Source organism: Zootermopsis nevadensis, unplaced genomic scaffold (genome assembly GCF_977971745.1).
Source record: "Zootermopsis nevadensis isolate Lab colony 2312 unplaced genomic scaffold, Znev_1.0 Znev_ptg000019l, whole genome shotgun sequence".
Taxonomy (NCBI): Eukaryota; Metazoa; Arthropoda; class Insecta; order Blattodea; family Termopsidae; genus Zootermopsis; species Zootermopsis nevadensis.
In genome coordinates, this window is record NW_028259151.1 from 8993445 (window position 1) to 10000000 (window position 1006556).

General features: G+C 39.3%; 5 protein-coding genes and 3 long non-coding RNA genes across 21 annotated transcripts; 4 read left to right on the forward strand and 4 right to left on the reverse strand.

Annotated features, from left to right (window-relative positions):
• Positions 1-11707: 11707 nt before the first annotated feature.
• LOC110840749 (uncharacterized) lies at positions 11708-42884 on the forward strand. Its single transcript, XR_002546982.2, has 2 exons — positions 11708-11984; positions 42616-42884. It is a non-coding gene; the product is annotated as an uncharacterized LOC110840749 (long non-coding RNA).
• Positions 42885-45835: 2951 nt separating this feature from the next.
• On the forward strand, positions 45836-704080 carry LOC110835066 (protein sax-3). Of its 2 annotated transcripts, XM_087351644.1 has the most exons (20): positions 45836-46125; positions 118039-118141; positions 192246-192306; positions 317386-317438; positions 496287-496604; positions 628521-628674; positions 631214-631344; positions 687199-687471; positions 687589-687794; positions 688123-688411; positions 688931-689181; positions 689996-690340; positions 690643-690874; positions 691154-691269; positions 692114-692343; positions 693009-693193; positions 694814-695298; positions 695761-695902; positions 696093-696301; positions 697174-704080. In XM_087351644.1, exons 4-20 carry the CDS (start codon positions 317396-317398, stop codon positions 697687-697689), a joined length of 4125 nt encoding a protein of 1374 aa, XP_087207770.1. In that variant the 5' UTR covers positions 45836-46125; positions 118039-118141; positions 192246-192306; positions 317386-317395; the 3' UTR covers positions 697690-704080. The 2 variants fall into 2 exon arrangements, with proteins under 2 accessions (XP_087207770.1, XP_087207769.1); XM_087351643.1 differs by lacking the exons at positions 45836-46125; positions 118039-118141; positions 192246-192306; positions 317386-317438 and adding an exon at positions 324571-325588.
• Positions 690728-696208, reverse strand: LOC147873386 (uncharacterized). Of its 2 annotated transcripts, XR_015535883.1 has the most exons (4): positions 696087-696208; positions 693235-694356; positions 692388-692592; positions 690728-690864 (listed from the first exon to the last, which is right to left on the reverse strand). It is a non-coding gene; the product is annotated as an uncharacterized LOC147873386 (long non-coding RNA). The 2 variants fall into 2 exon arrangements; XR_015535882.1 differs by having other exon boundaries at positions 692388-694356.
• A 1720-nt stretch (positions 704081-705800) lies between the features above and the next one.
• Positions 705801-720403, reverse strand: LOC110835068 (SPRY domain-containing SOCS box protein 3). Of its 6 annotated transcripts, none has more exons than XM_087351645.1 (8): positions 720262-720396; positions 714580-715556; positions 712767-712917; positions 712034-712224; positions 710955-711057; positions 708955-709080; positions 707718-707954; positions 705801-706294 (listed from the first exon to the last, which is right to left on the reverse strand). In XM_087351645.1, exons 2-8 carry the CDS (start codon positions 714661-714663, stop codon positions 705978-705980), a joined length of 1209 nt encoding a protein of 402 aa, XP_087207771.1. In that variant the 5' UTR covers positions 714664-715556; positions 720262-720396; the 3' UTR covers positions 705801-705977. The 6 variants fall into 6 exon arrangements, with proteins under 6 accessions (XP_087207771.1, XP_021930611.1, XP_021930616.1 ...); XM_022074919.2 differs by lacking the exon at positions 714580-715556 and adding an exon at positions 714399-714498 and having other exon boundaries at positions 720262-720387; XM_022074924.2 differs by lacking the exon at positions 714580-715556 and having other exon boundaries at positions 720262-720403.
• LOC147873387 (uncharacterized) lies at positions 720316-724687 on the forward strand. Its single transcript, XM_087351647.1, has 3 exons — positions 720316-720602; positions 720944-721184; positions 721996-724687. Exons 1-3 carry the CDS (start codon positions 720316-720318, stop codon positions 722392-722394), a joined length of 927 nt encoding a protein of 308 aa, XP_087207773.1. The 3' UTR covers positions 722395-724687.
• A 1307-nt stretch (positions 724688-725994) lies between these two features.
• On the reverse strand, positions 725995-744188 carry LOC110835069 (protein HID1). 4 transcript variants are annotated; one of them, XM_022074928.2, is made up of 17 exons: positions 744007-744188; positions 742565-742778; positions 741597-741754; positions 741276-741329; positions 741024-741192; positions 740288-740529; positions 738574-738771; positions 738322-738412; positions 737978-738103; positions 736417-736521; positions 735004-735168; positions 734426-734671; positions 733849-734054; positions 732779-732904; positions 729884-730041; positions 728468-728626; positions 725995-727259 (listed from the first exon to the last, which is right to left on the reverse strand). In XM_022074928.2, exons 1-17 carry the CDS (start codon positions 744070-744072, stop codon positions 727196-727198), a joined length of 2547 nt encoding a protein of 848 aa, XP_021930620.1. In that variant the 5' UTR covers positions 744073-744188; the 3' UTR covers positions 725995-727195. The 4 variants fall into 4 exon arrangements, with proteins under 4 accessions (XP_021930620.1, XP_021930619.1, XP_021930618.1 ...); XM_022074927.2 differs by having other exon boundaries at positions 729884-730083; positions 734438-734671; positions 744007-744187; XM_022074926.2 differs by having other exon boundaries at positions 729884-730083; positions 744007-744187.
• Positions 744189-745818: 1630 nt separating this feature from the next.
• LOC110835067 (uncharacterized) lies at positions 745819-860748 on the reverse strand. 4 transcript variants are annotated; one of them, XM_087351286.1, is made up of 13 exons: positions 842055-842264; positions 796257-796359; positions 771095-771142; positions 766088-766291; positions 765838-765971; positions 765606-765753; positions 764586-764879; positions 760912-760980; positions 753951-758633; positions 752728-752925; positions 749490-752411; positions 747950-749333; positions 745819-747192 (listed from the first exon to the last, which is right to left on the reverse strand). In XM_087351286.1, the coding sequence occupies exons 2-13, from the start codon at positions 796339-796341 to the stop codon at positions 747093-747095; spliced, it is 10269 nt and encodes a 3422-aa protein (XP_087207412.1). In that variant the 5' UTR covers positions 796342-796359; positions 842055-842264; the 3' UTR covers positions 745819-747092. The 4 variants fall into 4 exon arrangements, with proteins under 4 accessions (XP_087207412.1, XP_087207410.1, XP_087207409.1 ...); XM_087351284.1 differs by lacking the exon at positions 842055-842264 and adding an exon at positions 860497-860748 and having other exon boundaries at positions 747950-752411; XM_087351283.1 differs by having other exon boundaries at positions 747950-752411.
• A 46516-nt stretch (positions 860749-907264) lies between these two features.
• LOC110835065 (uncharacterized) lies at positions 907265-909680 on the forward strand. Its single transcript, XR_002544776.2, has 3 exons — positions 907265-907391; positions 907467-907568; positions 909471-909680. It is a non-coding gene; the product is annotated as an uncharacterized LOC110835065 (long non-coding RNA).
• The last annotated feature ends 96876 nt before the right edge of the window (positions 909681-1006556 follow it).

Genomic DNA, 1006556 nt, shown 5'->3' on the forward strand with positions numbered 1-1006556 from the left:
GAGTTTTTCTTCTATTTCAATCTTCCCATCCTGGTGAATTTTATCATCCCATTCATAAAAAGTACCATCACCGTCCATTTTATATTTGAAACCGCCCGTCAAGTCCGAGACCTGTCTGTCGCTTCGTAATTGACCTGGAACTCCTGTCCGCTACCCCCAGTACGGCAGGAAGAGGCTGGATTGTCTTCCTCCGTTCAGTCATTCAGCAAATAGAAATTCTTTTCCAAGAGTTCATAAGGACTATGAATTTGATGGTTCGTTTGATTCGTTGTTCCTGACAGACGTTAATATTTTTTTCCCCCGCTCCGAGCCGTCGCGCGTCAGTGCTTTCGATAACGAAGGGAATTTCGTCTGCTCAGAAGCTGACAGATTGATAAGTTACGAGATTCAAGACTTCTGTTTCTCTGACGCGTGTTCTGGCGAAACGTGGACTTTTCTTCAAAGCTTCTGCAACCAGGCATCGCACATCAAGACAAAAAATTATTTGGCCCAGTGAAATGCTTTGCTACAGAATCGGTATGTAATCGGCTCCACTCCCTAATATTTAGTGACCAATCCAGTTTGGCGAACTCGGAAGGAGAAGACGACTGAATGGTTAATTACCTATTCGTGCACGTACGCGGCTGTCAGTAGTTTATTTACAGGTTATGGACTGAAAATTTATCGTTTCGTATGTTTTGAGGGTGCCACGGTGGTCTAGCGGTTAGAACGCTGGCCTTGTAATCCTGGGGTCTCGGGTTCGATTCCCGGCGGTGCCCGAATTTATAACTTGTGTTGGGCAAGGCCGTGGTCTAGGCAACACGGAGTTTTCCTCCGGGGGCTTCCCCGGTTTCTCCGTGGCATCCCATTCACACACAGAAGAAGGCAATGGCAAACCACTTCTGGATCATCTGCCACGAACGTATATGAACAGGCCCCAGTCCGAGAAAAGGATGGAAGGATCCTGTTCATATGGACCTGTCCTCAGACAGAACACTAAATAATAATAAGATGAGGTGGTCTAGCGGTTAGAACGCTGGCCTTGTAATCCTGGGGTCTCGGGTTCGATTCCCGGCGGTGCCCGAATTTATAACTTGTGTTGGGCAAGGCCGTGGTCTAGGCAACACGGAGTTTTCCTCCGTGGCATCCCAACAATTACTCCATTCACACACAGAAGAAGGCAATGGCAAACCACTTCTGGATCATCTGCCACGAACGTATATGAACAGGCCCCAGTCCGAGAAAAGGATGGAAGGATCCTGTTCATATGGACCTGTCCTCAGACAGAACACTAAATAATAATAAGATGAGGTGGTCTAGCGGTTAGAACGCTGGCCTTGTAATCCTGGGGTCTCGGGTTCGATTCCCGGCGGTGCCCGAATTTATAACTTGTGTTGGGCAAGGCCGTGGTCTAGGCAACACGGAGTTTTCCTCCGTGGCATCCCAACAATTACTCCATTCACACACAGAAGAAGGCAATGGCAAACCACTTCTGGATCATCTGCCACGAACGTATATGAACAGGCCCCAGTCCGAGAAAAGGATGGAAGGATCCTGTTCATATGGACCTGTCCTCAGACAGAACACTAAATAATAATAAGATGAGGTGGTCTAGCGGTTAGAACGCTGGCCTTGTAATCCTGGGGTCTCGGGTTCGATTCCCGGCGGTGCCCGAATTTATAACTTGTGTTGGGCAAGGCCGTGGTCTAGGCAACACGGAGTTTTCCTCCGAGACATCCCAACAATTACTCCATTCACACACAGAAGAAGGCAATGGCAAACCACTTCTGGATCATCTGCCAAGAACGTATATGAACAGGTCCCAGTCCGAGAAAAGGATGGAAGGATCCTGTTCATATGGACCTGTCCTCAGACAGAACACTTAAAAAAAAATTGTTTTGAGGATCGTAAATATATTTTGATTAGTGTACTTATAAGTTACGATAAGGTTAATTCCAGAACTACCTATGTTAACATGTCTGAACGTGAGGTAAATAATTGCGAAACCTAATCAAAACGTTGTCTCGGAATTAATATAACATCCAATCGCCCTGACAAATACATTCTTACTTTCTTTTGTCTTAAAAGTGTTTGATCCAGAATAGTCTCTGGCGTCATTGCTGTGATTGAATTTGCGTTATCACTTTCTGCAAGTACCATGAAATCTTACCGTGTGTGTCTCTGCCCCTGTAATTTTCCTTGATTCAAAGAGACCATGGAACACACGCCGAAAGTTATGTCATGTATTACAGAAACACCCTGTGAATTTTAAGGAATATCTCGTTTAGAAAATTACATCCTGGGACTCCTCGACATTACAAAGAGGCACTCCACGAGCCAGCCGGGTATGTGAAACGTTCTTCTGTGAAGGGATGACGTTATAAGTCGAGTCGTGTGGCTGCTGTGGCAAGGGGAGAGGAATAATCCGATGAAGGAACTCGCTAGTTGCAGCGTTCACAGGAAACGAAACACGATAAAGGTAAGAGAGTTCGAAGTCACGCTAAAAATTGTACGAATGCAGAGGGGAGAGTTGCAAAGGCATGTTAACCGTGTTGGCCCCGACTAACACTTCGAGAATCGAAAAATAAAATGTCTTACGTTCTAGAAGTTGCGTTTTAATCCACCGCTTTTGCTGTGTTTTGGTGTATCCGGTGTCACTTGTTGACGAAAGTAAGTCTTTTTATTTTTCATTCTTAAAAAGTGTTAGCCGGGCTAACACGATATATACGAACGCTCCCCTCTTGTGACTTTTTAAATAATTTTTCCGTATTTTTCTCTGTTCCCTTCTTCCTATCCTTCAAACGACGTCTTCTCTTCAACTTGTTCTTACATCTTCATTCTGTTTTAATAGGTGGTATCACCGTCGGTCCTCGAGTGGCCCTGATAAGGGCCGAGTTTTTCTCACGAAGCTTAGTCATCGCTTTGATAACGGAGGCAGTTTTTTCTGTATTTTTCTCTGTTTCCTTCTCCCTATCCTTCATATCACCTCTTCTCTTCAACTTGTTCTTACATCTTTATTTTGTTGTAAACGGTGATCTCACCGTCGGTCCTCGAGTGGCTGTGATAAGGGCCGATTTTTTCTCACGAAGCTTAGTCATCGCTTTGATAACGGAGGCAGCCATTTTCGTAACAGAATATACCAGCCACACATGTGCCGTTTTTCAGTGGCCATTTTGGCGTTTAAAGACCAGGTAATATATATTCCTCTTTTCGTATAGTAGATTTTTATAAATCATTCCATTTTTTCAGGAATTTAAGTAAATACACAAAAATCCTGGATGCAGCATTATCTCCAGTTTTGTTTAAGAAGTGCGTTTTATATCGTAAATATCAACGTACTTATCTGTCATGAAACCATGTCTTTCAAGTTTGAAAACCACAAGAAGATTAATGTTATCCTGTGATCGAGTTTCATATTATTTTTGTTATTAAATGCAAACTGTAGAATAGTGAGATGTGTTGACGTCACGCGTAACTTAAAAATCCCGCAGTTATAATATGATTTCATTTTGTTGACTTACATAGAGAAATTATTTTCCCTTGCAGTCCAATGAGCAGACACGAATTATTAGTTCAACAAATTTCTCTACTTTTACGTCTACAATAAATTTCTTACCAACATCGAAGAGAGTTTTCGTGTTTCTTTTTATAACATGCATATCTTCGTTAAAAAAAATTTAAATCCTCAGTTTAGACCTCAAATTGACATGTCCCATACATTTTCCAATAACTCTTTGCTTTCTTGAAACTTCTGAATGGTTTAAACAACGTAAATGACCCCAAATGTCGAAGCCATTCTGTGTGAAACTTGCAAACCCGAGGATTTGATTCATAATATTTAAAATAAATGCCATGAAGATGACATTCCTGTCCTCCAATTACAATGGAATTTATTTAAAAATTCCTTCCGTTTGAGTTAGAACTGGCATATTCTGGCACAGGAGACGCAGAGCGGATAATATCCTTTTCATAAATACAAACATTGGCCCATATTCATTTTTTATTAACTTGCAGAAACGTTCAGAGCCCGAAGGCGTAGTTCATAATATCATTGGACAATAGACGCAGTTCCTTTACATTAAATGAACGAACGTTCTGTTATTGTCTTACAATCTTAAATTATTCCTCCTGTAACCCCACGGCTATTATATTTTAATATTTATTTCTTGTATAATTTGATTATTTAGGATCCTGTCTCTTCTTGGTTTTCTTCGAATAACTTTGCTCATCCCTTCGATTGTATCCCAGTGTCTCCTTCACAATCACCCTCTCTCTCTCTCTCTCTTTGCGTCATATTTGTAGCTGTACCTATTAATATTTTTTTAAATAAATAAATAAATTAATGTAAATAAGAAATGTTTTCAAATTTTGATTACGTCTTATATTCCGAAGCTTCAGGCAGTACGTTGATATTTATTCGTGTTTGTTTAAATATGTTTATTTAATTCTTTTCACCTACAAAACTTTCAGTTTCTGTACTAAAAGCATAAATATCTCGTATGTTGTTTAAAACTAAGTAGGAAAGTAACCATCTTCATACACCTTTCCTATTTCTGGTAAGTAAAAAAGTGTATAAATGATATATGCCCAAGTTAAATGCGATGTTACGTATTCTATCGCTCGTTTACTGAACGCACCTGAAAATTTTAACTTATTTTATTAATTAAGCATCCCAATGATTACAGATCTTAGTAAAAAAAACGTAAAATATAACAAATTGTGCAGTTATAAAATATCTTAGGCAATAATTTTAATTCACAACACCGATGATTACGGAAGAATCAAAGTTCTCTACGAAAAACACTCGTATGAGAAACTCAGAATCTTAGGACGAAAGTTAGGACGCCTCTAACAAGTTGTCGGGTGTTACGCGTGCGTCAGACGACAAAGAACGTTCCTACATACAGAACATTATTTTGTTCTCGGATTGGCTTGTTTACCAATTCAAAGTGTACAAATTTCGTTCTGACTGTCTCACATGAATGAAATGAAGTGATGAAAAAATAGGGGAGGAGAATGACTGTAGGAATAAAGAGTCGACAAAAGGAAAGATTGGAGTGGAAGAAGATGAATGCGGATGGCAGGGAACCGAAAAGATTTCGAGGGCACACGCCAAAGCCGGAAGAGAAACTTCCGGCATCCAACCTCTCTCTATCCATTTCTTCAGGCGCCATATCTCCCTTCCCCCCAAGTAACCCACAAAATGTCATCTACACACCCTCACAGTTTTGTCAATATTCAAAAATATTGCTTTCCTTTTACTGAAACCACTATTTTATACTCCACGGAGGCCTCACAGCTCCACAACGCGAGACGCTCGCCAACTTCTTGGCAACAGGCGTCGAAAACGTGTCGACGGGGAAACACATTCATTTTCCGAACACTGCACGCAAAGGAGAAGCAGGAATTATGGAAACGTCGAGGCAGGTACTAGACCTTCAACTCTGCTCAAACCATGAAATGAATTAAAGCGCTGATTGCTAACTCAAGTGTCTGTTTAATTCTTGGCGGAAGCATCAGGAACAGTATTACAGAGTGAATGCTATTTACAGAAACCATCGCTTTCAAACTTTGTGCCAGTCATAAGACTTTGCGTTCAGGACAGAAATATTTGTTTTGGTGACGTCACGAGATGATAGAACGCTGACTTTCTTGAAATATGTCTAACGAAAATTACGTATGCTGATTATGAAATCCTAAACTCAGAATCAGAATATAAATAAAAACACATTAATGATACATACAATACATTTTACAGTAATTCGCTAAATATGACGATAATACAGGAATGATATTTTCTAAATAAAGAATTCTCACGCAACTGAAATTTATATAGAAACCGAATTAATTTTATATCACAGAACAAAGACGCTCCACTACAATGTTTATTGTGAAAGCAATAATCATGCACGTAAAAATAATATACAATATCTGGCAGACTTGTTTGCCCAATTCGAAGAATGTTGGAAGAAAGGCCTACAAAGGACAATGAATTAACGTTCTGTGGCGTTGTCAGAATTGACTTTGTAGGACCTATAGCTGGACAGAGGAAATCCATGTCTCAATTATCTGACAAGCTCTTGAATAAGGAACAAAATGGAAAGATTACTTGGATAGTCATTCAGAGAGTATGCCTGGTTTAATCCTCAGCACTAGGAAGAACGTTTTTTCTACCTGGCGAATTCTGGATCCCACCCAGTCTCCTAATCAATGGTTAGTATGGGCTCGTTTCCGGGATAAAGCGGCTGTAGCTTGAAGCTGACTAGTCCCCTCTGTCTACTCCACTTGGCTGCAAGTCTTAATAACGCTGTGATTGATTACAAAGATAACGCTTAAGTTTTTTTTTTATTTATTTAGTGTTCTGTCTGACGACAGGTCCATATGAACAGGATCCTTCCATCCTTTTCTCGGACTGGGACCTGTTCATATACGTTCTTGGCAGATGATCCAGAAGTGGTTTGCCATTGCCTTCTTCTGTGTGTGAATGGAGTAATTGTTGGGATGCCACGGAGGAAAACTCCGTGTTGCCTAGACCACGGCCTTGCCCAACACAAGTTATAAATTCGGGCACCGCCGGGAATCGAAGCCGAGACCCCAAGATTACAAGGCCAGCGTTCTAACCGCTAGACCACCTCATCTTATTATTATTTATTGTTCTGTCTGACGACAGGTCCATATGAACAGGATCCTTCCATCCTTTTCTCGGACTGGGACCTGTTCATATACGTTCTTGGCAGATGATCCAGAAGTGGTTTGCCATTGCCTTCTTCTGTGTGTGAATGGAGTAATTGTTGGGATGCCACGGAGAAACCGGGGAAGAAGCCCCCGGAGGAAAACTCCGTGTTGCCTAGACCACGGCCTTGCCCAACACAAGTTATAAATTCGGGCACCGCCGGGAATCGAAGCCGAGACCCCAAGATTACAAGGCCAGCGTTCTAACCGCTAGACCACCGTGGCACTAACGCCTATATTACGCCACGATAAAGAGCAGTGAAGAACAAGCATGAACTTCCTCAGTTGATTCATCATTGACAAACATTTTGCCACATCGCTTTCACTTAGGTTTGTCTATAAGAGAGCTGCTGTGACAATTGACAAATGTTCAGCAACAGACACCGTTCAGTTTTCCTCCTGCAACGTATGCCGCCTGCATTTCCTTACGAAAGACTGGAAAGCAATCACGAACAAAACGTCATGAGTTTTACGACAGACACTAGGTTTTCATCCGGCTTTCAGCTAAAGAATGTGGGTGGAAACGTTGATTCTGACAGTTGGCGCGCATGGACTGAAGATCAGAGAGCAGAGTTGTTTTTAATAAACTTCACTTTATACGACTGAAAGTAATATAACGTCGTCATGATTGCAGTGCCTAAAATTTTCATTTTGATATTTATTCAGATCAAGCTTCATGAAGATACGTCAAGAGGATACAAAGTTATTGGACGAAACAGCGATACCATTTCAGGACCGTTTAAATTCTTTACAATATCCAGAAGTTTCATCAGCCATTTCACTACTCGTTCTTCAAAAATACCCTCGTAATACTGGTCCAGTTGTGTGTGTAAATATATATATATATATATATATATATATATATATATCGCTTCAGAAACAGGGCATAATGTGTGATCAATTTATCGCGTAGGCGTTAATCAACTCCTTACGTCGCAGAATACGAGGTGCGATCGGAAAGTTTCAAGACTGTGTCAATAGCGGGCGAACCGGATGTAGTACGAGCTTCTACCGCTAGGGGGTGCGGCCTACATTCATAGTGAATCAGTGTGCCAGCCGGCATCATCGAATTAGCATTTGTTTCTTAGTTACGGGCGTTTTGGTAGTGCATTACACCGACCCTCCTGCGATTTCGGAATGGCGTGTGCATCAAATTTTGCCAAAGACTCGCCAAAACGGCTACGGAAACCTATGAAATGCTAAAGAAAGATTTCCAGGGATGCTTCCAGGCTTGGCAGCTGCGCTGGGATCGTTGTGTTCACTCCCAGGGGAACTACTTCGAGGGTGATGGATGAATTTAATACCTGAGATAAGTGTACGGGTTTTTATACGCGCAGTCTAGAAACTTTCCTATCGCACCTCGTATATGAGAGCAGCAACATCGTTTTGAACTTTAAATATTTTATTCCGAATCGTCACATTGGGCATATTAAAAGCGTATGACAAATTCGGACTCCTTACGTTTCTACTTTGTAGGTGGAATGACTAGTCCAGTAGAATCAACGGGGGTGTTATTCTTCCAAAGAAGCGAACATGGAAATCATCGGAATGTGGCGAAATGTTGCCTCGCTTGTAAATACCTGCACGCAAAGAATGTTGTTTTTGAAAGGATTATTTTTAATTTTAGTGGCATGTATGCTATGTCATTTTGCAAAACTGAAAAAAAAAATACACCACGTTTGGTTAAACACGTGATATGGGAAGGTTATATAAAATATATCGCCAGCTTTGTTCTGGTTTGTCTGCTGGGAAACCACTTGGAGTAGATTACTCAATCAAGCGGTTTCAATTCATTCGGTTTCCCTCCAAACCAAACAACTTAATTTATTTATTCATTCTCTGTAAATACAGCGATTGAAACGAAAGTTTTCTATTCCCATATGTTTCCTGCTAACGAATAGGTTGAAAAAAATTGTTTCTGTCCTGGAGGATTTGTTTTGTTTTGTCCATAATTTACCTTGATAATTGGAGAACTGCAATCACCATCTCTGGTACAGACATCACGTGTTTCTGAAGTCTCAATTTTGATGTTAACTCCACCTTATGGTCAGTCACATTGGCCGCGCGGTCTGAAGCCCCATGAGAAGAAAGTTGATTCCTGAGCTCTTGAATTCTCTCACTTATCTGCCGATCCGAATGAGGTGCATTGTTCTTGTCGCATTCTGCAAAAGTAAGAAAATCCCTGAAGTTAGTTATCGCTTTGTACTTAGCACACACAAAACACGAATGTCACTGCACTTAAAATTGGAAGAATTTATCAGGGTCAATTGAATAAAAATTTCCTTGGATATTATCCATCGTCTAGTAAATATAAAACGTATTCCGGGACTTTCATTTCTTTACTTTGTCCGGAGATAGGGATTAGCTCTATCTAGTGGGCCCAACTGTGTAGGAACCTGAAGACGGAGATAGAGTCCAATCTCCGAAACGTCGTTTTACGTTTTATATTTACTAGACGATGGATAATATCCAAGAGGTCCGGAGATAGGGATTAGCTCTATCTAGTGGGCCCAACTGTGTAGGAACCTGAAGACGGAGATAGAGTCCCATCTCCGAAACGTCGTTTAACGTTTTATATTTACTAGACGATGGATAATATCCAAGAGGTCCGGAGATAGGGATTAGCTCTATCTAGTGGGCCCAACTGTGTAGGAACCTGAAGACGGAGATAGAGTCCAATCTCCGAAACGTCATTTTACGTTTTATATTTACTAGACGATGGATAATATCCAAGGAAATTTTTATTCAATTGACTCTTCACCATCGTCAAGAAGTTTTAGATTTGATAGTCATCAGGGTGATGAAACCAAAATATAGGCTCGTGTACAGCTCCACTGTCTGTACTGGAGATGTGTGTATTCTTGGGGCGACTAAACTGGATAGAATGTTCAGCAATTGTACGAAATATTTCTGAGGTTTCAATCTGTTCATTACTACTCACGGGTCCAGACCCTTCTGCAAATTCTCTGGGGAATATTTTAGTCTTGAATCTTTAACCGATTCAGGGAGGTACAAAAACGGAACAAGTTTACCGTTTTTTGCAAATATCCAAGAAGGATATTGAAAAATATCCATAAAACCATCGACTTTCCTTGAATCATTATACCTGAGACCATCTTTACGTTGTCTACCTTGATAATGTGATATAATTAGCGCCCTCTCATATATTGCGCTGTCAGAAAATGTCGCGATATTGTTTTGAACATGTTTATACACAGATAATCATAGTCTTATTATCGTCTCTGATCAAAGATAGTCGAATTCCTATGATAGCTAAGATGTTTTATTTGCATTCCAAAGGAGAGTAACAGGATATGTCGCTAATATGTTGATATTTCACGAAGATAGGAAAGTTCTAAACATGACTGAACTTTTTAAAGCCCTATTCCAAAACGGATTTAAAAAAAAAACATGCTTCTACTGATGACAATATGGCCTTTAGGGACAGTAAAATGTTTACTCTTGTCTGCACGATGTTTGGAGAAATATAATCCCGCATTCCAAGGGGAGTAAGAAAATACTCTTTCGCTACTGACTTTAAAACCCAAGCGACTTAGAATGTTTATACTTGTTTTGAGAACGATGTGTATGACTTCCCATTACTAGTCTTCTTTCGTCGTTCAAGGACCTGAGACATACGCCGACCTGCGTAAGTCAAATATCGATTAGACAATTATAAAATTCAAATTAGCTTATAAAAATTTATACATATAGATTTATATAATAAATGTATCTATGAATTATATACTTTCAGGGTTATAATTAAAGTGTCTGTACATTTAAAACAGTAATTAGGACGTTCAAAAATAAAAATTAATATTATATAAATAAATGTACGTTCACCGACGGGATATACATACAAAATATTAATATTGGTTTATTCATTTTATAATTTGTATTATTTTATGGGATTATAACGCTAAACAAATGTGCATATTACTTATGGTATTCAAGAATCGAATGAAGTTTAACCATTTTTAGACAAAACTCTTCCAGCACTAAGCAAGACAGTCACATGATTCAAGATCTGGAGTTGGGAGAGCGGTAGGGATTGATTAAATTTTAACAGTCGATTTAAACAGTATCTGAAGACATTAAAAACCTGTCTATACAACTGATGTTCTTTTTCTCCGCGCGTTTATTTTTCGTGGGGTCCTGTGCAGGTAGAGGCCTTGCTTTCTTTGACAGCTGTGTCCAATAGGAGCTTCGAGTCGTTACGTCACCGCAGACGGATCATACAACTTCGAATCTGAAACAGTTGGTGAGAGGTCGAGGTGCTTTGAAGTCTCGTGAGTAGTTGAACCGAAAACAGCTGTCGTGTACAATAATTTCACTTTTTGTGCGTACGTAACAATTTGTTAAAAGAAACCTTTGTGTACCAGTATACTTATTTGCTATCTATTAGCTCTCCAATATCTTAATTATGAACGTTGATCAGAAAAATCTTGATACAAGACCTGGTGCAGAGCAGAACCTTGTAGAAGCAGCAATACATCCACCTAGTAAAGAAATTCCCTGATTTTTATAACTCCCAAAAAGTCTTTACAATATTCACAATAGGTTGCATTGGGCTCTATTCTGATACAGAAAAATTCATTTCACACTTTCCAAAATATTTATCTAAAATTCATTTCGATGTTATCCTCCCATCTACGTCGAAGTCTCTTTTTTTTAAGTTGACCAACGAAAAACTTTTACGAAACTCCTCACCCCCCCAGTGTCCAGCACGCCCTGTAATTATCAACATAAACACTGTATTCGAGAATATAAATTATAATATTTTATAATTAATTTCTGATTCATTGATGTTATTCGAAACTTTATCTGTTTTCATTTAACTGTTTCACCGCGCCATCGAGGAGGCCCACGGTTCAATTTGACTACTGCTGTTTTGAGTACTTGTTCGTACGTATTTTCAGCGTGCAGAATGTTAGTACCAGAGGGCAACCTGTAAATGACGCAACGGGTATTGAAATCAATGCGCTCTCTACACGCATTTATGTCAGGTGGAAACGTCTTGAGCATTTCGACGACGTACCACGAGAAGCTTTGTTTTGAAACTTCTTCGCTGTGTATAGATTGCATGTTTGTCTCGTGGAAACAGTGTTATTTGTGCCAAGTGCTTGTAGAATCGCAGTTTATGCGATGATATTTTGTTTTTAAGTTTAATGTATTGTGTACAATCACGGTCGTTAACAAGAGGAATGCACGCAGGTCGAGTATTGTCAGTAAAAGCTTATGTCATCGTCTCTACAGTAAAGAATGAAGACAAGGTAGGCTCTTTAAACATTTCCAGTTCTGCATTGGCAGTCGAATGTTTGTTTCTCCAATTATTTACTTTTATTGACTATATTTTCCCCCTTACGATATCAACACTGTAACACAAATGTACTTGTTATCTTTTGTGAATATTCCTAAATGATTTGGTTCACACAACGTAAAACTTAACCAATATTTTGATTCTATTATTATTACTATTAATAAATACAATTTTATTATTTTTAGAAAGTATTAAAACTTTTAACTTGGATATTTAAAGTTCTCAGATTTATTGATTGTTTTCCCAGTTCTGAATTAATTAATTATTTGCTACAAATCAAATAGAAAACTTTGAGGGGCAGATACTAAGGCGATAACCTTATTTTTCGTTTATATTTTTATATAATTATACACGTGGACCTTCAGATATAAGAGTCTGTTTTTCTTATAGAATGACCCTAGAACGTGGCCCCCCACATTAAAATCAGAATAACCAGTGGAAGATACAAATATTTAATTGTGAGAGTTTAAATTTGATTAACTTTATATATGATCTACTATTTCAAATGCAACACTAGAATAATGACTTAACACGTTACAGAAATTGAATTATAACAGGTCCTCCCAGTTTAATAGACTCTCCTACCCTCACTCGTGACACTGTAATTAAGATAAATCTTGTCGAAAGGCCGATGTCATGTGTGGCTTTTGAGCCCTGGGATGTTCAGAATTCTTTCTGTGGGGATTAATCAAAAAAAGACTTTTATTTAAATTCAGTGTTTAAAAGACGGTGACGAGAAACTCTAAGCAAAATTGCACAAAACACATTTATAAATTACAAATTTATAAATGCTAATTAGTATTTCCCGGTTGTTTTGTTTAGTGTTCTGTCTGACGACAGGTCCATATGAACAGGATCCTTCCATCCTTTTCTCGGACTGGGAACTGTTCATATACGTTCTTGGCAGATGATCCAGAAGTGGTTTGCCATTGCCTTCTTCTGTGTGTGAATGGAGTAATTGTTGGGATGCCACGGAGGAAAACTCCGTGTTGCCTAGACCACGGCCATGCCCAACACAAGTTATAAATTCGGGCACCGCCGGGAATCGAACCCGAGACCCCAGGATTACAAGGCCAGCGTTCTAACCGCTATTGAAATTAACTTAAAGTTAAAATTAATTCGAGTAAAGTGCATAAAATCTGACAATTATGTCTCTTACTGCGAGTTGTGAAAAATCTGACTGTTATGTTACAACGTGTCCAATTCCCCATCAAACGCAGTGAACGCGCAGTTGAACTTGGAAATCAAAAAGAGCAGCGAGACGGATATTTCAGTGACAGCTCGTTGAATTTTTTGGTTATAGGTTATACACGCTACAGATATGTGAGCTCTTCTGGGCTGGAGTAAACATTGATTACCAGCCGCTCGACTGTGAATCATTGTGAACAGCATTTCCACAGAAGCAATTAATTCATTTCCAAGTACTCGACATTCCGTTCCCTCCTGCATTCCGGTTTTTACGTAACAGCAGCTGAGTAACAAACAAACAAACTAATCGAATGAAATACTAACTGACAAACTACTTTCTTTGTGAAGGGGATTCGTTGAAGACTTAATATTTACTCGGCTAGTCAAGAAATTCCCGGCTTAAATGTCGCATGATAAAATTTCGACATCAGGACCTAACCTAAAACATTTTAATCTACATCACACTTTAACGCCCTGATCCTGGAGGTCTCGGGTTCGATTCCCGGCGGTACCCGAATTTATAACTTGTGTTGGGCAAGGCCGTGGTTTAGGCAACACGGAGTTTTCCTCCGTGGCATCCCAACAATTACTCCATTCACACACAGAAGAAGGCAATGGCAAACCACTTTTGGATCATCTGCCAAGAACGTATATGAACAGGTCCCAGTCCGAGAAAAGGATGGAAGGATCCTGTTCATATGGACCTGTCGTCAGACAGAACACTAAATAAATAATGTTGTTATTATCCCCTTAAAAGTGGTCTCTTTTCCTCTTCCAACTTAAGTTTTAAGTGATTTGTCAATCCCAGTATTCAATTTACGTTAAATTAGAACGAACTCTAGCCTTGAGAGCCAAATATCTTCAGAATCGACACTCAAAACAATGATGATGATTTCTAGTGTGTTGCGGGCCCTCCGTGGCTGGTATCTCCATGTCGCCTCTGTCGTACTTTGCAAAACTCTCAAGATTTCCCTTCTAACTCATTACGATGTGATGTCATATCCACTAGCAGTTTCCTCACAATCATTTTAATTGAAAACGACTACATTTAAGTGGCTCTTCCTCTAACCTAGCTTAGCTGTAAACTAGTAACCATGGCGACGAGGAGCAGACGAGGACATCAGTAACGCCGATACTTGCACGGAATACAGAATTTCGGGGAAGACGTTTCGCTCTTGATATCGGGCAGGAAATCGAGACGTGGGATTATAATTTTCGTTAATGACTGTGTACTTCTCTGCCAGGACTAACATAAGATGTAGTTAAGCTCGATCCAAACGTGAAATTCTTTCCATTTGCAGAGGAAATGTATTAACCAACACGAGTTGATGGGAAAGCGCTTGAATGAACTAACACCTCAGCCTTATATTAGAATAAGCAATATTACTATTTGAAAAGTAATGTTAACACACGTATCTTCAAATATTTTAGTATTGGAATTTGTAAAACGTCCAGCAGATATGAGAATTTAAGGAAAACTTCCTTAATTACATACTTTAAAATATTTTTAAAATAAATCCTGTTTTAATATTTTTTAAATTACTGTCAGCGATATGTAAAAATTAAATGATCTCTGTTTGTATGAATAATAACATACTGGCGTGGCGAAAGCGATTGCATGTTTAATGATCAGGCTTCTTTTATCTGTAGGTGATAGGTTAGATTCTCGTGAACATTGAATGATGATTTTAGTATTTTCTCTCAGTGCACCCTGGGTAATTCCATAAATGCGCCATGGAGGCTTCCTTCCACATCTATACAGTATCGAATCGACCTTGAATCCATAGAATAGAACCGCTGTTTTCCAGAAAATATTTTTTAGTACCAAATGTAAAACATGTTGAGTGAATTCTGTAAACAATCATCAGCACAAATACAGATCACAAATATTTCAAAATACGACAGATTGAAGTAGACCCAATGTGAAAAAATGAAGATAGTTGCATTTCAAGAAAATGTTTTCAGAATTGGGCTGGACCTGGACTTTAGGTCTGACGCTAGCTCAACCTGGGGGCCCAACAGGTAGGCCGTTCTTTTCATATCTTTTTTACGTAAAGTCGGAAGCAGAATACAGCTTTCGAAAAATAGTTTTACCGCTTTATAATTTAAACGATGTACAATTTCACATTTGTTGATTAATTCTGTCCATAATCTCAAGCCCTGTTTCCTTTATATCCATTAATACCATTGTACTTCCATCTAATTTTAGATCTTTGTAATGACCTCTTTACTTCAGATTTTTCGACCGATACTCTCTGTCACAGAATTAGTTCCACGGATGTGACTGACTATTCTAATGGTTTAATCTGTGGTCTCCTTATAGAGGTTTATTCTTGCCTTCGGGTAACGTTCTGGAATTAACTCTGAGTGTAATTATAGTTTTCCAATTGTTCATGCTGCAATCTATGATTTGCCTGTGGCTTAGACTAATTTCTAATCGTGTAGGATGCTGATACAGGTTAAGGAGACAAACTACATCCATCTACGTTGTCTTGTTACAAAGGAAGCTGTGCGAATGTTCGCTTGTGATTCTTTAAAGTTATGCGATTATGGTTCATTCTTCGCAGGAACATTATATTGTAGTCCTACACTGTCCAATGGCTGAGGTATTTTTATAGGTTTACGGAGTTGGATCTACTCCCGTCTTGAGGTGTCTTATCGTTATAAAGATTTAATTCATTTTATTTTGATAAAGGAACGTTCTGCAGGCGATTACACGAAGGAAAGCTATGGCTGGGACATATTATGAGAAGGAATGGATTACTGAGTGACGTCATCGAAGGCCAGGTTGAAGGAAAGCGGGGACTGGGAAGAAGACTGATACAGCTAACCGACGATCTTAAACAAGGAAAGAAGATGACGTTCCAGGAATTAAAGCGAGAAGCCGAGAATAGGGAAAACTGGCGATCTCTTTTTGGGCAGAGCAATGGACCTGTCGTCAGACAGAACACTAAATAATAATAAAAAAACGTAATATCGGTTGGGAGAGAATCGGGACGTTTCGGCTATTACACTTGTAAGCTAACCGACAGTGACCCATCTTTCAGTATGGTAAAGTCGAAGCACTTGGTATCAGGAATTAAGTCAACATCGTTAACATCGGGTAGGAAGACATAAAACTTACATCAGTTAATAGACAATGTTCATCTAGGTCTGTAATCGCGCTGATGATTGAGGCAGCAATGACCTCTGAAACGTCGGTAAACTTCTACCAGACTACACGGCTCAACAAACCAGAAGACAGCCATCTTCTGACTCATCGCCATGAAAACCTCAAATCCTACAAAGTAATGCTTGTATGTATAGCAGGTACCTGTTCGCAAAAATTAATTTCGTATTTGAAACTACAGACAAACTTATGATCATAAGTACTAGAGTCTTCTTGAGCCAAACTGATTTTCGTTTGTGTCGTTACATAAATTATGCAATAATAACATACGATTTATAAAATTTCAGTTAAATGTCGTTTGTTAAATTGACATATACCATGTGAAATCCAAATATAAAATGATCAAAGAGTTACTGACTTAAAGCTGATGGTGCATTTAGAACATTTACATACTTCTAATATACGTAGAGAGTGAAATGGCATGTCTGAAGCCGCAATAGATGTTCTTGGAGGTCAGGATCATTTTATGCTTTGTTCTTGTGTCAGTTTTGATCTCGCTGTTTGGCAGTCGCACGAGGAAATTAAGAACAAAGGAATTCTTTGTAAGAACTCCGCTGCTAATTCTGGCAAGCAGCGAGGCGTTCTTGAAAGCACACTGCTTGTATAATGCTTTCAGCAACAAAGTTGCTGGATGTTCATGAAACAGTTTAGTGTACGACCTGATTTACATTTGGTTTTGTGAACGTAATACAGCCGCTCTGAGCACAAAACCTGTAGTAACATAACTAGGCATTCACATTTGTCCTGAGCCAGCCGATTACTTCACGAAACATCCTGGAAGTGAAGCTGTGGGCTCACCACTGACTTCTCCACTTACACTACACTTGGTAATCGATTTCGGGTATAAAACCCATTTCGCCTCAAATTATTCTCATTCGGAAGATTTCACACCTTTCTGTTGGCATAAAAATGTCTGTCTGATACGGTAAGCGCTCAGAGAGCATTTGTTGTATACATGTTTTACTGTGTATACTGGGAACGACCCGTTCTTCAAGTGCCTGAGCACTGCGGGTCCTAACTTTTCGTTGGCTTGATCTATAGACACTCGGTAGGACTCCTTGGACGAGGGATCGGCCCCTCGCAAGGCCTCTACCTGTACACAGGACAGCACAACAAACATCCATGGCTTGAGTGGGATTCAAACCCACGGTCCCAGCCCACACCTCAGATCGCGCGGCCACTGCAGACTCCTTTGTATATATTTTAACCATCAGAAATTGGTCTTTCGTCGCACGATATAATTCGAAATACTGACATTATGGAAATTGCTGTAACCCAATATGTCATGGTTTTTATTAATTTATTTAATCCTCGTTCGATCTATTGATTTCCCCGCAAGACTTAATACGAAATTATGCGTGCGAACATTATTAATTTGTAAGTGATTACGAACTTTGCGGTGGAACCTATATTCTCCATTTTCCGTTTACTGGGCTATTTGTTAGTCTGAAACGTTACTAACCACCCACAGGATTACACAGTTTTACAAACTACACGACCAAACTACAAAGGCAGAAGAGGTTTTAGCGAATGCTCTGATTTATTTTATAAAACACAATATATTTTCTGTTTATACTTCTGATTCTATGAGTCTGTTTTCTTATGAGAAGATTGTTTTTATAATCGAAAGAAAGTGATACCCTGTTGGCAGAGATGTTATCGAGTACATTTCATACGAAACACCAATATTCCATATAAAGATTTCTTCTGCCTGAAGAGATTTCATTTCGTTAGGAAAAACAGTGTTTTTTGAGTTGTCGGGGTCTCGTTAGCAAGGACCGCTGGAAGCTCCTGGTTATTTCGAGTGACATATAATGTTACTTGCAAACCTTCTGAAGCACACAGGACAAACAAATAATACATAGCTTATTTCTGAAAGAAAATGTTAATTACGCTGTGTCTTTCTTGATTGTCCTTTCATGAATATAAGAAAGAAAATAATTAGTTTCCAGAAAACAAAACGAAGATGTCATATCGAAAATACTTTTCTCTCTGTAAACTTCTCTAAATTAGAGAGTTTTCTTTGTGTAGACATTTGGCGTAGTATATAAAAACAAATGATTTGGAAGCTTTTTCTTAATTTACCTGCAAAAAAAGTCTTTAGAACTAAAAATTCTGTTGACTGTTTATCCCACATAAAATTGCACGAGACTGAACAAAGTAGAGACGTGTCTCGTGTTTTAGTGTGACACCCAAGATGACGTCAAATAGTCCTGTGTACACGAACTTCTTAATCGCAAATTAAGCAGGAAGACATTTTCTCCTCGAGTCAGGTACTTCCGAAGAACCAGTGACTGCTTACCGGCAGCAGCCTCCTCAAAGGGGACTGCTTTTAGCGTTATTAGTAGCAAACGCAACGAGCCAGGGTATTGGAATCAAAGTTCGCGGCAGAACTACAGATGTACTGTTACTGCAAGCATTTGAATTGTTTATTTGGTTGAAATATCATAAAGTTAGGTATTTCATAATGAGGTTAAGGACCACGACGTGTATTTCAAATGCTGCATCACTGCTCCTTGTAATTGGAAACTAAAGTATTTTGTGTCGTTTTCATAATTTACTCCATGTATTCTGTGTAAATATTGATTTTGTAGTAAATACGTGAGTAATCATGGTTATCATAATAATTGTTCTTTAAAATAGTTCTTACTGGTGGAATGAAAACTGCCCATCGTCATGACTACTAATTTATGTTTCTCTTGGCTGTTGTTGGTTGTCAGCAATTTGTATTTCTCTATGGTAGCGAAATTCTAAGACACGCCATTGAATGGTCCACATAATGAGATGAAACTGCTGCTTAAGCTGATAGCCATTATTATGATAAAAAACCTACGTCTCATTATCAGAATGTCACCATGCAGTATTTCAGTTGCGGGACGTTTTTGTACTAAAACAAGAAATTCATCGCCCTGATGACGGAGGCAGTATGACCTCTGAAACGTTGGTTAACATTGACCAGACTACACAGCGCAACAACCCAGAAGACAGAAATCTTCATACTCTGATGACGGAGGCAGTATGACCTCTGAAACGTTGGTAAACATTGACCAGACTACACAGCGCAACAACCCAGAAGACAGAAATCTTCATACTCTGATGACGGAGGCAGTATGACCTCTGAAACGATGGTTAACATCGACCAGACTACACAGCGCAACAACCCAGAAGACAGAAATATTCATACTCACCGCTGTGAGAACCTCAAGTCTTACAAAGAAATTAGTAGAAAATATGAGGGGAAAGTACTCAGTCGGAGACTTTTGAAAGAGATTAGGAGATAATATTAAACAGGAATTTAAGTAAATATAGTGTAAAAATGTTGACTGTATTATCTAGTTCGGGATATTCTTGAGGGAGGCGAGACCTTGTTAAGACGGCAATAAACCATCTGGTTCCGTTAAAGGCGAAGAATTTGCTGATTAATTGAGAGACTATCACCTCGTCAAAATAATTCTGCTTTCCGCTGTTCATAATATCGTTATTCATTTATTTATTTTGTTACTACTGCCTGATCTAGAATTGCCAGTGTTATGAAGTATTACCGGTGAATTTTTACGTCAAATTAGAAGAAGCGCGATGTTTTTCGGTCTGCTAGTAGTGCAGAAAGTAACTTACCAGGTCACTTACGTCACAGGGACTTACATCTTGCGGAAATCATTTGTGATTTCCATCAGGTCAAAAGGTGTAACCGGCAGAACTTGAGGAAGAGGGACTTCGCTCTAGTGAGTCAGTTACTTGGAGTGTAGGACGTTATTAATCTGTAAGGGTAACGTAACAAACTTAAAAATGTCGGATCCTCTTTGTCTATAAGAATGAAATTAAACCAAAGCTCGCAGATGTTCTTACTCCGTTGTCAAGGTCCTCTGGCTCCGAACACAGCGAGCTCGCTTTGCAGATCCTTTGTGTAGAAACGAATATCGGCCTATGAAGAGAAGTTTCAGGTTCAATCAAAGGATAATTACCAGCACACAGAAGCAGACCTCTTGTTCCCTTTTGGACGAAAAAGCTTGGTACTACAGTGCCTGTTAACTTCAGGGTAAAAAAAAAACACAGCAAATTTGACTTCCAATCATGTCTTCTTTATACTGGAATTCTGCCTTCATCTACAAACACTGAAGTGGTACCTACTCTCGTGTTACGTTTCACTTCGATATGTCCTTCTATTCTTGTTAGAAATTTTAAAGAGAGCAAAAAAACATAACAAACGATTACTTTCAAGTAGAACAGAAAAAATGAGAGAGATGGAAAACTTTCTTTGAAGTGTGTCCAATAGGCCGTAAGATTTTAACAAGGTAACCTCTTCAGCAGGAGAGTTCACAGAAGGTTTTGGTCATTTCCCTTTTCGTTTCAAGCAACAAGACGTAGAGCTATATATAAATTAGGACTTCCTTTTCAAAGAGGAATACGGTTGCAGAAAATTCACTTCCATCCGAACAGTTGGCAGCAGTGTCTCGTAACTGGTGTGCCTCAACGAAGTTTGAGACGTGCCGCGAATTTTTATTAAAAAAATTTTATATCGATACGTTGTAGTCGCAAAACAGCAGTATGGAAACTATATTAATAAGCTTCCTAATACACACAGGTAGATCCCATCTTTCTGAATTTTTCGAGAATTTCCTCAGTCCCTCCAGACGAATTCCGGGATAATAGTGAACATTAAGTCACATCCGCTTCCTTCCACATTCCTTCCAGTTCATTATTTATCGTCATCCTTTAATTCGACGCCAGATAGCCTGAAATACTAAACGGTCGTTAAATAAACTATTAAAAATAAGTCATTGATAATTTTTATTTTAATAAGCTCTATGCATTTAATATTTTTATGTATTAATATATATTTATGAACATGTGTAGCTTTGTACGCCCTTTGTCTGAGGAGAAAATTTGTGACGTTGTGCCGAGTATCTTTCAAAAATAAGGATGGAAACAGGCTTAAGGAAATTTTATATTTTCACAATAAATCTGAAGTAATACACCGTGCAACATATGGAATAGAATGAGAGTCGAACTCAACCAGAAATCACAAATGCTTCCTTCTGTCCAATAATAATAAATATACAACGAAATATAATCGATGTGTCATTGAAGTCTCTGCTGGTAAATTATTGGTATTTGAAGTCATCATTTAGGCTGATTTAGAACACGTTCGTAACTTATTTCATAAGTGTTTATCAGAACACTGAAATCACAGCGAATTTGATTCTAATATCATTTTATGGGTCATAATACAAAATCTGTGTCTTCGTGCTCTGCTGTTTTCTCTCATCTTTCCATGATTCTCAGAGGCCGATCCTTTTGTATATGGAAATTTGCATATTCCTCGCCTGAAGGTATCAACATTGCGGAGAGACGTACTGGGTCGAGTGATGTTACCATATGAGCATATAATTAATGTTTTTTTTTGTTATATTTTCAAACACATCCGCTCAACTGTTCGTCAGTCCATACATACATACGTACATACATAGGCCTATAACCACCACACATGCAAACATCTACGTGATTTCCTTTCTTCTATTTATTGTCATCTCTTCATTAATTTTTATTCTTTCTTTCCTTTTAAATTTTTATTTATTAACCTACGTTTCCATCCATTTTCATATTTTTTCAAGTACTTTACTGCACCACCAAAATAACCTAATCTGTTATAAATTAAGATGGTAAAGTTGCGTCATATTGTGATATAATAAGTATATATTAAATCTTGTCCGTCTAATCACAATAATTCTTATTGAGCATGATGTATATATACAGAACAACATCGAGTGTGTTATTAAAAATGGAATAAAAATCTGAAAAAAGAACATCATTTGATATCTGGTAAAAAATCTGATAAAAAATCTGATAAAAATGTATGCTAGCATAATTTTATATAATTGTATTTGAATTATTTATCATTTTGAAGCTTTATATAATTATATACACCTGAGGAAGGTTCTTTTAGGAACCGAAACATGTCGTGAAACATGAAAAAATGATGGTCTAATGTAAATCGAATATTTAGATAAAGAACATCATTTAATATTTTAAATATTTTAAAATGTTAATTATTGTAATATTTTAATATTTAATAAGAATTATTGTGATTAGACGGATAAGATTTAATATATACCTGTTATAAATTATTAACTCAGTTTATTCTAAAAACATACAGAAGACATTATCGACCTTTTAACCTCTTCCAGTGTCTGGGCCCCCAACCCGAATATGTCTCTGCCACGTACTGGATAATTAGCAGACTCAGGATTATCTGCTGTTCACTTGAGAGAACGGACAGCCTTTTTATTCTCATTGTAATCATTGATCCACTCTCGTAAGGAAAAGTAGCATGCATCAATGTCAGCGTTCTTCAAGAACTTTAAAACTTGCATCTGAATTTGTAGAGTGAAGGACACGAAAGGCGGAACTGCGCGGAAGAACTTTGTAAGTTTCTAAATTAGGCATCAGTGAAATAAGGGCTTTAGGCACATTTCATAATAAAACTGACAAGGCAGCAGCTTCGCACAACTACACGCACGGATCAGTCCCCTTAACTAGACGCAGGAAGGTCCTTGATAATCTAACAGTTGCATAGATGATAAAAAAATCCACCGAACGTCCATTACAGCGTTCAAAGAGCCGGTCACTTGACACAACATATTTGTACTAACAAAATAGGCATAACCTTACATTAGCAAATGACTTTAGAATCAACAGTTAGAGACTGGAATAAATATGAGCATGACAGGATACAGGTTAAACTTGGCTCTGTCCTTACTACCTTCATTATTCTGATAGTCGCTTAGTTTAAATATATGAATCAGTGGTTTTAACCTCCAGTTGTGAGATTCTGCATCTTCTATGCAAACAGGAAAATACAATTATTGAGATCGTTCCTAGAACAAAAATTTTGAAACTTGTAAAATGTATCATTTGCTTTAGAGTAGACGCCACGGTGGTCTAGCGGTTAGAACGATGGCCTTGTAATCCTGGGGTCTCGGGTTAGATTCCCGGCGGTGCCCGAATTTATAACTTATGTTGGGCAAGGCCGTGGTCTAGGCAACACGGAGTTTTCCTCCGTGGCATCCCAACAATTACTCCATTCACACACAGAAGAAGGCAATGGCAAACCACTTCTGGATCATCTGCCAAGAACGTATATGAACAGGTCCCAGTCCGAGAAAAGGATGGAAGGATCCTGTTCATATGGACCTGTCGTCAGACAGAACACTAAATAATAATAAGATGAGATTGTCTAGCGGTTAGAACGCTGGCCTTGTAATCCTGGGGTCTCGGGTTCGATTCCCGGCGGTGCCCGAATTTATAACTTGTGTTGGGCAAGGCCGTGGTCTAGGCAACACGGAGTTTTCCTCCGTGGCATCCCAACAATTACTCCATTCACACACAGAAGAAGGCAATGGCAAACCACTTCTGGATCATCTGCCAATAACGTATATGAACAGGTCCCAGTCCGAGAAAAGGATGGAAGGATCCTGTTCATATGGACCTGTCGTCAGACAGAACACTAAATAATAATAAGATGAGGTTGTCTAGCGGTTAGAACGCTGGCCTTTTAATCCTGGGGTCTCGGGTTCGATTCCCGGCGGTGCCCGAATTTATAACTTGTGTTGGGCAAGGCCGTGGTCTAGGCAACACGGAGTTTTCCTCCGTGGCATCCCAACAATTACTCCATTCACACACAGAAGAAGGCAATGGCAAACCACTTCTGGATCATCTGCCAAGAACGTATATGAACAGGTCCCAGTCCGAGAAAAGGATGGAAGGATCCTGTTCATATGGACCTGTCGTCAGACAGAACACTAAATAACAATAAGATGAGGTTGTCTAGCGGTTAGAACGCTGGCCTTGTAATCCTGGGGTCTCGGGTTCGATTCCCGGCGGTGCCCGAATTTATAACTTGTGTTGGGCAAGGCCGTGGTCTAGGCAACACGGAGTTTTCCTCCGTGGCATCCCAACAATTACTCCATTCACACACAGAAGAAGGCAATGGCAAACCACTTCTGGATCATCTGCCAATAACGTATATGAACAGGTCCCAGTCCGAGAAAAGGATGGAAGGATCCTGTTCATATGGACCTGTCGTCAGACAGAACACTAAATAATAATATGAGGTTGTCTAGCGGTTAGAACGCTGGCCTTGTAATCCTGGGGTCTCGGGTTCGATTCCCGGCGGTGCCCGAATTTATAACTTGTGTTGGGCAAGGCCGTGGTCTAGGCAACACGGAGTTTTCCTCCGTGGCATCCCAACAATTACTCCATTCACACACAGAAGAAGGCAATGGCAAACCACTTCTGGATCATCTGCCAAGAACGTATATGAACAGGTCCCAGTCCGAGAAAAGGATGGAAGGATCCTGTTCATATGGACCTGTCGTCAGACAGAACACTAAATAAATAAAATAATAATAAAGTTAATTTTACATTTAATATTATATCCTATTGTGAAGTTTATATACTTCGATATCAATTCATAATATCAGGTATGCCGCTCACATTCATGTAAACAAATGGTATTCGTACCGTGTATGTTCGGCTTTATGGCATTTATCCACCACGCACTTCAATTTCAGTAGGTAATTCCCCTAATTTCACATCGTTATACTAGAGACAGCGATGTTTGATTAGACAGGATTCTGATCAAATTTGCTGCCAGTACGCTAGGATAAAGCGAAAATACGTTGCAGACAGAGAGTCTGGGCTTTCAAATGAGTTCATTTACAACGCCTGATTGAGTCTCTGCTACGACAAACCTGCAATATAGAGCAGATCACAACACCTGTTTCGCTGAAAGGTAGATGGTGCACTTCTGTTGTTCCATTTGGGTTTAATTACAGTGCACAGAGCTGCGTGTAACAGGTATTCGGTGAGGGTGTTTCAGGACTGTGAGGTGAGGAGAATATTTAGAAGTAAGAGTGGTGGAAGGACGGGATAATGGAGAAAATCACACTAAAAGGAGCTTAATAAGTTGTACTCTTCGCCAGATGTTAATAGGCTACTTCTTGTTCCACACGACAGTCGAGCAGTTGGTGAAGAACTCTGATTGTCCTCACACCAATCGTCTTTTTACCTTAAACCACATGAATCCATCCGCGTCATCCACTTTTATCTCATTAATGTTAATTTTAATCCTTGTTAATATGTCGTACATTCCTGAAGAAAAACTATAAACGCTTTGAAGATTTCCGTCTTCTGGGTTGTTGCGCTGTGTAGTCCGGTCGATGTTAACCAACGTTTCAGAGGTCATACTGCCTCCGTCATCAGAGTATGAAGATTTCTGTCTTCTGGGTTGTTGCGCTGTGTAGTCTGGTCGATGTTAACCAACGTTTCTGAGGTCATACTGCCTCCGTCATCAGAGTATGAAGATTTCTGTCTTCTGGGTTGTTGCGCTGTGTAGTCTGGTCGATGTAAACCAACGTTTCAGAGGTCATACTGCCTCCGTCATCAGAGTATGAAGATTTCTGTCTTCTGGGTTGTTGCGCTGTGTAGTCTGGTCGATGTAAACCAACGTTTCAGAGGTCATACTGCCTCCGTCATCAGAGTATGAAGATTTCCGTCTTCTGGGTTGTTGCGCTGTGTAGTCTGGTCGATGTTAACCAACGTTTCAGAGGTCATACTGCCTCCGTCATCAGAGTATGAAGATTTCTGTCTTCTGGGTTGTTGCGCTGTGTAGTCTGGTCGATGTAAACCAACGTTTCAGAGGTCATACTGCCTCAGTCATCAGGGCGATGAGTATGAAGATTTCGGTCTTCTGGGTTGTTGCGCTGTGTAGTCTGGTCGATGTTAACCAACGTTTCAGAGGTCATACTGCCTCCATTATCAGAGTATGAAGATTTCTGTCTTCTGGGTTGTTGCGCTGTGTAGTCTGATCGATGTTTACCAACGTTTCAGAGGTCATACTGCCTCCGTCATCAGGGCGATGAGTATGAAGATTTCTGTCTTCTGGGTTGTTGCGCTGTGTAGTCTGGTCGATGTTAACCAACGTTTCAGAGGTCATACTGCCTCCGTCATCAGGGCGATGAGTATGAAGATTTCTGTCTTCTGGGTTGTTGCGGTGTGTAGTCCGGTCGATGTTAACCAACGTTTCAGAGGTCATACTGCCTCCGTCATCAGAGTATGAAGATTTCTGTCTTCTGGGTTGTTGCGCTGTGTAGTCTGATCGATGTTAACCAACGTTTCAGAGGGTTTTACTGCCTCCGTCATCAGGGCGATGAGTATGAAGATTTCTGTCTTCTGGGTTGTTGCGCTGTGTAGTCTGGTCGATGTTAACCAACGTTTCAGAGGTCATACTGCCTCCGTCATCAGCGCAACAACCCAGAAGACAGAAATCTTCATACTCACCGCTGTGAGAACCTCAAGTCTTACATATAAACGCTTTATCTGTTCACGATATTTCCGTCAGTTTTGTGGATCTGTTTGTAAAATATGTTTGAGGGGAAAAGTTTGACATAAAAGTTGAATAACCTGCCGTTTTAACGACTCATAACTCAGAAGATGACTTGTGATATGTGGAAAGATAAAGCAAAGTTGCCTTCGGTGAGTAAGTAAGCACCACGCCATGAACCTAATCTTATCCTCGGCACTGGGTAGAGGCGAATGGTTATCTCCACGCCCCGGTATTAACCCCGAGGCAAATAAACCACGTGTCCGTTGGGCAGGAGAATCGGCCCGGACGTAGAAACGTGTACTTTAATGTTAGAAGTACCATTGTCTATAAATATACCATCATTTCCGTTCGCATATTAATTTTACACCCAAGAATTTATCATATAATGTACCCCAAAGGATTTAAAGCGTTGTACCCTTCCGCATACATCCATTTGACATTATCTGAATACGCCATTGAGCCACCCATAAACAACTAAGTAATTTAAATGGTAATTGTAGTCCCCTTTTCTCCTCCCCCTGTCGTACTCCGTCACCTTCTCCCACGTTCTGTATCTTGGCTATTAACACACAATGAAGGAAGATAGGCTTTGCTAATAGAAGCCTAACGGTGTTTGTCGTTGATGGTAACAGACTCATCATAACCTTGGTGTGCGTTGGACGAAGGCTTCTCCGTCCGTCTCGTTTCCGTGGTCGTTCCGGTGTCGTGTGGCTTCCGTCACTCGGACAGCTTCAGAGAGGCAGGGTAACCAAGAAAATCAACGCACAGAGTATCACCGTTGTAAAACTGGAGGTTTAGTGTCACTTATAAACACAGAGAAGGAAAAACGTCTATTCGATTGCGACCATTCGCTACAGAATATTTTTTCTTGTCTAAATGTTTAGGTATTAAAATGTAAAAAAAAAGAAAAACTTTAGTTTTAGGGGTCCTTGTGACGTAAGTAATATGTTCCTTTCGAATGCTGGCACGTAACGAAAATACTACATGTACAACGATCCATATTATAGTAAAATTTTTTTTAAAATATCTGGGTTAAATGCGTTCAAAAACAAAATGTCGAGGTAAGAGAATGTAACAGGAGAATACAAACCTTCAAGATTTATACGGTTTGAAACAAATGAAAGACGATTAAACTGGCTATATATTTTGGATGATAATATTAAAACGAATTTCTAAGAAATATAATGTGAAGTGTAGCTCAATTGTAATAAAACTTTCACCTTTAAATATATACTGGGAAATCCCATATCAACTAAATGTTATTAGCTTCTCAAGAAAGAATCTCGTAATTGGGTTTAGTAACGTTTTGCTTGTAAAGACACTCAGATTGTGTCGGTATAAGCTTAGTCCAACTCTATATAAAATATATCTGCTCGAGTATTTTATGCATTTGTAAACACACACTCTCTCATATCATTACACAGATCCATTGATCAGACTACTAATATTTTGTTTTTCATCTCTCTCATACTTCTGATATTTTAAAATTTAAACTCCTCTCGGTTTTGACATAATCAAACAGAGCTTTTGTAAAATATAGTGCAAACAAAGCCATGATTAGATATTCATTATGGCTAGGTCTTTTTATTGGGATTAATTTATAGCTCCACTATATTCAATATAAAGCAACGATGTCAAAAACCTTACGTCTTCCTGAATAGGCCACTCTAGTGTTTTCATAATACCAAGTCAGTAACAGAGAAGTTACTGTCTCGCATTTTTCTTTACTAAACCCTATAACCACTACGTCTACGAAGGCAGAAACTTAACGCTTTAAAATTGGTAAATCAATTTTCTATCACGTCTTGTAGCGTACGTGGAATAGAGTGGATAATATTATCGACGTACAGCCACCTCGAAACCTTTGAGGAGCTAACATCCAATTCTCAATAAGTAAAGATAGAAGTTCTCGTGCTTAAAGTCTGCTCCGTGAGAGGGCGACCATGTTTTAATTCTATTTCCTGAGAAGCGTGAACTTCTACAGTATGTGTCGTCTGCAGCCGCGAAGAGCATTCGAAATACTGTACTGAAAGAGAGTGCATGGTTTTAAGTAGGTCACATGTCCTCACTCTAAATTCGCAAAATATATCTCCTCAAATCCTTCTCACAGGAATTTTTGAAATTTATTACCGGAGTTTATATTAAATTTTGTTTAATCTTGAATTTTTTATGTTCTAAAATTGTAAACTACTCTACGATAGAATGTAGTTCATGTTTACAAGCAAAATTTAAATTCCCCATATTTGCAGACAAGAATTTCATGGAGATTCTTAATTTGGACCACGTAATTTGTTTCGGTATGACATTTGTCTAGAACATCAGTCTGTTATTGGTCACAGTAAATTTACAGTCGTTCTTCCAAATGATTAAGAGCTTTTTTCTTCTCATCAGTAAATTTAAACCCAGTGACTTTATCAAGATTGCCAGAGCTATTAATCTTGGTTCCGTTGCAAAGAAACTTTTCCCCTCTGCTTTGGGCGTCGCAGCTTTCATCCTCTGCGTGGTCATTGCGAGATTCTGCTTATTTAAGACAATGATTAAAGCTGCATTTCCTTTCCCCTTTGTTTAAGTAACGCCCAGGTACCGACTACGGCAAAACTGTCGCTCAAGTGTTCCGAAGGACCGGAAAAAAATTTTGAGCGAGGACGTGTCCAGTGAATTTTAATCCCAATGATTATGTACATTTGAGCAGTAGCTTCTACAAGAACAGGGTGTATGTGAAGTTAGAAGCCACTCAGAAGCTGCAGCGACCAGTCTTGATTAATTAACTGAGTCAATGGATCAGGGTTCTTCTTAACTAATCGTCAGGAGAAATTCCTTTGGCATTGTCGCTCATGCATTGCGTAACAACGATGACTCTGTTCTGGTTTGTGCAGTGTGTTAGAAGTTTAAGGACATTTCAAAGGTCCTTACTGCCTTCAGCAGAAAGGACCTCTGAAACATTGATGAACATCTGACAAAATACACAACGTCACAACCCAGAAGACAGCCATTTTAGTCTGATTTCCTTTAAGATTCAATTTAACATTATCTCCTCACCTGTCGGTTGGTTTTATAATTTTTGTCTTGCCTTGAGTTTTTAAGGTCAATTGATTGGGACATTTATAAATTCTCATGGTAAGAATCCCGATAATTTTATCAGCATAATAAACGTCCTTAAAGTGTGCATAGGCCAATATTTTTTTTGTCCCACTATACGCCATGTAGGCGTTTGGGGTGAGTGGAGGTATAGCTCCTCTCTTCCTTGACCTCGGCACTAGATGGGGGTGAGTGGTCAGCATCACGCCCCGGCCGGCTTTACCCCCAGGAAAGGACCCCGGTACCCATTGTAGAGGAGGCTGGGTGGGCCCCAGAGCCGCTCTGGACGCAGAGGCTAGAGGAAAAATCCTCTGCCCCCGTCGGGGATCGAACCCCGGTCGTCCAGCCGGTAGCCGATATAGAAAATTATAATCCAAGCCAGCTGAATCGTTTTCTATGTACACGATTCGAGTGAATGATATAGAAATTTGCGCACGGGCCAGTAGGTGGCTGAAGGCGTGTTCTTCTGGTTTTCTGTAAAGGTGAAAAATATCTGCTTTCATTGAAAGATTGGACAACCCCCAAGAGAAGCAGAGCGGGTAGGAATGTCGATTAGAGGTTCTTGCTGCTGGAAGGGTGAAGTGGAGGGTGAGATGTTTAAAAGAGTCGCGGGGTGGAAGAAAGCTGAATGAAAGTTTCAAACGAAATGTCGGTCGACTGGATACACGACGATAACTTTGAAAGCATCCTTTATATATGTTCATATTTATTTCATAACTCTTAAATAATGATTAATTAAACGTTTAGAATTTTTAGTTGTATACAAACGTCACATTATATGGCACACATTTTTGGTCCGCAGTTCCTTATTGCATTTCTACAAAAAAATTAGTATTTATTTAGAAGCTTTAACAAAATGCAGACCGACTGCCAACATTGACGTTTCTTCGTCTGTATGCGAGCATACATGTACGTAAGTAAAAACTTGAGAATGGCTGAAACAAATTCCATAAAATTTTATAAGGGTGTTTACGAAATAATTCTGAAGCAATTAAATATTAATTTAGTTTGGACAATTTTCACTGTCACTTTCCCAAGGTGAGGGAAGTTTTTATTAGGTACAAATTGAATTTTCATCCAGTAATTCTGATTCCCATGATAACGCCACATCAACTGACTCCTGTCTTTTTATCTGCCTTGTTCCTTGCTTGTAAGACAACACTGAATGTTAACATTAACCAACTAAAAACCTAGAAACAGCAACATAGCGGAAAGGTCCAGAATTGTTACATGTATAAAGTGTCTTTATGACTATATACTGTCTAATATGTTTGTAAAAAATGTTGTGTGATTTTTTATGGGACTCTAGAAGAAATAAAATAATTTTCATTGAAATAATGTACGTTTCTTTTTCAATTTACAAATGTTCACCTTACGAACAGTTTTTATTTATTGAATTACTTACGTCAGTGGAGGGTACGGACGTGTTTCAACGTAAGTAAACTTTCCTCTCGATGACGGGCCACCCTTCATCATGATGAAGCCATAGACGAAGCTCGTCCTTCTTCTCGAACACAACTCCTCCCCAAGAGAGTGAGGGACCTCAATCCCCAGACATACAACTGAACAACTGTAACATAAATACATCGAAGTTTAAATGTGATTTTGAAAGAACTGCCACGTTTTGTACTCCATTCTCCTCCTTTTCCTTTTTTTTTTAATTTTCCTCAAATCTCTCCCTCAAACTTCTTTTATTATCGTCTTAGGAAAAAAAGTATCTCCATCCAACCCCCTCGTTCCAGCATTGAATTCTTTTTCGGGTGTCCCTTTACTGATATTTATGGGCATACAACAATGTTTTATTATTGCTTGAGATGCCCTGGTTAGGTGCCAGAAGGGGAGAGATTCCACAAGATTAAACTAAAGGCACAGCAGAAGAGGAATAGGTTGCTTCGGGCAGTATTCAAACTCTGATTTAAGTACAGCAGAATTACTGTTGCGAGAACTTTCTTACAAGTGACGTCCATTCCGTCCCACAGCTGGAGTCTTACTACCATCTTCCATTAGCTTGATTACATTGGAATACGAAAGTCTGTATAAAATACCTGTCTCATATCTGCGTACAAGGTTAACAGAAAGGATCAGTGTCCATCACAGACTAGTCGGTTATTTAACTACTTTTATTTATTTAGTGTTCTGTCTGACGCCAGGTCCATATGAACACGATCCTTCCATCCTTTTCTCGGACTGGGACCTGTTCATATACGTTCTTGGCAGATGATCCAGAAGTGGTTTGCCATTGCCTTCTTCTGTGTGTGAATGGAGTAATTGTTGGGATGCCACGGAGGAAAACTCCGTGTTGCCTAGACCACGGCCTTGCCCAACACAAGTTATAAATTTGAGCACCACCGGGAATTGAACCCGGGACCCCAGGCTTACAAGGCTAGTGTTCTGACCGCTAGACCACCGTGGCGAAATTTAACTACTAAGGGATATATTTTTGAAATTCTTAAATAATGAATGCAATTCGAAACGACGCGTTTATTATAAAACCTGGCGACTGTTTTGAGAAACGAGTAACTGATAGAAAATTAATTACATCGTTATCTGACTCAACTCTAACACGAAGCTGCAGTAGCTTAGGAAGACCTTAGATTTCGGTTATCTGCCTTGTAATGTCGTACAGTACGTGGTTACCGAAGTTTCAGAGATACGTGAAGCTTAATACTACCCTCTTTTACTCTGAAGATAGACGCAGCATGCTCCCCTAAAAGTTAGGTAATCATTAACAGGATTACATGAGATTATATCTGAGAAGACAAAGAAATGAACTCCCTTCAATAATTCAAATTATGAAATAATTTCCTAATGCATAATACCAGATCCTCTAATTGATCTTATAGACGCAGATATTACAAAATTATAAATCATCATAAAATAAACGAGTATATAGAATTTCCAGTTATTGTCACACAGAGGGAATGGATCAGTCCCAAAGATTGTCTACTCTCTGTGAGAGCACGAGGCTGTTCCGATCTAATACGACTTTGAATGTCTCGAAAATGTAAATTAATTTTCACTGTAGATGTACTGAGGAAGTTTGCATTAACTACAAACAAACAAACAAACAAACAAACAACCTGTATCGCAATGAAACACAAAGGTTCAACAAAGTTCAATTTCATTCCATTTCACACGATACTGAGCCGGGTTTATCACATTCACATTATCAAGATTTTTTCCTGTAACACTTGTTTCAGTATTATCACTTTATATTTTTGTATTTCTTTAAATTAGAGCATGCGAGTTATAGAATGAGCTGACTGAGTGAAGATATCCAACAATTTTCCTCTCATGGTTTGTATTACCACACCTGTTACCACAATCGTCCTCGGAAGGATACCAAAGTATTTTCCCCGATAATCGAACATAAGATATAAGTTGCTATTATTACCTAATCAGCAGAACAACATCGATTACCTCTTCGCATTATAAGTATTTTTTTAGTAATATGTTCTGCATTCCTGCTTTATTTTATAATTTTGTGATTTTTTGTAGTTCCATAAACACGTATGAAAATTTTCCAGGGTTAAATGCTATAATCTTTGATGGCATGTTTCTGTGGTACTGTAAAGATGGGTTCATAGTCCCTTCGCTTTAACTTCAGTCATGATATCGATAACTAATTGCCATCCTCTGTAGACACACAACGTAGAATATCAATTATTGCGCAGTGATTCTCAAAAGAATTTGCGTTTTTTAACAAATGTTATCAGGATAATCAAGAAACAAGAGATCGGGAGCATATAGCATTCATAACAGAAATTAGGAAGATAAATGCAAAATTGTCGTCAAAAATCTTGAAGGAAAGAGACCACGTGGTACACAAAGATGTAGAATGTAGAACACTATTAAAATGTATGTTAAAGAAATTGGGCTGAATGTTTTTTGGACTTAATCTGACTCAGAGTAGAGACATATATATTAAGTATATATTAAATCTTGTCCGTCTAATCACAATAAATTCTTATTAAATATTAAAATATTACAATAATTAACATTTTAAAATATTTAAAATATTAAATGATGTTCTTTATCGAAATATTCGATTTACATTAGACCATCATTTTTCATGTTTCACGACATGTTTCAGTTCCTAAAAGAACCATCCTCAGGTGTGTATAATTATATAAAGCTTCAGAACAATAAATAATTCAAATACAATTTTCATACATTATGCTAGCGTAAATTTTTATCAGATTTTTTACCAGATATCAAATGATGTTCTTTTTCAGATTTTTATTCCATTTTTAATAACACACTCGATGTTGTTCTGTATATATACATCATGCTCAATGTGACTTTAGTGTGGGTGAACGTTTTGTTGTTTTTGTATCAGTCTCTAATGTAAATAACATAAAGGTTAAATGAATATTAGTAAAGAGTAGAGACAATTGTAGAGATCTTGTAAACATGGAAATACAATTTCTAGTTCTATATAAGGCGGAGGATATTTGAACAGCAAAGTGACAATTCGTTTGTGAAGGATCTGCATTATAAGAAATAAATTATCTTAATAGTGAAGTGATACGACTCGTAGCCAAGATATAATCTTGCTATTAATATAATGCTCAAATAAAGTGCCGGAACATGAAGTGGGCGTCTCATTCCGACGCTAGTCCTGAGTACATGTGGATCATGATTTATCCATGTGCGTACGGACCATCCATTAGACGAAGTGGACTATGAGTTGAAAGATAATTAACTCTGCATCTCTGTGTGACGTGAGAGGGCATGTCTTGACTGGCCGTAGTGTCTGATTCGTGTTTCTTTCACGGAAGAAGCTGGTAGAAGCATTAGTTAGGTTATCGTACATTGAGCTTAAAAATTAAAACCATGTATTTCTGAAAGCAGGTCTGAATTTGAATTTCTAACATAATTCCAAACATAGAGCACGAAACCAAATGGTATATATGTTAAGCACGTCGCACGTTTAGTCTCGAGAACACTCGGACAGGAAACGGGTATCATGGAGCAAAGCTCAGGAATCATAAATCATTATTCGCATTGCACAGACTTTCAGTCTCTCAAATCTTACATTTTTAATGCCATATTTAGATAATATAAAGCTGATTTAGTTCATGAACAATCATGGTGGACTCTTAGGCAAATCTTCATACGTTCGAATCCTAGATGAAATAGAATTCCTTGATTGCGACTGTAATTTTCTTATACAAACGTACAGCTGTCATGGTATGTGTATTTGCTAATACCTAAACGCCATCTTAAAATCAGCCTCCCAATGTGTAAGGGACAAACTTCATTTCTGATGCTTAGTACTGGAAAGAGGGGACCTGGTTTCAGAAGCTAAAATCTTAGTTCTCGATGTCCACTGGAGGGCTGCTTCAAGCTCAAATTTCTATGCTGATCGCCAACATCCGGAACGGATAGACACTTTAAGAAGAAGAATTATTGGATAGGAGACTAAATTAATTTCGAGGCAATAAATGCCTAGTTTAATAGTCATAAGTTGTGTACCTTTCTTAGAAAGGACCGTCCTATGTATTTATACACCCACGTGTTTCCAAAGGCTGTTATCTAAAAAATTTCGAACACATTCGGTTTTCTGTTTTGATGGTCCTTATAATCTTGAACCAAAGTTAAATCCCAAGTTCCAGATTGCAGCATCCTCCTAAGATGTTCAATATTCTTAGTAAGACTGTCTTCTTCACAGAATCAATTGAATGCTTTCCTCGTATTGTTTACCGATAATCTCTATTCTTTCGGTTACAATTCCAGTGGATCCAATGATTACCAGTACGACAAAGAATTTAATATTCCATATTTTCTAAATTTTAATACTTAGATTTTTGCATTTCAATTTTTTATCGATCCCCAGCTGTATTAAATTCCTGTCCTAGACATTGCTACTTCAATCGGCAGAAATATTTAATTAATATGTCGGGTGAATTTGCTATAACCAGTTATACTTATACCACTTTACTCCATAATATCGTTCTATCTACATATTCACACTGATTCAGGTTTGTGATAATGATTATTACATTAGGAAAAATGTATTATTTAAGCTACTCTACATTTATCATCGGCTTCATATTCGTCGTACATAACTTTAACGATCACCACAAACGCGATGATTATAAATGCGAGAATTTTTTTTTGAAATTTTAAAGGCCTATATTCGTCAAACCCTTGGGCTCATATTGTCGTAACCTTGACATGACCTTGGCCTCAACTTCACATGAATATTTTCATTCGTAGATTATGTTTAGTTATGTTATTTTGTTGGTTTATGTTATGTTTGGTTGGGTAATGTTTTGGTTAGGGATGTGTGTGTTGTGTTGGGTTTGGTCAAATTCATAGCAATGTGACGTCGATGTTAGCCACACGGAATGCCGAATAGAGAGAAAGTACTGATATTAGCTATCTCATTTCACATAGTGGACGTTTACAAATTATCCTTACTGATGTCATATAATTATTCATTCCAAACAAATGTTACTTGTTATAATGATTAATTATTGTTAAATTTAGTGCAAGTCGACATTTATAGTTTTCAGTTTGCTTTACCTAATACAGGCTAGCTGCAATAATTTAGAAGAAAGTCAGTATAACATTTCTGTAAAATGTTAAATTACTTTGTAATGACATTTTCGTCACACGTATACTTCCCGGTAACACCTGGTAACATTTATTACCTCGAAGGGAAGAGATGGCTTGCCAGAACTAGATCTGAAAGGAATAGTAAACTTCCTAGACCGATACCTCAAAGGAATTGTAAAAAGTTTTAGATCTATGCTAGATGGAGGCCTCCGGGTTATCGCAGAAGATCAAAATCGACATTCTCAAGGACGAATCTGCAGTAATGAGAATGATGTTAACACGAAACTAACTAAAATTACAGTGTCCAAGATTCCTAGTTCATTTTCAAAGCCAACACTCTAAAACAAGTTAATTATAAGCTTTACAGTTGAATATTGGTATACAAAAATAAATTTGACAAATGCACAGCCCGTTATTAATGTGTATGGTTGATTATCACACGGAATTACCATAGCCAAGCTTCAAACTTATGCTCTTTGAAACGACGCAAATCAATACAACCAGAATCTGAGGGATCATGGATGTTATCCTACCAACAAAAAAGTCATTTATCTAAAATTCACTGAAAATGCGATGTCTCTGCTAATTCCACGAGCTTGCCAGTCGTTTGTCAATATTTTATCTGGCAGTATTTAATACGGACAGCTTTTGCAGCAAAGTCTAAAGAGCTTAATTGTCCGTGTACGTTTTTCCGGAAAAAAAATCCCATTATAACTCGTGAAAATCCATCCAATGACGCAACATGATAGTATCATTGTGAGAGCAGACGAGAAATTTGCAGAAAGAATTAGTAAAGTAACCTGAAGAAAAAAGGCTACTGGGGAGACCTAGACGTAGATGGGAGGATGGATTTTAAATTATTAATCTATGATGTAAAGTTTAATGTCTTCACGGCGGTGAAATTGTGATCTGGTCTCCTGGTTTTGACGCGATAAACGGTGAGCAACCTGTCGTCACAATCCAGAATACCACAATCCACTAGCGGATGTGAGATTGAGGACTGATATGGACAGTTTCAGGGCCTGGTCCAGCGGGAGAAACTTGTGAACAATTTGGTTATTTATAAGCGGATGATGTCACGCTCAGCCGAGCAGCTGTAACTTCTCAAGAATCTCTTCCCAGTTTACTTCGTTAGTTAGTGTATAGGTCGTGTCTTTGTAAAGCCGTATCGCTCTACTCACCCGTAAGAACAAGTTTCGCAAAGAGAAAACTATTTCACTTCCGGATGCTGAGATCAGATATTGGGAATTTTTACATATGTACCTGCGCAGGAAATCTGGATGCAAACAGTAACCACGAGAAAAGCTAGAATGGAATTTAACACGAGATTTCCTGATGGTAAATGAACGTGTTACCAGAAGATCCAATTCCATGTAATAACAAGGATTTTGTTGTTTCAGTCTTCGTTATAAATTCGTGATATGAAGATTAATTTGAGTTCGGAGTGCTGTACTATGCTAGTGTCTCCCCACTTATGATAATGGCTTGGACATGTCATTAAAATCTTCAACGGCCAGCTACAAAAGAAAACGTTGACTTATAAATAAACAAGTGAACGTATTTATATACGAGCATTAAAATGTAGAACAGGTAACAATTTAGATCTTTTAGAGTTTTATTTTTATCCGGCACAGGACACGTGCAAAGACTCTTTCACTAAGAAATAAGAATAATGAGGTCTTAACATTTATTAACATGAAACTGTTTTTGGGTGAAGAAGTAGATAAGAAATGAGGTGGGCGTGATATGTAGCACGAGTTGGGGAGATGAGAAACATAGCAAAATTTTAATAAAAATCTTCAAGATGTCATATCTTAGCGTGGATGTGAGGTTAACGTTAATGTTAAAATGTTAAGGAGTATTTAAGACATAGGGCGTAGACGATATTAAACTTGGTGAAGTCAGGGTCAGACCCTGAGCTCCTTTAAACACGATAATAAACCTTGAAGTTCAACAAATTTTAAGTATGAAGATTTCTGTCTTCTGGGTTATTGCGCTGCGTAGTCTGGTCGATGTTAACCAACGTTTCAGAGGTCATACTGCCTCCGTCATCAGGGCGATGAATATGAATTCATCGCCCTGATGACGGAGGCAGTATGACCTCTGAAACGTTGGTAAACATCGACCAGACTATACGGCGCAACAACCCAGAAGACAGAAATCTTCATACTCTGATGACGGAGGCAGTATGACCTCTGAAACGTTGGTTAACATCTACCAGACTACACAGCGCAACAACCCAGAAGACAGAAATCTTCATACTCACCGCTGTGAGAACCTCAAGTCTTACAAATTTTAAGTGATTTCTTGAAAAGATGAACGACAATCAGCATCTCAGGAATTATTCTGCTCGATGCAGTCAGGGAAACTTTATATTTCCCTTGCCTTTGTTACCAAATTACATTTTTTTTATATCTCTATCTAATAAATTAAAATAATTTTATGAGTAATGAATATTAATTATAAGTTTGTTCTTAGTTATAATTCTGCCGTCAATTAACTGCGCCGAGTGTTACATCTCTCTGTGTTAAATAAAATTTCGCTCAGGCTTCAAAGTAATGTTTGGTTAATTTCCATGTGCCTCGTTCCTCTTTATGACGTCACGCACCATGTCTGCACGTCGTGGGCTGGGGTTGGGACTGAGTTTGTAGGAAATCTCGTCTGAAACCATTGCTGTATTTCTTAATTGTAACACGATGCTAGGTGCATTTACAAAGGGAAAATACATTTCCCGCAGATGTCTGCGAGTCTGTGGGTGACAGGTTCCATGTACGTGCTACATTAATTGTTTACGAGATCATGAGACACCTTCTCTACTCAGAGAGAAATGTTGAATAACATGAAGTATTGCATTGTGGGATTATAATTACATATAGGATTAAATATGATAAGTAACGTTCCTAAGTGACCTATAACTTAAGGCATACGTTCCTCCGAAAGTCTGGCAATCTACTAAACTACAGAACATCTGAATCCAACAGATTACAATGCATACTATTGCTTCCTTAACTTAACTAATATTTGGGCAAATCTTTTTATTAGCCTATCTCTGACACGTAAAAACTTACATTTGTTCAGCCAATAAGGAAAGATTCCGGGACTAATTTTTGTATATTATTTGCCGGTGTTTAAGTACTGAAGTTTACGTACTACCCTGGAATTACTGTGATGTAAAGTTATTTTTCCTTTACAATAGATAGAGGGCCAACAAGCTTTCAAAGTCTTACTGAAATTACTTCTGATATTTTATTACTGTTTTTACTAATTTCTTTCTAAGTTTATAATTCTTTGCTTAATTTATTATAAAACAGTGAAATGTACAGTCATTTAATCATCTGTAAGGATCTTGTACTTTGAAACTGGCCTCTAAGTGTAGTGGTGACATAGATTATTGTTATATTGTGTCATGTTATTTCTACCGTAATTTTTATAAAAGACTATATTATAAATCGGTGATTTATCCAGTATATAGCAGAGCTATGACCCTCATAAATATTCGATAACAGAGTAGAGAAATGTAGTCTGAGCAATAGAATTTCAGGAAACACGAAATATAACTACGCAAAGTCCTCGCAAGCCGGATAATTCACTTTCAAAAATTTATGGTAACGTAATGACTTAAGACATTAACTTAAGACATAAAGTGCTAGTTTTGTTACGTTGCAAGTGACGTGAGTTATTTGTCCTACAACAGAAAATATGATTCGGTCAAATGTTTTGAACTCACAACCCTGACACCGGAGAAGTACAGAATAACATCTGAACATCTACTGTGAGTAATTTGAAACTGGGTCTGAAATGTTATTTCCAAATTTTACTCCGACTAAAATTAATTATGAACTTTGTTGTAAATATTTATGATGTCCGTTTGGGTCCTGGCGCCGTGAAAACTGGTCAGTGGATGCCAATGTTTCGGAGAAACCTACTGCACCCATCCTCAGGGCTGACTTCAGTCCTGATGATAGAGAAGTCGTCACCGCCGTGGTAAACTGAAATCTCAAATAGTGTTGAAATTATTCGCTTACATTGTACATATATTTCTGTGTTCTATGAATTTCCGTGCAGAAATATTTAAATTCGTTTTTTTTTCATGATTTGAGTGCAGGTAGCTTCTAAAAATCTGCCTTACACCACTGCGAACTACCAGGAAATCTGATCACTGACAGAGATTATGAGTATAGATGAAAAACCATTATGTGTCCTGGCTACTCAGAAGGGTCGAGACGGAACGAATACATTAAGGATTTTGTTCTCTTTCTTAATATTGTGATACATCTAAAAGTCTTTTTTTCTCGGCATAAACCGAGTTGTGTTAACTGAAGTAAAATGTTAACTGGACACCCCTACTAAAGCCAAACAGGAGGGAAGGGCGTGGGGATTTTAACGACGAGGCAGAATTGTATGGATGCTACAGCAGAGTGCTACAACGAGATCCGGGCAGAGGGGGAAAAGTAAAACAGAGACCAAATTAAAGTAATTATCAGTGCAATTAAAATGGTATTGCCAACTGGAGCACAGAGTAACAGCAAAGAAACGCTCCTGCATGGTTAGACTTACTGCTGATACACTACGTTCGCAAATCTGTTGAGACGAAGTGCTGATGAGGACTGGGAGGGGTTAAGTCGGGGTTTGTGATGATGTCGGGGTTAGTTTTGAACAACATTCCACGCGAAATTTTCAAAGGAACGTTTCCTTTAAATTAAGACAATTAAAACACCTCTTTATGGTATATCTAATGACTTTGCTTATCTTTAAGGAAATATAAATTCTATTTACAGGATTAAATTGTCGCAAAATGATTGGTTTCATGCGTGGAATAGGTAGGCACGAGTTTTAATGTGTTTGTACATTACACTACATTCTCATTCTTTAACTGTATGATTTTTTCTTTACACGAAAGAACGCACTATTTGATGTTTCTCGATAAAATTCCTTATCAAAACAAATGATTATGTAAACTCGTGTTACCTTCTAATCTTTTCATATCGGTCCTACATCTCTTATACTAGGATATATTCTATTCCACTCTTTAGAACACTGTGATCCAATTTATTTCCAGGCATTTGTTAACACCATTACTTTGGATTCTTGATAAAAATATTTGTATTAGAATTTGTTGTTAAAGGCCTATTTCCCACTCTTATTTCTTTAGATTCCGAATGAAATTTTAATTTCCACAAAAAGCATAAAGTAGATGTGTTATTTCATATCGTTATCTGTCTTTTTATATTTTTTAAAGTTTTACAATTATATTAGTGTTCCCTAGGTGGATTATTTGTTTTTATTTATATTTTTTCATTTTTTGCTCTGTGTTAATATTGTTTCTATTTTGGGTTTTCCTGTACTTGGCAGTTATATTTAATACTGTACATGTATAAGTTTAGTTAATCCGTTTGTGTAATATTATCCATTATTATTTCACTATTATTGTATATATTATCAGTGTTTGCCTGTTATTGGCTTCTTGCTGTTGGCAAACACGTAAATAAATTAATTGAATTGAATTGAATTATAATTCTTAGACACGAGTATTCTACATTCATAGGTAGCAATCGAATTCTGACCTAATTATAAAAGCAAATAACACAAATTAATATGAAATGAAAGCAAGTATAAGCTCTGAAGTTGTTAATTTAAATATGAATAACATTTTTTTGAACAACTTAAAAATTCATTATCACGTAAATTTCCTTTGATGACAAATTACCGGGTACCTTTAGAGTGAATAACCAATCAGTAGCTTTCTATTGTCTTAGAACACGTCCGTTGTGTTTAATCCCTCCTTGTTATAAAGACCCCCACCCCCGCCAAAGGTCCAGAGAGTCACAAGATGAAGGCCCCTGGCTAGTGCGACTTCACAGCACAGTTCACAGCTTCCTAACTTGGCGGGAACTTAAATACCGCATCAGATAAACGAGACCACGTATTCCCAACCGGTCAAGACACAGAAGATATATAAGATGCTATAAGCCACAGAAAGGCTTCAACTGAAGTTTGACCTCAGCCTCTGTACTTAAACTCTGCTCTTCTGGAACCTCTCGTTGAAACCTTATTGGTAACATGAATTGCTCGCTATGGTCTTTAACAACGAAATTCAAACTACATTATCCTTGCTGTGTTCACTTCTACAGTCTGCCCTCCTTGCTAAAACGTATCTTCGTTGCTTTTTAATAGTATTTTTGTTTCTTCCAATTATACCAGATGGTCATGTATCCCTAGGAGAAATCAATTCATCTCCATCATCACGGCACTGATGATGGAGGCAGCAAGGACACATCAGTAAACTTCTACAGGACTGAACGGCGTAACAACCCAGAAGACAGAAGTCTTCACTTTATATATTATAATCCTGATGGCCTTCCAAGTTCTTTTCTGATAAAGGATAATAATTTTGCAGAGTCTTTTGTTCAATTAACATTTTTAATTTCAATAAATTGCTACTCTGTGCTATAATTTCTATTGCACAATAATTCTAGTTTGTATTTTTCATCGTGTTATACCGCAATTTGATAAAGAAGATAAATTCGTATCTTAAGGATCTAATACACGTAATCCTTGAGAATTTTTTTTAATGTTATTGAAATTAAAGCAAACCAATGAACTACTTCACGTAACTTGGCGGCTAAACCTCATGGAGCACCAAATATACGAAATTAAATATACTATTGAAAATTATGGCGACTTTCGAGGTATCTAGTCACATCAGAACCCTGATGATGGGAACAAAGTTGTTTCCCGAAACGTCGGTTTATTACAGTAACCAGTTGACGTGACTGATTGCCCGAGAAAATTTTATTGGTGGTTTTATTTAATATATATATATATATAAGTAAGCAAACTTGGAAGTCTAAAATTAGTTGAATGACGTATCCACTTTGCCCATTTATGTGTGCTGCAGGGAAACTGTTACTTGACTGCAGGCGGAATATTGCTTTTCGTGTCAAGGCTCTGATGTATTCAAGAGAGTAACCAAACGCGAGCTTGATGGAGACAGGCTTTGGGCTTTGCGTCTACCCCTCCTCCCCTCGTCATCCCCTTGCTCATGTCCACACAGAAAATGGGGCTTCAAATGGCTGGATTTGACTTGTAGGTTCATGGAGGGTAGAAGAATTACAAGGAGGGGCGTTGTTAATTTTGAACGTGCGGTTTTATGTTTCTGGCTTAACCAAATGGACACAGACAAGGAAGAGGATGGAAACAGTTTGACCCCCGAAACTTTAATACCCATCTACAAGTCCACATGGCGTCACAATCAAGAGGCACGCAATGGATATCGTGTCGCTGACAGTAAGAATCTCAAAATTCGTTCAACTTACGAAGTGCTATATATGTTGGCATAGAATGAATATCTAATTGAACTAAAGGGATCTTGTGTATACTCCAACCACCGTATATTTGTGACTACAGCCTGCTGGATTCTGTTTGTATGAATTTAATAGCAATTAGTGCATCTGAAGTAAAGTATACCTATTGTAGTCGTAAATTCATCGCCCTGATGACGGAGGCAGTATGACCTCTGAAACGTTGGTTAACATCGACCAGTCTATACGGCGCAACAACCCAGAAGACAGAAATCTTCATACTCTGATGACGGAGGCAGTATGACCTCTGAAACGTTGGTTAACATCGACCAGACTACACAGCGCAACAACCCAGAAGACAGAAATCTTCATATTCATCGCCCTGATGACGGAGGCAGTATGACCTCTGAAACGTTGGTTAACATCGACCAGACTGCACAGCGCAACAACCCAGAAGACAGAAATCTTCATATTCACCGCTGTGAAAACCTCAAATTTTACATTTTATATTTGTTTGTGCATGTTATTCTTATAAAACTTAGGATTTACTTCAAAGTATTTTTAACGCGAGAAACGAAACCTGATAACGGTAGGCGTGTGTAGAAGTAGTCTACGATACATTTGACAAATTCAGAAAACGAATATTTTCTTTCAATTGGCAAGGAAATATTTTTGCCTTTCTTGGAAGAGTCTTTACAAGTGCACGTCAGAGGTTACTGCTCTGAGGGAATTGGACCAGTTTGCGTTCCCACATTTAAGAAAAGTGTTCTATCTGCAGCAATTTCTAACAAATAGTTTTATACCGTACAAATTTTCCAATATAATTTTATATGTATCTACCATTATGAGATATTTTCTCTTAATCTCAGTCCGATCGACTTTAATAATATTTAGCGAGCATTATAAATTGTGAAACTTCTCATTATGCTGAATTTATCTTGTGGTTAAATTAATCGCTTCCAGAAACCCGTCCTCAAACACCTTAAATCCACATTCTTCCCTTAGGATGCGAGACCATCTATCAAATTCATATAACACTATAGATAAAAATTAAAATCTTGCTTTCCCTTCAAACTCGTAATTAAAATTATATTTGATAAGAGCTGTACTCAAACTTCCTAACTATCAGAAAACGACCTGTAATTTCACACATATTCACGAGTGTATGTGCAGGCTGGAAACTTTGTGAGTACGTCCCATAAAGAATACGAGACGCCATCTTGTCAGAACTTAACCGAATTTGCTGTTCAGGTTAGGTTAGGTTCACAGAGTACGTGAGCCAGGTAAACATGTCTGAACCATCACATAAATTGCGTTCAAGATTCCTTTCACTATTTATTTTCCAGGTACATCGAAAATCTCATGCCTTTATATTTCCGAAAAAATGTTAAGCTTCAAAACCGTACCATGCGTGCCACATATCATGCCAATCGTATTACTTTTGATAGTTCTAATAATATTTTGAGATGAGTAGGCCTACAAATTATAAAACTCAATTCTGAACTCAACTCTGAAGTAGTAAATTTCACTCGCGATTTTTCAGACGGGAAAAATTAAATCCGCTACCCCATTTGATGACACAAATTGCATATCGGTCGTCCGTACTGTTAAGATTCAGCCTAGACGTGATACAAATGTACAAAAAATTAGTCACACAGCGCATCTACATCGAAAAGTCTTCATTAAAAACATCTAGAATATATAAAATTAGAGGTTATCACGGTGGTGAACATGTTTGCTGTCTTATGATTTATGATGTTGTTTAGTGTTGGTATGAGATTACCAACATATCGGAGAAAAATGTCGCTTTCAGCATCAGGGTATGCGCGGTGTAGCCTACATGAAGATGGTTACCAATGTTTCGGCGTAATATTTCGTCTTCATATCACATGCTACTCTGAATATAGAAGCCATATGTTGGTAACCACCTACTTTATACTCTTTATTATTTTATTTCCAGTCATAAATGTTATTTTCAACGCGTACCACGTCTCCTAAGACAAACCCACCCTCCAGCATGAGGAGCGTCTTTCGCGAATTCTCCATGTTACGATACTGTTCCTTTCAACCACTGCCACACGTGCCTGTGGCTAAATCAAGAACTAACTATTTATTAGTACAACGCGTTTAGTTCAAGGTGAGTCCGAACTTTGTGTGGTTGAGTGCGTGGGAATTGTGTCCAGAAATAGAACCGTTGCTTGTAACAATGCTGTGTGTGATAAAATATTACGAAACATGTGATAATGTGTATAATTACGAATACTTTTTGTGTGTTATACTCCGCTGTGTTGTAACAAACATTGCTTTAACAAGAGAATCCATTGTCCAGAGATTGTGCCTGCACCGAGTTCGTAGATTTTTCGTGCTGTACCCAAGTCATGTGATGTTTGTAGCTGCATGAGCTGGCAAGGTAAGACCAGAGTTTACACGGTTCAATGCATGCGTAGAATGGGAAGAATTTGATTTAATAACCTTCTTACCCACACTGAATTTATACATCTACTGTCTTCTTAAGTGATCAGAATGTAAAAATACAATAATTCTACTTGTTGTTTTGCGTGGACACGAATCAAAGTTTCCTGTAATGAGAGACGAGCATAACTTCGATGCCTTCAATCTATGAGCTATAAAATTAGAGAGCAGTCTGTGTAAACCATCACACGACGAGAAACATCGTGATTTATAAAAGCATCATAGTATTTTTAGGACAGTGAAATTTATAAGCCTGTGATGATGGCTTGTGTAAGAGGGAAACTGTGAATATATACAAAATATTAGTGGGGAAATATCTGTAGAAATACCGACTTTAACCTTGAAAGATGTGGAGGGATAATATTAAGGTAGATATGAGGCTGAGGTTGGAGCTGAGTTCGGGATGGTATTCAACGGCGTGTGTTGAAGATTTGGGTATCATAAAACATAAAATTCATTCGGGCGATCAGAAATATTAGTCCTGTGTTAAAACCAACGTTCCAGAGACTGGAATTTTCTCGAAGGTAGCTGTCATCTGAGTTTCGTTGCTGCCTTCATCATCATGGCGAATGCCCTGATGATGGAGGCAGCAGGGACATCTGAAACGTTGGTAAATACGTGATGTGTGTCTCATATTGGATATGAAGTTGAAGAATAAATTACACAAACGATTAATGAGCAGATCTGCTATTTGTTCTTGGCTTATCGGGCGGGAATTCGACTAAGGCGAGGCAATTTTACGCTGAAAGGTCTACAAAACCTCGAGACATAAGGCGTCATTTTGAATACGTAAACACGTCAAAGCCGTCTACTGCAAAACTTAGACGTTACACTAGTACACGACTCGAAAACTGTAACACTTAAAAGTGATTCATTTTTCAGAGTAATATTAATGTAAAACGACTTTAAATACGTCAGAATGACACTCGTCTCGTAGTTGAGTAACCTCGCAGCAGTCGGTGTCCTTGACTGCTAGCGTGAGAAAGACAGCTAGCCACCTGAATGGCGGACATGTTTACATACAGAATGTCACAAAAGAAATGTATACACACATTCAGTGAATACGTTTTAACGAAGTAAGCCATTTTATACGTCAGCATCGATACTCAGTTAATAGTAAATCTAATGCAGGTGTTCAAAATGACCACCGTTAGCTTCGTGGCACAGCTGACAGCGGCGAGCGACTGTCTTAAAAGTGACCACAAAAGTTGAAACTGGGACGACTGAATAAGACAGTTCAGTTTCTCGCCGGAGTTCTTCAAGTGTTTCTTTGGTTTTCTATTGTACACCACGTCCTTTAAGTAACCCCACAAGAAAGGTATTTTGGGGTTAAATCTAGTGGTCGTCGGGGTACTCAACAGATCCTCTGCGTCCTGTCCATCGGTCGGGAAATGTGTTGTCAAAATGGGCCCTGACATCACAATGGTAAAGTCCTCATCTCCACACAGCTGACAAACGGCGGGAACAGTGAATTCTTTGATGTATATAATTTTTTTTTTGGGGACATTCCGTATTTGCGAGGACTGGACGGTCCAACAAATTTTGCAAAACGTATTAATTTCAAAGGGATATTAACATAAGTACAGACTTGTTTTAGTCGAGTCTATATTTAAATTTTTCCATATAAAATACGCCCAAATTTACCAAGAAAATTTTGAATCACCGTATAAATATTTTAACAATTGCAATGTGTAGCAAACAGATAATTTTAATATTGATATAATGTATGAAACTAATATTTTGATATAGCTAAAAGTATATAATAAACAATGGATTCAGTACGAGAGTAAGAGAGAGAGAGTGAGTATTTTTCAATTCAGGCATTTGCGATGGAGTACATTTGGTGCGCGCGTCGTATATCGAAGCATGTTACCAAATAACGAATATGCACATATGAAATGTGAACAAAATTTTCTGAGTTTAGTAAAAAAAAATAATTACACTTTATTAATACAGCAGCCTTCCCTAATCGAGGCGAATGGTTATCGGAACTGATCGACAGACCGCGCTGCTGTGCGTCCGTACCGTTCTCTTATTGGCTGGAAACTTCGGCGCTTCGCGGGCTGCATAACCATTGCCTTTGTCGGAGTAATATAAGGAAATTGTGACACGTAGCCACGTACGTACTGACAATTTCACAGTTATTAAAATTTCTTCTTTTGAGGCAAAAATTGAGACCGACGGTAAACATGTATTTAATTTAGCTTTCTGAATGGAAGCATGTCACAAAAGTGAATCAACAGAGAATATTAAGTTATTTAGATTATACTAAGCAGAATTATAAGCCTAATATACATTTTGAATGGGGAAAAATTTGAAACATATTACTTTTCTCTTGAAAGAGAACTAAATTATTGAAGAGGAGAAACATACGATGAGAATTTAATCAACATAACGAAAGAAAGTGAGTGGGGGTATTAAAAACTAGGACGTAAAATAGAATATAAGGCTAAATAGACCAAGCGGAAACAGAGGTTAAAAAACTATACAGACCAAGTTTGAAATATAATAATAAATCCGCTTACAAAACAACAGAAAGCTGAAATAAGAATAAGGACTGTAGGGTTCAACTGAATCGCATACCGGAAGGAGAATAACTTAAATACTTCAAAGAATCTCGAAGAAACTAAAATTTAAGCAGAATTAAAGGAATTTATGCACGCAATATCTGTGCATGCCTATCGACTTTTTAAAGGACTACAAACATCTCAAGGATAAAAATTCTTCGTTGTGTGTCTCTATCGGAAAAATCACCTCTAGGAATTTTATACAGACAACAAAATTATTGCCTTAGATCATATCGGAGGGTAATGTTGCGATTTAATTGTATAACAATATTATTAATAAACGTTCCACGGTGGTCTAGCGGTTAGAACGCTGGCCTTGTAATCCTGGGGGTCTCGGGTTCGATTCCCGGCGGTGCCCGAATTTATAACTTGTGTTGGGCAAGACCGTGGTCTAGGCAACACGGGGTTTTCCTCCGTGGCATCCCAACAATTACTCCATTCACACACAGAAGAAGGCAATGGCAAACCACTTCTGGATCATCTGCCAAGAACGTATATGAACAGGTCCCAGTCCGAGAAAAGGATGGAAGGATCCTGTTCATATGGACCTGTCAGTATAGCCTCCGAAACGTTGGTTAACATCGACCAGTCTACACAGCGCAACAACCCAGAAGACAGAAATCTTCATCGCCCTGATGACGGAGGCAGTATGACCTCCGAAACGTTGGTTAACATCGACCAGACTACACAGCGCAACAACCCAGAAGACAGAAATCTTCATCGCCCTGATGATGGAGGCAATATGACCTCTGAAACGTTGGTTAACATCAACCAGACTACACAGCGCAACAACCCAGAAGACAGAAATCTTCATCGCCCTGATGACGGAGGCAGTATGACCTCCGAAACGTTGGTTAACATCGACCAGACTACACAGCGCAACAACCCAGAAGACAGAAATCTTCATACTCAACGCCCTGATGACGGAGGCAGTATGACCTCCGAAACGTTGGTTAACATCGACCAGACTACACAGCGCAACAACCCAGAAGACAGAAATCTTCATACTCTGATGACGGAGGCAGTATGACCTCTGAAACGTTGGTTAACATCAACCAGACTACACAGCGCAACAACCCAGAAGACAGAAATATTCATTAATTAGCTGTTAGCGTCAAGATGTAGGAGGTATACGTCACTTATTTGGTTCTTTAAATCGTGACACAGGTTGGATGAAGACGCGGTGTTGTGTGAAGGAAACGCTTATATCACGTAAATAGCTATTTCAACACTGAATACTGGCGAACACCAAGTGGGAAGGTCTTGCTTGCAAGGTTGCAGAGGCACGCAGGGGCCTACGTGTAATGGCTTTGCAGTGGGTCTCCGGGGAAATCAAAGGCTGCACCAGAAGCTCTACTTAGTTGCTTGTGTTTTCAAATCTCCTCACTCTGTGGGTTCTGGGCTGAGTTCGCGCTAATGTGTTCCACTGTCTTCAAGTCTAAACAGCAATCATGCGCTTTGCTCAATCCTGTGTATGGGACATAATGGTTAGTAAAGAATTAGACAGACTTCAAGGGCTGTTGCACTCTGGGGTCCTTAATAGCTTGAGATGTGCAGGGGAAGGGAAGAGGATTTGACAGCTAGAAGAGATCTCAGGAAAGCTATCAAGTATAAAACGTGGCAAGATTTGTGTTAGGTATTTGTAGCGTTTAATTACTACGATTAGTAACTATAAAATTACGGCACACCAATTCTAAATTGCCTTTTATTTTCTTTAAATATAGATTCTTGTAAGTCTGGTACAGAGAAAAGTTACCGGGGCGTCTTCCTTGGACGTTTTCCATTTCAAGTTAATGACGTACCTGCCTCCGGCGGATTTCACGAAGAATCAAAAGATTTCTCGCCAATTACGGACCACAAAGATTCATTATCGACTTCATCTGAGTCTGCCTTTGACTTAAATCCAGACTCTCACCTGCTGTTTCTTTACATTAGTTTTGATCTGAATGTTGGGCTGTAACTCTTATAAGAGGTGTCTTTCTTTGCGATTCTGCACAATATGTTTTGTGCTATTTCTGAAGAGTACAAGTTATGAATTACCTCGTTATGTAATTTTTATTTAGACAATTGTTGAATCGTATCACTTCGTTGCAAATATTCATCCTATCGTGAATTCAGGTGGAAAATTTGCAACTTAACTTAAACACGATCTGTAGACAGCGAATGTACGTAGATTCAGACATTTTCACTTCTGTCTCGTGATGTTACTAAAGAGTTAGCCACCACCATCTTATAACTCAATCAGTTTCCGTCTTCTAAAGGAATTAGTCAAAATTAGTTTATATATATTTCTTCGGCGATAAAAATAATTGACATTTTAGACAGTAGAAATACACGTTGGACAGTTCTGTCTCCAAGTATTTGAGACTTAATCAAACTACCTTTAATGTGAATAAATGTGTAGTTCATGCATCTAGCATGGAGGAAATAATTGCATACAAAATTTTAGCTACAAATCCTGAAGGAAAGACACCACTTTGAAGATACAGGCGTTCATGGTAGAATAATATTAAAATGTATCTTGCAGACGTAAGTTGTGAAAATATGGCTGGGATTCACCTGACTCATAATAGCTACCGGTGTACCTGTAGTGTGCACGGTTCTCTGAAAAGTCTAAAACGTTACTTGAGCGGCGAAGTGACGCCATCTTTTCAGGATTTATTCTGTTGCATGCGCGATTTGTGAGAGGCGTTGATTCCCATTGATTTTATCCATCTTGGTTTCATGATTAAAACGAAGTTATTATTGCATCACGTCAGAAAATGTAACTATAGTCAGTTTTTATTAAGATATAATCTCCACCAGCGTTTGAGGATTATAATATAAACTAAACTGGAATCCATTATTTAAATAAAATACCCTGCATTGCTGAATGACAGGAATATGACAAAATCAGGGACTTGTACCGAACAAAAACATCAAATGAAAGATTCATGATAGGGAAAGCGTTAAGTGTTTAATGTTTAATTGGACACTTTCACTGGTAAACTGTGCGAGGACTTTGTTACTCAGCTTAGTAGCAGCCTGACGCTGTGAACTCAAATTTGTCTCAGGAGGAAACCGTCCTGGCAACAGAAGGTTGAACCTAGAATTTCTTTGTAGTAGGATAACTTTGTATTTTTTTGATTATAACATTTTTCGCGTATTCCCTATGGGAATATCGATAAAATATTTATTACAATTTTAGTATCGTATCATCGATATAATTGGATTTTTTTAGACTTTATTGCATTCTTTTGAGTTAGCCTACATCTTCGACGTTGGGAACTTCCGTCATTTTGGCAGTGTGGGGTATCTTCTAAAGCACAGAGACGCGCCCAAGATATACGGGACTTCTTACGTATTACTCAAAGCTTTTCACGACAACTAAAATTGATAGAACCTGTTTCGGCCATTCGTAGCGAAATTAAAAAAAAAATAAGACACTGTCTCCCAAACGAAGGAATTTCCTCGGAATTTATACGACTAGCTACGGGCTGAACGACCGGGGTTCGATCCCCGACGGGGGCAGAGGATTTTTCCTCTAACCTCTGCGTCCAGACCGGCTCTGGGGCCCACCCAGCCTCCTCTACAATGGGTACCGGGATCCTTTCCTGGGGGTAAAGCCGGCCGGGGCGTGATGCTGATCACTCACCCCCATCTAGTGCCGAGGTCAAGGAAGAGAGGAGCTATACCTCCTCTCACCCCAAGCGCCTACATGGCGTATAGTGGGATAAACTTTATTTTACTTTATAATAAAAGTTCACTAATATCGTATGACCTTTCATTTTTTTATGCACGTATTTTTAATTCTTTTAAAAAAGGCAGTTGATTGACAGACTGCATCGGTAAAAATTTGACTGTAAACCCATCGGACGGGCTACCTTTCGGTACGTAACATTTCGCGGTGCGGAGGGAGAATAATAAGTTAGCCCCATGGGAGAAAGTGAGGTTGAAAGATTTAAGCGGGAAACTGGCAGAAGAGCTCCAGTGTGAAAACTGAAATTTCGGAAACCACTACAGTAGTAAGGAGAAAATGTTGGAGGGGATATATATAAAGGGGTGGGTTGGGTAGAAAGATGTAGAGAGGTGTGGAAGAGGGTGGGATTTAAATTCGTCTCCGCTCGTCGCAGATAATTTGCATTGCAAATGACGTACTACAAAATAAAGGGAGCATTTGCGTATGCCTTCGTTTCAACATCCCCCCTCCCCCCCCCGCTTTCCTTCTAACATACTATTCCCATTCCACGATATAGTGAAATTCCCTCCTCGAACCAACACATAGCCGCCCCTTACCCCTTCACACCGACTCTTCGCCATACTTTAATACGGGAACTGCGGGAATTGGGCATTAAACCTTGTCCCAAGACCCCACTCCTCCCACCGACTGAATTCTTTTATAAAAAGAGTAAAAATTACGAGGGTTTCTCAAAAGAGAAGGGAATAATAATAAGAAGGATAAAAATCAATATTATTTGCGAATAACGAAAGGTTTGTTACAGAATTTCAGTTCTTCCGAGATTCGAGTTCGTTAAAAACTGCAATTTCAGTCTCTGTCTTCACTGCGATTTCTTTCGTGGTACGGTTCTGCTCCTAAGTGGGTATTCATTTGATCTGAACTAGAAAAGGTCATTCTAAACGTTAGTCCTCGACTAATACCTTCTATCTTCTCTCATATATTTTTCAAATATCATTTACCTTTATCCAAATCAGTGAAAGTCTGAACTGTGTTCATAACACAGCAGCAGGTCAGCTCAGTAGCATGCAGCCTCTCGATTATAAATCTTCAGGCATTATGTTTTATGACCGACTATTCAACCTACCAACAAGAAATCTGCTTAATTTAAACTTTATCAAAGTGCACATAACATTTGTGTTTAACACGATGCAGAAAACGTGGGATCAATAATTAGTAAATTAATAGCATATTTAATTGTATTGTAGGTATAAATACAATAATTATTGTTACGTATTTTAAGAAGTTTCGTGGATTTTTTCTAACTAAACTGTTGCTCAAATATGGTGATGTTTGGTAGTCGCATGATGACATTTGTTTTATTGGCGGAAATATCCCTAAAATATTTCTGTTTTTAACCCCAAGCGTCCCTCCATATTTGCGAAAGGTTTTTTTTTTCCTGAGGTAATCACGAACAAGTTCATGGACTAACCTAACCCTTCTGATGAAATGTGTGTAATTATATTCCCTCTTTGGAGCTTTTACATTTTCAAGTGAATTACAAACAACTTATATTTATAATGGGTGTGCCGGGAGTAAAAACCAGAAAGATGCTGTATTTCGCGAGATTCTAGTGACACAACACGGAAGCACGGACTTAACTAGACCGCGGCGCAGATTAGCGAAGTTCATGAAAAAAACATCATAACGTACGTATTGTTAGGTTAGGTTAGGTTAGGTTAGGTTAATTTAGGTTAGGTTATGTTAGGTTAGGTTCAGTTAGGTTAGGTTAGGTTAGGCCCCAAAAATGAAGGGAATACTGCATAAACATGTCATATTTTTACCAAAATATCTTATTACATTTTCAAATTCTGCTATATTTATACAACTGTACCTCAGTTTTTAAAGTACTATAAGACTTCATTCCTCTGTTTAGCGTACGTACCCGAGTTGCCAGATAGTGAAACAAAGATTTTTGGCAGTCTGCGTAATTATCTTTATTGACCACGATGAAAGTTTCAAGTTAGGATACTCTTAATATACACCACCACAACAAGAGCAAAAACATTGAAAGTGCGCGTGTAGCAACAGACCCCGTCTATGCGGCAAAATGCCAGCGAAAATCTCGTGGAGACCCGTCCTCCAGATTTAATAACCGAGCGAACTCTCCTGTACGAGGCGTTTCAGTTTTGGGATTACCAAGGCGAAGGCAAGGCTCTGAAAGTGTTTCTTGCCGAGGGTGAATGACATTTCATTGCCACCTACTAAATCTGGGGCAGATTACGTGGTATGGAACTGACGTCACGAGCAGTTTTGCAGAATCCTGCAACAGAATTTCTGCACTTGAAGAATCACGGTTTATCGTAAAACATTTTACTTTTATTTTCATCCTTTGACGAAAGTCAAGTAGCCCAGTCCACAGACTGCTCTCGCTTTCATCGTGTTACGCCGTTCAATGAGACTACTAATTCAATTATTTATTTTAACCTAACCTAACGTAGTAGCTACGGGAGTCAGTTACAGAGTCTGCTTAAGATAATTCAGTTCACAAAGCAGAATACAGTCAAAGACAAATTAAAACGAACACGAGTAAAAATTATTGTAGTGAATCTGAACACTTTGTATCGTTTGAGAAAGTATCCTCAAGGTACAAGTTTTTTTTTCTCACAAATATCAAAGTATCTGCAGCAATGACGCAGTAGGCTTAATCTGAAGTCGGCAGGTCGATCCCCGTACACTGTACATATACTAGGTCAGTGGCATAGGGAAAACGTGTGACATGCAGACGGATGATAAAGTTGCCAGAGACCTACGACAATATGTTCCTACTAAATGACACAGCTGGGTTATGAAAACATCTGCGTTGATCTACACAGAATCAATCATGATTATTTGCAAATTCGGAAAGATACGTCTTCCTTCTGAAGACAGTCATTGGTGGAGTGGATGGAATTGGCAGCAATATTTGAGCATCCCCGAAAGCAAAAATGGAATCCCAAACAATTTTACAGCGTTCGATAACCGTCTGAATATCGTTGTCTATAAAACCGCGTATCAATATAACAATTTCCGACCGTATTCACAAATTCATTTTTTCCTATTAGCCCAAAGTACAATTATTTTTATTATTTATCAGGTGGTTATATTATCAAAATGGATAGCAGGAATATGTGACATGTTAGGGCAATTAATTATTTTATTTCTTCTAATTGTGAAACAGAAACCCTTCAGAATTGGCACGTAATAAATTGAAACACTAGAATACATCCTGTAATTACAACATCGAGATATTTTGTAACTTTCACCATACACAGCTGTATTCTTCAGTAAATTGTAATTAGAGGAGGTCATGAAGCTAATTGTTCTCAATTTCAACTAATGATCTCCGTTCCACCCTTAAAATCTTGACGGTCAGACCCACCTGCTTACTTCTTGATTGTAATATAGAATACGAATTCTAGAACTGGTTCTATCCGGCACCTAACCCACCTCGTCCTCACCTACCAGAAGAGATCTAGTGCCAATGGCAGGAACTGCGGTCACCTTCTAGAAGTCTGACAACTGTAGGCACTCGTCTTGTACTAATTCCACGGACCTGCGTCTCCCTAGATCTGTTCTCATCTCATTTGTCCATGGTCGTAGCAAATCTCGACATGACCTCCTCTTGTTATCAATTTCCTTACTACAGCCACGCTTACAAGACGCTCCCTTGGCTTGCCACAACCACATTCAAACCCTTTACCGCACAGCCTTTCCGGGCTACCCTACAGATTGGCCATCGACTTGTCAGACAGGCCACTCACCCCTATTCCTCCCTCGAAGTACGTGGTATTGCCAGAAACTGGTTGTGTCAAAATCATTTACACAGACTGATAAGTGGTCACAACAAAATTTCCAGAATTTTTTAGGAAATACGCTGGGATATTTACCGATATTTTTCGGACACATGACATGCCGGAAAGATGATTGTCTTCCGGGTTGTTGCGTCATGTAGTGTGGTAGAGTTTTGCCAACTTTACAGGGGTCCTTGCTGCCTACATCTTCATACTCACCACCGTGAGAACCTCAAATCCTAAGCGATCCGAAAGATGTTTTACGCCACCAAACTGCAAAGGTAGATTATGCGCTCAGCAAATATAATAACTGAAACGATTGAGAAGAGTATTTGAGGACCTGACAGTCGCTCAGCTGGTCAATGGAATTACCAGTCTTTTGTAGATTTACAAAGTGTACTTATTAATATTGGGTTTTTAGGTAGGAGACAGAATTGTGGGGACTTTACCCCGAACTTAGTCAGCTTCCGAATTGTTCCCCCAAATTTATTTAAAACAAATTTTTGTCTCTCACAGCCATTGCGTATTTTATAACCACAAGTTTCTGAAGAAAGATTATTATTTGTGAACGGCGACGTCTAGTGAAGTATTCGGGTAATCAAATCTGAGAATTATTACGTCAACTTCTTTCTCACTGCTGGTGCTTAATGTGGTTCCTCAGGTTATAATTCTTTATACTCAGTGAGAGGTCTAACAACGACGAGACAAGGATTTTAGTAGGAAACGTCTCTCATATTGTTTGGTGTAAAATACAAATCGAAGGCAGCACAGGGAATTACTGAGTAAAAGCAGATTGAACGCAGAAATAAGTAAAAAAAATTGTAATTTTGAATTATGACGTATGATTCGTTGTCAGACCTATACGACTGTCATCGTATAGGTGTGGGTCAATACTGACTGTGGTTGCTTGTGGAAGGAGTAAGTGAAAGGTGGCTGTCGTACTTCTGGATATATCGGAACAATCACTCCTACATCTAGGGTATGTTTTATTTTAGATTTACTTTTATTTTATATTATTTTTATTTATATCTTACTGCTACTTTCTAACTATAATTTATATATTTTGCATTTTATTCTCTAAATTCTTTTATAAATTCTTTCAAATTCTTTAGTGTTTCTTTCAATCTTCTACTTACAGACCGATATGTACATCTGATAAAATTTAAGAAAAGACAACACCTCGCCCAAAATTGAAAAACAAATGGCATGAAACATCACCAGATGGAATCATATTTGAGTTTTAAGTTCGTAAATCTTTTACACCTGAAGATGGTTTTATAAAAACTGAAACATGTTGTGTAAAGGTTGTTCCAAAATGTAAATCTATCAATCGATATGGAACATCAATGATATTTTATTATCTTAATTATAAGAAATTTTAAATATTGTGATAAGACGGATTAAAATAAAAAATAAATAATTGTTAGAATATTCACAATATGACGCAATTACACTATTTTTTTTTATTTCTGAAAAAAGTCTGTGTCGATATCTGAGTGTAGATGTGTCCTACTCATCTGACACAGAGAGCCGTATTTACGTGTTTTTTTATGAACTAAGAAGATTTTCATTATCAGCAGCTGCAACATGACGGATTAAACAATTTGCCTCTGCCGATTACAAGTAATACATCTGTTCCCTCTTTTGTGCCTGAAATCCCAGGCACCGTCCTCCAGCACAACGGCGTCTTCCGAACCTTCTTGTTTTATTGACAGAGAGCTTCGGATTTCGCTTTGCAGGCATTCCTCCAAATGCTGTAATCGAAATTTATTGCCTCATTGCTGTGTCCTGGCTAATAACATTTTACGTTTATGATCCGTCATTCTGTGTCCTACAACCACTTTGAAGAAACTCGTCCCTCTGTCTCCGTTCTTCGCATTTATTCTTTCATAAGCTTGCAAGTTTCGCATTCATATACGAGCCAAGACATTATTATGAGTGTACAGACGGTAATATTAATAATTAATAAATAACGAAAAATGTTTATGAAAGCAAGAAGGACAATTATACCAACTAAAAACTTCTTCAACGCTTTAGAAGCAACTCGACACACACACACACGCTCACAAACATTATTTATTTATTTATTTATTTAGTGTTCTGTCTGACGACAGGTCCATATGAACAGGGTCCTTCCATCCTTTTCTCGGACTGGGACCTGTTCATATACGTTCTTGGCAGATGATCCAGAAGTGGTTTGCCATTGCCTTCTTTTGTGTGTGAATGGAGTAATTGTTGGGATGCCACGGAGGAAAACTCCGTGTTGCCTAGACCACGGCCTTGCCCAACACAAGTTATAAATTCGGGCACCGCCGGGAATCGAACCCGAGACCCCCAGGATTACAAGGCCAGCGTTCTAACTTCTAGACCACCGTGGCTCTGTCACAAACATTAATGGATGTTAATTAGTGGTGAGCTGTCATTGAATATGTTCCTTATTGCCTCATTTCTCGGCTGGCTGGCCCGCAAACTCAATTTTCGTGTAGTAACCTGTCGAAGAGGACTCAAGTGTTCACCTCCATCTGCCCAGACGAAATGTCTGTCTGTGGTACTCAAACGAGGTAAAAGAGAGAGAGAGAGGTGGATCTGGAAGCGACTAAGCGAAAAGCCAATCAGCAGTAGACAGTCGTTTCATGCATTTGGTGAATTCATTTAAAACGCGAACCTTTCGCGCGGTGAGGCGTCTAGGCTGACAGATGGCGAGGGGTAAAATCCCGGGAAGGAGGGGTTAGTAACTGTCATCGTTTTTCGTGGCTACTTAAATAGCAGTCTGGTTTCGCATTTGTACTCTTAAATAATAATTCAAAAGATATGCAGGTATGACATCCCTTCTGTTTGTCGCAGGGAATAATGATGTCACGTTTGTGTTTAATTATTATTATTTGTTATTATTAACATCATCAGGAAGGATAATGAGGATATTAGATAATGAAAGTAATTACATGTAAGACTTGAGGTTTTCACAGCGGTGAGTATGAAGATTTCCATCTTCTGGGTTGTTGCGCTGTGTAGTCTGGTCGATGTTAACCAACGTCAGAGGTCATACTGCCTCCGTCATCAGGGCGATGAATTACAGTCTTCCATGAACATTATTATTAGGGTGTTAACATCGTGGATGATGAAACGAATATACGAGATGTGTGAAATAAAGTTTGGTCACAAAACCTGAAGGGTGGAAACACTTGCAAAATCCCAGGTGCAAACAAATGGACGGATGATATTATTAAAATGAAGCTTAAAGAAAATGAGCCGGAGGATTTGGACTGTGTTCGTGTAGCTCAGGGTATGGACCGATGGCAGGTAGGTGGGATCACGTTAAGCACCTTCCATGATACGTGTGGATTTTGTTGTGTAAATGAACTTTTACTCTCTTGGAGTGACAAATTTGGTCTCCCAGTTTACTCAGACCACTGTCGAGTCCAGTGTGCACCCATGATCTTATTAACATCAGACATCACCGCTATAGCCAGCACCAGTGTCATCGAGTTCGTGTCGTCCATACTCTGTAGTCATGCATAGCGGAAGATCTCCAATCAATGCCTACTCAATGCCGGACATTGACAGAGTGCATGATGAGAGGATTCCTCGTCCTGTCCACATTTCATGCACTTGGCGATTTCCGAGAGGCGTGCGATATTTTGGTGCCTTCTCAACGTGTAGTGGCCAATCAACAACCCTGCTAGCCCTCCTCCTGCCAAACACCGTCGCCCAAAGACGAACTTTGACAGCCTCATAACTAACGCGGAAGCCCAACGGTTCGGTTCCCGTTCCTACAGCCACTTCTGAGCTTTGACCCAATCAAAATGTGATGACGAGAAGATGTTCTTCATTTCCGGTCTGTGCTCAGCGGTCAGTGTGTCATGGCAATACCTTGACACTTTCATGAACTGCTAGGTGCGAGCTTAAAAAGTTGAATATGATTTTGGTACAGGAAGCCGCCGAGGTTATGCTGTAGTGATGGAAATGACTGTAAAAGTTGCTTACCCGGATTGTTACGTGCGAAAAGGACAGATGTCACTCTGCTTGAGAAATGGAAATATGAAACAAACTTAATAATAAATCACATTAAAAGTAATATTTTCACGTCTTCGGAAACCGGAGAAGAAGCTGTTTGATTGGAACAGCAGAGATGTGGTCCATATCACAAGATGATTCTTCCGGAAGTGAAGTCAGCACAACGACCACGCTGCACTCTTTCACGAAACATACTTCTACCCCGACAACGCAGTTCAGAGACAATGGACCTCATTACTGCAGACTACTGAGGTGCTATGTGTTTCGAATACAGATAGGCGGAGTACACATGTCCAGTGTAATCACAACTTTTTCCAACTCTTACTTCGCGAAAATTTGCGTAAAAGGTAACTTAATATGAAATGGGGCAATATCGAGCTGAAGTCGACAAATAAACAACCCTCTTGCTGATTGGTGTTATTATGCCAATGGAGAAAACACGGTTGAGTTCCCGAAATTTGTTGTAAGAACAGGGTTTTCCGATATCTGCTCCGCGTGAGTGATTGTTTCTCTGAGAATTTACAGGAAAACTGAACCTGGTGCTCAGATTCTTCAACTTTTTAACTTCTGAGGTTAAAAATGACAAAAAAAAAACAGAATTCCATCCAAAAATTAGTTAAGGGAAGGCTCGTAACTGTTTCAGATTAAAAAATAATTTTTGTTGTTGCATTTACATTTTTTTTTTATATTTTGCGTCACAGAGATCGTGAAACCATAAATCATTCAGAAAAAAGGAATTTTAAATTGAGCGTAGTCCCTGTTATGATCGACGCCGTTTGAGTACACTGAATAATGTACACAGCTTTGCGTTTTCAAGTGTGTGTGTTGTATTTTAAAAGCGAAACTGATAGAATATTAAACGAACCGAAACTGATGCTCTCTCATGTTTCCTACATCACTCCGCTATCGTCCCAGGCCACAGCTGATGCAATTTGCATTGCACCTCAATCACAATAGAGAATAAAAAAAGAGAAGTTTGAGGACACCATCAAACGCAACGGTTTAATGTTTGAGCCATGAAACTGTGAACCAAATATACGTGCTGTTGCTTTGAGCGAAGTTCGCGTATAACTTACGAGTTTAAATACGCGCGATATGAGGTTTTCACGGCGGTGAGTCTGGTAGAAGTTTACCAGCGTTTCAGAGGTCCTTACTGCCTCCGTCATCAGGGTGACGCATATTTATAAACTGATTACGTTTTCTGTCTTATATATTTTAATTTATGCTGTTTCATCCTAAAAATATATTACGATTTAATTTCATAATATAGACTAGAACGTAGACTTCTCTTCCAAGAGACGTTTCGGATTCCTCAATATTAATGGATCTTATCGTAATTTATATAATTTATTATTTTAGTAATTATCAAAAATGAATATTATACTTACATCAGTGGAGAGAATGTCGAATTCAAAGCTAATAAAATAATATCAGTATTATTCAAGGAATTTGAATATTCCATTAAGTACGAAAGTGACTGTCTACTGAGAAGTTGCTCAGTTTAGTGCCTTAGAAGTTTACCGACGTTTCAGAGGTACTTTTAACATCCAATATCAAAGCAAAAAGTAAGTGTTCATGAAAATATCGTCCACCGCGTGTGTGATACGACACTGGGATGTTTCAGGAGCCGATGTGGATTTTTAAACAGCTGTCGTACAGTCCGTAGCAAACCGCTTTATCGAGTTTCCTGTCCCCGTTTATTTATCTTCTCCATTATACTTTCAGGAAAGTGACTTGCTATTCAACAAATGTTGTTCGTATAAAATTTATTTTGGAGACCCGTAGGCTACGTTATGTCGCTATAGGAACGAAACGTGAAATCCAAAGCAGAATTTGATTACGACTATTTTAGTTCGGTAGTGTAATTTGACAATCTCTTTAAGGATGAGTGTACTTCCTTTGAAAGTCCCCCACCTCCGTCATACAATAGTCGAACTGTGTAATTTGATGGCTGCTGTTTGAGAATCGAAGCAAACGTATCCAATTCGTTGAGGGAGGGAGTGAGTCAATGCCCATGTTCTGGCCGCGACGTCCGAAAGTTTGGAGTCGGTACTGCCTCCTCGCTCCATCATTTGATGGAACTGCTTCTCCTCCAAGGAGTAAGAATAAAGGACTACGATTTGTTACCATGTCCTGTCACATGCAGTTCTTGAAGTCACTGCTTAGACGTAGGTGTTTCGATTTTGTTTACAGAGAAAAGTTTCTAGGACTGACGTTTGGTAGTCTGATCTCAAACAAGAACTCATATTACATTCAGGTGTCCGAGAACAGGGTTTTGAGGAGAACATTTGTACCTAAGAGAAGAGAAGTCATATGACGCTGGGTGAAAATGCTTTATAATTTGTAATTTATAATTATCTTTATGATCTGTACTTGCTAGTAAGAAATTTCTTTTTGTGGTGAACAAATAAGGGAGAATGAGATTGGTGGGGCATGTAGAACACATCAATTGAGAAACTTTATAGAATTTTAATCGAAACTCGTAAGAGACTAGGAATGTGTAGGCGTTGGTTGGAGAACAATATTAAAAAGGGGCTTAATTAAGTTTTGTGTGACAGTTTGGGTTGGATTAAACTGGCTCAACGTAAGGGAACAGTGGTAAGCCCTCGTGAATATGACAATGAATATTTTGTTATTTTTCAAAGGCGTGTAATGTCTTGATATCTGAGCTGTTATTACTTTGTTAATAAGACCAGAGATTTAGTTAGTTATTTGTAGCATACGTTCTTCGTAAATAAATGAACGTGTTTAGAATCCCTCATGCTCCATGTATTTGTGTTTAACAACAAGTAGCAGTGTCGAATGTTAGACGTGCGAACTCTTTTAAGTACCATAGGGAACACGAACTGCGGTCCTCTGCTCCGGCATTGCAGTGGAACAAACATGGCATCAATCTGCCATGTGGCAAATGGTTTGGGCGGGGTAAGGTGAAAGTCAGTCGAACGTGGGTGTTTCGGACCGCTACCCACAGAGGGCTACAACATCGTTCGGCCAAACAAAGGAAACATGAACAGACACTAGAAAAAATAAATAAAGAGGAAAATGCAGAAAGAAGTGTTTTGGCTTTTCTTTCCACAAATCTTTGATCCAAGTTCTCTCCTTCTGCAGTTAAAGAAGGAACACAAATAAAGTAGAAAAAGAAATTTATAAGAATGGAATGAGACAAAAAGAACAAAACGTACCAGCGACATAAAAAGAAGACTTAGAGGGAATGAACTGAAAACCAAATAAAAGATCAGCAAATGGCAAGTTCTGGCAAGCTTCTATTTGATGGGGAGGTTCGAGAGAAAGGTTCCACGTCATACTTCGCCCCTTCGCCCATCTGATCCGGAGTTTGCTCTTGTCCACAGAAAGTTCTTTCAGAAACAAGAGTGTTTCGCTTGAATTGATTCCGGTTGCACAATTACTTGCAAGTTAACCTATCCATAAACGATCAAATTTCCTTTTATCAGTTAGTTCTATGTCTTCTAAAACTGCGCTGACTCGACGCAAAACAAATTCGAATTGTCTTAACTCTTGTGAAGCACGAAACTTGACACATTTTTTCCTTCGTCACAAGAGGGATGGAAAAAATATAACGTAATCTACAATCCATTTTAATTGTTAACTCGAGTAACCAGCTAAATGTTTATCGGAGCAAAATATGTTTAAAATAAATTTGTACAGAAGGATGAAACACATTTTACAACCAATACACATTTTCCTCAAGTCTTGCGGTTTTCAAAGTAATAATAATAATAATTATTATTATTTATTATTGACTGCAAATGGGTTTTTACCCGGTGGCAGTGGTCCTACAATAAGACACAAAACAATAAGACACAACAAAACAATAAGACAACAACAACAATAATAAACAACAGAACAATGAGACACAACAAAAACAATAATAAACAACAAAACCATAAGACACAACAAAAACAATAATAAACAACAGAACAATGAGACACAATAAAAACAATAAGAAACAACAAAACAATAAGACAACAAAAACAATAAGAAACAACAGAACAATGAGACAACAAAACAATGAGACAGAACAAAACAATGAGACAGAACAAAACAATGAGACAACAGAACAATGAGACAGAACAAAACAATGAGACAGAACAGAACAATGAGACAACAAAATAATGAGACAGAACAAAACAATGAGACAGAACAAAACAATGAGACAGAACAAAACAATGAGACAGAACAAAACAATGAGACAGAACAGAACAATGAGACAGAACAGAACAATGAGAGAACAAAACAATGAGACAGAACAAAACAATGAGACAGAACAGAACAATGAGACAGAACAAAACAATGAGACAGAACAAAACAATGAGACAGAACAGAACAATGAGACAGAACAAAACAATGAGACAGAACAAAACAATGAGACAGAACAAAAATACAATGCTTCACGTTGTTTATCAACAGTCAGCAACAGAGGTAATGCGCCAGAGTGAATATCCTCATTCTGTCGACAATCTACGAACATTTTACAACCATCGGACTCACCGCCATGAAAAACTTAAATCATACAATCAGATCTAACTGTCACGTAGAATAAAATACTGGTACACTACGAGTATTTAGGATGGCTGACGTGCAACACGGTTCTTTCGTCGTCGATAAAACGACCGGAGAGTTAAGCTGACCCCGTCTCGAATCCAAGTAAGCGTCCCTGACAGGTCATCATGTGGTATTGCGGGTCGGCTAATACCAACCAACCAACCAACCGGCCTGCCATGAGTAGTATGATTGCTCGGACACGTTACGACATTGTCCTTCTGCTTATTTGATTTGAATGTAACGCTATTCGGCCTCTACTCAGTCACACTATGAGGGCTGCGTGCTTCGTTGTAACACGTGTTCAGCACCGGACACAACACAAAGGCGACCGAATTTAAATACGTTTTCAGTTGAGGTTTATTGAACAATGAAGAAAAATGTAATATATTGCAAGCGTAATTAATTAAAACGCTTTGTTCTAATGTAACTTGCATATTTGTGTGTACAGGTCCTATACTGTATATTGTAACTATTTTAGGAAATAATTTTGAGAACGTGTAATTAGTGTAGATAGCCGACACATTTTGTCAGGAAACATGAATTTTTAACGTTTTGTTATGTTCGATACAAAGACGTGTAATATGTGTTCTGGCTAGAAAGAACATTTGATTAATACATTGACAGGAGTAAAAGTAAACACATTAATAGTAAATAAAAATATATGTTAAATATATAAAACTTAAAGATAAAATTAAACTTAGTGCATAGATAATATTTTGTGCAGTACATTACCTTTCAAATTCTTACATCGCTTAATAAGTAAGTAAGCTGTAAAATAATTTGATTACAGGCCTATTGCAACGAAATATTTTGACAAAACTTATTTACAGTTGAAAAATTTGAGGGCCAATTTAATGTTTTTTATCCTCGCACTACATTTTTTTATGTTCATGGTATGTGTCGGGTGTATGGACATTGTCCATTGTCCAGTGGTTTGGATTCTCTCATATTAAAGGAACCCTCAGATTATGTGCCTCCTTCACCACACTTGAAGACGAGGGCAGATCGAGTCCTCGAGGTTTTTGCTACCTACCAGCAACAACCCAGAAGACCTCCGTCTTCGTAATCGCTATGTAGAGAACCTGAAATCAATCTAAAGGATCGAATGGCTGGCATAAGTACACTCGTACATTGGAAAGAAATGTACATTCTGGTCTCAACATTGATATTAGACGAAACGACAGTGTGTCTTCGTCCAACATCTGAATATTTATTTATTTATTTAGTGTTCTGTCTGACGACAGGTCCATATGAATAGGATCCTTCCATCCTTTTCTCGGACTGGGATCTGTTCATATACGTTCTTGGCAGATGATCCAGAAGTGGTTTGCCATTGCCTTCTTCTGTGTGTGAATGGAGTAATTGTTGGGATGCCACGGAGAAACCGGGGAAGCCCCCGGAGGAAAACTCCGTGTTGCCTAGACCACGGCCTCGCCCAACACAAGTTATAAATTCGGGCACCGCCGGGAATCGAACCCGAGACCCCAGGATTACAAGACCAGCGTTCTGACCGCTAGACCACCTTATCTTATTATTATTTAGTGTTCTGTCTGACGAGAGGTCCATATGAACAGGATCCTTCCATCCTTTTCTCGGACTGGGACCTGTTCATATACGTTCTTGGCAGATGATCCAGAAGTGGTTTGCCATTGCCTTCTTCTGTGTGTGAATGGAGTAATTGTTGGGATGCCACGGAGGAAAACTCCGTGTTGCCTATACCACGGCCTTGCCCAACACAAGTTATAAATTCGGGCACCGCCGGGAATCGAACACGAGACCCCAGGAGTACAAGGCCAGCGTTGTTATTATCAAAATATACTACAATTTTTATTATAGGACGAAAGAAGGATAGTAATTAAATATTTTATTCGTGATGATAAATCAAGATCCAAGATTTATTTACCTGAGGAAAGCCTTTGAGGTAAATGTCTGTCATGTCATTAACGAACGTGCTTAATTCCACTGCTAGACCTGCGAGTTGCGAAGTCTCCAATCAACAAGGACTTGAAGCTTGTGTTACCGGAAACAAGTGTCCTCAGTATCTGCTAGAAGCCTTTCACCAGGCTCTCCCATCTCGTGTCTTCGTCCGACCTTCACTTAATTAACTGTCACTCACATGTAGAACTGACAGACGGGCTGGCTGCTGCCTTGCTGGCGTCGCGACGCGATGTGGTGCACGCTGCCTCCTTGTCTTCAGTCCAGGAGACGTGAGCCGTTGCCATGGTACCTAGCAACGCCGTGCTACCATGACACAGCCTGACAACCATTATTGCAAAACTGGTTGAATAAAAGGTTCAGATACTGCGCGTATATTTACTCCGACGAAAGAATGAGTTAGTTCCCCAGAGCAGTATTTGCGTATATCTTTACAGGAAGTGTTTGTACTTGGTTCAAAACGTAAGCAGAAACAAAGGAACGCGTTACAAGAATTAAGCGAAAGATGGCGGGGAGCACAAGGTGAGAACTCCAGAAGCCGAGACGTGATATGTCGCTGAGGAGACAGTTAAACGGAAGAAAGTTGAATGAATACACGGACGCGAGATTGGAACAGTTTTGAGTCACGAATTGCGACCAATAATTAGTACGAAAAGCAACAGACAGTTTCTCTAGAGGGAAGAGCACGCATACTCACGCTATGTGACGTTTGTGCACGCGTGGTCACTAAGTCACTTTTCGGCACGCTTACATTGTCTTACGTACGGCTCGGTAAATTTTTTCTGCTTTGGAATTCGTTAAATGAAGATACGTCAAATTAGGTTAGGTTAGGTTAGGTTATGTTAGGTTAAGGTTGTTTAGTGGATTTTGTTATTTTAGGTAACGTTTTGATACTTGTTGTTACGTTATGACACTTCTGGCCACATCTCGTCACGCCGTTACAGTAAGTTACGCTTAGTCACGCATTGTCACGCTTGAGCACGCATGGTCACGCTTAGGTAAATTTTTGAAATCTCTGTCGTATTTTAACAATTTTGGTGACCTCTCATCAAGCCTTTATTGCAGGTCACGCCTAGTCACGCTTTGTCACGCTTAGTCACGTTTAGTCACGCGTAGTCAATCTCTGTCATATTTCGAAATATTTGGTGATCCCTTGTCACGACGTGAACGCAGGTCACGCTTAGTCTCGCCTTGTCACGCTTGTGCACGTGTGGTCACTAAGTCACTTTTCGGCACGCTTACGCTGTCTTACGTACGGCTCGGTAAATTTTTTCTGCTTTGGAATTCGTTAAATGAAGATACGTCAAGTTAGGTTAGGTTGGGTTGCGTTAGGTTAGGTTAGGTTATGTTAGGTTAGGTTAGGTTAAGGTTGTTTAATGGATTTTGTTAGTTTAGGTAACGTTTTGAAATTTGTTGTTACTTTATGACAATTCTGGCCACATCTCTTCACTCCGTTGCAGTAAGTCACGCTTAGTCACGCTTTGTCACGCTTGAGCACTCATGGTCACTATGTGACGTTTCGGCCCGCTTACGTCATGTTACGTAAGTCGGTTAATTTTGGCTACTTTTCAAAACGTTAGATTAAGTTTCGACATGTTGGGTTAGGTTAGAAATGTTCGCTTGTGTTAAGTTATGATAGTTTTATTTATATTAGGTTTGGTTAGGTTAGTTATTTAACATTTTTAAAATCTTCGTCGCGTTTCGATACTTATGGCAAAATTGCGTTAAGGCATTGCATTACGTCACGCCTAGTGATTGGCGCGCTTTGTAAATCTTTTTCTCGTTTCGACACTTATAGTGATCCCTTTTCAGGACGTCAAATTACGTCACGCCTAGACACTCTTTATCACGCTTGAGCTTTCGTGTTCAGTAAGTCACTTTTCGGCACGGTTACGTTCTGTTATGAAAGGCTCGGTTAATTTTTGCTGATTTGCAATACGTTAGATGATGTTTCGACAGGTTAGATTAGAATAACTTGGGTTATGTTCGGATATGTTAAGTTAGTTTAAATTATGTTTAGTTAGGTTATGTTGGTTTGTTGGTTTAGGTAACGTTTTGGAAATATTCCTCACTTATGATTACATCTCGTCACGCTTAGTCACACTTTGTCACTAATATATTTAATATATATAATTTAAAATAATGCAGTGAACAGCAGCAGCGGTAGTGATGAATCGATCGATATATCAGAAATCGATGGTCTGTGAGGAGTGGAAGAATTTGAAGAGGACCGAAAAGTTGTGAAGAATATAAAATTACCTAATACTCTCTGTAGTGTTAATTTTCTACTGATGTAGTGTAGTGAAATAGACTTTCCTGTGTTACATAACGCGGTGATATTTTATTTGGAGTGTACTCCGTGTCCGTAAAATACGCTTTACTGGTTATAAAATTCAGGTGTTACATAAAATTTATGAACAGGACAAAATTAAACGATATAACGTAGTCGTTTCTTTAAAACGTTGAGAACAGTTGTTTTTTGAAACGTCTAACTCTACAGAACACTTCCGCACTGATTACTTCGTGCTACGCAGATAACAGCTTCAATGGTATCGTCAGACACTGATGGTCGTCCTGGACTTGACTGCTACTCTGAGATGTTTGTCCCAAAGGCGAATGTTATTTTCGTGTGATGGTCCTTCATTAAACACACGACGGTATTCACGCCTAACAAGTGTAACTGACTCAAACTTAGCAAGCCACAAACCACATTGAACCTTCCTCTGCACCGTAATCATGGCGACTAACAAGCATCACGCGGTTTTTGACCTTGTAACACAGCGCTCATGCGCGTGCGCAAGAACCTGTTAAGGTATCGAAAAATTGGAAGGTTTCTCTTTATTTTGTCGTTTATTCTGTGTTTCTATAATGCTTTGTTCCAAAACTATGACTGTTTGTTACCCCACCATTATTTTAAGGACACACTGTACTTTACGCGGCCTGCTGCCATCCCTTCTATCAAACTTCTGGTAAGTGACTCGCTCCGAGGTTCCAATTGACAAAGTTCAACGGCCAAAAACGCTGGAACGTAGTACGAGGTGCGATCGGAAAGTTTCAAGACTGTGTCAATAGAGGGCGAACCGGATGTAGTACGAGCTTCTGCCGCTAGGGGGTGCGGCCTACATTCATAGTGAATCAGTGTGCCAGCCGGCATAATCGAATTAGCATTTGTTTCTTAGTTACGGGCGTTTTGGTAGTGCATTACACCGACCCTCCCTCCTGCGATTTCGGAATGGCGTGTGCATCAAATTTTGCCAAAGACTCGCCAAAACGGCTACGGAAACCTATGAAATGCTAAAGCAAGCATTTGGGGAGTCCGCAATGGGTCGTGCGCAAACTTTTGTGTGGCATTCACGTTTTAAAAATGGCCGAAACTCTGTCGATGATGACGAGCGTTCTGGACGACCATCTTCGAGCACAACGCCCGAAAATGTTACGAACATTCGGCAGGCCATTCACGAAGATCGACGTCGTACCATCAACGACTTGTGCGACATTGTGTGACTTCTTCCTCTTCCCAAAGATGAAAATTCAGCTAAAGGGAAGGAGATTTGAGACGATAGAACAGATTCAGGCAGAATCGCAGATGGTGCTTGACAGGCTGACAAAGAAAGATTTCCGGGGATGCTTCCAGGCTTGGCAGCGGCGCTGGGATCGTTGTGTTCACTCCCAGGGGAACTACTTCGAGGGTGATGGATGAATTTAATACCTGAGATAAGTGTACGGGTTTTTATACGCGCAGTCTTGAAACTTTCCGATCGCACCTCGTATAGTGAACATAAATTTTACTTTTTGTATACGTGGGAAGAAAATTCTGAGGCTTCAAGCGGACGAATTTTGCTGTCAGTAATAAAATATGTAAGTGAACATGAAAATATAAATTTAGTTGTATATTTTTAGGTATTATTTTGAATTTAGTATTGTGCCATATAGCTACAGTGGAAAAGACTGAAACCACTTTGGATTTTCGTGCAACGTAAAATTTATTATAAAAATAATGCAAATTGGTAATAACGTAGGTATGAATAAGTCGTTTGCAAACTTGCTTTGTATTAAAATAGAAATGATGGATAAATGAAGAACGTTGTGGTCGTATATGAGTGCCTTCACAGGAGAGGGGCTCGGTATCACTTCTTTACTATGTCTCTTGTTCTCCCATTTGTTGCTTACGACCTTATTTCAGAGAAGCAACACTCTAGCTGAGGGCAATGTGTATGCAAATACACGATAACCTCTCCGTGTTCAACGAAACTACGCTCATCCCGCCACAGAAATGTTCCTACAAAATCTCTTCCCTGAAGCCTGAAACATACACAATTATTTTCTTATGCGGTTTGACAAATAGTTATGGTACATATACTTAGTTTCCTTCAAGAAAAATATCGGTGAAACTATAAAAATATTATGAGAAGGCGTTTCTAAATTCGAGGATAAGAAAAGAGAGCTAATGTTGTCGTAGTTTGGTTACTGTTCGTTCAAGTTATTACAAAAGTAACACCATCAATTAGTAATAGAAAGATAACACGAATTGAAATTGTTTAATCCAATGAAGGACCTTCTTAAGAAGCTAATCAAAATTCCCCTCCGTTTATGGAACCCTAAAGTTCATTACCCGTTTAATAAGAGTTTTACACGTGATGAATGTGAAGATGGCTGTCTTCTGGGTTGTTGTAAATTTCTGCGAGGAATCTTTGGCTAAGATTGGAGGATATTAAATGTACAATACGCAAATAGGTTTGGAGGCTGTTAATCTGATTCATCTGGGCCAAGAACACGACTATGAATTTTTGTTTCCATAAAAGGTGTGTAGATTCTTGACTAACCGTGCGTGATATAAAATTCTCAAGAAGGACACTGCTCCAGGGACTTGTTATTATGAAAAATTCAGACCACGGTAATATTAAACAAATTCTTTTTAATGTTAAGAACGAAATTTTAAAATAGGTTACCGTATTTAATCCGTCATTTGCAGTCTTCAGTAATTCGATGTACGTACAGAATTTTCTGAGGAAGCATCTTAAGATACCTGAAATTGGGCGACAGAGACTGAGATGGGAAGATAACATTAAGATGAATCTTAGGAAGACAGATTGTGAGGATGGGATTTGGATGGAGCAAAGTGAGCATTGCGTAATTTCTGGCTTTGAGCTTCGAGATAGGGAAATCTTCACTTCTGCTACGTACTGTTGCTTCAGAACTGGACGTTGAGAGTTATCCTGTTATGCGATATCATTTTTGTGGCGTTGTAGGTCAGTGTTTATGTATTGCTGCTGTAATATGACAGGAGCTGAATGTTGGTGTTCTGATTTGTCGGAAAATCAAGCTTAAGTACGTTGTAATTGGGGGTAACTTCATTTAAAGTACCTCCCATTTTCTCTCATTTTAGACGTCTGTTGAGCAAATTAAAACAGAGTAGGCTGACATTAGTTGAGGTGACTAGTAAACCAGTTTTGATAACTTCAAATTGGTAGAGTCGCTTTCAGAAAGTTGGTTTAACCTGAACGTGCCGTGCCACAGTTCTGTTCGACCAGACACCACGTCGTCCAACGACCAGGCGTATTGGCCAGGGACGTGTAGCTAGTTTCAGGCAGCGTAAGGCACGTTCTTAGTGTCAGCTCCTGGGGAATTCGTTTTTGTAAAATTTCGAGTTGGGTAAAAACTTCAGCGTCGCTTAAATCAGGATTCTGCAGTGTCGATCAGGGGTAACTTTTAGAAGAAATAAATTTCTGAAAGTTACGAACGTAAGTAACGATATACCGTCATCGTGAATCACGCAATAATGATTCAAGACACTGAATATTAAATTGTCATAGCTAGTTGGTCTTTGTGTGACATATAATGTGATATAAGGGTCCAAATATTTTTATTTTGTAGTTTATTATTCATTTTCTTCAAAACAGCGTCACTAAAGAGGAAAATTATTTGAAATCAGCTAACAAAGCGGAATGTAATCTCTTTGAACAACTATTTATTGTTCAGCTAGCCGATATGTCTCTGTCTTTTATGGATCCCTTCTTGACAAAATAGTTGCCACTGGATATGAACTGATCCAGATGAATCCAGACACAGCTTCCCGCCCTATGTGGTTGTTAAACTTAACTCCTTATCTCAGTTTCCCTGCTTTAATTCTCTGTGCATTTTTGTCTCTTAAATGCTTGCAACATGCCCTGCGAATTTCATTTTAGTATTCTTATAACAGTTGGCGAAGTATACGAATCATGAAACCAGTCGCGCTCATTTCGTTATTATCTTCAGTTCCCTGAATGTTTCCGTTTCTGAGGTCAAAACATTCTCGTCGCCCTATTCTCATAAGCAGCTACATTCTTATTGTGTATTATTTTATGGGGTGGTTGTTAAATTACTGAAAAATCGTCAACCTCGTGGTCTAATGTTGTGACTTTTGTTAAAGTAATAACGTTGCGTTTTCTATAGCAGTGGTATTCAACCTTTTTTTGTTCGCGTATCCCCAAATATAATTTCTCTTCAATTTTGTACCCCCGAAGTTGTTGGTGTATAATTCAAGTTATACATAGTATATAATCTACATCTAAAATAAATTAAATAAATTAGATTACTGATTATTCAGTGTTTATCATAAATTAATTTATTCTTTTTCAATATCACGTACCCCCTAAGATGTCTTCGCTTACCCCCAGGGGTACGCGTACCTCAGGTTGAATACCACTGATGTAGACGACAGCGTTTTTAACAAGGAATGTGATACAAATTGTCTTTATTCTTAAATCACAAGCCACAGTACCTCTCTGTGGGTCATCGAATTGGGTGTATTCTTTGTTTTGACAGAGAATATTTTTAATGTTTAAAATATTTGTACTTTTATAAATTTGGTATTGCGTACTTAACCGCGCTAGTATTAGCATACATATATATGAAAGCAGATGACAACTGTAAATTAAATTTATAAAAACGAAATTTTTAACTTTTTAGCTTCATTTCGATGAAACATAGAAATTACGACCAACTTCCATAGAAACTGCAGGATGAAACCAACAGCGTAGTTAGCCCTTGCAAATAAAATCACGGAGTCCAAGATTTGCGGGTCACGTAGCGCGTACGAAGACGAGAAATGCGTGCAGAAACTTTGTTTGAAAATAATAAAAATAAGTAAAACCTCTGCATGAATGAGAGGGTAATATTAAAATGGATGTTGAAAGAAAATGGCGTGAGGTTGTGGACTCAAATGGCCTGGACAAGTTTCAGTGGCAGGTCCTTGTGAAAATGGTTAATGCACCTCATGTTTTGAGGCTTCTGTAATCTATACTACGTTGCAGAGGATCGGATAATTGGTTTCTTCACTTTCGATATCATTCTACTAAGAATTATTTGCTTGAAGTGATAGTTTGAAATATCTTCGGACTTTTTAACGTGAATGACTTACTGATGTGTGTGCTTCATTTAAATTAATAAATTCCGAGTTCTTCGGTTATTCATTCATTTTTTTGGATTAAAGTTCTGTTATTGTAAAACTTTGGTAAAACCGTGAGCTATTTTAATCCACTTTAGAGTACGTGTTTTACTACTTCAAAATACTCGCCGTGTAATAGTAAAAGAATTTTGAAATATACTGTACTTCAGTCAGTAGGAATGTGTGTTTTGTTGTACCAAAATGTTATGAAATGTTACTCCAACGTGTTATTTGCATTACCTTAAAACATTGTTCTATTTGTAGAGAACAGCTAACAGCCATACTTTTAACACGATAGCTAAACGAGTTTAATTATTCCTTTCGTCAGTACAAAATAAAATACCTCTAACCCATTCTGCGCTGATTGAAAAAAAAAAGTTTGAATAAATATATTGTATAGTCTAGTACAAACAATTTTAATCGAATCAGAATTCCAGTTGAGAGTCTGGAGATTCAATTTCTATTTAGGAAATCGTTTAGTTTATTGAGGATATTTTTTCTTAGAGCCTCCGAGATATTGCAGGGTTGTAAAAACGTCGGTTTTTTTAGATACCGATAAGTCAAAGGAAGAATGAAGTCCTTCCTTGGTGCGAAGTATTTTATTTGCATAGGTTCCGTGCTACATGCATCGCTATTCCCAGCTGATTTTCGTGGTGTACATATCCCTATCTGCTCTCATTCAGTACGGCAAGGTGACGTCACGGCTTGACAGCTGCGTTTTGCCAAGCTGTCGGCGACATTATGCAAAGTGTATTCTGTAAAGGATGTCTGAGGCGGGTTGCATTTGGGCTCCTCCTTCCTGGTCTGTGCATCTTAAAAGAGAATATCTTCTCTACTCTTTCCTTTTGTCATCAGCACAGGAACATCAGGCATAAGACGAGTAAAACTTTACGTTCGTTATAACAATATCGGTTCTGTTGTGGTGTGTACAGTCTATATAAAAATTTACGGTACACTAAGTGGCGTAGTAAAGTTTAATGACAATTAAAATATATTAGATTTGTTAAACAGCGACAAATGAAGATTGACGTGCGGTTGTGAAGTAAAGTTTTAAATATATTATCCTACACGTGTGTATCCTATCATATTCCGGCTTATGTAATGTAACATTATAATGGCCAGTGCTGTTTGCTGTTCTGAAAACTCTGTAAGTCTGCTTCTATGAAATAATAAATGCTGATATCTAACACAAACAACACACAGTCCATAATAGTTGAAATTTTAATACGCCAATAGGTTTATAACAAAGCGGACACACTCTTTGTGGTATCGTTGAATACTCTCAGAGTAAAACTCACAACAAATGAAAATATATTATTGTATATGATGAAATATAAACACTTTAATAAAAATTTACTGTGTGATTGGATAGTTCACAAGCATTTCATATCGCAGTAGTAGTAATAATTCTGTTTACTGAGTTGAATAAAATCTTTTTAACAGTAAAACAAAACAAATTATACAGATTGTGAAGGTGAAAATACATGGAAAATGTTAATAATGTAATATAAATGTAATAAGAATTACACGGACGATGTCAAAACGCACTTTAAAATGATGTTTGAGTAATGTGGACTTACTAGAATGAACAAAACTTGAAAATATGTCAGGTTGGGGTTTGGCCTACAGTATCAGCAGAGGTTATTGGCGTCGCTGAAGGTCAGGTAGCAACTGAGGAAATGCTGGTGACCACTGTTTATTATTATTTTGTGATTAGAAGATACACAACGATAGATGAATGCGATGATGATTTGTTTATGATTATATTGATTTTTAATGAAGAGTTTATGAAGGTTATGATTATTGTTTTATGGAGTCAATTTCGAAAACGAAATTTTTAAATCAGAATGTTAATGGAAAAAAAAAATTAAAAGAAATACCTACTTCTCTAGAACTTGTATTCTCGCCATTGCAACACAAATTCATCTAATATAGTGGCAGTGTGAATGATAATACTGATGATTTATGTTTCTCGCTAACAAACCGTTGATGACGTTTACATCACTTCCGGTTTGAGAATTATGTGATGTCGAGAGCTTGATTTTAGTTACACATCGACTAGAGATGTTCGTTCTGAAACAGATTGTGCAGTGCGCTTGGCGACGGCGTCTGGATATGATGAAGTACATGCTTGCCGACTAGATTGTTCTCATGTGTGTGTGTGCTGCAGGGTAGTTAACTCCGACGCGCTAGAGGGCCACTTAGATAGGGGAAGTTCTCCCTCCAAATACACCAAACCCTAACCTCTTATAGTTAGCTCTACTGAGAGACATACACCTCTGTTTTCTCATGAAAACAGTGTCAGACGCTGAGAATTATTACTGTACAGGTATATTTGATTTGTTATACAAATGACTACGAATTAACCTCTAATCTGCTGCCTGGAGAAGAACCCTTCTTCAGGAAGTAATTTGTAGTCAATCAGCTTTCGAGAATATCCTACTTTTCTAAGTAAATCAAAAAAAAAATATTTCTATGTTTAGAAGAGCCAATAACTGGACCCAGTCCTTAGTCAGATGAATCCAGTCTTTGAAATACATTTTAATATTGTCCTCCCGTCTTTGTCTAGGTCTTCCAAGTTTTCGCTTCCCTTCAGTTAAAAAACCTAATGACATGGACATTTTGTTGCAGAAATCATGAACGTCACACAATATAATAGCAATGTTTTAATGTTGTGTGCTGTATATATTTGAGAGACTGTCTTTTTCACGTAAATCGTGGAAGACTTCAAAACGTCGTGGGTTTTGTCACAAGAGAAACTTGACGAAAGAGCCCGACGGTGGCTGTAACTCACTTGAGTGGCTGTCAAAGGGACCGCACATACGGCTGGTCTATAGACATTATTAGCTTAAAGACCCGTAGTTGATATACTGTTATTGCTGAAATTCACTTGATGTCGAAAATTCGGGATAACCTGTTTGCCTCAGATCACACCTAACCCTCCCCTCCCCTCCCCCCTACAAAGTTAATACAAACTTTGATGACTCCGGTACTCTCCTGTTCCAGCCGCATTCTCTGTGTTACCCTTTACCTAAAACAGACATCCATTAACTTACTTGGTGTCTATCTGGAAAGTTTTCACTTCGCTAGATACTGTCTCCGGTTTTCTTTGGTTCTTGAGGTTTACTATATCTTACGTCAACAAAATTAACTCTTCAGATTCGTATGTTTACAGATGACGTGTTCTGTTTGTGTTTGCATGGTCTGTACCGAACCGCTGTCTCAATGACTACACCTCTCACGTGCACAAGCTCAACTTTATAAGCTGTCTGGTGAGAACTGAATCCTGGGGGGATGGGTCCCACCTCCTGCCTTGGCCCTTAGTTTATGTGTCAGAATAGTTTCTCCCTAGGGAACTCATGCATAAGCTTTCGTATTGAGAACCCCTAAAGGGGAGGAACGTTTGAAGGGAGGGGGACAGAGGAACAACCCCTGGTTGAAAGAGAATTTGAACCTCTGGAGCTTATGCAGAGATTCACCTCCGCTTTGCTTCTGTGTTCAAGGGTTATAACGCTGCCCTGTCCACCAGTAAAGCCTTAGGTGATCCCAGAAGAGGGCAGAATGCTACTTGCGTGTTGTGGGTTTCTGTAACGAAAACGAAGTTCAGAGACTCTCATTAGCTTTATTACTCCAACGCAGTTCATGTTAACGTTCAAGGACGTACGTTATACTCAATGCAACAAATGAAGTTCTTGAGAGTGGTGTGAGGAAGAACAGAAAGGTGTTTTGAACAGTTCACTTGAACGTTTCTAAGTTGTGGAACGCTTTAAGAATGAAGGAAGCGTCTCTGAGCTGTCTGAGGACTTAATAATGCCAATTTAACCATTTGCTCCGCTAACGTAGTTGAACGCATTGTAATTCCTAGGGCGTTGGACCTTCTGACGCGAAGAAAGGAAAACATGGTAAGGAGTCTGAAGTAACAGTTTTGTCGCAATTACGTATCCGGTCTGAAGTTAACTGGTGGTTTTCTGTAGTGTCATTGAGCAGCTACAGCTCGGTTAGACCAACCTTGATGAACCTAATCGCGGTTGTTAAGATTTTGATTCTGGTATCCTTAGAGATAAATCGGATTATCTCTTCGTGAAGCCACGAAATCAATCCATGCCTGCGTCTCTTTCTTATTAGTCAAAGGAATCTTTTCTATATGAAATCTAAAACTTCTTGACGATGGTGAAGAGTCAATTGAATAAAAATTTTACTTGGATATTATCCATCGTCTAGTAAATATAAAACGTAAAACGACGTTTCGGAGATTGGACTCTATCTCCGTCTTCAGGTTCCTACACAGTTGGGCCCACTAGATAGAGCTAATCCCTATCTCCGGACCTCTTGGATATTATCCATCGTCTAGTAAATATAAAACGTAAAACGACGTTTCGGAGATTGGACTCTATCTCCGTCTTCAGGTTCCTACACAGTTGGGCCCACTAGATAGAGCTAATCCCTATCTCCGGACCTCTTGGATATTATCCATCGTCTAGTAAATATAAAACGTTAAACGACGTTTCGGAGATGGGACTCTATCTCCGTCTTCAGGTTCCTACACAGTTGGGCCCACTAGATAGAGCTAATCCCTATCTCCGGACCTCTTGGATATTATCCATCGTCTAGTAAATATAAAACGTAAAACGACGTTTCGGAGATGGGAATCTATCTCCGTCTTCAGGTTCCTACACAGTTGGGCCCACTAGATAGAGCTAATCCCTATCTCCGTCGTTTTACGTTTTATATTTACTAGACGATGGATAATATCTAAGTAAATTTTTATTCAATTGAATCTTTTCTATTTGTTTCGGATAATTATAGTGCCAGACTTCTAATTTACTTCGATGTTAATCCATAGAGTCTTCTCTCTGTCACGTTGAAATATGATATTAGCTCCTCTTTTTCAGAAGTTAAAAAAATCTTGGAGGTCATCTGTCACACGCAAGGCGAGGGTGTTATTGCAAAGTAAGGGCATGAGGTGACGTCTGAGTCCTTCCGATGTGGAGAAATGTCGCAACTCTTACATAACATTTGGAACGGCCAATTAATGAAGTTGTTCATGTTTCTCGCCGTGAGGGACTGAGGTCTCACCGGGTGTCTGAGAAAGAAATTTTGTATGTACTGGTACGTGACTTTAGACGATGAACTAACAGAGGGGGTGAAGGATAATTCATGCTTTTATTTGGAATGAACTGGACAGAAATAAAGGAGAAAGAGATAAAGATATGAAAGGTATAAACGAAAGGGAAAAAAATTGGAAAAGAGTGATGTTAACTGGGAAGAAATAAGACGTGGGACTAAGGTACAAAATACGTAAATTAATTTCTGTTAAATTTAATGGATTTCTAAACTACTAACTTAATAAGGCAGTCGGAAGTTGTATGGGTTCAATTATACGATGTATCTTAAAGCGCTGTTATAGATATTTGATGAATATCTCTCACAGAGTAGACTACTCAGCGATTTCAGTAACTTAATAAGGGTAAGCTGTTAACTGCAGCATCCAGACCGCCATTTTAACCTGTTCTCCATCGATTTTAATGGAAACAATTGCTACCCGGCTCAGTTTGTGCGCAATGTTGGTTGCAGCTTCTTTGATGACTGTTCGGAGACCATGTTCGCGCGCTATAAAGGGGTTAACTGTTGAATGACGTTTTGTTGAATGCGGAATGCAGACTGAGCTATATCGCGGAGGGCTTTATCGACTGATTGAAACATAACGTTTACAGGTGTATTCCAACATTCACAGTAAAACAGTATTTTCTTTTGTTTTAAAAAGCAGCCGAAACTCAGACTTTCATTTGTCGTGCGGCGAACCGACAATATATCACTTCATACAGCGCTTTATCGGAATTGCTTTCGAAACCAGAAACACTGAAGTGCTGATGTTTCCGAATACAATGGCAAAACAAAACACCGCCGTTCAGTATAGTGGAAAACGTTTCTAGTTTTAATGTGGTTTCAGAGTAAATCTCTGTGATAATCTGATATAGAGTTTCTATTCAGACCCTCTGTGATAATCTTTTATATTATGGAATTAATTTAATTCATGTAGGCGTATGTGTGTATGTAAGCCTATGTATGAACAGGCCTCAACTCTTACATTCCGTATTCCGAATGATTTTTAAATCAGAAACGAAATTAGAACCATCTGGGAAATCAGAACAACGTGGTAGATCAATAGATGTTTTCTCTGCACTATTAATTCCTAACATCCTTTAAAGGTACTACTGACATGCTTCCGTTAAGCTACTTTACTTACTAAGATGACTATAACATGGCGACGTGCGAACTTACAGGTAGCAGTAGGACTGGTTCCATGTAGGGAAATTGGAAGGGAAGCGACCATCAGACTATTTATATATACAAGATATGATAATTTTAAAATTGTCCTAGGTGTGGGTGTGGTGTGGTTCAAGATACGGATAAGTGGCATTTTAGTGTGAATGTTCCAATGAAAAGAGAGTAATTTACTGATCAACTGTGCTACTGTCAGCTTCTATTGACTTAGCTACTCATGGAAATACGTATTTATTTCTTATTTTGTGTGGAATTTAAATGTGTTAGAACGGAAGGTCTCACAGAGGAACAAAGTCCTCTCATGAAGAAATGTGCTCCCCTCTATAGAGTAAGAATACCCTTTACTGCGGTGATCAGGAAAGACAGCACGAGATAAACAGAGGCCTTACCCTTCCACCCCGTTGCTTTGACCCATCTACGTTCGATCGCCCGAGTAGGCTTTTTCCTATATTTAACCGAATGCAATAATAATGAAGTACAGGTCATCGTATGGGGCAGACGCATCTGATCCTCGCAGTAAAAAAGACATTTATCACGTCAGCCACTGAAATACAGCCCTTTTATGTTTCATCATGACAGTTCTTTAGAACAGTGGCATTCAACCTTTTATGTTCGCGTACCCCCAGATATAATTTCTCTTTAACTTTGTATCCCCAAAGTTGTTGGTGTATAATTCAAGTTATACATAGTATATAATCTACATCTAAAATAAATTAAAGAAATTACATTACTGATTATTCAGTGTTTATCATAAAATAATATATATATTTTTTTAAAATTTCACGTACCCCCTAAGATGTCTTCGCGTACCCCCAGATATAATTTCTCTTCAACTTTGTACCCACAAAGTATAATTTGTTTAATTCAAGTTATACATAGTATATAATCTGCATCTAAAATAAATTAAATCAATTACATTACTGATTATTCAGTGTTTATCATAAAATAATGTATTGTTTTTTAAATTTCACGTATCCCCTAAGATGTCTTCGCGTACCCCACAAATATAATTTCTCTTCAACTTTGAACCCCCCAAAGCTGTTGGTGTATAATTCAAATTATACATAGTATATAATCTACATCTAAAATAAATTAAATAAATTACATTACTGATTATTCACTGTTTATCATAAAACATTTTTTTTTTAAATTTCACGTACCCTTTAAGATGTCTTCGCGTACCTCCGGGGGTACGCATACCCCAGGTTAAATACCACTGCTTTAGAACATCAAAGCAGTAGAATGTGTGTGTTGCTATGTATAGTTAGTCTGTATCGAGTTCCTGTCTAAATCCTTTCAAATCTTGAAATGGACGTAATGCAATATATCGTACAAAAACTTCTTGGAACGCAGTCCTCATTGACAAGCTAATTGTGTCTTATGATGCCAAAAAAATTTCAAATTTTATGGTACCCGAAACTTCATTACCTCGTTCACACGATCATACCAAAGGACATTATCCTGAGCCAGCTGATACCAATCCACATACTTTATATTTGCATAATATGAACTACTGATTTAAGTTATAAATCTTCGTAAAGTGCAAATCTGAAAGTTTTAATTTTACATGGGATAATATGTAGACATCTGTCTTTGTTAACCTATCCAAAAGATTTATAGGCAAACAAATGTCCTCCATTTTAGTGTAAGATTGAGAATTTTAAAACTTCTGAAATCTGAAAGTACGTGTCGGCAAGGACTTTGCTTTCAAACCTGACAGTTCTGGTATGAAAAACGTCAACTGTAGTTCTAATGTGACTCGAAAACTTTTTTTAAGAACAGGAAATGTTTTTCCTCCCAAAATTGTTTGGCACATGTTTTTGTTTTAGAACAGACATAATTTGGGGTGCATTATTATGGTTTCTAGGCGTCCTTATGTGGGCGGTGACGACAACTCACCTTACAATACGACTTTTCATATGGCCTCTTATAAATACGATAATTTAGAGGCAGTAACGAGAATCTAAACATATTTTCTCTGCTGCTGTAATTATTTCTCCCCCCCCCCCCCCGCCATTCAGTCTGTCCCCTCTTTATCTGTCGTCGTTCTTTTTATTTCATAACCTCTACCCTTAAAACTTTTCCCATTCATCCAAGGGAAAATAACGTTGCATTAAGTCACCCTTCAACCCCTCACTTTTGAAACCCCTAACCCATTTATTTTTTTTAAGTTTTCCTGTACGAATGTCATTTTCGTTTCTTTTCATTTTACTTTAAATTCGTCTAGAATTGTGTGGGGGGTGGGAAGGGGGTGGTAAACTGTCCTGTCTTTTCGTATTCGTCCTGCCTCTCCTATCTTGTCTCATTCCATTGTATTAAGACCCTCAAAGTGGATGCAGAGAAGGATGGAGAAGAAGTAATAGAAGAAAGACTCTATCCTCGAGAAAACTTAAAGTTTCCTTCAAGATTCCAAGTCTGACTCTTGAAATTATTATAAAACACCATCTGAAAACTTGTGACCTGCTTGTTACAGTACTTTACTGAAACTAGAAAGAATATTCGCGACTTGTGGCAAAGAACGTGAAGTATAGCATGGCCGTAAGTTTTCTTCTGTTAACTGATATCTCTCAGCCGTGGGAAAAGAAGCATTGAACAATTTGCTGGGTCCTGATACTCGTGATGGCTTCCAATCAGGAGACCTCTTACGCTGTGTCGGACCCACTGAAACGCAAGGGAAGTGGCTGGCGTTCGGTTGCTTCGCTCTCCGTTCAATCTCGTCCTGTCTGGATCTTGATCTGAACACAGAAAGAAAGGGGAGATACAGAATTTAGTTTTTTCAGTCCAAAGAATCAAAAGTGTTTTCGTAATATAAGAACTATATCTAAAGCCGTGTTGATATATACAATGACGATGACAGCTGCCGATCTGTCTGAACGCTGTGATCATGGGTTCTAACCTCGCTAGACGAATGGACGAGGAACGCGTTCACTGATAAAATTCAACTAAACTACCGGTAAAAAAAACTGCTTGCAGAAAGGATACTTGACTTCTATCCGAGGGTCTTTGTTGCTCTTGGCGGTGAGTTATGCAGTTCCAGCCGTGAGCCAGTAAGAGACAGTTGCGTTCAAAATTATCACCGCTCGCACTGTACTACAGAATTTCTATGAGGTGTGCTGTCCTTTGCAGCTAAAGGCCGTACGACGGATTAAACCAAGTCTCAGTAGTCTCTGGCAACGTCGACAAAGATTAGAAAAAAATAGCAGAAATTTTTCAGAAAGGATAAGATTCACAGTGAGCTGTAGCGTCTTTTTTTAGTACCAGTAATAAGCATGATGCATTTTTAGCATAATAACACAATTTTTATTTAGCATAAGAGTGATTCCAGCTTCTGTTGTGTCAAAACAAAATCACATTTCGTTCTCATACGACGTAGCAAAATGTAGATCCCAACACAGGCAGACTTGGCGTTCACTTGTTCAGACGGTAGTTTTAAGTTTCTGCTCTATCTTAAAAACAAGAAATTTTGTGCCTGACAGATTGCCTTATGTTACCGCGTCTAAAAATTTCTGGTGCATTTTCGTCTTTCTATGGGTGAATACGCCATCAGGAAAAGTTCAAGACAGGCAGGACGGTTTATAATTGTATGGGACACATCAGCTATCCGCATATGCTGATGATGTTAATTTATTGGGGGAAGATATGAATACAATAAAGAGGAATGCAGAAGTTTTACTAGAGGCTAGTAGACAGGTGGGGCTAGATGCAAATTTAAAAAAAAATCTAAGTACATGTTAGTATCTCGTCATCAGAAGACAGGCGGGCAGAATTATCTTAGGGTGGCTAATAAATCCGTTGAAAGTGTTACAAATGTTCAAATATTTGGGAACAACAATAACGAATCAAAATGATATTCACGAGGAAGTTAGGAGGAGACTAAATTTCGGAAATGCTTGCTACCCACACGAATGTGTTTAATACAATCTGTGAAAAATGTATAGGGATGTTGGAAGTCAAACATTTAAGAAACATGGACCATACAATAGTTATTGTTGATAACGGTGTCATGCTTTGCTCGCGTGTATAAAAATGTTTAACATTCTCTCGAAATTCACTGTTTTATTATTGTTATGTTGCTATAAGGCAAGTGGGGACACTACCGACGTTATTAAAAAGGAATATGAATTGTAATCAGTTATGGGAGATGCCTGTTGAGGGCTGTTGGAATCTGACGTTAAACATCTCAGTTCACGACGGACATCAAGATATTTCATTCTGTCTGTTAAAATGTAGATTAAGTATAAGCTTATAGCGCATAAACACCAAAGCATAGCAAAATTGGACGTAGAAATGTACTGAACAGCTTGTCAGTACCGAAACAGCGAGGGATATTCAAAACACGTGTTGCATTCTGAAGCAATAACTGTTCATGGTTTCGTTACAAATTCCATATTGTGATTTTTCTCAAAAACAACTGAAGAGAACGGATCAGGAAATTGTAATAAAGCGCAGAGTAATAAAAGTATAAACTTTCTTTTTCTATTTTATAAATCCGTTTTTCTTTATTTGAATGAGAGACGAGAGATTTCAATTTTCTCTCCAGTTACCTCGTTATCAAACTTCTACTTGAGAACATTTTTATCAAAACTTATCAACGCTTCTTTTTTTAGCCCCCTTCTCCCCCCCCCAAGGAGGGCGCTTCTCACTTAACACCTTCTACTCATTGGTCCAATCCTCTTACTCTAAGACAGATGCAGACAAAAGAAGTTGGGATGAGAAGAGAGGAATGGTGTGCTGCGGGTCGAGCCTTAAAGGGAAATGAAATGAAGGAGTTAAAGAATAGAAAAAAATAACACAAAAAGTAATTTTGCTTTTCATTTTATTCACGCACCAAGAATGAAATGGAGATAACCAGGGTGAATTTTATTTCAAGTTTATTCTTTGTCAAGACGCGATTTCTTTCCAGAATATCTTTGAACCACTGTCTGTAGTGCGAAGCGTTACTTTGTACAGTAACTTTACGTTTCGTTGTGTCCAGTTTGTGAAGAAATCGCTTGTAATCTGGGTATATACGCTCGTAAAGTTATATTCTGTCTTTCCGGAAGTTCATTTATTTCAACAGACAAACCTCCAAGTAACTGTTCAGTTGTCATATTTCGCACTGCTCCATTATAATTTTCGAACAGATTTCCCAGAACTACAGAAATCAACGATCTCTTTTAACAAGGCAGCAAGATCAACTTTCATAATGCTGATAACTTATTTTATTTTATGGTGATACGGAAAATAAAAGTAATATCATATTTTTTTCTGAATTGTGTGCAAATATATTCCTATGGGCTTATCACTGCGTGTAAAAAATAATGATGTGGATAGATGGTTAGTGCAAATATTTGTCCTATTTATGTGGACTTAGCTTTAGGTGTTTAATATTTTATGTACTATTCCAAACCACGGGAAAGTTTTCCGACAGAAACAAGCTCGGAAATTGTAGTGTTATCAATCCTATCAGATCTAAAACTTCTTGACGATGGTGAAGAGTCAATTGAATAAAAATTTTCTTGGATATTATCCATCGTCTAGTAAATATAAAACGTAAAACGAAAATTCGGAGATGGGGATTAGCTCTATCTAGTGGGCCCGACTGTGTAGGAACCTGAAGACGGAGATAGAGTCCCATCTCCGAAACGTCGTTTTACGTTTTATATTTACTAGACCATGGATAATATCCAAGAAAATTTTTATTCAGTTATCAATCCTGCTTCGTATTCGGGAGGTAGCGGGCTCAGGTCTCTGCCCGGAGACCTGATATAATATTGAGAGTTTTTCGTGATTTTCAGGTTTACTATTATTCAATTGTCGCATCGTTACGATGTGTATAGTTAATAAATAAATAAATGTATAATTAAACAAATGTAAAAGACAAGTTTACGCACACGTAGTGAAAAGAAAGTGGTGATGGCTTTCACTTTGTTACGGGTGCAGAAATGTTTGAAAAACTTCACTTGTCTGTGGCGAGGCAACCAAATAAATTTCCATCGCTGGTTCTGTAATAACTTGTTATTTAATGAAGATGGATCTGCCTAACGATTATGTGTTCTTCGTTAAAATTCATTGCCATCTGCTATTCTGTTTGCGTTATGGCTCTTTCTCCCTTCTCCCACTTTTACGGTCTACAGAAGTTTCGGAAAGCAAAGAATTAATCTTCCCTTATTCAACAGATTTCCATTTCTTATGCTGCGTTCTACTTTTGTCGCTCAACTTACATTCCACTTATAAAGAACACTACGGACGTTTTACGTCTAGAATGTTGCAAAGTATTTCCCAAGTCCTTGCATTTAGATTAAAACTTTTGTCACAAACTGTCATATAAGCAATATTTAATGTAAACTATAAATAGCCTAAATTATCAAGCAAATATTAATTATTTTGTCATATTTTAACATGCCTGACTTTCCAGGTATTAAATCGTAGTATACATCAATAATAATAATACTGTAAATAAAATAAGCACCGTGCAGCTGTTTTACGAAAACCAAATTTACACATTATATGCCTACTGTCACTATGTTCGTAAGATTTTGATCCTGGTTGTACTTACGCCAAAACTGTGTACCAATATTCAAAAGTTTGCTGTAATCATCATGTCAGTTATCAAAATAATATACAGAAATATATGAATCTTGGTAAACTCACGTCATAGAAGTGCACATGTACCGGAAATTCAGATTGAGTCATGTCATTCGGCTCTCCGGCGGAATGTATATTTGATACTGAGCGTAAGGTTTAAGTAAACGTACTCATGTGCTGTCGTATGCTTCAGACAAACGCCTTCAGTGAAGTATTTCTGGGGAAGCTAATAGGCGTTCAGACGGCCAATGAATTTCTAGTATTTTATAGAACCTCGAGGTTCATTATCCTGTCCATGAGGTGCAGTTACTTACACTAAGTTGAATAGAGTACCAGACTAGTTGCATACGGGTTCAGAACAGGTAGCTTCTTCGTACTCTACCATCATCAGAACGTAGATAGCCTTCCTGCAGCATGGACTTAAAGCGTGTAATTTAATAACCCGTGTCTGGAATCTATACATCAAAATAGTCTAGTGACTTTAATCAAATTAAGATTCTTGTTTAATATAATGTATTCACAAAATCTGCCATTAATTACGCTGTTCCGTGTTACGAACTTTTTAACTGTTCTGATTACGATATTTTCCATACATGCTGCATTAGATTAACAACGAAACGCAAATTGTACAGATTAATTAAAACTTAGTAATGATTTCTGAGTCACTTTGAGATCCACCTTTGTGCTCGAATCCATTTATGTGCTGTGTTTACATGTCGTTTGAATATGAACGTATAAAATTACTTTGGTGTTGGTGTAAGCTAGAGGTTGAAGAGATTCGAAGAATTTTAACAAGTAAGCTTACATTGGGCTTCATACAGGCTATCAGCCATCTCTATTTTGAACCAGTCAGTGCACGCTTGCTTGTAAAAAGCTGATACTTTTGTGTTTTTTGTATGTACCATGCAGCTTATACAATTTAATCAAATCCTTTTTCAACCTAAGCAAAAAAACAGTTTTCATCACCACAACACTAAAAATAAAATCTACCAGCAAGAGAGTCCTCTACTGAGAAGCTGTCCTACAGAACCTAAAGTTTCAATATCCTATTCACAAGAGACCGCCACTGGTATATATATCTGAGCCACGTCAGTTCAGCTCAACATATTTCTGTGAGATCCATTTTAATAATACCCTCTGCATGGACGAGATTCACCGAAGTGGTCTCTTCTCTTCACGTGTCTGGATCGAAATTTTGTATGAATTTATTGTCTTTCCCATACATGCTACATGTTCAGTCCATCAGATTTTCCTCGATTTTATAATACTAGTGAAGATTAAAAATTACGCGTTTTTGTCATGAATTGTTCTCCAAGCTGCTGTTATCACTTCTCACATAGAATCAAATATACTTTGAAGCATCCTCAATGTATTCGCGTTTCTGGACTTTGCCCATCGTCCAGTATTGCTAACAGAACACTACGTTTCGGAAACTGGATCTTCACTTGAGAAGGTCTGAAGTACCTCCTCACCTCGTTCCCTTTGACACTGCTGACCTCAGTCTCAATCACCTACTTAGCCCCGTGAATAATCACGAGGTGTCTGTTCTCATTCGTCTGGTCTAAAATTAGGAATAGAATTCACGCAATATATTTGCAAAATACTTAAATCTCTGCACGTCTGTGTTGGCTAAATTACATACAAATATTTTTTGAGCAATTTGAAATGATAACTTGTATAGACAGATGCGAATTAAATTGGCGTAAGAGGAAAACATTTTGAAAATCCTTACCAAATTCATATCGTACAGCGGAAATGCTTAGTGTCTGTAGCAAACCACGAAGTTGAGGTATGGCTCGTTATGAAATTAAAGACGTGGCCGGCCTCTCGAATGAACCGCCTTTTGAAATCAGCCCCAGCACAGCACAACAGGACCACCAATGTTTCCAGCTACGCTCGATTCTTTCCTTCAGTCAAGCCGATCCTTTCACCCTGTGTCATTCACTTCCGCCCCGCGAACAAAATTGCGTGTCGCAACCTTCGCAATTAATCATTACTGTACTCCTCTGAATTTCGAATGTCCAGGACCCTTCCTGGTATTTTATGTTTTGATAGGTTTTAATAGCGTAAGCTGTTGGTTTCTGTGGCATGCTTTACAATCAAGCCCTAATTGATAAAATCCTCTCTTTTAAAATTGAATGCATCCCTCATTAACAACATTGCGTGTGGGTCTATAGAACGTACAAATCCATTTACTGATTATTGCTGAAACAGAACGTCAGTTTTATATTATAATCAATTTATGAATGTGGTTACTCACTGTATGCTGAGGTCCTACGAGTTCTTCAAGTCCCCGCTGCGTGCCTAAAATTAAGGCTTCCCGGGTGAGAAAATTAAACAACGTAAGAAAATTCGCTGGGGGATTTTGACGCAAGGCTCCTGGAACTTCAAGACTCTCGTGTTTTCCGACAGTATGTGGTCCCCATATTGCAAACCCTTGAGTTCGCTTAATCCCCTGTGAAATTTCTTTATGTTTGGAAAGGTGTGTTCTTTTGAGTACACGAGAATTCCAGAAGTGTTCTTCACATGACTTTTGATTAATTGTAATTAATTAATTAATTTGTTAATTTTATAACTTTAGAGGACGACTCACAACTATTTTAAGTTATATTTGTAATTAATTAACCTGCTAAATTACACTAGATTATCAGTCTTCTCAGATAAAGTTAGAATTATTTTAAAAGTTATGATTTTAATTCGAGAGAATTAGTGAAAGAATTTGAAAGTAGAACTTGTGTGAGTTAGTTTGTGACTAACCGAATTGTAAAATTGTATGCAAGTGATTTAAGTGTTCTAAATTGAGATAAGTAGATCGCATTAACATCGACATTGGCAAATAAAATAATCTACATTCACCTTCGGCTACTTCTGTTAGTAGTGGTGAAGTTATTTGATATAAAACTGCAAGTAGAAACATCAGTAAAATCACGTGATCTTAAATAACTTCTCACCTATTTAACACGTTCACAGCATGCGTCAGATCTGGAAGGCATCTCTCTGGCTCCACCTGACGCAAATATTCACTGGGTAACGTCCGACTATCGCCGAAGGACTAAACCTGATATTCATAATCGGTTCCTTGAGGAGTCAATTTCATCTCCACTCCCATAAGCCAAAATCCTGATATCCATTCGATATCAAATGACTTGTAAACTGTAGCCGAGTCGGACAAAATACGGAGGAAGGCGACGTTCCTAAGACAATAAATTTTGGGAGGAATATTATAAGAAAGAGGCTGACCACATATTCTCGAAAAATGTGTTGTGACTGTCACTTTGAATGCATGCAGGCACGACAAATTCTAAAATAAAAATAAATTCTAAATAACTGTTTCTCAGAGGAATCTGGCTTCTAAGTTGTAGGTTGGTTATGAGCCTATATTTCTCATCTACAACCACGACGACAGTCAACTGTTTATGTACGGTACATTGAATCCGGGAGTGCTGTTATCTCGAAGCAGAGGAAAAGAGGAAAATACGTGATATATATTTTTTTCACATCGATTATTCTTCTGGGGGAGTTAAGTCCTTGTCAGACTCCGACCAGAATGCCAAGAGGCCTATCGGTATGATTGCTGTATGCGTCATTACTTTGGTAACCGACAGTCACTGATTTTAAGTATTGGGTGGGACTTATACTCCACACACGTACAAGAGTAAGTTATCTGAGTGGCTTGCTACTTAACCATAATAGTCAGTAACCAGTCGTGTGACCACGTAGTATAATTTTACGATAATGCCTATTCCAGTCAGTCACACATTGGATTTGACGTGGTTCTCAGAATAGCGTAATTTTCTTTCAAATTCCAAGTCCCAGACAAAATAAAAGTTATGGTCTCATGCCAACATTTATACCTTCTCCGCAAAGATCTTCAGCCTTTTGGTTGGTAACAGTATACAAGGGGTAAAATACGTCTGTCATCGTCTCTTCTAACTAACTATTACCCCAAGCTTCACGAACACTGTTCTTAACAACGAGGCACGGAGGTGAGTCTGAAGATGGCTGTCTTCTGGGTTGTTGCGCCGTGTAGTATAATAGAAGTTTACCGACGTTTTCGAGGTCCTTGCTGCCTCCATCATCAGGATGGTGGAGGCAGCAAGGACCTCTGAAACGATGGTAAACTTCTATTATACTACACGGCGCAACAACCCAGAAGACAGCTATCTAAAGTAGCCAAATTTCTAATGTAAAGATCAAAATTCTACCAAATGCTGTCCTCCACAGTAAAACAACAAATTTATCGAATTCAGTAAAACTTTGTTCACCATCTTTCATTGCTTATAACCTGAAACAACCCACTTCTCATTACTCCTCATTCTAAACTTCCCAACGCCTTGCATTATCTTCAACATGCTTTTACCAGAAGGACGAGTGAGCACTGCCTGGGAACCTTCCTTACCACTTGATATAAGGTCTCGCTCAATTACCTCCTCCCGGCTTTGTTCTTCTCACTCGTCATTGTCTGTTGAGTGGTTGACACTAACTTAAGAAGTAGTCCATGATTTCAGTCGCCATTTCAGTAGTGCTCGCTCTCAGAATTAACAAAAACAGCTGCACGGAACCTTTCAATGTGACACCCAGCTGCTTGCCTTCTGCATCGGTCGGTCATCCGCTCGGACTAATATCACGAGTTCTCTGCACTCCACACCTGACGGACAGAACTCTCCTTACCATCGATCTCCTCTCTTTTATTGTCAAAAGGAATTGATCGGAACATGATTTTAATTAACTCCATGAAGCCCTACTTCCACAGAGTCCTTACTGAGAAGCTTATAGTCACTCAGCTGATTAAAAGTATTCTTTCTCGAATGACCTCGGATTTTTCATTACTGTACTCACGGCTAAATCCTAGCCCCCGTACAAGAGTTCACAGCAAGTTTTAGATGTCGATATTTTGGTTTTGCAGCCGTCAAGACGGAGGCAGCGTGTTCCTCCAAAAACGTTGACATCTAACTTTAAGTCACATGCGACGTTACTATCCTACAGACAGCGTTAAATCTTTACCGCTGTAAAAATCACAAATCTCGCAGGTTAGGTTTTACGGTCGAGGTTATCAGCAACGGTCATCCCCTGTCAACAGATCACGTCCACTTCTCCAATATATTTGAATTGTATTTCGATATATTACTGTATATGTCAGTAAACAACACACACAAAGTATCTTTTATCGAGTTAATTCCCATTCAGCTTCAATAGTAAAATCTCCACCGAACAAAATCCGTCAACTGTACCTCGTCCACTGAACTACCCACCACAAGGGGACTGCAGTTCAATATTCCCAGACAAAGTCTACCAGAACACTAGATTACGCAGAGTCATAGCGTAATTTTACACACATAATATTTTTAAGCTTCCCAGCAATAGGACGGAAATACGACAAATTAATTCCAATTCCAACGCGAGGCCACCTCCTTGTTATGTCCTCAGTGGGGGACACGAACTCCACCGCTTCATCATCCCTGACTGTCCCTTTCGTCTCGGAAGAAGGGAAACGCCTTGTAAAACATTTCCACCCCCGAGACTGATTAGATCCGGGTCTCCTAGGAATAGGGGTGAGACTGGGTTTATTGACAAAGTAAAATGTCTCACCTTCTTTGACACACAAAATTTTAAATAAGTATATTATTAAAAAGAAATTGTCCAGTTATATTTTCTTCCTACTGCGTAATCTTGGACGTTATCCCAGTGATTTCGGACCCCTGGGATGTCTACTGTATGTGGCTCCCCATCAGATCAGTTTATTTGTATGTAATAGCAGTTTTTGACTTTCTATATTCGCTAAAATTTTGTTTGTCTTCCCCTATTCAATTGATGGCCCCGGATTTATCTTCACTCGCCATAATAACTAGTTCCAGTCCCTACCCTCCTTACTCACTCCCGTCGTAACCCGCCACTTTGAACTTCACCACAGACGTGCCAATTCTGGCGCGGAAAGTATCCTCCGCTGATAGCACTCAGCTCATTTTGTTCAATTATAAACTGGTATTAATGGAAAGAGTGAGTCCTTGACCAAAATTTAAAGGGAATTAGCTATATCGTTTGGAATTATGACGTTATATTTGTCAGTGAATTTGAAATTATGAGCAGTAGTAGTTTCAATGGTTTACTTGTTGACGTAAAACTGTTTAATACTACAATGAAATCTATTAATAAATACGCTGATGAAGGCAAAACAAAGGTAAACATAATTATTAAGTTGAGAATAATATTGATTTTGTAGACGAACAATTGATTTCGGTCTGGGAAAATATTTCTTATAGAAAACAAAGTTCAAGATGCTAAATTGTTTTCAGGTATAAAAGTTAGCTTCTGTTCAGCAAAGTACTTTTATTTCATAAATCGCTGTTGTACAGAACCTGATGATAGGAATTGCCGGTTGTTGATAGCCGTCGCACATAAACAACAGCTGTCGGAGATCGTGTTGCCTCATACAAAAATCGATTCAACAAATTTATTCAGCCTTAACAAATTAATGAATCTTAGCACTTAAATATTTCTTTCGTCATGTGACACTTACCTGTCCGTATTTTGTGAAATTTTACGCGGATCACTGACTGAGATGTTTGACAGCAGATGACCTTGACTCAAATTATTTCATATTTTAATATTTTCCGTCAAATCACAATTTTAATAAGATAATAAAATATAAAATATTTAAAATATCATTTCACGTTCCGCATCGAATGATCGATTTACAAATTGGAACGTCTCCTACGACATGTTTCGGTTATATTTAACCGTCCTCATGTATAAATATTTTATATTTTATTATCTTATTAAAATTGTGATTTGACGGAAAATATTAAAATATTAACCTAATTCACAATATGACGCAAATATACTACCTTATCAAATTATTTCATCTTTAACACTAGACTTGATGCTTACGAATCTATGACCGAGAAACTAAAGTTGGGGGTGTAAATACACCCCTTACAGGGTCACGAAGGTTAACTAATGATTATATTTCGACAATTCGTACACGACAGTGCTGAACTGCACACAATTCTAACAGACCGAAAATAAATAATTTTATATATTTTCAAACAACAACTAATTTTGCTAAATTACAGGATTCACTAATTCCTAAGAGTTGACGTATGTTACAAAGGAATGACGGAATTGGCAACTCAAATACTCATCCTTTTTTCTCTCCGTAGTTCATCTGCTTCTGACATTTTGATTTCTGAACTCAAATCCCCCCCTCCTATTTGAGTGGATGGCCTTAAATTCCTTTTTTTGTTCTGAAACGTGATACGTGGCAGAAGACTGTTGAACGGGTAATTCCGTCAATGGCGGATCTGTAAAGGAAATTCTCATATATAGTATCATTTTTTGTGTTCAGTAATGCCCAGAGTTTGAAGATTGTATATTCTAACTTCTTATGTTCAATATATTCTTCGATGTATATAAAATATCTAGGGAAACGCGGTACGTTTTTCCTTTGTATAAAACAAGATATTTTGAAAGTGAAATTTCACTTCTGTCTTCCTTACTAGCATAACAAGTTTAGCGTAGAACTGAAGATGTAGGTGATATATTTGTCAGCAAATCAGTTACCACCTCCAAGACTACAAGGCGTCTCAATCCACAGTCCACATATTCATCGCCATGGGAAACTCAAATCTCATGGAGTTTATATCATACTTTTTTAATATTTTAATATTTTCCGTCAAATCACAATTTTAATAAGATAATAAAATATAAAATATTTAAAATATTATTTTACGTTCCGCATCGAATGATCGATTTACAAATTGGAACATGTCGTAAGAGACGTTCCAATTTGTAAATCGATCATTCGATGCGGAACGTAAAATAATATTTTAAATATTTTATATTTTATTATCTTATTAAAATTGTGATTTGACGGAAAATATTAAAATATTAACCTAATTCACAATATGACGCAAATATACTACCTTATCATACTTTTTATCCATCAAGCAGGGAATATAATCTTGCATATGTTCTCTGCAAATCTTGTCCGTACGCTGGCTCGCGTGTTTCAACTCGTCAACCAGTGGACTGATTATGACTAAATTTGGTATGTGCGTAATTCCACTGGAGATACCCACACGTGTACTTCATTGCTGCTGTAGGTAATACCGACGCACGGACGTTGGAATTTTCGAGGTTCGAGCGACTCTAGCGTCAATTTCTTTTAAGTTCTGAAATTATATCCGTCTGTAGGTGGTTCTTGTAAAGACGGTAATGAACCTTCTGAGGCGGATAATTTCATGAATACTTGAGTGACTGTTAGCATTTGTAGGATTCTGATCCATGGAGTCAGTTAATTCCGTCTCTTAACAGAAGACGAGATACATGAAATTACCACACGAGTTAGACTTTCCTGTAGCGTACGTATATGAGGTGGTTTCTATTAGTGACAGCGTCGAGCAGTGTAGATATGTATCTAGTACACGTGTATTTTAAAACTGAATACCTTTTATGAGTTCAGCACGCTATATTCTGTAACACAAGAAGCAGAACTGCTATGTTGCTATAAGTACTTCTACTCTGACATTTCATCACTTGGATTTCATTGATAATCAAATTTAAATACAATAAAAAAGTGTTGATGAAACGAGACCCAGAATTCTGCCTAACTATTCTTCGACACTCATTGGTAAGATGTTTCCCTGAGAATATCCAGACAACTCCTAACCATCCACACACAAGAGTTTAACATCCATAATTTGACATTATCCTCAAGCCTTCATATCAGTTCAAATTTAATTTTCGTTTCACCCAAAATCGATGTGTGGTAGGCAGATTTTGAATGTTAAGACACTATGATATTCACAAATTTTCGTGTATGCTGCAAAGGAATGTCGTTTCTTGTCGTCCAGTGTAACCGAACACGCGATGATTCTACGAACTCAAAACAAAAAGCCATGCTTATCCCTTGGCATGTTCTGTCGTGAATGAGCTAATTTCACTCGTCTGCCCTCAGTGGGTGACTAATTCATAACGCAGATAGCTGACCACCAAGTTCTCCGAACTTCAAGTAAGTCTTTATACATGAAATGAAGTGTGGTTAAGTGTTTCGTTAGACCATGCAGTCATGTGTCGAAGTGTAAGAACGTACAAGAATAATGACAGTAGGAGAATATTGTCTCGGTTATATTTTAAAATCACACTTTTGTTTATTTTATTATTTTTAGTGTTCTGTCTGACGACAGGTCCATATGAACAGGATCCTTCCATCCTTTTCTCGGACTGGGACCTGTTCATATACGTTCTTGGCAGATGATCCAGAAGTGGTTTGCCATTGCCTTCTTCTGTGTGTGAATGGAGTAATTGTTGGGATGCCACGGAGGAAAACTCCGTGTTGCCTAGACCACGGCCTTGCCCAACACAAGTTATAAATTCGGGCACCGCCGGGAATCGAACCCGAGACCCCAGGATTACAAGGCCAGCGTTCTAACCGCTAGACCACCGTCGGTCCTTTTGTTTATAAGGTCTAATTTATCGGCCTGTCCTGAAGATTAAAGACGGGCTTGGTTTGAGACTAAATTTTACAATATACTTAAGTTTCTATGGAACTGAAGACAACAAATAGGAGACAGAAGATACAGAAATCAGGCAGATTCTTTGCTGTCTGAATGCAGCGCACAGACAAGTACAGTTGGCATCGTTCCTATTACAGAATAATACTGCGTATCTCAGCTGCAGCGCCATACTTGTTTCTTTTTAATCAGAAAATGAATTTAAGTCGAAGTAGAGCAGACGTTACATCCAGTTCAAAATGCCCCATACTGTTTTTCGCTATTCTTTTCTGTTTTATTTGGAGAAAGACCACGACAGTATGAATCATTGCAACTCCACGAAAATGAAATTTTTTGTTTTTTTATATAAGAAACAAAGATGTTATGAATTTAGTAATATATGCATGTTCAAATAATAATAACTGTCTCCGTCTGTGAGTAAAAGTAACGATACTAAAAGTACGTTTAATAAGAAACTTAAAACGTATATTTGATCAGTTGAGTATCCAACATGGAAATATTGTCAGAAGACACAAAAGTGGGTGGAAAAAGTTTTCGAACCGAGAACTGGGAACGAGAGATTTCGTAGAATTATTAATGATCACGTAATTCACTGCTGTAATACTTTAGAAGTACAATATTTCCTCACATTTCACATCCTTATTCTCTATTCATTCTTAAATATTTAACCTATATTTATTTGTATTTTAATTTTTTTACTTTGCTGTGTTGTACTTGGTTAGTCTTTGTTACTTTTAGAGTGGGTAAAAACTACGAACACATCGAAATTCCTCCTATATCTTTCGGTGTCATTAATGAAAATCTGATGGTCACTTAGCTGGTCACGAAATTTTGCATTCCCATGTTAATTACCTTCGTAACGAAAGTCTCAAAGCGGAACATGTCTTATGCCAGATGAATACGGTTTACACTCGCATGTTTTATTCGTTTAATATTCACTTTAATATTAATTTCTCGTCTATTTCAAGGAAGTGAAAATGAACTGTTTCTTCATCCGCTTTGCAACTGAAATTTGGTATTTATAAAAAACAATATTTTTTTTTTTTGACAACATTAATTTTCTAGGAAAGTAAAAACTACTCCTAACAGACATTTAACGAAACGAAAAACCTAAGGTCCATGGACTAGAGAAAGAAATTTACGGCCTTGCAAGAGAAGGAACGGTAGACGAAAGATAAGTTCGTATTACTCTATATCGTTGTTCTCTTAAGTGATCCCAGGAGAGAAGTCAGTGTAGGGGCTCAGCTTTGTCTGGGTCCCATCTGAGCGCTCTCAAAGGGCGGGAAGGGGTAGACAAGGGGACAGATTTATTTATTAGCAAAGCCCACAGCTTCCACTACATTCCAAGTCCATTCTCGCACCACATAGCACTGTATTATAAATAATAAGAAAACGTGAAACAGAAACGGAGGTTCCCGTAGGAATCGTTTAGTTCCGCTTGTAAATCACTCACATATGCACTGAAGGGCTTCGCTTAACCTCTACGTTAAGTAGCCTATCATGTGTCACCGATAAGAATTTTTATTATCCGATCCGATAACACGACCCGGACCTGCGCGTTTGTCCCATGAATAAGAAATATCTTAATACAAAATTACTGAGGCCAAGTAGTGAGATGTATGTTCGAGACGCTGGTATTAATGAAGGAGGATGTATACTAGAACTAGACATCGAAATCTCCATAATTAACTGATTTAAACACGAATTAAAGCACTGCACAACGTGAGTACGTGCAGCTGCAGGTATAAGTCTATTGTAACTTAATTTGGAGCTTCTATAAAACAGATCCTGTTATTAAGAAGGATTTGAGGTTATCCGGTAAGTTCGAAGATGATCATCTTTTGGGTTTTAGCGCCGTGTAGTTGTACGTTTAACATCACCAGTTCGACTCATCATCGCCCTGATGATGGAGGCAGGAAGTACCTTTGAAACGTTGGTAAATTTCTACCAGACTACACGGCGCTAAAACCCAAAAGATGACCATCTTCGGACCCAAATATTCTTTACCAAAAATTAATGTCGTTCAGTAAAAAATAATAAGATTAGAAGTGATAGATGCGTATTATTATTATTATTTAGTGTTCTGTGTGACGACAGGTCCATATGAACAGGATCCTTCCATCCTTTTCTCGGACTGGGACCTGTTCATATACGTTCTTGGCAGATGATCCAGAAGTGGTTTGCCATTGCCTTCTTCTGTGTGAGTGTGAATGGAGTAATTGTTGGGATGCCACGGAGGAAAACTCCGTGTTGCCTAGACCACGGCCTTGCCCAACACAAGTTATAAATTCGGGCACCGCCGGGAATCGAACCCGAGACCCCCAGGATTACAAGGCCAGCGTTCTAACCGCTAGACCACCGTGGCTGTTTACAGATGCATACAAAATTTTAATTATTAAGAATGGGTGGAAATAGACCGTTTCGGAGATCTGCGAGTAGATAAAGGACAATTTTGTGCCTGGTCTTTTAAATGCTGTATATTACAATAGGCTGTATTAATCTGGGTAAAGACAGGAATCACTGCACAGTGTTCTTCAGGTTACATAACATTTGTAGAATTACTAGACTACCTCGGAATTAATTAGTGTCTACTCTATTGAGTTACTTATTTGTGTTACAGTATAAAGTGTCTGGTTTTGAACTATAACCTTTCGTCTTGAGGTTACAGGTGGGAGAACATTAATATCTTATTCTATTTGGCCCCGTTTGAGCTATTTTTAGTCTTTAATTAATTACCTAAAGCTATGCACATATTGCAGGCACTCTCAATTTATCATTATATTCACTGACAATTAAATCTACATTTATTATATTGATTATCTGTTAATAACTTGTATTACCTCCAAGCGTTTTTAATTGCGAATGGTAAAAGCTTCTAGGACACTATGATTTAGTCGAAACATGTTGCTAGTTTTGTGTCAGTAGATCTGGTTATAAAAAAAGAAGATAAGGTACATGGAACATTTGTTGACGGACAAAACTCATGTGGACTAAATTAAATTAGGATGATTGCACATGCTCTGAAGTTTTGGTGTTTCAACAGTCCGAGAAACGCCTTGTAATTCAACTACTTACACAATTTCAAATACCAAACTTGACGTATACGAGTCAAAGAAGTAGCGAATTACTTCGAAATTCACGGTTCTTTGACCTGAACTAACATTGAATACCCCTTCTGAGGCAGTGAGTAACATATTGAATTCATGTACAGTTTATCCATTTTAACTGAGAGACAAGAAAGCTAAACTAACAGGAGACAGATGGTTAGACACCGTAAAATAATAACATAAAGATGCTGGAAAAACTGAAATGTCAACACACTTTCAGAAGACTGGTATATTGGGGGGGGGGGGGGATTCAGAAACTTGGAGGCCAAGAAGACTGCATAGTTTCAGTGAAAGACAAAGGACTGTGACGACAACGTTGGTTGGTTGCCTGGTTGGCTGGGGGTAGCGAAGAGAGAGAGACAAGTGATGGATGCGTCGCGCAGTGGTCCGCACCGCGACGCTCAACAATGACGTCGTTTGCTTCGAGTTATTTCAGCAGCTTTTTCCTTCTTCACATTTCTGTAGTTTTCTGCAACGCCTACATTCAATATCGTTACCCTCTGACGTAACATCTGCAGCCTTTCGCATTATTATCTGCCTTTTTCAAAACTTCCACACAGCAGAAAGAGTTCCTAGTAAACTAATCGGGATTCATGTTTCGTATTATTATTATATTTTATTTAGTGTTCTGTCTGAGGACAGGTCCATATGAACAGGATCCTTCCATCCTTTTCTCGGACTGGGACCTGTTCATATACGTTCTTGGCAGATGATCCAGAAGTGGTTTGCCATTGCCTTTTTCTGTGTGTGAATGGAGTAATTGTTGGGATGCCACGGAGGAAAACTCCGTGTTGCCTAGACCACGGCCTTGCCCAACACAAGTTATAAATTCGGGCACCGCCGGGAATCGAACCCGAGACCCCAGGATTACAAGGCCAGCGTTCTAACCGCTAGACCACCTCATCTTATTATTATTTAGTGTTCTGTGTGACGACAGGTCCATATGAACAGGATCCTTCCATCCTTTTCTCGGACTGGGACCTGTTCATATACGTTCTTGGCAGATGATCCAGAAGTGGTTTGCCATTGCCTTCTTCTGTGTGTGAATGGAGTAATTGTTGGGATGCCACGGAGGAAAACTCCGTGTTGCCTAGACCACGGCCTTGCCCAACACAAGTTATAAATTCGGGCACCGCCGGGAATCGAACCCGAGACCCCAGGATTACAAGGCCAGCGTTCTAACCGCTAGACCACCTCATCTTATTATTATTTAGTGTTCTGTGTGACGACAGGTCCATATGAACAGGATCCTTCCATCCTTTTCTCGGACTGGGACCTGTTCATATACGTTCTTGGCAGATGATCCAGAAGTGGTTTGCCATTGCCTTCTTCTGTGTGTGAATGGAGTAATTGTTGGGATGCCACGGAGGAAAACTCCGTGTTGCCTAGACCACGGCCTTGCCCAACACAAGTTATAAATTCGGGCACCGCCGGGAATCGAACCCGAGACCCCAGGATTACAAGGCCAGCGTTCTAACCGCTAGACCACCTCATCTTATTATTATTTAGTGTTCTGTGTGACGGCAGGTCCATATGAACAGGATCCTTCCATCCTTTTCTCGGACTGGGACCTGTTCATATACGTTCTTGGCAGATGATCCAGAAGTGGTTTGCCATTGCCTTCTTCTGTGTGTCTATGTCTGTGTGTCGTATGTGGGAGTATAATATTAGTAAGGACTGGGTGGATCTGCCTTAAGACAGTGTCTAATGGCTAGCTCTTGAGAAAACAGATTACGTAAAAGAATAAACCGCCCGCTTTGAGTCACATACGCAATGACTTCCGAACACGTTCTGGACAGATCTGAAAACAGATTCAAGTTTCTATGACGAAGAGATCAGACCTGAACATATGTAAAATTAGTATGGGTCTACAAGAGACCTCAATTTCTCACGACGATAAAGATTTCGATGTTTGTGTCCGGGGTTCGAGTATATTTTTATCTTACAGGCAAGTTGTTTAGAGCGGGAGACGTTGTTCGATTTAAAACATCGGTGGGGTATATTTACAGTTTTCCTAAATAATTAATTTCGATAGTAAGTCTTGTTGATAACGAACTAGAATATGCAAGCAAGAATGCTGATTTATGAATGTGTATCACAAAATTGCCACGGTGATCTAGCGGTTAGAACGCTGGCCTTGTAATCCTGGGGTCTCGGGTTCGATTCCCGGCGGTGCCCGAATTTATAACTTGTGTTGGGCAAGGCCGTGGTCTAGGCAACACGGAGTTTTCTTCCGTGGCATCCCAACAATTACTCCATTCACACACAGAAGAAGGCAATGGCAAACCACTTCTGGATCATCTGCCAAGAACGTATATGAACAGGTCCCAGTCCGAGAAAAGGATGGAAGGATCCTGTTCATATGGACCTGTCGTCAGACAGAACACTAAATAATAATAAGATGAGGTGGTCTAGCGGTTAGAACGCTGGCCTTGTAATCCTGGGGTCTCGGGTTCGATTCCCGGCGGTGCCCGAATTTATAACTTGTGTTGGGCAAGGCCGTGGTCTAGGCAACACGGAGTTTTCCTCCGTGGCATCCCAACAATTACTCCATTCACACACAGAAGAAGGCAATGGCAAACCACTTCTGGATCATCTGCCAAGAACGTATATGAAGAGGTCCCAGTCCGAGAAAAGGATGGAAGGATCCTGTTCATATGGACCTGTCGTCAGACAGAACACTAAATAATAATAAGATGAGGTGGTCTAGCGGTTAGAACGCTGGTCTTGTAATCCTGGGGTCTCGGGTTCGATTCCCGGCGGTGCCCGAATTTATAACTTGTGTTGGGCAAGGCCGTGGTCTAGGCATCACGGAGTTTTCCTCCGTGGCATCCCAACAATTACTCCATTCACACACAGAAGAAGGCAATGGCAAACCACTTCTGGATCATCTGCCAAGAACGTATATGAACAGGTCCCAGTCCGAGAAAAGGATGGAAGGATCCTGTTCATATGGACCTGTCGTCAGAAATAAAAAATAAATCACAAAATTAGAATTTTATTAACCCTTTAGAATAATCACCAAAATGAAACGATAGATTTATTTGGATTTAGAATGATATAAATTGTCATCTGGCTTTTTCTTAAATGTATGTATTGTGCCCATTTTCTTCAAATTACACTTAAAGTCAAATAATATTAGGTGTAGCATAGGCCTATAGTGCAAGGCACATACGTTAAGGCAGAATTGACATGCTCGGCACAGATACTGTTACGAATATGTTTAAATGATTTGTACGTGCATGATATGTCTGTTTAATTGGACGTAACAGGGTCGGATGACGCGATCCTGCGAGTTTGTTCTGATATAATGCTAACGCATTGAAGGAAATTTAATTCCAGTCAATCGCCACGTACAAATTACATTGTTTCAGCAACAGATATAAAATTATACAGAGTGGTCCAAAAAAGTAAGTGATGAGACAGGAATTAATTTGAAATAAACGTAAATTTTTATGTTTAGATTACTTGCTAATGTCTTATTTGCCCGAACATTTCGGTACTGATCTATATTCCACATATTAACCTTTACGTATTCTCCCAATTACTTGAATAATATAAAATTTTTCTTCAGTTACTTTTACTTTTGAACCAGCCTGTTCATGTGGGCATTTGTAACGATTCGGTCGACAGAAAAAATTAGCGTGTATCAACTTCAAACATCCTCGCATTTCTATCTGAATATTAAATAGTTTAAGTTTATGGTTATTTTGTTTTAAATGAGGGTAATTCATATCCTGGATATCATATTTCTGTTTATTTTTAATTTTAAAATGAAACCATGATGTAAATTAAGCGTTTGAATAATTATCTGATTCGTATTAAAATCTTAAAAATATAAATTACCCTTCTCTTCTTATGTGCAATATTTAACGTGTTTCACTAACATTATTCTGTGTATAAGACAGAAATTGTTAAATATAGCCCTAACACTGTTTCTTAATGCATTCATATCAGTTCAGGCGTAGAACACGAAACCACAGATTCGGAATGAGAGCTGTAGATTTTGTACGTCACACTAAATCAACAGGCACAGCTCATTGTAATACGTTCTCCGTCGCTGTGCTTCAAGACTGAACCACAATTTGAAATCTACAACATTCCCATAAACAGTGATAAAATCACACTCGACTTTGTATTGTGGGTTGCGTATTTTACATGCGCAGCGTACCATTTTATATTCGTAAAATAGATAATTTCAAAAGCTTCAGACCGCTTCCTTCAAGTAACTCCACAAGAAAAGTCTTTTGGGGTTAAATCTGGCGGTCGTTGGGAGGGGGGTGGGTACTCAACAGATTCTCTGCGTCCTATCAATCGTTCGGAAAAAGTGTTGTCAAAATGGGCCCCAACCTAACGATGGTAATGTTTCTGTAACCTGTCTTGCTGACACCACATACCTGACGAACAGAGGGAAAAATCTGTTTTTGAATGAGTGTACATTTTTTGGGATATTTCTGCATTCATATTTTTTATCTTTCGGGGTAATGTAGTCCTATTGTTCACGTCTCCGTTATTTCAGATTTACACGAACATTGAACGAGATGAAATTAAGGAACAACATTTGAAGCTGTATCTGGCATGAATAACTTATTTTATCATCATAAAAATAAAGCACACTTGCATATTTTGAACTTACCCTTCAGCTCCCAACAAAAATGTCTTTCACCTCAGACGTTTTTAAGCTTCTTGATTTTAATATGATTTCATAACAACGAACATTCGTGTGCTTAAAGAGATTTGCTGTGTTTTCCTTCATTTAGAAAAGGAAGTAATTAGGATCCATATGAAACTAGAATTCTTTAAATTACTGAACTCTGTTATCTAATAAAGTTGGAGAACTTACATAGTCAGCATTTCTTTTATGTAAAGAAAGTTTAAATCAAGTTATAACTTGCTATTTTTTCTTTCATACACGTAAAGTGTTATCCGGAAGAGCTTAATAGAGGACGTTACAGTACTAAGCTCCCCACAAGATCTGAATTTCATTCTTGTCGGTACACAGATCTTAATTAGCTTAATTAAGGAAAACAGTTTCCATTCACTTTCGACCCATGTTGAAATTTTGGCGTTTAAAGTTGCAGAATGCAATAAAACTCGGTTATATCGAACGATGATATAACGAGATCATTGCTATACCGAGCAAATAAACACTTCATATTTCATTTAACTTAATTTTTGTACAAAATTTCTCATGTAGAACGAGTATGCTTCAAGGATAAATTGAGCAAAATTTTTCTTCTAAAGTAAATCAAGTCTGTTTTTAGGGCTATGGGACATGTTTACATTCGTATTGCTCGATAGTCAGAACGTGGCGAAAAAATGTATCTCTACGTTAAACATTCAACTGATTACAATTGATTGATAGGTAAGAATGAAGATTGAATGTTAAGGTTACAAAATTGAACACGATTAATTTAATTAAAAATGCTTTAGATACTCTTATACCTTCAGTGGTTTAAGATTGTTTCTGTAAAGCCGGGTGGATACATTTAGGAGACAGCGACCTTGGAACCACTAGTTTGCGAGCCCAGTATGCTGTGGAATCGTTAATATTAGCGCGTAGCACATACGGCAGGTACAATACATGCACAGGGCACCCGATTTGTGGTTTGAGCACTCGGCTGGACTGTTTTCGCCTGCGTCGGCTCACTTTTTCTTACCAAACCCTTCGCTCAGAAGGATCCTGGAGAAATGTCGCTTCCTGGCATGTCTCCATAGAGCTGCTTGTTGTGCGTTGATAAGTTTTTTTGAGATACGAGCAAATACAGCTGTCAGTGTTGTGAAATATAGTGTTCGAAAATGAAGTATATCGTTGAATAAAAATGTTTTATATGAGATAAAATTTTACAGCATTCTTCTTGCAGTAAATGCCTAGAAAATTTCGTAGGATGTATCGTGACAAGACAGTCCTCGAGAAAAGCAACGATTTACAGTGTCGTAACTAAATTTAAGTTCTGCGTTATCCGCGATGGACAGAAAGAAATCTCGAAGTGACAAGACGTGAACTAACTGAAGAAAAATTTGGTTGTGTCGGGGTTCGATTAGGAACAAAACCGAGGATGTCGTTATGTCTTCTGGCTCTTTAATGTAAGTTGCCAAAAAAAAAGGTTCAGCTCACATTGACATAAAGTTGTTAAAGTTTTTGTTTTTGTAAAATTGCTGTCGAACACGGCCATTTCCTTCGAGGAAGCGAATTGAATTCTGAATTGAGAATATTCTGGAACTGCCTCAAAAAAAGCCTTTTTAAACTGTTCGCCGTTTTACTGTCATGTGAACAGTGGCTCCTGGTGGTTATCTTTGGAGTTAGTCACCTCCCGTGCTGATATAAAAATATCACGAGGTTCATTTGTGTTTAACCAGTATTTAAAAGGCTGTTATTTGAGTTATTGCCAACAAGTCACGGATGGAGGAAAGTGCTTCCATAGGTGGAGGGCGTATGCAAATGTACAGAATAAGGGATAGCGGACAGGTGACAGGGGTGGTCATCCACTTGAAGTTGTCCGGGAGCTAACCTAACCTAACCTAACCTAACCTAAACTAACTCAACCTAACCTAACCTAACCTAACCAACCTAACCTAACCTAACCTTAACTAACCTAACCTAACCTAACCTAACCTAACCTAACCAACCTAACCTAACCTGTCACCGTAGAATTTAGCATCTGACTCTGGCTCCCCGAATTTTATCGGATGCTGTAGAATGTCTTGAAACACTGGAACCTTAAATAAAGAGACTGATTAGTAGAACCGAAAGTAGATTGGAGGGCAATTTTAAAATTCTTGTCAGAAAAATTGGGAGCGAAGATGTGTTGGACTGTTTTCGCATCGCCCAGGGTGGAATCTAGTATCGGACTCTTGTGAAAACGATGAAAAAATGTCTGATGTCATAGGCGAAAGTCTTTGCCAGCTAATCAACTCGTGTGTCACTTCTCACTCTGCTAAATGAAGGCGCTTTTTATAAATAATAAAAATAAATTAACTTATTCTTCTCCGAATTATTAACTGCACGTGGTTCTGGTGACCTAAGAACGTCCGGGGTTGTATTCAGTTGACAACAATTCAACGTTAGAACATAAATAAATATGACAAAAATCATTCGAAGTGACTTAAAATCAGTTGTGTTTTAAGCTATTAATTTAAAATAAAGCATTAAAATATGCAGAATAGTAGTAATAAGCAAAGTAAATAAGAAATCGGACGCTTTTTTAAATCATGTTAGCTTAACGGGAGGCAAGACACGATTATTCTGTATAGTGGTTTTACTGAAGATGTAGTTAAGTGGATTTGTTAAATTAACTTATCTAAGTGCGAAGTCCTTACTCAGAAACTGGTCTCCAGTGCTAGAAAGCACTATAATACGTCTGCCCTTAATGCCAGTTTCCGGAAAATGGGTTACAGCTGGAGCGAGGGGAAAGGGGAATCGTGTTTCGCTTCCGTACATAGAGTATTAGAGCCACAGACTGCATTCTCGTCGAGACAAAATGGTGAACGTGCTTTCTTCGGTCTCAGTTTTCGTAGGGACACTCTAGCCCACTAGAGGTCGGCGCGGTTCCGTCGCCAGCCTCATTCACGCAGAAGTTACAGCTTCCTCTCGCCCCACGCGGACAATAAGACAAAGCACACACTTGGAGTGCCGATACGAAGAAGTGTAGGCCCTGTACACACTAAGAGTCAGCGCACATAGGCTCCACTTCAGAGATGTGATCAGCTGAATGGCTGTAAGCTTCTTGATGAGAAGTCTACTCATGTAGATTTCCTACTAGTAGTAGAATATCATTTTTTTATTGTTCTGTCTGACGACAGGTCCATATGAACAGGATCCTTCCATCCTTTTCTCGGACTGGGACCTGTTCATATACGTTCTTGGCAGATGATCCAGAAGTGGTTTGCCATTGCCTTCTTCTGTGTGTGAATGGAGTAATTGTTGGGATGCCACGGAGGAAAACTCCGTGTTGCCTAGACCACGGCCTTGCCCAACACAAGTTATAAATTCGGGGCACCGCCGGGAATCGAACCCGAGACCCCAGGATTACAAGGCCAGCGTTCTAACCGCTAGACCACCTCATCTTATTATTATTTAGTGTTCTGTCTGACGACAGGTCCATATGAACAGGATCCTTCCATCCTTTTCTTGGCAGATGATCCAGAAGTGGTTTGCCATTGCCTTATTCTGTGTGTGAATGGAGTAATTGTTGGGATGCCACGGAGAAACCGGGGAAGCCCCTGGAGGAACTCCGTGATTATAAATTCGGGCACCGCCGGGAATCGAACCCGAGACCCCAGGATTACAAGGCCAGCGTTCTATACAAATTTCATCTACCTGTTTTGATTTAACGTACGGACTCAAATTTCTGGACTGAGTCTGTTGAAGCAAGAAGTTGGAACAAAGGCAGAACAGAAGTCTTGAAGGCAATGCACCGAAATATGTTCATAGTTTTATATTTTCAACTGAGCGAAACGAGTGGTATTCCATCATACGACCCGCAAATTGAAAAAGTTTGTTCGGCTAATAAGAATGTGGGAGGAGGAACGCACGGTGCCTGAACTGTGACCCCCACATTCACCTGTGCTCTGAAGTGGGAAAGAGGTGACGTAGAACTTGAGAGCAAGTTGTGGGCTTCGTTACGCGCTCAGTTTATATGGAGAGAAATTTCAGCTCGAATCCTGCGTCTTTTAATGAAAACTCGCCCGGAGAAATTACGCTGCAAATCTGGCTGTTCTGAGCACTTATAAATATTTTCGTAAGCAATGGTTAATAACTGAGAAGGTCTTGCAGCTGCAAGGATTAATCGGAACTATCAATATATTCAGTGATTGAAACAAAATAGACTGTGTAACACATATATTGTCCACTCTAGATATTAGTTCAGTAATTAATGGTAATCATAAAATGTTATTATCGTTGCATTATAAAGGGGGACGAGGGCTAGCGAACATCAAGCATGAGTGATAGAGATGATAAATGAAGGGGAAAAAATCAGTTTTAAGATGTAAGCGCAAACTAAAGGATAATATTAAAATTGATGTTCTTGAAATGGCATGTTAACTTGTCGCCTGGATAATTGTGGACCAGAATAGCGGTCAATGATGAGTTCTTACAACACGGTAGTGAATATTATGGTTATTAAAAAAGGAGAGGAATTTACTGAATACCTCAGCGACTAAGAGTTAAAATTGTCTTTTGACGGTGTATACTGTAGAGAAATTAATTCCATGGAACAGAGTCCTTGTTGAGAACTTGATAGTGACAAACAATCAAGAAATTTCCCTGTCTCTTTTTAGAATCCTCAACCCGACTCTAACCTGAACCACATAATTCCGGTTTACAACTCAGATTCAGAGTTTAATTGAATTGAAGTTAATTATTGTTATTGTAATAATTGCCAGCATCCCTTAATTTTTTCTGATTAAAATATTGTAATCATTTCTAAAATTTCCAAATGCGTGCTACATGCTCCGCTCGAATCATCCTGCTTAATGTTCGGCAAAGACTTAAGATTATGAAGCATATCGTTATTCACATTTTTCCAGTCTCGTGTTGTATCCAACATGTTAAGTCATAATGCTTATATTATACCTCATGTTACCATGGCTGCGGTCTGTTTGTAAGAGGCGAGATTGGGTTTAGAAGGTTATTGATTCACGAGGCACTTAGTACAGGCCTACAAGTTAGAGTTATTTCTCTCTGGCTCTATAGTTCTTCACTTCCGAGCTTCATTCTTGCTTCCTCAAGTTCTCATTCTTCTTTGTGAAGCTGTATATCGTTTCTCCTCATACCCTTTTCGTTTTAAATTAAAAATTTCTGCGAGGCAAAGAGCGGTTTCCAAACACGAATTTTGAAACCCTACGCGTAAAAAATAAAGCCAATTTAATACACCCCCCCCCCCCCCCCCAAAGCCATGTTGGGACCGCATGCAATATAATATTTCGTCCCTCGCCTTACGATCCTTAACTCATACAAATATTTTTTCGTACTCCGTTAAATTATACATGACGTTCGTCTAGTGTACAGTAACGAGTTTGTGTGTGTGCCGTGAGTTTGTTATGAAAGAGTTCCGTGGAGATTTCCGAGAAGAATTATAATTTCATGAGGGACGGCAGTGTATCGGCCAGCCAGAACAACATATCAAAACAGACGAAAGAGATTTCTCTGGTCTTCGACTTACGACAAAGCTACAAATACAATGACGATGTTGTTCTGGATTCAGATGCTGTGTTGAATCGTGTAGCTGTGAGGGACCGAGCTGCTCGAAACGATAGGTGTACAAGCCTTCCTGAAAACATTGCCCTCGGGTCTCAGTTCTGAATGGCAATTCATGTCGTGTAGTCGAATCCACAGGAAAATACGTTTTCATTTATTAGTGTGAATCGCTGAAAAGTTCTTGAAACTACGACATCACTCATAAGCAGATGTTGTCTGCAAGTCGCGATAGGCAGACATCAGCGTTTCGTCGAAATATGCGCAGTTTGGAATATCTTCATCTTAACCACCGTGAGAATCTCACATCGCACTCTTCAGCAGTCCTCTACAGTTGCATCAAGTTGTTTTACCCTCAGTTTTTCAATTGCGTATACAAGGAAATCGTGCACGAAAGAATCGATATATATCGCACCAACAGGATTACATTTTGCTGGAAGCAGCGGTTATAATGATATCCGAAATACATTTTCTGATTACCACTGTAGCGTGTCTTATACCAGTCCTTTCAGATTCGTCCCCAACGAAGAGTCATTAAGTGCGTCTGTTAGCTTCAACGCATTTGTTTGTCTGTACTTAACAACCGTACAAAAGCTGAACATATTTGACATTGCAGAGTTTCGATAAAAGAAAATGAATATTTTTGTTTTTAGAAAAATTAAACAAAAGAACATGTGCCCAGTACAGTTTACCACAAGTCTTACTGAATGTCTTCAGATGCGATAACTGAGCAAACGCTTCACAGTTGTTATGATATGCATAACTTTTTACAAAATATCACTATCATCATCATCATTATTATTACTTAGAAGTTAAGGAGTTAGGCCACTTGTTAACCGATCCCAGACCCATTCGTTCAAGAACCGTTTTAAAGGTCGTACTAAAACATTTCCTTGTTTGTATGTTTCATTCTGAATGTTCTTTTACATAGAATATTGCATATCTTTGATGCTTAGAGAAGAGACTGGAAACTTGTGATATTATAATGCAGACAACAGCTGCTGGTTTCCGAACTCATAATTGCCCTCAAGACCTTGGTCTTGACAGTAGCGGTGTTTCCAAGAAGATAACCCTTGTGGCTGGCGAGGGTTTATTCTATTATTATAACAGACGCAACGGAAAATTAACCAATCAAGTGTAATGTAGTTACAGTTTCAAAAACTTTCGGAACATAACAGTTAGAAATTTTGTAATTTTTAAAGTTTTCAGTCCCCGTTTAACGTAATTATGACGATGAATAATCAACCTAATGTAATTTTGACGTTCCCGAATTCCAAGTTCTCCAGCCAGATCTGCTGGACATATTTAGTTATATTTTTTAAAAAAGTACAAAATTGTAATCAGTTCGCGTTTGGTAGGTTACAGTCTGCTCGGTAACGTGGTACTGTATGGATTTTGCCTCGTTGCCACGTACGAGGTATCTCTTGTCTGCTTTGGGCGGGCGTGAAATTGACGTCATTGGGGGATGTTCACAGTCCAAATAGATCGTTCGTTGTTGCTATGTAAAACGCAGAATGACAGAAATAAGATGGAGCTAATTTTAACTCGTATTGCTAACTTTCATAATTACAACTTTGTCGTCTGTGAGTGTTGTAAACCAATCCCGACAAATTACCATATTTTATAACTATAACTTTTTATCATGGAATTTTTTTTTATTGCATTAATATTTTACATGAGCTGCTTTTAAAGTAATATAGTATTAGAAATGAAAGCTATTTTTTTCTGTTAACCTAACTTCTCAACTTCCTAAGCCCTCCTTCATTCGTTAGTACGAAAATGTCAAATTTTGTGCATTTAAATGCCACTGAGAAATGATTGAACGTTCTCAAAACAATTCCACCGTATCTGATGGTGTACGGAGCTGTCACGACTCCATGGGAATTGTCGCTATGGTTACAGGAATTACCAGCGTTACTAAAAGCACCTTTAGAAGACGAACAAAGTACAAGATGACGGATATCAGAAGGCTAAAGCCTCGAGTTGAGTCCTCCCGGATTAGCAGGCCAGAAATCCTTCGTTAAACTTGTCTGGTTTGGTGTGGGTTGAAATGAGATGGAAAATGGGAATGAATTACAGAGCTACCGTCGAAGTGTCAAAATTTACTGATCTTTGTAAACAATCATATTCAGTTACTTGCCCAAAAATTACACAATAATGAACTGGCAACTTGTTAAAGCGACTAATAACAGCAGTACAGAGTGTAATACTACTTACAATATGCCACTAGTCTTTAGCATATAACACAAACTTCACAAAGACTCCTGAGTTACTCACCTACCATCCTCACACAAACATCTTTTTAAAACCAGATCTTAAAATTACTCTCCTCGGTGACCTGTCGCACGAAGTTTCCTGAACAAAGTTCTGAGTGCATTTCTCGTTTCCCCTTTATGTCGAGTAGGGTAGAGAGGAGAGAAATATTGACTGCCTAATATTGCTGAAATGTTTATTTTCGTAATCAGTATACCTCATTAAAAGTGTTGTAGATATGCATTTTCGCGGAAGACATGCACTATGACAGATCCATGAAACACATTTGAGATATCTTAACTAGCGACTAAAATACTTGGCAAACACAATACAGGTGGTCATGCTCTAATTCAGGCACTCTCCGCGTCATATTTTACCAGTAAAATAATTCTTTCTGTGCAAGTATGTCGCCTGTCATAATTGATGTGATCTAATTTGTTTGATTGTGATATTATATTACAAACCACTGTGGTTTTGAAATAAATCACAGTTAGAAAGACGAACGCGGTCTGTAAATGTAGACTTCTCCGCAGAGTTGCTTAGCAACTGATGCATTTCTGATATAACTGGATATGATTCTGGTACATGAAATAACTCTCAGTTTTCACAGATGCTCAAAACAGTATTCAGGATACACATATCGAGATCGAGTGTGTTTGTCTTACACTCCGGTAAGTTTTCAAAATTAAATTTACCTCACTGAAGCAGAGTTCTTCATGAAATCCAGTCAGCACCGTGCTTATAAGTCCCCTATAAATATCCTTATCCCGTCCCAGATGAAGTATTTCACAACCCAACACTCGACTTCTGTAAGAAACATTTCAATTAATTTTCTTCTTTTTAAATTTATTATTGTCATTTCCATTTGTTACCCTTTAAATTTAATTGATAGTGTGTTTGAGGTGTGTATGCACCCAACTTAGGGTGTCGCGTCATAGTGTTTCGCTACGATTTCCGCCAATTACAGTTTGAAGCTTATCCAATGGATACCGGGGTCCTTTCCCGAGGTAAATCGCGGCCGGGGCCTGATGCTGACCACTCACCCCATCTAGTGCCGAGATCAAGAATGAGTAGGAGCTACACAACCTCTCCCCCCAAGCGCCTACATGGCGTATAGTGGGACAGCTTTATTATTATTCTTAACATCCCAAATATTACTCTATGTACTATTTCATCACACAGGACACGTAAGTTAACGTTATATTTCCATGCATATCCAGGCTTATCAAATGGTATCTTAGCTATAGATTTTCCAACTAAATTTTATTAATTTTCATCTCTATTATGCGTGGTGCATGCCCTGTCCATTTCAGCCTCTTCGATTTAATTGCAGTAATAATACCATCTTAATCTTAATTCCAAATATTTTCGTCAGCATCCTGTTCTCAAACATCCTTAACATGTGACCTATTACAGTGAGAGGTTAAGTTTTACACTTTTATATATATAAGCTTTGAAGTTGGTAACTTTTATTTATTTTACGTTTAAATAATTTTATTTCCCTGAACATTAATTATTCAAGTACATGTCATTCTCTGGAGTGAGTATATAACGATTTGTTAATATGGTTATTCATTATATCAGCATTATATTTTATGTTGTCCATCGTCTGAGGTTGGCCTATGTTTGATATATTTTACGAATCATTGGCTCTATTATATTACAATCAGCTGCTAATGTCGTCTGTAGGTACTTGGACATATTCGAGAAGAAAATTGTCACACTTCTTCACATTCTATAATAGTATAATTTACTTAATTGATTTAAATTATTTTTACAAATATGTTAATATACTTAGTTGCAATTTTCTTGTGTATTAACGTCCTCTATTAATGTAATTTATAATCTGCTTGTTTTACGTTATCTGTAACTGGCAATCAGGCTGTTGATACATGACACTAATAATAAATAATTGAATTGAATTTATTAAAACAGAAAGGTACTTGGTGTAATACAGATGTGACCTTAGGTAAGCAATATAAAGTGGATCGTTAGGTACAAAAATATGTACTCTAAGGTTGAGCTAATACTTGAAAGGTAGTTATTTCTATTAATAGCGTTCTTTTTATTGACATTGTCAACTTAAATCATATTCGTAATTTTTTCTTGAATCGCGAATATCCTCTTCTGAATATAATAGAGCGACTAGACACGTTAAAGATTGTGCTTGTTAGCAGCAAAGTTGAGAAAAATGCAGATACGCGGAGTTTCTTCATGAACGCAGTGATACCAACTTCATTCTTTATTAAGAACTTTAACTAGTATTTGCATTGCATTACAGTTTCAGTTGGGGGGAAGATTCGATGAACACCCGACTGTCAAAACTGAATAACGAACCACGTGTAGCAACGATAAAAAATTGGAAAAAAAAATGCACATCACAGAACGCAGATAAAAATTCATAGCCTATTCACGAAAAATTTGTAGTAAAAAATTTTCAACATGAAATTATGTTAACAATTCTTCTTGTGTCGAGCTTCCTTTTGCTTATCAAACTTTCCTCTGCATTTCTTCGTAAACCAAGAGCTTTATGGCACTGCAATTGCCTCGTTTATAACCGAAGTTCAACAGTTAAGACTTCTGTTCACTCTTACAACCGTTAAAATGGTTTGACACCCATTTAAAAGAAATTCAAATAGGGTTACAATAACAACTTCGTTATTTCATTCTTTTTCTGTGTAGAGACATTTTAGAGCATAAAGAACAAAGGAAGTAATATTTATTTTTTATTTTAAAAATTGTGATTTGATCACTGGATACCTCTATAACTGTCTACAAACAGTAGAACATTGCATAAACGTGCCGGCGACAAAGGGCGATGTCCAATTACTCCATAATTGACGACAATTATTTCATTTACATGTTTCTATATTATATTTTCATTACTTTATTTAATACTTTGGTATCTAGTGATAATTTACCCAATCTATTTACGTTTGATACAATCGTATTTTAATATCGAGTAACAATTTCTCGGAAAATTAATGATCTCAGTATTGATACTACAGTGAGTTAACAATTTCTCTTGAAAATTTGTATCTAATCAAATTATCGGAAAAATAAAATTAATTCCGAAAATCATTCCTCATTACGGACAGACAAATTTGTCGGAAAAGTAATTAGCCTGTCATTAATACTACGGAATTCTAAAGGTTTTTATTGCAAAATTGTCAACGTACACATCATCAGATAGCTAAAATCACAGTTCTCTTGTTCTAACGTAACTAAACCAACTCCATGAAGCTGAATAATTGTTCGGAAGCTAACAGAGATTAAAACCCAAATGTGCATTACTGTGATCGTAAGATTTCGCCACTGGATCTATTTTGAGTCACGTGATTATAGAGTACACCTTCACAAATTGTTTATTTTGCATTTATTTTAGTACTCTCCTCAGTTCCTTGTAATTAAAAGTCTGTGCAGCAGTACCTCGAAAGAGGGAAAATTCACTATCAATTCCTTTATTTTATTAAGGGACATTTGTTTCCTTTAATCTACACAGACCACTTCAGTTCTATGAGTTTAATTTAATGTGACATTACCAACAATTCTGTACCTTGAATCTTATTATCCCTTATACAGGCCGAGGACACGGTAGCCTATTCAGTACCTTCCACAAGCCACATGTCCGTCATCGTCTCAAGAATTTTCCCTCATGCGTGAATACTATTCGGTTCTGCAATTAATAAAGTGGATCTGAGAAAACCCACGAGCGTTGCGACCATAATGACAGAAAGAATTGTGTAAGACTTGAGGTTCTCACAGCGGTGAGTATAAAGATTTCCGTCTTCTGGGTTGTTGCGCTGTGTAGTCTGGTCGATGTTAACCAACGCCCTGATGACGGAGGCAGTATGACCTCTGAAACGTTGGTTAACATCGACCAGACTACACAGCGCAACAACCCAGAAGACGGAAATCTTCAATCTGGAAATTCTTCAGCCAGTTATCTGTAATTTTACTGAATATTCTTCTTTGTTGACACGCAAGAGAATTTTCCTACGGGATTAAGAAAACTGCTGTCGTTTTAGGGTAATGGAATACCCGTAGATAGAACAAGCGTGCTGTTTTGGTTAGTAAGATTTACTACCGAAACTTTAGCGGATTATTTACTGTGTCTCCTTTACACAAAGTGCATGGGTTTAACGGATTATGAGCTGGTCGTGTCCGTCCGCCCGTCAGCTCGTCTGTCCAGTCAATTCTACTCGAGAACTACTGGACTTACTGGCAAAGTATTTGGAACGGAAGTTATGAAAATTGTGTAATAAGGGGCTTCACAATTTGTTCCCTACAACAAATTCATTAAGACGATTAAAGATAAAAGCATATAACACGGCAGAAACGATAAATTCTCGGAAATCTGATAAAAAAAGTCATTTGTGAGACCTAGACGTAGAAGTGAAAATAATATTAAAATGGTTTTCGAACAAATGTGATGTGAGGATTTTAACTGAATTCAACTGGATTTTATAGAATGCAGTGACAGGTTACTGTGGACATAAGAGTGAGGATTTTCATTCCGTAAAAGGCAGGGAATTTCTTGATCGGATTTACAGCAAAAAAGTCTGCTTCATGGATATACAGTGTTGCCAACTTCAGAAAATGTTTTGTTTTAGAAGTGTTTTGTGCTCGTTCAATGTATCACACAAGTTACGCCTCCAGGCGTCTCAGAGCTCTAAATCCTGTTTTGCAACAAGAACTTCAGTTGCAGTTTTGTAACCTTATCAACTGTGATAAACGGATTGAGCTCCATTATTAATGGGGAGACGTCCATCGACAGTGGCTCCTCTTGTGGCGGGTGTTGTAGTTAAAGGACATACGGTTCATGAATACACCCAGAATCGAGCCGCTGAGCGTGTTTAAATTACAGTCTAATTATTTATATTTCATAATAATTTGGTTTAAATTAATATAGTTGTTTACTAATTTGTGATACTGCCTTAGCAAAATTAAATACATTAGTATTATTTTTATTAATACGGAAATGTACACCTAAAATATTTTACTACCAACTTTCGGAGCATATATTTCTCCCCACTGTGGCACGTTGCTGTCTTTCTGAAAGTGAGAACTTTATGGATTCTTTTTTAATTTTCGGAAGTTACAAGATTCATACATGAAGTCCATAGGCCATCACGGAAATTAAATATCTGTGAAATTTTACCTTTTATCCATGCTTTCCGACAGATATATTTGGTTATATGTTTCCGAGGTTTTTAATTTTAACATTTTCGAGGAGTCTTGTTCATTCATCCCAAAAGAAAGTTGGACTTCAGTCTCGCGATAAAATTCAAAGCTCTACCTCTCTTTTGTTTCCGAGAACGTAATTGCCTCGGTTGAAGACAGGCTCAACTACAGATAATAATGTGACACAAATTACTATTTGGTATTTTAATTTACATATTTATTTTTATTATAATCATTCCTCTGTTCATATCTTCTGAGGGGTTTTCTATTTTTCCCCATGTTTCAATTTTCTCTGGCATCTAGATCGAATTATCTTAAAAATAAGTGGTGTGAAGCTTCCCAATATGAGATTTTTCTCCATCATCCTGTTACTTCATTCGTTACTGGACCAAAAATTCTCCTCAGCCTCCGTTCTCGAGAAGTACCCAGTTTCGTATTGTGAAGTAACAGTGAGCTACAGAGTGTTGTGTGTCAAACCTTGGTTCGCCTAGAGACAGTGCAGTGTGACTTGTCTAACCCGCGTTTTTCGTAATTTTCAGCTGAAATAAATCGAAATACACAAGGCTTCACAAATATGGAGAAATCAGTTCAAAAGTGGTCTTCGTAACTTTGTTATAGCTGTTCCACCGTTCATAACTTAATATCCTATCTATGTAGAGCAGATACACGTTTTTGCTTCCAAGAAACGTAAGGTATTAGACTGCGAAATGGCACCTCTGCCCTTGTAATAAATCCATTAATTTCTTTTTCAGCGCGAGGAGACAACAAAGTTGAGAGCTTCAAATTTACGGTGCGAGAAGCAACGTTTTGAAGAAACATTTCTTCAAACCGATATTCCCCAGTGCTCTTCTAAAGGTAGGCGTAAAGAATGAAGAAATACATTACGTATATAAAGTTGAGAAAAAAACTGTGAGTTTTGAGGTTCTTACGGTGGAGGAGATAGCGATTTTGCCTATCCACGGTTCTTCAGGGACCCATAACCAAAAAGGATACGAAAAATTAGTGACTGCGATTGTAGACGAGGATATAAATTGATGGACCAAGAATGTTTGGTTGATAAATAAACGATAAATATGGTTATAATGGTAGGGATAAATAACAATTAAAAAAAATTCAACTGCCTTGTATAATGTTATCAGAAATCGTCCTCTTTCAATACGTAATATTAAAGTTTATTCAATTACCTGCCTTTTCATAAGGTGAATAAAATGACGATGTTCAGTCGTGTTAAAAATATGGGGAAATCTATTGTTCTAGACAAGTCAAGTTATACTGCAGAAAAGGACACCTTGACAAGAAAGGATTAAAATTCATTGCAATGGAAGGGGTATTGCTCAGTTTAACAAAGATTGCAGAGCCAATTTAGCCCGTGACCCACTTATTTTCGTGATATCCCTTTCCTGAAAATCATTCTACTGTAGTGAAGTGAGGTACAGTGGCTTCGTTACGTTAAAATAAGGTTCCTAGTGCCCAGAAAATCCTATCACAAATCTCGAAAGCAGACGGTAAGAAAGATTTAGACCGTGAAATTACGGCATTAAATGCAGAACTTGAAAACAGTCAGAACGATCGGGGAAGCCGTTTTAAAACAGTCACCGCAGTTGAAAAGCGTAAATATTGCAGCGAAATTAATTCACTTTCTAGTTCGGCGCAGTTTCGAAATCCCTTTCAAGTCGCCATCACTTGACTGCCATATGGATTCAAATGCTTTCGTGCTTCGAAAATAACTTAACATCCTGATGACACAGGCAGTATGACCTCTGAAACGTTGGTTAACATCGACCAGACTGCACAGCGCAACAACCAAGAAGACGGAAATCTTCATACTCTGATGACGGAGGCAGTATGACCTCTGAAACGTTGGTAAACATCGACCAGACTACACAGCGCAACAACCCAGAAGACAGAAATCTTCATACTCATCGCCCTGATGACGGAGGCAGTATGACCTCTGAAACGTTGGTTAACATCGACCAGACTACACAGCGCAACAACCCAGAAGACAGAAATCTTCATACTCTGATGACGGAGGCAGTATGACCTCTGAAACGTTGGTTAACATCGACCAGACTACACAGCGCAACAACCCAGAAGACAGAAATCTTTATACTATGATGACGGAGGCAGTATGACCTCTGAAACGTTCGTAAACATTGACCAGACTACACAGCGCAACAACCCAGAAGACAGAAATCTTCATACTCATCGCCCTGATGATGGAGGCAGTATGACCTCTGAAACGTTGGTTAACATCGACCAGACTACACAGCGCAACAACCCAGAAGACAGAAATCTTTATACTATGATGACGGAGGCAGTATGACCTCTGAAACGTTCGTAAACATTGACCAGACTACACAGCGCAACAACCCAGAAGACAGAAATCTTCATACTCATCGCCCTGATGATGGAGGCAGTATGACCTCTGAAATGTCGGTTAACTCCTACCAGACTACCCAGCGCAACAACCCAGAAGACAGAAATCTTCATACTCTGATGACGGAGGCAGTATGACCTCTGAAACGTTGGTTAACATCGACCAGACTACACAGGGCAACAACCCAGAAGACGGAAATCTTCATACTCATCGCCCTGATGATGGAGGCAGTATGACCTCTGAAACGTTGGTTAACATCGACCAGACTACACAGCGCAACAACCCAGAAGACAGAAATCTTCATACTCTGATGACAGAGGCAGTATGACCTCTGAAACGTTGGTTAACATCGACCAGACTACACAGCGCAACAAACCAGAAGACAGAAATCTTCATACTCTGATGACGGAGGCAGTATGACCTCTGAAACGTTGGTTAACATCGACCAGACTGCACAGCGCAACAACCCAGAAGACAGAAATCTTTATACTATGATGACGGAGGCAGTATGACCTCTGAAACGTTCGTAAACATTGACCAGACTACACAGCGCAACAACCCAGAAGACAGAAATCTTCATACTCATCGCCCTGATGATGGAGGCAGTATGACCTCTGAAATGTCGGTTAACTCCTACCAGACTACCCAGCGCAACAACCCAGAAGACAGAAATCTTCATACTCTGATGACGGAGGCAGTATGACCTCTGAAACGTTGGTTAACATCGACCAGACTACACAGGGCAACAACCCAGAAGACGGAAATCTTCATACTCATCGCCCTGATGATGGAGGCAGTATGACCTCTGAAACGTTGGTTAACATCGACCAGACTACACAGCGCAACAACCCAGAAGACAGAAATCTTCATACTCTGATGACAGAGGCAGTATGACCTCTGAAACGTTGGTTAACATCGACCAGACTACACAGCGCAACAAACCAGAAGACAGAAATCTTCATACTCTGATGACGGAGGCAGTATGACCTCTGAAACGTTGGTTAACATCGACCAGACTGCACAGCGCAACAACCCAGAAGACAGAAATCTTTATACTATGATGACGGAGGCAGTATGACCTCTGAAACGTTCGTAAACATTGACCAGACTACACAGCGCAACAACCCAGAAGACAGAAATCTTCATACTCATCGCCCTGATGATGGAGGCAGTATGACCTCTGAAATGTCGGTTAACTCCTACCAGACTACCCAGCGCAACAACCCAGAAGACAGAAATCTTCATACTCTGATGACGGAGGCAGTATGACCTCTGAAACGTTGGTTAACATCGACCAGACTACACAGGGCAACAACCCAGAAGACGGAAATCTTCATACTCATCGCCCTGATGATGGAGGCAGTATGACCTCTGAAACGTTGGTTAACATCGACCAGACTACACAGCGCAACAACCCAGAAGACAGAAATCTTCATACTCTGATGACAGAGGCAGTATGACCTCTGAAACGTTGGTTAACATCGACCAGACTACACAGCGCAACAAACCAGAAGACAGAAATCTTCATACTCTGATGACGGAGGCAGTATGACCTCTGAAACGTTGGTTAACATCGACCAGACTGCACAGCGCAACAACCCAGAAGACAGAAATCTTTATACTATGATGACGGAGGCAGTATGACCTCTGAAACGTTCGTAAACATTGACCAGACTACACAGCGCAACAACCCAGAAGACAGAAATCTTCATACTCATCGCCCTGATGATGGAGGCAGTATGACCTCTGAAATGTCGGTTAACTCCTACCAGACTACCCAGCGCAACAACCCAGAAGACAGAAATCTTCATACTCTGATGACGGAGGCAGTATGACCTCTGAAACGTTGGTTAACATCGACCAGACTACACAGGGCAACAACCCAGAAGACGGAAATCTTCATACTCATCGCCCTGATGACGGAGGCAGTATGACCTCTGAAACGTTGGTTAACATCGACCAGACTACACAGCGCAACAACCCAGAAGACAGAAATCTTCATACTCTGATGACAGAGGCAGTATGACCTCTGAAACGTTGGTTAACATCTACCATACTACACAGCGCAACAACCCAGAAGACAGAAATCTTCATACTCACCGCTGTGAGAACCTCAAGTCTTACTTAAGTGAAATTTGTTTTATAAAATTAATGTCGCAAATTGGATATTTAGAGTTCAGATACGTAGGTGTAAATTGGTCTTTAGTACATATGTCTTTCACTTAACGTCTTCCAGACCTAGGAATATAGCTTTTAAAGTCCTGTTGAGGAATTAAAAATTATATTCCTCCATAATTTGATAGTTTGTGATTGTTCCAAAATATGATACTACTCGTTCCCTCTTCTTATTTTCTGTCTCATATTCAAGTACTTTCCCCTCATCATCACATTTCCCGTCATACATGGGAAATTCGTACAATATTTTTGTTTGGCAAAGCAACGCAAGAGATCCTTACCAGATGTGATTGCACACGTTAGTATAGATCTTACCGGACAGACTTCAGTACTTGATATCTTTGAACACGGTAATGAAACTTCCGATTCTATAAACAACGGGTAATTTCTTCGTCAGTTTTGACACACTCAGTTTACTGTCCATTAGAACAACATGTTTCGGTCCAGGTTCAGTTCCCAGATTTTACATAATTTTACAAGGAATCGTATTATCTCGTCCCGATGTCATGAAATAATAATAAAATTTTACGATAAAAGTTTTTAAATTAGTTAAAACTGTCAAAACTTTAAAAATTTCAAAAACGTTAAGGTATTTTTTTTCTTTTCAATTTTTGCTGCACAGATTGGTGCGTTATTGTAGACTGAATGGACAGTGAACTAAGTGTTTGTAAATCGAACAAGAAAGACGAGTGTATGGCGTAACACACCGGGATGCTACACTACACATCGTGACTATCTGAGTTTCTTTCTATTGGCTTCTGTAGTTACATCGTATATCAGCCAGAACTGAAAATTATCGTTGAAATAAATGCGTTATTGTAACATAAAAGTCGCTTATATTAATAGGGAGACTTAAAGATTGACCACTATGACGCCAGAGGCCGCTAATCTGCGTACGAGTACGTCACTCGCGTCAACGTGGCAACCCTTCGCAAATGAAAACATAAGTTCTCGCTCCTTTGTGTCCAATTATTATAGAGTGACGTCACATTTAGGTCTTCTTATTACTGTTCCTAATCTTCGTTCCACTGCCTTGTCCGTCTGCCGTCCTCCTCTATCGCTGGCACGTATTTACGTCCTGTGAACCATCCCCGGTTGGAAGGCCCGCTAACCTAATCCTCTGTCCCTGTTTTTGTGTGCGCAGACAACCAGCTCTTGCGATACGCCATTTGATCCACTGCTGTGTTTTTCTCGGGCCGCGTCTTCGTCATAGTGTGTTCTTCCCCCAACCCCGAACTCAGTCAGCTCTACTATACGAGGGCTATGTAACGTATAATGAGACAAGCGAGTGTCGAGAAATCGATACCCGCAATCTGGCAGGACCAAAACTGGCTTCGTCGTGTACAGTCTTCCGCAGAAAAGAATATTTTCCATCAGTTTAGTTTAAAGTTCGAGAATGTGTTATCAAGGAGCGATTACACGGTTTCCAGCCACTGATAAAGAAATTCCCGCCTTCTTTGGAGTACAGAATTTCGTATTTGAATTTTATTATTATTTAGTGTTCTGTCTGACGACAGGTCCATATGAACAGGATCCTTCCATCCTTTTCTCGGACTGGGACCTGTTCATATACGTTCTTGGCAGATGATCCAGAAGTGGTTTGCCATTGCCTTCTTCTGTGTGTGAATGGAGTAATTGTTGGGATGCCACGGAGGAAAACTCCGTGTTGCCTAGACCACGGCCTTGCCCAACACAAGTTATAAATTCGGGCACCGCCGGGAATCGAACCCGAGACCCCAGAATTACAAGGCCAGCGTTCTAACCGCTAGACCACCTCATCTTATTATTGTTTAGTGTTCTGTCTGACGACAGGTCCATATGAACTGGATCCTTCGATCCTTTTCTCGGACTGGGACCTCTTCATATACGTTCTTGGCAGATGATCCAGAAGTGGTTTGCCATTGCCTTCTTCTGTGTGTGAATGGAGTAATTGTTGGGATGCGACGGAGGAAAACTCCGTGTTGCCTAGACCACCGCCTTGCCCAACACAAGTTATAAATTCGGGCACCGCCGGGAATCGAACCCGAGACCCCCAGGATTACAAGGCCAGCGTTCTAACCGCTAGACCATTCACATAATTATACTGGAGTTATAATTAATTTTTATATTACCACTAATCTATGCCTAGGTATTAAAAGCGGTCAGTTACTTTCAGATTTTATTAATTTTTTTTTCTACAAGAGTTGTCGCACATCTAATCCGACTCCTCATCTAGGGAGACCAATTTTCTGTCTTTAACGTCGGAATATTCTCAATAAAGACTCTGTTAAGTCGTGTTACTTACTTGAAAGTAACAGTACGATGGGAAAAATACATAAATAAGAACTTTATTGTTTGTAGACCTACTGTTTATGTGCAGAAGGAAAACGTATAGTTGCTTGTTAGTGTACAAATTGACATTTGGACGAGTTGTCGTTCCTCCGTCAAGAGTGAAAATATTGAAACTGTAGTGAAAATCAGTATTCAGTTTTTCTCCAAAAACGTACTGTTTGTGGCTACACTAACATTCCTTTTCTCAAGAACAAGCAAAGTGTTTGACAAATCGTCTAGCTGATTAATGTGCAGTGCTACATACGCGTTCTTCGAGCTCAGTTTCTGAGCCAAATTTGAGACAAATTCTTGCGTCAGACACCAAGAGATTTTAAAGTTTTAGAAACAGTTCATTGATATTTATGAGAAAACGTGACAAAACATTTTATTTGCTATCGAATACATTCAGTATATGCAAAATATCTGACGGTTTGCAGGGTTTCGCGTAAAGAATTGGACGTGAGGTTGAAGTGAGAAGCGAATTCAATAACAAGAAATAAAAGTATCAGAAATTAATATTTCATGTGGCGGATTTGATACCCGCTGAAACAGGTCCTGGACGCTGTTCAAATCATGTCAGGGTCGGTGGAGCTGTGACCATCTGCGAGGTAAGCCCAGTTAGTGTTACGTAACGCGATATAACCTGCGAGGAAACGTGTTTTGCTATTATGTCGTAAAGAACGCATACAGCAACGTCAGCCACTCGCGGTTTTAAAGTATCTGCAGTATTTTAAGGATACCAACGTTGGCTTCCAAACGGAGGATCCACAGCAGATGGTTGCAGGGATGATTTGACATACGAAACCACTGGTCTAGCGTCCACATTACCAATGTGGTGTGTCCGTTTGTGCGTTAGGCCTCTGCCTATTGTTATTAAGTGTTACTGAGTGTTGTTGTGTTTAGTAAAGCAACATGAAACTCCGTCTTTTGTAAGCTTTAAAACAGCGACCACGGTTTTGGTTAATACCCTGCGCTCACAGGGACGAAGCCGCGGTTGGTAAGGGATTATTATGCTGAGGATTTGGTTCGAACTGTTTCCACGATGCGGAGTTCTCCTTGAGAAACTTGTAGTTGCTGATGTGGTTAAATATACTTCTCATCTTTTAGGAATTCAAAAATTTTTCATGTTAATATTTTAGGTAGCCCTATGCTTATGTTTCCATGGTTACATGGTTCACGTGGTTAGAGCAGTGAAACCGAAAGGTAAATTTAAATTTAAAATGTGCCGCCATGTTGTTATTTCCATTCTGTAAAAATACCTTAAGATCAGCTGATCCGTATGACATGACGTAAGTCCCAAATTTTATGAAAATTAGTCAGATATTTCAAAACTTATCACGGAGCGACACACTTGAGGGCCACAGTGACGTGCAGATACCATAAACTCGTGTTTCCGTGCGAATGAAGAAAAGTTAACAAGAGTTGGTTTTATATTGGGTATAAAACTGACGTTTTATGTAATTTAACTACGTGTGTGACTTTGGATGAGATACGAATAATGTCAGGTGACCTGATTGGGTTGTTTGAAGCGTGAAATTATACCGCTGTTTTCCCAACAAAGCTGATACAGAACGTGTTTAATGGCGGTGCTGTTCTCATAACCGCGATGACAGAGTTGCCCTGACGAGAATCTCAAGACTGGGTAAAGTGTGTCGCGGGATGCAGTTCTCCCCTCGACAACTGCGCAGAGAATATAACTGTCAATGAAGAGGAATGGGTTACGACGGTTATATGTCAAATGTAGTTAATGCAACACGTGACAGTTGCTGAAGAGCGGGATGCCGCTTGGGACGTACAGGCGCAGATGGGTCGATAATAATAAAATAGATCCTAGGCAAATGCGTCGAGAGTCTGTGATGTGAACAACTCATGGTATTTCCGAAAACACATTAATATTCTTTCTTTAATACAAATTACTAAATTTGTTCACCGGTCGACGTCTTGTAGCCTGGTAGAAGTGTACAGACGTTTAAGAGGTACCTGCTGCCTCCGCTTTCAGGACGTTTCAGGGGCGCTTTCTACTTCCTCCTAAGCCCGGATGCTGGAGGCAGATTTGCCTTCTTCTGTTTAACAAGAATACATAACTTATGTAGTGTTTCTCCAATAAAATTATGATTCTTTCGGAATCATTTCGATGAAAAATTGCCTCGTACTTCTGCAGAATATCACGTCAACCGATCACAAAGTTTAAGACTTCTGTCCGACGCCTGTGACATTTTCCCCGTTCTGTTGGTGTTGACGCAATTGTTTTTAGATGCGGTCGGCAAGAATTCTTCACAAGGTCGTAACCACACATCCTTTGACAGTTTTCTTAATACTACATTGAAAGCTGTTGTCCCGAGTTCGTCTCCATTGTCTTCATTACATTTGTGGTCTCGCCTCTGAATCCTACGACCTCTATCAGAGGACATATTTCTGTCGCCTTCGTGTTAATTTAGAGATTATTTATTTTCGTCTTAGTTAAATTATTTCGATATATTTATTTAACTTTTAAATTCATATTTAATTATTAATCACATACTAAAAATTCTTACTGAAGTTGTAACAATTATTTCTGCATATTTCATTATTCGAAACCTTATTAAAAGCCAATCATGGTTTAATTTTAGGAGTAATTACAAGAGAAGCGTGTAAAGGTTTCCACAGACGTCATTTTGTGATTTGTGGAGGTGTGTTTGTATCAAATAAAAAATAATTATTTTCGTTTCTGCTCATGACTGAAAAATTCATGAAATAACTGTTATTCTAATCAGGGAACGAGTCATCTATGTTAGTGTCTTTAATCCAGTGTTCCAAAGATCAGTAGTTACTTGATCATAAAAATAATAAGTTCTTTGGAAATAAATTCTATCTCAGGCTCTTTAATGATATTACATACCTATACATATATGAACTGAAAACCTATTTTACTATAACATTACTCATGAACCGAAAGACAGAAGAATGAAAAATAAACGTATTTCAGGAGGTTAAATGGGGATAAATTTTATAATTCAGGCCACTTCAGTTTCCATCTTATACCAGTACATCCGTAGTTCCTTGTTAAGTCTTTCCTAGTACCATATGAGCATGTAAGTAAGTTGTTTTCGAGATCTGGCGGTATTGATGGGGGCAAGTTCGTTGGTCCGTCTTCGGTCGCAGTCCCTGTTGCTACATCCTTGAAAACAACGGATGAGCTAACTGTCAATTTGCCGATAGCCAGCGAAGATCAAGGATTAGAGAAAAACGTAGTTGCAATGAAGTACGAAAGAAGGTTGATTAAAACATTTTCGGGCATCTTCATTGGCGTGATGTTCTGTGTCATTACATATTCGCCACACCTACCGTCGGCGTTTTATCGCTAATTCGCGTAATATCTTTCGCCACGTCTTGTACGAACTCTGGGAGTAAATTAACAGTGACCACTTTCGGCCGGGCCGCGTGCTGACCCCGGAAAGTGTAGCGGTCAGCCACAGATTTTAAAATGTAACTTCAAGTACAGAAATTCCTCGTGCCAACTTTGATGGAAGAAGGTAACTGTGGCATGCTCTTCCAACACGAATCAACGCCTACATATTTTAACAAGGAAGTGACGGGCCTCTTATAACGCAAGTTTCTACAGAAATAGAATTACAGAGAGAAGGCGTGCTTGTTACTTGGTCACCTTGTTCGTCCGACCATAAACGCAACAATTTTTATTTTAGGATACATTAAAGATGCTCTGAACCAGAGACCATTGGCTGTCACTTTTTGTGGAACTTTCTGTAAGGATGAGAAATGCAGTGGCTGGTTACCCTCGACTTGCTTAGAAACATGCAGACAGAAACAGTACAGATGTGGCATCTGCCGGCCACTCGCGATGCCCTCATCGAACATCTGTGAAATGTACGTCACAAAAACTCGATCACATAACCTACTGAAATGCGTTTAGTTCTCATCAGGGAGATCGCCCTGTTGTTGGAGGCAGCAAGGACCTCTGAAACGTCGGTGGTAAAACTTCTATCAGACTGCTCGGCGCAACTATCCAGAAGACAGCCTTCGACTTTGCACGTAATAACCATGAAGTCTGCGCACATGTTTTGTATTTATTTGAGTCATAAACTCACAGGAATAATAAGCCCTTTACTGTTTCGGAGTTCGCCATGAAAAAGACAACTCTGACTGCAAATGACAAGTGGTCATATCCCTGACTTGTCATTCAAAGCAACAGCTAGAAATGTTTCATGTGCCCTAAATATTGACGAGACAAGCAAGTGATTGTCAATACCACTGCTCAGATGTCACATGTCTGAAGCGATGATTCACTTCGTAGATTTTCTATGTTCGCGATACAAAGACACATTAATATAAGTTCGCTTTCACTCGTGATTCGGTTTCTCGAGAAGAAAATACATCTTGTGCGAATTTTATCTTAATGTCGACGAGACATGACAATGCCCTAGTCGAGAATCGAGTTTATGTTGCCCAAAACACACTCACTTCACCGATACAATTTTGGAACACGTAGACGCATATGGGATAATATTAAAACGGATCATAAATATGATGCATGTATGTATGTTGCATGCAACGTGCTCAAAATAGGTTCGAATAGAGGGCTGTACTGTAGTTGGATGATAAAACACTAATGAATGACACGCTCATGCAATGAGTTACGTGCCTGTGTAATTAATCTGATGTTTTTCATCATTGAGTTTTATCTTTCATCCGCCTGGTGCCGCTGTGAGGCCTAGAGTCTGCATAGTGGTGCATACCAGTGACGTCAGATGGCCACAAATAAAGTCTCTTGCAAGAATAAAGTATGCATTTAATTAAAGGAGGCCATGACAGCCTTTGACACGAAATTCCATATCTGACCCAGTTCCTCGCTCGCTACGAAGTGCCGAGGAAAAATTTGTAAAATGTATTATGAAATTTGGAAATCAGGAGCTCGTGCAAAAATAAACCCTGAAACGAGGATTTAAATTTTTCACGCCGATGATCGCGAAGATGCGTGTCTTTCGGGTCGTAGCGCCGTGTGCTATGATAGACGTATATCAGTGTTTCGGAGTTAGTTGTTGCCTCCATCATCAGGGCGATCTGATGAAGGAGGCGGGAAGGACCTCTGAAATGGTAGTAAACTTGTACCAGCTTCACAGCGCCGGAACCCAAAATATCATGGGCTTGGAAGTTTTTAAAGCGCTGAAAATATTGATCATGATTTCCTGCTCTCTGAAGCCGTGTGATAATTGAAGTTTAGAGGAACATAACGACTCCATCTTTAGAGTATCACAACATAATAATCTGGAGTTGGGAAAAGTAGCTTAATAGTTATTTAATGACACACTCTGATACTAAAGTTTTTAATATTCTGTTTAGAGGTCAAATACGGCTCGCGAGCTACGAGTCTGAAAGGTCCGTCTGAGCTAAACTTGTCTTAACTTAATAAAATTTAAAGTTTTCTCCTCCATCGCTTCAAGTATTGAAAACGAAGAAATATAAATACCGTTTTCATTCAAAGAAATGAATTAATTTTATGTAAATTTCGTAATAAATTCCAAGAAATGTTACATAGAAAATATTAAGAAATTAACACGTCAGTACCACCTTTTGAGTACTGCCGGAACAAACTAGTTTGTTAACAAAGGACATCTAGACGTTGAAACCGTTACTAAAGGATATACTCTCTGCTCCATACGTACGCAAGCGCTACCTGCTAGCAGAGTTACGAAGCTCAGAGTATTGACTTCCTGCTGAAGTAATAATTTGCAGTGTAAATTTTGAAATTGTCATCCGATTTGAAAGCAACAAACATTTGATCTTTATGTGGGTTATCTACATTGAAAAGATAGAAACAAATACAGCAGTCATCAACATTGTCAGATATTTGTGCGGACAATTAAGAGATGGAACTGGAGCCTGTCGTGTCGCTATAACTTTCGGATACACTAGAACCCAAAGTATCAAGACTCTGATTAGTTGTGGTGTGGTAATGGATCCTGAGGTAACTGACCGCCACAAACTTTCAGATAAATTTGGTTGTTGACCTCACCTAAAATATACATTTCCACAAAAAAGACAATTTCACTAGTTGTTTTGTATAGCGTGTCACTCTGAGAGGACAGAAATTTGGAGAGACTGATAATAATATTCTGGGGGAGAATATTTGGGTCCAGGAGATAGGAAATTACGTAATAAGGAGCTCAATGATTTTTTAGTCTTCATTAAAAATTATTAAGATGATGTAATGTGGTCTAGCCAACACGGAGTTTTCCTCCGGGGGCTTCCCCGGTTTCTCCGTGGCATCCCATTCACACACAGAAGAAGGCAATGGCAAACCACTTCTGGATCATCTGCCAAGAACGTATATGAACAGGTCCCAGTCCGAGAAAAGGATGGAAGGATCCTGTCCTCAGACAGAACATTAAATAAATATAATCAAGGAGTGAGAGATATATTGAGCACGTACCACGCATGAAACTGTTTGAAATACATTTATAATTTCAATCTGAACATATGAAGGGAAGAGACAACCTTAGACAAAGTGGCTAAGGTGGAAATATAATATTAAAACGAATCTTAACTATGGTATAACTTAACAGTGTTGATTGCAGTCATCTGGAATCATAATGGGGACCAAAGACAGGCTCTTGTGGACGAATAATGAATCTTCTGGTATCATAAAACAAGGGAAATTTTGTAACCAGGTGTACATGATGTCCCAAAAATATATATACATATATTTAATGAATAAAATAAGGATATTTTAATAATCTAAATCATTACACACGTTAGCAATGACACTTAGTGAATTAGAGGTTCTAGTGTAGGCGTTCAAAGCGACCACCGTTAGGTTCGTGGCACAGTTGATAGCGGCGAGCAGCTGACTGATAAGTTTAATGTTCCGCATTATAATGTGTATACATCGTTTAGGGACATTCTGTATTCCGAGTACCATTCACATAAACATCGCATTCATCACCTGCCAGAGCCTTGCACTGCAGTTATGGGACAGCTCTTTTCTGTGCTTCGCTATTTTATTCTCAATGATTCTGCACATTCCTATTATCCGTATCCGCCTTGATCTCTGTTTGAGAAGATGCAAAACTTCTTCTGAACATTATCGCTTTCTGCTTGCTTCCTATAAAATCTTCTCTTTATTTCCCGACTGAATCTCTCTCAGTTTGCTCATGTAGTAAAAAGGAATTTGACTTTTTGAACAGTTTCCAGTCACATTACGAAATAATGTCCGAATGAAAGAGACATCTGTGTATAGAATGTTGTAATTTAAGCTGTGAGCGAACGGATTCACCTACGGGGGTGTATGATCGCTTATTCCTAAGGTTACTTCATCCTCATGTCCGGAAAAATGAAAGTTTTTCGACCTCTCTTACGGAAACTGCAAAATTTCGTACATAGGCCGTTATAGATCGAACATTTCTTTGGTTCAGTGCGTGGTGATATTCTGTGAATATTGGCAATATTTCATATCCCAAGCATGTAAGCCTTCACTGGCATGGCTGACATCATTGTATCATAAATTACATACGTTGTATGTCCATAGGATTCTACAATTACTCAGGCAGTCTTAAAATTTCACTGCTGTATATTCACTAGTTAAATCGTGATTTGTAATAGAAATCTCTTTTAAGCTCTTCAGACCAAATATCTACATTTAAAGTTGCCATTCTTATTAAGCCTGTTTTTTGGCTGATATAATACACGAATATGTGAAAAGAAATATACATATTCGAATTCGTATTTGTTTATAAATAATTTCAAGTGATCTACGTAAATATCAGGGTATACGTGCTATCTTATTCTGTTAAGAAAAATATCTTACGCTTTAAGATGAGAGGGAAATTTCGTATCTGAAAGTACAATCGACGTACCGAGTGATGGGACAAACTACATGGCGTGAACACAGTACGTATATATGCACATTATAATATGGAATATTAACCATGTTGTTGATCTTTGTTCATCGTGTTTACGAAGGGAACGTAGTGTGCCCTGCACTTAACAGATGGCATCGCAGAAAATTTCCCATGATTCAAATTCACAATATGGCGGAGGGTCGATTGAGTTTCGAGGTACGAAAATAGATCGAATGTGCTTACATATCTTTTTGGGACTTCCTGTATATTCTTTTGAGGTAACTACTCAATAATTTTATTAAAATACGTAAGTAGTTTGGGTATTGGAAGCGTAGTGAGCTAGAAAAAGTAAAAGGTAATATTTGTATCTTATATGCGTCATGTTTGTGTTTGATTAAATATATTTATTTTGTACAGTCTATACACAAACGTTTGAAGTTTATTGGTGTTGTAAAAAATTATATAATATTAAAACATTTTATTGTGTAAAATATTATATTAGCGCTCTTAATCGTAAATACGATTTTACATTATATTTTTAGCGCTTTTTATTAAAACGACATGTTTCGACGGATAATACCGTCGTCTTCAGATTTTTATCAATTTAAAATATTTTAAAAACTATTAGATATTTAATGCAATATATTATAATGATCCGTAGTTCTGTTTGTAGCTTTTCATTTTCATGGTAAGTTGCTTATTGTAGTCAGACGTTATATTTATCTGTGGAATTATTGTTTAATTATTTTCTTGGAAAAATAATAAATAATAATAAAAAGCGCTAAAAAATATAATGTAAAATCGTATTTACGATTAAGAGCGCTAATATAATATTTTACACAATAAAATGTTTTAATATTATATAATTTTTTACAACACCAATAAACTTCAAACGTTTGTGTATAGACTGTACAAAATAAATATAGAAGGTAATAGTTGTTTTTTTATGGTTGTCAGACAAACTAACAACGGACAACAACGGAAACTTAAAAGTTCATTACAGTAGGTATATATAACTGCATATATATATATATATATATATATATATTGAATTATATATTGAACTTACAATGCATAACTTTGTGTGACAAGGAGATGTGATTGGTTGTGTTTGAAATGAACACCCACCGAGTACGAGAGAGCGAGAGAAGACGATGCCTCGATAGTTGTAAAGTCAGTTGAGCACAAACAGATCTGAGGGGAGAAGACAATATCAATACGAGTTGGAACTGATGACTTTGTGCATTATTCAAAAGGTGGGAAGCTGACTGGCAAAAAAACCTGAAGCATTTCACAGTTTTTACATCAAACAGCAGCAAAACTTTATCTCTGATGTGCGTAGATTGCTTCACAGTTTAGATTTTCGAAACTCTTAGAATACTTGAGGATAAAGGAGGGACTTTGTGATGTTGGTTTGTGAATTACGAGAACTAGGAAGTTACGTCGGGCATTTAAGGTGCTCCCAAATTGTTCGTTGAACAAGGTTGGTACTAAAAATAGTATTAAAATATATTAAAATTGTCCGTCAATCACAATAAAGTAATATAAGATAAATAGATGGTTAAAATATTATCCTTTGTTCCGTATCGAGTACTCGATTTACATATGGAACATTTACGACATGTTTCGGCTTTCATAGAGCCGTCATCAGGTGTATGTTATAAACTCTTAATTCAATTACTAATTTTTAATTTTCGTATCATTTCTTCAATTTTTCACATTGTATCAACATTTGTTGTTGTATTATATATCATTTGATACAATCGTATATTCGGAGTGATGTTAATGCTGCGTATATTGGTCTGTGAATTAAAGGATTCAAATCATTAATGAAATTGAATATAGAAAACAAAATAAATAAATAAATGAAAGTAAACGTATAAACTTACCAGAGAAGTAATATCGAAGTTGTAAGAGGAGAGATCAGAAGTACATCGTATCGGAGCGAGGTTGGTTATTGACTGCGGTGTTAGTGGGTGAAAGGGTTTAATTATCTTATAATACTTTATTGTGATTGACGGACAATTTTAATATATTTTAATACTATTTTTAAATAAAATCACAATATGACGCACCTACAATATCTTAAGGTTGGTACTACTGATAACCGGAATATACACAAATATAATCAATATAGTCATAAAACCCTCGGAAATCTGTCAAGTCCAAGTTGAATATTTAGAAAAAGGGGTCACAAAGAAACGTCCATTTCTGAATAAATTAAGATTTCATTAATTTCGTGGAGTGTTTGCTACCAATCGGGCCGTGCCTTCTCGTGTCTTATCCAAATATACATACTCCTTGATCTCTCAGGAAGCTGAAACATAGTTTGACGAAAATTGTACGTCCTTTTCTCACTTTCTCCATTACGATTGCCACATTTCGCCGTTTCACGTCCTTTAATTTAGGGGAGGTGATAACATTTGAGCACATTCACACACAAATACACGCAGCCATTTTTATTGCTATGTATTTCATAATATTTTCTAATATACAAAGCAACACGTTTATTACAATTTATTGAAAAAAAATATATATAGGCTCATTAAATTAGTTGATTTGCAAAAAAAAAGGGGGGTTTTAGACTTTTCTAAGCTTTTTTTTGTCTGACTTAAAAATCTCTAAATGAAATTTATAAAGTCGAATTAAATTTGAGACTGCATTGAAGTCCCCCCCCCCCCCAGTGGCTTCCAATGTGAGGGAGTTAAGTAGGCGTCTTCTTTTTAAAGAACTTCTCTCATTAGTTTAAGTAGGTAAACTTTACTAAGAAGATATTTCAGAAGCTTATCTTGGAAATTTAAAAATAAAAATTATGGGCATTGGAGAGCAAAAGTTACTTAGGAGAACTTAGTATTAGTTACTACAGAATTATGTTTGTGCTGTAATACGAACCCTAATCAACATACAGCAGTGGAGGAAAATTCGTAATGAGAATGAAGTAAGAGGAAAATTGGACAGAGAATAAAATCTGCAAAGTAATATATCCTTCGTTTTCCTTGTAATTTTGAGTGAAAGAGAGAAACAGGCGACAGAATGAATTCTGTAGTCGCGGGACTTATGGTATTGGAAACCGGAGACTTACCTTAATTCAATCAGTTGAAACAGTACTGCCACCATCTCCCAGTGTGCAACGGTGCTTTCAATGAGAATCGTTCACCTTGGATTCTATTCTTGGTCTTCCCATTTTTCGCTTGATTATTTTATTCCCACGTCCCTCCAGAATTAATTTCCTTTCTCTTTCCCGAACTTACTCCATCATATAAAATGCACTTCAAGAGAGCACGAAATTTTATGGAGCCCTGAAGTTTAAAAGTGTTAAAATAAAATCGTTTCCTTCATCGGTACAGGCGTTGTGCAGAATAATGTTTTTCGTGTTTAACGAGCTTGAAAATCGCTTAACATTCTGTATGAACTAGTCAGTTAGGCGCAGGAACTGTTAAGAGGAAAGTGAGTTCGAGTAAGTTCCAGCCTTGAGGAACGCGATGTTAGACGTAGTTAAACAATTCTAACGGAATATATAGAATGCGCTCAAACAGTGCGAAGCATCAACTTGAAATTCTTACGATTTTGTGAACAGTGTATTAGATAGTGTTTATTTCATTGCGAAAAAGTTCTTTGTCAATCAGTCACTGTATGCTGTATTAAAACAAAAGGTAATTAAATCATTGCCTTGTGGTTCTGTAACAAATATCCGAAACCTTCTCGTACGAAGGCCGCTCTGTCCTTGTCTTGATTTAAAAGCTAGTATTACGCACCAGTTTTTAATTATAGATATTACAGAAAGAGTTATTATTATTTAGTGTTCTGTCTGACGACAGGTCCATATGAACAGGATCCTTCCATCCTTTTCTCGGACTGGGACCTGTTCATATACGTTCTTGGCAGATGATCCAGAAGTGGTTTGCTATTGCCTTCTTCTGTGTGTGAATGGAGTAATTGTTGGGATGCCACGGAGGAAAACTCCGTGTTGCCTAGACCACGGCCTTGCCCAACATAAGTTATGAATTCGGGCACCGCCGGGAATCGAACTCGAGACCCCCAGGATTACAAGGCCAGCGTTCTAACCGCCAGACCACCTCATCTTATTATTATTTAGTGTTCTGTGTGACGACAGGTCCATATGAACAGGATCCTTCCCTCCTTTTCTCGGACTGGGACCTGTTCATATACGTTCTTGGCAGATGATCCAGAAGTGGTTTGCCATTGCCTTCTTCTGTGTGTGAATGGATTAATTGTTGGGGTGCCACGGAGAAACCGGGGAAGCCCCCGGAGGAAAACTCCGTGTAGCCTAGACCACGGCCTTGCCCAACACAAGTTATAAAAAATGTACTTTTAGATTAAATTTAGTGGAGTATTTGTAAAAAGATAACTTTTGGCATGAAATATTTATGTCGAATCATTCTTTCATTTTATACCTAAATATTTCGGTTAGTAACTGTTTAAAATTTTGCGTGCATGTTTTCGTTTGTGCTTTGAAGTCAAAATAGTGTGTCGAAAATATTTTAAAATTAGAGAATAGGAGAGTTAATTAAATATTCCTGATTTTAAAAGCTCAGTCACTGGTAAATTTGGATATAAAATTATTTGTACGATCCTTGATATCCTATTCGTGATATATTTTGATTCCTTAAGACAAAATAGTATTTGATACTTGACTTTAAGCACGGAGATGTGTGAGAAAAACACACGGTGGCATATAATAATATTGTTCGTGTCGTTTTTACTTGAGAAGAAAGAAGATTTAGTATTAAATAACCGAAATGCAACATGTTGGCTCAAAGTGCAGTATTGCTACTTCATGTAGAATAGATTGCTACTGTAGCACATAAAATTCTGATTTTAAAGTAGACACAAGTTTTAAATATGCTCCTCTCGTATGCTGCGTGGAAATTTTTTTAAAAAAATATCTCCACCATTACATCTTACAGTCTTGTACTCTCTTGTCCCAGTTTAGCCATCTAGCGACAGATGTTTGGAAACTACTAATGGACGAAAACTTTTCTCCTTTATCAAGTTATATTGATGCAGAACGAGGTCCTTCGGTGGATACAAAGGGGGAAGTTTTCCGAACAATATCTTGAGACAAAGAAGAGAATAAGTCAGAAATGCCCAGGGAATGTGGAACGGTCGCGGAAGACAGCAGTTTAAGGATAATATCAATAACAACAGTAATACTAATGTTCTCAACTAGAAGCAATATTGCTGTAAACATATTATATAAGATTAGTTGTAAAAGTTATCCCTGTGTCGTTCCATTACGTTCTATGGGGAAAGTTTGGTTATATGGAAGTTCCAAGTTCTTTCGTCGCTGAGAAATATATCGATGTTTTCTCTCGATATATTTCCTCAGCCTCGGAATTTCTTATTTTATTTACTAGACGCAAATGTTCAGTTAGTAAAGGTTTTAAAAGTGTATTCATATAAGTTTATGACCCATTTCGTAATTATTTTTATTCTAAAATGGTTCGGAAAAAAAATTTCGTTAGGATGTCACGAAAAGTGACATAATCGGAGGCTTCGTAATTTGTACTCGTCACCAAATATTATTATGATAACAAAATCCAGGCGATAAGAGCGGAAAGACTTCCGGAATGTTTTTGGTACATAATAAATGCATACGTAGGTTTCGTCGAAAAACCTGAAAAGAATAAACCTTTCGAAGACCTAGTAGTAGATGGAAGAAATAAAGTCGGAGGTCACGGACTTGAAAGGGGGCCAGTGTCGGATTTATGTGAATACGATAGTGAAATTTGGGTTCCCCCAAAAGACGTGAAGATTCTTCACTGAGCGTCTGAAGGACTTTGATCCACATTCGTCCAATACGGACATTTTTGAGATCCGAGATGCGACGTAAACAAACCACGTCTAAAATGTGACCGACCTATATACATTAAAGTGATCGGTTTAGAAATAGTTTTCCCGTCAATTTTAAATACCAGAGATTTTGTTGAATTGCTGAATGTTGGCGTCGAACGGTTGACAACCCGGCTACGTGTTCAAAATGCTCCGGGTTCAAATATCAGCCCAGAAACCTCAGTCCTCACTAAGGAATTTTGTGGTTTTCCTTAGTCACTACAGGTAAAAGCAGGGACTATATCTTAAATTAGATCGAAGTCGCTTCCTTTCATATCGTTTCCAGTTCATTGTTCATCCTTCATCCTGTCATTAAACATTATTATTATTATTATTGTTGTCAGCATCTTATTACGCAGGCGGGAATATTAATCAAAAATGTTTGTGGTATATTTAACCCGCGCTGAACGGAATGTTGGTGACACTGCTTTGGGTCCAACAACACTCATGCGCGGTCCAGAAAGATCGACTTCGAATGTGAAATTGCAATCGATTAGGCCGCACTGTGCTGAAGGAAGTGCGAGGTTTAGGGGATAGATGGCACTGAGGTCATCTAGCAACGGCCAAGAAATTTGGACGTTTTTACAGAAGGAATTAACTCTGTACGGACATAAGTTATGTCTAAGAAGGATTGGGTGACATGGCATAATAGCATAACAACACGTTTGGAATGTGTGTGTACTCCAAAAGAGACAAGGTCCCATTCTTCTTAAATTATTTAATAACACTGTTTCAGTTACAGTGTCAAGTGAGATGAAAATATCATACAAAGAGGCTGTCGTAGAATATTTCAATACTCACTTTTGTAGTTAGATTAAAGGGACTTAGAAAAATCATTAAAATTCTGAGTCAGGACGTGACCGACGTTCGAGTCGTGTATTCAGAACGTAAATTCCAGTGCAAGGGATCGCGCCTTTGAATAACGTACGACCGGCCCTTTCAAAAATGCTCACATATTGACTACGCATGATTATATATAATTGCAACCGACGCTATATAAATGTTTAAGCTGAAACTTCTTCAGTACGCAACTCAGCAATAAATAAATTAGTATCAATATCAAACCGCCTTGCTTTTCGTCAAATGTTCTGCGATGCTGTAATTAGAAAAACTCCAACCTTACGCGTGTCATATTAAAAATTGTCTAGTTAACTATTTGTCATGTTACCTGAATATGTTATTTTCTGCCAATGTACCAAACACATTAAAATGTAAACATGTATATCGGTTCATAAATTATACAAAAGATATATTATAATTTCGAATAAAGCTATAAATATGGATATTAAATGAAAATTCAATGTTTGCAAAGTCTAAAAATCAAAACCCATATTAAATCAGACGTATGCTACACATTTTAAAACGCTGTTTAATTTATCTTTGAAAGAAACATGCAGAAATACGGCGAAACAGCAGGGATATTGGTAGCACTGACACGTAAATACTGAAAGCAGCCATCTTGTGCATGTGTCCAGTACGTACGAACACGCATGCGCAGTAAAACAGTTGCCACGCGGCAAACGAAACAAACGTAGTACGACAATGCGGCATTAAGAAATAACATACATTTGATAGTACCAAGTATGACTGATCGAGATTTTTTAAACAACTTAAGAAATTTGAGAAATTGAAGTAAGAAAAAAGAAATGACGCAGATTATAATCAGTGAAAAGCAAAATTTTTAGTGTAAATAAAGCAACAGAAGTGCTGCTTTAAAATTGTAATTCTGATTAATTTTAACAAGTTTTAGCAAGGTTTAATCATTCGAAACAATACTTTAAAAGCACTTTATATTTAAAAATATATCAATGTCTTTGAAGTGTTAAAGTAGTAAAGACATACTTTAACTAAATGTGAAATAATGTAGTCCCGTACCTATTTAAACGTCGCTGGAATATGAATTGATGCAAAATTGCACGGCATGGAGGATTATAAGACAGTGTGAAAAAGTCTGTTGAAATTTTATTTAGAATTGACAGGAGAAACTGCAGGAATTTATACCCAAGTGGAGGAGAGAGTAGGCATTTCCCAGTGGCGTTTCGGTAATGAAACGTGTGTGGTGTAGAGCATAAAAAATAATACGTGACTGTAACCGTTATCATGAAAGAGAGAAGATATGGAGCCTACCTGCATTGCAGCGGGTTGCCTAGTGTGAGGCTATCAGGCTCCAAGATAGGGCGTCTCATATTGCCTGCAGAGACACATTAAACCGAGCCACGTACTTTGGCTGTCTGAACATTAGACAATGCACAGCTCGGATCGGATGTGTGAAAGTCCTCGCGTGCCTCGCCTTATCGGCAACATTATCCTCACGGAAACCACGAGATGTTTCACCGATATAAGTGGAATGTTCAGATAAAGGAGGATGAGATGAACGTGTGGTGGAAATTAGGAAAGCGCACGTTTTAACTGTAAAAAAACTGAAAGACAGGTGCTGATTACAGGATACTATTAAAATGGATCTTAAAAAAATAATGTTTTTGTGTGTGGAACAGATTCAGGAATCTCCGAATTGTGTCCAGTGGTGTGATGAATCTCCGGGTTCCATAAAATCGGAGAATTTCATGACCAGTTGACCGACGTTCAGTTTCCCACTGAAGATTCTGCGCTGTGGATTTGGTTTATTTCACTTCTGGGAGTGACCTAACTACCATCTTCCATGTAGTACTGATCACGTTTGGAATGCCTGGAAATATTGTACATCCACTCCGGTGAAGAACTGAAGACGGAAGAACTGTATTTTAAAAATTTGAAAATAATCGTTGCGAATTAAATATTCGTTCTGTGTAGGTGAGAAAATGTTTCTTTTGATAGATCGAACCTATAATATTTTATGTTGGTTGTCAAACAGCTTTGACAAAATAACACCTGATTAAAATTTTAATATGTTGAAGAAGGTATGATTATGGGTCGTTGCGTCGTGTAGTTTTGTAAAAGTTCACCGACGTTTCAGAGGTGTTACTGTCTCCATTACCAGGGCAATGATAGAGGCAGCAAACACTTCTGTAACCTCGGTAAAGCAGACTACACGTCCCAACAACGCAGAAGACATCCATCCTCATATTCGCCGCTGTGAAAACGTCACTCGGCTTTGTCTAAAGTACGATATGTTCACCCGGTGCCTTAATAAAGGCGCATGGAAGTGCCTAACGTAACTTCGTAACAGTATGACAACATTAAATTATAGCCAAATAAAGCTTAAATAGTCTAATCGTTAGTGGTTGGCTTGCTGTATCATGTTCATGGAAGTTTATCGATATCTCGACACTGACAGCGCTACTGTGCAGGTGAGCGAGTAGTGGAACTGATTAAGGGAACGCGTTTCGGGAGTCCCCTGACACGGCTCTGTGACTCTAGAGGAGGAAGGAAGTCGCAGGTGAAAGATACACACGTCTCAGTCTTTCAGAGCTAACTCTCAACTTCACAGGAAAGAATATATATCAAAGATTCCGTATGAAAAGTTTTGTAGTGCAAGAGAAACGCGCTCTAAGGTTGTTTGATGTTTCCACTTGTAAATTAGACTTCTGCTCTGCAGTGGCGGATACTTCAGGCCTTTACCGAACTTCGTAGAATACTAAATTGTAAACAAAATTTTACAAAATTATAACACGAACAGCGGAAGCAAGGCGAGAGAAGACAGCTCAGAACTCGCAGAGTAGCAAACGTATGAAGTCTGTGCTATAGGTTTCGAGCCGCGCGGTAAGGAGTGAGGTCTGAAGACCTTCAATGGCCTTAATGCATGTAGTTTGTTGACAGAAACTATATAGAATGTGATTTAATGCATAAAGAGATCTTCATGTGATTTAAAAAGCCACAACATCACTCACTTTCAAATTGAATTTATTAAATATATATAAGTAAACTACTTATTTTAATTTAATTATTCGTGTTTTTTCCATCTAATCACAATTGTATATAAATAAAATTTATACATAAGATATTAAAATATCATTTACATATTTGGTACATCTTTTTACTACATGTTTCGGTTACATTGAACCATCTTCAGGTGTAAAGTTAAAAGTTAAAAATTATAATCTTATAAACTAAAACTTAATTACTGTTGTTGTGTGACTTCTGATGATGTTTACTGCCAAATTCATTGGAGTGAGGGTATATTTTGAAGTGATAGTGGTTCAATATTGGCCAAGGAAGAGCGTGGATATGTCTTGAAAGTATTCAGAAGTACTAACGTGTCCGAGGAGAACTGGATCAATACTCTTAATTCACAATATGACGCAATTATATCAACTTATCTACTTATTTTAAGAAGAATTCCAGCGGATAAGAGAAACTATTGTTATTATCGCTTAAAATTAATTATCGAACACAGATATCAATACGCTATAGCGGCTTCGAGGTTTTACTCAGTCGTGCTTCAGCCATTCACTCTGTATTTGTTTCATGTCATAAGTGGGAATGTATGTATACTCGGAGTACTAATAACATAATATAATTAATTAATTTCAATACGATTTTCTGAAATCTTATTGGTGCTGTCAGGAACGAAACCGATTCTCGAGTGAGCCCAACTGAATTACCTCTTACGTATATTAAAGAAAAATATATAATAAAGTTTAATAAAAGGGTGTTTAAACTGTTTCGAAAGCTGGAGATAGTACTGTGAAATCATGAACATTCTTCTGTCTTTATGAAAGTAACGTAGGCCAATAATAACGCTCAGAGAATCAACTTTCATCAAACTGACCACCACAGCTGACACAAAGTCCGGATTTCGTCCTTGTTAACTTCGTTTAGTAATTCCTTGATAATCCAAAGTCCTTTTCGTACTTTATTGACGAAATACATGCATGATCATAAAATGGTCTTACATTTTTATAATTAAAAATATAATAAATATAAGTATCGTCTTCTTACGCGGTGGTAAAACAGAAATTTAACCTTTCTGAATTAGGAAGTGGCAGATTTCGCCGTTATAAGGGTGGAGCTGAACTAGCTCGATGGTAACACACGTCATTACAAAGGGTGGCAGGGGGGGGGGGAGTCAATATGGGTGAGAGTGATGAGATTTCTGAGATAAGGAGAATGGAAGTGATGGCGTGGTCTGCAGAGCTGGGACAAGAACTGAGGGTAGGAGATATTCGGCTGGTGTGATGATATACGGGGCTAGGTCTGAGGAGGGTGCTAAGAACTGCCACCAGCTGGCGCCACTAACCTCACCCCCCTCGAGGGGTGGGCACGTACATACGCGGAATCATACCATAGGCACTTCTTTGTTTCTTATGGTAAAATACAGCAAGAAAATTAACCTTTTTCACTTTCGAAGGCTCGTCAAATCAAAGCGTGAATTGGCGTGGAAAATGAAGGCACGACTAGGGGATACATAAACATGTAGAATTAAGGAAATATGGAAAACATTATTGAACTGGAAGTAATAGATGCTAAGTATGAGAATGGAACTTGGATGGAAGTAAGGAGGTGAAAGTATTATGGGTCGAAACAAAGAGAAAGTGATTAATTGAAGAAGTACCACTGGTCTCTGTACGAAACGAAGTTAATCCTCTCGCATTTTATGTTATTAAAGACACATGTTCCATCCGCGTCTGTATTTCCAAAAAAATTTGATTCCTTTCAGATTTTTCAGATTAGAACTCTGGATGGATTTCTCAACTTCATATACACGCGTGCTACATGCCCGCTCATCGAAATTTTCGACTTGCATAAAAGAGGGACTCATTTTATTCACTAGCTAAGCCTCTATGTGCCACTAGACTCTGTTACCTGGAGTTTCTTTAATTGTCTGGTCTATTTTGCAATGTTACGTGACTACACGGCTGGTGTCAGGGGTGAACAGTCCTGTTATGGTCACATATTCATCGTTGTTCTTCATACATCAATAATGTGTTCAGAAGTCTTTGGTGATTTACAGTCAATACGCGCCGGTAAATGCACGGTCTAGACACTTCCCCTTGCCGATGCAGCTGTGACCTGTTCGAACCCTCGTCTTTTCTACTACTGGGGGGCACTCCCCAAGACTAGAAAGTGACTTTTATGAAAGAAGTTCTAATCTTAGTTTGCAGGGCCATATATAGGAATATGTTTCTTATTTGTTTTAACGCTGAATAAATTAGAATGATTTATTCTTGTCATATTTTAGAAATGTAGTTTTAGTATTTTTCCGTAAGACTGAATAAATTAAAATATTTGATGAAAAACGAAGTCGTATGAAGCGAATATTAACTAACTAACTAACTAACTAACTAACTAGATGGCTTACCGAACCCGAAGGTTCATCACCGAATTAACCAAAGCCCTCCACCGGACCCTGTCCTGGGCCAACAAAATCCAGTCTCCTTCAACTCCTATCTCCCATAGATCCCGCCTGAGATTATCCTCCCATCTACGTCTAGGTCTCCCCAGAGGTCTCTTCCCTTCAGGTTTCCCAACCAATACCCGGTGCACACCTCTTGTCCCATCCATGCGCGCTACATGTCCCGCCCATCTCATTCTTCTCGACTTAATCACCCTGATAATATTGGGGGAGGAGTACAGATTTTTAAGCTCGTCATTGTGCAGTTTTCTCCACGCCCCATCGTAGGAAGCGAAAATTACCTTTTCCAAAGGCCTGTTTGCTCTCTTTATGTGTCCGCTGTAAGAACATAGAAAAACTGCTGGACGGATTTTCATGAAACTCGATATTTACTTTATATATAAAGACGTAATTGCATATTTATTGCGTTCATGTCGATTATAAGTCGTTAAATAATTTTGCATCTTGAGCGATAATGTTTTCAAGAGAGCAGGAGTGTTAAAACGACGGAACGTGTCGTGTTCCCAGTAACACACTTTCAGTAAGCAACCCCATTTTCGAGATAATTACGAGACAAAATTTTACTCTGTGTCATCAGTATCTCGAGGACCCTTGGGCTGATTTTCATTTTTTTCCCCCCTGGGAGTTCTTGCTTGTTTTACGCTATTAATAAGAGCATTAAACTTAGCATACACGAATTGAGATCTAGAGGTATCACATAAGCAAACTGTGAATCTGAACGTAGGGATGCCTTTCTGAACATTTCAATTTCTACTAATACAAGTAGCGACGGTGGTCTAGCGGTTAGAACGCTGGCCTTGTAATCCTGGGGTCTCGGGTTCGATTCCCGGCGGTGCCCGAATTTATAACTTGTGTTGGGCAAGGCCGTGGTCTAGGCAACGCGGAGTTTTCATCCGGGGGCTTCCCCGGTTACTCCGTGGCATTCATTCACACACAGAAGAAGGCAATGGCAAACCACTTCTGGATCATCTCTGCCAAGAACGTATATGAACAGGTCCCAGTCCGAGAAAAGGATGGAAGGATCCTGTTCATATGGACCTGTCGTCAGACAGAACACTAAATAAATAAAATAAAAATACAAGTAGCATTATAATAATCGGTTTAGGAAGTCAGCAGCCGGGAACCGTGCTGACAGCGAACAGACATAAAATTCTAAAAGAAAGTGTGTCTTTTCATAGATAAATAAATTATTATTTACCAAAGAACCACTTATTTGTAGTTAATTTAAACTGAATTATTAACCACTCACGAAAACATACGGCATTAGTCTTTAAATCAACGGAGCAGAGTGAATATTGATAATCTATCAGTTTCACAGCGAGTTAAGTTATGAGTCGCTTTTGTGTATTTACAAGGTTCCGCAAATGTAGAAGGTAAAGCTCCCAGCATTCTTAATCTAGACTTAACATGGAGTTACCGTGCTTCGGTCACTTATCCACGAGGTGAGGTTCCTCGAGGTCTGCCTGTCTTGCAGAGCGAATACTTGACTTTAAGGCTCACTTGTTCAACCTGTTCGAAGGGAACTTTTTCTTTGGAAAACAAATGAAATAAGAACAATGCGTTAAAATCAATATCGTTGTTTTGATATTATCGAATGAAAGTTCGAAGTTTTTGGTACTGAAAGAAAGAACACAGATCCTCACGTTCGCATTTCAGTGGCTTCACAAATCACACCACAAGATTTGTGAGTTTCCTCACTGAGGGCCATACCTCAAAACAAAAACCTTCTCTGATGACAACTTAGGGGAGAAAACCGATAAAGAATTGTCTGGGCATTGAAGTTCTTGCGTGATCTATAACCAACCCGAGAGATAGTCTGTTAGTTGTAGCTCTTGAAAGATAACGCGGTTTTATGGAAACTTCAAAAACTTTCTCCGATCGGGTTTGATAACACGAGCTTACTACTGAGATAATTGGCATGATAAAGCACTAGTACTTTCCAATAACATTTTATGTGTCATTTAAGATTTCATATCTTTTTTTCTTACTTTCCAGAGTTGTTAGATTCGTTTCTCGTTTTTACAGCCAGCTTCATATGTTTTGTAAAACCCGCGTTAAATTACCTAACTATTCAATGCATTAAGTTATATTGTGATTTGCATAAATGTTTAGTTTCCTTATATGTGATTTAAGTCACAGTGCTGAGGCGTACGAGTGGGTTAACACCTCATTTGTACTCCAGATTTGTTGACATTTCTTTCCGGCGTGTTGGTGATTTCTTACAGACTTCCACTCTTCTTCGTAAAGTATCACTGCACTCAGTGACATTGTGAATAACGCTCGCGAGTCTACATTTTCCTTTCCCCTATATTAACCATATAATGGGTTATTTTCAAGTACACTTACTTGCAGATAAATGACACGCCCGTCGTTAATGTGACGGAATTTGAATTAAGCCCTCGTAGGTGAAGCACGATCTCACCGTGAGATGAGTTTTCCGGTTGGCGCTTCACGTATTGATGATCTGGCTGCCAGACGTGATTGGATCCCACATAAAACTGTCAGAAGTATCAGTCGGTCATCACGTCTTAGGCGAATGCTTGTCAGACCACAGTGAATTTATGCTTTGTCGATAGAAGAAAATACAGTGAAAGTGATCTGTGATATATTACATCACCTCGGTTGTTTACGGCCTGTAAACTTTTTCATCGAAAAATTGAAAGGGAACAAATTCAGGCCCGACAAATATATTGCACGTTGAACATACGAGGTGCGATCGGAAAGTTTCAAGACTGTGTCAATAGAGGGCGAACCGGATGTAGTACGAGCTTCTGCCGCTAGGGGGTGCGGTCTACATTCATAGTGAAACAGTGTGCCAGCCGGCTTCATCGAATTAGCATTTGTTTCTTAGTTACGGGCGTTTTGGTAGTGCATTACACCGACCCTCCTGCGATTTCGGAATGGCATGTGCATCAAATTTTGCCAAAGACTCGCCAAAACGGCTACGGAAACCTATAAAATGCTAAAGCAAGCATTTGGGGAGTCCGCAATGGGTCGTGCACAAACTTTTGTGTGGCATTCACGTTTTAAAAATGGCCGAACCTCTGTCGATGATGACGAGCGTTCTGGACGACCATCTTCGAGCACAACGCCCGAAAATGTTACGAAGATTCGGCAGGCCATTCACGAAGATCGACGTCGTACCATCAACGACTTGTGCGACATTGTTGGGATAGGCTATGGGACCTGTCAGCTGATTCTAAAGGAAGAACTCCACATGCGACGCATCCTGTCTGAGGACCAGAAGCAGAATCGACTTCTCGTTTGTCAGGAGCTAAAAGATCTTGCAAGAACCGACCTCAACTTCCTTTCTAAGCTCCGTGTGACATCTTCCTCTTCCCAAAGATGAAAATTCAGCTAAAGGGAAGGAGATTTGAGACGATAGAAGAGATTCAGGCAGAATCGCAGATGGTGCTTGACAGGCTGACAAAGAAAGATTTCCAGGGATGCTTCCAGGCTTGACAGCGGCGCTGGGATCGTTGTGTTCACTCCGAGGGGAACTACTTCGAGGGTGATGGATGAATTTAATACTTGAGATAAGTGTACGGGTTTTTATAGGCGCAGTCTGGAAACTTTCCGATCGCACCTCGTATTAACTGTGCAATTCACAATAAAAAATTGGAAAAAAACACGTATTTTCTTGTATACGCAGTCAAAACGAATTCACGAGAACCCAAGTAATACATATAAAAGTATGAAAGCTGTCATCTGAAGTAAAGGCGTACAGTAACGTACTCTTATAAACACGAAAATTAAATACCGTATTCCATAAAGACAAGCTATTTCTTATCTAACTGAACTTCTCAGTAAGAACTAAGCTGTGTTGAATTAATTATCTCCACAGACACGTGGTTTATAAAAACTTTTTTAAGCGTATAACTGAGCCAGTTAAAGCATGCATTCAACGACAATTACGTGTTTAAATCAAGCCATCAGATAGAAAGGAGAGATGGTGAAAAGTGAATGTTATGTTCCTGTGTGCATTTTTTTACTGTAGACATCAATTGTTAAAATGAATTTGCACATTCAATAGTTAACAGCAGATGACTGAATTTCGTGTGTTTCTAAGTTTGTAGGTTTTTAGGCTCTATTACGGTTGTAGAACCAGTGAAATTTGTATAAATTATTTGATTTTTATGAACTCAAATTTTAGTTCAAAATCAGGTGAAGTCGGGTGACCTTGGTGGCCACCCAACAGTCCTGTCAGCCAAGGAGTCATCATTAAACACACCTCAGCCCAATGTCTCCTGACGTAAAGAAATGTTTATGCTACAACTAAATGCCTCGTGGTGTTGGGTTTATTTATTATGGGCAAGGCCGTGGTCTAGGCAACACGGAGTTTTCCTCCGTGGCATCCCAACAATTACTCCATTCACACACAGAAGAAGGCAATGTTAAACCACTTCTGGATCATCTGCCAAGAACGTATATGAACAGGTCCCAGTCCGAGAAAAGGATGGAAGGATCCTGTTCATACGGACCTGTCGTCAGACAGCACACTAAATAATAATAAGATGAGGTGGTCTAGCGGTTAGAACGCTGGCCTTGTAATCCTGGGGTCTCGGGTTCGAATTTATAACTTGTGTTGGGCAAGGCCGTGATCTAGGCAACACGGAGTTTTCCTCCGTGGCATCCCAACAATTACTCCATTCACACACAGAAGAAGGCAATGGCAAACCACTTCTGGATCATCTGCCAAGAACGTATATGAACAGGTCACAGTCCGAGAAAAGGATGGAAGGATCCCGTTCATATGGACCTGTCCTCAGACAAAACACTAAATAATAATAAGCTGAGGTGGTCTAGCGGTTAGAACGCTGGCCTTGTAATCCTGGGGTCTCGGGTTCGATTCACGGCGGTGCCCGAATTTATAACTTGTGTTGGGCAAGGCCGTGGTCTAGGCAACACGGAGTTTTCCTCCGTGGCATCCCAACAATTACTCCATTCACACACAGAAGAAGGCAATGGCAAACCACTTCTGGATCATCTGCCAAGAACGTATATGAACAGGTCCCAGTCCGAGAAAAGGATGGAAGGATCCTGTTCATATGGACCTGTCGTCAGACAGAACATTAAATAAATAAGTAGTGTAAAGAAGACAGTGGCTCTATGTCGTGTTGAAAATAAGCAGTTTCGGGTGTGGTGTGCCGACGTAATGGGGGGAGGTTACCTTTACAAATGTCACGCAGACCAAATTGAGACGTATTGAAATTATAATTCTGAACCACAGGTGTTTTTTATCGTCGGCTATGCAGGTTCAGATGACGGAAAACAGAAAAAGAATTAGCATAGCAGTAAGAAAAAAAATGGTGGCTGTATGTTTTAATACTGATTTAACTAATTTACCACATTGTGCCATAAGAGACAAAGGGGAGTCCCGAAACGTCCCAATTGTGATAGATTGAAACAAAGCGAAATTTGACCCACGCATCCGCTGAATGTAATGGAAGTGCTCTATGAGTAAGCCTTAACAAAAGATGTGTACTTGAGCCCAGAATTTTGATTAAACGTAACCAGGCCATAAATATGAATTACAAGAACTCTTCGAATAAGCTTGACACTTGGCAGAGAATCAACCCACATGCTGTCTCTCTTGCCTTCGAGATATCTCCTTGTGGACTAGGAGGGCTGGCCAAGACCGATTGTCTCATACTTGGAATGGGACGTCTTTTACGATATGGAAGATGAAGAAGGTTGTAGAGGACCTGGTGGAGAGGGGGGGGGGAGGGCACGATGCCAGTAGCAATATCTTGACCCTCACTAATCATTTCTCCTCCTCCTATCTTCTGTCTTCTGCTACTGGTTATGTTTTCCAACTTACCCTCGCGTCTTGGAACACCACCGTTCGTTCTGGCGTGGAGGTTGGTCTGGACCAGAGTTCCAGTAATGTGTGCCTCATGCCTGGTGCGTGTCCTCGTACCTCATATGTGATGCCATAGCCCTTTTATAATAATATGATAATGATGGCGTTTTCTTTTCGTTTATTCGTGATTTTGGGAAATTTCTCACGTTCGGTTGAGAAATGCACACAAAATTTTCGTCTACAAACCTGAAGGGATGAAATCACTTGAGAAACTTTTTTTATTTTATAGACAGCAGTGGTAGACGAGTTTCTGGTACTAACCCACGGATTTGTCTGGAGTTAAACCACAAAAAGCCTCAGACAGTAGCCGGGGTCGAGCTTTGATCTCTTGAAAATAAAGAAAAAGCTCAACCACTCGACCGCGAAGTTGAGGTTTTGAGATCTAAAAGTAGCTCTGCATTTAATGTGAATGTTCGAGTAGACTGGATTCAACTGGCTTTGGACAGGGTTCAGTACAGGGCTCTTGTGAACACGATAATGAACCCTGGAGTTTCTTGACGGATGGGGAATTTATTCAGCTGTTCGTCAGTTACCAGCTTATGAAGGAGGAATTACTGTATAAATAACGTTCGAAGACTCTCCTTTTACAAGCTGAAAAGATGGAAAACTTTGTTTTGTTTATCACGATGAAAATTCAGATTGGTTGGTAGAAATGGTGTTAATTCTTCGTGTACAGAAGACGTAACGTGTGTGGTACACGTGAAGATTAATGGTTTTTCGTTGAAATGAAAATTGAAGTGTGAGATTATATAGAGTTGCTTTATTCCGCGTAATTTAAATTTACGTAAGCTTTTAATATTTGTAATTATTCGGTCGAGCTTATTGGACAGATCCACAGTGTGCTTGAAAGCTGCTGCAGTGGTCCCAGTACTTATCATGAAATGTATTCTTCATGCTTATGACAACAATACAAAGCATTCTTAAAAATCAAGGGAAATGCAAAACTTAAATCTTAGAAACACACAAAAAAGTTCTTTGTAATTTTAATTTTATTTTGAGACATTTGTAAGTTTGTTTTGAAATTATCATCGTTGCTGTCGCGTGTTGATTTTCCAGTTGAGACTTTTCCGCTGTCCACGTACTTCGGTTGCAGAAACATCGTCTTATTTATTATATCAGTCATTCGCAGAATACGAAAATAATAATAATTTAAATGTTTTTTCTTATTTTCCTGATAACATTTTAATCCTGCATTATACAAGAAGAATAATCAAGCTACCATTTTGAGGACATGTCGCCCACTTGAAAGACTTTTAAGGGAAAACACAGGAAAATTCAGTAAAATGTTTAATTGTGTTTTTCTTAGATGTCAACAGCCAATCATTCCGTCATTTACAAAGTTCAGCAGACAAATCTAAATGAGTGAAAATGTGACTCCATTCAATTGGACGAATTCATTTAATTTTACTTCCGAAGTAATGACTCACTTGCTTTCAGAAACTTTCAGTTTCTCTCAGAAGTGCACACGGTCAATATTTCCACACTTTTTATCTTCCTCGGTTTATACCGCGAAATGCGAGACAAAGAAAGTTCAAAATAAAAGAGAAAATATGTCAGGTTGGAAGATGAAACAGATGGGATGAGAACATGAGAAAATAATGTGTATAAGGAAAAGTCCTTTTCCTTTGGAGAAACTAGCCTTAACATAACATAACATACCATCATGTCAAGAAGCTCGTTCTGCTCTGATGATGATAAGTCTCCGAGAAGCGACGGTAGATTGCTCTGAAAGCAGTGGCCATAGCCCAATGCAGGACTCTTGTCTCCGGAGACACATCTTTACAGCGGTTAGCTATTGACAGGAGACACATTTTGTGCTTCGAAGAATTGATACTGTCTTAGAAACGTAGACCCTTGCAATACTCGTGACTCCATGGGACGTTCGATAAGACAACATGTCTGCTTTTTAGTTCTGCAGCAGTCAGAGTACATTATTAGGTCACTTAAAGACACAAACACTGTTGCACTCAGAAGTTTCATTGAATTACCTCAACATTTAAACGTGTAAATAGGACAGAGAAATGATTGTGAAAGTGTCACATGAGTTCGGTCCTGTTATAAGCTCGTTTTGTATTAAATCTAATGAGCATTTTAATTTGTTCGACTGCATTTAGCATCTTGAAATACGGTTCATCAACACTGAAATATGTAATAAATACAGAGTTTCATCTCCGCAAAATTCATGGTAATAATCACAAAAGCATAATGTACTAACAACACGGGGCAAAGTCTTTCTTGAGGAGCTGATAGTCGTTCATCTGACCAAGAAGCCACCAACCATACATGGGATCCGAATATTTGTTACAGTGTACATAAGAGCCTACCTCTGGTCCGTATTTGGAGCCAGTTTAATCCCGTTCAAGCTCTTAAATCATCCAGAACCGTCCGGGTTCACACCCATACTTCATCCAGCTAGTGACGCCCGATAAGGATAGACATAGAAAAGACAAAGCTAGCCAATTCCTTCCGATGTCTAGTTCCGGCACGAGACAGAAATTCCGGCACTGAAAACGCTTTCCTCCGGTGGTCCCGGAGTATGGACAGCCACACGTGTCTCAGCCGGAAGGCTTTATGAAACATCTTGACTTAATGAAGTAGCTGTCAACACGTAAGTCTTGTTGCAATACAGTGAAGTTTGTATAGAAGGCGGAAGGTTTGGATAGAAGTCAAAACGTAGTGAAGAAAGTAATTCGGCTTTTCGAGAATCTATGGGAGGTGGCGGATTACAAACCACACAGCAGCCCGCCACTGCACTCAAATAAGCACAGTTAACAGTCCCACGTCTCGACACTTGAGGCGAAATATAACTGGGATTCTGAGGCAAGATAAGCATAATATTGACCAGGAAATATCTTAGAAAGTGTTCGTGTGGAAGAACACATGGTAAGATAACATCAGAATATTTTAGGAGGCAAATTTTGAGGATGGGAGTTGAATGACACTGGTTCAGAATCGCGAATCTTAGTGAGATTTTAACGATTGGAACTAAAATTTATTTACCAGTTGTAATACGCTGTAAAACAATGTTACGAGACCCTCCCTCGTTTCCACTTGAAGACGGAGGCCGAAATGTTGTAGTCTTGTAGTTTTATAATTTAGACGACGGTCAATGTCCAGAGGAACAATTTTACAGAATCCTTGAACTTAGACAATGGTCCTCGTGTCGGTTCAGTGCGAAATTGAGAATTAAGCTTCCCCTGAAAGAGGTTATAACTGGCTCCATGAATTAGGGACCGTTGTCTATTCCAACATATTATGTTTTAGGGGAGACACTTTAGAAAGTTATGAAGTTAAAATGTTATTAACTCGTTCTATATGAGTCCTTTTTTATTTAAATGTCAAAAAGAAGGATGGATTAAGTTTTATATTTTTGTATTGATAGATATTCTAAATTAAGAGCACGGTTTATCTCCGATTTCAGGACCAATGTGCAAAGTAGCAGATAGTACAGTTTCTGTGAAACATTCGTTTGTTAATTAATTCAGCCTGACTGACAAGATCTTTTCCCCTCGCATGTGCCACGGCAAACGAATTGTACTCGGGTACCGGACCATCAAAAGATACTTGACAACTCCATCGTAAGCTGTAGAAAACAGTCTGGATCCCCAGCCGGCAGTCGCCTTTACAAATCGCCTGGAAATCTGCGGATATTTACGACGATCGGTACAGAATTAAGGGTACTTCAGTCTCTCTGGTCTGGTGGCGATGGGAAATCAAATTCGTCGGTGCGAATTGTTCTGATACTTGAAGGCTCGTGACACATGACTCTTCTATGTTTGGAAAACACAGCGAGTTAATGTGCTGGGTGTGGCAGGCAGGACCGTGAGCGTATTTTAAAAAAATAATGTTTAATCCAGAGTTTGTTTCTGTATTATGTTTCAGTAGCATATATTTATGAACTCATATAACTAAGTTCTTTGAAAAGAGTTGCATATAGTCCCAAAGCAAAATCAGAAACTCCAAACCAAGACAAACTTCAGGGTATGAAACATTAAATTACCTGTCGAAGACACTGGTACTTCTGGACATATCGGGACACTCACTCCTACATCTTTGGCCGATATGTACATCTAATAACATTTAAGAAAAACAACACCTTCGCCCAAAAATGGAAAAACAAACGTAATGAAACATCACCAAAAAACTACAGAAATCATAATTGAGTTTTAAGTTCTTAGATATATTTTACACCTGATGATGGTTTTATAAAAACCGAAACATGTTGTGTAAATGTTTCGAAATGTAAATCGATCAATCGATATGGAACATCAATGATATTTTATTATCTTAATTATAAGAAATTTTAAATAAAAAATTATATTGTGATCAGACGGATGAAAATAAATAATTGATTAAATCACCTATAAAAATTTTATTCAGAATTTTTAGAGCTAGACAAGACATTTTCCTCGTTTTATAGAAACAGAATTTTCATTATCATATTCACATGAGCCCACAAAAATTCAGTCCACACATACTGTTTCGTTAAAGTATAAGCAAGTAAGTGGGGACTGGATTCAGCTGGCTCAATTACGTGTCAGTGGCGGCCTCCTGTGAACGTTCGGAGAATTACCTCACGTGTCTTGGAAGCTGCTGTACGGATTTTTTAAAGAATTAAATATTTGAATTTATTCGAAAAGACGGGTTGGACATGTGGCTCGCATGGGGGAGGCAAGAGGTGAATATAGAATTTTGGTAGGGAATCCTTCTGGAAAACGACCACTGGGTAGACCAAGAAGGAGATTGGAGTTGGATCGTGGCCGGTGGCGGGCTTTGGTGTTGTCGGTGTTGAACCTGCGGGTTCTGCTATCAGGGAGTTAATTAGTTAGTTAGTTAGTTGGTTGGTTAGTTATTAGGAAAGAACGTTGAGCTGCTATTTGAAGTTTCATTTAGTTAGATCTGGCAATATTTACGAAAATTTTACATTTCATTTTCTTGGCATAATGTCATTATGAAAATGGCTCTTGTCATAGCAACGCGATGTGTGTGTTCTTTTTCAGTTTTATTCCAGATAAAAGATTAATTTGTTCATTAGCAAGATGGTAACATTCAAGTTATATATTACTGTGTCACCATTTTTCATGTTCTATCCGCTGTATATAATTTACTGTGGTTAATCTACGAACAGAGTAGGACGAAAAACAGACGAAGGCCTGCATCCAGGAGCTGAATAAAACCACTGAGCGGGCTGCAGGGTTGGTATCGCAGGGGCAGTTTAAGCCTCCACCCCCAACCCCTCTGTTGAGCTACTGCCATTCTCTGGTTCCCTCAGCTGGGGCGGGCCGCACACAAACTGAAAAGGAATTGCTCACATTCAAACAAATTTTATACCTAATTCAAAAAAGGAAGAGAATTTACACGGAATGTCAATACCAAGAGAACCCAGAAGTCTTAGCTCACATTAGCGTATGTCTGGAAGGCACGTGCTACCATTTTCGTTCCTTTGTATGATATACGGGTCGGTTAGGTTAGGTTAGGTTGGGATGGGTTAGGTTAGGTTAGGTTGGGTTAGGTTAAGTTAGGTTAGATTAGGTTAGGTTAGGTTAGGTTAGGTTGGGTTAGGTTAAGTTAGGTTAGATTAGGTTAGGTTAGGTTAGGTTGGGTTAGGTTAAGTTAGGTTAGATTAGGTTAGGTTAGGTTAGGTTAGATTGGGATGGGTTAGATTAGGTTAGGTTAGGTTAGGTTATGTTAGGTTAAGTTAGGTTAGATTAGGTTAGGTTAGGTTAGGTTGGGTTGAGTTAGATTAGGTTACGTTGCCATGTATTTGGTAACATTTGTGTTGTGTTAGATTACATTATAATGGGTTAGGTAAGATTTCACTTAGGGTTTGTTAATTATGTGTAGGTTTGTTAGGTTAGGTATAATTAATGAAAAGGTGACGCTGATGTCAGCCCCAGGATGCGCCATTAGAGGTCTTTGAAATTTTGAAGTCACTTCAAGGTCATCCTTCGCCATTCTTCTTTCTGACATTCTCTCTTTCTGAATCTACATACGTACTCTTGTCAAGTTGACGTCAAGGTAAGGTCAACGTCACGTCATGTACACGGCAATTTCATCCTAAGGCTTTACCAAATAGAGGACTTTGACATTTCCAAGGTCATTTCAAGGTCACGTTTTCTCGCGCTTATTACTCCCAAACTGTAGGTATATGAAGAATTATACTCATGTCAATTTTAGAACGCCTGTATGTAAAGGTCTTGTGAAGGTCACGACATTGTCTGTCCAAGGGTTTGCCGAAAAGGGGCCTTTAAAATTTTCGAGGTCATTTAAAGTTTAATTTCCCTGACGCTTATATCTGTGGATCTGTAAGGTTTCTGAATGACCGTAATAATGTCAAATTGAGGTCAGGTATAGGACAGAGTAATATCGAGGTCACGATAATATCAGCCCAAGGTTTTGCAGAATAGTATTATTTACATATTTCGAAGCTTGTACGGCGACTGAATGCAGCGAGTTTGCGCGGACAATTGGCTGTGCGAGAATGCGTAAAATGTTATGGTTGAGTATGTACTCCATTTATACGTTGTTGGTAACCTGAGAAGACCTCATTGCTTTAACTAACTGTACAACCTACTAAGTTTAATTTGGCTCGCCACGGGTCTCAACGATGTGCAAATTCTTAGTTCTGGTTTGAATAGGACACACCAGTATCGTAATGAGTTCTTCGTGCTCCGTAGTAATGTTACCTAATTGCTTCATTATGCAGGCACTGAGCTAAACCTCAGGCCGACTGATTATTACTGCAAGAGTTTAATTATCAATGCAAACGAACCCTTAAGACCACTCTCGTCTTCTGCAGATGTTTGGATCTGTGACCCTAAAGAATATCGCTTAATTATTCCGATTTCTGGCTCTAGTGACATTCGATATTTATTCAGCAGAATAAGTTGTCTTCCATCCAAGAATGTAACACAATATATTTTTAATCTATGTAGAATACATGATAAGATCCATGGAAGATTCTGTGTATATGTCATCATGCAATCAACTTGAGACTCTTGAAAACTGGACGCAAGTATCGTCAATTAATATTTCGTTAACAAGACGTATAAATTGCGATAAATACCGTCTGTGAAAGAAAGAATGTTTCGTAATATTTTCTTACTCTGAATGAGTAGACGTCAGTATTTTATCGACGGAAATATTTAATTCAAATAACTATTTGACTGTGCGTCTTATGAATTCGGTCCGAACACTCTCTGCTGTTTATTTAATTGAAATATGTTTTGTTTATGTAAGGTTGCCGGTTAATTTATGTTAGTGAGTAAAACACTTAGTAAACCGCGGATCTAACTTCTGGTCGACTGTGACTGAAGGGAAACACGAACAGAAGAGCATATGACAGAACCTTTCTGCCAGAACCGGTTAACGCCAACTACATCCGTGTCCTCAAGAACGAACCATGGCCCACTCGGTGCAGGGACAATGTGCGAGCCGTCGAAATTGCTATATCGCACATACATAAGCGGGCCTAGCTTGATTTGCTTATCACAAGTGGCACACCCATTAGGATGACACAAGAATTAAACAAACCATTTAAAAATGTCAAATACACGCGGTGGGTTTTAATTACTGCGATAATCGCGGCCATTCGATGACGTCACCCACCGGACGATCAATGTCCAACAGAAATGAATGACCATCAAACAAACAAACAAAAAACACTCAGATTCTATTTAGTAGAAGATGAGACCGCAGACTGGGTTTATCTCACTCTGAGAGGGAGGGGGTGTCAGGGGGTGAGTGAATATTCTTCTGCTTCATAAACAGAGGGACGGACGTTGTGTGGTCATTATGGATCCCTCTGCAACGACGTTTCTGAAGTCATATTTCCTGTACGATAGCCGTAATAAATAGCCTAAGTTTCTGTGTAATAAAGACAACTTCTTAAAAGTTGTTTGTAAATAGCCATTCCGTTCTGTATACCACACCAATCAGCACGATAATGTCTGTGATTTCCAGGGCAAAAACTTTTCTATTGCTTCTTAAAGTAAAAGGCTGCTGTGAGAGGTATATTTCAGTAAATAATTTGCTAACTTTGTATAGCAGACTGCTATTCAAGACTGGGTATCATAACTCAGGATCTTCCACGTTTTCCTCAGTTGTTCCAGGTGAATGCTAGAATAGTACGTCGACCAACTCCTTCCACGCCCTTCCTAATTATCATCATTCATTAATCATCTTATCATTCCATACGATCTGAGCTACTGGCAGCGTTGTCAGATGAACCAGAGATGCATTTTCATTTTTATTTTTTTATTTTCCACTGTTATTATAACAGAAAACGCTGGCCTTGTAATCCTGGGGTCTCGGGTTCGATTCCCGGCGGTGCCCGAATTTATAACTTGTGTTGGGCAAGGCCGTGGTCTAGGCAACACGGAGTTTTCCTCCGTGGCATCCCAACAATTACTCCATTCACACACAGAAGAAGGCAATGGCAAACCACTTCTGGATCATCTGCCAAGAACGTATATGAACAGGTCCCAGTCCGAGAAAAGGATGGAAGGATGCTGTTCATATGGACCTGTCGTCAGACAGAACACTAAATAATAATAAGATGAGTGGTCTAGCGGTTAGAACGCTGGCTTTGTAATCCTGGGGTCTTGGGTTCGATTCCCGGCGGTGCCCGAATTTATAACTTGTGTTGGGCAAGGCCGTGGTCTAGGCAACACGGAGTTTTCCTCCGTGGCATCCCAACAATTACTCCATTCACACACAGAAGAAGGCAATGGCAAACCACTTCTGGATCATCTGCCAAGAACGTATATGAACAGGTCCCAGTCCGAGAAAAGGATGGAAGGATCCTGTTCATATGGACCTGTCGTCAGACAGAACACTAAATAAAATAATAAATATAAAAAAATATTTTAACAGAGCCCGTGTAAACACGCCAACTTATAAGACCTGGCCTTTTGTCTCTCGGGCAAAGCCCCAAAATGTGAAAAGTTCTGTGCAGCCCAGATGCAGACACTCAGAAGCCGTAACACGTTCACAGGGAGCTGTTTTATGCTCATTTCACAAAGCGCACGAGGTCTTCGCATGTGATAACAGCAAGATAATTCGGGACACAGCTGCGCTCATTTCTTGGTGTTTTGCAGGTCACATACCCACTGTGCTCATTTGGATTCTGTACAGATATTCAAATGTCCCAGGGTCTCATGCCTTTACATGCCATTACAGTTTATAGTTTCAAAACTGGTCGCGTCTGCACACACTCGAACGGAAATCTGAATTTCCTTATTCGTTTCTGCGTTAAATATTTACAGTTATCAACAAGTTTTGAATTGCATTTCCATGTGTTATATTCTTCCATCGACTCAGCTGTTTAACTATGGCATAAAATCTACACTGGAAGGAACTATGGCGAAACTGTTATTTTATATAGGCGCTGATAGATGGTAGCTGGATCGGTTCATGGACACGATAGATACACGCGTATAAGACGAAAATCTCATAAGGCTACTCATAGATGCCAGCATTTTATCATAACGTCACTACAGATCAACCTCACACTTTAGGATTTTGAGCATTTGTCACGTTTATATTCCCGCTTTTAAAACATTAAAAATTGTGAACCATAGTTTTCTATGACACAGCGTTTGTAGAAGTCCGTTCAACCATTCTTTAGTTTAATGATTAAAGGAGGTCAAAGTGATTTGGCGATCACACCATATACCTTGGCGCCACGTTCATCTCCCTCATGGCATTCAGCATCTATCGCGATTATATTAATCGACAGTAGAAAATATAAAAGAAAGAGTTTGAACTGACCTCTAATGGTGCAAACATTCACGCTACATTTTTCTGAATATCCGATCAGTCTTTCTCCATTTATTATTTGATAAAACATGTAGTTCATAGGGCCATTGACAGATGGCAGCATGATGCTTTGGCTTTGAGACACGACACGGTAACGCATTCTTCGTTTTCCGACAGAGATTCATATAACAAATTACGAAGTTGCGCATTATATAGATACTATCAAAATACGAGTATACTTGTCAGTAACATTTAACAAAAACGCTCCTGTGTGAACTTCCCTTCGGCTGAAGAATCTTCTGAAGCTGAAACACGTCTAAACAAGTGTCTTTTTTTTTTCTTCAAAATTCCGTCCTTACTTCAAAGAAAACAACAACTGCTAATTAAAATCTATAGTTGATTGATACTGTTTAAGGAAGTAGTCGCTATTTATAAATATACTGTAAAGGAACTATGGAATAGTGTAACGCAGAACCCTGTAATTCATAAATTTCATAAAATCCATAATCTTACGAATTTTAGCAAAGATGAAATATAACAACAATAATTGGCGATTTATTTTTATTTTGTAGTGTTCTGTCTGACGACAGGTCCATATGAACAGGATCCTTCCATCCTTTTCTCTTCTCGGACTGGGACCTGTTCATATACGTTCTTGGCAGATGATCCAGAAGTGGTTTGCCATTGCCTTCTTCTGTGTGTGAATGGAGTAATTGTTGGGATGCCACGGAGAAACCGGGGAAGCCCCCGGAGGAAAACTCCGTGTTGCCTAGACCACGGCCCAACACAAGTTATAAATTCGGGCACCGCCGGGAATCGAAAACGAGACCCCAGGATTACAAGGCCAGCGTTCTAACTGCTAGACCACCGTGGCAAATATTATATCTGCTGAACCGTGAAGATTGAAATAGCGTATTTCTCAGATTTGTCGATATACACATACAAGTCGACATGTCGCAACCCATAAGAACAACATCGTCATCTTCACCCATCAAGAGCCTCGAATCTTTCATAAAATCCGTTGCCTAACCCACGTAACTGTAAATAAATGATAAGCATTTGGATGGATGTAACCAGACTCAGCTGCGAAGTTCTCTCACATTATGATACGAGGCACTGAATTGGTCTAGACAAACCACTCCTTATCTGGAAGACAGAACACGGTCCCATGTGTCAGTCGCATTTCACAACTACAGACTAGTTAACTGAATTCTAATTACACTAGTTTTCTGAGAGATTTCAGCATTTTGCTTTCCAGTAGTTTTTAAAATTATAGCAGTATTTCACATATGTTATTATAGTAATTTAACCTCTAAAGGCAAATGGTGGATATGTTCACGAAGAATTTGTTATTTTCTGAAGCGTAGTACTAGGTCAGCCATTTATGTAACAAACTTTAACATCCGTTTAAGGAGAACAGAGTGTCTGCCGTAAAACATTGGCTCCCAGCCATCAGTTACCGTGTTAGGGGAATTAAATACTGGGCACGATTAAGTTGGTATTAATATACAAAACACCATGTAGACTGTAGCGGGATTAGTTGTTTGGCATTTGTTTTAGGATGTACTTCTGAGTTGTTTAACGAATCTGTCAGTAACTCAGCTAACGTAGCATCGAATTTTATGACGAATAATTAATAATAAAGAATTTTAAAGGACACGGAAAGGATCCGGTCGTGACCTAATTTAATGTACGCTACCATTATTTTCCTAAAGTGACGTAATAAATCCAAAGAAACTATAAATCAGAATAGCTGATATTCTCTTGAAGGATTTTATAACTCGAGAAATTATTGATGATCGGCAGTTTAAGTTATACAGTATTCAGGAAGACAATGATTCATTATCGTATAGCCAAAACAGGCTTCACGCTTTGAATAATAACTTACGGTAATTCGACTATTTTAGCAAAGTCGATCTGTATTTCCCAGTCTCCTGGTGGAAGTTTCATTCTTACACGCGACACACATTCGACGTTAATATCACAGTAAATTGCAAGCAGAGCTAAGAATCCTTACGTCTTTAATGTTTTCTCGAGTGAATAAGACTTGGGGTTGATATAATACACTTTAGGGGTTTTCGAATGTAAAACAAAAGGAATCGAGAATATTCACTAAAGCCTCAGAGGGTGGCGTCTTAAGACGATACACTCAGGCACATTATAATGCCGTCGGTGTATCCAGAGCTAGAAAATGCCATCAACTTTACTTAGTTCAAAATGCTAACTTTAAATCCTTCAGTCCCCTTATTCGAACAAAGAAAGTGGGGGTGAGTTTGAGCGAACGAGAATGAAGGGGTGTTTACAAGCTCAATGAATTCATATCCGCTTGCCATTTACTCTGTTTCTCTATTACAGAGACGCGGTATCAGTTAAATTCAGGTTACACGAGGTGCGATCGGAAAGTTTCAAGACTGTGTCAATAGAGGGCGAACCGGATGTAGTACGAGCTTCTGCCGCTAGGGGGTGCGACCTACATTCATAGTGAATCAGTGTGCCAGCCGGCATCATCGAATTAGCATTTGTTTCTTAGTTACGGGCGTTTTGGTAGTGCATTACACCGACCCTCCTGCGATTTCGGAATGGCGGATTTTCATGAACAAATCAAATTTTGCCAAAGACTCGCCAAAACGGCTACGGAAACCTATAAAATGCTAAAGCAAGCATTTGGGGAGACCGCAATGGGTCGTGCACAAACTTTTGTGTGGCATTCACCTTTTAAAAATGGCCGAACCTCTGTCGATGATAACGAGCGTTCTGGACGACCATCTTCGAGCACAACGCCCGAAAATGTTACGAAGATTCGGCAGGCCATTCACGAAGATCGACGTCGTACCATCAACGACTTGTGCGACATTGTTGGGATAGGCTATGGGACCTGTCAGCTGATTCTAAAGGAAGAACTCCACATGCGACGCATCGCAGCCAAGTTTGTGCCAAGGCTCCTGTCTGAGGACCAGAAGCAGAATCGACTTCTCGTTTGTCAGGAGCTCAAAGATCTTGCAAGAACCGACCCCAACTTCCTTTCTAAGCTCCGTGTGACTTCTTCCTCTTCCCAAAGATGAAAATTCAGCTAAAGGGAAGGATATTTAAGACGATAGAAGAGATTCAGGTAGAATCGCAGATGGTGCTTGACAGGCTGACAAAGAAAGATTTCCAGGGATGCTTCCAGGCTTAGCAGCGGCGCTGGGATCGTTGTGTTCACTCCCAGGGGAACTACTTCGAGGGTGATGGATAAATTTAATACCTGAGATAAGTGTACGGGTTTTTATAGGCGCAGTCTTTAAACTTTCCGATCGCACCTCGTATTTTGATGTTGGTCTACACACGCGTGCGAATGTACTCAAAAGATGCGGTAAGTGGTTGCTGCAACGCGGCCTCACAACCGAGGCCAGCCTCAACAGATTTTTATTACGTCTTAATTCTTGCGGATATGATAAATTGTATTATCATACATCGGTGGTAAAATTTACTGTTTGTGGTTTGCAGTAGCCAGCACAAAAGTTATATTATGACGTAGTTTAAACAGAGTCGTTGGCGTCTGGCTAATGTTTGTGTATCGCATTCTGCCAAAAGACAGGATATATTCTACCTCAAACTACGGATTCTGTCTGCGTTATGAATTTATTTTCAGCGTTTGTCACTTTGTGGTGGATTCGCCACAAACCAGTGTGCACAGCGCGCGTATCAACCACAATTACATTCTCGATCCAAGAATCTCTTGCCTATATGAACTAGGCTTATTTTTGTATATCCGCAAATATTTTTCTAATACCACACAAGTACGTGTTAGCGGCTGTGGTGTCACGAGTTTCGTACGTGGTTTTAGACGTGTTAGCTAATAGCAGTAGTATAATTTGCAAAATACCCGTGGTTTAAATGTCCGTTACCCTCAAAAATCACTAACCAATTTGCATTCAATTCATGAAACGCTGGAACTTTTGCAGACGTATTTATGCAATGGGAGGGATGAATTAACTTCGCCGCTTCCATCATCAGGGCGACGATCACCCTCATCATGAAGGCGGCAAAACTACACGACCCTGCAACCAAGAAGACGTCCATTTTCGGACTCCCTGTCGTAAAAACCTCAAATCCTATTAGATTTTCTATCGTTTACACAGTCTGTCGAGGCGATTCGTGCTAGGCAGAGTCTTAAAATAGGTCACGACTATTTCAATATTCTTCTCTATCGAACGTTAATGCATTTCGACTAATCTCATCTGGCCTCACATAATTTCTACACTTAAACCAGTGCGTTCAATAAGCTGAGAGACAACCTACGATGTTCGCTGTTCGAAAAATAATGGATTCCTGATGTATCTGACGATTTGTGTTTAAAATGTTGATTAAATTGAAATTGAACTATTAATAACTGGAGAAAATTACGAATACAAGATGATGTTGAAGAGGTTGTATCATGTAAATACTGACATGTTTTAGGGGTGCATACTGCCATCATAGCCTTGATGATGGAGGCAGAAAGTTCTTGTGAAAAGTTTGTCAGCAACATCCCAGCTCCGTACTCGTAGCCGTGAGAACCTAAATTTCGCCAAGATCATGTCGGTCGCCGTGTTATTTAACGCATTCATTTTACGTATCGGTGACTGTCCTACGTCCGACAGAGGCGCTGACAGCACAGTGGCGTAATATCAATCCGATTTACTTACTGACAAGGGCTCTAAAATCACAGAAATATTTTAGTACATTGCCGCAATTTGGGGGTGTATGGTTTCCCATTGTGTGTGATAGTTAACCATTTTATGGATCCCGTGAGGACAGATCCCCCATAACAAATCCCGTCTATAATTTAATGATTGGACTGTGTGAAGTCGACAGTACCAAATTCCCTAACGGTAGACTGTATCTATGAATGGGTAACACGAGGTAATTAACACGGTACATATATTAATTAATTAGTTATTAACACATCTCGATCATTTTTTCATAACCTGTGCCTTGCAGAAGGCTAGCATGTTAATAATGCTAATGACAATTTAATATTACTGTCCAACATCGTCCAGCAGTTTAAATTAATAGCAGGTATTCAATATTTCCAGCGCGTGTTTCTGTACCGCTGAAGTTCGCTTTGCTGTCCTCGGTAACCACATCCAAGCAACTTCTATGAATGATCTCCGGTGTTCATTTATTCTTCAAAGTCCTATTCCTGCATCCTGTCTAAAAATAAGTTACTGCTGTGTTGTCAACATACAAGTACAAGAATACTCTAAGCGCAATTCGTAAGAACATTTTGCCTTGCACACATTTTTTTTATAAATATGCAATTTGATAACACTCCTTCGTTTATATTAAATCTTGTCCGTCTAATCACAATAAATTCTTATTAAATATTAAAATATTACAATAATTAACATTTAAAATATTTAAAATATTAAATGATGTTCTTTATCAAAATATTCGATTTACATTAGACCATTATTTTTCATGTTTCACGACATGTTTCAGTTCCTAAAAGAACCATCCTCAGTTGTATATAATTATATAAAGCTTCAAAACGATAAATAATTCAAATACAATTTTCATACATTATGCTAGCGTACATTTTTATCAGATTTTTACCAGATATCAAATGATGTTCTTTTTCAGATTTTTATTCCATTTTTAATAACACACTCGATGTTGTTCTGTATATATACATCATGCTCAATGTGACTTTAGTGTGGGTGAACGTTTTGTTATTTTTTATATCAGTCAGAAATGTTCGTTTACTAAGTGCATGTATTATTTTACATATTTACAAATTCTACAACATATTTCCCTTTAAATTATTTTATATGAACATAGTCGAAATTTCTAAATGTCCTTTCCCTTCCAGTGAAAATAGTACCTTCGATAAAGCTGCCTTTACTGAATGAATTTATAACATATGAATAAAATCGAGTTACATAAATGCAGCGTAGGTAACCTGCTCAAAAATAAAAGCGATTAACAGCTAGAGCTCCTCTTAGTGCAAATGGTTCGAATTACCAATTTCCTCGTTCCGTTTATGAGTTCCAAATCCTCGCCTCACTCCTGTCTCAGAAACTTTCTCTCCTCACCTTATGTTCACAATTCTTCCTGTGGAGCTTCTGGGGAGGAGAATGGAGTAAGTCAAAAGGAGACGCACACGCGGAGACCTAGGGTTCCATTTCCTCACTGCCACGTGACTTGAACAACCAATCACATTAATTGGTAGGGTCGACATCTTATGGTATTCAGGACACTCTAGTACAAATCGATGTACACATGTGCGATCCTTTTCATGACAGCGTTAACAGGATATCTAGCATCGCGCGTGAAATCATAAGTCCGAATGTGCTCTTGTGAGCTTAACGTCGAAGCCTCGTATTTTAGAGACCCCGGGTTCACATCTTGGTCCGGTGTCCACAGTCCCTACAGATAAATGAGGAGAAATTACGATTTCCTTTGAATACTTTCCAATTCGTTGTTTATTACAAATCCTACGAGGTGCGATCGGAAAGTTTCAAGACTGCGCCTATAAAAGCCCGTACACTTATCTCAGGTATTAAATTCATCCATCACCCTCGAAGTAGTTCCCCTGGGAGTGAAGACAACGATCCCAGCGCCGCTGCCAAGCCTGGAAGCATCCCTGGAAATCTTTCTTTGTCAGCCTGTCAAGCACCTTCTGCGATTCTGCCTGAATCTCTTCTATCGTCTCAAATCTCCTTCCCTTTAGCTGAATTTTCATCTTTGGGAAGTTGTGCTCGAAGATGGTCGTCCAGAACGCTCGTCATCATCGACAGAGGTTCGGCCATTTTTAAAACGTGAATGCCACACAAAAGTTTGTGCACGACCCATTGCGGACTCCCCAAATGCTTGCTTTAGCATTTCATAGGTTTCCGTAGCCGTTTTGGCGAGTCTTTGGCAAAATTTGATGCACACGCCATTCCGAAATCGCAGGAGGGTCGGTGTAATGCACTACCAAAACGCCCGTAACTAAGAAACAAATGCTAATTCGATGATGCCGGCTGGCACACTGATTCACTATGAATGTAAGCCGCACCCCCTAGCGGCAGAAGCTCGTACTACATTCGGTTCGCCCTCTATTGACACAGTCTAGAAACTTTCCGATCGCACCTCGTATTGTCCGTTACCATGTAATCTGAGTTACTGAGTGTCGTTGAATAAAACACAAATCAACGTGGCCCCAAATCTGAAGACTTAAAATGCGCAAATTAAATGTGTGACGTCACAGAGCATGATTTATTACATCGTAATGAGAGAACTGCGCAGTTCATACAGTTATTTATTTTACACAGTGTAACTGTGCTTGTTAACTGAACGCTTATGGGACGCTATACATAACATAGCACAACATTACGCCAAAATAAACCTCGTCTGATCTTTCAGTATGTTACAAGCTCCACACGACTCTCGAGGAAGATGCCCCAAAAGCAAGGCGGTATGGTTGGTTATTCTGTGCGTCCAGAACCATTCGTAAGCCAGGGATAATATTAAAATGTATCTTAAGGAGATAGGGCATGAGCTTTTGCATTAATTTCAATTGGTTCAGGATATTGTCCAATGCAGGGTTTTTGTGAACACGGTAATGAAGCATCCGGGTCCATAACTTTTCAGATATCTGAGGGACAATCAGCTTTCCAAGAAGGATTGAACTTTTGAAATTAGTTAATTATATTTTTAGAGCTCTTGCCATTTATAAATTTGATTTTGAAAGGAGTAAGGATAACGTTTAATTTATCCTGTGCTCATATGAGCGTCTTTAAAATTTTAAATCAACTTTAAATATCAAATCCAAAATACTGTTTCTGAATAAGAATGAAGATGCTTTGTCTGTGTAGGGTTGCCTTGGTTTAAAACACCAAAACATTTAAGTTATTGGTCTGGTATGTCAGTAAGATTATAATATTAATGCTTACACTGTTATATTACACTCGTGTCCCGAGGAAATGTTAGGTTGAACAAGTGCGAACTTATAGCAGGGACTGTACTCGGCCAGAATCCTGCAGGAGTTTTGTAATGTTGAGGTGGATTCTCTTGCAGTGTTAGCGGCTTCCACCAAACAGAATCAAGCAGGAAAACCAACAGAGGAGTAGGGAGACACAGAAAACTTTTAACCTGTTCCAGAAGACGGCCTTTGGTTCTTTCAGCGGAATGTACAACGATATGTCACTGAGGAACTGTTTAATTCGGTCCAGTTGAGCAGAAATTTTCGAGTGAAGAAAAGAAACACAAAGTTTACGAAAAGTGTAAATAAAGTAGCTTTGATAAAGAGAGCCAATTTACCAACCGAGTTATTTCGACGCATAGCGAATTCCATTGTAGACATGAGATCATTTCTTCTCAGTGGCTCAATTCGGTTGCCCGGATGTTCTGTCAGAGACGAGGAAGGTCACTGCTGTTCGGCTTTGAACACGCAGAAGCACGTTAATTATAGTACAGTTGTGGTTCTACATTTATGTTCTCAGACAACTCGAGGACTCGTAGTTAAAGAAAAAATCATGTGTGTGGTACTTCATCGTGTTTTTATTCCCACCAAGATTTGGGCAGGAGCCCCGTTCCGGGATAATTCATATGATCCTTCAATTTTATCAGTCCGTTAGTGTCTTATGTTCCCTCAAAAATTAATGAGCAGAAGTGATTTTAATATTTAAACATTTGAATCCTTTACAAAGCAAGAATTCTCTAACTTTTTTATGGAAACCGAAGGTCCATTAGTGTGGTTCACAACAACCCTCGTTACCTGCCCCTGTCTCAGACTAGATGAACCCCGAACGACACTTTCCCACTCTTAACGTGTGCTCTGTTTTAATATTATTCTGCTATTTTTGAAACTTTTCACTCAGCGTTGAATTAGAATGAAAAACTCCACAGTGCGCAGTATTGGGGGATCCAAGACGGAATGAGTGGCTGAGACGATGAATAAAGTAACTGTGGGTTCAGTCATAAGATTGATTGACGGTTCTGTACCCTAGCTGTAGCTGACATTTTCGTTATTGGAAGTGCTGCCAACATCGCTGACTTGTCTGTGTCTCATTCCGATTTCGTATTTGGTCGTCCCCCGCGTTAATACTGAAAGTAGTTTTGATGAAACTGCATCTGGAGGTTAAATGCAGTGTTGCCAAAATATTAGAAAGAAACATGCCTCATTTGGTATTTAGAAAACATGATCTGAACTGAATAATAGTTAAAATGTTACATGTTAATGTCCTATTGAAATTCCTCTGCGTCTTGAGAATCTGTTATCAGTCCCAAATGTTAAATTACACCCTTTCTAACTCTGCAATAACGCAGTTTTATTCGTAATTTTGCTGTTTTGAGTAATGCGTCCGTGAATTGTAAGTGGTTAAATCGTTTTTCTCTGATGGACTCCAGGAGCAGAAATAGTTGGGTTACACGAAAACGTCTTGACGCTAAATGGCTGAGACGCTCCGCGGTGTTCATTGCTTTCCCAGAAGAGGGCAGCATTTCTGCGGGAAAGGGGATGTGGGGGTTAGTAAAAAGGTTATTAGTCACGGTGGCTTGAGTTTCATCCCCCAGAGACAAGATGTCAGTGTCGAACTAATACAGACCCCAGCTGTAAGGTAGCAAGCGAGCTCTCTGCTCGACGTGTGCAGTTCAGGGAATAGGAAGGAACAGGAGGGAATTTGGAACTGCTGTCATTTCATTGTAACAGGTTTTAAAATGTGAAAAAAGAGTGTTCATGAAAAACCACCCTAGGCTTAAATAGTAGAAATTTAATTAACATTTTAGGAAAAAATCATGACATAACGCGAATTGATTTTGTTTTAATAGAACTTATGTTCTTTCTTTGAGAATTCTGGTACTGTATTCCGAATGTTCATTCGTCCTGAGATTTATTCATCTATTCTGTCAACATAAATACGTAATGCAAAGATTCAAAAATATATTGAAGAAAATCTAAAATACTGAAAGAACACGTAGCTTTTGACTAGCTGGAAAAGTTTGATTTTTCTACTATGTCCAAGGCCTCTTAATGTTGTTTAAGAGCATGTAAAGTAAACGTTGACTTGATTGGAATTACAAGGAACATGTACGAGACCAGAAGCATGTGTGATGAAATATCACTAATTAAAGTAGTTCAGAGCAGAGAATTTTCTAACAAGAGGAGACGCTACAAGGTCATTGCTTTTCAATCCGCTTTTGGGAAGTTACTGGAGGGTGCAGCCGAATGGACTGAAATTAAATGGGACACGTCGGTTTGTGGTCTGTACTCGTAATGGTTATTTATTGAAGAACGGAATAAATACATATTAAAAAACTCAGGCGCCCTGTTACAAATTATTGAGGATGTTATTACAGTAACAAACGCATTAAAGAACCTTAAGACAAGTCATGCTGTGTGGATACACGCACTCACGAACACACGCATACGAGGTGCGATCGGAAAGTTTCTAGACTTCGCCTATAAAAACCCGTACACTTATCTCAGGTATTAAATTCATCCATCACCCTCGAAATAGTTCCCCTGGGAGTGAACACAACGATCCCAGCACCGCTGCCAAGCCTGGAAGCATCCCTGGAAATCTTTCTTTGTCAGCCTGTCAAGCACCATCTGCGATTCTGCCTGAATCTCTTCTATCGTCTCAAATCTCCTTCCCTTTAGCTGAATTTTCATCTTTGGGAAGAGGAAGAAGTCACACGGAGCTTAGAAAGGAAGTTGGGGTCGGTTCTTGCAAGATCTTTGACCTCCTGACAAACGAGAAGTCGATTCTGCTTCTGGTCCTCAGACAGGATGCGTCGCATGTGGAGTTCTTCCTTTAGAATCAGCTGACAGGTCCCATAGCCTATCCCAACAATGTCGCACAAGTCGTTGATGGTACGACGTCGATCTTCGTGAATGGCCTGCCGAACCTTCGTAACATTTTCGGGCGTCGTATGTGTGTAGAAAGTCACGTAAAACAACCACCTTTTTACACTGTTTGTTTGTAAACGCAATCAGAAGCGTTTCGGCCCTCGCAGGACCATCGTCAGTATTGATGCTTGTATATTTTTATTTGTAGTGTTCTGTCTGACGACAGGTCCATATATTATGAACAGGATCCTTCCAACCTCTTCAAGTTGTCAGGGACCTGCTCATACATATATACATTCTTGGCAAAGATGATCCAGAAGTGGTTTGCCATTGCCTTCTTCTGTGTGTGTGAGTGGAGTAATTGTTGGGATGCCACGGAGAAACCGGGGAATCCCCCGGAGGAAAACTCCGTGATGCTTAGACCACGGCCTTGCCGAACACAAGTTATAAATTTGAGCACCACCGGGAATTGAACCCGGGACCCCAGGCTTACAAGGCTAGTGTTCTGACCGCTAGACCACCGTGGCGGTTGCTTGTATATACTGTTAAAATATATATTTACCGGCCTGCGTTACTGCAACATTATTGTTATTATTATTATTATTATTATTATTATTTATTATTGACTGCAAATGGGTTTATACCCGGTGGCAGTGTCCTACAATAACATACAAAACAATGAGACAGAACAGAACAATGAGATACATCAACACAATGAGACAGAACAAAACAAAAAACAAAAGGACACAACAAAAACAATAAGACACAATAAACAATGAGATACATCAACACAGACAGAACAAAACAATAAACAAAAGGACACAACAAAAACAATATGACACCCAAACAATGGGATACATCAACACAATCAGACACAACAAAACAATAAACAAAGGACACAACAAAAACAATAAGACACAATAAACAATGAGATACATCAACACAGAGACAGAACAAAACAATAAACAAAAGGACACAACAAAAACAATATGACACACAAACAATGGGATTGTTGAAACTGTCCTCTTGGAAAATTTTACTTATGTTTCATTATAATACATTTTCTTTATGAAAATACTGTGACATCGTAATTTTATATGTGGATTTCAGTTTTGTTATTGTTTGTTCAATATTAGGTTAACATCATCCTAAACAAATTTGTAAAGGTTACAGTCGTTGTTGTAAAGCTTATTAATGATTTTATGAACGTTTTAAAAATATTTTTAACATAATTTTGAAATGTTCTGCTACCTGAATCGCATTTCGCCTTTTACGCTTAGTCAAATTTCCTTTCCCAAGTGTGAAAATCTGCGGAGAGGATAGAAAAACAATGGCTCGGAGCAGCGAGTGTTCCAGAGAGAAATTTCGAAGTGGATGTCGGATCAGAAAAGAAAATACAAAAAAAATAAGGAGAATGTGGATAGGAGGGAGAAGAATCGATAATGCGGTTATACAAACTTTTCAGGGCAGACTTTCCAGACCAATTGTAACTCTCCTACGTTTCTACTGACGTAATAAAAAATCGCGAACTTGTTCAAATACCAATTTACAAGGACAGTAGTTTAGTACGACGACGAACGGTTGTGTTATTCGAGATGTTTAATAACGCTCTTCCGTAAATACACCGAACACATTCTACATTTTATCCAAGTAGATCAGTGTTTCGTGGTTCTCGTTTTTATTGCAAATCTTAGGCTTTGCGTCTCTTCCAAATGCATCCTTTATTACGTTGACAGCGTTGATATTTCTTTACAATTACCACAGCCAGTTTCATTATGATTCCTAGTACAGACATAAACAAGAAATTATTTCTGTTGCTATGGTAATTCTTCTCTTTTCCAAATAAGTCTGTAATTTATAAGTTTATGACCTCAGAACGCAAACTCATTCTTTGACATGTCCTGCCAAAATTTTGGCAGTGTTTGGAACTTAATACTATACTCACATCTTTATTAATTTGAGTAAAAATTATTCACAGATTGTATATAGCGTCTGAGCTATATTCACGTAAATGTGTCTAGGTCCATTAACCGCTCGTCTGCACTTGATGAATAGCTGTAAAGCTTTTCTGAAAGTGTCTGGGTCTGTATTGAGCTCCGTAGTGAGCTGTTGTGAAGACGGCAATGTTAATCCTGTCTATGAAGACCTCATGTTAAAACTCTTAGCGTCAGAGTGAATCAGTTTGTGGAAGCTTGCTAACAAAGTTTACTTGGTTGATCTAAGGATAAAAGAAAAAATTGTGTGTCCACACGTTCGGCGGACGGTAGATCCGACGAGGGAACTTCAACAGACACGGCAGAGTAAAGCCGTGACTCTGGAAACATCTCCCGTGAGAGTTGCCCCTGAGCATGACGGAGCTCCAACCATGTGGGCCCTGCCCCCCCCCCCCCCCCCCAAAGAACTGAATCTCACCGTTACCACAAGCGACGCCTGTGGCGAACAGACACGGAGGGTCCGCATTTGCATCCCATGAACAACCAAAACAGGGCGAAACCCACGACGTTTTTACCCAGATAAAATATTTACATGTCGGCTAAGCTGCCTAGGAGAGAAACAGTTTCACTCTTTCCGAAAATTTTTCAGAGAAATATACAGTTACCTTCTTGCGACCGAATTCGTAATTAACAGTTATCTGCCGTCTCTCAGCTGGTAATGTAGGAACCTGCATGTGTTGGACGAACGTAGTTTCAGAGGTGCAGTCTCGTCACAAAACATGATCAAGGCTTTCCTATTTTAGGCGGGATTAGTGTTTTAAAATAAGAAACGCAGAATCGCGTCTATATTTTTCTTAATAAAATACTTGCTTTTATTTCATTGTCGCATTTTCGTAATTGTGTACATAAAATTGAAATTCTGTGCGAATGTATGTGTGTTCGCTTATAGCTCGAGAATGGACACACCGATTTTCACAAAACTTCGCATTTAATTCCCTTGAGACCGTGTTGAGAATATATAAAGGTAAATACTTCGGAAAATTCCCTGACTTGAAGCCTCGGGAAAAAATCTAGAGCTAAAGTTATTTGTTCCGAAGAGGAGGTTACAGAAACGAAGGCCATAACTCCGGAAAGGCTGTTCTGGGTTCGATTCCCGGCGAAAGGCTGAGACTGAAACGTTGGTAAGCTCATACAAGAAAGAATACATGGTGTGACAACTCACAAGGCCACAATCGAAAATTTCAGGAAACCTCAAAACTTTTTTCTAGATTTGTCACGTAATTTCGGTAGTCTAGATTTATTGACCAAGTCCTGAAAAAGACCTTTTATAAGTTCGCGTTGTCGAAAATCTCTTTGTGATCAGAGAAGATTTGTTATTAAAGAAGAAATGCAATTTCGACAGTCCCCTCCATTTGCAAGAAACGTGTGGCATTGAAAATTGTCCCGATCTTGCCCTCAATGAAACTAATAGATTTTAGTGCGTAATGACTTTCGAAGAAATACGTAAAGAGACATTGGTAATTCAGATCCTCTGATGAGTGCCCGCAAGCAGTTTCAGTACGAAATTGCGGTCACAAATGCTTCAATAAATAGTTTTATTTTGATCGCAAGGACCTCTTCAATCTGTTAAATGATGACAATAATTCTCGTAGCTTTTCTTTAGCTATCATCTTACACTTTTCTTCTACTATTTCTTGTTTCCTCTTTTTTAGCTCACTACTTCTTGTTCGCACTTTGAGATAAGTGGGGGATAAAAGCGACTCTTATAGTGGCCAGGAAGTGGCCAACATTTCAGAGCACACATGAGTAAGATTTGTCGCCCACTTGCCTGCAGTACAAGCGGATGGTCTTCGTGAGATATGTCTCGCGGGGAGCATAAAACACGGGGGAAAAAGCCGTGTTTGTAGTCTAACCTGACAACTCGAAGCCAAGAAATGAAGGGTTTAAAAATATTTACATATTTTAAATACAGTCTTGGAAGAGAGAAATTTATATTAGTCTAATTTAAAATCCTGTGTGATTCTGGAATTATATATTTGATTTATAGGTTGGACACGGTCTCTGGAATAATCTAAAGACGAGGAAGTATTATGAAATTATTTGTTTTATAAATCTTATAAAAATTTCAGGTTCCTTCTTATTGAAATAAAAGACCGTGGGGCCTGGTAATATGTCCATGCATACCATAAATTATTGAACTAAACAAAAATAACCTAAATATTTCCAGGTTAATTCCAGAATAACGGTGTTATTAAAAGTGTGGAGAGCGAACATAAAAAGGTCTTAGGAAGTGTTCGTGTACAATTAGATAATTTCTAAGATATGGTTTTTTGATTGTAATCCGGAGGAGGACATTAGAATGGAATAAATGCATTGCGCATGAAAGATAACATAACAGAACAGACAGGATATCTGCATACGTTTATGCGCGTGGAGCTGACTGGGTGGGGAATCCTAACACAGGTCTACATACAAGTGAGTCCCCCCGCCGCCGATAAAACACGGGCGAGTGTACCTGAAATGTTACGTTAGTCTTGAATTTGTTAACTTGTCTGAAAACGAACGCGATGAGATGTAGACACAACTCGGTTTATGAACGCGATTAAGATGCGTGCTCAAGATTAATTTTTTTGCACGCAATTACAAGCATTAAGCAGGAGTGCTTTAAGCCCAAAATATGCGGAATATAACATTGTGGAAAATGCAGTTTTATATTTCAGGTGAAGTTAAGGTTGAAAATGGTGGATGTATGTATGCTGGTATATGTAAATTACGTTCTAACTGGAATATGAAAATTCATGTGTAATTACGGAATGCCCTGATGACGGAGGCAGTATGACCTCTGAAACGTTGGTAAACATTGACCAGACTACACGGCGCAACAACCCAGAAGACAGAAATCTTCATACTCTGATGACGGAGGCAGTATGACCTCTGAAACGTTGGTAAACATCGACCAGACTACACAGCGCAACAACACAGAAGACAGAAATCTTCATACTCTGATGACGGAGGCAGTATGACCTCTGAAACGTTGGTAAACATCGACCAGACTACACGGCGCAACAACCCAGAAGACAGAAATCTTCATACTCTGATGACGGAGGCAGTATGACCTCTGAAACGTTGGTTAACATCGACCAGACTACACAGCGCAACAACACAGAAGACATAAATCTTCATACTCTGATGACGGAGGCAGTATGACCTCTGAAACGCTGGTTAACATCGACCAGACTACACAGCGCAACAACCCAGAAGACATAAATCTTCATACTCACCGCTGTGAGAACCTCAAGTCTTACAACTCTAACTTCCATACAGGTTTAAACACATAAATTTTTACGGAATGTATACAAGGATAATAAGTTAATTGAACTAACAAGACTCGCTGATTGCTGATTTTCTTCAATCAAGTTCACCGTCACAGTTTTATTCTCAAAGAAAGAATGCCTACGCCCACGCTAGGATAGCTGAGAAACCTCTACCACTGTGGTGAAAGCTAGCCAATAAAACCAATGCTATTTTTTACCATTCCCATCTCCGTGTACTCATATCTCATAGGATTTATGACTGGGACTGAGCTGTAAATCTTCAAAACTGACCGATCGTCCTCACAGGTAGTGCGTCTTCGGTTTCCTCGTGTTGGCACGAAAGACATCACTTGCAAGTGAACAAGAATTGGAAGGAAAATGAATCGCCCTGAAATGATTTTTGCGTCTATTTATCTCAGATCATCGATTATCTACTTTAATTTTACTTTCGTCTTTACAACAAAGATTTTTATTTGCATCTTAACCAGATGATTAAGAGTTCAATGTCCGTACTGATTAACATTCTGAGAGAACCCTTCAGATAAACGTACATGATATTTGAGGTTTTCACGGCTGTTCCTACGCCCATAATGATTTTGTGGCTTGTCTTTAGTCCTGAAGATGGTTGTAGAATGTTCCACCGAAAGTTTGGTACAAATTAGTCCACACAGCGTTATAATTCATAACCACTGTAGATGGAATTTTAAAGGTGAAGGTATTGTGGTTGGGACAATATATTTATTGAATAAGCCTTCGTAAAATGCAGAATACAATTGAATAATTGCTGTATTAAAATTGCTTGTGCAAAATGTGTCTAGATTGTATGATGAACATTACAAATGAATATGTATTTATGTAAATTGTATAAATCCTAACATTGGGTACAGCCTACATCTGTAGGAGAAACAGAATACTGACATGTTTTCAGTTATTATTCGTTTACGAAATGGCATATACATGCGAAAAAATAACTAATTTAAGCAGAAACCTTTCTTTACAGAACATAATGCAACATTAACATAAATCAAGCTGCTCTTAATGTTTCACCGTGCATTCGGTAGAATTTCGAGATAACAATATTTATTTACTAAGAAATTCATATTCATAAGTGCATATTTAATACAATTTAAATTCGGGACAAATAACTACACTAACATTATAACTACAATTTGCCTATATTATTTATTGTATTAAATAAAAGTGCAAGTGATATGAAGATATCACATGATACACAGACATAGACCAAAGGGTAAAATAATGTGGACTGGACTCATGTGGTTCTATGTTGTAATCCAGTTTCAGCCTACGGAATGGAAGTCAGGGAACTGTGAAACTGTGTTCAATTGTTTACGCGACAAAATAAACCGGTTTTAAACTGAAACCCTTTTTATTTTGAAAATATTTTGCTGTTATGCAACAAACCAAATTGTCATTGTGTATCAAGTTCATCTTTTCCGCATTTCTATTTTGCAATCATTCTGTATGAAGGTTTGAGTTCTTACAGTTGTGAAAATGTGGATTGTTTTTTTTTGAGACTGTGGACGGACAGACAGACGAATCACCTTCATTTTCAGGGTAAATATGAAATTTTTTTTCTACCCTGAAACTGGAAGACACACGTTTCTCCGAGACGTTAGTAACCACGTAAGAACTTCAGGAAACCACAATCCAAAATACTTTAATTTATAGATAATTGTGTGTCCGTGATTGCTTTATCTGAGGCTTTTGCGTTAAGAAAAAGCATTGTGATTTATACCCAGAATAAATCCGGTCTCCGTTACGTTATATTACTTTAATTTTACGTAGTTTATTTGCTTTGCTTATCATCTAATTTGTCTATAGAATAAGAGAGAGAATGAATCTACGAGAAATAACGCACCGCAGTAACACAAAGAACTTTGAACACTATACTGGAACATCGTATTGGATAAATCTAGTATGGAAATTGAAGTTAGAATATCTTCTCCTAGCTCTCGAAGATTGGGGCTCTGGCCATAAAGTTTCCTTCCAAACAGTTGCGATCAGAGGCACCGTGGCACCAGAATTCCGCCATGTCGTTACTACAAAATGGTATAGGATATCGAAGAAGATACGAGGAGAAATGGCAAATTCCACGGAGAGCATTTCATGCTGAATGCATGAGGGAGAGAGTAAGGGAGTTGAGCTTTGAGACGCAGCCACCAATTTGTGGTTGTTTAAAGCAGCTGTTATCATATGAGACGTACCTATCTTACGTCATCGGCTTGAGACGTTAAAGTGATTCAGTATCTTTCTTGCTACAAACCCCTCGAATCTATGAAGTTTTAAATAATATATGTACCAGCTTAGTGCAAAACCTACCGTATCACCACGAGGGAACAACGAGAGAACACACTGGAGATGATAATGAATAGAAATTTGGATATGAACAGCAGTACGCTAGAGGTAACCATCTTGAAACTTTCTCCCATCTACCAGATAGGCTCATTATAAAGGTAATAAAATCAAGTAGGATGAGATTGACGATGCATGTGGCACGCATGCGAGACACGAGTAAAACATGGATATCTGAAACGAAGAAACTGCTTGGAAGAACAGAAGCAGGTGGAAGGATAATATTAAAAAGAATCTTAAAAATAGGGTTTTAGAGTGTGAACTTGATTCATCCAAACCAGGGCAGGATTTAGGTACGATCCTTTATGGAAACGGTTCTCCATCAAACCATTTCTGCATCTCGGCGTTCATTATAGCGTGATTGGTTTAAAATATCAACATCTGTACCTCTTACAGTAAACCTTGTAGAGGAGAACCAATCTCAGTCACCGGACTGGTGAAGTTTCTCCTAACGTATTTGTAAAATGTAAATAAGACGATGGACAAATTGGATAAACCATCGACAAACCCAATTAACCTAAATTAATTTTGGATATATTCATTTCAGTAGGTCCAGTTACTTTCGTAAACCGTATCATGTTCGTACATTGAATTATGTTTCATCCTCACTTGCTGTTCTGAGCCATTATTTTCTCAGTTACTTGTGTCAACTCTGGAAGAAATAATTTATGTAACTCTTCATTAAACATACCTTTTCAGAAGAGACTGTGTTCTCGACATCGTTACAGTCCCGTCCCGTTGCGTCGTCCACGTGCGAGAGTCCACTGTGTATCTAGCGAGGGAGAGGACGTATCAGAATCAATTATCAGGCTCTGTCATTTGGAGCTGATGTATTATTCCTAGGGACTTCTGCGTCGCCCCGTGAATGCAGGGGGGCTCTGAGCGCTGCCTCACTCCGTTCTGTTACATCGTGTCCTGACTTCTGTACACACGCACGCACATTTTATAACACTGGACGTGTGATAACCTGTCTGAGGTTATCAACAATCAAGTTACTAGGGGAGTAAAATGATTTGCTGGATATTCCCTCGCCTTCCCTAGTGTCATCTGTAAACCATTCCGGACTGCAGGGGCCAGCGTAGTTCCCGGAAACAAAGTATTCTATGCTATCTGCATGGAAAGTACATTCTGAGTAGGAAGTTTGTAACTGTTCAGTAACTTGTGTCGAGAAATGATTTATTACGCGTGTGAGATGCAGATAATTGACTGGCATGTATGGTCATGACACGTTGATGATAATATAACCATGTCGGAGCATATAGATTGAATCTCGGAGCGTAATTTTTACGAAGAATATGGTTAAATTGCAGGAGTTATTCATATCAGATATGCAACCATGACATACGCATATTATCAAGCCATTATAATTTCCATCAACAAGGAAGGCATTGTCATCACTATTAACATCACCATTATGACTGTCATCAGAAATGATTTAATGCACAGCAGTGAAGTAGAATTTCTGATGGACACCAATTTGACCCTTCTGTCATTTCCTGACTTGTATTTATTTGTGTGGACCAAACAAACTCCACTCTTTACAACATGACGAATCGAATTCATCAATACGTCCCGAAACCTTTCCCACTGTGAAAATTGTTTCAAGCCAGAAAGTCTTAATTTCTTGTTTGCAAGTAAGAAAACTTATTTCAAATGTAAAACCTTAATTTCTTATATATAAAGTAGTAATAACAATACTGTGGTTGTTTACGTCATTGTAAATGATACGTCACCTTCTTTTGAGTTATGTAGAATGTCACGAGTCACAACATAAGTAATGTTATTATTTAGTGTTCTGTCTGACGACAGGTCCATATGAACAGGATCCTTCCATCCTTTTCTCGGACTGGGACCTGTTCATATACGTTCTTGGCAGATGATCCAGAAGTGGTTTGCCATTGCCTTCTTCTGTGTGTGAATGGAGTAATTGTTGGGATGCCACGGAGAAACCGGGGAAGCCCCCGGAGGAAAACTCCGTGTTGCCTAGACCACGGCCTTGCCCAACACAAGTTATAAATTCGGGCACCGCCGGGAATCGAACCCGAGACCTCAGGATTACAAGGCCAGCGTTCTAACCGCTAGACCACCTCATCTTATTATTATTTGTAGTGTTCTGTCTGACGACAGGTCCATATGAACAGGATCCTTCCATCCTTTTCTCGGACTGGGACCTGTTCATATACGTTCTTGGCAGATGATCCAGAAGTGGTTTGCCATTGCCTTCTTCTATGTGTGAATGGAGTAATTGTTGGGATGCCACGGAGGAAAACTCCGCGTTGCCTAGACCACGGCCTTGCCCAACACAAGTTATAAATTCGGGTACCGTCGGGAATCGAACCCGAGACCCCAGGATTACAAGGCCTGAATTTAATAATTGTTGGTGTGTTCTCAAATTGTCCTCGCTATGAGGCTGTCTTGACACACAGACTCTGGTCTACTTTAAAGGGGCAGGGAGTGTACTGAAGCCGTATGAGTCTAGCATACACAAAATTGGCCGGAATTGCATTTATCTTTCATGCAGTTTTAAAAACTTTGAATTACTGCACTGTTTCACGACGACCTTCGTTGGTCTGGGCCCTCCAGCCAATTTCATTTTACTTGCTAGGTCGTTGTAATGGCTTCGTTTACTCAGCTGAAGTTTAATTTCTCTCGATAGTCTATTTCATTTCACTCGTTGGCGTGTTTTCGTGTAGGTGACTATTTTATACCGACATTGAGACACCGACAGACAATGTCGGATGTCTGTTAATACAGTACAAAATTTACCAGACGAATGAGAAAACATATTCTCTGTTCCAAACATCTTAAATAAATTGACTTAATATTTGTAACAGCACGTATTAATCTTTATTAATCGTTTAATAAATTTTGTAATTGATAACGGGAAATTTTAACCAACATAATAACAGCTGCATTAATGTCAGTCACTTTCGTAGATTAAGTATGTGAGTATATTAAAAGTTGTGGTGCAAGATTGAAACTTACTTTTATAGTCAATTACAATGTAATATAAAAAAGAAAACTTGAGTAATATGTGGCGTAAAAAACGTCTTTGGAACTTTTTTGTACTCTAGAGCAGTGATATTCAACCTGGGGTACGCGAAGACATCTTAAGGGGTACGTGAAATTTAAAAAAAAATTATTTTATGATAAACACTGAATAATCAGTAATGTAATTTATTTAATTTATTTAATTTATTTTAGATGTAGATTATATACTATGTATAATTTAAATTATACACCAACAACTTTGGGGGTACAAACTTGGAAGAGAAATTATATCTGGGGGGTACGCGATAAAAAAAGGTTGAATACCATTGCTCTAGAGTGTACACTTGTCCAATCTTATCACTGGTTGCTTTGGTAAGCTATTTACAACTTAAAATTGCTTTTGATTACAAGATATTTTTCAGTGGGGAAACAAGAGACATTTATGAAGATTTTCCTGCGTAGGGCTAAGAAATGGGTGTCTGGAGAGAGCGAGATGCCGACGCTGGTCCGATGGCGGTGGTTAATGCCGCCATGTGGGAACTGTTTTGCATACGAAATTGCTTGTTATAATACGGAACCACACTGCCAGCCAACTAATACCCGTTAAGACTCCAGACTCCGAGTAACGACATATTCTCCTTCCGTCTCTTTTTGATAAGTCTGAAGAGGGAGGGTGAACGAAAATACGAAGCACGTCATCCCCTTTAGATTCCTTCGAAGGTTACAAAATAAATGTAATGAGATTTTGTTTGGTCCGGCCGTCTACTAGGCGTTATATTTTAGTTTATCTGTTCTCTTATTAATACTTTATTTACTTACTCAGCGGCTCATCAAAGAAGTAAGCATCTATGTGAAGTCCAAGATCACTCAATACATGTTTTCGTGGCTGCCAAAATTCACATTACCTCCTGCAAATAAACTGGACAGTAAGCTTTGTCCGCGACTCCTAGTAATTCCATGCCAAAAATAATGTCATTTTTAACTGGTATCTTTATGAAGATATCCGTCTTCTGGGTTGTTGCGCTGTGTAGTCTGGTCGATGTTAACCAACGTTTCTGAGGTCATACTGCCTCCGTCATCAGAGTATGAAGATTTCCGTCTTCTGGGTTGTTGCGCTGTGTAGTCTGGTCGATGTTAACCAACGTTTCAGAGGTCATACTGCCTCCGTCATCAGAGTATGAAGATATCCGTCTTCTGGGTTGTTGCGCTGTGTAGTCTGGTCGATGTTAACCAACGTTTCTGAGGTCATACTGCCTCCGTCATCAGAGTATGAAGATTTCCGTCTTCTGGGTTGTTGCGCTGTGTAGTCTGGTCGATGTTAACCGACGTTTCAGAGGTCATACTGCCTCCGTCATCAGAGTATGAAGATTTCTGTCTTGTGGGTTGTTGCGCTGTGTAGTCTGGTAGATGTTTACCAACGTTTCAGAGGTCATACTGCCTCCGTCATCAGAGTATGAAGATTTCTGTCTTCTGGGTTGTTGCGCTGTGTAGTCTGGTCGATGTTTACCAACGTTTCAGAGGTCATACTGCCTCCGTCATAGACTACACAGCGCAACAACCCAGAAGACAGAAATCTTCATACTCACCGCTGTGAGAACCTCAAGTCTTACATGGTATCTTTATGCTACACTGAAGATCGGTGTGATACGTTCTTCCATATCACTACACGGCTTCAGAACACTGTGGACCACAGCCAACATCTTCGCCGGTAAAACGTTAAATCTGGCGCGCACCTAAAATATGTTCAGCCACAGTTGGAAGCTTGTAGAGTAAGGTCAGGTTTTTTTTAAATCTAATTTCTCTAACACTCTTAAAAACATGGGAAAATGCGAATATATTCGATCATCCTGTAACTTTATTAACAATCGTATTAATAGTCTTGGAGATTCTTGGTAGCATTTATACACAAAGGAATGTTACCTTGTAATGTGTCAGGTTTCACCGTACACAATTCTTAGAACTTTTCTTCTGTGTTTCTCGTTTAAGTAAATCTGCTGTATTAAGCACGTTTGCTTAGGTTACTTAAATACTACGTCAATTAACGAATTTTTCTCGAAAATATAAGACGCTGATGACATAAGTTTATTTGCATTATTCTGACACTGGAACTCTCATTCCATGGCATCAGAGCCTAAGCTGAGGATAAACTCGAGTTCAGTCGCTGTCTGAGTCGTGTTGTCATGTCAGTGGAATGAGAGGGGATACTCCGACTTAGCTTCAGAGCTATTAAACGTATTCCTCGAAAATCTTAGGAATCTCGTAAGCTATGAATCAGTGTTTCAGAGCTTAAATGCATTAAATATTCCAAGAAATGTCAGTTTATTCTTGATGCTTTTAAAGTCAAGGAGGGAGATAATGTTGATGATGATGCATCGTTCTGTAATACCCTCTTTCAATTTCCTCGCAGATTTTAGCTAGCCTTTTGATGGGTATAACTTTTTTTTTTCTTTTCCAGAATTTCTACACGGCTTTTACGTTTTTTTGTGTGTGTATCCATTCCCTTGCACTTACCCATTCTCCACCACGCAGCAGCCTCCATTCTAATGACTTCTCTCAATTTCTCAAAGATCTCTCCCCCCCACCCCACCCCTGTCGCAGTCGCATCAACATCCAAATTCACCCTCCACCCCTCTTTCTTTCCAGCATCTGGCACAAGGAGCAACAATACGTGACAGTGTTGCTGTGTTAAGTTCTTTAACAGTGTGAGTGGCGCAAGTCGAATTATCAGGGAGCAGTCCACTTGGAAGACCTAGTCGTAGACGGAAGGACAATTCTTAAAAAAAATTTAAAAGAAATGGAGTATGAGAATCTTGATTGCATTCTGATGAACACGAAAATGGATCTTCGGATTTCATGAAAAGCGGGAAATTATTTCACTACTTAAGCGATTAGTCGCTTCTCTGAAACTGAATCAGTTATAATTATAACTGTTACTGTGTTAGATCGTCTTCTTTCGGTAAGAAATATGACAGGGGGAGCCATCTATGGAGTGAACACAAAGCTCTGATTTCTTAACGTGTCTTAACTTTTACAATATTTTTATCAAACATATTTATTGTCTTCAAAATTGAGTTAGATGTTTTCCAAGATGGATACAAAAGAACCAATAGTTATAAAAGGCTATTTTATGTTCAGAACCAGCGGTAAACAAACCAGGGGTACGCGTACCCCCGGGGGTACGCGAAGACATCTTTGGGGGTATGTGAAATTTTAAAAAAATATATATTATTTTATGATAAACACTGAATAATCAGTAATGTAATTTATTTAATTTATTTTAGATGTAGATTATATATTATGTATAACTTGAATTATACACCAATAACTTTGGGGGTACAAAGTTGAAGATAAATTATATCTGGTGGTACGCGAAGACATCTTAGGGGGTACGTGAAATTTAAAAAAGAAATTTATGATAAACACTGAATAATCAGTAATGTAATTTATTTATTTTATTTTAAATGTAGATTATATACTACGTATAACTTGAATTATACACCAACAACTTTGAAGAGAAATTATATTTGGGGATACGCGAACAAAAAAGGTTGAATACCACTGTTCAGAACAATAGTGATTATCGTCATGATGCTACTTATTCCGTTTATGCACGTTGTAAGTCATTAATCGAAACGAGCGTTACCAAGACGTAACGAAGAAAGACTTTTCCCTACTTTCTTGATTATGTAGGGAATTCTGAAGCGCACAACTGTTTCCAATACACAAAAAATAATTATGGGCCGGGGGGTGGGGGGGGGGGGGTAGTTTCTCTTAAAAGTTATCTTTTACCCCCGTTTATTCACCCTATCTCTTCCTTCTTGGTTTTTGCATACTCGTTAAACTCCTGTTGTCCTTAGCCTAGTGATGGTTGGCGAAACAACTCCACACTTAAATTTCCCACTAGAGTCATTTCGGTTTAAATGTCTCATATTATTCGTAATATTTCGCATGTAGGGGAAGAATGGGGATGGAATAAAACCAAATGGGACTCAGCTATATGAACATATGCCCGTTAATTCTGAAGATATTATGGCCTGCGAGTCGTCTACTGTATAAACAGAGTCCAGCTGATGTTAATTAAATGGAACGAATGTGTTGTTGAAGTAAGGGGTTTCATATTGCTTGCTAATATCGTTGAAAGCCCTATCTATCAAAAGGGAATTTGCATAAGCCGCATCGTTAAAATTTGCTTTGTTCTGAATACATTACGATTTTACACTTAAACAGTGTTCCCAGAGAGACTCACACGTCTGGACGGCAGTTTTGTCTGTGCATACTGAACACCTCATATGAAAATAAATGGACGGACTGATTCCACAGAACAGACTCCTTGAGGAAATGAAAATCTTTCGAGTTGATAAGAATTTCACGGTCATTTATGAAACTAGAGAGTTCATTAGAGTGTGAAAACTATCACATTAATAAGTCATTTGTATGGACATGACCTTAAACGTAAATTCAGTGCTGTGACCTTCAAAATAATACCTCTTATCATGGGCACTGTGTAGAGAAGTATATTGATATTGTAATAAAATAAATAAACAATTTAACGTTGATTAACTACGTGCTGTGAACTACGAGACTTGCGGTGCACATGGGAAGTACGAAACTTGAATATTGATAGTCGGTAAAGATGAAAGGAAGAGATGAATTGGGAGATTAATGCACAAATCGCAAATAAATCATATATAAATTTGTGTAGAAGAGAGAATTGGCTCAGGATGAGGTCCAGTGGCGGGCTGTCGTGAAAACGGAGATGAACCTTTTGGTTCCATAAAGAGCGAGGTAATTCTTGACAAGGTGAACTACTATCAGCTTCTCAAGAAGGTTTTAAATTGGTGTGTTGAACGGTGAACCTTGCAATGTTAACGTTATATACGTAAACTGTGTTATACAAGACCGTTTTAGAATAGCATTAACACAGACCAAGATTAAAAAATTTGTTTTGAAAAATAAGGAATTTGTTTAAACTAACTTAAGCCAATTTATGGACCAGTGGGTGCGCGCGCATTTCCACACGTGCATTACCGCTTCAGACTGTAAGTTATTGTAGCGTGGTCGACGATGGTCCGATTTCCGTCGTCACGTATTCCAGCCACGTCTGGTGGACCGCCATCTCAGTTCCCCGTTACCCCTAAGGTAACCTTTCTGACCCTGATCAATGCTGTCTGCTCACCCCTAACACGTAAAATAGCAACGTAAGGGAGAACACTGAAGCTATAGAACAAACTGGAAATGTTGACCAAATTCTGTCGGAGTGTTCATATCAAGGAACAGAAGGCTGACGGAACAGTGCGCAATAGTGACGAGACATTCATGCAAAATTTCGGTGTAAAAACCTGAAGAGAGACCGCTTGGGAGGTTTATGAAGGTGGGAAGATAATAATATTAAAACTGTTTCTCTAACAATTAAGTGAAATTAAATGTGTTCTGCTGTTTGTAGCTTCCTACAGTAATTAATACGGGCAACATTTGCATTACAGTGTTACCTGCTGCCTGTAACGAAATGTGAGCTGAGGGTCATTTCAGCATACCCATCTCGCGTGGCGTGACGTCAGAATTTCTAGATTCGTATCCTGGAACGCGCTGTGCTGTTGTTTCATTTTTATTATTGCGTCGGGATGAGACCATGTCCCTGTAGAACTTCGGAGGCTAACGGGCCCATTCTACAGCCCCCAGATGATACATGAGTGAATATGTAGGAACGGTGGTATGATACTGAGGGGGTGAAACATAAGGAACGGAGAGAGACCATTTCACTTTGTCCACAACGTCGACTACCCCGGCCGAAGTCTGAGGCCTCCGCGAAAATACACCGTCTACTAGAAGCCTGAGATGTAGCAACTGTTTCCCTGATGAAGATTTCCGTCTTCTGGGTTGTTGCGCTGTGTAGTCTGGTCGATGTTAACCAACGTTTCAGAGGTCATACTGCCTCCGTCATCAGGGCGATCGCCCTGATGACGGAGAAGACAGAAATCTTCATACTCTGATGACGGAGGCAGTATGACCTCTGAAACGTTGGTTAACATCGACCAGACTACACAGCGCAACAACCCAGAAGACGGAAATCTTCATACTCACCGCTGTGAGAACCTCAAGTCTTACATGTTTCCCTGATGATCGCTGTCATTGTCATCATCTCTAAAGACGAACATAGAGCGGACCGTACACAGAGGAAACCAGTTCCGTGAAATCGGTTTTAGAATCTTGAGTGTTTTGGCGTCATCGAAAAATGTTCTTGTTGTAAATTGGAGACACGTAGAGCCATACGAAATGACTGTTGTGCGACTTTGGTTCTCTTTACAGTAATGGAGTTTTTAGATGGAATTCTAATTTTCGACTTTATTAGATCGATTTTTTGGAGCGGTTTTTCTGTGTGCATAGCCCAACTGAGAGTAATCATTTAAAAATAAAAATACGCCCGCTGTAATTGAATGGACTACGATTCATGAACAACATTCACTCCTTCAGGACTGATTACCAATGATTCGGAGGGATCTATATATTCCGTTCTGAAGATGGAGGTGGAAAGTTGCTCCGGTGACGCAGTCCAGAAGACCACCACTTAACTTGTAAAACTGTGCAAGTAACTCAAATGATCAATAAATCCCTCGCATTTTACTAGACATGAAGGTTGATTACCTTGTTTACAGCATCCTGCCACTGGACTTCGCGGCGGAATGTGGGATCAGAGATTATATCGGTAGACAGTTGAACATCTTCCAGGCAATCTGACTCTTCGCTGGCCTCGGCTTGAGTGTCCAAGTCGTGTACTAGTAACGCAAAGTTTTCGTTCTTTTGTTTCCACCCCTAACTCAACTCCGTCTTATCGCCAACTCAAGATTTAAACCGACATTACTCAAGAGCTGACTTCCATTTCTTTCTCCATCCCCTGTTCTATGTTCTTGTACCACCCTTCGTCTGAATTTTCCGTACCCTCGCTGTCACGCTCGACCTACGTTCGATCCCTTTACGTTTACGTTGTTAGAAATTAAGCTACGCCATGTTGCAGCAGGAATTGTTTTTTAAATAATGTATTGCATCGATAGGTCTGCTCACATACTCGTTTAAAATAAAAATGCGTCCATATTTATTCCATTGCTGTATTTCTTACTCTGAATTCCTCTCACTGTTTTGTTTCAATTAGTTCATTAATTAATTTATTCATACGGCTGAGTTTATTTTAAATTTCATACACCGACAATAATATCTGTCATTTTTGGGGACAAAAAATCAGTTTCTGATAAACGTGTATGTTAACTGAAATTATCATAATACAGTGTTTTATTTCCATATTCATCTACTTCTTAATTTGTACGAGTCTTCTCGCTTTTTTACAAATATTTGGCAAGAAAAAGCTGTCTGCGTGTAAGTTTAAGCTCTGAAAAATGCTCACAAACGTTCGACGAAATTTGTATTACTTCCGCCATATATTTACATAATAATATGGGCAATAGTACACTCAACAGAAAACTGTAAGATGTAAGGTAAAGCTGGTGTGTGACTTCTTTAAAAGCCAATAACTCGAGACCTATATAAGATAGAGAATATAAACCTATATGTAAATTAGAGAGTAAATAAAGGGCTTTCTCTACATGATATTTATTTTATTATATAATGCATATTTTACACATTTTTGAAATATTTATCCAAAACATGTAATAACTTTAACCTCGTTCCTTAACTTCAAGCACTTGCCACGTCTAAAGCGTAAGAGTTAGATTCGGACATATTAAGAGTTAAATACGTAAATAAACACGAGCTTTTCAAATTTGCAAACAGATTTCAGCTAACTCTTACGGTTTATGAGTTTTGGCCATTTTAACAAAGAACGTTTCTTGAGTGAGTGCGTTTTGAGTACATGACGCAACACATAGATGAGCTGTCGGCGGATGACGTCACGTATAGATAAGATGTAAAAGTTCAATAATGTGTGAATAAAATTTTATTTCAGTACAAATATATTTCTACAGTTAAACGTTATTCAACGTTAACTAGGGAACCGTGGTTCCACTATCAATTTTTATAGACTGTCCCACTCCGTTCCGAGCTTTGACAACATTGACAGGTTCTTCTCGTTGCCGGAGTACTTTAATTCCTTCTTCTCTCTCAGGTCGTCGTGTAGTCTTATCTTTGGCCGACTATTCATTGTCTGCAGTGAGGAACCGTTTCAGCGATGTTCTGGCTCCGAATATCTGTAGGAAGACGCGAGGAATTACGTCAGGACGGAGTAAAAACGGATGTAGTGCCTTCTTCCTAAGTTTGCCTGGTTACTCAGATCATGGAAACTTAATCGACGTCGTTAATGAGGTCGAATGTTAAAGGTTTTTCTTGAAAATAACATGGATATTCAACTCGCGACAGCCTGGAAACACACGCTACACAAAAATATGGAACCCAAAACTATCTTCAGAAGCTACCGCAATTGTACTATGATCTAATCTACGAGAATTCATCGACATCTTCATATCTTCTGTCCTTAAGCCCTTCTTAGTATTAGGTCTCCCAAATGGTATCTGCCCTTCAGGTTTCCAACAAAATTTTGTATGCACGTCAGAAAACTCGAAAAAATATCGTTGATGATCAAAACATTCAAACTGGTATAATACTAAAAGGCTTGTAAAATTTGACGTGTATTTTGTCAGTCTGACATTAACATTACAACATGGTTTCGGGACATTTTGATAATTTAATGATATAACTCATAACTCCCAAGCGAGTAGTTAGATCTTTAAACGAATATCATCCAAATACAAGCTACTTACCTCCAAGAAAACACACCACTCCAACAACATAAATTAATTTTGATTATATTTAAGATTTTTTTCGATTTTCATTCTAAAAACTAATAATTACAATGGATGGACGGTGTAGACGACATTCAGAGTCAAGGATTTAGAAGAAATTCTTACAAATGTTCTAATAATAATAATAATTGTAGTTTAATTGTTCATAATAACATGCCGTTTATGGTATTTCAGGAGTTTTATCTTGAAAATGAACAATTGTCAGGTTATTTGAACAAAAATTTCCTTGGATATTATCCATCGTCTAGTAAAATATAAAACGTAAAACGACGTTTCGGAAATGGGGCTCTATCTCCGTCTTCAGGTTCCTACTCAGTTGGGCCCATTAGATAGAGCTAATCCCCATCTCCGAAACGTCGTTTTACGTTTTATATTTTTTACTAGACGATGGATAATATCCAAGGAAATTTTTATTCAAATGACTCATCAACGTCATCATAAACTTTTAGATTTGAAATGTCAGGTTATTCGTTAAAGAACCAGTGCGACACTGCTCCTATCCAACCAGTCTTTTCCCTTTTCGTTCCACGATTTACTTCTCCGTACTAATGTTATTGATATTTCCGAATAGGAAGTTCCTCTTATCTTATCTTAACAAAGCGATCTTCAATTTCTAGAGGCATTATTTGGGCTAGAAAGACTTTCAGAAGAATGAGGGTTTAGATAGCCATGCCAAGTCAAAGTGGCATGACCGGAAACTTGGCGATTCTGGGAAGTCGGTTCACTGTCTTGACATTCCGAAGTCCGGATTGGAAGTAGCAAGACTTTGGACGCATAAATTTCTTTCCTCTCCAAATCAGCGAAAGACTGGGACCACGAAATATTTATAGAATGACGTAGACACGAGTATAGTATATTTAACCATAGATAAGCAGAGTATTTATGTACGGGTGTGAAACTTTATCTCGCTTCATCAAAGTAAACGTAATAAGCTATGAGATGATAATGTTGCGTCATATTGTGATGAATTATAATTGTTTAATTTTAACCGTCTAATTACAATAAAATATTTTATTAAATATTAAAATATTATTACTACAATTAACATTTAATATTTAAAATATTTAAAATATATTAAAATGATGCTTTTTCTATCGAAATGTTCCAATAATAATATTTTAATATTTAATAAAATATTTTATTGTGATTAGACGGTTAAAATTAAACAATTGTAATAAGCTATATAATATATTCTTTAAGTAACGCGGATTAATATTAATGTAACACAAAGCGAGTCATCACTGTGATAACTTACTAGACCCGTAAGCAGGTAGTGATGGGATCGAATCCTGATTAAAAAGACCTACTTTTGTTTGCGCTGACCACAAGTTGCTTTTCACTTTTTACAAGAAACTACTTCATCGAGGTTATGCAATTTTTTGAAGGTGTATTAGAGTCGATTGCTTTCTTGTACCCCAACTTTTTGATCAAACCCTTAAGTCATCCATATTCTTACCCTGTGGTAAAAATTATTTCATGCTCTATTTAAGCATCTCTTCATGTAATTACTTATTCACTATTTATTCATGTTAACATTGATAATTTTATTTAATATTACAAATTCTCTTTATTAAAATTGCTTGTATAAATACAATAAACTACGTTTCAGTCCGAATTAGGTCAACTTCCAATCGTCTTCCAACGAATTAAGTAAGTCATTAGCTTGTATTTAGTACATTCTATGAAAGATCATATCAATTAACTATGGTTCTTATGGAACCACTTATTATCGTTAAGCCGGGGTCAACTGAATTAGTAGCTGTACAATTAGTCTAGCTTTAACCTAGTTTCTGCTATGTATCAAACAGCATCGACATTCACTGACATTCCATCTCACAAACCAATAAAGTAAGGAATGTAATATAGGAAAGACTTTTCACGGGAACCTGTTGGGAAAGGCCTGTGCTCTCTGGACATAAATGGTCCTCGTCTCACAACAGAATTAATATAATTCTGTATCCTTTGATGTTAACTAAATGTCATAATCCTTAAATATCTGACTCATTGTATTCGTAAAGTTCTAAACAACGGTCTAGCTCATAGGAACAGCTTGTGTTATTTCAGGTTAAAACGATTAATTCATCAAGATCGCTGTCTACAGGGTTAACAGCAAAACGTAGTCTGGTAGAACTTCACCGACGTTTCAGACGAACTGATGATGGAGGCATCAAGCACTTAGTAGTAGTCTAATTCATGGGATCGATCGAAATTGTAGGCAAAAGTTTAACCACGCACGTACAGAAAGAAAGTTTTTGTATGCGAATTATATTTCTCATTGCAGGTGGTGAGTGGTGACCACGTGTGAACAGCGGAAAATATGAATTTCTTCAGGCAGTCTCCAGGTAAGTTTCAACATTACATTATTAATTTATCGGTATATTATTAACCAAGTTATCACACTCGTCGTTGCCAAAGTCAAACAATGTAGAAGAGACGTTTATGCATCAATGTCTAAGAATTTAATCTTGGTTCGTGCCCTGTGATTCTGTTATCGGTTATGCATCCACAGGCGTCAACACTTTTATTTAAAGATTATTATAAAGACGCTGAAATCGACTGCAACACTGCTCAGTCCACATCTTGTACACTTAAGTTAGAGAAGTTTCCTCGTGATCAACGGATACGTCTCTCGGAATCATATCCCGAAGAGGTCGCTTAGCAGAAACAATGAAAAGTCGCGATCAGATACACTTTGTGCCAAAATATAAGAACGCAATGAATAGCCTCATTAATTAAGTTTCAGTAATTGTGGTCTTCTATGTACTGTTTAATATGACGTAGATGAAAGACTTTAGAAGTTCGTATCCTTACCAATGTTTGTTAATAGATCTATGAAATAAAAGATTTGGCAAGACTTATTTTGTTTGGGTTTCACAGAATGTGGTTGACTGCTATATCTCTAAGATTCTAATAAAAAGCATATTAACATTTCATCTAGATTTTTTCTCGCTGTACTTCGTTTGGTCTCAGAACAAAACGTAGTTGAGCTGATTCATTTTTCTCACTTCATTTGTTCATAGGGATCTGCCACCACGTTTGTAGAGTCCTGTCATACGAATATGATAGGCCTGTATGGTCATTATTATTATCCGTTATAGGAGCAAATTCAACTTTAGTATTCAAACTTAAACTCTACATTCGTGGGCTTTAGAAGAAGGCTATTTTCCTACTTAAACGGTTTCAATTAACTGGCTATGTCTATAAGAGAAATTCATATGTAGGATTATTATAAATTCCGTATTGCCCAAATAGTTCGTCGAGTTCCTTCTGTAGTTGTGAAAATTCATTCGTTGAAATATGAAAAGGGGTAAAGTTGGGATAGTTCTTAAGATCCATTGAGGAGATCGCCAATTATTCCCGTTCAAACTTAAACTGGAAACTAATTGCTGTTTTGTCGCTCGTAATATTACTATGTGTCACTAACAGAGTGACGGCTGTCATATGTTTTAGGCACTTTTCGACTTCATTTTAGTAGTAGAACATATTTATCGATGTATTTCATGGAGTTAAGAATTATCCTGTATATGAAACACATTTGATATCTATTATATCGCTGATAATAGTCATCCTGATCACTAATTCTGTAACATGAAATAGATTAGAATTAAGGAAGAAGGGAACAGCAGGTTATTGAAATCTACGTCATTGACGAATAACTGCACCTGCTTTGTCAGATCTGGCTTGAGAGACCTCTTTCTCCGATCCCTGGACGTATTTCGAAAATTGTACCCCTGGAATAACTTCGTTATTGTAGGCTAATAATTTTACATTTTAATGTTATGTAGAAGTTTTTCATAACGTTGTCCCCACGAGGACGGAAAATACCCGTGGGTTTATTGCATGTCGTAACATTAGTCGAGACAAATACCTATGTAAATCGCTGTCTTCCGACATGCTGCTGAAAAGCTGATGGTTACATACTTGCACAGAATTCAAGAATATTTCCGTAAGTGCGTCGGAATGCCATTCGATTCGTTTATAAAACTTTTTGACTGACATTGTCTAACACACTGGAGTGAACGTATTGTACAGGCCGGAAATGCCATTTCGCGTAAGCGGAACATTTTCTGTCCCATCCCATCCACACCGAGTCTGCAAGAGTTCCATCAGGGGGTCGCCGTGTCATTGAGTCTTTGGCGAGAAAAAACATCTTCATTCGTCGCGTGCTCCTTTGTTGGAGATTATTACCGTCATCATTCCGACGTCTTCAACAGTTTGTTACTTAGCGTTGCGGGGGAGGAGGGGAGAGGAAAAATGGTGCCGTGACCTGCGACAAAGTTGAAGGAGGGACGCAATTTCCGACATCTGCTACATCACTGTCGTAGATAGTAGAGGGTCTTCATTGGAATTGCATATCTTTGGTGATATTTTGCAGTTATGGTCGAAAATCGCTTGTTATGACAAATGGTATGTGTTGAATCTCATGCCTAAGTGTTATCAATGAAAAATGGGAGAACAAGAAATCAGAAAATAATAAGCAGTGAATGGGTGATTATTATTTATTGTATAAGTATTATGTTAAATTTTCGACGATACAGTTTTGTATTTTAGTCTTTCGACCTATTACGCTATTTTGTTTCTTGTAAAAATTAAGGCTATTGCTCGATTATGTTTTGTGATGTAAGGGAAAGGAAAGATAAGAAATTGGTGTCGAATATAGAAAAGGAACAAGGCGTCCTTTTAACACAGAACAAGACGCAGGGATCGATGTCTCGAGCAAACTTTTCTGCGGAAAGGAGTCTTTCACAGATAGTGAATTTGTGAACTCGTTCTGGCGGAAAACAGCGCGGTATAAAAATGTAATTTTCTTTTTAAGTACTTACGGCGTGTCCAATACATAAATAAAAAGACTTGATTACAGATGAAAGGTTAATTTTTGAATGCATATGAGATGTTTGAGGTGACAAGGGATGGACCGGTTGATAACTCTTGTGGACATGATAATGAACCTCCGGTAATTCTTGGCTAGATGAACGTAATATTAGCTCCTGAAGAAGGACTCTGTTTAATCTAGTTGGCTAAAACAGTTACAGGATAAATTTCAAGCATTCGTGTTCCTCCCTATAACATGGGATTGCAATGCTGACCCCAGCGACACAATCGAATTATTTGTGTCTTTACGAGGCGCGAGCGACAACTTTGAAGTATGTAAGACTTGAGGTTCTCACAGCGGTGAATATGAAGATTTCTGTCTTCTGGGTTATTGCGCTGTGTAGTCTGGTCGATGTTAACCAACGTTTCAGAGGTCATACTGCCTCCGTCATCAGGGCGATGAATATTCATCGCCCTGATGACGGAGGCAGTATGACCTCTGAAACGTTGGTTAACATCGACCAGACTACACAGCGCAATAACCCAGAAGACAGAAATCTTCAACTTTGAAGTAGCAAATGAATTATTCTTCACGGAAGCTATGAAGGTCAGAATAACTGGCGAAGTCTTGTAGTAAAGGCTGTTAGCTATTGTGGAAGACACTCATAAGTGTGACCACAGATTATCACCTAATTTGGCTTGTAGAAATCTTGGCCTTTCCAAAAGAATGCGAAGTATAATTAACGTAAATTGTCCCAGTTGGTAAATTTAGTTTGTCTACTGCGCGACTCTCCAGGGGGCGCTGTTCAGTAACGTTACTAAAATAAAACATTTGACAAACACAGTTATAAATAAAATTTATTTATTTTGTACAGTCTATACACAAACGTTTGAAGTTTATTGGTGTTGTAAAAATTATATAATATTAAAACATTTTATTGTGTAAAATATTATATTAGCGCTCTTAATCGTAAATACGATTTTACATTATATTTTTTTAGCGCATGTATTAAAACGACATGTTTCGACGGGTAATACCGTCGTCTTCAGGTTTTTATCAATTTAAAATATTTTAAAAACTAATATAATATTTTACACAATAAAATGTTTTAATATTATATAATTTTTACAACACCAATAAACTTCAAACGTTTGTGTATAGACTGTACAAAATAAATATATTTAATCAAACACAAACATGACGCATATAAGATACAAATTTTATAAATAAAAGTTGTAGGTTTATTAATAATTTATTTATTTATATTTCTGTTGTTAGATGTGTGTGCTGAACACACCGGTGCTTCGTACAAATCAAGATTTCCATTGCTGGGTTCAAACAAAGCCCTCAAGAAAGTGTGCGTTTTAGAGGAAGAAGTAATTATATCATTTTTAATGAAATTTAAATATCGAATGCTCTCACAACTGGAAGACGAGAATTGGAAATCGATACAGCATTCCCAGTTGACATAACGGGTCACTTCTGTGGTAACTTCAGTGCGAGTACAAGAATCATACAGTGAACTAGGACGATAGTCTATTTTCCGTCCGTTGGTTGAGGTTGAACTTACAATGTTCTGTACTTGAAGGCTCCAATTAGTGGAGTCTAGATGCGTAGTTTGTAGTTGGGGGAACCGTGATTAATGAGAAAGCACGTAAATGTGGTTATGACAATGCAATGTATGGGACAATTACATCATCCTAACACAATGTCGAGCACTCTTGTAGGAACGGAGATTCAAATTTAATTTCAAGAGTCAGTGCGCTGTCGACTAGCCAGAACTCTCTCTGCATCTTTTCCATTCGTTACTTCTTAATCCAACTTATCCATATTCTATTCAAAACGAAGAATTATGGAGAAAGTGTGTCTGATGACATCTGGCGGAGAAGCTGGGCTTTAAGTTGTGGGTTTACGCAGAAGTCACCGTTTCTTGGCAACCAGGGACACAAAAACTGAAGTTTTGTAGAAATGCAAATAGGCTTTTGAACTCATATTTGTGCCGCTAATTTCTACGACAGATATGCGTCATGGATGTAAGTCGATGGGTCCTGTTGTATCGGATACGCTGATAGATGTGTTCCTCAACGTCAACGCACTCTTTACTGGATAGTCATCCTAGGAAGAACACCACACGTCCTTTGTATCAACTCGTGTACCTTCCATTGTCTCATACAGTTGTTAAAATCTTGAAAAGATACTCTTCCGCAAATGATATTAGTTTTTTAAGTAGGATTTGAGGTTTTCGCACAATCTGGTTACAAAAATCGGATACACGTATTTATTCTTTTCTGGTGCATTCCATTTATGTCCTGCCACGTACAAAGTGTTTCAGGATTATCACTATTGAACAGGAAATTACAACTATTAGGGTTCATGCTAATTAATTATCAGTTTTGTTTGGAAACGCCGGCATCACTTTTGAGGTAAACCGATTTGCCCTTACTTACTCAGTTTGAATATCTTCAGATTAATACTACCGACTTACAGGAGAAGATTTTTGGATCTAAGAAAGAGTAACATTCAGTTTAATATTATCAACATGCAGAAAAAAAGACGAGCGTGACATACAGAACACAGGAGAAATAAGAAATTTGTTCAAAATTTTAGTCGATAAACCTGACAGTAGAATATTACATTAGACATTTAAAATTAATTTGGAGGATAATATTAAAGTGGTTCTTAAACAAACAGGGAGTAAGGATGTGGGAGGGATTGCATGTGCTCAGGATGGTTTCTAGAAGCGTTGTTTTGTCACCACGATGACGAACATAGGGAAGGGAAGTTTTTGGCAATGCAAACGACTGTCAGCTTTTGAAGAAGGTCTCGGCTTCACAGAATTCGCCAGTTATTCGACTCACTGTTACAGTTGCACACACGTTGGGAGAAGTTACTCGGAAGCTTCATATATCAAATAAGTTAGCTGTGGTAATTAGTTAATGCAGACAAAATATTACCCCAGAGGCGGCAAATATTTGCCTCACACTCGAAGGGTCACATTTATTACTGCAAAAAGTAGCAAATAAGTCTTGTATAAAACGAAAAATATGTCGGAACACTTGTGTTGTCCGAGACGTAAATCGTTATACTTGAGAGGGAAGCTGGGTCCGCTCTTCGTGCGTGGATGGCTAGTTGCATGGTGGTTGGTCGAGACCGCAAGGGTCTGCTCTGGGCGGAAGGGAGAAGCCCCTGGGGACGAGGGAGGACTACCCGCAGAGCAGCCGGCTTGTCGAGAACTGGATACAGTTACTTATCCGTTCTAAATGACTACAAATTGAACTGGTGATTGAAGTCTCGCAAGCGAATTCTACGCATAATTTTAGAGTTAATTTGGGTGCGTAGTTTCAGATAAAAATCCTCAGATTGAAATTCTACAGTCAACAAAAAAATATAATATAGCTAATAAACCCTTCAGATATTTTTGAACGACGGTAACAAACCTAAATTACATTTTCGATGGAATTAAAGCTTATTAAATTCCTGAAATTCTTGCAGTTTGGAATCTTTAATCTGTCCTTTACCAGATACAAAAGAGTTGAGGTTATTGAGGAGTTCCATTATTATTATTAATATGTTTTGTGGACAAAGTATTGTTCGGGGCTTTGAAAAATTTTGATTGTAAAACCTATAGGCAAGAGAGGATGCAGGAATACGTGGAGTAGATGAGAGGTTAATATCAAAACTGATCCTAAATAAATAAATAACGAGGGTATGGACTGTGTTAATCAGGCCCAGACTTTGTTTCGGCGATGGGTCTCGTGAATATGATAATGAACGAGAGGTTTATGTAAAAGTCGAGACATATCTTGTCGCTAATTCAGTCCGAACATACTAAAGCTAAGCAGTGATTTGTCTGAAAGTATACTAGAAGTCCCGTCCTGTGACATGATTAAAAATCAAACATGACTCAGTACGGAAATTGGTCTCATTACTTAACTTCTTAAGATAATTCTCTGAATATTTCGTGTGCATAAAATTATAATATTTCTGTTTTTTTAGCCCAAATGAGCGTATGTCGTCTACGTCAGTGGTTTTCAACCTCGGGTACGCGTACCCCCGGGGGTACGCGAAGACATCTTAGGGGGGTACGTGAAGTTTAAAAAATATTTGATGTTAAACACTGAATAATCAGTAGTATAATTTATTTAATTTATTTTAGATGTAGATTATATACTATGTATAACTTGAATTAAACACCAACAACTTTGGGGGTACAAAGTTGAAAGAGAAATTATATCTGGGAGTTATTATTATTTAGTGTTCTGTCTGACGACAGGTCCATATGAACAGGATCCTTCCATCCTTTTCTCGGACTGGGACCTGTTCATATACGTTCTTGGCAGATGATCCAGAAGTGGTTTGCCATTGCCTTCTTCTGTGTGTGAAGGGAGTAATTGTTGAGATGCCACGGAGGAAAACTCCGTGTTGCCTAGACCACGGCCTTGCCCAACACAAGTTATAAATTCGGGCACCGCCGGGAACAAAAAAGTTTGAATACCACTGGTCTACGTCATTAAAATACGGACTTAAGAAGTGTTTACCCCACGTACGTCATTGGACGACACGCTGTAATAGTTGACTGTCTTTGAAGATGGTACAAAGCACCGCTCTGTAAAGTCTGTAATAAGCCAAACCATCTGTTTCACGTAATAAGCCACCCAGACGCGGAACGAATTGAGAGTAATGAGACTCATGTATCCAGGTAGAGAATGAAGGACATTTTAACAGACAAGATACGCACTTGCACGTCCTTCTCGTTATTGTATGCAAATAGATTCTCTTCTCGCACACAGCTCGATCTACCCGATTTAAAACGTAACCCAACTCATTCCCATCCGCTTCGTATGTGACGTCTCTCAGAACCGCCCAGATGGCGATGACGTAATAAGCGTCTTAAATGTTCTGAGCCCACTGCGACATTACGTCACTCGCAAGTGGGAGACTGGAGGGTGCTGAAGTCTATCGTATCCTATTGATGCAAATGAAGAATGTCGTTAGTTCTGTATCAATAGACAATCACTTGATAGTGTCTGTAAATGCTTTTGTTAAAAGGGTCATATACGTTGTCCCCGTGGCAATGTCATATCAATAGAACAGACAAAGTTTCACAAATAGGAAATAATTCAAGATACGAAATCTTTCCATTTTCCCATTTAAGGGATTTTGTTACTTCTCCTTTATTTGTACATCTTACCACCTGGTTGTTATGGTTTAATTTCCGACTTTTGTCAATTACGTAGGTTATTCAAACTCGAATAATTAAAACATTTAAAATTGTTCAATGTAGGGCCAATCAGTCGTCTGTGTATGGCGAAGGACAGTCGCGTTGTTTAGACAGTTAGCCTCGTCGGATGTTGAGAACTGTCCGTTTCGGCAAACATTGAAGTTTCCGTCTTCATGGCTAATACGTAGCGTGTTATTCTCCCATTACATACGTAGCAGACCGTTCTTTAGCTCTACAAATCACCGCCACGAAATCAAACTCCCCTCCTACTGATTGCCCAGACTTTCACATTCACTCGGAAATTGGCAACTTCAATTATTTTCGAAACGTTGGATAATTCTCACAGCATTGCCCCGAAAGCTGAAATTACACACACGATAGGATACTAGTGAGATACTGCAGGCAAAGACTATCGGCCGCATTCAAGTACACTGAATCTTTCAACACTTTAATTCATTGAGCGTATTTAAACTCACTTTTCGAGTTCCTCATATGCAATGCTACTGGTTTCGAATCAGTGGCAGACTATTATGAATCTTTAGGTCTCTTTAAAAGGCGGTAAACTTCTCGCCGTGCCGAGTGAAATTCATCAAATGTTTACGCACTGTGCGGGTACATTTTCCACATCGAGACTGAAGACTTTCTAATTCAAATATATTTAAGAAGAATTCTTGAGTCTCAGCTCCGTTCGTCCATCGATATCTGTAACACACAATGAGATCGTAATTTTGTGTACCCTGTTTACATACGTGTGGCCAGAATTGATGAGTTTACATCAATTTTGTCAGATTCTGACTCTTTGGCTGACATGATTGAAATCAGACCATCATGGCTGTACAATGGGACCCAGAAGTTAGTCAACTGAAGTTGAGAATGGAACAATGGTGGGAGGGTGACTTTGAGGGAGGGGGGGGAGTACAGTACTACCACTGCTAAAGACAAGGCTTCGTCACACCCCTTCACCCACAATTTAATTTGTGAAAATCTTGCCGCCTTGTTAGTGCCTCCCTTCACCACCCCCTATCCGCCCATCAACCATCCACTTGCATCTAACCCTCGTCATTCTTAATGGGAGAAGTGATTGCGGATATGGAAGGGCAGGGAGAATTTGGGGGTTGGGGGTGGCGAGCAGGAGCTAGTAAGATGAGTATGAATTATCACTACTCACCCATGCATCTAAGTTGGCAACATTCGCCCTCATCTCATGTTATTCCGAAAGAACCCGGAGCCACCCACCCTTTTCATGTCGGCAACCATCTACTGACCCACTGCTGGTCGGAGCTGTATCTGCTGACATGCGAGGGCTGGCAGTGCATTTGGGGAAGATACTAGGATAATTTCAGGCTGAGGTCCGCAGATAAAGAGATCGGCTCCCTTAATCACATCACTGATTTAGCCTCTAAGTGACGAAACATTTAATCGGTTGGAATAAGAAATAATATCGTCGAAGTAGTAAGAAATTAAAATAATCGCGTTCTCGGATGAATTTCGTTTACTCAAGAAGCTTCAGTTACGAATCTCCTCATGTTTATAAGTCAGTGGAAGGGGAGGGGGGCATGTGACACGTATGATAGATATGAAAAAGTGAAGGAAAAAGAGCAGTTGAGAGACCAAGACGGAGATGGTAATGAAACAGAACCTAGTCTCAAATAAATAGGGTGTGTGATTGTGGGCTGATTTCGTCGGGCACAGCACATGGTTGAGTAATAACCCTTTGTGAAAAGAAAAAGGCTTTGAACCCGGTTTATGAAGTTTACCACAAATGGTCGCAGACCTGTCGAATGATAGCTCAAAAATAATTTGAATTGTTATTTCAGTTGCTTTAAGCGCGGTGAGAATAACGGAAACCGCGTAAATACAAAACAGATGTGTGTATATTTACCTCTGGGCTTTAAATTGTTGAACAGAGTTAATAACATTAGACATCACGCATTCAGGTCACATTTAGAAAGTAGAAAAGTGTTTTCGGATGCAATTAGCTGTCTTCCTGAACTGTTAACTCCCTTGCTGCAGGAGTCAACAGTTTGTCCGTGTGGGCTACACAAGAGTTATAAGCCGCGGATATATAAAACCAAATTAGACGTCTATGGACAGCTGAGGTTGGCGGGAAGGGATCGTTCTAATGTGTTCTGCTGTTATCCCGGTAGTAAGCGAGCGTGTGTCCCAGCTAACACAGGCCACGCCGCTGCTGGTAGTAATTACGTGTAAAATGCACTTGTAAAACAGATAGCTAGGCCATTAACACAACATCAGTGGCATAACTTCATTAAAACACTACCAGATGCCGCCATACTACAAAATAATTAGAGGCAAAATGGAGTTTGCGCTCAGACGTCCTCGTGTTGTAATTATGGCCAAAAAAAATTACTTGAAAATCTAATTTTAAGTATTATTAAATAGAGAACGGTAGATGGTGTTAACAGTTTGTGTTAAGATTATGTAAAAACAGTTTTCACATCCAGAATTGAAGTAATGAGAATGTATGGAAAATATTCAAAGAGTGGTAATAGGGCATTAACAGTATATAAATGATTTCGGAATTTATATCGGCCTTTGATAGAAAGTTACAAAGGAACAAGGTATAATTAAAATTAGTTCTGGAATTCAGATATGAACTGATACATGATCACATTTATGTAACATCACATCAAGAGCAGAAAACAGTTATTATAATAAAAATTTAATTAATTATTCTTGTCCGTCTAATCACAATTTAAAATTCAAAATTAAAATTAAGATAATTAAAATATCATGTGATGTTCCTATCGAAACATTCGATTTACATTTAGAACATCTTTTTCTTACGACATGTTTCGGTTCTTAAATGAACCATCTTCAGGTGTATAAAAATTAATTAAAATTATATAAATGATGTTCTAAATGTAAATCGAATGTTACGATAGGAACATCACATGATATTTTAATTATCTTAATATTAATTTTAAATTTTTAAATTGTGATTTGACGGACAAGAATAATTAATTAAATATATATTTTCACAATATGACGCAACTATATCATCTTAATAAAAATTTAATCTTCAACCAAAGCTCAGATGCGTTTTGAGACCTCTATCAGCCTTGTCCAGATATACCGTCAAAGAAATTCTGATATAAGAGAACTTCTGACATCTTTGTACAGATGTTGGCTTATAAATAATAACAGGACGTTACGAACGACAATGGATTCAATGGATCAGAATAGAAGCAACTCCTCCATAGCAAATTGAAAGTCGCTGCTACACCCGGAGTCACATACTGTCGTCCGACAATAAGAAATTTCCGGGCCACTAAAGCGCAGTGGATGACGTCATGTGTACAACGATTCCATTCCAAATAAAATACGAGCTGTAATCAACATCTCAAACCAATGTTTAATGGACAGTGACGATATGCAATATAGAAGCTGTTTAACGACAATGTTAAGCGTAACCACTGGATCTGTGAAGCCCATAACATTTTTATGACTGAAACTAATTTGTTACGTATTATGTGGTTTCAGCTGACCATAAACTGTCATTTTATTATATATATATATATATATATATATATATATATATACGCATATACATTTAATTTCCATTTGGTTCTTTGTATTGATTTCATGAAATATTTTATGATATTGAAATTTACCTTCATCATAACGTCGGGTAACTGTTATTTACGAAAACCAGAGAGCGTACATTGGTCTTGATTTAATTTGGCATTTTTATGGTAGATATGTTAAACAATAATATGAGCGGTGGATATTTAAACACAGTGGAAATTTATTTAAATTTTCATCCATGAAAATTTATTTATCTGTTGTAGAATCAATTATGAGGGAACTTAGTGTTGTGTGTGTTTGTGTGCTTACGTACATGCGTGCACACACGTTCCTAGAAGCGAGGCATTAACAGGAGGCTGGAGAGAACCACATATGTGGAACTTAATAAATTGTATCTTCACGAAATATTATCAGGGTTGAATTAATTGTGTTCAAGTTGTGTACCGTATGTATTAAAACTGACATGGCAAGTTGAGTTTAATAAAAATTTTGATGGAATTAATTTAAATATTAAATTAAGTGAAACAAACACGGGATCCATTAGTTTTGAGAAATTTTCTAATTTTTTCTACTTAAGCTGGAGAGTCGAAACTTAGGTTGGAAATATTTGTGATTCGGACTGGGAATTAAGGGATATGATTGTTTTTATATAAAATAAGTCGGGAAGACGGTAAAAGCTAGAAAAGTTTAATGGTGGAAAATTCCCGTATTTGGAAAAATTTTATCTAATTGTGGACACATCAAATTGTTTAAAACGAGAAATTTCTTTTCACCTGATAGTCTAATGAAACCGTACTATATTCAGACATAGCAACTCTTAATGCATATAGAGAAAATAATATTGAAATACATCTGTGCCAATAGAACTTATATTGTTTCCGACACTTAATGTAGCCTTCGTCCTGGTTTTATTCATACACGTCACATCAGCAACATACTTAATCTTCTCTCAACTGGTCATTCTCACTTACTTTAAAGTGGTTTATTTATTTTGGTGGTCATTTCTTGATTTGTTCAATCCAGTAACGCTGTTCGTTGTTAATTGATATTAAATAAATGATATAGATGTTAAACGAAGCTAGGGACTTCCTAGAAAACACATATTGAATTCGAGGTCAAAATATAACTATTAGTCTTGAACCCACGATCAAATCGAAGGTGATCTGTAACACTTCACCACGATCTGTCCTTTAAGTGTAATTTCTTTATATGTTTGAAAAATGAATGACGTTTGCCGACAGTAACAAGATTTAAGGTAATGCCTGGCTCCTCGCGCGTTTGTGCTGAATCACCCCCTCTCTCGAAATATCCACCGGAACTCCAGACTCCAGAACAGGCTGGCTCCGGGCCGGAAGGCCGCGTGCCTGCGGCGATAGGGGGAGGAGTCCGTTCTGTGTGTCACCCTGAATATCAGTGGCATTGTACCCGAACTGACTGAAGGAAACCCCACGACAATGCGACGTTTCGGGGTCTTTCATTTTTGTTACACAATGCACTTCTACTGGACTGTAAAAATGGCTGATGAACTGTCTGTCATCATAACCGGTGTCGCCGACATTTCATAATCGTGCCATGTGCAACATGAATAGTTATTGTGTCGCAATGTTATAGTATTATTTTGAGAAACATAATTAACGCGAGGCAAGAGATATGATGGACTTGAAATAAATCTACAATTGAACTAAAATTAATTATCTGATTAAAGGGGTGAGTGTTCGTGACATTCAAATTATCCGTACCAATAACTCTAAACTATGAAATATCTGTAACTGAAGTTAGTAGCATTTCTTAATTCCTGAGCTTCAGAACAATTATATTTTAAACGCTGAACGATGTAATAATTTGGGAAGTAATTCTGTCCCTGAACTGCAGTAGAAAAACGGCACGCATTTATACGTTGCGTCATTTGTAATCTCAAGGCACGCGGACTTTGTTTGTGTCGACGAAACAAATATCGTCAGGGAGATTTTAGTTACGTTTACAAGGAAAGGTAAACTTGTGTGTCCCAGCCGTCCAACTCATCATTGTAGCGTTAAGTTTCAAGAGACACCAAGCAGAGCTTTGCGTGTCCTCGAAAGAGTTCTCCGCGAACTCAGCTTCCCCAAGGTCTGTATTTGCATTTCACGAATTAACCTGTAGCTCTGTTCCAATTAGAGACGAGACGAGCATTTGCAAATATTGATGCAAAGGTGAACGAATCACGAATCAGTGTTTCCTCGCTTCTGTGTCTAAAATCTTTCTATATCTCTTTCATTGCCTTAACTCGGTCACTTCCATTTATGTTATCTCTAGACAGTCTTTTATTTGTTCTAAAGATTTCCGCTTTAGTTTCCCAAACTTTTCCGTAAAACCTTTGTGTCTTTATTTCTTCAGAATGTTGAGCCCGTCGCTCCAACAATTTTGTTGCATTAGTTTCGTCTTTTATTTGTGATTTACGTGGTTTTCTTTCCTTAACCCTTCGAAGCCGAAGATCGTCTGAATATTATTTATGAATTCAGTCCGTACCGCGAAGAAAACACTACACCTCACCATTACGAAAATCAGCTGGTTAACCCTTTGAAGCCGAAGCTCGTATTCATAATATTTACGAATCCAGACCGTACCGCGAAGAAAACACTTCACTTAACCATTAGAAATCGAATCAGGCGGTACCACATAAGATTTAACAAAAGAACATCCCGGTCAAAGCCTTAATTACTCACGTTTTCCCTTCTGAACTTCGTCATATTCTTCAAATACTTCCCAAGTATTTAAATTTTATAACTTTGATTCTTCTTACAGTATGTAATTCTGACGAGAAATTTAATCTATGTTACGATTAGTATACCTATATTTATAATTAATTATTCGAACAACATATAATATAAGAGAGCTAAACACTTTTTTTGAAGATGTTAATTCCTCAGATCAGTTTGGTGATTGATTAGCACGGATATTATTTCAATCTGAAATGTGGATGCCTCTCAGTAGCACGCTTGCGTACTTTAAAGTAGAAAGCAGATAACATTTATCCCATTCTAAAGCGTAAGTCCTAACCAATATGCATGCAAGCATTTGTACTAAGCAGTTTGTTCTAATAACACAGTTAAAACAACCTGTAAACACGGTAACAAACCCCCGGGGGTTCCACAAAAGCCTTCGAATATCCTGATCAGCTGAACAGTGTCTTCGAAGGGCTCTACATCACGAAGTTAGTTAACCGGTTTAGTAGCAGAAAATTTGAACTTATTCTACAAAAAATTTATCATGAAAAACCTTGGCGATGCGTTCTTACAGGATAATGTAATGTAGTTCGACCCTCAGGTCACAGCTATATTAGTCAAAAATACGTAATTTTGAAACTGCATAATAATTGTTTCCTTTTTATCGTCTAATTTCAACGAGACACTAGTCCATGTAAGTTTTGAATATTACAATTCTTTTGTTTAGCAAATTGTGTCTGGATAGTACAGGTTTTATATGCACGAAATGTTTTAAAAAAATAACACTAACACTTGCGACACGCGTAAAATGTTATCTCTGTTTTAGTGTTTATCTGTTACCTTCATATTACTTAACCCTCAGTCTAAGTAATGTTCTGAGCACATTGTAATTCATTATCCCATCCGGAAAAGCGGTGCTTAGCTGACTCACAATACAGCGAGATGGCTCTGTTGTTTTTGTTTCCATCTGTCTCACTGTGTTTTAAAAAGGGTGAGGACAACATAGAAAGGAGCTACAACGAAGTTTCCAGATCGAAGAAACACTTAAAGTTACTTCCTGTTCGATATTGCGTCATTCTTCTCCAAGTATTTTCGAATGACAGCGAAAAGAAATGCGCGCTGTTGGAGTGATTACTCCTGCATCTCCTCGGAAATTGGGATGTTGTCGTGGGCCTTCCACGGGTCGAGGTATGATCGTGGTGCTTCCGCTAATAACCCATACATTCTCCGTCTCATTATGGTCATATCAGAACAATACTGTGCACACTCATTAGCCCTGTGGTGACGTCATTGGCCTCGAAGGGCCCTCACATACGTGCTCTTAACCATTTCACACAAGAGTTGCTTGCTATTTCACACCGGATATTATAAATTTGATGTTAATGTGATATGTTCACTAAATCTACATTTGGCGCCACTCGACCGTGCAATTGGCAGGGGGCGTCTGTACCTGAATGCTTCGTGGTACTTGGTGTAACCGAGCTTAATTAATATTCCATTTTATATGAAATTTGATTTACTATTTCAGGATTTACACAAATGTGAGCATCCGTGAATGAGCTACTGTGCCCCAGTTCTCATCTGATGAAGTTCGCTTTAAAATGCTCTCATGGAGTAAAATGCATAATTACGTAGGTACCGCCCTTTTGTATAATATTAGGCGGGCTGGGCCGAACAAAATTAGATAGGCCTAACATTTTAACATCGCTTAACAAAACGATGGTTGGATATACAAATACAGCTGCTACTAACTGATTTAATAACTAATTAAATCCATGTAAAAGAGTCCTTCAGAAGCCGAGGGACGTTTAAGTGTCCAAGAAATGTCTCACTATTATGCAACCCGAAATGTAATTACCGTGTTAATAAAAACCCACAACTAGACCCAGAAACAAAATAAGTCCTGTTCACTCTCGCCCTTTAATTTTTGCATTCCATTTTAATATTATCTTCCCGTCTACAGCTAGATCTTTTTTTCAAAGAAAATTGTAAATGTTATTACTACTACTGATAAAAATTAAATAATAATTTTAAAATATACTGCATTCATAATCAACAACAATTTCAAGGCCTCGACTCATTTCGCTGATATTACACTTGTATTTAGGTATTATAAAATTTATTCAGATTGATTGTATCTTCCTGTCCATCGAAAATTATTATGAGAGTTGTTGTGTGCGTATTCTAATGATTAAGCAGCTAACCAACCCTAGAAGTATTTTGTTGGTTGCTGTCCAACTAAACTAAGCTGAAAATAGTAACAAATATATATCGTTACGAGATTATTTATTATTATTCAGTGTTCTGTCTGACGACAGGTCCATATGAACAGGATCCTTCCATCCTTTTCTCGGACTGGGACCTGTTCATATACGTTCTCGGCAGATGATCCAGAAGTGGTTTGCCATTGCCTTCTTCTGTGTGTGAATGGAGTAATTGTTGGGATGCCACGGAGGAAAACTCCGTGTTGCCTAGACCACGGCCTTGCCCAACACAAGTAATAAATTCGGGCACCACCGGGAATCGAACCCGAGACCCCAGGATTACAAGACCAGCGTTCTAACCGCTAGACCACCTCATCTTATTATTATTTAGTGTTCTGTCTGACGACAGGTCCATATGAACAGGATCCTTCCATCCTTTTCTCGGACTGGGACCTGTTCATATACGTTCTCGGCAGATGATCCAGAAGTGGTTTGCCATTGCCTTCTTCTGTGTGTGAATGGAGTAATTGTTGGGATGCCACGGAGGAAAACTCCGTGTTGCCTAGACCACGGCCTTGCCCAACACAAGTTATAAATTCGGGCACCGCCGGGAATCGAACCCGAGACCCCAGGATTACAGTAGCTATATTCAACACGATAATGCACGTTCGATTTAAGTCGTCATATGAATTTCCACTTGGCAAAATTTTCTCTGAAATTCAAAATCTTGCCAGCGTAGACTACATCCTGGATCGCTTCTCATTTCATCTTCAAGTCCCTCTACTCCAGACAATCAAGCCAATGATGCGTAGAGAAGTCGAAATTAAAAGTCGTAATATTCCATCAAATGGGAAGAATGCCGATTTCTGCCTTGGGTTTCTAAAGGAATGATTTAAATTCATACATCGTATCTCATCTCGATTACACATACAGGCGCTTACAGAGGCGGAGCGTAACACTTTCTGATATTCAAGCGTGCCAGAATTTGTCGGCGTGAAGAAGTTTCTTTGAAACTGCAAGAGACATTCTGCCACTGCAATATTCTTCTCAATGCATCCACATCAGGCGTACGAAAAGACGATTTCTTCATCAGCTTTTGCTCAGGTTAGACGTTCAGTATAATGACTTGAAGAATAAAATGAAATGGGGAGAAGACCCTTCTCTAGTTATCGGCTTTTTTCATTAAGGCAAAGGATAATGCTCTCGGATGTGAGGAAGAACCAATGCGCCGTCAAACAATCATAATCACAGCGACACGCGTTTCGTGAAACAGTGGCGCATGGATGATTGTAGAGACGCGGAATATGGAAGTCGAGAGAATGGATCAGATGTTAGGAAACACTTATCAGTACTTTACAGGTTTTTACCATCCTGTAAATTAAATGGTAAAGTAAGAATAGTAATTTATAAGAAGTTCGAAAGAGGAATAAATGAAATTAAAGAATAAGGGGTTTTGTTCTCCACAGTCAACCAGTTAAATTAAGTGGTAACTATGTGTACCACATACTTTGCAAATTATTAATGAACATTTTTCTACATCGTGGGGTATATTTTCATTTTCAAAGTCAACAGCGATTATTTCCTGAAACATCATTGACTAAATAATTTTTTTAAATGGTGCTCTGTTGTGTTATTTTTGAAGCAGAAACAGATTTTTTTAAGTTAACTTTGGTTTAAGAGGGTTTAATTAACTGAATTGTATGTTAGGAGGAACAGGGACACCGTAAAACAGTTTGGTGCTTAAACCCCTTAAAATGACCGTCTGATCAAGAAGATTTGGAATAATATTAAAATGAATGATTTGAGGTTCTCACGGTGCTACAACCCAGAAGACAGCCATTGTCATATTGAAATGTGTCTTAAGGGAATAGTTGTTTGCGGTGTGAATTAGATTAACCAACTCGTTCTGGTCCTGCTGTAGATTTCTGTTTTGAATATTCATATCATAATACTCCTACTGATTCACAAGGAAACTAGTTACTCGGGAGAGGAACTTTGGATGTCGTCTGTAACTGTGTGGAAGCTCGGAGTACCGAAAACTACGAACATCAAATGTCAGACAGAAAGAGTCTCTGATGGCTGTTTGCCAGGTCCCGACGTTGGATATCAGGAAGCGAACACAAGAACAGGAATAAGACACATGCATGGGAACGAGGGCTTAATAACCGGAAGTTGCACCCAATTCGCGGATGAATGGAGCGCTGTGCATGCTGGGAAATCTTGTCTCCTAGGGAACGGATGAGTGGGCCGTGCTTTGGAGGGAGGAGGCACGTTGAAGCAGTAATTGAAAGACGAATGAATCATCTACATATTACTACATGATTATAAAGCAAGGGTCGACTGTTGGTATCAATGATTGCGAGTGGAGAGAAGGGAATTTTTTCTTCTTCAAATTTTTTATCACGACAGCTGGAAATAAAGATTGCCCGTGTGTAAGATTTTTCGCCGATAAACTGCTACAAATTACAAATTGACTATGAACACTGCGTATACCTGAGCCACGAGGTTCTCACAGCGTTGGAGATATCGTCTGTGATTGTCAATACAATCTTTCCTGTATTTAAGAGTTTAAAAACTTTCATGGCAACTGGCAAGTTATGGTGTTTGTTTCTTGTCAATTCTGACTCCATAGAAAGGGAAATATTAGATATAAGTATGTAATGTGACACGTGTAATTTTCTTATTAATGGAACAATTTCGCAAAGCTTTTAAGCACATTACTAAAGACTGGAAAGTTGCAGTTTGATTTGGAAAATGTTACTTGGCTTTGGGACTGCCTACTTAAAATATAGTTACTTTAAATAATTTTTACGTATATATGCTGAGATATAACGATACTTTGGTTAGGTGAGTGACATATTTTACTTTGAGGTAAATTAATACAAATAATTTATTTGATTATAAAAATATTAAATTAAAACAAACTGCAGTGAAAGTGTTTATTATTCAAAAATATATAAGAATTATCGATGTTCAGTGACAGTCGTGTAGAAGCAGTAATTTTCATGGAAGCTTCCGTCCATAATTTCACGCATTTTGCAATCTAAGCAACGCCTCAGGTTAGGTTTCTATTGAATCGAGCAACGGAAGATCGTTGCAGTGAGCTGATATATCAAACATTTACTGCTCATTTTCCCTTAAGACACTCAGACTTTGATCTCACCTTTTATTGTGTAAATTGAAATATGTACGCTTCATCAGCATTGAAAAAAAACTCATTCGTATTTCGTGATTTTCTCAGTTACGCGTATTACATAGATCCACACGCATACGAGCTGAAAAGGCGACTATACACAATTAGGTAGCTATATTTGAGACCAGCTACTTTGTGAAGAACTGGGTTTCTGTGTCCTCAGTGGGGATATTGCGCGTGTAAGGGGATTCATTCCAAAGTTTAATCCATCCTTTGAAGTACATGAACATATAAGCCAAAAATATATGTTAGAGTAGCAAACATTTCCCTAGGAAATTCAGCATAGAATTTGCGCTTACATTCTGTCTTATTAGAGTACAGCTGTACTCATTAAATATGCACCATTCTATATGTAAGTTAGTAAACCTTGCAAGTTCTTCTAAATAAATGTACGACCTATATGCACACACACATATACAAAAAGATAAATTAAAAAAATACGCTACTGTAACTGGTTTCTTTTAGTTTCCAACACAGATTTCAGCATAACACAGAAATTTAAGTTTGTTTAAAAGTTTATTTTATTTATTTAGTGTTCTGTCTGACGACAGGTCCATATGAACAGGATCCTTCCATCCTTTTCTCGGACTGGGACCTGTTCATATACGTTCTTGGCAGATGATCCAGAAGTGGTTTGCCATTGCCTTCTTCTGTGTGTGAATGGAGTAATTGTTGGGATGCCACGGAGGAAAACTCCGTGTTGCCTAGACCACGGCCTTGCCCAACACAAGTTATAAATTCGGGCACCGCCGGGAATCGAACCCGAGACCCCAGGATTACAAGGCCAGCGTTCTAACCGCTAGGGACTGGTTAAACCACGAAATCTTTCGATATCCAATATTCTAACCTAAATTTGAAACGTGACTTCTGAATATGAGGCAGTAATTATGTGAATCGATATATTTTTTTTTAGTATGGAGACATTGGATTTCTGCGTGGAGCTGTGCCAGTCGGTTATGGTGACGGCAGTACGTCGTAATAATCACTTACTCACTGACTGATCCCCTTCTGAATGCAGAGCGTAGTAATGACTTGCTACAGGCCTTTGCTAATTGGTGGCGGCTGTAGAACTGAAGATTACTGCGACATCGACCGGCAGATGCCGGAAATAAAGAACGGAATGACGGGACACTCAAGCTACGGACTAATGCGCTTTTGAACAGCCATGGCTTCTTTCCGTTATGAAACAGAAGAAAAAAAGGGTTGATGGCATATAAGGAGGGAGGGCGTAGGAAAAAGGTCCCTAAATTCCTTCCATGTGTGCAAAGCGAATTTAATTGGCATTCAGAAGGGAAAATCCTAAATGAAAAAATGAAGGTGACTGTGTAGGTAAATAGAATGCGATATTGTCCTGGTGATTTTTGAGATAAGTGGGTTAATCTGAAGTGCATAGTGACGCGGGTCGTTAATGTTTTCTGGCTGCAAGCAAGCCAATTTATGGCAACCATAGCAACGGAAATGTTTCAGAGACACGACGGATATGAAGCTGTTCTAAATGAGTATCTCTTCTTTTCTGCAACTTTTTGAAGTAACTTGTAAGACGAATTTCGGTATCAGGTCTCAGTATTAACTTACCTAATCTAACTTAACCTAACCTAACCTAACCTAACCTAACCTAAACTAACATAACCTAACTTAACCTAACCTAACCTAACCTAACCTAACCTAACCTAACTTAACCTAACCTAACCTAACTTAACCTAACCTAACCTAACCTAACCTAACCTAACCTAACCTAACCTAACCTAACCTAACTTAACCTAACCTAACCTAACTTAACCTAACCTAACCTAAACTAACATAACCTAACTTAACCTAACCTAACCTAACCTAACCTTACCTAACCTAACCTAACCTAACCTAACCTAACGATTCGGTGATATGACAATATTGCCTCTTCAAATCAGAATTATTCATCTGAGTCAAATCATAATCCTGTACTGTACTTTAATAAAGTTGGTTAATAAAGTATGACGAAATATTAGTTTCACCAGAACATAGAAAGCAGAAAACAACGTACGTGAAGAGGGAAGTAGTATTGTAGAGTTTTCTGTACATTTGTTCATCGGCTTCTGTTCTGGTGCATTCTTATTTCCGTCGTCGTATGGATTTCTGTTTTGCGAGATTCCGTGTGGTAGAATTGAAGGAAGACAACGAATTTGCTAAGTATCACGTGGCTTTATTTGGAACAAAATGCCGTCTCCCGCCTACCAGGTTAGATGTGCTGTAATGTGCGGACAATTCGTAACATTAAAACATTTAATCTGCTCAAATGAAATAGATTCTGTGCGAATCTAGAAGTGCCTTGCCTTTTACAGAACCAGATGGTTCCTTAAAGTGTTCACATAAGCCTGTCCCTGGTTCTAATCCTGAACCACATAAATCCATCTCTTCACGTTCTACCTCTTTAATATTATTTTCCATCCATGTTCGAGTCGATAGGAGAAAAGCTTTTCGTGTTAAAATGTTGTACGATTTTTCTGTGTCGTAAAGGCTGCCAGAAATGTCCAACTCACGGAGTATGCTACAACGTTCTTTTTATAGAACTCATAATCCCTCAGCTGGTCAAACGTCCCACCCCTTTTTATAGAACCTCTCTGCTCAAAATATCATCATTGGACCCTGGTTTGAGTCCTATGAATCCAGTCCACGTCTTTAAACCTTTTTCCCTTCAGATCAATTTTAGTATTATACTTCTATGTCCAGTGCTCAGTAATTTTCTCTTTTCTCTGAATTTGCGGAACTTTTATTTATTTTTCATCTCTCTCAAGCTTGGATTTTACAACTATATATATAACAATTTATTGATGTCAGAGGAAAATATACGATATCGTAATTAACTAGATTTAGACGCATGCGCAGAATGTCTAATTTGGAAACGAATTTTAATTTTAGGAGTAAGATCGACAGAAAGTTTGCTGTTTCATGTTTCTTATTCAGTGTAATAAATATAAGCCCCGAATTCTTGTCCTTTGGGTTTCGTGGCTGGATTTCCGTCACAAATTCAGCTTTCGTGAATGATCCGCTTCGAGTGTTGTAAATTTTACAACGTTCAGGCAGACACCGCCGTTCCCATCTTGAGGGTTAATCCAATGCACTTTCGTCTTGAAGGTGGCAACTACAAAAATTTACCGATAAGTTGGAAAGCAGAGGACATTCGACAAGAAAGCCATATTTGAAGTAAATGCCATAGGATAGATTCCAAACTCTGATATCCGCGTTCAATCAGCAGTCCTTTGTTAAGATCGCAGCCAGCTACTGTGTCTGGCCAATCGGAACTCCTTCCTCACCCTCTAACCCAACTTCCGCTCCAAGTAATGACGACCATTCTCTGTGTCGCTTATTTTCATTCACTGAAGTTAATTCGATCGTTCTCCCAGAAAATTGCGACGTTTGCATTTTTCTCTCTTCCTTTCTTATCTTGTCTTCTTTATGTGCCATCCCACGCAGAATTACCATTAGCATTATACCTTTAACAGAACGACAATTAAACATCGAAACGTAATTGTGACTCAAACGCTGTATTAATTTACTTACCGATTTCAGTTATCTTCTAAAGGCACGTACAGTCGTCTTCGTAAGTGTCTGACAGAGTAGCAGTCATCAAAATGAGCGTTGAATTTTATCCGTGTGAATTTGTAAACGTATGGAGTTTAATAAAAAAAAAGTATAATATTAAAAATAGTATTAGGTCTATCTATTATATAATAGGCCTGTTATAAGTACAGGTAAGAATTTAATAAGACTTTTCTTTTAAGTCTCGTAGAAAATTGATATCCTTTGTAATAATGAAATCAAAATCCCACCTAGCTAACCACTTACCACTATCTAGAGCCGATGTTAAGAATGAGTAGGAGCTATTTCTCTCCCTCTCAAGCGCCTACATGGCGTATAGTGGGACAGCTTTACCATTTTTACGTATACAAGACATTAACATAATGAAAATGTATGTACTCCCTAATATTATTACCGAAAGTCTGGAGTGTAGCAGTTAGAGGCGAATAAGGCTTAGCTGCATTTCAAGAGAGAAAACTAAGAAGATATTAAAGAACAAGAAGAAGAAAGGTTACTGTAAAATACAAACACTAACTGAGAGAATTAAGTCAAAGTCGTTGACCTAAGAGATTAGTTTTATGTAGTTATCAAATTAAACGATAACTCTTATAAACTGTGTACTTTGCACCTTCAATGTTATGGATAAACTTCTCTTATAAATATCATTTTATTTATGAAATTTTGTACACGTAAAATTATCCCTGGTGTTCAATTAAGTACCACGTCATGTAGAGAGAAGGAACAGATCTACGCTTTCGTAACATTGGTGCTACATGGAGGTGATTGTACAGCTACGCGCCCCGACATCTTCAGGCAGAGGAAAGTCCCTGTTGGACAGGAGATTGGATGGGCCCTCTAGCCGGTTTGGGAGTAGTGGTAGCGAGGAAGTGGGCCCTGCCATGCCGGGAATCAAACCCCGGTTTAACCAGTGTGCTAATTAATATACTTACTCAACTACCCCAGATCCTATATAAAATCTGCAATATGGAAAAGTCTCTCTGGCTTCAATTGTAAGATGGAGCTGAGGAAAATAGTTTGAGAGCGAGAAATGGAAACAGCTGAAGATCGTAAAGAATGGCTTCTGTTAACATAGTATTCGTTTGTTTCTTAAATAGGTACAACAGTTAATTAGTGCCGATTGGTTTTACAGAGAGAGGTGGGCGAAATGTTGAATAATACTGTTGCTGACATTTTTAATTTAAGAAAGGGCTGTAAATCTATCTGTTTTATTTTTCGTGTTTTTGTTGTTGTTGTAAATTTGCTGTCTTTCGCTATATACTTCATTGTTCCTTGTTCCTCATTTATTTAAAGTGTTTAAACTCTGCTTTCTCAGAAAAGAAAAGAAATCAGAGATCTACACAAATGTCTGCAACATAAAAAATTAAGTCGAAGACAAATTTAAAAATAACAAATGAGTGTGTTAGGAATAATAAGGACAGACTGGAATAGGACGCGTGAGGGGTAAGGACGTCAGAAAATATTGGGGTATCCAACGCATAGAATCAAGAGTGAAAAATAAATTATTAAATAAAATAACTGTGTTTTTCTTCAGGACACAGGATCTAATTCTTATAATGGAAATAAGGACTATTCGTAATACAGTACGACGCGCCCCATCAGGTATCAATGAAGATGTAACGACTCTCACTATGAGAGTATTACGTTCTCGGCTCAATAAAAAAAGTAAGACATTTCATGAAAATGAGTCATAGGAGACAATGCGAACGGTTTCAAGCGCACGGAATTAATTCAGGACAGTCTATATTTGAACCCAGTAGTCGTTTCCTTCATCCACTGAACGCTGGTGAATATTGGTGAAGTGTGGTGTTTTCTTTGCGGTACGACTGAATTCATAAATATTATTTACAGTAGCTACGGATTCAAAGAGATAGACGTTTTGTTCATATTCTGAACCATATAACACGATATCTGTTCTGTGAATATTTGTTTTTTGGTTTTCCTAGTAACTTTTTATCTCATAATCTTAAGTCGCTTAAGCACTTCTTCCATCAGTATTAACAGGCAAGCCACTAAATATTTTGGATGTACGCAGAAGTGTTGCCAGATATAAAACGTAGCTCCAGGTTGAAATTCTCTTCACCCTTCTTAACTGACCAAAGTGATCGGAGCAGTTACTGAGGAATTGTATTCGTAGGTTTCAGAATTCCCCTTTGACCTGAACGTCGGCGTAGGTACATTTAATTAAGAATCCGGTTCAGCTGACAGCCGATATCAAGAGGCAAATGACTCAGATCTGGCACGTAACACAACCTTTCGCTGCTGTAAAAAGGTTTCTGAAGTAAGAATATGTCGCTTGGCCTCGGTTAGCTTCGAAAGTTGATGTCGTATCAAAAGTTGTGTCTTCTTATGGCGGGCAAGGCTACTAGACAGCAGCCGGGACAAAATTGCGCGTTTCGTCTACGTCTAGCTGCAGAAGGACGGACGTGGAACGCACAGATTCGTTTGACTATTTTACAGCAACAGCACGATTCAATGCGATTTTATCGGCAGACGCTAATCGACAGCAGAACTCGACATGTAAACAAATACACGCACAGCTTAATCGTTCTGGCTTATTTGCCAGGAAATTCCCCTTTGCCTCTAAGAATGCCAACAGTGACGTCATGAAGTTTTTTTTTTGAATCAGTGACCACTATGTGGGAGGGTTACTTTTCTGACTTATTATTGCGTAACCTCGGAGGATTCCCCCCCACGAGACTTGCTGGGAAATCTCCACATTTCTAAACTCACCTCGCACACAGGAATTTTCAGATCTCTATAACAAAAATTAAGGGTTTTGGGGTGATTATTTCGAGCCAAAAATATTCTTGCTGATTCTTGACTATTTCAAATGGATTTTGATGATAAAACAATGTAGAACTTCTTAATTTATAGTATTTAAGTTGACTAAGTCAGGAATGTTAGATGGGTTGGACATATAACATACTTTGGGATTGATTTAGATATGAAAATGTCTTGTTAGGCAATCACTTGGATGATGGAGCTAAATAGGAGACCAGCAGTCTATTTAAATGTATCGCTGAGAGACTGGTTTTGAGGGTGTGAACGTTTGAAATGTCCGTCCTCCGTTTAACGTTGCTGGGGGTCCTTGAAATTGCTGCAAGAAACTGAGTTACTCAGTCAGTCAGTGACGATCCTGCCTCACAGCGTGTTGTCAACAAAATCCTTTACCAGATTAAACACCCTGGTTATTTCTTCGTACATGTGGGAAATATTAAAAGGTTTGTGCCTTAGGCCTGTTCAGTTACATCCGGAAAGATTTATTTATAGTTCGATTGAAATTAACAAATAGATATATAAATGTTCTTATGAATTAACGTCTTTTTTTAGCGTAGGAAATTTTTAAGGCGACGCTAGACAATTCTTTTAGGTTATTCGCGTTTTGTAGCGTCTGATTTGAACTGTAACATGATAGGGCAAGAATTTTAAAACAAGTTACGTTTCCTTTCCTTGTTATTGTGTGCTGGTGCATTCGAAGTGATTCACAGTTAACGCCCGTCAGCAAGGCGTCTCTCTCAAGTGGACGCACCAGCGGCGGGATATCGTAACCCTTTACGGTGTTGATGAGGTCACATGTTGTCGTTATGGCTTTCGCGAACAATATGCATGTTGAAGATTTACAATATGTGAGCCTGAGTCAAGATATTCATTTTAATTCAACTGCATCCGCCACTTGAAATACTGGTGCACACGCCAGCCTAATTCTATGAGTCACGTAGTTATATATAAATTTTAATTCAAGATTTTGATGCGTGTAACATGTTTTAAATTACATAACACATATATTTTCCTGGAAACGAATGAGAATGATTAGTTTGTTTGACAGTATAAGTATCATGAACTATGCAGGAAGTGAATTGTCATCACTGGTGATCTGTGACTCGAATTCAGTGTGTCTGTGTTTAAATGTGTGTATTAATATAAATAAGAAGTCTGAAAAAACATGCATATAGACGAACAAGGAAATCAATCTTTGTTTGCTTTCAAAGTAATTCATTCTCAATGTTGTTTCTCGGTATGGTCCTTGCGGGGTGCAGAAATTGACAGTGCTGCCTACGTTTCAGGGGGACATGCTGCTAATGTGTGCTTTATTTTCATCAGGTTTTTCATCTGTAATGTTGTACACATTTCTGATCTCTGACGTGCTTTCTATAACACATGCCTCTTTGATCAGTCTTATGGGCCCCTTATAAAAAAACTTCTTCATAATTTCATCAGTAAAGGAGACTGTGCTAAATTTGTGTGCAAATATATTAACTATCAAACGGAGAAAATCACATTGTACACTTCGTAAATGCGCTTGCAGTTGTAAGTATACAAATTCTCAACGCACATCCGTTTAGGCTAAATGAATTCTTTTTCGCAAAGAAAGCCTTCCCCGATCTGTGTTCTAGTTCTGGTTAAAATATCTTTGTCTTTAATATCAAAGTATCTACGGAAGAACTGTCAGCCCCGCGCCCTCTGCTCGTGTGAGCTTTTATCCGAAACGTCTCATAGCCCGGGGGCACTCCGCGCCGACAGAATTAGGGTAGCTATACATTCTCGTGATGAGTCACAAAGCAGCAGCTATAATGACTATGACACGCGACTCTCAACACACCACTTCATCCCCTAAGTAAAATTGAACCCCACTATGTTATGTTAACCCCCAAACTTGTATTTCTCTGTAACAGAAACACACAAATCTAAATACGCCGACAATCGTCTATTGTTCGTGTTAGGGGCGAAAAGAAATTGATCGGGCGATATACGGAGGGCCACTTGAATCAACTTCTTCTTAAGATGATTCTAAATGACCATCAGAAGCGATTCTCTTGTGTTAATTGAGAAGTAGGAGTATTTATTGAAAATTCGAAGTTATTAAATTACAATTCTTGCAGGTGCTTTGACGGTGTTGGAGGAAGAATTTGTGCCAGAATCTACTTTAATTCGGAGTACATTCAGTTTAAGCTAGAAGGAAAATTTTCAGCTTTTTATGGGAACCAACGGTTAGATACTGCGTTTATAAGAGCTTGTACATGGTACCAGTCTTCAGACGTCTACGTATTCCGCTACCAAAAATAGTATCTGTTGTAATTACAGTTGGTGTCGAAACTCCACCCTCGGTGATTCCGAATTTGACGAGCCTCCCGCAATTCCGTATGATCCACGTGTTGGCAACCATTTCGTGCATGGGATTAGTACAGTAATGTCCTTTATATCGCATGGCTGGCCTGCTGGGAATACTGCTAACATATAAATAAAACAGTTATCAGTCCACGTGACGTCATTATGCAGAGTTAAAAGGCAAATCTCTGCCCGATATGTACCCGGCTTTGCGGGAGAGACTCTCTAATCCCGGGTGGAACCTATGAGCTGAACATACTCCGGGCAGAAAATTCAGTGGAGGCTCGTGTCGGTCTACTTCTGTGTTTTATTGTGTTGTTTACAATTTCAGGACACTTTTACTTCGACAGTTTAGCTCAGAAGTAGCTAATCTGAAGGCGAAGCCTATACGTTCGATGTGACATTGAACAGCGAACACTAAAATCATCAATGCAGATTTTAGGACGATGGATAAATTTGTATAATGAGAAGTTTCATAATTTCTGTTCAGCAAACACATTTTGTTGCCATGTTTAACGACACATCCTTCTTCAGGAAGGGACATGAGATATGCACAACATTTTCGAATCGTTTCGTAATAACCCACAAGGACGCATTACGGTCCACAGCCCCTCAAATACCAGCCTCCCTTCAAGCCTTTGCGTGCGTCTGCTCAAACAAAGGGATGACGTATTGGCACATCTCAATGAGACGGTTCTGAATCCCCAATATATATATTTAATGCAGGATAAAACTACTGTAAGAGAAAAATATCAACGCCTACATCGAATTTACCCCTTTATAGAACTCTCCTACTGTCTAGAAGCGGTTTGATTTTTATCAGGGATTGGCTAGATTCTAGGGCTGGAAGACTTTTGACGCTTGCTTAGTATTAGTCGAACTTTTTTTTGGGGGGGGGGGGTTACTAGCGTGTGCCCGCAAACACGGGTGGGGAGGTTCAAGTTGATATGGAGAGGAGGATGTTTGATACATGGACACATCATTCACAGTGGTTGTCATGCGCAGTGATTGAACGCTTCGCTGCTTGTTACGTCATCCGTTCAATGAATGATCGCCAATTCTGTATTGTGTTGAATATGTACGTGATTTCGCGGGACCCTTAGGTCACTGTTCAGGAGATACCACTGGACTGTCACAGATACTCTCAGATTCAATGAACAAGACGCTCGTTATCACAGATACGCGCGTTAGGTTACACTCAAAGACTGTTTCATGCCATAGATGTGTACTGTGCTTTATTTATTTATTATTTATTTAGTGTTCTGTCTGAGGACAGGTCCATATGAACAGGATCCTTCCATCCTTTTCTCGGACTGGGACCTGTTTATATACGTTCTTGGCAGATGATCCAGAAGTGGTTTGCCATTGCCTTCTTCTGTGTGTGAATGGAGTAATTGTTGGGATGCCACAGAGGAAAACTCCGTGTTGCCTAGACCACGGCCTTGCCCAACACAAGTTATAAATTCGGGCACCGCCGGGAATCGAACCCGAGACCCCAGGATTATAAGGGCAGCGTTCTAACAGCTAGACGACCGTGGCTATACTGTGCTTTAAGGAATAGAATGTCGGAGTGTGGACTGAACTAGCCTTGGTCAGGTCAGGTTCCTGAGCTTGACGGATTCTAGTCGACGGTATCGACCCTTCCTTGGGGTTCCATAAAAAAAACAGGTGGAATTTCTTAATTTGCCGAGTAATTAGTTAGTAGTTACTATCAATAATAACTCGTAACTTATTTTTTGTTATTGTAAGTAGGTAAATTCTTCGCCGTTACTGCTACAAATACTAATGCAGAAGTTTTTAAATATTTCTGGCAAGAACATTGTCTCATTTGAGGCCGATTTCTCGATACGACAAAATTCATTTAGACTGAAAAGATGTTCTTGAGTTTTGTCTTGATTTTTTATTTTTATTTTTTATTCTTTGCGTGTGATTTATCTTCGTGGCCTGACTCTGTAATTGGTTTCCGTCGCTGATGACTTAGCTGAAATTCTATGCACGTAAAAGGCGCTCGGTTGTAATTTTTCGCGTGCGTTTGGCCCGTAGAGAAACCGGGATGATTCTGCAATGCGTGCAAACGCGAAAACAATGCGTGCAGTTTGGCTTTGTACTGACTGTCATATTACACAGATAATTTGAGTAAGATAATCGGATCAAGGACCCCATTCATTACGTAAAACTCGTTGCAATGAATGATGGGGGAATGCTGAGCGAGGCGGGTTGCACGTCGATCTCGCTACAGGCGCCTGCAGTAATTGCAAGTGATGAAAAAAAAATAGTGTTAACAGTTTTCAGAGATTTGTTTGTCATGTAACAAGGGCGCTGATATTTTTGCCCTCATGCTATCGGATTTTGTCAAAATTTCTGCCTCGTTTCATTCGAACTCTTTCGGCATATAACCTGCATTGCCCGGTAGCCTGCTAAGAGGAATCAAACAGAGGCGAAACAATGAATTGTGGCAAACGACTCATATCACATATAACAGTTACTCGAAATTCACGTTCATAAAAATTTTACAAGTATTTTTCATTTTACGACGAACGTAGAATTAACTGATATGTATCCGTGATGTTTCATCCACCAGAATTACTTAATAGAATTCAATTAAACTCTTTGCTGTGAGATTTATGGTTCTCACGGCGGCAAGTATGAAGATTACAGAGAGCCCTATGGGATATTTCACCGTGTAATCTCTTAGAAGTTGACGTTAGTCAAATTTTACGAGACAACATTATACAATATTCTTCAGTTTTCTTTACAATAAACGTTTTAGGACGAATTTATTTTTGGTTTATATTTGAGGTAAAATTTACACTCAAATCAGGCATAAGTTTTATCATATTTCCCCAAAAACTGATCTCGACACAGTTTATAAACCTCTGATATACAGGGTGATTCAAAAGGTTAGGGCCAGACTGAAGGAGCGTATAGAGGGATTCAGAGAGAACAATTTTCGAATAGGAATCCATGTCCTCCGAAGTTATCCTGAATCAGTCGAGGCCATTGAAGGTAGGGGAGTCTGATAACATACCGCTGAAATAATCTTCTCAGCCGAAACTGAAATGACTGTAAGAATGTATAATTAAGATCTAAAATACTAATAGAAAAATTTTAGGAATGTCTGGCGCTATACGAAATATAAATAAATATTTTCGACTGTGTTTAATATGAGCCAAAGTCGTATACAGATTCGGGTTGAACTCATTTACAAAATAAGTTGTGTTCTGTATTACAGGCTTTTGCTATGGATATATATATATACTGTGGCCTGACCAACTAATTGTGTGTTCTAGACATGTGCCTAACTTGCACGTACATGCCGCATGTCCCATCTCTTTATGGAAGTGTTTCGTTGAGTTCTCTTTATATGACATAGTATTTATTTTATTTCATAAGAAGTGATTCTGAAAAGAACGTGATTGTCTCAATCGTATTGCGTTGCACAGATTAATGTGATAATATCTCATAGTGAAAAGTTTTGCTGTTAATCAGGTAGAGTAAGGTCTGTAAAGGCTTAGGTAATATCTTCTGGTGTAGAAGAGAAGAATGCTTGTCAGATAGTTCGTCAAACCTTCGTGTCTTCTTTAGTTGCCACGGAAAATTTGTTTGGGCTCTCTGATTAACTAACAGGTGTCTAATCTATTTTTTTTGAATGAACACAGACTTACTTACTGAATGTCAGTTGATCTGTGATTTCCTCATGTGTAACCAATGAGTTTAAAAAGTCATATACCACCAAGAAGTCATCCTGACCGATTCAACTTCATGATATGTACCTTTTAAAAAAAATTGTACCAAATAATTTTTGTTTAATTTAACCTCCAATTTTGTGTTAATTACTGGTTTATAGTTTCTGAAATTACTTTTAAAACTTATTTATTTTTGAGAATGTTCTTGTACGAAACTTATATGCTTTATACGAAGTTTGAAGTTTCATTACCGTGTCTTAAGATCTGACCCAGGTGAACCCGGTCCACGACCTCCCAACCCTGATTGCATTATACCCATTTTAATATTATCCTTCCTTCTATGCCATTGTCTTCTCTTCCGTTTTTCAACCAAAATATTACGGGCATATTTTATCTGCCGTAAGCATGCTACATACTCCGTTCACCCCATCCTCCATTATTTCTTTCCACACACTCATTTCTAATTTATTTTCTCTCTCTGCCTCTGTCTTCCTTCCTCTCTTTCTCCGTTCTTAGCAACCTGCTGAGATCAGGAACTCGTTTTGATGCCATCCGCCCTAGACACGAGCGCCCGGAGAATGAAATTCTCACACAAGTGATTTTTAAAGAGAGGGGAAAGGGCTGGAAGTGTTATTTGGGGTGAAGGGGTGTGCAGCTGTGACCCAGGGGCAACAAAGAGTTGGAGGGAGTAGACGGCGAGACGCTACCAGTGGGTTCTTTAAGAGCTATGTGTGATTCACCGGGTCCTAATAAAAAATACTCTAGTGCCGACTGGTTTCCTGTTTCCTCCCTGGAACCCCTCTCTGCTATTGAAGGCGACAGTGGACTATGTGATATTTGAAGGAAATTCTAAACTCTGTCTTGTGTGAATTAAAAAATACCTAATACGCATAGCTCCTGAAGGTTTATTACCATGGTAACAGGAGCAGTGGCCTCTAACGTCAACCAGATAAAAACAATTTACATCCTCATACGTTATTTATGTAATATCTATCTTAATGTTATCCTGTCACCTGCTCCATATTTTCCAAAGTGGGAATTTCTCTACAGCTTTTCCAACGAAGATTTTCTATGTTTCTTATTTGTTCCATACGTTCTAAATGCACCACCCATATTATTCTCCTTTCATTGACGTAATATTTTTCCTGGAAAATATGGGATGGGATAGCATTTATTCATCATTTTTATTGATTAACTAATCTGTCGACCACATTTTATTCAAATTTGTTCAAAGTAGTGTAAGACAAGTGTCTGCCTTTATTTAGGAATATCATAACGAATTTCCTTCTTACAATCAGCCCCAGTCGGTTGCCGTCCATCAAGAAAGATGCACTCGATTCATAGCACTCGCCAATATGTGCAATGACATTAATTTCTATTTTATGTTTATTTTGTTATTATTATTATTATTATTATTTTTATTTATTTAGTGTTCTGTCTGACGACAGGTCCATATTAACAGGATCCTTCCATCCTTTTCTCGGACTGGGACCTGTTCATATACGTTCTTGGCAGATGATCCAGAAGTGGTTTGCCATTGCCTTCTTCTGTGTGTGAATGGAGTAATTGTTGGGATGCCACGGAGAAACCGGGGAAGCCCCCGGAGGAAAACTCCGTGTTGCCTAGACCACGGCCTTGCCCAACAAGACCATTATACCTCCTGTATCCGTATAGTTACAGTATGTGGTGCTGGGTTTCTTCCACAGACAAATTAGAGCGAGAGACAGGTCGGAACCGACGTCAGGCAACTGTATGTCTTTGTGTTTCAGTTTTCAACATTTCCTCCCCCGCTATAAGCATTATTGAACCAACACACACAGATATGTTCGTCTCTTTGACTCTTTCATACCGTCTTTTTTTTTCTATTAAGCATATTGACGCAGTAACCGTATTTTTCTCTCAATTTCTGAAACGCGTCATCCCCTGTCTAGTGACGGCAGAGAGTCTGAAATATGGAAAAAGGCAATTCCATTAGTAAGCAGTTAATTTTATATGAGAATGTTTTCGCATCAGGAAACTAAATGGGTTTTAAATGTATAGGAATCGAAAGTCGGCTACGTTCTTTAGTAACATGTGATTAAAGGAATCTAGTATCTTAAATACTGGTACTCTTGTTCGCCGGCGTAGTGCCAGATGAATAATTTAAAAGTGAAGGCATTAGTTATTAAAGGCAGCTGTGCAGGGGCGCGGTTCCCAAAGTGGCCTGAAGGACGAACTTGTGTTCTTCACTTCGACGTCAAACTTTCGAAAGGTCAACACGACGATTTTCAAAACGGCCACGGAAGTTGATATAAAGTTCACAGAATATTATAAAACGCTCAAGACCTACGTTCTTACAATAGCGAAGGACGTAGCGTCTCGAGGAAGCCATGTTTCAGAACCAGGGGTCGTAGATCGTGAAGTTTAAAATGTTCTCAGCAAAGAACGCCATATCGCAGGACTAATTAATCAAATTCCGTTGCCAGAGATACAAGAAAACAAACAGACACAGCGAAATTAGATCATTTCTGAAGATTCGCACAAATGTATCTAAATGTTACACGCAAACTCCGATGATTTAACTTCTGGCAGCCATCTTCAAGGAGAAGACATTTGGAAAGATACGAGAGTGATATAGAATCGGAATCTTGAAGTGTGAAGATTTTGTCTAAATTTGACGAACCCAGAATTTGGACCGGTGTTTCTTAGAAACATAATCGAAATTTTGGGCTCTATAAAAGGCAGGACATTTTTTTGTCGTATATGAGACTTGAAATTCAAGGAGATCTCTTCCTCATGGAGTTACTTAGGGAGCTCTCTCTACTAGTGGAAAGGACCTACTCAAATTCGATGGGTGGTCATATATTATGTATCATAAATTTTTGCCCCATTTTTTCCTTTCCTTAATTCCTAACGTGCCTTTATCTCCTTTAGCAGTTCTTCTAAAAGCTTCGTAATATCTTCAGCACTTCGTAAAATGTAACTTCCTATTACTTTATTTTCATTATCGAGATTCAATTTATGCGTAACAAACGCACATATTCTTAAACATTATTCTATTTTACTGTTCTGTTTACGATTACATTAGAACACACAAAACTATGATATTAGATTATATAATATTTAAAATTTATTTGTTAAAATCTTTAAACTACAAAGTATGTTGAACGTAATGTTTACGCGATTTAAGAGTTTAAAAACAGACCATAACGTTTGTCAGTACAGAGACCAAATGATTTGTAAGATGACAGATCTGTTTATTAAAGACATAAGAATGCCGTGAAGAATGTACGTACTGTGAACGAATATTCAAATAAAGACTCACTTCTCACTACACCGTCTTTTATCTTAAAACTCAAGCGTAACAAATTTTTCTGATTTATATTCAGCTTTGTATATATTTATTTAAATCTAAACATAAACGCATCGACTGTTATATTACTTGTGATACAAAAATTTTAATTAAGTTTGTTTAACAAGGTTCAGTAACATCGGTTCTGTGGTTTTGGACAGGAACAAAATCTTCCTTTTCATTCGATACGTCAAACAATGTTTAGCTGGATCTGACACCTGACATGACAATAATACGTCAGCAATTTTAAACCACATTTTTTTTCAGCGTAAACTGAATTCAATTCTATGAATGGCATCGCCACAATTTGGTCCCTTCATGACAATGCGCTGTAATCAGCACAAAACACTTGTAGCAGAATCAAGAGTTTGGTAATTATGACACGTTTAATTTTAAATGTCAACTCAGTTCACTAGAAGCCTCGTCGATGAATTGCATTTGTTGAGTAAAACTACTGTTCCAGTCTGGAGTCTTGCAGACATGCTCCTAGCTGAATACATTCGGTTCTGTTTAAAATCACACGCGTAAATGTCAGAATTATATCAAAATTGACCTTAAAATAAGGGGACGATACAGGATTTGTCTATATCAAGACAAGAACTGTAATATTATGTTCTTATAAACTTTATCGAGAAAAGATAGTAAGATATTTTGACAGTTTCACGGTCACAATTAGAAGATAAATGCCACATTATCATTTTTCCCATGTTCTCTGTACTCTCATTGTGTGGGAGGAGTTGATAACAGTATAGAAATCGACCTGCTGCTACAGACATAATTTGTACATAAATGTTCGCGTACTGTCGATATTAATGGCTACCACTTCACTGTCATACACTTCATCAGTCTACGTAAATTTGTTGTCAAAATGCTTACAGAGACATCTGTATTATTTAAACCGGATGCAATTTACCTTCTGATGGAGGGCTCTCAGTAACCTAGCCAATTGCATGACAGAAAATTATATTTAAACCATAGAAAGGGACTTTTAAAATGTTTTTAAAAGACTTTGATAGAGAGGCTATACTATACTCGAATTATTGAATGAAAGTTTCTCAAGAGAGTGAGCTATAGTATGGAATGATGGTTGCGTCTTTGATTTGAAAACAATATAACACTCGAGGAAAATATCTCTATTTAAAACATCATATACCTAAGCTCTTCAAAAACACAATTCAGACATCTGAACTTTTTAAGCTAACGGAACTGGTTTGTATGTGTACAAAGCTTTGGCTGCACTAAACGCAGAGGAGGTTATGAAATAGGATGGAAGTCAAAATCCTGTCAGACGTAGGACTCTTCATCACTCTGAAAAGGTTACGTATATGAAATAGAAACGACTGGAATAATAGTATCAATGAACAGCTGTATGAGGGCTACTGAATAGTTGATATATATATATAATATAAAATAGAGTACAGAGGCACTCTGCGTCATTTCTAGTTCTAAAGCGACAGGCAACAAGTCTGAAGCAGGACCGGAACTTTGAATGATTGACGGAAGTTTCTAAGCAAGACCGGAAAATTTGTTTTTAATTCAAAAGAGCATACTCACCATAGTTAACGGCATTAAGAAATTACGTAATGTATTTTACGTAAACTGAATATCTTAAGTCTAATCTGTTTAATGTTTTGCCCGGAGGGAAAGTGTGTAATAGACTGGGCCTTGTAGCCGAAAATTATTTGCGTGCTCGCTTCAAAATTTTAAATAAATCACTGCGTGGAGCCTGTTGGACTGTACATTTCACGGTAATTAATTTCCTATAGATTACAGCGAACATTGTTTATACAAGACTGTAATAATGCACTGACGTATTTGAGATTTTACACTAACCTCGATTTATCGCCATTATCCAGGTAGTAAAACATTTTATCCGAAATAATTAAACAATACATGTAATTCTTTTCTTAAATACACAACACTTGATTCTGTTAACATTTGCATAAAATACATGCAAATTTTCTAGGTCATCGTGAAACTTAGTAATTTAAAATAAATGCTTGCAAAGGGTTTCTGCCTCTGACTATCAGATGCATTTAGGTGGACGCTGCGTTTGCCTCTCGTTCGTATTTGTGCCTTGTATCCAAGGATTACCTCGAAGCCTTTCGATGTTCGTAATTAGCTCTGGCTTGTAGACATTTACGACTGAACAACTGTCTCACTTCTAATAATTTGGAGGTTCTTTTCATCAAATGTTGATATAATTCTGACGCCAAGGAATGTTCTCCTATCTTTTATTCTGTCTCTCAATGTTAGTACAAACAAATATCTAAAAAGTTTCGTATTCGTGAGTAATAATTTTAATTTTTACTTCATAATTATCATCTTCTCCACCCTGGAGATCCAGTTAGAGTAGAAAAACTTTTTTGTAATTTTATAAATATAATTATCATAATAATGATCATCCCTCTGTCAAATAGGTAATATTTAGTAATATTATATAACTAATTCCTCACTTAATTGTTGAATTAGTCTGATATATTCGCATGTTCTTAATTGAATACATCAGATTAGTTGCTACCTAAATCGCGTAAAACTTTCCATGACTCTCAGTAGTAATTACAAATCCTGTATTTTTAAAGAAAGGAGCTAAAATATTTGTGTGTTAATGAGGTAAAGGAGATTGACCCTTCAGATCCCAGATCTTGCACATTTTACTTGTGGATTTCATATGATTGTCAGTGAAACAGTGATTATTTCCACAAACAAAATTAAGCAGTTTATCTTTGTAAAGGTGAATTGGTGTGTTTTATTACCAATACGGACTGAACTCTTAGATTGTTAAGATGAGCTTCGGTTAAGAAGAGTTAATGTAACTGAGAATTCCATCGAAAAGAACATGTAATTTTGAATCTGAGTGTACTTGGGATATCAGTCTTATGTAAAACCCCTGTGAACTGCTTTTAAAATTCCGTTGCTGTTCTCCGGCCGATCCGTCTTCAGCGCTGATGTCGGTTGACTTGAATAGAAAGAGTTATTTAGCCCGGTCTGGCCAATGCTTCGGGTGCCAGGTCACACGTCCTGAGTTTTGTGGATAGGACCGAGCTAACAGCCAGCATTAGCTGCGACCCCTCGCAATGGCCACTCGACTTCAGAGAGAATGACGATAGGATTTGGTCTATTGATCTCATCAGTCAAAAGTGGTTTATTTTCGGGGCGTGTGAGAATGACAGGAGTGCGACTTTCTGGAAGATGTCACGGGCGAAGGTTTGCGGTAGAGACGTCCTCCAACTTGCTTCAATCTCGCGAGTTTCATTATTTCGAAGATATCCGTCTTCTGGGTTATTGCGCTGTGTAGTCTGGTCGATGTTAACCAACGTTTCAGAGGTCATACTGCCTCCGTCATCAGGGCGATGAATCGCCCTGATGACGGAGGCAGTATGACCTCTGAAACGTTGGTTAACATCGACCAGACTACACAGCGCAATAACCCAGAAGACGGATATCTTCATACTCACCGCTGTGAGAACCTCAAGTCTTTCATTATTTCATTACGACAGTCAATTTACAACAAATATAATTAAGCCTTTAATTAAAACGATTTTGTTTTTCAAATCATGATTAGTGTTTGAGGATTTTATGAAAACTAAAATGCATGCTGTTTGGTATGTGTAAGTGTTCACGAATGTCTCATAACAATTTTATCTGCTAATCACAGATCTTTATCTGACAACTCCCTAGAAAAAACGCTGACACGTTGTGTTAAAGTACACACTTTCTGATTCTATTGCTGATGGCATCGATGTGACGTCACTCGTCACACAAGAGTGTAAGATGTTATCGATTTTGGTACAAAGAAAACAAGGTTCTTTATGGATGACAAGGCGGGACAGAAGGTCTTTCAAGATCTGGTATGTTCACTGTTCTATATGACGTTCAAGATGGCCAACAATGTTTTAGGGTAATCCTGTCTTCAGATTTGAGAACAGAGCCCTGAGACGAATACTTCAGCAGACAAGGGATGGGTGGAGTACATAATGAGGAGAGTTATAAACTTTACCGAAAATGAATAGGATAAGATGAAAAATTGAGACCTGTATTTTAACGATTTCAAAAACTGTAGTTTCTGAACTATCTTTGGATAACCGAAATTTCTTCGCAAAGTTAAATGGAAGAATTTTTAGTAGTTAATTTTTATGTCAACATCCTGTTAAACCAAAACAGTTGTTTCAGAAATTATACTGTATTAATTTTGTTTTAGAGAAATTTATTGCGAGGTTCGATATCAGCTTGTGACCAATTTGTAATTACTGCAAACGCCACAGTCATTTAGCAGCGCTAACAAAATTCTAACCGCCAATATTTGTGTTAGAATGCCCTGATATGTGAGTGGTTAAAATGTCACACCACTAAGTTACAGATGTTACCGCCTTTACATGCTTATCGCGGTAAACATTTCAATACCTACATTTGTACATGTTTATGGACGCTGTGGAATGACTAAATTAGTGGTCATTTTACAGTAATTCTGTAGCATCAACTTTATCACAATCCTAACGGAACGCAAAGTGACACTTCTCAGTGACTACACAGGGATCGGCAAGGACTATGGTCAGTGAAGTCATAACACAGTTCATAAGAAATTCATACCCAAAGTTTTTCCTTACAGTAGAGTCCTTTTTGAGAAACTGATAGTCGTTTAGGTGTTAAATAATTTAACCGCCATCTATTGGACTTCAAGGTTTATTGACGTTCACAAGAGCTCACTATTAGCTTTTTTACTGAGCCACATGAATCTCATTTAATAATCTGTATTAAAATTCGTTTTAATATTATCATGGCTTCTTGGTTCACAAGTGGTCTCAGTCCTTTAGGTTTTCTGACTAAAATTTTGTAATAGGCCATAATAATTCAACAGTGTTGCGATATTAATAACAATAATTCAGGTGAGAAAGGGGTAAAATGTAACATAAACATATATTTAATGTATTTAACATGTAATATATGTATTTGTTTAAATCTTATCAGTCTAATCACAATAAAATTCCTATTAAATATTAAAATATTACTATAATTCACATTTAAATATTTAAAATATATTAAATGATGTTCTCTATCGAAAGTGATGGTCTAATGTAAATCGAACATTTCGATAGAGAACATCATTTAATATATTTTAAATATTTAAATGTTAATTATAGTAATATTTTAATATTTAATAGGAATTTTATTGTGATTAGAATGATAAGATTTAAACAAATATATATTTATCACAATATGACGCAACTTTATCATCTTATCTAATATATGGTTAGTATCACAGTTATTACAGAATAAGATTAAGGGAAATAATATTTTTTTTCAAAAATATGGACAACATAGCAGATGATTCGCATCTAGCAGAAGGACAGGTTTTAGAAGAGCTGAAATTGAGTATAGAAAAGTCTCTGAGATACCAATTGGGAATTCGAAGACCGAGATCTTATACAAGGGAAAGGCAATATTTCATAATAATAATGTCTTGTAAAAAAACTAACTACGACTTTAATAAACATCTACAAAATCATAATTGGAAGATTGTGTAGCTTAGAAAATGATTAATTGAAGAATCATGATCTCAGTTTGTGAACCGGTTTTATATAGATGGACGAGCCGATATTATATATTTTTTTTTAAAATTCCAGAAATGTTAACAGATCTCAGCTTCTTCGTCTGTTTTCATATTCCACGTCTTAGTGGGCGTACTCCCGGAAAACCGTCGCCACATTAATTGATCCTACATGAAGCATCTACGTCACGTAATACTTGCGTCAGACCACGTGGTCACTTCTGAAGATGTTCCTGTGTGTTGTACATTCCTTTCCGAAGAAGAATTGGCTTGTTTTGTCTGCTGCAATTTCACGTTCTCGGCTACAAGGCAGGCGCTTCGTTCCAACGCTTTTACGGTCCTCCAGGGAGAAGACTTCACCCAACACGAACTAATGAAGGAATTCAGCACGGAGCTTAGTCTAAAATATGAGGCACAGGTGACATATTTGGCCCTCATTCGCATTCCGATGTGCGAAAAGAAATTTACAAATCACAAGTCCAATTATTTGTGTTAAAAATGTTGTTATACGTTTGTAAATGATAGGAGTCATTAATTTCGTTATAATTTATTAGACAGAAGAACAGGACTGAGATTTTCACGTGTGTCAGAATTTGAATTCTAATGGTGAGGAGTTTCGTAATTTCAAAACATTGTTTTTTAATGCTCGGACGATTATATCAAGGAGGATGAAACTAGCGGGACACGTAGCACGCATGGAATAAATGAGATTACAGACCTCTCGCTCAAGAAAACTTGAAGGAATATATAATTTTAAAGACGCAGATAAAATGTCAATGTTAAATCGGAGCCAACTCAGAAGTTTGCATTCCATCCATGCTTTCGTAACTTATGGCAAATAATTAATTATGTGTGGTGATAACATTTTATGACGTATGTACCAAATTTAGTCAAGATTTCACATGGTTGAGCTACAAATACAGTAGTAGTATCAGACTGTCACAAGACGACTTTTCATTATAAAATATGGAAAATATACTGCAAATAAAATTCTATAAACAAATGTGCGTTTATACTTTAATCTGCATAAACAAATGCATTACTCGAATCTTACCTAACCTCACTTCATCTTAATTACGTGACACGCCGTATACGAATAATATCATAAAATTAAAATAATGAAGTAGCAGATTTTCGAAATAATCCGTGTATTTTACGTTTAAATTTTCTAGTTTCGTGTACATGTGCTCGTTACATGTTTTACAAATTGATATCAGGAAATGTAATTGCGAATTTTACAAATATGGAAGTCGCTGCCAGTTACAAGGCATTAACAAATGTTTTCTTTTATAATTGCTGTGATAAGCGACGATAAACAAACAGCACCAAGAAGTGAATGAGCCTTGGAAACCATGATTTAGCGAGTTCAGCCGGGAATATCTGATTAAAGTGTAGGCTGATTTACAGAGATCTCGATAAAACAAACAGTCCTCCTCAGTGACGAATGTTGCTGGAGATAATGAATAATTCAATGTTTCTACCGCCTCTTGGTATGCATGATCTGTCTTTGCCATTCCTCGGTACGACATGGGTTGAACCACGTACAGTGTGGCCATACAGAAACTTCAACTCCAAAACTGTGTCTTCAGGTGTGTGAGCTTTCGAGGCTAGGCAAAATCACGCACATGAACGTGGTCCATGGATTTACCAAACAGTAGATTATCCCTTTAAAACCAGAAGAACTTCCCGGCAAACTTTAGTGAAGAGTGGTTAAAATGTTATTTATAAGATATTGTAGATGCGTCATATTGTGATTTATTTAAATAGTATTAAAAATATATTAAAATTAGCCGTCAATCACAATATAATATAATTAAAAGATTAAAATATCATTTTACGTTCCCTATCGAGTACTCGATTTACATGTGGAACATACACGACATGTTTCGGCTATATATAGCCATCATCAGGTGTTATGTATATAAGAAAAATGAAAACTAAAAATCATTAAAAATCAATAAAAAAATCAGTAATTCAGTGAAAAGTTTATATACATAACACCTGATGATGGCTATATATAGCCGAAACATGTCGTGTATGTTCCACATGTAAATCGAGTACTCGATAGGGAACGTAAAATGATATTTTAATCTTTTAATTATATTATATTGTGATTGACGGCTAATTTTAATATATTTTTAATACTATTTAAAATGTTATTGTTTGAAGTCTGCAGCCTTTCCGCAAAAAAAAAATATAAATATGGGTCAGTACAAATCATTAAACGGACAAAGATGGCATTAGAATATATAAAACTGTAATGAGTCAATATATGAACGTTGAGAGAGATTAACATCGGGATAAATAATGTCGCTCTTTCTTATCTCACAAAATATTGATGAGGTTTTTTGATTATCTGTTACTAATTTGTAGAGTATTCTTCAAATACGCTCTACAGACATTCATTTCATTTTTATCTTTGTCAGATTTGTAGACCCTTGGTGAATTATCTTCTGGATACCCTGTTTCAGTTTTCTCCACTTTCTTTCTTTAGAACAATTATTTATTATTTACGGTTTTATTTCAATGTTATATTTGTTTGATCTTTCAATAACCTCTCATCTTTCTTCCTATCATATATTTATATTGAATTTTATATCCTCATACATTATGTATTTCAGCTCCACTTTATTATTACTCAGTACAAAATAAACAAATAAATTTTTAATTTATTTTCTCATTTTAAATAATTAACTAAGTAATATTAAGCCAGAAGATTCCTTACTTTACAGGCAGTAATTTTTTCCTTAATTATATTGAAGTCAGTCTTCAAGTGAGCGTTTATCTGAATGTCTGTGTCATTTTGATATTTCTCAAGCCGTCATCAATCAGTCTGTACCTGAGATATAAGTCTGTCAACTGACGTTAATAAAATAATGCAATATTCATTTCACGTAGCAAATAACTCCGTCTTGAAGATGCCGTCTTCTTAATGTCTTTTTGAAATTGGTTCCAATAACGAAAGTACATGATTTGTGTTAAAGACGAAAAGACTGTGACTGTGGGGTCGAACGTTGGACGTCTGTCGTGTAAAGTTAAGCAGAGGGGAGGCTGAGTAGGGGAAAATAAAGATCGTGTGTACGTACATGGGAACATCAACTTTAGTTAATCAAAATTGGACATGACAGCTCACAATAATTCTATATTTTTTATGTAGATTGTTATTCGACGTCATATATTTTGCATAATTAAAAAGACGTTACTAGACACAAATTATTTTCTTAGAAATAAAACAGAACTACGTGTAATCAACAACCAATGGCAGCAGAGAGATAAAATGTATAGAAATATAAGTCTTAATATTACGTTCTTATGTTCTTGTAAATACAAAGCAAACTTCAGATTCTTCAATTTGCTTCATTGAAACGATAACTCTGTCCGAAGCCAGGAGTATCCAGTGCAAATCACCAAAAATATTTTCTTTAAGATTTATTTTTTACTAGCAGATTTCCAGTAGTTTATCATAGGCCTGGTCATTCTGTTGTATGATTGTTCGATATCACAGAAAAAATTATTATTCCTAAACGCAGGTGATCAGAATTCCCTTATATTAATGGGTCTCGTACCACAGAAAACGCATTTGATTATCAACATGCTACTGAGTTCGTTAACCCTCAATTTATAGGATGTTAATTAATTTGCATTAAATTACATTTTACCACATTAACACAGAAATAATTTGTTCGCATCATTGGTTCCCCTTGAATGAGAAATAATGAACCTATAATTAAAATAATTAATTATATATGTATAAACATTTAGTCGGTTGTAGTTTAAAACATGTGGAAAATTATGTTAATTACTGATTGGGGTTACTCTCTGCCCTGTACCTAAAATCATGTTCATTTTCAGTGCCCATCGTACCGCGTGGTCCAAAATATTTTAAGTCAATAAATGAGATTACGTGATACATAGCTTTTAAGTAAAGTTAACAAGAGATGATACAGTTGCGTCATATTTTGATAAAAATTTAAATATTTAAAATTTAAAATGATGTTCTCTATCGAAATGTTCGATTTACATTAGAACATCACTTTTTACACGACATGTTTCAGTTCTAAAAGAACCATCTTCAGGTGTATAAAAATTATATAAACTTAAATATAATTTCCTAAATGCAACTTTTAGTCAGATGTTTATCAGATTTCAAATGATGTTTTCTTCCAGATTTTATTGTATTTTTTTAAATATTTAAATGTTAATTTTAGTAATAATTTAATATTTAATAGGAATTTTATTGTGATTTGACTGACAAGTTTTAAACAAATATAAAGTTAACAAGTTCTTTATAACCTATTCTTGTAAACCAATAAGAAACCGTGCTCTACTGTAAGGAATGAATATAGTCTGAGCGTAGTCTGGTCGTATTAGTTGTGAATATGTTTTCCTACAATACAGTCTTTTCGTGAAGACCGCTCGAATTCAGATGTCCGTAGAGACGCGCACATGGACGAGAATGTTTGTTGGTTAGAGTCGAAGACGCACGGAGAGGTACCATGAGGACTAACAGGTCTGTCGCTGTTGGACGGGACAGCTAACTACTCAGGGTAAGGATATTCAACAAGTCAAATTCAGAAACACTTCAGTATGTCATACTTTAATGACGTGTTTTAGAGCATGTTTGCTAAGCGTTTGTAATCGGTTTATAGTGCAAGGTCGATCCTTGTCTATCGTAATTTTATTGTTAGGAAACAAATTAATTCCTAAAGTCGTAACTATGCGACGTGATGATGACATTAATGTAAAAGTATCCCAAATCTTCAGGAACGTGTAATCATGATTTATCATAATAAATACTTTCATAAGTTGGTATAGTTGCGTCATATTGTGAAGATATATATTTAATTAATTATTCTTGTCCGTCTATTCACAATTTAAAATTTAAAATTAAGATAATTAAAATATCATGTGATGTTCCTTATCGAAACATTCGATGTTATAACTGTAAATCGAATGTTTCGATAAGGAACATCACATGATATTTTAATTATCTTAATTTTAAATTTTAAATTGTGAATAGACGGACAAGAATAATTAATTAAATAAATACTTTGTTCATTTGTTCTACAGATTATTTAAGAAAGAATCAATAAATAGGCAGAGATTGATTTACTCGTGATATGCAAATTGAAAACAACCCGATGAATATTTTATGTATAAACTATTACCATACGAGTTATTTATTTCAAATCTGCTATATTGTAAGTCAAATGGAATCAGGCTATTACTAATACGAAGTTGACTTGGGAATTAATAAAAAGAAAAATATTATATAATTTTGTTGCCTGATTAACATATCTAATTGTTAAACTGAGAGTAAATAAATGCCACTTTGTTTACGAGGGCGTTCAAAAATTGGGCCTAGAGTAAATTTACGTATATTAAGTTATTATTGAACGATTCGAGAATAACTCCAGTTAGTGAGGTTTTTACGTAACGTGATAATTCCGGGCGAATTCTATAAAAGGACGTATTTCTTAGGCAACAGAGTTTAGATTAATTTTGCTGGAATTTGAGACCACAAATTACAGAATCCTCGGAAATGCCTTGACTCTACTATATGTTTGCAAGTTCTCAGCTTTGGTTTTTTATTCAGATATAATCATTAATTTGCGACAGAATTTTTAAAACACGTTCTTATTACATTTACAGTTCTCTGGTGTCATTTATATCTAAACCGTGTTTCTTAGAAGAGATCTTGAGAAGCTAACCTAGGGTTACCTGTCTATGGAGGCAGATCTAAGTACCTTGCGTCCTCTAATCGCACGCCACGTCATCTGACAGACCCGTATTTGAAATGAGTTGCACTAAACACACACACACTGTCAGGCGGGAGGAAATTTACCTCGTACTCTCTCTCGTTTTGTTAAGAAATTCTCGCTTTATGGTACCTTAAGTTTCATTACCGCGTTTACAACACCCGAATCAATTTCGCATGTTCATGATAATATAAATTCGAACAATGTAAGTCGCTTTATAAAACGCGGGTAAGGCACGTAAACGCTTTGCTCGTTATACGTGAAACAAACGGTAGAGTGGCCTTGGAACATGACGCGGGGTCCGGAGAATTCAGCCACCGCCGCCAGACAGCGCTGGCTTCACCACTTGCCGTGGGACAAAACAAAAGAAGACAACAGCGCGTGTAGCCGGTCCATTGTTGGTTCGGGCAGTCATGTAGGTGGTAAACGTTTAGAAGAGGGAATGTAATGATAATACGGTGCGTCGGTCAACAGGGATTCGACATCTACGTCATTTGTCACCGTCAATTACAACATTTCTCTTGTTATAGAATTTTTGTTCCCGCCTTAATATGAAAGGATAATGCCTGCAATAGACAGACGGACGTATGGGCGTTACAGGTCCTCAGCTAGGCTCCTGTGAGTTTATGCTAAAGTGGCTTTAAAGGTTTAGTTGGATGATCAATTAGTAGGTTAGTTTGTTCGTTAGGTGGGTGTGTATGTACGTAAATGCGCCCCGTTATCATTATTATTATTATTTAGTGTTCTGTCTGAGGACAGGTCCATATGAACAGGATCCTTCCATCCTTTTCTCGGACTGGGACCTGTTCATATACGTTCTTGGCAGATGATCCAGAAGTGGTTTGCCATTGCCTTTTTCTGTGTGTGAATGGAGTAATTGTTGGGATGCCACGGAGGAAAACTCCGTGTTGCCTAGACCACGGCCTTGCCCAACACAAGTTATAAATTCGGGCACCGCCGGGAATCGAACCCGAGACCCCCAGGATTATGAAATTGTTTCTTTGTAAATTAAGTCATTTACAAAATATTATTAGGGTGATCAGATTGACGGAATATTTCTTGTGCCTAGGGGTAGATGAGAGTATAATATTAAAGTTGATCTTAAATAAATGGTGTGACTATGACGTAATTTCATGACTCGTGACACACTTAAGTTGCGAGCTGTTGCAAACACGTCAGAAAAACCTTGAACGTCCATGAAGGGCAGGGAATATGCTATGTGGACAGCGTATTATTAACTTCTAAAGGATACAGATTCATATTATGATTTTGAAATGAATGTCCTTGCGTTTCGTAAAATCGTATAATTTATTTCCGCAACTTGTAAAGAAATCACCAGCCAGTGGTAGTGACGTTGTGTTGTGTTGGTGATTATTCCATAATCAAATGTTTGTACGTGCGTTTGAGCAGACAACAGGAGCTTCAAGAATGTTATCAGATGCTGAATGGCGGTGTGGAGTCGCATGCCAGATAAAACACGCAGACAAAGCCTCGTACCCTTTGTTAGCCTTTGTTAGGGCATATCACCAGCAAAATGTAAAAAAGGAGAAACGTGAGGTAGAAATGTATGAAGAACTACACAAGTAAACACGTTCACCCACCTCTTATAGCAGCGTTTCGCGTTATAAATATTAGTTTGATTCATACTGACAAGTGACATTTCGTAAATTTAAAAAAAAATACTGTCTCTTGGCAATGTTACGATTTGCGAAACGGTCAACAGCGTTTCGGACACATTTGTTGCTACCATCTTCACAGTAGAGTCCGCAACTGAGATGAAAACAAACCCCATATTTCATCCATAAATTTTATCCATTTAATTCGACGTGTAATTTTCAAATGGGATCGAATCGTTTCAGTTCCATATACAGGATGTTCAAAAAATCATGCTAACCATTTCTCACACATGTTCTGCGTGCCGGAAAATATATTACCGTGTACTGAAATCAGGAAACAAAGTAGAATATTGCGTTGAGTGTCGGAAATGTTGACAGCGTTCAACGATGCATTTATTTACTATTTTCCTCGTGTTTGATGCAAAAGTATGAAGACCTCATTATGCTAAACTGAGTAAGAACTATTTCAGATGTTGACTTCGTGAGTTTTGTGTCACTCCGTAAACTGAAGTCCTAATACCGTCAACTTCTTTTACTAAATCTTCGACTCGTCTTCTCGTAGGTTAATGAGTCTGTAAAACGGAGTATGCGTAAGTATATATGTAAATTACACACCATTAAAGCGTAATAAAAATATTGCACAGATAAATTGCGTGAAATGAAGGGACCGTCTGACGCTGAATTAGTCTGCAGAGTTGCAAAACCATGAAAATGTCAGCGTTACGTATAGCTTGAGAGAGAAAATCCATGGAATCCAACATAGTTCGCTTTTGCATATTTCTTTCTTTATTTTAATCAAATTCTTTTCGGAATATCACAATAGACAAAATATGACTAGGGCAGAAGTGTAGAATTTGTAGTGTCCGGAGAAAAACATATGATTTTTTCCCCCTATCTTATGCACAATTAATTTTAAATAATGACTAAATGTGACGTACTTTCTACATGAAATGGGATGTACGACGCGGGGCAAAAAGGGGGAATTCAGTACCGAGAATTACGTGCAAATGCAGTTTAACTGTGGGGTAGTTAAACCGTTTGTCAAATACCTCGACAGATTACTAAAAGAAAACTGTCTTGTCCTTACGTTAAATGTTTAGCTTTGTGGTTCAAATATCGTGTGTATATCCGAATAAACAAACGGATAGCTGTGTCGTTCGGAACTTGTAAATACACACTCTTTTGCTTAGAATGACCGATACTATGACCTCCCGGAATATTGACCTTTCCTCCTGGGACACTGTATATAGGGATTTCTGTATTTTGTTCATTGACGATGTGGAAATCTTTTGAATGATTGCTACAAATAGAAATAAGTTCCTCTGACGACCTTAAACAAGGAAAGAAGATGACGTTCCAGGAATTAAAGCGAGAAGCCGAGAATAGGGACAACTGGAGAGCTCTTTTTGGGCAGAGCAATGGACCTGTCGTAAGACAGAACACTTAATAATAATCTCAAAGAATCAGATTGTCATTTTAAATGGCGTTCAGTGAAAGTAACTATGTCTGTTAAGATATTTAACAGGAAACATAAACTGAACGCAGAGCTTAAAAGATATCGCTACTGAATTTCCCAGCATCGAAATCACCTCGCATTAAACTGCAGCACTGGCTGATGAGAGACGGGGTCCATGCTGTCCTGACGGGAGGCTGTGGGTAAAACCCGAATTCAGCGTAATCGTTTGGGGGAGCCCGGGAAAAGCGTAAGAAGAGAAAGTCGCCAGATGGCGTTGACGGCTCGGCCCACCTCCAAATCCCGCAAGCGAGTCCCGCCTGCTGCAATCCCTTCCTTCATTTCGTGTGAGTGCGTGCAGATCCATTTACTTCTAACTAATCCAATGATAAATCTGTAATCTGGATCAGGGAAACTAATCTGTTTTATAGATAAGTATGCCCTATCTGCTGAACTCAGACACTAACTCCCCGGACCATGGTTCCGCTCTCAAATTGCCATCATTTTTTTTTATTTTCGAAGGGCTTGTGTGTGTGTGTGTGTGTGTGAGGTCACGAACTGTAACTGTGGAAGGGATATAAGAAAGTATATCAGGAAGATGGGATGAAGTAATTTACTCTGCACGAGGGACAAAATGAGAATTTTCGAAAAACTTAATTCCTACACTGTAATACGCCTCGAAATTGGAACACCGTCTTTCGATATACACTACGAAATTCCAGAAAACGTGATAAGTACGAAAACTTACAGGTTTTACGACAACTACAGGTTTACCTTAAGTAACACGGAAACACAAGACGAGGTATGTAGAGCGTAGCAGTGAAATGATTCACTCGTACGGTTTGTACACATGGTCTGCGTCTCCGTGATTTGGAAATGCATAACTAGGATGTTACGTTCTGGAAGCTTAACTGTTGTCATCTGTGACAAGAAAGCTACCTCATCGGCTTTATAACGTATCGATGCCAGATGCTTTGTTTCGCATAGCAAACGCACTGTGGTCGCACTGTTCGGAGGAATACAGACAAGTATCAAGCACTTGTGAAATTTCTGGTTTTATAAATTACTTAGAATCTCTTTAAATTAAAATTAATTATTTGGTTTTCCGTCAAATCACAATGTATTTAAAATAAGATAATTAAAATAATTAAAATATCATTCTGTGTTCCATATCGAATAATCGATTTACAATTGGAGCATTTACAACATTGAGTTTTAAATTTATTAATATTATTTTACACCTGATGATGGTTTAATAAAACCGAAACATGTTGTAAATGTTCCAATTGTAAATCGATTATTCGATATGGAACACAGAATGATATTTTAATTATTTTAATTATCTTATTTTAAATACATTGTGATTTGACGGAATAACCAAATAATTTAATTTTAATTCAATAAGTCACAATATGACGCAACTACACTACCTTAGAATCTCTTTACTAGCTGAGCGACTATTAGCTTGTCAGAAATGATTCTGTTCCATGGTGTTAGTAGGCTATTTTTTTTGTACATGAGTCATTGCAGGAAACCTGATAAAGTTAGAGATTAAGGAAGGTGAAACGGGTACTATCTTTGGCCGAACCATTAATTATTTTCAAAGATTAGTTGTACAGGCAGGAAAGACCTCGCCATTATGCGTTCTATGTGTAGTTAGTGAGAAGGCCGCATGGAGAGATAAAAGAGAATATTACAGCCAAAAACTCCTTGGGAAATGTTTCATAAATAGGCCTAAATATAATAATTTATATCGTAGTTTATCTGTATCACATGCAGAATAAATTATAGACTAAGTATGCTACTCCCTTTAGAGTAGTATTATAATACGGAGGACGGCGGAGAGAGAAACAATGCAGCGATTATAAAACAGTGTCACATATATTTTGAATGGGAATGTTGTAGTGGGGATGTTTAAATCCCTGAACAGCCATATCCCATTATGTAACTGGCCCCATTCTTTGAGTGAGATGAAACAAGATTTACAACCTGCAGGCCACATGGCTCCAACATCATAGTCGAGTACATCCATTAATTCGGTGTAAAATTGTGACTACCAGTCGCAATTGTGAAACATGACACCTTACATTATAAATACACAGCCTGCGTTTTAGAAGCTTGTTAATTCTGGGGGCCCGTTAACAGTGAATTGCTCCCGTATAGACTTTGGAGCTGTTTCAACTTCAAATAAAACTGCCTGTTTCAGAATGGGTACGGTGGAAGGAGATAATATTCTGACGATGATGTTTGTAAGTAATTTAGTCGAATGTTCAAGTAACGAGTTTGAATCCCTCCTGGCATATCGATAATTTGTGTCATTTGAAAAATGCGTGGGAATTTTGAGAAATGGACAAACATTTTAGTTGGATAGTTTTGAAAGATTACTCTGGAGACACAATCTATGTTGCAGGATAATATTAATATGGAAACAGAAAGAGTGCTTAAAGTGGATTCATCTGGCACAGAATTAATGGTGGAATCCTCATCGCTTGGATATTGTCATACAGCCATACTGAAGTGTTTTTGTAGTTACTAAAGCCCGTCCTGATCATCGGTGTACTGTATTCGAGTACCTTTATGTGGCTAGACTAGAGAGGAGGGTTGCTGGCTGCCAATCCAAGCCCAGTCGATAGGGAGATACAAGCAATACCACTAGAGTTGCCACCAGTCAATCTCAGTTCAAAGCCCCACGCTGAACAGTGCAAAACCCATGGGCACAATCTATCGTTCACACTCGGAAGGTTTTTCACTGCAGTGCGCCCCCCCCCCCCGCCCCCCGTAGACAATGAAGCAGGGGTGAGAAACAAATGCGACTCTTTGAATAATTCCTTTTTTCTAGACTGTAACGCCATCTAGACTCGTATGTGGACACCAAAGTTTTGGAGAAACATGTCGTCTCCATCTTCAGGGATGAAGATGAAGACAGTGCTTTTATTCTTAACGTTGGTTTACCCATGAGTCTACACGACGTCGAAACCTCGAAGATCGTTGTCACTCTCGCCGCAGAGAGAACATCAGATCTCACAAAAATATTCTTTAACAAGTGCCAACATAGAAGGATTTTCAGTGTTTCCATTGGAAAAATTTGATAATATTTCTACTAATTATGCAGCTGACCACGTGTTGGCTAAAATGACGTCAGTTGTGATTCATTGGTTTTAGGTGTTAATATTACCTGCAGTCTACATGACAATACCAGCTATAGTGATAAATGTTATGGAATTTACTCTTGCAATTTAAAAAAAAAATGTTTTTTCCTGATTAGCTCTGTGAGGCATGGAATTTTGAAAGAAATTTCTTTATAATATCCTCTTCGGAATATGTCAAAATTTAACACAGATACGGTCATGCCAGTTTAAATTAGTGCAATTAGAATGTTACAATATTAAAATATATAATAAACTTCAGGTCAATACACAAAACAACACTTTATTTAGATGTTAAAATTTAAAATTTAAATGTTAAAATTTAAAATTTAAATGTTAAAATTTAAAATTTGCGCTATTCATCACTATAAGGATGTTACATTTGAGCGCTTTCGTTCACTTCACAACATGTTTCGATGTAATACATCATCTTTAGGTGTTGTTTTTTAAGCGCTCAAATGTAACATCCTTATAGTGATGAATAGCGCAAATTTAAAATTTAAAATTTTAACATTTAAATTTTAAATTTTAACATCTAAATAAAGTATTGTTTTGTGTATTGACCTGAAGTTTATTATATATTTTAATCAAAAAACACAAACATGACGCATGTAAACCTTAAATAGAATGTTACAGTTGAAATGCGTAAAATTGCAGTTTTACGTTCTGTATTTTGTATCGTAATCGAATCCATGCTTTCAACCACAAGTCCAGATGTTTATAATGCAAAATGTACGATCGCATTTGCTTATTTATTTCAGAAGAATGTAGGCATTCCGAAAACTATTTTATGAGTCTCAATTCCCGAAGAACAAACAGGCACGGCGTGTACCTGCTACTCCCCTCTGTTTGTGTCATTATCCCATCTACTTCATCGGATGTGGAGCTCCCAAAGTTTCAGGCAAGCAGCTAATTTGGTACTTGGAAAACGCACGTAACAGAATTGAAGCTGAAATAATTACTTTAGTGGATAAGAGGTTTAGTAGGCTATATCTGTTTTACGTAGGTGTTCTGAGTAGGCAGAACTCGACGGTAGGCAATGGATTAACCCTTCTGAAGCACGCAGAGATGAATTCAGGCTCGCTGCAGTCGCCGACAGTCGAATTGCCATAAGACATTAATGCTGGGTCCAACATAAATATCTTCTTATGTGCCACACATAACATGCAAATGATGTACTCGTATATCTAATTATTCATATTTTCTCACCTCTCCTTTCCCTTCTCTGGTTCTATCTTCTTATGCTCTCTTATTTCTTTATTGCAAGTTTACTCAGTGTCTGACTTCCTCATTTCGTGGCAGAAGTATGTTTCGTGGTTTACTGTGCAAGTTAACAGACATTCCATCAGCTGCTTGAGGTACACATCAGATTAAGAATACACAAATGTGTGTTCTAAAATTTATCATTTTTCATTCATCCTGAAGAACGTTCCTTCTTAGGAATGATGTTCTTTATCGAAATATTCGATTTACATTAGACCATGATTTTTCATGTTTCACGACATGTTTCAGTTCCTAAAAGAACCATCCTCAGGTGTATATAATTATATAAAGCTTCAAAACGATAAATAATTCAAATACAATTTTCATACATTATGCTAGCGTACATTTTTATCAGATTTTTTACCAGATATCAAATGATGTTCTTTTTTCAGATTTTTATTCCATTTTTAATAACATACTCGATGTTGTTCTGTATATATACATCATGCTCAATGTGAGTTTAGTGTGGGTGAACGTTTTGTTGTTTTTGTTTATAAGTTTGAATTAGTCAGGGAGCGCAGCTTTGAGAAGTGGGTTACCAACGTACCGATCAAAAAATTCCCCGCCTTATAGGGAACATTTTTCTGTTGACTGGGTCAGAAAAATACTCGGATACGATCACCAGGATTGAGCTCCTCAACTTCGCTGTTGCCCGACGCACAGAAAGCTTCCATTCACTCACTGAGTTCATGTTTTCCTTCTGCTCATTATTTTCAACGTCGAAAACAACCTGGTCTGATGGATATGCTCCAGTCGACCGGGGTCAAATGAGGTCTTGAACTGAAGCGTCTGCCTTATCGCATTATACATCGTCTGAATACAAACGACGTAGAGCTCACTTGCTCGGTCTCACTCGAGTCTCCTGCGATGGTTAAAGACCTGTCAGATTGTGCGCAAGATTCTCGCGTTGTGTGTACAATTATTTAGTTTTAAATATCCCAAGTTGTTTCAAGTTACAGATGGCTCTTTCCTTAGAAAAGTCAGTGCTCGAACACCAGAATTCTTCTCGCCCAAAAACTTTTGTTTTCGCCACGTGATACGAGGCGCGTCCTCAAAGTAAGTTTCCCTGGGGCCGTTTACAGAAACAAAACACAATTTCATGGAAATATTTATTGCAACGGATACAGCAAGTGTCCAGCTATTTTTCAACATATTCGCCACCGGAATTGAGACATTTGTCATACCGTGGGACCAACTTTTGAATACCTGTGTCGTAGAAGTCTGCCGCCTGGGATTGGAACCACTGTGTGACAACCATCTCCGCCTCTCTGTCATTCTCAAAACGCTGACGCTGACCGGACAGGAATTTCTTGAGGTGTAGGAAAAGATGGAAATCACTGGGAGCGAGGTCCGGGCTGTAGGGTGAATGATTAAACACCTCCCAGGTGAACTCCTGCAGGAGACTTGCTGTCCGTCGAGCCGTGTGCGGCCTAGCGTTATCACTGACCGCACTTCACAGTCGGCGGGAGCTGGAATAAGAACCTCCATCTTCAACAGCTGTAACGATGCTACTGTGAGAACGCGGGAGGTGCCGTTAGTGCATGCGCCATGCTACGTCATTGCTCTATCACGTATGCACAGTCGCTTCGCGCAATATAAGGTTTGCTAGCTGTGGGACGAGTGGGAAACTTACTTTGAGGACGCGCCTCGTAGTTTACATTTGTAGTTCACGGTATGTGACAAACATACGCAATTAGGATAATAATTTAAAATACACATTTAGAGTTTTGCAGACTTTTTGTTGGCATCTTCCTGTATTTTCCAATATTTTTTTTCGCCTAACGAATATATATAGATATTTCTGTAGAATTATGTCATCACTTTAACCATACGCTTTGCATTTTTTAAACATTAATTTGCTTCTGATAGTCCAAAGAAAATAATAAAGTTCAAAATGCAAAAAATATTATTAAAATGCATGCAATGAAAAACTTCACAAGCGAAAACAAGTTAATGACACAAGAAAATATAGTACAGTAGTAATTAAAATAGCAACTGGTGATTATGGAGGACATCTCTTTCATTCTATGATCTGTTGTTTTAACATCACCTGGTGATTTACGTAAAATATTTGCTACTTCGATGAGGAACTGAAATGAATGACAGTTATTGTATCTGTGTGAGTGAGTGTGGCTTGAATATTTGGTGTTGCAGTGCGACATGAAGCAGAACTCTAGGTTAGTAAAGGATCTGGAAACATGGTGGAAACTGGAGGCTGGAAATAGATTTAGTGTTGTAATTAAACATGAGCAGAACGGATTGTCGAACCAGGGTCATGACTCGTCAGATACGTGGAAAGGAGGAGGCTATTACAAGTCTTGAAACAAAACATCCAATTTGAGGGAAATAAGCAGTCTATCTGAAAATAAGGAGGAATTTATAAAATTCACGCAGGAATTTCTGCTTTTCTCAACTCAATTAGCTATTGTTTAAATTAAAAATAAAGCCATTTTCGGTTGTGGTCGTCTGAATTATTTCGAAGTTGTGTGGAACATGCTACCTCGACGTTCAGTAATAATGATTAGGGCTAGTACAGAGGTAGGTGGAGGAGTTGGTACTCATTCAGAAGACAGCTCGGCGCAATATAACCTATAAGACCTCGACGTGAACTTTCACGTCTGTGTAAACTTCATTTCTTACACAAACATATTTTTAATACACTACGTTTCGCTTGAGCGACATCTTCCAGAATCATATGAAATGAAATCGAACCTTGTTTTCGATATTCTACAAATATTACCAGCGATAAACATTATTAGTAAAGTTCATGAAACTTCCTCGTAGGGGGGCGAAAGAGTCGTAGAACTTTTCCAATCGAAATAAAATTAGGAAATAAAGCGATTTGAAGGGCACAGTATAAGAAAATACAAAGTTTTCGATTGGAAAGGAGAGGAATGAAAATACAAGACAACGGGGGAGAATGAGAGGTAGTGAGCGCGGGTTAGGAATAAGAAAATGTTGGTTCGAGTTGGCTCGAAACAGTCGGCAAAGTTTGTGGAAGACGTTGGCGTAGGACGAAGGCCTTCTCAGTGTCCCGGGGCCCCAGCCCGTCAAAGTCATAACGAGACTAAAGTGGGTGGAGAGGTAAGATATACGAGACCCAGCCGCTCCGATCAACACAAGCAAACTTCTGGGGTGACAGAGACTCGACTTTGCTTCAGATATCGGAAATTGAACCTGTTACCTGCATAGTTTTGTAAACACGAGACGCTCGGATGTTCTTGTTGGTTGTGTAACCCAGGGATACAATTAATGACACGCAGAAATGAATGAATTTAGCAGTGGCAACATCTTAGATTTGTTGCGTTGGTAAATGCGTAATGCAAATGAGCACATCCCGACAGTGTTATGTGATTATTTCATCTGTAACAAAGAACATATTTCAAAGTTATTTGCATTTACTATGCAGAATGGGCATTATCTGTCGCAAGATGTCAGAGAAAACTCTTTAATTAGTGTCGACTTCTTGTTACGAACGAACAACACCTAGTTCAGGTATAAAATTTATAAGTGATATGACAACTTGCGCATGTAAGGAAGAAATTTTATGTTAATAGTTCATCCGGTAAACAAATTCCTGTCCTTTATAAAACGGACCAAGTGTCCTCAATGTTTCTGCTATTTATTTTTATTTATTTAGTGTTCTGTCTGACGACAGGTCCATATGAACAGGATCCTTCCATCCTTTTCTCGGACTGGGACCTGTTCATATACGTTCTTGGCAGATGATCCAGAAGTGGTTTGCCATTGCCTTCTTCTGTGTGTGAATGGAGTAATTGTTGGGATGCCACGGAGGAAAACTCCGTGTTGCCTAGACCACGGCCTTGCCCAACACAAGTTATAAATTCGGGCACCGCCGGGAATCGAACCAGAGAACCCAGGATTACAAGGCCAGCGTTCTAACCGCTAGACCACATATATGTCAAAAAAAAGGCATGTGTAATTTTCAGAACTATTGCACGTAGCTTAAGGATTACAAAACTCAGTTCTCAGGCGACTTTCAGCTGACCTGGATTCTGTCGTAAGGCTTCGTAGAACAAAAGTGCATCAAATAACATCCTCTTTCCCGCCAAGTGGTCAGGTTGTTAATAATAAATTGTGGAAGGTATTTGTGGAATGTTTTAAGTTAAACTTGTGGCGGAGTTTTCGATTCAATGCAGTGACCTCACAGGAGATCGATTGTCCTTCTACTCTGGACCCCGATTAATTTACTGTGCTCAAAAAAAATTGTAACCTATCTGAAACATACGACGCTGTGACAAGTTTCTCACGGATCGATTTATAAATCTATACGACGGAGAGGACAGATAAAACATGAATCTTCTGCAAATAAAAAGTCTTTTGTGGGATAGAAATCCATGACTTGGTGTACAAAATCAACACTTTTTGCATATTCTATCGTGTTGAGGACCATAGTACTGACAATGCGATCCCACAACGCTCTGTGGTAGGGACGATCTTGTCAGACGTGCAAATGAATTCTCTGTCGTGTTTCTTTCCGTTCGGTTTATTATCAGTGATAGACTGTAATTCGTAACTTAACACTTTCAAGCGCTTTGTTCTTGCAAAGGAGCGAGTATGGCGAAAAGGATTTTATGACATCGGTTATGTGTCCCTTATGTTCCTTATAAAAATAAGCCTGTATAAATTATAAATATTATAAAAATAATATTTATAATGAAACCAATATCAATCTTAAATGTAGGAAATAATAAATTACTAAGAATTCTTTTATCTGGAAAGAAAGTGTCCAATTAGAAGTCACGCTTAGGTGGGACGGTAATATTTTAAGGTATCGTAAAATATAAGACGTGAGGATCTGTATTGGATTAAACTGGCTCAAGATAGGATCCAGTTGCTGCCTATTATTTAAATCACAGTCGGTAGAATTGTTTTTGCCAGCTGTTGAATGTAAATGGGTTAAACGATGTTAGACAGACAAATACTCACAGGTGAATCATTAATGTTTGATCCTACCTCTCTTTAAGATCGAGGATTAGATTTATTGGAGAGACTGAAAACATATAAACCGTCAAAAATTTACAAAAATAGAGCAGAGTTTATCCAACTTCTGACATCTACAAACTTACTAAACTCTATTGGATCCTATTAAGGCAGTTAGTTTAGAGGACAATGGACTTCAGAAGAAATTAATTATACAAAGACAGCTAATAAATCTTAAAAAATGTGGCGAAGACAAATATTTGGATTGACGTTAACAACTAAGAATTGGATTCACGAAGAAGTTAACAGCAGAATTCGCTTGTATATTTTCCAGAATCCTCTTCGAGTGTTTGAGAACGGAGTGCTTAGGAGAATTTTCGGTCCTGACATAGATGAAGGGGTGGGATGCTGTAGGAAGATGCACAAAGAGTTGCTCCTTGTTTGATTTTTGTATCACATATTTCTAGGATGACGAAATCAAGGATTGTGAGATTGGTGGGACCTGCAGAACGCGTACGTGCGATGAGATGAAGCAGCTCGGAATACTTAGGCTTATATGGGAGGATAATATTAAAATGTTTCTTATGTGGATTAGATACGTGTATCATGATAGGCACAAATGACGTGCTTCTTTAAATACGGTAATTAACGTTCGTATTCCGTGAAATTCGGGATAATTCTTAACTAACTGAGCGTACTAAACCTTTCTGAAGGACTCTGCCCTTGGGGTTGATTAGGCAGATAGGTAATTAGTTAGTTACTCGTTTATAGGAAAACAGTTGTAACCCAGCTTAAAGTAATGTTCAGAAATTTGAATATGAAATAAGGCAGGCGATATTCCGGCTAAGATTTGAACCCAGGACATCCCGAATATGATGGTCGGATGCGGCACACCCGACTGTAATGTTCGATTTTGAGCCTCAGTGCAAAATCAATTACAGTATATTTTATATAACAAATGAATTGGAAGTTTCTATGAACATTGCTCTAGCGAGTTTTTCGGTGACCAGGCGATCACATACCGAACTTCGATGTGCAGTTTGTTCCAAGACGGAGGAGAAGCCCCTCCTGCCCCTGAATAGATGTGTCCTGCTGTGTCCATATTTTTCCTTTCCCTTCCACAAACATGAAGCAGTCTGAATGAAAACACCCTTCAGTTGATTGCCTCTATGCTCCTCGCTCCTTGACGGTCGTCGGCTACTCTTTGGAAGACGCGGAACTCGGTCGCTCCTCTCGTATGGACACACACACAGCCTGAAGTAAGGTTGGGTCCATTCAAGCTTCTCTCTTCTATAGGTAGCTCACAAAATCCATAACGTCAGCTTTCTTGACGCATAGACCAAAGTCATTTGGACAAGGATTTCTACGTACTAGCTGAACTAAATCGATTTCGCTGCCTATTGTATAATTGTTAAAATTAATTACCATATTTTACGTTGTCTTTCACGTGGGGGAAAAGAGAAGATTATAAAAAAATTTAGTGGACAAACCTGTAATGAAGAAACTATATATATATTTCCGGTTTAACAATGTTTTATACAAATGTTTAAATCTTGTCAGTCTGATCACAATACAATTCCTATTAAATATTAAAATATTAAAATATTACTATAATTAACATTTAAATATTTAAAATATATTAAGAAATATTTAAATATTTAAGAAATTATATTTAAGTTTATATAATTTTATACACCTGAAGATGGTTCATTTAGAACTGAAACATGTCGTGTAAAAAGTGATGTTCTAATGTAAATCGAACATTTCGATAGAGAACATCATTTTAATATATTTTAAATATTTAAATGTTAATTATAGTAATATTTTAATATTTAATAGGAATTTTATTGTGATCAGACTGACAAGATTTAAACAAATATATATTTATCACAATATGACGCAACTTTATCATCTAATGTTTTATACATTTTTCCGGTACACAACTTTTTTCTTGGCTAAATCTATAGACATTCGGTAGGACTCCTTGGACGAGGGATCGGCCCCCCCGCAAGGCCTCTACCTGTACACAGGACAGCACAACACAGAAACAAACATCCATGGCTTGAGTGGGATTCGAACCCAGGGTCCCAGCGGCACAAGGCCCACGCCTCAGACCGCGAGTCCAGGAGAAATCAGCATAATGTGTTAAGACTAGCTTAGTACGGCCCGTCAAAGTTTACGTCAATGATCCGTCATTGTGTTCAACATTAGCGTACTATATTGTAGCATTATCTATGCGAATTTCCTTGAAAGCACAGCATTTAAAAGACTTCTTTTAAAGTTGGGTTAAATGTGTGAACATCCCCAAGGCGACTTAAACTACTCTCCTGCCCAATGCACCATGACAAGACCGACCGTCTGACTCTAGACTCCCTATAAACTCAGTTCTGCCATAACTTACCATAGATTTGTAATTTTTTTACTCAGAACTTCATTGTTTTCGCATTGTACGAGCGGTGTTATCGTACAGTGTGGAATGACGGATATCGGCTATTATATTACGAGGTGGTAAATTTTAAAGTGCACTGAATTTAACTACCTCGGGGCTGGAATCGGCTGCCGGCTGTTATGAACAGGGATATGGTCCATCGAGTTACGCAAGCAGTTAGACAGCTCAGTGGAGTTAATCAACAAATTCAGGACTGACGTTTGAACGTCGCGGAAAACATTGCAAATTTAAATAAATTTCATATTTTATGATGCGTGATTTTTTTGTTCGCCCTCTATACCGGGACCAATGTTGTTGCTCTGCGGTAGATCTACAGGTTTGATTCCTTAGAGGAATTCTCCCTGCGCGTGTCGGATAGGAAGACTTTTTAGACAAGCTTCTGACAATGTGACATTGATCTCGAGTCTCTATTCTCAAGACAGGACGAGATGGTATGAGAGACGTGAGTTAGGAAAGAAACTGCGCCTTTCTGTGTTAAATCTGAAAAGTTTTGGGAGGAAATAAACTGACAGGGGACAATTGGGAATATTTGAGGGATGTTAGATTTTCACTTTAGCAGGTTGGCAAGGCGTACACTTCGCTTATGCTGTTGTGTTGGTCTGTGATCCTGAGATCACGGGTAGGACACGCTCGTGTGTGGCAGAGTTCTTCTTGAGACGCTAAGAGTGAAGGTACAGTCAGAGAAATTTCTCCGCCTCTTAGATAACCCAAAGATTCATTACCGTATTTCATTTTACAAATATCATGTCCATCTTCCGTTCCTTGTGTAGTTCTAAAGAATCTGTCGGTGGCCAATGTAACATTTCGTAAGACGACGGCGTCTTAACTTGGGAAGTTGTTAGAAAGTTCGAGGACCGCCCATTGTCGGACATAAGATATTCACGAAATGCGTTGGTGGTGTCTCTCCTTCCGTCCGTCCGTCTGTTCGCACGACTCAACTCGAGAAACACTGGACGGATTAGGATGAAATTTTGTATGGGGGTCGTGCCATTGGCCATTACCTCAGAATCGTACTTTTGAATATCCTACAGTCAGTATGGGGGGTACAGAAGATTTTAAAAGATAGGGCAATTTGGTTCCACTTTCTCGTTACCTAAGTAGGAACTATGTCACAAGTCTAAATAACGCTCTCTTCTGCCTGAATATAATCCAAAATTATGGCTCCTTTTCTAAGTTATTACTTGTCTCAAAAGTTAACTTATGAATTAATGGTTTTTCATAGTCAAATTTATAAGACTTGAGATAAATTTGCTAAGAATTTGCAAATCGCCATTTTATCTTTCAGTTAATTTATAAATTATCCGTGAATTAGTGTGATCTGACTGAAAAATTGTTCATATAAATTATTCCTTTTCGTGTTAGCCATAAACTTGTCATACACTGGCAACCATAAACAAGTCACATAGCAGAACTTCGACGCCCGTTTCATTTCCGACAGTTCCGTCTCCTGATGTAATCGTAACTGCCACATGATGTCCTGTGGACCCAGATGTGCTGTTGGCAACTTCCCTCGTAAAGGAGGATGCATCAATGCAGATATATTGATCGTATTTTCTATGAATATACAGGACAGTGGGCCACTGAAACTTGACTGGCTCATACATATGGAACGGAATACATAAAAAAAAGGCAAATTTCTTGGCAGAATCGCTCCCCAGTGACCCCCAAGCTTCATTATACTAAGTTATGCCATTGATTCAATGTCCCAGAGCCGAGGCGAATTTATAATCCTCCTCAACCGTGGCCGCTGTGTTTGTTCATGTATCAGTTTACCGATAGAAGGGCTCTTCGTTCACAAAGAATACGATACATTCGGCAACCAAAACAGTAATCTGCAGGGTTTTTTTCAGATTCAAACCTTATAAAAATAACAATTTTTGTAATTCTAAAAATATAAACAAACGGTTGTCCAATTTCGCTCGTGATGAATTTTCCGTTAAACTTCACAATTAAAGTTTCCGCTGTCTCTCAGAGTCTCCGGAGTCGATCCGACAAGTTTACGATACTTTCGAGGTATATCTGAGGTTCTGTCGTCAGGAAGATATCGAATTATGCGTTGTCGACTGAAATTCAGTTTGGACTTGTGGGCGGATACGTATTAACTTATTCAACATTTTACACGAATCTAAATGTGATTTGAGAAATATGTAATGATTGAGGCAACTCTAAAGAAAGTTTTGTCTCTGACTTCTAATTCTGGTTAATTCTCCATTTGGTGATACAGATTTATTTTTTTATCTATGGCTGTCTGGAATTCGTGTTTTTTAAATAGTTTGGCGTACAAGGATAATTTAATACGCACATGTATCACATTTCTAGACCACCTCCTGTCTATATGTTCAAACTGCCCCCCCCCCCCCCCGCAACCCTGCTAAATAATATGGCATCAAAAGCGAATTCATCTTCCACAATATTCAGATTAAAAAATAGCGCAGAGAAAAAATATGTATGTACGCCCAGACGTCGATAACGCATGCAATGGCCTCTCTCCTACATAAACCATATTTTAGAGTTTAATCTTGATTTTGGGCCGGATAGCCGGACGCTATTCAAACACAATTGCCGTGGAAATTACATACATCCCCCGTCTCTGGCCTTGTCCGTGTGGATGCAGGTACGATATTCTGCCGAAGCATAGGTCTGGAAATCACGGCGCCTCCTGAGGTGTTCTTGAGGAACGAAATCGGCTTAAGAGTGAAAATATCCACACCGTTAATACAACAGATTAATGCACGCTTACATTTCGTATGAATCGATATCGCTTGAAAATTATCACAGTCCTGATTATTCGATATATATATCGTTGAATGCTGCAGAAAAATTATTATTATTATTATTATTATAATCACTAAAACCCTTCACTGAGACTCGAACCAAGGACAGTTTTTCGATCTGTGGCATTTAGTAGTCCAGTGTTGTGTACCACCACAAACGACCCATTTATACAAGGTCGGGAAGCTACGGTCGATATCGGTTTCCTGTGTATAGCTGAAAATGGGTGGTCATTTTGAACATTTATCGTAAATTCGATAACGAAAACATTGCGTACGTACTTGGATGTTTCTTCTCCTTTTAACAATCATGTATAACTAAGTCCATAACAGACTATGGGGCATGTGTTTGTACGAAATTAAGCCGTGAATCACTCTGCATAGTAAAAAGTAAAGTTTGTCCCACTATACGCCATGTAGGCGTTTGGGGTGAGTGGAGGTATAGCTCCTCTCTTCCTTGACCTCGGCACTAGATGGGGGTGAGTGGTCAGCATCACGCCCCGGCCGGCTTTACCCCCGGGAAAGGACCCCGGTACCCATTGGATACGAGGCTGGGTGGGCCCCAGAGCCGGTCTGGACGCAGAGGCTAGAGGAAAAATCCTCTGCCCCGGTCGGGGATCGAACCCCGGTCGTCCAGCCCGTAGCTAGTCACTATACTGACTGCATAGCCCATACACTTATTTGTTCTAAGTATATTTAAAATTTACGTTTATCTTGCATTTAGGTGCTGGCTCCGTGTAGAATTTGGCTTGTTGCCCGCGTTTGAGAAGACATAGTGCCTCTGTCAACAAAGCTGGAGCGAGGAATGTCGGGAATTATCTGGTTTATACGGGGGTGTGACGTGTTTCGGGTCAGTTATTTAACTGCAGATTTTCCTAGTTTGCTGCTGCTGTTATTCTGTTGAACATTTACGTAATTTCACTCTACATCGTCCGGTTGTGTTGCCTGATATCGGCTACACTGTTTGTACCACTTTGTTATGTCTTCTGGATTTTCTCTTTTTGTGAAACCTTATTTATTTTTTGTTCCTTCATTCATTTTTGGCTGTGTGTGTTCTTTAACTAGGTTGCGTCTTTATTATTATCTACGGTAATGCTGCATTTGCTAACACTTGTGTGTTCTGTCGTGTTAAAGGTGGTTCCGTCAACACTTCTGGTTAAATGGACATTCATAAATATACAATAAGTTTATAAAAGTTCTTACAAAAACCACAACGAAACAGCTGATTACAGTATTTTAAAGTTCCTAGACAGTTGCGGACAGCCGACAACGGGTGGTGTTCCAATCTAGAGGTTGTACGTTCATCAGACGTGGTTGATTCTTGTTAAATTTAATGTTCTTCCGGAGGCGCGTATGAAGATGGCTGTCTTATGGGTTGTTGCCTCCATCATCAGCGAAATGGATCTACAACGTCGGTAAAATTCCAGATGAGAACACGACGGAACAACACAGAAGATGATTGTAGCTTGAAAAAACACGATATTCGTTTTTTGGGTTACACAAAATCAGGGAATATCTTCATTAGACGAACGACTATTAAGGCTTTGACCGGGATGTTCTTTTGTTAAATCTTATGTGGTACCGCCTGATTCGACTTCTAATGGTTAAGTGAAGTGTTTTCTTCGCGGTACGGTCTGGATTCGTAAATATTATGAAGACGAGCTTCGGCTTCAAAGGGTTAACCAGCTGATTTTCGTAATGGTGAGGTGAAGTGTTTTCTTCGCGGTACGGTCTGGATTCGTAAATATTATGAAGACGCGCTTCGGCTTCAAAGGGTTAACTTCTAAAAGTGACTATAGAATTGGGGCTGAAGTTCTGCTATGAAATCTAGTAACAGTTACATTGTATCCACAGAAACTTTACATGTTCAGAATTTTGTAGCTTAATTTTTCCATTCGCACATTATATTAGTGACACCGTCATTAGACCTCAGGTTCCACCGTTTGAACCTAACCTTTCGACCTTGAGAGACTCATACAGCAATCCCTCTCGCGTGGTCCATGATCTCGAACGTCAGCAATGCGGGCGTCGTTTAAAAGGGAAGTCGGTAAGTCAAAAGGGTAGCAACTCACCCTCTTCGTCCATTACACAGTGCACCCTCATCATAACCTGCCTCATATATCAATCCTCCAGCTCGAAACACCCTTACTCTGTCCCTGCATAAGTCGTTTCCAATGCATTTCACACTTGGCTATGACGAAGTCGATTTCTGGAAATCATGAACACGCGGCGATACAAAACGAAAATCCAGACAATGAAGTATAATTATTATACACATAAAAGCACAGCGCACGCATGCAACTGTTTCCAGGAATGAGGACTGTCTCATGGCTCCCCATTCAGATGTTAATGCAGCGGTGAGATTATAATAATTGAAGTCGTCCAGCCACGCGCTGCAGCTTGGTAATGACATTGCCTCATTTCAACCCATTTTCATGACTCACATGACTCACTGATTGTGTCAGTGTTGCTATTTATCATGTCCTTGCTGATGTGGAGAAGAATTCATTTCTCTGAATGTCCATATTAAAAGCGTTTCTGCGTGGATCTCAGTCAGCTTAAGTACTCGTATTAATTTTCAAGGAAACGAAGAGATATTTTAACTGACATATCAGCTCTTTTGTCTCTGGTGAAGACGTCAGTTTACTGAGTGAAAAATATATGTCATAAAGAATAGCACATATACATTTGTTAACATTAAGGAAGATGGTCTAGATGCAAGTGTTAATAAAGCAGTTTGTAGATATGTTTCCGTCTCGTCACCAGAGTGCAAGACAAAATCTTATGAGTGTCAATATTCACATGTTCTTCAATGACCCTAACATATGAAAATTGCATTCACAAAGGAAACTGAAGAGGACTGAATTCGGGGAATGCTTTGCTAAGATGCGCCAGAGAATCCTCTGTCTTCCCGTCTGAGATTCAGAAACGCAGAGATTAGAAGTGTAATTTTACCTGCTAATTTGTATTCGAATGAAATTTGGTCTTTCAAATCTTGTGAAGAACACAGTTTGAAGGCGTTTGAGAATATAATTCTTAGCAGAATATTTAGACGTACGAGTTACAAAGCTTTAGTAAGCTTGAAAAAAAAACACTAAAACATTGAAGAGCTGTAATTTACGCAATTTAATTAGTATGTAATCCGCTACATTTAAAAGTGCCTACAGTTACTTACATCCACTTAACCGTGTATCTGAGTATATTAAGTCTCATTATTTATACAAAATAAATTGCTTGTGTAAAGAAATAATTAAAATGTTACAGTACGCGACTGTAATCTTGAGACTTGAAGGGAATGCAGGAATTCCGAAGCGTTAAAGTCTCCTACACCTCACTTCATCACTCCGCAAGTCTCAACATTAGAGTCGTGGACTATATGTAACCCATAACTTAAGGCCTTAACGTATCTACTACTGAGAATTTAATATGTGTCCGTGTTCTTGCTGTAAATACTCAGTCACAATTACTGGACTGTAAAACAATGGCTTATATACAGAACGGAATTTACTAACAGCTACATGTAAAAGAAATGTCAAGACGCGGGTTACATGTCTCAGTAACCGGAAATAAAAAGGTGTTAGTAACGACACGTTAGGGAGTCCGCCAACCGAACAAGAAGGGAGACGTTCAGCAGGGAGATCCTGATCACTGGGCAGGGAAAACTTGGGACCCAACCAGCTCTTCCTGGCAGTGCGCTGCTGGCTCTCTCCATCTCTGCAATCCGTTTTGCGGGTTACGTTCTTGTCCCGGAACACTCTAATGTTCACAAGAGGCCCATAATTGCTTCATTACGAAGAGGTTCAGAGCGAAAACAAGATGATGTCCAACTGCCTCATTATCATAACTTTGAAATTCAATTTAGTTATTAAATTATAACAACTTTGTTTCCAAACGTAACACAGATTCATTTTGTGGATTGTTTCTCCAAGGCTCTGGTAACTGTTTACGGTACCACAGGCGCCACAGCAGACCACGCCCTGAACACCTCAAACATCCAGGCCTAATTTCAAGCTGTAATAACATTCTAAGCTCAGGTACAGAATCCTAAATATGAAAGTTTAACGTTGCAGCTGTGGATCGTCGTCCATTAGTAGCAACATTTCTAACAAAAGCACTTTTACGTAAATTTTAATAACGTTATTTTAAACCTGTGACCTATCATTTCAAAGATATAATGAGAGAAAAAGCAGTGGCTACAAACATATTTTTAATAGATTATTGAACGATGACCATAATTACTAAAATAATCCGGAAGCTTACTTTTATATACGTGCCACGTTCAGACCTGCGGTTTAACTGCAGGGGTGAGGGGAGGTGAATCCGCCCTTAAAAACTGTCCGCAGTTCATTTGTATTCGTGATGAGCTCCTGGGTCATTACATACGGACCATAAATTAATTGCGTATTCTCATTGAAAGATCATGTACGTATAAACAATTAATGTCGGCGTAGACTCACAGGCCTGCATCTGTCACAAAGCCCGATTATAACAGGATTCAATCAGCACCCAGTTTAGTCGGAGCACCTGAAAAGAGAGACGAATTGGGAGAACTGGACATAGATGGTAGAATAATATTAAAGTAAGTGTTATGGAAATAGCGTGTGAGACAATGTATTGGACTCATCTGGCTCGGGATATGTTCTATTATTTACATAACGTTTGTAGCATTTGAGGGCGGATTCGTGCGTGTCAAAGGGGGGTGACCACCGGAAATAGCGAAATTTCGCCGTTTTCATACGTCTGATGGCAAAACTTGTTTTTCAGAGTTCAGGGCCATGTTCGTTGTCGTCCACCGCTATAAGTGATCTCCTTCACTCATGATTTTAAATAGGTACATAGGTCTACATACAGATTGAACTGTTTCGAAGAAATCGCTAAGAGAAGCCACCGTTTCCGATGTCAACGCACCTGCTGAGAGATGAGAAGACAACCAGAAACAAAACGCTTGTGTACACATCACTGATGGGGGAATTCTACCATCGGGCAGTAAGATTGCATATTAAAACAATTACCACCGTCAGGACGAAACTGTTTGACGAATCTTGTCGGAATTGTTGTAATTCAATCGCCATGGCTGAAGTGCCTTCAGGGTTTCTATGTAGCGGGTGGGATGCCAGTAACAACGTCACTAAAATTCAAGCAGTGTTTCAACCACCAGGTTTTGTGAGTCCCATGGGAGCACGTTGCTTACATATGCTTCATTTGGTCCTACAGACCCTACACGAACCTACATCTTCCTCCACCCCTTACTCGAGTTTGCAGGCAAGACTTTTTACGAAACGGGAGCATTTACCCCGAGATTTGAACGTCAACAACACCCCTTTCCTACAACTGTGAGACTATTACATTGTAAACTACATGAAATCGTGTGGATGAGAAACTAGTTCTGTGCGTAAATCAGAGCTGAGGATACAAGTATGACTGTTTTAAATTAAAATACTAGCGAAAGGACTAAATTGCGTAACACGAAAACAGGAGGGGAAACCGGCCCCGGGGTGGGGGTGGGGTTTATGGGGTTAATAAACATATGAATGTGAAAGGGGAAACAAATAATGTTTCTGGTTTCCTGTGCTGTTCTTCAAATACAAGAACTGCGTAAACGTCACTGAACGTATATAAAATCAGAAATTGTGCACGTTCCAAGGCCTTCTCCTCAAGTTGATAGTTGCTTATATACATTTTATGGAATATAAAAGTTGTCCACAGAACTCACAAAAGACTAAAAGCTGATCGTTACCCAGATCCAGATGAATTTAATCAGAACCAACCACATACAATTTTATTTTTTATCTGTTTTGATGTTGACCTCACATATGTTTCGTGTAAGTAACAGGTGTTCTCAGTCCTTCTGATTTTCAAAATCAGAGTTTCGATATATTGGTGTCGCGTCTTTTATTTCTTTCAACTGCCCTTAAAGTATTTGGTTCCATGTTTTATCGTAGTACTGTGATTAAAACGTGTTAAGAACTGCACAGTGTATAAAACTTTTTAATTTAGAGTAATTGAATCGTTCCTTGGTACGATAAATAACCTACCAAATTATGGTGCAGGACACCGCAAGCAACATCTGGTTTACGTATTTGGGTTAGTTAGTGTTTTTAAACGCTCCAGCTGTGTAAATTACTGTGGTGAGAGTTCACGACTCAACTCGGATTCTACTAACCCTTTGAAGCCGAAGATCGTCTGAATATTATTTATGAATTCAATCCGTACCGCGAAGAAAACACTACACCTCACCATTACGAAAATCAGCTGGTTAACCACGGACTGAATTCTTAAATATAATTCAGACGACCTACGGCTTCAAAGGGTTAAACAGCTGATTTTCGTAATGGTGAGGTGTAGTGTTTTCTTCGCGGTACGGACTGAATTCTTAAATATAATTCAGACGACCTACGGCTTCAAAACCCAACTCGACCAAGGTTTTCCGTGGTTTTCCTCGGTACTAGAGCAAATGCTGAGTTGGTACCCAAACTCCACGTTGCTCTGCATGCCTCCCATGCAGCCCTCTCAGAGTAATATCAAAATTCCGCTCTATAGTAGCCCCCCCCCCCCCAAAATTAACGTAAATTATTCCTAACGCCACCCCCAAGGCCAATATCAAAATTCAAAATTAACGCAAAGACCCGAATCAACTCCCCCCTACCCTATTTCTTACCCCATCCTGTCTCCTAAATCCCTTGTCCACACTAAACTTATTCATACCAGAAGGACGAGCGGGCACTGCCTGGGAACCTTCGTAGCCCACAACCAACTTTATACCCCTCCCCCATTTATTGCAGTAGTGCCTATCGCTACTCCCCCCACTTTCTCTCTTCTCTCTCTCTCTTTTTTTACGGCTTCAAAGGGTTAAACAGCGTAATGTCAAAGGACTCAGTCTCTTCCTACGTGTGAGGCGCCATTTTAGTCATGAAGTGAGGTATCTAGTTGGAAAGGATCATAATGTAACCTGCCAATTTAGGGTAAATTTTATTATTCTGGAAAGGCATTTCATAAGGTAAATAAAAGAATTTATTTACCCTGATCTCAATAAATTTCTCGCCTTTTATAAGACCCATAGATTCATTAACGTGATCCCAATGTTCATATGACACATTTTTGTTTGTTTGTAGAAAGAGATACTCCGAAACAGGTTTCATTATACTTCAAACACTGAAAGTTTGTTATGTGCTCTTTGGTTTGTACGGAAAACACTGGACAACGCACGCACACTTTTCCCCTTTTTAAAGCAACATTTCTGCTTCCCACTTCTAAAATGTGTCAGTTGCTTGTTGAGGGGGGATGTTGATGAAGAGAGACCTTTCCATCCTCATTTATTACAGCCTGTCTGTATCACCAAACCATCTCTCACCTCTTACTTTTATATAAATGTCATCTTATTGGTAGAACTTGTCAGTATCAAATGTAATTAAAATTCATTCAGTGGTCTTCAGATGTTGCATGTGGACAGACAAATAGTAATATTTTTTTATCGGGATTTTCAACTTGCATTTCTGTGGTCCTCAAAACGTTGGTTTCTTTGTATAACACGTGGAGCTGTGAATCCTCAAGAATATTTCGTTGAGATAATAATATTTGTTGAAGAGTAGTAATTATCAAGCTCATTATTTGTTTTTACCAGTTTCTTGTTATTTGGATCCAAATATTTTGTTCAGCTACTCGCTTACAATCACCCTCAATCTAAGTTCTTCACTCAGGGTAAGACATTAAATTTTATACTTAAAGAAACATGAAAAAGCGAAACAATTTCAAATTTTTTACAATATTAAAATTTATGCATTGTGCTCTTAAACTGTATTGCATTCTGTAAGTCATATTTAAAGTTTGACGCAAATTCGTTGTTTTTAATCATCTGCCGTTATCGGCAAACATTTGCTTCAAAATTATATTGCAGGTTTCATCATCAAGTCGTACGTTCCGTTTTACGCGATTTTACGATATATAAAATACGAAACTAAGAATATTGTAATTGATGAAAATTTAAATTCTTTAACCTCCTCGTTTTGTGTTCTACTCCATTTTCCTGTTACTTCCCCTCTCTTCATCCCTAATATTCCTCTCAACACTCTGTTTTCACATGCCCTGATTCCATGCTTTTAACTTAAAAGTGTTTGTCGGCGTAGAGCAATCAGCTAGATTTTTTTTCATGGTTTCTTGTAACAGATAATGTTTTCGTGGAAGAAACACATTCACTAAAAAAAAACATTTTTTAAAAAAAACTAAAGCTCGGCTGTGTTTTGTCTGCCGCCAACTCGCAGCAGAGGCTTTCTCGTAAACATTACGTTGCACAAGATGGCTGCTAAATTCAGCAACCACTCACGGTCTTGTAATGCAGTCTTGCTAAAAACGTCGGTTTGAAAACACACAAATAAAGGCAGTTTCTCCAAACACTGGCGTCGACTATTTCAGAGAGCGTGTAACTAATATCCCCACGAGGGAAATTTTAAGACACACAGACATTCAGGCTAAGAAAATGTATGTTTAACAGGTAGTCGTTTTCACAGCAAACTGTAATAAAAACACATAGACAGGTTGCAGGGCTTGAAAGTCATTAAAAAATTAAAACAGAATGACGTATATTTCTGTCTTAAGATAATGAGATTGTTGAAATGCAAATCGAAATGTCATTTCTGTCGACTGATGCAGAAAGGACAAGGCCATTGTAAATTATCGGTGTGGCTCCCGCGACTTAACTACCTGTTTGAAGAACAGTTCATCTTCAGAAATCGTCCAGCTAGTCAAGAAATCCCTTGAATTTTTTCTCTTCGTATCAACTTATTTTACACAACATTTATTTATGTTTCGTCTTAGTGTTATCCTCCAATTACGACTAGGTCTCCAAAGTAGTTTTCATGCAAATATAATTTCTTTTTTTTAATTTCAGTCTCCCTATGCGTGCTACACGTACCGCCCATTTCATCTTAATTCATTTGATCCCGTTAATAATGCTTTGTGACGAGTCTGAAGCGTGAAGCTCCTAATTATAAAATTTTCTGCGTTTCATCCAAATATTCTCGTCACCATTTCATTTCAAACACTCCAAATCCTCGCTCTCAGGGTCAGAAACGAAGTCTTTCTTCCGCACAAAAAAGTGACCACAAAGTTTTGAATATATTACTCCTTAGATTTCAGACAGTAGGTGGGATCATCTGTGAAGTCGAACCGATTTGTAGCAAGTATTCCTCGTATCCGCTGCTAAGTTAGTCACGGATGAATCTGTAATTTGTTATTGTAGATTCCTAATATAGACTTTGGCTCATTATCGGAAAGTATTCTGTTGTCTTGTATGTTTTTGTGGTGGAAATACGAAAGCTAACACAGCATAAGAACAAAAAATGAGTTAGAAAGTCGCACTGATCCATTTTTCAACCAATTTGTTTCTTTTCGAAGTCTCCTACTGAAACAAAATACCCCAGCACGAGCAATGCTGACAGCTGCAGCCAATCAGAGACCGAGGTTTGTGGGTTCGTATTTCACAATACGCTAATTTATAGCTTTGCTACTTACCCCAAGTTCTCACTTTTCAGCGCGATAATAATGAACCTCCAAAAGTGAGTTCCTTTATTTCATATGAATAGGAACAAGTAACCCAAACCTACAGTTCCTCAGCGCCACGAAACACAAAAGAAATTCAAGCCTATTGAAGTGTGTTGGGGAGGGGGGGGGGGGGAGAATCAGAAATTCATGTACCTCTACGTCATTAGGAGGTAATAAAATACCTTGCCCCCATCTCTAGTTGCAATTTGTTAAGGGGAACTGGCTACCTTTAGTAACCGTAGGTGGCAACTTAGGACGTAGACATACGGACTAACTTCGCAAATATCCACCTCAGAATTCTGCGTCTAGCAGTTGTCAGTAGACTCTTAAGAAAATACAAGCTTTTGCTAGTTCAACTTGATTGTAAAGATTGGTTATAACAAACAAAGATGATATTGACATTTGAATAGATTTCTAGTCTGTCAAAAATAACTGTGAATATCAATTTAAAATCGGTAAAATTTTTGTAAAATTTGGAGGGCCGTCATATTGTTTCTGAAGTGAAATTTTTTCGTACTTATTAAATGGGGTTTAATCAATCAGTCAAACATTCTATGTAGTGGCACAATGGAAAGTGTTATAATGACTATCAATGACACGTAAAATTTAATGACTCGCAACACAATTAGTAAAATGAGCATTAGAAGTAAATATTATAATTGGCAATTTAAACGTAACTACGTTTCAAATGTAAAGACGAAATTGTGCACTGAGTACCGATTTTCAAATTTTGTCTCTTTATAAGTTGCTACGATGATTTTATAAATGAATTTTTGAATATAAAATATACCTTACTATAAATATTTTGTGAGAGACTTAACGTATTCCTTCTCAGAATCAACTTAAGCTTCACTTAAATAACTTTTAAAACATGTTTAAAGTAAGTGGAATTTCGTGTTATCCTTACTTGAAAATGCAAAATTCGACATTGTGGGGTCTCGGGTTCGATTCCCGGCGGTGCCCGAATTTATAACTTGTGTTGGGCAAGGCCGTGGTCTAGGCAACACGGAGTTTTCCTCCGTGGCATCCCAACAATTACTCCATTCACACACAGAAGAAGGCAATGGCAAACCACTTCTGGATCATCTGCCAAGAACGTATATGAACAGGTCCCAGTCCGAGAAAAGGATGGAAGGATCCTGTTCATATGGACCTGTCGTCAGACAGAACACTAAATAAAATAGTCTAGAGTGGGCAATTTTAATGCTTTCTAGATATTTAAGCTTCATGTTAACTGAAACTACCTTATGTAAGAGCTAAAATGTAACCCAACGAGTTGCCATGACTACCACAATCTGAGCTCCATAATTTATAATTTTCACCAAATTCCAGGTTGATGAAACCAAAGGAGAAGATGATGGGTGGGGCTTGAAACAGGCAACAGAGGACAGATGAGAAATATACAGAATTAAAGATGGAGCACGTAAAAGGAGATCGCTTGGGAAAACTAGGCGTAAGCCTAACATTTAATAAAATAGGACACAAGTTTGTAGATTCGATTAACGCTCAGGTTAGAGACTGGTGGCGGACTCTTGCGTGCATGACAATGAATCTTCAGGGTCCACAAAAGGCAGGACACTTCAAAAGATTTGAATAATTTTTTTTTGGATATTATCCATCGTCTAGTCAATAAAATATAAAACGTAAAACGACGTTTCGGAGATGGGGCTCTATCTCCTTCCTCAGGTTCCTACTCAGTTGGGCCCATCTCCGAAACGTCGTTTTACGTCTTATAATTTATTGACTAGACGATGGATAATATCCAAGAAAATTTTTATTCAAATGACTCATCACCATTGTGAAGAACTTTTAGATTTGATACTTCAAAAGATCCTTTCGAAAATTTAGTTGGATTATCGCGGTCATATACGACACTTAACAGCAGAGGATACAGTATTGTACTGCCATCTTGCACACAGCCAGATGGTTGTCATGAATGTTCATTTATCAGTAGCTGAGCTATCTGGAGCTTCCCAAGTCCCTCTGCGGTTTCATTCCGCTTGGTACTTTGAGCATCAGAATAAGCGGTAGGAGAGTTATCCGTTGACTGCCTCTCTCTTTGTCATCAGCCATTGGATGTGATAACCGGTTTACAATGGATCGGATTTCGGACGTCCATATTACACACAATAGCTGGATATGAAGACAAATAGCCATGCGCGATCAATGGATATGTTCCTAATGAAAAGGGCTTTCATGGCAGGAAGGACTCCTTAAGAGAGAAATTTAGTTCTACAGGAATGGAGCACTAATTTGAAAGAAAATTAATTCCAAGGGCTTAAAGCTTTGTCACTGTTTTGATTCTGAAATAGATGCTTTGTCAAGACTTCACTGTAGAAGAAAAACCTTCTTTTTCAATTTTTCGTTTTACAAATGTAGTTTTATTTTATTACAGCTACAAGTTACATATCTACATTTAACTGCCCACATGTTTAGAACGTAGTATTTTAAAGCTAATTGGAACTTGTAGGATTTTTATCCTGAAGCTATTACGTGCATAGACTAATTCTACCTCAGTGTACGTGTACATACGTTTTGTTTGTCGTACATGATATTATTTTCGTCCGACTATACCCATGCATCTTTAAAGTACTTTAATTTGTTTAAGTTAACAGACTTTATCTCAATTTTCGGATACATAGTAAATACTTCTGTAAGTGTTTAACTATTAATACTCATAAAACAAAGCACAAATGGATGAAAATGAGATTCTTATTAAAATCTGAGTAGAATACAACTCAACCCATATTTACAGATCAAAGTTAATGATTTTAACTTTTTGTTAAAAGAAATAAATACGAAATAGATTAAAACGCAACATCGATAAACTCCCACTAGCAAAATAATAATCTTACTCAAATAAAACCATTTAGCATCTTCGTTGTCTTGTTCAGTCTTATTTAAGTAATTAGGAAATTGCATAAATTCAAGTTATGACTCACCATCCCTAATCCTTATTACTGAGCGTCGAGGCGCGTGGTTACGTACGTACCTCCGCCCCATGAAGACTTAATAAAGTGACATTTTTCTCAAAACGCCTTCACACTTCGATTTGATATCCCGAAAATAAACGTTGAGTTAGTCCTCTCTTTATGTTGTTTTCAAAATTTGAAAATGTTGAGTGATTGTGTTTGAACGGGAGAAGGCAAGAAAAAAATCCAACCCCTTGCAAAAAAAAGTAGGGCAGTAGTAACACGCAGGGGCGAGTGACTCAGTTTTTGTTATTGGGGTGTATTACTATTCACAATTAGGGTGCAAGGGGGTCTGCTTCCATGTTTTGTTGGAGGATTCATTTTGAAATAAGCAGAGAAACTGGCCCCCTGAGAACGCCCACACTCTCGTGCCATCTGCTGTTCTGCCATTGTGGAGCTCGAGGGGCGTAGCGAAAGACGAGATGCAAGATTGCTTTGTGCAGGAATATGAATGACGGCCTCTGACCTACGGCAGCTCCGGTAGGTTGATGTCATCTGTGGGTCACAATGACATACGGGAAGAAAACAATCTTTTAACTCTGAAGTCATCAGCCCATCAAGGTTACGTCATTCTTCTAACCCCAATAGCACGGACTTTGCTACCTGTAACGGGTGATGTCTGTCTCTTGTTTTTTTTGTACGAGGTGCGATCGGAAAGTTTCAAGACTGCGCCTATAAAAACCCGTACACTTATCTCAGGTGTTAAATTCATCCTTCACCCTCGAAGTAGTTCCCTGGGAGTGAACACAACGATCCCAGCGCCGCTGCCAAGCCTGGAAGCATCCCTGGAAATCTTTCTTTGTCAGCCTGTCAAGCACCATCTGCGATTCTGCCTGAATCTCTTCTATCGTCTCAAATCTCCTTCCCTTTAGCTGAATTTTCATCTTTGGGAAGAGGAAGAAGTCACACGGAGCTTAGAAAGGAAGTTGGGGTCGGTTCTTGCAAGATCTTTGAGCTCCTGACAAACGAGAAGTCGATTCTGCTTCTGGTCCTCAGACAGGATGCGTCGCATGTGGAGTTCTTCCTTTAGAATCAGCTGACAGGTCCCATAGCCTATCCCAACAATGTCGCACAAGTCGTTGATGGTACGACGTCGATCTTCGTGAATGGCCTGCCGAATCTTCGTAACATTTTCTGGCGTTGTGCTCGAAGATGTTCGTCCAGAACGCTCGTCATCATCGACAGAGGTTCGGCCATTTTTAAAACGTGAATGCCACACAAAAGTTTGTGCACGACCCATTGCGGACTCCCCAAATGCTTGCTTTAGCATTTCATAGGTTTCCGTAGCCGTTTTGGCGAGTCTTTGGCAAAATTTGATGCACACGCCATTCCGAAATCGCAGGAGGGTCGGTGTAATGCACTACCAAAACGCCCGTAACTAAGAAACAAATGCTAATTCGATGATGCCGGCTGGCACACTGATTCACTATGAATGTAGGCCCAACCCCCTAGCGGCAGAAGCTCGTACTACATCCTGTTCGCCCTCTATTGACACAGTCTTGAAACTTTCCGATCGCACCTCGTATCTGTCACAACAGCTAAGTCTAGTCACCATCTGATGGAAAGTAAAGTCCTTAAAGATTAAGTAAAGCAAAGTAAGGGTGTCCCGCTACACGCCGTGTAGGCGCTTGGGGGGAGACCAGGCCGCTGAGGAGAATATTCGGATCTGAGATGCAGTAAGCCACAGGAGGCTGAACAAAGCTGTTCTTCGCCTAATAGACTAAAAGTAGGATGCTATTAAAATACGAGAATGCGATGGGTGATGCATGTAGCGAGCATAGGGGAAATAAATAATGCACAAGAAATATTAGACAGGAAACGTGATGGGAGAGGATTACTTGGCATACTTGGGCATAAATTGGAGAATAATATTAGAATTGATATTAGTGGAAAAGTGTGTAGACTGGTGTTATTTTTCTTAGGAAGGGAAATGAACTTTCGCGTCTCATATCAGGCTGAAAATTTCTGACAAACTGAGGGACAGTCAGCTTCTCAATAAGGACTCTTTTCTGCGGAATCATATAGTTATAAATTCGCAGGAATATTTATATTGGGGGGGGGGGGAGGGGCTTGTGATAATTTGTAATGTTGCAACTGTTTTAACGCTCGTGTACTCCACCAACATATTCACAGAGATTTTCCAAGCCCCACTATTCTGTAATCTGTATTTGATTAACTAATTGACATTACTCAATTTGATCGTGCGGTTCGCATGTACACTGTAAGTCTTCATAATTAATCAGTGCCTCATGAAAGCCATTGATGTTGTGTATGGTGACATATTTACGGTATCAATGTAACATACACTATTGTCCACTACATTGTAATGGACCCATTTAACGTCATTATATCATGTCGTGCCCAATAACAATAGATCGGAGATGCTGAATGAGATTATTAGAGTATGTTATTGATCGTTATGAAATGCAAATGGTGGTTCAATATGAACTTGAAAGAGTTGGTTTAACCTCTGACAGACAAAGATATACAGATCAGTATTTGTGAATTGGTATATGTGCATTTATCTGAATATACAGTATATTCAAAAATGTTATTTCTAATGTTGAAAGATTATCTGCAAATACGTACTGAGAAAATATACCACTCTAAACTATAAATTGCTTGCTACTAACATATTTTCTGTCTAAAAGAGATTTCTATGCTTGTAATACATAAGTTCTTTGCGCTAGAATACACCATCAGGAAAGTCCAAGATAGGCAGGAGGGTTTGCAATTGAATGGGACACATCAGCTATCCGCATATGCTGATGATGTTAATTTATTGGGGGACGATATGAATACAATAAAGAGGAATGCAGAAGTTTTACTGGAGGCTGGTAGACAAGTGGGGCTGGAAGTAAATTCAGAAAAAACTAAGTTCATGTTAGTATCTCGTCATCAGAAGACAGGCGGGCAAAATTATCTTAGGGTGGCTAATAAATCCTTTGAAAGGGTTACAAAGTTCAAATATTTGGGAACAACAACAAATCAAAATGACACTCATGAGGAAGTTAGGAGGAGATTAAATTCTTGAAATGCTTGCAACTTCTCAGTTCAAAATATTTTGTCTTCCCGTCTGATTTCTAAGAACCTGAAAATTAAAATATACAGAACAATAATTCTGCCTGTTGTTTTGTATGGGTGCGAAACATGGTCTCTCACTCAGAGGGAGGAACACAGATTGCAGGTGTTTGAGGAGGATATTTGGGCCTAAGAGAGAAGACGATGGGGCGTGGAGAAAACTGCATAATGATGAGCTTAAAACATAAAGGCTTAAACTAGCAAGGGACGTCGCCTTTCTCTGGCGCAGTCAACTTTATTTTTGTTCGCTTTGTGGAGCCACCTGTGAGTTATAGGCAGAATTACAAAACGGCATTGAAGAATTTATACGTCTGTGACATTCTGCGATCCAAAGCAGCGAATAATTCAAATGTGAAATAAGGGGGAAAAAATTGAATACTCAAAATCTGTTATTCATAACCGAAATAACTGCACGTAAGAACATATTTCTATGTTACAAATGTGGGAATAGTAAATATATGTTCAATGAAATAGTCCCGCAAGTTTAATAGTAATTTAAAAGGCAATTGGTTTCGAAGTGGGGGTCGAAAATGGATCCACTATTGCAATTAAATGTAGATTATTGAAGCGAGCTATAAACTCCGGTCAAGAATAACTTAAACGTGACACAGCAGTGACGAATGCCAGCCAAGTTACGGTGGAAAGCTTCATAATGGCGATCGGAACAAATTTGAAGAAAAATATTAGATACGTTAGACAACAGCTGAAGAGCATCTAACAGTGGTCGAACAGAAGGCCCAGAGCCCTGCCTGGACTTAGCTTAACCACTCGACCGGGACGTTCGGTGGCAATTTGGCGCGTTTCTATTTTCAAAATTATTGACGTCTTTCTGAATCGATGCTGGGGGTCATTTGAATATGGAAGTCGAGGAAGGCGTATACTACGCAAGGCGCTATTTGATCTGAAAGAACTCTGGAGAACAAAATGTTATTTATAAGAAGGTAAAGTTGCGTCATATTGTGATATAATATGTATATATTAAATCTTGTCCGTCTAATCACAATAAATTCTTATTAAATATTAAAATTCGATAAAGAACATCATTTAATATTTTAAATATTTTAAATGTTAATTATTTTAATATTTAATAAGAATTTATTGTGATTAGACGGACAAGATTTAATATGTAAAATGTTATTTGTTACGCTCATTCAAAGAAGCAGTTTAATCAAGCATTTAGAAGCTGCCAGTGTTACATGTCGGATTTTCGAGCCACGCAGTTCACTGTGTACAGCGATTATACAAGTTCATGAACACTGATTTCATGCTAATCCATCTCCTCCTGCGTATGAAACGTTATTATGATTGCATGGGTATTGTTTATGGCCGTATCGCGTCGCAGCCACGCTCCCTGAGCGCCGACCTGCTTTCAGGGTAACGAGTTCACCGTGAAGTAGCAACAGGGGCTTAGGAAGTTAGAGACTTCGGTGTAATAATCATTGTCACCGTAAGCGTGTTAACAGCCCGGTATCTCTGCTCTATAGCGAAGGACCGTCTCCATTCTATTTCAAAGACAACAAAATTAAACGAGTTTTCAGAAGCACATGAACGTGTATGGGGAAATCACAGAAAACTTCAGTCATTCGTAACCTCGGCTTTGGGTTCAGGTGATCACTTTCATACCTTGAGTCTTGTGCCCTCTTACTGGGGGGGGGGGGGGGGTCGATGTTCAGTTGTCTCTATTATAGGCGTCCGGAAAGGGTACAGAGGCTGTCTGGACAAACCGGAGAAACGGAAGGTAACTTTTCCTTCCCGGAATTAAATCCCGATTTTCCAACTCGTAGTAAATTATTTCACCGTCTGAGCTGTACCGGGCCTAAAGGTCATAGTAAGGTGCTGAAGTATTTTTGAAACGGAGTGTACGAAATGGTCTCAGTAAAGGAAATAAAAATATTTTGACGAAATTTCTACAACTAATTTTCTGCGTCGTGACCAATGTAACAAAACGAAGCTCGGATCATTCAGATCGCAGTGTCTCTGATTTGTTCTAACGCCTGTAACGCTGGTCAGATTAACTCTGCACTCTTTTTCCCCCCAAGTGTGTGGGCCAGTTCATTGATTTTGTAAAAACATCCCAATAAACAATTATTATTTTCTTCAAACAGCATTAACAAAATGCTTTATTTAGAGATAAACATTGTTTTTATTTCACTTAGGAACGACATTTTAAAATATAGTACATCAAACCGTTAAGAGTGAGAACAAAATAATTGGAATAAATGTAAAATTTTGTCCCAAAGTCCAGACATCCATTTCTATTCTCAAAATCCATTTTTAATCCACAAACGGACAACAGGTTAAGTGCGTTGATCACCTGGTGTCGAGTAAACTTATCATACGGACTTCAATGAGACAAGTAACTGAGATTACAGATTTCCGGTCGAAGATGTTCTTTCTATTCTAAATATTCCCCACTTTCTAAATTCACTTACCCATTAAGAGTAAATGTTCTCTGTAGCATGTCAACACGCGGAACACAAAGTCAGAAAATCCCGTCGCCGAAATAAGTGATTGGCGTACCACGACTGATCCGACGGCATGGAAAAGGCAACGCGGAAGGTACTCAAGTGAAAACAGCGCAATGCACTCCAAAGTTACTTCCTTTCGACTGAGAGGGAAGGGGTCTAGTAGCATGTCCGCTTGTCAGTTCAGGGTTGCGTTTTGTTTTAAACTCATACAAACCTAGTTCCCTCCCGACTAGTGTTGTTCACGTCGTTGACAGAGTGACGCAGTTGATGGCATCAATTAGCTACGAGAGGTGTCGAGCGCCGCTTCGGCTAGAATTCAGCTCAGCGGCGTTGCTGATTCATGCCAGGCATTTGTCACAAGAAGCCGTTTGTGCAAAGTAAAAGTTCTCGCAGTTAAAGTAGAATAAGTTTATTCTTTGTCTATGTAAGATTTGAGGTTCTCACAGCAGTGAGTATGAAGATTTCCATCTTCTGGGTTGTTGCGATGTGTAGTCTGGTCGATGTTAATCAACGTTTCAGAGGTCATACTGCCTCCGTCATCAGAGTATGAAGATTTCTGTCTTCTGGGTTGTTGCGCTGTGTAGTCTGGTCGATGTTTACCGACGTTTCAGAGGTCATACTGCCTCCATCATCAGGGCGATGAGTATGAAGATTTCTGTCTTCTGGGTTGTTGCGCTGTGTAGTCTGGTCGATGTTAACCAACGTTTCAGAGGTCATACTGCCTCCGTCATCAGGGCGATGAGTATTCATCGACCTGATGACGGACTACACAGCGCAACAACCCAGAAGACGGAAATCTTTATTCTTTGTCGCCTGAGAAGCTGATAATCTCTCAGTTGGCCAGAAATTTCTCCGTCGTTTAATGAAACCGAAGCTTCAAGAACCATAAACTTCACTTTGATGAACCACATCCATTGTCTTACATTAATTCCAAGATATTTTCAGATCACTTATCTGTTGAATCGATGAGAATACAACGATTTAGCAGATAAGTGATCTGAAAATATGCTTATACAACAAGCAACTTAGCCATACATACAGAATGCCCCGAAAATATGTATAAACGTTCAAGAATCCATTGTTTCCTCTGTTCGTCAACTGTATTGAGATGATGACATGTGGCCATGTCAGGGCCAATTCCGACAACAACTTTCCCGACCGATGGATAAGACGCAGAGGATATGTTGATTACCCCCACTGTGGTCATTTTGAACACCTACACTATATTAGATAATTCACCAAGTTCCAGTGCTAATGTGTGTAATGGTTTAGTTTACTAAAATGTCTATATTTAACATATTAAATTTGTGTATACGTGTTTTTGGGACGGGCAGTATAAAATTCCTTGCAGGCTTATTAATTAGGTGTGTTAGAGAAACGACCTGAGCTGTTTGTTTATCTGTTAAGCTACTGAACTATTAACAAGTTACGACATTTGCGCGTATCGTAATATTCCTGACCTTTGCGAATGGCATCTCTGGCTTAAGAGTTGCCTTGAGTCTCTGGTATTTAACTGGGCGAGGTGTCGGCCTCTTTTGTTGGTCGGTTATGACGTCATCAAACACGAATCCATCCTAGCCTTGGCAGGAGCATTCCCCATGCAACTATACTAACTAAGATACGCAAAGTAACCATGGTAAGCTACGAAGTCTACGAATTCCTCACCTTGCAAATCTGCGGGTAGAAAATCAAAAAGATCTTCATTTAAAGTGCCCGCTTTTACCCAATTTTTAACTAAAATTGGAATGTCTACAGGGATTTCAGTAGAGTGGAGTAATGTCAAATTTAATGAAAATCCGTTCAATCATTTCTACGTGCGTACAGATCGAAGATAATAGACACGGCGAAGACAATAGACACATTTTTGCAGCCGTTGATTCTGTGACGTGGTATGTCATTACATTACCTATTTTTGCTGTCAGTGGTATTTCAATAAGGAACCTCGCAGATTGCAGTGTTCTGACAGTCTCGTCTATGTGCGTCATCCGGTCAACATGTATAACCTTGTAACCTACGTATGAAGTCATTACACGACTGAAGCGTACATCGGAAGTATATTGAAACTGAATGAAACAGAGTGCCAAGCGTTGTTTCAGCCGTCCATGTACCTAATAGAATATTCAAAGCTGAGGGGTAGAAATGAAAAAATTGCACGTGACATCTATTATATCCGTTATAACGGCATTAGGACAACAAAGTTGAGTTTCGAATCATATGGAAACACAGTCATCTAAAATTGCAAATTTACCAGTTCTACTGTTCGGAAAACCCGAAGGGATTAAGCCAACTGGATAACCTTGGCGTAGATAAGAAAATAATATTAAAATTGAATTTATATCTTAACTGCGTCATGTTTGTGTTTAATCAATATAATAATTCATTCACCGTCCATACACAAACTTAAAATGTTGTTAAAATTTACTTAAAATTACATAAAATTACAACATTTTTTATAATTAGATCTTGATACATTTCATATTTGACGACATGTTTCGGTGTATTACACCATCATCAGGTCAATCAATTTAAAAACTGTTTTAAAAGCTGTTACAGATATAAACATCCAAGCATTAAAAGGAAAAAAATCAAAACAGTCAAACGTATCAATATACGCGGAGCAGGATGTACAACAGCTTTTAAAACAGTTTTTAAATTGATTGACCTGATGATGGTGTAATACACCGAAACATGTCGTCAAATATGAAATGTATCAAGATCTAATTATAAAAAATGTTGTAATTTTATGTAATTTTAAGTAAATTTTAACAACATTTTAAGTTTGTGTATGGACGGTGAATGAATTATTATATTAAAATTGAAGCTTTGAGGGTGTGAATTTTCTTCGGATATCTCGTGATCTGGGCCAGTAGAAGGATCTTTTAAACACAGAAACGACCCTTAGGATTCATAAAAGATGATAAACTTGTTTCCACTCACAATTAAGAAGAACTGTTCGCTATATAAAGTCAGTTCGTTAGTGCATCTAACATCAAACAGAAATTGCAGAATGACATATCAAGAGATTCCCAAACACAATCAAAACAATCTTATCGTAGTTTTGAAGTTATTGTCATTTGGGTTTCAATTGGAAAATAAATAAAATTATTTCTACAAGTTTTTTTTTGTAAGTATAGACAAGGAAGATTTTTGAATAAATGTGTAGATGACGTATTTCGCTAGAGACGCTTGTGAATACAATATCTAATAGCAAAAAGCTATTTAGAAATGAATTCAACTGTGTTTTCTGACTTTGATAATAGTTGCAACATGTGATTATTGCTTCGTTATCCATGATGAATTAGGCTGCCGTTGTCACGTGTTTTCTCTGACTTTCCGCACATTTATCCTCCCTTTCGCCGATAATTTAGCGCTCCCTTCGCCAATTTTATCATTTTGGGTTTTTTTCGATCGCGTATAATTAACACAAAAAACATAAATATAATCCCACGCTCTCCGATGATTTATAGCCACTCTTCCTCTGTACTCAGGAAGTCCAGTTATCAAATCACGGCCCGGAAGAGACCGGCTATCTTAAAACTTTCTTTGTTTTTCGTAATTTTCCGCCAATTCCTGGAATAGTAAGCCTTTCTTAAATTAGGGCACGGTTGCTGTCTCGACAGCCTTTCCAATTCAGTATTCGATATTCATACTTATATTCAAAGCTATATATTTGCATGACCTTTTGACAGAATCGTTTAATAAACTGTAAATAAGTAATAAGTAGATCCTTAAACCTGCATAATTAAAGTTTTTAAATAAATAAGACTTTGTATTTATTGGGGCCAAAGCCTGCTGTCAGGTTCTTGTCGTAATTTGTAAGCTTTGCGTTGGTTTATAACTAACCAAGAGCGAAATCATTGAATTGCGCTTGGTTCCAGGTCTCTGCGTTTGAGTTTATGCCTTCATGATGAGAAAGCTAGAAAATCCTTCAAAATATTGCAATTGCATGACAGTATTGACAGAAGAATTTAATCGTGCAGTTTTAAAATGTTGTCTGTTTATGAATAATCTCTTTGCGAACCTGAAAATCCACTTTTATGATTTATTTTTAACAGGAATGTGGCTTTGAATAATTTCTAATTCAGATGTCAACCGAAACAATCCACATCTGCTGTCATCAGAAGCGTAAACTGACATGCTGATTTGGCATCGTGTGTTGGATTTATCTCTGTGACTTAATTTCGTTTGCAGTATCTAACAAGTACGGTGCGAAGTGGAATGTATAATTAGTGTACACTGTGTTTATTATATAATGGGAAATCATTTCACAATTGTATGCCTGTTATAAATCTAATATATCTTGAAGCTTAATTTGGCAAGAATTCATAAGTTGATATAATTGCGTCATATTGTGAATTAAAATTTAATTATTCGTGTTTTTTTCCGTCTAATCACAATTGTATATAAATAAAATTATACATAAGATATTAAAATATCATTTACATATTTGGTACAACTTTTTACTACATGTTTCGGTTACATTGAACCATCTTCAGGTGGAAGTAAACATCATCAGAAGTTACACAACAACAGTAATTAAGTTTTAGTTTATAATATTATAATTTTAACTTTTAACTTTACACCTGAAGATGGTTCAATGTAACCGAAACATGTAGTAAAAAGTTGTACCAAATATGTAAATGATATTTTAATATCTTATGTATAATTTGATTTATATACAATTGTGATTAGACGAAAAAAAACACGAATAAATGGCAAGAATTGTTAAACAAAAATAATTTTCCAGTCATTCAAAGTAAATGAGAATAAATATTGCGACTTAAATATATAAGTACGCAATAAATGAAGTCAAATGTAGATCATTGTCTGTCATTCTGAGAGTAAGAAAAATTGTTATGTTTTTAGCTTTCCATCTCTTTCTGGAATGGTCAAATCTTTTTTTACTCTTTACGTATATACAGAGTTTATGTAAAATATCTTTACAAATTTACTCGTGAATAAGACTTGTATGAAAACACAGACATACCTTTTGAGCGTCATCTACGAGAGGAACTCCTACTAAAGTTTCATCGAGTTCCTGGTAGATGGTAACAACCGATGTTTTCCACAGAACTGCATCTGTTTTTGTGAAATAGGTCGGTCGCGTTGAACACGCATGAGAGTGGCTTATCGAAACGAAATTTCGGAACAACGTATCACAAGACGCCACCATCGAAACCAATCACACGTGCCTGGTACAAACAGTTTAAGGTGACCGGAAGTGATTTGCACAATAAGGTATACGGTGACCACGTGCGTCTGATTAAAATGTCGGAAGGATAAGCGGGATCTTTGTCAGCAGTCCACGCAAGTCGACAAATTCCTATCGCATTCGACAGTGCATCGGTTCTTTTGAAAACTTTTGTGTCTGTGCGTTTACAAATTGAAAGTGCCTCAGGCAGTGACACCAGACGATAGAGCAGGCGGTGAGGTATTTGCGGTGACCATGCTTGAGTAACTGAAAGACGAAAACGAATACATGAGGAAAATATTTGCTCTGACGAGGCTACGTTCCACGTTTCAGGGACTGTAAACAAACAGAATATTTGCATCTGAGGATCAGAACTCCCTCATGTTAGTATTTAGTAGATTAGATACGGTCTCAAAGTTAATGTGTGGTGTGTGCACGATCGTTTGAGCGGACCATTTTTCTTTTCTGAAGCGACTTTGACATCCAGTAATTACGTGGACATGCTAGAAACGTTGTCTGTTCACAGTTTCAAGAACTTCAGCCTACCGTGTTCTTCCAACAAGATGGCGTACCACCACACCAGAGCTCGATTTCGCTAACATCTTTTAATCAAAATTTCTCAATGTTGTTTTTGCATTAGCAACACCGATAGGTCGAGACGAGAATTTTTACGGTTTAAATATAATTAATTTCTTCTCAAATTACGTCATATTTGTACTCAGAATCTATGTTAGTTTTTTTTATCTGTAGTGTAATTCTTATGTTAAAATTACAAGAAGGTGGAAGTTATAAGCCGTAACTCAGTTAAATAGACGTCTCCAGTTAATGACTTTTTGTGTATAAAAGGCATTTGGTTTAACAGGAAGATGAGAACAGGATTTTTGTACACCCTGTGAGAAATAAACTGAGTCCGTGGTACGAAGTAATTTGTTGAGTGATAGTAGACGACGTAGGGCCTTATGAAAAGATGGAGAAGGGGGCAAAACTTTGCACTAATGACAAAGTTGATTTTGGGAACAGTCTTCTTAACGTTAGCCTAATTAAAGGGCAGGCGCATTGCCGTGAAAGAAGCGACTTAGAACCTTTCTCACTAAGCCGTATGGTGCGCGTTAAATTTGTTGCCGTTGAGTAAAAATTTGAAGTGTAGCCTTTTGAAATACTTACAACATTACTCAGTTAAATTGTGTTACTTTCTAAATGATCTACCATTTCGCAAAATATTGCAAATGCTGCATAAGAATGAAGATTATTCTCGTAACGTAAAAAAAATCGAATTTGATAATCAGTTCTAATACATAAAATGCGTGAAATATACGATCTTCGTGAATGTCCTGCCGAAGCTTCGTAACATTTTCGGGCGTTGTGCTCGAAGATGGTCGTCCAGAACGCTCGTCATCATCGACAGAGGTTCGGCCATTTTTAAAACGTGAATGCCACACAAAAGTTTGTGCACGACCCATTGCGGACTCCCCAAATGCTTGCTTTAGCATTTCATAGGTTTCCGTAGCCGTTTTGGCGAGTCTTTGGGCAAAATTTGATGCACACGCCATTCCTGAAATCGCAGGAGGGTCGGTGCAATGCACTACCAAAACGCCCGTAACTAAGAAACAAATTCTAATTCGATGATGCCGGCTGGCACACTGATTCACTATGAATGTAGGCCGCACCTTCTAGCGGCAGAAGCTCGTACTACATCCGGTTCGCCCTCTATTGACACAGTGTTGAAACTTTCCGATCGCACCTCGTATGAATTTCTGCGTAATTTGTTACCGGCTAGAATAAAATTTGGAAAATGGGAGAATAAAGAACCTGTCTTCTGTCTATTGCTTCGAAACTTCCGATGTCACAGAAATTCACCGAAGGAAAAGAAACTGCTAGACTTTTTTTGTTGGTTAATTCTATTTCCTTACTTAAAGAGTTTGCCCTTGCTAATGAAATGAAGCTATCAGGAACGGATTACCTGAAGTTTCCTTAACAGACGTTGCTGATGGTGGTAGGTGAAAGGGTTGATGGTAAGCAAGATCGGGGTTGAAGAGGGTCGAATGAGAAGGGTGCAGACAAGATCGGAGAGGGGAAGGGGTCTGCTCTCCCAAATTAACGCCTTTCAGGAGGAAAAAGAAAACTTGAAGAATATGAGGATAGGGTTCAAAAGCTTGGCTCACACCCAGGAGTGGTTGTTCCGAGCCAATGAAGAGAAGGGAAGGGCTGGAAGCTGTGTTCTTTGCGAGGAAAGTAAAGTATTTTTGGTAGAGACAAAGATCTGAGTGGAAAGGAGAAGAATGAGACAAAGATGAGGGTAAAGCAAATGGATGATGATGGGAATTTGGTAAGAGGAATTAATATATCCTCTCTGTCTCGCGTTATTATAATAGCTTTTTTTTCTCTCCCTTGCTTACCACCTGATGATATCTCAAGAATCAGTTTCGTGCTTTGAGTTGGCCGACAGAGAGGGTGTCCTACCGCGAGGACTCCGCGTGGTCGTAATTGAACCCGGTAGAAAGCGACGTTTGCTAAATGTGCCAGTATAAATTCTGAAATATCATATTTCAACGACCAGACGTATCTCTCAAATCAGTTTCATACGCGTTTTATTAATATTCGTAGTAAAATATTAGGATTTTTGCCTAAGAAGTACGTAACAGGACAGTGGAAAATGCGACTTTAAAGCTTACAGTCCTTTCAATATTTTAGGATGACAAACCAAAGGCCAATGACATTCTGAGACTGTAACATGATTGAGTGATAAGTTATCCTAATGTCTTGAGAGTTTTCTCGTAAAACCTGAAATGATACGTTGACTTGGAATGTCTATTAGCAGATGGCAGAATAATTTTAAAATGGATCGTGTATGGACGGGATTTTTCTGGATCAGAACAGGGACAAATAGCGAGCTGTTCTGCATATGTTAATGAACCTTCTGTTACCATAAAATACGGGGAATTTCGTTAAATAGACGAGAGACTTTTGTCTTCGCATTAAGTTATTTGTAATATTACTTTGTGATAAGTTGACGTAAAGTTGCTATGACTACGGCACAGTTCTGTTTAAAACTGAAAGGAAAAGACATTCTTTATTTTGAGAAGGGGTATAATTATACGTAAAAGTATTAATAGAGTCTTGGCCTTCCTATTTTCTAGATTAGTAGCCTATTATCTAACTCAGTGTTTTATGGGAAATTGTTTATATACGGCTTCTCCTAACTAATGCATTCAGAATTCGGTGGTCTCTCAGTTGATCAATAAACCTCTCATCTTTTAGGGCCCGAAAATTTGTTGCCGCGTTCACAGGAACAATTTAAACGACACACATCCAACGGACCATGGTCTGATTACCGTTGCTACGACAGATTAACCTTCCACCGCTCAAGTACAATTCTAAAACAACAGGTTGTCAGGTGCCAGTCTATAATTGTTGGTGCACAGAGTGGTGTGAATTTGTCCACTCGTAGATGCGTATGTCAAAAGTATTGTTGTTCGTCGTGGACGGTTTTCGTGATAAGTGCCTGCCCACTCTTCTCTCGAGCCTTTCATTCTGTTTCAGTGCATGATAACGAGAAACGTCCAATTTACAAACACGATTGCCTTAATTAACTCACACTCAACTATACATAAACGGGAACTTACCTGTAAATACATTAATTACTGGTACAATCCTTAAACTATATTCTTAATTATGGCTGGAGTATCTAATGATTTTAAATTTAATGTCAACACGGTTCCATGTTACAAGGCAAGCGATAGAGGCAGATTTGAATACGTAGTTTTCTGGGATTTCGGAAAATATACTGTAGGCCTACATATAAATTTGTAAGGTACTCGAAAATGTGCGTGTACAACCTTCATTCGAATGTTAATGTTCCTCTGAGCAAGGATAGGAAGGCAACATTTATTATTATTATTTTATATTTTATTATTAACCATGGAATTGTAAATTTTAATTCTGAAGGGATACTAGAGACACTTTACACACTGTAACTGAATAAAACACTTTGTGTCTGGTAGTGTGCTGAAGCAGTGTGTACCTCTGAAACGTCGGTAAATTTCTACCACACTTCACGACGACAATCATCTTAGAATGTTTGTTTCCCCCCACCCCCGTCTCTAATCTATTATCAAATATCATTATTCTATAATTCTGCCCTGTCTAGAAGACATTAAGATTTTACTTGAGGAGTGAAATTCTACGTCTCTTTGTTCGTTCATATGTCGACTACTCGTTAATTTTGAGCTACGTGGTGCAATGCATTTGGTTTGTCTACACCAGTGGTATACAACCTGGGGTACGCGTACCCCCGGGGGTACGCGAAGACATCTTAGGGAGTACGTGAAATTTAAAAAAAAAGATATTATTTTATGATAAACACTGAATAATCAGTAATGTAATTTATTTAATTTATTTTAGATGTAGATTATATACTATATATAATTTGAATTATACACCAACAACTTTGGGGGTACAAAGTTGAAGAGAAATTATATTGGGGGTACGCGAAGACATCTTAGAGGGTACGTGAAATTTTAAAAAAATATATATTATTTTATGATAAACACTGAATAATCAGTAATGTAATTTATTTAATTTATTTTAGATGTAGATTATATACTATGTATAACTTGAATTATACACCAACAACTTTGGGGGTACAAAGTTGAAGAGAAATTATATCTGGGGGTACGCGAACAAAAGATGTTGAATACCACTGGTCTACACCACACATCGTGTCTCTAGTAGCGAGGGTTCAGGATCCCAACAGAGCTATATATTCGTGAGAAAACAGGGGAATAAATACAAATTTGGCCGTCTTTTTGTTTCGGTACTGGACTCTAAATGAGAAGGACAACTTTCAGACTTCCATTGCTGTTGGAAATAGCCGTCTTGTATTGTCTTCTTCCCAATTCGAAGGTTTGCAGCAGGATGGACCAGTTTTCCTACAGTTACTTTTCTTGTAACAAATCTCCATGATGTTGGTCCTTCTCATCCCTTCCTTTCCAAGTTCTTAGGATGACTTTTCTTTACCTGAAAACGTTTCCAAACTTTGGAAATCACTGGATTTTTCACGAAGTCCCGTAGTCTGCGTGTTGTGTTCAACAACAGTCCTTCGGAAAACTGCATTTTCCTCCGCTTTACCTAGTAGAGGAACTTAAATGTAACATTCAGGCTGCCGGATATTTATTTTTGGCCGCCAGATGTAGACTCTTGTATTCCTGGTTTCGACTCCACGCGTCGTGTGATTCAGAAGACTTCGGCGTCACAATCCAGAAGAACACGAAGCCATTCTGAAAGCGCCTTAAATGAATATCGCTTATGATTCGTTTAAAGTTCATTTAAAATCTGCCGAAATCTAAGAAACGTAGCCACGTGTCGTTCCCATGCCGAGTGTGCTAAAAATTTGTCCCTCAGTATGGTTCTGTTACATTCCGGAGGAAAGCCTTGAAATCGAGTTGTTTCAGAAACTCGTTAAAAATTAAATGAAACAAAGACAAATATGATTGAAATTTGAAATTTGGCCATGACATGAGACCACGTCGACTGTGAGGCTCAATAAATCTGGGTTTTTTCCTTCGTTATCCTGAAGATGGAAGTAGAATCAACCTCCGAAACGCTGTTTTTTGTTACAGACATTGGGAATTTTTGAAACACAATATCAAAAGCTATTATGCAACCTGAGACAAAGAATGTAGTGATATGTCACGTTCCTTTTATTCTACTGTCATCAACTTCGCTCGTGCGTTAACGGGGTTTTCTGAGGCACTCCAATCTCATATCTGCTGCGTGTCAATCCTGCTGCTAACCCAAAAATTTGTAGTGCCGGTTTCAGTCATGTGTACGACGTGTGATACAAGAGGAGAGGCTGTATTACCGATCCATTACGGGTCCATATTCGTGACAGTTCTCTCTGTTACACCGATTCAAGTACTCGGCTCCGGCGCACACAAGCCGATCAGTAATCTGTGATGTTCTCTAATGTCATAGTTCATCATCAATCCATTACAATCCATACAAAGCCGTTTATCTTCGTCTGTTAAATTATATATTCGGTCTGAATGACGTTTACCTCGCGGAAAAATTGCGCAGTGGTTTGGTAAATGTAATGACTTATAAGAGAGCACTCTGTTGTGGGCTTTTAGAACTACAGTGTATTTTTCACCAGTCGGAACGCAATTAAAGAATCACTGCTTACTCCCTAAATTATTTAGTAATACAATGTCATGAATATGATGCTAAAACACGACGTTTCGATCTTATTCAGCCATCTTCAAGTAAATAACTCTAGTCTTAACTAAACTACTACAGAATCATGCAATATTGAGTCATTTATAAAACTTAAAATTCACAATACAGAATGTTGAAAAACCTTTAAATTTTTAAAATTGGGATTTCGAGAGGTGTGTAAGAATGCAGTGTAAAAATCTTTGTTTTTTGTAATGAAATTTGCTGTAGCTACCGAATTCACCTCAGTGTCATGGGTTGTTTTATTACCAGGGAAAACAAATGAAAAACGCTAAGCACACACAGGAAATCAACGACCCTGCCGTGTTCTGAAGCAATTGCTGGCGTTTTTTTGTTTGTTAACAGGGTAGAAATACGGAGCCCCAGGTCACTCCAACCTTACCTTCATAAACAGCAGTTAGCGTGTTAAATGTTATCCTGTGTTGGTTTCGCGTGATTACACCATCCTGGAATATTGGAACCTCTTTAGTTACTATGATTAAATGTGACAACATAGCTTACAAATATCAATTGCGTCCGTCATTTTTGTATTGTTGTTGGAAAAAATACTTGGCGTAGAAAGATTTGAGGATGATCTTCAGTTTTGTCCATCTTCTTGGACTTTATACGGTGTTGTATTTTTTCTAATTCTTTGTTTAACGAAGGCTTTACGCTTCATGGAAGTCATCTAAGCAAATTCGTGTTAAGCGAAAATGAATATATTATTATTTTAAACTCAGCACTTGGATATGTTGTGATCAGGTCCAGATGTCAAAATGCATTAAGGAGAGATAAACGCATTACGTCATAAGTAAATGATAGAGGCAGCAGGACCGCCACGGTGGTCTAGCGGTTAGATCGCTGGCCTTGTAATCCTGAGGTCTCGGGTTCCATTCCCGGCGGTGCCCGAATTTATAACTTGTGTTGGGCAAGGCCGTGGTCTAGGCAACACGGAGTTTTCCTCCGTGGCATCCCAACAATTACTCCATTCACACACAGAAGAAGGCAATGGCAAACCACTTCTGGATCATCAGCCAAGAACGTATATGAACAGGTCCCAGTCCGAGAAAAAGGATGGAAGGATCCTGTTCATATGGACCTGTCCTCAGACAGAACACTAAATAAATAAATAGAGGCAGCAGGGACCTGTGAAACGTCGATAAACTTCTACCAGACTGGACAGCACAACAACACAGAATACAGCCATCTTCAGACTCACCGCCGTGAAAACTTTAAATCCTACATGGCATTAATTTTCTTAAAATCGTACACAAAGGTGGGACAGCTTAAAAGTTCGATTCTAATGGACGTTTCTCTGTAAGGCCATGGGCTGATAACTTGCCAATAGCTCGTCTATATTTTGGGGTCAGTATTATGATATTAGTATAACAATTACAGGAAGAAAGGGTTCGGTCCGGACAATTTCTGTTTTATCGACAACTTTTCGTGTAATGACAAGCGTCACGAATAGGCCAGCGTGTTTCACCAAGGGCGATTTTAAGGAGACAATTTGAGGTCTCACGCGCTACGATTTTTTGTGTGTACAAGAATTTTCTTAAGTAAGCTGAACGTGATTCGAAAATTTCGCATGTTATGTGGTTCTTTTGAAAGAACCTCGTATAATAGCTCAGTGTTAGATGTTCAGGCGGTTGGTCGTAGTGTTCTCAACGCCAAGGCCTAGGTTCGCGCCCGATGCAATGCACGTGCTGATTTGTGGTGGATAAAATGACACTGGGACAAATTTCTCTCCGATTTATTCGGTTTTCCTCTGTCTTTATAATTTCTTTGGTACCCCACATTGACTCATGAGTCATCTTCGCAAAAATAAGGAGTGTTAAGGAAGCGAAACGATCACATGTACTAAGTATTTTACCATTTTTAGAAGCTGCACGTTGCTCAAGTAACGGTACTTAAGTATTTAAAACACTCTACACCTTTCACGGTATGGGAATTTTTAGTGCCGTGTTTATAACGTGTATATATATATAGCCAACATGTTATTTCTTTAAGATACATCTTAATATTATATCCTATATAAGCTTACATCCCCAAATTTTCTCATTCCTTTCAGGTTAAAAAAATATATACGACATTCCTATCGTATTTTCTTACGCTGAACGAGAAGATTATAGACAGTAAACATTTTGAGGTTACATAAATAATCTGATCTATTTGTGTGTCAGTTGTAAAAACCATTTCTGAAGATGGCTGTCTTCTGAGTAGCCTGTTAGAGGTTTTCAGACGTTTCAGATATGCTTGCTGCTCCCTTCGTCCCCAAACTTCTATTACACTAGAAAACGCAACAAGACAGCCGTCTTCATACTCACCGCCTTGAGTACCTGAAATATCACCAAGTGTTTTTGATTCGTACTGTTTAGGATAAAATATTTCCTTGTCAATGCCAGATTTCAGCAAACCGGTTTCTATGCTGAGAGAAATTATTTTAGTCGTTCTCAGAATTCGTATGTGTGAGTCAATAGCCATAATGTCATGGAAACGAAGTTTACCAATCGCAAGTTCTGCAACGCCCACAAGAATCCATGACGACGACGGTCGAGGAACTTGATATCAACTGCGTAGAAGTAATGCGAACAAGGCGCAATTTCCTTCAGGACCCTAAACAGCCATGTGCTGGAGCACACCGTTACTGCAGACAAACGACTTCGTCAGTTGTTTAAAACGATATATTTATTATTATTAGGATGATCAAATGAATAAGGAGACCTGGCACTCAACCGAGTGACGACAAATGTGTATTCAAAACTAGTTACAAAACGTGAATACAAAAGACCACTAAGAAAACCTTAGTGTAGATGAGAGTATAATATTAAAATACGTCTTGAAGTATATTCTGAGTAGGCCTTTCTGGACTGGATTCAGTTGTGATTCTGTAAAAGGCAGAATGTGACTGGCTGAGAGACTATTAGCTTCTGAATGACTCTGGTTCGTAGAGTAAATGATGTGAGAATTTATAGCCTGTATTATTCGGACACGAAATCACTTCTGGCTTGTTTCAAGTTCGGATAATATTTCGCTCCAAACAGTTTATTATAAACGGAAACATAACATCTACAAGGCCACCGGATGAATTCTGAAATTCAGACTTTTCTGTTGTGATAAAATAATGGCATGTTTAAATGACGAGAGCTTTGCATTTCTTTTATATTGACAAAGTTTAATATTTAAATTTGATGTTGTTATATTGTTTATCGTACATTAATATACTAGTGACACGCACATATTAAATTTGGGTTATAATTCTCTCTTGACGTCATGTAGCTTATAGACTGCAATAAACCTCACGGGACATGCAATATCGCCCTGTCAGCTTCTTCGTCCAAAGATCCAGTGATCTCTGACTTGCACAACGGACCAGAGATGGCATCTACGATACTGTCATGTTTTCGCTGCTAGGTTATATAACGACGCTGCATCAATTACAGATCTTAAATGACAAGATTATGTACCGTAAACGTGAACAGGAGTAAGAATTGACCGTGGCGAATTCTGTGTAAAATTCCTGTACTTGCCCTCAGTGAATGAGATGGACAATGAAGATTCTTGGTCATAATGGCTATTTCCCAACCCTTCTCCGACAAAATTCTGGTGTAGTGGCACTGAACAGGTGTTGGACGGCGGAAAGAAAGTAATGTTTGTTATTGTATTAGCGATAAATTGAGCAATCATTAAACGCATTGGTCATCGACGTAACATATTTTGGAGATCTGCATTGTTAGATCTCATTCTACAGTCTAGAGTCTAGAATGATCTTTCACGAAGTGTTCTTCAGTAACAGGGTAAAGTGAGAGAAATCTCTGCTTAAACTGAAGGTTAGACTCGGGGAGGAAGAACTTATTGGCAATGGCTGTCACGAACTGACTGCGGTGCTGGGGTGAGCGGGGTCACCATTTTTACCTCCAGCATCAGCAAGATTTCAGAAACTGTTGACGCTACTGCAACGTGCTTTACGTCTCGAGAGAGAAGGAGAATGAAAATGTTCGAGAACGTACAGAAACCTAAATAGGTCTCAAAACTACACTGTGTAACAGAACAGCGAAGTTTTCTTCGTTAATTCGCAGTTTTCAGTGTAAAGCAGGATTAGCTAAGCTACTTTTGGGCTCAGAATTACGAGTTTCGTCTGGCTTGACTCATTCTCTGGCAAGTTTACAGTAAATCCAGCCGTAGCCTAGGTTCAATATTCTACAACTGCTGATGTTGACTCCTACTACTGCAATCTGCCCCTTGAAAATTTTCGTAGCCTTTCTCTATCGGTTATTTAACGACGACATATCAACCGTATAACAACGTTGAAACGTCGAGAGGCAATGCGTAAGGTTTACCGGAAATAGTGTTGTAACAAGTTGTTTGCCTATTTTCAATCAGTGATTTCTCATACTAGGGAGACAGAAGTGAGGCGCTGAGGTTTTCACCGCAATGTAATTTTATATATTGTTCTTCTGGAGTGCTCGGTCGTGTTAGTGTGTAGGTTGCACAGCTTTACGACGTTTAGGAAGGACACGCTGCCTTCACCATTATCCCAGAAGAGTGTGGGCTGAATATTATAACCGAAATTATGTACCGAGGGTGTCATTTGAATTGGTGGCGTCAGTACGCAAGCGTATGGCCCTACGTGAGAATTGCGTCATTCATTTTTAAGTAATGAAGTACATAACGTATTCATATTTCCATTTCACGTAGATTCAAATTCCATATTCTTCTTCTCCGCTCTTACGTTTGTCGTTTTATTTTGTAATTCTGATTGGATGCCGCAGGGAGCTGCTTTGAAAATTCCGTATAACTGGAATCTGTCTAAACAAAACCATTTTAAAATATCACTGTTGAAATATTATTTTTAGTTATATTTGTTTAACAAACACTACCAAAATATTCTCTTTTGAATTTGTATTATTTACACAGTATTGGAATAAATATCTGACGGTATAATTTAAAAAATGGTTCTAGAACGCTTTTAAATTTAAGTAAACAAAGATATTTGTTGTCAGCTTTCCTTTCCTTCATGAAGGTCTTTCCAAACAACAGAAGGCAGTTAAATATAACTTCCACTTTTCAGTTTGTTTTATCTCGTGACAAAAACATCCGATGAACGTCGACTTTCTTAAATTATCCTTCCGATGATTAGTTTGTGTATCCAGAATAGTAACTAATTGTCCCTATTATCGGCTATAAGCCGATAGCTGGATGGTCCAGTGGTGGTGCTGCCATCTCTGTGACTAGACGTGCACCGCTCTCCTGTCATCTGAGGGCATCTCTTCTTTGCAGAGTTTCCCAGTCACACCATATCGAGTTACCATCAAACAGTTTAGCCTCTGGGTCAACCCGTTTACCAGGCTGTCCCACCAGGTCACAGGTGACAGAATGTGTTGGGAAGAATTGAGACAAATCTCCGTCACCTTCCACGATCAACGACGAGCGATGGGCCAAGACTGAGGGGTTACTGTCCGTACTCCGCCCTCCTCACACCCCTGCTCTGAAGGCTCTTATGGGATGGTACATCGACCTGTTTGATGCAGCAAAGGATGAAACGACAACTTCTGGGTTTAAGAAGAGGTGTTAGAAGATTATTGTACCTTGGCGATCCGTGAATCTTGTGACGCCCTAGGCTCGTCGAGTAATATCTTACTGTCAATAGAAACATCTTGTTTCTCCGGCTCTGTATAGTATGGTTCGGTTATGATCCAATGCCGATTAGAACCTAATTACTGTAATCATGAAATGAGTTCTATGTCTGAGTCTCCCTTGACGAATAGCAGTGGTGACAGTTGTAGATAATTGTTGTTGCCTGAACACCAGGTCACCGTAGAAAACATGTGGTTCGAAACACAAATTCATTATGAACTGCTTGTAATAGCAGAATCCGGTGGGTGTATAATATTTCTGTTTGTGTCCTCTGCCGTTCAGATTTGCCCTTTCTTCTGCTGTAAACGGTGGCTCGAGGAATCGTGTTGCGAATGTCCAATGTCCGGTAATTGCGACATTGAAATTCAAGGTACGCTCTCTGTAACAGTAGTCACCGTCCGGAACTTGTTTCAGTTTGTCTGTCTGTCTGTATGCTCCTGCCATCTAGAGAGCAACCACATTGGATACACACGCGGCTCTTAGCGAGGGCTGTGATGTTAATTACGGCGTAGACAACATTCGGATAGGACAACCGCAGTTCTCGTCTCGCTTTATTTAGCGATTTGCTATCAACTGCGCAGGTTATACAGTTGACAAGAGAGGGAGATGTAATGGAACCAGACAAAAGTTATGTAAACAGACGCGGAAGATTTTGTTTCCTAAAGGTTAAAAGGTAGTTCCCTACAATCAAGTTTGTTGGAATTCGCAAAAGGACGAATCTGTCCACCATACAAACAAGTAGAGAGCCATTATCCTGAAACTATGTATGAAAACGGCGTGGTGACATAGTATTAACAAAATAATTTTTACGAAAGGCATTTGAATTTTTTGTAAGGGTTAAAATGTTTCCATCATCCCTTAATTCATAACCATATGTACCCTTCATTCTGTTTACGAACGTAATTGTTCCGATGAAAACTGCTCGTGGGGTATAAATCCTTAAATCGAAAAGTTAAATTTCCATTAACTTGTATATAATATTTCTGAGTGGTTCCCGACTCGCAGATAAATTACCCGTTACTTTTCCCCACACGTCTCAGAAACAGTCTTCCTGCCGAACTCCCTCTTAAAACGGTAAAATTTGTACCACAGAATAAAGAAAATGGTGAGTTGGAAGTCCACAAGAGTGCGCCAGTATTAAATTGTTTAGCAGAATAAACGACGCTGGTGTTCACGACGTCTGCACGTCTAACGTTTCGAAAATAAATAAGAGAAATTGAAACTATAAAAATAAAATTTTAAAAATGTAAGATACGTATGTTTAAATATTCCAGTCTTTTGTCTAAAAACATTGGGTTAAAATATGCAAAACTGTGATTTTGTACTTTGAACGGGTGTGAAACTTGGTGCCCATAGACTGTATGAATGAAACGGGAATCTAAAGCATTCAGAACATTATACGAACTATGAGATTCGGTCCGCTGACTGCCTCTAGTGAATTTGAACATAATGTGTCCCCTGGGAAGTACGTCTAGACTAACCCGCATTACAGAAGGAGCGGAGAAGTTGCCTGGTAAACACGGATGACTAATGATGTTTCACGCTATGAGCTATAAATTATGGCAAATTAATTTTTTTATTAGCATGATATTTGTAAGATAATTTTTAAGCTCCCTGAAATAATTTTTCCACATATCCTTTTGTTCACATGATAAAATTGTTATTAGTGTTCGGCCTTGTGAGATTTGCCATTAAAATACTTGTAAGGGACCTTTGGAGTCGTAATTTTCATGTCTTACCGTGAAGCCACTACCTGTAGAATTTGGCTATCGATTAATTTTTAAAAACAATTAACAATTATAAAACTCACAGTTTTTCTTAACACTGTGTTTAGTTTCTCATTGTTATTATTTTACACGTGAAAAGTTTATTAGTTAGTATTCGACCGATTAAAATTTAAATGTCACTTTTAAACAAAATACCAGTTGATATGCGGGTTCCATTAGTAAGAATGAATTTCATTATTTTCACTTCAGCCCCAAGTATACATTAAAATGTCTTTATAATTTTCTATATGTACAAAGTATCATACGAAATATTCAAAATTTGTCACAGTATTGTTTATTAAACTAAAGTGAAGAAAATAATAAATTTTTCATAACTTCTGCTTCTATCTTAAAACCTTGTATACCGTTCAGTGTAATGTAATATAAAATCATGCATACCAACAAATGCCAGTGTCCTTTAAAGTGTAAACAATTTGTTTGTATGCATGATTTTATATTTTGCTTCGATATTTAAACAAGAGTTTTTGTTGTCATCGTTAAATGTATTGGAAAATCATTTTTGATTCCGTTGTGAAACATTTACTGTTAATTCTTATTCGGACTGGAATAAAGTTCAATTATGTTGTGGCTTTTCACATAAAACCTGTAAGTAATCTTTGAAGGCGCGTGACAAGAAAGGAAGTTTAAATTTTAAGGAATTCTCGGTTAGACATTGCAGCGCCGAAGGGGAAAGAGTCTGCTCTCCCCAGCTTTAGCCCTATTAAACAAGTGAAGTCTATGGTCTTTGGCTAATAACGTCATAAATGGTACAAGGCACAGTTCCACACCGGAGAGGCATTGTCATGTCCTCGTTTCAGCACCAAAGGGCCGGAGCTATTCGATTAGGACGTCGAATTTGGCCCTTCGCTGTCCTTTGTATTCGTTGTACTGTTCTGCCTCTGCCGCGAAGCGACGGGCACTAGGAGGATTGGGAGGGGAAATGCAAATTTGAAGTCCCACGGTTACTAAATTATGCTTAGATACCTTTTTTGCGGATTTCAGAAACATGCGGATAAGGCACTGAAAGGGAGGATTATTTTCGGGATTAAAGATAAGAAATATATTATAAAAGAACGTTCTGAATAAAACTACTGCTGCAAAAGGGAGACAGAGAAAGTACAAAGGAAAGGAAATTAAATTAGGTGATTTAAATGTTTAACTGAAAATTCTTCCTTGGAGCAGTGCTTATCTCGAGAAGCTAACAGTCGTTTAACACCTTTAGAATTATTACAGAAAAAAATACCATATTTTATTGATATATGTAGACACTTTAATAATATGTTTATCTGAATACAAGTAATTGACGAATGTTTATTTATTTATTAGTGTTCTGTCTGACGACAGGTCCATATGAACAGGATCCTTCCATCCTTTTCTCGGACTGGGACCTGTTCATATACGTTCTTGGCAGACGATCCAGAAGTGGTTTGCCATTGCCTTCTTCTGTGTGTGAATGGAGTAATTGTTGGGATGCCACGGAGAAACCGGGGAAGCCCCCGGAGGAAAACTCCGTGTTGCCTAGACCACGGCCTTGCACAACACAAGTTATAAATCGAACCCGAGACCCCAGGATTACAAGGCTATCGTTCTAACCGCTAGACCACCTCATCTTATTATTATTTAGTGTTCTGTCTGACGACGGGTCCATATGAACAGGATCCTTCCATCCTTTTCTCGGACTGGGACCTGTTCATATACGTTCTTGGCAGATGATCCAGAAGTGGTTTGCCATTGCCTTCTTCTGTGTGTGAATGGAGTAATTGTTGGGATGCCACGGAGGAAAACTCCGTGTTGCCTAGACCACGGCCTTGCCCAACACAAGTTATAAATCGAACCCAAGACCCCAGGATTACAAGGCCAGCGTTCTAACCTCTAGACCACCGTGGCTACTGACGAATATTATATAACGTAAAATAATTTTGTTTGTCATAATTGCCAGATTTAATATATTCAGTATAATAGTTTCATAAATAAATACCATAACAAAATGCATTACTAATAGCATGTATTATGTTGATTATTAATGTTGAGTCGGAAATGTCAGAAATCAAGGAACTGAAAATGTAACAGTTGTTGAAAGTAAAATTTCCTCTCAGAATTCGATGACTGAAGGGATTGGTGAACAGGTGCAGACGTGGCTTTGATCTGAATGTTCGCGATTAAGAAGGCATCTCGTTACTGCATAAATTAACGTAAATGACGACAGAAATGCACTTACACACGTGGCTAAACGTTCTTATTACCTCGTGTACAGCTCAGACCTGTTTTCCTTCCGCGGTTTGGACACTCCCACTCCCACGTGTTCCTTCATCGCCGTCGTTTTCCTCCTGAAGCACACGGTTCCTGCAAGCTTTGAGCAGGCTTACGCTGTTACTTACGGTGTGTGGGTCTCACAAGTTTCCTTCCCTTGGGGCGTCTCTGTTTATCGGTCAGTGCCTTCTAACTTCATCGACTTGTGGCCACATTTCCCGCAAGCTACAGAAACTTTTAGCACAACTTCGTTTTCTTCTAAGTTCACGTAATTTCTTTCCTCTTAAGAATAGTACGGCAGATTTAAAGCCAAACATTTCTTTTGTATTACAGAAGAGAGTAAAATAACTCAACATTATTTTACAAGAATGAACTTAGTATTCAGCTTTATCACTGAATGCAGACCTTCTGGAATGAGTCAGTTTTCAGTTTCTCTGTTCATTTATTTAATCTTTAATTTTTATTTAAACCGCTTTATCCGTGAAACATCGACTCCAGTTTCTGGTTTTGAAACTAAGCATTCTTCTGTGCAAGATTTTTCATTGATATCAAACAAAATCAAGTCAAACAGCACTGAAGTAATTTAAATCTCTGACACAGTATTACCAACTGAGCTGATTGTACCGAATAACTTTATTCCTGCCAATTGTAAGCTGCTTCAAATAAAATTTAAAACTCATTAGAGAAATCATTAATATATTAATGAATTTGTTGCAGTAAACAAAAAACTCAAGGTCATTTGGATAAGAAGATTTCTGTCTTCTGGGTTATTGCGCTGTGTAGTCTGGTCGATGTTAACCAACGTTTCAGAGGTCATACTGCCTCCGTCATCAGGGCGATGAATTGATATCTGATAAACATCTGATAAAAATGTACGCTAAAATAATATATAGAAATTGTATTTCAGAAATTGTATTTAAGTTATTATTGATTTGAATCTTTATATAATTATATACACCTGAGGATGGTTCTTTTAGGAACTGAAACATATCGTGAAAAAATGATGGTCTAATGTAAATCGAATATTTCGATAAAGAACACCATTTGATATTTTAAATATTTTAAATGTTAATTATTGTAATATTTTAATATTAATAAGACTTTATTGTGATTAGACGGACAAGATTTAAATAATATATATTTAGGTAGCTTAGGAAACGTAATAATTTAAAATATTGAATTAATTATGAATATAACCACCCACATTAACTCACGTCACATTCTATATAGCATATCAAATTTTTCTAGAAATTCTACTTCCATAAAAATCATTTTCTTTGGTAATTCATAGTCTTTGTTTACTTTTGGAATACTTTAAATTTACGATGTTCCAAAGTTGGTGAAGTTGATTTATTGATCCCTGCATTTCGTTTTGGTTATCAGATATAATTACGTGACCATCGGCACATAAGTGAGTATTTAAAATTCATTCATTGTTCTTTTATTTTATTATATACTTTCTTAATGCCGGAAAGAATGGATCATTAACGAAGCGAACGAGAGTGCCTTTTTGATTCGGGCGAAATTCGCTCAATCCAGTAGTTTAGGAAACATCGTTTTACATTCTATGGAATTTTCAGAGTCAATAAGATTCAGATTGGTTTGTAAATTAAATTCTCTTTCATCTTTATGTTTTTCTCCAATGTCCATACAATAGGCTGGTATGTTAAATACCTGGAGTCCTAATTATTTTCCCTTCAGGAGTAATATTTGAAACGTCTTTGTCAGCATCTCGTTTAAGATTGGGAGGATATGCAGAGTAGATGTCTGAGAAAGGGTCTCATCTCTCCTCAGTTTAAACTTTACATTACCATCTTAGTAACAAAAACCCTGATTCACTCCGACTCCTCCAGATTACTCAATAATAAACTGGCACGAATCCCTTAGGCCTACTTTAGAGCATAAACACGTGGGAATAACTTAAAACTCTTGTTTCACAGCAGCGTATCTGAAAATTGTTCATACATGTTACGTCTGTGTGCTTGAGAAATTTGAAATACTCCAGTGTAACAAAGAATAACATGTGGAATATCTGTATAAAAATAAGATATTGCACTTCAAAATGACATGATTTGCTTCTGAAATAATTAGTGTGAGAGTAATTAAAATTTCTAAAATATTTTATAGTTTTGTCTAATGTTTAATTTTGGTCCAATAAGCATTGTTATATTACTTATAAAATAATATATTGGTGGTACATAGTTTAAAATTCTAGACGAACGTCTCAAAATTATGTATCTTTCAGAATAATAGATAGTTATTTAATTAATTATTTCCGATTATAATATATTTCGCGATAGTCGATTTCTTTATTTTTAATTACGCACGGCGATAGTGTACTCGCAAGAGTAGCCTTCTTATAGAACTCTGTAGTAACATATCTTACTTAGAGGAGTGGACAGTAATACTATAGCAAAGTAAGGAGGACATCTTTATTTGAGTTTGATGTATCGATTTCGTGTTATTTAATAAATGAACTGGGTGGTTTCGGTGAGCGTGAGCATCTGTGTGTGTGTTTCAGATGTAAGTGAAAAACGTGTTTTATACTTTCAGAATTAAAGATAATGCAATATGGCAGACGAAAACGAAAGAACCAAGATGCGACAAGGAGAACGTTGAATTGGTGTTTTTACAGTGAAGACGACGAAAGTGGAAGACATGACAAAGATCAGTGTTCAAGGCAAAACCAAGAGTAAGGAAGGAGAAGAAGGCTGGAGACGAAGTGGATTAAAGAAGAAACAATTCCACATAATTAGATTTCTTCTTGACGAGAAAAGACGTTCATAATGGAATTACTAGATGGTCTCGACTTGGAAGAGAGAAATGCTGGTGTGTAGAAGGCGGGCGACTGTTAGCAAGCGGTATCTGGCGTGTCTCATAATCCAGTGTCGGACTATCTATATTTGTTGCAAGACGTTATCATAATTAAAAGAACTGTCTTCAACAACAAAAATACGATTGTAATAAAACAACTCGGTGATCATAATAAGTCATCACTGCGTCTTCAGCTTATGAACTCAGTGAATGAGAGTCCCTCTTGAGAAGCTTACAGTTGCTTAGATAATGTTTTATGGATTTTGATCACCAGAGCTCACCATTACACTATAATATTAGCCATGTGAAAGCAGTCCATATCCTGACAAAACGTCTACCGAACAACACAAAAGTCTTGCAAAGGAAATCACCTTAGTACGAAATTCTCAACTCTCGTATACATGCTACACCTCCTGCCCATCTCTTTCATCTTGATTGAAGGCCATTATAATGTCTGACGACAAGAACAAATTATAAATCTGTTCATTATAGAGTTTTCTCCAGTCTTCGATCAATTTCTCGCCCTCAGGCCCAATGTTCTCGCCGCCCACTTCACAAATTTCCTTCATCAACGTTTTCCTTCAGTATGTGAGACCAAGTTCCACACCCGCATGAGACAACACGTAAAGTTATTACTTTAAAAAATTAATCTTTACGTTTTTTTTTAGAGAGGAGATTGTAGGATACAAGATTCTGATCTGAATAGTGGAAGTTACCCCCCACGAATTCAATACTCTCTTGGTGTCTCCGAGGAGGCAATGGGATTTCAATGTCTGCGCGCATTTGAGTAAGAATAATTGAAGAAAGTTAATCAAATGCAGTCATGTTTATTCACCTTTAACAACTGAACGCATAGAGGCCTTGCGTTGAGCTGTTCCCCCATCTAAGGAATCAAAAGAAATTTATAATTTCAAAAGTAATTCTGAGTTGCAACGGATCAAAATTCCTAATCCATTGAACGCAGATCTACTTAGGATCTTCACATATTTGGTTGTTTCATTATCAGGCCCCTAACAGTCCATATTTGCGTTTTCTAGCAACGAGAAGCAATACTAGCGAACATTCTATGAACTTTCCTCTACATGGCTTAATGTTTATCAGCACATTGTGACAGTCTGAATTTAAATGTTCATCCCATCTGCTTCTCGATCTTCTTAGTTCCCTTCGCCATCTATGAGCACGCGTGTTTTTAGACAGCCTGTTTTCCTTCTCTGCGTCTGCACGGTATTTCCAAACATTTCCAAAAAAAGTTTTTGTGCAATTACATCGTAAACTTACCTAGAATTTGTGCATTAAATATTGTTTTTAAGTTAACAATAAAAAAAAGGCGATCAGATAATTTGTTGTCACGTCTAATAAATCTACGACAGAATCCGTAGACAAAAACTTCCTTCAAAAACAGACAACAGAAGTTATAATATTAGGTTCTAAAATTATTCAGAAAGTGGCACACGCGATTACTCCCATATCATCACATCTCGGCTTTATGTTTCGAATCTGTTAGTTTATATGTTATTCTCAGTCTACAAACAGCAAATTATGAATACATATAAACGTGTCTGTTTCATATTTCAAAATTATAACCTCTAAGTATTAGAAGAATAAAGTTATGGTTACTGCGAAACTGCTCTGTCGTGTTCGGCTTTACAGCTCATACTCGCGAAAATCGTAAAAAAAAATGCGTCTTTATACAGAGCCTTGGGGGGGGGGGGGGGTAAGATGACTGCGCGTATTCCACACTCGGGAAGCCCCTGACTTACGCGCTGTGTCAACAGAGCAATATAAGGAAAGCTCCTGCTTATCAGGGAACTCTGCTGAGAACAAGCGAAACGTCTTTTTCTAGCAACTTTGTGTTCCTGAAATTTATGCTGGGCAGTTCGTACGTATGGGAGGATAACGACATTAAACATTGGCTAGCCTTCAAGTGGGGACATTTGCCAAGCGCCCTTATTCTAGATTTAAACGTAACCTCGTTCGTCGTCAACCTGCTCGACAAAGACTCGTCTCCGAAACACGGTCGAAACTTTGACACTTAGAACTGAAACACTGAGGATCTGTGTACGTTTTAAGAACGCTGAGTACTGAAGGTGACGGAATTGGGATATTTATAAATTGTTTTCCTGTGCATAAAACTTTTTAACTGCTATGACAGAATATTTCTTAATAACCTGACAGCCACTAGATCTTCACGAAATTCCATACAGTTTATAAAATCCGAGGTTTCATTACTGTGTTCAGAGGAACCTGAATCAGGACCCTGTCTCGAGTGATGTGTAAATTATCCAATTCAACCTTTTGATAAATTAAGGCCACAGTGATTTACATTCCACTGAAATTTTCCAGCAAGCTCTGGTTGCTGTATGCAGTCTTTTAAACAGTTGCCTGCCTTTATTTCACTGAGCGGTACATAAGTGGCTCCCAGCAGAAATAAGTTACTTTAAAATACTGTGGTTCGCGTGCTGATTGACGTTGTCAAACCACCGATATACAGCAAGAAATGTCGGACATATTTATGTGTACTCTTCGGGGAATTTTAAACCAGGGGTGAGTGGGTGTTCAAGGCCAAAGCCTCGCACCTCAACACTTCAAATGTTTGTCCAGTTATACTCATTCATTCCCAAATCATTTGAACGGATTATTCGTTATTATCAATGTCGTAGTGCAGACAGACACGTAGATGGTAATGAATTTAAACAGGATACGGAGACAGTGATTGATATTCAAGACTATTCGAGCCTTCCGCTGTGTCTTCATAAGAATATGTACTGAATGACAATCAATTCGGTTTGTAGAGTCAAACAGCAATTACGTGTCCGTGGTTAGTCCAGCATTTATCACGTATAACAACGGTGATGCATCTGTTTGTTATCCCTTTATGCTGAGCACGTACGCATAAATAAATTACATAATCATGTCCGTATAAATGCATTATTTTAAATTCCTAATCTAACATAATTAAATTCGATGACTATCTGAAGACGCCACTTAAGGAGTTACGTTCCTTGGCTTCTTTTGAGGCATTCGATACACTCGCAAAACGAGATCGAAATTGTGTAGTCCTCACCAGAATACATTTTCGGAAAGTGTTGTTTCGCTATTTTGAATTTGCATTGTTCTCAGGTGTTCCGATTATATTTGTTCTTTAGACTGCGACAGAGTTAAGTAGAATATTTAAGTAGAATTAGTGTAACGTTTACACCATTTTCTAATACGACTAAGATGTATCATCTCAGCAAAGGAATCTCGCCTCTTAAAACGTGTTTATTTCTTGAGAATTCTAATAGAAATCTTCAGTTCATAGAAGAGTAATTAAGGAAGTTTATGATGAATGTAAATATTCAGATACCATTTATATATTAACTCACGAAAATAATTATAACTTTCTTTTAATTACTTTCAAATTTTACTGTGACTTATTATGTGTAGTAAATAAAAATCTGTATTCACAATATTTTCGTATTATCGATTATAGGAAATCGAACATTGCGATTTAGTGGAAACATTCAGAGTGCAAAACGTACAGTGTAAATTTTATCAATATCTATCCAGCGGTTCTTGAGTTAAACTCAAAATCACTCAACTAGTCAAGAAATATACGTCTTTAATGGAATCAGAAGGTTCAGTATATTTTAAATACCCCGCCATTGGACCCGATATATTCAGTTACATTCAATCCATGAGAGCATGTAGCACGCATTGAAGAGATCAGAAATGAGCACATAATTATAATTGGGAAACTTGAATGGAACACACAACTCGGACGGGAGGATAATATTAAAATGTGTTTTGAAGTACTGGGGTGTGGACTGGTTTCAGTTGTCTCGGCAGGGTCCTGTGACACTGTCTTGTGTCATTTTTCTTCGAGTTCTATAAGTAATTAATTTCCTTTTGACGGAAACTTTTCCTCAGAACTAAATTTATTTCCTGAAATAACGAGTTATTCCGTTTATGCCATTTTATACAACGAATGTTCTAATACATATTATTCCATGATTTAAAAACTCACCAACAATACAGCATATCTTAAATGCGTTTCACTTTTAATCACCCTGTAGAATTTCTCGGCACATTTTCCTCCCATGATCCTACGGGTATTGAGATGATGGATGACTCCCCCCCCCCCCCGTGACGTAACAATAACATCGCCGACGTGCTGAGCTCTGTCTCTCATGATAGAGATTGCCTCGCCTCGCCGTGATGCCACTAAACCTCAATCCTCTCCTGTAAAAAAGAAATCTACACGCGAAATGCAAGGCCTCGCTCTTCAGCACAACAAAACATTATAAGCTGTTGTCACATAAGCATTCTGCTCATCAAATGCCAGTTATGCATCAGAAGGGCATTTCCTGTGCATTGGAAACTTGACTAAAGATCGGTTGCAGTGCATTGGTCCCTCATAAGAACTGTTTGAAATATATTAATAGCATTTATATGTATTATATCATATCATATACAGCGTGTTCCGTAAGACCCAGGCCGTAAGAGAGCTATTATATGGTAAAATACGTAAATGTATGAACAAGGAGAAAGTTTTTGAGAATTATTTGTTTCAAATTTGAAGTGTTTCAATCTTTCACTAACGACAATCCGTCACAATTTAACAGGCAGCAATAATACGATGTGGCGATGTTGCCACGTTCACACAGACGTTTCGGTGCTTGTGTTTCCTGTCTCTCTCTCACTACAGTTCCTCATTTCCTTAAAAACGTTTCAGGAAGCACATCCCCATTTTGGGTGTCATTTCAACTTTGCAACACCGCCGAAACTTATTTCTATTTACAATGTAAACAGTGTAGCGCTGTGATGGTGAGTCATCCTAGGTAAAGAAATTCCGATATTTGAAATTGAAAAAACGTAACTTGTAACAAATTTTCTTCATTTAGATTTTTACGTATATTCACCACAAATAACGGAGTTAAACTGTGTCCCTGAATTTACGAGACACGCTGTATCATGACATCAATGAAGAGTTTATTAGAATATTAAACATGGTAATTGCTTCCTATGAGTTGGCTTTTTTAAATCTATCTCAACTTCGCACGTCTAAAACACGAAGAATTATAACAAACACAAATTACAATTTCATCCATGTTTTATATACGAAGTTTTTGAAGATGATGACGAAATTTTGGTCTCTCTGTTAATATGACAGGTTTCTTGCGTATTAGAGTGACTATGAGCTACTTTAAAACGGTGAAAGAGGGTGTTTATAGAATTATTCTGGCTCAAGGATAGACCGAGTGGAGTCTTGTGAACATGATAATGAAATTAAGACGATTAAAGCGACTATCAGTTTTACAAGAATAACCGTGTGTCGCTAAGTTATTACATTTTTATAACCGGATGTATTAAACATCACATTAACTTTTAGAGGTGTTCTGTACTTATTATTTATCTTCGTTTGAAATTGTCATGACCAATTAACAGGCTACAGAGACGCGCTCTGTTTCAGAAAAGGGGTGAGGTGGTTGTTAACGCATTGCAAATGAGTAGTCCTGTTACATGTCTTTCACATTTTATCTCTCCGTGTATTCGCCAGAACTCTGGCAGATTAATGGGTTCAGTTTCGGAGTATCGTTTTCTGCTTTTAGTACAGCGCGTACAGAAACATCGGATTTGAATTTGAACCTATAAATAAATTATAAACTGCCGCACATTTAATAATTAAATCATCGGAATCTCTAATAGTCCATGATTCCACATTATATATACTGAATATATATAATAACATCGGCACAATTCTGATTCTGTGTTACAATACACTTATAAACTTTAGTATCTAACACACAAGCTCATGGTAATCTACATAGAAAAGAGTAAGAAACATGGTACAGATAATTTATGAAACAGTTATTTAATTAACGAGAATTTGGTGATTACAGATGGATCATCAGTTTCTCAAGAGCATTCTATTTAGGAAAGGATGGGGAAAATGGTGAATATATTTTCGTTTTTTTACGTAATTCATTCGAATAGGGGTGACATCTGCTGCCTAAATTATTCTGCGTCTCCGTTCTACACTACCGTCGTTCTATAGTCTGTAATATGCATTTAAACGCTGTACATAATTCCTTTCGCTCATTAGAACGCATTTTAAAAGAAAAGACTAGCCCGTGACCTGGAACTAAGTAGGCTAATGATTTTTATACACAAAGCGTGATAATAGAACAAGATTTTTATTGAATATGGTTTATTGTTGGACAAAAACTGAACATTTTACTTCTTACGCTAAAGTCTATTTTATATATTCATTTACTTCAGACTCCGCCTTTTGCCTTCTGGGGAAACTCAGCTATTCGAAGAGAAAATCACTTCGTTGTCCTGCTCTCTAGAGGCCCTTATTAGGGGCTAGGTGGATCCACTCCACACCTGTTTCTGAAAGATCGATTATTGACACTAATATTAAGATTCAGTCTACGTCTGTGTCCAAAGTGGTCTCTACCCTTCCGGCTCTCCGACTTAAATTGTGTGCTTACATCTGATCTATTCCACGAGTGTTCAGTGAACTGCAAATCTGACCTCACAGAAGAATTTTTTAAAGTCCCGCTATGCACCATGTAGGCGCTTGGGGGGGGAGTAGATGTATAGCCTCAACTCTTTCTTGACCTGGGCACTAGATGGGGTGAGTGGTCAGCATCACACCCTGGCCGCGCTTCACTCCCAAGAAAGGACCCCGGTACCCAATCGACAGGAGGCTGAGTGGTCCCCCTGAGCCGTTCTGGACGCAGAGGCTAGAGGAAGTATCCTCTGCCCCCGTCGGGGGTCTAACCCCAGTCGTCCAGCCCGTAGATAGTCACTGACTTAGCTATCACAGGTCATCACAGAAGATTAAAACTTATTTCTCTCTTCATTGTACACGTTTGTCCACCTTTCTGGAAATTTGGTCTGCAACTATGAATTATGAATCTCATATACGTGAAATATCTCCTCCTTTTAATTATGCCAAATATTCTCGACAGTGATGTGGTCTCGAAATATCTGACCACACTGATCACAGTGACACATATTGCCTTATTCATTTAATAACGTCGAATACAATAGCGGAGCTGCCAGCGATTCTCATCGTAAGTGGATTTTTTTGAAGCTACTTTAAAACGGCAAACTCTCAGACAACTTGTAAGTTGCGTCATTTGGACAGAGCCACAAAGTTAAGCTTAAGTACGAAAGTTGTGTGAGAGACAGAAGTCCCAGGAGAGAAAGAAGGGTCCATGTGAAAAGCAAAGAAGCCCTCTTCTCCTAACATAACACCATCGCTTGTTACTTTACAAAGGTTAAAAGGATGTTCGCCTCAGTGTATTGTAGGCAGAGTTCAGTGAGCCCCCATGACATTTTTCAGACAAATCCGCCATAAGGACTGACATTCCGATCCATGAATAGACACTCCACGTGGAACAACACTTTCTCCGATAACACAAAGGTTTCCGCAAAACACTAGGAATTATAAAATCTCGTTCATCGGCTTCTTCAGTCGGCCTGCACTTTTATTGACTCCATCTTTACCTCTAAGAGCAAAAAACACAAGATACTAACGCAGCGTCTATTTTATCTTAATCAAGAACTTGGTTTATTCGATGTTTGACATTGTATAAAATATATAATGTCCGAAAAATATGTAAGCACAGCATTAAGTTTGGTGGCTCAGCCCTGTCAACTGTGCCACGAAGCTAACGGTGGTCATTTTTAAACCTTACACTAAAGCCATTGCTGACGTATGTAATGATTCAGTTTATGAAAATGTCTGCTTCATTCATGTGTGTATACAAATTTTTGGTAGACCTGTACTTTTCACGTGACATTAGTAAGACTTCGTACACCCCTGGTTTAAGACCGCTGTTATTGGACGGAAAGATAAACAAAGTTAATAAATTTGTAGAGAAGTGAAATAAATTATTAAAAGGATTATATTAAAATTGAAAGTAAAATTAAAGGGTACGCTGTTGTGGACTGGATTCAGCTGGCTCAGTATAGTGTCGAAGGATAGGTTCTTGAAAGACTGGATACTTTTTGAGAATCTTAACTTGCGCTGGTCTCGTGTCACAAATAGATACGAAAAGGGGATAACACTTCTTTGGATTCGATAGATCGCAGGTTCGAAGCTCTGTCAGGTGAACTGCCATGTTGGAATGTTCCCATTCGTCAGTTCTTCCTGGCAGATCCAAGATACCGCCCGCAAGTAGGTGTTCGTTTTAATATCATCTTAGTCAGTACACCAGTGTTGAGTCAGTGAATCAACAGTAATTTCTCCGCGTGTTACGTCCTGATATAAACACGTAAGCTGTAACAAGTCGTGACGTTGGAACTCAGCCACGCGGTCCCATAAAATTGGCCGTCTTATAGCCGTGAACTTGTGACGAGAAGCACTTTGGTATGCTTCTGTGCCTCCGTCAGACCTAGTCCCACCAGTGGACGTATTTTAAAGACTGGCAGCGCCGACGGCTTACTTAAACCGCCCCTTTGGTTCCTGATCTCGGCTCAGGCCCCCCCTCCCCCGTTCACTACCCCAACAAAAAGCCACCGGTAATAAGTTTGTGTGTTCTTACAACATTGTTCTTTCCCGCGGAACACTTAGTAGCTGTCAAATACGTTTTCCTTGAACAGCTGAGCAAATGAGTCGCTTCATCACGAAGTGTTAGGAATAAATAAAGGCGAAAACGTGTTGCGACGTATTTAGTGTCGTGAAAATTTGTGTAAAATTCGGATGAAAGCTTATAGCAAAGTCTGTGTGTCAGAAATAGAAAGATTTTTAGTAAGTTTTGATATTATGGACGTCGTGAAGCCAACTACATGGTTCCAAATGCTAAAGAGATACGATCACGTATGTGAATGGTGGAATGGTAATATTTTCTGAAGCTGCATGTATCGTACTTGTTCATAAACCTACTCGTGATTGAGTGTGTTCACGATTAGGAATTCTGCAACCATCTTAACTATACGATTGGCCTCCCACGCACCACCGTTCTTTCAAATTACTTGTTTTAAATTCATCGTTTTTCACAGTAATTTTCTATGCTCTTGAGTAAAGGCGAGTGTGAGACAAAACACTCACTCTATCCACAAGTGTCTCAGTACGAATGGATTTTATTCAGTACACATCCCCTCGATGACTTGATACTTACATACGACACCACTTACCACGATGGGCAGGAATAATTTTACTTAATATTTCCGTTCGTTTCCAAATTGTCTGCTGATCAGAAAATTTGTACGTGAAAAATCATGCAAACGTTTCTTATTTCTGTGCTCCAAAATAGAATTTTTTTTATATTTATAAACACGGCAATACTTCCAAACAGATGTAACTCCTCTACAACTTTCATTTCTGGCTGATACAAAAACAACAAAAAACGTTCACCCACACTAAAGTCATATTGAGCATGATGTACGTATACAGAACAACATCGAGTATGTTATTAAAATGGAATAAAATCTGGAAAAGAACATCGTTTGATATCTGATAAAAATCTGATAAAAATGTACGCTAAAATAATATATAGAAATTGTATTTAAGTTATTATTGATTCGAATCTTTGTATAATTATACACATCTGAAGATAGTTCTTTTAGGAACTGAAACATGTCGTGAAAAATGATGGTCTAATGTAAATCGAATATTTCGATAAAGAACACTATTTGATATTTTAAATATTTTAAATGTTAATTATTGTAATATTTTAATATTTAATAAGAATTTATTGTGATTAGACGGACAAGATATAATGTAATATATATATTTATAAAGTTACATAGCATTATATTTAACCACTGGAAAGGCAGTGAGAGGTGTGAATACCAGCTTTGATTGTCGATGTGGGTCAAATTTGAATTTATTAACACGGCACAGTCGTCCATATGGACCTTACGTTTTTAAGTCAACTGAAACTGATTTCAACCCAGCAACTTGTGTCTGATATTTTAAAGTCTTTGGGTTGCTGATTGGACAAAAGATACACAAGTATTATACAGAATCGCCGAAAAGAGAGGAAAAACATTTAACTACAGTGAATTTGTAAGACTTGAGGTTCTCACAGCGGTGAGTATGAAGATTTCCGTCTTCTGGGTTGTTGCGCTGTGTAGTCTGGTCGATGTTAACCAACGTTTCAGAGGTCATACTGCCTCCGTCATCAGAGTATGAAGATTTCCGTCTTCTGGGTTGTTGCGCTGTGTAGTCTGGTCGATGTTAACCAACGTTTCAGAGGTCATACTGCCTCCGTCATCAGGGCGATGAAGATTTCTGTCTTCTGGGTTGTTGCGCTGTGTAGTCTGGTCGATGTTAACCAACGTTTCAGAGGTCATACTGCCTCCGTCATCAGAGTATGAAGATTTCTGTCTTCTGGGTTGTTGCGCTGTGTAGTCTGGTCGATGTTAACCAACGTTTCAGAGGTCATACTGCCTCCGTCATCAGAGTATGAAGATTTCTGTCTTCTGGGTTGTTGCGCTGTGTAGTCTGGTCGATGTTAACCAACGTTTCAGAGGTCATACTGCCTCCGTCATCAGGGCGATGAAGATTTCTGTCTTCTGGGTTGTTGCGCTGTGTAGTCTGGTCGATGTTAACCAACGTTTCAGAGGTCATACTGCCTCCGTCATCAGAGTATGAAGATTTCTGTCTTCTGGGTTGTTGCGCTGTGTAGTCTGGTTGATGTTAACCAACGTTTCAGAGGTCATACTGCCTCCGTCATCAGAGTATGAAGATTTCTGTCTTCTGGGTTGTTGCGCTGTGTAGTCTGGTTGATGTTAACCAACGTTTCAGAGGTCATACTGCCTCCGTCATCAGAGTATGAAGATTTCTGCCTTCTGGGTTGTTGCGCTGTGTAGTCTGGTCGATGTTTACCAACGTTTCAGAGGTCATACTGCCTCCGTCATCAGAGTATGAAGATTTCTGTCTTCTGGGTTGTTGCGCTGTGTAGTCTGGTCGATGTTAACCAACGTTTCAGAGGTCATACTGCCTCCGTCATCAGAGTATGAAGATTTCTGTCTTCTGGGTTGTTGCGCTGTGTAGTCTGGTCGATGTTAACCAACGTTTCAGAGGTCATACTGCCTCCGTCATCAGGGCGATGAAGATTTCTGTCTTCTGGGTTGTTGCGCTGTGTAGTCTGGTCGATGTTAACCAACGTTTCAGAGGTCATACTGCCTCCGTCATCAGAGTATGAAGATTTCTGTCTTCTGGGTTGTTGCGCTGTGTAGTCTGGTTGATGTTAACCAACGTTTCAGAGGTCATACTGCCTCCGTCATCAGAGTATGAAGATTTCTGTCTTCTGGGTTGTTGCGCTGTGTAGTCTGGTCGATGTTAACCAACGTTTCAGAGGTCATACTGCCTCCGTCATCAGAGTATGAAGATTTCTGTCTTCTGGGTTGTTGCGCTGTGTAGTCTGGTTGATGTTAACCAACGTTTCAGAGGTCATACTGCCTCCGTAATCAGAGTATGAAGATTTCTGTCTTCTGGGTTGTTGCGCTGTGTAGTCTGGTTGATGTTAACCAACGTTTCAGAGGTCATACTGCCTCCGTCATCAGAGTATGAAGATTTCTGCCTTCTGGGTTGTTGCGCTGTGTAGTCTGGTCGATGTTTACCAACGTTTCAGAGGTCATACTGCCTCCGTCATCAGAGTATGAAGATTTCTGTCTTCTGGGTTGTTGCGCTGTGTAGTCTGGTCGATGTTAACCAACGTTTCAGAGGTCATACTGCCTCCGTCATCAGAGTATGAAGATTTCTGTCTTCTGGGTTGTTGCGCTGTGTAGTCTGGTCGATGTTAACCAACGTTTCAGAGGTCATACTGCCTCCGTCATCAGGGCGATGAAGATTTCTGTCTTCTGGGTTGTTGCGCTGTGTAGTCTGGTCGATGTTAACCAACGTTTCAGAGGTCATACTGCCTCCGTCATCAGAGTATGAAGATTTCCGTCTTCTGGGTTGTTGCGCTGTGTAGTCTGGTCGATGTTAAACAACGTTTCAGAGGTCATACTGCCCCCGATATCAGAGTATGAAGATTTCCGTCTTCTGGGTTGTTGCGCTGTGTAGTCTGGTCGATGTTAACCAACGTTTCAGAGGTCATACTGCCTCCGTCATCAGGGCGATTAATATGCCAATAGGGTGTGAGGAGTTGGATTTATAGGCAGGGAAGTGAAAGGTTTAGCCTGCCCCGAGCCAATGGGAGCAGGTATGGGAGTGGACCAATGGTAGCACGTGGTACAGTTAATTTAACTCCTGTTTGTAATGTCAGCATTAGCAGTGCTTTGATTTTCGTAGTTGTTACTGACTATACTTTTTTCCAAATCTCGACTTGCGTGCACGTAGTTAATTTCAGTTATGTTTCTCCTCATTGGATCACAGACATTTTCGCATTAAAGTACTAATAATACATTCTGGCTACCGAACTCTTGAGTACTTATGACATGAAGTAATTTGCATTACATTTACTGAAGTGCCGATGGCTCGTGGTGCTGAGGACATCAATTATTTCAGCGTCTGTACTCAATTTAGCAGGGAATGCCTTGTACATTGTTTCAACGTTTCCTCTCAGCCAATCTCATTGTGCCATGCAGAATAGGGTCCTGTGCGCTGCATCACAATACCCATCGGTGCATTGTGATCACAGTTGTATTAGCAATATTGCATGCATGGCAGCTGTGCTTATACTAATGGGTTCTGGCTTTTGAGTGTCATTACATCGTCAAACCTTCCATATGGCGAGGTTCTTGTGAGCTCTACAAAGAACGTTTGGAATTCGAAACAAAACTTGACAATCCCTAATAGGACCCCACCCTTCTGGACCCCTACTCCACCCATAATTTCAGGGTAATTTTTTTTATAAATGACCAGCTAGTGTAGAATTTTAGTTTTGGTTCGGAAATCTTAATGGGAATAAAAGAATTTGAGTGTGCTTCAGACTGAAGAAAAGCTGAACACCCCTGCACCCTTCTTGGTATTGGTGACACAGCGTTTGGGGAGCGGCCACTCCATGGTACTGTGTGTTTTACGTTAGAATTTTTCTATGACGTATTGTTCAGTGTTTGTTTTCGTCGATGTCACACTCCACTGGAAGGGAAAACCCGTATGTACCATGCAGGCGATGCTGAACATCTACTCTCTGTGCTCAGGATATCATTTACAGTAACTCAATTTAAATAGGTTTACATTTGTTTCTATTTAGAGGTATAATTATCTACAGTAAGGGAAGAGGCCGGGATTAACTTCTTGAAATAGGGAGTCTTATACGTATACACAAATATTTTATAGATTTAGGTTAAAGACACACGCGTTATCTGCAAATTCTGAATTATTAACAACATTTTAGATCAGTTATCTCAGAGAATTTTAGTTTCCAGCTATACAGATAATGTGGACTTACGTGTTATTTGAGAAGTGTAAATCACTACTCTGACGCCATAAGGAGAGCAAGATCTGTGGTAGCTTACTGGACTAGTATCCATGGGGTTACGTGGTCCAAATCTACTTAAAATAAAACTTCATTTTTCATGCATCTCCCCCACTTTTGAGGCACACAGCGTCACCTAGGCTTGACTTACGTAAATCTGTGGTACACTACAATTATGCTGTGTCATCCTCCATTTAATTTAAATTATAATTATATTTTCCTTTTATTCCTAACTTTATATTTTATTATATTCTTTTTATTTATATTTACCTACAATTCGGAAGAAAATAACTGAAGTTGAGAGGAGAAATTGCCTACGAAGGTGTAACTCCGCAAATACCAAATACAAACCTCAACTCGTTCCGTCTATGTGACAGATGGTGTATGTAACCACACGGAGAGCAACTAACTTTTGACAACAAATAATTATATACACCTGAGGATGGTTCTTTTAGGAACTGAAACATGTCGTGAAACATGAAAAATGATGGTCTAATGTAAATCGATTATTTCGATAATGTACATCATTTAATATTTCAAATATTTTAAATGTTAACTGTTGTAATATTTTAATATTTAATAAGAATTATTGTGATTAGACGGACAAAAATTAATATAAACAAATAATTTGTTTTACCTGTTTGATCCGAGACGTTTCAACATTGCTTGGAAGAATTTTTGTTACGACTAATTATTTTGGTTTGGGGTCTAGTGATTTCTTCGTACGAATGCAATCCGAGCAACTTGCAGATGGCAGTTCTCATCGTTTTCAGAGGTGTCGCTGTGTGCAGCTGCTGTACCCTCTGGATTGAAAGCGGGGTAGCAGGAGGGCAATCTTGCCGATTCTATCAGTCAAACCTCCGCACATTCACTGAGTGACTTCTGCCTGTGTTCCAACAACGCCCAAGTCTTGTCAGGCTTTCATCTCCTGGCGGGGCTGCATTTCCCCTCCGTCTCACCCCCCTGCTTCAATTTATACACACGTCTCTGTTGTTACCTTCCGATGCATTCGTCAATTCCATTTCATCGTCTGTGGCGTCTTCTTGAATCATCTCACTTTTCCACTCTCTTCTTTTAAAAATAGAGGAATTTTCGTATTCAGGTGAAAAGGAATCTTGACTAACTGTGGAGCACAGTTCTTTTAAAGAAGTTAGTGATTATGTAGCTGGTTAAGACGTTCCTTACTTTTTATGGAACCCTCCTGCTGATTATTATGTCTTCGCAAGAGCCCGCCACCAGTCCCCAACTCGAGCCAGATATGTCCAATCAAAGTCCTCATACCCTGTCTATTTCGATCCATTTTAAATTTCTCTCCCATGAACGTCAGTCGCTCTGAAGAATCCGGATAAGCCCAAGTTTCGTAAAATTCTGTTGCCAAACGCGATAGTTCCCACATGAAAGCTCAACTTTGTCTGTTGTCCGTGGACCCTCATTCAATATATTTTCCGTTTCTCTTCATAAAAGAGAAGAACGCAGACAGTATTTATGGAAGCCTCGGACATAAATTCGTATCTGCGCTGAATTCATCGCCAAACTTATGTTACGCGGATTATTAAAACCGATTTACCAACCCTTGATATTACGAATAGCAATTCGGGTAGAGACGGGTTGTGAAATATTTTACTTTGCTATCGTCCACGTGCTCTCAAAGGCTCGGTTTACGATATTATATTAATATATTATCATCTTCACGTGGACTCTAACTGCGTCTATAACTAGTAAGGAACGACATCCACTTCTTTATAATAGAGCGGTGACTGCTAGAATTTTAAAATATGCGTTATTTTCCTCTGCCCACAAGCACTGATTCTTTGATGTTTCCTAGACTCCCCAGGGTTCACAGCGTTAAGGGTCTCTGTCTTCTGAAACAGGTGTCCTCTCAAGGCCCGTTCTCTTTGATTTAGAAATCATCTGTGTTCGTAACTTGCGTCCATCTGCATTAACGTAATTATGTCATTAAATATTTGGGGAATTTTATTATTATTTTTTTATTATATTATTTATTTCATTGTTTATTAAAATTGTTACTTTAAAACCAGTTATAATTTATATTTAGTTTTATTTATCATTAGCGATCGTGGATTAACAGAATGTGAGTTAGTGAAGTTTCTTAAGTCCCTTATTTTAAATAACTTTTTATACCAGAATCTTGTTACCAAGAACTCTGGATTTTGATATTACGAGCTACAGCTACCAAATTCCATGGAACAGACTCCTTCTTGACAAACTAACCTTATTTTTGCTAATCAAGAAATGTTCCGCTTTTCATGGAAACTGAAAGCCCATCATTATGATCGTGAGATCCGCCACAGGTCCCCATCCTGAGACAGATGAATCTACTCTAGCCCGCCACTCTTAAGATCCACCTTAATGTGATCTTCTCGTGTGAGCTTCACCATAATAAGAATCTCAAATCTCATTTTCATAACCGTCGCAGTTGAGAAAGCGTCTTTACTCACACGCCAAAATCTGTCTTCAATTTTGAATGAAACTTAAGAACGAGACCAATAAATTAATATAAGACGAAAAGTTGTCAGTAAAAATAACGGATTAACAACAAAATACGAGGTGTTCTGTAAAATGCAATCCGGCTCGCTTATTAAAAATTCAAGAGCCCATCTCTCGTTTAATTCTGACATTTCTTCGACCGCGCTGAAACCCAATTCCAGAGTTCATTTTCTAAAAATGATGATGTACTAACCACGTATGTAAGTGGAAAATACCCCTCTTCAGGGGTGGTTAGTGTTTATGTACCTACTTGTAGTTTATTTAACTACGTTTTCAGTAGTTACAAGTACGAGTATACGTTGACAAATGGTAGTGTAATTAGTAAACAATGAATTGGAAAATAATGTGGAAGGAAGCGATTGTTTGCCTAATTTAAGGTAACTATCCAGGCATTTGCCTGGAGACGAACTCCGGGACTCCAGAGCGTGGTGACCATATGACCGCGGCCTTTAGTCGGTTAAATGTATAACCAGGGGGTCTGTATGCGTCTATGCGTCTACCTTTATAATCAACAGCGTAAAAGATGGTTTGTTCATGACATAAATGCTTAATACAGAAGTGACGAGAAAGTAATTCCTTGAATTTGTACTGAGTAGCGATGTCTGTCATTCTAAAAAGAAATATGTCGGCCTCTACATTCTACCTCACACCAACTACACTCAGTATGATTATTCTTCGAAGCCAAAAAGTCGCTCAACTGATAAAATATTAACCACTTTTATATATAAAACCTAAACTTTATTGAGATCTGTCCTTAGCCAGATTAATCCAGTCAACCAAACTTACATCGTCCTTTTAAAATTTGTTTTAATATTAACCTAACCTACGTTTCTATTCCAAGTTGTGATTGTCCTTCATAATTTCCGACTAAAATGTTTATACATTTCTCGGCTTGTGCCACCGTCGTATCCACATTTATTTCATTACCTGATAAGATTTATTTAGGATTACGAAACATGGCGCTCGTCCTTAAGTCTCCTTCGTTCTCACATTTTGATCAAACAGATTCAAATAATCTCACCAGCATTTATCTCTGTAACATATTCATTGTTTCGTTTCCGTTGTAGTGCGAGAAAGATTTTAATTCCCATGCGAAATAACAGATAAGTGCATTATAGTAACAGCTGCAGTAGTAATCAGCTTGGTTATGTTTGCATTTTTGTACGTGCAGTCAAATTCAATTGTTCCCGGCGCTGGATTTCTGTTCTGCCTCACACGTACCGAAATAAACCTCAATTTGAATACATTACTTATTATTTGAAGTTAGTATAACTAACATTTTACTAGTCGCTTAGTTTCTGGTTGGTTAGTATTTGTTTTTTCGTTATTTTTATAACTTTCATGGCCTCTCTTCTGTATCCTAGCAACGTTGATTTTCTGTTAAAATACAGTAAAATATATTTCCTTAAAAAAATAAAATAATGCACTTCCCATCAGTTATCAAGACGTGATGCTTGGACGTAGGGGTATTTTTCATTTATTTCTTCACTGTATATTGACAACCAAAGCGTACAACATGTCCTTTCCTTTCCCTACCCCTGTTTCTTATTGTTTCTTCGTTCTTCCTTCTTTCATCACGAATTCCGTCTTCTCATCTCCCCTACTTGAGACTTAACTTCATCCCTCTTGCCTCTACTTCTGTCCCCTGTCTTAGCGGCCATGACAGTGGCGGGGTGCAATATGAAAAGGCAGGTCACGTGACCGTGATTGGACCCGCTGGAGCGAAGAAGTTCCCTTCCTGGATGTTGTTGGTTTCGTATCCCACGTGACCGGGTTCGAAAACATGGCAAGGGATTTGATAACAACGTCGCCTGTCTCCACCCCTTCCCCCGGACAACAGCTTATTTCTATTCAAGGAAAGAATACATTCTGTGTCATTAATAAATTCGTGGAAATTTGCTTTGCTTTTGCTGTAAGGCGACGGTGCCTTGAGATTCTACAGTGAAAGTAACTTCCTGATTTCATGTGACTGAGCTTAGCTGGTGCATGGCGTGGGATTTTTTCGTAACGATATCATTAGCTGTTCTTTTCCACTCAACCAAAGGATTTTCCTTAAGAAATGCGGATATCTCAAATATTTAAGAAGAACTTTCTTCTGAATTTCGAGTATCAGAAAACCTTAAAGGAAACATACAACTTAATACTATTCTTATAGCTTGCAACCCAAACGTAAAAATAGTTTTAAACTTAGCCTTAACGAGATTTTATCTGTCAGTCGAGCTTTATGACAAGCGTTTGTTACTGTTTTTAACGGACTGGAAGGCCTAATACTGTACATTACTAAAGTAATAGTGAATAACAGATTGTCTGTCTCACCCCAAATGCAACAAACAGTGACTTAGTTTCCACCTTAATTATTTATTAATTTTATTTATTTATTTTAATCCGTCTTATCACAATATTTAAAATTTCTTATAATTAAGATAATAAAATATCATTGATGTTCCATATCGATTGATCGATTTACATTTCGGAACATTTACACAACATGTTTCGGTTTTTATAAAACCATCATCAGATGTAAAATATATCTAAGAACTTAAAACTCAATTATGATTTCTGTAGTATTTTGGTGATGTTTCATTACGTTTGTTTTTCCATTTTTTGGGCGAAGGTGTTGTTTTTCTTAAATGTTATTAGATGTACATCGAAGACACTAGTACTTTTGGACATATCGGAACAATCACTCCTACATCTTTGACCGATATGTACATCTAATAAAATTTAAGTAAAACAACACCTTCGCCCAAAGAATGGAAAAACAAACGTAATGAAACATCACCAAAAAACTACAGAAATCATAATTGAGTTTTAAGTTCTTAGATATATTTTACACCTGATGATGGTTTTATAAAAACCGAAACATGTTGTGTAAATGTTCCGAAATGTAAATCGATCAATCGATATGGAACATCAATGATATTTTATTATCTTAATTATAAGAAATTTTAAATATTGTGATAAGACGGATTAAAATAAATAATTGTTATAATATTAACAATATGACGCAATTACACTATCTTATTTATTTATTTATTTTCTTACTTACTTACTAAGTACGAATATATCAGAGGCTAACAACAGAGGATTAATTTCTAAGTAGCTGAGCGACTGTTAGCTTCTCAGTGTCTCCGTTTCATTGAATGACTTACTATGAGCCTTTACTCTAAGGTTAGTAAAATTATTACACTAAAGTGTTCTAATCGTAATGGTATTATTTATTTCGGTAATTGTTTTATGGGAAAGGTTTCCTTTCATAATATATTGAAATGTTATATTTTTTTTAATTTCAGAGAAGAGGATATGCGGTTTATCGTGCGAGATTCGAACCGAGCTCTCCATGAATGTAAGTCAGAAGCACCTCATACCCGTCTAGCCTCTCTTATATTAAGTTAAATAAATTGAAACTTCGTTGGTTCGGTCTAGTAGCTTTCAAAATCCTGCGGTTCACGTACTCTGGAACACCGTTCCCCTTCCCCCCCCCCCCCACTTCCACCTTCCCAATAATTTCTTGGTGGTGAATAATTTCACGGTGAAAGGCAGATGGATAACAGGGATATCGTAGGACTCGTAGAAATTTTACGAAAACTGACTTGAATATAAATCAGTATACATCACAGGAAGACAAACCAAGACATAAAATCACTTAAGGGAAGAGTGTGTCTCGGAACGGGGCTGCACACATGTGTACATGCATCCTGTTACGATTACAACAGTAAGGAGCACACATTTCTAATGTCTGTGGTCTGTGGTTACGATCGAAGACTTCACAAATGTTTAACTTCAACAGACATTTCTTCTACAGTTCTGTGGTTATGTTGGATAAACGTGGCTCTCGACATTTCGACATTTTTAGTGTTATCACGGTTTAAACCTCGGGTATTTTCCGGTTAAAGGGTGGAAATTGTTCTTTCCAACACTTTTACCGACCGTCCTTGGCTCATTCGGCAATTTTGTTTACATTACCAGACCGGCTGCTTCAAGAGTCCTTCAAATATATCTACAGAATAAATTTCATTGATTTATTTTTCGTCTAACTCATTATTTAGAGACTTCAATGTCTATAGGGAAGTACTGACTACATGGATGCTTTGTTAATGTTTTCTTATGCGTTGAAGTAAAACAATTATTACTTGTGCAAAACTATTCTCATGGAAAGTTTGCATTATAACTTCAAAGGGTGATAGCACTGTTATTCTAATTAATAGGACAAAAATTATTTTAGATGTAATACTTCAGAATGTAGTATAATTTCAGTTTGACTGCCCTAAATATAGTAGACTGATACTGGACACGTCTGATCCATTTTACCCCTTTTTTGTGTTGTAAGTAGCCATTAGAATAGATGAAACTTTTCGAAGTACCTCAGCTGTTTTATATGAGATAAGAAAGCACCAAAGTACTATCGAATAATACATGAAAGTAACATTGCAGGTCATGTGACCCTAAATTTGTATGCAGAACGCAAGAAAGACTTCATATTTCTTGCTATTTTGTTCGGATATAATAGGCATTTAAAGTTTATTTCGCTTCTGTGGTTTCCGAAGTATTGTTAGTTGTTATTTATTACAACTTATGATGAGAGCTTTTTTCAATATAAGCAAGATTAAATCTTGAATACAAAATAACTTCAATATCAGACATATGTTTTGTTTTCACTTTACTTGTTAGTATAATAGGACTGTTTAACTAATTTTAAGTAACAGATTTTATACCTCATTTATGTTCATCTCGAATAAATAAACAGCAGCTGTTAGTGTTGTATCATCCATCCGCCTGAACGTAACAGGTTCACGAGTACACGACAGATTTAGACGAAACTTGGTTTGGCATACGAAAGACGAATGAAAAATACGAGGGTAAATTCAACTGATAACTCAGTTTGCGATATTATCAAGTTTCAAATGAACTATAATTCGGCATGAAATGCAAAAAAAAAAAAAAAAAAAAAAAAAAAATAAAGAATTTTTTTTTAAATAAAATAATAATAATACGTACGTCGGATAAAACGGAATGTCGGATAATCGGGGATGTGCCGTGATTCAAGACATCGGGTACTTCAATCTGATACATTAAAAAGGCTGGATACGTTCCAGGGATAGGGGCTTGTAAGGAAACGCATTTCTAATGAAGTCCGGAGTCGTTACAGCTTTCGAAGTTACTGACAGTCAGTAGGCAAGAAAATAGATCCACTTTCATTTTACACAGGCACTTCGTAGTAATGTCACCGAAGGTCGTGGTGAGTGGTTATCATTCCTGCATATCAGATTATAAATATCCCTTTGCTTTTACTTTGTACCTTAGTAAATAAACTTTCGTGTAATTTTAGTAAAGTAATGTGTAGCCTACAACAGAGGAACAGAACAGCGATTTTGCTATCAGGTCAAAGTTCGAGGCTTTTAGATAAAAATAATCTACAGAAGTTGTAATGAATGGTTATCATATGGACGCAAATGATGTCTACATTACATTCGCTGGCCCGTCTACGTCATACGTGCCTCTGCCATAAAACCTTGCACTGACTTACGTTTCAATATTGACCTCCCTTTCTTACCGTTACGTCTTATCGTTGATCCCATTTTTTCATAAGCACTTTTGAATACGAGCCAATAGTCCTAATATTTCCATAAATTTATTCTATTTCAATCCGTGAAGCTTCCTTATTCCAGTTTTTATTTTCTAAATAAAACTTTGCAGCATCCCTCTGTATCCATCGGTTTTTTCCAGCCTTTGAGGATCCGACGTCACTTCACGACAAGGGTGAGAGAGCAACAGTTTCAAAATGTGCATTATAAATGAGCTCCTTTGTATGAAATGGGCGCCAGGGGTCGTAAGTCGCAGTGCGCCAGCAAACACCAGCACTTGAAATGCTAACGATATTCTCTAAAGCAGTGTGTATGACCGTGTTTCAGAAAGCTGTGCATTTGGTATTTAAATGTTTTGCAGTGGAAGGGTGATAAAATCTTTCAAGTGGTAAGAAACATTTATTAATATATATATTTAATATTTTAAAAATTAATACTACCTGTATTATATTACGTATTAAAATTATACTTCTCTGAAACGCCAAGACTATATTTTATCGATATGTAAAAGTAATGAAAATTTTAAAGCTCTCTGTTTCTAATTATTTATTTTAGCTTATAGTAGAATCTTGTTAAAACAATCTGCATTTTCAGTTAAAAGCGTCTTTATAATTAATCAGCGTCTAAATAATGTGCCCGTGTTATGTTTATCCCTACTCGCCACGGCGAGGCACGTCCTTAGATTACACAGATGAGCAGAAGGCCTTAGGATAAAGACGCAGCTGTGAATTCGTAGATATCGTACAGAATTAAAGTATGTACTAAAAGGTTTGTGACTCTAAGTTCAGGTCACCCATTGGACAACAAAGTTTTCCATATCCCAACGCCGAATTCTTTTTTATGAATTATCTATGTGCCTTCCACAAGCGATGCGATACACGCCCCATCTGTACGTAACATTCTCAACGACACTCATTATCACATCTCGAATCTTTTCAGTTCCCTATCAAGGATTCTCTCTGAGGAGAAACACAGACTTTCGCAGAAATGAAAATAATTGGGTAGGTGACCTTGGCCTCCATCCGATGTATCATTCAAAAGAAATCGGCGATCCTTGGCATAGGAAACGTGTTTAAATGTGAGACAACATCTTATCAAGTTTTCTAGGATTTATTTTGATACTGTGAATAAGTTTAAATATTTATTCGAATTTATTACATTTGACATGTGAGGTGTTATGGTGACAGAAATGTTTTATAAATATTCCAAGTTTTACGTGCCGGCGTGTTCTTGTAATATCGACTGACTAAAAATGCAAACGTTCATACACAGACAAATTCGCACTCGCTAGGGATATATTTAGCAGGTAATCGCCCAAATCAGTTACTTCCATCAGCACGCGATGTTCTAATAATAAGTTTAAACTAACCAAAACGCGTGCTTGATGACAGAAATACACTTACACATCAAAAATTACGCCGTCTCTTTAATTAAAATGCAGTTACTGGTATGATAAGAAAAACTGCAATTAACTTCCGGAAAGAGATTATAAATGACAACGAAGTGATTCGGTAACCCACCTGACACATTCTAGTAAATATAGAAAATTATAAAAAAAAATCGTGTTTTGTGGTTTAAAAGAATTCTTACAAAATTTGAGATTTTTACTACAGATCGTGTTCTGATTTTATGGGATGTTCAGCCTTGTGGCTGTATGCCTATCAGACGCTTGAGGGAGCATACTGACTCCGTCTTCAGGGCTGAAATAATAATGCATGGATACACATAACGTATCTTTTAAAACGTAATCTAGCAACGACGTACTGTGTCACAAAAATTAAGTGATATTTAGGTATAATCTTACTCCATTTGGTTGCTAGGCCGCCACTCACACCCCCAGATGCCAAAATGGTGTATTCACAAGTAGAAAGTGTGTTCCTTTTCGGAACTTTCCTTCGAATGAACATCTTTTGGTCCTCTTTGTGATTCATTTAGCGGCATTACTGAATAAGTCAGCAATACGCTATCTGGTAACAGAATTTCGGAATGCAGGAAACGTCTGCTGGGACAAGCTTTTATCGAGTGACGGAAAACGATAAAATTACTGCCTTCGCTAGTTCATGCAGAGTTGCGTTTCAAATGGAACATTCTGTACAAACAGCAATCACTCACGTGACAGTGACTGTTGTTATTACGAAACTAATCTGTTACTCGTGGGGTCTGGTGTTTGAATTCTGTTAGAATCATTTTTTGTTCGGTGGGTTTGTTGAGTTTTGCGTGAGCATTTCTGGTTTATTCCTTCGAATATCTGACGTTTAGATCTATACGTGTTGATGTGTTTGATCTGAATCCATTTCCTCCTTACGTGCCCGAAAGATTTCGCTCTGTATGATCTGCGTCTTCTTGATTTGGCTTCTAGTCTCGCAGCCCCACCCAGGAACTCCACTTGTAATGGCGCAGAATGAATTTGTATTTTTGAAGAAGCATTTTTAATTTTCCATTGAGTATTTGACACAGTCACAAATAATGCTAAATATATTTGCAATATACATTTCATATTTCTTCATTCCGTGAATATATTTTTGAGGCTGTATGTGGGCCACGGTGGTCTAGTGGTTAGAACGCTGGCCTTGTAATCCTGGGGTCTCGGGTTCGATTCCCGGCGGTGCCCGAATTTATAACTTGTGTTGGGCAAGGCCGTGGTCTAGGCAACACGGAGTTTTCCTCCGTGGCATCCCAACAATTACTCCATTCACACACAGAAGAAGGCAATGGCAAACCACTTCTGGATCATCTGCCAAGAACGTATATGAACAGGTCCCAGTCCGAGAAAAGGATGGAAGGATCCTGTTCATATGGACCTGTCCTCAGACAGAACACTAAATAAATAAAATAATAATGTGGGCCAACAACATTTTTCCATTTTAGTACCTGGAAAAATCAATGTAACGCTGAATTGATATTAGGTCAATACACAAATGTACTAAGATTCCAAAATTGTGCGTCACATCTGATGGATATGTAGGACGATTTAATTAGGTAGTTATTTCTATGTAATGCGATAATAAATAATAATAGTAATTTTATATAACATATTTACAGTTACAAATAACAATAAAGTAATTAACTGGAGACACAGTCGATAGTACAAAAACTTAGAACGATAAATCGCGAGCTACATTGCATGTCATCTTATAGCTAGATTTTAAATTTGCATTACACAAATATAACATTATCAGTACAAGGTTTTAATAACTGCTAATCTACTCAACACGCCATTAGACCTTACAGGCTGATACAAAAACAACAAAAAACGTTCACCCACACTAAAGTCATATTGAGCATGATATACGTATACAGAACAACATCGAATATGTTATTAAAATGGAATAAAATCTGGAAAATAACATCGTTTGATATCTGATAAAAAAAATCTGATAAAATGTACACTAAAATAATATATAGAAATTGTATTTAAGTTATTATTGATTCGAATTTTTATATAATTATATACACCTGAAGATGGTTCTTTTAGGAACTGAAACATGACGTGAAAAATGATGGTCTAATGTAAATCGAATATTTCGATAAAGAACATCATTTAATATTTTAAATATTTTAAATGTTAATTATTTTAATATTTAATAAGACTTTATTGTGATTAGACGAACAAGATTTAAATAATATATTTAAATAATATACTCGTGGGATCTGTCAGAACTTATTTTATAACTGAAGTTGTCTACTTTTCTTGATGAGAGTATGATTTATCTCGTGCTCTTGCATATTCCGTGGAACGAAAATCAATGAAATTTTCTAACTGCTTTTGTTTCTTAAATGTCATAACGTCGAGAAAGTTGGAAACTTTGTACGCGAAAGAGCATTTTCGTAGTTCTTGGATTTGTAGGACAGGCCTGCATTATGGATACATGGGTGCACCAACAAAGTCTGTTTGATTAAATCCTTTGTTTCAGTCGTGTTATTTATGGCTAAGTGGATTTTAAAGAACTGTGTGAAATGCATCTGGATTCATCTGTTTTGATATAGAGTCTAATGGCGGATTCTTGAATACTGTGATGAATTTTTTTTATCTATCTGAGTGACATGGATGTAATTAGTTAAAAATAGTTTTGTAGTTTGGTTATAAAGTGTTTTAACTATGGTACTTCAAACGTTACGTTGTGTGTTGTTTGTGTGGACTTGATTCGTTGTATATTAAAAATTAAGTCACTACGATTCTGCGTCAGATAATACTCCCGTGTCCGGACGAAAATGTCTTCTCTGCACTTCTAATAGAAGGGACTAATCCAAAGGTTCAGCCTCTACTTTCAGAAGAAATAGAATAGACATTTTCACCTGAACACGAGACCAGAGCCAGGGTTCTCGTATGTGTCAAATCCAAAGCTGATCTGGTCACAGCTTTGTAGTTTTGTAAAATCTTTAGAGGTCGTGACCCCTGCAGCAATGCTAACATGTGGTACTCCTTTTATGTATTCTGTCTGTCCATCGGTTATACGAGAGTAAGTAGACGAAACAAGTGAATATTATCTTTAGTTCAATTCGAAACCTTTGATGTATAAACACTGCCTTGACAGGCAGATAAGAAGATTTTAAGTAATTCGTACAGCAACTTTTTAGCCAAAAATATCCCTGACTGCGAGATGAAAGTGTGCGAACCATGTCGCCTTACCCGTGAGAACTGGATATAAAATGCATCAACGACTGTTCCTGTCAATGGCTAACATCTGATCCCTCGCCCAGATGATATTCCTACCTTTTCCTTGTAGTATATTCCTTCCAAGATTCCCGTACTCTTAAACCAACCCCTCCCCATATCTTTTCATCCCATCAACTCTGGGGTTGCAGTTAAAGGCTGGCGCGCGTGCGCACGACAGACAGAGAGCGGGAGAGATCGACCGACCGCCCCCAAAAAGCCCACAGTACATAGAATCCCTGCTAGTGAGCTGCAGGCCCGGCGGAAGTTAGCGGGAACTCGTTCCAGCGTAGAGCTAGCAAGCGAGCCGGCAGTCTCAGTGCGGCCAGCGTATCGCCTAGCACGGATATTTCGTCTTCGGTACGGGGAGACACTTTGTACAATTGTCGTGCTTACGTGACCCTCCTAAACAGATTATTAAGCTGCCCCGTTAACATAGAGACTTCACAGACCTTTCCAGTGCCAATCCACGTCCATATTAAACAACCATAACCGGTTAGAAAAGACAAACACTTTGTCGGGACTAGACTATTACTTAGTGAGGTTATTGGTTCGTCATTATCTTCAGCAAGACAATGGTTGGTAAGGGGCGAGGCGGTAAGAATATCTCAGTGTTTAGAAGTTGGAAAGTGTGAAGACAGAGTAATTTGAAGCTGTGTCGTTTATGTGTGTTGATTACATTATATCATGTGTATGTAAAGACGTAAATCCACTCGCACATCAACTTTAAAACAGTAATTTACTGATAATTGTGGTGTTATAGTAGTCTCCTTTGTAGCCGTGGTATTTATTAGACTGACGTCCATAACCTAAACAGGCAAACACATTTAAAATCTGTAAGAACAAGTTTTAGTATCACCTCGAAACTGAAAACTCATATGGGTTTATGTAAAGTGTTAGGCCTACCAGATAAGATTAGTGAAAGAATGTTAGGTTATGTGATGATTCTAATAAATAAAAATTAGACTGTGTTTTAAGTACTGAAGACACTGCATATCTCGCGTGTGTATGGAATAGACAGTGACCGGATATCTCATGTACCACGTCGAAGATAACTTTTAACACCACGTGATCAGTTCGTCGTCCAAATGCGGGTGACTGTAAGACAGAACGTGTGTCAGTGTGCGGGAAACCAAGTGTGATTTTTGAACCGCTGATAATAAACTATGAAACAGATGAAAGGTTTACCGAAATGGCAGCCTACTACATCAGCGCTACTGGTGTTCATCATTAGCTGTATTCCAGGGCATGTACAAGGTAGGTCTGTTACACGTCACAATGAGTCAGCTACCTCGCTGTCTGTCACGAGTGTCTCACAGCGATCGCTCAAAATATTTACTTCCCTAGAAAACGGAACAAAAGACGGGCTTGTTATTGTAGCGTGTTCTATAACTGATAAGATCTGCTGTCTCTAACGTAGTACGTAATTTTAAAATTATAACCTCAAAGTAGGCCTAGAGTTAAAGACAAAAGAGTGGCTATTAATCGTCTCAAATCATTTGGAATATAATACTCGTGTTCTCTAAACAAATATCAAGGTTAACAGCTGTTACTACAGCCAGCCTCGAAGCGTCTTCATGTATCGGACCTGCAATACGGAGTCCCGGAAGGACACGGAGCCTATATTTGAGTAAATACTCTGGTGGCGATATTCGGAATTATAATAGTACGCTGATATCTAAAAAGACTTTACAGCGGATTGTAGAAATGTCACGTGATACAGGTATTAGAACGGAGAACAACACAACACGACTTAATCTTGATTTTAATCAGTACAATGGACCGTGAAGTAATCCCGTAAGTCAATCTAATTTAATTACTGTAATTCACTGTCTCCAGAAGCTAATAGTTGTGTATCTAATAAACAAATTCGGCTCCTTATCTAAAAGTCATTACCGTCTTTACAAGAGACAGCTATTGAAATTTATAACGAGCCAGTTTAATTCAATCTGCACCCTAATTTTTTAAGATTCGTCTAAATATTATATATTCATCTACTCGTATGTCTTACATGTTGTGTCTTCCTTTGGCTAAAAATACACGTTTGTGATGTCTCTTCCAAGGATGCTCATCTCTTCAGTTTCTGCCGATAAAAAATTGAATTTTCCTTAAAGTCGTGTAATCTGCAAAGCATGTAAAGTATTAGCATTGAAGTATTGAAAAAGTCTGATTAGTACCAACTGATAGTTGTGGCATTTGTCAGCGAGACACAGGACACAAACTACAAAGGACCTCAAAAGGATTCATCATATCCGACCTTCATAACGTCAGTGTTTTCTGATAGTCCCAATGGTAACGATATTTTTTTTCAAATAAATTACGCAAATATATATGCCGTCTTCCGCCGTGTTCTGGTTTGAGGTTAGGTTATAAATAACGAAGAAGTACTTGAACCCTGTCTCTTCTCTGGAGTACCTCTGTAAAAAGGTAGTGAATGTAGATTGGAAGGAAACGTTCCAAGGTCTCAAGACTTCTGTAGGAATTCGAGTAGGTAAATTGGCTAATAATATTCGCGTCAATACTAGAGCAACCGAAAGCTACTGCTTTGTAAAGAAACTTAAAAGAGAATAATTCTTCCAAGAACACTGACTCCATAAAGCACAGCCCTTCACTGAGAAGCTGATAGTCTCTCAACTAGCCAATAAATCTCCAGTCCTTTATGGAACGTTAAGGTTTATTACAGAGTTCACATTAGCTCGCCACTGAATCTGATAAATCCGGTCCACGTTGTCTTTGCTTTCCTATTTAAGATCTTTTCCACGATTAGCTTCGCTTCAGATTTTGCAAATGATATTTTGTAACATAATTTAAACATATTTTCAGTTGTCAGTAATCATAGGCAGGAACATGTTCGAAAAACAAAGATTATAAAATAGGAATAAAAGTAATGTTACGAGCATCAATACGAAAATGGACTTGTAATCACCGCAATTGGCTCTTGTCCAAAACAAAAATTAAGTTAAAAACGTATTAGTATGTCAGTTCTCTTTATTCTCGCGTGTTTACTAGAAAAGTAACAATTTACTGGGGTCTCGGGTTCGATTCCCGGCGGTGCCCGAATTAATAACTTGTGTTGGGCAAGGCCGTGGTCTAGGCAACACGGAGTTTTCCTCCGTGGCATCCCAACAATTACTCCATTCACACACAGAAGAAGGCAATGGCAAACCACTTCTGGATCATCTGCCAAGAACGTATATGAACAGGTCCCAGTCCGAGAAAAGGATGGAAGGATCCTGTTCATATGGACCTGTCGTCAGACAGAACACTAAATAATAATAACCCCCAGATATAATTTCTCTTTCAACTCTGTACCCCCAAAGTTGTTGGTGTATAATTCAAGTTATACATAGTATATAATCTACATCTAAAATAAATTAAATAAATTACATTAATGATTATTCAGTGTTTATCATAAAATTTATATTTTTTTAAAAATGTCACGTACCCCCTAAGATGTCTTCGCGTACCCCCGGGGGTACGCGTACCCCAGGTTGAATACCACTGGTATAAATCACGAAGTTCCTCGTTATGTAACATCCTAAACTGGTTAATTCTTGGTTCATTTAGCGACGCTGTTTAAGTTAATTACATTATTAAGATGGAATGGTAGAATGCGTTGTGAGTAACAAAGTCTAACTCCAAAGGGCAGTTCCATGTGACGAAGTGGTCGTGCCCCTTGACGTTTTAATTTTCTTCTCCGAAGGATTTTAAAAAAAATTTGTGATTCTTATCTTGTCTGATGCTTTACATACAAGTGTTGACATTAATACCCTGCCCGTAAAATCTAAGTTTTTGATTTGTAAACCGAGCCAAATTCAAGTTATTTCAGGAGCAAATTCAAAATATGTTTAATTATATGTTAATTTATGTAGGATTCAGTGAAACTTGTATTGAGGATCATACTGTGGTAATATGGAATTTTGAAAAGGTACTTCAAAAATGAATAAATGTGGACTATTTCCTTTCAAAAGTAGTACCAAAGGGGAAAAAAATGTCCCGATGGAAGGAAAATTTTGGATTACCCTGTCAAGCTGTGCTAAGTAACTGACCAGTCTCTTTCCTCAACAATTTGATCTTCACGAACTATTAATTATAGAGTAAAGTATCTGCACACGTGACACCCACACGGAAACAGGTAAAGTTATTAGTTCATGTAATTATCCGGCAGATGTGGCTGTCGGAAGTAGACGAGTTATAAATTCGTACGAGAGGGAATCTCCGCACTTTCTTTCATCCTTCAATGAAAAACGTCGTGAAAGCAAGGAAGTTGTTATTGAAGTAGGATTGAATTCCGCAATTGAAATTGAATTTCGTCATAATGTTCTGTGCTGTCTGTCTCATTCAGTAAGCAAGACAGTCAAATGGAACATTTAAACTTTTGGCTCCCGTGACATGTTCTTACTCACACAGGACACGCGTATTTGTACACAGACTTGAATGCAATACACAAAATTGGCTTCTTGAAGCCAATGTGAAGCACGCTTCAATCAAAGCAGTCACACTAATCTGACTACGCCAATCAGACAATAAAACGTATTTATACTTTAATGAGTTGCAGATTTGGAGTCCATTAATATAACGAAATGTTGGTGCTGATGACAACATTTGGTATTAAGAGGGAGAAGTTATCAGAAAACTGCGTAGTGAGGAGACTAACTATGTAACTAATGGGAATATTCATCACATAAGTAATCTCATTCGATTCAATTTTAAATTTAATGTTTGTTTTAATTAAATTTTAATTTTAATTCTAAGCACATCGTTCGTTAATATTATCATGAATTTGGCCTGAATATGGTATTTTAATAACGAAAGACATTGTCACCGAATGTTACAAGGATTCAATTAAATGTTTTGGAGGCAGTAATCATAATAAACAGCTCATTCGCAGTGCAGTTCTTTCAAAAGCTGTTTTCTGGCCAAATGTGATTAAGGGGGATTGTATCAGAAATGGGGATGTAAGAGATACGTACAGAAATTTAGTCGGAAATCCTGTAGGCAGAGGATGATTTGTGTGAGAATAATTTTTCTTAAAACTGATCTTCAACAAGTGTGATATTAAACCATCTGAGCGACTATCAGTTTGTCAAGAATCAGTTACCTTTTACCGCCGCAGATGCAACATACATATAAATCGCATATTTTGCGTAATGACATTCGTGCGTTATGTGAAACCTGTGACCTTCCGACCCTCCTTTCGCTCGGCTCTGCCCTTCGTGTTTCTCTCGGGACACTTCTGTCAATCGGCGCTGAGTAATGTTATGTTACGTTACAGCTTCGTCCAAATGTGTTCAATATCTCCGAGTAAAAACGCTGTAATATAGTCTGATTCATAATAAAGGAATAACTATCTAAGTCACTTAAAGCAACAAGTAATATAAGCCATTGTACTGCACATAAAGAAAGAATCTCAATCCGTAAAATATGTCAAGACTGTCCTAGCAAATATTACGACACTCCTTGTTGCATTTCTTAGCCAGATTCCAGTATTTATAAAGAAACGCTGAGTTATGTTATATTATGGCATGGTCTCTGTCTTTCCGTCCATCACAGTGTCTCACAGATAAGCTCTGAACCAACTGGGCAGAATTTTAACTGTGTTTAGAGGTTAAAAATTACTAATTAAGTCCGTCCAATTGATTAATCCTGTTGATGAAATTTTTATTTATTGTAGTTCTATTTTCAGGGTCTTTCGACAGTCATTTTTTCAAACGCGTATTTCAGCCGATCTATTAGAACATGATTGAATATATTCATGTCAATTTCAGTTCATGGATAGGTTAATGTCACCTCAAGATCACGACAAGATCAGTGCAAGTTTCTGAGGAATATAGGTCTTTAAAGTTTCCAAGCTCACTTCAGGAAAAAAAAATTTCGCGCTTATATCTGCATAACTGTTTTAATTTGTGTGACGATACTCATGTTAGTTCGAAGTCACACTTGGAGTACAATGACAAAAACTGGAGAGGAACTGTGGATAGACTTCTGTGAAGCTTTACTGTCGAAGTCGAGCCAACTTGACAAAGAAAAAAAAGTATCTTAAACGGACGTCCTCATATAACTTGTGAAATTGTGCTTTTAAAAACCAAAATATATTTCTACGCTTTGCTCGGATATCCATTCATTGCTCATTTTCCGAGTATCACAGCCATCCATCAGACAAGCAGACGGGCGGCTCCTGTCTGGACCCTTGCTGTTTGTGTTGTTACTCCCTGCCGTGACAGTTCATGGCTTCTCCACGTGTCTTTCCGTTCCTTTATCAATGAGAATACAGCAAGAATTAGGATATCCTTCAGAAACACGTAAGCCAAGACATAATCAATTACTGAATTTTGCTTCACAAATGATTTTTACCATTCTGCTACAGAATTGAACATTAAAATATGCAAGACTATCATTTTGCCCTGTGTTCTTTTCGGACATGATCTCTCACATCGTTAGAAAGATTAGAGGATTCTGCGAACGTGTGTTGGAGGAGATTATTTGGATCTGAGACAGGTGAAGTATCATGAGGCTGGGACGTGTTCAGTGACCAACTCCTTGCTTAACTTCATTAGTGTTTGCCAAATATTGTTCCGGCGAACACATTAACGGGGCGAGATGGATGGGTAGTGTAGCACGCATAGGATGATGAGAAATTTGTTCAGCATTTTGATCAGAACCTGAAATAAATAGACAACTGAGGAAATCTAGTAATAGATGGAAACGTAATATTAAAATGGGTGTATTATTAATATGTTGAGATTATTGATTGAATTAATCTCGCTCAGGATAGGGACCAGTGCTGTGATTTGTGAACTTAGTATTTAGTGATTTTCGTGCATAAAAAAAAGGCTGGGTGAATGTTAGCTCCTGAATAAAAACTCTGCTTCCTGAAATCAGTTACTATGCTTCGTAAGTCTGAATACGGGATGAATCATTCAACTTCAGTGCTAGTTTTGACTCCACGCCACGCGTCTGACTGGAATTCAGATTGCCGGAGTTCAGTTCCTGCCGTGTTCTTCCACTGCCTTTTCTTGGCGACCGTCTTTTCAGAGAAAAACCTCAGTTTACGCCTTTTTAAACCTACGTTCCCTCTTTCCACTCTCAGCTGACGTCACCAGGCAAAAATACAGGCTAATTTTAAAACGAACGCCTTAAAGTTTAGACGATAAATTATCACGCGTTTCTGTGGATCGCATCTTAACGCGGTACAATTTTTTATGTATCTAAGAATATTTTCATTCATATCTCGCATTTCATGCTAATAGTTTCGGCCTCAAAATCCTCTTTGAGTCTGCGGAGTATACGCGAGCCTCTGAAGCACTCGTGAGTCTTCTTAAATTTCCCACGGATCAGGACAAGCCACAAATTACTCTTTTCTAATTTAACCAGCCGAAAGCAAAAATTATATATTGCGGCGATCCCTGCACGTTCAGTTTAATTTGACGACATTGCAAAGAGCAGGTTTACATCGACACAGTAAAGTGGACTTACAAGTTCGTCCTTGTGTTCCAGTGTCCGTTTGGTTCTCGCCGAGTTCAGTTCAGTTCAGTGCGGCAAATCTTTCATTTTCAATGAGTTTCTTTAAAACAACAAGCAACAAGTACATCATCGCAACCCGTTGAGGTATATGAATAAACATACCACGTGTGAAATTATATAAATACTTCATTTTCTGACATGTTATCACCAGGCGTGTTTTTGGATACGATAAAATTCAAATGTCACTTTTAAAACAGATATCTAAGAATAATTGATAAATTTTAAAATGCTAAAACACTGAAAATTTTAAGAACCAGTGATAAAATATAGGACATGATGGTAAAATATGGCAAATTTTGGCTTAAATATTATTGAGTATTGAATTGGAGTCGTGTGAAATGAAACTTGGATGTGGCTATCAATGATATTGTCAAAAGCGCAGACCTGTCCCGAGACATTACATAAACTCTGGATGACATCCACGAACTTGTTCTTAAGCTTCAAATCACGGTTTCCTCGACGATCGCCATAGAAACCTTTATTGACTTTTTCAAACAACACACTTTCTGATCTGAGCATCTCACAATCGAAATACATCTCCAATTCTGCACTTAGCAGTTTCTTAACCAAATTTTTGCCTAATATTACCAACATTTTTATCTACACTTTAGATATTCTGCCATTGGTCATTAAAACGTTTAGAAGGTCTGCATTGTGAGTATTGATCCACGCCGTCCTATTAGATACGTATTTTCGTAGTAATATTTGATCTCTATCATGTCCATAAACACGCTGATGATAGCGACACGCCCAAACATGTGGTGTTTATACAACATCAGATGTGGTGTTAATCTTCGATCGTTCATATGTGATATACATCAGTTGTGTTGACAGTGACTGATTTTGAATTGACTACTTTGGTGACTGAAGAAAACATCGAAACTCTTTAACCGAGCGTACCGTGTGGGCAGAAAGTCGATTCCAATTGCACCCAGTTCTTTAGACGGTGCTATAAATCACCTGAATGAGAAAGGGTTTCATTTGTTGACAGGTAATAAGAAATAGTATTTTTCGCTTGTAAGGAAATCTTGAAGTACATGGACACACATTCTAACTGACGGCCGTTTTAGACATGCGGAACACATTCATATCAGTTATTTACGTCATATGGTTTTGATGTCAGAGAACGGTCGAACAAGAAATATGCCCGAATCTTTCCACAGGCATTTCAAAACAAATTTCAATGTGCTTAGGAAGTCCATCCGTCCACAGATACATATCGATGTATCACAGCCTTCAACCCGAGACAGAAAAATATGCTTTTCTATCATCTGCTCAAGGAAATATTACAGCTTGTAATAGATACATGAAAATATTACTGCGAGATATAAACATCGATAGTCGACTGCCTCAAAAGTATCGACCTAAAATTTCAGCGATAGAAAGTTTGAATTCAGTGTTGCCGTGTAAGACACTGAAAGTATAATTTTCCTTTTGGTACCTATTATTTTGTGTTTTCGCCAGAATATTAACAAGAAATTTGTGTTTGTGTCGTGCAACCATTGGGCTCCATAAAGGTGAACAATTTTTGACCATCTCAGCGACTATAAGATTCTCAAAGAGGAGTCAGTCTGATGTAATGTTACTTTTATTTGTTCTGTTTCAAGATTGTAACCATGGACCTGGAAACGGTTCGCTTCCAGTCCGCAGACGAGAGTTGTGCCCCCTCGTGTGTGCTAACACGTTTACTTAACATTACTGTTGTTTAATTTTAACCGTCTAATCACAATAAAATATTTTATTAAATATTAAAATATTATTACTACAATTAACATTTAATATATTTAAAATATATTAATATATATTAAAATGATGCTCTTTCTATCGAAATGTTCGATTTACAATTAGAGCAATTAGAACATTTCGATAGAAAGAGCATCATTTTAATATATTTTAAATATTTTAAATATTAAATGTTAATTGTAGTAATAATATTTTAATATTTAATAAAATATTTTATTGTGATTAGACGGTTAAAATTAAACAATTATAATCATCACAATATGACGCAACATTATCATCTCATTAACATTACTGCTTATGATCTCTCAGGGGAACATAAAGGATTACAACGAGAAAAGCACGTGTTTGTTTAACTATTCTGTCAACACATCGGGCATGTTATAACAGAGAAACGCACAGCTGGGACGTCTGATTTTAAAAGAAAAAGTAACCCGGGAAGAAAATGAATGTGATAGCAGGACGTAGTCTCTTGAGTGTAGTCTAACCGTGCTTGACGGAAAACGTATGACCTGACTCTGCAGACGGTCTGGAGCTTCGAAACCATATGTCTGTCTGTGTCGGTCAGTCGACTGAGTTAAAAGGCGACGTAGCACGTTCATGGCCAAACTGTGCTAAAGTGAGGACAAACCACACAAAATCAAGTTTAATCATGACGTGTCTGCAGTCTTTGATAATGTGAAAAGACGTAGGAGGACCTGCTCTTGTTTGACGAAGAAAAATTTAAAGAAAGAAAACCATTGTGTGTCCTTCATTTATAAAAGTCACAAAAGATGGCAATGGTTATTGTTATGGTCTATAGTTGTGAAACAGCCTGTGTCTCTCTCGCTCGTGCACGACCATAAAGGCACCCTGGCATTTCAACGCCATATTTCGTTCTACGAGGCAGGAAGTAACAGAAGGAGGGGGGAATAAGTGGAGAGCAGTTTCATAATTTGGACCATTCGCAACATATTATTCTATTGAGAAATATAAGATGAAGGAAAGAAGATGATCACGTGTGGGGCGAAAATTAGAAATGCGTACAGAATTTTAGTTGGAAAACGTGAAATGATGAGACCGTTTCAGAGACACATGCGTGGGTGAGAGGATATTTTTAAAAAAAATAGATAATAGTATAATTAGAGCTTCCAATAAAGTGTTACTTGAAACACTGAATAAAACTTTCCTCCAAAAAATTATTTTGAATAGTAATGAAGTTTTTCGGTCACAAAATATTTGTTATTCTGCGAACATCTTTGTAAGGTCTTTTAGATGAAAACCGTTTACAGGCAATAAAGGGCGTATTCTGAAAGGTGGACATCTTATAATCTAATCAAAGTAGAGGAGAATGCATTAAAACTCACTTAGGTTCAGAAGTAATTTCTTTTCAAGTATATTTTGTAAGTTTAACGTCACATATTCGAATGGAAGCAACGATTGTGTGGGATGTTATATTGACCTTTGTGCTGCATTAGAAATAGACAATCCCTTGATGGCTGTATGGACATGTTACATATAACATTTTACCAACCAAATTGTAAGCTGCGTGTAATGCAAACCATTAAAGCGTCTGTTCTACAGAGCTCCTTAATTTTTTTTAATAATTCCGGTTTATGAATTCAAAAACACATTCGCACATGATAATATTTAGAAACACTCATTTGGCGGGCGAGGGTATTAAAGTTGCTAAGTATGAGCGCGTTTGATCTTGGCTTATACTGGTTTCGAACGTAAAGTAAATGAAGTTGGCATTCAAACAGTTTTTAAAAATAAAACCAAATACAATCCCCATTTGAATGCTCCTCCCGGAATTTTTAAATATTTTACTGAGTACTGTCATCCCAAAATTTTAGCAAAAATTCTATCTAAAAGCAATTAACACACAACCCTGAAGATGGAGGAAGTATGTTCCTCCTCTGAACATTGGACATCTACCTACTAGTCTACACTTCACATAAACTGATCTTGAGCTAATGTAAGATAAAAATAACTCTTCAAAATCTCAGTTCGTGGTAACCGAATTAATTGAATTTGAAAATTCAATTTCAGCAATTTCATACGCCAACTGGAGGTCATGAAAATTAAGTGTGTTTGTGTCTTTTTTGTCAAAATAATGTTTCTTTTAAGCTGAAAGTCGTTAAGTCATGTATATTGGATTGTTTTAGAAAGTGTAACACAGGGAAATTGTTACTTAAGATTTAGCATAGCATGGGGCGACAATAAGTATGTTTAATTAAATTTACAAAAGGTTATCTTTGCATTTTGTTTCGCTATATACTCGGCGGATAAACGGTTTATGAAACCAGACCCAAGTGTCCGGGGTGTTTTACTATAGGTATAAGTGATTTCTAAACGCTAAAAACTCGTGAGCCTTTTATTTAGAACGTTTAAACATCTGTGATTAACAGCTTTCAAAGAGATTTGTGATAAAACAAGGAACTGAATAAGTTATGAAAAAGCTTTTTGTATTTTAGTTCAAAACTTTTATCTACAATTCTATTTCTCGAACGCTGAGTACAGAATAAAATAAAAATTTATTTTGTCCGCTTGTGGAACGAGGTATTATTCTTTCAGGGGAAAAACAAATTTCAAACGCAATCAACAACATATTTAGCCTTAAGAATGACTATGTAAGTGGTTATCTTAGGATATCAAATAGCGAGGAATTTCATGGCGGATATAGATCAGTAAAACGATGAGTAAGAGACTACAGACTAGGATGGTGGAGACAAGGAATGCATACAGAATTTTGGTTCGGAAACCTAGCGCAACGTCCAATTCGATTACCGAAAAACAGATGGAATATTGCTTAAAAATAACGAGTTAGGACATACTTTGGAATGTGGTTGTTATGCATTTTTTAAACATCACCGTAATTTCAATTTGTATTCACATGATACCGTGTTCCCAAGACAGTTCGGGGTTGTTTCGTAGCCAAATGGTACTAGCAACTCACTCCTACCTCCAGCATACAGTGAAACAGTTTCAACGTTATGAATTAGAGAGTAAAGAGTTACGAGAAGAGACGACAATTTGACTCGCCAGAGTGATATTGAAATTGTCACTGAATTTAATAAAGTACAATTCCATTCAGTGCATCAAAACATCAACTCTTACTGTATATATACTTTACCAGCAGATAAGAGACTTCGTAACTGCTTCATTAAGACTACAAATGTGTCACGCTTTGTTTTAATTATTCATAAGAACTATATCCATAACTTTCTTTCATCCTTGAACTCTGTTGAATTTAGGGAGTTCCAGTGTCTGGTACAATGCACAATTTGAAATTCGGATGATTGAACCCCTAGTAAAGGAGACATTTCTATGAAAACACTTCCAAATCAACTTTGTGTCTGTGTGTCTCTTTTAAAGTAATTTACATTATTCATTGTTCGGCACACAGAGGAATGTGGAAAAAAAAGTCTGTCTGAGGGAGACAAATTACTGGTAACGCCTCGGAGCTTACACGTAAACGCACACCATCAAGTTTTCATGGATTTGCCTCGTGCAGCATTCAGTAGCTAAGTCGATTAAGGAGGCTGACAGCGAGTTCAAAGGCCAGAGTTTGATCATCAGCTGAGTCCCTTCATTGTTCGCTCTGCTGTCATTGTCAAATTACCCATCCATTCTCTTTGCAGTGGGAGGCGCTGTCTGCTCGTGCAGTCAGTGATCAGAGTGTGCTGTCCCCGAAACGTCTTCAAGTGTCAAAGTATGCGAAAATAAAAAAAAATTTGAAGACCGATATTTTGAAGTTCAAAACTTCGACCGATTTCAAATAAACACAAATACCAAAGAAAGTACGAACTTAAATTCATAAATAACCAACTCCACATAGCAACGTTTTTGAAACAAAACTAATATTTCCTCAGTTTTCGAACAAATTCCCCGTCTTATAGAGGACCCGATAATCCATCACCACATTCTCGACAACCCATTGATGTGTCTCAACCTGATGCAGATTAATTAATCCAGTCCAAAGGTCAAACCGTGTTGCCTCAAGTTTCACTTTAGTATTGCCTGCCATCTATGTTTGGTACTCCGAAGTGGTCTCCGTCCTCCGTGGTTTTCGACTGGTAGATAGTAAGACTATTCAGCCTTTAGTGCTATATAAACTTTCCAGACGTTCGCTCGTCGTATTCAGGAGTCGATAAACAGAGTAATTACAACGACCGGACAGGCATAGGGCCGTCCGAACCACTGTCCAGCGCGAACGTAGGAGCTGTTTGTCAGGAGTTAAAGCGGCCAAAGCGTGAGTTTATATATTTTTTTGTGGTTATTAACAAAGTCGTGTGACTAATGAATTGAATAAGGTGTTGAAGTTATCATATTTCAAAGAACAATTCCGGTATTTGTCCGGGGAGACAGAGTAAAATCACGAAAACGTTTTGGATAGCCGTAGTCAGGGTACTTAATGTCATTACCCTTGGCTAAAGATTTAAATTGCATAAAATACAATAATTATTTATTGAGAAATCTTCGAAGATCTGCCGAATACATGAATATAATAAACAGAAATGTACATAAACACTCTACAAATCAAATCAGAAACGGAATATTGTACATTGATGTTGCGAGACCTTTAATCCACAATGATATACGAGCTTGGTTGTAGATAAAATCTTTATGAACACACACAAGACGAGATGAGACACGCAATTCACATATCTGAATAATTCACTGACAAAAATGAATTGCTAGAATTAAAATGTCTGACCACAAGAATAGTATGATTCTAATGATGCTGGCCTGCAGAAAGATTAGATATTAGGAACGTCCTTAATCTTTGGTGCCGTTTTTTGTTACCCTTTGTAATGCGTCAGAGTTCTAAAGACATCTGATCGATTTAATAAATTTCCTTCTTCTCTTAATACGATTGCTTATTAATCAGCAGGTTATTAATTGAATAAATACGCCGTTTAACGTGGCCCAAGCTGAGTACAATTTTGCGCTGCTATTAACTGGAGGGAGATAGCGGAGAAAGACATTTTCGATTTTGAATGTTCCCAACCGTTCCAGGTTTTAAGTAAAGAAAAACGATGAGCTGGATTATACTGTATCAGATCGGACATATTAATGTTGATATAGACTTTTCGGATGCTGCATTTTGTTAATTTGTTGTGTTATATAAGAGGGGTTTGGGGTTAGAATAAACCTAAAATTTGAAATGTTGATATTAATATTAGGATAGCTGAATACTTCACTTGCAGTGCAATTTTAAATGTAAATACAAATTCAAATGCAAACAATATTTAAAAATACAATTCATACTAAATAAAACAGAGTCCACATTAAAGATACCAGCTGATTAATTTTGTTTACGGAGATTCGTACAAACCCACACGCATTACTTTGTATTTAGAATTTAACGTTCCTGAATGTTAAATTCGAGTGGCACGTGCAAGTTATCGCGATTCTGAAAGAGTTAGTTAAGGGACCACGGGCCGGTTCTTGCAAACACAAGCAATGAACATCCAAGTTCCATGAAAAACGAGTAATTTATAGACTAGTTGAGTCAATATTAGCTTCAAAAGGAAGATTTCTCCGTGATGTTTGTTACTATGTCGTTATCATGCGCTGTGAAATTGTTTTATCCTGGTTAATTCAGTAACGCTTTCATTTATTAAGATTATAAACAGTAGAATGAAAGGTTCATTAATGACTAATTAATAATTTAAAAGTTTCAGACGGAAGCGGTAGTTGCCTGTGCCAGGATAAAAATACGTTGGCAGCACTGCCGTGATGACCTCCCCCCCCCTCCCCCCCCTCCCCCCCCTCGCTTCATCGAAATTGCAAGGGAATTTGGCGAACCTGCGGATCGTACCTTGCGTTTCCCGGTACATCAGCGCGAGGCTGCAAAATATCGAATGATAACGACATTTCGTGATAGGAATTAAATCGAATTTAACTCAGGGAAGTGTTACTTCCCCTTAGATATGATTCATAATATTAATTTCCTGATTCTAGAAAATGAATTTCATGTTGATAGACATGTTCTACAAAGATACAGTGCTAACTGTAACTTAACTTTAACCATCGTCGTGTTATATAACCTGTGAGCGCAGAGATGTCTATCGCTTTGTTTGTGAAATCCAAACGTAATAGTCCTACTAACTTCAACTATAACCAGTCAAAAATAATTATTTTTGTTAAAAAATTTGTGTTCTTAACTTACAAGAGACAAGGTAACGAGCTAGGGAATTGTGACTTATCGCCCTGATGATGGAGGCAGCAAGGAACTCTGAAACGTCGATAAACTTCTATCCGGCTACATGGCGGTGGCCTTGTAACCGTTCAAGTGTTCTCAGATCTTATTCCGAATGGCTGATCAATGCCTTGCACACGTTTTCGAATGAAAAGTAACACGTGCTGTCAGTATACAGTTTGTTAGTAGACCTGATGATGCATGCTGTTGTGGATAGATATAACATTTTAACAGTTTGGAACAAATGTCGCAAATTCAGAATAGAGAAAATTCTAAGGTGAGGGTTTAGGTTTTTGACGGAGCAATAACTTCGATTACTCGCACCACCTTATCGACGTCAGCTCTCTGGGACATCGACCGATTGCGATCTCGGCACACAGGTCACTTTCGATCTTCAGAGAGTCTCAGGTCCGATCGATAATCGATGTAGCTAGGGGTCCATTGGACCATCTTCCTCATCTTCTGCGATGCGACAGCCCGGTCAGAACTTGGCACTTCTACGATGTTATTGTATTTGTTCTTCTATTTCTTGGCGTTAAAGTGTCCTTTAGTTCCACGCTCTCAAACCAACTTCCAGTCCAAACTCTGACAGCACTGCTTCTTTGAAATTACTTTTCTTATTATCTTCCTGTCCTTAAATTTCCGAAGTTCTCTCTTCTCTTATATGTTTCGTGTGTTTCTATCATTATATACCCTCTCACGTACTTCTGTGCATAACCCGCCCATCTCACACTTGTATATTTGATCACATTAATATTTAGTGAGGTGTAAAAATTATGAACGTCGTCATAATGTAATTTTCTCCATCCTCCTGTTAATATGTGACTCACAAATTCTAATTTTCTCTTCAGGACCCAGTCAATAGAACTGAGAATATTATTACTCGTCTAAATTAGATAGTAATGAAAGTAAATTTAAATGTATATGTGCGTAGTGTAACAACTGTGGCGCATTCGTCAAATTTAAACCTTTATAAATGGCTTAGTTGATTCTTGTCTGTGACCTTTGAGTAGGCTAAATGTCTGGAGTGTCATGACGGAAATGGAGGACTCCGCCGGAATGTTGGAATTCGCAAGTAATCACGGTACCCAGGGTAGCGACGAAGACCGAAGTAGGTCTGTATACGACAGAAAATACAGCCTGTACATTCCAAACGCAGATAATTCGGTGCTCCGAAACGTCTTCATGTAAAGCGCAAGTTATTGTTGCCCGATTTTAACCAAAATTGGATTGTAGCAAACAATTTTAGTTGAAATCCCCTTTCAAGATTTGTGAAATTGTTTCAACCGGACAGTTGAAAATGACGATGCTAATGGACCCAATAGGGAACAACTCTAAAAGCCATGTAAATGCCGGGAAATGGACCTGTTCGTTATGTACCTACTCAGTTGTAATCATTGCCGTGTAGTCTTGTAATCTTGACGTGTGTTCTGGAGGAAACTTGAAGATTCAAACCAGAAGTCGGAGGCGGTAACGTCCTCCAAAACGTCGGTAGCCACCTGCAAATCTTCACCTCTGTGAGAACCTCAAATATCGGAGAATGTGACTGTATGGTTTAGGCAGAATGACTGAGCTTTCCTGGATAACATATTCGCAATACGCCATACGATCTTCGTAACTGCTTATAACCTGTCATCTCTTGTAAATAACGTTGTATTTGATATGGCGACGAGAAACAGCGTGAATCATTGCCAGTAACTCAATCACTGTCATCACAGTTGAGAATATCTAACGAGTAAGGATCAAAGCCTCGCGTTATTCTGAGTTCACCGTTTTACATTGAAACTCTGATGAAATTCTGAATAGTTTCAGCTTGAAATATTGTTTAAACAGGCAAATCAATCCGCGTCATCGACTTTGATACTACCAATAACTCTTCTGTTACTTTCAGACCGATAGTTCGGTCCGGCTAACAAATTATAATTAATGAAATTCGCTAGGCAAACTGTGAACGCGACTCCAAATGTCTGTTCACACTGAATTGTATTCATCCGCAGTGCATTACCGTCTAGTTCATGGCGATGAAACAGCTCTCCACCACAGCTTTATGTCTTATGGTTGTGAGAATTTAAACCTGTCGACCACGGAATTTCAAATCTTGAGGACTTACAGCGTCGGTCTGAAATAACTCTCTGGACCGCACAACTTAATGAGAAGCTGAAAGCCACAAATCTTATCAAGACGTTCCTCGTACTTTATAGAACCTGGACGCTCGTTGCAGTGTTTATTTTATCTTCATTCAGTTTATCATCCTAAAAATGTGTCTGCGTGGTGAAGACTGCAAAGTAGATTTTCGCTGTTCGGTTTTATCCAACCTTCTGTTTCTTAAGTTCAAATAACTGAGAATATAGTCTATTGATGATATTAAGGTAGAAATCACTTTTTAAGATTCGCGTAAGACAAGTTTGGCCCACACATACGGGTCGGTGTAATGCACTACCAAAACGCACGTAACTAAGAAACAAATGCTAATTCGATGATGCCGGCTGGCACACTGATTCACTATGAATGTAGGCCGCACCCCCTAGCGGCAGAAGCTCGTACTACATCCGGTTCGCCCTCTATTGACACAGTCTTGAAACTTTCCGATCGCACCTCGTATGTCTATATTTTAATTTTTGTGTGTCTAAATCGCAGACAGGAAGACAAATGACTCTTAGTAGTAGCTAGTATTCCCGAATTCTAATCCGCTTTTCATTCCTTAATGAATGCAATTCTGGCTTTTGAATTTTGATACGTTTGTAAAGGATTTGTTATCTTAGTATTGATTTTGTTCTGCGTGAACATTCATCAGTTTCCTCTGCGTTTATCTCCACATCAGTCTGCTTATTGGCGACGTCTGTAAGCATACACACCTCTAAGGCCAAAGTTGTTAAAAGTATGGAACGAAGGGGGAAATTCTTGTAACACGTCGGTGGAAAAATCTGAACGGAAGAGATCTCTTGGAAGACGCAGTCGATGGGATGGAGCCGGGTGAAATTATAGGGTTGGATTCATGTAGCTGGGGACAAGATCCAATAGCGGTCTGCTGCTAATCTTCGTCTTCCGTATAAACGACAGGGAGTTTCTTGATCAAGTTAGCGATTGGTATCTTACCAAGAAGGCGTCTGATCCATCCAGCTCGTTCCGTGTTTAAAACCGGGTCACATCCGCTCGTTTTCTCATCCCCTGTGATTCCCAGTTCATTGAGACCTGAGCTTGAAGAAAAAGAATACATCTAAACAACTAAATGCCTCTGGCTGCTGTTTCAGTGCAGAATGGAGGGTCTCTTGGGATCGTGGCAATTGTCTTTCTGCGCAAGCTTGCCGGTGAAAGACCTCCCCAGCCTTTCGGAAGTAAGGATCAACTTCCTCTCTCTCTAAGGTAGAAATAAATGATGACTCACGCTTCAGTCCTCACTCTGTACATATTTCAGACTCATTTGCATTCGCTTTTACGTAATGTTTCACTACGAGACTATCAATCAAGTCTGTGTACGTGGAGGCCGTAGTTGGTTTGAGGTTTTGAAACGTGGTGTTGTTGATTCGCAAGGAAACAGTTACTCTGAGACCATTAATAACATGATGGTATATCAAATGGATGCCACGGTAGTCTAGCGGTTAGAACGCTGGCCTTGTAATCCTGGGGTCTCGGGTTCGATTCCCGGCGATGCCCGAATTTATAACTTGTGTTGGGCAAGGCCGTGGTCTAGGCAACACGGAGTTTTCCTCCGTGGCATCCCAACAATTACTCCATTCACACACAGAAGAAGGCAATGGCAAACCACTTCTGGATCATCTGCCAAGAACGTATATGAACAGGTCCCAGTCCGAGAAAAGGATGGAAGGATCCTGTTCATATGGACCTGTCGTCAGACAGAACACTAAAGAAAATAAAAATATCAAATGGATTCACCATTAGGTTCGCGGAAGAATAACGAAACAAAATATTCCACAAATCTGGTAACTAAAGCAATAAGAATGTAGACGTTACTTGCGAATTCTAAAAGTACAGGAAACTCTCGGTTTACGAACATTTGCTATAACGAACGTCACAATTCATTCAAAATTTCGTCAAGTCGCCAATAGGTAGAGTTCCTTATGAAACAAAATGCCAAACGTATAGTGAACATGTATGATCTTGGGCTATCAACAGCGTCGAGTGGTTAATGAATCAAACGACATTGAGAATGAGCAGTGTAGAGTTAATGTTACCGCTAAGGAACAAATGCTTGGAGTGTTCCAGAACAGGGTGGAGAATTTTTGAACCCAAGGGGTGGAAGGGAAAGATGGTAATGAACTTCATACTTTGCACAAGTCGAAGGAAAGTAACACGTATGCGAGTTTTTAATCGGCAATCATAAAAGAGAGACACAGATTTGAAGACCTCGGCGTAGTTGACGGGATAATATTAAAATGGTTTGTAAAGTAATGAATTGTGAGGATGTGAACAGGCTTAGAACTGGGCAAGTGACACTTCGGGTTTCAGAACAGGAGGGGCATTTATCGACCGACCAAGCGACAAGTACAGCTTCTGAAGAAGGTTGAGGGTACTGGTATCCAGACTGTAGTCACACTGTATCAGATCCGTGGGGCTACAAATCTACATGACTGCTGCATGCTGGGAAGTGTTTCCAAGGCGACCCACGCTACGTCAGACGGGTACAAATGTGTGGAAAAGAAAACAACATCGCAGCTGGCAAGGGGGACGGGACTTATTTCTGACGAAGTCAGCAAATTTCGAAAATGGCTGTGGTTTTATGATAGCAGGGGGTGATTATTCTGTCAGATGGTCTGAATTGTGTAAATGTCACTTCATTAGAAGACGATTGTGTGGCGATGGATCCCTCTCTAACACTACGCTGTGTCCACGTGTTAAATCTGTGTTTATGAATGGGCTGTTCATTTTAGGCAATTGACATAACAGGGCCTATTGTATCTCCATGTGTAGGCTTATCACATCCATTGGACATACGCAGAAGTCCACGACATTTGTACAAGCTGGCACTAGACTTATCTGAACCACAAAATGGGTGCAATGTGTTCTTAGCATCGTTACATATCGCGAAGTTTTAACACACAGTTCTGGGCAGAGTATGGTACATGTCTGCACCATCTAGTTACCTTCTACGTATTCGGCCTAGATATTCTCCTCGTCACCCTGCCACCTAGAAACATTATCTACATATTCTTCACTTCATGTGATGAACCAAGTTTCGCGTTAAACGATTCGCGGATTCCCAGTTGAAGGAATTTTGACAAACTGTTGAAAACTTCATTCCTCGAGATGTAGAGAAAGTTCTGCAGAGTTTAAATGTAATTTCATTCTTGCACGAACAGCGATTTAACTCACCAAGTTTGGGAACGTCGGTCGTTAAATGGTGAAGCAGGTATCGGTCTGTGCGCGTTTAGGAACGTTTTAATCACTTTAAAGTAAAATTATCAAGTATATAATTTACTCATAATAGTTGTGATAATATAGCGATAGGACAATTTTTATAATTAAGCCTGCACTTCATTAAGGGTAATCCAGTTACAGGCAACTCTCGGTTTACGAACAAGTTCCGTTCCAAGCAAGACGTTGTTCGTTGTGTGTATCTCGCATTCCTGAGCTTTTACGATACGCATCGTATGTTAGCAGCCATTTTAAAGCATTAAAATCATGTACTAAACATCGAATGGTCTATACCAGTGGTATTCAACCTGGGGTACGCGAAGACATCTTAGAGGGTACGTGAAATTTAAAAAAAAAAATTTTATGATAAACACTGAATAATCAGTAATGTAATTTATTTAATTGACTTTAGATGTAGATTATATACTATGTATAACTTGAATTATACACCAACAACTTTGGAGGTACAAAGTTGAAGAGAAATTATATCTGGGGGTACGCGAAGACATCTTAAGGGGTACGTGAAATTTAAAAAAAAATATTATTTTATGATGACCACTGAATAATAATTAATGTAATTTATTTAATTTATTTTAGATTTAGATTATATACAATGTATAACTTGAATTATACACCAACAACTTTGGGGGCACAAAGTTGAAGAGAAAATATATCGGGGGGTACGCGAACAAAAAAGGTTGAATACCACTGGTCTATATAATACGTTTTATTATAATGTATGTATGCGTTATGGTTTATCGTATATGATACATAACGTATGCCACGCGGCGTGGCATGTAAACCAAAGTTTTTTACTGGCTAGATAGTTTTTTTAACCAAGAACAGTTCAGTATAATTATCATATAATAATTTTCTGATAATTATTGTAATAAATACATTTTTTAAAATTTATTTATTTAAATTTTACAATTATGTTCACTATAGGACTTCAGTACCCTGAGGACGAGGTCAGAGATGGACCTCGAAACGTCGGTTTCTTCATGTTTTAATTGTATTTATGATATTTAATACTGCTCTATTTTTGTTAATTCATTCCTGCGCTGATCACCACGGACGGTACGAAACTTAAGGAATTTCGATGCTATTGTGGGACGAAGTGGAATATAAATTTATAGCTGGGGAATAACGAAGGCGTTTATGAACTTTAAACGTATTTATTATCGCTGTGAATTTAATGTGATACCGACAAACTGCATAAACGCTCTTCCATAAATCTCTGTACGTTAATCCTCGGTATCAGTCAGATGACAGCTGTGAGCTGGTAGGACACTAGGACAGATCAAGAACTGTCTGAGATGCATTTTATAAACGCATTCATAGCTTCTGAACAAATACAGGGTGTCTCAAAGAGATGTATGTACGTATTCAGTGAATTAAAGACAGCCATTACATACGTCAGCACTGGATTTTGGCGAATTAGCTAATCTAGCGTAGGTGTTCAAAATGACCAACGTTTGCTTCGCGGCACAGTTGACAGCGGCTAGGAGCTGACTGACAATCTGCAGTCAAAGATGCTGCTGGGTACTTATATTTTTTGGACACTGTAAATGTAATCGGCATTATTTATTTTATTTATATTTTTTTATTTAGTGTTCTGTCTGACGACAGGTCCATATGAACAGGATCCTTCCATCCTTTTCTCTAACTGGGACCTGTTCATATACGTTCTTGGCAGATGATCCAGAAGTGGTTTGCCATTGTCTTCTTCTGTGTGTGAATGGAGTAATTGTTGGGATGCCACGGAGGAAAACTCCGTGTTGCCTAGACCACGGCCTTGCCCAACACAAGTTATAAATTCGGGCACCGCCGGGAATCGAACCCGAGACCCCCAGGATTACAAGGCCAGCGTTCTAACCGCTATAAAGCGTTAATTAAGTAACACGCCTTGAAACATCTGCCGGAGTGGAGGAAAAGCTCCACGCATTCTTAAAACTCTGCACTGGATGAAGGTCCGATGCTAATTTTGTGAGAGGTGATTGGATGGTCTGCAGAGTCGGCCTGCCCTAACTGAGGTTTTTCGTGATTTTTCTTGGTCACACCAGGAAAATTCCGAGATGGTACCCTTAATTAAACCACCATCGCTACCATCCACATCCTTTCCAATTCATTATTCATCATCATCATCTCATTCGACGCTATATAGTCTGAGGTAGTAAATAAACGTCGTTAAATAAGCTATAAATAAATATAGTCGGTCTGAACGTGGTGGTGGAAAGAGGAATACCTGTCCTAGAATCGAACCCAGGTCGTCCAGTCCACAGTCACTATGCTAACCGAGCCATCCTGGCTTTCGGTAATTGGTGACTATCTCAAAGTCCTTAAGCACTTAGAGAGCACTTTCATTGTCCGCTTCTCAACACCTTTATTTATATCTTATAAGTTTATAATTTTATTGGGCGTCAGAGTTATTGGAGGTTCGCTGTCATGAAATAGTAGTCTTCCCTAAAAAGAGATTTCTACTTTGCAGTCCAGAAACGAAGCCTGTACACACTATATGAGGCAATTTAAAATCCCTGCCGCACTATATAACTTCTGTTCTGACATTAAATTGGCTGTAGGGCGTAGAGTAACCCTAAATCGCGCTGAAGAAAATATTTTCCTAGGTGGAAATTACGCTGAGGATATTTCTTCTTGGAGCTTTGTGTTTATTCAAAAAACGTGAAACGTTTATTTATCATATACTAATTTAAAGTATGATACTTCAGAAATTGAATTTAAAAACTTCATTTCGAAATATATGTTCATGATTTATTTAAACACTTCACATTTGCTGTGGATTTTGTTAACACGATAGGAATTCTACCAGATCAGTACGCTGGAAATTTGACTCTCTGAATGGAGCGAGTTCATTTAATACAGACTTATTTCTTGATTTGTGATGTTTTTAATGACACTTTCAAATGATATTGTCTCGGAATTTGCCTGAAGATACTGAGTAAAACCAACAAGAATCATAATAGCAGGTATCTGGGTAGATATCTAAACCTAGGATCTCCAGAATAGGATGCAAGATTGCTAACAATATAACAGCGACTGTCATTAATTCGGTACAGACTGACTACCCAATGTATCCGGTTCAGAGACAAGCTGTCTCATGTCACGTAAATAACGTAATGAGTTATCAGTAAATGCATAAAGAAATCTGCTTCGTTACCAAAGAGGGACCTACAAATTTTGGCCCAGTTCGGGCTTCAGCAGTGACATGTATACGAGGTGCGATCGGAAAGTTTCAAGACTGTGTCAATAGCGGGCGAATCGGATGTAGTACGAGCTTCTGCCGCTAGGGGATGCGGCCTACATTCATAGTGAATCAGTGTGCCAGCCGGCATCATCGAATTAGCATTTGTTTCTTAGTTACGGGCGTTTTGGTAGTGCATTACACCGACCCTCCTGCGATTTCGGAATGGCATGTGCATCAAATTTTGCCAAAGACTCGCCAAAACGGCTACGGAAACCTATGAAATGCTAAAGCAAGCAAGCATTTGGGGAGTCCGCAATGGGTCGTGCACAAACTTTTGTGTGGCATTCACGTTTTAAAAATGGCCGAACCTCTGTCGATGATGACGAGCGTTCTGTACGACCATCTTCGAGCACAACGCCCGAAAATGTTACGAAGATTCGGCAGGCCATTCACGAAGATCGACGTCGTACCATCAACGACTTGTGCGACATTGTTGGGATAGGCTATGGGACCTGTCAGCTGATTCTAAAGGAACAACTCCACATGCGACGCATCATGACAACGCGCCAGCGCACACCACCCTCAAAGTTCGGCAGTTTTTGGCCTCAAACACCATGGCCGTCATCCCGCACCCTCGTTATTCGCCGTGTGACTTCTTCCTCTTCCCAAAGATGAAAATTCAGCTAAAGGGAAGGAGATTTGAGACGATAGAAGAGATTCAGGCAGAATCGCAGATGGTGCTTGACAGGCTGACAAAGAAAGATTTCCAGGGATGCTTCCAGGCTTGGCAGCGGCGCTGGGATCGTTGTGTCCACTCCCAGGGGAACTACTTCGAGGGTGATGGATGAATTTAATACCCGAGATAAGTGTACGGGTTTTTATAGGCGCAGTCTTGAAACTTTTCGATCGCACCTCGTAATAATGAAATGACTGTACCCGTCCAGACCCTTCTCAGGTTGGAGATGATGCTGGTTGGTAGGGTGGGATGATTTTGAGTTTAATTTTGGTCTAGGTAGCTTAAGTAACATGTATCCCCATATCATCTTGCATGATTTGATCACCTTAATAATATTTTGTCTAATGTACAAGTTCTGAAACTCCTCGATGTGCAGTTTTCTCGAGTCTTTTCTCGATCTCTCTTTTTTGGTGCAAATAAGTGAATAAGGTATTGTAATTTAAGCTACATCAGCAGGAACCTTGCGTTTCAATAACCCTTAAAAGCATCTATCTTCACTACACTTACGTCAGTCCACAGATATTCAGCATTAATCCTTGATATCCTCTGCAAATCAGGTGGGATAGCTACCTACGAGCAATAACTTCTGTATTTACGTCGTATGAACGCAAAGTCCCAGACGTAGGAGAAATTGAAACAACGTCAGATTTACGTTGTAGGAATGGGCGTACTTACAGACGGCAGGACATGCTTTCATATTCAAGTATTACTTGAATATGGATAATCCTGGACCACCCGTCGCATACAAATGTAACCCGAGTGGCGGGAGATTTCGTTTTCTTCTCAGCGGATTTAAAAGTCATATTGACTTCGCTCCGGCTTGAAGCCAGGCATAATGGAACGTGTGTCTCATGTTTCCGCTGAAATCACGTGGCTCGGGTGCACGGAACTTCACGGATATTTCATAAAATTGCAACCTAAATTCAATGCCTTATTACTACGGTTCAGTTGGACAAACAGACTATATCTATCAGTTGATTTTCATGTCTTTTCCGTGTGGCACACCATCCGTTGACTCAATTGAGCTCTAATTCGTTTATTTTGGACTTAGTGGGGTTAACATGGTTATTGTATTGGACGGTGGTATTTTAATTTTTAGAATATTTTTGTTTTCATTCGTAAATTATGGAGTCTTAATATAAAAGTATTAACAAAAGATATCTTTTAAATTGAGTATAGAATTTCATGTCAGTCATCACAAGTACTTAGATAAGTACACTGTAATCAACTTGTCTTTCGACGTTTCCTAATTTAAGAAGCAAATACTCGATGAAAGACGAAATTATACAACACCCATTATGATTCGTGTTACTTGTATTATTTTTGCTATACTGATATTTATTAAGTTTAAAGTTAAAGTTAATATTTATAAAGTTATGAAGTTGATATGCCAGAAATGTGAGATCTATAGTTGCATGATATTTACAAGGACATTTTGTAGTTAGGGCTGTTGCAAATGGAATGGCGATTTGCTACGAAGAATATTTTGATCCAATAAAAATTAAGTAATAGCAGTTGAATTAATGAATACTGATGCGATTTTTTTCTGCGTGCAATTCCTCCGAATGTTACTAGTGCGATTAAATCCGGGATGGGATTAGCGGGGCATGGAGAGGCGGGACTTAATACGCAATTTTAGTAAATCTGAAGTCAAGAGATCACTTAGAAAGTCAAGGCAGATATGGTACGGCAATATTAAGATGAATCTTTAAACATTGTGTGAGTACGTAGACTGGATTTGTGATGATCAGTCTGAGTACCAGTGGCGGTTTTTGTGGACACGGTAATTAAATTTGTAATCACTTAAAAGTAGATAAATGTTTTTATTTGCTGAGCGATTGTTAGCTTCACGTATTCATTATCTAAATCTACTTATCCACTGCTATCAGAAGACTTTCATGAAGTTTATTTTAACCCTTCAAAACCGAAGGTTGCCTAAATAATAATTAAGAATGCTTTGTCATTACAAAGATCATCTAGTTAATGTTGTTTAACGAAATAATATCTGTTTTTAATGATATTCTTATGAAGCCCTTAAACACAAAATGAAAACTTTCTGATTTCTGAAGAAAATGTAATCCATTCACTGGGCCTTAGAGGATTCAGGTCGGATGATGTTTTATTCAGTGTCACGAGTTTTTAAACAGGCTTGCGCGCGTGTGTACTTAATTCCGCAACTTCTGGTAGTTTGCGATGGAGAAGGCAAGTGGTATAGTCATCAAACATGGTGGCTGAGCGCAGTGAGAAGAACAAGCAATGACGATGTAAACAGAGTACTTTTATAACATCCGGGCTGGCAATACGAATGCCATGGCCTCGTGTTTTCGCTGCCATATTATTAAATTTTGAAGGACTCTTATTTTGAATTTCAGATACAACTAACTAACTAACTAACCAGATGGCTTACCGAACCCGAAGGTTCATCACCGAATTAACCAAAGGCCTCCACCGGACCCTGTCCTGGGCCAACAAAATCCAGTCTCCTTCAACTCCTATCTCCCATAGATCCCGCCTGAGATTTTCCTCCCATCTACGTCTAGGTCTCCCCAGCGGTCTCTTCCCTTCAGGTTTCCCAAATAGTGGACCCAACCAACTAGATGGCTTACGGAACTCGAAGGTTCATCACCGAATTAACCAAAGTCCTCCACCAGACTCTGTCCTGGGCCAACAAAATCCAGTCTCCTTCAACTCCTATCTCCTATAGATCCCGCCTGAGATTATCCTCCCATCTACGTCTAGGTCTCCCCAGCGGTCTCTTCCCTTCAGGTTTCCCAACCAGTACCCGGTGCACACCTCTTATTTCAGATACAAACGAATCTTAAATAATTCTTACTTTTCTTAGTGCCAAAGGAACGTGTTTACATTTTCTGTCTGAGGCGTGGATGACCGCTGAAGTTTCGTTCGAAGTTTTGGAAAGTTACAAACGAAATCAGTTCAAGTATTCAAACGTTAGCCGTCGACATGTGGTGATGTATTACGTAATTTATAACTGTGTTAGAATTTGAGACATGTTTCAGGTGTCGCTGAGAGTAGAAATGCGTTTTTTTAACGGAATGACACATTCTTTCACATAAACAGGCAGAAAACAGGATGATAAGAAAGTTTATCAACAGGCGAGGACTACAATATATAAAATTTATATAATATATATAAAAGTAATAAATTTAATGCATGAGATGTATTGTAGTGCGTAGGCAATGTAGCACGACACTTACTGGTCACACTTGTCCGTAGTGTATACTTAGAACTTAGCAGCACTTAAACCTCAGTAAAAATAACACAAATCTGAAAGCCAAAGAAAATCGATATGAATACCTGGAACATTGTTCCAATATCTTCCAGTAGATCTATAAAAACAACAAACTAAAATTATGTAAGTAGCAAGAATAAATTAATTAATTAATGAAATACAAAACAAGGTCTTTGACATTTAACTTTTTATCTTTACAGGTAAAAATTTAGTGTTATTTGCGAGACAAGTAGGGACCTGTGACGTTCCTTTCAACCCCCGAGTTACATGAAAGGCGGGAGATATCTTGACTAGGTAAGCAACTCTTAGCGTCTCGAAAATACCGAAGTGTATCTGTGTTTCAAAACTTAAAACATCAATAAGGCTTCAATTAAAATAATTAAAATTATTTGTACAGTCATAAAATTTGTAAAATTTAATTCCATGAACCCTTTCAAGCACGTTAATCTGGGTAATATTTATTAAATAACTTCTGGCCTCGGAGTAAACATGTCTCCATTACAAATATTTAAATTTCAAACACTAAATGAAACCCATAAATATACTCTGAATAGAGAATGCAAGGTAATTGATTATTAAAGCAGTTGGTACATATAATTACCACTGAGATTTCCAGGGTTAATCGACAACATATCGCCCCTTATAAACACCACTGCGTTTCCTGCGTTCAGTTAAGATTTAGTCGTTTTATTTTCAGAGATAAGACGTCATTGATCCCAACAGTAAATTCCTAATTTCCTGTGATTCTGAATGATACAAGATCTATCATTCCTTATTGCCTGGTGTTTTATTTTCTCCGGTGCTTTTAAAGGAACGTGATAAGTAAAAGGGTACCATTTGTAACAATTTAAAGGCTCACAAGTTTGCTATAACACGAAGCACACAGTTTCGGTGCTGGTACATTTTCTATCTTCTTGATAATTCTTCTGTTAGGGGCGGCCCTAAAATTGGCTGAAGTTGTGTACGTAGGAGTCTCGATTGCGTTTATTTCCGTCTGGAGCACCAAGAAATAGAGGTCGATCCACTCGGACGTCGTAAATTAAAGAGAGAGATAGGACGTTTCTACCAGAACAAGAAAACAAACAACCGGGAAACTTCCATCCAGCCACTGGTCGCGTCTCGACGAATTTATCTGGAATAATAGGTGCGTTGTTTCAGTAATAAAATGGGACTTCTCTTTTCGGGATCAGAATTAAATTATCTCCCTTTCGGCTATTTTTAGAGGACAAGGAGACGGTTCATTGTGCCAGTCCCCCAGATTTACATCTCAATCAAGGCACGTCATGTGATCAGACTTAACAATGAATCAGGAGATAAACATGGCATTCGGGGTTTTTCTCTCTCGTTTTTTGGATCACATTTGAATTTGAAAGAATGCATTTTGTGAATTGGTAAACTAAGTAGGCTATTACATTGTCTATTTTTAACGCGACATTCCTAGACTTAACATTATAAAATAGCCTTCTTAAAATCAGGTTGAAACTTCTGAGTTACTCAAATCTAAAACTTCTTGACGATGGTGAAGAGTCAATTGAATAAAAAATTTCTTGGTATTATCCATCGTCTAGTAAATATAAAACGTAAAACGACGTTTCGGAGATGGGACTCTATCTCCGTCTTCAGGTTCCTACACAGTTGGGCCCACTAGATAGAGCTAATCCCTATCTCCGGACCTCTTGGATATTATCCATCGTCTAGTAAATATAAAACGTAAAACGACGTTTCGGAGATGGGACTCTATCTCCGTCTTCAGGTTCCTACACAGTTGGGCCCACTAGATAGAGCTAATCCCTATCTCCGTCCGGAGAACCTGAAGACGGAGATAGAGTCCCATCTCCGAAACGTCGTTTTACGTTTTATATTTACTAGACGATGGATAATATCCAAGAAAATTTTTATTCATTTGATTCTGAGTTACTCATTATGTTTCGTCATGCTAATGATAGAAATTCAATAGCTCACTCAGTCTTAGAGAACTGATATAGTTTTATTTAATTACATTCGCTCTAAGAGCTACTGAAATTTGTACGTGATAGCTGAGCGGAAATTTTTATTGAATAGTTATATCAATTTATTCTTGTGAACGTTAGTTCTGTATTCACTGTAGGCAACATAAATCAGTAGACCATTACATTACTTCGTTTAATAAGTTTCCATCGGAATTTCACTTGCGCTGTATTTCTGTGCAAAGTGTCTCTTATACAGCAATAAAACTGAAATATAAACGAGAAAATGAGATCATTTAAAATACAGAAACGATCCTTACTAATATCTCTCGTAAGTGAGAACGAATTACTATAATTTGAACTTAATAAGTAGAAAATAAATTATCAGAATATAAATATTAGTCATGATACAAGTAGAGAAGAAACGTTTAATTTGTTAGCGTAGTGTTTGGTGAAAAGTACAAGTCACGATGTTCCTCAATCCTCCATCTTAATCCCTCCTTAGGTTCTCCTCAGGACCTCGTTCTCTATCACAACGTAGGGATATGTTCTAGTGATGTTTTAAAATACTGAATTTTAAGAAAATCGGTCACAGGATTCGGGACTTAAAATTGGATGCGGACAGGCGAGAACGAACTAAGCGGACAGAACACGTGCGTCTGTGAAAACGTTGTTTGTAGCACGCGTAAATGACGAAACGTCTGTGGTGGAGGTGATGAGCCGTGAAAAGCAATAACGTTATCTTGCTTTCAGTTTTATCTCCACTCATAACGTGACGTTGAATTAGTCAAGGGCTTCGTTAATCTGCCATATTAATGATGCCTTTTGGCAAACTAAAATTGTAATTGATTCTGACTTCCAGCGTCTTTAACCCTTTGAAGCCGAAGATCGTCTGAATATTATTTATGAATTCAGTCCGTACCGCGAAGAAAACACTACACCTCACCATTACGAAAATCAGCTGGTTAACCCTTTGAAGCCGAAGCTCGTCTTCATAATATTTACGAATCCAGACCGTACCGCGAAGAAAACACTTCACTTAACCATTAGAAGTCGAATCAGGCGGTACCACATAAGATTTAACAAAAGAACATCCCGGTCGAAGCCTTAAATATGCATATGGCCTGCGTTTATAAGAACAACTTGACTGTTCTTTAGGGGAGCGTAGTGATTTTGTGTAGCTGATGAACATGAATTGAAGGATGGTATTTCGATTGCGGGAGAAAATAAAGATAAATGTGTTTATCGTATTTTCTCGTAGTTAAATAGCCCATTACTCCTTATTCCAGTGGAAGCGTCAGCTAAACACATTCACACTGTAAAAAGTCATTAAAGAGTAGTTTATGTTCGTGACGTGGCAATGTATTAAGATTGCAAACTCCCAATTAAGACGTACGTGTCAGAGGTAATGCGGCTTTTTAACAAGTCCGTTGTGTGCCTCAGTCACTCCCATAAACCTGGACGAAACAATCATCCTACAAAATTTAATTATTATAAATTTAATTTACAATTCGGAATGTCAACACTGAACACTGGAGTTTAAAAAAAGGCGAAGTACGACTAGATACGCAACTGTTAGCTTACTGTGGTCTAAACCAGTGGTATTCAACCTGGGGTACGCGTACCCCCGGTGGTACGCGAAGACATCTTAGGGGGTACGTGAAATTTAAAAAAAATATTATTTTATGATAAACACTGAATAATCATTAATGTAATTTATTTAATTTATTTAAGATGTAGATTATATATTATGTATAACTTGAATTATACACCAACAACTTTGGGGGTACAAAGTTGAAGAGAAATTATATCTGGGGGTACGCAAAGACATCTTAGGGGGTACGTGAAATTTAAAAAAAAAATATATTATTTTATGATAAACACTGAATAATCAGTAATGTAATTTATTTAATTTATTTTAGATGTAGATTATATGCTATGTATAACTTGAATTATACACCAACAACTTTGGGGGTACAAAGTTGAAGAGAAATTATATCTGGGGGTACGCGAAGACATCTTAGGGGGCACGTGAAATTTAAAAAAAATATATATTATTTTATGATAAACACTGAATAATCAGTAATGTAATTTATTTAATTTATTTTAGATGTAGATTATATGCTATGTATAACTTGAATTATACACCAACAACTTTGGGGGTACAAAGTTGAAGAGAAATTATATCTGGGGGTACGCGAAGACATCTTAGGGGTACGTGAAATTTAAAAAAAATATATATTATTTTATGATAAACACTGAATAATCAGTAATGTAATTTATTTCATTTATTTTAGATGTAGATTATATGCTATGTATAACTTGAATTATACACCAACAACTTTGAAGAGAAATTATATCTGGGGGTACGCGAACAAAAAAGGTTGAATACCACTGGTCTAAACTGATCCACAGAGTTAGTTATTACAAAGATGTTAATATCCCGTTGTTGAACTATGGGCTGTTTGACATATTTAACAAATTCGGTTTATTTTGGAGGTCATTAGAAAGGTCTGTTCTACTGCGTATCGCCAAATCACTGCTCACCCAATAAATACATTACGAGCTCATCATAATCATGAAGTTTGCTATTCACGGGCGAAGTTTATGAAGGCATCACACATGAAGCCAAGCCGTCGAGGCGTCTGCGGTCGTGGGATCCGCTATAGGAGCCATAAGCACCACACTTTTGTCTGCCATGTGGTATCATGGACATTGCATGCGTGAGAAATGTGGCAATCTGCTTGACGCAGGGCGAATGGGATTAGGGCAATCCCTGTCTGGCACAGGGGGGATTGCAGTACGCAAGATCACTCCGAGGGATGATCACCCCCCCTTATCTGTGAGACTATTGTTCGTCCCGTGCATTGCAGTTGGTATAAGGAGTCGTGTTATTACAGCAGGCATCAAGGCTAACACCTGTATTCAAAATATATATTTAAATTTAGGGTTGTCTGAATGGAAACGTCCGATTTTTCATCCGTTGTGTGTACAACTCTAGCAGCTGTATTAGGCGATAGCCTTCGGCACATAATGTTATATGCATCTGAGCGGTCTGTGATAACTAACTCAGATTCCTTGTTAACAATTTGACAGTCAGCCAACCAACAAACAAATTCCCAAATTTAATCTGCTTGTAACTCCACCTGACTCTCTCGTCCAAGTCTTGCTACTTAATTTGGCCACGAGTATTATAAAACCAGTCTTACACATCCAAACACATCCGTTTCTTAGTGATCTCAAGACTCTTCGATTCATTACCTCTACTTTTTCCTCTGCTTTGTTAGAGAGAAAATATAAACTCCAAGAACTGAGAGCTCACGTCATTAAGACATTTCGCAGACTGTAGCTAATGCGAGGTTTCCGTGTTCCTGCCCATCGAGGCGGATTGTGATAACAGAACATGTTAGATCATCACTGCAGCTAAGACAACGTGAGAGCCCTGTTGGTTCTAATTATAATTGTGTTAGGGACCACAGCGAAGAGCTTCATAAGATGTGCTCTTAATTTAACGAGATTAAGGTAATGAAATCGAGGACTATTGCATGTGGGGAGAATCTAGGACTCAGGCACTTTCATTTGGAACTCCAGAAACCGAGAGATCCTTCGTGAGACATCGGCATCGTTGTATGATATTAAAAAGGATTTTTAGGAAATACCGTATAAAATATGGATTGGATATCGGCCAAGTGGAGGTCTGTTGTGAACACGGAAATAAACTTCCGGTCTAATAAAAATGCTCTTGTGCATGGATTAAGTTTCTGTTATTCTCTTGAATAGCGCGAGAAATTCACAAACGTAGTAGAGTTCTAATTATGTTCAACACAATTTTTTAAGATAAACTATTCCATAAAATTTAAACATTTGTTTAATTGTCAGTGGGCAAATTAAAACTATTGAAATGTGAAAGGTAGATTTTTCACAAAATGAGGGCAAGACATCAGCTCAGAGAAAAGTAACGTAAACTTGTTAAAATATGTAAAAAGTAGCACGTAGTTCAGGAATCGAGAAGTTGCATTCGAGAAATCGAGAACAGCAGTCGGCAAGTTGTAGGAAGAAAAATGGGAGGTGGACGAGAAGATAAGTCGAGCTACTTAGTATTTCAGTGAACGGAGTATGGATTAGCTGCGAGGCGTCCTAGACGCTGTCCCGAAATACAGGGGAACTTTTTAGAATTCTGTTCGTTTCGGTATCTATTTGAGCCGAAGTTGTAACGTAGGATAGAATTGCTGATAATTTCTTTCGGAGTTAAGCAGACATCGAACATCGGTGATGTTACCGCACAATTACCGTTACCTTCTGCAAGTTTAAATTAAATGATACGTACGAAATATGAATGAGACAGGCAATGCGTATCTGTAAACACTGAGGCAAGAAAAACTTGAAATATCTTATGACTGCTGGTCTCATTTCGATATTTTGAAACAAGTCTCTTCAAATACGAAAGAGAAATGGTATCCACTATTTTTTTTATTTAGTGTTCTGTCTGAGGACAGGTCCATATGAACAGGATCCTTCCATCCTTTTCTCGGACTGGGACCTGTTCATATACGTTCTTGGCAGATGATCCAGAAGTGGTTTGCCATTGCCTTCTTCTGTGTGTGAATGGAGTAATTGTTGGGATGCCACGGAGGAAAACTCCGTGTTGCCTAGACCACGGCCTTGCCCAACACAAGTTATAAATTCGGGCACCGCCGGGAATCGAACCCGAGACCCCGGGATTACAAGGCCAGCGTTCTAACCGCTAGACGACCTCATCTTATTATTATTTAGTGTTCTGTCTGACGACAGGTCCATATGAACAGGATCCTTCCATCCTTTTCTCGGACTGGGACCTGTTCATATACGTTCTTGGCAGATGATCCAGAAGTGGTTTGCCATTGCCTTCTTTTGTGTGTGAATGGAGTAATTGTTGGGATGCCACGGAGGAAAACTCCGTGTTGCCTAGACCACGGCCTTGCCTAACACAAGTTATAAATTCGGGCACCGCCGGGAATCGAACCCGAGACCCCGGGATTACAAGGCCAGCGTTCTAACCGCTAGACGACCTCATCTTATTATTATTTAGTGTTCTGTCTGACGACAGGTCCATATGAAAAGGATCCTTCCATCCTTTTCTCGGACTGGGACCTGTTCATATACGTTCTTGGCAGATGATCCAGAAGTGGTTTGCCATTGCCTTCTTCTGTGTGTGAATGGAGTAATTGTTGGGATGCCACGGAGGAAAACTCCGTGTTGCCTAGACTACACTCCTGTAAAAACTTCGCATTTTTCTTTTCGTTTCTCTTTGGTGTGACAGGTGGCGTAATATAAGTTCCTCTCATCCTTTATTACGTTCCAGGCACGTCATTGCATTTTGTCAGTATCGGATTAACCGCACAAGACGTAGAAATTATTTCCGTTCGTTTCTAGCATCTAATCAGCTGTTTAAAATACATGTCTGATTCTGAATGTTATGATACTGGACTCGTAGCTCCGGGATCGTCTGAAAGTTAGGAGGACTTTCGTGTGTCGAGTTCTAAAGAGCTCTGATTGGCCTGCTTGTTTTATAAAAAATGTTTTAGGTCTCAGCGCGGAGAAAGCACTAGAAATGACGATTTAGATAAGAATGAATCATGACAATTTAGTTTTTTAACACCCGAGATAAGACGGAGCGAAACAGGGCGACAAGAAAGAGCGATTCAAGGCACGGACGTCTCTGCCTTCAATCAACGCTGTCTGGTCAATCCAGATAATAAAACACTGCAGAGTTGATTAAATCGAATACGTGGACATCCACTGAATTTTAGAAACAATTCTGGAGCATCTTTCCAAAGTCTGACGAAGGCGTTACAATTTATGTGGAGCCATAAATGTAGTCATTTTCTAGAGTTGAACTGGACGTCTATAGAAGGCGGTAAGAACTAACAAATAGGATCGTTTGAGACGCGCGGTAAAGTTACTTTGTGATATCCAATGAGACATCAGTCCGGAATGTATGTAGTCCCGTGTACAAATCTTAGCAAGTTGTACGGAATATAGAGAACTGTTCAAAAGTCTGCGAGTTCTAAGATTTTTTTTTAAGTTACTGCTATTCAAAGACAAAAATGACTTAGCAATTGGTAGCCTTGTTTACTGAACTGTAATTTCCACTAAAATTCTATGGAATTCGTACAGACTTCAGCGATGGATGCTGTTATAAATTACTTTACGTTACAACGCGCGAACGGGATGCACATAAAGTTTACGTCCATAAACCTAAAAAAAAAAGATTATTTAGAAGAACTTGATGTTATTAAAATGGATATAACAAATCATATACGTGCGTGTGGTTTGGATTAATTTAGCTAAGGATAAAGGCCACTGTAGGACCATTGTGAGTCTAAAAGCCGAGCTGTCATACGTACAAATGCAAGACTATATTCTGTGTTTAAGAAGAGGTCTGTTTTACCATGGAAGGATTTTATTAAACTCAGATCTGTATTACGGAAATTGATAAGAGTTAAACGCCACAGGAAAAAACAAAACAAAAACAATCCGCCATAAACGAGACGCGGAATGTTAATTGATGCTCTCAGTTAGCTGCCGTTTAGTCGACCGGAGCAAGTTTCTTTCGAAGTCGGCTTCGCCATAAGCAATATTTCAAATCTTCCTGCACTGAAATCCTTGCTTATGCCACCGCGGAAGATCGCAACAGAAAATCCCGGATACGAGACAGCGGTTTAAAGCACAGAAAATCCTCCAAAGGAATTACGAGAGGAAAATGTGGTTCTATTCAGCTAAATAAATGTCATTCCAACCTAATGAAGACAAACACTAGTCCCATGAACATCCAACTGATAATTCATTTCGCGTTGTGATTTCCAATTACAGAAATGGATTCTGAGGTTATGAGATTAAATAATAGTCATTAACTTTGAGACACATTGTCATAGATTGTAGAATAGCATTAAAGTCACTCTTAGAACAGGCGTGTAATTGGACCGTGTTCAGAATAGGGACCAGTGTGGGGCCTTGTAAACATGGCGATGAAGCGAATTTTTTAATCACCTGAGGGACTATTATCCAGACAGATATAGAGTTCATATCCTAGGTCGTTCAAAATAATTCTTACAATTCGGAGAAGTTTTCTACCCCTGAATATTCCACTGTGAATTAAGTTGACAATGTTATTCGTTCTTAAAAATGACTCATCAGATTAGTGACTGCAGAATTAACGCTGCAGACATGTGTTTGGGAGGTCCCTGGTTTAAAGCTTTATTCTGTTAGCGGCTATAATGAATGAGTTTCCATGATTTTCTTCAGAATTTCTAGTCCAATATGGAAACAGCGCCTTGAAATAGGCTACGATACACTTCCTTCCAAATGTCTTCCTAATTATATAAACCCTTTGTATAGATTAAGGTAAATATTTTCTTATTGTAGGCGTCTTATATCTGAATTCAAACCTTTATAAATTTTAGGCTTTAAATACTACCTCAGCCATTCCACCATCACAAATCACCAGTATCATCATTCTTAAGACAATCACTGTATTTTTTGAGCATCGGAACAAATATTTATGTGTGATGCGGAGACAGAAACTCATAACATAGGAAAGTTACAACAAAGTCTACAGTAATTAGTAGTCGTCATGTTGAAATGAGGATCAGGGATGAAGTTGTACTTTAGTCAAACACATAAATGATTTGGTAATCATTCCGAATGATCTGGTAGTCATTCCGTCGGTAGAACAAACCTTTGGCTTCCAGCCTACTCACATCTCAGAATAATGATGAGACCAGAGATTTCTCATTCGTGACATTACTTTGTGGTTACGAGGCACCCATAATATGAAGAGGAAATCTGGACTTGTATCTGGGCCTGCCCAACCCATCTCAGAAGTGATTCAGTGCATCCGATAAATCGCGGCCGGTCCGCCCAGAAACATGGCCCTTTGTCCGTCGTTTCCTTAGCCCATCAGGCTGTCATTTGCATCTCTTCCATTTCCCATGTCAGTGCACGTATTCTCTGAATCCAGCAGTGTCTCGCTGCTCCTGTGTCTTCTCAATCTTAAACAGCACTCTAAGCATAAATCAGCATGGGGATCCTTGTGATTAAATGGCAATGGGACTCTCTTGAGCAAGCAATACGGGCGGGGGGTGCCATCTTAGGATGTCCGTCTGCTTTGTCGTAATGAGAACAGTAGAATTCAGAGAACAGGGGGGTGGATATCACCACCCACGAAAGCAATATATTCTTCGCTGACAAGTGGTCTGTCTGTCCTGGAGCGAGAGCTGTGTACCGTGTGATAGTTACTGAAATAGTTATCGTACTTCAAAGCAGAATAAAAAATACTTTATCCTGTCGTCATCTTATCGAATTCGTCCAGTCCTTTTCCATTTCTCTGTCTATCGTTGTTGCTTCGTTACAAGCCAGCGGTTTAATTCAAATAGCTATGCGATATCGGTCTTTTGGCCAGTTTAATTTTAAAGATACCCGAATCATGATCATTTCAGCTGTCTTCTTTAATTTTTTCTTACGCGTAATTCTATACGTGAGACTATGAACAATAACGAACCCAAGAAAAATGGATTTTTAGTCGGTCTGAATCTAAAAATGCGAAACTTTCTGATTTACGGGTCGTGGCATCAGTATTTCTCGATCCGGTTATCCCTAAGGCACGTAATTGGATAGGCAAACAAGTAAACTACAGCATTATTACTGTGTCTGTTCCATGAATATCGTATCTTAGAATAATAAGACCGAGGAAATTCATTTAGATTTACTTCATATTAGGTGAGCTTTAACTATTAGAGATTTGCGTGAATTACACGTGGCTCGAGGATGATTTCATTGACCATCCTTCCAACCGGTCGGTTATTTGAGGAGACTCACAAAACGCAAAATAAAAGCCTGTACACTTTTCAAAGAAACCGTGCCAAGAAATTCTCAGGAGAAGCTGTCGACAAGGCATCTTCTAGTCACACCTAATTGTCTCATTACCGTTTCGAGTCCTGCGTCACAAAAGCCAAATTCATCGCTTTTGGCAGATGTTCGTCAGCATGAGAAACAAACTTTTCATCTGTCGTAAAACATGCAGTGTAATAAGACCAATACACGGAAATTAATCCCGTTTTTTAAGCATCATTCCTTAGGGATAAAGAAGGTTGGGCTGTTAACAACTGGAGGTAAAAGTTATGATCTTTCGTAAATCTCGGTACTTGTTGGAGGTGAGTGTTCGGCGTCAGCTTCGTGTTGCTTTCTCACCGAGGAACGATCCCACGTTCCGCCGACTGGAAATAGCTGGGTACAATAACCGCAAAATATCTCCAAGCTTCGTTGAAAGACCCATACGGAAAGTTAACCCACTCTTTCATTGTAATATTTATCGGATGTGAATTTTTCTTTCATTCTGTGAAAGTAACGCGTAGGGGTTAAGGCGTGCGTTTGAAATTTCCTTTGGTTCGCGAAATACAGTCTAGTCTGAAAGTCAGTGTAACAAAATGACACTGATTTAGTCAAAATTAATAGCGGGAAAATGTTTTCAGTTAGACTGTACTTGCACAGACAGACCCTTTGTCGTCTCATCCTCCCCTCCGTTGCATTTTACATCTTCCCTTCCTCTCTTTCTGTGACGTAATTCAAATTCGGACTTATTTTGCGTCACTAGTCGGACCTGGTCTGGACTCAAAAGTGGGCAAACTAGAATTTTATTCCTCTGCGGTAGAACGAATATCGGTTGTACAGCTCGCTGTTTTGACTGACTGAGCTGCCACCCCCAAACAGCAATAACTTTTAGTATATATTTATTTATTATTTCAGTCTATACACAAACTTAGTTTTTAAAATGTTGTTGTTAAAATTAAAATTAAAATTTAGCGCTTTTTCATCGTTATTACGATGTTACATTTCAGCGCTTATTATTTTACGACATGTTTCGATGCTATTGCATCATCCTCAGGTTTTTTTATTGTTATTTTCATCTTTAAAACTAATATATATTTATTAATGCAACATTTTATTGATTTATTTGTTTTGTAGATTTCTTCCTTTTGATCTTCGTATTATTTTGCATATTTTGGTCAGTTGTTCATTATTCTGTGAAACAATTAATTAATTAACATTTGAATTATTAATTATTTTAATTTTAATTTTAACAACAACATTTTAAAAACTAAGTTTGTGTATAGACTGAAATAATAAATAAATATATACTGAATTTTAACACAAACATGACGCATCTAAACTATAAACTCAATAACTTTTAATTTAAGCAGCAATGCACAATTCTTATCAATCTCTGTTCTTCTCTCACGTTGTTTTGCTTCGCTCTTTTGCGTGTGTAGCTGAAGAACATCGCGATGCTACGATATGAGCAGTGACGTATTGTGGAGGCCGCCAAGGGACTTCATAAAACTAAGAGGGTCTCTCCCAGCCATCCGTCGTGCTGAAGGAAGGAAGCATTCAAATGCACTTCCCATAATTATGCAAGCGTTATGACGGATGATTATGTTTACATGGTTTCTCACTAAGGAGGGGGGTCCAGCAACCTTGTATGATCACTGTTTCACTCAGACCAAGTGAGGGAAGATATGAATAAACCCAAAGCAAACAACTGACATGTAGGGAGATCGATTTCGGGCCTTCCAAATGAGAAACAGATAAGCTGCTACCCACATGACGAACAGGTCTGAATATTACAGACTGACGAGGGCTCAGGATGTTTCTGGCTGCAACAAACACACTACTGTACTAATTATGCTCGAAGGACACGTTAGAGTTCCCTGTTTCCATAACGCGGGTCGATTTTGTACGTAAAAGGATGGAATACGTCACAAATGGCATAAAGACTTTAAAGATGGCGTGTGTTAAGAAATTCCTCATTTGCTTCTATGTTATACATTTTGTCTCCGAGTCTCATCATCTTTGATTTCACAGATCATAATCATTCTCATTATGCATTTCTTCTACCCTATTGTCACTTCTTGTCTCTTTATTCCTCTTAGAATCTCTTTACAAAACGCCCTTAATCTATTTTCCGCTCTGGAGAGAGAGAGAGAAAGACCAAGTTTCACACCCGTACAGAATTACACACATAATCACAATTGTGAATATTTGAATATTTGAATCTTTACGTTGTCAGTTAGGGAACGGAAAGAGAAAATATTCTGGACTTTAAATCGTTCGTTTTGTAATTTGTAATAACGAATAATGAAAGTTTCTCTACGCTTCGTATGTCGTATATCATACGCGTTCATTTATTTTTGTATCTTCAGATTTCGTTATGAATTTAAACCGTTCTGGACAGACAGTGAACGAAATGAGCTGAAGGGAGTAGTCTGTATCGAATGTCTGGCAGTTTTAACAGATTAATATGCACTCCCAGAAACAGTCATTAATCTTATTCAGCCTTTAGGTGACAGTGGTTCTTACAGAAATAGGATTGGAGGGAAACCATTAAAATATATGTGAAACGAAATTGAAAAGTATTTCCAGCTTAATTTATTAGCCACGAGTTAGGTTGAACATGACCGAAAGCGAATCCGGAATTCGTTGTGTTGTTATTTATCATGAACTGTCGCCATATTTGCAATGTAGCAATTGTTTTGTTGCTTGGGTAAGAGGCAACTTTTTGGCGAGTCTCTTTCGTTGAGTATTAATGTCATTCAGTGCCACACTCCTGTGCCACAAAGTTTCGTTCCGCTTTTAGACAATTCGTATATACTAATGAGCTCTAGGCTATGTTTGCAGTAAATCTGATCTCCTCAAGAATCTAAATTTGCGCGGTTTCGAGCAAAATGTACCATGAAGTGTACAGACACTGTTTCTAAACTGAAAACATTGCACGCGAATGATCAACCATGAACACACAGTAGCAGATTAGTGACGTACACGTCAATGAAACTATCTGTAACTTCACTATGCAGAATATTCTGGGAAGAGTCATTCGGTTAAACCAGGATTGTTTGCGTCCTTGAAGAGTCAGACAGTGCACCACAGTTTCTATAAAATCTCAATGTTATTCTCGCATCTAGGCATAGATTTACCACGTGGTCTCCTCTCCATGTTTTCTAATCAAAATTTTGAATGTTTTTCCCCATTCCCCCCATATCTTAACTGTGGCACCGTTCTTGACGTCATAACCCTATAAAAATAATAAAATTACACAAATTTATTATTTGAGTTATTGATAGCAATGGTAATGTCTACTTACCAATTTTCAGCAATAATAAATAATGTTACATTGTTTAACATTGTTCATCAGAAATTAGGATGATAAAATCAATTAGATAACATGGGTGGGGCATGAACAGGAAAGAGGAAGATGATTAATGCATGCAAAGCACCTGAAGGGAACAGACGACTTGGAACACGAAGGCGTAGATTGTAGGATAATATTAAAATGCGTGTTTGGAGGGTGTGGACTGTGATTCTAGATATTGGCCAATGGCGGTCTTTCGTAAACGCAGAAATTATTCTTTGGGTTTCAGGAAGTTTCTTGAAAAGCTGAATGACGTTTAGCTTCTCAAGATGTACTCTTCTGTTCCATGGATTTAGTTACTTGTAGTGTGAAATAAAAGACGGGCTATAGACCCTTTTGAAGCCCACTGCTCATATACACACAAAACGCTGATAACCATTAAGATACCTTCAAGTGCGCAGGCCCACGCCGTGGTCAGTGACGTCGTACACCACACCGGTTCAAAATGCATGTCACCAGAATCTATTAGCATAAAGTATGAAGAAGGCAAACTGGGAAATTGATCTGCAAAAAATAGGTATCACATGTGATTATTTTTATTTAGTGTTCTGTGTGACGACAGGTCCATATGAACAGGATTATTTCATCCTTTTCTCGGACTGGGACCTGTTCATATACGTTCTTGGCAGATGATCCAGAAGTGGTTTGCCATTGCCTTCTTCTGTGTGTGAATGGAGTAATTGTTGGGATGCCACGGAGGAAAACTCCGTGTTGCCTAGACCACGGCCTTGCCCAACACAAGTTATAAATTCGGGCACCGCCGGGAATCGAACCCGAGATCCCCAGGATTACAAGGCCAGCGTTCTAACCGCTAGACCACCGTGGCGGTGTCACATGTCATTAAAGGAAGGGAAATAAATGATGTGCTTTTTTTGTATAATTCTGTGCTTCATGCATGAACGTCAGGCTTGCAGTCCATTACGAGGCATTATAGATTCATGACAATCGTTATTTACAAAAGCTGGAACTCTATAGAGTTTATATATTCGGAATCGATACCTCGATAAGCTGCTTTGCCACGGGGGGTAGAACACTGCCCAGCTGTGTCTGATTACACCGAATTATGTATTTCTGATAACTAACTGATAGGCGTTTGTGGTAGCGAAGATTCAGGACATCACAGCAAACCCTCCTAAGCTACCGACACCCACCTCCCACCCTCAGCTCTATCTCATTCATGGTATTCTAAGTAGAACTTTACAAAAGTTTTCCTCGCTGAAATTCTGTGTGTGTTTCTCGTTTCTCTCAACCTAGCCAGACGCCATCAGTGGTCACTGCCACACTACCTCTGTCTCGTTCTATCGGAAAGAATAGAAAGATTTTCTTCGGTCCATCCTGAGAGTAGTGGTGGTATCAGGCCAGACTTGACACAAGGCCCCAAAAGATGGAACACATGCGTCAGGATTGTCATGAGATGGGAAATATGACGTAATATCATCCTTCAGAAGACAGCTGCTGTTTATTGTGGATACCAACAAAAGCGAAACATTTTAATCATACTATACCTTCTCATATGACGTAGGTTTGCTATGACGATGTCAAAGGTTAGTACCATGTGTAGCTTTCAGGCATCTAGCCTAAATGTTCTTCTTATGTAAATTCATCTCACGCCGTTAAAGAAAAGCTGCAATTTCCATGAGTATTTCTGTATCCACAGCACGTGGCTTCTCTTCTGAAAAGAAAACACGTCCCTTTCATAAATTGTTGTGAAGCCAGTGTTCTTCTTTCTCTTCTTCGTGGTGGTGGTTCTCGTTGAAGCTTTCTTTCCCTCTCTCTTGTTCCCTTTTTATACTTTCTTTTGGTGTATAAAGCCGAAAGCCCTTGCACGTGCTTTGCGATGTTTCTCCTGCATTCGTCCCTGCTGCCTCCTCAGGTCTAATAATGCTCTGCTTCGAGTAGCGCTCAAGAGGAACCAAAGCGATGGGCCAGACCATTGCACATTCTATATATTTACTCTTAATACGTTGTCGCCGTCTCTTAGATGGCTTAGTATAGTCAGGGGAAGGACAATCCCCTCCCCCTCCCCCCGGGTCAGCCACTTCAGTCACCCTTAACAATCAACCGACAACTCCATCTGATATTTTCATTTGTCTGGTTCAACATTAACCATTATAGTCTGTTGCCTTAAGAAGACACCGACGTGTTCCTGGAGTTTCATACAGCCCTGCCTTCTAGTTAGAGAGATGTACCGGTTATGCGACTGGTAAGTGTCTTGTGTAACTTGGATGCCTGCATTTGGGATGTCGATTCATATACCAGATGCAATTCGGAAGGTAATAGAAATTATTCAGCGGGCACAACCTAACCTAACTATACGTCTCAGAGACGCAGAGCATTGTAAAGCAGAAGGTTAGGTTATGATTCTCCGCGTTTTATGTAACACGAAGACGGCAGTGATCTACTGAAACAAATGTTCGACAGTAAAATTACCGATGAAGTACTCAAACAGTTGACAAACAATGAAATATAACAGTGGAAACTTTAAAGTGAGTAATCATGCGTTTGACGAAAGCTTTAAATTGGAGTAAATTAATTTGAAGGGAAGATGAGATGATATGATGTGATGATAATGTTGCGTCATATTGTGTTGAATATATACTTGTTCAATTTTATCAGTCTAATCACAATAAAATATTATTATTAAATATTAAAATATTAAAATATTACAATTAACATTTAAATATTTAAAATATATTAAAATGATGCTCTCTATCGAAATGTTCGATTTACATTAGAGCATCATATTTTACACTACATGTTTCGGTTCTAAATGAACCATCTTCAGGTGTATAATCCATATAAACTCAAATGTAATATCCTATGTGCAATCCTTCGTCAGATGAAGGGAAAAGTTTGCGTGAGAGAGATTTTGACGTAAATACGTCTATAAGGAAGGGTCATTCGGCAAAAAAGTGTAACGAAAAAGGGAAACGAAAAAGGGGAACGAAAAAGTGTAACAAGTGTCCCTAGGGAACGTCGTCTGTTTACCTCGGCATTGTTGTTACCTATAAAACATTTCATTATATTACATTAAAATACATTACTTTACATTAAATTCAGCTACCACAGACCCATCTTAAACGTAACTAATTCAAGTTAAATAAGCAAAGTCTTAATCAAACTTTACTCAGTTGTAAAGCATGTATAAAGGAAATATTTAGAATAAAGCCAAAATATAAAATTCCTTTCCGTATAGACGTATTTACGTCAAATTCTCCGGAACCGAGGTTCCACTATCAACTTTCTTATAGGAAGTAAGATAAATAATAAAATGTGTTTTAAATAAAATATTATTGTAGTAGCGACTCCGACTGTATTCAGCAGGCTTTTAGAATAGCTGCTTGGATTTTAGATACTTAGGTAATTTTTGCTTCTGTGATCTGACGAAAATGTCAGTAGATGCGAAAAAGGATGGTGTCAGATACGAATTTAAGAAATGGGAACAGTTAAATGTCCTTTACTTTAGAATATGAGCTTCATCTTTGTAATACACAGTACAGCTCTTACAACAGAATACGCCGTAGGCATTTTCCTAGTAAATACCACCTTTTACAGGAGTATTCACACACAACTTATAATGCCGCTGGTGAAGAGTACCACCATAAACTCGCGGGTGCATTTGTTATGGTTCGTTTTATATGAAGGTATATTTTATTTTGAACAATCAACAAAATGTAAAGGATTAAATAATTGGACAACTCGGAGGAACAGTGCCACGGCACTAACTTTTACAATGTACAACACAAAAAAGAGTATTAACCAACAGAGGATGTACTGCCTCAAGCTGAAATGAATATCAACAAGACAGCCCCGCTAAATCCCCTCCCTTACGAATGCCAACACAACTTTGCGTTCAAATGCTCACTGGAACAAGTAAATCCATGAATGCAAAAAAGATAAATGTATGAACGCAAAATAAGAAACAACGCAGTTTCAACCCTCAGATGCCCCTTGCGTTGTTTGTCTTTGAATAGGAAAAAATATCCTAGATCGACAAACCTTAAAATATCTGTTATTCATCAGTTCTTCTAAATGCTGAAGTTTATTCATGCACTTCATTTTTCCGGGTTTAGAAAGCCACTCTCATATTCCAGGAAGAAACATAATTTGATAAGTGTTTAAAAGTGGTTACAAACGTATTTAAACGTAATAAGGACAAAGGACACGGGCTCTTTCGTACATTACATAACGACGTTGCAGGTTAGGATAGTGAAATCTAGGAGGACACGTGGTTGTTGCATTCCCCATATTCATGCTTAATGTTTAGTGGATGGGCGTATTTTTGGAAGCCTTATTCAGAGCAGGAACTCCTTATAACCCTTCCTTTCTCGATTAACATGATCGCCGGAACTTATTCTATCTTCTCTTTTCCTCAGCTACACCCATTTCTCCCATTGGATAGCGGCCCGTTCTTTCGCTCTGACAGTAGGAACACAAAACTTGTGTCCCACCTATATCCTGCCCTGTGTAAGGCTTTCAGAAATCCTCATGAGTCCCAACCAAATCATTTTCACAAAAGACAAGTTCCATGATCCCTAGTTTGAGAAGTCAGGGCCTTCAGCCATGATCGAATTCCCATTAGAGTAAGCTCACTCCTGTTATAATTTTAAGACTCTGTTTGCCATATCCAGCAAGATTTGTATGTCCTAGCAAGGGCTTCACACTTAGTTAGCGTTTTGGTTGGTTTGTTGGTTATCAATTAACTCTCGATTATGTTTCCAACAACCACCAACCAGAACAATCTTTGTAACTGAGATTATATCGCTAAATAAAATGTCTTTTAGGTCTGAGATTTGACTTGTGTAAGCACCTAAGCTTATGTATTCTTTTATTTGTTAATATTTTAATATTTTTCGTCAAAATCACAATTTTTAATAATATGATAAAATATAAAACATTTAAAATATCATTTCACGTTCCGCATCGAATGATCGATTTACAAATTGGAACGTAAATTGATCATTCGATGCGGAACGTGAAATTATATTTTAAATATTTTATATTTTATCATCTTATTAAAAATTGTGATTTGACGGAAAATATTAAAATATTAACTTAATTCACAATATGACGCAAATATACTACCTTATCTTTTATTTGTGTTTAATAACAAACTATGACCCTCACACGTAACCACATGTGAACCTGAGAATATTTTTTTGTTAAAAAAAAGCCATCCTCCTGACTGCGTTTTTAGACATAATTTCTTATTGCTACAAATGCGAATTAAAACGTTGCATTCTGTATTATTATGATACAGACCTTTGCACTTAACCGGATACAGACTTACTTATAAAGCCTCTCTCATCACGTGATGAACATAGATCAAGGACGATTAAGAATATTGTCCTGAAGAAAATATATGTGCCTAAGACGGAGGTCGTAGGCCGGAGAAAATTATACGGGGAACTTCACCAAATGGTGTTTGGATCATAACGTCAAGGAGGGTGGGATGGGCAGGGAATGTAGCTCACATTGGACAGATGGGAGATGCGCGTAGAATTTTGGTGGGAAAACCTGAAGAGATTAGGCCGCTTAAAGACATGGGAGTGGATAGAAGTATAATATTAAGATGGACCTTATTAAATAGGGCGTGATACTGTAGACTGGGTTAATTTGGCTTTGGACACGGTCCAGTGGCGGATCTCATGAACTGTGAATTGAAATATGGCGGAGAAATTCTTCACTACCTGAGCGACTTTTAGAATTTCAGGAAGGACTCGGCTTAATGAAGTTACGTACAGGAGAGTCAGTTATTGTCGATAGTTTCATTGGTAACATGTAAAAAGTTGGTTGATAATTGAATAATATAAACTTGTTGCATTTCTTTGCCGCATTACACCTCACCCCTCTGTGGTCGTGTTACCCCTCTGTACCACTACTGCGCTAACTTCATCAATCTATTTAGTGCTGAGTAAGGGTTGAACAAAGACTCCCCGCAATTAACAAAAGGTGTCTGTATGAAGAATATTTGATAGCGGAAGTCACTTATGCATAAGGAGAGTGAGTGCCAAAGAAAGGGGGGTTTAAAACAGGTTTAAGAGAAATGAAAAACACTTTCGGTCCCTCATTTTTCGTTGCTCTAAAGCCGTCCTTTTCTATTTCCACTTCAGGTCATTATTATAATGCTAATGAAGCATCAGCACAGAAGTTCATTGATAGTAACAACCGCCATATTTCACACGCCAACACGGCCACTGAAGAAACATTGGTAATTTGATTCTACCTTCTTTTGTTTTTATGTGAAGCAAGTGGGTAGCATCGAGCTCAAAGTGCTCTCTTGCAGTCGTCAGATGAAATGAGAGTCTCCTGGGACTCTTTCAAGGCAAATGGAATTACATTTGTTCTTAGAACGACCCTAAAAACGTTTGGCTTTTACGTTAATGTGCTGAAAAGTTACTGATATCAAATGTTTGTTTTAACTTCATTCATTTTCTTGTCGCACCCTGAGTTAGGTTCAATATTTATATCGAGCGTATTTCAACCCGCCCAAAGCCACTAGGTCAATGATTTAGCATCACGGTATTGTCCACTGTATGTTTGCATATGCACAGGTCATAAAGACTATATGAGGTTTAAGGGAAGGAAAAGGGCAGGAGAGTGGAAAATTTTGTCAATTCGAGCTGCTGTTCTGTTTCTAAACCAAAAAAATACGAAACGCAAACTGTAAGTTCAGTGAAACTAAGTGCTTAGGCATTCACAGCCATTCGTCATCCGATCGAGATGATCTTGGCTGTCACTACCACTCCACTGTGGTCGGTTGACTATCCAAAGGGCTCTACTGGTGACTCACCTTTTTTCGGTCGCAGCGTAAGTAAATATTTTTAATAATATCGAAAAGAAAAATTCTGTGTCGATATAGAATGAAAACGTACAAATATCAGAAGATTTGAAGAAGTATCGTCCTATCCCTCAGCATATTAATAGAGATCTAATTAACTCCGCGAAAGAGAATTCTTCCTGAAAAGTTAATAGTGGCTCAGCCCGTCAAGAAACTGTCTACTTCTTATAAAATCAAAATATTAATTTTCACGTTCATTAAAACCCGCCACTGGTCACTTGCCCTGAATCTGATAAATCTACTGTTTGATATATCCTCCCATCTGAAACAACGTTCTCAATTTTTTTCGTCCGAAACACTCTACTCTTCTCATCTAACACATTCGTGCTACATTCCCCGCCTAACTCCCCCTTCCGACTTGATACTCCGAACGTTACTTACTTAAAAGCGACCAACAGCTTCTCAGTTAGTCAAGAATTGCCACAACGTGATCATAACTTGAAGATCTCTTGCCTTCTGCAGAGACAGTAACTGATCGGCCTACAAACGGTGAGCGCATTTATGGCTACGTATCCAACAAATTCTCGTCACGTGACAAATAACTCGTAACATAGAAAAGTTACGGTTTATTTGACCTGACCTCGCGAGTTCAGTTTCGAAGATGTGGCGCTGATTTCCATAAACCGAATCCTTTAGGAAAACAGCTCATTACTCTCGCGGTCATGGAGGCTGTCCAAGTCCGCTGTTAATCCCGTGCGTTCCTCCGCCTTCCCCAACGGAGTACGCCAAGTTGTAATTCAGACTATCGATAAAGGTCTCCTTTCATTCATTACACACATTTCTCAACCCCTTCATTTATCAACACGCCTTTTTATTGTGTGTGAAGTGGTTATATTCACCCAGGTGCAGGGTAGGAGAAGAATGTTCTGGGGATTCGGCAAAGCTAGAGGGGATCCTGGAAGCAGATGTATTATCAAGAAAATGCCATGTATTATGTATGATCAGATGGACCGAACCACAATGTCGTATTCGTACTTGTCTCTTGTATACAGCGTGTCGCATAATTATGGCACAACTCTGCGGTGATTATTAGATTCCTCTCTGTATAAATTCTGGTACTAAATCACTGACACACTCTCTAGCCCTCCAGCTCCCGGCATACACATGAGGTGGCATTGCAGTATTCTGCTGTCATTTGTAAAACATTCTACTGTGGTGATAATTCATTCTGAGACACCTTTACCGAGTACCGCCCACTTTTTTCAGAAGTCCCGTCGAAGCAGACGTGTAGGCCGATGTTTGAAAGTGCTTATACCAACCCAATGGAGCAGAGGCCTTCCGGAGAAGTGAATAGACGTGGTCTCGGCCGTACAGAATATAGACGCAACATTAAACGAGGTTACGTATTTAATTATGAAATAAAGGCTGGTAGTAAACTATAAAAGAACACAAGGACATACAAGAGATGGAATGTTTCTGACTCGTGATTCCGCTGTCTGGAATGCCGGTTAATGTAAAGTTAAGTTGTTTCGGGAGACAATGCTCAAAAACTGAAGTGTCGAGTACCATGCAACAGTAACCAAGATCATATGACTTAACGCTGTCTCCTTCGTCATAGTGGAATGATTAGCAGTCCGGGTTTATTTTTCAGGAGGTCCCAGAGTTGGAGGCTTGGACGGGATACCAACTATTCTCCTCCCAGAGACTTCCCACAGTTTCTCCAGTCACGTTCTGGTATTATTAGTTGAAATGAATCACTAATGTCTCCTTCCATGTCGTCTTTCGTAATTCAAAATTCTGAATAACCTATGAAGCTTGTTAACAAACCAGGAATCAGTCATTGAACATTCCTATGAAGTTTTCACAAATTATTCTTCTAATTTAACATCGAAGTAGGCTTGATTCAGTAGGATTTGTCTTGTGGCAGTCGGCGAACTTTGAAACAACGAGATACTGAACAATAATCATCTTGAAATCATGGAAATGTTTCCGGGGCGGTGTCCTCCGGGGACCTGGAAATCTCTAGGGCACTTACGGCTCCGTGGCTGCAGGAAGGGGGGGGGGGGGATCTCTGGCAGGAACTGGCAGACAATTGGCTCGGCCCAGGCCACTCTGTAGTTAGCTGGTTGCATGGATTCTCCACCCGGAACGATGCAATATGAATAATGGCTGTGCACAGTTCCTGCAGTGTTGGAGAGCTTTCATCTGGTTATTAAAACAATTTTCTGAAACAAGACGTAGATTCACTCTCCCTGTTTGTACTTCCTCTGACCGTTTCAGCTCCCGTGCAGGGATGCACAATGCAAATGACCGTCCGGTTTCAACAGTCTCTGAGCGGCAGTCTCGGTATCCGAAGACGTCTCGTCCATCCGAGTTCATTTCTCAGATATCGTTCTTTACGCCGCTCCGAAGGGCCTGTCCAAATCCGGGGATGTTTGTAACATTTCTTAATGCGTATATTATTTAAGGTTAGGAACGGTTAAAATCGCGTCCCTCCACCCTCAAGATGGTCGATCAGTTTGAGCACTTACGAATTTTTAAGTCGATAGATCGGTATTAACCGCTTATTCAAAACGTTTGACAGAAATGTGAACCGTCACTAAGCGACGTCGTGATACCTAGATTCTTTGTTTGTGTGACGAATATTTCTTTGTATTTAGCAACGATATACGTTATAAAATTTTTTTTCAGTTCTGTAATAATTCGAAAATTAAAACCATTACTGAATTATGAACGCTGTTGTCTTTTGCAACTGAAGCAATTCGAGTGAGACAAAGTAATTGGATTTCTGTACACGCACGTGTGTTCTGTTACTGAGCTTGTGTCCGTTTCATCCAACAGCTCATTGCTTATACGAGATTAAAACCATAAAACGAACAACCACAATTTGGTGTCCTACTAACTTCTGCTTATGTTGTTGTTTAACCGTCTAATCACAATAAAATATTTTATTAAATATTAAAATATTATTACTACAATTAACATTTAATATTTAAAATATTTAAAATATATTAAAATGATGCTCTTTCTATCGAAATGTTCGATTTACAATTAGAGCATCACCTTTTTCACGACATGTTTCGGTTTTCAATGAACCATCTTCAGGTGTATAATCGATATAAACTCAAATGTAATATCCTAAATGCTATCCTTCGTCAGATGTCCATTAAATATCAGAAAGTTATCCTCTTCTAGATCAATTGTATTGCTTATGTATAAATTCTCAAGTCGTTAAGTTCTGTTACTGGGTCACCGTGTTGGATGATGAACAATAGATCATGAAATGGTTTCTTTCCCACAAGAGAAAGTTTGTTAAAGTCGGCTCAGATCACACGAAGAAATTTTACCTACACCTGTGAACCGTAAGCCAGTTTCCCGACATCTTCCACCTAATATATTTTCTCTGTTAACACAATTTAAATTACGTTCATGTTAATAGACGTGAAGATTTCTGTCTTCTGGGTTATTGCGCTGTGTAGTCTGGTCGATGTTAACCAACGTTTCAGAGGTCATACTGCCTCCGTCATCAGGGCGATGAATATGCCAATAGGAACCAACCAAAGAACCAACCAAAAAGCTAACTGAGGGCGGAGGCCTGCGCAAGCGCAAGCATCGTCCCTACCTAGGTGAAACCATTCCTGCGCACAAGGCGCATTGCTGGAAATGGTAAACAAGTCTTAATATAAGAAACGGAAATTTTGCTATCGCTAACAGGGTTACGTCGTGGCGGGAGCCTCGACCATTCAAACTGGGATCCGTTGCTGCTGATGGGAGGTCATCCCGTCAGGCAAGTTGTCCAAAGAAATTTGGTTGGTTGGATCTCCGGGGTTTGAACCCAGAGAGGGAGGGGCCGTTTCGGCTGAAGGCCTCTGCGGCATGGGGGGAAGATCACTTCAGCTGATGGCCACCATGATCGGGGGGAGGGTGGCGGGCCGTGCCCCTATTAAGTTATACCCTGGCATTCGCCTTACAACTGAGGAAAAGCACGGAAAACCTCAGTCAGGGTAGCCGAGTAGTCTAACCACTCGTTGTGCCGACTTGGCCGTCTTTTGGGGACGGCCTCGGCTGGCCTGCTGAACATCGGTCGCCCTCGGTTGGCCTTGGGCGACCTCTGGCAGCCCTCGTTCGACACGAGTCCCACTGGACACAACCAAAAAGCTAACTGAGGGCGGAGGCCTGCGCAAGCGCAAGCATCGTCCCTACCTCTCTCCAGGCTGTGCCGGTGGGGGTCTCCACTCTACTCCCTCGGTTGCGGCACTGCCAACCAACTGCCAATAGGGTGTGAGGAGTTGGATTTTATAGGCAGGGAAGTGAAAGGTGTAGCCTGCCCCGAGCCAATGGGAGCAGGTATGGGAGTGGACCAATGGTAGCACGTGTTTCTTCTGCTCTGAGAGTACTAGAATTCCTGTCTGTCTCACTCTTTTTTCCCAATATTTAACCACATTTCTTCTCTTATTCTATCTCATAAGCACTCCCATACCTGCCTCTCTCTCATACTTTATGGCGTGTGTATATAAGTCTTTACTTTATAATAATCGTTCTCCATTTACGTAATTAGAATTCCAGCAGAGACGGTACGAGGCCGGGGTTATAGCACGCTGCGGGGGTGTAAGGAGTGAAAGAGAGGGTTGCGACGCACTACAGGGTGTAAGGGGGTGAGAACCCGCTTGAGGAGACAAGACAATTTAAAGATACTGGCTTTTCAAGATGAAACGGAACTTTTGATCATTGGATTATAGAAGTACAGACATGGCCAAATGCTGTGACACGCTTTCATTTCACCGTCCAGTTTAATATAGATACAGAACGTTTATTACAATAGGGAACAAAGGACGAGAAATATCTGTGGGAGGCGATTTTTACAATTAAATCTGCTGTCTTTTGTATTTTACTCTCGTCTGTTCTACCTGTACATTCGTCTCGCCGTAACCGGACTGTAACAACCACGCTTATAATTAGAACCGCAGAAAAGGTTTGTGCCTCACACTTCCACTTTGGAAACAAAAGACTGTGCTGATATGGGATCAGGAGGATATAAGACGCAGAGGGGGTTCTCCGTGAATCATGACGCTGATATTTTATCACTTCACAAGTCTTGCATTGTGGTTCGTTCCATAAATTAAACATTTAAATTCATCAAATAATTAGCGTAAAGAAAATTTCACGTTGCATATATTGTCTTAAGGCCCAGGCGTAAATTATGGAGATAATTTAATGTTTCACAGGAAAATGTATGTAAAGTGAATGTTACTTATTCAAGTACATGGGCTCGTAGCAGCCTCCGGAACGGACAGCCCAGTTTCGATCCTTTGTAGTTACACGAAACTTCGCCTTGGTTGAATTCACTAATACTGTCCATTTAAAAATTAATCTAATACGACATTTTATAGCTGTCGTTTTTGATCTTTGATTGTTAATAGCAATTCTGGACAGACATAACCCATACCCCGCGATATAAATAGTTTCCATGTGCGTTCTTTGCATGAAATTTAAAAGTACAAGTTCGGGCAGCTTCGAATGGCATAACATCAATACCAAATTTTATAAGAATCCGTCTAGATGTTCTCGAGTTGAATCATTCGGACGGGAGGAGACATCATCAGGTCTAAATTTATTCAGTTCGTGGATATACACAAAGAACGTACATCAATCTTTTACGAAACTTATTATTTTAATTCTCAGATGAAACTGTTAAAATATATAATAAAATACAGGTCAATACACAAAACTATATTTGGGTGTTAAAATTTAAAATTTAAATGTTAAAATTTAAAATTTTAAATTAGCGCTATTCATCACTATAAGGATGTTACATTTGACACCCAAATATAGTTTTGTGTATTGACCTGTATTTTATTATATATTTTAATCCAAAACACAAACATGACGCATGTAAACCTTAAAGATGAAACTGTGTTTCAGTCACCTAAATCTTGAAATATTGTGAGATAATTTTTTTTTATAAAGTTTGCCTAGAAACATTTCTTCACCTACTCAACAAAACTCTCTCAAAGATATTTTGGGTTCTCAGGTTCATAAATTGCGTAAGCGCGGAACAGCTGGGGCATATGTGCCAAAGTCTTACAGATTTTCCATGTGGTTTCTCAGTATGAACGGATACTTTGTACGGTGTTAGGATATCATGTTACCATTTCATGCAATGAGTGTTTCCACACATGTTTCGTTCTTACCATGCATTAACGAGAAAGAACATCGTCTGGAATAACAGATTCGCTCTATATTTCTCTGTATGGTTGTACGTATATTCCTGTAGTCTCCTGTCTAATCGCTGTATCCAGTTCTCAGCCATAACATAGATATAATTCGAAATACACATCAAGAAATTTCGAGCAGAATTCACAAAGCCTGCTTTCATATTAATTTTAAATACAGATTTCAGTTTATTTTTGGTTTATTTACGATGCTATTAGTCACTTGGGGAATACAGTATTGCCAAATAACTGGACGATTAAAGAAAAATGAGTTGAAAAGAATGTGTAAGGAATTGGTCGCGGCTTGATGAAACGTAGCATCCAAAATTTCTCCGGAAGGATTGAGAAAAACCACGAAAAATCTCTGTCAGGTTTCCGGGCCAAGATTTGGCCTAGGGGGGCCCAGATAAAAAACGGGAATGCCAAACACAGGGAAATGGCTTTCGATGCACAGATTTCAAGTCATACGAATCTTGTATTATTATTATTGTAAAATATAGTTACCTTGTTTTAAGATTGTCGTTTCAACAAAATTATGTATGATTTAACGTGTATGGCTCCTGACATGATGACTAAAAGATATAATCCCACCAGAAATGCATTTCTGTGCTATTGAAAATGTTAGTGATGTTATTATTATATTTGTAAATAACTCTGTTGTATCGGTACGGATTTCTGTGTTAACATTTGTCGCATCGTGGCCATGTTTGTGATTACAGTAATTCACCGTACGAAGTTTATCCCCACAACATATTTCACTTTCCTGGCTCTACTGATTCTTCCTGCCAAAATCAAAGCGAAATAATTTTTTGGGGGGGGCGGCCACCTTGTTTTACTTTCAATAAAAGTTTCATGCTGAGGACGAAAGAGAGACGATATTACAGGGCTCTGAAATATCTGCACAATGTGGAACGTTGTAGCCTGTATAGGGAACGAATTTAAAGTGGATACAGTGAGCGGTGATATATACCATCTCGTGCATGGGGAGGGGAATGAGAATCTCTTACAAAGTTCATTCGGAATGAAAAAATGGAAGAGGCCACGTGGTGGGACACTTTGACGTTTATATAGGACGATATTAAAATGGCTGATGGTTTTGAACTGGACTCGCCTGGGTCTATGTCTATTGCAGGGATGTTCCAGGCTCTAAAATGAACTGCTGCTACACATTGAAGGAGAAATATTTCCTGACCGGTTGAGCGATTATATTTCCCAGAAGAGCTCTGTTCCGTCGGGCAAGTTGAGTAAGGACATTAACAAAGCGGGGAGATAAACACGTCTCCGTACTCGGTTTTGTGGTTGAAACACGGATTTTCCTGAAACCTGAGACGTTCTCGTCCCACGTGCTTTCTCGTGATTTTCTTTCCTTCCGTCATCCATTGCCTGGACCCACGTCCGACGGACTGACTCGCCTAACACACAGCTTTGAAATGTCACTGTCCACTGCGATGAAAGACAGGTTAGGTTAGGTTAGGTTAGGTTAGGTTAGGTTAGGTTGTGTTAAGTTAGGTTGTGTTAAGTTAGGTTGGGTTAGGTTAGGTTAGGTTGTGTTAAGTTAGGTTAGGTTAGGTTAGGTTAGGTTAGGTTAGGTTAGGTTCCTCTTAACACTGGACCAACGACTTTAATATTCACCCATGCTTTATTACAACCCTGTTTTCTCCTGATTTCGTTAATGCTTGCCAGGAATGTGACGTTCAACAACGCTTCTCTGTATGGTCTGTTATGTTACCACTGGGATCATCTTCTTATATCCTTTTTACGGACGAGAATCCTGATGACCGGAAAATGATTACGTGAAAGTTTGATCTATTTTCGATCAAACGCGACAGATGTTACTTTTAGCGATAGTTTCGTGTTGATTCCTTACAGCGAATATGCTGACATAAAGCGATTTAGTGTTAAGAACTTTGCGAAATTAATACGGTAATTAATACAGTTACAATACATGTAAATTACATCATAGATCAGGAGCTTATTCGTTGGATTTACACTGTAGAGTACAGAGATAAATCCCAGGACACCCCACATGGGATTTATGGTGTATTGGACCGGATTCGCTCATAATAGCACATCGATTATGAAAGTATTATCCACGTTTCGACGGTATTAGGACATGCGCTGAATGATGCTCAATTATTGATTTACGGAATTTAAATAAACCCTTAAAGGCCATCCATCTGTTGTATATATTTGGAACTGAAGTTATATAAACCATGTTTTATTAGCAAATCACAATTTGCCAAGAACGTGTATTCCATTACAGAATAAACCTTTCGAGTCTTGGTAATTCCGTGTACCTTATAACCCGAAAGACGTTTAACAACCCACAGAGTTATTTTAGAGAGCCGGAAATAATTTGCAAGCATTGGGTAATTTTGGAACAGACATTACACATTCCGTAAGCCACTTCTCTTGAATGTCGTTAATTTTACGCCCAATGTAATGCAGCTGCGAACTCCTGCAATTGCAGGGGCAGCGTGCAAGGACCAGAACTCAGGCACATACCAAGTCCCATTCGCAGGTTGCTTAACAATAGACGCTGTATCAACTTACGAAGCTACTTATTCTTGTTTTGGATATTGGAGTGATTATGAACCTCAATAGGGTGGGAAGGACAGATAAATTATCTCTGAAATATCACGGAGGAACTGATTAAAGCTATGAGACAGCACACTGAGGATGACTGTTTCTCCAACAGAAATTGGAACCAGCTACACGAAGAGTATAAGTTGTGCTCGTTACAAGTTAAGTAACTTGTTTTTTCCTGCGTTATATGTCACTAAATTCACGCAGTGAGAATCCAAAATGTTCGCTTAGTAGAATGCAATTAAATACGTTTTAGATAATTGGACTTTAGTTCACATAAGTTGGTTAATAATTAGTGACCCAGTTGCTGTAGATTCCTCGCTGAGACTAATCGGGTTCACAACAACATTCTGACTGCAAGTTAGTAACGAGCTGTTTCGTGGTTGCCTTTCGAGTCTCGTAACTGCCAGAATCACATTAACACATGTTACAAGCTTGTACTAAATAAATAAAAGAAAATCCACTATGAGTGTCGACTTGTTTTGGTTTAAGAGTTACGCAGTTCTGTAAGATGAACCGCTGAGGAATTATGATTTCTATAGCCGTAATTAAATGTTAGACGGATGAGAAGCGTGAAGTCACCGCATTCCCTATTATCACGGCGTAATGAAGAGGACATATTTATGTCCGTCCACATGTTTCATCCTCCATGCTATCGAACGGGTTACCATTAAGTCATGCAAGTGTTGACTCTAAATTAATTTTTCGATCTACCGTATTTCCTCGACTTTAGGGCGCAATTTTTTCACATTTTAACGTTTTTGACGTCAATGTGCGTCTTATATTTGATAGCGTCCAGAAATTTATTAACATATTTTTTTCCCGAAAAACGTCTAAAACAGGGGTGGCCAACCCAAATGATCTTTCGGGCCACTTTGGAAATACATCATAACTCCGCGGGCCACAAAGTTAATTTTTTCTCATAATTTCGACAGATAATTTTTGAATATATGGATGCACAAATAATGTATTTTTTTAATACATTGGTTTTCACTACTTTGGCCATTATAAAATAAATATATTTTGTAAAAGTGTGATGAATCTCGCGGGCCGGAAAAATGTTCAAGGCGGGCCACATGCGGCCCGCGGGCCGCGGGTTGGCTACCCCTGGTCTAAAAAGTCAAGGGTGAGTCTGACAACCGATGGCGTCTTAAAATCGAGGAAATAAGATAAGTGAATATGAATTGACATCGATAACTTATAACGTGACGGATTTACGTTAAATTAGCCATGGCTACTGTGTCAGACATTTGCAGCCCTAACTTACGACCTATCTGAGAGCTGCCGTAAATCCTAATTATTCTATTTAAGCTGGAAAGAAATTAGGAAAAATCAAGAGTGTTTGGAATCCACTGTAAGAAAATGTTAATGTTTACGTCGTTGTATTTGTTAAATTATTCTCGTATCTGGAAAAGCCAGCCCAGAAAATTATACAAACAGGATATATATAATCTTACTAATTACTATTTCTACAGTTATTTTGATTTTATGGGGGCCTCGTATTCATCACAGCTTAGAATTGCCAAGTCTTAATCCTGCCCTCGAAATAACCCGTTTAAACTGATTTAGATCTCAAATTGCCAAAAGTGCTTATCAAACAGCTAAGTTTGCATTGCTTTACACTTTTAGACGTCTAAGATATTTGTGTTTTGCTAACATCAGTTGTTGCCGTAACCCCACTATAGTTCCAAATGCAGACAAACATCCCATGGGGTTACCAGGTACAACAAAGTCGAGGCAAAAGGGATCGTCTTCCAGGTGTTTGAAAGTACATTTTTCATTCATTTGTTTAGGACCCACATTGCTCGAGTATTTCTTGGAGTAGGTGGGTGGCGGAGACTGATAAACTGGGCTGTGAACGGAATTAATAGCTCATATTCGCTCCATGACATGCGGTCCGACTGTATAACGGATTTCGACGTAATTTTGTATTAGAAATTTGGGCTGAAAGTTGTCGGTATAATTAAAATGTGAGTGGTATATCTGAAACAAATTTACAAAGTACTGAATCAGAAATGTCTTAAAACATCGCACGTGAATGATCACGTTATGGTGATATATGCTTATCATCATAAATTGTTAACCCTTTGAAACAGACGGTCGTCTAAATAAGAATTGAAAATTCAGTCTGTACCGCAAAGAAAACACAGCACTTCACCGTTAGATGATCAACTTTTAATGTTGTGTAAGGTAATAATATTTGTTTCGAGTAAGAATTGCACGAAATATATAATTACTAAATGAAGGGCTATTGATTTAAAAAAAAACAGATGGATCATATAATTACCACTGAGCTTTAAAAAGTGAAGATACCGTAGAGACATTTGGATTAAATGTATTCTGTTTAAATTTATCTGATTTTAACGTTAAAATGTATTAGTAATGTGATAACATTGATCAAAGTTGATGCTGAAATTGGTCTCACATGACGAAACCTCTCCAACAGCGCGAGTCAACACGTTGTGCCGAAATGTGCCTGTAAGGAAATTACGTGTGAGTTGTGTAAGAGAGTGCGTGTGCTTTGTTGTATTTTTATTCTTCCCCAACCAATTAGAATTTTAATATTTTTTTATGTTGTGTTACTAAAAACAGGTAACCGAAAGGTGATTCTAATTAAACGTGTCTCTTCCATTGAAAATTTAATCGGCTTAGAAAAGTAGCCTAGTGCTTAGCGATCTGGTCCCCAGATGATCCCCACGAACGACCATGGTCCTTTCTTACTTTCCCGACAGAAATCCTGGGGTCTCGGGTTCGATTCCCGGCGGTGCCCGAATGTATAACTTGTGTTGGGCAAGGCCGTAGTCTAGGCAACACGGAGTTTTCCTCCGGGGGCTTCCCCGGTTTCTCCGTGGCATCCCAACAATTACTCCATTCACACACAGAAGAAGGCAATGGCAAACCACTTCTGGATCATCTGCCAAGAACGTATATGAACAGGTCCCAGTCCGAGAAAAGGATGGAAGGATCCTGTTCATATGGACCTGTCTTCAGACAGAACACTAAATAAATAAAATAATCTTGAACTGTCGACCTCAGAGCATGAAGATTACCTTTTGATGTAATTCATCCTTACGCTTTCAAAACATAAAAAACTCTTAGAATTTTAAAGAATGAAACAAAATTAATTCTGTTTCGATTCTGAATGGTGGTGATCATTACCACATAAAAGTGAAAGATAAATGTTGCTTGCAGCAAACAGTGCTGATCATAACAACGAAATGTTATTATCCACTCATATGAACTGTCAAAGGCAGCGAAATGACATTAATTATGACGAGTTTCAAACTAATGAGTAACAATTAAATTGTTAAAATGTTAAGCCACGTGTTTATTAACATCGTAACTAGTTTACGGGCGGTAAACTGAGCACCTAACAGAGCAATACATGCGTGGTTTTGTCCAGTTCGGCCCACATGTCGTGCGTGTTTGGAGGACGGTTCATCGTGCCAAAATTAGTGTCCTTGTGACTGATGTAGCTAACGACTTCTAACCTTGGTCAGTTAACAACACGACATTCAGTGAAATCAAATATTATATTTTGGAGTGTGAGAGTAATGGATTTCTTGCACTCCGAAGTGACCATTAAAAAAGGCGGAATTGCTTTATTTCCGTATTTCTCTTACTGCAAACAAGAAATTCAATTTGCATGTTATGTAAGAACGAGTCGTTTCGATTTTGTAAAAAATTACAGCAACGAAAAACGTATCTCGGAAACGTCGAGTCTGAAAAATATTTATTTGCAAATTCTGCTCCTTAGGAACTGAAATAGAGCTTTGATTTATGCTGTATATTGTCCGATCATCAAATATTTTTAATTTTTAATGTCTGGATTTTATTTAATTAATTAATATTATCCGTCTAATCACAATTTAAAATTAAGATAGTTAAAATACCATGTGATGCTCCTTATCGAAACATTCGATTTACATTTGGAACATCACTTTCTCACTACATGTTTCGGTTCTTAGATGAACCATAATTTTAAATTTTAAATTGTGATTAGACGGATAAGATTAATTAATTAAATATATATTTTCACAATATGACGCAACTATATCATCTCATCGTCTGGATTTTAGATGAACGGATTTGTGATAAATTGGAGTATAAGTTTAATTCACGGCTGTCATTTGCACTGTTACGTCATACAACTCCTGAAAACGTTGTCCAATATGGAGAAGTCAGAAATTTGTTTTTTCCTACCTTCGGAAGATTTCACAAAGACAATATTAAAGAACGCGGAGTACCAGATATCATCTCAATGACCTGGTAGCTTCTCTGTGAACATAAGACCAGAAGTCAGGTACGTCGGACATAAATATTTAGGCAGACGTTTTAAAACTTGAGCGTGTATGTAATTTTGATGATGGCAAGAGTGGTCTACGGCTCGAGACCGTAACATTGCCGGACAATGGTGTTTGTTCTGCGTGGAGCAGCGTACACAAGTACGTTCTGCTGTTTGCTCGTACTAATTGAAACCTGTACGTTTGTCTGCATTCAACGTGTCTGCTTCGAATCTCTGTAGAGAGTAGTGGAACAATGCTCTTGTCACTGCGACACCAGTGCGACTGTTCCACAGCGTGCCCTTCTAAATTCTCAAGGGCCCCGAGAAATCTAAATTTTCACAGCAAGGCAGCAGGTTCGCTTGTGTCGACGACGAAATGTCGTCTGTCCTGTCTGCAAAATATAATAAACGTATTTTTTTTAAAAAAAAACTGTGTTTTAGAAACAACTGAAGTTCTTCTGTTCAAATTCGAACTCTGTTCTTTGTATATCAAATCTAAAACTTCTTGACGGTGGTGAAGAGTCAATTGAATAAAAATTTCCTTGGATATTATCCATCGTCTAGTAAATATAAAACGTAAAACGACGTTTCGGAGATGGGACTCTATCTCCGTCTTCAGGTTCCTACACAGTTGAGCCCACTAGATAGAGCTAATCCCTATCTCCGGACCTCTTGGATATTATCCATCGTCTAGTAAATATAAAACGTAAAACGACGTTTCGGAGATGGGACTCTATCTCCGTCTTCAGGTTCCTACACAGTTGGGCCCACTAGATAGAGCTAATCCCTATCTCCGGACCTCTTGGATATTATCCATCGTCTAGTAAATATAAAACGTTAAACGACGTTTCGGAGATGGGACTCTATCTCCGTCTTCAGGTTCCTACACAGTTGGGCCCACTAGATAGAGCTAATCCCTATCTCCGGACCTCGTGGATATTATCCATCGTCTAGTAAATATAAAACGTAAAACGACGTTTCGGAGATGGGACTCTATCTCCGTCTTCAGGTTCCTACACAGTTGGGCCCACTAGATAGAGCTAATCCCTATCTCCGGACCTCTTGGATATTATCCATCGTCTAGTAAATATAAAACGTAAAACGACGTTTCGGAGATGGGACTCTATCTCCGTCTTCAGGTTCCTACACAGTTGGGCCCACTAGATAGAGCTAATCCCTATCTCCGGACCTCTTGGATATTATCCATCGTCTAGTAAATATAAAACGTAAAACGACGTTTCGGAGATGGGACTCTATCTCCGTCTTCAGGTTCCTACACAGTTGGGCCCACTAGATAGAGCTAATCCCTATCTCCGGACCTCGTGGATATTATCCATCGTCTAGTAAATATAAAACGTAAAACGACGTTTCGGAGATGGGACTCTATCTCCGTCTTCAGGTTCCTACACAGTTGGGCCCACTAGATAGAGCTAATCCCTATCTCCGGACCTCGTGGATATTATCCATCGTCTAGTAAATATAAAACGTAAAACGACGTTTCGGAGATGGGACTCTATCTCCGTCTTCAGGTTCCTACACAGTTGGGCCCACTAGATAGAGCTAATCCCTATCTCCGGACCTCTTGGATATTATCCATCGTCTAGTAAATATAAAACGTAAAACGACGTTTCGGAGATGGGACTCTATCTCCGTCTTCAGGTTCCTACACAGTTGGGCCCACTAGATAGAGCTAATCCCTATCTCTTAATTAAAACAAACCATCTAATCTGACTCAGTTATTTTTTCAAAAATTACATTCTGAAGTCCTCCATGTATTTATTCTTCGGGACATTATTTTTATCATGATTTCTGCTATTTCATTCTTTCAATCTTACAATTCCTCGACATCTTTCCTCTTCGCATGCAATACTACAGACGGCAAATGCTTCATGATAAGCTGATAGTCACTCAGTCAACAAATTTACCGCGTATTATCGAGGTAGAAGGTTTATTTCAGTGACCGCAGGAGCCCGCCACTTGTCCGTATCTAGACCTACCTAATTCAGTTCAAATCGTCCCACCTTGTCCCTTTTTAACAACGTACTTTACAGTCAAATACACGTGAAACATGTGATTTTAGGTTCTCACGCTGACAAAGATTGGATTTTGGTGGTCTTTGTATATAGCCTGTCCCAGAAAAGATGACAGGCAGTCAAAACAAATTCTCCTTTCCTCCTACTCGTTTTTAAACACGTGGTAGAAGTGTTACTGTCTGTCCTGCGAACATTTACTGCTCTGATACTGAAATATTGGCTGCTTCCTACAGTCTATGAACACACATACCATTGTTCTCAAAACCGACGAACAAACAAAGAAACAAACGAACATTTGCTTGATATTTGTGGCTTGACAACAGTTATTACTATGAGTCACACAAGAAAGAGAATTAATGTTTTCGTCATTGGTAGTCCGTGAAATTGCTGCCTAAAGCCAAGTAGTTTGTACACAAATAACTTAAGCAACGTCTACAAATGCAGCATTTATTATTATTCATGTAATGAATATTTACCAGCATGCCGTTTCAAATCCTTATCGCTGCAAAGAATATTGCTGTTTCATTATTTAAAAGGAAACACGAACAGTAATATGAAATTACATGGGATGACGGACAAGATTTGGCAGCAATGACGTCACTTCACCTTACACGACCTTGTATTATATTGCCTCTTATCTTAACTGTTACGCCGTGTAGTAAATAAATCGCAATCTAATTAAAATCCCGTTGAAGCACCACAAACTCTCAGTTTATTAATAGATGCGCAGTTTTCCACAAAATCTCTGCGGTTTCGGCGTTAAATATCTATCCATCAACTATAAAAATTCCACGTGACTGACCCGCGTCCTGGCGGGCCGCCCTTTGCAACCTCAGTGTACCGCGCAGTGGAAAGACAAACTACCCTCGCCTAGATTGACACACGGACAAGCGAATTCTCTGAGTTAGTTCCCCGTTCGTGGAGTACAGGGCGGGCTATTAACATTCTGTACCCTTAAGATATACCGCCACGGTGGTGTAGCGGTTAGAACACTAGCCTTGTAATCCTGGGGTCACGGGTTCAATTCCCGGTGGTGCTCAGATTTATAACTTGTGTTGGGCAAGACCGTGGTCTAGGTATCACGGAGTTTTCTTCCGGGGGCTTCCCCGGTTTCTCCGTGGCATCCCAACAATTACTCCATTCACACACAGAAGAAGGCAATGGCAAACCACTTCTGGATCATCTGCCAAGAACGTATATGAACAGGTCCCAGTCCGAGAAAAGGATGGAAGGATCCTGTTCATATGGACCTGTCGTCAGACAGAACACTAAATAATAATAAGATGAGGTGGTCTAGCGGTTAGATCGCTGGCCTTGTAATCCTGGGGGTCTCGGGTTCGATTCCCGGCGGTGCCCGAATTTATAACTTGTGTTGGGCAAGGCCGTGGTCTAGGCAACACGGAGTTTTCCTCCGTGGCATCCCAACAATTACTCCATTCACACACAGAAGAAGGCAATGGCAAACCACTTCTGGATCATCTGCCAAGAACGTATATGAACAGGTCCCAGTCCGACAAAAGGATGGAAGGATCCTGTTCATATGGACCTGTCGTCAGACAGAACACTAATAATAATAATAATAATAATAATAACCCTTAAGATCATTTTTAGAGTGAACCTCCCACTTAGGTGTATGTCTGCCAAGTTGGCTCAGCCTTCCACGTTTCAAGACCAAAATTTTGGATAAACTTTAGGCTAAACACCTCGACCATCTCAACATCCCTCGTTTTATAACAATTTTTGTGCAGAGTACAAATTATGAAGTTCTTCATTGCAGTTTTTAAAGTCTCGACATTCGCCCCAGCACATTTTTCCTCAGACACGTTCTGTCTGTTCGGGCATTCACTCAGAAAACGATACATTTCTTCGCCATCTTAACGATGTAGCACTGGGTTCGTAATCGCAATCCTAAGTGTCTGTACAGTTAAGAAACACGGCGTAGGAATAGATTTGAGAATCTTGAGGTACAGTAAAGTTTGACACCCCTGAAGTTGCGTCCTTCTCGTATGTGAACAGCGCTCTTGTAACATTTATCAACTTCCATATTCAAAGAATCGTCGAACGAAATATGGCAGTAGACAAATTGCTTGAAACTTTACTTTCCTTTGCTAAAAGGATATATTTGTTTGCGAAGTGTTCTGATGGGACAGGACGTGTCGTAGTTTCCTAAGGAAATATTTGCAGAAGCTAAGATCAGCTGATGGCTTCGACCTTTTGACATGGTTCAGAGGTGAAGCAACTATACGAGGTGCGATCGGAAGGTTTCCAGACTGCGCCTATAAAAACCCGTACACTTATCTCAGGTATTAAATTCATCCATCACCCTCGAAGTAGTTCCCCTGGGAGTGAACACAACGATCCCAGCGCCGCTGCCAAGCCTGGAAGCATCCCTGGAAATCTTTCTTTGTCGTTGTGTTCACTCCGAGGGGAACTACTTCGAGGGTGATTGATGAATTTAATACCTGAGATAAGTGTACGGGTTTTTATACGCGCAGTCTTGAAACTTTCCGATCGCACCTCGTATATGCAACGCAATGTACGTAGCTCGTTTACCTTCAGAACCACTAAAGAAACAAATCTGAGTCTTTCTAACCGGTTAAAAATGCTATATTGTGTCTTACGTTAATTATAATTTATACACATATAGAATGTGCCCGAGAAACTGAGAGAGGAGATATAAGAGGTGTGTATTTAGAAAATTACACAGTTATGAACTTCGTAATTTGTACACTAATTTTATGTCAGATTTACTAAATCAATAAGAATATGATAGGAGATTACAAACAGGACGCATCCCGATAAGAAACAGACATAGAATTTTAATCGAAAAAACCTAAAGGGTTGACGTACCTTAAGATCATGGTAACATGTGGTAGGATAATATTAAAATGAACCTTATAGATAGTTATTAGCAGTGTGCACTGGATGCAACTACCCTGGGATAGATTCTAGCAGTTTAACTCTTGCACAGATTGTAATAAGTAAGCTCTTGGTGCGTATGAAATGGGAGAATTTCGTTGGTGTTCGAGAGACTGTTTGCTCCTCTAAAAGGAAGCTGCTCCACGCAGCTGCATTATAGAGACAACATGAAGATTTTGTTATGAAATAATATTTACTTTCCTTCATAGTTTCGAACAATAAAAGAATTTACTTACCAGAAAGGTGTGTTCGTGTAATGAATGCTTTTACAGGATGAAGAAATGTTTTTTCGTGTCTGATCTGGCCGAAACACGTCTGAGAGGAAAAGTTGTACAAGTAGCAATAATATCACAAACTTTGGTAAGTGAATGTGTCTCTCCATGGCTCATAACACTTTTTAAATACTAGTAACATTTTTTACGAGAGACAGAACAAATACCGTTTGCATTCCTGTCACGTTTAAATTATTATCGAGATGGAAATTATTCTTTTGTTGAGTAAGGGTTTAGTAAATTTCCAGCAGTCTACGAAGTTAAAATACACATATCCTATATACCGAAACTTCTACCAATATTGAGGAATAGTGTTATTGTAAGAACATGAAATGTGTTTCAGATACCTTATTAAAAAAATCGGTCCTTTAATAACCGCAGCTTAAAACTCGTCATCTGACTGTCTCTGGCCCTCACAGAAAATCCCAGATTCTTCAGAATTCATCGTCAGGGTGACAACTTTTCCCTTCGCATGGGTAGAAACAACAGATTTACTTTTTCTAAGTGTAGACGTCTGCGTTATAATGATAACATATGATATTACTTAGTCGTCACTTTGACGAAACTATTTCATCTTACGGGAAAGAATTTATAACATAAAAACCGACAAATCTGTAAACCACTTTGAATAATTTGCCACTTATTTATAATTTTATAATAGACACTTCATAATTGTAATAATATAATTTATATTTTCGCAGATATGCAATATTATCCTTCCTTTTTATACTTTTCTTTCAAATTTCCTGGTTCTAAATTTATATTATCCCTCAGCATTTTATTTTTAAACAACTTCAATCAGATTCACACTTTCGTTGAAAAGAAGTGACGTTACAAAGTATTTTAGATACGACGTCTGTAGCCAAAAGTATGGATTCTACGAATCTAATATGTTATTAATTTGCGTCTGATTTGTTACTGCCTGCTTAAAACATTTTAATTCTGCATTAATTTTTCGGTAGATTTATATGATGTTCTCTTTTGTTGTGATGCGATAAAACATATGACCTGTGTAGATTCTCTCTGTGCTTATTAAAAGACAAACGTCCTTGCTAGCACCGAACAATTACTGTTAGTTTCTTATGGTATTTAATTTAAATTAATATCCCCGGCTTCGACCAGAAATTAACTTTTGTTCCGTATAATTCCATTTCCTTCAGATTTAATTTGCAGTCCGTAATGGCGTGTTATAAAACCAGCAGAAGTCTAACTGAAACATAGGGAACGATATCCAGAGATTTAGTTCGGTTTAGCACGGACTGTCACAGCTGTGAGCTTGGCTTTATCACGAATAGCCCCATGACAGACGCCGGTTACTGGAATGTTTACATGTTTGATTACTGGTCCTAGCAAAGTGGCAGGGGTTGCTGACGAATCGGAAGTGACCACCCCCTCCCGTCACACCCTGCACTTATCTCTCACTCTCTCTGTACTCCGCGACGCACGCTGCACACGATATTAAAAACTCGTGTTGCTCATGATCGTGTTCATGGTCCCGGCTGATAATTATTAACATTTGCTAATATGTTAATGTGTAATAAAAAATATTTTATTCTCTCTGTTGCTTGTGCTGCGTGCATTAAGCGATCTATCCACCATTTATTCTACCTTAAGCAACCACGAATAGCCACGGTGGTCTAGCGGTTAGAACGCTGGCCTTGTAATCCTGGGGTCTCGGGTTCAGATTCCCGGCGGTGCCCGAATTTATAACTTGTGTTGGGCAAGGCCGTGGTCTAGGCAACACGGAGTTTTCCTCCGGGGGCTTCCCCGGTTTCTCCGTGGCATCCCAACACACACAGAAGAAGGCAATGGCAAACCACTTCTGGATCATCTGCCAAGAACGTATATGAACAGGTCCCAGTCCGAGAAAAGGATGGAAGGATCCTGTTCATATGGACCTGTCGTCAGACAGAATACTAAATAATAATAAGATGAGGTGGTCTAGCGGTTAGAACGCTGGCCTTGTAATCCTGGAGTCTCGGGTTCGATTCCCGGCGGTGCCCGAATTTATAACTTGTGTTGGGCAAGGCCGTGGTCTAGGCAACACGGAGTTTTCCTCCGTGGCATCCCAACAATTACTCCATTCACACACAGAAGAAGGCAATGGCAAACCACTTCTGGATCATCTGCCAAGAACGTATATGAACAGGTCCCAGTCCGAGAAAAGGATGGAAGGATCCTGTTCATATGGACCTGTCGTCAGACAGTATACTAAATAATAATAAGATGAGGTGGTCTAGCGGTTAGAACGCTGGCCTTGTAATCCTGGAGTCTCGGGTTCGATTCCCGGCGGTGCCCGAATTTATAACTTGTGTTGGGCAAGGCCGTGGTCTAGGCAACACGGAGTTTTCCTCCGGGGGCTTCCCCGGTTTCAATTACTCCATCCACACACATAAGAAGGCAATGGCAAACCACTTCTGGATCATCTGCCAAGAACGTATATGAACAGGTCCCAGTCCGAGAAAAGGATGGAAGGATCCTGTTCATATGGACCTGTCGTCAGACAGAACACTAAATAATAATAATAATAATAATAAGCAACCATGCACGGTTTAATTATGAAGCGATCAGTTTGGCAATCGCAGGCCTCGATCTCTCCCCCCCCCCCAAAAAAAAAATTGTATGGTTTTGAAAGCTACTGTACTACCATTGCAATGCTTTTAAACTCTGAATTATCCTCTAGGATTATGTGAGACGTTCCGATATGAAAAAAAAAAAACAATACTTTATTATCTAAGCGAGAAGGAAAGGACTCTTCGAGATTTAACATGAGTCGGTGCTCTGACGGCTAATAGAAGTGATGAAATCCTGTCAGGAGATTACCCTCTTGACTTCATTTGATCGTTTTGATTACCATCTGTGTCTTGTAATTCAATAATTTTAGCTTTCGCGGATTAACCGCGTTGCAATTGTCATCTTTACCCTAAAGATGGGAACGGCAGCGTTTACCGAAACGTCGGAACACTTTCAAAAATTTGACGCATGTGATCTCAATAACGGAAGCCGATGTATATATTAAATTATTGTCCCAAAAAATCTAATGACGATACACGTTTGTCTTCGTGAACATTATTTCCGATGTCAGAGAAAAGAGAAATTGACCGCTCTTTCCAGATTTTCTTGTTGTCGGATTGAATCAAATAGGAAACTGACCCCCCCTCCCCTCCCATTCCTGCCGCATCATACAGCCCCCAGGCACGTGAATTATAAACAGCATGAAACATGTTACATTGATTAACATGCATGCATGAGAGTTGTGGTATAATTCGTACAATTAAACATTTATCTCGAGTTCTTCCAGTTCAAACAGAAATGAACGCTGTATTTCCACAGCCATTTAAATTCGCTCCAGCGTATCCGTAAGGAGAACAAAGAATGTCTGTATTTGAACAGTCAGGTAGTTGTTTGTGCTGACAATGTTAATTTGTTTGGAGAGGACAAACATGCCACAAGAATTGAGGGAGACGTTACCCTGGAGGCCAGCAAAGAAATGAATTTAGAAATACATTCAGAGACAGCGTAACGAGTGGACACGAGACAGAAATCATAATTCAATTCAATTCAATTCAATTAATTTATTTACGTGTTTGCCAACAGCAAGAAGCCAATAACAGGCAAACACAGAATACATACAATAATAGTGAAATAATAATGGATAATATTACACAAACGGATTAACTAAACTTATACATGTACAGTATTAAATGTAACTGCCAAGTACAGGCAAACCCAAAATAGAAACAATATTAACACAGAGCAAAAAATGAAGAAATATAAATAAAAACAAATAATCCACCTAGGGAACACTAATATAATTGTAAAACTTTAAAAAATATAAAAAGACAGATAACGAAGCTAGATCATTTCCCTTGTTGAGAACGTTCGCTCAAGGGAGACAATGTTTACGCTAAATACGTCCAAAAATTTACATACGTCATTAACTGTGATGACGCACCTCGCTGAAGGACTATGCCTTAGCGCACTGTTCACACTAAAAGTAGAAAATTCTCTTATTTGCCTCGCCGGCACACGTAAACCAACAGCGTCCATAATGGAATGGCAATTTATTTTGCCCTTAAATACATTAATAAGAAATAACGCATCGAGATGTCGTCGTCTGGAATAAAGTGTTCTAAAATTTAAAGTAGATAGGATGTAATAAAATGGCTGTGTGTATCGTATTTGGAAGTATCGGGCCTGTGACCCCAAGTAGGTTTCATAAAAGACGCAAATAGCCACCTGGTTGAAATTAAATTCTTTCTGTCTTTTTTTCAAAATTGTTTTCTGGTCCGATGGCCGTGTCAAAAATGAAATAAAAGAAATACTGACAAAGTTTTGTCTCCCGTTCAAAGAGAAACGATATCGTAAAAAACAGTCTCAAGGTCCTTGAGATTAAAAGATGAAGGAAAATCCTGAAGCAACTTTCATGTGTGTATTGAAATACATACGTTTAGACATGGATTGAGATGTTTTCTGGGCCTGCGCAGCACAGACAAAATTATCAACATTTTATCTTCGAGAAAATATTTGTCTCACGCACATGATATATGTTATTATTTTCATTACATATTTAGTATAGTTGAAAGAGTCCTTTTTCGGATGTTTTGAAATATTTCTAACACACTTTACAAACTATGATAAATTTATCATGAATACATTTATAGCATATATTTGGGTTTAAATTTCTTTTGTTTGTTTGAATCCTGTTTCTTAATGACTACGCCATTTGTAGATTTCGTTACATTATTTCGTATATCCTTGACTGTTGTTTTGGTGGCTGGCTGTAATTTGCGTAATGTACCTTTTACTAGGAACATAAACTGAATTATTATTATTATTATTTTTATTATTATATCAAAAAGTGGAATTACGTGGTCAAATGATGAATATAAGAGTATGAAACAATGTTATTTTTCATGGGATGAGAACATGGTCTGTTTACTTTCACTGAATAAAATAAATTACCTGTATCTCAAAATATATGACAACACAAGAGAATTCCATTTGTATGTTCCATAAGAAGACTGGAGGATAACACAGAGATGTAGGCCTATCTTAACCAGGATATGGGACACGGATGGAACCGGCTCTGAACCGTGTCTATTGGACGAGCTTTTGTATTATCGGCGTTGGACCTCCAGGGTCAGGCACTACTTACAGTTTGGCTTACAGCGCGGAGCCAACAACCGCTTCTGTTTGCTTTGTTATCACAAATCACTGTCAGTGTGTGTGTGCCGAATCTTGCTTAGAAAGATACATGAAAGGTTTCGAAGCCACATTCGTCTTACGTTCAAGTCACTGAGAAGAATTGATTGTAAACGAGAGAAGTGTATCTTCGTTGCTTACGCTAGCGAGTAGAATTATATATTTCAGATCTGCCTAGTTTCGTTTCATTTATTGAATAATCTATAATAATTCCATATTTAACTAACTCTCCAACATTCAATTGACATAATCGGTAAACAAGTAACAATTTCGTCATTTATTTGGAATTCATTACGGAAACAAACAATAATTAACAAATATAAATATTATTTTAATAAGGGCGATAAAAACGAAATAACAAATGGGAAACAAATCTCATCATAAACTAGCAACAAATTTACAGCAAATATATGACATATACGGTTGGTTAAAGTTATTACCGCTATTTCTGAATTAATTTTCAACGAATTCGAGACTGAACAACAGAAATTGTTTCTGCATGTTGCAGTTTTGACAGACTTGGAATTGTTTCGGTGGAAAAATAACCCGCAACCAAAATATATTACCGTAGAGCTGTAAAAAAATCTTGGTGATTCATGCGTCTATCATACCAGCCACTGGGTTGTTCAGGACAGAACATCAATGCGTCGTGGGCACTGGCAAAGGTTTCTTTGCCATCTTGGCACCACGTCTGGGATGTTTCTGGGTCACTCTTATCATAACTTTGAGCCTAAATATGAGAAGAAACTACCATGTTCTGTTTTATGATGCTTTGACAAAGCGAAATCCTTGTTTGATAATTGGTTAAAGGAATGTCTATGTGATAGATGTTGAATGGTAGTCAAAATACGACTTTTACGTCACGTTTTGATATATCTGCCGTGCGGTCAAAAGAGACGTATAGTACGTATGTTCAGTGCAAGTGTGTCACGTTCACACTTTGAATGCCTCAGCGAAACTAAACCCACTGTCAGGCTTGTACACGTGTGTGAATGATATCGGCAGTTGTTTATAAAAGCTACCTCGATCACAAGGGGCACGGATAGAGTGAACGCAGTGTGCGACCAGCCCAATCCAGGAACCACTAGCATCTGTGCCGTCTCTTCTGTTGGTACTACTGGGTTTCAGCTGTGTAAAGGCTAGACTATTTGTATTACGGTCGTGTCTATATGCTGGAGCGCACAGGTGAACTCCGGTCGACGGTGACGCCTGTATGTTAGACACACGGCAGTAGCTGTGACGACTTGGGGATGCATAAACAGCGTCGGCTACCTGATAGTTTCAAACAATAGACAAGCAGTAATTCCCATGTCAGAACGAACAGCCTCCGGTCATTTGTGCGTGATACACGGTGCATAATGGAGCAACATCATTACTACCACGCTCGGAATCATGTTTCCATCCTAACCATTCGTGCCATAGCACGCACTGCTTGATTGATGTCTTGTTTAACGGTGTAGAAGCTGACTGGAACAGTAGCCTCTAAGTGAGATGCTTTATTATCTTGTTCTGTAAAGAGTCTGGATTAATTTTGGCTCCGTGTAGGATGAACACTGTAATGAACCTATGGGTTGCATAAAAGGCGAAGAATTATTCGACTACCTGAACTTACTGATATTAGAATCTCATAGGGACTCCCCTGCGTGGAGTTGGTTACTCGGTTTTGTAGAGTTCCATCCGTTACAGCTACTCGGAATCTTGTAGCTTACATTTCTGGTTGCATCTCGAGACGCGATTTCCCCTATAACTTTGAATACGAGGTGCGATCGGAAAGTTTACAGACTGCGCGTATAATAACCCGTACACTTATCTCAGGTATTAAATTCATCCATCACCCTCGAAGTAGTTCCCCTGGGAGTGAACACAACGATCCCAGCGCCGCTGCCAAGCCTGGAAGCATCCCTGGAAATCTTTCTTTGTCAGCCTGTCAAGCACCATCTGCGATTCTGCCTGAATCTCTTCTATCGTCTGAAATCTCCTTCCCTTTAGCTGAATTTTCATCTTTGGGAAGAGGAAGAAGTCACACGGAGCTTAGAAAGGAAGTTGGGGTCGGTTCTTGCAAGATCTCATCGTGCAACAGATCGGTTGAGGACTGCGTCGGGAATGAGTGACAAAAGAAATCGGGCAACTTGAAATTAAGAACCAGACCAGGGTATGTACCTTGATAAGAACGTGCAAAGAACACAAACCCTGTCAATACCCCGAAGATGGAGACAGTATGTTTTTCTTCCCGAAACGTTGGCATCTACATATGAGTCCAACTGTCGTCAAACCCCAGAATAGAATGCTCTTAGTCATGTCCGTGAGAACCTCAGATGTATCCAAGTTTTAAACAATTTATTAATTAAGAGGTGCTTTTCGGGACGAACATCGACAGTAGCAGTGAATTTGTAAAAAAATAATCATAGTTTTTTTTTCACAGGGGCATAGAGAATTAGGTCGATCTTCTGGGTAATGAAAACTGAAAATGCTAAACGGCAGAAAGAGGGAAACAGAAGTAATTTACGGGCTCTCGTAAAGAAACCACAAACAAAACAAGGGAACATTTCCATTTAGCATACAAATTCCGCTCACGGTCTGGCGTTAGGTGTGAACCTTTGGCTCTCATATTTCGTGGAAAACACAGAAAAAAAAATGTTGAGATAGATATTTTAAACAAGTAGGGAAAACGTAACAGAGGATTGGAGAAGATCGCGTAATTTAACTGATGAGGAAATTCATAATTTGTACGCTTTACCAGATAATATTAGGATGAAAATGTCAAGGAATACGTGACGGACGGGGCATGTAGAATGCATGGGGCAAATGAGAATTACATACGTCTGGTCGGAAAACCTAAAACTTAATGGAACAAACCACTTTTGAGATCCAGGCGCAGATGAAAGATGTAACTTGAAGTGAGTCCTAAAGAATTAGGGTGGGAGAGTACGGACAGATGGACCACGTTCTAGCGGCTCGCTCTTATGAACTAAGTAATAAACCTTCAGCTTCTACAGGAAGGTGTAATTTCTAGACTACCTGAGCGACTATTAGCTTCTTAAGGGGAACTCTGCTCCATGAAGTTAATCTTACATTATAGCCCTGTTTCATTATTTAGAGGTAAAGGAAGCTAACAGTTTCGCGGAACAGAATGTTTTAATTCTGCACATGCAGATGATGATGGTATTTATTTATTATTTAGTGTTCTGTGTGACGACAGGTCCATATGAACAGGATCCTTCCATCCTTTTCTCGGACTGGGACCTGTTCATATACGTTCTTGGCAGATGATCCAGAAGTGGTTTGCCATTGCCTTCTTCTGTGTGTGAATGGAGTAATTGTTGGGATGCCACGGAGGAAAACTCCGTGTTGCCTAGACCACGGCCTTGCCCAACACAAGTTATAAATTCGGGCACCGCCGGGAATCGAACCCGAAACCCCAGGATTACAAGGCCAGCGTTCTAACCGCTAGATGATGGTATAGAAGTACAGAAAGTTATAAACGCAAAAATCTCGGTGCTCTCTGCCACTTAACTGGAATCAACGTCGGCGATAGTGATACCCTAATCAGGAAGTAAAGCCAGTGGTACTCGCTTGTACTCTTCTCGGCACACACACACACACCAATGGCCAAGGTTTAGATTGCGTCAATTCTGAAATCGCTCTGAAACCCTGAAGCACTTCCACCTGATGATGGAATCGGAGTCAGGTTCCGAAGCGTCGTGCGTTCTTTAACGAACAGACGAAAATATATATGAATTCATGCACCTAAACTGCTTAAAAAGAAAGTGATTTGAAAAATATTAACACGTTATTAGTGTCGAAGCGAGCAATTATGTACGTGTATTTTTTTACGATGAACTTCGTGGTTTTTCAACACACATAATAATAATATTAGTCTTAGATGTGCTGAACCTTCCGGCAATGCGTACGCTGTACAGCCACAGTGGCTCTGACTTTTACATTAATAGTCTGGACAATCTTAATTATTATAGCTCAAAAGAATAATGATAAACTATGTCGACAGTAATTGTTTTTGATAATCTCTTGGGGGTTTATACGTAAAATCCGCACTTTCTGCTTTCAAGAACATAAAAGCTTGATGGCGTTTGTGGGATAAATACAAAGTTTGCATTTTAGCCCCAGATTCGTGATGAGAGAACTCTGTGCTTGCCCTCCGTGTAGTCGGCTTCTTCTGAACTTCCTGTCTAACGAGCTGACACCTATAAACCTTAAAATTTTGCAGCTAATTCAAAGGGGGGGAGGGATGTTTGTAGACAGGCGGAGAGATGAGCAGATGGCCTGATGGAGGGGCTGCAGGGTACAGCTGAGCCGGCACATTGTGGTGTGGCGTGGGTCAGCAAGAGTGGGTCTAATGACACCACCCTCCCAGTTCCGTTACATCATAGTAGTTTGTAGTCAGAGGACGGAGTGTCGAAGTGCGCCCTCGAAGGATTCTGTAGCAGGGGGTAAACACTTAGGTCTAAAGCGCGGTGTTTCAGCATACCTACATCATTAAGTCTATTTAAATTATAATTGTTTATTCCAATGTTAAACGTCTTAAGTGTTCAGAGGCATCTTCCAGTGTTACAATGTTTTCCGGGGACACTTCGTTTCATGAACAATGAAGTGATGGATTTACAGAGTAGTTTATTTTAAAGATGTCTACATCATTGTAACAGAAACGTTCTTGAGGAGGTGACAATCGCTTAACTGCCCAATAAATTTCCCGCTCACTTCTTATGGAACCCGGATGTTCATTGCCGTGTTCACAAGAGCCTAAAATGCAATATCGAGAACGCATTATCAGATGGTAGTCCGCTCGTCTGTCCAATCGATTCAGCTGGAGAACCTCTGGGCGGATTTTGATGAAATTTGATGCACGCCCTCAGAATCGTACTTTTTAATATTGTACGAGCTGTGATAACAATATGACGTATGAGAAAAGTCATGAGGTAGACATTGAGGTTCTGCTATCTGGTGGTCAAAGTTGGAACCATCGAACAAGGCGGATTTAATTAATACCTTTAAATGCATATTACGTGAGGATATTGTATTCACATTTAATTTCAGTAACATTTAAGTGTAATGAAAATTCATTTCCTATCTGCTTGCAACAAAAGCCTTTGAAATAGAAACGTGTCTGGCACTGACATGCGCACTCCTGCAACATGGAGGATCTTCCACTCACTTCAGCGGTAACTACGCGCCAGCTGGGTGTCGAGGAGTACGGACAGAGCTTCTACAGCGGCCAACAGGCCTTCTCAGTGAGAAGGGTCGGCTAATGGCCGTTTTCAAAATTTTGTCACGTTCTTGAACTTGGCAGGAGACATCCCTTCATGTGTTCGACATTTCGACCTTTTAAAAGGCAAAAATAAATAAATACGCGCGTTTTTGCTAAGCTAAATACCAGTCATTACACCCGAGTTTGACGCCATATGTCGCACTATTCTCTTCCTCAAGCGGCCAAGTTCTTAACATGCGTATAAATGCTAAACTTCCACTCAAATGTACCTGCTGTTTTGAGTTTTAGGGCCAAAAATAATAGAGCATGTCTGCAGTTGTATTAACCTATGAAGCATTTTAAAAATAAGTGAACTGAGCTTTCAGTGTTTATATCTTTTTTTGTAAATGTAACATTGTCTGGAATTGTATGCCAGTCTGAGCTGCTTATTGGCAATTTTTACGCCCCGTTCATTTAACTTTTAAATAAATACGTCACAGTTCCAGGAAACAATGAGGCATTATTAAAATTTTTGGACGTTTTCAAAGGAATCACATTTATGTACACCTATAAATATTTAATGTTATCAGATATAACAAAATTTAAAACATCAATGTCACTTTACAGGTGAGTGTTTTTTATGCTAAAGATTTTCTAATATGGCCGTATCCGTAAAATGACAGGGACCTAATATTGGAAGCAGATCTAAAATTCTGACGCATCCGCGAGTACCATAGCAGCGCAGAGCAGTTGACATGTACCAGCAGGACGAGATGAAACATCCACTGAATATTTCAATGCTGTGTCATGGACGTTTCTGCCTCACGGAAGGTACTCTTCCGAGCACAAAAAGCAGCCTACAGGCCTGAATATTGTCTGTATAATTCAGGACTTCCCCATGTCAAGTCCTCAGTGTCATGTCACCGGGAATCACAGTGATACAGCTTTTCCAAACCTAATGTTAATTATCTGACAAGTCGAGATTGCCGTGTACATTGCAACTTGTACTGTTAGAGCAGACTTCGATGAGTCGCGCGACTATCGATTCCGGTGAGATACTGCAGTAATAAAGCGGTATCCCCTTTTGTAATCAATATCAAAGTTTAATTTAATTAAACGCTATCGATTATCGAATACTGTTTCGGCAGAACGCGAAAGTCCTTTATTGTACAGTCATTTTCATAATATGATAGAAAATTGTTAGTGAAACTTGAAGACCAGACTTGCAACTCGATGCCAGCACACCCACGCGTGTACAGGGGCGTTCTTTACGAAGATAAAATTCGTTGTAACGAACAGTTTTTACAAGGATGAAGCCGAGTGAGAATCAGGATTCATTTGGACAGTTAAGTGGGCTTCAGGCGACATGTACGTGAACAGGAAGATGAAGTCCATTAACCCCACCCCTGGGAAATACTTTATGCGAGATTACATGGCCGTTAACCAAATACAACATTCAACATAGCTAAATCCCGATCTACAAGTCCAGCGTCATCTGCGAGAATCTGTTTCTATGGAAAGTGAAATATACGATCAATTTAAAATTGAAATAAGAGCTTCAGTGTGTTCAACAACAAACTGAGAAGGATAAAAAATGAACGTGACCGAACAGATACTATCCCAGTATCCGTCCTCCAAATAAATGAAAATATTCCTTCAGCGAAACTGATAGTCGCTCAGCTATCAGAAAATTTTCGTCCTTTCACGAAACTCAGTATTTTATTATCGTATTTGCAAGATTCCGCGTTGTATTTATTTATTTATATAAATTATGAACGTAGGCCTTAACATGAAATTTAATTTTTAAATTACTGTCTTGAAAAAGTTTTTCCGAGGCATTAAAAAAACTCTCAACAGACGTTGGATAAAAAACAGTAATACATCTTAAGCCATCGACAAAGACATTAATAATAGAACAAAGATTCCTCTAGAGCAGTGGTATTCAACCTGGGGTACGCGAAGACATCTTAGGGGGTACGTGAAATTTAAAAAAAAAAATATTATTTTATGATAAACACTGAATAATCAGTTATGTAATTTATTTAATTTATTTTAGATGTAGATTATATACTATATATAACTTGAATTATACACCAACAACTTTGGGGGGTACAAAGTTGAACATAAATTATATCTGGGGGTACGCGAAGACATCTTAGAGGGTACGTAAAATTTAAAAAAATATATATTATTTTATGATGAACACTGAATAATCAGTAATGTAATTTATTTAATTTATTTTAGATGTAGATTATATACTATATATAACTTGAATTATACACCAACAATTTTGGGGGTACATAGTTGAAGAGAAATTATATCTGGGGGTACGCGAACAAAAAAGGTTGAATACCACTGCTCTAGAGTTCATAAGTCGTAGCAGGCATAGCCGAAATGGTTGAGCTACTTGCAAAGAGCGTTGTATGATTATGCATAGCAAACAAGATTAACTAACTAACTAGGAATTATATATCCTACTGATTAAAATCTCGCTGTCTCCTGTGCAAGTCTAGTTCCACTAACTGCACGAGGTGAAACATCTGCCAGGATGTGGAGCGATCTCAAATTTAGGCACAATCCTTTGATTTAAACAGAGATAACGCATCCATATTGTGGAGGCTAATTCGCTGATTGATGCTTTGGCGTTGGGCTGTCCATTAGCAAACCCGTCCCTTGTCTGTCTGCACGTTGTATTGCAAGCAGAGATATTTGTAAAGTAATTGAAGATAACTGCTCTGAGAATTTAAAGCAATTTTGTGTTTTTAGAAGCTTGATGTATATTGATTATCCATTCTCCTGTGATGTGTAGAAATTTCGTAATGAACAATTAAAACACCCATTACACAGATTAGTGTGCTCAGTTTTCAAGCCTCTGAATGGCTATCAATACAGCGCTTTTCAAATCAACTGATATGTCTCCAAATTTCATATTTCTACCACTAGGTCTAAACTATTTCAGGAGAAACACAATTTAGAGTATTAAAAAACGAACAAGTAATTATCAGTTTTGGCTAAAAACTACATTCACTGTTTGGGTAGGTAGAACAGAGATACAGGTATTCATTTCTTGTAGAGTTTATATAAGCCAGATAATATGGAGGCTCTGTCATGATCACAGTTCCTGTAGCAATGAATGAAGTTAAGATACATTAGGTCAGAAATTGCAGACTAAGATACGTCACGTGAATGTAACAGGGGCTCTTAAACTGAAGACCGGAACCCTGCGTTTTCGATATTATTTCACAAACACAACATCCTAGCTACAATTATCTTACTTTCTTACATCAGAGGTTCTGTGGAGCACAATATGTGAATTAGGACGAGATACGAAAACATTTTTGTTTTGTTTTAAATGTAGTTTCAGCTGTGTGGCTTCGATCAGAGTCCTTCCAGACGTAAAGCAGACATCAGACGTGATAAAAACATGGCGCACTCGGATAGAGTCATCACCTCGTCTACATTCCAGAACAATGACGATGATATTGTGGAAACAAGAAATGCATATTTAATTTCGGCTCAAAATCTATTGATATATTTCCACTTAACTGACCGATAAGTAGACAGGAGTTTAAATTAAGTTGAAATTAAGGAAAAGGGTTGCATCGATGTATTGAACTGAGGTTAGTGTCTATCAGCGGGCTTTGATATTAGTGGAGTCCGGCTTTCGGATCTTAGTGTTACTAAATGCGTTCGCCGAACCAATATGTATTCTGTTCATACACACAGAGCAGTCAGTTTTATTAACGTGTATAGATATTCATGAACTGGGCATAAAGCATTGCGACAAGATGTCAAGTTGTGGAACACGAAAATAATTATGATATATGATGTGCAATACTTTGCGTTCCTGGTTTAATGGCAGTACTGTACTCAAATTTATTCCATTGCAGAAACGAATAATTGTACCATTAATACTGTGCAACATGGACAACACATTCAGGGCCACTTTTCAAACCTTCCACGTGCAACCGCTGGGGAGGGAGGCTTCTGCCGTCCGCCGACAGAGTGCAGTTCGTATGGACGTAGAGGCCAACGTGGTCCAGGAATTGGCCTACTAACGCTCTTTCCCCGTCGTTTTATCAAAGGTCTTACGATTGGACCTTCGCCTTTGAACCAAAGAATAACGCCTGAAAAGGCTGTAATGAAAAAGTCTCAGCCGAGCCACGGAATTATTCGGTAGTGTACAGGAAACCGTAGCAAACTTTAAAGACGTTAACTCCATCAAGAACACATATTTTGTCTTCTTAAAACCTCCGAACTATGCAACAAAAGTACTGCATGTATTAGGAAAATAATCCGACGGCTACCGTCGAGTGAATATCACTCTTACTTCGTATCTGGAGGCTCAGGATCAAATCTCGGAACGGACATCGGTTACCCTAAGTTCTTTATGGTTTTCCTCAGTCCGTCTCGGCAGTTATTGTGCACTATAATTTCAAATTAGACCACGACCCCTTCCTTCCGCATTCACTCTTCACTAATCATCCTGTCATACGACGCTATAACTTCGATGTCACGTAAGAAGGGCTTAAGTCAATAGAAATTACGTTTGATGTAAGCATCGAACGTGTAATCTAAGCAACTGAAAGCGTCAGACTTGGAACAAACAAATATTCATGATTCAAGAACCACTCATTTACTGAGATACGTCTCTGCATTAAACCACTTGTTACGTGTTATTTTGACGACTGAATAGATACTACTCGGGGTCTCGATGACATTTGAATAAAGAAAATGTGATGGTGATTTAGGCTAACGTCTTGTCGAGGCTCCTCTTGCTAAAGCTGCCACCGTCTTTACACCGCTAAGCGTCGGTTTGCAAGCCGCTGGGATGTAAGATTTATACAACCCGTTTTAGCTGAGAACAGATACTAGCCCGCAAACACTAATGCTTCCATCTCCAGTGAAGCAGACAACCATCAGGCAGGCCTCATCATTCTAACGAGGACTAGGTTACAATCCGGTGGTGGGAGAGGCACAGTCCTGGCTGCATCTTGTATAATTAATGATACAGCGGCCTCCCCCCCCCCCCCCCGCCAGGAATTTCTCCCTCATCATTGTTTCGCGTCGATCATTTCCGCGGTTTCACGGTATCAAATTTTGAATGACGTAATGGAATAACTAACCTAACCTTTCGTTTTCCTCGTCTCTGTAACTCAGCCCTGTTCTGCTTTGCAACTCTCCCCTACGTTAATTGTTTCACATGGGACCAATGAACCAAGTGACAGGTTCGATATATCGAACCATATATCGGTGATGCTAGTCGATTCGACTTTCGTGTCTACAATCTTAAAGTGATATTTTAATTAGAGTTTCGATTCTTGAGTTCTCGGGGATTGTTTTTTTATGAATATGCTTCCGTATTGAACTCTGGATGAAGATCAAACTCGGATTCGGGGTCCAGAGTTTATTCATTATTCGTGCTGTTAACTTATCTGACAACAGAATGTTTTCGTTCATGATCCTGCAGTGTGGCTCATAAAAAATGCAACTATATTTTATAGACTAAACACCAGAGGTGATAATGATACGACGACATGAAAGGTTTGATTACGTAAATTATTGCGCGTTTGGAGATAAAGTACTGAGGAACATAGGAACATCAGGAACATGAATTTGCTACAAAATATTGGCAAATGATAGCATAAAGTCTGTGGTTACAGTGTCCACAAAGAGCCTTTAAAAAATTTGTTCTACTGCAGTCGACATCTGACAATTACCGACAAAGTAACTTTGGACACAGGTGTAAGGATGAAGGCGCTGTGTCGTATTGTCTAGGGCCCAATGGGATGTGAGGCTCTAATTAGATCCACGCATCTGCTTCCCTACGTAGTTGAATGCAACTAAACTTTAGTGTACTCCTGGCTAGAAGATTATGCTTTTGTAAATGTTTCTTGCTGTGTAACAAGAGACGGGAATTGCTTCATTTTGCCGTAGTAAAGGTGGAGGACAGTCTGCCCTAAAGTGCTGCACTCACGGGTATGACACACGGGGAGAAGAGAAATTTATTCAGAATTCTGGCCAGAAAATCCAAACAGAAGTGCCAACTTTAGAGACGTGGGTTAATATTAACCTTTGGGTGGTACAGGGCATCTCTGAGACCGCTCGTATATTTTAATAAAAAATTTTTTTTTTTGCGAATCTATGTATCTTTTAAAAAAGGATTTTATAAAGTTTAGAGACCAGGCATAACTATTATTGTACAAATTATTTACTGTTATTCAGAAATTATTCGGGAAATTGCAATAACAAGATTATTACGCGCCGTGAGCCAATTCGAAATGATTTTCATTGCAGCTAGCATTTAGTTCCCCTTAAAAACTGATTTCACTTTCAAAATTTTTAGTTACGATTCTCGTCATAATTTTTCTCCAAGTCTTCGGAAAACTGGATTAAATCACTCTCACCCATTCGCGACTGATTAATAATCAAACAAAAGTAATTAAGATCTGAGGTTTTTAGGCGGCGACTCCGAAGATGGCTGTCTTCCGGGTTGCAGGTCAGATAGTGTCAAGACTAAGGTAAGGGCCTCTAAAACGTTAGTAAAGTTTTACCAGACTACACGGGGCTACAACGCAGAAGACAGCCATCTTCAATAAATGTAATTTTTAGATACGTTCACTTTTAATACAAAAATACCGATTCTGGCCACTGAAATTGAGTAATTTTTAAAAAAGAATAAAATACAGAAATAGCTTTAAATGTTACGGTGCGGTGTGTTAAACTGCTATAAAGTTTCTTTTCGGGAATAAATCACGAACAATAAGCTTCCTTGGGGGTACATATTAACTAGCTCACCTCACAAAGTGAGTAGAAGGTACGACGACTAATTTCAAGAAAGGGGAGAGAATTGGCCACAAGAGAGAAAATTCCAGCTGTCTGACTCAACATTCTCTACCAGTTCAGAATTACTAACTTATGGAAATGCACAATTCTGTCGCGTTCGCTTTTCCACAGCCTCTGTCTTTTACATACGTGAATTCTCTCCAGTGTTTCGTGTAATTAGTTACAAGAGGTTATTTTTCTTTTCATAAAAACTGACCTTTCATCCACAACGATTGGTGCCAATGACGTCAGATTTGTCTGGGGGAAATTGTCTTTAGTGAACGAGGTGACTCACTGGGGATTGGGCCCAGTCAATTTTAATTTCGCGTGTTGTCTGACTTTAATCGGTATTTCAAATTGTTCACAAATTTTAGTAAAATATCGTAATATAATAGCCGTTCTGGAGTTATGACATGCGCGTGGCCAAACATGACAAATCAAATAGGCACAATGTCGCAAATTCTCTGCGAACGCGCATGAAAAAATACTCGTAAAGAAATAAGCTCTGAGAATGCTGATTGGGTTAATCTGGCACAGGATTGGGTCCAGTGTCGATAACGTGTGAACACGTTAATGAACTCAGTACGGACACTGCACCACGGAGAGGTTGATTAGGCCGGCTAAGACAGTGGTATTCAACCTGGGGTACGCGTATTCCCGGGGGTACGCGAGGACATCTTAGGGGGTACGTGAAATTTTTTTAAAAAAATATATAATATTTTATGATAAACACTGAATAATCAGTAATGTAATTTATTTAATTTATTTTAGATGCAGATTATATATTATGTAAAACTTGAATTATACATCAACAAATTTGGGGGTACGAAGTTGGAAGAGAAATTATATCTGGGGGTACGCGCAGACATCTTAGGGGGTACGTGAAGTTAAAAAAAATATATATATATTTTATGATAAACACTGAATAATCAGTAATGTAATTTATTTAATTTATTTCAGATGTAGATTATATACTATGTATAACTTGAATTACACACCAACAACTTTGGGGGTACAAAGTTAAAGAGAAATTATATCTGGGGGTACTCGAAGACGTCTTAGGGGGTACGTGAAATTTAAAAAAAAAAATTTTTTTATGATAAACACTGAATAATCAGTAATGCAATGTATTTAATTTATTTTAGATGTAGATTATATATTATGTATAACTTGAATTATACACCAACAACTTTGGTGGTACAAAGTTAAAGAGAAATTATATCTGGGGGCACCAAAGATATCTTAGGGGGTACGTGAAATTTAAAAAAAAGTATTTTTTTATGATAAACACTGAATAATCAGTAATGAAATTTATTTAATTTATTTTATATGTAGATTATATACTATCTATAACTTGAATTATACACTAACAACTTTGGGGTTACAAAGTTGAAGAGAAATTATATCTGGGGGTACGCGAACAAAAAAGATTGAATACCACTGATATAGAAGACAACTCCGATTGAGCGTTTCCGCTGCAAAGAGATGATAGTCACCAACCAGGTGCTACCTTCCCCGAGTACTGATCCAGTACTTCATCTGTTTCAAGTTGACGTAATGCACGGCGTTAAATCTCCAAACGTAAATCAAGACAGAAAAACAGATCATCTTCACCCCCGGTACCAACAAATAAGTTGAGGATATTCGTAGATCCTCAGTGGGATACACTGTTCAGTCAACATTCATCTGTCTCTAACCTCCCGACACTCACTGCCACGTTCCCTCCCCTTCGCCATCATCTTCCATTTTACCCCCAAACGACCGACCGCCTTGCCAGAGCGGAGGAAACATCTGAGATCCATCCCTCAGGTCCGTCTTCTTTTCTTAGCTGTCGTCTTCCCACGAGCCGACTCTTGAATTAATCATATCGTTTCCGTTCCTCCACTGCTCACGTGTCCCTCAGTACTCAGCTACACCTCTGTGTCACTGGCGGGGTTCTTGTCGAACGCTCGTAGACAACGCGACATACAGAACCTAATAACATCCTCTGTTTTTCGTTAACTGTTGTGAACAAGCTGCCTGAATCTTCATTTGAAACGGATGGAATGAAATAAATTAAAAAGCAACTGTCGCGTATTGCCTACCGAGGGCTGTCTTACGTCGGGCTCGGCGGGCTAGTCGAGACAGACCCTAAGACAGCGTCTACGTCGAAGCAACGAATAATTTCCAACACCCAAAATGTTAATTAAATCGCACAAAAGTATAAATTTACATACGTGTGAACCTTACCTCTCTTGATCTCTCTCAAACGGAAGGCAGATTGAGGCTGTGTCTGAGAAATGGATTCACGAGGGAAATATTTGGTTCTGAGAGGGAGATATTTACGGGAAAACTGCACAGACACGAGCCTCATTCTTTGTCATGGCACACAGGAATTGAGCGCGCGTGCCGATAACGAGATCAGTGTAGCTGGTGGCATATGTTAACAAGTAGCAGGCGCAGGTACTTATACCCATCATCAGACAATTTATCAGATTAAAATGGACTTACAGTGGCTAGAGAAGAACACGGAAACGCTACTAGAATCTTTGACGAAAAGTGAATGAGTATTATTTTTCGTGTCCTTAAGAGATTGTTCTCAAGCAAAATTTGAATAATATAAAAACTACTAACAGACGCTTCGAAATTGTGCCAAAATACGAAGGGACGAAATGTTTAAGTCAGGACTTTATTCGTGAGAGAACTAAGGGCAGATTACTTTCGGATAATTCTCGTTCCCAATCACGTTCAGAATTGATTAACTTTCTGTCTCCTTTCTAGAAGCCTGAACATTAATAAATCAATTGAGTGTTGCAGACAAGAGGAACACCTAGACCCTTTAAACCCTAGGAAATGTGAACAGGGGTTGCATATCTTGAGAAAGGTACCAGCCGCTCAAGATAAAATAATGCATTCTGTACATTCACCGTTACTGTAACATAAAACGAGCTACTTTCTTTTGAACCTTATTATATTCCACTCCAATTATTAGTGTCCATTTGAACGTCATCATTTTACAGACTGTAGATTGATATTATTTGAGTTTACGGTCTATTTTTATGTTTGAGATGATTACCGAAATTACTTATATATTTTATTATTTGTGTTTTTTCCGTCTAATCACAATTGTATATAAATAAAATTTATACATAAGATATTAAAATATCATTTACATATTTGATTAAAAATTATAATTTTTAACTTTTAACTTTACACCTGAAGATGGTTCAATGTAACCGAAACGTGTATTAAAAAGATGTACCAAATATCTAAATGATATTTTAATATCTTATGTATAAATTTTATTTATATACAATTGTGATTAGACGGAAAAAAACACAAATAATTAAATTTTAATTCACGATATGACGCAATTATATCAACTTATATTTTATGATTTTCATTATTATATTAGGTTCTTAGTCGTGTGCACTTTTCCGTATGTGCGCCTGAATACCCCGTGGCAGAATATTTATTCCTGTTAAATAATTTGTGCGAAATAATCTTTCTTATCAATTGCTGTTGAGTATGCGGATTTTTAAGGCACCTCTACACAGCGAGATACTTCAAACAGAAATAAACATTAAATAACCGTACAAATGGAACGCAGAATTAAATTGCTACGTAGCGCACAAAATATTATTTGGAACCCTGAAGGGAGTATGTCGCTTGAGAGACGTTAAGGAGCTGTGAAGATGTAATTAAAATGTATCTGAAAGACAGAATATGCGAGGATATGGACTGAATTGAGTAGACATAAGTTTTCTCAAGTTTGTGTCCGGTGGCGGGCTCTTTGGAACAGGATAATGAATCGCTAGGTTACGTAAAGCTCGTGAAATTTCTTAGCCACAAAAACGATTATGTGTTTCTGAAGAGGAGATCTTATCTCATGAAATTTCTCTTCATAACGTGTCTTGTTCTCTGTATTGAGTGTTTTATGCATTTGGAGAGGTCCTCCGTTACTTTAATCTCTGTCTCCGCGTAGAAACTTTTCTATTACGTTAATTAAATTTTTTAAAAAAAGATATTTTTATGCTCTAGACAACTTTAAATCTCCCTGTTGAAGATGTGAAGAGACTTTCTGCAGCTCTCAATAATTTCCATGCGTCAGTCTCGTGGAACTCGTAGTGTCACGTCTGACCCAGGGTTGCGTCAGACGTGACCCTAAGAGTTCGCTTGTGTTGGCGCTGCTGTTATCTGTCGCTCCAAACACGGAACATTCGTTAAAAAGTTCACAAAACTTCAGCATGGATAAAGAAGGAACAACGACCGAATCCATTTCACTCTATGGATCTCTTTAATCATGCATTGTGTGGATTCAGTCAGATAAATTAATACGTAATGAGTGAGCTATTTCCCGTGATTGTGTTACTCATGTTTGAATATTTCACTGCTTGAAGTCTGTTCTACGGTAATTGAAGGTCACGCCCTTTTTACGGTCGTACTATTTATTATACATTACATAAAATAAATCAGTGCCCCAAATTTAAATACTGTGTTTCTGCGGTTACCAGATTCTCCACGTTTACGAGTTCTCACATTTTCACTTTGAAATCACTGTTGTTGTTATTATTATTATTGTTTAATTTTTACTATAGCAACTCTTATTATATATTACATGTCAGTTGATTTATTTTTGTTTGCGATGAAAGGAAATAAAGCAAATTCTTGCCTTCGTAGCATTCTTCAGGACTTTTCTGTTCGTGTGGTGGGGACTTGTAATACGTTACCTAAGTCTGATAACTGTGCTTCAAGTGTCTGCATTTCCATTACCTCTCACCACGGAGCCCCCATGAAAAGATCTCATTGGTAGAAAATGGCATCAAATGAAAAAACGTAGTCACTCGGAAATTGTAGCGAATCTGAAAATAGTTTCATTCTAATTTTCTGCTAAAAATTATCTCCGCAACAACCTCCTTTAGTTTTAAACCACTCTATATATTTACTTTAAGCTGATTCATTGCTTTTTTTTTCGAACATTCTATGACGTGAAATGTGAAACTGCGCGGATTCAAACAATACCCCAGGCCTTCAGTTACAGCCAAACCTATTGTAGTTTAAAACAACAGTTGGTTACAGGTTTCTGGCCTCGGGATATATTGTTTCATTTTACAATGTATGTATTACGGTTGAGCAATATCATAAAATATTAACAGTTCACGAAGCTTCACAATTCACTGTATGGGTGAAGGAATTTATGTAAATATATGATAATTAACGGCGATGTATTAACGTTTATAACAAACTATACTGATATAACGTCTATAATATTTTATGACTATTCTACGAATATATATATGATGCTTGTTGAGAAGGGCTTAAGTAAATACAAATTAATTTTGACTGCTGGCTGAACACTGAACATACGTTTTATGTTATTTTGCAGTCTTGGACCGAAATAGTGATCTCTATATTAATTAACAGTTACTAAGCAACAAAGATACATACGTCGCTTTTCCAGTTGACTATCGACAAGAACACGGACTGTGAGGCCACGGAAGATAAAAACTTGTTTTGTGTTTCCATGCAAAATGTTGAATTAATGGTATATTATGAATAGTTATTATTATTATTATTATTATTATTATTATATATTTAGTGTTCTGTCTGACGACAGGTCCATATGAACAGGATCCTTTCATCCTTTTCTCGGACTGGGACCTGTTCATTTACGTTCTTGGCAGATGATCCAGAAGTGGTTTGCCATTGCCTTCTTCTGTGTGTGAATGGAGTAATTGTTGGGATGCCACGGAGGAAAACTCCGTGTTGCCTAGACCACGGCCTTGCCCAACACAAGTTATAAATTCGGGAATCGAACCCGAGATCCCAGGATTACAAGGCCAGCGTTCTGACCGCTAGACTATTTTATTATTTAGTGTTGTGTTCTGTCTGACGACAGGTCCATATGAACAGGATCCTTCCATCCTTTTCTCGGACTGGGACCTGTTCATATACGTTCTTGGCAGATGATTCAGAAGTGGTTTGCCATTGCCTTCTTCTGTGTGTGAATGGAGTAATTGTTGGGATGCCACGGAGGAAAACTCCGTGTTGCCTAGACCACGGCCTTGCCCAACACAAGTTATAAATTCGGGAATCGAACCCGAGACCCCAGGATTACAAGGCCAGCGTTCTAACCGCTAGACCGCCGTGGCTCTTAATGAACCTGCTTTTCTCTTCAGTCTGTAAAGTGATTTACTGCATACAGAATTCAATTCCGTCGTTCCTACGTGCAATTTATTTTTTCCTCGTTCACGGAATTTTAAGGACCCCACACTTGGCTTTTATTTTAAAGGAGGTCAGTTGTGTTGCCATCTTCGTGTATCTTGAACTCAGAAATGGCGGAAAATTCTCGTCCCACCTTTGACCCCGTCTCTTTGGTGGTGCAACTGCGTCTTCTATTTTTATCTGAAGTTTCACCCGCGCTGTGATCCAGCGGGATTGGCTTGACGGCTCATGTAGCACGCATACAGAGATTGTAAATTGATATATTTTAGTCAGAAACTCTGTACAGAAGAGACCGTTTGAGAGATTTAAGTCTGTGTGACGACAATTATGAAATCGATCTTGAATAAATTTGGTATAATATTGTGTACTGGTGGAGATAAGTGGCTACGGGCAGCTTACATTTGTGGGTTATAGTGGACAAAGTAATTAACTTTCCAGTTCTTGACAGGCTGAGCTACGTTCAGTTTCTCAGCAAGGATCGTGGATGATTGAGTGAGTCACTGTAGTCGGTTACTGTAACGTAAGCCAGAGGAAAGGGACTTTCCGATGCTACAGCGCCTGCAGATCGGAAAGTCTTGCTGCCATGACGGAGAAGCCAGAAGCAGGTGTAGTAGACCTCTGTCTTACCGACCGTCTAGTAAGAGAAACTGCGCGCACCAGAGTTCAGTAGTAGAGGAGAATGGAAAAGCCGGAGAAAGGAAACTGGGTGTATTTTTATTACATGTCAGCGTACCATCTCTAATTACTCTTCAAAATTAATCTCTGTCCAGTTCCATCATGTACACTGAACTCGCATGCTGGATGCTTTCCCCTTATACTCTAAGATTAATTCAATCTTGATATCAAGAGCATCTGTTCAGCGTGTGTCAACAGGACCGAATACTTCTGTCAGCGGTGATGTTGAAGAACATTATTTAAACGCTTAAATAGTTGCTTATATTCGCCTACGAGGAGCAGAAAAAGAATCAAACAAGAAAATAAACACGAGAGGAAAGAAATAAACAAAGAAGAATGAAAAAGTGAGAAAAAGGAAGCCACAGGAAAGTAGGCAAATGATAAAGAAAGAGGGAAGTAAACGAAGAAAGGAGGAAAGGGAAAACAAGGAAGAAACAACTGATAAATAGCGGAAAGAAAGAAAATCTGAGAAGATAAACAAATATAGAACTAGAATTAGAAATGAATGTTATCTGTAGGACTGACTAGTGACTCTTTCATACTCATAGAATGTTCTTTAATCATAAAATAACTTATCACAAGATTCTGTTGTCTTAGCTTAAATATCTCCTTTCAACAGATTCATAGGCCATTGTCTGTTCTCCCTCGTCCTTATCCGTGTCTGAGATCTTCCCTCAATGTCGTATTGCATTTCGAATATCACTATTCACGTAAGACTTGAGGTTCTCACAGCGGTGAGTATGAAGATATCCGTCTTCTGGGTTGTTGCGATGTGTAGTCTGGTAGATGTTTACCAACGTTTCAGAGGTCATACTGCCTCCATCATCAGAGTATGAAGATTTCTGTCTTCTGGGTTATTGCGCTGTGTAGTCTGGTAGATGTTTACCAACGTTTCGGAGGTCATACTGCCTCCGTCATCAGAGTATGAAGATATCCGTCTTCTGGGTTGTTGCGATGTGTAGTCTGGTAGATGTTTACCAACGTTTCGGAGGTCATACTGCCTCCGTCATCAGAGTATGAAGATATCCGTCTTCTGGGTTGTTGCGATGTGTAGTCTGGTAGATGTTTACCAACGTTTCGGAGGTCATACTGCCTCCGTCATCAGAGTATGAAGATATCCGTCTTCTGGGTTGTTGCGATGTGTAGTCTGGTAGATGTTTACCAACGTTTCGGAGGTCATACTGCCTCCGTCATCAGAGTATGAAGATTTCCGTCTTCTGGGTTGTTGCGCTGTGTAGTCTGGTCGATGTTAACCAACGTTTCAGAGGTCATACTGCCTCCGTCATCAGAGTATGAAGATTTCTGTCTTCTGGGTTGTTGCGCTGTGTAGTCTGGTCGATGTTAACCAACGTTTCAGAGGTCATACTGCCTCCGTCATCAGTGATGTCATGACTACACAGCGCAACAACCCAGAAGACTGATATCTTCATCACTATTCACCTTTGTTCACCGTTGACACCTTCCACAGCCTTCAAAGTCCTCGTGTAAGGAAATGTGTTTCGTGCCCCTAAAGATGTTATTAAGGAAAGTAAACAAATTTATTACACCAGAGTCATTGAGCAACATGATTCGGTAATTGTAACTTCATTTATTTTAACCTCGGCAAGACATGAAGATGTGTATCAGTTTCACGATTCGTCCGCTACAACCCCGAGGAAAGAACCCGGTACGTCTTACATAGGAGGATATTTAAATTTACCCCAAGAATTTTTTGTGATAGAAAGGGGCTTACTTCTTATTTTTGTATCCTTTTTCCCCTGCATTAGCTACAGATTCCTGGCGCATGTGAAAATGGTTGTGTTGCAACGATTTGTAGGCCTAACCAAGGGTTAGAATTCCGTTGATCTTGGGGTAGAAACGTGTTTCGCTCCTGAAGAAGTAATAAAGTAGACGAAGACAGACAAGGAGGGGGTTGCTGTAAGTGGAGGGCGTCTTCCAACCCCACGAGATGAGGGGAGGGAGAGAGCATCACGAACTACAAGACGGACAGCAGAAACGGATACTGACTGATGAACGATAATTGATGACGTGAGACAGCTGAGAGAATAGTAACACGCGTCAAGGATATTCCCGTTGACAACAGAGATTTAGGCTCTTCAAGAGGGTCATGACATCAGTTTGTGACGTAAGGTACGTCAGATGAACGCGAATCAGGGACTGTCAAAAAGCTTGTTCAGATCTGACAGTCTCCTAAGCGGACACATGGACGTTCGGTCTGTTCTAAGTGTGTCTGAAACATCGCTTGTTTGTTAAGGACGTCCGAAACTGTTTATAATAAATTTGAATTGAATCTTTTGATTTATATTAAATGTACACTAAAATTATCCCTGTGCATAAAAACTGAGCCTTGAAGATGTGTGGGAGAGTGGAGATAAAGTTCCATGTATTCTTATCCTCGACATTAGAGGCTTTGGTAGATTTCCTCCGGTGTTGAAGCCCGCTGCCAGGCATTCTGATCTCAAAAAAACAATATACCAGCGGGATAATTAAAAGAAATTTCTTTTTTAGTGGCTTAAAGGCTTTCACCACAGTCATCTTTCTGAGTCAGTAATCTTAATTCTAGGCGAGGATGTCACTCACTGTTCTGTTCTAACTCACGGTTTTGTAAAACAATATAAAACTCCTTTGTCTTCCACCTCAGTCGACCCACAACTTACAGCCTCTTTTCAGAACAGTTTTTAAATCACTGAGGGCTCCTGTCACCAAGAGAAGACTTCGTGGTTTCATTGTAACCCACGACAGGGAATCGTGTGGACTGAATTCAAGAAAAGGGTCGATTGACTATAATGGACCTTCGAATTCCTTAACAATTTTAAATTTTGTAACTGCGTGTGTGTTAGCTTCTCTCTAGGGTTAGCTAAGTTTTTCGTTGGATTAGGATATAGTGTCATACATGAGATTAATTAGCGGCTGTGCCGCTTTGACTGGGAAACGCGGCGACCAACGCTGTGATAGAGCATTTCGGAAAGACCGTGCGGTGTCGCTAGCAGATTCCCCATGCATTCTCACAGCGTAACAAATTTTTCAGGGTCACATTAAATTCTGTCCCAGGTCTATATTACGCATTCCTGTCCTGTGTTACAAAAATTTCTCTATCTTATTATCAATGATGAGATATGCCACTAACAGCTTCCATTTGCGAGCAGCTGTTAGACGAAGGGCCGCCATGTACTGTTCTGTATACGTTCAGCATGGAACAGCATACAGACATTCTGTTTACGTTAGATTCCGTTCAAAGACACGCACGCAAACAGACACACGTCATCACATCATTTAGAGTCTAACTGCTAAGTGGCACTGAGAGCTGAAAGCGACCATAAAACTCACTACCCCTATTGCACACAGAACCCTCCCCCCCCCCCCCCCGCGTTTTAAAGCAGGTGGGTTCGAGAACGTAAAAGTGAGAGGCGAAGAGAGAATGTTCCAAACCTAGACAAGGCAATGACTCCAGATCACTTCTAAGAAGGGAGACTTAAACTGGACAAAGACTGAAGAGTACGCCGAAGGGGATCATCTGTGGTTTGCTGACGGATTCCATTGCTTTATCTCGGGTTGCATATTATTCAGGCTGTTGTGCAGAAACAGACGCGGCGTGTCGCAGAAGATAAATATAGGCTTTGTTTCTTGCATTCCAAAGTCTGTAAATTATATCTACGAAGAAACTTAATGTTATATTTAACTGTAATGTAGTTGAAGAACACAGATTGAGGGTATTTGAGAATATTTTTAATCCAAAGAACGGGAAGTAACATAAGGTTGGGAGGCAATTTCGTAATTAGAAACTTCGTAATTTGTATTCTCCAATTATTACGTTGATCAAATTAAAAAAAATTAGATTGCAACGCACGTAGCACGAATGGGTAAGAATGAATATACAATTTAGACGAATATTCTGAAGGACTGAGACCAGTCTTGACTCCTGCCTGAGAATATATCAGAATTAATATCACTGAAACAGTGTGTGAGTATATGGACTGGATTCAACTGGCTCGGGATAGTAACCAATGACGGGCCCTTAACACGGCAAGCACCCTTCTAGACCAGCGTTTCTCAACCTATGGTACGCGTATCACTGGTGGTACGCGAGCCAATGTTGAATGGTACGCAACTGAGTAAGAAAATCAAAAATAGTATAACAAATATTTGGTACATATATTTATTTTTCACAGTCTATACACAAACTTATTTAAAATAATGTTGTTAAAATATTATAACATTTAAAGTATAAAGTACACTATGTTATATTTATGGCGCTCCTTTATCGTAGTACGATATTACATTATTCGGCGTTTTTATTTTTGAACGACATATTTCGATGTTTTATGACATCATCTTCAGGTTTATCAATTTATATCATTTTAAAATATTATATTTGGTAGTAGAAGTTACAACATTTTGACAATAATATCGTTGCGAACGTATTTGATTATGTTCTTTAGGGTTCTGTAACCGTGTGGACACGACGCCAGAACCCAAAAACAACATTATCAGTATCGTCACATAAACCTGTTTGTTTGTATCACTGCTGGAAAAGTAACTTGCAAATGCTCAAATGTTTGTTGTTAATAATAAATGTTCAGGGACATAGCCATAATGAAAATGGTCACTGTGTGCTTAGAAGTGTTTTTTTTTCCTGATGTAGTGGGGGGGGGGGATACGTCACGGGCATTTCGGGTCCTCGTGAAACTTACGAAATATTTTCAAAATATCGTATTTATCGTACTGCCTGAATATTTACGAGTTCAGAATTCTCGGCTTTCTGTAGTAATTACCTAGAGAAAATACACAAATGTAGCTCCATCCTTCATTCGTTTCTTTCTGCCAAGTGCACTTAACGATACATCCGAAGGCAGACAGACTTCGAAATATTTTATAAGCTTCTCATTTTGTGTTCAATAAAAGCGTTGGTGTGATTTCTGGTGGGAGGAAAATATTAGAACCAACGGTCTTTTAAACTTATCCATTAAACAGAAGAATTTTTTAATCCCGTTTGTCTTACAAAAAGGAAACAGGGTAGATCTCTCCGTAAAATACTTCAAGCCTTAAAATCTCGGAGAGGACGTACACGTGTTTCAGGTAGGAAAAATAAGGTAAAAGTTGAGAGACTTGAATTATTAATTCCAGGAATAAAAACATTTCTGGAAAGCTTTATTACAAGGCCTACTGCAAGCCTATATCCACTCTACAAAACAGTGTCTATTATTATCACATTTCTTGACAAGAACACAATGTTCAGAGTTATCTGTAAAAGACAAGTCCATGAAGACGTCCTTCTTGACAAAGTACATTTCTTAGTGCGTCAAGATTATTTCTGCCTTTTAAGAATCGCGTTTGTTAAGGCAGGTTTCAGGACCATGTTCTCAGCCACATTAATCCACAATTTCTTTTTGATCCGTTTTAATATTATCCTCCCATTCACATAGTCTGTTTTAAGTACACTACATCGAAGTTAAGTATAATTGTTTATAGCACTGTTCTTAAACATTATTAACCCTGAATATATGTAACGCCGAAAACAGGTGGTCCATAGTCCTGGGGTCTCGAGTTCGATTCCCGGCGGTGCCCGAATTTATAACTTGTGTTGGACAAGGCCGTGGTCTAGGCAACACGGAGTTTTCCTCCGTGGCATCCCAACAATTACTCCATTCACACACAGAAGAAGGCAATGGCAAACCACTTCTGGATCATCTGCCAAGAACGTATATGAACAGGTCCCAGTCCGAGAAAAGGATGGAAGGATCCTGTTCATATGGACCTGTCGTCAGACAGAACACTAAATAAATAAATAAATAATAAATAAGCTCTAACAGATGCAGTTTCCTCGTACGTCTGTAGTTAAGTCAGAGCATGAAAGGTCAAGGCAGAATGCTGTCAATGCGGTCACAGAAACACGCATTCAGCATTTATAAATGAGCGCATGAAAGGGAGAACTCACGGCTCTGGAAAATTCAGAAACAAATGCCACCAGAGTTGAGCTACTACAATAAGCGTAATATCCATGCGCAATTGCATTTTCAATTATTGGATTTTCACTTGTGGAATTTATAAACTATCCTCTCGCGTTTTGGACATACATTATGGCGAACACCAATCATCAAAGGGATATTTTTACCTCCCTCAAATGGACGTAATAATTTCCTATCCATTTAGCTTTTGCAATAATAAGTAGACAGGACCGGCGAATGAGAAGAGTTGATTTATCAATTTTTTTTTTCATTTAAGCTGAAAATTGTTTTTGGGGTCTAATTTTATGAGCGTGATATTTTGAACTAGTCTTCAGCGTATATGTTTCGTGATGTAATAACTCGGGTGAATTAATATCATATCAGGGGCAACTTGCGTTGTTAACAGAATGGTTAGGAAAGGGTTACGGGATAGGGGTGGAGAGAATATCATTAAAACGCAGACATACCAGATTTGCAATGCCGGGGATGATTCCCACATAGCCCAAAGCAATGGTTTGTTCAGTTCCATTTTATCGCACTCTGAGTACAAGTTTTACTAAGTCTGCGTCATGTTTCCCTATGTAATGGACTCATTTAATTATGAGCACTGGTCAACTTTCAGATATAATTCGAGCGATACTTAAAACTCCCTTCTTAAATGAAAACAGAGCGAGATATAAAAGTAATAACGAAATATGAGAGACAATGAATTTATAATTAATAAGACAGAAATCTATGAAGTTTGATAAAATAATCGTGGAAAATCAGACATTTCCCGTCTGGAATTTTTTTTTTAATTCCCCGTTCATTTGTAGGAAATACAAGGGAACAAAACTGCTGAGAGATTTCAAGACACCCACTCGATAAATTTATTCAACTGATGTTTGTAATTCTTGTTAAAATTTCTAATTGTGGGCCTAAATCTTTGTATGAACTTGAAAATATGTTTGTACCACTTACGTGAGGTTCTTAAGAATCATTCTTGAGATTTTAGATTCCACGGCAGCGTGTATGAAGATGACAGCCTCCTGGGATATTGCTCCGTGATCGTCTTGATGATGGAAGCAGTAAACAGTTCCGAAACACCGGCCAACTTCTAGGAGAATACACGATGCAAAATCCCATAAAGCTGTCATCTTCAGACAGGATCATGAAATGACAAACGACAAACTAGTTATTTGAAAACATCATCACAAATCTGCATTACGTGTGTCCTAAACTGTTTTTCAAATTTCTTATTTTTATCTGTTCTAAGCGTAGCCCTGCTCTGCCTGTGTGTGGAACATCACTCAGCTCGTAAATCAGTTGTTAAATTTCTTATTAATTTGCAGGAGAGATTGTGGAATATCCAGTGATATGAGACATAGCTTTTCAGATGCGTCCAATATTAAATTACATCGCGGCAAGACATAGCTGTACTTGTTAATTCCAGGCAATTTATTGCAATGGTGCGCCCGGCAGCCATACGCAATCTAACGTTTCATATATAAAGTACCTTGATTATAGAAACTTGTGCGTGTTTCTTACTCTATAAACTTTTATTCTTTAATGTTTCTCAGAGGAACAGCGACTTTCTTAAGAAGCCAGAAGTCGTTCAGTGGTCAATAAATTTCCCTTCTGTTACAGGTAGTTGCCGTGTTCACAAAACTTGCTACTACTCCGTGCCTCAAACCCCCACACACCTACGTCTCAGTTGTAAGATTTACTGACAAAAATTTATATCCTTTGCAACTAAGTCCTTCCTGAGAAGATATTTTTGCTGAGTTGGTCTGCTGGGTTTGCCAAGCAGTCTTTCATTACAGTTAATTGACAAAAGTACTGCGCACCGCCAGCGAGATATGAACTGTTATCTTAGTTTTCAGGAACACGATGACCACGGAAGTAATGCACGGGAGGCAGAAAGCAGCTTGTTAAGGCTCGTGGGTTTAATAATCTGTGCAATTTTCTGTTCTTGTCTTTGTAATGACATTCTTTTCTCTTTCTTCTAGGTAAGTTCCAGCGCCATGCAGAAAATGTTTTACCACAGACCACGAAATAGTTCTGAGAGCAGTTTAGGTACGTAATACACTTCACTAAAACGAGAAATTACAATGAGACCGTGACCAACAGACGTAACATCCCACGCGTTAACAAGCAGCTTCTAGCTTTTAACTAACTCCATTGAGCATGGCTTCGTTGAGAAGTTAAAAGTTGCTCAAATAGCCAAGAAATGTCTCTCCGCTTTTACTGAAGTCGGGAAGTTCATTAAAGTGTTCACTAGAACCTATCAAGTCCGTGGCTCTTTGCAACGTTTCAGGGTGTTTAAAAACAATGTCCAAATCGTAAGGACCGGATGGTCACCTCTAGCCTGCTTATTAACTATATTCGCAACTGATCTCTTGTTCGTGCCTATAGAGACCGTCTCTTCCATCCGCAATCCGATGAATCGCCAAACTACGGTGATATCGCATCGACCTAATGCGTGGGAGTACCTTCGCACTACTAACTCCAGGCATCTAGAGCCCTTGTTAAGAGTCTAGCAGTCGCTCAGCTAGTTTTAAAATCTCGTATTTTATGAAACACGAAACATACTCCGCCCAAAATCTCCATACTTCATTCTTGAATAGTTTAAATTATGAAACTCCTCCTCACAAAGCAGATTTATCCAGCATCCTGTCTCTTCGTTCATCTTAGGTCCAAATATCTTTTCTCATCACCCTGTTCTTATACGCCTTCTATCTATATTCTTCTCTTGATGTGAAGCGTCTGTTTCACCGCCTTCCATCTAACCGAGCAAATGAATCTCGCAAAAATTCTGCCGACAGCCGAACATGTCATTAATTTAGGAAAAAGGCAGTTTTCGGTGGGAGGGAACTTTGACTTTTGTCGTCAAGTTCATAATTACTGTTTGCTTTTAGTTCTTCAACTGGAGTAGGCCATTGGTACGTCATTCATGGGAACAAACCAGAGACGTCCTTATTCAATAAGCCATCCATTAGTGTGGAATCGATCAAAATAAGTAATAGATTTCAGAAATATTTCTGAAGCACGTAAAGGTACGAACAGGATAAAGGAGACGAAGAGGTGAAGATACAGAAGAGAACGTTCCACGTTGTAAATTTCAATGGGGATCGTACATCATTAAACTGGGTCCCCAGTACGTCACGCTGTGAAGATCAGAATTGCGTCCAATAGCGAGGCTTGTATTGGCAGCTCTGAAATTTCGAATCCAGAACCAATGGGTTTGTTAACACAGAAAAATTTGGAACGTCTCAGGAAAATTGTCATGGAGACATCTTGAACCGAAAATTCTAAATATATCGACCGATTATCGACAGATCCATCGGCACGTGCTGCGTCTTATTGTCATCCGACCTCAGCTTATGACATCTCGATTGTTTCTTCAGGCCGATAAAATTTACAAAGATGAAGCAAACTAAAGGCAGAGCCAAAATTATTTTAAAAAAAACGCCAAGTTTTAGAATAGTAAAATTCGAGTTATGAAGCGACTTAACTTGTAGAAAATTGATTTGAATACGTGGATGGTAAATAAAATCTTATCCGCGTTCATCGCGTTGTGTAACGTCGCTGTAAAAGTACCAGACCCTCTGTCTCATCCGTAGAGATGTATTTTATTAATAAATAATTTTTAAGTTGTAACAAACTCGATGTTTTCTGTTCTAATAGTATATTAGGTTTCCCTTTCTGACGCAAGATACGTGGCTTATTTACCATTGAATTACAAAAGGTAAAGAAGGGATGACTGAATCCATTGAAATCGTAGAATACACTTTGTGGCATGATGATCTTTGGCTTTAGAGAATGAATAGGGCTTCTACTGACCAAGCAAGCCGACCATTGAATGGAACGGGTCTCATTGTCACCGTCCTCTCCTCGATGCCGGCAGGATATTCAGTTTGTCCTCAGGAGGAAACACCCCTCCTTTACAGACTGTCTGAAATTAGTGTCTCTTCAGAAGTTAGACTCCGATGTGTATCGTGCCCACAGATGGGCTTTTAAAAGGAATAGTAATATGTTACAAGATTAAACGTATCTAATACAATTTAATGAGGGCGTGTCTGTCTTGTGGTCTGTTAAACGCGGAGAATACACAGCAAATGAAAACACGAGCTTGTATCGAAAACACAATCCTGTTTCAGAAGTTTTTTTCTTTTGAAAGTATCATTTTGTCCATTTAGTAACACAGGGCGTAGTGTTCAAAATGCTAAGTACACACGTGATAGCAGAATTATCTCAGTAAGCTAGAAAGGGAATAAGTTTGAAATGATTCATACATTATATGGAAGCTCGTTTTTGTCTGTGGCAAATATTACGTTGAATTTTCTTGATAATATTTCCCATGTCTGTTTTTATTTTAAGTAGGACCCATGGTTTCTCAAAATTGGTTTATTTTTCTAAGGCTTGTTTTTCTTAATATGTTTACCAGGTTAGCATTCATCAGAGTCTCGTGCGGTTTTGTTAAGTTATGTTTGCCGCTGATTACAGAAATCTCCGTATTCATTACAGCATTTCCTGTTCACCTACTCGGAATTAATTATTGCAGTCTTTCGCCATACATAACGAAATTTCCCGCAACGCAAACAATAAAATAATCATCAACGTATCTGGAAATCATCTCAACTGCTTATTCGAAAATTTAATGCGTTTCATTCTATCTTGTTCAGGGCTGTACACTTTGATGGGATATTGCCGCTTAAGATACTTCTGTAGCTTTGTCGCTCGTATTTAGCGCGATACAACCTGAAGGCGCAGGGGATGCTGTAGATATTTACGAGATGACCATATCTCAGAAGAATAATTAAACTCCGAATGGTACCAGCGTGAAATTAAGTACCACTGTGCCGATTTCGGTGAAATCACCCATCGCTGACCATACATAGCGTCACGTTTGCAGTACACCTTGCTTTCATGGGCCCCTCGCCGACCATACTTCTCCACAACCCTCACCATCCCCTACACTTCGCCCTCCTCCTTCATTACCGGTCCAACATTGTAATTCGATAAAGAATTGCCTCCAGGATGCAAGGTGGGACGAGGAATCCCAACGAACCTCGTTCCCCCCCTCCCCCCTTGTTCCTCGTCAGTCGTCTCTGCCCTGGGACAATCCGGCAACGAATGCAGACCGGACTTCCTCGGAGCACATAACATGAGTTGGTTTTCCTCCGCCGGACACTACCCACACACTTAATGTCCCCACACATACACCTACATACTAGATGTGTAATCTAATTAGATCTCTCGCTACAGAAGAGTTCCCTAATGATCGCATGTAACTCTTTAAGTCGGCATTGAACTCGTACTTGTGACACTTTACTGTGGATCTGAAGCTGATATCTCAGACTCTTTGTAGTACACAATGACGTCCAGTTGACCGTCTCTTTACTGTGTACTGGTCATAGTTTTATTTACAGAACGTAGTAACACGTCACGCAAGCCAACTTTCGTGACAGGAAGAGTTTGACGTAGCTTTAATCTTTTAATGCTGGATTTCAGTACTAATTTTGATGTGATGGGAAATTTTTTTTTAGTAATTTAGTAATTAGGACTAGATCCATGGAGCAATGTCGTATGTGGTAAGCTGATAGTCGCTTAGATAGGCAATAGATTTATTGCACTGTATGGAAATCGAAGCTTTGTTGCTCTAGAAAAATGTTAATAAATGAAAGATTTTATGTTATGGTAATTTTTGTATCTTTGTACGTTCGTAATCGAAAAATATTTGTATTCCAAATTAGAGCATTTTTTCCTTGAATTTTTCAAAGTAAGATTTAAAACACTGGATTAGGAGTCGTTTGGCGGGCATATTAGTGAGCTGATATTCATCGGTGTGTACTAACTGGCACATTTTTGTGTTCGGAGGGGTTAGAGATGGAGGCTTATTTATTATTATTATTATTTATTATTGACTGCAAATGGGTTTATACCCGGTGGCAGTGTATACCCGGTTAACCGGACTATTATTCCAAAATTAGCCCGGAAGCACTGACGAAAAAAAAAAATGGTAAACTCTAAGTAAGGATAATCTGTACTCATAAAAAAATAACTTAGTTCCCGAGCTAATTAAATGGTTGTTTACAAAAATACACATTTCAATTTAGGTATTTTCATAGCACTTACGGTAAATTCTGATCTAAAATATTTTATGTTTTATCTGCCTGCGTTTAGCTCCTAAATCCTCACTTTTCCCCCCATGATAAATGTTTACTGCTATTACAATAGGACTTTCTACTCGAAAATGCTCTCACTGTCTCTGGTAATCAAAATAAACGCTGACTTTGAAGATTTGTCTAATAGCTAATACTGGACCGGTGGCCTTTAAAAATGTTAGTAGTATTGGAATATAATGTTCTGGGGTCACAGGGCTTACTCTCGCTCCATGAAGCTGAGTGATATCTTACGGCACAGTCTTCATATGGACAAACTCAATGATGCGTAAGATGGTAGGGGCACAACCTCTACACTGCAGTACACAAAATTGCTGATTATATGACCAGAAAAACTGAGGCAATCTTCTCTGGTCCACTCTGCTAAAAGTAAATATATAGGCTATTAAGCAGAGCCACGTAGTGTCCAAATTGAACAGGATTTTAAATCTAACGAGAGAACGACAGTAAACTTTCCAGAGGGTGAGAAGTCCCTGCTCAACGCTGGACGGGACACGATATTGGGATCCGTCCCCCTTATTCAATGCCCCCCCCCCCCCCACCATCAATTCTATTGCTGTACGCATTTCCACGTGGTCGAACTCCCTCAAAACTTTCCAAATTTCGGGAAATGCCTTAGCAAATCCTGTGAAGCCAATCGGAACATGAACAGCGGAACAATGCAAAGGGACACATTCACGTGAAAGAGGGACCTGTGTTCTGACCCAACCTCCCACCTTGTTTTCAGTCTCAAATAATTTCCATTTCACCTCACGTCTAGCAGCACCAAAGTCAAAATGGCCGCTGTGTACATCCCCTCTATCAATCCGCGTGTGGTTTGTTTGATTACATTTGGGGGTAAAGAGTATTTGAACAAACGATAGCTTCTTTGTGACGTCATGTGTTGAATGATCTGCCCAGATCCATAATTTCCTCTGTAGTCCCTAAATATCTCAGACTCTGTTGTGAAAAACTGGCATTCTTTTTAGGTATTTACATTACAGCCAGGTCGTGAGAAAATGTAAGAAATTCTGGAATGTTTCAAAACCGTCAGTAATTCCAGCATTTTTTCTCATTCATACAGACAGCTCATACCGACTGAAATCAGTTCTGTCAGAAAATAGACACACCTAATGCTTTTTAATCACTCCATCAAGTCATGTGATTAGTAGAGTTTTGCTTCAAAAAATAGAGGTTGGTGATCTGCCTTAACCAACCGTAAGGAGCGAAATCATGTTGCTGTATCCAAGAATTTTAATTCTGAAATGCTGAAACAAGAATATAAACAAAGTTTTTGCCTGTGGCGAAAGCATTCATCAGTGTCGCCGTCAGTTCCTGAGACGATGATAGTTCCTTCTTTCCAAAAAAATTCGCGTCATCACTTAACACACACAGAGCATAACTTACGCAAATTTATTACAGTACTGGTGGAGTACAATGCGAGGGAGGAGTTCGGCTGACATATTGCAGAGACAACTAAAACACGACAACGATGGAATCCGATTGGAGTGGTCATAAGAATCAGTTGTTAATCATTTTGTAACACGAAGTCTTGCTACATCTGCGTTTTCACTAACAGGAGAAACTTTTAATATAAGATTAATACCCTCAGTATATCAGATGCTGATCTCAGCGTACCCTTCCCTGACGTAATAGAAAAATCAAAACTTTACCCTAAAATAATGACAAAGTTAACTGTGGTATAAACTTGCCCTCCTCCTCCATGTTTTCAGTAAGAAAATTCCATGAAAACACAACGTACTGCCTCAGACCGTAGGTTGCTGTTAGTGTATAGGAAAGAAGAAATATCTCTGTACAGGGACCAGTCATTAAATTCCTTACGCAATATGAATGCATTAGTCACACCTCTTTTTCCTAGTTAATTACTAGTCAATAGTGTCGCTGTGTTTGCCTAGAGGAATTTTTATCGTTAAATTTATTTAGTATGTCAAAATGTGATGGCAGAATATAGGGATTAAATAAATCGATTAAAGATAATTATTATTAGTTAATAATGTTTTTAACTTCTCGCGCTGGACAGTGATCCGAAGTCATCATTTTTTTTTTATTTCCGAAGGACCATGGATAATTCACCAGTGCCAGAGTAAAGAGTTCAGAGTCCAAAAATTATAACCGACAAATAATTTCTGATTTAAGATGCATATGTCGCATATGAGACTTGTTTTTAACTTAGTAAAACAAGTCCCTTACCCGAATCTTTATGTCTAAATTATATAATCATGTTTAATAATGACTTTAAAAAGCGCTCGCCTTTGACAAATTCACGATATTTTTTTACCAGCTGCCTGAACTATTAACCCTGAAAGTCCTTTTCACAGGCATTTAAGGTACTTTTAATTTATGAGAATTTTCGCTAGACAGTAAGTCACATGTAAGACTTGAGGTTCTCACAGCGGTGAGTATGAAGATTTCTGTCTTCTGGGTTGTTGCGCTGTGTAGTATGGTAGATGTTAACCAACGTTTCAGAGGTCATACTGCCTCCGTCATCAGAGTATGAAGATTTCTGTCTTCTGGGTTGTTGCGCTGTGTAGTCTGGTCGATGTTAACCAACGTTTCAGAGGTCACACTGCCTCCGTCATCAGAGTATGAAGATTTCTGTCTTCTGGGTTGTTGCGCTGTGTAGTCTGGTCGATGTTAACCAACGTTTCAGAGGTCATACTGCCTCCGTCATCAGAGTATGAAGATTTCTGTCTTCTGGGTTGTTGCGCTGTGTAGTCTGGTCGATGTTAACCGACGTTTCAGAAATTTACCAATTTTTCAGGGAATCTGATGTTTCATTACGGCGTTCACGATAATCCGCAACTGGTTTATGTACTGAGCCAGCTGAATCCAGTCCATAATATTTCTGCCTACACTCAAGTCAGTCAGATTTACCAATTTTCTGTTGCAGTATCAGAATTTAGAGTGTGTAACGAGGGGCGTATGTACATTTAAAAGGAATTTTATCGGGAAGAGATATTTATTTCCATTGCCGTATTATTCATGATGAAGTCTCCGACCTCTCGCTCGAAATCACATTTCTATGTGTCACATGACACATTGTTATGTTACGCTAACCACCCATTTGTCGAAATTAAGCCACAAATGCGCTCTGGGATTCACATGTTTTAATTGCTGCTTGTTGCAGCATCATTGTAGGATCGGCTCATAAAGACGCCCTGGTATTTGCTCTGTCGTGCTCACAAGTGATGAATGACATTGATGACTCAAGCATTCCTAAAATTCCTCTAAACATAGCTTGCGTCACAGTAGCTAATTCATCGGACTATGAACAATGTTGAACTCCGCACAGCTCGAAATTTAGTAAAATAGAGGTGTTCTTGAAAATTACCCACAACAAAGAAAATACGCCAGTGAAATTCGAGTTTCACACATTTATGTGACCATGCGTGTAATTCATTACACACGTATTTAATTTGTTCATTACTTGAGTGACGTTTAGTCTGAGCTCATCTCATCAGTAGGGAGAAACATTTGATTTCATTCCAACTTTCTCGGTTCGAATCTCGTGTGATGTGAAGTTGTTTGTTGTGATTTTGTCATCCCTTTCAAAAGGAATCTTTGATAAGGGTTCTAAGCAGACCACACTCGGTATATTTGTATTAAATAACATTGATTTGTTTCTGTGCAGCTGTTGAATATTGTTCCGGATTTGGGTGGTAAAATATAAATTCGCCTCAAAATTATCCTCCTTAAATGTCGTGGCAAACATATTTATACAAAAAATACGTAAAGGCTTAGACTATAAGAAATTAATATAGCACTGAGATGGTTGTACTCTTGGATATAGTGCCGTGTATTCTGGTAGAAGTTTACCGACGTTTCAGAGGTACTTACTGCTCGACCGACCAAGTTCTGATTAATGATTCTGAAGAGCTGAATGTTGTGTTGTGTAGTCTTTTGAATAGAAAACATTCAGAAGAACACCTAAAGTGAATGAAGGTGTTAAAATGATACAGCAAATGAGGAAATTGCTAAGAATGAAGATACGAGAGGAATCATTCTATGTTGAATTTCAACTTTCGTTTTTCAGTAGGAACATTACAGAAAGAATTAAAGAAACATGGTATAAGAATTCCTGTGGCTCAGAAGGGTCTACCGACTTAGCAACCTTTAGTGTCTCAAGGGGAAGTACTGTACTTATGTGTACTTGTAAAGAGAGAGACGTAATGTAAATTTAAAAAGACTTTTACTTTTGAAATTTGAAGCTACACGCGTTGCACTGAGGTGAATAAGAGTGTTCAAACCAGCCTCACACTTGCTTAGACCGTGGAATGAAATCAATGGCTTGTCTGGATCAATGATTCCCAAGCTATTCAGATCTGGGGGTCACATTCCCAGTCAGTTCTGCGTAGTAGTCAAGCCGCTAACAGGGTCGTTAAATGAACCAAAACCAAATACATAATTTAATCGATTATTCGTTTAGTTTGGTTATAAATGACAACAGTTTATTGGAACCTTACGCTAATTTACTGACAATTCTACTGAATTATGTGCATTTTTCTCGTCTCTCTTTACAAATGTGCGGTCTCCACAAAGAAAGGCTTACAGGCTTCGTCCGTATCAACAGATTTTCTAACGAATTCCATTCAGTAGAACAATTTTTGAAAAGTTAACAGTTGCTAAGCTAGTCAAAAAATCTCAATCTTCTCTAAAATCCGAAAGTTCATTATCATCTTCACAGGAATTTGCCATTAGTCTCTGTTCTAAGTCAAATGAATGTGATCCTACTAATTTTTACCAGTTTTAATATTATTCTGCCGTCTAATCCTTGGTCTTCTCATTTGTCTCTTCCCTTCAGATTTTCCGACCAAAACTTTCTATACATATTTCATCTCTTACATCCGTTCTACATGCCCCGTCCATCTCACTTTTCCTCGATTTTATTGCCATGTTGATTTTGAGGACAAGTGAACTCAGTTTGAGTTCTAGCAATTCATGAACTCTGTTTACGAATTACGTAACAGCTGAAGCAGATTCTAATGCCGACACTTTCTAAATGACCATATAATGCGAATTTTTGCAGACCATTACGTGAAAAACCATTTTACCTTCAGACATAGAACAAAGCAGGCCTTCACACGGAGTAAACCTGAGACGAAAACCAAACCAAGTAGGAGACAGAGAGGAGTGTTTTCTACTTTTAACGTAATTTCCTTTCAGTCTTTTTCATCTTTGTCTATTCTTTCCCGTCGTTCGCAAAATTCACTTAAACTTGGGAGGTGAAGGTAGGAAGGAGAGATTCTACAGATTTTATCAGCTTGCAGTTTGCAAAAAGAGGGCAGAAGACACAACAACCGCGATTGAATACAAAGAAGGTAGCACTAACAGTAGATCTTCGGCTAGGAAACACGAGGCCATCCGGGTAAAATGCTCTGCCAAGTAAATACATGACGCACTGTGATCATCAGGGTCTGCGACCAAGGAAGACATTGCGTGCAGCCAAGCGAGGCCTAATCTTATGCAGATTTCAGAGCGGTTTAGTGAATTCTGAGAACGTGTTACCGAGAAAAATGTTTGTACCCGAGAGACATGAAGTGGCTTGTGACTGGATGTAAAGATGTAATGAAGACTTCGTAATTTATTTACATTCTTCGTCAGAGAGTAGGCCTGTTAGGACGAACAAAGCTAGGAGGATGAACTGGTGGGGACATGCACCAAGTGCAGGTTACTGATAATAAACTGGCGGAGAAATTCCCATTTTCTGTCTCACCCGGATGTACGTCAGTCTGATCGCAGACTCTTTTCGTGGTCAATTTGAATTCAGTCCAAACATCCACGCCATATTTCTTTAAGATCCGTTTAGCACAGCGCTTCAATGATTCCTCCGCAACGTTAGAATGTTGACAAAACTGTGTAGACATATTTATTTCTCATTTACTAAAACTTATATATATATATATATATATATATATATATATATATATCGTTTGGTAAAGGAGACTGAACTGAAATGCCGGAAGATAAGGTCAGATGGCATGCTTTGTGATAGAGATATTGAATCTTGGGTTTGTAATTCTACACTGTTGATTAATTGAAGCTCCGAGTCGCTATAAGGCTACAGGTAGAATATGATACACAATGCCCCTGTGGTGCAATGCACCGGTTCATTGATAAGTCGAGAGCAACCTGGTGGCACAATTGCCTAACATGCAGAAGACAGTGTTTGTAAATCTATGGTTGGTTCAAGAAACGATGTAAAAAAAAAGATATGACATTTTAAACCTGTCATCATGCAATTGTTTCGTCGAGTTTCATTGCATGCAAGAGTGGTACAACAAAAATATGTAGTTGGTTCTTCCTCAGAGTGTTTTGTTTATGTTATCAGAAGCCAATACTAATCGATTTAAAACGTATTGATCAGTAAATCAATAGTGAAATTACAAGCCCTTATGAGACTGAGGTTTTCAAGGCGAAACATGTGTCCAATAGAGTAGTTACCCCTCACAAGAGTACACTTCGTCACAGACCACAAGACCACAATCTATAGAAGACATATAGACTGATTTTTTTAGCATATTTTAATGTAAACAGAGATTGACACAAGTGTCCCTCGCCAACCGCGGGGGTCACGGTCCTTAGAAAAACAAAGACAACCAGCAAATTTGAAATAGGGTTAGTGGAACCTCTATATCTGTTAACACTCTTCAAAACTTAAGCGTCATCATCTCCAGTAAACATAAAGGAATACGTAATAAGATGTTCAAAAGAGAATTAGACAGAATACGATGGCGGAGAACAGTCGGAAATAGACGCTCACCGGTGGTGATGAAGCCACAACTGGTTTCCGGTGTTTTTACAGCCCTGCACTCCGGAACTGTAGGGGGGGTCTCGATGCAGAAGCCACTGACCTGCTCATTGTTTTCAGAAATCAAACCTCAGGTACTTAAAATCAGTAGCTGGCGAACCGCGCGTCGTAGAGGCGCTTGTGGGGAGAGGCCCGGTTAGCTCCAACTCGTTCTTTGCCTCGACATTAGATAGGGTGAGTGGTTAGCTTCGACGCCCGCGTCGATTTCTGTACAGCACAGAACATAAAACGACGTTCCACGACTATACTAGTCAAGTGTGGAGGGAGACAAACAGGGAATGAGAGGGTCGCTGAACAAGAAACTCACTAGAACACGTAAACGTAACTCGACTATCATTATTCTTTAACCCCGAATGGAAGACGTTTCATAAATAAAAGAAACACACGGTGCACTTCATTTATTGCTAATAATACTGGAAAGACTACAGCTACGGCAGGCAGCTGTCTTAACGCAGATGTTTTCGCTCCAGATGCGACAAACTCACAAGGGGAGGTCGTCTTTCGTTAACTGTAGCGTGGAGCTACAACCAAGATTGATTATTATACTTATTTGTTTCAAAGTAAATGGGGCTTTATTCTTCTGATAATCAATAAATATTGATTCGTCGGTCGGTATTCTGAAAACGTAACCACGACATTTCGGGAAGCGGCCTCTGCTCTCGACTTCAGGTGTGACAACCTGTCCGGTACAACGGGCTAATTCCAGTCTCGGGGGCCCCACAGAATGAGCGTTTTCACCTGAAGTCAGGGCCAGAGCCAGTTCCCAAAAAGCAGCGACTTCTGACCCGTGGATGAAGTTCAGAAGAACAGCAATACTGAACGCCGATGTAAGCCTTTAGAGTGATTAATGAATTCCAGCGTTCTAGGGAACCTGGATATATATTGTCGTTTTTACATGAGTCCGTCATGTAGTTAATTCAATCCAGTAACTGACTGATATGACGCGTATAAAAACCTGAGTTTTTTGTGACTGTATCAACAGGCTTCAGTGAAAATGATGGCTTCTTCAGGGACGCAGCAAAATATTTATTGAAGATGCGGCACAACGAGGATATTACGGTAGCAAAGAATGACCCACGTTCTTCAGTCTTATTACGAATTTGAGTAAAATTTATTTTTACCGAAATCACGGATTTGACAAATATGTTCGCCAACATGAGCTTTCCGAGCGTATTTTCTTCCTGCGTGCTAAAAGATATTATAAAACCGCGAGATTTCATGTTATCACTGCGACGAGAATAAAGATGTCTTGCGCCTTATATACTAGTGACCACTCAGCGTGTTACGTAGATATTTTTGTGTGATTATGTTTCAAAGCTCATAAGCTGGTTAACAATTTGTAGAAAGTCGATTAGTCTCTTGTCAGTTTAATACGAGGCGCGTCCTCAAAGTAAGTTTCCCTGGGGCCGTTTACAGAAACAAAACACAGTTTCATGGAAATATTTATTGCAACAGATACAGCAAGTGTCCAGCTATTTTTCAACATATTCGCCACCGGAATTAAGACATTTGTCATACCGTGGGACCAACTTTTGAATACCTGTGTCGTAGAAGTCTGCCGCCTGGGATTGGAACCACTGTGTGACAACCATCTCCGCCTCTCTGTCATTCTCAAAACGCTGACGCTGACCGGACAGGAATTTCTTGAGGTGTAGGAAAAGATGGAAATCACTGGGAGCGAGGTCCGGGCTGTAGGGTGGATGATTAAACACCTCCCAGCTGAACTCCTGCAGGAGACTTGCTGTCCGTCGAGCCGTGTGCGGCCTAGCGTTATCACTGACCGCACTTCACAGTCGGCGGGAGCTGGAATAAGAACCTCCATCTTCAACAGCAGCAACGATGCTACTGTGAGAACGCGGAAGTACCGTTAGTGCATGCGCCATGCTACGTCATTGCTCTATCACGTACGCACAGTCGCTTCGCGCAATATAAGGTTTGCTAGCTGTGGGACGAGTGGGAAACTTACTTTTGGGACGCGCCTCGTATCAATTAAAGAGATATTTTGGAAGATGACGGAAGAAGACAGTGACAATTAAGACTAATAAGGCGTGACATGACGATTTTAAAAGTAAATTTATTTAGTTTTGTTAATGTCAATGGAACGTGGCTTCGTATTAGGGGACCAGCACGTTCTGGGTTATTCGAACGCAGTGAACATCTGCATGGCCCCCCAATGGCATATTTAGTAGTTCCCTACCTCGGTGGGAACGTCTTATAAGGTTTGCTCTGATTCTTTTAGGCATGGAAACATGGTTACTTGAAACAAGGTTGCTTTGACAGTTGATGGATGTTCAGAGCGTATGGTAGCTAACTTCAGGGCCCTTCGTAACGTGGTTTTGTAGAACGACATTTATTAAAGAAGATTGAAGCAAGCCTTGGCGACGAATAAGGAAATATCACACAAGGTTAAGAGCTCAGGTAGAGAAATGGGACAAGGTGATAGTGTTCATTACAAAAGGCAGGGACCTCGTAGGATGTATGGTGTGTGATTTGTCTCGCTTCGTATCGATTGTTGTATGTTGTACCTTTTATCTTAAAACCAGGGTAATGTAATGCATTCTGAGTAAGGGAGAGTCTTAAGATATAGGAAGAAATCAGTGGACCGTAATAACACGATTTGGTCCCTCTTGCGAGCCATTGACTAAATAAAATAAGACCCTTTCTTCGCCAGTTTTGTTACCCTCTCCTCGACTACAAGGCATCAGTGCATTTTGCACAATTACGACAGAGTTTGCCATTTACGGAAAAGAAATTCTTTATACTCGGTGTGGAATATTTTATAGGTCAGCTTCATTCAGGTACGAGACCGTTGTCCCACAGAGGAATGGTAAAAAGTGTTAGAGCCAAACAGATTGCGTTTATACTCGTCATTCTTTAGCTGGTATAGAAAACAACTCTCTTTTCGTGCTACGCACTGGGACGTTGGTATGAAATCAGTTTCCCTGTAGCCACTCGTACGAACCTCACAGCGACACAACGAAGCAAACTCGGTACTGCTTCGTCATTGGTGCACACAAAGACGTGACTAGTAATGTTCATCGATGGGCTTTTTCATGTCAAGTACATCATTTTATGGCAAACACTAGAAACATAAACCTACTTTCTTATTTATTCCATGAATCCGAGTTCTTCATGAGAATCCAACAGTAACTCAGCCGCTCAAGAAATCCCCATCATTTTATGGGACCAGAAGGTTTCTTATCGTCTTCACAAGAGCCCGTCACTGGTCCTTGTCCTCGGCGAGCCCGAGGCCCTGTATAACATTTCGTAACAAGTTGTTATTCTTGTGGTGAGGAGTTGTTACCCCCACGTCCAAACCCCAAGCTGGAGGATTACTCCTTCTCGGGTGTCCGCGAGTGCTTATAGTAGGTAGGCCGCGTCCTCTCATTGGCAACCCGAGGGCGCGCCATGCCAAGGGACCCACAACACATGGAAAAATAAATCTTCCTGTTTGTTTTCTTTTTGTTAATTTCAACATCTCTTCTAAAAGTTTAATTTCTATCTCTTTTTAGAATATTTTCTTCCTATCTGCTGTGTTGAAGTCTTCTTTACTCTCGTTTAAACTATTTATGTATCTCGGTGTGTTGCATACCAGAAGGCTTACTACATTTGGGTTACGAAGATAAGACGAATTGCCTAATTAGACGATATTACGTATCAAATTAACGCAAATAACGAGTAATGAAATAAGTTAATGACAAATAACTGTAAATAAGTAGCTATAGGCCAGAATGTCTGAGTACATTTTAGGCTGAAAACTACGTTTTTAACTCAATGTAGCAGAGTGAATTTATGTGATAGTTGTTTAATTAGTAAAATAATTTCCGCCGTCATTTATGATTTGAGAAAAATCATTGTGCTCAGAGGGTCCCCAGCTTCTTTCCCCATCTTGATCCACTCTACACCCTCCCTCCTGATGTGATTAAGAACCATTTTAATATTATCGTATCGTCTACAACCAGGTTTTCCGTCTCGTAAACTAATAGATGAAATACGTTATTATATTCGGAAATACGGGGAATCCACGCAAAATTTTGACAAGGAATCCTCATTGTCAACGTACATTTTGAAGACAAAAAGTGAGATGCTATAAGATAAATCACAGGGGGAGAGATTATAAGGACAGAAGGAAGTACGTAGTAGCTCAGGACGGTGTCAAATGACAGGTTTTAGTATTATCGGCGTTGAACATTCTGTATTTGGTACCGGTGTTACTTGTAGCTGAAGCTCACATGATACACACAGGTGTTTGAGTTAAGTGTCAAGGAAACAGGTTTTCCCACTAGAGGCAGCACGTTCTACCAATCACAACCACGACAAAATTTCCCTGTGACAAACAGACCTTGCTCAAAACGCACCACCTTTCTTAATTTCGTGTTCAAAATCAAATGCCAATACAAAGCTCTTTTCACTCTTGGAACAGCAGTTTCTTTGAGAGCTATCTCGTGTTACCACCAAAATTCTTTGTGCATTTCTTGTATCCTTAGTCCTAGTCAAATGACCTTCTATCACAGCCTCTGGATTTGGCTGTCCAAGTAGTAATCCCCTAGGAAGCCTCTGTAAACACGAAGTTCGTCATTAGAATTTGAGGTTATCATGGCGGTGAGACCGAAGATGGCTGTCTTCTCGGTTTCAGCTCTGTTTAGTCTCATTGCCCTGTGGAAGGAGACAGCAAGGCCTCTGAGTAGTTGGTAAACTTCTAACAGACTGCATTTATGTACAAAATTATTTATTCAGTTCAGAGTTTTATTCAAATTGGTGCTGTTCAGTTACACCAATTGTGTTTTAAAAACGTAATTTTTTTTTTGCATCACGCAATATATTTTTCCCCGAAAGTAACAAATCCGTCCCCACACCCGTACAAACAAGTATCAAAATTATTGTATTACACCTCCCAGTTACAAGTCAGGTACGACACCGCAAGCGGATTTTGCCTATAAATATTACAAGTGTTACATTTTTTTTAAACACTTCGATATTTTACATTTGAAATGATGTAAACATTTTTTGTCCCAGAGAATTATTTTTACTCCCGTATTTTATTATAATATATTATCCCACCCCTAGTATCTGACGCACTATCTTTAAGGAACGCGCGTATCTATACCTGGACCCACCTCCTCGTACAAAACGTGTTCAATAAAGAATAATATGTTTCTTCGGACGAAAATTTATGTTGGTAGTTACCAATAACATGGGGCATTCTTAACTGACATTTATGGTGAGGTTATTGGTAGTTAGATAAAGCAGAAGGAATAATGGCTCGTATCTCTGAATTCCTGAACAGCAGTGTTTCAGATGGTAATGCTACACCTGACACGCTATGAATCTTGCACAACTTTACAGAAGTATAACTCACCTAAACGTTCTCAAACGCCCATGTAAACACAAGTGGTAAGGTAGAGAACCTAATGCTTAATTAAGCACGACTAGTAAATGCGTAGGTCTACGTATTTAGAACCCCTGTAGATGGAGGGAATGGTTAGTTTTACGCTCCGAACGCCTTATCCCCTATAAAAATATCCGGTAGCCGGGATAGCTCAGTCAGTATAGTGACTAGCTACGGCCTGGACGACCGGGGTTCGATCCCCGACTGGGGCAGAGGATTTTTCCTCTAGCCTCTGCGTCCAGACCGGCTCTGGGGCCCACCCAGCCTCCTATCCAATGGGTACCGGGGTCCTCTCCCGGGGGTAAAGCCGGCCGGGGCGTGATGCTGACCACTCACCCCCATCTAGTTCCGAGGTCAAGGAAGAGAGGAGCTATACCTCCACTCCCCCCAAACGCCTACATGGCGTATAGTGGGACAAACTTTACTTTACTTACCTGTTGGATGGGAGACTTGCTGGACGCCAGCTCTGGTATGACGTGAGTACGTCGTTTAGCCCAAAATTCTGTAACATTTAGCTGTGAGATATGCAGCCAACCTGCTTAGGTATCACAGTAAGTCTTTTCTCTACAAGCGAAAACGTTATAGCATCAACTATCTTTATACATCCATCACCTCTGTTATTACCGGTGATTTCTGTCTTTGTCGCCCCCCGAGAGGCCGTGGTCATTCTCTTTTCACAATGATCTTGCCTTTACTTTCCACAATTTTAGGAATTTACGGACGAAAAACGTAGCAATTCGTCCTTCTTCGGATTAAAATGTTGACGCACCACAGGTGTACACACTTTACGTGGTACACCTGTTAATAAATTCTCAGTATCAAGGGATACATTTCCTCCACAACATCCAGGAACTTGTTCCTGCTGATTAGTAGCTCCCGGTGTTGAATCTGGGTTTCGTTTAGGTTAGTCACCCCGGCTTTGTCGTATTTTGCAACAAGCTGTAAATCTAACAAAGTCTCGAGATTTACGTCTTGGTTCCATCGCTGATATCAGCGTCCTCCTTTTTGCAGTATACATAATTAACAAGCACTCAACCACAATCTCAAGACGCAGTTAAATTATGTTTCTATTAAATTGTTAGCAGAGCCACCTACCGGCAGACGCTTTGCATTACAACAGTTTCACGCAGCGAGAATGCATTTACACGCTTTTAAGTCAGCGACGAACATCTTATGAACACCTTTGCCCGTCTGACGTAATCTTTCAGCCGAAGTCGTGTGCTACCATCTCTGAATGGACATGCGAACTATTTTTCTCTCATCTGGTATGGACATTATACCATTTGAGATTACTTCAGTCTCGGCGTTTTTCATTTATTACAATTAATAATACAAACGTGACGGATGCTGCAACTTGTGACGTGGGACTATGATCCTTTGCGATGGTATCATGACCTATCATTCGGCCATCTGTGAGTGGCCACATGAACTATTCGTACTGCCATCTATCAGTGGCAATATGAAGTATCTGGTATCACAACAATCTGATAGATCGTTATTGTTGCTGTCTACAGTGCTTTTAACAGAAACACAGCTTGGTGCATGACGTCAAGATCTCTTCTTGAAAGCTGATAATCTCGTAGCTGGCCAAGAACTCTTCATTTTCAGTGGAACACGAGTTTTGTGGTGAGCAAACACTGTAAACAGGAATGTTTAACTTTCAATGGGCCTTCTAGAACATTCGTTCGTGATTCACTCTTGCTCGACGTTGCAGCAATGTCCAGGAAGGAAAATGAGTTTTCATGAAAATTCGTACTGAAAGTGAAACAGCGGTTTGTATTGTTATACGAGGGATGGAAGGTTGTAAGGGAATCTACTACAATGATATTCATTCCAACCTGGTGAAGCCTAGAAGAAGCCTTAGGGGATGAGTTGTGTGTGTAAAGATGATGAATGAATAGCAGAATATTTACGTACCTTTGGGATCTGGGTAACCTACCCGAAAAATATACAAAAGGAAAGATTTTTAAGTAGAAATATGTTCTTGACAGAATATCGAAGCAGCCATCTTTTTTTTTAATCTGTGGCAACCGAGCTTAACATTTTTGTCATGGTTACCACGTCCACATTATTTCTCACATGCAGTATCAATAATTATTGTATTATGTTATCTTCGACGCTATTGGAAGGAGCTGGATTAAATGTAATTTCATTGGTGCAGACTAAAGTTTCCACAAAAATTTAATGTCGGTCGGTGTACGTGGAATGTGATGTCTAATTTGTATGGCGCTCACAGGGAACTGTATAAATTTTGTAAAAAAAAAAAAAAAAAAAAAAAAAGGTGTCAACGTAGAAATGTAGGTACGTGACATGAAATATAGATGTCATCAGGATCTGCAGCCTTTATTTGATACAATTTTCGATACGATGAGTATTTAATAAAATGCAGTGCATATAAACCTAATTTACTACATAGTACTTCGAGCCTGTCTTTTTTTTATGAATTTGCAGGCACTGCCTGAATACGATAGATATTGCATAAAAGCGTAGTAAATCAGAATTTTTCCAGTGCATTTGGTTCAACGATTAGCAAGTTCTCTGATTCCATGAGAATAAAAAAAAATTCTTTCAGTGTGAAATCATTCTTCAAAATGACTTATTTCTGAATTGTAGCATCCTGTAGTCTGGTAGATGTACGCCGAAGTTTGAGAGCTATTTCATGCCTCCTAGCGTGCGGCTTACACATCACCCTGATGATGGAGGCAGTAAGGACCTCGAAAACTTCTGTCGAACAGCCATCTTCATAACCTCCGCCGTGAGAAACTCAAAACCTACTTAAGTTATTCTTGAACCGCTGGTAAAAGGTAGAAATTCTGAAGCTCCTTGCTACGTAATATTCTTCATCCCTTATTTGAGTCATCCCTCTTGTGTCAAAATATTCTCGGAGCTTTCTCCTCAGACATTCACGAAATTATTTTCCTTCAAGGTACAAATTTTGTAAAGATATATTGGCGCAGTCTGGCGACGAAACGTGAACATGTAGTTGGTTTACTCTGTACTTATTCTTAAATTGATCTCATTACTATCACCCACAGACATTCTGTTCTTTCCTTATGATAATGATATTTATGTTTTTGTCCTATAAATTATATACCACTCGCTTCTTGTAACAGTAACATTCTCGCCTCGATCAATTCTTTCTTAATTTTATTGAATCATCCAATGGCATGTTATAAAATTTGTCTTTATCGAGCCTTAAAGCAAGTGTTTTACTTCTTATGCTGTGTACGTACATTTCAGAAATGTACGTATTCTTTATTTCAAATACTGTAATATTCCATATAATTTTTTTTTTTTAAATTTCAATATGAAACGTTCCGTTAAAACAATGCATCATTGAAACGCAAAACTCAGATTCCTACAGGATTCTGTTTTTTATTCAAGTAGACATTCTTATGGTTTAGTGGGAATTTCCTTCTAGGAATCTTTGGGTTGGCTGCTTTCCAGCAATGCATGCAATGTTGAGGGTTTAGCTGGGCGTATCATGGGGTGGTAGGAGGTCAGGCATGACCAGACCCTGGTAAAACATATGGAGCACACTGTCTTCGTGGCGCAGCTGTTGGTAGAAGAACGAGCCAAAGAGAAATGTCTTACGTCGGAACAAGAACTGATTTAAGGATTGGAGAATCTTTGTTACAGTTTCTGTCAGATTCCCCTTTCATCAAAATTGTAATTATTTCCTTGTTTCTGTCACTCACTAGAGAAAGTCTTGCGAATTTGGATTTTTACGAGTTAGAACAACCCTTTCGATAAGACGCAGGTGTGGCAATTCCAAAATTATTACTACAGTACGTTTCTGTCAAAATTCTTACTGATATGAATAATGTACTTTAAAGTTACACCCATGGAATGGTAACTATCCTAAGTGTATACCATTCATAGAGTAGAGGTTTTGCCAGATATTAATAAAGCTGTCTCTGTACTTCTCTAAGCATTATATTATGAAGACGTATGGAGGGGTGGAGGTTTTGCTCCACGTAGTCTTGAGTTCAGAACAAGGTACATGTTAGAGGTCTGTTTCATTCCCTGGCCACTTTACTCCCGCGCTGGATAAGAGGTTCGGTAAGTCGCAGAGCCGGTTCGAAATTTGCCCCTGCCAGGAGTCAAACCGCGCACGTTTAGCCCAGAGTATAATCATTATACGGACTCGTCTATCCCAGCTCGCAAGAAATAACTTTCTTGTAGGTCTCCAATCAACTCATGATCCGTTTTTCAAGATGGTGATATGCAGGACAACGTAGTTTTGTTTTCCTCTGAAGGAGACACGCCCCGAGAATGTGGGGATCTCCTTCGCTATCCCAGTTTATTCTGGAGCTTAGTGTAGTGATTGCTTGCTTCAAGTGGTCGCTTTCAGCAGTGTTTTGATCGCAGGAAAATCCATGTTGTAAGATAGGAGAAGCGAAACTTGTTTCATGGAGAGGCAAATAAGCTGGATGCCTCGGAAATTCAGAAGTAGCTGGTGGAGAAAAGGGTTCAGGTTTCATGCGTCTTGAAACAACAACGGAATGCACAGTCTAAGCTTCTGTGTTGAAAGGATTCGATCAGTTGCTACCAACCCCTATAAGCGTAGTTGTTCCTTTACCAACTTCACGAACAGAAACAGGCCAACTTCGTAAAGAGAATAGTTCCAGTCCTTTAGGTTTGCATGTCTTTTGTGTAATGTATAAATTTACCTGAAGATGGCAGTTGTATTCCTTTCCGAAACATTAGAAACTGTTCCCTATTCCACTCAGCTTATTCCCAGAAGCAGAAGTTATACATTAAAGTTAAATGATTACATCACGGATGAAAGCAGTAAATCTTACATTAAAAATTATTTTAACTCGTGATTTTGCATCCAATTACGTATGAAGGCTTCTGAAGGTACGCAATTTTTATGTTATTTCGGTATTCGTGGGAGATGGTTGTTTGAAAATCTCCCCTTTCACCTCAACCGCTCATTTATTTTGAATGCTTGAAGTTAAATTTTGAAGCGAGATTTTCAGTGACAGTTGATAGGGTTGTACTAAAAAAATTGCTTCTCAGACACCACTTGCAGTAGTTGACTTATTACACCGCCGAATATATTGAGCAGGAATACAACATAAAAGAATAGAAGTTTAGAATCTGCTCAACTCGCGGTCCATTAGTCGCAACATGCGGACACCAGGTTGAGAAACACTGCAGCAGTGGACCCTTGTGACTGCCTTAGAAAGGAGGAGAATATCACGAGACGAACTCTGTTCCAGGGACCGAATTATCACCTCCCTCGTATTTCACAAGTGCCTGGTACTGTCTGGCGCTGAGAAGTCGCCTTGAAGCAGACGTATCAGAAGCCTTCGCATGCCACCTTCTGGTTGCCACAGGTAGCTGAAGTTTAATAGACTCCATATTGACCTGGATTATAGACTCTCTTCACAGCGTGGTTCCTCTTCTGCGTTGCCTTTTATCCGAGGAACCCCACCGTGACTTTGTCACAGGTTAGAAGGAAAATAGAATAAAGAACTGTATATATATATATATATATTTCTTCAGGGTAGATTATGCGAGTGAGAAAAGGTCACACACCACGGCATTGGAACAATTTCTTGTACTGTTAAGTAAATCATAATCCGGCCCAACTGGCTTTTGTAAGGGTCTGGGTTCATTGTTCAGTCTCGTAGTTTCGAGTCCTCTGATTCAATATTTTTTTGAAACCCTGCGTTATAAAATGTAGTTACACAAAAGAAACAACATAACAATACTCTCTGTAGTGGTTCCTTGTGTTGGAACGTATGGCATTGTAGTTAGTGATAAATTACAGATGGCGTACAGTCCAGCTTGAATTATCCCTTGCAGAAACATATTTATACTACACAGACATTTTGTGTTCGATGTATGAATCGACGAGGAAAAGTGGTACTTCTGATGCTTCGTGACCAACAACAATATTTAAAGCGCTCTATTGTAACATCCTTATAGTGATGAATGGCGCAAATTTAAAATTTTAAATTTTAACATTTAAATTTTAAATTTTAACATCTAAATAAAGTTTTGTGTATTGACCTGAATTTTATTATATATTTTAATCAAAAAACACAAACATGACGCATGTAAACCTTAAATATTTAAGTCATTAAAATCCAATGGTAACTTTTCCTCCGAGTGTTTTAATAAACAGAAATTCTTCGTTTTATATTATGGGTTTCGTATTATTCTCACTGCAAACAGCGATTATTTCTTTAAACAGCGTTAACCAATTTATATCTGTAATTGTGTCGTGTTGTGTTTTCTTCGCGGTACGGACTGAATTATTAAATGTTATTCGGACGATCTTTGGGTTCGAAGGGTTAACGACGTAAGTAGCAATTTGAAAACATCCCACGAAACCCATGAGGTTTCTGAGCGACAGACTTTTACCCAGGTCTTAAAATTGTGAGTGGTAAAAATTTCAAAATGCCATTAGTTGAATTATCTTTATTAATACCTACGAAATTCTATGTCTGCATATTTTCAGTGTTTGTATTTCCGTTTTCTTGTGTGTTGCGTGCAAACTTCATTTTCTTTCAAGCACCAATCTCAGTTCCCACAAAATTCTACGTCATTGCGATTTGTAAACAAGTAAAGCGAGAAGCGAACTACAAGGCTTCATTTGAAGTTCGGAGTTTGAGTATGGGAGAGGGTGGGGATGTCTTTGAGTCCATAAACACAGCACAAGAAACACCACAGCTACATAACTTGGCCGGCAGCTGTTCGTCGAAGGCTGAAGGCTACCCTGAGAACGAGAGTAGCCATGATGAAACACTGACGCTTAATTAACCATCCAATGTAGCTGGCGTATGACTTCTCCCAGAGCTCAGGGCAGGAGTCCAAAATCAGTTTTACAGCGACTTAATAGTAGCAATGGTCGCAGTATTAGAAAATAATGTTTTTTCTTACCGACGTCCGGCGTCGAGGTCCTGGACTCTAAGGTCTTATTTGTCCGCCACTGCGAAGGTATGAGAGCCGACGCTATTTTCAAAATGCTTGGTTTTGCGTGTTACTATCTATATTGGCCAATTATTACGGCTTCAAATGCAATGTTTAAAGAACAGTCAAAACACAACTAATATTATTTATTATTCAGCGTGGAATAAATCATTATTTTGCCTTGCAGTTTGTTAAATAATGCCAGACATGTAGCGCCCAAGAGTAGCATATGAAACCTAAATAAAATCTGTATCGGAAAACCCGAAAGGAATCTGGTAGATCTTGCAACAACTCTTAAAGAGTCTAAAATGTGAGGTTATGTATCGCATTAGAGTCCACTGGCAGAATGTTCTAAACACGGTAATTAAACTTTGCGTTCCATAGACCTATAAGCTGGCAAATGTTCAGAGCAGCTGAGTGACTATTAGGTTCTAAAGTTTTTATCAAAGTTCAGTAAACATCGAAATGTGGCACACAATTCTAACATAAAGTTTTATTTTAATATGCTGCAGTGAAAACTGCGATATGTTGATTAATAAACTTTTCAAATACGCGATTTGAGGATTCTGTCTTAAAAAATTGAGGCGGTAGGTTCCTCTGAACCGCGTTATAACCACACACAAACTACATGGCGTCTTTGAAAAGAAAATGCTGTGATGAGAAAGTGTTAAGCGAGGAACCGTTATAGAAAGTGAACCCGTCGATATTCGAGCTTTCAAAGACTATAAGAAACTAAGACGTATTTGTTTTAGGTTCAGAATTATTCAATGAAACCACAGCGAAACCACATTACAATAAGATAGTGTAATTGCGTCATATTGTGAATCAAATATTAAATTAATTATTCGGTTTTGTCCGTCTAATCACAATTATATTTAAAATTTAAAATTTACAAATAAGATAATAAATTATCATTTTATGTTCCACATCGAATAATCGATTTACTTATTGTAAATTTTAAATTTTAAATATAATTGTGATTAGATGGACAAAACCGAATAATTAATTTAATACATTACAATGTTAATATTGTTTATGGTAGTGATCGCAGTTTAATCTGAAAGTAATAAGATACCCACAAATGTAGCTCCGTGGGAAAAATGTAGAACTACAGGTGGTAGCACTGTTCCGCCAGAGAACTACAATTGGAGGAAGATGAACGAATAATTTTAGCGTGTGAAATGAGGGCGACGTAATAATTCAATTATTAGTTTGTATCTTATATGCGTCATGTTTGTGTTTGATTAAATATATTTATTTTGTACAGTCTATACACAAACGTTACTCTACACAACATCTCTTGGTATGTTCCTCGTTTACTATTTTTAATATATATTTATACGATTATTTATTTATTTCCTATGTCAATTCATACTCATTCCAAGAAAATAATTAAACATTAATTCCACAGATAAATATAACGTCTGACTACAAACAAACAACTCACCATGAAAATGGAAAGCTACAAACAGAACTACGGATCATTATAATATATTGCATCAAATATCTAATAGTTTTTAAAATATTTTAAATTGATAAAAACCTGAAGACGACGGTATTACCTGTCGAAACATGTCGTTTTAATAAAAGCGCTAAAAAAATATAATGTAAAATCGTATTTACGATTAAGAGCGCTAATATAATATTTTACACAACAAAATGTTTTAATATTATATATTTTTTACAACACCAATAAACTTCAAACGTTTGTGTATAGACTGTACAAAAAATAAATATATTCAATTATTAATCTTTGTCATTGTGGTAAAGTCGTTGAAGGGAAGATCCCATTTTCACAAGACCGAACGTCTAGACCAGGATTCACCACTGGTAGAAATGATAATCATCACGAACGCCTCGTTCAGTTTCAGGCGTTCAGTTTGTTAGCTGCTTGGTTATCTTGCGTCATTTGGGCAGAAAGCCACTCAAGTTCTACGGATTTCGGACCTTGTGGCTTTCTGAACGCGAGAAAAACTTTCTGCCTGAGGTTAAGTAGAAGTCGGAACCCTTGATGTTTGGAGGAGATATAAATCATTGCAGGCGCAGAGTTACATAAGTCGCGAGGGGCAACGCAGGCTATAAAACGAGACGAGGTATGAAGTAACATACCCATGATGCAATTGTGGGAGCATAACATCAGCTGGGCCATTAACAGTGACACAGATCAAGAGCTTTTTAGCCGCGACAGAGTCTCCTTCTTTGAAGCACACTCCTCCTTGTACTGCGGAGTAAGGAAAGCAAGAAGATAGAAATTCCACATAGAAAAATGGAGGGAAATTACTCTGACCGAAGTATTAGATGACGGTGTTCTATAACGACATGGATTTTCCCAGTGCATCCTAATTCCTCCGGGTCTCGTCCCTGATGCGTAGATGTTTTACGGAGTGTCCCTGAAGAACCACGTTAGATCACACGAGAAAAGAGTACTTTCACTGCTGAAAGCATTTACAAGTTACGAATAGATTTATGTGGAGTCAGAATTTCTACGTTGCGGTGTATACTGCAGAGACATGGTATTTGGAAATGATTGACCTGAAACTAGACTCATGTCTCCCATTTTACTGTTAAATGTAATGAAATTTAGCTAGAATTTTGTCTTACTCTCAGAAGGCGTCAATATGCAGTCCTGTTAACTATTAAGTTGTATGGAGATTATCTTTGTTTCATGCATCGTTTATGTTTCAAACTGAGGTAGCTCAGTAACGGCGCAAAACAAATTACAAGATTCTACGCAAATATCCAGAAGCATTTTTCCAGTTCCGGTCTACTGAAATATTTGCGTTTTCATTTTTAAATCTTCTCTGGATTTTTTTTCTTCGAAAATTCTGATTTCCAGTATGGAAAAGCAGCCTAATTTAAGGTCTAATTTTACTGTAATTTTAACCCATGAATTTTATTATAAATTTCCCTACTTAAGGCTTCTTACTTCGCATTTAGGTTGAGACGTACGTTCGTAATAGCCCTTAGGGAACACTTCCCTCTTGCTTTGGTGTAAAGATATGAATTGTTAAGAAGAAATCTGAAATGCACGCACGTGATGGTGGTATAATTCTTTGTGGTTTTCCTCAGTCTCGCATGATGGTATCGATAGAGGTGATTAAATCAAGGGGGAATGAGTAAAACCGAGACATGTAGCATGCATGGCGGGAGATGAGAAAGTTGTATATAAAAGAACAACAGCAACAAATGAAGGGAGGATATTATTAAAATGGTTCGTAAAGACTCCTTATGAGAAAGGAAATATGAACTGTTTACTTGAGACTCATCTATTGGAAGATACAAAATAATATTTGAGTTTTCTCTCAGATGCACATTTTCAATAGTTTTAACTTGTCTTCTGTCTGATATTTTTCCGATAAAAATTAACAGAAGTTTGTGCTTCATTGAGTTTGTTTTGAGAAATTTTCAAAAGCAAGGTGTAATGCCCCTGTGAACATTGCAATTAACCATATATAAATATGTAAAAAACGGAGAATTTTTTGACAATTTGAACGACTATCAGCTTCTGAAAATGGATTCTGATCCATGGCGGTTTTGTTCCAAGTCTTAACGGCGATGAGGCGCCGTATTCCACGGATATCTCACGTGCTGTTGTGACTAAGACACCACGTGTCCGTCTTAATAGTTCTATGATAGTCATGTACTAGGATTTTCTCGGGCTTTATTGCGAATGCAAAGACCGTGTTTGTTTCCGTCGCATGCATGTGGGCAGTGCATCTTCCGAGTTGCAGCGAAGAGTTGCAATCATGTTCAAGTTAATGTTATGAACAGGTTCAAGCTGTGTGTATTATTTACGACAGAAAAGCACGCAGACAGAGGGCCACACACTGTGCAATAATTTAAATTTCTTCGTGCACTTACATAATTTTATGACATCAAAGAACAAGGCGTAATACTCTACCACAAACCAAAGATTTCTTTACTTCAAGAATGAATTTATCACTGACTGTGCTCAAAATGATGGATAATTTAATAAGTTTCAAACTCAGGATGAGATGGGTTTGGAGACGTACGCACACAAAATGTTAAACTGTAAACATGTAGAAAATAGACGTAAATTAAAGGATAATATTAAATAGTTCCTGAACTATGAAGGTGTGATGTGTGGATTGGATTAAGTCGGCTCTGTTAAGGTTTAATTCTGGACTGTTGTGAAGTATCAGGTAACAGAGGGCAGGAAATTTCTTGACTAGTTAATGATAAATATGTTCTTCACGAGGAATGCTCAGTGCAGTTAATTATTTGAAATATGTTTATATAAAAATATTTCAAATAATTAACTGCAAGGTCGTGGTCTAGGCAACACGGAGTTTTCCTCCGTGGCATCCCAACAATTACTCCATTCACACACAGAAGAAGGCAATGGCAAACCACTTCTGGATCATCTGCCAAGAACGTATATGAACAGGTCCCAGTCCGAGAAAAGGATGGAAGGATCCTGTTCATATGGACCTGTCGTCAGACAGAACACTAAATAATAGTAATAATAATAAAAATAAAGTGGAGGGCAATAATCGCGAATATTGAATAACCCTCCAACTGTCGCCTTGACCTGGGGGAAAAATTCTGTTTTCGTCAAGGTAAATCCTTAGAGTCGTAGGAGAAAAATGAACTTGGTTGGTTTCGTGAGAGAAACTTCGTCTCTTAAAGCAAATGGTTTCAGAATACCTCTTCTGAGTCACCTTTGAGATCCGAGAAGTCAAAGTTTTAGCAGTCAAAGTGAATCACATTTCAATGTTTTAGACACTACGCAAACAACAAAAATCTTAAGAGAAATTAATGACGTCACGTCTGTAACTCAAACCTCCGAGGAGGTCTCGTGTGACGTAATTGGTATGACAGATTCAGCACAATTCGCAAACGAGTGAAGAACATGTGTGCGAACTGAGCACATACACATTTGCTGACACCACAGTGCTAAATACGATTAAGGAGTTTACTGCATTTGGTGTTATCAACTTTTATCTCATCTCGGGCCACAGACACTTACTGATCCACATTGAATCCATTGGATATACAATTCATTGCATTGTGTTATGTTAGATGCAGTTCATGAGGCATATAGCCGCGGGTCTCATTTGCCTCGGTATGGACATCTGACACAAATCAATCTATTTAACGGAGGTCATACTAATTGTGATTTAACTGTCCGCACGACACAAATTATATTCCAGTCAGACTCACTTGTTATTCCGTTATACTGTGTTTTATTCAGAATATGGCTAGCACTGTCCATGTTTTATAGCAGGCCTGCGTGCTTCGATTCAGATTTAATTATCATGACCAACGTGCATACTATGCACAGTAAAAAACCAAGCGCTGAAATATTGTCTCAAACCGGACGTGATGTAAGCGTACAGCTGGCGTCATAATCATTCCTGATCTTGTATTTGTACGCATGTGGCATTTCCATGACAACAGACAACTATCTTACATCATACAGAATGATACAGTATTATAGAAAGTTGGTAACCACTTTTAATACAACATGGAGACATAACCCGGAAGATTTTAAATCAAAAGTAGGCAAACTTATTGTTTAATTATTCGTGTTTTTTTTCCGTCTATTCACAAATGTATATAAATAAAATTATACATAACATATTAAAATATTTAAATATTTGGTACAACTTTTTACTACATGTTTCGGTTACATTGAACCATCTTCAGGTGTAAAGTTAAAAATTATAATCTTATAAACTAAAACTTAATTACTGTTGTTGTGTAACTTCTGATGATGTTTACTTCCAAATTCATTGGAGTGAGGGTATATTTTGAAGTGATAGTGGTTTAACATTGGCCTGTAACGTAAATAATTTAAAATATTTTTAATTATTATTGAACTTGAAAGAACGAGTATAGAAGACAAAATGTAATAAGGTAAAAATATAAATAAATAATGGAAGGTAAAATGTAAAAATGAACATACCGAGGAAGAGCGTAGATAAGTCTTGAAGGTATTCAGAAGTACTAACGTATCCGAGGAGAACTGGATCAATACTGATCACTTATATAGAGAGTAGGTGAAAGGTGGTTGTTGAGATTGGGGTCGAGTGTCTGAAGGACATTGAAGATGGGGTTATTAAGGGATATGTTATTATCGTTTAGGCAAAGGTTTTGTTTAAATGTTTGTTGTATATAATATTTTTCTATTGTATCTGATATATATTGATATATTGATCTGTAAATGATATTTTAATATCGTATGTATAATTTTATTTATATACAATTGTGATTAGACGGGAAAAAAACACGAATAATTAAATTTTAATTCACAATATGACGCAATTATATCAACTTATGAATTCTTGTTGTTAAGTGTACACGATATTTCTCAGTGGTGCTACACTAATATTTAGTAAAACAGATTCTACCTTCATTCGCTCGCTTTGTATCATATTCTGAAGATATTTGATGTAAAATGGAACTTTTTACAATATGGAGAACTGGATGAAGTGTGTGAATGCAAAAGGGGTTCACGGTTCAAACTGCCAGTGTCTTAAACAATAACTCGTGTACATTAAACAAATGCGTGATATGACCCCCCCCCCCACACTGCGAGAGGGGAAGGCGAGAAAATATGGGAGGATAAAAGACCAGAGGTAAACTAATGAGGTTATGAAAGTACATTTTGAGTCTCTGAGAGGGGTGTGTTTCATCAGTTTACTCATAAGCTCAGCAGGTGATATAACGAAGTACTTTGTAGATGTGTATCGCCGTAAGAAACACACGTGACCTTGTGTGCGCATAAGTAGAAAATGTGTTGTGCTCACGAGTCGGATGCTGCAGATCACTGCGAGTATCTCAAGGTCATTTCCGAACTTAAGCAATTTACCTACGCCCTTCGCTATGTCATAGTTTTGCGTGATGTGATATGAATAGTCATTAAACACACAGCCCGTTTGTCAGGAAATCTAACCATTGCGACATTAGCATTTCCATTAAGCTGTTCAATAACAAGTCTGGTATGCCCTAACGATAATGGTCACCCATGTTCTGAACGGAAATGTTCATCATGCGTGTCACATCGCCTCCCATCCCGATTTTCAAACTCGCATTTCGTCATTAAGCCAGTAACCAATGGGCATCGACGGGACCCTGGACCGATTCCCGAAACTTTCGTGGTAGATTTGTGGGTTATACGTCGTCCCATACGGATTACTTCTTGGGGAGTCTGTCTCCTAAACATTTCCTTCGTCCAGTTCCTTATGACATTAACTTGTCACATTGTTTATAATTTTGAAACTGTGTGAAATAAGCATTGTCAGCTTTAAGATTATTTATTGTCAGTCATCTTATTTCAATATGACCCCCATTACTGATTATACACATGTCAAAATGATAATTGACCGCTCTAATTGGGCATTTGCATGTTAGCTGATCACAAACTGCGAATTTTCGTCGAGATTTTGAGGCATTTTTAGAGCTTAGTGTGGATACCTTAATATTTTCCCCCAAAACTGAATCTCACGGGGTTAGATCCAAGGACTTAATGGGTCCCCCTGTGTCATTTCATCGCCATATCGAACACTTTTTCAGAGCTTGTTATTTGGCGATGAACATGGAACATCACACTAATTTGTTGAAAGAAGAATGAGACACAACGGTATTTCAGGGTGTGCGGTGCCCACAGTGACCTGGTCAGCGAATGTGAATGGTCCATGTACCTTATCCGTTGATAAGGCACAGAACACATTCGCCTTCCCTGGTGTCCTCTGTCGTTTTCCTCCGGTTTTCCAAGCCCCATATTTGCACTGTGACGAGTGACAGTTTCTGATAAAGTATTACGTGGCTTCATCTGCGTAAAGAACGATGGATAGGAAATCTCTTCTCTCACTTTAACACAAAATTTAGCTCGCTTTAACATTATCGACTGGTTTAAGCTGCTGGAGGTGTTGAAACTCGTAGCACTTAAGTAGCGAACGCTTTCTGACAATTTTTACTCCGTCACCTGAGGAACACCGATTTCCCGATGGGCACGCCTTGTCCACTACACTCGAACGTCTGCCTATGCAGCGACAACCACTCTGAGAAACGATTAATTTTTAAAAATGTATAAGTAATTTAATTGTGGTCTAATTGCATTCACATATTGTGTTAAATACGAAAATGTCTCATTAGTCTACTTAAATCTACATTTATTTTTCTTCAAAAATTAATATTTTAATATTTTCCGTCAAATCACAATTTTAATAAGATAATAAAATATAAAATATTTAAAATATAATTTCACGTTCCGCATCGAATGATCGATTTACAAATTGGAACGTCTCTTACGACATGTTTCGTTTATATTTAACCGTCCTCAGGTATAAATTAGATTGGTAAAATTTAAAACTCGAATTACAATCATTTACAATGTTATGCAGTTTATTGAAATGTTCTTATCAGATTACTCTTATATATTAGAACGAAGGTATTGTTTTTTATATGGCGTGGTTCATCTGATGTTCAATATTAGTCTGTAAAGCAATGATTTAAATAAAACTTTATATTTTATATTTTATTATCTTATTAACATTGTGATTTGACGGAAAATATTAAAATATTAACCTGATTCACAATATGACGCAAATATACTACCTCAAAAATTAAATAAATTTAAGATTATTCAGGTTTACCTTTTGAAGTCGAACCTCGTCTTAATAATATTCAAACGTCCACTTTCTACCTTAACCCTTTGAAGCCGAAGATCGTCTGAATATTATTTATGAATTCAGTCCGTACCGCGAAGAAAACACTACACCTCACCGTTACGAAAATCAGCTGGTTAACCCTTTGAAGCCGAAGATCGTCTTCATAATATTTACGAATCCAGACCGTACCGCGAAGAAAACACTTCACTTAACCATTAGAAGTCGAATCAGGCGGTACCACATAAGATTTAACAAAATGACATCCCGGTCAAAGCCTTAACGAAACACGACGCTACTGTCCGGGCAGTGAACACACGCGAGAACTATCATCTGGGTGGGCAAAATGTCGATTTACCGATTTTAATTGTAAAGTACTAAATTGTTGATGAACAGTTTGTCTACGCGGTTTGGCCTCAAACGGACATAATCGAGATTAAAACAACTTGCGTATTTGTCGACGAGGTTAATATTTCTCGATAGTCCAGTTTAAATTCTCGAACTCAATGTGGCCAAGTCCTTGAGAATCTAATTGTTCTCCAGCTGGTTAGAAAGCAGCCAATATTCATTGTCTTTATGTTCATAAGAGACCAAAATTTCACATGATTCAAGAATCCTTGTGTTATACAAATATCTGGGCAGTGATAACTGTTATATTTTGCAGATTTTGCGCACAGGCTCTTAACTAAAGGAAATGTCTGTAAGCAAAGACAGCAATGTTGAATTAAGTACGATTAACGTTAACGCCGATATAACCTGCGTGGAACGTACCGGGTAACACAAATATGAAAGCGCTAATACAAACCAGCTATGTATTAGCATTGGGATGTGTTCATGCCCGGTTGTGAATCTAGAAATACCGGACCGCACACAGAGAGATTTATGACTTGTCGAGTGTATGACGTAAGTCATAATATAACGGAAATCAAAGCCCTGTTAGTTGAAATGTCGCTGTCGACATAATGGAGTCGCGTTCCACTGTCAAGAACCTGTATCAGGCTATTCATGGATTGATTACGTGTGGTGCATATCAATTTCTACGTATTACAAGCAATTTACAGCTAAGTCATGAATAAAACTACATTAGAATTCATAATATGTATTTTATGCAGAATTTATGAACACTTCACCCTGTGAATGTTACAGTTTAATTAATATTTTTGTCGTAATAAGGCAAGGAACAAGGTTAATGTAGTTAAAATCGTAATTTTAGGGCCCCAATTTTGGAATGTTTCTAATCCATTGTTCCTTCATGTAAACCTGTTCTATTAATATTAACAAGAATACTGTTGGTAGTATCATCGGAATGTTGGTGATAATTTCAAGACGATGCACATTTAACTTCCAGAATTCAAAAATCCGTACAGGCAATTTTTAGATTGTTTTTTTCTAACGGATCTCTTCAGAATTTAAACCAAAATTTGAGCACGATTGTTAGTACTTCTGAATCATATTCGGGAGGATTTACGTAGTTTTCCATGGTCCTACCAGCACTTAGCATTTCTTTCATATACCCTGGCGACAAAATCAGGAAAAAGTTTTTTTTTCCTAGCCTACGAATACACATTTGGATCACAATAATTTTTATAGCTATCGGGAAATTCAAATCCGAAGAAGCAAATCAAACTCTGACGGCGCACTTAATGGCATAAACCAGTGGTATTCAACCTGGGGTACGCTTACCCCCGGGGGTACTCGAAGACATCTTAGGGGGTACGTGAAATTTAAAAATATATATATATATTATTTTATGATAAACACTGAATAATCAGTAATGTAATTTATTTAATTTATTTTAGATGTAATTATATACTATGTATAACTTGAATTATACAAATTATACTTTGGGGGTACAAAGTTGAAGAGAAATTATATCTGGGGGTACTCGAAGACGTCTTAGTGGGTACGTGAAATTTAAAAAAATATATATTATTTTATGATAAACACTGAATAATCAGTAATGTAATTTAATTTATTTTAGATGTAGATTATATACTATGTATAACTTGAATTATACACCAACAACTTTGGGGGTACAAAGTTGAAGAGAAATTATATCTGGGGGTACTCGAAGACGTCTTAGTGGGTACGTGAAATTTAAAAAAATATATATTATTTTATGATAAACACTGAATAATCAGTAATGTAATTTAATTTATTTTAGATGTAGATTATATACTATGTATAACTTGAATTATACACCAACAACTTTGGGGGTACAAAGTTGAAGAGAAATTATATCTGGGGGTACTCGAAGACGTCTTAGTGGGTACGTGAAATTTAAAAAATATATATATATTATTTTATGATAAACACTGAATAATCAGTAATGTAATTTAATTTATTTTAGATGTAGATTATATACTATGTATAACTTGAATTATACACCAACAACTTTGGGGGTACAAAGTCGAAGATAAATTATATCTGGGGGGTACGCGAACAAAAAAGGCTGAATACCACTGGCATAAACTACACTATGTATAAAGGGAGGGAACTGAATTTAAAAAAAAAATGCGTCATGATCTAGAAGAGTCGAATTCTGCCCAGTAGGTTGAAAGTGATGTTATTTCATTAACGGACCAGTAGCAGCATCACAAAGACACGATTCTGATGGTAGCCCACCGTACACTTGTTATTGAAATACCAGTGCTATCGATTTTTCACCGGTGCTCTATGCTCTGTATCCCGCTGCAGGCTACAAAAGGTTTCGCAACTTAGTGTCTCATCCCTTAACACACGCGGAAAGTGGAAACAACGCCCCTTTCTTCTTAGACGTGGCAGATAACTTTCAAATTTCAAACAAAAGGATTTGAGGTTTGCACGGCGGTGAGCCTAAAGATGGCTGACTTCTGGGTTGTAGCACCGTGTAGTCTGATAGATGTTTACTGGCGTTTCAGAGGTCCTTGCTGTCTCCGCCATCAGGGTGAACACATTCTTTGGAACGTATTCTGATATAAGACGGATAAAACAAGTGGCCTCTTTCTGATAATGCACATCAAGGAAGGTTATGATTAAGATTCTAGAGTGCTGTGGTAGGCCGGGCATGTCACTAGAACGGGAAATTGCATGCAAATTTTTGATGAGGAATATTGCATGAGGAAAGTTACAGGATCTCCAAGAAGTTGGGACGATAAAATCTTTGTGAGATTTGTTTCGAGGGCGCCAGTTGGAAGTACCTTGTTCAGGATCGTGGCAGAGTCTGGTATTAAAACGTTAACCTATTTCAACGCATCAAGTTATATAATGGTTATAATTATACATTTGCCATGTTTCATGTTGAAAATGCTTGTTTTAGCAATAAGTTCAGACGATGTAGGAATTCAGATATAGCACTGTGCAGTTCGACAATGTACTCTGTGGAATCAGATAAAGATACGTGCGTTCATCTTGCGTCTCATGCAAAAATATTCGATGCAGCTGTAAAAAAAACTATATTGGATTCTCTTAATTTTTTGCAGAAGCCTGGTTTGAAATAGAATAGTCGTCATATTAATGAAAAATGTAACTCAGATCTGAATTCTTTCGAATCGAACATTACAAAATATGTAGACTCTATTATAAAAATGAATATTGAAACTAAATTCGAAACATACCTAACACACTGCGAAATCATGAAAACTAATTTGTATTGAAAATCTGTACCGTTGGATTGTCTGCATGTCGAAGGAATTATTAAATCCAAAAGAGAATATGGAATTGGATTTCTCTCCCTACTGTCTGTCGAACTTCAGAGGAATGGAATTCCAATCTACCGCGACCAAATTCTCGACTGGAATTATATTTTTAATATTCTTTTTGGTCGTTCGAGAATAAATTAAATCTCCCTTCCCGATACATGTCTCTGTAGAGGCAGAACATAAGAAGATAGGCCGACATCTACAGTGATGTTTCGACGTTTTATCAGACATAACTTGAGGACGAAGTCTACTTCGATTAATTTTATAATCAGACTAACAGAGAGCCTGAAGTGCTAATGCCGTGACGTTAGACAGATGTTTACATTTATCAGTCTTTATAATCTGGATATTATTATTATAAGGCTGGCCATTCGATACATATCGGTAAATATCACACGAATAAATTATCCCTAAACTAATTATAAGAATTAATTGTGATCCCGAGCACACCAAATCTATACGTGAGAACTAAAAACCAAGATATTTATTGAATTATTACATTAAATTTACGTCAAATAAGTATATATTAAATCTTGTCCGTCTAATCACAATAAATTCTTATTAAATATTAAAATATTACATAATTAACATTTAAAATATTTAAAATATTAAATGATGTTCTTTATCGAAATATTCGATTTACATTAGACCATCATTTTTCATGTTTCACGACATGTTTCAGTTCCTAAAAGAACCATCCTCATCTTATGAATAGTTTACGTCAAATACTTATTAATTTGTGCTCATAAGTTCCTTGTTAATTGTACTTGCTTAAATCAAAAATTTCAGTCGTTTTTCAATTTTATAACAACCCAATATTATGTTCCAAACTCAATTTCCTTCGCTTTCTAAAGTTTAGTCTTCCAAGCAGTTATAAAAACTTCTCAATTTTAGGTCTCGTATTGGACTGACAGAAAAATGTTACTCCAAACAAGATGTTTGGTTCGCTAGACACCTAGTTAATTGAAGAAAAGTGTTCGTATGTCAGGTTAGGTGCGTCGTGAGGGCAGGTGTCCAGGTTTTATGGCTCCGCTGACAGTAGTCAATATGTGAGGATATATTCAGGGTTCACACGTGGTAAATTACAAGAAGAAAACTGGCTGAATTTGCTGATAGTAAATTAAGTAAATAATAAATAAAGAATTTTTATATTTACCGAAGCTCAACTTTTATGCGTTATTAAACTTCACAGTTTCATTAGGCGTAATCAAAGTAAGAACGTCGGTTCTGGTGGAAGGTGTTTCTCCTTGAATCAACATTTCAAATTTGAAATTAAATTAGTAATAACCTAAGCTATCGGATGACCCAGAAGCTGTGGTCTTATTTTCAGTGTACTGTTGGTTACTTGTTTCATATTTGATTGCAATATTCATTTAAATTTTGTTTATACCAACTGTGCCTTATGCACATTTATGTACTAACTGACAGACTTGCGAAGCAATTCACGCCAGCCGACATGCAGTGAATGATCGTATTATTCTCTAAGTGTAGAGAAAGTGTATCTCCCCCCTTCCACATACTTTGTTTGTTGGTTCGAGCTAGAAAGGAAATGATGTATTCTTATACAAACAGACAAGCAGTTTAGAACTGTACTGATGATATACGCGCTGTTATCAGACTTTGTAGGCCATATTCAGTTTTGCAAGCAAAATAATGCAATTACTCTTCAGGGTTATAGAAGCATGACAAGTGAAGATACATTGCCAAATCAACCCTATTTAGATTTCGTACATTTTCTCATGTTCCCTCCGCATCCTGTCGTTATATTATAGATGAATATCAGTGTTGAAAAACTACAGTCGTCCCATGCGAATTTGTGGTCAATTTTTCATAACAATCTTTTTAGAAATAGTGCAAAGGATTGTGGGACGTTTGGAGAAGAGACGAAGGGACTCAGAATCGAATCGTGGCAGGCAATCTGTATGGGGGTTTCGCCTTTATTGGAATCTGCCCCATCGCCCGTAACCAATACGAGACCGGCATTCATCATACACGTGGCTCCATCTGCCGGCGGAGCGAAGAGGAACAAATCCTCGACCTCCCAACCCTTTCAACTTTCTTTCTGTTATTATTATGCTTTTTTTTCTATACCACCTTTATCTTCAATCTGTTCCTCTTCATCTCCTTCGTCTTAATGCCTCGTTTGATATTCACGGTGCTTCCGTTTACCAATACCGTGTTCCTTACACTCACAACGCCCCGGGGGGGGGGGGGGGGGGGGAGTGGATCGTGGCGATGTTCCACTGTTCGGCAAAGTAGCATCGATTTTGAGATGAACTGTGGCCATCACTCAGCCGACGAGTTGTCTCGTAGAAACAGACCGACGTTTCAGAAGTCCTTACCTGGTAATTGCGGCAGTGCCCAACTCTGAAACGTCTGTGAGACAACGCGGCCCAGAATCCAAGATGGCTGTGGTCTTCATAATCGCTGCCGTCAGAACCTGAAGTCTCTTAAGGTACAATTTGGCTGCACGCGACAGAGACAAGCGACCGAGGCAGGCGACAGAGTTACGAGACCGAGACTGGTCGCTTCCTGTCTGCTCTCTGTACAATCGTATGAAGTACAATTACGAGTGCGAGACAGAGACAAAGCACAGGAGACCGCTCTCGGACCAGGAGTGTCTCGCGACGGACTCAGTACGTAACCAAACTGCTTATGAATCAATCTGAAATAACTCCTGAAATTATCTTCTTCTAATGATAAATGATTCTTTATTAACAGACAGAAAGATCCTTCTTCGCGTCTGGTTTTGAATATTGAACTCATAGGTTTTCTGTGTTTCTTTCGTAACAAATAACACAGCAACACATCGTCTTCTTCGATTAACCTTTTTAGAAGCATTTTTGTACTCATTTTTCACAGAATATGTGCACGTACGTCTCAACAAAACAAAGAAAACAAACAGTTTGCCGCATGTCTCGGTCGTCACCTCAAAAGTGTGTGGCGACAAGCTGCGATGTGTCCGTCTCCCGTCTCTGTCGCCTGCCTCGGTCGCTTGTCTCTGTCGCGTGCAGCCAAATTGTACCTTTACGAATTTTATTTCGTGTTGTGGCAAACAACCTGTTTAAACTAGATTCAAGGTTCTGACGGCAGTGAAGACGCTGACTGGTCCAAATATTTGGAAAATACAGCAACAGATCAAAGTTAGATTATAAGACATGAGATTTAATCTGTTCACTGGGGTGGAACTTCGTATTATGATCTTCTGGATTGTGACGAAATACTGTTTTTGTAGGTAATTGCACGAGGTAGATTCTCTTTGGAACTTTTCGACATTGCCTTTGCGTCTGACATCTAAAAACATAAACAGTCTCGTCAGTTAAGGTGTGAGTTGTAAATTACTGTAGATTTTAAGTTGCTTGGTGACGCGACTAGTCGAAACCGGACATCACGCAGTACAATTCCTCATTTAACATCGACTTGGCTTGTGTTGTATTGAACTTTGACCTGTGAGACAGCACAGATTGGCCGACCGAAAGCACGAAGATGCAATTTTCGTTGGGGGGGTAAGAGAGGGCGAAGCTTATAGGGAGAGAGAAAGAGACGGCCAGCTGACCTCGCTACCTCTTCCCTCGTCAGCGAGTTGGCCGGGGAACTCCCCCCCCTCCCCCCAGGTCACTTTGCAAACAACCCAGCGCCATGGTCACATTTCCAATCGGTCAAGCTGTTACCAGGGAAAATTCAATTAGGAAACTTGCGGACGTCAAATTATTTCATTTGATACATCCATCTACGTGACAAAGCTGATGATATGTGTGGGGCTTCACTTGTGCGAAGATTCAGAACATTGAAAAGTTTCAGACATTTCCCTCTCTTTTCCCTATCGCAGTTAACAAAGAAACTTTTGTCGGTATCGGACATACAAGAGGGACCTTTTCACCTACGTTCCAAACGTCGAGCACACGACTTCCGGGGGTAGAATTCCAGTAGTCCCGTAGGCAAACCAACGAATATCTTACACTGCAGAATTCACGGTTGCAGAAATTTTGCTGGTATTGGAAGGACGAGAATTACATTCGCGAAATGAAAACCAGAGCACCTGAAAGACACTTGGAATGGAAATACTAAACCCTCGCCCTGATGATGGAGACAGCAAGGACCTCTGAAATGTCCGTAATGCTTTGTCAGACTACAGCGTTCAAGAAGTCAAGCCATCTTCATATTTGAATGCGTGATAACCTGAGATTTCACAAACGGATATACTAAAACTTGTCTTAAAAGACTCATTATCGAGAGCGTGGAGTGGGTTCATTTGCCTCAAGATAGAAGTCAATGAGTTACATAAAAATATATTATTTTATATTTATTTATTACATAGCATTTTAAACAGGACATATGAACAGGCGAGAGAAGATGTCAAGGAAAGTGTTAAAGTCTTTCTGAAACAGAAATTTCATAATCAGGGACGGAAGGAGAGATTTTGGGACATCCGAAAGGAGATGATCCGATTATTGAAGATTGTCGGAACGGGTCATGATCTTCGTCAGAGAAGACATTGCATCCATTTTCCTCAAGTTGTTATCTTGTAATCTTTGCATCGTGATAAACCGGTAGTCTTGTTCCATGTTTTAAAACACCAAATTTCAAAGTTTACGTGCCTAAAGATTCATTGCCGTGTTCACATGGGTCTTATCCTGAGCCAGATTAATGCGGTCTACGTCCTTGCACAGTATCTTTCAAGATCAATTTTAATATTATCCTCCTCCCCACGTTTAAAACTCCCAACTTATCTCTTCCCTTCAGGTTTGCAGAAGGGATTCTGCGGTACAGAAGCACGTAGTTCACTTCTCCTCGTTATTCACCCAGACAACCTTACTCCACCGTCTATTTTCCTTCTCTCCTTCTCTTTTCTATTTCTTAGTCGTATTTCCTCGTTGAATACTCCCTTCCTATCACGCGTCTTAATCTTCCGTGTCCAATCTTCGGCTCCTTCCTAATCCACATCCACGTTCTCTCGCGTCAAGATAGGATCTTACATTGCGTTACGTTACTTTCCGGCATTGTGTGTCTGTAACGCGTTTTATGCAATTCTTCCCATCGCTACATCTTGATTACTTTTCGCCACTTTTCTTCATTTTCTTCGTTTCTGGAACTTTTTTTTTTCCATTGTTATGCGACTGTTTCTGTTATTTCCGGAATTCCACCCTCGTAGAAATCGCCCTTTGGACGATAAATTGTAGCCAGCCCTCCGTAACGTCAGATAACCTATCCACTGTGGCCCTGAATGGCTGCATTCACAATTGAAGAGAGTTTGACAAGAAATGGCGTCTTCATTTGGTCGACTGGTCGCTCAGACAAGACGGACACTTCTTACCGGAAGTGAGAACGTCCCTCAGTCAGAGTCTTCTGACTACGAGGGGGCTCCAGGACCGAGATTTCGATCCGGGTTGGGGCAAGGCTTTTGTGTGTTTGTGTGACGACTCTGAAAATAGAATAGCTCTTAAAACCTTGTATACCGTGTAGAGTATTGAAATATAAAGCATGTATAAAAACAAAACTGTTTACATTTTCAAGAGCACTAATGCCAAACGCGTTTCGACCTCAAGAGGTCTTCATCAGTGGCAATAAAGTTAATTCATATAATAAAAATCAAAATGATTATGGTTTTTAACAGGACATAAAAGGTTTGTATTTTACAAAATAATGTTTATGTAACACCTCACTGGACGTTGATTGCGCAGAAGTTGGGCACATGTTTGTATGCATACTTATATAAAATAGCTCGTTTATTAAAAGAGCAAGACAAATATATTACGCCTAATCATTTATGTAGCTGATACTCTTATTCGATAATAATTTAAAATTACAATGATATCATCACGTGAAGTGATACGATGTAACGCATGTGTGCCATGTTATTTCTTGCTCAATTATATAGAAATATCACCGTGATAGTCGCATATTTCAGATCTGTTACAACACCAAATTTATGGACGCGCTGTTAAATAGCACCTGCCCCAAAGGTTTCCTTGTCTCCCATGTTCTGTATTCTTATTGGTCACCAGTTTTGCTATGTTTCTACTAATTTTGACGAAGTTGAATAGTTATTATGCGAGACACAGTTATGACACTTAAAATTATTTTCTTTTATGAAACAATCAAATTAAGCTGAAAATACTTACTTGCCCTGTACACAAAACCAAATATGGACAAGATGGTTTCAGCTGGTGGAACAACAATAGATGTCTTCTTCAGTGGCGTGCAAACAAATGTCTCCCCCCCCCCTCCAGCATTGCTTTCACCCTCAGACCGTCACTCTCCCCATCCATCAGCAACATCCATTTTTACACCAACTTTCGTCACATTCCGTGAGCCTGTTGAAGATGTAATTCGCCCCTCGCAATCTTCCCTGCCACCCCTCATTGTTTCCCCCCCTCCCTCCACAATCCGGACGGTCCCGTACCTTCGTTCCACCCCTCCTATTTCCAATGTCACAGCCGTTTGGGTCCCATTCCAATCGTTCCCCCATTTTCTTGAGGAATTGTTCAGAATCGAATTGATTTATTTTCATTTTTTCCCATTTTCCTTCCCTGAGACATACCTTTGGATGTTCTTCCCCAAGGCTTTAGCGAGGTGCACATGTAGACCAGAATGCACTGCTGTCTGTGAAAAATGTTATCATTTAAGAATAACAGTCAGTTCTGTTAGTAGCAGGCTCTACATTTCTGCGTGAATATACTATTTAAAAAACTTGCATCATTTTATCACAGAAAAGAAAACTCAGCTTAATTTACTTGAATATTAATTCACTTATTGGGCTTGACGGCCGGGGTTCGATCCCCGACGGGGGCAGAGGATTTTTCCTCTAGCCTCTGCTTCCAGACCGGCTCTGGGCCCCACCCAGCCTCCTCTACAATGGGTACCGGGGTCCTTTCCCGGGGGTAAAGCCGGCCGGGGCGTGATGCTGACCACTCACCCCCATCTAGTGCCGTGGTCAAGGAAGAGAGGAGCTATACCTCCTCTCCCCCAAAACGCCTACATGGCGTATAGTGGGACAAACTTTACTTTACTTACTTTACATTAATTCACTTATTCGTTCATTTATTTGTGGTTCATTTCATGACAGTGTCAGTACCTCAAATTATATATAGCGTCCAGTCATGTAATCGTAATTACATCACGCATTTGTATCAGGTCCAACACTGCTGACTGCTTTAACGTTCTGTATCTGCATTCGGAATATTGAAAAACTTACTCCAACCGAATTGAAAAGAAGAGAAGTTAGGAAAACAGTTTCTGCCGCTCCTGAGAATTCTCAGTCCATATTGGTGAGGCCAACAGGAGCTACACATAACGATTGTAGCCTAGGACTTCGTTAGTTTATTCATTTCTGTAAAAGCCTGCATTTTCGACTACTGAAGATTCCCACGACTTTGAATTTATTGTATACAACCCTGAAAGTTCCAGCTTGGGGGGCCATCTTTGTAGCATGAACTCCCTAGTATTTTAACTCTAGTGCTATACTATATATTTTGTACGTGTATTCGTTTATGTTTAAATTGTAATCTTATGCGTTGTCATACCGTCTCCATCATCTGCCACGAAGGTAGAGACACAATATTCATAATCACGTACAAGAACAAGCCGTCGTAATCCGTAATATCAGAATTATAATGTTTACTGCAGTTAGAACCTCATTCTCATGAGCTAACACTTGTGTTCTGTAAAATATGACCCTTATAAGAGAAGAAGTATTCAACAAAGCAGTGGTATTCAACCTTTTTTGTTCGCGTACCCCCAGATATAATTTCTCTTCAACTTTGTACCCCCTAAAGTTGTTGGTGTATAATTCAAGTTATACATAGTATATAATCTACATCTAAAATAAATTAAATAAATTACATTACTGATTATTCAGTGTCTATCATAAAATAATATATATATTTTTTAAATTTCACGTATCCCCTAAGATGTCTTCGCGTACCCCAGATATAATTTCTCTTCAACTTTGTATCCCCCAAAGTTGTTGGTGTATAATTCAAGTTATACATAGTATATAATCTATATCTAAAATAAATTAAATTACATTACTGATTATTCAGTGTTTATCATAAAATAATATATATTTTCTTAAAATTTCACGTACCCTCTAAGATGTCTTCACGCACCCCCAGATATAATTTCTCTTCGACTTTGTACCCCCTAAAGTTGTTGGTGTATAATTCAAGTTAAACATAGTATATAATCTACCTCTAAAATAAATTAAATAAATTGCATTACTGATTATTCAGTGTCTATCATAAAATAATATATATATTTTTTAAATTTCACGTATCCCCTAAGATGTCTTCGCGTACCCCAGATATAATTTCTCTTCAACTTTGTATCCCCCAAAGTTGTTGGTGTATAATTCAAGTTATACATAGTATATAATCTATATCTAAAATAAATTAAATTACATTACTGATTATTCAGTGTTTATCATAAAATAATATATATTTTCTTAAAATTTCACGTACCCTCTAAGATGTCTTCGCGTACCCCCAGATATAATTTCTCTTCGACTTTGTACCCCCAAAGTTGTTGTTGTATAATTCAAGTTATACGTAGTATATAATCTATATCTAAAGTAAATTAAATAAATTACATTACTGATTATACAGTGTTTATCATAAAATAATATATATTTTCTTAAAATTTCACGTACCCCCTAAGATGTCTTCGCGTACCCCAGGTTGAATACCACTGCAACAGAGAATACATTAGGTGTAACGACCAGACTACTTTGATTCATTTTGAATATCTGGTTGTATTTTTGCACTCATGTGCAATTGACAGAGGCGATGGATGGTTAACAACACTTGTTCACCACAAACAACTTTCAATGGTGAAGTCCCCGTACCAAGAGGAGGGGGCGAGTCACGTAACGCACGCAGTGTCAACAAAAAGTTGTCTCATTTTTAAGTTCAAAACTAGCGGAATAAAAAAAATAGAGTGACAAGTGAGCAGCTGCTCTTCTGTATGAAACATTTCGACAGAGTTGCGGTACGTTTTTCATCAAAGAAATGCTTCTTTTGTAAAGTAAAAAGCTTTGCTTTTTCGTGCAGTTGGGGAGGAATGTGACGGAAATGTGTTTTGTGTGTGTTGATGTTTCTGCAAGCTGCCTAATCACTCACAAAGTCACAAGCGTACAAGAATAGTTTCGCTTCAGTTGTCATATTCATTTTAAATCATCCCTTCAGAAGCTGAGTAAACTGTGATGGAGACAGCAAGCTCTTCTGAAACGTCGGTCAATACCTACCATACTACACGTCACAGCATCCCTGAAGACAACCATCTTCATACTCTTCGCCGTCAGAACCTGCAATCTCACTAAGACAGCAAAGGTTCAGCTATGACTTTACACTTTTAGCATCAAAATATCCAGTTACTCCCGTTTTCGTCTTTGAAATTAATGTAACACCTTTGCTCCTGCTAAAAAATTATCACGGAAACATATTTTAGAAGGTAGTACATGAACAATTTCCGGTTGAGGTATATATTTTTAAATTATTGGATGAAACACTTAGCCTTTACATTTGACAACAAATATATTTTTATCACCAGCAACTACAAACAGACAAACAATATAACAGTCGCAAACTATCCCGTCTGTGCGTTGTTTTCCAACAATTAATAGCTTTCTAATGAGCATATTTATAGTGGTCTAGTGTTGTTTTATAAATTTGTGTGTACAAACGATTGATTACATCCTTATTTCATTCAAAATTTAAATGTCTTTCTTCCAACGGATTTGTAAGTAACGTACCGTGTTGTTTTATAAAACTATTTAAATAATTAAAATTCTTAAAAAAATAATTTGAAACAAAGAGACAAATGGCTCTGTTACAAAGTGCCCCTTCCCCCCTGCATATACCGAGGGAAAAAGAATCGATTATCAGACATGATTATGCATTCTTGTAAGACTCACTTAAGAAATTGTCCTGAGGACTCTGGCTGCGAAGGGATTGTCACCCGAAACACTTCGTAATGCAAAATGCCACAACCACACGCCAGCTCAAGTACTGGGGAAGGAGGAAGTCTTCAGCGGTGTAAACATGGGGACAGACGTTGTCCGTCAGGAGAAGGGAAAGTGAGGTTATGGTTGGGTGCAGTTGATGCGACTGGACACTTACCGGGTCACCAGCTGTTGTGGAAACGGCCGCTAACCGTCCCCTGCAAGACAGTTTCCGTGATAAGGGTAGTTTTCACGATTTATGGTCCTTACATCACACGTTTCTGTACCAGTGAATTCATTTTCCTGTCTCCAAAGCCAAGCGGTGACAATGAATTAAGTTTATAAACAGATGAAGACCGAGCGATCTGCAAAACCTATCATCGTAATGAAGTTGAAAATTCGCCAGTCTTACATAATTATTATATGAAGTTACACTTAAATTTAATGACGAAACTTTTGTGTTTATCATACTCGTTGTACAGTTACGAGTTATAAATAATTACATGCGCTGTGCAACTGTTTATGTATATCTGAGAGGATTTAATTTTATAGACTAGTTAATAATGTTTATTCTTCCGCGAAATTACGTACTGTAGTTAAAACTTTTTAAGATTTTTTTTCAAATATTTTCACAGGGAAAGAATTTTCAAGTAAAATGGTAGACAATGTCATTAATGCATTAAAATATTCCAACAAAATAATGCGGAGATGCTGATTTTGATTTCAGGCGATATATTAAATGTAAAAGAAAATATCTCTTTGTTACACAGGAGCTGAAGTTTTACAACAAGGAATATAGAACTATTATTTCGTATTGTTACTATGGGATAAAACTGTGTTTTAGTAGAACAGCGGCCGATAAGTGACCCATTTTGATTCCCGCAGATGGCACATGAGCGAGTATGCAGTGATGGAATCACTGAAATTACTCAGATATTATTTTACCCACGAACAGAACGTTGTCATTGTTTTAAAATACAGATTATTTTAAATAATTCCGCACTTATTTGAGTGTAAATAATAAATAATTGTAAGATTTAATAGTGAACTCTTACCTACAAACTTTCTCATTCACCAAAACGAATTTCAGTCCATACTTTCCATTTTAAGAACACATTGGCACCGAGTTTAAAGGACATTTTCTTTATTCTCTGATGATAGACTTGTTTGGAAAATGTCTGTTTGGAGGGTAATATTGAAACGAATAACCTTGAATTCGTTTCGATATATATAACTATTCAATACACGCTATATACGTTACGATAGTAGAAAATACATCGATATTTCTCTTAACTTATTACTTTTAGAGAAAAGTAGCCAACTCGTAAAAGAAAACGTTTGTTGTCTTAAATGTACAAAATTATTCCCAGCGAAACTTTACAAATCCTTTTTGTATCTTATGTGCGTCATGTTTGTGTTTGATTAAATATATTTATTTTGTACAGTCTATACACAAACGTTACTCTACACAACATCTCTTGGTATGTTCCTCGTTTACTATTTTTAATAGATATTTATAAGATTATTTATTTATTTCCTATGTCAATTCATACTCATTCCAATAAAATAATTAAACATTAATTCCACAGATAAATATAACGTCTGACTACAATAAGCAACTTACCATGAAAATGGAAAGCTACAAACAGAACTACGGATCATTATAATATATTGCATCAAATATCTAATAGTTTTTAAAATATTTTAAATTGATAAAAACCTGAAGACGACGGTATTACCCGTCGAAACATGTCGTTTTAATAAAAGCGCTAAAAATATAATGTAAAATCGTATTTACGATTAAGAGCGCTAATATAATATTTTATACAACAAAATGTTTTAATATTATATGATTTTTACAACACCAATAAACTTCAAACGTTTGTGTATAGACTGTACAAAATAAATATATTTACAAATCCTATCGTTAATACGATATTTAATTTACTCAAGAAAGGTAATACAAGTTAGTCAGGGGCTAGAGTGGTGTGGTAGTGTGCACATGGTCATGTAACCGATTTACAAGTTCTATTTCATACAATTCTAAATGTATTTGAGATTTATACTACCATAATAACATAAAAATTATAAATAGAATGTAAACTAAGACTATCACGCTTTACGTCATGTAGGCGCTTGGGTGGAGATAATTATGTGGGCAAAATTAACATTTGCTTGTTGTTAAATCAGTACTGTGTATGTAGTTACCACTGTTCTATCTGAAGGGAAGGGTACCGAAAGGAAACTGACGCTTCATCCTAATGACTGCTCTGAAAAAACTCATAGCATCGCAGGTCTGCAGTACGAGGCGTCACACCACCCTGTCCTCAAACTTACACTAAATTACAAGAGGAATATTGTGATTTTTTTTTCGCAGGATAATTCGCCTTATTGCTTGTTCTGAAAACGTAGTGGTACAAAATTCATGAAAATTCATTAGTCAGAAATTAACCATGCGACCATCTGGAGTATTTTAATTTGTATGGAAACGACGCAACACAGCAGGCAAACAAACCAGCGAGCATACCACATTTCTTGTGAGCAGACGATGTGGTGAGGGAGGAGGGAGGAGGGAATTCTCCCCTTTACTTCTAAGGAGATTACAACATAATTTGTCGCGAAACAACGGAGAATCTAAAGAGAAGGGGGGAGAGTTGGTTCGTCACTTTATAATTAAGAATTTAAACATGGAACAGCAGATTTTATAGGTTTGAAGGAATGAACTGTCTTCTATTTCGCTTGTGGTGTGCAGTTTTGACAACGAGGCTGTAGTTTATTCCACGAACGTGATAAGAGTACGTGTGAACAAAACTGACGAAAGCTTGGGCAGAATGCTGAAACGCGTATATCTTAACAGCATCCCTTATCCCAGCTGCAGGCTTCATTTGGCAATGATTCCGTGTGTCTTGAAAAGAAAAGCTCGTGTCCCAAGTACGATATTAGCTCGTTCAATGTAAAAATTCTTTATTTATGTGTCTATAGTAAGTGCGTACTTAATCTGTGTGAGAACAATTTCTTTGAGATCATTCAAACTGAACGACTGAGTAAGAGAATGTAGGCAGGAATATGGAACAGTTATTTATTACAGGTGTAAGCATACTGATATATTTAAGTTTTACCGCATTTATCTTAAGTTAAACTCTTATTCAGTTCATCAATGTACTTAACAGACGTGTGCTACAGGACTTCGTCAGATTATATGAAATTTTAGTTCTCACGGCAGCTGGGTTGTAACGCCACGCAGTCTGGTAGAACTTTACTGACGTTTCAGAAGTTCTTACTGCTTATAAATAAGGGCGATGATCACAGAAGCTGCATGCACCTCTGAAACGTCTGTAAACTTTATCAGATTACACAGCGAAATAAGCCAGAACACAGCCAAAGTACTTCAGATTACGTCCGTCATTTTAAAGTACTTAGGTTCTGAAATTGAAATAATTATGTATTAATTACATTACCTAACTCCGCGCAGGGGAGTTCTTGATAAGTCAAAGAATTCTGATCGTTATATGAAATCCGAATGCTCATTATCGTGTTAACCGAAGTCCGCCACTGAACTATCCTGAGACATCTAAATTCAGTTACTTAACTTTTATTCGCCTGAGGAAATAAACCCCGGTAACTTGTGATAGATCGCGGTGGGGAAGACAAATATTTGGTAATGTAACCCTATTACCGCCACGGTGGTCTAGCGGTTAGAACGCTGGCCTTGTAATCCTGGGGTCTCGGGTTCGATTCCCGGCGGTGCCCGAATTTATAACTTGTGTTGGGCAAGGCCGTGGTCTAGGCAACACGGAGTTTTCCTCCGTGGCATTTCAACAATTACTCCATTCACACACAGAAGAAGGCAATGGCAAACCACTTCTGGATTATCTGCCAAGAACGTATATGAACAGGTCCCAGTACGAGAAAAGGATGGAAGGATCCTGTTCATATGGACCTGTCCTCAGACAGAACACTAAATAATAATAAGATGAGGTGGTCTAGCGGTTAGAACGCTGGCCTTGTAATCCTGGGGTCTCGGGTTCGATTCCCGGCGGTGCCCGAATTTATAACTTGTGTTGGGCAAGGTCGTGGTCTAGGCAACACGGAGTTTTCCTCCGTGGCATCCCAACAATTACTCCATTCACACACAGAAGAAGGCAATGGCAAACCACTTCTGGATCATCTGCCAAGAACGTATATGAACAGGTCCCAGCCCGAGAAAAGGATGGAAGGATCCTGTTCATATGGACCTGTCCTCAGACAGAACACTAAATAAAATATAAAATGTAACCCTGGTCTTCGGTTACTATATCGGGCTCTAAGACTATTCGTACGTAATTAGATGTCTTGTTTTATTCGCACCAGGTAATGAAACTTATTCTGCAGACTTTTAACATACAGCACTAAAGAAAACATTTCACATATTTTGCATTTGAAAGAGTGTACTTTTCGACAGAGGGAGTTAGCATTTTGAATCCCCAGCTGTAGCTATAATTTCTATCGTAGAAAGGACGTCAACTCCGGGTGACGCCAAATTCCCAAGCACCCATGCGAGAAATGACATGAATTTCTGTTTCTTCTCTCGTCTTCATCCTGTAACGATTCGAATTCACAGACAGACACAAAACCGCACCGAAATGTCTGCGCCTGTCAGAATTAACAAGAGGCTTAGACTACTCTTTAAATTTGAATTTCGGTTTCGTATTAAATTGATGTAGGAGGATTTGTTCCAGCATCACACGATTATAAACGAAGGTACGTTTATTTGGGTACAAAATTCGCCTTTGTTTAAGCCCTGAGACATGAAACTGTAAACCTCACTGGGAACCGACGTTTCGTCTCCTCACATTGCCGCCCCAAGAAGGCTTAAAGAACCTTCACTTATTTATGATACTCTTAAATTAATTCTCTGTACGAATTCAGGAACTGTTGGGTTGCAGACATTTTAAAGGTTTCATATACATTAATTTTCTAGTGCCTCAGTTTTATTCCACTTATGAACGCACTGCAGCATCAGTATGAAAATTCAGGGCAGGTTTAAATTTTAATTCGGTTTCCGGGTGGAAGGAGAAACGAGAAAGGTCTCCGTGTTTCAGACCAAAACTTTTATTATTTCTGATTTCGGAGTGTTGCGTTTTGCAAACGAAGTACAAATAATTCTTTCAGTTTTAGTATGGAGTCTTGTTACACCCCGCCCCCCTCCAAAAAAAGGTGACTGACCGACGAAATTTACTCTCCTGGACGGGAGTCATTAACTATGATTAGAACATTTATTGCTGTAAATTTTACAGTATGAGTCCGTCATTAAAGTTAACATTTCGTAACGAAAATAAATAACAAATTTTAGAAATTTGAGGTTTGCTTTGCGATGTAAATTTGTTTTGTTTTGTTCTGAGTTATGAAGTAGTGTTTTCACGTGAACTGGAGTCATTAAATAATGATTCCTATCATATAGCTCCATTCACAAGTCCATGAAACAAAGTTACACATTAGTTATTGTGACAAACAACAAAAATTACATTAATAACCTTTATACATGACAAACTTTGACGCAAACATCTGAGAACATGTAACAAGTGTAACTAGCATGCGTGAAAATTAACGGGGCACGCTCAGAAATAAGTGAAAAGTGTCTATACTAAAGTAAAGATAAAGAATTATTAAGAACTTGTTGCTGATATAACAATTGTTACATTACTTAATTGTGTTCTTCTAAGCTCTACTTGGTATTATCTTTCCACATACGCCTAGCGTCTTTTAAGGTGGTCTAGCGGTTAGAACGCTGGCCTTGTAATACTGGGGTCTCGGGTTCGATTCCCGGCGGTGCCCGAATTTATAACTTGTGTTGGGCAAGGCCGTGGTCTAGGCAACACGGAGTTTTCCTCCGTGGCATCCCAACAATTACTCCATTCACACACAGAAGAAGGCAATGGCAAACCACTTCTGGATCATCTGCCAAGAACGTATATGAACAGGTCCCAGTCCGAGAAAAGGATGGAAGGATCCTGTTCATATGGACCTGTCGTCAGACGGAACACTACAAATAAAATAAAATATGGAAAATAAAAGTGTTTTGTCATTATTAATAGACCTAATTGGTACTTGTTCAAGTGCTGTTGTTGACTGTGAACGGGGAACAACATGAGTGTCTGATAAAGTCAGTGGGCATTTTCTTTTCAACAACTCTTTCTCCAGGTCTACGTGACTTTCTATGGCTGACACCAGAAAACCACCTGACGTAAAATTCATTCCTACACGTAGTTCAAATATTGGCTCTCCAACCTTTTAGGCAGACGTCCGTAACAAAACTTATAACCCACTCACTCTTCACTGACAGCAAAAGAGGTCAGAGGACAACCGGTAAATTAATGTTATTTGACAAAACCGTATCAACTTTATAGTTCTTAAAAAGGCGAAGATATTGTTATGTCGCGGTCCAGTTTGAATTCAGCCCCTTCAAATTAACGTTATTTTGAATCAAAAACAACATTATGAGGTTCAACTACAGCTTTCTGTTCACCCTACTTAAATTGGTAAGTGTCTTAAGCCACAGTACATGACTTGGTGAAGATATCAGAAAATATGTACTAAAATTAGCGGTCATGTCTTATAGTTTCAAATACATAAAGATAACCACCTGAAGATGATCAGTTGAGGTCGAAACACGTAGCGGATTCTTAATGGAAATATAATAAAAAAGTGATGCTCACTGTCAACCTAACGAATAAAATTATAAATAATTGTTTGATGAAAAGTAATTTGAAAGCATGAAGTTCAGTTGAAACATTAAAATTCAATCAATGTAATTTCTACGTCAGCCAGATGAATATTTTAAGAATGTACACGGCTTAAATTTTGTGGTCAATGGCGGTCAACGAGCCAGTGGTACGGAGCGAATGCCCTTGTGCTGACCGCTGACTGCCTGTAAAAATCTGATGAACACTAGATTTGAGTTGTTGACCTCGTAGGAAAATGAGACAATGCTTACTTTCTGACAGCCGAAAAACAAATCATTCATGTATTCTACACGTCATTCGATATTCCTCAAACAGCGTTTCTGCGCGAAACACCAAGTTTCTGCAAAGAAAAACTGTTCTTCAGGAAAAGTTATAAATTTTCTTTCGAAAGTTTTGTGTACGGACAGGCTGAAACTTTCTTTTCTCCGTTCAAATAAATCCATTGATTCTAGGATGTGTTCAGCGTATTCTATAAGATTTCGAAATTGAGCTACACAGTTTCCTTTTTTTTGTTTTATTGGAATATAGGAACGTCGCGGGCAATGTTAGGATAGTAGTCGCCAATCTGTTGCCCCATCAACATCTCTTCTGTCTATTTCACTGTACATAATCTCCCACGTATGTAACTTCACACAGCAGAGTCTCTGACAAGCTGATAGTCACTCAAAAATCATTAAATTCTACAATTTTTGGTACCCGTGTCTCGACCCAAATGAGCGCAGTTAAATTTCTCATTCCGTATTTCTTTAAAATCAGTTTTAATGGGCGAAAATATTTCCATCTATTCTTCTCTTCAAGTTTCGAAAATAAAATTGCATATTAATTTACATTTTCCTATGCGTGCCTCATGTACCGCCATACAACTGTTTCGAACAAGTTCGTATTCAGTAGGTCCCCTCTTCGAATACCTTTCTGGAGACCTGCTGTTCGTACATTCACTCTGTCCGTCCAACCAATCCCGGGATAGTATGATTTGAGATTCTCAAGGCGGTGGGTACAAAGATGTCTGTCTCCTTGGTTGTAACGTCTTGTAGTCAGGTACCAGATTACACGGCGCAAAATCCCTGAAGATTGTCATGTCCAACGCCGATGACTTACCATCATGGGTACCTGCTGCAGTCGGAGACGGTGGCGTTGATCAGCTAGTGTTCCGATCGGAATTTTTTAAAGTTTTCGTACGTGGCCGTCACAGTTACTGTTTGTCGCAGATAAATTATGCATGTACAGAGCTTGTATTTCCACCCCTGTAGTGATTGTTCCTTCGCCCTGCGTTCAATTACTGGGGCCAGTGATTAATTACATGTGTATGTCACTGAGATTTACGTGAAGCTGGTACCAAACCGAAAAACAACATTGAGTAGCCCTTCAAATTCAACGCGAGCTATCGAGATTAAAAGCTGGCTATAAGAAAAGGACAAGAGAGACAGGAGATATATGAAGGTATTTACAAGACGAAGAGAGAATAAAAATGCGTAAATCAAGACATATAGAAGAAAAGACCCATGGGGTAGAAGGAGAAGGGGGTTGGTTTTTTGGGTGGTCTTGGAGGGTGATAGGGAAGATGGGATTTAGAACTTGGGGGAGTGTAATAGCTTTAATATCACTGTAACCTGATCCCTAGCACAGCCCCTGAGGGTAAGCAACGTGCCTGGCATTGTTAAACAGTAAGTTGTGTAAAGGGACGACGTAGTGGAGGAATGAGACCAATCCCTTCTTAAGGCATGGAACAGGCGTAGAGATGGCCCGAGTTTAAATGTCTGTGTCTCTTTATTGTGTGTCCTGTACCGCGGGAAGAGTTTTGAGAGTAACTTCAAAGTTTGTACCAAACGGCAGTTCGTGGCATCTGGATGCTTTCGTGAATAACGACAGGGATTTTGGAGTTCTCAAGATTGTGAGGTCGCGGCTGAACCAAGTTTCTCTTCTGAGGGCATTCTATCATCGTTTCGGTAAACAGACCGTACGTGGCAGCTAAGTTATGAAGAACGTCTGTATTATCCGTGCCAGGAACCTAAGCAGTGCTTTATTATGCAGGCCTGTGTATATCCGGTTGGTATTCCGGGGATCCACTCTCAAGCCGACTTCAAGAGCAATGCAAACAAACTTATTTTAACTAGGATTTGAGGTTATCTCGGCTGTGATTACTAAGACGGCTGTCTGCTGTTATGTAGCGTGGTTTATCTCCCTGATGATGGAAGTAGCAGGTACCTCTGAAACGTTGATAAGCCCGGAAGACTGCCATCTTCATGCCTACCGTGAGAACCTGAAATATCATTTAATAGTCTCTTACCTAGTCAAGAAATTTCTACGTATTTTACGGGTCCCGAAGTGAGTTTAACGTGTTCGTATGAGCTCGCCAGTGGACGTGGTCTTCATCCAGAAAAGTCGACGCCAAAATATTATAATCTGAAATACAATTTGCAGATTTTATCTTTTACAAAATTCTCCATAATCGTGGCTTACTTGTACTTTTGGAATCAGAATTGCAAACCCCGTAGGCATTAAAGACCTTTGTGTTTGATATGACAGCAGCTTTCACGTTACATCTTTTCTATGTTGTAAACGAAACAAAACAAGATAAAACCTTCCACAATACGAGCAATGTTATTAACACGCAACGGGAAATTTGGCTTCAAGTGTCAATGTTACTGGAGCCCCTCCCCTGACAAATCTTCACCCAGCCACTAGACCGGGACACCTACGTCCTCAGAGTCTCTGAAAGGACTCTAGAAAGTGACTTGCGCGTGAGAGTATTTCTTTGTTCGGTCCTTAGGGCTGTTGGAAAGGATTTAAAGGTATTATTGTGGTGAAGACGTACTTGAGGACGCTTGGAAACTGACCACGAGAAATAGACAGTAGCAAGTAGGGGATTATAGGAGAAATATGAGGAGAGGGGAAGTCACCAGGAGGTCACCAAGACGACGGACGAAATTGACCGGGGTGGGGGGATTAAAGGAACGTCGAAAATTTACCATAGAGCGGACGAAGCAGAATCATGTGAGCAATAAATCCAGGTTACTCAACTATATATCTGTTCGTATCATTTATATTCTACTTAGTAAGCACGTCTGGACGCAGAGGCTAGAGGAAAAATCCTCTTCCCCCGTCGGGGATCGAACCCCGGCCGTCCGTAGTTTATGGCGTATGGAGGGACAGCTTTTTTTTTTTTTTTAGTAAGCACGTCTCTAAACTATGAAACATGCGATAAAAAGTGTGCATAAATTGTCCATTATCATTACTGAAGCGCACGGATTTCTTGATATAATTGATCACATGTCTTATTGTCGATTCTACCGCCACGGGGGGCTAGCGGTTAGAACGCTGGCCTTGTAATCCTGGGGTCTCGGGTTCGATTCCCGGCGGTGCCCGAATTTATAACTTGTGTTGGGCAAGGCCGTGGTCTAGGCAACACGGAGTTTTCCTCCGTGGCATCCCAACAATTACTCCATTCACACACAGAAGAAGGCAATGGCAAACCACTTCTGGATCATCTGCCAAGAACGTATATGAACAGGTCCCAGTCCGAGAAAAGGATGGAAGGATCCTGTTCATATGGACCTGTCGTCAGACAGAACACTAAATAATAATAAGATGAGGTGGTCTAGCGGTTAGAACGCTGGCCTTGTAATCCTGGGGTCTCGGGTTCGATTCCCGGCGGTGCCCGAATTTATAACTTGTGTTGGGCAAGGCCGTGGTCTAGGCAACACGGAGTTTTCCTCCGTGGCATCCCACCAATTACTCCATTCACACACAGAAGAAGGCAATGGCAAACCACTTCTGGATCATCTGCCAAGAACGTATATGAACAGGTCCCAGTCCGAGAAAAGGATGGAAGGATCCTGTTCATATGGACCTGTCGTCAGACAGAACACTAAATAATAATAATAATTGTCGATTCCATTGCTTAGAACGGCAGGACACACAACACATGAAACCGAAGACAACTGGATGGAGGACAAATCTCACAAGATGTCAGTGTGTGTTAACACTCCGCGGTGTGTATATGCAAAGATCAACGAAGCACTGTGGGGGCTATGTCTTGAGTAGCCCGTTCTGAGACTCTGAGAAACATCCTAAACGTCTTATGGGAGCATTGTTTGGTATGGATACGAAATGCCTTGTACATGGGCAGTGTTCAGGGACTTGGGATCAACCTGACCAAACCAAAGGAGGGTGTTGTGATGAGGTTTCGGCCGTATACATGGGGAGGGGAGAAGTTGGAAGATTGCTATACTGAAGGGTGCGATATACGTGCCTTTGCAATGTGTAGCGAAGCCATGCCCCCTCGCAACCACCAAACACAATATTGTTGAAATAATAGCATTAGTTTATCCCCGGCTATTATTGGGGATCCCTGTCTGCCTGCTAGGTGGTCCTTCCCCTCTCTACCCTAGTCCTTAATGCAGGTGGTCAGTATGTGACACGAAGCCGCCTGACCACTGAAGTATTTATATCATGTCGTCGAATGCAGGTCTAGTTATTATGATGACATGTTCACTAAAAGACGGTATCTCGTGGAGAGTTCAGAATTAATTACTTTGTTTGGTTTCTCTTTCGTTGTCGCATTCATTTTAGTAGAGATAAACGTCAGGTTTGAGATACGGGGACCTTAAATAATGCCTGCGGGTTTCAATTAAAATTCTTAGCAACATTTGAGGGTGGGGAAGGAGTAGATTATGAAAAGTGCCACCATTTTCCCGTCTGATAACGGAGTTACAGTTTACGGTACCATGTTTTAAACCTGTTGTGAACTGTAGTAACAAGCTTAATTGCGTTCCACTGTAATTTTAAACTTGTAGGTTATATTAAAATACAGAGTTCATGACTTCCTTATTTCCGCTACGGAAGTGGGAACATTTATGTTGCTGTTATTCCAGCAACGGAAAATTCGCGCCAGCTTTTAGTGCCATCTGTTTTGTGTTTTTGTGACTGACGTATGAGCAAATTTTCAAGACATAACCAAACTAGCTAGAGAGACAAGAAAATTATTTATTTAAGGGTTGTAAAATTGTCTCGTTTCATGTCCGTGATTATTCTGACCAATTCTGTAAGATTTTAGATAATTAAATCTCTCTGAGTATAAGACACAAAGACATTTTTAACGTGAGACTATTTGTAATTACAGAGAATGTAAACCAATCAGCGGCTGATATTGTTTTAGGCTTAATTGTAGCCTTTGCTTCAACAAATATCAACTGGTTATGGTATTTAAGGAAATAAAAACTGTTTTCTTTGAAAATCATACGAAATACACAAAAATACTGTGTTAAAGATGCAGAATTATCGAAATCAGACCACGTGGTAGATACAGTTAACATTGGAATTTAAGTGTTTAATAATACTTGGAGTACAATCTATGACATATTTTGCTTCTAACTATCGACTCAAATATCGATACTAACTAGATCAGGATATTTTATTCTTTACTTCTGTCGTAAAACTATTCCAGTCTACAATTCTATGAACATTTTGTTGATTGTGACTTAAATGTTATGTTAATTATTTATTGTATGAAATTATTGTTTCGGCTGCATCAGAGATGGGCCCAATAAAATAGTTTTTATAATAATGACATTTTGATGTTGAAACATGTAGACAAAAGAGTCTACATATAATTAATATCAACAGCAGTTTTTTGTAGATATAATAAATAATATAATATTGATTCTAACAGGAATGCTACAAAATAAGATAAATTAAGCTCACCATTTAATTTTCTGCAGAATCCTGTTACTTCCTTTCTGATTCAAAGTTTTCTACTCAGTATACTTACGTCCATTTTCTTAGGTTGAGAGACAAAGTTTACTTAACACCGGACAGATCTGTATTTCCGTACTAAGTTATGTAACACTTAGTTTCAAAACCTAGCTCTGTTTTTGGACTGAAGGTTTTAAAGCAACTGCAGGTTTTAGAGCCAGAGAACAGTGCACGAGTGTGTTAAGTGACAAACAGGGCGGATATGGAGGAAGGAGGCAGACATTGCATTCGCTGACAGAAAGACAATTGCACGTGTGATACGAATTCAGAATGCATTAATGGCACGAGGATTTGTGAGGGAGGGAGGGAGCTGTTTGATATTGCCCTTAGGGACGATTGCATTTTGACTGTTCACATAAAACGAGGGTTTCAGTAGAGGTGGAATTTGTGCGTATTACGTTCCATCTGTTTTGGTTACAGCCATTTGTAACCAACGTTACAGTAACCTCTGCTGATGAAAACAGATAAGGCCCATTTATATTGGAATTCAGGGAGAGAGCGACACAGAATTGTGTGTATCATAGTCAGGTACAATTACGTCGTGACATCGTTACGCACAATGCCAGGAAACTCGAAACAAATTAAAGTAAATCGGAATATCTCAAAGGAAGAGATCATCTGAAAAACCTATACAAAAGATAGGGGTTGAGATAGTATAGTTGCGTCGTATTGTGATATTAATTAAAATAATTATTATATTTGTTTACCGTCAAATCACAATAAAATAGTAAGTTAAGATAATTAAAATGATTAAAATATCATCTTATGTTCCATATCGAGCATTCGATTTACATCGGAACATTCACAACATGTTTCGGTTTATAAAACCGTCATCAGGTGTAAATTATAAACTTTTAAACTCAAATTACAATTATTTATAGTTTTTACAATTTTATAATTTTATCATCTTTCTCAGTATATTTTATGGAAGTTGTGTCTAGATATTATTAATGTAACATTATTGTTGAGGTGGTGTTATTGATGTTTATATCAGTCATATATGAAATAGCAATCGGTTCAGATGTGTTCAGAGGAGAGATCCAGAAGTGTTACCATCTCGGAACGAGGTTTGTTATTGACTGCAAAAAATATACTGAGAAAGATGATAAAATTATAAAATTGTAAAAACTATAAATGATTGTAATTTGAGTTTAAAAGTTTATAATTTACACCTGATGACGGTTTGATAAACCGAGACATGTTGTGAATGTTCCGATGTAAATCGAATGCTCGATATGGAACATAAGATGATATTTTAATCATTTTAATTATCTTATCTTACTATTTTATTGTGATTTGACGGTAAACAAATATAATAATTATTTTAAAAGATAGGGGATAATATTACAGTCGTCTCAGATTGTTTGTAGGTGGAGTTGGCGTCGTGTAGTCTGATAAGTTTACCGACGTTTCGGAGATCCTTGCTGCCTCCGTCATCAGGGCGATGAGTAAGTCTTGCGAGTGGAAAGCCCTATAGTTATAGTGACCGGATAGCTAAGGAATAGCTTAATCCTAACCAGTGGGGACTGCTGTCAAGATCAGACGAGGACACGTGACAGACTACTTCGAGACAATCCTCTTTTCTGTTTCAACCACAAGTAAATCATTTAATATAATATGTATTTTGCTGCATTACATAAGTAAGTCAGTAATACCACATATACAGGTCCCGTGGATTTTGTCCTGGTAAATTGGTCACATAAGACCTCGTCAGTCTGTGTGTTAATTCTGTTGAACTTTTAAAGAATGTTATTTATTCAAATATCTTAAAATTGACATAATATCATACCCTACAGACAATTTAAAATCCCTATATTTAGTTGCAAATTATTATGTTTGTCGTCCACAATTGAAGATAATTACAGTTGCCATGAAAACAGATATAATTTATTACAATATTCTGTTGCTTGTGACGTAATTGTTATTACTGTTATTATTGTACAATCTTTCACGTTATGTAAAACAATTATGGTCTGTTAATAGAGATACTATGGTCAGTTTAAGGTACCCTGTTGCTGTGATTGGACCAATTACCAAATTAAGTTTCTTTTCCCCCCGAACGTTTACCTGTTAATTTATTTCCACAAAATGTCGAAGTCACAGAGAATGGTAGGCCTGTAAGGTTTTCTAAAATGTATTTTTCTCCTTTTTCCCCAGTATATTTCTTCAACATTGCTTGCCAGTTAATACGACCGCAAGTTTACAGCGGAGACTTCCAAAAATACTCTCCGAATTTACGTTAAACACAGTTATGTTATAATCCTATCTGGTTTGAACCCTCAGGAGTGTAAGTTTGTAAAAGGCTTCTCTGTTCAAGAGATGTGCTCAAAGATGGATCCGTGCACGCCCACTGCTCTGCACAGCTGCGCTAGAATCCACTTAAATCTACCGTAAGGAACGACGCTGGAGGCTTGTGAAGAATCCAAGTAAAATAAAGGAATCGGTGAATATTATGTTAATAGAGGAAGATTAGCCTTTATGTAGATCACGAAATATCTCGTGAGATGAGAGAATGATCTTCAGTGATGATACAGAGTGAAGTTGATCAGCCCTGTTTCAAAGCATTGGGTACAATTACCTTATTCTAATGAAGGATCTGACACTGTGGTCAATACGATCAATGAAACTCGTGATATGAGTGTGTCTCTCATTTTGTGCTTCAAAGGGTTAAACGCAAACATTTTCAAGCTCCCATCAGATCTATTAAGACTGGAACGTACTTCACAGAAAACGCTCAAACGGATTGTCACTTTAACTTTTTTTACAGCGATGTTCTCTGGGGAGAGGAGACATAGTTTACGAAAGGGAATGGGGTTAGGATAGGATCGAATGAAATTAATGGCAAAATAATACAGGATAAAAATTAGATGTAGATAGGAAAAGACGCAAACATTTGAGGGATTAAGAAATTATGTAAATCCTTGCCACTGAATTTCAACGGAATTTCTACCCTTCGCAAATTCACACGTGACACTGCACTGTGCCCCTGTGAGCAGCTTACTCGCTCGACACAAAAACACGTGGAGTCTGAGTCACGGCATTCTTTACGTGGAGCGAGGAAAATATCTCATTCGCGCGTATGTGAATGTCGGTTACACACTGAGGAGTTCCATATTTTGTCTTCGCCAAATATTATTACGGTGAGCATGTCAAGAGGGATTAGGTTAGGTTAGGTTAGGTTATGTTCGGTTAGGTTAGGTTAGGTTAGGTTAGGTTAGGTTAGGTTCGGTTAGGTTAGGTTAGGTTAGGTTAGGTGGACATATAGCACGCATGAGGAGTCGTTTTAAAATGTTGGTGGGAAAACCTCAATGGAAGAGACCATACCGGAATTCTTTGCGTACGTAAGAGGACAGTATTAAAATATGTGTTAAAGAAATAGGGTTTGAATTATTTGACTCAGTATAGACATCAGTAGCAGCGTCTTGTGAGCATGTCAGTGTTCCATCGGGAGCCATAAACGGCTGAGAATTTCTTAATCAAGACGTAGTCTGATGCAAGAACAATGCACAACATAAACTATAAAAAAAAACAAGCTTCTATGTCGGTAATCTTTTGCTGTTAAGGGATTTTACGCTTTACGAATCGTTATTTATTAATGTGAATTGTTATGATCTCTTGTACAATAACGTTGTTAAGGGAATTTGTGCCTTGTAGGACAGTATTTATGATCTGCGTGTTGCTATGACCGTGTTAATGCTGTTGAGGGATTTTGAGCTTTCGAGGAAAATATGCATCCTAACCGTTGACATGAATTTTTTTTTTAAGGACCAAAGGAGCTATGGAGCCCGGTGACATTAACGTTAGAAAACTAAAATTTTATCACAAAAAAAAGTGCTTGATAAAAATAACTATTTGGTGTTATTAAATATGTTGTAAACACGTGGCATATACCCGAATTCTAACACAGTGGTATAGGTAGCCATCACCCCTTCATAATGACTGTACGCATTTGGCTCTTGGAACTCTTGCCCATGTTAATCCTTGCAGGATTATCGACGGATTACATCCTCCCGCGTCCAGCGCGTTGCTGCCCTCGTAGAATGCAGGACGTCTCTCTCTGTCCCTCCAAAAGCCAGCGGCTTCACTATTGTAGCTTACGGTGCTAAGCCTGCTGCATAACAGCAGGGGCAGCGTTCACGATGGCCAACAGCAGGACGAAGGCCTCCCTTCTCACTCCCCTTATTTCTAAATCCATTGCAAAAGTATTTTTGTTGTTTGGGCTCTAAATGGGAATGAGTATGTGATGTGTTTAGAGACAATGCCCTACTGGAAACGGTAGCTCGTTGAAATTGTGAAGCTTTTATTTTGTTTGATTCTAAGGGGAAATATTATATTTATTTATGTAATTACTTTGTAATTCCCTCAAATAACACACATGGAAGCTGTAATATCCTTCCGCTTTAGCTGCAGGGATATATATAACTGTAGCAGGAATTATTGAATTCGTTAACATTTTTTTTAAATATGGTCCGCAGCAAGAGTCAAGAGACAGACTTGACCCCAAAGGAATAAAACCGAAAATTGGTTGTCCATAAACCACGTATAAAAGGCTCAGTGTCCGAATAAATCTGCAGTAATGGTACATCTGTGTGAATGAAAACCGGGGAATTACGAGAACGTACATCTCAGGGAAAAATATGAATGATATTCAATATTATACAATTACTTGTATTAAATTAACTCTGCGCTTGATTTTCCGCAATGCCACAAAGACTGTGGGACAGTGGAGATAAAGCTCCACGCATTCTTAACCTCAGTACTGGACGGAAATGGTTAGCTTCACACCGGCTGCCTTGTCCCCACAGAAGGATTCCCCGGAGACTGCGTCGTCTCTGGAGGTCGTGGTAAAGAGGACAGCCCCTTGTAGAGCCATTAGCTACTTATTATAGTGGGCGAGCCTTTAGACAGTTTTAACCAAGATTGTTTCCCAAAACAGTATTGACGTATTGATCTTTGCAACAGATACGACGCGATGAGCTTCCTTTGACTTAGTAACTTAATTTGTGAATGCCACTTTCACGAGCTTCGTGCTTCAGAGGGTTATAAGATTCCTGGAAGTAAATTATGACTGCCTGTACAATGGTACGTGCAAATGTTAGGTTAGGATTCCATGAGTCTTCGGCCTGAACTCTGAGCCGCAGAAGGAAAGTTTGGTCCATCCATGCTTCATATTTCTGCTTTATTTTCCTTCCCCAAGTCTTAGACCAGTGGTATTCAACCTGGGGTACGCTTACCCCCGGGGGTACTCGAAGACATCTTAGGGGGTACGTGAAATTTAAAAAAAATATTATTTTATGATAAACACTGAATAATCAGTAATGTAATTTATTTAATTTATTTTAGATGTAGATTATATACTATGTATAACTTGAATTATACACCAGCAACTTTGGGGGTACAAAGTTGAAGAGAAATTATATCTGGGGGTACGCGAAGACATCTTAGGGGGTACGTGAAATTTAAAAAAAATATATATTATTTTATGATAAACACTGTATAATCAGTAATGTAATTTAATTTATTTTAGATGTAGATTATATACTATGTATAACTTGAATTATACACCAACAACTTTTGGGGTACAAAGTTGAAGAGAAATTATATCTAGGGGTACGCAAAGACATCTTAGGGGGTACGTGAAATTTAAAATATATATATATTATTTTATGATAAACACTGAATAATCAGTAATGAAATTTATTTTAGATGTAGATTATATATTATGTGTAACTTGAATTATACACCAACAACTTTGGGGGTACAAAGTTGAAGAGAAATTATATCTGGGGGTACGCGAACAAAAAAGGTTGAATACCACTGTCTCAGATCATACAGTTATATTTTCCAAAAAAAAAAAAAATCTTTATCCCTGCACCGTCTGATATTCATTGACGTCGTTGTGGGGGGGGGGGACTTACTGTCGTATCGCTAAACGCTTCCAGAAGTTAGAACCTTCAGGTTATGTTACCCTAGTTTTCGTTAATTTAACGAGGTTATTCGGGTTGCAACGTAAGCCGAGTTAGTCCAAATCTGATCATTCTGATTGCGTCTCTTTCTACATAGTTTTATCTCGGGCACGCCTTCACCTCTTTCTGATGTTTTAATTGGAACGACCGGACCCCAGGCGTTGTTCTCCGGTATTTTTCAGTATGTCTGATTCATAATTTTATCAATATCATGTATCATTCTCTGAATGAATTTTATTTGTAATTGTAGCCGAAGTCTGAAAACTACAATACGAATTTTGTAATCATGTCTGTAATTATGAGGGCGTAATACGCTTAACAAACCTCTACTGCCGTACATTTACTTAGCGAGTTTAATATACACGCCCAGTGGGTGCTATTGAGGCTGTATTCGTTGGTTTTGTAAATTATGTTTCCTTGGGACACTCCCAAGCAGCGATTGTGTTCATGAAGAGTGGAGTGCACTGGCATTCCTATCCTCCCGACCGCCTTTTATGTACGGGACATGCAGTGTCGAAAACCTGACCGCTATATTGAGATTAACAACTCCCGTTTCACCGAACCACCGAAACATGGTCCATTTCCAACACAGACACTAATAATAACTAATAATTCTATCTTATACTACAATTTGTTACTGTAGCCATTAGCCTCCATTGAAACAAATAAATTGAAGAATTATAGAACAAATACAAATTCTGAAAAGAGATTTCCCCCGACAGTAGTTCTGATGCCATACCAGTCATGCACTATCCTCGCATTTTAAGTCATATGTCACTGTCATGTGAACACCGTGTTCCACGTAAAACACAGGTAGTGATGAAAAATGATGCGTGGCCTTATCATTCCCTGTAATCAACAATAAATTTGAGAGCTAATATTACTGTACGGATGTGTCACGTTTTCCACAATGACGTCAGTTATGAAATCTGGTCATTCAAATATGGCAGTGAATGTACGCGTAGCAAATCAAGTATTAGGAGAATTCACAAAACTTCATCACGAAAACGTCAAAACAAAGAGTCCATTGGCGGGCTGTTCTGAAAACTGTAATGAACCTTAAGATTTTTTGAACAAACAATATCTTTATATATTAAGTATATATATTAAATCTTGTCCGTCTAATCACAATAAATTCTTATTAAATATTAAAATATTACAATAATTAACATTTAAAATATTTAAAATATTAAATGATGTTTTTTATCGAAATATTCGATTTACATTAATGATGATCTAATGTAAATCGAATATTTCGATAAAGAACATCATTTAATATTTTAAATATTTTAAATGTTAATTATTGTAATATTTTAATATTTAATAAGAATTTATTGTGATTAGACGGACAAGATTTAATATATACTTATTATATCACAATATGACGCAACTTTACCATCTTAGAAACAATATCTTGACTATCTCTGACAGACCTTTCCAGGAATTATCTTTTATCCAGTCCCATGACGAAAACCATTTATGTAATCGAAACAATTATGCAATAAATTTGTGAATATGCTTATTCATCAAGTGAATATTATACTTTTTTAAAAGTATTGACAAAACAAAGGCATGTTTTCTGTCCATTTATAGACCAACTGACACTTCGAAATTGCTAGGTATTATATCCACTGCAATTCTAATTTTCCTTTCGTGTCATGGGTTATCCTGTTCCACCTCGCCTTGCTTTATGTTTATATTTGGTAGGATTAAAGTAAAAATGGTTGGGTTGCCGATTCTTCCTACCTTAAAAATAACTTTACCGACATGTAATGGAGGCAACCTCAGAAAATTAAGGTTTATTAATCAAGTATCATACTGTAGAGAGGTAATAGGAAGTGGAGTTTTAACTCCACACATTCTTAACAGCGGCACAAAGTACACATTAGAAGCAGTTTCACGCTCCAGTCTCTTTATCAGCAAGACAGAGTGCATAGTCTCCAGAATCGATCACTACGAGATGGCTAAATGAGTAATATCTTTCCTGCCGAAGATCTAACCTCGGTTTCTTAGCCCACAGTCTACGGCTGTAATTTATTCGCATTATAGCACGGGGCTATATTCTGTGGTCGCTGAATCAAACATGTTCTCCGTTAGGAAATTCTGCAGTAGGATCTCCTGCAATTTTTTTTTTTTTTTTTTTGTGTACGAATCATGGAATTGGAGGAGCGCCTCTTCAACTGTGTCTGCAGGAATGCTGGAACACACCGAAACGTTGAAGTGCACTTCTGACTTGTCACCTCGCCCGCAGCGCGCACTTCAAGCCGGAAGGAACTTTTCCACCCTTCGCCATTCTACTTCTCACCGGACGAATTCTGTAGAGGTTTGCAGTCTAGTTAGAATGAGAAGTCAGAGCATGAACTGGGCTGGAGATTTATCAGCATAAGTGTGTGTGTATATATATATTTCAGCGAATCATTTGTAAGGTGCGTCATGACGCAGATGCGTTCTGTTGGAAGTGTCGTTAGTTATTCTGGACTGCGGAGATGTGAGGTGTTTTATTTCAGTTAAGTAATTTCTGCTCGTAAGATTGTTTTATATATCATTGCAGACATTATTTTTACAGATATAAGAAATATTGGCACTTAATAAATAGTAGGATTTAAGTAACTTTAGTAGTTATTCGTATGTACTTACCGGACAATAGACAACAGTTAAGTACGTCTGAAATAAACTTCGTGGTATAACTTCAGTGGGTTCACAGCAGACCAAATGGAAAAGCCGTACGTGTCCGGAGAGCACACTACATTCTGTGTTCTGCTTCAGGGGCGTTCTTAAACACTTAGCAGACCCCCTGAAAATTCTTCCATTAAATCCATATATATTACCTCTTTTTTGTTCTCCAGCGCGTATTATGGGACTTCCCAGAAGGCAGTCGTGAAGACTAAGACATTACGTTGCAGAGACTGCTCCAGAGCGACATTGGAAAGATGTACTCTTTAGAGTACACTGACATTGCAAAGGTATATCTTCGCGCCATATTACGTACGTCTGCAACAACGAACTCATCGGTGAATTAGAAAACTAAGAAATGTGTGTAAATGTTAATCGTAGAGTAAATCCGGTTGAGATTGTAAGATGTGCGATGTTGCGTACATTTTTTTTATGTGTACTGACGTCAGAATTTGAGATGCTAACGAACTCAGTTCGAAACTGCACACTTTTCCGATAATGTTGACTTAATTAAGAAAAGTAAAGCACTGTTATTCATTGTCCTGATGTTAGTAACTTTGATTGTTTTCCTGGTACGCGAGATGTCAGGTGAACGTCGAGTAGTGAAGGTGTAATTCTGCGCAGTATAATGAGACCACCAACGTGAGGACGTCTCGCTTATAGTGTGCTCCAATTATTATGATTATTATCTGCGAAGGATTTCCTGCTCATGTATTTCCATCCTTGTCCATATTCTTGAAGCTAAGAGAGCATAGCCGAGTGCCAGCCAGACGCCTCTGCAAGGAGCCGGGTTAGAACACAATGACGTAGCCTCCCCCCCCCCCCCCACCGCGATGCTAGTACTCTGGTAGTGCCAAGTCGAAAAGTCTTAACGCTTACTCCAACAGAACTTCTGGCAAGTCTTGAATCCTACCCCTCACCCCAGGCCCATCAGCAACATCGTTCCAGTTCTTACCTGCAAAAGTGGAATACATGTGCAACTTAAACCACGATATGAAAAGAGACTTCGATCAGTGATTTTTAAACTTCAGATATTTGTATATCAAATCTAAAACTTCTTGACGATGGTGAAGAGTCAATTGAATAAAAATTTTCCTTGGATATTATCCATCGTCTAGTAAAATATAAAATATAAAACGTAAAAACGACGTTTCGGAGATGGGACTCTATCTCCGTCTTCAGGTTCCTACACAGTTGGGCCCACTAGATAGAGCTAATCCCTATCTCCGGACCTCTTGGATATTATCCATCGTCTAGTAAATATAAAACGTAAAACGACGTTTCGGAGATGGGACTCTATCTCCGTCTTCAGGGTCTTACACAGTTGGGCCCACTAGATAGAGCTAATCCATATTTCCGTTTTATATTTGCTAGACGATGGATAATATCCAAGTAAATTTTTATTCAATTCAGATATTTATATTTAATTCAGACCATCACCGGAAATTCATTATCACGTCGATGTATTATATTGGTAATTTCACGTCTACACCGAGCGGCTCTGCCGATAATCACTTTACTGAATTTGTAAGCGACGTAAGATGCTAAAAAGTGTTGTCGTAAAACACATTTCCCTGCGGGCCTTAAGACCACAATCTCAAATTGACGTATTAAATGTGCTCCTTGTTTAAAGTATAAAACATTATTGATGAGTGAACAGAAATGGGGGGGGGGGTGTTCATTCAAAGCATTATTCATAAATCCCTCATGGTTTCTTTGTTACTCGTGATAGAATTTTGCTTACGGAAATAAATGTCTCGAGTCTTGGGCAAAACTACACCCTTATGCACGTGGTAGCGTGGTAGCTCGTGCTACGAGAAATCCATTTCGTGCCTTTCTGAATCTCGACGTTGAATTGTAAGCATTCATTTCATGGCCAGCGATTGCTTAATATAAACCTTTCACAAGGTAGAATTATGTTTACGAAAAATTACACCCTTTAATACAATTTGCAAATATAGAGAGGCTTAAAGAATATATTTTAATCTTGGAAGTTCTGAACTTTGGAAAACTTCTGTTCACGTCCTAAGAACACGTGTATTCTGTGAAAACTACTGTAAACGTTGGTACAACGTGTGATAACGGAAAAGTCGGGTGCCTCGCTGTGTGCTCAGTTCTAATTACGCTTTCATGTAGAACAGTTAGAAACTTCTGAGCGTCTAAGTTCCTCCTCAGTTTGTTTGTGTTTATGATAACTTCAGTACACAAGTAGGATTTGTTCGCCCCATGACTTGAATGCATTATACTTCATCCCTTAATATACATCTCTGTTTGTACTCTTAACCAGATATCATTTCGGTTCATTTCCCTAGCTCAACTAATTCTCTATCTCATGACAATGTTAAAAATTAATATTTCGCCCTGATAATGGAGGCTACAAGGACCTCTGAGAGTCGGTAAACTTCTACCAGAGTACACGGGGCGACAACACAGAAGACAGCCATCTTCGAACTCACCGACGTGAAAACCTCAAATTTTACAATTTATTATATGAGTTATGTAGATAAGAGACGGAACAAGTTCTGAGCTCACTGTCTTCAGACATTGGCGTGTTCTTTCCTAGTGGTTGTGAACTTCCTTCATTGATCTTGGGAGACTGGTTAAAGATAATTATGGCCTGTAACGCAGAAGGTTTGTAGGCCGTGTGCCGTTTTGGTTGCTGAGAAACAATTTTCTTTCGTTGTTTTATCAGCATGGAGTATTTATCGTCAAATGAAACAAAACTAAGTACCTGCCAATTATGAAGTCTCTTTCAAAATTTGAGAGCTCGATGCAAATTGACTGTTACTTGAAAATAAACAGACGGAGAACGACAAAAAAGACGTGACGTAAGCAAGTTCCATCATCCTGACTCCAGCAAAAAGCAAAGTTTACGAAAATGTTTATGCAACTTCTAAAATGTTATCGGCTTATACCAACATTTTATAATATTTTAAGACTTTAACCACAGCTCTTTTTAAGACAATCTGACGTATTCAAATTTACACAAACTACAGAGTTGTCAGTATAAAAACTAGGGCAATGAGCACAAAATGCAGAGAGAAAAGTAAACAATCGATATGCGATATACGTAATTTACTGTAATATTTTTCAAACCAGAAAATTATGTGATCTTAGTTTTACGTTAAATTCATGTAATTTTCACTTTTATATCATAATTATTACTGAAAATATGTAGGAAATAATGACCATGCAGTGTGCTATTCCAAACTAAGTTACTAAGAGTTACTAAGAGGATAATGTTAATGAAAGCAAGCGCCTAACGGGATTATGATATTGTGAGTGATGACGCTATGTACTCACTAACGTTTCGAAAGAATCTTGTGCCTCCTTCTTCAACGTACAAAAGGGAGCATTACATTCCTCCGAAGCGATGGTTACCATGTATGAGATTATACTGCATCATAACCCAGAAGACCATTCTTATTGGTGAGAAAATAAGTCACTGATTTGCAAGTTCCTACGGAACGTAGCTGTTGGTAAGTACGAAATGTGAATTCAAACACAATAAGAACCATTCATAAGATGATAGAGTTGCGTCATATTGTGAAAATATATATATTTAATTAATTAATCTTGTCCGTGTAATCACAATTTAAAATTAAGATAATTAAAATACCATGTGATGCTCCTTATCGAAACATTCGATTATGATTAAATTGTAAGTTTATATAATTGTAATTTTTTATACACCTGAAGATGGTTCATCTAAGAACCGAAACATGTAGTGAGAAAGTGATGTTCCAAATGTAAATCGAATGTTTCGATAGGAACATCACATGATATTTCAATTATCTTAATTTTAATTTTTAAATTGTGATTAGACGGACAAGATTAATTAATTAAACAATAATAACTGTTAAGGAATTAAGTAATTAAATACAATTTTTAGATGAGAAGCTTTAAAATGCATATGACGTCCAATCTTTGAGTGTGTATTTTTCTCGCTGTAGGCCCAACATCGCTTCAGGGCCTCACAGCGACTGAATCCGCCCATGCGATATTCAGAAAGCAAGGCAAATTTTGACAAAGTATTGAGCCATCAGTCAATCTGACTGATATGAGTTAAAATGACTTTAAACAAGCAATGTATCACCATCTGTCTCCCAGATTAGTCCACGGATAACATTAAACTGGAATTAGTGGTAGAACAGTAATCAGTCTTTCGTGGTGGCAGTGATAACGTCTACCCCATTGCGCAGACTCAGACATCAGAGGGACAAACACGTATTTAAGATGATATTTCGTTGCGTGCAATGCAAGGATACCACTGGGTGAGTCTGAGGTCCCTAAGGAACACCATACTGTTCATAAACAAATATATTTATCAGCGTGCTCAAGACATTTGTAGTATCCTTAACAGGAGAATATTCAAGAAAAGCGTACAGAGAGTGACACAGTTTTAGACCTACACGTAGGGCACTTAATTATGAAAGTCTGGTAGTCCCTGTAAACTGCAATGAATTTATTTGTGACAAATCTCGCTCTCCTCGCGGTAGGCTTTGCTACTTTGATAGCAGTCCTCCAATCCCATAGCCAGTGCTGAACTCTATTGAGATATATATCCAGATAACTGACGAGAAACGATCACTCGTCGCCCTGATGATGGGGGGCAGCAAGGACCTCTAAAACTTTGCTAAACTTATACCACTCTACACGGCGCAACATACCAGAAGACAGCCATCTTCGGACTTACAGCCTTGAAAACATCATAAACGTTATTAAAACCATCTCAACAGCTTCCAGTTCTGACTTGATGTTCACCGGCCGAAACTGAGCCCTTAAGACTGTCGGCGAGAAATTTTTCTTTCTCGGAATATTGGAGACCCGGTCTTCTGGACACTTGCAAGGGAGCTCTCCGTCGTCACACAGTGTGTGCCAGAGATTAATAGACACGTATCATTGCAAAAACCCATGACCTCGGATGTGTAGAAGTTGGAAGAGCATTGTGTTCATACGTCACTGTCTTTGTGAAGGTTTCCTCTACCACCATTTCAGTTCTGAACAGCCTAGGCAGTGTTGGCTTCTTGATGTCGTTGACCCTTCCGTCAGTTGTTACCTGATGACCTTACTTCGTCGGAGCACATTGGCAGACGAGTTCCAGGGTTGTGTTTGTGTTGAAATTTTTGGGATTGTAGCAGGATTTCCGTGACCTCGTTCACCAGTCGCCCCGTCAGTCACTGTGCAAACCGCCATTCCACAGATCATATTCCGGGGCTCGTAAACCAAATCTCCCGTCGAAACTTCGAAATGTATCCCCCCCCCCCCCCCCGTTATCGCAGTACATCGTCTTGGACGTCCTCGTTCTGTACCTGCAACTCGACTTTAGTCCCGACAAGGAAAGGTATTTCAGGGCGTACCAGAGGCAGTAAGTGAACACTTTTGTGGCCAGTTCTCATTATTCCGCCAAACTTTGGCGAAGAACTTGTGCTGGTTATGTTCCCGCTCAGTAGGGAACTTTATCCCGCTCGCTGTTCTTGGATCAATAGTGAGCACAGAGCGAGCGACAGAGCATGGCTGCCATCCACACACTACCAGTCATCTTCTTAAATTCCTCGTCGTCATGAAAAGAACAGGTATCCCAAAACGACTCTTGGGAGACCTAGTAATAAATGTCTGCTGCTTGAAACTATTGACGTATTCTTGCCTGCTTTTAATTTTACACGTGTACTCAAATTAAGAGCCGTCTGTCTAAGATTCTACAAGGTAGCTTTTTTTGAAAGAGAATTAACATAATATACAGGCAAGATTGTAATTACGTCGTGCGAATGATGGTGGCATATTTCAACCAGAAATTAAATAAAATAGATCTTACTGGCTCAGTATATATATGGCTGAAAGACACAGACTGTAATGAACCCGCCATAGCTTCTGAACTGAACGACGAATGAGATCATTAACGAGACAAGTGGCCTGACTCTTCACGATTCCATAAGGGCATCTGAAGAACTGATTTTGTTTGTTCCCTCCCAACAGGGCACTACCAACAATACCGAAGCCCTCGGATAACGGAACATCCGACGGATGTGACGGTCCCACGGCACGATCCCGTGACCTTGAACTGCAAGGCGGAGGGTGTTCCAGAACCAACTATAGAGTGGTACAAGGACGGCGAACTGGTGAGGACGTCTCCGAGTGACGCCAAGTCCCACCGAGTGCTTCTACCGGCTGGTTCGCTATTCTTCCTCCGGGTAGTTCATGGACGGAAGGAATCTGACGGCGGGGTCTACTGGTGCGTCGCGCACAACCAGGTCGGCGTCGCGAGAAGCAGGAACGCTACCCTGGACATAGCCGGTAAGTAATCGTGTGAACACACGACAATGTATCTAATCGCGGCATTTATATACCAAACTTAATCTTAGACACAGGCTGAGAGAATTTGTTCTCGATTCAGTACAAATACGAATGTGCTGGTCCTTACGAACACAGTATTGAACTTTCGTGTTCCGTATAACCCTTCAAAGGTTAATTTAACTTCCTGATTAAATAATCAGCAATCACACATTTTTTTATCTAAGGTTTTCGTAAGATTCTCAGTGTGAACAGCGATTATTTCTTTAAATATCGTTAATCAGTTGATCTTTGTAATGTTCAAGTGCGGTGTTTTCTTTGCGGTACGGACTAAACCCATAAATACGTAGGCGAGCTTTGGCTTCAAGGGGTTAAGAGGCGTAAGATTTCTTGACTACCTAAACAACTGTTAGCTCGTCGAGAAACACTCTGCTCTGGAAAGTTAGTTGTGGAAGGATTTTATTACGCAAACATACCTTAAAAAATTTCTGCCAAAACGGTGGTTCTAACAGGAATTGTAACACCTTTCGTCCCTGGACTTACTCCACAGAGTACACCCTTCAAGTGTTCTGTTATATCTGTGAGTTCAAGATCTCAAAGCGCAAATTTAATCGTTAGTTTAGATTACAGAATAAATCCCCTTTTAACTTTGCTCCCCAGTATGACGAGCTCTCATTGAAGCCCTATGTTATTCTTTGTTTATAAAATACAAATGCAATGAATGTTGAGTTTATGCGTTGTATGTTAGCGACAGTCAGAACTTGTCATTTTACGGTGAAACAATGACAAACAATCACAAACAGTGACGCACTAGAAACATGTACAGTTGCCTTACCTGGGGTTATAATGGAACCTTTATCAGCGGTGTAAACAAAGGATGTATGTTTTTGAACACAAACATTTATGTAGTAATTAGCAACATTTATGTATGTAACAGACTATAGAGCGTGATTTATGAGTGAATGTCGCTTTTCAAGTCTTCCACAAATGTATAGAACAAGTTTTAATACGCAGCTGTAAGGCAGAGTTAATGATGAACGTATTTTATCGATCCCTCCTTGTACCCACTCCCTCTCCTATCGTCTATAGAAGCCAATTCCTCCTTAAATATAGGCTTCCAAACAATGAACCGTGTATGTGTATTTTAATCACTTACATAATTTTTAATTAGAATTATGACGGGTACGAGAACACTTTTCTGGTTGGTAAGAATGTTATTTCCGTGTTTACTTATAGAAAGTTCTTTTAATGTAGAATAATCTATAAAATTGTGTACCGCGTTTAATAATGTTTCCGATTAAGAAACAAAAGACTTAATAAATACGCTGTGTCGCGCACTTTATTGGGTTTTCAACAAAGAAATTGTCAATATTTAATATTTTCCGTCAAATCACAATTTTTAATAAGATAATAAAATATAAAATATTTAAAATATAATTTCACGTTCCGCATCGAATGATCGATTTACAAATTGGAACGTCTCTTACGACATGTTTCGGTTATATTTAACCGTCCTCAGGTATAAATTAGATTGGTAAAATTTAAAACTCGAATTACAATCATTTACAATGTTATGCAGTTTATTGAAATGTTCTTATCAGATTACTCTTATATATTAGAACGAAGGTATTGTTTTTTATATGGCGTGGTTCATCTGATGTTCAATATTAGTCTGTAAAGCAATGATTTAAATAAAACATTAATAAATATGGAGTAATATAGAAAACAAAATGATGGAAGTAAATAAATAGTAGAATGTATAAGTAAAATAATTGTAAATTATTGTAATTCGAGTTTTAAATTTACCAATCTAATTTATACCTGAGGACGGTTAAATATAACCGAAACATGTCGTAAGAGACGTTCCAATTTGTAAATCGATCATTCGATGCGGAACGTGAAATGATATTTTAAATATTTTATATTTTATTATCTTATTAAAATTGTGATTTGACTGAAAATATTAAAATATTAACCTACTTCACAATATGACGCAAATATACTACCCTAAAGAAATTGCCATTAAATATTTTTAGAAATTTAAATGTTATCAAATGTACGTAATAAGGTAGAATGCAATATTTCGGAGGGAAACTTATATTTAAATGGAGTTCGTAAAACGACTTGGATATTTGGTGTTTATTATATACCAGAGTGCATGAATAGCCTGAAAGATTGCGTAATGTCAAAGATGTTTGTTTAACAAAAGAGAATTTTATCTTGCGAAACCCAAGCAAACATTTAAGCTTTCGAGAAGTACAGTTCTCACACTGCACATGTGGATTTTGATGCGTACTCGTTTATTCGCATCGAGTCCAGAGTTTCCAATATTAAGTACAAATCTTAAAATTAAATATGTCTTCCCTTTGCTAAGGATAAAGTATACGATCGATTGGAAATTGGTTTTGAAGAGTAATTAGAATTAATTTCAAGTAACCGAGTCTCGTGTTTCAAGGCCTACAGGGAAAGTCCATTTAATAACTTGTCATAAGGAAATGGCGTATTAACTGGATTCACAGCAGCTAGATATTTTTGTGATGAACCAACTTGACTTGCTGGAAGTCTCTTAGCATCTCAAGAAAAAACGCTTTTCATTGAGATCACTAATTTCATACATTCCTTTCATGTAGAAAATCAAACTAAAATTAAAGAAACATTTTTTTTGGAACACAGTGTATGTCTGTTAAATGACTCTCTGACATACCTAAGATTGCAATTTTAAACCTTCCGTTTACGTATATCCTCAGGTGTGCTCATTACAAAACACGACATCAAAGCCCTTATAAACTGTGTCCTATCCCTTCGTCCCTTTCCAATTAAGATTATGTGTCCCGCGCTACACGATTCAGTGGCACAAGCTGTTCTGTGCCCTTGGCCAAGCATCCATTAGTCTCCCAGTACTACCTGTCACTCCGCTAACCCAGCATTCATCTCTCTCTCTGCTATCTCCCTCCTCTGCCCCTAATGCCCTGTAAGGCCTACTAAACAAATGTAAAGTCACGTTCAAAATCACCAGCAACGTCTCTTATGACTGATGACGATAGAAATATAGAAACAAACCTTCGTGCTACGGGTTTCGAACTGGTATCCATGTATGAGACGAAAATATTTGCACTTATTATGCACAAATGTAACCTTGGAGAGGTTTCCTCATAATTAATTTAGTTAATTTCTCTCCCAGTTAACTTGTATTAATATTATGATAATAATTTTTTGGGTTTTATATGCGTTGCTGTTCTGCGTTGTATTGCATTACACTTGCAGATAAAAAATGTTTTGAAATGAGCTGCTATCTGAAGTCATCTTTCACTCAGATCCAGTATCCCGGACTCGATTTCCTCGTCACTCTGCAAAAAAACATTACAGAAATCGAATAGGTGCTGGGGTTACAGATTCTGAGAACCAGGATTATTCTAAACTTTCCGATAAAATTAATAACTTTTCTACTTTCACTGTACGTAGACTCAGAAACTTTCCATCAATTCTATGAAACTCCATTTGCGAAAGAAAATCGAAAACACGCCCTCGCACATAAAACTCCACACGCGAACACATAAGATCGATGTGGTGCTATATCGCTGCTTAAACCGAACATTCTCTTAGCTGCAATTCCCTGTTCGATATCTCGAGGTTAAAATTTTCTTTCTTGAATAGGAGGACGTCAGAAGTATTTCCAACATTTTTTACTGCTCTGGTGAAGTGTACGTTATGGGTGTGTACTTTGGTTCTAGCCTGTACCATCGTATGCAATCCGATTACCAGGATTAGACCTGGGGAAGTCGTCGTGAAATCAGGAGGACGATGAACGTGGGGCGGGGGGGTGGTTGCTTCCCGCTCAGGGAGGACGACGAGGGTGGTTTAACCTTAGGTGGCGAGGAGAGAGAGGGGAAATGCGACAATGACACGGACTGAAAAGCTCGGAAGCCACTGATGCACTTCAGAAGAAGTATCTCCCTCAGTTGCGAAGTATCTCCTTCATCTTGAGATTTCCCGCCCACATGGTAGTATCTAGATGCTGATGGCTCCCATCAGACAGCCCTGTAGGAAACAGACCTCCTACACACGACAAATGGAAATAGCACCGGAAGTCAAAATCTCCTACCGGAACTTCTTCGCTTGATAAAGGAACAACCAATGTTGTAGTCTTGTGTGAAAATATTGAACAACATCCCGGGATAAATCAGCGAAACATTGATAAATACTTTTGCCTTCTATGGAGTAAACCCATCGGTCAGCCTTCGCTAAATACAAAGGAATAAATAATTTTTTATGTTTTTTTTAAAGTTTCGGACAGCTACACTGAAGACGAATAAGGCTAAAAGAAATGAAAATAAATATGTAACAAAATAAAAATGGAATATAGCAACGTGATAAGTAAGCAGTCTGAGCAATAAATCTCAAGAACTTGGAATATTAATTATAAGAAATAAATATTATAATATAAATGTTATGATAAACTAAGCACACGGCGTAATTCGTGAATAACGGAATGAAAAATTTATAATCTTTCTTGAAGGCGGGTTAGTGACAGTAGCAACGGCAAATGAAGTTGTGGGCATTAGGTTTTGAATGAATAGCACAAAGAGGCTAAGAATTTAGACAAGCTGTGAAATTTATTTTTATATTTATTTAGTGTTCTGTCTGACGACAGGTCCATATGAACAGGATCCTTCCATCCTTTTCTCGGACTGGGACCTGTTCATATACGTTCTTGGCAGATGATCCAGAAGTGGTTTGCCATTGCCTTCTTCTGTGTGTGAATGGAGTAATTGTTGGGATGCCACGGAGGAAAACTCCGTGTTGCCTAGACCACGGCCTTGCCCAACACAAGTTATAAATCGGACACCGCCGGGAATCTAACACGAGACCCCAGGATTAAAAGGCCAGCGTTCTAACCGCTAGACCACCTCATCTTATTATTATTTAGTGTTCTGTCTGACGACAGGTCCATATGAACAGGATCCTTCCATCCTTTTCTCTTCTCGGACTGGGACCTGTTCATGTACGTTCTTGGCAGATGATCCAGAAGTGGTTTGCCATTGCCTTCTTCTGTGTGTGAATGGAGTAATTGTTGGGATGCCACGGAGGAAAACTCCGTGTTGCCTAGACCACGGCCTTGCCCAACACAAGTTATAAATTCGGGCACCGCCGGGAATCGAACCCGAGACCCCAGGATTACAAGGCCAGCGTACTAACCGCTAGACCACCGTGGCTAATGTACATAATTTACAAATGAAACAAATTTTATAGAAAATCAAATAGAATAGAAACGAAAAAGAGTAACATCAAAATCAGTGATAAAAAAACTGTTAGGGTAGGGTGGGGTTCTTATATTTGAACCTCTGACCCGTGTATAGGAAAGCCTATAAGATTATGATACACTTGAATAAAGCTGATGTCTAGGTTTTACATAAAGATGAGTGGATAAATCATGATGAGATGTGAGTGGGTTACGATACGGCAGAACCAAATAACCAGGAAATTAAAATATTGATCATGTCGAAATGCCAGGAGCTTAGATCAGCAGCGACGATGCATCTTGTAGTGAATGGCTGAATACAGGACTGTTTATGAATGCTTGTTTGTCGAAGAAGGAACGTCAAAAACACATATTGCGGGACATTAGACTCGTCGGACATAGTGGGTGAGATGTGTTAACCATCTACATGAATCAGAGTAGTCTTCGGAAGCTGATAGTCGCTCTGCTGCTCGAGGACTCCCTTCCCGTTTATAAACCCCAAAGATTAATCGTCATCTGTATGTGACCAGGTGGGTGACATGAATCCGGTCCACACATTCATATCCCATTTCTTTGTGATCCATTTTAATATTATACTTCCATCTGTTCCTAGTTCGCCCAAGTGATTTTTTTCCCGTTTAGCATTTCCTGTTAAAAATTTTGTACGCATTTTTCAGAGGTTTTAATTACATATTACCGAATGAACGTTATGCTTGATTTTAAACAGTTTTAGTATGTTCGTCACTAATAATTTAAAGCACAGTGGTGCCTTTACGTAACATCTGTTTTGATAGTCAGTTGCATTTATGGGTTTTCACAAGATTCACGGTGAAAAACAGCGATTATGTTCTCAAGAAAACATAATCAGCTGATTTTTATAACGATGAAGTGTTAGTTTTCTTTGAGGTACGGACTGAGTTCTGAAATATTATTTACACGAGCTTCGGCTTCAAAGATTTGAAGTATCTTTATTTTCTGGTGAAAATTCAGCGGAAATTAGCTATTACGTCGTTTTGCTTTTAAGCATGTCTGTACCGCTTGTGTTAAGTGGATTTAGTGAAAGTTAACTTCAAATTTTTACCTCAGCATGATATGATATTTTATTCTGTAGTAGTTATTTATTTAATTGTAGCAAAAACGATGTCTTTAGTCAAGAGAATTTCCGGAAGACGTGCAAAATATTCCATATATCACGCGAACTCTCTGTATTGAGGGTCAGGACATCTTATAGGCTTAATAATTTCAGTGCGCTGATAACCAGCCATACAAGACTTGTAAATAAATTTAACGCAGTTCTGAACTGAATAGATGCTTCGCCTGTCTTGCGGTACGTGCCCCGGGACAGCGGTGCAAAGACGAGCAGGACGTCTTGCAGACTCCTCGTACCCCCTTTCTTGTAGCTCTCTTTGTCAGACATTATCGACAACGTCCAGCTAATGGGAGAGGATAATAGGAGATGCGCGGCTTTGTGTGCTAATGTTGCGGACACACGCTGTGGTCATCGCTCTGATTCATTACGTGTCGACCACCGAAGCTAATTGTCACCACTGCCGCCGGACACTAAAGCATATCCATCCAGCTTACCGGAAAATCAGGCACTCAGCTTCCACAATCCGTCTCATACGGTAGCTATTAATCAGATGCCTAAATGAAATTGCGATTTACCGCGTCGTCCACATGACAGAAGCTGCGTGATTTGAGCAAGAAATTCCGGAAGGACGATGGTTCTATGTTTTTCACCGACGGTTTATCAACTGCAGAGGTTATTTGGAATCGAATGAGACGAAAGGATCATTTGCACTGTAAATATGAAAGATGGAAGACGATTTCAAGTTTCACTTTGATGTTCTCGTAGGGTTGTCCTGGAGGAACTGAGGGAAACCACTGAAAACTTTACAATTTTGCTGTAAATCGGCTGAGATTAGAAAAATTGCAAGTCAGGTTAGTCAATACTGCGCCAAGATTTTCTGTCAAAAATGTTCAATACGTTTGATTGCACAGAAATAGGCCTGACATTTAATTACAGGTTCAGAAGAAAGGAATGATGCATTATGGTTAATTATCATAACGATTATATTTCAGAAGTTCCTTTTTCGTAATGATTTTAAGTAAGAAAGGACGCCAATAGTCTTCTTAATGAATTATATTTATGAGTCGGGAAAGGTTTAAAGACACATAATTCGTATTTTCAATACTGGACATTTTGAGTTACCCACAAATTTCGGTTTAGTAGTTGTTGGGGGCTAATTTATTTAATAATATTTTCACGAACCTGCTTTCTTGTCTCTGTTTCCCACACGTGGATGCATTTGTAAGTAATGTGGAATTATTAGATTACTGGTGTATATATTTTTTGTGTGTGTGTGAAGAACGATTTGGGCTCTGTTAGCAATCGCAAATAATGGAAAAGGAAATTATCGTCTATTGGAATATGGCATTTAATACATGTGACAAGTTCCGAAGCAGGCCTCCTCCACGTGGAGTATCTGAGCAAACAGTTTTAAGTTTTGGGGAGACCTAGACGTAGATGGGAGGATAATGTCAGGCAGGAGGAAGCCTGAGGGGAAGAGACCCCTGGGGAGACCTAGACGTAGATGGGAGGATAACCTATGGGAGACATAAGATGAAGGAGACTGGATTTTGTTGGCCCAGGACAGGGACCGGTGGAGGGCTTTGGTTAATTCGGTGATGAACCTCCGGGTCCCGTAAGCCATCTACTTAGCTAATTCTCATTTGTGTGTAGTACCATTTTCAGGAAATAATAAAACAGAATTTTATTAGATTTTCATGTGGAAAAGCTTATTCTTTAAAATTCTTGTTGTGAATGCGGTAATGAACATTTCTTCTTGCTGAGTAGCTGTTAGCTTCTCGACGCAGTTACTGGAGGCCACCTTCTCGCGTTATCGTGTGTCGAGGTCTGCGAAATGGTTCCGCCATCTCAAGGAGGGAGAGAAGTGGTTCTCCTAAAATTCGTCGCGTGGCAACGTTCGCTTTTTCCCTCACAGAGAGCTTTCTTTATTTCTTTTGTTTTCTTTGTCCGTTTCAGGACATGATTTCTCACGATAGCCTTTGTTTTCCGGACAATTGCTTTTATGTACAGGTCAGGCACGTATGTACACTTGTTCTCCTGAGGTGGAAGATTGTCAAAACAAATTATTGTTACCATTTCTTACCCTCGACTGCCCTGTGGACAGTGGCAAACGCCTACCAACACGACAAAACAGGTGATTTATTAATGAGACTTTCTTCAGAGGGGAGGGGGGAGTATATACTTTCGTGTACTCATTTTTCATCCTTAATTCGCGGCTCAGGAATGCACAAAACGGAACGAAATTGCAACATTCAGAATATTTCTGGAAAATTTCAGCGGAATTTATATTTCAAGCAACGTTTGTGCTTAAATGGGTCTACTGTTTCGTATCAGCTTGAAATGTTACGTTCCGTTTCTCATTTTATATACAGTAATGCAGATTAAATATGTGCACTGAAAGAATCATTCACATAAGATACATTTAAAATAATTCATTACCTTTCTGACAGCTTTCATCAGAACTCAGCCTGCGTTACATTAATTCGTTATCTGAAGTTTCCCTCTTCTGAGTTGTAACTTCCAATAGTTTGGTAGAAGTTTACCGACACTAAGTACCTCTGAAACGTCCGTAAACTTCTACCAGACTCCACGGCGCTGTAACCCACAAGACAGCCATCTTCATAATCGTCGCCATGATAATCTTTCCTGTTGGTTTTTTTAAAGTTCAATATCAACTTTTATTCGTACTAATTGTATATATTAATGTTATTCTTATAAACGGTGATCAACGGATAGCCTTGGCAGCTAAATTTTATGTCATTATATATGTTTTTTTAGTTTGTTATTACAAAATACAAACAACACTGCGATCAATTAAGCAAGAGTGACATTATATTTATGGATTGTTTGTGTTTAAATGTAGATCAACAAAAGTTAATGACAGTATGTAGAAACGTCTTCACAGTCAAACACCTTGGAATAATTACAACCCAATTAGCACTGGAAGTACTTGAAAATAGTGTGCCACGTTGAATAGTTGAGTAGCCAATGACGTTTACGCAAAGGTGACCATGAACCAGGGTGGGAAAACAGTGACAGTGGGATTTTTAAACAAATATCTCATTTCTTGCCTGGTTGAAGCAAAAATATTATTGCTCTCCAGCACTCGACCTAACGTCCTCCCCCGCTGTGAAAATAAACAGTGGCGCTGAACGTGAGGTAGCCGCAGGCAGCTCACCCTTGCGTCACCAGCACACATCAGCACTCCACTCGCAGCCCCAATAAATTCGTCCGCATTTACAAACGAGATGCTTTTCGTGTTTTATAATTCAGCTGGGCGATCGAAGAAACTCCAGAGTCCAGAATTATCCAGTGTTTCGGCAACAATTTCAGCTGCCATCTTCACGTCGAATAACCGCGAAACTGCAGTGTTTGCCCGAAACGCTTGACAATTTTAAAAATTGGACGCGACTCATCCCCCCCGAAAGCCAAAGTTGTGTGTTCAGCTAGTCAAATAATTACCAGACTTCATTACAGTGTCAACGACGTATCCTCAGTTACTTTAATCAAACCCACATCTTATTCCTTTATTATCTGTTTTAATATTATTCTCACGTCTAATCCCATTTCTCCCCAGAGGTAGATTCCCTTCAGGGTTTTCGACTTAAATTGTGTCACGTGTCCTGCATATTCTAACCTAACCTTCGTTTCCTTCAACCTAATAACACGTTCAGAATACGATGGGCCTATTTTATGTCGTGCAAAATTTCCCACCCCTGTTTTGCGCTGTGTCTAGGTGCCGAATATTCTTCTGAGGGCCCTGCTGTTAAAAACACTTGGTATGTGATCTTCCCTTAGGGCGTATTTTAGGACGTTTTGAGGGGGGCATATACATGATAAGATACACAGACGCAAATTAATACTCGAAACGTCTGCCCCCAAACACAAACTGTGACGAAGAAATTTGGCTGCGTCCAGACATTTCAATTTTCAATCTCGCGTCTTTTATTGATCAGCCAATGGCCTCAGTAGTAACGGTGGACGATTACCTTCCGGTAAGCTCAGAAGTAGACTCGTATTTCATCCGCTGAAACGGGCAAAGGTTAATAATATTGTCTACAATTTTGAATCAGCGTAATATGTGTAATTGAGCCGAATTGATTGGACATCTAACTGAAAGTGTTGCCACGCCACTCAAAACTACTCTTGTTCCGAGCTCCTGGAATGAAGTGCCAATTTGCGTTAATAGATAGCTCTACTTGTCTCATCCAGCATCCAAAGTCCTCAATTATTAACATCAAGGTACACACAATTGATGAATTTACACTTTATTGATTGAAGTGCCTATATCAATTAATAAAATCAATAGACTAGTCTATCTACTACTCTACTCATACCAGACTTGTTGAATATTGTTATATAATCATGTCTGCACACGAGGTATATATCACCAACAAGCACGCTCTAATTAAATTGAAGTATTCTGGAATACGATCCAAACTGAGCAGCTGTAAAACAGTAGTGAACCACACACGTGACGTTACTTGTACGAACCGATATAATGCAATTGAAATATATTTACAAATCACAATATAACAAGCAGATCTGATACGAATATTAATCAAACAGTGTTAATCTGCAGTATGTATTGTATCGCCCTGATGATGGGGGCAGTAAGTACCTTCGAAACGACAGTAAACTTGTAGCAGACGACACTGCACAACAACTCAGTAGGCAGCCATTTTTCGTGTTTGAACAGAACGACGTTCGGTACAGGTAAATATTTCTCCAAGCCATTTTCTAGTCAGAACGGTCTCAAACGGGTGGGATGTGTAGGACACATGGGGATATAAGAAATGCCTTTAGAATTTGAATTGCGAAGGCTGAAGGGATGAGGCAAACCGGTAGACCAAGGCAAAGAAGGGATAATAATATTAAAACAGATCTTACTGAAATTGGATTTCGGGTGTGAATTGGATTCATCTGGCTCAAGATATGGACCAGTGCAATGGTAACGAGTTCTCGAGTATCACAAAATGTGGGAAATTTCTTGACTAGGTGATCGTACTATTATTACCTTGTCAAGAAAGACTGCTACATGGAGTTAGTTAGGCCCCTGTGTCAGGAAAATTCAGACTGTAGTGGGTTTCTTTTATTATCAGTCAAATTAATTTCTCGAGAACATTTTACGAGACAACCAAGCGTTGTGGTTGGCGGCGTAAAGAACAGAATTTGAACTTTTAAGTACACAAAACAGCACAAATTTCAAATTATTTTTCTATTAAGGAAAGTAAAATAAGGCCAGCTTCTAGGATGCTTCACCGTAGTTTCGGATGTGTTTACTAAATTTCAGAGGTGCTTATTACCTCCATCAACAGGGTAGTGAGTTTCTCTGAAACGTTGGTCAAAATCTTACCAAAGTACAACATCGCGGAAGACAGCCATCGTGGCCCGTGGAAACCGTAGATCTGAGGCCGAAATTATTTCCAAACTTATGGCTATGAAATTAACGCAGTACCTAAACTCCAACACCTAAAACGTTAAGCGTTTTATGGAAATAATATTAGATCCTCGAGTTATTATTCAACTGTTTCCATCCCACGTCCCTCTCCGTTTTCAATGTAGAAATTTTCCAACAGGGTTCCTTCAAACTTGAATGCATTCCTCGTCTTTTCCGTATTAGATTCATGTCCAGCCAAGTGTGCTTTCTGGCAGTCATATACTACGAATTGTAAATTGTACAAGTTTGTCTTTCTTCACTAACACGTCTTTACTGAACTTGATGATTTCTGTCTGTAACATCAGATAAAAATCTTAGTGCTACCAGCTTCTGTCTGCGTAATGTTCTCGTGTTTCACCATAAAGGTAAAGACGGGCTAAGCTACAGTCGTGCGTTTGTATATAAGACGTGAGATCCACTGATCTCGGCAATAGATGGAGATGCTTAATTAGCTTCATGATTTGGCCGGATTACCCCCCCCCCCCAGGAAAACTTTCGTCGGCACGTGGTTACCAGAACCGGTCTGGACTCGCTGGCGAAGATACAGAGAACTTTGTGCCCTAGTCTGGAATAGAACCCTTGTGATCCAAATCGAAGTCAATCACTTCTCTTATCGAGCTATCCTGGCTCATTTGCTTAATAGATAAATGAACTAAAACCTTAATTAGATTTTTAATTACATTATCGCCATTACATTACGTAAATAGTAAACAAAAAAAAATTGTAATCATGAAAAGAAGCGTGGAGTGGTTTGTAATTTTTTTTTGCTGTGTGCAAACCCCTGACGCTGTCATCGGCGATATTGTGGCGAAACACCTCACCCCATTCGTTCGTCCTTTGTGCGTGGATGAATCTATTTGTGTATTCTGGCTAATTAGGCTGTGTGACGTATTCAACCATGGGACGGGGGGCTTGTTCCCACGTACAGTCCATTCCAATCACGACACAGAAATATTTGTCTTGTCAGGAATGTTACATTAGCTCTACAAATATTGTTATTTTTACAAGAATTATTAGTGTGACTGTACATTTGAATTAAGTGAAGCATTACACACCACACACACATATATATATATAATTATAAAATATTTGAAAGTGTAATTTTTACGTATGAATGTAATGCCCACTGATCATACGAATAGCAGACAGCATTTTCCAAACCTGCTGTGATAAGGAAAGGAACGCAGCTTAAGATGTGTCTGTCCCTCCAATCTAAGCCAAGGTCACTCAAGTGGTCTCATCCCTTCTGTCCTTGAACCAAAATTCTTCGCGCATATCTCGTCGCCCTCGTCCGTGCTACATATCCTGTCCATCTCGTCCTTCTTAATTTTCAGACATTTGAGTCATGAATTATGGATAAATAAAACAGGGGTAGAATAGATTAATGACTAATCGAGAATTATTAATTATAAACTGACTATCCGGGTTTTCTCTTCCCCGCGCAAACTGCAGAAGTATTCAGACCATCAAACATGATTGACGTTTCAACAGTGATACCATACGGATACCCAGGGAGTTAAATGCGCGGTGTATCCGTATGAAAGACATGTCCCGCCCGCCACGTGCTTACACAACGGTCCACGTCCAATAAAAGTCAAAGGCACCGACGAGTGGACACAATGAAGGGTTGTAATAATGTAAGGGTAGTTCCCCGCGACCGGCTATAACCCGGAGGTCTCTCCGTCTCCCTTCTTGTGTCACACCCTCTCTCTCTCTCTCTCTCTCTCTCCCCATTCATCTATTCTTGTCGACTTTTTGCTGATACGTATCCTACTAGAAGCTTAATTTACCTCGAGAATCACGTACAGTGAAGAGCTGACAGAAAGTAGAGACCTTGTGTGTTTCGATCCATGATAAAATCGCTGCTTATCTGGCTAACTTGTATGGCTATTTACTACGCTACTGTTGGCTTGTTTTCAATGTAAGGAGTTAATTAGTACGACTGATGGATGCCACACACACACGCAAACTACAAAGAGAATGGCTGGGAATATAAATGCGTTAAATGTCTCTTTATATGGATGTCTCAATGGCAACGCTGTTGAAGAAATAACAGAATACAATGCACATCCAATCATTCTTATAATTAAAATTGTTTATCAGATACACTACGAAACTTATAATACGCTTTTATTGTAGTAAATTTGCTTCACAAGTGAATTTTACGTAAGATTCACCATTCATTATTTATAAGATATTGTAGGTGCGTCATATTGTGATTTATTTAAATAGTATTAAAAATATATTAAAATTGGCCGTCAATCACAATATAAGATAATTAAAAGATTAAAATATCATTTTACGTTCCCTATCGAGTACTCGAAAAATGAAAACTAAAAATCATTAAAAATCAGTAATTCAGTTAAAAAGTTTATAACATAACACCTGATGACGGCTATATATAGCCGAAACATGTCGTAAATGTTCCACATGTAAATCGAGTACTCGATACGGAACGTAAAATGATATTTTAATCTTTTAATTATCTTATATTGTGATTGACGGCCAATTTTAATATATTTTTAATACTATTCATTATTTAATCTTCGAACAACAATTAATTCACCAATCAACATGAAAGAATAAATACACTAATCATACAAATACATTTTCAATTATCTAAGAAATTCCTGTCTTATACGTAACTCAGAGGAGCACTGGACTCTTTCCTTGGCCATATGAGCCCAATCTGTAGCTCCACCATATTTCTTTAAGAGACGCTTGAAGAATTCGATGGCAAAAAGTCTCCTTACTTAAAAATAAATTTAAAACCTGAAACCATTTTCCCCTTACGCAAATTAACAATTCCGAAACCCACCTAAATTCTATTTAAACATTAAGTTCATACCACAAGAAATCACAGCACACTTCACCGTCACAAAGGTCAACTGATTGATGACCTTTGCTGAAATAATCGCTGGTCATAGCGACAATCACACGAAACCCTTAAATACAAAGCAAACAGTTTTCGACTGTTAAAGAAACCGGTTCACGTGTGATCCAATAACCACCAGGAGATAGCCTACATGTAGTGAAAAATCTGTGGGTCATGACAGTTGTTATCCAGGTTCAGGAGGGGTTACCATGGCAACGGCCATACACATTTCTTGCATAATATACACAGTCATTAACATGATCCCATAACGCTTAAAATCCCTGAACGACGTTACCACAATTTACGCAAAACACGCATAGCCTTGAACACTACCCTAAAGAATATTAATGTAACCTTTCTTATACTTCTTGTCTCCCAAATGGTCTCATCTCTTGAGGTTTTCCTACTAAAATATTGCATTCAGTTTGCATCTTCCCGTTGCATTCTGTCTGCTCCGTCCATCTTATCATCTTTGATTTGTTACCTCTTACGTGACTTGCGCTCAGGATTTGAAAGTTTTACTTTGTAAATGAGGAATGTTTCTTGTGTTAGAAGCACGATTTTTCAAAAAAATTTTCAGATAAATGGAAGGTGTTAGAAAAATACAATTAGGTACTTAAAACATAAAGCTTGTGTAGAGTTGAAATTACATCTGTTCTTTAAAGATCACTTGCCAGGATACTTGTAAAAACAGTTTTTCCCCCCAGAAAGTAGGACACACTGCAATACGTCCGAGGATATGTCAACATTAAAAACGAAAAAGAAAAAATTACGAAACATCGGTTAAACCAGGGGTGCCAACCCGCGGCCCGCCTTGAACATTTTTCCGGCCCGCGAGATTCATCACACTTTTACAAAATATATTTATTTTATAATGGCCAAAGTAGTGAAAACCAATGTATTAAAAAAATACATTATTTGTGCATCCATATATTCAAAAATTATCTGTCGAAATTATGAGAAAAAATTAACTTTGATTTTAAAATAATATTCTTGCGAATATATGACAGATATTGCCTGTTTTATTCATTATTATTATATTATCTATGTTTACATGTAAGAATAATAGTAAACACAATAATAATAACTCATTATGTTTCAATTTTTCACTCCAAAAAAATGTCTATAGTGTATCTGAATCTAATATGGGGATATATAATTTTATATGTGGCCCGCGGAGTTATGATGCATTTCCAAAGTGGCCCGAAAGATCATTTGGGTTGGCCACCCCTGGGTTAAACATTTCTGTTCGTGCAAATAAGATCATCGTGTTCCGTCATTCGGCAATCGGTGCAGGTAGAACAGAGCGGGGGAGAGAGATGTCTGGACCAACCCGAAACCAACGTCATTAAGTAGTGAAGGCCGATTTTCAGACCTCGTGGCGTGCGCTCAGCATCCCCAGTAAGCTAATTAGAGCCGTCTTTGTGAGCACAGTTTGCCTTGCCGCAAGCTACGTCTAACTGCGTGTCCTGATCCATCACAATTAGTAAAACCATTCTAAGACAGGAAACATATCGAATTAGACCTACCATTCAAAATAAAAAAAAAACCCGCCTAGCCTAAACAAAAGCAGCTGATGAGAATGGATATATTTCAAATTCGACAAATTTTTGGATTATGGGTTTACATTAATTGTAATTTCACCCCGGGATTAAAATACCGAAACAATGTTTATGAGTTGTGTGAATATGCATATGCTCCAAGACGGAGTAAATTATAATTTATAAGATAGTATAATTGTGAATCAAATATTAAATTAATTATTCGGTTTTTGTCCGTCTAATCACAATTATATTTAAAATTTTACAAATAAGATAATTAAAATATCATCTTATGTTCCACATCGAATAATCGATTTACATTTAGAACATTTTTTTACAACATGTTTCGGTTTCATCGAACCATCTTCAGGTATAAAATTATATCAACAAACTTAAAACTCAATTACAATTTCTGTTGTGTAGCTTTTTGGAGATGTTCATATCCAGATTATTTTCACATATTGGAGCGAATGTATTGTTTTGAAGTGAAATGCTTTTAATGTTCTACATCGGCCTGCAAAGCAAATGATTCAAAGAAACACTAATGAATATGAGAGAATATAGAAAACAAAATGAAATAATAATTATATAAAATTAAACATACCGGAGATGATAGTGTAGACACGTTGATGTGTCTGGAGGTGTCTAGAGGTACTGGCGTATTCGAACAGGCATGGTTCAATACTGATTGCGATTGCTTGTAGGGAGAGTAAGTGAAAGGTGGTTGTCGGGGTTTGGGTCAAGGATCTGAATTATAATATATGCTTACCAATTGGTCATTGAGTCCTGAATGCTTCTATCTGCAGGACGCAGAGACCACGGGTGTGATTGTCTGCATTATTCCAGTATGGAATCTCCGACTTCAATATTATTTTCTACCGAATCTTATATATTTAACCATGTGTCATTTAAAATCATCAAATCTACTTACTACCAACCATTAATGTGTTCGTACTTATGACAAGGGGCGAACATGCAGAAACATGCGGTAAACTATTTAGGTCCATACATCGAAGTATCACATGCCATCATGTCATAACATGACATGGTCTAGTTGACTGTGACAGAACACGATTACGTCCGCCAGGACTCTCCTGTTTCCGCGTTTAACAGAACTGCAGTCTGTCGGTTGTTATGTGAGGTTCGGCGTGTGTTAACAACTGGTATACAAATTAAACACATTTTTTTTATATAAAATTACAGCGAAAATAATCTTCTAGTGTGTTTATATCCGAAGCTCGAAATGTTAAGCGCTAATTATGCTATTCACATTGCAGAGAGATACAATTTAGAAGGGTAGAAGGCAGATAAATTTTCCTTGGTCGAGTCCCGGTATGGATAGATTTTTTTAATCAAAAACTTACGCGATAGTAAAAACTGCGCCAAGACCAAAATTATTTCCTTTGACGAAGATATTATAAGAACAAAGACCCACATCACTGAAAAAGCTGCCCTAGGTTCGTGTCCCGGTGAGAATGGTTTTCTTACCTTGGAAATTATTAATGGTAGAATTTAAATAAAACCAAAATTGTTTGTATTGGCGAGGATATTACATGAACACAGGGCACATTCTCGGTACATGTGTCATGGGTTCGAGTTATGGTGACATTTGTATTACTGTGCATTAAAAACTAATTGCATTAAATGATAGTCTGAACACAAATAGATAGGAAATTGTTCTATAAGTCAGAAGAAAATATTTTAATGGGTTTTCCAAAAGATGAATTGTTTTTATTCCCAGAATTATTTCAGGGTATTTTGTTAAAAGGCTTTAAACATAAATTCTGACTCAGATATATTGTTCTCTCTTTATAGATCGTAATAATTAATTTCATAAATGAAACTACCACGCGAATATTTAATTAATTTTATTTCAGAGTTTTCCGCTGGATTATACATTTCAGAATAAAATAATTGGTGACGCATCTAACATGACGAAGAACGGATTCGACTTCTATTCGTATTTATACAGAACGAGTTGGTAAAATCCTAACAGATATCTTTGAAACTAATTACTGTAGACGATACGCTTCAGACAAGTGCTCTTGGAGTTAGGGAAAATAATTATTTTTTGTGATATTTAACGACACGCGTTGGACATTGAGTTCTGTAACAAGCTTTCAGGTAATTAAGATTGATAAAAAATATGTAAAAATTTGTAAAAATTTCCCCGAAATGACACTGTGGGTTCTACGCTAGCAACAGAAACCTGCTTTACCTAGAGTGTTCTCAGCGAGAAGGACACGTTCGTGTTTAAACTGCCGAAGTATTTTAATATTACCGTGTATGTCATCCTTAATAACCTTCGCGACAATTGACGAACGTTCACGAAACTTCAAAAAACTATACAATTACACGATAACCTGATAATGGAGACAGCAAGGACCCATGAAACGTTGGTAAACTTCTAAGGCTCTACACGGTGCTACAGCCGAGAAGACAGCCATCTTACAACCGATATTTTGTTGTACCAAATGTTAGAGTCTGTCCTATCAGAGACAGTGAAATTCTATGAGACAGTATAGTAGCAAGAACAACTGTTCAGTGACTGTACAAATGCAAGATGGTGAACCTCAGTATAAGTTTCGGATCAAGAGAATCAGCAGTTAATTTTGATAATAATTAATAGTATCAGCATAATGGCAAGGCATCAAATCCTCTTCAGAATAGAAGCAGATAGCGCCCCTCCTCGCTACTGAAACATAAGAAGGTGGGGGTTTTGTTTCCCCGAGAGTAACAGCTCGCATTTACGTGGGTTTACAATGTTACATCAGAAGAATAGAACAGGCCTGTCGCTGTCATTTCAGAACTGGTCACAAACAATGTCATAATTAGGCCAGCGCCTTTTTCTTCTTCGTGGTAAACTGTCATATAAAAAAAACTGAATTTAACTGTCAACTTCCATGTACACGACATGAAAGGAGAAACCGATACTTTAAATTCATTTCCATCTTAATATTTTACAAAAGTGAGTAACCATAATACATAGTTTAACATAAATTCTCTCTTCTCTCTTCGTATATGCTAATATAATGTATGTGGTCCATTATCTCAGTATATCGTTTGGCATTTTATCCAATGTATAATAAATGTTGAGAGATAATATCATGGTTCTTTCAGCTCAATCTTCGTTTCCGAATGGATTCTGTAATGGTCAGAATCTTAATTCTTATTCTGACAATTTCAGCTCGTCTGCACTCAACAAACTATTTTTGTAAATGGATTAAAACATGTGGTCTGTAATAAAGCTGTAATATATAATGAATACCTCGTTACTATCAGCAGATTACTAGGCGCTCATTTTAATTATCGTTGCTTTACTGATGGTATTTCAACTTCATCACCAATTTGACTAAACAGTCAAGAGTAAAACTACGAATAATCTCAATCATAATAGCATATTCCTGGACAGAAGTTCGAACCGCGAATATTCCGAGTACAAAGCAAGATCGCTGACAGCTTCGTATTTTCGTTTTAAAATCTTTGTAAATAGTAAATATGTCTCACAGGCTTACGTAAATACACCTGAAAAATAAAACCTTCCAATAAAGTCATTTTAATAATATGACGTATTTCGATACGATTAATTAATATTATCCGGGGTTTTACCATAGTAAAATAAATATTTTAATAACCGATCAACACAGTTTTATTCAGCAGAGGATAACTTGTAATACTAAGTAACATTGAACACAAGAAAACATGACAATGTGAACGGAATGTGACGAAATCTTACGGATGGTTTTGCGTACGAGGAACGCAGATTATTGTAATAAAACTGACATGCGAGGTCTGATATTTATGGCGTAATTCCTTCTGTTGCGAGAGCATTTTCATCTATTTTCTAGTTATATATTAGCTTCTGGTCAATGGAATCGATTTTGTTTTAGAGTGGAGGTCGGGTAGAGAGGTCATTATTTCGAGTCCTCTGCATTTAATCACGTCATTTGTTCTCTCTCGTTATCTACCACTTACTTCGCTCCGTGAGCCTCTCGAAATTGGAGTCCGAGAGGAGAAATCTCTAGCCCCTCCCTCCCACCCTCTCACCCTTCGTACACATCTCTTTTCACCCCTATCGATCCCATAAAATAAGGGAAATATTATTACCTAAAACGTTCGGGGTGACACTAGAGGTAAACGTCATTAAATTTTAGGTCCTCTTTTTCTGTTAGTGAACAGCATCGATTAAAATATTCTACGTGGAATTTATTAAAGTTAAAGTACCAGTACTAGAGATAATAATAATCTTAATGGCCGCCCATTAGCGTATTATTAAATTTACGTAGTGACTTTAAATAATGCTAAGGGTACACTACTTAAATATTCATGTTCTAACTTCAAAATCCCTGGTAGTTTTTATAGATTCACCGAACGTTGTAGATTTACTTTACGTATTGTGATTTATTTAACTTTATTAACAGCTCAGTTCAAATCTCTGCCCGAAGACCGGCCATCCTGACGGGAGTTTTTCGTGGTTATCTTCAGTACCTCCAGGAATGCTGGGATAGTGCCTTAAATTAGGCCACGACCGCTTCCTTCCACATCCTTACGAATTCTTTATTCATTATCATCCTCTTATCTACCCTAGATGTTTGAAAAGCGTCTTTAAATTAACTATAAATAAATATGTAGAGTCAAATGACAGCGACTAGTCTACACTTAATTTGAAAAAAAATGTGAAAGTGAATAATAGCTGCTTTAATTAAGGTGGTATTTCGATATTTTTTTTTTCTGAAGACAACAGTGGTAACCCTGCAGTCTGGATACTCGGTGCCCGGCCAAGATTTGAACCCGATATCTCCGGGATAAGGAACTGGAATACTGACCACTCGCCACAACATTCTACCACGTTCCAGGGCAGTGTGTATATAAGTCTTACGTAGGCGAGAACATTATCTGAGACAAAGGGTCCAAAGGTCGAGAAATAAAGACGTAAATGTCAAGCTCATTTTGGATGTTAAGTCTTGTAATATTCAGAAAAGCCCGTCTTTGTATGCAAATTAAGCGAAGACGAAAGAAAGGAAAATGTAGGTTAAAGGAGAAATACAACATTTAAACCCCATGATATTTCAGTAAATATCAGAGTCATTAAGTGTCTTACGGACGTACAGTGTATTCTATTCAAACTTTAGAATACACAAAGATAGTCACTTACAAAGTGACTTAGGTACTTTAACTCTTTGTCAGTCACCCAAAAGTTGCTTGACTGTTCTAAACAAGTGGGTTTTATACACGAAGCATTCAGTTTCGTCCATTGTCTGTGTCATTATTCCATCCGTAATTGCATTTGTACAAGTCGAACAGAAGTTGAGCTCATAGTATTTGTTATTTAAGGCTTTGACAGAGATACGGCTAAGCACTGTAGAATTTAATAACTCGTTAAGTAAGTAATGTCATAGATTCGAGTTCTCATGAACGTAATTATATTCAACAACAAAAATGATAAAGTTTCGTCATTTTGTGATAAATATAAATTTGTTTAAATTTGTCAGTCTAACATGTCGTGTAAAAAGTGATATTCTAATGTAAATCGAACATTTCGATAGAGATCATCATTTAATATATTTTAAATATATTAAATGTTAATTATAGTAATATTTTAATATTTTAATATTTAATAGGAACTTTTGTGATTAGACTGACAAATTTAAACAAATATAAACAAATAAATTCATATATAAGTGTCATTATTTAAAACTGGACTCTTTAAGGAATGTCGCGTCGTTCTGTCTGTCGTAAAACAGAACCTCTCTGTAACACACAAATAAATACCACGGTGAAGCCTGACACAAGTCATCCAAGTTCTGAAACCAGGTCAACTGATATTAAATTCTTGACTTCCTTTTTTTATGTATAAATCCGCTGACCAACCAGGAGATTTAATTTGTAAAAATTACGTTTACGCTCTCTTAATTTCTTGTCGTAATTATACTCCGCTACAATGTTTTGACAAAGAGTGTATACAATGAAATCAGCAGGTGGCTCTTAGTCCCTTAATGCACGGCACACAATGTGTTGGCGCTGTGTTTCCACACCAGGCGGCTGAAAGTAGACCAAGATACTTTTAATACGCTGTGCGGGACTGCAGTAAAAATTCGAAGGCACTGGATATTCACCCAGTACCGAGCAGGCTAATTAGCTGTCCCAGGTACAGTCCGACTCAGTAGATTCGCGTCTGGAATTCTCTCTCTCGTGTAGTACAAATTTCAGTAACCGAAAATGCATGTGATTTTAAACACGTTCACTGTGAAATAGTTTAACCGTGTCTTTCTCTTGTATACAAGTCCACACCCTCTTTACCACTGAAGTTAATATTTGGGGAGATTTACTAAATTTTGTAAGACTTGAGGTTCTCACAGCGGTGACTATGAAGATTTCCGTCTTCTGGGTTGTTGCGCTGTGTAGTCTGGTATAAGTTTACCGACGTTTCAGAGGTCATACTGCCTCCGTCATCAGGGCGATGAGTATAAAGATTTCCGTCTTCTGGGTTGTTGCGCTGTGTAGTCTGGTCGATGTTAACCAACGTTTCAGAGGTCATACTGCCTCCGTCATCAAGAGTATGAAGATTTCTGTCTTCTGGGTTGTTGCGCCGTGTAGTCTGGTCGATGTTAACCAACGTTTCAGAGGTCATACTGCCTCCGTCATCAGAGTATGAAGATTTCTGTCTTCTGGGTTGTTGCGCTGTGTAGTCTGGTCGATGTTAACCAACGTTTCAGAGGTCATACTGCCTCCGTCATCAAGAGTATGAAGATTTCTGTCTTCTGGGTTGTTGCGCCGTGTAGTCTGGTCGATGTTAACCAACGTTTCAGAGGTCATACTGCCTCCGTCATCAGAGTATGAAGATTTCTGTCTTCTGGGTTGTTGCGCCGTGTAGTCTGGTCGATGTTAACCAACGTTTCAGAGGTCATACTGCCTCCGTCATCAAGAGTATGAAGATTTCTGTCTTCTGGGTTGTTGCGCTGTGTAGTCTGGCAGGAGTTAACCAACGTTTCGGAGATCATACTGCCTCCTTCATCAGGGCGATGAGTATGAAGATTTCTGTCTTCTGGGTTGTTGCGCTGTGTAGTCTGGTCGACCAGACTACACAGCGCAACAACCCAGAAGACGGATTTGTCGGCATATTCCAATTTAAATTCAAGTGCGACCAATAATACGAACACTTTACTTACATCCCACGTTCATCTGGAGCGTTAGTCCATAAAGAATTACTGGAGAGGAAATCATTTTGAATAAAACTTGCAGAATCAAATGAAACGCATAGTTCATGTCAAACAGCTTTTTCGCAAGTCTTTTAGTTTTTCGAGGAAAACAAAAGTGATTATAATGCTGTCTTTTTGTAACTCGAAAACCGTCAAAAACCATCATTCACGATTCGAAGAATTACAGGCAATAACAGGACGAATGGCCCAGAATAATTACGATATGCATATTTTCCCTAACTTTTAATAAAAGTCTTCAAAGTCTACATTTTGAACAAAGCGTAAGGCACTGTTTGAAATTTGGACAGTTAAAATACATTCTGTTAACAATGAAATGTACGACATCAGAAATTATTACATTTAATGTGTGTTTTTAATGAAATTCTATAACCTAAATCTATTAGAGCTTATATGTTTTGTCACGGCTATAAAGATAATTAACTATGTATCATCGAAACACATAATGGAAACATAGACACAGTCAATATTTTACCTTAACACCATTATTTATCATAACAGTTGTGATAACAAGGTGGGATACCGGATGGCACTAAATCCTATTGTATCACCGTGGCAACCAGTGTTAAAAGGCATAAACATACGTGCTTTGTACCAATTTACGAGTAGATTAGTAATTAATTTCACATTATTTTCAATATAACCCTATGTAAATTACTTTAATGGGAATGAAAACCCCCTTCTTTCTGCCCTGAATTACTATCTGATCAACTAATCTTATAAATGTTGCTTTACTCACAGCAATAAACTAAATATTAGCAGAGATAAACACGGGTTAAACTATGATAAGTGACTACTAAAATTATTAACACGAATTTAAATATCTGTGACGTATATTTCAGATAACATGTTTTGATATGTATCTATTTCTGAGCGATGTATTTTACATATTAATATTATTGTGAGCAAGGATCTTAATCGTATGAAGGTGATCAAGACATATGAATGTGTTTACATAAAATCAATATTCTCTATATTATTTCCCCCCCCCCCCCGAGATTCACGGAGTATGATGTACTAACTCCGTTGAAGAGAATACATCTAATAGTCTCGTAAGTTTCTCATGAAATGTTCTGCTTTTATGGAACTCGAAATTTCAATAGGGCCCATCACTGATCCCCATGGTAAGTCAGTTTAATCCATTCCATATCCTAACACTACATTTCTTCTAGATCTATTTTAATATTGTCTCCAACATTTCGCCAAAGTTTTTTTTTTTTAAATGTCATTTTAGTCATGTCTTCTGTCTACTGAGAGGCCGACGAATTTTCGGACAGGCTAATCGTTAAAACTTGGCGGTTGGTTGACACGTAGGGGAGTGTTAATGAAGGAAGAAAGTTTTCCTGCTTCCATACAAACATTCTTATTCTTTATACGTTCCTCAAAGTGTACACGCCACGTTCTGTTGGATATTACCCAGTGTTCCATTCAAAACCCAACTCTGACTGCAACATTATGTTCAAGCTTTGCCGACATCAGTGTAACGAGACATGGGGGTTGCTTTATAATATCCCTTGAGTTTTGTCTCACGCGTAAACAGTGCCCGACGCCAGACACGTCTCCTGTCTCAAAAACTTCCCCGTGTCCCGAAATCTTATTACCATTTGGTACCACGAATAACAGCAAATGATGTTTCGAGAATGGACAAACGCTCTGTTCGTGAATACACCATGTTCGCACCCGCAATGCGAAAAAAAACCTAATTCAAGAGGCAGTGAGCTCCAATTCTTTGATCGATGTAGGTTCTACCTAATAAATGCAGCAAGTTTACAATTAATGTGTGGCTAGATTCATTCTGAAGATCCAGGAACTGCCTAAGATAATTTATGTATTATTCGACATTTATTTGTCAAATGCTTTCAAATGCGTCTATCATTGATTCATACAATTTTTTTTTAGCAGAGATTTCGAGTTTTCACGGCGGTGAATATGAACATAGCCATCGCCTCGATTGGTCAGTTGTGTAGAATTGTATAAATTTACCATCACCATGGTGATGGATGCGGCAAGAATCAGACTTTTGCGAGAGTACACGTAGCAACAACCCAGAAGACAGAAGTCGTTACTAATATGTTGTTATTGAAGATGGGTTTCCAAAGAGATTAACATAAACTACACTGTAACATTTAGATGTCAAAATAATTTTAAAAGAGTTCACCCAAATTTCTCGTCGCTATCATCTGGAGCTGGGAAACTCAGCTGAAATTATTTTTCTGTCTAGCTGCAGTGCCTGGGAACACATTATGTACAACCTCGTACATTCTGGGAGGGACTGTACTCTCTCTGACTTCTGCTAACCAAGTATCTAACTCGCCTAGAAGAAATTGGCGGGACAACGACATCCATTATGAGAATTTGTGCTCACACAATAAAATCTGAACAATTCTGATCCATAATACGCACAGTGGCTGCAACGTACTTCATCAGGAACATGATTATGTGATTATAGTTATAAAACCTTGTACAAATATTATCGGAATGTATTCTGAATTATATGTACACACAGAATATTTCAGTGACCGGGGAAATGTAAACATGAAAAATTACGACAACGTCACAAAATTCGATTACGAAGTGTCGTGTCATATTATGCTGCTAACAGTTTCTGAAGGTTACACTGTTTAGACACGTCGATTCAAGTGTGAAATTTACACTTTTACGAGTTACATTTACATAGTGAGGATTAGATTGGGTGTACTTGAGACACGTCGATAAAACTCATAATTAGATGGCATTTGCTTCTGGAAAGTAACATCTCGGCAACAGTTACGAATGTGTGAGGCAAATACGGTTACGAAATTCCGTAAGATTTCGAAAAGTATTAATTTATTCAAATGCTACCAAAATCCATGCAAGGACAACTGTCGGGACGCTGATAAAATTCAGTTTTCACAAGCGCAAATTATAATTCACTTCGTAAGGTAAATGGGAACTTATACTAGACCTAAGGCACTTTAGAACCAATTTAAAGCAGTTTAATAAACTTCTGTTAATTCCTAACGAACCGTAGTGTAACCAAATTTACAATACTTGTAACTTTATAGAAACTGAGGTGCGTTGTGCTCTACAAGTCTGATTTTAAAAAAAGTCACTGCGATGTATTTTGACAAATGGCACTGTAAATGATTTCAAGAAATGGGCTGATCATTCCAGTGTTTCACCAGTGGACTGTAGATGTGTCTTTTCTGTTATCCCAATTCTGTTTCAGTTAGGAGTGCGATAATGCAAAGGGCACGGACAATTGAAAACATAAACTCGAAATACAAGAGGCTCGTGGTTTTCTCGCAGGAATTCTGAGATTTTAGGCCGTGTCCCTGTGTGTTATGATTGCGTGTTGGGGCTACATCAGGCGGCGTGCATACCGCGAGCAGGTTCCGTGGGTTTGAGGCGAGATAATGACTGAGCCTACGCACTGTTGACAATCCCGACACGTGCGTGAGTCCGTGCATGCGTGTCGCGGGTTGTGTTCGTATATTCCCTCCTGGTTTATATGGCTTCAGCCAGCTCCAAAGGCGGGTTTACACCTGTAATTATCAGGCGGTGTTCCGAATGTTTGAGCTTTTTACTTTTAAATGACATGCCAATATTTTTTGTGATTCAGCACCTAAATTTTACAACCTTTATTTGAAGGGTTGGTTGAAGACGTAAACGAATGTGGGACGATAATATTAAAATGTGTATCTAATAGGAGAATGAGGATTAATCTGGCCCAGGGTAGGGTCCACTGAATACGTTCGGGTTGCAGAAAAGGCTTTGAATGCATTTATTAGGTCAGCAACTATGATATACAAAATTTGCAAAGATTTGTTTTTGTAATTAACATATTACAATATTCGAGACCTCTGCTCTTAGTGTTTTAAGGGCGAGTAACAGTGAGAGAACTACTTTATTTACAAATGTTACGCTTGCATTATTTACCATTTGGTTAGGATAACGAAGGAAGACTGGTTACTCTACTGTGTGACTGAATAAAAACAAGAAAGCGTGGAAGTTCCTTAGACCTAGGCTAACGTTTACAATAAATCTAACTACAAAGTAAAGAAAATTAGAACGAAAATGTTTGTTTTTTATCGGTGTTTCATAAGGGTAAAGGAAATTGTGGAATATGTGTGAGCAATATGATGCCTAAAAAATACGTCCATAAAAACTCTTATGAACTGCACATCATACCATAAATGAGGTAACTTTAGAGGATATGAATCTACACGGAGTATAAATTTAGACACAGGATGTAAAAATATTTTTAAAGACACATTTTCTAAACCGTAAGTTATAAAATTTTCATAGTTGCAGATGTAGTTTATGAGTTTCATTTGCGTTTCATAAATTTCTTATATTCAATATAGTATTTTATGCAGAATTCTTGTGATTATGGGAGGTACTGTGGACATTTCCAATATCACGCAGATTCAAAATTTGGCCCCTTAACGGATCGATACGTCGAAGATCATTCCGGCTCCCTCACACGCCCTCTCACTCCACGAGCCATTTCTAGTAAATAACTTACGAGTCCATTCTCTTTCTCAATCCCATTAAGGAAGAAAAATCATTAAACTCAGAAAAGAAAGTAAGAAAGACTGACGTTAAATCTCTTCCATTCTTTTACAAACTTTTTATTCTCTCTAGCTAGTTTGTTTGTTAAGTGACAGTGGCGTGCTGCTCCGTCAGGAGTTCTTTCTTACGTGAGCACATCCGACGTGTTCCTGGCTTCATCGAAGTCTTTGGACGCCTTGCTCGATACATCGTAATACATTTTACTAATTTCACACCAGTGAAAGTTTTGGAGAGACTGGAAAATCTGATTTTCTGAAATGAACGTCGAATTGGTTTGGGGTGTTGGAATACATGCTGAATAAACTTTCATAAACAGCCGATATGGGGTGGTACCTCAGCTTAGATGTTAGGCGGAGTGATAACATCTGTGAAAAATTACACAGAACCACGAACTTTGGCTGGCTGTTTCCAATGAAGGAATATGAGAGGCAAGATATGTAGCACACATGGAAGATATGACATTTGTATAAGAATTTTAGTCGGGAAACATGAAGGAATCAAACTAGTTGACGGACGCAGGGGGTAATATTGCAGTTAATCGTGAGAAAGCAATATTTGAAGGTGTGGACTGCATTCATCTGTCTCACATTTTACGTTCATATCCGACCAAAATCGTGTTACATATTTTCATGTAAAAGTGTCATAAACTTCAGTTTTATTGTACTCTGAAAAACTATAAATACTCAGACAGATTCTTCAAACGATCCACGACCTATAGCAGTAATACTAGATTTTAAACAGATCATCTAAATTTTATTTTATGAAGGAATGAGACGTTTACACATGACTTCACGCATATATAGTAGTGTGTAGTTTGTAAATAAAAATATATATTCTTCTAAACACTGGGTTTACCAATGCCATTGGTGTACAGAACATGTGGTGTTAAGTTATGATGAATAACTTAATGCAACACAAACACATGTATTGCCCTCATGCATTGAAAGCTGAATCTACCCTTCCCTTTCTCACTAATGTTTCCATAACAGGCGCATCCCCTAGAAGGGTGGTACAGGTAGGGTCCGCGGGAGAGTCAGTATCTATATAAAGTCAATGCTTCGTGGGAATTTAACCGCCAGCCTCTGATGTGGATATTTTTAATTCATTTCTTTGTTTTTTTTGTAACAAAAAAGATAAACGATGGAAACCACAAATCGATAGGAAACTGAGCATCATTAGGTAAAACGTCTGTCCGTATTTGTTGCTCTGATTTTGCAGTCTAACCGGGGGTTATGCTCATTCACTATGAACCTTCTGTCTCATGCAGAATTGAAAAACTTTGTTTTCGGTTCTACGTCTTTCCTACCAACCGACAGTTACTTTTTTCTCAGAACTGAAACCATTATAACTGACGTTTGCTAGTAGTTCAGTTCGATGTGCATTTCTAGCTTGGCGGCTTGACTTGGCAAACACCCTGAGGAGTCAGGGGATGGCTCAGCATGGCAAACAGAAACTGAAGCGAACGGCGTACGAAACTGACAATCAAGGACCGAAATGAGCTTCGAGTTATAACTTGGAGCCACATCATTTATAAACCATCCAGAATTGCGAATAAGAAAACGAAAATTGCTAGTAATAAAAATGTATTTAGATTTAAGGGTAATATAAACCTTAAAGTCAATCAAGGAGACATACAAATAGGTTATATTTAAAACTTTTGGAGTAATAATTATAATTACGCTTATAGTTATGCATGTAGGGACTTTGAAATCAGGAGTTTGTTTAAACTCAAGAGATCTCCTGCTCCTATACCTACATGTAATGGCCAGTTATTTTACAGGCAGGGTTTTGGAAAACATTAAGGGTGGAAAAACTCAAAATGAATCGATAATGTAAAAGGAAAAATTCTCTAGAAGGTTTTTTTCTTAAACGTCAAATTTGGCAAGTACATTAATCACTATTTGGGAGGGCCAAAGGTCATAGGATTACGATGACAGCTCGCTTCAATACCACGGTCGACAGAGATGAACACTCAGCGGACGGTACAAATTAGTCTTGCTGTTGTACTGTGCAGGAATTGAAGGTAAAATGAACTTTCACGTTGCACGAATGGTTTGATATGTATTTGATCCGTGATTCTTGTGGCAATCGAGGGCGTATGTAGAAACGTATACAACAGGTCGCCGTCCAGCCGGACGAGAGGACGAAGACACTTGGAGCGTCCTATTTACTGACATTGGCTGTGCTGTATTCTACGCCGAAAAGCATCGTTCCCTTCTCATATTCTGACGTATAAATTGTACATTATTCTTTTGACTCAGTGTTCATGAACGTCACCTGCATATTATTTATTGTGTTTTCCTCTGTCTCTCAGCGTCACAACTAATTTCCTTTATGCTTATGATCCATAGGAGTCTTGCCTCATTTGACGATGCCTTCTAGAGAATTCTTCGTTTTGTTTTCATGTTTTCTACCCGTTCCCGTTGTTACTGTGCGCCATTTTTGCACAACCTGTATAATTTCCCCTGCAACCAAGGAAACAATTAGTCTCTTGTAGGAAAGATCCTTTACATTAGCAATAGTTTTTGTTATTTAAATGCTTCAACAGTCTTAGTGAACGATTATAATTATCATCATTATGTGGGATAATTACGTACTGGAAAACATAAACAGAACAAACGATATATTACCACTGAAAGTAAACCCACGCTAATGATCGGTAGTATTTTAATGATGTCATTGCTAAGACTTCGATAATTGGAGTGTTACTCATAAAATGATCCGTGGTAATAAGGGGACAAACAGGTGTTTGAAATTGTTTACCTAACACAATTTACCGAAATGCGAAATGACAGGTTCGGTTGACACAGAACACAATTTTTTTTAAAAAAAAACTAATTTTGTCCTAATTAACATGAGAGAAGAAAAGATGATGCTCTAATTGTAAATCGAACATTTCGATAGAAACAGCATTATTTTAACATATTTTAAATATTAAATGTTAATTGTAGTAATAATATTTTAATATTTAATAAAATATTTTATTGTGATTAGACGGTTAAAATTAAACAATTATAATTCATCACAATATGACGCAACATTATCATCTCATGAGAGAAGCGTTTAATGTAGATTATAACACTTAAAAATGTATTTACAAAATTAAAAAGGCTAAGTAAGACTACTTTGGCCCCTCTGAGAAATAAACTATAAACGTCGCTGAATCAGTAAAACTTACTTTGTGCTGGATAAAGTGAACTGGTATTTAACGATAGGAAATAGAAATTTCTAAAGAAGGCGACGCGACTTTCACACAAATTCTTTATTTTTACAACCCATTCTATCATTAGTGCTAACATAAACAATTAAGGAATTGAAAACTACTTACAGATACGAAATGTGACATTATTCGATCTTTTAGTTGACTTAAACTTAAAATAACAAACAATATTTCTCTCTTTACATAAAGATAAATGCACAAAGGAGTTCATTACTGTGGAACTAAAATTATGCTTATGTTATTTACGAGAAATAACAAATGTTTTCTGTTGACGTCAAAGTCACTGTCTTCTCACGTGTGCCTAGTGTAAATAATTATGACGCAGTGGGACAATTAAATAATTTTACAATTAATTCATTCTTCTAGAAGAATAGATCAGACCTCTAGAAGACTTATTGGTGTATCATATTCGAAACGAGTATTGAAAATACGCAGATGAAAATTTCGTGGTATGTTCAGAATTTAATACATAATAAATTTGATTAAGATTTATGACAATTATATACTAACTGGAACAGTCCTATAAAGTGAGATTATTGTCACTTATCGTTATTGATTATGACATCTTCAGATCTCTCGATCTTAACTTTACACATGCATTCCAAGTTCTTTGCCATGCTTACAAACACTGTTGCAAGAAATTTTACGAAGTCATTTTGTATTTCCAAGTCATTAAATATGATCGGTTATAAAATGCAGTTTGTGCCCGGGAAGACGCAAAATAGACGCGAGGTCAGTGAATCGAATACAGAATTTGTTTCATTCCTTTGCCAGAATGCCTCTCTACCGGAAATCCACTTATACTGACAAAATATTTGGCATTTTCCGTGAAAATTCCGTATGGACCGTCCTAGAGCCTAAGAGGAGAAGCTCTTTCGTGTGTTTGTGAGGAAGTTTTTTTTTTTTTTTTGGGGGGGGGGATATTTGCGCCGCGTGGTCTCGCAGACATTGACCTACGTTGCAGATATTCGGGAGTCGGTAAGCACCTCTTAAACGTCGATCAATTTCTGCGAGACTGCACTGCACAATATGCCAGGAGCCTGCCATCTTCATACTCGCCACCATGAGAACCTGAAATGTCACCTTATTTTAGAAACGGATTTGTAATAGTCGCACAGCCTATAATTTCGTTGATATTATTAAAGCTAATCGGTTCTGATTCCAACTTTTTCATTTATTATGTTACTTTTTAAATTTATTTTTATTTTTGCTTGGAGACTCTGGATTCTGCGATTGGAGGGTCTACGTTTCGTTTTTTGGAGGTGTGGGTGGGGTGTTCGCCTGGAATGATCATATTCCATTTCATTTTACTAAACTTGTTCCCGTAGTTCGGGGTTCCTGTCGTAGTCTTTATGAGAATTATAATCAAATTTGTGCCTTTTTTTGTAAATAAAACGTATTGTAATTAAATTATTTATTACATTAATCACAGATAAAAGTGCATTCAAACCACAGTCTGGTAAGGTGAACTAGAATTATGCGATCCAACATTCGCCAACTCATCAGTGTTGCCAACTGCTCAACAGGATGTCAGGTCTGTTACTTGTCAGACGTATTTCGCTTTAACTTTTCTGTATAAAGACAGGTAATGAGTAGCGAAGAATTGCTGATTCTGTTAAACAGAACAAATATTGAATATTCGTTCCTCTGGTGTTTGTGTAACTAGACGCAGAGAGTCTATGTATATAAGATAAATAATCTTCTTGCATCGTCCCCCTTACAGCTGTTCAACGTTCGTTACCTGGGCAACGAACACGAACTCAGATCAGTTCAAAAGACCTCCACTGCCATATACTTGATTACCTCAGATCTATCTGTGTATACAGAGACATCTATCAATGATGAAAAGTTTTCCATTGCTGTAGACTAGCTTTAGCTTGAAGTAGCAAAAGACCTCGCTGAAGGCTTGCATATTGTATGTATACATGAAGCTTCTGAATGTATGAAACAAATTTTGTGTCTTCTAGCCCCGTTTTAATCTTTTATAGCACTGAAAGGGGGGATATCTATTAGTGTAAATCAGCCTTTAGATTACGTACATAGCACGGAGGTACTTTGTATTACAGCAAGAGTTAAGAGAATAGCGTTTGGAAATAATGACATGTAAGGTTTCTAAAATGTGAATTATGTTCTTCTAGGTTGTGTCCTCCATTTGATTAAAACGCTTCTCTGGAAAATATTCCATTTTATACCGTGAAGATGGTGGTGTTACGCTCTTCCCGAAACGATGGTAACCACCTATCACAGAACAGAGCGATGCAAGACCACAGTCCGATCGGAATGAATGATTAATACTTACAGCACTCGAAAGTCAATCTGACATTCTTCTAAGATTGTACGTGCTCTTATTTTGGATTAAAAGAGTGCAGGATATCAGTTTAATAAAAAATTTCCACGTTACGTATTCCCCCCCCCATTTTGCCCGTAAAGTCTTAACTTCGCAAATCGCGGATTTTTCATTTTAGTTCGGTTTTCAAGAATGCAACCCCCGCGAACGGTGAGGGTCTATCAGGCTAGTTTAATGAGAAGAAAATTGTGAGATTTTTGTCTGACTGATGAATTGAGTAAACATTTCTGGACCAGTTTTGATCGCAGATGTAAAAGTAGGGACCTTCGTTCTAATGTTTGATGCACAGAACAAAAAGTGTTCACGATGGCACATACGCAGCATTGCGTTACTTTGTGGGATTACTCCATACGTTATTTACATTGCTGTGTACTCAACTATAGCTCGCGAGAGAAACTTTATGCGAGGCCAGGAAAGTTTAATATTTGTCTGTCGCATATAACAGAATGAAGCACCTTGTTGTCACTTCTATACCCTAGAGGATAAAACAGCTTTTTATTCGAGTGTCTCATGAAATGCGGCTGGTTTCGTCACCTTCTGTTCTTTATTTTATTTTCCTTTCCATATGTATGATAAAAGTGCAACAAGTTTGCATGAAAAATGTTTGACATAGTACACTGTTACTTTGAACTTCAGAGCGTCGAAGATATTCACTAAGATTTATGAAGAGGCGTGCAGTACATTTGAATTGTGGGCTTAAGATGAAAGCAAATATGCACAGCGATCATAGGATGCTGTGGTATATTATCTTTGTCTCTTATTTATTCTTAGACTCATTAATTGTTATTCTGGAATTAAACGGTGGTCTAGCGGTTAGAACGCTGGCCTTGTAATCCTGGGGTCTCGGGTTCGATTCCCGGCGGTGCCTGAATTTATAACTTGTGTTGGGCAAGGCCGTGGTCTAGGCAACACGGAGTTTTCCTCCGTGGCATCCCAACAATTACTCCATTCACACACAGGAGAAGGCAATGGCAAACCACTTCTGGATCATCTGCCAAGAACGTATATGAACAGGTCCCAGTCCGAGAAAAGGATGGAAGGATCCTGTTCATATGGACCTGTCGTCAGACAGAACACTAAATAATAATAAGATGAGGTGGTCTAGCGGTTAGAACGCTGGCCTTGTAATCCTGGGGTCTCGGGTTCGATTCCCGGCGGTGCCCGAATTTATAATTTGTGTTGGGCAAGGCCGTGGTCTAGGCAACACGGAGTTTTCCTCCGTGGCATCCCAACAATTACTCCATTCACACACAGAAGAAGGCAATGGCAAACCACTTCTGGATCATCTGCCAAGAACGTATATGAACAGGTCCCAGTCCGAGAAAAGGATGGAAGGATCCTGTTCATATGGACCTGTCGTCAGACAGAACACTAAATAATAATAAGATGAGGTGGTCTAGCGGTTAGAACGCTGGCCTTGTAATCCTGGGGTCTCGGGTTCGATTCCCGGCGGTGCCCGAATTTATAATTTGTGTTGGGCAAGGCCGTGGTCTAGGCAACACGGAGTTTTCCTCCGTGGCATCCCAACAATTACTCCATTCACACACAGAAGAAGGCAATGGCAAACCACTTCTGGATCATCTGCCAAGAACGTATATGAACAGGTCCCAGTCCGAGAAAAGGATGGAAGGATCCTGTTCATATGGACCTGTCGTCAGACAGAACACTAAATAATAATAAGATGAGGTGGTCTAGCGGTTAGAACGCTGGCCTTGTAATCCTGGGGTCTCGGGTTCGATTCCCGGCGGTGCCCGAATTTATAATTTGTGTTGGGCAAGGCCGTGGTCTAGGCAACACGGAGTTTTCCTCCGTGGCATCCCAACAATTACTCCATTCACACACAGAAGAAGGCAATGGCAAACCACTTCTGGATCATCTGCCAAGAACGTATATGAACAGGTCCCAGTCCGAGAAAAGGATGGAAGGATCCTGTTCATATGGACCTGTCGTCAGACAGAACACTAAATAATAATAAGATGAGGTGGTCTAGCGGTTAGAACGCTGGCCTTGTAATCCTGGGGTCTCGGGTTCGATTCCCGGCGGTGCCCGAATTTATAATTTGTGTTGGGCAAGGCCGTGGTCTAGGCAACACGGAGTTTTCCTCCGTGGCATCCCAACAATTACTCCATTCACACACAGAAGAAGGCAATGGCAAACCACTTCTGGATCATCTGCCAAGAACGTATATGAACAGGTCCCAGTCCGAGAAAAGGATGGAAGGATCCTGTTCATATGGACCTGTCGTCAGACAGAACACTAAATAATAATAAGATGAGGTGGTCTAGCGGTTAGAACGCTGGCCTTGTAATCCTGGGGTCTCGGGTTCGATTCCCGGCGGTGCCCGAATTTATAATTTGTGTTGGGCAAGGCCGTGGTCTAGGCAACACGGAGTTTTCCTCCGTGGCATCCCAGCAATTACTCCATTCACACACAGAAGAAGGCAATGGCAAACCACTTCTGGATCATCTGCCAAGAACGTATATGAACAGGTCCCAGTCTGAGAAAAGGATGGAAGGATCCTGTTCATATGGACCTGTCGTCAGACAGAACACTAAATAATAATAATAAAAAATTGTTTTAGTAAAATATATGACTGGTGGAAAATCATTGGACATGTTTGACGGACCCGTGTAAACTTGAGATAATGGACATTGATTAATAAAATTAATACCGACATAAGTAAAAATTTCGACGATTGTTTTACGGAATATCCGATTCGCTTGAAGCCACACTCGACAAAGTTGCGAGGGTTTCCTTCTGAATAGGAATGCGATGTAGAGAAACAAGATTACAAAGGCGTACCCTTAGGAGTACACTGGCATTCAAAAGATATTCCACACGTCACATAAGTCGTTCTTGCAATGTAGGGCTCCACGCTGTGCTGTGAGTTCAAGCTGCAAACTGCTCAACTTTGAAGGACTGAGGCCAATGAAGCTTCATCAGAGTAAAACGTAAGGATAGTGTTAAAGGATTCTCACCAGCTTGAGGATATAAAAATTTGCATAAGTATCAACATTCCCTATTTATCCTTCTCAGCGTATTCTCGTGTAGGACATGTCCCACTGGGAAATATAACAACCAGTTTCTATAAACCATTACATTAACAACGAAATGTTTGTTCTTCCATTTTTTTAATTTCCTTATTTCTCCTGATTTCTCCCTTTTTTCCGTGATTCTAAACTCCCTGGAATTTTAAATTTCTAACCACGAATAAAAATACTTAAACTAGACGATAATAAAGAGTAATGAGCTCTGTTTTTTATGTCGTGTGCTGTACAAAATGTAGGACGAGCCGTTTCCTAGAAAACAGGCAAGTTTCCTTTCACTTAGTTATTTTGTTCCACCAATATGAACCAAAATTATGTTCGTCTGACAACGTTTAGTGCAGACTGTTATTATTATTATTATTATTTAGTGTTCTGTCTGACGACAGGTCCATATGAACAGGATCCTTCCATCCTTTTCTCGGACTGGGACCTGTTCATATACGTTCTTGGCAGATGATCCAGAAGTGGTTTGCCATTGCCTTCTTCTGTGTGAGTGTGAATGGAGTAATTGTTGGGATGCCACGGAGGAAAACTCCGTGTTGCCTAGACCACGGCCTTGCCCAACACAAGTTATGAATTCGGGCACCGCCGGGAATCGAACCCGAGACCCCAGGATTACAAGGCCAGCGTTCTAACCGCTAGACCACCTCATCTTATTATTATTTAGTGTTCTGTCTGACGACAGGTCCATATGAACAGGATCCTTCCATCCTTTTCTCGGACTGGGACCTGTTCATATACGTTCTTGGCAGATGATCCAGAAGTGGTTTGCCATTGCCTTCTTCTGTGTGTGAATGGAGTAATTGTTGGGATGCCATGGAGGAAAACTCCGTGTTGCCTAGACCACGGCCTTGCCCAACACAAGTTATAAATTCGGGCACCGCCGGGAATCGAACCCGAGACCCCAGGATTAAGTGCAGACTGTACCAAACATAATCGAAATCTGTTCAGCTGTGTTTTGTACACGAAGCGACTGGACAAGCTGTTGGTCCTGCAGAATGTTGGTTTTATACACAGTGACGCACTACGTAGGCAACCAACAGCGCACGACAGCAGAGTGTGAGTACACTGGAATATCGTTGTGCTATTGCCTCAATTTGTAAATTCTAAACTTTTGCTCTCTTTTGTTATAAACAGCGTGTACCTGGCGACACGTATGAGTAAAGATCTCCAATTTAAAACATGATTAGAATCGGTCCAACGTCTACGATGTTCGGAGATGACGCAAAACTTTATTTTCAAGATGGTGAGACATATGGAGGAAGTTTATTGGGGGTACAATTCGTATTTTTCTTTCTGTACGGATTTTCTCAGAAACATTTTTCGCTCAGATAAATATTTAAGCACTTGGCACTTCAGATTCAAAAGAAACGTGTCTAAGCCTTCATAAATGCGCCCGTTATTGTTGCCAGATCTTAACCAAACTTCGACATCTGTTCTCGAGTTGTTACAGCGCCGTAATCGGACAGACAGACAAAGCTGATTAGCGTATTTTTGCAACTTTTCGTTTAAAATGAGCCGAAATTCAGAAGTAAGACGACAAGGAAGATTTCACTAAAATTATATTTTTAATGATTATATTATTGTTGATGACGTAAAAGTTAAATTATTATATTGGCCGTATTACTTGAAATATTATTATTGTAGGCGTATGTCTAGACATAGTCAGACTTTCTCGTGGCATGTGCATGTTAAACGTCACACATTGCATGTTTCATTTTGAAATTTTAATTTTTCGCCCCCCGTGAAGATGCCGATGTTGGTCCCCCTGCGTTGCTGCTGTTTGGATTAACGTATTGTCTGCATGTTCCGGAAAGTTGGTATCTACAAGTCATACGGCGTTTGTGTTTTTTTTTTTTAATTTTGACTGGTTTCAAACCCTGGACCTGTCACAGCGTTCAGTATTCCGTAGCTGCTATTCAACAGTCGTTGTGAAATTTTAACAGACCGAAACAAAGTTCGGGCTAAACCTTACCTAGACACGCCGTATAGAATCAGATCGATGGAAATCTTCCACTGAAGCTAATGACATGCACCGACATGCCGTTTGTGAAGAACGGCGATCAACATCAAATATTAAAATATTAGCCTCTTTATAGTCTATTTGTTCTGTTCAAAGGCTAACATTAGAAACAGTTTTGTTAAGTATTGGTAACTGTAACTTTATAAGTTCTTATCTGAAAGTAAAAAAAATCCATTTCACGCTCGCTTTTACTCTTTGGCACTGGTTACCAACTTAATTTTTCCCAATTTTCTGTATCCTAACACATTCGATTTTTGTTTACCGTTAAAAAGAGAACCTGATGTAAAAAGTTTGTACCACAATGTTTTACAATACGTATACGCTGCTTGATAAATCTTTTCGTTTCCTTCCCTGCAGAATCGGAAACGGATCGCTTCATTTTCCGAGTGTAGCAGAGTGCAACGCAAAATGTCATTCTGCTGTTTTTATAACCTAACACAGTCCTTCGTTTATACGTTATAAAAAACAAAGTTTAGTTTTTATGATTTTCAAATTATTTTAACACGTCTGTTAGTTGATTAATTAAAATACCCTAGCATCCTTTCACTAATTTAGTTGTCATTAGGATAGATAATTATAATTATTTCGAGTTATGTTATATAAATATTCAGCCGTCTTCCCATTCATCATCAAATGTCTGTGTAAATACGGACGTACGTATGTTTGTCATAGTCAACTCAATGCTTTGCGGCCTTAGAGTGCAATTACATGAATTATTTTTGGATAATATTACCCTTATTTTTTTTCTTTAAATATATATTGTGATCCTCCAAACTTCTGAGTTATAAGTTAATTTACATTGTTCATTATGCAGTTTAACAAATGCAAATATATTTTATAGAACTGTATGTTATGGTTGATACTGTATATGCGTGTTTACAAAAAACGTATTGAAACAGAAGCTGTTTTTCTCGGAAGAACTCTTAAAACGTCAACGTAGTCCGAGTTCCAAAATGTGTAGCTCCAAATTGATTTGACATTGTGAAATATTTAAACATGTTAATATATACTGAACGCCCATTTCTGAATTATATTATTTTTCCTAATTGTGAAGAATGCGATCAAAACCTACGCGCAGGCAGAAGGAATACTTGTAAGATTTCATGTTCTTCGGAGGGGGGCGAGTACTAAGATTTTTGTACCGTGTAGTCTGATTAAAGTTCATAGACGTTTCAGAGGTGCTTCCTACCTTTATCATTAGACATCATCAACCATATGATGGATTCAGCAAGCACCTCTGAAACGTCGATGAACTTCTACCAGACTACACCCCAGAACAACCCCAACAATAATTTCGTGTCTTCCTTGACCGTAAACAGTCTCTGAAGTTTATAGGAAAGCTCAGTAAACAATCAATAAATCGGTGTATAAATTTGCGTAATCCTATTATCAGTACTCTTGCTATTATAATTCTTTAATGTGAATTTGAACTGTGGTTATAACATATTTTGATGTGTTTATATCATTATAATGACTGCCCCGACTTGGAATTCTGAGACCCTGAGAGAAAGATGCAATTTATGTATTTTGTAATATCCACTAAAGTGATTTACCTAACCTAACAAGACACCGGATACTGGATTCCTAATCAAAAACTACGGCAATGAATCGTTGAAGACGTCAGCTGTTTAATGTCCGAACAACCAGAATTTCGGCTTTCAGAGTTTCGTAGAATGTAAGGCCGTTAAATTGATATATGCGTGTTCTTGTAAGTTACTTTAGCAAGAAACCAACATAAATTTCATGAGACATTTTGGAATCAAACTTTTGTCACTTTGAGCACGTTCCTTCTCGCTGTATATTTATTCAATGTTGATGTAAAATGTAACATGTGCAGATAAGGTAGAGGCCAAATTTGGTTTAAATTCGCTTCCCTTAAGCAACAACTAACAGCAATTTTAATGGCTTGTGTTACGACACCTTATTTAAACCGCGTATCAGATAAATTGACTTAAGAGTAACGTACTTACTTATTTTTGTGCAGAGGTGGAGAGGATGATCGAACCAAAGATTTTTTTGTAAGAAGATCTTAATCCAATGTAGGATTTGAGGTTTTCACGACTGTGAGTCTGAAGATGGCTGTCTTCTGAGTAGTAGTAAACTTCTATCAGATTACACCAGAAGACAGCCATCTTCATCTTAATCCAAATATCTGCCTGCACTGAGGTACACGGAGAGAAATTCCGATGCATTCTTACGTAAATTCACAGAACGAAACATACGAAAGGACGAATCCTATCGCAGAACCAAATATCCAGGACCGTATTACGTACATACACACGTACGTACTGACCACTGTTCTGTTAGGCCCATTTCTGGCCAGAACCTCACATAAGCAGTTAAAACCGACAGACGCACGTATTCGCATTCCTGTATATAGAGAGAGACCACGGGTTTAATTTAAAGTTGCAACACTGCTCAATGCTCATTTAGTTTGTAATGGGTGGAGTGGGGGGCTGAGATTTAATTGGGCTGAACCATGCTATTGCACGTTATGAGGACGTTATCTGGCCACAATCAGGACAGCAAAACTTTGATTAGTAATAGACTCGATTACTATCACAACGAACCCAATGTAATAGTACGTATGATGACGAATACGTACTATATTAAAATTAACCAGCTGTTTATGTCATTTATTTGGTGTAGTCTGGACGAGTGGGATGTTAACATCGCATTATGGCTACTGGACTGTGTTAGAGAAACTACGTTCTTGTGATGAGGAACTTTGCGAACTTTCGAGGTTATTAAACATCATCAGCGTCCGTGTGAATGTATCGAAAAATATCGCAAAATGGGGTTACGTATGTAAATTTGAAATGTCGCATTATTTACGTCGCCCTACGTCTTTGCTAACGGCCAAGACTTACTGTGAACTGTAAAAATTACACGAAGATGGCTGTCTTCTGGTTTTGTAGTGACGTGTAGTCTGTCGATGTTACTTAAAGACACTGAGAATCAAGTTCGGGGAGGAACGTGTTTGAACTTTGGACCACGAAGGATTCGTGTGCTTTCACAGACAGATCACTGAAATGCAATTTCCTTGAATATCGTTTTTATAGTGACGTTTATGACACCCATGTGTTTCTGGTCACGTGACTTTGTGCGCTAAGCTGTTGCCGTCCAGGCTGATAGCTTGCGAAACTGACTGTCCAGCCAATAGAAATTTAGCGTCGACGTGTCTCCACCAGCGGGTGGGGGTAAGCGACGCGAACGACTTAGGTAAGTTATTACTCTATTTATTTGGTATTTAGACGTAGTCGGAAGGCGGTTTTTTTTTTCAGAACGTATAAAATACATACACGTAGTGTGGAGTATAACCCACCCTCGTTTCACAATGCGACTGCTGGTTCATGAATTACATAACAGAAATAAAATTCTAGGCAAAATGACTTTTAGCAATAGATACACACATTCGCTGTTGAAATAAATCTACTGTACAGTGGAACATTCGAAATAACCAGCAACACCAAAATGGCAGCAGAAAGAGAGGGCCCAGATCGTTGCATTTGGACAGCGTCACCCTGAAAAATATCGTCGAAATACGGATATAAGTGCAGTGCAAAAGTGACTTAACTCTAACGTAAACGCTTTCTTCGAAACGTGTGAATTACCTGCTTCATTAACAGCTCATGAAAGGAGCTTGTTATGCTGTGCATTTCGCGTCCGTCCATCTGTCTGGGAAGCATGTGTCGACTCCAAACTTCTTAACATATTTTGATTAAACCTAGAAATTTGTAGGGGTTGTCTACACTAAAGTTTGCCCGTTGAACTTAGATTTGGTTCGTATCGGTACATTATATTCTCTAATTTACAATATGGAACAATTCAAATTTAAGGCGAAACGTAAATCTCAGTAAAGTGCATAGTTATTCAGTTTATTTGAAGCATTTATCAACATGGTGACTAGTTTAACGAAATAAAAGGGTAAATTATTTCGGATTAAGTGCCTTGGTTTTACAATAGTACATTTGTGCAATAAATGGGCGAGGAAGACTAATAAATATGTGTAATTTTTATGAAACGCACATAGCAACTAATGTGTATTTATTCTTGGTAAATAATCGCACTTTTGTTAAGAGTGAGTTATATCTCCTCACAGACGAAGTCGTCACCCATTCCTGTGAACATGTTTAGTGTAACTTTTAATGAAGTCGTTGTCCACATACTGCGGTCGTGATAACTAGACATGCAGTGTTCATTCGCGTTATCTGCCTGCTTCAAATGTTAGTGCCCTTGGGCACGATTTTATTGAACTGGTCATTCGGACATTTTTAAAATAATTAACATTCCGTGACAAACATTAACTTCACATATTCACGTCCACATACTATCAGCATTCACAGAATGGAAACAATGTTTTGAAACAATGACTGTTCGCTCGTCCATGTCGTAATTTTTACTTCATACAAAATTCAAAACAGACTTATGCTTGTTAACCACACGAATAAATGGATTTATATGAGTTGAGGTCTTACGATTTATAACTTGCCCGGATTTATAACTTGTGTTGGGCAAGGCCGTGGTCTAGGCAACACGGAGTTTTCCTCCGTGGCATCCCAACAATTACTCCATTCACACACAGAAGAAGGCAATGGCAAACCACTTCTGGATCATCTGCCAAGAACGTATATGAACAGGTCACAGTCCGAGAAAAGGATGGAAGGATCCTGTTCATATGGACCTGTCGTCAGACAGAACACTAGATAAATAATTATATCCCACCTATTCACCACTTTATGGGGTATGTACTTCCATGTACCCCAGACAGACCTTGTCCCTAAGGGCAGCAGCTATTTCCGGGATCCATATTGTTTTTAGCAAGTGCGACATGTATTATAAAATATTAGCTCAACTGAATTATTTTTATATTCACTATTTCAAGTCCTGGTTTTTAACTTTGTATTGAGTGTTTAGATTTTAATTTACAAATCGAAAACATTTATATATATATATATATATATATGAAATACTATAAAATCAATATTTATTTGCATATACACGTTGGCAAAGATTTAAAATTCTTGAAATTTAAAACTTATTCATGCAACACTTGTAAATGCATTTAAAATCTGTCAGCGCATCAAATTTTTCATCACTGTTTTTAGTGCTTAGTAATTACTGCAATCAGAAAGAAAGTGGATGGAAATATTGGTATGTTTTATAGTCACAGATTTGTATTTTACACGAGTAATGTTTTCAAAAGTAATCTCAATAAATATCCATCGCAGTGAACAGTTTCAGAAGTCGTTAGCTGCTCTATTACCCCTCCACCCTGAATTAACTCGATCGCCATTTTACGAGCCTTATTCCTAATGGCACGAGAAAAAGACATTATTTATAAAAGCTGGATGGTCTTCAGTGGCATGAACTTAAGTAACAAGGATACATTAAAATGCTCACACAAAGCATGGACCTGTTAGCAAAACTTGTAATTTCCGAAACGCGTTATTTTGAATCAATGAAGTAACTTTTTATTAAACCTAACAGTAGATAAATCAAGTTCTTTGAAATGCGAAGTTTCAAGTTAGAAAATCCATGGAAATTTAAGAAGCCACTTTTGTGGAGTGGGGTCCTTGAAAAGATAGTAGTCGCTCGGATAGTTAAGAATATCAACACCTTTATGAAAGCGGAAACGTCGTTACTACGCTGATAAGTGTCCATCAAATCCATTTCGCATCCTCACGCCCTAGTTCTCAGATTAACATTTTAATATTATCTCCCCATCCTTAACTAGTTACCAAAATGTCCTCTTTTTCAGGTTTTCGACTTAAATTCTTCATAAATTGTGTATCTCGTACGTGCGTGCTATATGACCCACCCATCTCATACTCTTTGATTCCAATTCCAATCATATTATGCGAAAAGTCATTGCCAAAAATAATTTAAAATTTCAAACAAAAATTTTAAACATTTGAAAGCCGATATTAATCCCATAATCTGCTATGTCCAAATCTGAGGCTGTGATCACATCAGCTGGTAGTTGAAGTATTTCAGTGTCTTCTAAAAGTAATATCGGAAAATAAGATGTCAGCTGTCATCATATTTAACGTTTCTAAGGATAACAGAAATACAGACATTTTCTTTGAAAGATATTCGAAAATGTAAGCATGTTGTTAAGTTTCTATTTCTGGCTCGGCACTAACTTCGGTATGGGAGCCAGACATCTGAAACAGATTTATTCTCAAATTTTCACTCGACTTTAATTTATCCGTCTATTTCATTGGCGCATAAGAATCAGCGTGGACCACAGTTAACATCGTCCATAGGCCATTACTGTGATAACCAGTGCAAGGATAAAATAAAGGCGTGTCATTTCACTCAGTTCACTTTGGGTTCCAAAGTCTGTAACAAAAATCCAGATATAATAAAACCAAATGTGAAGTATTTAAATGAATAATTTCAACCTCTAAACGCCTCGTGATGTGGTGATGCGGGCAGAGATGTGTAAGTACGTCCAGAGCTCTGACATTTCTAACAAGACCGCTGTGTTAGTCTGTGTGATTATCTACTTTATTTCGTGTCCTATGTAAACGGCAGTTTACAATTTGTATCGACGAAAAACGTTCCAATGGTTTTCTTCATATGCAATATTGTCTTGAGCTGTGAAATGGATGTGTATGGCTCGCAGCTTTGAATTAATATTTGCTTCTCTGGATAAAAATGACCCACAATTCGGATGACGTCGAATTAAATTTAATTTCATTTAAACTATTGGTTTATTTTAAAATGAATGTCGTGTTCTACTTGAAATATGTAATAGAAAATTATCTCATCTGTCAGTGTCTTTAAGAACACACAAATTCACTGTCAATAATTTAAAATACTGTTTGCTTAATTGCAAGACAATTACGTTAACATTTTGAGAATCGTCGATACAATGTGTACATGTGAAGTATCTCACTAATTTTAAAAGCTTTTGATCTTTTGAATCGATAAGAACAAAGAACATACTAGAAGAAGCTTCAGCTTGTCAGAGAGATATAAGTAAGAAAATGTGAAGAAGATAGAAATTAAAATGTAAATGAACGAAATGCTTGACATAACACTGTAGAAGATAAAACTTGATGGAAATGAAAATGAAGGTTATTATAGGACAGGAATAACAAAGGAGAAAGAAAGATCATAGAATTAGTGACGAGAGACAATTAAAATGAAATGGAATGGGGAGCGGAAGAGAATTTTCAGTGAGAAGACGTGGCGTTGGTAAGACAATTAAGGGATACAAGGGGGTTGAGGGGGTGAGAGGCAAAGATGGAAGCTGGGGAGAGAGAGAGTTACGACGCGGTCAGGGAAATGAATGACGAACGTCACTCAGATAAAAGGTGGTCGTTTGAAGAGAAGGGACGGAAGTGGCGTACGACGCCTGGCGTATATATTAGCCGTCACGGGGTAAGCGGTGCGCGACGGTTAGCAGATAAAACCGGACCCTGTTAGGACCGGCGTCAGGAGAGGAACACGTGTGGATGTCGAGGCCCGCCAGTCTCGTACACGGCACGGTTCCCCTGCAGGTAAGACCTGGAGAGACAACTTCGGGCGAGGACGACTTTGCCTGGACCGTGACGAAACCAGTAAGCATCACATCGGTACTTGTTGAAAGTTAATGACGCGAGACAGTTGATAACACATGGCCCGGCGAACTGATTCCATGGAACAGAAAGCTGGAAATAATAGCTCACCTAGTCAAGAAATTAACTGTCTTTTATATAATTCGTTACGTCCTGTGCAAGAGTTCGCCATAAGACTCTACATTGAGCTAGATGAATCAGATCACTTCATTTTAATATTATCCTTACTCTTGCATCTGGGTATCTTGTTTTGTCTAGAACTATATATGCGTTTCTCATGCCCTACATAGGATTATCGCACACCTCATGCGGAGGGGATAGATCAGAAAGGAGCAGTGGTGGAGTTGTGGTTAGCAGTAGAAAGCGGGAGACCTTACACGGGAACCCACCCGGTCGATTGTAAACCTCAGACAGAGCTCTGGTTTTGCAGTATGACAGTGAAACTCTCCTCTGACTTCGTGGCCACAGTAGTCTATAAGACGTCGGTCGACATTCCACTGTTTGTTCGTAATACACGATCGTATCTTCCAAGATTTTCGCTCTCTCAAGAGAAAACCTGTTACAACGTCTGCTATAGTTCATTTGGTAGTGTATTTAACCACGATGTGAGTGACCAGCGTTCTGTTTCCAGTGAGGTAAATTTTTTGCTGTTTAAAAGCAGGAATATGCAGCTGGTTTCTGAATGTAAAATATTAAACATTAAAATTAAAGTTCCCTTCTTGGCTTTCACAGGACGGGTAAAAGACTTCAAGAAGAAATTCAAAATTAAAGACACGTGACAAAATATATTAGGAGTAAGGACAATGCGATTTTAAGAGAAACAATTGAAGCTGCTGAAATATTTCTAATAAAACAGACAGGTACAATTATCCTCAATCGCCCCTTCGTTCTCAGATATAAACAAATGGATAAAAAAAAGAAATGAATGCAGTTAAGAAATATGTTAAATTTTACGGAATTTAAAGCCATTATATAGAACTGTCTGTTAAGGAAAATCACCTCATTAGAAATCGAACCCTTGCCGCCCGCTGTTAGCAAACCGAACTATTGAGAATAATGTTTTTAACGTTAATAATAAACCCTTTTTTATGACTACTATTAATCTACGATGTTAAGAAAAGTGAACAGACAACGTTCTGTACTTAAATATATTCCGGACGTAGTCCTGTGAACATCGTAGGTGGATAAATAGTCTCTGTTTTAATTTTTAATAAATTACACGGAAGATTTTAACTTAATATAGGGAGGAATTTCGAAGCATTTATCCCTGTATACTTGGAGTGCCAACGCACGTTAAATTATTTAAAAACCATCTTTGCTACGTCACTTCATTACGGTATCCATAGAAATATGAGGGCATGATACTAAATAAAGTTTGTAATTAAACACTGGGGACAGGAGAATGTTCTATAGCTTCATAAAACACTACAGCATGAGATTCTAACGCGAAAGGGTATAAGAGGATGAAACCCAACATAATTTACTGTTTGCAGGGGGCTTTAGATTTGTTAGCCGGTCGACTAGAAGCACTGATGTGTTATAATACTGTGTCCTTCCTACAGACAGACGCTTTGCTTAATGTAGTAACCAACACATTTTATTATATTTATGAAAATCCTTGTTCGTGTCATTTATACGGTAATAATGAATATGAGTCATACAATATTTTTATTTTCCGTCTATACACAAACTTAAAATAATGTTGTTTAAAATTATTTAAAATTATAACATTCTCAGTAGACACTGCATCTTGTTACATTTTTTGTATCGACGACATGTTTCAATGTGTATCACATCATCATCAGGTCTATCAATTTTAATATATTTTAAAAACTGTTGTACATTTTGCGTTGCGTTTATTGATTTATTTTAATTTGTTTAATTTTAAGTTTTTTGTCTCTTCCTTTTGATTTGGAGGTTGTACTTGGATGTTTTATATCTGTAAAATTAATTTTCAAGTCGTGATTTTGGATATTGACATAGGAAATATAATAATTTAAAGAGTTTGTACGTAATACAACTTAATAAAATCCAAAATCACGACTTGAAAATTAATTTTACAGATATAAAACATCCAAGTACAACCTCCAAATCAAAAGGAAGAGACAAAAAATTAAAATTAAACAAATTAAAATAAATCAATAAACGCAACGCAAAATGTTTAACAGTTTTTAAAATATATTAAAATTGATAGACCTGATGATGATGTGATACACATTGAAACATGTCGTCGATACAAAAAATGTAACAAGATGCAGTGTCTACTGAGAATGTTATAATTTTAAATAATTTTAAACAACATTATTTTAAGTTTGTGTATAGACGGAAAATAAAAATATTGTATCAATAAAACACAAACATGACGCAATTAAGATATAAATGAATATGAGATTCTAGAACAGTGCTTAATGAACGCCAAGGCAATATTCGACAGTGCACATTTTACACTTTATGAAACGGTTGAAATGTTCAGATTGGTTTTACGTAATAAATCTGTGTATTTTACACTTTTGGGACAAATGTTATCATTACTGCCAACCTGACGTACATGGTTACGTCACTAGTTGCATTTCATACGTATGAACATTCCATACAATGAGCAAAAATGTTTCGTTTTGTTACCCTTTTAAAACCGAGTGGTTACTCTATGTACCAGATGTTTTAGAGAACATAAACTGTGCATTTTGTATTCATGAGGTCGTATAATTTTCAGTGTAACAGCATTAAGAAATTAATCCTTGTAATAGTGAAGTATTGTGTTTTATTTGCGGTATGGACCACAAGTTTTTAAACATTATTTGGACGATGTTATGTTTCAGGGGGTTAATAAACGTTTACAAGATAGTATTTCACACACATTCATGTAAATATAGACGTTTCGACGTAATATGTTCCTGTCTTCCAATTGCATTCACCACAGATATTCTTGAGAAGCTGACAGTCTCTCAGATAGTGAAGACGGTTCCCGGTTTTTATGGATAACCCGAAAGTATTTTTACCATGTTTAAAAGAGGTCGCCATTGTAACTTTTACTGAGCCATTTGTATCCAATCCACAGCCTCACATTCTTCAAGATGCATGTTAGTGTTATCGTCCTATTTGGGCTTACGCCAATATTTCAATTTAGAACGTAATTTAGTGTCTTTGTTGCTGTTCTACACTCCCACAGAAACTTCAGATGTGTTGAAGTATGGCCGTCTCAAATTCAAACTATCGTAACATAATCTGTATTTATACTACGAGATCGAACATAACTAAATCCGTCCTAGTGGACACGGCTTAACCCCTGCCTTCCACAAACACCACATTCGTAAGCTATTCCTGCCTCCTCTCCTCTCCTCTTATTCGTCTTCTCCTGGTCATGCGAGAGACCACAGCCTCTGTGTACCATTCCTCTGCACCTCTTCAATTAATCCTGTTTACCTGCGGTGCGTGTCAGACACGTAAACAAACCAGAAACTCTAGGCTAAAAAAAAGTGTGCAGAGGATTTATCCTGTTCCGTTAAGAAGCTTAATGGAGTTGTAACGAGCAGTTTCAAGAGTTTTCAGCGATTCGCAGTTACCTGCTGTTAGAATGAGAAGCTTCAAGATAGACACTAAGCATGGCCAGTACTTAGAACCGGATCTGTATTCCGCTGTGAATTCCGCTGTCTGGCAGTGACTGGGGGATATTGAAGACAATCGTTTCCTTAAAGGAAGTTTTATTTATTTCGTTCTCTGATATAGCCAAAATTGATGAATTAATGATTTTGTATTACAAAACTTAATCACAGTTCCTCTAATCACAGTTAAGCCACAGTGAATTTTTTCTGGATATCCATCGTTCAATATGAGCCGGGATAGCTCAGTCAGTATAGTGACTAGCTACGGGCTGGACGACCGGGGTTCGATCCCCGACGGGGGCAAAGGATTTTTCCTCTAGCCTCTGCGTCCAGACCGGCTCTGGGGCCCACCCAGCCTCCTCTACAATGGGTACCGGGGTCCTTTCCCGGGGGTAAAGCCGGCCGGGGCGTGATGCTGACCACTCACCCCCATCTAGTGCCGAGGTCAAGGAAGAGAGGAGCTATACCTCCTCTCACCCCAAACGCCTACATGGCGTATAGTGGGACAAACTTTACTTTACTTATCCATCGTTCAATATTCTGGAAATGAAGCCACTACGTTTCGGGAGCTAACTCAGCTCCCTTCTTCGGGAAACTAGTCCAGCGATTGGGATTATCCTCCTCTGTTGGACCCAACATAATAGCCAGTTTCACCTGAAGATGGCATTAGAGTCAGCTCCCGAAACGTATTCACCTCGAATTTAGAATAATGAATGATGTATCAAATTGAGAGATACAGAAATACTTAATGTAACGGGCCGTCGTGAAATCGAAGTTCTCACTTCGGTGAATATGTCGGCGTTAAACATAGTGTCTTTATGTTTCGAAGAAATGAACAGAGTACAGATATAAAGAGATGGCTAGGTTCCGAAGTGGAAGCTGACTCATAGGCCGTTCTGATCATTTACTGTAACGATGTTGTGATATCGGTTCTTCACGCCTGGTCGAACCATGACATCAGCAGCGCGTGGATCGGCAAGTTTCTGCTGTTGTCTTAACAAACTAATTAAATGGCGACATGAGATCGCAACTAAGGACGAAAGTGTCGAAAAGATAACAAAGGACTGACAGATACAGCTTTGGCAGTGCGTGACCTTGAACAAGAACCCAGACTTCAGATACCGCTGGGAGTAGAGATTTAAGTAGAACTTCTTCTGTTTACTGCCCTGGAGCAGTGTTTCCCCGGAGTGCGATCCTACGAACCATTGGCTTTTCTGCCGTGAGATTGGTTCCTCGAGAAAATTTTGATGATAATAGTAACTCGCCATTTCCCCTTTTAAAATATGAAAACATTTTGTAATGTAGACGGTTATTGGAACAATGTACGGTACCCCGAATTCTGTAATTTGAATATACAATACATCTTAAGGGCAGGAAAGTATTATTTAAATTGCATTTATATGTATTTTTCTTCAGAAGTCTCCTCTCTATCAAAAACCGATCGACAGTTTTCAGTGTTTTTTTTACACGTTGATTATTACAATCACAAATACAAGCAACATTATTTTTTCCGAATAAAAGTTAAATGACACGTGATGTAAGTTAATTTGTGTCGGCACATATTGTAAAAATTTCAACATATTCTGTTTGTCACATTTTAAACATCATAAGAATATTTAATATTGGTAATTTATTGACCTGAAATGGTCACGTGGTAAATTTAGGGAAACACTGGTCTTATCATTGCAAATAAAGAATTAGTTTCCCACCAGGCTCAAAAATCAACCCATGTTAAAATTTGTGGAATTTAAATTCAGGTTTTAAAACGTCCATGACGTTTAAAATATTACTGAAAATTGAACAGAACAATAAATTATAGTATTTTCATCTACAGACTCCACTTCGTTAACTACATACTGCTACAAAATATGTACAAAATAAACATTACAACTATGATTTTATCTATATTTTGTAATGTGTGTCCATAGGTTTATTGTATAATGAAAAGAGGTTTTTAAGTAGTTAAAGTTCATTCTAACTCATTAAATATTCATTTAGAACCGAAACATGTAGTGTAAAAGATGATGCTCTAATGTAAATCGAAATATTCGATAGAGAGCATCATTTTAATATATTTTAAATATTTTAAATGTTAATTGTAATATTTTAATATTTTAACATTTAATAATAATATTTTATTGTGATTTGACTGATAAAATTGAGCAAGTATAAATATTGATTATATTATATATATAGCGCAAATAAAGCAGGAAAAATTTGCTACATACTTAATCCGCTACGAATTCGTCAAGTTTTTTCTTAACACATGCGACAGACTGACGGACGCATAATTAGCGCAGAGTAAAGAATGTGCATTTGGACTTAAAGGGAACAAAATCCCAACTGAAGAGACATCGCCGATCGCGGTTCACAGTTTGAGAACCATTTTGACATGGCGAAATTTGAATCAGAGTTTCTTTTCTTTTGAGCAATCCGTTTTGTCGAATCCATGTAACCGTGAGAACGAACAGATTAGGGCACAAATATAATTAACTTGAGCGTATTCTCAAATATAGATAAGCCTATTTGAGCACAAATGACTTAATTCCTTTGTTGATGTTAACAGCGATGTGGTTTGCCACACTGAACACACAATACACCGAACGCATACCAACTTGCTGCAGAACACTGGAAGTTGCATAACGCCAAGGGGTTTACAATTTGGCTTAGATACTTGTTACATCTGGTGTAAGACAAACTTCAACAGTTAACAAGTGTTCACTACTTGCAACTACAAAAGCTTATGTTTCAACAGAGCAGACGCATCTAAACTCAAGCGAAATCACTGCACTACAATAGAAAGCTTTACCAATGAATTCTAAACTAAATGACTTACGATTCTGTCTTTGTAATGAAGAGATCTTAACTACATACAGCCCGAGTTCTTGTCGTGAGAGTCACTCTGCCGGTAAAAAAACTTCCCGAGGTTCATTACCGCGTTCACAAGAGCTCGCTAATGGCACGTATTGTCCGCAAGATGAATCCAGTTCATATCGTCACACCCCACTACTAATTTACCACTACATCTCTTCCGATACCAGTCAAATGCCGTGTCAGAGATGAGCCCAAGAGATCTAAAGTATCAGGGCTACCGGAGACCTCATGGGACAGTGGCAAATTGGCGTGAAGCAAAGGTGGAATGACGATTAACGCGGCAGAACTGAAGAACTCGGAGAAATATCTGCTACGAAGCCACTTAGTTCACCACGAATCTCATTTCGCCACCCGCAATTGAGCCCCGGGACTCCGTGGTCATCATGGCACATCATGTTTCTCAAATTCCGTTTTAATATTATCCTTCCATCTGTTTCGAGATATGGCAGATGGCCTCTTCTTTCAAAATTTAGTACCAAAATATATTCATCTCGCACATGCTCTATCATTTATTTTCACGTCATGACTGCATTCATGCGTACAAGTGCTTATCCCGTTGTGACCCCAAAACTTGTGTCATTGATATCAAAAAACACGTCTGTAGTATGTGTTACTAGTTTCATAACTGAGCTTTCAAGTGACATGAAGGTAATCGCTTTGTGTAGGAGGAGAATGTAGCATGAATGGGACTTTAGAAATGGAGGAAAAGACATGTAAAGACCAAGATTATAATCGAGACAGATAGAAAGAGTTACACATTAAAAATTAATGGCTCAGTATTTTTGTTAAACTGTTTCTGGGTGAGACCTGCAAAGCGTAGTGAATCTCCAAGAGCGAGCAATGCAACTGACGAGACGTGAAGTGGCGTGTTCTCGGCTGAGACTCCGTGTAGGAACATATCATCCCCATCTCCAAGGTAGTAATATCATAAACCAGAACACTACAATATAAATGTTAATCGCCTCGGAAACTTCCTGCTTTACCGACAGAAGGAAATACAAAGCCGGTGACGTGACCAGCGCAGTCCAATTACCTGCAAAGTTCTTCCGTACGTAAGCCTTTTTTAGTATTCGCTGTAAAAACAACTGCAGGCCTTTATTTCAACATGACACGTTATCTGGGTCTTGTAGCAAAACCGGCGGATAAATATATGGCCGTTGTAGTTGATAAAAGGCCATATCCATTTTGACGACATGTTGACATACGATTGTGATGTTCTCGCAGACCGCAATTTGTTCGTTTCTTTGTCATGCTGTACAGAAAACGTAAGATGGAATTAGCTCATTCGAGATTGTCGAGGTTGGTGTGAGATAAAATAGAATATATTTCTAACGAGACCAAATCACGCAAACATGCGAGCGCAATACAAAATATGCTTTCTTGAATAAATGTAGTGTAGCTTGATGATCTCAGGGTTCATTGCTCGTCACATAATATTTCATTTCAGATATATTACATCAGTACATAATAATAATAATAATAATAATAATAATAATAATATATATATTAAACAAAAGTCGCGCGAAACTTAACTGGAGAATTGAGGAAGTACATAAAGATTAGTTTCATAATCTGTTGAATTCAACAGACATTATTAACGTAATAATATAAAGGAATGAATGTTGTGTGGTTGGGAAACATAAAATGCACACAGAAATTTAAATAGAAAACCCTAAGAGAAAATACATTTTGAAGAAGACTAGGTTTTGCAGTTATCAAGCAATTATAATTCTATAAGGCAGACTGGGTTCTCAGAACAAAAATCTCAGAGTTACAATAATTCGCCAATTTTTAATGTCACCAATATACTTTAAATACCAGTTATTGACATCACAGAAGTAAATCAAAACTTACTTATCCTCTTATTAGTTTTTTAGTGGCTGGGATGCAGGGCTCTCGATCTGGGTCAAGAAGCTTTAGCTCCTAGATTATGTTCGTCGGGGGGGGCGGGGGGGGGTGGGGGTTCCAGGCAGGACATGGAACGAACGTCGAAGACGGAGGAATAACTCAAGCTACTCCGCCCTCTGGCAATCTTGCATGCCTGAAGATTGGAAGCTGGGAAATTGATAGAACAACAGTCCGTGCTTAGGGCAACTAAGAGTATTAAGCCCTGGTAGAAAGGGATATTAACGTCTGTTGAACGTGTGCTGCCATTCCAGAACAAGGGGACTTCTTGGTAATCTCGACTCCTTCCTGGTTGACGTTGTGCCTCGGTCTCTTACCAGCGTCACGTGATCAAAACGCAGCAGGAGGTTAGCAAAGAATTGCGTAATGCTGAGTTGGTCAGTAAGTAACCCCTTGAAGCAATCTTAAGAAGCTCACGGTCTCTTAGTTATTCAACAAATTTTCGAATCTCTCTTGCAGCCCAAAGGTTGATTACTATGTTCGCAAGAGCCCACCAGTGGTCCCTAATCCAGTCCTAAACCCCTTACACTACTCTAAAATCCCATCTATACCTAGGTTTTCTAAGTGATCTCTTCCTATCAGATTTTCTCACAAGATCTTTCCATGCAAATGTTAAATAAACGACAAAATAATGTAAGATTTGAGGTTTTCACAGCGGTGAGTATGAAGATTTCCGTCTTCTGGGTTGTTGCGCTGTGTAGTCTGGTCGATGTTGACCAACGTTTCAGAGGTCATACTGCCTCCGTCATCAGGGCGATGAGTATGAAGATTTCTGTCTTCTGGGTTGTTGCGCTGTGTAGTCTGGTCGATGTTAACCAACGTTTCGGAGGTCATACTGCCTCCGTCATCAGAGTATGAAGATTTCTGTCTTCTGGGTTGTTGCGCTGTGTAGTCTGGTCGATGTTAACCAACGTTTCGGAGGTCATGTTGCCTCCGTCATCAGGGCGATGAGTATGAAGATTTCTGTCTTCTGGGTTGTTGCGCTGTGTAGTCTGGTCGATGTTTACCAACGTTTCAGAGGTCATACTGCCTCCATATCAGAGTATGAAGATTTCTGTCTTCTGGGTTGTTGCGCTGTGTAGTCTGGTCGATGTTAACCAACGTTTCAGAGGTCATACTGCCTCCATCATCAGGGCGATGAGTATGAAGATTTCTGTCTTCTGGGTTGTTGCGTTGTGTAGTCTGGTCGATGTTAACCAACGTTTCAGAGGTCATACTGCCTCCATATCAGAGTATGAAGATTTCTGTCTTCTGGGTTGTTGCGCTGTGTAGTCTGGTCGATGTTAACCAACGTTTCGGAGGTCATACTGCCTCCGTCATCAGAGTATGAAGATTTCTGTCTTCTGGGTTGTTGCGCTGTGTAGTCTGGTCGATGTTTACCATCGTTTCAGAGGTCATACTGCCTCCGTCATCAGAGTATGAAGATTTCTGTCTTCTGGGTTGTTGCGCTGTGTAGTCTGGTCGATGTTGACCAACATTTCAGAGGTCATACTGCCTCCGTCATCAGAGTATGAAGATTTCTGTCTTCTGGGTTGTTGCGCTGTGTAGTCTGGTCGATGTTTACCAACGTTTCAGAGGTCATACTGCCTCCGTCATCAGAGTATGAAGATTTCTGTCTTCTGGGTTGTTGCGCTGTGTAGTCTGGTCGATGTTGACCAACGTTTCAGAGGTCATACTGCCTCCATCATCAGAATATGAAGATTTCTGTCTTCTGGGTTGTTGCGCTGTGTAGTCTGGTCGATGTTAACCAACGTTTCAGAGGTCATACTGCCTCCATCATCAGGGCGATGAGTATGAAGATTCCTGTCTTCTGGGTTGTTGCGCTGTGTAGTCTGGTCGATGTTTACCATCGTTTCAGAGGTCATACTGCCTCCATCATCAGGGCGATGAGTATGAAGATTCCTGTCTTCTGGGTTGTTGCGCTGTGAAGTCTGGTCGATGTTTACCAACATTTCAGAGGTCATACTGCCTCCATCATCAGGGCGATGAGTATGAAGATTTCTGTCTTCTGGGTTGTTGCGCTGTGTAGTCTGGTTGATGTTTACCAACGCTTCGGAGGTCATACTGCCTCCGTCATCAGGGCGATGAATAAATATGTAGCAAAACCAAACACCATGCACAGTTGTTGCTATTATTAGCATTACTAGGCGAACTATTATTATTATTGTCTTGGAAACTAAATTCATACTAAAGTGCAGAGTCTACGTTAAGTTCCACGCGGCCATTACTGATTGCAGGGAATTATAGTGTAAGGTGAGAAACTGGCCTCTCCGTAATTTGCACTGGTCCTCCTAGTAGACGTAACAACATCCAGTAGTTTTTTTAACAGAGTCATGTTTGCCTGTGACGTAGAACGAACCAACCCCTAAGCATCGCTGGCTTAAGTAATGACATAACTTTTCACACCGCTATAAAAAAGAGGTACTTTAACTAATTTACGGAAGCGGTTTTCTTAAGTCACGGTGATATAAACTTTATAGCACCAGCTCTTCAGTTGATTGAGAAAAACATAATTGTAAATCTTCAGTACTGTAAGAACTTGCGCGAGTTAAAAACATAACAAAAAAAATACAGAAATCGTTTTGTTTTCGTCTTAAAGATCGGTTAGAAAGTCTTTATTATAAATTTATATTTGAACTGAACAACAGCTTGAGCATTCGAAATGGGGGGGGGTCCTGAGATTAATTAGGTAGTCGTCTGCTTTCTAGCAGCCTTTGACAGAACAGCCTTCTCAGAATAACCACTTTGAATTACTAAACGTTCTAATTTCTCCACCCACCCCCTTCCCTCGCCGTAAGCTGCCCTGATCATCTCCCTAACCTAATCAAATTAAGACGCCCGCCCCGGACAGACGCATATCAAATTGCTTTACGTTGTTCAGATTACAGTCTTTATAAGCTGAGAAACAAAGAGTAAGGGTTAATTTCTTCGGAAAATAATCTCATCCACAACGTTCATTAAATACCTAGTAACATTTCTTAGGCGCTTATGTGAGGTAAATTTGATGGTCGTGTTACTTTTACATTCAAAGATCAGTAATTCATGGGTACATTCTGTGACCGGAGGACTTCCTACAAGAATATTTTATTACACATGTCAAATTTATTTGACTTCCAAGTTCCTTACTTGTGGGTTGGACTCAACGATTTGACGGTATGCTTAACTTTGGTGCTTGGTAAGAAGGGCCAAATTCAATAGCAATTTTTCATTTAAATTAAGCCTTTCTTTCAGATCGTCAGGGACTTAAAACAATAGACTTAGCTTTTCGTTGCTTACACATAAGTATAGGCCACCGATATTTGAAATGTTGAGCTTAAACAATAAAAATTACTTAAGTCTGAAACAACTGCCACTATTTCTTTTGAATTGGTAAGGTTATGTCTGACAATTTCAAATAATGACGTAAGCATGAACATAAATTTAAAAAAGCTACAGATTCTCAAAAAAATAAAATGTGTGTTCGCACTGTCTCGCTCCGAGAACTTTTAAACTAACCTGAACCAAGGAACCTGCATAAAGTAACAAATAATTGAATCAGCGAAGACTAAGAAAAAGAAGTTATAGAACTATTTAAAAAATTTCAATTTACAAAATTTCGAAACGATTCTGTCACACGGAATATAGGTGCTGTTTTTATACCAGTTCAATTTTTTCAATAAGGAAAGGACGTTTTCAGTACTCACTAAGACTAAATTCGTCTTGCAAATATAAAAATTGACCAATTCACACACACGCTTTAATAAAGCATAACCAGGTACTACACTGAAAGTGCTTACCATATAAAGAGAGAACACAAATGTAGCATAAATCTAATTGTGGAACGATCTCGGTACTAACTTTTACTGGATACCAATATCAGTCAGCATTGTAAGTAGCTATAGGGAAATGACCGGGGATCGATTCCCAGCGCCACCTGACAGCTTATGTACATCTAGTGACAAAGTCAAGAATTCGGGGATCTGCATCTCCACGTCCCCATGCGGCTTAATTATACGGTCCTTAGTTACACAACACCCCGCAGAGGACAATGACTGCGTTTCACGAGCAAACCCGGAGCGCTCCGTTCATAACACAGATCGGGCGGAGTCCGTCGCAGGTTTTTGGGATATAAATATGAATTGGTTTATCGTGTGCCGTATCGATCACATGATAGACCCCCTGTAGCAGCAATTGTAATCTGCTAGAAAGCTGAAGCAAGTCAACTGAATATCCCCGAAACTATTAACACGATTGCTAAAATAATGTTTTCTCGTGCTAGATAAACATTACACTATGTAACGTGGGCGAGGTAGCAGATATCAGACTTTTGACGTCAACCTATAATTTCTTCTTCAGTCATTATTTTGAAAACACGCAACGTGTCTACCTCTCCCACTGCACTCCTTCGTACTTTCTATCTTAGCACCAATTTACGGGTGTCAAAATTATATATTAAGTAATTGCAAACCTAAGAAACACAACCACACTATGTCCGACAAAATGTGACGAAAAGTAATCTCACAATTAACCACCCGATGGACAGACGAACTGAATTACGAATAGGACTGTACCTAGATGTAAGTACCGCTGTTTACTTCCAAATTATTGGCTATAGTCTACCTGTAAATGTGGGCGTACCTTAATAACTTTTGTTTAATTAGAATATCGAAAACCATTAAGTCTTAGGGAGAAACTGCGCTGGGTATAAAATGTTGTTCTCTATAATTTTTGTCCGAAACATTTCTCGTTTCCTGAAATATTTAGCTAATTACCGTCAACAGGCTAGCAGAAACGCATATGTTGAAGTTTAAATAAGGCGTTCACGTAAATGTTTCGTTATTAGTGTCCGATTTTTAACTGCGAAGTATGGAGAAACTTTAATGAAACCTCTAAATATAAAATTTTATTATAGGATAGTTCGTTAAGGAATTATTGTATTTTTTGTATACGGGAACACGGACAGACAAATACGGGAAGCTACGACTCGCCTTATTCAAGTCTCTGGTTGTGAACGAGCTTAAACCGGCGGATATTCGAGAATGTAATTCTACTATTCGAGTAAAAAATTATCTAAATGTCGCTGTCTTCCCGTCGTGCATGTGTGTATATAAAATACCCATTTCCGCATTGTGACCACTTGCTGCTTCCATCCGACGTTCTTTGGTCTGAAGAAGGTCCCCCCACCCCCTGTCTCTGCTGCAAAGTATGCTGAATGAGTTACACGCTGGAATGTTTGTTCGTCTTTGAATTGACTGTACAGTCATTAAAGCAATGATGAGCTTCTTGGTGATGGAAGAGAAGGGCAGATTTGCAACGGAAATAATTATGGTAAATACTAATTAAAAGTTTAGAAACTTTGTATCCTTTAACTGCTTCTCTCTTCCCAAATGAGTTGCAGTATCGTTTGCTGTATTTCAGTTAATGCAACCCCAACCCCCCGTCTCTACACAATCCCCTTATTGCAAACACCACCCCTTCGTATGCCATTTCATTCCGTCTGAGTAATAACCTGGTCTTCAGTTCGGTTTGTCAAAAAGAATGCACATCTTTCAAAACATCAGTTGTTATAAGATATTCGCCCCAGCGACAGTGTCAACATAGATTTTCTTAACACACGAAAATATATTTTATAAAATACCTTCATTATACCGATTATGACAGGGTCAGGTCCGTCTTCCTGTAACTTCTTTTCCGACTGACGGCAGAATTTCGCTGTTCAGTTGTTAGTGCATGGGAAAACCCTGGTTACAGCTATGGATCGGAGATTCAGTGATCGATTGTTTCACGATTTTCCTCAGTAAGTGAGGACGAACGTTATGAGCAGAATTTTATTTATTTAGTGTTCTGTCTGACGACAGGTCCATATGAACAGGATCCTTCCATCCTTTTCTCGGACTGGGACCTGTTCATATACGTTCTTGGCAGATGATCCAGAAGTGGTTTGCCATTGCCTTCTTCTGTGTGTGAATGGAGTAATTGTTGGGATGCCACGGAGGAAAACTCCGTGTTGCCTAGACCACGGCTTTGCCCAACACAAGTTATAAATTCTGGCACCGCCGGAAATTGAACCCGAGACCCCCAGGATTACAAGGCCAGCGTTCTAACCGCTAGACCACCGTGGATTGTTTCTGTGCAAAATACGTTCTTTTAAAGGGATGTGATCTGAAATGCTTTTGGCGTAGTGTACATGTAAGATTAATACCAGAATTTTAGAATCATTTGGCACTAGTGAAACGTTTATACCGGTCGACAGGCATTGCCTTGAAATGCAGTTCGAGAGGGGAGAAATGAATATATGAAACGCTCACCCCTGTTAATTGCATAAGTTAACACTTAACTTCCACAGAACGTGAGGTAGTAAAAGCTTTGAAAAAAAAAGTTCTTTACATCTTAAATATTAGCAGGGCGTATTGGACGAAGGGGCGCGTAGAACAGGAAGCCCAAAAAGGGGAGTTGGCATGAAACATTGGTTCAACTTTTTCCTTCCACTTGAGTTTACGACGTGAGAAAGAGGGAGGAATCACCAAATGGGAGAAGAAAAATGAGATGAGGAAATAGGTAAAACAAATGACGGTGTCTTTCCGTGCAGTGTGCCGGGTGCAAAAGAGAGGGTCCATTTGAAGCAGGTGCGCGTGGGAATAAGTCTCTCAAACAAATGGATGGAGTTTTTAAAGAAAAAATGTTTCCCTTTTTCCTGAAACTGAAAAATAAAGTTGAAAAATGCCCCAACAGTCGTTCAAGTATCAGACTGATACAAAATCCGAAACAAAGCGACAGGTAAACATCTGTTAAGTAAATGTTTGCAAAAAATTGAAAATAAGAGCTCAGTGGAACAAGAAATATGTGAGGGGTGTTGATTAATTGGAGACTTTTGGTACGGTTATTCTGAACACAGTGCACTGGACTTTCATAGAGGTTTGATACGGGAATTTGTAAACGTGGTAACATAACTTTACCTAACAGACGTCCTCCGCTCTGAAGATGTTGTAATGTCACTATTAATATTAAATCAAAGGCAGGTTATTCCCCTATTTATATCTTTCTTTATTCTATAAATTCTATTAAACCCAGAAATAAACGTCTGACTACAAACAAACAACTCATCATGAAAATGGAATATCTACAAACAAACCACAAATCAATATAATACATTGCATAAAAATATCTAATAATTTTAAAATATTATAAAAATTGATATAAACCTGAAGATGAGGTCTTCTCCATCGAAACATGTCGTAAAAAAGCGCTAATATAATATTTTGTACTACATAATGTTTTAATATTATATAATTTTAACAACATCATTTAATTATAACGTTTGTGTATAGACTGTGAAAATAAATATATATTAGAACAGAATATTATGTACCAGCGCAAATTTAGAAATGTGTATATTATAAATTGTTTTCATCATCACATTTTATTAAGATGATCAGGCGCATTGAACCTATGAGAAATTCCTGCAAAAATTAAATTGAAAAACCTGAAGGAAAGCGTCGACTTGGAAAACCTAGACGTAGATAGAAATAAGTTATAATATTAGAACTGGTCTTAAAGTAATGGGATTAAGGACGGGTACTTGTTGGTCAGTTGACAAGACATGAAGCATCTGAAAAATGGCGCTGCTCCATTGTGTTAATTTATATATTATATTAGCTAGACGTGATCTAAAATTAAGTAGGTACTTCAAAAGCTGAAATTAAAAAGTATGTTTTATTCTTCAAACATGAATGTTAAAATAGATGAATGATATTTTATTATCTTAATTATAAGAAATTTTAAATAAAAATTATATTGTGATCAGACGGATTAAAACAAATAATTAATTAATAATGAATGTTAAAGACAAATACACATAGAACAAAGTACAATTTTTTTTTTCAAAATGAAATAAGAAAGTCGCATTACTCGAAACAGGTATCGAAATTGGTGTTATCATTTGAGGAGACAAATACATTTTTTAAAAACTGTAATGTGTTAAGACACTGCTTGGTAGTGCGTTCAATACGTAAGACGAAGCTTCCTGGGTCTCGCAGCAACTAGCATGTCTTTCTTATGCGTTTGGATCGAAACATGTTACCAAACTATTGATTACCGAAGATGGCTGTCTTGTGGGTTGTAGCGAAGCAGGGACCACTGAAACGTCGGTGAACTTAAATGCCCATTAAGATTAATTTTGAGCGTTATCTGACCAACTTCTCGGATTAATTTGAAAACACAATACGACAGGCCTAATTCTTATAATATTTGAAGGGTTCACGTGGAATTATTTCGTAATGTATGTGAGTTTAATGGTTGATAAACATCTAATGCAAGTATAAAGCTTTAAACATGGTACATGTTAACGGCCGGGCTCGGTTTTAATAACACTTGGTTCGTATGAGAGCACTTAAGAATGTGTTACAATATTTTAACACAGTTTATGTATTTATATATTTTTTTACGTTCTTTAAATAAAATTATATATTCTTTTTTATGGAAGCTGATCCTTTGATGTTGCCGCAACCATAATTAAAGCTCAAATCGTCAGAGTCCCCTTGGTTAACAATGAAGTTTCAGGGCTCTACATGCCATTAAACTATAAATAATCAAGCCTTATCATCAACAGAACTTTAGTAATCCAAAGAATTTTTTTTACTAATAGCTCCCTGTAGATATGACAGAGTAGGAGTCAGGTTAACTGTACAAATCACTTTTTCTTGTATTTAATTTAAAAAAAGTCTTAACGAAGAACGAAATTTTATTATTAGACCTGCATTATGCAGATAAGTATAAACCATCACATTCCTAAGTGCAGATATACGACTCCTTAAGTAAATAGTAAAGGACAAGACACCAGTTGTAACTATCGCAAACACATTACTGCAATATGCAAAATGCCCACAGGACCTTAATAAACGAAACAATTAATTGTAATTGAGCGTAGAGTAAATTCCTCCCTCAATTTAAAGAAAAAATGAAACATCGTAAACCCTGAAAAAGTTACAATGCGCTAAGGATGATGCTGTCTTCCATAAACTTGCATCTCAGGTCCTGTAGATATTGGTCGACGTTTCGCATGATTAGGCAATAAGCTCTGATGAATTTCCTGTCAATGTCTGCCAGACTACACGTTGCTACATCCCAAAAGACAGTATCTTCGTATTTTTCTTAAGGAGCTTAAAAACCCATAACACATGCTTAATTTTCATTCAATTTACTTCTAGGCTAACTTGCGTACATTCGTACTTGTTTCTAATAGAACTTCTGTGTTTTTCTTTGTGATATTTATGTTTCCACCAATTAAATCCACATTATCAGCACAGACAAGCTGACGTGTTCCATTCATTTCCAGCTCCTCTCTGATTTATCGGACCTTCGTGATGGCTTAATCTTCAGTAAATTCGAAAATAAATAATGATAAAACATCTCCTTGTTTTAGGGCATTGAATAGGAAATGCATCGGACAAAAGTTTATCGACGTCGTTTATCATTATTTGGAAAAGTTTATAATAATGTTAATGATTTATTTTTAATTCTCTGGTACAAGAAAGATATTTCTGTGTGTGACTGCAGTTACCTTACAGTAGTAAGACTACTTGGAATTAATAAATACGAATCAAAATTAAAAATAATTAACAAGTTTATAATAGATATTCAATTGTAAAACTGTTTCAAGTGATGTGGGAGATTAAATATGCGGACGGACAGCTGTTTCACATTCCCATTGTGGTTTCATTTTAAAGATTTGTTCCGAACATTTGTGGATTGATTTTCAAACTAGGAAGTGGCTGACATAATGTCACAACATTATTTGAAACCCCTCTGTCTGACGTCAGAAATTAAAATTGAAAAATACTTTTCCGATGCAACGTCATTCCTGTCTGGTTAACTGAATTGTGGGGCAGTGGACGGCAAAGTTCCCTTACAAAGTGTTTTGTTATCATTCCAAGATGTCATTCTCCCTCCCACAGGGGAGCTTGAGGCCCTTCGGGAACAATGAGACACACTTGTAGATAGTGAGGGGGGATATGTCTGGTTCGAAATGAAATGCAAAGTTTTCTTTTCCTTTGCGATGTATGAGTGTTTTATTTATACTTCGTACAACACGAATGAAGATAAAAGAGAGACAGATACTATGCTGTTGCTACCGACAACGATTTCCATTTAAATTACTACGTTTCAAATAAATGTTCCTTCAGGCAATGAATAGAGATCAAGCTGACTGTGAGGTGAAAATTAGGCTGTCAAAAAAGGGTAATATTCGTCCCAGTACAAGAAGTACGCCGTTCGACTCCCGGCCTTGCTGTCTGTTGACTGATCGTTTGTGCCTCGCTTTACCATGTTTAATACAGTGTACGCTTTCATACACGACCAATTGATTAGTGCTCGTCTCTGTAACTAGCTATTAGTGCAACGGTCTGGAAGAATAGAATTCCAGGCTTTTTATCCTTTAAATCAGTGGTATTCAACCTTTCTTCGTACCCCCAGATATAATTTATCTTCAACTTTGTACCCCCAAAGTTGTTAGTGTATAATTCAAGTTATACATAGTATATAATCTACATCTAAAATAAATTAAATAAATTATATTAATGATTATTCAGTGTTTATCATAAAATATTTTTTTTTAATTTCACGTACCCCCTAAGATGTCTTCGCGTACCCCCGGTGATACGCGTACCCCAGGTTGAATACCACTGCTTTAAATAATTGTATCTACCCTGTATTCTTATTAAAGGACGTGTATAATAACTAATCATAACCTTACCAATGCTTTTGTGAATTAAAATAATTCCATCATATATTTGATCATATATGTCTGTACTGTATAGAAGCAGAATAAGACACATTATAGGCGGTAACTCCCTTTATCATCCTATTCCTTCCACGTTCTCGCCACTGTCTACACATTCGTATCCATGGCTTTGCCATTACACTGTGTCAACCGTTTATGGGGCACGCGTTATACACTAATCTCACGCTGTTTCGTATACAACATTTTGGGACCACCTGTAGCTAAGAACATATTAAAATCGTTACACCAAGATGAACACAGAGATGAATAAAGTTAAATTTAAAGATGAGAGCTGCTCCCGTCATTTTGGAAATGTACGATTGGAAAGTTTCAGTCTCATAGCCGTGCATTTTTAGCGTTACGTAAAAAAAAGGGTAAATCCTTAAAAATCTCGGATATTTTATTAATTCTTGACCTTTTTAGATGTTACAGAAATGGTGGTCATGGAGAATGTAGGGCACTGAATAATTTAAGCTGCTCACCCAAACATAGGCAGACATGATTGCTCTCGTGACGTCACCGAGGCATAATTAATTGAACGTCTCGTTCTCCCCACAACACAAATGTTCCGCTTACTTCGCCCCTTAAGGCAGTTATCGATGTTGTGCACAGTAATTCGGCGAATTGTTGGCTTTTGAGCAGGGAATGGTATTTCTGGACGCTCCTAAACCTGATTAAAGGGTATGTTACTAAGCAAATCTAAGTCAGCGTGATGTATTTAAGCATCTTCTTAAGTAGACATGAGGCAGATTATTGTAATGAATAGTAAGTAGATCTTATTATTCTGTAACATTAGTGATCTATGAGTTATTAAGCCATGTCTCCGGTTAAAGTCAAGTTATTTTAAGTCGTGACTTTCATTAATTTAACATAATTTAATAGTTCGTAGCTGAAATGGAACTCGATTCAACATCGTTCACTTTTCTTATCTGCTTAACATCAACGTGAGATTATTGTGCATTAAAATAGTTTTCACTTCACTAAAGATTCGCTGATGGGTTCCCAGAACATGACAACTATTTATTTATATTTATTTATTTAGTGTTCTGTCTGAGGACAGGTCCATATGAACAGGATCCTTCCATCCTTTTCTCTTCTCGGACTGGGACCTGTTCATATACGTTCTTGGCAGATGATCCAGAAGTGGTTTGCCATTGCCTTCTTCTGTGTGTGAATGGAGTAATTGTTGGGATGCCACGGAGGAAAACTCCGTGTTGCCTAGACCACGGCCTTGCCCAACACAAGTTATAAATCCGGGCACCGCCGGGAATCGAACCCGAGACCCCAGAATTACAAGGCCAGCGTTCTAACCGCTAGACCACCTCATCTTATTATTATTTAGTGTTGTGTCTGACGACAGGTCCACATGAACAGGATCCTTCCATCCTTTTCTCGGACTGGGACCTCTTCATATACGTTCCTGGCAGATGATCCAGAAGTGGTTTGCCATTGCCTTCTTCTGTGTGTGAATGGAGTAATTGTTGGGATGCCACGGAGGAAAACTCCGTGTTGCCTAGACCACGGCCTTGCCCAACACAAGTTATAAATTCGGGCACCGCCGGGAATCGAACCCGAGACCCCAGGATTACAAGGCCAGCCGCAACTGTTTACAAACCAGGCGGAAGGAAATTCATACCCACACGCAATCAAGATAGACAGTTCAAACATATCCACGCAGTTAAGTGTGAGGATTGTTAAAATGTTGAAAGCCGACAATTTCATTATCGTGCCTCGGATTTAATTACTGTTCGACACGGCGTAGCTTAACTAGGCAACAAAGCGTGGTGTAATAATCTTGAGGCAAGAGTGTATTATTCTCGTAATTAATTTTGTTGGTCGTCTAATCCAGTGGCATCCATCTTTCGTTTGTCTAATTCTCAGAAGAGGAAATCATTAATTATTTTGAAAGTAGACGTATTTATATTCAGTGACAAGAATTTCACACTTACAGGTGCTATCTGAACAAACTCTCTGAAGATCTCCATCACTTAATTTCTTTACTCATCTTGGAAAGGTCGAATTTTTAAGTTTTTGTTCCTTTCGAAGAACCATTTGTGTATTAAATTCGTCCACTAGCGCTCCCAGGTGTGGCTACAGGAACTAACTGCCTCCACATGAAATATTTGATGGGAATACAAAGTCGCGGACACCTAATGAGACGCTGAATTAGTTGAACGGGAGCAGATTATCTGCGTGTTACGAAACGTCGTGTTGACTGGATTCATGTAGCACAGGAAACGTTCGAGCGGCGAGATGTTGTGAGCACGATCATGAACATTAGGGTTTTATGAAATATTTATCTCGCGGGTTAAGCGACAATAGACTCCTCATTATGAAATATGCTGCACTGATTTGAGACGAATTAACTAAGATATTCATACAGAACTAATTCAATAATTCCTTGTGTAAAGTCTTGCAAAGCTACGTATATATAACTCAATAAAACAAAAATTCTAAAAGATTTCTGTGAAAAAAAAATATTTTAGCATTTACTGACCCCGGATGACAGCAGTGTCACTGATAATTTATCACCCTTTCTCTCAGTACAGTTATATTGACTGTCAAGAAACGTGTTTCCGTCTATAGGGGAGATGAATATAAAGCTAGGAGACCCCTTGAAAGCCGTGCATCTTACACATCGTTTGTCAAGGTACGCCGAAACCAGTGACTTAACGCTGACCTACCATTCGTATCCCTGTGTTCCACACTGTGCTTTATATTCTGCCCAAATTTCTTCTGTTCTTTAACATTGGATCCTCCTCCATTAAACATACACACACAACCACACACCGCATTACAGTATTTCTTTTGTTTCAGTGCGATAAATGCAATTAAGAAACTTTATTTTCATAAAAACAAAATTATGTCCCCTTTCCATACCCAATTTGACTCTGTTACATCTATTGACTCCTATAAATTATGCTACTTACATTCCATCCAAACTCCATGAATCAGGGTCCTTCGTGGAAATCTAATAGTCTCTAAGACAGTCAATAAATTCTCCGACGTTTATAAAACCGGAAGGGTCATTACTGTGATTACAAGAGCCAAATGAATCGAGTTCACACCCTCACGTTTCCTTGTGTTTCCCGACCAAAAATGTCTATGCATTTCTCATCTCATTCCATGCTTGGTGTATGCCCCGCCCATCTCGTACAGATTATCTGATGACCCTAATAAATTTGCTGACGAGTACAAATTATGAAGCTCTTTATTAAACATTTCCCTTCAACCTCATGTTCGGCCTTCCTCAACGTTACCGTATAAAATATGGGTGAAGGAGGGGTTGCTATGGAAAGCACGTCAAACTGTTTGTTCCCTCCCAGTATCCACTCCTATTTCGAGCCGACAGAAGAGAGGTCTTAAGACCCATTGACCCACTGCCAGTGTTGCTACTAAATCTTCCACACGGCAAGATCCTCCCGCGGGTCACAACGACCAGCCGTTGGGTCTCCGTCTGTGGCACGGTCAAAGATGGTGCGACTATTAAGGGCTGTCCTTAAAGTAATAATTGTATAATTACCCGTTACAGCAGTTATTACGCTTAATTAGCCGCGTAAAAATAATCGTATTCCCAGAATCGATAAGAGACAGATATTCCTAAATTAAGACTAGGGGTGTCAGACACCCAGCTCAGTCAAAATAATTTAAAAGCTATCGTAAACTACCAATTACTTATTCGCGTAACTGAACGTAAAGTAATTTACATTAAGGAGGGGACTTCCTTTACTAGCTAAGCGACTATTAGCTTCTTCGTGTGAAGTAATTCTTATAACCTTAATTCCAATGAAACTGCCACTTAAGAGTATACAACGACACGGCCCAAGTGGATATGTTCACAGCATTCACACCCACACAAATTGAGTCCAAATTATTTCAAATTTGTCACAGAGTGGCCTTAGGGTTGTCTTGTAGCTTTAATGCTCAATTGATTTTTATTTATGTGAATCTGTAGTGGCGGTCCAGAATATTAGTATAATAACGTTTCCTAAATGTTTCACTGATCCTTTTACGAAGTCTACATGGGCCTACTGTGTTTTCAAATACCTAATATTGAGAATAATTACGATAACATCGACACTTCGAGAGTTTCCTCATCCTGTACACCCCTTATTCAGTTGTGAACTCTGAACACGCAAGTTTACTGACGTGCTTTATCTTGATCGGCCATAGAATGCTCTAAAAATACAAATATATCATTTTTTGAGTCTTTTATAATAGGCGTTAAAAGTCAAGTCGTCTCAATGAAGTGAGATGGTTCACGCCTTACAACCATTTAATTTGCTATTTAAGGATAATCTTTCGACCCTTATCCCCAGCCACGTTCTTGGTACACGTAAAGGTCTCTCAGAAGCCCACCCAAATCGCAGCAGCCTTCCTTCTTAACCCCAGACAAGACTTTTTTTATCTCCTGGCATGGAGTCGACCAGAGGCGCCATATGCTTCGAAGCGGCTATCTGTCTGACTTTTACAGTTTTTTGATTATGGCTCTAGGTACTTTTATTCTTTTGATTTCCTCACTTTTCCCTTCTCTTACCTCGAAGACTTTCTTGGGTACACTACTCGAACTTTGCCAAAGTGTAAATGGTGTAATAATAAAGATAGATTAAAAAAACTCTTTACTCGGATTTAACTTCTGGGGGCGTTTAGATGCACCTGCACACAGACACGGAGATGAACAGAAATTAATGTTATACCGGCAGTGGGGTTGTGTGAAACTTCTCCAAGAATCGCTGGTTACACGGGGTCTAGAACGTCGAGAGATACGCTCTCGCTGTAAAGAGCGGATAAAGACTATGATTTAATATATATTAAATCTTGTCCGTCTAATCACAATAAATTCTTATTAAATATTAAAATATTACGATAATTAACATTTAAAATATTTAAAATATTAAATGATGTTCTTTATCGAAATATTCGATTTACATTAGATCATCATTTTTCATGTTTCACGACATGTTTCAGTTCCTAAAAGAACCATCCTCAGGTGTATATAATTATTTAAAGCTTCAAAACGATAAATAATTCAAATACAATTTTCATCAGGGCGATCATCGCCCTGATGACGGAGGAAGTATGACCTCTGAAACGTTGGTTAACATCGACCAGACTACACAGCGCGACAACCCAGAAGACAGAAATCTTCATACTCTGATGACGGAGGCAGTATGACCTCTGAAACGTTGGTAAACATCGACCAGACTACACAGCGCAACAACCCAGAAGGCAGAAATCTTCATACTCTGATGACGGAGGCAGTATGTCCTCTAAAACGTTGTTAAACATCGACCAGACTACACAGCGTAACAACCCAGAAGACAAAAATCTTCATACTCTGATGACGGAGGCAGTATGACCTCTGAAACGTTGGTAAACATCGACCAGACTACACAGCGCAACAACACAGAAGGCAGAAATCTTCATACTCTGATGACGGAGGCAGTATGTCCTCTGAAACGTTGTTAAACATCGACCAGACTACACAGCGTAACAACTCAGAAGACAGAAATCTTCATACTCTGATGACGGAGGCAGTATGTCCTCTGAAACGTTGTTAAACATCGACCAGACTACACAGCGTAACAACCCAGAAGACGGAAATCTTCATACTCTGATGACGGAGGCAGTATGTCCTCTGAAACGTTGATAAACATCGACCAGACTACACAGCGCAACAACCCAGAAGACAGAAATCTTCATACTCACCGCTGTGAGAACCTCAAGTCTTACATAATCGAAAATATTTACATTCTTCTACAGAAACTAGCAGATACAAGAAATTTGCATTCTTTGTGTTTTTCTCATTAAACCACCTCACACGGCTGGTATCCCGAGAAGTCTCTTACCCTCAGGATTTCCGACTAAAATTGTGTACACATCTCCTCGACATGGCGACTAAAATTTCGGAAACCTCTTTTTTCAATTATCTGCTTGCTCATGGGAAGTAATCGAGATGACTCTGCTCCGCGCCGAAAGTAGGACACCGAACCTAATGTGACATGATGTTTATGAATGTTTGACGTGACGTGAAACCATTAACATGAAGAATGTTCCCTCTAAACGGGTTCCACCAGACGAGAAAGAGCGAAGCTGATGCATTTATCCTATCAATTAGCAGTGGTAACTAAAATTTGTTGGCGTTGTATGCACATGGATTATACAAACAGGCTAACATCTGTATGTAAATACATTTCTCATGGTGAAGCGATGTTTGCCATTGGTGTTTGGCTTGCTGACGCCGCCGTCCGCTGTAGGAAGTTCACCGCAGACACGCGGATCGTCGGCGCTGTGTGTCCCGGAAGACGAGAGATCCTCCTCACCCAGAATAAGTACTCACGGCAGCTTCTAAATTAATTCTCACAGCCAAAGAATAGAGGCCATATATTCTATTCTAGAAATTTGACACAGATTGACAGTGGCTGTTAGTTAAAGAACGAATCAATTCTCCAAAGCAGAGTCCTTCTTCAGAACCTCTCGATTTTCTCTGCTGATTAAGATCCAAACTGTAACGTTAATTTCCGTGTTAATAACATCCCGCAACTGATCCCTACCCTGTACCACTTCACTCCCCTCTACTTCTAGGTCTTCCAAGTAGATTCTTCCGTTCAGTGTTCCTGCTAAAATATTTTGTGCATTTCTCATCGTCCCCTGCAAACTATGGTGACTTAAAGAATGTTTACTCTATCAATTTAAAGTAAGGTTATAAAACCACACTTTATGAGAATCTACAAAGCTTTCGAGACGAAAAATAGAAACACTTTGCCTTCCTAGGGCTTTTACGTGTATTTGTAAGCGTATAAAAATCTGAAAGTTTATTCAAAGGAATATAAATTATTCACTAGTGCGACGAAGTTAGTGTCATGAAATTCAAACCGTACATGTATATGAGTTTATTAACATCTCCTTTCACATACGACGTGGAATTACTGTAGATAATATGAGAATGAAGCAATAGATCCGCCTTTGTGGCTTATGGAAGTCTCAATTTTATTTTGACTGTGGGTAAAGTACGTCGCTTCGCCTGTTACTTATCTGGGTAATGTAATTTGAAAAATAATTTTATGTGGAATAACTGTCACACAGTACATCATAATTAAAAAAACGTTATTTGAAACGATATTGATTGATTGCATCGTGTATTTATTTGCTAATTGAAAGCATAGGCCTAGTTTGTTTCGGAATATAAACACAAATTCTCGATATGTCTGATTAATTTGGCGATCGAGTGCTTTTCACATTGCTACTCACAAAATAGTTACAGCAGAAAGTAACGATTCAATTTACTCCAGTGAGGATCTTCATCATTTGAAATCGTAACCAAATATTCTGCAGCTATACAGAATGAGATAAGGGAGACATGCATACCAACACAAAGTTTAAAAGCGTGAAGAGAATAAACAACTTGAGAAGTCTAATTGTAGATACTGTACATAATATTAAGCAAATTTTTTATCTGAAAGGGAAAAAAAATGCGATGAATATGAATGGATTCATCTAATTCGGGATAAGTCCAGTGGCGGAATGATTTAAACAAATTACGCTAATGAAACTTTGGTGTCCAGAAATTGCTTGGCAATTTCTTGGCCAGCTAAGCTACTATATAATTCTCAAAGACTTTGCTTCTTCAATTTCATTCGTATTTATATACGCGTGACAATCGCGACTTTGCTGGCGCGTTCTGAACCCTGCGGAGCGCCTCATTAAATCACTCCATCCGTCTGCGTCCATCTGTCTGTCTGTCCGTCTATCTGTCGTAAGCACGAAACAACTCGATAACGGATAAGCACATTATGACGAAGTTTAATGTTGAATAATTACAAAAATTTGTTAAAACACTTCAGTTCTCCTTTGGGTAGATATTTTTAACAGCTTCTCTCAGTGTGACTGCAGACAACGTTTTCCGTATTACCGCGGTTAGTTTGGTTACCTTGGTTACCACGGTGTCCTCGGGCGGGGAATCCTCCGCGTTGACGTCATTACCGAAGCAGACTCCCCCGTCCACGCGAATATTATCAAGCGTCCTACGTTCCCCTCGCATTTGAGTTCGAACAACCCTGTGTGTATAGTTAATCGTTCTTCGGGGTCTCGCATTGTGTACATTTTCTGGGCGTATTGGGCTATGGTTCGAGACAAATACGGCTGCCATAATTGGCTTTATTTAGTTTAGAGGAAGGAAGGGATTCTAAATTTGATGTTTGCATTCGGATGCACGTAAACTACGCTCTTTCACTTTGTTGGTGTCACGTGGCCTGTACAAAAATGTCTCCTACGAATGAGGGTGGGACATTGTGAGTTCTATTGTTTCACACTTTGTATCTAAAATGTTGTACAATTTCATACCCGAAGCCACGGTATAAAATATACATTGGACTGGCAATGGACAGATAATGATGTGGCCAGCCTTTTGTGAAAGTTCTCCCCAGCGTAACGTATCCAAAACAAACTTATTGACTGACGTTCATCCGATGAGGGGTCCCGGAATTTATCATTCACCCGAATGAATGACAAACAGGATAAGGCTTAATAGTTTCGTAACAAAAAGATGTTTCTAACTGACTGAGTATTTCGGTGAATATTATAGGAACACAATAGTTATCTGCTTTCTGTTCTACGTGATCCCATGACTGCATTTTCGTTTTGGAACAGAGGTAATTTTGCTGCTTAGTATACAGAATGCCAAGTTTATGCTAAATCTAAATATTTCTGATGATGATATGTTACAGTGAACATTGCTATTATTATGGAAATCATCCATGGATAATGGATGATAATGTTAATGGTCTGTTTAATGTTAAGTTTATTTACCAACATTTACGTATTCTGTGTTACTCTGTTGTAGAGACATGCTTCAGTTTGAACATCAGTTTCTATTTTATCAATTTCTTTTTGTCGTAGAGTTAAATTTCGCTGCTGGAATTATGACGATAAATCTTTTCACGTGCTAACTATTCGTGAAGTAACAGTGATTTTCAGTAAATATAATCTATTTATGACGCAATGAATATGGCTCTTAATTTATTTTATTTCAGTTATAATTTCCTTAAATGACTATGAATATACTTAGTTCTCAATTGAGAGCAATTAAAACTAAGCGTATGTTACCCAAATCTTCGGTAATTCTCGTCCTCTAAACACAAGTGGGAAAATTCTACTGTTTTACAAAGCCTAATAATATTCATGATGGTGTCGTAACCAACAAAATTAATTTTAACCAATGCGTGGCATACGAGGTGTGAAGAAATGCTAATTTCGTATTAATCCTGAAGTCTCAAAACATACTAAAGGGCAATACAATGTAAAAGATTTGAAACTGAATGTTATTCGCCTCTAGAATTACTTTTAATTCTGACACCCGAAGTGTTAACAACAACTTCCCTGGAAAATTCCATATAATTTATATCCATGTAGCCTACGTGTATAAGAGAGTTACCTTGTTTAATGAAAGCTCTTGGTAACGAGAGGAGATAAAATTATATAACACGGAACTGCAAAATCTGAACAAATAATGCACTTCACTTGAGAACGTGAATTAGACTCATCTCATGTAGGGTACAATTGGAGGTTCTTCTCAATTCTGCAGTGACATAATGAGCGACTATCAGCTTGTAAAGAATAACTTTCTTTCGTGCAGATAACAAAACACTTCACACAAATTTCGCCTTATGTTGTTTATTACAATAACTTAATAAGATTCTCATGCCTTTACTGTTTGAAATTCTGCCAGCTGTGAGGTCATTAGCGGAAGGCTTTAAGAAAAGTTTAGGGCATTTTACACTTAATTATAAGAACTGCTACCTGTAGTAGTAATTGTATTATCTACAAGAACAGTCAGCGTAAGATCTAGTCTCTTAAGTCTTATGTCAAGGTAACATTTAAGTTCCACTCTTTGTTACCTCAAAATTTCTACGCTGAAATTCACAACACACGGAACTAAGATTCGTAACATTGTGCTGTGTCTCTGCTCTTAATTGGGAGGTCGCAGGTTCAAATTACTCGAAGTCCTGTTATCCTGAAATTTCTCTCATTTTCGCTACTAACATTCTGGAATACATTTTTCAAACAGGCCACTACCACTTCCTTTCATGCACACACTACTCCGAAGGTTATGACGTAACCTCTTATAGTACATGTAAAACGTCATTAAATAAACAAATAAACCGAGTAATATCATAAATAATCAATAAATTTTTCCATTAAAATATAACTATGTCTCAGAGAGTCTTTAAATAAAGACATAAAAAACTACTGTGGTAAATCACGAATAAATTTGCCATTAAAATTTTGGCTGGTTCTTCAGACAACACCAAATCATAAAATAAAACCTGGCTATAAGGTTTCGCCTATATATATGAGTATTCGATGCGTCTATTACGGCAAACATTTATTTTTTACGTCTCCGTAAAAACCAAGCATTGTTAGGCAGTGAGCATTAAAACAGGCAGTGGTCTATTTTATAGCTGCTCGACCAAGTGAATTCAGTCCTACCACCTGGAGGAATCCGAATGTCGTTTTTTTAAACGGATAACGACAGATAAAATGAAAAGGCATTTTGAAACACGCCGCTCGCATCTTCTACAGACAGAGACAGACATTGATAACGTTAACATTGGGTGTAGCTGGAATAGCCGTCTCATACTGTTCTTTCAAACGCCTTACGTGAGCGGAATCAGAGATGTTGCCCGTCTGTCCCAGTGCGCGATCATAAAACAAGCAGCTTGTCGGAGAAAGAGCGATACAGGACGTGTTTTCGGCATTAAAAGTTGTATTTGTTTCAATACGTTCTGCATTAAGTTGTGTGTTATATATAACAGATAATTTATCTCACTATTAGAACTTAGGCCTACGGTGTTTTTATAAAAAAAAATCTCGAAGAGTATATTTGGATCAAAATGGGGAAGACATGACAGGACGATGGTAAACAACGCATAACGAGGACCTTCATAACTTATGCTGTTAACCAAATATTATTAAGGCTATCAAATAAGAACATTAGGTGGTCCGTCCATACGCCTATGCAATGTAAGAGAGCGCACAGAAATTGATGTGGCGTCTTTGTAAAAAAAAAAGATGTGAGTTGAAGACGTCACTTGAGAGACCCAATCGAATATGGCAGGATAATATTAAAAATTATCCATACTTACAGTTCGTAATGTCCAGCTTGCAAAATGGATTAATTCATTTGTACAAAGGACCCTAGTGCGCGCAGATAATCTTGGAGGTCATTTCGAGCACTGAATTTGGACATACGTATGTTTATGGGCGTTTAGGACCCGAATTGTGGGACAACCTATAGCTATGAAAAAAGGTTGTAAATCACAAAGTCACATGTCTGCGTTATGGCGGTATTGAATTACGTGTTTCTCATTGGAACAGGATAATTACTGTAATAAATAACCTTATTATGTCTACGGTATAGATTCTAAAAATTAGTCCAGTTAAATCCACATATCGATCTGCTAGCATCACTTCCGATTACCACATACAATATCTGCCCCCCCCCCACCACACACACACACACAGAATAACTGCTTCGAATTATATGCTTCATTTCAGTGCATGAATGCATTTCTAATTCTGCATATTAAATTACACGTGAACGATGATTCTTCAATTATCAGTATTGTAGTCATTATATCCAGATAATTAATCATTAAAATATACTATATCGAAATAATGTGCGGGTGGAGATCTCGCTGGCTGTTCATTTCGGCGTTGGTAATTGCGGCCGTCTTATACTGCCTAATCACAACACGTTCCTCATATTATGTACGTATCAGGACGTTGATAGTACAATATTTACGACATTTTAGCTCGACACCTTGAAATCTGATCATATAATCCTTCTATGTTCCCTATGTCATAATCTGAGCCACAAGGGTCTGTGATTGATTGATATTTATACACGATTCTTTTAATTCCAAAATTAATTTTATCCATGTTTTATTCCTTGCAGGTAAGTGACGCCTAAAATTTCTAAGATTACCACCGAGACCGGTAAGCACTTGCGCAATCTTATTTAAGTGTTTGTTGTTGTTGTTGTTGTATCTCAGAAGAACCATCATCAATAACATAGCCCCTACAAAAAAGTTTACGGTTTCCGGTGGTTTCGTATGACGTCAGAGGTATACATTGAAAATACAGTTCTCATTAAAATGTAACTGTAAGCTCAATTTCGTAGTAGTCATTATAATAAACAGTCATTAAATATCGCAAAGACGTAATTTGCGAAGGCTAGACTTCAAACTAGAGCACGTGTTCAATTCTTCTTACATTCTTTAACTCCTTAGAATATGGAACATTTTTTATAATTGCTTGACATAATTACGTAGCGTTCAGGCCTGAGGAAGCTCTGTCTGTGTATATATGTATGTATGTACGAGGTGCGATCGGAAAGTTTCAAGACTGTGTCAATAGAGGGCGGACCGGATGTAGTACGAGCTTCTGCCGCTAGGGGATGCGGCCTACATTCATAGTGAATCAGTGTGCCAGCCGGCATCATCGAATTAGCATTTGTTTCTTAGTTACGGGCGTTTTGGTAGTGCATTACACCGACCCTCCTGCGATTTCAGGAATGGCGTGTGCATCAAATTTTGCCAAAGACTCGCCAAAACGGCTACGGAAACCTATGAAATGCTAAAGCAAGCATTTGGGGAGTCCGCAATGGGTCGTGCACAAACTTTTGTGTGGCATTCACGTTTTAAAAATGGCCGAACCTCTGTCGATGATGACGAGCGTTCTGGACGACCATCTTCGAGCACAACGCCCGAAAATGTTACGAAGATTCGGCAGGCCAACTACAGGGGAACTACTTCGAGGGTGATGGATGAATTTAATACCTGAGATAAGTGTACGGGTTTTTATAGGCGCAGTCTTGAAACTTTCCGATCGCACCTAGTATGCATGTATGTTCTTCCTTCAGCCAACGAGAGTCAAGATCGCTTTGTGTTCGTGCTTCTGGACCCAGCATCCAGCAGCAGAGGAGGGATGCCAGTCGAAATAATATTCATTGTTTTGCTCCTGCAGTGCTATCACAAATGGCTAGGAGGGGTGCGTTTTATTATCGAAACTTTGCCACCGCTGGTGTACACATTGGAGCAGGGCTTGTATACAGAGTACAACTGACGGAACTGATTTCGTTCAGTTTTACGCAAAACTATTTCCGTTATCCATATAATAAGTGCATAAATCGGATCCATAATGTGGCACTAATGTCTTTAATCCGCGTGTTTTATTTTAGGGACTGTTGAATTAATTTAGGTTTAAATATATTTATTTTGTACAGTCTATACACAAACGTTTGAAGTTTATTGGTGTTGTAAAAATTATATAATATTAAAACATTTTATTGTGTAAAATATTATATTAGCGCTCTTAATCGTAAATACGATTTTACATTATATTTTTTAGTGCTTTTATTAAAACGACATGTTTCGACGGGTAATACCGTCGTCTTCAGGTTTTTATCAATTTAAAATATTTTAAAAACTATTAGATATTTGATGCAATATATTATAATGATCCGTAGTTCTGTTTGTAGCTTTCCATTTTCATGATGCATATAAGATACAAATTAATTTAGGTTTATTTGTTTTCGTGGTTCAACACAAAACAATTGAAGGTAATTGAACTTTAGTGAAGAGAGGCGAAGCACAGGTGTGACTTTATAATATTTTAGGACTATGAGGTTTTTGCTGTTCACGGCGGAGTTAGGTCAGACTGTATTATTCTGTATTACCTTTCGAGGGAACATACTGCCTCCATCTTAAGAGTGTACCACTTAACCTGGAAAATTGCAGTTTCTTATCTGATACAACGTAAAATATTCACATGCTGTCACTGTAAGGATATATATACAGCAGTTACACTTTAGTTATAAAACTGCTATTTTTGTCAGAGGTAATACGTGGCTGACAGTTTTATTAAGTGACATTCGAAAAGTTTATATTAAAAATAACTTTTCCCACGTTTTATAATAAATAACTTACGTGAATATAAACTTAAAAATTTGCCAACACGTGCTACGTTTGTGTTTGTAAAATTGTATAAATTTAGATAACGTTTGATACATCAATCAAATTGAAAGCGTTGTTATTATCCGTACCTTACCACCAGCAGGTAGAAGATTGTAGACTAAGTGAAGTGAAGTGACTACTGTTCATCCCAGCTCGAGTGAACTTTCCATTCCATGCAAAACAGTAGCAGATATAAAATTTCCTAAAGACAGGAATATTTCAGTTCAACCATAAATTGAACTGTTTTGATAATTAAGCAACTCCCCCCTTTTGATGTGGAGGATCGCTGCGGTCTGCGAAACCCTGGAACTTGTGTTCTCGGTGAGCGCAGTCGAAGCTTATTACACAGTACAACAGCAGCAACATTCATGTTATTACCCCTCAGGGGGACTTCAGCTCTATTTTCCCGTCGCGTGGATTCGCAACATTTTACAATCGGATGTTTTGCACTGTTTTCATTGTATTAATTAGATCTGCGGGCACAGCCCGCCTTGCTGTGCTCTCCCCTGCTACATTCGGCCCCACGCCGAACACCGAAATAATTGAAATTTCAAATTCATAAGATTCCAAGAGTTGGAGAAACGGCAATTACTTACTGGGGGCTCGGTCCTTCTTGCACAGACACTCGCTCAGTTAGCCAAGGGATTCTCTACTTTTTATTAAACTTAACGGTACATTACCGTGTTCAAATCTGCCTTCCTCAGGATCTCATATTCAGCCTTTAAAAAAATCCTGTCCACATACTCGCAGCCTGTTTAAGATCCCTTTTAATATTATCCTCCAACCGTCATAAGTTGCTCTTACTTAAGTAATGAAGGCACTGGAACGAATTAACGTTAATGAAATTTACAAATATTAATATTCTTGAAATATTACTTAGGCTGAAATCATGATTCGTCAGAAAATGTCAGTGATTGTCCAAAAATAAATCTTAAATTTGTAATATTATTTTTTTACAACGAAGTCGCTTCTAATGCATGAGCAGATTTATCTCATTTCTGTCATACTCTGGCGTGGTCACTTGAAGACGTATAGAAGTAACAGACAGACAAGGGCAGGCCCAACTTCTGAATTATCTTGTAATTTCAAATGATTTTTGTAGGCTGATTTTAAACGTTAAATAACCTATTCAGCTTTCAACATTTCTTTCCTGGAATATGCAATTATCGTGCAAACTGGTGTGTGTTTTAAATACTTCATACGTACTTTAAAAAAACAATGATACCTCAATACTTCATTGACTCTACGTCTCAAAAGAAATTATAAGCCTATAAAAATTCATCAATTCAAAATTCATTTGCTGCGCTGTCTACAAGGTCCGTAATTTGTTTTTGTGCTAAAATTTCCCAAATATTGTTCGGTGGACACAGCTAACTGTTCTTCAGTCTTGCTTCCTCGCCCCCCTGCCACATCTGCTTTGTATAATAGTCTTATTACCAATTCCAGTCCACTGGCAACATGATCTCATTCACAATTTTCTCCCAATACCCCTCCCTTCACCTCCTATTCACCACGTTCTTACTATGCTGGGAGCCCCGTTCCTTTGAATTGTAATACGGTTCTGCTAATTGCATTAACAGGTGTTCTCTCTCCACCCTCGTACTTCTCTTCTCTTAAGAAAACACCTCTTTGCATTGTGTGTTCAGTTCTGTTTATACATTAAGGCTTTATAAACTCTCTACAGTTTGCCATCACATAAACACAGAACGTGGACATTTCGGTTAGGTTCCATATACGTCTATTACTACTACTATAATCTGTTGTATACTTGAATTTACAGTACAGCTTATGAGAATGCTTAAAATCTACGGCTTTTGTGGTATTTAATGTATAAGTTACGTCAGATCTTCTGACTTGGTCGAAGTACAGGAGAGGAACGTGTATTTGAACAATACTAATCTAAGAAGGATGTGTGCTCTTTCCCTCTATTTTGTCTGGAAAGCACTGAAAAGCGTAAAATCTACCTCTAATTAAGAACGCATTAGTCTGGTGTATTACAAAGGAGTTATCTTGCAGCTAATCTGTTGATACTAAGAGCTTAACGTGTACTGAGCAACGGAGCTGTACTTAACAGTTTACACAAGCATTTGCTTACATTCGTTTATTTACGTAATACATTTGTAAGTCTTAAACCTGCGTAGTAGATATGGATCGCTTTCTTACTTACATGCTCGAGGTAGTGCGTGTCACTGGACAGGTTGTCGTGTCGTTTCTAACAAAACGTGGCGTTTGTAAGCAGTTGTTACTGAAGACGGTACAGAAGTTTATTTTGAAAGATTGTACCGTTATTGTCCAGGTTGTGATAATACGAAAAATTATATATATTTATTTTGTACAGTCTATACACAAACGTTTGAAGTTTATTGGTGTTGTAAAAATTATATAATATTAAAACATTTTGTTGTGTAAAATATTATATTAGCGCTCTTAATCGTAAATACGATTTTACATTATATTTTTTTAGCGCTTTTATTAAAACGACATGTTTCGACGTGTAATACCGTCGTCTTCAGGTTTTTATCAATTTAAATATTTTAAAAACTATTAGATATTTGATGCAATATATTATAATGATCCGTAGTTCTGTTTGTAGCTTTCCATTTTCATGGTGAGTTGTTTGTTTGTAGTCAGACGTTATATTTATCTGTGGAATTAATGTTTAATTATTTTCTTGGAATGAGTATGAATTGACATAGGAAATAAATAAATATTCGTATAAATATCATTAAAAATAGTAAACGAGGAACATACCAAGAGATGGGTTGTAGAGTAATGTGCGTCTGTATAGACTGTACAAAATAAATATATTTAATCAAACACAAACATGACGCATATAAGATACAAAACGAAAAAGTATGTTTCCTAAAATGTGAAAAAGTAAAGAATTTAAAAGAAACTGTTTCTCCAAGGTGTTCACGTATTTTATCTTCATGGAGTAGCAGTAGTTCGATCTTTGTGGGCATTGAAAATGAACCTTCGGCTACGAAAAAAGTGCGGATATTTTCTTGGTCAGCTAATCGAGTATTGATTTCCGGAGAATATTTCTGTTCCTTGGAGTTACAGATGAGCCGATAATACACCCCCCCCCCCCCGTAATGATTGATTGCGGCGTGTTTAAAAGGTTGCCTCAAGATACGTCTTTTCGTGTTTTTGTGAACTACTCTTATGCTGAAGGAATTGTCGGATTGCGTTTCATTTCAGTTGTAGAAGACAGTTTTATGTAAGCACAGTCAGTTATTAAAAAGCTTAACACAATACCGTGTATGAAGTAATTAACACGTGCCTAATGTATTTAACGTAAATGCCTTTGATTATAGTAGCTTAACTATGTTAAGAATGTCACCATATCAGCCGTCACCAAATTTCACAATTTATGTCGAGAAATGGACTTCACAGTCTTTGGTAGCCATGCTACGGTGCAAGTTCTGAGTCGTTATCACTCACCTGGGCGTCGCTGTCCGTGTTGCAAGGGTGTACGACTTTCCTGTGACAATTAAATCACAATAAAACAAACACCATTGCACCACGAACATCAGATCCCAGTTGAGTGAAGACACCTCTCAATTCTCCCTGTAGCAAAGCTAGGGGCGTCGGACTGTTCACTCAGAGCTAGACGCTTCGAGGAGCGAAGTCTTTTAACTTCATCCAAGCATGGGATTTGATGACGGCTACAAGAGTTATTAGTCGTAATGCGAATACGCTTTCTTGATGCCCTCGGCGCTCAAAACTAAGTGGACTCTGACAAGTAAGAAGGCGGAACAATGCTTCAGAAGCGGGTACTTTCAATCGTGTTTCAAGGCGACTATAAATTTAATCACCCTGTAGAATCTCTTGCACTATAAATTGCCACGATCGGTAGGCCTAATTCTTTCTAGACCTTACGAAATGAGTATAGAGGAAGGGTGAAATTTAATGTAAAGACATAAACTCCGCATTGTACTACAAATGACAAGCACACATACAGTAATAACAAAGGGAGATGAATTGTTACAGTTCAGTCGCCTTTGTCTGTTTGTGATGCTGTGTTTTAAGCGAAATGGCAACCCAAAGAATTGATTCATGCAATAAATTTGTTTGGAAATAAATTGCTTGTTTCAAATAGCAGATTTCACAAGAGACCATTTACGAAACTTCCCTTATATCTCATCAAGGGTGTCATCACGAAATTTCAAGGGAACAATGGCATCGTATGATATTTACTTTAGCGAGATTTGAAGAAAAATCTGGACCAAAGAGAGAGGGAGTAAGTGGAAGACGATGAAGCAGGAGGTTGAATACGCGTAGCACGCATGAGTAGTTGGGAACTTCGATGCGTAGATGGTAGAATGACATTTACATATATCTTACGCAAACTGGATGTCATTGAGTTTCTGATAATGTATTTTCAGTTTTAATATGACAGAAGATTTTTTTTGATCAGATAAACGAATATTAGCTCTTGAATAACGAGTGTTCTTAGATATATTTATAATACGTATTTGTTTTTATTTTCTTCATTTTAATAATAATAATTTATTAGGAGACAACTGCACAGTTTTATTAATGTTCGCCTGTCATAGGCCCTTTTCTGCTGGCAGGCTGTCGAAGGCGACAACTTTTCGAGATACGGAAAATTCTGTATACGTCACACGCCACCCCTAACTGATCTCTCATTGTTCACTTGCGACGGAAATTTCTATACCCACAGAAAAATTTATTTTGGGCGAAGGAGATGGTTATAATAAAGAGGTGAATGAAATGATGGAAGGGGTAAGAGATGAAGTTACAATATTGTTCTCCGTTGAATTTCAACGGGTTTAACAGTAATTTTATCGCAATGTCTCTAATAACGTTCAAGATAATTGGCTGATATTCGAGAGATTTTTTATGAATCTGAATAAACTACAGGCATCTTAACATTTTCCTTAATTTCATACAGTTTATAACACTTAACATGGTGGCTCTAACTTCGTACAAATAAAATAAATGTTTTAATTTAAAAATCATAAAAATTTAACGATACTGGTAAAATATTTGTTTCAGCTGAACAGTCTGTGGAAAATTTCCTATCAATGGCACATTTGAAATTTCAATTATAACAGAAATAATTTTTATCTCCTGACATTAACTGTGTTCCGATACAAAAATAATAATTTCAACTCATAAAACATCCAGAAACATGAATGTTATGTAAAACCTTCTTGTTTATTTAACATGACGTAATGGCATGATATTAGTCAAATATATTCCGTTTGGAATGAATTTTGATCGCTCCATAAATCTCAGGAAAAATCCCGATAAAAAAAATTCGACTGACTGAAATATGGACCGAATTTTCAGAAGTGGAAATGAAACCGTAATGTAGTACCAATATATGGAAATGTCAGAAATAATTTACACAGTGTCATAAAACCCCGGATATTATATTTTGTTTGTTTTGAAGTACGAACATGTTAGCAAGTTGATATAGATTGAGTTTGGTAGCGTTGATTCTGCTGTCCTCAGTCACTACATCACTCTTAATGTAATCGTTACTGAAGAAACAATATAATTTTTTCTCTCTCTTGTATTAACGTCACGACATTTAACTGGTTCTATTTGCATCCGTTGTCTTGTAACATAAGAATGTCAGGGGTGGACTGAATATCACTGAATTTTCAGTCCTTTATGCCCTATCATAGCCACGGTGGTCTAGCGGTTAGAACGCTGTCCTTGTAATCCTGGGGTCTCGGGTTCGATTCCCGGCGGTGCCCGAATTTATAACTTGTGTTGGGCAAGGCCGTGGTCTAGGCAACACGGAGTTTTCCTCCGTGGCATCCCAACAATTACTCCATTCACACACAGAAGAAGGCAATGGCAAACCACTTCTGGATCATCTGCCAAGAACGTATATGAACAGGTCCCAGTCCGAGAAAAGGATGGAAGGATCCTGTTCATATGGACCTGTCGTCAGACAGAACACTAAATAATATATAATATGCACTATCATGATGTACACAAAGAAACAATTGCTTGCACGTCAGTTAAATTAAGCCGTAATTCCTTCGGAATTATTAAGAAGTTATTAAAGTCGAAATTTATGAATACATTTTATAAACAACGTACTTTGGTATGATCTCTTCTTAATTTCGTATAATTTTAATACCAATGTAGAAAGTTGTGAGGTGAGACGATGTTCACACCATTACCCTTAATCGTCCGCGCATGCGTCCTGACGGCATGCCATGGCTGGGTATTAATAAAAATCGTGAATAAAATTTGGTGTTAAGAAGACTTTTTGGATTTGTGTGTATTTCAAACAGAAGACTTCTTCAATCTTTCAATATTAATCACCTGACCTACGTCAAGCCCCCATAGTTGTCTGTTTCCTTCGAGGTTTCTCATTAAAATTGTGTATAAATTTCTCATCTCTCCTATGCGTGCTGCATGAGCCGACCACCTTAATAATAAGGTCATCATAATGCATTTTCTAAATCCCCATGCTGATTCCTCCCTCTTAATTACAAATATTCTCCTCAGTACCGCCAACTGAAGGAGAGATGAAAATAAATGTCACTAAGAATTTTACTCGTGGCTAAACAAATTATTAGAGATAAACTTCTCTTTGCGTTAAACACATTAAATCACAGAAACCGTGTATGACAGAACAATGAATTTTTTTAAATATACATTTTCGGAGTGTAATAATACGAACATGGACACAGTCTCTTTAATCAAGCTTCATTTAACGAAAATTGGCACCGTTGGATGGGGTTTTGGTACGTTATATGCTCTCACTCGCTGCATTGGGCATACGTTTTGATAATAATTAATAAAGCATCGCTTCGCTGTCCTTCTCCATCAGAATTCTATCTCTCTTGCATCCAGCAGGCTCAATGGACAAAACCAATGCGTCGCTATGGTCGAGATTTTAACACGCAAACCCCCATTGGCCACTGTACAGTCTGTGGGAAACTTCCCCGAGCCGTACAACAGAAGTGTTTACAAATTGTAGCACATTTTCCGAGCCTAAGGAAATTCATTGAATCCTAAGATTTCCAGGGATGCTTCCAGGCTTGGCAGCGGCGCTGGGATCGTTGTGTTCACTCCCAGGGGAACTACTTCGAGGGTGATGGATGAATTTAATACCTGAGATAAGTGTACGGGTTTTTAAACGCGCAGTCCTGAAACTTTCCGATCGCACCTCGAACATGACCTCTGTGGGATCTTGTACAGCTTGAGCGATGTTGTGTGTCTATTAATCCAATCAAACTGAATGGAATTGTAACCGTAAACAAATATTTTAATATGGGTTGCTTGGATTTTTAATATTCTTATATATTAAATCATGATTGTAAACACAACTTGTTGAACACCTTGTTGCGAATGCTACAGCGTTTAAAACGGTTGACATAAATGTGATTGGGCTTTAAACCACACGAGAAAATTTACCAGAGGATCTTCAATGTGAAATTAAGCCCTCATAAAGTACAGTTTACACCAGAGAATGATTTTCTGCCCAATGTGCCACGATTTAAACTGGCCTATCAGTCGTTTTAATCCAAAAAAGCCAACGAGGCTTCAATGTTCACGTTACCATACTTGTTAAATCGGAAAAGAATGAACCAATTTATTGGCTACGCGGTCGGTAATTCCACCCACACCCTGACCAGCTGAGCGAGAGTGGACGGCTTATTTCAAGTGAATCCATTTACGGTCACTTATTTTACGGTATACGAGTAAATGTTTACATCAACGCTGGCTTTCTGTAGAGGTATATAGAGGATGTAAATGTTCTTATCTTCTAGGAATCCTAGAAGCCTAAATTTAAAATGGGGTTAGAAATAGGACCCTTATCTTTCCTAAAATCTTAATCTGTACTAACCTGACGTCTAATGACCAAATTAAAATATTAATTATATTCTGAAGGGCTCTGACAATGGTGTAATACACAGTGGATTGTTGATCGTATATTTTGTAACATTTTAGTAAGGGCAAGGTCCAAGTATCCAAAATTTCAGATAGCATTTATTAAGATATCCGTCTTCTGGGTTGTTGCGCTGTGTAGTCTGGTCGATGTTAACCAACGTTTCAGAGGTCATACTGCCTCCGTCATCAGAGTATGAAGATTTCTGTCTTCTGGGCTGTTGCGCTGTGTAGTCTGGTCGATGTTAACCAACGTTTCGGAGGTCATACTGCCTCCGTCATCAGAGTATGAAGATTTCTGTCTTCTGGGTTGTTGCGCTGTGTAGTCTGGTCGATGTTTACCAACGTTTCAGAGGTCATACTGCCTCCATCTTCAGGGCGATGAGTATGAAGATATCCGTCTTCTGGGTTATTGCGCTGTGTAGTCTGGTCGATGTTAACCAACGTTTCAGAGGTCATACTGCCTCCGTCATCAGGGCAATCGCCCTGATGACGGAGGCAGTATGACCTCTGAAACGTTGGTAAACATCGACCAGACTACAAAGCGCAACAACCCAGAAGACAGAAATCTTCATACTCACCGCTGTGAGAACCTCAAGTCTTACAACTTACCTTTTGTTTATTAAGATTATGAAACATGTCTGACTTTAAGGGAAGCTAATAATATCATGATTTTTATAACGGGGTACTAAGGATAATATTTCGGCGTAAGAGGGAGGAATCAGGAAGGAAGGCAAAAAATGTCAAACTGAGTAACTTCATAATTTCTTATCTATATCTGATATTATTAAACTGGTCAAATCAAGGAGAGTAATATTAGCGGGACAGGTAACACCCTTGGGTGAGATAAATTTACATGAAATTTTAGTCAACGTGAATAGAAGTGGCCACCTGAACGACATAGGTGTAAAGGTAAAACTATACCTTAAATTAATAGGCTAATAGAATGTTCACCGAATTTAACCAACACAACATGGGATGTGTGCACGATAATGATACTGCAGATTGCGTACGTAAACAACCCTCAAAATGTCTCGTCGTCTTCATAAAATTCATTGGGAACAGCATTCATATGTGCAAAATTACATAGGAACTGTGTGTACTCCGCTACGGATTGCACCTGCCCAATCTTATTTATATGACCTTTGTGCTCCGGAATGACCTTCTGAGACTTCCCATGTACGACAAATTACGTGCACGGAATAATTTGAAAATTCTTACAATATTACGTAACTCAAACAAATCGATTTATATTAGCATTTCTTTCCAGTATTAAATAATTAAGTTCCTGGATTACTAGACCTGACTATACCTAGACAGGCAAGAGGGTAGGTTGTATTTTTACCCCCGGAGGAATCCAGATGCAGGAGCGTGGATTCTGCTGTTGTTTTATCGATTTCCTACAACATTGCTGGAATACTTGGTGCTGATATGGGAGCTGACTCAGCCCTGTATCGGGCGCTACAGCGATCCACAGCCATTGAGCTGTGCTAAACAGGCAGTTTAGTTGAAAGCTGCCTGATGGATGGGTGTTATGAAACTGAATTCAAACTAGAGTAAACTCACTTTTAATTTTGAAAGTAGCACTGGAAAACACGTCCTGAGATGCAGGACGTATCGATTCCTCGCTGTTGAATGTGTCTTTGTCTTCTTATAGCGTTCCTTTAATCCTACATCGCTCTGTTTCTTCTGCTAACATTTATTTAACATATTTATTATTCTATTTAATGATTTTCTTAGCTTCTAAACTGCAGTTTGTCCATTATTTCTGTATCGATATCAATCCTTAATTGTTTACTTATTTATTTTACATAAACATATTTTTTTATCTGCATTTTCCTCAACTTCATCGTAACTTTGTTTACTTGTTTCGTAATCCCATTTTTGTTTCCAACTCTGTTCCTTCTCACACCCATGTGTTTTCAGCGTTTGTACATCACGTCACCTGGAAGTATTCCCTGCGTACTGATACTAATGTTCAAACGCACACCTCGCCATTTGAAACACAGCGCAATAATTTTTATACACACTTCGGTTCCTATGTCCCAGATAATTAAAATTATTCAAGAAGCTTTCGTAGAAAATAAACAATCCTTCCACTGTAAGTATAACACATCCTAAATTTATAAATATACTATTTTATGGCAAAACTGAATTATAGCGTGGATCACGTCCCAAATGTATCCCGACATATTATTTAGTACTACAACAACAAAAATCTTGCTTATTACACATGTGAATGGGGTTATTAAAACAGCTTAATATTCTGTATGATATCGTAATATAAAATAAGCATTGTTTTCGAGTTCTTTCCTTTTTTAAACGTTACAATGTTGTGAAATTGTCTGCGTGGGTCAGCTACCGCTGACTGATCCATTGTCCAACCCCCAGACATACATAAATGAATGGATATTTACAGGGGAAAACGTAAAATTTGGAACTGACCATTAACAATCTTTCCATTAAAATTCTCGTTGGGATTGATCTGGTAGCGAATCCGGGCCTTCGTGGTGTTCATCAATGGTATCTTCCACTTACGACAGTAAATATGTTTATTTTGCCCAGTTATCTCTCGGTTTAGCGCAGCAAACGGATATTTGTTTCAAGTGGAGAGAACAAAATATTCCAAACCGCCTCTACATTCAGACAATTGAAACCTTGTAAAACGCTTATCACACGTGTCGGCTTCTGAACCAATTTTTATTTGGTGGTAAATGTTGTCTGAGTTTTGTTATACCCCCAACGAAAAATAAATAAATATATATATAACTTCACAAAACAACTATAGGATCTTTATTTACATTGGGAAACCGAATAATTATTGCGTTTGAACAGTAAAATGCTTCAGGCAACATCCACCATTACTGAAAGGCCGTACAGACTGTGCAAATTGTGGGACCTAATGCAGGAATGGAATGGTAAACAAACAACAAGCACAGTTACGAAATATAAACAAATTTAAAACAAAATAATCTCTTCTCCTTTGTGCTGAGGAGGATTGAGTCTGTTGTTAATGGACTGAGTGATGATTTACAGTATTTGCAGCTCGATAAAATGTTTATAGTTTCCAAGTTCTCACCGAAGATGTCCTTCCACTGGACTGAGTGGAACCAGTTTGATTTTGTCTCAGTGTGGCTCTCGTTAAAGACCTAAATTAACTTGCAGAAATTTGTTTCAAATTGTCAGAAAACAGGCGCTGATAAAAGTCAATACACCCCGGTTTTATTCAGCGGGTAACTCCTTACCACTTGTACGTTGAGTCCAAGTTTGGATGAAACTTCATTCACTGTACTTCATATTATGCAAATTTCATTGGATATAATCCCTACATTAGTGGTTGTAAATACATTTACAGAATTACAGAACTTCAGTTACAAGAACTGCAAATGCACACACAATAGACAGCTTTATTTATGTCGAGAAAATATCTAGTTTGCGTAAAAAAAAAGGTTTTGTTTCAAGTGTCCTTCGCGGAAAACGTACTTGTCCTAAACTTCCTACAATAGTTTTTATATTTACAACTGAGTTTACTACACTAACATCTTTCTCTGTCTTCTACTAACATTTGAATCTTAATCAATTTTTTTTTCATTTTCAAGTTGAAATCAAATTTTCAGTAGTTTATGTACACTACATTTTTTTCTACAATTCCCTTTCTATTTATTATAATGCCGTACAGAGATAGACACACCCCTGGTGTCACATATTCAGAGATAATATTTTCATACAAAGAAAAATATTCTGATTCAAACATGGCGGCGTCGAGATTTTGAACTGGGATTTAAATTTCGTGGCAGTAATTAAATAAGAAATTTAACTCCTAATAAAATTTGAAATTTATTAGCTTTTCGTACTTATATATTCTTTTTTTGCAAAATTATTTGAGTGCTATATCGTGAATGACTTCATAATTGTTGCCTCCTCCTCCCCCCCCCCCCCCCCCCCGACCCCAAAGTTTCTGCAGAATCAATTCCGCTGAAGTTGTCTCCAACGTAGTATAGAACCGCGCAATTTCGTTACCCCAATAAAACAACGCTACAGTTCTGGTTGCCAGGACACGCATCAGCTATTCTGCTCTGTAAATTTCTATTACTTGCTCCTAATTCAGCATTCTGTTTTCACGCATCGCTGGTCGAATGCTTAGTTTTCGAAAATACGTACTTTCATCCGCTCCAGCATATTCTAAAAAAACAGATTAAGTAAATCTACATCAGCATCGCTATAAATTGCGTTCCACTCCCTTTAAAGACTTACAGATTGTTTTTTTAAATAATATTTTTTTGTTTAGGAAATTAATTTCTCTAAAAAGTCGAATTTATGCCCTTAAATTTCTTTCTTATTTATTTCTTAAGAGAAATGATGTCTACAATTTATGATTTAAAGCATACTTTTAAAGAAGGAGGCAAACTGGACAATATGATTCTTGTCTTTATTTGTGAAGTCACAGTTCGGACTGAAACCCACTTAGGAATTGTGTTATTAAAAACCTCTCGTCTGGAGAGTTAGTAAAGAAATTTGCAGTCTAAAGTTCGGACGGGGATCGGCCTTAGTAAAATATCAGGATCCATCCACATCGAAGCTCGTTTGGTTAATCCTTGACGTGAGAACTCAATTCTCATCACGTGCCAGCATTTAAGCAGTGCGATTTTACACAAAACACGGCCGATTTTACGAAATTATTCGGAACAATTAACTGTTCACTTGACGGATTTATACCACGGTACGGAATGTCTGAGGAAAATATTGTGAATATCACAGCTAAAGGACATAAAATGCTGCAGCTTACGAAACTGTAATTCAGAAATTACAAGAGGTAGATCCTGAAGCTAGAACTCGGTTCTTTTGTCAGGAAGTTAACAGTAGGGTATAAGAACTTCCTGTAGAAAGAAGACACTTAAGTAGGCGATATCATCCAGTACATAAATGAATAAAAATGAGCGTGTTTAGGGCCCTTAAGGATTCAACACCATTTGTTATTAGGGTGATTAAATCACGGTGGACGACATGAGTGGGTCTTGTAGCACGCACGGAAAAGAATTACAAATGCAGACAAAATTGTGATCGAACCACCTATAAAAAATCTGAGCATCTGAGAAGATTTGTTTGGATGCTGAGGATATATGGTGAAAGTGTGTAACTGGATTCATTCGACTGAGGATGTAGTTCATTGGACTCTGCTGCATTTTACTTGTCAGTAGGCTGAATTTGTAAATCAGTAGATTAAATGTTCTACTCAAAATTTATTTATTAATAGTTGTTTTAAATAAACGGGTGATTATGTTTCAGGATCGGTTCTTGGTTAAATGATGATATTTTATCGAGTGAAGAATTCATTTAGCGTCCGTTGTATGATTACTACGAATGATAAGAAGCCTTCAGGAAGGGCGTACTAATGGTGATGGTCGAGGCCTACTTAAGCCTGAGGTAAGCCACAAAAATCCTCAGTGCATACATAATGGCTCGCGTCATCGTCGAGGGAAGAGCACGCAGCCGAGTATTTCCGTTCGTAACATTCTGTCTGTAGCTTATGGCCAGCTCGTGTTCCCTTACCGACAGGGGGCAGTTGTTGACAGGAAACCACCGGCGGTCCGTGACAAATGCGTCTGTGCACGACCCATGTGTTGTTATCTTCCTAGCCGCACACAATTACAACTTCAGAGGGACTACACAAATTAGGTGACCAGCGATAAATCAAGTTGCTAATTAGTGTAACATGTTTAGTGACAATGCGGACAATTGCGCCGGTTCTTTGTGTCTTACGTTCCTCTCAAACACATTTTAATTGGCCAAAATAATGCAGATAGATGGAACATTCTGTGGAAAGGTGAGGACGTCTGTATCTTGAAAGCTGCAGACTTAAGTGGAGTTCGTCTTACAAAATGAAGGAAAGCATATTTACAGGAGCAGAGAGAGGTTCTTCTATCAAATGTGTTCGTTTAATACGCACCCCATCATGTAATGGATGCGACTGCTGTTGAACATTGTGACGTTGAATGAAACTTTGATCATTCTGTATTAAATTCCATAAAACATGAAAGCTACACTTACGTATAGGTGAAGGTTATATGGAAGTCACGACAAGATCGGCCCAATAGTTAGCCAGATACAAGTATTCAAAATTCTCAAGGTCATATCTTTTTACGCTTATTCCTGCCAAACCGTAAATACGTGGTTGACCATACTCATGTCAAAATGAGGTCACGTATAGGTCAAGATCACATGGAAGACACGACAATACCAGCGCAAAGGTTTCATAGATATGGGTCTTCAAATTTCTCAAGGTCATATTTTTGACGCTCATTTCTGCCAAACCGTAAATACCTGATTGACCATACTCATGCCAACTGTAGGAATCTGAGTCACGTTGCACACATTATTTAGAGGTCATGTGAAGGTCACAATATATACTCAGTGCCTAATTTGTGTTACGGTAGATTACGTTAGGTTGGGTTAGGTTAGGTTACGTTAGGTTAGGTTGAGTTAGGTTTGGTTAGGTTAGGCAAGGTTAGTTTAGGTTGGGTTAATCTAGGTTATGGTGCTTTGGGTTAAGTTAGGAGACGTGCTGGAGAAATCCTAGAAAATATTTCTGGTGGTCTTTAAGGTTTGATGGTTCTAATCGAATGTTGTTTCTTAGATTCGGTAATGTTGGAATGGTGTACGGTACATTGGATTAGTTTGATTGTTGGGTTAGATTAGGTTAGGTTTGGTTAGGTTTAGTTATATTAGGTTAGGTTAGTTAAAGTTGTGGGTATTTCAGTAATTTCTTTGAGAATTCCTATCGTGTTGATCTGGTGGACGTGTATGTATCCTGGAAAATTGCTGGAGAATTCCTGGAGAAAAGCTAGAGAAGTGTTTTAAAATTACGTAGATTTGGAAGTCCTTGAGAAGAGTTAGAAATATCCTGGAAAATTACTGGAGAATTCCTGGAGAAAAGCTAGAGAAGTGTTTTAAAATTACGTAGATTTGGAAGTCCTTGAGAAGAGTTAGAAATATCCTGGAAAAGTGCTGGAGAATGCCTGGAGAAGTCCTGAAGGAATTTTGTTGGCTTATTTTAGTTCACCGTTAAAAAACAGGGATTCTAATTCAGAGTTCTCAAGGTGAACTAAATTCTCTGAAATTTAATAGAGATACAAACGAGGTTAATGGACAGTATTCATGATAACGACGCACTCATTAGGCAGACTCCGTGACTGCAGTTAGTATGTTCTTATCAACATCTGTCAAGTCGTTTATTTTTCTTTCTCAGAGGACGCTGGCGCGTGGTCCGAGGATAAGTGAAGTGTCATATTTTCTGATGATCTGACGCTACGTTCTGGAAGGGTGGTCCTCGTGTTGAATCCTCTGCGCCTAGTTTCGTACGCCTCTGCATTACAGATCCTATATCCTAAATCCTTGTGTAGCCATTTCTCTAGCACGTATTATAAAAGTATACGGGAACCTAACAAGCAAGGCCTTCGGAAACTTCTCCCTGCTGACATCCACCCGCATTAATCATACACCCCCTACCAGGATGAGGGAGGGCGAGAGATACAGAGTAAAAATTAAAAAAAAGGAAGCTTTCATAGACATACCATACAGACTGGAGGAATTTTTTATTAATTTCACAGGAACACTACACCACTAACTCAGCCTCAGAGTCTAATCTCAACATTGTAAAACGTGTTGGTGCCTGGAAACTACAGCAGTCTTCTTATCATGTCTCATTCTTTTATATTTTTTTTTTTAATTTTAATTTCGTCTACACAAAAGTTTATATTCTTTACAATACCAGAACTTTTGAGATATAACAACTTCTCTGTCTCTAAAAGTACTTAATACTTGAAAATTTTGTTTATGTTAAGTACAACATATGCAAATGTCCGTCTTATCGAGTAACGTGTAAATCATGTTTAATCGAAAAAAATCGCAATTTGGGGAAAGATCATTTTCGTGTTATATATATTAAATTTATAACTTTAAAACGTGTTGTATCCTGATTGGTAGGAAATTAGTTTTTTAAGTACCCTGTTGACCTACCAGCTTCCGATTACACTCAAGTAAAAAATTGTTTTGTGTTAGATTTTAACAAGAGAGAAAAGAGGAGAATTTAAGATGAACTGACGTAAGCATAATGAAGAGATTCATAATCTGCAGTCTCATTGCGTTTATCAGCTGAAGGACAATGAGTCGTACGTAAACATGCAGCACGCATGTGAGAGACGGGAAATTCGTAGGTTGTAATCTTTCGGTCTGAAAGCGTTAAGGTCAGAGGTCAGACGTATGACCTGACAGCCTCTGCTACATTAGTTAGCTTGTTAGTCAGTTTGTTAATGTCATTACTTTTGGAATTTTTAAATTTGATAATGATTTGAATAGTTAGAGTTCAGTAGAATTCAAACCAATTAATTCCATGATGTTTCTTAACACTGAGTCACTGTGGGCGCAGCCTCCTAGTCACTGCAGTTCACAGCTCGTCACATTTTCTCTCGCATTGAAATTTTGCTTTTACACTTCCCCCCCCCCCCTCTGGACACCTGAAGTAAATTTACATATCAGACCAAAACGTCGGTAAATCTTGTTTATGACAACATGGACAATGTTTAATTTTAATCTCGCAAAGTGCCATGACCGAATGAAACAAACTTCTCACTCCAAACAATGTTTTTTTTATTACTGCTAAAATTCCATGAAACCATCTTTTATCTCGAAAAATAAAAAGTAACATTGAGCTCTCAATTTGCATATCTATAGCATTTTTTTTACCCAGAAAAAAAATACCGCACGGAATGTCGGGAGTTAATTTGCTCATACTCTGCGTAATTAAAAAGCCAGCGCAGGAGAACATGCCGCAACCCGCGTAACTGATTCGATATTGTGTGGTTAAAACAGCTGTACTGGTATCGTGGGCTTTACTACTCAACACGGTGCTTCACCGAACGTAGGCATAAATGGGCTTACGGTGCAATATATATGGCCTGCTGTCATCGTGATAATTACTATTATTATTATTATTACTGGAGGAGAAATTGAATTACGAACCCCAAAAACCAAATTCCAATAATTACAAAGTTACACGTATCCACGGGTCTTCAGTAATTTAAATAATACTACAGCAAAACACAGTCTCTGAATGGCATTGCATTATAACGTACTTTGAAACGAACACAAACCATATTATAATAAATGGATTACACTATATAGCTGCCATGGATATTTGGAGTCAGAGGGTTAGTATATTCACTAGTTGCATCAGAACAGTGGAACAAGGAATAAAAAAAAAACCAACAGAAATCTCATTGTGTTCGTGTACAGACTAGTTCATGAGAAATAAAATTGTGGGAGTTTTGTTCTGAAATTTAGTTAAACTGCAATCATGGTTAGAAGTCCGTTCCAGACTTATATTTCATAAAAGCCCACTATTGATAATATTAAAATTTAAATGCTTTGTTTCATTGCAGTCGAAAGCGTGTGATGTCCACTTATAATCACAGCCTGCTACATAGATCACAGCTTTACCGCCTTTTCACAAACATGTAACATTTTCAACCGAACACATCAAAGTTGGCACTACATGGTCTCTTTAAGGCACATAATTGTGTCGTATTGTCGTCCATTTTGGTTCAAATTCAAAACCAGAACAAACGAAAAAAAAAGTTAAATATGTATAACTTTATTGTATATTTATTAATTTGTGTAGGATAACTACAATTGTTCTATAAAGCTGAGAATTATAGAAACGTGTTTAAAGGAATGTGCCTACAGATATTTTTAAAATCTTACGTGCCTGTCTTAACTTCGAGTCCACGATATTTATAATATGATGTCTATTATGGGGTTATTCCTTAATCTTTGTAAGGACTTTGGCAGTGTGTACCAACAGGCACGAACACGATGCTGGTAAAGTAAATAATATTAATCTCTTTTACTTTTGAGATCCGAAGGTTTCGACGCTGGCAGTACCTCGGATTATATATCGTCGAATCGTATGATAAATAGTGGATAGATAGGACGGTCGTGGCTTACTTTAAGGTTATATCCAAGCATTTTACTTTTAAGATTTGAGAAAAACCACAAAATCCCTCAATCAGGACACCCGTCTTAAGGTCTTGGTTCTGACGCTTGACCTCCCGAATGCAAATTAGATCCAATAATCTCTGCCCGTGAAATTCGTTACTCTTGTAGGTGGCTGTAACTATAACGGGAAAACTCAGGCCTTACGCCTGCATCTTCAGGGCAGTGATATGAGGAATGTTTTCGAGCATTAGACACAATTCTGCTATTTCCTCACTCTAGACTTTACGTTTGAACTTCAACGGCCATTATACCAAGTACTAGAGTCTAACAGATTGAGATAGGGAATCCCTGAAGCCCGTGGAACATGATTACCGTTGTCTCTGGAAGTGCTGTCTACATGACGCCGCTTTGGTACTGTGTCTTACACTCCCAGACTGCCCCCTGGTATTTATAGTACCTCCTTGGAACACAACGTGACCCGACAGACACAGGAGTCACGTGACAGTTTGTTCCCGCAATCCCTGTTGGCTTCGACAAGACCGAACAATCCACAGAAATGGCGACCTCGTTCATTGTAATTAATAAATGGGATTGCTGCAGAGTTTGTTATTTTTTCCCCGCACATTATAATAACGAGATCTCGTGGATTTCAGTGCCATTTAATTTTTGTCTTGATGTTATGTTAATTAACGTAAGTGGTTTCATGTGATGTCGGGATTTTGGGACGATGTACAAAAAACGTGGCATTGTCGCGTACAAATAAGCGCGAAACAAGGTTACATCAAACGGAAGGAAAGTAGCAGCATCTGAAACAAGTTTCTGTTTGAAAGCCAGTTTCCTTCCAAGCATCAGACATTCACTGTTTCCTCTCATAGCCAACCGACTGAGCTCGTGAGCTTCTGACAGGCTTTCGAAAGTTCGATCTGCGGTTCTCTGTTTATATAATTTATGAAGATTCCACAGCCGTAGGTAAAATTTAATCTTCAGTGAGCTTTTTTCTATAATGGACGTGCAAATCTTTGCTGCAGGTGATCTTCCTAACCTAACCTAACCTAATCTAACCTAATCTAACCTAATCTAATCTAACCTAACCTAACCTAACCTAACCTAACCTAACCTAACCTAACCTAACCTAATCTAACCTAACCTAACCTAACCTAATCTAACCTAACCTAACCTAACCTAACCTAATCTAACCTAACCAAACCTAACCTAACCTAATCTAATCTAACCTAACCTAACCTAACCTAACCCAATCTAATCTAATCTTACCTAACCTAACCTAACCTAATCTAACCCAACCTAACCTAATCTAACCTAACCTAACCTAATCTAACCTAACCAAACCTAACCTAACCTAACCTAACCTAACATAACATAACCTAACCTAACCCTACCAAACCTAACCTAACCTAACCTAACCCTACCAAACCTAACCTAACCTAACCTACCCTACTTAAGTACTCTACTAGATCACTGAATCTCTCATCTCATTTGTTCCTAGTATTTTGCCTAACTATCCATCTTTCTGTATTAAAACGTTTTTAATCCAAATGAATGATAATTAATCGGAACTATACCTTCTTGTGTTCTTTTTAATTTTATTTTATTCTGACAAGACGTTTCGGTAAGAATTTTCTCGGTACTTTTAAACAACCCAACTTACATTGACGCCGAATTGATGACTAACTCCATGGAGTACAATCCACTTTGAGAAACAGAGTGCGCAGACATTCCCTGACTTTTATAGAACTCGGAGGTTCATTACCGTGGTCACAAAAGTGTGCAGCAGGCATCATCCACAATCTGCTGATTCCGGTGTACACCTTCATACATTATTTTTTATGTTAACTTTGAATGTATCATTTCGTTGGTACTTCTATTTTCCGAGTTTTCCCTTCCTTATGATTCTCCTACTAAAATCCTGTTATTCAAATTGCGATGAAATCATCCGAACGCCCATAATACTGAACAAGTCGTGCACAAGAAAACTTTAGCCGATAACAGATAGCTTATCCCTGTGTCCGTGAAAACAATTCCCAGTGTCTCTCAAGGCGTAACAGATATCTCCTTTAGAATGACGTATCTTAATGCCTCGTCTTGTAAGGAGCAGTCTCAGGATAGATTTCAAATAAAAAAAATATCGAGCCGGTCTCAGGTGGCCTGGGTTGCCATCTACTTATATCGTCCTTTATCCCATTCTCTCTCTCTCCCCTCTGTTTTCACTCTTCTCCATCGACTTTCTACTGACACTTCATTTCGAATGACACTTATTCGCAGATAGACGGATTTCGTCTCATTTTCCTTCTTCGGTACAAACAGAATCCGCTCTTTTAGTATTCTCACTCTTGTCTTCATAGTTTCGAACGTCAGAATTACTTTATAAGTGAAATTTCATTGGTGTAATGTTGTGAATAAAGATTCACGGAGACAATTACAAATTAAGATAATATATCGTAACTTCACGTGTGTGTTGACAGTTGTTTTGAATAACTGTGAGGTCTGAAAGATAACATAAGTACCATGAAAAATTCGGTGTTCATAGATGGATGAAATGAACCTAAAATTTATAAAATCGCGGCCTACATTCATTTCCTATTATGTAGTTGGGAGAAGTTAAACCAACATCTACTCAATTCAGGTTACTGAAAGTGTCTGATGGCGTTAATTTAAGATATGTTCAAGATTAATGACGTCATTTTCATCCGAAGATTCCGTTCATGGTCGGACACGTGACCCACGAAAGGCAGATGAAACCTCGTAAAGATTGAACTTAGACATGGAAAAGTAACAGACAATTTTAAAGAACTAGGCGTAGATAACTGTGACTACCTTCGTGGATCACAGTCTTTCTTGAGAAATTTTATACAATCCGAAAATATATTACCGTATTCACAAGAGACCTCCATTGATTCCTAACCTGAGCCAGATTAATCCAGTATTTAACCCAAACGCGATTTTCCAAAGATCAATTTAAACTATTTATCACCGCCTACGCCGAGATCTTCGGAGTGATCTCTTCCTTCCAGAGTTTCCAACAAAAATTTTGTACGCAATTTTCATCTCCCTCATGCGTTCTACATGCTCTGCCCAGCCGATCCTCGGGTTTAATGGGATAACACCACAAGGTGGGTCTTAGGCAAATATGGTTAGAAGGTGTGGATTAGATTGATCTGGCTCAACACAGAGAACCGTTGGTTGGCTGTTCTGAACATCGCAATTAACCTTCCGGTTACGTAGAAGACGAGGATGTTTCTTATGAAGGGGGGGGGGGGGGGGGTGACTGTCAGCTTCTCAAAAAGACCTTTGCCCCATGGAAGTAACAACCCCTGTTTGCTCTGATTTTCCATAAATGAGGCATCCTACATAAAAGCTGCCGACATCGAGGAGCATTCTTCAGCCAACCACACTCGACCTAACATTATACTTGGAACGTGAACGCTGAACTTTAAATAAAATGCAAATATGGAGGTTAAAGAAATATGATTTCACTTTCTACCAGACAATTAGCTGTCAGAACGTATGGCAGTTTCTCCACATATTTTTATTAGCTTTTCGCAAATATTTGTGGTTGGTTCCGACAGACTGCGACCCGTCAGGCACATTTTTGCATTCATCTCAGTAATCCTCGCCCCCCTAGTTGACCGTGGCAGGAGGCTACGCCATCACCATGGATTCCGTAACTTTCCTGATGACATATATTATATGCCTATAATCTGTCACGTCCCCCCGCCCCCCCCCCCCCACACACACACCCGGATTCTGATATTTCTTCCCCTCGTTCTCGCAGCCTCTGTGTCAACCTGTCCCTCAACTTGTCACTTTGCATCCATGCATATCAATATCCCAGCCGCCAGACACCCCCCCCCCCCCGCCCTGTTTCTCCAGCCCTTTACGTTCTTACCGATCAGTGGCGGTTCACGGAGAACGATCCGGCACTCAGCATTTGCGCAAAGCGAGTGTTGTAAACGCCACTGAGGTTCTAACAAAAAAAGCTATATCTATATGGTTCACAGTACTTCTTGAGAAGCTGATAGTCTCCCACCTAGTCCGTTACCGTGTTCACAGAAGACTGCCACTGTACCTTAACCTCAGCCAGATTAATCAAATCCCTCCCTCCACTTCTGTAACATCCTTTTTGATATTACATTTCCGTGCGAGCCAAAGACGGGATTTAACCAATATTTTGTACGCACGTAATCCACCTAGACTTCACCATTTTAAAAATGAGTCTAAAAGTGTTCGGTGATTCGATTTGTTTCCATGTTGATCACCACAGGCTAATAATTTTTAGTGAAGCGCACGCCTTCGAATTATGAGTATGTGTCCCGGAATTTAATGTGCTATTTCGTATTCTATTTTTGTCTCTTTCATTACGTTCTCCGTTCGTACATTATCGTCTGTTGGTCCGGTGACACATTTGTATCTTCTAAAATCTAAAATGTATTCCAATTTAAACTGATGGACCACCCCTTGTCTGCTATCCTCGACTGTTCACTACCCGCACATACCTTCCATATATGAAGAGACCTCCAGCAGTTTCAAGTTAATGTATTATCCCCTGGAAGCAACGGTATTCGAACTCGTGACTACAATTTCGGTGGATATTTCTTTTACGTTTCATATAAATAATATATTGAACCATCTATAAGCAGGTCTGGTAGGTTTAGAGGCTGTCACGTTATGGAAAGAAGCGATGTTTGTCCTTCTGACAAGGATCGAGACCACTCGTGTTCGTTGATACAACGAACATTTGCCTGAGGTTTTTTTTACGGAATAACACAATCATTCAATATTCATGCCTGGTTCGTGTTTCTATGTTTCGTTTCATTCTTTTTTTTTAAGCAGTTTTTTTTCTATAATACTCGCAGACAAAGCACGGGGCAGGAGGTTCAGGAAATTGTACAACACTGTTTCACGGTTACTGGCGCTTTTAAACCAAAATTTCGAATCAGAGTGTAATAAAAGTGCTCTCAATATGTGTGTACCTCCTGGAACCGTCTACATTACTGAACAGAGCAGAGTTCTTACACAGAAGATAGCAGTAGGCTTATGGAACCTGAAGTCTCAATCACCGTCGTCACTAGAAACCGCCACCGGGACGTATCCAGTCCGCATCCTCATATCCTACTTCCTTAAGATCCTTTTTAATATTATACTAAGATTTAGGCTCTGGTTCTCTAAGTGGTCTCATCACTTCAGACTTTGGGATTAGACCGCAGTGTAAAATATTATTGTATGTTTTAAGTATTCTTTAAATCGCTCAGATTTGTACATCTCGGAATTATACAATGATTTATTTAAAAACGGGAAAATAATTAACCTTATATTTTAGACACGTGACGTCTGTTTACGGTCATCTTGTTATTTCCCTCAAGTTTTATCTCCGTGTTTTTATTTATCCTTGATTATCTACATAAATGTCGCAATTCCTTTTATCTAATTCTGTGACTACCAAAATAACTATTACCGTGCTCAATTGTTTTTCGTGTTTTTTTTTACGATTATTAAATATCGACTTTCTCATATTACCTCCTTCAAGAGAAAAGAAGAGACGGATTAAGGACATTTTAATCAACTAAGATTTGAAAGAAGTGATATGGGGGGGGGGGGAGCCGAGAACTCTTCGAATGTGCAAAGGCTGAAACAGGCCACCCTGCAGGTCGCGGGTCAAGACCCCGGCGTCTGTCCGCAGATATCAACGTTCGATACAGGTCGACTTCCAAGTGAGATTCATAGCGGATGAAGTGGCGTTGGGACGGACAAGATTTCACCCGGTTCATCGGATTTTTATTGTTCGATACTGACCTGTAACAGTGTCACATGATCATGTCTTTGGCCGTAAGTTAGGGGCTTCATCTCTGACCTTGCAACTGATGGCTCCCGAAATAAACGTAGTGTTATTTGCATAGGTCTGAAATCTGACGGAAGAAATCTCCCTCTTCAACGTGCTGTTCTCGTTGAGTTTCGTCTTAACAGAACTTTAGTTTTACTCCTGGCATCCTAGCCGATTGCATCCAACCTCCTCCACGAAAAACCGTCCAGATTTTGTTATCAAATAAAAAAACGTGTTATTCTATATTCGTGGCTTAAAAATCATCGCAGACCGTAGGGGTATTAGGAGCGGCAAGACATCCCGAGGGAAAATTCGTCTGTTGTACAAAACAGAATATCCCTTCTACCCGAAACATGTGGGCCTAAATAGATATTCTCAAGAGAAAATAACAGCAGTTCTTCTCAGCTGGATCAGTGCCCATAAATTTCTAAACAACAGCAATGTCTACTGAATTAACTATTACACAATTTCTGCATATAGGCCACTGCGTACGATATTAAATTACAGTTCTGATTTACCTGTCAGAGAAATCGACCACAGGCAAAGCGATATATGACAACCAGAGACATGAATCCACGTGAATGCCAAAAGCGATTCTGAATTATAAATACTTTGGTACAAGGCGGTACATGTGATGACCTAGAAACTATTGCAAAGCTGACCGTAGGAACTGACAGTGGGTAACAACAAAACATGGATGCCACAGGCCCACTCGTAATAATTTAACCTTATGTACAGAACAGAATTTCTTGTAATAGTCGTTCAGCTACTCCGTCGTTTTTGAACTGTCACGTCCCAAAATTCAATATCTCGCCATTGGTCTCTGTCCTGTTTCTTGGTTTGTTTGACTACGCACCTTCAACTCCATATACATTATAGTGAATTATTAAAAATAATGAATTTATAACGATTTTAAAAGAATTTATCATGGCATATTCGAATTATCCCAATGTTTTCCTGGATGGAATTTAAAAAATCACGGAGTTAGGTTAGGTTAGGATTTCGGGGGCTGAGATTCAGAACACAAGACCTCAACAGTCGGTGTATGAAACAGTAATAATGGCCACTTCGTTCTGCACGAGCGGTAAAGTACGGCACAGCTCTGATTGGTCCGAGAGGCCACGGCGTTCCACATCGAGCCCGCTTCAAGAAACAGGGCGCTGCAGGCAATAACGCACAGTCGCTCATTTCATTAACACTTTCTCTGCAGGGGGCAGCTCAGTGTTTGGAAGGAGCCACCAGCGTTATCAGTCGCATTTAAGGGATTACACTGCCCCCCCCCCTCCCTTGAACCGCAAAATCGCGATCTGGGCCCCTCCTTGTCCATGTGTCAGTCTGTCCCACGTTTGTCTACCGCGGTCGCAGAAACTGCTTTCCAGAATGAAGACGGATGATGATGGATACGGAAGGGTGGGAGGGAAAGCCCTCGTTTTTCTTCGAAGGGATGAAAAAGTTCAGGACAGAAGAGGATAGGAGCAGGAGCTCTCCTAACCAAATCTAGTTCGGAGGGGAAGGAAAAACGTGTCCCATTCAACAAAAGTCTTCACCCCCATTTTGATCATTCTGGCTCAATGTTTAGGGTCTAGGAAAAAAATATATTCCCAAACTTATTCCTTGTATACTAATAAAATTATTAATTCAAGCGTATTAATTACTTAGCTACACATTAAAATTACTATGTCTGATTAAAATTTCTTGATATCTAATAAAGGTCTTCATTTTAACATTTTTCCCAATTCTTTGGCGATGATCCTGTGTAGGAGGGGAGTAAATACCGCATACAAACCATTATAATAATTTCTGAACACTTCTGAATTACCTTCGACTCAGCAGCTACAAAGTTAGACCAAGATGTGACGACTGAGGCATTTTAAGGATGTGGTCCAGAGTACCTCTGACTGCAGAATACCTCGTTAAGATCTACTTTTCCTTAAAGAATAAACGACCCGTTCCTGTTTATAATATCGTGCGTAAGATTTCTGCTGTGGATCTTAAGATTTCCTGCAGTCTGCACGAACAGAAAGGTTCATACCGTTCACTACTCTCGTTTTCAGTCGATAAAACCTGATGGCAACCCCACGAAGTAAATACATGTAAGAATATTTTCAGGAGGAAATTTAAAAATATTTTACTTTGCGATATGCAAATACAATGCTACAACAAACTGAATTACTATTGAACACAAATAGATGGCCGTTTTCTGGGCTTTTAACACCATGGACTCCTAATCGTCCTGATGATGGAGGCAACAAGTACCTCTGAAACACACTACTAACGGACTACACGATGCAGCAACCCAGACGTTAGTCATCTTGGTATACCCCGCCTTGAGAACCTTAAATCCTACTTAACACACACAAAAAAGATTTATTACTCGCAGGTGTTAGGTGCTGAGCCAAAACATGTGTCTTGATCTCGGGTAAATAATATCGAAAACACATTTAATTTTCTGCGAAACAGAATTAAAAAAAAAGCTTTTAGCTAATATCAAGGCGGAAATGTAACGAAAATGAAAATAATTTCATGTCCCATTAAATTTATCAGAGTTTTTTTGGATTGACAGATTCGCTTACCTTCGCTGTTTTGGACCAGACGTGATCTGTCATATTTCGTACGCCAATATAACGCAGTAGCTATAACAAATCCTGCCTAATAATTCGCTTCCAGTGACCGGCAATTAAATCAGTTATCAGGACAATTCAACCCAAAACATATTTTAGACAGAAAATGTCGATACTGTTAATATCGATAAATCTGATCGCATTAACTGACCATTGGAAAAAAAAATTCTTTTACGAAACGACCATACACATAAAAAAAGATTCATTCGAATCTGAAACTAGTGACCGAAATGTTTTAAACACAGCTAAATTTCGGGAGCTGCTGCCAAATGCAAATCGCAGTGACACGAGCTCAGCCATTTACTAAATTCTCCTCGCTACTGTGCGACCACGTAGCCAAGAGATAGGCCAATCGTATTACGGGACGCAATTTACGAAAAATATTATTAAAATAATATACCATTGGACACATTTTGAATCAGAATACGTAATCATGACGCCGCACTGAACAGAGTTCTGGTTTTTAGACGTCTGCAATCATTTTCCGCCATTATTTTATTAATCCACTGTGAGTGGATGGAAAATTTGACACTCCATGCACAATTACGTTCGGATTTAAATTAGCAAATTGCACGATACAATTCATATAGTCGCAGATGAAACCGGCACACGCAATAAATTCATTACAACTTGTTTCATGACTGATTTATTTTTACTGATTGATATTTAGCACAAAAGTGGAAATATTTGACGCTACGACATGACCTAATACGTTCTATTGTCGTCTGATTTCCGATACGTCACAAGTATTATTTCAACTAAGGTACTATATCCCGCGTTCGGAGGGCATTGATCGACAAGTGTGAGGTATTTGTAGGTAGACATAGGGGGTTGGTCGCAGGGTCCAGTTCCTGAACCGTTAAGAGGATCTAGATTACACGATAACCCGCGGATATGGGGGATCGGTCAGTCAAGTCACCCCACACCACCCTTAGGGAGAGCTGCCACCACAGCGTGATTAAATTTACCCACTGCGTCCCCGGGATAAATCCCCACGCTCAAAATCGAACTCCACTCTTCTAAAAACGTACATGAACGATATTTGCTGACCTCACAGTATTGTTTCTGTGTTTGTAAATAATTGCGTCTGTTCAGAACTGCTTTCTAGCCATGATTATTCAAAGATTCAGGTAAGGTTGCGATGTTAAACTCCATTCTTCTTCGAAAAAGCATTTAACATCATTTCTTTTTTTTTCCGAACGATAACAGCATTGAGGTTATGTTCTTGTGGAAATAAGCAGATGTAACCAGATTCTGTTTCCGTGCGCAACTCACCCACTGCGCACACTCCGCACTTTTAAAGCGCTTTTATTCAAATATCTGCTACTTTACAAATCATACCACTTCTTTATCAGAAATTTAAATACTGGTATACTATCGGGTATTAAAAGATTTTCATATCTGGCATTGAAAACAATAACTTCATTTGCTCTAGTGGTCTAGGCAACACGGAGTTTTCCTCCGGGGGCTTCCCCGGTTTCTCCGTGGCATCCCAACAATTACTCCATTCACACACAGAAGAAGGCAATGGCAAACCACTTCTGGATCATCTGCCATGAACGTATATGAACAGGTCCCAGTCCGAGAAAAGGTTGGAAGGATCCTGTTCATATGGACCTGTCGTCAGACAGAACACTAAATAATAATAAGATGAGGTGGTCTAGCGGTTAGAACGCTGGCCTTGTAATCCTGGGGGTCTCGGGTTCGATTCCCGGCGGTGCCCGAATTTATAACTTGTGTTGGGCAAGGCCGTGGTCTAGGCAACACGGAGTTTTCCTCCGTGGCATCCCAACAATTACTCCATTCACACACAGAAGAAGGCAATGGCAAACCACTTTTGGATCATCTGCCAAGAACGTATATGAACAGGTCCCAGTCCGAGAAAAGGATGGAAGGATCCTGTTCATATGGACCTGTCGTCAGACAGAACACTAAATAATAATAAGATGAGGTGGTCTAGCGGTCAGAACGCTGGCCTTGTAATCCTGGGGTCTCGGGTTCGATTCCCGGCGGTGCCCGAATTTATAACTTTTGTTGGGCAAGGCCGTGGTCTAGGCAACACGGAGTTTTCCTCCGTGGCATCCCAACAATTACTCCATTCACACACAGAAGAAGGCAATGGCAAACCACTTCTGGATCATCTGCCAAGAACGTATATGAACAGGTCCCAGTCCGAGAAAAGGGTGGAAGGATCCTGTCCATATGGACCTGTCGTCACACAGAACACTAAATAAAAAATAAATAACGTCAGTCTAAGCTGCATTATTAGAACCGGAAACCAAGCTTCCAGTCCAGACAGACAGATGCCGCCAATAAACAGCTTAGAACTAAATGGCCATGGTGAATGAGATGAAACAAAGGCTAATGTAAGTAGCAACTGAGAGGAAATTTTGTTTCCATAAATGGCTGAAGGTAATAAGTTGGGGAGGTGGAACAGTGAAGGTTTTCTAAACCTCGAAAATTATTCTTCCGACTAGAAGGGGCAATATGAATCGGTGTGACAGCATTTTGGCAGGCAAACAGAAGCAGCAGACGCTTTAATAAGGAAATGAAGATGAATACTCTCTGATTGCCTCCTTCTCATTCACGCAGTGACGGCAGCTTGAAGCGTCGCTAAGCGCGATTCACACCTGACTGACAAACACCGGAGACGCTTCTGCGACATTTGCGTCGCGTGAATGTAATTTCATTATTTCAGTACACACGTACTTTCTGAATACGGAGTGCGAAACGTCATCAACTTTGCCACGATGCGTATTAACATCACATGCAGTACATAACACAGTACTTAAAATGAAGATAAAATTTAATTCAGCATAGAAAAGCAGTCCAATAGCGTTAAAGTGTTTATTTTTATTATAATCAGGACACGAAAGTGAATCCTAAAAGAATAACCAACATTTCGTAATTACCAGATGTTGCATCCTAGCGGTTGGCACTCCTGCTTGATGTTTGAGACGTCTCAGCCAGGAGACCTGCTATCGTGATTGATGTTTTCGCAGTTTTTCTCAGTCCCTCCAGACAAGTGTTGTGACTCTACCTCAAATTAGGCTAAGACAGTTTTGTTCCATGTTTGTTTATTGTCCGTTGATAATCCTATCAATGGATGCAATATAACAATAGTAACTGACAGCGTCATTAATTAACAACAAATAAATAAAGATTTCTTTTCTGAATCCCGTATAAATCACTCAGTTTCCGTGTTACCTCCATTTAACCAAGTTCACATAAAGTACGAAAGTATCTCATGATTTTGTGAGCGTAACAGACGAATTATCGGAACTGTTCAAATGAATGGAATCAACTAACTCCATAAAGAAGACATGCATTCTTCAGAAGCTGACAGTCACCCATCAGGCCGAGAAATTCTTCGTCTTTTTTGAAACTCCGAAGATTCAATGACGTTGTATTTACCTGAGCCAGGTGCATACAGTTCACGCGCTCCAACCACGATATCATAGCATGAATTCTAATACTACTCTCTTTTTTAAGTATCTGATCGCAAGCGGTCTTCGCCTTTTAGGTTTTGGACAAATGTTTTTACGCATTTCACCAATTTTCCACCCACCTCACATTTTCTGAAACACCCTGTATCATATTTAAATTGTACGTAGGTCCATGCCTGCCCACATTTTATGACGTGGAAATAGATTGGGTGTGTCAGATGTCGGAAGAACTCCCCTTTATTAACATATCACACCGCCTAAAATTTTAATTATACGTGTTTTGGAATATTCAGAAACAGAACTCAAAATTCAAAGAGAATATTCAGCTCTTTTCCTCGGACGTGACGTAATGTCCCGTTTTCTTTTGAAACTACTGATGTCAGTGACAGCGTGGCATTTGAAATACCGATAGATGAAACAGAATCGATACATAATGGGTTCCATAATCATTATATCGAATTAGTTTTGAGCGGTATATCATCTTTTACATACTTCTCTGATCCATCATATTTTTCCTTCCATCTCCTATATTTTGCATCTACAGTCGCCTTAAGATTGGCCCAGTCTAATCTGAGGAACTAACACATCAACGCTGCTTGTAAGATTATAAATTAAAGTTTTAATGATGTACTGTCATTTCATCTTAGACGTAACGAAATTAAAATACAGAACATTTGCAATGTAAAGAACAACAAAATGGTATGACAGAAGTTTTTTATCCCAAAAATATATTTGATAAGCTTCCGTGATATGTCTAAACGTCAAGCCCTAACGCAAAAGTTACATGACGTAGTGAAATATTTATCTGAGATCATGTCGCTCGGAATACAAAGTTTGGAAGGTCACAGATCAAATAGAATACGGAACAAAGTTTGAAGGCAATACGTAGCTTTTATTAAATTCTGATAAAAGTATTCGATTATCGTAGTACGCTTCAAAAACTGTCATTTAAATTGGTGGAAATGATTAATTAATAATGTGGATGTTATGCGTACTTAGGATCTGTGAATGATGTTTCAGTTCAAATCTGCTACGCAACCAGCAGCTTCTGCCATGAGCTATGTCTTTCTCCGGCGTTTGTCGTGATCAGGATTTAGAAATTCGCTTGGGGCATGGAGATTTTGGCGACTTCAACGCCGTCAATCGCTCTGTTCATTATAATCCGCCAAGTTTTTGGATTTTCTCCTGCGCACGCAGAAGAATTCTATGAGGTGACTCCCAGGACTAATGGATTCCAAAGCAAGGGCAGATCGTGGAACTGCTTCCGGCAGACAAGTACGAGGTGCGATCGGAAGGTTTCAAGACTGCGCGTATAAAAACCCGTACACTTATCTCAGGTATTAAATTCATCCATCACCCTCGAAGTAGTTCCCCTGGGAGTGAACACAACGATCCCAGCGCCGCTGCCAAGCCTGGAAGCATCCCTGGAAATCTTTCTGTGTCAGCCTGTCGAGCACCATCTGCGATTCTGCCTGAATCTCTTCTATCGTCTCAAATCTCCTTCCCTTTAGCTGAATTTTCATCTTTGGGAAGAGGAAGAAGTCACACGGCGAATAAGGAGGGTGCGGGATGACGGCCATGGTGTTTGAGGCCAAAAACTGCCGAACTTTGAGGGCGGTGTGCGCTGGCGCGTTGTCGATGATACCGGCTGGTACACTGATTCACTGTGAATGTAGGCCGCACCCCCTAAAGGCAGAACTCGTACTACATCCGGTTCGCCCGCTATTGACACAGTCTTTAAACTTTCCGATCGCACCTCGTATTGTTCCTCCTGTGTCAAATGGACTTTGAAAATGCTCAATCCTAAAAAAAACTGGAATTTATCGACAAATGTTCATAAAATTCTCCAATTTTCAAATTTTACAAAAAATCATTTCACCTATTCTCGGTTTGTTTCGTGCTTTGTAGAGAGAGAGAGGCGTTAATGGGCTCTTCACAGGGGGAGAGAACTCTTACCTAAACCACAAGAGCTAGCAAAGAAACGTGGTTAAAGGAAGGTCACATGTACTTATGACCCCGTAGTAACTCACCTTAGTACACTGCACACTAGGAGCTGTACCCATATAATGTGAACGTTTCGATGTGAAATAACCTCTGTGAAATCAATCGACAACTTAGTTTTTGGTCTTCATTTCCGTAGAAACTTAGTTTCCCCTACGCTAAGCTCCTTTTTAACTTTCTCTGTGTTTCATTTGTTTTAGCTTTCACGTGTTTTTATCCACGTCTGCACCCAAATTTGAGCGTATGTTTTCATTTAGTGATGGCCAGAAATGGATTCTGGCTCGTGGGGATGGGGGGGTAGAAGCACCCAGCGCTTAGTACGGTTTGCTGCTCGCCCGTATAATCTGATGGACCGAGTAATTTCACATTTCCTTCCCCCTGGCTTCAGAGAGTAGTAAGGACAGTCCCAGCTAACGGATACTGAACCCACGCTCTCTCTGTCTTGTTCACTCACGCATTTGTTCAGGACGCAGACGTTCGAGTGTCGTCTAGGAAGTAAAGCCATGAACAATTGTCAAATCGATCGTTTTTAATAATATCATAAAGCTGCAAAGTGTGACTGAGTTAATAATCATCAGTATTGTACGTCTGTTGTCTCTAATAAAGAACGTTATTTGAGAGACTTACACTGTTCTAATGTAAATGTAATACTTTAAAGTTTTTCTGAAATAATTTTACGTTTTATGTAAGCAATACTCAACCGTAGAACCTCTTCAGCATATGACGGCCATTACCTCAAAATAATTCTGTTTAACGAGAAAGTAAGTGTTCTGGTTATATGCTAGAATATGTTTTTACTAAATTAATTCAGTAAACAATAAAATAAATGTGTTTTACGATGGCTTTGTTCTGGGCTCTAGTGGAGGCTGGTAAAAAAATTCCGACGTTTCAGTAGTGCTTACTGTTTCCATTATCAGGTCGCCTAATTATTAAGACTGCAAGAACCTCTGAAACGTCGGCAAACTTATACCAGACTATACGGCGCTACAGCCCAGAAGACAAGTCATCTTCATACTCGCAGCCCTGAGAACCTGAAATCTCACTAAATGAGTTAGTAAGTTGGATCAGTATTGACGTATTACGTATGTAGGAAACTTAGGTGTTTCAAAGAGTCCTTACTGTGAAGTTTTATGAAAATCCTTATGCTGTTAAGCGTCGCTTCGGGCGGATTGTCGGACGAGCTTAAAGGCAATTATATGAATTTTTAAACGCACCAGAAACATGAAGCCCTTTAGAAATGGAATCTCGTCGCTATGTATGTTACATTCGTATGAGTCGACGGAGAAACTAGGGAAGACATCGCGGAACATCTACTGAGAAAGAAGTAACGCGGTGGTTAGCGGGGAGGGATTGTTCCGTCGTCCTGAACTTCCTACGACGACAACCAGCAATACCAGATTTGATTTCACTGGCATTTTAAATTGCCTTAAGTCCCTTTTAATGTAACTGGTTCATTTTAAACGTATATTAACTTTCTCTGTAATTAAATACTACGCGTAATGATCGAATTATTGAACTTTACAGTTCAGTCGAGCAAACAAAAATTGCAATATATATGTTTTTGGCAAACTATGAAATCCGGCAAATGTATATAATGCCTAAATTCAGTAGGCAAAGTACGAAATTCAGGCATTTTATAAAATGCCTAGAACTTTTAGGCAATATATGAAACTAACAGTTTATTTTATAATTTTAAAACGTATTCTATAGAACAGTGGTTTCAACCTGGGATACGCGAAGACATGTTAGGGGTACGTGAAATTTAAAATATATATATTATTTTATGATAAACACTGAATAATCAGTAATGTAATTTATATAATTTATTTTAGATGTAGATTATATACTATGTATAACTTGAATTATACACCAAGAACTTTGGGGGTACAAAGTTGAAGAGAAATTATATCTGGGGGTACGCGAACAAAAAAGGTTGAATACCTAGGAATTTTATAAAGTGCCTCAGATTCTTTAGGAAAAGTATATGACAAAGAAGTTTCTATAATACGATTTATACAGTTTTATTTTATCTTTTATATTTCCAAAAAACTTGATATAAAGCAATTTTTTTAATTCTCAAAACTTTTGTTATGTTCAGATTCAGTAGCTTGTTCTTTTCGCGACTACCTTGCACAGCCTCCATCTTGACAGCTTACCCAATCGACTTTAATTTGAATTTACACAACCAAACAATATTAACATTTCGATTAATTTCATTCTTTGCCTACTGACTTTAGACATTCTATACATTAACACGGTATCAGTGCAAAGCAAATGCTTACAAGCGACTTACGAGTACTTTAAGTGAGTATTACTAAGCTTTCTTCGAGTCTGTAATTCAGTTGCATGCATTTCCCTTTGAAATGACTCTGCGTCGATGGTGGGTGCATGACTGTCATAAGGAATCAGGAAAATAAAAAGACCTTTTACCTTACTGGACTGTGAACATGTCAGATCCAGTTGTAACAGAAGATTTAATTGAACTCCGTGGAGCAGAGTCCAACTCGAGAAGCTGACACTTTCTCAGCTAATCAATAAATTCTCCGACTTTTACAGTGACCTAAGGTTCATTTTAATTTATTACCATCTTAGACTTGCAGTCATCACGTGATGACGGAATGATGATGTCTGTGTTCTTCTGGCTTGTATTGCCGCGTTCTCTAGATGTGTCTCTGTTTTGAATCAGATGGGCAGTGATAAAACGGTATAACAGAGAACCCACAGCCATATAAATATCTGTTCTCTGAAGTTAAGATGGTTATGGTGAGATTTAAAAGTTTACGCCCACAGAAAACATCTGGTAGAATCACAGTTTTGCGTATTCGAATAATTTAAGTGTTTGGACATTATACAGGAATGTAATTGCATTGTACCCGCGTACGTACGCTCCTACGTGTGGTGCTTTAGAAAGTACCAGAAATCTACGAGATGTTGGGCAGAAACGTGACGTTTACACATTAACGATAAGATCTCCCATCTGAGTGTGCCCATGATTATCGATTCAGTCCTCTCCCCCCCCCCCCCCACCTACAAAAATCACAAAGTAATGTACACAGTTGACGCAAAAAAGTTCTGAGCTGACCTACAGTTCAAATTTATTCCATCTTCCTTCTTTCTACATTTTAATGTCCACACTTTTGTTCCGAGGAATGTGGATGTCATGCAGAATGGTATTAACATTATGAATCGTGGATGAATGACGATCATCCTAACATCATCTAGAGGGGCTAAGGAAGATCACGACAGACGTAATGTAGTATAATCAGTGCTTGACGTTCAGAGGCTACCCTCAAATTAACATCAAGAAGACTTTAAAGCGAGAGCACAGATTGAGGACATTTTAAAACAGAAATGAAATAAAAATTGGACATAAAATTGTAGTCGTAAAACCTGAAGGAATAAACACACTTAGACGGAGAATAACACTGAAATGGAAAGGTGTCGACTGGAATCATTTAGCTCAAGATACAGACGAATGGCGGATTATTGTTAACCCATCAATAAAACTTTAGATTCCATGAAAAGAGCGGGACTTGTGACCCACCCGAGCGACCACCAGACATAAAAGGACTATGTCCCAGAAATTAATAAAGCCCGATGAAGTGAACAGTACCTGCACAGAACAAATGAGGCACATGCTTGTAACAAGGCTTCATTAAAAGCACTCGCTGTGTTGTGAATACAGCTTTGTAGTTGCTGACAGCCAGCGGTAGCCTCAGTTTCGTCTGCATTGACAAAGAGTGTAAGTACTTAGTCCTACAAAACATTCACTTATGGATAAATATACACAGACTTCAACTACATTTTTCTGTAACTATAAATAAAGTAGGTAATACAAACATGGCGACTATATGGAGCAGAGTCCTTCCTGAGAACCTAACAGTTGCCCAGCTGGTAAGGATATTCTCCGTCTTTGATTTAACACATCAACACGCTACTGAGGTTTGTCCTCAGCCAAATGAATCCAGTTCACACCTCCCACATAATTTCATCGAGACCAATTATTATTATATCCCATCTACATCTAGATCTTTCAAGTTGTCTATTCCTTTCAGGACTAGTAATCCGATGAGTTATCGCATTAATTTCGATAGCTCTCTCTTCAGTTTTAGGTAATTCGTAATATATTTTCTTTGTGAGCAAACACTCCATTATGAAATGAAGTAGAATCCGTACGACACACAGAAACAGAAAATAAGGTTCAGACGTGACGAGTCTGTATGAAATCACAGAATTTGATAACAAAATATTTAGATAGTACGACTTAGAAATCCGTATTTGTATTTACAAACACACGAAGTTCATGGTCTCATGTTTTGCCTGTTTAACTTTAACAGAAATTTTGTTGCGTATAAATTGCAAAAATTTTCTCAAATTCACACACAAGCTCGTTATCGGTTTACAATGCAAAAATCGGTTTATAAAAAACAAAATACATCATCAGTGAGCAATTTCAAGTACTGTTTGTGTAAGTAGGTTTATAGTTTTGATGCGTCATGTTTATGTTTAAAATTCACATATATATATTTATTATTCAAGTCATATACACAAACTTTTTCAATTATTGATGTTAAAATTTAAAAATTTCAAATTTCAAATTTTTAAATTTTAACATCAATAATTTAAAAAGTTTGTGTATATGACTTGAATAATAAATACATATGTAAGTAGGTTTGTATAAATTTCGATAGAGGCGTCAAACAATCGAAAAACAGAATTCACATACAAACTTACACACGAGTAAATTTTCTACGTACTGCAGAATATTGATCCTTGAAATATAGCTAGTATAGCTAACTAAGGAGCAAACGTCGAAGATTTATCTAATGACTTATGGTACCATCAACAACACTGGAAGTTGGTAGGTGACACGAAATGGGAACTGAAATGTTTGCTCACTGCTTCTGATAATGCAGCCTCTCTCTCTTTGTGTGGACGCTACTTGTAGCATATTTGTTCGTCTCTTGAAGCGTTATGGGGCCTGGAGGAGTAGGTAGGTTTGTTGTCGTAAAGTGTGTTTCGGTGTAAGGAAGTAAACAGCAGCGTACTTTAAGGCAGTGCCCGATAATCTACGAAGAAATGCAGGCAAGTCCTAACAATTTATCATGGCGATGAGTACAAAGATGGCTGCTGTCTCTATTAAAATTAACATTTGTTTGCATGTCACCTGATGTGAACTATAATAAAATACTGCAAATTATCGCGAAACATTTCCTTAATTTGTGTAAAAGGTAATTTAAGTGGAAGTAGATACTGAAAATGAGAGAAGTGTGTCCACGATTGCGATAAAATTGTGCATCAAGCGATCGCTAGGTGGCTCAACGGTTTGTCAATCGACGGGAATCGACAAATATTGTCTGATATCACCAGACAAACAAAAATTCTCGTAGAACATTTCCTCCGCACAAGAAACAAATCTGGGCAAGTAAAACAGCTGGTTACATCTGAGTTGGGCAGTGGACGGGTGAGACACTATTATCGACAGCTCACCATCTTAAAACGGGTCGACGATCATTTCATACAGTGATGAAAAACAACAGACGAATTTCTCTTCGTATTTGTCACTGTTCTACATCCCTTCGTCCAGACTCGAGGGCGTAGCGTTAACAAAAGGCCTCCATACCAGGCACAATGACAACTTTATAACTCTACACCTGTGGATAATTAAAAGAGAACCTCAGGACAGATTATTAACAAAAAATATAAAAGATCTTTCACTCGTCTGCAGAGTTCTGTCATAGTTACAAAGAGCATTACAGGCCTATGTGCAGTACATTTGTCCAAGAAATTGAGCATGTGTTTAAGAGTCTGTTTGCTCGTGGCGTTAAATTTGATAGAGCCCTAAATAATGTCATGACCATGTAATATTACATCTTCAATTTTGTTTTTGGGGTTAGGAGCCTGGCGTTTTACTTCGCTGTACTTAATTTGCAATCAGTCATAAAATATATGACAACAACTGGTAAGTGAACAGGTGTCTGTTATTTGTATTTCAGCCATCAGAGTCGCTATTTTATTTAGCAAAGAGTGTATCTGCAACATTATAATTATGGCGATAATTGTATTAAAACAATGGAATAGCAGCATACGTTCAACACAGGGTGGAAAATATCTCCCTCGCCCATACAGCGTACCAAAAGTTGTTAGGACAGAGGTGGGGGGATATTGAACGTGTTACACTCTGCAGAAACACACATTCGAGAGAGTAATTAGTTTAGACTTCATTCAATTCCCAAAAATGTTATTTTCAGTCCGATATATACCACGGTGTCGCAGCAGGATGGTAACTTGTTGCAGAGACTGTACCTGCGTGTTCTTACGGTGTGCAATATCTCAGTGATTGGATTTTGAACAACGCAGTTACGCAAATTAACGCAGAAAAGCGAGCCTTATTAAAAGCTGTTACAATCTGTAAGATGCCTCGTACTTTGTTTATCTCGCCATGCGCTCACGTTATTTAGCGCCGCTGCGCTGGAAATTGTGTTTCGCTCCGTCCATGAATTTCCATAACCAAAATGCCTGGTCAGATGTTAAATACGTGCAGAATTTTCATTGGGAAGCCTGAATCAGAGAAGTCACTAGGAGAATTGTGTTCAATATTAAACTTTATCTCGAGGAAGATTGGTGGGACTGTGTGGGTTGATTCATCGTTGTCAAAACAGGGACAGGTATCGGGCTGATTCGGACACGATAATGGAGATTCAGGGTAATCTCTTGATAAGCTAAGCGGCTATTATTTTTGTTATTTATTTGTTCGATAGCAAGGGTATGAAGTCACACACCCGTTCTGTCTCACTCTCCTTCTCTAACATCGCTTTTACACTTTTGCATTTGCGAAATCTTCAACCAAACAACTTTTAACTCGCATCAAAATTTTTTGATAGTCACAAGCATTACGTCACATATTAAACAGTACTATATAAACATTGTCATTGACTGCTAAAATCGTTAAATAACACGTAAACCTGGTATGAAAACCAAAGTCCTATTCAATGTTTCCATAATCCTTCGGTGTAGCAAAGTTTGGTTGTGATTTCTTTATTTTAAGAGTTTACATTTTAGTTTATTCAACGTATCTGTCGCCTAAAATGGTGTTTCCATTCGTCCGAAGAACTGCACAGCTGTATTTGTACACCGATGTGCTGCTAATTAAACTTCCCAAGTTGACAGGAGTATTTCTGCAGTTTAAGTATTAACATGTGAGTGTGATGACACAACATTAGGTCTACGTTGTTTCATCGGAATTGTTGTATGTCTGTTGGGTGTCATTTACAATTCAGCAGGGATTTCAAGGGACTTATGAAATGTAAAATGCGAATGTTCTGGTTCAAGAGGAGACAAAATAGAACAGTGACAAAGGAGGTCGATGTACTTTAGTAATTTCGACTACACAAAATAACATACAGTTGAAAATTTCAAAAATAAAATGAATTTACGAAGTCACTGTCAGCTACAAATGTAGGTCTACAACACCTACACAATATTTGTCACGTTTAAAAACACATTTATGAACGAGTAAAAGAAAAATGTCCCGTAGGAAATTTGCTGTAGTGTCATGGAAGTAATCCGCTTCTCCGCCATGTATGTACGAACATTTGTCTCTTGTATGGATTAGCTGTCAGGCGGAATGAAGCAGTTGTTTCTAAAAATATGCATGACACAAAAATACTTCATTTTATGTACACTCGGAAAGTAAGAAGAAGGAAAAAACTTTCTTAAAGATAGTCACTCATGTGTGTCTAAATTGTATACAGATTATTTAAATCGTTGACTGCGTTTCGCTGCTGATGTGGGTCCTGTTTTGAGGTGTAAATACAGACTGCATTACCGACGTTTCGGAGATCCTTACTGTCTGCAAAATATCACCAAGGTCAGCACGGGCCTGGGCGTAGAAGCATAGACAGTGCTCAGGTCCCGGCCGAGTTCGAAATGTTGATCAGTTACGAAATGTGTAACCTTCTGGTAAGGTCTGAGTGGTAAGAGATCGTGGTATGCGGTATACGATGTGCCCCAGCATTTGTTGATATGAAGCAAGGAAACCAGACAGCATACCCTTCGTCGGAATATGCTGTCTTTTTCATGCACGCAGCTAGATGTGGCTGTCCAAATAGTCTCTTAGCTGATCAAGACATTATTCGTCTTTTATTCCATGTTTACGAGAGCCCAACACATGTCCCTGTAGGGAGTCAGATGAATCCAGTGAATACAAATCCACAGTATTTTTTAATATTATCCTCCGTTTGAGCCTAGGTCCTTCAAGTCTTCTTTTGTCGTCAGGAATTCTGACTTAAATTTTTGTTTCGGTCCCACGCGTCCTACATGCTTCGCCCATCTTATCCTGCTAGGGATTACATGCAAAAAAAATTCCACTTTTCCAGGAACCACGCATCTTCGGTGGTCTGTAAGAAGGGCTTAAGTGAGGCGCAGTTTACGTTGGCTTAAATCCATTTTATCGAAAACAAAAAAATGTTGCCTCCTTGTCGAGCGAAATAGCTTGATATTTAAATCAGTTGAAGATAAGAGGCAACTGAAACTCGCCGGTCTTAACGCCCTTGTCCCTGCTAACAGCAGACATGAAAGTACTTTGTATTTTATTTTAATGTGAACAAGAGTAATGAGACAACTCAGCGCCAACTGTCGTCAAGTCTCGGTCGACCGGGGAAACTCGTAATTCATCACAGCACGCACACACGACTCCGCGTGTTTAGTGATAATTGCTCCGTCAATTTATCGTCGTCCCTCTAAACAGGCAGCGACATTACTCCGGGAAGTACAAGACCGACTGTAATGACGTGAGGCTAAAAGCATTGCCTTGGCAACTGCTGTCACCACGTGCTTTCGTCGCAGAAACAATCCGTCGGTTATGTTTTTTAAATTATTCCATTGTCAGTTTATAACTTATAATGGTATATTTATTACCTTCATATGCAGGCGATGTGCTGGAGAATGGTTTGAATTAATTATGCCGGTCTTGTGGCTGGTTATGTCGTTTGCCATGTGACCTTGCGGTCCACACTACGTCGCAGGTCCTTGTCCTTTTTATAAACTAATTCATAGTACAGAGTGTGCAAATGAAATGTATATGTCATTTTATAGTAACATTACTCGCGGACAAAAAGCCACAAGAATTAAAACTAAACCCATTTCAGCAAGTCATATGTTCAAGTTTAGTGACCTACATTTTACGTATGTTCAAAGCCACTTTTCCTCCCAGCAAGTTCCGGCCTTGTAATCCTGGGGTCTCGGGTTCGATTCCCAGCGGTGCCCGAATTTATAACTTGTGTTGGGCAAGGCCGTGGTCTAGGCAACACGGAGTTTTCCTCCGTGGCATCCCAACAATTACTCCATTCACACACAGAAGAAGGCAATGGCAAACCACTTCTGGATCATCTGCCAAGAACGTATATGAACAGGTCCCAGTCCGAGAAAAGGATGGAAGGATCCTGTTCATATGGACCTGTCGTCAGACAGAACACTACATAAAATAAAAATAATAACCCCTAAAGAAAAAATGAAGAGGAATATTAAATCAGGCAGTAGAGTCTACAGGCGGGCAAAATTATCTTAGGGTGGCTAATAAATCCTTTGAAAGGGTTACAAAGTTCAAATATTTGGGAACGACAATAACAAATAAAAATGACACTCATGAGGAAGTTAGGAGGAGTCTAAATTCCGGAAATGCTTGCTACTTCTCAGTCCAAAATATTTTGTCTTCCCGTCTGATTTCTAAGAACCTGAAAATTAAAGTATACAAAACAATAATCTTGCCTGTTGTTTTGTATGGGTGCGAAACATGGTCTCTCACTCAGAGGGAGGAACACAGATTGCAGGTGTTTGAGAATCGGGTGTTGAGGAGGATATTTGGGCCTAAGAGGGAAGACGATGGGGCGTGGAGAAAACTGTACAATGACGAGCTTAAAAATCTGTACTCCTCCCCCAATATTGTGAGGGTGATTAAGACGAGAAGAGTGAGATGGGCGGGACATGTAGCGCGCATGGATGGGACAAGAGGTGTGCACCGAGTACTGGTTGGGAAACCTGAAGGGAAGAGACCGCTGGGGAGACCTAGACGTAGATGGGAGGATAATCTCAGGCGGGATCTGTGGGAGATGGGAGTTGAAGGAGACTGGATTTTGTTGGCCCAGGACAGGGTCCGGTGGAGGGCTTTGGTTACTTCGGTGATGAACCTTCGGGTTCGGTAAGCCATCTAGTTGGTTAGTTAGTAGAGTCTAAAAAACTAACAAATTAATTAATTTTTTATTTCTAAAACAATGTAACATTCATTGCTGTATGGCGACAGCTGACAATAGTACTTGGTCCAGTGAACAGTGTTCTGACTCCCCCTAAGTTGGGTATCGATATCATGATCCCAGAGGTCAGAGACCATAAATTTACATAATTCAGTTCATATTTTATGTTTTATCGATCAAGAACATAAATAACAGAAGCAAGCATTTAATGGCTTTGGTAGGACGACATTTAGAGTGTCATATTTCTCTGCACTATCTAGTTGATAACACTATTAACAGAATACAGAGTGGGAACTTATACGTGGTTTCGCTGTCTCTACGTACTTGTACCAGGATAGTGTGCAAAATACTGTAATTTACCGGGTTTTATACGCGGAAATCCGTTAAACCCTCTTGCGCCAGACACTAAGGCAACCATCCCTCTTCACACTTCTCCCTTCACCCCCCTTGAACCCCGCGAGTGATCCAGCCAAGCCCAGAAGATTAATCAAAGGATTATCAATTATCCTTCTCTACTCGCCGCTGTGCTCCAGTGGCGCTGGCATCGCTATATCTACGCTAATCCATCGCAAATCACATAAATAATTAGATTTTCAATAGTTGGAAGACTTTTTATCACATTAACTAGAGGCTAGTTGGCACTGGAAAACTTTCACAAAAACGTACAATATTATGCAAAAAAATTTAGTCCTATTTTTTTTAAACATCCATTTTCAATTAAACGGTGAGTCAATATCTCTCTTGCATAAATTAATATCGCGTAGAGCTCGCTAATTTTTTTTTGCGTGTATATTTATCCGAGCTGTCGTCAGCAATTGGAAATTATTCAAAATCTGAAATTCCGAAGTAGGCAGATAGTGCTGATTTTTTGAAATCAATAATTCGACCAGCCGACAGTAATAATAGCATCTCTGCCGCTCAGTCCGCATTAAGCTTCGACGGTGGAGAAATTCAAGCCTTTTATCACATCCCGAAGGCATAATGATATTTATTGTATCGGAAATAGGAACCAGCTATTGTTCCCGAAGCTGCAGCCCTCGACCAACACGTGTATTGGAATTACGCTGTCATGTTTCACAATAGCTGATAAACAACGTTCACAACTGAGTGATAAATAAAAACACCTGCTCGTTTATTTACGTGACATTAATCACACGTGAATATGCAACAGCGTGGTATCTGAAAGGAACACGTCTGTCGCTTTTATCAGTCACAGTTTCTAGATATTGTTCAGGTAACACTGTCTGCCTAGGCCCTTCTATTGTGTCTTAAAATTAATGTAATATGCATTAATTTTAAGGTTTTGTGCACTACAGGCATAAATATTCTTTTAACTGGTGCACAGTGGAATTTATTTTCAATATATGAGAAAGAAAGCCACGGTCGTCTAGCTGTTAGAACGCTGCCCTTATAATCCTGGGGTCTCGGGTTCGATTCCCGGCGGTGCCCGAATTTATAACTTGTGTTGGGCAAGGCCGTGGTCTAGGCAACACGGAGTTTTCCTCCGTGGCATCCCAACAATTACTCCATTCACACACAGAAGAAGGCAATGGCAAACCACTTCTGGATCATCTGCCAAGAACGTATATGAACAGGTCCCAGTCCGAGAAAAGGATGGAAGGATCCTGTTCATATGGACCTGTCGTCAGACAGAACACTAAATAAATAAAATAAATATGAGAAAGAGTGTTTGTCAAATAATATGTAGCATTGTTTCATACAGTACGGTATCAAATTAACTCAGGCCACTCAAAAAGATTCGACATACATTTTTGTCAAAAGAAAATTAAGAAACAGCTTAAGTTTGGTATACAGATGCTTACGTGTCATATTTAAAAACACTGTTTTGTGAAAGTTCAAGACACAAGATTTCATTTATTTTAAATACGTATTTTGTGACTTCAAATTTAGGACACTAGACTAATCACTCTGCAGAGAAATCTCATATCCTTCGAGGTCGATCCTGTCATGTCTGTATGTGGAAACTTAAGTTGTTGAAAAATTCATATTCCAATTTGTAAAACAACTCCCTTTATGAAGGATCTCATCGGGATGGTCTATACATTAGAAATCCCTTTTTAAGGGTCAATTAAAATTGCAACTTTGTCTTTTTAAAGTGGATGAAAGAACAACAAAGTCTCCATTTTGAGACCGTGACGAATGCACCAAAAAGATGAACATTCTTTTCTTATGCAAAATAATAATACAGATATATACAGCTGCTAGTAGAATATTTTAAGTAGAGTAAACACATTTTCTGAAAGAAAGTTATATTCCGGAATATTTTTCTTAGTTTCCTCTCATTTATTTATCTCACCTTCGGTTCTTGGGAACGTGTTGACAATATTGTGCTGAAGTCAGTGAGTTTTCATGTGTCGTATTAAAAACATGATATGTTGACACAACGAAGCTTAATAAAATCTTGGCTATAAAAGCAGAAACTGATATGTAAAGAAGTAAAGTGTTCAAAGATGTGGTTTCCAGCTTTCTTTGACATAATCGCTTAATTTGTTAGATTACTTGAGGTTTTGTTGAAAAATTCACTCGGAAGACGTACGTTTAAGACCTAAACGAAAATTACTCATTAATGCTTGCTAACAGAGTTACAGCAATTTATTGGAATCTTATACTTAACTAAAGTATACAGAGTATAAACAAGTTCTCCTAAAAGTTTTTTTTAAAAAAATGTCTTATAAATTTTAAACTACGTCAGATTTTTGCCTGATTTAATAAATTTCTGTAAAAGTGGTTTGGAATATTTGTTTTATTTCTTATTTTTATGTACAGACAAGTATTCTGCCTCCAGAATGCGTTCCGAGACTCGACAGTAATGTGTTAACTACCGTAACGACCGAAATTCAGGCCTCAGAACCGTCTACAATTTGTGAAGGAGAATTTTCATCTACGAAGCGGGGGATTTCGAATAGGATCTCAGACGTGGTGATAGAAAATAACATTTCCAGGCTACAAAACTACTCGAGGAGGGAAACGAGAAGCATGCATGGGCCTGACGTGACTCAGAATAACATAATTTTGATAAAAGATAATATATCGCAGTGTAGCCGTGTTCATAATTTTTTAAATCATTTTAAATATATTTTGTGAACCTTATGCGACATGTAATTCATCTTCCATACTTCCACGCCCTGCCAGAATCTAAGATCCACTGGTTACAATAATGAATAAAAACATGAGAGATAATTACCAATTCTGTAATTTTGATTATTTGGAGATACATAAATCATACTCTTTATCAGATACTGTTAGGACTGGTTGCTGATTATCAGACGGAGATAAATGAGGTTTAAATGTACTGCCCACTAAAATTCAGCGGTATATGATTTTTTTTGTATTCGTTTTCCTCCATTCTTCCTTTCCTCCATTACTTTCTTCCAGTTATCTCCTTCTAAAACTACGTCCTTTTAGCAACTTTTTTTTAGTATAACATTTCTACCTTACAGCATCATTACTGAGAACTTGGACAGTTACCAATGTACACATACTCTTAAAATGTGTCCTCTTTTGTGTGTGCGTGCGTGTGTCGACCAAACTTCAGCAAAACACGTGCAAATATTCCTAAAAAGTTTTGGTTCCTTTCTGCACTAAAACACTTGGACTTTCATTACATTACTGAGTTATAGGTTTTTAACAGAACGAATCACTGTTTATTCTAAAAATCTAATTAAATAAAACATTTTCAACTTCTGGCAGATATATCAGGTTATTTACCGGAAATATACAGTATGCCGTTCACCGCTACCCTATGTAAACAAAATACGAAACGTCGGTTCCCATAAAAGGTTGGGAATTTTTCTGATTACCTGAGAGAATATTGATTTAAAAAAATATTACCTTACTTTGTATAGTTATTTACAGATAGTAATCCTTACTACAAGAAACAGTAGTCAATATTAAGACACGTACATTTTGTCAGAATGCTCCAATCTTGAATAACATACTTTAGGTACATAATATCTTTAAATAACGAATTCATGTCTGTTGTATGCAAAACTTACACTCGATATCGAATGCAGCGGATAATATTTTATCAGCTGGATATTTTCTGTTAAGCATAATGCTGTATTGCATGCGAATGACAATTTCATATTTTATGATGCACTACCTAAGATTGCAGAGTCTAAAATATCAAAATTACGTATAAGTTTATCTGCTGTTTTGTATAGGTAAAAACGTGGTCTTTTACACGAATAGAAAGAAGCAGCTTAAGAATATTTGTACTTAGGAGGTTCAAATGACAGTGCATTAGGAAGAAGACCTCATAACGAGGTGCTCCATTATGTGTATTCTTCACTAAATATTACTAGGATTATGACACCAAGTCAAGCAAGCTGACAGAAGCACTGAGGCGTTGGAAAGCTTGTAAATAAACACAAATAAGTCCTTAATCAATAACATCACAACCGAAAAGTGAAAAGGTAAAACATTTCCCTTTTTTTGGTCACGTGTCATCTTAACTCCAAGCTGGCGTCCCTTTAAAGTCCATATGCAAAGGAGTCGAACGCGTTCATGTAATCAATATTCAACGTTAAATCTTCCTAATTTCTCACGTCCACTTACAGCGAAATTTCGCCCTTCAGCTAGATCGCCAAACGTCCTCATTGCAGCGGATATTACGCGCTCAGTTAACGCGGTTTTATCCCGTAAGGAACATACCTTAAGAAAGAACGGACAAAGCGGACTACGAAATGAAAAAGGAAATTCGAACGAAAGGACAACAAAGACACTGAAACACGGGACTTAGGGCTGCGGATACAAAGAATAGAGAAGATTATATAAAAAAAATCTAGGGAGAATATAGACGATCCAGAAGGAAAGAAGAGACAAACACATTGGCCGTTTCCATAGGAACGAGGTCCTATTCCTAAATTGGCTGTAAGCAGTCCAGAGTAGTAGTCAGAAAACTAATACGCCTGCAAATTCTTGTCTAGGCAATCTGCCAAGACGAAGAGTTATTTGGGTTGCCTGACGTTGAGGCGGTGTTTTAAATGTAGTGAGGGGAAAGGCTGTTTGTGTCACTAAGCATCGAATTTAGTGTCCACTCTCAGTAAATACGATCATTTTTCAACACCGTCAGATCTAGTTTTTAGGATTTAGTAAATGGGTACATTCCAAGAATCGTAATCTTATTTTAATGAGGAATGCGCCCCCCCCAAAAATGTCAGCAGTTAGTAAAACACAGACTAATGTAGTAATTATTCACGCTGTCCGGATTATGCAACTCTTTTTACAATTTTCCATTTTGTGAGAAATGCAGAATGACGTAAGAGCGCTCCCATTGGCTGTGAGTTTTCTGGAAACAAAAAAAATCTGTCAGTCACACATGTCGACTTCATTTTAGTGAAAGAATTTTAATATGCAGCCAACTTACTCTGTAGGTATGCATATTACTTAAGTTATAAATAATATTTCCTGCACATTTTCCTGGGACATCTGTGGAGTTTAACGGAATATGAATAAATAAATGGTCCCGGGGCATATCGAAAGGACATCTTTCCAAATTTCCTCACATACAAATAATAAATATTAATAACTACTCCTGTTTCAGATTATGTACTCGTGAGTCTCCTCTCATTATTTCTGTGTCTCAGGCACATACGTTCTCGCTCGCCCCACTCCTCACAGCGTTACAACTACTGAGAATTGCCCATTTTTTGTTAAACAACATGTTTCGACTGTAGTCAATCATCATCAGGTCTGTAAATCATATAAAATCACGCATACAAACAAAACTGCTTACACTTGAAAAGACACTTAGTGTCAAACACGTTTCGATCTCAAGGGGTTATCATCAGTGACAGACAAATTAATTCATGTTAAATCATACAATTCATAGGACGATGGTTATAAAACATAAAAGGTTTCACTTTACAAAGCCACACTTATGTAACACCATACTGGACTTTGATTGCACAAGAGTTGGTGTATTATCTAAACCAGAGGTTCCCAAACTTTTATACCTTGCGCCCCCCTTAAAACATTTCATAAATTTCACCCCCCCCCTTCCAGAACAAGTGCAAGCAAACAGATTTGACATAAAATTTAGCTATTAGTATACATTTTTTATAATTTAGTATATATTATTCAATGCATTTAATTTTTAAAAAAGTATAATAAAATATACGCTTCATACCTGGATTGGTGGGATGGATGTGGTTGCTTCTGTGAACATAACTTATCATACCGAGGTTGGGGTTTTGAAATGACCGCTCTAAGGTCGTTTTCCAGGTTCACCGTAGAACGATACTTTGTTTTGATGGCTGCCACTGCTGAACTACCTCAGTCAGGCGAAGAATGTTAAAAATGTTTCTCCGTATTTCGTTAAAAAGGTTTTTCATACAAACAACAGTCCCCCCCCCCAGAAAACCACTCGCCCCCCCTGGGGGGCGCCCCACACTTTGGGAACCTCTGATCTAAACTGAGTACTTAGCTTCATGTCCACTGGCTTGATATCCTTTGTGGTTTTGTAAAGTGCAACCTTTTATGCTTTATGGAATAAAAACTCATGATGTGATTAAATAAAGTAAGACTCCAGCCGCTAATTAATTCCCCGTCAAAAATTGAAACAATCCTGAAGCAACAGTTAAATTAGGTTGAAGTGCGTTAGTGACGTGAGCTAACACTTAAATAGAATTTTTATCATGAAAGAAGACACAACACTAGTAACTAACAAACAAACGCCAATCAAATTGAGGAAGAAAATTAATAAATGTCTCCAAGGCGGAAATCTAAAGTAAAGAAAACACAAACACAAATTTCGACAACGAACAATCTTTGCAGCAAGGACCTCTGAAACGTTGGTAAACACCTACCAGACTACACGACGCAACAACCCAGGAGACAGGAATCTTCACACTCTGATGATGGAGGCAGTATGACCTCTGAAACGTTGGTTAACATCGACCAGACTACACAGCGCAACAACCCAGAAGACGGAAATCTTCATACTCTGATGACGGAGGCAGTATGACCTCTGAAACGTTGGTTAACATCGACCAGACTACACAGCGCAACAACCCAGAAGACGGAAATCTTCATACTCTGATGACGGAGGCAGTATGACCTCTGAAACGTTGGTTAACATCGACCAGACTACACAGCGCAACAACCCAGAAGACAGAAATCTTCATCGCCCTGATGACGGAGGCAGTATGACCTCTGAAACGTTGGTTAACATCGACCAGACTACACAGCGCAACAACCCAGAAGACAGAAATCTTCATACTCATCGCCCTGATGACGGAGGCAGTATGACCTCTGAAACGTTGGTTAACATCGACCAGACTACACAGCGCAACAACCCAGAAGACGGAAATCTTCATACTCTGATGACGGAGGCAGTATGACCTCTGAAACGTTGGTTAACATCGACCAGACTACACAGCGCAACAACCCAGAAGACAGAAATCTTCATCGCCCTGATGACGGAGGCAGTATGACCTCTGAAACGTTGGTTAACATCGACCAGACTACACGGCGCAACAACCGAGAAGACGGAAATCTTCATACTCTGATGACGGAGGCAGTATGACCTCTGAAACGTTGGTTAACATCGACCAGACTACACAGTGCAACAACCCAGAAGACGGAAATCTTCATACTCTGATGACGGAGGCAGTATGACCTCTGAAACGTTGGTTAACATCGACCAGACTACACAGCGCAACAACCCAGAAGACAGAAATCTTCATACTCATCGCCCTGATGACGGAGGCAGTATGACCTCTGAAACGTTGGTTAACATCGACCAGACTACACAGCGCAACAACCCAGAAGACAGAAATCTTCATACTCTGATGACGGAGGCAGTATGACCTCTGAAACGTTGGTAAACATCGACCAGACTACACAGCGCAACAACCCAGAAGACAGAAATCTTCATCGCCTTGATGACGGAGGCAGTATGACCTCTGAAACGTTGGTTAACATCGACCAGACTACACAGCGCAACAACCCAGAAGACGGAAATCTTCATACTCACCGCAAAGAAAATCAGAATGCGGGAAACAAATAGAAACTTCTTCCGCCAGACTTGAGTAAAGCCATCAAATTGTTGCTAATGTCACCGGCCAAGCTCCTCGTTTTGTCCAATCGCCGTCTTCCCCATCTTCTGGTTTTTCTCTCGTGAACCTCCACTCCCATTTGCTTATTGTGCCTTCTGTTTGTTCACGTGTCGTCTGTCCATTATAAGATTGATGCCGGGCTCTGATGTAAGACTGTCCGCTTCACAAAGAGTGCAGTTTCTTTGTTTCCATCTTAATGTGCTCAGGAAGATGGAAAGACTTTCTTCGTGGCTTTTCATTCACTGTCCCTGACTAATGCACCTCTGCCTCTTGTGAAAATAGTAATGAACATTCAGGTCCTATAAAAGACAAATAATTTGACCAGTTCAGAAGTTATCTGTTGGTTAAAGTACTGTTTCTCACATTGGCGAGTCTCTAAGACGCGAGATGTGGGCCTGCATTTTAAATATTCTTATTCTCGCCACCACCGTCAAATTCTGATCAGTGATGAGAAAATCTTCTTGACCAGGAAGTGATCGTTAAATAATCTCTCGTACTCTCTTCGTGTATTTCGTGACTTTGCCGTGGGAAACAGATACGTACAGAAGTAACATCACTGTCAAACTCGGCGGATCATATTTTCTCGTGTACTTATCTTCAGTTAGCGTTTGAGATGCAAAAAGGAAGGGTTCAAGAGCGCACCATAATAGAAAGACTCACTCCTTGTTCTGCGATACAGGAATGCAACGACACAGACACATCCTTACCTCTCTCTCCCGATGAACTCGTTTCAACTAAAGACGTCTGCAATTTATTTCTGTCATCCATTCCTTGCTCTTATCATTCTTTGTTCCCGCTCCAATTTCTTATTCTTCTTCTTCGGTTGTGTCCCTTCTGGTACTTTTCACATACATTTGTTTCCGTGTCTTATTTCGTAACCTCGCAGCCATTCCTCACCGATACACTACCGCAGTACAAACATATCAATCTACTTCCCCAGTGTTCTAACAAATACCGACCCGCAGTGCTCAGCGTCACAACACATTTGTCTCTTTGATACTGATAAAAGCGTCGGTCAGCGTTTTCCTGCTGGTTTCCTTCAAGAGTTCTTGTTCGCCAGAATGCTTTTCCTGGATCATAAGTTTGTATCTAGTTTTATTCTGCATTAATTCAGCCATGTTCATCCCTTAATCAACATTGTAAAAGGTATCCACCACGCCCTATCAACATTAAAGTCTGCCCTGGGCCGAGGTGAACGATCTTGAGGATCTTCTGGGGACTCCGTTGCAGAAGCTGACTTGGGGTTAAGTGATTTACAGTGTAATTAGCGACGCACAAAGACCGCACTGTCTCCGAATGGCGGTAACCTTTAGGCTACCGACTACCGAATTCTTGCGGTCTTATCCCTTCTGAGAGGAATATTATGGAATATCTAACAGATTAAAACTTCTGCTAACTTTATGCAGCAGAGTCCATGTTGAGAAGCTAACAGTTGTTGAACCGGTAAAAACACTTTGCGTCATTTATGGGAACCAAAGATTCTTTATCGTTTTTAGAAGGCCCCCCCCCCGCCAGCGGTTCCTATCCTGAGCCAGATTAATCCAACTCACTTTTCCCAAGTGGTCTCCCTTCAGGTTTTTCGACTAAAGCTCTGTACGCGTATCTCATCTGACTCACGCGTGCTGTACGTACCACCCATCTTATCCTCCTTGCGTTGATGATGATAATAATATTTTTGTGGAGAGCACAAATTATCACTTGTCCAAAGAGTCCTACCAAATATCTAAAATGTTTCACAGTTTGAAACGCATTTCTGAATGAGTGATTATGACGCCAAAATCACTTAGGTCCTTCTAGCACAATGCGCTGTGACCCCAGGCCATTTTTTTTAGTGTTCTGACTGACGACAGGTCCATATGAACAGGATCCTTCCATCCTTTTCTCGGACTGGGACCTGTTCATATACGTTCTTGGCAGATGATCCAGAAGTGGTTTGCCATTGCCTTCTTCTGTGTGTGAATGGAGTAATTGTTGGGATGCCACGGAGAAACCGGGGAAGCCCCCGGAGGAAAACTCCGTGTTGCCTAGACCACGGCCTTGCCCAACACAAGTTATAAATTCGGGCACCGCCGGGAATCGAACCCGAGACCCCCAGGATTACAAGGCCAGCGTTCTAACCGCTAGACCACCGTGGCAGGCTCCTGTGGGTATAGACCCACAATGTGTGACCGCTCGCGCTAGAGCGTGACAATACGTAATTAACGTGTGTCAGGTGATGTTATTTTACTTCTTTTAACTATTTCTTAATTACCTCAACCTCCATTCTGCTGCAGATAAGTTCTTCTCGGGTTACTTAAAGTCAGTACGTTTAATGCTATATGCACCCAGGGCAACATTTACGTGAGTGTGTCTCGAGGAAAGCCTTGGAAGAGTGGCTGAGTGTAGTCGTGAGAAGGCGTTCAGTCACTTTTAACGCCAGGTTATGAAAAGCCTTTTGTAATAAATTATAAGCACAGTTTTCAGCAGTACTTAATCAGTCCATGTTTGTTCACAGTTCTTCGGGACGACTTCCGAGCAGAACCGAAGAACACGCGGGTAGCCCAGGGTCAGACGGCGTTGTTGGAGTGCGGGCCTCCGCGAGGTCACCCTGAACCCACCGTCTTCTGGCGCAAAAACGGGCAGATCCTTGACCTCGACACAACGAAAAGGTAAAAACAACCAAATGTTCACCTTTATAGTAAGATTTCAGGCTTTCACAGCTTCGATTGTGAAGATGTTGCGTCGTGGAGCCTCGTAGAAATTGACCGACGTTTCGGAGGTGATTTTGTACAAGTACAGGTCTTGCGGCAGGAAGATCTAAGAAACCCAACAAGATATCAAAACTCTATGACGATTCATAGCTTCAGATTATTTCTGTATTCGGACAGACCAGAGAGGTAATAATCCATAAACCCTGAGGAAGAAGGAAAACACAAACAAGAATCAGGCAGGCTGCGCCAACAGATACACGAGCAGAATTTTCCACTGAAAACGCAACCTTAACAACTGCAATTGAAATTCTCCAAGCGCAAAGCTTTAACTACGCTGCAAACAATTTTAAAATGTCTACCAGAACACACGCACTTACAACCCAAAGACAGTCACAACCGATTTCCAAAATGTTATGATTAGAAAAACTGGAAGGACGGACAGAGTCCAAAAGATTACTTTTAGCATAGATTACAACAGTGGTCCCCAACCTTTTTGTGCCTACGGGTACATTTGAGACTTTATGAGATCGTGGCGGGCACCAACCAATTAACAAAGCCAAATTTTCTTTTCTCTGGACAAATAAGATATGGACACCAAATAATACGCAAAGGTTACGTTAGGTTAGGTTACGTTAGATTACGTAGGGGTTAATTAGGTTACGTTAGCTTAGGTTACGTTAGATTACGTAGGGGTTAATTAGGTTACGTTAGCTTACGTTAGGTTAGGTTAGGTTAGGTTACGTCAGGTTACGTTAGGTTAGGTTACGTAGGGGTTGCATTAGGTTACGTTAGCCTACGTTAGGTTAGGTTACGTCAGGTTACGTTAGGTTATGTTACGTAGGGGTTACATTAGGTTACGTTAGCCTACGTTAGGTTAGATTAGGTTAGGTTAGGTTAGAATGTGAGTATGAAATGTCGATCAGCTCCTATCAGCCATTCTCGATGTATATTCTTACGTTCGAAATAATGTCCATGTTTTATCTCCTACATTATCAACATCTTAGTTGAACCAAAACCGACACCCACTCCAGTTTATTTATTCCTAAGGATCAAACCACTCTAAAAATCCAAGTCTTACAAAGAATTCTAACCATAACCCGAAGATCTGTCCTCCCTTCTTTTGAGCTGACCCGTTTCATATCGTAATGCAATAATCTATTTACAAGTCAAGGGATCTGTTAGCCTGTGTCCCGTAATTCATCTGTGCCCCCTCCTAAGCGATAAGCCCAATTCGTAAATTTAAACGCGTCGTTACATCAGTAACCAAGTACTCCTGAATCATCACATACGCAAAATTGAACATTCAAGAAAATTTCAATTATAGCAAATCTCCAAATGCACTAAAGTCTTCTCGGGCGACCAGCCTTTTAAGTGTGGGATTATAATGCAAAGTTTCGAAGACTATGAAGATGGAGAAAGGGACAATGTCCAAAACGTTGGATTCTAACTTCAAGCTTCATTCTACAAGGCTGATAGCCAAAGAGAAAACTTCATTGCATTCAGTTGCTGTAAGAGCTTCAAAACTTTTAAAAGTCTTTTGCCGATCTGTAACAGCACACCTCAGAAAAACACTCAAAGTGCCAACTTTATTTATCGACACATAAACAACGAAGTTTTAGCAAACAGATCGTCACATGTTTTCATGTTCCGACGGGAATTTTATTGTTTGGATGTGAAACTAGACGAACTGGACACATCAATTACTGTCAACTTTACTGGATAATTTGTTTTCATATTCGTGTCAGGGGCCGGCAGTATTTTCAAGCTGTTCTTTTGTTTTCCCTTTTCGACATGAATAAATACATACCAGGTACATGGATTACTTTAATTTTATGGACAACGTCGTACGTGTTGCGTGAGTTAATTCAACTTTCTTGTTACCCAAGTAAATTAGCTACAAATCTTACTGATCTTTTTCTCAATAACTTATTTATATATCTATGACTTTCGTAGAATTCTAAACGCGTATAATATTTATCTAGCAACTGCAGAAAATTAGAGACTAATCATGAAAGTATGACGACAATAAAAATAAATTAACAAACTGTGGAGATTTGTTTTTCAAAATTCTACATCGTCTCTCCTGATTCACTACTAGGCGGCGGGCGAAGGCCCACATCTGGGCCGTAGAGTCAAGGAAGAAGAATAATAATAATACGAAATTGTACTTGTAAATGTACTCGACTCAAAGAAATTTATTTTACGTAATTGGGTGAACATTAACACACACGTAAACAGAGAAAATAATAATAAGTTTTTTACTAACCAGATTTCGTAATACCTAAATCTGACATGTCCATTATGCAGACAGGAATTAGAGGCCTGCTATAGCCGGTTTATCTTGCATAAGTTTTATAATAATTCAAATGATAATGATAAAACGTCAAGAAAATATTACTCCTGCTAAATAAATGCTTGCCTATAAGAATTACTTTATCTGGACACCTTTCAGTACAAGCTGAGTCCTTTGATGAGACTTGGTTCTTCAATGTTGCAGAGTGCGCTTGGTAGACGGAGGGAACCTTGCCATACAAGATTCCCGTCAGAGTGATGATGGTCGTTACCAGTGCGTTGCCAAGAACACGGTCGGTGTGCGTGAATCCGCGGTAGCCCTGCTCAAGGTCCATGGTAAGAATGTCACTTTACTACACAAATTGCTCTGAGTAAACATTTCTTAAGAAGTCGTAGGCAAAAACTATATGCTTCCAATCTTGCATTTCACGAGGGACCATTAGTTTATTCTCTTCTTAGAACTGAGTGGCCGCCACATGTCTCTTGGTCTTTTGCTGCGTTGATCTGTTTGTCGGTTGGTACTTTTGGACAGCTCTTCAATTAGTCGGTCGGTGGGTTGGTCGGTAATACGCTGTTCAGACAATTTGCAGCATTTATTGATTTTTCGAAAAATTTGAAAAGAAAATCAGTTTTCCCTGCCCTTTTAACGGACGTGGTCTCTCCCACACCTAATCTCTGCCAGACTCTGCCTCTACGTCTCTACCCATCTCCGTCTGTGCTTCACCCAGTCTCTGCTTGACTAGGTCTCAGCCTCACACGGGCACAAAACTAAAAAAATTCGAAAATTTTTGGTTTTGTACGCTCTTCAGATAATTTGCAACATTTATTTATTTTTCGAAAAATTTGAAAAATTTTGTAATTAATCTAGGGACTTCTCAGATGTAAATTTGGCGTCTTTTGAGCCGCCGCGAGGATAGGCGTCGCGACGACGGGCGTCTATTTCTTAAAGGCGCTCCCAATGTTATCCAAACTGATTAAGTCGCTCTATTGAGGTACTGTGATGGCGTCGAGGAGAATGGTTTTTCACTATCGTACGGTGTCTTCTGTGGACTTCTCTGCGGTACGTTTGGCGTCGCAACGCAAGCGTCTATTCTCTTATGCCTAATCTTATTGAATGCAAGCCAAGCATTGCGGTGGCTTTAGGATGCGCCAAGGTTAGGTTAGGTTAGGTTAATTTGGCTTAGGTTGGATTATGTTAGGTTACGTTTTGTGGTTTTCTGCGCGTTTTAGACAATTTCCTGCATTTTTTGTTTTTCGAAAACTTTCAAAAATTCTCAAAATTCCCCACACCCAAACTTCACTAGAACAGCTTTCTGCTAGAACTCTTCTCTACCACAGCACGTCTCTGCATGACTCGTTGACATCGTCACCAGCTCCCTGAATTACTCAGTCTCTTCCTCACAAGTTCTCTGCTGGACGCGTTCTCTGCCTCACACGGTCTATTGGACAACGTCAATGCCTCACCCGGTCTCCGCCGGAAGCGCTGCTTGCAACGACGACGCGAAAGAAACAGGGCCATAGAGAGACCGCATGGTCTAGAGACTGTGTACAGCAGAGTACCAGTCATGCAGGGAACGGGTTCACCAGAGACAGGCCACGCCAGAAAACGTGTCTGGCTGGTATCGCTTTGGGAAAATTTTGAAGCAAATTTTCAAAAAATCGAAAAATGCCGGAAATCTTCCAATTGGCGCACAAAGCCAAAAAAATTTGTAAATTTTCAATTTTTTTTTTTTGAATTTTTCGAAAATTCTCGGTGTTGTGCGCGTCTTAGACAATTTCCTGCATTTTTTGTTTTTTCGAAAATTTTCAAGAATTCTCAAAATTCCCCACACCCGAACTTCAGTAGAACATCTTCCTGCTAGAACTCTACTCCACCACAGCACCTCTCTGCATGACTCGTTGACATCGTCACCAGCTCCCTGCTTCACTCAGTCTCTTCCTCACAAGGTCTCTGCCGGACCCGTTCTCTGCCTCACTCTGTCTATAGGACAACGTCTATGCCTCACCCGGTCTCCGCCGGAACCGTTCCTTTCAACGACGACACGTAAGAAACGGCCATAGAGAGACCGGATGGTCTAGAGACTGTGTGCTGCAGAGCCCCTGTCAGTCAGTGAACGGGACTTGAGAAGTGACTAGTCCCAAGTCTTGAGAAGTCACTTGTCCCAAGTCTTGAGAAGTGACTTGTCCCAAGTCTCGAGAAGTGACTTGTCCCAAGTCTCGAGAAGTCATTGTCCCAAGTCTTGAGAAGTCACTTGTCCCAAGTCGTGAGAAGTCACTTGTCCCAAGCCGTGAGAAGTCACTTGTCCCAAGACTTGAGAAGTCACTTTGCCCAAGTCTTGAGAAGTCACTTGTCCTAAGTCTCGAGATGTCACTTGACACAAGTCTGGAGATGTCACTTGTCTCAAGTCTTGAGAAGTCACTGTCCCAAGTTTTGAGAAGTCACTAGTCACAAGTCTTGAGAAGTCATTCATCTCAAGTCTTGAGAAGTCACTTGTCCCAATTCTTGAAAAATCGCTTGTCCCATGTCTTGAGAAGTCACTTGTCCCAAGTCTTGAGAAGTCACTTTTCCCAAGTCTTGAGAAGTCACTTGTCCCAAGAGTTCAGAAGACACTTGTCCCAAGCCTTGAGAAGTCAGTTGTCCCAAGTCTTGAGAAGTCACTTGTCCCAAGTCTTCAGAAGTCACTTGTCCGAAGTCTTCAGAAGTCACTTGTTCCAAGTCTTCAGAAGTCACTTGTCCCAAGTCTTGAGAAGTCACTTGTCTCAAGTCGTGAGAAGTCACTTGTCCCAAGTCGTGAGAAGTCACTTGTCCCAAGTCTTGAGAAGTCAGTTGTCCCAAGCCTTGAGAAATAACTTGTCCCAAATCTTGAGAGTTCACTTGTCCGAAGTCTTCAGAAGTCACTAGTCCCAAGTCTTGAGAAGTCACTTTTCCCAAGTCTTTAGAAGTCACTTGTCCGAAGAGTTGAGAAGACACTTTTCCCAAGCCTTGAGAAGTCAGTTGTCCCAAGCCTTGAGAAATAACTTGTCCCAAGTCTTGAGAAGTCACTTGTCCGAAGTCTTCAGAAGTCACTTGTTCCAAGTCTTCAGAATTTACTTGTCCCAAGTCTTGAGAAGTCACTTGTCCCAAGTCTTCAGAAGTTACTTGTCCCAAGTCTTGAGAAGTCACTTGTCCCAAGTCTTCAGAAGTCACTTGTCCCAAGTCTTGAGAAGTCACTTGTCTCAAGTCGTGAGAAGTCACTTGTCCCAAGTCGTGAGAAGTCACTGGTCCCAAGTCTTGAGAAGTCAGTTGTCCCAAGCCTTGAGAAATAACTTGTCCCAAGTCTTGAGAAGTCACTTGTCCGAAGTCTTCAGAAGTCACTTGTCCCAAGTCTTCAGAATTTACTTGTCCCAAGTCTTGAGAAGTCACTTGTCCGAAGTCTTCAGAATTTACTTGTCCCAAGTCTTGAGAAGTCACTTGTCCCAAGTCTTGAGAAGTCACTTGTCCCAAGTCTTGAGAAGTCACTTGTCACAAGTCGTGAGAAGTCACTTGTCCCAAGTCGTGAGAAGTCATTTGTCCCAAGTCTTGAGAAGTCACTTGTCCCAAGCCTTGAGAAGTCACTTGTCCCAAGTCTTGAGAAGTTACTTGTCCCAAGTCTTGAGAAGTCATTGTATCAAGTCTTGAGAAGTCACTTGTCCCAAGTCGTGAGAAATCTCAAGACTTGGGACAAGTGACTTCTCAAGACTTGGGACAAGTGACTTCTCACGACTTGGGACAAGTGACGTGTCAAGGCTTGGGACAAGTGAATTCTCAAGACTTGAGACAAGTGACTTCTCACGACTTGGGACAAGTGACTTCTCAAGACTTGGGACAAGTGACTTCTCAAGACTTGGGACAAGTGACTATCTCAAGACTTGGAACAATTACTTCTCAAGACTTGGGACAATGACTTCTCAAGACTTGGGACAATGACTTCTCAAGACTTGGGACAAGCCACTTCTCAAGACTTGGGGCAAGTGACTTCTCAAGGCTTGGGACAAGTGACTTCTCAAGACTTGGGACAAGTGACTTCTCAAGACTTGGGACAAGTGACTTCTCAAGACTTGGGACAATGACTTCTCAAGACATGGGACAAGTGACTTCTCAAGGCTTGGGACAAGTGACTTCTTAAGGCTTGGGACAGGTGACTTCTCAAGGCTTGGGACAGGTGACTTCTCAAGGCTTGGGACAGGTGACTTCTCAAGGCTTGGGACAGGATACTTCTCAAGGCTTGGGACAAGTGACTTCTCAAGGCTTGGGGCAAGTGGCTTCTCAAGGCTTGGGACAAGTTACTTCTCAAGGCTTGGGACAAGTGATTTCTCAAGACTTGGGACAAGTGACTTCTCAAGACTTGGGACAAGTGACTTCTCAAGGCTTGGGACAAGTGACTTCTCAAGGCTTGGGATAAGTGACTTCTCAATGCTTGGGACAAGGGACTTCTCAAGGTTTGGGACAAGTGACTTCTCAGGACTTGGGACAAGTGACTTCTCAAGATTTGGGACAAGTGACTTCTCAAGGCTTGGGACAAATGACTTCTCAATGCTTGGGACAAGTGACTTCTCAATGCTTGGGACAAGTGACTTCTCAAGGCTTGGGACAAGTGACTTCTCAAGGCCTGGGACAAGTGACGGGTGACTTCTCAAGGCTTGGGACAGGTGAGTTCTCAAGGCTTGGTACAGGTGACTTCTCAAGGCTTGGGACAGGAGACTTCTCAAGGCTTGGGACAAGTGACTTCTCAAGGCTTGGGACAAGTGACTTCTCAAGGCTTGGGACAAGTGACTTCTCAAGGCTTGGGACAAGTGACTTCTCAAGGCTTGGGACAAGTGACTTCTCAAGGCTTGGGACAAGTGACTTCTGAAGGCTTGGGACAGGTGACTTCTCAAGGCTTGGTACAGGTGACTTCTCAAGGTTTGCGACAGGAGACTTCTCAAGGCTTGGGACACGTGACATCTCAAGGCTTGGGACAAGTGACTTCTCAAGGCTTGGGACAAGTGACTTCTCAAGGCTTGGGACAAGTGACTTCTGAAGGCTTGGGACAAGTGACTTCTCAAGACTTGGGACAAGTGACTTCTCAAGACTTGGGACAAGTGACTTCTCAAAGCTTGGGACAGGTGACTTCTCAAGGCTTGGGACAGGTGAATTCTCAAGACTTGGGACAAGTGACTTCTCAATGCTTGGGACAAGTGACTTCTCAATGCTTGGGACAAGTGACTTCTCAATGCTTGGGACAAGTGACTTCTCAAGGCTTGGGACAAGTGACTTCTCAAGGCCTGGGACAAGTGACTTCTCAAGACTTGGGACAAGTGACTTCTCAAGACTTGGGACAATGACTTCTCAAGACTTGGGACAAGTGACTTCTCAAGACTTGGGACAAGTGACTTCTCAAGACTTGGGACAAGTGACTTCTCAAGACTTTGGGACAAGTGACTTCTCAAGACTTCGGACAAGTGACTTTTACATCAGAAACAGTCCGAGAGAGTCCGGTTCCGCGACGCATGAGGTGGAATTTTGAAAAATCGAAAAACGCTGCAAACGCTTTTAAATGCGCACAAAACCAAAAATTTTCGGAAAATTCGAAAGAAAATTAAAAGTTGAAAATTTTCAAAAATTCTTGGTTTTGTGCGCTTTTTGGGCGATTTCCCACGTTTTTCGATTTTTCGAAAATTTTCGGAAAAATTGAAATTTCTCAAAGGGGTACCCCTTTGAAAATTTTCAAAAATTGTCGAAATTTTAAAAAAATTAAAAATGGCTGCAAATGGCGTGAAACGCGAAGAAAACTAAAAATTTTCAAAATTTTCGACAAAAATTTTTAATTCAGAATTTTTAAAAAAAATTTGGTTTTGTGCGTTTTTCAGACAATTTCCAGCATTTTTTGGTTTTTCGAAAATGTGAAAAATTTTCAATTTTTTTCAAACGTCTCCTCAACAGATGCATGCCAGTCTCGTTGAATGCCACACGCTGTCTTTGCCGGAGACAGCCATTAACTCACCATGTCGCTTCTTGCCTCGTTGTTCCCACAAACCGGCCTCCGCAGCTTGGGACAAGTGACTTCACAAGACTTGGGACAAGTGATATCTGAAGACTTGTGACAAGTGACTTCTCAAGACTTGGGACAAGTGACTTCTCAAGGCTTGGGACAAGTGACTTCTCAAGGCTTGGGACAAGTGACTTCTCAAGGCTTGGGACAAGTGACTTCTCAAGGCTTGGGACAAGTGACTTCTCAAGACTTGGGACAAGTGACTTCTCAAGACTTGGGACCAGTGACTTCTCAAGGCTTGGGACAAGTGACTTCTCAAGGCTTGGGACAGGTGACTTCACAAGGCTTGGTACAGGTGACTTCTCAAGGCTTGGGACAGGAGACTTCTCAAGGCTTGGGACAAGTGACTTCTCAAGACTTGGGACAAGTGACTTCTCAAGGCTTGGGAAAAGTGGCTTCTCAAGGCTTGGGACAGGTAACTTCTCAAGACTTGGGACAAGTGACTTCTCAAGGCTTGGGACAAGTGACTTCTCAATGCTTGGGACAAGTGACTTCTCAATGCTTGGGACAAGTGATTTCTCAAGGCTTGGGACAAGAGACTTCTCAATGCTTGGGACAAGTGACTTCTCAAGGCTTGGGACAAGTGTCTTCTCAAGGCCTGGGACAAGTGACTTCTCAAGACTTGGGACAAGTGACTTCTCAAGACTTGGGACAATGACTTCTCAAGACTTGGGACAAGTGACTTCTCAAGACTTGGGACAGGTGACTTCTCAAGGCTTGGGACAAGTGACTTCTCAAGGCATGGGACAAGTGACTTCTCAAGGCTTGGGACAAGTGACTTCTCAAGGCTTGGGACAAGTGACTTCTCAGAGCTTGGGACAAGTGACTTCTCAAGGCTTGGGACAAGTGACTTCACAAGTCTTGGGACAGGTGACTTCTCAAAGCTTGATACAGGTGACTTCTCAAGGCTTGCGAAAGGAGACTTCTCAAGGCTTGGGACACGTGACTTCTCAAGGCTTGGGACAAGTTACTTCTCAAGGCTTGGGACAAGTGACTTCTCAAGGCTTGGGACAAGTGACTTCTGAAGGCTTGGGACAAGTGACTTCTCAAGACTTGGGACAAGTGACTTCTCAAGGCTTGGGACAGGTGACTTCTCAATGCTTGGTACAGGTGACTTCTCAAAGCTTGGGACAGGAGAATTCTCAAGGCTTGGGACAAGTGACTTCTCAAGGCTTGGGACAAGTGACTTCACAAGGCTTGGGACAAGTGACTTCTCAAGGCTTGGGACAAGTGACTTCTCAAGACTTGGGACAAGTGACTTCTCAAGGCTTGGGACAAGTGACTTCTCAATGCTTGGGACAAGTGACTTCTCAATGCTTGGGACAAGTGACTTCTCAATGCTTGGGACAAGTGACTTCTCAATGCTTGGGACAAGTGACTTTTCAAGACTTGGGACAAGTGACTTCTCAAGACTTGGGACAAGTGACTTCTCAAGACTTGGGACAAGTGACTTCTCAAGACTTGGGACAAGTGACTTCACAAGACTTGGGACAAGTGACTTCTCAAGACTTCGGACAAGTGACTTTTACATCAGAAACAGTCCGAGAGGGTCCGGTTCCGCGACGCATGAGGTGGTGGAATTTTGAAAAATTTTATATTTTTCGAAAAATCGAAAAACGCTGCAAACGCTCTGAAATGCGCACAAAACCAAAAATTTTCGGAAAATTCGAAAGAAAATTAAAAGTTGAAAATTTTCAAAAATTCTTGGTTTTTTACGCTTTTTGGGCGATTTCCCACGTTTTTCGATTTTTCGAAAATTTTCGGAAAAATTGAAATTTCTCAAAGGGGTACCCCTTTGAAAATTTTCAAAAATTGTCGAAATTTTAAAAAAATTAAAAATGGCTGCAAATGGCGTGAAACGCGAAGAAAACTAAAAATTTTCAAAATTTTCGACAAAAATTTTTAATTCAGAATTTTTAAAAAAAATTTGGTTTTGTGCGCTTTTCAGCCAATTTCCAGCATTTTTTCGTTTTTGGAAAATGTGAAAAAAAAATTTCAGACGTCTCCCCAAGAGATGCATACCAGTCTCCTTGAATGCCACATGCTGTCTCTGCCGGAGACAGCCGTTAACTCACCATGTCGCTTCTTGCCTCGTTGTTCCCAAAAACCGGCCTCCGCAGCTTGGGACAAGTGACTTCACAAGACTTGGGACAAGTGACATCTGAAGACTTGGGACAAGTGACTTCTCAAGGCCTGGGACAAGTGACTTCTCAAGGCTTGGGACAAGTGACTTCTCAAGGCTTGGGACAAGTGACTTCTCAAGGCTTGGGACAAGTGACTGCTGAAGGCTTGGGACAGGTGACTTCTCAAGGCTTGGGACAGGTGACTACTCAAGGCTTGGTACAGGTGACTACTCAAGGCTTGGCACAAGTGACTTCTCAAGGCTTGGGACAAGTGAATTTTCAAGGCTTGGCACAAGTGACTTCTCAAGGCTTGGGACAGGTGACTTCTCAAGGCTTAGGACAGGTGACTTCTCAAGGCTTGGTACAGGTGACTTCTCAAGGCTTGGGACAGGAGACTTCTCAAGGCTTGGGACAAGTGACTTCTCAAGGCTTGGGACAAGTGACTTCTCAAGGCTTGGGACAAGTGACTTCTCAAGGCTTGGGACAAGTGACTTCTCAAGGCTTGGGACAAGTGACTTCTCAAGACTTGGGACAAGTGACTTCTCAAGGCTTGGGACAAGTGGCTTCTCAAGGCTTGGGACAGGTAACTTCTCAACACTTGGGACAAGTGACTTCTCAAGGCTTGGGACAAGTGACTTCTCAATGCTTGGGACAAGTGACTTCTCAATGCTTGGGACAAGTGCCTTCTCAAGGCTTGGGACAAGTGACTTCTCAATGCTTGGGACAATTGACTTCTCAAGGATTGGGACAAGTGACTTCTCAAGGCCTGGGACAAGTGACTTCTCAAGACTTGGGACAAGTGACTTCTCAAGACTTGGGACAAGTGACTTCTCAAGGCTTGGGACAAGTGACTTCTCAATTCTTGGGACAAGTGACTTCTCAATGCTTGGGACAAGTGACTTCTCAATGCTTGGGACAAGTGACTTCTCAAGGCTTGGGACAAGTGACTTCTCAATGCTTGGGACAAGTGACTTTTCAAGACTTGGGACAAGTGACTTCTCAAAACTTGGGACAAGTGACTTCTCAAGACTTGGGACAAGTGACTTCTCAAGACTTGGGACAAGTGACTTCTCAAGACTTGGGACAAGTGACTTCTCAAGACTTCGGACAAGTGACTTTTACATCAGAAACAGTCCGAGAGGGTCCGGTTCCGCGACGCATGAGGTGGTGGAATTTTGAAAAATTTTATATTTTTCGAAAAATCGAAAAACGCTGCAAACGCTCTGAAATGCGCACAAAACCAAATATTTACGGAAAATTCGAAAGAAAATTAAAAGTTGAAAATTTTCAAAAATTCTTGGTTTTTTGCGCTTTTTGGGCGATTTCCCACGTTTTTCGATTTTTCGAAAATTTTCGGAAAAATTGAAATTTCTCAAAGGGGTACCCCTCTGAAAATTTTCAAAAATTGTCGAAATTTTAAAAAAATTAAAAATGGTTGCAAATGGCGTGAAACGCGAAGAAAACTAAAAATTTTCAAAATTTTCGACAAAAAATTTTAATTCAGAATTTTTCAAAAACATTTGGTTTTGTGCGCTTTTCAGACAATTTCCAGCATTTTTTGGTTTTTGGAAAATGTGAAAAAAAAATTTCAAACGTCTCCTCAAGAGATGCATGCCAGTCTCGTTGAATGCCACATGCTGTCTCTGCCGGAGACAGCCGTTAACTCACCATGTCGCTTCTTGCCTCGTTGTTCCCACAAACAGGCCTCCGCAGCTTGGGACAAGTGACTTCACAAGACTTGGGACAAGTGACATCTGAAGACTTGCGACAAGTGACTTCTCAAGACTTGGGACAAGTGACTTCTCAAGGCCTGGGACAAGTGACTTCTCAAGGCTTGGGACAAGTGACTTCTCAAGGCTTGGGACAAGTGACTTCTCAAGGCTTGGGACAAGTGACTTCTCAAGGCTTGGGACAAGTGACTTCTCAAGGCTTGGGAAAAGAGGCTTCTGAAGGCTTGGGACAGGTGACTTCTCAAAGCTTGGGACAGGTGACTACTCAAGGCTTGGTACAGGTGACTTCTCAAGGCTTGGCACAAGTGACTTCTCAAGGCTTGGGACAAGTGAATTCTCAAGGCTTGGGACAGGTGACTTCTCAAGGCTTAGGACAGGTGACCTCTCAAGGCTTGGTACAGGTGACTTCTCAAGGCTTGGGACAGGAGACATCTCAAGGCTTGGGACAAGTGACTTCTCAAGGCTTGGGACAAGTGACTTCTCAAGGCTTGGGACAAGTGACTTCTCTAGGCTTAGGGACAAGTGACTTCTCAAGACTTGGGACAAGTGACTTCTCAAGACTTGGGACAAGTGACTTCTCAAGGCTTGGGAAAAGTGGCTTCTCAAGGCTTGGGATAGGTAACTTCTCAAGACTTGGGACAAGTGACTTCTCAAGGCTTGGGACAAGTGACTTCTCAATGCTTGGGACAAGTGACTTCTCAATGCTTGGGACAAGTGATTTCTCAAGGCTTGGGACAAGAGACTTCTCAATGCTTGGGACAAGTGACTTCTCAAGGCTTGGGACAAGTGTCTTCTCAAGGCCTGGGACAAGTGACTTCTCAAGACTTGGTACAAGTGACTTCTCAAGACTTGGGACAATGACTTCTCAAGACTTGGGACAAGTGACTTCTCAAGACTTGGGACAGGTGACTTCTCAAGGCTTGGGACAAGTGACTTCTCAAGGCATGGGACAAGTGACTTCTCAAGGCTTGGGACAAGTGACTTCTCAAGGCTTGGGACAAGTGACTTCTCAGAGCTTGGGACAAGTGACTTCTCAAGGCTTGGGACAAGTGACTTCACAAGTCTTGGGACAGGTGACTTCTCAAAGCTTGATACAGGTGACTTCTCAAGGCTTGCGAAAGGAGACTTCTCAAGGCTTGGGACACGTGACTTCTCAAGGCTTGGGACAAGTTACTTCTCAAGGCTTGGGACAAGTGACTTCTCAAGGCTTGGGACAAGTGACTTCTGAAGGCTTGGGACAAGTGACTTCTCAAGACTTGGGAGAAGTGACATCTCAAGACTTGGGACAAGTGACTTCTCAAGGCTTGGGACAGGTGACTTCTCAATGCTTGGTACAGGTGACTTCTCAAAGCTTGGGACAGGAGAATTCTCAAGGCTTGGGACAAGTGACTTCTCAAGGCTTGGGTCAAGTGACTTCACAAGGCTTGGGACAAGTGACTTCTCAAGGCTTGGGACAAGTGACTTCTCAAGACTTGGGACAAGTGACTTCTCAAGGCTTGGGACAAGTGACTTCTCAATGCTTGGGACAAGTTACTTCTCAATGCTTGGGACAAGTGACTTCTCAATGCTTGGGACAAGTGACTTCTCAAGGCTTGGGACAAGTGACTTCTCAATGCTTGGGACAAGTGACTTTTCAAGACTTGGGACAAGTGACTTCTCAAGACTTGGGACAAGTGACTTCTCAAGACTTGGGACAAGTGACTTCTCAAGACTTGGGACAAGTGACTTCTCAAGACTTCGGACAAGTGACTTTTACATCAGAAACAGTCCGAGAGGGTCCGGTTCCGCGACGCATGAGGTGGTGGAATTTTGAAAAATTTTATATTTTTCGAAAAATCGAAAAACGCTGCAAACGCTCTGAAATGCGCACAAAACCAAAAATTTTCGGAAAATTCGAAAGAAAATTAAAAGTTGAAAATTTTCAAAAATTCTTGGTTTTTTGCGCTTTTTGGGCGATTTCCCACGTTTTTCGATTTTTCGAAAATTTTCGGAAAAATTGAAATTTCTCAAAGGGGTACCCCTTTGAAAATTTTCAAAAATTGTCGAAATTTTAAAAAAATTAAAAATGGCTGCAAATGGCGTGAAACGCGAAGAAAACTAAAAATTTTCAAAATTTTCGACAAAAATTTTTAATTCAGAATTTTTCAAAAAAATTTTGTTTTGTGCGCTTTTCAGACAATTTCCAGCATTTTTTGGTTTTTGGAAAATGTGAAAAAAAAATTTCAAACGTCTCCTCAAGAGATGCATGCCAGTCTCGTTGAATGCCACATGCTGTCTCTGCCGGAGACAGCCGTTAACTCACCATGTCGCTTCTTGCCTCGTTGTTCCCACTAACTGGCCTCCGCAGCTTGGGACAAGTGACTTCACAAGACTTGGGACAAGTGACATCTGAAGACTTGTGACAAGTGACTTCTCTAGACTTGGGACAAGTGACTTCTCAAGGCCTGGGACAAGTGACTTCTCAAGGCTTGGGACAAGTGACTTCTCAAGGCTTGGGACAAGTGACTTCTCAAAGCTTGGGACAAGTGACTTCTCAAGGCTTGGGACAAGTGACTTCTGAAGGCTTTGGACAGGTGACTTCTCAAAGCTTGGGACAGGTGACTACTCAAGGCTTGGTACAGGTGACTTCTCAAGGCTTGGCACAAGTGACTTCTCAAGGCTTGGGACAAGTGAATTCTCAAGGCTTGGGACAGGTGACTTCTCAAGGCTTAGGACAGGTGACTTCTCAAGGCTTGGTACAGGTGACTTCTCAAAGCTTGGGACAGGAGACTTCTCAAGGTTTGGGACAAGTGACTTCTCAAGGCTTGGGACAAGTGACTTCTCAAGGCTTGGGACGAGTGACTTCTCAAGGCTTGGGACAAGTGAATTCTCAAGACTTGGGACAAGTGACTTCTCAAGACTTGGGACAAGTGACTTCTCAAGGCTTGGTACAAGTGGCTTCTCAAGGCTTGGGACAGGTAACTTCTCAAGACTTGGGACAAGTGACTTCTCAACGCTTGGGACAAGTGACTTCTCAATGCTTGGGACAAGTGACTTCTCAAGGCTTGGGACAAGTGACTTCTCAAGGCTTGGGACAAGTGACTTCTCAATGCTTGGGACAAGTGACTTCTCAAGGCTTGGGACAAGTGACTTCTCAAGGACTGGGACAAGTGACTTCTCAAGACTTGGGACAAGTGACTTCTCAAGACTTGGGACAATGACTTCTCAAGACTTGGGACAAGTGACTTCTCAAGACTTGGGACAGGTGACTTCTCAAGGCTTGGGACAAGTGACTTCTCAAGGCATGGGTCAAGTGACTTCTCAAGGCTTGGGACAAGTGACTTCTCAAGGCTTGGGACAAGTGACTTCTCAGAGCTTGGGACAAGTGACTTCTCAAGGCTTGGGACAAGTGACATCTCAAGGCTTGGGACAGATGACTTCTCAAGGCTTGGTACAGGTGACTTCTCAAGGCTTGCGACAGGAGACTTCTCAAGGCTTGGGACACGTGACTTCTCAAGGCTTGGGACAAGTGACTTCTCAAGGCTTGGGACAAGTGACTTCTCAAGGCTTGGGACAAGTGACTTCTGAAGGCTTGGGACAAGTGACTTCTCAAGACTTGGGACAAGTGACATCTCAAGACTTGGGACAAATGACTTCTCAAGGCTTTGGACAGGTGACTTCTCAAGGCTTGGTACAGGTGACTTCTCAAAGCTTGGGACAGGAGACTTCTCAAGGCTTGGGACAAGTGACTTCTCAAGGCTTGGGACAAGTGACTTCACAAGGCTTGGGACAAGTGAATTCTCAAGGCTTGGGACAAGTGACTTCTCAAGGCTTGGGACAAATGACTTCTCAATGCTTGGGACAATTGACTTCTCAATGCTTGGGACAAGTGACTTCTCAAGGCTTGGGACAAGTGACTTCTCAATGCTTGGGACAAGTGACTTTTCAAGACTTGGGACAAGTGACTTCTCAAGACTTGGGACAAGTGACTTCTCAAGACTTGGGACAAGTGACTTCTCAAGACTTGGGACAAGTGACTTCTCAAGACTTGGGACAAGTGACTTCTCAAGACTTCGGACAAGTGACTTTTACATCAGAAACAGTCCGAGAGGTTCCGGTTCCGCGACGCATGAGGTGGTGGAATTTTGAAAAATTTTATATTTTTCGAAAAATCGAAAAACGCTGCAAACGCTCTGAAATGCGCACAAAACCAAAAATTTTCGGAAAATTCGAAAGAAAATTAAAAGTTGAAAATTTTCAAAAATTCTTGGTTTTTTGCGCTTTTTGGGCGATTTCCCACGTTTTTCGATTTTTCGAAAATTTTCTGAAAAATTGAAATTTCTCAAAGGGGTACCCCTTTGAAAATTTTCAAAAATTGTCGAAATTTTAAAAAAATTAAAAATGGCTGCAAATTGCGTGAAACGCTAAGAAAACTAAAAATTTTCAAAATTTTCGACAAAAATTTTTAATTCAGAATTTTTCAAAAAAATTTTGTTTTGTGCGCTTTTCAGACAATTTCCAGCATTTTTTGGTTTTTGGAAAATGTGAAAAAAAATTTCAAACGTCTCCTCAAGAGATGCATGCCAGTCTCGTTGAATGCCACATGCTGTCTCTGCCGGAGACAGCCGTTAACTCACCATGTCGCTTCTTGCCTCGTTGTTCCCACTAACTGGCCTCCGCAGCTTGGGACAAGTGACTTCACAAGACTTGGGACAAGTGACATCTGAAGACTTGTGACAAGTGACTTCTCAAGACTTGGGACAAGTGACTTCTCAAGGCCTGGGACAAGTGGCTTCTCAAGGCTTGGGACAAGTGACTTCTCAAGGCTTGGGACAAGTGACTTCTCAAGGCTTGGGACAAGTGACTTCTCAAGGCTTGGGACAAGTGACTGCTGAAGGCTTGGGACAGGTGACTTCTCAAGGCTTGGGACAGGTGACTACTCAAGGCTTGGTATAGGTGACTTCTCAAGGCTTGGCACAAGTGACTTCTCAAGGCTTGGGACAAGTGAATTCTCAAGGCTTGGGACAAGTGACTTCTCAAGGCTTGGGACAGGTGACTTCTCAAGGCTTGGTACAGGTGACTTCTCAAAGCTTGGGACAGGAGACTTCTCAAGGCTTGGGACAAGTGACTTCTCAAGGCTTGGGACAAGTGACTTCACAAGGCTTGGGACAAGTGACTTCTCAAGGCTTGGGACAAGTGACTTGTCAAGACTTGGGACAAGTGACTTCTCAAGGCTTGGGACATGTGACTTCTCAATGCTTGGGACAAGTGACTTCTCAATGCTTGGGACAAGTGACTTCTCAAGGCTTGGGACAAGTGACTTCTCAATGCTTGGGACAAGTGACTTCTCAAGACTTCGGACAAGTGACTTTTACATCAGAAACAGTCCGAGAGGGTCCGGTTCCGCGACGCATGAGGTGGTGGAATTTTGAAAAATTTTATATTTTTCGAAAAATCGAAAAACGCTGCAAACGCTCTGAAATGCGCACAAAACCAAAAATTTTCGGAAAATTCGAAAGAAAATTAAAAGTTGAAAATTTTCAAAAATTCTTGGTTTTTTGCGCTTTTTGGGCGATTTCCCACGTTTTTCGATTTTTCGAAAATTTTCGGAAAAATTGAAATTTCTCAAAGGGGTACCCCTTTGAAAATTTTCAAAAATTGTCGAAATTTTAAAAAAATTAAAAATGGTTGCAAATGGCGTGAAACGCGAAGAAAACTAAAAATTTTCAAAATTTTCGACAAAAAATTTTAATTCAGAATTTTTCAAAAACATTTGGTTTTGTGCGCTTTTCAGACAATTTCCAGCATTTTTTGGTTTTTGGAAAATGTGAAAAAAAAATTTCAAACGTCTCCTCAAGAGATGCATGCCAGTCTCGTTGAATGCCACATGCTGTCTCTGCCGGAGACAGCCGTTAACTCACCATGTCGCTTCTTGCCTCGTTGTTCCCACAAACAGGCCTCCGCAGCTTGGGACAAGTGACTTCACAAGACTTGGGACAAGTGACATCTGAAGACTTGCGACAAGTGACTTCTCAAGACTTGGGACAAGTGACTTCTCAAGGCCTGGGACAAGTGACTTCTCAAGGCTTGGGACAAGTGACTTCTCAAGGCTTGGGACAAGTGACTTCTCAAGGCTTGGGACAAGTGACTTCTCAAGGCTTGGGACAAGTGACTTCTGAAGGCTTGGGACAGGTGACTTCTCAAAGCTTGGGACAGGTGACTACTCAAGGCTTGGTACAGGTGACTTCTCAAGGCTTGGCACAAGTGACTTCTCAAGGCTTGGGACAAGTGAATTCTCAAGGCTTGGGACAGGTGACTTCTCAAGGCTTAGGACAGGTGACTTCTCAAGGCTTGGTACAGGTGATTTCTCAAGGCTTGGGACAGGAGACTTCTCAAGGTTTGGGACAAGTGACTTCTCAAGGCTTGGGACAAGTGACTTCTCAAGGCTTGGGACAAGTGACTTCTCAAGGCTTGGGACAAGTGACTTCTCAAGACTTGGGACAAGTGACTTCTCAAGACTTGGGACAAGTGACTTCTCAAGGCTTGGAACAAGTGGCTTCTCAAGGCTTGGGACAGGTAACTTCTCAAGACTTGGGACAAGTTACTTCTCAAGGCTTGGGACAAGTGACTTCTCAATGCTTGGGACAAGTGACTTCTCAATGCTTGGGACAAGTGACTTCTCAAGGCTTGGGACAAGTGACTTCTCAAGGCTTGGTACAGGTGACTTCTCAAAGCTTGGGACAGGAGACTTCTCAAGGCTTGGGACAAGTGACTTCTCAAGGCTTGGGACAAGTGACTTCACAAGGCTTGGGACAAGTGACTTCTCAAGGCTTGGGACAAGTAACTTCTCAAGGCTTGGGACAAATGACTTCTCAATGCTTGGGACAAGTGACTTCTCAATGCTTGGGACAAGTGACTTCTCAAGGCTTGGGACAAGTGACTTCTCAATGCTTGGGACAAGTGACTTTTCAAGACTTGGGACAAGTGACTTCTCAAGACTTGGGACAAGTGACTTCTCAAGACTTGGGACAAGTGACTTCTCAAGACTTGGGACAAGTGACTTCACAAGACTTGGGACAAGTGACTTCTCAAGACTTCGGACAAGTGACTTTTACATCAGAAACAGTCCGAGAGGGTCCGGTTCCGCGACGCATGAGGTGGTGGAATTTTGAAAAATTTTATATTTTTCGAAAAATCGAAAAACGCTGCAAACGCTCTGAAATGCGCACAAAACCAAAAATTTTCGGAAAATTCGAAAGAAAATTAAAAGTTGAAAATTTTCAAAAATTCTTGGTTTTTTACGCTTTTTGGGCGATTTCCCACGTTTTTCGATTTTTCGAAAATTTTCGGAAAAATTGAAATTTCTCAAAGGGGTACCCCTTTGAAAATTTTCAAAAATTGTCGAAATTTTAAAAAAATTAAAAATGGCTGAAAATGGCGTGAAACGCGAAGAAAACTAAAAATTTTCAAAATTTTCGACAAAAATTTTTAATTCAGAATTTTTCAAAAAAATTTTGTTTTGTGCGCTTTTCAGCCAATTTCCAGCATTTTTTCGTTTTTGGAAAATGTGAAAAAAAAATTTCAGACGTCTCCCCAAGAGATGCATGCCAGTCTCCTTGAATGCCACATGCTGTCTCTGCCGGAGACAGCCGTTAACTCACCATGTCGCTTCTTGCCTCGTTGTTCCCACAAACCGGCCTCCGCAGCTTGGGACAAGTGACTTCACAAGACTTGGGACAAGTGACATCTGAAGACTTGTGACAAGTGACTTCTCAAGACTTGGGACAAGTGACTTCTCAAGGCCTGGGACAAGTGACTTCTCAAGGCTTGGGACAAGTGACTTCTCAAGGCTTGGGACAAGTGACTTCTCAAGGCTTGGGACAAGTGACTGCTGAAGGCTTGGGACAGGTGACTTCTCAAGGCTTGGGACAGGTGACTACTCAAGGCTTGGTACAGGTGACTTCTCAAGGCTTGGCACAAGTGACTTCTCAAGGCTTGGGACAAGTGAATTTTCAAGGCTTGGGACAAGTGACTTCTCAAGGCTTGGGACAGGTGACTTCTCAAGGCTTAGGACAGGTGACTTCTCAAGGCTTGGTACAGGTGACTTCTCAAGGCTTGGGACAGGGGACTTCTCAAGGCTTGGGACAAGTGACTTCTCAAGGCTTGGGACAAGTGACTTCTCAAGGCTTGGGACAAGTGACTTCTCAAGGCTTGGGACAAGTGACTTCTCAAGGCTTGGGACAAGTGACTTCTCAAGACTTGGGACAAGTGACTTCTCAAGGCTTGGGACAAGTGGCTTCTCAAGGCTTGGGACAGGTAACTTCTCAAGACTTGGGACAAGTGACTTCTCAAGGCTTGGGACAAGTGACTTCTCAATGCTTGGGACAAGTGACTTCTCAATGCTTGGGACAAGTGACTTCTCAAGGCTTGGGACAAGTGACTTCTCAATGCTTGGGACAATTGACTTCTCAAGGATTGGGACAAGTGACTTCTCAAGGCCTGGGACAAGTGACTTCTCAAGACTTGGGACAAGTGACTTCTCAAGACTTGGGACAAGTGACTTCTCAAGGCTTGGGACAAGTGACTTCTCAATTCTTGGGACAAGTGACTTCTCAATGCTTGGGACAAGTGACTTCTCAATGCTTGGGACAAGTGACTTCTCAAGGCTTGGGACAAGTGACTTCTCAATGCTTGGGACAAGTGACTTTTCAAGACTTGGGACAAGTGACTTCTCAAAACTTGGGACAAGTGACTTCTCAAGACTTGGGACAAGTGACTTCTCAAGACTTGGGACAAGTGACTTCTCAAGACTTGGGACAAGTGACTTCTCAAGACTTCGGACAAGTGACTTTTACATCAGAAACAGTCCGAGAGGGTCCGGTTCCGCGACGCATGAGGTGGTGGAATTTTGAAAAATTTTATATTTTTCGAAAAATCGAAAAACGCTGCAAACGCTCTGAAATGCGCACAAAACCAAATATTTTCGGAAAATTCGAAAGAAAATTAAAAGTTGAAAATTTTCAAAAATTCTTGGTTTTTTGCGCTTTTTGGGCGATTTCCCACGTTTTTCGATTTTTCGAAAATTTTCGGAAAAATTGAAATTTCTCAAAGGGGTACCCCTTTGAAAATTTTCAAAAATTGTCGAAATTTTAAAAAAATTAAAAATGGCTGCAAATGGCGTGAAACGCGAAGAAAACTAAAAATTTTCAAAATTTTCGACAAAAAATTTTAATTCAGAATTTTTCAAAAACATTTGGTTTTGTGCGCTTTTCAGACAATTTCCAGCATTTTTTGGTTTTTGGAAAATGTGAAAAAAAAATTTCAAACGTCTCCTCAAGAGATGCATGCCAGTCTCGTTGAATGCCACATGCTGTCTCTGCCGGAGACAGCCGTTAACTCACCATGTCGCTTCTTGCCTCGTTGTTCCCACAAACTGGCCTCCGCAGCTTGGGACAAGTGACTTCACAAGACTTGGGACAAGTGACATCTGAAGACTTGCGACAAGTGACTTCTCAAGACTTGGGACAAGTGACTTCTCAAGGCCTGGGACAAGTGACTTCTCAAGGCTTGGGACAAGTGACTTCTCAAGGCTTGGGACAAGTGACTTCTCAAGGCTTGGGACAAGTGACTTCTCAAGGCTTGGGACAAGTGACTTCTGAAGGCTTGGGACAGGTGACTTCTCAAAGCTTGGGACAGGTGACTACTCAAGGCTTGGTACAGGTGACTTCTCAAGGCTTGGCACAAGTGACTTCTCAAGGCTTGGGACAAGTGAATTCTCAAGGCTTGGGACAGGTGACTTCTCAAGGCTTAGGACAGGTGACCTCTCAAGGCTTGGTACAGGTGACTTCTCAAGTTTTGGGACAGGAGACTTCTCAAGGCTTGGGACAAGTGACTTCTCAAGGCTTGGGACAAGTGACTTCTCAAGGCTTGGGACAAGTGACTTCTCAAGGATTGGGACAAGTGATTTCTCAAGACTTGGGACAAGTGACTTCTCAAGACTTGGGACAAGTGACTTCTCAAGGCTTGGGACAAGTGGCTTCTCAAGGCTTGGGACAGGTAACTTCTCAAGACTTGAGACAAGTGACTTCTCAATGCTTGGGACAAGTGACTTCTCAATGCTTGGGACAAGTGACATCTCAATGCTTGGGACAAGTGACTTCTCAAAGCTTGGGAAAAGTGACTTCTCAATGCTTGGGACAAGTGACTTCTCAAGGCTTGGGACAAGTGACTTCTCAAGGCCTGGGACAAGTGACTTCTCAAGACTTGGGACAAGTGACTTCTCAAGACTTGGGACAATTACTTCTCAAGACTTGGGACACGTGACTTCTCAAGACTTGGGACAGGTGACTTCTCAAAGCTTGGGACAAGTGACTTCTCAAGGCATGGGACAAGTGACTTCTCAAGGCTTGGGAAAAGTGACTTCTCAAGGCTTGGGACAAGTGACTTCTCAGAGCTTGGGACAAGTGACTTCTCAAGGCTTGGGACAAGTGACTTCTCAAGGCTTGGGACAGGTGACTACTCAAGGCTTGGTACAGGTGACTTCTCAAGGCTTGCGACAGGAGACTTCTCAAGGCTTGGGTCACGTGACTTCTCAAGGCTTGGGACAAGTGACTTCTCAAGGCTTGGGACAAGTGACTTCTCATGGCTTGGGACAAGTGACTTCTCATGGCTTGGGACAAGTGACTTCTGAAGGCTTGGGACAAGTGACTTCTCAAGACTTGGGACAAGTGACATCTCAAGACTTGGGACAAGTGACTTCTCAAGGCTTGGGACAGGTGACTTCTCAAGGCTTGGTACAGGTGACTTCTCAAAGCTTGGGACAGGAGATTTCTCAAGGCTTGGGACAAGTGACTTCTCAAGGCTTGGGACAAGTGACTTCACAAGGCTAGGGACAAGTGACTTCTCAAGGCTTGGGACAAGTGACTTCTCAAGACTTGGGACAAGTGACTTCTCAAGGCTTGGGACAAGTGACTTCTCAATGCTTGGGACAAGTGACTTCTCAATGCTTGGGACAAGTGACTTCTCAATGCTTGGGACAAGTGACTTCTCAAGGCTTGGGACAAGTGACTTCTCAATGCTTGGGACAAGTGACTTTTCAAGACTTGGGACAAGTGACTTCTCAAGACTTGGGACAAGTGACTTCTCAAGACTTGGGACAAGTGACTTCTCAAGACTTGGGACAAGTGACTTCTCAAGACTTCGGACAAGTGACTTTTACATCAGAAACAGTCCGAGAGGGTCCGGTTCCGCGACGCATGAGGTGGTGGAATTTTGAAAAATTTTATATTTTTCGAAAAATCGAAAAACGCTGCAAACGCTCTGAAATGCGCACAAAACCAAAAATTTTCGGAAAATTCGAAAGAAAATTAAAAGTTGAAAATTTTCAAAAATTCTTGGTTTTTTGCGCTTTTTGGGCGATTTCCCACGTTTTTCGATTTTTCGAAAATTTTCGGAAAAATTGAAATTTCTCAAAGGGGTACCCCTTTGAAAATTTTCAAAAATTGTCGAAATTTTAAAAAAATTAAAAATGGCTGCAAATGGCGTGAAACGCGAAGAAAACTAAAAATTTTCAAAATTTTCGACAAAAATTTTTAATTCAGAATTTTTCAAAAAAATTTTGTTTTGTGCGCTTTTCAGACAATTTCCAGCATTTTTTGGTTTTTGGAAAATGTGAAAAAAAAATTTCAAACGTCTCCTCAAGAGATGCATGCCAGTCTCGTTGAATGCCACATGCTGTCTCTGCCGGAGACAGCCGTTAACTCACCATGTCGCTTCTTGCCTCGTTGTTCCCACTAACTGGCCTCCGCAGCTTGGGACAAGTGACTTCACAAGACTTGGGACAAGTGACATCTGAAGACTTGTGACAAGTGACTTCTCTAGACTTGGGACAAGTGACTTCTCAAGGCCTGGGACAAGTGACTTCTCAAGGCTTGGGACAAGTGACTTCTCAAGGCTTGGGACAAGTGACTTCTCAAGGCTTGGGACAAGTGACTTCTCAAGGCTTGGGACAAGTGACTTCTGAAGGCTTTGGACAGGTGACTTCTCAAAGCTTGGGACAGGTGACTACTCAAGGCTTGGTACAGGTGACTTCTCAAGGCTTGGCACAAGTGACTTCTCAAGGCTTGGGACAAGTGAATTCTCAAGGCTTGGGACAGGTGACTTCTCAAGGCTTAGGACAGGTGACTTCTCAAGGCTTGGTACAGGTGACTTCTCAAAGCTTGGGACAGGAGACTTCTCAAGGTTTGGGACAAGTGACTTCTCAAGGCTTGGGACAAGTGACTTCTCAAGGCTTGGGACGAGTGCCTTCTCAAGGCTTGGGACAAGTGAATTCTCAAGACTTGGGACAAGTGACTTCTCAAGACTTGGGACAAGTGACTTCTCAAGGCTTGGTAAAAGTGGCTTCTCAAGGCTTGGGACAGGTAACTTCTCAAGACTTGGGACAAGTGACTTCTCAACGCTTGGGACAAGTGACTTCTCAATGCTTGGGACAAGTGACTTCTCAAGGCTTGGGACAAGTGACTTCTCAAGGCTTGGGACAAGTGACTTCTCAATGCTTGGGACAAGTGACTTCTCAAGGCTTGGGACAAGTGACTTCTCAAGGACTGGGACAAGTGACTTCTCAAGGCTTGGGACAAGTGACTTCTCAAGGCTTGGGACAAGTGACTTCTCAAGACTTGGGACAAGTGACTTCTCAAGACTTGGGACAGGTGACTTCTCAAGGCTTGGGACAAGTGACTTCTCAAGGCATGGGTCAAGTGACTTCTCAAGGCTTGGGACAAGTGACTTCTCAAGGCTTGGGACAAGTGACTTCTCAGAGCTTGGGACAAGTGACTTCTCAAGGCTTGGGACAAGTGACATCTCAAGGCTTGGGACAGATGACTTCTCAAGGCTTGGTACAGGTGACTTCTCAAGGCTTGCGACAGGAGACTTCTCAAGGCTTGGGACACGTGACTTCTCAAGGCTTGGGACAAGTGACTTCTCAAGGCTTGGGACAAGTGACTTCTCAAGGCTTGGGACAAGTGACTTCTGAAGGCTTGGGACAAGTGACTTCTCAAGACTTGGGACAAGTGACATCTCAAGACTTGGGACAAATGACTTCTCAAGGCTTTGGACAGGTGACCTCTCAAGGCTTGGTACAGGTGACTTCTCAAAGCTTGGGACAGGAGACTTCTCAAGGCTTGGGACAAGTGACTTCTCAAGGCTTGGGACAAGTGACTTCACAAGGCTTGGGACAAGTGAATTCTCAAGGCTTGGGACAAGTGACTTCTCAAGGCTTGCGACAAATGACTTCTCAATGCTTGGGACAATTGACTTCTCAATGCTTGGGACAAGTGACTTCTCAAGGCTTGGGACAAGTGACTTCTCAATGCTTGGGACAAGTGACTTTTCAAGACTTGGGACAAGTGACTTCTCAAGACTTGGGACAAGTGACTTCTCAAGACTTGGGACAAGTGACTTCTCAAGACTTGGGACAAGTGACTTCTCAAGACTTGGGACAAGTGACTTCTCAAGACTTCGGACAAGTGACTTTTACATCAGAAACAGTCCGAGAGGTTCCGGTTCCGCGACGCATGAGGTGGTGGAATTTTGAAAAATTTTATATTTTTCGAAAAATCGAAAAACGCTGCAAACGCTCTGAAATGCGCACAAAACCAAAAATTTTCGGAAAATTCGAAAGAAAATTAAAAGTTGAAAATTTTCAAAAATTCTTGGTTTTTTGCGCTTTTTGGGCGATTTCCCACGTTTTTCGATTTTTCGAAAATTTTCTGAAAAATTGAAATTTCTCAAAGGGGTACCCCTTTGAAAATTTTCAAAAATTGTCGAAATTTTAAAAAAATTAAAAATGGCTGCAAATGGCGTGAAACTCGAAGAAAACTAAAAATTTTCAAAATTTTCGACAAAAAATTTTAATTCAGAATTTTTCAAAAACATTTGGTTTTGTGCGCTTTTCAGACAATTTCCAGCATTTTTTGGTTTTTGGAAAATGTGAAAAAAAAATTTCAAACGTCTCCTCAAGAGATGCATGCCAGTCTCGTTGAATGCCACATGCTGTCTCTGCCGGAGACAGCCGTTAACTCACCATGTCGCTTCTTGCCTCGTTGTTCCCACAAACTGGCCTCCGCAGCTTGGGACAAGTGACTTCACAAGACTTGGGACAAGTGACATCTGAAGACTTGCGACAAGTGACTTCTCAAGACTTGGGACAAGTGACTTCTCAAGGCCTGGGACAAGTGACTTCTCAAGGCTTGGGACAACTGACTTCTCAAGGCTTGGGACAAGTGACTTCTCAAGGCTTGGGACAAGTGACTTCTCAAGGCTTGGGACAAGTGACTTCTGAAGGCTTGGGACAGGTGACTTCTCAAAGCTTGGGACAGGTGACTACTCAAGGCTTGGTACAGGTGACTTCTCAAGGCTTGGCACAAGTGACTTCTCAAGGCTTGGGACAAGTGAATTCTCAAGGCTTGGGACAGGTGACTTCTCAAGGCTTAGGACAGGTGACCTCTCAAGGCTTGGTACAGGTGACTTCTCAAGTTTTGGGACAGGAGACTTCTCAAGGCTTGGGACAAGTGACTTCTCAAGGCTTGGGACAAGTGACTTCTCAAGGCTTGGGACAAGTGACTTCTCAAGGATTGGGACAAGTGATTTCTCAAGACTTGGGACAAGTGACTTCTCAAGACTTGGGACAAGTGACTTCTCAAGGCTTGGGACAAGTGGCTTCTCAAGGCTTGGGACAGGTAACTTCTCAAGACTTGAGACAAGTGACTTCTCAATGCTTGGGACAAGTGACTTCTCAATGCTTGGGACAAGTGACATCTCAATGCTTGGGACAAGTGACTTCTCAAAGCTTGGGAAAAGTGACTTCTCAATGCTTGGGACAAGTGACTTCTCAAGGCTTGGGACAAGTGACTTCTCAAGGCCTGGGACAAGTGACTTCTCAAGACTTGGGACAAGTGACTTCTCAAGACTTGGGACAATTACTTCTCAAGACTTGGGACACGTGACTTCTCAAGACTTGGGACAGGTGACTTCTCAAAGCTTGGGACAAGTGACTTCTCAAGGCATGGGACAAGTGACTTCTCAAGGCTTGGGAAAAGTGACTTCTCAAGGCTTGGGACAAGTGACTTCTCAGAGCTTGGGACAAGTGACTTCTCAAGGCTTGGGACAAGTGACTTCTCAAGGCTTGGGACAGGTGACTACTCAAGGCTTGGTACAGGTGACTTCTCAAGGCTTGCGACAGGAGACTTCTCAAGGCTTGGGTCACGTGACTTCTCAAGGCTTGGGACAAGTGACTTCTCAAGGCTTGGGACAAGTGACTTCTCATGGCTTGGGACAAGTGACTTCTCATGGCTTGGGACAAGTGACTTCTGAAGGCTTGGGACAAGTGACTTCTCAAGACTTGGGACAAGTGACATCTCAAGACTTGGGACAAGTGACTTCTCAAGGCTTGGGACAGGTGACTTCTCAAGGCTTGGTACAGGTGACTTCTCAAAGCTTGGGACAGGAGATTTCTCAAGGCTTGGGACAAGTGGCTTCTCAAGGCTTGGGACAAGTGACTTCACAAGGCTAGGGACAAGTGACTTCTCAAGGCTTGGGACAAGTGACTTCTCAAGACTTGGGACAAGTGACTTCTCAAGGCTTGGGACAAGTGACTTCTCAATGCTTGGGACAAGTGACTTCTCAATGCTTGGGACAAGTGACTTCTCAATGCTTGGGACAAGTGACTTCTCAAGGCTTGGGACAAGTGACTTCTCAATGCTTGGGACAAGTGACTTTTCAAGACTTGGGACAAGTGACTTCTCAAGACTTGGGACAAGTGACTTCTCAAGACTTGGGACAAGTGACTTCTCAAGACTTGGGACAAGTGACTTCTCAAGACTTCGGACAAGTGACTTTTACATCAGAAACAGTCCGAGAGGGTCCGGTTCCGCGACGCATGAGGTGGTGGAATTTTGAAAAATTTTATATTTTTCGAAAAATCGAAAAACGCTGCAAACGCTCTGAAATGCGCACAAAACCAAAAATTTTCGGAAAATTCGAAAGAAAATTAAAAGTTGAAAATTTTCAAAAATTCTTGGTTTTTTGCGCTTTTTGGGCGATTTCCCACGTTTTTCGATTTTTCGAAAATTTTCGGAAAAATTGAAATTTCTCAAAGGGGTACCCCTTTGAAAATTTTCAAAAATTGTCGAAATTTTAAAAAAATTAAAAATGGCTGCAAATGGCGTGAAACGCGAAGAAAACTAAAAATTTTCAAAATTTTCGACAAAAATTTTTAATTCAGAATTTTTCAAAAAAATTTTGTTTTGTGCGCTTTTCAGACAATTTCCAGCATTTTTTGGTTTTTGGAAAATGTGAAAAAAAAATTTCAAACGTCTCCTCAAGAGATGCATGCCAGTCTCGTTGAATGCCACATGCTGTCTCTGCCGGAGACAGCCGTTAACTCACCATGTCGCTTCTTGCCTCGTTGTTCCCACTAACTGGCCTCCGCAGCTTGGGACAAGTGACTTCACAAGACTTGGGACAAGTGACATCTGAAGACTTGTGACAAGTGACTTCTCTAGACTTGGGACAAGTGACTTCTCAAGGCCTGGGACAAGTGACTTCTCAAGGCTTGGGACAAGTGACTTCTCAAGGCTTGGGACAAGTGACTTCTCAAGGCTTGGGACAAGTGACTTCTCAAGGCTTGGGACAAGTGACTTCTGAAGGCTTTGGACAGGTGACTTCTCAAAGCTTGGGACAGGTGACTACTCAAGGCTTGGTACAGGTGACTTCTCAAGGCTTGGCACAAGTGACTTCTCAAGGCTTGGGACAAGTGAATTCTCAAGGCTTGGGACAGGTGACTTCTCAAGGCTTAGGACAGGTGACTTCTCAAGGCTTGGTACAGGTGACTTCTCAAAGCTTGGGACAGGAGACTTCTCAAGGTTTGGGACAAGTGACTTCTCAAGGCTTGGGACAAGTGACTTCTCAAGGCTTGGGACGAGTGACTTCTCAAGGCTTGGGACAAGTGAATTCTCAAGACTTGGGACAAGTGACTTCTCAAGACTTGGGACAAGTGACTTCTCAAGGCTTGGTACAAGTGGCTTCTCAAGGCTTGGGACAGGTAACTTCTCAAGACTTGGGACAAGTGACTTCTCAACGCTTGGGACAAGTGACTTCTCAATGCTTGGGACAAGTGACTTCTCAAGGCTTGGGACAAGTGACTTCTCAAGGCTTGGGACAAGTGACTTCTCAATGCTTGGGACAAGTGACTTCTCAAGGCTTGGGACAAGTGACTTCTCAAGGACTGGGACAAGTGACTTCTCAAGACTTGGGACAAGTGACTTCTCAAGACTTGGGACAATGACTTCTCAAGACTTGGGACAAGTGACTTCTCAAGACTTGGGACAGGTGACTTCTCAAGGCTTGGGACAAGTGACTTCTCAAGGCATGGGTCAAGTGACTTCTCAAGGCTTGGGACAAGTGACTTCTCAAGGCTTGGGACAAGTGACTTCTCAGAGCTTGGGACAAGTGACTTCTCAAGGCTTGGGACAAGTGACATCTCAAGGCTTGGGACAGATGACTTCTCAAGGCTTGGTACAGGTGACTTCTCAAGGCTTGCGACAGGAGACTTCTCAAGGCTTGGGACACGTGACTTCTCAAGGCTTGGGACAAGTGACTTCTCAAGGCTTGGGACAAGTGACTTCTCAAGGCTTGGGACAAGTGACTTCTGAAGGCTTGGGACAAGTGACTTCTCAAGACTTGGGACAAGTGACATCTCAAGACTTGGGACAAATGACTTCTCAAGGCTTTGGACAGGTGACTTCTCAAGGCTTGGTACAGGTGACTTCTCAAAGCTTGGGACAGGAGACTTCTCAAGGCTTGGGACAAGTGACTTCTCAAGGCTTGGGACAAGTGACTTCACAAGGCTTGGGACAAGTGAATTCTCAAGGCTTGGGACAAGTGACTTCTCAAGGCTTGGGACAAATGACTTCTCAATGCTTGGGACAATTGACTTCTCAATGCTTGGGACAAGTGACTTCTCAAGGCTTGGGACAAGTGACTTCTCAATGCTTGGGACAAGTGACTTTTCAAGACTTGGGACAAGTGACTTCTCAAGACTTGGGACAAGTGACTTCTCAAGACTTGGGACAAGTGACTTCTCAAGACTTGGGACAAGTGACTTCTCAAGACTTGGGACAAGTGACTTCTCAAGACTTCGGACAAGTGACTTTTACATCAGAAACAGTCCGAGAGGTTCCGGTTCCGCGACGCATGAGGTGGTGGAATTTTGAAAAATTTTATATTTTTCGAAAAATCGAAAAACGCTGCAAACGCTCTGAAATGCGCACAAAACCAAAAATTTTCGGAAAATTCGAAAGAAAATTAAAAGTTGAAAATTTTCAAAAATTCTTGGTTTTTTGCGCTTTTTGGGCGATTTCCCACGTTTTTCGATTTTTCGAAAATTTTCTGAAAAATTGAAATTTCTCAAAGGGGTACCCCTTTGAAAATTTTCAAAAATTGTCGAAATTTTAAAAAAATTAAAAATGGCTGCAAATTGCGTGAAACGCTAAGAAAACTAAAAATTTTCAAAATTTTCGACAAAAATTTTTAATTCAGAATTTTTCAAAAAAATTTTGTTTTGTGCGCTTTTCAGACAATTTCCAGCATTTTTTGGTTTTTGGAAAATGTGAAAAAAAATTTCAAACGTCTCCTCAAGAGATGCATGCCAGTCTCGTTGAATGCCACATGCTGTCTCTGCCGGAGACAGCCGTTAACTCACCATGTCGCTTCTTGCCTCGTTGTTCCCACTAACTGGCCTCCGCAGCTTGGGACAAGTGACTTCACAAGACTTGGGACAAGTGACATCTGAAGACTTGTGACAAGTGACTTCTCAAGACTTGGGACAAGTGACTTCTCAAGGCCTGGGACAAGTGGCTTCTCAAGGCTTGGGACAAGTGACTTCTCAAGGCTTGGGACAAGTGACTTCTCAAGGCTTGGGACAAGTGACTTCTCAAGGCTTGGGACAAGTGACTGCTGAAGGCTTGGGACAGGTGACTTCTCAAGGCTTGGGACAGGTGACTACTCAAGGCTTGGTATAGGTGACTTCTCAAGGCTTGGCACAAGTGACTTCTCAAGGCTTGGGACAAGTGAATTCTCAAGGCTTGGGACAAGTGACTTCTCAAGGCTTGGGACAGGTGACTTCTCAAGGCTTGGTACAGGTGACTTCTCAAAGCTTGGGACAGGAGACTTCTCAAGGCTTGGGACAAGTGACTTCTCAAGGCTTGGGACAAGTGACTTCACAAGGCTTGGGACAAGTGACTTCTCAAGGCTTGGGACAAGTGACTTGTCAAGACTTGGGACAAGTGACTTCTCAAGGCTTGGGACATGTGACTTCTCAATGCTTGGGACAAGTGACTTCTCAATGCTTGGGACAAGTGACTTCTCAAGGCTTGGGACAAGTGACTTCTCAATGCTTGGGACAAGTGACTTCTCAAGACTTCGGACAAGTGACTTTTACATCAGAAACAGTCCGAGAGGGTCCGGTTCCGCGACGCATGAGGTGGTGGAATTTTGAAAAATTTTATATTTTTCGAAAAATCGAAAAACGCTGCAAACGCTCTGAAATGCGCACAAAACCAAAAATTTTCGGAAAATTCGAAAGAAAATTAAAAGTTGAAAATTTTCAAAAATTCTTGGTTTTTTGCGCTTTTTGGGCGATTTCCCACGTTTTTCGATTTTTCGAAAATTTTCGGAAAAATTGAAATTTCTCAAAGGGGTACCCCTTTGAAAATTTTCAAAAATTGTCGAAATTTTAAAAAAATTAAAAATGGCTGCAAATGGCGTGAAACGCGAAGAAAACTAAAAATTTTCAAAATTTTCGACAAAAATTTTTAATTCAGAATTTTTCAAAAAAATTTTGTTTTGTGCGCTTTTCAGACAATTTCCAGCATTTTTTGGTTTTTGGAAAATGTGAAAAAAAAATTTCAAACGTCTCCTCAAGAGATGCATGCCAGTCTCGTTGAATGCCACATGCTGTCTCTGCCGGAGACAGCCGTTAACTCACCATGTCGCTTCTTGCCTCGTTGTTCCCATTAACTGGCCTCCGCAGCTTGGGACAAGTGACTTCACAAGACTTGGGACAAGTGACATCTGAAGACTTGTGACAAGTGACATCTGAAGACTTGTGACAAGTGACTTCTCTAGACTTGGGACAAGTGACTTCTCAAGGCCTGGGACAAGTGACTTCTCAAGGCTTGGGACAAGTGACTTCTCAAGGCTTGGGACAAGTGACTTCTCAAGGCTTGGGACAAGTGACTTCTCAAGGCTTGGGACAAGTGACTTCTGAAGGCTTGGGACAGGCGACTTCTCAAAGCTTGGGACAGGTGACTACTCAAGGCTTGGTACAGGTGACTTCTCAAGGCTTGGCACAAGTGACTTCTCAAGGCTTGGGACAAGTGAATTCTCAAGGCTTGGGACAGGTGACTTCTCAAGGCTTGGGACAGGTGACTTCTCAAGGCTTGGTACAGGTGATTTCTCAAGGCTTGGGACAGGAGACTTCTCAAGGTTTGGGACAAGTGACTTCTCAAGGCTTGGGACAAGTGACTTCTCAAGGCTTGGGACAAGTGACTTCTCAAGGCTTGGGACAAGTGACTTCTCAAGACTTGGGACAAGTGACTTCTCAAGACTTGGGACAAGTGACTTCTCAAGGCTTGGAACAAGTGGCTTCTCAAGGCTTGGGACAGGTAACTTCTCAAGACTTGGGACAAGTTACTTCTCAAGGCTTGGGACAAGTGACTTCTCAATGCTTGGGACAAGTGACTTCTCAATGCTTGGGACAAGTGACTTCTCAAGGCTTGGGACAAGTGACTTCTCAAGGCTTGGTACAGGTGACTTCTCAAAGCTTGGGACAGGAGACTTCTCAAGGCTTGGGACAAGTGACTTCTCAAGGCTTGGGACAAGTGACTTCACAAGGCTTGGGACAAGTGACTTCTCAAGGCTTGGGACAAGTAACTTCTCAAGGCTTGGGACAAATGACTTCTCAATGCTTGGGACAAGTGACTTTTCAATGCTTGGGACAAGTGACTTCTCAAGGCTTGGGACAAGTGACTTCTCAATGCTTGGGACAAGTGACTTTTCAAGACTTGGGACAAGTGACTTCTCAAGACTTGGGACAAGTGACTTCTCAAGACTTGGGACAAGTGACTTCTCAAGACTTGGGACAAGTGACTTCACAAGACTTGGGACAAGTGACTTCTCAAGACTTCGGACAAGTGACTTTTACATCAGAAACAGTCCGAGAGGGTCCGGTTCCGCGACGCATGAGGTGGTGGAATTTTGAAAAATTTTATATTTTTCGAAAAATCGAAAAACGCTGCAAACGCTCTGAAATGCGCACAAAACCAAAAATTTTCGGAAAATTCGAAAGAAAATTAAAAGTTGAAAATTTTCAAAAATTCTTGGTTTTTTACGCTTTTTGGGCGATTTCCCACGTTTTTCGATTTTTCGAAATTTTTCGGAAAAATTGAAATTTCTCAAAGGGGTACCCCTTTGAAAATTTTCAAAAATTGTCGAAATTTTAAAAAAATTAAAAATGGCTGAAAATGGCGTGAAACGCGAAGAAAACTAAAAATTTTCAAAATTTTCGACAAAAATTTTTAATTCAGAATTTTTCAAAAAAATTTTGTTTTGTGCGCTTTTCAGCCAATTTCCAGCATTTTTTCGTTTTTGGAAAATGTGAAAAAAAAATTTCAGACGTCTCCCCAAGAGATGCATGCCAGTCTCCTTGAATGCCACATGCTGTCTCTGCCGGAGACAGCCGTTAACTCACCATGTCGCTTCTTGCCTCGTTGTTCCCACAAACCGGCCTCCGCAGCTTGGGACAAGTGACTTCACAAGACTTGGGACAAGTGACATCTGAAGACTTGTGACAAGTGACTTCTCAAGACTTGGGACAAGTGACTTCTCAAGGCCTGGGACAAGTGACTTCTCAAGGCTTGGGACAAGTGACTTCTCAAGGCTTGGGACAAGTGACTTCTCAAGGCTTGGGACAAGTGACTGCTGAAGGCTTGGGACAGGTGACTTCTCAAGGCTTGGGACAGGTGACTACTCAAGGCTTGGTACAGGTGACTTCTCAAGGCTTGGCACAAGTGACTTTTCAAGGCTTGGGACAAGTGAATTTTCAAGGCTTGGGACAAGTGACTTCTCAAGGCTTGGGACAGGTGACTTCTCAAGGCTTAGGACAGGTGACTTCTCAAGGCTTGGTACAGGTGACTTCTCAAGGCTTGGGACAGGGGACTTCTCAAGGCTTGGGACAAGTGACTTCTCAAGGCTTGGGACAAGTGACTTCTCAAGGCTTGGGACAAGTGACTTCTCAAGGCTTGGGACAAGTGACTTCTCAAGGCTTGGGACAAGTGACTTCTCAAGACTTGGGACAAGTGACTTCTCAAGGCTTGGGACAAGTGGCTTCTCAAGGCTTGGGACAGGTAACTTCTCAAGACTTGGGACAAGTGACTTCTCAAGGCTTGGGACAAGTGACTTCTCAATGCTTGGGACAAGTGACTTCTCAATGCTTGGGACAAGTGACTTCTCAAGGCTTGGGACAAGTGACTTCTCAATGCTTGGGACAATTGACTTCTCAAGGATTGGGACAAGTGACTTCTCAAGGCCTGGGACAAGTGACTTCTCAAGACTTGGGACAAGTGACTTCTCAAGACTTGGGACAAGTGACTTCTCAAGGCTTGGGACAAGTGACTTCTCAATTCTTGGGACAAGTGACTTCTCAATGCTTGGGACAAGTGACTTCTCAATGCTTGGGACAAGTGACTTCTCAAGGCTTGGGACAAGTGACTTCTCAATGCTTGGGACAAGTGACTTTTCAAGACTTGGGACAAGTGACTTCTCAAAACTTGGGACAAGTGACTTCTCAAGACTTGGGACAAGTGACTTCTCAAGACTTGGGACAAGTGACTTCTCAAGACTTGGGACAAGTGACTTCTCAAGACTTCGGACAAGTGACTTTTACATCAGAAACAGTCCGAGAGGGTCCGGTTCCGCGACGCATGAGGTGGTGGAATTTTGAAAAATTTTATATTTTTCGAAAAATCGAAAAACGCTGCAAACGCTCTGAAATGCGCACAAAACCAAATATTTTCGGAAAATTCGAAAGAAAATTAAAAGTTGAAAATTTTCAAAAATTCTTGGTTTTTTGCGCTTTTTGGGCGATTTCCCACGTTTTTCGATTTTTCGAAAATTTTCGGAAAAATTGAAATTTCTCAAAGGGGTACCCCTTTGAAAATTTTCAAAAATTGTCGAAATTTTAAAAAAATTAAAAATGGCTGCAAATGGCGTGAAACGCGAAGAAAACTAAAAATTTTCAAAATTTTCGACAAAAAATTTTAATTCAGAATTTTTCAAAAACATTTGGTTTTGTGCGCTTTTCAGACAATTTCCAGCATTTTTTGGTTTTTGGAAAATGTGAAAAAAAAATTTCAAACGTCTCCTCAAGAGATGCATGCCAGTCTCGTTGAATGCCACATGCTGTCTCTGCCGGAGACAGCCGTTAACTCACCATGTCGCTTCTTGCCTCGTTGTTCCCACAAACTGGCCTCCGCAGCTTGGGACAAGTGACTTCACAAGACTTGGGACAAGTGACATCTGAAGACTTGCGACAAGTGACTTCTCAAGACTTGGGACAAGTGACTTCTCAAGGCCTGGGACAAGTGACTTCTCAAGGCTTGGGACAAGTGACTTCTCAAGGCTTGGGACAAGTGACTTTTCAAGGCTTGGGACAAGTGACTTCTCAAGGCTTGGGACAAGTGACTTCTGAAGGCTTGGGACAGGTGACTTCTCAAAGCTTGGGACAGGTGACTACTCAAGGCTTGGTACAGGTGACTTCTCAAGGCTTGGCACAAGTGACTTCTCAAGGCTTGGGACAAGTGAATTCTCAAGGCTTGGGACAGGTGACTTCTCAAGGCTTAGGACAGGTGACCTCTCAAGGCTTGGTACAGGTGACTTCTCAAGTTTTGGGACAGGAGACTTCTCAAGGCTTGGGACAGTGACTTCTCAAGGCTTGGGACAAGTGACTTCTCAAGGCTTGGGACAAGTGACTTCTCAAGGATTGGGACAAGTGATTTCTCAAGACTTGGGACAAGTGACTTCTCAAGACTTGGGACAAGTGACTTCTCAAGGCTTGGGACAAGTGGCTTCTCAAGGCTTGGGACAGGTAACTTCTCAAGACTTGAGACAAGTGACTTCTCAATGCTTGGGACAAGTGACTTCTCAATGCTTGGGACAAGTGACATCTCAATGCTTGGGACAAGTGACTTCTCAAAGCTTGGGAAAAGTGACTTCTCAATGCTTGGGACAAGTGACTTCTCAAGGCCTGGGACAAGTGACTTCTCAAGACTTGGGACAAGTGACTTCTCAAGACTTGGGACAATTACTTCTCAAGACTTGGGACACGTGACTTCTCAAGACTTGGGACAGGTGACTTCTCAAAGCTTGGGACAAGTGACTTCTCAAGGCATGGGACAAGTGACTTCTCAAGGCTTGGGAAAAGTGACTTCTCAAGGCTTGGGACAAGTGACTTCTCAGAGCTTGGGACAAGTGACTTCTCAAGGCTTGGGACAAGTGACTTCTCAAGGCTTGGGACAGGTGACTACTCAAGGCTTGGTACAGGTGACTTCTCAAGGCTTGCGACAGGAGACTTCTCAAGGCTTGGGTCACGTGACTTCTCAAGGCTTGGGACAAGTGACTTCTCAAGGCTTGGGACAAGTGACTTCTCATGGCTTGGGACAAGTGACTTCTCATGGCTTGGGACAAGTGACTTCTGAAGGCTTGGGACAAGTGACTTCTCAAGACTTGGGACAAGTGACATCTCAAGACTTGGGACAAGTGACTTCTCAAGGCTTGGGACAGGTGACTTCTCAAGGCTTGGTACAGGTGACTTCTCAAAGCTTGGGACAGGAGATTTCTCAAGGCTTGGGACAAGTGACTTCTCAAGGCTTGGGACAAGTGACTTCACAAGGCTAGGGACAAGTGACTTCTCAAGGCTTGGGACAAGTGACTTCTCAAGACTTGGGACAAGTGACTTCTCAAGGCTTGGGACAAGTGACTTCTCAATGCTTGGGACAAGTGACTTCTCAATGCTTGGGACAAGTGACTTCTCAAGGCTTGGGACAAGTGACTTCTCAATGCTTGGGACAAGTGACTTTTCAAGACTTGGGACAAGTGACTTCTCAAGACTTGGGACAAGTGACTTCTCAAGACTTGGGACAAGTGACTTCTCTAGACTTGGGACAAGTGACTTCTCAAGACTTGGGACAAGTGACTTCTCAAGACTTCGGACAAGTGACTTTTACATCAGAAACAGTCCGAGAGGGTCCGGTTCCGCGACGCATGAGGTGGTGGAATTTTGAAAAATTTTATATTTTTCGAAAAATCGAAAAACGCTGCAAACGCTCTGAAATGCGCACAAAACCAAATATTTTCGGAAAATTCGAAAGAAAATTAAAAGTTGAAAATTTTCAAAAATTCTTGGTTTTTTGCGCTTTTTGGGCGATTTCCCACGTTTTTCGATTTTTCGAAAATTTTCGGAAAAATTGAAATTTCTCAAAGGGGTACCCCTTTGAAAATTTTCAAAAATTGTCGAAATTTTAAAAAAATTAAAAATGGCTGCAAATGGCGTGAAACGCGAAGAAAACTAAAAATTTTCAAAATTTTCGACAAAAAATTTTAATTCAGAATTTTTCAAAAACATTTGGTTTTGTGCGCTTTTCAGACAATTTCCAGCATTTTTTGGTTTTTGGAAAATGTGAAAAAAAAATTTCAAACGTCTCCTCAAGAGATGCATGCCAGTCTCGTTGAATGCCACATGCTGTCTCTGCCGGAGACAGCCGTTAACTCACCATGTCGCTTCTTGCCTCGTTGTTCCCACAAACTGGCCTCCGCAGCTTGGGACAAGTGACTTCACAAGACTTGGGACAAGTGACATCTGAAGACTTGCGACAAGTGACTTCTCAAGACTTGGGACAAGTGACTTCTCAAGGCCTGGGACAAGTGACTTCTCAAGGCTTGGGACAAGTGACTTCTCAAGGCTTGGGACAAGTGACTTCTCAAGGCTTGGGACAAGTGACTTCTCAAGGCTTGGGACAAGTGACTTCTGAAGGCTTGGGACAGGTGACTTCTCAAAGCTTGGGACAGGTGACTACTCAAGGCTTGGTACAGGTGACTTCTCAAGGCTTGGCACAAGTGACTTCTCAAGGCTTGGGACAAGTGAATTCTCAAGGCTTGGGACAGGTGACTTCTCAAGGCTTAGGACAGGTGACCTCTCAAGGCTTGGTACAGGTGACTTCTCAAGTTTTGGGACAGGAGACTTCTCAAGGCTTGGGACAAGTGACTTCTCAAGGCTTGGGACAAGTGACTTCTCAAGGCTTGGGACAAGTGACTTCTCAAGGATTGGGACAAGTGATTTCTCAAGACTTGGGACAAGTGACTTCTCAAGACTTGGGACAAGTGACTTCTCAAGGCTTGGGACAAGTGGCTTCTCAAGGCTTGGGACAGGTAACTTCTCAAGACTTGAGACAAGTGACTTCTCAATGCTTGGGACAAGTGACTTCTCAATGCTTGGGACAAGTGACATCTCAATGCTTGGGACAAGTGACTTCTCAAAGCTTGGGAAAAGTGACTTCTCAATGCTTGGGACAAGTGACTTCTCAAGGCTTGGGACAAGTGACTTCTCAAGGCCTGGGACAAGTGACTTCTCAAGACTTGGGACAAGTGACTTCTCAAGACTTGGAACAATTACTTCTCAAGACTTGGGACACGTGACTTCTCAAGACTTGGGACAGGTGACTTCTCAAAGCTTGGGACAAGTGACTTCTCAAGGCATGGGACAAGTGACTTCTCAAGGCTTGGGAAAAGTGACTTCTCAAGGCTTGGGACAAGTGACTTCTCAGAGCTTGGGACAAGTGACTTCTCAAGGCTTGGGACAAGTGACTTCTCAAGGCTTGGGACAGGTGACTACTCAAGGCTTGGTACAGGTGACTTCTCAAGGCTTGCGACAGGAGACTTCTCAAGGCTTGGGTCACGTGACTTCTCAAGGCTTGGGACAAGTGACTTCTCAAGGCTTGGGACAAGTGACTTCTCATGGCTTGGGACAAGTGACTTCTCATGGCTTGGGACAAGTGACTTCTGAAGGCTTGGGACAAGTGACTTCTCAAGACTTGGGACAAGTGACATCTCAAGACTTGGGACAAGTGACTTCTCAAGGCTTGGGACAGGTGACTTCTCAAGGCTTGGTACAGGTGACTTCTCAAAGCTTGGGACAGGAGATTTCTCAAGGCTTGGGACAAGTGACTTCTCAAGGCTTGGGACAAGTGACTTCACAAGGCTAGGGACAAGTGACTTCTCAAGGCTTGGGACAAGTGACTTCTCAAGACTTGGGACAAGTGACTTCTCAAGGCTTGGGACAAGTGACTTCTCAATGCTTGGGACAAGTGACTTCTCAATGCTTGGGACAAGTGACTTCTCAAGGCTTGGGACAAGTGACTTCTCAATGCTTGGGACAAGTGACTTTTCAAGACTTGGGACAAGTGACTTCTCAAGACTTGGGACAAGTGACTTCTCAAGACTTGGGACAAGTGACTTCTCTAGACTTGGGACAAGTGACTTTTACATCAGAAACAGTCCGAGAGGGTCCGGTTCCGCGACGCATGAGGTGGTGGAATTTTGAAAAATTTTATATTTTTCGAAAAATCGAAAAACGCTGCAAACGCTCTGAAATGCGCACAAAACCAAAAATTTTCGGAAAATTCGAAAGAAAATTAAAAGTTGAAAATTTTCAAAAATTCTTGGTTTTTTGCGCTTTTTGGGCGATTTCCCACGTTTTTCGATTTTTCGAAAATTTTCGGAAAAATTGAAATTTCTCAAAGGGGTACCCCTTTGAAAATTTTCAAAAATTGTTGAAATTTTAAAAAAATTAAAAATGGCTGCAAATGGCGTGAAACGCGAAGAAAACTAAAAATTTTCAAAATTTTCGACAAAAATTTTTAATTCAGAATTTTTCAAAAAAATTTTGTTTTGTGCGCTTTTCAGACAATTTCCAGCATTTTTTGGTTTTTGGAAAATGTGAAAAAAATTTCAAACTTCTCCTCAAGAGATGCATGCCAGTCTCGTTGAATGCCACATGCTGTCTCTGCCGGAGACAGCCGTTAACTCACCATGTCGCTTCTTGCCTCGTTGTTCCCACTAACTGGCCTCCGCAGCTTGGGACAAGTGACTTCACAAGACTTGGGACAAGTGACATCTGAAGACTTGTGACAAGTGACTTCTCAAGACTTGGGACAAGTGACTTCTCAAGGCCTGGGACAAGTGACTTCTCAAGGCTTGGGACAAGTGACTTCTCAAGGCTTGGGACAAGTGACTTCTCAAGGCTTGGGACAAGTGACTTCTCAAGGCTTGGGACAAGTGACTTCTGAAGGCTTGGGACAGGTGACTTCTCAAAGCTTGGGACAGGTGACTACTCAAGGCTTGGTACAGGTGACTTCTCAAGGCTTGGCACAAGTGACTTCTCAAGGCTTGGGACAAGTGAATTCTCAAGGCTTGGGACAGGTGACTTCTCAAGGCTTAGGACAGGTGACCTCTCAAGGCTTGGTACAGGTGACTTCTCAAGGCTTGGGACAGGAGACTTCTCAAGGCTTGGGACAAGTGACTTCTCAAGGCTTGGGACAAGTGACTTCTCAAGGCTTGGGACAAGTGACTTCTCAAGGCTTGGGACAAGTGACTTCTCAAGACTTGGGACAAGTGACTTCTCAAGACTAGGGACAAGTGACTTCTCAAGGCTTGGGACAAGTGGCTTCTCAAGGCTTGGGACAGGTAACTTCTCAAGACTTGGGACAAGTGACTTCTCAAGGCTTGGGACAAGTGACTTCTCAATGCTTGGGACAAGTGACTTCTCAATGCTTGGGACAAGTGACTTCTCAAAGCTTGGGACAAGTGACTTCTCAATGCTTGGGACAAGTGACTTCTCAAGGCTTGGGACAAGTGACTTCTCAAGGCCTGGGACATGTGACTTCTCAAGACTTGGGACAAGTGACTTCTCAAGACTTGGGACAATGACTTCTCAAGACTTGGGACAAGTGACTTCTCAAGACTTGGGACAGGTGACTTCTCAAAGCTTGGGACAAGTGACTTCTCAAGGCATGGGACAAGTGACTTCTCAAGGCTTGGGACAAGTGACTTCTCAAGGCTTGGGACAAGTGACTTCTCAGAGCTTGGGACAAGTGACTTCTCAAGGCTTGGGACAAGTGACTTCTCAAGGCTTGGGACAGGTGACTTCTCAAGGCTTGGGACAGGTGACTTCTCAAGGCTTGGTACAGGTGACTTCTCAAAGCTTGGGACAGGAGACTTCTCAAGGCTTGGGACAAGTGACTTCTCAAGGCTTGGGACAAGTGACTTCACAAGGCTAGGGACAAGTGACTTCTCAAGGCTTGGGACAAGTGACTTCTCAAGACTTGGGACAAGTGACTTCTCAAGGCTTGGGACAAGTGACTTCTCAATGTTTGGGACAAGTGACTTCTCAATGCTTGGGACAAGTGACTTCTCAAGGCTTGGGACAAGTGACTTCTCAATGCTTGGGACAAGTGACTTTTCAAGACTTGGGACAAGTGACTTCTCAAGACTTGGGACAAGTGACTTCTCAAGACTTGGGACAAGTGACTTCTCAAGACTTGGGACAAGTGACTTCTCAAGACTTGGGACAAGTGACTTCTCAAGACTTCGGACAAGTGACTTTTACATCAGAAACAGTCCGAGAGGGTCCGGTTCCGCGACGCATGAGGTGGTGGAATTTTGAAAAATTTTATATTTTTCGAAAAATCTAAAAACGCTGCAAACGCTCTGAAATGCGCACAAAACCAAAAATTTTCGGAAAATTCGAAAGAAAATTAAAAGTTGAAAATTTTCAAAAATTCTTGGTTTTTTGCGCTTTTTGGGCGATTTCCCACGTTTTTCGATTTTTCGAAAATTTTCGGAAAAATTGAAATTTCTCAAAGGGGTACCCCTTTGAAAATTTTCAAAAATTGTCGAAATTTTAAAAAAATTAAAAATGGCTGCAAATGGCGTGAAACGCGAAAAAAACTAAAAATTTTCAAAATTTTCGACAAAAATTTTTAATTCAGAATTTTTCAAAAAAATTTTGTTTTGTGCGCTTTTCAGACAATTTCCAGCATTTTTTGGTTTTTGGAAAATGTGAAAAAAAAATTTCAAACGTCTCCTCAAGAGATGCATGCCAGTCTCGTTGAATGCCACTTGCTGTCTCTGCCGGAGACAGCCGTTAACTCACCATGTCGCTTCTTGCCTCGTTGTTCCCACTAACTGGCCTCCGCAGCTTGGGACAAGTGACTTCACAAGACTTGGGACAAGTGACATCTGAAGACTTGTGACAAGTGACTTCTCAAGACTTGGGACAAGTGACTTCTCAAGGCCTGGGACAAGTGACTTCTCAAGGCTTGGGACAAGTGACTTCTCAAGGCTTGGGACAAGTGACTTTTCAAGGCTTGGGACAAGTGACTTCTCGAGGCTTGGGACAAGTGACTTCTGAAGGCTTGGGACAGGTGAATTCTCAAAGCTTGGGACAGGTGACTACTCAAGGCTTGGTACAGGTGACTTCTCAAGGCTTGGCACAAGTGACTTCTCAAGGCTTGGGACAAGTGAATTCTCAAGGCTTCGGACAGGTGACTTCTCAAGGCTTAGGACAGGTGACTTCTCAAGGCTTGGTACAGGTGACTTCTCAAGGCTTGGGACAGGAGACTTCTCAAGGCTTGGGACAAGTGACTTCTCAAGGCTTGGGACAAGTGACTTCTCAAGGCTTGGGACAAGTGACTTCTCAAGGCTTGGGACAAGTGATTTCTCAAGACTTGGGACAAGTGACTTCTCAAGACTTGGGACAAGTGACTTCTCAAGGCTTGGGACAAGTGGCTTCTCAAGGCTTGGGACAGGTAACTTCTCAAGACTTGGGACAAGTGACTTCTCAAGGCTTGGGACAAGTGACTTCTCAATGCTTTGACAAGTGACATCTCAATGCTTGGGACAAGTGACTTCTCAAAGCTTGGGAAAAGTGACTTCTCAATGCTTGGGACAAGTGACTTCTCAAGGCTTGGGACAAGTGACTTCTCAAGGCCTGGGACAAGTGACTTCTCAAGACTTGGGACAAGTGACTTCTCAAGACTTGGGACAATGACTTCTCAAGACTTGGGACAAGTGACTTCTCAAGACTTGGGACAGGTGACTTCTCAAAGCTTGGGACAAGTGACTTCTCAAGGCATGGGACAAGTGACTTCTCAAGGCTTGGGACAAGTGACTTCTCAAGGCTTGGGACAAGTGACTTCTCAGAGCTTGGGACAAGTGACTTCTCAAGGCTTGGGACAAGTGACTTCTCAAGGCTTGGGACAGGTGACTTCTCAAGGCTTGCGACAGGAGACTTCTCAAGGCTTGCGACAGGAGACTTCTCAAGGCTTGGGTCACGTGACTTCTCAAGGCTTGGGACAAGTGACTTCTCAAGGCTTGGGACAAGTGACTTCTCATGGCTTGGGACAAGTGACTTCTCATGGCTTGGGACAAGTGACTTCTGAAGGCTTGGGACAAGTGACTTCTCAAGACTTGGGACAAGTGACATCTCAAGACTTGGGACAAGTGTCTTCTCAAGGCTTGGGACAGGTGACTTCTCAAGGCTTGGTACAGGTGACTTCTCAAAGCTTGGGACAGGAGACTTCTGAAGGCTTGGGACAAGTGACTTCTCAAGGCTTGGGACAAGTGACTTCACAAGGCTAGGGACAAGTGATTTCTCAAGGCTTGGGACAAGTGACTTCTCAAGACTTGGGACAAGTGACTTCTCAAGGCTTGGGACAAGTGACTTCTCAATGCTTGGGACAAGTGACTTCTCAATGCTTGGGACAAGTGACTTCTCAAGGCTTGGGACAAGTGACTTCTCAATGCTTGGGACAAGTGACTTTTCAAGACTTGGGAAAAGTGACTTCTCAAGACTTGGGACAAGTGACTTCTCAAGACTTGGGACAAGTGACTTCTCTAGACTTGGGACAAGTGACTTCTCAAGACTTGGGACAAGTGACTTCTCAAGACTTCGGACAAGTGACTTTTACATCAGAAACAGTCCAAGAGGGTCCGGTTCCGGGACGCATGAGGTGGTGGAATTTTGAATAATTTTATATTTTTCGAAAAATCGAAAAACGCTGCAAACGCTCTGAAATGCGCACAAAACCAAAAATTTTCGGAAAATTCGAAAGAAAATTAAAAGTTGAAAATTTTCAAAAATTCTTGGTTTTTTGCGCTTTTTGGGCGATTTCCCACGTTTTTCGATTTTTCGAAAATTTTCGAAAAAATTGAAATTTCTCAAAGGGGTACCCCTTTGAAAATTTTCAAAAATTGTCGAAATTTTAAAAAAATTAAAAATGGCTGCAAATGGCGTGAAACGCGAAGAAAACTAAAAATTTTCAAAATTTTCGACAAAAATTTTTAATTCAGAATTTTTCAAAAAAATTTTGTTTTGTGCGCTTTTCAGACAATTTCCAGCATTTTTTGGTTTTTGGAAAATGTGAAAAAAAAATTTCAAACGTCTCCTCAAGAGATGCATGCCAGTCTCGTTGAATGCCACATGCTGTCTCTGCCGGAGACAGCCGTTAACTCACCATGTCGCTTCTTGCCTCGTTGTTCCCACTAACTGGCCTCCGCAGCTTGGGACAAGTGACTTCACAAGACTTGGGACAAGTGACATCTGAAGACTTGTGACAAGTGACTTCTCAAGACTTGGGACAAGTGACTTCTCAAGGCCTGGGACAAGTGACTTCTCAAGGCTTGGGACAAGTGACTTCTCAAGGCTTGGGACAAGTGACTTCTCAAGGCTTGGGACAAGTGACTTCTCGAGGCTTGGGACAAGTGACTTCTGAAGGCTTGGGACAGGTGAATTCTCAAAGCTTGGGACAGGTGACTACTCAAGGCTTGGTACAGGTGACTTCTCAAGGCTTGGCACAAGTGACTTCTCAAGGCTTGGGACAAGTGAATTCTCAAGGCTTGGGACAAGTGGCTTCTCAAGGCTTGGGACAGGCAACTTCTCAAGACTTGGGACAAGTGACTTCTCAAGGCTTGGGACAAGTGACTTCTCAATGCTTGGGACAAGTGACTTCTCAATGCTTGGGACAAGTGACTACTCAAGGCTTGGGACAAGTGACTTCTCAATGCTTGGGACAAGTGACTTCTCAAGGCTTGGGACAAGTGACTTCTCAAGGCCTGGGACAAGTGACTTATCAAGACTTGGGACAAGTGACTTCTCAAGACTTGGGACAATGACTTCTCAAGACTTAAGACAAGTGACTTCTCAAGACTTGGGACAGGTGACTTCTCAAGGCTTGGGACAAGTGACTTCTCAAGGCATGGGACAAGTGACTTCTCAAGGCTTGGGACAAGTGACTTCTCAAGACTTGGGACAATGACTTCTCAAGACTTGGGACAAGTGACTTCTCAAGACTTGGGACATGTGACTTCTCAAGGCTTGGGACAAGTGACTTCTCAAGGCATGGGACAAGTGACTTCTCAAGGCTTGGGACAAGTGACTTCTCAAGGCTTGGGACAATTGACTTCTCAGAGCTTGGGACAAGTGACTTCTCAAGGCTTGGGACAAGTGACTTCTCAAGGCTTGGGACAGGTGACTTCTCAAGGCTTGGTACAGGTGACTTCTTAAGGCTTGCGACAGGAGACTTCTCAAGGCTTGGGACACGTGACTTCTCAAGGCTTGGGACAAGTGACTTCTCAAGGCTTGGGACAAGTGACTTCTCAAGGCTTGGGACAAGTGACTTCTGAAGGCTTGGGACAAGTGACTTCTCAAGACTTGGGACAAGTGACATCTCAAGACTTGGGACAAATGACTTCTCAAGGCTTTGGACAGGTGACTTCTCAAGGCTTGGTACAGGTGACTTCTCAAAGCTTGGGACAGGAGACTTCTCAAGGCTTGGGACAAGTGACTTCTCAAGGCTTGGGACAAGTGACTTCACAAGGCTTGGGACAAGTGACTTCTCAAGGCTTGGGACAAGTGACTTCTCAAGGCTTGGGACAAATGACTTCTCAATGCTTGGGACAAGTGACTTCTCAATGCTTGGGACAAGTGACTTCTCAAGGCTTGGGACAAGTGACTTCTCAATGCTTGGGACAAGTGACTTTTCAAGACTTGGGACAAGTGACTTCTCAAGACTTGGGACAAGTGACTTCTCAAGACTTGGGACAAGTGACTTCTCAAGACTTGGGACAAGTGACTTCTCAAGACTTGGGACAAGTGACTTCTCAAGACTTCGGACAAGTGTCTTTTACATCAGAAACAGACCGAGAGGTTCCGGTTCCGCGACGCATGAGGTGGTGGAATTTTGAAAATTTTTATATTTTTCGAAAAATCGAAAAACGCTGCAAACGCTCTGAAATGCGCACAAAACCAAAAATTTTCGGAAAATTCGAAAGAAAATTAAAAGTTGAAAATTTTCAAAAATTCTTGGTTTTTTACGCTTTTTGGGCGATTTCCCACGTTTTTCGATTTAGCGAAAATTTTCGGAAAAATTGAAATTTCTCAAAGGGGTACCCCTTTGAAAATTTTCAAAAATTGTCGAAATTTTAAAAAAATTAAAAATGGCTGCAAATGGCGTGAAACGCGAAGAAAACTAAAAATTTTCAAAATTTTCGACAAAAATTTTTAATTCAGAATTTTTAAAAAAAATTTGGTTTTGTGCGCTTTTCAGCCAATTTCCAGCATTTTTTGGTTTTTGGAAAATGTGAAAAAAAATTTCAGACGTCTCCCCAAGAAATGCATGCCAGTCTCGTTGAATGCCACATGCTGTCTCTGCCGGAGACAGCCGTTAACTCACCATGTCGCTTCTTGCCTCGTTGTTCCCACAAACCGGCCTCCGCAGCTTGGGACAAGTGACTTCACAAGACTTGGGACAAGTGACATCTGAAGACTTGTGACAAGTGACTTCTCAAGTCTTGGGACAAGTGACTTCTCAAGGCCTGGGACAAGTGACTTCTCAAGGCTTGGGACAAGTGACTTCTCAAGGCTTGGGACAAGTGACTTCTCAAGGCTTGGGACAAGTGACTTCTCAAGGCTTGGGACAAGTGACTGCTGAAGGCTTGGGACAGGTGACTTCTCAAGGCTGGGACAGGTGACTGCTCAAGGCTTGGTACAGGTGACTTCTCAAGGCTTGGCACAAGTGACTTCTCAAGGCTTGGGACAAGTGAATTCTCAAGGCTTGGGACAAGTGACTTCTCAAGGCTTGGGACAAGTGACTTCTCAAAGCTTGGGACAGGTGACTTCTCAAGGCTTAGGACAGGTGACTTCTCAAGGCTTGGTACAGGTGACTTCTCAAGGCTTGGGACAGGAGACTTCTCAAGGCTTGGGACAAGTGACTCCCCAAGGCTTGGGACAAGTGACTTCTCAAGGCTTGGGACAAGTGTCTTCTCAAGGCTTGGGACAAGTGACTTCTCAAGACTTGGGACAAGTGACTTCTCAAGACTTGGGACAAGTGACTTCTCAAGGCTTGGGACAAGTGGCTTCTCAAGGCTTGGGACAGGTAACTTCTCAAGACTTGGGACAAGTGACTTCTCAAGGCTTGGGACAAGTGACTTCTCAATGCTTGGGACAAGTGACTTCTCAATGCTTGGGACAAGTGACTTCTCAAGGCTTGGGACAAGTGACTTCTCAATGCTTGGGACAAGTGACTTTTCAAGGCTTGGGACAAGTGACTTCTCAAGGCCTGGGACAAGTGACTTCTCAAGACTTGAGACAAGTGACTTCTCAAGACTTGGGACAAGTGACTTCTCAAGGCTTGGGACAAGTGACTTCTCAATGCTTGGGACAAGTGACTTCTCAATGCTTGGGACAAGTGACTTCTCAATGCTTGGGACAAGTGACTTCTCAAGGCTTGGGACAAGTGACTTCTCAATGCTTGGGACAAGTGACTTTTCAAGACTTGGGACAAGTGACTTCTCAAGACTTGGGACAAGTGACTTCTCAATGCTTGGGACAAGTGACTTTTCAAGACTTGGGACAAGTGACTTCTCAAGACTTGGGACAAGTGACTTCTCAAGACTTGGGACAAGTGACTTCTCAAGACTTGGGACAAGTGACTTCTCAAGACTTGGGACAAGTGACTTCTCAAGACTTCGGACAAGTGACTTTTACATCAGAAACAGTCCGAGAGGGTCCGGTTCCGCGACGCATGAGGTGGTGGAATTTTGAAAAATTTTATATTTTTCGAAAAATCGAAAAACGCTGCAAACGCTCTGAAATGCGCACAAAACCAAAAATTTTCGGAAAATTCGAAAGAAAATTAAAAGTTGAAAATTTTCAAAAATTCTTGGTCTTTTGCGCTTTTTGGGCGATTTCCCACGTTTTTCGATTTTTCGAAAATTTTCGGAAAAATTGAAATTTCTCAAAGGGGTACCCCTTTGAAAATTTTCAAAAATTGTCGAAATTTTAAAAAAATTAAAAATGGCTGCAAATGGCGTGAATCGCGAAGAAAACTAAAAATTTTCAAAATTTTCGACAAAAATTTTTAATTCAGAATTTTTCAAAAAAAATTGGTTTTGTGCGCTTTTCAGCCAATTTCCAGCATTTTTTGGTTTTTGGAAAATGTGAAAAAAAATTTCAGACGTCTCCTCAAGAGATGCATGCCAGTCTCGTTGAATGCCACATGCTGTCTCTGCCGGAGACAGCCGTTAACTCACCATGTCGCTTCTTGCCTCGTTGTTCCCACAAACCGGCCTCCGCAGCTTGGGACAAGTGACTTCACAAGACTTGGGACAAGTGACTTCTGAAGACTTGTGACAAGTGACTTCTCAAGACTTGGGACAAGTGATTTCTCAAGGCCTGGGACAAGTGACTTCTCAAGGCTTGGGCCAAGTGACTTCTCAAGGCTTGGGACAAGTGACTTCTCAAGGCTTGGGACAAGTGACTTCTCAAGGCTTGGGACAAGTGACTGCTGAAGGCTTGGGACAGGTGACTTCTCAAGGCTTGGGACAGGTGACTACTAAAGGCTTGGTACAGGTGACTTCTCAAGGCTTGGCAAAAGTTACTTCTCAAGGCTTGGGACAAGTGAATTCTCAAGGCTTGGGACAAGTGACTTCTCAAGGCTTGGGACAAGTGACTTCTCAAGGCTTGGGACAGGTGACTTCTCAAGGCTTAGGACAGGTGACTTCTCAAGGCTTGGTACAGGTGACTTCTCAATGCTTGGGACAGGAGACTTCTCAAGGCTTCGGACAAGTGAATTCTCAAGGCTTCGGACAAGTGACTTCTCAAGGCTTGGGACAAGTGACTTTTCAAGGCTTGGGACAAGTGACTTCTCAAGACTTGGGACAAGTGACTTCTCAAGGCTTGGGACAAGTGGCTTCTCAAGGCTTGGGACAGGTAACTTCTCAAGACTTGGGACAAGTGACTTCTCAAGGCTTGGGACAAGTGACTTCTCAATGCTTGGGACAAGTGACTTCTCAATGCTTGGGACAAGTGACTTCTCAAGGCTTGGGACAAGTGACTTCTCAATGCTTGGGACAAGTGACTTCTCTAGGCTTGGGACAAGTGACTTCTCAAGGCCTGGGACAAGTGACTTCTCAAGACTTGGGAAAAGTGACTTCTCAAGACTTGGGACAATGACTTCTCAAGACTTGGGACAAGTGACTTCTCAAGACTTGGGACAGGTGACTTCTCAAGACTTGGGACAAGTGACTTCTCAAGGCATGGGACAAGTGACTTCTCAAGGCTTGGGACAAGTGACTTCTCAAGGCTTGGGACAAGTGACTTCTCAGAGCTTGGGACAAGTGACTTCTCAAGGCTTGGGACAAGTGACTTCTCAAGGCTTGGGACAGGTGACTTCTCAAGGCTTGGTACAGGTGACTTCTCAAGGCTTGCGACAGGAGACTTCTCAAGGCTTGAGACACGTGACTTCTCAAGGCTTGGGACAAGTGACTTCTCAAGGCTTGGGACAAGTGACTTCTCAAGGCTTGGGACAAGTGACTTCTGAAGGCTTGGGACAGGTGACTTCTCAAGGCTTGGGACAAGTGACTTCTCAAGACTTGGGACAGGAGACTTCTCAAGGCTTGGGACAAGTGTCTTCTCAAGGCTTGGGACAAGTGACTTCTCAAGACTTGGGACAAGTGACTTCTCAAGGCTTGGGACAAGTGACTTCTCAAGGCTTGGGACAGGTGACTTCACAAGGCTTGGTACAGGTGACTTCTCAAGGCTTGGGACAAGTGACTTCTCAAGGCTTGGGACAAGTGACTTCTCAAGGCTTGGGACAAGTGACTTCTCAAGGCTTGGGACAAGTGACTTCTCAAGGCCTGGGACAAGTGACTTTTCAAGACTTGGGACAAGTGACTTCTCAAGACTTGGGACAAGTGACTTCTCAAGACTTGGGACAAGTGACTTCTCAAGACTTGGGACAAGTGACTTCTCAAGACTTCGGACAAGTGACTTTTACATCAGAAACAGTCCGAGAGGGTCCGGTTCCGCGACGCATGAGGTGGTGGAATTTTGAAAATTTTTATATTTTTCGAAAAATCGAAAAACGCTGCAAACGCTCTGAAATGCGCACAAAACCAAAAATTTTCGGAAAATTCGAAAGAAAATTAAAAGTTGAAAATTTTCAAAAATTCTTGGTTTTTTGCGCTTTTTGGGCGATTTCCCACGTTTTTCGATTTTTCGAAAATTTTCGGAAAAATTGAAATTTCTCAAAGGGGTACCCCTTTGAAAATTTTCAAGAATTGTCGAAATTTTAAAAAAATTAAAAATGGCTGCAAATGGCGTGAAACGCGAAGAAAACTAAAAAATTTCGAAATTTTCGACAAAAATTTTGAATTCAGAATTTTTCAAAAAAATTTAGTTTTGTGCGCTTTTCAGACAATTTCCACCATTTTTTGGTTTTTCGAAAAATGTGAAAAATTTTCAATTTTTTTCAAACGTCTCCTCAAGAGATGCTTGCCAGTCTCGTTGAATGCCACATGCTGTCTCTGCCGGAGACAGCCATTATCTCACTATGTCGCTTCTTCCCTCGTTCTCACAAACCGGCCTCCGCAGCTTGGGACAAGTGACTTCACAAGACTTGGGACAAGTGACATCTGAAGACTTGTGACAAGTGACTTCTCAAGACTTGGGACAAGTGACTTCTCAAGGCTTGGGACAAGTGACTTCTCAAGGCTTGGGACAAGTGACTTCTCAAGGCTTGGGACAAGTGACTTCTCAAGGCTTGGGACAAGTGACTTCTCAAGGCATGGGACAAGTGACTTCTCAAGGCTTGGGACAAGTGACTTCTCAAGGCTTGGGACAGGTATCTTCTCAAGGCTTGGTACAGGTGACTTCTCAAGGCTTGCGACAGGAGACTTCTCAAGCCTTGGGACACGTGACTTCTCAAGGCTTGGGACAAGTGACTTCTCAAGGCTTGGGACAAGTGACTTCTCAAGGCTTGGGACAAGTGACTTCTCAAGGCTTGGGACAAGTGACTTCTCAAGACTTGGGACAAGTGACTTCTCAAAGCTTGGGACAAGTGACTTCTCATGGCTTGGGACAGGTGACTTCTCAAGGCTTGGGACAGGTGAATTCTCAAGACTTGGGACAAGTGACTTCATAATGCTTGGGAAAAATGACTTCTCAATGCTTGGGACAAGTGACTTCTCAATGCTTGGGACAAGTGACTTCTCAATGCTTGGGACAAGTGACTTCTCAAGGCTTGGGACAAGTGACTTCTCAAGGCCTGGGACAAGTGACTTCTCAAGACTTTGGACAACTGACTTCTCAAGACTTGGGACAATGACTTCTCAACACTTGGGACAAGTGACTTCTCAAGACTTGAGACAAGTGACTTCTCAAGACTTGGGACAAGTGACTTTTACATCAGAAACAGTCCGAGAGAGTCCGGTTCCGCGACGCATGAGGTGGAATTTTGAAAATTTTTAAATTTTTCGAAAAATCGAAAAACGCTGCAAACGCTTTTAAATGCGCACAAAACCAAAAATTTTCGGAAAATTCGAAAGAAAATTAAAAGTTGAAAATTTTCAAAAATTCTTGGTTTTGTGCGCTTTTTGGGCGATTTCCCACGTTTTTCGATTTTTCGAAAATTATCGGAAAAATTGAAATTTCTCAAAGGGGTACCCCTTTGAAAATTTTCAAAAATTGTCGAATTTTTAAAAAAATTAAAAATGGCTGCAAATGGCGTGAAACGCGAAGAAAACTAAAAATTTTCGAAATTTTCGACAAAAATTTTGAATTCAGAATTTTTCAAAAAAATTTGATTTTGTGCGCTTTTCAGACAATTTCCAGCATTTTTTGGTTTTTCGAAAATGTGAAAAATTTTCAATTTTTTTCAAACGTCTCCTCAAGAGAAGCATGCCAGTCTCGTTGAATGCCACATGCTGTCTCTGCCGGAGACAGCCATTAACTCACCATGTCGCTTCTTGCCTCGTTGTTCCCACAAACCGGCCTCCGCAGCTTGGGACAATTGACTTCACAAGACTTGGGACAAGTGACATCTGAAGACTTGTGACAAGTGACTTCTCAAGACTTGGGACAAGTGACTTCTCAAGGCTTGGGACAAGTGACTTCTCAAGGCTTTTGACAAGTGACTTCTCAAGGCTTGGGACAAGTGACATCTGAAGACTTGTGACAAGTGACTTCTCAAGACTTGGGACAAGTGACTTCTCAAGGCTTGGGACAAGTGAATTCTCAAGGCTTGGGACAAGTGACTTCTCAAGGCTTGGGACAAGTGACTTCTCAAGGCTTGGGACAAGTGACTTCTCAAGGCATGGGACAAGTGACTTCTGAAGGCTTGGGACAAGTGACTTCTGAAGGCTTGGGACAGGTATCTTCTCAAGGCTTGGTACAGGTGACTTCTCAAGGCTTGCGACAGGAGACTTCTCAAGGCTTGGGATACGTGACTTCTCAAGGCTTGGGACAAGTGACTTCTCAAGGCTTGGGACAAGTGACTTCTCAAGGCTTGGGACAAGTGACTTCTGAAGGCTTGGGACAAGTGACTTCTCAAGACTTGGGACAAGTGACTTCTCAAGACTTGGGACAAGTGACTTCTCAAGGCTTGGGACAGGTGACTTCTCAAGGCTTGGGACAGGTGAATTCTCAAGACTTGGGACAAGTGACTTCTCAATGCTTGGGAAAAGTGACTTCTCAATGCTTGGGACAAGTGACTTCTCAATTCTTGGGACAAGTGACTTCTCAATGCTAGGGACAAGTGACTTCTCAAGGCTTGGGACAAGTGACTTCTCAAGGCCTGGGACAAGTGACTTCTCAAGACTTTGGACAACTGACTTCTCAAGACTTGGGACAATGACTTCTCAAGACTTGGGACAAGTGACTTCTCAAGACTTGGGACAAGTGACTTCTCAAGACTTGGGACAAGTGACTTCTCAAGACTTGGGACAAGTGACTTCTCAAGACTTCGGACAAGTGACTTTTACATCAGAAACAGTCCGAGAGAGTCCGGTTCCGCGACGCATGAGGTGGTGGAATTTTGAAAAATTTTAAATTTTTCGAAAAATCGAAAAACGCTGCAAACTCTCTGAAATGCGCACAAAACCAAAAATTTTCGGAAAATCCGAAAGAAAATTAAAATTTGAAACTTTTCAAAAATTCTTTGTTTTGTGCGCTTTTTGGGCGATTTCCCACGTTTTTCGATTTTTCGAAAATTTTCGGAAAAATTGAAATTTCTCTTTGAAAATTTTCAAAAATTGTCTAAATTTTAAAAAAATTAAAAACGGCTGCAAATGGCGTGAAACGCGAAGAAAACTAAAAATTTTCGAAATTTTCGACAAAAATTTTGAATTCAGAATTTTTCAAAAAAATTTGGTTTTATGCGTTCTTCAGACAATTTCCAGCATTTTTTGGTTTTTCGAAAATGTGAAAAATTTTCAATTTTTTTCAAACGTCTCCTCAAGTGATGCATGCCAGTCTCGTTGAATGCCACATGCTGTCTCTGCCGGAGACAGCCACTATCTCACCATGTCGCTTCTTGCCTCGTTGTTCCCACAAACCGGCCTCCGAAGCTTGGGACAAGTGACTTCACAAGACTTGGGACAAGTGACATCTGAAGACTTGTGACAAGTGACTTCTCAAGACTTGGGACAAGTGACTTCTCAAGGCTTGGGACAAGTGACTTCTCAAGGCTTGGGACAAGTGACTTCTCAAGGCTTGGGACAAGTGACTTCTCAATTCTTGGGACAAGTGACTTCTGAAGGCTTGGGACAGGTGACTTCTCAAGGCTTGGGACAGGTGGCTTCTCAAGGCTTGGTACAGGTGACTTCTCAAGGCTTGGGACAAGTGACTTCTCAAGGCTTGGGACAAGTGACTTCTCAAGGCTTGGGACAAGTGACTTCTCAAGGCTTGGGACAAGTGACTTCTCAAGACTTGGGACAAGTGACTTCTCAAGACTTGGGACAAGTGACTTCTCAAGGGTTGGGACAAGTGACTTCTCAAGGCTTGGGACAGGTGACTTCTCAAGACTTGGGACAAGTGACTTCTCAATGCTTGGGACAAGTGACTTCTCAATGCTTGGGACAAGTGACTTCTCAATGCTTGGAACAAGTGACTTCTCAATGCTTGGGACAAGTGACTTCTCAAGACTTGGGACAAGTGACTTCTCAAGACTTGGGACAAGTGACTTCTCAAGACTTGGGACAAGTGACTTCTCAAGACTTGGGACAAGTGACTTCTCAAGACTTGGGACAAGTGACTTCTCTGCATGACTCGTTGACAGCCTGACTAGCTCCCTGCCTTACTCCGTCTCTTCCTCACAAGGTCTCTGCCGGAATCGTTCTCTGCCTCACACTCTCTATAGGACGTCTATGCCTCACCCGGTCTCCGCCGGAACCGTTGCTTACGACGACGCGCAAGTAACAGGGCCATACAGAGACCGGATGCCTTTGTACTGCAGAGTCCCCATCAGTCAGTGAGCTGGTTCGCCAGAGACAGGCTACGTTAGAAAACGTGTCTGGCAGATATCTGTGGGGGAACATTTTGATGAAATTTTTCGAAATTTTCAACAAATCGAAAAATGCTGGAAATCTTCCAATTGACGCACAAAACCAAAAAATGTTTGAAAATTTTCATTTAATTTTTTTTTGGAATTTTTGAAAATTCTTGGTTTTGTGCGCGTTTTAGACAATTTCCTTCATTTTTTGTTTTTTCGAAAATTTTCAAAAATTCTCAAAATTCCCCACACCGGAACTTCAGTAAAACAGCTTTCTGCTATAACTCTTCTCCATCACAGCACGTCTCTGCATGACTCGTTGACATCGTCACCAGCTCCTTGCCTTACACAGTCTCTGCCTCACCCGGTCTCCGCCGGAAGCGTTGCTTGCAACGACGACGCGTAAGAAACAGGGCCATAGAGAGACCGGATGGTCTAGAGACTGTGTACAGCACAGTCCCTGTCAGTCAGTGAACGGGTTCGCCAGAGACAGGCCACGCCAGAAAACGTGTCTGGCAGGTATCGCTTGGGGAAAATTTTGAAGCAAATTTTCAAAATTTTCAAAAAATCGATTAATGCTGGAAATCTTCCAATTGGCGCACAGAACCAAAAAAAATTTGAAATTTTTCATCTATTTTTTTTTTAATTTATCGAAAATTCTTGGTTTTGTGCGTGTTTTAGACAGTTTCCTGCATTTTTTTTTCCAAAATTTTCAAGAATTTTCAAAATTCCCCACACCCGAACTTCACTAGAACAGCTTTCTGCTAGAACTCTTCTCTACCACAGCACGTCTCTGCATGACTCGTTGACATCGTCATCAGCTCCCTGCCTTACTCAGTCTCTTCCTCACCCGGTCTACGCCGGAAGCGTTGCTTACGACGACGACGCGTAAGAAACAGGGCCATAGAGGGACCGCATGGTCTAGAGACTGTGTACAGCACAGTCCCTGTCAGTCAGTGAGCTGGTTCGCCAGAGAGAGGCCACGCTAGAAAACGTGTCTGGGAGATATCTATTGGGGAAAATTTTGAAGAAATTTTTCGAAATTTTCAAAAAAATCGAAAAATGCTGGAAATCTTCCAATTGACGCATAAAACCAATAAAAAATTTCAAAATTTACATTTAAATTTTTTTTGAAATTTTTCGAAAATTCTTGGTTTTGTGCGCATTTTAGACAATTTCCTGCATTTTTTGTTTTTTCGAAAATTTTCAAAAATTCTCAAAATTCCCACACCCGAACTTCACTAGAACAGCTTTCTGCTAGAACTCTTCTCTACCACAGCACGTCTCTGCATGACTCGTTGACATCGTCACCAGCTCCTTGCCTTACACAGTCTCTGCCTCACCCGGTCTCCGCCGGAAGCGTTGCTTGCGACGACGACGCGTAAGAAACAGGGCCATAGAGAGACCGGATGGTCTAGAGACTGTACAGCACTGTCCCTGTCAGTCAGTCAGCGGGTTCGCTAGAGACAGGCCACGCCAGAAAACGTATCTGGCAGGTATCGGTTGGGGAAAATTTTGATGCAAATTTCCAAAATTTTCAAAAAATCGAAAAATGCTGGAAATCTACCAAATGGCGCACAAAACAAAAAAAAATTGAAAATTTTCACACGGTCTCTGTTTGACACGTTCTGTGCCTCGGCGTCTGCTTAACTCGGTCTGTGCCTCTCTCTCTCGTCATGACTCAGTGTGTGCTACACACGTTTTCTGCGTTCTCCGCCTAACACGATCTCTTTAACGGACTTGGTCTCTCCCACACCTCATCTCCGTCTCTGCCTCACACGTTCTGTGCTTGACTCGGTCTGTCTCACACGGTCTCTATCGAACCAGGACCATGCAGAGACTGCCTGGCAGATATCTGGTCATAGAGATACCGATTCGTGCAGAGTCGGAGTCCGGCAGAGCCCAGGTCCGTCACAGACAGGGTGCAGTACAGACCTTGTCATACAGACACCGGATCGGGTAGGGAGAAATGTTAGGAAAATTTTCCAAAATTTTCGAAAAATCAAAAATTATAGGAAAATGTCCAAAAAGCGCACATAACTAAAAGAATTTAAAAAATCCGACTTCAAAATTTTCGTCGAGAAATTCGAATTTCTTTAGATATTTACACTTTTCATGACATTTTTACTCATTTTTTTTTAAATTTTCTCGAAATCTTGAAAATTTTCAAAAAAAATTCATAATTTTCTAAAAAATCAAAAAATGTATGAAAATGTCCAAAACGCGCACAAAACTAAAAATATTGAAAAATTTCAACTTCAGATTTTTTGGAATTCTTTGAAAATTTTTCGTTTTGTATGCTGTTCAGACAATTTGTAGCATTTTTTGATTTTTCGAAAAATTTGAAATTTTTTTAAAAAAATCAGTTTTCCCTACCCTATCACTATCATACCTGGTCTTTAACGGACGTGGTTTTTCCCACACCTAATCTCTGCCAGACTCTCTCTGCCTCTACATCTCTACCCTTCTCTGTCTGTGCCTCGCTCGTCTTTGCTTGACACGGTGTGTTCACCCGGTCTCTGCTTGATACGTTCTATGCCTCAGCGTCTGCTTCACCCGGTCTCTGATTAACTCGGTCTCTGCGGGATTCGTTCTCTCAGGATACCTTCTAAATAGCGCACAAAATCAAAAATTTTCGAAATATTTGAAAGAATTTTTGAAGTTGAAATATTTTTTAGTTTTATGCGCTTTGTGAACAATTTCATGCCTTTCTTATTATTTTTTAACATTCTGAAAAATGTGAATTTTTCTTTTAAATTCTCACTACCCGATCGCTGCCAGAACTGTTCTCCACCTTACCCTGTCTCTGACGAAAAATGTCTCTTCGGTACTAGGTCTCTGCCGGACTCGACCTCTCCGGGTCCGTCACAGACCGTGTGAGGCAGAGATAAGAGTCTGGCAGTGACCGGGTTTGGCACATACCGAGTCCGGTAGAAACCGGTTTTGGTATGGTTCGGGTAGAAAAATTTTTGAAAAAAAAATTCAAATTTTTAAATATTTTCGAAAAATCAAAAAAAGCTGCGAATCTTCTGAAAAGCGCACAAAACAAAAAAATTAACCATGTTCCTGGTGAAGAGACTTTCGAATTCCCAAAAATTTTGAAAATTCCGAACATTTTTCAAAACTTTCAAAAAGTTCATAAACGTCACAAATGATGAGAAAACTTAAAATTTTCGAAAATTGGGGAGGGGGGGATGCTTCCCTACTAACGTAACATACAAAGTAAATTTTCAACTAGTATTTTACAAGAGTGCTAAAATGAGGACAAAGTTTCCGTAAGCATATTATTTTTTTCAGTAAATATTTTCGTTTACAGTGAAACCATTCCTAATACGAGGACCACAAGATGCAGTAACACTCACGGGTGGCAGTGTGGAGTTCCAGTGTCGGGTAGGGGGTGACCCAGTGCCTGATGTGCTCTGGAGGAGGACAGCTGGTGGCGGAAACATGCCCTTGGGTAGAGTTCACATCCTTGAGGATCGAAGTCTTCGTGTGGAATCTGTTATCCTTGAGGATGAAGGCGAATACAGCTGTGAAGCTGATAACGCTGTCGGTACTGTCAGTGCCTCGGCCACATTAACTGTCCACTGTAAGTAAACGCGTCCCTTACCTATCGTCTGAATTCAGTGAAACAGTACGCACAGTGCGTTCTTTTGTTTGGTAACAACCTTCCTAGCTTTAAAAAGTGATAAATGTTTGTCGGTAGCTTCACCGTCGATGAAAACGAGGCCATCCGACCAAACCATAGAGCTGCATCGTGATGCTGTATTTGAGTGCGGAGTCGTGGGAAATCCTCGACCGTCAGTGTTTTGGTCACTGGAAGGGAATCGGTCGTTACTGTTCCCCGGAGCAAGAAATGGCCGCTTCATCGCTTCCGGCACGCCCGAGGGGAGGACAATTCTGACTTTGCAGGTAACGATGCCGCGTTTTTAATTAAAATGTATCGGACTTAAAAAAACTGAGTGATCTCGGTTCTGACGGAAAGAAACACTAACTTATAAAATGTTACGAATATTATTGCTAGTCCAGAAGAAACTTACTAACAATTTTGCAATCTTATGTCTGTCAATGCATCAGGCAGTGTTCGGCAAAGGACTGTAGCGAGTTAAGGATTGTTTAAATATAATCTTCAGTGCAGAATAGCAGCTTTACAGGTCTTAGCTTTTAACAGATTAAAATAAAATATATCTTTATTATCAAGTATCAAATTTTTAAGTCATTTCTATTTATTTCTTTGTAGTCGGTGACTCGGAATGACTCGGGAACGGTAGCAGTGTGCTCTGCGGTAAACCCTGCTGGTTCTGTTATCTGGCGAGCTCGTCTGACAGTCACGTCTCCAGAAGACCACCCTCCTCCTATCATCACATTAGGACCCACCAATCAGACTCTACCGGTCAAGTCAATGGCTGTTCTGCCGTGTTCTGCAATTGGAAGTCCCGCGCCCGTCATCACTTGGTACAGAGATGGAGCTCCGGTCCTTGCTGGCTCTCGAATCAATATATCTGACTCTGGTACATTGCAGATCAACGGTGAGCTATGCACCTATTCAGTAATTCAATAGTAATTGAATATTTTACGCAACTTTCTAAAGCTCATGAGGGCACATGGCATTAGATTTGCAGAAGTGTACAGACCTCGGCTGTCGTCATTCATGTTGGTAGCTCTTACGTATAAAGTGAATCTTTCATGGCAACTGAAGTTGACGAAAGACTCTCGGGCGCGTCAGGTGGCTGAATGGTGAATGAACCATTTTTTCCGCTAACGTTTCGAGAGCAATCTCTGCTCTCATCATCAGGACAGCCGCGAAACGAAACTGGTCCTATGTAGCGCGTTCGCCGATGGGTAACTGGCGGTGGACGGCAGGTATAGTAGCGTCGTGTTGCTACGTTTCGTGCTGACCAACAGGAAGTGGCAGACGAGGTCAACTGCTCACTCTCGCTGGCTCGGCCTTCTGGGCAGACAGCAGTTTTGTCACAAGATAAAATGAGATGTGATGTTACTTGTATGTTCTTCTTCCATTTATTAATCGAAAATCCTCATCTCTGCAGACCTCGAGAAGCGAGATGGTGGTTTGTACACTTGTGTGGCATCGTCTCGCAGTGGTAAAGCAACGTGGAGTGGTGCGCTCAGACTTGAGCTGCCTACCAATCCCAACATACACTTCTTCAGATCACCTGAGCCATCCACATTCCCAGGACCACCCAGCAGACCACATACCGTGAACAAAACAGATTCAAGTGTCACTATATCCTGGACTCGAAATAATAAAATTGGATCTTCTTCTTTACTTGGATATCAGGTTTGTTTATCATCATACGTACTCGTATTTGTTGACGATGTTCTTTCGGGTTCTGGCACCATCTCCATCTCCTCGGTTGAAGTGACAATACTTACCAACCAAAAAAGCCAACTGTAACTAGAGTCCTGCGCAAGCGCACTACATCGTCCCTTGCCATGTTACGCCATTACTGCGTACAAGCCACATTGCAGGAAATAGCAAACAATACCTTAAAAGTAAAACATGGGTGCGCTTATATGGATGGAAATTTTGTCATGGAAGACTTGGGGTTATTTCTAATGGTTGGACATGATCGCATCAGGCAACTTGTCCTTTGTCGTTGGTTGGTTCTCTGGGGTTTGAACCCAGAGGGGGTGGGGTCGCTTCACCTGAAGGCCTCTGCAACTTGGGAGGGATAAAGCTTCGAATCAGAGGGATTATACAGTGTGGCAGAAAGGTAAGTCTGAATGGTATAGATTCATGAAGACCAAAGGGGAGACTCCGAGCGTCAGAGGGGTAGGGTCAGACGGAGGTGGAGGGTAGGAGAAAAGAAGTCAGCCCTTACCAGGGCCACCACAGTGCAGGATGGATTACTAAGTCAGTGATGTTTAAAATGTTTTACTGTTAACAAAACTAAAATTGGTCAAGGATCTTTATGATGGAGACAGCACAGACCTGGTAAACTTTTACTACGCTACACAACAACCCTGAATACAAAAACATATTTCTGCCATACTGAAGACTATGACACATTTCCTAAGGGGACAGCGGACTGAAACTGTATCCCTGGGCCCTCAGTTTCTACCAACCAGGCGATCAATTTTTTTCTCTGCAGGTAGAGTTATTCGGTCGAGAGCCTGAAACAGGTCACGTCAGCTCAGGCAGCGGATGGGTTGTAGCAGCCCGTCGTGTCCAAGGACCAACTTACACTCAGCATCACCTAGCTCCAGGTGTAAGCTATACATTTCTGGTTCGAGCCGAAAATTCCCACGGCCTGTCCCCACCGAGTCCGCTGTCAGAACCTGTCGTAATGACTGCCTCTGGTCTTACTTGGCCAAATGGGGATAGTGAAGAAGAAATGCAGCTGAATGAAGCAAGGGCCAGCCTCTTGGCTGGACACGTTGTTGAACTGATTGATGCCCAGCCATTAACCTCTACTTCTGTTAAACTGGTATGGGAGGTAAGAGTTCAGTTCTGGTGAGACGCTATTAACGAAAAGAAGTGTAGTTGGTAGAATTCGTAGTTACTTTCTTTTAGAGATGGAAAAATTGCAGATGAATTGATCAGAAATTAGTTTAGTGACAGGCTCTCGTAAACACAGCATGAACCTTCTGGTCGTATAAGACGCAAGTGATTATCAGCTTCTCAAAAAAACTCTTCTCCACGGAGTTAAAAACACTCACCTGTGTTTCTTGTCACAAGCTAACAGATTATAACAAATTTCTGAATGCTGTATTGGTCACTGCTGATGCTTTGTTACAGATCTTGAACTCTGAATATGTAGAAGGTTTCTACATCTACTCCCGTCCGCTGGATGGTGCTCGTTCGCCAGACTCGTACAACATGCTGACTGTACTTCATGCTGGTGGTGCTTCAGGCTTCCAAGTCACTGGCCTGGCCAAGTACACTCGTTACGAGTTCTTCCTTGTGCCTTTCTACAAAACTGTTGATGGACGACCCTCTAATTCCGGAATGGCACGGACACTAGAGGGTGGTAAGAGAAGTTAATTCATTACGTATTTTCAGATTTACAGATGTTTCCTTTCAGAATCAACAGACTTTAAAATAGACAGATCTGATTAGCATTACTGTAAGGCAATGAAATTAGAAAGTTCTTACGTACATCCAGACCCCGACATTATGCGCCTATATGACATAATTAACTTCACAGTGCATGTTCATTTTGTTGTATCCCTGGTCAAAAACTATTCAAATATTTTTCAATAAAATGAAATTAATACAAGCTGTTGCATAATTCTTTTTTTTACCTTAGCACCATCTGAACCACCAACTCATATGGAAGCCATTTTACTGAATTCATCTGCTGTGTACTTAAAATGGAAGCCACCACCACCAAACACACACAATGGAATTTTGAGGAATTACCAGGTAATATAATCAGATTCAAAATTGTTAACATCCTATAAAGAAATTTCTTCACTAACATAAAGTATGATTTTAAATGGGCGGTACTTGTGGGTTATCGGGACACATCACTTTAAAAATAGGTTAGGTTAGGTTAGGTTAGGTTAGGTTGGGTTAGGTTAGGTTGGGTTAGGTTAGGTTAGGTTAGGTTAGGTTAGGTTGGGTTAGGTTAGGTTAGGTTAATGTGTGTGGAAAACCAACTGCTGCTGTGCGTTCTGTTTTCCAGGCATCGGTGATGTTCATGTTAAAAGTAGAGGTGATCCCAAAAGATAAATATTTTACATATCCAACATTACAATATAAAATGACTTAAAATCTGCATATCCATGACAGACCTGTTCCTACCTAAAGATTTTCATGATAGAATATTTTAAATTAACAAATCCAAAGAAACATGGGACCACTGTAAACTACAGTGATATGATTTTTCTCTGAGTTTCATGTAAATAAGCCACGGATTCAAAAGTTATTACAAATAAATATCCAAATATATTTGAAGTAGCACACTACAATGTGGTTAAGAACAAAAATTGTATTCCTCGTTAAATAAATCTGAGAAAAATAATGTGAAGACTGTTGAGGGCTAGCACAATATTCAGGGAAGAAATGCACCTTCTGAAAAGTATGCCACACAAAAACAGATTTTTATCAAAACACTTAATTTGAAGAAAAGTAACACATGACCTGACGAGGTCCAACTTTACAGTTGAACTGTGTAACTTTTCAACGATAAAGATAAAAATTATGAAAATATATTTAGACTTAGCTCTTAATTTACTGAATATAATACTAAATCACATTCAAACAGGTGGTAGTACGAGGAGGTGGAGATAACAATAATGTTTCGAGCAGAATTCTGACAAATGTGACAGTAAACGCTGCGACTCCATCCCTGCTGCTAACTAATTTGACTGCAGGAGTGACATACATTGTGACAGCGTCTGCTGCTACGAAGGCCGGTCCTGGACCACCCAGCGTCCCAGCAACCCTCAGACTTGACCCCACTTCAAGACTTCTGCTTAAAGATCAGCATCAGAGGTATAATATTAGGTCTAAAATAAAATTCTTAAAACACTAGTTACCTAATCTCAGCACTAAATGGAGGTGAGTGGTCAGCTTCATGTCCTGGCAACTTTTCCCCCAGGGAACACGGTCATGGTACCCATTGGGTAAGAGGCTGGGTAAGCCCCCACAGAGTCAGCCTCGCTTGGAATCGGACCCTGGTCGTTCAGCCTGTAGCCTAGTCAACACACTTACTGACCTAACTTACTTCCAAATTCTAGTACACTGAAAGCAAAGAATTGTCATATTACACAATTTGTCCAAAAAATATTGAAGTCCCAATGACGACATAAGAGCAGGTAACAAATGTTCACATTTTAAAAATTCCAACATAATTTTTCAGTCTAATTCTAGCTCACAGTAACATAAAATAAGGCTGATAGTGACATTTCTTAACTTTCTTTTGAAAAAATACGCAACTGCGGATGGAAAGGAATTAAGGACGCCTATGTGATTGTGTGTTGTACTTCTTTTGTCACAATTTGTATTTTTTTTCTTACCATTAAAGAATTGTAAGAAAAAACAACAGGGGTAAGTCTGGTATAATCCCAGGCATGAATGACGGATCATCTGAAAGGTAGAAAGACTATTCTTGATAACTTCAGCCTGTCTTACTACCAAAATTTAATTTTACATTACAGACAACCGATTGGACATGACCCCAGTCTCACACCAGGTTTAACTGGAGGTGACTTTCTCACAGAAACATGGTTCATTGCCCTCTTGGGGAGTATGGTGGCAGTAATGGTGCTTCTGTTTGCTGCCATGCTGCTGGTGCGACGAAGACAGCTCCTTACCAAGAAGTCAACACTCTCTAACATACGTGGTAAAATTTCTAAAAGTTGTAACTTAATTAACGTGACCTACATATTGAATGAACCGCCACGGTGGTCTAGCGGTTAGAACGCTAGCATTGTAATACTGGGGTCTCGGGTTCGATTCCCGGCGGTGCCCGAATTTATAACTTGTGTTGGGCAAGGCCGTGGTCTAGGCAACACGGAGTTTTCCTCCGTGGCATCCCAACAATTACTCCATTCACACACAGAAGAAGGCAATGGCAAACCACTTCTGGATCATCTGCCAAGAACGTATATGAACAGGTCCCAGTCCGAGAAAAGGATGGAAGGATCCTGTTCATATGGACCTGTCGTCAGACAGAACACTAAATAAATAAAAAAAACATATTGAATGAAGTAACACAGCCAATGAACGGTGCTCTGATTTAGTCTGAATGATTTGTTCACTATTGGAGACAAAATCTCTTGTTAACTAGGTTTATGAAAAAAAAAGGTCAAACCACTATCTACGCAGAGAAATACACAAAATTACTGCCCTTGAGTCAACTGTTATGAATGAAGGGGAAGGTAATTTCAGGGCTGCTTGATTCATTTATGTCAAGTTGTTCGGCAGCAAGGAGTCGAACACTAATGTTGATCCTGCTTTTTGGTGCTGACACTGCATAAATTTGCTTGCTGTCAATGTTTCGAAGGACCACAGTGCCTCTATCATCAGGACTGAAGCGAGTAAGTTAGTCAAGTAGCTACTTTACATCAGGATCATGTCATGGGAATTGGCCACTCAGAACCAAGTCTAAGAGGGGACCATGATTTGGGTCTGGCTGTGGTATTCCCCTCCTATGGAGAGGATATCATATCCTATGGTTTATGTTCCTTCAGGCTCGACTTACCTTATCTATATAAGTTGTCATGTTCACTGATCTTGACGGCTTCATGGATTTTGTGAGGCAGCTTCGCCAAAACCACCGTGCTGTCAAACTGTATCTGGTGGCCCCGTTCAAGTGAATGTTCTGCCACCACTGAGCATTCTCGATGGGAGAGCTAGATGTCTCTATAGTGCTCCTTTGTGCACATTCTTCCGTTGCGCGGTCAGTCTCATTGACATTTGCGCATGAACTTGTAGGCACCAGGAGCTTTCAGACCTTGGCTGTCTTCCTCACTTCAGCACTGATGATGGACACAGTATTGTCCTCTGAAACATTGGCAACATGACCAAACGCAGGTGCACCATTAATAATGAATCAATATGAATGCTTGAAGTCGGTTAATAAAAAACATTCTTGTTGTACGTTTCTAGTCTCACCGATATGAGCTATATTCCAATGAGACACGACCTTCTCGATTTAACTACCACTGTTACACGTACATTTCTCATTCATCCTATACAAACTCTGTGCCTGATTGATCATAATCTTCTTCGTTCAATTATCGTGACTATTAAGTCAGAATGTTTAGCGCTATCTTACTTCCTCCATTCTATTTGGCATGATCAAATTTCCTTCCCTTTAAGCATCCTGAGAGGTGATGATATTGTTCTTCTGAATGCAGATCACATCTCTATAAAAACTCCACTGGACCTATGTTTCTGAAAATTTTCAAAGAATCTCATTACAGTTCTTTAGCTAGCTACAAATGATCCTTTTTTTCAGATTCTTGCTCTAATGGTGGTGTCCTTGCAACTCCCCTAAGTTTAAAAGCAGCAGCTGGATTACCACACCCACTGACAACACCAGCTCCTCACTGTTCACTGCCACATGATTCATCGCTATGGATCGAGAACAGACCGGATTGTTGGCGTAACTCAGAAAACAGTGACAAGGACACACGAAGTCTTTCAGAGTCCCGATTACTCCACAACGGCAGTATAGTAACAGCTGCACTGAATGACTACGCAGAAACAGGGACGCAGAAGCAAGCTGGTTCAAGATCAGGCATCAATACGCCAGGCAGTGATGCGATGCCTGCTTACGCAGAAGTGGACCCCAATCACACAGCACCACTCACAACATTCCAGGGACATCGAGGTTGTGATGAGAGATGTGGAGGGCCTGCAAGTAGCGATGGCTCTAGTTCCCCTGCCCCATATGCCACTACAACACTCGTCGGAAGCTCACATCAGCATCTCAACGGCTTGGTAGGGGCACATAATAATTACTATTTATTACATACAGGTTACAATTTTTATTTCAGATTTCCAGTCAAAATATATAAGTTAAATTTTCGGTACGTGCGACGTAGATGTCTTTCCCTGTGAACGTGATTTTATATAATGTCCCAATCATCTGTAACTTGATTTCACATCCATAAAGCAAGTTTAAGGAATTAAGTTATCTGAAGTAAAATAATTACATGACAACTGTTTATATACTTTTACCACCACATACATACGTCGCACTGTCAACACATCCTGCAGCACCAAACACCGTAACCATATAAAGTGTTTCAGACCTTCAAGAAACATCACAATGATTTTTTACTTACAGATTTAAAACCTATTCAGAGTACATAAATGTTGCACTGAGTGTATATGTATCTTATTCGTATCGTAAAATTCTGCTGTTAAATAGTTTATAAATTATGTGTATATTTTTTTCAGGGTTGGGTACAAATCTGTCCACAAACAAATGATGTTGATGAGGAACCATATCCTTCAAATTCAGCCTGTTTCTTCAGTAGGAATGTCTACTCAGATTCTTACTTCTTTAGCGGACGCTGCAATGATTATGGTCAACATTCAGGTGACAACAACAACAACAAACAAATTCCAGTGACATGACCAACTCCTAGAATGAGGGTCTTTGACTATGAAAATAATTATTTAATGTATTTCTCATTTAAAAACTGCTCAAAACAGGGAAATTCTTACAAAATTAGTGGTCTATTACTTTTTCAATGTAATGAGTAATAGGCAATTATTATTACCTTCAGGTGGCAGTGTCGGCATACCAGCATCCTTGAACAGCTGCGGTGGGAGTGGACGCAGCCGGAAAGCCATGTCTGAACTAGGACATCAGCAGCCGACAAATGGCAAATCTCTCCCTCCAAGTAACCCTCCACTGTCGTCTGCATCAGTACCCCACACCCCAGCAGCCACACTACGAAGAGGACATCGCAATCTTCAGCTGCTGCGCCCTCAGGTTAGATGTAAAACTAATCCACTTGCATCCACAGGACAATGCAGAACCACGCTGGCTTATGCTAGTAAAAAACAAAAGTAAATGGCATTTCTTGGCTGTTTCCCTGTAAACATACACGTAATTTCTTTTCTCAATCCAACAAACACAAACTACGTCCCACAGTGCATATCTCAGACCTAGCTAAAAGAAGTCTATATTTTAATTTGTTTCATAAAACCAATTTCTGAATACGCATTCCAGTACACGAGGGTGTATGGCATAAAATATAGCTAAATATTGTGACGTAGGTTGGTTCTTACGCCCTTTATTGTCAACCCTCGCTGTTTGGAGTCTGCTGACTTGAATACGATGCTACGAACACTTTTACATGGGGATCCATGCACTAATCACACACTCAACGCTTCGCGGTCTTGTTGCCGCCGTGCCCTCCAGCTTACTCTCTCGATGCTACTTCACCACTCGGCTGCACCCAGGAATGCGACTTTGTTTATATCCCCCTCTTAAGATGTTGAAAGATCCAGACCAGGCAGCCTAGAAGTCAGGTGGCCCCTCCCCTCCAGCGCGAGGCCCCGGCACCCACGGCGACGCGTCACAATATATAGATGGATAATCATAAAATCTTACATATGAAAAATTTGTATTCCTTGAAAATTATAAATTATATTGAACCTGTTAAGCGACTGTAATGCCATATATCTTGATAATATGTTTTAAAAGTTTAGTTACTATCTTCTTAAGATCAACATAAATTTAGAATCAATATTTTTAGCCTTGCTTTTTTTAAATAAACTTGCTGATACACATTCATTAACATTTCCACATACCTCATTCCATGGTTTAACAGTTCTAATCACACTTGTTGTTCACTTTAGATACCCAAATGTGGGGCAGGAAGCAATCTGGCAAACTCTCGTCTGTCTCCCATTAACGGGATGCCACAAAGCTCCAACATTTCCAACAGCCATTCCAGCAATCGAGATTGTCACCGCTTCTCAGACCCTCCGCCAGACATCATTACATCACCAAATCAGCCACCACCTCAGCCGCCCAACAACTCAAACAGAACGTCACCCCCGTCATCATCACAGCAATGGAAGTCACAACACAACATGAGTGGAGTCAAGCCAATGTTATTAATGACTTCAATACCTTCTGGAACTGGGTTAAATGCAGACCCTTCCTCCAATAAGAATGCTCCTCAACTAGTAAAAGACTTGCCATCATCACATGCTGCTAACTCATATAATGCTCACAGTTTGTCTAGTTTTGCAGTGCCTTATCACCAGACATATGCACTGTCAAGACACGGACATGGACAGTATCAACCTGTTTATCATCAATCATCAAGGAGCGAGCCAGGAGGACATCACAATGTGACCGCCACTTAGTTGCTTCACAGGCTCTACATGTAAGAACACTACTGATCATTTTCACGTGACAGACGTTAGATCTTTAGGTGTTGTGTTTTACATAATGAAGGGCACAGAAGTACGGTGTGTCCGCAAAGTCCCTTCGGGATTTTGAAAAATTGTGGCGCGCAAACAAATTGAGCTAGCCACATGCGGTTTGCGGCAGATTACAGTGAAACTTCTTGCTGACCTCAGTAGACCTCGATGTGGGCTCCCTTGGTAGCACGGAGAACGTCCAGACGATATTCGAGCTCTTGCCATGTTCTGTGGAACATGTCCGCTGGAATAGCGGAGATCGCATACGGGTCGTCAGGTCATCAAGTCCGTTAACTGGTGTTCGGAACACATTGCTCTTGACATAACCCCACAGGAAAAAATCCAGTGGTGTTATGTCTGGTGAACGTGGAGGCGAAGGCATTGGAACGTCTCTGCCGATCCATCTTCCTGTACTTTATGTTAATTAAAACTTGTAAGAAAAAGAATAATACCGTCTAGTTTCTCCCAGTCTGATATCAAAACTGTACTTGAAAACAACATAATTTTAGCTCACAATTTATTCTGAACTTACTTCTGTCCTTGCTTATTAATTTTCTTAATGTCACTGAATGATTTTATGGAACATGTTGAAAATGGTCAATAGTGAGTCTATAATGGATAAATTGTTATTAATGTATATTGCATGAAGTTGCCAGAGGAAATAAGAAGTGGAATTCATTGTGCATTAAATTACAACCCATATCATCATAAAGCAAGCATAAGAACATAATTACAAGATCGGCATTTTCTCGACAGTAAAACTAGAAGAAACCCCTATGGATTTTGAAACTGACGATAAGAACCCTATAGATTATTCTAAAGCAATCAACATCTCTTATTCTGATGCAGGCGACTGATTTTCGTGTGACCTAGAATTGTTTGTACCGCTGACTATCAATATTTTGCCATGAAAATGATACAGATTAGCATTTTAGTCATCATTACACTTGTCACCTGTGGAGTAGTGCCAGAGTGTTTCTCAAACTTATGAACGAGGAATATGCAAGAACATTGAATACATTCAATTTGAGGTTTTCACAACAGTGTGAATGATGATACTCTTCTTCTGGGACTTGGCAACAAGTCTACATGACACCAAAACCCAGAATAGCATCAGTATTTAAATACTCAAATAAAGCAGTTTTAAGTTCATTATCATTTCAGTCTCACTTAAAAAATATTATACACATTAATTCAGTCTTTAGTCTTGATTAACATTATCAAACTAATTATTCTTCTCTCCAAGATGTTTCCACTTCAGGCAAATCGCCGAACAACGAAGCCTCTCCATCTGTCCACATCCTTACCCGCTGTCCTAAGCGAGCGATTAAATTCGAGCGGTGCGAGTTGCGTGGGTGAAGCGGAAATATCAAACTGGCTGTTTGTGTGGCGCTGTCCTAGGCTCCAGCGAAGCGGTCAGGAGAGGGAAGCGGCCAAAGTCCGAGATCAAATATTTTGATATTTTCGCGCGAGTCGCTGCGCTGACCAGTAAGGCGCATGCGCATTAAGGCCGTGTCCTTCTATTGCGGTCTCTCACGTAGGACACAACAAGCGATTCCCCGCTTCATATGACACCCCATGCTGCTTATGCAGCTCGGGTACCTCGCTTGTTATCGCTTACGTAGGACATTTCCTTAGTCTCTTCCCACGGTCTTCCCTCCCTTTGTGTGGTATCTTTCCTAACATGCTACTCCATCTTGATCTTGGTCTCTCTCTTGGATGCTTTCCTTTCATTTTCATGTTTGAAACCATCTTTAGAATTCTTTCTTCACTCATTCTTAAGATACGTCTGTATCACGTCATTCAAATCTAAATATACATTACATATACAATCAACATTTCACAGTATATGAGACTACATTGCGTTAGTTTCATTTTTTAGAACCCCGCAGACGTAACTACTAATTACATAATTACTGAGACACCACCATTATAGTAAGAGACAATGATGACCTAATTCTCAATAAACTGCTCACTTATTTTCAAAATTACAGAGTTTCTGAGCATATTACATCTGGATTTCAGGCAGGTATAGTCCAAATGTTACATTCTATACCAAAAAAAGTTATAAACGAATTGCTGACATGATCACATGTTATCCAGACAATTTGGAAGATTTCCTTAATTGTCTTCAAGTGTCAGCTTATTATTAATTTCAAATTCCAAACACAAACTCTGTATCAAGACAGAAAAGATGTCTAACAGTCATATAAAACAGTCTTTATACTTGGTGGAAAATGAAAGCGGCAAGTCTCATTTCAGTGTAGTAAGATCATCGCTCAAAAAGTTAACATAAATATTAATAAAAGCCATGAAAGAGAAATCCTGGACCATTCCTTTTTAATATAAATTCACAGACATGTGTAATATAAAGGACATAAACTTATAGATGTATCCAAGTTTTATAGTTTTCATAAAGGAATGAAATTATTAAAGATCATAGAATCTTACTAACAGACCTAATTACTTGATTCGGTTTTTAATTAAGGCTAAACTAACAGTCTACCTGCATTAGCCCAATAAGGCACAGTGCCTCATGTCTCCAAAATGTAAGCTTTCTTCTTTGCACACCATGAAACAGAACACCTCTTCGTTATTCTCCTAGTTTCAAACCCATGCAAAGAATTCGAATAATAAAAGACTGAGGATGGCTATATTCTGGGTTTTAGCACCGTGTAGTCAGGTAGAAATTTACCCCTGAAATGTTGGTAAATTTCTATCAGACTACACGGTGCTAAAACCCACAAGACAGGCATCTTCATACTCGTTGCCATGAAAACCTCAAATCCTACTTAATGATACTGAAACTACATAAAAAGTTGTGGGAATTAAAATCAGACTAAAATACTTATTTTGAGGGGACTATGACAGCTGGCTTTAAAACACCGTACAGAAATGTGTTCTAATGGCACTACACCACTGAATCTGGAAGAAAGTATTTATTAATCTGCTGAAAAACTGACAGATTCAATCACAAAATTAATATGCAAAAATGACATGCAGATATAAATATGTATTTTAAAAAAACTGTTGATTTATCTGCCTTGCGTTGTCTGCAAACAATCTAACAGAGTAACAGAAGAAACGGGAAGTTACAAAACTATAAATCCCTGGAATCTTTACCAGATATCAAAAGTAAAGGCAAATGTAAAGTTGTCCCTGGTGCTTAATTAAGCATCACACCAATGCAGATACATGGGGGAGGAGGGTCAGAGGTACAGCTCCGCGCATTCTTAACCTCTGCACTAGATGGAGGTGAGTGGTTAGTTTCATGCCCCTGAAACAATTATAGTACCCATTGGATAGAGGAGGCTGGGTGGGTCCCAGAGTCGGTCTGTTGTTACGGTAAAATTAAAAATTAATATAGTGACTAGGTTGTGGGCTGGAAGAACAAGGCTCAATTACCAGTAGGACAGATATTAAATGCTCATCATACAATTCTAAGTATCCAAGTCAACTGTCACAACTTGCCACATTTGCAATATAACTTTAACTTAGAATGTACTATGTAGAAGAAGTCCAGAATCAATATGCCCTTAAAAAGATACAGTGGAACCTATATAACATTTTAAGAAACAATAATTTAAAGAACTTATTTTCATACACTGACTGGTATGTTAAATTCTCACAAAATGATTAAGTATCGAGATTCAATGCAAATAACATGTAGAATTACTGATTAATTAACTTCAAACAAGAAAACCAGAAATACACACAAAACTTTCTTTCATAGTGCAGACTAACAAAATTTGGATACTGGTGAACATAATTAACAGAGGGACTATACTGAAAAAATTAATATAGAACAATTAGTTGAATATACGCATATACATTTAAATATCATGTCTTAAAATGTATATTTTTGCCTTGCCTCGATATAATTTCGGTTAAATAAAATCAAGTAGTTTAGGTTCGAGTTTCATGTCTCGGGAGCAAGACTTCAGTCATTATGGACCTGAATATACACAGCCAAAAGCCAAGTTATGTTGGGCTTTTGTTATACTAAAAATTAATAATTAAACTAGTAAAGCCTAACATACTGCAAAACTATAATAAAATTCTGGCCTATAAAAATGAATTGCAAAAATGAGACTGTCGATTCTTGACAAGTCATCAGGATTAAGTGAAACTGTAAAATATATCTGTTACATAACATGATCTCTAATGACTTGACAAAAGCAAGAGTTAAGGCCTCACATAGACACGATTACGAACGACGCCTAAGGTAAAATTAGTATGAGCACATGTTAAATATTCTGCACAATTTCCATTATTCTCATTCAAAGAATCATGGGATAAAAACTGTGATTTGTTAAGATGGTATTGCACATGAATGTCCAAGGTAATCATGCCTTACATCAGGTCACATCACGATGTTAAATGTGATCCTCCTAACCTAACCTAACATAACCTAACCTAAAAAAAGCAGTTCAAACAAACAGAATTAAAACCCAAATTCCAACACATACCTCCAGTTACTTCTCTTTTCCTCATCGAGTATGTACACTCACTGTAAAAGTTTAAAAATCCAGAGTTATTGCTCACTGATTGTATTTAAATTCTTTTAAATATTTCTACGATTAATTTTTCACTTGTTACAAAAAGTTGATTCAATTTACTGCCTGACGTCTAACTGTAGATAAACATATCACTGTGTAGATGAAAGTGTGTATGTGTGTATATAAGTAAAAGGTACGTCATTCTTGTTTCAGAGAAACATGATGTACTATGTTATTGACAAGATGAGTATGAATAAGTCCGTATGTATGCACTATTATGTTACCAAATCCCAGTGTTATATCGTAATAGTAAAAAAAAAAAAACAATATATATATATATATACTAACTGTTTTGCTGGCTGTCCATTACCAAAACTATGTGCTGCAATATTTAAGTGTGTACATATCAGTTTGAAAATAATATAAAAATTATATGTGAATATTGTATGTACGAATGAATGTCATTCATTATACTGTAATTAAGCACAGAAGTAGGCAGTACTTCTAGCATGATACGATATAAGTTGCCGTACACTTAGTCGCAGCAGAGCAGATACAGAAGTAAATGGATTATGCTTTTTGCAGAAAATATTCATTATCTTTGTGTGTAATATCTTAAATAATTTGTTGTTAACAGGATCATGTGGAAAGTACAGTACAATGTTTAATTCTCGTATACTTTTAGGTGGAAAACAAACTGTTACCTAATTATTCACAAATGTTATCGATATTTGTATTCTTGTTTTCAGCATTCACCAGTTGTAATAACTTCTAAATGTTCTTTTGTCAAGTCAAGATTTCAAACATTTTCCTCCAGATGGGGCGTTTAAAAGAATATGATGAAGCTGACACACGTGTACTTATTTCAATACATTCGCAATTTTACATAAGTCAATGGACTGCAATCTGTTATATATGTCTTTATATTTGCATACATTTCATAAAAATATTTTTATTACTATCGTGAATATTAAAAATCCATCTCACTCTCAGTTTTGAATGATAAAAATAATTTCTGCCCCGAATACTGCCATTTTTCATATACCAAAGAATTCCAAAATTATGGAATACTTGAAGTGAAATGGAAAAATAATTATGCTTCAGATTAATTTTCTTATGTGGATGTCGCAATAAAAGTAATTTTACATACAAAGATGAGATAAATTTGAGAGAAAACAAGAGACTCATTTCAGTTTGCAGAACAAGGGATCATAGACAATGAACACACATGAAAACTCTGATCTTCTCTTATAACCTTTAGCCCAAACACAAATGTGATTTTTTCATTATTATATTATATTTATTACTTGAAATTTAAAATATCCACAGAGTAAATTTATTAATCTTCTTTAAACTGTTTTATTTTTGTCATGAAAGAAAAAAAACAATTGTAATCTCTTCACTCACTGATAGGACAAATGGGAATATGAATGTAAAGAAATGAGTCTGTGAAATCTGCTAAATCCTGCCTTGAAGTTTTTCTCAGTGTCTCCAAGTTAGCCTTTATCACAAATCCCATGTTTTCCATGTAAACTTAAAAACTAGGCCAATGCGTTTGAAACCATCCTAATGCATATTAGCTTCAAACTTACATCATGAGAAAATAGTAACTGGGAGAACTAGTCATCATTATAACCAGAATTAATTTCGATTCGTCTTCCTTGCTTGCAGTTTTATATTAAATGAAAACTGACTGTATAGCTTTAGCCAACCGTGGTGAGTGATGTCGCCAAATGGAAAAAGCATTAAAGTGTTTATATTTTTATAAGATAATGTTTCCTGTAAAGCTGTTTTATGTACTGTACTGCAAATAAAGCTAAAAATGAGACACTTAACTGAGAGTACTTGCTTATCGAAACAGACACTAGAAAGTAATAGTTATTTTCTACCCAAAACTGCATCCTATTACAGTCTAAACTCAAACCATGGGACTGATTTATCAGATGCATTTTCATGTCGTTTCCATCACAAGTTTTTCCACAGTCCTAACATTCCACACTTATTTCTCGGCCATCATTCCAAGTCTCTGAAGAAAGTAAGCAAATAACATAATTTCACTTGTAGTGTGAAATGTTTGCACTTTCTACGCCAAATACCTATCACTCAGAATTTCTGTACAGATTCACAGATGTTCCTAACATAGAATGAAGAACCTAACCAAATGCTATTTTGAAACTCCAGCACTGCAATCATCAAAATCCCCACTACAGTCTGAGTGAGCACCTGTTATAGTTAAACCTTAACTTATGCAAAGAAAAAAAATCCCTGCGACAGCCACACATTTCAGTGCCTTAAAGGACGCTGAAATCTAATTAGAGGAGTAAAAGTAAAGTTTGTCCCGCTATGCGCCATGTAGGCACTTGGGGTGAGAGGAGGTATAGCTCCTCCCTTCCTTGACCTCAGCACTAGATGGGGGTGAGTGGTCAGCATCACGCCCCGGCCGGCTTTACCCCCGGGAAAGGACCCCGGTACCCATTGTAGAGGAGGCTGGGTGGGCCCCAGAGCCGATGTGGACGCAGAGGCTACAGGAAAAATTACTCTGCCCACGTCGGGGATCGAACCCCGGTCGTCCAGCCCGTAGCTAGTCACTATACTGACTGAGCTATCCCGGCTCATGTTCCTGTTTTAAGTACAAGTTATGCAGTCCTTGGCACCAAAATTTCTGGGTGAAAGATGTGTAACAGAACTACCGAGCACTGAAAAAATGGGAGTGTTTCAGGTTCACTTGTACTCATAATATAAAAACTTTGGAAGTGTGCGTTTATAAAATAAACACAAAACATAACTGGGACTTCATACACAGTATTAGCATCCAGCTGAGTTTAGGGACCAGTGGTGGGCTTTTTTAATCTTCAGGTTCAATAAAAAGTGAAGTATTTACTACTAGCTGAGCAACTGCAAGCTTCTCACAACAGACTCCCCCCCCATCAAGTTTATCAGTAAATTATAAGGATGAGAGGAAGACCACGGAAACGATGGATAGATGACGTGGAGGAGGATGTGAGGACGATGGGAGTGAGGGGATGGAGAAGAATTGTGAATGACAGGACAGAATGGAAGAAACTCGTCGAACAAGCAAAGACACACACAGGGTTATGACGCTACAAGGAGAAGAAGAATCTATGTTGTGCACTGTGAACAACAAATTGCATATGGTCTAAATATTTCACCAAGACTAATAACACCAATAATCACCCAGATTTGCATCACATGTATAGACACAGTAAATTTACAAACATAACACATGAATGTGACATATATTACTTAATGGTACCTGCACCTTGTCGTGGTCGTGGGGCTTGAGTACCTCGGTGACCCCTAGAGCTACTGGTAGGGTCTCCCTAGCCAGATTGGTCGAGGGGGAGAGGTCAGACTAAGACAGGTACCCTGGTCCTCCAGGTTGGGGGTTGGTCGCAAGGCTAACAACCTTGCACCGTAAAAAGGAAGACGTTTCGAAACCTCAATCAAAGCCTCGGACAGACGGACCTAACAGAGGACCGAATGGAAGAGGAGAATTGAGGAGGCCATGGACCGAATACGGACCGGAGAGCCATAGAAGAAGAAGATGTGACATATATTACATGACATGATACACCTATTATTCACTTTCATTTTACAAAAGATTTTCCATATAGTAGTCAATCTTCAAAGTCTTCTGAAGTTCACTCCAATGGCATTTTAATATAGGAAATCAACCCCAAGTGAAATTTGTTCAGTATAAAACATTTATAACTAAATAATTACATCACAAACAATACAAAGTTTCTTACTCCTCGTTGAAAATGTCCCCACAGCGCTCCTATGCGTGTCGCACTGACTGCATAACCGCGCCGGCTCCATTCTTTGTCCGTGTCTTATAGGTATAATTTTTTTTTTATCCCTTGTGTCTCTCTTCATGATCGATGTTTCTTGCGATGAGCTGTTTGAAGCACCTGATAAACTTGCGCAGAATGAAGCCAAACTTGCATCTTCATCTTCATCACTATAATACTCCACTTCATTCCTTGGATCATCATCAGTTGCTTCCATCTCACAGTATTCTGAGCAATCTGTTGAAGATCCTTCATTAATAATAATGCATCAAACTACAAACCTAATAGTAAGGTAATGGCTCGATGCTGGGATTGTAATTACTGGATAAAATTGTGATTGTGGTGGCGATAAATCACCGTTGGTTTAGAATATGTCAAGGAATGGTTAATTGTTCACTTGCACCAGCAGAATGTAGAATGAATGATACACTTTAACATACTTCTAACATGTGAAATGATTATTTAGTGTTCTGTCTGACGACAGGTCCATATGAACAGGATCCTTCCATCCTTCTCTCGGACTGGGACCTGTTCATATACGTTCTTGGCAGATGATCCAGAAGTGGTTTGCCATTGCCTTCTTCTGTGTGTGAATGGAGTAATTGTTGGGATGCCACGGAGGAAAACTCCGTGTTGCCTAGACCACGGCCTTGCCCAACACAAGTTATAAATTCGGGCACCGCCGGGAATCGAACCCGAGACCCCAGGATTGCAAGGCCAGCGTTCTAACCGCTGGACCACCGTGGCATCCTACTGACATTACGTCATTTCAATTTATGTTATTCTTTTTAAATATCTACAACTTGTAATTTTGAGTCGGTGCACCATATGATTTTAGGTGCCTCCGCCGAGAGATGCGCCAAAAAGCGTTAGGTCCAAAATGCACGGAAGCAGTATGCACCCCCATACTTTTACCCTTCCACAAGAAAACACAGTGAATTTCTAAAACTGGTTGTTTGCAAAACTCACCCCACAGCAAACACACAAAAGATGTCGTGCAGTCTTATACTACCATTCTTCTGCAAAACATTTGTTCTCTGCAGCGCTTAGTGAAATAGCCACATAATTTCTCTATCTCAAAAACCACAATGCAACAATTTTAAACCAGTACAGATCAATTAAAAATATTCCAATTATGTGCTGCACCCTAGTTAGAAGGGATGCAAATTTTGGGGCAGGAAAAAAAATATGCAGCTTATATTCTGGTAAATAAAATGTTTGCAGATAATGAGCAATGCGTAGTAACACTTCTGAAAACAAAATTCACCTAAATATTATTTAAAGATTCAGTTCCTACCACAAAGAAAACATGATACATCTCCATTACAAAGGTCAGTTTGTTAATGCTGTTTAAGGAAATAATCACTTTATTTTCAAAATCACACAAAATCATTAAGACTTTATGGGCAAAATTCAGAGTTACAGATTACTAAAGCATGTACTACACATAGTTACCACTGGGCTTTAACGGGTTAAAGATCTCCTTAATTTTCCATCCAAAAGTTTCTGAGAAATTTAGAACTGTTGACGCACGAATTCACACATTTATTTGTTCTAAAATACGTAACTGATTCCTCCTTTCTTTCACCCATTCGTTCACGGATCACTCAACATCTGCGTATTATGGTTACATGTATTCATTATGAGGTAAACAACTTACTTTCACTTCCTTTTGAAAGAACGAGCCACCAATAGTATCTCTCGATCTGATTTCTTAGGAATGGAACTGTCTTCAGTATCTTCATCATGTCTGAGTTGGTACTGACAGATTTTAGACACAAGAGCTTCAAAGTAGAAGGAGAAGAAGAAGAGTATATGACTTTCATTGCAGACCTCGCAGCTGTCGAGCATAACATAGGGTACAGTGTTCGGCCCTGAAGCGAAGTAAAAGCCACTCCTAAGAGGGGAAAATGACAATAAGAACAGTCTCTTTTATGAAAGATTTTAAGCTTTCACGAGTAAACTCAATAAAGTCTTCTTGGGTCATCAGTTGTACGAGGCTCGTCCACAAAGTAAGTTTCCCTGGGGCCGTTTACAGAAACAAAACACAATTTCATGGAAATATTTATTGCAACAGATACAGCAAGTGTCTAGCTATTTTTCAACATATTCGCCACCGGAATTGAGACATTTGTCATACCGTGGGACCAACTTTTGAACACCTGTGTCGTAGAAGTCTGCCGCCTGGGATTGGAACCACTGTGTGACAACCATCTCCGCCTCTCTGTCATTCTCAAAACGCTGACGCTGACCGGACAAGAATTTCTTGAGGTGTAGGAAAAGATGGAAATCACTGGGAGCGAGGTCCGGGCTGTAGGGTGAATGAGAAAACACCTCCCAGGTGAACTCCTGCAGGAGACTTGCTGTCCGTCGAGCCGTGTGCGGCCTAGCGTTATCACTGACCGCACTTCACAGTCGGCGGGAGCTGGAATAAGAACCTCCATCTTCAACAGCTGCAACGATGCTAATGTGAGAACGCGGGAAGTGCCGTTAGTGCATGCGCCATGCTACGTCATTGCTCTGTCACGTACGCACAGTCGCTTCGTGCAATATAAGGTTTGCTAGCTGTGGGACGAGTGGGAAACTTACTTTTGGGACGCGCCTCGTACCAAGCGTAATAATGGAGTCTCTGAAATGTTGGGCAACAATTATACCTGAGAAGATTTCTTTGTTCTTTTGAGAACCCGTAGATCTGCAGGCATGCACACGCACATGTGCCCAAATTCTTTTAGAATATACAAACATTTAGGGAATTTACATTTCATTACAACAGAAAAGTCAGCCTCAAAAATATATATAGTCAAAAAAAAAAGTTTATAAATGAAAATAATTTAATGGAATGTTACGAGATTTGGACGTTCATACGGCCGTAGATACCATACGAATGGAAAACTTACCAAGGGGCTTGCGATTTAAATAAAACTCGAGTGTCCCCTTCCACATATCCAGGTAGACACCAACGATGCTACCTTGACTATATGATGGACCATAAGCCTGCATTTTGCCTTCGTGTTGAATCGAACCTAATGAGAAACAAACAAAAACAAAAAAAACTGACTAGGGTTTAACGTACTGAGCCCCGAATTTCTGAAGCTCGTGGAAAGTACGTTGGGACAAACACAAACATCGCGGTCTCAAATAAATTTCAAGAGTTGTGATCAAGAAGTCAATGTAATGACGACACGTATTCTAAGCAGAATATTACAGACGGTATTCCGTGGAACCCAACTCTGAAAACCAGTCCACGCCTTTAGCACCAACTTCTCTAAGAACATTTCAATATAATTCTCTCACAAGCATTCTCATCCCTGGAGGTGTTCTGGCCAGAATTTTGTAGGCATTTCTCATTTCCCCATACAACCATCATAACCCTAGATACCACCTCGCCATTGTACCTTTTAATTTCCTACCAAAGTTACGCTACATACAGCCGTGGAAACCGGAAGCGGGAACAGCAAAAGCATCACTTAAACAAAGATTCCTCAAATTTTACTTGGTATATTGTGATTAATGTTATCTGGTCTCTTCTAATGCTCCGTTTACATACGTTTCAATAACGCTGGTCTGTACGACCACTGCGTGGTAAGAAATTTGACACGTACAGCCTCGAGTCATACTCACCAGGCACCTTGCTCATCAAACTGCGGCATTTTACAAAGGGTCCTAAATTGAAAACTAAGAACTGGCAGATCCACGTTCGTATCTATTTATACGAGGACGTTTCAAAAAGTAACAGCAAATTGACAATATTTCACGAAACGAATGCCCTAGGCATTTCAAACTCCCGCACAGGGAAGATACATTCTCAGAGAATGTTTTGACACTGCCCAATAAATGGCGTGGCTTACTTAATTGGATGGGATGCAAGTACGAAATGGCGGCGCCCTTAACTGTTTGCACCGTAGAGTAGCAGCGAGCAATCATCAGATTTTTGTGGTCGGAGGGTGTGAAACCTCGTGAAATTCATAGAAGAATGCTGCATTGGCGAGAGAAGAGTGTACGAGTGGGTAGATGCGTTTAAAAATGGGAGAACATCAATCCATGATGACCAACGCTCTGGTCGTCCATGATAACGCACGCCCTCACACCATTCGGAGATTGAGATTTCAGATCTTACAGCCCTGACCTTGCTCCCTCTGATTATCATGTGTTTGGACCCCTGAAGGACTCTTTGATTTGGGAATGATGACGCGGTGCATTCCTGGCTGAAGGCACAACCAAAAACATTTTTTTCTGATGGAATAAAGAAATTGGTGCGACGGAGTGAGAAGTGTATTGAAAACGAGGGTGATTATACAGAAAAATGACATATCATTTGTGTCTCTAATTAAATTATATATCTCAAAATATTTAATTTGCTGTTTATTTTTGAAACACCCTCGTATAAGTATTTCTGAAAGCGCAACTCATCACTAAAATTTATATATCCGATATCAAACCACCCTACAGCTTCAAGTGACTGCAATGTGTTTTCTCAATTTGATTTTGCATTTTTCTTTTAGTTGGGTCATTCTGCATATCAATTTCACTCTTTAATAAGTCATTTTACTTTATCATATGCATATCAATATCATTAATTTCACCTTTATCAGTTCATATTAATGACCAATTGCCTTCTATCATTTTCTCTTCATTTCCTCGATTACTTTGTTTGAATTTCTTGAAGTGTGTGTATGCTTTGATATTCTTATTCAATTCTGTAGAATATTCATCAAATTCAGTCAAGTTTTTCATCTACTGCATTTGAAACTGCACTATGTTATGAAATGCATTATAATTCGTCATACGCAATTCTTAATAATTTTATTTAATTCATAATGTTTGTAATACAAAATACAAAAGTGCTCACGATAAAGGAGTTTTATTATTAGTGGCTCTTATTAAATCTGAAACTTACCATTGTATGAATATCCCCAAGATTCCTCGTCGGATCCCAATAAGCTGCAAAAATGGAACTGTGATGCCTCAAGGTCAACCTTGTCTGTACCCACACCAATCATCTAGGAACACGAAAACAGTACCGTAAAAATTACAGAAATCAAAGCATTTTTTCATGATAAACAGAATAATGTACATGTTTCATAAGTCAATAGGAAGGAAATTTCTTATAAGATTTTAAACCGATGTATGGGACCGGTGCCAACCCAGCATCGTGAGGAAATTGGGGAGCTACAATGAGTAGCGTAATCCGGTCAGGAAAACCAGCAATGGCTGGGGGTTCGTCGTGCTGACCACACATCACCCTATATCTGGTTGGATGATCTTTCACCTCTGCTTAGGCATGTAAACGTGAGGCCAGTTACTCGGCTTTGGCTCCCAGAGGGCTGTTACGCCACGGATTATTATTATTATTATACACACTTATACCAATTCCACACAGCTCCATAAGCTCCAAACCCTGACATGGAAGTTAAGAATGTCACTTCTGCGCGCTAATAAAGGAAATGCCACTGTCATCAACATTACCAGTGACTGACAATACAGTGAGGTCCCTACTGAGCATCCCTACTTACAGATGGCTCCCTACAGACCCCACCGGGAAGACAAAGATCACTTTACAATTAAATTCAAAGACACAAGTGCAAGAAACAACAAAACATGACTTGTTGTTTATTAACATATTTAGTTTATTTAACGCTTTCAGCATCCCAGGGTATATAGCATCAAATACAAGGATGACAGCGAATAATGAATTGTAAATGATGCGGTCGCAGCCTAATTTAAGGTACTATCCTGGCATTTGCCTGAGGAAAACCATGAAAACCTGCCTCAGAACAGCCAGTGTCCAGGCCAAGATTTTAACCTGGGACCTCCCAAATACGAATCAGTAGTGATACTACATTCTGTAACATGATACTTGTCGAAACACAGCATTCCATATAAATGTTGTCACATTTTATTATAATACTAATCAGATATTCATTATTATGGGGCCTGAGAGTTATACACCACCACAGATAATGTTCTAGCCCTTACCACATCAGTCCCAAATAAAGGCGTAAGCACTTTTATCTCCCAATAATAAATATTTCCTCCAACACAAGGTCTGCTTCCTCGCACAGCTGCCGTTCCACAACTGTAGCAGGGATGAAATCGGACTTCTCGGCCCTCCAAGAACAACTGGGAAGCAGAACTTAGGGCTGAATTATCCCATACCCATTCATGTACTGCGATCAAGATATGAAGTTTATTTCACAAAAATGAACATAAACAGACTTTAATTCTATATTTAAATTATACTACAGGGATTAATATAGGTTTGGAAAGGCGGGAGGGCTGAGGGAGTGGGAAAATCAGAGATGAGGAATGAGGACGAGAAGGTACCAGGCCAAAATGTTAACATCTATCCACCAGTCTATACAGTGCCAAAACCCAAAAGATCATCATCCTCAAAACTCACAACGGTTAACCCACTTAAATATAATGGACAATAGCAGATTTGCAAGCAAACACATGGGAAGACGAGGAGGACTGTTTACTTTATCTGTGCAATCCTACATAAGATTTGAAGCTGAAACATACAGAAGTGATTTTTAAAGTTGGATCCTTTAACCCAAATATAGTACAGGAGTAGTTATTTAATGTAAAAACATACAGCCCATTTCATTTCATAAAGGAAATAATTTTATATCTTAATTCTTACAATAAAAACTTTTACAATTATCTCCAATATATTTTCTTTGAATTAAAACACAAAACTCATAAATACCGTTCAATTCTTCGCCACAAGAGCAAGACAGCCTTTTCCCCCCATCATCTTCATTATCTTTGCAGAAACAGAATGCTCCAGGCAGGCAGGCTCTTTCAACCTTTCCGGATGCTTTAACTCGAATAAAACTGCGCATTTTGGGAAGTCTTCTCTGAAAGCAGAACCTGTTTACTTCTTCACCCATTCAAAGAAACTACTAGTTTTTTTTTCCAAGAAATTTATAAGTAATAAAGTTCCTGTGACAATTCTCCTTTGTTGGTTAAATTATCCTTCCTCTTTCATATTACTGCCCAATCACCAGACAACTAAAGATGGAAGAATATAAAAAAGTTGTCAGTGGAACTACGGTTCCGGAGAATTTGACGTACATACGTCTATACGGAAAGGAAGTTTATATATTGGCTTTATTCTAAATATTTCCTTTATACATGCTTTACAATTGAGTAAAGTTTGATTAAGACATTGCTTATTTAACTTGAATTAGTTACGCTTAAGATGGCTCTGTGGTAGATGAATGTAATGTAAAGTAATGTAATGTAACTATGTAGGTAACCATTGTTGTTTATTTGTTGATAAACAGATGACATTTCCAAGGTAACATAACAATGAAGTTACACTTTTTCGTTTCCCTTTTTCGTAACACTTTTTTGCCGAATGACACTGACACTAAAATATAGATGTATTTACGTCAAAATATTTTCTCTTTCCCATTCAATAAAAGCACTAATGTTTTTCATAGAATCAGTTGCATGCACTGTGTAGCTTATGCATTAGTACTTCATAACTTTGTGCACCAGGTTAGGGAATTGGGCAAGTTCACTGCTAAATCAGAGGTCCTAACATTTTGCTTTTGTGCCATCACAAAAATAAAGTGAAAATACGGTTAATAACACTGCCAGATTGTATAGTCTAAATTCCATATGACCTGACGTCTAGACTTATACCCCACGGCTACAAACAGTGGACAAGCCGAATCCATTACCCCCAAATAACAATGGTAGATGACAAACAGCCTACAAAAACATTTCCTACCATGGAACACTTTTTAGATTGGTAAAACGGTTTGCTAGCATAAAAATTGCATCTGTTTGGCACTACATAATAATACAAACTGAAGAAATTATTCAGTGACCTTATCTCAATTTATACATAAATACACACGCAGTTATGTTGTAGAATCAATGCCCCTTTATTTAGGTTATTTAAACTGCTTATTCAAATATGTTTTCAACCCAACCACAGCCCCATTCTTCCATACTTGCCCTTTCATTGTCAATAACCAGTCCCGTATTATAGAACGATTACAGTTAAGATAAGTTAAGCAAGCAGCAAACAAACACGAAGTTTGGACGTGAAACCACCCTGACCTTATCAAATTAATGAATATCATTAAACAGCAAATGTTATTATGTTCACATAACGTAACCTATAAACCGTGCTATCTGTAACTGTAATCTGTATGCTTACATAGTAGTTCCCAAAATTCTTACAACATATAGTTGGCTTCAACAATTATCGTAACTACTATATATACACACAGCAGCAAAATCAAAACATTCAAAATTAAATTCTTCTCAAACATAGGTAACACATATTTCAGGTATTAACACTGACAAACCACACAACACTCACCACGCACTCCGCAACCCAACCCACACAGATCACTGGTAGGAAAGCGATATACGCGCATGCGCAGGATTTCGCGGTGAGTGACGAGCTGCTACTGACCAACCTAAAAGCATTCGTTCCACAACCACTGATGAAACAACAGACAGGCTTTCGTGTGTTCTAATGGATACAGCTTTAAGATTACCTCACAGCGGCCGAGCGAGCTCGGAGTCAGAAAAGTTAGTTGCTTCTTCAGACTCAACATCTTCACAAGAAGTCTCTTCGTCATCGCTACTGTCAATTGGATTGGAAATAATTATTGAGTCGATCACGTCAGCAACAACCCCGTCCCGTTCCCAGTATTGTTGTTCCACATGTTGGCAGTATCCTTCCCAGTCCTTTGCAGTCACAGTTGTAATCCCTTCTGTTGTTAAATCCAACAGCCGCTCAAAGACGTACGTAGTTTTTTTACCATAGGCCATGCTAGTTCTATTGGGCTAAGGTCACACATATATGGAGGCAACCTAACTACGATGTGACCATGGGCGTTTAGTAATTGATCAATTTTGATTTTTTTTTATTTTGGTTTCCTTGTCGGTATTAGGTCATACAGTTGGCCTTTTCTCATAGCTGGATCACAGAAAACTCCGTGCCGCTGTAACCATGAGATCATTTCAGATTTAACCAAATATTTTGATGGGGCTTTATCTGCTTGTACACTGTGGTATGGAGCGTTATCAAGTACTACCAGTGAACTGGGGGGGGGGGGCAAATTCTGTAACATTTTCTCTCTAACCCACTTTTCAAAATTTGTACTGTTCATCTGACCATGGTAGTCTCCCACTTGCCGAGCCAGCTTTATATATCAGCTTCCCTGTGAATATTTATCATCTGTTTACGTACACTCGACATCTTTAAATCACCTGTGATTGAATATAGAATATTATCACAACATCCCACAGAACACAGAACAGACGCACTCAATACACGCTAATCTCAACTGCTTGATGTTTTCAGTCTGTGTGTAGTAGCATAACTCTCTGGCGTGTCACACTTCCCACCAATAGCAGCCTTCTAGTCCAGCTGATAGTAAACATTCCCCCTGCACCGCGCAGGGTTTTTCTCGTCATCTGTGGACAGTGGACCTCGCACGGCAGTGGTGCCAACGAGAGTAAAGTAGATCTAAATATCCCGAACATAAATATTATTATCTATCTTTAAGTATACAACTATACTTTATACAAAATTAAATGGTATTAAATTATTGAACAAGATTAATGCTAAGAGGTTCTGTGTAGGCACATCGTTACCAAACTTACAGATAATTACCACCCTGAACTCACATATTATCAGACTTAGGCTGTTTATGATTGCGCGTCTATTTTAGAAACAAAGTCCGTTATAATTATGTTATTTTAAGTACCTAGCGGTGCCTGAACACATTATGTACGTATAGTCATACTTAACATACGCAACAATAACAATTTAATAAATCTTAAGAGAATTTGTTTACACTTCAAAGGGTTCTTAGTGGCCGTAATTTAAATAAATCGAACTGACTCTTAGAAGTAAATTGATACTTTAAAATTAGATTACTTTGCTTATTTCTATTCCATCTTGTCATATGGAGTTACCTTCTGGGAAAATTCAACAGAGAGCAAGACGTACTTAACTGGAGATGATATGGTAGTGGAAGTAGCCTCATTTATGTTACTATACTGGCATTTACCTGTGGGGACTGAGGAAAAGTACGAAGAACCTCAACTTGCATAACGCGGCTGCCAGGTGACATTTGAAAAGTTTATATTGTTGCCTTCGTCATTTTGTTCGACGAAATTAACACTCAACCGAGACTTTAACTTAAACAACCTTGTCGGGTTTAACCCCAAAATAATACAATCGCACGCATGAGGCAATCGGAAAATGCTTGCAGTTTTGTCGGGAAACTTCTAGGGAGAAAACTAGATGCATGACACAGATGTAGATGGAAGGATATTGTTATAATAAATTCTGAAGAAACTGGACTTGGAAACTCATCTGGCATAGGACAGGACCCAATGCCGGGGGTATTGTAAACACAGTAAGAAACGTTATGGATCCATAAAAGAATGGAAATGTATTGATTAGCTGAACGACTGTCATCTTGAGCTGAATGAAAGTTTGTAAGCCAAATTATAAAACGTAACCGTTTGCTAAAAATGACAGAAATTTAAGAACAGTTGGACCAATCGTTCGCGCCTAGCAAAGTAGGCTGAACGTAGAACAGGAATCATCGCTTCATACTATGGGAAGTTGTTAGCAACTAGTAGCAGTTTCAGCCAAACGTAGCGAAATTATATTCTGATTAATTTATGGTATGACAAATAATTTTGAAAATGGCATATGGCCTCCACTGCAGGGGAAGAAAGTTGTTTGATTAATTAAAGGCGGGGAGAAGAAAGTGAACCTGTATCGATGTGCTGGTCGCAGGGCCTTCCCGTTTACAACTGACTCTCGTTATATGTTCTTTCGTTGTTTTATTTCAGTACGCCTGTCATTAAAATCATCAGTATGCTGTTCGCGGCCACATTAAGAGCTGCCGCGCATGCCCACTGAGTTGCGCGCGCAGTTTCACCCACTCGCCCCACCATGTTGACTCTGTGGACTACAAATTAAGGCCTATCATGATGTTACTACTCAGAAAAGCCACAGGCATGTAGGTCTGGATCCACCGATTATGGCCGCTGACCTTGGAGGGAGAGTCCAGTATGCGGACCACTCAAAGAAGGAAGGAAGGAGTTTCCGTCGGTCAGTACAGTCTGTGTCAGTGCAGAAGTGTAGAAGCCTGATAATTGTTGTCTTGTGACTGTTCTGTGTTAACAACATGACACCTGCTCGTTGCAATCTCCTTTCTGGTCATTGAAAACGCCTCGTAACACAACACTGACAGACAAACCACCGAAGTCTTACTCAAAGAAGGATGAAAGCTTGGCTATTGGAAATAAACACCCTATTTTGTGACGTGTTGAAACATCAAATGTACGATTTAATCAAATTAAATAAGTCAAAGCACAAATATTATGTGATTGATCATATTTTAGAAGACAAAGAACGTACATTCTTTGTCTGCTGAGACTTAAGCCGTGCCATCCCGATTTAAAGCCCATTGAACTTATTTGGGCAGATGTAAAACAATGGGTTGCAAGCAAGAACACAACATTTAAAATTAAAGACGTCGAGCATCTGTGTCGCCAGAGATTCGAAGAAATTGGGCAAGAGGAATGGGATAATGTATGTCAGCATGTGGATAAACCAGAACAAATGTATTACGAGCAAGAAGGCATAATCGAAGACGGAATTGAACGTATTATAATTGAAGATAATGGAGTGGATAGCAGCAGAGGCAGAGATGAATCAAGTGATATGTCAGAAAGCGATGATCTGTGAGGAGTGGAAGAATTTGAAGAGGACCGAAGAGTTGTGAAGAAGATAAAATTATCTAATACTCTCTGCAGTGTTAATTTTCTAGTGATGTGTAGTGTGGCGAAATGTACGCGGCCTGCTGCCGTCCCTTCCAGCAAACTTCTGGTATGTGACTCTCTCCGAGGTTCCAGTTCACAAAGTTCAGCGGCCAAAAACGTTGCAACGCAGTATAGAACATTTCCCCTTTTATGCTGTTTAGATATACGCGGCGGTTCAAAGGAACGCAACCCAGGCGAAGAAAATGTAACCTGTGTGCACTGGTTCCTTGCCAGTACAGCACAGCCAGGAATTAATTTCTTATTATATTTTCCCTTCCGAATTACGAATTTGACCGGGATGGAGAGCAGTGATTAGAACGGGACGGACAGATCCTCTCTTTCTAGCATAGTAGGTCGTGCGCTACGCTCTCTTTTCGCCCTTACAATCAATACACTTGCATCTCCCAGACTCCACCACGGGTCGAGCCACTACTGCCGCTACGGGGATAACAGCATAAACCACGCATGCGCAACACAACAGCGAGCGTCAGAAAAAGAAAAGTCCCAAATACATTTTCTGTTTTGTGTATGAGCGTGTGGAATCAAGACGGTGGCTGTACTAACTTAGCTATACACGTCCAATATATCTTATACTATTAACTGGGAACAATTGCGTGTGTGAGTCCGTGTCTCGATGATCTGGTGATTGTTGTGATGACAAAACCCAAGTTACATACTGCTGTGGTGTTGGCGACATTTGCTTGTTTCCCTTCGTTTCACCCCTAGCTGCAAGCATCAGTCCGGTGTTTCGTAACATGGAACCTTAGCAACGGTCTAAGTTATCTTACGCTAAGCGTGTTGCTACGAATCGAGTACATACTGGAGGCCAGCGAAGCGTGGATACCACAGCGTTGTCAACATCAGCAGGGACAACACAACATCGCATACACTCAAGAACATGGGGTGATCCAACAGTTTGATACAAATGGGTATTTTAACGTGAACTATAAAAATTTTAATTACCTCTCCTACAGCAGTCTGACTTCCCTGCACTTCGACTGGATTTGAAATGTCCGTGTTCGTTTTAATAAGAGCATTTTGCAATGGGAAATATGACTTCAGACTCTTGTAATTCAATAATATGGGCAATTGTTGTAGTTGGATTTATTATTCATGCACGTGGAAACAACGTTTCAAATGGAGGGCAGTGTAGGTTTCGACCTAAAGCGTATTTCTGCTGAATTTAAAAAGTGCACCTTTGTTGTATGTACGACCTAAACATCGCAAAAAGAGAATTCTAGAACAATTCCATCGCACTCTCTTTCCTCTGCAGTGTATGGACCTACAGTCCACAGAAAGTAATTTATAATAACCCTAACAAAACTGCAACATTTAAAAATTCCGTGATAATTTTTCACCTTTTGAGTGAAAATAATTTATTCGTATGATGCCAACGTAATAGAATCAGTCTATATCATGAAATGACCACAAGTAAAGTTACTCCAGTTACTAACGTGAGTTTGGTAATCATCATGTAAATATTTTAACAGGATAACCAACCGTGTAACTGCCAACAATGAAGATTACGATCTGGCATTTACGTTGAATTAACTCTGTAAGAGAAATTTCCCGTGGCTGTTTTCAGAAACCAAGAGTTACGAACACAACTCATACGACAGATTTCTCGTCATACAAATTATCTGACAGCTGTATTGGTGGCAAGGCATCTCAGCGTTGGTTACCAAATAACCCTATTCTGCGTATATTTACTGTATTTAGGTTGCGAAAGTTGAAATCGTAGGAACGTAATGCATCTCGTAAACATTTCGGGCTTATACGCAAATGATCATGCTATCAAATCCCAACCCCGACAATCTGTTATCACTGTTTGCAATCGTAAATATTACTTATTATTACTTTGTGTAGCTAAACAGATTCAACTTTAAATTTGTCAGACGTAAAAGTTTCGCGCAGTCGCCATATTCGTAATTGTTGACCAAAAATATTTACTGCCTATTTCAACACAAAATTTTACACGCCTAGCTCCAATGGTTCATTAGCTATCGCTAACAAACGGAACACCAAATAAAATTTCCGTATGTCCACATTGTTGTTTTACAATTACAAAAAAAGCTAGTTAATATTTGTCAGTAGTATACTACCAACAATAATTTCATAACATGATGATCACATAACCCTACTTTTGTTCCTTAAGAAATGTAAGTAGTCTAGAAAAATAGACGTATGAACACTTCAAGCACGAAATTATTAATTGAAGTAGCATTGAGTCTGTAAATATGGTTAATTTGTATTTTGGTTTGCTGAAAAACATTAAGGTCCATTTGAGTGACAAGAAAATTTTTAACACAAATGGTCTCAATGAATAAAAGAGTGAAGATTCAAATTTACGTGATAATTTCTTGCTTGAAGGCTTATTGTGGCAGTACCGGTGATTGTTGGGTGTCCAGGATCTGCGATCACAACTTGACGGAAGATCCTCCATGCATTTCTGGATCGACAAGCGGAGTCAGACGTGCGGTTTCAGTGGGCGTCATCGTGTACCAGCCTCATTGTCAGCGGCGAGCTGTGGACGACAGCGCAGGCGATCACGAGGGAAACCTATGGTGACGCCAGTGCACAGGTTCCAACCTATTGAATGTGTGGCGGGTGGCGGTGGCGGCCTAGGGGGCCAGCATGGCGCTCGCAGATCACTGAACCACCACCAGCAACTTCAGCAGCAGCACCACCACCACCATCGACAACTCGGATGTTTCCCACCTGCATACAGGTGCAGATTCTCTCGCTTAGTGTACTGTAGTATCTTAAAAGGTTGCATCCTGTTGTGTATCTGTCTTAAATAATAAGTAATAGGTTTGTCAGCACAACTTAACTGCGTGTATATTATACACACTACGATATACGTGTAATATCAAACTACACGTATACCAACCGCAACAGTACGGATTCATACTCGGGACACTTTGCATTTCCTGAAAGTTTTTAAAATTCTATTCCCTATTTTCATAGTCACATATGCTTTGTCTAGTTAAAAGTAATAAAGCTATTAAATTAATGATACAGGTTTCTTTTTCCACAAATAAAACGCTTTCGTCCTTCATGGTGTTACAGTGGGATCACGAGTCCAGCTGGTGGTGGGGTGCGTTCTACAGGAGCTCATGCGGTAGAGCTAGACAGCAGTGTGTTCCTAGACTTGCCCATAGATGGCAGTGGAAACCATAATGCCGCACACAACAGTCACCAGTTGGAGCCTCAACTGATGACTGGTGGGCGACGAAAGTGCGTGGTGTGGGCTTCATTTGCACTAGCTGCATTATTTGTAGCTGGAGCGAAGTTTTACATTGATCACCAGGTAACAAATTTCCGACAACCTGCATCGGCTATAGTTACGTATGCATTGAACCAGCACCTGGATAACATAACCTTTATTAGCCGTCTATCATGCCTAATGTGTAGTCGAGCTGACCGTGCATCATCGCAAGAGCACGCCGCTAAACGATGGACATGCTGGAGTTAAAGTCTGGCTGGCAGCTCCATAACATAGCCCCTATTTCTGTACAATAAAGATTAAATTTATTTTTGAGTAAGTATACATTAATTTCCAATACAGAATTACAGATGCGGCCTGTTTGAAAATATTCAAAGCATATATCTTTTACCTTCTAAGCAACATTATTTGTATGGATGCAAAACTTGGTGTCTGACCCTTGGTAACAACGTAAGATTCGGGGTGTTGAAGAAAATATTTTTCTGTAGAAGAATTGAAGAATCAAAAATTAACATAATGAGGACCTCTGTAATGTGTCCTCTTCCTAGTTTATTAGGATGATTAAATCAAGGATTATGTGGGCGGAGCTTATAACACACAGGCGATATATGAAATACGTGTACTAAATTTCATTCAGAAAACCTGAAAGACTGAGGCTACCTGGAGACGGGATGATTTATGCGATATGATGTACGGCCAATAATGATTAAGACGGATTTTTATCACCTTTAAAAATCCGTCGACCTCGGCCGGGTTTGAACCTGTGAACCTTGGGTCCAGTGGTAAGCAGGCTGACCACCATCCCAGAAATAACTAATTGTAATTTATAGGTACTCCATATTTATAAACTTAAAATCTGGAACTACTGACCTCTTGTTAATGCTGCCTGTTGCAGAGGGTTGACTTGGAACTACCTATATTGGGCACACTGTTGGTAGTGTTCCTGTTTGCTGGCTGCACACTAACACTGTGCCGATTGAAGGCAAAATGCAACTTCATCACGGCAGCTGTTACCTCCTCGTCACAGACGCCTCATTCCACAACCTCGCCTCAAGGGCAGGCTCAAGGTCATGAGATGGAGACCGCTTCCAATGAGGATATAGTTCTGGGACAGATCGTTGATCAGACGAGTGCAATAATTCTTTCACCACCTTCAGGTCCAACCCAAGCTCCTGAGCAACCACCACCACCTTATCATATTGCGATACTGCTGCCTCAGCAGACGGGACGCTCGGAAACCACGCAGGGACACGATGAGTCACCTCCACCATCATACGACAAGGCCATCAGTTAGAACACGCAGGTGATCACAGTGGCAATAAAATCAGTGGTGCAAGTTACTGACACACAATCGACTTTATAAAATTATTTTAAGGCTGTGCATTTAGGGGAGGGGGGGTTTGTGTAACGTATTATTTTCAGACGGTACGTTTTTTACGATCTAACAAAGTTACGTTGCAAATAGTATTAAGGGTTTTTGGTCCTTCCAAACTGTGTTTACCAGTTACTTTTTTTAATATTTGGGGGGGTTCATACAATTATATGGGCATAATTGATTTTTAATGAACATAAAAAAGGACAGCAGAAGATCGCGTTCCGTTAACTGTTTTAACACGTTCCGTTATAAAGATTTCTCTCGTGACAAACTTCAAACTAGTGAATTACCACGACTGTAATAATTAAAATATGCCTTGCTGTTAAAAATAAATTATTAATCCAGTACAGAATGGTTATATATAAAGTACCAAAAGAAGATATCATCTTTGGGGGGGGGGGGGGGGGAAACAAAATTTGGTTTTGATTTTTTTTTTCCTGCAGCTGAGTTAAGTGAGACATACGACAAGTTAACTTAAACTCAGAACTGTGGAGGAACTGCAGACTGGTCTTTGATTATTACATAAACTGTCTGTCACGGTGCCAAAGTGTTAATAGGTCACGGAAATTGAAAGTGTGGACTACGAAGTTGGTACTATATTACTGGCAATATTGAAGTAATAAGCTTAAAAAATCATATTATTCAGTCAGCTAAGTTTAAACTGGACTTATGCAGTTACTTTAAATGAATTATAAAAAGTGTGGAACTGTGATTTATGATATTTTCAGACTCAAAACACAAAGCACAAATGTTCAATGCCTTCCAAGATGCTAAGACATCCAAAATGGCATCCATTTACAAAAGTGTGTTTATTAATCATGTATGTATTTTCCTAAACTCTTTCTTACTAACTTAAGTGTGCTTTGTACTCTACAAATTATCATTATATTTCTCTGTGTTTGTCTACTGCATTTGTAACTTTAAGGTGTTATAAAAAAAATTAATATTTAGGAAATGAAATTTGAAAATATGCTTATGTTCAATTACAAAAACATACTGAGCCAATTTAAATAAAGCTGTTCCTGCCAGCCTCATATATCATGGTCTGGAACTGTTGTTAAGAATCAGAATATATTGTTAATTACTTAATTATTTTATTTTATCTGACATAATTGCAATTCTCCATCTCCATGTGTGAAAATTAAATTAAAAAAAAAAATTTGAAATCAAGAACAAAAATTCAAGAGGAAGCACATCTGGTTTTTACGTAGAATTTATTATTTACATAAACAGAATTTTGTTGGTCAACTTTGTTCTGCGGCAGATCTCGGAATAAATATCTGTTGAATAATTATTCCCTACATACAAGTTTAATGAAGGGTACAGAAAAAACATTTTCACTGATAAAAATTTCATTCTTCAATGACAAATTCATATAACTACAGGAATGAACCATTAGCCAGGGTAAAATGTGGCAGAATTTACACGATAAGTTCAATTCAGGCTTGACGTACAGTGAGGGTTATATCGGATCGGTATGTACCAAATTTAAATTTGGCCAACAACTTTTCTTTGGAACACCTACTGCTATAGAGTCTACGCTACGACTTGGATGACCAGGCTTCAATTCCTGGCACAGACTTTTTCTCCTTGCAATTGTGTCCAGACTGATCCTGGGGCCCCCACCTTCGTTCCTATCCAGTGGGTACTAGGGTCTCTTTCCCTGGGGATGAAGCTCCATCTAATGTGTGAAACTTTCCCTCCACTTTCCCATTTGCCTTCAATGAAGTATAAAGAAAATTTTACCTCTCCCCCCCCCCTTTCCAAACAATATCAAATTTCACTGAAATCTATTGAACTGTTTCATAAATTAAACATGCAGACTGATGGATGGATATGATTTAAATTCTAAGTACTTTACGCAAGGAATTCATAACATGTAATTTTTAATGAGTTGTCAGTGCATTCTTCAAGGCTTAATGAAAAATTCAGAGTAACAAGACAAAGATGGCCATTTGCACATAATCAAGTAACTACGTGTTTAGATCTTTTTAATTGTGCATGGAAGTTGTGTCATCACTTATAGCGGAAATTTGATCGTCGAGCATAGAAATTTATTACTCGTGGAGTCTCTGGATTAAAAGGCAAGTTAAATGCCTTAAAACGCAAAGAATAATAAAACTTCAAATCATATATAATAACAAACTAATTTGTAATTATTGCACTCTGTAAACTATATACTTTAAATAAATACCAGACTATTAAGAATGAATCTATTTGCCTGTATATGACGTTTTCTAATAATCAGTCCCTGTATACGCAGCTTAATTTACAATCTATTACAATATTCCCATCATTTCAATTCCATATACTTTGAAATATTACAAAATAAAATATAAATATTGTTTCTGTTTCACTGACAGCTCAAATACAGAAGTGGTCAATGATGCAGCCTCTCTCGTCTGTACTGTTAGAAAATGATCGCTTAGTGCCTGCAAAATAAATGTGGCATAACACACGTAAGTCACAGACGGCTGTGTGCTGCTGTGATGCTTGTTTCAAGCCGCAGATGTAGCGCACACATCAGAACAGCTTCACAGGAGAGAGAGCCAGTTTAAACATGAACGAAGGTGGGGTCATCTTGCGGACACAGGCCCCGAACGGGACAAAATAATTATTTTCGTAGCACCTAAACAAATTATCAATGTTTCAACCGCTGGTGGAACACACAAACATGTAAGAAAAATAAAGTAAGTCCACTTTTATTCAGATGTGTTGTCTGAATTCTGAATATGACATAGAGTATCCTAACCAAGGATTCTGATGGTTTTACTCCACGCGAATGCCTGGACTGGAAAAGACCAAAACCACATCCGATCCTTTCAAGTTACTAGCACGGAAAAGTTTATAATGACAACTACACGTACAAAACTGACAGGGCATACAAGAGGGCTGGATACCAATAACAGGGATAATTTAATCTCCTTCTTAATGACCTATACACCACATAAAAGCCCCCACTTAATGGTACCTGCACCTTGTCGTGGTGGTGGGGCTTGAGTACCTCAGTGACCCCAAGAGCTACTGGTAGGGCCTCCCTAGCCAGATTGGTCGAGGGGGAGAGGTCAGACTAAGACAGGTACCCTGGTCCTCCAGGTTGGGGGTTGGTCGCAAGGCTACCAACCTTGCACCGTAAAAAGGAAGACGTTTCGAAACCTCGATCAAAGCCTCGGACAGACGGAACGAATGGAAGAGGAGAATTGAGGAGGCCATGGACCAAATATGGACCAGAGAGCCATAGAAGAAGAAGAAGAAGAAGCACATAAAATTGACTACAAACAGTGAACCAGTCTTAGCTGTTGGAGTAAGTTGGCACGCTACAGAGTAAAATATCTTGATTTCACTGATAAGTGTCAGTACAAAGGACACATAAAAATAGGACTATGAGGAAGAACTTGAATAAAGAAACTGCAGGAAAGAGGTTAGACGAGAGAAATTGAGGCAAAAAGAAAGAAAGAGAAGAAACAGGAGAGAACTACTGTATGAAATGTTGCCCGTGAAGTAAATGTGCACCGAGTATTTGCTTCGTACTACTTAATTTTATTGTTGAACAAAATAAATTGTTTTTATTCTTAGCATAATATTCAAAAAAACCTTTACAGGTCTGGATGCACAAATGATCAACTTCATGCTTATAGCATAGGATCTTAGTCTTAGTTATGCAGCGTACGTCAGACATCAAAGTTTGAAGAAACTGCTTACATTTTAAAATAAATATTATACATGTACTACCATAAATAAATATAACACTACATACATTATACCAATAACAGTATAGTACTAAATCTACGGACATCTAGTTATATATATAGCACCCTTAAAACCGTTCATGCATTAAGATGGTGCATAAAAGGCAGGATTTAAAATATGCCATCACAGTTGCCAAGCCACAGTTGCAATATTTTGTATTTAAGAATGACTTAGATAACGTACGGTAATATCCTTTTGAATTCAACATTGGCTTAAAACTGTACTTATTAAGAGAGACCTGAAGTCCAAATTGCAGTTACCTTTGGTAAAACTAAGTTAATAAACTTAAAATGTTACTTTATTTCCTTCATACAGGTTGAAAAGGCATAATGTATCTACAAAAATACCGCCACATTTAACACCGCTTGGCAGTAGAACAAAAAAAGGCACTTACGCATTAAAAAAATTGGCTAACGATGATATGGCCCTTTGCTCGTGACACACTTGACTGCTACGTGAGAAAGGAAAAAAATTATATATTCATTTCTACGCCGAAAACTAAGCGAACACACAAAGTAGAATGTAAAACTGCTTTAATGTACTGAAAAAATTTGTATCATAGTATTTCTATTTGTAAAAGGTGTTAAATTCTGAAAGACGATTCTACAAGTCTCTCTGTATTTGAAATAGTTCGGTGACTTGTACAAATCAAGTAAATATTTTTTTGGAACTTAGCAGTATCCGCCGTTTATTCCACAATAATTTGCAAAATAAGAATCAGAATATGAATGCCTCAGTTATGCAATATTATGATGACCGAAGATACTGCAAAAAGTACGACTGTAAATCATACGCATAATACGTAATTATCTAAGAAAAATCTATTTGCAAAAGGAAATAAAGGCGTGGAATGTAATGAAAGTTAAGAGCAGAAAATTAATCAAATTTCAACATATTAAAATCTACTATGAAATGCAATGTTGAGTTCAACGAGACATTGTGACCATTATACCTGAATTAAACCTCAACTTCACACTCGTTGAATTTCAAACAGTTTGACATCAGTGTCATACCATATAGGAGGATCAACATTCCTGTAAAAATAAACAAGTTTCAAAATATAAACACAATTAGACCTGTGAACTTTAACCAACGTAGCGTGGAGGCTCCCAACCCCAGTCGATTCAGCACGCAGAAATGCTGTACATCTCCGAACAAGCGCTCATTACTGTTGCCCAATTTTAACCATAACTCGAATGCGCTGATAAATTTTAGTAAAAGTCCCCAATATAAAATTTCACAAAAAAAAAATTTTCAGCCGTTCCTGAATTATGTCATGTATATAGAAAGACAGATGGGATAAAATGCATCTGAAAATAGTACAAATTTTATAATCCAACTTCACCTTCAACAAGAAACCTGGATACCTAGAATACCCAAACATTTTGTTCTACGCGTGTTGAGTCAAACTTTAATAAATCCTTATAACTAATTACAAAAAGTAGAACTGTTCTTACCTTCTTTCTGAATGGAATTTTGATTTGTTACTGTCCTTACCAAATATCCGAACTCCGCTACATTTTATGCGAGAACATGCGATTAAGTTTTATCTGCGTTTATTTTAGACCAACTTTCTTACTAGCATCCGACAGTTTCTGTCGTTATGGTAAAACTTTCGTCTAACAAATCGTCATTTGTACAGATAAGAAACTGATTTGTTCCATTCGGCTGTAATCGCTCTTCGTTTTCTTGGAAGTTCCCAGTGGCATATTCTAAAGCGAAGTCGAATATCAATAGACATATAGCATCCCTCTTCATATAATTCAAATAAGAAATATTATTTAAAAGTCTTACCTACACAGCTTTTATGACAAATTTCATTTGGACAAATATTAATTAACATATTTTCAAAGGTATGCCTGATTCAACGACGACGTTATAAAATGCTTCTCTCTTAACTACGTTATAGGTTTTCTTGGAATCTATAACAACCGTAATATTCCACTGCACTTCCACTTTTCTTCAGTATCTATTATGACACGATGCATGATGATCCCTAGTAATTTCATGTGCGCAGAATTAACCACGAGAATGACAAGTGTAGCCTTCGTGGTGGTTATCTACCTAGTCCGAGAATGTCCAAATTATGAAGAAGAAGAAAAGCTTAACTTTAACTATCTTAACCCCCAACTTATTAATATAGCTTTTTTTTTCCTAAGATACTCCTTTAAGTATCCGATATAATTTTATTACACCCACATAACACGTCCTTCTTCCACTTTAGCATACAAACGATACTTACCTGAGATAGATGACACCCCACATGTACGTACGGAACCACGTTGTGGTCCCAGAGTTTGCCTGGTACTTTCGGATCAGAATGGGATGGGGAACGGGCAACAGTCCCACCAATGTTCCGTGCTGCAGAAACTTGAGAATCTCACTCTCATCTGTCAGGCCCCTATAAAGTAAAGCAGCGATTAAATCTTTTTTTTAAATTTTCTGATTATAATCTCTTAAAACAGCCTGGTGAGCAGTAAGAACAAGTGTGAATCTTAGTTCCGTACAACAGTCGCCATTAACGAGACAACGGACATAAACACAGGAAAGTTCGTGATCATTACGAGCCCCGGGTTGCGTTTCCTCCATCTTCACCAAACACGTTCCACGTCAGTAACATTAATACAGCAGAAGTGAACAGCACAGTTACTGTGCTTCTGTATTCACATTCGTTGCACGTAAAACTTTTCAATTGTTTTTAGCGCTTTGCTTGTTACCAAGTGCTTATTTGTGGCTATTAAATAGCAAATTGTCAAGTAAAACTGATTCTGCAGAAAACAACAAAAATGTTGTTAGTCTATCCAAGAAATGATTTAAAAGAACGTCTTTAAGTAGCTAAAACGGGAAATGATTCTTAAAACATATATGGTGGAGTTTTAATTACATTCCACAGTATTAATTACAGAAATTTAAATGAAAATAACAGCTTATTCTCCAGGAGTAAACGTAGCTTCTGTTCACAAAGTAATACACGAGTATAAAGCAAGTCACTTAAAAATGAAAGACACGAAAAGCTTGGATTATTCTGATAATATGTAATGAGAAGAAAAGTTGTTGCATATTCTTCTTTATTACGCCGTCTCCTCTACAGGAGGTTGGTGACATATTATGAAGAGGATCCTTCCATCCTTTTCTCGGACTGGGACCTGTTCATATACGTTCTTGGCAGATGATCCAGAAGTGGTTTGCCATTGCCTTCTTCTGTGTGTGAATGGAGTAATTGTTGGGATGCCACGGAGAAACCGGGGAAGCCCCCGGAGGAAAACTCCGTGTTGCCTAGACCACGGCCTTGCCCAACACAAGTTATAAATTCGGGCACTGCCGGGAATCGAACCCGGGACCCACCATGCCAATGCAAACTTGACCCAACTGAGTTAATTTGGCACAAATTACGAGGGCGGAAGAAATATGACATTTAAAATGTCAGATGTTAAGAATCTTCTTACATAAGCAATAGGTAAAACAAGTCAGGAGGACAGAAGACCGACACTGGCATTTTCACTGCCATAAGAACCTCAAATTTCATATTACGTTCACAGTGTATGAAAGTAATATGCTTCCTTTTTCCAATTGTTAATCATATTAATGATGCACATATAAACTTCCATTGCCTCTGCATTCATTAACATTTAAAACAGTCTGATTTTTTAATACTCACTTGTCGATACATATTTTCTCCACCTGTGGTACAAGCACTTGTAAAAGCCTCATGATTGTCTGCAATGGTAGTTTTGTCTTCCAAGAACCGACCCACTCTGAAGTCGGTACCCACAGTCCTCCGGCTCCCATTCCGATAGGGGGTCCGATACCACTCCCCTGAGCGAGAGAATGGGCTTCCGTCAGCCGAATACTCTGACGCTACGGAAGCAACAAGGCTATGCAATGCGATGCAGAACAAAACATAAGACTGGAAAACTCAAAAGAAAATACAGTCATGTGTAAAGAAAATTAAAACAAGTTTAAAGGGAAAACACGTTAAAAAGCACACAGGCACACCGACACGGTAAGATACTTTTTATACCATTCATGCTCACTTTACTCTCAATTTGTCTATCTAAAAAAAAAAATTAAACACTAAAAAAGATTAATTATGTTAGAATTACCAAATTAAGTTTCAAGAAATTCAGGAATATTATGTATAAATTACGGGTCATACACATACATAATCAAAAAGTCTGTCTGACAACAACACTTTTTTTTTTTTTGCGATTTTACATACCTCACTGGATACGATGTTCATTTATTACTGATGCAAATCTTGCAGTGTGACAACTAAAAATCAATTCTCTTTTGTATCATGAAATTTTTCATCTCAACAATTTAAATCTTCTACGTACATGAATAGAAATGCAAAGAAACAAAGTTCATCTTCGACATAGCTGAGAGAGATAGCGATAGATGGCGTGTGCGCGCACATGCAAGTACATCTTATGATTAGAAGCATAGTTACAATCCTAGGTGAAGGAAAACCACAGAACCATATTCTTACGGACAACGGTTCTTTTCTTGGCAGCAACAGAGCCTGGCTATAACATACGACACGGAAAGCCTCTACACGTGCCTGGTGACTGATATCTCGATTAACATTTCCAAATTGACTTTATGGCACGTATTACATATATGACTTAAATTGTTTTTACAAAAACATAAAAATAACATAAAATGGATTTTTCTCGCTTGATGGGGAAGAACTTGTTTCAAAAACTGGAAAACACTACAATATATGGAAAGTATAGAAGTTCTTGACACGAGTAAAGAGAACATTTTAATTTTAATTTTGAGACAACAGTATAGCGCACACACCTCATGCAACATTTGTTTCTGGGACTGTCATACAAACATAACTGTACTAAATCCGTCTTTCTTTAATTACCGATATCATTAAAATATGCGGAATACCATTCTCCTACTCCTACAATACTTAAAAGTCTATATTTAACAAAACACATGTCAAGAAACTATAAAAGGACGCCATTCATTAACCGTGAACCATATTTTGCATTCGTAATATACGGATATAAAGTTCGATGTGGTACGTAAAATTGCGAAGATCTCGTTTGGGAAATATAAACTTTTCACCTCATCCACTTCATGCAAATACCAAACACATTTTATTAACAAAACGGAGACAACAGCAGGACACAACTGTCTTAAATACCAAAGTTTACTTCAATTAACTATCAAGAACTATTCATGCAAAATAATTCTACTGCTGCATTCCATTAGAATGGAAGGGAAGAGATGGGGCACATTCACTTACACACAAATTTGAAAAAAATTGCTCGATAATTATACAATTCTACACTACACACAAATAAATGTAAAGGTAATGTTTATTTTACAACACTCTGAATCAATGCAACAAATGTATAATATCATGTCACTTTGTTTGTTGTTTTTATTGTGGCAAAAAGAAGTCTGAAATATGAGAAGCATTCATGGATTAAACTAAAATCGTGGCTATTCTTCAACTGTTAGGTGGCCACTTTACGAACAGCGAAGTATGATTTACGGTACATAATATGTCTGAAAAATACTTAGAATTTCGTGGAAATTTAACAGAAATATTCGGTAGAAACAAAAGAATTTAGTGGAAATTTAATATCAATGTTTGACAGAAGCTATCTGCAGATCTGAGAAATTACTTTAATTAGATCACGCGTTCAGTAAACGTTCTCCACAACACCAACTGTTCGTTCCCAACATCTCAATCCCTTCAGAACCCATTTTTTAATTAAGGAGTCTGAGTCCAATTTCTTACTGAACACATTTTTGTAACTATTCATAACATACTTTTCATCCCACATGCAAGTTTTTTACACCACTGACCGAAACACTGCAATAGAATACACGGCCCAATGGCAGTTTTGGAACAATTAATGTAGCTTTTCTGATACTACGTCTTCTCTCGCTACCAACATCAGAACTTGCTGTTTCACTTTCCTCCACTATTCTTATCTTCCTTCCAATTCCTACAAGTTCATAAAGGAAATGAGGGGATAATGTTGCAATCTGTCTACCAATTCTAATTTGCAACCCAGATTGCCGACTGAAAATTCATCTTCACATTAAATATTTTTCTCACTCTGGAACGACCCCTTAATCATATTTACGACAAATCACGTTCATGCTCATTCTAAGCTTCTCCCTTAATGTTCGACAGTTATATTCTTTTCCCCACTTAATGGTACCTGCACCTTGTCGTGGTCGTGGGGCTTGAGTACCTCAGTGACCCCAAGAGCTACTGGCAGGGCCTCCCTAGCCAGATTGGTCGAGGGGGAGAGGTACCCTGGTCCTCCAGGTTGGGGGTTGGTCACAAGGCTAACAACCTTGCACCGTAAAAAGGAAGACGTTTCGAAACCTCGATCAAAGCCTCAGACAGACGGACCAAACGGAAGAGGAGAATTGAGGAGGCCATGGACCGAATACGGACCGGAGAGCCATGGAAGAAGAAGATAACACACCCTTACATGACCAATATGCTCGGACTGCAGAAATCTATGCATAATATTATGAATCAGCTGGAACTACAGTATGTCAAATGTTGCACTACCTGTGCTACAGATCTCTGCAGACTGACAACTGAAGACTCCGAAGTCTTACGTCCACTTGCGTTAGACGAGTGTGAATTGTTTGTTGAATGGATTGATGGTGTCGGAGACTCTGGACTTGTGTTAGGCTGAAAGAAAGAATGTTTAAAACATAAATTATGCCAACCCCTTTGAGCATTCAGATAAATAATCTGCACTATGCAATACACAGAATGCCCCAAAAATATGTATACACAGTAGCAACTTTGGTGGCCACTTGTCAGCCGGTCGCTCACAGGTCAACTTTGCCACGAAGCCAACAGTGGTTGTTTGTAACACCTACACTAGATTTGCTAATTCACCGAGCGCCAACGTAGCTTCGCATTTTTAGGGTCTGTAGAAGTTTATTATTAAGACACAGTACAAAGTTAGTTAACATTGTAATGTAGGTAAAAACCTCAAATCATAGTGCACATAGTCTGATTACGTCATCTTATTATGACCATCACCAGTTATGAAGGGGCAGCGTAGCTCAGTCAGTATATTGACTAGCTACGGGCTGGACGACCGGGGTTCGATCCCCGATGGAGGCAGAGGATTTTTCCTCTAGCCTCTGCGTCCAGACCGGCTCTGGGGCCCACCCAGCCTCCTGTCCAATGCGTACCGGGGTCTTTCCCGGGGGTAAAGCGATGCTGGGGCGTGATGCTGACCACTCAACCCCATCTAGTGCCGAGGTCAAGAAAGAGTAGGAGCTATACCTCAACTCCCCCCAAGCGCCTGCATGGCGTATAGTGGGACAGGAAAAAAAAAATCACCAGTGCTGTGGCAGAGACCATAGTGATAGATAATTTCTTTGAACTAAAACTTCAATACAAAAACACATAATACGATAACGTCTTATTATATACATTAACTTCAATTAATCGGTGAAGTGATTTTTATTTAAAGTTGATTTACTCTTCCTGAACATTGACAGGAGGCATACTAAGAACATATATTTGTATGTATGTTCGCGGTTACCTCACTAAAACCTTGAAACATGACCTACCTGCCTCGCACACACACACGCAAAATGCAGCATAACCATGCTTACCATACTCTTTGACCTGGGCAACTCTTCGCCATCACCTTTCCTTACATGGTCCTCACTGGAGTTGTGTGTTAATTCCTGCACAGACGACTGTTGCAGAAGAGATGAACTGTTGGAATTCACACCATTCACTGTCGCAGCCGCTGTTAGCTCACAGAGCTGATTAACCGAAGGATGAGCCGATTCCTTCTCAGTCATTTTTTCAATGCCTGGAAAGAAATCACACTTTTTTTTTAAGTTTCAAAATAGTATATTTGGAATTATAAGAACCAAACACCATTCCCCGCAGCAGCAGCAGCAGCTACGTACAGTATCACACATATCAACCTGAACCTTGTAAACTAAACCTAAAACAATGATAATTCTGGGTTCTCACAAAGCAGAATTAGGATGCACCTTCACAATGGAGAACGACAATCAGTTCCACTGCAATAGTCAAGTTTGTTTGCCAAGGTGAAAACTGTCTCTGCAATCAAACAGCAAATAATTAAGTTCATTTCATATAATCACTGAACCCACAATAGTTTTAATTAAATATGTATCCGTTCTACAGTACCATTACTCAAAACAGTTTACGTACAAAACTTTATACCTGGAGTGTCTGGAAGTGTAGCTTTCAAAGTGCCAGGTTCTGCTGGCAAAGCTGGACGAGAACCTTCCATGCTTGGCAACTCTCCTATATTTTCTGTGGATGTGGCGCTGGGTAGATGACGTCTCGTACGTTTAGTTAGGGACTTAGCAATAGTTCCATAGTCACATGGAAGGTTTGCTAATGAATGGAACACTTGTCGCTTGCGAATGATTGTGTATACCAAATTTGAGTTCCCTGGAAATGAATCGTTGAATATAGCTATAGTTATGAAAATGGCTCGAGTCAGTGACACGTGACTTTCTCATACAACGTGAAGAGTCCTGTGCCGTAGCCAGGTTGTCCAGAAAATAGCCTTAATCCCTCTAATAACTGAGCCATCCACCTAAATATATACCGAGGAAATTTAATGTGTCTTACGTTCAATTTTATAACAAAAAGTTTTATTACCACAAATTTAAACAACAAGACGAATACAAAATGCATGTCAAAGACTTTAAAATGTTGGAACATTTCTTTCTCTATAATATCCTGTTCAGAAGAATCGCATGCAGAATACAATTGCTTACCATCAAACTGATACTGAATAATGTTGTTGAAGATTTCTAGCAGGAAGAAAACCAGATGGTGGTTTGTAGGAGATGAGAACAGGAACCATGGAGTACTGAATGCTTCCAACAGATGCAATAGTTTGGTACTGGCCACCATCGACAACGTCTTCAAGTAAGGTGACACTGTTAACGAAGCACAGTACGATAATAACCAATTCCTGACAATAAAACAAAGGTAGGTAAAAGGAGAACTTGGCACAGCAGAGACCAACACATGAGTGACACAGGAAGAGCGTACATGAGGACTTGAAAAAGCAACTGTAGTAAATTTTCACCTCAATATAATTTTGAAAAATGGTTTTATTATGCCCAGGAAGGAGAGATACAAGCAGAGGACAGATAATGGACAGGAAAAAATATCTCAAGTACGTCCAAATGTTCCATAAGTTTTGCTTTACCAAGCCCTTGGGGTCGCAAATGTTTTATTTTTGAAATAATAGCCAAAAATAATTTTCAACGTGTGCCTTTAATGCCAAGTATAAGGACAGGGATGTTTCTTTATAACAGATGCTCAAAGGTTGTTCCTCCATTTTCCACACATGCACGACCACAACGTGCACAAGACTGACGGATTCATTCATACACACCAGGGTTTCATCGAATCATCTGGCGTGCATTCTGCACACGTTTCCATGGGCCGTCGTCATTTTTTATGGGTGTTGCATAAACGACGGACTTCAAGTGACCCCACAGATAAAAGTCCAATGGAGTTATGACCTCAGTGGCCATGTTACTGGGCCACCACACCCAATCCATCGCTGAGGGTACTGTTCATTGAGATGATATGTGACGAGACGAGAGAAGTGTGCTTGGGCTCTGTCGTGCATAAACCACATTTGTCTTCTTGTATTCAGTGGTACATCTTCAAGGAGACGTGGCAAGTGTCTTCTTAAGAATCACCGATATGAAGGTCCTCTTAGACGCGATGGAAGCATGTGTGGACCAATAAGCACGTCGCCAACAATTCCTGCCCAAACGTTTACTGAAAATCTTTGCTGGAAGCTGGATTCACTTTGATATAAAGACAATTCATTGAAACTTATTTTTGTCTGTTATTTCAAAAATGAAACATTTGCGATCCAATGTTCATAGGAACATTTTTTATATATATATATATATATAGCCCTTTTTAGTGGTTGTTTGGAAACATTTACTCCTTCTGATGAAGCAAACAACAGAACATGACAACACAAAACAGCTAGCAGCGGCAGTGAATATCACTGTTGACTTTCGCTAATCCTTTGGCCACTAACACTGGGAGAACGTTTACACAATGAAAAACCACACCATTCTAAGTTTTATGTGCTCCTCCCACAACAAAATTTATAGATAATTAAATAATATTACACTCAGTCCACCACTGATACCTACCATTTACAAGAATCGTAAGGAGACAATCAAACAATGGCTGCAACCTCTGGTGACCAGTTGTGATAATTTTGTGGAAAACTGTAATTAGGAGATCCGCATGCGTCCCTGCAACATTTAAAATACTGCATGTACCTAAATGTGTATTTATAATGAAACTGATTTTATACCTACATCATCGCCCTGATGACGGAGGCAGTATGACCTCTGAAACGTTCGTTAACATCGACCAGACTACACAGCGCAACAACCTAGAAGATAGGAATCTTTATACTCTGATGACGGAGGCAGTATGACCTCTGAAACGTTGGTTGACATCGACCAGACTACACAACGCAACAACCCAGAAGACAGAAATCTTCATACTCATCGCCCTGATGATGGAGGCAGTATGACCTCCGAAACGTTGGTTAACATCGACCAGACTACACAGCGCAACAACCCAGAAGACAGAAATCTTCATACTCTGATGACGGAGGCAGTATGACCTCCGAAACGTTGGTTAACATCGACCATACTACACAGCGCAACAACCCAGAAGACGGAAATCTTCATACTCATCGCCCTGATGACGGAGGCAGTATGACCTCTGAAACGCTGGTTAACATCGACGAGACTACACAGCGCAACAACCCAGAAGACAGAAATCTTCATACTCTGATGACGGAGGCAGTATGACCTCTGAAACGTTGGTTAAGATCGACCAGATTACACAGCGCAACAACCCAGAAGACAGAAATCTTCATACTCATCGCCCTGATGACGGAGGCAGTATGACCTCTGAAACGTTGGTTAACATCGACGAGACTACACAGCGCAACAACCCAGAAGACAGAAATCTTCATACTCTGATGACGGAGGCAGTATGACCTCTGAAACGTTGGTTAACATCGACCAGACTACACAGCGCAACAACCCAGAAGACAGAAATCTTCATACTCATCGCCCTGATGACGGAGGCAGTATGACCTCTGAAACGTTGGTTAACATCGACCAGATTACACAGCGCAACAACCCAGAAGACAGAAATCTTCATACTCATCGCCCTGATGACGGAGGCAGTATGACCTCTGAAACGTTGGTTAACATCGACGAGACTACACAGCGCAACAACCCAGAAGACAGAAATCTTCATACTCTGATGACGGAGGCAGTATGACCTCTGAAACGTTGGTTAACATCGACCAGACTACACAGCGCAACAACCCAGAAGACAAAAATCTTCATACTCATCGCCCTGATGACGGAGGCAGTATGACCTCTGAAACGTTGGTTAACATCGACCAGACTACACAGCGCAACAACCCAGAAGACAGAAATCTTCATACTCATCGCCCTGATGACGGAGGCAGTATGACCTCTGAAACGTTGGTAAACATCGACCAGACTACACAGCGCAACAACCCAGAAGACAAAAATCTTCAAAATTAATTCACACTGTAACTCACGACTCATAGTGCATGGTATGAAAAGTTTCAGTAAAATAGCAACAGTCATAAAAGCTCAGTAATAATCTTCGAAAACTAGGTATTCCTAAAGTAATGAAATCAGACAATAAGCTTACCTGTGAAGACAGGAATGTCCATCGGTATTGTGGCGGTGTATGGTTTATTGAGGCGAACACCAAAATTTCTCTCCCCACTGAGAAGAAGCAGGATGAACACACCTATGTGCATCAGACCAACTCGAGCTGCAAATCAAGATTAACTCTACTTATTTTTATAAGATACAATAAACTGTTGTTTTTATTTACGTTCTTGGCCGCACGATGCTGTCGTTATTTATTAATGTTTTTTCAGCTAGAAGAGTTATGCAATGTGGATAACACTGCTGTATTAAAAAATCAAACACTGCAAGACGTTCTAATACTGAGAGAGTGTAAATTAGAAATGACCGAGTTCTACTTACATTGATCGGCACGGGAGTCGTTAAGATGGTACAGGATTGGCACCAAAATCTCTAACACGTCGCTGCTCTTCAGCACATAATACAAGAATTTCTGAAATGTTTAAATAGTAAAACACTGAATTCAACAAAATGTTACAACGTGCACTCTATACATTATTACCATGTCTTAGCTCAGAACATTACAAATTTTTTTTAAATTTTACACTAGTAATTACACATAACCAGCGGACCTGAGTCATAATTTCACGTTACCTTGTTGTAGTCACACATTTTCCAAAAAAAGACTAGGAGCTCCTGATGGAATTGCACCTTTTTGGTAGAGTTGGGCAAGTACGTCTGAACGAGAGGATTGTTCAGGAGCTTCGTAAAACCCCGCAGAACGAAGTGAAAGTCTTCATCTCGGTGTATCCGCGACAAGTAATTGATGAACAAGTTATCTGGCACTGATGCCTGCAGAAATAATCTTAATTAATGAACTCCAAAAATCAAAAAAATTCAAGCTCTTCTACAGCGAATATATGAACAGTATTTAGTAGGATTTGAGGTTTCCATGGTAATATTTAGATGGTTGTCTTCTGGGATGTAGGGCAATGTAGTTTCTGTGAAGTTAACCAACGTTTCAGACGTCCTTGCTACATCAATCATCAGGGTGAGCTTCTGATATGTCGGAAAACATCTACCAGACTACAAACTGTACGTGTAAGTGAACGTATGTTAGACTGCGTGTGGAGTTCCCTGATTTAAGACAAAATTTGCAGTAGCCAATGATCAAAACAGTTCAAGACATATTTCTTCAAACACGAAATTGAAGAAAATGGTCATTCATGTCTAAAATAGATGCTCATAAACCTGTGGAAATATTAAATGCCTTTATTTTTGGATGTGAATTAACAATACACTTTCTTGGGGTAAATGGATCATAAATTACTGAAAACTTCAAGTTTGGTTCAAAGCTTGAAGACACATATAAGGCAGTTCATAGGATTTGAAAAAAACTGCGTCTATATACATGGCGAAGATACAGAAACAAGAAGTTACGTGATCACAGCGTTTCAATCGCAAGACCGCAGTCTTCCTCTGCTGATGGAAAGTCCTTTGGGAAAGTATTTTCCCCTACAAATACGAGGCGCGTCCTCAAAGTAAGTTTCCCTGGGGCCGTTTACAGAAACAAAACACAATTTCATGGAAATATTTATTGCAACAGATACAGCAAGTGTCCAGCTATTTTTCAACATATTCGCCACCGGAATTGAGACATTTGTCATACCGTGGGACCAACTTTTGAATACCTGTGTCGTAGAAGTCTGCCGCCTGGGATTGGAACCACTGTGTGACAACCATCTCCGCCTCTCTGTCATTCTCAAAACGCTGACGCTGACCGGACAGGAATTTCTTGAGGTGTAGGAAAAGATGGAAATCACTGGGAGCGAGGTCCGGGCTGTAGGGTGAATGATTAAACACCTCCCAGCTGAACTCCTGCAGGAGACTTGCTGTCCGTCGAGCCGTGTGCGGCCTAGCGTTATCACTGACCGCACTTCACAGTCGGCGGGAGCTGGAATAAGAACCTCCATCTTGAACAGCTGCAACGATGCTACTGTGAGAACGCGGGAAGTGCCGTTAGTGCATGCGCCATGCTACGTCATTGCTCTATCACGTACGCACAGTCGCTTCGCGCAATATAAGGTTTGCTAGCTGTGGGACGAGTGGGAAACTTACTTTGTGGACGCTCCTCGTACTTCTGACTTAACTGATTTCTAGAGAATTATAATAATTAATTAGTGACTGTGTGCACTCCACAGCTGTTTTGGATGTGGTGTTATGAAAAAGTTTCGCTGGGTCACTTAATTCTGCTGTCAAGATTAAAACTAAACTAAGGATAGCGCAAACTTTTAATCTGTATAAAAAAAAAAACAATTTCAGACACAATAAATTATATGAAAGAAAAATACATAGTACAAATACGTACCTCCTCACCCTCTGGTGCACTGCCACTTGTATCATGATCCAATGTGACGATAAGGATCTGCAATGCAGTATCCACCAACGGTTCCACAGAATCAGAGAACAAGAGATGATTATAGGGCACTCCAAGACCGACAGGATCATAAGCACATACTGTATTCAGCAGCGAAGTAAACATTGGTAATGCGTGTCGATTCTCTGCGCAAGTGAAGTACTGTATCCATCGATTAGGTGCAATATGAATATCTGTTAGGGGGAGAAAAACTGGGTTACTGTCAAGTTTGGGCAATTTCATTACGGCTTAGGCTGGGGCCACACGACCGTACAGAGTACGTCCGTTGTAACGCGCATCGTGACGTCCGTCATAGAATTACGAAGGGGCAAGACCACAGAAAGCGACGGCTTCTTCCGGATCCATTGGGGCAACTGCGCTCGTGTGGTGTCCTCACCTACGTCCGTTGCAACGACATATTTTGTAAGGTCGTGTGGCCAGGGTCTTTATCGGAAAAATCTCTCCGCTTGCAACCACGTGCCTTATATGACAAATTCAGCATTCCAAAACCTGTCTCACTGGTGCATTTTATACTAAATACATATCTGCATACTTCAATATACCCATCTTGTGGTAGTTACAAATATGAATGACAGAACAGTCTCAGATATTGCAAAAAAAAACAGAAAATATTAAGGGTCTGAGAGGAAAATAAGAGCGAATAAAGCAGAAACAAAATTCTGCTTACCAACTGGAGGCTGGTACATTGTTTCACTAAAGCAAGTAAGAAGCAGCTTCAGAAGCTCCGTTCTATTTGAATCGTGGGTCGGGTAACGTGGTGGCGAGTGCGCAAAACCCACTCCAGCTTCCCAAATATATTCACAACTGTCAATGGCCTGAAGATCCTCTGCCTTGTCCTGTGTGAACATTAAATTAACATGTAAACGTCACGATCAGAAAGGCTTTACCTTGCATACGTTAATACATTTATGTTACTTACTGGACCAGATTTTCTATTGGCAGCAACGGTGAAGTCAGGGCAAAACAGCAAATCCTGTAAAATTATATTTAATACATGAATGCAATCTCAAATCAACAAATACAAGGATATTTAAAATCCTGACGCTAATCACATAACACAACAAAACGCTCGTCGTTCTGTGGCAACACACCGAGAAAAATATTGATTTGTGGAACGGTAATATTACAAAAACAATTTTTCCATCGAATAATTTCTCACAAACAGAATTCAAGCATAGAAGAGAAGGGCAACTATCAATAGTATGAAATCAGTAAATATACGAAGGTTGCACTGTCTTACACAGATAGCATTGATGAGTGACTGCGCCAATGGCATGGATTGTTCTTCATCGTCTTCCTGAGATTGTCCTGGCAAACTTGACCAGAAAAATCCTCGCCAGTCCGGATCTTCAAAGATGTATGGCAATACTCGAGTCAGCAGTCGCACACAGTTCAGGACTGACAGCACAAAATAAAATTAAAATACTAAAATGTCATTGCAAAATTTAATAAATTATACAGATATTGTAGTATTAAAAAATAAATCAAAATGCAGTGGTCAGAATATCTCATAAATACTGTTACAAAAGGCAGAAGTGAAAAATTCAGAAAAACATTTAACTCGTCTAAGCTGTACTGTTCATGTTGCAACATTGTTTATTTTTGTCATTAACTCTGAACAACAAGTTTTTGGGCTGCCAGCTGTGTCAGGTGGTTTAATGAAGAAAACGCCACTTTGAGAACCATCTTCGTCCTCATTCACAGGGTACTCTGAGGAGAAGGAGAAAGGTTCTTGAAACGTTGGTATTTTCTCCAGTAAACCACCTGACATGGCTGGTAGTCTGAAAAGAATTCATTATAGTCAGTCGCTGTGAAACCCTCAGATCATACATTACCTTTGAAGTTTGCAGTTTTGTAATGGCGAGTATAGATTAATATTGGTCTGCACACTAGATAAAGACACTGTATCAACTGCAAAGGTTTCATGAAATGAGATGAGACATATGCACTGGGCCACTAACTAAACTGAATTCATGAATGAGAATTCTGAGCAGCTAGCAATCAATCAGCTGGTCAAAAAGTTCCCTGCCTTTTATATAACCCACCATTGCACCCTATCATGAGCCAGTTGAATCTGGGCCACACACTCATACCCTTTATCATCAAGATCCATTTTCATATTATCCTCCCATCAAAAGCTGCCATGTTATATTACAAAGCATAAAAAGGCTATTTTCACTTTGAATTTAGTTACAAAGATCATTTTACCAGTTTGTTGTTCATATTGAGTTCTACAACTGTTGTCAACTGCCTTCACCAACTTTTCAACTGCTTTATAGCACAAAGTTGCTAAATTTGATGGTGCTTCTTCTCGAAGAGCTCGGATTTCTGGCGAGGGCACCAATGTGAAAACATCTTGCACATTAGTTACACTCTCAGACCAGAACTGGTCCCAGAAACTGTCATCACCGGCATCAATAGGCTGTAGAGAACAAAATATTATTTAAGTAGCATTAACTATACCAATGGCATCATGCTAGAAGGGTATAATGCTGATGTTGCTCCACACAGAGATAAATTTGGGCATACAAACATTAATAATGCACATTCATTGATTTGATGAATGCTCACGAGTCTTAATTCGATGATCTATTTCCTGTCCTTGACTTTCTGCTCATGAAGGAGTGGTATGACCTACACCAGCCTTTCTTGATGAACCATGAGATCTCAGATTCAAATACAGTTCTACCAATTTAACAATAGTTCACAAAGTGTGGTTATAACAATTAATTCTTATTAAGCTCAATTTAACATTACATACAAGCACTGTTTTTAGGCAGTTTATTTCTTTGATTTTCTAAATGAACACTAATGTAACAATATTCTTGGCTTCTGGAAATGATCCCAAAAAGGCATGATTGTTTTAAAAACTATTTTACAAATCCATATATTGGATAGCTATAAAATAAAGAAATAACCAGGAGTTTGTGGAACCACTGTAACTGTCAATGCATGATTTACTGCTACATGGCATGCAACTGTAACAATCTAGTCTCCCTAGGAGGCTGGAGATAATGTAACCGAAAACTAAAATATGCCCTGCACAACTCATAATTCAAAATAAGATACCTGGTGAAGATTACAAATGAACCTTTCCATTTTACAATTTTCTACACCCTCTTATAACCCCCCACCCACTCTCATCCCTCTTTGGCATAAATATTTTTAGCACATTATCTTCAAACACCTTTAATCCATGTTCATCCTTTTAGGTGAAAGACAAAGTTTCACAATCATATAAAACAAACTATACTGTGTAATTTACTTTGAATTTCTAAATGGCACGACTTTACGTAATACTATGATGTTATTTTGAGAAAGACAAATGCACTTTTCACTGGGAATAAATGTCCCGCCCCTCATGTATGCCTGAAAGCTGGTTGCAATACACCTACTTTATATTTGATTCCGATTTCCGATATGTCAATTTATTACTCAGGCAAAGTATGTGGCTATGACATTTTTAATTACATAAGGTAAACATGCGATGCATTACAAATACGCCTCCTGTTATGTTAGAACAGCAAACAACTATAGACGTCACCACCACGACGTATAACCATGCTGTAAAATATACAAAGAAAAAATAAAGTGGTTCTGCCAGCATTAACTGTTTGGGAAATAGGCAGACAATACTGTCCATAACTTACATGTGTCTTGGATGTAAGCTGAACAACTGCTTTCCTGAAATTTAATTTTGTGTCTGCGTTCCCCATTACAACAACTGTCCGCCAACCAAACACTGCGATCAACGATATATCACACCAAGTCAATATTCACCATTTGACTGTAAAATACGCAAGAAATTTCACGGCAACACTCCTTGTAGTTATTCCCGTTGGTTCGATTACGTTTGCCTGGAGAGATATTGCGGCGGCAATACGAAAGTGTTGTGCTATTTCCCTTTATTATTATTATTATTACGAAAGATTTTTGTAATTATTTTTCTTTATTATGATTCTTATTAACTTCAAGTTATATTACTTCGAATGAGAAAGGGTAACAATTTTTAAATGCAATCAACTTTAGATACCATATATTTAAGACAATAGTGTATTAAATCTCATTTTCCTGTATGCTAGTATTTAATATGTATCATATGAATTTAATATGCCAACGAAGCTGGCTGCCTTCTGGATTGTAACACTCTGTAGTCTGGTATTATTTTACCAGTATTTCATAGGTACTTGCTGCATCCAAGGTATTGTGGGCTATGGGCATGTAGACATACAGCGTTACTACCTTCAATTGCTGCTGTTAATGCAAGGCATGAAGTTTTATGGTACATCAGCAGGAAGTACCATATTTTTAAAGTCTAAGATCCTACAATAGAATCATGTTTGTGTCATGTTAACTTGTCATGCAAGCACTTAATGGATAAACAATTGTAACCTGTAAATTGTTATAATGAATTATAGGGGGTTATACTTCTTTTTAAGTCATTTATTTCAATTGCATGTGTCCTTTCTCATCTACATGTAATCAGGGTTTAACTAGCACAAAATCAAATTGGCTACAAATTCAGCTTTCAGAAGTGCTATTAGCAATGATGGGATGAAGGAATGATATTTAATTCAACACCACAGAATAAAGTTCTCACAGTACAGTTTCCCAGCATGGGGGAAAGACTGAAATTTTATGTTTGTCCTCCCTTCAGCTCTCAACTACCCTACCACATGACGACTCCTCGGTTGCCCAGTGGAGCCCGAAGAGAGGCAGATCTGCCTTACAGGATGGAGCCCCATCTTGGTAAGATTAGGTTAGAAAGTGTAAAATTAGTTTAGATCAGGTTATGGTAGACTTGGTTGTGTTAGGTTAGGGTAGGTTTAGAATTCAGAATTCAAAATCTGCAAAGAACACATGTGAAAACTCTGTGCACCATAGAACTGATTACACCTTTGCAAAATTGTTGTTATTGTTTTCCTGAAAAATGTACTGTAAATTAAAAACATATGAGTGAAGATTTAATTTTTTTGTGGCAGCAGAGACAGACAGCTTTTTCTTGCCTACCCACTCAAGAAATGTCATTCATTGCCATGTGCTGTGGGTGCACGCAGCTAATATTTTCTCTGTCGAATGCCACATCATCTGCCATGTTGCCTGCCACTGAACAGTTGCAGGAGTGGTGCATATTCTTCAGCCACATTAAACAAAATAAAAAAATTGCTACTCTCTGCTGCCAAACAGGTACATGTTTTCTAAAAATTAACCTTTCTTTATTTTTTAATAGTATCAGCTTTACCTCCCACATGCACACAGACACAGTGCATTCTGCACAGTTTAGGCTGCTATGTGTTTTTTCGTCCACATTGACAAATTAATTGAATTTTTATTATTTCATATTGAATAATTAAACTAGTCTGAATAAATATTTCAGAACAGAGGTCTACGTCTGTAATTGTCACTTCCTTAATTTGTCAAACTGTTATGGAGGTAACGCAATGAAAATAATAAAGACTGCATTTTACTGTATAAAATTTTATTTGTAAAAATGGGGGAATTGGATTTATCTTTTGTGTGTACTTCCTCAGCCAGCAGTCAGATACTGAAAGTATGATTTTGAACACAAAATTGAACATAATTTATTATTCCCAATTAACATATAAATTATTCAATTTTGTGAAAAAATCACTGGCCAAGGGTCACATAATTACATATGTATATATATTTATATATAAATACTAAAATTACTAGTACTTAAGTGATAAACTTGGACATAATGCAAAAATGTACATATGTTCCAAACCTAAATGTTCAAGAGGTAGAAATGTATTTTACTACAAAAAAATATATATATAAAAAAGAATCAGAACCAAATTCTCTATATTTCTACCTGTCAAACAACTCAGGCAATTATTGGTCACGAAGCTGAAGCCAGAACAGCTTACTATTAAATGTACACGTCAAACTTTTTCACATTTAAATTATAAATGAAATGTTTGTGTGACTGAAACACATAATATGAAAATATGCAAATCTATAATTTTTTTTGAGCTATTTATAGTGTGTGATGTCATTCAGCATTCGTGACAAAAGGATGCATAATTCCTTCTATCAACCCATGACCAAAGTCAATGTACAATTAGTGACGTGCAACATCGTGTGTTACTCAACTGTAAATAACCTGTAATATTCTCTGAAGAGAAGAAATGTTTGAGGCAAAAACATAAGATATACAGAGTCCTATGACACACATTCAATTTAGTTTCTAGAGAATCAGTCTAAGGATCACATGGTTTGTTACACGTTGCATGTTTTGTCAAGTTGTGCAGTTGTGTTGAGTATTTCTAGATTCATTGAATTACCCAAATAAGTAGTCATCAGTCAGTCACTGTCTTGCATTTGATGTAAATACTGTCTTTACATCTGCAAAATGATAGACTGGAAGACAGAAAGATTGAAAGGATTTAGGGAGGAATTAGAGAAAAGGCACAGTTAGTATGAAAATCTTTTGCACACTCTCTCTCTTCCTCTTTTTGTCCTGTCATTTTGGCACCCATTTTAATTGTTTGAAAGAAATGTCTACTGGCATTCTTCATGGCCATTCACACTGCATTTTGCAAACTGTTCATATGCTGCCAGAGGCAAGCTATGTAATGCTGGAGTTGGGTTTATCACTCTCACCATCACAACATGTCATCTGCAACCTTCGTAGTTGCTGAAGAAACAAACTTTCTCCCCTGCTCGCAGGGAGAGGATTGAGCACGCAAATTAAGTTCACAAAAAAAGATCAACTTCATCTCCGTCTTGTAGATACTGCCTCAATCATTTTCCTCAACATAGGTTCTGGACTGCACACTTTAGGATCGCATTTCATTTGACCATCTCCTCCGCATCTGCAAAAATAGTTTCACTATTAAATCATAATTCTTTGAAAATTACTTAACAAGGTAAAGCTATGTTAACATATTTGACATCACATTTGAGAATTACCTAAATTTAATGCTGGGCCTACTGACCGAGTTCTTTGTGGTTTACCTCAGTCCATTTAATAAAAATGAAATGCTACTGGCTCTTAAACACAGAATTATTCCTGCAGTGCAAGAAAACTTTGTCTAGGCAGAGAATGGTTAAAACTGGCCTCTACCAGACCTCTCGATTTGCCAGTATTAACTTCTGTGGCGCACTGTCAAATCTATTTCACTAAGTTTTGGATTTTTCAAATTATGTTTGAATTATTTTTTTATTTATATCAATTACAGTCACGTGTCTGTTATTTGGATTCTCTTTCCTAATTAATGATAAGAGAGGGATACATTACAGGAACAGTGATTCTGTGGTGACATGGATCATTAATATCCTATAAATAATTTAATCATAAAATCAATTGTTAGTAATTACTAGCTTATAATAGAAAAGGTAAAATCACTGAGCATTAAAGACACGAGAAGGGACTGAGGCCAACAACCTAATGTGATCTGTGGCATTTGCCATGTCAATAGAATTAAGAAAACATTGTGTACAACTCCTTAAAAAGATATCTAGAATTATGGACACTAAAATATCTTTAAAAATATAGCAGTAGAAGTGGCATATAACTCCTAAAAGAAACACCTGTATACACTACAACTGAAAATAAAATTTCTTACTCACCTACAGGTCAGACAGGGCCCTGATGCTGACCGAACTATTTCACCCACTCTGTATGCTTGTCCTTGTATCTGGCACCCTGTCCGTGATGCTACTCCCTTGTACGCGTGTGAAAAAAAGTGTGGGGGCAGCGTTGTAGTGGTAGTAGTGGTAGTTGTTGTCACATTCACGGAGGTTGCCATGGATACTGGACATTCATAACGAGGGCAACAGAAACCTTGAATTGGTTCTTCATGACATCCTTTAATTGGTGGCGGACAACTCTGTTGAAGACAGATAATATCACTACGGAAACAAAAGCAGAAATCGCAAGGGTCATCCCTGGGAATCTGCTGTGCTGACACATAAACTTTTCCACCATAGCGGCAGGTGCCAGGTCCAAAGGCAGCTTGCTCATCATCCTCATCATAATCTGAACCACCAGATGATGGTGGGAGATAAGCACCACCTGAAGATGGAATATTTGCCTCTCCTTCTCCTCCTCCAAGTGGCTCTTCAGTTGAAAAGTGATGACCTGTTGTTGGCTTTTCTGATGGAATTATCTGTGCTGTCGTAAAGTGAAATCCTCCAGGGCTTTCATGTGGATAGTTTTCTGTTGTCACCGATGCTCCAAATATATTTGTGGCTTTGTGATCAGAAACACTTGTCACTGGTGATTTTGTTGTTTCATGAGCACTATAATTTCCTTCACCAGGAATTATACCATGTTCTATAGAAGAAACCGTGTGATCTGCAGATGTTACAAGTCCATGTATGGGTTTCACTGTTGGAACAATATCATGTCCTATTTCAGTTTGTACATGTATGGGAGTTAATGTTATGTCACTTCCAGAGTCTACAGGGATTTGCTCAGGTTTCTGAAGAGGTAAATCAGTGTGATCAAAATCAGAAACTATAGAAGGAATATGTTGTGGCTTCTGTTCTGGTGTTTCTGATTCTGTGGGAATGTGTTCTGGCACATGTTCTGGCCCTTCTGACTGGCTAACCTCGGGGACATGGTCAGGTGCTTTCGTATTGTCAGCTTCTACTTCCACAGGAACATGTTCTGACTCAGGAGCAGGTGCTACCGTATGTTCAAGCTCAAATTCTGTAGAAACATGCTCTGGTTTATATTGAGGTTTTTCAGAATGGCCTGTCTCAGGGACACGTTCGGGCACTTTTGTGTTTAAGATGTCCATTTCTGTAGGAACATGTTCTGGTGCTTCTGTCTGGTCAGTTTCAGAATCTGAAGGAATGTGTTCTGGTTTATGTTCAGGTGCTTCAGAATGATCTGCTTCAGGGACATGTTCGGGAGCCTCCGTATGTCCACTTACAGATTCTGTAACAGCATGTTCTGGTATATGTTCAGGTGTTTCTGTATGTCCAGGTTCTGATCCTGCGGGAATATGTTCTTTTTCAGGTTCTTCAGAATGACCTTCCTCAGGGACATGTTCGGGAGCCTCCGTATGTCCAGTTACAGATTCTGTAACAGCATGTTCTGGTATATGTTCAGGTGTTTCTGTATGTCCAGGTTCTAATCCTGCGGGAACATGTTCTTTTTCAGGTTCTTCAGAATGACCTTCCTCCGGGATATGTTCGGGTGCCTCCGTATGCCCAGTTACAGATTCTGTAACATCATGTTCTGGTATATGTTCAGGTGTTTCTGTATGTCCAGGTTCTGATCCTGCGGGAACATGTTCTTTTTCAGGTTCTTCAGAATGACCTTCCTCCGGGATATGTTCGGGTGCCTCCGTATGTCCAGTTACAGATTCTGTAACAGCATGTTCTGGTATATGTTCAGGTGTTTCTGTATGTCCAGGTTCTGATCCTGTGGGAACATGTTCTTTTTCAGGTTCTTCAGAATGACCTTCCTCAGGGACATGTTCGGGAGCCTCCGTATGTCCAGTTACAGATTCTGTAACATCATGTTCTGGTATATGTTCAGGTGTTTCTGTATGTCCAGGTTCTGATCCTGCGGGAACATGTTCTTTTTCAGGTTCTTCAGAATGACCTTCCTCTGGGATATGTTCGGGTGCCTCCGTATGTCCAGTTACAGATTCTGTAACAGCATGTTCTGGTATATGTTCAGGGGTTTCTGTATGTCCAGGTTCTGATCCTGCGGGAATATGTTCTTTTTCAGGTTCTTCAGAATGACCTTCCTCCGGGATATGTTCGGGTGCCTCCGTATGTCCAGTTACAGATTCTGTAACAGCATGTTCTGGTATATGTTCAGGTGTTTCTGTATGTCCAGGTTCTGATCCTGCGGGAACATGTTCTTTTTCAGGTTCTTCAGAATGACCTTCCTCCGGGATATGTTCGGGTGCCTCCGTATGCCCAGTTACAGATTCTGTAACATCATGTTCTGGTATATGTTCAGGTGTTTCTGTATGTCCAGGTTCTGATCCTGCGGGAACATGTTCTTTTTCAGGTTCTTCAGAATGACCTTCCTCAGGGACATGTTCGGGAGCCTCCGTATGTCCGGTTACAGATTCTGTAACAGCATGTTCTGGTATATGTTCAGGTGTTTCTGTATGTCCAGGTTCTGATCCTGCGGGAACATGTTCTTTTTCAGGTTCTTCAGAATGACCTTCCTCAGGGATATGTTCGGGTGCCTCCGTATGCCCAGTTACAGATTCTGTAACATCATGTTCTGGTATATGTTCAGGTGTTTCTGTATGTCCAGGTTCTGATCCTGTGGGAACATGTTCTTTTTCAGGTTCTTCAGAATGACCTTCCTCAGGGACATGTTCAGGCGCCTCCGTATGTCCAGTTACAGATTCTGTAACATCATGTTCTGGTATATGTTCAGGTGTTTCTGTATGTCCAGGTTCTGATCCTGTGGGAACATGTTCTTTTTCAGGTTCTTCAGAATGACCTTCCTCAGGGACATGTTCAGGCGCCTCCGTATGTCCAGTTACAGATTCTGTAACATCATGTTCTGGTATATGTTCAGGTGTTTCCGTATGTCCAGGTTCTGATCCTGCGGGAACATGTTCTTTTTCAGGTTTTTCAGAATGACCTTCCTCGGGGACATGTTCGGGGGCCACCGTATGTCCAGTTACAGATTCTGTAACAGCATGTTCTGGTATATGTTCAGGTGTTTCTGTATGTCCAGGTTCTGATCCTACGGGAATATGTTCTTTTTCAGGTTCTTCAGAATGACCTTCCTCCGGGATATGTTCGGGAGCCTCCGTATGTCCAGTTACAGATTCTGTAACATCATGTTCTGGTATATGTTCAGGTGTTTCTGTATGTCCAGGTTCTGATCCTACGGGAATATGTTCTTTTTCAGGTTCTTCAGAATGACCTTCCTCCGGGATATGTTCGGGAGCCTCCGTATGTCCAGTTACAGATTCTGTAACATCATGTTCTGGTATATGTTCAGGTGTTTCTGTATGTCCAGGTTCTGATCCTACGGGAATATGTTCTTTTTCAGGTTCTTCAGAATGACCTTCCTCCGGGATATGTTCGGGAGCCTCCGTATGTCCAGTTACAGATTCTGTAACAGCATGTTCTGGTATATGTTCAGGTGCTTCTGTATGCTGTGCTTCTGATTCTATAGGAATGTGGTCTGGTTTCAGGTCAGGTGTTTCTGTGTGGTATGAAGGATGTTCAGGCGATTCTGTATAATCTGCCTCCGATTCTGTAGGGATAAATTCTGGTACATGTACAGGTGTTTCCACCTCAGGTTCTACAGGAACATGTTCTGGCTTCTGGTCGGGTGCTTCAGAATCAACAGATACTGACTCTGGTTTTTCTTCTGGTGTTATAGTGTGATCACTCTCAGATTGAACAGGGATTTGTCCTGGTTTCGGTACAGGTGTTTCAGTGTGATCCCGTTCAGTTTCTGGAATCTCTTCTGGTGTTTCTGCATGGCTATTTTCAGAAGAAATAGTGATGTGCTCCGGTGTATTTGAATGGTCAATCTCAGAGTTATCAGGTATTTCTGGGTGGTCAGTCTCAGGCTCAAAAGGAATGTGTTCCTGTGCTTGTGTATGACCAAGGTCTGATTCTATTTCTGGTTTTTGCTCAGGTGTTTCAGTTTCAGCTGTCCCAGAATCTGTAGGATCATGCACAGGCTTTGTGTTATCTTCTTCTGATTGTCCAGGAATATGCTCTGGTTTTTGTTCAGGTTCAGTTGCTTCAGTTTTGTTTGTCTGTAATTCTACAGAAACATCTTCAGGCTTTTGTACTGGTGATTCTGTCTGTGGAACCTCCGATAAGGTAGCAACATTTTCTGTTGGATGATCAAATTCAACAGGAACATGTCCTGATCCTTCTTCTGGTTTTTCAGGTATAGTTTCACCAGGAATGTGAGCTACTGATGATTCTGTAACCTGATACAATTGCTCTTCTGATATCAATTCTACTCGGGTGGTTGTTTTATGGTTTCCAAATTTCTCCTCCTGCGTTGTTATTGTTGTACCAGGACGTTCTGTTCCTGCCATCTGACTATCAGACTCAGGTGTCTCCTTATTATCTTCATCTGAAAAGAAGTAAGATAGATTTAATGCAGTATTAGACCAAAGTTATTGCTTAGGCCATTCAGTTCCGTAACTCTGTGGCTGAGCTTATTTTAATGTTTATAGTGTACAAATATTTTATTATTATATTTCTTTTTTCTTATATATCATCCACTGTGAAAATAAAAATACCCTGTTGATGCATATCTCCATACAGCTACATAGTACTACATCCCAGATGATAGCCAACTTCATAATCATTGGTCTAATAACCTTGGATCTCACAAATTGCATCACAGTTTCCTCGTGTTATAAATAATGTATTATAGTAATTCTTACCACATGTGTATGTTGGGCAACATATGTCACCACCATGGTGAACAGGCATGCAATTACTATGATGCTGTGGAGGTGGAGAGCATTTCACCAAAATGCAGTGCACAATGCTGCTAACACAGCGACAGCTTAGCTGGCAGTGGGAGGCTGGCGGAATAGCCGAGTTGTTCAAGAATGTCTGGCCATTTATAAGACAGCTGCCTGCAAAAATTAGCAGAACATCTCCCTCCTGAGCCAGATGAACTCAATTCACATCTTTCAACCTGATTTCCCCTTAAGATCCATTAAAATATTATCCACCCATCTGTACATATTTCTATTGAGTGGTCTCCTACTTTCAGAATTTTGAACTCACAAAGTTTCTGAAAATGCTCTATGTTGGTATGAATTCATAACTGAACTGAACCGTGCGATAACTAGGATTCTTGGTACGCTCAAATATTCTATGCATGTGTCATGTTATTGCCAATTGAATCAAATGGCAAAGTTCATCTTGCATGTTGAATCCTTACGAGTAACCTATAACCTTCAGAAGGCCAAGAACTACTTTACATCATGGATGAAATGAGTAGGAGCTGTGTTGTGGATAAACCAAAAGTTCTGGTGCACTGGCACTGCCACATCCTCCAGTGGGTTAATAACTCTTCAATTAATGTAAACAGGAGACTCCTGACATTTGAGGCAGTAGTTCATAAGGTCCTATGAAGAGTTTACCAAATATTCCTGCTCAAAAATCAACAGCAGTTTGATGTTTCATCACTGCACAATGTTGCCAAATCTCGCTAACAAAACATTTGCAACTGTATGATAAAAATAAGGTGTTGGCTTCATTTTAGAAATAGAACATGATCCTCATATTTGTTCATGTAATTAAGAATTACTCTGTACAGAGAGGCTCCTAATGTATTAAACTTAAGGTACACATAGAAATAGCTATCTTCAACTTCTGGTGCCCTTCCATTAAAAAATCAAGAAAAAATGCAATAAATCCTTAATGAAAACATTATAATTTGAAATATACTGCCACAAACTTAATTTCTTTTTTAAATCATATAAACCCCAATTAATCTGTCCCAACATAATCAGGAATCTGCTGTAGTTTCACATGTACTTTGATATTATCATGCACAATTTAGGCAATGGGTATTTGGGTTTCAATGGCTATTAATTTTAATTTGTTAAAAATGAACAGAAAATAATTAGCAAAAGTATTCATAAAATCATACCTTCACCTGGAACAATGCCATGGGTTGGAACAGTTTCTGTAGTTGTAGATATGCCAGATGGCCCTTCTGAAGTATATGAAGTAACACTATCACCACCAAATGCACTGCTACTAGTGCCTGCTACTGGAACAGCTGTAACAACTTCTAACCCAAGCCCAGTCACAGATTCATGTTCAAAACCACCTGTTGCAGGTTGTGCTTCAACCTTTCCTGTTTCAGTAACTGCTTCATGTTCCACAGATGGTCTTTCACCTTTTACTACTTCAGTTACAGTTCCCTGCTCCACAGATGGCTCTTCAACCTTCACATCCTCAGTTACTTGTTCATTTTCCACAGATGGCAATTCACCCTCTATCTCAGTAACTGATTCTTGTTCCACAGAAGGTTCTTTACCATTCACAGTCTCAGTTACTGGTCTGTGTTCTGTGGGTGGCTTTTCACCCTTCACTATTTCAGTTACAGGTTCCTGTTCCAAGGATGGCTGTTCACCCTCCACAGTTACTGGCTCTTGTTCTATAGGCGTTTCTTCAACTTTTACTCCTTCAGTTACTGGCTCTTGTTCTACAGGCGGTTCTTCAACTTTTACTCCTTCAGTTACTGGTTGCAGCACCACAGTTGTTTGATCACCCTTCACTATCTCAGTAACAGATTCGTGTTCCAAAGGTAGCTGTTCATCCTTCACTACTTCAGTTACTGTTTCGTGTTCCAAAGATGGCTCTTCACCCTTCACTATTTCAGTTACTGGCTCCTTTTCTAAAGATGGCTGTTCACCCTTCACTATCTGAGTTACAGGTTCCTGTTCCAAAAATGGCTGTTCACCCTTCACTGTCTCAGTTACAGGTTCCTGTTCCAAAGATGGCTGTTCACCCTTCACTGTCTCAGTTACAGGTTCCTGTTCCAAAGATGGCTGTTCACCCTTCACCGTCTCAGTTACAAGTTCTTGTTCCAAAGATGGCTGATCACCCTTCACTGTCTCAGTTACAGGTTCTTGTTCCAAAGATGGCTGTTCACCCTTCACTGTCTCAGTTACAGGTTCTTGTTCCAAAGATGGCTGTTCACCCTTCACTGTCTCAGTTACAGGTTCTTGTTCCAAAGATGGCTGTTCGCCCTTCACTCTCTCAGTTACAGGTTCTTGTTCCAAAGACGGCTGTTCACCCTTCACTGTCTCAGTTACAGGTTCTTGTTCCAAAGATGGCTGTTCACCCTTCACTGTCTCAGTTACAGATTCCTGTTCCAAAGATGGTTGTTCACCCTTCACTGTCTCAGTAACTGGTTCCTGTTCTAAAGATGGCTGTTCACCCTTCACTTTCTCAGTTACAGGTTCTTGTTCCAAAGATGGCTGTTCACCCTTCACTGTCTCAGTAACTGGTTCCTGTTCCAAAGGTGGCTGTTCACCCTTCACTGTCTCAGTTACAATTTCTTGTTCCAAAGATGGCCGTTCACCCTTCACTGTCTCAGTTACAGGTCCCTGTTCCAAAGATGGCTGTTCACCCTTCACTATTTCAGTTACTGGTTCTTGTTCTACAGGTGTTTCTTCAAATTTTACTCCCTCAGTTACTAGTTGTTGCTCTACAGTTTGTTGTACATCATTCACTATCTCAGTTACTGGTTCATGTACTGTAGATGACTCTTCAACTTTTATTATTTCAGTTACTGGCTCTTGTTCAGCAGATGGCTGTTCACCCTTCACTGTCTCAGTTACAGGTTCCTGTTCCAAAGATGGTTGTTCACCCTTCACTGTCTCAGTAACTGGTTCCTGTTCCAAAGGTGGCTGTTCACCCTTCACTGTCTCAGTTACAATTTCTTGTTCCAAAGATGGCTGTTCACCCTTCACTGTCTCAGTTACAGGTTCCTGTTCCAAAGATGGCTGTTCACCCTTCACTATTTCAGTTACTGGTTCTTGTTCTACAGGTGTTTCTTCAAATTTTACTCCCTCAGTTACTAGTTGTTGCTCTACAGTTTGTTGTACATCATTCACTATCTCAGTTACTGGTTCATGTTCTGTAGATGACTCTTCAACTTTTATTATTTCAGTTACTGGCTCTTGTTCAACAGATGGTATTTCACCCTTCACTACCTCAGTTACAGGTTCCTGTTCCAAAGATGGCTGTTCACCCTTCACCGTCTCAGTTACATGTTCCTGTTCTAAAGATGGTTGTTCACCCTTCACTGTCTCAGTAACTGGTTCCTGTTCCAAAGATGGCTGTTCACCCTTCACTGTCTCAGTTACAGGTTCCTGTTCGAAATATGGCTGTTCACCCTTCACTGTCTCAGTTACAGGTTCCTGTTCCAAAGATGGTTGTTCACCCTTCACTATTTCAGTTACTGGTTCTTGTTCTACAGGTGTTTCTTCAAATTTTACTCCCTCAGTTACTAGTTGTTGCTCTACAGTTTGTTGTACATCATCCACTATCTCAGTTACTGGTTCATGTTCTGTAGATGACTCTTCAACTTTTATTATTTCAGTTACTGGCTCTTGTTCAACAGATGGTATTTCACCCTTCACTATTTCAGTTACTGGTTCTTGTTCTACAGGTGTTTCTTCAAATTTTACTCCCTCAGTTACTTGTTGTTGCTCTACAGTTTGTTGTACATCATCCACTATCTCAGTTACTGGTTCATGTTCTGTAGATGACTCTTCAACTTTTATTATTTCAGTTACAGGTTCCTGTTCCAAAGATGGTTGTTCACCCTTCACTGTCTCAGTAACTGGTTTCTGTTCCAAAGATGGCTGTTCACCCTTCACTGTCTCAGTTACAGGTTCTTGTTCCAAAGATGGCTGTTCACCCTTCACTGTCTCAGTTACAGGTTCCTGTTCCAAAGATGGTTGTTCACCCTTCACTGTCTCAGTAACTGGTTCCTGTTCCAAAGATGGCTGTTCACCCTTCACTGTCTCAGTTACAGGTTCTTGTTCCAAAGATGGCTGTTCACCCTTCACTGTCTCAGTTACAGGTTCCCGTTCCAAAGATGGCTGTTCACCCTTCACTGTCTCAGTTACAGGTTCCTGTTCCAAAGATGGTTGTTCACCCTTCACTGTCTCAGTAACTGGTTCCTGTTCCAAAGGTGGCTGTTCACCCTTCACTGTCTCAGTTACAGGTTCTTGTTCCAAAGATGGCTGTTCACCCTTCACTGTCTCAGTTACAGGTTCCTGTTCCAAAGATGGCTTTTCACCCTTCACTGTCTCAGTTACAGGTTCCTGTTCCAAAGATGGTATTTCACCCTTCACTACCTCAGTTACTGGTTTCTGTTCCACAGATGGCACTTCATCTTCTGCTATCTCTGTTACTTGTTCTTGTTGCACAGGTAGTTCATCACCCTTAACTATTTCAGTTACTGATTCATGTTCAACAGATGGTTCTTCATCCTTCACTTTGTCAGTTACAGGTTCATTATCTGGAAAGTAGCCTTCTCCTATTCTCTCTGTTACAAGTTCCTGTTCTCCAGAGTGTTCTTCTCCTATCTCTCCGTCAGTTACCGATTCCTGTTCTACAGATGGTTCTTCATCCTTCACTTTGTCAGTTACAGGTTCATTATCTGGAAAGTAGCCTTCTCCTATTCTCTCTGTTACAAGTTCCTGTTCTCCAGAGTGTTCTTCTCCCGTCTCTCCGTCAGTTACCGATTCCTGTTCTACAGACGGTTTCTCTCCCTTTACTCCCTCTGTGACTGGTACATTTTCCAGATGTGGTTCCTGCACTTTTGGTCTTTCAGTTCCCACCTCCTGTTCCACAGATATTCCTGTTATGGGTTTATGTTCACTGGTCACTCCTTCAGTTACTACTTCGTGTTCTACAGGTTGCACCTCACTTGTGATGCCCTCTGTCACTGTTACTTCATCACCTTTTGCAGCTTCTGTTACATATTCATGATTTACCTTGCTTGTCACTGGTGGTTCTGCACCCTGTTTCCCTTCAGTTACTACTTCATGTTCCAATCCATTAATATTGATTGGTTCTTCCTCCTTCTCTCCCTCAGGTATATTTTCTTTTTCTGTATTATCAGTTACAGACTGTTCTATATCACTTAATCTTTCTGTTACTGATGCCTGTTGTACACCTCCCTCTTCAGTTACTTTTTCTTGTTCCATGTCACTATCAGACAGCCCCATCACTCCTCCTGCATCAGTATCTGGTTTTCCGTCATCCTTTACTTTTTCAACACTTTCAGGTGTTTCTTCTCCTTTATCAGTTCCAAAACCACTGGCTGTTTCTTGTTCTCCTTTCGCAGTCTCTGAACTTGTAACTACTTGTTCAACTCCTGTTATTCCTTCAGCACTGGTCACCGAGTGATCTATGGTCTGAATTTCTCCTTGGCTTGGTGTGGGCTTCTCTTCATCTTTTATATCTGGTATCATGTCAGTTACTGTTTCTTGTTGTATAACTCCTTTTATATCTTGGTCATCATCAGCTGTCTGAGTTACAGTTTCGTCATGAATATCTGGAATCAGTTGTTCATTCTTTTCTGATGAAGGCAATTGGTCGCCATTAGCTGTTTGTGGTACTTGGGCTTGTTCATGTTCTTCCTTCTCTGTTACTGGTTCTCCACTGGATGTAGTTTTCTCATGCTCTATGCCACCATGCACACTGCCGGCAGAAGTGCTTCCTTTTCCAGGTAAACCCACATCGGCATATGTTGCTGTCACCTCCTTCTCATGGGAAAGGCTTTCAAATGGAAATGTTCCATTATCTGCAAACAAGAATAAGTATTTCCACTAATGTTCACATACTTTCACATAAAGGCACTTGAATAAATAAATAATGCAAATGGAAACATGACAGATTTCCAAAGCATTTAAAATCAAAAGCAAGAATGAAACTGATAATTCAAATTCTGTATTAAAGGTAGCATGCCCGTGTTAATTATCACAAACATTATGATACAATAACAATTTTCTGATGATGCACGCAGCAATAACTTCTAAAATATAATTAAACTTCTATTAGACTACGTTGTTCAACATTCCAGAAGACGGTCGTTTTCATACTTGCCACAGTAGAAACCTTACGTCTCATTCATGCAAAATTGTTTACAGTAAACTTATCAGCATCATATCAAGGAACAGTTGAACAAATTGGCAAGATAAGAACCATGGCGCTCTGATAATTAGAAAAATAATTATTATAATGATGACACAGTACTCTTCTGCTAGGGGTTACAAATAAAAACTGTTTATGTTGCCTAATAGACCCGCATATAACACAAGATAAAAAGTAAAGCTGTCCCACTATACACCAAGCAGGTACTTGGGGGGAGAGGAGGAATAGCTCCAACTCATTCTTAACCTCGGACCCCCGGAAGAAAAACCCTGGTACCCATTGAATAGGAGGCTGGGAACAAGGCATACAAGTATATAAAAAAGAGGAAATGGTAAGTCAGTAGTAACTATATTATTATTTCTGTGTTGTTAACCTTTACCACTGTACTGCACCTATAAACCATTAGCTCAACACAGTAGCTGTTTTTATTAATATGGAGCATTCTGCACAACAAATATTGCAGTGGATATAACTTCTACAGGTCTTGGTTTGATTGTAAACTGTAACTAACTTTATAAAAACTAAAAGAAATGCCACTCCAATTTAAAGAAACTGTTATTTTTGTCGTTTTAATTGTTGTTATTAATCAGATATATTAATTTACTTAAATATTTACTTGTGGACCCTTACATAACCTCACACATACTTACCTATTGCTGAAATTGGTTAATTGAACTATATAACAAAGGGAAATCCAAGCATTTCAAGAACAGGTACCACAATAACACCAACTACCAACAATAAACAAAAATATGGATAAAAATTTACACATACACAATGTTACTGGTTCTGTTACAAGAGTGTAGTAGCCATACGCATAAGCATCCGTCACTTCCCAAATTGTTAATTTGATTTGAAGGAGAGAGAAAAGTATGTTCATATGTTTCAGTTTGGCTCTCACAGCATGCCTACTAAACTGAAATAAGGAAAAAGGCATTCTGCGCCCAAGCACGTCTTTCTGGTTTCTACGGTGCAAGGCATGACTAGATTAATATTTTGTGAATTTAAGAAGAGAATTTTGATATTTCTGACAGCCAGCGAAGGAAATCATTATGTTTACTTGAATATTTATCTCTCGATAACCAAAGCATATTAAAAGAAGCATATACAAGCTTGTATTAAGCCACTTTTATGTATAAATCAAGCATAAAAATCCTTTAAAACTTATAAGCACAGAAGACAATGCTAGTTTTATGAATAAATTCTCCCCTGCAGAAAAACAAGCTAGAAAATGCACACACAGCAAAATAATTCTGGCGCATTCACCTTGCTATTGCATCTAAATATTCATTAATGCTAACATTTGATGGTCCCTTACGAATAACATAAATCAGGCAGGCACATGAGCAATGCCTCTAATATCAGTATTCATTACATCAACGAAACATTGGCTTACAACACGGTTCTCACATAGCTGATTGACTGAGAAGACTTCGTTATATTCAGTGCCATGAAAGCTTTAGTTCTTACACACTCCAACAGAATTCTATCAATGTCAGTCCGTTAACTGTTTCAAAAACCATAAAACTTGCAGCAAACAATGTACTTTGCATAAAATGTTCTTCATTTTTCTCTGCAATGTTCGTTTTGAAATACTTTTCATTCTAAAAAGCTTTTAGCGAGTTACGCTCAAAATATTTTCGCAAACACTCGTGTGACTTTGCGTAAATTATCCGTTAATGTTGCCCATTTTAACCAAAGGTGGAATGTGTCATATGTATATTTTAGTAAAATTCCCCCAATATAAACTTTTATGAAAATCCATTCTTCGGTTCTCGAGTTCTCACATGTTGACAGACAGACGAATAACAGATAAGGAATGAATTCTTGCAACTACAACGTGAAGGCGCCAAAACATCTTTAGTTTGTGGTAATTTTATCTTTTGCGCTCAATATGGTAAAGAAATTGTTCCGAATACAATCATTACCATTGGCATCATTTTCATGTTTGCGATTCTGCCTCAAGGAGAGGTTGTTCACGTGTCTTATCTCGTTATCTGAAATCATAAAGTGCCAGGTGATCGTGAGTCTCCGAGGACCTATTGTCAATCAATCTGTTTGGCAGCAAAGGTCTCAATGTTAGATACATCTTATTAACACAACTTCCGTGACATCTCCCAAACCCAATAATGTCCTCAACTTCCACGGATATGTTCTTAGTAATCCTGTGAGAAGAAGTTACGACAACAGTAAGATAATATACAGTACATTCTGTTATTTTATTTTATTATTTATTTAGTGTTCTGTCTGACGACAGGTCCATATGAACAGGATCCTTCCATCCTTTTCTCGGACTGGGACCTGTTCATATACGTTCTTGGCAGATGATCCAGAAGTGGTTTGCCATTGCCTTCTTCTGTGTGTGAATGGAGTAATTGTTGGGATGCCACGGAGGAAAACTCCGTGTTGCCTAGACCACGGCCTTGCCCAACACAAGTTATAAATCGGACACCGCCGGGAATCTAACACGAGACCCCAGGATTAAAAGGCCAGCGTTCTAACCGCTAGACCACCGTGGCGGTTCTGTTATTTTACAAGTATAAAATCTACAGGAAGAGAAAGGAATCGCTGACTTTGGTATAGATGATACCAGCAGAAATAAAATAATATTCGTGATACTACAGTGGCCTGGTCACTCGCTACTCACAAAAGCACCAAGAAACCTCCGAAGAGGAAGCTGCGAAAACCCACAACGGGGTCGTAGAGCCAGGAAACAAACAACTACCACAACAGCGTGATTCTAATTTTTCTCTTTAGGAAACACTGAGCAGTCTTGATATGTCGGCTGATTAAGAATGTAATAGTGACTCTGTTATAATTTTCGTAATAAGTCAAAAGTACTGAACAAGGGAGCGCTAAGGTGTCCATATTTTGTGTTTTTTTAATTTAGAGCAGAGAGAAAACTTTTGGCGGCGGGTTCTCTTAGTGGAGCTGTATTACCACTTTCTCTCGCAGTTTAAATTTTGTCCGAACAATGTCGCTCGCAGAAAACTGTAACGTAATCACTGTTAATTCTAACAGCAACTTGTTTCCTTCGCTCTGCTGAAAACTTGGTCTTTCAATTTTCATAGGCGTTGCATTAAATGTTCTCGTAACACTAATTACAGTATATTAGATAAAGAAACAGACTTCACTATGTACAAGTGTCAACAGGTTGGACAAAAAAACACACAGCCATTGCAATGAAGAACGAAATAAGCGAATGAATATATGTACAAAGATCATGGCAAACAACAGACGTCTCACTGGTTAAATAAAGGAAATTTGAAAATATGGTTTATATTAATGAGTAATAAATTTGTTAAATAGCACTTATTAATCACTGGAACATTTGTAGACCTCCTGAAGCCTATACTACACCACGTCTCAATTTTGCCTTTGTAAACAGCCTCAGAACATAGAGACAGAGCTTCGAGGGTTTCCAAGAACCAATTTTCACCTTTTATATGACAATAATGTAATTCCGAATAGTTTTTCCCTTTCAGATTAGTAAATGCAAAATTATAAACCAAGGTCCCCTGCAGCAACATTTTGTTTGCGTCTTGTCTTTGCAGTTTGAGTGGAAGTTTAAGATTGTGTGTGTTATATAAATACTAATTTGTGTAACAATATACAGGTAGCCCTCGATTTGCGCCGGTTCAATTTGCGCCGGTTCAGAATAACGCCGATTTTGAAACCAGCAAGTCAAAAAGTGAAAAAGAAATATATTTTACTATTATTTATAACGTTTTACAATGTTTCTCGTATTGATTCTTATACTAAATCGTAATTCTTACATCGCTGATTTTGAATAAAAATTATAAATGCAGTCATCTCTGCAATTACGTAAGTTTCGTTAACGCGAATTTGCTCCAATGAGATCGATGAATCGATAAAAGCTGTTTGTGAAATGCAAACTTTTGCATATGCTAGTTTGCTCTTATGCAATTTCATTCCTGGCTCTTCAAACTTTCAAAGGACTAATTTAATCTCTGCGGAGGTACCGGGGTTATTTTTACTACGCGATTTTCTATAGGTCGGCGTCTTACATGAATTCAACTATCGCATGACAGCAGAGATGACTGTACACAACAGTCACACGAAAGAATCGCGGGGACCAACGAATTGCTGATTGTAAGTGCAAAAATATATTTTTTAAATTCAATTCAATTTTATTTGTCATTTCAGAGCTTTAAATGTAACGCCATTATATTACTCGTCAATGTTTGGGTGCTGGGAACGCGTGTTATTGACTTCTCATTGATTTACATTATAAAAGAGTTTCAATTTACGCCGGTTCAGTTTACGCCGGTTCGTCCAGGAACGCGTCCCCGGCGTAAATCGAGGGCTACCTGTACATTCAATGCAGTTTGTATTTTTATTTATGCCAAGCGTAATCTTCAGTGAGATTGTGGATTCATACATCTGATATTTGCCATCTTATGTGCGTGAATGAAAAGACAGAGAAGCAAGCTATAACAAACACTGAACACTTTCAAACACGGACAATAATTGTTTTAGTGTAAAAAAAATCATGCTTTGTACATGGACATACATCACACGCACACACAAGTTTATTGTACAGGATATTAGTGAATAAGGTGGGAAATGAAGAATGGACATTTTACAACAGTTGTCCACTGTTTCCCTATTTGTGTACTCAGCGACAAGAACACTAAGCTCTAAGAGGTAACTATGGGTTGTCGCGTCACATGTCACATCAACCGTGTCCTTGAAGACAAACACGACCACTGAAACATTTATCAAACAGCTGATCATCGAAGAATATTCATTGCATTCAGTTATTTATTTATTTAGTGTTCTGTCTGACGACAGGTCCATATGAACAGGATCCTTCCATCCTTTTCTCGGACTGGGACCTGTTCATATACGTTCTTGGCAGATGATCCAGAAGTGGTTTGCCATTGCCTTCTTCTGTGTGTGAATGGAGTAATTGTTGGGATGCCACGGAGGAAAACTCCGTGTTGCCTAGACCACGGCCTTGCCCAACACAAGTTATAAATTCGGGCACCGCCGGGAATCGAAACCGAGGCCCCAGGATTACAAGGCCAGCGTTCTAACCGCTAGACCACCGTGGCTATTGCATTCAGTTACCAAGAATAAATGAAATCTTATGATCTTATGACGACGTCCTCTGAAAACAGAACATTTCAACATTTTCGGATGCAGAATACCTTTTACCAAACGTTTTTAAGACGTGCTGTATGTGATGTGGCGATGGAACGCACAACACCTGCGATGCTTTAGACAGTTAGTAAGACGCAAAACTGGTTTTTACGTGTGTTTTGTCGAATATTTCACAGTACGTGAGTTGCTGTATTCTTCAATTCCTACTAATTCTTGAAGAAGTCTCAAATTTTCCTGTATATACAGGGTGATTCAAAATTTGAGGGCCAAATTGAAGGAGGGTATAGAGGGACTCAGAGAGAACAACTTTCGAATAGGAATCCCTGTCCTCCGAAGTTAACCTGAGGCAGTCGAGGCCATTGAAGATCTGATAACATACCGCTGAAATAATCGTAAATGTGGGAAGATAACGTAGGGAAACTGTTTAAAACAAAGTATTTTTGAGAATTACTTCTGATGTGGTAACATTACTTACCACACTGATACTGCTCAGGACAGCACTGGCCAGGCTGTGGTGGTAAAGCTGTACAGTTCTTTCCTTCACGTTCTAACGGAGTACCACACTCTTGAACGGCGCACACGATGTCTCCTCGCATACAGTAACAGTGTTCACAAGGTTTCGAAATATCGATACGGGCACCATCTGCATAAAGCTCTTCATTAAACAGACAATCCAACGGTCCAGGCGTGGTTGTGGTTAGGAGGAGACCGGGTGTTGGTCGAAAAGTTGTCGCAGGAACTTCTGGAAGCTCTGTTCCATCCAGATAATCTGAAAATTAAAAAGCTGTTATTTGATAATGGGGAACAAAAGTTCTGAAAGCTCAAAAACTCATCACGAATCTTATAAGATACCGATTTTCTCGAAAAATTACAGAAAAAAATGATTACACGATTTAGACACAAACCTAAATAATTTTGTTAAATACAAGTAATATGAAACATGGTGTTAGAGTAGCAAATATATTTTTGTTTCAATTTTTTTGGTTCCTGTACGTCTGTCCTGCTAATGGAAATTCAACCTGCTCAGTTGATTTAGCGCCAATAATAATGCTAAAATTTATCCCTGCAGCTGAATGGTTTCATATCTGAAGATTCTTTTGAAAAAGATCACATTTTTTTATTTTGGTTTCGTAACTATAGAAACAAATTTAACTTTTTATGAAATTAAATTATATTTGTTTAAATCTTGTCAGTCAAATCACAATAAAATTCTTATTAAATATTAAAATATTACTAAAATTAACATCAAGTGATGTTCTAATGTAAATCGAACATTTCGATAGCGAACATCAATTTAAATATTTAAATGTTAATTTTAGTAATATTTTAATATTTAATAAGAATTTTATTGTGATTTGACTGACAAGATTTAAACAAATATATATTTATCACAATATGACGCAACTTTATCATCTCATGAAATTAAATTAGTTCATAAAAAGGTTATCTCTCGTAGAATCCTGCCTGGAGAAGGGGGCATAGTTACCACACTTACCACAGTCATATCGGATTGGACAACATACTCCTGGCTGATAAACAGGCCGACAACCTTCTACTTGCAACGTGCATTCTTGCATAACACATGCCGTCTTGTTTCGGATGCAGTAACAGAGTTCACATGGATTGCTAGGATTTCCTGGTACCTGTTAAGAAATCAGTGCACTTTCATTGTTTATTCTAAACTGACAAACATTGATACGAACGTCTCATAACCACTTATACCTTACCTGTGCACCATCTGTGTAGAAAGTACTGTCGATGGTGCAGCCGTGATCATCGAGTTGGCCGATGGCCGTGGTGGATCCGGTAGGAGCCGGTGAAGTCGTCGCTGCTGTTGAGCTCGTCAACAGGTGTACAGGAACTGCAAACCACGTGACGTTCTTTTTTAGACACCGTATTGCAACAGCGTGTTATGTTACTATTTAAGTTTTTTTATTTTCAAAATTAACAGGCAGAACTGAAGAAAAGTTTTAATACCTTCAGGGCATGTGATAACAGGGCAGCACTGGTCGGACTTCTTCTCAATAGTGCAGTCTTGTCCAATGCCTTTCGTGAACGGACAGACTCGTAGGTAACACATAAGCATCCTATTGTGGCAGGTACAATTAAGGCAAGGTTCATTGGTAATGATGCGATCCCCTTCATCGTAATGCTGGAAGTTGTAATAGCAGCCTTTCACATCTGTACAAAAGAGTCAATATTCAGCAGTCTCCTTCCAGTATAAAGAAATTCGTGATGGTTTGAGACAACACAGAAAACCATGTTCATTAGAGCAGAAGTATAACTGAATGTGTTTATAAAAATTAAATGTTTAACAAAGTATTAGTTTAGTAATTTCATTATCATAAACCCTTTTTATCAACGCATAAATTATAAAATCCTACCCGGTTATATCCATCGATGGGAATATTAAGTAAGGAAATAATTCTGCAGAATATCCCTTGAAATTCAGATTTAGAAAATCGCTCTATTGGGCTTGTGTACTTTTGAAGACGGAGGTTTTATAAAATAATTCACACGACCAATCGTATCTTATTTTTATCAGGATAAAATCAATGTTCAGGAAAATTAAGTTTCGTATTGCGTCAGCTTGTTAATACCCTATTCACAGAGCGCCGTGCTACATCGGCAACTTATCGTGCACTCGAGTGAGACAGGTAGACTAGCGTGAAATCTGATCTACGCACTGTGTCCATGTACACGGTTTGTCGCCTCGATTTCAATTGTTTGGCTCTGCAGGGAAAGAATTTTGCAGTCAAAGCAAATTTGCTATCGTTTCAAAATTATTTAACTTCTGTGCTCTCCATACCAATGGAATGAAAATTGAATCCATTCTTTCCCATGTCCGTATATTCAACCGGTCGGAGTCTGAGAACATAATGCGGGAGACAATAGTTTGGCGAAAGAGACAGGAAGTAGGCAGGAGGAAAGAGAAAAGTGCATAACGGGAAACTTTTGTACTCTTAGCCAGTAACGGTGATCAACTCAAGTAAAATGAAATGCGTGGGACATACAATCAGAAAAACTTGAAGAATATAAAAACTTATGCATAGATTGAGGAGAATATTAAAATGGAAAAATACAATGCGAGTATATGGACTGCGCTCTTGTGACTCTGCGTAGGGTCATTCGGCGGGCCCTTAGGAACACGGTGCCATAAACAAAGGGATTTCTTAACCACGCAAGAGACTATCAGCTTGACACAAGGTTAACCTATAAACAAAAATTAATTCAAGTTTTCCAAGCCAATTATTAGCTTTAAATTCAACATTGTGCGCGAAATATTGTTAATGATCTTACGTAATGAAAATCAGGAATAAAACTTCCCTTCCAGCGAATACTGAAAACTAATTTTAAAATCCGTGTATATTACTCCACAATTCATAATCCACAACCGTACAAACACCCGCTGCTGTTCTCGTAAGCCTCACGACAGAAATAAGAAATTACACTGGCAGTTCAAGACGAGGTGCCCGCAGAGAATCATTTCGACTTGCCAGCTTCACTGCAATGCAGGAGAAGTTGCCGCTACGTCTGGGCGCAGTGTTAGACGATATAATGACGAAAATGTAAGACCTGATCACATGATAAAATAACATACTTTGCTGTAGGTCCGCGAGAATCAACTGTATTTGTTTAATATTTCAGTTTGAAAGAGTCTGAGGGGGAATAGCTTGGAATTCTAAGTCTTAACGTCAATAAACCCACTAAGTGCCGAATACGTCGCAATAGAAATTTAAGCCCGTTATGCTGTGACGTCACAACGAGGTGGAATAAAGGTAACAGGGGTTTCCTTTTTGGAAAATTATCTAAGCATTTCTTTCAGAAAGAATAAACAAACAAATTAAGAGCCCCAGTTTGTTTATTCTGCCAAGTTTTCTACAACATCCTTTTGTTTCATCGCACTTTGGTTCAAATATTCTCCCGGGAACCCGCAATCTAAGTGCTTTCCTTAATATGTGGGACCAAAACAAAATTATACAGTCAGGTGGTTTAATTTCTATTTTTATTTATTTATTTATTCTTACCGAAGTCGGAAAGGCTCGCATTCTGAACTGCGTGGCACTCCCCGAATCTAATCTCCTCCCAATACTCCCGCTGGAGTACAAACCTCGGTTACCCGGTTCGTTATAATTTGCTTAATAAACTATTAAGCCCCTCCCCCTTCCAATATAAAAAGCACAGAAGAACACAGTCCTCATCGAAGCTGAGCGGTCAGAGAGAATTAATATTTGTTTTGGAGAAGGAAAATCTTCATCCGATGAACCACTCATCTGGTTCGTGGTCTGAAATTTATCCTAGTTAAATGGGGCGTTGTTACAAGATCATTCTTAGTTCGTATATGAAAATAAAATAGGAGTTATAAAACATTTTCTGTGTATCGTCTTTTTTCGTATGATCGTCGCTGTAAACAGCGATAATATTAATACTCGCCTTCCTGAGCGCTACGTATCAGCATTCTCAGGCCCTATTTAACCCTTTGAAGCCGAAGATCGTCTTCATAATATTCACGAATCCAGACCGTACCGCGAAGAAAACACTTCACCTCACCATTACGAAAATCACCTGGTTAACCCTTTGAAGCCGAATCTCGTCTTCATAATATTTACGAATCCAGACCGTACCGCGAAGAAAACACTTCACTTAACCATTAGAAGTCGAATCAGGCGGTACCACATAAGATTTAACAAAAGAACATCCCGGTCAAAGCCTTAAATAATAGGGCCACTTCAGTACCATTTCGTCGTCTGTGTTTAGGTTTGGCAAGTGGCCACTTTCCTTGAGATTCTCAGTCTAATATTCTCTAAGTTTGTCCTCCTATCTCTGCTACATGTCTCACCCATCTCACTTTAATCACTTCAATAATTTCACTAACAAAAGTTTGATTTTCATGTAGAGACCTTGAAACTATGGCGTCTGCTTAGAACTAGGTTTTACAATTTTAAATTTATAAAACGTTTTCTACACAAAGGAAACGCAGGTGAATGTTAAACAGTGTCACGTGATCTTCTGGTAGGAGAAATGCCTTTTATCCACTCCTCGTGTTATGACCGGAAATAAATAATTGTTGCTGGATTGTACATTTATGAAGCGATTAGATCTTGAAACAGCACGCAGAACCAACCTTGCCTGAAGAAGGGTAGACACCGGTAATCCCCAGAGTACGGACAGCGTGGTACGTACGTATAAATATTGTTTTCAGTCTTTTATGTTTTTCATTTTTTCAGATCGTAGCTAAAGAAAGACTGATGGTCCTACCGACCCCGATAACACCATGGAGTACAGCACATAGAGCGACGTTTCTTAACCTATGGTAAGTGTACCACTGGTGGTACGCGAATTAAACAAGAGAATCAAAAGATAATATTAATATAAATAAGTTTTCCTTAAAAGAATTTGGTTAGTGGTACATTTAATGTGTTAAATTAGAATTAGTTGTACGCCAGCGAAAAAGGGGTGAGAACCCCTGACGTAGAGTGTAATATATGTACAAGGATGGCCCCGATCCAGTGTACAGATACAAATATCCAGCCATCACAAAAGAATGCCACAAGAGACTCTTACGGACACTGCACACTGTATCTGTGCCCTCATGAAGCACGCAGCTAACGGTCTTAAAGACTTCTCTTACAGGTTGTGCAAGGTCATGTCTGACCTCTTGTCCTGATCTTCCAAGACGTTGCAATGTTTTGCTAAGGGAATGGACGGAAAACTTGGTCTTCACATTTTATGTAACTGGTAGTAATTGCCCAGTACCGGAAACTTAAAGACTAAAAATAAACTTCGCTGTCACAAAAATGAATTCCGCTGACGACTGCACACAAGGAATTTCATAACATCTAATTTTTTTTCCCCGTGTTCTGAGGCTCTATTGCTAAAAGTCAGCCAGCTGTAGCAGGGTTGTGTCAGTACAAACTTTCCCCTTTTTTTACGTATCTGATTGACATATATAACAGGGATGGTCTAAAATCAAGTTTCTTTCCCAGTCATAATATCGCTTCACAGTACGTGGCGCCTCCACCTCTGACGGGGAACTTCGGTAATATCGCTTGAAATACACATCAAGGAACTACTGCTCTGGAGTAGGCAGGTCGATGGACCATCCTCACCCTCAGACTCAGTCCAAGTGCAGTGAAGAACTGTCATATCCGGTGCTACTGGCTTTAGCACGGTCTGTCAGGGAGGGAGGGAGGGGTGGACAACTGAAGCAACAAGCTGGTCGTTAAAACCGTGGGACAAGAAAAACATGCAACAGACTTGGGGGGGGGGGGGGTGTAACTAAGTGGACTGATGCTACTGGAGAAGTCATCAACTTTTCCCTGCATTCTTAACTTAATTCGGCAGAAGACAAGAGACTTGCTGAGGTCTTCCTGTTGGCTTTCCGCAGTCGTCGACACGCCTGCCTGCTCGTTCCCACAGACATCTTACCCATGTCAGTTCCCAATTACGATGTTCAGAGCTGTACATTAATATAGGTCTAGTTAGATTAATTATTTTTACAGTTGACTGTGGTTCCTGTAAACTAACGGTATGTACGAAGACGGTTCTACGAGTAATAATAATAATATGTGAACGCATAACCGAGACATTCAAACCGTGGCACAAGGTCGACCACGGATGTTAGAAACATTTTCGTGCATCTGAAATGTCAGTATATAAATATCTCTGTATAAAATTGTATAATACATTTTGAGTTTATCCAGATTTTAAGGTGCTGGTTGGATCTCTTAACATGTCCCCCCAAAAAATTAAAATCTATCGGGGTAATCAGATCCGTGGAAGGCCTATTTTCCGGCATTTTTAACCAGGATAACTAACTAGCTAAGTCCCTGGTAGCAGAACCCGTGGGTACCGGACACGATCCCGAGCCAGCCAACTCCATTTTCCGTCATTCGCCAGGATAAACAAACACGTTTTCTGACCTTCAAATACAAAGGCGTAGGTTTGTAAGCAGCTGACACAGAGTAGATGTATAGTACTCACCACCATAATAATCGTCCACTTGGGTCTGCTCGTCGCCGTATACGGGCGCTGTAAAGAAACAAAAGAGAGTGTAAATAGTACGATCACTGCTAACAGATGGCATCACAATCTCGGCACATCTAAATGTTTGACAATTTCGTTTCTACATTTCAAAATTGTTTACCAAATTCATGAAAAATCTTGTTTTAAAAACACGAAATGCAATTCAGTTGAAAAAGACTTTCGGGCGAATAGTATAAGCAACATTTTTTTAAGTCCGGTGCTAATGTAAATAAGAACACATTTAAACATCGTCTTCGTCCAATTGGTTGTGCTGTTTATAAAATAATACGCTGTGTGACCAAACTACAGACAGAGTTACTGAATTGATTAGCTGGTCGTATGTTTTATTCCAGTGTCAAGGTTCGAGACTGACGTAATCTCAATCCTTTCCAAAAATAACAAGCAGACCAAGGCTCAATCATGTTGTTACAAACAAACAAGGCCTGTTATCAAATTTCACGTCATTTGCATATTGTAAAAAATTCAACCACTGCTCGCAATCTGCAATTTTCTTACAAATCAATTGGATAGACCCATTCCTTTCCAGTTTGTCCCAGTTTATGTTCTACTTGTCGTCGATCTGTCCTCTTCCCGTGCAATATTCTGTTCATCTTGTAACTACACACAACAAGAGTCTTTGTTGAGAAGCCGGTCGTAGCTGGCCAAGACATAGAGGTTCATTATCGTTTGATAAGAGCCCGGAAATGGCCCCGAACCTGAGCAAAGTCTACTCCAAATGCTCCGGTACCATTAAAATCAACTTTAATATCATCCTCCCATTTTTCTAGTCGTTCCCTCGATGTTTTCCGACAAACTATCGTGTTTAACCTCACTTTCGTATGCTACACACCTCACCAATCTCGTCCTACCTGCTTTGATCACCATAATAACAAATGATAAAAGGTATAAATTTCTGAAATCCTCACTGATTCATTTTCCTATTACATTAGCCCACATGACGTCTCGTAAGCTGGAGGTCCCGGGTTCAACTCTTGGTCCAAAGACCGGAAATCCTGACAGATGATTTTCGTGGTCTTCTTCAGCTCCATCAGGCAAATGTTGCGACAGAACATAAAATTAGGCCCCGGCCACTTCTTTTCCAAGTCATTGTTCATTAATCGCCGTATCGTTTACGCCAAAAGCGTCATTAAATAAGCATCCCGTTGGTCCCTCTTATTGCCTTACACTCCAGCTGTTAGATTCGTAACACAAAACAGTGGCCTTACGGCGTGTTACAAACTGTCAAGGCTAAATAAGATGGCGGCCTTAACCCGTTTCCAGCATTTGCTTCATAAATCTCAGGATGTCGGACACGCCCCCCCCCCCCCCCCCCCCAAAGCCAAGGTCCCAAACACAACATAACATTTGGCTCATCGGGATTTTGTTTTTTCTAGGTTTCAGTGCCTGCTTCAACCAAAAAACTAAAGCGGACAGAATGACAAACTTGAGGAAGATTTCGTTTTGAGACAGTTGTCGGCCACTTATCAGAGGGCGATTTGTTACGTTGTCTTCAGATTCAAAATTCTTACTTTCCACGACGATTTTTACACAAAAAAATGAGAGACGGTGTATTTTATATCCACGGAGTTCTTTTCATTCGTGATACAGTCTCAAGAAACATTTCACTGACGACTTTGGTCAATCCGTGCCTCGGGCGCTGATTTCACATCGCGCTGAGTCCTGGGTCCAATACCAGGGTGGCCCATTTGGGATTTGTCCTGTCAAATCACTCCATCGCCGCACTCATTCATCAAGACCCCGCTAGTGGCAGCGTGTTCGACCTCACTATGTCCCGAACTTGTAAACCGCATTCATAAAGCTTTCATTTTGTCCTTGGAAAAATAACAGTTGTTTTTCTCATGACATATCAGTAAGGTTACCGCTAAGGGGTTTAAAATAACTAAATTGGCCTAAACCTAGCATAATAACCTTAAAAAATGTTGCCAAAGCGGACGCTAACGGATCGACCCAGATTATAAAAAGAATTCCAGAAGTTCTGTCTTCCTTGCCGTTTAGCTGACTCATTGGTATGGTACACTTGCAGCATTTAGAGGTTGTCCTGCATCTGCAAACACTGAATGACCCTACGGATCACGATTTCAACATCACTACTAAGCCTCAAACTGGACTTTTAAGTTTACACGGAGGGTTGGGCAGTTGTTCACTTGTACCGTTCCACGAAGACTGAAGAATGATTACTCCACTCGGACCAGTTGACTGGCAGACATAGAAATGTAAGGTTATGTTGATCGTCTTTAGCGAGACAACGCAGAGGCCACGAAAGGCACTGCACTCACATGTAAGGAACACCTCAGGGTAGTATATAATACGTAACGTATTGTACAAATCAACTTATATAGAATCAGGGGACAAACACGAAAATCTATGCAAGCACGTCATAGTTACAATTAAATATTGTTTTAAACAAGTGTTAACAGCGGAGAGCCTGACTAATCAATCTTAACTCAACGGGGGCAAAATCTGGTGGTTGCTCATTAGATAAATAAATACCCTGTCTTTTGTGAAACGCGAAGGTATGTAATGGCGTTCACGATAACCCGCAACTGGACCCAGCTGAATACGGAACACACAATATTTCTTTAAAATCCATGTTAGTACTACGTTCCAACTAGTGCGCAAATTTCCTCTGGGCAAAGCAGATTTCACCGTTTTCATTTTAAACAGTGGTTCTTGTTGCTTATAATTTTTTAGTGAACAAACGTCCTGTTCGTTGCATAAATGTAGTCTGTATCATACGACACTGGCCGCGGACTGTCCCTTCAGCAAACGAATGCTTCCAGGGTTTGGGGAGGACGACACGATCGCCTGTTACGAAGCGGACGTCTCAACCCGGAGACATCGTTTAACATGTTACTCTGCACCACACCTACATAACACCATTCATAAATTGAAAGGGAGTCAAGGTCACAAGCAACCATCTTAACCTCTGAGAACTACAACACGTGAAAGGGATTAAACAGTTTATTTAAAGCAGGTACTCAGACGTAAACACGCGTGGCTAATGTCTCGGGGAGTCTGCTAGGAGGTTACCGACGTTTCAGATATCGCTGTAGGTACTGAGACGATTTTATAAATAAACCAATGCAAGGCGCAATCACCCTTCTCGGCCAATGAGGTGTTGTCTCTTGAGACCCCCAAGACACGTGCGAAACGCAAATGTTCGAGGTGACCTTGAATCGGACTGCTAATGCCATGCGCTCCAAGACATATCGTACTGTAATTGAACTGTAACATTTAACGACGTGTTTCACACTGTCCATTAGTGAGAAGACAGCAGTTTGTCTGAAATTGGCCAGAAAGCTCTGCTATTTACGTGCATTTCAGTGAATTCCTTGTTAGTTACGTGCCAAAAACCTATTTTTCTTAGGCTCAGATAACACTATTTCGAGACGAGAGTTCCAACACGCGTGCCACAATCACGGCGAGAAAATCCCTTTATCTTTCTCATTGTCCCTTGTCATGAACGGGTACCAGTTACAGAACTAATAAATGTTACTGATGACGTCATTGGCTGACGCCCACGGCGAGAAAGGGATATATTGTAAAGCAACATGATCGACAAACCGAATTCCTTCCTGACTAGGATTTCAGGTTGTTCTTGCTTGTGGTAGAGCCTTCTTAACCACCGACCCGGCAAGGTTCTGCCTTCACTGACTAGTTCCCATTCTCAAAGCGATTCCTTGAGAGCGGCCTCCATCATCAGGGCGATCATCGCCCTGATGACGGAAGACAGGAAGCACCTCTGAAAAGTCCGGCAAAAGTCTGCCAGACCACGTAATGCTACAACCCAAAAGATTACCATCTAACTCATGAGTAATTGAAATTTCCTGTTTTCTGTGGAACCCTATGGTATTATTTAAATCTCAATTTGATTTCTAATTGCTTCAGTTACATCCAGTAAAAGTAATTTTATTGTCAATTTTATAAACTTGGGTCATCTTACGTGACCTTACACGACTCGCCGTCCTACTCCAATCCACTGTGTGGACCTTTTTGTGAAGCTGTGCGCTGTACATCACGTATTCTGTGTTAATGTTGTGGCTGCATGATACAGATTTGCAGATCCGCCTTCAAACCCACTCTCAGGCGGTGATATTTATCCCACCCGCATCTTTGGAGTCCGTGAACGACGGTAGCAAGGCCCTTGGAACACTGCATAATGAGAGGCTAATCCTCACCAGTTACATTAGGATGTGCTATTATTAGCTTCTGAAGAAGGACTCTGCTTCGTGGAGTTAGTTACAAACTAAGCTGAACGCGGTTAGAACGCTGGCCTTGTAATCCTGGGGTCTCGGGTTCGATTCCCGGCGGTGCCCGAATTTATAACTTGTGTTGGGCAAGGCCGTGGTCTAGGCAACACGGAGTTTTCCTCCGGGGGCTTCCCCGGTTTCTCCGTGCAATCCCAACAATTACTCCATTCACACACAGAAGAAGGCAATGGCAAACCACTGCTGGATCATGTGCCAAGAACGTATATGAACAGGTCCCAGTCCGAGAAAAGGATGGAAGGATCCTGTTCATATGGACCTGTCGTTAGACAGAACACTAAATAATAATAAGATGAGGTGGTCTAGCGGTTAGAAGGCTGGCCTTGTAATACTGGGGTCTCGGGTTCGATTCCCGGCGGTGCCCGAATTTATAACTTGTGTTGGGCAAGGCCGTGGTCTAGGCAACACGGAGTTTTCCTCCGTGGCATCCCAACAATTACTCCATTCACACACAGAAGAAGGCAATGGCAAACCACTTCTGGATCATCTGCCAAGAACGTATATGAACAGGTCCCAGTCCGAGAAAAGGATGGAAGGATCCTGTTCATATGGACCTGTCGCCAGACAGAACACTTAAAAAAAAAAGTTACCATTGGGGTGAACACGCCACATCGTGGTCACTTACATCAAAGCCTGTAGAAGTGATATGACAAGGTCGTACGATTTTAACAGCGGCAACTTCTGAACCGATGAACTGATACACTGTGGTTAATCAGCCGAATAATTGCGACGATACTAGAACAAGCATGATTCTTCATAGATATTAGTGGATTATTTAATGACACTTCATGAAATTACATACGATGATTAATGAATACAGTGTTGAGCATGCACACGGAAGGATCCGGTCGTGGGCTTAGCGGGGCATTATCCCGGAATTTTGTTTCGGATGGACTGATTAAAACCACGAAAATCTCAAAATGACCTATCTCCGTGCTGATATTTGAGCACGAGATATCTCTCTAATACGAAACAGTGATTACTAACTGCTCGGATGTTACGATCCTTGATTGTGATAAGAGAAGTGAGAAGAATGACGATAAGAGTGAGCATGTCGCGAAGGAATACGGCCAGATGGCGGTCCAAAGCTTCCAGAATGTTTAAAATCCCTACTCATTTATCTAAAAGGCGATTGTATAAGGGAACAACCATTTCTCATCAACACAAATGCCTTCTGCCATGCAGTCGCCAATGCCCTGTTGATATACTGCGTTCTTCATACTGAAAACTCCCTTTTGTGGAAGCTCCCCCCCAGGCCCGGTGAATCACGGAGGGGAGAGAAATGATCTTTTATGTACAGGGTTTACCCAAAATAAACCTAGATACGATTTCCACGGCCGGTAACAAACGCTCTTGAAGCTAGATTCAGTTATTGCTTGGTGTTGATACTAGTGTGACTTTTTCGAAAACTAAGTCGATTCAAATCGTGTAAATTCTGAAAACCTTGGGCAGTTCTCTTACAAAGCAAATTTGAAATTTGAGCGATTAGGCTTATCGTAATTCTCGTTTCTTTTATTTTATTTGGAGAATGGGGCAGATTACTTAGTACTGAACTTTTGAAGACAATGTTAATAATTAATTTTAATTTAATGATCGGATGCTGTATCGTCTCTCAATTTTTCCCAGACATTGGGTTTCAGTCACCTCTGCTTACAGACTCGCTGGCCCTAAGTTTATAATGATGTGTTAGAAATTCATACCGATTTATTAGTAATTATTGTACAGATTCACATTACTCGATTTTCATCAAAAAAATCAGTCATCAGAATATCAGAGGGCAGTGAAGAATCAGAAAATCGAGCGATTATAAAATAACGAAATACTTTTTGAAACATCCTATAATGCCTCTTTGTGCCTAGGGGGGGGGGGGGCCTTTGATTTCCGCAAATAAGGAGAGGGACGATGAGACCAGTGTCCTGTCGGTACAGAATGCGCCTAAGTCCGGACTCACACGCAAATTTCCATTGTGTTTCGACCAATCTTTCATTTCTTCCCAGATCAATTGAAAATCCCAGATTCCTTCAAGCGAATCGTCCCTGAGAGGGACACAGCAAGACCGCTTTTGTTTATGAAATAATTCCTTTGTTGTTGTATTGATTAAGGGGTCAGAGACAGTCAAAATATTCCATTCGTGCAAAGCACAGGCCTACATCCAATAGTAAATACGTAAAATGGACAATGAAAGGAATAATAATAAGAGCCCGTCACCGGTCCATATTCTTAGCCAGATGAATCCAGCCATTTAATCCATCCTTGCCCTTATTTTCATAAAAATCAATTTTAATATTATCTTCTAATTTACCCTTGCGTCTTCCAAGCAAGCAGCTGGTCTCTTCGCTTCTGACTGAAAATTTCTTGTCTGTCCCCGCGATTTATTTCCACCCAGACATTATTCTGAGTTAAGCATCAAGTTTCGACCATCTATTTAATAAGGACAGACAGCTGTTATACAAATAAAAGCCAGATTACGAGACGTCTAGGATTTTGCAAGGTTGTCGAAGACTTCTTCTGCAGATATCGCTTTCTATGAGTCTTCAGTCACTTACAACGAAAGATGAAAACACAACGCGAATCTACACTTCGAAAGAAATAGACAGAAGTTTAATGTCTTCAGTGGTGTGGTGCGAGGAATCGGGCAGTCTTGAATTACGCAAACAGGAGGAGGATATTTGTACTCCAGTGATACAATTAAGCGAGTCGGAGAGAGACATTGACCTCGGGGACTATGGTATGGCACAACCAGCAAACCAAGTGACCAATTACGAACGTGAGCGCGTTGTCAAGTTATTGTGTCGAGTGTGCATCGCGGTCCTTGAAAGGAAATGCAAGTGGCGGATACAAAATAATGCAAGAAATCCTTGTAGGGATCCCTCACGCGTAGAAATGTAAATGGAAACAAAAGTGAGAAATGACGGTCAATCGCCGCGAACTATATCATGAAGAAAAGTGCAGCTTTTTAAACGTCTTTATGTCAAAACGACTTCCATTGTTTTATAGGGTTTCGTCTTTATTTTCGATTCCTGAGTGAACTGTGTTCTGATGTATGCGGTACTCTTATTTATAGGCATTTTTGAAGTCTCTGTGGTTTATTTTATTTAGTGTTCTGTCTGACGACAGGTGCCTATGAACAGGATCCTTCCATCCTTTTCTCCGACTGGGACCTGTTCATATACGTTCTTGGCAGATGATCCAGAAGTGGTTTGCCATTGCCTTCTTCTGTGTGTGAATGGAGTACGGAGTAATTGTTGTGATGCCACGGAGAAACCGGGGAAGCCCCCGGAGGAAAACTCCGTGTTGCCTAGACCACACATAATTATGAAAAATATTTCTTACCGTAAAGAAACAAGTTTATTGTTCATTAAGTTGTTATCGCATAAGTCGTCGTTGTGTTATAAGCAACCAGAAAGTAATTTAACCGTCTGAAGCTCGTCTAAAATTAAGGTCGTACCTCAAAGAAAACAAGCATCCATTCAGAGGTCCATACTGTCTCCATCATCAGGGTGAACGATAGTGAAAGCAAGTACCTCTGAAACGTCGGTAAACGTTTACGTGATTACACGGAGCTACAACTCAGAAGACAGCCGTCTTCGAACTCGTCGCCGTAAAAACCTTAAATCGGACTCACTGATTGTAGACGACCTAAATCGTTATACCAGAACGACCTTGAACAATGTATAACATAACAGCATTGGCGGCCCGTCCATAGGAGTTGTAGATCTGCAGGACGTCCTATTATTTTCTAAAAATTTAAAATTTAATTTTTTTGTTTTTACATAATTTGCAACACTTTATTTCCTCGATATCATTATTTTAATATTGCCTCTTACGTTGTCATTATCCACTAATCGGCTGAATTGATAGTAAGTCCATGGTCGAGGAGTGCGAAGGAGAACGGGGCTTTCATCCGGGTGCAAGGATTTCAGAGCGGCTGCCCGTGGAGTGAGGGATAGTTCAGTGGTACAATGCGTATCGGGGTTGCGGCAAATTACATTTTATAAATTGTCCTTGAGTAAAAAATGATGTAAAGAATCATGGCCGCCCTCTTCTGGACTTACAAATAGTTAAAACATCGTCGATCACGTATGGGTTTTCTCCTGATATAAATTTTCTTTTCATTTATTTATATTGTTATGTGTTTAAATAATATTCTGATTTGCGTAGCACTACCACTGCTCAGACTCACGAGCCGCCACTGCATAACAGGCTACAGGCCTACCTCAGACAATGACCACTGTCCCACGCAGATTGACCTGTGAAGCGTCAATAAGACAAGAATCAATCAATCAATCTATCGACTGCATATAAAAAAGCGAGAAATGTCCCGAAGCATAATTCAGAAACTGATGATCAAATGGTGCCTATGCCCTTCGAAGAACTACGTACACGACGACGTTCACTAATCATATCCGTTACCAGGCCACCAGTTAGATTACGAATGTGCAAAGACGATATTTAGTAACCGATAAGAACTTCTGAGCACGCGGACAATTCACAATTTAAGAGACTCAACATTATTCAGTTGATACATGAATCAGCTTTATTTTGCCCGGCCTTCACATGCTTGGAGGAAAGACCTAATGGTCTTATATAATTTCTCGACAACCTTCCCTTCCTTTGAATGCAAGGAAACTTCTGCCAGAACCTCGGTGACTCTTATTTACGACACGGAATCACGAACTTCAGTTAAGGAACAGTATTTGCGCTGAATTAATTTCTCGAGTCCTTGTTGGGGCTCATGTTCGTTCAGGTAGTCAAGAACTAGCCAGCCCTTCAGAGAACTACAATTGTCATTTCCGTGTTTACAAGAGGCAGGCAAGCAAATCTATCCTGAGCTGAATTAATCCAAAGATGGCCGTCTTCTGGGTTATGGTACCCTGTAGTCTGGTACAAATTTACCAACGTTTCAGAGGTCCTCGCCCTGATGATGGAGACAGCAAGTATCTCTAAAACGTTGGTAAACTTCTACTCCATTACAAGGCGCCATAACCCAGACTCACGGCCGTGAAAACCTCAAATCCTACTGAATAAATCCATTCCACGAACATAGGCTCTGTTCATTTAAAATCCACTATTCTCCTACCCGCGTCCTGGCAGTGTCTTCCCTTCAGGTTTTCAAACCAACATTTTGTTTGATTTGTCATCTCCCCCATACATGCTGCATACTCCGCCCATCATGTGTCCCTTATTTAATGATGTCGTAGAGTATAAATCCATAAAACAGGCTTCACTCGTAACCACAGACAAGTGAAACCTACACTGATGCAATTACTGTCTTATACGCGCATTGAAATCGCCAAGAAAAACCCAGTCGAGTCCTGTATATCAGTTTACATAGAAACCTATTCGACGAAATAATAATTCTGAACCAAAATTACATTCGAATATTGCTGTTTCTGGGTTACTGCGCCGTGTAGTATGGTGGAAATCTACCAGATTACTCGGCGCAATAACCCATAAGACATCAAATCTTCAGACTCACCGCCGTGAAAACCTAAAATCCTACAAAATTACGTTCTACTCACAAATCTTGATCGTACGTCTCCCACCAACTGCAGAAACGAACTAACACGTGCCTGAAACGCACTCTATAAATCACGTCCCGTATCATAGTGCATCTTATATCACGTACGTACTTTCTTAAAAGGTAAGCAGATTTTGAGAACTGCCGTGAATTTGTCAGTTTTCGCTTTGAAGCCCATAACGACATTGAACACTACAGGCCTAAAATTTCCACTCCCACTGTATTTAATAAAATATAAGAAGTCATTGACGCGTGATAGCGGAAAGCAAATTGACTTTAAACTCACATGAAAATGTCGGCGGTCAGTCGCTGTGACTTCCTATTCATGGCCTCCCGGAAGAATAACTTTCTGACCACATGCAAGGCACATCTTTCCAGGTCAGTCATCACATTATAATATAACGGATAATTCAGTTACGGTATTAATTCCAAGCAACTGAATTACTGAATGGACATCATTTAAGTATCTGCGTGGGCACGGAAACCTGAATCTACCTACAACATGAGTGAACTCGCCGCTAAGACGAAGTATCTTAAGTACAGAAGATGAAACCAGACAAGCCGACAATAGGAAACATTACGACTACCTGGCGTACAAGTTGCAGGAACAATAGAGCGACAAGCGAATGAGTCAAAAGCCACGGTGGATTGATACTACCAGGCGGCAATGGATAATTGAGTTCGTGAGATGTCGCGTCACGTGATACTACTGTCTTCGTCTGCGAATGAAGACTTATTAGTGAATGAACAATTCGATGAATGAAACTATTCAAATATGAACACTGGTTTCATGTACTGTCGGCTGGCACACGACAGCTCATTTGAATGCTAAGTTAGTGTACAAAGACGAGACAAATTGGTCTCAAACATTCAAAGATACGAAACGGTAACGGGAGGTCACGAGTAGCTTCCTTCTGCATTCGATTAATCTCGATTGTACACATCGCTTCCATTGTTTATTATTTAATAGGATATCGTTTAGCGAAGTATCGTTGGTTATTGAGAACAATAATTGATGTCCAAGATGGCTCCACATTGCACAGATTATTTTCAGAACAGCTAATAACTAGCAGGATCTGAAGTTTTCACGGGTGGTGATTACGAAGATGGCTGCCTTCTGGGTTGTAGCGCCAACTCTTCAGAGGTCCTTGCTGCCGCCATCATCGGGGTGATAAACTTATACCAGACTACACGGTGCTGCAGCCCAGAAGACAGCTATATTGGGTAATAACAATTCAGATCGTTAAAATAATTTAAGAAACGCGAAACTTGATCGCTGTTCTCACGAAAGACTGCTGTTGGACGTTATTTTAATCCATTCTACACTTTAATAATCCATTTCTATAAGATTCGTTAAGTCTTCCAGGCAATTTCCTCCCCGAAGAATTCCGACAAAAATTTGGTAAGCATTTGTTCTTTCCCTCCCGATTGATGCAGGTTCTACCAATCTCATCCTGCTTGATTTCATCACTCTAGCAATGTTATTTAAGTACATCGCTTATTTTAAGTTCCTCGTTAATAAAATTTGTTACGTTCTTAGAGACGAATGACGTGACATTACTCGAAGGTCGATGGAAATTTTTGATACTTAGAGCGAAATAATGTGTTCCAAACTTATTTGGCTTAACATCTGGACCGAAGGAATCGTGCCCGAAACGTCGTGGTGGTTGTATGTGCTTTGGTGTGATGCAAAATTTAACCAGTTCACCTCCAACCCGGGATCGAGGTAAGAATAAGCGGAACTTCACCTCCGCTCCCCAATTCGCCTTCATGTTGTAGTACGTAGGCTGAGGAACTTCATTATTACCTAAAGGCGACACAATCGGTTTGTACCAGGCTTGAATCTGAATCAGTAACCAATTTCACAGACGTTACAGTAAATGTCCCACAAATCTGTAGTTCTCATCTGATAACCAATGATATCGTGTTACTCTAATACACGCCGATACAATGAATCACTTAAGATGTATACTGCGTGTCCATAATTGCATTCAACTTCGAGAATTTCAATACACACTTGAATTCAATGTAAGGCCTTCGCATGTCTCGCAAGATACGATAATCATATTCAATAAACAGGAGTAAGGCACAACATTCCCCAAAGTTTCATTTTAAAATTTGACATCCCTTCTTCTGTGGAGCTGTCTAGATGTAGTCCTAAGGGTGAGAACATTAAATAGGACTAGCCGGTGAATAATGAGGATATGTGGTGATTCACTACCTGGGAAGACGACCAGCGTTGTGTCTTGTCTTCTGTGGCGGAATAAGTTGAGTACAATAAACGTCACAATTGAACATAATATCCCGCATTCCTTCAGCGGCTGTAGTGGCTGTCTGCAGGCCACAGATCCTACGTCACGATTTCTTCACGAAATATTCATCACGATTTATGGGAATTATGGATAAGGGCTCGGAAAGATGTCATTCCAACACACTACGAAGTGTTACTTCATCAAAACAAAAAACTTAAGATTAAAATATGCAAAACTATGGTCCCTTCTGGCGATATTTCAGGTCCTGACGACGGCAAGAATGAAGTTGACTGCCCCCTGGGTTGTTGCGCAGTGCAGTCTGCCTACAGAAAACTTATTAGGATGATGGAATCGTGAAGATGAGATGGGCGGGGCTCATAACAAATATGTTGGCGATGGGAAATGCGTAAAAGATATTGGTTGGAACGCCTGAAGGGAAGACGCCACTGGAAGACCGAGGCGTAGATGGAAATATACTATTAAAATAGGTCTCACTTAGGATAGTAGGTTTGGAGCGTGTGGACTGGGTTCGTTTGGTTCAGGGTAGGGGCCCCAGGTGAGTTCTTGTTAACACGGTAATAAAACTTTTGAGTTCCATAACATGCGAACAATTTTTTTGAGTAGCTGAACGTACTGTCAGCTTCTCGATTTAAGTCGATTAAGGTCGTTAGCAGTTTATTGCTGAAAAAACAAACTTCCAATTGTTTGGCACAGCAACAGCTTAAAAATCAAAGATAAACACACAGAGTAATCGAAGAATCACGGAACATATGTTCTATTTGTCAAAAAATTACATAAAATTAGAAAATAATAAATAATGTTACGCCAAGTGTTTTGAAATTTCCACCGCGATCAACATTTCCTATTTTCCTCGTATCTTGTGCAGCTTGGTTAAAAGTTTTTATACCAAACAATCGATTCACCAGACAAGTAATTGTCCATCTGTTTGGCAGAGGTTAGGAAGAGATGCCAGGAGGTGTTCGACAATTGCAACACAACACATCCTTGCACCTCGACCGTTATAACATGGCGTGACCTGCGTGGGCTTTGTGTAGTCTCAGCTATATTGCGTTTATTTATTCAATCAAATTATACTTAATTCAATCATCAATAAATGTCGCCTGATTTTTCAATCACTCTTTATGAATTATAAGCTACTGATCATTATATTCACAACCTGCAAATTTCAAAGTCTTTAGCATTAATATTCCATTCAGAAGTATACAGGGCAATATACAAGCGCATTTATCGATTTTCTGTCGTTAAGGTGAAGGAATCCTACCGCGTCTTCAGCCAGAACTGGACTCTCTAGTCCCCCGGGCAGTTACGTAATACCTGCTCATGCCATAAAACGCTTCTATTTATATTCTAAGTGGGCTCATCAGTTAACTCGGGACGAGCCTCCTTCTTATAAGTGGCTGTCCACTTCCGAATCTGAAGGTAGGCGACTTTGGGGGATGTTTCATTAAATCCCCTCGGGTTATTTTTTAAAATTCAGATACCAAAGACTCCGACAGACGGTATACAACATCTGTTGTACTAACATGTCTTTATAATCTCTGGAACTCGAAACCGGTGTGAATTTTAAACAGATGTGGGGAAATCTGAGTGTTACGTCGTTGTGCTACTGATTTACTGTCAATGGATTTCACTGAAACCGGATGGATCCTACCCGAATTCTCCATATTACTTTAATATTGTAAGATTTGAGGTTAAGGTTTAAGATTCATTTTAATATTAACCTCCTGTGTACGTCCAGTTTTCCAACGTAGTCTCAAATTGAACAACGCACTTGTCAAAACACGGTGGTCCTCCGACATTTAAATACGTCACAATGGAAAACACGAAATTCTTGTGGCTTCCGTTTGGTGATTTCATTTTTTTTCTAGATTCTGCTAAATTTTGAATAGCAGGCCTATAATCTGTACCGACATTGTTTAACGACGATTACAAAGGTATTATAACGCCCAACTAATCGTAAGTATTTTTTATCGCGAAAACGGGAAGAAGGTGGCAGTAGGATGTCCCGTGTCGTTGACCCGCAGGGTTGGGCAGGTTGTCAGCAAAGCCAGTTTCCCCGTCGAGACTGTAACCTGGTGCCACCTGGATACAGATCAGACGTTTTACCGCTGTAACTGCTGTCTTACATTTGCATCCAGCTTTGACGATAGCGGTATTTGGTTTTACATGATTTTTTTTTTTTACTTTTAAAAGCGGTGGATTCAAGACCGAGACATAAAAACAGATATCCATAATCGTCACCAATGCCACGTCACAATCAGAGATCTCAAATGTTAGTAAACGTTTCGTCTTTTTAATTAATTATCTGAAGACGTACCATCTATTCTATGGTATTATTTAAGTTCTCACGGCGACGAATATGGGCCCACTGTGAGGTGTGATCACATCGTGTGACGGAGGCCGCTTTACTGTGGGTGTGGACCCAGAGTTGGCCCTCATCCCAAAGCACCTCTCCCCCCCCCCCTCCTAGCACACTCGCTCTCGACACGATTGTGGGTCAAAAGTTGAAACAAAAGAACTGAACAGGCAGACACGTGTATATGCGTGTCTCTGGAGCACGCAGTGATGTAATGTACAAAATACGCACCACATACCTCTCTCCAGGTCATCCTCATTTGAATATGTATGGGCACTGGATGTTTACTTCTAGGTTTTTTGCAGTGGCAAAACCAATCCTTAACCTTAAAATTCCAGAAAGTATTCGAATTCCAATGCTCGTTTCTTCATTAGGGAATAATTATTTGCTGTCTTGATGAATGGAATTTTAAACATTTCACAGTTTACAGTAAGCTCTGTTTCTTTTAATTGTTTATGGGCCAATGGTCTAAACGTGCATCCACGTCCAAGGTATTCACATCAGAGTTCCATCACTGCCGCTCAGAAAATCCTCCTTAGTTCGATTACCCTTTGCAATTGAGACCATTGGGGGGAAAAGAATTATAAATAAAATTTTTGTGCATTGCCCCGAATGAAACTTGAGAAACGTAGATATGAGGATAACATTAATATTAACGAAGTTAGGTGCGAAGTGAACGGGGCTCAGACACCGGGCCTTTGACTTCCACGAAAGGATGGGGTTTCTTGATCCGCTAAGCGACTTTCACCGTCTGAAAACTGATCTGACAGTCACGCACAAGTATAAATTACGTGTTAGTATCATCATTATCACCGTCTTTATGAGCTTCGCAGTAAAGGCGTGGAACGTTAAGTTTTGGAACAAATAAATGTCGCAGTGGTGATGGAGTGTGACAGTCGGGCGAGAGAGGTTAAACGCCTCTATGATTTGGCTTGAAAGAAGTTTTGACGGATTAGGCAAACATTCATTCACAGTGGCTACGTGTTAAGGCGGGAAGCAATTACGTTAACTGCGAAACAAACACTGGAACCGCAGATTAATGTAAGTTTATTGACCTCAACCAGAGTGTCGTACATTACACCTCAGGCCGGTGTAATGAGATCGCCCAGAATGCAAATGAATGAATACGAAAAACCAGCAGAATGTGTCAAAGGTTAGCTTTTTTGTCTGGTTACGTGAACTGACAATAGACATCTTTTGATGATTGGACTAGAGCATTTATTTATACCTTTAAACCGTCCTCGACATTCGACGACTGACGGTCTTATGAGGATTCACAGTTTCTTTTGTAATAAAGATTGCTCTAAAATCATATACGTAATTTGTTATAGTTTCAAATTTGTAATTTATTTGCATAACCCTTAGTCCAACAGAAACATTACTGAAAAACTACGGTTCCTAAACAGTGGCAAAGACACCAGGAAGAAATATTAAAAAATTGCGGTCGGTGTATGTACGTAGGGCCGGTTAGAGTCGCCGATCGGTCTGGGCTTTGACCATGGGTTCGATTCCCACTCAAGGCATAGATGCGTGTCTTTTGTAGGCAGTCCTTGCGACGGGCTAATCACTGGTCCAACGAGTCCTACGAAGTTTCTAAGAGTTTCGAAAATACGCCCGGTTTTTTGGTGAAAAATTTCTTAAGAAGACATGCCAGGAATTAGGAGTCGTAAAACTGTATTACGATCGGTAGATGAACATACGCACTTGTTTGAGTAGTTGACATGAATTGTTTATTGAGACGTGGCGACCTTCTAATTGCGGTGCGCTAAAGATGTTGCAATTGTTCTCATCTTATTTCCACGAGAGTAGGCATCGGCCTTCTACCACGAGACACTGCCAGGGTCTGCTGATGAAGTTAGAAAGTTCATTGCCAGCCTCAAGACAATCACGCAGCGTCATTCATCACCCGCCTGAGAAGTGTGAACGGATTTTCAAAGACAGCAAATTTCTCGAACTTCAGTTTACAACAAAAAAAAACCCTGTAAATGGCTCGATATTACCTTTCAAAGATTACCAGATTATGAAAAGTAAGTTTCAAGTACGCCTAACGATCTAACTTATTCCACACAGAAGAGTAGCCAATAGCGAATAAGACAAATTTCCCGCCTTTCATGAAGTCCGAATTTTCATTACAGTGTTCATAAGGGCCCAGTACTGTCCCTTACAGTCCAACGAGATGAATCCAGATTACACCATCACACCCTGATCCTCTAAGATCCACTGTAATATTAACCTCCCGTGCATCTCCCAAATTCTCTTTCTTTCAGGGATATTTCTTTCGAAATATTGTCAGCACTTCTCACCCATGCGTTCCGCTCACTTCATCCTCAGAGATGTTATCGCCTTCATAATAATTTATCTGGTGAAGAGTACAAATTACAGAGTTCCTCATTACAGACTCTTCTCCAGTCTCCTTCTACTTCCGCTTTCACACGGTATAAATGAGTCAGTGACTTCATTTTTACAACTGCTCCCGTCGTTAGATAACGGGAGAACTTCCGTCTAATGGCTGGGACCAACAACGGGAAAAAAAAAGTGACATGGTCCAATGGCGGAATCTTGAGAACACGACCTTCGGAGTTCCGTGAAAAGCTGAGAATTCCTAGACCTAATGAGCAACAATCAGCTTATCAAGGATCGAACGGCTTGTAGTTCGTTATCTTTGACTTAGTGTTATTTGGGTGTTGAGTTAATGGTCGATGAACCAACTGGGTGGATTAAAAGTGGGAGTTAGTAAACTCAGGTAGACGCATCAGATCGCAAACCCCTACTCGTCTCTCAACTTTATCGCTGCTTGTGGTTTTAGAGGTGCGTCAGTGTCCACGCATTTGAATCTCAGGGTTTCCGCTTAAGAAGAGGGCGGGAAACAGTAGGCTTACAGAAGAAGGAGAAGGAGAAGGAGAAGGAGAAGGAGAAGGAGAATAGTTCTCCATATTAACTGCAAAGACGGGCAATTCTTCGCGTGTCATCTTCGGATTTGTTACACAACCGCGCCTCAAGGTTTGTACACGTGGCCTAGAAGGTCTAACTATTTGACTTCAAATGACACACCTACTAACGCAAGTAAAACACAGTCGTTAACTAATAATTTATAACCTGTCATGCTTTAATTTCAGGCCACGTAAACCCATCTCCCTTCCTTTACAACTAAATTCTGTATTCTGCGGTTTGAACACAACAAGCAAGATAGCTTCAGACATCTACTAACTTCCTAAGAGGTTGGCATTTGTTCTCTGCTCCTGAATAGCAGCTTAAATGGCCGTTCAACTGAAGAAACAGATGACTGTTCGATGTCCGTAACTGTTTTATCCAAATGAGAGCTCGAGCAGACTTATCTCTCCACCGGCTTCCTCGTAATTGATTTCAACAACGCCTGCATATTTAAAAATGTTTAAACTTTTATTTATGATAAACAAGGCAATTATGACATACCACGAAGGCTGTGTTAACAACAATTAAAGTGATAATTAAATGAACAATAAGCACAGTTGTTTATTTGTATTAACACTCGAATGCGTTCCAGAGTGTGCAGACTAGACGGTGTTATAAACAATTAAATTTAAGGAGAAATATCTCTTCCATGGAGTGGTGTACTTCTTGGATACAGAAATTCATCGTATTGTATGCAACTCGCCAAGAGTCAGTCACTGCAGCATCCAGTTCCTTCAATATGATCAACACATTTCACCCCCCCCCCTACCCCCCCCCCCCCCGCCGTCAATACCAGTGATCTTCTTGCCCGTATACTAAACCACCTCCTACAAAACGTGTAGACGTAGTCTACAAATATTTAACACGCAGTGGCCATATTGTTAATATACATTCTTAAAGTGAGTTCCAAAGTTTATTTTTTGACTGCCTATGGCGAAACAGGATTGTAGACCAGTTTCTAGCCGTTCCGCTCTGAGACGTGAACATCGATGGCGGAGGTGGAATGTCGTTCAGTGTGGGGGATCCGTATTAAATTCTGTCCACTTGTTAGCATCCGTTCGACACACACAAATATAAAGAACCCTTAAGAATCACACATTTTGAAGGATGGATTTTCCATTATCTCCAGGTCGACGAAAATTCCTCGGTCACCGGATCCAACACACTAGGTGTCACTTCTCTTTTTTTACCTGTAGACAAAGGAAAATCCATTCTTCGAAGTGTAGTGACTTTTAAAGATTTTAAAATTTAAAACACCAGACAATGGATAGGTAGAGAAAGTTCGACGAAAGAAAGTAGTTTATTTCTCTAATGAAAGTTATCCAGTTAATGGATAAATTACGAATAATCGATTAAAATGTTAAATTCTGGAACTCCGAAAACATACAAAATAAATTTCTCTGCGTTCATGAACAATCTTACCACGAACAAAGTGCAATAAACTAAGGTCTGGGACATTGCGCGACAGAAAACAGAGACCGCCTCCTGTGGCCGCATCTGACCCAAGCAGATCGCACTGTGGGTTAAGGGTCACGACGCGAACATGTTGGTCTCCACGACTGCCTCGCCATACGCCTTCCACTTTGAAACAAGTGTCGGAAATGCACGCACTCAAACTCCTGACACAGCGAGAGACGAAAATGACGGAAGAATAATCCATTAGGCCTATTTATATTTGTCTTCTTATAGGTCAGCGGTAATTATATGCACCATCAGTTTTTACGTTTAAAAATCTGCATATTGCTCACATAATGCGTTATAAAATGAATTTGGTTCTCAGTTTAAATAGCAAAAATTTCATGTCGTTATTGGTGTTCTGACAAATGTCAATGTAACAGAATCAGTTCTTAATAAACCCACAGTTGAACAATTTGCTAACGAGGGCCTCTCAAACCACACAGACCAGTTGTGCCACAGAAAGCATGGAGCGCTGTATTCATGTGTCAGGGCAGTGAAGAGAGGGCCTCTGGTTTGCTGGGTACGCGACTTGTCTGCAAGTTCACTAGCTTTACCGGGGCTGGTCAACGAACCTGAGTGGCGTCCGGATATGTACCCAGAGACCACATATTTCTTCCCGCCGCAGATTTAAGTCAATAGCAACACTCATTTTAAAACAATCGTTATATTATGTTAAAAGTATCTACTTCGTTGATGGAAATCAGATATTACGAAGGAATTTTATTGAGGCCCAAACATGATTATCTAATTTTGATTCTTCTACAGGGTTCTTCCCTGCAGGGAGAGAAGACATTTGAATGTCGGACTTGTGCGAAGGGAGTAGCAGATCGAATCCCAGTCGAATAATAATTATTAGCAGCGTTACTTAATATTTCTATCTACCTTATATTAGTCTGACATTCTTCAACTTTAAACAGTATCTCATACAGAATTTGTAGGTGTGTCTTTACACAATCTCCATACCAAATTTCACATATCCAGCTGCAATGGTTTACTAATCATCGCAATAAAACCAAAAGCTAAATTCACAGTTAAACCAGCCGCCATGTTGTTCTACGTACGTGTATTTCTTAGGGGATATATCACCACAGACAATTCATAACCGCACACTGGATATCGCCAGCGTTAACTGTTGCGGGCAAATACACGCCAAGACAGTTTTAAAATATATGCACATATATTTTACGGTCTATTAAATGAGAGGCGAACAAACTGTTCCGCTCAGATACGTGAAGCAGATAGATTCCAATGTGGCACGATTCCCGGTGATACAACACACAGGCAGCTTCTAGTGGTTTTGCAGGTGAGAAAAGACAATTTACTCTGTAATTTACGGCTGTGCGTGTATGCCTATCCAATCTCCTGGTAGCTGAAAATATCGCCCCACTCCCCACGAACGTGGGAGAAAGGTCAGGTTACTTTAGGTCAATGAATGTGAGGTCCAACACCGCGTTCATCTTCCTGCAACACGGTCAGCAAAGTTCTTCTGTGTCGCCACGCTGTTGGGGGTTAAATATATAGAAATTAATAAACACTTGCTCTACAAAATCCACGCGGGGCTTCTCATTACGTAGTTATATCCAGCATCCAGTAGCTTCATCCCTCCTGGGTCCAAATCTCCTTAGCACCCTGTCGTCGAACACCCTCAATCTGTGTTCTTCCCTTCTCGTGAGAGGCGCTGTGTATATTTTTAAGTTATGAAGACAGAAAGCTTCTGAACCGCGTGGTAACTCGTATTTCCCGAATTTTGTCTTGTTTTAATCTCCTACTGAAATTATTTATTATAACAAACGTTGTTCCTACTGTATCGAGGGAACAAGCCATGAACACATGTCGCGGAGTGGAGGCGTTCTTAATCTCGTAAATATACCGGGTTTCAAATTTCTATGACGTCATTCTGTATTCAGGGGCTGCGTAGAATTTGCGAGAGCGTAGCGTCAGTCAATCACTGAAACGTCGGTGAGGTCCACGGCGTTTTCCCTGAAATGGCGAAGGAAAATGCGGAAGACGGAACTTTGGACTTCTGTAGGACCTACTGTACGACAGCTTTGTTGAAGAATGCAGCAAGCATGGAGTTCATCCAGAATGGAACGTGTCAAAGGTCCATGGTCCATTGACCTAGGACGCGAGGCTGAGTGCGCAAACACAGAAACGGATTGCGTGGTGGTCGAACGAAATCGATAGACAACTCTTGCCTCTTCTGTGGCTAAATTCAAAACAGGATTTCGCGTTCTGCTGTGCATTCAGGATTAAAAAGGACTTCCAACATAGAAATATCTCAGCACGAAATTTAGTGTTGATCCGATAGGCCACAACATTGACCGAGGTTGTTCGTGGTTATTTTGCTGCTCTGGGATGGTACCTTAACCCTTTGAAGCCGAAGATCGTCTGAATATTATTTATGAATTCAGTCCGTACCGCGAAGAAAACACTACACCTCACCATTACGAAAATCAGCTGGTTAACCCTTTGAAGCCGAAGCTCGTCTTCATAATATTTACGAATCCAGACCGTACCGCGAAGAAAACACTTCACTTAACCATTAGAAGTCGAATCAGGCGGTACCACATAAGATTTAACCAAAGAACATCCCGGTCAAAGCCTTAATCATCGAACGCTTTCAACCGTAACCGTGCCTATTCGTTCCCATAATTCGACGCCGTGTAACCTCAGCTACTGACAGCGTCGTTAACCAAGGCGCAAATACAAATAAAATTATTTCGGTGCAATTTATCTTAATAAAATCTCATTAACGACAGAGATCATTTGAAGCTTGATAAATTCTTTACGTATGATTGCTTAAGGCTAAACAGAAAACAGAATAAAGCAACTGGTGCAGTGAGAAAGCGCACAGTTTTCCTGTCATATTTTCCTATATTTCCCAATTCTTCTTTACAGAACATATTTATATATGTGTAAAAATTTGGCATGTTTATGTTCCTTGTATTTTCCTTTTCAAGCAATGAAATTGTGTTTTTTTTCTAATTTTTTGTTACCTACTGATGCATTACATTGTTCTTGTGGGAAATTACTACTCGCTTTAAGAACTGTGTCCACGAACTTAACTATTCGTAAGAACGGAGACTACACACTCCTCCTACTTCGCTGGAATTCCAGTCAGAACACGGCAGTCGGACACAGGATCATCCATATTGCTGCTCTGAATAACACACACACATGCCTGAAATTTGGTTCCTCTTAATACGGGCAATGACCAACTTCAAAACATAAAAAGATTTAGAAAAACGAGTTAGTAAAAAGTTGAGTCAATATTGATAATGATTGTGCTGTCATGTTTACAGTAACACTGTCGCGAAAATGTTCAATATTTACCGTAGATATTCGGATGTTTTACATCTTTTCTTGTTACAACGTTCGGGTAAATGAACTGGAGGCTCTTAACATGAGCGGACTTCGCAAGTCGGAAATCAGCACCACGAAAAATATAAATCTGACAAATGATAACCAAGTGGAATAATTAACTACAATAATTGTCACTGTGGCAGTTAAGAGTTGAAGGTTTATAATTGCTTAGCAAGATGGTAGCATCCTATTCAACTAAAACGATTTGTTAGAGGCAGAATTCTAGTCTATACAGCGCACTGCTGATGACGAAACAGACACACGTGTTGATATTCTTCCATCACATAACAAATTTTTTGTAATAATTAAAACAGAGCTTGAAATACACGGATGTCCTCTCGCTGTGAGGAGAGATGATTCTTCGAGTTCAAATTTAAATTTATATTAACGGACTTTTGTATCAGATCTTCTGGAGCAGAAAGTTTGAAGCGATGTTAAGTTTTGACGTAATGTTGTTGAAGATTGCATGTGGCGACCTAACCTCACAAACTTCCCAGCGCAAATATAAAATATTTGTTTCTTAATATGGTCGCCGTTTAGTTTGTTATCCAGAACCCGTGGCTCGGATATTTTCACGGGGCTGTTCAATACAAATTTCAAGCCCCTCTGCTCCAAAGTTTTAATTCCTTAGACTCCGTAAATATTACTCGAATAATCACGAGCTTTGTTTCCGCCATAAATAAATAATTTAGAAGACGTTTTTAAGTAATGTGATTAACTGCTATGAACGTAAAGCAGTCGTAGGATATTATAAGGTGTAATTCAAGATTTTATACAAGACTGAGACAAACTAGTGAAGTAACTAATAATATTTCGGGGCATATGTAACATTCGAATAGATCATATGTTACACTGACTCGTCGTATTCCAAATAAAAATACTAATGCTGTTATAAAATCAACCGAGAATGGAGAAAAGACGGCGATATTCTTACTATCATGTAACCAATCAGAGACCAGATTTGATGACAAGACGTTATCAAGAAAATGCATGTCCTCTCTTCCGATGAAAACGTACATCAAACACTTTATCACTCACAGATGACATCTTAAAGACACCTGGACTCTTAAGTCACTTGCCGGATGTTAGTCACTTCAGACTGGATTCAATAGTTCATTGAATCCAGACTGAAGTGACTAGCATATAATGATCACACCGGGCAGAGAAACACATGTATCAGTCTATATAAATAGTCTAATGTCTAATAAAATACCATTATTTTAAGTAGGCAACTTGGTTACAAATCACGTTGCCATCGGGGTATACGAAACAGATGGAGATGGAGAAATAAACGGTGTACAGTGCATTTATTACACGACCAAGAAACAGGTGGATATTTATCAATCCCATTCAATGTTCTGGGAGGACGTATCAGCGACTACTTGTAATGACGTACAAAGCAGAGAACAGTCAGATCGATTCTAACTATTGCTATCTGCAGCCGATCTGTGGACGTTAGGTACACGTAAATGCAACGAGCAGAGTCGAAGACGGATATATAGTAATAAAACTCAATTCTTTGCAGTATCTACAGAGGTTTATTGCGTGTTCTGTAATACAGTTAAACGTTTAGAGGACATCATCCCATCGTGTTTTATCAGTTCAGTGTACAAGACGATTGGCCGCTTGTAAATGAATTTGTAGATGGATGGCAAGACAGCAGAAGGGAAGAGAACTTGACGGAGATGGTTAAAGTCTGTATTTTAAAGGCCGGAAATGCTTTTAGCTGATTTACAAAGTATCTGATAAAATAAGGCGAAGCTCGCTTTCTTACTACATGTATGGATTTCTATTAAAGACGTAACGCGTGTTTCTTAAACGAAAATTGTACACAATCCAATTAGTACCTTAATATTTGTTCAGTGCTTGTAGAATAGTAATTGAGTTACAGTGTTCATAAAAGCAGTTGCCTAAGTGGGGTCGGCTATACAGGGGAAGTCAATTAACAATGTTACTCGTGTCCTGGGACCGATGATCACTGCTGGTGTGTTTACTACAAGTGTACTGAAATTAATCCAAATAGGTCATGTGATCCGTTACTCAGGGGCCACCTACAAACGTTCTGTAAATACGAATCCTGGTAACAGTTCTACGTAGTTTGAATGCAATACACGAGAGAACAATTAAACCGAAGCCAAACTATGCCACAAAAGAAATATGGCATTTGAGAGACTTCTGCTACACTCGGTAGAAAGCTTACCAACACGCACTTAAGCTTCAAAATGTGAAAAGAGGAATTGATGTTTCCTGTTCGCGCATAGGGGTCTCTGTCATTCTTGGACCACGAAAGACGTGAGTTGGAACAGAACCCGGATGAAATTTGATTACGTCTGTGTAAAAAATTATGGTGATTAGCTCGCAACGTGTTCACGCTGTAGCATAATAGTTTTAATGATTATAACAATAAGATAGCAGGAGGTTCGACATCCCCCACCTCCGTTCATCTTAATGTTATCCTCTCAGCTCCTTCTCAGTCTTCGACGCGAACTCTTCGTCTTAGTCACATGACCAATCCAACATGGCGTCCTATACTTCACTACCGTAAGAATATTAAATTTTCCCGCCCGTGTTCCTATTTTGTTCTTAGATTCTTATATTTTCCTGGAGACTTTTTTCAAACAATTTTAAATGTGTTCTTTCCCAGAGTAGGCTAAGAGACTGCATTTCACATCAATACAAAACGAACGACAAGCAAATTGCATCGCGTGTTCCGATCCTGATAATTTTTAATGTGTAATTAATAATAGTTTTATAAGAAATACATATATTAAATAATGTAATGCTAATTCAAACACGCCTACAAACCTAAACGTCAAGGCACTGGCTTATAACATTTTAGAATTCTTCAGATTTGACAGTTTTGTTAATCACAACGTCCAAAAAAATTTAGGAAATAAAAGAAAGGTATTAATGGGGAAAAAATACTTACCAGCGTCGGTGAACTGAATGCAGAGGAGGACGGCCACGCCTATAAGGGCGGCTATTCGTAAAGACGGCCCTGATACTGACGCCATGACACTCTATAAGCAGATCTGCAACAAACAAGAGAGATCACCGTCAACTGAGGCCTTAAGTAAGGTCTGGGTCTACTGTTTAAGACGTGGTTTCCTGTAAAACATCTCGTTTTGGGAGACTTCAAAATTATCAACAATTTAGTAAACAAACGACATTTACGCAAAACTTACCGGACATTTACTCAAATGTAGCAAACAATTTATAAATTAAGATTTCCGTCTTCTGGGTTGTTGCGCTGTGTAGTCTGGTCGATGTTAACCAACGTTTCAGAGGTCATACTGCCTCCGTCATCAGAGTATGAAGATTTCCGTCTTCTGGGTTGTTCTGCTGTGTAGTCTGGTCGATGTTAACCAACGTTTCAGAGGTCATATTCATCGCCCTGATGACGGAGGCAGTATGACCTCCGAAACGTTGGTTAACATCGACCAGACTACACAGCGCAACAACCCAGAAGACAGAAATCTTCATACTCTGATGATGGAGGCAGTATGACCTCTGAAACGTTGGTTAACATCGACCAGACTACACAGCGCAACAACCCAGAAGACGGAAATCTTCATACTCACCGCTGTGAGAACCTCAAGTCTTACAATTTATAAATTAGCCAAATTGTTAACCATGTTATGAATTAGAGTTCGCTGACGTGACATTTGTACTTAAAGCACTTACATAACAAAAATTACAAACAACAGGCACGCGTGGTTGTCTTCAGTAGCCCAATCGCAGAGTCAAATGAATCGTTCGTATGCCACAAGTGTACTAGTTTAAAATAGGTTTTAGAGTTATGACAGCTATTAAATAATGAGATCAGAAGGTTTGTATTACAAGAGGGCGTGGCATATTAAGTGTGTACTACATGTCAATGTTGGTGGCGGTCTTACACGTATGGTGGTGCATATACGCAGGTACTAATACGTGGCCTGGGGCTTACAAGACGTGTAATGTATGTACGTATTAGCAAGAACGTATGTGCTTTGCTAGTTCGATTGTTTGCATTACGTACGTGTATGTACGTGACGTCGACTGTAGAACCTAGGGATTCCCACGACACACACGCACTGAGTAAGCCAATGTATTGTACTAAGGCGGACAGCCTGACGGTAAAGACACTGAGGCCTATTCCCCAGTGCGTTTCAAAATGATTTGGAGCATCGTGTTGTTTCCTGATACCTAGGCGTCACGTCCATGACATAAGCTCCACGCTTACTTTGCCTTCGACGTAATTATAACTATTTAATAACTATTTTTCGTTGATTCATTCCTAAATTCAATACTGACCTTCATAGGAGATTAATTATGTCTTATGTAAAAATTGTTGGCGTTCAAATTACGTGTGAGCGAACGGAAAACTTGGCTGTTTGGAGACACAAGATGAGCTCGTGTGGCCCATCCTGTGGTCCAAGTGGGACGGCACGTGCACATTCTCCACAGTTGTAAGCGCCTCATTCACGAGAATATTCGAAGCAAACAAATACAGTGTCCTATTTATCCCTGAGACCCGAGTCGACAGCACGTGGTCAACCTTACACTACCTCATAACGACTCACGGAGAAGCTGTTTGGTAAATGTATACTAGGATGCTTTTTAAAAGAGATTTGTTTCCGAAACAGGATCAAGCCATAGTCACTGCAACCATCTGTGAGTAACAAGTCTTATCGGGAAATGAGCCCAGCACTGACAAATGGAATTTAAGACAAACGGGGCGGCCGCCATATTGCAGGCAATCGACGATAATCCGTCGATACTACGTTTGGAGTTTCAGTTCTGTACTGCGTAATTATTTCCCTGAAAGTCACCTGTCTGCGTGAACAAACATTGTACATATTTAACGACGCTATAAGCGTCGAATGACACAATGATACTCAGCGATGAAAATGGGATTGACAGGAAAGGAAGCGGTCGTGGTCTAATTTACGGTGCGTTTAAGGCAAAAGCCTGAGATTTTAATCCGGTAACTCGATAAATACGAAGTAGGAGTGCTAACCACTCGACTACGACGTTCGATGACAAATGATTTTCCCACAGGAACGGAAAATACAAAATTGCGTTAGTCGTCAGATACAGAAGACCTGTTGCTTAGGTTAGGTTAGGTTAAGTTAGGTTAGGTTACGTTAGATTAGGTTAGGTTAAGTTAGGTTAGGTTAAATTAGGTTAGGTTAAGTTAGGTTAGGTTAGGTTAAGTTAGGTTAGGTTAAGTTAGGTTAGGTTAAGTTAGGTTAGGTTAGATTAAGTTAGGTTAAGTTAGGTTAGATTAAGTTAGGTTAAGTTAGGTTAGGTTAGATTAAGTTAGGTTAAGTTAGGTAGTCGCAATACAAATGATGGTGTTAGGCGGACCTCCACGTGTCAGAACCGCTCCAGAGGCCAATTATTTTCCTTTCCTACTCTAAGTCAAGCACCGCGGTCTGCATACGTTCGACAAAAGGAAGGCATAGCTCCGCACATTATTAACCACGGCACCGGATAGATGTGTAGTCTGCTTCACCCTCCGGCCACTTTACCCCCTGGAAAACAGGCAGTGGTGCTCATAAGTTCGAGGATCGGTGAAGAACCTCTCCGAAGCGGTGGGGAAGAGAGAATATTCCTGCTTCTGCCGGTAATCGAATCGCTGCCATCCAGACCGCGGGCAGCCACTGCACGCACTGGCTAAGTTATCCCATCGCATGTGTAATGTGTGAACAGCATAATAAACGTACAAATACGTGTGATTTGTTATTCCATCACACAATGGCAAATTGTTTACTTTCCAGAGTTTACATTTGCATATTAATTTACACGGTCGTAATATTTCTCCGACTGCTGAAAAAAAATATTTTCACTGACGACGTTGACAGCTGGCATTATTGACGTGTGTAAATATTAAATACGTTTCATACGTGTTAATCTGTCGTAACCGCGCTCACAAGGGGGGGGGGGGGAAGAGAATAAATATTTTTTGTGCTCTCTCCACAGCTGAGCGGTTCAGAAGATAAGAACACGGAGAAAGTGTGGAACGACAGACAGGACAATCTCTCGTCTGCTACCTCGAATTTGTCCCCAAAGTGCCCACTGCCAGAAGAACAAAGGCTGACGTAACGTGAAGCTGTATCCAGGTCTGAGCACGAAGATTTACAAGTCAGGGTGCGTTAAGCTGTCACGATGTTCCTCACTTCCTTTGGTGTTTGGATAGCGCGGATTTTCTATTTTGTCCCGCGTAGAGGAGTCTGTACACACTGCTCACCTGTCCCATGCGTGCTACATGCCCAGTACCTTACATCCTCATGTGATTTATTATTATTATTATTAGTGTTCTGTCTCACGACAGGTCCATATGAACAGGATCCTTCCATCCTTTTCTCGGACTGGGACCTGTTCATATACGTTCTTGGCAGATGATCCAGAAGTGGTTTGCCATTGCCTTCTTCTGTGTGTGAATGGAGTAATTGTTGGGATGCCACGGAGGAAAACTCCGTGATGCCTAGACCACGGCCTTGCCCAACACAAGTTATAAATTCGGGCACCGCCGGGAATCGAACCCGAGACCCCAGGATTACAAGACCAGCGTTCTAACCGCTAGACCACCTCATCTTATTATTATTTAGTGTTCTGTCTGACGACAGGTCCATATGAACAGGATCCTTCCATCCTTTTCTCGGACTGGGACTTGTTCATATACGTTCTTGGCAGATGATCCAGAAGTGGTTTGCCATTGCCTTCTTCTGTGTGTGAATGGGATAATTGTTGGGATGCCACGGAGGAAAACTCCGTGTTGCCTAGACCACGGCCTTGCCCAACACAAGTTATAAATCTGAGCACCACCGGAATTGAACCCGGGACCCCAGGATTACAAGGCTAGTGTTCTGACCGCTAAGCTCCTCATTATATATTATCTAATTGCATCCCTTCTCCGGTTGATTCCTCACCACTCAGTATCCTGTTGTCAGACACCGTCAATGTACGAAATGGTAAGACTGTCACCGATTAAAATGGCCAATGTGAGGGTTTTTTTTCTGATAAGTTGCATGTCACACGTAGATAAGAGAACAGTACCTAATTTAATTTTTTTAATGAAATAGGAGTGGAAAGATCTGGATTCATTTGGCCCAGTGCAGGGGTCCTGTGAAAACGGTAATGAACATTTTGGTTCCATAAAAGCCGGTAAATGTCTTGGCTGAGTAGCCGTCAGCTTAATTAAACTTGCTCTGAAGTGTTACAGCCACTGCAGTGAGCAGCCGGTCAGTCTGCGTCTGCAAGTTCCATTCCAACGCCCACACAAACACTATAACATTTACTGGCCCTCTCACGTGCTCCAGACATTACAGAATCTACCTCCATTCAGATCCAAGGACGTTTTCACCCAACGCATGCGACACGACGCTAAAACCGGGAGGGTCTGGACGCATTCCAGCCTCATGTATATAAAGGAACGGCCAACATGAAACTCGTTCTGTAACACAGGGCATCAAACCGATAATCCTGCTGGAAAACCTGTTTCTCGGACTCGGAGCAAATGACAATGAATAGCGGATCACTTTGAGGTGACTCACCCACCGCGTTCAGAAACTGAGAGTACTGAAACGTATAAAGACGCTCTCTGAATGCGGGGGTTAATCAGCGTGAGATGGGTCAGAGCGTAAGGTGTTGTTTTTCATACTATTTGGAAGACATCTTGAAATTATCTAAACGAAACGAAGAACTACTCAAAAATTTAGTCACATTCTACACAAGAAGTACCGCTTACAAAACCATTCTCATTCGAAAACTAGTGTCAAGGCTCGCAGATAATGTATTTGCCTATAAAGAATAAATAAAATTTTTTAAGGGCAGTGCAGGACACAGGAAGACTGCTCATAAGGCTAAACGTCGTGGTACTGAAAATATCAGAGAAAAATAATAAAAATAATAACGAAAATATAACACATTTTATCAGAATATTTTCAAAAGAACGAACATGTAACCGGATAAAAATAATTTTAATTCTCGTAACCAAAACGGGATAAGACTGATGTTAGTATGAAGACCGGCGTCTTCTGGGGGCAGCTAAACACTCCAAAGACAGTCATTTTCATACTCCTCACCACGAGAACCTGTACAGGGCACGAAGTTTTCAGCGTGACAGTTAGTTTATTTAAACTTGGCTACTCCATCATTGGCCGTTGCCATGCCAACACCGGACGTCGACGGATCAGCAGGGCGATGGCTCATTTCCACATGCACCACGTTCGTAGGCGACACTCCAAGCAACAGGTGATTACCCGCGTACAAACTTACGACTTCCTGTTCGTGTGTCGGGTGGCGTGGAGGGAAAATACATATGACAGAACCCAGAGAAACGTTTTTTCAAAAACGTCTCTCGGGCCGGCCCAACCCGGAAGCAGCGTCGATTTTGACTTTGGACTCACTTGCCAATTCCGCGACACCAAAACCAAGTTCTCTTCGTATTCAGTGATTTTCCTCAGTACTTCAAAGAGAACAGTGGGACATCAAATCGCGGTCCAATCCGGAAACTGTTTGCTTTAGCCCTGTAGCTCATACATAATCAGTTCCAGATCTAATTCCACTAAACAGCCTTTTCAATTGATTCGATGTCGCTAAATAACAGTTTCATTATCACTTTTGTTTTCGGAGAAAACTGCTTAATAATGAGCTTAAAAAGCTGCATTCCTCCCCCAAAATTGTCAGGGTAAAGAATGAGATGGGCGGGGCATGTAGCACGCATGGATGGGACAAGAGGTGTGCATCAGGAAGCCTGAGGGGAAGAGACCGCTGGAGAAACCTAGACGTAGATGGGAGGTTAATCTCAGGCGGGATCTATGGGAGATAGGAGTTGAAGGAGACTGGATTTTGTTGGCCCAGGACAGGGTCCGGTGGAGGGCTTTGGTTAATTCGGTGATGAACCTTCGGGTTCGGTAAGCCATCTGGTTGGTTGGGTCCACTATTTGGGAAGCCTGAGGGGAAGAGATCCCTGGGGAGACCTAGACGTAGATGGGAGGATAATCTCAGACGGGATCTATGGGAGATAGGAGTTGAAGGAGACTGGATTTTGTTGGCCCAGGACAGGGTCCGGTGGAGGGCTTTGGTTAATTCGGTGATGAACCTTCGGGTTCCGTAAACCATCTGGTTGGTTGGGTCCACTATTTGGGAAGCCTGAGGGGAAGAGACCTCTGGGGAGACCTAGACGTAGATGGGAGGATAATCTCAGGCGGGATCTATGGGAGATAGGAGTTGAAGGAGACTGGATTTTGTTGGCCCAGGACAGGGTCCGGTGGAGGGCTTTGGTTAGTTCGGTGATGAACCTTCGGGTTCCGTAAGCCATCTAGTTGGTTGGGTCCACTATTTGGGAAGCCTGAGGGGAAGAGACCGCTGGGGAGACCTAGACGTAGATGGGAGGATAATCTCAGGCGGGATCTATGGGAGATAGGAGTTGAAGGAGACTGGATTTTGTTGGCCCAGGACAGGGTCCGGTGGAGGGCTTTGGTTAATTCGGTGATGAACCTTCGGGTTCGGTAAGCCATCTGGTTGGTTGGGTCCACTATTTGGGAAGCCTGAGGGGAAGAGATCCCTGGGGAGACCTAGACGTAGATGGGAGGATAATCTCAGACGGGATCTATGGGAGATAGGAGTTGAAGGAGACTGGATTTTGTTGGCCCAGGACAGGGTCCGGTGGAGGGCTTTGGTTAATTCGGTGATGAACCTTCGGGTTCCGTAAACCATCTGGTTGGTTGGGTCCACTATTTGGGAAGCCTGAGGGGATAAGACCTCTGGGGAGACCTAGACGTAGATGGGAGGATAATGTCAGGCGGGATCTATCGGAGGTAGGAGTTGAAGGAGACTGGATTTTGTTGGACCACAACAGGGTCCGGTGGAGGGCTTTGGTGAATTCGGTGATGAACCTTCGGGTTCCCTAAGCCATCTAGTTAAGTTACTTAGTTTTCGAAACTTTGTATTTAGTTAATTATCTTGCGCTGCTGATTCCAGTTGATGAGTCAGCGCGTTAAAATATAAAATTGAATTATTATTACAAACACTTTTGAAAGTGTTATTATAATGTAATAATCGCAACTTCAGTGCTGTACCAAGTTCACGCAGCTGTTTTGCCGAAATACTGACCGTGTAAACGGAGGAATTAGCACGGCTGTCAGCAGTAGAATGTTTAACGACGGGGTCAGTTAATGACTCCCTTCTTATAACGGAATCACCTGTAATTTGCGACTCAGAAAATGTAATACCAAACAATGCACATCCAAATGCGGTTAAAAAACTATCCATATGGCGATTATATTTTTACAAAACAAAAAACGAATGTAAGAAACAGTCGCCGTGAACAGACCTGCATATTTGTATAGCCTGCTCACTTTAATGGACACGTGTTGATAATTTAGCTTTTAGCGAATAAAATGTACTGTTATTTTAAGTGTGCAGATAAAAGACGAAAGATCGATCTCTCGCTGTCAGTACCTGAGACTATCTAACTTCGGATTAATAATAAAGATAGTTAATTATGGAATAAATTGCATAATATTACCACTGCCTTCCACAAAAACAAACATTCATTCTCCCAGTCAAGAAATTCGCTTGCTTTCATGGGATCCGAAAGTTCATAGTCATTTTTTCAACCGCCACTGCTATCTATCGTGAGTAAGATCAATGCAGCACGCACTCGCGTAAAATACATTTTAATATTATCCTATGTGTAGATCTTCCAAGATAGTTTATTTCTGTGCTTCGCAGTGAAGCCACAGACAGATTAGGATACATGGTCGGTTAAAACAATATAATCCAAGACTTTATCGTCATCAATAACTGATCGATACATATCATTAATATTTATGGAATCAAAGAAATTTATGAGCCGTTGGGCCAAATGCATTAGAAGTCAGGGCGATTACTGACAAAGATGAAACCACTGTGTAATCATCTTGTCAGAACTTATAAACAAGTTTTCTTTGCTTATCTCCGTATAATTCATGAGCCAGTGAGCCGGTCTCGAGAAGACAACTGATTCCTGATGCTCTCGCATTAGATTCTTAGTATTTGGCGAGTGTTTATCATTCAATTACAAAATTTGTCGAATTCTAAGAATGGACAGCGAAATCATAAATTGCCTAACAATATTTCTCCATGGAGAGTTCTCTGTCACAAGCTGTTAGTCACTCAGCTGGTTATTAAATTCTCCGCCGGATATGGAAAACATCTGTTCATAACCGTGCTCACAACAGTCCGCCACTAACCAGTATCTTTAGCCAGATTAATCCAATGCTCTCTCGCAATGTTTCTTTAACGTCAATTTAAACGCAATCCTGTCTACCTCTAGGTCTTCCTAGTAGTCTGCTGTCTTCAGGATTTGCAACTAAAAGTCTTCACGCATGCGTACTGCGTCTTTTATGATTTTATACCTTTAATACTGGAAATGAGGCGTAAAAGTGCTCGCAACCCTGCGCATATTTACGTTATCGTACACAAAAATATTTTTCTCATTCCCGAATGGTTGATTAATAATTCCAGTCATTTTCATTGTATATTTAGTTTGTTTGGTAGGCATTATTTGGTATTAAATAAAGGACAGATGAAGTTAAGAGGAGGCAGAAACATGTTTCTTCAGGGTGGGAACAGGGCAGAGAAGAACTGCGAGAAACAGATACGAACACAATTCCGAAATTCCGGTCCTGGAATAACAACACAAGTCAAAGGGTGGTAAATGCCAGATGTATCCTATATAAAAAAAAGATCGCGGGAAGGTTATTTCAGTCCAATTAAAAGAATATGGCCAAGAGATTAATCAGTAGCGTTAATGACGAATAAGTGTTCTTTGTACGAGGACTTGTCAGTTCCGGCCGCGTTTACCAACCCGCAAAATAGGCTCGCCGAACAATGGCTCGATGTGGTCACTGGAGTGGCTTCAATGCCTAATGGAACGCGGACGTGAAAAGAAACATTCGAACATCAACAACAAAAACTACGTAACTTTTTGCGCAGATGGTAGAACACCGGGGTGTTACTTACACAACATGGGAGTAACAGGTGGTCCTTAGCTGCGGGCTCATGGAAATGTTAACAATAAATGCATCGTTCTGTGTGTGCGGAGGGGTCAACGATGTTCAGGGCCGACTCTGATATTGCAGGTCAGAGAGAATAGTACGGAACACAAACCTGCCTCAACTCTGGGACGCCTAGAGGCGATCCTGCTTGTAAATACGTGATGAGAAGCCTCACAAGAGGAGCCATTATCCGTGTGCATCTGAGGTCTCAGAAAACAGAACACTCAGGAAGGCGCTGACATGCTTAACCCTTTGAAGCCGAAGATCGTCTGAATATTATTTATGAATTCAGTCCGTACCGCGAAGAAAACACTACACCTCACCATTACGAAAATCAGCTGGTTAACCCTTTGAAGCCGAAGATCGTCTGAATATTATTTATGAATTCAGTCCGTACCGCGAAGAAAACACTACACCTCACCATTACGAAAATCAGCTGGTTAACCCTTTGAAGCCGAAGCTCGTCTTCATAATATTTACGAATCCAGACCGTACCGCGAAGAAAACACTTCACTTAACCATTAGAAGTCGAATCAGGCGGTACCACATAAGATTTAACCAAAGAACATCCCGGTCAAAGCCTTAATGGATGAGGACTGTTCCGGGTCGCATAGATCGCGTACGGCTGAAACCACACGCGACCGCTCTCGGAGTCGCTTAAAAGAACGACGGGCAAGCCTCAGTCCATCGTAGATCAGAGTGAGTCCACTTCCTTCTCTAACTTTCGTCTTCTGCAGCGCGAATCAACTGCAATGTTACGGCCATCTAGGGCAAATGAACTTTGAACAACCTTGGGACGCGATGGCTTCTGACGTCAGAATCTTTCCTTCCGTCCTTCTTCTGAAAGCCACAACACCCGTGACCAAGGAGAGACCATATTCTTTGCAGCTTTCGTATATTTTTTTTTTTTTTTTTTTTTTTTTTGCTAAGAGATTTGTTTCAGTCGAAAGCCTGAACTCAGCGTCTGTCAATGCCACCGAATGAAGGATTAGCACAGCGAGAATTTCCCAATATCGGCAGAACGAGTAAAATCAGAACACTGACAGATCTGTGTAGTGACTCGTGCGTGAAATCGCCAAGTCCAGAAAGGTCGCCAGACGAGGCGTGCGTGGAGGTTCCTGTCAAACCTGCAGGAAAAGTTTCTCGGGTCAATTTAAGTCGAAATAATCGTGCATGCACCAGTCCAAAAGTTTTAACAGTTACGAAGGACACACGAAATTTTGCAGAGAGTGAGTGACGTGCTGGGACGAAGCTCCCCCGCGTTACAACCTTCAACTATTTCCAAATCTTTGGATACGTCGTGGTGGATACCAAGAATGGCCGTCGAGGTCGCCGGACCTTACCCCCTCCCGATTACTTTTTTTCGAGCATCTTAAAGAGCTTACTGTGCAAAATAGGGGTTGACGCAAGACTTACAGTACTGTGTCGTATTTTCATAACAGAACCACCTCCTCCCCCAAGCGCCTTCATGAAGTAAAGTGCGACAGCTTGATTTTACTGAGTGCACATAATACCAAGGAGCACTTTAGAGCACTTACTGTGATTTTTTATGTAATTAATGGTTTGGTTGTTAATTAAATATGTTAAATACCAATAAGAACTTGTTTATTTATTTTATATTTTGCGCTTAAAATGTATTTGTTGTTAATAAATGCGTAACTTCGTTCCGTTAACTGTTCCAACTTCAAACTGAAGTACGTTTGGTTACTTGGATTTAAACTGACCCGTTGAAAATTCCGTACAAGTTTGGCCAAACATCTTCTGAAACGTCCTGTTTAGGATAATGAACACTGAGTTGATTAAATTTTAAATAAGCGAAACAGAAACTTAATCTCAAACGAAGATTGCAGAATTGTGCACTCAAATGTCAGTTACCCGTCCTTTATGTTGTTATGAGGAAGTAGGCAGTTAACGACCTATGCTAATGTCATGATGATGATGATTATCACAGACGCCATAATGATGTGAAGTGACAATGTGTAGTGTGTGCTGAACGTGCTCGTAAGTAGTTGTGAAATGCTTTCATTCACACAGTGTAAACTGTCAACACCACACTATTAACATCCCCCATTGGTGAACAAAAGTGCTCTAAGCGTTAACACCATTTTCCTTACCAACATTCGCTTATATCGAAATAAAAGTAATATTAATGATTCAGTGACTCTGGAACCGCACTGAGAACCACACGTATAATAACCGGTTCTGACAGTCGATAACAACACAACTTCACCCCAAATGAAAAACACATTTAAGCTGCTCTCCAAATATAAATTAAATTTGTAACCACGCCAAATCATGAATTCAATGATTTATTTTAGTAAACAGCCTGTTTCAGGTCTATGCATTCAAAAGTATTTGGCCACACTCAATTTATTAAAATAAAAAAACTTATATTTACGTCTATTCTTATTTTATAAATACCACAAAATTCACATTCTATTATTTACTTAACTGAGTTACAAGACTCGGTTTTTTTAAACCACAAAACTGATATAACTATTAGCACTGGACATTTTAACTTGCTACATAGACAATCTTATGACAAGAAACCTGCCCTCTCCTATCCTATTTACACTTACATCTGACTACTTTTATGCCCTTATTTATATATTGTTTTATATCTATATTTTCCTATATTCTTTAATTCCACAGCATTTGCACAATTTATCGATCTTCACTGAAAAAAAAACCAATTTTACTCCAAAAATTGTCCCCTCAACTTTCTTCTTACGAAATATTTTGATTCAACATGTAAGGCACCTTCCCTCCCTCCTTCACCCCACAGAGGATGTGTTCCCCTCCCAGATCTTATCCACATCCCTCTCATTTTTCCAAGTACCAGCCTCAAACCCCTAACCTTCTCACATGAAAATAATTAATATCACCTAAGTTGGTTTGGGTCCGCTGGTTGTAGATGTTTTTGAAACAGATTATACATATCTTAGCATGTTCCGCTCGCCTAATCGATTTTAATTGACTTTATCCAGGAAGTTTTAGCTGCGTGACACGCAACGCGGGTCCGACATTTGTCATTTCTTCTTGTACTTAAGGTTTCAGTTCATTCAAAGGCACTTAAAAGGCACTTTGATCTCGAGGAGTAAGTTATCGTTAGTCGAACATTAATTAAGTTAATCGTGTTCCACGTGGTGTGACACCAAGAGATGGTTCCTGCACGCCGACTAGTACAAACGAAAACAACGCAGACTGAGAACGAATTTTGTGTGGGGTCGTAATTCAAAGGAGCGTTTCTGTGCCTGGCAAAGAACACCCACGTTGAGACCGTCTTTGAGCGAGGTAGTGATCCCGCCCACGTGCACCGCAGCCACGTGAAGAAGGAAGGCTGTTCCTTAACAGTGCAGTCCGTCGAAAGGCGGGAAGCTTAATTCGATTAAATCACGTCATTATTCTGGGGTCTTTGTGTACGACTAATCTGATAAATGGTTGAGAGCTTCAGATTACAAAGAAGAGACTTGGATTTTCTTTTGAGGAAGGAACCATTAATCGAGATGGCTCCTGACATGACAGGAAATTCGAAGGGAAATGTAAGATTTGAGGGAATGTAAATCCTGCTACTTTTATCACTTCCAATACCAACACCCCCACTAATAATAATAATAATAATAATAAATTCAAAAAATATTTGTCCAACATCCGGGGCGAACACGACATCAGGGAATTTCAGAAAACCGCCATTCTAGGAACATTATTCATCGTTCGGAAGACGCATATGCAAAATATATAGTATATATATATATATATATATATATATATATATATATATATAGTAATGCCTCACAATAAATCTACACAACACGTATTAAAAAACAAAATGTTTTTTCAGAAATAACTGATGCACTAAGTAACTCAGGGGCAGGTTTTGTCTGGGGTACATACAAGTTAATAACCTATAAAGTGATAAATAGATGGAATAATAATAAATTTACATTTTCTTTATGTTATAACGTGCGTAAAGTCACTGACAATATAATTTGTACTTTTCACAAAATTATCCAGTCAAATGGTCATTACGCAATTGAATAATCAGAAACCAATCATCGTTTAACGAATTCTACTAATGAGCCACGTGGTTACACGTGACACACGCGGATACAGAATGCGTGGGGGTGAGTACCACCTGCCCTAATCACACTGCAACTTATGATGATTTCATTGCCACAATTTACCGTCTGTATCTCTACGTTAAACTCTGTTCGATTGCATGACTTTTCGATTATCCTGCAGGGCTGGAAGTGAAGTCTTCGCTCGAGTTTCAAAAATTTTCTGGACGAAAGGACCGAACAAGTTGTCTCTGTGTCATCTGAAAACTAAACCCTGATTCCACTTCTCGTAGAACTAACCTGCACGGATGACATACGGCGAAAATCCAACCATGTTGGAGGACGGAGGACACGATGGAAGGGACAAGGTCACATCGCCGCCTGGCAGACCCAGTGTCCTACCCTTGACCTGTTTCACAATTATGGCATCTGAATTGATGTCCAATACAAGATAAGGCAGTAATTACGGTTGGGTTTAACAGTGACCTGCAGGAGTAAGTCTGGGGAACCTTCCTCCAAGCCAAGTTTCATTTCAAAAATGCTGTTTTGTCCATTTTGGTCAAGGATAAACCAATAACCAATTAATTGACAAAAAACTGTTATTTTATAAACCCGTTCAATACGCTTAATTAACACTGGAAATCAACTAATATTCTACCTAAGTCCGCCATTGGACAAAACGCTGAGACAATCCCGTCAACTTCAGAATCTAAAGCAAAGTACCACACAATGAAGACGTATGGTGGAGTGGAGTTATGGCTCATAACATTTAGCCTCGGTTCAAGATGGTAATGAGTGATAAGCTTCGATGTTTTGCCCACAGGTAAAGCGTCGACCATTAAACAGAGGGCTGGGTAGACCTCAGGGTCCTTCAAGACAAAGCCCCTCCCTTCCGGAAATCGAAATCTTGACAGTAAACCACAGCTGTTCGGTTTCCTTACTCAAGCTAGAAGTCCCTAAGACCCTCTTCTCGAATGTTATCCTTCCATCTGTTACTCAGTCTTTCAACTGAACATTTTCTAAGTGGCTTTCTTGATTCAGACAAAATAATCCGTTTCGAACAATCCGTCCATCTCGGCGGCCTCTGGTAAAAGTGACAAATGCACCGTTAAACACAACTACTCGTCCCAAGGGAACAAAACAGAAAATTGCTAGACACATTCTTGCTGTCTTTAAAATTGTCAAGTTTGGTCTTACATTTTGTATTTAATTAAGTGTAATTAAATTAAAAATATAATGTAAAATGTGTAGTACACAGACGACTGCTTACTGTCAGTACACTCTAATGCAATGACAACAGTCAACATTTGTGGAAGAACCTGAGGATGATTTTCACACACCGAAACACGTCGCTCTAGTTATTATAACTTCGTGTTATAATAATCATAAGAAACTTTGTTATATGTAACGAAAATAATTATTATATACTTTCCATACGTGCAAAATTTCAATTGGCAAGTCTGAAAGAAAAAGATCACTTTCCAGACCTAGAAGTAGACGAATTCAAGATAATTTCGTGTAAACAGAACATAATTATACAGCCTGAATTGATCTGGTTCATGGTAGAATCCAATGTCGGTCTCTTCTGAATACGGACCTTGTTCCATAAAAGTAAAGTAATTTATTCAACAGCTGATTAACAACTTCTCAAAAATCATTCGAACCCATGAGTCAATCATTAACGTGTGGCTGTAGAAACAAATTTAGACCCTGAGAAAGTTGACATGAACTAGAGTAGGGGGCATATTAGCCGCTTGAAGCCGAAGCTCGCATAAATAACTCTTTTTTTGTTGTTGTTGTGGAATTCAGGCCGCACCGCAAAGGAAACACGACACTTCAGAAGCCCAAAGGTCAACGCCGTTTTAGGAAATACCGCTGTCTGCACGGTCAGAACCACGCGAAACATATGAACACAAAAATTCAAATTACTGATTCTCGAAAAAGTGGTCCTTATAATAACCACTCCGGTCTAAAGGGTTAATTGGTTACACGTAATTTAAAACTTGCCGGCAGAGTCACGCCACTGGCCATTGTAACATTACAAGTGCCGGCGCCTTCGAGGGTCAGGGTCATAGTACCGTAGACTGCAGACATACTGCAGTTTTTAAACACCGAGGCGACTGGAAGATTCGGCCATGAGAACAGCAGATTTCAGAGCCTGATGCTTGCATCCTGGCTGTGGAAATGTTGTCTTAGCCGTACATGGACAAACTTGATCGTGGCGTACGAGTGTTGAACTAGTCCTACACTTGTCATTTAATGGCAAAAGTTCTTTCTGTCTTTGTCTAGTTTCTCGGAGATGCCGCTGGGGGGCAGGAACGTAGCAACGGAATCCATTGTTTGGATACTGAACCGAAGTTCCGTATAATTTGCCTGCGTTGTCATCCCGTGGGACAGTTCAGGGATCGCTGACCTCTTAAGAGAGAAACTTTGGGACCATGGGCGCAAATTGAAGACCGACACAAGTGATCGTCAGTCCTTAGCAGTTGTAAAAACAGTACACGCAAAAGTGACTCATAGGAAAAAAACACGGAATATATTTATTTCAACAGATTTAATGAAGATATTCAGAAGAACTTCGTGCTTCAAAGGGCAGTATGAAGGTAAACATAGTACGGTGGTAATCAGTAGCATTTTTAGTCAGATACGAGTGGGATGTTCAATTTCTGGTATGAGAAGATAAATAATTTGGTTGCCTCCGTATCGAGAGATGATTTAGATTTGTAGGATTTGAGGTTTTCATGGCGGTAAGTCTGAATCTCTAATCATGGCTTCATTACGTCTTAATTTATTGGAAACAAAACATAATTTTATACATTTTTCTTATCCGAAAGAAGGATAGTCATTCGGTGACGACTTTTCTGTTCCAACGAATACAAATTGTTTGCGTAAGATTTCAGACCCACCCATTTGAATTGCCGGGTTGCGACAACGTTTGTTTATTCGTGAAGATAGTTAAAAGTTTACGGATTAATTCTTAGCCTCCGGCTTCATTATGGATGAAGAAGGAAATGTAAAGTTTATCCGAAACGTTGGTAACCACTTACACGGCATCGTAATCCTGAAGACCGAAGTGGGCAGACTAGAACCTCATTTGTAAAAATGCTACAATAAAATTTGAAAGGCCACACGTCGCTTCGTTTATAGACATGATATATAGAAATAAAAGTTGTTTAATTCCATTTGGTGATGGATCAGAATTTCCAGGGATTTCTGCTTTAGTAAGCAAGAAATCTCGCAGAGGTCATTTCAATTCGGTCAACGGAAGGCCTAAACAATAATGTTCAAGGAAATGTGATGGCAGGTTGGAATTTCTGGCTCCATATGCTCTCTACTTCTTATTCAAGGAGCATTTTATATGCCAGAAGCTATCTATAAAAAAAAAAGCCAAGTCATTACAGCCATATTTTTACAACGTTACTAAATGCATGAACGGCACAAGGTGGATAATTTTACAGATTGCGTGTCGTTTCCTTCGTGACGGACTATTTTAGCACATAAAAGCGTGGTGACTACACGCAATGATGCGCCAAAACGTTAACAACCTTGAACTATTCCTAGATGGGAGAACAATCCATTTCGCAGTGTAGTCCTCACCGCCATTACTCTTGAATGGTTTGGACACAAATAAAATTCGCAAATTCATGGCGCGTTTGCAAATGTGAGTCTGAAGTAGCGATATTTCTGAAAGCCGATTTACATAATAGTAATCTAAAAGAGAACACGTCAATTTGTGAATACTGAAGAAGAAATCTACAGAGCAGTGCAGTGGAGCATAAGACGTAGCACCTGCAAAGCTAACCAAGGAACCAGTAGACTACTGCAAGCGTGGGGTTACCACACAGTATGCCTGATTGCTCCTACCCTTCGCTGTCTTAAATCGAGAACGCCAGAGTTTGACGGCCTCGATGGAGATGTCAATGCACGACTTCTCAGCGCCGGCCCGTTTCTTTGGGTTATTGTAGTCAGCGGTTCAAAAACACCAAGACTTTCCGTCGTCAGATTAAACTTCAAGCAACGCTTCAGACAGATTTTGTGTTTATTCGTATCCCATTATGTTAATACCATGGAGATAAGGTAGTATATTTGCGTCATATTGTGAATTAGGTTAACATTTTAATATTTTCCGTCAAACCACAATTTTAATAAGATAATAAAATATAAAATATTTAAAATATCATTTCACGTTCCGCATCGAATGATATTAAATATTTTAAATATTTTATATTTTATTATCTTATTAAAATTGTGATTTGACGGAAAATATTAAAATATTAACCATGGAGATGTTTATAAATCGAGTTATTTTCGTGCGTAAAATTTCTTACGTATTAGACACACCAAAAGTTTTAAATTTTGAGCTTTCCATACGAAATGCTGTACACGGCGAGCATTGTCAACGCGAATGTAACAAAATTTTTGAAAACAATATCGTGTTCTATTTAAGTCAATGCTGTTTACATCTTAGGCCTTTCACTGTAAGTACAATTATAATTATCTAAGGGTGATATAAGATAACAGTTCCTCTAAGCCGTGGTTATTTATTAATTCAACGACCTACCAATGCCACCGCCCTGGTGTGGCGTGAAGAACATCGAGTGTGAAATTCCCCGTACCGGTATACTCCAAAACGTACAACTTTAGAAGTTCCGTCTATTTTAAAGAATGTTCAAATTAGGCGAATGCATGTGATTGGCTGACTCCCAGCCCAGCGAGTCCCAAACATCTGTCCACAAAGTTTCATTGTTTGGACAACTCTTGTCTGTAGGATTTTAAGTTCTTGCTTTGGTGTTCATCCATCGCATCTGCCATCCACAGCGTCCAACCGTCAATTTCGAAACTCGATTCACAATAAATCATTGTCAAATCACACCTCAGTCTTTTTAAACATCGGGTCCATATTAAACGTGTAGACAACAGATTCACTCGCGTCCACATCTAAGAATCCTGTATGAGAACAAGACCAGACCTCTGTAAACTTATAAAGCGGCATTCAACTTGTGTCCTGTAATTCGTCATACGACCTCCACACTGTTTATATTTTGAATTTAATTGGCGACATATTTCGACAACAAAGTGACGTAAAACTGACGCAGTGCACCAACCACTACACTGTTATACTCCCCCCCCCCCGCCCCCGAAATACACAGGTCTATTATTACAAGACATATGTAAAATTACGTAAGAGGGTTGTAGATTAATATTACACACACCGAAACTTTCAAAACTCTACGAGCTCTGGACGTCGAGTCTGTAAAAAGCTGTGGGAGAACCACTCTGTGGTACCAGTTGCATTACAGCCCGGCCGTGAGGTCTATTTTTGTTTTATTATAATGTTTTTGACTGTATACGCGCATGAGGAGCTACGTTGTTTGGTTGGTCTTCCAAAGGGCAATGTACTAAAGCTGTGTTCGTATGTACTTCATGAAGCATCTTGTCTTTTCTTCTGCATGTATGGTGTCTGTAATCATTATTATATTCTCTATCATCAATTTGGTGTACGGATGTGCATCAGAGTAATGTAGTTCAGTTACGTGTAACTCAGAGATTAGCTCTTTAACTCACTGGATTTTGTAGCGCTGACCAGTTCTAGAGTGTAATCCAATGTTAGGGTGACCTCACGTATCGTTATTTATGACGTCATGGTTGTTACCATATATTTCTTGTCATTTTTATGTATAATTTAAAATAGTGAACTTTAATTTCCGGCACAAGATATTTAAAACTTTTCCATCTGTTATAAATATTACATCTTTTTAATGTTTTTACACTGTGCCTGTCTGATTTCTAAGGTATTAATTCATTATTCGTGTTTTTTCCGTCTAATCACAATTGTATATAAATAAAATTATACATAAGATATTAAAAAACCAGTAATTAAGTTTTAGTTTATAAGATTATAATTTTTAACTTTTAACTTTACACCTGAAGATGGTTCAATGTAACCGAAACATGTAGTAAAAAGTTGTACCAAAATATGTAAATGATATTTTAATATCTTATGTATAATTTTATTTATATACAATTGTGATTAGACGGAAAAAACACAAATAATTAAATTTTAATTCACAATATGACGCAATTATATCATAACTCTGCAATGTAATTACATGGTTTATAACGAATGGACATATATAAAAACACACTCTGTTGTAAAGTACAACATAGCCTAATGGCTTTGCTAACGAAACCTTAAAATTGAATCACTGTGCAAACTCTAAGCAGGCCTAATATAATTACATTCTGAATGTTTTTTAACATGTCAATTAATACCGGGGCACCACCTCAGTTTTACGATAAGTCTGTGTAGTCGATGATAATTTGTTGTCAAAACATGTCACTAATTAAGTTCAAAGTATCATCAATGTTAATTGATTGACTCGTTGTTCAGATGGTATAACGAGATCACACAAGGTTTTAGCAACAATAAAAATTTAGATTTTGGATTAGGATAGAACCTTGAAGATGGAGACAGTACGTTACTCCGAAATGTTGCTCAACACCTACCAGTCTGCACAGACCAGAATCCAAAGCCAACTCCCATTGGTCACCTAATCATCTAAATCTGCGAGCTGGTCTGAAGAAAATCCCTCTGTCTAGCCTTGCTTTGCTAACCACACGCTACCCCAAAACAACTGTTATATTTTTTATCCCCGAATATAAAGAAATACGTTCTTGGGAGAACAACATTCGCTTAGCTCGCCAATGAATTAATCGCGTTTTGTGAAACTCAAAGAAGGCCGCGACTATTTCATATCCTCGGCCCAAATAAGCACAGTCCACATCCTCCCATTCCATTTTAATATTATCCTCCCATCTTCGCTCAGTTATTCCTAGCATACCTTTCTAAGTATTCCGACCACCACTTTGTATGAATTTCTCATCTCTCAAAAAAAAAAAAAAAAAAGAGAGAAGAGGGGGCCCCCTGTTTCAAACCGTTCAACAGGAACATGTCAGTGTCTGTGTATTCAACGAAAGTGTTTTATTCCCGTGTTTCTCCTTCGACAGACATTAGTCTTAGCACCACCGCACGAAAAAAAAAACCTGTCCTTGAGAAAAGGTCTCCGGGGGTCCCCCCCCCCCCCCCCCGCAGAGCTGTCCTGTAACCACGGTTTGTGGCAGTTTGGATTGTCTTTTGCTACAACTCACATTTCTTCGGTTTTGTACCTGTGCGCGGCTTTTAGGCAAGGGGAAAGAAAGGGGTTATCAGATCTGTCCCCCAGAAATGTCCTCCAGTACCATAAAAGTCGGTCTTCTGATACCCTTCAGACAGTAGGTAAAAGTGCAGACTTTTGACAGCTATAATAAGCCCGGTGAGTGGAACCAGGCACGTCTAACCCTTTCCCCGGAACAAAAAATTCGACCGTCGTCATATTCTAGGTTCAAGGTCATGCTTTGTTGGACATAACCATACCTAGAATTTAATTTCAAAATAACACGCCTACGATTAGAACCAAATGCCAAAAATTCATTTCCAGGACCCAAAAACAGTTACAAACGAATTACCATGAGGTTCAGTTATATTGTTAAGTAGCCTACAATAATTCTAATTTACTTATTCTCAAATATCTTTCAATTACAATTAAAATACAATAAAAATTCACAGGCGATCTTCGGAGCACATTAAAATTTCAAAGTGTTTCTCTATGTCACATCGCGGGTGATGACATCAAGGCAACTTTTAAAAATAGTCTTAGATTTTAGGAGATTTTTTAATCATTCAGATTACGATAAACTTTGTACGATTTGAGGTTTTCGTGGCGGTGAGTACGAGGTCTTCTGGGTTGTAACACCTTATGGTCTGGTGTTTACCGACGTTTTAAAGGTCTTCGATGCATCCATCAATTTCGGCCTGATGGAGGTACACTTCTACCAGACTACATGACGCTACTAACCAAAAGACAGCCATCTTCATGTCAAATGAAGATCCACGACTGAGAAAGTGTGTGTACACTGCTGGCTTCTTAAATATCCTGAGGGAAAGGTAAATGTGCGAGCTTTTCCTTAAACAATGTGATAGCGCACACCGCTGAGTAGAGTGGCTGGCAACTCGCTGCGTGATTCAGAGGAGGAAATGAAGGTAACTGACCTCCGAGATATGCAGCATTTGGAAGCCCACTGCTTGTTTATTTTGCCTATTTAGGGGAGTCATCATTCCCTTCTGGGGACAATCAGTGGAACTTTTTTCGTTTTGGCCAAAAATCAAGAACCTGTTCTCCTTCCAATCAAGGCAAAGTCTGCTGCTACATATTTAGCTCATAAACCGGTTTGAAGTCAGTTTTACTCACAATTAATACGGATGCAACAGCAATTATTTATCATAAAAAAATTACAAGCTGTCAGGAAACATACAAAAAGATTGTATTTCTTCCGACAATGTGTTCTTATTACATCTGTTAACTCAGATTTTATTCATAGCAAATTCTTTTGCGGTTTAAATGTGAATTAACGCAGGGAGTTAAAGCAACTATTTAGTGAGGAATTTAAAAAGGTATTTTCCGGGTAACGGAATAGTGCCGTATGTGACCCAGGCGTGAAAGACTTCATTTTGGATTCCTGTTGTAAGGAAGTGGAAGGTTTTAGAGTCAAAAGCTGATTGATAATCCACGAGCTGCTTCACTAAGACATCAAATGAACAAATAGAGAGTGGGACCGAGGCACTTAGTAGAGGAGCACTTGAGGTACGCCGACGATCAGCTTCACCCTTTAGACACCCTGTTTCAATGTCCAGTAACACTTTCTTTTGTATTCCTAAGTTTTTCATTATTTTCACTGTAAAAATGGAAGCTTGTCACGGCAGGTAGTATGAAGATGGCTGTCTTCTGGTAGAATTTTGCAGACGTTTCAGAGGTACATGCTGCTTCCACAGTTAGAAATTACAACCCAGAAGACAATTGTTTTCTTAAACAGCATTAAGAAATTGATCCATGTAATGGTGAAGTGTTGTGTTTTCTTCGCGGTGCGGGCTGAATGCTTAAGTAATGTTTAAATTAACTCCGGCTTTCGGAGGGTTTCTCCACACGCGCTCTTGGTTTGCTTTGTTCAGAGTGTAAATATTCGACTCAAGGCTCACATCCAGTGATTTCTTAGTCCTGTGTCTTTGAATTCTCTTCCGTCTCATCTCACAAACTGCACTTAGCAACCCGCGGCCTCAGTCTCCCTTCCCGCGTTAAATTTCGTCTTAATGTTTTCCGTTTAAGATATTACCCACGGAAATTTAAAAGTGATATTGAAGCAAAGAAAAGCTCTAAGGCTGTCACACTATATGATAAAATAAATATTCTAGACAATTGTAAGATTTGAGGTTTTCACAGCGATGAGTATGAAGATTGCTGTCTTCTGGGTTATTGCGCTGTGTAGTCTGGTCGATGTTAACCAACGTTTCAGAGGTCATACTGCCTCCATCATCAGGGCGATGAAGATTTCTGTCTTCTGGGTTGTTGCGCTGTGTAGTCTGGTCGATGTTTACCAACGTTTCAGAGGTCATACTGCCTCCGTCATCAGGGCGATGATGACGGAGGCAGTATGACCTCTGAAACGTTGGTTAACATCGACCAGACTACACAGCGCAACAACCCAGAAGACGGAAATCTTCATTCTAGACAATTCTTGAGCGTATGAGAGTAGGAGCAGGCGGCCTTGCGTTCCGTCGATATTATATTTTAAAATCTAACTTCCAGCTGATATTTGACTTTAAAGCTTAATTTTCGGATGACACTCCATCACATCACAGTTCGTTCACAAGCAAACATCATTATAATACTCATTAAATTTTTGTTAAATTTATTTCATACGTTACCATATCCCCATTCTGATTCACCTTCGAGTGACAAACCCCCTCGTTGAACGACGGTTTACCGCAACAAATGTTTCATTCCACACTGAGCTACGAACGATCAATTAATACACTGTTTGCTTTCCTTATTTTATATCCAATTCCGATAAATCATGTCCATAGTTCTTCAGAAAGCCTATTATATCATTCACGCTAAACCTTGACCTCGTTTCGAGGGGGTGGGACGGGGCAGTGAAGTTACGTCATCGATGACATCATCAGCCTCGCGTAGTTGAGAATGTGCGAAGGTTTAATTTTAATGGGCCTGAAAAGTTAATGACGCAGTTCAGAATCACTTCAACGGGTGTTACGACTTTGAGGACACGCCTCGTCTCGAGCCGATGCCCGAGGCCCTGATGTTTTGCTCGCGTATGGCGAAGCATCCGTCACGATGTTTGTCAGCAGTACATCACCCGGTAGGAGGACGGCTAGTACCAGCGACCAAGGCGCTAAGTACGTGCCTGCTTCCGTCTAATTTTACTTGGCGTTGGGTCATTCATTTACGGATGTCTTCCTTGACCTCTGCAAGTAGACTTTGACATCTTTTCCTGAAACCGTGCCTCAAATATGAATTTAGTGACTGCCGACAAACCTACACCCAATGCTATTACTGATTGTCTTCAACGTTAAGTTTATTTTGATTTAATTTTCGTGTTTCGGGAGACAGCTAGACGACTTTTGTCGAAATGTGGGTAGAACTGTGTTCAGAAAATAATGTCACAAATACTTATCCTCAGTCTGACAAATCCATTTCCTGAAAATAAATTTTAATATACGTGGGAAAGGAATAGGAAGGGAAGATAATATTAAAATGGATCCTAAATGAACAGGGTTCGCTGCTATGGAATGGATTCGACAGTCTTGAGGTCTGCTCTTCGACATCTTAATACGTTCTACGGTTTCTATGAAAGACGCAGAATTTGTTGAGTCGCAGAAAAACTGCAATCTCTTGAATAATTCTGCTGTTTGAATGGAGTTTACTTTCGTCGACTTTGACAGATGATTTTTCAATAAATTTTGAAAAGCTTGTTCGAACAAAATTGAAATTTTAAATTTAACTAACCGTCGACCTTGGATCCGTGTTTAATGGCTGTTTTGCAAGCATCGCTGGGTAGCGACACCTCGTAATGTGTGCTGCATACATAACTGACAGCAAGGCGTTGTCATATAACGTATTCAGAACGTACTTTTGGCATGCAGAACAGTTCTGAGGATAGTTTCCAGGCAGGAATGCGTTGTCACCTGTCGTCCTTACCTTGTCTGCTTACCTGTCTAGATACAAGCATTCTGCTCTATTATTAATATTTCTGTTAATCAACATCGTGAGCGAATTGTCTTGAGGTTCGACAAGCTCACTAGTATACAAGACTGTGAGTCAGTTACACCAGTACACGACCTCCCATTCTCAGAACCTGCTTCACTGGGATCCATCTTCGTGTTATTTTCCCACCTCCTGCTTCATCTTCCATGTGGACTCTTTCCAAGAGATTTTCCCCTCCCAACAGTTCTGTATGCATTCCATCCTTACCTCATGTCACATGGCTAGATCACTGCCCTAATGGCACTAGGTGCCCTGTATAGATAAGAACGTCCTCGTTACGTAATGTCCTACAATCATCGTGACATCTTAGGAGAAAAGAAATAATGTTAATGAATTTGTTCTTAAACACGTGTAATTCATGTTCCATTATGAATTCTACAAATATTTATTGACCACTAGACTTGTAATGCCAGTTTATGACGTTTTATAGTCCATTGTATTCGCGGCAATAATTACCAGCTGTAATTGGTACCATACATTATCTCCATGCGATGTATAATGGTGATAACAACAAATAATATGCCAGAGTTCGTAACTTCGTAACCAACTCCCAGAAGCAGAGTCCTTATTGAGAAGCTTCCGCTAATCAAGTTTTTCCTCCCATTACTGTAGAAACCGAAGGTTGGATGAGGATTTCGCGGCGATGAGTCTGAAGATGGCTATCTTCTGGGTTGTTGCGCCGTGTAGTCTGATAGACGTTTACTGACGTTTCAGAGGTCCTTGCCTCAGATGAAATGACGTAATTTTATAAATAATTTTAAATATCTAATAAGGTGTTTTAACATTGCAACGTATAAAGCTTTAACACTTGAAGATTTCCGTCTTCTTGGTTGTTGCGCTGTGTAGTCTGGTCGATGTTAACCAATGTTTCAGAGGTCATACTGCCTCCGTCATCGCCCTGATGACGGAGGCAGTATGACCTCTGAAACGTTGGTTAACATCGACCAGACTACACAGCGCAACAACCCAGAAGACAGAAATCTTCATACTCATCGCCCTGATGATGGAGGCAGTATGACCTCTGAAACGTCGGTAAACATCGACCAGACTACACAGCGCAACAACCCAGAAGACAGAAATCTTCATACTCTGATGACGGAGGCAGTATGACCTCTGAAACGTTGGTTAACATCTACCAGACTACACAGCGCAACAACCCAGAAGACGGAAATCTTCATACTAAGAATCGCCCTGATGACGGAGGCAGTATGACCTCTGAAACGTTGGTTAACATCTACCAGACTACACAGCGCAACAACCCAGAAGACAGAAATCTTCATACTCTGATGACGGAGGCAGTATGACCTCTGAAACGTTGGTTAACATCTACCAGACTACACAGCGCAACAACCCAGAAGACGGAAATCTTCATACTCTGATGACGGAGGCAGTATGACCTCTGAAACGTTGGTTAACATCTACCAGACTACACAGCGCAACAACCCAGAAGACAGAAATCTTCATACTCTGATGACGGAGGCAGTATGACCTCTGAAACGTTGGTTAACATCTACCAGACTACACAGCGCAACAACCCAGAAGACGGAAATCTTCATACTTACTCACCGCTGTGAAAACCTCAAATCTTTAACACTTATTTAAAGGAATTAAAGATAAATACGAGACATAATTAAATACTGTATAAAGACGGTTAAAATAGCGTACAAGGGAGATACGGGCTTGTTTAAGTCCAAAATCGTTTCATATGTTTTCAACTAAACTCTTCCTCGCAGGCAGCGTATCCAGGAATACCAACATAACGGATAGTTCAGCCACCGGCGGATCAACTTCCATCTGCTCTGAAGGCCAAGGAACAAGTTACGTCTCGTCACGTCTGTGATGAACTTTGTGTTCTGAGACCACACTGCACACTAAATGTACCATCGCCGACAACCATATTATACTATGGTTTAGCGATGATGCGTTTGTTCGCGTTTTGCTCGGTTAAGAGTGAGCGGTCAAGAATCTGTAGTCTTCAGATTCGCCCCTCGTCCAAGCGACCTCGATCGACATTCTTTCTACATGAACCTACTTCAAGTTTTTAGGGGGTGAGAGAACACTGGATACTATTTACATACACGGATGTTTCAAGGAGGATTTGTTACGGATTATGTTTCAATAAGATGCAACACTGATTCCTTTCCATTTTTACTGTCAGTATACAGTGTTTTATCACTATCAGTCATTAATTAAAAACAAATCCTCGATTTAATTACATCGTAATGGTAATTCTGTATCGTCGTGCTACTGTAGGAGAAGCAGGAATCACATAAGGATGTCCCTACAACCGTACAATGACCTCAGAAATTAAAATTAAAAATAAAGTTTTACTGAGTAACATTACACAGAGTGTTTCACATTTAGTATTGAGAGCATTTTTTTTAAACGATGCAATATTAAAAGTGGAAAACCGATACTACTACATTTTATTAAATTTTGCTTTTCCTGTGAACAAACAAACGTCGTTATAAAACAGAGCGAATTCAGTAGTAAAGTTTTAAGGTAAATCTTAGATTCCGTGCAACTTCGCAGAAAATAATTTCAGCTTTTTTAGGCCTCGAGTAAAATCAAACAAACAGGTGCACGAGACGGGAACAGCAGAGTGCATCTTACTCCTGTTGAAAGCAGCAGCAACTGAAATACTCTTCCAAGACTCGATTAAAATTCTGAACAGATATAATTGATATCGTATCACTTTAAACCATCGACTCTTTTGTAAATTTCTGGGGTTTCTTAACAACTGGCTTCGTTTCGAAATCTAAAACTTCCCTTCGGAAGTAAAACGTGGACATGAGCTCACAAGTCGCTGCAAACAAGATAATCCTCCGCATGAGAACTGATTTGTTTGTTACCAACCAAATTCCTGTAACGCAAATTCGTGAAAGACAGCATTTGTTCCGCTAAGTTACAACAAATCTACTGGAACAACAAGTTGCTGGAATGTCTGTTGTAAGTAGTTGAAACGTCGGTATATTAACGACCTCTGATTACCAGGATTCGTATTTTCACAAATTACAACGTGAAACGTGAGGAAGCCCTGGGCACTGTTTTCTATTTAAAATCCTGCGGTCATTTATTATAGCATGGGAAAATGAAAGATTTTAAACCAAAATATGTGATATAAATACCATGCTTCATCAAGCTTTAGGTAGTTAAGAATAAAAACATGGAACCTGCCGCGGAAGTGGTCAGCTCTGTAACGGTACCTCAACCTCGCAGAAATGAATTCGTCTGTTTTCTGCAACATAAGCGATGTTTTCCCATGATACTCAATTTCAAAAAGGCGAAATTTAAAACGGGAATATAATGAGATGTGAAATTCTGGTGTGTTGTGCTAAGCCTGAAAGAATTCACTTCATTACTTTCCGTACATGATGAAGACGATCACGTGACCTTGAATTGGGAAGAACTCCCCAAGTACCAATTATAACTCCCTATCAGCATGCATAGATCCTCGAAACAAGTTTGAAAGCATGTCAATTTACATAAAGTAATTTTATATATAGAACCCGGCTATGGGAAACATCGTGTCTCTTCCAACAGGTAGCCAACATGAATCCACCAAAAGAATCATTTTTATTTTTTTACAGTTTACCGGTCGTATCTCGGCCTGACTGACCGAATGGCCTCAAGGAAATCCAAGGATATTTTATCTTTAAGAGAAATTAGGAGGAGGAGGAGGGGGGTCTTGTACAATGGGTTACCGTTGTTCAAGCAGAGACGACCGCTCAGGCTATGAACAACGGTACGCCAACTAAAGTGGTCTACATTAAGTCTGCAACAGATGGATTTACTACAATGCCCTTGGCACAACTGGGCCAACATTTGCAAATGCACATCTCAGCCTTCAACGTCTTCAATTACCAACAAACTGGCATATTACTTTATCGAAAAAAAAAATTGAAATCCTCTGAAGAAAAATAAATCTCTTTAGGGTTAAAAATGGTGGCAGTATGTTCCACCGAAATTTTTTTTTTATCGACATACCACAAGACCAAGAATTACATCTTCAGCTGCAATTGCAAGTCCCACATCTGCTAAACGCGAGGATGTTGAATCTCACGTTTTTTTTTTTTTCAAATCAACATCACAAAAACATGCAGCGACAGACCGATGAACGTTATCTTAAATAGTTTGCATCTAATTTCTCGCTGTTCATATCGGAAGTAGCAGAACTGAAAGGCTTCCTGTAAATTCTACAAATCATAATGACGATAATATTTATTAATTTTTTTCCGAACTTCTATGATCCGTTCTGCAACATTTCCTCAACATTGAGTGAGATCGCAAGGTCTGAGTACAGCAGAATCACCAGCGAAACAGCTACTGTTGACAAGAAATCTTGACAATCATCTACATGATCGATTGATCGATAATACAAGTTGAGTTAAGCTTCCCTGTAACTTGATAAACCGGTTACAGCTATTCTATAATCGTGTTGTGTTGGTACATTTCTATGTCTCATATGTCGCCAGTTGCAGTCAATGACCAAGTAAGAGTAGCAATTATTTTAAAACTGCGTTCAACCTGATCTGCCCTCTGTTTTTTAAACATTTCACTCAACTGATTTTTGTTTCTTATAAATTTCATTTTTAGAAAAAAAAAATACACACATAGAAATTAAATAATGTAACGTAACGTAACAAACTCGAATTTTTTATACTGGAACGTACAACTGGAAACAGTACGATTCAAAGGAGACTCGAACAAGATACTGACAGATTCGTAATTGACGTCTGCTATTACATCTAACTGTTACTGACGAATGAAAACGTTTCTTAGGAATAATATATTTCCGCAAGTCAGTGCCTCACTTTGACAAACTTATGTACGCTTCTGCAAGTATTTCAAACAACAGAAACTCAGAATCGTTGAATATTTTTAAGAAAACAGTCGCAGAATGAAACATCTTCAACAGAAACACACACGGAAGAATTTAAAATAAACACGGCAACCACGACAAGACAAAACGTTCACTGAACTTCCTTAGATCCGAAAGAAAACAATTTGTAGATCAGCGCACGAATCAGCCAAAGTTCTTGCTAACGACTGTTTGTCTAGAGTGTGAGAACACAGTCGTTGGTGGTGTACGTACCACGCATGAGAGATGAGAAATCAGAAACAATTTCAGCCGAAAAACCTAAAGCAAAGATAGACCTAGGAATACACGGGATGATAATATTAAAATGTGTCTTGGATGTTTCATCGCGGAGGGTAAAGATGATGATAGATACGTATCGCCGTCTTCGGTGCTGAAACGATTTGTTCCTCCGAAAAGTCGGTAACCATATTCAAGACCACCCAGAAGATCACAATCGAGACTTTAAACTGTTGCTTTTAAATGGGCTATGAGAATGTAAACATGATTCAAAATGATTCAGGGTAAAATTTAAGTGGCGGGTTATCGACGAAGCGCTTTCACTGTGAAGTTAGCTGAATGGAATATCCACGAATATGGTTTCAATGGCCAAGCACTTGTTTGGTTTTTGTTAACATTTGAGGGCTCAATAAACTCTGGAGTACGCAAACCGAAGCTGAGCCCAACGGTTAATCCCTCAAAACGTGTTACAGTTGTCTTCATTACAAAAATGCGCTGTTTCTGTTACAAAGACCATCAATCAGAGAGAAAGATTGCAGGGAACAAAATGTCACATCCAGTGACAGCTTACTAATCTCTCTTCCGGTCCACAAAGGAATAGATTTCAGCCCTCGACCACACAAAAAAAGTATAAGGATACAGGCAGAACAATAGAGTGCCCGTCTTACATGGCAGAGGTAGGTCACATGCTCACTTAGCAAAGATTTTCGTACTGTTTCAGGTACTTAGCGTCTAATAGTACGACGATTATGTGAATTATTTTATCACTTGTCTGAAAAATTGAGTAAAACCTCTTTCGTCAGTCAAGTTCCTCTTCGACTTAAATTTCTATAAACACGCCTAATTGTAAATTGTTCCTTGTTCGGAAATTATTCACTGTTTCCAAAACGTGCAAATAGGTCTATTTTTTTAATTATTATTATTTACTAACTAAAACCACTAGCTACAATCCAAAGGACTCTACCTATTATTTGTTATCAGTTATTTAAAGTGATATATTTTGTCGCCTGTTTGTTGTATAGCTCTTCAGAAACGTCGTGCTACAAATTACTGGCTTCTGAACGCTGGATCGCAACAAATAATGCAAACGCAGTTAAATATCAGCAGTTATCTGATATTAACCACGTTTTTCCAATACTATCATTACGTAGTTAAACAGTTTTAATCCTTGTGATTTACTCTACTTCAGTGTTTTAACAAATATATACTCAGATCTTCCTGTTCAGATACATTTTATTGTGATATATGTTCTAAAAAGGACGGTGGACATTATATAAGCTATAATATCCTGTACGAAAATGGCTATTAATAGTCCTACCCGGATAATTCAAGTCCAAACTGTAAACTGTATTCTGGTTCGATAAGTCATTCTTACACTCGTATGATCTTTTAGTTTTATAAATTGGTGAATGATGTCACCTGAGAGGGTAAGAAATGTAAACTTCAAATTGGTACTGTTGCTAGCCGTTTAGTATATTAATTAATCAATTAGTGTTCTGTCTGACGACAGGTCCATATGAACAGGATCCTTCCATCCTCTTCTCGGACTGGGACCTGTTCATATACGTTCTTGGCAGATGATCCAGAAGTGGTTTGCCATTGCCTTCTTCTGTGTGGGAATCGAACCCGAGACCCCAGGATTAAAAGGCCAGCGTTCTAACCGCTAGACCACCGTGATCTGCGTTTAGTATATAGTGCATCAGAATGCATGCAGCCCACGAGTGCTGGGCAAGTTATCAGGCAGGATACGACATCAACTGTCTGGCCTCTTAAGGTCAAAACTAACAAAGTATCTGCCACTGAACAGGGATTCTGCTTGTAATAATAGCAAGCAATTACTCTCTTGTAATGGAGGTAACATACAAAAAGGAACAAGCAAATACTCGTTTCCTTGCAGTGCATAAACATCTTAGAAATTACGTCTGGCATGACTTAAGCACTTTATTTTTGTTTTGGGCGAACTTTCGCTTAGTCAGCGAACGACAGATTAGTATCTAACGTGCTCACTTTAATCAACAGTCACATCGCTACCACACCTCGTGGCAGAACGTACCCGTTACAGACTGGAAATTCGAATGGATATATTAAATAAATACATGTTATGCTTTATTATTATTATTAGTGTTCTGTCTGACGACAGGTCCATATGAACAGGATCCTTCCATCCTTTTCTCGGACTGGGACCTGTTCATATACGTTCTTGGCAGATGATCCAGAAGTGGTTTGCCATTGCCTTCTTCTGTGTGTGAATGGAGTAATTGTTGGGATGCCACGGAGGAAAACTCCGTGTTGCCTAGACCACGGCCTTGCCCAACACAAGTTATAAATTCGGGCACCGCCAGGAATCGAACCCGTGACCCCAGGATTACAAGGCCAGCGTTCTAACCGCTAGACCACCTCATCTTATTATTATTTAGTGTTCTGTCTGACGACAGGTCCATATGAACAGGATCCTTCCATCCTTTTCTCTTCTCGGACTGGGACCTGTTCATATACGTTCTTGGCAGATGATCCAGAAGTGGTTTGCCATTGCCTTCTTCTGTGTGTGAATGGAGTAATTGTTGGGATGCCACGGAGGAAAACTCCGTGTTGCCTAGACCACGGCCTTGCCCAACACAAGTTATAAATTCGGGCACCGCCGGGAATCGATTACAAGGCCAGCGTTCTAACCGCTAGACCACCGTGGCTATTTGTTATGCTTTATGAATAAATTAATTGTAATCCAGTACAACTCAGTGCGGGTCATCACGACCTTCTAGGGGGTAAACCGACCGGAAAGTGAATCTAAAAACTCACATCAACTTGGTTCTGAGGTTTTGAATGTGTTAAATTTTATTTTGTTCTGTCATAAGCCTGTATGACGTGGTGCCTACTTATGTACAAGGGACAACTTTACCTTTCAGAAGACTGGAATAAGACATGACGAATGTCATGGCTCTTCAGAACACTAAAATACAAATTACGTAGCTAAATAAACCGCGGTACCACCTTTATTGCCTCTTACATCACTGTGTTCGCAACATCACTGCTCCCTTCTGGATTCTGGTAACGCAAAACACCACAGGCATGTTTAGGCACAAAATGCTGTTTTAAATTAGACACTATTAAGTAAGAAAAATATCGAAAAATAGACGAAACCGGGGAGATAAATAATTAAATAAACACATTTCATCCCATTCCACGCCCTCTTACACACACACACACTTTATGTACAATAAAAATGGGATGGATATCCTGGAATATTAGCAGACTTACTCAGCATTCCCAGATCTTTCTAAGAACATGACGTGAGTTCCTTGCACCTTCGTACTCTGAATTCTGTTAGCTGTTCCAATCGATTCGTCTGAATAAATACGAAAGCAACTTTTTAACGTTAATGTTGTCTTTCTCGGCTGTTTCACTAATTTATCATAAAATAGGAAAACTTCAAACGGAGGATAGTGAATTAGCTACATCAGTAATAGCAGCAGTACGGATTTTGTCTGCTTTGTCGGACGCAAATTCATGGAAGAGCGCGGTAGCAGTGTTTTCAGCTGCTGACTTTTTACGACATTTCACGCAGAAATTGCAGGTTTGCTCATGATCTAATACCGAGCCGAATTTGAAATGTCTACCTTGAAATGACCCATTAATTACGGATATCAAAACGAAAATAAAACGCATTCACCATGCATTTGCTTTATATTCCACAGAAAACAGCGCTACAATAAATATTACATATTTTTTAAAAATCTGTTTCATCAATTCAGGATCGTACATGAAGTGGCGCTACAGTTCCAGTCATCTCAGAAGTTCGTGCGTCCGTTATGTTGGTATTTCTGATTGTATAAATTAAGAGGTTAGGATGACCTTCAATTTCATTAAAATCTGCCCTGCGGATCTCGAGTTAATATGTGTGGACAGACGGATGTCCACGATTAGCTTTAAACGCGTTCACTTTGTCCAGATTGTTCAAACAACACTCTGATACATCATAAAACACCTCTGTGTACTCTTCTCGAAAGAAGCCATCAATCCAGTCTTGCTTCAACAACTATTTGATTGCCCACACATGAAGAATAAGAAATTTCCTGGACCAGAATCTTTTTTACAATCGGATAAAACCAAAACTTGACTACAGCGAGTGAGATACAGTTCAGAATAAAATCTTACGCCGCAAAAGCTTAAATTGGGGTGCGATGTATCGAGTCACGACCATCATGATTAATAATCTGATCTGCCTGAGCTCTTGATATTACATGGCTCTGAGTCAACTGGGTCAGTCAGATTCATAATGCCCACACCTCTGACTAACCATATAAATAGTGACATGTGTCACAACCAATTGAAGTAAGCACCTTCGTAATATATAGTACCCGTTCTTCATAACATCCGGTTCGCCGACTTACGCCTCAAGGCCAGATATCTTGCTATGGAAACATCATACAAAGGGGAATTCCAGTAGTAATGCTCCTACTCACGCTGAAGTTAATTATACCTTTGATTTTGGTAAAAGAGAAACAAGAAACCCTCCTACACATGCGTTGAAGTCTCCACAAATAAATTTCAAATAAAGCGTATATTCTGACAAGTTCGAAGCAAAAACATTTTGCCAGATTTTTTTTCAAATGTATATCGAAATACTGAACTAAGTCCTTCCTAAGTCCCTCAGTTGGTCAACAAATTCTCTTTTACTGAAGCCGGTGGCTCGGTTCTGCGTTCACAAGAGCGCGCTACTGGTCTAAAGTCGATACCAGATGACGTGCCACATATTTATGCCCAATTTCTTCAAGGTATAGTTTGGTATTATTTTCCATCTATGCCAAGGTCTTCCAAATGGCCTCTTTCCGCTATACATTCCAGTAAAATCTCTGAACAAATTTCTCCCCTCTCATTCTCCTTGATTTTAAAGCCTGGTTAATATGAGATAGGTCTCAATACCCGTGATGAAATTAATGTTTTGAGTCTGGTACCGAGCACTTTAATGGTGTTTTCAGATCCCTGACAAGTCTCATGTATTCCCTCAAGAAATTCCAGCTTCCAGAGCGCACTCCTTCAAGGGAAGTCATCACTGTTCTGATTGCGACACACGTACATACCGGACAGTTCCCCCCCCCCTCTCCATCGCTTACATTTGAACAGTAAACGTAGAGCGAATTTGAGTAATACGTGCAATTTCAAGATATGTGTACCAGTAAGTTTTGCCACATCCGAAGTACACTGACGACATTATATTCTGTTACACAAATCACGGAGTACTGCCGGTTCATTTAAAAAGCACATCACCTGCAAGTTCTGCTACTTTTTCCGAATCTGTCAGTAACGCATTTCAAAATTAATTTATCAATTTCATAAATTACTTCACAACTGATAGATATCCATGACAGCTTTCAGTATTTTGTGAGATGAATCACGAGGTAATGACGGTATTTAATCATCACTTTTAGTCAAATTATCTTGAAAACATAAGCAGCCTGAAGGTCGCTAAGACTTTAAACGTTGTTGTAAGTTATGTTCGAGCCAGAAACTTAGTCACTACATTGACGAGTTATGGACAGGACAACTGAGTTCGATTCTTGGTAGGTTTTAAATGTCGAAGTGAACTCCGTAGTCCACCCATCATTAAATTCAATGGTTTCCAGAGGCTTTTTTTTTTGGGGGGGGGGGAGCAAAGTGAATCATCATTTCCATCTAATCTCCTACACACATTCTTAGATCGATGCTTGGTTAAGCTCAAAGTTCATTTTATTTTTTCCTTCTTCCTGAGTTACATACACTTCATTGTTCCTATCTAAATCATACAACGTTGAATGGCAAATATATCAGTGACAATATTTCCAGGAGGGGTAATTTTTTTCGAAACGAAGTTTTATTCTCTGTTATCACAAGCGTCCAGAGTTGGAAACGTCTAATGTTTAAAGACCTCCAAAAACAATGTGCTTAATCATAATTGATTTATTTTTAACAGGTATTGTCCAATGTTTGGACAAATGCGGGCACAAACCTACTTCAGCCCCCTGATATAAGTCACCTGGGTACAAGACTCAACATGACATGGAACTGCTTTTAAAATGTATCCTATGTGAGAAATGTTCAGATACACACTCCCCTCTAGAAGCTGTGGGTTGTCCCCTGACTCGGAGTGGCGCAGTGTAGGATTACTTTCACTGCTGCTACTAAATCATTAAGTGGGGAGTGAGTCTGGTAACTTTCGCTTTCAAGGGTAAGGACGACCCTTCTTTTGGAAAGGACTGAACTTTAATCCCCCAACGCAGACGTCGGAGAACAGAAGACTGTTCGCATTAGATTGATGACATAGTAAGAAGAGACCTGAACAAAGTCACGTAGTCACATTACATCCAGCCTGCATTCAGTAAGTCCTTGCATCGAATCTCGAGTTGAGCGGCAAAGTCTGGGACGGTACAACCAATACAGATAACCTACGTTCTAATCTATCCTAACACAGTGGTAATATAATTATAATGTTTATCACCGCTAATACTAGATCCCATGATCATTATCTCCGTCCTCATAATCTATCTTATAATACCCAGCTCGACGTTAGTCTGCATATCCTACGTCAAGGCTTTGAAAAGAAAATTTGTGGACACTTTTATCAGAACACGTTTAAAATTGCTCTTTCTTAAAAAGTGACAAAGCTACACAAACGTATAAAACAATAAGCATTACTGATTTGTGTATCCTGATTTTCTGCATGTTCTAAAATATGTGGGGTTATAGTTTTTTGAAATGAATAATAATATTATTAATATTAACAATAATTTTCATGATTTTCGTTTTCCCTAATTTCTTCACAAACCTTGCGTTACCTTACGTTTTTGTTACAGGACACCAACATTACGAAACAGTCTCAGACGTTTTTGTTTTTGTACCACATTTCTGTAATTCAATTCTATACCAATTTATTCAGAATTTCAGAGTTATTCTTAATTATATTTATACCTTCCACTAACAAATAACGAAGTTTAACAAGCAAAGTCAGCGCATGCGTTAATAACGATGGTGTACACATCGAACGGAAGGCACGGGATAGTAGACTCACGTGAATTACCGAGTTACCGCCCCACACACGGGTGTCTCCATAATTGTTCACTTTTCTGTCGCACGATTCAGCAACGTAGTCTCTCCGTTTAATTCGCTTAGGATGTTCCTAATTTGCTAGGCGGTGTGAGTCCGTGTTATAAGAAAAATGCAGGCCACTTCTGCGCTCCGCATATAAAGAGTCCTCTTACACTGAAAGTAGCACGGATGCGGGTCATATACTGTACTGAGGCTGATGTTTCGCTGTCCGCATGATGGAAGGAATATTTTACTTACTGGACTGATATTTTGTCTTGAGTTCGAGAGAGAAGCTTGAGTCATTGTTCAAAGGAATTTTTAAGCATTGAAACTAACAATAGTTTTAAGTCATGCCTGGAACTTTCAGTGTACGTAATTGCGTCTATGCCATTGCACGTCAGATGATTAATCATACTTCGTTATTTTTGGTAACTTGATATTTCAAGCAAATAGCAACAGAACAATGAGAAATCATATTACTCATCCGACCTTGAAAGGAGTTTCTGATAACTATTGTCGCCGTAGTTAAGTGTCCGAACAACTGCTGTCAAGAATTTGGTAGGAAACTTTCGGATGAATACAAGGTCCATGCAGAATTCCTTCTAAAGCCATAAGTCACACAGATAAAAAAGCAATTCTCCGCTTTTTAAGGAGTTCAAATTTTCAGTATCTGCTAACATATTGTATCCTGAGTGTGTGAAACGAAAAGATTAAATGAACATCCGCTGTATCACATTAAGTCTTGTAAGGTCAATTTCCATGATGCTAACTTCATATCTGTTTCTCACCTACTCTGTAGACGCTGGCTTAACTTGATTCTCTGGGGTACAGGAGAGACATTAACGCATGGATGATGCAACATATTGGCGATTCCTGTCAGAATTCGAAACCTGAAAATAGGAAGTTTAAATGCGGATGCAGCTGTGCGCTCAGGAACTCGATTTGTGCCTAGCCCAGTTCCATTGTCCTGACATGTTGGGAATACTTTATTAACCCCTTGAAATCGAAGCTGGTATAAGTAATATACAGGGTGATCGAAAGTCGTAATAACAACTTTAAAATATCTACTGATGTTTTCTACAAAACACAATTCGTCTGGATTAATAAATACACAACATCGCTGTCACTATACAAGAGGTAATGCAGGTAACGTTGTAACCTGCAACTGTCCAAGTGCCAGGAAGTCTTTTTCACAAGTGCAATGAGTGTTCGTCGTCGAACACTACCTTGCACCTTGTTCTTGCCTAACTTGATATAACGAGTTCAGGGATGCATTTCCCAATTCTCCTGTCCCAAAAAAATCGACAGTATGTCTTCCGATGAACCGTTTATGTGATATTCAACATTATTTTCTAATTTAGATATAATTTTTTTTGTGACAAACAGGACTTCGCTATTAAAAAGATGAAATGGTAAATGCTGTTGATAGAAATAATCGCTGTTTATTGTAAGAATCACACAAAACTGAGGAATACAAAATACAGTGTTAATTCCCGTTAACGCAGACGGTTAAAAGAAAGACTTACTCGTCACATTTGTGCCACTCATTCGCCTGAACTCAATTAAATGCCCTCCTTACGCCGCTGCATCACTGATTAAGTAACGATTTTCGCCAAGTTCACTGCCTGCTTATGAAACAACTTTCTCCGAACGCCTGGAGGCTTTCCTATGCATGCACCATTCCTCTGAAAGTCAAGGTTACATTTCCTCACTGCAGCGGTATTTAATCCTATTACGACGTTCCTTATTTAATAACGCTGTATCATGTTGTGATGCGTCGAACAAGCCCTAAAGATTGTCGTGAATCAAGATACGTCAGGATCTGTATTAAAAATAAAACAAATAAAAATTTGTGGACTGTATTTATCTGTGAACACAGTAATTATCCTTTGATTTTGAGGGTTATGCATTTCTTGAGAACCTGAGTAACTACCAGCTTTTCAAAAAAGATTTTTGCCCTTTGAACTTAGCTAATGAAATTATTGCATAAATCTGCAAACAATTAAGCGGATGCGTATAAACTGTATCAAGTACTCAAGATGAGTGCTGGGTCATAACCAAATTTCTTAGAACTCAATAAAAAAAAATTACCACTACAGCAAATGCGAGATTTGGTGTCGACCTAGAAGTCTGAAAGCTCACACAATATGTCTCAAGAACCTATAATAAAATTACTTCGACAGTATTACGCATGAATAAAATTATTTAAAATACGCCATCTCTTCTGCTAATTACATCTTCCAAGTTATAATTTCTCAGAACTGAAACTTAATGTCCCTGGACTAGGTTTCCCCTTTTGTTTGGGTTTTCCAGTAAATTATAAATTTAGATTAAATGTTCAGGTCTGCCTTGTCTCCTATGTTTACGCAATATGCATTCGGGCTAGTTCCAAGGGACAATTATTCATTACTGTATCATCAGGAATTACCTATGATCAATTTCAAAACAACTGACGTGTCTCAGCTGAGCTGAGTCCCTGAAACATGCACGGAGCCAGACACTGCATTCTCGAAATTATTACACGTATCTGCTAACATCCTTAAGTATTCCAGACATAAAGAGCTAATTGATTTCCTGATTTATCTCGTTCCGTCATAAATCAACCTACATCTAAATTAAGTTACAGAAGAATCTGCCACTGTTTAATACTGCAATAATTCTCCTAGTATTTAAATAAATATGGTGTATGTTTATGAACTATGTTAATCCGGCTCACGACAAACCTTCTGATTCCATTGAATGTGGGGAATTATTTCACAAACAGAGCGTCTAGTAGCGTCATGAGAAGAGCTCCGTTCCATAGAACTGCAGTCAAGTCATGATTACTACATTATTTGGTTTCTGGATTGCCCCAACCTTCAAGTCATTTCAAAGAATGTCACTTCCCGAGGAAAATTTCGCTTCTGGGTAATCTTATACGAACGACGACCATGACGTAAGTACGTGTTCACTGAAATGAGAGCAGCTATTTGCTCATTATGATTCTCAGTCTCCTATCAGAATGCTCGCTCTACAATCTGGCTCGCGTCCAATATTAACAGGAAAAAAAAAAGTTTATAAGGTCTGCAGAAAATGACTAATATGTGCCAATTTTATTCGAAAACAATCAGATGAACATTCATAACAAATAAAAGAAATATAGGTTTACGCCTATTATTCATTAGAATTGTCATGCAATATTCATGAGAAAAGTAAAAAACAAATTTGTTTGTCTTACGTAAGCCCTGACGACTAAAGTGTTATTTGTTAAATCTTACAACCTCTGACTTAAATTCCTCTCTCATTCCATTTTATTTAAATATGGCGCTGGATTCGATCGCGGTACGAAGGCGTGGGATACTCTCTGTAGCCTCGTTTCAACATGGCACGTTAACTCATTACTGAATCACTAACACATACATTTCCGTTTTAAAATTTTCGAGCTAGAAAAATCATTACGTATTTCTCGTCTCCCCGATGCGTGTTACATGATCCGAATATCTCAGAATTATCTCGTAATTCTTGATCTGATCTATCTGATAATACAAAATAACTTTTAAGTCGGCATGAAGCTAGACGCAATGACACTACACAAACATTCTTCCACGATTCCGTCATTATCCAGCAGACAGAAACACATTAAAGTCAGTTACTTTTTATTACTCTGGTGTTTTACGACGCTGTATCAACTACGTCGCCATTTAGCTACAAATAATATACTGAGGAATGATTAAAAGTGATTGATCCGCAGGGTTTAGATCAGGGGTGGCCAACCCGCGGCCCGCATGTGGCCCGCCTTGAACATTTTTCCGGCCCGCGAGATTCATCACACTTTTACAAAATATATTTATTTTATAATGGCCAAAGTAGTGAAAACCAATGTATTAAAAAAAATACATTATTTGTGCATCCATATATTCAAAAATTATCTGTCGAAATTATCTAATATGGGGATATATAATTTTATATGTGGCCCGCGGAGTTATGATGTATTTCCAAAGTGGCCCGAAAGATCATTTGGGTTGGCCACCCCTGGTTTAGATAGTATAGAAGAAGAAACTGAGAAGAATCCATCAGTATCGACGGCCCTCGGGTGAGATTCGAATTAACACTTCCCAACATCACATCGAGACACGCGTTTTTCTGAGTTTCGAGACAACTCTTTTTTCACTCACAATTTCAAATTGAGACAAGGAACCTCCTACTTATGAGAACTCGCTTTAAAAAAAAATCAGCTACTTTTCGCGTGTACAATTAAGCGTGACAGATGTCTCCCATGAGACACAGCTTATGAAAGCATTCTCATCACCTAATGAGTTCTGTCTACCGGGTCATAAACACACCGACAAAATCAACGCAAAGAAGTCTACCCACTTGCTGCCGAAATATTTACTCTGGGGGCAGCACAAAACAGGCCCACCCCTCCTACATCACCAGTTGACTACATTACCCCCAGACATACCAAGTGAAAGAACAAACAGCAAACCCCCTGCCCCCTCCCCACCAAGAAAAAGCCATCTAGACACAAATAGTGGAATGCCCACTCCTAGAATGTCTACACGGCACAGCAGCCAAATACACACAGTTTCAAACATAATTAAAAAGTGGAGGATCGACTCAGACTGAAGACTACGGAGGAACGCGGCCGAGCTCGGCGTAAAACCAGAGTGTACATGCAGGCACTGGCTATGGGAAAGAAAACAGAGAGGAAATTCCACCACCACAAGACGTCTTCATGCAGTCAGTCCACCCTTGCTTATATTGTATGTACTTGCACAGAGCACAATGGGAAAAAAAAAAAAAAAGACCGCACGGCAGAAATGAAGAAATTCAGTTCAACCTGTGCAAAAATGGAGTAAGTCGTATGTCACTTTAAAGTCGACGTCGAGTACGATGTGTCAGCGAAGAAATTACTCCGCCATCCGACGCGAAATGAATCGGGAAATTTCGAGTCTTCTTCTCACGCGATTACGTATTCTGGAGTCGGCGTCAGGACGAGGAGGCATGATGACCGGTTTCATAACACCGGTCAGGTCTCGTCACCATGAACTTCAACTTAGCAAACCAATTTCAAGCTCGCATATTTTATAGTCTGGATCTTGGCTACAGGGGAATTTATTTAAAGACGCTATCAACTGATCAGAGCGTCGACTGATAGTATGACTCGTGCTTAATGAAGGCTAAACGGCATGGAAGTGGTCGTGATCTAATTTAGGATACTATCCTAGCATTTGAGCGAAGGACTGAGGAAAATCATGAAGAAATTCAGTTAGTATAAGTGGTCTCAGGGAAGGGATTTGAACCCAGGTCCTCCCGAAATTGAAGCAACACTCAAGGACGAGGCTTGGTGTCAATGTCTTATACACAGCTACATAAGTTGAATGTTGAATTATTTTGTAAATTTTTTTATCTTAATTTTTAGTAATGGTGTTAAAGACTCTGGGTTAGTTTCTTAGTGTTCCATCATTGTGGGTAGTTAGAAGAGTTCGTAGCTGCCATGACAACGATAAAGGATGTAAAATAAGGCATTAATTAATAAACACAGCTTGGTTCAAATTCAGGAAAATCTTCCGAGTTCCCTCTTCAAAATGATTGAAATACTGGAGACAAATCGCCAAAGGTAGTGCAGCTGAGTATAACTCAGACTCTTTCTTTCTTTCTGGCTGCTTATATTCAAATCCGTGACACGTTTTAACATCAGACGGTCTCGTGGTCGAGAGCTCAAAAAGAATTATACGAAAAATATAAGATTTCCGCTCTGACCTCACACTTGAAGGTTATTGCCAAATTTCTTTCTTTTCGAAAGAGTCCAGTCCATTCGGTGCGACGTCAATGCCAAAACGAGACTGTGACATGAAGGAAAATGCACTTACCTGGAAAGAATCTGGACTTTTTCCATCATCCTTCCAGTAGTGAGTCAGGGAAATACTACAAGTTATGAGGGCAAGTTGGTCTCTCCCGGCTTAGGTTTGTCTCTTCCTTCGGGTACGGTTACACAGTAACTGTGATATCTTATTCACTGCAAAATGGCGTCTTTACAACGTCGCATCGCGCCAGTGTGAGACCTTAAACGAACTGAGAACGAGGCGGAACATCGTTGTTCCCGCGGAAATTACGGTATCACCATGGAGGGTCTCTTTGTGTAGTTGTTCAGCTGTTCAAGAAATTCATAGTTTTTTTTTTAAATCCGTGTTCACAGAGCTTTCACTACAACCCCGTTCTGATCTTGTCCACATCCAAAACCGTTTTCTTTTAAAGTCATTTTTAATATTATGCCTAGCTCTACCACGAAAATTTCGTGTGAATAATTTTATAAGAACGTCTCATTTCCCCAGCGTTCTGCGTGAGCTACAAATCACCCTGCCTCACGTAATTATCCCAGTGCATTAGTTCAGTTTTCTGATAGCATTACTCAGCGAAGTTTGACACAGCCGACAAGGGAATCGCCCCGGACAATCTGTTGCAATCGGCTACCTCGACCGACCGGAGATGTAACCGCGAGTCTGAACCGACGCCGAGGGATGGCGTCATCTGGACAGCGAGATGGCAAAACTGCGATATTTATTGATTTAGCCGTCGGGTTTCGGATCATTGGATCCGAGAGGAAAAGATAAACCAGTACATTTCTCTTATCGATTTTCTATAACTTAAGCGATCTACTTCAAAGCGTTATTTTTAAAGGTTGAACTAAATCATAACTTCTTTATTGTTGAAGTTAATTTACATTTCGGTTACTCAGCAGGATGCTGATTGAAACCTAAGTCAAGATGATACTTAAGTCGATATTCTGAGTAAGACGTTTAGGTTTCAAGAGCGAAAATAAGTCACTTTACCGAACTCAGAAACAGATAAATATCTTCATTATTATTTGCAGACTCGCTGAAAAAATTCTCAAAGTCTGTCAGTTTATATCTCAATTCTCACATTTATATCCATTCGGACCATAATCACATAATCGCTAAGAACATAATCGGCACTGCTTCCTTGTACACAAAATGATATATCATATCGAAGCAAACTGTCGTGGATATTCACTACAGAACCATTCTCATTAACACCGTCAGCTGTTGCCTACACAAAACGAACAGGAAAGAATTTTCTTACAAAAAAATTACACATTATATAGGATAAATAAATTTTGTCAGAAGTTTTAGACTAAATAAGATGCAAATATACTATTAAGCACTCCAATTAGTATTAATGAATTTTATACAAATGAACTTTATCGATCACTCAAGTATGTCACTTCACTTCGTATTTCTCGGATTTATCTAAATGAATACTCACCAAGTTCAGCTGTATCGATCAGAAGATTAAGTTTGTTTTAATCAAATAATCACTTAGGCTTCGTGTAAGCTTCGAACTCACTTCTGTCAAATATTCCTATCGCTACTTAGGGTATGATCTGCGTTCTATGCCAGAGACTAATCTGGTAAGCGGAGTAAAATGTAAAACGAAGTTTAAAAGATTATATTAGCTCAATAAATCGTGAAGACGGTCAATTTTCGCTAAGTTCTTGGATTTTAAGAATTGTCTGACATTAAAACATGCTCGGGACATATAAAAATACATGCAGAATTTTGATCAGAAAACCTCATGGGAAAGATCCACAGGGCAAGAATCGGGATTCATATGGCTCAGATTCGTGAAGCATAATCATCAAATTTCTGATTAAATTAGAGGCAGAGGGTTTCTGAACTACCACGGCGAACAGTAGCTTCTCAAGAAGGTTGTAGTTGAAGTAACCAATGTTACAAAAGTTTTTAGACGGAGAGAGAAAGACTTTTACTGAGATAAAGCACGTTTTCAGACGCTTGGTTTTACGGTCTGAAGCTGACTTATTAAATGAAGTTATGTTTCCTCGCTTAATGAGGTGTATGAACTTGACTCTTTCTCAAATGGGAGCAGCTGACTCGGTCAAGGATTTCCTAGCGTAAACGAGAGCGAACAACTGGCCGGGCGGTACTGTGGTCCATGAATCAATTTGTGCTACCCGCTGTGACGAATAACAAGACAAAAGGATACCCAGTCTATCCACATGCTTGAACCTAACCTCACAAAATAGCGAGAGAGAGAGGGTTGTGATCAGAACGCCAGCTATATCACAGACATACACGCAGTTTCATTTTCGATTCACCGTCACAAAATTTGGAGGCAGATACACAAAGCGAATCCTCGCCCAAAGCATTCGTTTGCCTTCAGAATAATTTACGAAAAACAAATGCTATATTTTGATCAATGGACAGACGTTTCCTCGAAATTCAGATATTTTGAAAAATACACACTTTGAGCCACGTTACGGTCTGCTCCGTAATGTTCGGTAAACGATGACACTGCTTCAAGATTTCGGGTGTACTACAACACGAAACACTATCAACGTCATTTTTCGGTGTTACGCAACAGCAACATTGAGGTTTTCGCGGAAACGATACAGCGTTTAGCAGAAATTACGTCAACAGTGTTCACTACATTAGCTAAATCAGTTCTCTGATAAAATATATTACCGCACTCCTTTTTTAATTTGATAATCTGCTTCTATGTGCAAAACAAATGACAAGTCACTGTCTGCATACCAAAGGCTTTCAAACTTTCAGATGCCCGAAACTAATTTTTACTCTTATCCAGTCTTCGAAACACACGTCTTCGTTGCTTAGTGACCAAGCTGTTATCTCGAAATTATATTTTCTTGCAGATCAAGTTACGGAAGTGAATGTGTTCATGTTGTTTGCACCAGCAAATCACAATTCGAAATCGATAAATACATAATGCTCCAAAGAACACGATAAATAATATTTCCATTTTCGTACATCTCTTTCTGTTACATATTACTCAAAATATTACGATTTTAAATATATTAAATCTAAAACTTCTTGACGATGGTGAAGAGTCAATTGAATAAAAATTTTCTTGGATATTATTCCGGAGATAGGGATTAGCTCTATCTAGTGGGCCCAACTGTGTAGGAACCTGAAGACGGAGATAGAGTCCCATCTACGAAACGTTTTACGTTTTATTAGACGATGGATAATATCCAAGAAAATTTTTATTCAATTAAATATATTAAACCTGGCAAATTTTGCAGTTTGGGTCTACTACTTACATACGCCTATTTTTAAGTTCGTAACTCATTCCGAGAATACTTTAGGTTATTTCGAAGACACTTAAAGCGATTTCAGATAAACTCAAAAGAAAATACCGTGGAACCATGTCTTTCTCTTAATGATCGTCTTAACGCCTTTCCGAACGAAAACCAAAGCAAACCGCAATAGCAACACATCATACCACTTCTAGAACAAGCGTCCAGCAACAAGTTACATCTTGCCGAATGTGAACATAACAGGTACTTACTGTCAGGGACGAGTTGAAGCCGACAACTGCCACACAGCGCGTGTGCCCACAGCGGACTGACGGCAGAACAACGTGTGAGGCGACGCGAGGTCTTATTGACTAACCAGTCCGAGCAGGAACTACAAGAGACTGGTTCCAAAGTGTCCGTCCCCTTTTTCCGCCAAAGTGAAAAATCCCAAGCAGGCAAACCAAACCAGCACACTGACAGCCCAGAAATGAACTCTCCAGTGAGCCAGTGCGCCACAACTTTAAATACTCCGGGGGAGGGGGGGGGGAGTAGGATCGGGGGAGGTGCCTTGCCTTGCGCTAGAGGTCTCCCTTCATGGTTGTCTTGAGCAATTGCATCCCATGCGCGCGTTGGTGAGGGGAGTTGGTTGTGATTGGGCCGAGCGTTACCCCGCGGGCTACAGAAGAAATCACCAGGAATTCGAGTGAACGAGGGAGGACGTCGTCGACGTACACCGTTCTCTGTTGCCGCAAGACGTCGCGTCTCTGTCCCTTGTCATAATAAACAAATTCATTCCACATGCTCCGTCCAGATGGCTTTGGTTACTGTAGGTTTTGACTTGTTCATGATTCGGGGTAACTGGAAGCCAGGCGTTCGACTACCAGCAGGGACATGGGCCCTTCCGTCCAGATCGGCTTTGGGGGTCCACCCAGATTCACATCAAAGTGGTACTAGACACTTTTTTCGCGGTAGAAATTAAAGAGAAGGCTGGTTAGGCCCCAGGCTGGTCTTGATAGATGTAATCGTGTCTTTACAAGTAATCGAAGCCCACTTATCAGTCAACAAAGAATTAGGAGCAACCGAAGAAGACCACGCGCCGTTGTAACACACTCGTTTCGATCAACAAGCTACTGTAATCGTTAATATTTTAAGAGCGTCGCTCCAGTCCAATGCTTTATTAACCATACGCCAAGCTTTTCGTTCAATAGAATTTGAAATGTAATGAATCATATATTATAACAAAAAGATTAAAATTTGTACCCCAAAACAGGAAGAATTTATTTGTCAAGGTCCCATGCGCCGTGACCCTACTTTCTCACCTAAGGAAAAGTGGAACTCTGGCGACATTTCAGGTTCTCAAGGCGGCGAGTTGGATTTTGCATCTTGTAGGTTGGCAGTAGTTTACAGACGTTTCAGAGGTGCACGCTGTCTTCATCATCTGAGACATCCTGATGAAGGTGACAGCATGAATATCTGAAACGTCGGTGAACGTCTACCGGACTACTCTGATGACAGTCATCACCAAACTGGAACTCGGTCTAATATTTTGTGTACGACCATTTCTCATTAAGAACAACGAGGTTAATCAAAACGGGACAGTTACATTTTGCATAATAAACAAGTGCTTAAGTCATTCTTCATACGAGAAATGCTTACGCTAACCCGAAAGTAAAGTTAGAAGTCACTTTTAACCCAAAAATTACATTAAAAACAAAAATGTCCTTTTTGTACAACTCCTACTTTCGCAAATGAGCAGCGTAAAATGTTGAGAAATGTCTGACGTCGCGGACGGCCGATAAAGGGCAGTTCTTAAACTGGGATGTGGCATTACGACAATAAACCTAATATCGTAATCTTTCTACGTGTTACTTTGCGCCTATTTCCTCACAGAACGTGACACATAACACTTACTGCGGCAGTTAATTTCTGAGACACCAAACTTTTGTGTACAACACATTGAACGCTCTTGTGGCATGTTTAGCACAAATATAAAATCAATTGGTGAAAATCATGAATGCGGATTAACTGTTGTTGTTGTTGTTGTTAATTAAAAATATACGTTGCACACTTTTACTGGATTTAGAATAATCGGAATCATGTCACTATTTCTTCTGATGATGACAAGGACTGTACTTTATAAATTTTCTTTTCTTTTGGATGTAACAGTAATCCGTTAAAGAATTCTGGACTGAAGAAGTGAGTTTCGAACAGAGTTTTGTTTTATTTACATGTTTCTTCATTAAAGACGCAGGCAGAGCAGAGGATTAGCTACGAAATATTCCGGCTAGTAGAAATTATCTCGGTATTATTCGGTAAGGGCACAGTAATCTGTGGCTCTTTGTCGCAGTCGCCACTCATTCCTTATGAATAGAAATGTAGGTAAAGTTTAAACATAACTTAATTCCACACAGATCATTTTCCATTTCAAGCCTTTGAAGAGGCTTAGCTCTCATTCTAACCTCGGCACGAGATAGCGTCACGTCCGGTACCCATTGCACAGGAGGCCGGGTGAGCCCCTGAGCCTGTCTGCACGCAGAGGCCAGAACATAAATCCTCTACCCCCGTCAGGAATCGAACTCTGTCGTCCATTTAATAGTGAGTCACTATACCGACCGAGCTACCACGACTCCTATAATTACTGGCAGCCAAAATACAATTTAAATGGAATTAATCTGGCTTTTGAAAGCGTTTGTCAGACCTAGACTCCACCGAAAACGAGTAAGGTTACTGATGAACGTCTTCGCCGATGTATCGATTTTCCCTCTCGCTGAGAGTCGAAGATGGATAGGCGGTGCCTTTGTTTTGGGAACAAGTGCAAAGTAAACACATTCACTTCAAGTTACAACTGATTAAAACTTTACACTATAGAGACTTCAACGATGGAATAAGACGCTAGAACGTTGGGCTAAAGAGTCCTCTTACAAATTACACAAAAGAAAGTCGTTTACGTAAGGGAAACCACTACATCCTTTGGGACTGCTGATGGTATTCAAGAGGTCCTGATGCAAACTCACACGTCATCACGTCGGAATTGAATGCCAGTTTCTGACAGCGCGTCCCCTCGCAATACGACGCATCACATTTTCACGTGAGCTTCATCAAAGCGACATCTTACTATTTACCCTCCCTCAAAATTACATTTATCTCCCCTTTCGACTCGCCTTACGATCGCATCCCCTCACACGTTCACTTCTATCTTCTTCCTGAGTTCCCTTCTCTGTCTGATCTGACAGAATTAATTGAATTCCATACTCCACGTATTTACTGTGGCACCAAGATACAGCTTGCAGGTAGACTGATTGTTATTGCTAAACTTCTTCATTTTTCACGTTCATCCTCTGCTAAATAGGTCACATGTACTGCCTAATATCTTAAATTGTCACCAAATACGAATTAATCTGTTCTAAAAAGAAAATTTGTCCCACTATACGCCATATATGCGCTTGGGGGGAGAGACAGTACAGCTCCTACTCATTCGTGACCTCGGCAACAGATAGGGTGAGTGTTCAGCGCTTTACCCCAGCGGAAAGGACCCCGGTACCCATTGGAGAGGAGATTGGGTAGGCCCACAGAACCGGTCTGGACGCAGAGGCTAGACGAAAAATCCTCTGCCCCCGTCGGGGATAGAACCCCGGTCGTCCAGTCCACTATACTGACTGAGCTATCCGGGCTCTTCGAATTATTCTGTATCATCTTAAATAAAAATAATAATTATACCAATAATATTAACAACAAAATTGTGTCATAATGCATTTTATTCTATAAATTAAATTGGTATTTTCCAGTTATGATATACTAAGTAATTATATTTTCCAAACATTAACTGAAAATTATGTTCTCATTAATAGTTTATTAAAATAAATTTCTGTAATGCAAAAATGAAAAGGTGGAAACAGTGATCCTTGCTCCCGTTGGCTGGGGCACGGTGCCATCCACCCTCCCCCTCCTTCGGCCCCAAAATTAGGCGACTACGATGCAAATCAAAAAACCAAACACACACAGGAACACATTCTGAGATTTGTAAGTAAGGGAACATTTCCTATTATATGCACACGGTTAATACAAATTAGATTATACACGCCATCATGACAGAGTCCAAATATATAAAACACGTTTTCACGATATATCGCAGCATTTGCATGAAGATAATATGCATGCTTAAGAAAAACTTTGGAGAGCCTAACTTTCACAGTTGACGGCGAACGTGGAGATGCTATTTTTTAATTCAACCGCTCTCAGAGTTATGTTTCAATGTTTAGTTTATCGAGAAGAAAAATCAGAAGAAACGAAATAAAGCCGGACTAAAAGTGACTTTGAACCCAGTCCTCTGACTCAAAATAAATTATCTAAATTTCCACGCTCAATCTTATTCTTTTCGAAGATCATCCTCGGACAAGTTGGATTAGACACGCTGGTAGGGCCCTCCCACCCCAAAGAGCTATCGAATTTCTTTTCCACCCGCCTCTGTACATCGATCAGGTCCCTTCATCCCTCTTGGTTCCTTCTCTTCTCTTTCGTTTTATCTTCCTTCTCGTCTGGCACTGACCCCCACGTATCCGCTGCCACGACGTTCCCACCATTAGCACAGAAGTCACTAATTCATTCATTTAGACGGCTACTTCCTCCCCTCGCCTTGAGCCCGCCCACCACCAAATGGGGTGTCGGTCTGTCGGTGCGTTTTCTTAAAGATCTTTTAGGAGCGTCTTGGGAACCCTTATCTTCCCTCTTGCCGCGCCTAGTTTTAAGAGATCACCCCCGTCCCCCACAGCATCCTTACCCCAGTCTCCCACAGCAGCCATGACTAAGTCCACGGAGCAGAATCATTCTTCTGAACACAACAGTCGCTCAGCCATACAAAATTTCTCCGTCATATTTCATGAAGCCCAAAGGTAACATCACCACGTTCACAAGAGACCATCAACGGACACCATCCTCAGCGAGGTAAACCCAATTAAAACGTTACACTCAATTTGCTGGCTGTGAACTTAACATTCTTTGATTTCAGAGTACATTCTTCAGATCACTGAGGATAAAATGATCATTGCGGATAATGATACAATTAATAAATGCATACAGCATTTATCACAAATATTATGCAAATTTGGATATATAAGAGAAAATGAGAAGAAATCGTTGAAGGTAATCTTACAAAAACACGATATAAAAATATGAAATGGATTCAAATGACTGTCGACACGAACCAGAGGCTGCTCTTGCGAACACTTTAATATATCAGCGAGTTCCGTAAAAGGGATACGAGTTCTCGACATCTCTGTTCCATGGACGTTTATTAAAGTGGAATTTAAATGCCGGTGGCTGATAAAACGAAAATTTGGCAGTAAGGAAGACAGTTCGTTAAACCAGATCAGATTTACCTCGCTTCAACGTAGTTATTTCTCAGAAACTGCCATTTCATTCCACTTCTAACCGTAAGACGAACTACTCTCGGAAAATTCTAGATCTGATTCCGACAAACTACTTTCTTCAGTAGCATTTGCTAATATAGAACTGTGCCACAACTCTCAATAAAACAGTACAACTTCAGACAAAAAATTACAGCCTCATTTTTAAATATCTAATCTATGAGGTTTTTTCGCAGTGTGGGAAACTTGACGATGTAACTTGAACGTTAGATGAGGAAGAATGACTGTAGATATGTAACGGAGGCGGAGATCAGAAAGGGAATGGTGTTCAACCTTCAGAGTAGGAACATCCTCGCCGTAAAAACACAGAACAAAATCAAATATCACACACGACCTGAGTTCAAATATTTAGTCTCAAGATTATATAAACACGAATTAAAATATATAATTTTATATTGGTAAAAATCTTGAATGCTTCCCATCCTTAAGGATACAAATAGATTGGGAGTGTCTAAAGCCGGATAAAATTGACGTAATTATTGTTAGGGTAATTATATCAAAAAGGGAAAGATGACCAATCTATGTTGTACGCATTGACCATACGTAGAAGGAAGCATACAGAAAAATTTGTAATGAGTAAATATGAAGAGACGAGAAAATGTGGGTTACTACAGATAGGAAGATAATATTAAAATGGATCTTAAGGTAACAGGTTGTGGGAGTCAGAACTGGACGCAACGCCGTTCAGCATTTGGACGTGTCTTTGAAATTATACCGCGGTTTTGATATCGTTTTTCGTGCTTAGAGAGAGACAGAGAGTGAAAACAGGAGGTTGCATAAGACACAGGAATAACAAATGAAGTTCTCTTTCGTTGACTTTGACCTCGCCCCCCCCCCTCCCCCCCAAAGCAACAGCAGCATCAGAGATGAAATAAGGAGGCTGGCATCTCGTGAGAGGCACGACCCAGACTTTCCCTCTCTGAGCGAACATGACCTCCTCCATGGTCACGGCTGTGGGGATGGTTAGAGAGGCGCGCATCCGCCGCTCGTAGTAGACCCACGGCCAGTACCGACCACCGCCTTCCAAGACGCAACATTGTTTTGTTTTTTTATGTATACAGTTCACTGAGTGCCTTTAAAGCTCGCGAGTTCACCAATTTTGTCATATAACAAGCTTAAATACGCTCATTTTACAATCTACTGCATTCCACTAAGAAGCCCATTATATGTGAATACTGCATAAAAACTATTACGTTTACATACTAAAGCCTATAAATTCCCTCATTTTACAGTTTATCGTATCCGCATGCCTTTAAAATTTATGAATCCTTGAAATGCGTAAATCCGGGCTTTAAAAAGTGCTCACCGTGATGGGGGGGGGGGACTGTACACGGTATGAGGACACCAACGAGGAACACAGAGCTATTAATAAACTCGAGAAGCTGTCCGTTTACTTTAGAGTTCCATGGATGCAATTAACCGTTACTCCATGATCTCAGCAGCTTCTTAACCAAAATTATTTCATAAAAAATTTAATTTCCAAATAATCAATACAGTGATGATGATTGTGATATGTGATGGTTGTAGCAGTGGCAATGTTTAGAAACCAACTCGGAATTTGGCACAATAAAACAGAAGGTTATTAGACTGGAAAAATTTATCAAAAACATAAATTTACGTAAAACGCAAGCAGGAAAATTTAAGCTGCTACATACCATCAAATGATGCACCAAATTTGATACAATTAAATCTGAAGATATATTAAAAAGTAGCCTAAATGAATGAACAGAAGACTGCACTGAACAACGGTTAACTCACTTAAGACTTTGAAATGGAATCGGATTAAATCGAAAGACAACACTAAATTGCGTCTTAGAACAGAGCGTCTGCGGTTCTTTGCTGTTCAGGACAGGGGTCCAGCATGTGGGTCATTGTACACCGCGTTTCACTAAGGAAAATGTAATTTCTAGGTCTGATGATCAACTGTCAGCTTCTCAAGAATTGTCCTGTTCCAAATAAATATTTTACGAACGCTCAGTAACTGACGTTAAAACTTTCTCTTAAGCAAGAATTCCAGCGATGGAGCGAGGTCGGAACAGGCTTGAGCGCAATTCGTGTAAAAGACCACGCAGAAGAATACAAACAAATGAAATTTAATAGTTGCTAACCACAGGAGAATGTTGCATCTTCCTGTTTACGATTTGCTGTTAAGAGGGTTGTATACTTTTCGGAGAGTCACTTTGCAAGTTACTCCTCGTTCCTGCAAGCCTTCAGACAATTCCCGTCAGCTGGTTGCTGTGTGTACTTGCAGGAAAACACCCCCACCCACACTCGAGGTTGAAGCCGCCGCGTCGCGACGCCAATGACGGATCGGATCGCAGGAGGCAGTCCGCCACACTGGGGGGCCCGGAAAGAGGGGAGCCCCAGGTTTTGTAATGCCGAAGTGTAAAACGCATTAAGTAATGGCAGTACTTACTAAACATTACATTTACTGCTGAGGTGTTTGAAAATGTCTGTGGCAACAGCACTACGCAGTGATAAACTTAAAGCTTACGTAATTATAATCCGTTTGAATTGTTCTGTCCAAACATGTTTCGACTTGGTCCAAATAGAAAAGAATCTGACAAATACATATGGGGGGGGGGGGGGAAAGTGAGTTTTATTCGAATCTTTAAAAGTTTCAGATGACTTCTAAAAATCTATCCAAGAAATTGTAATAAAATTATTAAGTGCGCAATTGACTTCACGAAACACATTCATTTTCGCGTAATGAACAAGTTTAAACGAATTCTTACTGTTTCGCAGTACGGCACAAACAATGCCACGAGAATTCAATTGCAATTGAATACCATTATAAATAAAATGTATCATGACGAGAACTAGACGTGTGTATTAAGTAGAATATTTAGTCGTAACACAGAAAATAGCATAAAACTGGAGACAAGCACATAACGGAGAACTTCATAATCTGTATTTTTTTCACTAAATATTAATCGAATGATCAAAGTAAATATTATGAAGCATGTAGCACGAATGAGGGAAATGAAAAATGCATATAAAATTTAGTAGAATAATCTCAATGAAAGAGGCCATTTGGGCGAACTAGAAATAAACGGGAATATAAATAATTAAAATTAAATTGAAAGTTAATGGGGAAATGTAGCCGGGCTTGCTGTCGTCTGCAAGTGTTTGAGATTAATCAAGGAAATATAAAAAAATTGAGAAAATATCTGTGGGTCAATAAACAAATTAAATTAGGCACAGATAATGAGCAATGGATGTTGGGTTTATTTTATTTGTTTAGTGTTCTGTCTGACGACAGGTCCATATGAACAGGATCCTTCCATCCTTTTCTCGGACTGGGACCTGTTCATATACGTTCTTGGCAGATGATCCAGAAGTGGTTTGCCATTGCCTTCTTCTGTGTGTGAATGGAGTAATTGTTGGGATGCCACGGAGAAACAGGGGAAGCCCCCGGAGGAAAACTCCGTGTTGCCTAGACCACGGCCTTGCCCAACACAAGTTATAAATTCGGGCACCGCCGGGATTCGAACCTGTTATGAGATGATAATAGTTGGGCGACAGAGGATAATCGTGGCTCCGTCGGCGAGATCGCACCAATGACGAGGAATTATAAAGACTGAGGATTCCGAAGTCACAGCAAGCGTTGGGAGTAACACGAATAAACCGCGTAAAACACCGTTTTCTTACCGATGATATTCAGGTAAAATGATTCGCTGTTCTCTGCAGTTGCACATGTGGCGTTCACTTACAAATATCCTTGATCTAATTAAACAACTGTCCATTTATTCTTATTACACTTACTTCATTACAGTTAGTAACACACTTTAAGCGATTAAATCCACAGCGTTCTAATGAGTGGGAAGAACAAAGTGACGTTGAATTAAGTTATATCCGTTCGAATGCAAGCCACTGTTTGCAACTCGATCGGCCTGTAAGATTGTAGAAATTGCCTGCTAACCTATTCTTGTCCCGAATTGGTCATTTCAAACGGAAGCTACTGCTAGTAACTTACGTATCTAATTTTTTGTCATTGGTCAGCCTCCGGACCCGATGGTACAGATGTATTCAGCGGACCATAACATGTGGTAGCAATAGGAGTTGTGGGCAGATCAGGAAATTTACCATTAAGCCAAGATCAATAACGTCTCCGAATAGTCACGTAAACTGTAAAGAATAACTCAGAACTACAAAAAGTTATAACATGGTTTACCTTATAATTCCCAGTGGTAGAATTTTGCAACAGACTTCTGTCAATACTGACTTTCTGTATTTATCAAAAAAATCATAATCGAATTTTGATTCAAGTTAATAAAATTATAATTACAACTAGAAAAATTCAGCAACATTGTAATGGTCCGCTACAAATTGTAGATTGGATTCATCTGGCTTTAGAAAATATCGAGTGCAAGGGTTCCTGGGAAAGCATTGGAGTATAAATGATACTTTCCTTGACCAGCTGAGCGACTATTAGTTTCTGAAGAAAGACTTCTGTCGCCTGTAATTCCAGGGTTGATTTTGTTTCAGGATGGAAGCTGCGTTCGGTGGTTCGGCTGCAGGAGATCAATGCACGCCAGACGGGGGAGGGGAGGGGAGGGGAAGATCGAAACTTCTGTGCGTGAGGGTGGCATTGAACGCACACAGGGATGCTGTGGGGATGCTTGCAAAAATATTGTGGGGTGGAAACCGCCCGGCGTCGCGACAACTCGGAGCGTAAAGCCGAGCTCACGTTTGTACTCTGTTCGGTGCTTCACCAAGAACCAGAGAATACTCACAGATTAAGTTCCATACCCGAGACTTGCCCGGGTGTGTTTTCCAGCGATAACGCCGGTAGACCAAAATCTTCAGTCTCAATCCATGTCACTGTCCATGGTTTGAAGTATAATTTAAAAGACATTTCTGAGATCGGGTACACTCTTGTGGAAACTGGTCGTTAACACTGACAAATTTCCATTTCTCTTTTCAACATTTACGACAAAGATTAAAATCGAATAGTTCCTCTATTGCTAATCTCGGAAAAGTAATAGCTGATTTAAAAAAAAAATCTGAGATTCGAACCCAACCGCTGTCAACTTTTTTTGCGGTGGTAGGGACAATGCCTCGGTGGAAATGGACCGCTAATGACTCCTTTGTCCATCCCCCATATAATACATGAGTGACTATAAAGCAACTGTGGAGTGATACTGACCACAAATTCCACACAGACTGACCTGGGCTCAAACCCGGGCCTCGGCAGGAAGGACCCGGTGACTAATCACCTGAGCAATGAAACGACCGTCGCTGATCTTAAAATAAAAAATGTTAGTAAAATTATAACCGGAATACTGAATAATGCCAGCTTCTAAAGCGTCATCGAATGTCGAATTCACTTCCGACAACAGATTTTCAGTAGTAGGAAATCGTGAAAATAAAAATAAAACTTTATTACAAAAGGGCACGTACCAGATAAGAGGCTGGAGTACTTAAACCAACACACACGAGACCTACCCTACGTCTGGAATAACTGAGAAAAACCACGACGACCCCCGGTCACAACAGCCAAGTCAAAACTATTTCCATTCTGTACTACCGCTTCGCGGTCATAGCAAAGACTTTGAAGATTTTAAAGCAGCTAAACTGAGCACTGCTAAATCGGTTGGTAGAGTAGCTCGGTCATTTGCCGACCGAATTCTATCTCTGTTCTGTTTACAAATTTTTATCATCAAATGTTAACGTTTCTTTTTTCGTAAGTAAGAAATATGTTATGACGTGATGGTCTTATAAACTTTGTAAAACTTCAATTGAGAAATATTTTAGAGTGGCATTCCATAATGATATTTGCAGCTCACAAAGAGTCTTCAAGTTCGTAAGAAGTGATTGAACTTCTCGTGCATTGTTCAGTGAATACGCGTCTCTGTTATTAATCATCAGTAGTCATGTATCAGAATTGTGTAATAGGGCACATGCAATAGGCGACTCCTTTCACCGTGTGTAATACAGTTAGTTAGACAAGAGGCGAGAGCCTGGTGTATTATTAGACAAGAAGTTTGTTCTTTGGCGTACAATCGAGTTAGTGCGTAAGCAGACATTTCACAATTCACCTCCACCGTCGCTAAATTTCTTTTGTTACGTCGAGTACCGTCCTTGAGGCGTCTGACGTTGGCGAAATGGAATCGTATCACGTGCAAATTTTCATATACTCATCATCCAGGTGTCATTAGAATTTTCTATAAACGCTTCTCTGACGTTTAAAATAACCATTGCCTTAATCACGTACCTCAGAACGGGAAAAATAAATATATTACTTTGTTAAACCAAGCTACTTTCTGGACAATGCACAATCGTCAAAAACCTTCAATATTACATTACTTTATTGTTAATCATTTCACTCGAATACACTAACATTTAACACTTTCCACGTTATGAACGAGATATATCGCTTTTAAAACCAGTCTATTCTCCTCGCATTACATCTTTGAGATGCGAAATGTTAGAAGTGCAACGAGAGTTATCCTTTTTAAGTTATAGGCATTCAACCTTCGTTTGTACGCTGCTATCTTCAGGAAAAAAGTACGCCAAATCCCAGAAGACCACTCACAAAAATTTTTGCCATGAGAACCTAAAATTATCTTATGTTGGTGACTTTTATAAAAATATATTAATCTGACAAACAAATATTCCTCACAGAAATTTTATAATCGGATCAGCTAAGTACTGCAACGTAGTGACTAGGTTACAAGCCGGAAGGCCCGGGTTCAATTTTCAGCACAGACAGACTATGGGGCCTCTGGGGCCCATCCAGCCTCCTATCAATTGTAATACATCTCTTTGACCGGGAGACAAAGCAGAGAACTGAGGTCTCACCTTCATCTGGTGAAGGTAATACCAATGCGTGGAGCTACACCTCCACTCCCCAATGTATGCACTGCGTGGTGATTGTCAGGAAGAATTTTAACTTTGCCATTCCAGTATTTCCCTTACTAGAATAACAAAAGTCTACTGATGTCAGTGGCTGTGAAAACGTGTTCATTACGAAGATAAATACCACGGAGCGGCTTCATTGATGTTATTCTTGCCCTGAACGTTTGCTGTCTCACAGATAATTGGGTGATAATTAAAATTATAAACAGAAATACTCTCGTGCCAAGATAAAATAAAAAAACAAACTATTATCGTGATGATTTTTAATGATACTCGGTTTTGTGTTTCTGTTATTTCCGATGACAAAACTTTTCGCTGTTAATACACGTCATTAAAATAAGTTAAAGGATTTTTGTATATACAAGACAAAATAAAAGTATGGAAAAAATTACAGGATGAAGAAACACGATCAACACTTTTCACTACGGATTCACGAAACTAAAAGGTAGAAATTCATAAGAAAATTTAGGGTCGAAAAATATGAAAGAAAGAAACCACTTAAGAAGACCCAGGCATAGATGGATTAATAAAGTTAAAACGAATCTTAAATATAATGCGAGTTTTCTGACTATAATCATCTAATATAAGCCACGGTGGTCTAGCGGTTAGAACGCTGGCCTTGTAATCCTGGGGGTCTCGGGTTCGATTCCCGGCGGTGCCCGAATTTATAACTTGTGTTGGGCAAGGCCGTGGTCTAGGCAACACGGAGTTTTCCTCCGTGGCATCCCAACAATTACTCCATTCACACACAGAAGAAGGCAATGGCAAACCACTTCTGGATCATCTGCCAAGAACGTATATGAACAGGTCCCAGTCCGAGAAAAGGATGGAAGGATTCTGTTCATATGGACCTGTCGTCAGACAGAAAACTAAATAATAAATAATAATAATAATAATAATAATAAATCATCTAATACAGAAGCGAGACCAGTTATGGGCTCTTGTGAACACTGTAATGAACAGTCGGATTCCATAAAGGGCGGATAATTTCTCGTCAAGCTGAGTGACTATCAGCTTATCAAGAACTACGCTGATCTACTGAGTTAGTAAGTATTGCTTAAAGCAACATTCTTTAAATGAATATCACTCAATATCATAATCCTCTGTTCGCAAATGAAATGCCTGTTGAATTATAATTAGCCTTAGGATTAATTCTCTCCTGTCGCTTTGTTAATCCTTAATGAGTGTACATGTACGTATCAGACTTCAGTATTAAAATTATGTTTATAATTGCAGTTACAATCACAACAGAAATAATAAATGTTAATTAAGTCTTATTCACCTGGCACGTGATAGTTTCTCAGGAAATATTCATTTCCTTCGCAGTCAATGTCAGCGAAATTCTTGGCTGTTTGCGAGCCTTAAACCTCTAAGCAAGAACTTGATGTCGAGAGTAAGAACAGTTCCTGGCGGTCGCCACGATAAGTTACTAGTTCAACGCAGGTGTGTTGTAAAAACAGCGATTAACAGTCCCTAATACGAACAAATGCATTGAAACAAAGAGACGTTTGTTTACGCAAGCGGAATGCGGTAGTTCGTAAACTTCTATATTTGTAATATCAAGAGGAACGAACGAAGGATTTTTGAGATCGCCTGTGACTGTTTCGTAAATACTTTGACTAGAATCAGAAGCAATTATTAAAATGACATTCACCTGCGACACAACAGAAATTTTTCCATTCCAAAATACCTGTTCATTTCTAAATTTTAAAGAAAAGTATTAGAATGAATATTCTAACGTTCTGTATCGATTAGCTGCTAATTGTTAAGCAATTATAATGACTATACCAGCGTTTCGCAAATCATCGTCACGAACTCCACGAGAAATCGTGGAATACATTTAAAAAAAATTAAATATCGTGACATTTCCATATATCCCTCGATATATCGCGGGAATGTGTTTTTGGATTTCAATAAACAAAGATTGCAGAGAATGTACATCCACTACCATCATATCTGCAACACAATTTTTTTTACATATAACGCGTTTCAATGTAAATTTCGGGTATCAGAAGTGTCTGCTATCCTTGACTAGTGTTGCAATGAATGAAACAGGCACATTAATATTTTAACACTCAAATAGCACAAATTATAAACTTGATCATATAAACTATTCAAATGCGTTTAGTTTTCATACCTCTGGCTTCTGTTTCATGACAACATATTTGCGATGAATACGTAAAGTTATGTCCTGTACAGAGCGAATGACCTAGTAAAACAGACCTCGCTAAAACATATTTTTAGGTTTGGTGAAACAGATTTTGCGACGTGCGTCATAACCAATTGAAGAGGTCATTCAGGGAACAGGTTTGATCGATACTTCCTAATAACGACATCTCGAACAAAGCATGTCACCAAACAAAAGGGCAGGACTTCCCGTCATCGAGTTACAGACGTCATGACGATGCCAGTGGCTGTGACATGACAGAAAATCAGTCATGAGGGTTATCACCAGAAGCAGCGTTATTTCGTATTTAAAAGCTTCATTTAACGAATTTACGTTATAGACCTGTGGTCTCGCCCGGTGTGAGCAAGTTTTTGCCAAGAGTCATATTGTGATTTATTAAATTAAAATTAAATCATTTGGTTATTCCGTCAAATCACAATGTATTTAAAATAAGATAATTAAAATAATTAAAATATCAGTCTGTGTTCCATATCGAATAATCGATCGATTATTCGATATGGAACACAGAATGATATTTTAATTATTTTAATTATCTTATTTTAAATACATTGTGATTTGACGGAATAACCAAATGATTTAATTTTAATTTAATAATTAATATGAAATTATTATCCGTAACTCAGGCAATTATGTTCTCGAAAATAAAATGGCTATACATAAGTCCATATTTCTTTTGGGATTCCGAGTAAATATGAATAAAACAAGTGGAAAATATTTAAATTAAAAACCTTGGGAACATAAAACCAAACACGTCCATTGGGGAATGCGGATAGAACGTTTAGAATCAAACAGATGGTTAATGTTTGCGGTAGCTGATAAGCTCCTACATTACGAACTTAACCTAAGGCAGGTACGCGAAAAGACTTCAATGTGGCCCGTGCCCTGTACTAAACTTTCATTTAAACTTATTGCAAATACAATTTCGATTAATAATACACACGAATAATTTAAATAATATTTAACAAATCTTGGTAAATTTTATTAACTGACAAAAACCTAAAATTGTATTTAATGTAAAAAAAAATGAACACTGAGGCGTTCTTTACACACATGCGCGCGCACACACAAAGCTGAAAAGGAGGGAGGGGGGGGGTCCATGAAATCTTTGCTAATCTCAGAGGGCATCACAATATAAAATTTGGAAACCACTGCATTTGCTGAGGTTTTTTTAAATTTTTGTTTATATCATAACTTCGTCCTTAAGTTTTACGATAATTTTAAATTTTTATACAATAATTAAAATTACTTAAGATGCGTATACTACTACAAATTTGAATTCTCTGTTCAAATTCATCCGTGCTGCAAAATAAATTTAAAAAAAAAAACACGAGTTTGTCGCGAGCTACAAAAACTACAGAATCACTGGTGTAGACACATCGAGTAGCTTGCTTGGTGTAGTTCATTACTGCACATATGGAGTTCGCAGTCGATCTCTAAGAAACACTATAATTAATTAATTAATTAATCGTCATAACTAAAATCCCCTTCAGACACAACAGAGACCACGCATCGCTGAGCCGAGAACTCAAGAGTATCATGAGTCCAGAATGACTTTGCAGAACGAATCAACCGAATCGGGCGGTAAATTAGCTACGTTTTGTAAGTTTTTAATTCGAATTTCATTTTATGTCTCAATATATGTGCAGTCTATTACGTAAATCATTCTGATATTAATTATGAGAATGTCAGGAATTCTAAGTATCAAAGGCTTAGACTTAAAAGACATAACAAAAAACTCTCACCTCTTCAAGCAGCTGACGAAATTTAAGTGTGCCTGAAGAAATACGATGGTTAATTTGTCTCTTATTTTCACCTAAATCGTTTGCATCTTGCTAAATATTTACCGGCACACAAAATCAAACTGAACATAAATTTCGGTACACGTTTGAAGTAAAATAAAATTAGTGTCTCCCAAAAAGTACATACACATTACAATACGGAATATTAACCTTTCGTACATACATCTTTTTGGAAAACCTGGAATAGAAAACCGGTTCAGATTTTTTAAACTGTTGAAGTACGCTTAGCGAAGACAATTAATCGGTACCTACATAAAGCAGGGCTTTCTGGTGAACTGATAGTAGGTGAGCTGGTCAGAAAATTACCCGTCTTTAAGGAACACACAGGATAATTATCGTGTTCACACAAGACCTTCCCTTCACCTTTTCTTTTCTGAATCAGATAATCCAGTGCACATACATCCTATATCTTCAAGACTCATTTTAATATTATCCTCCCATTTATTCTTAGGTCTCATTCACTCAACATTTCTCTCATGAATTTAATTTCCTTCGTAATTTCTGGTGAAGAGTTTAAGTCATTAAACTTCCATTATGCAAATATACCGGTCCATAATTTTGCAAGTGATACTAAAGTTATCTTAAAGTTGTTTTTAATTTATCTTCGTTGCCAAAGTATAATAAACTAATTTTATTACAAAGAATATTCTATAAAAGATATGTACGATCGTGTATTGTAATATTTTTAGCTAATATTTTGGGCATTATCAACTGTCTCTTGTTCCTGATAAGCCAAAACGCGCTCAGCTGTTAAGTAAATTATACGTACTTTATTGAACCCAAAGATTAAATATAGTTTACAGCCACACACACTATTTCTTTAAGACAAATGTTAATATCTGGGTTTTTTTAAGTATTCTCTTCTTTTTAGGTTTTCCGACTAAATTTTCAATGAATTTCCAATTCGTACTATTGCGTGCTGCACGCCGAGTCCATCTTATCCTCTCTGATTTGTTCGCCCCGATCCATCTGTCCCTTCCAGTCATATTTGTAGCTGATTGTTCCCAGATCCTGTTTCGTCGGCTGTTTGCTTGACTTCTCCGAGACTGTTACCAGTCTCCTGACAACATACTCGCTGTAATGTGATCAATGGACACGACCTTTTCAGATCAAAAATTCGGCATTTCAGGGCAATTAGTTTCTTGTGTCTGCGTCAATCAGTGGACAGACAGCTCACAGGACGGACGCAGTTACTTCGTCAACCACTTAGCGTTTTTAATACGATAGACGGACATGACTACAGAAAGTTACTGTGATATTCGTACAAAATTACGTATTAAAGTCGAAGAATAATATAATACCTTAAAAATAGACGAACCATCAATCTTTATGCCAAATTATGTATAAAAAAACACTGTATTGTTCATGATTCAATATTAAATCGAGGCAAAATTTATAAGAAAATTAATTTAAGTTACGTCCTCAAATGAGGATATTTTGAGCGGCAAGTCGTGTGTTCCAAAACCTCCAAAGAGTACGTAGGAGTACTGACCACTAATTTTCTCGAAAAATAAGTGCACACATTAATGAAATTACGAGCTGACATGCCTTAGTAAGCTTTGGATGTTGAACTGCTGTATTAAATTTCAATTAATTATTCGGTTTTGTCCGTCTAATCACAATTATAATTAAAATTTACAAATAAGATAATTAAAATATCATTTTATGTCCCACATCGAATAATCGATTTACATTTGGAACATTTTTACAACAAGTTTCGGTTTCATCGAACCATCTTCAGGTGTAAAATTATATCAACAAACTTAAAACTCAATTACAATTTCTGTTGTGTAGCTTTTTGGTGATGTTTTCTGGTGATGTTCATATCCAGAGTTTTAAGTTTGTTGATATAATTTTACACCTGAAGATGGTTCGATGAAACCGAAACATGTTGTAAAAATGTTCCAAATGTAAATCGATTATTCGATGTGGAACATAAAATGATATTTTAATTATCTTATTTGTAAAATTTTAAATATAATTGTGATTAGACGGACAAAACCGAATAATTAATTTAATATTTGATTCACAATATGACGCAATTATACTATTTTATTAAATTTCAGTCAAAATCGGAGTGTCACTTATTGAAAACGAATCTCAAAGTCGTCCTATGATCTGAATTGTACAGACAAATGTATCTCGTCAACAGATTTACGTATCTAATTAGAGGCACTGTCTATATCTTTTCAGGTGCTCAGAATTCTTTTGCTGGTGTTTCGTACTTCATATACTTCCCGAGAACCAGTGTTCGCCGATTCTGTCTCTGAAACCGGTCGGAGGAGGGCACCAACCACGCGTTCCTGTTATCCTGACCTTGAAAACCAACTGATTTCATTTATATTCTTACATACATTGTTCTTTCAGCGGAGGGCACACCAATTCATAAATCACGAATAAATCCAACTTATAAGAAACAAAAATACAGAATCATTTAACTTACTTTTGAACTGGAGATGGATTTCAGCCTGGCCGCTGTGTGTGTGTCACCGATTCCTCAAGTCCTCGCTTGCTTCCTTGTAAAAGAGCACGTAGACCACATCAGTTCATCCCTAACCTCCGACTGCAGTCTCCGATCAGGACTGCCAACCCCTGGCAAATCCTCTCAGTTGTGTCTGGTTCACCCTCTCGCCCTCTCTTTGCATCTTCAGAGTACTACGTCAGTGTTTCCGGCTATCAGAACCCTCCAGAGAGGGTTCATCCCAACTTCTGCGTCGTAGTAAGGACGGAAAAGGTCCTCGACCTATAAGAATAACCAATCATTCTGTCGGAAAACAGTCTGGGTTCTTGTGGCGCCTGGTAAAAATTTACAGACGTTTCGGAGGTGCCTGCTGCCTACGTCATCATGGCGACGAGGCAACACGCATCTCTGAAACGTCAAACAACCTAGAAGACATCTGTCTTTGCACCCTTCGCGAACTAGGATGCAGACGGACTTCAAAGACGAACCATCACGTCTGTGAACTGTTCTTGGTACAGACGAATGCCACTGAGCTAACCCGCTCGGCTCTATTGTTTCCAGGGTCGTGTACGGTCTGAGACTTTTTCGAAACACGTGCATTTAATTGAATAAAAATTTTCTTGGATATTATCCATCGTCTAGTAAATATAAAACGTAAAAAACGACGTTTCGGAGATAGGGATTAGCTCTATCTAGTGGGCCCAACTGTGTAGGAACCTGAAGACGGAGATAGAGTCCCATCTCCGAAACGTCGTTTTACGTTTTATATTTACTAGACGATGGATAATATTCAAGAAGTCCGGAGATAGGGATTAGCTCTATCTAGTGGGCCCAACTGTGTAGGAACAGGAAGACGGAGATAGAGTCCCATCTCCGAAACGTCGTTTTACGTTTTATATTTACTAGACGATGGATAATATCCAAGAGGTCCGGAGATAGGGATTAACTCTATCTAGTGGGCCCAACTGTGTAGGAACCTGAAGACGGAGATAGAGTCCCATCTCCGAAACGTCGTCTTACGTTTTATATTTACTACACGATGGATAATATCCAAGAAAATTTTTATTCAATTGACTCTTCACCATCGTCAAGAAGTTTTAGATCTGACGAGCATTTAAGTTCAGTCTATTCAAATGCATCCGTGAACATGTCAGTGCTGTGGCAGTTCGGATGCTGTTTGATTTCGTTTATTCGGAACAAGTGACGACGAGGTCCATGAAACAGAGACACGCGGCATAAGATGAAGAAGTTTAAATGAATAAAAATGATTTTTTGAGAATTTAACAGTAGCCACAGTTATTTAAGAAATTATCGCCTTTTATGAAACTCTAAGGCTCATCAACGTGTTCATAAAAACACGCCTTTGAACCATATCCTGAGCGAGATCTATATTAATATTATCCTCCCATCTACATCTAGGTCTTCCTATTGAACTTTTCCCTTAAGGAATCCTGCGATGAATATTCCGTAGAATCGCCTAATTCTTGTTATCAACAAATTGTGTTTCTGATTCCCTTTCTTCATTTCAATTAAAAATTCTGCAGCGGTTTGTTATGACGATGTTTTCGTAACAGACAGTAGACAGCCTACCGACGCTACCGGACAGACCGAGTGGCCAACTACTGTTTCTTACCCAGGAGGTAAGCTTTGACCTTGGCAGTACAGACCATTGCGGAAGTCTGAAGGCTGTTGTGAATCTTTGGCTAGAAACCGATGTATTCCAGTTGAGAAAACATTGCCCTGTAGTAGGTCGAGTTCTAAGTGCGTCAGTAATTCGATGTAAGATTTGAGGTTTTCACAACGATGAGTATGCAGATTTCTGTCTTCTGGGTTGTTGCGCTGTGTAGTCTGATCGATGTTAACCAACGTTTCAGACGTCATACTGCCTCCATCATCAGGGCGATGAGTATGAAGATTTCCGTCTTCTGGGTTGTTGCGCTGTGTAGTCTGGTCGATGTTAACCAACGTTTCAGAGGTCATACTGCCTCCGTCATCAGAGTATGAAGATTTCTGTCTTCTGGGTTGTTGCGCTGTGTAGTCTGGTCGATGTTAACCAACGTTTCAGAGGTCATACTGCCTCCATCATCAGGGCGATGAGTATGAAGATTTCTGTCTTCTGGGTTGTTGCGCTGTGTAGTCTGGTAGATGTTTACCAACGTTTCAGAGGTCATACTGCCTCCGTCATCAGAGTATGAAGATTTCTGTCTTCTGGGTTGTTGCGCTGTGAAGTCTGGTCGATGTTAACCAACGTTTCAGAGGTCATACTGCCTCCGTCATCAGAGTATGAAGATTTCTGTCTTCTGGGTTATTGCGCTGTGTAGTCTGGTAGATGTTTACCAACGTTTCAGAGGTCATACTGCCTCCGTCATCAGAGTATGAAGATTTCTGTCTTCTGGGTTATTGCGCTGTGTAGTCTGGTAGATGTTTACCAACGTTTCAGAGGTCATACTGCCTCCGTCATCAGGGCGATGAGTATGAAGATTTCTGTCTTCTGGGTTGTTGCGTCGTGTAGTCTCGTCGATGTTTACCAACGTTTCAGAGGTCATACTGCCTCCGTCATCAGGGCGATGAGTATGAAGATTTCTGTCTTCTGGGTTGTTGCGCTGTGTAGTCTCGTCGATGTTTACCAACGTTTCAGAGGTCATACTGCCTCCGTCATCAGGGCGATGAGTATGAAGATTTCTGTCTTCTGGGTTGTTGCGCTGTGTAGTCTGGTCGATGTTAACCAACGTTTCAGAGGTCATACTGCCTCCATCATCAGGGCGATGAGTATGAAGGTTTCTGTCTTCTGGGTTGTTGCGCTGTGTAGTCTGGTCGATGTTAACCAACGTTTCAGAGGTCATACTGCCTCCGTCATCAGGGCGATGAATGTGCCAATTGGGTGGTTGGGGCTAGGTTTATAGGAACCGGACAGTGAATGGAGTAGCCTGCCCCTAGCATACAACACCACAAATTAAAACCCATTCTCTGCAAGAGCAGGGACTTCGTTTTCAACGAAGATTTTTTTTAAAGAATCCACTTTTGAAGTTAATTTGATAATTAATTAGGGTATATGAAAGGATCCCTGCATTTCAGTACTTTGAGCGGCTTTTCACACTACAGAAAAGCCATCCCTTCACAAACACGTGTTTGCTCTTATCTCATCGTTGGTTTGGTTCAATCAGAACAAGCGTAAAAAACGAGTGTAATATGACGTGTTTCTAGTGCAGAAGACAATCTCGGGAAAATTCTAAATTCCTCAAAGTTTGAGGAGGACAACAGGAGAATCGGTGTTCTCACAGCCGTCAAGGTGGCGGTGTAGATACCGTTTCGGAGAAACATACTGCCTCCATCTTCAGGGCTAAAAAGTGTATGTTCCTCCGAAATGTTTGAGTCTACCTACGAGTCTACATGGCGTCACAACCCAGAAGAACAACGTAGTTAAAAGGAGCGATGTTTTCCACAGAATCGTATTTCCAATTCGCGTAACTGTAAAACGAATCTCTGGTAGGCGTGCGTGGAGAGCGATTATAGCACTCATATTTTTCAGCACTTGACGGAAAAGCGTCCTTGAAAAACCTGAAGTTCATTACCATGTTCACACCAGCTCGTAACTGGACACTGAGCGAGATAAACTCTGTCCAAATGCTGTCTCAGAACTTGGTTCTTGCCTCGTAAGCTGAAGATACGGGCGGCCAGAGTTGGCTTCACGACGAATTTTTCAAAAAATGGTACCTGAGAGGTAGGGGAAAGGAGGTCATTGAACCCAAAGCGGTGTTCGGTACGGAAGAAGTCTGCTATACCGACAGCTTCTCGACGTGTTCTAACGTTTGCTAACATGTGGGTTTTTGTTGGGATGGAAAGCTCTCTAAAGTTAACACTTAATGCACTGCCCCTACAGGTCTGTGAAAACACCAGTGAAATATTATTATCAATATCATTATTATTATTATTATTCCATCTATTCACCGTTTTACTATGTATTTGCTTCTATGTACCCGAGACAGACCTTGTCCCTGAGGTACATAGTGCAGCAGATATTTCTGAAATAAATTTTGTATTTTAATACGTGTTCCATGCATTAAACAGATTTCACGTGAGGCATTATATATTTTGCATAAGCGTCTTCCGAACGATGAATAATGTTCCTAGAAAGGCGATTTTCTGAAGTTCCCCGATGTCGTGTTCGCCCTGGACGTTGGCCAAATATTTCTTGAGTGACTTGGAGACAGTTCCAGTTGCTCCTATAATTATCGGAATTACTTTGTCTAGCGGGTAGAACGCTGGCCTTGTAATCCTGGGGGGTCTCGGGTTCGATTCCCGGCGGTGCCCGAATTTATAACTTGTGTTGGGCAAGGCCGTGATGTAGGCAACACGGAGTTTTCCTCCGTGGCATCCCAACAATTACTCCATTCACACACAGAAGAAGGCAATGGCAAACCACTTCTGGATCATCTGCCAAGAACGTATATGAACAGGTCCCAGTCCGAGAAAAGGATGGAAGGATCCTGTTCATATGGACCTGTCGTCAGACAGAACACTAAATAATTAATTAGATTGCGTCTACTTTACGTTAAATGAAACCAAATTTATATTTGTTTGTTCGCATCTTAGGGAAGTATCATTCTCCTTGCTCTGTGTTATCTGGAGGACCACAAAACTCTACCTTGGGACCTCTCTTACTGAACGCCTTTATTAACAACCTTTCTGCTGAAATGAATTATTTGACCTGAAAATATATCGAGACATAACGTCTGTTGAATAATGCAAATGTTCTCAACCTGATACAGATTCGGCAGATGGTGGCGTGGAACTTGATTTTCAGATAAATAAAACTGTATATTTCACACATAATTACTATGCCAGTGATGGTTCAATTTTGCGTAAGGACTGTACAAAAGACGGTGTCATGTTTGATAGCAAATTGCATTTTAATTGCTAAGATAATAATGTGCATTCCCAGGGCTTACTCGTTACACTACTTGTAAATTCTCTCCTCTAAACTGTCTTATTGTTTTATATAATGCCTTAATTGAAGTCAAAACTAGCGTATGACTCGGTCGTATTAAATAATCTTACATCGATTGACTTTAATAGTTTAAACAAAATTACCCACTTAGTGTCATTGACGGTTGTTCGAGTTTTATATTTCATATTTATTATTTAATTTTAACTCTCAATAACTCACGTTATTTATGGAATCCGGATGTTCATCACCGTGTTCACAAAATCCCGCCACCGGACTCTGTCCTAAGCGATTTCATTTTGAACTTTCAACGCTTAATTCCAGGGGACGATATCTCGATGCTCTGTTAGAAATACTTTTTAGGGGGAAAAAAACTGACATTTTTTAGGACAATGTTGGTATTCGTGTGCCTACAAGGCAAATGAGAAATTTTTCTGGTTTCAGCGTAAACAGCGAATTAAGAGATGGTCCTTCAGCCAGGTCCATCGAGGTTGCAAATGACATATGCATAAAAATACGGTTTGAACAAACATTTGGGCCAGTAAATACCACGATCATTTTCTCTTTGAATTTATAATTACGAAGTGCCAGAATGGCTGACTTTGTAAGGCTAATGTCCTGCGTCCAGACAGTGCCTCAGAGGCGGCCGCCTCAACTACGAACCATTAATAACACCAGCTATAAAATTAATGACAAACAAGTACACGTAAAGGACGCTTCGCTGTGTGCAATTTGTATTCCACAAATGGTAGCAGCGACTAACGTGTCTGGTAATATGATTCCTAATGGTTAATTCTAAAATGCCAACTAATGGACTAATAAAATGTGTTTTACATAATATGGAATTAAATGTACTCACCGAGAAAAGCATTAATCCACATGCAGCTGCCAGATTGAATGCGAAGTGAAGACGATTAGAACAGGCAAGGGCACTGTAATCGAAACAAGTAATCATATCGATTTTGTGTTGGGCACTGTCGATTGTCAGAACATATCGGCATTTCAAGACGTTTTGAAAGAAAACTCCAGTCTCTACTTCAAGCTACTGGCTGGTGGCGACATTATTTCAGGATTAGTGATAGAATTTACGGACAGAACCCAGAACCCTTCGAGGACAAGGCTAGAACATCAAGCACCAGGCGACCGTGATGGCCAATCACAGCGAATCTCATCTGTAGCTACCTCAATGGAGCAGACCAGTTCATAATCACTAAACCTCCCCCAAAATGTCAGCGTTTAATTAAACGAGAAAAGTGAATTTTGTCCACAGTCAATATATTTCTTTAAGATCCGCTTTAATATTATCTCCCATTGACGCATACACCTCTCAAGAGGACTTTTTGCCTTTAGCTGTCGCACGCATGCTACATATCCCACCCATCTCATCCTTCTTGACTTAATCTTCGTATTCAATAATAATACCTGGTAATTAGCAGCTATTAATTATTAAGCTCCTCATCACTCAGACTCCTCCAGCCTCCCGTCACATCCTCCAACTTAAATTATAGTCCATCGTAAGTAATCATCAGGGCACGCGATATGTAACTTTCAATTTAAAATGTGTGCAATTTTACAACGAAGTGACGGGAAAGCTTGTTATAGAAGTTGGGATGCGTCTGAAATTATTTATATTACGAACATAAGACAAATTGGTTAATGTTATGCTGCCGTCCTTTAATAAAATACAGAATTGTTTAATTTTAACCGTCTAATCACAATAAAATATTTTATTAAATATTAAAATATTATTATTACAATTAACATTTAATATTTAAAATATTTAAAATATATTAAAATGATGCTCTTCGATTTACAATTTGAGCATCATTTTTTTCACGACATGTTTCGGTTTTCAATGAACCATCTTCAGGTGTATAATCAATATAAATTTAAATGTAATATTCTAAATGCATTATTATTACATTTAAATTTATAATGATTATACACCTGAAGATGGTTCATTGAAAACCGAAACATGTCGTGAAAAAAATTATGCTCTAATTGTAAAACGAAGAGCATCATTTTAATATATTTTAAATATTTTAAATATTAAATGTTAATTGTAATAATAATATTTTAATATTTAATAAAATATTTTATTGTGATTAGACGGTTAAAATTAAACAATTATAATCATCACAGTATGACGCAACATTATCATCTGAAAAATACAGAATGATACAATTAAGGAAATTTGTGTTCACAGCAATAAGAATATTGTGGTATACAAATTTTTTTTTTAAGATTTTCACCGGTCCTCATAGATAAAACACCAAGCAGTTTACTGATAGTGTAATTAAGCAGGAACTAACCTGGTAGAAGGTTACCTCTGAACCGTTTACTTCGAAGTCATTCCCCGCATGGGGCTCATAACTAATTAGTTTGCACATGACACACAGAAAGAAAAACATTGCGGAACATGGCTGTGGAATTTCAAGTACGAGAAAGTCAATTCTTGTCATAATCCGAGTAGAGGGTTATTAATCTCTTTCGTACAAATAAAGCATCAGAGAGAGAGAGAGAGAGAGTCACTCGTTCCTGCGCTTACTAAGCTCCCAGCAAAGTGCCCAGATCCACAATGAACCCGGCGAAAATGAATTAAACGCCCGGTATAATATTCGGCCAATATTATATTATTCCTCCGTTAACATTAAGACAACTTGTCAGACCTCCGCGACCTACAATAAAAATAAAAATAAAAATAAATAAATTAACAGAGTGCAAAAATGTTGCTTGCACCTACAAGTTAAATCATGGGAGAAAACTTTGTGCGAATAATGATTTTACACTTAATTAAGGCACTCCCAAACTTCGCTTCGGGGAACTAAACGTACGAAAAAGAAACTGATGGTCTTCCACTTTCAACAACACTTCCTGGGTGTTCGCGAGGGACATGTTCTTCATACGAGAACCCTGTCAAAATCAGGGCCAGCGCGTCCTCAGCTTGCCTTCCAGAAATAAAAAGTCGCTGAGGGAATGTTCTCTATGAGCTGTCAAGAACAGCCGACAAGGGTTGTCCTCAGTTCGGAGGTTGAACAGGGAGCTAACAACTTCTCACAGTAAAAAAAATATATATATATATATAAAAAGGGATGTTACGAAATTTTGAGCAGGGCTTGGGACGTGGACAGATTCTGGAAGAAAATAAGGAAACAGAAAGTGGACATGAAATTCTAAGAGTGTCCGAAAACCCGGTTCTTTGAAAGCAGTTGCAAGAGAAGTAACAAATTTTAAGTTAGATTTAGAGACAGTACAGGACCTCAGATGGAAGGAGGGAATTAAACATTCACCCCAGGATATAGGAAAGTTACCAACCATCACAGACGGCTGTAAGAGGCTGGAATTCGTTAGATAAAAAAACAGCATGTGATTCCAAGAAGATGATGATGTGATATTCTGAATTTGCATAGGATAAAAGTTACGATACGAAAGATAGCTTTTATGACAAATTACAACGTGAATTCTATAAATTCCCTAAAACACATACATCTCTGGGAGATTTCAATGCACAAGAAGTTCGAGAATCTGTTTACAAACCACAACGGGAAAAAAATATTTTACATGAACCCAGCTAGAATAGTAAATTTTGCAATGTGAGAAATCTTTCAATGACGAGTAAAATGTTGTCACATCACAAAAATTAACAAATTCGACTTCACAGTTTTAAACTCCACGAAGTAGGATTAAGCTTTAAGCTACGAGTAGGTGGGGTTTGACGAGAGTTTCGTCTTCCTTTCTGAGAAACCGACCAGACCGGAAGACCCATAAACACATCACCCAGTTTAGACAAAGTCGGTCATATTCCTTAACCAATATGAACCAAGAGCTTTTTGCTGTCAGTCGTAACTGAGTGAGTACTCATGTCTCTAATGTGACGGTTTGACTTCGCAAATAAAGATACACGAGTTGTAAATCTATGACAGGAAGGAGAAGACGAAGACAAGGATCTTCTGGTACTATGAGACGGGGACCGCCCACGCTGTGGCAGAACAAAGACGGTTCATTCGGTAATAACATCAAAAGTTCGCCGCCTTGTGGCCCGCGCACCGCTTGTGGTTCGTTGCAGAGACTTCGAAAATCTAAGTGCATAACAGGGTGATAAAACTGGTTACCCGCTTGCCACATCCGGCCCGAGATCACTTGTAAATCAGACCCCGCGAAATTATTTGTTAATTAGTTACTAGAAGCTTTTATATTTTATTTACTCCGGAGGACATGTCTCCTCTGTTCTGCGTACACGTCGCGCACATACGACAGGCTTTTAAACTCCACCGTAAGACGTAATTTTTACGGGTACAGAGTTAAATACAAGCTGCTACAGGACCAAATTTGAAATAATATGTGACTTTATAGTATTTTTTTTTCAGTAACACTTAAATTTGAGCATACACTATGAATTTTTTTTTTTCATTTTACAATAAGCGGTTAAAGATAATGAAATTTGGCTTTTAATTTTAGAAAAAAGTGCAAGGAATTTATTTTTCTTGCATGCGTGTGGATTTGACTCGCGTATATTGTTTGGAATATCATCTCTGAAATGACACACACACAAAACGTCCTCTGCATTTCTGGAATGTTCTCCTTCCACCAGTTTTTTTATATTAATATATATGGCGCGTTTCTCACATCCCACTCGCGTGCTATATGTCCTGTCCATCTCATTTACCTTGTATATCAAATCTAAAACTTCTTGACGATGGTGAAGAGACAATTGAATCAAAATTTTCTTGGATATTATCCATCGTCTAGTAAATATAAAACGTAAAAAACGACGTTTCGGAGATGGGACTCTATCTCCGTCTTCAGGTTCCTACACAGTTGGGCCCACTAGATAGAGCTAATCCCTATCTCCGGACCTCTTGGATATTATCCATCGTCTAGTAAATATAAAACGTAAAAAACGACGTTTCGGAGATGGGACTCTATCTCCGTCTTCAGGTTCCTACACAGTTGGGCCCACTAGATAGAGCTAATCCCTATTTCCGGACTTCTTGGATATTATCCATCGTCTAGTAAATATAAAACGTAAAACGACGTTTCGGAGATGGGACTCTATCTCCGTCTTCAGGTTCCTACACAGTTGGGCCCACTAGATAGAGCTAATCCCTATCTCCGGACTTCTTGGATATTATCCATCGTCTAGTAAATATAAAACGTAAAACGACGATTCGGAGATGGGACTCTATCTCCGTCTTAAGGTTCCTACACAGTTGGGCCCACTAGATAGAGCTAATCCCTATCTCCGTCCGGAGGACCTGAAGACGGAGACAGAGTCCCATCTCCGAAACGTCGTTTTACGTTTTATATTTACTAGACGATGGATAATATCCAAGAACATTTTTATTCAATTGTCATTTACCTTGGTTTGATAATTCCATTAATACGTAGTGAAGAGTGAAAATTACAAAGCTCCACATTACGCGTCCCCAGTCTCCTGTTAATGCATTCGTCTCAGGTCTAAGCACCCTTCTCTGTAGTCACCGTCGATATATGTTACTTTCCTTGGGATGAGAGACCAAGTTTTTACAACCATACAAAACAACAGATAGAATTATACGTAGTTTCAAGTTAATACATAGAACTGCATATTCCCTCGACTATTTGTGTTGCAGCCGAGATCCCGTCGCGCCTTACCAAGTGGTAAAGGTACGGCATTACCAAAGAAAGACAGAAGAAAACAACGACCCGGCAGATGAAGTGCAGACTACCCTTGGTGGATCCGGTGACAAAACAAACTCATCTGGCGTCGTAAGCGATCCGCGACTTGTCTACTGACCTTTCCCACGAAGACAGTGCCTCGAGCTGGCAGCAGCCACGGTGAACCGACTATTCACACATCGCCTTCGCTCCAACTCCTACTCAAGCAGAGGCCTCAAACCCGGGAGGAAAACCCAGAATAGAAGACGAGTAATGAGGCATTGATTTCCAAGAGATACTCAGATCAGAGTGAGACGACCACCGCTCGTTGCGTAAATAACCACGCAGCAGAGAGAGACTTAAGCAAACCAAACACGATGCAAGATTTAGATCATTCAGAGACAACAAGACATGAAGATGGCTGTTTTCTGGATTGTATTGGCGTTTTAGAGGTGCTTGCTGTCTCCATCGTCAGTGTGGCTATGATGGAGTCAATAAGCACCTCTGAAAGGTCGATGAACTTCTATCAGAATGCACTATGCACCATCGTAGGGGGACAACTGTTATTTTCGTTGGTAGGCAACACGGAGTTTTCCTCCGGGGGCTTCCCCGGTTTCTCCGTGGCATCCCAACACACACAGAAGAAGGCAATGGCAAGCAACTTCTGGATCATCTGCCAAGAACGTATATGAACAGGTCCCAGTCCGAGAAAAGGATGGAAGGATCCTGTTCATATGGACCTGTCGTCAGACAGAACACTAAATAATAATAAGATGAGGTGGTCTAGCGGTTAGAACGCTGGCCTTGTAATCCTGGGGTCTCGGGTTCGATTCCCAGCGGTGCCCGAATTTATAACTTGTGTTGGGCAAGGCCGTGGTCTAGGCAACACGGAGTTTTCCTCCGTGGCATCCCAACAATTACTCCATTCACACACAGAAGAAGGCAATGGCAAACCACTTCTGGATCATCTGCCAAGAACGTATATGAACAGGTCCCAGTCCGAGAAAAGGATGGAAGGATCCTGTTCATATGGACCTGTCGTCAGACAGAACACTAAATAAATAAATAATAATTTCGCTTTGAGTTTCCTGTAAAGTAGAGGGCTCCGTGAGATTAATATCGACAAAAACTTAATTCAACGACATATGTTCGTACGAGCTGCCAGTACGAGGTTTGATCAGGATCTATTCAGTAGTTTCAGAGCTGAAGACGAAAGCGTTCTTCTCACGCAAGAGGGTTTACTGCACTGATATGCACTTGAAAGGACCTTCACCTTCAATACCAGCGAAAGCTCACGTCACCACACACTAACAAGCCAGAGGTAACTTCAGCTACACATTTCTGCATCGCCACTCGCTTCTTCGCGTAAGCCCGTGCTAATTACTGGCAAAAATCCTCACTCCGGTTCACTGCGTACGTATTCTTGCGTATCTACAGTATGAGGGTTACGAATGTAATTAATTTTCAAGGTCACGGGAGGAAGATGTCGTGAAATCCCTGATTACGATGAGCCACGAATAAACGCGACTGGCTACGAAATGTTATTAGGTACCACAGGGTCAAGTTTACCCGGCGATAAATCAATCGAATCGTGAACTTGAACAAAGAGCGAAGGTTTACGATCAATTGAACTTTTAAATAATTCCTTTCCCTTCCATCTTCTGACTCACTCACGGTCAAGAAAATGTTCTTGTGGATATATATTTTTTTTCGAAAGATTGTGAGACGCGGGGGCGAAGCAGTTTTAAGCGGGAGGGAGGGCCCTCCTTAAGATTCATAGGTGCACAAGCAAAAAGTAGATATAAACAGGTTACATGCAAGTTTAAGACTATTATAATTAAGCTGAATATTTATTTAAGAATGCTGTCTCCAACTTTGTCTTCCGATTTAACAAATTATAAAATTAATTTTACTTAAATATATTTGTGCATTTTTCAAAGACGCTCGTAGAAAGGACATTTCTACCGTTTGTCATTTTTAATTCGGAATCAGCGTTCTGAAAGTAGGTAATGACGAATAAAGCCCAAAATTTGATCCTGGATTAAAACTCCTTCAGAACTTAATGTTTCTTTACGTGTGTACTCACTTTTAGGAGCGGAAGAACCCGTTTCGGGTGGTCCATCACTTCAAAATTCCGTTCTTTGCACACGTACACAAAGTGAACACACGAAGGAGAGGTAATGTCTGTCCTCATGTTTCATTTGCTGGCCTGTACACCAGACGCAGTTGCTGGTGGATGTGCTGGGAGGAGACGAAGTCACTTACGAGGACTTAGATCACGAAAAATTTGGGAACTTCTCTTTGAGAAGTGGACACGTCCTCTCTTCCCCCCCCCCCCACCACGTTCACGACTTCTGTCCGGGTTTAAAAACGCACAGGGAGCAGCAACGAGTTGTTTGCAAATAAAGACCTCTCTATCTGAAACACTCTGCATACATGAACGTACACACCTAACATTTCCCACAATGCTTTACACTGTTTGCGAGGGCGAGACGAAAGTCTTGGTGACTTTAGTAACGGCTTCATTCATGCCTATTTCAGAGAATGAAAGATACCTGTTATGTATACTGTCATTACCGAAACTACTTAGACTAATGATGACATTAGCAAACACAAGTGTTCGCTCATTCGGGGTTTCAGAAATGTTCCAAGAAAAATCGTGAAATCGAATATCCGAGGGACCACGTACAGAATTAATTTTATGGCCTGAATTAAACGAAGTTTTGGGGGTTTATTAGCTGCAAGCATGAACTTTTTTGCTTCAAATAAAAAAAGAAGCTATCCTCGATGATGAATTTTGGTTAATTGATTAAAATGTGTCGTATCTCCCATGTTGTGAGTTCAGCAATAGCTCTCTGTCTCTCCCAATTTTATACTAATATAAAGCTGAGATTAATTAAAGTACATCCAAACGGCATGTATCTACACAGAAGGGCTGTTATCGTATTTTTAACAATTTCAGAGTTTGTTTGTTAATTATTAACATATTTTCCATCTTCTTACGTAATCACAATGCGTTCTCCTCTCAGCGTACGATGGCGGTCAATGGGTGTCATAACTCGTAACCTTGGATATTTGACTTTTCGCATTTAAATAAGTCATGTTGGACTCTGAAAGTAAAAATACTGTAGTTTCCAAACAATTTAGCTGTTTCTTTTAAGAGGTCTCCTCACCAAAATTCTGCATGAATTTCTTGTTCCTCGGCCCGAGCTCTTCGCTCGGTCCACCACACGGGTGTTCACTTGTTACTGCCAAGCGGTCAGCAATACGTGCTTCTCATTCGGAAGGTCTGGGGTCAAAGTCTCGGCACATAGACTGGTTTGCGTGACTGAGAGTTATCGTCGTTTTTCTCAGTCCCTCCAGGCAAATGCCACGACAGTACCTTAAATTAGACCGTGACTCCTTACCTCCACACCCTTTCCAATTCATGATTCATTATGCATTCAATTACTCGACGGTATGTAATCTGAGCTCTTGTCAGTGTTGTTTAACAAACCATAAGTACATAATAATTCATCTAATGCAAAGGTTAATTATGCGTGAACTACACGGCCACTTCCTCAAACGTCTTCAGAACTTGGTGCTTAATTAAGCACATGGAGAAATTGCGTGCTTTAACGTTAAGCAAGCATGTTTCGACAATCGGATACTCTTCTTCAAGACAAGTTCTTGTCCACGTCACGTCTCACTTGTAGAAGTCAACAAATAGCAAGTGTTAGCCACTGTTGTGTTTGAACAGTACACGTCCATCAAAATGTCATTGTCTTGCAAATGCAGACAAGTCAGTTTACTTTCGTAGCTTTGCTCAGTGTAACAGCACGTGACCTCAGAGACCCACACACGGCAGTCACAGAAATGTCGCCAGGACCGTGTAGATGTGTTATAAATCAGCAACCACTTAGCAGTATTCATTTATTTTATATTTATCTGTGCTCAGCGAAATTATTTCGGACTCGCTCAGAAAAAAAAATTATCTGAAAGTGTGAAATTTTCTCAGAACTCCGTACAGGGGGTGATAAAGTGGATGACCTGATGATGGAGGCAGCAAGTACCTCTAAAACGTCGGTAAACTTCTATACGGCGTAACAACCCAGAAGACAGCCATCTTCATTCTAAAGGTTTGTTAGTTTTTTTTGGAAGGAGTGTAGAAACGTATCAGAAATCAACTACTGGGTTTTACTCACAACCAGTCGATACGACGCAGGTTAACTATTGACGATCGATTACATTATTGTTGCAATCGAATTTGAAATAATCTGGAGAGTTCTGTTAGAGGCAACAGCACTTAGCTTCGGGAAGAAAAATCCGGGAATAATTTCAGGTTTCTAAAATGTACAGCCCTATTGGCAGAAATTATGTACTGAATTTAAATATCATGTTATATGATTCCAGAAACTGAACGTCTACAACTTATATCTGGACAAATGACTGCAGAAATATGTTATTCTTTAACACTCCTTGTTTCTAAGGTACCTGTGGGTAATATGACCTGGTAGGAAATATACTCACTCGATTATGTTAATCAGTTGTCCATTTTATCACAAACTGCATCTGTTTTTCTGGTTACGACTGCATAATCTCTGTGTGCAGTTATGGGTGCCATGAACTATGCCACTTTTCGTTCGTTTCTTATAAGAATTCATCAAATGTAAGTAAAGATTCTTGTGATTTTTAAATGTAATTTGCATGTAAAGATCACAGTGTGAAGTGGGTTTCATACTCAGATAATTACAAAAATGTCCAAAAAATATTCGTTTTTTACGCAATCTTACTTTGATTTAAACCAAGCTCTTCCTTTGTGGTCCTTATTATATTCCACTCCAGTTACTAAGGCCCAATTACACGTCTCCATTTTACAGATTGCAGTTCGAATTTGTTTGATTGTATTTTTACATCTGAGATGATTTCTGGTCGTACATTTTTCATCCTAACATATTAAGTATATATTATTTAAATCTTGTCCGTCTAATCACAATAAAATTCTTATTAAATATTAAAATATTACAATAATTAACATTTAAAATATTTAAAATATTAAATGATGTTCTTTATCGAAATATTCGATTTACATTAGACCATCATTAGTGAAAAATGATGGTCTAATGAAAATCGAATATTTCGATAAAGAACATCATTTAATATTTTAAATATTTTAAATGTTAATTATTGTAATATTTTAATATTTAATAAGAATTTTATTGTGATTAGACGGACAAGATTTAAATAATATATACTTATTATATCACAATATGACGCAACTTTACCATCTAACATAATAATTTCGCACGAAGTTTCCTTACGCGGGCCTCATTACACGCGGACTTTGGTATTCTGTAATCCTGATCAAAGATAACAGAAGAATATTGCTTTCGCTGTGAATCCTGCCCCCTGTCGTCAGAAGATCAAATCCGAAAGACAAGCGAGCATCACAAAGCTTGACCTGCTTCTTGTAGAGAAATTCCTGTGTCGGTCGCTCTACATTAATCCCAGGCAGCGATGAACTTCTTTAATAGCGAAAAGTGTAATACAACATCTTTAGCTATTCGACTCATTTCCTAGACTACGCACAGAACAGATTGAAAGCTTCACACTTCGTTCATCTGCGCCGTTGCCAGAAGGCATTTTATCACCGGCACGACCTCCTCTACCCCGGAAGTGAACGAAACAGAGCCGTCTGTACCTCATATTAAGACACTGTAAATAAAAAATAAAAGAATTAAAGATGGCAGTCTTCTGTGACGTTGCTCCGTGCAGTCTGTTGAAAGTGACCGACGTTTAGGAGGCGCTTACTGCCTCAGTCATCGCCCTGAGATGATGGAGACAGGAGGAACCTCTGAAACGTCCGGCAAATTGTTGCCAGACTACACGTCGCAAGATACCAGAAGACAGTCATCTTCGTATTCGCTGCGGGGAGACCTCGAAATCTTACGAAATGAATGGCGGTAGTACTGCCTTACCACGTGACTGCCATGATGACAAACCTCTGAAATCACATTCCCAGCGCTTTTTTTCAACGTCAAGATTTTCTGGATGGGCCTGTGCAGACAGCAAACAGAAACAATTTTTTACAACAAAAAGACCCACTGAATTGTAAAACTAGAAACTTACTAGTTTCTCTCGCGGCACGTGAAAACATACGCGAAATTACCTTCCATGTACTTTTATTTTATTTAGCGGTTAGAACGCTGGCCTTGTAATCCTGGGGTCTCGGGTTCGACTCCCGGCGGTGCCCGAATTTATAACTTGTGTTGGGCAAGGCCGTGGTCTAGGCAACACGGAGTTTTCCTCCGTGGCATCCCAACAATTACTCCATTCACACACAGAAGAAGGCAATGGCAAACCACTTCTGGATCATCTGCCAAGAACGTATATGAACAGGTCCCAGTCCGAGAAAAGGATGGAATGATCCTGTTCATATGGACCTGTCGTCAAACAGAACACTAAATAATAATAAGATGAGGTGGTCTAGCGGTTAGAACGCTGGCCTTGTAATCCTGGGGTCTCGGGTTCGATTCCCGGCGGTGCCCGAATTTATAACTTGTGTTGGGCAAGGCCGTGGTCTAGGCAACACGGAGTTTTCCTCCGTGGCATCCCAACAATTACTCCATTCACACACAGAAGAAGGCAATGGCAAACCACTTCTGGATCATCTGCCAAGAACGTATATGAACAGGTCCCAGTCCGAGAAAAGGATGGAAGGATCCTGTTCATATGGACCTGTCGTCAGACAGAACACTAAATAATAATAAGATGAGGTGGTCTAGCGGTTAGAACGCTGGCCTTGTAATCCTGGGGTCTCGGGTTCGACTCCCGGCGGTGCCCGAATTTATAACTTGTGTTGGGCAAGGCCGTGGTCTAGGCAACACGGAGTTTTCCTCCGTGGCATCCCAACAATTACTCCATTCACACACAGAAGAAGGCAATGGCAAACCACTTCTGGATCATCTGCCAAGAACGTATATGAACAGGTCCCAGTCCGAGGAAAGGATGGAAGGATCCTGTTCATATGGACCTGTCGTCAGACAGAACACTAAATAATAATAAGATGAGGTGGTCTAGCGGTTAGAACGCTGGCCTTGTAATCCTGGGGTCTCGGGTTCGACTCCCGGCGGTGCCCGAATTTATAACTTGTGTTGGGCAAGGCCGTGGTCTAGGCAACACGGAGTTTTCCTCCGTGGCATCCCAACAATTACTCCATTCACACACAGAAGAAGGCAATGGCAAACCACTTCTGGATCATCTGCCAAGAACGTATATGAACAGGTCCCAGTCCGAGAAAAGGATGGAAGGATCCTGTTCATATGGACCTGTCGTAAGACAGAATACTAAATAATAATAACCTCCGGGTCTACACATGGACCAACTTCCTTGTCGGCTCGTATCGTGACACTGGGGGTACAATTGCAGCCCCGGCTTGTAATTTAATCTCATCACTTACATCCGGCGCTGGAACAAACTTCAAATGTCATAAATCACGTTTCAACAAAATCCGAACATTAAATGCCTCAAAACAAAGCGTAATATTCATAACCGAGGTCTTCCTTTCCATCTCAAACTGCTTCCTTCTCGCCACATGCCACCACGTTCGTCCAGAGGCCTTGGGTTTGAGTCCCGGTCGTGCGAACGGCGATAACTCGATCACTAACGCAAGACGGAAGAAGCCAGAGCTGGAGGAAGATGTTGGTGACCTGCCAAGGTACAGGCGCCGTCGTGTGACCCCGCTCAACAGCTGTGACGCACGATCAGTTCTCTCAGACATGCGTGACCCGCATGAGGAACAGAACGTTATCTGGATCTCTCGTCTAGGACGATCCTCACACGCGTGTCCTGTTAATGAAGTGGGCGATACCTGCCACCCACCGCGAACACAGTTCAGCGTTTCAACTACTCTGTCGCAGATAGTCCTTCAAAAGTCGTCTCAGTTACATAACTTAGCGTTAAGTGTCGTCCGAGAAGCCGAAATCATGATCAGTACCAGAACAGAAGCTTTTATTGCTACAAAACGGAGCGGTCAAGTGGTTATCATGGGTTCGAGTCTCGCCCTGAAGGCAGCATTCGGTACGGAGAATTATGGTTTTCCACGACCACCTCCTTCGACGTCGTTTCAAATTTATTATTCATTAATTACATACGTCAGGTTTCTTTTTTTTAAAAAAAAAAAAAATCTACGGTGGAATATAATGAGCTATCTTCAACCTGTTCAATTTCCACTAATGTTGGCCTGTACCCACAATTCCCCATGTCTTGATCAGAACTCCAAGCGTTAAATGTTCTCCATTATAATGCATAACCGAAAAACACTGACCAGTAATTACTTTCATTCAGGGCTGTTCTTTGGTACGCCAACTTTTTGCCCATGGTCTCAGGCAGTGTGATACAATGGACCCATGCGCTGTGCCGAGTCGATCGGCAAAAAGAATGATCCAGCATTATACACATCACTCGAACAAGTAACAGGACCTACACGTGAGCAGACTTCTTCGATTCTCAGTGAAATCGTAAGATTGCTACACATCGCTTGAGGAGAGCGACGGGACTGCTGTCGACGGCCAATTCTCCTACTTCTGATCTTCTCATCTAAATGATTCAGAGGAAGAGACGAGTCTACAATAAGAGTTAACAATCACACATTTCTTTTCGCTACAGCTTACGTGTTCTAAGGACGATGGGTACATTCGATACGAATAACACCACCGATGGTCGACATATGACTTGGTATTAACAGACGTCGGTTGGTTGTGGCGTTGAAAGACGGTACTTATTTCAGATAAGTTCTATGTTTTAAGTTGAAGAACAAGACCGAATTTTTTTTTACAAATGCTACTAAAAACAGATTTTATAAATATATGTAGAAGACAACCGCCACGGTGGGCTAGCGGTTAGAACGCTGGCCTTGTAATCCTGGGGTCTCGGGTTCGATTCCCGGCGGTGCCCGAATTTATAACTTGTGTTTGGGCAAGGCCGTGGTCTAGGCAACACGGAGTTTTCCTCCGTGGCATCCCAACAATTACTCCATTCACACACAGAAGAAGGCAATGGCAAACCACTTCTGGATCATCTGCCAAGAACGTATATGAACAGGTCCCAGTCCGAGAAAAGGATGGAATGATCCTGTTCATATGGACCTGTCGTCAGACAGAACACTAAATAATAATAAGATGAGGTGGTCTAGCGGTTAGAACGCTGGCCTTGTAATCCTGGGGTCTCGGGTTCGATTCCCGGCGGTGCCCGAATTTATAACTTGTGTTGGGCAAGGCCGTGGTCTAGGCAACACGGAGTTTTCCTCCGTGGCATCCCAACAATTACTCCATTCACACACAGAAGAAGGCAATGGCAAACCACTTCTGGATCATCTGCCAAGAACGTATATGAACAGGTCCCAGTCCGAGAAAAGGATGGAAGGATCCTGTTCATATGGACCTGTCCTCAGAGAGAACACTAAATAATAAATGTAGAAGACACAATAAATCATATTTCGCCCTGTTCTGGAACACTTTCTTTCAGTATGTAGACTTTCCATACGAGAAAGGACGAAGTTTAAAATCCATATAAAACAACAAATAACATTTTAGGTTTGTATCGTTTAATTTTCAGATTCTTCAAAAGAAAGTGTTAAGATAAAAGTTTCTGAAATGATTGCTCGCAAGTATTTTCTGTATTTTCAATCTGATCTTACTTGGTTAGTGGATGCTATTTAGATTTCTTAGTGTCGTCTCGAAAAATCTAAAAACAGATTATTCATTACTACAAAATGACTTGTAAATCTTAGTGATTCTTACTTATAAGGCACAAACATGGCCAGTGGGCCATGAGGGGCTCGTAGCACTCGGTTTGACTACCGCCGCTGGAGTCGGGTGCGTTTTAGCCCACGGGAGGGGGGGGGGGTTCCGGTCTGCACGGAAGTAAGCGCTACCTGCGACTGAGAGTAACATGAAATATTCACGCGTTCTTTTAATACCGGTCTTACAATCCCTTCAGAGCTCAGCTAAAACATCACATTGCGTGCTCTTCGGTTTATAAATAATAAATACGACTGTACGGAGTGCACAAATAAGATCGGGATTTGTACTGTCTGAAATGTCTCTAATGTTCGCTACTGCAGATAACAGAGCTGAGAATTTCATAATTACAGTGTGACGTAAGATTGTGAAAGTGATGAGACACGTAAACAAATGAATATGTAGTTAGACAGATAAACAGATAAATCTTATAACGCGATAGATACACAGATTGACATATTAGGTGCGTGGATGAATACAAAAGATACTACGCCAAACAGAAAAATTCCTGCATAACTAGACAGAGAGATAGATCCATCTTACGCCAAGACTCAAAACCTGTCCCCCTAGAACCCAGCTTCATGCAATATTCCTCGAACCCCTTTCCAGTCTCCAAATGGATGCTTTCAAGAGATTTATCCACGAAGATTATGCACTTTCTTCAATAAGGAATTTATTATTGTCTTCTGGGTTGCAATGCTTTGTAGTCTTACGGCTGAATCCTCCGAGACATTGGTAACCACGTACCTACAGGAACGTAGGACGTCACAAACCAGAAGAACACTGACGAGAGAAAACCAAATTTAAAATTATGTAAAGCAGATAACAAATCAAACACAAAGTGTTTGATTTAGTCGACGACATTAGAATCTACAATGAAAAGTTGAAGAATGTAGCTGGTTAATAAAATATAAGTATCATGGACGACTTTTGAAAAAATAAAACCACGAAGATTTTGATAATCTATTATAATTCTTCGCCAGCCACGGTGAAGTTGTAGCCTAGAAATACATCAGCTGGCGATACGAAGACATTACAAGGAAATGGGATGATGTTACAGTCATGTACTCAACTAATGTAGACTTCTAGGAGTGTACGTGAAATATTTTCGTGTTCAAAAATAGAAAAAAATCGCGGATACGTAAAAGCAAATGCAACGGTTGGCAAAACGGAATACAAATGCAAAACCATGGATACTTGAAATCCGCAGTCCGCGAATATCTGCTGTGTTTCCACAACTGGCTATGCAGATGTAATCTTACGTCTGCTCTAAATACACTATTGCTCTCGAAATCCCAAGTGTATTATAACCACTTCCCGCGATGGCTTCAACCCTCTCCTAAACAATATATATAACTCACAGGGACTTAGGGACTTCACTCTTTAATATTTATTCAGCAAACGCGGCATGATACACAACCAGAATGTGACTACAATAAGCATGGCTGTTTTTAACAGAAACTATGAATAATTAATGAATGAGTTTAAAAGCAAAACTGTGTCATATATTAATTTGCGTTTATGTACATGTGAAGAGGTACATTTAAACAATTACTTAGCCCGTGTCTCTCAAGTCCTCGAAGGACCTTAGCTGCTTCATATATGAGAGGGTTCTTAATGTACTTAAAACATCTGGCAGGACTCCTTGGGCGAGCGAATATTCCCGTCGCAAGGCATCTACCTGTATGGGCTGACATTTTTTAAAAATTTATAAAATATCTGTCCCGTATCGAACCACCTTGAAGCGACGTGATTGCGCTTTGGTGTTTAATGGAGATATGACAGAACGTAGCATGTCGCGTCTTATTGCAGATATAGTTGAAGGCAAATGGTCATATGACTGAGGTACCTCAAAGGAGGCTCTGAATAACGGGAACTTATCAAACTGAGGGATGATAGTTGAAATGTTTCAGGAAGTCGAAGGGTATTTACGGAAGGGAAAATCCTGGAGCAACGCCCTCTGACAAAGCAAAGCCCAATCGACGTGTTTAGCAAATAGCGGGAGTCTGAACATCAGGAATTAATTTATTTTGCTACAATACGTGATGAGGAGCTGCTACACTTTGCATCAGACGATGTGTCTGTGACGCCGTTCTGTGTTCCTTCGGTAGCTGGGTCACGATCGGTTCTGCACGTAAGGGGTAGAGGGACAAAGTACCACCACCCTTCCTGCAGACTTAACCGCAGAGCTCCTCCAATCAGGAACCTGACTCGCCATTACGCACACCTTTCACGACGAAGGACTTCAGTTCCTTAGATAAATTGTGATTCACTTGGTATTATTACGCGAAAGAGTGGACGCATTCAGACATATGACATTTGAAAGTTTCTCACAGAGATAATATGTCGAATGTAATTTTGTGAGTTGTCTTCTAGAGCAGTGGTATTCAACCTTTTTTGTTCGCGTACCCCCAGATATAATTTCTCTTCAATTTTGTACCCCCAAAGTTGTTGGTGTATAATTCAAGTTATACATAGTATATAATCTACATCTAAAATAAATTAAATACATTACATTACTCATTATTCAGTGTTTATCATAAAATAATATATTTTTTTAAATTTCACGTACCCCATAAAACGTCTTCGCGTACCCCCTGGGGTACGCGTACCCTAGGTTGAATACCACTGTTCTAAACGGTGGCCAACGTTTCACCTCCTCCAAATTCAGGGTAAAGATGGAACTGACATATTCCTTTCGACAGTTGATAATTACCTACAAGACAGCACAGAACAGAAGCTCGTGTGTCCGCAAATTTCATGTCTACAAACAAATGAGCAGTTTCACATTAGATTTTCCCTTTTTCCGCCAAACCCACTGAGCGAACGAAATGGTCCACTGAACCTCCCCTCTTCAACTAACCCACGTGACCGACAATAACTTTGTCACCTCTAGTCCATGTATCGAACCGGCCTCATGGTTCTGTATCTTGTCATTTATTTGTTTGTTTATTTCATGGTAAACCTCGGTTTTCTGTCGGCGCTGAGAGGCTGATCGATTTTGGCTGAGTGTTGGAGCGATGGTTACTACGCATCAATTTTTAAATATGTAAATAATTCAAGAGATCCTCCGAGTACAGAATTTACCGTTAATGGAACTAACAAATTCTGACACATCAAGGCAGCCCTGTGATCCGGATTTGTACTGAACCTCATGATATATTCGGGTCTCTGTATTAACTTTAGTTGCCTTGTACCCCGTCTCTCTGCTTTACATTATTAGTGACCGCTGAGGAGATAAACCACGCACCGCGTTGCAGCTGTGCGAACGTGACTCGTGGCCGAAGGTTCAACACTTTCCTGAGACTTGATCATCGAAAACTGCCACACGGAATGATCTTCTTACATATGGGCTTCAACACATGAATTGACATTAAGGTACGTTTACAGGAAGGAATAAATAATAACGAAAACTTCAGTAATTTTAAGCGACGTACATGAAAGTTAGAATCTTACCCGTTCAGTCAACATACGGAGTGTCCTAACGCAACCCTCACTACATACAACAGCATTTGTAAAATTTGTGGCATCAGCTGAACAGGAGAAAAAGGAGCTGTTCTTTAGCTTTCATATGTTAAAACGTTACTATTGGTGAGTCAATCGCCCGTCACCAAGGAAACTCGAAATGCTGTCCTTGGTTCACATCCAGTTTGAAAATAAAATATCGCCATCGGAGTATGTAAATGTAAAGAGAAAATTAATCTCTGTTTCTGCGCACATGCATGTCTACTTTAAACAGAGTTTATATCTACATGACATGCCACATATCACAGGATTAGTTCTCTTTGTAGAGCACAGCCCATCTTGAAGAGCTGATAATCGCTCGCCTAGCAAAACTGAAACAAAACCCAAGCTTCATTACTGTTTTTACAAGCATCCTCCACTGGCCCCTATCCAGAGGTAGAAGACCCTCTGTTTTGGGTACACTTTAATATTATCTTTTCATTTACTCCTAAATCTCCTAACGATGTTCAATTGATTACACGAACACCATTGCTACGGGTAGATTCCTCACAAATTAAGTTTTTACGTCACCAACCATAATCAAATTATTCTTAGTTTTCTTTGGTACTTCATGAAAAACAGTTTAAGGGCTTTCACCCCCCCCCCCCGGGGGGAGGGGGTTAATGCTTGTGAAATTTCATCATCCAACAAACAAAAACAATTTTGTGCACGACTCAAGATTTTGATCTCCTTTTAAGTTTAGATTTTGATTCTCTGCACTTCACCGAAACGTCGATAAACACCTACATGTCTACCAGGTGTCACGACCCAGAAGGCCACAATCTAAATAAAGTTTTAAATGCTCATGCATGGGATTCCTGAAGAAGGCAGAGACAAGCACTGAAGCTATAAGCTTCCAGCGGCGACTCCAGATACTCATTTCTGTGAGCTGACCGCACCGCGATGATAAATACACTGCACCGAGATCATCTGTAGAACCTGACGGCACAAGCTGAACGCAGATGCGAACGTCCTCTGCTTTTGTAACAGCGTCGATTCTCGTCTCGACTGGCTGACCCTCCCACCCGCCCTCCTCCTCAGGTAAGTCGGATTATGGGTTAGGTAAGTAGTTCTATTTATCACGAGGAGGGTGAGATGGGTGGGACATGCAGTATGCATGGGGGCAGGTGAGAAATGCATAAACATTTTTATTAGGAACACCTGAAGAGAAGCCACGGGTAACACTACCGAAGAAATCTCTGTTCCTTGGAAGCTGTGTTTATTCTTATGAAGACTAACCACTATAAGAGAGTTCTAATTAATTTGCAGGGCTCAGTTTAGGGAATTAAAAGTGACCGTGATTTCACACGGCTGAGACAAATATTTAGGAATCTGACATAATTTCATATTTCAGGTCTGTCGTTTATAGACACCCTGTTGATAAGTGAAATTCGTGTAACGAATTAGGACTTACTGATTAGTGTAATATGGCTTATCGTACAGCGAGACAGACAGATGATGCTACGGGTAGCCTACCTGTTGGCGCATCGAGTGAATTGTCTCGCGGTGTATTTTATATCCCAGCTGACGTGCCAGCGCACTACAGCGCAAATTCGAGGTCCCAGATACGGAAGTTCTGAGAAGGGACCTAACTAATTTGAAAGACTGAACGAGAATAAGAATTAATATATACAATCCGAAATAATAGGCTCGCTCCGTCGTGACTCAGGCGAGGGAAGGTCACGGCTCCACAAACAAGAACTGGATTTTAATTGCCGACTTGAAAAATCTCAACTTTTCGTTGTGGTTTATTACGTCTCGCAACGTGGCCGTAGCACTTGTGTGTACGGCCCGGGGACTGGGGTTGACCTTTGACTAGGATGTGCGGATATTTCTCTAACGGTACCCCAAGCTCTGATCTCTGCATGTCAGCATCTTTCAACTTTGGTTTCACACCGTAGGCTGACGAGTTGAGTTCCACAACATAAGCTCGTGGTGTAAGCAACGCCAGACCGACAAAGTTCTTATAATCTTCTTTGCTTCTCTAGTCGTGTGGGTTTCGTACCATGTAAATTCCTCAAATGAATCGTTGAAAACATCTTTACAATATTTTTAAGTTTAGAAAAGTATCGAAGAAATATTATACATAAATCAAATTATCTTTTCCGGGACTTAAACCCAAAATTTCAGGGCGGTTCATCCTTTCTCACATAATTAACTAACTAAGTAGATGGCTTACCGAACCCGAAGGTTCATCATCGAATTAACCAAAGCCCTCCACCGGACCCTGTCCTGGGCCAACAAAATCCAGTCTCCTTCAACTCCTATCCCCCATAGATCCCGCCTGAGATTATCCTCCCATCTACGTCTAGGTCTCCCCAGCGGTCTCTTCCCCTCAGGCTTCCCAAATAGTAAACCCAACCAACTAGATGGCTTACCGAACCCGAAGGTTCATCACCGAATTAACCAAAGCCCTCCACCGGACCCTGTCCTGGGCCAACAAAATCCAGTCTCCTTCAACTCCTATCTCCCATAGATCCCGCCTGAGATTATCCTCCCATCTACGTCTAGGTCTCCCCAGAGGTCTCTTCCCCTCAGGCTTCCCAAATAGTGAACCCAACCAACCAGATGGCTTACGGAACCCGAAGGTTCATCACCGAATTAACCAAAGCCCTCCACCGGACCCTGTCCTGGGCCAACAAAATCCAGTCTCCTTCAACTCCTATCCCCCATAGATCCCGCCTGACATTATCCTCCCATCTACGTCTAGGTCTCTCCAGAGGTCTCTTCCCCTCAGGCTTTCCAAATAGTGGACCCAACCAACCAGATGGCTTACCGAACCCGAAGGTTCATCACCGAATTAACCAAAGCCCTTCACCGGACCCTGTCCTGGGCCAACAAAATCCAGTATCCTTCAACTCCTATCTCCCATAGATCCCGCCTGAGATTATCCTCCCATCTACGTCTAGGTCTCCCCAGCGGTCTCTTTCCCTCAGGCTTCCCAACCAGTACTCCTTTCTCACATACGTATCTATAATTTCAAAAATTTTGCTGCTGTGTATTTATTTCAAGAAGCAGATACACATGAGGTCCGATTACCTAAATGTACTTCATGTATTAAAATGTGGTATCTGAAACAGCTGGCTTTCGCACGCCTAAGCTTGTATTTGCAATATTTTGAACCGGCTCTGTAGATATTTTCATTTGCTTATATGGCAGAGACAGCAATAACTTCTGTATTTTTCTGATATCCTCAGCCAACGAAAGATTCTTTTTCCAGTCACCCCACAGTCGCACTTTACAGAACTGAATCTGAACCCCATTCAAATGCACCCGCTTTCTCCGTCTTTCAGGACAATATCTGGCTGATTATGAGTAATAAATTTATCTCTGACGACGTGTCGGTCCAAATACAAGCTATTTTTTCATCTACAGCTGACAGAGACACGTCCACAACTTATGAAGTTCGTCCTTATTCACCCAACCTACTACACTTCCACTCTCGGAGGTTTAAATATTCTCATCAGCACCCTCTTTTCATACATCCTATAAAATATATTCTGCCTTTAACGAGTTTTAATCTGCCTGTAATTGAAAAATTACAGGACTATAAATGTGCAGTCAGTACCGGAACACACATTAATAAATTCTAAAATATTAACAAAATATTACTTCACTTATCTTACATAGACACGTCTAATTTCAATCTGTACAAATTACGTATCCTTATTGTCTTTTTAAAGTAATGTAAAGCAATACTGATACGTTTTTAAGAGGCGTTAACTAATTTGCATGGGATCATGGGATATAATCATGGTCAACTTAAAAAATTTCTTTCTACGATTCATCTGTCACGTTGTTATTTCACATTTTTCAAAGAATTACAACACCAAAGTTTTGTACATTCCGAAAATCTATAACCATACGCAACTATAAGACCCTATTGCAAATGGCGGTAAAGTGGTTTCCACCTCACAAATTCGTTCGTCCGCTATGTTGGTATTGCTGATTATAAGAAATTGAAATTCACGATCTTAGGGTAGTCCCGAATGGCATAACGTCCATACAAAATCCCATCCAAATCCTTCCACATGTTATCGAATTATATCATGCGATGGGACAGACAGACATGTTAAATGCGCGATTCTTTATACAAGTGAAAAAATCAGGCGCGCAATCTCAATGACTAGTCATTCAAGATCTGTGACGACACCTAGCATCACGCAATACGTCACGTGGTATCGAGAAAAGTTATACTGGATGAGGAGAGAGAATTCTTTATAACCTGCGCGGAACATTCCCGTGACGAATCTGTCAGACGACAAGGGAGTTCACAGAATGGTGTCTAAGAACTGTGAATGGTTATTAAATATCACTGCCTCCAAGAGGCTTCCTCTGCAGTTACATCCGTGATTATTCAGCTCAAGAGTAGTGACGGCAAATTTCTTAATATCGATTATAGTTCAGCATCTGGACACTAATCACAAGGACACAGCAAACGGGAAAACAGCTGGTACAGTTCATTACGTGTATGCAGGCAAAAATTGCGAGTGTCAGAAATCGAAGTCATCTGGAGGCTTCAAACATTACACATCCAGCAGTTACTTTCCGTTACTTTTGTTGTTGAAAAACATCTCGAGAGGATGTTTTGAGTTAGACGAAGAACAAGGAGAAGAAATTCTAATCAGACTGAGGCATGCCACGAACAGAATTATAAGCAGTATGAGCACTCCGAGAATAAATCTTACATGTTGATTTGGATGGATATGCAAATTTGCCTCTCACATTAAATCACGAGGTTTCAACCCACGGACCGTAGACCACATGCCACCAGCCGACACATTTTTCTTTTATAATATATTATCATTTTGTATATTGATAGTCACCTCCTACATTAATTATTTAATAAAATAACAAATTAACAAGATTTTCAAAGAAAATTTCTGAGATACAGGGACCTGTTTTTGACGCTGGCCTTGTAATCCTGGGGTCTCGGGTTCGATTCCCGGCGGTGCCCGAATTTATAACTTGTGTTGGGCAAGGCCGTGGTCTAGGCAACACGGAGTTTTCCTCCGTGGCATCCCAACGATTACTCCATTCACACACAGAAGAAGGCAATGGCAAACCACTTCTGGATCATCTGCCAAGAACGTATATGAACAGGTCCCAGTCCGAGAAAAGGATGGAAGGATCCTGTTCATATGGACCTGTCGCCAGACAGAACACTAAATAATAATAATAATAATAAGATAAACTACTGTGAAATTTCAATAATTTTACGTCGTTCTTAATCAGTCGGACGGCGAATGGAACCAATCTTGAGAACGTTGAAAAATCCTGCATTACGGACAGTTTGATCACAAGAAACAGAGATTTTTCTCACCTATTTGTTTCGCACTGCTGCTTCGCAATTAATCCACATTGCGAAGGGTTACAGGAATCAATTAATGACCAGCTGTTACGCAAAGACTGGGATTTTCATGATCACATCGGTGACTGTGTCAGGCTTCACGGAAAAGGACGACATATTTTGTGACAAGGACAAAATGAGTTAAGTTGAGAAATTGTGCTCTGCCTGATGGCACAAACCACGAGCTCCCCCTACAGTTGGAATGTCAATTTTTTCTCAGTAGCTAAGTCCAGTTTAATCTCAACGCTCATTACCTCAAATACAAGTGCGCCACAGAAATACAAATTTCAAAATTTTGTCTGTCTACACGGAGACTGTATGAAGTTTGTGAGTTGCATTGGGACTTCGCTGTTCCTACCCATTTAAAAAGAAACACCGCGTTCTGGAATAATGCCAGTAATACTCTATAATCCGGGCAGCCCGGAAAAGGGATGTTTTCATTATTCCAGTGTTCCGTTCTACCACCCCATGATTGTGGTACGCAGATAAATTCATATGTTCGCGAGTATAACACAGCTTAGAGAACGAAAGAGGATTATTACCAATTACAATCTATTACAAGGGCAGAAATAACGAGTGATTTTATCCCGGTAATCCGAAATCCTATCAAAAGTTTTTCTACAAATTGAAATCCTCTTATCCATTTAAAATTATATTCGAACTGATTTTGTATCTCACCGATGTCTGCCGAGCTCACCAGTGCTCACAGAGTTTCTAAGCGTCCTCGACTGGAGTTCGATGCCCGATAGTGGCATGAATTTCGGTGGCGCATTCAGATCGACTCTGGTGTTCACTAAAATTCTTATTTAATTGGCATCGGAATTTAGAGCGGTCTAAGTATGAGGCTGGCCACTCTCCTCCATCTAGCACTGAGATTAAAATGCGTGAAGCCACACCTCCACTCCTCCATACGTCTTCATGGCGTGACAACTTTACCGTTTAAATATTTTTTCGCAAAGTGTGTTTCTGGTAAGAACAGATAAGTTTTAAATCAAATATTTTACTAACCTGCTGAATTAGTTGTGTATTTTATGACGCTTCATTAGTAGCTACGGTTTATTATTTGTGATAGATAGAAACCAGGGCTCTAAACCGGCTCGCGTTCCGGGTTATTCTTGTTCAGTGATTACAGCGATGGAGGCAGCAAGGACTTTGAAAAGTTGGAAAGCCTTTACCACACTGTAAGGTACTAATATTCTGTAGACCGCTGACTTCGTGCAAGACATTTACCGCCTTTTATGGACTAGTCGATAGCCTGAGTGAAATGAATCCAGTCCACACCGTCTCACCACAGACGGACAACCCATTCCCACATAGCCTTCAATCAGAAACTGTTGGAACTTTACCTAAAATTAACACGAGCTGTGTCTTGAAGCTATAGATTACGACGAAGCCATAAAGCGTTCATTAAAACGTCTTAACGTCAACATAGTCTCTGTTCTGTGGACCAAACACAGGCCGTCACGTGACCTAGAGATGAACTTCCTTGTCCAAATATTATAGAACTTCGCAAATATGCAGAGCCCATCTGTTCTTTCTCGAGGTGTAACGGTCGGTTTGACGCTTAACTGTGAACATGCGAGTAACAAGGATTCCACGCATAGTTTCCATTATTCTCCCCAGACACTTCCACCGCAGGAAACTAGGAATGCTTTGCCTTTGTGAGCGAGGCTGTCTGACATGCCGTGTGACGCGAACTACGAGCGAGTAGACATTACATATTTTCATTCTGTGTAATTCGAATTTTAACAATGTTTAATTTTCGATGTTTTTGGAGTAACGGAACAGATTAATAAAACCTCAAAAATAAATTAAATTTTAATATCACGATCACATTTTAAGTAAGAGTCAAACTATTTACACATTTAAAAGAGTTGATTGAATAGTCTGTTACGTTATAATCACCATTATTGACCTCTTGCTAAATTAACTGAGCCAGATAAGTCCAGTTCACACACCCCACATCCTGTTTCTATAAGATTAATTTTAATATTGTCCTCCCATCTGCGTCTATTTCAGGTATGAGCAACCTTTAAGTAGCCTCAAGCCAAATACAGTTGTATCAACATGGCCGACAGCCGTAATATTACACATCAAGTAAGTTATTACCAGCAGCTGAAAGTGATTCAAAAACTAAAGTTAGTGTATTGATTAACTAAATATACTGATATTTCAATGACGATGAAAACACAGAACACGCTGATATTTTACACATAAATAGATAAGAGTTGCATATAAGAAATTACGATTAAGTTTTAAGTTTATATAATTTTAATTTTTATACACCTGAAGATGGTTCATTTAAGAACCGAAACATGTCGTAAGAAAAAGATGTTCTAAAATATAAATCGAATGTTTCGATAAGGAACATCACATGATGTTTTAATTATCTTAATTTTAAAAATTTTAAATTGTGATTAGACGGACAAAAATAATTAATTAAATTAATTAAAGAGTAGCAGATTAAATAATGTTTTAAAACATCGTAAATCTTCACGTGAACCGGACAAAAAGGATTCCGGACATGGGAGGTCTAGGAACCAGCCTCAAGTTTTCGAACCAAAATATCGTCGTCTCTCATGCAAATGATACATGCCCTGGCCCATAACCGTCCTTTTGTAGGTCGTCGTAACAATAATTATAATCAGTGAATGAAAGCACTTTTCCCAATCCTCCATCAATTCCGTTGTCCTACGTCCAAAGAGTTTTCTCAGAACGTCCTACTCAGACTCACCAACGAACGCAGCAAAGGAACAGAGATGTCTTTCACCACTGATGTTTGTTTGAAGCCTTCTTACTTGTCGCATCTTTCATATTAATCAAATTATCGTCATGATTTAATAAGAAAAACCATACATAACAGAAGACAGTCGACACCAGCTCACTAATTACAAGAATTAGATTCCACGAACAACACTAAACGTTTCGTAGAATGAACCATTTCACAGCGATAAGAACGCTGAGTCATTTATCTGGACAACTTTTTATCTGCTTACGTCTCAACACAAAGCCTACATTTGCAATGAACTACATCCTATCAATAAATATTTGGCGCACTCAGTCACGTCCACAAAGGCAGGCAAACGTCTGTAATCCGCGATAAATGACAGCTCTTTGAAGTTGATCAGTTCGTAAATCTATGGGTTACAAACTTCAGTGATCACTACGTCGCCTGGGTATGGCGTTAGGGCTATCACACACCTCGTGAGGTCATGTTAACTGCGTATGAAGCAACGTCAAATGTTTAAAATTCTGATTCCACGTCACTTCGTCCAAAAACGAATCTTATTTGAAGACTCCGCGATCAGAGGCCACTATAAATAACCTGGAAGGCAGAAAACTGATATCGGACGCCATTCCAACTATTAGACAAAAACGGAACAAGTTGGGAAACGCACTCATAGTCTTAAAATTGTAACTCCTTCGGCCAGAATTTGACCTTCGACCTCTGCGAGTGGCTTCACTGACGTCAGAGTTGTCTGGTGCCTATAACCTTCTTGGGGGTGTCTGGCTCCTGTGTCCAGTGACGTCCTGACCAGGGAGGAATTCTCCCGGGAATTCGCCCATGTACTTGCCAGCCTCGGTTTACCCTTATAGGGTCCCACACCAAAAACTTCAGCGCTCAGAAACACACGTAGGCTTCATTGTACGATTTTAATTAAAATTGTAAATTAGTGACGATAAATATAATTCCTCAATGTTTCAATACATTCGCTACCAGCCTTAATAACTCAGCTTGGGGGAACGGCATGCTGTGGTTACAAGGGAAACACTGAAAAGGGATTAATTTTAATAAACTGACTCATAAATGCGGATCAGAGATGGTCCATACGTTTGTAACGGGTAACGACATCGATTAATTTTACAGTTCAGTTTAAAATTTATTAGCATTGTGAGTATAAAAACGAATTCATTTGTATCTGTGAACTTTTAATTTCAAGGTCAATCTCACAGAATCATTGCAAGCAAGGCGACACAGGTCGAAAGGTGAGTGATCTTCGTACTTTTCAGATATTGTGGTAGAATTAAATTTTCCTAATGCATTTTAAATACCTTATAAAAATTAAACTGTAAATTTTCTTCGCTGTTCCAGTGATTATGCTTTTTTCTGAAATACTGAGGCTGACAGATATATGACGATCCTCTTTTTAATAGGCTATTACAGACTATGAATTCTTGCAGACATTTTATTTATAATGCAAACAATATTTTTGGATCACAGAATTCCAAGTATGGAGATTTTTATTTTCATTTTGTGGGTGGTTCTTGGGCACTTTATAAAAATATCTTCCTGTGGAACGCTCGTCTAGTGCGTGTGTACGTACTGGTTGAACTTGTTCTTGGAACTCAGGCGCCAGTCTGCAATTGCAACTTCAAGCAGCTGGAAGATGAGTTAAGGCAACGTGTTGAGGCTGATGCGTATTGTTCGATCTCGCTTTTTAAAGCAATTCCTTATTGATGTCAAGGATTGTGACTTTCATGAATCGTGTTACGACATTTAAGCCTATTTTGCGCTTAGATATGACCGCCATCCAACGTCACGGCATTGGCAATGAGGCATCTACCACGAAGGAAAAATTGGAATAGTTATGTGAAGTCCTACAAGCGTCTGCTATGATCAGGAGTCTGGCGTACAAATATGAATTGATCGAAGCGGACAGATGTGTCTGACATAACATTTTGTCACGTAAATCTGTTATTTATTCGAGCGATAAACATTAATGTCTGAAAAGGGGTACGACACCATTTTCTTTTCTGACGTTGAGAATAAATTTGATATAATTTTTGTGTTAATGGTAGCAATTTCTCACTGCGCGAAATTTCACATAAAATGCCTACAGAAATTCCGAGATTCTTTTTGTTTTGAGTTCGAAAAGAACATATACCATTCGTACGCCTTAGTAATGACGTACAACGCAGTCACATTAAAAGTTACGTTTGAAAAAAAAAATCACAATTACTCTATAACTCTACTAAGTTTAGTTCGGTAACCTCAACGAAAGCGACTACTCTGGAGAACTAGATATAGAGGGAAGACTAATACGAAAATTGATATTCAGAAATATGATGTTGACTTAATGCATCTGGATAGCGTCTAGTGGCGAACTCTTGCGTACATGTTAATGAGACTTCGAGTCCCATAAAAGACGGAGTAGCTGAGCGACTATTAGTTTCTCAAGAACGACTAGTGTCCATGTGATTGTTAGCATTTTATTATTTAGTGTTCTGTCTGAGGACAGTTCCATATGAACAGGATCCTTCCATCCTTTTCTCGGACTGGGACCTGTTCATATACGTTCTTGGCAGATGATCCAGAAGTGGTTTGCCATTGCCTTCTTCTGTGTGTGAATGGAGTAATTGTTGGGATGCCACGGAGGAAAACTCCGTGTTGCCTAGACCACGGCCTTGCCCAACACAAGTTATAAATTCGGGCACCGCCGGGAATCGAACCCGAGACCCCAGGATTACAAAGCCAGAGTTCTAACCGCTAGACCACCGTAGTCTGTAGCGAGCATTCTACGCGTTTCTGTAAAATTCATAAATCGGATTTAATACATTTTTAGCTGTGTAAATTGCAGTAAACCACAGCTGTTGCCACTGGAATAATAAGATAGGGAAAGGATGAGTCCTTACCATGCGAACTAGGAATGCGATTCTATCGTAGTTTATGTCTTCCTTTGAGAAGAAATGTTGTCATAACTGCACTGTATTTCAGTGGCCGAACGGAAGTTACGAAGAGTAGACTAAATGCTCACTGAAATGAGTGCGTGGAAGGATCACGGAAACACAATGATTTCACAACCAACCGCAGAATCACACTTTCGATTAACTTTATCTGTAGGACAATGCCACGCGATTTCCTGACAACTTTTTGCAACGTAATACGGGCTTTGAAAACAGATAAACTTTGAATGAAACTCCCCGACAAAGAATATAATGAGTTCACCTTCTAATCAATTCTGGTAATCTAATAAAAATTAACGTCTAAATATTACACCTGCATAGTTAATGTTGCTGTTATTCTTATCTGATCCATTTCTATACTGATGCAGCTTACTGTGTAATTTAATCACACGCATTGTTAATTAATCAATCTTAATTTCGTTCTGCGCTATCGTACACAGTGTAATGTACTGGCATTACTGAATCATCTGTAGGGTACGTACATGAGGTTGCAAAAGATAAACATGCGGTTTTTAACTTTAAGATCAAAGCTAATTTGATATGATACTTGAGATTTCTACGATAGTCAATGTTAATTATTCAGCCTTACGTTTATCGCAGCGAGTTGGTATATTTTTTTTATATTATTAAGTCATAAAAGTGTCCCGTTTCCTTGCTTTTTAAGCGATTTAAACAACCTGCTAATTCTTACATTGCTTATTGGTTTTATAAAAGATACACGTAGAAGATAAATCGCGAAGTAAAGTTACTGAAAGTGTGTTACAAAAGAGATAAAATATATTCACTAGTCCCGTAGGCCTACAGTTAATGAAATCGGAGCGTAGAAGGTTGCCCTCTGACCCAAAATAAGAAGAAGGCACGAAGTTCCTCAGCCACGCTTTTAGCGAGTAAAATTTCTACGTCATTTTGATATTCGAAACATTCTACAGTGTGAAAAATGATTCCATTCCAGTACCTCAAGTATCTTCCTGCTTACAGACCGAAATAATTTGTTTCTAGACGTCATTTCACAAGATACACATAAAATCGCGGTTCTGGAGACGCACTATGACCTCTATCATAAAAGAAAATAATATTGGAAACATAAATTATACAAAACAATTTTTGTGTCAAGTTTCCTGAGCTACGAGAGTTGGAGTCAAATCCTGGGTCTCTATGAGGAATGTTGGGAATGTTTACGTCCTGATGGATCAGATGGGAGCGCGTGTGGCTCACACGGAGGAAATGCGTACTAAACAATTTTTGGTTGAAAATCTCGTAGGGCATTAGGAAGATCTAGAAATAGATGGTTGAATAAGATTACAATGAGTCGTGGGGAAATAGGATTGGAGGCGACGGACTTTTGTGAACATGGTTATGAATCATTGGGTTGTATAAAAATCGAGGTATTAAATGACTTGCTGGCTCTATGGAGGAACTTTTGTGACTGCCATGAAATTGTTTGAAGGGTTGCATCGATCATGCCATTCAGGCGTCCAAATTCAAATCCGGGAACTCAGAACCCGAGGCGTCCAGTGCCTGCAATGTTTGAAGTTGTTGACCTCTGAGGTCAACACACGTGAGGAAGAACTCAGTCGTCTACAGCAGAACTATTCCTTCGTCAAATGAAATGTGCCTGTGGTCTAATGAGCAGATCATGTAAGGCGTTTCCGCCATCTTGTTACAACGGTTTACAAAGAACACGCCTGAACATGGCGAAACTAAGAATACATTGTCGTGTCTCCTACACAAGGCTTGAACTAGTCCCTCGAAGGACAGGCTTGCATGAGATATTACATGCAGTTCTGTTCAGATAAATAGGCTATATTCACTCTTGCATGGCGACGCCAAATTGACATCAGGATACGAAGTCATACGACAGATCCACTGTTAAGATATCCTTCTTCAAATGCCTGAGTCTGGAGCAATGTTTCTCAAACAGTGTACCGCGGATCGCTGGTGGTGAATTTTACTGAAATGTGGCACCTGCTTTAATCGATATTTTGCACATGAAATTCCTTTGTATGCTTCTTGGAACAACGTTTATGAAATGACCCCATAATGGGAATGTAGAATGTCTGTCCGTATATTTTTGTCTCCGAAATTACTTACAGAATTTACGTATTTATCTTAATACGTGCATTAAAATCTTTCCTGCTTAATGTGAAGTTTATATCGAACTTCACTGATGTCCTTGCCAGTTGCAGGTACAAACAATACTTAAATGAATTGGGTGGGAGGGTTTGAACTGAATTCTACGGGCTCAGAATCTGTATGTATCCAGCCAGTGACGAAATTCTGTGAAAACGGTAAGATCCTTCTGATTTAATGAGGACACGGAATTCTTCGACCAGCTGAACAAACAAAGGCTTCTCAACGAGGATGCCAATACATGGAGTAGTTTATTACGAGAACGAAAATTAATATTACTGTTTTGGATATCATTACGATCACATAAAATCCAACAAATACACGAGAGTTATAAAAGCAGCATCCATACAGAAGTCACGACCATTTGCAATTATATTTCGTCCGTATAATCTTTACGCTGCCTTAAAAATATCTCCACTCTTTTAGTGGCAAGTTAACGAGAGAGAGTAGACATAAGGAGAAGTGCGAATGATTTAACAATATTTTTCTCTATTTCAACAAGCAATTGTCGTGCAGTCGTTAGCAACATAATTTGAAGAACATTAATACGTGTACGCAGGATGGACATAATTCCTCCGCGGGTGACTGAACCCTTCTGATTGTTGTGCGTCTGTAGGCATTTGTTACGATGCTCATTTGTCAACTGCCCGTCGGATGTCATGCCACCTGTCGCATCATAACCCCGCGGTGTTCAGCTGTAATCGAGCTAAGTCAGTTCATTGTCTCTCAGAAGCGACTTCCAAGAAAACAGTCTCTTAGCAATAATGAACGTAGCCATGCAAGATTTTCTCACATCCTTAACCAGGAAGTGTGAACAGAAACTTTAAGATATTACTTCTTTCAGTCTTCTTATCTAGTCAGTCGACATAAAATGATTGTCGACATAGAATATAACTTTTTCGTTTCAGCATTGTTTACTGAAAGAAACAAAAGACGATTTACCTGAAAGTTCTGAAGTTCTCAGATCCTTGTCTCCTGTGTTGTGACGAGCAGAATTGTAGGTGGTTATCTAATTTTCGGAATAATATATCGGCTCCATTTTGAGAACAGGCCAGCTCTACAATGCACAATAAAAGAGTCTACACAATCTATCCACATTTGTAGCCCGCATCAGCTTCAAAACAACCGAATATACGTTATAAAAACTTGACAGTCATAAGATCTATGGCATCGCCATATTCGGGTCACGTGGAAAAGAACTGAAGTCAAAAACGTATTGCCAAACTCACGTTACAGCCCAGTAAGAAAAATTTTGGGACTAGTAAGGTAACAGTCAAAAGGTTCTAGAAATCTTCCTGTAGAGCAGATTCAACGTCTGGCCAACTTTATTTCTGGAATGAAACCTCTTATGTATGATGATTGGAATTAGGGATCTGTTAAAAGACATCTCTCTCGAGAATCTGGGTCGGTTGCGAAATATATTCTCCCGGACAAATTTGGACTAAAAACAAATGTAACAATTACGCAAATTTATTCACAGACAGAACAGAGTCCTTGGAGAAATACCATTATCTCGTGTGGACAATACATTCCCTGGATTTTATGGAATACGAAGGTTCATCACCGTTGTTACAAAATCCCAAGGGACAGAACTAAGAACAAATAACTTTCAGTATATATTAAATCTTGTCCGTCTAATCACAATAAATTCTTATTAAATATTAAAATATTACAATAATTAACATTTTAAAATATTTAAAATATTAAATGATGTTCTTTATCGAAATATTCGATTTAGATTAGACCATCATTTAATATTTAATTTAATATTTTAAATATTTTAAATGTTAATTATTGTAATATTTTAATATTTAATAAGGATTTATTGTGATTAGACGGACAAGATTTAATATATACTTATTATATCACAATATGACGCAACTTTACCATCTTACAAATAACTTTCATTTAATTCTCCGCTGGATAAATTTTGGAGTCCGTACTCTTGATAGAGCGTGTTAAACAACTAGGAAAAATCTGTTTGATTTTGGTCTTGTGTTGGCCGACAGCCAAGACCGCGTGTTCTTCCCACATTCTCAATGAATACATTTTCCCCAGCTTCGTTCTCTTCGAACTGCAAAATCTCCCTCTATTCATCAAGAAGTCTCTTCAGTACGCCCCACAAACACTTTGTGAGGTCCGGGATTCAAATCACGGCCACGACACTTACGTACACAAGTTCTGTTCTTATCTAAGAATCATTACATGTTATTCAGATTTACGTATGTGCAATGAATCGAATATTTAGGATATGTGTAACGAGGTAGGGGCTTTATACTAATACGTATTAAGAGTATAAATTTTAATAAATGACATGTATCATATATTAAACATTCTAATTACCGACAATCTTTTATTTGGGTTAGTGTATTTTAAAGAAAAGTATGAAAATAAAATTCTTTCCCGAGTATCTTATTGCAATATTTTGTATCTCTTGAAGGATTTTGACGTCTATATTTCGAAAAAGAAACCAACACTTATTTCGACGTATATGCACACAGGATTATGAAGAGGATATCAAAATTTTAGTACCGTTTTCAACGTTTTCCTCCAGGGGTAAGACTCAATAAAGCCTTGACTTCGTTAAGATGCATTGTTCTGTCTGGTGACGCAACTGGCTTCTGAGATTTTATGTTCTCAAAGCAATGAAGTTGATGTTTATAATCTTCTGGATTGTGACGCCGTTTGAACTTGAAGATGATTGCCAAAGGAAGAAAGTGTCGCCTCTCTCTTCAGGGTGAAGGCCACTATCCACGCAACCTATCCCATGTGAGATGTTTTGTGATTTCCCTACGCACCACCAGGCAATACGAAGATAAGAATTTTAAATAAATTATATTCTGATGACGGAGGCGACACGTACCTCGGAAAATTTGGTAACAACGTTCTAGATTTCTTGGTCTCACAACCCTAAAAACCACAACAAAGTTCACGTAAGTCTTTCGAAAGCCCTGGCCCCCCCCTTCAAAAAAAAACACTGGTGGTGACAGGTACAGTTCCTCAGCTCAAAATTTGTTTTGACACAGGAGTTACAGGAAGAGTTGTTATCTGTGTTGGAATTTCGGCATGAAAACACAGAAACTGTATTTCCTAACAACGAGCAATTTAAGAAAATCTGCATACAAACTTCCAAGTCACTCTTTGATTTTGTCTGTCAAAACGAAGCAGAATATAAATTGAAATTGTTGTTACAATAAAATAAATAATGCAATTTTTTATTGGAACTAATTATGGGCATTTCACAATAATTAATAAATGGCGCTTGTATCCTTACACAATACGTACAAACCACAGAAAATGAAATTAACCTATTAAAGTTTTGCAACTTTGAATTACAGTGGCGAGCATTTAATAATTTATGAAGCCTGTTATTGAATCAATTGTTTTATGAGAATATACAAACGCACTTTTCTTCTAAGCAGAGACCATTTAAATTATGAAACGTGTGTTGGTTTCAAGGTCATATGCTTTTCAAACGACGACGAAGTTCCTTAATAACAAAAAGTTAGATAATTGCGTTAATTTGCTATATTTAATTGCTCTCGTCAAACATTAATCCTATACATGACAAGATCACTTTCCATTAACCCTACTTTTTTTATAGATTGTTAGTAAACTCGTGGAATCAGAAGTACATGCAGAAGTGTGGTTTTGCAAAGCGATCACTTCTAAACGTATTCCAAAATTACGTCTGGCATCTGCGAACAGCCACGATTAGAGACGTGACACAGATCAGGCCCAACGAGTATTTAAAATCACACGACACCTAAGAGGTAAATGTAATAGATTACAGTTGGTACTACTCTGTGATTCTAAGTCCTGCTTAAATTAAATATATATCCTCATCATATCATAAGTGTCAGAGCACAGAGGGGAGGAAACACTCAGTGGGATAAATTAATTATAATCCACTCTGTGAGTCTTGAAATACGTCGACGAAATGATAAGTGATCAATAATTCTGATCCGTTTAAGTACAGCAATGACAAAAAAAATCTCTAAGATAGATAAGATAGATCTCTCCTCTGAACACATCGGAACCGATTGCTATTTCATATATGACTGATATAAACATCAATAACACCACCTCAACAAATAATGTTATATTAATAATATCTAGACACAACTTCCATAAAAAATATACTGAGAAAGATGATAAAATTATAAAATTGTAAAAAAAACTATAAATAATTGTAATTTGAGTTTTAAAAAGTTTATAATTTACACCTGATGACGGTTTGATAAACCGAAACATGTTGTGAATGTTCCGATGTAAATCGAATGCTCGATATGGAAGATAAGATGATATTTTAATCATTTTAATTATCTTATCTTACTATTTTATTGTGATTTGACGGTAAACAAATATAATAATTATTTTAAAAAATCTCTAGATGGAAGCGATGAATATTTACCCGGAACTTTCGACGTTTCGAAATTTGTGTCTAACTTGTCTCTCTCTCTCTGCTCGGTCCTTTTCGACACCGAGTTCTTCGATTTTCATCCGAATAAACACGGCGAGTTCGAGACGTTGCTTTAATCGTTTCAAGCGACCTCTCGATCTCAGTTATTCTTGTACCCAACACAGAAATGTTGCTTGTATTCTCTACTTCACTATTATTTTAAGATCCAAAGGAGTCTTTAAGAAGCAGTTAACAACACAGACATTAACAATTTGCATAATGATTAATGTATCTACTAAGCGAAAGCACTGTTTTGTCAATAAGTGTGAATGAAATGCAAATGTTCTGAATAATTTTCTACAACTAACTCCACGACACAGCGAAACAGAAATCTTCTTGAGAAGCTAAGAGTCACTCGACTGGTCTATAAATTCCTTCAAGGTTCATTGCCTTGTTCACAAGAGCCAGCAAAGATAAATCCAGACCATAACCTCGTTCGTCAATTTTAATATTATTCTCCCATCTGCGTCTATTATTGTGGTATCCTTGTGTCAGGTATTCGTCATTAAAATTTCGTGTGCATTTCTTATTTGTTCTGCGCATGTCAAAAACTATTATCCGGAATAAAGAATTAAGAAAATTGACTTTTTTTTAAAAAAAATATGCAATTGGTTATTTTACATCGGGCATCTTGTTCATGTCACATCATGCATGAGCCTAGCGCGTGAATACACTGTAAACATGAATTCCATGTTGTAATCTCAAATGCAAGCTCTTACATTTTGAGGTCTTACAAATTATCAAAATACCACAATTAACTCAAGATTGGTCCGGGTGTTTTAGGGCTGTTAAATTACTCCCCTCGTTTGCTGATATCTAATATTCTGTGATGCACACGGGGGACGGGGCGTGGATATTGCGGAATAGAACATCCATCAATCATTCTCGTTGTGTCGGTGAGTAAGCCCCTTCTGGTAATTCGAATGTATTCGCGTTAGGGCTGATCTCCCGAGTTACAGCGAGACGTTCCTAGTGTCCCGAAGGTAAAGATAAGTCAGTACCTACGTGTTCGTCGTTTACAAACCACGAGAGGACACTTTTGCTGCACTAAGACACGTGACTGCTTGTCGAAAATGTCTTTAAAGGGGGGCAACCTTATAACTTTGGTGTTCTCAGACTTTGAAGACTGCACGACTGGGACCATAATCACTTCATCGACTAGCGGGGCACCTGGTTACAAATTACGACGATTTGTCGAAAATTATTGACATGCTACTAAGATTCTGAAGCTTAAAGGCTTGCATTTCGAACAAGCTCCTGGAAAAATCCACTAGAATCACACGTCAGCAAAATAAGATGGGGAAAATTTCCCTGAGGCCTTGAAGGGGTGTTAGAGTAACGGAGGAAAAACTCCACAGTCATAATCTTGGGACTACATTGAAACGAGTACGTAGCATTGCGTTCCGTCCATTCTTACTCAGGTATCCACTTGGTTTGACTCTGTCCGAGGGATTCCGAAGGGTAAAGATAATGATAACTGCAGTTTGCACTGTGCTAACCTAACAAATCTAATGGATGAACATTTCATGACGTCGTAATGATCTCTATTTGTGATTATTGTCTTCCTGTTTAATTTCGACCGGTTATTTGTGGACTATGTACCGTTATATACAGCACCGATCAAATGCAGGTTAGAATCGCTGTAATAACATAAGCGCTAATGCGAGTCACGTGACAGCCCGCCACGGGGTCGTCAGTCTAATCAGATGATTTCTCCCTCCCTCCCTCCCTCCGAGGTCTCGTGATAAACACACGAAATTTACGGTTCTGGGATTAATCTTGTTTATTCGTCTGCTTTTGTCTACGAAGAGATCCTGGAATGTACAGGACACTGTGACGTAGAGCTTACGTCGAATTCCTCCCTACTGTAATCGACTAACCAAACAAATGTTTCGACATATTCCCCAGTCCATCACAAAAGCTCTGGCGAATTGAGATCACACTTTCCATTGTTAAGACAAAGAGTTAGGAGAAGGTAATTCACACGAGTAAACATGCCAAGTATTAAAACCAAACATAAATCCACCTCTGAATTATATTGTTGTCAGTTCAATCGATTGGCTTTCCGATAGACGAAATCTGATTCGTTCACAGTTGCGTGTTCCATTATGAATAAAATAAAATGAGAAGAGTTCATAAGCAGCACGTGTCAACAGAAAAGTATAATTCTTACGTTACTAAGAAGATCTGAAGTGAGAGAGACCGCTCGGGAAACATGTTAATATAATATTAAAATGGATCTCAAAGAAATAAGATCTGGGGGGGGGGGGGGTCTGGACTGCATTATCAGGGCTGAGACAAGTGGCGGACTCTTGTGAACACACAGCGAAACATCAGATTACATAAATGGCGGGGGATTTCCTTGAACAGATAAGCGACTATAAGGTTTGTTCCCTACAAGACATTCCCTTGCCAGACGTATTTCTTATTCATCGTAAATGTACGTCAGGTAAATCCACGTACATAAATTCGTATTACAGTTTTATGTGTGTTATAATTTATTTGTAAACAATTGTTGTATAAAGATTCCAATTATTTTATTTTATTTTTATTTAGTGTTCTGTCTGACGACAGGTCCATATGAACAGGATCCTTCCATCCTTTTCTCGGACTGGGACCTGTTCATATACGTTCTTGGCAGATGATCCAGAAGTGGTTTGCCATTGCCTTCTTCTGTGTGTGAATGGAGTAATTGTTGGGATGCCACGGAGGAAAACTCCGTGTTGCCTAGACCACGGCCTTGCCCAACACAAGTTATAAATTCGGGCACCGCCGGGAATCGAATTATATACACGTTTTAATTGGAATCTTTATACAACAATTGTTTACAAATAAATGTATACAATTCCCAGCAGATGGACAAGAAAACATGTCATAGTAGAGTAGTTATGATATAAAATCAATTTGTTTGTGAATTTATTTATAAACTATTGTTGTGCGAAGACGGTAATTAATTCAAATTCAGAGTTTAGCACAAACTGACACAGAAAATAACTGTTTTCCTCTAAATTATTATTTGTTAAGAATCAATAATGGCGCTGAACCGCTCAAGGCAAAAAGATTTCATCGTTAAAAGAATTCTGTCCAACAATTTGCAAGTTTTGATTGTTGTAGAAAGACAATTATTCTGCACATAATTTGCCTCAATATAGTTCGCTTTGCCCGCTCTAACAATTACCTAAACGACACTCATCTGCTACATGTTGTACCAGTTCATGCCATCGAGAGTCCCCGAGAACATGGTCACTAACACGGTCTACTCAACCATAAAGATTACTATCTCGCTTGGTCCGACTTAGAAGGTCGAAAGTTGTGGGTTCTTTTATAACAGAGCACACAGAAAGGAAGATGTCCGACTGACCTGTATAAACCATCCGACGATACGATGGCAAAGCGACTCCAGCAACAAAGGAACAATCCGCAGAGCCAGAGAACGAAGATTTTGTGCTGAAAAAAACAAATGACACTCATGTTAAACATTCTATGTTTATCTGAAGGTTAACTAAGGACAATAGATCGATTCACAAACCGTAATTAAGTAAGTTACTTTACACACAGTTCAACGCCAGCTGAAATGACTTAAATATTCAGACCACATTTATTACGACAGATATTATTATTTAACAATATCCAGGAGTGTTAGGATGTGAACTGGAGTCATCTGTCTCACGATCGGGGTCTACCTGGATGACTCCTGTAATCACAATAATGATTTTCATGCCCCATAATAAGCGGGGAATTTCTTGATTACCTGAATGACTACTGGTTTCTCAAGAATGCTGTTCGGTGATTTAATTAGCTTGAGATTCCAATGGATAACTTCGATATGTTTTATTCTCCTATTCTCTGGACCGCAACATTTGGTGAAAACGTAACGAATAACAATTTAATTTTTTAAAAAAAAAATTATAAAAAATGCTGTCGAATTCAGTTTTGTGCAACAAAAAGTTCAAATGAACTGGTCAGATGTTTATCCCAAGCTCACGTGTTTGGTGCAGACTGTATAATAAAATTAAACATACCACTCGGCGATCTTATCATAATATTTTATACCACGGTATCTTCAGACAGATAAAACACCTGTTGGTTGCATACATTTCAACGCGACTCTGTGTTTTCAAACGCCCGTATGTAAAATGTAGCACTGCATATGGAATTTTTTTTCTGAATTTTCTTAAACCATGGAATGAACGTCACGTAACAGGGCCCTTCATAGAGCAAATTTTTCCTCAGCTCCGTAAGAAAACCCCCCTTTTCCCTATACCCCGAATGTTTATTACAATATTCACAAGAGCTCGCCACTGGTCTTGAGTCAAACAAATCCATTTTACGTCTTTGACGTCTACTTTAATAATATCCTCCAACCTACGAAATTAAAACGCTGGTCTACTCGTAATAAGTTATAAATCATAATCTAAGCTTGTCATACGTCGCCCTAAATTTGAGATTTTGCATAGTTTTGGCCCACACACACTGTGAGCTGATGTAATGTTCCTCTCACCGTCTGTCAGCCAACAAACAAACATATTTATTAATGTTTTATTTAAATCATTGCTTTGCAGACTAATATTGAACATCAGATGAACCACGCCACATAAAAAACAATACCTTCGTTCTAATATGTAAGAGTAATCTGATAAGAACATTTTCAACAAACTGCATAACATTGTAAATGATTGTAATTCGAGTTTTAAATTTACCAATCTAATCTATACCTGAGGACGGTTAAATATAACCTAAACATGTCGTAAAAGACGTTCCAATTTGTAAATCGATCATTCGATGCGGAACGTGAAATGATATTTTAAATATTTTATATTTTACTATCTTATTAAATTTGTGATTTGACGGAAAATATTAAAATATCGACTGGAAACTCAAACACTCTTTTTCGCTGTCCATCCGACACAAAAAGGCATAATATCTGTGTTATGAATGCACAGACACTTCTCACCGAAAACCCTTGAGGAAACCGATAATCATCTAACGAATAACAATGCTAAAACAAAATTGTCAGACGGTTGCCATGGAAAACCTTGATAATGGAAACTATGACGTCAGTCTGGAACGTTGCAGAGACGGATTTCCAAGTTCAGCGTCACATAACGGCTTTGGGAGGATATGTACCTACTTTTATATGCAACTACGTAACCTCTAACCCTCAGTTTCGCGTGTTGTACATGCCTGCATTTACTGTAAAGAACTCTAAGCCATCTATTAGCAAATACACTTGTATAACCATGCATTCAGTGACCCCTGAGAGAATTGTTTGGTTCTCCAAGAGGCGACTGACTGGCTGTAATGAAGTGTCGCGTTTAGTCTAAGTATCTGGACAACAAAGGCGTGAACACTCGACACTTGGCAAACATTACAGTCAAGGCGCAGGTATGTGACATGTATTACATGAAATACGTTCCTTACAGCAAAAGGTGATGTACGAAAGGTATATTTTGCTTCCAGAAACATGCAGAGACTTTATAGTACTTCAGTGGCCTCAGAAATGCATGTAACACGATGCATGCATTGGCTTACCTCCTACCACAAGATAAAGAGTTCATAAACGTGAGTAAAATATTTGAATTTAAATGTATAACGCAATTTGAATCACTTAGAGAACGTCTCATAATGTCGGTCTCTGACAACAGTTAAAAAGATAAATTAATTGGGGGATCCATTACACACCTCATTAATACCTCTTACATTTCTTGGATCGTACATTCAGACGTTTCAGATAAAAATTAGATAGACATTTTCGAATAAAAAATAAACTGATATGTTTTATGATCTCGCGGTCTGAGATGCGTATGCTTTTGAACTGCTGGGCAACTGGAATCGTGGTTCGAATGTATCCCGGAATATTGTCGTAATCCCGCGTTGACTTTTTAATGTTGTATTATCGTCCCTTTTTTTTTTTCGACAGATCGGGATAACCCGTCCAGTCCTACACAGTCTGTAACGCGTTTATTTCGGAACATAACGAAGGAAATAATTAGTTAATACAACATTACGAAATGTTACATAACAGTTCTACATTCCTTGTACGTGAAGTTAAATATTAAGAAGTTCAGTATTATTAATCACATAATATTATCGCCCCCAAAACACAAAACCTTGGGTCTGCCACAAAGAATGTCATAAAATCCGGTATTACGACGTCCACAAGAAGCGACCTAACATGAAAGCTTAAGTCCCATTCTCGTATTATAATACGAACTTAAGCAGTGGAATTATAAATGCAACATGAGAAGTCAGGGACAACGCATGACCCTTGTAACAACAACTCCATCCTCAGGATGACAAATCACATGCCGTTTTGTTGTCAATGAATCTTGAATGGGGAACGTCGGTTTGATTCATGACCTCCGAAAATCAGTGTGGGATTAAGCGTCTGAAGTCACACATGCAGACAGACCAAAAAAAACCTTACAAGTTGCTTCACAACACACGTCCCTCTCAGACCACAATGAGGAAGAATCCTGTAGTGCAGGGCAGCCAACGCAACCCCTGTGCGACGGGAGAGACAGGAATTTCGCTCTTGGTCGTATATTTCTCGTTTAGTCATTGATTTCGTCTGTTGCTATCCAGAGCGCAAGATGAAATGCGATTGTGGTCATATTCCAAGTGGCCTGTCTCTATGGGACTGCAATACACGAAACACAAATTTTACCCGGTGTTTAGATGTTTCTACAAGACTCGCTCATGAGGACAAAGTTCTGAAGCGTAGACCAAGGAGGACTAAAGTAAGAGAAATGTTAAGAAAACTGCATAATGAGAAGTTTTATTCAAATTATCCAACATAATAAGAGCGATAAAATCAAAGATTTGAGTTGGGCGGGGCCTACAGAATGCATGAAAGAGTTGAAAAAACGCTTACCGAGATCAGAGCCTACTTGGAAGACCTAGATGCAGACGGAAGGATCGATTCATCTATTCCGAAACGAGGACCAGTGGTTGACTCTTACAAATGCAGTAATGAATCTTCAGGTTTCATACAAAGGCACGGAATTTGCTGACTAGCTGAGGGTCTATTAGTTTTTCAAGGTGGAATCCGAACCACGGAGTTAGTTAATGAACACTTTTAATGTCCCGATTTTGTGAAATAATAGTTTATAGTTTACTTTAATGAAAACTGTGCTAGCAGCTGATGGATATTGTTCTTGTATCAACACAGACTCAAAGTAATTTAAGAACAGTCCAGACTCTTTAACAATAAACTCAGAACCAAAATAACACATTCGAGTTTCAATTTCGTACCAACGTCAGACTAGACAGAGTGGTAGGGAGGGCTGTGAACCTGTCTTCGGAGTAGCCTGCCGTAGAGGTGGACTTCAAACAAGATTCTTGTTTGCCTGCAGAACTGAGTGGTTCTGTCAAAGTCACGTCTACGACCAAAGTGACTTTAGTACAGGGTGGAACAAAGCACCAGATAAGTTCTGTTCTATAACAGATGATTATACTTTGCAGTCTTAATCGGGCTCACAAAGGACACCACTGGACACCTCTGACCCCTTGACACTCAGAGATTTGGCTTTCATGATGCAATGCATAGAGTGGCCTTCTGATGCTGAAGACAAGTTTCTGGCTGCAAAGGAATCCCACACTTCATTTGGCGAGGTTCAGCGACACCTGAAATTCATCTTCCCTGCCTGACTCTCGCGTGAAGTTCATTCAAATCCCCTTCGCTTCTAAGTAAAACTTTAATATAAGCGATTTAGAATTAGTGCATCTGAAACTGCTTGGTCGGTGTTTAAGGACGATGTTTTGCAAATAAAATTTCAGTCGTGACAGTATTAGACAATACTACACAAACAAAATTTAACCTAAGAACCAGAAGGGAATGGATGAGAAGGTATATTATTAAAATGAACAATATATATTAAAGAAATATGATGAAAGAATTTGATTGAATTAAACTGGCTGAGGACAGAGAGAGATATGTTTTTGTGGACACGAAAATGTACATCCAAGTTCAGTAAATGCCAAGCAATTCTTGACAAGCAGAACTTGTGTTGTGTTCTCGACAACTATTGAGCTCCGTGGAGACAGATGATAATTGGGCAGGACACAGAAGAATTCCGGCTCAGAAAATTTCGGAATTTGTGTGGTAATTCAATTCAGACTCTTCCGGGAGCAAACCTAACCTAACCTAACTTAACTTAACCTAACCTAACCTAACCCTACCAAACCTAACCTAACCTAACCTAACCCTACCAAACCTAACCTAACCTAACCTAACCTAACCTAACCTAACTTAACCTAACCTAACCTAACCCTACCAAACCTAACCTAACCTAACCTAAAATAATCTAAACTAACGTCACATTACAATTCCATTCTAACGAGATACACACTCATCCACGCACGCACGTGTGTATGTGTTTGTGCCCAGACAACCCTTATTTGTAACATTAATTTTTTTGCTAACACATATATAATGTAGATAGTTATATCGATGCTCATCTCAGCAGCAGAGAATGTTTACCCAAATCACGTGACGGGTCATATAAAAGTGTTGCGAAGGCCACATGCGACCCACGAGCAGCAGGTTTCCACCCCTGTATTCATCAATTTGTCCTCTGCTATTATCATTACACAAGAGCATATGAAGTAGACGATCCTTTGTCTTATTTATTAAGGTTTCGGCCCTTAGCTTATGCAGTGTCTGGATGCGTTTATGGTGACCATGCAAGGAACGGACGATCGACTAACACGTTTGTAACTAACAATCAACAGTCTCCAGTTATCACAGCTTAAATGAAAGATGAAATATCAATATACAAACGAGACGTAACAAGCAGTACAGGATTCCAGGTTCAAAATCGTCTTGTATAAGCAACTGTAACAAGTGGAAATATAACACGCGACATTTAATACACACGTAGACTGTACTTTGTCAAACATCGCCATTTTATAAAATTTCCGCGTGACAACTACGTGCAGATAGTGTTAATTGATCTGAAGAATCCAAGCATGGGCCTCGTAATACATAAATAATATTTCCTCTGTTACAAAATACAACATACACAGTAATTTCTGCCCTATTTTCTTTATGTATTCATGCTTCAAGCTCGTTTTACTTCAAAAACTACTTTTTTAGGATGAAACAACCTACGGACATGAATGTCAGTATATTGCTTAAGCAGTCGCAGACAGCAGACAATGGGTGGTGCTTGGACGTGGGAGTGATTCGGTAAATAACACACGGTATACAGCCCCCACATGCCTGCCCTGGTGACAATCGAACCCGTGTCCCGTAGTCATTCACTTTGCCGGATCAGTTATCACGACTCACAACATTCATGAAAGCAAGAAAAGAGAGTCTGAGCTCCGACGTTTTTGTCTATGTTGCAACAAAAGTTCTCGTTCCCTTCATATCCATAAAATATTGCCACTTCAACTCAGACGAGTTTTATGTTTACGTACGAGCAGCGTGTTACTTTTCTCCCAATGAACAAAGATTTCTCGTCGGTTGACAGAAATCCTGCAATTAGAAACGGCTCTTTGCTGACTGCTTAAGGTGTGGCGTACGAACACAACAAACTCCTAATTCGTCACGAATCCTCGACCTTGCAACGTCTAAGTCGATGCTGCCTTCGAACAAGACCTCGCGTTGTTCCCGCAAAATGTTTCTATTATGCAAATAACACGCCATGCCATTTGGCATCAACCTTTTTCGAGATAAAATCCTTAGGAATTTTTTTTTTAAAAATTTTATAACAAAAATCATATCCCCACAGCAATTAATCTGTGAAATGTTGTGTGTGTCACTTTAACTCCACACATTTCAGTGACGCTGATAGTTGACAAGAACAACTAACAAACTGCCTTCACGACAAGGATCCCAAAACGTCAAGACATAAAAGTACACGAGATTACAATCGCAGTGTTACAATCCGGTTGATTTGTCAAATTACGCTATCCGGCTACATGAAAGGGCAGATCCTAGATCTCTCTAACAGCTGCAGTATTTGATCTCGAATCAGAACAAAAATGAAACGCAAAGCGTCTGGTAAATAAACCAGGCCAGTTATTATGTTATTACCTACGATGTCTTTAGTTTGTAAAATAGCAGTGGAAAGGAATTCTATCAAAATTTCCGTTTAATCAAATTATCACATCAATTAAGTGTAAATATTTTTCAAATACCTCCACGAAGCACATTCCTTTTAAAGCCAGTAGTTGCTCAGTTAGTCAAGGAATTACACATCTTAGATGAAAGCAGAAGGTTCAGTGTCGTATTCACAAGAGGCTGCTACAGGGCCGTATTCTGAGCCAGCTGAATCCAATCATATTCACACCATTTATTCCTAACACTTAACTTTTAATGGTATCTTTCCACCCATGCGTAGTCCCGTCGGGTAAACTGTCCCGTTTATTCTAGAGACTAAAATTTTGTTATAAATTTCTTATATCTTCCATCTGTGCCAAATGACCTTGAGATATCGAACTCCTTGATCTGATAGTCCTAACATTATGTGGGGCCTGGTACAAGTCATGAGGTCTCATTATGTAATTTCCTATATATCCCTGTTACTCCCCCGTTCATAGGTTTTCATATTCCCCCCAGCACCCTCTTATCAAAGATCTGTAATTAGGGCGGTAGACCAAGTTTCCCACCCACACAAAAAACATGTAAAGTTATAGACACCTTTGTATCAAGATGGTTGTCCATCTGGGATGCACCGTGCAGACTAGTAGATGCTGACTGGCTTACTGCCTCCATCAACAGGAAGATTAGTTCATCCTGATGATGGAGGCAGCAAGGACGTCTGTAAAGTCTGTAAACTTCTACCAGACTACAAGGCGCAACAACCCAGAAGACGACCATCATAAAAAGACCTTTCAATCACATCTTTATAACTTTATCGTCTCGTAAAATTTGCGTGTAATTATGTTTCATTGACCGTCGCGAATACACATGTTGTGGTACAACGCAGAAGACGTGATAACGCATAAAGCGTCTAACCCCCCCCCCCCCTGTATATTCCACCTTCCCTTTCCTTCTTATCGTGGCCTATTTCAGACTCGCAGGTATTTTGCACTCAGTATAATTTTGTTTGTTTAAACGTCGACTTGACATTCGACATGTTAACACTTGACAGGTTCCACCGTGTTGACTTGGTTGAATAGTCCATACGTTAACAGTCGAATATTGCCCAAGGAACATTTATTTTACGCCAGAATATATTTTTTTTTTATCTACAACGAAGCTGAAACAGACCTCGTGTCAGATTCTTACACTCGCCTCTTCTGTGATCGGATGTAAATTTTCATTGAAGCAAATTAAACTAACAGGCATCATAAAGGAACAATACAGATTTGTTTGTCACATCTTCCAGTGTTACAAGTCTGTTCTATTTCTAAAAAAAAATAGGCAAATAGATTATATCGGACATATCGGAACAATCACTCCTACATCTAAGGTATGTTTTATTTTAGATTTACTTTTATTTTATATTATTTTTATTTATATTTTACTGCTACTTTCTAACTATAATTTATATATTTTGCATTTTATTCTCTAAAATTCTTTTATAAATTCTTTCAAATTCTTTAGTGTTTCTTTCAATCTTCTACTTACAGACCGATATGTACATCTGATAAAATCTAAGAAAAGACAACACCTCGCCCAAAATTGAAAAACAAATGGCATGAAACATCACCAAAATGGAATCATATTTGAGTTTTAAGTTCGTAAATATTTTACACCTGATGATGGTTTTATAAAAACTGAAACATGTTGTGTAAAAGATGTTCCAAAACGTAAATCGATCAATCGATATGGAACATCAATGATATTTCATTATCTTAATTATAAGAAATTTTAAATATTGTGATAAGACGGATTAAAATAAATAATTGTATAGATTAGCATAGTCTAATAATCTGAATTATACAGACGCTTAGGAAAATTATTAAAGAACTATGCTGCAGGGATATGAACCGAATTCAATGGGTTTAGGTCACAGTAAAGTACAGGGCACTTACAAAGCACAGTGACGAATTTTCAGATTCCATAACGCAGTTAATTTGTGGACCAACCGATAGACTAATCGCTTCTAAGGAAGAACGACTTCACAGCGTAAGTTACGTATGCAAGAGGTCAAGCTTTTACGACTCATAACTTAAGAAATATGAGAATTTCTCTTAGTTTCACGATCGAATGTCACGTCGCTTACCGGTAGCCTCGAGATGACATCACAGAAGGTTCCTTGCTCAATCAAGAGGTCCATGACACAGTCACTTCAGCGAAAAATAAAACTTACGTGATATTGAAAAACTAAGCTTCGAAACATCAAACCGGCTTGTCACATCGTCTGTAATCGGCACGCACACGGTGTTAAGGCAAAGGTGGCGAATACCACAGGTCACGGGTTGATATTCTAGTCTCCGTGCATTTCATTTCAATTTCGTTTGTGGTTTCTGTTATGTCTCACAATACTCAGTTTTATGACGAAGGGTTAAGGACAGGTTTGACCGCGTCTGTGTGAATGAAACTTAATTTTATGTTCAGAAGATGAGTTTCTTCACGCACAAACATCAGAAAACGAAAACAATTCCCAAGTCTGAGTTTTCTGACGAAAAGTATTTGATACCATCATCATCATCATCATACAAACAAACAGAATATTAAGGAGAATATATGAGAAATAAAACGTAACATCCGGTTTGAGTTTATCAAATGAAAATAATCAAGAGTCCTTTACATCCGATATGGTAGTTCATAATGTGTCTGGAAATTAAGTAACACGGACTTCTTACGTCAAAAATTATGAAGGTTTTAAATTATATCTTACTTTTCTCAACTGATATTACTTCGTATATATTAAGTATATATTAAATCTTGTCCGTCTAATCACAATAAATTCTTATTAAATATTAAAATATTACAATAATTAACATTTTAAAATATTTAAAATATTAAATGATGTTCTTTATCGAAATATTCGATTTACATTAGACCATCATTTTTCATGTTTCACGACATGTTTCGGTTCCTAAAAGAACCATCCTCAGGTGTATATAATTATATAAAGCTTCAAAACGATAAATAATTTCAAATACAATTTTCATACATTATGCTAGCGTACATTTTTATCAGATTTTTACCAGATATCAAACGATGTTCTTTTTCAGATTTTTATTCCATTTTTAATAACACACTCGATGTTTTTCTGTATACCATCTTATGATATTACTTCATAAAATTGTAAGAAACATATTTAATTTGTAACAACATTTAATAACTTTATTCACAATTTTTTTAAATGTATTCAGAACTCTGAGTCAAACGTAACTGTGGAACATACAGATCACACCGAAATGCCTTCCTGACAAAAGCATAGTCTTGATACATCTCTGCACCAAATTTCAGTTTACAGTTTTTTGAATATCATACTCATATCAAAGATTACAATCCGTGTAGTTCCGGGCTATTTTCCTAATTCCTGACAGCGACAGATAAACCCGAAATATCCGGATGCTACTTCACTGAACTGACTAAGTAATACGAGAAATATATATTACCAAATATTATTAAATTTATTTATATGCGAAAATTATTTTCATTTGAACATTTTTCACTTGTCAGGCTGTGACAGCCGATTTCTTTTTCTGAGCTAATAACGTAGCTTGGAAGTGTTTTATAAGAAAGTATTAGAAAAAAATATTTAAACATAACAGCTATTAAACAAGCCTGTGTACGAAGCTGACACAATTAATTAACATAAACCGTACGATCTATATTAACCCAAAACATAATTCGGTATTATTATTTACGTTTTATTCCTCGAGTCTTGTGGAATGCGTCAAATCATAAATATGAATACATCTGAAATCATGAAACCGTTCATACAATTAGGGGACTCCTCGTGAATGAGCAGAACACAGAAGCAAGCAGACCGATTTCCATGCTTTGAGCTGGATTCGAACCAGGGAGCCCACAGCAAAAACCCAGGCCTCACACACAACTACGTCTCTTAACAGATCACAAATTTACTACGGCTCTAGTAATTATCTTAGAACAGGAGGTCTCTCTCTTGCTCTACAGTAAAACCTCTTGCAACGCGGATTCGATTATACGCGTGAAAATAAATGCGAAGATTGATTTTCCGAATGCGGAAAATTCGATTATAAGCGGTCTGCCATACACGCTGAAGTACCATACAAAAACAGATCGCCATTTATAAAGCTAAAGTCGGTTTGGCTTCTACGAATGCATTTACGTAACCAGAATTGGAATGTTTTGTTCTGCAAATGGAGGAGTGTAGATTTTAGGTCCAGCCGTCATCCCGCGAAACCTCCCCTCCGCACGTGTTCCACCCCCTCATCACCCCAAAACCGCATTTAACCCGCGGTCTCAGAATTTCCTACGCTGTTAACTCGAATTTTTACTTTTTACGATATTGTCCTTGGACAGTTCTGTGTAATCAAAACGTAGATATAAAAATCACAACGAAACAAAGAAAAACTCTAAGGCTGTGATACTTGATGATAAAATACAGATTGTCATGAGCGTAACAGCAACTGGCCTCGCATTCCGTTGAAATCATTTTTCATGTATAAAATTAATAATTATTTATAGGCTTACGTGATGTGTCCTTCCGTTCGGGTTAAATACGTGACCTGTGCCCATTTAAAAGCAAATAAAACTCAAATCCTACATGATCCCTGTCTAATGGACGTGTTTAACCTCAACAGATAATTAATTTCTGTCTTAAATCGGCCACACGCAATGAGAAATGTCCCAGTGGTGTAACCGAACTGCTAGAATTCCCCGGTGAAGTAGCATTGGACAAAGCTCTCGTCTCCGATCTGTCCTTCCTCCTACGTTACGTATTAATTCACCGAATGCCTAATCATGATATTTAACGATGATGGTTTCAAGGTTAAGTCCTACAAAACTCCACAGGCGGGAGCCATGTAAGGATTTCGACCAGATGTTTAAGCATCTGCTTGATATAGGAGTTCGCTACCGTTAGATCTCAATCCACATATGCTATTGGAATGTCCAGGGCTGTTATTTTAATTTGAAAATCTCTGTAAAAGCGACGGGCCTATTACGTACATCTGACAATACGAGGTGCGATCGGAAAGTTTCCAGACTGCGCCTATAAAAAAAAAAACCCGTACACTTATCTCAGGTATTAAATTCATCCATCACCCTCGAAGTAGTTCCCCTGGGAGTGAACACAACGATCCCAGCGCCGCTGCCAAGCCTGGAAGCATCCCTGGAAAGCTTTCTTTGTCAGCCTGTCAAGCACCATCTGCGATTCTGCCTGAATCTCTTCTATCGTCTCAAATCTCCTTCCCTTTAGCTGAATTTTCATCTTTGGGAAGAGGAAGAAGTCACACGGCGAATAAGGAGGGTGCGGGATGACGGCCATGGTGTTTGAGGCCAAAAACTGGCGAACTTTGAGGGCGGTGTGCGCTGGCGCGTTGTCATGATGCGTCGCATGTGGAGTTCTTCCTTTAGAATCAGCTGACAGGTCCCATAGCCTATCCCAACAATGTCGCACAAGTCGTTGATGGTACGACGTCGATCTTCGTGAATGGCCTGCCGAATCTTCGTAACATTTTCGGGCGTTGTGCTCGAAGATGGTCGTCCAGAACGCTCGTCATCATCGACAGAGGTTCGGCCATTTTTAAAATGTGAATGCCACACAAAAGTTTGTGCACGACCCATTGCGGACTCCCCAAATGCTTGCTTTAGCATTTCATAGGTTTCCGTAGCCGTTTTGGCGAGTCTTTGGCAAGAGATTCAGGCAGAATCGCAGATGGTGCTTGACAGGCTGACAAAGAAAGATTTCCAGGGATGCTTCCAGGCTTGGCAGCGGCGCTGGGATCGTTGTGTTCACTCCCAGGGGAACTACTTCGAGGGTGATGGATGAATTTAATACCTGAGATAAGTGTACGGGTTTTTATAGGCGCAGTCTGGAAACCTTCCGATCGCACCTCGTATAGTGGTACATCAAAATGCAGCCTCTATTCGTAAGAATTAACAGGCCTACGTCTATAGGACGTTGAAGGCCGATCCCTGTACATTAAGCAGTGGATATCAGTATCAAAATTCCGAGTACGGACCGACACGAATTTCCTTGACTGTAACAGAGTAAGATCCACCCCTAAGTAATGGGTGTAACACGTAAAACAGTGGAGTGATTTACAACCCTTCTGCCAGAGGGCGCCTTGCTACATATTTGGACCGGAAGCACGAGATGGTCTGATCGAGATAGCTCATGGAATACGTCAAAGGACCACTGTTCATATCATGAAAAAGAGTTTACATGTGTTTCTTCAAGATCAGAAGCGACGTCTCTGTACGATTAACAGAGATTTACGACATCGTAATTCAAAGCACATAAGGACAGCAATTTACAATAACAAAGTTTTCTTTATACGTCAGACGTAAGCCCCAATACGTGACTAAATGTAAACTGATATTTATTTTATTTATATTGTCTTGTTTCCGTATTAGTTAAGTATTTAAGTTTACGTACTTTATATAAGAACTTGTCGACAACTTAAAGAGTTAACTGAGTTGTGATATTTCATGTTTGTGTTGAACGGATGTTTAATACCTTTTGGAATAAAGTTCAAATCCTTTTGAGTACTGCGTCGCAATCACAAGACCAAATGTGGAAATTAATTTTTATATCGGATACCTAAGTGGGTAGTGCAGTCAAAAGATTCCGGACTCCTCTCAGACGCTCTCAGCTCTCGCCTTGACCTTGAGAGTCCAGGACGGCGCAGTCCGGAACTTTTTTCACTACGGTGAGTACCGTCAGAACTCTTTCTGTTCACGACTTCCTTCCTGATTGCTATTACCGTCATGAAATCGGAGAGGAATTTTCTATTCCTATCCCCGTCTTGTTACATTCTATTTGGAAAAACTGTAATTACGTGCGTTTTGTCAGCAGTCATTTTATTAACAAAGAATTTGTAACTGAAAGAATATGGCGTCAGGCTTTACCCAGCCACACGTAAAAATAATATGACAACTCCTGTATAATTATACTCAAATTGGCGGGTTGTTTTACTTTTTTGTTTATTTAACGATGCTTTTTTTTCAGTAACTCCGATTATATATAGCATCGAATGACATGATGACACTAAATAATGAATTGGTGTTTTGTGCCCTGGAATAAATATTCACGAACCTGAAGATTTCGTGTCCTGAAACTCCGTTATAAGACGCGACACGTCGGTATAAAATTATGAATGACGCTAATTCGTCTAGGAATCGCAAAACTGATTACAGTGACGACGATTTCACACGGTACCACGGGGGGTGGAGTGGGGGGGGAGAGGATTTTTTTAAAAGGTGTAAATCACGTTAGCGTGTTTCAGTTTACCTTTACGTACGAAAGGCTGAAGACCCTGAGACATGCATACACATAAAAAATCATTTATTAATGGCCAGTAAACCATTTAACTTCAAAATTCTGCTTCTGTTAGGCGATATTTATCACCGTTTATAGAGGTCCGAAAATTCACTCGAGTACCTACAGAGGACCAAGTGTGGTACATAAAGGCTTACATGATATTTACGTCAGAGTCACAGTAAACGCAAATAATTACATGTCGGAATCAATCGTATGTGGAATCACGTATACTTGCAGGCAGCCACTCCTGTGAATTATATTTCACTGCGTGTTATTACTAGTCCAGCGACAACTGACTGACAATTAGAGAATGCGATCATAGGATTTTATTTATCCAATGTAAAGTACGAATATAAACACCTGGGAAGTTACTTCTTAGCATTTTGTGAACGTCAGTGTTTTGGAAATCAGACGAGAAGATGTGAGTTTGCGAACTGAATAAGAAAGTATTTCCAGAATTTTTTTTCTCATAATTGGTTGTAATACGAATTTTTATTTGTTATTTTTATTTCCTGTTATTTATGTTTTACAACACTGCCAATTTATTTATTACATTTTTCTCTTTCTCGTACTTTTGGTTTCGTATAATCACCCCCCCCCCCACCCCCCAACAAAGTTCCTTTAAATGTTACACGTCTCAAATTCGAAACATCACAAGATCGAATCTTAGAGATCCAGCGAATGTTTTCAGTTTATAATTAAATTCTGCGTACTGAGGTTAACAGCCGCAGTATATAAAAAGAGATGGATAAAACCCGTTTCATACGTGCTGAGTTTACCGCCGCGTGCAAAACAGCAGCACGCATTGATGAGACGAGAAATATACAAAAAAAATGTTGTAGAATATACCACGTCACAGGTGTTGGTGCAGATGCGGCGGATAATATTAAAATGTATTTTCAAAGAAAAATGATAAGAGAGTTTAACCTGGGTTAATACGATGTAAGGTCTGAGGTTAGGTTAGTCTTTTAAGTGGAGGACCGGACGGTCAAAGCATTGCAGTTGACGGCGTCGTTAGCTCAGTGGGTATCGTACCAGGGGCCAGAGGTCGGTGTTTTTAAGAAAGGCGAAACACCTTCGGGTTACATGACTGGCAACAGTTAGCTTCTCAGAGATTTTTCCGACTAGATGAGTGATTATGAGATTCTTAAGGTCTCTGATCCGTGCAAATGCAAAATGGTAAGTTACTGAAGTCGGGCGGGTCAGTTGACGCAAATCCTGATTGTCTGCTACCTCCAGTTAAGCTAAATGACAATATTTATTTTACCATTTAACATCTGCTACGAACTTACACTTAGTCAGAAAACACCAATGAATCCAACTGGTCCGTTGGCCCAGGAAGCAAGCGGTTGTCATTTGTCTGCATGAGCAACTTCCCGTGATTCACACGTCTCATTCATAACTTAGGCAAATGAACCCCACGGGGTTTACCGCTCATTATCACCTCGGTCTGTGCTCGGGACAGACAGCTGTCAGTGTCCACAACGACTCGCTACTTAGAAACGGAGCGACTTGTTTCAGCAAGACTCTGAACCCGGACCCAACAAATTCCACGACTCAGGGTGGTTCTTGAGAGTCGCTCAAGAAATCTCCCGTCGTTTATGGAATCAGAAGGTTCATTACCGCGTTGACCGCGGGTTCCTGCGTTTCGGAGAAACATACCGCCTCCATCTTCACTGTGTTAACAAAAGCCAGCCAACGGATCTTATCCTGAGGCAGTGTAATCGGGAACACGCCCTCTCGCTATCTTCAGGAGCACGTCGGGTGCTACGCACTCACTTGGCCTGAAGCTAAACGGAGTTTAAAAAAGACGTGAAGTTGAGAAAGTTAGTGGGAGAAATGAACGCTGTCAGCGTCTAATTAGCACCGGCACTCGCCTTCAGACACCAAAACCGTAATTACAGCCCGTGTACAAGTGCTAAATGCTTACAAGTAACTCGGTTATTACAGTGTGCTCATAGCAATTACCGCTGGAGCCTTGTCCTTAACCAACTCCATCAGGATCTACAAGGGGCAGAGCACAAAGCTGAATGTTTGTTTCTCAACCTGTGGAATTAAGCCCAATAATCACATAACTTTCCGACGTAAAATTTTAGAGGTAAATTAAAAATTCTCTGCTGAAGAATTTCTGAACGTAATTAAAATTTTCATCTCCCGGACTTCGTCTCGACTTCTCCCCATGTTTAACAAGCGATTTATCTTTCGATAATGTCATTGCATTTTTCCAATAGTTAAAATTTCATTTTTGATTCCCTCAAAGTTGTTTTGTTTGTTTGTCATCAGTCTTTCGACTGGTTTGATCCTCCATTAGTGGATGATAAACAAATTTTGAGATTATTTCGTAACTCAGTTACATAAAACTACAAAATTTTATCACGTTCGTACGTGACATAATATTTCAGAACTTTACTCACTCACATTTTAATTTTATACAAGATAAATTAATTTAATGTTTCATACCCGATGTGGTAATTCTTTGTTTATAAATAATTAGACGGTGAAGAAGTGCAGTTTATAATTCGCGTCTATTAAAAATTGTCGTCTCATAGGATTTACGCATGCAAACGCCAGACGACTTCTTCAAATAAAATCTATCCCGTCTTCAAATTTATAATGAAAAATCATTACAACCAGGAATCTGATTTCTAAAATTATTGCCATTACAATTATTTTACTACTCCTTAAATCATTTTCCAGTTAAATTTTCACATATAGGTCTAATATTTTCCTCTCATCGATTAGGTGTGTCCGAAAAATTTAACATCTGACATGCACAAACTAATTTGATCCCCTTCGGATAAAAGGTTGATGTTGTTCAGCATTAAATTAATGATAACATCCTTTGTTATGATTAAAATATCAAGCTCATTTTATCCACCAAATGTCCGTTGTGCAAGGAAGCAGTCTACGTAACCAAACTACTTTGAAAAGAAACGTAAAGCATTTCAGAGAGGAGTTAATTCAATTTAGAATAAATTCTCTGTCTGCGGTGGTACAAAAATTTGCGGACTTCTGAAATGTCCAGGATCCGGTCTGACTACATCTGCAGATATTCAGCTCACGTAGACGATGGTAATGGTGGTCGCACAGATGACACGAGCAGACGCCTAGATCCTGCGAGCGAGATACGATTTAGTGACCCCCAAGAACCAAGATTTTGATATTCGAACGGCCCTCACTGCTCGATCGCGTTCGCAAACAAAAGTTCAAAAATCCTCCAAATAGCGTAGCCATTTCTGTGTATCCGCCGTCCGTCCGCGTCTCGCAACTGCATAACAGATTGACGGATTTTCACCAAATTCGATACCGGAGGTTACTATTAAAATTCCATACAGGCAGAAACCAAATGCCTCTCCAACGCAAAGCCCATTGGATTATACAACTATGACGTCACAGACGACATTTACAAATGTAAAATTCTGATTAACGCGCCGGAATTATTGCGGTATGCGTATTTTTCACAAATTATTGTGTTTTAAATTATTCAGGATATAAACATTTGTATATATCTAGGGACTGCCACGGTGGTCTAGTAGAACGCTGGCCTTGTAATCCTGGGGTCTCGGGTTCGATTCCCGGCGGTGCCCGAATTTATAACTTGTGTTGGGCAAGGCCGTGGTCTAGGCAACACGGAGTTTTCCTCCGTGGCATCCCAACAATTACTCCATTCACAGACAGAAGAAGGCAATGGCAAACCACTTCTGGATCATCTGCCAAGAACGTATATGAACAGGTCCCAGTCCGAGAAAAGGATGGAAGGATCCTGTTCATATGGACCTGTCCTCAGACAGAACACTACAAAAAATATATATATATGTGTTAAGACACAGAAACACGTACAACAGGTGTATAATTGTACAGTGCGCGTAATGGTATTGAATACAGCTAAGTGTAATTATGTTAAGTATGTACCTTGTTCAGAACGTGTCTCACTACCGTCGCGGGTCTCAAGTTAAGAACGAAGTATATTTGCTAATGGGCTTTTACTTTCAACTTCACGGAGTCAAAACTCGATTGGTAGTTTTTCGGAGCAGATCTACGCACTTAATGCCAATAATTCTCAAAAATTCACTGCTTTCTTCATTTTCGGAGTTCACTTATTCAGAACGTTTTCAACCCTGTACTTATAAAAGAACACAGACGATTTTCAGTTTTCTCTACGCTGTACGCGTAGTCTCAGGAGAAATCACTTAAGTCGTTATTCCCAGCAACGAGTCGCCAATAACCAATTGCCGACATCTATTCACAATTATTTCCTACACGTGGCCTGGGTCCCTTCAACATGAAGGCAATTTGGATGTTCTCTAAAGTTAACTTCAAATCTGAAAAGGCTAGGGTTAGGATACTACTTATTGGATCTTAAATAAATAGGATTGGAGGGTATGGATTGGATTCAACTGGCTTAGGATAGGAACCGGTGGTGGGCTTTTGTGAGGACGGTAATGAACATTCGAATTCTATAAAAACGCAGACAAATGTCTTGTCCAGGCGAGTGAGTATTACCTTCTGAACAAATACTGTGTTCGATGAATTAAATTTGTGTGGATAACATTAGCATAGGTCTAAGTCACTCCTCAATGAACAGACTAGCTGGGAGACCAGCGTTCGATTCCCTGCATAGACACCGAATCTTCTCTCTGTCGCTTGTATGGGCCTATTGAGCCCAACATCTAGTGTCCACAGGCGGCTTTAACACCCCCACACCCCCTCCGCCTTCACGACGGTGCGCCAAAGCACAGAGACAGCTTTCACTTTGTGTCGGAAGCCGTGATTTCAGTGGTCCAGCCATTCTGCCTCCGAGTTCACGCGGCAGTTTCTGCAGCGTCAGGGACACTGGACCAACTCCCCCATCTTTCGCCTCATCATTTCTATCTATAGACGATGAGACTCGTGAAATTAGAGAGGAAAAGAAAAACACCTTCATCTGAGCATTTAGTAACGCGCGCGGACATAAATTTTCTGCCTCCTGTCCTCACATAAAGACGCATTCAAGTTTCTTGACAATAAATGGCGGATGAAACAGACGTCGTTCAACTTGTGAGAAAACTTTCAACAACACCAAACGTCCCTCCAAAGAAGACTTAAAACACGTTCTGAAACATTAATTATTCGTTTCATGGCTGATTGAAACCTTAATCCACCGCAGCGAGTCCATGCGTCTTCACTGCAGCAAGGACCTCTGAAACGTCGGTTAACTCCTACCAGACTACACAGCGCAAAAACCCAGAAGACAGAAATCTTCATACTCTGATGACGGAGGCAGTATGACCTCTGAAACGTTGGTTAACATCGACCAGACTACACAGCGCAACAACCCAGACGACAGAAATCTTCATACTCTGATGACGGAGGCAGTATGACCTCTGAAACGTCGGTTAACTCCCGCCAGACTACACAGCGCAACAACCCAGAAGACAGATATCTTCATACTCTGATGACGGAGGCAGTATGACCTCTGAAACGTCGGTGAACTCCTGCCAGACTACACAGCGCAACAACCCAGAAGACAGAAATCTTCATACTCTGATGACGGAGGCAGTATGACCTCCGAAACGTTGGTTAACATCGACCAGACTACACAGCGTAACAACCCAGAAGACGGAAATCTTCATACTCTGATGACGGAGGCAGTATGACCTCCGAAACGTTGGTTAACATCGACCAGACTACACAACGCAACAACCCAGAAGACAGAAATCTTCATACTCATCGCCCTGATGACGGAAGCAGTATGACCTCTGAAACGTTGGTAAACATCGACCAGACTACACAGCGCAACAACGCAGAAGACAGAAATCTTCATACTCTGATGACGGAGGCAGTATGACCTCTGAAACGTTGGTTAACATCGACCAGACTACACAGCGCAACAACCCAGACGACAGAAATCTTCATACTCTGATGACGGAGGCAGTATGACCTCTGAAACGTCGGTTAACTCCTGCCAGACTACACAGCGCAACAACCCAGAAGACAGAAATCTTCATACTCTGATGACGGAGGCAGTAGACCTCTGAAACGTCGGTTAACTCCTGCCAGACTACACAGCGTAACAACCCAGAAGACAGAAATCTTCATACTCTGATGACGGAGGCAGTATGACCTCTGAAACGTTGGTTAACATCGACCAGACTACACAGCGCAACAACCCAGAAGACAGAAATCTTCATACTCTGATGACGGAGGCAGTATGACCTCTGAAACGTTGGTAAACATCGACCAGACTACACAGCGCAATAACCCAGAAGACAGAAATCTTCAAACCATTAGCTACATTTTTATTGTAACATAACAGTCCAAGACAGGATAAGGGGTCCCCCACGGTCACTGTCAGTAAATGGAGTTCATAGTTCGGTGCACCCCACATATCGTATTCGCTGACTGTCAAAATATCCACGAAGCAGAGAAGCAGTTCTTGTACAAACTGTAGCAAACTCAGTACTCGGACACTTTTCTGCCGAGCGTCCTAAGTTGTAAGGATATAAAATGTTTAAATTCTGGAACGTATCAACAAGCAAGGAACAAGTTACCTTGTTTGGACAACATGAGAAGCCTTGAGGCCAGCTTCAGAGGCGGAGACCTCTGGCAGATCGTGTGCGAAGTTACCCTCTCGTATGCAGTGGCGGTTTTATAGAATTCGCCATGGTTAAGGCCCTAGTACTCGGTCTGTATGCGTCCCGGGACCATTCAGAGTACAGACACATTTCAATACAACCATCTCCATAAAAATAGTTTAGTTAATGCCCGGTTTCACCCGTAAACAACAATTTTAAAAATACATTTTACCATCTGTAACTACAGCAAAATTGTCTCTGTGTTTAAATATGAACCAAACCATACCGACATATTGGAGAGTGGAGATAAATCTCCACGCATTTTTAGATGGAGGTAATGGCGAGCTTCATTTCCCGACCGTTTTAACCCCCAAGAAAGGGCTGTCTATGTACGCACTGGATGGTTAGCTGTGTCAGTCACCTCACCCCATTTTGTTAAGACGTGTTTGGACACGCCACATGTTTGCTGCAAATCAGAATGTAACGAAATTTGACAAAACGTGTAGAACATTTTTCGCATTATTTCCTTTCATTATTCGTCTGTCTCGTCTCATTCTTCCTCTCTCTCTATTTTTACTCCTCTTTTCTTTTCGTACTAGACTTATTTTGACAAGTCCTCCTTTCTTCCTATTGTCAGAATATATGGAGCGTACCATTCAATACTTAACCCAACAAAAACCATGCACGTAGAACAAAAATCAAACCACGAGCACGTCTACTCACGTGTAACACACATTCTCCCAGCCTCCCGCTACAAGAGTCAAGGTCGATCCATTTGCTAGGCCTCTGCTCACGCCAGTTGCGCAAAAACTGCGCAGGCGCTAACACGATCTCCCATCGCAACCTTTCGCTACGTCTTCTTTATGTCAGGATCTCTCGAAGAAAGCGAAATTATTTACCCACGAAGCTCGGAGAAACTGAGACGCTATAATGAATAGATTTACCGCCATTGACCGAGAAACACTTCTCGGTGTCGCACGAAACACACTTAAAAGACAAATAAAACTGTTCTACAAGTCCTTCCAATCAAATAATCAAAAAATATATCGTTTGCTTTACAATAAAGACGTCTCCGAAGCTTAAAATGTATTCTTGTATTTACGGGTGCATTTTAAATGGGCAAAACTCTGCAATGAAAAACTTATCGACACTAAACTTAAGGGTTATTTGAACCGCTAGGCAACTGCCTTGTCCCGGCTCAAAAAATTCAAATCTAAAACACCCGTTTGTTAATTTTGGAAAAAAAATAAATGTAAAGTTAGCCTGAAGGGTTTCAGTCACCAAAATACCAAGACCTGAGATTCTCACAGCACTGCAGATGTCAATGTTGGTCTTCTGGGTGTGAACTTGTAGGTAGATACCAACGTTTCGGAGGAGTATACTGCCTCCTTCTTCATGGCGCGATAAAGAATACAAACGTCGACACAAAGTACATGTTAAATTGGATGAGATCCGATGAAGTCTTTCTCTGTCTACCGTCGGACTGATGTGATTTTGATAATAATTTCTGAGGAAGATATACCATTTCAGAACCTCAGGATGGATCATTACGTGACTAATGTCAAACAGTCTGTTTCTTATCTTTACGTTCTTGGGCACTTTATAAGATATGTAATTAACAATACACGTGCTATTAATATTAAGGGACAGATTGCACGGTATATTTTCCAAATTTGCGGTGTATTTAATTACTATTAATAACAGTAATGTATAAAAGTGATTTTGCACTTTTTATGTAATTCAATGATGCAGTTGACAAGGACGTCTGGCTGCAACCTCGTACTACGATAATTTTATGTAAGTTTGATCTTGGAACATGTTCTGGGTCCAGTCGCACTCACGTGGTTGCGTCCACAGTTTTCATTTTTGTGGTGACAGATTTAACACTCGTAAACTTAATCAGAAATCCTACAGTCCACATTTAATTTTCTATACAAGTTACAGACCTATCATTTAGCAAACATTCGTTTACTTAACACCGTCGAAATTTACACTCAATTCATACACGATTTGTTTCTAATGCATTTAAAAGTTGAGTTACTAGTTTGAAAATCGAAATTGTGGGTTTGCATGCATACATGTGAGCGTGTGCATAATTCTAGCCAGAGAACGTGTACACCGATTTGCACAAAAATCGGTGTGATTATTCCTTGAGAGCAGAAAGAGAACACAGGGGTGTCAAAACTCCGGGAAAGTGCCCTGAGTTCGAGCCTCGGTGATGGCAGTTTTAGTATGTCGGAAACTAAGGACAACGTCAGGACCAGAGTTGTCTGTCTCGAAGACGGTATCACACAGACAGGGCCACAAATCCGAGGAAAAAAAAAAACAGGTGGTTTCGAATCCTGGTAAAGATTTTAGCTTTAGGGGAATAATATGTTTTCATGCAGCGAACGATCAATTCTGTGACAAGCTTTCGGGGAAAAATGAACAGATAAAAAAACGTAAGCATCTGTCGAGACTCCCGCACTAACACTGTGGCCACTCTGCCCGTCAATTTATATCTTAGCTTAATCGATAAACTTTGAGATTAATATGTTTATTTAAATTAGCCAATGTGCAGTCAATACGCGCATACAGACGTAACATAACTTGATGCAACGATGCATTGAGACTAATTTTATTCCTTTTATTATTTACGTGAAACCTGTAGTCGGGGTAACAAGTTATTAACTCGTACGAAGTTCATTCAGGCAGAGATTTTAATTAAATCGACACTACGAAGAGTAAGTGAATTCGGAAATTCGTAAATACGATAAGAATATTACTTAACCAGAAGAATGAGTTAAAATTTTCGCACTTTTCCAGTTGCGAAGAAACTTTCTACGCAGATTTGAATTCACGACGTGTCTCGACGCACAGAATTCAACCTGTCGTAGTTGCAGGCCTTACGAGACACATGCTTTACTAAAATTATGAAGGGACAAGGTCGACAAACTCAAGCTGTTCGCCGAGACGCCGTCCTCGCCTCAGCATAAAGGGCAGGTAGACACGTCTAAGAGTCTGGCTGGCTCAGTTCATTCAGCGTTCGACAGAAAGGCTTTAGTCGCCGTCTTAAAAGCGGCTTCTCGTCTGCGATTTCGACTTCAGTTCGTGCCATTATTTCACGTGTGAACACAAACCCATTATCGCCAATAACACGGGTTAAGTTCTTCGATTCTTCCCGTTACAAAAATTCAGACTGTACGTCCATTCTTCTTGACAGACGTCGCTGGCTTATTCCACCTTTCGGCTAATGTCTTCGGGATTCGGCTGTCAGCTATTCTATTCAAATTTTTTCCTCTGATACTTTCTTGTCGTTTTACTGACATGGTCTTATGCTACTCCCAATTATTCTAAACGCTTTCATGAGGCCTACGCTTACTGTAGGCCACTGTGTCTGCCATATCTAATATTCTCATTCGTATCCATGGTCTCATTTTCAGTAACCGTGCGAATTGATTGGTTCTCAAAACACAGAGAAAAATTTGATTTTTAATTCTGACCCGACATAAAGACCATCGCATGCTTTATTTCTAGAATGATTGCTGATAAACATTAAAAAAAAACTTCTATTGGTTATTATTACGTTAATTTATAATTCAAAGTAATCTCATGTCATAAACTGATACTGGACTATTTATTTTTTTTCTGAGGGTAAGTGGACTGAAACCATCCGACTCATATTTTAAATTACCCTACGCCTCATCTGTTGAAAATAAATTTTCGAATAGTTTAAAACGACAAGGATTAAAGCAATGGTCAAACTTTTTGGAATACGATATTTTACTATGCGAGGTTTCATGTAACTAATCAACTAACTCCGCAGAGCAACATCCTCCTACACAAGCTGACAGTCGCTCAGCTAGACCGAAATTTCCGAATCTTTTACGGAACCTGTCCAAAGAGTTCCGATGTCCTTTGTAACATTTAATAACGAACTTGCGAGTTTCTCGTCTAACTCTAAAAGCTGGAGGATCACTCCTTGTCGGCTGTCCTCAACTATTTTTACGCAACATTCTTGCACCTGCTCTCAATACCCGATGTTTTATGTTATTTTATAAAGTCTTTTGGTCCAGCTGATATTATTTCATTACAGAACTGACATCCATAGACTTCTGATTGGAGTTATCGGAGCTCAGCAAAAAGACAAACATTATATGTATCGATTCACGCCTTCCTTACAGATCTCCACTTCGGATATTCATCTATTAGTACGCCATATTTTCTATCTCCTTTAAGGTCACGAAATTTTTCACTGTCTCACATTTTAGTGAACGTTTTGTTCATTTTCCGCAGATCAGACGGAGATGAATTTCGAAGCAGGAAAAAATTACAAGCCTTTCTTTACATTGTATGATATTCTATTTGATTTCCGAAATACCAACCTCTCATTTCACTTATGGCTGATATCCTGAGACCTATGAAATCAATTACCTCACGTCTATCACTCAGTGCCATGTTTTTCTTCTGTTTTAAGAAAGAAACACGTTTTAAGTAATTTTAATTTCAGCAAGACTTCGCTCCAATGTCTTCTATACTCTGTTGACCTTCGAATACGTGACACCAAGGACTGGGCTATATTTTCTGGCATTTTCTTGGAAATGAAACTCATTTAATTTGATGCGCCATGTTGCAACATGCATTTATACGGTGGTATCAGAACCAGCGTGGCTTTTTACCGAGAAGTCTTTCCCTCGCTTTGTTACATAAACGTGGGGTTACTCAACTGCTGTACCATCTTCCTGGACCTATACTTGAGAGGAGATTAATAAATCCCTAAAGTTCTTAAAATTGTTACTCTATTCTTAGCCATGAAGAATTATATGTTGTATTTTCGAACGGCGAAACAAGATGAAGAATTGGACATCATCGTCAGATTATTTAAGGCAGACAGGAATAACTAGGATACAAAATTTAAATGAATGTGGGAAATTCACAAAAAGAAAGGCTCTTCAATGAACAGGCGCGGTAATGCAAGTTTCGTATTCTCAAAACTCAGTCATCGAAAGTTTCTTTTTTTTACTTAATGATTGCTGTTTTGGGATAAGAATTTTTCAGATATTTTTATGAATATATAAATAAATAAAAAATACTGGTGGACGAAGGCACGAAGGAGTTTACGTTAAATAATAGAATTAGATAAATGTTTCACCTACTGGAAAATTAAATGTATTTCTAGTTATTATATAAAATATCTTATGACTTGTTTATCAAATGGAAAGATTGGTACAGTCTTAATTTTGCAACGCACGGATGTACAGAGAGCACAGGACGGCGAGAAGAAGGTTCTAGTAACGTTAATGACAATATTTATTCAGTTGACATATACCAGGACAGGATCCAATTATTGTGAACAGTGATCACGAGCTTATAGATCTTCATGCAGTGCGTATAACCTCCCCTGAAGCACTGTTCCAAAACTCATTACAACAAACAGAGCAATCGATACGACATACTGGATATTCCTATGTACAAATGCGTGTCATAATTCCGCCACGGACACCAGAGGCGCTGTAGTTACAACCTTTCCTTATTTAAATTATCCTGTGAAGGGGTGCGGCATAGTACAGGTTCCTAATTCGTTATATATAATCTTTTTTCTTCAATAATTTAATTGGGCGGAGTCACGCCAATGTGACATAATATGGATTAATTTTCTCTTTGAATAAATTAAATAACCATGTGATAGCAAAATTCGCGTGCTTTTGCACCACTAACCCAAAATACCAAACATTATTTCCGATCTTCACCTTGTTCTGTTCCCCTCACAACTTCACAATCTACCATCCTCTCATTTTCTTCAAGATCATCCAAGTGAACTTTTCCAGGAGGTTTCCACACCAGAATTCTGTACGTATTGCTTGTTTCTCCTCCGTGTCTTCATTCCTAGCCCTTTGTATTCTCCGTAATTTCAAGTACAAATATCATCAAAACAAAATATTATAAAAAAATTTGCGCCTGTAAATAATCAATTTATTCCTATACGCCGTGATGCTTACACAAATATTAAATTGATTTTGTAATCGTACTGATCTCAAATTATGTAAGAACCTTAAACAAAGCCAATTCTGTTCGAAAGTCACTGCCTTGAAGTACCAATTAGAGGCACGAAACTCAAATCCGGAACAACCTGGATTTAATACCGAAGCAGATTATCGCTACAGAGTTTTGTCGCATTCCATCTTAACTCCTCCTAAACATCAGTCATTCCACATCATCGCCTAAGTACTTGATAGGGGTCTATTAAATGGCACACGAATCAATAATAGCCTTCTGAGAAACCCCACGAGTAAAGGTTGAGTGTAAAGAAGACACTGAGACACTGAGACACTTTCTTGGAAACACGTTCTTCAAAAGGTTCTAATGATGACGAGTACTTGCTAAAATACGAAGTTCCCACATCTACTCGAGACACAAAATTTCGAAATAAACGCGTTGAATCGACTTCTACGTTAGAGTCTGCAGTAACTTAGCACATCACAGCTTGCCAGAAGCCATGTTGGTTTATTTGCAGTGGTTCAAACGAGGGGAGTGGTGGAAGGGGGGTGAGAGATGATTTCCCTGTCTTCTGTTCTGTCTTTGATTCGCTGCATATATGCTTGGAAATGGGATTTTAATTATTCCACACAACTGCCATGTCTTAAACAATTTTAATATTGTATTCCGGTGAGCGGTAACTTATTTGTAATCCACAGCCACAGGACAGACGTCCTAGTAGGCATACAGAATTGAAATGAACATTATTGCGTCACTCCGGATCTCAAATTTCACCTATAGTACATAAACTGAATGAACCTGCCGAACTAAGCGCGTACAAACAAACTTGGAGAGTTTCTCTTTCTATCGGCACGTCGCAAGTTAACATCCATTACACCATTCAAGTCTGGCGATTTTTTGTAACGTGTCAGGGAATTATGAATAACCCTGTATTATTGGTTCACATCTGACAAGCAGTTAGAAACGCTCATAAACTCGATTCTAAATCGAACAGATTAATTCTTACAGTAAAATCAAAAAATGTTAATGAACACTCAACTTTGGAATCAATTAACACTATGGAGGTAACTATCAGTTACTTAAGGCTTTGACCGGGATGTTCTTTGGTTAAATCTTATGTGGTACCGCCTGATTCGACTTCTAATGGTTAAGTGAAGTGTTTTCTTCGCGGTACGGTCTGGATTCGTAAATATTATGAAGACGAGCTTCGGCTTCAAAGGGTTAACCAGCTGATTTTCGTAATGGTGAGGTGTAGTGTTTTCTTCGCGGTACGGACTGAATTCATAAATAATATTCAGACGATCTTCGGCTTCAAAGGGTTAAAGGAGTTTTGTTTTGGCATAAATCGCAAATATCTGCAAGCAATAATCAGCAGGATGGCTTCATATCTCGTCATTTTATAGCAAGGCTAACTAACCAACTATCTGGTAACAAAACAAAAACTTCCCATCATCAATACTAAAGCCCTGAATCAGAATAATAGCTTTATATCCTGACACCAAAGTTCTCTAACATACATCCAATGTTACCCTGTCAATATTACAGACATTTCTGGAGGTTCACGATCAAAACTCTGTATGTATTCCTTGTCTCTCCCATTCCAGTTACATTCCCATCTCAGCCTTCTTGATCGTAAATGATCATTTCTGTTGTTATTTACACAGAGACTTTAAAATAAAGTAAGCTCACAGACACTGTGACCTCATACCTATAACTCTGACCTGTCTCCCTCCACGCAGACCATAACATTTAAATAACATGTTCCACAGAGCCTGCCAGTGACGCATTTTTGATTTTACGTATAACTTACGTCATTTTAACACACAGAGACTGGTCAGTGGACCACAACTATATAGTCCCACGCACAATGACTATGGCAGTCATGACAAATGTTCATTACTTATGGCAACACGGTATCCTTTCTCTTCCAACTCACGTTTATCACCAAGAATGCTGCCCGCATGACGTCATGGCGGTCCACGAGTGTGACAATGGTTGATGAAACTTGTGAACACACGTGTCGATCTGCACGGAATATTGGTTTCAGCAACGCATTGCAGATTTCGATTGTTTTTAAATTTTCAAAAGTGTCGTTGGTACTACTTGTCAGGTTGAATACTTTTCTCTGCTTAATCATTCAGACTGAATGGTAAGCGTGGATCTCATGGTTGACAAATACTACCAATAATATAAATTAAGTAAGACTTGAGGTTCTCACAGCAGTGAGTATGAAGATTTCCGTCTTCTGGGTTGTTGCGCTGTGTAGTCTGGTCGATGTTAACCAACGTTTCAGAGGTCATACTGCCTCCGTCATCAGAGTATCAAGATTTCTGTCTTCTGGGTTATTGCGCTGTGTAGTCTGGTCGATGTTAACCAACGTTTCAGAGGTCATACTGCCTCCGTCATCAGAGTATGAAGATTTCCGTCTTCTGGGTTGTTGCGCTGTGTAGTCTGGTCGATGTTAACCAACGTTTCAGAGGTCATACTGCCTCCGTCATCAGAGTATGAAGATTTCTGTCTTCTGGGTTATTGCGCTGTGTAGTCTGGTCGATGTTAACCAACGTTTCAGAGGTCATACTGCCTCCGTCATCAGAGTATGAAGATTTCCGTCTTCTGGGTTGTTGCGCTGTGTAGTCTGGTCGATGTTAACCAATATTTCAGAGGTCATACTGCCCCCATCATCAGGGCAATGAGTATGAAGATTTCTGTCTTCTGGGTTGTTGCGCTGTGTAGTCTGGTCGATGTTAACCAACGTTTCAGAGGTCATACTGCCTCCGTCATCAGAGTATGAAGATTTCCGTCTTCTGGGTTGTTGCGCTGTGTAGTCTGGTCGATGTTAACCAATATTTCAGAGGTCATACTGCCCCCATCATCAGGGCAATGAGTATGAAGATTTCTGTCTTCTGGGTTGTTGCGCTGTGTAGTCTGGTCGATGTTAACCAACGTTTCAGAGGTCATACTGCCTCCGTCATCAGGGCGATGACGCCCTGATGACGGAGGCAGTATGACCTCTGAAACGTTGGTTAACATCGACCAGACTACACAGCGCAATAACCCAGAAGACGGATATCTTCAATATAAATTAAACTTAAAATAACAATCTTCTTGAAGCAGAGAGCTTACTGAGCGCAGTTGGTCTACAGACTCCGAGACTTTTAAGCAACCAAAAGGTTTACTGACGTCAGCACAAGAGAAAAACACTGTCCTGAGCCGATACAAAACTCTATTTTCCAGTACCATTTATACCACTATCAACTGACCTCGGAAAAGAAGATATAAATACATTTAGACCCAAGTATAAGAGTACGTTAAACCAATTTCCTTGTAATTACAGTCTTACGTGTTGTGGATCTCCGCAGAAATCAAAAGTTCTCGCGATGGTTCACAAAATGACGCTGGAACTAGGATAAACAGCAGCAAGGCTGCTTCTAATTCGTCGTCAGAGTTGGCTGGCTAGTCGTGTAGGCTTGCAGGTGGCACAAATCAGTCGTTTATACATTCAGTCGCGGTTTATAAATAATGGAAAGATGACGAAAAGACAACTGGCTTTGTAGCAGATCCGTTTGTTAAGGCTTTGACCGGGATGTTCTTTTGTTAAATCTTATGTGGTACCGCCTGATTCGACTTCTAATGGTTAAGTGAAGTGTTTTCTTCGCGGTACGGTCTGGATTCGTAAATATTATGAAGACGAGCTTCGGCTTCAAAGGGTTAACCAGCTGATTTTCGTAATGGTGAGGTGTAGTGTTTTCTTCGCGGTACGGACTGAATTCATTAATAATATTCAGACGATCTTCGGCTTCAAAGGGTTAAACAATCTCCGCTGACCTAGACATCATCTACTTCGAATGATAAAAGAAAATCTGATCGGCGCCTTTCGGCTGAGACCCTGCTGTCACCTATCGGCTGTCCTAGAAACGAACACAATAATTCGGTGTAAGATTGATCGAAGTTTCATCGAAGTTAGAAATTTGGTTTAATAGTTATGCCCTGAGGGAGACGCCCAGATTAGAAGCTTCTTAATGTCTCACAATCGGTAATACCAACGTGACGGATTATAAATGTCCTTCATACAGAATGTCCCAGAAATATTTAAACACAGCAGCAAGTTTGGTTAACCACTTGTCTGTCAGTCAGCTGGTCGCCGCTGTCAACTGCGCCACGAAGCTGACGGTGGTCATTTTGAACACCTATCCTAATTTCGCTAATTCACCAAGTGCCAATGCTGACGTATGTATTGATTTAATTTATTTCGTTCAAAGAATGTGTGTATACATATCTTTGGGACATCCTGTATATATGACGTCTTTCTAACGTCTTCGCAAAGGATATCTGAGAGTTATATGTAATATAAATATGGCTGCCGTGTGGGGTTTTGCTTCGCGTAGTCTCGCATAAGGAAACCGACGCTTCAGATCTGCTTACGTCTTCCATCTTCAGGGCGAAAAGTGTCTTCTGGGTTGTAGCGCCGTGTCGCCTCGTCGAATCGCCCTGATGATGGAGGGCTCTGAAACGTCGGCAAATTTATACGAGATTTCATGGCGCAGCACCCCAGAAGACAGCCATATTCAAACTCAATATGAACCTCAACTCTCACATGCGGAGGCTATGTTATAAAATCTGTTTGCTGTAATACGTATGTTCGTAATGTCTAATTTCAAACACGGCAATACTTCCAGACGGACGTAACTCCTCCACAACTTCATTTCTGGTTTGATACAAAAACAACAACAAAACGTTCACCCACACAAAATCATGTTAAACACGACGTACATACACAGAACAACTTCGAATACGATATTAAAAATACAATAAAATCTGGAAGAAAACATCATTTGAAATCTGATAAACATCTGACTAAAAGTTGCATTTAAGAAATTATATTTAAGTTTATATAATTTTATACACCTGAAGATGGTTCTTTTAGAACTGAAACATGTCGTGTAAAAAGTGATATTCTAATGTAAATCGAACATTTCGATAGAGAATATCATTTAATATATTTTAAATATTTAAATGTTAATTATGGTAATATTTTAATATTTAATAGGAATTTTATTATGATTAGACTGACAAGATTTAAACAAATATATATTTATCACAATATGACGCAACTTTATCATCTCATCTTACCTATTTTAGTTTATATCTTTATATGTTAGGGTGCGTATCACTATTTTCATATTGGACTGTTTGTCAGCGTTGATTTCTTGTCAAACATAGGCAGTCTTTTAATACTATTGGTTAGTTTATAAACTTTTTAAGTTACTAAACTAAACAATTCAACAGATTTTTACCATAACTACTTTATACACTGTTTCCTTAGTCTTTTAAGTCACCATATACCGTTTTAGAAAAACAATAATATCGTTCACAGCGGTTGGACACCGCTGTGAACGATCGGAATCCAGTACATTTTTCCACTTCGTATCCATTTTCCATGAAGTCATGATGGAACCAGAGTAGCTTTGACTATTTATCAAACTCTGTGACAGAAAATATAAATAATGACGTTTAAAACGAATGTGCACGTGTTTCTACTGATAATATTGGAAAGTGTGCGAAATAGATTACAGTTCAATCCAGTTCCTTTTGTTAAGACAAATATTGCAAATGTGTCTGAATCGTCTGCGATCCATCGATACGCTACTTCGATGTTAAGGTTAACGCTTGTGCGGTAGTTATTTTAAGGTGTTCTCTGCTAAGGTTCAAAGAACGCACATAGGAACTGTGTGCTTACAGGTAGGCTGAGGATTACAAATTTGCAGATAACTTAAAAACAACATAAAATACGAATAAACCCCAACGAACATATTTCTCAACATCCTTACCCGGCTTCAAAGAAATACGGTGTCACACACATTAATGTTTAAACCTGCACCGTATATACGATGACGTCACATGTAACATTATGTTTTATCCTTTACACGTTGGACAAGGATGTTGGAATGTTTATAACTCACAAGCACGCTACCTGTAATGCTGCATGCCTCTAGTGTCATGTTTATTTGAGTGCACTGTAAAATACATAACACTCTAAGCATATAAATTTTGAAACTTAATTTAACTTAAAGTCTATTAAATATGGAGAGTAACATATTTTCTAACATGCATCATCATGCGTATGTTTCAAGTTTAGCCTCTTCATAATATTTCCGAAAATCTCGTAAACAACACATGTTACAGTCGATGATCGCCCCGAAACACCCATCATCGGCACGCTCTGTGTTTCATCTACGTCTCAAACGATCATCGCCATAGCTGGCCGTCAGTATCATCGGTTCTCTCAACCTCTGACCATAAAAATTTTGTTGTTTTTCTTTGTTTCTGTCTCTCAATGGAGTATCCACGTTACAGAAAGATTGTTACGTATAATTCCTATTGTTAAACAGTCACGAATCGTAAGCTTTAATTGCTCACATAAACCGCATCACATTCCTTCCATGGATCTTCAAAAACACGGAAAAAAGACAGACCGAATTCACCATGCTATTAATTTTTTCACAGCTGTTGGGCAGTTTTCTTGCTAATAAAACTGAAATTTTCGCCGAGGGAGAGGTAAAGTTGGGGACTAGTTATTCGTTAGAATTGTAAGCTATATAAGTAATAAAAATTATAAATTCTAGACTGAAAATATTTTCACAATTACTAATACATTTAGGCCGAGTTACTTGAAAATCTCCTGTCACATGCAAGAGACAGAATTTCATTCGTCACCGAATTTTCATTTCAAGTACATAACAGAAAAGCTCTTGAAGTCTGGCATTATATAAATCACACGAGAAATTTTAAATTTTGCAATATCACGTTACTAGACTTAAGTCCACGGAGAAGATAGCTTATTAAAAGCTAAGTCACTCAGTTCCTTCTTTTAAAGTACACAATTTCCTTTGCCGTGTTCATAAGAGCTCGACACTGCGCCCGATTCTGAGCTTACTATGATAAGGCGACGTTTAGGCTCCTATTTTTACGCGAATTACATTCCGTGAGGAATTTTGGTCCACTTAGACGCTAGATTACTTTATAAAATTACTTTATATTTTATTTAACTGTCATATAAGCAGCCAGAACTTCACATAAAATGCAAAGGAATTTTCTTTCTTCCTAAATATTTATTTTTACTAATCTGGCATTTTTGTACGCAAATAATTCTTACAAGTCTATGCACACATCCTTCAGCATTTTTATAATGTTTATAACACAATCCAGTTACAAAAGTGTACTCAATATTCCATTTCCTCTGTGGGGTTCTGTACACACCGGATTACCAACATCACGCATATTTGAGACCTCGAACGTACTAGGGATTTAAGAGAAATTCATGTCTTTTTCATTGACGTTATGTGAAGAATCGATTACAGACAAACTTTTTCCGATAATCAGCAAGGCAATGTTCTCGATGGCAGTCCATAGGTTGTAATGTGTGTAATAAACTTCTGAATTTAATATCATTATCTAAATCTGAATAATTTAAGTCGTCTTGCGTTCATGATTTAAAACAGCAAGTCACTTTCACTGAAACTAGATACACGAAATATTATCCCAGCCTTAAAATTTTTTAATTTAATGTTCTCTTACAGTTACAATCTCTGAACTAACTTTTAGCTAGGCAGTAGTTAATAGAATATTTATACTTTCGTGAAAAAAACATGAAGTAACATTGGGAAATGTCATGTGAATTAAATTTCATGAAAATCCATTCAGCCAGATGTAATTCCTTCACTTTTGTGGACAGACGGTAAGACGGTGGGGTCCTTGACATACTGCGCTTCTTCGCCATGTTGCATTCGAAAGTACGAAAGGCGCTGTAATGTACTGGATCCGTGGCTCTCACGAGGAAACCGGATATAGGGCACATGGGACACCGCGCTTTTGTCTGCTTATGAAACGCGAATAAAAAGACATTTGTCTGATTCATCCTGCAATCTTAAATGTTCAATGTTCCTGTGTAATACCAAACACAAATCAGACATTACAAAGCAGCATTGTCTTCAGTACAAATAAAAGCAGAAAAGTGAAACAATAACCTTCTCTCCATGGGGCTGCAGAACTCCGCCGCGTACTTACAAGTAAATAAGGTTTCACCCAATACCTCCTTGTCCCTCCTGCATATAAGTTGGCTGTCTTCCAGCGGACATCTGGACGCTAAAGCAATCTCCCGGAGGCATCGCTAGAAACAGACTTAGGAACAGAAGTGCAGCGATGCGACCAATAACCACCAGAGATGCTGTTCTTCACAGCTGCTCTGATTTATACTTCGCTGACAACGCACAACATTTCTTTGCAAATTTTAGCGACTTTGTTTCGCGTTGAACCTGGAATTTTATTATTTTTTGGAGCGTTTAATGAATAAATATAACGCATATTAATTATTAACAGGAACAAAAATTAAAACACTCGCCAGGATAACCAACTGTCGGACCGCATTAAACGCTGGACTGTTAAATATTTGGCGGCCAATTTATTTGGCAAATGTCATGTTCTGATGTTTATTAACGCGAGTTCGCATTTACGTAATGCTTTTGTTCCTAGTCCATCCCAGATACGGTCATCTTGATAGTCTTGTTAGTTACGTTCGCATGTCTGTGGACAAAAAAAAATATGCTACGTAGCAAACAGATAGTTCATAATTAAGATTTAAGTTTCGATTAAAGATGGCCATATTGGCTTAAAACAATATTGGTTACATTAACTACACAGAAAAAAAATGTGTTGTTTCTGATTCTCATAACAATGTTTCGTGACGGTAGAAATTTCAACGTAGTTAATAAAAATTTAATATTGAAATTTTTTTCCCAACAAATTGTCTAGAAATTTTAATTTATTTTACATCAGACAATTTTAATGACCACTTTATATAGACGTATTTTCTTAATGTCATTTAAACAGCATTTGAGGTGCATTGTGTTTTCTTTTAGGTACGTGCAGAATACTCTTGTTGCCAAGGCAACGTCAGATACTAACTCGTGTTCATAGCCTGTTCATATGAAAGGAACGTAATTTAGCATCCACGAACTGAAAAGAGAGGCAGTAACAGAGCTATGCATATATTTCCTAATTTGTTACTAATTTTATTCAGTCCCTGTACGCAAGTGCAGGAACGGTACCTCAAACAACCCACGATTGCTCCTTTCTTTACTGTTCTCATTCTAAAATTCTCTACCAAAATCACTGTAACCCGGATATCGAACTCGAAACATAAAAGTCTCCGGTTCGAGGCCACAAAACATAATTTCCGTGTCTCTGAGCAACAGCAGTGTCTTAAAAAGTCTTTCTTGAAACTACGGGTACTCAAAGGTACAGTTAAGGCAACTCTTTTCACCTCTGAGGTTGGAAAGTGAACCGTTCGTCCAAGCAAAGCCATGTTTTACAGCGGAAGAAATCATTTCGCTTTCGTGAGTCAGTTCTGATCTGACTGCCGGTTGGAATTAGTATTTCCGTTCACATGTGACATACACAAGTTCAGGTCGCTGTTAAGTTAAGTCATCAGCATCTCGAACGGGTTTAACAACCTTCCTCCTCTCTCCGTGTGGCGCTAACTTCGTGAACAATAATACCAACTGTCCCGAGGGAAGTTCATAGACCCTCCGTTCCGCAGGATATAATAACCAATCAACAATATTTTTAAAAGAATTCACATAAATGTTCGCGACTCTCAGTTTGGATTAAAATCAGTTCACGGTCTGACGATCACCTCCATTACGACGTAACACCGTGAGGTACGAACTTCCTTCCGTCCATCGTGGTCAGTGTTATCAGTTTATGCCTTTTACAGACAATAAGACACGAACTTCAAGGAACAGAAGAAACCTTCATGAAAACCTAATAGTAGTTCAGCTGATCAAGAAATTCCGTGTCCCTCTCCGAAAGTAAAATTCATTTCTGTTTCCACAAGGACCTGTTTTAATTTCTTGTCCTAAACAACATAAATCCAGTCCGCAGCCACCAATAATATCTGCTGAAGATCCATTTTAATATTATACTACCACAAACGCGTTTTTTTTTTCAAGTGAATTCTTCCCTTCTCGATTGCTAACCAAAAATTTTGTATTCATTTCTCACTTCTTTCATGCGTGCCACACAGCCCATGTCTGAATACGATTTATAAAGTTTCTCATTACGCCACGTATTTAAGCCTCCAGTTTCCTGCTGTATAATTGAATGGAACAGAGTCCTTCCTGAGAGGTTCAGGTTCATTAGCATCTCCAAAGTAATCCATCTGACCCCCTCCCTGAACCAGAGGAACCGAGTTCAGATTCTCACGCAACACATTTTAAGATCCGTCTTAGTAGTTTCCGCACGTCCGTGGCTTCTTCTCCTATTTGATCCCTTCCGCTCAGGTTTTCCGATAAAAAGTCTGTAAGTATAGTTCACTTCTTCCCCACACGTGCTACATGTCCCGCCAATCATATTCATCCTTCTTGATGTGACAACCGTGATAATATTTAATGAGTAGAAATTACAAACATTCCCCCCTCTCTAACAGTTTCCTTCTCTGAAAGCGTCCAGATATTTCAAGCTTTTCCTCAAGCCCGAAGGTTAACGAGCGCTCAAAACTGGACACTGAGCGGACAGATTATCAGAAAGAAGGTGCCTCCACCACGGAGGTCTCTGCTTTCTACATATGAACATGTAGCACGCACGGTATTCAAAACTCTCGATTAAGCAGAGTAATTTCGTATGTGGTACAGTGTCGTTCAATTCATTTCTCGAGGTACAGTTTTTGTGTTGGGGGGGTGGGGGATCCCTATTGGTGCAACCGGGATGTCATCAGCTGACCGGTGATGCTAACTATGGTACATCCAAAAACTACTGTGGGAAGTTTTGAAGGTCGAATATCCGATCATTAACTGCAATCCTGGATGCTCATCTCAATAAGAATTATCTCAAATAAATTCTCATGATAATTATGGGAAATTATGTTATTACGTCTCATTATCGTGACTTTCTCAGCCTTTCTGTTATTGAAATTTGTCGACCTATCACGCTGTGCTGAGACGCATCAGCGCGCCTCTCCGGGGACGCACACACGATTAGCATAAATGCCCCCTCGAACAGACGCGATATATCAAGTCAGCGTCACACTGGCTGTACCCGTAAACGTGTGAAACTGGAACACTCCGTGTTAAAGTAAATATAAATTCCTTTACTGTACACGCAGAAACAGCAAAGTGATTTATCTGACTATCCAAGGAACATTTCTACAACATTTAAAATTATTTTTAATGATTTAAACACGGGCCACGATTATCAATATTCAAGTGCATCGTAAAACATGCAGGTTTTATGAAAAATTGACGTTTTTAGGCAAGAGTTTATAGAAGCCCAATAAAGACACAAATAGATTATTTGAAATATTTTATATATACCGAAACTTGGTGCACTATATATTAGTTTTAACACAGGTAATGCATATTCAGTATCGAAACACGTCGCCAGGATCGCCACAAGCTAATTCATTGTGGACGGCAAGACTCGGCAGTAGATAAGAGAACATTTAGAAGACCTAAGCATAGATGGGAGAATAATATTAAAATGAATCTTAGGAAAATAGGATTGGAGGGTGTATACTACATTCATCTAAATGTAAAGGCTTCTGATTTTGGTATGTTACATCCGGGATTATTGAATTCTTGGGACTTTCCACGATGTTTATTCTAAATATGGAGAATGCAAAGGGGCACTGGAGCCCGAGTAATTTCTTTTGCATCTAGCGGAAAAAGCAGTCGATTAATTCAGAAAGTAAGAACCGGTAATTGACTTGCATTAAGTCCGTAGTGGGAATCTCAAGATCAGAGCATCGCTGATCAGAGCGCTGGCTGCCATTAATTAAAAAACAAAACGTCCGTGTTCATTAGAGCTTCCTGAACGTCGTACGTCATCTTTGATCGCCAGATAGTGAATACCACTCCATCAACCGGCTTCAAAGTGTTGACTGGTTTCAGACAAGCGGACACAGAACTGTACGGCCAAAAGGAGTTCCCGAATGTAATCTTCGCTTCACTCCTTCCTCAACAAATTTTGATCTTCTCACCAAATACCTCTTTTTTAAACAGATTTTCTACTCGTCTGTTAGACAAACGTTTTCTTGTACTGTATTCTGGTTCTGACCTGAAATTTATCGACAAAAACATGAACTCATATCTAGTCTCCTCTAGGTTTACTTATAAAACAAACCTTTTAGACAACGAGTCTCTGTTTTGTGATTTTTTCGCCAAGTAAATTAATACTATCAGACCAAACGTCACAACCCAAAGGTCAGTAATCCTATTTTGCATTTTAGAAGTTACAGCTTCCAATCTCGGCTCGGGGCCCGGAATTTTTGGTGGTTAAACTCAGTCTCTCCAGACAAATAAAGTAAAGTTTAAATTAGGCCACGCCCACTTCTTTCACGTAATTCCCAATTATACGATAATTCATATAATTCGACGCTAAATTTCGTCGTGAAATAAGCCGTAAGTAAACACTGTCAGGTGCTGATATTCTACGTTTGATTCCAAACTCTCATGATTTTATTTTGTAATTCCTAGTCGCGTACTGAAGCGAAGTTGAATAGGACGGATTTACTAATTAACAGTAATTAAACACGGACTGTGTGTGCTTTGGAGCGTAAATATGTTTCCTCTCTAGCAAGGCCATGCGATGAACGTAACCACTCCTGTCATATTATGTACACGTTATACTTTCTATTCTGGATAAATTGTGTCTTCAAGTACCAGTTACAAAACTGCAGTATCATCTATTTTTTCATTTCTTCATCGAAATTACGTGTCTGAACCCAATCTTCAATTTCTACAAACAATCGAACAATTTCTTTAACAAAATGTTTTCAATTCTCGTCGTATTGACTTGTTTTTCTCAATCGCGAGTATTATACGTAATTTATTACGCTAAAATATAACAATTCTTTCGAAAATTCTTCCAGTCCATGAAACAAACGACATCTATGGGCCTAAATGAGTATTTCAATGCTTAAGTTTAATTTCGTTAAATAGCTCCAAGTCACCTTGTAATTTCTGATGCGTACAGGGTCCCAATTCTCATTCATCAGATCAATTTCCTCGTTTGTTCCAACAAAATAAATCCTTGAAATACGAGTCACAATTCCTTCCAATCGGGAAGTTCCGCCAATTGTGATCATCTCCGTAATTTCATTTCAGATGTTGGGTGCTTGGGCGTTAGGGGTCAGTTACCCGCCCAAGAGTCGGGGTCACTTCGGAGACGAACGTTGTGAATCCTTCAGACGCCTCTGTACCACAAACACGGCAACGAACCCAGCGGTTCTACAAGCAACGCGGTTATGCGCCGTCACAAAGACCAGTCGATTCAAGTCTCCATCATCTGGAGTATATTTATCCAATGTTCCAGGATTTTCCAGAGCTTGGCTCTCCAACCTGATACCTTCCATTACATAAATCATGGCTCGGAAAACTTTTTATTACTGTGAGATACGTTAGCTGTTCGTATCTTTGTGGACAATAAGAGAAGCTACTTTTCTCCTCCTTTAATTAAAAAAAAGATTTTCACTGACGTATGATCTGAAGCTTTCACGGCGACTAAGTACAATCAATTCTTCTAGGCTTACCAACCGTGTAAGGTGGCTTAATGAATAAAAATAATGGTCAGATATTTCTGGAATTTTGAAGGAACAATCTTTTGAGTATTGTCACGAACATGGCGTGCTTTAAGAGGTTGTCGTTTCAACGGCTACTGTGAGCTGGTGGCTTCAAGAAGTGGCTTGCCGCGTGACGGAAAATATATTTCTCTGATGGCATATGCAACGTTTGGTAAAGCGTGTTGAGAAACAGGGGGTTATGTTTAAACATTACGCACTCACGAGTTCTATACTGCTGTTTTGTTCGATATGTCATAAGTTAAATCCGTTTCCTCAAAGTAGGTTTATTATAAAAGGTGGATCATCTTCATTTTATTAACAGAAATTACGCAGTTCCTTCATCGTGCTTGATGTCATAGGCGATAATTCTTTACAAACCTTTATTACAGACACACGGCGCCCTCGGATTTCACGTTAAAAAAAATGTTGTTTTGCTTGCAAATTCCTGTGTTCTCCTTCTTAACATCGTTATTATCGATGTCGTAAAATGTTGTCCAATAAATAATGGACGTGTCAGGTTCGAAGCTTCCAGAAGGCATGCGCCCTGGTGCCGCCAGATCTGCCCGCTGGCTGCAGTCTGAGCTCAGCAGCAATTCTGGCAGTCAACTCATTGGGAAATCCAACATCAGAAGGTGAAATTCTTTTTTAAGTGTTCACAAATGTGCCGAATAGTTCCGAATACACGCATCGGACGAGAAAAAAACTTCCACAAAATAATAATAACAACATTTAATTCAAGTTCAACACGGAAATTAACACCCGACAGTAAAAGAAATGTTATTGGACCTACGGAGTAGTCACGTCATTTGATTGACGGTGACTAGGCTACAGGCTGGACAACAGGGTTTCGATTCCAGGCAGGGGCAAATTCTTACGCAAATTACTCCAAGGGATTCAGCTTCGCGCGCACAAGGTCACGCTGTTGACGATACTTCTCCATCTTCTACAAGATGATGAATAATTGACTAACTCTAACGAACGCAGTCTATCTCGATAATCGCTCAAGTAGACAGGAAATTTCCCCTCATTCTGTGGAATTTGAAGGTTAGCTACTGTGTTCACGAGAGACCGCTAATGGACCCTGTCCTGAGCCACTCGATTCCAATCCATACACTCAAAACCATTTATTTACAAACCACGTCAACAAATACCAATTAATGTGGTAGATAGTGACGAAGAATTAGAATATTTTAGCGCCGTGCAGTCTGATAGACGTTTACCAACGTTTCACAGGTCCGTGCTGCGTCCATCATCAGGGCGAGGTCTAGAGACATGGATATTTCTATCGAATGGATCTAACAGAGTAGGTTTCACCTGAGCACGGAGACAAATTCCAGTCTCTGAAACGTCGTTATTTAATTAAATTAGGGCGATGGATAATATCTAAGACGTTTTATTATTTTACATTCTGTTTCAGTGTCCAGGGTGCAAGATGTTTAAGGACAGCGCACGGTTTAACACTTCTTTCTCTGAAATTGTTCTTAGGCGCGAGGGACAAAACGCGGTTGAAGACGAGATGTCGCGACTTTCGTCCAGAGACACTTCCAAGCATCACCCTGATCCATCTCAAAGGTTAATACCGACTGTGATCATACACGACGGAGGGTCAGTGCCAAAGGGTTGAAACCATTAAGACGATGTTACGGTGCCGAGACATGGAACATGATAGATGGATGACAAAAACTCCAGCGAGCGAACTTTCATGGACTGAAATGTGCTTCGTCATGGAAGTTTGAAGTTGATGATGCATATTACATCATGTGGATAATAGATTAAAATCATTTTCATGGCTTGAAAACATGACAGGGAATAATTACATTAAAGGTACTAAAGTCCTGTACGAAGGCAATTCATTATACTTCGCTGTTCCTGCCAGAAATCCTTCCCAAATTTCTTTTCATTATCTCACAAGGGATCGGGGAGGACAATTCTACCTACACGAAATGTCTGGTTTTCGTGGGTGAGAACTTGAATTGTGTTTTTTTTTTCTGGGTTAGACGCACTGTAGGTCGTTATAATGGAGGCTAAATGCTCCTCCGAAACGTCTGTAGCCACCAAACACGAGACTAAACTGTTTCATAACACGCAGTTGTATTACATATATCACATTCACAATATTTAGACATATTTCTTACAAAGAATTCATTAATATTTTAATATTTTCCGTCAAATCACAATTTTTAATAAGATAATAAAATATAAAATATTTAAAATATCATTTCACGTTCCGCATCGAATGATTGATTTACAAATTGGAACGTCTCTTACGACATGTTTCGGTTATATTTAACCGTCCTCAGGTATAAATTAGATTGGTAAATTTAAAACTCGAATTACAATCATTTACACACGCCATATAAAAAACAATACCTTCGTTCTAATATATAAGAGTAATCTGATAAGAACATTTCAAATAAACTCCATAACATTGTAAATGATTGTAATTCGAGTTTTAAATTTACCAATCTAATTTATACCTGAGGACGGTTAAATATAACCGAAACATGTCGTAAGAGACGTTCCAATTTGTAAATCAATCATTCGATGCGGAACGTGAAATGATATTTTAAATATTTTATTATCTTATTAAAATTGTGATTTGACGGAAAATATTAAAATATTAACCTAATTCACAATATGACGCAAATATACTACCTAAAGAATTCATTGTAGACGGCATATTAAAATTGACATATTTAATCTGAACGTCTGATTAATAAAGTATATCTTCTCCTAAGCTCATGTTGTTTTCATCCGTGTGATATCTGATCTCCGAAGTCTCGTATTTTGTATCGGAATTTTTATAACCATACGTCATAAGCGAGATGTCGATTTCCTAAAGCGAGAATTCTCGATTCCAAAACGCGATAGCATTAAGACTCGGTCGTAATTACTACCGAAGCTCGGTAAATTAAAAGCTAAGGATGGAGCAACTGTATCGTTTAGTATAAAATGCGTTTAAACCTAAACGTTACGTAAAATTCCGTACGGCATCCAGACGTTTACATTTCCAGGCATTTGTGCGCGTTATGATGTGCTACATCAGTTGCGTTAAACGCGACGTTGAACCCGTAATGTCACTTCAAGTTCGAAGGCAGAGAAGTGGTAACTCATTAATTAAAAGTACCCGTTTTGGTTAAGTTAAATACACAAAATGTGGCCCATTTTCGTAAACAGCTCACATAATTTAGCCATAACCACTTTCACCATTTGTATTTATGTTTGATTTATTACTTGTTCGATGGACGATAGACTTTACGAGTTAATAAATAAATTATCAGTAGACCAAATCCCCGCATCGGATCAGAATAACAACTGAAATTTCTCTCGCCATAAAAACCTAATAAAACTGTGCATTTTACAAGAACAATTTAAAAACCAAGTCTCCTCTAGAGGACAGGTAATCAGGGTGGTCTTAGCTCCTCTCTGACTTTTAAAAAGGTGTTATCGCTGTGCTCATAAAAGACTGCTTGTGGTCCTCACCCTGGGAAAGATGAATCCAGCCCACAGCATCATACTCTTTCTTTAATACACTTTAATATTATCCTGGTAGAGAATATCAACTTTTAGAGAAGAACTCGGATAATTCATGGTGTAATCGGAAGTGCGACGGTCTTAATGTCTGGTGAAGACCTCGACGTATCGTCAGGTTACAAGAGAAACCTAACTACCTCGAGCTCACTCCAGAGGTCAAGGTTTATAGCGATCACAAGAAAGAAGGTCACACTCACAGCTGGAGAATTCCGGCATGGTGGTCTCAAATTGGAAAGAGATGCATTACGGTATTAATAGTAACAGGGCAATTATTCTGTCAGAGAATTGTCTGGCTTCTTTCTGTCTGAACAATCTCTGTAATGATGCAGTGGAAGTTATAAAAGAAATTATGGACTTGGTGCTTCGTAGAAACTTTTCAGTAAGGGTTAAAGTAACATCTCGAAATCAGCCATAAAAAATAAATTAAATTTCTTGTCTGAGTGCGTGAGATTCTGAACTCACTCATACCCCGGAGACTGTAAACAAGCTACTTGTCCATCTCCCTCGAGGTTTTGCTTTAAATTACAAGGAAACCGAATTAACTGTAACTGTTGTTTCACATTTATCTTCACCAACAGAACATTTTCTCTCAAAAACCCTAACTCTCTTGTTATCCAAGCTTATTCTGCTGCAGTTGTTCGCAAAACTGTTTCTTGGAGCGTTGGGGCCCTGCAAAGGAGCCCCCCTCCATTTATTTTTATTTTTTCAGAAAGTTTAATTAATTTTTAATTCTACTTTTACAAAATTCTTCAATAAATGATAATGATCTATACCTTCAAGATAACCAAGAAGTTGCTTTAATTGTGCATGAACGAAACCCCCTCATATACCCAAAAACATTATTCAAAACAAATTTTTGAGTTTAGTACAGAGAGGCTAATTCGCTGTTTGGAGCTGACAGCTTAGCCTGAGTTGCTGTGGTCTTGATACATCGGAATTTTATATTTAATAGCATGTTTTATGATTGATTAGGGCTTATAGAAGTAGTCTGACAGAAAATCATCCATAACTGGATCTGGAAGCGAATGTTAGGCTTGAAATCCGCCATTGCAAGGCATCGATTTGAGGCATCCAGCCTCGGCGTAACTCTGCACAGCGGCACTGTTATTTTCCCAGTATGAAAGTGAGGTGTTTGTGGTTTCTAAACACCGTTGATTTAAGCGTTCCCATAGCAGGATATCAAATATTTCCACTTATTTTTACAAAATTTTGTACGTGTCTTGAAACTTCTCACCCAGAATATATGGACGGAGGTATTTTTTTCGCTGAAGTATGAGGCACCAAGACTGCAAAGTTTGAGAACCAAACCTGCAAGAACCAACATTGGAAAGGCAACCGTGGCTTCCCAGGAGGAGATGTTCATGTGATTAAGCCGCGTGGTGCCGAAATTTCAGGAAACACTCCTGAAATTTCGTCAGATAAAACTTCAGAAGACTTAGACGTGATATAACATTTCTGGCCATCACATTCAAGATCTAGAACATGGACTTTCGACGAGGTTTCAATCACGCAATGCCATTTCTACATTTTTTAAAGAAAACAAACTAAGTTTCAATACATAATTTTCTGGGATATTATTAAATACGTTGAAGACTTTGTGCTCACGTTCTTTTTTAATTACTTCGACGGAAAAAATCAACTAGGCTACCATTTATTCTGCTTAGTCAATTAAACACATAGTTCATCTGAACCCGTGTAATACGTACATTCAAATTTCTCTTTTGATGTCGTTTGGCTGGTTTCATTGTCTAATCCTAAACATCACAATCTTTTTAAACCCAAACTGTACCTACCGACGTACAGCAGTGGTAATCTATATTGCTAAATTTCGAATTAATTTAAGTTTAATTAAATTTATCAAATTACTTACAGTACGACATTCTATCAAAAATCACGTAGATGCACGAGTTCTGATGGGTAAGCACGGCTAAGCTGATTTGCCTTTCAGTTGCGTCGTAAATGATTCCTAGAACGAGAAAGAATTGCATATCAGTAAGAGACTTTTATATGGTAATAATTTTTCTTTGCCGACTTTGATAATTACGCATTTGGTACAGGGCTGCGGTTATAAAGAGAATGTATACATACACTGTCATAGAAAAGAGATGCGCGCAGTTTATAATTGTGTAATGCAACGATAAAATGAGATGGTGACGAAACTGGATAATGATTCATTCCGTGCATCACAATAAGATCCCATGGGTAAAAAAAAAGGGGGGAATCGGCAAGGAATATAACGAAACTAAGATTGCCAAGGTCGTCGTGGCTTTGTCATGGTCGACTGAAGGCAAATAAAGACAAAATGAAGGAAGAGAGAGAGTTGTAAAAAAAAAAACTGGCTCCGGATGTGAGGCATCCTCCAGAAACATGAACAACGCCACAGGTATGTTCCACGAATGCGTTAGGAATCTAGTGAATCAATTAAGAGCAGTCGAGCAACAAGGCTCTAAGAAACACGGTGAGGATCCGTGAGGAGACCCTCGCACCTCGGCCTCACTGGTATTTTACAATCTAATGAACTTGAGTTTTTAGGTCACTGATCAAAGTCTCTGTTCAGCTCAATCACCTGAGTCATAAGAAGTTTAAGACGAAATTAGAAATGTCGTAATTTTTATTTCAAAATATCCACTTCCAAATTAATTTTCTGGAAGCCTATTGATGATTACGCCTTTACAGCCGGATGGTAAATATATGTACCAGCCGATGTAACACTCAGCAACTCTGTGTTTTGTATCTGAGGCACTTAAATGGTACGTACGGTTCTCTGCAAGGAACAAGGTACAGTCCGAAGATGGGTGTCGTCTAGGTCAGTGTTATTCAACCTGGGGTACGTGTACCCCCGGGGGTTCGCGAAGACATCTTAGGGGGTACGTGAAATTTAAAAAAAATATATATATTATTTTATGATAAACACTAAATAATCAGTAATCTAATTTATTTAATTTATTTTAGATGTAGATTATATACTATGTATAACTTGAATTATACACCAACAAATTTGGGGTACAAAGTTGAAGAGAAATTATATCTGGGGGTACGCGAAGACATCTTAGGGGGTACGTGAAATTTAAAAAAAAATATTATTTTATGATAAACACTGAATAATCAGTAATGTAATTTATTTAATTTATTTTAAATGTAGATTATATACTATTTATAACTTGAATTATACACCAACAACTTTGCGGGGTACAAAGTTGAAGAGAAATTATATCTGGGGGTACGTGAACAAAAAATGTTGAATACCACTGGTCTAGGTGGTTGTGCAGTGACGTCACGCGATGATCGCCCTGATAATGATACCAGGTTTCATGGTCGAACAACCCAGACAGCAGCTATCTTCAGCTGTATCTTGACTGTTTCTGACACTATTCTAATGCCCCGACCTTTCCAAGGTAGTAATAGTAATTTGTCAAACCACATCTGAGTCAGCACTCGCGAATTAAACAGCATCTCCGGGAACACTGCGTCGTAATTATGAAGTTGAGAACATGACGTCAGACATGTAATGACGTGTACGCCGTCATGGTTCTGCTCGATGGATACACCGACGTTTAGCCAAGTAACACTCTGACATTTTGAGAGGATTCTCACGGTTAAGGATAGCAGAACACCTGTATCCGGCTGGTCATCGTGTTCCGAACACTTGTCTGCTGGAAATAGCCTGGCGAATCTTAAATCAGGTTAGGTCAGTCAGAGAAAACAACAGGAAACCTTACACGCTTGTCAATTAACTTCGTGAAACAGAATCCTATTTCAGAAGCTGATAGTCGCTCAGGCAGTCAAAAAAGTTTCCCGTAACTTGCAGAAGCAGAATGTTTAATAACTTTTCCAGCAAAGGCTGCCACATTAACAAGCTAAAAACCAGCCAGCCCACGTCCTCTACCAAGTTTCTTTAAAAGAGTAACTGGGTGAGACTCCTAGAAGTTCAGGAGACAAGAAACAATTTTAGGAAATTTCTCAGAGATCAGGTTTATTTGATAAACAAAGAAAAAATTAAAAATTAAACGTGACACTTTTGCTAAATTACATAAAATATAGGCTGCAAAGTGCGAAGGACAACGCGACTTGTCACATCCCTTAGTAATGGCCACCACGATTACTCCCAACCGTATTTGGAACCCCTGGGGCTTTGACACCCAAATCACTCTCTCGCTTGCTTGGTCCATGGGGCCTAGACCTCTGGCAACACAACTCCACGTGTTCTGACCCTCGGACCTCCTGCACACCCCCTCTGGAAGTTAAAACACCGAGAGCTTCAACAGGGGGTGGGTGGACTCCACAGACGACGCGGCTAATTTTAAAACTTGCGCAGGTTTAACTTGAATCCCTCTGTTACCTTCATCGGAATGAAACAGATACAATGCCTCGCCCTGATGATGGAAGCAGTACAGACGTCTGAAACGTTGGTGACCTTCTACTCTACTACGCGGCGCTGTAACCTAGAAGAGAGCCATCTTCCTCTGACGTAGTTTGCAGCTACCAGACAAGGACGTCCGGTGGGAAACGAAGATAGAATAGCACAGGTAGTGTGAAGGAACTCCAAAATGGTGAGCTGGTCCCTTGTTTCTTTGCTTTTGTAATTGAAAAAATTATTTTTGTAATCCTAGTAATAACGCAGGAAGGAAGATGGATCCCATCCGACATTCCAAATGTTGCTGTAATTAATTCGTGAGTGGAAATCATATTTGTGAGGTCGATTATCTGGCAAATAACAATTGCAGACCACACACGCGTTCCTCTTACGAAATTCAGTTAACTCTGAAGTACGTAGTTGAGACTTTTGTTCACACAGCCTATTCAGGGGTTTCGTACGGTTTTCGGAACAAACAGAGATTATTTCCTTGAACAATACAAAACAATAATCTTGCCTGTTGTTTTGTATGGGTGCGAAACATGGTCTCTCACTCAGAGGGAGGAACACAGATTGCAGGTGTTTGAGAATCGGGTGTTGAGGAGGATATTTGGGCCTAAGAGGGAAGACGATGGGGCGTGGAGAAAACTGAATAATGACGAGCTTAAAAATCTGTACTGCTTCCTCAATATTGTCAGGGTGATTAAGTCGAGAAGAATGAGATGGGCTGGGCATGTAGCGCGCATGGATGGGACAAGAGGTGTTCACCGGGAAGCCTGAGGGGAAGAGACCTCTGGGGAGACCTAGACGTAGATGGGAGGATAATCTCAGGCGGGATCTATGGGAGATAGGAGTTGAAGGAGACTGGATTTTGTTGGCCCAGGACAGGGTCCGGTGGAGGGCTTTGGTTAATTCGGTGATGAACCTTCGGGTTCGGTAAGCCATATAGTTAGTTAGTTAGTTAGAACATAACGCGTTGTCTTTTCTCTGGGACAGGAACTTTAAATGTTATACTTCAAGACGTTGATAGGAGGTGGTGGATACTTCGGTTCTGGGTCTGCCTAGAATTTTACAAAGTTCGTAAGCTTGAGGCTAGGAACGGGTGTGTCCGAAGATCTCTTTGTACACGAAGGGTGATACCATCAATAAGATAGATGGCCTATGAGTCAGACATTGGCAGAAATGACGTCCTCCGAAACAACCAATGATAGCCAAGGACGGAGAAGGACAGCCATTGCCCTCTTGTAATCTCCGCCCTATTTCTCTCTGTCTCAGGATGCAGCTTTGTTTCCACGTTCTTCTCTATTCTACTCTCTCAGATTCTCTGTTCATCTCACTACCTCTCTGACTGCTACATTGCCCAACACGATGCATCATTCCTCGGGCATTTTTACACAATGAACATGTTTGTTTACACAGATGCAAATACTCTTTGGAAGCCGTCACATCAAACTGTGGTTTGCGTAACAATTACAGACGTCATATCACAGTGCTCGAACAGTGAGTAATTGCAATGAACAGTGTTTACTGAATGTGCCGTCAGAGTTTCTGCATTTAGCCCACTTTGCACCCCCAAAGTTGTTGGTGTATAATTCAAGTTATACATAGTATATAATCTACATCTAAAATAAATTAAATAAATTTCATTACTGATTATTCAGTGTTTATCATAAAATAATATATTTTTTTAAAATTTCACGTACCCCCTAAGATGTCTTCGCGTGCCCCCAGATATAATTTCTCTTCGACTTTGTACCCCGAAAGTTGTTGGTGTATAATTCAAATTATACATAGTATATAATCTACATCTAAAATAAATTAAATAAATTTCATTACTGATTATTCAGTGTTTATCATAAAATAATATATTTTTTTAAAATTTCACGTACCCCCTAAGATGTCTTCGCGTGCCCCCAGATATAATTTCTCTTCGACTTTGTACCCCGAAAGTTGTTGGTGTATAATTCAAGTTATACATAGTATATAATCTACATCTAAAATAAATTAAATAAATTTCATTACTGATTATTCAATGTTTATCATAAAATAATATATTTTTTTTAAATTTCACGTACCCCCTAAGATGTCTTCGCGTACCCCCGGGGGTACGCGTACCTCAGGTTGAATACCACTGCTCTAAACAACACTAACCATTTTATCTCTGAGGTAAGAACTGGATTTTTAAGACGCAAATTCGACTTGTCTTCTACAATATTGCGCCGTGTAATCGCAATCAGGACGCCCTGATAATGGAGGGAGTAAGTACCTCTGAAACGTCGGTCGATTTCTACAAGATTCCACACCGCAACATCCCAGGAGACAGCGATTTTCGTACGTGTCTCCGTGAGAACCTGAAATCTCACTGAATTGTTGAGTATTTTTTGAATGAGCTTCGGAGGTTTCGGATCTGTCCGGATGATTACCGTCTGTAATTAACCCGCGTAATAATTCCACGTACGAAAATCTCATCTGATAAAAACGGAGATTAGTTTCACCGATTTCCACATCGCCCGCATTTTATACGTGTCATATTATTTACTGTTATAACAGTATCTCGCTAACCGCGGATTTCAGCGGTTTTACGTGTTTGGTTTCACATATCCGCGGTTTTAAATCTCTGCACACGGCAAATTTCGTGAGCTTTCGTACCATATTTTTGGCAAGTTCTGATATTCGTGCGTTTAGCGATGTTACAGACAATTCAGTGAATCTGTGATACGGATTAATACCAGTCGGGGTTACTCCTAACCGCGGAATGTCGCCGGTCATTTGTTACGACACTTCTCGTCGTGGTGAATTCCAGAGAGACATCTTTTCGCGCTCCAAAGACTGGGTACGTTCGTCCGACACAATCTTCGCAGAACTTGACTGCGATTATGCGTGAGTAATTCTGTTGACTGACGTGCGTAGTGGCACGCAAATAGATTTTCAGTTATTGCTAACATAAACGCCTTGAACTGCGCTAGTGTTGTAAAGGAAATCAATGCACTGCATTAAAGTCTAATGGCGTGTTTTATCACGCACCAATTAATCTCATTCATTTCAAAGGCCCTGTTATCAAAAGTCTTGAGTAGAATAAAACATGTCCTTGGGAGTTTTCGGTGTCAGCCACGACGACACTAACATATTGCGTAACAGCTGTTTTATAAGTGACGATTAATTGTCCCTATCAAGGGATAACACAACAGTTAACTGGACAACACTTAAGAGTCACTAGTGTTAATATCTACAGCAACAAATTGCTCTCAGTTTCCTTTCTACAAGGAAACAGAAGCTTGTGTTATAGAATATCCGTTCAACTTAATATATTTTAAAACACGTGACAGATTTCCATGGCTCTCGTTACGAAAATATTGTCTTAAAATTAATTATTTGGTTATTCCGTCAAATCACAATGTATTTAAAATAAGATAATTAAAATATCATTCTGTGTTCCATATCGAATAATCGATTTACAATTGGAACAGTTACAACATGTTTCGGTTTTATTAAACCATCATCAGGTGTAAAATTATATTAAATTTAAAACTCAATTACAATTTTTTACTATTTTTCGTAGTGTAGTTTTTTGGAGGTCGTGTCCAGATATTTTCATATAATGGATCAATTTTATTGTTTGAAGTGATGCTTTTGATGTTTACATCGGTCAGAGATGAAATAGTAGACAACGCAGTTGTGTCTGGAGGTGATCCAGAAGTATTACCGTATCCGATCAAGGTTTATTACTGATTGAATAACCAAATAATTAATTTTAATTTAATAAATCATAATATGACGCAACTACACTATCTTATGAAAATATATGAAGAACGTTTATAAATCTTTTAACATTAACAAAACAAAAAGACTGATTAGTGGTCATTCAGCAACACTCGCCCCATTTAATAAAAGTTTTCTTGTGTTTTGTTTAATTTTTACGTTATTTCCAAGTCTAGATGAAATTGCGTTGAAATTTACCGTCATGAAACAAGTTAAAATGACGGAAATGTATCATTTTCCTTACAACCGTTTGTACTGCCTCTCCGTTACGTATAATAATTTTTTTTAAGTTATTTTCCGAAATTCGTAGTTTTTTTCAAGCATGGCTGCGATGTCAGAAGTGTACACAAAAAATTGGTCGGAAAACGTGAACGGAAATGCCTACCTGGGGCCCTACGCGCGGGTGGAGAGATTATACGAAGATTTATCTGAAGGAGTTAAGGAGAACTGGATCGGGTCCAGTGAAGATTTGTGTGGACACGGTGGTAAGAAGAGGACTCTGCTCCATTCATGTCATGGAACGATTTGCGAGTGCCCTGTTAGTCGCACGCACTTTTGTTCTGTTGGCATTTCAGAGAATCCGATACAAGCGATCCGTGAATGCTCCAGCAACTGGCTTTAAAGGTTAGTGAAATGCCAGAAAATAGAAACCTACGCACAACGCGTTCCTAATTGCTTCTGCATCTCAGGCGACCGACGTCTGGGGGGCACTGAGAATGTTCATAGCCACATCGCCAATCAAACACTCTCGTCTGGAGGCAATGTCCCTCTTCTGGGGAGACATCACATGAAGACCTACGAGAGTTTTGGGCACATCTCGACGTCGGACTAATTCAGGGGCAAATTTTTTTTTTTCGAACATAAAACGAAAATGGAAACAAACATACTTTTACCTTAAGTCCTACGACGTCATTAAATAAGAGAGTTATTTTGTGCTTTGATGACACAACTGGAGTATCGTTGCACCGCGTCTGAACAATTTTATACCTAAAACCCTTAGTTGGCCATCTTACCACTGTGAGGTGGCATTCACGAACTGAAAATCTTGAGGCAATGACGCCAGGCGCCAGAATTATCCTCATCCCTGACAATTCTACGCGGGCTGCATACAGGTTCCTAGTTAAGCGATATTCTTAATTTTCCTTCCGCTCTCCTATCTTAGGTTCAATAATTTCCTACACTACTTTGTTTCCGACAATTTACAATGTAAGTCAGAGAACTGTAAGATCAAAGCAAGAGATGACGTGACCAATTTTAAGTATGGTGTTTAAGTGATAACATTTCGGACAAAAAACCTGCTGCCTCCATCTTCTATACTGTTCACTTATTTTTATTATTATTATTTAGTGTTCTGTCTGACGACAGGTCCATATGAACAGGATCCTTCCATCCTTTTCTCGGACTGGGACCTGTTCATATACGTTCTTGGCAGATGATCCAGAAGTGGTTTGCCATTGCCTTCTTCTGTGTGTGAATGGAGTAATTGTTGGGATGCCACGGAGGAAAACTCCGTGTTGCCTAGACCACGGCCTTGCCCAACACAAGTTATAAAAATTCGGGCACCGCCGGGAATCGAACCCGTGACCCCAGGATTACCATTTGAGAAACTAACCATGCGTCTGTTGTAACTTTGCCTTTAGAGACCTAGAAGACGGGACGCAGTCGCCTTTTTGCGATTGGCGGTGCGTCATAGGCCCAATGTGGGGGAGGGGGGGGGGCAATCTGTCCTTCCTGCTACGTCTTGAAAGACCACAGTTAACGCAATTTATCGCTACCCTCCAAAGACCATTGTAGCTAATGGATATTCGCTGAGCCTTGCTGTGGCGTGATAGAAATCGCTAACTGAATCAGGAATCTGATGCTACCCCCCCCCCCACACCCTGCCTGACTGACTGGAGTCACCCCTACCTCTTGGTAAGAGAGATGGTGACTAAAGTTACATTAAGTAAGATAATTCACCTCACGCTGACCATTCTCGGTCGCTGTTTCAGAGCTCAGCACTCCTGCAACCAATCAACTCCAAGGAACACAGTCCTTGCCCAGTTACTCAACAAATTTGCGTTTTTTGTGGAACAAGAATGTTCATTGCCGTGCTCACAACAGCACGCCATCAGTTTCCACCTTCATCCAGATTAATCCAATCAAGTCTCTCATACCCTCTGCTATCTTGTCACTAAACCCCCTCAGGTCCAAATGTTCCCCTGAGGAACGTGTTCTCGAAAGCCCTCGATCTGTGTCCTTCCCACAACATAAGAGACCAAGTTTCACACGCATACAAAACAAAGGTTAAAATTATAGTTTTTTTTAAATTATAATCTTTACGTTCTTAGACAGGAGACGGAAGACTAAACTAACCTAACCGGAATTAATCTACTCTTCATTTCCTTGTGGATGAATCTGATTTGTCACCGTTTAGTCCCCCAAAAATTTAAACTCTGACAAATGCTCAAAGGATTAACTGCCTCTATATGACAAGTTTCTCCACTAGTCCACTAGTGAACTTGTGCTAAGTTTTCTCAGCGTTTAAAACTAGACTGGCTTCCATTTCAAAGTCATTAGAGCATCTGTAAACTCCCCTGTGATTATTCTCGCCCAATAAATAAACTTTATTAACACAATATGTTATATATTAGATATTGTAGGTGCGTCATATTGTGATTTATTTAAATAGTATTAAAAATATATTAAAATTGGCCGTCAATCACAATATATATTTATTTTGTTTTCTATATTCAATTTTCATTAATAGTTTTGAAACCTTTACTTCACAGTCCAATATACACAACATTGGCATTACTACGACATGCAATTATATTAGTGACATGTGACACAACAACGGATGAAGATACAATATGAAGGACGAGAACATGATAAGAAAAATGAAAACTAAAAAGCATTAAAAATCAGTAATTCAGTTAAAAAGTTTATAACATAACACCTGATGACGGCTCTATGATAGCCGAAACATGTCGTAAATGTTCCATATGTAAATCGAGTACTCGATACGGAACGAAAAATGATATTTTAATCCTTTAATTATCTTATATTGTGATTGACGGCCAATTTTAATATATTTTTAATACTATGTTATATATTATACCGAAAGTTGAGATACGTCCCTGAAGACCAATGACGATAAAGCATAACCTTCTTTCAGACCATTCTAAACGAATTCAACGAGAATATTGTAATTGAATCACGTTGTTTCTCTAAACAGCTGATGTACTGTCCCATCGTATTCCCAGTTTTTATTCAGTATCTTACGTATGCATAGAACATCTGATTAGAAGTTGATACTACATCACGTCGAAATTAACATTGACAATCCCCAATAATTTCGTCTGCGTTAGGTGTCAGCCTTCACAAAAGAATTTTAGATAAATTTCTGTGTGCAGTTGATAACTGATACACCTCGATAATTCCTGTAGTCAAGTTTTTTCACACGTCTTACAAGCTCTGGCAATTTCTCAGTATTTAAAATACAATTAATAACTCTGTGTATCTCAGAACACGATGCGTTATCTGTCGCCTGGAACAAATCTACTGGAATCTGACCAATATCTGACAATTCATATCTTCCCAATTTTTCTGATGAAATCTCAAAACTGAGGTACCAATGAGTCAGTTTCCCTGCTTCACAGTAGGGAAGTCCCACTTCAATTTTTGGCTATGACGTCAGGTTTTATGATATATTTTCATTGTTTTCCTCACTTCCTCTGCTAAAGTAATGGTACATTACTGTAAAATAGGCCACAATCTAATTCTTCCACAGTTTTCTAAATCTGTCGCCTTCAAACCAATCCTACCGTTCGGTGGCACGTTTATAATCAGTTATGTAAAGTAGCTGTCATAAAATTGTTAAATGTGTGTCCAGCTTCTCTTTGACGCACGGAACTGAAACACATGTTGTAGAAAACCAAAGTTCAACGCTTGGTCATTAAAGTGAAATGTAGTGGAAAATACATTCTAAAAACGCAGAGATAAATGCAATAGTCAACATTTGCATTTCCTACGGACTCAGAAAAATGAAACTGTTCTTTACATTTTCCCCACGAGCCAGGAGCAGTACGTGCCTGAAATAATGGCAAATTGAAACACGCGAAGTGACTAAGAGGTGTTTAACACTTCTCTTCCTGGAAGTGCTTACACGTACGTGTTCCTGAGGTGGATGCTGGTAACAGTCTCCACTCGCGCAAACACAGATTGTGTGTGGGTGATGTAGAACATCCGAACACTATAAAACTGAAAGTTGTAAATTGCACGTACCTCAGATACGGCGGAACTACGCGATTCAACCTACCAGGCGATTAACTCCAAGAGGTACTCAGGGTGTCCGTGTTACAGACCGACAGCCACTCGTCTAGCTAAGAACTTGAACATTTCCTATAAACAACACTGCCGGCTTAACCACTAAGAAAACAACATTTCGCCCAGGGCCGGAACAAACTAAATAAATTTATAAACAAACAAGATATAAATAACATAAAATCGAATATAAGAGTTTAAAATATGCATCGCATCTGTTTATATGATTACGCTCGTTCACTCTAGTCAGTTCTTACAGCCAGACAGATACTCGTAACTTTAACGCGAACAAATCTCAACTTCGTAAGTTAACAAATTCTTAATCCAAACATCACATTGGATGTGCGTTTAACAACAGCAGTAAAGTAATGAAAAGTCTCGAAATAGGATCCACACATTTCAGCAGCACCAATGATTGGATAATAGCACGGTATGGGTGTCTCATGTTCGATCAACGGGTTTCTGTTCCCCATTGCACGTCCAGACCGCTCCAGGATCGGGTTAAAGCAGTCGGACCCTGCCTTGTTATGGCTTTCTGGAGTCTTTATAAGAAGAACGCAGCTGTACCCCCCCCCCTTCCCGTCGCCATGGCCACGTACGAAGCCTAGGTACAAGGAGGACTTATGAGACAAATTAGAAGTGTATGCACAGCGAAGATTGCTTGCTGTCTTCTGGGTTGTAGCCTCTGTCATAGGCGTCCTGATGATGGAGGCAGCAAGGACCTCTGAAACGTTCGTAAACTTTAACCAGACTACAACCCAGAAGACAGCCATCTTCGTACTCACCGGCGTAAGAACCTCAAATGCTGTATGTACAGCGATCCCAAGAAATCATTGATCATTAGTAAAGGTAGCCTGAAGATTTTCCAAGCTGTCAATTCGCAACTCAAAAACGTATGGAGGTTTTCTTATAAAGTGTCTTTATTTGTCGCCCGATTTTAACCAGAAATAAATATGTCTATAAATTTTTCTAGAACTAAACTACATAAAATTTCACGAAAATCCATACCGCAGTTCTCGAGTTGTTTCACGCGTCCAGACGGACGGGAGGACAGAACGATTTTATAGGCGTTCTGCGGGGCTGACAACCGTTTGGCTCTGCAAGAACCTATCGACCTACGCTGATCCCGATGCACATCTGTGAGCAGCAAGTGGACAAACTCCCTGATGATCATTTATGGTCTCTGATGAGATGCGCATAGCCACACCCACACACCTCCCCGACTAGAAACAATGCCAGAACAGATTCATTCACACGACAGGAGCAGGGAATCTGTTGCCTGTTCTTTCTTGTCTGGTTGTACAACAACTTGAGCCTAATACATTTTTTTTTCATTTCAGAATTTGTACAAGCGCGATACTTTGTATCACCTATCAATTATATTCTGAAGATGACGGAAATAATTTCATCCGAAACGTTTCTAACCACCTACATGACTACTAGGCGCCAGGAAACTTATTACGTGCGATATTTCTGCCCTGTCAAGTCCGTTCCCGACAGTCATAAAACCTGAATGCAGAACGAGATGCAAAATGGATCCACAATGGATTGGCGTTGCGACCCCAGACTCGAGACTTGATACGTAAACAGTCGGAAGTGTAGCATTCTGACATTATGTAGGCATACCAAAGATTCAGCCATGCCTGAACTCCCTGTTTGTCCGAGTGTCCTTTTGCGTTCTGTCGTCACACTCTTTCGAATGTCTCCAAAATGAGATTCTTGCAAGGACATCTTCTGTCTTATGGGAAAGGCACACCGGATTGAATTAAATGAACGCAGTGGATGTTCCTACACTAACATTTGTGCTTTTTTATAGCAAAAGTCGCTTTACATAGGCGTCCCGAGTGAGAAAAAAACACACTGTCACGATGACAAATCCATTTGTTTAAATTGGTTAAATGTCGGGTTATCAAGGCGACGCGTATGAAGACAGCTGTTGTCTGGAATGTTGCACCGTGTAGCCTCGTTGGATACGATCGTTTGATGAAAACATTAACATCCTTCTCGAAACGTCGGTCGATATCTCTCATATTACACAATGCAAAATCCCAGAATACAACCATCTTCAAATATTTAGCGTTCCAAAACTTTAAATAAAACGCTTGATTGTTTGGTTTTGGCGAATAAATTTGTAACGGATAATTCCTTTGGCACAATAAAAGTAGATCCGTATTATTTTTCCTTTGTTACTGACAGATTTGCTGTTTCAAGTCTTGAAAAATTTTGGCTTTCTCATTTGGGGACTATTTGATCATTTCGTTTTGTTTACGGGTCGTAACGGACGAGCCACAATTTCTTTCGCAAAGAATCAACAAATCTTGATTAAATATTTTATCAAATTTATGCATTTCATAAACAAATCATTGCACCAATAAAACACTTATTGGAAAGACAAAATAGAAATTAATCCTGTTTAGGACAAATACTGCTACATCCCCCGAAACGTCAGTTCCGTTCATTTACCTGTCAAGCCTTATAAAGAGTACAAATCAACATTAACATAATCAATAAATTTCTTTTGATAATGGTCTCACGTCATACTTCGTAAATTTAAGCAGAAGTTTACAGAGCGAATTTTCTCGTAAGTGCAGTTAAGTCACAAGTATCCATGCTACATCATTTAAGCTGGTTTCTTGAATACACGAACAGTTATTTTATTTTCACCTTGATCAAACTTTAATTCCACATAATTTAACGAATTTTGTTATTTCAAATAAGATTTTTGTAACCTTACAATTTCTTTTATTTAATTTCGTCAGGCTGTACGAGCTGATCTCTAATTCAATCTACGAAGATAATATAAAATGTAAACAAGAAATATAACATCGATACCAAAATGAAGAATTTCATTTGATGTGAAGGGAATGTAAAGATGTTCACCAATGCGTAACATTAAGTTGAAAGATAATGAAGCGTGTAATATTGTTTTTCAAAAAAGTTAATGAGGTTTAAAGCCTGTTAGATAAAAGTTTACACTTTTATTTTAATATAATCCTACACAACAAAATGTTGAAATTAATGAGGTGAGTACAATTATTTAAAGAGAGGAATTACTTCAGAGCCAACGTAAATAATTGGAAGCAATAAAAAGTATTTATCAATGTCACGAGAAATTAATCCATTTACCAACGCCGTATATGAACCTGACTCATCAGATTCCAATTCCCGAAGCAATGGGCGTGGAAAACTGAAAATACCAATAGCAACTGTCCCTGTCACAAGTCAAAGCTAACCGTATTTTCTTTTTAAACACTCTATCAACTTCACAACGCTCATTAACGGATCGTTGAGCATAAAAAAATTATAATTAATTTGCATGTCAAGAGATACGAACGCATATCCGCTATTAATACAATAATAAAATTAGGTCAATGGTTCATTTCACCAGCCACAAAGTGTGGTCCAGTATAAAAAGTGTACATTTGAAAGTGTACTGGAACCACAATGTTTGAAATTATATGGATCGATTCAAAACGACACACGACAATGACATGTCTCAGACCGTGGAACAAATATCAGTGAGTTTCTTGTATTTAAACCAAAACTTTTATTAAATTTAGCATGTGAAGTACTCCGTTACAAAATGACTAAAAATTAAGCGGTCCCACACAAATGACGGTAAGCGATACCACTACCTTACGATAGACAAACCGACTTGTGTGAATCTAACTAAATGACCAACTAGATGGCTTAGGACAGTGGTATTCAACCTTTTTTGTTCGCGTACTCCCAGATATAATTTCTCTTGAACTTTGTACCCCCAAAGTTGTTGGTGTATAATTCAAGTTATACATAGTATATAATCTACATCTAAAATAAATTAAATAAATTACATTACTGATTATTCAGTGTTTATCATAAAATTTATATATTTTTAAAAATTTCAAGTACCCCTTAAGATGTCTTCGCGTACCCCAGGTTGAATACCACTGGCTTAGGGAACCAGAAGGTTCATTACCGAACTAACCAAAGCCCTCCACCGGTCCCTGTAGGATTTGACGTTTTCACGGCGATGAGTCTGAAGAAGGTTGTCTTCTGGGTTATTGCGCCGTGTAGTCTGGTAGAAGTTTACCGACGTTTAAAAAGTCCTTGCGCCCTATACTACCATAAAGCCTGATGATGGAGGCAGCAAGGACTTCTGAAAACGTCGGTAAACTTCTACCAGACTACACGGCGCAATAACCCAGAAGAGATCCATCTTCGGACTAGATTTTGTTAGGCGGTTGTAGTGTTCATTAACTTTGGTTTGTTTGCAGGAAAACGTTTCGTCCTTGGAGAAATACATATTTGAACAATCTCAGTAGCCCCAAGTATTTGCTTAAGAAATTGTCTTGAGTAAAATACCGAAGTGAAAGTCTGGCATAAGTTAAATTCATTTTCGGCGTAATGAAATCGTGTAGAAGCAACCTGCATTGCCGATGTTTCGGAGACCTTTAATCTCCGAAACGATGGACCTTCTGTCCGCATTGGCAACACTGCTCACCCGTGAAAGAGCTCCCAAATTGAGATTACTGTATCTTTTGTTGCAGATCGTGCTCCGTTTTCGATATATGAGTTATCCTAAATGTACAATCTCATGTATAGTCCGGTAGGGATTGGGCGATTGGCACTACCGGTTCGTACACTGAGACTCCAGGTTCGATTCTCGGTCCTTATATCAAAAATTATTACTAAGGAAGTTTCACTGTGTCGTCATTTTTCTCAGGTAAATGCTGGGACATCAGACTAACTCAGCTCACGACACAATCCCTTCCTTCCACATATTTCCAATTCGTCACTCTGCCGGTCCTTGCAATATAAGTAACGCAGTTGAAAAGCGTTGTTAAATAACCCAAGAATCATATGAACAGAGACGTTTCTTTTAAAATCTGTCCGAAACAAACAACTGCTTAACCAATTTTGTTAGGTCACGTCATATTACTACAAATGGTATTAGAATGGAACAAAATATTTGCTAAATTCCTTACGATTTAAGGTGAAGGCAATCGAAATACAACCACATAACTACATCAGCCCGGTTGGAAGCTCGTAAATCGTCATTAAACAACTTGCTTACCGCTCTGCACACTGGCGAAAGGGTATCCCGATTATTTTAGCTAGAACCGCCACGGTGATAATAAATATCTACGTCAGTGAAAGGAAACATCTCAGACATGGTGACAGTATTTATTAGGTATTCAAATACGCCATCTTCGATCAAGGCATGGCCTAAGGCGACTGCCGTCCTGGAAATTACATCGAACAGCAAATGAGGCGGTAATTTATGTTGCAAATATTTGCCGCAACAGAATTTTTTTTCGGATAATGAGACAAAAATAATTTCCGCCGCAAACAAGATTTAGAACAAAATAAACAGTCATCACACGAAAAGATTACAGCCCATACTTAAACCATCACTTTGATTCCGAAGATAATTTATTTAGCATCGTTCAAAATATTTAAATTAAAGGGTTAGGAGAAAAGTAAGACTTAAACCACACCTCGTGTCAGTTCTTCGTGCCCTCGATAAAGCCATATCATAATTATGAAAAATTATACAGAACCGGCCATTACCAATCAAAACACTGAATTTTAATGTTGTGTACACAGCGCACATAAAACATTCAATCAATCACTAATCTCCATCAACTGACACACTCACTGGCCACGGAGTTTTCCCCAGTCATCTAATATTTCAGAAATTAATATCAAAAAACACAGGAGAAAGGCAGAATTCTTCAAAGATTGCAGAGGCACGAAGCCAATTATTTATCACAGCATCAGCTCTGAGAGTAAACAATCTATAAAATTATTATCTAAAGTTATAAGATAGTGTAATTGCGTCATATTGTGAATATTATATCAATTATTTATTTTCATCCGTCTGATCACAATATAATTTTATTTAAAAAAATTTCTTATAATTAAGATAATAAAATATCATTCATGTTCCAATATCGATTGATCGATTTACATTTCGGAACATTTACACAACATGTTTCGGTTTTTATAAAACCATCATCATTTCGGCCATGCCTGCTACGACTTATGAACTCTAGAGCAGTGGTATTCAACCTTTTTTGTTCGCGTACCCCCAGATATAATTTCTCTTCAACTTTGTACCCCCAAAGTTGTTGGTGTATAATTCAAGTTATACATAGCATATAATCTACATCTAAAATAAATTAAATAAATTACATTACTGATTATTCAGTGTTTATCATAAAATAATTTATTTTTTTTTAATTTCACGTACCCCCTAAGATTTCTTCGCGTACCCCAGGTTGAAAACCACTGCTCTAATGTAATATCAGGTCACTGCTTAAAATGTTCAACGCCCATTTTCTTCCCGATTTCTTCCCTTCAACTCGTTCGGTACCAAACAACGTCGACAGTTGATTTACATACCTCACGCAGGACTTTTACAACTTAAGGCAACAAAATATATGTGACTTGAATAGGATTCGGTCTTATGACCTTTTGGCCACGAGCCTTGAACTCCGTATCACCGTTTTTGTAATAAACTTACATAACTTATTACATCGGCGAATATTAAGAACACTCGAAAATTCTGTGCGGTATTGAAGTAGGTTGTACGCGTTCTGCCACAACTCCTTGTTTTCAGTTTACGATACTGAATCATATACCAGCGCTTAATGTATATTATCTTTCAGGCATTGGCACAAACACAGCAGCACGCAACATCCACAAAAAAGCAATCGAAGATTTCTGTTCTTCAGACAGCCTCTAACAGTTTCCTCGAGCTAATTAGCCTTCGCTGCTTCAATGTATTCATGAACCAGTGAGCCCCCGAAGCTGTGTGCAAATTATCTGCAAACGCTGAGAGTGATGGCTGAAGCAAGTGCACCAGACAGCTCGATCAGGTGACGAAATCAGATAATACGATGACCTAGACATGTAGCACGCGTAGAAGATAACAACAATTCATACGAAGATTTAGTCGGAAAACCTGAAGGCAAAATGTCACCTGGGACATGTACGCGTAGATGATATGATAATATTAAAAGCAGTTTTAAAGATAAAAAAGTCATAGGATGTGGACTGGGTATGCGTGGCTCGGAATAAGGTGGGCTGTTGTTAACAAAATAAACCTTGGAGTTCCATAAAAGGTGGGGAATTTCTTTACCGACTGAGCGTATTATACTTCTCTAGAATGACTCTGTTCCATGAAGTTAGTTCCTGCCTCAAAGAAAACACAATTCGCTTCCAATACAAAGGTCAATTCGTTAAAGCTGTTTAGTGAAATAACAGCTACTTACATACCAAGAATCATAAGTTGATATAATTGCGTCATATTATGAATTAAAATTTAATTATTCGTGTATTTTTCCCGTCTAATCACAATTGTATATAAATAAAATTATACATAAGATATTAAAATATCATTTACATATTTGGTACAACTTTTTACTTGTTTCGGTTACATTGAACCATCTTCAGGTGTAAAGTTAAAAGTTAAAAATTATAATCTTATAAACTAAAACTTAATTACTGTTATTTTAATATCTTACGTATAATTTTATTTATATACAATTGTGATTAGACGGAAAAAAACACGAATAATTAAATACCAAGAATCATAATTAAAACCAAGCACAGAGTTATTCAGTTTTAGTGAAAATGTTACGTATAATGGCCACTGTGATTTAAAGTGTTACGTAAAATAGACCTTTAACTTAATTTAAAATGGTAGAACCTTATACATGGAAATATTTGTGTCGTGTGCAGTTTTAAATAATCTGTTAAAGTTCTCGAAATGTAAGCGTGTAATACAATTAAGCCCTTCAGTAAGGTAACTCTTAAAAACAAATTAAACCAAAATCAAAATGCCTCAACAAAATCTAAGGTAGGTTTAAAATAACGCATTTCACCAAAATCATATGCGATTTCTGTAATACGTGTCCGTATACACGTTTTGTGACAAAAGCTTCACTGCACACACTGAGTGAAAATATTTGAAGCTGTCCGTCTAATCTGATATTTCAAGTGACGCCGAAACTCAAGTGTCATTACTATTCAACAGACATAACCTCAACTGCGCGAATGTGTATATTTGCACGTTCCGTAACATCTGATCCTGAAGTGTTTGGAGAAACTGCTTGTCTCTATTCAACGCAAGACCAGACAAAGAGATTAGATTTCATGCAAGCTTCCCTGCAAAATTTCGAACTACCTAAGCTTGTGTGTACTTTCTGACGGCTTTTCGCTTCCGCGATTGTCTCTGAAATGGTATGGCATTGCGAGTCTCAGGTACCCAGAATGAATTAATACAGCGTACCACTGCAAAATCCATCAACGAAACCTTAACTGGCAAAGCTCTGGAATTTAAACAAATCATGACCGGTGTCGTCAACGCAGAAAAGCTTATTAGTTCAAGTGGACTGATAATGCAATGTTAACAGCGAGAATCATCACCAAGACGTCGCTGAAGGACACTTTTCCACGAAGAAGACCATTCGAATACCAGAAACAGTGCACTGAACCTCTGTTTTCTCCGTTGCGTGCCAAAGAGTAATAAAGACCATTGAATAACCCTGAAATTTGTGGATAATGAACGGTTGTATTGTGTCCTGCCAAGGGTCCATACTTTATCTTACGCGTGTTGGTGTAATGTAAAACATTTCCGCAATCCTTCATGGCAGAACGGAAGTTACAACTGCTATTAACAGCAAAATTCTATCTAAGTGTAACTCCTGTTTAACTAGGGCTCGGACAGAACAATTCGCTTCTTATCTGCAATTGGCAAAGACAGAACCTTTATCTTAATTCATTTAATATTGGTTTAAGAGAGATTTGTGACTACTCAAATCGCGTGACCTCGTGGTCTTCTGTACCTTAAATAAAAAATTACAGGTCTTAAGGCTCTTTAGTTCTGGGGCAATACGGGGTAATACGATCGAATCCTAGTGAAATCATATTTTTTATTTATCTTTCATGCTGCCGCCATGTTGGTATTTCACATTACACAAAGTTATAAATTCTCCGAAAATCTCCAATCAATCATACGTCACTGTGTGGTCCTGTTGCCTCATAAGTGGCCAATATGGCGTGCTACATGCCCTGACCATCTCATCCTGCTCAATTTCATAATTCTAATAATATTTAATACGAAGTTCAAAATTTGATGATTTTTCACGGTACAATTTAACAGACTTCAAAACAGGTAACACTAACACGAGTGTAATTTTTTTTTTCTGAAATACCGATTTATACGTCTTGAAGCGAATATCTGGGACAATTATTTCAGCTTTCAAGAAAAATACAAGCACCAAGTATGCAAATTCTGTTAAGTTGTGATAATGTATAAATGTACACTTGTATTACATTTAAGAACTCTCAAGAACTGCTCACGAAAACCAGTTCGCAGAGCAGACACGTGGAGGCGATCCTCAAGGATAAGTGATGATGACAAGGACACTTGGCATAGTACCTTGCCATGTTACCATCACCACTACTAAGGTCTGACCATCGTCTCAGTACGTAGCCACTCTTTCTACATTCCTTCAAAACACTGACTCGTGGATTTCAAGACAAAATTACGAGCATAATGAATTCATACATTATTCATTAAAATTCCAAGAGGCACTCGAAAAGACTATGTAAGTATTCTGGCAAATTGTGAGCAACTCTTTTGAAAACGGCACTTTTTTTTTAACATAAAATAAAGAATTCCTCACTTCGAGTCCCTGTAGCGCGAACATAATTCTGGCTGAGCATAGAACAGGCGGTGGACACTTAATGAATTTTTGGTTCCATAAATGGCTGGCTTCCTCCGAAACACTGGCACCTACCGATGAGTCTACAAGGCTCCAAAACGCAGAACTACATTATCATCAAACACGTTGTAATTGAGGGATAGCCAGTGTACCTGATTTCATCTCCATTCTATTTGAGAATAACTAACAGAACCTTCGAAAATTTGGCAAAATTCAAACATTTGGGGACATTATGGTAAGAAGCCAACATTTCACTTACGAGGAAATTAAGAGCAGATAGAATTAGGGTAGGGTTTAATACCTTCCAGTTCAGAATCTTCCGTCTTCCCGTCTGCTGTATGAAAACGTAAAGATTAAAATATATTACCAATTCAGGGCCCTTGTGAACACAGACACGAAACTTTTGGTTTCATAAAGGATGATGGATTTCTTGACTAGGCCCAGTTCAGGGTTTAGTTGTTAGCTTCTCAAGAACGACTGTGCTCCATCGAGTTAGTTATTTGGTTATTACTAATCCCCCCCCCCCCAAAAAAAAAAAAACAGAAATATGGCGTTTAGTGTCTCTGAAGAAATAAATTAATTACTTCAACCAATTAATTCCTGCGATGAACAACCTCAAATTTTACACAATAATTTTAGCGTTTTTAGTCTTATTTAATAGGTGATTATTTAATTATTTTTTTTAAACTTCAGTTTTTACATTTGAATTTATTCTGAAGAGACAGTCTCTCTTCGGCAAAGTTTCAGCTCATGTGCTTTACAACTGGAGTCGTTCACCTTTTTTATGTTCCGATAAAACTCCATCCCATTTTATTGACGATTAAATTCAAAATTAATCGGCGGTGCTGGAACGGATCAAGATCGAAGATTGAGGAGTGATTTCTATCACACAGCAGCGTTATAGGAATAAACAAAAACGGAGCGCAAGATTAAAGTGCTCATTTTTATTAAATCTGCCATTCACTCCCTGGTTATTTCACAACAAACACACACACACACACACACAACCAAGGCAAATGACGTGGCAGAAATTTCGTCCGTATATTGGCCACCATTCTACTTCAATGAGAAGGTTTTGTTCCATTCTGCAATAGACGTTTCACGCAGAAATTCATGGCAAGCGAAGATATTTATTATAAGGCATGTCATCACTGTGACAGCCGTTAACCTCACAACTCGGAACCGGTCCGACAGTGTTCACCAGAAGTGTGCATCCTTGTATCTTCTGCCATTCTCGTATCTCTCCTTGTCCAAATAATTTACATCAGTATCTCCACAGCAATACATAAGTTGATAATTATAGTAACTTATAAAAAAATTAGCTTAGGAAATAAAAATTAATTCCAGTACTCCGCAACTTTTATACAAGAAGTTTATTTTATATAGCCTGTCCATCAGGATTGCAGATCCCTTGTCGTATAGACTGTAATAGGCTATAGTAAGCCACATGGTCTAACACAGCGAACAATTCGTGTTAAGAAAACAGCAGAGGGAATCCTCAGGAGGTCATTACAAACGTACTGACGTCTGTTCGAATTCATGCGATCACACTATAGTAACAGTATTCGGTGGTGGCTTTGTTTATCATAGAAGTGCTCTTCTGCACTGCGTATTTCAATGTGCTTCCAGAGAGACATAGACAGATTGGCCATCAAGTAGGCACTTCGCCAGCTTCTGGGAACACAGTCCTTGCCACGCTGCTCTCCGTAAGCGCTACAAGTAGGCATCAGGCATCAGGTCTTCCAAGTTTAGGGCACGATCGTATTATCTCCACATCCGAATGTTTTATCTCCGGGATTACTGAATGAATTTCGATGAAATTTGGTTTAGTGGGCTGAAAAGTTGTCAGACGAACTTCGTTCGGTCTCTGCCGATACAACACGGTTCTGACCTCTGTCTGCCTGCCCTTATTCTTTGGTTAATTTAACGACGACGTGAACAGCTCAGCCTGTGAAGAGTCGAATTATATGATTATCAATGAATAATAACTTTGACAGCATATGTAAGGTATTGTAACAGCAATTTTCCAAAGGGACTGAGTAAAACCACAAGAAACCTCTGTTGGTATAACCGGTGCCAGGCCCGAGATCCGAAGGAGTGCTAACCTGACTGTAGGAGCCTATTTGTAGTGCCCCGGGTTTTACCGTAGGAGATCCAGCTACAGACAGTCAGCACTCTGTTCTATGAAGTTAGATAACGGCTGAATGAAGAATTTTGATTCTTTAACGGAGCACTGACACCAAATGCAATTCCCATAAATTTAAATTGAAGGCGAAGTTGTTAATTAAAATACATAATTTCCATTAAGTCACCATCCACAATTCGTTTTCATTCTTTTTCATTCGATACAATGTAACCACTTCCGATGGTACGCCTTTCAATAAACTATGAACCAGATACATCATTTCTCGCATTGTAAAATTAACCATGTGTTATGAAATCCATAAACACAATTTATAGCCAGTACGAGACGTGACCGCCACGGTGGTCTAGCGGTTAGAACGCTGGCCTTGTAATCCTGGGGTCTCGGGTTCGATTCCCGGCGGTGCCCGAATTTATAACTTGTGTTGGGCAAGGCCGTGGTCTAGGCAACACGGAGTTTTCCTCCGGGGGCATCCCAACAATTACTCCATTCACACACAGAAGAAGGCAATGGCAAACCACTTCTGGATCATCTGCCAAGAACGTATATGAACAGGTCCCAGTCCGAGAAGAGAAAAGGATGGAAGGATCCTGTTCATATGGACCTGTCGTCAGACAGAACACTAAATAATAATAATAATAATAATAATAATAATACCGAGACGTGAGTAATGCGGGCAGAAAAATCTTTTTAAAAAAAATCCATAAGATGTTTTACAGCTGAATGTTTGCACTAACGATAATTCGTTAGAAACTCGAGTCAAATTCCAAGTAGCAGGGACGTGATAATACGCCACAGATTAACAACCTCGCTAATTATTCAAGTACCTTTCAACTTAAGCGCCAAGAATAATTAAAATGACTACATACATGCATGATTTAACACTACTATCCACACATTACACACGTTAACCTCTTCTCCTGTTCTGTATGCATAACGGCAGCCACTGAGGAAAAACAAAGTGTAATAATTTAGCACCCATTTATGTTTTGTTGTTCTGTGACGGAGAGGCGCCGACAGAGTTCGTTCAGGTCTACGAGACGTCAGAATCACGTGTTACAAGCAAGGATAATACACGAATCATTAAACGCGGTTTGAGAGAGAGTTGTCCGATCAAGTTAACGAGCAATCAGACTTGGAGACCCGTAAAAAGCCGGAACTTCTTGGTCAGGTCAGCGATTTCCAGTTTCCAGTCCGTTATACCTGCCGCAAAGTATCTCCGAGCCCTGTTCACCATCACAAATTTACGCATTGGCGGACGGAGGGGAAGTTTTAGTGCATAAGACGTCCAGGTATCTCCCTTTACCTCTCATTGTGCCACAGCACAGGCTCGTAGATATTTTGCGTCTGGTATACTAAGAAAGATATTGCGTGGATTATGATTTCTGAGTAATTCCAGAAAATCATAACTCAACTTTCGCCAAAATAAAAACCTCGAATCTTGTACGAAACGTCAATGCTCAGTGACCGCACACATCAGCTAACTGTATCGCTCTGATAAATATTCGTCCGCAGGATAATATTAAAATTGCTCTTAAAGACGTAAAGTGTGTGTGTGTGTGTGGACTGGGTTCGTCTGGCACAGGATATGGGCCAGTGGTAGCCTCTTGTGTGTACGGTAATGAACGTTCAGATTCCATATAAAGCGGGGAATTTCTTGACTGGTTATGCGACTGTCAGCTTCTCAACATGGTCTCTGCCGCATGGGGTTACTTACAGATATACAGCCCTATATACATAATACCTTCAGATCCATTTATAAGGATCGATTTTTTGTAAATCGCAGGAAATCCGGTCACAATGAGAAATATTTATACTGTGAATCCTTTTTTGGCTTTTAAGAGACTTCATTAATTTTAAGTAAGTAACAGCTTTCAGGTTGGAATTGCAGCTGAAGCCGATATTTTAACATCAGATAACATCCGTCAGAGGCCCTCGATCGAAATCCTGTCTCAATATCATTTGGCCGGAAACGCACTTTTTTGCGTTCCTTCGTGCTAACCTCGTGTTGGTGTTCCTGAAGACATAAATTTTAAACAATGGCTTCCTACCAAAATTCATATACGAAACCCCTCCGTCAATTTAAGTCCTACTGACACATGACTTAACAGAAGGATAATCTGCATCGTTCCTCTTCATACTACGTAAAACTGGATAATATAAACCAAACCTAACCTTCCCTTATAGGCGTTCTTTAACGCAGTGAGTCTCAGTACGAAGAAAAAGTTACACCACAGACGGCCTCAGTAAGAACCTACTTAGAGGAGGAGTTACTGACGACATGCAGATCTGTAAATCGCCCGAAGGAGGAGGCAAGTGGATGGATGGATAGACTTGTTCTTTAAGGCCCTATGCCTGCCTGGTCATCTAATATAAGTGCTTCCAAGACTTACAGATGATGTCCTGGAACGGACACCTACCAGATGCTTAAAAATTAAGTTTCCGTGTCATTTCATGTTCGCTTCTGTGCACAACAGAAATATCGGTACTTATCTACCTAACACGGATTAATGATAATATATCAGAGTTTCTCAGCTGGTCAGATACATCCCTACTTTCATGAAACCTGGCGGTGGATTACCGTGCTCACGATATTGTGTAATTGAAACTTATCCTGTGTCAGATGAATCCAGTCTACACCCTCAAAGCATACTTCTTCAACGTCCATTTTAATATTATCCTCACATTTGCTTTAATCACAAAGAACCTCTTCCCTTCGGGTGTTCCATCTGCGAGTTTCACGTAAAATCCATAAATTCTTTTATCTGTCTCATCCTCCTTGACTTAACCCGATAAATGAGACACTTCCTTCAACAGTCATTAACTTTTCATTTTGTATCCGTGGGTTTTATACGATTCTCAATGTAAACAGGGATTATTTCCTTAAACAAAATTAACAAGTTTAAAACTAAGAGACAGAGGAAAACATACAAGAAAACGCATCAGTTTAATGACAGAAACATTTATATCCCCAGCCCTATTTTTATAAATTTATTTTAATATCCTTCAACCCGTACCTAGGCATCACAAGTGATCTCTGCCCTCCGGGTTTCCTGACCAAAACTTTGCACGCATTAGTCGCCTCTACAATACGTGCAACATATCCCGCCTTTAAAACAAAAATTGTTTTATACACATCTTCTGCGTAAACCTTCATGTTTATCCCCACAGAACTTGTGTCTCAGTCGTTGTAAAACGCACAAAGACTGCAAATTACTTACTTATACTGAGACTACATCTCTGGTCTTGTACACTCATTCCTATAGCCGCGTTCAAAGGAGTTAACACCTCTCAAAAGTAAATGAAACGATCGTAAAATGGCGTATCAATCCGTTTCATGTTTGCCTCATTCACATGAGTACTGTCGGCGTCGACCTCTAAAAATAACCATCACAACTTTAATTTCTTTACTCAGCTCGTGATATTTATAAACCATCAGCAGGAGACTCATAAACTGAGATGATTTATGGCTTTTCTCGTGTGCTGAACGTCGTTAAACAAATATCTGCAGCCAAAGGTAACATCGCCCTGATGACGGAGGCAGTATGACCTCTGAAACGTTGGTTAACATCGACCAGACTACACAGCGCAACAACCCAGAAGACAGACATCTTCATACTCTGATGACCGAGGCAGTATGACCTCTGAAACGTTGGTAAACATCGACCAGACTACACAGCGCAACAACCCAGAAGACAGAAATCTTCATACTCTGATGATGGAGGCAGTATGACCTCTGAAACGTTGGTTAACATCGACCAGACTACACAGCGTAACAACCCTGAAGACAGAAATCTTCATACTCTGATGACGGAGGCAGTATGACCTCTGAAACGTTGGTTAACATCGACCAGACTACACAGCGCAACAACCCAGAAGACGGAAATCTTCATACTCTGATGACGGAGGCAGTATGACCTCTCAAACGTTGGTTAACATCGACCAGACTACACAGCGTAACAACCCTGAAGACAGAAATCTTCATACTCTGATGACGGAGGCAGTATGACCTCTGAAACGTTGGTTAACATCGACCAGACTACACAGCGCAACAACCCAGAAGACAGAAATCTTCATACTCTGATGACGGAGGCAGTATGACCTCTGAAACGTTGGTTAACATCGACCAGACTACACGGCGCAACAACCCAGAAGACAGAAATCTTCATACTCTGATGACGGAGGCAGTATGACCTCTGAAACGTTGGTTAACATCGACCAGACTACACAGCGCAACAACCCAGAAGACAGAAATCTTTATACTCTGTCATGTTATTGTTATTAACCAAGGTTTACGTTTCAAGGCCTCAGTGTGAGTCAAATCTGTTAATGTATCACCGCACAATTATCAAAACCGCTGTTCAAATCCAGCGTCGCTTGTCATTGTGACGTCACTGTTTCATAGTGGCGCGGGGCGCGTTGTTATGAAGTGCATATGGCGCGATCTCTTGCGAGCGGTGAGCTTTCTAATGAAAGGACACGCGGATAACAAAAGGGCGGAAGTTCAGAGCAAAACTTCTCCCACAGTCTCTGGTCCCGGATCTGTGAATGTTTCGCGGACTGCCGGGTGATGGAAGGTTCACATACAAAACTCCACTGACCCACGATCAGAAAAAGAATTTGTATTGTATGGTGCAGGGGTGCACAGAGGTGTGCGATTTGACTGACTGAAACTTATCCGTAGGTTAAATCTAAAACTTCTTGACGATAGTGAAGAGTCAATTGAATAAAAATTTCCTTGGATATTATCCATCGTCTAGTAAATATAAAACGTAAAACGACGTTTCGGAGATGGGACTCTATCTCCGTCTTCAGGTTCCTACACAGTTGGGCCCACTAGATAGAGCTAATCCCTATCTCCGGACCTCTTGGATATTATCCATCGTCTAGTAAATATAAAACGTAAAACGACGTTTCGGAGATGGGACTCTATCTCCGTCTTCAGGTTCCTACACAGTTGGGCCCACTAGATAGAGCTAATCCCTATCTCCGAAACGTCGTTTTACGTTTTATATTTACTAGACGATGGATAATATCCAAGAAATTTTTATTCAATTATCCGTAGGTTATTTTACAACGCTAAAGGGACGCACGGCGGAAATCAGAACTACAGACAAAATTGTATTAACCTGAAGACGATAAACCAGGTTCGAGACTCCCTGAGGACGGTTCATGTAACTCGGAAACCAAGCAAGACAAAAACGGCGCGGAAACCAAAATGGAGGTGGGGGGGGGGGAGAGAAAGTTACAGAAACAAAGATCACAATTCCAAAAAACTGTCCTCGGTTCCAGTCCCGATGAAGATGGTTTCTGGAGAACAAAAACCAAATTGACAGAAGAATGGTCCGTAGAGAAACATCGTTTAATCTATTTCGGGCAGAAAATTACAGGAACTAAAGCCACAAACCCGAAAACAATTCTGGGTTCGTGTCTCGGCGATTTAAGGACAATAACCATTAAATGCTTTTCCTGCGATATTCGCTGATACGTAACGAATAATCTAGTCCTATGACAAGTCTTCAGTTAATAAAAGAAATACCAACATTTGTCGTATCCCCCCCACAGAAAAACTGCAGCAACTCCGCTAGTAACGAACAGAGAGTGGGCTAAGAATCTGGAAGGATATGATGTCGTCTGTTTCGAAGCTCAGAATAATCTCAGCATTGCCACAGCGCCCGGTGAGTGTCGCCGTCAAACACTTTGTCCACCCTCCGCAAAGATCATCATCTCGCATCGTGTCCCTTGCCTTCAGACAAAGCACAATACCGGGGTCAACGTATGGACAGGCAATTACGCCAGGCGCTTGTCACTTGTCTTAACGAGTTGTCATGGGATACGACTGTCCTGTAAGACAAGTGTTTTACAGACGGTTCAAGACCCCAGCGGAAGAAACCCATGATTTCTGGGATAAACAGAATAAGGCAGGTATTGTTGTTTATTATCTAAAATGCACAGAGATCATAAATGTTAAAAATTTTAAATACTTTAACGAGTTAATGGATGAATCGATCTTTAGCGTAGATTAAAGTATTATCCGCATCGGAGACAGTTCCACAAATGAAATGATAAGCAGATTATTACGGACTCTGAAGCTAGGTCGTCCTGTGAACCATCAACGACTTGTGCGACATTGTTGGGATAGGCTATGGGACCTGTCAGCTGATTCTAAAGGAAGAACTCCACATGCGACGCATCCTGTCTGAGGACCAGAAGCAGAATCGACTTCTCGTTTGTCAGGAGCTCAAAGATCTTGCAAGAACCGACCCCAGCTTCCTTTCTAAGCTCCGTGTGACTTCTTCCTCTTCCCAAAGATGAAAATTCAGCTAAAGGGAAGGAGATTTGAGACGATAGAAGAGATTCAGGCAGAATCGCAGATGGTGCTTGACAGGCTGACAAAGAAAGATTTCCAGGGATGCTTCCAGGCTTGGCAGCGGCGCTGGGATCGTTGTGTTCACTCCCAGGGGAACTACTTCGAGGGTGATGGATGAATTTAACACCTGAGATAAGTGTACGGGTTTTTATACGCGCAGTCTTTAAACTTTCCGATCGCACCTCGTATGTATGAATGCTCATCAATTATCACTCAAAATACGAGGCATATAGACTCCGACACCTCAGAGCCAGTAACATGGTCTGCCCTTGAAGTGTTATCGTCAATATCATTGCCATGGTGCAACTTGGTTCAAATATTAAAAATACATAAATTTGGGCATTAATAGAAGATGGTCCTGAATGCAATAACATTTTTATAACCATGTGGAACACTGTCCTCCTTTTATGTGCTTACAAGTGCTCGCCACTGGACCGTGCCCTGACTCAACTGAATCCAATCCAAATGCACTCTACAGGCTGTCACAAAAAGATGTATACACATTATAATACGGAATATTAACCTTGTTATAGATGTCAGTGTGTTTAAGAGGGAAAACTAGTGCGGTCTACATTTAACAGATGGTACAGCGATGTATTTTCCCATGATTCAGATATTAAAAATGGCGGAGGGTTTAGGTTATCAACATTTATTTATTTCATTCATTGAATGTGTGTACATCTTTTTTTTGACAACCTGTAGATGTCGAAAGGCTGTCCAACGTGATCGGAATTATTACCTTAGAGGGCCACAGGGAACAGAAGTGACTAGCAGAGCTCAAAAATATGGACAATATTCCATTTATTAGAATGGAGCTCCTCGGAAGATAAGATTCTTTGAAGAAGACTCTCATGCTTAATTTTGCGGACGTCTTCCACTTATTTACAGCACTGATTTACGCTGAGAATGACCTTAACCTCGCTCCTTTCAAAGGGCGAACCTTGCCTTCGGAACAACCGAAAAGTTCATCTCGGCCTGTGACCTCCAACGACTATTGTCGTGAATAGCTTCAGTAAATGTATTTTATGTTCCTTTTGCAACGTCGTAAGCGAGTGTCTGCTGGTTAATATTAATAGTGCGACGTGGCGCTATCTCAGTTTCCCCGAAGGATTATTTATTCCATCTTTTACCAGTTTCCTTCCACAACACGTGATCCACCAAAATCTGGCCTGGACTCTCATGCGGCAGGAATTACTTTGCGCTGTTACCTCAGAATTAATGCTCTGAACTGTCAGTAACCTACGTAAGTAACAAGTAAATCATCACGAAATAAAGTAAATATTTATTCCGTAACTGTAAGAGATATTTTTACGACTGTTCCAATCATTAATTTCGAAACAATTTTAGATTTTTAAAAAGAAAGGTTAATTAAGATAGTGTAATTGCGTCATATTGTGAATATTCTAACAATAATTTATTTTAATCCGTCTTATCACAATATTTAAAATTTCTTATAATTAAGATAATAAAATATCATTGATGTTCCATATCGATTGATCGATTTACATTTTGGAACATCTTTTACACAACATGTTTCAGTTTTTATAAAACCATCATCAGGTGTAAAATATTTACGAACTTAAAACTCAAATATGAATTCCATTTGGTGATGTTTCATGCCATTTGTTTTTTCAATTTTGGGCGAGGTGTTGTCTTTTCTTAAATTTTATCAGATGTACATATCGGTCTGTAAGTTAATTTTTCTTGAGTTGGAGTTCATCAAGACCTCGAGGTGAGACAAGAAACAAAAACAATGTCTTCTGTTACTGGGCGCTATTTTTAGAAGGTGATGCAGCCGAGGGCGTTAACTCTTTAAGGATATCATTAACCCATCCTCCTCTCTGTCACCTGAACTTCGCTGCTTTGCTGACTACTGATGCAAATTTATCATAAATTTTCTGCCTTCATTTTCCTCGAGTGCTGCTATTAGAGGACTTCAACTTCTACACTTGTTTATGACGTCTAGTCTTTTATAGCGTTGAGAATTATCTCACATTATACTTACACGTTTTAAACAAGCTCTCATGCTACATTTGAACTTAAAGTGAAATCCAGTATACACCGTCATAACCATTTAATTAAAATTAAGTTTAATATTGGAGAAATAATCAAACTGCGACTCTGGTACACGAGCGGAACCCCTTACGCCGAGCGAAAGACCTCGCTCTAAGTGGTTTAATTCGGTTACCTTCAGAAGATAACCTAACAAAAACCAGAAATCATGAATGATAATGTTCATCGCTTCGTACTCTGGTTTATCGTTTTCCAAATAAATACCGAGTTTTCGTACATTAAAATAGACCAAAACCGCTTTCTTCTGTGTCAATTCCAATTTATCTTCACGGAATTTATTCAACATTTTGTGACCTGCGCAATTCATAAAGAACTTCCGGTTTAGCTAACAGAACAAGAGGAATCAATAAACTTTACATTTATTTTACAGTTCTTTCATCAACATCCATTTCGAGCAACTGTTCACACGTTTATCAACCCATCAACCTCACATTTCCCGAGATTAGAGAATTCCAATGCGGACTGCACTACAGCGATTTGCAGACGGTGGTAACAGTGGTAGAGGTCCTACAAACTCCGGGCGCCCTCTTACCATTTGGGGCCCTATATACTGCATTATTATTATTATTATTTAGTGTTCTGTCTGACGACAGGTCCATATGAACAGGATCCTTCCATCCTTTTCTCGGACTGGGACCTGTTCATATACGTTCTTGGCAGATGATCCAGAAGTGGTTTGCCATTGCCTTCTTCTGTGTGTGAATGGAGTAATTGTTGGGATGCCACGGAGGAAAACTCCGTGTTGCCTAGACCACGGCCTTGCCCAACACAAGTTATAAATTCGGGCACCGCCGGGAATCGAACCCGAGACCCCAAGATTACAAGGCCAGCGTTCTAAAGGGAAAGAGTGTGATCAAATGTTTCTTAACGTGCTCTCAGTCGGAGCACCACTGACACATTAGTGTCTGTAAGGATTTAAGATAGTTCTCAGACCGTCCCAGCCATGGCACCAAAGAGGAATTCTGAACGACTTGTCTTTCACCAAGGATATTCGATAAGACGAATATTATTAACTTGATCAGATAAACGTACGGGTTTCAGTGCAAATATGTAGAGGGCATAATGCCAGAAGGGAGTACCAACATATCTGCATAATCGGAGACATTTGGTCTGACAGCATAAAATATCGAGACGTAATTCATGCCAAAAAGGGCGTAATTCTGACGCTGATCCACGCGCAATATTTTGAATAAACTCAGATGTTTTTTATCGTTCGAGAAAAATACATATGAAAAGATAACAAACGCAGCTAAAATTTACAAGGCTTAATAAATGAAATATTTAAATTGTGTTGTTGTCATTTAAACCGCAGAAATTAAATAATTAAACTCTTTTCTCTGGATAATAATCGCGGTTGCCGTGATGAAGTTCATGTGACGGATTACAATATATATTATTAAATAGCTACAAAAGATATTTTATAAAATACATTGATAATAATTTACAATTAATTAATTAAGATTTCCAAAAAGTTTTAATTAAAAAAGGGGGATGAGTTTGTCACATTGGCATAATAGAAATATTCATAAGGCCTAAATAGACGACTGACCGGAACAAGAAACAGAGGACAGCCGATTAAAAGATTACTGACACGCGAGGCTTGAGAGAGGTCCCAAGTCATTGACACTATTTGCTGATGCTGACAGAGATGAGTTTACTTAATTTGATGTGTGGTAAGTGCTCTCTCGTTTTGGCTACTAACAATCCCGAGCAGTAGTAGCACGCTTGTAAATTTCCCACACAAAAGAGTGATCCCAGTGTGTTTACCGACGTATTTATCGTTATGACACCTTTGTCCAGTGATATTTAACATTCGTTGCGAATTCATACATCCTTGCCAACTTAATGAGCTTCCTTTTCTGAGCGTGCTTCCTCGTTCGTAAAATAGTTTCCCTTTGTATTGGAGCAGCAGTTACTAACTCTCTCTCTCACCCACGAATAATGAAAACAAAACGAAGAAGCAATCTCCTTCCGCCCACCATAATATTCGAAAAAAACTAGTGCGCGTACATCAACGCGATGTGCATCCACAAGGAATAGTTCCATTATTTAATGATCAATTCCCTATAAATTACAGATCACTGAACCACGTTTGTCGTACTTCTCACGAATTTATTAATCCGTCCTATTATTATATTATTATTTAGTGTTCTGTCTGACGACAGGTCCATATGAACAGGATCCTTCCATCCTTTTCTCGGACTGGGACCTGTTCATATACGTTCTTGGCAGATGATCCAGAAGTGGTTTGCCATTGCCTTCTTCTGTGTGTGAATGGAGTAATTGTTGGGATGCCACGGAGGAAAACTCCGTGTTGCCTAGACCACGGCCTTGCCCAACACAAGTTATAAATTCGAACCCGAGACCCCAGGATTACAAGGCCAGCGTTCTAACCGCTAGACCACCTCATCTTATTATTATTTAGTGTTCTGTCTGACGACAGGTCCATATGAACAGGATCCTTCCATCCTTTTCTCGGACTGGGACCTGTTCATATACGTTCTTGGCAGATGATCCAGAAGTGGTTTGCCATTGCCTTCTTCTGTGTGTGAATGGAGTAATTGTTGGGATGCCACGGAGGAAAACTCCGTGTTGCCTAGACCACAGCCTTGCCCAACACAAGTTATAAATTCGGGCACCGCCGGGAATCGAACCCGAGACCCCCAGGATTACAAGGCCAGCGTTCTGACCGCTAGACCTACGAGATAATTTTTTAAGCATCCTGAACAAAACACACGTTATCAGTTGAAGATCGCGAAACGCACTGTCGTAAAAACTTGCGTACGCCTTATAAACGCGAAATTCCTCAGCGTGGCGTGGCTGGAGGTAAAATCTCCACCCCCCACTGTTTACATGTGGATCATTCTTGGGCGAGACTAGTACAGTCGTGCGCAACAGTGCATGAAACAGTACTTGAATACTCAGCGTAGATACAAATGAGATTCTTCCGGCCTCTAGTGTTAGTTAAACTTCCTTGGTGACACTCAGTTTGAGGGCGTGCTCCAATACGAATGTCGCTTAAGTGACGTGTAATTATTGCCCTGCTCTGCGGGTCAATTTGATACGAATTATTTGCGGGGGTTACGTTCTTGAACACCCCCGCGAATGGCAAAACCGAAGATCTTATGGAGAAAATGGGGTTACGGGAACCTGACACACACAAACACGATACGTGATACTTTGTTTGTTCACTGGGATGACAAAAGTGATGGAACGAAAGACTGATTAATAATCAACTCCAAAAACTGCGAAAGTACAGTCAGTGTGACATGATATCTCCTCTTGTGTATTACTCCGCGCGCCTGCGCTTGAGAGACCGCGCGCCTGCGCCTGAGAGACCGCGGCCCCTTCATGTAAGCGCGAAGCTCCATTTTGTGAAAAAGTTAATAATGCGTGGAGATTTAATTCAAATTTACCTACAAGTTTTCATGGCGCAGTGTCGTCCCCCCCCCCACCCCCACACACTTCAAGGTCAACACTACAAGCACGATACATCGCCACATTCAACGACCATTTCATGATCTGAAGACTGAATAATAAACGCAAGGTCGGCATAATTCATGTTTTGTTCGTAAATCTAATGTTCTTGCGGTACCCTTAATCAAATTTGCTTAAAATCAAGCAATGTTACTTGGTAGGAGGTAGAAGAATGGTATAGCTTCTCTGTAAGGCATTTGTCTCGATTTGAAAGACGTCTTGTGAGGGCAACCATCAGAATAATATACAGTGGTAATTACCTGAGGTCTATTTCGACCTATGATCCCTACTTCCAGGAAATTTAAATCGATGCCAGTCTCTTGGAAAAGTGTTTATAAAGTCACGAAGGTCGTGTGTTGCTAAGTACCAGAACCATTAAAAAGGCTTCATGCACACAGATCAAACGAAAGTTTCATCTGCGTGCTTTGGTTCTATCCATAAGCGGAGGAAAAGTAGTCACAATATTCCGGACTCTTTGGAGAAATTTGTACATCCGGATGCTACGATTGCGAGTTGGTGAATGAAGTACCACGAGAAACTACGGAATTAGAGTAGCTGAAGAAAACTGAGCAGAAGTTTTGACTGCAAAATCACACGAAGACGTATGTGAGAGTGGAGGCAAGCCTCAGTAATGTATGGGAGTGAGTCAGCGACACGCTCCAGATGGCTGTCCTCAGGGACAGGGCCGATGACTTGACGAAAAGAAACATCCCCGCACGTCTAGGGAATCGAAATCCGGTCTTCCAGTTCCTACATGTTTATCTATCACGACTCACGGACTTAACACTTTAAAACTTATTCGACTATTAGTTTATACTAATTTCATGACGAAGAGATGACAGTCGCTCAGTTAGTGAAGATATTCCCCGCCTTTGATGAAACCCAAAGGATAAACTCGTGTTCACCCGTCCCTAACCTGAACCAAGTGAATCCAATCCAAATTAATCGCCTCAACATCCATTTTAATGCTGTCTTTCTAAAGTCTTCCGAATGGTCTCTTCATTTCAGGTTTGTCCTGCCGTAAGTGTGCAGACCCATTCATTTCTCGTCTCTCCCATGCATATTACACGCTCCGTCCGTCTTATACCCAGACACTACATCGCCCTGATAATGACTGCCAAATGAGTATCTTAGCTATTTGCTCTGTCTTGAGTTTAAATATTAATGTGTTCTAATGGACCATGGAAACTACGGAAAAAAAAATTGAATAAAAATTTAAAATAAAATAATAATCCGGACAAACGTCTGAGTGGGTCACACGCAGACAAGTCCAGCCCACATCTTCGCATTATCGATGATCTAACGTGATCTGATAACCTGATCCTAGGTCCCCCTAATGGCATTATCCCCTCGGGTTTTCCGAAAGAATTGTTCACGTATTTCTTGTGTCTAGCGCGCGTGTTGCATACCCCAGGCATGACCTTGAAACTGCGTTCCAGATCGCCCTGATACCCCGGCCCTCAAGGACACTGAGTTGTAAAGCTGGGTTGTATACATTTTAATACTTTCATCGACTCTGAAGCAATAATCATTGACCTCAAATGAAAATTCTTACTAGTACCGACATTAAAAATGCGAGGAGCTATAATTCCACTGTCCCATACCTTTGTATGGCGTGGTGGTAGGCTAAGCTCCAGGAACAACTTCACCTCACGCGATCCCAGGCGTTTTAGAGCGGATCCCACGAGCTATTAGCAGCGAACAGCGCCCTCTGAGGATAACGCAGGTGTTGGTAGCGACATTACGGAGAGCGGAGTGCTTGTTTCACATATAACTACAGTGTATCTACTGGAATTATCCGTTAAGGTAGGTCGTTACGTTATGATTCTATTCCTGCGTTTGTTACACAATGGTGTGTGACAGGGATGGCCGACATATGAGAAACACTGTGGGATTTCAGGTTCTCAAGGCGGCGAAAATAAAAAATACTGTCTTGCGGGTTGATGCGGGGCGTAGCCTCGTAGAAATCGATCGACATTTCAAATGTGATGCCTGCCTCCATGTCACCGCCCTGATGATGGAAGTACGTAGTTAAGCAGCTCTAAAACGTCGGTAAATTACTACAGTTCTACAAGACGTAACTTACCAGACGACAGTCACTTCCATTTAAAACATTAATTACATCTGTCATCTGAAGCAGCTGTATTAATGTACCAGCTTGTCTCTGACCCCACTACCAGTGCCTAAGCATGCGCGGAGGATCGTGGGCAATGATGTTGTCATCCTCACGAAAAATTTTCGACCGATTTTAGACAAGGTGCCAATGGTATTACGTCCATACCAAATTTCATAAAAATCCCCACAGTCATTCTCAACTCACTACGTGTGTACTGACTGACATCAAATGACATAATCAACTTCTGTGTTGTATAGCCAAGCAGATGGTTACCGACTCGGAGGAACGTGCTGCCTCTGTCTGCAGTTCTGAAACGCTTGTAGTCACGCACAGTACATGATTACAGTATGATACAGCCACTGACTACCACTGTGGGAACAGCAAGTTTTAAAAATTCATTTTGTTTTTCGAATACCTTAATTATTTAACATGTATTAGTAAAGCCTGAAAGGTGTGTCCAAATATTTGGCAGGAGATGCTGAGATTTAAGGTGGCAAGAAGCCTTTAACATACATTAATCTTCACATGCTAATTAAAACTTAGTGCCAGAAACATTCTCACCAAATATCGTCGAAATAACGAACTGAAGTGGATAATGGCGTCCTGGAAAAGTACTCGAAGTGTACAGACACATACAAGTACAAAATGAGCACTCAACGTGCACACCAAATCTGTTTTATAAAGGAAATATTGTTATCGTCCGTATTCGTGCGGAAACACAAAACAATTTAACTGCAAATGAATTATATATAATTTGTTTAACGATGCTCAAACGAGAAATAATTTTATCGAGAAACCCCAACAAACAAAAATCATTCTACAGTAAACTGGCGATTAATAAAACGTATGATTTCTTTTTGATTTCGGTGCGAATGTCTTAATAAAGTGAAGGGTGGGACAACACGCCGATCACATTGTCAAGAATGAAATGAACAGAGTTGATAATTTTGTGGTTTCTACAAGTTCCTTCAAAAGATGCCACACGATACAAGCGAATATTTCTTCTAACATCATTTTAAACTGATCGCATGAAGACATTTATTAAAGAGTTCATGCCACATAAAACCTGTCGTCGATATAGCGTCCTTACGAAATAACCGTTGCCCCTCCAGACTGAGTCATTTGGACACCCCTGGTTTGAGATAAGTCTTGAAAAGGCTTGAAGTTCGTGAACAGGCAATACTAAAAGCAGCAGCTACGTCTCCAACCATTTCCTTGCATTCAATGACACAGAAGCATCCGATAATAACGCGTTAAGACAGCAAAGACTTCATTTAACTGTACTTTGTATTCTAATAAAGGACTAGACTCGTGTATTCGCACTAATTACGTTACGGTACACAACGACAATACATTCAGAAAAACGTTCCTTGTAAACTATTGGGACTTGCAACAAACAATTGGGAATTTTCTAAGCAGAAACCTCACGGTAAGATGTCTCATTTCGGAATGTATTAGTCGCTCGGCAAGAACGACTTGAGTCACGTGACTTATGGCCAAGCACGAGAGATGTATCATAGAATCTTATTTAACGTGTAAGCCTTGTAAGCCTGGGGTCCCGGGTTCAATTCCCGGTGGTGCTCAAATTTATAACTTGTGTTGGGCAAGGCCGTGGTCTAGGCAACACGGAGTTTTCCTCCGTGGCATCCCAACAATTACTCCATTCACACACAGAAGAAGGCAATGGCAAACCACTTCTGGATCATCTGCCAAGAACGTATATGAACAGGTCCCAGTCCGAGAAGAGAAAAGGATGGAAGGATCCTGTTCATATGGACCTGTCGTCAGACAGAACACTAAATAATAAATAAAAAAAGACACTTCAGAGTTACTTTTAAACATTTACTTAACATGTGACTTAAAGTGGCTTATTTTGAAACAGTGTTATTTTTTAAATTACATAATTTGTTATATATTTTCATTCACTGCCGTATACAGTCTATAAAACTATAAAAATCGTATCAGAACATAGAAGTGTCACGCTGTATATTTCATAAATTGTTTTTGATGCCTCCCCACGAAGTAGAATCAATTAGCGCCCCATATTTTAAATTTGATCTACAAGTATCATAAAATAATTATGTATAGGCCATTACGTGACTACTGGACGGAGTCATGAAACTCCGAGGTCACGGATTTGGAGCCTCCATACGTACTCAAAGCGACGTTTTACTAAACGGGAGGGAAAATGACCACATTTGGAAACACATGTCCAGGCTTCATTGCATAAAGAACGTGCAAAGTTCTGCCTGGCTGCTGTGCTCATTAAAACACTCCAGAAATTAATTTACGTAAACTGGAAGGTGTGGAATTTCGGGTGCAGTTACGATCGTCTAGAAGTCACGAACTGGCGTTAAGTATCATCACACGAACAATAGTTACTCGTCATTTGTGGTAAGTGCCACCTTGACCCCCTCCCTTCCTGCAGATGATGTATCAAAAAGAACGCGAAAGCTTTTTAATAATGGCGGTGTGTTTCGTGGGATAACTAAATGAAACCGAATAACGTTTCTATTTCTATGCATGAGATTACAATCAAAATTCTATAAAAAGTTTCTTAGGTACCAGCAGAGAGTACAAAGCGAATTTTACTTTTAAAATGAGGAACGAGGCAAAGTCCGTAATTTTAAAAACAGTTATGTGAGATAACTACACATCAGAATGAGAAAACTCGGTAACAAAAGATGGAACTGTTGATGCAATAGAAGATAGACGACGAACAAGAAGGTCCCACGCGAAATTCAAGACGTAATCTTAACGGAAGTGTGTGATCTGATGTAAAAAAAAAAAATTCTTGTCTCGTCTCTGGGGGAATCACGTACGCCTAATTTGTGCCCCTTTGTAAGATTATAGCTATATGACTCTCATTATGTTCAGTTATGCTCAGTATAATTTTCAGAGCGCAAAGGACGAAGGATCACAGAAATTGAAACAAATTAAACACGGAAAGAAAGGAGAGAAAATAGAAAAAATTACGCATTGCGTAACAATTTAAAAATTTTAAGTTTTTTTTATGGTGCGTCAGACCCTCTGGGTATGATAAATACCGGGACAGAATCTTAAATTAGACCACGACCAAATCCTTCCATATATTTTCCAATTCACCAATCATTAATCATCATGTTATTCGATGTTAATAGGGTCTGTAATCTCAGTTACTGACAGCGTCGTTAAACAAACCATAAATAAATAAATAAAGTCACTTTGGTGATAAAGACTACTATTAACTGTCAGAGCCGTGAAAGTGCAAACAGCTGGTTTATGGGCTGCGGTCGCGGGAGGGGGGGGGGTTCCGATTGGATCAAAGCTGCTTCAGTAAATGCGAGTTAGATGCATTCCGACACAAATGTTCGTCAAATCTGTCGTTAGTGAGAAGAAATATTCCGAAATTCCACTGACCTCCATTCTTCCGACACGAATCCGTTTAGCCTTTGTAAGCCCTTCAACCGGAAACGTAGAAATAATTCATAAATTCCATCTATTCAGTTAGAAGTTTCGTACAGTCATTAGTACAAGTTTTAGCAACGAACTATTCGAAAGCAGTCATCTTACAAAGCACAAATTACAACTGAAACTGAGTAGAAATTAAGGCGTTTCAGAGGATAGTTACTATCGAAAATGATCGACAGAATAATCGATGTTAAGTAAGTTACCAGAATTTTGACGTATCCGATTGTCATAAACTTCGTAACACTTCCAGCAAGTCTGATCCGAAAATTTACAAACATGGACAACCATCTGGGGCTGGATAAATGTTTCAAACATGCACGTAGTCTACATTTAAAAGTGCAGATACGCACATACATGACACACATCTGTTCACCAAGTAATGAGTATCAGGGAGATAAACTCAGCACTGATAACCGGGCGTGTAGCACGCATAGAACTTGTGTTAAAATACATACAAAACACAAATCAGAAAGTTAACGAAATTTTCTTGGAAGATCCACGAGTTTATCAGATGATAATATTAAAAATAGTGTGGAATGGATTCATGTGGCTCGCAGTAGGGACGGGTGATAGGATCTTGAAAACACGGTAATAAAGATTTGGATTCCATGAAAGGCAGTGAAATTCTAGACCAGCTGAGTCACTCTTTGGCTGGGATCCATGTCAATTGTTTTCGAGTCATCTTGCCATTAAGGCATATGAGCGCGTTGTGACCGCTGAGTACACTTCATGGCAAAGTGCATTGTAAGTGAAACATAACGTTCAGTGGCCTCCCTAAACCTGACGCCTCGCATTTCGCCAAGCGCACAGCAGGGGCTGCCGAGATAGCTTAACAATTAACAGGCGGACGGACAAAGGCGATTCAAATAGATTTCGGCTTTTATGAGATGACGTTTGAAGATCATCAGGTTCCCCCGCAACAAGTAGACAATGTGGCGTTGTACCTCATACCAAGACTTATTCACACAATGGCAAAATAAGTAAGTACGCGTAACGCTGTTTCGTTCCAAGAATTCCTCGGAGTTCGTAAGTCAGAAACCAAATGGGAAACTGTCAGTAAACATGTGACTTTTTTGCACTAAAGCATATTCGCCCCGCTCCCCGCAACCTTCTTCTCGTTAGATTACGAGAGGAAGACTCGAACAGCAGCTCAGGTTTACAGGTTGCCTAAAAATATGTTCGCTCTTCTGCTCCGCGTACCTTACGCGTCGCCTTTGTTAATTTTTCATACTTGCAGGAAGGGACTCGTGTTTTACCAAAGCCCTCAACTCACTGAATTAAATGCTTAGGACAGAACTTAATAGATAAATTGCTATCAGAATATCAAAATACAAGGTGAGTCATAATTATTTCCCGATTTTAAAAAAAATTATAACTCTGAGATTAACAAAACTTCGGAAATAATACTTCAAACTTCAAGTTTGTTTTAGCATTTTAGATTTCTTAGTATCAGAAACTCAGTTCATTTCGCAGTTATAATTCCTTAAATCTGGTCCCAAATGTAACTCATTCTGTTTATCCCAGCGCCAACAGCGATATTATTGCACCTGTAAAATACGAATATGCCACAAAATCTACATACGGTAGTGGGTTCTATCCACCTAGTCCTAATTAGGATATGACGCCCTGAGAAATCATTTATTTTTGGTTAATAAGTAGTTCATGGGTTATTCAACCACTAGATACGATAAACTGATTATGGGCTACGTACCGACGCAGATGAATCCAGTCAACACCCAATTTGATATGAGTCTCTCACGCACTATTAAAATCTCAAGAATTGTCTCTTTCCCATCAATTCTTCACCCTAAAATTTTGTAAGCATTTTTATCTGTCCCACGCGTACATTCCCAAACCCCACCCCATCACATATTCCTTGATCTAATCACCATAATAACATTTGGCGTAGTGCACAATTAATTCAATTATTTTGTAATGTTTTCTGTTCTCCTGTTACGTACTCTCCCTTTGGTCTAAATGTCATCAGTGTCCTCAATCCGGGTGGCGACGCCATGTTATTAAGCCTGGACACTGCAGGCTGTTATACAAACGCCCGCCTGCAGTGGCCTGGACACGTAGCGTTAGACGTTCTTTGAGGCAATGATTGGGTGGAACGGATGGGCAAAATCATCAAGTCTCTGTGGACATTATTAGTAGATGATTCTTAATTGCAAACAGAAAATATAAGGACAGTGTTCTACTAATAAAATAAAGTCGAGATTTCCAAAACATTTGGTCGCAACCGCTTCGTTCGCGAGATATGACAGCATTTTCATACAAGGAATTCTTTACGTCATAGGTCTCAGTTATCAACTTAGACAGTATTTTCATAAACTTATGAACGCATCTTTTAAACATTCATAAGCTAAAATATGTAATAAAATTCAGGTCAATACACAAACTTTATTTACAGATGTTAAAATTTAAAATTTGCGCCATTCATCGTTGTAGCGATGAATGGCGCAAATTTTAAATTTTAACATCTGTAAATAAAGTTTGTGTATTGACCTGAATTTTATTATATATTTTAATTATAAAACACAAACATGACGCATTTAAACCTTAAATTCATAAGCTGTTAGTGAGAACGGGAAACATTATGATATCAAATGAGATTAGAAAGATGTTATTTTTCAACGCATTCATTTCACTCTTCACTGAATGCAGACCACGAACAACAAGAAACACTTCAGGAAACTGACTGTCCTTTTTCCTTTCTGACAAATTTTCAAGACGACAAGTGAATGTCAGGGCAGAGAAACGTGCGTTCATGATCCGCGTGCTCATCTGGCCGAGAGCTGACGAATCCAATTTATTGTCAGCCACAATGGGATGCTTACATTCAGCACAATGCAAATTTCAGTTTCATGAACTCCCAAAGACAGATTTTAACGGTGCTTAGCAGTTAATTTAACCAATATATAACTGTACTAAGACTACAAAGAAACATGTTACAGGTAACACATAGAAAAAAACTTAGTATGTCAGGTGACTGCGCTGTGTTCCACTCCTGGCTGAATGCAGGGACAACATTCGGGTATAGGAGGTGTCAAATCCAATTCTTAGCCCAGAAGGCGATATCACGACTAAAAATGTTCGTGGTTTTCCTCTGTCCTTATATCTATACACTGCCTTCAAATAAACCACAACCGCGTTCTTCCACATTCCTTACAGTAACAACCATCCCCCATTCTACCCTTGAATAAACAGCCTAAAAATCAGTTACCTGAGCGTATGTTATCTTCTCAAGATACATGCTAATACGATCTTCCAATCTACGCCTAGGTCTTACAAGTCGGCGTTTTCCCTCACGTTCCTCCCTTTCCAGAAGAAACTTGTAAGCAGGTCTTTTATTTAATGAAATAAAAACATTATGAAGTTATTAATTATGTAACTTAAGAAAACCGGAAAATTAGTTCAAAGGAGACCGTTAACGCACATAACCACGAAACATAGTCGCATACTCGAAGTCTGAACGTTTCTGACGATACGATGTGATGCTTTATTTTCACAGTCATCTAAATTATAAATTAATAACAAAAAACTACAAATTTTCAAAAGCAATATTCTTCACGTCCAGGTGTGAGGCTAGCTCAACCAGTTTGTCCAAAAAAGACACGTTTCCTGTCCTCTTTACCCCTTTTTCACCTGAAGAAGGAAGCATAAACCAACTTCCGAAACGTCGTAGCTTTATTATTTTAAATTTAGCGTAACATAGGCTGAAAACGTCGCGTCCTGCGTTTCCATGGCAACCGCTTTTGAACAGCCTATACTCCAGCTGTGCCATAAAGATAATTAACATCACGTGAAGAGTATCTTCAACGTAGTACCGGTTGCCCGTGTCGTAACGGAGGTCAAGGCTGACGCCTACGGAGGTCACCATTAGAATTTGGCACCGCTGAGTGTCCTCCTACATACGGAGTCTGACTTCAGCTCCTCTTCAGGTCCTGCTTACTTTCTCACTATTAATTTTAAGTCAGGTACGTAATGCTTCGTGGTAATTGCTTCAATGTATTACCCATTACATCCTTGGGATATGATTACAGTATTTCAAGATGATTTGTTTAAGATGCGAGAGTAAATATTGCATTACTCAAGTCGTAATGCAATTTGCTGAGAACAAGTTTTTATACGTACTTTGTAAAACTCGCATAAATTTAATGCGAAATAGACGACGCATGTCTCTACATACGTAAGAATGTTTAATGTCAGACACTGCACGTTGCATTTCAATTACATTTGTGCACTAGAAGCTGTTGAGTGAATTTAACTCCGGTTTTTTTAGTAGTAAAAGCGTATATCGTGGCTGTAAAGAATTCTATGCTTATTTTGAAGAGCAATGCAGGCCTACTAATGGATCAGGTTAGAACAGCGACACTGCGATACTCTCTCAGGAGATGGATTAGTTACTATTATTACTGCAATGACATGAGACTGTCTGTCTCAGTGGAACTACGGCAGCTAACAGGCCCAGTGTCCAACTTCCATTATGCACGGGTAAGCAAGAAGCAGCGTTATAATGATAATGACAGGGGAAAACCGAAGAACTAGGTATAAAAAAACCTCTACAACTATCACTTTTTCCCACCACAAGAACCATATAAACTGTCCTGGGCGCGAACCCAGGCCTTCACGGTGAGAAGCCGGTGAGTTAGGTCACAGTTATCAGTGCTACCACACAAACCAGCGTAGTTTGCCTTTCAAAAGTTCTAAATTTACGTCTAGAACCGTCACAACGTCTTGTGCGCCATATGCCCCTGCAATGCGTCCACATGGCTGCAAGCCACGCACCGGGGCCGGAGAAGTTGCAGGAACGAAGGAAACATTTGGTCACATTTCGATTTTTTTAACTGTGATTTAAAGACAGGGGCTCCTGAACAAAGAATAATTTATACACCCATGATCTAAGGAGACCTTGCAGGCATTGGCACGGCCAGAGTGCATGTAGGTGGGGAGGGGGTGGTATGACCTCATGGTTTGGTCGTGCAAGGGATTAGTGAAGACCGGCAAATAACCCCATCGTGAGTACATGTCCCATAGCAAAGTCGAAGGCCACCTCAAATGGTCCTAACTCACACCAGTCAGGAAAACTAATCGTACTGTGACAAGCAGAACGCACACTCGCGAGAGACTGTGGACAGGGTCTGAAGGAAAGATATCCAATATCCCCATATTTGCAAGGATATTCACTGAGAGTTCAATTAAAACTTTATCTGTTGTTTATTTAATCATCCTGACAGTAGCTCAGATTATAGGCCTGCAGCGTAACATAATTGGAGAGAATGTAATAGTACTGGTCATCGCCTATTTAAAGACATAATACCGACATTTACGTGGACGGACTGAGAAAGACAAACGTGAACCCTCAATAAGGACCTGCCCAAAACGTGTGCAGTCTGAGCTCCTGACAGCTTCGATGACCCACAAATAAATTACAAAGCGCCAGAATGCTAACCACTCATCGGAGCGCCTTGTCGACTTAAATTAAGGCCCTAAATAAATTAAGATATCTGAAATGTATATTGTGCAGATTGGAAAATATTCCAAAACCTGGGGCAGAAACGAAAGGGGTTGATGTTTTACGATATGTACGAATGCACGGTTTCCTTTTCCAACGAGAGGTGTTCCTTAACCTTCAAAGACTAACTTGGTATTATTGAATAATCATTAAATAGAAGCTTCGGTCTGTGATCCGTCATGCGCGCTTCCAGTCTGGATAATCCATAAATCATGTCACCAAAATCTGAACTTCGTTTTGGAGAGACCTAAATTGTTTCTGGATATAAAAATGTTTATTCGACAATAATAAAACCACTGAGCCCTGTTGCACGTGTTAATTAATCGGGATATTCAAATTTTCAGTTCAACCCGCACCTGTTCTAATATCAGCAGAAAACTCGATCATTCGAAACAGCGTTTTTAAACCAAATAGCTCTAGACAGGCTAATAAACAACAAAGTATTTAATTATTATTAACGCATAAATCAATGGAATATCCCAATTGAGACTTGAATAGTGAGACACTTATCGGGTAATCTGATGACAGTAATCACACAAATCATGTATCCTGAGAGTTTCTTTTCCTTTGTAGATTCTGCCTCTGTTCTTAGATTCACGCAAGAAAACATTTGCAGGTGTGACGGATGAACGGACGGACGGACAGTAGGTCCATTCGAGTGTAAACGAAACTCATTAGGCCTTGTAGATGAGCTGAGGCACATAAAACATTTTTCTTTTTTCGTGTTTCGTGGGGGGGGGGGGGGAGGATTAATTTGCTGAGAAAGGAAATAAAAGAAAAGTTAAAAAACATATGATATCTGGATTCCAAATCTGAACACATTAGAGCGAGCAAAATGTAATTATGCAATTTTTGCTGATTAGTGTCGTAACCTCAGTGTGACGGGTGGACAGGAATGAAGAATATCTCTTCCAGCATCTTAGATCTGGCCTTGTATTTTCTGACGTTTTTGCAACGAAAACTGCAAAATTTCACCGCTAAAATTCGCTACGTATAACAGGTCGAGAACCGCTGAGCGTAATTCCCACGAAATTTTACACAAGAAAGCTTCACATATTCCAAGTTTGGTTAAAATCGGACAGCAATGATGGACGCTTTGCGTTATTACGTCCAAGAGTTTTTGCTAGTAGAAGTGACCTTGAAACTGAGCGAAAGGGGACACTAGACACCCGCACTCTCGTGACAAAGCTGTGGAATCCAGAGAGAGGATATTCAAAGATGCCTTCGTCATCCACGTAAGGTACCTGACCCCAGACAATTCTGGCGTCCTTTATACGAACAAAACCCCGTCCCAAAACTATTTGCGCTAGTTAGAAGACAACAACCTCAAGATGTACAGACAATAAAATAAACTGTGATGGAATTGTTACGCTACGCGTGCATTCTGTTTTACATTTTAAACTTACTGATGGAAACGATGATAAATCAACTCGTTTGAATACAAAATTTCATATTAACATGTGCCATATTGGGAACGGTTACAGAGTCATGTAAGTCTAAACCGGTTGAAGAATCATGAAAACGAAATCTGCTTATGACCTCCAGTCCGATGAAGCCGAAATGCTGGCACAGACATGTGGACCACGCATCTCTACAAAGACGACAGAACAGATCAGAAACAGCACTCTGGAAAACCAGCGATCGGCAGTTGCTAAAGGCTCCACAACACTGGCCTTCCTCCCACAATCGGGGAAGGAATGGAAATATCTCAATAACCCCACAACTTCTACCGTGAAGCAAAGCCTGGCTTCACCTGTTTACCCCGAAGCCACCCACCCCACCTTCCCTATCCCTGACCATCATCATACACGTTCAAAACCTTCTTCCCATAAGACCTTAAGAAGTCTTCTCACCACTCCTTTCCACTTCTCATGACCCCCAAGACATCTTTCGTCACGTCTTCTCATTGACCTGTCCCTTTTAAGGGATGTTTTGTCCATTTCCTGTTCTGTAACCTCGCGGCCTAGGAATCACCCCTCTAGTTTGCACATAATCGCTGAAAATCATTTCCGATTGGAATGGTCATCAAAACGTCATTCGTCATCTCTTTGCCTCAACTCCACGCCCTTCCACCACACCGCTTCAAAAAAACGCCAAACATATAAACACATTCATCCTGAAGATGGCAACTGCAATGTTTGCCGAAGCATATCTCGATAAAAGTCAAATATACGCGTTACGTAAAGCAAACAAGAAAGTGGTTCTTTACAACAACAAAAAAAGGAAACTGAATGGGAATGCAAACCGACGCCGTGTCCAATTTGTGCCAGCGGACTCCATCAGTCAACGACACACTTGGCTGAAGAGTTTGCACTGAACTCTAATTACTCCGAGCACTGGCGATTCAACGCCCCCTGTCAGAGCCCAGTGCAGTGAGTCACAGCTTCACCGAAGCGATCCCCCACCCCACCCCCACCCCCTCCTGCTAGTTCTTTTGAATTAGCGAATTATTCAGAATGCTTGATTGGGCTCAAGCTTTGTCGGTCCAGTGACTCGGCAAGGGGGGAGGGGACATTTTTGGCCGATGAGTGGGTGTTCGAATATAATGGATGGCACTCGCGCAGAGGTCAATATTTTTTGTCTTATTTTGAATGGACGAGCCAATATGCTGCCTTGCAGTCGGACGTCCTTCAATTCTGCAAGGTCCATTAAAAGTGCACCTGCTGTGTTAAGTTGTATCTAGAATTAAGGGGAACTGATGCAGGTCTCCACCTCCGCATTCAGCCGATATCCCCCCCCCCCCTTCAGCAGACTCGATGGTCCCACATCACGACTCGACTCGGCTCGACTTGGCTTCCCTCGAAGTGTTTCACGATGTTCGGTTCCTCGGATATAGTTGATAGAGTCAAAGAATTTTGGTTGCAACATTTTCCAGTCTTGTTAATAATTAATTTTACGAAAATGACTGACCTCTAGGTGATGATGATGGAGGCAGTAAGGACCTCTGAAACAATGGTAAACTTCTACCAGACTAGATGGTGCTACGACCCAAAATACAGCCATCTTTGGAATCATCGCCGTGAAAACCACAAATCCTTATTAATTTTACATTTGTCAAAAACGCTAGCCTTAAAAGTCGGTTTCAAATTTAAAGATCTCGGCGGTCCGATAATTTGATGTAGACAGGTTCTGTTGACTGTCTTGAAAAGAATTAGATAACCAAAAATCACTGTCAAATCATCATTTACTAACCACTATCATCAAATAAACTTCATTTAACACTAATCATCATCTTAATCATAATAAAATAGTAGGCTTCTAATCACCAGCATCGTTAAATAATCATCATAAAATAAGCTTTCATCAGCATAAAATCATCATTTAATAATTAGAATTATTATCATAAAACGATAATAATCGTCAAATTGTCACTAAATAATTACCAGTTTATCATTTAATAATTATCGCCACTGTTATAATATTCTAATAGTTTATGTGGCCACTGATAGATGTCAGCACGAATAATTCATACAACGAGAGGCAGATCGCAGCACGGCTTAAAGACGCAAGAGACGAAGACAATGTTTCTCGATTAAACCAGAGCATAGAAACACCTAAGATGAAACAAAGAGCCTTAGAACACTGGATTCGTCCGGCTTAACCCAGGGATCGGTGTGGACAAGGTGATGAATTTTCGGGTTTTTTAAGCGGGGGGGGGGAGAGGGGGGGGAGATATATATTTCTAGTCTATCTGAGCGACGGTCAGCTTCTCAAGAAGAACTCTCCTCCACAGAGTCAGTCAACCGAAGCATCATACGTGTTTCCCCCTTCGCCAGATGATACTTAGTTGCGATCAGGTCACACTGGTTAAGTTCCGTTAGTCCGCGGCTTCACACCAGCAATCACCAAATGAGCTGACAAATTACTGACTGTGCGCTAAGCACGTATGCCGTGGCCCACTTTAATATAAGATCCTTTTGCATTCGTGAATAGGGGCATGGAGCAACCACAAAGTCACCCCAGTGGAAGCTTCCTGCGTCTTTCCTAAGCCTTCTTATCATCGCACAGCTGCATAAAAGTGGATGATAAATCAAGATCTGGAAGTATTTCTCGTCGGGACTGAGAAAAACTAAGAAAATCTCATCCAACGTCGCCTGTATTTGGGCAGAGTTTCGAACTGCGACCATCCGAGTGACGAACTACGTGAATGATAATTGAGAAGCTGATGGTTGTTTCCTACTGATCGCTGTTCTGTGCAAGACGAGTCTAGTCAATATCGTCATATGCTGCTTCATCATCATCATCGACTTTAATATTATCCTTTCACCTTCGGCTAGGTGTCTCGGAAGTGGTCTCGATACCTCAGGTGGAGGACTCATACCTATAAGGTCATTTGCCTTTGGGGATCGAAGGAAAACATCGAGGTGCCCGATTCCTGGGCGAAATATGAACAGGGCTCATTCTGAATAACAGCTACACTAAGAACAACAGCAGAATAAATCATAATTATGATAGGGGAGATAACGGTCAGTGCTTTCGTACAAAACCAAAAAGCCAGCTCGTGGTCGAGGTATAGCGAGGCCCCGACTGCGAGTCGGGCAGATCGTGATTCGTCCGTCCTTGAGACTTGCAATCAAGTTCAATGTGTGAGTCACAGCGGTACAAAACAACTGTCCACAGGCGTCGACAAAAACCAGATTCGTCTGCGATGTGGCGTACGTACGTAGGGCACGCGGTCCAAAAATCATCCTGAAAGACCTTCCAAAACAGAACGTTCCCCAAATGCTATGAGGAATATTGCTTTATAGCCCAGTGGCAGGCCTTGTGGTCACAGTAATTAATTTTCTGGTTACATAAAAGTTGGGGAATGTCCAGCGAGTCCTACTCTTTGGAGAGAAAATCAGTCAAATTTAGGGCCTCCGCTGGACAACACGGAAATATGCCCGTGGGAGCAACGCAAAACCCAGTGATCTGCATTTATCTCATCCCAGGACCCACCAAAGCATCGACCAGTCTGCATTTTGTGCGTCCAGAATTAGCGTTGAAGCCCCAAACTCACATATATTAAAAAAACCTAATTACAAAGAATAGGTCAACAGGTAGAAATCTAATCGTTGCTCGTGTATGTGACCTTAAAGGTCTCTTTATATAGGAACGTAAGGATAACGACACGACACGAGCCCTTGCCGATTTTTCAGAAAATATTATTCAACGTTTTTCAATGGAACTGTTTATATTGACTCCGAGCTCGTCCGTTCCACGAACGAGTCTCGTCCAACTTACGTCTCCAACGATATTTTTCCTAAACAGTTCCATTGAAAAACGTTGAATAATATTTTCTGAAAAATCGGCAAGGGCTCGTGTCGTGTCGTTATCTTCACGTTCCTATATAAATATACCTTAAAGGTAAAGACAACCACTAAACCTACAACGTAAATTGTCCAGCGTAACGAGAGAAACAGCTGCATTTTGGGCGATCTTCACATCCGAATTAGCAACAGAGATGAAGTGCCTGAGAGATTTGACGAGGCAACCATAAATTTTAACTCGAAACCATGACAGATTTAGTAAATACATTTTACACTACGGAAACGACCGTATCTTATTTCCTAGTCTTCGAAATTGATATTGCCAAAGATATTTCGACGTAAAAATTCTGGGAAAACGACCCCCACATATTGAAAGAGCTATAAATTTATAACAACCCACGCGGGTGGTCCTACGGCTTCAAATCTGTGCATGAGGTTAACAACCCTCACTTTATGACGTTCTGTTACGAAAATCCTACAGGGGTCTCTCAGTTCCGTGCATTCTTACTTGAACAAAATCCTCCGAAAATCTGAAATAGATACACGCGTGTTCGAAAAATGCGGTTGTATTTTAATTTGGATCAGAACTGTACACGCCTGTGGCAGGGAGGAGGGTGGATATATTATTAAATTTTTGTATTTTTGTGAAAGAGAAATGCGAGGAGACAGGAGAAAATTTTGTTAAATTTATGAAATTTCAAACTCTGAAACCTCCTTTTTCTGGGTGGGGGGGGGGCACTCGTGTGCTTCGACCACGGAGGACGTCATATGCTGCCAGCCACAGCATGGTTTGTCACAAGACAAAGTATCAAAATCGGGACCCGTGCACGAACGATCAGAAATCGAAATTCTGCGGTGTCAGAATGTGCGTTTGTGTGTATGACGTCCTTCCTGTTCTGACACATGTGATAAAACATACGAGCTATACGTTTTCAAAATTTGTCACTCACCGATTTATTCATTCGTTGAATTTGTTAAGATTAAAATATGAAAAATTATAATATTACCTGTCGTTTTATATGAGTGTGAAACATGGTATCTTACGAGGTGCGATCGGAAAGTTTCAAGACTGCGCGTATAAAAACCCGTACACTTATCTCAGGTATTAAATTCATCCATCACCCTCGAAGTAGTTCCCCTGGGAGTGAACACAACGATCCCAGCGCCGCTGCCAAGCCTGGAAGCATCCCTGGAAATCTTTCTTTGTCAGCCTGTCAAGCACCATCTGCGATTATGCCTGAATCTCTTCCATCGTCTCAAATCTCCTTCCCTTTAGCTGAATTTTCATCTTTGGGAAGATGAAGAAGTCACACGGCGAATAAGGAGGGTGCGGGATGACGGCCATGGTGTTTGAGGCCAAAAACTGCCGAACTTTGAGGGCGGTGTGCGCTGGCGCGTTGTCATGATACGTCGCATGTGGAGTTCTTCCTTTAGAATCAGCTGACAGGTCCCATAGCCTATCCCAACAATGTCGCACAAGTCGTTGATGGTACGACGTCGATCTTCGTGAATGGCCTGCCGAATGCTCGAAGATGGTCGTCCAGAACGCTCGTCATCATCGACAGAGGTTCGGCCATTTTTAAAACGTGAATGCCACACAAAAGTTTGTGCACGACCCATTGCGGACTCCCCAAATGCTTGCTTTAGCATTTCATAGGTTTCCGTAGCCGTTTTGGCGAGTCTTTGGCAAGAGATTCAGGCAGAATCGCAGATGGTGCTTGACAGGCTGACAAAGAAAGATTTCCAGGGATGCTTCCAGGCTTGGCAGCGGCGCTGGGATCGTTGTGTTCACTCCCAGGGGAACTACTTCGAGGGTGATGGATGAGTTTAATACCTGAGATAAGTGTACGGGTTTTTATAGGCGCAGTCTGGAAACCTTCCGATCGCACCTCGTACATTAACAGGAAAAGCGAATTGAAGGTGCTGGAGAAGGATTTAGGGTACAGACAACCGGAAGCAAGGGGATGACCTCCTCGCCAATTATTGTTATAATCAGACTATGGAGCGTGAGATGGGTAGGACCTGTAGCACGCACTAAGCTTATTAAAGAAACAGGGTGTGAGAATACGAACTGGATTCAACTGGCTCAGAACAGGAGGTCAACAATCATTTATTCTGATCACGGGTTTAATAAAAGACGCGGGTTTCTGGTTTGGTCCATCGACTTCTGACTTCTCAACAAGGACCCCTGTATTTATTTGTATTTATTCTTACATATTTATATTATGGCGAATATAACGGGACTAAAACGTAGCCTCAGGTTCAAAAACGCGCAGGTCCGTTCACTTTTAAGGACTTACAGCTCTCTCTGAAATGGTTTCGGCAAGGAGACAGCCTTTGAAGCTTCTTTTATCGACAATTGCCCTCACTGCAACGATAATTCGAAGTCATGCTTCAAGTTACTCGGTCCATTCTCCATTCTTCTGATGAACGCAGCTTCCAGAGCCGTCAAAGAACAGTTATATTCTACGGACAGACTAAATCTGCTTTCATGTTCCGCCTTATATGAATAACTGCTGTAATGGATTCAGAATACTCTCTGTATTTCCTATTAATCAGCAGGGAGCCAGTCTTTCTGTATATGTAACGAATATAAAATTGCGCTTGAAGAGGTTTCCTTTCCATTATAAGATGTGATAAGTTGCTTTTCTAATTTCATTCTCGACGTCGTAATATACGAGCACCTTTCTGGTCCTGTTATACGTCGACCCCAACAAATACGTGACCAGTAACAGTCAAGGCGGCAGTCCTCTTGAGTTGCGCCCCGATTATGGAAGCAGAAAGCACCTTTGAAACGTCGGAAAACGTCTACCGGGCTCCACGGTGCTACAACCCAGAAGACACGAGAACCTTAAATGTCGCTTAGGACCAATCACGTTCTCATCGACAATACCCCAACTTAACCATCGCGTCGATAACACATTTTATTACATAAGAAGACCCAAATGCCGGCAGCGGAAACTAAGCTCGTGGTTGGCGAGGCTTTGAGCCAACCTGAGGGTGAATGGAGCCGAGGCTATCAAAATAATACTATAGACAATAATCAATATAACTAAATTTACTACAGACCGACATTCGAAATATGTAGTCACCCGTTTTTCGCCATTTCAGAGTGCATCTGTTCATGAACCGGGGTTTAAACGTTGCCCGGGTGACTCGTCAAATAGGGGAAATACGTTTAAAACTTAAGAATTACACCTTCAAAATTCGTGCTTCCAAGATGTCGTCATCAAAACGGTTCTGAAATTATCTGATAAACTTTTAGTTGCACCAATAATTATCTATATTATAATGGCCTTAACATTGTATACATGTGCTTTACTTCAATAAATATATATTTTAACATTTTTTGTTCTCATTTCACTGTAAGTGTATTAATATCGACAAGAACGTGTTCCTCTTTGAAATAAAAAAGTGATAGTTGAACCACGGTTCCGGAGAATTTGACGTAAATACGTTTATACGGAAAGGAATTTTATATTTTGGCTTTATTCTAAATATTTCCTTTATATATGCTTTACAATTGAGTAAAGTTTGATTAAGACATTGCGTATTTAACTTGAATTAGTTACGCTTAAGATGGCTCTGTGGTAGATGAATGTAATGTAATGTAAAGTAATGTAACGTTTTATAGGTAACAACAATTCCGAGTAAACAGACGACGTTCCCTAGGTAACCACTGTTACACTTTTTCGTAACCCTTCCTTATAGACGTATTTACGTCAAAAAAATATATCGAAAGCGCCACCAGTTCTCACAAGCTGCTAACTTTATCATACATTTTAGATTGTCCCGATGCTCGACGTCACACCGTACCTGAGCTCTTAGGAGGGCCCAGACCACTCTTATAAGACACAATACACCGCCTTCACGATGGGTACGAAAAAAAATTGTCTGTCTTACTACAATGCAATTTCTCGCTACCTACAAGAAACAGACAGCACGTACGCTCGTACACGTGGACTTGCTATCAAGCAATCTGAATTTTTAACTCGTAAACTTTTTTACGCTACACGACGTTGAAAAATGTTGGCAAAAATTACTGTCACACTCAGAGCTGTCTCATCTGATCCTTGAGCGATACGACCTAAATAAATCAACCTATTATATTTACTTCGGCGTGGGGCCTCGTGATCACGTGGTAAGACACTCGACTCCCATTCATATATTCATGAAATTGACTCCTGTCTGTCTGTCCGCATAATTCAGCTAGAGAACCGCTGGACTGATTCCGATGAAATTTGGTATTGACGTCATGTCACTGGAGAATCCATAATTGTAATCAGAAGTCCAGGGATGCCAATTAGACAGGCAGGGATTCGACAGCACAGCAATAAACCTTCTGATTTCTTGATTACCTGATCTGCTACCAACTTATAAAGAAATATCCGCAACATAGTTCGTCAATAATAATGATTCAGTGCCTACGGAGACTCTGGAGTGTCTGGGAGGAGGGCACCTTACATTTGTGACATAATTTTCGGCGCATAGACCTGCTCAGTAACGCGGAATGCCACCACTGAAACAGAATTTGTCATTACAAAACAGAATTTGTCGGCGATGTGCCCCCGAATGCCCTGTGACAATCCTCCTAGCGCAGCCTCGATAACCTCCCAGCTACCTCAAATTCCTTGCCGACGGCGACTTCGCGTCACCCGTGCGTCCTCCTGTCGCCGTCGAACGGAGCTCAGACTGACGCGCTGAGCGGGAAAGCCCAGGTCGCAACCAAAGTTTTATACTCAGGAAGTGCTGAGATTGAAACTGGTCCCGAGTTCTGGTTATAACACGATGTTTACGGCGGCGTTGGCCGGCCTCCAAGTTCGAACTCCGGACTGGAATACGAAAGTTTTTCATTTGTTTCACACACCAGAGCGCACGCTTTTGCATGTCTGGCTCCTGCAACTTCTCATGCAATTAACCGTGACGACTTCATAACGGATCAGCAGCTCCTTTTTGGCAT

Bases quoted from the DNA above. Each gene is read 5' to 3' on its own strand.
- LOC110835069 (XM_022074926.2), bottom strand. From the start codon at position 744,072: ATGGGGAACGCAGACACAAAATTAAATTTCAGGAAAGCAGTTGTTCAG. The intron at 738,413-738,573 runs GTAACGTGAAAT...TAAACATTTCAG, and splicing joins AAATGTGTGACTACAACAAG to AAATTCTTGTATTATGTGCT. The intron at 732,905-733,848 runs GTAAGCATGGTT...TCTTTCTTTCAG, and splicing joins TGCCCAGGTCAAAGAGTATG to CCTAACACAAGTCCAGAGTC.
- LOC110835067 (XM_087351284.1), bottom strand. From the start codon at position 796,341: ATGGCGTCAGTATCAGGGCCGTCTTTACGAATAGCCGCCCTTATAGGC. The intron at 758,634-760,911 runs GTAATGATTGTA...TCTTGTTTGCAG, and splicing joins ACATGAAAATGATGCCAATG to ATAATGGAACATTTCCATTT. The intron at 752,926-753,950 runs GTATGATTTTAT...TAATTTTTGCAG, and splicing joins TGGCATTGTTCCAGGTGAAG to GCAGCTGTCTTATAAATGGC.
- LOC110835066 (XM_087351643.1), top strand. From the start codon at position 325,498: ATGAAACAGATGAAAGGTTTACCGAAATGGCAGCCTACTACATCAGCG. The intron at 690,341-690,642 runs GTAAGAGTTCAG...GCTTTGTTACAG, and splicing joins CTGTTAAACTGGTATGGGAG to ATCTTGAACTCTGAATATGT. The intron at 693,194-694,813 runs GTAAAATTTCTA...CCTTTTTTTCAG, and splicing joins AACACTCTCTAACATACGTG to ATTCTTGCTCTAATGGTGGT.
- LOC147873387 (XM_087351647.1), top strand. From the start codon at position 720,316: ATGCATTTCTGGATCGACAAGCGGAGTCAGACGTGCGGTTTCAGTGGG. The intron at 720,603-720,943 runs GTGCAGATTCTC...ATGGTGTTACAG, and splicing joins TGTTTCCCACCTGCATACAG to TGGGATCACGAGTCCAGCTG. The intron at 721,185-721,995 runs GTAACAAATTTC...TGCCTGTTGCAG, and splicing joins AGTTTTACATTGATCACCAG to AGGGTTGACTTGGAACTACC.
- LOC110835068 (XM_022074919.2), bottom strand. From the start codon at position 720,317: ATGGAGGATCTTCCGTCAAGTTGTGATCGCAGATCCTGGACACCCAAC. The intron at 709,081-710,954 runs GTAAGTTTCAGA...GTTTCTCATTAG, and splicing joins TTGGGGATATTCATACAATG to GTTCGATTCAACACGAAGGC. The intron at 706,295-707,717 runs GTAAGTTGTTTA...GATCTTCAACAG, and splicing joins TCTTTCAAAAGGAAGTGAAA to ATTGCTCAGAATACTGTGAG.